Genomic DNA, 1,032,230 nt, shown 5'->3' with positions numbered 1-1,032,230 from the left:
TTGTTAGGAAATATACAATGGGCAAGGCCTTAAGGTTTCCTACAGGAGACCTTCAGCCTTTAAAGGAAATAAAGGAGTCAGTGATACAAATTATGACAGCTTTCAGAAGCTGCCAGACAGACTCTCTACCAGATAGAGCAGGCTATATAGGAACAGAAGGTGTGCTATACTGATTACAGCCAAACATGGCAAGCATGTATTTTACCTACCAAACTGTTCCCTACAGCAGTCTTATGGCAGAACGGACCACTGTTGTGGCTGCATCTGCCTGTATCACCAGTAGAAGTATTAAATCCTTATTTTGAAGCAGTAGCATGCTTAGCGCAGAAAAGCAGAATGCAATCTAGAAAATATTTTGGAAAAGAACGAGCTGTAATCAATGTTCCTTACACTAACCAGCAAATTGATTCTTTTTTTTTTTTTTTTTTTTTTGGTTTTTCAAGACAGGGTTTCTCTGCAGCATTTTAGAGCCTGTCCTGAACCTAGCTCTTCTAGACCAGGCTGGCCTCGAACTCACAGAGATCCGCCTGCCTCTGCCTCCCGAGTGCTGGGATTAAAGGCGTGCGCCACCACCGCCAGGCACTAAGCAGCAAATTGAATGGTTATTTCAAAACAGTGATTCATGGGCAATTACACTTGCTCAGTTTCAAGGTCAGATTAATAATCTTTTCCCAGATGACTGGTTATTGCAGTTTACTCAACAGCATTCATTTTTCCTAAAATAATAGCAAAGAATCTCTTGAAGGATGCTTTGTTGATTTTCACTGATGGCTCATCTAATGGAAAAGCTGTTTATGTAGTCAATGGCAAAGGACACCTGGTACAGACAGAACCAGCTTCAGCTCAAATAGTTGAGCTGCAGGCTGTAGCTCTGATATTTAAGAATTTTGATAATAAGGCTTTTAATCTATATACTGATAGCCTGTATATTTGAGGTATTGCAAATCTTGGAAAATGTGTCATATATAGGAACTAGTAATGAACAAGTTAAAATATTGTTTCAGCATACTCAGGAAGCAAAATAATTGCTATATCTCAGGTTGAACTTGCACAGCAATGACATGCTTTGCATCATCAAAACAGCTTAAGTTTAAGAAAGCAATTTAAGCTGACCAGAGAAGCTTCCCGACAAGTTGTGAAACAATGTGAAAGACGCCCACGATATCTACCTGTGCCTCATTTGGCGGTAAATCCCAGAGGACTGCTTCCTAACCATATATGGCAAACGGATGTAACTCACATTACTGAGTTTGGAAAATTGAGATATGTACATGTGACAATTGATACGTACTCAGGATTCATGATGGCCACAGCACAAACTGGGGAAGCTGCCAAGCATGTAATAACTCATTGCTTAACATGCTTTTCATGCATGGGAACCCCAAAGGTAATAAAGACGGACAATGGATCCGGATGTTAACAAAGCTTTTCAAAGATTTTGTACTCAATGGAATATTGTTAATAAAACTAGTATTCCATATAATCCTCAAGGACAAGGAATTATGGAGTGTGCACATAGCTCCTTGAAAACACAACTCCAAAAAATAATGACAGGAGAGTTGTATCCTCAGACGCCACACAATGCCTTAAATCATGCATTGTTTACACTAGACTTTCTAAATACGGATGTACAGAGTGATTAGCTGCGGACAGATAGTGGCATAATGGTACAAAAACCACATTTGCTAAAGCAAGGTGGAAGGATCCTTGCTCTGGAATTTGAAAAGGACCCGATCCCATCCTAATGTGGGGTCGAGGGCATGTCTGTGTTTTCTCACAGGATGAAAATCAAGCCAGATGGCTTCCAGACTGACTAATTCGATGCACTCAGCAGAAGGACAACGGACAAGAGGACATCTTAGCTGACAACCGCCCAGCAGAATTAAGGGAATGAGAAGAGCTCCAGGAGGAATATGGTAACCCAGCCCACAGAGAGGAGCCTGATCTGGACCTGCAACTTGCTTTGCTGCAGGGAGACTTCTGACAAAGAGATCCTGCTGAGATGAGATGACTGCAGTGTCTGCAGCTGGCTGTGGTGTGAAACCTGTTGCTTCAGAACTAAGATACAAACTGAACATTTGAGTGTTCTCGGTTTATGGGACACAGAACTCATTTTGAATAAAATATTAAACCTAAGAACACCTAAGCTTTCCCCTCAGGTAAATAAAGACTCAAAATAAAGAATGACTAAAACCCCTCTTCACTTAACCATGGGGCAGACTAAGGGTTTAACAGTTGCAGTGAATGAAAATGGGATTTAGTAACAGCAAATGGTATTATACTCTTAACACTAATCACCTGATATTTACAGCTGCATAAGGTGAAGGGAAAAATCTGGTAATGACCAATAGTGCTAAATACATCGGTAATGACCGAAAAGAATTTGAAATTATGGTAACAAGCTACTTTAAAAACTCAGCAATACCACTTTGGTGCCTATATACAAAAGATGCTCAACCACGCCAAAAGCACATGTGCTCAACCATATTCACAGCAAAATTACTTTATCATACACAGAATCTGAAAACAAACTAAATGTATACCTTCTACACACATCATAAATGAGATAGCCACAAATACCACAAATATCTTTCAGTAATTATAATCACACAAATTGAAAAACCTGTATAACAAGAACTTTGAATCTCTGAAGGAAGAAATTTAAGCCAGACAATGGAAAGATCTCCTATTCTCTTGTAAAAACAGCGACAACATAGGAAAATTGACAATCTTACTGAAAGCAAGCCACAGATTTAATGCAAATGCCCATTAAATTCTAACAAAAATCTTCAGACTTCAAAAAAACAACCCTCAACCTTATGAGAAAGGACAAAATCAGGATAGCCTAAACAATCTTTAAGTCCTGTACAATCAAGGAACTATTGAATGTGGGAGCTCAGGATAGAAACTCAAGCTAATAAATGAAGGCAAAACATGGGGAAACATTGCTTCCTAGCTTTCTCTCTTGTTTTGTCATGGTCTCATGATCTCTTCTGCAGGTCCACTCACTTAGAGATATTGTCAACTCAGTGGAAGAGCCTTCCCACATCAGTTGAAACCAATACAATCTCTCTCAGATGCAGCAATTAGATGTTCTCATCTAAGCACACCCTCAACTGATGCTCCTTCAGACAACCATGGGCAATGTCATGTTGACAGCTGAGGCTAATTAGGAAAAAAGAGACTAATACACAAGAAGGTTTTAAAGATACAAAGTCAATGTATTGATCACATCCAATCACTTAAACAGCAAAAACCAAAACATGAAGATGGCAGCAACTGGAAAACACAGATATGCCAGGGAATGGAAAGAGGCAAGCCTCTAAGAACAATAAATAAATAAAAACTAAAACAGACTCTAAACAGAAACTTTTCAAACAAAACACAAGGAACTTTAAACAAGAAATTTTCTGGATAGAAACTGTTCAAGGCTGATTATTTTCCAGGGGAACAATATAATCAGATGCTAATAAAACTAACAATATAGATTGCACCACTCAAAAAAGAGACCTAAAGACATAGCTACCAATATTGATCATAATCTCTTAAACAAAAATGCCAAGATTTTAATCAAAATCAACTACAAGAAATCACTGACCATAACTCATCCAGTACACCCCATTCGTTGGAGAGATACACTTGAAGCCTTCTGAGATTTTAACTTTGTAGAAAATATTGTGACTACTAAAAGGATATCATTCTATTATGATAAAGAATAGGATGTCTGTTAGGGTCACTTAGACAACAATTTGCTTACTATTGTTGGGTCCAGGTGTTGGGCACTTATTGAGGAGGGGGCAGACCACTAAAATCTATTAAACCAGAAGCAAACTTTATTCCAGAAAAAGGAAGGAAAAAACCTAAATGGGGCACACAAAGCTTATCAGTTATATCTGACCACAGCCAGAGATTGGATTTCTCTATCAGTGGCAATAGGAGATTTCCAAACTACCCTTTTTACAGCAAGAAGCAAGCATTATGCATGAACAAAAGAATTTTGATAATCTCGAGGTAAAGCTCAGGTACTAATTGCTTTGTTTGTTGTTACAATTTCCACTAACAGTTTTTCAGTTAAACTAGGGTTTGCATTTAGCCTAATGTTTCTCTCTGCCACTTTCTGATGGTGTTTATTAAAGTTTTCCAATCCCTTGATACTAACAGTTTTGCATATCAGGAAAGGATATGGGACAATGCACAACAAAAAAAGGCATGTACATCCCATCATTTAAAAGTTAACTCAGCTCATGACAGTTGTTGGTCATGAGTGGTCAGGAGGTTATCTAAAAGCTGACCCTCAGTTTGAAAAGGGACCCTCAATTTGCAGAGGGATGTTTCAGGCTTTCAGGCAGAGCTATCAGTTGTAATGCAAACTAACTAATCCACTGTTTAATAATCCTTAATGTTGAAGAAGGCTACTGGTTGGTTCCCAGCTGCTCAGCAGCTCAGACCTGAAATAATCACACAGTAACTATAGTATTTAAATTACTGCTTGGCCTATTAGCTATAGCTTGATATTGGTTAACTCTTACATATTAATTTACCCACCTCTATTAATCTGTGCATCACTATGAGGTCCTGGACTACCAAAGTTTCAGCATGTCTGTCTCCAGCAGAGGCTCAATGGCTTCTCATGACTCTGCCTTTCTTTTGCCCAGCATTCAGTTTAAATTTCCCTGCCTACTTAAGTTCTGCCCTATTAACAGGTCAAGGGAGTTTCTTTATTCAACAATGATATTTGCATCATAGAGAGGGAAATCTCAAATACCTTAAGCTGCAGAGAAAGCTGCTGACAGTCTGTTCTCATTCTCCTAGGCTTACAACTTTATATTTTGTTATTTTTACATTTCTATTTCTGGAACCTAAACTTTTGTATTCTTATTCTTGGACACTTCACTATGATTCGATTGCCAATAAGTCTACTTCAAAGTGAAGAAATAAACACATTTTAAAAATACAAGATAACAGACTTTTAAAGAATTGGTATATACCTAAAGCAACTGTTTATAATTGTTTTATAAGTCACAAGCACTTTTTCTTTTGGTTTTTAGAGACAGGGTTTCTCTGTATCTTTGGAGCCTATCCTGGAACTAGCTCTTGTAGACCAAGCTGGCCTTGATCCGCCTGCCTCCTGAGTGCTAAGATTAAAGGAGTGTGCCACCGCCATCCAGCCACAAGCACTTTCGATAACAAGTTTATTGCTATTTTTTGCAAATCTTTGCACATGAGAATGAGTGTTCTACATATGTATACAGGATCTGGAATAGTAGATATGAGTCTCTGATATGGTATCTGAAATAAGAATATATGAGGAACCACCTGCAAAGACATTGTATCCAATAAACCAAAAGTCTTTCACAGACTTTAACAGCAACAAGAAAAACAAAACCTAAGTAAATAAAAAAGCAAATAATTAACTCTTGGGAACATGATGCTGTGTATAGTAAATTTGCAGCATAAAATGAATAAAATTCAATGACAATTTCCAACAATTTATAACAGAAAGGCTGATTACAAAGTTACATTCATAGTGGGAACACTCAGAATAATCAATGAGATTATGAAAAAATAGTACACAGATTGACATAATATGACTTCTTGCTGGAAAGTGGTGGTGCACATTTTTAAGCCCAGCACTTGGGAGGCAAACACAGGCAGATCTATGAATTCAAAGCCAGAGAAACACAAAACTCAAAAAAAAACTTATGACAAAGCTATAACAATCAAGAATGTGAACAATATTTAGAATAAATATTTAGAAAAATATTAAGAAAAGTAATTTAATATCTGCTTCCTGTCACAAGGATTGTATCACAAGATATAGATTCTGCCCTATCTGTCTACCCAACACCATGCACACCTGAGAAACCTTGGTAGCTCCTTTAGTTGCCTAGAACTAAACATCACTGAATCATATCATTGTGGCTGGTGAGAACAGAAAGTTAGAAGCATTGTAATCATGTATTGCCAAAAGACAATAAACATCACCATAGTTCTACCACCTTTTAAACTATTTGAAACATTTATATTATAAACTTGAAAGTAGAATGCAATATTCAGAAATTCTAGAAACCATATCATCAGTTTTCCAATCTATCTTCCCACTGCACACCTAAAGCATGCCCCTGTGACATTTATGGAGCACTTAAAATTAATTACCTAGTTCCGCATTGCTAATCTCAACTACTGTTGAAGTAGGAAAGTTTTCAACCACTGTCCTATCTCTCCCTTTCTGCACTGTTAATCTACCAGTTTTAAGCTTTGTCTAGGCACTCAATTCTTGCACAGATCCTTCTTCATCTATAATCACAAACTAAAAGTCAGAGAGACTGGAGGTCACTCATGAGCTGGTTTATTTTTCCTTAACACTGACCAGTCAAAGCCCAGTCCTGAAGAAGATGTAGGACTACCTACCCAGCACTGGGCAGCAGAGGCAGGATTACTATTCAAAGCAATTCTCAATCACAAAGCATGAGGCAACAACATTGCAAGCTCATAGTCTCCCATGCCAGGATAGAAAAGCCTCCCCCTCACCAGGGAATCCTCACTCAAAAGAGCTCAGAGGCCAAGGACCACAACCCAGGTCACCACAAAGAACAACAGAACCTGTTTGGCTCATGGTTCATCACTGTCCAAGCAGCTCTGACAGCTCAGCCAACCTGTTCCTCCTAGTCTGGGAACATTCACCATGGCTTGGCTTGTGGTTATCCTTACAGCTCCCTAGAGCAGAACAAGAGAATCCTAGAAAACCTGTAAACTACCTCCTACTGATGCTCCTAATTACTTACAGTCCCTTATTAGCTAGGACCGCTCAGCTGGGCTTCAAGACATTGGCAGTTACCCTACTGGGTGAACAGAGATCAAATGTCTCAGAAAGTAAAAATCATCCAGGTTTGTCCTTTCACACTATGGTCAAACAAGATCCTAATCTGGGAAATTTGTAGTTTTGTAAAATCATCCATTCTCCCAGAGAACTTCCTGTTCCTCCTCCAATGCACAGGGTCCTATGTGTACACATTCCATTACACAATCAATGCCCATGGTAGCCAACCCTTTACTTAATAGCTGGAAAGTCCTGCAAACATAGGTCAAAATCAAAAAGTAATTGTTGTTAAACAAAAAGAAGCCATGAGAATTAGAATACAACAAATGGTCTATGGGAGGGCTTAGAGGCAGGAAAGAGATAGTGGAAATATGTATTTATAGTCCTGAAAAATTCTGTTCAAAAGTTGAAACAGTCTTTATGGTCATGTGCTCCAGAGACTAGGGATTTGTATTAGAGCACACCAAGTAATAGTCACATCATTTCTCTCTGAGTATATCTCTTAAACCTGGAAAATAAATCATGGTAGGCAGGGCCACACCATTTTATCCAGCTCTTCTATTTTACCTAACTACTGTAACTACAGTAATTTGGTTTAAGGATAAGTTCAGTTCTTTATATAGATTCATGAATACATGGTCTGTGGACCAACAAAATGGCCAGACATAAAATTTATGGAACATCTAAAATTGATCGCCTCACTACTCACTGTGAATGCAACTGTTGTCACAGCAGGAAAGCTTTTACCCTCCTTCTTACCCATCTCTTTTTCTGATGTGACTACACTGGCTTTAAAGTTGGTCAGTGAACTCAGTTCTTGCACAGGTTTTACTTCACTTGTAAATTCACAATAAAATCTATAGAAATTGGAGATACTCATTCACTAATCTATTTCTCCTTCAATTCACACAGACCAGGCAAGGTCCAGCATGGTAGGAGTTGCAGAACTGTCTTGCCAGCACTGGGTAGCAGAGGCAGGATTAGGTATTCACAGCAATTCTCAGTTACATAGTATGAGGTAAGCCTGAGCTACAGGAGACAATAATCTAATCCACTTGTTCTCAATCTTCCTAGTGCTATGAACCTATAATACAATTACTCATGATGTAGTAAACTCCCACCTATAAAATTAATTTTACTGCTACTTCATAACTATATTTTTGCTACTGTTATGAATTATATCTGTACTTTCTGATGGTCTTAGACCATTCCTGTGCTAGGTTCATTTGGTCAATCCAAAATGAGCCATGACACACCAGGTTGAGAACCACTGCTATAAACTGATAATTCAAATACTGGGAAACATTGGAAAATAGAAAATTATAGCAGTAATGCCTTTGAAGAAAATGAAATCTAAAAACTGATAAACAATAGTTGACTTCTAAAAACAATAAAAATAATTGAACACTTAGTTATACTTACTTTGAAACAGAGTAGGTACTTCCCTGGTAGGGAGAATGCCATTAATAAGAGAATGCAAGACTTTGTCCCATGTAAAATGTTAGCTGCTGAGTGCTCTAAGCTGACACATGGAGTTACAGCCAATGGCCTGTGTCTCAAACATCTTAGCTGACTTAACTGTGTCAACCAAGATTGAACATATCTGCAGGGGAGAGTTCACTAATTGGAAAATGGATACTTAGTAGTTCAAGTTTTCCTCCCTAAACTGTACACCCACCAGTATCCGTCTTTATTCACATGGAAGGAAATAATGTATGATGGGAAATTACACAGAAAGTCACACACTGTGTCCCATCAGGTCCTTCTTTTTTATGGAAACCTATGCAGCACATGGCCTTAAACTTCAGTCTAAGATCTAGCTTTTGTCCAGTGTGTTTACCCCTGCAATGCACACAGTACACTGTTCCTACTCTTCTGGTCTGAAGGGAGAAGCCTTGCTCCAAACACAAATCCTTTTGTTGTTATTCATAATAGACACCTCACCATATGACTCAAACTGGTAATTTTAGAACTCTGTGGTGCAGCAAGGGTAATGCTGTGTGGGGCTACAGACAGGATTCAAGTCCACCTCAATCAGTATAGGAGACATTGACTGTAAACTGCTTTTCTAAAAACTAAAAAATGCAGCTGTTCTAGAATTATTATACTTTCATGGCACACAGGTTGTGACCCTATAATGGCCCCTTGAGCAGCATGTTAGAGGACTTTAATTGGGAAGTGGGTCTTTGGCTGGTTGTAAATCATGGTTGTCTCTTTGTTATAGGAATGTACCTTAATAGCTGATTAATCATGATGAACAAACATTTGAATCTCATGAAACTAATTTCTAACCAGCATGGTTTGCATACTACTTATCTTTGGGGTATCTGGGATGCGGTCCTCGCTTACTTAAATTCTACTTGTGTGACTTAATGTCTCCTAAGAAATTTTGCTTCATCAGAGAGCTCACTTAGGAAATATTCCTAACATTTGGAGGTTCCCACCGAGCTAGGGAAGGCCCTTTCCACGTGGGAGGCCTCGTGTTGAAAGGCCCCTAGTCTACAATTTGAGCTCTCTATGCTAGGCTTAAAACCGGCTTCTGGGCTACAGTGGCTGCGTCTTGGTGAGTCACTTTTCTTATCTATGCTATATGGTTTGGGGGGACCCATTCGTACTTATTTTTGTCATTTTCAGATTCCCAATTAATGAACTTCCCAACCCCTCCTGTGGAACAACATTCTTTTCCCTCCCTTTCCCCCCCAATTCGGAGGTTCAAGATCAAATTCCACCTTCCCCTTCCCCTCCTACCTCACTGCTCCACTCCTGGACCCCCTCTGCACACTGGGCTAGTCCCTCCCCTGCTCCCTTTTCTCTTCCAAATCTCTCTCAGGTAAAAAAAAAAAGTGGCTAGCTTCCTTTTCTACTAATCATTCTGCTACCTCAGCCAGTACCAGATATTAGAAAAGAGTTTTAAAAAAAAGTTGAGGATGGTCCCCAAACTCCTACACAGGAATTGGTGAAGATAGCCTTTAAAGTTTTTAATGCCTGAAAAAAAATCAGCTGAGTCTTCCTGACAGACAAAGCTACAACAATATACAGGCCCAGGCCTCATCACCTGCCCTAAGGTCACAGGAAAGGGGACAAGGGAAGTCAATCAATCACAGGACTGTATCAAGTGTGGCCTAAATGGTCACATGGCACGATATCGCACTACACCTGCTCCGAGGTTGTGCCCTATCTGCCAGCAACCTGAACACTGGAAATCACAATGGCCCTGTGCGGGCTTGTCCTCTATGCCAAGCCACGGAGGTCTGGCCTCATCACCATTGGCAAGTAAAACTGTGCCAGCCTTCAAACGTCTCAGCCTTGCAGAGGACTCTGCCCATCGCCCTCTCCTAGGCTAGGGTCAGGCTACAGGGGCGGGTGAGTCCTTTACTTTCATTTTCACTCAGGCCTTAAGTTTTCCTCACCAATTTCAGCTATGGGGGTAGAAGGGACACATTCCTCCCCACTTAAAACTATGCCACTGCCCTACCATCTTGCAGGACATTTTTCTGACATTCTTTCTTAGTGATACCTGCTTGCCCAACACCCTTACTGGGTGGAGATATCTTTAGCAGGTTCCCCAAAGCTTTGTTCCACTTCTTGGAGTCCCTTTTAACACCACCCATCTCCAAGATTCTATTTTACAGGTTGACTCCTCCTGCCAGACGTGTGCCCAGGCCAAACGACAAGGAGCTCTCCACATACACCAGCTTCATGGACACCAACCGGGCAAAGATTGGCAGGTTAATTTCACCCATATATCTACTCATAAAAAACTTCATTATCTTTTAACACGTGTGGACGCTTTAACAAGATGGATAGAAGCATTTCCAGTATCCAGGGAAACAGCAGATGTGGTGGCTCAGGGTCATGGAGCTCATGTCAGAAGCTCTTAACATCTCCTGTACAATGGGACTCATCAAACAACTAACCAAGCTCTTCACTGAATTCAGGTTAGCTTGCTTGGCCCCCATCTCAGGGCCACCCCATGTTCCCCTACGGGCCTGAGATCTTTTGAGTTGCTTTATGGCTGGCCCTTTCTCTTTAACCATCACCTCCCAGTACAAACTCCTCCACTGGTGGGGTACCTTCCCTACCTCTCCCTCTTAAGGTCCCTTCTCCGTTCACAGGATGACAATTGTCTCTCTGCCCCCACACCAGTGGACCCTAATGCCCCTAAACCTACCCGCTCTCCCCAGGGGACAGAGTACTCCTTAAATAGTTAACTCCTAGATCTCTTGAGCCTCGATAGACAGGACGTCACACGGTAATCCTCACCACCCCCTCGGCTGCCAAGGTCTTGGGACACCCATGCTGGTACCATCTCTCCAGGCTCAAGCGGGCACCTACTCAAGACACTTGGTCTGTCCAGCACACAGGACCTTCCACCCTCTGGTTTTCCAGGATGCCGCAATGAAGGGCCTACCTCCTCCTCATCCTGGCACACTCATCTTTACCGATAACTTTTTTTCCCCTGGACACCTCCCTTCTCATCTCCACAAGGAACAGAAGCCAGCATTCTCTGGGATGACAGTTCATGGGATGCCTTTCCAGCCACACCTCTCACTAAACATACACACCTGCTCTCCCCTTCCCCATGCTGCCCCGTGCCCTCAGGAAGTATCCGGATTTGAGTCTACGCCCTTTGTTCCCAATGAGAGCCTGTGTTTGTCATAATTACCATTCCAATTTTCTGTCACCCCTATAGCGAAAGAGTCTGGAATGTTAGGTTGGGAGCATAGGTCACAGTCCCTCGCATCTATCCCAGCCCCCAGGCCTGGTCTGGACTTCAAATCCCAGCAGGACAGGTCCTGACCCCAGGACCACTCCCCGGGGTATTTAAATGATCCCCCAAAAGAAAAACATGTGGTATCTCTTTCTCCCTCCAGAGGGTATCATTTCCACGGCATCCGTGTTTACCCCTCGGGGCCACGCGAGAGCACAGTTCTCCCATTAAACATTAATATTTCTTAATTTGGCTTGTTTTGATTTGGCTTGATTGGGAATTTTTGCATCACCAGAGAGCTCACTTAAGAAATATTCCTAACAATTTTACCATTAATTCTATTATCAATTCTACTCTGCTACATCACAATTTAGCAGCGGAGTGCTACTCTACACAGGAGAAACCTTTTACAAGCCCCACAAAATAAACTACAGACAGATCCTAAACCTAAATGTTAAAAGTGCAGAACTTCTGAAGATACTGTAGAGACCAATAGTCTCCGAGTTTGGAATATTTGGTGATCTCTCTCCACATGCGACAATATAAGCACTACAGGAACCAACATTTGTGGCTCCCAAAGCTCTGCTCTGTGCAGACACAGCCCAGGCCTTGAAGTTATTCAGAGGCTGCCTGCAGGGATCACTTAGAACTAATTAGGATGAGGTAGGATGAGGCAACAACACAATAAACTCTGTGTCTGTCCACTAGCTCCCACCCAGGCAGGAGAGGACCCACCACACCAGCCGCGAGACTCAGCAGGCCAATCCATCTATTTTCGGGACAGGGAACCCTTTCCCACTAATCCCAGCCACTACTCTGCACATGGGGACAGCAACACCACCCCCACCCCCGCATACCAAGGCTGGCCACTAGTCCCCTCCTGGAGATATTGGTCCCTTACTCACTTTGGACCACCATTCCTCCTGTCTGTGGAGAGCAATCCCTCACTCAACATGGTGAAGCTGCCGAGCTGATATACTCTCTCCCAACAAGGGGAGCCCAAGGCACAGTGCAGAAGCGAAACTATTATTTCTTCCGGAAGCGCTAAACCTGAAGCGCTAAACCGGAAGCATGGCTGCCAGAAGAACCCTCCCATTTGCCTGGTGGGTCAGCTGGAGGTTCTGATTGGACAGTGAAGTCTGAATGACAGAACCAGGTGAGAAGAAGGGACACGGCTGCCTGGCCAATCACCGTTTATTTAAAACATGATTGATAGAATACAGACAATTCTCCCGCACCACCCCACTAGGACTCAAACTGGTAATTTTAGAACTCTGTGGTGCAGTAAAGGTAATGCCCTGTGGGGCTACAGACAGGATACAAGTCCACCTCAATCAGTTTAGGAGACATTGACTCTAAATTGCTTTTCTAAAAGCAGAAAAATGCAGCTGTTCTAGAATTATTATACTTTCATGGCACAGAGGTTGTGGCCCTGTAATGGCTCCTTGAGCAACATGTTAGAAGTCTTTGATGGGGAAGTGGGTCTTTTGGCTGCTTGTAAATCATGGTTGTCTCTTTGTTAAAGGAAGGGACCTTAATGGCTGCTTAATCCTGGTGAACAAACATTTGAATCTCATGATACAAATCTCTAACCACCATCTAACAGATGGATGGTAAACCTAAATGTTAAAAGTGCAGAACTTCTGAAGATACTGGAGAGACCAGTAGTATCTGAGTTTTGAAAATTTGGTGATATCTCTCCACATACGACAACATAAGCACTACAGGCACCACCATTTGAGGCTCCCAATGTGCTGCCCTGTGCAGACACAGCCCAGGCAGTGAAGTTATTCACAGACTGCCAGTAGGCAGTAGCAAGGATCACATAGGACTACTTAGGACAAGGCAGGAAGACACTATGCCTCCCACACAGCCAGGGGAGGAAGCACCACACCAGCGGCAAGCCTCAGCAGGAAACTCCACTTAGTTTGAGGACAGCTGCCCCTCACTCACCAAGCCCAGTCACTCCTCTGTATGTGGGGAATGCGGGCTCTCACTCGCCAAGCCCAGCCACTCCTCCACACGTGGTGACAGCAGCTTCTTACACACCTTGGCCCACCACACCTCCCAGCTGTGGAGAGCAACCCCACACTCACCATGCTGCAGCTGCTGAGCTAACACGCTATCTCCCCACATGGGAGCCCAAGGCACAGTGCATGAGACTGAGATTTCTTCAGGAAGAGCTAAACCGGGAGCCTGGCTCCCAGAAGAACCCTCCCATTTGACTGCAGGGCTTCTGAAAGTTCTGATTGGTTAGTGAGGTCTGAGTGATAGGATCAGGTAAGCAGAAGGGACACAGCACAGCATTCCCAGCACTGGCAACTAACCTAAAGAGAGACCTATCCCAGATTGGCTGGAGATTTATGCTGAATTCAACAGCAAGTCTCTTGCTAATGAAAATCAATGGGTTCGGTTTTCAAAGGAAGTATACAAAACAAAATTCAAAAATAGGGTAATCAGACAACGTCGACAGAGAAGAACATTGGGTAACTCAAGAACATCATAAACAAAGTCCACAGTGGAGTTGGAACTGATAATCACAGTTTCCACCCTTCTGTGAAAAGTCTTGGGTTCTAAGGATCAGAAACAACCCTTTTGCAAAGGCCCTGTCTCCACATCTTTACCAGCTCTCCCAAGCATATTTCCAAGATTAGAGACAGAACTCTCTTGTTGCTCTATACATCAGGACCTTAGAGAAACCTCCCAAAGTCAGAGAGGCCTAGTTTCAAGTATTTTCTAGAAGTTCTGCACTTTCTCAAAATATTAGAGAATTGGTAAATCCTTGTACCATTAATTCTATTATCAATCATGCTATCCTACATTACAATATAGCACTGGAGTAGTACTCTATACAGGAGAAACCATTTACAAGCTCCACAAAATTAACTACAGACAATCCAAAACCTAAATATTAAAAGTACAGAACTTCTGAAGATACTGGAGAGACCAGTAGTCTCCGAGATTGGAAAATTGGTGATATCTCTCCAATGCGACAACATAAGCACTACCACCATTTGCAGTTCCCAATGCTCTGCTCTGTGCACTCAGCCCAGGAAGTGAATTTATTCAGAGACTGCCAGCAGGGTGTTGCAAGGATCACTTAGGACTACTTAGGACAGGACAGGAACACACTAAACTCTGTGTTTGTCCACTGGCTCCCACGAAGTCAGGGGAGGATGCACAACACCTGCCACGAGCCTCAGCAGGCTGCGCTCCACCTAGTTTGGGGACAGCAGCACCTCACGCGCCAAGCCCAGTCACTCCTCTGCATGTGGGGAGAGCAGCCACGTGCACCAAGGCCGGTCACTCCTCCACACCTAGGGACATTGGCCCCTTACTCACCTTGGCACACCGCTCCTCCCATCTGTGGAGAGCAACCACTCAACGTGGTGCAGCTGCTGAGCTGACAAACTCTCTCCACACAAGGGAGCGCAAGGCACAGTGCAAGCGAGAGAATGTGATTTCTTCAGGAATCACTAAACCGGAAGCCTGGCTCCCGGAAGAACCCTCCCATTTGACTGGTAGGTCTTCTGGAAGCTCTGATTGGTTAGTGAGGTCTGAGTGACAGAACCAGGCGAGCAGAAGAGGCACAGCACAGCATTCCCAGCACTGGCTGCTAATCTACAGAAAGACATGTCCCAGATTGACTGGAGATTTATGTCAAATTCAACAGCAAGTCTCTTGCTAATGTAAATCAATGGGTTTGGGTTTAAAAGGAAGTATACAAATTCAGAAAGAGGCTAATCAGACAATGTTGCACAAGAGGAACATTGGGTAAATCAAGAACATTATAATCATAGTCCACAGTGGTGTTGGAACTGATAACCACAGTTTCTACCCTTCTGGATAGAAAAGCAGGCCTAAGAATTTCAAGCCCTTTGCAGTAAGAAAATTACATTTGAGGTACCATTTTTGTTCCAACTTTCTTCTCTGTTGCTGTAATTAAATTCTCTATCAAAAAGCAACTCAGGTAATGATGTTTATCTGGTTGATATTCCTAGATCACAGTCCATCCTTGTGGGAGCTCAGGATAGAAACTCAAGCTAATAAATGAAGGCAAAACATGGGGAAACATTGCTTCCTAGCTTTCTCTCTTGTTTTGTCATGGTCTCATGATCTCTTCTGCAGGTCCACTCACTTAGAGATATTGTCAACTCAGTGGAAGAGAGTTCCCACATCAATTGAAACCAATACAATCTCTCTCAGATGCAGCAATTAGATGTTCTCATCTAAGCACACCCTCAACTGATGCTCCTTCAGACAACCATGGGCAATGTCATGTTGACAGCTGAGGCTAATTAGGAAAAAAGAGACTAATACACAAGAAGGTTTTAAAGATACAAAGTCAATGTATTGATCACATCCAATCACTTAAACAGCAAAAACCAAAACATGAAGATGGCAGCAACTGGAAAACACAGATATGCCAGGGAATGGAAAGAGGCAAGCCTCTAAGAACAATAAAAAAATAAAAACTAAAACAGACTCCAAACATGAATCTGAAACTGGAAAGCCAGCCCAAGAAATATTTTCCTTCATAAGTGTTGCTGTAGTCATGGTGTCTCTTCACAGCAAAAGAAACCCTAAGACAAAATGTAATAATATGCTTTTCCCACCAAACATCAAACAACCCAATTGGTATTTTAGGAGATTCTGTAGGACATCATTCCCAGGTATGGAACCCCAATTCTGATTAGTTCAGACAATGGACCAGTTTTTACAGCATGGGTAATTTTCCAAAGCATCAAATCCTTAGGCCCATATTTTAAAGTCAAAATACCTTTCTTAGCAGTTCCCAGAATCAAGTGTCTTTCTCCAGTCCAGGACACAAAAGACAACACAATCAACACAATAACATACATCTGTATACATTCTATCTTTTTGATGCCCTCAATTCACCCTCCAGCCTCCCCTTTATTACTTTCCTACTGGCCAATCTTCCAGAGGGCATATCTCAGAGCATCTCTGGGTATGAAAAAACACATACATAATCCAAATTCTCTACACAGATTCCATCTTTTTCATGGCTTACTATTTTTTTACTCCTTTTATTCTGACTGTCTATACTCTCTCTTTTAAACTTACTCTTTCCCTTTCATTCTTTTTGAGGCCTTCAGTTCATACTCCCACCTCCTGTTTATTACTTTCCTGCTGGCCAGCTTTCATCTCATAGCACCTGTGACAGGTGGCACACAACCAACCACATGTAACTCCAGATCTAGAGGATCCAATGACCTCTTCTGCCTTCCACAGGCAGGTACACACAAAGGCACATCTTTTTCAAATAAGTAAATACAGTCATGGCAGCATTTACCTTTAATTTTAACACTCAGGAGGCAGAGGTAGGTAGATCTCTGTGAGACCTCCCTGGTTTCCCTAACAAGTTCCAGACCAGTCAACATTATGTAGCAAGACACTGGCTCAAAAATCAATATTTCCTTTTTTACAGGGTTTCTCTGTGTAGCCCTATGTGATGACCTGGAACTCATTTAGTAGATCAGGATGGCATCAACGTCACAAACTGCCACCTTCCTCTGCCTCCCAAGTGCTGGGATTTAAGGCATAAGCCACCATCTCCTGGCTCATCCAGTTCTCTTAGTCATCCTACTAACATAAGTTGGAATGGCAAGAAACTGGCTGGGGCTACTCTGAGAAGCTTTGAACATCTCTTCCTGACTCAAAACCAAGGGACAGCACCTCCATTCATCAGGTCATGGTGGTCAATGCCCACAACGTACCCTATGGAGATTAAAGATCCTGAGATGAATGCCAGCCTGGGCTGCACAGTGAGACTGTAATCTAAATTGGTTTTAATTTTAAAACAATTGCTAAACCCATACAGACTTCCATGCCAGCTGAGACCCTGTCTCCAAAAACAAAGCGCCTGACAAACAAAACATAATTCCATTACAAGAGATCAGATTAACATTTCCTTCATACCTTAGAACAAGTGTTAATTGCCTACACAAAAATTTTATTTAAAAATTGCATGGCTTGCTGGGTGGTGGTGGTGCACACCTTTAATCCCAGCAATCAGGAGCCAGAGGCAGGGATGGAAATTTTTGTCCTGCCTGGCACTGCAGCATTTCAATCCCAAAGAAACACACAGAATCTTATATTAATCATAAACTGTTTGGCCTATTAGCTCAGGCTTATTATTAATTAGCTCTTTACAATATAAACTAGCCCATAATTCTTATTCATGTTTAGCCATGTGTCTTAGTACCTTTTCTCACTGAGGCACTCTCATCTTGTTTCCTCTACATCTGGCTCATGATTGACTCTCTGCCTTTCCTCTTCCCAGAATTCTAGTCCAGTCATGCCACGTATGCTTCCTGGCTGGCTACTGGCCAGTCAGCATATTGTTAAAGGAATACAAGTGACAAATCTTTACAGTGTATAAGAGCATTATCCTAATGCAGGTGGAACTCTCTCAATTCAAAGAAAATGTGATCTACAGAATAAGTTCCAGGAGAACCAGGGCTACACAGAGACCTGTGAACCTGTACAGTGGACTACAAAAGGCAGCAAGTCTCAGACAGGGAGCCCTGTGGTGGGTGAGAGAGCCCGATGGAGCAGCCAGTCCTACGAGGAGAGACAGAGAGATGGGCATGCCATGAGACCACTCTGCACGTCTCTGAAGATGGGTGGTCCTGGGCAGGGAGCCACGTGGCAGATGAGAGACAGATAGATAGGCACACCATGCATAGTGAGGTTGGATATTTATTTAATGGGTATGGAGGAGAAAGGGGAGAAGGGGAGAAGAACAAAGAGAAAGGCTGAGAGAAAGAGAGAGGGGGAAGGGGAGAACTGGGGAGAAGGGAGAGACAGAAACTGCCTCTTCAAGAGAGAGAATGGACCCAGGCTGGAAGCTGAAGATCAGCTTGCCTCAGAGGATTGCTGGGGGAGTGGACATGGCTTGTCTCTTAAAGGGACAGAGCAGAGCATTACACTTGGAACAGTTTGTCAACCTATGGGCCATGACCCTTTGAGGTCAAAAGACCTTTTTACAGAAGTAGCCTAGGATTACCTGCATGTTGGACATTACATGACAATGCACCACACACACACACACACACACACACACACACACAAAGAAACCTATTGGTTTAGAATGTGTCTCTCCTTACTTAAAGCCCATTCAAGTAAACAAAAACTGGTTTAAAGATATGTGTCTAACTTCCTTGTTTTTGCTAACACTGTTAAGCTGCAACTATTTTAGTAAACTGAGTCATACAAGAAACTTGTATCCTATAATTATACACTATAGAAGGATCAGGAAAATCCCAGTCCCTTTGTAGACTATGTTTATAAATTCAAAGTCTTATCTTGATACTGAAAGAGCTTTAATTCAGAAATTGTTATTTTAATTATAAACTGTTAAGTACTAATATAATCAGGTACAGGAAAAATGTATTTAACCTCTCAAATGTTTTCAAGGTATAGCTTATAACAAATAACTGAGAACAAATGAAGGTGGTTTGACTCAGGTCCTCAAACTGTCAGGGATTTGCTGAATGTGGAATTTGGATATTTACATTTATATAACAAATAGACTTCAGATCCTCGTGGTGATCCACAAGATCTCCAGAAAGACAATGGATATAGAAATGGACAATTCTATCTGGATGGTCATAAACTAACCACTGGGAAAGACTGCCCCAATCTTTGCCTTCCACCAGGGCTTGGCCCAAACCATGGACAAGCAGGGCACTGGAGAGCTGGCCCACTTTGCCTAGACAAGTTGGGGCTGACAGGAAAGCCTCTCATCCTCTGGGGCTGGCAGCCAAGACTGCTGTCCTGGTACTGCTAGGTCCTGGGGTTGCACAAATAATGGGGATAAGACTACTGAAGTCTATTAACCAGAAACAAACTTTATTCAAACACTGTGGGTATAAAACTTATAACTAGTTAGGGCCACAGGCAAAAATCAGGCTTGTGACCCAGGAAAGGGGCCATAAGCATCCTTTTATAGCAAAAGATTTATGTGGGGTGGGTGGGAGTGCATTCCTGGGGCCGGAAGTTACTGCCCCTGATGTTGTGCTCTTACAGTCGGGATCATGTCCCCTGGGGAGTGCATATTTCTGTAAGGATTTACAACCTACAATACACGGTGGTAGTTCAAGATGTTTACAGAGACATGGGTTTGTTTTAATTGTCTTTTACATATCCGGAGAGAGTGTATGGCAAAGGGGGTCAGGTGGCTTATTTAAGGCAGCTAGAAGCCCCAGTACCCTTAGAAATATGCATATGGACCTATTGGCATAGAAATTTTTATATTCCTGGGCTCCTCAGTACCTCTGCCCTCAATGTCATGGAGACCACAGGAGCCTGGTTTAACTGTCTGGGTAAAGGACTATGGACTGGTCTCTGTCATTTTGGTGAGTCCTTCTCCGATCTCTTACATTGACAGCTGAGCTAACTGTAGCTTTGTCAGCTGGGCAGCAACAGCAAATCAGCTCCTTCCCCGAGACTACAGCCACCATACTAGTTCATCAGTCATTTGTTGGTTAGTTAAAGATTCTAGGTCTCTTGTTAAGAAAAGGCAAACAGGTTTGCCTTGCTTCATATTACCCATGTAGCTGGTAAATGATTAAAAAATAGTTCAAAGTCCATGCAAGGTCTAAGGATGTAAAAACTTAAGTTCTAAGGGTCTCAGAAAATAAACTTAAAATATATAAATACAAGCTATAAAGTTATATTGTTATGTTAATATTTCAAAGATACAGAGTTTTAGCATTGGTCAGCAGAGTTCTGATATCCTAGTAGAGCACTGACTACTTGGTTTTCAGTCATAAGTTCAAGGTTTTAAATTTCCTTTGGTTGTCTCTAAATGTAGAATTAAAGGTGTTTTTCATCAGGCTAACCTATCAAGGTTTATACTGCGGTTAAGCCTCATGAAACTTCTCAGGATCCAGCTAAGATTTTTTTAAATTGGGCAATAACCTCGATAATTAAATTTGAAGGTAAATGAAATAAATCAACTCAGTACATTACCTCTGCCTGTTCTTTATTCTTTTCAAAGAAGCAGAAAAAAGAGAAGGGCAATATCCTCCAAGTTTTTATTTTTACTGATGTGGTTAAGATAAATCCCATATGCAAAAACAATGATAGTGATATGTAATTCAGAATCACACACACACACACACACACACACACACACACACACACACACGCACGCACGCACGCACGCACGCACGCATGCATGCATGCACACACGCACACAAAAGGTAGAGCATGCCAAAGGAGTGCTCCTGGAAATGGTGACACTATCCAGGATGAGCCAGTGTCCAAGGGGAAATACTTGGCTTTCCAAACCATTAGATAAAGTTAGTAAAGGTCCCTGTAACCTGGACTCATCCAAGGCCAGATGTGTTTGTTTGTCTGGAAAGGGTGTTTCCCTAACTTTTTGAAATTCCTACTTGGTCTATTAGCAAAGGTAATCGTGGAGAGACTGACTTTATGTAAATTTGACTATGGGAACAAAGAGTGAATGTTATTTCTCTATGGTCTCAGGAAAGGTCATTTTGTTGCCTGTGCAGGAGGAAGTTACACTGCTGAGGTGTTTTGGGAATGAATCCCATCTTGAAGGGAGAAATGCCATGATTTCACAAGATTTTTTTCAGAAGTGACAGTGACTTATCCAAAAGACAAGTGTTCCTGCAGCTCTGCAAACATGTACCTCATAAGTTGTACACTTGTGGGTCTAAGAATCTCTCAGCTGTACATTACTGTATAACAAATGTGGCTCCAATAATAACCCAAAGCCACACTTTTGCTATGTCCCTTGAAAAACTTAAAGGTGTTTTGCATCAGGCTAACTCAAAGCCATATTTTTGTTATGTCCCCAAATCTGTTCCTGCTGTTTACAGGCACCTGTTAACTGCTTTTTCTACAATGTGGATTTCAGTGCAATGAAAAGGCTACTAGAACTTTTTTTTTTCTTCTTTTTTCTTTTTCTGGTTTATTTTTCTTTTTCTTTTTCTTTTTTTTTTTTTTTTTTTTTTTTTTTTTCTGGTTTTTCGAGACAGGGTTTCTCTGCAGCTTTTTTAGAGCCTGTCCTGGAACTAGCTCTTGTAGACCAGGCTGGTCTCGAACTCACAGAGATCCGCCTGCCTCTGCCTCCCGAGTGCTGGGATTAAAGGCATGCGCCACCACCGCCCGGCTAGAACTTTTATCTCCTTTGATAAACTAAAAATTCATGAGAGATTAGGGGAGTCCAGAAGGTCAGAAGGCTTGAATCCATCTATCACAGCTCAAAGAGACTTCAGATAAGTAAAAGTCCTGAAACATATAAGGTTCTCTTGTAAACTCCTAAATTTTTAACTTGTCCTTAGTCTGTTTTTGCCTCAGCAGATTTTACAGACACCACCTGGGGAGCTCCTGCAGACTACTGAGCTCTGGACTTGCTGAAAGCTGACATAAACCAGTCCAGCTGATGTGACTGCTCTCTGTCCCTTCACCTGGAACAGCTAATCAGATGCATCTGATAAATGCCCCATTGCCCAGTCTTTGGCTAGCCTTTCAGCCTTCCTTGACCCTGACAACCATTACCCTGATTTTAGCTGGAAGAGGTTACAGAAAAGAGTACATTGTCCCTGCCCGCTCAATAGCCTGAGAATGCTAGATCATAGACAAGTTCCCTTTGGGGGACACCTGTTGCTTGCATGTCAAACATTCTGGAATAGTCCAGCAGAAGTAGGATAGGGAGAAACAAAGGTGACCTTCACTAAGTTAACCCTAGAGACTGATGTGGACTTGACCACACTCCTTCCCTTTGCCCTCCAGGTCAGCAATGCCCCTTACATGGAGGGTCTATGCCATGCCAGCATGGCAACTGTAGTTCTTCTGAGTGAGGGATGTCGGGATTAACACAAAACACAACTTCAGGTTCTGCAGACAAGCCTTTATTCCACTTTCTCACACAGTATACATAACCCTCAGCAGGGGAGGCCAAGCCAGCAAAAGCAGGAATCTTATCACCATAAGTCACATGGCTTAGGGATAAACATCTTTAGAAACATTGTTGAAAACAACAGATTGTTTCTGTTTTTGTTCCTGTTTTTGAAACAACCAACCACAAGAGTGGAAAACAGTTCAAGTGGGGGTACAAAGGCCTGTCCTCAAGGGACCAGACAATTCCCCCCTTTTTATTTTAAAAGCATGAGAGCCCCTGTCTTAGGACTCCCCCGGATAGAGACTCTTACTTGTCTACAGGAGGCCTTAATCCCTGTCTTAGGAGAGCTCTCTATACCAGGACAGTTGCCCATTGTTGGGATCCCTGATGACTTCTGCAGAATCTGCAGCCAGACTTGGGGCACTTCCTGATTACCGGAAGAGAGCCTGAGCAACACTTGTTGAGTGACAATGTGCTATACGTGGGGTTGCCACATAAAGCGGCAGAGAATCCAAAAACAGAAGACCCCAATAGCTATATCAGAACAAGTGAGAGCATTCCAGACAATCACTGGACCCAGCCTCCAAACTGGGCCATGGCATTCCACCAACTGGATCCAGACACAGCAGGGACCTGTGTGCTTTTAATACTAACAATATGATGAGCTGTCTGCAGGGTAAAATTCAAAAAGGAGGAATTCCAAGGGCCATACAAACATGCATTCAATTGTTCAACCACATCAGAAGCACCAACAACATGAGCAGGTGCAATGCAAGCTGTACTACATGAATGAGAACAAGACACCCTCCGCAAGAGCCAAAGGGAATCCACCCGCTCCTGCAAAAGCAGAGTCCATCGATCCAAATTCAAAAGTCCAAATCCAATATGAGAGTCCAGAGCACTCCCTGTCCGCAGGACCCCACCAACCTCCCCAGACAGCACAGTCTCCACAGTCACAGCTATCTGTGGAATGGCAACTCCAGCAACTGTAGCTTCAGTGGCAGTGAGAGCAATAGCAGCAACAATTGCAGCTGTTATCCCAAAGTCTCACCACTGTCCATAAAGGATGATCTCCTGACATTCTTGAGACACCAGCACTGAAAGAGGAATGCAGGCACTCAAACAATCAAAGCTCCATTAGAACCATCCCAGCAATTACTCAGCTTGCAGACCCTGGAAGAACAATTAAGAATATCATCCTCTAAAGTGCCATTCCACAATAAAAAGAAAAATGGGGCAAGAATGCAAGCAGAGGATCGAATAGTCATATTGCGTCCAGCAGTATAATTTACCTTTAGAGAGGTTTCAAAAAGATTTGTTTGGTTTAAACTGGCAGTGGCATTAAAAACAGGTACTCATACCCGGGAAAGGTGGAATTTTTTATTGTGGGCCTATGGTCATACCACCACATGTCTTTCCTACCTTTTACCAAATCGGGCTTTTGAGTGATACATTCTCCCCATATAACTGTAGAGTGGAGATTAAAATCTCTATCAAATCCTTTTTCAGGATGGGATGTAGTATATCTCTAAATCCTATTACCCTACCATGAGTATGATTTGCAGTCCTGAGGTGTGCTGGGGCACATGGATGTATGGGGAGTGATGCTTGCAGTGATTACTCTCTGCCCCGTTCACAGAATCCCACAGCCTGTGAGCTTGTCACCCCAGAAAAACCTAAGAACCTCAGATAAGGGCTGTAGTGTTAACTACATGAAGCCTCCTTTATAGGTGATGTCAACGTCTATAACAAGCCTGACCCCCAAGTCTACAGACAGCTCATCAGTGAGTGCACCTCCCTGGGGAAGGAAAGCAAGTTCTCCACAGCTTCACAGAGCTCCAGAGTAACTTCCCAAAGGACCATCCACCCAAGCTGAAGAATCTCATCTGCCTGGTCAAGCACTGGTACCAACTGGTATGGCATCTAGTCCAGCCACCGTGGTTCCTGTTTATACATGAGTGGAAACTGGGCCAGAGAAAAGCAGGGATATTCTAGTTTGCTTCATAGTGACATGACATTTTACCACATGACCAAAGGTCTCTTGGGAAGGAAAGGTCTTATTAGGTTGCACATCCCAGTCACAGTCCTTCACTGAGGGAGTCAGGACAGTAACTGAAGCAGAGACCATGGAGGAATTCTGCACACTGGCTTGCTTTCCATGACTCATGCAGCTTGCATTTATGTACACTCCAGGGTCAGCTGCCCAAGCATGGCACCAGTCACAGTGGGCTGTCCCTCTCTTGTTAATCATTGATCAATAAAATGCCCCACAGGGCAGTTTGATGAAGCATTTTCTCATTTGTGAATCCATCTTCTCAAGATGACTCTACCTTATGTCAGGTTCACTAAAAAAAAAAGAAAGAAAGAAACCCAAGGCGTGAGAAAATAGAAAATGAGAGGGGAAAGAGAAGCAGAAGGGGAGGAGTTGAGAGAAGAGAAGGTAACAGAAGACAGAAAGGAAAGGTGATGCTGTAGGAGGGAGAAGGGAGGAGGATGGGAGCTGGAGGAAGGAGGACTTTCCATGCTTGTTACAGTAGGTGTCTTCTAGTCCACTTTCCAGTTAGCCTAGTCTCTCTTCACCCATGTCTGGTTCACTGCTTCCTGTTTGCTACATCATTTGTGTCTAGATTTTTGCTTCTTTCTGAGGCTAAGCCTGTTACATTCTCTGGTTTCTATTTTCCTGCCATTTTAAGCTATTAGCTCTTTAAATGGGCAATCTCTTTTTTTTTCTGGACCTATTTTAAATGTTTGTGTGGTGTTTCTGTCTATATACCTGTTCTAGGGAGTGCATGTGTCTGTGTTTATGTGTATGCACATCCATGTGGAGGCCAGGGAGTGAGTCTCTCTCCATTTTGTAAATCCACTCAGGGCCTCACACTTGAGCCCACAGAGTGCTAGATCAACAGTTCTAAACAGTCGTAGAGCCCTGGGAACCCCATCCCCCTGCCTAAACCTGGGATTATGAGTCACACCTCTCATCAGCCTGTGTGTGCTGGGATCTGAACTCCCTGACTTGACTGGGGGGCACTTTACTGACTGGGCACTCTCCCTATCTCCTCCCCTGTTATTTCAGAACCTGTGATAAAACCATAAATAGTGAGCATCATTACTATCCTGCTCTGACCCTCACTTCCTGGTTGACAAATCACTGTGTCATGATTCCTCCTCTGCCTGTTGGTAAATGCTCAGTGTGGACCACACAGTCTCCATCTCAAACACACAGCCCTTGGCTATAGCATGGGAGTGTCCATAGACTAAATCTACATGCACAGGTCCCTACACAACAGCTGACAACCCTTTTTTCTCATTGCCATTCTCTTCACAGTGTAAAGAGAAGCTGGGTGAGCTGTTGCCCCCACAGTATGCCCTGGAGCTGCTGACAGTCTATGCCTGGGAAAGTGGGAATGGAGTCACTGAGTTCAATACAGCCCAGGGTTTCTGGACAGTTTTGGAACTGATTGCAAAATACAAGCAGCTTCAAATACATTGGACAGTTTATTATGACTTTCAAGACCAGAAGATCTCAACCTACCTGCTGAGTCAGCTCACAAGAGCTGACTTAAGTTCACAAGAGTGACTTAAGTTCAAGTCTCAGGCTCTCTTTACAACCTGGATGTCATCTAGAGTGACCATCATTCAGGGCACCTAACTGAAGGTTTTGCAGGCATCAGGGAAATAGAATATGAAACCATTCAAACAAGTCAGACTTAATGCCTGCAAATTACTTTTCTTTCCTTACAAGAGGAATAAATTTAATCAGGGGTACACCTGACATGTGACATTGTGGGCTCCAGTTGGAGGTTGTTTACCTTACTGGAGATAAACTCATTCTTGTGGCTCTGGTTAAATAGTCAAACACCTTTAAAAGACTTTCACTGTCAGTTTCTCTCCTAATCATTCATTGTACATTTCCCTCATTATGTGGAGATTTTGGCTTGGAAAATTCTTTAAGCAACAAGTCTAAGTTAGTTTCTGATGTTATCCATCTTCTGGGTCATCAAGCCCTAGGTAAAGATGAACTTAGACCAGCCTATCACACCTTACTGTGATTAATGACATGTTCATGGGGCTGAATAGAAGGCTCAGCACTTAAAACACTGGCTGTTCACCCACAGGGCCTGACTTTTGATTCCCAGCACCCAAAAGACAGCTCACAACTGCATTTTCTTCCAGTCACAGGGGATCAGACAGCATCTTCCGGTCAGTACCGGTTCCTGGCATGCCATTGCTATACTCACTGGCAAAACTTGTATACTTAAATTAAATTATATTCTTTTCTAAGATAATAGCCACATGAAGAAAACCCTTTTTAACAATATATAATCTATGCATATCTGTCTTTTCACCATTTCAATATCTGATTGCCTAGGAGGCCAGAAGAATGCACTAGATCTCCAGGACCAGGAAATACAAGTAGTTCTGAAGAATCATATATAAGTGCCCAGATTTAAACTTTGGTATCCAAGAGGAGCAGCACTATTGAGCCAACTCTCCAGGTCATAATAATGCTGAAGATGAAGATGGGTTACTATTCCTTTTCTCTCCAATCACTTGAGGTGAGTAAAGTCCCCTCTTGTTGGTTGTCAAATCATTCATTGGATTTCTATACCTCACCATATTGCTTCTCAGTTTCATTGTTAACACAGTTCTCTTGATAAAAGATAACAAAAGCTTTTGTTGAAACCAGTCAGAGTCCAGCCAGATTATATTACAAAAAGTTCCAAAATTTGAGATAAGATTGTTATTTTTGGAATTTCTGTCACAGGGTATGTTTACAAAGCCATAGCTGCAATGGAATTCACTATGGGCACCAAGATGGCCACAGTCTCAGAGATTGGCCCAACACAATCCTGCAAGTGCTGGGATTTTAGCCATGCACCTCTAGGTTCAGTTGAGGTAGGTGTTTTTAAATGACTTATCATTGAATCAGAGAATAAAAGGATAAAGTATGGCTTAAAAGGGACAATCATTGTTCTGATGAACAGTAATATTTCTTGAAATTCTATAATTGAAATGTGCAACCATTTAATATGCGCTCAATAATTGGGTTATTTTCTTTGCTTTATTAACTTTATACATGTAGAAATGTTTGAACTATGTTTGTGTGTATACACCTGTGCCATGTGTATGAAGCACTGAGAGGAGAATTCACAGGTGTCTGTTATTTTCTTCCCCTGTGTGAGTTTAGTGATGAAACTTAGGATTCATTTGACTACAACTGACCTCAATTGCACTCATTCAGGATCAAAAATCATTTATGTATGTAGGAGTGTGCATATGACACTGCCCAAGTTTAGAAATAAAAGAAAAACCTGTAGGAGCAGTATGGATCACCCAGAGATTGAACACAGGTCATCAGGCTTATCAGCAACCAATTTTAATGAATGAGGCAATTCTTTGGCATTCACCCATGGTTTTTGAGACAGTGTTATAAACAAATGTTTAGTTCCCAGGATAAACAAATTAAAAAGATGTATAATCATATAAAACTTTCCTATGCAAAGAGAATTTATTATTCAAATTATACTGTATTTCTCTATCCTCATATGAAATTAAGTTTACAATCTGAAAAGAAGACAAGAGTTTACTATGACAATATTCCTAATAATCTTATTTGAGGACCAGTGAAATAGCTCCATGAGAAAGGTCTGTGGTGTGCAAGGATGGAACATTAACTTTGATCATCATATTAAGAGGACCAAAAGTAGAAACTGCGAAGTTGTCTTCTGATCGCCACATATCTGCATTGTTCCCACAAACCCATGATCATATTGCACACATGAAACATGAAGACTTGCTTGTTGGGATTTCTGCCCTGCCCAGTTCCCATAGCTGGTAACTCCCAAAGAAAATTACAGAGGTCTATATTAATTATAAACTGAATGACCCATTAGCTCAGGCTTTGTATTGGCTCTTATAAATTATATTACCAATTATTTTGGTATATGTTAACCACATGGCTCAGTACCTCTTTCAGTGGGGCAGGACACATCTTGCTCCTTCCATGGTCTGGGCAGGACTGGCAAAAGAGCTTCCTTCTTCCCAGAACACTCCTGTTTTCATTGCCTGCCACTAATTCCTGTCTGGCTATCTTGCCTAAACTCCCTGAATGCCTACTGGCCAATCAGCATTTATTTAAAACATGATTGACAGAACACAGACAATTCTCCCACACCACACCACACACACACACACACACACACACACACACACACAACTCCATAACTATTTATTACAAAATAAATCTTAGTGCCATTACATTACCTGGAATCTCTGGATAATTTCCTTAGAAAGCAATTCTTCAAGATAAAATGCCAAAAGGTTAACTAATGGGGATGAGGGAAGCATGGACCACAAATATATGTGTATATATATGTAGTGAGGAGCTGCGGGCAGGCCTGCTTTTCATCCTACTCAGATCCCACATGGCTAGCTTTACACCTGAAATAACAACACACAAACTGCATTCATTTAAACACTGCCTGGCCCATTAGTTCCAGCCTCTTACTCACATCTTGACTAACCCGTATCTAATTATCTTTGTAACACCACGAGGTGGTGTCTTACTGGGAAGATTCTAGCGCATGTCCATCTTGAGCCGGAGCTTCATCGCATCTGGCTCAGAGAGGAGAGGCATGGCATCTGTCTACTCCACCCACCTAAGGGCGGGCCTATTAAATGGGCCAAGGCAGTTTCTTTATTAACGAATGAAATCAACACAAACTGAAGACTCTCCCAAATCATCTCCCCTTTTTATGTTTAAACAAAAAAAGAAAGCTTTAACTTTAACGTAGCAAAATTACATATAACAAAACAGTTATCAAGTAAGAATTACAGTTACAGTATTTATATCTACTTTATCTTTTATCATAACTAAGGAAAACTATAACTATCTATCTATTCTTCAACTCCATCAAAGACTCCAGAAGGACATAATATTACCTAAGTAAATGAGAAGTAAGCAACTTACAAACTCTAGAGATCACAGAGACATCTTGCTGCCTGGATAGTCACCCAAAGTTCCTCTGTACCTTTGGGCATCCATCTTCAGCCTACAGGCCCATAGTATACAGAGACATTTCCATGAAGCAGGAAATTTTGAAGTTCAGTCACTACCTGCTGTGTCCTTCAGAATGTCTCACAGACTCTTTCATGAGTCAGGAACCCTGAGAAACCATCTCACCTTTAGACAAGTTCAGCAGTCCTCTCTCTGAGGGTTCTCTGTTTCCAGTTTATGCAACAGTCCAGGCAAGAGCAGTCACTGTCTTTTCTCCTCTATCTCTGCTTGGAATTCCTGCCTTGCTTTATTCTGCCCTGCCATGGGCCCGAATCAGCTTATTTATTAAACAATGGTAACAAAATACATTCACAGCATACAGAAGGGAAACCTTTCATGTCTATTGTAATATACAAAGATTTTAACCGATTGTTGAACACAAAGTTTTACTCCTATATAAAGTACAAAACTTTATCACACTGAATACATATGTAGGGTTTCTCTGCAGTATGATTTTACTCATGATTTAGATTATTCATACATGTAAATGCTTTACCACACTGATTACATTCATAGAGTTTATCTCCACTGTGTGATCTTTTATGAATTTGAAGAGTCCTGTGAAGTGCAAAGGCTTTTCCACACATTATATTTATAGAGTTTATCTGCAGCATATGTTAGTTCATGTCTTTAAAGATGACTATGATAAACAAAGCCTTTAGCACACTAATTACATACATAATGTTTCTCTCCAGTATGGGTTCTATTATGTTTTTAGAGATCCCCATACATGCAAAGGCTTTACCACATTGATTATATTCATAGGGTTTCTCTGCAGTATGTGTTCTTTCATGTGTTTGGAGACTGCTGTGACACACAAAGGCTTTACCACACCTATTATATTCATACGGTATTAACTCCAGCATGGCTTCTTTCATGTCTTTGTAGTTGAATGTGCTGTGCAAAGGCTTCACCACACTGCTTACATTCATAGGATTTCTCTCCAGTATGGGTTCTTTCATGAATTCGAAGGTGACTGTGCTGTGTGAAATCTTTACCACACTGATTACATTTATAGGGTTTCTCTCCAGTATGGGTTCTTTCATGAATTTGAAGGTGGCCTTGCCGAGTGAAGGCTTTACCACATTGATTACATTCATAGGGTTTCTCTCCAGTATGTGTTATTTCATGTTTTCGGAGATAACTGTTGCACACAAAGGCTTTACCACACTGACTACATTCATAGGGTTTCTCTCCAGTATGGGTTCTTTCATGAGTTTGAAGATGGCGTTGCTGAGTGAAGGCTTTACCACACTGATTACATTCATAGGGTTTCTCTCCAGTATGGGTTCTTTCATGAGTTTGAAGATGGCCTTGCAGAGCAAAGGCTTTACCACATTGATTGCATTTATAGGGTTTCTCTCCAGTATGGGTTCTTTCATGAATTTGAAGTTGGCCTTGCCGAGCGAAGGCTTTACCACACTGATTACATTTATGGGGTTTCTCTCCAGTATGGGTTCTTTCATGAGTTAGAAGGTGACCGTGCTGTGTGAAATCTTTACCACACTGATTACATTTATAGGGTCTCTCTCCAGTATGGGTTCTTTTATGATTTTGAAGATAAATGTGCCTTGCGAAGGCTTTACCACATTGATTACATTCATAGGGTTTCTCTCCAGTATGCATTCTTTCATGTTTTCGGAGATAACTGTTGCACACAAAGGCTTTACCACACTGACTACATTCATAGGGTTTCTCTCCAGTATGGGTTCTTTCATGAATTTGAAGTTGGTCTTGCCGAGTGAAGGCTTTATCACACTGATTACATTCATAGGGTTTCTCTCCGGTATGGGTTCTTTTATGAATTTGAAGATAAATGTGCCTTGTGAAGGCTTTACCACACTGATTACATTCATAGGGTTTCCTCCCAGTATGAATTCTTTCATGCATTTGGAGTTTACTCTGACACACAAAGGCTTTACCACACTGATTACATTCATAGGGCTTCTCTCTGGTATGTTTTCTTTTATGCATTTGAAAAGTACTGGGAATTGCAAAGGCTCTATCACACTGATTACATTCATAGGGCTTATCTCCAGTGTGTGTTCTTTTATGCATTTGAAAAGTACTGGGAAGTGCAAAGGCTTTCCTACACTCATTTTCTTCATAGGGTTGCAATCTAGTATGTGTTTTTTCATGTCTGTGAGGAGGCCACGCAAAAGCTTTAACACATTGAGTATATACAGAAGTTTTCTCTTTAGTTTGACTATTTTCATGCCTACAATGATAATGGTACATGTGAAAGCATTACTACATTTAATACATTGTTGAATATTTTTATCTGTATAAATTAATTTTACAATTTAGTCCTATTTTAAAGAAGAATTATATGTTAAGGTTTTATCACCATGTTTACAATCTTGTTTTTCCCCTTCATTAAGGCTTGCTTTTCATCTTTGAGGATAACTGATAACAGCCTTTATTTCATGATTCACATTTACAGAATTTTTTTTCTGGATGAGAATTTTCATGTATTTGAAGAGAACTGAAATAACTCAGAGCTTTACCACTCTTATTGCATTCACAACGTTTCTTATACTGTGAGTGATAATACATTTGTTAAGTGAACTAGGACAAACAGAAGTTTTTACACAGTCCTAGTACGTATATGATGCTTTTCTGAAATGTGAGCTTGTTGATATATACAATGAGACTAGAAAAACAATTACTTGTATACTTGTACATCAAATTCAACGTATATTCAACATGGGGACTGTTACATATCTTCTATTTGCTCTGAGAGAGAGGTATGTTATAGTTCTTCACATCCCTATGCTCATGTAGCTTGTATCCAGAGGAATATATGATATACTTAGTAAAGGAAGAAAAACAAATATAAGGCTTGCCCATTGAGTTCACAGTTTTACTTTCTGTCCTCATAGACTTGTGGTATCTGGATTAAGGCCTTTCCACAACAGCTGCGGCCTGATTTGTGACTCTAACTGGCCCCTCACTAAACTTAACACAGTCACAAGTATATGTGTTAAACTGCCCTTTCTATGGACTATCAGTGTAATACAGACGTTTACAAATATACTTATCACCTTTTCAACATGTATATCTTTTATAATATGAAATAAATGGATTGATAATTTTATAGTATAGCTCTCAGTATATGATCCAAATGGCAATATAGGTTAAGACATTGTTTCCTTGACTTCTTTCTTAAAAGAATGACTTGCAATTGCAGCTCACCTATCTGAAATTAAGGTATATGATTTTGTGAGAATTTAATAAGCATCAATTCACTTTATTATTTACATTGTTGCTTTGGTTTAAAACATAGAAAATACATTACAAATTCTTCAGAGGTACATTTGTATCAGCTTATACATGGTAATTACCTTTCATGTCTTCTAGAACTTTGACAATGTTCTTCAATATTATGGTCTTCCCAATTATATCCTAAAATATAGTGACAGAAAAATGTATGATATATATTAAAAATTGTAAAAAATTTAGTCACCATTTGAAGCAAAACTTAAAATTATACCTGATTTCTTTACCCATTCTTCTTTCTCAATCATATTACAAAAGAGCATCATTAACCAACGAACAGCTGTCCCCTTAATTTGAAACATAAAAGATAACCCAGTCTTACCTATAGTAGTGAGGTTTCTGTAGGTCTCCAGCATCACATCTTTGTAGAGATTCTTCTGGGAAGGATTCAGCAAAGTCCATTCTTCCCAAGTGAAGTCGACATGCACGTCATCACAGGTCAATGCATTCTAAAATATCCCATACATATGTACAACAGAAAGTATGATTTTGACAACACTGTAAATGTGTACTTCTTTGACAGGATAGTCATATAATTCTGGTGCTCCCCATACTTATTCCATGACATAGACATCATAATTTAATCACCAAATCACTTTAGAAGCAAACTGAATATGAAGTTCACCATTGTCATTTCTGAACCCTTTGAATGGGATATCACCTTGCAAGAAAAATGCCAACAATGAAAGATATATAAACAGATCAACAGTACAGAGTACACATAAGACAAATTGTATGAATGATTAATTTCTAACTACCAAAAAGAAACATGAGATGAAAAAGCTGGATGCATTGAATCATTCCTCTAATCCTTGTACTCAGAAGGTAGAGGCATGTCTATCTATCTGCCTCTGAGTTGAATACCAGCCTAGTCCATGCAATCACTTCTACGGCAGCCAGAAATACATGTTAAATACCTCTTTCACATGCTAAAAATCAATGAAACAAACATAAAAGTTAGGAATAACTCACAGGTTTTTGCTGAAGTTTCTAGAAAAATTAGGCATTCCCATCAACTCTTTATTCATCTACCAGAAACCTGAAGTGCCCCAATTGAAACTGCAACATAAGTAAGATTTTACTAAAAGGCACTGTGTGTTTAAAAAGTTACAGATGGACAAATGAAAACAATAGCAATTAATGTGCTGATTACAAATAATCAACACAGAGCAGGAAAGAGGGCTGAACAGTAAAGAGTCCTCCTGGTCTTGCATACAGGTGGGCTCAATGACTTCCATGGGGGATCAAAACTATGCTTTATTTCAAGTTCAATTTTCTAGTACCATCTTTTGATCAATATAAAGACCAGGTACTCACATGGTGCATATCCATGCATACAAGTAAAATACGCTTTTTAAAATAAAAATTCAAAACAAAACAAACAGGCAGGAAGAAGGTTATGCACCTGCAATCCGATGACTCAGCAGGCACAGGCAGTATTAAAGTCATGAATACATGCCATCCTGGGAAACATAAAGATTGACACCCTCTGTCAAATTTTTAATTTTCAAAATTTGGATCTAAGGTTATGATACTTTGGAAAAGTTCTTCTTTTGTTTTTACAGAAAATGAGACCCTGTAGATTGCTTCAATCCCAATATGGTATGATAGACCACAACCTCCTGAAAGGTTGCTGTGAACACCCTCAAAAAATTACTTCACTCAACTGATGGATGACTGAGATGAACCTGGCACACAGGTTATACCATGAAAGATCTGATTAACAGCATCCCCATTCAGCAGGAATCAGTTTGGAGAGAAATAACTACGTCTATATTCCCAAATATTGCTTATAAATGTTCTTTTACATTTAAAGGGGATATGATATAGATATGAATAATTTGCATGGATATGGATTTTGCTTTAGTGATTTAGTGATTTAAATTTAAGGTCAATTTTGTTATATGTATATGTATTTCTGATCTTGATTAAGGTATTGTGATTGTGTAGTTCATTTTAAAAATAGAATGTATAATTAGGAAATATAGGTTGCTAATGAATAATCATCGATAATAGTGAAGCTTGTAGTCGTTTTATTTAGATTTGCTAGATGTATAGAGATATATTTCAGTTAGATAGGCATTCCTAATATCTTTCAAAGACTACAGAATATGGCATTTAAATGTTTTAATAACTTAGGGCTTTTCATGACAATGAGACATGTCTTTTCCTGGCAGCACTAGCTACCTCAAGAGGAAGATGGGCATTGAAGAGTCTCCTTATGGAGTTTGATAGCCATTTGGGCAAGAAACTGCTCTTGCCTGGACTATTGCATGGACTGGACACAGAGAACCCTCAGAGAGAGGACTGCTGAACTTGCCTAAAGGTGAGATGATCTTTCGGGGTTCCTGATTCATGAAAGAGTCTGAGAGACATTCTGCAGGACACAGCAGATAGTGACTGAACTGTCTTTGAAATTTCCTGCTTAATGGAAATGTCTGATGAATACTATGGGCCTGCAGGCCAAAGATGGATGACCAAATGGTACAGAGGAACTTTGGTTGACTGTCCAGGCAGCAAGATGTCTCTGTCATTTCTAGAGTTTGGAAGTTTCTTATTTCTTGGTTACTTAGGTACTATCATATCTTTCTGGAGTCTTTGATGGAGGTGAAGAATAGGTAGATAGTTATGGTTTTCCTTTGTTATGATAAAAGATAAAATAGATATAAATATTGTAGCTGTAATTCTTACTAGATAAATGTTTTGTTTTATGAAATTTTACTATGTTAAAGTGAAAGCCTTTCTTTTTTGTTTAAACAGAAAAAGGGGAAATGATGGAGGACTCTCATTGGTTAATAAAGACACTGCCTTGGTCCATTTGATAGGCCATCCCTTAGGTGGGTGGAGTAGACAGAACAGAAGGATGAAAGAGGGAAGTTAATCAATTGCCATGCCTCTCCTCTCTGGGACAGATGCGATGGAGCCAGCCGCCAGGTCAGACATGCTGAAACTTTCCCAGTAAGACACTACTTGTGGTGTTACACAGATTATTAGATATGGGTTAGTCAAGATGTGAGTAAGAGGCTGAAACTAATGGGTCACTATATGCTCATGGTTATCCATGAAGGAAATTAATTTAGTCACTTTAATGATCCTCACAGTCTGCAATAGGCCCTACACTGTTCAAATGTTCAAAGTCGCTTCTGATGCTCAAGACAATCACTTGACAGTTATTTGTTAGCAGAGGTTTCTGTCCTGCCAGGTCCCATAGTCATTCAGTCCCAAAGAAACACACAGAGGTCTACATTAATTATAAACTGGTTGGCCTATTAGCTCAGGCTTCTTATTAACTAATTCTTACATCTTAGATTAGTACATAATTCTTGTCTGTGTTAGCCTCATGTCTTGGTACCTTTTATCAGTGAGACATTCTCCTCTTGTTTCCTCTGTGTCTGGGTTACAACTGCAGACTGAGTATTTCCTCTTCCCAGAATTCTCCTGTTCTGGTCACCCCATCTATTCTTCCTGCCTGGTTACTGGTCAATCAGCATTTTATTAAACCAATACAAGTGACAAATCTTTACGAGGTACAAGACCATTATCCCACAGCAAGTAACATCTTGTAAAAATCAGAAAACAAGTTACATCTTTCCAACAAACAATGGTACAGAATACCATTCACACTCCAAAGTAGAGAAATGGAGACATAGTGAGGGAAGATTGAACCAAGACAAGACTGAAGCATAGCAGGACAAACATCAAATCCTATAGCTCTGTCTCTAATGCACATAGCTTCAGTTTCAAAGGGCTTAGATGGCCCTATCCCTGAATCTTCTCATACATCTCTGTGGTTACTTCTACTCACCATATTCAGCTAGTTCTCCATAGATGTCTTATAGTTTATGGATCTCAATATCTTGTGGTATCAAAATGCAACCCTGGCTGTTGTGGAATATTATTGTAAGATGTGTCATATTTATTTATGTTGTGAAACAACTGTTTCAATGATGCAAATACGTGCTACATTCTTTTATGTTGCCTATGTTTAATTATGTGAAGCTGTGATACTGGGCTGGTCTAAAATACCTGTTTGGCCTAATGAACAGTCAATAGCTTGGTAGTAAAGAATAAGATGGGCTGGCAGGCAGAGAGAATAAATGGGAGGAGAAATCTTGGAGGGAAAAGGGAAGTATGAACAAGAAAAAGAGAGGAGGTGCACCCAGGCCGGTGGGAGGTCCCCTCCTACATTGGCCTGCCTGGGGCAAGATAGGCCTTTGTCAGAGAGCTGCTTGGCCTGCAAGGGGACCTGACAGTCTGCCAGAGGATCCATCATTCTTTGGGGTGAGTGAGGAGTGAGTGCCGGAGAGGGACCACTGACATTCCACAACTCCCCCCCCCCACCGCACACTTCCTTGCTCTTCCCTCAGGGGTTATTCTCCCCGATACTGCCTCTCTCTTCCTGTCCCTTCCCAGCTTGCACCCAGAATCCTTCCCCCCTCCCCCACCTGATCCTCCCGTCTTTGGGGCCACAAAATCCCACAGCCCAGCCTGTTTGGGCGCTGGGGACCTGGAATTGAGTGCACCCAGGCCGGTGGGAGGTCCCCTCCTACATTGGCCTGCCTGGGGCAAGATTGCCGGACTAAAAATGGGAACATAGGGGTGGGGTGGGATGGGGGAGGGGGGATGGGGCGAGAAAAGTGTGAAGTGGAGGATGGGAAGAGCTTGGGGGAATAGGATGGTTGGGATATAGGAAGGGTGGATATGGGAACAAGGAATTATATATCTTACTTAAGGGAGCCATTCTAGGGTTGGCAGAGGCTTGATTCTAGAGGGGTTCCCAGGTGTCCAGGAAGACGCCCCCAGCTAGGTCCTTGGGCAGCTGAGGAGAGGGTGCCAGAAATGTCCAGATCCTATTGCCATACTCATGAATATCTTGCATATCACCATAGAACCTTCACCTGGCATTGGATGGAGAAAATGACAGAGCCCCACATAGGAGCACCGGACTGAGCTCCCAAGGTCCCGATGAGGAACAAAAGGAGGGAGATCATGAGCAAGGAAGTCAGGACCGTGAGGAATGCGTTTACCCATTGAGATGGTGGGACAGATCTAACGGGAGACCACCAAGTCCAGTTGGAATGGAACTGATGGAACAGGGGACCAAACCGGGCTCTCTGAATGTGGCTGACGGTGGAGGAGGACTGAGAAACCAAGGACAACGGCAATGAATGTGAACTCTACAGCATGGACGGGCTCACTGTGAGCCTTAACCTTCACCTGGCGATGGATGGAGATAGAGACAGAGCCCCACATTGGAGCACCGGATTGAGCTCCCAAAGTTCTGATGAGGAGCGGATGGAGAGAGATCATGAGAAAGAAAGTCAGAACCATGAGGGATGCGTTCACCCACTGAGACGGCAGGACAGAACTAATGGGAGACCACCAAGTCCACTTGGAATGGGACTGAGGGAACATGCGACCAAATTGGACTCTCTGAGGGTGGCTGATGGTGGAGGCTGACCGAGGAGCCAAGGACAATGGCAATGGGCTTGGTCTCTACGACATGGACGGGCTCTGTGTGAGCCTTGTCAGTTTGGTTGCTCACCTTCCTGGACCTGGGGGGAGTTGGGAGGACCTTGGACTCAACATAGTGTAGAGAACCCTGATGGCTGTTTGGCCTCAAGAGGGAGGGAGTGGGGGTGTGGGTGGAGGGGAGGGGAGGGAAGGGGGAGGAGGAGGGGAGGAGATGGCATTTTTAATAAAAAAATAAACTGGAAAAAAAGAAAAGAAAATGTAAAAAAAAAAAAAAGAAAAAAAGAAAAAGAGAGGAAAGCATGGGTCAGCCACTTAGCCACACAGCAAGCCATAGAGTAAGAAGTAAAAAAAATGTATACAGAATAGAGAAAGATAAAAGCCCAGAGACAAAAGGTAGATGGGACAATTAGTTAAAAAAAAAAAAAGCTGGTTAAGAAACCAAGGACAATGGTGATGGGCTTGGACTCTACGGCACGGACGGGCTCTGTGTGAACCTTGTCAGTTTCATTGATCACCTTCTTGGACCTGTGGAGAGTTGGGAGGAACTTGGACTTAACATAGGGTAGGGAACCCTGTTGGCTCTTTGTCCTGGAGAGGGAGGCAGTAGGGGTATGGGTGGAAGAGAGGGGAGGGAAGGGGGAAGATGAGGAGAAGAGATGGAAAATTTTAAAATATTAAATAAAAAATATAAAACAAAGAAAAAAAATAAAAGCTGGTTAGAAACAAGACAACCTCAGACCAGGAATTTATAAGAAATAATAAGCCTCAGTGTATGTCATTTTTTTGAAGGTGGGTGTAGGCCCCCAAAAGAGTAAAAACAGCAACAACAATAGGTTTCATCCTCACAGCTTCATGGAATGAACTCTCACAATCTCTTCACTGGGTTTCTGACTCTGCCAAACATGGTACAGGAAAGAGAATGTGGATATGATATAGTAATAATCTCAAAAAATTGAAAAGTTGAAACAGGATTTATGGCCATGTGCTTCAGAAACAAGGGATTTATATTAGAGCACATCAAAGATTTCTCAAACCTTTTTTATCTCAGGGTGTATATTTAAAACCAGTAAAATAACAGTCCTGTTAGGCAGGGCCACATTTTACTCAGATCTATTTTGGTTGAACTACTGGAACTATAGCAATTTGGTTTCATGATAAATTTGGTTCTTTATACAGATTTTTGATTGCCTGGTCTGTGGACATCAAGAAATGACCACCAGGACATTTGTGGAGCACCTCAAATTGATTACCTGGTTCCACAATGCTAATCTCAACTACTGTTGAAGTAGGAAAGTTCTTAGCCACTGTCCTGTCTCTCCCTTTCTGCATTGTGAATCTACCAGCTTCAAGCTTGACCTATATACTCACCCTCTTCATCGATAATCATACACTGAAAGTCAGAGAGACTGGAGGTCACTCATCACCTGGTTTATTTTTCTTTCCCACTGACCAGTCAAGGCCCAGTCCCGAAGAAGTAGAAGGACTATCTATCTAGCACTGGGCAGCAGAGACAGGAATAGGTTTTAAAACCAATTCTCAACTACATAGTGTGAGGCAACAATATTGCAAGCTCATAGTCTCCCCCACTTCACCAACCTCAGAGGCCAAGGGCCACTACCCAAGTCACCACGAAGAACAATAGAACCTCTCTGGCTCATGGTTCATCTCTGTCCAAGCAGGTCTGACAGCTCAGCCAACCTGCTCTTCCTGGTCTGGGGACAGTTGCTCCTACATTCACCATGGCATGGCTTGTGGTCCTCCTTACAGCTCCATTCAGCAGAACAAGAGAATTCTGGATCGAACCTGTAAACTACTTCTGGTGCTCCTAATTGCCAACCAGAGTCCCTCAAGGACCACCCAGCTGGGCTTCAAGACATTAGCAGTTACCCTACTGGGCAAGCAGAGATCGAATGTCTCAGAAAGCAAACATCCTCTAGGTTTGTCCTTCCACACTACAGTCAGACAAGACCCTAATCTGGGAAATTTGTAGTTTAATAAAATCTTCCATTTTCCTAGAGCACTTCCTGTTCCTCCTCCAAGACACTGGGTCCTGTGTGTGGTCTGTGGACCCATGAAATGGCCAGACAGGACATTTATGGAACATCTAAAATTGATCACCTCACTACACACAGCTAATATCAACTATGGTCACAGCAGGAAAGCTTTTATGCTTCTTCTTCCCATCCTTTGTTGTGACTACACTGGCTTTACAGTTGGTCAGTGAACTCAATTCTTACACAGGTCCCACTTCACTTGTAAATTAACAATAAAATCTACAGAAATTGGAAGATACTCATTCACTGATCTATTTCTCCTTCACAGAGACCAGTCAAGGTCCAGCCTGGAAGGAATTGCAGGACTTTCTTTCCAGCACTAGGTAGCAGAGGCAGGATTAGGTGTTCACAGCAATTCTCAGTTACATAGTAGGATGCAAACCTGAGCTACAGGAGACACTGATCAAAACCAGTTGTTCTCAATCTTCCTAGTGCTGTGACTCTTTAATACAGTTATTATGTAGTGATTTCCCCACCTATAAAATTATTTTAATGCTACTTCATAACTATATTTTTGCTACTGTTATGAATGATAATATAAATATCTTTACTTTCTGGTGTTCTTAGGCCAGTCCTGTGATAGGTTTATTTGATCCCCCAAGAGCAGTCATGGCCCACCAGGTTGAGAATCACTAATCTAAACTGATACAAATAAATAGATGAATAAATAAACAGCTCTTAATAAATGGAATGAAATTCAAAAACTGGAAACATGGGAAAATAGAAACAAAGAGATTATAGCAGTCATGCCATTGAAGAAAGTGAAATCTAAAAATGATAACCAATAATTGACTTCTTACAATTATAAAAAAGGTGATTGAACACTCAGTGATACTAACTTTGAAACAGAGTAAGCACTTCCCTGGTAGGGAGAATGCCATTAGTAAGAGAATGCAAATGGTAGCTGCTTGAGTGCTGTAAGCTGAGACATGGAGTTATGGCCAATGGCCTGTGTCTCAAACTTCTGAACTGACTTCACTGTGTCAACCAGGATTGAACATATCTGCATGGGATAGTTCACTTATTGGAAACTAAATATTTAGGAGTTCAAGCTCTCCTCCCTAAACTGTACACCCACCAGTGTCTGTCTTCATTCACAAAGAAGGAATTAATGTATGATGGGAATTACACATTAAGTCACTCACTGTGCCCCATCAGGTCCTTCTTTGTAATGAACACCCCTGCAGCCCTTGGACTTAAACTTCAGTCTAAGATCTAGCTATTCTCCAGTGTGTTTACCCCCTCCAATGTACACAGTACATTCCTACTCTTCTGGTTTGAAGGGAGAAGCCATGCTCCACACGTAAGTCATTTTATTGTTACTGCAATGGACAGTCCCACTGTATGACCCAAACTGGTCATTTTAGAGCTCGGTGGAGCAGCATACGTGTCATCTAAGAATGTATGATGGTTAGCCAAGGGGATAGCAAGGGCAATGCCCTGTGGGGATGCAGACAGGATTCAAGTCCACCTCAATCAGCACAGGGGACACTGAGTCACAACTGCTTTCCTAAGAGCTGAAAAATACTGCTGTTCTAGAATTATTATACTCTCCTGGCACACAAGGTTGTGACCCCGTAACAGCCCCAGAGCCCCAGGTCAGAGACCTTTGATGGGGAAGTGGGTCTTCTGGCTGGTGGTAAATCATGGTTGTCTCATTTGTTATAGGAATGTACCTTAATGGCTGATTAATCCTGGTGAACAAACATTTTCATCTCATCATACTAATCTCTAACAGGCATGGTTCTCATGATACTCATCTTTGGATATTTGGGATGCAGCCCTCCCTCACTTCAATTCTACTTTGTGTGACTTAGTATCTCCTAAATACCGGTAAATCCTAATACCATTAATTCTATTATCAGCTATACTCATCTACATCACAGTTTAGTAGCGGAGCGCTACTCTACAAAGGAGAAACCGTTTACAAGCCGCACAAAATTAACTACAGATGGATCCCAAACGTAAATGTTAAAAGTGCAGAACTTCTGGAGACCCAGGAGAGACCAGGAGTCTCCACGTTTGGAGAATGTGCTGATATCTCTGCACGTTCGACGATATAAACACGACAGACACCACTCTGTGCGGCTCCCCACGCTCTGCTCTGTGCAGACACAGCCTGGGCAGTGAAGGGATTCAGAGGCTGCCAGCAGAGAGCTGCAATGTTAGAACTACTGAGGCAGGAAGACGCTAAACTCTGTGTCTGTCCGCTCGCTCCCACCCACCACACCAGCAGCGGCCGCTCCACCTAGTTTAGAGACAGCGGCCCCTCGCTCACCAATCCCGGCCACTCCTCCGTCTGTGGAGAGCAACCCCTCACTCACCATGGTGCAACTGCCAAGCTGACAGGCTCTCTGCCCACAAGAGAGCCCGAGCCTCAGAGCATGAGAAAGCGGAAATGGATCGGAAGTCAGGCTCCCGGAAGAGCCCTCCCATCTGACTGGCGGGTCAGATGGAGGTTCTGATTGGCTGGTGAGGTCTGAGTGACGGGACAAGGTGAGCCAAACAAAAGGGACTCAGCACCATGGTCCAGCGCTGGCTTCTAAAGACAGACCTGTCCCAGATTGGCTGAAAATTTACGCCAAATTCAACAGCAAGTCTCTTGCTAATGTAAATCAATGTGTTCAGTTTTAAAAGGTAGCATACAATTTCAGAAAATTAACTAAAACTAAACTAAATAACCTGGCATTTAAAAAAAGAAATTGAAAGATCCCGGTAGGTATCTTCCTTTCGGGAGACCCTAGCCCAAGAACCAAGACCACGACTCTGGATGCAACAGCAAGAGGATTTATTATTCGCACAGACGTCTGTGGAATGCTTCAGCCTTTCAGGGGACTGAGCGCGCCAGGCTAGGTCTGGGACAGCTTATATAGGGTTAGGGGAGGCTGAAGCGGGTGTACAGAAGCAGATGCATGGTTACAGGGTTCTCATTGGTTAACTCAAATAAGACTATGGGGTCAGGGCATTTTAGCCCTGGCCGTTACATGGAAATCAGATATCAGCTATTTTAGCAGTTTGGGGCCTTCCATTTCCTTCATCCTTTCTCCAACTTTAGGTGCTTGGCCACAGACATCCTGTTTTGCACAGACAAGGTGGCGTCATCTGTGAACCTATTATTGAAAGACCCTCAGGACCCCCTCCCCAGAACCTGCAGCTGGCCTGCTCCCATGAGCATATCCTGTTTGTTTGAGAGAGCAGGATGTCTGTAGTCAGCACATGTGCCAGTCTTAGAGTGCCAGCAGTTCACAAAAGGGACAGTCGCCCCCACAGATGTTTCCCTTATCACGTAGCCATTTTCCTGTCGTAACAGAATGAAAATCCTCTTTCCTTTGCATATGTTTTGTAGTTATGTTAATGGGGTCTGAAGTAACTTCTCCCTAGTCCAACATTATGAACTTTAGTACTTAGTTCAAGCCTTGCTGGAAATGTTACTGCAGATACCGCCGCCATGAGGCTGGAATCTCAGAAAGCTAAAGAATGGGCTGGATCTAGCCATCAAAGCCAAGGTTTTAAACCTACCCATATTGTTTAGCAAATTATAGACTCATGTGGTCAGAAAAAGAGAGAAAGATACAGTAAACATAGATTCAAGAATGAAAAAAAAACTCTAAATCGTTTACAGTGTGTTAAAATATATGCAAGCTTGGGAAAGAAATGAAAATGGTTAAAGTCCTTAAAATAAAGAAGAAGGAGAGTAGTTGGATGTGGTGGCACACGCCTTTAATCCCAACACTTTGGGAGACAGAGACAAGCAGACTTCTGTGAATTCAAGGTGTGGTGGCACACACCTTTAATCCCAGAATTTGGAGACAGAGACAGGCAGACCTCTGTGAATTCAAGGTGTAGTGGCATATATCTTTAATCCCTGCACTTGGGAAGCAGAGGCAGGCAGATCTCTGTGAGTTCAAGGACAGCCTGGCCTACAGAGTGAGTTCCAGAACAAAGATACACAGAAAAACCTGTCTCAAAAAACCAAAATTTACAAAATAAAAATAAATGAAATAGAGGTTAATATAAAGCCATGTAAAGATGAAAAATACACAGAGAGTTGGGATACTGTATGTTATTATGTTCTCTTTGAATTGCTTGAATGCTGAGGAAAGAGCAACAGCTGTCAAATTATATTTGTTTATAAATGCTGCTGAATGAATCCAAGATGGGTACTTTGAAAATACCTTGACTTCAAAATTGAAGTCAAAAGGTATGTTACTTTGGAGAAGAGGTTTTGCTTTTGTTTCCCCAGGAAATGAGAGGCTGTCAATTCATTCTGAGTTAAGAAAAATCAGGTTTGATCAAGAAAGACCACCTGAGAAATCTCTGGTAGGAACAGATGGCCCAGATGTCAGAGTTCTACATCCAAAACACTGCTGCCTGAGATGTTCAAGCCTCACAGGATATGCCAGTCATGACTTGATGATAATTATAAATTTTGTTTAAGTATCAATAAGAGTACCAGTGCCCCCAACCAGCAGGAGGTAGCCTGGAAAACTATGTCCACATTCACCAAAAATGGACTATGGATATTTTTGTTTGTCTAGAATGTTGGCTACAAGTTGTTATGGATAATGGTCAGGAGAGAAGCTAAACACAGAATATTAGATTTAGAATACTTGTTCCTTAAAAAGGGGGGTGAAGTGCTGTGGGACAATGGTTTGTAGCCTGTCAATTGTATTTTAAATAAAATGCTGATTGGTCAGTAGCCAGGCAGGTAGTATAGGTAGGATAACCATACAGGTATAGAAGCAGAAAATGAGAACAGGAGAATTCTGGAAAGAGGAAAGATTTGTCTACAGTCCTGACCTGGCCACAGAGCAAGCAAGATGTAACTGCCTCGCTGAAAAAGGTACCAAGCCATGTGGATAACATAGACAAAAATAATGGGCTAATATAAGTTATAAGAGTTAATAAGATGTCTGAGCTAATGGACCAATCCGTTTATAGTTAATGTAGACCTCTGTGTGATTTCCTTGAGACTTAACGACTGCAAGACCTGGGCAGGTCAGAAAACTCAGGAAACACAAGAATATTGCCACACCCACCCCTTTCTCTTCCCATGTCCACTCTCATCCGTCTAGCTCATTCCCTTACTCTTCCCAAATAGCTTCCCATTTCTTCATGGCATATGTATACATATGTGCTCATATAGGTACAATATAAGTCCTCATATTAGAGAAAATGTGGTTTGTTTTTGAGACTGGCTTACTTTTCTCAATATCTAAACGCCCCCCATTCTATTACAATTGATACAACTTTATTCTCAGTTATGGCCAAATAAAACTCCAGCATGAGTCATATTTTATCCATTCTTCTGCCAGAGGGCTGTCTAAGCCAATTACATACCAGCTGCTGGCAAGAGCAATACAATCAAGGTAGATGTGCAGATACCTTTGGGGCTTGTTGGCCTAGGCTCCTTTGGGGTGTGTTCCCAGGACTCGTTTGTTTCTGGTTTTGTTTTAGGAAACTGTCCTGGTTTCCATGACTGTTGCCAGTGGACATTCCCACTAGCAGTCTGCGTGGGGTCCGTCTTCTCCAACATCCTTGCTGGCTTTCCTTGTTCTGTCATTAGTGTCAGTCATTCTGAATACTTAGACAAGAGCTCAGTCAAGTATTGATTTGTATTTCTCTGATGACTAAAGAGTTTGGCCCCTTTAATGTGAGTTCATTAAGCAATTTCACTTCACCTTTTGAGAATTGATAGATTATTTCTTTAACTGTTTGTTGATTGGATTATTTGGCTTTTTGTGATCAGTTGTTGAATTCTCTACACTGTTTAAATACCTATCCCCATCAAGTGTATACTCATCGAAGATTTCCTCCCATTCTTCAGGCTGCCTCTTTGTTCTGCTGCATTCTTTTGCTGTGCTGCAAATTTTACTTTCATGAACTCCACCGCCATTCCCATCAACTCTTGCTGCCATTTTTGACACTTGGAACCTTTCATTCCCAAACAGCACCACCAGATGGGAATCGGGTATTCAATACTTGAAGTGCTGGACTGCTTTCCTCATTCAAACCACAGCACATGGATTAGAGAGGGGATAACGGAGACCTACTTTTTACTGATGAGCTCTTAGCTCCAGATGGATCCTGGGAAAGGACACTCATCTTCATTTGTGTACCCAGCAGCGAGGCCACCAGACTGAAGTGGATAGTTCCAAACCCATAGTCACTCAGATGGCATTGGTTAAAATCAGTGGCCACAAAGCAAAACAAAAGGATGCGCATATGGGGAGAGATTTCAGGTAGGAAAGAGTGATGACCAGGATGGGGGGATAAAAGAGGGTGCAGCTCACAGTGATTAGAGTGTCTTACATATGTTATGAACTTGTCCAGGAACAACTTTAATCAATAAATATAAAACTTAAAATGTTTAATAATAAGAGAAGAAAAGATAAAGATAAAAATATTGACAAGCCCTTGGTAAAATTAACCAAATGAAGACAAAGAATATTCAAATTAATAAAATTTACAGGTGTACAAGAGAACATTAAAGCTATTAAAGAAATTCAGAAAGTCTTTGGGAAATACTCTGTGAAGCTAATCCTAAAACAGACTGATTTCTAGACACATGCAAAGCACTGAAGTTTAACCAAGAAAGTATCAGCAACTAGAACCAGCCCATCACAAGCAAAGAAACAAGACTACACCTCCTGATTCTTCTCAAGTCATGCCATTCCTTGATGACCAAGCATTCAAATATATGAGTCTGTGGCGCCATTCATATTCAAACCACCACACCATATGATCAGGTACACATCTTTTGGGTAAATAACCAGAGAATGCTGTATCCTACTAAAGAGATACTTGTTTACTCTTGCTGCTTGCTGCTCTTCACAACAGAAAATGGAAACATGTAAGTTGTCCATCAACTAATGAATGTATACTGAAAATGTGGTACATATATACAGTGAACATTTATTCAATTGTGAAAAAATGAATTACAATTGCAGTTAATGAATTGAGCCAGAAAATAACACATTGAGGTCACACACACACCATAAATGACAAATGCCACATGTTGTCTATTATATGGATCCTAGCCCTATATCATTAGATTTGTGTGTGAAACTGAGAAATAAAAAAAAAGTGGTCAAAATGACCTATTGCTTTGGCTTAAATTGACCATACCGCTTAGGCTAAAATGAAAAACACTTCAGGGGGAAAAAGGAGAGTATGGACAAAGGTCATCTGGCAGAGACTGATGACAGCTGGAATACTGTTGCCACAGGAGTAGCCAGAAACTGGCCAATCAGAAACATGTTCATATACTTAATTTACATAACTCAAGGACAGACTGGAACAAGCCAATCAAAGCCATGCTTATATCCATACTTCATTTGCATGATGACATCACTCTTTAAATTGTGTGCCTCTTTGTAACTGCTTGCTGTTCTCAATTAGGTCTAAGTATGCAAATTAGGTGAAAACTAGAGGTCCCCTGAGTTTTACCTATAAAAGTCCCTGCAACCCTAGTAGGGGAGCTCCTCCTGCCCTCTCTGCATTGAGAGTGCTGGATGAGTTCCATGCCTGGCTCGTATTGTGCTTTGAAATAAACTTTGGTCTTACATCCAAGTCTCAGATTCTGGTGGTCTCTCTGGGGGTTGAGGGTCTAGGCATAACAAAATTTGTAGTAGCTATGGATACCAGGAAACCATAAATAGACCACTGGGAGAGAGGACGGTGATCTTAAGAGAAGGATAGCAGCACAAAGGTAAAATGAAGGTGGGAAAACAAGAGGTTAAAGTGGGGAGATAATTGGGAGGGTAAAGCAGGGCAACTTTGGGAAGAGTTAAATAACATTTGAAATGTTTGAAAAAGTCACAGGCAAGTCTGCTAATGTATATGTTTTCTGAAAGATATATGCCTAAGAAAAGTTTCATTATAATTACCCTACTTCCTAAATATAACACCAGTAGCACAGACAAGAGAGCAATAAAAAACAAATGGGACTCCTGAAAGTGAGAAGCTTTTGTAAGGCAAAGGACACAGTCAAGAAGACAAAATGGCAACCTACAGAATGGGAAAAGATCTTCACCAATTCCACATCGAACCAAGGACTGATCTCCAAAATATATAAAGAACTCAAGAAACTAGATATCAAAATATCAAATAACCCACTTAAAACTGGGGTACATATCTAAACAGAGAATTCTCAACAGAAGAATCTCAAATAGCCTAAAGACACTTAAGGAATTGCCCAACATTCTTAGCCATCAGGAAAATACAAATCAAAATAACTCTGAGATACCATCTTAAACAAGTCAGAGTGGTTAAGATAAAAAACACTGATGATAGCTTATGCTGGAGAGGATGTAGAGTAAAGGGAACACTCCTTCATTGCTGGTGGAAGTTCAAACTTGTACAGTCACTTTGGAAGTCCATATGGTGGTTTCTCAGAAAATTGAGAATCAATCTACCTCAAGATCCAGAAATACCATTTTTGGGCATACACCCAAGGATTCACACATATACCACAAGGACATTTGCTCAGCTATGTTCATAGCATCATTATTTATAGTATCCAGAACCTGGAAACAATCTAGATACCCCTCAACTGAAGAATGGATAAAGAAAATGTGATACATTTATATAATGGAGTAAGACTCAGTGGTTAAAAAAAATGGCATCTTGAAATTTGCAGGAAAATGGATAGAACTAAAAAAAAAACATATTGAATGAGGTAGCTCAGACCCAGAAAGACAAATATGGTATGTACTCACTCATAAGTGGATATTAGACATAAAGTAAATGATAACCAGTCCACAATTGCAGAGAAGTTAGGTAACAATGAGAACACTAAGAGAGACATATATGAATCCCTTGGAAAGGGGAAATAGATAAGAACTCCTGAGAAAATTGGTAGTTGGGGAAGAGGGAAGGCAGAAGGGGAGGGGGAGAGGAGAAGGGATATGAGAGAACATGAGGGAACAGGATGAAGTACTGCCCAGTCACGCCTGGTTTCTATGGCAAGTTAGTGTGGCTACTGGGATTAAAGGTGTGTGCCATAGCTGCCTGGTCTGTAAGACTAGCCAGTATGGATATTTTACTTTTATGATCTTCAGGAAAGCTTTATTAAAATGCAAATGAAATGCCACTACAATGGTATACTTAAGAAGGGAGAAGGACAGAGAGGGAGAACAAGGAAAGAGATATCTTGATTGAGGGAGCCATTATAGGGTTAGCAAGAAACCTGGCACTAGGGAAATTCCTGGAAATCCACAAGGATGACCCCAGCTAAGACCCTAAGCAATAGTGGAGAGGGTACCTGATCTGGCCTTCCCCGGTAATTAGAGTGATGACCACCTTAATTGTTATCATAGAAACTTCATCTGGCAACTGATAAAGCAGATGCAAAGATCCCCAGCCAGCACTGGACTGAGCTCCCAGCGTCCAGGTGAAGAAAGGGAGGAGCTATAGTAAGAGCAAAGGGGTCAAGACCATGATGAGGATACCCACAGAAACAGTTGACCCAAGTTAGTGGGAGCTCACTGACTCTCAACCAATAGTGGGGGGAACCTGCATAGGTCCAAACTAGGACCTCTGAATGTGGGTGATAGTTGTATGGCTGTGGCAGTCTGTGGGGGCACTGATAGAGGGAACAGAATTTATCCCTAGTGTTTGAAATGGCTTTTTGGAGCCTATTCTCTTTGGAGGGATGCCTTGCTCAGCCTAGATATAGGGGGGAAGGCCTTGGTCCTGCCTCAAAGTGATATGCTAGATTTAGCTGACTTCCCATGGGAAGCCTTACCCTTTCTGAGGAGTGGATGGGGGTGGGGTGGGTGAGAGGAATGGAGGGAGAGGGAAATGGGATTGGCATGTAAAATGAGAAAAGATCGTTTTAAAAAATAAATTAAGCCGGGCGGTGGTGGCGCATGCCTTTAATCCCAGCACTCGGGAGGCAGAGGCAGGCGGATCTCTGTGAGTTCGAGACCAGCCTGGTCTACAAGAGCTAGCTCCAGGACAGGCTCTAAAAGCTGCAGAGAAACCCTGTCTCGAAAAACCAAAAAAAATAAAAATAAAAATAAAAAGAAGAGATCATAGCTTAAAAAATAATTACCCTAAATCTGGGGGTGATGCTCTCTGCAGACTAAACAAGACACTCAGTGCTGGGCATGGTACTGCCTTTCAGGTTGTTATTTGTGGGGGGATTCTAAGAGATGCCCCAAACAATGCAAGATTCCACCATTGCTTTTAGCTGCCTCCTATAGTTTTCCTGAACTATCTTGCATGGCTCTAGTGAATGAATCTCTTGCTGGAAGAGGCCAAAGTGTTATTGGGAGCTCACCAGAGATCACCTCCCAGACACATTGTATAGTCAGTTGAAACTATTTATTTATTTACTCCAACTGGTTGGAACCACACCCAAGGTTCAGAGATCTAAGTGTGGCCCCAAGTGTCCAGAACACAGTTTTTAAGGGCAGAGACTTCGTCCAGGCATCTTGCTCAGCAGCTGCAAGTGGGGAGGGGCTCACCTCACAGAGCAAGCAGTTTGAAGCAAACAGTTTTAACAGAAGCTAAGATAAGTGGGTAGCTGGAGGAGACTCTGCCCACAAAGGCAGTTTTGAAGTCAGCTGGGACAGCCTGACCTTTGGTTCCTAGAACAGAGTCCGGCAATTTTCCCATGGGATGCTCCATCAAAGGAGATCAGATTCTAGTTAAACCTGAAATAGTCTCAGCAAGAATACAAGATGGAAGAACCTCTACACTCTCTTGCCCTGTCACAGGGGAGACACCAGATGTTATACTCTAACCAATGTATTTGCTATAGAGTGACCAGGATTAACTTAGCAGTTTCTTCTTCAGTGACAGAATTCAGAGAGGAAGAACCAGGGATCGGAAAATAAAGAAGATGGGAAAGTTTGGAACTAGGAGGTCTTGGGCAAGCTATGTCTTATGCTGAGCAAGCTCATTAAGAAGTACAGCATCTTAGATATAGTTTGCGGGGAAAAGAGGACAGAGTCAGCAGGAAACTATCACCCAATGGGAGAAAGTCAGCAGTAAGCTAATTAAGCAATGCTGCACAAAGGGAACAGGATATCTCGAGTCCATCACAGGCAGACACAGCAGTCTTGGGCCTGATGACTCCAGTCTCTTTAGGGGAAGGCTAAGGGATCCAAGTTCTCTTCAGGACCCAAACCCTAACTTTTGAGGTCCTGGCCCCAGTCCCAGGCCAGACCTTGCCAAGTTTACCCTGGACAAGGGAACTAATGTTCTCTTTGTCCTTTCATCAGTGCTTCCAAGAAAGCCTTGGATCTGCTCAGCTCCCAGCAACACAGAGGAGCAGCGACACCTTGGCAAACAATGCCCACAGTGATTCTGAGGGAAACCACGTAGTCAGCCACACCCTGACCCATCCCACCAGATAGCACAAGTGACAAAGGAGCCTCAGTCCCTAAGAAAGTCCCGTAACTGGCCTTATCATGATACAGAACTATGGCTATTTTTGGCCACCTGCTTCATCTTAAATGCCCTCAGGAAAGTAGAGCCCCAAAGAAAACAATAAGCAACAGTGTGAAAGGAGAAAGTGGACGAGGCTTTTGGAGGAGCAATGCCTTGTTCAGGCGTGAGCATAGGTTGCTGGCAAGCCAGGCAGGAGACTCACAATCATCAACCACAGCACAAAGAATGCAGAGAGATTTGCCCAGGTCTGACTGTAGGTGTTCTCTTGCTCATATTTTTGTTTCTCTAATTTTTCTCCTGACGTTGCTGGTACTCAGTGGTTACAACCTTGTATTGTTTTGTTTTTCATTTCTCCCACCATTGGATTCCTCCTTACAATTGTTTTTTCTACATCATTAATATAATAATTAATGTATAATCATCACTGTTTTTTAATAATCCTATGACATATCCTTGAAAGCATGATACAACAACGGCTCTAGAGTTATTGGTTGGCGTAATCATGTTACTCTCGCTTAAACCTTGTATTCTAATCTGGTAAGAATTGTGTTTTCTAAGATGTTTACAAATAAACTTCTAATGGGGAAGGCATCTAGCCATCTCTTACTGAGGTCAATCTATCTAAATAGAGTGAGTTTGGGGGAACCTCTCAGGTGGGATTGTACCCCTGACTGGTATGGAAGAAGATTCAGAAGATTAAATATCATATTTCTGCTCCTTAAATCTTTCTGGGACCACAGGTGGAAGTAGAGGGCATGGCATGAGGGTAGAGATGTGGAGAGGAGGAAGAGACATCAGATGGCCATGTGATGTGGGAGGGTCTTCTATCTATTGGTTAATTGATATAGAAAACTGCTTGGCCTGATAGGTCAGAACATAGGTAGACAGGGAAAACAGAACAGAATGCTGGGAAGAAGGGAAGTGGATCAGTCACCATGATTCTCCAACCCGAGACAGTCACCATGAAGCCAGCCACCAGGTCAGACATGCTTAATCTTTCCCTGTAAGCCACCACCTCATGGTGCTACACAGATTATTAGAAATGGGTTAATCAAGATGTGAAAGTTAGCCATTAAGAGGCTAGAGATAATGGGCCAGACAGTGTTTAAAAGTATACAATTTGTGTGTTGTTATTTTGGGTATAAAGTTAGCCGTGTGGGAGCCGGGCGGGAACGCAGCCCACTGTTCCTTCTACAACCATGTAAAAGACGAGACGCTGACTGACAGATTATGTATAACAGGTAGAACTTGTTCTGGGAAAGCCTGCAATTTGTGAACACAAGAAAAGTGAGACTACTGTGTAAATGACAAGCCCACTCCTTTCTGAATAAACTGTTGTTTACTCCAAAGCTACAGAGAAACCCTGTCTTGAAAACCAAAACAAAAAACAAACAAACTGTCATTTGTGTCTTGGGGACAATTATTTTCCCCTGGAATTCAGTGGTGCTCATCCACCCCAACACAGATCCCAGTTATACTGCAAGGTTGCACCCTTATAGGTCATCACCAGGATGGTTTTTTTAATTAAAAATTTCCGCCTCCTCCTCACCTCCCATTTATCTCCCCCTCCCCAATCCACTCCCCTTCCATCTCCTGTCCAAAGAGCAGTAAGGGTTCGCTGCCCTGTGGGAAGTCCAAGTTCCTCCCCCCTTCATCCAGGTCTAGGAAGGTAAGCATCCAAACAGGCTAGGCCCCCCTCAAAGTCAGTATGTGTAGTAGGATCAAAATCCAGTGCCATTGTCCTTGGCTTCTCAGCAGCCCTCATTGTCTGCCATGTTCAGGGAGTCCGGTTTTATTCAGTGCTTTTTCAGTCCCAGTCCAGCTGGTCTTGGTGAGCTCCGATTAGATCAGCCCTACCATCTCGGTGGGTGGGTGCACCCCTCGAGATGCTGACTTACTTGCTCATGTTCTGCCTCCTTCTGCTCCTTATCAGGACCTTGGGAGCTCAGTCCGGTGCTCCAATGTGGGGCTCTGTTTCTATCTCCATCCATCGCCAGATGAAGGTCCTATGGTGATATGCAAGATATTCATCAGTATGGCTATAGGATCTGGCCATTTCCAGCTCCCTCTCCTCAGCTGCCCAAGGAACTAGCTGGGGACATCTCTCTGGACACCTGGGAACCCCTCTAGAGTCAAGTCCCTTGACAACCCTAAAATGGCTCCTTAATTAAGATATATACTTCCCCGCTCCCATATCCACCCTTCCTATATTCCAAACATCCTATTCCCCCAAGCACTCCCCATCCTCCCCTTCACACTTTTCTCTCCCCATCTCCCCTTACCCACATCCCGCCCCACCCTCAAGTTCCTAATTTTTGCCCAGCAATCTTGTCTACTTCCAATATCCAGGAGGATAACTATATGTTTTTCTTTGGGTTCCCCTTCTTATTATCTTCTCTAGGATCACGAATTATAGGCTCAATGTCCTTTATTTATGGCTAGAAACCAATTATGAATGAGTACATCCCATGTTCATCTTTTTGGGTCTGGGTTACCTCACTCAGAATAGTGTTTTCTGTTTCCAACCATTTGCATGCAAATTCAAGATGTCATTGTTTTTTATTGCTGAGTAGTACTCTAATATGTATATATTCCACACTTTCTTCATCCATTCTTCCATTGAAGGGCATCTAGGTTGCTTCCAGGTTCTGGCTATTACAAATAATGCTGCTAAGAACATAGTTGAACAAATGCTTTTGTAATATGATAGGGCATCTCTTGGGTATATTTCCAAGAATGGAATTGCTGGATCCTGGGGTAGGTTGATCCCGAATTTCCTGAGAAACCGCCACACTGCTTTCCAAAGTGGTTGCACAAGTGTGCATTCCTACCAGCAATGGATGAGTGTTCCCCTTACTCCACATCCTCTCCTGCAAAGGCTATCATTGCTGTTTTTGATTTTCGCCATTCTGACAGGTGTAAGATGGTATCTCAAAGTTGTTTTGATTTGCATTTCCCTGATAGCTAAGGAGGTTGAGCATGACCTTAAGTATTTTTTGGCCATTTGAACTTCTTCTGTTGAGAATTCTCTATTCAGTTCAGTGCCCCATTTTTTAAATGGGTTAATTAGCATTTTAAAGTCTAGTCTCTTGAGTTCCTTATATATTTTGGAAATCAGACATTTGTCAGTTGCAGGGTTGGTGAAGATCTTTTCCCAGTCAGTAGGCTGCCTTTGTGTCTTAGTGACAGTGTCCTTTGCTTTACAGAAGCTGCTCAGGTTCAGGAGGTCCCATTTATTCAATGTTGCCCTTAATGTCTGTGCTGCTGGGGTTATACATAGGAAGAGGTCTCCTGTACCCATAAGTTGTATAGTACTTCCCACTTTCTCCTCTATCAGGTTCAGTGTGTTCAGATTGATATTTATGTATTTAATCCATTTGGACTTGAGTTGTGTACAATGGATCTACTTTCATTCTTCTACAGGTTGACATCCAGTTATGACAGCACCATTTGTTGAAGATACCCTCTTTCTTCCATTGTGTACTTTTGGCTCCTTTATAAAATATCAGGTGTTCATAAGTTTGTGGGTTAAGATCCGGGTCTTCTATTAGATTCCATTGGTCAACTTTTCTGTTTTTATGCCAATACCAAGCTGTTTTCAATACTGTAGCTCTGTAATAGAGTTTGAAGTCAGGGATGGTAATGCCTCCAGAAGTTCCTTTATTGTTTAAGATTGTTTTGGCTATCCTGGGTTTCCTGTTTTTCCATATAAAGTTGATTATTGTCCTCTCAAGATCTGTGAAGAATTTTGACAGGACCTTGATGGGGATTGCATTGAATCTATAGATTGCTTTTGATAGAATTGCCATTTTTACTATGTTGATCCTCCCAATCCAAGAGCAAGGGAGATCCTTCCATTTTCTGGTATTCTCTTCAATTTCTTTCTTCAAAGACGTAAAGTTCTTGTCAAATAGAACTTTCACTTCCTTGGTTAGAGTTACCACAAGATATTTTATGCTATTTGTGGCTATCGTGAAAGGTGATGCTTCTCTGATTTCCCTCTCTGCTTCCTTATCCTTTGTGTATAGGAGGGCAACTGATTTTTTGGAGTTGATCTTGTATCCTGCCACATTACTGAAGGAGTTTATCAGCTGTAGGAGTTCTTTGGTGGAGTTTTTGGGGTCGTTTACATACACTATCATATCATCTGCAAATAACGAAAGTTTAACTTCTTCCTTTCCAATTCGAATCCCCTTGATCCCCTTGTGTTGTCTTATTGCTATAGCTAGAACTTCAAGCACTATATTGAAGAAATAAGGAGAGAGTGGACAACCTTGTCGTGTTCCTGAATTTAGTGGGATGGCCTTAAGTTTCTCTCCGTTTAATTTGATGTTAGCTGTCGGCTTGCTGTAAATAGCCTTTATTATATTTAGGAATGACCCTTGTATCCCTAATCTCTCCAAGACCTTTATCATGAAGGGGTGTTGAATTTTGTCAAATGCTTTTTCAGCATCTAATGAGATGATCATATGGTTTTTTCCTTCAGTTTATTTATATGATGGATTACATTAATAGATTTTCGTATGTTGAACCAGCCCTGCATCTCTGGGATGAAGCCTACTTGATCGTAGTGGATAATTTTTCTAATGTGTTCTTGGATTCAGTTTGCCAGTATTTTATTGAGAAATTTTGTGTCGATGTTCATGAGTGAGATTGGCCTGTAATTCTCTGTCTTGGTTGATTCTTTTTGTGGTTTAGGTATCATGGCAACTATAGCTTCATAAAAGGAATTTGGCAATGACTCTTCTGATTCTATATTATGAAATACATTAAGGAGTACAGGTATTAGGTTTTCTTGGAAGTTCTGGTAGAATTCTGCATTGAAACCATCTGGTCCTGGGCTTTTTTTTGGTGGAGAGGTTTTTGATAACAGTTTCTAATTCTTCGCGACTAACAGGACTATTTAGATTGTTCACCTGGTCCTGGTTTAACTTTGGCATATGGTACTTATCTTTAAAAATGTCCATTTCTCTTACATTTTCCAATTTTGTGTCATACAGACTTTTGTAGTAAGATTTAATGATTCTCTGAATTTCCTCTGTGTCTGTGGTTATGCCCCCCTTTTCATTTCTTTTTTTTTTTTTTTTAATATTTATTTATTTATTTATTATGTATACAATATTCTGTCTGTGTGTATGCCCGCAGGCCAGAAGAGGGCACCGGACCCCATTACAGATGGTTGTGAGCCACCATGTGGCTGCTGGGACCTGAACTCAGGACCTTTGGAAGAACAGACAATGCTCTTAACCTCTGAGCCATCTCTCCAGCCCCCTTTTCATTTCTGATCTTATTAATTTGCTTGTTTTCTCTCTGCTGTTTGATCAGTTTGGATAGGGGTTTGCCAATCTTGTTCATTTTCTCCAAGAACCAGCTTTTTGTTTCATTGATTCTTTGGATTGTTTTCTGTGTTTCTATTTTGTTGATTTCTGCCCTCAGTTTGATTATTTCCAGTCTTCTACTCCTCCTAAGTGAGTCTGCTTCTTTTTTTTTTTTCTAGAGCTTTCAGGTGTGCTGTTAATTCTCCAATGGGTGCTTTCTCTGTTTTCTTTAAGTGGGCACTTAGTGCTATGAACTTTCCTCCTAGCACTGCTTTCATTGTGTCCCATAGGTTTGAGTATGTTGTGTCTTTATTTTCATTAAATTCAAGAAAGACTTTAATATCTTTCTTTATTTCTTCCTTGACCCAGGTGTGATTCATAGTTGACTGTTCAGTTTCTATCAGTTTGTAGGCTTTCTGGGGGTAGCCTTGTTGTTGAATTCTAATTTTAATCCATGGTGATCCTATAAGAAACAGGTGGTTACTAATATGTTTTTGTATCTGTGGAAGTTTGCTTTGTTACCGAGTATATGGTCAATTTTCGAAAAGGTTCCATGAGCCGCAGAGAAGAAACTATATTCTTTCCTATTTGGGTGGAATGTTCTATAGATGTCTGTTAAGTCCATTTGGTTCATTACCTCCATTAAGTCTTTCAATTCTCTGTTAGGTTTTTGTCTGATTGACCTGTCCATTGGTGAGAGAGGAGTGTTGAAGTCTCCTACTGTTAGTGTGTGTGGTTTGATGGCTTCCTTGAGTTCTAGAAGTGTTTCTTTTTTTTTCTTTTTTCTTTTTTTTTTTTTTTTGGTTTTTCGAGACAGGGTTTCTCTGCAGCTTTTTTAGAGCCTGTCCTGGAACTAGCTCTTGTAGACCAGGCTGGCCTCGAACTCACAGAGATCCGCCTGCCTCTGCCTCCCGAGTGCTGGGATTAAAGGCGTGCGCCACCACTAGAAGTGTTTCTTTTACATAAGTGGGTGCTTTTCTATTAGGGGCATAGATATTCAGGAATGAGACTTCATTCTGATGGATTGTTCCTGTTATGAGTATAAAATGTCCCTTTCCATCTCTTCGGATTGATTTTAGTTTGAAGTCAACCTTGTTAGAAATTAGTATGGCCACACCCGCTTGTTTCTTAGGTCCATTTGCTTGATAAACCTTTTCCCAACCCTTTACTCTGAGTAGATGTCTGTCTTTGTGGTTGAGGTGTGTTTCTTGTAAGCAGCAGAATGTTGGATCCTGTTTCGTATCCAATCTCTTAGCCTGTGCCTTTTTATAGGTGAGTTGAGTCCATTGGTATTAAGTGATATTAATGACCAGTGGTTGTTAACTCCGGTCGTCATTTTTTATGGTAGTAGAGATTGTGTGTTTCCTTTCTTTGAGATGTGCTGGTGAAGGGAGCTAGATGTCTGAGTTATTGTGGGCATTGTTGGACTCCTTGGTTTATGATTTTCCTTCTATTACTTTCTGTAAGGCTGGATTTGTGACTACATATTGTTTAAATTTGTTTTTATCCTAAAATATTTTGTTTTCTTTATTTATAGTGAGGGAAAGCTTGGCTGGGTATAGTAATCTGGGCTTGCATCCCTGGTCTCTCAGTTTCTGCAGAACATCTATCCAGGACCTTCTGGCTTTCATGGTTTCCATAGAGAAGTCAGGTGTAAGTCTGATAGGTTTACCTTTATAACTTACTTGACCTTTCTCCTTTGCAGCTCTTAATATTCTTTCTTTATTCTGTATGTTTTGTATTTTGATTATAATATGGTGAGGGGATTTTTTTGGATCCAGTCTTTTTGGTGTTCTGTATGCTTCTTGAACCTTCTTAGGAATATCTTTCTGTAGGTTGGGAAAGTTTTCTTCTATAATTTTATTAAATATATTTTCTGGACCATTGAGCTGTAATTCTTCTCCTTCTTCTAACCCTATTATTCTTAGGTTTGGACTTTTTATTGTGTCCCAGATTTCCTGAATGTTTTGTGATGAGAATTTGTTGGATTTGCTGTTTTCTTTGATCAGTGCGTTTATTTTCTCGATGGTATCTTCAGAATCTTAGATTCTTTCTTCTATCTCTTGTATTATGTTGCTTATGCTTGTTTCTGTAGTCTCTATTCATTTACCTAGATTTTCCATATCCAGCCGGCCCTCGGTTTGTGTTTTCTTCCTTGCCTCCATTTCAGTTTTCAAGTCTTGAACTGTTTCCATTATCTGCTGTTTTTTTTTTTCTTGGTTTCTTAGGATATCATTTACAGATTTACTCAATTCTTCAAACTTTTTGTTATTCTTCTCATCCATTTCTTTAGGAGAGTTTTTCACCTCCTGTGTAAGGGATTCTATTACTTTCATAAAGTCAATTTTTTCTACTTCTTGATTTGGGTGTTCAAGTCCTCCTGTTATAAGTTCGCTGGGTGCTGGTGCTTTCATGTTGTTTTTCAAATTGGAGGAATTCTTGCATTGGTGCCTGCCTGTCTGTTCCTCCGACTAATCCCCTATGGATCTTCTTTTACAAGTTTAATTCTCCTTGCTGGCCAGGCAGCTCATCAGGCAAAAGGCCTAACTTGCTGCAGGCAGGCTATTGAAACAAAGGACCTCCCATCCGCCTGGTTGCACTCAATACCTGGTCCCAGCACCCAAACAGGCTGAGCTGTGGGATTTTATGGCCCCAAAGATGGGAGGGTGAAGGGGGGCTTCTGGGTGCAAGCTTGGATGGGACAGGAAGTAAGAGGCAGTATCCAGGGAGAATAGCCCCTGCAGGAAGACCAGGAAGTGTAGGGGGTTGAGGAATGTCTGTGGTCCATCTCCGGGTGGCTGGCGGGGTTCAGGCACTAACTCACCCCAATGAATGATGGATCTTCTGGTAGACAATCAGGTTTCCTTGCTGGCCAGACAGCTCGCTGGCAAAGGGCCTACCTTGCTGCAGGCAGACTATTGAAACAAAGAAACTCCCACCTGCCTGGGTGCACTCAATACCCAGTCCCAGCACCCAAACAGGCTGAGCTGTGGAATTTTATGGCTCCGAAGATGGGAGGATGAAGGGGGGGGTTTAGGTGAAAGTTGGGAAGGGACAGAAAGAGAGAGGCAGTATCTGGGGAGAATAGCCCCTGCAGGAATGGGTTATCGTTCTTTAGGTTGGGAAAGTTTTCTGTTGTTCTTTCTGGCTCGTGTCTACCGTGGAGTTGGAGGAAGAAGGCCGGGGACGTGCGACCACGTGCGTGGGAGGGTTGTTTATTAAGGGAAGGGAGTGCTCCACAGTGCGGAAGGAAAAAAGGGAAGGGGGTGGAGAAACATTGATATATAAAGGGGTTCGCACAGGTGTGGTTGTCTGTTGCGGTGTTTCTGGGAAATGTAGTCTTCCGGTCCAGCGGAGGTGTGGTCCTCATCCCATGAGAATCACATTTTCTTCTATAATTTTGTTGAATATATTTTCTGGGCCTTTGAGCTGGAGTTCTCCTTCTTTACCCCTATTTTTTTTTAGGTTTGGGAAGTTTTCTTCTATAATTTTATTAAATATATTTTCTGAACCATTGAGCTGTATTTCTTCTCCTTCTTCTACGCCTATTATTCTTAGGTTTGGTCTTTTTATTGTGTCCCAGATTTCCTGAATGTTTTGTGATGAGGATTTGTTGGATTTGCTGTTTTCTTTGATCAGTGCGTTTATTTTCTCTATGGTATCTTCAGAGTCTGAGATTCTTTCTTCTATCTCTTGTATTCTGTTGGTTATGCTTGTTTCTGTAGTCTCTGTTCGTTTACATAGATTTTCCAAATCCAGCTGGCCCTCGGGTTGTGTTTTCTTCCTTGCCTCCATTTCAGTTTTCAAGTCTTGCACTGTTTCCATTATCTGTTTGATTGTTTTTTCTTGGTTTCCTAGGATATCGTTTACGGATTTACTCAATTCTTCAAACTTTTTGTTATTCTTCTCGTCCATTTCCTTAAGGGAGTTTTTCACCTCCTGTTTAAGGGACTCTATTACTTTCATAAAGTCAATTTTTTCTACTTCTTCTTGATTAGTGTGTTCAAGTCCTCCTGTTATAAGTTTGCTGGGTTCTGGTGCTTTCATGTTGTTTTTCAAATTGTTGGAGGAATTCCTGCATTGGCGCCTGCCCATTTGTTCCTCTGAATAATCCCCTTTGGGTCTTCTTTTAGAAGTTCAATTCATCCCAATGAATTAAATTCACTCACCCCAATGAATGATGGATCCTCTGGCAGACTGTCAGGTCTCCTTGCAGGCCGAACAGCTCACTGACAAAGGGCCTACCTTGCCGCAGGCAGTCTAATGAAGGAGGGGACCTCCCACCGGCCTGGGTACACTCAATTCCAGGTCCCCGGCACCCAAACAGGCTGAGCTGTGGGATTTTGTGGCCCCAAAGACGGGAGGATGAGGGGGGGATTCTGGGTGCAAGCTGGGAGGGAACAGGAAGAGAGAGGCAGTATCCGGGGAGAATAACCCCTGCAGGAAGAACAGGAAGTGTGCGGGTGGCCGGGGGAGTTGTGGAATGTCGGTGGTCCCTCTCCGGGCAGCTGCCGCGGTTCGGGCACTCACTCCTCACTCACCCCAAAGAATGATGGATCCTCTGGCAGACTGTCAGGTCCCCTTGCAGGCCAAGCAGCTCTCTCAAAGTACTAAAATCTTCCAGGCATGTTCACCACGAAAACTCCGGGGAGCTCCCAGCATCCTCCTCGAGTCCCGGGACCTACGCCAACGGGCCTCACCGGACCCGCCCGGGCGGCCACACCCCTCAGGCTGCAGCCCTGGCCTCACACGCCCTGGCCTCCGCCTCTTTACCCCTATTATTCTTAGGTTTGGTCTTTTCATGGTGTCCCAGATTTCCTGAATGTTTTGTGTTAAGAATTTGTTGGATTTGGTGTTTTCTTTGACCAATGAGTCTATTTTCTCAATATTATCTTCAGCACCTGAGATTCTTTCTTCTTTCTGTTGTATTCTGTTGGTTATACTTGTCTCTATAGTTCCTGTTCACTTACCCAGAATTTCCATATTCAGAATTCCCTTGGTTTGTGTTTTCCTTATTACCTCTATTTCAGTCATCAAGTCTTAAACTGTTTCCTTCATCTGTTTGTTTTTTTTTTTCATGGTTTTCTTGAGTTTCTTTGAGAGATATTAATTTCTTCCACTCTTGATTGTCTTCTCTTCCATTTTTATGGGAGTTTTTCACTTTCTGTTTAAGGGCCTCCATCATCTTCATAAAGTAATGTTTAAAGTCGTTTTCTTCTACTTCTTCTGGGTTAGGATGACCAAGTCTTCTTTTTGTGTGTTTTCTGGTTTCTGGTGTTACCATGTTGCTTTTTAGGATGTTGGAGGAATCCTTGCATTGTTGCCTAACCATGTTTTCCTTTAAATGAGGCCAGCAGTGTCTTGGCATCTTGATTTAATCCTTGCTGTGGCTGCCTCTTAGGTCTCCTCAGTATTGGAGCAAGCTGTGTTCCAGGATTCCACTGAGCTCATAGGTAAACAGGCCAGTATGGGGGCAGGATGGGTTAGGGAATAGCCCAGCCACAGGAATATCCCCTGCTGGCTAGCTAGAAAAGCCGAGGGGTTGGAGAGGGGCCCCTGGGTTTTGTCCTACTGGGGGGGGGGGTCCTAGAGACCTTATTCTTTATTTCTTAATTATACATTACAAACACAGTATCTTAATCAAGAACAAAAATATACATATAACAAAATTGACCTTAAATTTATATCAATAAACCAAGATCCATACTAATGTATTCATTTTTATAGCATATCCCCCTTTAAGTGTAAACAAACATTTATAAACAATATTTGGAAATTTGTGCATCATTCTCTCTAAACTGCCTCCTGCTTTTTGTTGGGTGAGGTATTTTTGGGGGGTTCATGGAGACATCTCAGGGTATCTTGGTCCATAAGAACCACATTAGTCTGAAAGGAATCCACAGGTTCTTATCCTCTGTAAAAGCAGAACCTCTTTTCCAAAGCAACATACCCTTAGACCCAAATTTTGAAGTTAAGATACCTTTAAAATGTATATGTTGGTTTAGTTTAGCAGCCCATACAATGTCTCTCTGTAGTAAACAAATTCAAAGAAAATGCAATATGTATAATCCAGATTCTCTGTGCATATTCCCTCTTTATGTGGCTTCTTTTTCTTACTCTATTATCTTTTCTACAAGTATAATATTTATTTTATTGTCTTTACTCCTTAAGCTATGACTGTCTGTCCTCTTTTATATCACATTTACTGTCTCTTTACTCTTTTTTCTCTCTCTCTCCCAAGCCTACATACATTTATTTAACACTGTGACCCATTCGGAGGTCTTTTCTATTTGAATTTTTCTTTATAGCATGCATATTTGTAATCGTTTTTGACCAGAAGTGCTTTTTTAAAAAAATGATAAGCAGTCATGTCTAGAACTGAGGCTGCTTTGCCTTTTTGCTCCATCCAGTCCAACATGATGGAGGCCTGTTTACCACCTCTGCAAGCCATACACACCACTCCAGTTCCAGGTATGCAGTGGGTCTATGTTGTCCCATTAAGAAGTTTGTAACATGCTGCTCACAAATCCCATTCAAGTATTCAGCCTCCTCAAAGAGCCAGAATTCGTGCTGGGAGCATGAACCAGGAACCTCCATTTCTAGTACTATAAGCAGGCTCATCTGTGGATGGTGGTGGCACACACCTTTAACCCCACACTTGAGAGACAGAGGTGGGTGGATCTTTGTGAATTCAGGGCCAGCCTGGTCTACAGAACAAGTTCCAGAACAACCAAGGCTACCTCCATAGTCTCTACCATAAGTTCCTGCCATTTGAGTTCCTGTCCCTACTTCCTTTGATGAACAATGATATAAGCCAAACAAACCCTTTCCTCCCTAAAGTGCTTTGGTCATGAGAGTCAACACAGCAATAGAAACCCTAAGACAAACCCTTATCACCAATGCTATGTAGGTGGTACTGGGGCCAGTGCTATTTAAAGCCAGAACCTCTCCTCCTGCCTCTTGCAATTGACTCTCCAGCCAAACCTGACTGAATACTAGGACATCCCCAATTCATACTGATGGCTGGTGTACAAGTCGTATCTGCATGGGTGCCAAACTAGAATGGGCAGGTAGCAATACAAATAAAAATAAGCACCATGTGACTGGCAAAAGAACCATATGGATAACAATATGGGAACTATGGTCAGTAACAACTTATACTGACAGTTGGGCAGTACTCAAAGGCCTGACTTTATGATGACCCAGTGGTAAAGAAAAAGCTATCAGGTGATTGGACAACCACTTTAAGGGCAACAGTGTGCAGAAGAAAATTAAGAGCTGGAGTCCCTGGTAGTTTATGTACAACCCTTATCTTCTGAGACCCCCCCCACCCCCCCAGGAAATGAGAAACTGATACCTTTACCAAGGCAAGAGCCACAGGAGCCAGCATGTGATGGGATGGAAAATATCAAATGCTGGCATTCTGGTAAAACCCTCCAACATTCAGCCGTGAGGCTTGCTCCCAGTTTTGGCCCCTGTGCATGGATGCAATGACAGAATGCATGTGTGAGAAGATCTGCCTGGTAAGGGACTGCCAGTCAGTGAGTGTATATGTCCTCACTTGTGTAGACACCACCACAGGCCTTTCCCTGCAAGCAAGCAACATGTGAGGTGGCCCTAAAGAGCCTGACCCACGGAGAACTAAGCACAGAGAGGGACGACTCACAGCTGTAGTCACTAACATGGGGTAGCTGCCTTCCAGGAGACTCCTCTGCCTCCTCCTGGGCAGCTTGCTCACTCTCACACCTTCCGTTCTATGTGATCCACAGAAGCTTGGCCTCAGGAAGTTCTGGGGATCCCACAGAGCTTCCAGGGTCCTCTTGCTGATCCCAACCATCTTACCCTCATAGATCATTTCCACCTGTGGAGTACACCAAGTCCACATTCCAAACAGAGCTTAAATAATGGGGTGATTTAGAGAAATGGTGTGGCCAGCAGAAATGCCCCCAGGCAGGAACCAGACTGACTGGAGGAAAATGTGGCTGAAGCGATGACATATGGAATTTGGGTTCCCAAATCTGCACACGGCAGACAAATCCACCCACCATCATTTTTTTCAAAGCCTTACAAGTCATGCAGAGTAGGGCCTACTGGCCAATCCCTTGCAAATGGGCTCACACAGACTCCAAACAGACAAACTGGGAGTAGAAACAGGGCAGTATACTCATCTGCTTGAATCACTACAGATCCAAGACATCTCTTTGAACAACCTTCAGATGAAACTGACAGAAACTAGACTCTGTGGTAAAGAGCAGGTAGACTTACAGCAGCCGAAAAGATTGGGGCAGATCTGTGTCCCCAGGACACCACTTGGAACTCTGCCTCACTTGAGTCTAAACTAAGCACAGCTGGATATAGCAGGGCTGCCCTATTACAAAATGGGCCCAGTGCTCCTGTGCCACCTCCCCAGGATCCCTGTGGAAGTATCCAAGCCCTCTGTCCTGTCCTATCCTCCTGGCTACAAGAAAGGCAGAGAACTCTGGCAGCCCCTGCCTGCCTAGCAGGGAGGGAACTTGGCCCAAAGATTCCAACTCTGCCCAAGACCCAACTAGCCAGATATACTAACTCAAAAAAACAAAAAAAACAAAAAAAAAAAAAACACATTTATTTGAACGCAGACATGGTCGTAGACCCTTGTACCTCAGCACCAGGGAAGCTGAGCCAGGGGGACCACAAGTTACAGGCCAGTCTGGGTTACAAAGTGAGAGCCTGTCTCAGACACAAAAAGAAAATTCTTAGGAGATGAGGCAGGTCAGGTGAGAGAGAAGAACTGGGTGCAGAGGTGATCCTGTCGGCCCAGCAGGCCTTTAGATGGGATGAACTCCAGGGGCACTGACCCAGGTGCCTTCTTCTTCAGGTCCTGCTCAAAGATCTGCAAAGGACAGACAATGGGTGGCATTGGGCTGGATGCAGTAGTCCCCGTGGCCTGCACCCCAACAGCCCTGTGCACGGTTCTCACCTCATAAGCAGTAAGTTCCAGGAGTGGCGCAATGCTGACCTCAGGGACAGATAACACCTGGTTGATGACCCCGGCAGCTCTGGACACCTCAGGATGGTAGTGCTGCTGAAGAGTCTAGGAGCAAGATAGAGTGATGTCAGAAACCTCATAACATAGCAGCAGGGCCTTAGAGCGTGAAGCCCTGAGCCAGTGTGGGGTCACCAGCAACCAAGTATCTAAGCATACCCTGGCATGTTGCCCTGTGTGACCAAGATCTCTAGGGGCTGCTGGAGATGTGTCAGTGGAGACTCAAATGCCTTCTAGAAGCTGAACAGGCAGGTGACTCACCTGCAGCTCCCACAAGCAGCTCTCCAAGGCATGGCTCCTGGCTGGGTCCTTCTCTATTGGGTCATATGGATCAGCATCTAGCTCTACAAACAGGATCAAGATTCCATTTACCACCTGACCTTTTGGACCACAGGAGCCAGGGTGTGCCATGAAGCCCAGCTACTCACGCTCACCAATGCCCTGTGGACGATGCACCATAACTCGGCAGGCAGGGTGTCTACGCAACAGGTTGCAGATAAAGGGCAGGACCATAAGAAGGGCCTCAGGAGGTGCTGTTAGGGCCAGCCGGGCCAGGCGTTTGGCAAAGGCAGCCACCAAGTAGGCGGGGAGGTGGCTGGGAGGGAAACAGGTATGAGAAAATAGGTTACCAAACATCCTTCCACTGCCTCCCTAACCAGAACTATAGCCCCCACAGACCACGGGGCTGGATATCCCCAACACTCACGAGGAGGAAAGGAAGAGGTCGGCCAAGTGAAAGAACCGGGCTCGGTACTTGACGTGAAAGATAGATGGATCCAGGAGGCCATAGAGCTTTTGATAGAAATCAGGGTATTCCCTGAGGGAGGGACCAGAGAGGATACAGGAGGTGAATTGGTTAAAGCGACAGAATCCCCCTAGGTAACCAAGGCTCCTCCTCTTGCACCTCTTCTGCATTAACCTCCCAGGTGAGCAACAAAGGCCTTTGAGAGAAAACTAGAGAGCAGACCAGTGTGGTCCTATTTGGTACTCACAGGTTATGCTTATAGATTAGGATGAAAAGCCCATTCAAGGCCAGGAGGCTGATGGCACCACCTGCAGAAACACAGGAACACATGAGGCTACACCTTGCTCACCCTGGGCCTGAGTAGGTAAGGGAGGAGTGAGGCATAGATGCAGATGGCCAGCCTATAAAGTGACTGACTACCTACGGTCACATGCAGGAAGGTCATGGGAGTTTAGCTCAGGTTTGTCAGGCAGGAGATGGCAGCTGGGCCCATGCACAGTGAGTGAGTGCCCCTTGCTGAATAACCTAAGTGGAAGTCCCACTCACCCACATCACAAGCACTTGTGAGGAAGTCAATCATGAGGGTAGGCTGAGCCAGGTGGGGCAGGATGGAGTCATGCATAGCCACTAGTACCTTCTTGTAGAGGCTGAGGGGCAGCTGTAGAGATCATGGCAGTCATGGAGCTGCTCCCTTTGCCCCCATTGCCCACAATAAAACCAGGGGCTTCACCCACCACACCCTACCTTATGTTTAAGGAACCCAAGCCACATCTCCTGGAAAGCTTTTCTGTGCTCCTGCAACGGGACCAAGCAATATGTGTATCCAGATAAACCCCAGCCCCACCTTGCCAACACCCACCCACCCAGTCCTTCTGCAGTCAACTGTGGGCCTTTGACCCTGAAAGACCCAGGCCAGTCTGTGATGCCAAGTCTCAGCACAAGGAGAGACAAAGAACAGAGGGGCACAGGACTCAGGTCTGAAGCTGGTTATAGTAACACATAAAAGTGGCATCACTTGAGACAGTGGAGTACATGCTATTGCCTATAACTGCCCAGAGAGGAGGCCATGCCAAGGAAGGTCTTCAGTCTCTGAAAGCATCTCACCTTTAAGTGAATGACCTTCCACTTGTTTGATGTCTCTGAAATCACAGCAAAAAGAGGAAGACAGTGGCTAGCCAGGCTGAGAGTCCTGGCTCTCTCCAGGAGCCCTCCTACCAGGGTTAGGCTCCAGTGGGCCTTAACCTGCCCAGAACTCACGTGTGTGCTTCACATAGAACTTGGTGAGGTCATGCTCTTGGAGGGGCAGGTTCACAGCAGACAGCAACATGAAGGCATTGTTCCAGAAGGTGGGTGACACCTGCAGAAAGCCTAGCCTGAGCAGCTGTCCAGGCTGCTGCCATCTACTTGCCTCCCTGAGACACTAGGACATAGGATGATGATGGAACCCAGCTTTTTACCTCAGATTGCTGGCTGGTGGCTTGGGCCACAGTGCTTGTGGCCGCCTGCATTGTGTGGTACCGGATATCATCATATTCCAAGTATTCACAGAACTGGGAGATAAGCAGGCTGTGGTCATCCTCGGGTGTGAGCAGGCCCCCTACCACTGCCTGGGGATAAAGACAGGGTGAATGACTCTCTTCTACAAAATGGTCCTAGCAAGGTCAAGAAGGATGTCACCATCCTTCAAGCTCCACACCACCAGGCTGTCTGCCATCTCCTCTCCAATTCACAAGACAGAATACAGTGATATTTCATTTGTATTTCAGTAAAGTTTGCCTGGAGATCAGAGCGTAAAACACCCCCACTGGTCAGCCTTACAGACTAGACAGTGGTGACACACACCTTTAATCCTAGAAGCTACACTAGTTTGCCATACAAACTGGGCGGAAGTAGTGCACACCTTTAGTTCCAGCACTAGAGAGGAATACAGGAGGCGAGGAGACAGCTCTCAGTCTCGTTCTGAGGATTCCTGGAGGCAGCATCACCATTTCAGACTAAGGTAGAGGTAAAAGCCAGTGGCTGGCTATTTTGCTTTTATGAACTTCAGGCTGAATGTCAGTATCTGTCTCTGAGTTTTTATTAATTGTGCTACAACAGAGACCTGTGAGCAGTAAGCCTTGCTTAGTCCCAGGTCAAAGCAAGACAGGAACATAATATGCCCCAGCGATCTGTTCAGGAAACTAACTCACGAAACCATCTTAGGCTTGGCCACCACCGTCTTCCAGATCCCACTAAGGCCTTACCCTGAAGAGTGTGCGGGGGAAGAGGTAGTGACTTTCCCACTGGGGCTTCTCCAGGGGTTTTGCTCCTTCCAGCTGCACAAACTTCATGAGCGTCTTGAGGGCCAGCTCCTGGGAAGCAGAGAAAGAGTAACCATGATGTCCCCATCTAGATGGCCTCCCAGAGTTCACCTAGCCTCAGGGTTGCTCCCAACCAGGCTTTGGCCTGGGCCAAGAAGTAGGAGAGAAAGGAGACCACATCTTACCTTGCTCCGTGTTATATGCATGTGATGACGGTGACATGCGCTTGTTGACTTGGGACAGAACTTATAACAGAATTTGGCCTGAGGCATGTACACAAGCTGGGCTTGCAGGGGAAGCCACCTAATTGCTCTCTCATCAAGCAATTTTGGAGATACCACACCAAACATGACAATATGCAAAGCAGATATGGTGCCCAGAACTAGGGTTACAGACACCGTATCTTCAGAGCCTGATAAATCATACCACAAATACCATACCATAAATCTTTGTGGAAGAAAAAGAGCAATGAAGACATGTAACTTCTCTTAAACAGGGGGAGAGATGGTCTCAAAAGCAGCCCCTACCTGTGCTTTAGAGAAGCGGGGCCAAGGACTTCAAGACTCACCTTGACTTGGAAAGAGGGATGGGTCAGGAGTTCCTCCAGGCGATTACAGCAGCTGTGATAACGGTGTCTCATCCAGACTTTGTATTTGTGCGCGGCTCCCCGGGGTCCTGAGAACAGAGGAGAGCCAACTCCCATTGATGTTTGTGTGCCAAGCCACCTTCCCAATGTCTCCCATCTTCAGTTGTGAACCTGTACCCAGACCAGACCTTGGGAAAGCCGATTTCTGAGCTCTGCAAACTAGGACTAGATATTGAAATACAGTTCTTCTCACTTTGCCTCAGGATCTGGATTCTCCCCAAACACTAGGGCAGTGAGTGACAGCACCAAACTTTGGAAGTGGCACAATTAAAAACCTGAGGAAAAAAGTTGCTAGTATACGAGTTCGTGTAGGCCTGGCAAGTACACGGATCTCACTTTCTGAGCCACAGTGGACTGAGTCCTCCTACACCGTAGAGTCTATGACAGGGCCCTGGCGTGGGGTATTCCTCCTGGTGTTATTTAATAAGGCGGGTCCCGTTGGGGCGGGGGCGGCCTGGCGGACAGCACCCCAGCCCCTCCAGGTCACTTACCTGCCAGGACCGCGTCCTCGCGTGGCAGCGAACCCACGAAGAGCTCTTCCCGCTCCAGCAAGGTACCGAAGAGTCGGCTGCACGTGCGCACTCCTTCCTGGATATCCTCAGGGTCCTCGGACTGAGGCGGGAGGGCAGAAAGGATGACGCTGGGCCCAGTCGTGACTCCCGTTTGCCGCCCCAGGGCCGCCCCCGCCGCCCGTGCGGCTCACCTGAAGTACAGCCAGGATGTCAAATACCGCGTTGGCTTGGCCACGGCTCGTTAGCAGCGCCTGTAGTAGACGGCCAAGCTCCCCACGGGGGCCCGCCGAAGCCAGGTGACGATCCATGCTGCCGCTAGGGACTACAGGGAACGGATGTCTACGCCGAGCTTAGTCGCGCCTGTGACGTCTGCTATGGCTCGGTCTGGTCACGTCATCAAGGAGCGTCGAGGAAGAGCGACGGCGTGCGGCGACTATGGCTCTATTCCACGTAGCGCGGTACGCAGACCCGGAGGCTTCCGGACTGGGGGATGCAGAGGTAGAGGCGGGTAGCCGGGCACGAGTGCTGCTCGAGCGGCTGCAGAACCGAGCCCGTGAGCGGCAGCAGCAGGAACCGAAGCCTGAACCCGCCAGGGAGGCCGCGGAAGCGGCAGGCAGGCGGCGTCGACGGCCCCGGCGGCGGCGTGGCTGCTCTGTGGCTCAAAGCCCGGAGGCTCCTAGGGCGAAGCGGCAGAAAGCGGACTACAGTGTGCATGCAGGTGGGCCGTGTGGCCGAGATGTGGACGGGGCTTGGAGTCTTTTTCCTGGGTGCGCTGCGGGGTTGATGTCCCCTCTGTTGTTGTGTCGCGCAGGGAGAGGCGAAGCGTCGCCTGGAGAGCTCAACACCGACTTAGAGGACTCAGGTGAGAAGCCCCCAGAGGAGGCCCCGAGACCCCCGGCTCCAGGGCCTGTGCTGGGGAACTTTGCAAGAAGGAAGACACCGAAGGTGAGTGAGTCTGGCCGTCCGCCCGCTACTCTTCAGCTTTATCGGGGCGGGGTGGGGGTGTTGTTTGTTTGTGGGTTTTGTTTTGTTTTTGCCCTTACGTGGCCCTAACTATAGAATGGCGGGAGGCTTATAGAGTTCCTTAGGGTATGTGTGGACACTCTTGAAACTGAAGTCCACAGACTTGGAAGACCTATTGGACCCTGGTGTGCCTGGCGGCCCCCGCAGAAACAACATTTCTGGCCGTAATGAGGCAATTGCTGGTCTGGGCGTCTTGTCCGAAGACTGCAAGAATGGGTGGTGGTGAAGGGTTGAGGAGAGACTAAGTTAGCACTTGCATCAGGGTTGACTGCTCCATGTGAATGCTGCTTCCTTTCTTAGCTCTCCTTGCTGGCCCTAAAATGAGAGTCAGGGTGGCTTGAGGAAACCTGCCCTGCTAATACGTTCTTCACCCTGCTAATGTTGCCCTCGTTTTCCAGCACTAATTCTCCCTAGGTGCTGCTATTAGGGTCTCTTCTATTATTCCTAGTTTCTGATAACTGGTGTTGCTCCATGACCCTGAAGGGCTCTGCAGAACTCCTGTGGTTTTTTTTTTTTTTTTTTTTTACTCTTTTAGGTTCAGCCTTTCCTGCCAGCATGGCTGGCAAAGCCAAGCTGTGTCAAGAAGAGCGTCACTGAGGATCTTACTCCTATCGAAGACATCCATGAGGTTCACCCTGACTTGCAGAAGCAGCTGAGGGCTAATGGCATCTCCTCCTACTTTCCAGGTCCTTCAGCACTGGGCAGATGATGGGGTGAACTCCCCAAGGCAGCCTTCCCTGGGCTGTCGGGGCTCCAGTGTAAGGGCTGTGGCTTAGGGGTCCCTACTTTACACTGGATCAGTGAGCTTCTGCATCCTTGGGCTTAGGTTCTTGATGACTATCTTAGGTCTTATCCAGTCCAGTTGCCATCTTTGGCCAGGAGATCTCCTGGGTGACATGGTATATCCTAGCATATAATTCACCTGTTCCTTTTCTTCCTTCGTTACAGTCCAGGCAGCTGTGATTCCTGCCCTCTTGGAGAGTGTAGATAGTGGGTTTCTAGTAGGCAGAGGTGGATACCAACCTAGTGACCTCTGTGTGTCTGCCCCAACGGGCAGTGGGAAAACACTGGCCTTCGTTGTCCCTGTGGTACAAGTGAGTATCAGAGTACACATTTCTAGCTGGAGCACGCAGGGAGAGTCCTAGTGGCACAGATCATCTCTGTCCCTACAGGCCCTGCTGCATCGAGTGGTCTGCCACATCCGTGCACTGGTTGTGCTTCCTACTAAGGAGCTGGCCCAACAGGTATGCCAACTCTGTATCCAGAAGTCTGTATCCCCAGCTTTAGTTGCCCTGCTAGATGTACATGGTACTTATCCCTTGACCACCTGTGTTAAACTCAAGAGTCTTTGTCATAGCAGGGGCCACCGTCTATTTTAGACCAGTGACAGACTCCTTTTGCAGGTGAGCAAAGTATTCAACATCTACACAGACACCACACCTCTGCGGGTTGCTTTGGTGACTGGACAGAAGTCACTGGCCAAGGAGCAGGAGAGCCTTGTCCAGAAGACGTAGGTGTGCCAGGTGGTGGGCTCTGCAGGAGGTCGTTCCCCAGCCCAGCTGGTGTCCTTTGATTAGAGTGGTGTTAGTGCTTTACATGTGAGGCTTTGTTGTTAGATGGCCCTTTGAGTCTTTCTGGTTTGTAGGGTAGATGGTTACCAATGCCTGGCTGATATTGTGGTGGCCACACCTGGCCGCCTGGTGGACCACATTGACCAGACCCCAGGATTCAGCCTCCAGCAGCTCCGTTTCCTGGTAGGCCATCTTCTGGACACCTGGGTCCCTGAGCTGGGGTGATGTCACTGGGGAGTCTTCAGTTGACCCTTGGTTCCTGTCTGCTGTAGATCATTGATGAGGCTGACCGGATGATAGACAGCATGCACCAGTCCTGGCTGCCCCGAGTAGTGGCAGCAGCCTTCTACAGTGCAGGCCCCTCAGGCTCCTATGCCCTACTCCAGAGGACACAGCCCCAGGCTGTGACTGCTGCCAGGTATCCTGCTGCTCCCTTTCTCAGCTCCCTTTGCTGGCCCTAAAATAGCAGTCAGAGTGGCTTGAGGAATCCTGTCCTGCAAACATGCCCTTGGTTTTCCAGCACTTGCTCTCCCCAGATGCCTCTACAGAAGTTACTGTTCTCAGCCACACTGACCCAGAACCCTGAGAAGCTGCAGCGGCTTGGCCTCTACCAGCCAAGGCTTTTTTCCACAAAGCTGGGACACAGTGGCCCTAAAGACACAGTTGAGATGGATGGAAACTTTGGGGGGAAGTACACCTTCCCTGTGGGGCTCACGGTAAGCAAGTAGGGCATGTGGGGCAAGTTGGTGCCTAGGCCCAGGGCTTCTGGCTAGCACCTGCTGTCCATTTCCCACAGCACCACTATGTACCCTGTAAACTCAGCTCGAAGCCACTTATTGTCTTACACCTGGTCCTTGGGATGAACTTCTCAAGGGCCCTTTGCTTCACTAACTCTCGAGAGAATTCCCACAGGTAAGCTGAACCAAGGCGGGGTATAGCTAATACAGACTAGACCCTGACACCACCTGGCTTCTATTTCTTCCCTACCCAGGCTCTTCCTGTTAACACAAGCTTTTGGGGGTGTGAGTGTGGCTGAATTCTCCTCCCGCTATGGACCTGGCCAAAGGAAAAAAATCTTGAAGCAGTTTGAACAGGGAAAGATCCAGCTGTGAGTACATGGAAAACAGACAGGACCTAACTGTGTAGTGGTGGGGTGTTACTGGGCCCTTCTAGTCCCTGGGTTAGCTGGCTCCCAAGAGAGCCTTGGAACTAACCCTGGCAGAGTGGGTACACATGTGACTGCTGTTTCTGGCCCTCTGAGCCCCTGTCCCCTGTCTCAGCCTTATCAGTACAGATGCTACTGCTCGAGGCATCGACGTGAAGGGTGTGGAGCTGGTGATCAACTATGATGCCCCCCAGTACCTGCGAACTTATGTGCATAGGTAAAGTCTAGTCAGCAGTGGCTGCTGTGGGGCTTATGAGCTCTTGGCCATTATATGTGGGATCTTGCATCGTGGTTTGTATGCTGTGTGGCCAAGAGAGCAGGTGTCCGATTAGGTCTCTAGGGTTAAGGCCAGAAAACACTTATGCTTGGTTTTCAGGGTTGGGAGAACAGCCCGAGCTGGAAAAACAGGCCAGGCCTTCACACTTCTCCTGAAAGTGCAGGTAAGACCATGTAGTTCCCAGCAGATGTCATGGGTAGATGCATGCTACTGCAAATGGCATTTGTTCCCACCCTGTCCATGAAACCCCTTCCCTTTAGGAAAGGAAGTTCCTCCAGATGGTATCAGAAGCTGGGGTGCCTGAGGTGGCACACCATGAGATCCCCAGGGAGCTCCTGCAGCCCCTGGTCCCTCATTACGAGATGGCCTTGTCTCAGCTAGAGAAGATTGTCAAGGTGAGTGCTTTTGGACCCAGGTGGGGCTTTTGCAAATCCAGCTCAGCTCTGGTAAAGTCATCACACATTCTAGGAAAGGGAGGTAAGCAGGAAGCAGCCTCATGCCATGGGACATGCCTCCTGAGCACAGCGCCTGTTGTGTCCCAGTTGTAGGGCAAGGGCTCTGCAGACAGCAGGTAAGGATAAGCTCCCTTTTCTCCACAGGAAGAGCAAAAGCTGAAGACGGCCTAGATGGGAGCAAAAGCCCAGGGGGAACATCCTGCTGAAATGAATGTTGTTGTTTAAGCAAAAGATACGGTTCCTTGGGGTTCCAATAGAAAACAACCCTTCCCTGCAAGCACCATGGTCATCTTGGGCTAGGCTAGCAGATGGTGGCTTGGTCCTGAAAAGTAATGACCCTTGGTTTGTACTGCTGGGGCCCAACTGTCTTTGTAAATAAGCTCAGGTAAAGCTTAAGGGTGCCTTCAGGAATGTGATGAAAAACTATGGTCAGCCTTATGGTGACAGCAGATTAAAGTGCTTCCTAGCATTTGAATTTCATGTCTACAGAGATTCTATGAGCCTGTCCCAGACAAGTCACTGAAGTCCAGGAATAGGTTGGTTTAAGATGTTTCCATGTCTACTAGCCTTCAAGATGGTCCCCACATAAGCATGAAGTAAATTACAGGAGAGTGCTTGCCTGAACATAGTCAAAGAGACTGTGCTCTTTGCAAAAAATTAAAATAAATAAAAAAAAGAAAAATCTATAGTACTAAGATAAACTGTTTTCATTTATGTTAAAAAAATGGATAACTTGAACCCATGCCAATTCCCTGATAGCTTCGACATACTAATACCCCTCTAATTCAGGACACCTAGGCTAGCTCAAGAAAGCAACACAGGCCACCGGCACCATCCTCAGGCCCTTGCTGACTCTAGGATTCTGCTCATGAGATTAATTTAGAATCTGCTAGCAGCTAGTCTGAGAGTCAGACTTCCATTTTATTGTTGACATTACTAATACTTTGAACATCTTATACAATGAAATGGAAACTCTCCTCCACTCATCTCCGCACCCACCTAAGTCCAAAGTTTTTTGTTGTTCTTTTTAAACCTACTGAATTCATTTTATTGTTTACTCAAAAGTGCCTACAAGGTTTCACAGGACAAAAAAAAAAAAAAAACCCGACTCTTCCAGCAGCAATGAAATGCCTGTAGTTCTTCCTTAGCTACTGGTGGAATTGTGCATGCTGTCACAACTGCTGAGTTCATATGTCCTATTGTTCTGTTGTGTCTGGAAAGCAGCTTTCCTTTAAATGATGCACCACCTTATGTATACAACATTCTGCCTGCATGTATGCCTGTACTCAGAAGAGGTCACCAGATCTCACTATAAATGGCTGTGAGACACAATGAATGTGGTTGCTGAGAATAGAACTCAGAACCTCTGGAAGAGCAGCCAGTGCTCTTAATCTCTGAGCCCACCTCTGGCTCTTAACTTTTCTCTGTACCCTCTTCCTTGAAGATCTCTGAGCCTTGGAGAGAGGTATGGAATGTCCCCTTTAGGGCCCAACACTTCCACACAGTCTCTTACTTTGTACCAGCTGAGCAGCTGCCACCTAGTGCAGTCAGCTTTTATGATGAGAGCTGAGAGGTACACTTAATCTATGGGTATGGGAATATCATCAGAAGTCATTTTAACAGTATGCTCATTATAATATAGTATTTGTTTTTCGAGCCCATAATCTGTCAAACCACAGGTTCTTGGCCCCATTAACAGTACCTAATATGGGTTCTATCACATGGGGCAGGCCTTTGATCCAATCAGAAAGTGGGTAAGAGGCTAGAGAAGATTAGTAATTGAGCATTTTCTGTGTTGCAGAGGTTTGGTTCCTAGTACCTACATGATAGCTGCCTGCGATTCCAGTTAAAGAAGCTCTGATGCCCTCCAGGGGCACCAGGAGGCACACACATGGCAGACAGGGAAAAAAAAAAGTATCATTTTTAAGAAAGTTGTTGGTGCCTGGCCTGGGGACACACACCTTTAATCCCAGCACATGGGAGGCAAGACCAAGGGGATCTTTGAGTTTTAAGGCCAGCCTGGTCTACAGAGCCAAGTTCCAACCAGGGCTACACAGAGAAGCCTGTCTTTTTTTTTTAATTTATTTATTATGTATACAATATTCTGACTGCATGTGTGCCTGCAGGCCAGAAGAGGGCGCGCCAGATCTCATTATAGACGGTTGTGAGTCACCATGTGGTTGCTCGGAATTGAACTCAGGACCTTTGGAAGAGCAGGCAATGCTCTTAACCACCGAGCCATCTCTCCAGCCCAAGCCTGTCCTTTTTTAAAACAGTTGCCACTATCACACTACCAGTGAGCCCATCTTGTCAGACTAGTCATTGTGCTCACAGGATTCCAGTAGGGAAGCAACATCAAGGTTGAGTATCAGCTTTAAGTATGTGGCATCTTGTCTTATGTCAAGTTCTGTTCTACAGGGTAACGGAGAACATTGGCAATAGTCTGCAGTGTTTGGGGGTCCTCAAAAGGGGAAGCCATTCCTGGTTCAGGGGTTATTTGCTAGCATGTGTTATCTAGTTGGGATTTTGAGCTCCCCCCTCCCAACATAGAGTAACTTCATTTAAACTAGTATGTATATATTAGAATATGTCTATAGAAGGTTTCCAATATAGCTTTTTCAAAAGTATTATTGGTGGCAAAGTTAATACATCTTGAAGTTACTTAAGACTGCTATCCTACTGTGTGTCAAACTGTTTAACTGTAATCTTCGGTACTCTTCATGCCCTGACCCAGATAATGCACATGTATCATTCTTTTTTAAAAGCAGCAAATAAAGACTTGGAAGCAACTTTCTAAAATCTACCGTAAAGATTGGTTGGTCAGTTGGGCTTGATTGGACCCAGTGACTTTTCCCTTGTAAAACTCAGCTAAAGATTTCTGTAGAGTATTCCCCATGGGGTGCTTGCTTTGCTGTCAATAAAGACAGAGTGAAGCTCTTTGTGAGCTCCATACAATGCGTGGTGGGTAAAATGACTTCGTAGGCAGGTAGGCAAGCTGAATGGGTTTGGGGTCAGCCTTAGGGTTGTGCAGTGGGTAGGGATAGGCAGGAAAGTGAGTCAGTTTTCCCCATTCCCCCTCTGTGAAAACCCCTGGCTAACTTTATCCCCCTTGCCTCTCTGGTGGGGATTAAGGGTGTGTACCCCTACACCTTGCTTGAGGTCTAGCCATTTTTATGGGCAGTGTCAGAAATGATCACATCTACTGTCTTGATCAGGATCAGCACTCAACTGTCACCTGTTGGATCTGTACAACATTAGGCATCTAGTGAAGGTGGTGGACACACCATGGGACCAGCCAGGGAGGCCACCTAGGATCTGCTTGCGTGAGGCTGGGTATGAGCTGAACCCCCAAGGCCTTTCAGAAAGGAAGCGGTGTGAAGGCTGACTTTTGCATGACAGCTCTAAGTAGAAATCAAAACATTTTTCTGGTGTTTTTCTACTTACTTCCTAGTGCCTGAAGAGGGGCTCAACTTGCAGCCCTCTTGGCACTGTGAAGTCCTGAAGCAGACACAGCACCTATGGTGGAAAGATGCACAGAAACCCAGGTGTCAGAGTAGCTTCAAGGCCAAGGAACTAAAGAGGAAGACCTTGAACATTCAAGCCCTGCATTGCTTTGGAGCAATACATACACAGAAGGCTTTGTTTTCTAACCAATACATCCTTACTCCAAACACTGGTCATGAAAGACAAAACAAGGATGTAGAAAGGTCACTTTTATTAGCCTCTGCTTGTAGGACATCAAAACCCTATTCAAATACAAATGTTTGTGTTTACAAAGTATTTACAATTTCAGTCCTGTTTATTACATTTTTTAAAAAAAGAAACAGCTATCTGGTTGAAAAATGGATGAAAGTAACTGCCAAAAATGAAGACCCTGCCTCTTGCTCCCACCAACCACCTGGCTTGGGCACACTGAAGTATGCTGCCACAACAGTGGGAAGGATGGAGAAAAAGGTGAGTGCAACATTGACCAAGGACCCCCACTGAGCTCAGTTCTGCCTGAAGACTATGGGGAATAGGAATTGCTTCTGGGAGCCAGGTACCCAGGAACCTCCCAAGGGCTATTCTTCCCCCAACACAGCACACACTAAGCCAAAACGATGGGTTTTTGCTTGTAGGACAGGTTTGTGGTTCAGAAAATATTAAACCTCTTCTGGTTTTTCAACACCTAATTGCTACTTTTATCCCAAGTTTCACATGAGCTCAAAAGTGAGTTCTAGGTGGGCTTCAGGATGTATTGTCACATTCCTGCCCACACAGTACACAAAGTGGGATGGACATGACAGGGAAGAATACTCGAACAATACAACTCCTGTCTTCAGGGCTGCAGTGCTGACAGCGTAGGCCTCACAGACTTAACTTCCAGGCTTTAGCACTGATGTGGAACATGGGCCTTTGGCTCTGGCAGGTAAGAAGGCACAGTCAGCCTGTTATGCCCAAGAATGCCACACAAGTCACCTTACAGTGGTAAGAATAGTGAACTTGGATGGAACTTTCATTCCAACCCTTTCTCCTTCAATTGCAGGCCTGTCACTGCAACAGCTGTTTAAAATCCATGAAGAGCTGCTGGGGTGGCACAACAATGCCTTCCAGACTAGACCAGGACAACAATAAGGGAACCTGGGTATCAACTGCACCAGGCTGCCCTATACATGTAACCCACACTAGCTTCTCACAAGAATACTGCAAAAGGATCTCAGTACAGTGTGTATAAACACAAACTTGGCTATACAGAAATGGTGTCAGTCCCAGAGCCTCATTCAAAGGAAAGCCACTGCCCACTGGTGCAAGATGGGCACTCATAATGCAAGCTAGGACCTCACTGGCATATTGACTGGAGGCTCTGGAAAGAGGGGTGGGATGGGGGCATCTGATGGTCTGCTCTTATCTCCTACATCTCCCTGAACAGTCAATGGTACCAAAGACCATGTCTGAGCTGGAGCCTGCTGTAGGCCATGCTGCCCCCACTACACAACTGAGCAGTGTGCACTAAAGGGCTTTTCAGAAGACTGATGTGACATTGCCCACCCAGTGACGCCATCCAAGACTGCAACTGTCGCTGTGTGTTAGTCACACACAGGAGAAAGTCAAATTACTTTGGCCAACCTAGGTAGCAGCAGATCCCAGAGTCCAAAAAACAGTAGACCATTCTGCTAAAGATAAGACAGCCTTGCCATAGTACCAACCAGTTTCCTTCCTATTGGCATGGAGGCTTGGTGGGTGTCTTCAGCCTCACAGCAGGGACTCGCATCTGTAACTTGGGCTGCTGGCTTGGGCTGTCAGAGCTGGCTGGAAGCTGTGCTGGGGCTGGACCACCAGGGGTCTGCAGTGAGGCCGAGGCTGTAGTTACCACCTGCTGCTGAATGAGCTTCTGCTGCACCACTTGGGCTGTGGCAGTCACCGTTGGGATCATCTGTACCTGTTGCCCTGCTGCTGTTGCCTGTGTGAGTGTCACTGTCTGTGGAGAAGCCTAAGCCAAGATGAGATCACAGGTCACTGGAGAACAGCCCTGGCAATGCTGTCCCTCTAACAGAGAACTATCACATACACCTAGTAGCCTCAGCAAAACAGCAAAGGATGTAGACCAATGTAAGGGGGTTAGTTGATTTTTTTTTTTAAGTTCATGGGCAGCTTAAAGTGAAACAAATAATGTCACCACTTTAATCAAATACTACTGCACTGAAAGTAAAAACAAACCAGAGGGTTCTGGTTCAGAAAGGGGTGTTTTCACTTGCCAGCTTGTCTCCCAGAAGCTGAGATCCTGTCTTGTGGAACATTAGAAAGGTACCTGCTGAGAGCAGGTTGGGGCACAGGTCTGGTTCTTCCTTGGAAAGTCCCCCTCTTCCGTAGGTCATTTTCCCCAAAAGCTCGTGTTTTTGTGTGAATTATGAAAACCAAAAGTAACATTTGCCCCCCCACACACCCTCCAGGTCTCTGTGCACTCTACCTGTTGAGAAGCTGATGCAACCTGCTGGATGCTGGCCACAGGTGTTTGTTGCTGTACAACTTGAGGAAGTTTTGCAACCTTTGACAAAACATGGCGAGCATAGGATTCAAAACACATGCACAAATAACTTTCTCTGCTTTTCAGCAAACAAATAATGGCAGGTAACATGGAGAAACAATCATGAAGCCACAACCTCTGGGGTGGATTTCTTTCTGTTTCATGTATGTGTGTATGTCTGTGCAAATTGAGTGCAGGTACTATAGAGGCAAGAAAGAAGGGACTGGGTCTCCTAAACTGGAATTACACAGAGAGCGTTTCTCTGTGTAGCTTTGGAGCCTTTTCTGGTCCAGAGCCTTTCCAACTCTGTAGTGCAGGCTGGCCTCAAACTCCCAGAAATCCAGCTGTCCCTCCCTCCCCAGCGCCGGGATTACAGGCATGCACCGCCCAGTTCCAGGACAGACTTTAGTCAGAAAGAAGACTGGATGCTCTAGTAGCTCGTCTAAAGACATCATTGAGTGAGAAGAAACGCACACACAAATGTCACCAGAGCAACTTATGTCTAGACTGAAAACTAGCCTGGCAGACAACTTGACAGGTATGTCAGAGGAGACTTGAAAGTCAATAAACCAGGAAAAGATGAAATCTCATCAATTACCCAAAACACAAGCTAAAAAAGTAACCAAGTTTCTCCTGTTCCAAACCACCAGACAGGGAGGTCTGGAATCCAGGTGGACCTGCACAAACAAACCCACAGCCAGGCAATGACACTGTATATCTGTGACAACAGTGGCATGGACCATCTGTGCACATGCACACACAGTCAGACAGTCTCTCTCTCTCTCTCTCTCTCACTCACTCACACACACATCATCTGTGCACATGTACACACAGTCAGTCTCTCACACACACACTAACACATGAGCACACGAAAGAAGTTGGTATTAGCAACAGCATAAGTCTGAGACCTCACTCATGAGACTCCCCTATGTTCTGAAACCAGAAAGGGCCCTGCAGAAAAGGTCAAGCACTGGTTAGCCACACTGGCTGGGTGCTGCTACTCTTCCACAGGCCCTACCATCTGCACTGAGTTGCACACAGCAGCATGCTTACCTGGATTTGCGTCTGCACCTGCTGAGTCCCAGCCAGTTTCTGGGCCTGGGAGATGGGTGTGGTCAGAAACTGGGTTTTAAGGGCTGGCTGGGCAGCATAGGTGACTTTCTGCTGTGGGCCCTGAGCAGTGATCTGCTGGGTGGTTAGCTGAAGAAAAGACACCAGAGGATCAGAGCCAGGTGAAACCAGGTTCCCTATTTAAACCCTCAACAGATGCCAAGAGCCTCTTCACAGCACCTTTTAGGTAACAAGGTCAAGACCGTCCCAAGATACTGGCATTGCCCTACTTTTCTTCCGTAGGGGTGGTACCACTAGTAAACACACTAAGCACAGAAGAGGGCAGTGTTCCCTGCCCTGAACTCACACTCCGCGTGAACTCCAGTCTGGTAAATCCATACCTGTCATTCAGCTTGATTCTACCCACCCTACCATCATCCCTTACATCTCAAAAGGAAAAACAAGGGACACTGACCATACTAGCAACTCCACCCTTGTGAGCTTGTAGCCCGTTTACTCTAGATCCTCCTCCCCAGCAAAAACCTGCACTCGAGTAAAACATCACACAAAGAACCCATACCTTCTGCTGGACGGCAGCCTGGCCCTGGGCAACTTGTGGCTGGATGGCCTTCTGCTGCTGGACTGCCTGCTGCTTGAGCTTCAGCAATTGTTGGACATGTACAGGTTGGGCCACGACAGTCTGCCCTATAAGAACACCTAGTCAGTTAGGTCCTGGCAAGGGTTCCCTGTTTATCCAGGTTCTGTTCAGAAAAGAATAAATTCTAGAATTGTACTAAGGCAAATTAAACAGTGTGGTGTTTTGTTATTTTTTTCTTTTGAGGCAGTTTCTCTGTGTAACCCTAGCTGTCTTTGAACTCAGATTTGCCTAACTCTGCCTCCCAAGTGCTGGGATTAAAGGTGTGCACCACCACTGCCAGTTTCTATTTCATAAATGACAAACAAGGGAAATGTCAGAATGTTAATAGTTAAACTGAGAGCCAAAACTTCGCTTTTGGAAACCTAAGAGAATTTACACTAAGCCCTAGAACTAAATGTGTAAAGCAGGTATTAAGACAGAGCAAGGCAGTGACCATCTCCAACAGAAAAGGCTCCCTGTGTACCCGCATGGCCACCTGGGAAAGGCATACAGCAAGAAGAAGCTGCAGGAAGGTACCTGCTGTTTTTTGTGGCTGTCCAATTGCCACGCTGATCCCTGCAACGTTCATAGGCAGGGTCGTGACCCCCGGCGAGGAGACCACAGCTGCTGGGACAGATACCACTGGAGGCTTTGCCAAGGCCACCTGAGCAGGCTGGGGTGTCTGAGTTTGCATCTGCCCTTGTGCCTGCAGCTGAGAAGTAGGGACCCGGGTCTAAACAGTGAAAATAACAGGAGAATCCAGAGAAATTCAGACATTGTGTGTCCTTTTCTTTCCTACTTTTTAAAAAATATTTTCATGACCAGAGGCCAAGAGAATTACACAGATAGAGGAAAGGGGGCAGTGACACTAAAGGACAATCTCCCAGGACTTTTGCTTGTCACTAACAGACACATACAGACAGAATCTGTACAAGACTTTTGTGCTTGTCTGCCCCACTGCCATGTTCTGGTGTTCCTAAGATTTCAAACACTCATTTCTGTTCCTCATCCTGTGCCACTTACTCTCCCCCACATCACTCTTCCACCACACCCTTCTCTCCAAGATCACTGCCATGACCGCCTATCTGAAGACACAAACAAGGCAACCCAATTCTACAATTTTCCACAAGCATTCTTCTCCCTAAATTACATTTTACAAAAGGCAAATGAAAATGAGTCAATTACCAAAAACACATATAAATAAAAAGAAACCTAGAAAGGAAAAGCTACCCACAGTCCTAACGTGCCCACAGACGTGGGATTGAAACTGACATTCAGCCTGCTAAGCATCTGTTCTATCAGTGCAAAAATGCAACAGTAGAATGAGTCACCAGGTTTTGTTGCCTCTTCCCTTTACAACTGGCACTCTCCAAGTTGCCTGATGAAAGGTCAACCTTCATTGTCAACCTGACTGGATTTAGAACTCCCCAGGAGACAACTCTCTGGGAAAGTATGTAAGGAGGCTGTAGAGCAGAGGGGAAGACCCACCTGAATGTGAACGGGGAGCCCAGACTGTACAGGCTAAAGGAGCAGCAAAGTCTAACAAGCACTGGCCCTGGCCTCTGCTTCCTGAGCACAGAGGCAGTGTCACCTGTCTCCTCTTTTTCACACTGCCACAACTTCCCGCCACGATAAATACAAGTCACGAATCCAGTTGCTAGCCCACCTTTTAGGTCCATTTAGTGAACATTTAGTCATTTGATCTCATTACCACTGACAAAAGCTTTGTAAACAGCCCCACTATTTCTGTAGGAGACAAGTACTATTGTATTAACTAGCATGTAAGGTTTGTGGCCTAATTACAATCTACTCTGCAACAGCCCATTAAGCTCCTATCTACTAGCTGTTACCACTCTCCTGACTCAGTTTGTAAACACAGTCACAACAGGCTTGGGTTTTTTTTGTTTTGTTTTGTTTTTTTAAATAAGTTACCCCCAGACTCCCTCTTTGGTGGAGGGGGCCTCTCACTAAGACCTATACACAGAGCAGAGCTCAAGTACCTGGGACCCCAGTCCTAGCACAAGCTACAGTTGCCAAGTAAAATATCTGAGCAGGTAATTAGCCCATGTGCCACAGTTCCTTCACTTGCTAAAGATAGCTCATAATACAAAACACCAGGAAACTGGTACAGAGCTCCTTGGGAAGCACTGGTGGGCAAGCCTCCAACAGGCACTCATCGCTGGCTGTTGTGACACAGAAGATCCACAGCACAGTGACCACATTGTGTGCATATCCTCAGATATCACTATCTTGCTATGTTCCTTCCTTCAAACCCTCAAAGGCTCTCCCTGTTACCAAGTGGTCACTATTTAGCTGGCCATGGAACCTGGGGTGCCGGCAACACCAACTGTTCTGTGTCCTAGCCATACTGACATTGCCCCTACCCTTCCTCTGCAAAGAAGAGGACAGTCAGTAAGCTGTACCTACCCCTCACTATTCACCTTCTGTTATCCCCAACCATTCAGTCCCTAACAGGCCTGGTGACACTTTGCTGGTTCTATAAGTAGTGTTAGCACAACTTGCCAAAAGTCTAATATCTAATCATCCTCTGTAAGGACCAAATCTTCTGCTTCAAATCTAAGTCTGCCACAAGACCTAACATGATCCTGAGCACGCAACAAAAGCCTGGCTGAAATGCAGGTAAAGGTGCTTGTTGTACAAGCCTAGAAATCGGAGTTTAATTTCTGTAACTATGTAACAATGGAAGACCACCAACTCTACAAAGTTGTTCAACCTCACTACACATGCTATGGAATGTGCACTCCCTGCCACAAATTAAAAAACAAACCCAAAAAAACTTTCGGTAAATGCAAAGATGGTATTTTTGGACAATAAATATATAAACTGGAACTTACAAGCCGGGCCACCTGGAGGTTGGCCACAGTGGTGCCTGTGAGCAAAGCTCCAGGCCGTGGGGCTGTGACTGTGGTAAGCTGAGGACTCTGTTGCTGCTGTGGGGGCTGTGGTGTCTGCACTTGCACTTGTGCTGGCTGCTGTGGGGGACCTTGCTGGGCCTGCGGTGGTGGGGGCTGTGGTGGCAGCTGCATCTTCTGTTTCTGCATCTTGATGATATGTTCCTGAAACCCAAATAAGGTTATGTTTTCCGCATGCACCAACCATAAGCCCCCCTCCATCTCTAAGAATTCATGTACAGAATGTAAACCATCCCCACAACCAACTGCATACTGAATGAAAATCAGCACTTCACCGAGCGGTGGTGGTGCACGCCTTTAATCCCAGCACTCAGGAGGCAGAGGCAGGTGGATCTCTGTGAGTTTGAAGCCAGCCTGGTCTACAAGAGCTAGTTCCAGGACAGGCTCCAAAAGCTACAGAGAAACCCTGTCTCAAAAAAAAAAAAAAAAAAAAAAAAAAAAAAAAAAAAAAAAAAAAAAAAAAAAAAAAAAAAAAAAAAAAAAAAGAAAGAAAGAAAAAAAGTAAGAGAAAAAAAAGAAAAGAAAGAAAAAAAAAATCAGCACTTCATGGAAGTTGGGACAGCAACTCTTGACAGATCACAAGTTTTCCAGGTTCTTATCTCTCATGAGTCAGTTTAAATAAAGAATAATGACTTTGTAACTACACTCCATCAATAGTAATAACTTGGCAATAAACCTTGTGAAGATAAGATAATGAGTTGGGCATGATTACTCAAGTTTACAATTAATAGCACAATGGAAGTAAAGGGGGAAGGACCAGGTGTTCAAGGCCAATATCAGTTACGTGATATTACCTGATTCAAAAACAGAAGTTATCAAGACACTAGTTCAAAAAACAAAAACAAAAAAGACACCCCACCCCCTTCCCACAAATGTATGAGCTGTTCATAACTATCAGATATCTCGGGATATATCAGAAATGACAATGGCTTTAAAACTGAATTAGGAGAATGTGGGTTAAAAAAAAAAAAAAAGGAACAAGAAGGTGAGCAGGACTCCTGGCAGCTGGGCTGGGTGAGAAATGCTGACTAGAGCAATCTCAATGTTGGAGTCAGAGCTATCAGTCAATTTTTCCCTGCTGGCCTTAGAGTAGTGAGAACAATTACTCTGGTTTACTGGAAGAAAAGGGGCTGTATAATTCAGCAGCCACATCCTTGGGGGGCTTTGGAGCCCTAAAACATAATCTCTGAATGAGGAAATGAATGTCATAATTTGTGGCATTTCAAATGATTTAAGGCATGTGTAGGAACCACAGAGAGCTAGGTAGTTTTCATCTGAGGTATCATACCACCACTTCTCAAGCAGAACAAAACACACTCTGGAGGTCCCAACAGAATACTGACAGGCACTGTCACAAAAGAAACACGGGACAACTGATTCATCTCTGGGTCCTTCCCAAGCCTCACAGAGGCGGCCTCACCTCAGCTCTAGTGAGTCAAGCCTCTGATCAGCAGCTCACAATGTCAGACCCAGCAATCAGTCTGTTCACATTGCATCTGTTTTTCTGGTTCTTTTGATGCTGCATTTTTTGCAAGGACATAACAATTCCCTTCTAAAGTAAACACACTAGCACCAAAGACAGCAAGACAACAGACTGGCAAAATGAGGAACATCAACTTTCAAACAAGCAGTAAAGAAAAGCATACTTTGACCTAGCTACTCCAGAAGGGAGTAGCACTGAGGGATTATCTTCACACTACCCTCCAAGAAAGGTACATCCAAGCTTTTTAGTTCTCTGGAAAATGAGCTGTGGTAACACAATGCTTGGAGATGTAACTGCTGGCAGGAAACTAAGGTTTCCTAATGCTTCTTAGAAGAATGATTCACACTTACTAGATGGAAAGTTGCGTTAAATACAAAAAAGCAGGCTCTCTACCTAAAGACGATGATAGATTTTTGTAAAACAGGCTCTGAACTGCAGACAAGTCAGATAGATATGCCTGTGATGTTATGGTGAAGGATATGCTCACCGGTGCCAGCTTGCCCACAGCTTTGATCTGTGCAGGAGACTGGGACTGGCCCTGGAGCTGTGGAACTTGAACCTGGGATGTCTGCTGCTGCTGTTGTTGCTGTTGTTGCTGCTGCTGTTGCTGCTGTTGCTGTTGCTGCCTAAGAAGCTGGAAGTGGGCAGCAGGAGTGATGGTTTTTCCAGGTAGCTGAACTCCTGTGGCTATAAAGAGGTTGACTTGTTAGACCATGGCATCCTCAGCTATCCTGGATAATACCTGCAAGCTGAAGCTCTAATAGCAGATACTAGCTCAGGGAAATACCAAGCCTCTCACCTTGGGACACTTGGGTCACTAAAGACCGGGTTGGGGTCTGCACTGGAGTCAGGTTGGTAGTGACCACAGCTGAGGCTGTCACGGAAGTGACTGCCCGAACACCCTGAGTTGTTGTCATGGACACCAGGTCAGTGGTGGCAGTAGCTGGGGAACCAACTGCTCGTTGCTGGGTATGGACCACCTGAGCAGAAGCAGAACCTCCGGATGTCTAGAAAGGTAACACAGGAATGTTATCATAGTACTTGGTGTAGCTGCCAAGCCAAGGAAGTGTGAATTCAGCTAGGCATGGTGGTACATTCCTTTAATCCTGGCACTCCGGAGGCAAGGGAGAGAGGGAAGAAAAGAAAAGAAAAGAAAAGAAAAGAAAAGAAAAGAAAAGAAAAGAGACAGGAGTGAATCATGCAACAAGTTTAACCCTCAACTGTTAAACTGTTCAACTGTTCTGTATGGCGCCTCAACTGTTCTGGCGCCACCTGGTGAGGCCAGTCCATTCCAATCCCTCCTAGCTTCCCTTGGCATGTTCAACAAACCCACTGGTTACAGACAAGTATGTATATCTATGTAGTTCTGTACCCTCTCCAACTCCATCCATTTGTGTGTCTACCTACAGCTTATCAGAGAAACCACATCTTCGTAGAAAAGATATTCTCTAAACCCCAGCATAAGAGCTTTGAAATATCACTTCTTATACAGGAGACAGGCTGCCTCTGGGTATCAGAATATGAATTCTAATACAATGTGTTTTATTCTGACTGTGAGCTATGAAAGGAAAGCAAGGGGCTGACATCAGAAACCTTCTGATCGCCGGGCAGTGTTGGCGCACACCTTTAATCCAGCACCCGGGAGGCAGAGGCAGTCAGATCTCTGTGAGTTCAAGGCCAGCCTGGTCTACAAGAGCCAGTTCCAGGACAGGCTCCAAACCCACAGAGAAGCCTTGTCTCGAAAAACTACACACACACAAGAAAGAAAGAAAGAAAGAAAGAAAGAAAGAGAGAGAGAGAGAGAGAGAGAGAGAGAGAGAGAGAGAGAGAGAGAGAGAAAGAGAGAGAGAGAAAGAAAGAAAGAAAGAAAGAAAGAAAGAAAGAAAGAAAAGGAAAGAAAGAAAGAGAGAGAAAGAAAGAAAGAAATAGAGAGAAAGAAAGAGAGAGAAAGGAAGAGAGAAAGAGAGAGAGAGAGAGAAAGAAAGAAAGAGAGAGAGAGAGAGAGAGAGAGAGAGAGAGAGAGAGAGAAAGAAAGAAAGAAAGAAAGAAAGAAAGAAAGAAAGAAAGAAAGAAAGAAAGAAAGCAAGCTTCTGATCACATTTTCTGTGTTATGCCACAGAGGGCATTTCCTTTCCTCCTAAGGGATCATCTTCCCCAAGCCAACCTCTCTCTACCTTTATGCTTGTGATGGCTCTTTCTCCTGCCCAGCTGCCTTCACTCCGGGCAGCCAGCTTGCTTGCTGCCTTTACATGGCACTGTGCTCCACACTCCAGCACAGCACTCTACCAAGGTAATCACCTCATCTCCGCTTCCCACTAGTACACTGAGGCACAGTTAAGGGGCACCCAGGTCAAAGGGACTGACTGCTGTTTCTTCATATAGCACCTCTCCCTCTCTGAAAACTTGTCCTATAAGGAAAATCGCTCTTCCCTAATAATACAAAAGAGGACAGTTTCTTAACACCTGAGGATTCCCTAAATGATCAGCTACTTTTATAAAATTCAAACTAGACCAGTCATTTTTTTTTCATCTGTGGAACATTCAAAAAGCAAATAATCTTTCCAAAATATAAGTCATAGTAAAAGCTCTCTGAACATGGAACAACTCACAGTCAAAGTTCCAGGAGCCACAGGTGATGCCAAACGCTTGTTAATGGACTGGAAGGTAGCAGCGGGAACACCCGCTATTGTGTTCACAATCACGTTTCCACTCACAGTGCCTAAAGAGGAGGATGTAGGTGAGGCCAGAGGAGAAACACTGAGCTCCATTTCCAAGCCCTCTGCACCCTCCTCACCTGTTGGGATGCTTGTTCCAGTGACTGATGTCTTAATGGTTCCTGCCTATTGAAAATATAAAATTCAGGTTAACTTCAGGTCAGGCCTTATGCTGCACAAACTCTGCAAAAGCAATTACCATCAGTCAATGCAAATTCCTGAGCTTCAGACTCTAGCCTGCTCCTCAGCACCTGGGCTATTAGAAGGTTGCCTTCCCCTTCCCATGCTGCCCCTCACCCCATGCACCACCTCCATGCTGTGCCCACCACCACTACATTAACCACATGCAAGCCTCTGTGCCGGCTGCGTCTATCCTTCTCATGAATGCCTTCCTGTCATTCAGGCTTCAACTTTCAAATGCCACCTCTTCAGCAAGAATCTTCTTGCCGGGCTGGAGAGATGGCTCAGTGGTTAAGAGCAGTGCCTGCTCTTCCAAAGGTCCTGAGTTCAATTCCCAGCAACCACATGATGAGAAATGAGATCTGGTGCCCTCTTCTGGCCTGCAGGCATGCAGGCAGGCAAACCACTGCATACTTAATAAATTAATTAAATAAATACCTTTTAAAAATCCATTAAAAAAAGTCTTCTTGCCAACTAACCACTGTCCAAGCTCTTCCTGTGGTCATTACTCTATTCTACATAGGAACATGAACTTCAGTGGACAGGAGATACTGCTTATCAGTCTTCCTGTCAATGTTCCCACACCATACAGACTTAGTAAATGTATCATCTCAGTGAAGAAAGAATGATCCCCAACCACATTTAAAAAAAAAAAAAAAAAAAAAAAAAACACCACAGTTCAATGTAATGATTCAGAGTCTGAGAAGATCTTGGTAAGGTGCTTGCTTTGCATGTATGAAAATCTAAATTTGACTCCTAGCACCCATATAAAAACCCAGAAGTAGTGTGTATGCCTATAATCATTGTACTGGTAAAGTGTACACAGGACACAAGGATCCCTGTGGTCCAACAGCCGGCCTACTTAGCCAACTCTGCAAGCCCTGGGTGAAGGATCATCTCAAAAACCAAAGTGGATGGCTCCTGAGAAAACCATCCAAACCAGCATTCATGTGCACTTGCACATATCACACAAACACTTTTACACCTGGCTGATAGCCTCAAGTGTTATCCATTAGCACAGAGTCTGTTCTCTTCAATGTGGTTTCAATGTCTGTGTAATAAGCATCACAGAAAATGAACTAAAGTATAGATGTCAATGGGTATGTCCTTCAGGGTCATAACTCTGAATTTCCTTTGGATATTTGTGTACTTATGGCCTGAGAACATGAGTGGGCATAGGTGGAGCATCTTTTTATGCTACACTTGCAATGTACACTTGCAATGAATGAAGGGAGCAAGCTCATCATTCTTATTCTACAGAATCCAGCATCTTATTTTTGAGTCACACTTTTACTGCTCAGGCTAGATTTATACTCAAGATCTTCCTGTTTTGATCCCCCTTAAGCTTGGATTAAAAGTATATGCAACTACACCCAACTTTAGAACCCAGGTTCTCCTTAGTACCAAAGAGTGGCTTTACCCTCCCAACCCAGTGAGGCTCGTTCACAAGCCTTGGAGGATTGGCACAGTCAATAAAGACACAGGCTCCCCCAGGGAGCACCGTGTGTTCTCGCAGGGGGTGGTCTAGAGACTGTGGGCTTAGAGGCTCTCACCAGTACAGCAGCACTTCCCACAGTTGTCATTGTGGGTTGCCCCTTTGACTGTGCCTGCACAGGCTGGGGCTGGGGCTGGGCCTGGACCTGGGGCTGGACAGCAGGCTGTCCCGCTGGTGGCTGGCTGCCTGTTGCTTGTGGCTGTGGCAGTGGTGGTGGTGGCTGCTGTGGAGGTGGTGGGGGCTGCTGCTGCTGCTGCTGTTGCTGCTGCTGCTGTTGCTGCTGCTGCTGCTGCTGTTGCTGCTGCTGCTGTTGCTGTTGCTGCGGAGGGGGTGGCTGTGTCACAGGTGGCTGCTGTGCCTTCTGCTGATCAGCCAAAGCCTAGATGGGTCAGATAGAAAGAGAAGCTACTAAAGGAGCTGGACCCAGCCCGGGGTGACAGCATGTCACAGCAGCAAGTTTCTGAGAGGACCCAAAGTCCAGGGCACCATACCTTTTTCTCTTTTGCAATTCGTTCCGCACGGAGAGATGCAACTTGAATAGGAGGCAGTGGTTTGTCATAGTTGATTCCACTGAAAGGTAAAAAGTTCTTTTATCTACAGCTTCAGTTACATATATCAGCCATGATCAAAAATATTATTTGGAAAATTCTAGAAACAATTCATTAGTATTTTGTCCTTTGTTTTTTAAAAAGATTTATTTTTTTTTAACTATGTGTAGGTATCTGAGCCTATGCACATGAATACAGGTGTCTATGGAGGCCAGAAGATTCCAGGGAGCTGAAGTAACAGGTGGTTGTGAACCATCTGACATGGGTGCTAGAAACCAAACTCTCAGCTGCTGAGTCCTATCTCTAGTCTCACAAGTCACTGGTTTGAAACTACATATTGTCCTGAATAGTTTGATGAAAACAGGCACTGCCCCGTTCATTCCAGCTCAGGACGGAATGAGCTGTGTTTTGGTGCAGGGTGTCTATACTGTATACACTACTTATATACACTACTCATTCTGTCATAGTCTCAGCTACCAGACTGACTGTATTTCAAGTTTGTGTTAAAAACAAACAGCCTGGTGTGGTAGCACACGCCTTTAATCCCAGCACTGGGAAGCAGAGGCGGGAAGTTATCTCTGAGTTTGAGGCCAGCTTGGTCTACAAAAAAGTTCCAGGACAGTTAGGGCTGTTACATAGAGAAACCCTATTCTGAAAAACAAAGCAAAAACAAACAACAAACCAAAAAGCCCAAATGAAACCTGACTTGACTTAATAATGTAAAAAAAGTGTAGTGTTGGAAATGTGTAGATACCAAGAAGAAGTCAAGTAATGCTTAAGTGAAAGGTTTTTACTACAGAAAAAAAAAAAAAAACCAATACACAGAGGTAGTGGCTTCTCATCACTCTGGAGGCTGAGGCCAGAGGATTACCACAAAGTTCAAGACCAGCCTATGTTAAGGCCTAGTCTCAAAAAGAAAACAAATACAAACAAAACCACCAGGATACATGACATTCAGTGCTTTCTGCAATTTCAAGAATTTACTGCAATTTCAAGAATTTACTATCAGGCAGCACTTCATGAACTCTCTGGGTCTGCTCAGAAATATCTCCACAAGTCTTCCACAACTTACCAAAGAACCTAGAGACTGCCCAAAGCTACACCACAACCCTGGACAAACACTACTCCACCTCCTATCCCCACTAAATAGACAATTCTTTTACTAGCACTCCAGAGCAGAAGCTAGGTCATCATCACCCAGATAAATTACATGATAGGCCAGAGTGACCTCATTAATACCCATATCTAGCCCTTCAGTACAGTCTGTTTTTACCTATATAGGTCTGATGGCTCTGATTCTCTTGTCCTCAGCTTCCTCTCCAGGCCCAGCTCACATCCCACCTTCCCAGGGAGGTGACTGAATGCCCCCTATGCTGGCAACTGAAATTACTCTTCCCAAGCCCCAAAGAGCCTTCTTTATGTCCTGTACACAACCATCTGTGAAGAGCCTTTGCTCCCTCTTTCATGCTACATAGACCTCTGGAAGGCATGCCAGCACCCTTCATATGCACTGTGTGCCATGGCAGCCCTTGACCTACTAATACACACTAGCTTGATTAACTAACTCATTACACTCCACCCAATCAATAAGCACTGCTGCAGAGGTACATATAACACATGAGTAATACAGGGCACCTCTGAAGGCAATCCCTACGGCAAAAACACAAAGGACAAAAAACAACAAAGCAGGGCTGGGCTTCAACATGGTGGCCCAGCCCCAGGAGATGGGAAACCATGAGGTCATATGGTGCACTGCTAAAGGAAGCATAGCAGTGCTGCCGGGCTCTCGTGTGCACATGGGCAGTGATGAAAACAGAGAGGTAGCTGTTTCACCTGATCAGATTTCCTTCCTAAGAGTTCATCTCAGAGAACATACAAACAAACAAACCCACTGCCAGTATCCAGGCCAGAGCTCAGTTCCAAAGAGAATGTTCACTTTCTCCCATCTTCCCATTTCACAATCCAACCACTAATTAATTTACTTTTCATTTATTGAATAACCAAGTACACTCACCTCTAAACTAAATAAACCAACAAAAGTTGTACCTGCAGGGCAGAAGAGCCTGAGGAAGAAAGTTCTTTGCAATCACTTTCTTAGCCTTGGAACATATTTGCTATCCCAGAGAACAAAGCCTCTGCCAAAAAGCAAAAGGAGATGATGGCTCCTTACAAATGCAGAACATGACTCTCATGTATCTTGTCTGGCTGGCACACTCAAAGGCAAAAGACCTCAACGTTTCTCAAGTACAGAGCATGTACCACCATCATAGCCAAAGCTTAGATCATACTGCCTTACACTATTGTTCTACTGAACTTAAAGTGACTACACAAACTCATTTCGAAGGTAAAAACTGTGTCCGTTCCATAGAAGTACCTTTCTGCCAGCACAGAGGCATGCTTAGGGTTTTTCTGAAAGGGATTCATTCCAAGCCTGCCACAAAAACAAGAGAATGGTTACCAACAAGAAGACAACATAGTCAAGAACAAGTCTTGAGCACTAGCTTCTCAGCTGCTGCAATCACAGTAACAGGATGAAAGCCCAGGGAACATACAGAGGCTTGATTGGGGGGCTTCTCTTGCCAGCTGTCATTTTCATCAGGTCAAAGTGGCTTGTGTACAGCTGGGTGTGAGTGGCATTCTCATCCTGGGCATAAATCTGGCTTGTGCGGAGTGGACGGTTGTTCTTACTCTGAAACAAAATTGATAGAAGCTCAAGTTTAGACCATCAGCTTGACACACAACTACTCTGGAAACAACATTTTCTGAATTAGAAGCCTGTGGCTAAGATCCAGCAGCTGCACCCAAGTCCCATTCCCTTTCTTTCTTTTTGGGGTAACATAGTGACAACAGTTGCAACACCGAATAGCCATCATTTGCTGGTAGCTGGCAATACTCCCCAATTCTTAGAACTTTGCTCAGTTGAGCCTCCCCTTCACTGAGGAAAGAAAGGTTGCACAAAATATTCAGGGTCACACTCTGGATTTAACACACAGCAGGTAACAGGGTGTTGAGTCTAATACCCTGGACAAATGAGGCAGTGGTAATTCAATAGATACCTTCTACCCATACTGGACAGTGAGGGTAACAGGGATGTCTAAAACTGCATTCCTTGGGGCTGTGACATCATTTGTACCTAGTGATCCTTTCTGCTTAGAAATGCCATAGACAAACACAATTCAACAGTTGTCTACTTATTACCAAGACATCTTAACCCCCTCGGATACAGAAAGTCCAGAGACAGTCATGGAAGGTCAGAGGTCAGGGACAAGAGTTCACAACCCCAACTAGCCCAGGACTCCCTCTGTCCCTCAGTATCTCTAAACCCTGACCAACCCTATTATCACAGTCAGTAATGTATACCCAGTATAGTTATGATATAGTTAGGCAAATACACACATGTACACATCTGTTGCTGGAGGAATGCCTTAAGTTCAGAAGAGAATGCCAAGGAAAGTCAGAACTAAAAAATGAATGTGCACGGTTACATGGAACTGCTTCTTGAACATTGCCCCCTGTAAGCATTCTCCTATATAACAACAACAACAACAACAACAAAACTAAGGAAAGGGAGGCAGGGAGAAGGGAGACTAAGAGCCAGTGAGTCACACCCACCACCAGAGTGAAGGCAAGACAAGGCCAAAGGCAGGAAAGACATGTGTTCAACAACAAAGCCCTGGTTGGTTCTAGCTATGAACAACAGCTCCAGGGCTAAGGACAATGTGCTTCTTGGCATCTAGCCACCAAGTCACAGGCCTCAACAGGGTGTGAACAACAGGGAGGCTCTGATGTCCCTGAGGGGCTCAGTGAGTCATTTGTGTGGTTCCTTCAGATAAAGAAGCAAAGCCTCTATGCATAGGAATAAAAGGCACTTGATAAAACCCTAAGTGCTGTATTTCTGCTACTACAGTCTGGGCTCAATCTGAACCTCACTGTGTTCCTGTTCACAGGCACTTACAGAAAGCTTTCCATCTCATTCAGAACACCTCCTCGTACCTTATAAATATTTTGTGCCTTTTTCTTTGGATTAGCTTCACAAATCAGCTATAAGAGAAGAAAATATTTTAGCTTTATTTTTTCAATATTAAGGTAATGGCTGCTATAATTATTAAATGCTTCCAGAACATAAAGAGTGAATGTGAAACTTTAGGAAGTTTTATGGTGCAGGTACCACAGAATGGTATCATGAGGAAGGCTTGCTTTTTTATGGGGAAAAAAAAAAAAGCAAACAAATGCTTTTTTCTGAAATGAGTGTTTTAGAAATGATAAGAGATGGTTCAAAGAGTGGTCACAGAAGTGAGGTGAGTGTGGTGACCTCATCCTGAGGGCACATGTGGCTCTTCACACCAAAGACATTTTCACAAACTATACCAAAATAAGGACTAGATCTTGCTAACACTGCTGTTGCTCCTATGCTAATGAACATACTGATGTGTTCAGAAAGGCAGTGTTCTCTGCACACCTGCCTCGGCATCAGGGCTGAACATTTGTAAACGCTGGTGTGACATGGCCTGGGGATACTGTACAGAAAAACTAGCTGTCAAGTGACGGGGGGGGGGGGGGGGGGGAGAACGCTGCGTAAAGAGAGCCAAATGGAGAAATAGAACAGACAAATGCAAAGCAGATGAGGAAAAGCCAAGTAGAGGCCTACATGTCCCTGAGCAGCAGTACCGACTCATTTTGGTTGAGGATGCAAACCATAGCTGGCTTCTTAAATCAAAACCACAATGAGTTTGTCTATACTATAAATACTTTCAATGCTCAAAGTTAACCCAGAAACAGACATGAAAAGCAGCACAGAAAGCATGAGCAGACTCTTCTTTAAGTGAGATGGTAACAAGTCAAAGAAGAGTTCTTCCCTTACTCATCTGAAACCTGAATGGCACAGTTTTCTATACTGCAGCAACAGCAGAGGCCGGCACCTGGTTCATATGCTAACACCACATGATCAAGGGTGAGGTGACTGACTCTCTACTAATGTCCATTACGTGCCAGGTACTGTGTAGATGTAGGCCTCACTGATCAAGAAGGCTGACTTCACCACAGTCTACAGGACAACTACATTGCCCAGCAATACACAGCAAGACCTGGCCACTGAAGAGGCCAATTCTTCCCAGGAAGACCAAGGGGTACAAGCTCACCTTCCCTTCCTCTCTGGGAATGATGACATTCTCATAACGATTCCGGCACTGCTTAGACGACCGGTAGATTCGGCTGCAGGAGTTGACAACATCACTGACAAGGTCCCAGTTAGGAGTGTGAGCAGGCGACACAATCGTGAGGTTCAAGGGCAGCTCAAGTAACTGCTTTACAGCCTGGAGGACAAGGTTTCAGAGCAAATAGGTCAACGTACATTCAAATGCCAAAGACACATGACAAAGCACTATGAATCACCAATGTGGGGGAGCAAACAAACCATGGGAATGCTCATCCCAAGGACAACATAGCCATTTACCTGTAGCAGGGCCCAGTCTTCACCAATGAGCCAGTCAGGACTGTCTTGGGCAGGTTCCCCCGAGGACTTGACATAGGTAGGCAGAGGCTTGGCAAAGGGTGCCTGCTGTTTTAGTAGCAGGTTCTTCTTTTGCTCCTTGCCTTCACGTCGGATTTTCAACATGCCTGGTGTCGCCCGGTCAAACAAGGATCGTGGCGGGACAACTGCCTCACCATGCCGCTGTTTCTTCTTCCTGCCTGCAGCTAAATGGGGCAGAGTTCAGCAAAACAGGACACTGAGAGATTTCCTCACCAGTGGAGTGAAGAAAGGGAAGAAGACACACAAGAGGCATGTAGACTGAGGGGCTAATGGAAACAACTGCTAATGTAAAATCACTTTCTCGATTTGTCTGTTTTGGGGCTTCAAAACAGTCTCACTCTTTATTTAGCACAGGCTGGCCATCAATTTTTATGATCCTTCTGCCATCAGCATCCCACATGCTGGGAAGGCAGGTATATGCTATGGCACTTAAGCTTCTAGTGGTTTTGTAGTACTAATAACTGTAACCATCAAGGCTTCTCCCCTGAAATGGGAGGAGCCGGAAACATGGTACAAAAGACAATGGCTGGGTCACTCCTCCCGTTCCAGCATTTAGAGAGGTACATACCTGAAGGATCTGTTTTGTGTCTCTTGCGCTCCTTCCTCACATAAACAGGAGGCAGCTTAGCTTCTGGGATGGGTGTGGTCTCATACATGAGACACATAACCGAGTCAATGTAGATGTCATTGTCATCCTGAGGAGGAGTGGGTGGTGTCCAGAGCTGCATAGAGAAAGCAGGTTCTGTAAGTTACCAAGCTATGGGAAGGTTGGCCTTTGCTCAGGCATTCAGGGAGAGGGGTCATGTACCGGCATGACTTCTGTTTGTCCATCAGGATCTTCATAGACATACTCCTATGGAACATAAACAAGTTTAAAATATAACAAAGCCTTTACCTCATGCTATATGCCACAAATCACATATTTTCATCAATATTCAAGCATGACTGTAAATTTAAAAACTGTGTTTTAAAAGAGTATGAAAAAAACCTGTGTTTTATTTAAATCCTGAAAATACCATCCACTGAGGATTAAGTCACTATCAGTTAAGGCCTCAAAGTGTCAGAACAGCAGTCAGGTGAGAATGGAGCTGAGTGCTAGTTTACCATGCTGTAGGCGTCTTCGCGAGTGTAGGTGAGAAGCTCTGCCTCCTCCTGCTCAAGCTGCAACTGGGCCTCCCTTTCCTGCAGTGCCCTAGCATTGCGGGATTCCCAGTCCCTCACTGATGCCATCACCAAATCCTGCTAAGAAAAAGCACAGGGGAAAAGAACTTTCAAGATCAGAGGAGGCAGGTTGCTTCTTCCTAGTACTCAACTCCCCCAGCCACTGTACACACACAGTAGAATCCTATCTTCCCAAAGGGATGTCTCAGTTCTTACTGATGTAAGTGCTCTACCTCTCAACATGTAACCCTGTATTAACTCCAAGCTACTTCAGAACAAATGCAATGACGTCAAAGTGCAAAGCAAGTGTTCCAGCTGCCTGAACAGGGCTTGGAAGATCTCAGTCTCAGTAAGGCATGCACTGCAAGGATTTGGCTTCATCCCTTAAATTTCATGGAGTGGAGTCATAGTCACCGCAAATCAAATTCAGCACTGAGAATTTTTACTTTTAATATGTTAAACTGACCAAAACTTGATTCTCTTACCTCATTGCTTCTCTCTTTTTCTTGTTCAATGGTCATATGGAACAATTCCAAGTAATTCAATGCATATTTTTCAATTGGTGTAAGCTATTTCAAAGATACATTTTTTAAAACAGAGTTAATAGCAATTTAATAAAGATCAATAATATTCCTCATAAAATCCTCTCACAGACATTTAATTTAAAAAGTAACTGTTCTTAGTCAAAGCAAACAAAACATATTTTACAAAAGGGTTCAAATGCTGAAATTCTTAGCTTAAAAAAAAAAAAATCCCCAAACCTGTTCCATAAAATCAGCCAGCTCCTCCAGCTGGGATGGCTCCTCATCATATCTAGAGCCGTCTGAGTCTGAGGACACAACTACAGTGCTGGATCCAGGCACGGCTTCCTCTGTGGACCTCTGGGTGTCTTCCTCCAGATACTCAATACTCTTGAGAGCCTAAAGGGAGTGTGCACTGAGACTTGGTGGTGGACTTGGCAAACAAAGGAGTTTGTAATGTTAAAGTAGCTACCTGTACTGTAAGCAACCAGTAAGCCTCCAGAGGGACTTCCCTTCTTTTACTATTTTCATATACATGCTCAGACATTCCAGTGATAAGAGATATAGATGGATCTAAAACTTCTAAAATTACTATCAAGATAGGTGGGAAAGCTTCACGGAAAAACAAAACACTGTCATGGGTTACAGATGGTAACATGCCAAAAGAAACATGGAAAATGAGGCCACCAGTAATTACAGACTCTAAGAATGAGAAGGGACCATGTGGTTTTATCTCACACCTAGGATATGGTACTAACCATAGGGACACAGCGAAAACAGGACAGAGACCTATTTAGAGTCCAAACATAAAAGAAAGTCCATAAAAAAATAAAAAAAAAACTGTAGCAAAGGTGCTCAGAACATACAGGACAGCTAACTTTATTAGAATAAGAGGCATGTATATTAAAAAGCTGCCACCAATGCCTCTAATTCCATCATCTGGGAGGCAGAGGCAGGTGGATCTCTGAGTTCAAGGCCAGCTTGGTTTACATAGTGAGTTCCAGGACAACCAGAGCAACGTAGAGAAACTCTTGTCTCGAAAAACATTAAAAAGCTGCCACTGTTCACCTCCTAAGTACTGGAAGCACATCATGGCTGGGAATGTAAAAAGAGGTGCTCACACGTGAGACAATATAACTATGGTTTAAAAAAAATCATAAACCATGCAACCAGTTCTCAGAGTATTTGGCAAAACCTGCAGTTTAAAAGATGATCATACTGCACTAGACCCACAAAAACCATTTCCAGAAGACAATAAAGGAAAGCACCATGGTGACCTGGAGAATCTTTGAAGCTGGTTACAGAAAGCCCTGATGATGACGACAGATGTAGGAACTGCTGTGGGATAATGACCTTGTACACTGTGAAGATTCACATTCATATTGGTTTAATAAATGCTGACTGGCCAGTAGCCAGGCAGGAAGTATAGGCAGAATGATCAGACTAGGAGAATTCTGGGAAGAGGAAAGGCAGAGAGTCAGTCACCAGCCAGGCGCAGAGGAAGCAAGATGAGAATGCCTTACCAATAAAAGGTAAAAAGATATAGATGGATCTAAAACTTCTAAAATTACTATCAAGATAGGTGGGAAAGCTTCACGGAAAAACAAAACACTGTCATGGGTTACAGATGGTAACATGCCAAAAGAAACATGGAAAATGAGGCCACCAGTAATTACAGACTCTAAGAATGAGAAGGGACCATGTGGTTTTATCTCACACCTAGGATATGGTACTAACCATAGGGACACAGGGAAAACAGGACACAGATAAGAATTATGGGTTAGTTTAAGTTGTAAGAGTTAGTGAGTATTAAGCCTGAACAAAAGGCCGAATAGTTTATAATTAATATAGGTCTCTGAGTATTTACTTGGGACTGAACGGCTGTGGGTCTGCGTGGGACAGAAACTTCTGTCTACAAAGAATCTCTGTTTAGCAAGATAGAGAACAATGGTATGGATGCCCTGAGTCGGTAAGATATAAAGTACACAGAAGAAAAGTAGAAAAAAAGAGAAAACCAAAACAACCTTCAACAAAGGAGAGACAGTAAGACGGCTCAACAGGTAAAGGTTTGTGACCTGAGTTCAATCCCCAGAACCCACATGGTGGCAGGAGGAAACTGACTCCTGCAAGCTCCTCTCTGACCGACACCAACGTCCCCATCCCCACTATAAGTAAAAGAATCAACTGGAGCAAGAAACCAACCAATCCCTGAGCACCTTGACTCTGAGCTCAGAGCCAATGAAAGAAATACACCCTGGATCTGAGACCTGAGCCAGGGAAAGACACTCTTAGCCCTGAACCCAGAACCAAAGAAACATGCCCAGACTCTGAAACCAGTGCAAAGAAACATATGTTGTCCCTAGAATCAGAGTTAGTGAAAGAAATATGCCTTGGTCCTAAAATTAGAGACAAAAGGCTAAAAAGGACCAGTGAAAGAAACACAATTTGACCCTGAGAGCAGTCATCTCTGCCCCTGACCAACTAAACTAACCAATATCTGAGAAGGGAAAACTAACCAATCCCTCTTTTCCCTGGGAAAACTCAGTCCCTAAGAAGCCCTATATAAACTGTAATGGATTAAGTAAAATTCTGATCCCCAGAGCTAATCCCTGAGTGGCTGCAGCAGGCAGTGGGCCATGAGACCAAGCTGCACATACCCCCCCCCCTGGGGAGGGGGGGGGAGGCAGCAGGCTGCAGTCCTGAGAGCAGCCAGTCCCAGGCAGGGACAGCGAGGCAAGTCCCACTAGAGAGACAGACAGATGGGGGTGGGGTGTGTGGCTTGTATCTTAAAGGGATAGAGCAGACCATTACATAAACCTCTCTGCCAGTTCAGTTAGAGGCTGCCTTTTAACCATCCCCCCACCCCCCCACCCCCCCCCACCCCCGCAGAGGCAGCCACTCTCCTGAGTTGCTCCTTCTCAAATAAATCTCTTTCTTAAAAAAGTCTTGGGGGTGACAATCTTCATTCCCCAGCACAGAATAGAAGAACCTGTCTGGGACACAGAATAGAAGAGCCTTGCCAAGATGTTCCCTGGGGTGGGGGGTGGGGTGGCGCATGGTGGGGCTGAGCAGAAAAAGAAGCAACATTTCACTGGAGCGGGAGGAGATTGCTACATTTCTGCAGTGGCTTCCCCTTTAGCAGAGTGTTAGCAAAAAAAAGTAAAAGTAACATCTTGCCCAGAGAAGAAGATAGCTCTGCTAGGTCATTCCCTTACCAGAACAGAGAAGAGCTCAGCTGTAGCCACTCTCCAGGAATAGAGTAGAATTGCTATATCCTGTGGGGAGACCATCCCCCACCACACCCCAGCTTCAGGTAGCCTGGCTTCCTGATAAAGCAGGACACCTTTCCTCCAGGGCTGAGCTTTCCTATTGCAGCTCCAGCCTTCAAAGCTGTCCTGTTACAGCTCTAGGTAGACTGGCTTCCTGAGAAGTCAGGACATCTTTCCTCCAGAGCTGAGTAGTCCTATTGCAGCTCTACCCCTCCAGAGCTGTTCTATTGCGGCTCTAAGTATAGCCTGGCTTCCTGATAAGTCAGGATATCTTTGCAGCTCCAGAGTTGTAACACCCACACTCCCCTACACACATACACACACACACACACTAACGTTAGAAAATATGGCTGAAGAGATGGTTAAAGAGCACTTGTTGCTCTTTCAGAGGACCCGAGTTCAGATCCCAGTGCAAGGGAACTGATTCCCTTTTCTGGTCTCTGCAGTCACCTGCATGCTCATGAGCACGTGCACGCATGCACACACACCTCCAGGATCCAAAAAACTTGATCAGGCAATTAAAAGAAAATTATCCAGGGGCTGGGGTGAGGTTCAGTGGTACAGGTTTACATGATGCCTCGGGTTTCATCCCCAGCACTAGGGCAAAGGAAAAGACCTTCATGGGCAGCAAACTCATGAGAAGGTGTTCAGAGTCACTACTCAACAGCAAAATACAAAATAAAGCTACCCCATGAGACCATCAGTTTAAGAGCAAGGCCAGGCAGTGCTCAGTAGCTGCAGCACTCAGACACTACTGAGCTCTATCCACTAGTCATATATTCAGGATATGCTGGCCAGAGACCCCATTCAAGGCCTTACATTCAGTAGGAATGCATATACTTGCTTATATGAGACACTGCAAAAGTATACTTCAAAACAGATCAGATGAACAATGTAGTGAATTCATAAATATCGTTCTCCAGAATAGAGCCAGATACATTAAGGCCACATGAAAAGAGCAGAATTCCATTCATATCCAGCTCAAGATAGGCAAATGCAGTAAGACATCAAAAGAATAGTCTCTTCTGGAAGAGAGTGGCTCAAGGAAGAAAGAGGGGTTTTCTCAGTAGTTCACTTTTAGGACCAGAAAGTAGCTGATCATCACTGTTGGTAAAGACAAGCTATGAGAGCATGACGCACAGGCCAATAGCAGACCAGGGCACTGCCACACACCATCATTCATGGCCTTTGCAGAAAAGCAAGTAACAAGACAGTGGTCACCACCCTAGCCCAACAGCAAAATAGACATGTGACAGCTTCCTTGGGGAGGATAGTCAAAAAGGGCATGGAGAGCAGGGCCTAAAGAGGAAGGAACCCCATCCCTTCACTTGAAGCTGTGGTAAAGAAGAGGTATTTAGCAATCCAGGGGCCTAGTCTTGGAGTAAAGAGAGCCTTGGTCAAGCCAGGAGGGAGGACATTTAAGTATCCCTGACAGGTATCTGCTATGTTCCTATACAGATGGCCACTGCACAGGACCCATGCATGCAACTCCAAATCTTCCAGTGCCTGCATTGCAACAGTAATATCCCTCATATAAATTAAAACACTGCACCCTAAAAAGGCACCAACATGAGAAATGCTAAAGAGACATATTCTAGGGCCTCATCTAAATCTTCACAATCAACTGCTCATTTTAAAGGGACAGTAAATTCAACACAGGTGAGCACGATTTCTAGTGTTTGGTGGCGACATGGGACTGGTAGTTCTTTGAGTCAGGGGAGTAAGAAATAAAACAGCTCAACACAAAAAATCAAATATGGCTCAGAAAGTCCTGATGGAAAGAAAGAAGACAGTGGCTGGCATCTTCTCCTCTACTCCCTTGATATTTCTTTACAGTTGAGACAGAGGAGGAAGGAAAGCAGAAAGGCTGCAGGATCAAGGGTGGGGAGAATCAAGTAAGAGTAAGGACTGAGAACTCAGAAGATAGGTAAGTGAAACCATATGACCATATTGTGAAAGCACACAGTCAAGACTCAAACAGACCATTCATTGTTAAACAAGTCTTATGGATGAACATCTATCTCCTCACCTCTATGAAAGGTCTTGCAATCTTGGGTGCAATGGTTTCACTGACAGACGGTTCCTGAGAAAGCACCACAAATTCTTCAGCTTTCACAGGAAAACCAGCATCATCCATGGGCGAGTAAACTTCAAACAGCTCCTGGATAGTTCGCTGAACACAAGCAATGAGCACAGTCATTTCTAGGACAGACCCACTCCTGAACCTAGGTGACCTGAGCCTTGGGCAGCATAAAACCCACCAGAGAATCATTCCTCATTAGTGAACTGAAATCAAAATAAAACAATTCTGTTCACTGTGGCATTCCTCACTGAGTGAAGTAGGGAGGTGGGACAGGGTTCCCCTACGTAGGCGAGGCTGATTTTCAAAGTCTCAGCCTCCTGCCTCAGCCTCCTAAGTGTTGAACTACAGTGCTGCACTACCATGACCAGTTAGTTATTGAGGGTTCCTAACAAATGAAAGCTACCTGAGTTAAGAATGCCATGGAGTAGTCATTTCCCTGAGCAGCCACTTCACGGATCAAATCTTTAGTTCCATTTTTCAACAATTTCTCTTCAATAGAATTGCCACTGACAAGCCTACAAAGGAAAAGAGGAAAAAAATACGTATGTATACATGTACAGATGAAACAATAGTTAAGTCACCTAGAAACACGTCAATACCAGGTACAGGCATCCAGGTGGTAACCAGAGAAGCAAGAGATATCTCACATGCTAATCAACAACTATTAAGTCAGTGTCCGTCAAACTCTCTCCAATTTCAACTCCAGTGAGCTCTGGAGTCTGTGGTGCATCCCTCTACTTGCCAATGTTTCTCCCACCATATTCAACCTATATATGTCTCACTGAGTCCTGCACTCATCCCCACTGTCTATCCTCTGACACAAGCAGAATGATTCTGACTTGCCCAGTAAGAGATGTCCCATTCTCTCTTGAGTATGAACAGTATCCATCTGTCTCCTACAAATTGCTAGGTCAACAGAGTGCTGTGGGGGTTGTCCCCACTTAACAAACAATAGAATAGTCTCAGGGTAGTACCCCAAGCAGAGCAGGACCCATCATCCAGTCTATTCTCTCTCTCTTCTCTCTCTCTCTCTCTCTCTCTCTCTCTCTCTCTCTCTCTCTCTCTCTCTCTCTCTCTCTCTCTCTCTCTCTCTCTCTCTCTCTCTCTCTCTCGTTCTTCGAGACAGGGCTTCTCTGTAGCTTTGGAGCCTGTCCATGAACTCACTCAGTAAACCAGGCTGGCCTTGAACTCACAGACATCTGCCTGCCACTCCCTCTGGGATTAAAGGCGTACACCACCACTACCACCAGGCTTGCTTGCTAGCCTTCTTTTCTTTCTTTTTGTCTGTCTTTCTTCCTTTTTTCTTTTTTGGTTCAGTCTATTATTTTCTAGTTCACTGCTTTGTTTTAAAACATAGTTTTAAAGCATTTTTTTATATGTGAGCATTTTGCCTGTACATCATTTGCATGCCTGGTGCCCATGAAGGCCAGAGAGTGGCACTGTAGCACTGGATTCACTGAGACTGGAGTTATAGACAGTTGGTGAGCTGCTATGTGGGTGCTGGGGCCTCTGAAAAGCAGCCATCTCTCCAATTCTGCTTGCGTGCTTTTAGGATACTAAATGCTAAAAGTTAAGAAATCTTAAACTACTTTTTTTTTTTTTTTTTTTTGGTTTTTCGAGACAGGGTTTCCCTGTAGTTTCTAGAACCTGTCCTGGAACTAGCTCTTGTAGACCAGGCTGGCCTCGAACTCAGAGATCCGCCTGCCTCTGCCTCCCGAGTGCTGGGATTAAAGGCGTGCGCCACCACCGCCCGGCTTAAACTACTTTAACAAAAATTTCTACAGGGATAAAAAGAACAAATGAGAATTTTCCAAGAGGGAAAAAAAAAAAAAAAAAAAAAAAAACCTCTAAATAGGGGGCATAGGAAAAAGTGAGCAATTGAGGCCTGGAGAGATGGCTCAACAATTAAAAGCACTGACTGCTCTTCCAGAGGATCTGGGTTCAATTTCCAGCATCCATATGGCAACTCACACCTGTCTGTAATTCCAGTTTCAGGGGCTCCGACACCCATGGCAAAACACCAGTGCACATAAAAAAAAAAAATATTTTTTTTTTTAAAAAGTCACCTATCAAGAAGCACTGCTGTTTCATCAAAGCAGGTTCAGTATGCATAGTCTGATTATGTATGAGCATGAGGAAAAGGAAAGCAGCCAGATTCTAATCCATGAGATTACCACCAAAACAATTCTATTTCTGCCTACCTTTGGTTTATAAACACACCAACACTCTTCATGCACAAAACAAGATGGCACCACCGTAACACATGTAAAATAGCACATACACGAGGTTAGTTGGGTTTTGTGATAAGGTATCACTGTGTGGCCCAGGCTAGCTTCAAACTCATGATCTTCCTGTCTAAGCCTCCTGAATGCTGAGATTGTTAGTGTGTGCCACCATGTCTGGTATGAGAAACATTTTTTAAAAAAATGAGAGAGGGGGAGGGGAGAGAGAGAGAGAGAGAGAGAGAGAGAGAGAGAGAGAGAGAGAGAGAGAGAGAGAGAGAGAGAGAGAACACAAGCACACAGGCATGTATGTGCCACAATTCATGTTTGGAAGTCAGAGAACAACTTGTTATCACAACTGTTATCACTATTGTCAGTAATAGTGACAACTCTCCTTCTACCCTGTAGGTCCTGGAGATTGAGTTCAGGTCATCAGGCCTGGTGGCAAATACTTTGGTCAGTTGAGCTATCACATGAGCCTTGTAGGTGACTTTTTAATAGATATATTGTACAATGTGGTCCTCAAAACAAAATAAGCTGCCATCTTCATCATATCAGCTGTGCCTGCTTGCAAGAAAACACTGTGAGTGGACCTATTGATTGCTGATGTTCTCTCAGAAAGATGGACTGGGGGAGGGTCACGGTACTCTTATCTTTGTATGTGATTCTGCACTAACTGCATGTGGAGGGGCTAGAGTATAGGCCCAGGGAAGATGGGATTCTATCTATGCAGCTATATAGAAGTTGCCATTTATTCTAGGGTGCAGCTGCTGCCTTGAGGTTACCCACATTCATTTAAGAAACCACACAAGCTCTGTAAGTAAGTCCAATAAACTAACTGCAATGTTTCTCAAGTTAAGCTTTAGTGGTATCAAACTTTGGCTTGCCTTCAGGACCTTCCCTATAAGGAGGTAGATGGGAAGGAATTTGTGCAATACATGTTTTTATCATTATTTGTCTTTCCAACCCCTTCCTCTAGGCAGCCAATGCAAAGGCTATTTTAACAAAATGCCTTTAGCCTGGGTGTACCTTGACAGGCCTTTGATGTGTGCAGCATTAAGTAAATCCTGTCTGTTGTGACATGCTAACCTACACTTTGCTAAGTGTAACAACCTTTGCTAAGAAGCATGAAGAAGGTTCCTATGAATATGCTTTCCTTTTGACTGCAACGGGTGTATGGCTACACCCTAATGAGTATTCCCCATTCTTGCTGCAATGAACAACCTTACGCTATGGGGCAGTCAGGATAAAGGACACAGCATTTTAATTTCAACAAGTCTTCTCATGCTGCTTTAGAAGAGCTGAGGCCCTCCCTGTGCCCCATGAACATGGCAGCTTTCATTATTAGAATCAGCTTCTCTTTGATATGCTGCCTGTCTGTAGGCCTGGAGAGACATTTCATACTGAACCACAGTATCATGCTGCCCCACAGTGAACTGCATCTTTTTCAGTCTGTGACTCTTGGAATTGAGTATTCATACTCTTAGGCCCTCTCTAGTCCCACTTTTAAATAAAACTGACCTGGCCATTTCCTTCAATCTATCATTTACCTGTTTATTATAGTTTTCTTTCTTTTTTTACTTTAAGATTTATTTATCTATTATGTACATAGTGTTCTGCCTGCATATATTCCTGCAGGCCAGAAGAGGGCGCCAGATCTCATTACAGATTGTTGTGAGCCATCATGTAACTGCTGGGAATTGAACTCACGACCTGTAGAAGGGTGGCCAGTGCTCTTAACCTCTGAGCCATCTCTCCAGTCCTTATTATATTTTTCTCCAATACTCAACCTAGAGCCCATTCCTTTTGCCTGTGTAGACTATGCTGTGTTCCTAAGCAGAAAACAGTGACCCAGCACCATTCTCTCACTCAGACCAACTAAGTAAATGGTCCAGCACACTCACACACTAGAATACCAAATAACAACCAGAAATTTAAAAGTAGGCCATGGGCCCTTCGGTCTTCCCAATTACTTGTAAATGGCCAGTTACAATTTAAATGCTTGACAATGAGACATATCTCAAGTCTTTCAATAGATACTTTGTATTTTATAATTCTTAGAACAACACAAATATAAACTGTGCTCTCCAGTTATTCTAAAAAAGATGCAACATGTGCTCAATGAACACCAGTAAGCCAATAACCAGGCCTAAGCCACACAACTGATTACAAATTCAAGTAAATGTCAAATACAGAGACCAGACAAACCAGCAGCACTAAAACATGTCTAAAAGGAAAGTAAACTTTGCAGTTATGTAGGAATTTGTAAAATTCAACTGCAGCATATTTATTACATCTGGCTCTACTCAATTCCTACACCCAGACCTTCTACAAAGTTCATTATGTGCACTTCTATGAGTTGGTCAGGATTGTCATCACCTGTATATATGGATGTCCTTGCACCTTCCAATTCTATCACACCACTCCTGTGCCTTGGCATCCATAACTGGATTTAGGTCATTGTCATAAAACACCACGGTGTCAGCCTCCACAAGATTTATGCCAGTGGCACGGCTATGGGTAGAGAGCAGGGCACAGAAAATCCGCCTGTCTCTGTTGAAACTCCTCATCAGCTCCTGAGAGGAAACAAAGTACTCAAATGAACATTTCTGGAGAACACTGGGAGACCATTGATACTTTGGATGATCTGTTTTAACAGTCTCATTTGTCCCATGGATAACATCTTACCCTGGATGCATGCAGTTCCTTCTGTCCATAAGCATCTATGTGTGATATTTAGACAATACAGGTGTCATATACATAAGATGTCATGCCCTATCTGGTACTTTCTGTCAGCCCAATCTGTAGGCCCCACAAGAAAGCAGAGTCTTGCTAGGGAGGGAGCTGTGCTTTCTCCTCTATCCTCAGGCAATGCCAGGGCACTCTACAGGCAAGAAGCCCCTGGAGTAAGACTGAGGAAGTACAACAAGATCTCTCTAATCACTTGGGACAATGAATTGTACGTAATGAAAACGTGGGTATTTTTCTTCTTAAAGTATTTCCATGCCAAAACAGAACTAAAAGTTGACCAATCATCTTCATTCAAATAACAACCCAATTTTCTATACTATTACTGATAAAATAGGCTCTTTTCTATTTGCATCTAAGCTGTGTAGGAATCTCATATTTGCTATGGAACAAAAAGAGGATAACTCGAGCCTTGTGCAGCACCCTATCTTTTTTGCACTCAGGACCCCTTGTACTCAGGCTTGTATTGAGAGACTTCTGGTTCTAGTTTGTCACATGGAGCTGTGAAGACAATTTGTGTTTCACTGCCAAGGCACAGACCTTCTTTGTGTACTCTCTTTGGCTAAATGCTGAGCAGTCACTCTGTTACTGATCACAGCCTATCATGTGCAATTCTACAGTGAACAATTTTATGTGCCAATCATGCAGTGAGGCATTCTTGCTGATGTGTGGAAATCTTGGATAGGGACCACTAGATCAAGTGTCTATCCCTCTCTGAGGCTGGCAATCATGCTGCTTTCTAAAGTTATGCTAAAGAGGCTCCTACCAGCACTGTCTATTAAGAAATGTTAAAAATGAGCAAATATGGCAAGTAAAACATGGATATACTTTTCAATTCGTATTTCTTTGGAAGTTAGTCCAAAGAAATATATAGCCACCTCTTAAAAGTATGTCAGTACTAACCCAATGTGACTACAGATTACCCCTATTTATGTGTTCTGAGACACGCTTGTTTGGCGGGAGGGGGAACAAAACATCAGAAAAAGTCAGTTATGCTCTAAATGCTAGAAGGGGTATGGGACACTGATCTCACAGCTGTAGGAAGTAAGACTTGAATCCCATGATTCAGGGTCACACCATGCAATCACTATGACAGGAAGATTATTTACCTGCCGTTGTTCACTGTTGGCATTTTCATCAATCCGTACATAGGTGAGATAATGGAAGTTCAAGAACATCTCTAAAATGTCCAGCATAAGAACCATCTGAGATAAAATTAATACTCGACGTCCTTCAGATTTCAGTTTCTGTAGCAGGATTGCTAAAGCTTCTAACTTTCCTAAAAAAAGGAAGGAAGGAAGGAAGGAAGGAAGGAAGGAAGGAAGGAAGGAAGGAAGGAAGGAAGGAAGGAAGGGAGGGAGTCTTATAATCCAGAACAAATGTATGTCACTTCATAATCCATGACAACAGGGTCTGTCATACCTGAGTCGAATTGTACCAGCCTCAGCTCCGGGAACTGCAATGAGCGCAGTGCTGTCAGCTGCTGCAGCTGCCGATGGTAGGGGCGGGTATGTTCTCTCAGGCACTGCCTCAGAGCTCGCAACCTGCTGCTATACAGTGAGGGTGGCCTCGCCACCCAAAGGGAGGGTGGCGTAGCCACTACTGGAGGAATCACACAGGCCACCCTAAGGAGCAGAAATCATGTGTGGTTATTAAGTGCTAACCTTGCAGCCTCTGGCAGCAGCAGTGAGGCTTCTAGCCAGGGACAGAACCCTCTGACAGTGTGTATTGCCAGACAAAAGAAGTCTAAGCTCCTGATTCTATCACTACAAGGTAGCATAATCTTTCACATTTAAAGGACACCATTCCAAGAAACTTCCATCAGGACAGATCTAAATGATTAGCACAGAGCATTCTCTAGACCATAGCCATTGGCTCAGATATTCTTGCTGGATCTCTTGGGACAAAAGTAAATTGTCTCTGGATGCAAACCTTCTAAATGCTGCAGGTACATGTAACTGAGAGGGACCAGACTCAGAACACGCTGCAGACAGGCAGAACAGCAGTGCCATGGCCAACTTGACACTACCTGCTAAACTCCAGTCAGCTACACCAGAAAACCTTCCCCTGGGCATTAACTGAAACTCAGTTTTAAATTTTATTTATTTACTTACTTTTAATATTTTTTATTTTATTTAGATGAGGTAAATAACTCTGGCTGGCCTAGAGCTCACAATTCATTTGCCTGCCTCTGTTTCTCAAGTGCTGGAATTAAAGGTGTGCACTATCATGCCCAGTTACTTTTATTTTTTAGTTATGTTTACACATGTGTGTCTATGTATGGGTTTTTACATATGCATGCAGTGCCTTTAGAGACCAGAAGACATCAGATCTCCTGGAACTTGAAGCACTTGTGAACTCCTTAACATGGGGGCTAGGAATCAAACTGAGTCCTTTATAGAAGTAATATGGGCTCTTAACTTCTTAAATTGTCTCTCCAGTCCCTGAACCTGGGTCTTGGTGGTTTGCTCCCAAGTACATTTCCACTGAAGTAGTCCTCTGTGATGTATAAAGACAATCAGCATTTCAAAGATAAACAACAGCATGAGAACAAATGGCTGCAAATCTAGCACACAACCTGGGAAGCCCTGACATAGGTGGCTCAGTATAGGAAGGGTTCCCTGCCCTTTTCTTCACTAATTCATTGATCTGAGACCTGAAAGGCAAGCTCTGAACACTGAGCTCAGGCCCTGGGTAATCATGCCCTTCCTTTTTACAGGGATTAACAACATAGTTCAGTCAGACAAAGAAAATGAGCCAGAAGTTGAGCCTGGAGAGGAGGGCCAGTGCATACGGAAACTCGCATAGAGGGTTAAGAGTCTAAACAGAAGCAGAAATATCAAGGCCTAGCAGGAATAGTGTGATGACAGTGGCACCTAGCCCACTAGCACTGGTCTACTAACTTGTTATGAATTCTGTTCTTCAATGTCCCCACGTAGCATATGACTAGTTTTCTGGGTCAGTTTTCTAAAGAGCTAGCTAATAACCCAAAAACCAGGTCCTCTTGTCCCAAGGACAGAGACCCCAAACCATTTCAAACCCCCAAGAAACTCAAAAGGACAACTTGGAGGAAAGCAATTAGAAATAAGAACATTAAAAAAAAAGTTCAAAGAATGAAATACTACAGGATGTGGTGACTCATACCAGCACTTGAGAGGAGGAGGCAGGAGCATCAGCAGTTCAAGGAAAGTCTAGGCAAGTTACACGGAATTGGAAGCCAGCCTGTGCTGAGAACCGAAATTAAAAGAAAGAAGAAAATTGCTTATGTGTAGCAGAGTAAAAGAACAAAAAATAAAGGATAAAAAATATTTACCTGCATACACTAACTCACCTGTCAAGAACATCTTGAAGAGATTCTTGACATTGATCCAATGTCACAACCAGATCGCCTTTACTTTTTGAGGGTGACATGTAACAGTTTGCTACTCTGGCACCCGTACCAAGGTTGCTATCTAAAGACCAGCACAAAGGCCTCTTCCTTCTAGCAGGCAGGGAACAAATCCTCAGCAAGTCTCTGCCATACATTGGAGCTTGGGAACAGCGCCGCTCATTGACAAAATGCATCTGATCCAAGCGTTCCTTCAAAAGTCTGCTTTTTTCCTCCTTGATCACATCAGAAAAAAAATGACAAAAGAAAAGTTATTTGGGAAACAATCAGACAAAATCATCTCACTAAACACTTTGAAAACTATTATGCACATTCATTTCAACATCCATGGCCTACTTCTATGAACTACAAGCAGAAAAAAATAAAGAGGCAGAGAGCTTTTCTCTCTCCTCCTCCCAAGACAGATAACATTTATATAGAGGAAAAGACAAGACAAAAGGGATGAAGACCTTGATGTCTGCAATTAAGAGACTCAGGTCAATTTCTTTCATTGGGAATAAGTGTTAAATCAAGGCTCTAATTCAAAGAGCATGTACATCTTTGAAATTCATAAACTGAAAAGGACCCACGGGAATCTTGGCTGCCACAGAAAAGTTCCTGAAGCTGCCTGCTTCAACACTGTGCATTTCTCACCGTGTGCCCCTGCATCTAAGCCTTACCTGGGTGGGCCCTGCAGCAGGAGAAGCTGGTTTGGAAGCCAGCCCAGGTTCTCCAACAGTCATAGCGCTCACTGCTACTCGACCCGGAACACCAACTACAAATGTAAAAGCAAACAGCTGAAGGGAATGAGGGTGCAGTTTAATGCTAGAACACTTGCTTGGAATGCTTGAGGAGCACCATCCCTAACAACCTTACACTCCCTACCCCCAAAAGAAAAAAAAAAAAAAAGAAAAAGAAAAGGAAAGCCAATATGCTTTCCATTCACAAAGGTGGACTGCCAGGCCAAGGTTAGCTCCTGAAATCCCAAGAATATAAAAGGAGCTGGATATAAGCATCTAGTGCATCAAAGCAACGTCTAGAACAAGAGTGAGGACTGTTCTGAAATAGATCACACACCTGTCCCTGCCCAAGCCAGCCTCATATCCTCCTTTGTCCTACACTGGTGAAAAACTACAGTCATCAGCAAATAGTGAGTAATAACTCCTTGCTTGCCCATGAATCAAACCCACCCACCAGTTCTAATATACTGAGCACTTCCAGGCAAGGGTTGGGACTTAGAGAAGCGGGCAGAAAAAAGGACAGAAGTTGGAACCCAGCATCATTTGGGCAACAGCCAGCTAGAGCAGTGTGCAAAGCCTGTACCAAGCACTCTACTCTCAGGGAGCTCTAGGCAAAGGTACTAAACATTTTGTGCTTCCTAAGTTTCCTTTGTGTGTGTGTGTGTGTGTGTGTACATATATACACATACATATATTATATATAGTATATATAATATAAACATATAATATACAATAAACTTTTATTTTTATTAATATACATTATTATATTTTATAAGATACATTATAATATATAATATTAATATATCATTATGCCTTTATATATATGCCTTTAAAGTATCAGTGTTTTGCCTACATGTATATTGTGTTCCACATGTGTGCCTGGTGCCTGCAGAGGTCAGAAGAGGGTGACAGATCCCCTGAGTCACAGATGTGAGCCACCATGTGGGTGCAAGGAAACAAACCCAAGTCCGCTGCAAATCAACAAACGCTCTTAACTGATGAACCAACTCTCTGACCTCCACAGTTTTTTATTAGAATAGGACAGTGGGGTTTGGTCATATTCAACTAGTACATTTGGGAGCAAAAGAAATAAGCAAAGCTGATGCCATGACGTGTGGAAACCGGACTATCACAAATAAGGTTTTGGCATACAAGAAGGCCCATGGCCTGAGGTGCATGACCCCTCCCAGTCATTGCAAAGAAAAGCCAGGAAGACGTTCTCACCAAGCCCTCCTCCTGTTCAGAACACCCTACCTTGTGGGGTCAAGGGCGCGGGGCTAGGGCCACTGGTTGGGGGCTTGCTTCCCAGGGCGCCATGCACAGCGCCTGCCTGAGACACGGTCTGCATCACCACAGGGCCAGGGGCTCGGAGGTAGGGTTGCCCAGGGGCTGACACGATCTGGAGTACACTACCTGCAATCACACGTCCACCAGGAGCATCAGTAACAGGTGTGTACACAGTAACACGCTAGCCACTTCCAAATGGTACAGTAACAAATGAGTCAGTATACTGCAAACACACATCACATTTACATAAGTAAACATGTCCACAGCTCAGTAACTCTGATGAAGGAGGGAATATTTTGAAAATCCCAGAGAGAGACAGAAAACCAGTTTATTTTATACCACATCCAAAAAAGACCACTAACCCTGCACATATCCAGGCACATACCCAATGAGAACCACAGTTGTCCTAAGGCTGTGAAGGTCACAGAAACACTCCCAGACCCATGTAGCTATTGCCAAAAGGATGAAAAGCTACCAGAAAGAGCCCAGGTGCTCATGATGACTCTGTAACTTTTGTATTATGTATGCCCAAACCTTATTACCAAATGTGTGACAAGAAAACCAAATAAACCACCAACTACATTCATAGGTAGCCCTGAGTCTTGAGGTCCCAAGCCCTGTGGAGACAGGCATTGAAGTGCCATGACAGTCATCCAGCAGAATTCGGGGAGAGTCTTTCGAAGCTGCTGGGCTGGTGTGCAGGGAAACAGGGAAACTAGTGCTGCCACAGATGCCTGTGAAATCTTAACTGAAGGTGAGCAGCCATGATCCCCTGGTGCTGGATGGAGCTAGAGAAGCTGCAACTACTGTTACATATCACTCAAGATTAACTTTAAGGAACTACTCAAATTTCACCACCTCCATTTCTTTGAAAGCAGTAACTACAGATTCTTAGCACAAGGTATGAGAGCTTTGGATCCCAGAGTTAAAATTAAAACTTGAATCTAACACATATCTTGAGGTCTCAGCTATGAGACTAAGGCAGGAGGATGGCTTGATCTCAGAAGTCACAGGTCAGTCTGGGCAACATAGTAAGAATCCAACTGACAGGTAGATGAATAGGTAGAACATTTCCCCTACATAAATTGCCAGTCTTTTGGCACATTCATACTAGAAAGCAACAAACATTTCTACTCTGACTTACAAAAGAGAAAACTTTTCAAAGAGAAGATGGTACTGATAAAAACAAACAAAAAAACCAATAAGAAATGAGTATCACTTATTTAGAGCACTGCCAAAGTGACTCAACAATGCTACCTCATCATTCCTTCATAAGCCCTGATGTGAGCCTTGTTACCATCACTTCTGGATGAAGAACCTAAAATTCAATGGACAAGTTACCCTGCCACCCAGACAGGTTCTCAAGTGCATATCTCTGTCCTTCTCAATGTTAGTATCAGCTGGTTGTCTCTTACCTTGTAACTGTAGAGGTTGGCCTGCTGTTAGCTGCCGCAACTGGCTATGTGACAAGGTAAACTTGTTCCCCTGAAACTGCAGTGTCACAGGTGTCTCTGGCTGGGCAACACGGCTCTGTGGCCCTGCAATGGATGCCAGTTGAGCTATTTTCACTACTTCCCCACCTGTTAAAACACAGAAGAAAAGCTGAACTAACATCACGTGGAGTGAAGTTATTGACCATTATACAGCAATCACTTACTATATATAATGATTGCCTATACTATGCTCAAGTGTTTTCAAAAAACTAGTTAGGTATTGCTTTCTATCATTTTAAAAAAGTTATTTTAAGACAAAAGAAAAAATATTGTTAAATATCAGACTTTAATGGTTAATCTACTTAATCACAACTGGTAAGGACTTTTAGTATCAACTCATCAAACTATTAAGGAATACTTTTACTTTTCTCTACAAATAATAAAAGGAGAAAACCAGTAAATATAAAATATATCAGAGATCTCTTTGTATTAAATTGGAAAATCTTCAGAGGACTTACAAAATTTGAAAAAGTATGTGTCCAGCAAGTAAGATCGTATCATTAACATAAAACAACAAATATTAATTGCACATGCTTCTAAGTCTAGGAAAGCTTAAATAAGTAAGTCAGACATAAAACTCTAAGTTTATACTAATTCAATTGAGCTCAGGGGATTTGATATTTCAGAGCAAATGATCAGAAACTTAAAGGTTTTACCCAACAAGTGCTATCCAAGTTCAAATGCTCTTCTCCCAAGAAAACCCATGTCAGGATTAGTAAAAGTACCATAAGGAAAACAGTTAGTAAAAGACTATCAAACTACCTGAAGATGCCTTGCACACAAAATAACTGTGTACAAGGAAGGGGAAATGAAAATCAGAGATAGATGTACACACAGACACGTAAATCTCCCATCAGCACTCTTAGATAGGTAAAGCCAGTTGAAACACTCACTCCACACACTACAAGTAAGTCCTTCCATACTAATCTAACTCTCATTACCTACAGAAACATGAGGCGCACACAGCTTTCTCCTTTCATGTGACTGCCTAGGACAACCACTCCTCACTGCTGGCCAGAGAGATTCCCAGTCTTTCCTGAGGCTTTTCCCTCCCTTCCCAGTTTTCCAAAAAGGCCTCAATGTGACTCTGCTACATTGTATTAAGAAACATTTTATGATCTATAATACTTTAAGTTGGCATAATTTCCATATAGGCTGGATACTGGTCTACAGAAGATCTGGAAATCTGCCAATCCCATTGCCGGCAGTACAAAATTCTTAGTTAAGAAAAAATTAGTTAACAATTAGCTGTTTTAGTCACTGAATTGTTGAGAAATGTCTCTGTTGAGGAAGAATTTATGCCAAGTTTAAACTTGGAAATATGTGAGAAACCAAAAACTAACAGTATCTAGAAACCTAGTGCTAGTTCATGTAGTCTCACCACTTGCCCCCCAGAGTGGACCCCGGCACTGCTGGAATAGAACTGAGGCTAAGGCTAAATGAAGGTGCTAGCCCTCAACACCAGTGTAGCACAGGAGGAAAGCAGAGCTGGTTGAATTGGGAGGAGAAAGAGTAGAACAGAGCAGGGCCCTGGACAATGACCTCTGGCAAGGCCCCACCATGACAGGCATCACGCTCCAGGCCTGGATTGAGGGACAGACAGAGGCAGTGGACAGCAAAGGCTCTTCAGACATCCCGTGTTCCTGACACACTGCTCCAAGGCAGTGAGAGCAGACTCTGGACAGTAAGGCCACTTACTGGGCAAGCGGGCCTGGGCCTGCGAGGTAAGCACCAGCCGCTGGGGCGGTGCACTCTGCCCGGCCACCAGCGAGGGGGCCTGGGGCGGGGGCAGGGGTGGGCCTGGGGTGGAGGCCTGGACAGCGGTCTGAGCCCGCAGTTTCGAAGGATGGGCTGGGCCTGTTGCTGTGCTGGAGGTCGAGGTGGGTTGGTGTCGAGGCGCACCGACGGAAGCCTGAGAGTTCTGAAACGGGGCTGCTGCTGCTGCAATCAATAAGGTTGTTTTGTGCAAAGCTGTTAGAGGTTCTTCATAACACGCAGTATTTTACAACCGAATGTTAAGGAAATTACATAAACATTATTTCACAGTCTCTCAAATGAGAAGCCCACTCTTAGGAAACAAACATGGAGGAGCGTACAGTCCTTAGGTTAAGAGAAATTTAAGGCTCTGCCTGTTGTCAGTCACTAAAGCTCCCTGTAAGCTGACAGAACACACAGGGCAAACATGTTGAACTAGACAGGGCTGTCAAATGCTCTCGGCTGTTAGGAAGCACTGCAAACACACAGAAGCACCCACTCTCTGCACTACAGAAACCTTTGCACTGCTGTTTTCAGATAAGGCTAAGACCACTTCTAGGACTTTCCCTGTCCCCTTACCAAGTGAAACTAAAACAATAGCACCAAATGCAACAGGAAGGCTCAGAACTTTCCTGAACAACCTTGACATACTTTAAGAAAACACTTTGTAGAGGTTGCCCACCTGCTCAGCTAAGGTGAACTTTCTTCTATAGGGAAAACCCAGAACAGGAAACAAATCTCTACAACCAGGCACAGTGTTGAATGCCTATAAATCCCAGCACTCAGGGGACTGGAAGCAGAGAGATTGTGAATTCTAGACTGTCCTGGGCTACATAGTAAGATCCTGTCTCAGAAGAAAAGAAAAGAAAAGAAAAGAAAAGAAAAGAAAAGAAAAGAAGGAAGGAAGGAAGGGAGGGAGGGAGGGAGAAAGAAAGAGAGAAAGAGAGAGAAAGAAAGAAAGAAAGAAAGAAAGAAAGAAAGAAAGAAAGAAAGAAAGAAAGAAAGAAAGTAAGTTCAATTCATCAAGATCTGTAGGTGGCATTTCACAGGCCATTTGGAGGCTTCCAGGCCCTACAGCAGTGGCTGTAACACTCAGTAGGCCAGGAACAGGGTGGCAGGAACTTCCCCACAGTCTTCTACAAAAGAGAGCTGATTATGTAAGATACCTTTTGCATCTGGGTTGGCAGAAAAAGTAGCAATCGGTGGCCGTCCTCGAACCTGGCCCTGTGGGGCAGCAGTGGCTGCATTGGTGGTTGCCATCCGAGGTGGATGTGTGCTGGGGAATGCCACGGTGCGACCCTCGGGCTTCTGGCCATACTGCACAGGCTGAAATAACCTAGATGCCCATTGGCCCAAGCAGAAGACACAAACATCACCACATCGCAGATAGCATGGGTTCTAGAGGACTGCCCCTCAGAGACCAGCTAGGAAGGCAAGTTAAAGAGGCATAGAGCAGGAACAAGGTAGCTCCAAATAACAGTTGGCAAGAAGCTTGTGTCCAACATGTGGAACCACTGACAAACTCTGTACTCAAAGGTCAACATCTCAATCAGTAATACAAGAATACTGTTTAGTCTCAGCTATTAGGAATATATCAAAGTATGTAAAGAGAAAAACACCTCTGGCATATAACATCTAACTATAATTTAAAGCAACAGCAAAGAAAAACCAAATTCTCTACTAGTACATGTGACAAGACAGCTTATGAAATGGACAGAAATAATAGGAGCTGGAAAGGTACACAAAGTACCCAACTAAGCAGCTGATTCTAGTTTGATCATAGAGGTAAGAGTTCTCTGACCTAGAAAATGGAAGGACAAACAAGAAGCAGTCATAGAAACCTTTTAACAAAGCCCAGATAAGTACAAGTAGAAGGCCTTGTCTGTAATAGCTATAGGCTTCCTATATGGGTCTGTCAGGCTTGACCTGAGCTGCTAAGGATGGCAAGCAGGTCACAGTCCCAAGGAAGTCTGAAAAAGAACTTGAAAATGGGTTTCTGATCTGTACAAATGTCCTCTTTATTTCTAAAAGAATAAATATTTTCTTGTTTTCCTTTTTCACCCAGGCATGGGATTTTGCTTCCTTTTCACCTCTGGGTTTGATCTGTTCAGAAGCATTTACATCCTGATTTCATCACTATCTCTCCTGCCTCATGATCTCTCTCACTGCAAATCATCATTTATATTGTAGTATCACTTGTAAGAGTAGACCCCATGTCTGCCCTTGTTCTGGCCCATAAGCATACTTTGTACTCTTCCCAATCAGTCGCCTGACCTTGCCATGACAGAAACTGACTAGTCAGACAGCAGACTGTTCTCAGCCCTATCATCTCCCCAAATCCTAAAGTTTACTCTATTAAACATAACCAAGAGAAGTGACTCTCAGGACTCACTGCCTCTATTTGAGTATCTTGTTAATGGAGCTGTGCTCACTGAAACCAGGGGCGTATGGGACATTCTCAAGAGCACAGCTTCTCTCACCACCACTGACTAAGGTGAGCTAGAGGAAAGGACACTTGATCTTTCAACAAGCAGAACATCCTCGGAAGAGTGAACATGCCAGATGAACCACATGCTGCTTCTAACCCGTCCATGTACCTGCTGGCCTTGAGCTTCATGGCTGCTGGCCGGGCTGTCGGAGGTGGTGAAGCAAAGACTTCCTCCATGAGTTTCCGAGTCACCTTTTTCTTACACAGTAATTCAGCTTCATAGCGAGAGATTTTATTTTCTAGCCCAATGAGATCAAATATAGAAAGATCGGTTTCCTAAGAAGAAATGATAAAAAAAAAGAAACATTTTGTAATAGGTGGCAGATGAAAATACCTGACCAAGGGTCAAGACCTGCTACAAGGTAAGAGTCAGTTGAGGAAGCTATTTCACATGGTAGGCCAAGCTGTCTCATGCTTGGGCTAGGTAAGATCATATCTCCTCAGAGGGCCAGATTTCCTTTTCAGAATGGGACAACAGCTGTTTTCGCTTTCCCCAGTGTCATGTGAACAGAGATATTGAGAGACAACCTGGAACTGCAGAAGAACATATGCAACAAATCATAACCTGAATAGTGTGGAGACAAACAGCAGTCTTCCCAGGAAAAAGGAGGGGGCAAGTGTGGGCTCCATGTGCTGATCAGTGTGTGGGAACGACTCCTGTAAGGCTTACTGTAAAAACTACTCAGTGCTAGACAGAGTGGAACCAATCAGATTAAAGTGGGAGTCCCCTCTGTATGCTATGATTACCATTAATGAATAAAGAAACTGCTTTGAATCTATAGCAGGGCAGAATTTAGCTAGGCGGAGAAAACTAAACTGAATGCTGGGAGGAAGAAAACAGAGAGAGGGAAAAGCCATGTAGCTCCGCCGGAGACAGACGCCAATTTTTGTAAGCCACAGTCACATGGCCATACACAGATTAATAGAAATGGGTTAAATTAATATGTAAGAGTTAGCCAATAAGAAGCTATAGCTAATGGGCCAAGCAGTGATTTAAATAATATAGTTTCTGTGTGATTACTTTGGGGCTGAGCAGCCGAGAACTAACAAGGAGCCTTCTAATACATCTGACACATCAGATTTATGGCCCTGGCTCTGGCAAGAGCAAGTATCCTGCTTTCCACGGCACCACCAATGTCTATTTCTTGGAACTTGAGATAACAAGAAAGCAGCAATACACTGAAGAGGATGAAAGACAAACAGAAAGAGGGTCGTGGAAGCCCTCACACTGCTAGGGCAAACCAAGTGGTTCAGCTGGCAGTTCTTTAAAGAAGAAGAAGGAAAAGCTATGTAAGCCAGGAGCTCAACCTGAAGTGGACTCACAAGAACAATGAAACCCAAACTGCAGGAATGTTCTCATCAGCAATACTAATAGCAAGAGATGAAAATCACCTGATAAAGAACAAACAAAATGTGGCCTCTCACAACAGAATGCTACCCAGCCCTTAAAAGGAATGGCATTCTGACATACTGCAATGAGGATGAACCTTGAAAATACTCTAAGTGTGAAAGAATTCAGATAAAATTCTGTGAGCTATGCAAAGCCAGATAAGTCCCCAGTCAGAAACTAAACAGAAAGAGATAGGACAGTGATTCTCAACCTGTGTACTTCCTGAAAGATCCTTTCACTGATGTCTCTTAAGACCATTGGAAAACACAGATATTTACATTACGATTCATAACAGTAGCAAAATTACAGTTATGAAGTAGCAACAAAAATAATTTTATGGTTGAGGGGTCACAACTTGAGACATTGTACATTAGTAAGGATTGGAAAGAAGGGTTGGAAAGAAATCCATATAACCATGTGGATTTTATCTAGAAAGTAAGTACTAGAAGTCCTGCACTACTTTTCTAAATCCCCTCTCTTACCTTCCAGAACTCTCTCTCCAGAACTCTGAGAATTAGAGAGGCTGACCGATACTGCAGAGAGCCTGCTGCATAGGAGGAGCCTGGTACCCGTGGTTCTACCAGCCCAGGATGGTTACAGATCCGCTGTAGCCGTGTCAAGACACTCAAGACACTGACAAAGTGTCCACTCTTCAGAGCTTCCTGGGTCCTGCTCATAGAGAAGAGGCAAGAGTTCAGTGTCAAGGGCAAATGTATGTTCATCGTTCAGTCTCATCATCAGTTACTTCCTTAATTTCAGAAACATAGGAACTAACAACATTTCCCAAGACAGTCATATTGCACATTCAAGTCTACATTCCTACACAGGTCTCTATTAATTCACTCCAGAGAGCCAGAGACAAAGGGTTAGTACAAGCCAAATCTCAAGGAAGACTGTTCCTTTGTAAAAGGACCATGTTTCAATAATATCATGATCACTTATCCTGAGGAGTAGAAGCATTCAAGGTATGGATTGACATGTAAAAAGAACCAATTAAGTCAGAAGTTGGGATCAGAATACCCCAGAAAGTACACCCCCTGGTCCTGCAAGGAGAGTGCACAGATGAGATGGTAAGCAGGCTACAAGACAAACCCTGCTGTGGTATCAGACAGAGATCCACAAGGCACACCAGGATCAGGGAACTGCAGTATGGAATAGAGCTCTTGAACGAGAAAGGGGGCTCCCAAGTCAGGTAATGAAAAACGGCATCTGGAGAGCTTGAGAGAGGGGTGTAGAACCACAGTGAGATGACTGCAGGCTCCAAACCCAAGCAACTTATCAAAAAGGTGTCTAGAAAGAACTGGGCTCAGGAGGTAGCCTGAGCTCCTCATGAGAAGTGCCAGTCTTAGTTACTCAAGGAACAACTTAGGTATACAACAGAGAACAGTGGGAATCCTGAGAAACACTGCCAGAAGGGGATTTCACAGTAAACCTAACTTGGACAACAGGAAAGCCAGACACAGCCAGCCCTGAGTCCTGTGATAAAAGTCTCTGCACAGTGCTAGGCACAAAACCAGAATAATAAACAAGACAGACGATCCATCTAGCTTAAAAGAACAGAAGTAGAATGTGATATTTTAAAACAGTTGCGAAGTTTGGCTTTGAGTGGGCTAAGACTGGGATCTACTTCCCTGAGTCTAAGAATGACAGGCGTTTCCAGAGAAAGGGCAGGTGGAGGGAGGGGGGGGGAGTGTGTATGTGCAGACAGGAGCAGAAATGAAGCTGCCTCAGAAAGCCAGAAGCCACGAGAGAACCAGACTGTGTCTGATTCAGCGTTTCTATGCATCTGGACAGTGTAATATAGAAATGAGGGCCTACCTCAGGTTTTTGTCTGGCAGTCTGCGCACCTAATTGTATCCAGAAACCTGGTTCCCCAATGCAAAAATGGGACCAAGATACACAAAGGCTTAACACACTAGCCCTTGAATTGTGGCTCAGAGAGAAGGAAGGAAACATGGAAAAGTCTCACTGTTATTCTCTTCAGAGCAGGTGTCACAGAACCAGAAAAAGATCATTTAGACAGCTGTTCTAGAGCCAATGCTATGACCTCTTACATTTTCACAAAAGATGACATCACTCCCAAACACAAGCACCTCACTATCCAGCTGGAACAGTCACATATCAACCTAAATTCCCTGAACAATGATTTGCTAGAACTCCTAATGGAGGGCAATCTAAGTCATTTAAGGGTAACTGAGCCATATTTCTCCTGCCTGCTGGCACCTGACCTCCATAGAACTCCCCCCTTCCCACAAAATTACCTCTCACTAACTAGAACTAGTGCATCACTAAGGTCAGAAAATGAAAATGTCAGTATCTTGCTGAAACATCAACATGGCCAAGTGTTTTCTGCTCAAGCGGCTTACAGTGTTTGGGGGCCTGATCAGTAAATGCTGTGAGCGAGCATTCACTGCTCCTCTTCAGCATCAGATGATAAGCTGAGTGGCTCATTACTAATTCAGCTTGGCAAGGACTTCCTGGGAAACAGCCTATAAATGAGCAGCCATTCACTTTTATACTCGGTCCCAAAATTTCCAGTAAGCCTTTTAAACATGGTGCAGCAATGCCAAATCATTTCTTGAAGGCATCAAGGGAGCCACAGGCTACTCCAAGAACTTTAGACATTTATTACTTTTTCTTAGAGACTCACATATACCCTGTGCTCAGCAAACAAAAAGTGGCAGGAGGCTGACCAGTTCTACCTGCCCATCATGAATGGGCCTTGTGCCCCACTGCCTTCCTGGTAAAGCCTACACCATCTCTGGCCACAGCTAAGGCCCATCTACAGCTAAGGCAAGTGCATACAAGACAGCTTTGAGTAAGCCTTAACCACAGCACCATGTTCCTACCCAGAGTGGGAAACCTGTGAGCCAGGTGAGTGAGACTACCCGACGGATATGGACTAGGTCCACATATGAGAGACTACTATCATGTGAGGTCATAATAAACACACGTGGCTCTTCTCAGCTGCTTTGAGTCGAGAAAGTACTGTTTAAGTCCTGAGAACTCCAAGTCTAAAATTAAAATCCGTTTGAACTTTATTTCCACAGTTCTTGAATTTGTTTTAGACATAAGACACCAGAGAGCACAAAAGAATCAAAGCAGCCATGGAGGGGATTCAGAAGATAAAAGTTGAGCCCACTAAATGACATATAGGGCTACCAGGCAAGAGTTGGGAGATGACCTATTTAGGTCACAGGATGCTATAACATGACATGGAAACTATGCCCTGGTTACCTTCCAGAAAGACCATACTGACCTGGTAGAGCAGTAGCTACTTTTAAAGAGTAAGCTGGTCAACCAGTTGAGTTCACACTAACCACCAAAGCTAATGTAACGAGCAGCACGCAGCAGAAAAGACATCAAGCTACACAAATGGCAGGTGTGAAGATAAAGCGTATCTAAAGGCAGAATAAGCAGGAATGTTAAGAGGGGATGTTCTGGAGATGGCAGAGCTCCTGGTTGACTCAATTATAGGCATACTCACTGAGGCAACAGGGTGCATCTGCTTTTCATTGCTGAGGGGCACGTGGGCAAAGCAGCACTTACCTAGGCTGTAGAATGACATCCTCGTATAAGGCCTTCTGCCGACTGGAAAGGCGGCACTTCAGAACATGCTCATACTTCCTGGTCAGCTGTTTCTCCACATCTCTCTTTGTTCTCCTCAAAATAAATGGCTGTGTGACCTGAAGAAAATAATAACCATTTTCTCCCCAAATAATGTCATGGTACATTTAGTAGAAGGCAAATATGCTTTAAATGAGTCAGCTGCAGTCACCAAAGCAAACATACCCTGTGTAATCTTATGACCATTTTGTGATAGTAATCCTGGTTTTCGTCATTGGGAGCTTTCAGGGGGAAGCTCAGGTAAGGCCTGGAGATCCCAGGAATGAGAAAGTGTACCATGGTCCAGAGCTCCAGGAAAGTGTTATGCAGAGGCACGTCGATCAGAAGCAGGCGCTGCTGGCTACAAACAAAACAAACAATGTTTGAACTCTGAAACACACAAGGAGGCTACGTAACTCTTCTCCTTGGCAATGTGTGGAGGAAAGTGAAGACAGCAACTATAGATATGCCTTCAGGAAAGGACAGGCACAGTAGGACACACAGCACTTGGAGAAAGGGTTCTAAATACAAAGGCCAGCCTGGCTTACATACAGAGTCCAGGCTAGCCACAACTTTATAGTAAGACCCTGTCTCAAAAGAAAAGGATTGAACAAAGGGACTCTGTGTGTCTTAGGTCCAACATGCTATGACAAAGAAGATGGAAATTTCTTTTCACTAAATTAATATATGTATGCAATGATTCAAGTTTAAGAATCTTTAGGTAAGAACAAAGAACACTTGGAGATTTGAAAAGGACAGATCACTTGAGTGAGGTCAGACCTCTGCAGCTTGAAGATGGCTTCCCAGTGCCGCTCAGTCATGCCCTTCACCCGCTGCATTTCATCAATGACAAGGCATTTCCAGTGCACCCTTGAGAAGGCAGTGTAACCCCTGAAGAACTGCTTATAGGACGTGATGCAGATGTGGAAGCTGTTGGGCTCAGTCCACTCCTGCAATACAGAAAGAAGCCCCCTGTCTTCCCTGAAACCATCTGAAGAGCACTGCTGGGCAATCACTCAGACAAGCTACACACATCACCAGCAATCCGACCTATTCTTCACAACAACTACACAAGAAAAAGTTCAAGACATTCTTCTCTGTTCTAGAACCTTTCATTGACATATTAGGCTGTTTTAAAAGGCACTAGAAATTTTCACTGGAAAAACAGATTATCACAGACAATCCTGGTTTTTGTAGTGCATAATCTAAACAAGGAAGGTAAGAAATGCAGATGTCTACATTGCAACTAAATGCAACAAGATGTTTAAAGCAAGTGTAGAATGGACTATGCTCTAATGCATCCCCTCTAAAACTATGGTGAACTGGATTCCCACTGTGGCAATATTAAGAGTTGGACCTTCTTAGTCCCTAAGTATATAAGTCAACGCTTTATGAAAAGGTAGCAAAGATCCAAGTGAAACCATTCTGCATTTCTGCCTTCCCCCAAGTAAGCACACAACAAGAAAAGTGTCATCTTAGATGATGAAAACAAGCCCTTGCCAGATGTCAAACCTATCTGAAACTTGGCCTGAAGACTTCCAATCTCTAGAACTTCAAGCAATACATTTCTGCTCTTTAAAATTATCTTCTCTGTAGTGTTTTTTGGAGGGGGTTGTTTTGCTTTGTATTTTTAACAGCAGGAGAAAAAGACAAAAACAGATTGTAAAAGAGGAAATGAACCTAAAGACCCACCCTTAATAAATTTTACTTGGTGTAGTGTCTTAATCCTGAGCCAAAATTTCAAAGGATGGAAACTGATCTATACACATTCACTTGGGTCCTGGCACTTATAAAGTACTAGGGGCCAAAGGAAACTTCTATCTGTCACAAATATTCCTGTGAATAATCCACAGAAACTATTAAGAACTCAGGAGACCTCCCACACTCCATTAAGCTTGTGAAAATTAGCACAGTCTTGAGGCAGGAAGCACTGCACTCTCTCTCCAGACAAGAACTCATTTCTGAACTATTCTCCTTACATTACTGGGAACTGAACTCAGTCCACACATGCCAAGAAAGCACTCTACTACCTATGCAGCCCAGAAGGCAAATGGGGCCTAAAGTCTAAGCAGCTTTCACCCAGGGAACTGGGTGTCCACCCTGTGTCCTCTATGTTTCAAAGGACTCAAATTCTAGAACCACATATATATTTGGTAGCTTACAAATAAATGTTATTGGGGTTGGAGAGATGGCTCAGTGGTTAGGAACACTGGCTACTTTTCCAGAGGTCCTGAGTTTAATTCCCAGCAACCACATGGTGGCTCACAACCATCTATAATAAGATCTGGTGCCCTCTTCTGATGTGTAGTGCAGGTGTACAGGCAGTAGAACACTGTATAATAAACAAATAAAAATGAAAAAAAGTCAATGATACAAATAATCACATTAAGCAGCATGTAAAGTAATCACATGGCTGAAGCAGGAAGATCAAATGTTTGAAGGCAGCCTGAGCTACATAAGGAGAGTCTCTGTTAAGAAAAATTAAGATGTCTAGCTTTATTTCAAGCTTAATTATTAGTGTGGGACATGTGTGAGATATGTCTGTATAGGCATGTGTGCACCACAACACACATGTAGGGGTCAGAGGAGAACTTTATGGAGTTGGTTTTCTCTTTTAAATCTTCAGACAACTTTTAACGATCAAAATTAGGTTGTCAGACTTGTACAGCAAGTTCTTTTATCTGTTGTGCCATCTCTTCAGCCACTGTATATTGTATTTAAAAGATGCTTGGCTAAGGGTGTTCACTGGCACACCTCTTGTCTAGAATATGTGAAACTTGGGCGGCCCCCCAGCAATGCAAAATAAACTAAGAGAGAGGGTGGTAGAGGTTGGGTGGCAGTACCTGTCTCTTTGCTTTGAGTTCTCTGTGGCTGCCAACATAAGAAAGAGTTTTGAGGCCAGGACACCAGCGTTTCAACTCAAGTTCCCACTTGAGTATGTTACAACTCCTCATGACAACAAGATGAGGGCCCCAATTACCTATAAAATAAAATTAAAAAAAAAAAAAAAAAAGATATGTGAGATCCAGGTACCGAAAGCTGAGTTTGATTAGCTTATTAAGTATGTGGCCCATGGGGGAAAGCGGATACCAAGGAAACGAAAACTATCCTCCAGCATATATACACTGCCCAGAATAGGGGCAGGTGTATCCCTGCTGCACTATGACATGGGACAGGCTCTCCAGAAACACTCCTGAAAAGAACAGACAAAAAGAAAACCAGGATCCAATGACAACCATATGAACTTTTATCATGAGCCACAGAAAAAACTCTTGTCTGTTCTAGGTGTGGTGGTGCATGCCTTTAATCCTAGCAGAAGCAGGCAGAGTTTTATGAGTTCTAGGTCAGCCAAAACTGGACAGTGAGACCTTACCTTGAAAAACAAACTACTAACAACAAAAAAAGAACTTCTGTCTATGGCAAACAACAACCCAAAACAAGAAAGCTCCTGACTTTTGGGACCTCAGACCCTGATTGAACCTTCCCAGTAGCAAAAGATCTGCAGTGCAGACAAGTACCTCCTTAGGCATTTCTAGGTAGAGAAATATCCAATTGACCCAGTGATCAAACTTAGTCTGAAAACAGCATTTTACAAGTCAGAAGGTGTAACCCAGAAAACAAACTTCAATTTCTGTGTCATAAATGAAATGAATACAATTAAGGGTCAAAGACTGAAATAGCTGATTTAAAGTAACGCTACACTTCACCTATCTGTGGCCACTGTTGAAGCATCCCTGCTGATTCTACACTTCACATATCTGTGGCCACTGTTGAAGCATCCCTGCTGATTCTACACTTCACATATCTGTGGCCACTGCTGAAGCATCCCTGCTGATTCTGAAAAGAAAGTGTTCAAGAGAAATCCACCATTTCAACAGAAGTTTAGGAGAAAAAAAACTTATCAGAAGTCAATAAACATTTTTGTCCTTTTGGAGGTTAGTGCTAAGGATCAAGGCAGGATCTATCTAAACAACGGGTCAAAGAAATGGCTCTTCCAGAGTACCTAAGTTTGATTCCCAGCACATACAATCAGGCGGCTCCAGGAAGATCTAACACCTCTGGCCTTGATAGGTACCCATACACAAACACACATACCTACACACAGACACCAACATACACATAATTTAAAAATTAAAATTCAATCTTTAAACTCTAAATATATAACCTTACAAGTAAGGAAACATGACCAAACCCAAAATGGCTTTCTCTCCAAAAAGTAAAATAGGATTAAAAACCTAGAGTGGGAGAGCACTACTGTTCTTGCACAGGACCTAGGTTTGGTTCCCAGCACCCACAAGGCAGCTCATAGATGATTTTAACTCCAGTTCCAGGAGAGTCAATGCCTCTTCTGGCCTCTATGGGCACCAGGCATCCATGTGCTATATAGACATTCATATATGTAAAACATACAAAAAAATTAGTAATGGGTAGACCTAAGCATGTGAAACACTGGAAAGGCCTTGCCCAGCACACACGAGGCCCTGAATTCAATCCCCAGCATGAATGGAAGGAAGGAAGGAAGGAAGGAAGGAAGGAAGGAAGGAAGGAAGGAAGGAAGGAAGGAGGGAGGGAGGGAGGGAGGGAGGGAGGGAGGGAGGGAAGAATTGGAAAGGTGGCTAAGAGGACACGCTGTTCTTGCAGAGAACCAGAGTTCAGTTCCTAGCTCCTATGTCAGGTGGCTCACAACCACCTGCAACTCCAGTTCCAAGGGATCCAACACTCTTTTCCGGTCTTCAAACACAGACAGAAACACATAACAATAAGTCTTTAAGAAGAAAAAAGGCCCAGGTGATGGTGGCAAACACCTTTAATTCCAGCACTCGGAAGGTAGAAGCAGGAGGATCTCTGTGAGTTCGAGTCTAGTCTGGTCTACAGAGTGAATTCCAGTACAGTCTCCTGTCTTGAAAACTTAAAAAAAAAAGGGGGGGGGGGCGCCGGGCGGTGGAGGCACACACCTTTAATCCTAGCACTCCAAAGGCAAAGGCAAGCAGATCTCTGAGTTTGAGGACAGCCTGGTCTACAAACTGAGTTCCAGAACAGCCAAGGCTACACAGAGAAACCCTGTCTCGAAAAGCAAACAAAGAAAAATGGAAGGAGGGAGGGAGGGAGGGAGGGAGGGAGGGAGGGAGGGAGGGAGGGAGGAAGGAAGGTGAGAGCCAGAGAAATGGCTCAGAGGTTAGGAGCACTGGCTGCTCTTCCAGAGTTCCTGAATTCAATTCCCAATAACCACATGGTGGCTCACTACCATCCATGAGATCTGGTGTCCCCTTTGTACACCAGACTCCATATAGTCTATCCCTTCTGACATCAGCAGCTATTAGCAAAGTGGACAAGCCCTCCCAACCTAGGCCTGTAATGACACTATACTCTGGCTGAAACAGTCACTTGTGCACAGACTTCTACCCTCCTTCCATATGGACATTTACCACCTTTCCAACTGTACCTATCTACTGCACTATCTCTGAGTGTACCACTGCATTCCAGCCCCACACCCATGGCTCTAGTTCCCTGGTTTCCTCACATACAGTGTGATGAACTTCCTTGTCCTGCCTAAAACTCCTGCAGGTTCACCTATTCATTCCCTATCAACTAACAATATGAACACTCCTACTTTAGAAAGACAGACAATCACTTCTACCTATGTAGTATCATAGTAAAACTCAAAATTTTAATAACACAAAGTTAATCATTGCCTTAAATGTTAACTGTGAAATTCGAGAAATAAAGAATTCATAAATTTTAATTTGCACACCATTCTAAGCATATTCTGAGAAATGGGACAATCCCTTTCTCTATTCTATCCACACTGTACATGCCACCTGCTCAATAGCACCTGGCAGAAACACTGGTTATTAGATCCATGGTAATGGTACGGCAGGGCTTGTTCTAGGGACACTTAATAACGGTCCTAATGAGGAAGAATAGTGAAGATGGCACTCTGAGCATGCCAAAAAGACACTTTTATATGCTTACTTTCAGTTAAGTTCTGAACTTCAAATGAAACATAGTATGGTTCAGGATTTCAGCACCCACTGGGGTATTAGAACATGTCTCCTGAAGATAGAATAGACTTGTAAATATAGTAAAACATTTAACACCCTTTCCCTTTAAACAATAAAATAAAAAGGCAGAGTGCTTTTTTTCCCATCTTGAATTAACAACTATATATGTGCATCTACTTTAAAATACTACATTTAAGCCATAGTGATACCAGCTGGGCATGGTGGTACAAGCCTTTCATACCAGCACTTGAGGCAGAGACAAATGGTGAGAGCACTTGCCACTGAGCCTGCAGACCTGAATTCAATCTCTGGGTCCCACATGGTAGAAGCAGAGAATCAACTCTACAAGCTGTCCTCTGATCTTGACAAATGACCGCATATACATATATATGGACATACACATAAAGAAAGAGAGGAGAGGAAGGGAGGATGGATGAATGGATGGACGGATGGACTGTGGGCCTGAGAGGCAGCTTAGCAGTGAACAGCTCTTCCAAGGACCTGAATTTGGTTCTCAGTGCCCACATCACATGACTCACAACTACCTCTGCAATGTTCCTATGGGCAACAAAATCCACAGGGCATACATTCACACAGACAAACACACATAGACAAAAATAAATAAGAATAAAAACTAATTATATAATTAAACTTTTTAATACAAAGGGCAAATAACAATAAAAGTCCAATACAAGGATGATAAGTCAGGTCAATTTTTCCTACAACATGGCAAGGACCTACTCTGAGCAGAAGAGACTGAAGAGGTCTTCTCCCTCAGATCCAACACTCTGCTGGTGGAAAACTGAGAGACTCTTACCTTCATTACAGGCAAGGTGAGCAAAGAAAGCAATGATCTGCACAGTTTTCCCGAGCCCAGCTTCATCAGCTAATATGCCATTGAGATTCTTCCGGTATAGCTTGGCCAACCAGTCAAGTCCTATCTTCTGATAGTCTCGGAGAGCACCATACAGCAAAGATGGAGCACTAAACTTCACCTATAGTGACAGACAGACCAGTTAAAGAATGACTAAGCAATTAGCACACCTTCTCAGAGCCTAAATCCAGAGGCTGTATAACACACCTATACAAATGATTTACAGAACAGAAGAACAGCAATTATCTTTTCTAGCAATTTTCTATGGAGCCTGTTGGGAGGCAGAAAAGATTTCCTCACCGCAGTTGTAACCCGGGCACTGCCCTTAGGGAGGACAGCTTCCGCCACAGCAGTAACTTCTGTGATGTCCTTGGTGTTAGATTTTCCAATGCTCATTCTCTCTGCAGCTTTAAACTGATCCATGATGAAGAGTGAGTCAATGAGAACTGAGTCCCTCCGGCTCTCCCTGTCACCAGGACAGTCTTCCACATCTAGAAAACAATGAAACAGAACTAGGACTACTGTGGCTTTAGAAGCCTAAACACAGAAAGAACGGGGGGGAGGAACCAACGACTAGAAAGAATACAGAATAATTGATACTTTTTTTTCATTGCAATCCATTTTATATATCCACAATAACATGAATAATTCTTAGGAAACATCACAATCAGCTATATCTGGGACTCAAAGCATAATCTGCCCCAACAGCCTGGTGTTCAGGAAATGTCTCTGTTGATTGGGAGCCAATAACATGGACAGACAAGTATCTGGGGTTTAATGATCTCCCTTTTACTACAATCAAAAAAAGAGGAAAAATTAGAAACATCACCCAAGTTTGAAAACAAGGAAGAAGTATTTGTATCTGACCCTAGGTTTTGCTGCAGAAGGGACTGTGAAAGGCCCTGAATTCTATAGGAGACCCTCTAACAACTGACACATGTCCTCACAACCTATATCTACCTAATAAAAGCAAAAGAATTAGAATGACTGTCTGGAATGCCTAACAAGTAAAAACAACCACTAAAAGCCTTCAAGTTAATAAGCAAGCACAGCAGGGTCCAGAAAAACAAGACGATGCTTAGGCTCATAAACCACAACACACATCTAGAAAAAATATTTCTATATCCTCCACAGTTTACCCAGTGCTCTGGTAAAGATAGCAAGTTAATAAGTAAAAACCTCAGAGTTTAAAACTTATTCAATTAGAAAACTGCATATAAAATATACTTCTTTTTTTTTCTTGGCTCAAATTCACTTGTTCTTTGTTTACAGTCACATCACAGGTTTTATCCTCTCCAAAGCCCAAAGTTCCTGCCATAATTAACATGAACTGAAGAACCTGTCCTTGGGTCCAATACCTCCAATTTCTTACATCTTATTTTGCATATTTATTTTGGCTTTCACTTTAAACCTGAATTCTTTAACACTAAAAACATACCCTCTTCCCCGCTTGACTCTTCATGATCAGGTTCAGGCTGCGGCCACTGAAAATTTGGCAAAAAGGCACCTTCATACAATTTCATCAAATCAATTAAGGGCAATTCAGCTGGAAAGGATGACAGAGAGAAACAAGATCATTTTATAACTACTGCCACTTAGCTATAAAGAAAAAAAAAGCATTCAGAAAGGTAGAGCAAAAAGACTAGATAGGTAGCCTGTCATATACACTCCTCTTCCTAAAATAGCTGATACAGGCTAGCATGGCTTATCCAAAAATGCCTAAAACTTGACATATTCTTATCTCTTGATTTTCTGGATTGGAGACTATAACTTGCCAACTGAGCACACATATGAAAATCTACTATCAAAAATACTCTGAAATCTGAAACTTCAGAACACCATTTCTTTACTACTCAAAAAGTTTTGGATTTGGCCAGGCAGTTCTGGCATACACCTCTAATCCCGGGACTCAGGAGGCAGATCTCTATGAGTTCAAGGTCAGCCTGGTCTAAAGAGTTCCAGATAAGACAGGCTCCAAAGCTACACAGAGAAACCCTGTCTTAAAAACCCAGAAAAAAAAAAGTTTTGAATTTTAAAGCATTTTTGAATCCTGGATTTTAGGATTAGGAATTTATAACCTGCAAATTCTAAAAGCACATTTCTTTTCTCTGAAAACTAAGATGGATGCCCATAACTAATACAGAGTCTAAATATTTTTTTCAGTTAAATTTATTGGTATTAACATTTTTAGATTCTTTTTGGTTTTGTTCTGGGTATTTTTGGGGATTTTTTTTGAGACAGGGTTTCTCTTTGTAGCTTTAGAGACTGTCTAAGAACTCACTCTTTAGGCCAGGCTGGCCCCCAACTCAAATCCACCTGCCTCTGCCTGCTAAGGGATGAAAGGCACGTGTCACCATGACTGGCAACAAATTGTTTTTTTATAATTAAAAGTTTTATTTTTTAAATCAGACACTATTGAAAGCCATTCTCATGACCAAAGTGTAATTTACGTCCCCTGGGGTAGAGAGAAGGCTCAGCAGTTAAGAGTACTTGATGCTCTTCTACAGAAGCTCAGTTTCTAGTATCTATCTCAGACAGGTCACAATCCATAATTCCAGCTTCAGAAGATTCAATGCCTCGCTCTCTGGTCACTTGAACTCGTGCACATACTCACAGGCAGACACACATATACACATAATTAAAAATAATAAAAACAAAACAAGAATTTGTATCCAGAATATATAAGGAACTCAGTAAGTCAATTAAGAAGAAAACTTAGCAGTCAAATGAGCCAGACATGAGAAAATGCACTTCACTGTCAAAGAATTACTCCTCTTAGCCACCAGGGGGCTCTATCTTCACCACCAGCTCCAAGGCTGATACGAGTAGTACGGCATGTAGCTTGGCACAGACGTGTATATGCTGCATAATTCTGCAGGCTGACCATGTTCCATATCTGAGCCTTTTTAGAGATATATGTACAAACACCACAGAACAGAACACCAACAACAGTACTGCTGGAACCAAAGTAACCAAAGACATATTTATGTGTGAAACAGTGTGTAGAGTTAATGGGTTGACAGCAACATCCAACAATATATCTGAAACTACTGGGCAAAACCACTGGACAGGAATATCAAGCCACACCGTACAAAACCACTGTGAAGGAACTCTGTTTCTGTCTCAACAGTAGCTAGGGAGACTCACAGAGATGGGAGAGGAGAGTTCAGAAAGTGAGCCACCAAAAGTCTTAGGTCAGCTGTGATCACAAGGACAGAAGTAATTCAACACCAGAGATAGGCTTCCTTGAATTTGGCAGCACTATGCTATTGCAAAATATTTGTTCAACTATGCAATGATGTGTTGCATTTGTTTAACTATGTAAAGATGTGCTGCATTTGTTTATGCTGCATAATATTTATTTAACTATGTAAAGATGTGTTGCTGTTTTACCTTGCCTGTATAAGGTTGGTCTAATAAAAAATTGAACAGCCAATAGTGAGGGAGGAGGTATAGGTGGAACTTCCAGGCAGGGAGAGTAAAAAGGAGGAACTTAGGTTGGGGAAAGAAAGAAAAAAAAGATGGCAGGGAGATGCGAGGCATCAGACAGACATGGAAGAAACAGAAGCAGGACATACAGAATGAAGGAAAGGTAAAAGTTCAATGGCAAAACAGATGAATAGAAACAGGTTCAATTAAGTTAAAAGAGCTAGTGGGACAAGCCTAAACTAAGGTCGAGCACTCATAATTAATAGTAAGTCTCCGTGTCTTTATTTGGAAGCAGGCTGGCGGTCCAAAGAAAATGATAACTGCTGTCATTTGTATCTGACATTATTTTCAAATGCTCCTGTGCCTATTTAATATTTAATTAAAGTATTTTCAGTAAGATAGTGACAGCCTACCTTCTTTGGCCAGATTACAAAGTTCTGTGTGGTGGTCAACTAGCCCTTCATGTGCTTCCTCCTCTTCGATGGTCTCTTCTTCATCTTCCACTAAAATGGTTATCATCAGAGGTCAGGGGCATGGAAAACTTCACTTGAAGTTCTCAGCAAAAATAAATATTATTAGGCTTCAAAACTGTTTTATAGTTATTAAAGAAACTGAATATAAATATTTAAAATTCTCAGGTTGATTCTAGAAAACAACTGTTAAACAAGCAACAAATGGGAAATGTTTTCCTTTCACTTCAGCCTGTTTCTTCAATATGCAACAGACCTCACACTAGCTCAGAATGCTGGTAAAGATCCCACCCAGTACAAAGGCCACCACAGAAAAACTACATGCATACTTCCTGGGATGCATGCTTTCTAGGAACTCATCACTGCCTACTACAAGAAGGGCAACAATCCAGACCAAATGTGTGCCCTCCCTTAGCAATCCTGTGATTCAAAAGCCATTAACTGAGACCAGCTATACTCTTCAACCCTAAACTCTCAGAGATAAGAGGGCTGGCCAGAAAAGCCACACCTCCTCAGCAGCAGTTCTTCAGCTGGCTTCTTCTCATCTGCACTAATAGATGACCCATCTCTTCCAAAATGCATGTGCATATGTGCATACACACACATGTACGTACTCTACTCCATCCCCAAATTCCTCAGTTTTCACTATAAAACTTCTACCATTCACCAAAGTTGACAAGGCAAAAGATACCACATCCACAGGCCCAGGACACAACTAGTCCTAGAAATGAACAGCCTAGTGCAACCTTACAAGACAAGAATTTCATTCTGCCACTTCTCCTGAACTTGCGTAACAAATGAACTGGCTTAGGAGAAAGACTAGTGAAAAGGTGTGGTGGCCATGCTGACGTCACAACTGAGGACAGCCTGGGACTATGTGAGGCCGTACCAAAGAAACACAGAATTTAAGGTGACAACATTGTCAGATATCTATCAAGCAAAGCAGTTCCTAATGAGTCTAATTCCCTAAACTGACCCACTACCTAACAAGGGGATGCCCCCAAATCAGCCAGATAGTCACATTTATAGTCTACAAAGAAAATCATCTAAAATCACTAGACATGGCTAGATGTCACCCCAAAACATCTATTCCTCAATGCTTTCTCAGTCATCACATGTACTGCTAACTGCACTGATGACTATGTCCTAACCTCCCAATATCAGCAGGTAGTCAAGGAGAGAAAGACAAGTACTTAGCCTAAATCCTTCCAAGAGGACCCTTGTTTGGCTGGAGGCACCTGCATTGCTCCTGACCTCTACCTTTCTCCAGCTTCAGTGCCAACAGTCAGAGTTGTGTGGGAGGAGATGAAGAGGGACCATCTCCCAGGAGAATAGCTAAGGGACAGAAGACTAGGACAGAGAAACAAATGGAAGAAACAAGAGCACTTTGAAGAATTCCAAGTTGCTATGTCAAAGCAGGGCAATGGAACCCAAGCTCCTACTTCCTGTGAGTCACTGTCACTCATTTCTTTATCTTTTGGTGTGAAACAATCCTGACAGCTACCACACTAATAACCTGCTCAAACTCTCCCAAACATGAATCAACCCATACTAAAACCTCAAACTGGAAGTTTATACACTGCCAGTCAAGCCAGTAATAGTGCTCCTGAGACCACTGGGACCTCACTCATCTAGCATCTGTTACATACATGTCATGTGTTCTCTCTAATACCTTATTCCTGCTTCCTTCCTCTGCTCTTACAACAAACAGGTCAGAAGCCATGAGCACTCACACCTATTACATCTGTGTTCTACTCTGAACCAAGTGCCAACATTTAAAACATGACAGGTGCTCCTCCCAAAGACCCCAGTCTGGTGACTGTGGTAGGCAGTGAGCATGTCTTCCTTCAAAAGGTACATCTCCACTAATGTACTAAGGTCAGAAAAAGACCTGGCCCTGAATCATCTCTGTGTATCCCTAAGGCTCTCCAAATGCACCTGGGTTTCCAGAGATCACAAAATAAGATACCACCAAATTGCTACAGAAACACCCCATATGTCATCTGGAGATACCAAAAGTTACTCTTTTTACTCAAAGACTCCTGGATAAATAAAAATAAACTTTTAACCAATTTAAAATAGTAAGACCATGGTCAAAGTCAGCATAGCTGAAATATGACAATACATAATGCACATCCTGCTGGTGATCAAGCCCTAAAGCATCAGGGGAATAGGGAACAGACCTTCATCATCAGTCAACGATGTGCTCGCTTTTCTTTTCCTTCCAGATAGTCCTAGATCCTGAAACAGAATAAAAATCAAAAAGGTGAGATTTAACAACACAGGATAAGATGTCAAGGTGGAAGTGTCTATTTAACAGATGCCCACTGGAGAGCATCAAGGAATTTGCTGGGCAATCATGACATAAACACCAAGGAGAAGGAGTGAGGATACAGATCCTTAATTACTGTATACAACTTTATCCTCTCAAATTCGCAAATTCATATCCCAAGTGAAACTACAGCTATTTTAAGTGCCACTATATTTTTGTTGTTGTTGTTGTTGTTGTGTTTTTCAAAACAGGGTTTCTCTGTGTAGCCCTGGCTGTCCTGGAACTCACTCTGTAGGCCAGGTTAGCCTCAAACTCACAGAGATCCACCTATCTTTGCCTCCTGAGTGCTGGGATTAAAGGTGTGCACCACCACCACCCAATACCACTTTATTTTCAAAGTAGACTAATTTCATACCTTACTAACTTCTCTAGGAAATATAACAAGCCCACTCTTTGTGTCAGAGAGCAAAAATAACCCTGTACTTACCAGAGCATGTTCTGGTGATGTATCAAATACCTTTAATCTGGACTCTTTCCCTAAAGACACAAGAAATACAGTATTATCACCAAACCTGTGGCATGATGATGCTTTTTAACTAAGTACTGTCTACTTATCCAAGCTGAGTCCTATGGCTATCAACAATCAAAGACAGGGAGTACAAATTCCACCACCTCCCCTGCACAGTAAACCCATTCCTCTTAGTAACCCAGAACAACTGTTTTCATCTTGTGGTTCGTTCGTTCTTTCTTTCTTTCTTTCTTTCTTTCTTTCTTTCTTTCTTTCTTTTTTTAATGTTTTTTTTGAGTCAAGGTCTAGCTGAGTTCGGGCTGCCTTCAAATTCATACACCCCTGCCTCTACCTGCTAATTAAGCGTTGGGATTCAAATTAGTGCCACTTTGTCTAGCTCTCAGTTTACAATTCTACAACTTTAGTAATGGCCACCTCTCAGCCTGCTCCGTCACCAAAAATATAAGAGGTATGAGGGCTCCTGGAACATTCTAAGGACTAGAGAAGACAGTAAATGCCACTAATGTTGGTGTCTCACATGTACCTAAGTATTCAATTACTGGGAGAAAACGACTACAGAAATATCTCAGTAGTGCAAAGGGCAACCCAATTCCCAAAGCCCTATGCCTGACAGATAAATCAGTTGGTCTCTTTACTGTCCAGAAACAGGACTTCAATTAGGAAAACATTCAGAGTCGACCAACTTCGGGTTACTGACACATAGTAAAAAGAGCAAAGGAGCTGAGATGAAGAACTGAACTGTTGCTGGGCCTGGTGGTGTACACCTTTCATCCCAGCACCTAGGTGCTAGAAAACAATCTTTCCTCCTGAATTCAGGCCAACAAAGGCAACAGAGTGAGATCCTACCTTCTCCCCACAACACTCCTTTGTGTATGTGTGTATGTGTGTGTACACAAAATAAGACAAGCAGAACAAATGTATGCAAACGGTCTCCTGACCAATGAACTTTCTAGCCAAAACCAGGAAGGTGACACAATATAAAAATGTGAAGCCTGTGTGTACATATCCTATAAGTTAAATGCTAGGCCTTACAAATGTTATATCTAGGCCTCACAAATCTCTACATCTGAGATTCATTAAGACTAGCTTTAAAAGCTTGGTAAGATGGCTCAATGGGCAAAAACACCTACCATCAAGCCTGATAATCTAAGTCCAATCCCCAAAACAAATATGATGAAAAACAAACCAAGTCTCACAAATTATACTTAGACCTCCATAGGCATGTATTGGCACACATTCACCCATATATATACAAAATAAATAAATCTTTTAAAAATATTTTAAAATTATAGGAGGACCAGAAAGATGGGTCAGACAAGTAAATCCCCTTACTGCCCAGCCTGATGGTCTGAGTCTGATCCTTAGGACACACATGACAGGAGAGAACCACCTCTAGAAAGTTGTCCTCTGACCATCACACATGCCATGGTGCACATGTGTCTTCCCCCATCCCACACTAAATAAATAAACATAATAAAAAAGTTTCAATATCATACCTCTTCTGGAAACTTTCTGTAAATTTAAGGCTTTTTTCCTTTTCTCTTCTAATTCTACTTGTAGTTTTATTTCTACAACCTAAATATTAAAAAAAAGGATGAGTAAATAAGCAAGTCATTATGGATGTAAACTGTACAATTCTGCACAGAGCACATTAAACTCATACAAATAGCCAACCTCATTCACAATACTTAAGGAAAAAAAAAACTCAGTTTGGTGCTCTCCTCTTTATTTTGTATCCTAGTCTACCCTGCTCAAATTCTATTAGGCAGTAAAAATCTCAGTTCTTAAGAAAGTGTGTAGATGGGAGTAGATATCCTGAGACATTGCCTTTCACAGCCAAAGCACACTAAGAACTACTTGACAGGCCTTCACTACATTTTCATTTCAAAGCTGCCACAGCTACAAAGGTAAACAAAACGAAGTGGTCAGAACGGGATCATCCTAAACCTTGTAAAAGACTAACAAACACAGAGTGGCCAGTGAGCACAAAGCCTCTGGGTCCACACACATGAATGCTGAAGCTCCTGAGACTCTGTCCCCTGGCACACAGCCTCACAGTTTGGACACACGTGATTTTCTTTTTAGATCCTACTAATTCCAGCATTTACCTGTTCAATGTTTGACCAAAAACATTCTATTTCGCGGGCAGTGGTGGCAGCGATGCGTCTCAGTCTGCTCTGCTCTGCCTTCTGCCCTCTTTCCTCACCAAGTTTCTTTTCCTCATGATGACGGGCTACAGTTCTGACAAGCTGGGGAAGAAAAGTTAAACAGTTTGTTGTACCCAGGCTGGCAAGATGGGTCAGCAAGTAGAGACACTTGGTACCAAGCTTAACAAGTTGAGATTGATTCCAAGGAAAGAGTCAACTCCCAAAAGTTGTTCCCTGACCTCCAAATGAATGTGCGTACCTATGTGAGAAAATAAAGAGTGGGGGGATCATTTTTATTGAGCTCTATGCTGTGCGAAGAGAAAAGGGAAATGGGGGGGTGGAATTAAGACTTCTCAGCCTAGCCTAGCCTAGCCTAGCAGTAGTGGAGCATATCTTTAATCCCAGCACTCAGGAGGCAGAGGCAGGAGGCTCACAATTTCAAGACCAGCCTGCTACACAAAGAGTAGCCATACCACAAAAAACAAAGCCGCACATAATTCACTGATAGGCGCCTCCTAGTCTTAGGTCCGCTAGGTGAAACCATGGCTCCAAGCAAATACACACTGCCATTGTTTTACCTGACTTTCTACAGCTGTGTCTTACTATTTACATCTGTTTTTCTCACATATGAAACACTATATGACACTACAACCTTTTTCCCTGTTTCATGTGATTAATATCTTCACATTCAACAAATACAAACAACATGCCTAATGGGCCATTGAGTATTTCATTGCATAAATGCAGCTAAACGTTCCTACATATGGAAATTGTTGAGTTGAGATAACTCACATTTCTCCCTAAACAAATAATGTTTATTTTCTTATTTTTGAGGTAGGGTTTTGCTGACAAGTTCTGTGGGATTTTTTGGTTTTTGTTTTTGTTTTTTTTAACAGCAGAGTAAGTGTGTGCATATGTAGATAGGTGCATGTGAATGTTAATACTCTAAAATATGGGACACTTCATGAATCTGAGTGTCATTCTTGCACAGGGCCATAATAATCTCTGTATTTTATTATATGTGCTACTGAAGCAAGTAATAATTGTTTATTCTATTTTTCCTTTTTGGTTTTTGAGATGGTTTCTCTGTGTAACAGCCCTGTCTGTCCTGGAACCCGCTTTGTAAGCCACAATGTCTCCAAACTCTGCCTTCTGAATACTGGGCTTAAAGGTGTACAATAGCCAATAGGCAAGAATTTTTTAAAATTATTTTTATGTGTATGAGTATTTTACTTGCCTATATATGCAGTGCCTAAGGAGGCAAGAAAACATCAGATCCCTGGAAATAAATTATAAACAGTTATGAACCACCATGAGGGTGGGTGCTGGAAATCAAACTAGGGTCCTCTGAAAGAGCAACCAGTACTTTTAGTATACCTGAGTTATCAGCACCAAAACTGACTTTTTTTTTTGTTTGTTTTTTGTTTTGTTTTGTTTTGTTTTTCAAGACAGGGTTTCTCTGTAGTTTCAGAGCCTGTCCTGGAACTCACTCTTTAGACCAGACTGGCCTGAACTCACATAGCTCCACCTGCCTCTGCCTCCCTTCCTGGTGCTGAGATTAGAGGCTTGTGTCAGCACCGCCTGGCTCCTTTTTGTTGTTAAGATGTTTATGTATATACCTTTTTTGTTGTTTTTGGCAAAGTCTCAGATTGGTCTCAAATGTGCTATGAGCCAAAGATGATCTTGAACTTCTTATTCTCCTACCTCCACCACCCAAGTCTTAGAATTCCAAATTACAAGTGTATACCACCACACCTGTGTTATAAATGCTGGCAATCAAACCCAATAACTTCAGGCATGTTAGACAAACACTCTGCCAAGTGAACTACATCTCAATCTGAAGATTTCAATTTATTTTAGGAGACAAGGTTTAACTATATAGCTCTGGCTGACCTTAAACTCACAAAATAGATCAGGCTGGCTTTGAAGTCACGGAGTTCTACCTGCCTCTGCCTCCCAAGAACAGGGATTAAGGTTGTGACCCACCATATCTGGCTTAAGATTTTACTTTAAAGAATTTTTTTCATGTGCTTGTATGTTTTCCCTGAATGTATATATGTGTACCTTGTGTGTGCCTGTTACCCTCAGAGCCAGAGGAAAGTGTCAGAATCCCTGGAACTTGAGTTATAGATGGTTTGGGAACTGAATCCAAGTCCTCCAAAAGAGCAACAAATGCTCTTAACCACTGAACCATCTCTCCAAACCAAAATTCTATTTTTAGATATCATTCTGTGTTCCCAATGAAAATACTCCATGTACTTTCCAGTATCAGCTCCAAAAGTAACTCATTCAACACAGAGCACATACCAATAATCACTGTTTACCTGAGATAGTAAAAGCACTCAACTACAATGACACCAGGCACAAGTGTCTCACCAATACTCTCATGGCTTCCTTGAAAGCTCTCCTTGAAGCTGATGTTTGTTTCTCCCTGTCCCAGTGAGAAGGAAGGGTAGATGTAGGCTTAATGTGCAGAGCTGACCCCTCACTAATGTCTATGAATTCTGTGCTGTTCTTTAGCCTACCTACCCTACCCCACCAGCCAGTACCTCCTGAGTGCTAGGAATAAGGTCATGTAACACCACCATTTAAGGTATGTGCCTGGCTCACTTACAGCAATTTAAATCTCAACTACCCCAAAAGGCACAAAGCATGTTTCAAACCTACCTTCTTAGCAGCAGCCAACTTCCACCTCCGTTCCTGGGCAAAGTCTGTGGCCATCCACTGCATCTCTTCCAGCAGGTAGTCCCAATGAGATTTAGGGCGTGGAGCTTCTTGAAGCTTTGGCAGCCGCCTTAGGGACCACAAGCCTTCCTTCCTTAAATCTGCTATTCTCTGATGGATCTGGTTTTCCTATAAGGAACATGGATGTGGGGGGTAAGGGTCAGCATGTAATTAAATGTACTTTGCTAAACCCTACTGTGTCAAGCTCAGGAACTGAAAGAGAGAGACTCCGTTCAAGGTAAGTGTTCACACAGGTTAAGAGGCTCTAGAAGAAAACCATAGAGTCAGATTCTCTCAGACACATTCAAGAAAGCCAAGCAGTAGTGATCCTGCTGTCTCTAAAGAGCAAAGTAAAATGGCCCAGATGTAAACTCTGTAGTAAAGCAACAACCTAGCATCCCAAGGCCCTGGGTTCAAGCCCCTAGAGCCACCAGAAAAAGAAGAAAAAAGTTAGAATGAAACCAAAAAGACCAATGTTTACACCAAAAAATCAAAGTGTGTACAAGGGAAACAACAATGCCAAGAATTTGCTTTACAACAACCAGGAAGAAAGGGAAAAAAAAATCAATGAAGACTAGCCACAGAGCTAACATCAAACTAGACAAAGAGAAGCACTTAGTTTATGTCAATCAAATATAATGTGTACTTCTTTAAACTCCTGATAAAACTGAACAAAACAGTCCTCCAACAAGAACTAAGTACTACGTGCTGGGCAATGCCTCTTGAGGATATGGCCCCAGCCACTCCTGCCTGACTCCCACCTTCAGCCATGACTGGACAAAAATCAGTCTACCATGGTCAACTTCACCACAAGTCTACTTTGTGCAGAAAAGACTGCATTATTTAGTCCCAGTCCTGGTTTCTAATGATCATAAACCAAGTACTCAGTTCTAAACTATCACAGCCTTTAAATAATGAAATATATATCACAAACCAGAATACAAGCTGAATTCTGGCTATTTTGTATGATGACATAAGTCTTTATTTTGTTCAGTTACTCTCTTAGTCAAGCTGGGAGCAAGATCTCCCAAACCCAGGCTGGCCTAGAAAACAAGAAGATTCCCCCAAACAAATAGGCTCTGTACTTGCCTAGGCACACTTACCAGTGTTATTTGTTCGGCCAGCTTATCCTGAGAACCATCCTGGGATGAGGCTGCATTCTGAGCAGGACTCTGCGGCTTGGGGGGAGCTGACACTGCTGCCCCTGGAGACCGGGAAGTGATGGGAGACAGAGCCTTGCTGGTAGCAGTAGAGGGTCTGTTCACTGGTGAAGAACGAGCAGAGGAGGGTCCAGGGCCTGAGCCACTCACAGGTACAAGGGATGAGGAAGAGGAGGAAGTGGGCAGAGACCGCTGGCAGGGCTGGGCAGAGTCCAGGGGGGGCCTGGTCGATGCCACTGTCTAGTGGGCAGAAGACAAGTGAATCAGGACAAGGCTTCCACAGGTTCAGAGTGCCCAAACGGCAGAGAACTCCGTCAACTCAAGCCAGCAGGCAGTGCCTTCCTCTCTATGGCAACACATGCACACAAAATTAATCCCATCACAAACCACAACTTGGAACCACAGGCTAGATGATGTCCAAAGATTAAATTGTTGTACTGCAAAGAACCTAACAAAAGCTCCATTATAAATTAATTGTACTTTAGTACCTTGGTATATTATCTCAGAGCTCATGGAAGCTTTCCTCTTCTTCAGGTTTTTTCTCTTACTTTTAAAAGGTAATTTAATTTTTTTCCCTTTTAAAAAAAAACCTTGATTATAAAGCCTAAGCAGGCCTTAAACTGTATCTTCCTGCTTCAGCCTTCTGAGGACTGGGGTTACAGATACGCACCATCATATGCAGGATTAATTCCTTGCATTTTTGGAAGGTGGTGCTGTTTTCTTAATTTCTTGTAATAATTTTGGGTCTGATTGGCAAGTTTTATTTTTTCATTTATGCAGAACTAAAATTTGTATTATGTAAGGAAGGAAAGGCAGCTGCTTTGATCATGAAGGCACAAAAAAGGAAGTTGGATAAAAGCCACAGGACTGAGCATTGATCACTCGCTGCTCACTGGTTGAATATACAATGTGACCCGGTACCTCACACCCCTGTGGCCATGCTTTCCCCGTCATAATAAGATGTACCCTTAAACCATGAGCCAGAAATCCCTTCATCCCTCAATTTAAAGTAAAATAAAAACCACACAAGACTGTTTTAGCTATAGAAAGATGAGTAATACAATGCTAAACTAGATTTTTATTTGTGTTATATTTTCTGTTTTTAAATTGTTTATTTCTTTTTTTTAAAGATTTCTTTTTTATTATATATACAATATTCTGCCTGCATGCAACCCTGTGGGCCAGAAGAGGGCACCAGATCTCATTACAGATGGTTGTGAGCCACCATGTGGTTGCTGGGAATTGAACTCAGGATCCCTGGAAGAGCAGACAGTGCTCTTATCCTCTGAGCCCTCTCGCCAGCGTCTTGTGTTATATTTTCATGTAACAATATAACTCAAATGTCAAAAGAGCTTATTATTTTTATGTATACTATTTAGAGACAAGATCTCAATATTGTAGCTTAAGCTGTACTTGAACTCGCCATTCTCCTGCCTCAACTTCTGGAGTGCCAGGATTATAGGCCAGTGCCACCAAGTCCCAGCTTGGTTTCTTGCATCTTTTTAACAAATCCATGTATGTCTCTTATTGCAGGAATGCTAGAGAGATAGGAAACCTTTCTGTACTGCCCAGAAGCCATTCTCACAAAAGGGGCCTCAACCCCAACAAGTCTGTGTGAAGTTCTCCTAGGAGCCCAAAGAGGAGGTCACTTAGAAAGAGGTGAAGGGCAAGGACAGATTGGCAGGAAGGCCAGTCAGGCCCAACATCTTAAGATGTTAACAATAACTCCCACAGCAGGTGTCTACCTCAAAGGCCCAGAAGTCACAGTAGGTACATACACAAAGAAATAAAGCTTTATTCGAGTATAGTCACCTCATAAATTATCTGGAGCTATGTTTTCAGGAACAAAGCTAAGGGACCGACAGAGCAGAATGGCCTGCAAAGCCAAAAAATTCTCCTATAGCCCTTTACAGAAAACAGGGGCTAATCCCAGCCCAACACATCGGAAACAAGGGTCTTCTCCCACCAAACTGAAGATTGACCCGTGGGCCTCAGACAAGCTAGGCAACAGTCTACTTAACTTTCTTTTCACTTTTGCAACGGGATCTAAGTTGGCCAAGACAGCCTTGAACATGCAATCATCCTACCTCAACCTCCCAAGTAGCTGGGATTACAGACCTGTGTTACAAGGTATAACTAGTAATGAGTTTTTATAGATTTATGGTTTCTTTTTTTTAAGATTTTAAATTATTTGCATGTGTATGTGTTTCTGTGTGGGTATGTATGCACACTTGGGTATAGGGAAGACCCTTGGAAGTCACAAGAGGATGTCAGAAACCCTGGGACTGGTCTTACAAGTGGTCAAAAATTACCCAGTGTGGATGCTGGGAACTGAACTCAGGCCCTCTGCAAGAATAGTAGTATGTGCTCTTAGGCACTGAGTCATCTCTCCAACCCTGGACAGTTTCTTAAAAGCCATTTACCATAGCTGATCCTTTTTTGTTTGTTTGTTTGCTTTTGTTGTTGTTATTTTTTCCAGACAGGGTTTCTCTGTGTAGCATTGGATGTCCTGGAATACCCTCTGTAGACCAGGCTGTCCTAGCTGATCCACTTAACAACAAAGGCAGGAAACAAAGGTAAAAACCACAATGCTGCTCTCTAAGTGAGAACTGTGGCTGCAAAAGAAGGATGATCACTCTCTTGAAAGCAAAGCCATGGGGAGCCTGGTGTAATGGTGTGCGCCTTTAATCCCAGCATTTAGGAGAGGGAGGCAGGTGAGTTCAAGGCCAGCCCAGTCTACTGAGTGAGTTCCAGTACACCAGGCTGGAACCCTGTCTTAGAGGGGGGGAAAAAAGAGAAAGCCATGGGGACAGAGTCTAGTGGTCCTGGGGGCAATCACTTTCCTTCCCTAACCAAGTGTGTGGGAAGTTTCCATACCTGCCTGCCTCAAAGCTCTAGAATAAGCCAAGATACTTGCCACTAAGATGATGACATGTCAAGTTTTTAACCTTATAGCTTGAACTTCTCATGAAATGGGAGTAGCAAATTCACTGCACAAAGTTGCTAGGTAGAGAAATTACCCCCAGTGACATTCCCACCACAGCACATGGTAGTCAGTATGGACTGTTCTTCCTTTTCTGTGTCCATGTTTAAAGCCTTTACTATAAATCCTAACTGGAACGTAAACTCTTCTGAGAAGGAAGCTCGCTCCCTTATTAATGAGAGAAGTGACAGCAAAGGGACCCAGTACTTGCTGACTCCCATCTATGCGCTAAAGCTGGTGTACCTGCCATGCTGCACAGTCTCACTGGACTTCAGGAATGGGAGAACGCACTCACAAACCCACACAGGTGTAAAGTCAGTGAGGAGAAGTGGCATCCTCCAAACTAGAACAGGCACAGTGCCATCACACTGGTGGAATTCATCATAGTAAAAAAAAAAAAAAAAAAAAAAAAAAAGGAAAAGAAGGCTGCAAAGGAGGAAGCCTAGCTGATGGTGAAGATCTCATGGCTTCACCCTTGAACAAAGCTAGAGTCAACTCTAAATTATCACTTCACTGATGTCTCTTTGGGTCAATCCCACAATTTTCAAAACTGGTAAAATTGATCACCACATGAGGTTTCCCAAAAGACCAAATGGGATGACAAATACAACATGCTCCAAGTATCATGAGACTTAACAGGTCGAGGCTCCTCTACTAAAAGCAACAGTAATAATGATTTTCTATTACTTTAATGATTGTTATACAGAGCCAAATAGAATTAATTTGCAACTGCTACAATAACCAACTGTGCTAAGGAAGGCAAGTAAAGCTGCTTCCAGGAATGTGCTGGTTCAGTGCAGACCATACTACCAAATACCTAAACTGCAGGCCATCTTTGCAGACGCTTCCTCTTTTCTTCTGCACCTCACTAGTCAAAACAGCCAATGTCCACAGAGTACCTGGGTCTGGGAAGAAAGCTGAGAGGTCTGCATCTGCGCTTTCCCGGTCATCGGAACATGAAGGGTCGGCTGGGCAGGCTGTGGAGAAGGAGCAGCAAGCTGGCTAGGCAGGGGAGCAGGGATGGGGGCATTCAGCTGTGGAGTCTTCACTGGGATTTGGAGCTGAGTTGGAGTTTCCACCATCTGTGACTGCTGTGAAAACTGTAAGGTGGAAGAGAGAGCTGTGGCTGGGACAGTAGCTGGGGGCAGCCTCGCAGGGAGCTGTGGTGGTGGGGTGTGCAAGCTGGCGGCATTCTGCACAGGAGGCCCTGTGGAAGGGTCGTACTGCTGTTGGCTCTGCTTCTGTCCAGTGAGTTGTGTAGCCTGAGGAGTTGGGGGCATCCCTCCTGCAAAATAAAAAAAATAAATAAAAGCCCAAAGCAATGATCTTAGTGCACAACAAGTGACTCACAAGGACTCAGACTGGACATCCTGCTGCTCACATGAGAACTGTTAACACTCAAAATGGTAGTGTCCTAGAGCAGACCTAAGGTCAGAATGAGCACACAAAGAAGGAAAGAATGCACCCAACTATTGCAAGTTAGTACTAAGCAAAACAAGCATCAAATAACCACAGGGCACCTGACAGCAGTAGCAATAAGGAACACAGAAATAAAATCACTTGGAAGTACAATGTGGAGATGTGTGACTCCCACTAGAAGAGCAAGAACCTATCACTAGGGGCTTTCTCATACTGAATTGACTGAGATGCAGAAACATGTCCCCACATGGGAAATTCTATGTCCAGTACAGTCCCTTAACTGCATGGTCCCAATCTGGGCCGGGCTCTAGGCTTTGGGCATTCCCTCATGACAAACTAAGAGTGCTGCTCTACTGCTGGGTCTTACCTTGGACTGTCGGCATTAACTGCTGCAGAGGGACTCCTGCATTCACCCCTGGATGCTGGAAAACTACCCCTGGATGACCCACTTCAAGACGAAGTCTCTTAGACTGCTCTAGAATAATTTTCAAGAAAGGTGTCGTTTCATGTAAAAATAAAACCACAGAAATAGTAGGAAAAAAACATATGTAAGTGTTTTTATAGTCTTTGAAAAGGGAATCCCTCCTACGCTATAAGGGACAAGACTGACACAGTTCCATTAAAAAATCTGAAAGTACAAAGAAAAGCATCATACAAAGGTCAAAGGACAAGCAACACATGACTGGCAGAGGCTCACTTCATCATTCTCAAAGCACTCACAAGTAACATGAGAAGTTTCAATGTCTAGGACAATTGACAGAGAACATGAATGGCAAGCCAGGCACAGATCCACAAATGGTTAATGAGCAGTAAAAGCTCCTGTGCAACCTTACTCAGGATCCAACATCCACATCAAAACAAGAGGTGTGACTTCACCCTTAGGTCAGACTACCAAAGATTAAAAGATTTATCAAAATAAGGAAAATGGACAGAGAGAGTCAAAAACTCTTGACAGCTATGGAACTGGACACGCAGGCAGTCTGAGAGCAGCACTACATGTCACTCTTCTGGACCTGGCAGCGCCTTCAAATCAGCTACCAGATATATCAAATAAACATTTCAGACTATATGTCAAGTCTCTGCTCATTCTGGCAGAAAATCAAAACAAAACCAAAACCAAAAAAGTGTACTAATAAACATGGAAGACTAGCAAAGACTGATAAAAGTCAGCCGTCTGCCGGGCGGTGGTGGTGCACGTCTTAATAATCCCAGCACTTAGTAAGCAAAGGCAGGCAGATCTCTGAGTTTAAGGCCAGCCTGGTCTACAAAGTGAGTTCCAGGACAGCCAAGGCTACACAGGGAAACCGTGTCTCAAAAAAGCCAAAAAAAAAAAAGTCAATTGTCCAAAGCCATGTGTAGTGTGGCACACACCTGTAAACCCAACATTGGAAAGCCAGAAGCGGGAGTTTTTCTCCAAGTTTAAGGACAGCCTGAGATACATGAAGAGTTCCAGGCCAGTCAGATCTCATGATATAGTATTTTTGAAAAAAAAAAAAAAAATTCATCCACATAGTGAAACATGGTGCAGATAATAGAAGATTCAGATGCACTGACTGGGAAAGTGACCCAGTAAGGTCATTATTTTTTTTTTTAAAGTAACTCTATCTTTGTGTTTATGTCTTAGGTTTTTTTTCAGAATAACTCATATGTATAAAATTTTAGGTATATACAGAAGACTGTCTGTGATAATCACAACATACTGACAGCAACCCCCTGCTGGGACTGCAGAAGAAGCAGGCATCAAGGTAGAGGCAGCTATGTGTCACCTTCTGAACTACCTGTGCCTCTCACATTAAAAAGAGAAAAAAGTGCCAGGCAGTGGTGGCACACACTGTTAATCCCAGCACTAGTGAGGCAGGGGCAGGAGGATTTCTATGAATTTCAGGCCAGCCAATGCTACATTGAGAAACCCTGTCTTTAAGAAAAAAATTTGAGGAGAGGGGGAAAAAGGGGCACGGTAATTTAAAAAATAGCTTCCAAAGGTAGTTATGCAGTTCCAACAGTGAGTCATACCGGCTGTTCAAGGGAAAGTAGATGTAATGTACAGAATTAATGAAGTTTCTAATTTCAATACAGATAAAAACTTATGCAAATATTTTAGCTGATAATAACCAAAAGAAAAATTAACTTAGAAAGTAGAAATTAAGTTCTTTAGAAACATGTGGCAACTAAACCACCACTGCATTGTTGGTCACGCCAGGCATACCTGTGGAGGGCATCACCTGCTGCCTCTTAAAGGGGTCGGCTTCTGTGGCACTGCCAGCCCCCACCACGAGACTCCCAGTCAGAGCTTGGTGCTGAAAAAAAAATGAAAAGCAGTAAGATTCTTATTGTTATAGCCATCAGAAGAACGACACACACTACACCACCATACCTATTCCAAACACTGACCTCTCTCCCTTTAATAAAGAGGCTGCTACTACCTACCCATCATCTTTAAACACACATATATAATGTACATTTATATATCAGAAATACTATAAGATTCTAACTTACCTCTTAGGAGAAAAAAAAGGACTGGTAAAGACCTATTATTCTGGTTTTAAATGGAATTTCAAATCATCACCAATCTACAAGCTTCAAAACTAGTTTTAACTACTGATTGACAACAAAAGAGTTGATGAAGACCTAGGAAACCTTAATTTTAGTTGTGAGGCTACAGCTTGGTTGACCTACATTCATACTAATGGCCCAATTTCACACCAAAAAATTAGTAACAAAGGGAAAAATACAGGTGCCTTCCTACTGGGGATCAAACCTAATAAACAACGATCTATCCGGAATCTTCAAGATGATGTTTTTTGATTACCACCCCATCTCTCTCTCTCTCTCTGCATATATATAAACACATATGTATGTAGCCATATATTTTTCATTTGCATATACTAATACACAGATGTGTGTCTACATACATATCTGTGTATGTGTATACAAATGAAATATATGTTAGTTAAATAAGGCTTAAATAAAGCAGAAGAACTCAATCTGTATGAGTTTTATGGTTTCAACTAGGTGCATTTGACATTCTAGAAAAGGCAGAACTATGAGGACACAAAATAGTCAGTTACAAAGAGTGGGTGGGAGGGATGGGTAGAACACAGCACATTTTATATGATCATGGCAGTCTAAACCTGTAATTAGCACTGAAACAAGAGGAAGCCCTAGTATACTACAAACTCTGGATGACAATAATGTCCACATAGGATCAGTTAAACAAGTGAACCACTGTGGGCAATGTCGACAGAAATCAGGTTACACATGTGGGAAGACAGAGAAAAGGGGAATTTGGATAATCTCTGTACCTTATTTCTGTTCTGCTATAAACCAAAAGCTGAGCTAAAATAGTCAGGCTTGGTGTACACATCTTTAATCCTAGCAATCAGAAGGCAGAGGCAGGTAGATCACTGTGAGTTAATGCCAGCCTACTCTACATAGTGAGTTCTAGGCCAGCCAGGGATACACAGTGATACACAGTGAGGCCTTATTTAAAAACAATTTTTAGAGGACCTTTAAACCTAGGCGGAGTAACTCCTACCTATAACCCCAGCACTCAGGAAGCAGAAGCAAAAGGATCTCTCTAAGTTGGAGGCCAGCTAGGGATACATAACGAGACCCTCTCATTAAAAAAACAAAAAAAAAAAAAAACAAAAAAAAGATAAAAAACTATAGAAGCATAATTTCCTGAAAAGCTATTGACATATCACTTCACAAAAAGAGCAATGAGCTGAATCTTGGTCAGCAAAGACTTCTCCATCTGAGCACTGCCCCTGCCATCTCAGAACGTCCCTAACAGCAGCACTGCCCAGTAGATATAGGTCATGGGATTCATCTCTAAAAGATTTGGCTCTTCCAATTTAAACACCAAAGTTACGGGTGCTAATCAAAAGACTACGTGCATGACTACTGAACTAAGTGCCTCGAGGCCTAGAAAGAGACAGGGTTTGGCCCCTGTAGCCCACACTACAGAGTATAGGTTCACCAATAACAGGTGGCACAGTGAACACAGAGGTGCCCTGTTCATATTTAATGAATGATAGGCAGAAGATAGAGAGCAGGAGACAGAGTGTGCTGGCTAGTCTCATGTCAACTTAACACAAGCTAGAGTTATCTGAAAGGAGGGAACCTCAATTAAGAAATGCATCTATAGAAGAGCAGTAGTGGTACAGGCCTTTAATCACAGAACCTGAAAGGCAGAAGCAGGCTGATCTCTGAGTTCCAGGACAGCCAGAGCTGTTATACAAAGAAACACTGTCTTGAAAAACCAAAAAAAGGAAAAAAAAAAAAGAAGAGGAAGAAAGAAAGGAAGGAAGGAAGGAAGGAAGGAAGGAAGGAAGGAAGGAAGGAAGGAAGGAGGGAAAGAAGGAAGGAAGGCAGGCAGTCAGGCAGGCAGGGAGAGAGGGAGGGAGGCCTTTGTAAATCCAGCAGTAACTAAAATTTAAAAAAAAAAAAACAGATCTAGTAGCTGTAAGGTTTTTTTCTTAATTAGTGATTGACGGGGAGGGCCCAGCCCACTGTGGGTGATGCCATCCCTGGGTTGGTGATACTGGGTTCTGTAAGAAACCAGGCTGAACAGGTCACGAGGAGCAAGCCAGTAAGTAACACCTTCCAAGGTCTCTGCAATCAATCCCAGCATCCAGGCTCCTGTCCTGTTTAAAGTTTCTATCCTGACTTCCTTCAGTAATGGACTACAATGTGGAAGTGTAAGCCAAATAAACCCCTTCCTCCTCAATTTGCTTTTTGGTCATAGTGTTTCATTGAAGCAATAGAAATCCTAACTAAGACAAAGAGGAAAGAAATAAAAGAATGATCTGAAAAATCAAAACATGTTAACAATGGCTTCTCTGTGAATGGGATTATAGATAACTTGTAATTCATGTATGTGCACTTTTCTTAGTTTTCCAAATACTGTGAAATAAATGAGAATCACATTTATTCTTTAGTAAAAAGATAAATGGCTTACATCCAGGAGCGACTAAGTACTCTCTATTAGATGAAACATTTTCCAAATGACCATAGCTCCAGGTGAAACACAAGAACAAAGAAGAGGTAGCAGGTGATAGAGAAGGAAAAGAAGTCTCTCAAGTTTCCCAAAGTTGGGCTGGAGAGACAGCTCAGAGGTTAAGAGCACTGACTGCTCTTCCAGAGATCCTGAGTTCAATTCCCAGCAACCACATGGTGGCTCACAGTCATCTATAATGAGATCTGGTGCCCTCTTCTGGCATATAAACATACATGGAAGGGATGTTGTATACATAATAAATAAATCTTAAAAAAATTTTAAAAAAAAAAAGTTTCCCAAAGTTGGCAGGTGGCATGAAGGCGGTCCCCAAGCTACACTCAGTGGAAGGAGGACAGGGAGAGCAGAGACTGCTGGACATAGGAGCCCTGTTTACACTAGCTAGGTCTGACTGGCAGATACTAGGAGTCTGACTGACCACCAACCACATTTAAAAAGGCAGCATACAAAGGTCAAGATAAAAAACTAAACAATTTAGTGCCACCTGCCTTAAAGGAGAGCAAAATGTGCAGCTGCAACGCAGTAGCCAGGCATGGTAGACCACAGTCCTAATACTCAGGAGAGTGAGGCAGGGGGACTGCAAATACAAGGCCAACCGGAACTGCATGAAGAAACCCTGTCTTGGTTTTTTTGTTTTTCTAGACAAGGTTTCTCTGTGTGGCCTTAGTTATCCTGGAACTTGCTTTGTAGACCTGGCTGAAAACTCTGTTGTTTAAAAAAAAAAAAAAAGTCAGGCACACACCTTTAATCCCAGTACTTGGGAAGCAGAGACAAGTGGATCTCAGTGAATTCAATACCAACCTGATCTACAGAGTGAGTTCCAGGACAGCCAGGGCTGTTACACAGAGAAACCCTGTCTTTTAAAAAAAAAAGTTAGTTATGAAGCAGTAAGATGACTCAGCAGGTGACGATGCTTACCACCTGGGTTGGATCCCTGATACATACATGGGAGAAGGGGAGAAATCAAGTTCCCTAGGTTGTTCTCTGAACTACGTACTTATGCCATGTACTGTACTCCCACACATACATGTGTATGTGCTTGTACACACATACACAATCAATCAGTCAGTCAATAATGTAGCTTACAGAGAACCTAACTCAAAATAATTGCTGCCTATACAAGGAGAGAAAGACTTAACATCAGCAGGAACCTGAAGCTTCTAAGTCAAATTTCTCAGTTTTAAATAAGTAATGAAGTGGCTAAATGGCTAGACCACAGCTTCTAAGACTGATGCTGACACTAAAGGTAGAATGGGGACAAGGAAGAAGAAAGAAACCTTTCTGAGTACGTTTAAAAACATATCTATTAGTGGTAGAGACTCAGTAACCTCTCATCTCTTAATTCAAAGTTTTCTGACACCAGGATTTGGTATGGACAACACAAATACAAAGCCTACCTAAGTCTTCTTTTCAAAAGTATGTACAGTGGGGCTGGAGGGATGTCTCCATGGTTAAAAGCATTTTCTGTTCTTGTAGAGGACCAGCATTTGGGTCCCAGCACCTACAAGGTGGCTAACAAGCTCTAGTCTCAGTGATTCCAATGCTCTCTTCTGTTCTCACAAGCACCAGAATGAATATGATACACATACATAAATACATGCAAGCAAAACACTCATGTGTATAAAATAAAAATCTTTAAAAACAAAAAGAGCTAGACTTGGTGACACAGCCTTTTAAAAATCTCAGCACTTGGGAGGCAGTCTACGAGTCTGTGTAAACCATGTTTACACAGTGAGACCTGACTCAAAAAAAAGGAAAAATAATAATAAAATTCATTTTTAAAAAACTATGTACAGGGGGCTGGAGAGATGGCTCAGCGGTTAAGAGCATTGCCTGCTCTTCCAAAGGTCCTGAGTTCAATTCCCAGCAACCACATGGTGGCTCACAACCATCTATAATGATGGTCTGGTGCCCTCTTCTGGCCAGCAGGCATACACACAGACAGAATATTGTATACATAATAAATAAATAAATATTTTTTAAAAAACTATGTACAATAAAACAGGTTATGATCCCATTTCACAACCACATCCATTCCAGCTCACAACCATCTGTATTGCCCTCTTCTGGCCTGCAGAAATACATACAGGCAAAACACTGTGTACATAATAAATAAATAAATCTTTTTTAAAATCCCATTCATGCTTAGTAAACTTTCAATTATACACATAAAAATATGAACACATTCATAATATAATACAGAAAACAACGGCTGGGGTAGGGTACCTAATACTGCAAAGGTGGTCACATAGAACTACTCCACATCAAGAGAGCAGTAAGACCCTCCTCAGCAGCTCTGGAAATGACTGGGTTACAGAAAGCTTGAGATCTGTATTCTAGTAACACAACATTAGCTGCAAACAACAAAATCTATCCTGAGATTCTTTTTAGAATGCTTAGTGTAGCATAAGGACAACATATATGAGAACAGGAGACTGACATATTCTGGTATATCCATCAATATCCTTGGCTAAACATGATGTAGCATATGTCAGGCCCTATAAGCTAACCCTCTCTGACTCACAAATGCTACACTCCTAAGAGTACTTTCCTAGCGGGAACAGAAAGTCCAAACCTGAACGCCAGCTGAATGAACTACAGCTCTCAAACTGATGGAATATGAGCAACTGCTTATAAGCACTACCATGAAGGAGCAAGCCATGTGGTGGTATACTGTAATGCTAGCAGTTTGGAAGCATTGGATGCTGCAGTTCAAGGTCAGTTGTTCTGACTCCCACATGTTCATGTGACTTTAATTAATCATATCATTTAAATGGGTATCAAATATTGAATAACCCATTCCAATTTTCTGTATATTTTAATTTTTAAAATATACCACTGAAAAGGAAAATTAAGAAAGTCACTGCATAGCATTAACATACCATTAATAGGACTGAGGATGTGGTTCAAAGTGTACAAACCTAAATGGCCTGAGCCTGCTCCCCATAATCCACAGAAAAAGTAGGATACAGTGGTGTCCATCTGTAATCCCAGCATTTCCATGGTGAGATGAGAGGTGACCATAAAGTGGTGCACACCTTTAATCCCAGGACTAGGAGGACAGAAGCAGGGATCCAGGCCCAGCCTAGTTTATATAACAAGTTTCAGACTAGACAGGTTACACAGTAAAACCTTATCTCAAAAAAAGAAAAGAAAAGTTGTCCTCTGACCTACACACACACACACACACACACACACACACACACACACACACACACTGAATAACAGATTTATTAAAGAGCTAGGCTGGCGTGGTGGCTCATGCCTTTAATTTAATCCCAGGACTTGGGAAGTAGACATAGTTTAAAGCGTAGACTAAGCTAGCCTCAAATTTGCAACAATGCCCCTGCCTCCTGATTCCTAAGTGCTAGAATTACAGAAATGAACCAGCACACATAGCACAGTAGATGAATCTTAAACATTCTGTGCCATGAAGGGATAGGGACACATCAAAGTTACACTAGAGCCAGCTTGAACAGACCTCAGGCAGTCAATTACAAATATCCTAAGAATCAAAATAAATGAGAGCTGTGGAAAGGGGTTGGATAGATGTTTGGCAAGAAAAGACTTCAGGGTGAAAAAAGCAGACACAGTGACCATCATGTGGGTTATACCAGAGTGTGAGCCTGTTAACACTCAACAAGCTCTTCACACTGACATAAAGTATTCCACAATTTAGACTCAAGAGAAATCACAAATCACATTAATAAACATAGAAGCATCACCTGACAAAATTCAATATCCACTGATGAAGGGAATTTCCCAAGCCTGAGAAAAGACAACTACAAACTGACGGCTCCCACCTTCATCCTACAGAGGAGGACCTAAGAACAACACTGTCTGGGTTTCCACTACTATAAGACACTACCACACTCAAGTCCTGATCAGTACAGCGTAGCAGTGCAAAGAATAAAGAAAGAATTAAGACTCCAGGCTAGAGAGATGATGCAGTGGCTAAGCGCACTGACTGCTTTTCCAGAGGACTGGGGTTCAATTCCCAACACCTCTATGGCGGCTCATAACCATCTGAACTCCAGTTCCAGGGAGATCTGATGCCCTCTTCTGACCTTTATGGCCACTGCATGCACATGGTACACAGACACACATGCAGGCAAAACACATAAAATAAACCTTAAAAAGAATTAGAAAGAGTAAAATTTTCTATTTGTAGACATGATTCTCTATGCATAAAACCCCATGACATCTATAACAAAGTTCTAAAAACGAATGAGTTTAGCAAGGATGCAGAATATAGGTTAAAATAGCCAGCTGTATTTCTGTGTTTGCAATGAACAGCTGGGAACTGTTTTTATTTCTTTTTTTTTTTTAAGATTTATTTATTATGTGTACAGCATTCCTTCCATGTGTGCCCAGATGCCAGAAGGGGGCGCCAGGTCTCATTACAGATGGCTGTGAGCCACCATGTGGTTGCTGGGAATTGAACTCAGGACCTCTGGAAGAGCAGTCAGTGCTCTTAACCACTGAGCCATCTCTCCAGCCCCTAGGAACTGTTTTTAAATACGCTCTATAACAACCCTGGTATGTTTAAATATAAATCTATCAAGTTAGACGCAATATTAGCATGCTAAAAATTACAAAGCACCAATGAAGGGAACCAAAGACCTACTTCATGGAGAAGTGTCACATTCAAGAACTGAAGGACAGTACAATATGGTTCCTCCCTAACTGGTTTTAACAGAAGCAATGCAATCCTTGTCAGACCCAAGCAAAATATCAAGTCTATTCTGAAACCTATAGGAAAAGGGATAGGAAATACAAGGACCAAAACAAAACAACAAAGAAAATAGAACCAAGGTGAGAATTTATATGGTACCTGGGCCAGTGAGATGGCTCAGTGGGTCACAGTGTCTGTGACCAAGCCTGATGACCAAAACTGACAACCTAAACTCATTTTCGGGATTATGGTGGAAGAAAAGGACAGACTCTTACAAGTAACCTTCTGGTGTGCAAATGCCTGAATACAAACAGAGAAAGAGAGTCCTGACACTAGCACAATCAAACATCCATATGTAACAAACATCTGTCACACCACACAGATCTTTACTGAAATGGATTATAGGCCTAAATGTCAAATTACTGAACTTCTAGGCAGAAACACAGATCTCTATGACTTGAATTCTTAGAAATGATATCAGAAGTACAGTATGTTACTTCTCAGCCTTTTGGCTGAGATCAAGTACAAGCACTAACTATTAAAAAAATGTTATACGTCATCAAAATTTTAAATCATTGCTCTGCAAATGATAGTGAAGAAAAATGCACTGGGCGTTGGTGGTGCATGCTTTTAATCCCAGCACTTGGGAGGCAGAAGCAGACAGATCTCTGAGTTCAAAGCCAGCTTGGTCTACAAGAGCAAGTTCCAGGACAGGCTTCAAAGTTACCGAAAAGCCCTGTCTTGAAAACAAACAAACAAACCAAAACAAAACAAAAAAAAAAGAAAAAAAGAATGCAACTAACACTGTTGTACCAAAAATTTGATATCTGTATCATGCAAAAAGAAAACTTATTCAACAACAAACTAATAACTAAATGAAAAAGAAATGAGTAATATCTAACACTTCACCAAAAAGACCTCCAACAAACACAGAAAAGATACTCAAAATCATCAGGCTGAAAATTGTCTCATACCTGTCACTGCCTGGAGAAGGTCTATCGCTCAAACTGCAGTGCAGTGGGAGTGGGAACACAATTCTCACACTATTACTGAGAACACAAAACCACACAGAAAAAAAAGGTTTTGTCCTCGCCTATAAAACTGAGCATACACTCCACAGAGGACCCAATAATCTGACTGAGACTCACAGGTATTCATGTAGATGAAATGAGTGCCAATGTACACATAAAATGTTATCTGTAATTATAGCAGTTTTGTTTGTGAATCCCTAAAACAGAAATCTTCACTACCCATCAAAGACAAAAGGGTGAAACTGCTCTCTGAGGACACGGCCAGGAGACAACAATCTAACTTGTAAGCATAATGAGGCCAAAGAAACTTCTTAGTGCCTTAAGGGTTTGCAGAGAGCACGGGTACCTGCTCACAACCATCTAACTCCTGCTTCAAAAGATCTGCTGCCCTCTTCTGGTTGCCAGAGGCACAAGTGGCATATAGAAAATCAACCTAATAGAAATTTTTAAACATACCAGATTCTCCATGCTGAGAATGGAGAATGCCTGCCAAGAAGTAAGACAGATAAGAAGACAACCTGGGTATGCTTCCTTCCTCCTAGGAAAGAATGGGCTAAACCATCTCACTACAAACTTTGTGACCTTTGATTCAATAAAGTATGGAGAAAAATTAAGTTCTTTTCTCTAGTTTGGCCAAACTGTAAATAAATCTGCTTCACTTTACCAAGTTCTACTTCCTAATTTCTTTTGGAATACAGGGAACCTGTGAAGACAAGTTATGGACCAAGTATCAGGAAGCAGTATCAGTATTCAGCAACCAGAAGAAACCGCAAGCTGACCAGAAAGATACTCCGAGAGCACTTGTCAGAGGACATCAAAGGTCAGAACGTGTAAAAGTGCATAAAGGATTGTTCAGCAGAAACAAAACTTTTTTTAACAGTGTTGGGAAGTACACAACTCTACAGTTTTCAACATTCACACAACTACAGACCAAAGAAAAGTGAATGTTACTAAATGTTAAGTAAACCAACCAAAGAAGCACTTAAAGTGTCATGTAACTCACTGATTAAAATGAATGTATGTAACAAGAAGTGAATAGCTTGGGCTGGAGAGATGGCTCAGCGGTTAAGAGCATTGCCTGTTCTTCCAAAAGTCCTGAGTTCAATTCCCAGCAACCACATGGTGGCTTACAACCATCTGTAATGAGGTCTGGTGCCCTCTTCTGGCCTTCAGGCATACACACAGAAAGAATATTGTATACATAAATAAATAAATAAATATTTTTTTTAAAAAAAAGAAGTGAATAGCTAATAAATGCAGAAGGAATATGAGAAAGAGAAACCCCACTTAGAAGCTGATGTGGAAGAGGGAAAAGGGCCAGGAGTTCAAGGCTACATGGTGAGTTGAGACCAGCCTAGGTTACTTAAGACCTTATCTTTTTTTTTAAGACTTCTTTATTCTACAGAGAAACCCTGTCTCGAAAAACAAACAAAAAAAATTATTATGTATATAGTGTTCTGTCTGTATATATGTCTGCAGGCCAGAAGAGAGCACCAGATCTCATTACAGATGGCTGTGAGCCACTATGTGGGTGCTGGGAATTGAACTCAGATCCTCTGGAAGAGCATTCAGTGCTCTTAACCTCTGAGCCATCTCTCCAGCCCATTAAGACCTTATCTTTAAAAAACAAACAAACAAACAAACAAAAAACAAAAACAGCAAGTCTTAGTGATTCACAACTATAATCCTACCAACACTTGGGAGAAAGGTAAGGGAACTGCTGTAAATTTGAGGTCAGCCTGAGCTACAGAATAGGTTTCAAATAAGCCTGGGGTAGAGAAAAGCTCGGCCACAAAAAGAAAGATAAGAAGGAAAAGGCAAAAACAAACAAACTATTTAATTAAATCAAAAGGATTAAGGCAGACATGATGAGGCACACCCTTAATCCCAGTACTCAGGAGGCAGAGGCAGGAGAAGGAGAATCTCTGAGTTTGAGGCCAGCCTGGTCTATAAATCGAGTTCCAGGACAGCCAGGGCTGTCACACAAAGAAATCCTGTCTCAGAAAAAAAGAAAAAAAAGAAAGAAAGAAAGGAAGAAAAGGGAGAGACAGGGAGGGAATCCACTGTGGGTCTTTATACTAGTAACCAATTCAGAGTTATTTATCATTAGATAAATGTTTGAAATAGTGGGTTAGAGGACATTTACAAAATTTATATCCTTATCATTTACAGAAGGAAAATTCATGTCTATTGAACAGACCTGGTGAACACCACCTCAGATGCTTCAAGTTAACATCACCAGTCAGGACTAGGCAACACCATGGTCTGATGACATGCTACATTAAGATGGCACACTGTCATTACTGTAGCATTCCTTCAACATCTACCTGACTTAAACATGATCCTAGGGTATGTCGAGCAATCCCATACAACAGAACATTCCACAAAATAACTGGTCTGTGTGCTTCAAAACATCATCATCACAAAAGACCAAGAAACCAGTCTAGATTAAAGAAAGCTAGAGAGGCATAACAAGTAAGGAATATGGATCTCCTGGATGAGGTCCAGGGCTTGGGGAAAAACTATAAAGGATCTCTGGAGGACCAGTGATAGAATCTGAATTTCAACTTCCAGTCAAAGGCATTTCCTGACTTGGAGGACCTGCTCTTTTCTACTAGCTGAGCCATTTAGGGATAAGGGTCATAATTCCATATGGTACTGCAAATCGCAAGAATGAAATGCAAACAGCAGTGAATCACAAAAGCTACCAGGGCTGCCTGTATGACTATATATAATATATATGACTATAGCAACTTTCATGTTTGAAATTATATTAAAATTAAAAACAAAACAAAAATATCACCAAGGGAAAAAACTGCTTTCAGAAGCCAGCACACTCTCTCCAAAGCACCTAGAATTTAGCATATGTGTGAATCCCAGGATCACGAATGTATTCTGTTCTCCTCTACTAAGAAATCTCAGTTCTGATACCCTATAGGTGATTCGCACCAACATTTCTTCCAGCTAAGAAAAATACCTACTATGTCTTTTCCACTTTCTGTTTTGCACTGTTTTTCAAAATACAGGTAAAAGACACGAGAAAGAACAAACATTAAACACAGCACACAAGGAACCCTAAGCATACAGTAACAGGACTTTGAATAGTAGAGGACATGCACACTACAAGCTACCACCACATTGCAGGTTACAGAAAACAATGCAGTAAGGTCCATGTTGTCATTTATTCATGCAACAGAATTTCAGAACTGTATATGCAGAAAGACTTTTACTGTTCAAAATAAGAAACGGGCTCTGGAAAAAAAATGCCAAAGAGCAAATAGTAAATTGAAGGTTAAAATATCTGGATGAAAGAAACGTTTGGGATGAGACTACAATTTAGAACCATCAAAGAGTACCTGAAACAGTTGCTGCTGGGATGAAAAAGCAGCAGAAACATTTGGCGGAAGCTGGGTTGCTATAGCAACGGGAGTCCCAGTCTGCCCATCCTTGCCTGTCACAACCTTTACCTGAGAGAAATATTTTGAGAAAAAAAGGTAACATAATTTTTAAGACTGCTCAAAATTATTAGAATTTCATTGCTGACAGCTCACTAATTTTGGTGCTTAAAAACAGAGTGTTTTTTGCATTGAATTCTATAAAGGGACACTGAGCTAACTGACAGGTTCATAGCATAACAATCTAACAGCTGCCAATCTTCAGAATTCCAGTCTAGATCACAGGCAACATTTTAAATTCTGCAACTTCCAACTGTAAAATGAGAATGGCAGACACTCGGGTATCAGTGTCCCACAGCTGGTTTCTTGAAAGATCTGCACAGCTATAATGTTCTGTAGCCTACACTGATCACACAGCGAAATTGTCTTTAGCAGAAGCTGTGAGAGGTTGTGTTTCTTCAAAAGTACAGATAAGGAGGCACAGCTCACAGACAACATTGGTAACAGACACAAAGAAAACTCAGTTTCACTGTTCCATGGCACTAGTGGTGGTCTCCAAAATCGTTGAGACCGTCTAAATAACAAAAATGGTTCAGCCTACGATCAGTGTTGAAGAAGACACAGATGGCAAAGCCACACAGAAACATCCACAGATGTAGTGAGGACTCTGGAGCAAAGGCAAACTTTTGCTCACCAAAAGCAGGTTTCATTGTCAAAGGGCTGACAGCATTTTAAATTATTTTAGCTCTATCATAAAACAAAATAAGCTCCACCGACATAATAAACACTACACAAGACAAAGGCACAAAAGACAGTGCATCACAGTACAGGCCACTAAGACCCCAGCATACCTCAGAGAACTGCGGAACTGCTGTGCTGTTAGGGGGGATTTACTGTGCAGCATTCTAGAAACCCAAAAAACAAACTGTCTATAAAAGCTTCTGTCTCAAGTATCACTCCATAGATGATTTCAAAGTGTGAGCTTAAAATAAGATCTCACATCTAACACTACATCTAAAACCTAAAAAATAAAATTTCTTATAGTTGTTTGATATTATCTATACTTAAATTGTGAACAACCCACACAAAATACACCTAGTGACTTACTTGTTTAAAAACCTTGTTTTTATGGACAGACCTACATAAACATATAGTGAAACCAGGAAGCCAGGGGAGAAGAACTAAGCCTCACTGAACCAGGAGAACCTTTCCTGTGGGTTGCCAGAGGACTGCCAACAGTGTCATGTTGGCCAAGGACCACATACACAGAAGTGAGAAGCCTAGATAGCACTAGCTGAGCTCTCTGCCCAGGATGGGTTCTGGTTCTCAGTGACAACACCTGACTCTGAGAAGGCATCAGTCACAAACACAGTCCATCTTCCCCACAGACAGCTAACTGAAGAGCTAGCTCTTCCTCTGCATGAAGGAAAAAGAAAAGCACACACTTTATTCCTCTTTGGATCCTATGCCACTCAAACCCTATATTACCCCATTACTCACACATTTTCAGTCTACTGTTGCACACCATCTATTTTGCTTTATATATAGCCTTTCAAGACTACTGAACTGTTGTCTTACCTCATCATTGATAACTTCAGATTTCTCTTCCTCTTCCTCTTCTTCCTCTTCCTCTTCAATATCCAAATCATTCTGCCTAAGATATGCTTGTAAAGGAGCATAATGCTTCTTTTTAAAAGCCAAGAAATCCATCATGTTGCCCTGAAGATGTTGCAAGAAGAACAGTTCAATTAAGTACTCCTTGAAGATCTCCTTAAGTGCCTCCATCTCCTTGTAGTGGTAGTCCAGGCACTGCTTTCTCATTTGTGCCATCTCCTGGGAGGCTGGAGGAATTTCCTCCAACTTCTTGGGAGCCTTCTTCATTCCTGAGCTTCCCATAGACGTGAGAGGCACACTGGAAAGGCCTGGAGGCATGGTGGTTCTGGATGGGCTGGTTGGCGGTGGTGGGGATGTCATCCCGAATGCCGAAGGCCCCCCAACACTGGGGAGCAGCACACCTGGTGTCCTCTCAAACCCCAGAGATCTGTTCAGTGGCTGCCCCTGAAGCACCTGCTGCTGTTGCTGTATCAACTGGCCCTGAATAATGCTGCTGATCTGAGGTGGCAGGCTGGCCGTGGTGATGTGGTTCGGGCTGGACAGAGGTTGCAATCCTGTGCCTCCTGCAGCTGCAGGGCTCTGAGGCCCCAGATGGTGGATGGTACCTCCTGACTGTGCATGAGGTTGGGAGAGTCTCCGTTCTCGGACAGTGATGGGAGCTCCTGAATGCTGGAGTTGAACTTGGGCTCCCTGGGCCATCTGGGTCAAACCTGGTGCCTCCTGAAATACAAAGTGACCACCACTTGAGGGGCTCAAGCTGATCTGCCTCACAAGCACACTGGCATCCACAAAGCCTCCAGTGGGGCTGCTGCTGCAAATGCCCAGTCCAGGGCCTGGGGCACCTGCACGAACATTCTGCAGGGCTTGCCCTGGCCCAGGGCTAGGCTGTGTGGGGCTCTGAGTCTGGACCTGCTGTGACAGGGGAGAAGTAACTTGAATGTATGATGGAGAGCCATGCTCAAAGCGCCTCTGCTGTGCACCAAACTGAAAACCTGGCGAGGTGGGGTTGGGCAGTGGCAGAGGGGCCAGTGTAATCTGCTGGTTTCCTCCTACAACAGAGCCAACATTCTGTAGTGTGATGTTCACATTTTGCCCAGCCACAGGACTTCTGCTCATTAGCTGCTGAATCTGGTACCCAGGGGATTGGGGTGCAGATGGGCTGGCTGATGGAGCGAAAGGCACTGCAGGCGATGGGGATAAGTTAGGATGGGCTGGCTGCTCCTCTTCACTCCCAGTGAAGGACCTAGACCTCTGTAGCTGATGCTGGACATTCTGAGAACCACTGCCATGGTGCATTATCACCTCCCTTTTCTATCCAATGTAATATTCCCCTGGAAAAAATAAAAATTAAAATCAAGACATTGGAGGCAAACACATTTGATTACCACTTAATAAAATTTCCACTCAGCAGCACTGAAATGATACTTGAACATATGTTACCATGGGTCTGATTCAAACTAGAGCTCTTTTCCTTCCTTTATATAAAAGAACAGGAGGCCACTTACAACTTATAACTCCCTTCCCCATCTCCTTTTCTCCACCCAAGATTCCAAAGGAAAGATGGTCAGGGAGGGAGGGTGCCCTAGCTCCTGCCTCATACAGAAGTAAAAAGCCAAGAAGTTGGTAAATCATTTAAGAAAGAACTATGAAATACAAACTATGGTACTACACAGCACATTCAGCACAAAGGGACAGTGGCTACTTTGTAAATGACCCTGTGAGGTCTGCCACAGTGATGTGGGATGCTCTTCTCTATGCTGTGAATATGTTTTATTACCACTAGTAAATAAAGAAGCTAATTTCGCCAATAGCCAGGCAGAATAGAGCCAGGCAGGAAATCCAAGCAGAGATAAAGGGGAAAAGGTGGAATCAGGCTAGAAGCTAGCAGTCACTGAGGAAGCAAGATGTGAGGTAAGAAGCCATGAGCCTTGTAGCAAAATATAAAATAAATGGGTTAATTTGGGTTAATTTTAAGTTATAAAAGCTAGTTAGAGCCGGGCGATGGTGGCGCACACCTTTAATCCCAGCATTCAGGAGGCAGAGGCAGAAGGATCTCTGTGAGTTCAAGGCCAGCCTGATTTATAAGAGCTAGCTCCAAAGCTACAGAGAAACCCTGTCTTGAAAACCCAAAAAAGAGCTAGTTAGTAATAAGCCTAAGCTAACAGGCCAAACAGTTTGTAATTAATATTAAGCCTCAGAATGGTTATTTGAGAACTGGAAGGTAGAAAAGAAACCTCTAGTTATACCACAGTACCAAAAAACCTTCCTCCTCTGTAAGTGGCTCAAAGTGGCTCTTGGGATTCACTAGTTTAGCCAGGGCTTATATGCTAAATAGCTACATCTGCCTCCCAAGAACAGACCAGAGTAGTTACACTGTTGATCCAAAGAAGCAAGCTGAGGGCAAAGAATATGTTCCCATTAAGAAACCACTAGTCGCTTCAAGCTCAAGTCAACACTGTCATCTTCTTGGTGAGGAAAGCACAACAGGTGACGACTATACATGACTTCAATGAGTGGCAGTCTCCCAGTCAACCATGTATGGCAACCAAGTACAGTGTAACCAAAAAAAAAAAAAAGGCTAAGCTGAGAAGGCTACAGTGATGAAAGGGCAGAAGAGACTTGGGGAGGAAAGAAAGCTTTGGAAGAAACGAGAAGACAAAGCAGGAAAGCACAATTTAGGTGTCAGACCATTAAAGCTGCCCCTCAAGTCTGCCTATTCTCCACCATGGTGGACTGCAAAGAACTGGAGGCATCACAATCCCTGACTTCAAACTCTACTACAGAGCTGTAGTACTGAAAACAGCCTGGTACTAACATAAGAACAGACAGGAGAACCAATGGAACCGAATAGAAGACCCGGATATGGGGCTGGAGAGACGGCTCAGCAGTTAAGAGCACTGGCTGCTCTTCCAGAGGTCCTGAGTTCAATTCCCAGCAACCACATGGTGGCTCACACCATCTGTAATGAGATCTGGTGCCCTCCTCTGGCGTGTGGGCGTACACAGAGGCAGAATGTTGTATACATAATAAATAAATAAGGAGGAGGAGGAGGAAGAGGAGGAGGAGGAGACGATGACCCGGATATCAATCCACACATCTTCAAACACCTGTTCTTTGATAAAGAAGCAAAAAATATCAAATGGAAAAAAGAAAGCATATTTAACAAATGGTGATGCATTACTGGATATCAACATGTAGAAGAATGAAAATAGATCTATATCTATCACCATGCACAAAACTCAAGTCCAAATGTATCAAAGACCTCAATATAAGGCTAGCCACACTGAACCTTATAAAAGAGAAAATGGGAAGTATACTTGAACACATTGGCACAAAGAACCACTTCCTAAATATAACCCCAGCAGCACAGACATTGAGAAAAACTATTAATAAATGGGACATCCTGAAACTGAAAAGCTTCTGTAAAGCAAAGGGCTCGGTCTACAAGACAAAGGGCACGGTCTACAAGACAAAACGACAGCCTACAGAATGAGAAAAGATCTTCACTAACCCCACATCAGACAGAGGTCTAATCTCCAAAATATAAAGAACTCAAGAAATTGGACACCAAAAGATTACATAATCCAATATAAAAATGGAGTACAGACCTAAACAGAGAACTCTCAACAGAGGAATCTAAAATGGCTGAAGGACACTTAAGGAAATGCTCAACATCCTTAGTTATCAGAGAAATGCAAATCAAAACAACTCTGAGATTCCATCTTACACCTGTAAGAATGGCCAAGATCAAAAACACTGTTGACAACTTATGCTGGAAAGGTTGTGGGAAAAGGGTAATATTTCTGCATTGCTCGTGGGAGTGCAAGCTGGTACAACCCCTTTGGATATCAGTGTGGTGATTTCTCAGAAAATTAGGAAACAACCTTCCTCAAGACCCAGTAATGCCACTTTTGGGTATATATCCAAAGAATGCTCAATCGTGTCACAAGGATATTTGCTCAACTATGTTCATAGCAACTTTGTCTGTCATAGCCAGAACTTGGAAACAACCAAAATGCCCCTCGATCAAAGAATGGATAAAAAAAAAAAATGTGGTAAATTTACACCATGGAGTACTACACAGCAGAAAAAACTAATGACAGCTTGAATTTTGCAGGAAAATGGATGGAGCTAGAAAACATTATTTTGAGTGAGGTAACCCAGACACAGAAAGACAATTATCACATGTACTCACTCATAGGTGGTTTTTAAATATAAAGCAAAGAAAGCCAGCCTACAAACCACAATCCCAGAGAACTTAGACAACAATGAGGACACTAAGAGAGACTTACATAGATCTAATCTACATGGGAAGTAGAAAGTAGAAAAAGACAAGACCTCCTGAGTAAATTGGGAGCATGGGTACCTTGGGGGAGGATTGGGGGGTAGAGGCAGGGAGGGGAACAGAGAAAAATGTAGAGCTCAATAAATATCAAATGTAAAAAATATAAAAAAAGTATAAAAAAATACTGATTCTGATTGTTCTTTCAGAGGACCCAGGTTCAATTCCCAGCACCCACATGGCAGCTCACAACTGTCTCTAACTCCCCGACATCCTTGGCAAAACATCAATGCACATCAAATAAAAAGAAAGAAAAGAAGGAAAAACAAAACAAAATCCCAGAATGTCAAAATAACAAAACAAAGGAGCAGAAAGAGTTCCTCCACATACAGGAATCCATAATCTGGGTGTGGGGACCATGCCCATGATTCCAGCTATCAGGAGGCCAGAGCAAAGTGGCTGTGAATGCAAGGTAGCTCCAAAGACAGTGCCCCAGCTTCAGAAACAAAGTCAAGTAAAACAAGACACAAAACCAGCGGAGACAGAGATAAAAAGTTATAAAGACACATCGAGAAAACCCAAACTCATCAAAATGCATGTATCAAATAATTAAGCATTTTTGTCAGCTAAAGTTCTACACTAAATGTAGAAAACATAAAATAGAAATCCAGAAAATGTATCCTGAAGGAAATTCAATTTTGTAATCCCCAAAAACAATAAAGTTGTAACTGAGCAATAGCAGGATTTGAGAGGATTTCGGGTTAGGGAGATAGTTTAGTAGGTAAAGTACTTGCTGCACAAACAGGAGGACCTGACTTTCAAGTCCCAAGACCCATGTAAAAGCAGGACACAGCAGAACTTGTCTAATCCCCAGGCTCCTACACTGAAATGGGAAACAGACAGGAAAATGTCCAGGTCACAGGCCACCTAGCCTGGTATACATAGGTTTGAAAACACCCTATTTCAAACAAAGTAGAAGGCAAAACCAACACTAGACCACCTCTGACCATCACATGAGCATCCACACATATATACAAGAGAGCACACTCAGTGAGAGAACTCAGTGAGAGTCAGAACCCAGATGCAGATCAGTGGCATCTAGACTAAAACGGCCTTGTATCACCCAATCACTGAGATCCAGCTACACAAAACGTACTCCACTCTCTCCCAACAAAGTACCCTTACATTTCAAAACTCTCTTTCACACACAAATGTAGGTACCTTCACTGAGAACCCCAATGCTCAAGAACCCTCTCCATTCCCAAATAAGTCATTTGACAGACACCAAAAACTAATTAGCTCTACCTACAGGTGTTATAAACAACATTCAATGTTTAAGCATAAGGGTTAGGGATATCACTTAATGATTAAGTGTTTGCTTAGCATGTGCAGGACCCTCAGATTGATCCTCGGTACCATACACATTCAGAAAGATTGTTTAATCTTTTATATTATTAAAAATGATGCTTTCAGCTAAGTATGGTGGCACATGCCTGCAATAGAAACATTAAGAAGACAGAGGCAGAAGAATCACAAGTTTAAGCCCAGACAGATCTACATATTGTTCAAGGACAGCCATTGCTAATGAACCGAAAACAAAAAAACAAAAAACAAAAAAGACTTTTAACAATCTCAAGAAACTCATGGACAGGAGCTGTACAGATGGCTAAGCTGTTAAGAGCACTGGCAGCTCTTCCAAAGGACCTAGGTTCAATTCCCATCACCACCATGGTGACTTACAATCCTCCGTAACTCCAGTTCCAGGGTAAATGATTCCCTCTTCTAGCCTCTGCGGATACCAGGCAATCAAGAGGTACAGAGATATACATGTAAGCAAAACACCTATACACAGAAAATAAAAAGAGTCAAAGAAAGCCAGGCAGTGGTGGTGCACACCTTTAATCCCAGCACTCCAGGAGGCACAGGCAGGCAGATCTCTGTGAGTGAAAGGCCAGCCTAGTCTACACAGCAAGTTCCAGGACAGGATCTAAAGCTACACAGAGAAACCCTGTCTGGGGAGAGGAGCTGAAGAGACGGCTCAGGGGTCAAGAGTACATGCTGCTCTTCCAGAGGATCAGAGTTTGAATTCCAGCACCTACATTGGGTAGCTCACATGCACCAGAAAATCAGATACCCTCTTGTCTCTGCATACACATGAACACACACAAATAAAAAAAAAATAAAATAAAAAAATAAAAAAAAGTCCATGGACAACCAGATCAAAGACTTCAGAAACAGCGGTGCCTAATCAGTGGGGAGGAGATGCCCAAAAGCCCAAGAAAAGGTGCTACAGAGAAAAAGAAGTAAATGGTGACTGGGAGCACACAAAAATTGTCTCCCACCCTGGAATACACGGTAGCTAAGAACTTAAAGGGTCAACTGGAGGGGAGCACTAAGACAAGGAAAGGTTACTAGGTAGATAAGAATAAGACGGCCAGAAAACAACTGAAGAATGTTACTCCGGGAGTGGGTCACAAATAACAACCAAACACAGAGGTCACAACATCAACAAATGCCTCACTGGGACAACAGTACCAAGCAATATTATGAGGCAGCTATTGTATAATTGAGCGATCATGGTACCTCCACAGTTTAAGACACAAAGCTTACATAATCAATCCCAACCATTTTTTAAAGTTAGAAGAACAGAACAAGGGACAATAAAGACACTTTTGGTATTAAAATGTCTGAGGTATAAACATGGGGGGAGTACACCTTTAACCCATTACAAGGCAGGTAGCAAAGGCAGGTAGATCTCTAAGATAGAGACCCACCTGTTCCAGGCCAGCCAGAACTACTCAATGAGACCATGCCTTTAAAAAAAAAAAAAAAAATGAAGGGGGGGGGGGGGGGGAACCGAACTGGACTGCGGCAGGCACCTACACTCCCAGCTACTCAAGAGACTGAGGTAGGAGCCGGGCGGTCCTGGCACAAGCCTTTAATTCTAGCACTCGAGAAGAGACAAGCGGATCTCTGTAAGTTCGAGGCCAGCATGGTATACAGAGCGAGTTCCAGGACAGTCAATGCTACACAGAGAAATCATGTCTCGAAAAACCAGAGAGGGAAACTGAGGTAGGAAGATAACCTGAGCCCGGGGTCAGAGGCCAGCCTGGGACACAAAAGTAAGGTTCACCTCGAAAAAAAGTAAGTAAAAGAGCCGGGTATGATGGCTCACACCTGTATCGCCAGTACCGTGGCAGTCAGCTGGACTACTAAGAATAACAGGCCAGATAGGGCTATTTAGCGAGTTCCATCCAGACTGACTTGGACTTCCATGAATTATTTTCTCAGAAAATCTAAATAAGTAAACAGAAAATTTAAAGTTTCCAGAACATTCATAGTGTACAAATTCCACAAACAAAAAATGTACATGAACCACGGATCTTTGTGAGCTCAAGGACAGCCTGGTCTAAATAGCAAGTTTAAAGGCCAGCCAGAGCTACATGGTAATACTGTCTCATAATAATAAATAAATAAATAAATAAACAAACAAACAAACAAACAAGAACCGTTTTGTCACGCGTAAAATCCAGAATTCTTAATTCATAGAACGCAAACATCCTGCAAGGGATGAGCGCAACCCCCAAAAGTCGCGGTGCTCCCAGATACTAGATCTGGAGACAGACCTGCGGAGACAGAGGCTCGGAGGCTGATGGTGTACCTCGGGGACTCGGCCCGGGAATCTCTCCGGTCCCTGGAGCTCTTCTCGCTCTACCTTAGGTCCCAGCTCTGCGCCTCGCAAGGAAGCCGAGCACCGCAGACCAACGGTGCCGCGGGCGTTAAGAGCCCCGCCTTCCCGACCGCTCCGAACAGGCCGCGCGCCTGCCGAGAACCCGGCTCGCGGGGGTGCAGACGAGGAAAAGGCCTTCCAGGGGCCGGACGACGCGCCAAGCCCGACCACCGGTACCTCTCCGCGCCGCTCGGCCCCTCGGCCCCGCCCGCCCACGACAAAGCACCGCCGCGGCCTGGGCCTGACGAGACGCACGCAGCAGCACCGCTGAAGGCGACCGCCCGGCACGCCACCTCCGCCAGCTGCCTACCAGCCCGGCCTCTCACCCCGCTGTCGCCGTTCAGGTCACCCTACACCTCGAGCCACGCTCCGCCGCGTCCGGACAGCCCGCAGGCTCGAGCCCGCCGCAGCCGCTCGGCGTATCCGGGTCCACCGGCGCAGGAAGCAGCGGCGCGGGGGCTACGGCAAGCGGAGAGGGACTAGCAGTACCTGTCCTGCAACGCCAGTCACAGCCGTACGAGGTCGCCTGAAATTAAAATGCTCCAGTTGGCGGAGGCAAGGGGCGGGGCTATATTCAGGCTGCGCGTCGGACGGGTCTGGGGCGGAATCCAGAGAGCTGAGGACTACCTCAGAGTCGCCTCTGATAGCCTCAGCTACGCGACTCGGTCCTTACGGTCCTTACGAGGAGTCTGCGCGCAAGCAGGGAGAGCTGGGGGCTCAGCAGGTGCCTGGGGGCCGGGGCGTGGCCTTGTCAGTACGGGGCGGAGCCTGATGTCTTCCTCCTTCCCCGCCCCCCTCCTCCCTCCCCCTCCTCCAGTTTCGCAGCCCGGTTAGGAAAAGCTTGGCGGACGTAATCGCGTCCTCTGGGTCGTTGCCACGTCTTTCTTGAGACCAGGGAACTAGCCCCAAGGCCTAAAACCCGAGTATCGCTGTGGTTCACAGAAAGAAAGCTGAAATGAGGTGAGCAGAAGTGTGGAAATACATCCAGCCACATTAGAAAGCAGAAAAATGGTAACTGCGACCAAGTTGAGGTAGGATTGCTGTGCAAGTTTGGGGCCGACCTGGACCTGCAGAGTGAGACTTTTTTGGGGGGGCGGGGAGAGATCCTTTACACAGGGTTTCTCTGGCTGTTCTGGAACTCACTTTGTAGACCAGGCTGCCTCGGACTCACAGAGATCCGCCTGCCTCTGCCACTCAAGTAGAATAAGATTATTTTTAAAAGGCAGCATTTTTTAAATATTTATTTATTTATTATGTATACAATATTCTGTCTGTGTGTATGCCTGCAGGCCAGAAGAGGGCACCAGACCTCATTACAGATGGTAGTGAGCCACCATGTGGTTGCTGGGAATTGAACTCAGGACCTTTGGAAGAGCAGGCTATGCTCTTAACCGCTGAGCCATCTCTCCAGCCCCAGCGCAGCACTTTTTTAAAGACTGCATTTTTAAAACACTTTTTTAAAAAGAAAAAGAAAATAGCAAAGCATGGTGGCACAAGTCAGTAATCCAGTAGTTTTCAACTTGTGGGTAGCGGCCCTTTGGGGTAGCATATAAGATATTTTGTATATCAGATATTTATATTATGATTCATAAAAGTAGCAAAATTACAGTTATGAGGTAGCGATGAAAATAATGTTATGGTTGGGATCACCACCACATAAAGAACTGTATGAAAAGGGTCTTAGCTTAGAACCACTGAAGTGTAATGCTAGCACTTGAGAGTCTAAAGCAGGAAGATCTGGGATTCAGGGCTAGCTCATCCACACAGCATGTTCGAGGCTGTCCTGGAATACATAAGACCCGTCTCATACATGTGGGAAATGTGTTAGGAAGAAGAGGTCCAGAGGGAGCTATAGGAGGTAAGGGAAAAGGAAGGTGAATGTAATCAAAATATACATGCATGACCCTCGGCCCTCCCACTGAGTGCAGTCCGAATGAGCCCTGGTCATAATGACAACTGGAGCCATTACTACAGTATTAAAGTTAATTAACAAATCCAGAGGTACTCAAGCAAACTAAATCCTTTCCATCTAAAAACCCTTTCTTCTCCCCATCATTGATAGGAGTTATTTTGCAGAAACAAGTCTTAATCAAGTAGGAGTCTGTTTAAGATGTCATAATTATAATTTTTTACACTGAAGGGTCATATTTGCATTGTTTTTTCCTGTCTATTGGTGAAAGTTATTTTAGGAAATGTTTCGTCTCTATGACCATTCAGTCACATTCATTCATTCATTCAGTACTCATTTATCTACTCCTTACTTACACATACATACATAAAACTGTCAAATAATAAATTATCTTTTTTTTTTTTTTTTTTGGTTTTTCGGGAAGTTGGGGCAGCTGAAAAGATGGCTTATCAGGTAAGAACATTTTGGGCTCTTCAAGACCTGAATTCAGTTCCCAGAACCCACATCAGGTGGTCCACAACCATTTGTAACAAGCTCCAAGAGCTCTGACCCCCCTTCTGGCCTCCAGAGGCATTCACATACATATGGCATATACACAAACAAATAAATAATAGAATAATTTAAAAAACTTTAACAAACAAAGGGGACTGAGCACTACTGCTCTTGCAGAAGACCAGAGTTAGGTTCCTAGCACTTACATCAGGGAACATACATACATGCACACACACAAATCTTTTTTTAAAAAAAAGTTTGCTTTTTCCAGACAGGGTTTATCTGTGTAGCCCTGACTGTCCTGGAACTCACTCTATAAACCAGGCTGGCCTCACACTCAGAGATCTGCCTGCCTTTTTAATTAGGTTGTGTATGTGTGTCTTATGTATGGATATGAGTACATGAATGCAGTGCCATCAAAGACCAGAACATGGGGCTGAATTGTCTGGAGCTAAGGCAGAGGCAAACATGGCTGCCCAATCAACAGGGGTGCTGGGAATTGAACATGGGTCCTCTGCAAGGACAGCAGAAGCTTGTAACTGCTGAGTCACCTCACCAACCCCTAAAATAAATTTTCTAAAAACTTTTTTAGATTTATCTATTTTATTCTTTGTGTAGAAATGTTTTGCCTGCCTGCCTGTTGCCTGTTGGATCCTCTGGAACTGGAATTAGAGAGTTGTGAGCCACCATCTGGGTGCTGGGAACCCAGGTCCTCTGCAGGAAAAAATACTCTCAATGTTAAGACCGCTCGTCTCACCAGGCCTGAACTGTAATTGCTTGCTTGCCATTCCAGACAAATGAAAAACTCAGGCTGTGGGATGAAGACATCTGTGCAGGTCTGTGCTGTAGGAAGTGCTACAGCTTGTATAAGGCCACTGGGGCGTGGCCTCTTATACTATTTACAGGGAAGCCCTTCTCCCTCGTTCCCCTTGCTCCATTCCGCCAGCTGCTCTTTTGGATTGCATGATTCAACCAGTCAAGCAGAGGATTCTGATTTGTGAGTTTACCCCTTAATAAATGACTATTTCTCAATTCTGAGTTAGTGTGGGATTTCTTTTTAGCGTCCAACCGCTAAAAAGGTCTAAGGGCTGAATCTGCAAAAAATTTGAGGATGTTCTGGAAGGATTCCACTGGGCTGAAGGGGGCACTCCAAGTCTCATGCTGAGGTAGTGGCAGTCAGTGTGCAGTGAGGAGAGATACGCTCCAAACCCAAGCTCTGAACAGCCAGGTGGAGGTTAGGCTTCCAAATTTGTGTTAAGAGTCTCAGGGACAGAATGGATAAGAGTGTCCTGAGGTCAGAAAATGGAAGACCCCAAGTTCCATTTCACAGCTCCACAGCTCCACTGCTCAGGTGGGAGCCACCACCTGCTGAGGAGACCCAAAAAGAGGTAAGGAAGAGCAGTGCATGGAAGTGGAGGCTGCTGAGGCACAGCCCCCCTGGGGGTCTCTCCATAGCCCAAGAAGAAGTAGTATGGAATCACAGCCAAGAGCTCACATTACCAAGGTAGCCACTTCAAAGAAAACTGGACTGGACTCAAAACAGGCCAGGATAGAAAATGAGGGTATGGGTAGCCATTGGGAGCATACTGCTGGTGGCAGGACATACCACTGCACTCACCTACATCTACTGCCTACCCTGTCAACCACAGCCCCGTGCTGACCCTATGTGCCCTTCAGCTGTCCCTAACACAGCAGTGTCCCAATCATCTTACAACCAATAAAGAATAACTGAAAATAGAAAAAGAATAATTCACTAAGCAAAACATATTTAATAGGAAAAAAATCACTCCTTTTTTTTTTTTTAAAAAAAAAGTGTCCTTTCATTCTAAGGTGTATATATACAATGCATGGGCTAAGAGGCAGAATGAAAATTTAATATCCTGAGGTTATGAAGCCAGACTAAATCCACAAGCTGGCCCCAGAATTCTTGGCTTCCATGTCCTGAGAGACAGGCAAGTGCAGAGACTCCAGCCTCAACCCTCACAGCAGTGGCAGCAGCTGTAGATTCAGTCAGTGTCTCCATCCCCTTCACTGCCCTCCAAGGAACTGGGGACCTGTAGGAAACAGGGGGTCAGATAGGTAAAGGACTGTGAGACCCAACTTGTAGGCATTCCCATGTGTGGGGCATGGGGAGAATCCTGGGCACAGTGCCAAGTGCTTGAGCTGCGAGAAGGCCATTGGAGGCCCAGGAACAGACTGCATGTGAACGGGCAGCCTACACCTTTAAAGGTGACCAGACTGCTCAGCAGCTTCAGCCCAATACCAGCCCAAGCAAGTCTTGCCTAGGACAACTACTGCCTCAGCAAGCAGCGAGAACATGGGGTGGGGCAGGAGCTGGAGGTAAGCCCAGTAACCACATAACCCCCATTCCTCCAGAGGCTGTGTGACTTTAGAGGCTCTCTGGGGCTCAACTTACTATCTACAGCTAGGGCTGAAGACAAGTGTTTACCCACTCCATCCAGCCCTAGTATGTACATGCATGCACACTATAGACCAGTCCTACCTTGGCACCAGTACCAGCTGCTCCAAGTGCAGTGGCACTGAAGTTGTGAATAGGGAGAGTGCTAAGCCACTGGGCCATGGACCGCTCATCCCGCTCAGTGCTGACAATGGTAGGATAGATGTATTGCTCCTTGAAAGCAGCCACCTTTCCTTCTTCCTGTGTCCAGTCCAGGGGCTCATGCAGCCCATCACTGCCAAAGCGCTGATTATACTTCTCAAAGTGCACCCTCTCCAGAACTAAACCAAGCCCTGGTGCCTTGGGCACATCCACCTTCTCCTCACCCCAGCTGCGCTCCAGCACACTCTCAGGGGCATAACCCTTCACAATGGCTACCACCAAGCCAACCATCTTCCGGATCTGGTGCATCATGAAGCTCTGGCCCTTCACCTTGATCACAGCAAACTCCAGGCCCTCTCGTACAAAGGGCTCCTCACAGTACATTTCCAGAATGTAGCGGCGTGCACTGGGCTCTCTTGGCCCTTTCTGTGAAGTGAAGTTGTGGAAGTTGTGGGTGCCCTTGTAGCAGGCCAGAAGCCGGTTGACCTGCTGCAGGGTCTCTGCAGTCAAGCGATAACTCTCATCCTGTACATCCCGGTCTTTGTGAGCAAAGGCAAAGGTGGGCAGCATGTAGCAGTAGGTCCTGGCATCACACTTATTCTTGGAGTTGAACCCGCCCGTGACCCTCTTCAATCCTAGAGGGCAGCATTTAAGAAACCCAGGTGAGCAGAAACAGTTCCAAGATGGCCATCCTGATAGCATGATTCTGGCACCACTTGCCCAGGACAGGTACCCAGTTCTGACTCCAAACTCAGAATCTACACAATGCTGAAACCCAAAATGAAACAAACCCAAATGTCAAACCTAAGGGTCTGCTGAAACTGCAGCTGGCAAACGCGCCACGCTCAGGTTATAAGAATCATGAGCCATCTGAAGGAGGTAGCTAGGACTAGTCTTTATACAGATACAGCAGTAGATTTCAATAGCAAGAAATGCTAACTACTGAGCAAAACTGAAGGTTCTCACCTCTAATTGAAGAGCTATTGGCAACTATTGGATGCTGGGCAAAGAAAAGTCCATTTTCCTCGGGTAATACAGCCCCTGATAGGTTACCTATTCTCCAGTACTACATGAATACACATATAAGCAACACTAAGTGGGAGGGAAAAGTGTCAGGGAAGAGGAGAAAAGAACTGAAAGGGAGGGGCTGGAGAGATGGCTCAGAGGTTAAGAGCATTGCCTGCTCTTCAAAAGGTCCTGAGTTCAATTCCCAGCAACCACATGGTGGCTCACAACCATCTGCAGGAATACACACAGACAGAATATTGTATAGATAATAAATAAATAAATTTAAAAAAGACCCGACATATATATATATATATATTCATATATATATTCATATATATATATATATATATATGAACTGGAAGGGAGAGAATGGGGGAAATTTTGATCAAAACATTTTGTATGCATGTAAGAAATTTTCAAACAATTAAAAAATACTTGTGCTGAGCACAATGGGAAATGCCTTTAAACCACACTCAAGGAGGTCGAGGCAGACCTGTTCTATATAGTGAGTTCCAGGATATCCAAGGCTACATAGTGAGTCTCTGTTTCAAGAAACAAAACAAGAAGCCGGGCGATGGTGGCGCACGCCTTTAATCCCAGCACTCGGGAGGCAGAGGCAGGCGGATCTCTGTGAGTTCGAGGCCAGCCTGGTCTACAGAGCAAGTTCCAAGACAGGCCCCAAAGCTACACAGAGAAACACCGTCTCGAAAAACAAAAACAACAGAAAAGACGATTAAAGGGGGGAGGGGGACACTGGAGAGATGTCTCAGCGGTAGAGGGCACTGGTTGCTCTTCTAGAGGACTGGAGTCTATTCCCCAGCACCCACATGTCAGATCACAGCTGTCTGTATCCTCAGTTCTAGGGGATCTGACACTCTCATACATACATACATGCAAGCAAAATACCAATGTGTGTATATAAAATAAATAATTCAAAAAAAAAAGGAAGTTAACAGGAGCTAGAAATATGGCTTGAGGGCTGGTGAGATGGCTCAGTGGTTAGGAGCGCTGCCTACTCTTCCAGGGGTCCTGAGTTCAATTCCCAGCAACCACAAGGTGGCTCCCAACCATCTGTAGTGAGATCTGGATCTGGTGCCCTCTTCTGGCCTGCAGGCACCAGAACACTGTATACATAATAAATAAATCTGAAAGGGGGGGAAGGAGAGAGGGAGAGAGGGAGACAAGAAAGAAAGAAAGAACGAAAGAAAGAAGGAAGGAAGGAAGGAAGGAAGGAAGGAAGGAAGGAAGAAAGAAAGAAAGGAGGCTTGAAACAAGCATAAAGCTTCAGGTTCTAAAAATCCATTTACCAGTCCTGTTAAAAAGGACCACTGTTGGCCTTGTTTTAACCATCTGTCTACATGTTCACAACCATCATTTTATGAGAAAAGTATTCACAGACTATCAGAGCTGTATGGCCAAAGGCCATGGAACTGTGCACTCAACTAGCTAATCCTGAGGTAGCAACACTGAACATTCCCAGTACCTAACCACCTGCTGAGCATCTACAAGATTCTCCACTTCCTTTCCAAAGGGCTTGGCCAGAGGTAGCAGAGCAAGCACATCCTCTGACCATATGAGGCCACAGGTGCTTACACAGGGAAGCTTACCCAGAATCCGAATGTGGGATGGAAGGTGGCTATTGATCTTGTCCAGAATGTTGTCAATTAACCACACCTTTAGGGATACTACCTGCCCAGCTGCAGACACACCCTGCAAAGAAAACAGAGCAGAGAGGAGAGGTGGGTTAGGAGTCTTGTCCTCCAGCATAACCCTTACACCCTGGTCCAGAGGCAGAAGAAGCAGCCAACAGTCCAGCTCAGCCACTACAGCCAGGAACAACCCATTCTGGTCCTGCAGGTGACAAGTAGTTAAAACAGCATCTTGTTCTCACTGTGCTTGTTTTTGTTATCTGTTTCTTTTTGGGTGCTTTGGGGAATGGGTCTCCCTATGTAACCCTAGCTGGCCTATAACTCACTATGTATACCAAGCTGAGCTTCCCACAAGCCCTCTCCTCTGCTGTGATGACAATTGCACATAAGTAGGCCCAATGTTTTTCTCTTGTTTGTTTTAAGACTGAGTCCTGCTATAAAGCCTTGAACTCTGTAGCCTAGGCTATGTTCAAACTTGAAATCCTGCCTCAGACTCACAACTTCTGGGACACTTACACCTGGCTGTGCTATAGAATAAAAAAGTGCTTTCAAGCCCTACCACCCAATCTACACACAACAGGCTCCTTTGGAGGTCAATGCAATCATAAAGACCCAAGCCCAGCCATGTTTTTATATGTCCCAAGCCTGGGAATGTGATGCAGCCTCTCAAGGTGCCACCATCAGCCAGGAATTGATTCCAGGGTAGACACCCAAGCCAATCAGAGACAGAAAGCAGTACTTGACCTTGTGATATGGAATACAAAAGTTAAGCCATCAGCCACAAGCAGCCACTTCTGCAGGACGAGTCACTGTGGTGATATGCTTATCATGTGGGTACACAGTGTTGTCCAAGACCTCTCACTTGGGCAGGAGAGATGGCTGAGTAGCTGCTAGAACTTGCCCTGCAAGCCTGGTGGACCTGATCCCCGGATCTATGATAGAAATCACTACTCAAAGTTGCCCTCTGACTTCCACGTGTGCACACCCACACTCACCCACAACAGCAACAAAAAGTCCTAGTGCCCACACAGAAGACATAAATGCTTACACTAACTATATATTGCAATGAACACATCTTGGCTATAAGATAAACGATGCAGACTGTTAAGATTAACCTTACCTAGCTCTATCTGAAATCACAATCATGATTGTGGAGGAAGAACCAAAAGTGCAGGCAAAAGCAAAGGCTATGGGGACAGATGTAAGAAATGCCAGAGGCCAGGGACACTGGTATAAGTTGTTGCACTATAGGCAACATAATTTGTTTCTCCTGGAGTTAGAACTTCTATCACCATCCAATCCCAAAGACAACCTGTGAGATCTGTCTTGTTTAGAACCAAAACAGCCTGTATTGGTCTTTGCCCTGGACTGTGGCATCCCGAACTAGTTCTGTTTATTCTGAGCTGTGGCCAGTAAATCATGTCTTTTTAAAAATTTTTAATTATATGTATTCTTTTTTTTAAAGATGTATTTATACTTTAATATATGGCTGAATGACAGAAGAGGGCATCAGATTTCACTATAGATGCTTGGGAGCCACCACGTGGTTGCTGGAAATTGAACTCAAGACTTCTGAAAGAGCAGCCAGTGCTCTTAGCCACTAAGCAATCTCTCCAGGCCCCATGTGTATTCTTTATACACATTTTTAATATGTAATTATATGTAGGTACCCAAAAATGCCAGAGGCATTGGATCCCTTAGAGTTGGAGTCTACAGAAAGTGTGAGCCACCTGATGTAGGTGCTAGGAACCAAATTCCAGTCCTCTGGAAGAACAGTAAGTGCTCTTAAATGCTAAATCCTCCCCAGAGCAATCAATCATCTCTTTTGTTGTCTCTGATTAAAAAAAAATCCAAAATCAAAATTAAGGGGAAAAATTCACCCACCTAAACTAAACAAGTACAATCACCCTAATAATCATATCTGCATTGTGGAGGGGCTATTGTGCATGGCTATACGGCAAAGACATGCCACATGCTGCCTTTGGCCTGGGACAGAGCTGTGCAAAGGAGCAAAGGCCAGTGAAGATAGGGTCCTGTTCAGCGCAGCTGGGACTCAGCAGCAGGTGAGTAGTCGGTGTTCCGGGCCTCCTGACAACAAAACAAAGTGTTCCTTTCCCTCTAACACTGGCATGACAGACAGACAAGTGCCACCAACTCGGCCAACCTATATTTTGTTTTCACTTTCTAACTAAAACAGCACAAACTGTGTCACTGCTGTCAAAATTGCTGTCACTGGGCATGGCCCTGGCTGGGGTCCCTTCTGACAGGTGCACCCTGAGATGACAAGACAATGAAGCTACAGGCAAACGGGGCACATACCTTGTCTGTGCGAGCACATCGCTGGAAGGACATCTTCCTCATGTCTGTCCCATGGTTTTCAGGGATACAACCTGCCTGGACTAGGGCAGATACCAAATCATCTTCAATGGTCCTGAACTGAGAGGACCCCAGATTCCTCTAAAGAAAAAAATGGACATCCTGTTTTCATGAGCTCTTAGGATGTATGTAGGCCAGGAAGCTGAGCATCACTTCTAGAACCAGCTAATGCTACACCTCTCAGCCTACCCTAATCATGGTCCAGTGTGTGTGTGAGTGCACAAGCTCAGACATATCAGATACATCCTACCAATCCCCAAAACAAACTGTATCCATGGCTCTCAGAAGAAACCTTCCCAATGGAACAGGCCTGTGAGGACCTCAACCAAGTTCCCTGCATGAGAAAATCTTTTCAAAGTCTGCTCTCATTACTACGGAAGTCCACCCCTAACTGTACCATGAAGTCAGGGACACTTCCCAAATGACATAAAAGGATTATAACAAAAAGAGACCATATGCCTCACTCAGTCCTATGAGCCAGGCACCTTTGTCATTTCTGTAATGAGGAAACTGAGGCAAACAGGATCTTACTGGAAAGGCATAAAATTCTCCAGACAGCCTACATTAAAAAATTTCTGGGCTGGAGAGCTGGCTCATAGGTCCTAAGTTCAATTCCCAGTAACCACATGGTGGCTCATAGCCATCTGTAATCTCATTATTATCTGGTGCCCTCTTCTGGTGTGCAGACAGACATGCAGGCAGAACATTACATATGTAATAAATCAATCTTAAAAATAAAAAAATAAATAACTTTTCATAATCAGAACTGCCCTCCAAAACGCAGACTAGTCACCCCAGGAGCAGTGAAGATCACGGTCTACATCAGATTAAAAGCGGCATCGTAGCCTGAAACCACCACTACTGCCCCTCTCACAAAATGACTTTCACCATGAAGCCGTGTAGTTTTGTGTGTGTGTGTTTTTGTTTTGGGGGGGTTTTGTGTTTTTTTTATTTTTTTGTTTTTTTACCGGAGAAGGACAAGGTCTCACCCTGTAGCCCAGACTGTCCTTCAAACTGAAATCCTCCTGCACCAACTTCCTGAATGCCAGGATGATGGGCCATGTGCCACCATCCCAGTCAGCCTATAATCTTTTTTAAAGTAGAACAGGTTATGACTTGTGTCACTGCTGTCATTCATTCTCAAAATCACTATTATGCTTGGTCAGACATTTTTAAAGCTATTGTTTTGGTTGGACACATCACAGCAATGAACACCATCCTGTGCATCAGGATTAAGGTATTTTGTTGGTGGTGGTTTTTGTCTTGTTTTTCAAGACAGGTTTCTCTGTGTAACAGCCCTGGCTATATCCTAGAACTAAATTTGTAGACCAGGCTGGCCTTGAACTCCCAGAGATCTGCCTGCCTCTGCCTCCCGACTGCTGGGATTAATGTGTGTGCCACCACCACCTGGCAAATTAAGATTTAAAAAGTGAGGAAAGGGATCACAGAGATGGCTCAGTAGTTAAGAGCACTGACTGCTCTTCTAGAGGACTGAATCTTCTAGAGGATTCTCAGCACCCAGAGAGCAGCTAAGAACTGCTTGTCACTCCAGTCCCAAGGGATCCTATGCCATCTTCTAGCCTCTCAGGGCAGTGCATGCACATGGTACACAGACATGCATGCAAGCAAACACCCAAATATACAAAATAAAAATAAAGATTAAAGTTTGTTTCAAAGCCGGGTATGGTGGTACACACCTTTAATACCAGCACTCTTGAGGCAGAAGCAGGTGTATCTCTTTGAGTTCGAGGCCAGCCTGATCTACAGAGCAAGTTCCAGGGCAGCCAGGATGACACAGAGAAACCCTATCTCAAAAAAACAAAACAAACTGTTTTAAGAAAAATTAGAGGGGCTGGAGAGAGATGGCTCAGCGGTAAAGAGCACTGGCTGCCCTTCCAGAAGACCCAGGTTCAATTCCCAGCACCCACATGGCAGCTCACAACTGTCTGTAACTCCAGTTCCAGGGAACCTGACACCTTCACACTGACATACATGCAGGCAAAACACCAGTGAACATAAAGTAAAAATAAATAAATAAATGTTTTTTAAAAAGAAAAATTAGAAATGGGAACAGTGTTAACAGCAGAGGTGACAAGAAGGACCAAGATTCTTCCCACACTGGCCAGTGCCACTTTCAAATGGTTAGGTTGGTGGTAGGTGCCAGCCTTGCCCCGGGTCCCTAATGCTCTTCAGAAGAGTTCAGCTGCCCCTCAAGATACTGGCCAGGTAGCACCTGCCATCTCTCTGGTCTCCACTCTCAGCACTCCCAAGTACTGTGCAGGTGCCATGCTAATGACAAGACGCACTGCTCCCAAGGTCACATGTGAATTGGCACAGAGCTGGCCTAACCATTAGTGAAACACAACCATCCAAGTCTTATATGGAAGACTCTCAGTTTTGCTATTTCCTGAGCATCAGGGAACAGGGCTCGATTCAGGTAGGTGGTGTCTAGGCGCAGCCCTCCTCACCTGCATGCCGTGGTAGCCCTTGCCGGAGTAGGCCATGAGCAGCACAATTTTGCGCTTTGGCAGCTTTTGTGGAGGCTCTTCATCCTCACAGCCCTTGGCCCTCTTGGGAGGATGCTGCGTGTCTTCCCAGACCCAGCCACCTCGGACCTTCCTGTCTTGTTGGTGTGAAGCCAGCGCTGGTGGCACCTTGTTTTCAGCCATAGGGGGCAGGCTGGAAAAACAGGCATGAGTAATCAAGGCGGTAAAAGGGTACAAGAACAGAATCTGATACTCTCTGCCTGCCTCAACGGTCTCTGAAGACCTTGTCTAATGGCAGACCAGTCTGGCTCATCAATGACAACGACAAAGTGACTGGGGTTGGGAAACAGTGGCAACTCGGGGTGGGGGGGGGGTGGAGGTTGACGCACAGCTGGACACAAGCGGGCAGCAGAGGCAGACAGCTCAGGGGAATACAAGGTAGCGACGGAGTCTCAAAGTAGAGATAAGACACAGGTAAGTTGCTAAGCAGAAGCAGACAGCCAGGACAGCAGTGGGAACTCAGGGCAGAGGCGCCGGTCGCGGAGTCTTTACCCGGGCACGCGCGGGCCAGGGCGCACCGTCCACCGTCCCCAGGCTCTCAGCAGTGTAGCCCACAGGCGGGGGAAGCCCATGCGCGGCGGGGTGGCGGGCACCGACCCTCGATCTCACGGATCCCTGATGAACTCTGCACCCCCAACACCCCTGCCCTATCTTTCTTAGCTCCGGCCCTGGGGCGCTCGTGATCTTAGGCTGACCTGTCACCCCACAGCCCCTGCCCTCCGCCCGCCGCCCTAGAGATAGCGCAGCCAGCGCGCGTACGAAGCGAGGAATGTCCCGCCGGCCCCACTCACGGCGCCGTGGACCCCCGAAGGCCGACCACGTGGACGAAGGCGGAAGCGGCAAGCGTTGGAAGGCGGCCGAAGGCGGACAAAAGTCTTCCTGGGACGCGCCTTGTGGGGTGGACCCAGTGGGTGGGGCTTCCAAGCTAGATTAGACGCAGGGTTCCAAAGAAGCCGGAGGCTGGCAGCTGCTGTGTCTTGAGAATTAAAACCACTTCATTAAAACGTGCAGGTTAGGGAGCCAGTCATCAGATAATAACCGTTAAAGCCCAAATAACGCCAGCACCGTCTCAGTGGTTCTAAGTGGGCCCTTGCCTGGCACTGGGAGGTCACAGCTACTCTTAATGGTTTTGCGGTGCGCAGACCTTCAAGACGTCCCTGTGTTTTTCGTTTCCAGAAGCTGCTCCAAATGCCAGATACTGATGTGTTTAATGGCATGAAACCGTGAGTATCATTCTGTTGTCCTCATGTTACTGATGAAACTGGGCACAGGTTCTGATCCAACTCCATTTTCTTTTTTGTTTTTGTTTTGTTTTTGGAGACAGGATTTCTCTGTGTAACAATCCTGGCTGTCCTGGAACTCGACTTGTAGACCAGGTTCACTGAGATCTACCTGCCTCTGCCTCCCAAGTGCTGGGATTAAAGGCCTGCACCACCACTGCCTAGCCATTTCCTTTTTTTTTTTTTTTTTTTTTTTTTTGAGACAGTCTCATTGAATAGGCCTGACCAGCCTGAAACTCACATAGATAGATGGATAGGTAGATAGATAAGAGAGAGAGAGAGAGAGAGAGAGAGAGAGAGAGAGAGAGAGAGAGAGAGAGAGAGAGAGAGAGAGAGACACACACTTGTACACACATACACATATATAAACCAGGCAGTGGCCCACACACCTTTAATCCCACCACTTGAGGGACAGAGGCAGGTGAATCTCTGTGAGTTCAAGGCAAGTCTGTGAGTTATAGGATAACCAGGGCTGCACTGAGAAACTCTGTCTAGAACAAAAAAAAAAAAAAGATACATGCCTCCCAAATGCAGGGATTAAAGACATGCACCACCATACCCACTCAGCTCCTGTCCCCAAACTTTTGGCAACCCTCCTGTCTCAGCCTTCCAAGTGCTGGGATTACAAGTGTGAATTGCCACGTCTAATTCCAACGTTCTTATTTTTCTAATTGTGTCAAAGACTAACACACAGCAAACATGATGCTGGTCAAGCAGCCACTGGTGCATAGGCCCCAGTTTCTTCTCTTTGATTTTGTCCCCCATTTTCTGGCTGTCACATTCATCCTGAACATTCTCATCCTCAACTTGCATCCTTTGTCACTCTTTCAGAAATGATAAATTTCATCAGTCTCTGGTTCTTTTCTGCACCCACCTGGCTGATCCAGGATACTTCCCTACTCAGACTCTTCATATGTCTGATGAAGCCACACACAAAGACTTGGGGGACTGGGCTGAACACTTCCGAGAATCATGACTCAGGTGATCATAGTTTGAAATGGGACAGGGAACCATGTGTACGCAGGAGTAAAACATATTCCAGGTAACTAGGGACCAGTACAAAGGCCCTGGGGCAGCTGTGTACCACAGTGTGGCACAGCCTCCTCAGTGCCTATGCCTTCCTACCGATAGAGTGGGTAGGGCCAGCAGGATCACTTCCAGAGTCTGCAGTTAGAGAGATCACAGGGATGCCTCATAATAGAAATGGCAGAAACAAAGTCAGAGGCATCAGCGGCCTTATGGGTATGGAAAGGACTTGGTTGTGACCCCTACTAAAGTGGGAGTCCACTGGGCTTTGTGGGACAAGGAGGTCATGGGACCTGGGAGAGAGTGGCTAACAGGAAGAGGCAGCTGCCCGTGCTGAAGACTTCCAGATAGTTCACTCTGTCCTATTCCATGTATTGAGGAAGGGCTCCCAAAGAAAGTCCTTCTCAGAACCTGGCATTCTAGTGTCTCTGCACCTGTCTTTCTACAGAAAACTTTGCTGTCTCTACTGCTTAGGTATGACCTCATCCTTTGATATGAGTGTGCCATGGAAGCAACTATATAGGTCCCAAGGTGTATGAGGCATGAAGGTCTTTGTTGGTGTAGGAGGTCCTTCTGTTTGTGTGTTGCTTTCATTGGTTGAATAAAGAGACTGCCTTGGCCTTTTGATAGGGTGGAACTTATGTGGGCAGAGTAGACAGAACTGTATGCTGGGAAGAAGGGCAGTGTGGCAGACGTCATGGTTCTCCTGTCCTAGACAGATGCTGGTTAGACTCATGCCGGTAAGCCACAGTCAAGTAGCGATACAAATTAATGAAGATGGGTCAAACTAATATGTGAGAGTTAGCCAATAAGAGGTTAGAGATAATGGGACAGGCAATGTTTAAATGAATACAGTTTCTGTGTGATTATTTTGGGTGTAAGCTAGCTGGGTGTGATGGAACAAGGGGCCCTGCTCCTCCTGTAACACTTTGTGCTCACATTTAAGGACTGGAGGAACCGAGAATGTTAAACACACCAGGTTGTCCCTTCATGGGAAGGAATGAAAAACTTGTTTTCAGCCCAGAAGGCTTGGTGACCTTTGTGCTATATATGTGGTAGAGACTTCTCCGGCACTGGACCCTCCTCCAGACTTGTATCATGAATTTGCTTTTCTCTGTCAATTTTAAATCTATTTTTGTCAGTCTATAGAACCTATCTTTATGGACTTGAAAAAGAGGTTCAATGTAGTCATATTCAATTTGTATTTACCTTGCTTGTTTCTCAAGGAGATTTATTTATACTTTGTTATACACATGGGACTGAATTAATTATCTCCAGAATAATTTTCACCTAATTGCACTATGCCTAAATGTGCTTAAAATAAACTACTTAAAGTAGACTTCAGAGGTTTGAACCAACACCAGCTACTGAGTTATGTTGTACCAAACTGTCTTCTTGCCTCCCGCAGATAACCATTCTACTGGCTGTGGAGATCACAGACACCCTCATTCACAGTCATTCAGTCAGAGGCATCCAGGTCCGCTCCAGGACGATGCTAGTCTCCACCCCAGCACAGGCATCTACAAGCCTAGCCATGTGAGCCTGGAGTTCTGGAGAGATGGCTCAGTGGTTAAGAATACAAATAGTTCTTGCAGGGGTCCTGAGTTTGGTTCCCAGCACCTATACCAGGTGGCTCACAAAAACATGTAACTCCAGCTCCAGTGGAATACTGAGGCCACCTATGAAGGCACCTCATGTACACATATCACACCCCAAACACATATGATTTCTTAGCCAGGTAGTGGTGGTACACACCTTTAATCCAAAACAAAACAAAAACAAAATACAGTGGAACTGGTACTTATTTGGATTCCTTCATGATTAGGACGTGGTAGCAAAAGCCATCTCTTCAGAACTCCAGTTCCACTGTGATACTTTTCCTTCCATGGCTAAGCCTGAAAAGGACTCTGCCTTCAAACGGATCCAATACATCATAGTAAGGGCATCTTGATGACCATAGGGTGGTTGGTCATGACTGAGTATAAGGTTCTCCATGCCTTATAAAACGTCCAGATTTGCGATTCAAAGACCCGGACGTAAGTCCACATAGTTATAAACACCTGATTTTTGACCAAGAAGCCAAAATTATACACTGGAAAAAAGAAAGCCTCTTCAACAAATGATGCTGACAAAACTGGATATTCTCATGTAGAAGAATGCAAATAGATCCATATCTATTGTCCTGCACAAAATTCAAGTCCAAGTGGATCAAATACCTCAACATGAAACCAGGGGCTAGAGAGAGGTGGTTCAGAGGTTAAGAGTACTGGCTGGTCTTCCAGAGGTCCTAAGCTCAATTCCCAGCAACCATATGGTGGCTCACAACCATCTGTAATGAGATCTGGTGCCCTCTTCTGGCAAGTATGCATACATGCAGACAGAACACTGTATAAATAAGAAATAAAAAAATAAATCCAATTACATTGAAACTGATAGAAGAGAAAGTGGGAAGTAGCCTTGAATGCATTGGCACAGGAGATAACTTCCTGAATAACACCAATAGCACAGACACCAAGATAGAAAATTAATAAATAGGACCTTCTGAAACTGAAAGGCTTCTGTAAGACAAAGGACACTGTTAATAAGATAAAATGTCAGCCTACAGAATGGAAAAAGATCATCACCAACCCCACATCTGACAGAGGACTGATACCCAAAATTTATAAAGAAGTCAACAAACTAGACATCAAACTACCAAATAATCCAATGGAGTACAGATCTCTCTTTTTTTGAGACAGGGTTTCTTAGTGAAATAGTGCTGGCTGTCCTGGGACTCACTCTGTAGACCAGGGATGTGTTCCCTAGCAGAGATGCCCAATGCTTGTAGGCTGGGCTGAGCCCTTGTCATCAAAACTTAGAAAGTTCATATGGAAAAGGACCTCTGTAAAGGCCAGATGAGGATCTCTCCTAGCCTCTGGTGAGATAGTCCTGGCCAAAAAGCTCCTTAAGAACTCTGTTGGTCTTCTCCACAATGCCTTGTCCTTGTGGATTTCAAGGGATGCCAGTGGTATGGGAAATCTTCCAGGACCCCAGAAAGTTACTGAATTGTTGAGAGGCATAGGCAGGGCTATTGTCAGTCTTAAGTGCCCAAGGTACCCCCTTAACTACCATGGTCACTTAAGGGCCTTGATAGTCTTGACGACTTTCTCTCCAGAAGGAGCGAGGGCATAAACAAAGGTATTTATTATCACATGAATATATTTAAGACTGCAAAAAGAAGCTTAGTGTGTAACATCCATCTGTCAGATGGCATTAGGCAACAAGCCCTAGGGATTAACCCCTGCACATTGAAGTGGTCCTTAGGAGGGACAAGAGGGGCACAAGTAGGACAAATGTTTACATTGGGAAGCTGGTAATTTTGGAAGAAGTCTATGCAAATTCTGTGGAGACAGATAGAACTGCTTTAAAAGAACCCTGGCTTGGAATAATAATATGATGGTGTCTGTGACTTCATTTCCTCAACTCAATATTCCAGGTTAATTTGGAGTGAGATCTAATATGTGACAGGTACCAAAGATCAGTCCTCTGATTTAAGACATCTTGTATGAGCAGCATAGTGCTGGTAATGGGGATCAGTGAGTCTTAGACTCGAGAAAAGGCCAGCACACGAACTGCCTGTATAGCACTGGCTGTCAAAAACAAAACAAAAACCTAAGTGGACTCGGTCTGGTACTCCACTAGAATCTTGAGGAGGGCCAATAGCTCACTCACTTGAATAGAACCAGGGTTGAGGATAATATATGTCATGTCTTTGGAGCCAGAAACTGGATAAGAACACCATACCTATTTTTGTTGGAATCTGAAAAGGCCAGGGTGGCATGAAGGATGGGAGTGGAGGAGGAGACTTCATGGGGTGGTATCTTTATTGAAAGTGTAGGGAGCCCTGCTAAGATCTTACTTTTCGGCAAGTGATTGTCAATAGTTCCTGTGAATCCTGAAACCATTTTCTGGAATGAGATAGAGTCCACCTAGAAAGACTGGGTAATCTTTTTTTTATATTTAAATCACTTATTGCCATTAAGTTACAGATCTGAACCTGCACACTATGGAAAACACTTGTTACCACTGGAAAGTATGTGTAGACATGTGGCCAACTGAGGGATATATTATAATTATTAAGGAAAAAGTCAAGAATGTAAGTGCTTATAGTTATAAAACTTTGTTTTTTAGATTTTTTATTACACAAATCCCAATAGATAATATACACATTACTACAGCTAAAACCATCATTCAAAATTATGAAATTGGTTGCATATTTTGAACTACTCTTGATAAAGACAAATAAATTTTAGCATTGATAAGGAGGCAGAGTTGGCTTAGGGACTTTCAGCTTTTCTATAATGTTGGCATGGTAATTAAAGATAGCATTCCAGGGAAGTAGAAAAACACAAGATCTCCTGAGTAAATTGGGAGCATGGGGACCTTGGGAGAGGGTTGAGAGGGAGGGGAGAGGCAGGAAGGGGAGCAGAGAAAAATTTAGAGCTCAATAAAAATCAAATATATATAAAAGATAGTATTCTGGGCTGGAGAGATGGCTCAGCGGTTAAGAGCATTGCCTGCTCTTTCAAAGGTCCTACCTAGTTCAGTTCCCAGCAACCACATGGTGGCTCACAACCATCTGTAATGAGATCTGGTGCCCTCTTCTGGCCTTCAGGCATACACAGACAGAATATTGTATACACAATAAATAAATAAATATTTAATATAAAAAAGATAGTATTCCATGTTTTCCCCTCAGCAAGACCATTGATGCTGATGTGACCTGTGGCTTGGCAGCACTGGGTATTCTTTAAAGAAAAGAGGGAAATAAGTTTATCTGACTCTCATCCATATGTTCTCCGTGCCAGCATCTGTGCCTTAAGGCCAATTTGGAAGGACTGATCAAACTTAGAGGTGACCTTGCACAGATCAGAATGTGCTAGGTGAATCCATAATAGGGGTCCAGATTGCCATAACACTCCCCAAACCCCTAGGTGTCCAGAAGATCATTGCTGACAAGGACCTCTGAGGGTCGTAGCATTGCAGGCTGAAGGTAGCTAGAATGGCTGCAACCCTAACCTTGATGGATGGCCAGGTGGGGCCCTCCAACAATGGAAAGAGGTGTCTCATCTCTTGATTAGGAATGGGCAGAAAGGGTTTAAGCCACTTAATCATGCCACATAATTGTTGTGATTCTGAGAATGAGTATAATTTCTTCATTTCCAATTTAAAGGAAAGGGAGTGAACCTACTTATCAATGGAAAAACCTAAAAAGGCAAAGGTGGGTACCATTTAAACCTTATCTGGCACCACCATCAGATATAATGATGCAAGATCTTTTAACACTTTTTTTGGCAGTCCTTTGCAGACAGACTACATCCGGATGTGTCAGGAGAAGTTCATCCATGTAATGGATTAAGAAGATGTCCTTGGGAATATTCTCCAAGGCCTGAGAAACATATAACTGGCAGATTGTGGGGTTATTCTTCATTGCCTGGGGTAAAATAGTAAACTGATATCTCTTGGCTGGCTTGTGCATATTAGGCTCCCATACTGTAAAGACAAAGCTGTCTTGATTCTGTGGCACCAGGGGAACTTGTAAAAAGCAATCCTTAATAAATAAAACTAAAATATAATAAAATGGAGGGCCGGGCGGTGGTGGCGCACGCCTTTAGTCCCAGCACTAGAGAGGCAGAGTCAGGTGGATCTCTCTGTAAATGTTGGATGGGATGGACAAAGCTACCTCATGTCAAGGGTTACTGGAACATTAATTAAGAGGTTCATTCATTCATTCTTTTCTTTTCTTTCTTTTTTCTTTCTTTCTTTCTTTTTTTTTTTTTTCTTTTTTGACTTTTCAAGACAGGGTTTTTCTGTAGCTTTGGAGCCTGTCCTGGAACTAACTCTTGTAGACCAGACTGACCTCGAACTCACAGAGATCCGCCGGCCTCTGCCTCCCCAAGTTCTGGGATTAAAGGCATGTGCCACCACCGCCCAGTCGTTTTTGAACTTCAGCCTGATCCTCATAAGATGATTTCCAGCTAAGAAAGGCGGCCAGCTACAGAACAGCTTTGAGCAGACTATACTAATCAAGGTAAGTCTGTAGTTGGATTCTCCACTGAGTTCAAAGTAAGGTGAATCCTGGCCTCACTCATTAGCTTGCCTTCCCAATAAGGGAGAGTTCAGCTATGAGGGTGGGAATCCAGGACTGGTGAATGGAATTTTTTTTCCCAGGTTGACCAGGAAGGCCTCTGCAAGCCTTTGAAGCCTGAGACAGGAGAGGAGGCGTGGCTGTGGTGGCTGGGGATCACACGGCAGCACAGGGAATTTCTGCCTTCAGGGACAGGTGGACAGTGAGGCACTTCAAGAGCAATGCAGCAGAGGTGTAGCCTACCACGGCAGAGGTGGAACTGACAGGGAAGTGCACATGCCATCTTATTGAGGCACTTCACTCCAGGAATACTGTGGCGCGGCCACGATGTAACCTCCTGCAGCAGGAGTGGATTTGGCGGGAAAGCTGCACATGAGGTCTTAACTGTGGCCACGCTCTTCGCAGCATATTTCACAGGCCTTGAACTGTCTGTCTCATCATCATCGGATGCCATAGAGATCAGACATGGAAGAGGCAGAGGTGAAGGAGAGGTTACCCATTTGTAGGGGGAGACAGCAGGTGACCAACAGTCAACAGGGGTGGAAAATTGTGTCAGACCCTTTATGTTTCATGCTTAGTTGAGGACTTCTGTGGTTTTTTAGGCTACAGCTGTATGCCCACATGGTGTCTTTGGATGAGGGATGGAGTTCGGGAGCAGAGTCTTGGTTTCGTCTCTTGGGAGGTTGGGGGATCAGCCCTTATGTAGAGGCACTGGCAAACCAAAACAGGAAAATGTGCCTTACTAACCAGATGGGCAAACACGACAGAAAACACAAACGAAGGAAAGAAAGGGGTTCCCAATGCTGTCCCACCGAAAGGACTGAAAACACACAGCATCGAAGAGCTTTGCCACTTAAATACATCATCTTGGGGGCGCTGTCCAGCACCGCAGGTGAAGTGAGGGGAACAACTAGAACCTGTTTGGGTGCCACATGTTGCTAGGCCCTAAAAGGCTCCCTCGGGGGAGGTGGTGAGAAAGCACAGTGTCAATGGCTAGACACAGGGAGTCAGTTAAAGGCAAACAGCAGACTTGCTTATTCAGCAATGATGAAAGCTGTTAGAACACAAAAACCCCAATCAAGCTGAATCAGAAACAAGCCGAATTAAAAGATATCCAGGTTTAATGGGATTCCTGCGCAGTTTATTTTTTTATTTTTTTAAATATTTAATTTATTATGTATACAACATTCTGCCTTGATGTATGCCCGTACGCCAGATCTCAGTACAGATGGTTGTGAGCCACCATGTGGTTGCTGGGAATTGAACTCAGGACCATTGGAAGAGCAGCCAGTGCTCTTAACCTCTGAGCCATAGCTCCAGCCCCCACCCTCCCATCCCCCAATCCCCCAGGGAGCTGTTTAAATAGACTGGGGGAAATGGTCAAGATTTGGCCGGTTGCCTTGACCCTCCTCCAGGGGAGAGGTCAAGGTTTGGCGGACACAGGGGCAGGGCCTCCAAGCCTTAAATACTCTTATACCAGCACCCAGGCTGCATTCTGATCCTTTGATATTGCTGGTTGCCCCTCATGGGCTAGGCACGATCAGGACCTTTGTCAATACCTGTTGCTAGGCTCTCAGGCAGACTCCAGGTTGGCTCATCTCTCAGACTTATCTTCCTACAGTTCCTTCATTTTTAATTTAAAGGAAAGGAGGAGAACCTGCTGAGCAATGGAAAAGCCTAAAAAGGCAAAGGTGGGTACCATTTGAACCTTATCTGGCACCACCATCAGATATAAGGATGCAAGATCTTTTAACACTTTTTCAGCACCCAAATAATGATAGAGACTTATTATGAAAGCTTGGCCTTTAGCTTAGACTTGTTCCTAATTAGCTCTTAGAACTTAAATAACCTGCTTCTGTTAATATGTTTTACCATATGGTTTTCACCCCACCCCCTTTTTTTTTCTTTTCTTTTTTTTTTTTTTTTTTTTTTTTTTTTTTTTTGAGACAGAGTTTCTCTGTGGCTTTGGAGCCTGTCCTGGAACTAGCTCTTGTAGACCAGGCTGGTCTCGAAACTCACCCTTTTTTTTTTTTTCTTTTTTTAATATTTATTTATTTATTTATTATATATACAATATTGTGTCTGTGTGTATGCCTGAAGGCCAGAAGAGGCCACCAGACCCCATTACAGATGGTTGTGAGCCACCATGTGGTTGCTGGGAATTGAACTCAGGACCTTTGGAAGAGCAGGAAATGCTCTTAACCGCTGAGCCATCTCTCCAGCCCCTTTTTTTTTTTTTTCTTTTTTGAGACGGTATTTTTCTGTGTAACAGCCCTAGCTGTCCTGGAAATAGCTCTGTAGACCAGGATGACTTTGAGCTCACAGTTATCTGCCTGCCTCTGCCTACCAAGTGCTGGGATTAAAGGTAGGTGCCACTACCACTCATCTCTCTTATTATGTATACAGTGTTCTGCCTGCGTGTGTGCCTGCAGGCCGGAAGAGGACACCAGATCTCATTATAGATGGTTGTGAGCCACCATGTGGATGTTGGGAATTGAACTCAGGACCTCTGGAAGAGCAGCCAGTGCTCTTAACCTCTGAGCCATCTCTCCAGCACCCTTTTTTTTTTGGTCACATTTCCTCTGTGTCTTGCTGGTATCTCTTGCCTCCCTTCTTCCTCTTCCCAGAGTTTCTCTCTGCCTATTTTCTCCTACCTATTAACCATTCAACCACTTATTAAACCAATCAGAAGGTGCTTTAGGCAGAGACAGATTTATAGGAAAAGATCTTTAGAAAAAAAAAATTGCTTCTAGGAAGTATCCCATTTCAAATGACCTTGCTTGCTGCAATTAAAACAGCTGACATTTTGATTTCTCTTAAAGCCTTTAGAAATTACTTGTCTATGCAGGGCAGTGGTAGCACACACCTTTAATCTCAACACTTGAGAGGCAGAGACAGGCAGATCTCTGTGAGTTCGAGGCCAGCCGGGTCTACAGATCTATTTCCAAAACAAGCTCTAAAACTATAGGGAAACCCTGTCTCGAAAACCAAAAATAAAAAATTCTGTTTCTTCTCAGAGTAGCATTATGTGAGGTCCAACATCAGTCATATTTCTAATCCATTCATCTATTGGTATTGATCTTGCTTTAAAGGCCTAACTACCCCTTTGCATTCTGAATTAGCATTTTCAAAAGTCAAACATTTAATTAATGTGTCTGACATCTGAATCTAATACTATTTTATTTACAGCTAAAGTCAATCTTTGCAAAAATAAATAAAAAATCAGGAATGCTTCTTTTGGTCCTTGTATAATTTTTTTTTAAGTGACTCAGGTCTCTTTCCTGACTCTTCAACCTTGTCCCAAGCATTTAAAACTGTGAAACAACATGGGGCTGAGATGTGGTCATCAGATTCAAGCTGCCCTTGTAACCTAGCAGCCGGCCTGGGGAAAGACTAATATCTCCAGCTCTGTCTCGTTGTCCTATGACCCAATGTTCATCACTGTAACTGAGGACAGCTCCCAATATTGCTGTTGACAGATCTTTCCAGTCTTGGGGGATAATTCTGTTCTGAGTTGCCCATGAATGTCGTATCTTCTGCTTCACACAGGATGAAATGCATACCATATGTAATGACTGCTTCCTTAATGCTCCTCAAGTCTAATTTTTATAGAATTCCATTTAACTTCATAACCTTGGGGAAACCTATTGTCTGCTGGGTTGCAATCTCAGGGTTCACGGTGTGATCAGATAATCCTGCAACAACACCCAGCACTAAACCCTGGAGGATGAAGGCTGGAGGTTCAGGTCCCAAAGGCACCTGCCAGAAACTTGGGAAGAGGACCTATATTCACTCACCCTGACAGGTCAAGAGGGCCAATGGCAGCTTTGTCACATGATCCAGGTCCCTGCCAGCTCACTGTGCCTGGAACTGGCTATATTTACCCACTTCCTCAAAGACCATCATTCTCTAGTTTGCTCTAGATAGCTACAAGGACCAGGAGGATGAACAAGTAGGGTTGGAGCTGTCTGCAGGTGCTCTATTCTATACTGTAGTGATGGTGCAGGTATCGTGTTAGTACTGGAGAGGCTGCAGCAGGACATTTTCAATACAGCAAAGACAACCTCACTAGATAGCGTCTCAAAAACTAAGGGGCTGAAGAAATGACTCCATGCTTAAGAGTACTGCTTCTTAATCATAAGAACCAGAGTTCAAATCTCAGCATGCACATCAGCTCGCTCAAGAACATCTATAACCAGGATGGAGGTTTCTGGTATCTATGGGTGCCTGCACACAAGTACAAAAACAGACACATGCATATACAAAGTAAATTAAAGGTCTGGTGATATAGCCCAACAGTGGAGCATTTTCCAAGCATGTGAGGTCCTCTCCCTTGCATTCCATCTAAGCACCAAACCCAAATAAAATCAAGAGCCCCCAAAGAAACCATGGGCTCTATAGTAATATCTGCTACCCAATCACAACCTCATGAATGGTGCGAACAAGAGGTACCAGCTACAAGCTGAGGAATAAACCTAAAACTGCTCCAGGCATGCATTCCCAGCACTGAGGCTGGGCAGGAGGATCAATTCAAAGCCAGCCTCAGCTCATAGTCTGTTATTTGGCCATCTGAGAAAACGTCTCAAAAGTGCATAAAGTCTATTAATGCCCACAGTGATGTCCTGGCATTTCGTTATTCCTGTGGGCAGCAGTCCTACCCCTCATTCCTAGGCAGAGCTCTTCCTCTGGAGTCCCTCCTGGTCAAACCATCAAGGTCTCTACATTCCACTTCCCCTGGAACTCTGCCTTAATGAACTTTCATTTCCACTATTGTGGTTAGCCTTTTTAGTAACTTAATAGCTTATTTACATCCTGTAAAGAAAATACAGATTTTAAAGTGCAGGCCTTACAACCAGATGTTTACTTTGCAATAAAAAGGCACCCCAATGCAGAACAGGCAAAAGGAACCCCAGAAGGAACTGAGTGGGAACAAACCTAGTTTTCTAAGAAAAAAAAAAAAAAAGTGGAGGTTTGACATGGGCAAAGGAGAACTAGGCACAATGAAACAAGCCTGTGATTCCAACACCAAAGAGGCAGTCGCAGGTATTTCAGTCATCTTTGGATATATACCATTTCTGAGGCCAGCCTGGGCTATGAGAGACCCTGACTTGAAACAAGAAGGGGGAGGGGCACAAAAGATTAACATTCCTCCAAATAAGGCAAAGTGACCAAAGGATTACATAGGATGGTCAGCTTCACTGTTGGAGAAGTGCACCTCACACCATACTTGCTATTAAGTTTAGAAACCAAATGACTGACTGCAAGGGAAGGCGGGTGTGACGGAGTGCATACTCCCAAGTCTGAGGCAAGAAAGGGTCATTTGAGCCTGGGAATTTAATACCCTGTCTTTCAAAAAGGGGGAAGGTGCATATCCAAGTTTCTTCTGCCAGAAGGAAGGCAGACGCTACCCCTCTATAAGCAGTCAGAGGATTCCGTGCAGAAAACACAAGCCTCACATAATGTGAAACCTCTAAACTGGTACATCTCCAAAGACCAAAAGCTGCAGAATTGACCCTCCTTTTCCAGATCATCTCCTGGCCCAGTGTGAACTGTTTTTTCCTGGGATATACAATGAATTTCCCCCAATTATTTCTGGATCAAGGTGGGGTTTGCTCCCAAAGCTGAGTAAGCCACCATTGGCACCATGAAGCCCTACAGGACAAAGGCAGTCTGCAAAGATAGACCCAAAGGCAGGATCAGGACAGTGGCACGCCAGATAAACAGTGATTCCACATTAACAATTCCATATTTTATTTTCTTAAACTGATACGACACAGTGAAACGCAAAAGGGGTGGATTCACACAAATTCATCTTAAATTGACGGGCTGAGCACTGCTTTGGAGAGCAGGTTTGGCTCACACCACACACAGCCAGCCACACACATACACAACCACCCAGGAGCCATTAGGAACCAGGTGGTAGGTAAGGATCCCTGCACCAGCCTCCCTGGTGGCTCTGGATTCCAATTGGCCACAAAACAATAAATACATGTTACATGCAAGGGAGGTCATGGGGTGACTAGGGAGGAGGCTAGTCTTAGAGATCTGCTTTCTTGTATGTTCAAGCACAGTGGCAATATTTCAAGTATTGCAAAAACAAAACAAAACAAAAAAAAAAAAAAAAAAAAAAAAAAACAAACCAAAAAAAAAAAAAAAAGTTGGTGTGTGTCCTATAACTCTGAATGTTGCTGGGGGACAGCAACCCCACATCTGCCTTGTGGACACTCAGATACTTTCAAGTACACGTGGACAGAGCAGTGACAAAGAGCCAGCACACTAGGAGGCCGGGAAGATATCAGCTCATGTCCACCTTGGAGCCTGGAAGACAAGCTCAGCAAGCACAGGAGCGACACTCACGGAAAAGCTCCATGAGGGACAGTTTTGCATATGTTATTTTTCACCCACACCTGCCTACTGCAGGGGGAGGACGGCATCTGGGCACTGCCCTCTGCCATCTAACAGGGCAAGTTGATAGAGATAGCCAGCCACACACTCACACACCGTATCAGGCAGCCTCTTCGCACCCTCAGCCACACAGCTGGTGCCATCTCCTCCATGGGAAACATCCAGAGCAATGCTCTGCCTTCCCCACCCCCACCCTGCCAATTCTTAAACATCTGAACTTTCCTTTTTTAAAGAAAAACTGGATTTGGGATTGCAGGCAATACATTTTAGGAGTAAAGTGTGGAAGTTCTGAGTTTATAAAGCATGGTGCTTCACAATGACTGTCCCTAATGAACATTTAAACAGGAGGACTGTTTCTCCCCTAAGAGGCAAGCCTGTGTTTCCCTCCAAAGACCAGACACAGGTGGAGGTGCACACTGGGCTATTTATACACGTAGACATGGTCTGCATCTGTACAGCATCTTGGAGAGCAAGAGCCAGGAACAGGAGGCAGGTTCCTAGTTCAGACTTGAACTGCTGGCTGAAGTTCTTCAGTCTCTGTCTACATAAAGTGCTCTGGTGACTTACAAAGCTGGGTGGGTAGTCTCAGAGGGAGAGGTTCCTATTCCTAGAGAGATCAGGAGGCCAAAAGGCCACACCCTTTTTTCCTGGATGAGCAATGGGGTAAGTGAGCTGTGAGAAAAAGCTCGCTTTGGCTTAGAGTCAGCAACAGTCTCAAGGCCTTGCCTGTCCACAGGGCTGCCTTGGGCTCTGCAGGTGGCAGGTGCCTACACTCACCAGCCTACCACCTCTCAGTGCCACACCTGGCTGCCAGGAGAGCCAGCTAGGAAGGATATGTTCAGAAACTCCTGTCCCGGTGGGCAAGGAAGCTGTCACTGGCACTTTGACATCCACCTACTGGCAGAGACTGGCAGCCTAGGAATAGGAAGCAAGAGTTGCACCAGTCTGCACAGGTCCACCATGCAGCATCCCTGCTGGAGTTGGCTGGCAGCAGTCTCAGCACCATCGGATCAGTGTCAAGAAGGACAGTCTGCCAGGTTTCAAACCCTTCCCTGCAGGATGGCAGAGGCGACTAGCTCCAAGGACACAGCAGGCTGGTAGCAGGCAGTCAGGCACAGATGCCGCTCAACAAGGCAGAAAGTCTCCGCTCAATGCACAACTTGCCTGTGGAAGAGAGAACATGATATGGTGAGGCCACACCTACTAACTACCCCACACAGGCTGCCAGGAAAAGGCACTCACACTTGGCAATGTTCTCAATGTCCGTCTGGTCCGTGAGTGTGTGCTGTAGCCCCTCCAGCAGTAGCAGGGCTTTGTGATAGCGTGGTACACAGCCCTCTCGGTGCTGGAACATCTCATCCAAGGCAGCAGATTGCACCTGTAGACAAAGGCAGAGCTGGGAAGGGCCAGGGCAAGGCAGGAGTGGCCTGAATGCTCAGCACACTGCGGTTTGGCCCAAGTTGTTTAGAGTGAGTATAAGAGGATGGTTAATTATTAGCAGGTAGTGGTGGTGCGTGCCTTTAATCCTAGCACTCGGGAAGAAGAGGCAGGCAGATCTGAGTTCAAAGTCAGCCTGGTCTACAAAGCGAGTTCAAGGACAGCCAGGGCTACACAGAGAATCCTTGTTTAAAAAAAGAATGACTAATAATGTCCCGGGGATAGCTAATGTCTTAGATGCTCACAGAGCCAGGTGACCCGACTGCATTGTGGCCACTGTGCTATCTACTTGGGGTGGATACAATCAAACCCTACCCCAGGACAGTCAGGGTGGCACTGTGAGCAGTGTACAGAGCACTCACTCGGTGTCATTCCATGAGGTCATGGTCACCTGAGAAAAGAGTATAGATAAGGAGGCCAACTTATACTTAGTTCCTTCCCCTTTGGCAGGGGTGTTCCTCATACGTGAGGAATATGTGAATAATCTCAAAGCAGAGTCCCTGCCTCAACGGTGTGGTCTTCACACAGAGGTCTTCCATGTTAGCTGAAAAATGGAATCTCAGAGAGAATAGGTAGGGATGCTACCTGAACTGAAAAGCTACACAGTGGACAGGTGAAGTCACTATGGGAAGCCCCTTGCTTGCTGGGTAGAGCATCACCTAACGCTGCAGACCTCTAGCACCTGGCAGCACACTAGGAACAAAATCCCAAGCCCCACCAGACAAAGCACAAAGACCGCCCATACCATCTGTACAGCGTGGCTGAGGATAAGCCGTTCAGCAGTGACACCATGGATCCCATCCAGCAGCCGTTGTTTGTCCAAAAAGAAACGCTGAAGCCGCAGACTGAGGCCCTGACAGGACACCACGCTGGCCTTATATAGCTCGTTTAGTCTGCGTACAACTAGGGTAGAAGTGTCAGTCATTTCAGGCTTTTAGGAGCAGAGGACCCCATAGAGAGCTGGAGAGCATGTGTGTAAAGGAGTATGTTCCGCTTGAACAGGAGCTGCAGCCTCCAGCTTTCCCCAGAGCCCTATGTAGCAAGAGCAACATCAGTTCCAAGTAGCTCTGCCTGGGTAAACCCATGGACTTACTACTCTGTGCTCTGAGCATGAGGCCAGGTCCTGTGTACCCACTCTGACAACTGCCCTTGGCATGGCCTAGTCCTACCCATGTGACCTGAACTCTCCTCTCTCTCAGGCTGGCTTGCTCACTCTTACCCCAGCACCACACCCCTGAACCCACATCCTCACCCTGCTTCACAGTAGATGAAAGGCAGAGCTTGCCAGCTCGAATCTGGCCAATGGCAGTCTGTAGGCCTGAGGACAGAAGCTCAGCCACCTTCAAGTACAGTACCAGCTGTTCTGCAAAGCTAGAGGTCAACAAACAGGTCAGAGGCTAGTCAGGGCCGGCAATGTCCAAGAACTGCCTTCTCGGTCCCCAGGCAACACCTACCCCCACTCGCGGCTCAACTGACTGATCTGGTCGGCCACCACACTTTCCTGCAGCTGGTACTCAGGGCCCCCGGCCACCTCGCTGGCACTACCCTTCAGGGCTGCAATCTCCAGAACTTGCTGTGCAAATGCAAGTGTGAAGCGCAGACTGTGCAGGGTCTCCGTGTGCTCTTGCTGAGGAAGCAATAAAGGTCAGAGCCTGGGGCACACAAGTGTGTGTTAGAGAGCTGAAAGGCTCATCTGCCAAAGAGGCACCTCTCTCCCAAGTATTAATCAGGTAAGTCAGAAGGAAACACCCATGCTTGTCACCTCCCCACAAGCCTCACCTCCATGAGGGTCTCTTCTGGGAGGTCAGGAGCCTCAAAGGTCACAGCTCCCTCCAAGTTGGCAGCAAGTGGGTCAGCAAGGCTACAGCAGTGGCCTGGGGCAGAAAGCTCAGTGGCCTCACCACAGGCCCCAGGTACTAAGTGGCGGGCAGAGGAAGAGCCGGCAGAGCCCAGGGAGCTGGAAGAGCCCACTGTAGGTAGATGTCTGGTAAGGGACAGGCAGCATGCCTGCTTCACACCCTGCCATCTCTGGCCCTCTGAACTCCCTCTCTCAGTTCACATTCTTCCTCATCCTGATGCTTTAATAGGGAATACAAGTCAAAGGTGCCAGCGCCGGGATCTCCGTCTTGGAGTGCTTTAGCTTCCAATACTTAAACACATATTGGTTCAGAGAAAGCAGTGAAGCCATGCGCAGAACTGGGTGGTATAGGTAGGTAAAGGCAACCACTGCCATCATTGTGAAGTGGCAGGATCCTCGTGAATCTATTATTTAGCCAGGGTTTCCAACCAACATAGGTTGGGCTTTCAGGGCAGTTGGATAAGGAGACCAGCATCTTAAATACCACGCCTGCTCCATGCATATGCTGGGAATGCCACAGATCTTACACAAATGGACCTTTAGGATTATGCTACAGAACACTGCATTCAAGAATTCCCATTCCAAGGTTCTGCTCTTACTTCGCATATCCCTCACCTGAGAACATTCTGGTGCGGGTGCCCTGGGGCGGTGTGGTACCACTGGGTGGAGAGCCCACAGTGAACACCACAGGTGCTGGACTGCTGGCCCCTCCAGCACGGGCTCCTGGGTGCAGGGTCCCTCCAAAACCAGCAGAGGGAGCTAAGGAACAAGGCAGGTTCAGAGATCAGGTCTGGGCCAGACTCTCACAACACCCCCACAGATCCCTCACATACCAATCTCCATAGGTTTCTCCTGCAAGCTATCAGTGCTGCCTGAATCAGAGGCCTGTGTCCCAAATGCAGCCTTAAGCAGCAGATCTGTAAGACGGCTGGTGCTGAAGGACCTGAGGTGGTAGGAATGGGGAGGCAGTATGTGTGGAGAGTGCCTCTAGACCCAGCAGCTAGGGTCCTATTTCTGCACACAATCATACCTCAGGCATAAGGAGCTGTGAGTTCTCTAACCCACTTCATCTTTCAAACAAGGAAAACAGGCTGAACTGCAAGGGCCCACCACAAATTCCCAACACCTGCCACATTGGGCAGCCAACACACAAAGATAATTTTGGTCAGAAATGGTAAGGAGGACAGCTCCTGAGCACAGTCCATCCACCCCACTTACCGGCCAAAGGGGCCCCTGGTGTCTTCAGCAGGCCGCAGGCCAGAGCCCAGCTGCTGACCCTGAAAAGGACTCGCCTCTGAGAGGTCAGGCAGTGTGCGGTTCCGAGGAGGCGTCATTACTACACCCTGCCGAGCCAACAGGGTCAGCAAATTCTGAGAGCTGGGAGCTTTGGGGAAGTCAAATGAGGGCCCAGCCTAGGAGGGAAGGACAGCAGCACTGAGAAGTTCCAATGGACTGCCAGACCTCAGAACCCATAGCCCAACATGGGCCCACTGAGGAAATCTGTCCCTTCAGAACAAGCACTGATGATATATGTACAGGCTCTTACAACACAAGATAGCAGCTGCTGTGTGGGGCTAAGACAAAGAGACAGAACTACACAATCTCTCTAAGTGACAAACTAGCCCTGTGACACTTTTTGAAATGGAGTCTTACCAAAACAGTCCATGGTAGCCTCAACATTCAGCTCCTCCCTCCAAAGCTAGGCTTACAGGTATATGCCTCGTCTGAGATTTCTTTCCTATACTCAAATCAGGCCTACTCATCTTAGTAAACACCTTTTGGTGCCACACTACCATAGTCACAGCATAGCAGAGAGACACAGGGCCCAAGGTTTCTTCCCTATCAGGGAAGTCAGCGGTCCCCATTCTGTGACAAGCCATCTCCTCCAAGAATCAGTTCCTCTAATTTCCCTTCCCTAAGCCCCTGCCAGGCACCTCCAGGGAAACAGCCCGAGTGTGAAACCCAACAGGCAGCCAAGACACAGAGACCAGGTCCTTTCCCACCCCGTATCCTCCACCAGAGCTCTGTCCCTCCTAGAAGTCAGTCCAGCCAGCCATTACCTTGGTGGGAGAGCCTAGGATGGGGGGCAGGGGACTCCGCTGTAGGAAGTCAGGCAGCTTAGGTGAGCCACGCAGTGGCCGGCAAGACTGTAGCCCTGGGCATGGCTGGGGTGCGCTGGCTTGGGGTGGGCTGAAGGTGGCTCCCAGAGGGTCTGTTGGGGGCTTGGGGAGCTTGGGGCGCACAACATGGAAGTCAGACAGGTTGGGGGCACTGTGCAGACGGCAACCCAGCCCAGTGGTCCGTGAGGAGTGCTCAGGCACAGAGGAACCTGAGGACAAGAACAGGGACAGGACAGGCTGCATTACTACCCTCAGGTCCCTCAGCTAGACACACTGGAAAATATCCAACAAAGCACTGCCCCACTCTAGGTCTCTGTAACCACCATTCTGGACACCTCACTCCATGAACACAACACCCTTACAAAGTCTCAGAAAGTTTCTATGAGAGCGGAGGCACAGAAGGGCTTAGCAATCTGTCCAAAGCCACACAGCTGTAGAGTACAAGGAACTGAGTGGCAGGAGGCATCCTCTGTGATCCAAAAGTTGATTTCACTGTATTTCCTACTTTCTCCCTAACAGCAAGAGCCTCAACAACAGGAAGAGACCCCAAACAATGTCAGCTAACCTTCATGCCTGCTCTATAGATGCTCAGGCCAGGGGCTGTGCCCACACCTACCTGGTCGTGGTGACCTGCCAGCTCGCATATCAGCTCCTTGTGGGGAGGGCACTCTGCTCCAGCCAGGCCGCTCAGGAATGGTTCCCACTAGTAAGAAAAGGGTAGCTAGATTAGACACAACAAATAGAAGGGGTCATCAAACCCACCCCATCTACTCCCAGAAAAAGGAATGCCCACCAGTTCTCATCCCCCATATAAACTTACCTTGGGGAGAGGGTGTGTAGGGACGGCTACCTCCTAGTGACGGTTTCCTGGCCAGCATGGCTCCATCAGTGTGGGAGGGGGGTGATGGGCTGGCCCGAGCAAAGCCCAAGGGGCTAGTGCTACCTGATCTTCGGATGGCAGAGGACCTGCACAGAGCCAGGGCACATAAGGTCTAATTGACATCACTGAGGGCCCCCTGATGTCACTCAGCTTTTTCTTGGCTAGTCTGGCTTACAGGTACTTACCAAGCTGCCTTCTATAGTTTACATGAAACATTCATTCAACCCCTAACATTTACTTTAGTCCACCAAACACAGCTTGCCAACAAGATGGGTTTGAGAGCTTAGAAGTCCCCAGTAGTTACGAGAATTCTACAAACTCCATGACTGTACACAGGACAACTGTGGCACGACTCTCACTAAAGTTAGGGACACTAACCGGGCTGTCTGGTGCTGAGTAGGTGATTGTAAATTCTGCTCGATGCGCTGGTAGTTGTGCACCTGAGTGGGGACAGGAATGGGGACCGAGGCACCATACCTGTTGCTGGAGAAAGGGCCAGGTCGGCTGTGGAGAGAGGGTAACCACTGTAGACGGCACTGGGAAGAGGCTCAGGCCCAGACACATTTGGGTTGAGAGGTCTCATCCTTGCCCAAGTCTGAAGAGTTGGCTTTCACACTGTACCCCACCCAACACTTGTCTGTGTGACTCCCACATATGTGTTGCCTATAACCTAATCTAGGCAAGGTCCTGTAGGCAGTATTCTCAGTTGGGTTCCCTCACTAATCCAGCCACATATCAACAACAGCCCTTCAGTGGGACATCCACATTGCCATGTCTGGCCAAATCTGATCGAATACAGGACCTTTAGACACAACAGATCTTGCCAAGAAAGATGGCCAGGATGCTGAGGATCACTGATGCCCATCTATGCTTACCCAGAGGGGCTGGGAGAACTGCTGCAGGTCGGGGAGGGAGAAGGGGTGCGACCATGGCTCTCTAGGCCAGCAGAGGCCACCAGCGAGCTCCTGGTGGTAGAAAGGACAGACAGCTTTAGATTGATGCATCAAGATCCTAAACTCTCTCACCAGGCTTCCCTAAGTGGGCCCAGCAGCCTTAGTTCTTCCCAAATGGCCTATTCCATGCCAAGACTGGCTACTGCAAAGGCCCAATTTATCCCTGGGCAGAGGTCAGGAGAGGCTGACTCACCCACTACACAGCAGGCTATCGGGTGGGGGCTTGGTACTAGCTGCCTCAGCTACTAGGTCACCTGTGGAAGAAGAAAGCATCTGACCAAGGTGTCCCCTGTCCTCCTTGACTCGCCTGACCCTCTGGCTCTTGGTGCTCTGCTCAATGTCCCCTTTCTCCTGAGAGAGTGCAGTCTGAGCAGTGCAGTTGCTTGCTTATACAGTGGCTTTGTGGGGTCCCAGTATGAGGGCAGTCTACTCCAAAGCAAAGACACTGGGGTGGCAACCCTTCGAGAGCCACCTTTGTATTGTATATATATCCATGTCCCCCCTTTTTTTAATACTCTGGAACTTGGGGCATAGGGCTCTCCAGACACACCTGTGGTGATAACATCCTCCCTAGCAAGCTCAGGGCTCTAGAAACCCATTCCAACTGCCCATAGGGAGTCAGGCTAAAGCCTATGCCCACATGCATGTGCATGTATCCAGGTGTCTGACACACCTTTATACTCCCCCAACAAATACTGTGAGGTTGCCTGTCTATGTAGTGGGACCTGACCTGGAAACTGGGCTGGGACCATGACAAAGTCATCTGTGTCACAGGAGTCTTTGCTGCTGCCACCAGAGTCCCGGGAGCCCTGCAGAAAGCCAGCAGCATCCGCTGGGGAAGTAAGGGTCTTCTGCAGCTGTGGCATCTCCCCCAGGGACTGCAGGACAGAGCAGGGTTGGTGAACTGAGTCCAAAGGCAATCAACCTCCCCAAGAATGGTGCAGGTCACAGTGGATCTCAGGCCCATAGTGCTAAGCAAAGGGGGCTGGGCTTGGACATTGCAGCACAGCACAGCTCTTTATTTTTTTACGATTTATTTACTACATAAGACAATGTTCTGCTTGCATGTATGCTTGCAGAAGAGAATACCATATCTGTTTATGATGGTAGTGGGCCACCATATGTTTGCTGGGAATTTAATAAAGAACCTCTAGAAAAGCTGCAGCCTGTGCTCTTAACCTCTGAGCATCTCTCTGGCCCTCTCTTTCAAACATTAAAGACAAGCTTTAGGATGAGTGTCATACGGCTTGGGAGCCTGCAGCTCCTACACATTCATGAAGAATCTACCTCTGGGACAGTGTTCACCATCCATCCCTCTTCACCCCACCTCTCCATTTCTGTACAGTAACAAACCAGGGGACCATAGAGGTAGTGTCCCTGTGAGGAAGTTGCTACTGCAAACCAGCACCAAGCAGGCACCATATGGACACGCCTCTAGACTCTCAGAGCAGGTGGCAATGCTTAGCACAGTTGTAGGTATACTTTTCATGGAATGAGTACCCCCAGAAGGTGCCCTACCATCAGACACAGATCACAGAACCTGCTCCCAGTTATGGCAGAGCCTAGAATACTGGCCAAACCCGGAACACTATCTTATTACTGTTTCAATCAAATATGAGTGAACATTGATATGGGGCTCAAGTCCCACACAGGCATGATCAACAGATCACTGCCACTGAGCCTCAGTGAGAGGGGATCTCTTCCCTAGGCATGCAGGACACAAGCTACACAAACAATGCCTAAAGTATGTAAGGACCAGACGCAGCTAGATCAATTTCTGCACACCTATCATTATACATTCCATGGCCCAACAGATAATCCAAGATATCAACTCACCGGTGGGGAGGCCAGGTGTGATGCAGAGCTGCTGCTAGAGCTGCTGCCGGACCCTGAGCTCGGGTACGAGGGCACAGGCACAGGTGGGGCTGCAAGAGGAATGTGGGTCAATATGCACACTTCTGGATCCCACTACAGCTCTGGGGATGTGTGGGGATGTGGCTGCCTTTGAATGGCCCGGTACCTCAGCTCTCACCACAGAGACAAGCAGCCAGCATCAGGCTACACCACTCTGCACTGGTACCTCCAGTGCCCCAAAGCCTATGACACCGGTCATAGGTAGATATATATACATGGCCTTGAAGCAGAGGCAGAACTGGATGCCCCATCAACCCAAAGTTTTCCTCAAAATAGCATGTGACACCTATAGACATTGGGGAACATGTCACAAGCCCAGTCTGTGCCCAAGATTCCCAGAGACTCACACTTCTTGATGGTGGTGCTAGCATCTAAGAAAGGATGGTGGAAAAAATTCATCTGTTGGATAAAAAAAGTTAATTATCTTGAGGTCCCTTACCCAGACAGCCTGACCAGAGAGCCCTGGGTGTCAAAGTCAGGCCCCAGCAACCTAGGCAGAGTCAGGGCCCCAGATGGTGGCTCTTGAGAACATCTGACCTCTATTTCAGCGGGATTCAGTCTGCTGGCCATGCTGAGGTTAGAAGGAGTCTAGTGTACTGTGGCCCGGAGGCTGACAGCAAATGGTAGGCTAGGAGTGCCTGGGCACTAAGACCAGCTAACATAAGTTAAAGGGGCAGGGTGCCAGGTGGCCTGTGCTCACCAAAGTCCATTCGGTCCTTGTGGTTGCGCTGCAACAGAGCCAGGAGCAGCTGCCGCAGGGGAGCTGACGTCTCCCGTGGGATGCTGGGAGAAAGAGAGGATGGGTTTGAGCAAGAGTTGTGGGATGCCAGGGTAGACATGTCCTGGGGAGTATGGAGGGTTTCTTACGCAGGAACCAGTGTCTTGTTTTTCTCATAAAACAGGCGCAGGTCCTGAGGGCTGCTGGCCTGTTGGGATAACAATGAAGAGGTTCAGTCCTGTGAAGTACCTGCCACCTCAGAGCCCTAACACCTACCTCCCAGTGCCTAGCCTCTCAAGTGCCTTTGTCTCCAGATATCCATGGCAAGGACCACTGAGCAGCTCATGTGCCATGTGCACACAAGGACAAGGGGAAGGCAGACGGGGCAGAAAGAAGCACCAGACCCTCCAATGAAAAAAGGCTGGGCATATATTCCATGTTGGGGACACATCTGGGAGGCTCACGGGTTGATACCCCAGTACAGGAAGTGCGGTTAGCTCTTAACCTGAATAGTCAATGTTGGCAAGTAGGAACTATGCAAGCCTATTAGGGCTTGGGGGCATGCCAGGTATCAATATCATATCTTGTCAAGGCAGACACAGCCCTAGGTTTTTAAATTCCCCTTGATGCAGACTTTGCTTCCAGGTTTGGGTTACCTACTTAGGACGAACAGCTGCTTTAGAAGCAAGGGTAGGTGGAAAGTCCATATTGAGACATGACTCTGACCTCTAATGGGGTCACAGCAAGGAGACCCTTACTAAGCAGAGAGGTATGGCTTAATCATAGATAAGAGAACTCTTCTGCTAGGTGGGAAGTACCTGTGTGGCAGAGATCAGGGTGACTGGGCAGGGTCTAATGCTACCTGACTCTTAAGAAAATACAGTTTCAGTGACCCCTTGGAAGGCTATGGAGAAAATTTTCACCTAAAAGATGCAGGAGAGCCACCAAGCTTGGTACCTGTAACCACAAACTGATTCCCCATCTGGCAACCCTGTACTCTTCCATGCTGGGAACACCACCCACACTAACCCTTACCCTCTAAGGTTTTGGGAACTCACTAAGACCTTAGTGTCACAGGCTTACTTACCTGAAAGGGGGCCTTTCCTGTCAGACACTGGTAGACAATGGTGCCAATGCTCCATAGATCAGCCTTCCCGTCATAGTGCTGGGACATGATGACCTCAGGGGCCTACAGGGTAACAACAGATAAGCCCTACTGTACAGCAGTATGTAATAACAGCTATCAGGCACCAGCCAATTGGAGCAGACATCTGCTGGGGACCAAGCAATCAACATACATCACCAGAGCAACAACCAGTTTTGACATGACAAAATGGTACGGCCACTCTGTCTGCAACCCCTTACCAAAATGGTAAGGCCACAGCTTACTTAGGAATTCCGTAAAGGGTCTCAGGCAGGGCTGACACTAGCCCAGCTCTGCCTTGCCCTTGAGTCCTGAAGCATGAGTAAGCACGCACCATGTACATAGGAGAACCGCAAAGTGTGGCCGCCATCATGTTGCTCTGGAGGTACCGGGCAAATCCAAAGTCAGCTGCAGGAGAAGCACCCAGATTGCATGAGCTGAAATTGCTCTGGGCATGGTCCCCTGCTGCAGTCTCTCAGGGAGCTACCACCCCAACAGGTCTCACCAATCTTGACTCGGATGTTACTAGGGTTGGCACGGCGACCCCCAGGATTGGACAGCAGAATGTTCTGGGGCTTCAAATCGCGGTGGATGATGCCCTTGCTGTGTAACAGCTGCATGGCGCCAGCAATCTGCTGTAGGAATAGCCTGACAGTATCTTCACTCAGTGTACGCATGGCTGTAAGAAAAGGCAGGCTCAAGGAACTTGGGACACCACTGTCTTGAGTGTACATGGTTGTGTGGAAAGACAAGCTCAAGGCCTTAGCGCCAATACCACTCCCCAGACACTCCAGCACACAGGGCCAACCCATTCTGCATGCCATTGGGCACCAAGGCCAACTTTCCTTTGCAACCTCCAGAAGAAGCTGGTCCTTTCTTATTTTAACCCCAAAGAGCACCTGCCCCTCTTCTCATACATCCTTGTAGGAAGCCCCCTAACCACTAGCTCTTGGTGCTTATGACAGCAATCTACTCCTCTTGGTCTCCACTCTTCTGCTGACACCTCCTAAAACCTTCTTCATTCCTGTGGCCAGCAATCAATCACTAGGTTTTGTCCCTAGTTCTGGAATAGGTCTTTTATCTACTAGTGCACAGTCGAAGTGGGGACAGGCACTGGAGAGATAGTTCAGCAGTTAAGAGTACTCGTTGTTAAGAACCCTGGTTTGGTTCCTAGCACCTACATGGTTGCTCACAAGCATCTATAACTCAAATCCCAGGGCTTCTGGAATCCTCTGTCAAGTGCCAGGCATGAATGTGGTCTACATTCATAAAGACAAAACACTCACACACATAAAAACAAATTTAAAGTTTTTTGTTTGTTTTCTGTTGTTTTGTTTTTCAAGAGAGGGTTTTGCAGGGCTGGAGAGATGGCACAGTGGTTAAGAGCACTGTGTGACCTCTTCCAGAGGTCCTGAGTTCAATTCCCAGCAACCACATGGTGGCTCACAACCCATCTGTAATGAGATCTGGCGCCCTCCTCTGGCATGTGGGCATACATGGAGGCAGAATGTTGTATACATTATAAATAAATAAATCTTTAAAAAAAGAAATAGGATTTTGCTGTGATCTCTGTGAGTTGGAGACCAATATGGTTCTAGAACATCCAACGCTACATACCCTGTCTCATAAACAAACAAATGAAAACAGTGAGTAGCTCTATACTCAGGCTAGACTGGGCACAGGCTTCACCAATAGCTCAGTGTGGAGATGTCAGATAACCAGTTAACTCCCTCCCAGTAGGAGGCACCTCTCTGGTAACCAGGTCTGCAAGGATCACCTACCTAGAGCCCAGCAGGCAGACACCAAAACATGTACACCTTATACATATGCACTTGGCACATACCAAAAGAATAAACAGTCACTGCAGATCCAGTCTGGATCACACAACCGTTTTGGTGGGACACCAGCTCACCACAGTCCAATCACTTGACAAGTGGCTAGGCTGGAAGCCTACACGAACTCAAACACACTGACACATAGGGGTCTGTAAGCACCTGATAATCTCAAAGTTATATATAGGTCAACCTTGTACTAACCTGCTCACCCCTTTCCTTCTCCACAGACAGGTGACATGTGAGGCTGGCCTAAGACCAACCTAACACACTGTGAAGCTGGAAACTTGCCAAGAACCACCCAATTACTGAAAGTCATGGGTGCAACATGCTGCCCCAAGAGACAAGAGCAAATACTGCACAGATCAGCCACATGAACCTGAGCATGCAGTGAGCTGACAGGCCACTGCATCTAAAGTCAGGAGCCTCAAGATAGCATCCCCACACCTACTCCACAGCTGACTCATCCCATCAGACTTTGCAGGGTCCTCCTAGACCCAGGATCTGCTATGATGGCAACAGGAAGTCAGTGTCCGAGTCTGGGATGGTGTCTAGAGGCTCCAGCAGAAGGAGGACCCAAAGAACAGAAGACTGCTCTAAATGCCTGTGTTCCTCTGGAGAATGCTCAGGAGTTTTGCTAGAAGGTGCTCAGGTCCCTGGAGTCCCCATTCTCAAAAGGCCAAGTGGCTGTCATTTCCTTTACAGTCTGAGACAGAAGGTATATCTAAGAGGGGCTGCTTTGAACCATCAATCCCTGCTTCTGGTTTTGTGTTTGCCAAGGTGGAGCATTCTGAATCACAACCATAGACACCACTGCACCTTCCAGGCCTTGCTCCCCCTCAGAGTGCTCCACGGAAGGGATCAATGCACTCTCACTCTACGGATCACAACCCCACTCGCTCTCCTGCTGCCTGAAGCTTCCTTGCTCTGCTAGTGAGAGCACTTTTTACTAGTCTGTATCCAGACACTCCCATAGATCTATTGGCTAAACTTCACATATACACTAAAGCTGCCCCTGCCCTCCCATGAAAACCATACACCCTCCTCCCCATGTTTTGTGCCTGCCAGTGCTTGCTCTGACCCACCTACGCTGCCTGTGTCCTCAACCCTGCCAAAACAGCAGTACCCGACTATTCTGCTCAAGTCATCCTCCCAACATGTGAGAAACACTTAATAAATAGCTGAGGGTGGTGAGGCCTAAGGGTCTAAAAGAGCTGGACTCCCTTCTATATAGCCCTAAAGCAGGAGAGGATGAGGAAAATCAACGCCACAATCAATCAGGGGCAAATCAAGCTGGCAGCAGCATCTTAGACTAGCAGTAGTGCCCAGCTGGGGTATGTCTACTCACTGTGTAGATAGTCAGCCAGATCTCCACCATTACAGTACTGCAAAAGACCAGGGACATACCATCAAAACATGGCCAAAGACCTTCCAGTCTTAACCTGACTCCTTAGCCCCATACCTGTTCCTTGAACCTGCCCAGTACAGGTGTCCTAAAATCGCAGCTAGGAATGTCAATAGTGCATACTTATAACTGACCCAACCCTAACCCTCTGCCCATTCCTCTGGGCCCTGTGATTGCCCTGGCCCCATGGGAACTCACCTCCATGACCAGGTAGACAGAACTGGCCATCTCCTGAAAGACAAAACAAGCCATTTGAGAAGGGAAAGTACCTTGCATATTCTTTTTTTAAAATGTTTATTTATTTATTATGTATTCAATATTCTGTCTGTGTGTATGCCTGCAAGCCAGAAGAGGGCACTAGACCTCATTACAGATGGTTGTGAGCCACCATGTGGTTGCTGGGAATTGAACTCAGAACCTTTGGAAGAGCAGGCTATGCTCTTAACCTCTGAGCCATCTCTCCAGCCCCTACCTTGCATATTCTTTCACTCATTGGACATTACTTGGAAGAGCCCTTGGTACTTGGTACCACAGGCACTCTCAATATGTCATTTACCAATAGGGCTTGAGGCAGAGTGAACATGGCCAGGCCTAGGTGTCTTCTGTGGCCAAGACTCAATCTAGGAGACAAGACATTTATGGCAAATGGCTTGGGAGAAGGGAACCTGTTGTTTCAAGATCATACTAATACAGGCCCAGTGTCTCAAAGTGTCTGAGGATCTCCATAAGGTTCAGGATAGGAAAAGGTTGATATGTACAGGGACCACTACCTTTGAAGGTTACTCTTGTCCCTAGGGAGCTGACCTTGACTCTTAGTCCAAGAACTTCCCAGCACTGGAATCCACAAGGCTAACAGATTACAAACTGGTACTGGCAGGGTTAATCAGTAGCAAGGAGGCCTCCAGCTGTTCTGATCCAGCCTTGTGGGGCTTTGGAGGCTAACAGGCAATCTCAGCAGGAGGCATCCTGATCTCCTCACTCAAACTCAGACAGACCCTCACCTGGGCGCACCAGTCCGTCCCCTTGTCTAATCAAAGCCTGTGTGAACAGGACCACCCACCTGACAGGGCCAAGTCCCACACTGCGGGACCACCCATAGCAAATCCCCCTCAAAGCTGTAACAATCACCATTCACACCTGTTTCACTGACAAGAAACGTGGGACCTAGTGGTATTAAGCCAGTCAGGCTGGTTCTAAGCAACTTGCAGAATTTTTCTACAGGCAGCCTGATCCCTGCAGTGTAGCCGTCTGCTGGGTGGAGCAGGCTTTAGGAACCACAGGAAAAAGGCCCTCCCCTCCTATAGCCCACAGCAAAAAGGAAAGGCCCCGCCCCAATTCCAAGCACTCAAGGAGGATCCACTCCCTGATCCTCAGGAACTCAGCTACAGAGATGAAGGAGGTTCCTCAAATCTCTTCCAGGCCTGGACAAAGCGGAGACTGCAGAGTCCTGCTGACAGCTTGCAAGAGCTGGATGGGACAGGAACCACAGGCCCCAGATGACCACCACAGCAGTCAATGGCCACCTGCCCCACAAGTCGGTTACCCCAAACATGTACTCAGACTTCAAGGACTCCTACCCAGCCTCCCAGTCCCTATGACTAATGCCTACACATGAACACCCATGAGTGACAGACATGAAACATCTGGACACCTGCGATGTGAATGTGCAAAGAGCCCACCCATGTGCCTCAGAACTGCACCAGAATGATTGGGGAGCTAAAAAGTGTGTTCAGGCAGTCTGGCTGTCCCACCTCAGTGTGTTCCAAAACTGACAAACTGGGTATAGCCCAGGTGGGAGGCTATTCACAAATACAGGCCTAGACTGCTTCACCAAGGCCTGTATGCCAACACCCCAAGTACCTGCCTAGATGAGGAGCCTTGACTTAGCCCCATTTGGCTCCACTCCCACCTCTCTCTGCCTTCCAGGCCAGCTGCAGGAGACACTCTGGGACAGGTGATGCCCTGTAGAGCCCCCAGTCTGAGCAACAAATAAGTTAGGGGCCCAGGATGGAGGGACAGGGACCAGGAAAAAGAGACCAAGTCTAAGTAGGATGGGGACTAAAATGAAGAAATAGCCTGAGGCCCCTTCAGCTCAACTGAAGTGAGAGCTAAAGGAGGGCTTAGGGCACAGCAAAGGTGGCAGAGATAAGGACCCACAAATAGCCACTGCTGCACACTCTGTTCCTTCTGTGCATCAGAGGGCGTGTCTCAGCTGCTTCAGTCTGCAGCTCAAGCCAATGGAGGCTGCTGGGGCCACTTGCTATGTATGGGACACACACATTAGAGCCTGGCAGTTAGAGGCTCAGGCCTGTCCTTACCATAAGTACTGTTCCCTTGGGTAGATCTGTCCCAGAGCCCCAAACTCATCCACCTAGCCTGAACAAGCAGGGACAGTGACAAGGACTGACAAAAGATCTGGAAAGATAAATAAATACAAAATAACAACCTCAGAGATATTAACCCAGGATTCCCAAATGAGGGATGACTGCTACCAGCAGCCCTAAGCCTGTCCTCTCTTATATACAGCATCATGCTTCCTGCCTCCCTAGAGGCAAAGCTACCAGTGAACCATGGGACTTCAGCATGCACACATAGTTCCTGATTAGACCCTAGTAGGGTCCATCTATATGCCTTTCATAAGCCAATTCCTAACCAGTCCCAATCAAGCTGGAACTCTACTGCCTACCTCCAGCCCTTCCCAGTAGGTGGTCCTAAAAGAGACCCAGAAGGGCTCAGGTAGAATGGTGTCAGCTTTAATTCATAACAGCTAGCTTGTTGCCCCATTCTGACCTGCTACTGCCGCAAAAGAACAAGCTTCCATCTGAGACTGAGTGTTCCTACCAGGCCTGAGCTGTGGCCTTAGTCCCCAATGGTAGTGCCCACCATTCTGGCAAGCCCTCTCAAATCTGCTCTTTGTATTCTCTCCTGCCTCTGTGCTTAACTTCCCTGAGCCCCAGAAAATAACAAGCACAGCACGTTCCCCAGCCAGTTTTACAAATGAGCCAAGGCCCAAGAAAGCAAGAGACATGCCCAGCTCTGTAGAGCAGCAGGGCTCGCCCAGGCAGGCTGGCTTCCATGCCATCTCCCATCTATATGCCTTCCATAAGCTAATTCCTAACCAGTCCCAATCAAGCTGGAACTCTACTGCCTACCTCCAGAGCTGGGCCTTGCTGTCTCTAGCCTGGAGGGAGTGAGGTAAACCACAAAGTAAGAAGGGCCTCCCAGGCAAGAGCTTTTAAAGGGAAACAGCCCGCCCAGACCAGCCCCTCTGCATTGATGAGGCTACCCTCTTTAGGAACAGGGGTAGCAGAAGCCAAAGTACAGCCACAGTAGTTACAGCTACCCTGTCTCAACCTACCTTGAGCTCACCCAGAACCACCTCTCCAGCCTCTATTCTGCTCAATTGGTTTCTGCAAACTCTAGGGGGCAGTGACAAACCACAGCTGACAGTAGAGCAAAGAAAGACTTGGAGACAGACATCCCTTTGCTGAGTTTCCCTCCCTGTGCACAGAAACTCACTAGGGCAAAAGAAAAGTTCAAGAGGGACAACAGAATCAGCACTCCTGCAGAAGCTGCATCTGCTACTCTCAGGCATGCACTGCTAGCCCAGCAGTCCAGCATCCTGGGAAGCCGTACGGGCATCTGGGCACGTAGGAGGCCGCCCTGCCCCAGACACTGAGATATTTGCTTAATAGGATCCCAGCTCTCCACCCTCTGCCTGCTCTACTCTGGTCTGGCAATCTCAAGCTGGGTCTGGCAGGCGGGTGACATGCTCTGACCCAATTAACTCCTGAGGAGCCAGGCTTCTTCTGGACTGCAGAAGGTGCCAAGGCTTTAGCCACAGCAAATGCTGGGCTCTTCTGGACAGTTGACAGAGGAAGGCCAACTAATAACACCAGGGTGTAAGGAGAGTCTACTCCACCCCACTGGGCTCGAGCAGCCACCCTTTGTTGCAGGCTACCAACCCAGGCTGGCCTCTCAGAGGAGGAGGCATCCACATGTCCGGGTAGGTCTATAAGCCTACTTCCATGCACCAACTTATGCTGTGAATAGTCAGACCCTTCTCTGAGACGCCACAAATAATTCAGGATAACAGAGTTGTCTCTTGGGAATACAACTCCATATAGTTCCTCTCCAGAACCATACTTCTGTAATCTATCTACAACGATTCTGACCACTACAGATAGTACAGTCAGAAAAGTGACTGACTCCCCTGCAAAAGACTATTTGTAGGAGACCAGCCAGACACAGGGCAAGGAGGAGAGGGCAGGCAGCCTCTAGAACATGGCATCTATCCTGCACAGCCATGGGCTTTATGGTGTATTCTATCAGCCTTACAACTGCCATATTTTTACATTCTCCATAATTTAAAAGGTAAAAAACCTTGGTCCAGCAGGTAAAAGAATCCATGACCAAGGCCAGGTGCTGGTGGCGCAAGCCTTTAAACCCAGCACTTGGGAGGCAGAGACAGGTGGATCTCTGTTGAGTTTGAGGCCAGCCTGGTCTACAAGAACTAGTTCCAGGACAACTACGGCTGTTACACAGAGAAACCCCATCTCGAAAAAAAAAAAAAAACAAACAAACAAAAAGCCGAAAAAGAAGCATCACTACATCACTAAGCCTGACAATCTGAGTTTAATTGCTGGGACCCATCTGATAGCGATACCAACTTCTGACAAATTATCCTGATTCCCACATGAAGAACACATACATATACACAAAAAATAAAATTTCAAAACTCCAGTCTTTTTTTTTGGCGGGGGACGGGGTTTCAAGATAGGGTCTCTCTGTAGCTTTGGAACCTGTCCTGGAAACTAGCTCTGCTAGAGATCCGCCTGCCTTTGCCTCCTGAGTGCTGGGATTAAAGGCATGTGGCACCACTGCCTGGTTTGGTTTAAAACTCCAGTCTTTTAGTGGTTTCTGAATGATGATTAGTTTCTGCACCCCTGTGACATGTGCATCCTTCAATTATTAGTTCAACATCAACCCCCTATTTTGGACTTAAAAAGACAAAGTGGGAGGGCGTTAGGGACCTGGAGAGACGGCTCATCAGTTAAGATTAGTGGTTGCTCTTGTAGAGGACCTGTGTTTGATCAATACACTCATATGATGGATCAAACCACCTATAACTAACTCCAGCTCCAGGGGATCCAACCCTCTTAAAGGCTTCGGTGCATGCACATGATACTTACATATGTGCAGGGAAAACAGACACAAAATAAAAACAAATCTTTAAAAACAATAAAAATAAATCAATAAAGTGGGAACTCAACAAGATGGCCCTGTGGAGTGAAGCTACCTACCACCAAATCTAATGCTCCGAGTTTAGAGTCCCCAGAACCACAGTGGAAGGAGAGATCACCTCCACTCCAGTTGTTCTGACCACCACAGGCACTGGGACATGTGCATGCCCATCCCATATATTACACAAAGGTTAAGAAAAGTTTTAAATAAAGAGATGGGGCTGGAAAGATGGCTCAGCGTTTAAGAACACTGGCTGTTCTTCTGGAAGACCAGGGTTTGATTTCCAGCACCCACATCACAATCATCTATAACTCCAGTTCCAGGCATCCAATACCCTCATCTGGCTTCATAGTCACCAGGCATGTAAGAGGTGCACAGATATATATATTCAGATTCAGGCAAGAAAATAATTTTTCTTTTGGTTTTTCGAGACAGGGTTTCTCTATAGCTTTGGAGCCTGTCCTGGAATGAGCTCTTGTAGACCAGGCTGGCCTCGAACTCACATAGATCTCCTGCCTCTGCCTCCCAAGTGCTACCACTGCCCAGCTAAAATAAAAAAAAAAAAATAATAATAATAAAAAAGCTAGGCATGGCAGTGCACAATTGTAATCCCAGTCAGTACCTGCTAGGATAAGGTAGGAGGATCACAAATTCAATGCCAGCTAAAGCTATAAATCAAAATCCAGTCAGAAAGCTCCACCTGTTGATTGGAATCTGCTTTTAATCTTGAGGGTGGAGGTCATAATTTCAAGGAGTTTAAGGCTAGCCTTGGGCTATAGGAGACCCTCATTCAAAAGAAAAAAAAAACAAAGAGCTGGGTGTGGTGGCTGCTGGGTGTGGTAGTGCATGCCTTTGATCCATCAAGAAGGCAGAATTCAGAGGAAGCCTAGGTTACAGTGAACTCCAGTTCAGACTCAAAAAATAAAGAAAATTTCAAGGCACAATCGATTTGTAGATGTACAAACTGCAGACTTATCTGAATCCTGGCCTATCTCTGATTGTGTCCAGTGACGAGCTCTATCTCCACTGTGGGTGGGAAGGTCATAACCCAACCCACATCACAAGCCTGTGATGAATACAGACACTCCCCTAACCCTAACTCAAAGCTAGTCTGTCTGCAAGGTCCAGGTGAGTCACCTCTCGGCAGCCTGGCAAGTATAGAGCTTCAAAGAACCTGCCAGACAGCGTACTAGCCTCCAGGGAGTCATCAGCAAGTAAGGCTGGCAAGCAGGCAAAGACTGAGCTTATTTCTATGGGCGGATACTATAATTCTGGCAGTGCACACTCTCCCAGAGCAAGAACAAGTTCAGACATTAAAACCTGGATGAGAGTCCATTCCACCCTTGATGAAGGCCATGTGTTCCACCTGCCTCCCCAAATTGCTGGCAAACTCAGGAGCATAGGGAGTTAAGGTTTGACTCTTTTTTTAAAAAAAAATATTTATTATGTATACAATAGTCTGTGTGTATGCCTGCAGGCCAGAAGAGGGCACCAGACCTCATTACAGATGGTTGTGAGTCATCATGTGGTTGCTGGGAATTGAACTCAGGACCTTTGGAAGAGCAGGCAATGCTCTTAACCTCTGAGCCATCTCTCCAGTGCCTTTTTGGTTTTTTTTTTTTTGGTTTTGTTTTTTTTATATATTTTTATTATTTATATATTTATTATGTATACAATGGTCTGCCTGCATGTGTTCCTGCAGACAGATATTGGCACCAGACCTCATTACAGATGGTTGTGAGCCACCATATGGTTGCTGGGAATTGAACTCAGGACCTCTGGAAGAGCAGTCAAATCTCTTAACTACTGAGCCATCTCTCCAGCACCAGGTTTGACTCTTAAGTGTGAGGCAAGCATGCTCAGGATCCTAGGTTCAACTAACAGCACTACAAGATTAAAAAGGGGAGGTGGTGTCACACTTTTTTGTGTGTTTGTTTTGAGACAGGGTCTCACTATGTAGCTGAGTGCCCTGGAACTCACTATGTAGACCAGGCTGGCCTGGAACTCAATGAGATCTGCCTGCCTTTGCCTCACAAGTGCTGAGATTAAAGGAGTGTACCCTGCACCTTTCCACCAGGTGTTATGGTTTCAATGCTGCTACAGCTTCACATGTTTGAACACTTGGTTTCTAGCTGGTGGCATTGTGGAACTAACCCTCATGGCTAAAAACATGGCTAGAAATTATTGCCAGGCTACTTGTTGTCTGAGTTCTCTGCTTCCCTCATCAGCCAACGTGTAAGAATGATCATGTTCCCACCACCATGAACTCCACCTTGCCTTTCTTGCTATGGTGATGTAGAACCTGTAGCCAAAATAAACTTCTCCCTTAACCTGCTTCTGCCAGGTGTTTGAGGCCAGACTGGACAATGAGTACCAGGCTAGCCTTGAGTGAGTCCCAGCCTCAAAAAAAATAAAATAAATAAAAAAGGGGCAGGGAAGAAACCTATGTGTAGTCCATCACAGAACTTTAATAAAAAGCCCATTTACATACAAAAAATTTGCATAAACAGGGTGGTGGTGCATGCCTTTAATTCCAGCACTCAAGAGGCAGAGGAAGCAGGCGGTTGGTGTCACATGTCTTTAATCCCAGCACTTAGAAGGCAGATGCAGGCGGATCCTTGTGAGTTTGAAGCCAGCCTGATCTACAAGATAGTACCAGGATAGGCTTGATAACTACAGTGAAACCCTGTCTTGGGAAAAAAAAAAAAAAAAAAAGCAGAAGAGGCAGGTGAATCTGTTAGGACATCCAAGACTAAAAAAGCAGGAAAAACAACATAGACAGACAGTACCAAGTGGTACAGCTCTAAGGACTTTCACTCAACTTGTCACCACAGACCCTGGTCCTTTACTGCTAGAAACACAGGCATGTAAGGGCAACTTGATGATGGTTCCATCTAGAGGTTCACAGGAAAGCAAACCTAGAGTCAGCTTCAGGACCCTGCTTCCAACATGGGAAACAAAAGTAGATTTGTTTACCACTGTTCAAGATGAGGAGTATGAGATCTTAGCAGCTAAGACATTGTATTTTGCTGGGACTGGAGAGATGGCTCAGCAATTAAAAGCACTGGCTGTCCTTCTAGAGGACCTGGGTTTAATTCCCAGAACCCACATGGCAGCTCACACCTGTCTGTAACTCCAGTTCCAGGGCTTCTGACACTCTCACACAGACACACATGCAGGCCAAACACCAATGAACATAATAAAAATAAATTAAAATTTATTTAAAACAAGGGGAGGCATATTTTGTTCTTGCAGAAGACACATGTTCTAGTAGCCAGCACCCTCCCCAGGCAACTCACAACTGCTCCTAACTCCAGCTACAAGAGATGCAACGTCCTCTTCTGACCTCTAAAGTCACCTAACACACACACACAAACACACACATGCTCGTGACATATACCCAAACACATATACATAAATAAATAAATAATCATTAAAACACACACACAGTAGGGCTGGGCGGTGGTGGCTGAGGCTAGAGGTTGGGTGTGGTGGTACACACCTTTAATCCCAGCACTCAGGAGGAACAGGCAAGTGGCTCTCCGTGAGTTCAAGGACAAAAACAATAACAAACAAAAACACTAGTAAGATTTGACTTATGAAAGCACATGAGGTTTGAGCCAATACAATCTTAGGTGATGGATGACCACTGGCATCATCTCTCTGGAGGGCAATCTGACAACAGTCACTCAAAGTACAGTATGCAGTCTTGCCCAGGGCTCCAACTTCTAGGAATCCATCTACACACCTGTGCTAGCCAGAGTCCAAGGACAGTTGTGACCACATTTTGACTGGCCAGAATCCCAGAATAGCCTGTGTTCCTCAGGAGGGGTTAGGCTAGTAAAATGAACCACAGTCAAGGCCTGGGCACCACATGGCCTGAAATCTATACCACAGCAACAGACACCAGCAAATCCCACCTGTGCTCCCATTGCCTCAAACTGAGACCTGACAGAAGTGATGGCACAGCCTGTGTGGTCCAATCAGGCTGCAGTCCAGCTCTGAGCACAGACCCTACTGCAAGCTGTCATTCCAATAAAGAACCAAGTGTGATTCCTCAGGGCAGATGAGACATCAATGTGAGACAGGAAACCGAGGCTTCCTGCCTTCGCCAACAGACCATGGAGGACATTGGGGGTAGTATGGTAGGAAGGGCACACATCTCCTAGGAAGAAAAAAAACTGTAAGGATGCCTAAGAGGAGAAAGGACAGCAGGCCATCTGCTCAAGGATTGGAGAACGACTTTTTTTTTTTTTTTTTTTTTTTTTGCATTTTGAAGACAGGGTTTCTTTGGAGCTTTGGAGCTGTCCTGGAACTAGCTCTTATAGACCAGGTTGGCCTAGAACTCAGAGATCCGCCTGCCTCTGCCTCTGCCTCCCAAGTGCTGGAGATTAAAGGTGTGTGCCACCATCGCCCAGCAGAGAATGACTTTTGTATATTTTTTTTCAGACCCTTCTGCAGCACTGGAGAGCTTTCTTGACCTAATCATCCTTTTTTCTAACCAAAGAGTGTTTCTTAAACATCAAGGATACAGAACACCACCACCAGGTCATGGGGTGAAGGGCCCTAGAACAGGCATTTCTCAGCACTTCCTTTGGGCAGAGGAAGCCAGAGCCTTGCCAATACTGGAGGAAACGGCAGAGTTCCTCAATCAGGTGGCTTAAGTGGATGAAGCAGAACGAGTGGAAACCAGAGTGGAACAGGCTTCGAGTCTGCAGTGGACCTAACCAATTATCTGTTCAGTTCTAGGAAGACAACCATGGAAAATGCCCAGACATGGAACCATGGGAACCTGGAGGGGCTCACAAAGCGGAATGAGGGCCAGAGTCTATCCCCATGAAGGTCATGTCACCTACTCTGCCCTGGGTCCACAAGAAGCACATCAAGTGTACTGACGAGGCCTTGCCTAGAGCACCGGAAACAGGAGAAGGAAGAGAAGCATGGGGAAGGAAGGACAGGTGGCAAAGGACAACCTCCTGGACCTGGAACAGAATGTCTCCAGCTGTTGCCAGGTACTCCCTGTCACACTGGACCTAGGCCCTGCCCACAGGTCACCTCATGACATGTCACAGCCCCAAAGGTAAAGCTGGACGAGAAGCAGGGCAGGGAGGGAGGGAGGGAGGCCACCAAAACACAGCTGGCCGCTGGGAACTTCCCTCAGCCAGGGCTGGTCCTGTGCCCCAGTAAACAGGTTTCAAGATCATTAGTCAGCACTTTGCTCAGGGGACCAGTGCCTCGGGTTCCTGGTCGCCACACCGGGCATCCAGGGCCTCCAACCCCACCACTACTGGACTGGGGGACCGGAAGGCACCACTGAGGCTGACTGGTCTGTCCGCCTTCTTGATGAGGCTGCCAGTCCTGAGGTGGAGACATCCTGCTGCTGGGTCCAGTGGGCCCAGCCCCAACCGCGCTCAAGAAGGAATCTCCAACAGCCCCTCCCCCTCCCAGCCTCTGACGCAGGAGTAGGCTGGCCAATGCCAGGCCGCTGAAGCAATGTCAACAAACAAACCCGCCAGCCCAGACAAGTGGGCCTACCAGGGGCACCAGATGCAGTAAGGGCCACTGGGTCAGACACTGTAGAGGAAGGGGTCCTTCGCACTAGGGCACACTAAACCAAAACCACACACGATCTGAGCAATAGGACCGCCAGAGATACAACGTTAGTGCTTTCGGCTGCCTTCCTTCCCCATTCAAGCAACAGACAATCTAGGGGGGAGGTCCCCATGATTTAACAAAAGCCAAAACAAACTTGGACCAGAGATGGGGTCTCCAGGACCTTGTGGGGCTTCAGAGTTGGGCAAGTCACAGACACCATATTCAGAACCCCAGCTCCTTTCGTCTACATCATACCAGTCTAGAGCCATCAACTGTCCAATGGCAGGGGCTTCAGTTCTGGCAACCTAGAGCCTGAGGCTGTGACTGGGTCACCGGCAAGAATAACATTACCCCTCCCCCAAGTCCCACAGCAGCAGCCTCCCGGCCTTACCTGGAAGTCATACAACGCCACAATGTTTTCGTGCTTTAGTTCCTAGGACACAAATCCAAGTTTCTCATTAGCAAGACAAGAGCTGGCCCACCTCTCCCCCCTCCCTTGAGGCACTGGCTCACCTTCAGGATTTTGATTTCCTTTCCCAGCAGTGTCTGGGACTTGGCAAGGTTTTTCTTGTTAATGCATTTGACGGCCACCTCCAAGTCGTGCTTCTGAAAAGTCAAACGTAGAACTTCAGGACTGAGAATATCCCTCCCTCTGCCCCCCAAGCTGGGAACACACTGTGGCCTAGGTTGGCTGTTCCTAGGTTCCAAGGGTCGTGGGATTGGAGGTTGCCCGAGGCCGGCAGGTAGGCTGTCAGCGAGGCCTGGAATCTAAGCGGATGGAGCCCTAAGCTAGGTTTCAAAGACTGGTCTAACTCTTCAGTGTCAGAGAATCCTGGTCGGGCGTCTCCTGGATTCTGGAGCTAGAGTAGCAGGTGGGTTTCCGGAGCTGGGGTCCTGAATTGGGTACCTCTCCAAGGTAAGGTGTTGGGGCGCCCGGGAGCCTCACCCACCTCGCGGTGGCGACCCTTGAAGACCACCGCGAAGGCGCCGTGTCCAATCAGGTCCTTGCGAGAGAACTCGAACTTGCCCACGGTCTCCACGCCGCCGCGGCCCGGCTCCATGGCGCGCGCGGGCCGGGATCGCGGGCCCGGGGGCGGTGCTCCGGGTGGCGCGGGCCTCAGGCGGAGGCGCGGGAGGCAAGAGGGCCGCGTACGCGGGGCCGGAGGCGCGGGCTCATTGCCGGGGCCGCGCGCCCCATCGGGCAGGCCTGGGCCGGGTCCCAGTCCCACAGGCCGGCGGACGGAGGGGCGAGATCCTTCGGCGTCCCCCACGGCACCCTCCCGGCGCTGACAATCGGGACCCACTCCGACTCGGCCCTCGGCTCAGATACACTCCAGCTCCGACTCGCCACTAACAGACGCTGCGGCTCAGAACCCCGCGGGGAAACAAAAGATCCGCGGCACCCGGGCCTCGGAGCCTGAGACGCCGGCGCAGCCGCAGTGCGCGGAGGCGGGGAAAGGGGCGGGGACTGCGGAGACGGGACCTCCTAGGTGGTGGAGCTGGCGAGGGGCGGGTCCGAAATGGAAGCCACCTCGTAGGTGGTAGAGCGGGGCGGGGCCTAGTGAAGGCGGGGACTGGCCCGGAGCAGGCCCTAGAGTGGGCGGGACTTGGGAATAGGACGGTATGGGCGGGGCCGGAGCGGACCGAGAGCGAAGATCTGCTTATCTGTATTTGCATCCAGCTGCGAGGCTTCTGGCTTCTCGCTGTACCCTAGGTGGGGTTTCTTGTTTTAGTTTTTTTTTTTTTTTTTTTTTTTTTTTTGCTTAACTTATTTTTTATTCACGTGTATATGTGTGTGCCTACATAAATTTATGGGCACCGTATGTGCAGGAGAGCAGAGGGAATTGGGTCGGATCCTGGAACTGAAGTTAAAAGCAGTTATGAACTGCCAGGTGGAAATTAGGAAGCAAACCAGGAACTCTGAGAAAGAGTAGCAAAAGAACTTAATCGCTAAGCCATCTCTCCAGCTTCCACCCCATTCCCTCCCTACTCTCCTTTTCTGTTTTATTTTCTTCTTATTATTATTTCTTTTTTGTTTTGTTTTTCTGAGACAAGGCTTCTCTGTAGTTTTGGAGCCTGTCCTGGAACACGCTCTGTAGACCAGGCTGGCCTCGAACTCACAGATTCACCTGTCTCTGCCTTCCCTCCCGAGTGCTCGGATTAAAGGTGTGTACATTATTGTCCTGTCTACTCTCCGTTTTTTAAAGTGTCCTTTCACAAGGTAACCCTGGATGACCTCGAAGTTGCTGTGTAGACAGGGCTGGCTTCGAATTCACAGATATTCCCCAGAGTCTTCCTCCTGAGTACTGGAATTAAAGAGAGGCGCCACCGCGTCCATTTTTTATTACATTTATTTATTTTTTATGTGACTTGGGAACATGCTCATATAGAAGTCAGAGGGGCAACTTGAAAGGAGTTGGTTCTGTTCACCTTGTGGCTCACAGTATTGAATTTAGGTTGTCAAGTTTGACAGCAAATGCCCTTTACCCGTGGAACCATCCCATCAAGCTCCCTCGGTTTTCTTTAATTTTTTATTTCACTTATTTTTTGTTGCTAGAGTTTTGAGGCAGGGTCTCATGTAGCCCAGATTATCCTGGAGCTTATCACATAACTAAAGATAATTATAAACTTCTGATTCCCCTGCCTCCCTCCATCTTTCAGGTCCTGGGTTATAGGTGTGAGCACTCTGTTTGCCTCAGGTGTTCTTGCCTGTCTGGCTCTCCAAAGTTTCCCTGAGCCTATAATTGTACCCTATCTTACTCCCAGGACTGTGAAGGTGGAAACTAGGTAATCAGAATTCCAAGGCAAAACTTAAGGTACCCTGTCTTAAACAAACAAACAAGAAAGCAAAAAAAATAAATAAATAAAAATCCAGGCAGGGTGGCATACACACTTTTAATCCTATCAACAAGGGATTTCCATGAGTTAGAGGCAGCCACAGTCCATGAGGTGAATTCCAGGCCAGCCATGGCTATCTACACTGTAAGGCTCTATCTCCCTACCCCCAAAAAACGTTTAAGTTAGTTCCTGGGTTTTGAGGCCCTAGGTTCTGTTCCCAGTACCAAAAGAAAGTTGAAAGATGAGGGTCCACAATGCCAAAATACTTACTCCAAAACCTCAGGAAAACCAGAAATTCTACTGGATATCACTGAGTAAGAATCTCAAGGAAGAATAAAGATACAACTTTAAATGTAAACAAGGTGTGGACTAACCCACTGTTAGCGTCCTTGTTATGGCCAGAGGAAGGATATGTGTACACCTGACACTCACTAATCTCAGCACTGGGGAGGCAGAGGCAGGTGGATCTTTGTGAGTTCAAGGCCAGCCTGGTCTATAGAGCAAGCTGTGGGACAGACTCCAAAGCTACAGAGAAACTCTGTCTCAAAAAATCAAAAAATAGCCGGGCGGTGGTGGCAAATGCCTTTAATTCCTGCACTCGGGAGGGAGTGGAAGGCAGATCTCTGTGAGTTTGAGGCCAGTCTGGTCTACAAGAGCTAGTTCCAGGACAGGCTCCAAAGCTACAGAGAAATCCTGTCTTGAAAAACCCAATAAATAAAGAAATAAAAATATAAAATAAAGGGGGCTGAAGAGATGGCTCAGAGGTTAAGAGCATTGCTTGCTCTTCCAAAGGTCCTGAGTTCAATTCCCAGCAACCACATGGTGGCTCACAACCATTTGTAATGGGATCTGGTGCCCTCTTCTGGCCTGCAGGCATACACACAGACAGAATATTGTATACATAATAAATAAACAAATATTTAAAAAATATATAAAATAAAGACACAGTTAATAGAGTAAAATACCCATGTGTTCAAGTGTAAAGCTCTCTGCACTTTAAATGCAAGCAAGGTGTGGACTAACCCACTGTTAGTATCCTTGATGTTATGGCCAGAGAAAGGGTATGTGTACACCTGACACCCACTGGACTTAGCTGAGCCCATCTCTTATAAGCCAAGCAGTGTACTTTCCATATGTTAACTAATTTATTCATATTTATATACATGATACTATATTTATTCCTATATATTACACTATGCTTATTCCTATATATTATATTATATACATTGTTATTGTAATATACATTAGTATAACAAAACACCTGACAAAAACAGTTTTAAGGAAAGAAGAGTTTCTTCTGGAGACCAGCTGGAGGGAACAATCCGTCCTGGAGGGGGAGAGGAAGGCATGGCAACACAGCACATTGTGTTTACTGTCAGAAAGTACAGAGAGGTGAATGTTGGTACTCAGTTCACTTTCATTTTTGTTTTTGTTTTGCTTTTTGAGACAGGGTTTCTCTGTGCAGCCCTGGCTGTCCTGGAACTCACTCATAGACCAGGCTGGCCTCGAACTCACCGAAATGTGATTGGGATTAAAGGCATGTATCACCACTGCCAGGCTCCCTTTTTCTTTTTTATTCCATCCAGGAGGAATCCAACTCATGGAATGGTGTTTTCTACATGTGGGTTCCTGAGTTAATCTAGTCTAGGAAATCTCTCTCAGACATGACCAGAGAAGTGTCTCCCACATGATTCCAGATCCTGTCAAGTTGACATTATTAACCATTGCACATTGCACTTGGAAACTTTTACAGATGAGAAAATTGAGGCCCAGAGAAGTTAAGTAATAGTCCCAAACATCACACAGTCAGCAGGACAAAGAGCTTAGACTTCCACTCCCACAAGAACTATCAACAGCCAGGCGGTGGTGGCGGAGGCAGGCGGATCTCTGTGAGATTGAGGCCAGTCTGGTCTACAAGAGCTAGCTCCAGGACAGGCTCTAAAGCTGCAGAGAAACCCTGTCTCGAAAAAACCAAAAAAAAATAAAAATAAAAATAAAAAAGAACTATCAACAGTATCTGCTGGAGAAAGAACACAAGGACTGGAGGGGTAGAGAGGTAGGTCTTTTTACCATTAGGAGACTATCAGGACAGCGTTTAGTGACATGCCAATGGGTTCCAGGGCTGGGGCTTCCCTTTTGCTTGAGACAGCCCAGCCCAGGTGGCCTGATGCTTGGAGTAGAGGGAACCCTGTGGATCATTCCCAGAAACCCTTGATTTCATTCAGTCCATTTTCCAGGTCTCAGGACACAGGCTGTCTAGTCTGGACAGAGGTCAGAGGACAGACATCAGAGTGGAAGGGACAAGGTCTGCTTGTGTTTTACTAATGGAAAGTGCCGGGCAGAGGGCCACAGTGGGTCATGCTCACTCACTCCCTGCCTTGTTTCTGTTTTTTATGTTTAGTTATTATTGCGTATGTGTACTGAGAGTGTGTGCATGTGTATGGTCAGAGGACAACTTTCAGAACTATGTCCCCTCCTTTCTTTGTTGTTATGGGGATTGAATTCAGGTAATCAGACTTTTTACCTACTGAGCAGTCCTGCATTCTTTTCCCCTTTTTTTAAATATTTTATTTATTATCTATATAATATTCTGTCTGCATGTATGCCTGCGGGCCAGAGGAGGGCACCAGACCTCATTACAGATGGTTGTGAGCCACCATGTGGTTGCTGGGAATTGAACTCAGGACCTTTGGAAGAGCAGGCAATGCTCTTAACCTCTGAGCCATCTCTCCAGGCCCCTGTTTTTTGTTTTTTTATCCAACCTACTCTAAGCAGGCACTGAGCACTAAAGACTAGGGCTGCCACAAGGGACAACAGAGTTCCAGAATTGCTGGGAAGTAGGAAGAAGGTGTAATGATCTGTTCTGTCTCTTTAAGAGACAAGCCATGCCCACTCCTTCCCCCATCTGCTGAGACAGACTGATCTTTAACTTCCAGCCTGACCTGAGTTCTCTTTTCCATCTCCCTCTTCTCTCTCTCTCTCTCTCTCTCTCTCTCTCTCTCTCTCTCTCTCTCTCTCTCTCCTCTTCTCTCTTCTTCCCCTTCCCTTCCATACTTCCATAACCCACTTAATAAATATCCAACCTCACTCTGCATGGCTTGCCTATCCATGTCTCTGTCTCTTGCTCACCCACCATGTGTCTCCCTGCCGGGGACCAGCCACCACTTGGGGACGACTGGCAGCCGTCCCTACCTGGGACTGGCCTGCTATCACCACTTGGGGACATGCAGTGTTTCAGCTGCCCTCTGCCACCGGGGATCCTGTAATATTTTTATTTTTTTTACATTACAGAAAGGAATAATTGTACAAAGAGGAATGTAGAACAAAGGAATAAGAATTCGGGTAAGGGAGGCTGGAGAGATGGCTCAGAGATTAAGAGCACTGACTGCTCTTCCAGAGGTCCTGGGTTCAGTTCTCAAAAAACCACATCGTGGCTCACAGTCATCATAATGAGATCTGGAGCCCTCTTCTGGTGTGCAGACAGAAAATGTATATGTAATAAATAAATAAATAAACACTTAAAAAAGAATTTAGCTAGGAAGGCCTGGGGATACAGCTCAGTTGGTGGATTGTGTGCCTAGCATGCATAAGGCTCTGAGTTCAAGCCACAATATCACAAAAACAAATGAACAAAGAAGAACCCAGACCGGGAGGAGAAGGAGAACAAGATTGTAGCTCAGTTGATAGAATATTTGTTCAATCTCAGCATGGCATAATCCGTGGGTTTATGCTGCTCTTCTATAATTCCAGCAGTCAGGAGCACAGTCACATGAGGGCATGTTCGCCCTCAAGATGTTTCCTAGCCTGTTCATAGGTTAGGGGAAGAGGGATGGTCTTGTTGGAACAAATGCCATTTCTGAGTCCAGTCAAGTTTATAGGCCTTGTCATTTCCGAGCTTATTCATAAAGACAGGTAAGCTGGCATGCCAACATGCCAGTTACAAGCTTTGTCACATGGAAGAGATACATGACATACTTGTCCACATGCCATTTCCGAACTAGGTCACATGTCAGGGTGTATGTATATGTTACCTTGTATGTCATTCTGGGCTCAGGCACATGGGGGTGATATATGCGCATGTTGGCCACATGCCATTTCCAAATCTGGTCACATGTGACATATATGGGCATGCTGTCTGATATGTCTATTTTGGGAGACAGTATGGATACATTGGAGTACCTGCCATTTACCACCTAACTCCCATGGAGGGGAGTATTTCAACTCCACTTCTGAGCCCATTCACAAGGGCTCAGTGTGTTCTTTCTGAGAATGAGGTGTGGGAGGTGGATTCACATATTGCTTCACATGTCTTTTCCAAGCACAATCTAACAGAGGAAGTGTCAGAGCATGCTTGCCCTCAAGACATTTTTGAGCCCAGTTACATAAGAGGTACATGGGCACGTTTGCCCATGTCATTACCAAGCCCAGTCACAGGGAGGGGGTGTATTGACATGTGTGTTCACATGACATAAATGAGCCTGGTCATATGGTGGGAATGTATGGACATGTTTTTCCACAAGCCATTTTCTGTCTTTTTTTGGTTTTTGTTTTTGTTTGTTTGTTTGGTTTGATTTTTTTAAGACAGGTTTCTCTGTAGCTTTGGTAGACCAAGCTGGCCTTGAACTCACAGAGATCCACCTGCCAAAGGTGTGCACCACCAACGCCCAGCTAAGAGAATTTTGTCTTTGTTTTGTTTTGTTTTGTTTTGTTTTGTTTTGAGACAGGGTTTCTCTGCAGAGTTGGAGTCTGTACTGGAGCTAACTCTTATAGAACCGGCTGGCCTTGAACTCACAAAGATCTGCCTGCCTCTGCCTCCCAAGTGCTAGGATTATTAAAGGCGGCGCCGCCACCACCCAGTTTTTGTTTTTGTTTTTGAGACAGGATTTCTCTGTATAGCCCTGGCTGTACTGGAACACACTCTATAGACCAGGCTGGCCTCGAACTCAGAGATTCACCTGCTTCTGCCTCCCAAGTGCTGAGATTAAAGGTGTGTGCCACCATGCCCAATTACAAGCCATTTTCTAACCTGGTAACATGGAGGAGTGTATGGCCATGCTGCCCCACATGTGTATTTTGAAGCTGGTTGCTTGGAGTGCATGTTAATAATGACTCTGATCATTTGAGGGTTATGTATGTTTACCCACATGCCAATTCCAAGCCCATTCATATGGAGTGGTGTATGACTATGTTGTCAACATGCCATTTCTGATTCTATTAACATGGCAAGCATATTGAACATGGTCATATGGTGGGCAGTATATTGCCCACATGGCATTTAAGAGGCTGGTCAAATGGAGGGTATAAGAACATGTTGGTCCATCTGCCATTTCTGAGAATTGTCAAAAGGGAATGTTGTGTGGGCATGTTTTGAACTTGGACATACAGAAGACTGTACTGGCATGTTTGGACACATACCCCTAGTCATTTAGGGGTATAAGGGAATTTGACCCACATACCAGTTCTGCGCCCCATAATATGGAGGAGTGCATGGACTTGGTAGCCCAGATGCTCTTTCTGGACCTAGTCCCATGGGAGGTCATGTGTGCCTGTTGGCTCACATGCTATTTCCAGATCTTCAGGGACACTCACATACTGTTTTCGAGTCTAACACATAGAGCTTTGGGCATGTTGCCACCACATAGCATCTGAGGCTGGTCACGAGATGAGTGGTGGGCGTGTTCATCCTCAAGCCTATTTATATGGAGGGGGGGCATGTTGGCTCACATGCCTATTTTTTAAAAATATTTATTTATTTAGTATACAATATTCTGTCTGTGTGTTTGACTGCAGGCCAGAAGAGGGCACCAGACCCCATTACAGATGGTTGTGAGCCACCATGTGGTTGCTAGAAATTGAACTCAAGACCTTTGGAAGAGCAGGCAATGCTCTTAACCTCTGAGCCATCTCTCCAGCCCTCACATGCCTATTTTGAGGCTGTTAGCATGGTGAAATGTAGGGAAGTATTGGAGCATGTGATATTTACTACCCCTGCTGCTGTTTAGCGGGTGTATGGGCATGTTTGCCCTTAAATTATTTCTTAGCCTGGTCACTTGGGGGCTATAAGTACACATTGAACCAAATGCAATTTCCAAGTCAGGTCACATATATGTTTATGTGTGCATACATATGTAGGAATGTATGTGTATGTTCACACAGATGTGTTTCCTTGTTTATTCATATGTTGGGTGTATATATCATGTTCAAACACATATATATGAAAGATCTGCTGGGTGGTGATGGTACACGTCTTTAATCCCAGTACTCAGAGGCAGAGGCAGGCCGATCTCTGCGAGGTCAATGCCAGCTTAGTCTACAGAGTGAGTTCCTGGACAGGCTCCAAAGCTACACAGAGAAGCCCTGTCTCAACAAAAAACAAAAACAAAAACAAAGAAAAAAAAAGAAAAGAAAGCCGGGAAATGCTTGTGTGAACATACACACCTAGATATAACAGGCCTAGAAAATACATATGTTTGAATATGCATATATACTCCTTTTGCTGTTGTTTTGAGACTAGGTTTTTCTGTGTATTCTTGGTTATGTTGGAACTTACTCTATAGACAAGGCTGGTCTGGGATTTACAGAGATTTGCCTGCCTCTGATTTTCAAGTGCTGAGATTAAAGGCGTACACAACCACTGCTTGACCTGTACTGTAGCTGGACTTTCTTGTTTGACTTTCTTTGGACCATCAGCCCCCAAATAACAACATGCAGATTTATTATTATGAAAGTTTGGTCTCATCTTAGGCTTTTTTTTTTTTTTTTTAGTTTTTTTCAAAACAGGATTTCTCTGTAGCTTTGGGGATTGTCCTGGAACTAGCTATTGTAAACCAGCCTTGAACTGCCCCAGCTACCACTGCCCGGTAATTAATCCATTTCTATTAATCTATGTTTTATTATATGGCTCGTGACCTTTCCTTCATATTGTACATCCTACTTTCTCTGTGTCTTGGTGGTGAAATCTGCACTCCTAGATTCATCCCAAGTTCCCCTCTTTCCCCAGAAGTCCTGCCTCTTCTCTCCTGCCTAGTTATTAGCTCTTTATTAAACAATCACAGTGACACATCTTCACACAGTGACCAAAAATATTATTCCACAACACTGGCCATATACTTACACATATGAAAGAAAAAGGAAACACATTTGTGGGAACATATACATATACATATGGCAAAACTAGGGAAATATGTGTGTGGACTTGCATTTATACCTACATATCACACAACTAAAAAAAATACATGTATGTAAACATGATCATATTTACTATATATGACAAAACTAGGAAATGCATGTATGTGAACATACATATATACATTCACATATATACATTTCCCAGCTTTTATGTTATGTGTTTATGTGCATATTCACACATTTGTATTTCCTACTCTGTTATATGTAGATGAATATGTTGTTGTTCACAAACATTTTTTTAGGTCAGGTATATGTAGGTATAAATGCACATAGATGTGTATGTTTATGCTGACACGCATATTTTTGAACTTTGTCATGGGTGGGCTTATATTTGCAGGTTCACATACATGCATTTCCTAGATCTGTATTATGTTGGTGTCACATTTTTGTATTTTCCCGCTGGATCATATGTAGGTGTATGATCATAAGCATGTATTTCCTATCTCTGTCATATGTAGTGTTAGGGTTAGAGTTGAAGCTCAGGGTTGGTTAGGGTTAGTGTTAGGATTAGTATTATCAGGTTAGACAAAGGGTTGGGAGTAGGGTTAGGGTTAGAGTTGAGGATTAGTATTATCAGGTTAGTCAATGGGTTAGGAGTAGGGTTAGGGTTATATACTTGTAGATGGTTATAGTTAGAGAATTAGTGTTAGCAGCAGAGGTTTAAAGGTAGGAGTTTAGGTTTTGGAGTTAGTATTAGATCAGAAATAGGTTTAAATCTAGGTTTAGGTTTAAGTTAGGATGAGCTTTGTGATACTTAGGCATATAATTGAGCTAGCTGCACAGCCAGACTTGTTTTAGGATTGACTATGGTGACAGTGAAGGTTAATGCTGAGCCTAGAGTTTGTGTTACAAGCAGAGATGTAGTTAAGGTTATGTGTAGTGTTAGATTCAAGGTTATAGTTATGTATAAATGTGGGGTTAGGGTTATAGCTCAGGTTAGGTTTAAGGCTGTAATTATGTCCTAGGTTTGTTTTAAGGCCAGGCTTAGTGCTGAGGCTGTGGCTTAGGTTACGATATGGTTGTAGTTGGGGTTTCTGTCAAATGTTAGTGTTACAGTTATGGTTATGTTTACAGTTGGATTTATGGATAGGGTTATGTATAGAGTTAGGTTTAAGGCTGGGGTCAGGGTTAATATTAGGGATTGTGTTAGGGTTAAGCCTATTGTTGGGGTTATTATGTGTTATATTTACAGAAGGCTTACGGAAATGGTTCTGGATGGATCTTTGGTTATGTTTATGGTTAGCTCTGGAGCTACAATTAGAGTTAGGGACATCTTTAGTTATTTTTTAGAGGTTTAGAATTAGGCTATGTTGGTGCTTAAGGTTAAGACTATGGGTAGGGTTAGATGAAGGGGAGGGTTTAGTTTAGGCTATGGCTTGTGTTACAGTTAGAGCTTGGGCTGTTGTTTGGGTTACACGTAAGGTTGGGGTTTGTGTTAGTTCTAGGGTCAAATGCTATGGCTGGGGATAGTTTTATGTTTTGGCTTATAGTTAGGCTTAGGAGTTTTTCTAAGGTCAAGGTTAAGCTGGACTATGACAGAGCTAAGGTTTTCTTTGGGCCTTCAGTCAGGGTTTAGGTTAGGACTTGGGCTACAATTAGAGTTAGGGATATGTTTAGAATTTCATTTAGAGTTAGAACTCAAATTAGGTCAGTGCCAAAGCTCAGTGTTATGGTTATGGCTAGGGTTAGAGATTAGCGATGTAGTTTGGGTTAGAGGTAGGGTTAGGGCTAGTGTTATGATTAGGGCTTGATGGAGGAGTGTCTATGTGTTACTTTCATTTTTAATAAAGATACTGCCTTGGCCCTTTAAGAGAACAGAAAATTAGGTAGGCAGAGTAGACAGAACAGAATGCTGGGTAGCAGGAGTGGGGAGCCGCTTCAGGCAGTCGCGATATGCAGTCACCATGATTCTCCTCTCTGAGATGGATGCAGGTTAAGATCTCTCCTGGTAAGCCACACCTCGTGGTGCTACACGGATTACTAAATATGGGATAAAGGAAGATGTGAGAATTAGCCAATAAGAGGCTGAAACTATGGGCCAGGCAGTGTTTTAAAAGAATACAGTTTCCGTGTAATTATTTTGGGTAAAGCTAGCCGGGTGGCGGGACGCAGCCCGCCTTTCCTTCTACAAGGGCTTGTTTTAGGTTTAGGCCTAATTCTAGGGTTATGGTTAGGACCTGTTTTATGGTTAGACCTAGTGCTGGTCTTATAGTTAATATATGGCTTCTGTTAGGGTTAGTGCTATTGTTAGGCTTATGGTTATTTTTGGTTTATGATTACTAAATTTATGGTTAGGGTTGCTTTGTTTGTTTGTTTGTTTTCGTTTTTCTTTTTTAACCTATTTATTATGTATGCAATATTCTTTCTGTGTGTATGCCTGAAAGCCAGAAGAGGGCACCAGAACCCATTACAGATGGTTGTGAGCCACCATGTGGTTGCTGGGACTTGAACTCAGGACCTTTGGAAGAGCAGGCAATGCTCTTAACCACTGAGCCATTTCTCCAGCCCCATGTTTTCGTTTTTCAAGACAGGGTTTCTCTTTAGTTTTTGAACCTGTCCTGGAACTAGCTCTTGTAGACCAGGTTGGCCTTGAATTCACAGAGATATGCCTGCCTCTGCCTCCAAGTCCTGGGATTAAAGGCATGTGCTACCACTGCCCAGCTTGTGGTTGGTTGGTTCTTGAGATATGGTTAGTGTTAGGTGTTGCAGAATATTTGTTTATACTGTGTAAAGATGTGTTTCTGTGATTGGTTTAAAAAAGAGCTGAATGACTGGTAGCTAGGCAGGAGAGAATAGGCAGGACTTTCAGGCAGAGAGGAACTCAGGAGATGAATTTAGGCTCACATGAGACACCTGCAAGACTCAGAACAAGTTGGACATACTAAATGGAACAGAGATAGAACAGCCACATGGCAGAATGCAGAATTTATAAGAGCTAGTTGGGAAAGAGCCTAAGCTGAGACCAAGTTTTCATAATTAATATGGAGTCTCTATGTTGTTATTTGGGGGTTGGTGATTCAAAGATAGTCTGACAAGAAAGCTTACTACAATGTAGTGATGAGCTGCTGGCAGGCCTGCTTTTCGTCCTGCCTGGCTCCCGCACAGCTAGCTTAAAACCCGAAATAACAACACACAAACTGTATTCATTTAAACACTGCTTGGCCCATTAGTTTCAGCGTCTTATTAGCTGATTCTCACATCTTGCTTTAACCCATATTTAGTAATGTGTGTAGCACCACAAGGTGGTATCTTACTGGGAAAGATTGAGCATGTATGACCTGGCAGCTGGCTCCATTGCATCTGTCCCAGAGAGGAGAGGCATGGCGACTGCCCAAGGCATCTGCCTCACTCCCAGCATCCTGTTCTGTTTACTCCACCCACCTATGTTCTAACCTATCAGGCCAAGCAGTTTCTTTATTAATTAACCAATGAAACAGCAGATAGATAGAAACACTCCTACATCACTACAATGATGTCCAGACTTACTTATTGGGACTGAAATGAAGGTTAGTTTTACGACTTAGTCTAGGCTTAGGATCATTGCTAAGGAGAAGGTTAGTGTCAGAGTTTTGGTTATTTTTATTTTAGGATGTTGGCTAGGTTTATTGTTGGGGTAGGTGTAGTGTTAGTGTCAGTTTGATGATTAAGTGTGATGGCAGTGATTCATTTTAGGGTTATGTTTATGGTTAGGTTCTATCCTGGACTTGAGGTTAATTATAGGGCTTGGGTTAATATTAGGGATAGATCTATTGTTATGGTTAGGGTTATAGTTGGGATACTGTTAGGGCTAAGATTGGGTATGGTCATGGCTGAGGCTTTACTTAACATTACGTTAGGGTTATAGTTAGTGTTATTCTAGGATTAGGGTCCACATTATGGCTGGTCTCAGGGTCAGGGCTAAAACAATGGATAGGGTAACCACTTGGGTTATACTCCAGATTATTACTTTCTTTGGACAGGGTTAGTGCTAGGTTCAGGGTTTGGTGTAAGGTTAGGGTTGTGGCTTTATTGTGATTAGAGTTAGGGTTATAGGTAGAGTTAAAGTTAGATTTATTTCTGGGTTCATTGTTAGGCATAGAGCTGGGTTAGGTTAGGGTTCCCTTACCACTAGAGTTGTGGTCAGGACTAGAGTTACCTTTCATCCAAAGGCTATTGTTAGGGTTAGTGGCTTAGGGTTAGGATACACTTTTTGATAGTGTTGGACCCTAGAGTCCAATTACCGAGGAGGAGTCGCCCCAAGAAGACACTCTCGCAGTGCAGTTGATGTAAAAGCATGAGGATTTTAATTTGTCGTGACAGGGTGATCTTGGCTATGATTAGGGTACGATTAGAATTCTGGCAAGGATAGGTTTAGAGTAATGGCTAGGGTTATGACTATGGTATGTTTACCATTAGAGTTAAGGCTGAAGTTTGATTTTGATCTTTGGCAAGGGTTAGAGTTAGTTAATAATTCTGTTAGTGGTGTGGTTAGGCCCACTATTAGGGTTTGTGCAGGGTTAGGCCTGTGCTTATGATCATCACTGATTATTATTAGTGTTCTAGGATTACGTTAGGGCTTTTTTGTTTTTTGTTTTTGTTTGTTTGTTTGTTTTTCAAGACAGAGTTTCTCTGTGTAGCTCTGCTGTCCCAGGACTCACTGTGAAGACCAGACTGGCCTCAGGCTCAGTGATTACCTGCCTCTGACTCTTGAATGCTGGGACTAAAGGGCTGGTGCCATTGCCTTAAAGGTTAGAACAATTGTTAATGTTAGGTTTAAGGCTTAAGGTTAGAGTAGGCTCAGGTTGGAGGGCTGGGACTAGCATTTGTGGAATGTCAAGGGTTAGTTTTAGGTTCAGTTTAATTTTTGGTTTGGGCTAGAGTTATGGCTAGGGCTAGGGTTTAAAGTTAGGACTTGCTTTATGTTTTGATAAGAGCAAGGTTTAGGCTAAGGCTAGGTTAAGTTTTAGAATACGAGTTATATTTTTCTTTTTTTTAAGATTTATTTATTTATTTATGCAATATCCTGCATGTAGGCCAGAAGAGGGCACCAGATCTCATTAGGTGGTTGTGAGCCACCACGTGGTTGCTGGGAATTGAATGCAGGACCTCTAGAAGAGCAGTCATTGCTCTTAACTGCTTAGCCATCTCTCCAGCCCGAGTTATATTTTTCTAATTTTTCTTTTTGTTTAGGGTTGTAGTTTGTTTTAATGTCAGATTTTAGGTTTAGGGGTAGAATTAGGTATATAATTATGTTTAGAGAAGTTTAGGATTATGCTTACGTTTAAAGTTAGAGTTCATTTCAAGTATATGGTTAATGTTAGGGTAGCAAAATGTTTAGGACTTAGGTTAGAGTTAGATTTTAGTTTGGGTGAGTGATATGACTACTATTAAGGTTAGGGCTGGAGCTATTCTCAGGACAAGTGCTATTGTTAGACTTGGGACTCACTTTAAGTTTATGACTGCCTTTTGGATTGGTCTAAATTATCATTAGAGATGTGTTTAATATTTGAATTAGATGTCAGGTCAGGGTTATTACTGGTTTGTGATTTTATAGTATTAGTGTTAGTGTTTGGGCTAGGAGCAGACTCAGCTCTACGTCCTCTTTTATGGCTATGACTAGGACTAATGGTATGGTTAGGTTTATATTTAGGAACTGGGTTAGGTCTAAGATTATGTTTTGTTCTGGGTCAGTTAGGATTAGGATGCAGCGAGTGTTAGGTAGACCTATGGTTAGGCTTAGGCTTATTGTTCCTTTAGCATTAGGGTTTGGGTGATAGTGTAAGGGGGGTGATAAGTTATAATGTTACATCCAGGGTTAGGCTTACGGTTAGTTCTAAGGTTAGAATTAGTTGAGGCTAAGGATAAGTTAGTTAGTTCCAGGGTTGGGCATATGTTTAGGGATTCATGCTTGTTTAGAGAAATGTTATGAATGTTAGCCTTCAGTCATAAATCTGTGCTGGGGTTAGAACTATGGTTAAGTTTAAGGTTAGGTTTGATACGGGTGTGCTCTAGGGATAGATAAATGGTTATGGATATGGCTAAAGTTACTTTAGAGTAAATGCTGGAGTCAGATTGAGGGCTAGGGTTAGAAATGGTGTAGGAATGAAGTGAACCTGTTTTCATATAAGACCTCTTAGGAGGTCAGGAGGGTAGTGTTTCCTTATATGACTTTCTGAGAGGTGAGCAGCAAATTTTTTCTGTATTGCTTCTAAAAGTAATTTATTCTGTGCAGGGTTTCCTTCCCCATTACCATGAACTGTTCATTTCAAGTCTATCTGATGACCTCATTAAGCAATAGTCCCAAAAGCTTTAGACTGAATTTGTTAGCTGTTACTTAAGATAAATAATGTAAGACAGGTATGGTGGCACACACCTTTAATCCAGCACTCAGGAGACAGTGCAGGTGGATCTCTGAATTCAAGGCCAGCCTGGTCTACAGAGCGAGTTCCAGGCCAGCCAGGTTTACACAGAGAAACCCTGCCTTGAAAAAACAAATAAAAAAGAGAAAGCTCTATCAGCATGTCCAAACAGTTTCAGATATATTAGCCTTCTTCACAGATTCTGTAGGAACAGGTCACTGTAAAATAAAAAGGAAGACATTCTTTGCTTTGAAAATGTACACAGGAAGCAGGCAGTAGCTGTTTCTCTGTCTCTGACATTGTGATAGTAGTGTCTCCGCAGTCTCTTGGATGCATCTCTGAGAGTCACTGTGTTAGAAGTACTCATTACTACTCCGTCACCATGTTCTGTTCACTTCAGGACCATCTCAGTAAGTAACGTTAAGTCTTACAAACCCGAGACTGTTATTTCCAATCCTAAAAAGAAAAGAGACAGCAGAAGCCCCAATATCAAGACCTGACAGTTTCTGAGCAATTGGCTTCTTGGCAGGTATCTTAGGAAGAGGTTATTGGGAAAACAGAAGAAAGAGTGTTCTTTCCTTAAAATGGAGACTTAGACAGAGTGTTCATCTTTTCTTACATGATTCCTTATAAGTATTAAGCCTCAGGGGTCTCTTAAAGGCATCCCTCACAAGTGGTTGTGCTGTAGGCAGTGCTATGTCACTGTACGCTCTTTCGAAAGGTAGAAAGACTTGTGTGGCCACTTCATTGACCCTTCACGAACAGGTGTGGTTCCCCTCTGTGTACTGTGAATACCACTGGTTAATAAAGAAGCTGTTTTGGCCTATGGCAGGGCAGAATATAGCCAGGCTGGAAGAGAGAGAGAGAGAGAGAGAGAGAGAGAGAGAGAGAGAGAGAGAGAGAGAGAGAGAGAGAGAGAGGGCAGAATCAGAAAGATGCCAGGTAGCTGCCAAAGGAAAAAGATGCCACAGCCTCGTGTCAATATACAAATTAATAGAAATGGGTTCATTTAAGATGCAAGAGTTAATTAAAAAGCCAAGCAGTGTTGTAACGTTGTAATTAATATAGTTTTGTGTGATAATTCAGGTCTGGATAACTGGGAACAAATGAGCAGTCTCTGTTTACAAAATGGCATCCACATGAGAACTAAAAAAGAGCTTAAGAGAAAAAAAAGAATTCTAAACCCACAAAAATGATCCAAGTGCAGTTTCTTGGTAGCTGCATTTTTTATTCTTCAGCTAGGCTGTGTTTGTGGGGTGCAGCTCCTTTAAGAGTCTTTCTGACTCAGCATTAGCAGCAAAGACAGCAGGGCTCCATTGAAAGACAGCTTCCTGGTTCGTGCTGGCAGCATGAATAATAGCTCTGGCTCTTTCAGGAGGTCAAGCACTTAAATGGCGTTTGTGAGCAGCATGCAGCAAGTTGTTTAATGCCTGCAACATAGACTTGTTGTGTCCCTGGAGTTGGGGCAGTGAGCATGGCTTGCAGAGGCAGTGAGCATACCTCTGCCATGTTGAACAGGGTGGAGGAAACAGGCAGGGCTGTGGAGTTGGTCCTAGTCATGCCCAGTTAGCATTTAAAAGAAAAAAGTACTCCTGGTCAGAAAATGATTACATATATGCAATAAAGACAATTCAGATGAAAAAGACGTCTGAATGGGTCACAGTGTTGGAGAAATGTATGTAGGCTTGGGAGAGAGAAGAAAAAGAGTATAGACAGTTACAAAAAGAAATAGTTAAAAAAATAAAACCAATTCTTTAAAGAGACAGTGAAGGTAATACAGACAGATTAAAGGAGTAAAAGCATTTTTAAAAAGCCATTTAAGATGGGAAATACACAGAAAGTCTGGATTATGTATACTATTGTGTTTTTGAATTTTTTGACTGTGAATGAGCTAAGTACAGAGAGACATTTCATCGTACAGGCTGCTAAGTTAAACCAGTATAAAGGTATCTTGACTTCAAAATTTGGGTCTAAGGATATGTTGCTTTGAAAAAGAGGTTCTACTTTTATTTCCATAGGAGATGAGAACCTGTGGATTCCTTCCAGGCTAATGTGGTTTGATGGAGCAAGACCCCCTCGAAAGGTCTCTGTGAAGCCTAAAAATATTTTGCTCAACAAACAGAAGGAAGCAGTTTGGAAAAAAACAATGCCCAAATTCCCAAAATGATTGTTTATAAATGTTTGTTTTCATTTAAAGGAGAGATATAAGATGAATACTTTGCACTGGTATGGACTTTGGTCTATTGATACAAATTTAAGGTAGATTTGCTACACTGTGTATATGTATTTCTGCTCTTTTTTAAGGTGTTGTGTTTGTGCAGCTCATTTAAAAATGTAATGTATAGTTAATAAATACAGATTAATAGTCTTCTATAATAATCAAACTTTTAGTCATGTTAGGTTTTCTAAATATATAAAGATATATTTCGGTTAGATAGATAATATTCAACACTTCAAAGACCTATGGAATATGGTATTTAAAATGTTTTAAGAAGGCCGGGCGGTGGTGGCGCACGCCTTTAATCCCAGCACTCGGGAGGCAGAGGCAGGCGGATCTCTAAATTCGAGGCCAGCCTGGTCTACAAGAGCTAGCTCCAGGACAGGCTCTAGAAACTACAGGGAAACCCTGTCTCGAAAAACCCAAAAAAAAATTAAATAAATAAATAAATAAAATGTTTTAAGAATTTAGACTTTTTCTTTTTTCTGTTTTTGGTTTTTCAAGACAGGGTTTCTCTGTAGCTTTGGATCCTGTCCTGGAACTAGCTCTTGTAGACCAGACTGGCCTTGAATTCACAGAGATCTGCCTGTCTTTGCCTCCCAAGTGCTGGGATTAAAGGCATGCACCACCACTGCCCGGCTGAATTTGGACTTTTTTAACAATGAGACATGACTGTTTCTGGCAATACTAATTACTTCAGAGAGGTTGATGGACATTGAAGAAACTCATGGAATTTGCCTTCAATGTGACAAGGCTAGCCATTTTGGCAAGAAACTGCTTTTGCCTGAGCTGCTTGGTGGTATGCTGTATAAACTGGATATGCAGGATCCACAGAAAAATGACTGTTGAACTTGCCTAAAGAAGGTGAGACAGTCTTTCAGGGTTCCTGCTTCACAGAAGATATTGCCAGACATTCTGCGGGATACAAAAGAAAATGACTGAACAGTCTTTTAAAATTCCTGCTTCATGGAAAAGTCTGACAGATATTATGGGTCTTTAGGCTGAAGATGGATGCCCCAATGTTACAGAAGAACTTTAGGTAACTGTCTAGGCAGCAAGATGCCTCTGTCAATTCTAGAGTTTTGCAAGTTGCTTACAATGCACTTCCTGTTATCTTAGGTAATATTATATCCTTTTGGGGTCTTTGAAGAGTTGAAGACACACAGTTATAGTTATAGAATTCCTTAGAATTGTAAAGGATAAATTAGATATAAAACTTTAGACTCACAAAGATAGGATAGATGATAGAGTATTTTCCTTAATTTGCCAAATGTAAATGGACTAAATATTGTAACAATAATTCTGGCTTGAGAACTGTTTGTATATGTAATTTTACTATGTTAAAGTTAAAACCTTCCTTTTTATTTTGACAGAAAGGGGGAGATAATGTGGGATTCTCCTCTTTATGCTATGAATTCAATTGGTTAATAAATAAACTGCTTTGGCCTATGGTAAGGCAAAATATAGCCAGGCTGGAAGATATATATATATATATATATATATATATATATATATATGAGAGAGAGAGAGAGAGAGAGAGAGAGAGAGAGAGAGAGAGAGAGAGTCAGAGAGACACCAGGTAGCTGACAAAGGAGATGGACACACCAGAACCTTACAGAACCTTACCAGTAAGCCACAGCATTGTGGTGATACACAGATGAAAATAAATGGGTTAATTTAAGATGCAAGAGTTAGTTAATAAGAAGCCTTAGCTAATAGGTTGTAATTAATATAGTGTTATAATTAATATAGTTTCTAGTAATCTAGGTGGCCGGGAACAAATGAGCAATCTCTGTTTACAGAACACAGAGAGTGACTATGTGGGCAGTCTTGAGAAATGAAGTCATTAAAACTCACAAATAGAGCTATGCGGTGGTAGTGCACACTTTTAATCCCAGGAGGTAGACACAGGTGGATCTCTGTGAGTTTGAGGCCAGTCTGGTCTACAAAGCAAGTTCCAGGACAGGCTCCAAAGCTACAGAGAAACCCTGTCTTGTGAAACAAACAACAACAACAACAACAACAAAAACTCACAAATAATTTCTGGGAAATTAGACTTCTTTCCCCGAGTCAGGGTTTCTTTCTGTAGTTCTGACTGTCTTGGAACTTCCTCTGTAGACCAAGCTAGCCTCAAACCCAGAGATCTGCTTGCCCCCATATCCTGCATGCTGGGATTAAAGGTGTTTACCACTACTGCCCTTCAGGACTTAGACTTTTTTTTTAATGTTTTACTTATTTATTTTTAAAATGTTTTTAAAAACAATCTTTTTATTTTACGTACCAATCCCAGTTCCCCTTTCCTTTCCTCCTCCTGCTCTCCCCACCTTCTCCCCACTCCACATCCATCCATTGCTCAGAGAAGGAATTGCCTCCCATGGGGAGTCAACAAAGTCTATCACATCATGTTGAGGCAGGACCAAAGGCCTTCCCTGACCCCTGAATCTAGGCTGAGCAAGGTATCCATAAAAAAATAGGCTCCAAAAAGCCAGATAAATCCAGATCCCATTACCAGTGGCCCCACCAACTGCTCAGACCACACAGCTATCACCCACATTCTGAGGGCCTAGTTTAGTCTTATGTAGTCAGTCTGGAATCAGTGAACTCCAACTAGCTTGTGTCAGCTGCTTTTGTGGGTTTCCCCATCAAGGTTTTTTTTTTTTTCCTTCCCAGTCAGGGTTTCTCTGTATTGCTTTGGAGCCTGTCCTGGAACTAGCTCTTGTGCTGGGATTAAAGGCATGTGCCACCACTGCCCAGCCCCCATCATGGTCTTGACCCCTTTGCTCATATTATCACTTCTCCCTCTCTTCAACTGGACTCTGGGACCTTGCCCCAGTGCTTAGCTGTGGATCTCTGTATCTGCTTCCATCAGTTACTTGATGAAGGTTCTATGATGACAATTAAGGTAGTCATCAATATGATTATAGGGAAAGGTCAGTTTAAGCATCCTCTTCACTATTGCTTAGAGTCTTAGTTGGAGTCATCCTTGTGGATTCCTGAGAGTTTCCCTAGTGCCAGGCTTCCCCCTAACCCCATAATGGCTCCCTCTATCTCTTTGCTTGTTCTCCCTCTCTGTCCTTCCCCCACTGACCATCCCATTCCCTCATGTTCTCCTTTTCTCTAGCCCTCACCCCACTTGCCCAATTTTCTCAGATCTTGTCAGATGGAAGACTCTCATTGGTTAATAAAAAACTGCCTTGGCTTTTTGATAGGGCAGGATTTAGATGGGTGGAGTAGACAGAACAGAATGCTGGGAAGAAGGGAAGTTAGACAGCTGCCATGCCTCTCCTCTCTGAGACAGTTGCCATGGAGCCAGCCACCAGGTCAGACATGCTGAATCTTTCACAGTAAGCCACCACCTTGTGGTGCTACACAGATTACTAAATATGGGTTAAAGCAAGATATGAGAATTAGTAAAGGCTAGAGCTAAAGGGCCAGGTAGTGTTTGAATGAATACAATTTGTGTGTTGTTATTTCGGGTGTATAGCTAGCTTTGTGTGGGCTCCGGCCTGCTCGCCTCTTGCTACACTTGTCTCCCTTTCCTGGGAGATCCATGTATGTCTCCCTTAGGGTTCTCCTTGTTACCTAGCTTTATTTGGGGTCATGGACTATAGGCTGGTTATCCTTTGCTTTATGTCTAATATCCACAAATGAGCGAGTACATATCGTGTTTGTATTTCTTGGTCTGGGTTACTTCACTCAGGTTTTTTTTTTTTAAATTCCATTTGTTTGCCTGTAAATTTCAAGATGCCATTCTTAGTTTACCACTGAGCAGTACTCCATTGTGTAAATGTACATTTTCTTTACCCATTCTTCAGTTGAAGATTGTTTCCAGGTTCTGCCTATTATACATAGTGCTGCTATGAACATAGTTGAGCAAATATCCTCATGGTGTGAGTGTGCCTTCTTTAGGTATATGCCCAAAAGTGGTATTGCTGGGTCTTGAGGTAGACTGATTTCCAATTTTCTGAGAAATTGCCATACAAATTTCTGAAATGGCTGTACAAGTTTGCACTCCCACCAGCAATGGAGGAGTGTTCCTCTTACTCTATATCCTCTCCAATATAAGCTGTCATTAGTGTTTTTGACCTTAGTCATTCTGATAGGTTTAAGACGGTACTCGGTCTAGACTCTTGCCAACCCTAAAATGGCTCCCTTAGTTAAGATATCTTCTTCCCTGCTCCCATATCCACCCTTCCTCCATCTCAATTATCCCATTCCCCCAAACTCTCCCCTTCTCCCTTCTCTCTCCCCATCTCCCCTTCCCCCTAACCCACCCCCACCCCCTGCTCCAGGTGTCCAAGGGGATTTCCCCAGCTAGGTCCGTGGGCAGCAGAGGAGAGGGTACCTGAACTGGCTTTCTCCCATAGCCACACTGATGAATATCTTGCATATCACCATAGAACCTTCATCTGGCAAGGGATGGAGATTGAGACAGAGACCCACACTGGAGCACTGGACTGAGCTCCCAAGGCCCAGATGAAGAGCAGGATGGAGGGAAAACATGAGCAAGGAAGTCAAGACTGCGAGGGGTGCGTCCACCCACGGAGACGGTGGGACTGATCTAATGGAAGCTCACCAAGGCCAGCTGAACTGGGTCTGAACAAGCATGTAATCAAACCGGACTCTCTGAATGTGGCTGACAATGAGGGCAGACTGTGAATCCAATGATAATGACACCAGATTTTAATTCTACTGCATGTACTGGCTTTTTGGGAGCCTAGTCTGTTTGAACGCACACCTTCCAAGACCTGGATGGAAGAGGGTGGCCTTGGACTTCCCACAGGACAGGACACTCTGGCTTCTCTTAGGACTGGAGAGCGAGGGGGAGGGGGAGTGGGGAGTGGGAGGGAAATGGGAGGATGGGAGGAGGTGGAAATTTTTAATAAATAAATAAATAAATAAAAAGATGGTACTCGGTTGTTTTGATTTGTATTTCCCTGATGGCTAAGGATATTTAGCATTTCCTTAAGTGTCTTTTGGCCATTTGAGCTTCCTCTGTTGAGAATTTTGTTTAGATCTGTGCCCCATTTTTTAATTGGATTATTTGGTAGTTTGATGTCTAGCTTCTTGAGTTCTCTGTACATTTTGGAGATCAGCCTTCTGTCAGATGTGGGATTGGTGAAGATCTTTTTCCATTCTGCAGGCTGCTGTTTTGTTTTGTTTACTGTGTTCTTTGCCTTACAGAAGCTTCTCAGTTTCAGGAGGTCAGGACTTAGACTCAACTGGTGTTGTTGGGAACAGTTTGTAAAATCAGAAAAGGCATGTTCATTCCTTTAATAATGTAGCGGGTCAGGATGCAGGAGATCATAACTCTTTAGATGACTTCTTAAGCAAAGACTATCTAAGGTGCCCCTATTTTCTAAGTAGTCATACTACTCTGTCAATAGAGTCCTTTTTGGTCATCTCACTAGAGACACTCCCAGCTTGAGTGACTGTGTTAGTTCTCATAATCATGAAAAAACAAAGTGAGGAAAGTCCTAACAGCCAGTACAAATAGTCACTTGCCAATGTAACTGATTTCATAGGAGCCAGGTGGTCATGGCAGGGGTACGTGCCTATAATCTCAACCCTAGGGAGGCAGAAGCAGGTGGATCTCCAAATCCGAGGCCAGCCTGGTCTATAAAGTGAGTTGCAGCACAGCCAGAGCTACACAGAGAAACCCTGTCTTGAAAAAAAAAAAAAAGGTTATGGTTTAATTGTGAAGTATTTATGTGCTAATTGTGTTGATTCATTTTTTTTTTTTTTTAATGACACAAGCTGGGAAGAGGACACTTCAATTGAGGAATTGCTCCAGCAGGCAAGTATGTAGTCAGTCTCTTGACTAATTAATGATTGATGTGGGAGGGCCCAGCAAACGGTGGGTAATGACACCCTTAGACAAGCGGGCCTGAGTTGTGTAAGAAAAAAGGTTAAGAAAGCCATGAAAATCAAGCCAGTAATCATTGTTCCTTCAGTCTTTGCTTCAGCTCCTACCTGGGATTCTTGCTCTGATTTTCCTCAGTGACAGACTGTGATGTGGAAGGGAAGCAAACCCTTTCCTTTTCACATTGTGTTTTCTTATGGTGTTTATTACAACAACAGAAAGCAGACTGGGATCTTAGAAGCGCAGTTTCAGAAACAACAGTTTTCTAGTTTGTGCCCCAAATCAGGACCGAGCAGCCATTCCAGCTAATGGGGTGATGAAGTGAGGATTTCTCATGCCCTCCAGAGCTGTCAGTGTTCATCTGATTTCTTTTTGTGGGCAGACTGGTTTGGTTTGGAGTGAGAATCAGCTTCTCAAGTATTTTAACCCCTTTCACCTCTACTGTTACGGAAGCACTCAACCTAGTCAGCACATTTGCTTGCGTGTTAATTATTTGCTTAAAGGGCTCTTGGTGTGTTCAGACAAGTAACTGATCAGCTTGGAAAACTGTGGGGCAGGCTGACACAGTACTGATACGCCCAAAGATCTCCAGGTCACACAGTTGATGTAAATCCTGTTGAGTTGTACTGATATTTTGTTTGTAATCTAATAAATTTGCCTGAAGATCAGAGTGCAAAGCTAAACCACTAGTTAGTCATAGAAGCCAGGCAGTGGTGGTACACACCTTTAATCCCAGCAGTGGGGAGTCAGAGGCAGATGGATCTCTGTGATTTCAAGGCCACCCTGGGCTATATGAAACTGATCTAGTCTAAAAGAGAAACAGAGCCTGGCAGCAGTGCCTCACACCTTTAATCCCAGCACTAGGGAGGTGGAGACAGGAGTGAAATGGCTGGGTGGAGGAGACAGAATTCAGTCTAAAGATTCATAGAGAGACGATTGCCCCTTCAGTCTGAGCATTAGTAGAGGTTAGAACTCTAGTGGCTGGCTGTTCTGCTTCTCTGATCCTTCAGTTCTCACCTGTGATAGCTGACTCTGAGATTTTATTATTAAGACCAATTAGAATTTGTGCTACTTCCATATGTGTGCTGTAGTAAAAAAAAAAAATAGAATTTGTGCTACATTGAGTAAACCTCTATCAGGAGTGTCATAAATTCACATTTTTAGACAGGTCAAGCTGCTGCATTATAGATGGCTTGTTTCTGCAGACCTGGTTCAGCCATGATTTGTATGTGTATGTCTGTAAGGTATATGTGTGTGGTACATGTATGAGTATCCAAGTGGATGACTGTAAATGCACATGGGGAGGCCAGAGTGACTGTCCAAGCCAAACAATCACCATCTTGGGGAGTTCAGTAGTGACCCCTTGCAAACAATCAGTCCAATTGGGCTGACTTATGTTACACACACGCACGCACGCACGCACGCAAATACTCATGCATACACGACTCTTTCATCTGAGTTTCTGCTCCCTTCAACCTGACAGTGCTGCAGGTGGCCTGGTGGGGGGGCTAGAGTGTGTGTGTGTGTATGTATGTATGGTCTATATGCACGCCAGAAGACTAGAGCAGAGGCTCAATCTATGTAGCTACAGGCAGAAGCCCTTAACCCAGTTGGGTAAGGCTTCCCAGTTGTTGGAGGAAGAATGCCCATAACCTTAGGGAATCCCAATAAATGACTTGGTTCTGCAGAGTGAAGTTGTAGCTATCAAGCAGAGGGTAGAAAACCCACTGCTAACCTTTGCCTACTATCGGTTTCACAAATACCCTCTGTTATAGTTTGAGCTCCTCCTTGACCACCTGGCTGCTTGTGCTATGATGGCAGAGCTCAGCAGTTACAACAGAACCCCTAGAGTCCATTAAGCCAAAGTTCACCGTGGGAAACCAATGAGTTTACTGAAGTTCCTTACAGATCATGGGTGACCCTGGAGCAGTGCATAGAAAGGTCAGCACCTAACATGGATGATGACTCCCTCATTGCTCCCTTCCTTTAGTTCTTCCCACTACATGCAACTGGCTGGAGGAATAGCTGGATACTAGGGGATGTCAACAGCTAACAACCTGAGCTGTGGTGATCTTCTACAAGCAGGCACAGTTGAACCTTTGAAGATGGCGTCTCTCTGGGTCAGAGGATAGACTGTAGAGAGCTATCAGGTGGGCCTCCTCTTCACCACTGGCCTAGGTTGGGTGCACGCTGTATCACACACCTGATGAGTAATTGAGCACTCATGCTCTGACAGGTACTATGCACTTTGCCAGCCATTAGTATCTGAGCCACACACTGAATTAAAATGATAAAAAATGCTAAACTCTATCTATTTACTTTGCCTCTTTCCCCTCACTTTCTGTAGTGATGGGGACAGAAGCCAGGACTTTCCATGTGCTAGACAAGTGATCTACCCTGATAATAGGCATCAGACCCCATGCCTATTTCAAATTAGCAGAAGCCAGAAAAGAAATACAGAAAGTTTATTTATTTATTTTTTATTTTATTTTATTTTATTTTTTTTTTTTGGTTTTTCGAGACAGGGTTTCTCTGCAGCTTTTTTAGAGCCTGTCCTGGAACTAGCTCTTGTAGACCAGGCTGGCCTCGAACTCACAGAGATCCGCCTGCCTCTGTCTCCCAAGTGCTGGGATTAAAGGCGTGCGCAGAAAGTTTATTTTTTATAACTTTAAATTAGCAGCTACAAGGGATTCTTGCTCAACTAGAAGGGATCTTTTCTTCGATTTTTGAAAAGTATTTCATCTTTGTTAGAATTTCCTTGGCTTTTTCAAAATCACCTGAAATAACAGAAGAGACAATGATATCAGGCAACAATAAAAACAACTCTGGCATTTCAGGCAGCCAGACAAAAGGGTCCAAAGGTTGATGGCTTCACCTGAGGGTGAGTGCACCCTACAGCAACATTTGCCAAAGTCTAGGGATATTTTTGTCTGCCATAACCAGGGAAATAGAAGTGAGACCTACTCGGTAAAAGCCAGAGACTCTGTGAAAGATCTTAACCTCCCCCAGCAAAAATATTATTTCACTCATAAATGTCAGTAAGGTTGAGAAATCCCAACTTACACAAATGCAACACAGTATAATGTGCCCTAAATGAAGATCTTTTGTAGTCAACCCTGGGAATAGTAAATGTTAAAAACAATAATAAATTAATCATTAAAAAAATAACAGGGCTGCGGAGATGGTGATCCCTTCAGAATGAAGGTATTTGCTGTCCACTGAAGCCAGCAGAAAGCCTTGGAGAACATAATTAATTAAAAAAAAGATAAACTAGTGTATAGAAAATATGAAAGATTGTTGTAGAAAATTATTTTAAGATGTCTTACATTCATTTACACTGTGGAATGTTTGTTTAATGATGCAAAGATGAGTTGCATTCCTTCGTGTTGCATTTGTTTAACTCTGAGAAGCTGTGTTACTTTGCCTGCCTAAAACACCTGATGGAACGGCCAATAGCAAGACAGGAGAAAAAATAGGTGGGACTGGCAGGCAGAAAGAATAAATAGGGGGAATCTGGGAAGAGGAGATCAAGGAAAAAGAAAGAGGAGAAGAAGAGGACTCCAGGGGCCAGCTATCTAGCTACATAGTAAGCGACAGAGTAAGAAGTACAGAAGGGTTTATAGAAAGATAATAACCCAGAGGCAAAAATAAGTGAGATAATTTAGAAAAGCTGGCTGGAAACAAGCTAAGCTAAGGCCAGGCATTCATTCATAAGTAAGAAAAACTTACTGTGTGTGATTATTTGGGATCCCCCAAAGAGTCTAAAGAATTCAAAACAAAATAAAACAAAAACCAGAAAACAAAGGATCTACCAGTAAGTTTGCTTACAATAGTGTTTCTCAGCCTTTGGGTCGTGATCCCTTTGAGAGCCTAATGACCCTTTCACAAGGGTCATCTAAGACTAACAGAAGTATCAGTTATTTACATTATGATTCATTAACAGTAGCAAACTTACAGATATGAAGTAGCAATAAAAATAATTTCATGGTCAGGTGGCAGTGGTGCATACTTATAATCCCAACACTAGAGAGGAAGAGGCAGGTAGATCTCTGAGAGTTTCAGGCCAGTCTGGTCTACAGAGCAAGTTCCAGCACAGCCAAAGTTACACAGGGAAACCCTGTCTAGAAAAAACAGCAACCGGGGCTGGAGAGATGGCTCAGCCCTTAATTGCACAGGCTGCTATTCCAGAGGACCTGAATTCAGTTCCCAGCAACCACATGGTAGCTCATAATCTTCTGTAATGAGATCTGGTGCCCTCTTCTGGTCTGCAAGCATCCATGCACGCAAAACACTATATATAATAAATAAATAAAATAAAAAAAGACAGAAAAACCAGAAACCAAAACAACAACAACAAAAGAATTAAAAAAAAAAAAAAAAGAAAAAGAAAAAGAAAAGAAAAGAAAAAAAAATTACGGACAGAGTGACCACCACATGAGGAACTGTATTAAAGGGCTGTGGCACTAGGAAGGGTGAGAACCACTGGCTTAGAGGATATTAAGTTACATGGAAGCAAACTGTAGATGATCTCTCATACCAGACCATTGTTATAGCCCCATCAAGCCAAAATGTGGGCGTATATGCCTTTAATCCCAGCACTCAGGAAGAAGAGGCAGGCAGTATGAGTTGAGGCCAGCTTGATCTACATAGAGAGTTCCAAGTCAGCCAGGGTTATCGAGATATTGTCTCAAAAAACAAACAAACAAGCAAACAAACAAACAACGGGGCTGGTGAGATGGCTCAGCAATTAAGAGCACTCACTGATCTGGGTTTAATTCCCAGCACCAATGTAGCAGCTAACAACTGTCTTAACTCCAAGATAATGACACCCTCACACAGACATACATGCAGGCAAAACACCAATACACATAAGATAAAAATAAAACAAAGGCAAAAAAATCCTAAACCCCTATGTGCATGCTGGCCCAAAGTTTTGGATTTCCCCTTTCTCTGTAATCTTTTGTTGCTTCCAAATCACTCTCTTCCTCATTGCTACCCAAGTTTTCTATTTTGTAAAAGATATGAATTTATTGGAAACGTGAAGTTACTTAACATGTATAGAAGGAAGGTGATTCTCTAACCCTGAGAGAAAGCCTCAATGTTTATATTTTATAAACATTGTTTTACATTTAATAAAGTGAAAGGGCTGGAGAGATGGATCAGTGGTTAAGAGCACTTTGTTACTCTTGCAGAGGACCTAGGTTCAATTCCCAGTACCCGGGAATCCAAAGCACCAGGCACACACGTGGCACACATAACACATATACAGGCAAAACACTTGCACACATAAATAATATTATTTTAAAAAAAGATTTATTTATTTATTATGTATACAATGCTCTATCTGCATGTTTGCCTGCAGGCCAGAAGAGGGCATCAGATCTCATTACAGATGGTTGTGAGCCACCTTGAAGTTGCTGGGAATTGAACTCAGGACCTTTGGAAGAACAGTTTATGCTCTTAACCTCTGAGTCATTTCTCCAGCCCAATAAGAAAAAAAAAATTAAGTGAAGAAAAAAAAAATAATAAGTCAAGTTTAAAAGGCCCAGTGAGACAGGCCAGTGGGTAAAGGCTCTTGTTGATGAACCCGACAGCTTGAGTCTAATTCCCAGAGACCACATGGTAGAAGAGAAGTGGCTCTTGAAAGGTGTCCTGATCTTTCATGCATGACACTGACACACACACACACACGCACACACACACACTACATAAATGTAGTAGGAAAATTTAAAAAGCAATGAAATACCTTGTTCAAAAGCTCTGTTTACATTGTCAGTAAATTCTTTCTGTTTAGCTGAAAGAGAAAATAATTATTTTAATTTTTCTTTTTTTTTAAGTATTGAGTTATAGGGTAGAGAGATTTTTTAAAAAGATTTATTTATTTATGTATACAACATTCTGCCTCAATGTATGCTCGCACGCCAGAGGAGGGCGCCAGATCTCAGTACAGATGGTTGTGAGCCACCATGTGGTTGCTGGGAATTGAACTCAGGACCTCCGAAGAGCAGCCAGTGCTCTTAACCTCTGAGCCATCTCTCCAGCCCTAATTTTTCTATTTAAATAAACTTACAGTAAAGCCAGGTGGTGGTGGGGAACGCCTGTAATCCCAACACTCAGAAGGCGGTGGCAGGTGGATCTCTGTGAGTTTGAGGCCAGTCTGGTCTACAAAGCAAGTTCCCAGACAGTCAGAGCCACACAGAGAAACCCTGTCTTGAAAAGCCCCACCCCCTAAAAAAAGAAAGGAAAAAAGTAGACTTACAACATGGAGACAACACTTTGCGACCATGCTGCTCTATACACAGGACTGGGGTTCAAGGCTTTACGGTCTTTATGTTCTTGTGGTGCTGAGGATTGTACTAAGGCCTTATATATGCTATGCAAAGTCTCTACTACTGAGCTACATTCTGTATTTGCATTTTTTAAAAAAATGATTTATTATATATACAACATTCTGCCTCCATGTATGCCTGTGGGCCAGAAGAGGGCACCAGATCTCATTACAGAAGGCTGTGAGCCATTATGTGGTTGCTGGGAATTGAACTCAGGACCTCTGGAAGAGCAGTTAGCTCTGCTCTTAAGTTCTGAGCCATCTCTCCAGCCTGTCCTGGCATTCTTTTGACACAGGGCTTCATTGTGTTGGCCAGGCTAGCCTTGAACTCACTATTCTTCTGCTTCTTCCTCTTGACTGATGAGATTATAAGTATTTGCTATCATACCTGCCTTGCAGCTCTTGTTTTTTTTTTTTTTTTTTAAGATTTATTTATTTATTATGTATACAACATTCTGCCTCCATGTATGCCCTCACGCCAGAGAAGGGCGCCAGATCTCAGTACAGATGGTTGTGAGCCACCATGTGGTTGCTGGGAATCGAACTCAGGACCTCCGGAAGAGCAGCCAGTGCTCTTAACCTCTGAGCCATCTCTCCAGCCCGCAGCTCTTGTTAAATGCAGTACTGACAAGCCCTATAAACATTCTATTTTTCACCCAAGGAAGGTCTGGAGGCAAATGCCAAGGCTTATAAAGTGGCTATGGAATCACATAAGAAAAAAAAAGAATGACGGGTGAGATTATCATAGTTTGGATGTCCCTCAAATGATCTGGGTGTTAAAGGCTTGGCTCGTGATTAGTTTTGCTAGTAGAAGGAAGTGAACACTTCAGGAGGCAGGGCCTAGTGGAAGGAGGTTAGGACATTACAGACATGTCCTGGAAAGGGATCCTAGGACCCAGGCTCTGTTATTTCTCACTTTGGCTAGCTGCCATGTTCACTGCCTCCTCCACTCTGCATTCTTGCCACAGTCCCAGGAGCAACTGGGCCAATCCACCATGAACCAAACCTCTGAAGCTGAGTCAGAAGAAAGCTGTTCTTTTCATTTCAGGGATTGTCTCACCGTGATGGAAAAATACGCAACACAGGAATCAGGGATAGGCTTTGACTATCTCTACCTCAGTCTTCCATACTTTAACACACTACCATCATGACATTTATTGCCATTCATTACCACGTATTTTAGGCAATCACCTGCAAATTATATAGCCATCCAGGAAAATGACACTATCTCCATTATCTTAGAAGAGAAGACTACCAAATGCAAAGAGCAGGCACAGCAACCTCATTTCCTATTGTTGCTCATTAGAAAATGAGGGATTTTTACAAGGATGTCTTCCAGATGTAACTATATTTATTTAGAATCTTTAAAAACATTTCAAATACATTGTATCTCCAAGGTAGGCAATGACAGGTATGGAATTCTCCCTTGGGCACATGGCCAGTGAGTGCAAGAGCTGGGGGACTGAATCCCAGGGGAAAAATTTAGGAACTGATCTAAAAAAGGACAGTAAGTCACCCAGACAAAGCTGCTAGAAGTGTTTCACAGGCTTTGCCTGTGCCTTACTAACTTAATTAACCCTTGGGGTACTGACCTAACACTCTCCAGTTATAGATGAAGAACTGAGGCTCAGACACCCAAAGCCACTGCTTAAGATCACACAGAAAGTCAACAGCAGCGCTGGGCCTGATCCTCACTCCGGAGCTTTATGTGATGCCCGACCTCTGGAGGAGGGTGGCGGACTGCTGCTTTGACACTCAGCACAGTGTTAGCTGAGTCCCTGTCATGCTTCGGGTGCTTTTCTTAGAGGGAAGCCAAGAAGAGGAGACACAAGTTACACAGTAACATTCACAGCTGTAAAATGATCACTGTGGCCAGAGGAAGCTTCTTGAGAGCGATGAGTGCTCTCAGGTCGGGGAGATGAAAACATGAGAGTTTCAGGTCACATCATCAATAGCGCTCGCTCATAAAGGCCTGGGGTAGAAGGGTGCTGTGACTGAAGAGGAAGTGGAAACATCCAGAGTGGCTACAGTGAGACGTAAAATGAAAAGCAGAGAGTAGAACATGCAGAACCCTGGTAGCTAGGTTGAAATGTTTGGTTTTAAACCTAAGAGCAGCAACAATCCACTTAAAAGGCTTTAGACAAGTGCTGTAAGTATTTACTTCAATAAACCATAAACCCCTTCCTCTCCAAGTTGCTTTTGGTCATGGTGTTTTATCATAGCAACAGAAATCCTAACTATGACAACTCTCAACATTATGAGAGAGTCTCATTCAACTAAGTAAGGTTATTATGTGCAAAAACGGGGATTCAAAAGGAATTCTACTTGAATACTGTGACACAGAATAGCTGAGTCATTATAAGTTTTATAGTGAATTGAAGGCCAACCTAGGATATATAAGCCTATCCAGAAGATAAACAAATGAAAAACTTAACAAACCCTGTAACATAGAGGGTATGCTTAGTTGTTGAGCACTTAGCAGGTGTTAAGTCCTTGGCTTATATCCTGAGCACCCACAAGAAACATATTCAAGACTATGACATAAAAATCCAACCTGATGCCAGGCGGTGGTGGCGCACGCCTTTAATCCCAGCACTCGGGAGGCAGAGGCAGGCGGATCTCTGTGATTTCGAGGCCAGCCTGGTCTACAGAGTGAGTTTCAGTACAGGCTCCAAAGCTATATAAGAAACAACTAAAAAATCCAACCTGAGTTTTTAGCCTACTGTCCTGCCCTATGGACTGTGTGTGTGTGTGAGTGTGTATGTGCGCACGCGCGCACGCACATATGTATGTATGTAACGTGTGTTTGCAGGCGCATACGCGCATGTTTGAGTGTCTGTGCCTGTACAAGTGTGTCAAGGTTGGAAGTCATTTGGATGTTATTCTTCAGGCGACATCCACCTTTAAAATTTAAAAAAAATGACATTTACTTAGCGCGAGAGAGAGCGAGCAAGAAAGACCGAGTGCCACAGCACCTGTGTGAAGCCAGAGACGACTTATGGGAGTCATCTGGACTGAACTCGAGTCCTTAGGGTTGTGTTGCAAGCACACATGTACAAAAACACCTTCCCGCTCCAGATCTCGCTTGCAGGTTCTGTATCAGCCTCCACACACATCTGGGCCAATTCTGTAAAATAAACAGACCTATACTCTACTGGTGAACCTTGACTGATACACAATGGAATGGAATGAAAAGTAAAGCAGGTGAGACCATATGTCAGGGTCTCAGGGCTTGCCCTGCTGCAGATCTCCGTGTGATTGAAGGCATTTCTGCCAGCCTCGGAGGCTCATTTCCCCACTAGAGATGACCAGGAAACAAAGAACTCCTTGAATGATGATGAGGGCCAACAAATGTTTTCGACTCATTTCTTCTGTCATGTGCTCCCAAGAGCAAAAAGCATGTGTGAGAATCTTGTCTATTACCTTTGACAGTGGATTTTATCTCCTCAATGACAGCCTCACTTTGAGCGTGTGCGAGTTTTTCATTGATTTCCATTATTTCCACAAGGAACTGACTGTCTGTTCCATAGTCTGTCTCTTCAGGGATTTCTACTCCTTGGAGCTTTAGCTATTGGAGAGGAGAATAAGGAAAATGAAACAGGTCAGGGCCATGTAAGTTCTGCTCACCCCTTCAGAATACTCTGATGGTCATAGGGGAAAACGTGAATATTGGTTGGAGAGGGAGCTTAGAGCATAATGCATGCTAAGTAAGCCCTCTACCACTGAGTCACATGTCCAGCCTGGAGAACCTGAGCTTTCCTGAGAGACTGAGCCAAGAGTGCTTGTAAGGACCTCACTTATCCTGTGCCATCGGCAGCTGGGCCCTGGATATTCGTACCTCTACCCAGGTCTTAAAATGTTTATAAACATTCTACTCAATACTAAAATTGCCTAGATGTTCTTGCAAAAAACTCCCCAAGTACTCTTACTATCATCAAATTTATAGAAAATAGTTAAAACAATAAAACCAGGGAAAGTTAAAATACACAAAAGGATCCAGGTCTGGTGGTTCATCTGCGTCTCCAGGAACTCAGGAGGATGAGGCAGGAGATCACAGGTCAAGTCCAGCCTCGGCAGCTAAGTGAGACCCTGTTTTAAAAAGTAAAAAGGTGGCCGGGTAGTGGAGACGCACACCTTTAATTCCAGCACTTGGGAGGCAGAGGCAGGCAAATATCTGTGAGTTTGAGGCCAGTCTGGTCTATAAGAGCTAGTTCCAGGAAGAGGTGCCAAAGCTACAGAGAAACCCTGTCTCGAAAAACCAAAACCAAAACCAAACCAAACCAAAAACAAAACAAAACAAAAAACAAAAAAAAAAAAAAAAAAAAAAAAAAAAGAAAAAGCAAAAAGACAGCTGGGGATATGGTTCAGTGGATGCTAAACCTAGCACCCATCCCCCAAATAAAACTCAAAACCCAAAACCAAACAACCCCCCCCCCCACCAAAAATAACCCCTCAAACCAAAGAAAAACCCAGTGATTATCAGACAGGGGTCGTGGCTCAGTGGCAAAGAACTTATTTACTTAGCACGAGGCACTAGGTTCAATGCCCAGTACTGAAGAAAAATAGGTGCTGGATGTGGGTGACCTGAAGCAAGAGAATTACAAAAGAAACAAAAACAAGCAAAATGGATTTGCAAAGAATATTATGAAAACTACTTGTACAGAATCTTTTTCTTTCTTTTTTCTTCTGTAGTATTTTTTGAGGCTAAACATCATTAGCTTCCTGGACTAGGCCAGGTCTCATACAGAGGGAGTCACATACAGATGGGTTGGGAAATCACCTTACAAGGTATAGCCCCCTGCTCAGGGGAGCCTGGAGAGTCTTATAGGCATCATTCAGTAGGGCCGAATGCTTCTCCGAGAGGTGTTTTTCAGTCTGTTCATAGAGACAAAAGAACTGTATCACCACAGGAGCCTGTTCGCTTTGATTCCCAAACTCTTATAATAAGACAGTGATTTAAGGAGTATGGCTAGAATTAGAACTGGTGTTAGATGACTAGTCTGTGCTTTCTTTTTTTTTTTTAAATTCATTTACTTATTTATGTGTACATGTGTCCTTAAACGTCAGAGGAGGATATTGGATAGATCTCCTGGAACTGGAGCCACAAATGGTTGTGAGCATCATGTGGGTGCTGGGAATCGAACTTGGGTCCTGTGGAACAGCACCCAATGCCCGTAACCACTAAACCATCTCTGCAGACTCCCCTTTCTGACTTTATTATTATTATTACTATTTTATGTACATTGGGGTTTTGCCTGCATGTATGTGTAAGAATGCCAGATCCCCAGAACTGGAGTTACAGACAGTTGTGAACTGCCATGTGGGTGCTGGGAATTGAACGCGGGCCCTTTGGAAGAACAGTCAGTGCTCTAAACTGCTAATCCATCTCTCTAGTCCCCAGTATAGTCTGTATTTTCAAGGATGGGTTTCCAGTTATCAGAGAAGTCAGATAAAAGCTGCGAAGAAATGACATCTCTGGGGGTTGGCTGCCACAGGGTGGCGCTAGTAGTCCAACAGTTTCCCAGATCAACACAGCTACCCACCCAGTTGCACACATATATGGGGACTATTAGGGAGGTCAGTGAATACCTGAGACTTTTGGCTGAAGAAATCTGGATGGATGAGACATTGTAGTTGATGGTACCTGTGCTTAAGTTTCACGATGTCAACCTTGAAGGATCGGTGACTGGAAGGAAACCAGATATTATGCATACAACAGTATCTAGAGTTATTTACTATGGTCTGGTTCTGCTTGTGGGGAAGATGTAATAACATAAAACAAAGGTTATTTTTAAGACGCAGCCATAATGAAGGAAAATAGGAAAGGATCAGAATAGGTAATGTATGTATGACATTTGAGAGATGTGAATGGTACTACTACTGAATGATCAAAGATCAGAAAGGGACATCAGTGCAGAGACCCTCAACTAAAGGGAAGATTAAAAGCTTGGCGAATTAAGGGCTAAATTTAGTGTGGCCCATTGTAAGCACTCGGTGTCTGATGAAAATGTGTCCCAGAGTTTGGAGTACTTGCCCAACCTGTATGTTCCTTGATTCCTTTTTTCTTTTTCTTTTCTTTTTTTTTTTTTTTTTTTGTGTGCTGAAGACTGAATGTCTCCTGCATGCTGGGCAAGGACTTTAGCACCAAGTTACTCTCTTCCCTTCTTTTCCCCACTAGACCTCTTTTTACTTTTTATTTTGAGACAGAGTCTCTCCTCCCCCCGCCTCCCATAGGGTTTCTCTGTGTAACATTCCTGGATGTCCTGAAACTTGCTTTGTAGACCAGGTTGGGTTTGAACTCACTGCAATCCACATGCCTCTGCCTCCTCCCAAGTGCTGGGATTAAAGCCCTGAACCACCACCATCTGGTGAGACAAAGTCTCTTAACTAAGGTAACCAAGTAGATTTTGAAGTCACTCTATGGTCCAGGCAGGCTTTGACTTGCAATAAGCCTACTTTAGTCTCCCTGATCACTGGGATTGCAGATCTGTCACCAGGCCTAGAGCTTTGGCATTAAAAAAGTGTGTGTGAGAGAGAAGAGGTTAGTGTCAAACCTGCTATAATAACCAAGAATGAGACCTACAACTCTGGATCTTCCTACCTTCTCCCCGCAAATGCAAGGAATATTAAGATTTATGACAATAAACCCAGTTTACCAGTTTAACTTAAAAACAGAAAGGTTGAGTTGGGTGTTGCTAAATTGTTCAGTGCTGAAATTTTCTTGATCCTTCTTTAGCTTTCTGAGCAGTTAGAATTATAGGTAGACTATCACACTGAACCATTAATACCTAGAAGCAGGTGGTTTTTTTTTTTAATGATAGTACTGGGATTCGAACCCAGGGTCTTGGTATTACAAAGGAAGTGTTATACATTGAGCCAAAGCACTCACTTCTTTCATTTTTGGGGAGTCAGACTGTGACTCTGTATAGCCCAGACTGTAGGATCCTCTTGCCTTTGGCTAGAGGGCAGGACCACAGGTGTGCACAATCACACCTTGCTCTACATTTTACTTTAATCTTTATTAGTTCAGCTCTGCTCACACTTCTGTACCAATCTACAGAAGACGGGGGGGGGGGGGGCACAAACATTTCTTGGCCCCTCTCTCTCAATCTTGAGCCTGAATTAAAATTTTGAAAATTTTGGTTTTTTGAGACAGGGTTTCAAGTTGCGACCTTTCTTCTTCATCCCTGAATACTGGGATTCCAGACATATGCCACCATACTTCATTGATTTTTGATACAGAATTTCTTCATATAGCTGTGGCTGCACGGGAACTTGCTCTGTAGACCAGACTGCCTTGAACTCAGAGATCTGCCCACCTCTCCCTCCTGACTGCTGGGATTAAAGGTGTGTTCCACCACCCACCACTGACCAGCAGTTTGTTTTATTAATTGCTTTTGATTTTTGAGACTTAGTCTCATGTAGCCCAGACTCTCAAATTTGCTGTATAGCTCAGGTTGCCTCAGATTTGCAATCCTCCTGTATCCCCGAGTGCTGCGCTCAGTCATGCACCAACACACCTGGCTTCTTTTAGTTTTATTTTCTCCTTTAAAATACTTACTTATTTGAGATGTTCCCTAATTTTGTGATTGGATTCCAACTGGGAATCTTCCTACCTCAGTCCAGCATGCATGTAATCCCAGCAGTGGGGGAGTAGGGGCAGGTGGATGTTTGTGAGCTCCAGGCCAGGCAGAACTAAAGGCTAAAGTTTTTTTTTTTTTTTTTTTTTTTTTTTTTCTCCGAGACAGCTTTTCTCTGTAACATCGGAGCCTGTACTGGAACTCCCTCTGTAGACCAGACTGGCCTTGAACTCAGAAAGATCTGCCCCAGAGTGGGATTAAACGCGTGCACCACCACTGGGCAGCCAAGGCTTTTTTTTTTTTTAATAAAAAACTCCAAACTCCCCTTTCTGCTCCCTAGAGTTCAGCCTCTATCTGGACTTCCTTTTTTCCAGGAGTCTTGTTGTAATGGTCTGTCCCGTCCCTTTAAGAGAAAAGCCCCCTCGTGATCTAGGGACAGCCTCTGCAGCATTTCTGCCATTGCACTCCTCGGGAAACCTGCAGCTTTTTACTTAAACCATAACATCTGCCCTTCAAACGTCCCTATAATGTAAACTTGTGCCTGTTCCCCTTTGCTGTTGTTGTTGTTGTTTAAAAACAGTACCTTGGCAGCAGAGGCCAGTCCTGAATTCCTGACCCACAGGCCCCTACTTCCCGAGTGCTGCCAGGGGTCCTGGGGACCCGCAGCAAATCCATTACACTATATACTTATCCATTTTTTCTTAACTTATTTTGAATCAGTCTCGGTAAATTGCCTAAACTGGCTTGGAACTGTGTCCTCTTGCCTCAATCTCCCAGCTGGCTGGAAAAGAAATTACAAATCCGCCGGCGCTGACCCAAATCTTGGTCACTAGGGTAACGCTTGCCTAATTTTACTAACTCGGCCAACCAAACTTCCCAAGGCCGGCTCGCCCTCCCAGCACTCCGCGCCGCTCGTACCAATTCATGAGGCTGAAGTAGTCCCGAGTCGGGTCAGGAGGCTGCAACGCGCGGCAGTGTTCGCAGAAGAACCCATCCCCACTCTCCACACACCCTGCGCGGCCGCAGTTCCAGCACTGCCGCGCCTTGCTCTTCCCCGAGGCAGCATTGGTGCTCAGCAAGCTCCTACCCAGGAACCCAGCCAGTCGCACCTCCCACACGCAAAGCAAAGCCCGGGCGCCGGAGCTCCACATTGGGACAGCAGCCTGTCTGGCCTGGGTCTTCGCACCCCGAGGGAAAGGAAGAAAGAGTGACTCGTTGCTGATTGGTTAGGGCGCCGAGGAGGCGGGATCAGTCTCGAGAAACTAGGCTACCGAGTTCCGTTCTGCATTCTAAACTACAATTCCCACTAAGCCTTGCGGCTACGCGTTGCAACCGATTTGTGTCTTCTTATTGGGCCTGCCGAGGAGGAAGATGTTTTGATTGGCTGAGGGAGGAGTTTGTATGGTAGGTTTAGCGCCACACCACTGGTTGCGGCTCTGGGGTGTTTGTGGCTCCAGGTGTTCTTTTGCGGTGAGTCTTAGCGGGAAATTTTTCTTGAGTGTTTGAAGATTCCAATCGGGTTCTCAGGGTCTTATGCAAGGGAACTCTCCGCAGCTTCCGCTTTATCTGCCTTGTTTTGTGTGCGAGGAGGCGCTGTGCGCAGGCAGTTCTTCCTTTTTTAGCTGCTCTTCGAGGAGAAATTCTTTCCATGTTACTTACAAGCTGAAACAGGTCTGGACACATGGGAAGGCACAGAGTTGTGCTCTTCTGTAGCAGAGCGAAGTAGTTTCGTAGTGAGTATTATAAATGTTAGTGATCATGCCAGGCCCTTGATTCATTCTTTCCAAATAGTTACTGAGAACCCAGTCTTAGCTGCTAGGCTCTGCAGAAACTGGAGAGGGTAAGCAAGTTTGTGGGGGTAGGGTGGTAAGGAGGCAACCAGCCATTCTCAGCTTCTGTACATAAAGGAAAGGCCACTTACACATAAAGCTGTGTGAGTGGCCGATAAACTATTCATAATCCTGGAATTTTGCTGTGATTTGGTTTTATTTTTTCGCTCATCAACGGCCCTGCCTTTCTTAGATAGGTGGTCATAATATGCCTGTTCCTTTAAAAAAAATTATTTTTTAAAGTCATGTTTGTTAAGTCCGTGCAGTGCGCACGGCGGCCAGCAGAGGGCATTGTATTCCAAAAGCCGGAATTACACGTATTTGTGCGTTCCTGGATGTGGGTTCTGGGATGTCTCTCCAACCCCTTCATAGACCCATTCTTCATTTTGTATGTTTGGTGTAACTGGGCGTGGAATCCAGGACTTTGCATCCGTTAGACAAGTGATCTACCATTGAGTTATATCCACATTCACTTATCTTTGGGTAAAGATTTATTTTATTTTAATTATGTTATGTGTGTGGGAGTATGCACTTGTGAGTGCAGGTGATTGCAGAGGCCAAGAGCAGGCTTCAGACCACTGGAGTTGGAGTTCAGGCAATCTTGAGCTGTGCTGGGAACAAGAATAGTATGTGTTTTCCTGCTGAGTCATCTCTCCAGCTTCCATTCTCCAGTCTTGAATTTTAAGCCTGTTCCTCGGATCTAACCGAACTGTTGGACTCTTCTTTTTGAGGTCGGATATGAAGAATCAACAGTTTCCCAGCAGCACTTCCTCAAAGGCCCATGGTGGTGGTGGTGCCTGTTCCCAGTCCCAAGGTGGCACTTTCTCTCCCTTGCACGATCTCTCCTCACAGTCTCCAGGCACATCCAGTTCCTCCACCAGCACAGTGCCATCTTCCAGCCAGTCCTCACATTCCAGCTCTGGGACGCTGAGCTCTTTAGAGACAGTGTCCACTCAGGAACTCTGTTCTATTCCCGAGGACCAAGAACCTGAGGATCCTGGTCCTGTCCCATGGGCTCGGTTATGGTCTCTTCAGGATGGATTCTCCAATCTAGGTAAGGCATTTTGGTATATGGTGGAGTGTATTGTTCAGAGAAACAGAGGTGATGGTTAGGCTGTTGCAGCCGAAATCTCAGGGCCCTGTGACTGGTTAGAGGTGAGAAAAAGTTTAAAAAGTAAAAATTAAAAAAAAAAAAAAAGCTGTGATGGCGTGTGCGGACTGTCATTGCCTGTCGTGGGCTCGTGCTAAGGCTTGTATTATAGGACACCCTTTGGACAGTTTTACATCATGCTTGCCTCCCAGACTGCGCACATGTTCCCTATTCTGAAGCCTCGTTAATGCCTAAAAGACAGTGCTCTGTTTCCATCCAGTCCCTTCGATTCCTCTTCACTTAGCAAATTCTCCTTGAGATTTTAGTAACCCACTCCAAACATTTCTTCCCTATGAAAGCTGTTCAGTTTCTCCTCCTTTGGACTCTAACAAATGCTTTCCATCCCTGATACTGTGTTGCATTTTAATTATCTGTTTCTCATGTTTCTTCTCAACTCAGTGGTAAATTACCCGAAACCAAACTCCATGCATATTTATTCCCACTTCCCAGTCCTTGGAATCTAGTAGATGAACCCAGTTTTCCATTCCTACAGTCTTGGCACAGTTAGCCTCCTATGGCGGCTGAGGAAATTGTGTGTCCTTCATGAACTCAGGGTAGCTGTGGTTACCAACACAAGACCCTATGAGTGCTAGAGAGCCTACACTGAGCTGCATCTGTTGTCCCTATCCCTAGCTACCTTATTTTTATTTTCAAATAGAATCTTGCTAAGTTTCATAGACTGGCCTCCTTTTTCTTTTTTTTTTTTTTTTCAGAGAAAAGTTCTCATGTAGCCTGGGTTGACCTGAACTCACTATGGCGCTGAGCCTGGCTTTGAACCCTTGATCTTCCTGCCTCTACTTTCCTTTTTTTAAAAAAATTAACTAATTTATTATGTAGTGTTCTGCCTGCAGGTAGACATGCAGGCCAGAAGAGGGCACCAGATCTCATTACAGATGGTTGTGAGCCACTATATGGTTGCTGGGTATTGAACTCAGGACCTCTGGAAGAGCAGCCAGTGCTCTTAACCACTGAACCAATTCTCCAGTCCCCTGCCTCTACTTTCCAAGTGTTGACATTATAGGCATACTTCACTAGGCTGTACTCATTTGGTTTGTTTTGTGTGTGTGTGTGTTTTCTTTTCGAGATAGGATTTCTCTGTGTAGCTTTGGAGCCTGTCCTGGAACTAGCTCCTGTAAACCAGGCTGGCCTTGAACTTACAGAGATCCACTGCCTCTGCCTCCCAAGTGCTGGGATAAAGGCGTGTGCCACCATCCCTCAGCTACACATTTTGTTTTTGAGACAAATTCTGCAGCCCAGGTAGGCTCGCAGTATTTAATTACTTGCCATTCTTATTAGAATGGCTTACAGGCTGTGGTCCAGCTAGTCCAACAATGGCTGCCCATGGGAGGTCTAGGAGTCTGTAAGGCTGGATGTCTCAGCTGGTCTCAGTGTCCACAGGATCCTGGTGAAGTAGGCTTTAATGCCAGTGAGGGAATGGACTTGCCAGAAAGACTGAAAGAGAGCAGGAAAGGGAGCAAGCTTCCTTCTTCCATGTCCTTCAGCTGTTAGCAGAAGATGTGGTTTGTGGTAAAAGTACATCTTACCACCTCAAAAGATCTAGATTAGCCAGGCATTGGTGGTGCCGGGAAGCATTGGCAGGCAGAGCTCTGAGTTTGAGGCCAGTTTGGTTTTCTAGATTGAGTACCAAAATAGCCAGGGCTACACAGAAAAATACTGTCTTAGAAAACGAAAACCACACCCCCATCCTGACCAGAAAAAAAAATTACAAAGAGATTTATTAATTTGGCTTATACAATATGGCCTGGATAGTCCATTAATAATTCTCTTCATGCTGAGCGGTGATGGCGCACGCCTTTAATCTTAGCATTTGGGAGGCAGAGGCAGGTGGATCTCTGAATTCGAGGCCAGCCTGGTCTACAAGAGCTAGCTCCAGGACAGGCTCCAAAGCTACCTTTGAAACCCTGTCTTGAAAAAAAAAAAACAAAAACCAAAACAACAACAACAACAACAAAAATAGTTCTCTTCATGATACAGAGACAGAGAGCTTAGTAGCTGCTCAGTCTGCAAGCCTGGATGTCCCAGCAGTTCTAGTTTGGTATTGACAGCTTGGAGGATTCCTAGAGAACTGGAGGTCAAAGAAGTAACAAAGGTTGGGAGCAGAAATAATGGGATAGATGCACTTAGCAAGAAAGCAAGCAACACTGTTTCCCCTTCTTTTTCTTTCTTTTTTTTCTTGTTTTTTTTGAGACAGGGTTTCTTCTCTGTGTAGCTGTGGCTATCAGCCTGGAACTCATAGAGATCTTCCTCCTCTGCCTCCTCAGTGCTGGGATTAAAGGTGTGCACTACCACTGCTTGGCTTCCTTGGACCTGTTCTGTCTTGGCTCACAGAAGGGGCCACTCACTCTGCAGTAAGTCTCTTCCCTTCAGTTATTTCTCCATAGATTCATGCAGAGGTCTGTCTCTTAGTTTTCAGGTTCCTTAAGGTTGACAATCAATGTTGACTATTACAGTATTCCATCTGTAGCCAGGCCGGCTTACCATCTTCCTATCTCAGCCTCCTGAATGCAAGGATTATAGTTGTTTCAGTATACCCAGCAAGAATGAACGTTAATAGCCATGTTATCTTTACTCTATGACTGTGTGGCATCTTCCCAGAGTTTAGTCTGAATTTAGTCTAGCTTCTTTGTACAATGTTTTATACATTTCAATATACAAATCTTATTCTCTTTTTTGTTTTATGAAACCTAGGCTGACCTGGAACTTGCTATGTGTGTTAGGCTGGCCATGAATCTCAATCTCCTGCCTCTACCTCGCAAGTGATAGAATTACCACTATGCCTGACTTTGGCTTTTTGGAGACAGAGCCTTAGTTTATAGTCTATCCTAGCTTGGACCTCACTAAATAGCCTATTGTAGCCTTAGACTCATAGCAGTTCTTCCTTGGGCTCCTGCATGTTGGGATCACAAGTGTGGACTATAGACATAACTATAACTACTACACCTCGCTAATATATTTTGAGCAATTCTGAACCTGCATTTATAAGGGATATTGGTGGTGCGCTGCTACCACTACCGCATGGAGCTGCACTTTGGAATAAGGTATCAGGAGACAGTAGACAAGGAATTAAAATTAAGGGCCCATCTTTGCAGAGTATCAGTGCAGGGTATTGTTGTGATAGTAGATAAGGTAGTGAAATGGAGGTCTGCTTGTGTGGAAATCCTAGGGGAGATGTAGTCCAGGCTCAGTTTTGGACTTTGATGTAAGTACACATGCAAGAGGAGAGAGGGAGCTTTGTGTGATGATGCTGTTCTTGGAGAAGGTGAACGCAAGAGGAGAGAGGGAGCAGGGAGTGTTGTGATCCTGTTCTTGGGGAAAGTGAACAGTTGTTTCCTTACCCCAGATAGGGAACTGAAGATGACAGGATAAAGTATGGATCGCACTGAAGTCCAAGGGGATGAACTAATAAGCTTTATTGGAGTACTTTTAGAAATACGGATGAGAGGTTACTTACAGAAGCAGAAATGTCTCAAAGGCAGCCGCAGCCGCATCACCAAAGGTTCATCCCAGCATGGGTAACAGCTCACAAAGCTGGGAACCTGGAGCACACCGCACACAGCCTGTAGGCAGCTCAGCAGGTTCCAGGGTGTCCTATCCCAATGGCTCAGTTGGCCTCTGCCTCTTCCACACATCTTGTCTGGTGTTTGTTTCTTCTGGGCACCTGCATGGTCTGAGAGTCTTCTTTGAAGCTTGTTTTGTCTCTTAGGGAGAGGGGGATTTAGGGAATCTGGTCAGAAGTTATTTTGATTTGTTTACTTTCTGTCTTAAGGAACTTCCTCGCGGTATGGAGTTGTTTCTTCTTTAAAACAACCTAATGTTAGGAGCAGGAGAGATGATTCACAGGTTAAGCTGCTCTTGCCAGAGGACCTAGGTTTAATTGCCAGTACCCAGGTGGCAGCTCAAAACTGCCTGTTAAGTCCAATTCCAGGGATCTAACATCCTCACAGAGACATACTTTACAGGCAAAGCACCAACGCCTATAAAGTAAAACTTTAAAAAAAAATCATTAAAAGAAAGGAAGAACCCGTTGGTTTTGCCTTTATATATATACAGAGACAGACCTCTGCATGAATCTATGGAGAAATAACTAAATAACTGAAGGGAAGAGACTTACTGCAGAGTGAGTGGCCCCTTCTGTGAGCCAAGACAGAACAGGTCCTAGGAAGCCAAGCAGTGGTAGTGCCCTCCTTTATATATATTCTTTGCTAAAATAGCTTGTTGTTTCACTTCCCTTTTTGCATCCTGTGACTTAAAGTGCTTCTTTCCAAGATGGATGTTTTACCCTTTGAGGAAGCTGCTACACAACAGGAATATTGTGTGTCCGGCTTGCTTGGACAGTGAAGTTGAGACAGTGGGGCTGGGGGTGGTTAGCAAGGGGAGTGGTATCTGTTACTAGGCTGGTGGAGGCAAGTACCTGGACCTGAGTGTCTGGCGGGCCATGAAGACTGTAGATTTTATACTGAATGTAATAGGAAGCCTCAGGAAGGTAATGTGCAGGAAATTGGATACAATTATTTTTCAAAATCATAAAATTATTTTAGATGTTTTAATGACTATTTTCATTTCATGGTTATGTAAAAGCCACCAGCTATTTAACCCTGTTGAAATGTTACAGCCTGTTGTGGTGGCACATGCCTGCAATCTTGGCATGTGGGAAGCTGAACGCAGAAGGATCAGGAGTTCATGGCTAGCCTCAGCTACAAAGCAAGTTCAAGTGCAGCTGAACTATGTGAGACTCTCAAATAAACAAACAGATAGGGTTAGAGATGTGGCTCAGTTGGTGGAGCACTTGCCTAGTATGCACAAAGCCTTGGGTTTCACCCCTAGCGCCACATAAAGGGGAGTGGTTGGCCCTGTTTGCAAATCTAGCACCAGGGAAGTTGAGGGCATATGGATTAGAAATTTAAGGTCATCCTTGGCTACATAGAGAATTAGAAGCCAACCAGGAATGTATGAGACCCTGCCGTAAACACCGACTATCCACACCCCAAAACCTGCAATAAAACGAAGCAATTGTATGATTGCCCCCCCGTTTTTAATTTTTTTTTATTTTTTAGTTGTTGCTGGGGATTGAACCCAGGGCCTTGAATATGCTAAGCACGCACTGTGCACTGATCTACATCTTAGTGTTCCCCAATCTTTAATTTTAAAGGTTTTGGTGATCAAACCTATACTTTTGATTGCCTTCTTACACACTTCTTTTTTGTCTGTCTTTCTGTGTGGGTAAGAGTGGTCTTGAGCTTGTCCTCTTGTGAGCCTCCCAAATGCTGGGGTCATATGTACAGCTCTTCACAGAACTGGTTCCTCCCTACAGTTAGCACTATTGAATGTTTAGTGTGTGAATTTCCAGTCCTCTGCTATGTGCTTTTGTATTAACAGACTGTGTTAGTGACAACTACTGGTTTGGGAGGGATAAAAGCTGTGAGTATTGCTTTGATGGACCACTGCTGAGAAAGACTGAGAAGTATCGGACATACAGCAAGAAGCACTTCCGCATTTTCAGGGTAGGTGAAGGTTACTTCTCCTAGGAGATCTGGTGATCTAGTCATTGCTCTTGGGCGTCTTGCAGTATTAATCCCTGCTGTTCAAACATGGAAATTAAGCAGGGTGGTGGTGCTGGTGGTGCACACCTTTGATCCCAGCACTGGGGACGCAGAGGCAGGTGGATTTCTATGAGTTCAAGGCCAGCCTGGTCTGCAGAGTGAGTTCCAGGACAGCCAAAGCTGTTACACACAGAGAAACAGTATCTTGAAGAACAAAAAAACAAAAACAAAAAAAAAAAAAAAAAGAAAGAAAAGAAAAGACCAGCAACAACAAAAACCCATAGTAATTAAATGTTTTCTATTTCAGGAAATGGGCCCTAAAAATTCTTACATTGTGTATATAGAAGATCACAGCGGGAATGGAACATTTGTAAACACTGAGCTCATAGGGAAAGGGAAACGCCGTCCTTTGAGTAACAACTCTGAAATTGCACTTTCTTTGTGTAGAAATAAAGGTAATGTTATTGTCATACTGTTAATGGGTTTTCTTTAATTTCTCTGTAAAGGGAGATTTTTGTGTCTTCATAGATTATGCTTTAAATCAGTCAGATTAAGTTAGCATTCAGTAGCATTCAGGAGTTAACTCCCTTGCCTGAGTTGTGTTTTTAATTTGTTTTTGAGACAAGGTCTCACTTTATGGCTGTCCTGGAATTTTGAGCTTAGACGAGGCTGGTCTTGAACTCAGAGATCTGCCTGCCTCTACTTCCTGAGTGCTGAGTTTTTTCTGTGAGTGTGTGTGCTTGTGCAGGTGTGGAAGCCAGGGGGTAATATACGATGTCTTAACTCTATGTCATCTCCAACTTATCTATTTACATTTATTTGTATGTGTGTGTGTATGTGTGCATGTAAGAGAGAGAGAGAAGAGAAAGAGATTTTTGTGTGCACATGGCAGACTTAGATGTTATGTATATAGGGTCAGAGAACAACTGTTGGGAGTTGGTTTTCTTCCACTGTGGGTTCTGGGGTTCAAACTCAAGTCATTAGGCATGCATAGCAAGTTATATTACCTACTGAGCTCTCTTGCTGACTCATGGATTAAAAACAATTCATTTTGATCAGGTAGTGGTGGCCCACATCTTTAATCCCAGCACTTGGGAGGCAGAGGCAGGCGGATCTCTGTGAGTTCAAGACCAGCCTGGTCTACAAGAGCTAGCTCCAGGACAGGCTCTAAAGCTGCAGAGAAACCCTGTCTTAAAAAACCAAAAACAAAAAAAAAAAAACCAAAAATAAACAAAAAAATTTATTTTGTATTACATGATAAATATAGTTCTTTATATTCTGTTTAATTAACCATGAATTAACAAGGCCGTTTCTGTCCTTTTCCCCCATAGTTTTTGTATTTTTTGATCTGACTGTAGATGATCAGTCAGTTTATCCTAAGGAATTAAGAGATGAATACATCATGTCAAAAACTCTTGGAAGGTAAACTTTGTTTTCCTTTATATAATAAACTGAACCTCATTTTTTTCTTATGTATTTTTATTGATTAGTTTTTCGTACCTGATTTTACAATATTGTTATTTATAACATAGCTGTTTGTTGAACTTTGTGGTAGATGTATTACTGATTTATTTGACAATGGTCAATTTAAATTAACTTCTTTTCCTTATAAATTTTAGTGCTCAGATTAGCTTGTGCAACTAGGGCCATGTTCATTGATAACTCGTGTGTGTGTGTGTGTGTGTGTGTGTGTTCATATGCATGTGTATGAGGATAGTTGCATAAGTAGTCCCAAGGTCAACATTTTCTTCAATGACTTCCCACTTTATGTTTTGGAGCTCTCTGAACCTGGAGCTCACTGACTAAAACTTATGTGTCTGACTAGCAAACCCCGAGGATGCTCTGTCTTTTCCTCATGAACAATGGGATTAGAGACAAGCTTCTTATGTAGGTCCTGGGGATCTAAACTCTGGTCCTTGTGTTTGTATAGCAAACATTTTATAGACTGAACTGTCTTCCAGCTCTTTATTTTCCTCGAATTGATTAAGTAATTTTTGAGATAGGGTCTCACTTTGTTGCTCTGACTGGCCTAGACCTCACAGAGATTCTCTTCTGTCTCCTAAATGGTTGGACTAAAGGTGGGCACCACCATTCCTGGCCCGTTTACTTTTTTCATGTAGCTTACCCTGGCTTCAAAATTACTATACAGTCAAGGACAGTCTTGAACTTGATACTCTTGCCTCAACCTCCCTAGACAGGATTCCAAGCCTGCCTCACCATGCCTAGCTATTAATGACTTTTGAGAGAAGCTTTTCATGACCTGTGATTCATGGAACATATAATTCACATGTGTGTACATGTGTGTGTGTGCACTCATGCAACAGTGAGTATGTGGAGGCCGGAGGACAACATGCAGGGGTCAGTTCTCTCCTACCATGTGATCATTTTATTTTTAATCTAGAACTTATTTTATTTGGTTAAGGTTTAGGGTCAATGATTTTTTAGCTGGTGTTCTTGGGACACCTTAGGGAATCCAGAATTAATCAAAGGGGTAAATTTTGGAGAACGTTATATCATTTTTATATGTTTCTGAAAAGTTGGTAAATTCATGTTTTTGTGCATATTGGCAAAATCCGTGGCTATCATCTGTGGATATCACCAACATTTCTATGCCAATTTACAGTTGCCAAAATGTCACTGTTGCTAGACCCTACTGTGTTCATAATGGAATACATATTAATATTTCTGTTGTTTAGTTCATTGTTTTAATTAATTAATTAATTAAATTGCATTAATTAATTTTTGCTTGCCAATCCCAGTTCCCCAACCTTCCTCTCTTCCTGCTCCCCGCACCTTCCCCCACCTCACCTCCCGAAATGCTCCTCAGAGAGGGTAAGGCCTCCCCTGGGAAGTCAACTATGTCTGTCTCATCTCCTCGTTGAGGGAGGACCAAGTCCCCCTCTTCACCCCCTCCCCCTGGGCCCATGTGTCTAGGCTGAGTAAGGTATCTCTCCATAGAGAACAGGTTACACACAGTCAGTTCATGCATTAGGTTAGATCCTGGTCTCGCTGCCAGCGGCTCCACAGACTGCCCAAGCCACACCATAGTCACCTGCATTCAGGGTCATAGTTCGGTCATATACAGGTTCCTCAGTTGTCAGTCTGGTGTCAGTGAGCTCCCGCTTGCTCAGATCAAATGATCCTGTGGGTTTTTCCATCATGGTCTTGACTCCTTTGCTCATATTATCACTTCTTCCTCTCTTCGATCATTCTTTAGGAGTTCAGCCCAGTAGTTAGTTGTGGATTTCCACATCTGTTTCCATCTGTTTCTGGAAGAAGGTTCTAGCTTCTCTGGGATTGTAGACAGTAGGCTGTTTATCCTTTGTCTGAAATCCACTTATGAGTGAGTACATAATATATTTGGCTTTTTGGGTCTGGATTATCACACTCAGGGTGGTTTTTTCTAGTTCCATCCATTTGTCTGCAAATTTCAAGATGCCATTGTTGTTTACGACTGAGTAGTGCTCTAGTGTGTAAATGGATCACATTTTCTTTACCCATTCTTTGGTTAAAGGGCATCCACATTGTTTCCAGGTTCTAGCTATTACAAATAATGCTGCTATGAACATAGTTGAGTAAATATCCTTGTGGTGTGAGTGTGCCTCCTTTGGGTATATGCCCAAAAGTGGTATTGCCGGGTCTTGATGTAGATTGATTCCTAATTTTCTGAGAAATAGCCATACTGATCTCTACAGCGGCTGTACAAGTTTACACTCCCACCAGCAATGAAGTTTTCCCCTTACTCCACATCTTCTCCAGCATAAGCTGTCATCAGTGTTTTTGATCTTTGTCTTTCTGACAGGTGTAAGATGGTATCTCAGGGTTGTTTTGATTTGCATTTCCCTGATGGCTGATAATGTTTAGAATTTTCTTAAGTGTTTTTCAGCCATTTGAGATTCTTCTGTTGAGAATTCTATGTAGGTCTGTACCCCATTTTTTAATTGGATTATTTGATAGTTTGAGGTCTAGTTTTTTTGAGTCCTCTGTACATTTTGGAGATCAGTCCTCTGTCAGATGTGGGGTTGGTGAAGATCTTTTCCCATTCTCTGGGCAGCCATTTTGTCTTGTTGACCGTGTCCTTTACTTTACAGAAGCTTCTCAGTTTCAGGAGTCCCATTTATTAATTGTTTCTCTCAGTGTCTGTGCTACTGCTGTTATATTTAGGAAGTGATCTCTTGTGCCCATGCGTTCAAGGGTACTTTCCACATTCTCTTCTATGAGGTTCAGTGTGGCCGGCTTTATATTGAGGTCTTTGATCCATTTGGACTTGAGTGTTGTGCATGGCCATAGATATGGGTCTATTTGCATTCTTTTTGTTTTGTTTTGTTTTTCGAGACATGGTTTCTCTGTAGCTTTGAAGCCAGTCCTGGAACTAGCTCTTGTACCCCAGGCTAGCCTTGAACTCACGAGATCCTCCCGCCTGCCTCTGCCTCTGGAGTGCTGGGATTAAAGGCCTTTGCCACCACTGCCTGGCTCTATTTGCATTCTTCTACTTGTTGACATCCAGTTATACCAGCACCATTTGTTGAAGATGCCTTATCCTTTCCGTTTTATAGTTTTAGCTTCTTTGTCAAAAACCAGTTTTTCATAGGTATGTAGGTTAATATTAGGGTCTTCCATTCAATTTCATTGGTTCACCTGTCTGTTTTTATGTCAATACCAAACTGTATGTAGAGCTACAGTCAGGGATGGTGATGCTTCCAGATGGTACTTTATTGTAAAGGGTTGTTTGGACTATCCTGGGTTTTTTAGTTTTTCATATGAAATTTAGTATTGTTCTTTCGAGGTCTGTGAAAAATTGTGCTGGGATTTTGATGGCTTTTGCATTGATTGGTTTTGGTAACATTGTCATTTTTCCTGTATTAATCCTACCAACCCATGAGCATAGGAAATCTTTCTATTTTTTGATATCCTCTTTAATTTTGTTCTTCAAAGACTTAAAGTTCTTGTCATACAGGTCTTTCACTTGTTAGGTTAGAGTTACCCCAAGATATTTTATGTTGTGTGGCTTTTGTAAAAGGTGATGTTTCTCTGATTTTTTTTTCTCATACTGTTTATCATCTGTATATAGGAGAGTTACTGACTTTTTTTGAGTTAATCTTGTATCTTGCCACATTACTGAAGGTGTTTATTATCAGCTATAGGAGTTCCCTGGTAGAATTTTTAGGGTCACTTACGTATACTATTATATCATCTGCAAATAACAAAATTTGACTTCTATTTTTCTAGTTTGTATCCCTTTGATCTCCTTTTGTTGTCTTATTATTCTAGCTAGGACTTCAAGTATTATATTGAATAGATATAGAGAGAGTGGACAGCCTTGTCTTGTTCTTGATTTTATTGGAATCACTTTGAGTTTCTCTTAATTTTGTTTGATGTTGGCTGTTGGCTTGCTGTACATTGCCTTTATTATGTTTAGGAATGTTCCTTGTATCCCTGATCTCTCCAAGACCTTTATCATGAAGGGGTGTTGTAATGAGATGATCATGTGGTTTTTTTTTCTTTCAGTTTATTTATATGGTGATTACACTGATGGATTTTCATATGTTGAACTATCCCTTTACTTCTGGGATGAAGCCTATTTGATCATGGTGGATGATGTTTCTGATGTGTTCTTGGATTTGGTTTGCCAGTACTTTATTAAGTATTTTTGCAGTAATATTTTTCTCCCCCGTATGTAAAAACAAAGAGCCTTTACTTTATCCTAGTTTGCAAACTCTGTCTCTCCGCATGTCCAACACACTGGAATAAACAGAGAGCCCCAAGCTCAGTTAGAATTGGGTTTTTATAGTAGTAAAGGTGGGGGTGAAGGGTTTCTGAGGTTCAGGACGCTTGATTGGCTGACATTTGTCTAGGGGTGTCCTGGTGAGTGTGTGCTGACAGGGGGTCCTTAGGTATTTCCTTTGATGGTCTGTTCTTGGGTGGTGGTTGGGTAATCTCAGCTTGTGGTTCTTCCTGCAACCAAGTATTGCTTCAGGGTAAACTGCTGAGACTCAGGCCTCTATTAAATTTTTTGATGGCTGAGTCATACACTGGCAGGTGATAATGTTTGGAAGTAAAGAACTTCCTTTGGGTAATCTGTTCATATTTAGCTTATCATGGCTGGTTAATTGACAACTCTGGACATCTTTTTCTGGTATATTAATGGACACTATAGGTAGTTATCTTGTCCCCCATGCCAGAGAGTTCCCCCTGTCTCAGCCTTTTAACCTATTTTGGACATGGGGCATGGGACGACATGTTTCTTTCTGCAACTACTTCAAGCTGACACTGGGACGTTGTTATCCAGGCCTAAGCAGGTTGAAAGGCTAGCCAAAGATGGGGGGATATTTAGGCAATGGGGCACTCATCAGACTCCGTTGAAGGGACAGGGAGTGGTCATATCAGTTGGCCTGGTCCACACCAGCATTCAGGAAGTCCAGGGCTCACCGACATTCAGAGCAGGTTGTAGTCAGCAACTGATACTTAGATGTATCTGCCAGCCAAGTGGAAGCCTATTGAGATAAGTTTAATCTAGGAACAGAAAAAGGGCAGATAACAGATGTCTGTAAACAGGAGGTATAGACTCACACCTTTGAGTCCTAGCTAACAAGTTGGCTATAGCTTTGTGGAAGAATCTGGATACCTTTTGCTATTAAATTGACATTATAACTGTCCTCACCATTAATACTATCAGAGGTCTCAGAAGGATAAATAAAGTATATCTGAGTACAGACCAAATAGTTTCCAAATCTATTAAAAATGACAGGGACCAGAGTCCACATACAGTTAGTCATACCTGGGTCTCCTTAGCATTGGAAGCAAAAATTATAGTAATGTTTATGAGGGAGATTTTCTTAGTTGCATCTTTGTGTGGTTTAGGTATCAGGGTAACTGTAGCCTCATAAAAAGAGTTTGGCAGTGTTCATTCTGCTTCTGTTGTGTGGAACAATTTGAGGGTGTCAGTATTATCTCTTCTTTGAAATTCTGGTAGAAATCTGACCCTGGGCTCTTTTTGGAAGACAGGCTTTGATGACTGTTTCTATTTCCTTATGGGTTATAGATCTGCTTAATTTGTGTATCTTGTCTTGATTTAATTTTGGTATTTGGTACTTATCCAGAAAATTATCCATTTTTTTTAAATTTTCCTATTTTGTGGAGTACAAATTTTTAAAGTAGGACCTGATGATTCTCTGAATTTCCTTATTGTCTGTTGTTATGTCCCCCTTTTCATTTCTGATTTTGTAAATTTGGATTTTCTTTCTGCCTTTTGGTTAGTTTGTATAAAGGTTTGTCAGTCTTGCTGATTTTCTTGAAGAACCAACTCTTTGTCTCTGATTCTTTGTATTGTTTTCTTTGTTTCTATTTTATTAATTTTAGCCCTCAATTTGATTATTTCCCACTGTCTACTCCTCCTGGGTGAATTTGCTTCTTTTTATTCTGAGGTTTCAGTTCTGTTAATTTGCTAGTGTGGGATTTTTCCAGCTTCTTTATGTAGGCCATTAGTGCTATGAACTTTCCTCTTAGCACTATTTTCATTGTGTTCCATTATTTGGGTATATTGTGTGGTCATTTTCATTGAGATTTAGGAAGTCTTTAGTTTCTTTTTTTATTTCTTCCTTGACCCAGTGGTGATTCAATTGAGTGTTGTTCAATTTCCATGTGTTTGTGGGCTTTCTGAAATTAGTGTTGTTGTTGAATTCTAACTTTAAGCCGTGGTGATCTGATAAGATAGATGGAGTTATTCCAATTTTTTTTTTTTTGTATCTGTTGAGGTTTGCTTTGTTACCGAGTATGTGGTCAATTTTTGAGAAAGTTATATGTGCTGAGAAGAAGGTATATTCTTTTGTGTTTGGGGGACATGTTCTATAGATGTCTGTTAGGTCCATTAGAGTCATAACATCTGTTAAGTTTCTGGCTGGTAGACCTGTCCAGTGGTGATAGTGGGGTGTTGAAGTCTCCCACTATTATTAGTGTGTGGGATTTAATGTGGGATTTAAGCTTTAATAATGTTTCTTTTGCATATGTGGGTACTCTTGTATTTTGGGGTATTGATGTTCAGAATTGAGATTTCCTCTTGATGGATTTTTCCTGTGATTGATTTTAGCTTGAAGTATATTTTGTTAGATATTAGGATAGCTACACCAGCTTGTCCATTTGATTGGAAAAATTTCCCAACCCTTTACTCTCAGGTAATGTCTGCCTTTGTGGTTGTGGTGTGTTTCTTTTATGAAGCAGAGGGATGAATTCTGTTTTCATATCCAATCTGTTAGCCTGTCTTTTAGAGGCCAGTTGAGTACATTGATATTAAGAGATATTAATGATCAGTGATTGCTAGTTTCTGTTATTTTGTTGTTGTTTTGGTTGTTAGTGCTGGAATTCTGTGCATGCTTTCCTTTAGGATTTGCTGCTGTGAGATCATCTATTGTCTGTGTTTTTGTGTTGTATATGACTTCCTTGGGTTGGAGTTTTCCTTCTTTTACTTTCTGTAGGGCTGGATTTGTGGATAGGTATTGTTTAAATTTGGTTCTGTCATGGAATATCTTGTTTTCTCCATCTATGGTGATTGAAAGCTTTGTTGGGTGCAGTAGTCTGGGCTGTTATCTCTTAGTATCTGCATAACGCCTGTCTAGGATCTTTTGGCTTTCATTGTTTCCATTGAGAAGTCAGGTATAATTCTGATAGGTCTGCTTTTATATGTTACTTTTTCTTTTTCATTTTAGCATTTTCGTAAGGTTATTTTTAAGTTCATTTTCTTCTGCTTCATCTGCATTGGGATGTTCAGGTCTTGCTGTTGTAGAAGCACTAGTTTCTGGTGGTGCCATGTTGCTCTTTATGATACTGAATATATTCTTGCCTTGTTGTCTACCCATCTCTTCCTCTAATTGGAACAGGTGGAACCTGTGCTTCAGGGGGCTTGTCTTCCACCATTTTTTGCTTTGTTGAATGTTCCTTCAGGCACAGCAGAGCCTCTGGTGATGGCCACTCCTCGAGGTCTGGTGGGGCCAGAGCTCTGGTGTTCTTTCCTCCGGATGGTGGTGGGCCATGGTTCCGGTGGTTGCTGTGCCAGTGTGTTATCTCTTACAGAGAATGGCAGTGGATGCTGGCTGGGACACAAGTACTCTTTCCCAGAGAAACCTCATGTGATAGCTTCTGGAAGCTACTGCTGTCATTGCTCCTGGTTGTCGCTTGGCTCTGACTCTCCTGGCAGTCACTCGGTTGTCTTGGCTTTGATTAATTAACTAATTAAATTAAATTTCTGTCTTTTTTTTTTGAAGACAATATAGCCCTTGTAGACCTCAAACTCATGGGCAGTTCTTCAGTCTTAGCTCCTGGGGGTTACAGGCATGAGCTACCTTTCCAGTGTATTCATTGTCAATTAAAAATTATTTAATTACTTGTGTGTATATGTGTTTATGTAGGTATGAGTGTTATAATGTATGTGTGAATATATGATTTGTGATGAGTATGAGGTATGTGTGTGTGAGTGTGGGTAGGTGTGAGTGTTTATAGTGACAAGTGGTACGTGTGATGTGATGTGTGTGAAGAGTGTATAACTGTGAGGTGCATGTGATGTGTACCATGGTGTGCATGTCTAGCTCAGTTTTCTCCTTCTACCAGAGATTGATTCAGGTCATAAAGCTTGTTTGGGGTCCTAATTTGCTTTCTGTTGCTGTGATAAGCATCATAACCAAAAACAGCTTGGAGAGGAAAGGGTTCATTTGACGCAGTCCATCACTGAGGATACCAAGTCAGAAACTCAAGTAGAGACAGTAACTGAAGCAGAGACCATGGAGGAACGCTGATCACTGGCCTATTCCCAAGGGCTTATTCAGCCTGCTTTCTTTTATAATACAGGACCACATCACCAGGTGTAAAACTGTGAACAGTGGGTTTAGCATCAGTTATCAATCAAGAATATACCCACAGGCTTGTGTATAAGGCAATATGATGGGGATCTTTTTATTTCTATTAAGGTTCCTTTTTCCCAGATGATCCTAGCTTGTATCAAGTTGACCAACAACAAAAACCCAAAACAAAACCCAGTACAATTGATTCCTTGTCAACTTAACATAAAACATATCACCATTGAATCATAACCTTTTTTTTGCCCCCCAAGTTGTCATATTAATATTAATTCATGGCCTGGTGGGTGGTGACTCAAGGCTTTAAATTTAGTACTTGAGAGGTAGAGGCAAGTGTATCTTTGTGAATTTGAGATCAGCCTGTGATGTGGGAAAGTCTTCTGTTTGAGTTGATTTCATTGGTTAATGAGGAAACTGCCTGGCCCATTTGATTGGCCAGCCCTTAGGTGGGCGGAGTAGACAGAACAAAATGCTGGGAAGGGAAGTTAATAAATTGCCATGCCTCTGCTCTCTGAGCCAGATCATGCCTCTCCTCAGGGAGACATACGCAATGAAGCTCCAGCCCAAGATGGATGTACGCTAGAAACTTCCCGGTAAGGCACCACTTCGTAAGGACACATCTGCTTCTGGCAGCACCAATCTACTTCAAGAGGAAGATGGAACCAATGAAATCAACTCAAACAGAAGATATTATTAGATATGGGTTAATCAAGATGTGAGTAAGAGGCTGAAACTAATGGGCCAGGCAGTATTTAAATGAATACAGTTTGTGTGTTGTTATTTCGGGGCATAAGCTAGCAGTTGGCTGGGAGCAGGGCTGCAGGAACGCGGCCCAAAGCTCCCCACTACAAGCCTGGTCTACATAGTGAGTTCCAGGATAGCCAGGACTATGTAGAAACAAACTATGTAAAAAACAAAGCAAAACAAACAAAAATTAATGTCAAGGCGTGAAGCACAGTCTAATTTTTTGAAGTCTGGGTCTTTTAAAAAGTTCAACAAGGGGCAGAAGAGATGGCTCAGCAGTTAAGAGCACTGACTACTCCTTCCAGAGGACCCAGGTTGAATTCCCAGCACCCACATGGCAGCTAACAACTGTAACTCCAAGATCTGACACCCTCATACAGACATACATGCAGGCCAAATAGTGATGCATATAAAGTAAAAATAAATTTTTTAAAAAGTTCAACAATTTGGAACTGGAGTACTAACTTAGTAACTAAGAACGCTGGTTGCTCTTCAAGAGGACCTGTGTGATCTCCAGTGCCTACATAATGTCTCCTAGCTTCCTATAACTAACTCCAGGGGGTCTGACATCTTCGAATCTTTAGTTCACTGCATGCAAGTGTTGCACAGGATTATGTAGGAAAAGCACCCATACACACATAAAAAAAAAACCCTCAGCAATTTGAAATATTCCCAAATTAAAAATATCCAAAGTCTCAGGCTGGGGAGATGGCTCAGAGGTTAAGAGCATTGCCTGCTCTTCCAAAGGTCCTGAGTTCAATTCCCAGCAACCACATGGTGGCTCACAACCATCTGTAATGGGGTCTGGTGCCCTCTTCTGGCCAGAATATTGTATACATAATAAAAATAAATTAAAAAAAAATATCCAAAGTCTCTTAACTGTAAAACAACTACAGTAAAAATAACTGTTACTATTTTAGAAGGAACCAGGGTTACAATCAGATCAAAGCAAAATCAAATTCCAGCAGCTTAAGTAGCTCAGTGTCCAAGGTCTGGGACTTAGAATTTTTTGATCTACAGAAGTCTTGAGCAGCTCCACTTCTCCCGCTGTGCCATATAGCTTGTCTTGTAGTCTCAGGCTGACTCCACACCTGCTGCTTTCCTCAGTGGTCCCACGGTCTGGGCATCTCCATTATGCTGGAGTTTCCAATTGCAACTAAGCCTGTATCTTTGTCGGTAACCTCCTAGACTCTCTTCAGGGATACTTCAAGCCTGCCACACAGTGCCAAGCCTCAGCTGCTTTCTGTAAGCTCTTCATGCCTTCAAAACTAGTATCGTATGTGAGCCTCCCCTTTTTTTGTACTTTTTTGTCTTTTGATTTATGGGAAACTCTTATGAAGTTTGCCTTCCAGCTTCAGATGCAGCTTTGGACCCTCTCTGGACCACAGATTCTGTGTGCTGACCCAGAAGATTTCCCATGATGTTGGTCTCTCATTAATCATAGCTGATTTTTTTTTTAAAGTTTTTTGAGACAGGGTTTCTCTGTGTAGCTTTGGAGAATTTCCTGGAACTAACTTTGTAGACCAGGCTGGCCTCAAATTGACAGAGATATCCACTTGCCTCTGCCTCCTGAGTGCTGGAATTAAAGTTGTGTGCCACCAGCGTCTGGCTAATCACTGCTGATTTTAAGCCGCAGCTAACTAGCAGTGATTATTTAAAGATTTTATTTCACAGATTAACCCCTCCCCCCACCAGACAGAGTTGACTGTCCTGGAACTCCCTTTGAAGACCAGGCTGGCCTTGAACTCACAGATGCACCTGCCTCTGCCTCTTTAGTGCTGGATTAAAGACACATGCCTCTAAGCCCAGTCTTACTTTCACAGAATCTTTATTGAAACTATCACAGAAATGGCTCTGATAGGGAGCTTTAAGGGACTCTAAAATTTCCCTCTGAAACTTCATGGACCAGGCCTGTTATTTACTCCGCTTAGCTTCCAGTGCTCTACAAAACGACCCACTAATCTCTGAGCACTCAACAGTTTTACCAGCCCAGAGCTAATCCTATAAATCTTCCACCAAGCAACGTGGTTACATCCATCACAGCAATACCCCAGTCCTGGTACCAGTTTCTCTCCTCCTTTGCTTTAGTTGCTGTGATAAACACTGTGACCAAGAGCAACTTGGAGAGGGAAGGGGTTGTTTGGCTCACATGTTCTGATCACAGTCCAAACCTGTGGGAAGCCAACACAAATGCGAGCAGGGCAGGTCCTGGAGGCAGGAGCTAAAGTGGAAACCACAGAGGAACACTGCTCACTGACTCAGTTTCCATGGCTTGAGCATTTTGCTTTCTTATTCATCCTAGATCTGCCTGTCCAGAAATAGTACTAGTACTACACACAGTATGCTGGGCCCTTACACATTAGTCAAGAAAATGTCCCACAGACTTACCTACAGGACAATCTAATAGAGCACTTTTTTCAATTGAGATTCCTTCTTAGCAGATGCTCCTCGATTAAGTCAGGTTGACAAAAAATAAACAGACAAAAAACCTAACTGGTTTTTGGGTCAAACACTTCTGCTTGCTTAAAGTAGACCTGCAATTTAATGTAAAGTATTTAGTTCAATCCCTAACAGAAGAAGACAGAGTGGGACATACTTGGAATTCAACAACTTGAAGACATTATAGCAGGAGAATTGGGAGTTCAAAGTTATCCTTGGCATAATAGTCATTTGAGGACATCTGAGCTTCCTAAGACCTTTGTCTCAAAGGGGGATAAAAAGGAAATAAATAGGTAGCTAAGTGCTATGATAGGATCTTCCAGCTTCTAGAAATGTTAAGACAGCCAGGTAGTGGTGGCACATGCCTTTAATCACAGCACTCGGGAGACAGGCAGATCTCTGTGAGTCTGTGAGTTCGAGGCCAGCCTGGTCTACAAGAGCTAGTTCCAGGGCAAGCTCCAAAACTACAGAGAAACCCTGTCTCCAAAAACCAAAAAAAAAAAAAAAAAAAAAAAAGGTTAAGACAAAACTAGCATAGTAGGATTCAGTGTCAGATATTTATGTACTGATTACTGATAGCTGCTATTATGTGGATGGACTTTGAGAACTTTAAGCTAAATGAAAGAAATAGGAATTCATTAATATGAAATGCCAGGTAATTTTTAGAAAGTGGTTGCTAGGAGTAAGGAATAATGGTGTTTACTTAATTGGAACAAGATGGTACCAGTTGGAGGGCATTGTAAATGTACTTAATGTGATTGAATTCTATTCTTGAAAATGATTATAATGGTACATTTTATGTTGTCCATACACAACATAATAAGAAAAAACTTTCCAATACTCTCAAAACCTGGTCGTTGTCATAGCCCACTACAGATAGGTACTATACAGGCCTGTACTATAGTAATCAATGCTAGGATGAATTTCATTTACTGAGATGATAGTTTGCTGCATACTGTTCTGTGTGGCCTTGGTGGTACCCAGTGAGTCTGAAATCTTTGAGGGTGCTGCTGCATGCAGAGTAATCGTGCATCACTTCTGGATGTAGTGTAGGGTGCAATTTATGCTTCAAATTGTACGTGCAAGTTGTTGGTAATTGTTTTGCATTTTCTCTTATTTCTATTTGGGCATGAATGCCCTAGATGGCATGGCTGGCCTTGACAACCTAGAACTCTCTATACCCATGTTGGTCTTAGTTGGCTGCTGTCTTTTTTTCTGTCCTCTTAGCTCTTGAATTCCGGTTGTGTAACCCTCTTGGCATGGGTACTCATTTTTGATCATGAAGACTCTTTTATTGATATTTCTCAGGACTCTAGAGAAAGTAAATTCTCTTTTTTCTTAGTGTTTTTCCATGAATTTCACAATCTAGGGCTATGATTAGATTGAAGTCACTCCAAGATCAGTGTTGTTGGGGGCTTCACATCTACCTGTGCCCTTGCCAGTTTACTCTGGCGAAGTTTCAGTGTGTCCTTTGAACACACGAACAGTGAAAAAATGTTGCTTGGACAATATTTAGTTTCGTGTGTGTGTGTGTGTGTGTGTGTGTGTGTGTGTGTGTGTGTGTATGCGCGTGCATGTGCACAAAAGTCTGGAAGTTCATGTGCGACAGAAGGCACAATGGGTGTTGGTCCTTGACCTTTTACCTTGAGGCTGGGTCTCTGTTTGCTGCTCTGTATGCTAGGCAGGCTGGCCTACAAGCTTTTGAGGGAGTTCTCTTGTTTCTGCCTCCAGTCTTCCTGTGTGAAGCAGCCTGGGTCACAGATGTATGTTATGGTGCCTGGTTTACATGGGTTCTGAATACTTAGATTGTCCACCTGAGCAGCCCTGTCGGTCCCATCTTTAATTTATTATAGTCAAGGTAGATGCCTGGTGGGTTTCATGATGAAAATCATCCTGAAAAATCACTGTCTGTGTTTTTCCCATTAGTGGTGCTTGTGGGGAGGTAAAAATGGCTTTTGAGCGGAGAACTTGCAGGAAAGTAGCCATAAAGATCATCAGCAAACGGAAGTTTGCTCTCGGCTCATCGAGAGAAGCTGTGAGTACCCATGTTATCCATGTTTTTTTTTTTTTAATATTTATTTATTTATTATGTATACAATATTCTGTCTGTGTGTATGCCTGCAGGCCAGAAGAGGGCACCAGACCCCATTACAGATGGTTGTGAGCCACCATGTGGTTGCTGGGAATCGAACTCAGGACCTTTGGAAGAGCAGGCTATGCTCTTAACCTCTGAGCCATCTCTCCAGCCCCCCATGTTATCCATGTTTATAGCTGTCTGGTCTTCACATTTCCTCTTAACTTCCTTGAGGAATCCTGGAACATGACTCAATTTCAGGAAGACTGGATAGCTGAGATGTAGTACTTTTTTTCTCCTTGGTTTTTCAAGACAGGTTTTTTTCTGTGTGGCCCTGGCTGCCCTGGAACTGGCTTTGTAGACCAGGCTTGCCTCAAACTCCCAGAGAGCTACCTACTTCTTTTTCCTGAGTGCTGTGATCAATGGTGTGTGACACCTCCTGGCTGTACTTTACTCTCAGCACTGATTTTGAAAGTATTTGTTAAAATGGCAACTCCTTATTAGCTGTAATGTATCATTTTGCGTCACTCTACAAGTTATGTGGTGATTACTTTTTATTTCAAAAAACTTTTTTTTTTTTTTTTTTTGAGATAGAGCTGTCTCACAGCCTCAGCTGGCCTTGAACTTATGGAGTGAGTCTGGCCTATGCCTCTGGAGTGCTAGGCATATACTTCCATCTTGACAGAGGGAGCTTATTAACGCTCTTATTAATTAACCTTTAAATAATTTTTACTATTTGACGACAGCGAAGGAGAGCGAATGACTGTTTCCCTAGGCCCTGCTAATCCCATTTGCTATGAAAGGCTTCAGGTGTTTCCAAAGAGTCAGCTAGCCTTTGCCTGATGTGGTTCAGTTCTGAGGTGTTAGCTGAACACTATACACATGTTCTGGATATTATCAGACAGGTTTAAACAGATTCTCAAAGACGTCACTGAGGAGCAGTGGTTCTGACTTCCTCATAATTTATGCAGATAAGAATTCGCTGCTTCGGCTGGAGAGATGATTCAGTGGTTAAGACCACTCTTCTGGAGGTTCTGACTTCAATTCCTAGCAACCACATGGTGGCTTAGCCATCTGTAATAAGATCTGATGCCCTCTTCTGGCCTGCAGGCATACATGCACGCAGAACACTGCATACACAATAAATAAATACATCTTTAAAAAAAAGAATTCTCTGCTTGATTGTTGAGGTAATTCCTAATTCTTTGCTCTTTGGCAAATGGCAATGACTGAGTTTGTTGCAGAAACACATTTTTAAAAAAAGTTATTATCAAGACAGGGTTTCTCTTTGTAGTCCTGTCTGTTCTGAGACTTGCTCTGTAGCCCAGACTGGCCTCACACTCAGATCTGCCTATCTCTGCCTCCTGAGTGCTGGGATCAAAGGTGTGTGCCACCACTGCCCAGCTTAGAAATATTTTTTTATCAAACTCAGAGATTTATGAATGCCAGACAAGTACTGTACCACTGAGATAACATTTCCAATTCTCAGCTGCAGATTTTCGAATGTAAATTATTTTTATGTGGCAGCTATTTGTATCACTTTTCTGCCCACATTTACTGAATGAGTGAAGTAGCCAAACATGTTGTTTTTCTACACATAATGCGACCCAGTAATATAAAAGGTAGGACCCAATCACTCTTCCTTCCCAACCAGCTGTTTCTGGCTTTAACATTCTTCAAATTGTTTTTCCCTAGATAATTCTATTCTTACACGGTAATAGGAATTTCCGGTCTGTGTTCACTTTGTTATAGACATGATTTTGGATTTGCCTTCTGTTTAGGGGGAAAAGCATATCTACTAGATTGATAAAAACTCAGAACCAATCTTTATTTCTTAATTGTTTTCTTCCATTCATTGTACTCTGTGGGACCTCTTAGTTAGTAGAACCTCCCACCCCAGCCCTGCAATGTAATAATGAGTGTGGGAGCTGAGAGGAAACTTTTAAATCTGGGGGACTGGAGAGATAGCTCAGTGGTTAAGAGCACTGGCTGTTCGTCCAGAGAACCTGGGTCAATTTTCAACACTCACAGCTCACAGCTAGCTATCTATAGTCCCAGTTCCAGGGGGCTCAGCACCTCACACAAATATTCAAGTTTTCAACTCAAACTTGTCCATATTGGGTTTCATGGTCTATGTTAATAAAGACTGACCAGGTCTCTTCCTCTCACACAGATGTACATGCAGGCAAAACACCAATGTGCATAAAAATAAAAAATAGAGAAAATATGCATTTAAAAATCTTTAATCTGGACTTCTTGGACAAAGTCCATTTTACATAAATATGTAATTTTGTGTCATCTGTATGAACAGAGGCTGGTTTGTAACTCAGGCAGTCTTTACTTAAGATGAACTGTAAATATTATTATTAGAATACTAACCATTGCAATTATTATTATTAATGAACTGTAATGTTATCCTTTTTAAGGACATGGCTCCCAGTGTTGAAACTGAAATAGAAATTTTGAAAAAACTAAATCACGTAAGTATTACTATCACGTAAGTATTATTGTAGAAAATTATTATAGAAACGTCTCAAAATATGGGACATGTACATAGCATGTCTGTAGGAGATTAGTGTTGACCTGGGCATGTGAACGCACACATGACCAAACTCTTTTTTTTAACCTTGCAAGAGTTTTACTTAAAGCTTGTGAAAATATGATCCTCTGTAAAGGCTTCATGACCTCATGATTCAGTGCTCAGTATTTTTGATGAGATCGTGACCAAAATCTATAATTATAGAGATGAGTGATCATATTTGTAAAGAAAGTGAAAGTTTTAGTGAGGTTAATCACACCTGAAAATTTGGCACTTTTAAATACTTTTTATTTGGAGTAATTTATTTAAGTCTATGGTGTCTGGGAGGTGAATGGAGTCCTGTCATTTTGTCTTGTCTCATTCCTTGGTGTGGGAGTCTGGTTGGGGATAAACGGTCCTCCATTTTTCTCAGGATCAGTGTGTCTGTGGAAGACGAGAAGGGCTGTAGTGGGCTGGGCTGGTCCTGTCTTCCCGTTGCTAGTTCTTTCAGTGTCTTCATCGGTTTATGTGTCCCCGTAGGGACTGGAGTCAACTTGACCCAAATCTGGCTTATTCTCACTTTTAACCTCCAAACAGAAGAGTTTCTTTTTTCTTTCTTTCATCTCCTCACATCCCTCCAAGTACTTGAAGCTCTTTGTATTCTAAATTACTGCCTTTGACACAGCCTCTCACTGCCTGTTTACAGCTCAGTGGCCGGCCCTCTTACTTGGCTGTCCTCTGTTGGATTTGCAGCTTCTTTCTTTCCTGCTCTTCTGCCTTTTCTCCTCCTCTCCTGCTCTTTAATTTTATTCTTTTTTTTTTTGTTGTTGTTGTTTGGAGACAGCCCTGCACTGCTGCCCTGGTTGGTCTGGGAATACTGTGCTCACATGACCCTTCCATCTCTGTCTCTTGAGTGAGTTTGTTTCTGTTCCTTGTAACAGGAACTGGCTGAATTGACTTGGCTGGGCTCTGATTCCTGGCTCAAGCAATCTTCCTGCTGCAGCCTGCTTTGCCAGTTTTGTAAAACACATTCAGTGCTGGCAAAAAGGCTCAGAGGTTTAAGGCACTTGCTACTAAGTCAGACAATCTTAGTTGGATCCCTAGGAACCACAGGAGGAAGGAGAAAATCAGCCCTCACCAGTTCTCACCTGATCTCCACATGTGCTCTATGGCATGCATAGATACAGATAGACACATGTAATTAAACAAACAAGCAAGCAAACCAATCCATACATTCCATCTCCCTAAGTATTTTACTGGTTATTTTGATCCTTTTTAAAGCAGAAGTCTTGCCTTGTCTAAAACTCATCAGTGTTTCCAAGGTCTTACATGCTGCGAGGCAGTGGGGCCTCCACTGACTGCTTTAGAACAGTTCACTGCAGGAAGGCCCCCTGGTTATAGAGCAGCAGTTAAGATGAGACTTGCTTTGATGGAAGGATGCTTTGGTGAGTTTCACCACCCTCTTAATCTCAAACCTAGAAGTAGTATAGGCTGTCCGGTTCTCACATGATCACAATCCTTTATTCTGATTGATACTCACCCAGTCTAGTCTGGCTGGTTCTTATCCCTGTCACTGAACTTGGCCGTCATTTGTAAGCGCAATAGGTGTGCTTTCTAAGTGGAAAATCATAAGTGTGCATTCTAGAGTATCTAAACCTGTTCTTCCCTGCCCACTGTGTTCTCTGTTCCCTGTGCTGATACTCGGTCATAAACTGGAGGCCTTGCTTAGAAGGTCTTATACAATGGGGAAGATCTAATCATAAAAGTTTCCTTCCATTGCCTATGCTTCCAGTCCTGGAGCTGTATGGGTCTGGTGTCTGGTAATATAATTAGGCTTCCTCCCTAGCTTTCATCTTTGTTGTTGAGAAAAGGTCTCATATTGCATGCAGGCTGGCCTTGAACTTGTTTTATAGCTGAGGTTGGCCTTGAGTTCTTGACTTTCCTTCCTTGCCCTCCTAAGTGCTGGGATTACAGATTAGCTTCATGGTCTCTGGTTGTGTGTCCGGTTCTCCTTCACTCTTGTGCTAGGATTAGATTTCAGGTCTCACACCTGCTGTGAAAATTCCCCATCACCATTCTGCTGCTGGCTTATGCATGGTCCTTGTCAGGTTGCTTGAGTCCTGTTCTGGACAAATGAAGAAGGCTGGGAGGACCTGCTGTCACTCTTAGGTAGGCTCATATGCACACATGAATTTCCCCTTGTTGATTGATACTGAGTGTTCTCTCTGAAGAGTCAGATACGTTTCTTCTGCCTTCTCCTGTACTTGACATAAAAACATCCTCAGATAAGGGTCCAGTGCCTGGTCTTTGTCCTCCTGAGACCTCAGTTTCTGGGCCTTGAGGTTTCTTTTTTGGAGTGTCTCACTTCTCTCTTCTCTGTTTTAGCCATGCATCATCCAGATTAAAGATGTTTTTGATGCAGAAGATTATTACATTGTTCTGGAATTGTAAGTAGTAACTTTGTTTTTTTTTTTTTTTGGTTTTTGAGACAGGGTTTCTCTGTGTAGCTTTGGAACTTGTCCTTGAACTTGTTCTGTAGACCAGGCTGGCCTCGAACTCATAGAGTGCTGAGATTGGAGTCATGTATCATTGCTGCCCAGCGAGTAGTAGTAACATTTTAAATTTATGTTTCTGTGTAAGTCTTATAAGCCAGCAAAGAATTGAATGCAGACCTGCCTTTTTCATCTGGGGCTCTTAATGGAGATGTGTTAGTGGGGTCCCTCGTGTGTGTGTGTGTGTGTGTGTGTGTGTGTGAGAGAGAGAGAGAGAGAGAGAGAGAGAGAGAGAGAGAGAGAGAGAGAGAGAGAATTCTAAAGCCCTTCTAACAACAGGTATGAAGGGATTGAGACCCTGTATCTGAGGCCTGAGATTGAGCTTTATTTTGTACAGGACAAGCTGATTGCCCTTGGAAGGAGTTCATTTCACCTCCCTGACTCTTATTTTCTGATGTTGAATGTGAATAACAATTGTACTCTAGCTTGTAGACTTCTTAAAAGGATTAAATGATTTGAGGGTTGGGAAGCCCTTCAGGATGCTGACAGATGTGGACATGAGTCCAGTTTATCATTACTCTGAAGATACCTGCCAGTGCGGACTATTCCTGAGAACCACGAGACCTGGCTCCATGGTGGCTCTTGAATGTCTTTTCATATCTTCAAATTGTCATTCCTGGAAGTGGCCTGCTGCATGTCTGTTCTTGTATAAACTTGTGTGTTTCTGAGAGCAGCTGTTGGGTCAGATAGGGAATGCTATGCTCATAGTTCCCATGAGGAGTGGCCATTAAGATTATGATTGGGAGGGCACGACATCTCATTGAATAAAAGCACCTACTGCCAAGTTTGAGGACCTGAGTCTGATCTGTAGGACCCAAATGCTGAAAAGAGAGAACTGATTCTTGTAAGTTGTCCTTTGACCTTTATGTTTAAGACATGTCGCACATGTGCTTTACGCACACACACACACACCCAACAATAGTGTGTGTGTACCCATTATTTATAGAAAGGTCGAAAACATGGCTCAGTGGTTAAGAACACTGATTGCTCTTCCAGAAGCTTTGGGTTCAATTCTCAGCACCTGCACGAGTTCAGGTAACAAATTAATAATAGTAGTAACAATATAATCAACAGTCGCTGCTGCTTGTTAAAGCCTTGCTGTGAGCCCAGTATTGCTGTCAGCATTTCCCTTGAATGGATTCAATATCTATCCTTCATAATGCTTCCAAAGGTTCCAGTGGGTTACTGCTTCACTGTTGACGTTTCCTCATTGAACATCTGCACTGTGCCATGCTTTTTACCCGCACCAGTAGTTCCGCCCTGTGGGTGGACTCAAACCTAGGGTCTTGCATGTGGTACAAGTGCCCTCCCTACATTCTCAGCCCTCACTTAGTACTATTTTTTTATTTTTGAGGTGGAGTCTCATGTAGCCCACTTTGGTATTAAATTCTTTGTGTAGCTCAGGATCTCCTTGAATGTACCAACCTCTTTTTTCTGAGTACTGGGCTTATAGATAATATACTACCAATTATGTCTTTATTTGACATCAGTTATTGTAGGTAGGATTAAAGGTGTGGGCCACCGCCACCCTGCTGGAACCAGACTTTGAAAGTCCCCAAAGAAGTCACGCTATTCCACTTTTTTTCTTTTCTAGCTGGGGCGTCTGACTGTTGATAAGGCTTTTAATAGTTCATTAATTTGTTAGAAGATTTATTTTGTATTATTTTTAAGTGTGTGTGTGTGTGTGTGTGTGTGTGTGTGTGTGTGTACATGACTGCCAGTGCTCGGAGAGGTCAGAGGTGGGCTTTGTTTCCCTGGAGCTGTTGTTACAGGCACTTGTGAGTTAGGCACGGGTGTTGGGAGGTGAGTGAACAAGGGCATGACCTCTCCAAGGTATGGTTGAGGAGAAGGTTTTTATTGTTGATATAAGGGAGAGCACAGCGAAAGGCGTCTGGAAGAGTCCAGAGCTGGGAGAGAAGTAGCATAATAAACAGAGAAATGAAGAGAAGGAGAGAGGAACAGGAAAGAGCAAGGAGGAGGGCCAAAAGAACCAAGAGAGCACATGGCCCAAAAGGCAGGGAAGTTATGGGAAGTCCAGAAGCTGCAGAAGTTTAAGGGAGGGGATAGGTTGAGAAGAGCTGAGGGGAGCCTTGGGGACTCAGTGAGCCTTAACAACTGAGCTGTTTCTCTCAGCCTTCAAGATTATTTGTTTTTTGTTTGTTTTGAGGCAGGGTATCATGTATCTGGCTAGCCTGGGGCTTACTATATAGATCATAACAGGGTGGCCTTGAATTCTACCTGAGTGCTGGGATTAAAGTCATGCCGTACAACACCCAGTCAAGCGCATTAATTTTAAAAGTTATGTGAAGAGTGGATAAAAGTAACCTGTGCTTTAGTGCTAGAGTTCCAGGCCAGGGCCTTTGACTTGTGAGGCGTGCGCTCATTTGCTCTCTCTCTCTCTCTCTCTCTCTCTCTCTCTCTCTCTCTCTCTCTCTCTCTCTCTCTCTCGCACACACACACAAGCACCCCGTTTTGCTGAGCTAGATGAGTTTGCTTCTTTGGTGCTGTGCCTCCACGAGTGAAGGTCCCTCTTTATTTGTCTTTCAGGATGGAAGGTGGAGAGCTCTTCGACCGGGTAGTGAGCAAACGCCTGAAGGAAGCAACCTGCAAACTCTATTTCTACCAGATGCTTTTGGCTGTACAGGTGAGAGAAGCCCTCTTGTGGTAGGCGAGGACATCCTCTAGGAGAAAATGCCTGCCCCCGTGACTCAGATGACCAAATGCTGCTGCGAGTGTGAGAGGCAGTAAGAAAGAGAACTAAAGAAATGACCTTGGGGAGGTTAAGGCAGGAGTCTCGTTCAAATCTAGCTTAGGCAATTTAGAGAGAACTTGTTTCAAAATGAAACACTCGAGAGGTTGAGTGCTTGCCTACCACAGACAAAGTCATCTTAGAAAAACAAAATCCATATAGCCCCATCTATGTTTTTGACTTGGAGGGCCTTCTGGAGGGGCATTGATTTTTGCACTTACCTGATCCCTGTAGCAATGTCTTGGTTTTCAAGGTGTAAAGATGGGATTGAAAGCAAAGCTGACTGACCAGTTGGGATGATTGAGATAGATAATTTGTTCTTCTACAGTCCAATAATATGAACCTTACGAATAGCACCCCATGAAATGCAGTGCATCGGTAATGGGTGGGTGTCGGGGAATGTGTTCACACTTTGTCCCATATTTTGTGGTAGTGATTACTTCCCAAGGTTTGATAAGTTGGTCAGTGTCTCTCCCCCTCCTTCTTTCCCCATCTCTGTCCTCTAACTTTTAACTCTCTCCTCTGCTGACAAGGTCTTTCTCTGTGGCCCTAGTTGTCATAGAATTCATGCTGGCCTGAACTTCGAAGCCAGGCAGTGGTGGAGCACAGCTTTAATCCCAGCACTTCGGAGGCAGAGGCAGGTAGATTTCTGTGAGTTCAAGGCCAGCTTGGTCGACAAAGCAAGTTCTAGGACAGACAAGGCTACATATAGAGAAAACCTGCTGAAGCCCTACTCCAGCTCTGACTTTAAGGAGTGAGCTGACATTTAATACAGCTTGGGTTCACCCCGGCTAGGAGTTAGGTATTGGTCACTGTCTTCACATGTGTTTGGTATAAATCAGTGGTTCTGCCTCTCTTTTTGTACAGTACCTTCACGAAAATGGGATTATACATCGGGACCTAAAGCCAGAGAATGTTCTTTTGTCTTCTCAAGAAGAGGACTGCCTTATCAAGGTGAGAACTTTTCATTCTCTCTGTTGCCACCGCTGTATATTTCTTTTCAAAACTGTCCTTTAATTTCTTACATAAAAAAATAGGAATATCTAAAGGTTGAGAATCTGAACTTCCCATACTTAACAGTTATTGCTGAGATCACACCATATTCTGCCAATCTAATGAGCACTTATTGAGCTCTGTGTATACAAGCCACTTCTGTGTTCAGAGAGAAAGGGTCTGAATGGGCCTTTGAGTCATGGATCCCGCCTTCTCAGCCTAAACTCACTTTAGAATCTCCTGTTACAATTAGTAAACAAAAACTAACAAGAAGACCCCAAAACTCAAGGGTGAGAACAGGTGCATTTCTCCCCATTCCCCAAGCTTTCCAGATGTTCCATTGTGTAATTTAATTTAAGGGTCTTGGGTCTAAAAAATACGCCTAAGTGTTAAGAGTTCTAATGTGATTGTTGCAGGGCGTATGCAGTTTTTGTTAAGGTTATAATGATGGAAAAATCTTGGTTCTCAGGTTCCTGGCCCCAGGGATTTTCTTTTAAGCAAAATTAAATGCTTTGCAAAGACATGAAATTGTACATTTTGGGTTAATGGAGGGTGTATGACTAATAGCTAATCCATGTTTCTTGGGAATGATTGGCTGTGATCGTGTTTGGATTTCGTTTGTTTCCTTTATAATTTTAGATCACTGATTTTGGACAGTCCAAGATTTTGGGGGAGACATCACTGATGAGAACTTTATGTGGTACTCCCACTTATCTGGCTCCTGAGGTCCTTGTCTCCAATGGGACTGCTGGATACAGCCGTGCGGTAGACTGCTGGAGCTTAGGAGTTATTCTTTTCATCTGGTAGGAAGCATTTTCTGTTTCACAGTCTAGTTGGATGAAGGCAGATGGAAGCTGTACCTGTGTCTGGGTAGGGAGCTTCTGTTTGATTTAGGCCATTTTTAAATCATTGATTCAAGGAAAAACTGATTTTTCTCAATGCTGAAAAGACCTGTGTATCCAAATGGCACTAAGAATGCCAGTTGATCTTTTTTTCCTTTCTTTCTCTGCCAATATTAAGCCTTAGTGGGTATCCGCCTTTCTCTGAGCATAAGACTCAAGTGTCACTGAAGGATCAAATCACCAGTGGAAAATACAACTTTATTCCTGAAGTCTGGACAGATGTTTCAGAGAAGGGTATGGACACAAAAGAGTTTTACTGAATGTGGGTTGTTTTTTTTTTTTTTTTTTTTTTGGTGGGAGTTTCTTCTCAAACTCCCATGTTTTTTTTTTTTTTTTCCTCCTGTCTGTTTTGTCCATTGCTTTGCACCATTTGAAGGGAAGAAGACATTATTAAGAGCCTGGGCTTTTGAGACTGAGATGAAATCCTAAGTCTGCTATCTGTTAGTTTTATGACCTTAGGCAAGTTACTTAACTTTTTTGGTTCTCCATTTTCTTTATTTGTAAATAGGTGATCAATATCCCTGACATTAAAGATTTTGTGTGAGGTTTAATATACACAAGGACCTGCTACCCATTCGAGTGTGCAAAATAACTTTTAATAACAAATATTTCTTAGAGTAAGAAGAATGGAAAAGTTTAATGTCATCAGTTAGCTGTATTTTATAATTTAAAAGTGCACCTTTGTAACTCTCTGGAGAAAAAGTAGGTGAAGACTGAGTGTCCAATAGTATAACATAGGTGATAGTGTTAAATATCAGGGATTCCAGAAAGAATATTGCTGCAGCATGCAAGCTAGGCTTTGGCAATTGCTGGCCTGTGGGATTGGGCTTTGTTTTCACCTCCCCAGAGAGAACTACTCTCTGGTCTCACCATCAAGCAATGGGATGCAGAGTTGGTGCATCCCGAGTATCTCATAACTGGATAGAAGTTCAGTTTTAATTAGACTAAACTCGATTACAGCAGCAAGAAAGGAAAGAAGAAGCCAAAACATTGTGATGTCTCAGCAGGGAGTAATGGGATATATTCTTATCCACAAGATTCCAGTTCTCTGTGTTCAGAGAGGGAGGGGCTTGAAGAAGCTCTCTCCACCAAATTGGCTGACTTCTTGCTACTCTCCTCTCTGGCTGGTGGTCTGTAGTTCTGACATAGTTTAAAAACACAGGTGAAATGTACTCATTTTTTTCATTATGATTTTCTCAATTCTCTGCTTTCTTAGCTCTGGACCTTGTCAAGAAACTGTTGGTTGTGGATCCAAAATCTAGGTTTACCACTGAGGAAGCCTTGAATCACCCATGGCTACAGGTGGGTGTGTGAGGCAATGCATGTTTGCCTAAAATTAAGGGGAGCCCTGAACTGCGTAAGTGAGGTGAGGCCGAGGGTCACACACAGTCTCTGTTGTTGGATTCATTTATATAAGTGTTTTCAATTTGATTGTAGGTATAGTGTGTGTGTAAATGGTTTTCAATCAGGATACACGTGTGGAGGAGGGAAAGAAGGAGGAAGAGATGAGAGGGAGGGAGGGAGGGAGGGAAGGAGGAAGGGAGGAAGGGAAGGAGGGAAGGAGGAAGGGAGGGAGGGAAGGAGGGAAGGAGGGAGGATGTGAATGGATTTATGTGTGTGTTTGGGATGTCAGCTCCTTCCTTGCAGCTCATATATAGAGCTCCTGGATGAACAAGCTCACTTCATGATAGGTTCTGGTTCCATTTGACTGCCCTGACATTGCAGCATAATCCTTTGAGAGCTTGGTCTTCCTCAGTGCCCAGCCGTCTCCTTTTTCTGCTCCTCCTCTACCAGGTGGAGTGGGCTGGGCTGTGTTCCAGCCATCTTTCACCTTCAATCAAGAAATCTGGGGCAGGTCCAGGAAGGCAGTCTCCCTGAGGGAACCCAGTCACTTCCTGAGCCAGGTGGTTATGTTTGAAAGGGTCTCACTCTCGTTCCTGGTGAGCCAGCATGCCCTTAGTGCAGGCTGTCACCTGCACCCTTTTAGTTTGCATGATGTCTGTGTTCACACATCCCTGTTGCTGTGAGATTTTTGCGCCAAGCTCATTCAAAGCTGCTGTCAGAGCATCTATGACTTTGGGAGATTAATTGCTGGCTTGGAGTTAATTAACTGGAGTATCCAGAAGTATCTACCAGTATTTTAGTAGATGTAATTCTGCTGCTCAGCTTGGCCACACTTTGCTGTGATCTCCTTATGGCTTCTGTTTGGGCTGGGGTGACATTACCTTCCATGGTTCTCTGTTCCCGGGACACCTTGAAAAAACAAGTGTCCCTGTTAGTCTTCTGGGACTCTGGAAGATTGTCCACTTTCTCACTTGTAATTCTCCACACCTAAGTTTTGATCAGACCAGCTCAAGTTGAGAACAACAAATCCTTAAAAGAAGGACAGTGGCTGGGGCCTGGGGGATGGCTCACCAGGCCCAGTACCAAATCTGGGGACCTGAGTTCGATCCCCAGGACATATGGTGGAAGAAAAGAACTGACTACTGACCTTGTCTGCTGACTCCATACACGTGCACATAAGATAAATGAGCAAAAAATGCAATAAAATATTAAGAAAAAGGAGGAAGATGGGGAGGGGAGGAAGAAGAACAGAGAGATGTGTTTTGGATGTTTCCCTGGGAACATTTTCCTCCTAGAATAAATCTGTCAGATGATTTAGTGTTTGCTAGATCACACAGATCTGAAAACAGCAAGGGCCTTGGAGACCAGGAGTTTGGAAACAAAGGTGTCAAACAAAGGTGTGGGGATTTAACTTTGATAAAAAAGAGAAACCCACTCCTTGGCTCCTTTCACATGCTTTAATAGGGGGGCAGCTTCTGGGATACAAATGGAAACAGACACAGTGTTTTGGCTTTCTGTGTTAATATTCATATAGTTAGGCCTAGCAACGGGGGTTTATATTTGTCTGAGATGCATGAGTCAGCATAGCCCATTTTCTTTGTACTTCTGTTTTAAAAGAAATCTGTTATGCACAAGCAAGAAAACATGAAGCTTGGCTCTGCCCCAATCTTTTTTTTTTTTTTTTTGATATTTATTGAGCTCTACATTTTTCTCTGCTCCCCTCCCTGCCTCTCCCCTCTTCTTTCCCCCCTTCAACCCTCCCCGAAGATCCCCAGGCTTCCAATTTACTCAGGAGATCTTGTTTCTTTCTACTTTCTACTTCCCATGTAGATTAGATCTGTGTAAGTCTCTCTTAGTGTCTGCATTGTTGTCTTAAGTTCTCTGGGATTGTGGTTTGCAGGCTGGCTCTCTTTGCTTTATGTTTAAAAACCACCTATGAGTGAGTACATGTGATAATCGTCTTTCTGTGTCTGGGTTACCTCATTCAATATCATGTTTTCTAGCTCCATCCATTTTCCTGCAAAATTCAAGCTGTCGTTATCTTTTTTCTGCTGTGTAGTACTCCATCGTGTAAATGTACCACGTTTTCCTTATCCACTCTTCGATCGAGGGGCATTTAGGTTGTTTCTAGGTTCTGGCTATGATAAACAAAGCTGCTATGAACAGGGTTGAGCACATGTCCTTGTGGCACGATTGAGCATTCTTTGGATATATACCCAAAAGTGGTATTACTGGGTCTTGAGGAAGGTTGTTTCCTAATTTTCTGAGAAATCACCACACTGACATCCAAAGGGGTTGTACCAGCTTGCATTCCCACCAGCAATGCAGAAGTGTTCCCTTTTACGCACAACCTCTCCAGCATAAGTTGTCATCAGTGTTTTTGATCTTGGCCATTTTTATAGGTGTAAGATGGAATCTCAGAGTTGTTTTGATTTGCATTTCTCTGATGACTAAAGATGTTGAACATTGGGCTGGAGAGATGGCTCAGTGGTTAAGAGCATTGCCTGCTCTTCCAAAGGTCCTGAGTTCAATTCCCAGCAACCACATGGTGGCTCACAACCATCTGTAATGGGGTCTAGTGCCCTCTTCTGGCCTGCAGGCATACACACAGACAGAATATTGTATACATAATAAATAAATAAATAAATATTTTTTTTTAAAAGATGTTGAACATTTTCTTAAGTGTCTTTCTTAAGCTATTTTAGATTCCGCTGTTGAGAGTTCTCTGTTTAGGTCTGTACTCCATTTTTAAAATTGGATTATGTGTTCTTTTGGTGTCCAATTTCTCAAGTTCTTTGTATATTTTTGAGATCAGACTTCTGTCTGATGTGGGGTTAGTGAAGATCTTTTCTCATTCTGTAGGCTGTCATTTTGTCTTGTTGATCGTGTCCTTTGCTTTACAGAAGCTTTTCAGTTTCAGGAGGTCTCATTTATTAATTGTTTCTAACAGTGTCTGTGCTGCTGGGGTTAGATTTAGCATGTGGTCTCCTGTACGAATGTGTTCAAATGTACTTCCTACTTTCTCTTCTGTAAGGTTCAGTGTGGCTGGCTTTATGTTGAGGTCTTTGATCCATTTGGACTTGAGTTTTGTGCATGGTGATAGATATGGGTCTTTTTTCATTCTTCTACATGTTGATATCCAGTAATGCAACCACCATTTGTTAAATATGCTTTCTTTTTTCCATTTGATATTTTTTGCTTCTTTATCAAAGAACAGGTGTTTGAAGATGTGTGGATTGATATCCAGGTGTTCTATTCAGTTCCATTGGTCCTCCTGTCTGTTCTTATGCCAATACCAGGCTGTTTTCAGTAGAGTTTGAAGTCAGGGATTGTGATGCCTCCAGAAGTTCTTTTATTGTACAGGATTGTTTTTCTGCCCCAATCTCATGTGAAGAAACTTCTCAGCATTTTGCTTGGAATAGCGTTGTAGGCACTGGATGAGGAGGGCGAGGATACAAGTGGGCTATCTAAACATCTGCTAATGATGATAAGCTTGAACTTGGGGTGGGGGGAAGTCATGGTTTTTGGGACTCTGAATCCTTTCTCTGCTTTGTCATTAGCTGTATCCAATTGGGGGATATTCTTTATACTTTCTATCTCAGTTTTTTTGTTTTGTTTTGTTTTTCCCGACAGGGTTTTTTTTTTTAGCTTTGGAACTAGTTCTGGAACTTGCTCTGTAGACCATGCAGGTCTTGAACTCACAGAAATCCACCTGCCTCTGCCTCCTGAGTGCTGGGATTAAAGGTGTGTGCCACCACTGCCCAGCTCTATTTAACTTTAATAAAATAGAAGAGTTCTTCCTACTTGCCTTTGAGGGATATTGTGACTTAATGGATGTCGACTTCTCATAGATTTACAGATAAATCTTGCCACTTGTGCTAATGTTGAGATTCTTTTTCAACTTATTGTTGACTGATAGCTTGTAAATATGATGCACATAGCGTCAGGTCATTCTGGCCACACCAAACAATGTCTAGAAGGACATTTATGTTAATTAGCTTTCTGTTACTGTAACACACTATGTGAGAGAAATCAACTTATAAAGAGAAATTTATTTTGACTAAGTTTTGCGGGGGTTAGTCCATGACTGATGTGAGAAAAGAGAGGAAAAAGCTCTGAGGAGATGGCTCAGTGGATGAGGTGCTTGTCCTACACAAACAAGGATCTTAGAGGTTGGGGGTGCAGACTCCTCTGAAGCTCACAGTCCAGTCAACTTGACTGTGCACAGTGGTGGCAACAAGAGACTCTTTAAGTTCTTATAAAAGAAAAAAGATGAGGACTAACATCCAATCCTCTGACCTCCACATTCATGCTATAGCATGTCTGAGGAAGACCTGGTAAGATTTGCTTTAATTATGGATATATGTGTGGGGGTATGTGTTGGTGGAGACTGCTTGTTTGTTTCCTGGCGGCCCAGACCCGAAATAATCACAGAAACTATATTATTTGCAATATTGTTTGACCAATAGCTTAAGCATATTTCTACCTAGCTCTTACATTTTAAATTAACCCATTTCTATTATTTTATATTTTACCATGAGGCTAGTGGTTTACTGGCAAGGTTCTGGTGTGTCTGCCTCTTGCAGTGGCTACATGGTGTCTCATTGACTTTGCTTTCTTTCCTCCTTTATCTGCTTGGAATTCTTGCCTTGCTCTATTCTGCTAAGGCACTGGCCAATACAACTTTATTTATTAAGCAATAGTTCACAGCATACAGAGGGGAATCCCTCATCAGGTATGTGTAAATGGAGACTTCACTTTGCTTTCCGGCTTCCCAGACTCAAATAATCACACATAATCTATACTAATTACAACACTGTTTGGCTGATGTCTCAGGCGTAATTTAGCTAGCTCTTATATCTTAAATTAACCCATTTCTATTAATCTGTGTATCACCACGTGATTGTGGTCTACCGGTAAGGTTCCGGCATCTTTCTCCTTTAATAGCTGCATGGCGTCTACCTGACTCTGCCTTCTTTTTCTCTGCAATCAGTTAACTTTTTCCACCTAGCTCTATTCTGGCCTTCCATGGGCCAAAGCAGCTTCTTTTTTTTTTTATTAACCAGTGGTAATAAAATATATTCCTAGCATACAGAGGGGAATCCCACATCATCTCTTTTCTGTCTAAACAAAAAGGAAGGTTTTAACTTTAACATAGTAAAAGTACATACATAAAACAGTTATCAGTCAAGAATTGTAGTTGCAATATTTCTAATATCTAATTTATATTTTATTATAACTAAGGAAAACTATAACTATCTGTCTTTAACTCCATCAAAGACCCACAAGGATATATTATATATTACCTAAGTAAATAGGAAGTACCTTGTAAGCACCTTCCAAAACTCAATTAACAGAGACATCTCGTTGCCTGGACAGTCACCCAAAGTTCTTCTGTAACATTGGGGCATCCATCTTCAACCTATAAGCCCACCCGTAGCATACATCAAACATTTCCATGAATTTGGGAATTTGAAAAAAATGTCCCATCTATATTGGTTGTTTGTCAGTTACTTTCCTCTGTGTCCTACATAATATCTGGCCGTTTCTTCTGTGAAGCTGGAATTCTGAAGGACTACCCCACCTTTTTCAGTCCGGCAAAGGTCACTGGTCCCTTTCCTGTGGGTCCTGAATGTCCAGTTTACACAGCATACTATCAAGCAAGAGTAGCTTATTGCTCAAATGGCTAATCTTGCCGCAAAGATAGCAAAGTCCATATGGAGTTTCTTCAGTGCCCATCGTCTCTGAAGTAAATTGGTACTGCCAGGAGCAGATGTGTCTCATTGTCATGAAAATCCCTAAATTAACAAAACATTTCAAATGCCACATTTTGTAGGTCTTTGGCGTGTTGAAGATTATCTGTTCAACTGAAATATATATATATATATATATATATACATATTATATATATATAAAACCTAACATAATTAAAAATTTAACTATTATACGTGACTATTAATCTGTATCTCTTAACTATACATTACACTTTAAATGAGCTGTACAAAACAAGAGCAGAAATACATACACACAGTACAACCAAATCAACCTTCAATTTGTTTCAATAGACCAAGATCCGTACTAATGCAAAGTATTAATTTCTATATCATTTCTCCCCACTCCTTTTTTTAGAAAGATGTTGACTGTGACCATTTAACCATTTGTAATCAACCTCCTTTAAATGAAAAGAAACTTAAACGATCATGGTGGGACTTTGGGTGTAATTTTTTCCAAACTGCTTTTTGCTGTTCGTTAGGTGAAATATTTTTAGCGTTTATGGAGACCTTTTAGGGGTCTTGTTTTATCAAGCCACATTAGCCTAGAAGAAATTCACAGGTTCTCATCTTCTGTGGAAACAAAAAACAGAATCTCTTTTTTAAACTAATATATCCTTAGACTCAAATTTTGAAGTCAAGATATCTTTAACATATATATGTTGGTTTAGCTTAGCAACCCATACAATGAAATATCTCTTTGTACTTAGTTCATTCGCTGTCAAAAAATTTAAAGAAAACATAATACTATACATGACCCAGACTCTATGTATTTTCCATCTTTATGTGGCTTTTTTTTACTCTATTACTTTTTAGTATTTATTGTTTTTGCTCCTTTAATCTCTTTCTCTCTTTCCTAAGTCCAAGTACATTTATCCTACATTGACCCATTAGAGGTCTTTTTTTTTTTTTTTTTGTCTGAATTTGTCTTTATTGTGTATATATAATTTTGTTCTGACTAGGAGCTCCTCTTAAAATGCTAAGCTAGGACTAACACTGCTGCTTTGCCTGTTGATTTCACGTAGTCCAACATGAGAGAGGCATGTTCACTGTCAGCTCTGCAAGCCATGCTCCTGGGATGCAGCGAGTCATTGTCATCATTAAGCAATTTATAGCATGCTGCTCACAAACCCCATTTAAGTGCTCTGTAGCAGAAACTCTTGAAAGAGCCAGAGCCATGTAACCAGCATAAATCACACAGTTTTTGCTGCTAATGCTGAGTCAGGAAGCCTTCTCTTAAAGGAGCCTTGCCTCTGCTCATTGCCAGCAAACAGAGCCTATTTGAAAATATGTGCCTACCAAGAAGCTTTAATTGACTCCCATTTCTGTGGTTCTAGAAGACCTTTCTTGAAAGGTTTTTTGGCTTTATGTGGATGTACATTGCCCTACATTGGCCATTATTATGTAAACAGAGACTGTGATTTGTTTCCTGCCTGCCCAGACCCAAATAATTACACAGAAACTATAATTACAACACTGTTTGGCCAATGACCCAGGTGTATTTCTATCTAGCTCTTACATCTTAAATTAACCCATCTCTTAATCTGTGTATCACTACGAGGCTGTGGCCTTCTGGTAAGGTTCTGGCATCTTTCTCCTTCAGCAGTTAATTTGTCTGCCTGACTTCACCTTCTTTTCTCCTGTGTTCAGTTTGGTTTTCTGGCCTAGCTCTATACTGGCCTGTCATAGGCCAAAGCAGCTTTTTTTATTAACCAATGGTAATAAAACATATTAATAGGGGAAATCCCAATCAGGTATGTGTACATGTGAGTACCCAACCTGTACACATACCCACACCCTGAAAGGCTCCATCCATATCCTTCAGTAGTATTTTTTTTTGGGTGCCAATCGTTTAATACATAGGGCTTGGGGCTTATCTATAAATACATAGGGCTTATCTAAATAACAGTGGCATTCCATGTGGTTTTTCTGTTTAGTCATTTGTTCCTTCAGAGCACAGGTAATGAATTCATATTTCAAACACTGTTAGGTGCCTTGCTATACAGAGCAGTGCAGTATATAGTGGTAGGTGCACTTCAGGGGTGATTCTGCATTAAATCCTAAGGCCACGGAGAATGTACTTACAAGGTTGATACTGTCAAGACAGGTACTCAGAGTAACTAGAAAGACAGGAATGGCAGAAAGCACTGTTTCCCGTTAGTTGATAGAGAGGAGCTCATTATTTGTGCTTTGGTACTGCGAATTTCCCATCTCCACAGAACTGCTCATTTTGGAAGCATATCATCCTACATGCCATAGTAGAGATAGAAAAATGTTTTGAGAAAATACACAGGGCTTTGAAATCTGGATCTGTATTCTGTGTGTTCCATTTCTGTCCTACTTTGGTTTCTCTGTTCCTGTGATAAATACCAACTAAACCGACTTAGAGAGGGAAGGGTGTATTTCATTTTACGCTTTCACATCCCAGTCTGTCACTGAGTCAGTCAGGGCAGAAACTCAAGGCAGAATCCTGAAGGTAAGAAGTGAAGCAGAGACTGTAGAAGAGTGGTTTACTGGCTCGCTCTGTGGCTTGCTAGCTTGCTTTCTCATATACCCTAGGACCACCTGCCTAGGGGTAGCACCACCTACAGTAGGCTTTTTTTTTTTTTTTTGGTCCTCCCGTCTCACTCATCATTGAAAAAAATGCCCTACATAAATGTCCACAGGTTAATCTTATGGAGGTCATTCTTCAATTAAGATCCACTCTTCCAAGATGACCCTAGTGTGTGTGGCATTGACAAAGTCTAACTGGAGCTCATCCTGTCAATCAGAATGGCTTCAGACATACAAGCCACCTGCCTCCTGAGAGCTTACATCAAAGGAGTCCCAGCACAGCTGATGAAGGCAGATTCTGTGATTCAAAGCCTGTCTGCTTTACATAGTGAGTCCAGGCCAGCCACGGCTACATAGTGAGGCTGTGGGTTTGTGTGTGTTTGAGTTCAGTGCCTGAGGAATACAGAGAGAGTAGACCCTCTGGTATTGGAATGATGGGTGCTTGATGTGGGTGCTATGATCCAAACTCATGTCTTCCTTTGAGCATCTCTCCAGCCTCCACCTGGAACCCATCTTTCCATTGATAGATTTCGTTTTATGTTTCTGAAAATGGGGGGCAGTACCAGGCTACCTGTCAGGGCTTCTACATGCCAGCCCTCAAACCCTGCGGGATTTTACCTTTAGGGAGTTGGGAGCAAATTATGCACACTGGGAAACGAGTTCTCTTTGCTATGCCACCGCATTCCACATTTCCAGTGTTTGGTCCTGTTTATTACTATAAGATGTGGGCTTGAGGTTTGTAGCTTAAGGTACTGCTGTCAACTTGCTTGACATTTCTGTGTTAATTTACTAGGTAATTGGTGATATTTGTAGCAGGAAGGGTTTCTTTGTTTCTGTGGCACACTGTCAACTCTGCGTTATAGCCTCCTGACTACTCAGAGTTTAGGGTTAGTTCTGAACCATAGCTGGGGGTCTGCCTCTCTGGTTAACTCTGAGCCCATGACCCTTGAGTTTGATTTAGCCAATGCTTACTGAGCACTGATTATTCTGAGAAAGGAGGAGTAAACAGTCATAGTCCCTTCATGAGAAGACTTCAGCAAGTGCATGAGGCTTGCTTTTAGGATGGCAGCCTTGGGCTGTCACACTAGGAGCTTGCTTCCCCTCATATGTAGCCTGTCTTTGCTTTTTTATCTCTTCACAGGATGAGTGCATGAAGAGAAAATTTCAGGATCTACTGGCTCAGGAAAAGAATTTGATGGCCCTCCCCCTGACTCCCGCCCAGGTATTTTGATGACTGTACTGTAGCCTAGAATAAATCTCTGATGAGACTGAAGATTCTGTGCAATGGCAGGTGCTTAATGACAGGCTTGGTAACACACATATGATCGCAGCACTTAGGAGATGGAGGCAGGGCATTGAATCTGGACAGAGGCAGGGGAATTGGGAGTCATGGATCAGTTTGGTCTACATAGTGCTACTCTACCTTACAAGTATAGTATAGTAGATACTTATTTTTTACTTGCTGGCCATACTTGGGATTGAACCTGGGGCATATTCTGTTTAAGCAAACCTTCCAGCCCAAGCCAGTGTCTCTATTCTTTGTTTAATTATGTTCCTGCAACTCTGGAAGATTTAATAATGCAGGTTGTGTTGAATGGATTGGAGCAGCAGATTTTCATGGCAAGGTTAGAAAAATGTAAAACTTGAGCAAGCAGTCTATGATGGTTCTCTCTCTCTCTCTCTCTCTGGTTAGTAAGATAATGAGTTTTATTGTGGTGATTTCTTGATTGCAGTTTTATTTTTTTAAAGTTCTTTGTAAGCATAAACTAGTATGCTTATTTATTTCTGTCCTGTTTTGCTTTGGTCAATGATCTTGCTCCTTTTTCCTCACTATTTTTTCTTGATTTTATAAGTAGGGAAATAAATTATGACAGAAAAGATTGTTGTTCCCATGAAACAGCAAAGCTCGTGACCATGAGAGAGATCAGGTTCCCTCTGCACATTGTGTTGGGGGTTGAGCAGGACTCAGTGCGTGGTAAGCCCCCTTTTAACACAGGTCAGGGGATGATGACTGAGAGAAGCTGTTGGTGCTTCTGCTCTCCATGTTTAGATGTTCTTCAGTTTACAGTGTGTTCACATCCTGGGGGAACTCAGTTTTCATTTGGAGACATTTTTTTTAATATTTATTTATTATGTATACAATATTCTGTCTGTGTGTATGCCTGCAGGCCAGAAGAGGGCACCAGACCTCATTACAGATGGTTGTGAGTCACCATGTGGTTGCTGGGAATTGAACTCAGGACCTTTGAAAGAGCAGGCAATGCTCTTACCCTCTGAGCCATCTCTCCAGCCCCCAGTTGGAGGCATTTTAAATAAAAACTTCCTTTAATAATTCCAATCTCTGTGGCACAATAGTGTGTGAGCTCTCCTGGTACTCCTAACCCCATGCTTGGCTGGGAGTTCTGACTGCTTTAAATCATGCTTGACCTAGAATTTTGCTAGAGAGAGGAGAGATCCAAATTTGAACTTGATTTTTGTATCACTGTAAGGCAAAAAATAAAACAAAACTCAAACAACAACAAATGAAAAATAAAAAACTGAACATATATTAGCAGTTAGAGATCACCAGGCAGAATAGATAAGCATCTTGATTTCAGAGGTGTATTAGGAGGATTCATTTGTCATGACCACTAGTGATTCTTGGTCTTTACCATTTCCCATGAAATGCCTCCAGTTCACTGCTATTAGGAGTTTTGATAGAAGCCGTGCTTGAACACTTCTCCCTTTGCTTTATTTCAAGCCTTCCAGTCGAAAGCGGCCCCTGGAACGGGAAGTGGAAGATGTTGAGAGCACAAAGTACCGCGCCATATGTGATGAACTGGTTTGAACTTAAATGGTGGTGCACGCCTTTAAATCCCAGCACTGGGGAGGCAGGGGCAGGTGGATCACTGTGAGTCGGATGCCAGCCTGGTCTACAGAGCAGGTTCCAGGACAACCAGGGCTGTTGCACAGAGAAATCCTGTCTCGCAAAACCAAAAAGAAAAAGAAAAAAAAAAAAGGAAGAAATGTGCTTTTTTTCATACTGCTGTTGTCTTCCACCAAGATAAGTCTTTTTTTCCCCCCTAAGGCTATGTATTTTAATGGTGAGAATAACTGCTTTTCCATCACTGATACTATTATGCCCAGATCATGGAGTCTCCCCCCCCCCCCCCATAACTAACTAGGAGACTGAGTCCTGTATGTAAAAGCAAGAGCCTTTATTCTTACACAAGTTTGCAAACTTGGGCTCTCCGTGTGTCCATCATATTGGAGTGGTTGGAGAGCTGGCTTAGTTAGGGTTGGGTTTTTGTAGTAGCAAAGGTTGGGGTGAGGGATTTCTAAGGTTCAGGACCCCTGATTGTCTGGCATTTGTCTAGGGGGTGTCCTGGTGAAAAAGCGGTGGGTGTGTGCTCGCAGATGATCCTATCTACAACTGTTGGAATGTTGGGAATTTCTTTTTGATGGTCTGTTTCTGGGTGGTGCCTGGGTAGTCTCAGTTTGTGGTCTTTTCATAACCAGGTATTGTCTCCTCAGGGTAAACTCCTGAGACTCAGGCCTCTATTGAGCTCGTCATGACTGGCCTTGTACAATACACAATTAAAAATTGTGGGGAAAACAAAACAGTAACAACAACAAAAAAAAACTTTGTGGAAATTGGCCTCAGGACTTATACTTCACAAATAGCACTTTCGATGAACACCTTTTTCTTTAAAAAAGGATGTTAGGTGGGCTATGTAGAAAGATAGTTTAGTGTTTGAGAGCATCCCTGTAGAGTACTCAAGTTAGGTTATTGGCACCCATGTAACTACAGTTCCAGGGAATCTGATGCCCTCTTCTGGCTTCTGTGGCTACCCAGACACACATGTTCATACGCACAGGCACACATAAACATTAAAGAAAAATATTCTAAAATAATATTAAAAGTTGTTGTGTTTTTTATATGGATCTTCACCTTGACAGGTGTCACATGTCTGGCTTCTCATGACATCGCTCTGGTCTTAGTTTGTTCAAGCTGAATAGAAAGTCTAAAGGTGCCTTAGTAGAAAGTCTCAGTCCTGCAGGGTGGTGACTACATGTCTCTGAATTCAAGGCCAGCCTGGTCTAGAGAGCAAGTTCCAGGAAAGCTTGAGCTACACGGAGAAACCCGGTCACTACCACTACCCACTACCAAAAGTCTAAGTCCCTTAGAAAGGAAAGGGCATGGTGATGCTGTGTGGTGGTAGTGGCTGCTCAGAAGCCTATGTGGTGGCAGGCATGTTGCTCCTAGTGTTGTGAGCCCTTGTGGTAGCAGGCATGTTGCTTCTAGTGTTGTAAGCCAGTCTGGAATTCATATCAGCCTTCTACAATCTATCCCTGTGAGAAGCAGAAACAGCAAGTTAGTGAGTTCAAGGGCAGCCTGAGATGTATAGTGAGACTCTTGTCTCAAAAACAAATGAAAGAAAGAAGTTATCCTCAGACCTATATAGTTTACATCTCTGAACTCTTGGGCTTCATTGAGATATTAATTTTCCTCAAAATTTTAAGATGATTGAGGGGAAACAAGCTCCACTAGGAGCAGAAGCTAGGAGCAAATCCAGCCCTGGGAGCCAAGCAAGTCCTAGGACATTGGCAGACCACGATTGAGCCAACGACATGACTCAGAGTCAGCCAGTCTGCGATCTCCATCAGAACTGGAGTGGGACGGAACCAGTTAAGACACAGAACAAGCTCCACCAGGAGCAGAAGCAAGGAGCAAACCCAGTCCCTGGACACGGGCTGATCAGGACTAAGCCAGCAACTAGATCCAGAGTCAACGATCTTCACCACAACAGGTCCAACTCCAAGCAGGGGACTTCTGCAGGAGGAGATGCAGACCAAGATTTACAGAAACAGATCAAAGCCAGCAACCTAGGCCAAGGTAGGCCTGAAACAGCAAACTCCAAGGGAGCAGACCAAAATACAGAAGCACTGAACTACCTCCAGGAACAGGAATAACCAATGGGGTAACTAGAACTGTGACACTGACTGTACCACGAAGAACAGCCATCTGAGCTTTGGATTCACTGGCACCTAGAAGATTATTCAACAGAATCTCAGACAACCCCAACCACATCTATAAGAGGAAAAGATGAATGAAAAAGTTAAGATCACATCATACCACAAAGAGCAACACAATTCCAATAAAACATAAAGACCCTACAAAAGCAAGACCTGAACAACCAAATATGGATGAACCAGAAGAAAATGATCTAAAAAATAACCTCAAGAAAATGTTTGAAATTCTTAAAGATGAAATGAGAAGTTATCTTAAAAGAAATGGAGGAAAAAAAAAATTGGAAGATATCAGCAAATCACTTAAAGAAAACAAAGAAAAAACTCAAACATATAAAAGAAACTTGAGATAGAAAATTGAGATAGAGAAAATAAAGAAAACACAAGCTGAATGAATTATAGAAACAGAAATCATGAGAAAAAAGATCAGGAACCACAAATGCAAGCATGAACAGAATACAAGAAATGGAACAGAGAATCTCAAGCACTGAAGATACAATAGATAAAATAGACTCATCAGTTCAAACATTTAAATCTAACAAAAGATTAACCCAAAATATCAAGGAAATATGAGACACCATTAAAAGGCCAACTCTTAGAATAATAGGTATAGAAGAAGTTCAACTCAAAGGCACAGAAAATTTATTTAACAAAATCATAGAAGAAAACTATCCCTACCCAAAGAAAGATATGCCTATGAAGATACAAGAAGCATACAGAACACCAAATAGACTGTATCAAAAGTCCTCTTGCCACATAATAAATAAAAAATATTAAGGTCTGCAAAGGAAAAAGGCCAAGTAACATATCAAGGTAGACCTATCAGAATCACACCTGACTTCTCAGTGGAGATGATGAAAGCCAGAAGGTCATGGTCAAGCATTATGCAGACATTAAGAGACCACAGATGCCAGGCCAGAATATTATCTCCAGCAAAACTGTCAATCACCATAGAAGGACAAAACAAAATATCCCATGAGAAATCTAGATTTCACCAATACCTAGGCACTAACCCAGCCCTACACAAAATACTAGAAGGAAAACCCCAACCCAAGGAAGATGGCTATACCAACAATACCACAGACAATTGATCTCATAACAGCAAATCCCAAAGAAGAAAAAAAATGCACAAATTAACATCACCAACGATGAAAACTAAATTAATAGGAGATAGCAACCACCGGTCGTTAATAAATCTTAATGTAAATGAACTCAACTCACCTATAAAAAGGCACAGGTTAGCAGATTGGATATGAAAGCAGATCCATCCCTCTTCTGCATACAAGAAACACATCTCAACCTCAAAGACAGACATCATCTCAGAGTAAAAGGTTGGGAAAAAATATACCAATGAAATGGACCTAAGAAATAAGCGGGTGTAGCTATCCTAATATCTAGCAAAATAGACTTCAAGCTAAAATCAGTCAAAAGAGACAAAGCAGGACATTTCATATTAGTCACAGGAAAAATCCATCAAGAGGAAATCTCAATACTGAACATCTGTGCCCCAAATACAAGGGCACCCTCATATGTGAAAGAAACACTTCTAAAGCTTAAATCATAATTAAACCCCACACACTAATAGTGGGAGACTTCACACTCCCCCCTCACCTCTGGACATGTCAATCAGACAAAAAATGAAAACTATCAGATGTTATGACTCAAACGGACTTAATAGACAACTATAGAATATTCCATCCAAACAGAAAAGAATATACCTTCTCAGCACCTCATGGAACCTTCTCAAAAATTGACCACATACTCGGTAACAAAACAAGCCTCAACAAATACAAAATAAATAGGAATAACCTTATCACCATGGTATAAAACTAGAAATCAAGAGCATACTAATTCCAGAAAACCCACAAACACATGGAAATTAATCAGTGCTCACCTGAATCATCAATAGGTCAAGGAAGAAATAAAGGGAGAAATTAAAGACTTCCAAAATTCAATGAAAATGACCACACAACATACCCAAATTTATGGGACACAATGAAAGCAGTGTTAAGAGGAAAGTTCATAGCACTAAATGCCTACATAAAAAAGCTGGGAAAATCCCACACTAGTGTATGAACAGAACTTTAGAATAAGAAGAAGCAAACTCATCTAAGAGAACTTGACAGCAGGAAATAATAAAAATTGAGAGCTGAAATCAACAAAATAGAAACGAAAAAAATACAAAGAATCAATAAAACGAAGAGTTGGTTCTTCTAGAAAATCAACAAAATAGACAAACCTTTATCCAAACTAACCAACAGGCAGAGAGAATATCCAAATTAACAAAATCAGAAATGAAAAGGGGGACATAACAGACAAGGAGGAAATACAGATGATCACCAGGTCGTATATTGAAAACCTGTACTCCTCACAATTGGGAAACTTAAAGGAAATGGACAACTTTCTGAATAAATATCATTTACCAAAATTAAATCAAGACCAGATAAGCAAATTAAACAGACCTATAACTGCTGAAGAAATAAAAAGTCATTAAAGTCTCCCAACCAAAAAAAGCCCTGAACCAGATGGTTTTAGTTCAGAATTCTACAAGACTTTCAAAAAAGAATATCAATACTCCTCAAATTATTCCACACTATAGAAACAGATGGAACATTGCCAAACTTTTATGAGGCTTCAATTTCCCTGATACCCAAACCACAGAAAGACAATAATAAGAAAGAGAATTACAGACCAATCTAACTCATGAGCATTGATGCAAAAATAATAAAATACCAGCAAATTGGATCCAAGAACACATCAGAACCATCATCTACCATGACCATGTCGGCTTCATCCCAGATATGCAGTGATGGTTCAACATACGAAAATCTGTCAACAAGCTGAGAAAAAACCACATGATCATCTCATTAGATGCTGATAAAGCATTTGACAAAATACAACATCCCTTCCTGATAAAGGTCTTGGAGAGAGCAGGTATGGTAGGAACATACCTAAACCTAATTAAGGCAATATATAGCAAGCCAACAGCCAACATCAAACTAAATGAAGAGAAACTCCCATCGATTCCAATGAAATCAGGAACAAGACAAGGTTGTCCACTCTCGATATCTATTCAATGTAATTCTTGAGGTCCTAATAAGAACAATAAGACATCAAATGGAGATCAAGGGGATACAAACTGGAAAAGAAGAAGTCAAATTCTCAATGTTTGCTGAGGATATGATAGTTTACATAAGTGATCTCAAAAATTCTACCAAGGACTTTCCATAACTCATAAACACTTTCAGCAATGTAGCAAGATACAAGATTAACTCAAAAAAATCAGTAGCCCTCCTGTACACAGATGATAAAAGGGGCTGGGGAAGAAATCAGAGAATCAACACCCTTCACAATAGCCACTGAAAGACCCTAGGTTTCATGGGTGTTTGGAGATACTCCTAGACTCAATAAACCAGGCCAGTGGATGCAATCAGCAAGAGCCTTCTTTATTTTTCACAAGAGCTTGTGGGTGCCCAGCTCCGACTAGCTGAGGTACCCCGAACAAGCTCTCCATCCCTCATTTATAGGATTTTACAGGTTACATAGTGGAAGAGCATAGCAACAGGAATTTCATTGGTTCCTTAAATGGCGGGCTTAGGTCATCCTGGGAACAGCCCCTTTTGTCTGTTCCCAAGTTCCCCGCAAAGCTAGATAAAGCATACTTCATCAATTTGATAGTTGCGATAAGGTACCTTAGGGGGCTTGGTCTGGTCAGCTAGTCTTCTTGACCAGATGCAAACCATAAAATATCCTGCTGTGGCGCCAGCTGAGCCTTAGGACTTTCCGTCTGCAGCTCAGTTAAGTTTACCCAATTCTAGCAGGGCACATTGGTACGGGGTGGTGTGGGGGGGTCTTTCATTTTCTTTACAGCCTCCATTATTAGAGCTCATCAATTAAACCATCGTATTTGTCCACTGTCTCCTGGTACCTCCAGATGTAAACTGGAGTCTTATGCCTCTCTTCTGGTGGCGCCAGTTGTCCATAACGGAGGCAGTATCCGACCCAAAGGTCACATATTTCTGTCTCCTAAAGGTTAACTCAATTCACATCTGTTGTTTATCAGGGATGGCCTGGACACCATTCTCAATTTGTAGGGGGAAGCTCTGGTCTTGTAAATAAAACAGCCAGTTGTAAAATGACCTAAGCTTCCCAAGCATCTGAGAAAATAGCTCACTGTGAATGAATGATCCTTGATCTGCTGAGAAAGCTGCTGATAGTCTGCTCTCATTCTCCAAGACTTATAACTTTATATTTCTTTATTTCTATATTCTTATTTTTGGAATCTGTATTTTTATTTTCTTATTCTTGGACTCTTCAGCCACAAACAGCATAAAATATCTCGGAGTAACTCTAACCAAACAAGTTGAAGACTCGTAAGACAAGAACATTAAAATCTTTGAAGAAAGAAGTTGAAGAAGACACTAGAAAGTGGAAAGATCTCCCATGCTCTTGGGTAGGCAGAATTAACATTGTAAAATGGCAATCCTTCCAAAAGCAATGTACAAATTCAACGCAATGCCCATCAAAATCCCAGGAAATTTATTCAAAGACCTCAAAAGAATGCTACTCAACTTCATATGGAAAAGCAAAAAGCCAGGATAACCAAAACAGTACTGTAAAATAAAAGAACTTCTGGAGGCATCACAGTTCCTGACTTCAAACTCTACTACAGCGCTACAGAACTGAAAACAGACTGGTATGGGCATAAGAACAGACAGGAGGACCAATGGAACCGAATATAACACCCGTATATCAATCCACACATCTTCGAACACCTGATCTTTGATAAAGAAGCAAAAAATATCAAATGGAAAAGAGAAAGCATAAACATAAAGCCAGCCACACTGAACCTTATAGAAGAGAAAGTGGGAAGTACACTTGAACCCATTGGCACAGGGAACCACTTCCTAAATATAATCCCAGCAGCACAGACACTGAGAGAAACAATTAATAAAATGGGACCTCCTGAAACTGAAAAGCTTCTGTAAAGCAAAGGACATGGTCACCAAGGCAAAACAACAGCCTACAGAATGTGAAAAGATCTTCACTAACCACACATCAGACAGAGGTCTGATCTCCAAAATATACAAAGAACTCAAGAAATTGGACACCAAAAGATCATATAATCCAATAAAAAAAATGGAGTACAGACCTAAACAGAGAACTCTCAACAGAGGAATCTAAAATGGCTGAAAGACATGATATTGAGTGAGGTAATCTAGACACAGAAAGACAATTATCACTTGTACTCACTCATAGGTGGTTTTTAAACATAAAGCAAAGAAAGCCAGCCTACAAACCACAATCCTAGAAAATTTAGACAACGAGGACAGTAAGAGAGACTTACATAGATCTAATCTACATGGGAAGTAGAAAGTAGAGAAAGACAAGATCTCCTGAGTAAATTGGGAGCATGGGGACCTTGGGGGAGGATTTGAGGGGGGGGAGGGGAAATGCAGGGAGGGGAACAGAGAAAAATTTAGAAATCAATAAAAAAAAAGATTTATTTTTGTTTTATATAAATGAGTTTTGTCTGCATGTATGTACATTGTGTGGGTGCCTGATGACCATGAAGGCCATAAGAGATCACTGAAGCCTCTGGAACTGGAGTTACATATGATCATGTTGACTCTGGGATGTGAATCCAGGATCTCAGTAAAAGCGGCAAGTGCTCTGAATTCAAGGATTTTCCTTTTATCTTGAGCCCTGAACTGCCAAAAGAAACATTTCTTTTATTCTGTAAGCCTTTCTGCAGGAACTACCCTTTGACATGGCTGAAGTGGAAAAGTTGGTGGTGGCCAACACTTTACCTCATGAGAAGTGGAATTTGTTTTATATGGCTGGAGTTAGTAGCCACAGGAATACAGGCAGTTCTGATGGCGACCTCTCTGTTTCTGATCCATTGTAAATGTAAATTTGCTGGTTGATGATAGACCATACTAGCTTGCTGGCTGGGTTATCAACTAAGCAGTAGCTTCAGAAACTTTTTAGCTGGAAAAACAGACAGTCAAGCTGGGCACACAGCTGTTCCTGTGAGTGGTGGTTGGTAGTTCTGAGGCTGTTCAAATGTTCTGAGGTTTAGCTGGCCTAGAGCTGGGGGCTATTGGGAATTCGTGTGGCTTGAATATGTAAGGCGGTAAAGCTAAGGAAATCAAAAGAGTGGTCATAGATTCCTGACAGGGCTCTCTAGGTATGATAGCCTGGGGGAGAGAAGCCCCTCTGGTGGAGTTTAGGGTAGAGGGTGTGGTGAGAAGAGCCACAGGCTGTTGTTATAAAGAACCTGACCTCCATGCCATGTACTTTGGTATCCTAATAGGCACCTTTAATAAACTTTCAATTCCAGTGATCTCCCCCCACCCCCCAGCCATTATAGGGCTTCTCTTTGTAAACCTGACTGTCCTGGAACTCACAGAAATATGCTTGCCTCTGCCTCTTGAGTGTTGGGTTTAAAGGCATGTGCCACCACACCCAGCAAACTCAGTTTCTTTTGGTCCTGACACTGGGTGAACCTTTTTCTTCCGTAGGTGGGAGCTAGATGCACTTGGGTCCATATATGGAAAGAACTTCATGAGAAGGAAGCAATCACAGATTGAAGACTCAAAGCATATTTGATTGACAAGTTGATCCAGGTGCAGACAAGATCCCAGTTGCAACTATGCTTGAAGGTGAGATACCATCCCAGGACCTTAGTTATATGATCAGAGAGATTCCTTTTTGTTTACTCCAGAGTGAGTTCATTTGTGTCACTTATATGTGGAAAAGACAAGAGGAACAGCCAGCTACATAAAACTTCCAAGAGTATCCAGGCAGTGGCACATGCCAGAAGGTAGTTTGAGGCCTTCCAGGTCTATGAAGTATGGGAAATAAATTCCAAGATATTTTTTGACGGTAGGGGAAATGTTCTCTCCAATATTTTTCCTGCTAGCTTTTGGTGTGTGTGTGTGTGTGTGTGTGTGTGTGTGTGTGTGTGTGTGTGTTTGTGTGTGTTGAGAGAGGTCTGATGTAGAGAGAGCTGTGGGGAGAATGGTTGGGTGAACCCCTTCCTGCTAATTACACCACAGGGTTTAAAAGCCAATTTCCTTTTATTAATTTTTGGTTTTTTTGGAAGGGACACTTTGGAAAGATGCAGCAGGAATTATACCTGTCAGTCTGGGAGAGCCTAGTGTGTACCAGACATTGTGTGCGCATTATTATTTTTTATGTGCATTGGTGTTTTGGGTGGATGTATGTCTGAGGTTGTTGGGTCCCATGGAACTGGAGTCTCAGTTCATGATGCTTGGTGGCCCGAGGCAGTTCCCAGGAGGGGCTGCAGTGACTGGAGGCCGCAGGAGCATCCTTTGGCGGATGGGGGACAGACACACACCATGCAGAGATAGCTTGGGTGTCTAGTTTATTTAGTGGGTATTGGAAAGGGTTTAAGTGTAAGGGGAGGGAGGGAAAGAGCAGGCCGGAGAAGAGGCAAGAGATGTGCTTGCTTAGCAGGCAGGGTGAGAAGGGCATGGGGAGTGGCGGGTGCGGGTGTGTGTGTGTGTGTGTGTGTGTGTGTGTGTGTGTGTGTGTGTGTGTGTGTAGAGGGGGATGAGGGGGATTGGGAGTGGGCGGGACTTGTCTCTTAAAGGGACAGGGTATCCAGGTGACAGGCCAGGCCAGCAGGTTTACTTTTACAACGGAGAGTTGTGAGCTGCCATGCGGATGCTGGGTCCTCCGGAAGAGCAACCAGAGCTCCACAATATTCTTTTAGGTTTCTTCGAACCAAGATTTCTCTGTGTAGTTTTGGCTGCCCTGGAATTCGCTCTGTAGACCAGGGTGGCCTCGAACTAAGAGATCCGCCTGCCTCTGTCTCTGAAGGGTTCTGGGATTAAAGGCGTGCGCCACCACTACCTATAAATTCATGGTTTTAAAGGAGAGTAGGCGTTGCATCTTTTCTAGGGATCTCTCGGTTCTTAACCGCTCAAAACACTAGATAGATCTCGCCTGCAGAGAGCCACCTAGTGAGGACTAGGGGCCGAGACCTTGGATGCAGGAGGTGGGTTTCTGAAGATTCGATTCTAAGCGGCCAAGGGAGAGCACTGGCGCGCCTTCTCTAGCCGCGGCCCCGCGTGGTGCCCTCCGGGTGGTCCGCAGCGCGGCGGGCGGCTGCTCAGAGCCGGGAACAGCGACCCCTGCTTCGGGAGGGCTCGGCCGGGCACGCACTTGCGCGGTGCGTGCGCGTCGAGGGCGGGGGCGCTCGGCGGCGCGCGGCACGGCGGGAACATGGCGCGCGGGAGGGGTGCGCGCGCCTAGCCGGCGGGACCGTTAGCTCTGGGCGGACGCTGACGGGCCTCGCGGGGATGGAACAGCCGCTGACGTTGGCGCCCGAGCCCGGCTCGGCGCGGAGTCGCAGGCGGCGGGAGCCTGAGTCTCCGCCGGCGCCGGTGAGTGTGTGCGGGGCACGGGCCGGGAGACTTTCTTTGTGAAACTCTGTCGGTGCAAGCCGGGCCGGGCCTCGGCGGCTGACGAGTGACTTGGAGGCAGAGGCCCCCGCTCTTTGGGGTTCGAACCCCGCTGCGAACCGTTAGGCAGACCCGTCCCGTCATCTGCCCGCCTGCCTCAGTTTCCACGGCTGCGTTTGCCTCGCGAGGGGCTTGGAATGCAGCGGGCACCTAGGATCCGCTCCTCCTCTTCCTCGGCCCCGCCCCCTCGGAGCGGGACAGCGGGGGGGGGGGGGGGGCACCCGGCTAGAGACGGTGCCGCTCGGATGGCTCAGGTGTCGCCATCCAGGGAGAAGGCGACGAGGTTGTTGGTGCCTCGTCACCTACAGTTACTGGAAAGCTTTAGGTCCACCTGGGCTTCACAGTGGTTGGGTGTGTGTCAGCGTGAAAGATGCTGAGCGAAATTTACTTCGCCTGGCTGGAGCAGTCTTTTCTCCCTGAACTCTGTGGTGTTTTCTTGCTTTTGGGGTTTTTGTTTGTTTGTTTGTTTTGTTTGCTTGTTTGTTCAAGCCACTAACTAGCCAGGATATAGAAATAATCTGGAGCACTTTATTAAAATATAGGCCACACACTGTGCCAAGAAACACACGTACAAACTGATTTCTCAAGCCCTCGAAGTTGTGACTGGTCTCTTAAGCAGACAACTTGCACCGTTTTTACTTCTGCATGGTGCCTAGCATGTGGTAAATGTTTAGTAAATATTTGCGGTACTAAATGACTCTGGAGTTGCAACCTAGGAATACTTGAGCTACTTCAAGTGCCTTTTGAGAGAAATATCTGTCAACCTTATTTTGTATGTGATTTTTCTCAGCTTCCAGGTTAACTTTTGTGTTGTTTCCAGTGTAATTGAGAAAAAGCAAGGTATGTGTTGATTAGTATAAAGGATCATGTCTGAATATCTTGGCCAGATTAAAATGAATTCTGAGCGTCAGGGATATGTCTCAGTGGGTAAAGGTTCCTGCCACCATGCATCTGAGTTGAATCCCTGGGACCCACACAGTAGGAGAGAAAGGACTCTGGCAAGTTGTCCTTTGACTTCCTCACAGGTGTACCAACACTTACACAAACTCATGTGTATACAGAGAATAAAATAAATTTAAAAATTCTAAGTTAAAAAATGCAATTTTTTTTCTTATTCGAAGATTGTCCTCTAAAATTTTTGTTATTTTGAGACAGGTAAACATTTACATCTCTTTTTTTTTCTCTTTCTTTCTTTCTTTCTTTCTTTCTTTATTTATTTATTTTTATACAGGGTTTCTCTGTGTAGCCTTGGCTGTCCTAGAACTCACTCTGTAGATCACCCTGGCCTCAGACTCACAGAGCTCCATCTGCCTCTTCCTCCAGAGTGCAGGGATTAAAAGTGTGCACCACCACTACCTGGCTACATTTTCCTTAAGAATATTTTTTATGTATTGTTTTGTTTGCACATATGTACATGCAGCAGAGGCCGGAAGAGGGTTTTGGTTATGAGTTGTAAATTGGATGCTGGGAATGGAGCTCTGACCCTTTGGAAGAGCAGCATTGCTCTTAAACATGAAGTCATCTCTTCACCAATATTTGCATCTTCATTCAAGGAAATCTGTGTTATTATTTATTCAGGAAAGTTGGCAGTTTCTTTTCTTTTCTTTTCTTTTTTTTTCTTTTTTTTTTTTTTTTTTTTTTTGGTTTTTTGAGACAGGGTTTCCCTGTAGTTTCTAGAGCCTGTCCTGGGACTAGCTCTTGTAGACCAGACTGGCCTCGAACTCAAGAGATCCGCCTGCCTCTGCCTCCAGAGTGCTGGGATTAAAGGCGTGCGCCACCACTGCCCGGCTGGCAGTTACTTTCTTGAATGTTTTTTTTTCTTGCCTGTACTACAGTTGCTTGAAACAGTGCTTTTCCCCATGTAGTTGTATTTCCTTTAGTTGATTTCTCTTCAGTAGGGTTTTTCAGGAAATAGAGAATTCAAGTATAAGATAGGGTGATTGGATCTGAGATTGCATCTGGAGAAGAAAGACTGAAAAATAAAATGGTGTAATGTATTGTCTTGTCGCTTTTTGTGGATACCTTTAAAAGAAACATCCTTTTTTATTTTTCGAGATAGGGTTTCTCTGTAACATTGGAGCCTGTCCTGGAACTAGCTCTTGTAGACCAGGTTGGCCTCAAACTCACAGAGATCCACCTGCCTCTGCTTCCCGAGTGCTGGGATTAAAGGCGTGCACCACCACCACCTGGCGAAACATACTTTCTTTAGGGATTGGGGAGATGGCTGTGTGGGTAAAGTGCTTTCTATGCAAGCAAAAGGACCCAAGTTCTACCTCCAATTCCCCCCTAAAATTGTGCCAGGTGGTATGGACCAGTAAGCCCAAAATTAAGAGTTAAGTTATGGAGAGAGGTGCATCTCTGGTTCTCAGTAGCCAGCCAGCCTATTTGAAACAGTGGGCTTTAGGTTTGGAGAGAAATCTCTTAAAAAATAAGGTGGAGAAATCCTGGCATGGTGACACATACTCATACCCATTACTCAGGAGGTAGATCTCTATGCATTTGAGGCCAGCCTGGTCTACATAGAGAGTTCCAGGCCAGCCAGAGCTACATAGTATGTGTGTTGGGGGGTGATGGGTGGAAGTAAGGGGGTAGAAAGCAACTGGAGAAGACACCCAAAGTCTACACCTTGTTGCTGCCTCAGAAACATTTACAGATCAGTGTACCTGTGTTCACACATTCAGGCAACACACATACACTAAACTACCTTCTGAAAAAGCTTTATTCCTGCTAAGTGTGGTGGCACACACCTTTAATTCCAGCACTTGGGAGGCTGGGATAGGAGAATCTTTGCAACTTTGAGGACAGCCTATTCTACATAGTAAGTTTCAGGATAGTAGGACTACATAGAGAGACCCTGTCTTTAAAACAACAAAACAAACCAACAAACAAAACCCTCCAGAAACCAAAAAAGAAAAGCTTTATTCCCAGTTTATACATCTATAGCACAACCCCTGCACATTGTGGAAAGTGGGGACAGAAAGATTGTAAGAGCCAGAGGAAAAAGGAGTTTGTTGTGAAATTGTGTCTTGTAGTAATGTCACAATCTACACCCAGTATGATACAAATGGCCATGCTAAAGAGGAAGGGGGATAGCTCAGGAGACCTCTGCTCTAGACAAAGAATTACAGGCAGCTAAGGAATGCTGGGAGCAAGAGAAGTAATGTTCATCAGGGACAAACACGCTGGTTTGTTATCCAATACCCAGTGGTCAGCCGTGGAAACATACATATGAATAATATTATGTGGACTGAGCAGTTGTATTTATGTGTATGAATATATATTTATATCTGTGAATATACTTACCTGTATGTAATAACAAATAATTTAAAAAGACCATGAATATGAAAGGGCAAGGAGGGGGATGTGTGGGATGGTATGATCTAGGAAAGGGAAGGGGGACATGTTGCAATTATAATCTAAAAAAGATTTTAAAAGCTTATTGAAAAAGTAAAACTTTGGCTGGGCAGTGTGGCACATACCTTTAATCCCAGCCCTCAGGAAGCATCAAAGCTAGAGAGAAACCCTGTCTTGAAAAACAAACAAACAAACAAAAGAACTTTGAAATATTTTCTTTAGTGTTGTGTTAGGTCCTTTTATCCTTGTTCTGACCACTGACTAGAAGGTTCAGGGAAGGTTTATGTTTGAGGGTATAGTCTTTGGTGGGGAAGACATAGCAAGAGGAGTGGGACACAGCTGACCACATTTTATCAGGAGGTGGGGAGATGGACACAGGGGCTCAGCTCTTTTTGACAGGCTGAGAACAAATCCACCCACCTTCCTGATGGGTTTCCTCAGTTAAAACTCTTTGGAGATGTTTTCCAAGTCACATCTGGAGGTTTGTCTTTTAGGTGATTTCAATTACAGTTGAGTTGAGTTAAGATTTAGTTTTGTAAGCCAAGCATGATGGCACACGCCTCGGATCCTAGCACTTGGGAGGCAGAAACAGGTGAATGTCTGTGAGTTCCAGGCCAACCTGGTCTACAGAGTGAGTTCCAGGACAGCCAGAGATGCACAGAGAAACAAAAAAATAAAATATTTTATTTCTTATTACTTTTAAGTGTGTGTGTGTGTGTGTGTGTGTGTGTGTGTGTGTGTATCTCACGGGTGTAGATATCCGTGGTTGAATTCCCCTGGAGCTGGAGTTAGCGGATGGAGTGAGCCACCTGATCTGGATTTTGGGACTGCACTCAGGTCCTCTGGAAGAGAAGCAAATACTCTTAAGTGCTGAACCATTTCTTCAACCACATGGATAGCTACTTCTTAAAGAAGATAAATAAATGTCCAAAAACAGTGGAAAGTATACAGCTTGTTGGTTGTTTTGGATACAGCTGCAATATGATGTGATTGTGCTTTCCTGCTGCTGAACTAAAAAAGCCTGGCATAAATGAGAGGGAGGATGTGCAGAGATAGCTCATGCATCACTGGAATGTAAAGGGACCCATGTCCTTTGACAGTTTGGTAGCTCTAGCTCTAACAACAACTTGTATGAATGAACAACTTTGGTATTGATGATAGCTGAGAAGTGACAGCAGCATCACGTATATGAACTAACTATGGTTAGTATTGAACACTCATACTGTGGAATCTTCTGCCCAAGAGAAAAGGGAAGTACTGATTAATTCATAACACAATGTGGATGACCTTTGAAAATATTCTGAGTGAAAGGAACTAAAGGAAATAATCCTTAAAGATCCCACTCACTGTGGTGTGTTAGCTCAACACAGGCAAGATCACCTGGAGCAGAGCTTGAGATGGATTCTTGGTATGCTGCCTAAGCTGGCCTTAGTTCAAGCAGCCCTCTTGCCTCAGCCTCAAGATGCACTGTGACTACATGTATATATCACCACTCCCCATTTGTTTGACTTTCTGTTTTCAGTTTTCATGTGTTTGTATGTGGTATGCATTTTTTTTAATGTGGGCAGGTATGCATGTGAATGCATGCACATGTATGCCTGAGGTTGGTGTCAAGATTCACCCTCTGGTGTGGGAGTTCCTTCTGTCTATGTGTTGCTTTAATTGGTTAATGAATAAAGAACTGCTTTGAACCTATGTCAGAGAAGAACAAAACTAGGCAGGGAAAACTAAATGGAATGCTGGGAGGAAGAAGGCAGAGTTAGAGAGACAACATGGAGCTGCCACCAGAGTTATATGTGCCGAAACTTTGCTGGTAAGCCACTGCCACGTGGCAATACACAGATTAATGGAGATGGGTTAAATTAATATGTAAGAGTTAGCCAATAATAAGCTAGAGCCAATGGGCCAAGCAGTGATTTAAGTAATACAGTTTCTGTGTAATTATTTCGTGGCTGGGCAGCTGTGAACCAATAAGTGGCTCACTCCCTTCGCCAACAATCCTCAGCCATTCTTCCTTTATTCAATGAGGCAGGGTCTCTCAACCCATAGCTTGCTAGCCAGCTTGTGTAGATACCCTGTTTCCACTTTCCAGGGCTGTAATTACAGGTGGGCTGCTGTAACCACTTGGCATTTATGAAGGTTTCTGAGGACACAGAACCCACTCCTCCTTCTCCTCCTTTTCTTCTCCCTCTTCCTCCTCCAACTCCTCCTCTTCCTCCTTCCCCCTTCCTCTTCTTTTAGTTTTTTGAGACAGGGTTTCCTTGAGTAACAGTCCTGGCTCTACTGGAAGTCTTTGTAGACCAAGCTAGCTTCAAAATCACTGAGATCTGCCTGCCTCTACTTACAAAGTGCTGGGATTCAAAGAATGTTCCACCACTGCCTGACCTGACTTCAGTTTTCTTGTTTATGCAGTAAACTGACTCCCCAACAACATTATTTTGTTTTGAAAAGTATACGACTTGGAAAAGATGGCTCAATATTTAAGAACACTTGCTCATCTTCTAGATGACCTGGGCTGCGGTTCTCTCACCCACATGGGGGCCCACTGCGGTCTGTAATTTTAGTTCTAGGGGATCCAGTGTTCTCTTCTGGGTTCTCAGTGTACCAGGCACTCACATGATTTACAAATACAGTCACACAAATACACATAAAATAAATACAATATTTTTTTAAAAAATCTTTAAAACAGGCTGGGCAGTGGTAACGCACGCCTTTAATCTCAGCCCTTGGGAGACAGAGGCAATCGGATCTCTGTGAATTCGAGGTCAGCCTAGTTTACAAAGCAGGTGCCAAGACAGTCAGGACTGTAATACAGAGAAACCCTGTTTCAAAAAAACCACACACACACACACACACACACACACACACACACACACACACAAATACCTTTGGGAAACTGAGGCAGAATTACTGTGAATTTGAGGCCAACCAATGGCTCAATAGTGATTTCCATACCAGGTGGATTACAGAATGAGGTCTCAAGGGAAGAATCTGAAGGGATGACTCTGTGATTTAGAGCTCCTGATCTTCAGAGGATGTGATTTGGTTCCCAGCACCAGCATTGGGTTCACAATTGCTTATAATTCTGTTTTCAGGAGATCTGGTAGGTAGTCTCTTTTGGTCTCCACAGGCACTATATGTATGTTGTACAATACTTTTACACACACACACACACACACATATATATAATGAACAAATAGTTGAGTATTTTCAAAAGAGAAAAAGTATAAAAAAAACAGCCTTTGTTTATTCATACGATGCCCCTTCTCCCTAGAGACAGGGTCTCTTTCTAGACTGCTGTGTATCCAAGGATGTTCTTAAACTTCTGGTTCTTCTGCTTCTACCTCCTGACTGCTGGGGTTACAGGCATGCACCACAAAACCTGGTTTTATATAGAGTTGGGTAACAAACCCTTAGCTTTGTTTATCAACTGAGTTGCATCCTTGGCCCCATATAATTTGAAAATGACCTGAGCCATAGGAATAATTTAATATCAGACTGGAAAGATGGTTCAGCACTTAAGACCACTTGTGACTCTTCCAGAGGACTGAAGTTCGAATTCCAGCACCCACATGACAGCTCACAACCTTCTGTATGTCCAATTCTAGAGTATCCATCGTCCTTTTTTGGACTCCATGGGCACTACATACACTGCATGGTCATATATACAGGCAAAATGCCCATATACATAAAATAAAGAATAACCTGGTGAGTGGAAAGTGACTTCATGTGATTTACAAAATGATGGCCAAGGGGCAAAGGCAACTTGTGTGTGTGTGTATGTGTGTGTGTATGTATGTGTGATATATATATATATGTGTGTGTGTGTGTGTGTGTGTGTGTTTATACATTGCTTGTGCATGTGTTTATACATTGCTTGTGCTTGTGTTTGTAGAGGCCAGAGGTTGGTGTTGGGTGTATTTATTGTTTTTTTTTTAATTTTTATTTGTTTCTAGAGAGGTTTATATTAGTGTTCTATGACCACTGAAATTCTTATAAAAACAAAGCATTTTTCAGGTGGTGGTGGTACACACCCTCAATTCCAGCACTCAGGAAGTAGAGGCAGGTTGATCTCTGAGTTAAAGGCCAGCCTGGTATACAAAGTGAGTTCTAGGACAACCAGGTCTACATAGAGAAACAGAACAACAATAAAACAATCAAAAAATAAAGCATTTAGATGGAACTTGTTTTCAATTTCAGAGGCTTGATCCATTACCATCATGGAGGGAAGCATGGTAGCAGGCAGGCAGATATGATGTTGGACAAGTAGCTGAGAGTTCTATAAAGATTTATCAGAAGGAAGCAGGAAGAGAGAGGCACTGGGCCTGGCTTGGGCTTTGAACCCCCAGTTACACATTTTTTTCCAACAAGGCCATACCTCTCAAGCATTCAAATTTATGAGCCTATGGGAGACATTCTCTAAAACCACCACACAGGGTTTCCCTACAAATCTCTGGCTGTCATGGAACTCATTGTTTAGACCAGACAATTCTCAAATTACCCTGCGTCTACCCAACACACACAACCATGCTAGGCTATTTTATTTTTTGAGTCATGATCTCTTCCTGAACCTGTCTCCACAGGAATGTCCATGCCTAGCTTTATGTGGGTTTTGATGATGCTAACTTGGGTCCTGAGCCATCTTCTCAGCTCCATTAAAGCCTTTTTCAATTTTTTTCTAAGTCAGGGATTCTTTTGTAGCCCTGGTTGTCCTGGAACTTGCTCTGTAGACCAAGCTGTCTTCAAACTCACAGAGATCTGCCTGCCTTACATTACCACTACCTGGCCTTTAAGGCCATTTTTTAAGTTATATTTGACATCTCAGCCAAGTTCTCTTAGAAAGTGAACAGATTATGCAATTTAATGTATGAGTTTCCTGATAATAATCAATAAAATAACAAAGTGTGCAGACCTTTTGCACCAATACTTGAGAGACAGAGGTAGATGGTTCTCTTGTGAGTTTGACAACAACCTAGTCTGTATAACAAGTTCAGGCCAGCCAGGGCTATTGTAGTCTCAAAAACAAAGTAAGTTATGTTTATTTTTATAATGACTTTGAGACTTTTTCATAATTGCAAACACCAGATAACACATGTATATATTGAAATATCAGTAAATGGCCAGGTGGTACACACCTTTAATCCCAGTACACAAGGGACAAAGGCAGACAGGTCTCTGTGAGTTTGAGGCCAGCCTGGTCTATAAGAGTGAGTTCCAGGACAGCCAGGACTGTTACACAGAGAAACTCTGTCTCCAAAAACAAAACAAAACAAAAACAGTAAACGTGTTTTCTTTTTAAAGCATTGAGTTTTTAATTTATTTTATTTCTTTATTCTTCTTCTCTATCCCTGCTGTGGGGATTCTGCCAATTTTAAATGTATCTATGTTTTACATTATAGAACTGGGGGAATAACCACAGGATGAGTTCAGGAACCCACCTAGGCCCATTGTGAGTTGAATTGAACTTCAGCCCAAACAACCTTGTTTATCTGATCTCCATGAACCCTTACCTTAACTGAAGGTTCACAATATTTTTTGGGGTCTCCTGAAACTAATACCTAACAGGCTTTAGTATGGAGACTGCTCTTTCATTTTTCCAGCCACCCAGACCTGAATAATCACACAGAACTATATTAATTCCTGCACTGTTTGGCCAATGTCTTATGTGTATTCCTAGCTAGCTCTTACAAATTAACCCGCTTCTGTTAGTCTACACAGCCTTGTCTCATTTTCTACATGTCTTGTTTCCTTGGCAGCTGACTGGCAGCTGCTTGACTTCGCCTATTCTCTCTGTGTATCTCTGTTTGGATTTCATGCCTGGCTTTACTCTGCTAAGCCACTGGCCAAAACAGCTTTTTCATCAACCAATAAAAGCAAAACATACAGAAGGATATCTCACATCATCTCCCATTTTCTGACTAATTAAAAAGGGTTTTTTGTTTGTTTGTTTGTTTTGTTTTGTTTTACGACAGGTTTCTCAGTAGCTTTGGAGCCAGTCCTGGAACTCACGCTGTAGACCAGTCTGGCCTCAAACTCACAGAGATCTGCCTGCCTCTGTCTCCCAAGTGCAGGGATTAAAGGCATGTGTCACCACTGCCTGGCAAGGAAGGTTTTAACTTTAACATAGTAAAATTACATATGCAAAACAGTTATCAAGCATGAATTATAGTTATAATATTCAGTCCATTTACATTAGGCATATTAAGGAAAATTATCATCTGTCTTTGTGAGTTTAAAGTTTTATATCTAATTTATCTTTTATTATATCTAAGGAAAACTATAATTATAACTATCTAGCCTTCAACTCCATCAAAGACCTCAGAAGGATATAAGGTTATCTAAGTAAACAGGAAGTGCATTGTAAGCAACTAGAAGTTAAAGAAATGACAGAGACATCTCACTGCCTGAACAGTTCTTTTGTAGTGTTGGGGCATCCATCTTCAGCCTACAGGCCCATAATACCTTTTCACTGAAGCAGGAAATTTTATGATCTGTTCTGCCTTCACTGGCAAAGTTTGCCAGTTGATTTCTTCTGTGTCCTGCAGAATGTCTAGCATTTTCTTCTGTGAAGCGGGAATCATGAAGGATCATCCCATCATTTGGAAAGTCCAGCAGTCATTTTTCTGTGGATCCTGTATGTCCAGTTCATACAGCATATCATCAATAATTCTAGCCAAGAATAGTTTCTTGCCTAAATGGCTAGCCTGTCACATTGAAGGCAAATTCCATAATGAGTTTTTTCAATGCCCATCAATCTCTCTGAAGTAATTGGTGCTTTCAGAAGCAGACATATCTCACTGTTGGGAAAAGTTTAAGTTCCTAAAACATTATTAAATGTAATATTTATTTGAAAGGTTTGAAGAATACCTATCCATCTGAAATATATTTCTGTATATCTAGAAAACCTAACGTGACTACAAGTTTGACTGTTACAGATAATTATCTATTAATCCATAATTTTAAATTATACATTGCACTTTAAAATGAGCTGTATAAACATAATACCTTAAACAAGAATAGAAATATACATATAACAAAATTGACCTTAAATTTGTATGAATAAATCAAAGTCCATACCATTATAGTATTCATTTCTATATCATTGCCCCCCCCTTTTTAAAGAAAGACCTTGACTGTGACTATTAAGTATTTATAATCAACCCCCTTTATATGAAAACATTAATAAGCAATATTTGGGAATTTGGGCGTAGTTTTTTAGACTACTTCCTGTTGATTGGGTGTTCTGTTAATCAGGTGTTTCATGGGGGTAACCTGTGTGGTCCATCTTAGCAAGCAGTCCTGAAGCTATCGTGAATGTTAGATCACCTGGGCCATCCCTTCAGGGAGTCTTGTTTGATCAAACTATATTAACCAGTAAGGAATCCACACTTTTCTGTCCTCTGTGGAAACAAATGCAGAACCTCTTCGAAAGTCACATATCCTTAGACTTAAATTTTGAAGTCAAGATACCTTTAAAATATATATGTTTGTTTAGCTTAACAGCCCGTACAGCCCTATAGTTAGCTCATTCACAGTCAAAAAAAATTAAAAGAAAATACAATAATATATATATAATCCAGACTATTTGTGTATTTTCCATCTTTACGTTGTCTGTCCTGGTTCTCACTCTGTAGACTAGTCTGTCCTTGAACTCACAGAGATCCTCCTTCTGCCACCCAAGTGCTGGGATAAAGACATGTGCCACCATGTCTGGCTACTCTATTTCTTTTTTTTAAAGGACCTTCTCTATCTTTTTTCTTTTTTCTCCCAAGCCTATGTATATTTTTAAACACACTGTAAACTGTTTAGAGTTTTTTTTTTTACTTCTGTCTGAATCTGTCTTTTCTGTATATCTGTATCTTTTTCTGAACACATAAATTTTTAATCTGCTAAGCAGCTTGGCTCAGATTAAAGCTGCAGCTTTGGTGGCTGGCTCTACCACATTCCTTAGTTTTCTGAGAGTCTAGCTTCATGGTGGAGGTACTGGTGAAAGTCATGTTTATTGCCACAACTCTGGAGTTTTAAGGTCCAAGACACCACAAGAAGCCTGCTGCCCTGCTGCTCATAAATATCATTTAAGTGTTTGGTGGCAGAGCTCACCTGAGACAATGCTGCTACCAAGAAGCTGTGCTTGACACTTTTCTCTCTAGAATCCTTTTTTAATGGCCTTATGAGGAAAAATTTTCCAAATGTTTGGGTGCCATTTGTAAACAGAGACTGCACTTTCATTTCCTGACTACATAGATCCAAATGATCACACAGAAATTATATTAATTACAGCACTTTGTTTGTTTGGCCAGTGACAGGCATATTTCTAGCTAGCTCTTACATCTAAAATTAACTCCTTTTTATTAGTGTATGTATTACCATGTAGCTGTGGTTTTACCTCATTTTCTACATGTCTTGTTTCCTCTGAGCCTGGCTGACTGGCATCTGCTTGACTCCACCTACTCTCTCTATGTATCTCTCTCTATTCAGATTTCCCACCTAACTTTACTCTGTTAAGTCAATGGCCAAAACAGCTTTATTCATCAACCAATAAAAGCAACACATATACGGAAGGACATGCCACATCAATAGACTTTAGAAAGTCTGATTGTTTCCTTTTCCCCAATGCACACACAGTACCCTGTAAAATGATGTAAGTCCCTCAGGGCAAGTGTAATGGGGGTGCTGGTATGGGAATTACCAAACTAGTTCCCTGGTGTAGACAAGCAACTGAATGTCTAGGAAAGAAGAAAGACCAAGCTGGAGAGAGAGGATGGGAGGGGCCTAAGGCTAGGAAGTATGCTAAAGTAACATTGGTTTGAGTAGTTTATAGGGTTCCTTTTCCCATTGTCTTTGTTTAGATGCCCATCCCCATGCATTCCCACCTTGCTCAGAGTGTTCTCTGAGAGCAAGAAGCTGCTATCTCAGGGAGCCCACTTTCACTTTGCTTTTGTCCTTCTTACTGTTGCAGTACAAGATTTACACTATCCCAGAATGGAGTAATAAAGGTTTATTTATTAGGAAGTAGATTCACAGAAAGAGTAATGACCCCCAATCCTCTCTGCGTGCTCTGGGATTTGAACTGAATCCAGCAGCCAAGGGGGCCCTTGTATGCTTTTATGTCTGCATTTATAGTATATGAGACCATGCACAAAGTGGGCCAGTATCTTAAAGGCTATTGGCTGAAGGAGTTCCTACAGCACCTCCCCCTTTTTGTCTAAATAAGAGAGTTCTAAGCCTAATACAAAGCTATGTACAGTAAAAACTAGTATCAAGTATAAAAATTAGAATTAGAACCAGCATGAAATACAACAAGCAAGAAACATGCTAAATGTTTCAAGACTTATCTATCCTAAGGAGTCTTAAGTTTTATATTAGAAATGGCTTGGCTATGTCATGAGAGGAAAGTAACAACTATCTAGTTTTCAACCCCTTCAAAGATCTGAGAAGGAAAATAATATTACTTCAGTAAACAGGAAGTACAATCAAATTACTTCCAAAAGGTGCAAGAAATGAAAGAGACAACCAGCTACCTGGGCAGTCATCCAAAGTCTCATTTGCAACGTTTGGAAAACCAACTTTGGCTAAGGCCTAGAGTAACTGACAGACCATTTTCAGAGGCAGGAAAAATTTAAAATCCATTTTACCCTGTCTTGTCAGTGTTTGGCAGTCTTTTTGCTTGCCCATTCTGGACAACATACATTTTGTCAGTGGTCGAGACAGAGGTTCTTTGCCCAAAGAAGAAAACAAGCTCCAAGTGGAGTGTCTTTGGTTCTCAACATTGTCTCAGGAATAGATTGGTGCTGCCAGGCACAAACGTGTCTCATGTAAACAGAATCTTCAGTTATTTAAATTTCATATTCTACAGTTCTTTGAAGTAGTTGCAGATTATCTATGTGGAATAAAATCCCTATGCATCTAAAGAATCTGATTAGTGGGTTGGAGAGATGGCTCAGAGGTTAAAAGCACTGGCTTCTCTTCCAGAGGTCCTGAGTTCAATTCCCAGCACCCACATGGTGGCTCACAATCATCTACAACGGGATCTGATGCCTTCTTCTGGCATGCAGATGTACATGCAGAGAGCACTCATACATAAAATTAAATAAAGTTTTTTTTTTAAAGAATCTGATTAGTCTATAATGAAGAAGGACACTTTCAAAGAAATCCACACTAGCTCAGAATTGCGAATAATAGAGGGTTATTTACTTAGGGGTAGACTCACAAGTCACAATCCTCTGCTGGAACAGAGAACAGCAACCAAATCCCACAACTGGAAAAAGAGAGGCCGTATGCATGCTTTACACCAGCAGTAAGAACTAATATCAAGTATAAGAGGCCATGCCCAAGTGGGCGGATAACTTAATGGCTACTGGCGGTAGGAATTCTTACAGCACCTCCCCCTTTTGTTTAAATAAGAGAGTTCTAAGCCTAATACCAAATTATATACAACAAGAACAAATATATCAAGCAAGAAATGTGATAAATGTTTCAATAATTATCCTATCCTAATGAGTTAAGTCTTCTATAATAAATAACTTGGCCAAGTCATGAGAGGAAAGTAACAACAACTATCTAGTCTTTAACCCCATCGAAGATCCAAGAAGGGAAATAATATTACTTTAGTAAATAGGAAGTGCAATCAAGCAACTTTCAAAAATGTACAACAAATGACAGAGACACCTAAAGTCTCATTTGCAATATTGAAGCAACCAACTTTGGCTAAGGCCTAGCATAACCGACAAACCATTTTCAGAGGCAGGAAATTTTTCAAAACCATTTTACCCTGTCTTGGCAAGATTTGACAGTTTTTCCTTGTGTCCTGCTTGCCCTGTCTGGACCATTGTGCATTTTGTCAGTGGTTGAGGCATGGGCAGTTCCTTGCCCAAAGGCCAGTTTTGCCAAGAAGAAAACAAGCTCCAAGTGGAGTGCTTTTGGTGCTCAACATTCTCTCAGGAATATATACAATTCTGTATCATTTGGTATAAGTTCAGTGGATTCAATATGCAAGAAAACTGTCTATTGTAAATCAGTAACTTTTTTTAGGCATAAAGATTTATTAAAGGAGAGGGAGAGGGAGAGGGAGGGAGGGAGGGAGAGAGAGAGAGAGAGAGAGAGAGAGAGAGAGAGAGAGAGAGAGAGAGAGAGAGAAGGGGGAGAGATAGAGGCGTGTGTGCACACACAAAGGGGACAGTGAGAAGAGGGAATCAGTAACTTTTTGAGAGGTTCTTTAAAACCCCTTAGTACCATAAGAATAGCATATAATTCTGCCTTCTTGACAAAATTATAAGGGCTTTTTTCCACCTTACTTAAATCTTCTGATTTGTAACATGACTTCTCTGATTTATTTGCATCAGTATACAATGTACGGGCTCCAGTTATTGGAGAATCATGTACAATTCGGAGAAGAATCCAAGTTCTCTTTATAAGGTTAAGTCTTTTGCTTTTGGGATAATTGCTATTAATTTCTCCCCCAAATTAGCACAAGCTCCTTAACATGGTTCTTCCCGTAACTTTTTAATTTCATAACTAGTGAACTATAGTCTCTGCTCAGTCTATACCTGCTAGTAGACAAAGTCTCAATTTACCTTTTATAATTAATTCAGAGACCTTTTCCCACATGTTTTTAATTTTTTACTTTATTTATGTGCTAAAAAGATTCATTGTAAGATAATATTGTCTCTCTGTATTAAAATTACTATAGAAGAAATTCTGAAAGGCAATATGACTGACTATACAAATATGATTTGGGTTCACCCTATCCACGTATGCCTCCTGTAATTTCTCCTCAACAATTGTCAATTCCTCTGTTAATTCTCTGGGACCATTCAAGTCTTTATCACCATCTAAGGTTTTGTTTAAAGGAATTATTAGATCAAATGTTATCCCCACAGCCATTCGTAGACTGGAAATGTCTCCTAACGAAATCTTTGAAAGTCATTAAGAGTTCACAAATGGTTTCTCCTAATTTGTGCCATTTGTGTTCTAATTTTCCATAAACCTATTTTATAACTTAGGTAATTGATAGAATCTCCTCTCTGTATTTTTTCAGGAACAATTTGTAATCCCCATTTTGGCAAAACTTTCTTTACTTCTTCAAACATTCTTTCTAAATTATGTGTTTGAATCAGATAGCAAAATTCCATCCATGTAATGGTAAATTATAGACTTAGGAAATTTCTTATGTATTATTTCCAAGGGCTGATTTACAAAGTATTGGCACAGAGTGGGGCTTTTGAGCATTCCTTGTGGGAGGACGGTTCATTGATAGCTCCTAGTAGGGTGAGAATTATTATAAGTAGGCACTGTGAAGGCAAATTTTTCTCTATCCTTTTCTTGTAAAGGTATAGTGAGGAAACAATCTTTCAAATCAATAAGTTTAAGAGGCCATCCCTTTGGCAATAGAGAAGGCAGAGGAATTCCAGATGGTAGAGGGCCCATAGATTGAATTACCTTATTGACAGCTCTTAGGTCTGTCACCATTCTCCATTTACCAGATTTCTTTTTAACAACAAATACAGGAAAATTCCAAGGGCTGGTTGATTCTTCAATATGGTGAGCATCTAGTTGCTCTTATATAAGCTGTGCTAAAGCCTGCAGCTTTTCTTCAGGTAGTGGCCATTGCTTAACCTATATTGGTTTCTCAGTTAACCATTTTAAAGGTAGGGCTGTTGGTACTTCTAAAGGTTTGTTGCTTTGTGTTCTTGTACAGCCTGAATGGCTGGTGACCTTTGTGTTTTAGTACCTTATAATATCCTTCCCAGAATTATGAGTTCCTGGGACTGCTGGAATGTTAATCTGGGTATTCCATTGCTTCAACAGGTCACGACCCCATGAATTTATTGCAATATTAGCCACATATAGCCTCAGCTTCCCTCTCTGATCTTCTGGCCCTGTGCAGTCAATCCATCTCGTGCTTTGTTTAACTTTAGATATGATTCCAATACCTAGTAATTGAATATATACCTCTTGTAGAGGCCAATTTTGACGCCAAGTTTCCCTATGCTTGTTTTCCTGGTTCTTGAATCCTGTCCTCAGCATTTAAGGCTGCTTTGTGGCATAGGGACAAGATTTGTTCATCATAAAGAACTTGAACCTGTGGGTCAGTGTAAGTGCCCTCACCAAGAATTTGATCTTGTGAAGTCTCAAGTCCTTTTGCTTTTCCCTGTTGTTCTAAAATTTTAGCTTCTTCCTTGAAATAATATTTAAACATCAACTGGGGCCCATCATTCAGGACTGCTGAAACTAACTGAAGCCATTCATGTGTTGTCACCTTAATACTGGAAGCCTATGACTTTATCATGTCCCTAATAAATGCAGAATGTAAGTCATAAGTTATGACTGCTTGCTTAATTTCTATTAGATCATTTATCCCTGTAGGTTTCCATCTACCTTCTTTGAATCCTTTTAGGCCTTTAGAACTTAGTGCTTTGTCAGAGTAGAATACAGGGTAGGAAGCTAAAACCTTGAGTAAGTTATCTCTGAAAGCTACTGGCAATGTTGAATCCTGTCCTTGTGCCTTCTTTCCCTGTTCATCAGCTCCAATACTTTCCTCAGTCATTTTAAATCTTTTTACTATTGTCTTTTGTAAAGCCTGAATCTCCTGGCCTGTATATATTTCTACTGATTTTGTTGAGGCACCTAGCCCCTGGTCCTCATTCTGCACATGTGATTCCAAGGCCTGAAGTTTCTCATTGAAAGATAACACCTCATCCTTGGACATTATTTGGATAGCATGCAGATTGCCATCCTGGAGAGATACTCTTATCTGCTAACCTGGCATAACTTTTTTTTTTTTTTTTTTTGGTTTTTCGAGACAGGGTTTCCCTGTAGTTTCTAGAGCCTGTCCTGGAACTAGCTCTTGTAGACCAGGCTGGCCTCGAACTCAGAGATCCTCCTGCCTCTGCCTCCCGAGTGCTGGCATAACTTTTTAACAAATTTTGATGGTCAGGAGCTGGAGAGATGGCTCAGTGGTTAAGAGCATTGCCTGCTCTTCCAAAGGTCCTGAGTTCAATTCCCAGTAACCACATGGTGGCTCACAACCATCTGTAATGAGGTCTGGTGCCCTCTTCTGGCCTGCAGGCATACACACAGACAGAATATTGTATACATAATAAATAAATATTAAAAAAACAAATTTTGATGGTCAAATTCAACAATATAAATTCTTTCAGATAATTTTTCAGTACCCTTATCATGGATTTCTGTCAAATTAATGTTACCCTTTCCAATAGTTTTAATTTTTTCAGGGAACTTTTGATTTTTGATGGTATTAATCCTGTCAACTAGCTGATCATTATTAGTCTGTAAAGACTATCATTTCTAAAAGTGCCACATTCTTTCTTAAAGATATAATATGAAGAAAAAACTGAGTCCCAATATCCAATAAATGGATGTATCACCATAACCATATAAACCTTGCAGAATACAATCCATAGTATTAGCAAAAAAGTTACTATATGTTTTAATGTTAATGCAGTCTGCCATATTGATTGATTAATTACCTGTTATGAGATCCAATAAATTGTTTTAGGTGTTATAATCTTTATTGTCCAGCAGGTGTCATGGTTTCAGAGTCACGACTAGCAGCGATGCAACTGGTTGCAATAGGAACCGTCCTGAGCCGCTTCAGTTTCCCGCCTTGTTCCTGGTTAAATATTGAGTAATATGCTTTGCTTGACAAATTAAAAAAAATTAAGTCAATTCCATACATGGAGCAAGAAGCCCAGAACTCACAGCCTGGGATAATAAGCGTCTCTAGTTCTTTCTTGGTAGGTCATCTTTTGACAAATACTTGAGCCAACAAACCAAACAAGCTTTTGTACATTTTTTTAACTACAAGCTCCATATTGAACCTGGAATTTCCACTTCTATACCCGTATTGATAAACTTGGCCTGATCAATTTAATATTCCATCCACCATTATACCCTTAAAATTTAGTCCCAGATTTCTTGAATAAATTAGTAAATATTATTAAGTTCTTTAGTGATGTAGCTTACCTCTTTTTAGATCACACTTTCTAACTTACCTCTAAGAGCCTGCTTAGCCTTAAGTCTGATTATAGGTCTAAGGCAACAGTTAGTGGACATTGAAGGACATCAGTATTGTCTGATATCTCTTTTAGGGAAGGTCATTGTTGACTATACAATACAGGATTAATTCTCTTAGGCAAAGGTAGAGGGGGCAGTGCTCTGGGGCTAGAGGTGGAGGTGCATCCTCTGCTTCAGGTGGAGAGATGACTTCTTTAGGTGAGATAAATTCTTTAGAATCTTGTGAATTCAAAGTCCTCAGTCTGTTAAGGTTTTCTCATACATCATCCCTGATTACAAGATCTTAACATCGGTTTTACATGACTCATTGGTTTTACCTTTACCAAAGAAAGTAGTGAACCAAAACCAGTATGGATCTATGGAGAGATTACAGAAATTAGTGCCATCTTTAAGGACTTGAAATGGATCTTATTGGGGCCGGAGAGATGGCTCAGTGGTTAAGAGCATTGCCTGCTCTTCCAAAGGTCCTGAGTTCAATTCCCGGCAACCACATGGTGGCTCACAACCATCTGTAAAGAGGTCTGGTGCCCTCTTCTGGCCTGCAGACATGCACACAGAATATTGTATACATAATAAATAAATAAATATTTTAAAAAAAGAAATGGATCTTATCATATCCCTTTTAACTCATGTGACCTGTGCAGAAGATAGATGAATTGTGACAGTTGACTATTCAAAATTTAATCAGTAGTGACTTCAGATTGCAGCTGCTATATTGAATGTGGCATTCTTACTTTCTAGCGGTGGTCGGGGGAATTTGGAAATAACCAAAAATAGTCCTTTTAGAATTAATCAGTTTTAATAAAGGGAGAAAATGGGATAAACTTACAGAGCCAAGATTCTAGGGAAGAGCAGCGAACCAAGAGGAAGAAGAAGGGGCCGGCCTACCCCAAACCCAGTTATTTTAAAGGTAACCTTCGCACACACAAGGGAATGGTCAACCGCCCCAACATCTCCCCTTTTGTCTAAATAAGACAGATTTAAAAACCAAATACAGCTATATACAATGGGAACAGGTCATATAAAATTACAAGAAGCAAACAATATTAGGCGAGGAACATATAACAGAAATTTTACTAAACATTCTACTTTAGGAAGTCTAAATAATGTAGAAGGTAGCTACAATTATCTAATCTTTAACCCCATCAAAGATCTGAGAAGGGAAGTAATATTACTAAAGCAACCAGGAAGCACAAATGAGAAACTTCCAAAATGTGTAACAGATGACAGAGACAACTGACTACCTGGGCAACCACACAAAGTCTCGTTAGCAATGTTGAGACAACCAACTTTGGCTAAGGCCTAACGCAACCTGACATACCATTTTTAAACAGCAAGGAACCTTTAGTAGAACTATCCTATCCTGTCTTGGCAAGATAAGACAATTTTGTTTTATCCACTTATGGATATTTTGTATCTTTGACAGTAGTCGAGGTATGGACTTTTCTTTTCCCAAAGGCCAGTTCTGCCAAGAAGAAGACAAACTCCCAGCCAGCGGTGGTGGCGCACGCCTTTAATCCCAGCACTCGGGAGGCAGAGGCAGGCAGATCTCTGTGAGTTCGAGACCAGCCTGGTCTACAAGAGCTAGCTCCAGGACAGGCTCCAAAAAAGCTGCAGAGAAACCCTGTCTCGAAAAACCAAAAAAAAAAAAGAAAAAAGAAAAAAAAAAAAAAAGAAGACAAACTCCCAGTGGAGTGCCTTTGGTGCTCAGCGTTCTCTCGGGAGTAGAGCATTGTTGCCAGGAGTGATTGTGTCTCATAAGTACAAAGCTCTAGGTTAGATTAAAGGCCATGTTCTACAGCTCTTTGAAGAGGCCGAAGATTATCTATACTAAATATAATCTCTATGTGTCTAAAAAACCTGATTATCCTGGATATAAATATGGCAAACATATAATTCTCAACCCTTATTTAACTTTATGACTAGTAGAATAGACAACTGTGCAATAAATGAAGACAATGATTTTCAAATGTAAACAGGGTCATTACATAAATAATATCCGAGGTAGAAATGTACATTATAATATGGTAAACAATGCCATTACATAAATAATATCAGAGGTAGAAATGTACATTGCAATATGGTATATATCTCAATATAACAATTGTTTTAAACAGAGGTAGGATCATACTCTCATACAATGTTCAATATATCAATATACAAGAATCAGCACCAATATAGTTTTCAAAAAAAATAACTCACAAAAATCAATTATTTCTTCAGACCAGTTAATCCCTCCTTTTTTTACACACACACACACACACACACACATACACACACACACACACACACATAGTTTATACCCCTGAGTCCATATAATACCTCCCTCCTCCCCTCAACCCTATACCAACCACCAATTAGTTTCCCTAAACCTGAGTGCAAACTCTGTTGGGAGAGGGGGCGCCGTCATCTAAGATTGCTTCCAGCTGACATAGGGGCGACTTTCTTCTCAGGGGGTCCTGTGTAAGCAAATGATGGTAAAATACCCAGGGTAATATTTGATCTGGGAAGAATGTATCTAGCCTCTGAATGTTTTGAGGAGATCCGGCCAGAATGTTGTCAAAAATGTGTACTATTTAAAAGTGTTCTGTGTAATTGGTACCAAAAAACAGGCCTAACTTTAGCGCTATAAAAAACATGATGTCATAATAACCAGTTGGAGTTGATGTTGTGGGGCCCCTTCTTCATCCTGGAAACCGCAAAGATTACTGAAGAAAAAAATTTGTTGTTTGTTACGGGAAAGGTAAGCATTATCTACAGAGACATATACAGACATATATGTGTATATATTCAATGAAAGGTGCATTGAAGACAGACACAGATATGAGGGAAGACACAGAAGGCAAATATATCAGTATCATTATTATCGTTATTATTATTATTATTCTGTCTCATAACATGACCCCTGACCTGAGATAGAAACTCTGAGAAATCTTTTATAAACAAGCTTGGAATTGAAGAGGGACTGGCCAGAGTCTAACTCCAAAAACCAGCTCTAAATATTTATAAACAAATGTACATTGACACACATATAAAAAGGTGTATTTCATACTCACAGAGCTTATCCAGTGTTATTGCTGATCCTTGCTGGGTTGTAACTTGTTTCCATCCGTATTTAGATATCCAGGGTCCCTCAGATCCTTTGAAGGTGAGTGTTTTCCTGTGGAGATAAGAAAAGAACCCTGCCCCCAAATTATATTTCTCTTACCATCAGTATGATCACCATCCTTGTGTATGAATTGTTATTTTTCTTTTCCAAGGGGCTTCTCCTCTTCGAACCAAACCTTTATTAACTTTGATGGTATCCACAATTTTTTCTTCTCCTGTGGAGACAAGAGCAAAACCCCTTCCCCAGCGCAGCACATTTTACCAAAGAAAGTAGTGAACCGAAACCAGTATGGATCGATGGAGAGATTACAGAAATTAGTGCCATCTTTAAGGACTTGAAATGGATCTTATCATATCCCTTTTAACTCATGTGACCTGTGCAGAAGATAGATGAATTGTGACAGTTGACTATTCAAAATTTAATCAGTAGTGACTCCAGATTGCAGCTGCTATATTGAATGTGGCATTCTTACTTGAGCATATTGATATACCTACTGGTACATGGAATACAGTAACTGATCCAAAAATGCCTTTTGGTCAATACCTGTCCATAAGGACTATAAAAGCAATTTGCTTTCAGTTGGTGAGGCCAGCAGTACACATTTATTTTTTTACATCAAGGAATATTAATTATCCAGTCCTGTGTCATGACTTATTTTTAAGGGATCTTGATCATCTGTATTTTCCATAAAATGTCATGGCATTCTACTGTGATGGCATTATGCTTATTGGATAAAATGAACAGGAAGTAGTAATATAGAAGAAACTCAGTAGAATTGATATTATAAAGGATCTGTAAATAGATTGGCTTAGGAGACATTGAATCACACAAAATAGAATTTAGTTAGGTGGAGTGCTTTCCCCAATACCGCCAAGATAAATAGTATGCTAATCAGGCCTGTTAGAGATGACCAAATTTACAATTCTATAATGTAAAATGCTCGTTCACTAAGATTGACCAGCCATTAGACTCACCCCTAAAGAACATGCCTCTGATATATTCAAGCGGATGCTGCTGGACCTCAACCAATGTTAATTCCTGGCCTGCCACAAAGCCCACAGTTCTCTTCTTGAGAAAAGCATAATTCTGTTAGTTGGTAATATGACCAGGTGTATCTAAGTCAATAAAATTTTATTTTTGAAGCCCAATTATTTGGGCATTAATTCCAATTGTCCTGGTGACTTAGTGAAGAACTTTTCCTTCATATCTGAGTATATGGAGCGATTCCTCACTGGGAAGGCATATTATTTGAATTGAAATAGCAGCCATTTTTTTTACTTTCTGGTAATGCACATCAGAAGTGGTGGTTTGAATAAGAGTGATCCCCATAGGCTTATAGATTTAAATGGTTCTATACCAGACAGTGGCACTATTAGGAGGGGTGGCCTTGTTGGTGGAAGTGGTGGACTTTGTGAGTTCAAAGTACTGCTCAAGCCAGGCCCAGTGTCTCTCCCTGCTGCCCGTCTATCTATGAGTAGAATTCTTGGCTCTTTCTCCATCACTTTGTCTTCCTGCATGCTGCCATGCTTCCTGCCATGATAATAATGGACTAAACCACTGAATCCTTAAGCCAGCCCCTATTAGATATTTTCCTTTATTTTAATTGCCTGGTCTCTTCCCAACAATGAAACACTGACTAGGACAGAAGTCGGCATCAGGGACTAGAGTATTGCTATGGCAGGCCCGATCATATTTCTGGGTGGAATGTGGACTTGGGGATTTTGGATTAGGAAAGAAGCTGAATACTTTTAAGTGTGGCTTAATGGGTCATACTAATAGGAGCAGAGAAGACTCTGGCACTGACAGCAATATAGATTTTGATAATCAGATGAGAGGTTTCAAAGGAGGTTCCAAGGGCCTGAGGAAACAAGCTCCATGGGGGAGCAAAAGCCAGGAGCAAATCCAGTCCCAGGAGCCAACCCAGTCCTGGGACACTCAGGATTGAGCCAGTGACCAGATCCAGAGTCACCAATCTTCACCACAACAGGTCCAACCTTTTCAAGCCAGGGACTTCTGCAAGAGGGGATCCAGACCAGGATTTACAGAAACAGGGCAGAGCTGGCAACCTAGGCCAAAGTAGGCTTGAGCAAGTGCACTGCAAGTGAGCAGAGCAAGGAACAGGAGTGCTGAGTTATCTCCAGGAACACTGAGTAACCAATGGAGTAACTAGAACTGTGACACTGACTGTACCATGAGAAACAATGATCTGAGCTTTGGATTCACTGGCACCTAGAAGATTATTTAACAGAATCTCTGACAGTCCCAACCACACTTATTAGAGGAAAAGATGAATAGAACAGGTACGATCACATGCTACACCACAAAGAGCAACACAATACCAGTAAAATCTAAAGACCCTACAAAAATAAGACCTGAACAACCAAATATGGATGAACCAGAAGAAAATGATCTAAAAAATAACCTCAAGAAAATGTTTGAAATTCTTAAAGATGAAATGAGAAATTATCTTAAAAGAAATGGAGGAAAAAACAAAAAATTGGAAGATATCAGCAAATCACTTAAAGGAAACAAAAAACTCAAACATATAAAAGAAACTATTCAGGACTTGAAAATTGAGATAGAGAAAATAAAGAAAACATAAGCTGAAGGAATTATAGAAACAGAAATCATGAGAAAAAGATCAGGAACCACAAATGCAAGCATGAACAGCAGAATACAAGAGGTGGAAGAGAGAATCTCAAGTGCTGAAGATGCAATAGAGGAAACAGACTCAACAGTTAAAGAAAACATTTAAATCTAACAAAAGATTAACCCAAAATATCAAGGAAATATGAGACACCATTAAAAGGCCAACTCTTAGAATAATAGGTATAGAAGAAGTTCAACTCAAAGGCACAGAAAATTTATTTAACAAAATCATAGAAAAAAACTATCCCTACCTAAAGAAAGATATGCCTATGAAGATACAAGAAGCAACACCAAATAGGCTGTATCAAAAGTCCTCTTGCCACATAATAATCAAAACAATAAACATACAGAGTAAATAAAAAATATTAAGAGCTTCAAAGGAAAAAGGCCAAGTAACATATAAAGGTAGACCTATTAGAATCACACCTGACTTCTCAGTGGAGACGATGAAAGCCAGAAGGTCATGGTCAAGCATTATGCAGACATTAAGAGACCACAGATGCCAGGCCAGACTATTATCCCCAGCAAAACTGTCAATCACCATAGAAGGACAAAACAAAATATTCCATGAGAAATCTAGATTTCACCTAGGCACTAACCCAGCCCTACACAAAATACTAGAAGGAAAACCCCAACCCAAGGAAGATGGCTACACCAACAATACCACAGACAATTGATGATCTCATAACAGCAAATCCCAAAGAAGAAAAAAAATGCACAAATTAACATCACCAACGATGAAAACTAAATTAATGGGAGATAGCAACCACTGGTCATTAATAAATCTTAATGTAAATGGACTCAACTCACCTATAAAAAGGCACAGGTTAGCAGATTGGATATGAAAACAGAATCCATTCCTCTTCTGCATACAAGAAACACATCTTAACCTCAAAGACAGACATCGTCACAGAGTAAAAGGTTGGGAAAAAATATACCAATGAAATGGACCTAAGAAATAAGTGGGTGTAGCTATCCTAATATCTAACAAAATAGACTTCAAGCTAAAATCAGTCAAAAGAGACAAAGCAGGACATTTCATATTAGTCACAGGAAAAATCCATCAAGAGGAAATGTCAATACTGAACATCTGTGCCCCAAATACAAGGGCACCCTCATATGTGAAAGAAACACTTCTAAAGATTAAATCATAATTAAACCGCACACACTAATAGTGGGAGACTTCACACTCCCCTCTCACCTCTGGACATGTCAATCAGACAAAAAATGAAAACTATCAGATGTTATGACTCAAACGGACTTAATAGACAACTATAGAATATTCCATCCAAACAGAAAAGAATATACTTTCTTCTCAGCACCTCATGGAACCTTCTCAAAAATTGACCACATACTCGGTAACAAAACAAGCCTCAACAAATACAAAATAAATAGGAATAACCTTATCACCATGGTATAAAACTAGAAATCAAGAGCAATACTAATTCCAGAAAACCCACAAACACATGGAAATTAATCAGTGCTCACCTGAATCATCAATAGGTCAAGGAAGAAATAAAGGGAGAAATTAAAGACTTCCAAAATTCAATGAAAATGACCACACAACATACCCAAATTTATGGGACACAATGAAAGCAGTGTTAAGAGGAAAGTTCATAGCACTAAATGCCTACATAAAAAAGCTGGGAAAATCCCACACTAGTGAATGAACATCACTTTAGAATAAGAAGAAGCAAACTCATCTAAGAGAACTTGACAGCAGGAAATAATAAAAATTGAGAGCTGAAATCAACAAAATAGAAATGAAAAAATACAAAGAATCAATAAGACAAAGAGTTGGTTCTTCTAGAAAATCAACAAAATAGACAAACCTTTATCCAAACTAACCAACAGGCAGAGAGAATATCCAAATTAACAAAATCAGAAATGAAAAGGGAGACATAACAGACAAGGAGAAAATACAGATGATCACCAGGTCGTATTTTGAAAACCTGTACTCCTCACAATTGGGAAACTTAAAGGAAATGGACAACTTTCTGAATAAATATCATTTACCAAAATTAAATCAAGACCAGATAAGCAAATTAAACAGACCTATAACTGCTGAAGAAATAGAAATAGTCATCAAAAGTCTCCCAACCAAAAAAAGCCCTGAACCAGATGGTTTTAGTTCAGAATTCTACAAGACTTTCAAAGAAGAATTAATATCAATACTCCTCAAATTATTCCACACTATAGAAACAGATGGAACATTGCCAAACTTTTATGAGGCTTCAATTTCCCTGATACCCAAACCACAGAAAGACAATAATAAGAAAGAGAATTACAGACCAATCTCACTCATGAGCATTGATGCAAAAATACTAAATAAAATACCAGTAAATTTGATCCAAGAACGCATCAGAACCATCATCCACTATGATCAAGTCAGCTTCATCCCATGGATGCAGGGATGTTTCAACATATTAAAATCTGTCAATGTAATCCACTATATAAACAAGCTGAAAAATAAAAACCACATGATCATCTCATTAGATGCTGAAAAAGAATTTGAAAAAATACAATATTCTTTCATGATAAAGGTCTTGGAAAGAGCAGGGATACAAGGGACATAGCTAAACATAATTAAGGCAATATACAGCAAGCCAACAGTCAGTATCAAACTAAATGAAGAGAAACTCCCAGCAATACTACTGAAATCAGGGACAAGACAAGGTTGTCCATTCTCTCCATATCTATTCAGTATAGTTCTTGAGGTTTTATCTAGAACAGTAAGACATCAAAGGGAGATGAAGGGGATACAAATTGGAAAAGAAGAAATCAAATTCTCAATGTTTGCTGAGGATATGAAAGTTTACATAAGTGATCCCAAAAATTCTACCAAGGAACTTCTACAACTCATAAACACTTTCAGCAATGTAGCAAGATACAAGATTAACCAAAAAAAAATCAGAAGCTTCCTGTACACAGATGATAAAAGGGCTGGGGAAGAAATCAGAGAATCAACACCCTTGACAATAACCACAAGTAGCATAAAATATCTCAGAGTATCTCTAACCAAACAAGTTGAAGACTCGTAGGAGAAGAACATTAAATCTCTGAAAAAAGAAACTGAAGAAGACACTAGAAAGTGGAAAGATATCCCATGCTCTTGGGTAGACAGAATGAACATAGTAAAAATGGCAATCTTAACAAAAGCAATCTACAGATTCAACGCAGTGCCCATCAGAATCCCAGCAAAATTCTTCACAGACCTCGAAAGCATGGTACTCAACTTCATATGGAAAAGCAAAAAACCCAGTATAGCTAAAACAATACTGTACAATACAAGAATTTCTGGAGTCATCACAATCCCAGACTTCAAACTACTACAGAGCTACAAAGCTGAAAATAACCTGGTATTGTCATAAGAACAGACAGGTGGACCAATGGAACTGAATAGAAGACCCAGATATTAGTTTACAAACCTTTGAACACCTGATTTTTGACAAAGAAGCAAAAAATATTAAATGGAAAAAAAAGAAAGCATATTTAACAAATGGTGCTGGCGTAACTGGATATCAACATGTAGAAGAATGAAAATAGACCCATATGTATCACTGTGCACAAAACTCAAGTCCAAATGGATCAAAGACCTCAACATAAAGCCAGCCACTCTGAACCTTATAAAAGAGAAAGTGGGAAGTACTTTGAACTTATTGGCACAGGAGACCTTACTTCAAACTCTACTACAGAGCTACTGTACTGAAAACAACTTGATATTGGCATAAGGACAGGACAACCAATGGAACTGAATAAAACACCTGTATATCAATCCACACATCTTCAAACACCCGATTTTTGACAAGGAAGCAAAAAAAAAAAAATCAAATGGAAAAAAGAAAGCATATTTAACAAGTGGTGCTGGCATTACTGGATATCAACATGTAGAAGAATCAAATTAGAACCATATCTATCACCATGCACAAAACTCAAGTCCAGATGAATTAAAGACCTCAACAAAAAGCCAGCCACACTGAACCTTATAGAAGAGAATGCATTCGCACAGGGAACCACTTCCTAAATATAACCCCAGCAGCACAGACACTGAGAGAAACAATAAATGGGACATCCTGAAACTGAAAAGCTTCTGTAAAGCAAAGGATGCGGTCAACAAGACAAAACAAAAGCCTACAGAATGGGAAAAGATCTTCACTAACCCCATATCAGACAGAGGTCTGATCTCCAGAATATACAAAGAACTTGAGAAATTGGACACCAAAAGAACACATAATCCAATAAATGGAGTACAGACCTAAATAGAGAACTTTCAACAGAGGAATCTAAAATGGCTGAAAGACACTTAGGAAATGTTCAACATCCTTAGTCATAAGAGAAATGCAAATCAAAACAACTCAGATTCCATCTTACACCTATAAAAATGGCCAAGATCAAAAACAGTGATGACAACTTATGCTGGAGAGGTTGTGGGTAAAAGGGAACACTTCTGCATTGCTGGTGGGAATGCAAGCTGGCACAACCCCTTTGGATGTCAGTGTGGCGATTTCTCAGAAAATTAGGAAACAACCTTCCTCAAGACCCAGTAATATCTCTTTTGGGTATATACCCAAAGGATTCTCAATCATGCCTCAACTATGTTCATAGCAGCTTTGTTTGTCATAATCAGAACTTGGAAACAACCTAAATGCCCCTCGATTGAAGTTAGGATAAGGAAAATGTGGTACATTTACACAGTGGAGTACTACACAGCAGAAAAAAATAACATTTTTAATTTTCCAGGAAAATGGATGAAGCTAGAAAACATTATTTTTAGTGAGGTACCCCAGACCCTGAAAGTCAATTATCACATGTACTCACTCATAGGTGTCTTTCAAACATAAAGCAAAGAAAGCCAGGCTACAAACCACAATCCCAGAGAACTTAGACAACAATAAGAACTCTGAGAGACTTACATAGATGTAATCTACATGGGAAGTAGAAAGTAGAAAAAGATAAGATCTTCTGAGTAAATTGGAACCATGGGGACATTTGGGGGAGGGTTGAAGTGGGGAGAGAGGCAGGGAAGGGAGCAGAGAAAAATGTAGAGCTCAATAAATGTCAATAAAAAAAATTCCAGCACAAAAAAGAGGTTTCCAAGGAGAAGACTTTTGGTAAAGAAAGTGGCTGTTTTCTGCCCTTGTTGAAAAAAGTCTGCCTAGGGCTAAATTGAAGAGTTTTGAGGTTTCAAAATAGACTACTATTTACTCTGTCATGTGGTTATTATTGGCCAATCTTATGCAGATATATAATGAAAAGAAACAAGCTAAGCAGGAAAAATACAAAATGTAGAGTTTGAGAAGAAAAGGTGCAGAAGGAATTGTAATGTAATGTAGAAAAATGCTGTTCTCAAGGAGATACACAGATCAAAGAAAAGCCAGTGGAGTGATGACCTCAGGGTGAGATTCCACCCAGCCATGCTTTCAACTTGTGACAAGTAATTAAAGAAAAGCCTAAGCAGTGAAGGAAACCATTGAAAACAGAAAGCTGATACAGATGTATTTGAACAAGGGGACCATGTTGGACAGCTTCAGTCCATTATCAAATGATAACAGTATTATGTGATAGCAGGCCTAAGCCAGTCCTGAGGGCTTAAGTAAGTTATATGAAGATTTGCAAATGCCTATGGTTTCTGTTCCAGTTGCAATGCCTTCTACATCTAAGCATACAACTATGGCCTCATGGAGTATATTGTATGATTGGTTGATTAAGGAAGAGAAGACTATTAGTGTTTCCTTTACTTCTGGTTCTGTACTGTCTGTCACTTTTTGATTCCTGTGACAAAACACAATAAAACAACATATAAAAAACACATTTAATTTGGGATGCATGGTTCCAGGGGGTAATAGAATTCATGACCACCATGTTGGGATGCATGGCAGCAGGAAGGTGGGCATGGGGCAGTGGATCAGCAGCTGAGAGCTTACACCTGATCTTACATAAGCATGAGGAAGAGAAAGAGCTTACTGGGAATGGTATGAGTTATTGAAACCTCAAGGCCCACCCCCTGTGACCAATGTCATCCAACAGAGGCATACCTTGTAATCATTCCCAAACAGTTCCATCAACTGGGGACCAAGCATTCAAATATATGAGTCTGTGGGAGCCATTCTCCTTCAAACCACCACGAATACACTGCAAGCATCATCTGGAAGTGGACAGGTGCAGCATTATAGCCTCTTTCCAGGACAGTCATGAATCTTTATAGTGGACAGGACTTTAGGCAGTGCACATAGTTGGACATTCTGCTTAGAAGGAAAAATGGCCAGATGTGTGATGATTTACTGGTTCATATGCTGTAGTCAGTGTTTTGGCTCTAGTCATGGACTTGGAAATAGCATAATTAGAGTTTGGTGAGAAAAACTTTTAACCCCCCCCCCCAAAAAAAAACGATGTTGGTACATATCTTTAATCCCAACATTTGGGAAGTGTAGGAGCTAGCCATGATAAGCTAAATATGAACAGATCATTGAAAGGAAGTTCTTTACTTCCAACCATTATCACCTGCCAATGTAGGACTCAGCCATAGGAAAATTTAAAAGAGGCCTGAGTAGTTTACCCTGAAGCAATACCTGTTTGCAGAAAGAACCACAAGCTGAGATTACCCAACCACCACCCAAGAACAGACCGACTGAAGGAAATACCTAACATTATATCCGCAGTAGATAAGACCATCTGTCAGTACACACTCACCAGGACACCCCTAAACAAATGTCAGCCAATCAGGGATCCTGAACCTCAGAAACCCCTCACCCTCATCCCAATTCTAACTGAGCCTGGGGTTCTCTGTTTATTCCAATATGTTGGACATGCAGAGAGACCAAGTTTGCAAACTTGCATAAAATAAGGGTTCTTTGCTTTTACATACGACTCAGTCTCCTTGTTTGCTTAACATTTGGGTGCTCATTCAGGATCCCCAAAGCCCACTGGGACTAACACCTGTAGAGCCTTCTGCCGGCAGGTAAGTTTTCTGTGTTTTGTTTTATGTCTCATGTCTCATATCTTTTTGTAAGTGGGTCCAGGGACTGTAAGAGCCTGTAAAAAATCTAGGCGGATACGCGAAAAGATCACAGGTGGGGTGCTTGGAGGAGACGTCCCCAAGGCCCTTCTGCAGAGTCTGGTTCCTTCTATGAGACACACGAGTAGTAGTCTCAGTTCTGTATAGAGATATGCAGGCAACAGTCTTAGCTCGATAGAGGGGCAAGTCACACCCACAAACAGCTTGAAGCTGTCATCTTTGGTTTGGTTTGGCACCTTTATCTTGTTCATTGTCCTGTGTGTCTGTGTGTTGTGTTTTTGAAGCTGACGATATGGGACAGACTTAAATCATGACTTCTTTGACTTTGATATCATGATCACTTACAGGACTTTAGAGATAGAGCCATAAGCATAGGGGTATATTTTCCTAAAAGGGATAAAACAAATAACCTCTACCTGCCGCCTTAAACATTTCATGAGAAGGAGTCAGCCTTGGCCCCAAGCACAAGGCTGTAGGGCAGTGTGCTTGTGTGGATGGATGGCTGGACTATGCATCCTTTTTGCAATGTAGCAAGGCTACCTACCACAGTTGTAGTGGGCGGATGTACCCCAATAGGATTTCAAACACTGAGCAGAGAATCTGGGGTTAATTGCTATGACTTGAAAGGTTAACAATTTTTTTCTCTGCATGCTGCATACTACCCTGCCCCCTCCCATGCTGGTGGATGAGTTCCCTCTGCCTGCCCTAGGGTCTGCATGCCTCAACTTCTGGTCAAACCTAAGGTTTGGCTCCATGGGTCAAGGGCTCTGCCTATAGGGCAATGGCCATGTTGTGACACTATAGCAGATTTCCCTCCACCAGAGCTGTTTTGGTCATTCAGATCCAATGTGTTATAAGTATCTGTCATCACTTACAGGGTCTGGTTACAAATTATTATTGGTTAATGTATGAAAAAAAAAGCTTCTGTTGGTCTCAAATGTTTCACGCTGATCTCAAATGTTTCACACTGGTACTGGATTTTATGTGATGTAAATTAAAAAAATTTTGTTATAGTATTTGCATGTTTCTACTCTTGTTTAAAATACTGTAGCCATACAATATATCGTACACCACTGAGGGCAACCACAAGAAAGACTTCGGTAAGAGTTTTTATGTTGCCTGAAAAGTGAGAGAGATTTTGGTATGTTGTCTAAAAAGCAAGAGAGATTTTGGTATGTCATCTGGAAAGCGAGGGAGAAAGCAGGAGACTAAAAGAATAAAAAGAGAAAAATGGACTAAAAAGGTCAGAAGTGGATGTAAACTATGTTTGTTGTGGTTTCTCATATATGCAAATACTGAAAAATGCTTGTTTTGTTTAAAAGTTTGTCTACATAAGTTTTCTTACTAGCTGAGACAGAAATGGTCTGGCTATTTTTGCTGTCTCTGCCACCCATCACTTTTCTGGCCACATTTATGGGTCTGACTTCAGAAATTTATCACTGAGTTCTGGTTACTAAATTTGGTTAGCAGAAATTCAGATCACTTTTTGGTATAGATAATGTTAAAACTTCTATATGCTGTTTTTTTATTAAAAAGGTGGCTCTAGAGTTGGATTATGGCTCTTCCTTTATTAAACCCATGTTTTATTCACTTAAAATCTATGCATGGGTAATTTTAAAGAAACCATAAAGCATAATTCCATTTTAAATTTGGGATTACCATTTTGCTAGAGTTAAAAAAAAAACGGATGCCACATGATTTCACTGCCATCTTGATTAAAGGTGACTATGTGGAGTGGGTCTAACAGATCTCCAAGATAGTTTGGATTGGGATAGATTTTTGCATGATGACTCATGTCCCTTTCTTCTTCTTCTTCTTCTTCTTCTTCTTCTTCTTCTTCTTCTTCTTCTTCTTCTTCTTCTTCTTCTTCTTCTTCTTCTTCTTCTTCTTCTTCTTCTTCTTCTTCTTCTTCTTCTTCTTCTTCTTCCTCCTCCTCCTCCTCCTCTTCCTCCTCCTCTTCCTTTTCCTCCTCCTTCTTCTTTATTTAAAGATTTATTTATTATGTATACAACATTCTGCCTCCATGTATGCCCACATGCCAGAGGAGGGCGCCAGATCTCATTACAGATGGTTGTGAGCCACCATGTGGTTGCTGGGAATTGAACTCAGGACCTCTGGAAGAGCAGCCAGTGCTCTTAACCTCTGAGCCATCTCTTCAGCCCCTCTCATGTCCCTTTCTAGAAAGAAAATTTATATATTTATATATATATATATGTATATGTATACATATATATATGTAGATTTAAAGTTTTAAAACTGCACCTCAATGTTTTTATACTCAAATGTACCTAGCTCTGCCAGCTAAACTTTGTTTATTTAAGAGTGATAATGGTTATAAAGACATACATGGGTAATAGGAAATAGCTGGGGTTTACAAATATATGGCAGGACTAGTGTCCCAAAGAATGTGCAGTTGTAACAATGGACCTTAATAGTTTTAGAAATTCCAGTGCCAGGTGATAGTCACCAGAAGTACCAGCTCCAGTGAAATGGAGCAGGCTAAGACCTAAAAGCAGGCTATGTATATGCTGTTGAGGGTGGGACTAAAGAAGTACTTTATTTTTTATATTCTTGATATTGCAGAGAGACATTTAAGAGATTTTAATTTTTTTAGAAAAAAATTTAAATTTGTAAGGCTGTGAGACAACTATAAAATGTGTTGTATTATGTTTTATATTGTTAATATTTAAACTTAAAATAAAAGGCTAAAAAGTAGGGTCAGAGCCATAAGCACCAAAAACTAACCAGAAACAGAAATGTCTATTTCTTGTGATACGGAAGACAATGATCTAAGTAATTTGATAGAGGGCTTGGAACAGCATCCAAGCCTATGAATCTCAATCTTTTGGAGGTTATACAAGGGTAGTCTGGGACCACCTGCATGTCAGATGTTTGAGTTAAGATTCACAACATAGGATAAACTGCACTTGTAAAATAACAGCAGGAAAAATTCTGTAATGGAAGAATCACCATAACATGAAAAACTATATTAGAAGGTAAAAGCATTAAAATATTAACTAATGGTTTTAAAATATATTTCCTTGTTCAAGGTCTATTCAGGCTTAAGAATGTATGCTTAGCCTCCTTATCTTTGCTAACTTTGTTGGGTTTAAGCTATTTGGATAAACTGAGTCATAAATTTTTGTATTGATACTAAGAGGTTTGAACCTCCTTCTGGGGAAAGAATTTTGTTTCTCTGTCAATCATTCTGGGGTAATTAGAGATTCAGTGACCTTGTGAATGACAGAGAACAGAGCACTCACAGGGAAGCTGGATGGAAACTTGTTCAACTGGTCTCCTTGGCTGACCACCTTACTTCCAGCTCTAACAGGCCCCTAATGATCTTGCTTCTTCTTATCAACAGTCTTGATGGCTTTTGTTCCAGAATGGACCAATACTGTTTGACTGATGGTATTGAGGTTCCACTATCACCCTTTTGAGCCCCTGAACAACAGGAATCATAATTGAGTCCTGTTATTAGTACTTGTGAAGGGGGAAAAATATAGTGCCCAGGGCAGCTTGCTACACACCTGTCAAGATGGGTTCTATAGATCAGCAGGAAGGTAGACCTGAGTCTCAGTTTGCACTAGGGCAATGCTAGTTCTTAGACTCCCTCCTGTTTCCATTTCACCCCGGGACCTGTTCCTTGCCTTTGCAGGAGACAGCATTAACAACTAGATATAAACTTGTTCTGTGTTTACCCTTGGAATGACTAATTCAGTTTCTTTACTAGCTTTAATTCAAAATCATTACAGAGTGTGGAGTTCTAGTCTTGTAAAAGCTGCTAATTTATTATAGGCTGTTAGGAAATACAAATTAGTCAGTCGTCTTTAAAGTACTGATATAATTAGTTTCAGGAATAAGCCTTATTTAGTTCCCTATATGTTTTCAAAGTCAAACTTAAAACAAATAATGCGAAATAAAGTTTGTCTAATCAGACATACCTAGGCAGCCCTCATACTTCAGAGATCTGCAGAATATGGCATTTAAAATAGTGATTAAAAAGACAGAAATTCCGAGATCCTAGCAATAACCCAAGGTCTCCAAAGATTATTAGACACCATGATGTCTCCACCTGAATTACGATGATGCTGATTACTGGGCGAGATACCCCAGTGCAACACTTGCTACCAGAACCTGGTCCAGACTGTGGACAAACAACAGGATCTTGGAGAATTGATTGCACCACAAAAGTGATAAGGTCAGTCTTTTCCAAGTCCCTCTTCACAGAAAACATTCACCATATGGGCCTAGCTTAGACAGTAAGAAGACGCTGACTGCTGGGCGAGATATTTTTGCCTCCAATGCTATGGAAACCTGGGTATGACTTACTGTATATAAACTCTGGTCTCTGTCATTTTTAATAGATTCAGAAGCTATTTGGTATATACTCAGATATACTTTATTTATCCTTCTCAGATCTATGATAGTATTAATGGCTAGGGCAGTTATAATGTCAGTTTAACATCAAAAGGTGTCCATATTCTTCCACAAAGCTATAACCAACTTGTTAGCTCATTCTAAAGCTAAAGCTACCATATATGGTTCTCTGGACAGAAATACACACACACACACACACACACACACTCTCTTCTAACCAAAACCTTGTAGTTTTTGCTAGGATTCAAAGGTATTGAAAGACCCCCACTGTGGGGAGACTCTTACTCAAGTCTCGGGATAACACGACCCCCTCCCCAATAACTCACGAGAGACCGTCCTTGCTGCAATCACACGAGGTTTAATGATGAGACGAGATGGGAACCAGAGCACTGGGGCCGAGACTCACAACCCACGCAGGGAAAGAGTTCGACCATGAGTGACCAGGAGAAGGGGCTTTTAAGGGAAGAAACCATTGCCCAGTGATCCGAAAGGGGCAGGGAGGGTGTAGAAAATTCCGAGAATACCAGTGATGATCACCAGGGGGCAACTCCCTGCCTCTCAAGACCATTCCCAAAGTCATAGTCAGCTAGTTCCTTTCTCAAGATTATTCTCAAGATTACAATCTAACTTTATCTTCAGCTAGTTCCTGAAACATAGTCACTGAACCAGCTAATCCTAGATTCCTGATTTTTCTCTCCCTGCTTAGATTTTTGGCTATTTTCTTCCTGCTGGGGGTGGGGGTGGGGATCTGGATTTATCCAGGGCTTTCTTTGGGGATACCTGGTTTTATCCAGGTCTTTCAGTATAAGTCTATTCCTTCTGTTTACAGATACCTGTTATCTGCTCTTTTTCTAAATTTTAACTTCTGTTCCTAGTTTAAACATATCTCGATAGACTTCCACTTGGCTGGCAGACACATCTAAACATCAGTTGCCAACTACAACCTGCTCAGAATGTCGGCAAGCCCTGGACTTCCTGAAAGCTGTTGTGGCCCATTCCAGCTTATATGATTGCTACCTGTCCCTTCAACAAAGTCTGCCCCATTGCCTAAATTTCCTCCCCACCTTTGGCTAGCCTTTCAACCTACTTGGGCCTGGATAACAGTGCCCCAATGTCAGCTTGAAGTAGTTGAGGAAAGGAACTTGTCGTCCTATGCTTCCTGCCTAAAATAGGTTGAAAGGCTAAGACGAGGGGGAACTCCCTGGCATGGGGGACAAGATAACTACCTATAGTGCCTGTTGATTTACCAGAAAAATAGATCCAGAGTTGTCAATTAATGGATTTATTAATTTAAATAGTTCCATACCTTCTTAAAACCTGGGGCAAGCAGGACCCAAGATTGGGTCCTGTCATCAGTGCTTGTGAAAGGGGAAATGTAGGAGCCAGCCATGATAAGCTAAATATGAACAGATCACCCAAAGTAAGTTCTTTACTTCCAACCATTATCACCTGCCAGTGTAGGACTCAGCCATTGATAAGTTTAATGGAGACCTGAGTCTCAGTAGTTTACCCTGAAGCAATACCTGTTTGCAGGAAGAACCACAAGCTGAGATTACCTGATCACCACCCAAGACCAGACCATCTGAAGGAAATGCCTAACATTCCAACTGCTGTAGATAGGATCACCTGCTAGTACACACTCACCAGGATACCCCTAGACAAATGTCAGCCAATCAGGGGTCCTGAACCTCCGAAACCCCTCACCCCTACCTTTACCACTATAAAAACCCAATTCTAACTGAGCTCGGGGCCCTCCGTTTATTCCAATATGTTGGATATGTGGAGAGACCGGTTTTGTAAAATTGCATAAATAAAGGCTCTTTGCTTTACATACAGGACTTGGTCTCCTTGTTGTCTTTTGGGGAAACTTCACATATTTGGGCACAACAGGAGGCAGAGGCCGGCGGATCTCTGAGTTCAAGCCCAGCCTGCTCTACAGAGAGTTCCGGGACAGCTAAGACTACATTGAATGCTGAGAACTTACTGAAAAGTTTTTGAGACCCAATAAATCTCTCTGCCGATGCAATAATCTGAATCAGACCAAATCAAACCAAATTTAAAAAGGCCCAGGTTTAATGGATACTAACACTCAAGTGGCCTTCCAGGCCCTCAGAGAGGAGATGGGAAAGGAAGACCAGGATACCACGTCTTTGTTCTATGGGGGGCGGTTTAAATACCCTGAGGTAGTGATTTGAGCATCTCTGGGGAGGGGGTTACTGGTTGGCAGGCTTTCTCAGAGGTGGAGTCTGGACAGAAGCAACTCCCAGGGGAGGGGGCTTGGGATGGAGCTTTACACTCAAACATTACAGACTATTTGGATATATTGGCTGAGGTGAAGCCTTAACCCAAACATTACAGACTCTTTGGATATAGGGGTGCCAGGGTGTGGGGTGACACATCCAGCTACATCTTTAGTCACAAGCACAGGAAGAGACAACACTCAAAATGGCATGAGACTTTGAGACTTCAAAGCCTGCCATGGTGATGTACTTCTCGAACAAAGCTGGACCTCCTGGAGGTTTCTAGATGGTGTGACCAACAGAGACCAAGTTTTGGAACATTCTCACTCAACATTTCATTCCTTGATCTTCATAGGTTCCTAGCCATGTCATGCTGCAAAATGCATGTCGTTCAAAGTTTCCAAAACCCTTATAGTTTTTCACAGGCCCAACACTGTTTAAAATTCTCTTGTCATAAGTAATGCTGCACAGGTGTGTGGGTTCACATGGGTCCGTGAAATGAAGACTCAGAGACACATGAGAATAAACTTCGGCTCCGTGGCTGCAGCGAGCTCAGTCTCTGTGAACTGAAGCACTTTTCCTTTGCCTCTTGGCATCCTTATTTTTTCCCTATGTTTACACTTTAGCTAGTAGATTTCCTTATCTCAAAACAAACTGAATGAAGTTTCCAAAACCACAATGCCAGGTGCAAATACCTGATTCATGAGGTACCACAGTTTTCTTGGTTTCCTCTAAACCAAGTTTTGCATAGGCTTTGTATCCATGGGAAACTCCCAGACAAGATTTACACAGGGCAACGAAAGGTATCTGTAACACAAATGATGGATTAGGAGCTGAGTGAAAACTCCAAAGCCAGGCCAGGTATAGGCCAGCAGGGTTTCATGTCTAGTGGAGGTTGCTTGCTAACCCTCTGGCTCCAGGCAGGTGTGAATTTCTGCCACAGTCTCTCTTTTCTTTTTTCTTTCTTTTTTTTTCTTTTTCTTTTTTGGTGGGAGGTCACAAAGTTGGGGGTGGACTTGGGAGGACTGGGAAGTGAGTTTGATTGGTATGCATAATATGAAATTCCCAGATAATCAATACAAATATTATGTTGGAAAGAAATTTAAAAAGAAAGTCACTTCTGAGTCTCAATGCAGCCTCTTAATTGTAATCTCCTATAAAATAAGAAAAGTACATATTTCCAAAATATGATAGCCTGCTGGGTATGGTGGCACACATTTTTAATCCTAGTACCCAGGAGGGAGAGGCAGGCAGAGCTCTGTGAATTCAAGGCCAGCAAAGGCCAGCAAAGAGAGATCATATCTTAAAAACCAATTCTGCTTCTGTATTTAGCCATCTTGCTGTGGGGATCCTGTCTCTGCCTCTTGAATATGAAGATTACTGGTGGCTACTACACCTGCCAAGGTTTACATGGGTTTTAGAGATCCAAACTCCAGGCTTCCTGCTTCCATGGCAAATGTGTTATCCACTGAGCTATATTCCCCCTCCTGTATATGTCCATTTAAGCTGTTTCAAGGAAAACTTATTGTTCAGAAGGACAAAAGTCAACTTAGAGAAGCAGAATTGGTTAACTCCAGATTCAGAAAGAGACCTTGCTGTTGTCATTTATAGCATTATAAATGATAACACTTGCCTCAGTGAATAAAGTGGAGAGAGATCAAGGTAGATACCTGCATCAGCTTCAGGCCCCAGGAATCTGTGTGGATGGTTTGAACTTATGACAGTTTCTTTGTTTGTAGATTCCTCTCTTTGGTGCTAAGACTATTGTCCAGAGAAGTCCTGATGAACCAGCACTGAGCAAAGCTGAATTTATTGAGAAAGTCCGTCAGAGTAACCAGGCCTGTCATGATGGAGACTTCCACACAGCTATTGTTTTGTATAATGAAGCCCTGGCAGTTGATCCTCAGAACTGCATTTTATATAGCAATAGATCTGCAGCCTACATGAAAACCCAGCAGTACCACAAGGCATTGGATGATGCAATCAAAGCCCGACTCCTCAATCCCAAATGGCCAAAGGTAGCAGTTTTATTTACTTTCACAGAAGCATCTATTTTCGTATTTTAGGATAACATTTCATTGATTCAATACAGATATTCATTCATAGAATCAATACTACCACAAAATCTACAATGATCAAAAACCAGCAATCACCTTCCTTTTTAGTGGTTTTGTAAGTGTGCCTTCTGTCCATGTTTAATTCTTTCCCTTCTTGTTTTAGATTTGGGTTTATCTTTTTGCTGAATTACAGGATCCATTCAGGTTTTAGATATCTTTTTTTATACAAATGTTTAAACGTGGTAGAGTGATTGCATTTATTTCCTTCAATTTAAAATGAACTAACTTAGCCATGTATTGGTACATACCTTTAGTCCCAACACTTGGGAGGCAGAGATAGGCGCATCTCTGAGTTGTAGGCCAGCCTGGTCTCTCTTACACAGAAACCCTGTCCTAACCATCCCCCCCCCCCCCCAAAAAAGAAGAAGAATTTAATCAGGGAAGTCTCAGCTAAAAAAAAAAAATTAAAATTATATTCTCTTGAGCATTGCGTGGTACAAGTTGGTGATTTTATTTTTTTCATAAAGATGCTTTTTAACTTAATGATAGCATTACATTGTTATAGATGTATAAAATATGATATATATGTATCTTAAGTTGAAAATAATTTAAGTGAAAAATAAATATGGTAGTCTGTACATCACCCAGCATCCAGGAGGCCAAGGAAGGAGGGTCTTGAGTTTAAGGTTATGGTTTTAATAAAAACAAAACATAATACACATTCAAAACACATAACCCACCAAACATTATAGTTTAGTTTAGTCTATCCATACTGTGCTCCGTGTACTTAGTCTGAAAGTTAGACAAAATTGTTTAACACACGCTGGGTATGGTGTTTAAGTTTGTATTCTAGCACTCAAAAAGGAAGATTTCAGGTCTGAGGCTAGCATGGCCTACATAGAAAGTTTTCTAAGACAGCCTGGGCTTTATAGCAAGCCTTGTGTGAAAACAAACAGATGGTGACGTTTATGAGTGGAGATGGCAGTTGTGACTGTGGAGGGTAAAATTGGGGCTTGTAATCCTAGAGGAGCATGAAGTCATGAGTTGACCAGGTACACATTTTTCACAGAGAGTAAAGGGAACAGATATTTTTGGCTGAACTCAGTCCCAGATATTTCTACCAATTTGATTAAAAGTAGACCTATGAAATTCAGAGGGTTGCCTTTTCCTCAGATGGTTTGAAGTCAAAGAGGCACAATTGATATAAAAAGACAAAGCAGCCAGAAAAGGAGATTGTTTGGAGTTTCTGGCTGGTGGTTTCCACCCAGCAAGAAACTCTGGGGATGTTGACATCTCTAAATGCCATATGTCTCCTGCCTGATCCTGACCACAGTACTTAGTGTTGGACACATCAGTATTTAGGAGGTGCTAAGAGGGCACTTACTTTTGAACCTTTCTAAATACCTACATGTTGCGAGCTTCATATCCATTGAGTTTGATCCATTGACAGAGTCTTTCTTTGTATTAGGAAATAAAACTTTTTGTATCTGAGACTTAGAGATAGCAAACGGAGTGAGGCTGTATCTGGCCACCTGCGGAGGAATTTCTACTCTATTTCTCATGCTGTGCTATAAGATGTTGGCCTTTCTATTCATTAAGTGCTCCAGCACACATATATAGAAGCCTGAGGGCCACCAAAGCTGTATTGTTTCTGTGACTTCTCTCTGGATTCTGCCTTTCACAGCTTCTTAAAACTTTTTTTTTTGTTGTTTTTTTTTTTGTTTTGTTTTTTTGTTTTTTGAGACAGGGTTTCTCTGTAGCTTTTTTTTTTAGAGCCTGTCCTTTAAAACTTTTTTTAAGGTTTATTTATGTATACAGAGTTCTGCCTGCATATTTGCCTGCAGGTCAGAAGAAGGCATCAGATCTCATTACAGATGGTTGTCAGCCACCATGTGGTTGTTGGGAATTGAACTCAGGACCTCTGGAAGAGCAGCAGTAAGTGCTCTTATCCTCTGAGCCATCTCTCCAGCCCATGTGATGACTTCTTACAGTGTCATTGTAATTCTGTTACCAATGCTCAGGGTCAGGGCCAGGCATTTCCAGGTCCTTGGCTTTTTGTTCAATAGTAAAATAAAAGCCGACACAGATTTCACAGTAACTTATTACTTTATTTTTAAACAAAACAATAGAATACATCAGAATATACTGCTAGACAGCAGTGGGCCACATAAGTGAAGATCCTCAAGGCTTCAGGTTATTGCCTGTGGCTTATTTTTATGAGATCCAGACCAAGAAGGGGCTGGTTACTAAGGGATATAGTTTTGGTGGTTCTCTGTTTTGATCCATTGGTTAGGTCATATCATAATTTTTTTCCCACACATTTCCCTTCCCCCAGTGTATCAGATTTTAAGGCATATGCATGTCCATTTATATATAAGCATAAGATTATAAATAGGGGATTTTTCGTGAAAGTTCCCTTTGGGGACAGCTTGCTTTACTGTGAATGTATCCAAATAGGCCACATTAGTCTTTCTGGACATCCAGAGAGTAAGAATGAATAGTACAGGACTTTTTTTTTTTTTTTTTTCTGAGACAGGGTTTCTCATTAGCTTTGGAGCCTGTCCTGGAACTCGCTCTTGTAGACCAGGCTGGCATCAAACTCACAGAGGTTGCCTGCTTCTGCCTCCCGAGTACTGGAATTAAAGACATGTGCTACCACTGCCCAGCTAGTACAGGACTTTTAAAACAGTACTTCCAATCTTGCTTGCCAGCAAAGGAGTTACTGGAACAATGCACCAAACATCCAGTTTGACTGCAGTAGTGAAGAGGGCTTGTAACTGGAATGTAGTAAGTCTGACCTCAGAGGACCATCCGTGCATCTTCAGCCTATGCAAGTGAGGCTTAGTGGGAGAAGATCCATTTATGAAACTTTGTCCACTTTCAAAGTCTTTGTTGAACTTCTAGCCATTTTGATATGCAAATGCAGTTTCTGATGTCATTTTGGTAATAAAAGTATATCCTTTCTTTCAGTGGTTAAGTTCATACTTCCTTACTTGGGAAGTAACTGCTGCTTGGTATAATGCCCTTATTTGGGGCAATGGTGGATACGGTTTAAAGTTCCTCTGTTATAGTCAGAATTGCTTTGATCTTGGCAAGTGCCTGTGACCAGTAAGACAGATTTTTTTTTCTTTTTAATTTGTTTATTATTTGTGTGTGTATGCATGCTCTTGTATGTCATTCACATGTGTAGAGGTCAGAGGATTATTGTTGAGTCAGTTCTGTCAACACAAAAGTATAACTCTTACCTCAAAGAAGATAAGTGATAGTTTATTTTGAAGCCAAATATAAGTGATAATAGCTCAGGAACAAAGACCACGTTCTAATAAGGTAGCATTTTCATGAACATTCTATACTAACAGAATAAAGAAAATTATAAATCAAGACTTTTTTCAGTACAACAGTGAGGACACTGGGTAGGCAAGTTCTAGCAAAGCAGGAGAGTTCTGCTGTAGACCTCAGATGCTGTCTGACGGTGCTCTTAGACCTTTTGTCTAAGGGGTCTTGATCATGTTTCTTTGCCAGTTAAAATGTTAAAAGGCAGGAAAAATATTGAGAATGGCAGTGGAGGGAGAAATCTCAAAACCACAAATAGGAGTAGACAGAATCAGCAGAGGAGTCCTGAAGCTGAAAACCCAGCCTCCTCTCCAGGACTGGGGTTTTAAGTCTTTGGAGGTCTTCCTTTCCTACTTTAGGGTTGGTCAGTTTGAAGAGAGACAGGGTGGTTGATTGGTTCACAACTGTTGTGCACATGTGCTTAAACTTGGTGGGCCACTCCATCAGCAGGGTGTCCTACTGATAGGAGAAAATTCACAAGGCTTTTGTTTTAAACTGCCAGCCTTTTGTTCCAGATCAGGAGGAAGAGGAAGAAGCCAGTTATCTTTGAAGTTCACCATCTTTATCACCTACTCTCTGCTCCTCTCCCTGTCTGTCTGCCTACCTCCTACTCCCTCACTTTCATTGGTGGAAACTAGGATTTTGTTAAGCTAAGATACCCCAAGGGGTTTTGTCTGTGATGTTGGCTCTGACATAGAAGTGAGCAAGGAATGGCTATTTAGGGGCCTAAAAAATAGCAATTGGTGACCTATGCTTGCAATAGGGAACTCAGTTGCCCCAGACCTCTGTTCTGAGACAGACCCCCTTGCCCACAGACCAAAGGCCAAAACCAAAATAAAACGAAAACAGTAGCAATCACTGAAAAAAAAGAAGAAGAAAAAAAAGAAAAAAAAGCAATTGTAAAAGGTATTTATTAAAGATAAATTGTAACCAGGCTGTGTAGCTACTACTCCGATCTCTACATAATCACTGAAGTTTTAATTAGCTGGAAAGTTTGTGCTCAGAGAGATTCTTTCTGGGAATTTGTTTCTGTAGTTCTCTCCTTCCACCTTTATATGGATTCCTGGAAATGAATTCAGTTCTTTAGGTTTGTGCTTTAGTAAGACAAAATTTCATGAAATTATGTGGTAGAAGATTTTAACTGCAGGTGAATCAGAGGCCTATGTCAGGTCTGAAACAAACTCAGGACAAGTGACTAACTTGTGCCTATTATTGTACCCAAGCCCCTGCTGGCCTCCAGGCTCACTCAGTACCCATGGCTCCTCTCAGCTCTTCTTACCTCACTCACCCCACCCCTACTCCACCTCGAGATCTCTCTTCCCCCAGCTTCTCATTCCTATATAACTTTGCCATTCTTGCCATATACCCTCTTGGCCCCCTGCTGTGGAACAATGGCCTTGTACCCTGTAAAGATTTTTACTTGTATTTTAATAGAATACTGATTGGCTAGTAGCCAGGCAGGAAGTGTAGGTGGGGTGACCAGGCAGGAAGTATAGGCACCTCAATGAGAACAGGAGAATTCTGGGAAGAGGAAAGAATCAGTCTGCAGTCATCACAGAGGAAGTCAGACACAGAGGAAGCAAGATGAGAATGCCTTGCTGATGAAAGGTACCAAGCCATGTGGCTGACACAGACAAGAATTATAGGCTATATAAGTTATAAGAGTTAATAAGAAGCCTGAGCTAATAGTAAGTCAACTAGTTTATAATTAATGTGGACCTCTGTGTGTTTCTTTGGGACTGACCGGCTGCGGGACCCAGTGGGACAGAAACCTCTGGCAACAGCTCTCTCTCTCTTGGTCCTCTTTTTTGCTTTGGATTCTTCCAGATGCTTCTGGCTGTACTTTCCCTCCTGTCTACAGTTAAAACCTTCCTTTCAACTATACTGTGGAGTGCTCATGTCCTTTCTTTATACAGTATGTATGGAGAATCAGTTATCTCTTCTTCCACTTGGTGGAGGCAGGGTCTTACTGGTTCTGTGGTGTTAGTTTTGGGTATTCTAGGCTAGCCATGGACTTCTGGTGATTGTTGGGATTACAGTCTTACCCAGCAGGGATGAAGGCTTCTCTGTAGCTGGATAGATGGAGCCCGCTCTAGTCTTCTCTGGCACACACAGTAGCAGACAGTGAAAGGGTAAAAAGGTGTAAAAAGGGCACCTATGGAGGGCCCTGCCAAAGTCTTTCCTCTGAGAGAATGTACAGTGTGCAGCAGAATTAGTGCAAGGGGCTTATTGGGGGAGGGGAGAGTGAAAGATTGGAAGGCCTTTTTGGAGTGGGTACATGAGAGAGACGACAGATAGGAAAGCACGAGGAGCAAGAGCAAGAGAGGGAGCTGATGTTTAGGTCCTTTTAAGAGGTGTGCACATCATGTAGTTGAAGGTGGAAAGGGAGTCACCTGGCAGAAGGTGATGAAGTAGCTGCTTTGGTGGCTGAGGCAGGCTGACTGCTGCCGCTTTTTTTTTTGTGGGAACTAACAGATAAAAAAAGTGTTTTCTGTATACTTTTCTTCTGGGTTCCCTACTTTTACATTTTACTGAGTTTGACTGATAGTTCTCTTTCTGACTACATTTTTTTTTTTTTTTTTTTTTTTTTTTTTTTTTTTTTTGGTTTTTCAAGACAGGGTTTTTCTGCAGCTTTAGAGCCTGTCCTGGAGCTAGCTCTTGTAGATCAGGCTGGTCTCGAACTCACAGAGATCCGCCTGCCTCTGCCTCCCGAGTGCTGGGATTAAAGGCGTGTGCCACCACCGCCCGGCTCATTATTTTTAACTATTTTTGGAACAATTTGAGATTAAATTGAAGACAAATTGGATTGCTACTTATAAATCCTTCAGTATATATTGAGAACATTCTGTTGCATAATCACAATGCAAACTTTAAAATCAGAACATTAACATTAATATAATAATACTGTCCAATCTATTGATACCATTCACGTTTCAGAGATTGCTTAAGGAATGTCTTTTATGGACATAATTTATTTTCTGGCCCCAGATCTACTATTTGGAAAGAAATGTATCAGATGCTATGTAGTTAGACTATATTATCAAACATATGGTGCCTACCCACATTTTAAGTAACTTACTTGATGTACTAGATTTTTTATCATTCCTTGGCTCTTAATTATAATTTACTTACTTGGTGCCTTAACCTTTGACCACTATAGTAAAAAAAACAGGAACATGTATTTCTTGCCTTTTGATTTTGACTCTGCTTTTGCCCATTCTACATGTCTCATGCATTGGTACTGGTTTGAAAAGCCTGGGAATCTCTTGACTCCAGGTCCTACCGATTTCCTCTTCTCTACAGGAATTAGCCACAATGTGTCAGAAAAGGAATTGTTCTTAGAATAATCTTATATGTCTGACCAGCATTAGGGCTATAAAATATGCACTGAAAAGAACGATAGACCGTGCTTTGTTCTGAATTTCCAATTAGGTGATGTACTCTTGAGTTAGTTTGGATTATTCTTGTGCCTACAGTCTTTGTAATCATAGTATAAAGTCTCATTAGGAAGTGGCTTGTTACTTTACAAATGAATAACTAATAAAAATCATGGCCAAACTTTTGGGGCCAGTTGCAACTCTGAGGAGCAAGTTCATTATGATTCTGATTATTGATAACCAGATGTAAACAAGTTAAGATTTGGTTGTTTTCTGTCCTAGTCATTTTTCTATTGCTGTGAAGAGATGGCCTGACCAAGGCAACTTAGAAGGCATTTAACTGGAACTAGGGGGCTTGCTTATAGTTTTAGAGGGTGTGACCATCTGTCCATCCCACTGGGTAAGACTAAGACTACTGCCACAGCCGGGCGGTGGTGGCGCACGCCTTTAATCCCAGCACTCGGGAGGCAGAGGCAGGCGGATCTCTGTGAGTTCGAGGCCAGCCTGGTCTACAAGAGCTAGTTCCAGGACAGGCTCCAAAGCCACAGAGAAACCCTGTCTCGAAAAACCAAAAAAAAAAAAAAAAAAAAAAAAAAAAAAGACTACTGCCACAATTTTGGGGTCAAATTTGAAGCAAGCTTTATTAAATACTGGCCAAGAAGATAGACACTGGCCATGTCCATACCCAGGATTCCTAGAGAATGGCTGTGAATTACATTAGTCAGGCAAAAACCGCAAGGCTATGTACATCTTGCCTTTGTCCAATTGGGAGAAAGCATACATCCTAATGTACTTCCTGTCCCATACCTCCTGCTTACATGTGTATAGCCTGTGCAGTTGGGGCAACCAACCTTGATTCTGAAACTTCAAAGTCCATCACTAGGTCACACATACTAATCCTTTTCAGACCGGTTCTAACAACCAGGAACTAAGCATTCAAATGTATGAGCCTTTGGGGGAGGGGTCCATTGTCATTCAGACGACCACAGTTTCTAAAAGGTCTAAGAAGTTAGACGAGAAGGTGTTGTAAACTCTGATTACACTCCAGTCTGTTTACATTCATGTTTCTAAAACAGCCAGTCTCTTGACTGGGGCTGTGTAAAATAAAAAATAAGTTACATATTTCTTACTCCAAGAGGCAAGAAGCAGGACACAGGGGCTGGAGAGATGGTTCAGCCCTTAAGAGCACTGACTTCTCTTCCAGAGGACCAGGGTTCGATTCCCAGCACCCATATGGCAGCTTACAACTGTCTGTGACTCCAGTTCCATGGGATCCAACGCCCTCCCACAGATACATATGAAACAAAACAAAACAAAACACCAATGTGTATAAAATAAAATAAATTAAAAAAAAAGAAGCAGGACACAGATGATAAGTACAGGAAAACCAAAGTTCAGCCTTGTAAAAAAAACTCTGCATCAGAAACTTGGGACTCAGTTATGGTCTTAGCAGGCTTGGGAAGCTCCACTTGTAGAGCTCTTCCTTTCACAGCACACTGAGCTCCTTCTTCTCTCAAGCTCAGACTGGCTCTGCTCACAGCTGCTGCCGCCTTTGGTGGTCCTTCCCATGGCACTGGCATCTCCACAAGGCTGCAGTGTCACTGCAGCTGGACCGCACTTGACCTTCTTCAGGGACTCTGACCCTACCACATGGTGCCAAGCCTTGATTTTTCTCCATGCGCTGTCACCAAGGTTCTAAGCCTCAACTGCTCTCTCAGAGTCCTCGTGACTTCAAAATCTTGAATCACCTGGGAGACACTTACACATGATCAAGTTCAGTGCAGAGTACAACCTTGTCTCTCTCTGGCCCATGGCTTCTGTGTGTTACCCCCAGGATGCACTTCCCAAACTTAGGCCTCCTTGATGCCGATTACTCAGCTCCAGCTGACCAATCTGCTTGAGCAAAGGCTTCACTTTAGTGGTCCTTGTCTCTTGTTACTCACAGATGACTCTTTAGTCCCAGCTGACAGTATCAGACTCTCAAATTTACCTTGAAGCTTCATAAACTAGACTCCGTGTCTACATTGGTCTCGTAATAGCTTTCAAAGCTCTGAATACCAGATGACTTTTCTAGCCAAAAGTTCCAATGTCCTTCTTAAATCCTCCCCAAAATATGGTTAGGTCTGTCACAGCAATATCCCATGAATCTGGTACCATAATTGATTTTACTCAAGAGTTTTCTGGAGGAACAGAACCAAAAGGCTGAAAAAATTTATCTCAGAATTTATTAAGTAATCTTTAAAATAGTAACAACAGCTAAGTCACATACCTGAGAAGCTAAGGATTCAGTAGTTACTTTGTCCTTGAGTCCAGGTCCCTTAACAGTTAAAGTTTAAAAGGTGATTCTTCCACTCTGTCAAGCCAGTTGCTTCAGGATTGTGGGGGAAATGGTCAGACCATTGGATTCCATGAGCATGGGCCCACTGCCACACTTCCTTAGCTGTGAAGTGGGTTCCTTGGTTTATTTCGGTAAGAAAAAAAGCAATGTTCCCTCCTCAGTAGAAGCGGCTCATTGTAATCAACTTGGCAAAAGGTTGCTGGATGGTCACCCTGGGGAATAGTGTCATGTTGGGGGCTTAGTGTTGGCCTCTGCTGCTGGTAGATCTGGCACTCAGCAGCAGCTGTAGCTGGATCAGCTTTGGTGAGTGGCAGTCCATGTTATTGATTCATAATTGTGTAAAGACAATCATGGCTAGGGAAAGAGGCTGGCTCTTCACAGAAGGGGTCATCCTGTCTGCTTGATTATTAAACCCTTCCTCTTCCGAAGTTACTCTTTGATAAGTATTTACATGGAGCACAAGTATCTTCACATCCTTTGCCCATTTGGAGAGATCACTTCTTCCCCAGATGTCTTTCTCATGAGTTTTCCAATCATGCTCCTTCCAGTTGCTGGCCATCCAGCCAAACCACTGGTTACAGCCCATGAATTAGTGAACAATCACACATCTATCTGGTTGTTTCATATTCCTAATGAATCTACAACTATGTGCACTGCCTGAAGTTTTACCTACTTCGAACATTTCCCCCCTCTGCAGTCTTTCATGGTTTTCCTAGAAAAGAGCTTTAATGCTGCAGCTATCCTTTTCTTTTTTTGCTTTTTTGAAATAGGGGTTCTCTGTGTAACAGCACTGACTGTCTTGGAACTTACTTTGTAGACCAGGCTGACCTCAAACTTTATGAGATCTGCTTGCCTCTGCTTCCCAAATGCTGGGATTAAAGGTGTACCCCTACCCAGCTGTAGCTATCCACTCTGTGCTGAGTAGTAGGAAGAACCATCAGTTAACTGTGCCCCAGTCTCTCTTCCTCAGCCATCTAATCTATAGGCCACACCCCATAAACCAGTAGGTAAATGCTGTTTGGAGCCTTTGGCAATCCCATAGGATTTTGGAGCCAGGTCATCTATAGATAACTGTTCTTTTGAGAGACAACTCTTGACCTGTTAGTGGGGCCTTAGTGAAAACTGAACATTTGACCATGAGCTACCAGGTTACCTTGCAGCATGAGCTGCTTTTTCTGAACAGGGTGTTATCTCACCCACCAAGCCCTAAAGTCAGACATGTACAACAACTGTTCAACAAATCAAAGTGGTATACATGTGATTTGGCTGGAGCAGGTCCTAAGGGAACAAGTACATTACATGAAGTTGCTCAAATATTATGGTTCCTATTCCTATCACAATGACTTTTATCTCTGAGCATCCATCTGTCCATGGAAGCACCACCCCCGAGTGTACTTGGCCCTCCCGTACCAATCATTTATCCAGAAATGACCTACAGGCTTGCCTCCAGACAGTCTGATGGAGGCATTTTCTCAATAGAGGTTCCTCTTTCCAGGTAACTCTAGCTTGTGTCAAATCGACAACACAAAACAAAAATGATACTCATAGTCTCATGTATTTGAACTCTTGGTCCCTAGTTGGTGGTGCTGTTTGAAGAGGTTTCTGTGTGGTCTTGTCAGAGGAAGTGTGCCACCAGAGGTGGGCTTTGATTTTTTTTCCAGATTTCTCTCTTTGTTTTGTGCTTGTGGTTCAAGAGCTCTCAGCTTCTGTTCTTGCTGGCTGCTTGCTGCCATGATGGACTTGTTGTATTGTAGTCTTCTGGGAAAGTAAGCCTAAATAAACCCGTCCTTGGTCATGCTGTTATCACTGTTACAGAAAAGTAACTGATACAGCATTCTTATTACCAGTTAAAGTCTCAATATCAAAAATGTTGCTTGTTTGATGTGAATCATTGGGTACCCTTGGTTTTTAGATCCCTCCATGGGCTGGTTACTTTGATTATGTAGATCCTTCAGAATTAGACTGACATGGTACAGGTTTATGAAATATTGTGTCAAACTGATTTTAAAGACTGCAAATGGGATCATCATAAGCACAGAATTCTTTTCAAATAGAGAATAAATTAAAAAGTGACTTCAAAGGATTGGTTAACAAAGGGTCACTACTTGAGAATGTCCTCCCTACCTACTAGATAATAACAAAACCCATTGTTTATATAGGCTTGAAAATGTAAACAAAATCTTTCAATTAGATGGAAATAAAGGGCTTGTTTTTACTTTTAAAAAATAGAATTTTATATGACTTTTTTGTACTATGTTCAAGTTTAATACAATTTACTCTTTAAAAGAGTGAGATATACACTCTTTCGTGTAAATCCTATGTGGTTTTATTTATTTTTGTTGTTTTTGTTTTGTTTTCTGTTGTGTTTTTGAGACAAACTCTAGTATATTGTCCGGGCTGGTTTTGAATGAATGGTTTAAGCAATTCTCTTGGGTTAGCCTCCTGAAAGCACTGCAAATATAGGCATGTGCCATAGTGCTTTGCTTCTGTGTAGTTTTGCAGCTTCATAGTATCATAGAGATATAGTTTTGCTCTGCTATTATTAATTTGTAAGAGTCTCACATGTGTTTGTAATGGCAGTTTTTACTGAAGACCTCTTTGTATTAACAGGTTAAGTAGTGAGTCTGTTGTTATTGTTTGTGATACTTGGGATTGAACCTAATGTCTCACACATGGTAGGCAAACACTCTACTGCTGAGCTACATCTACATCCAAAGTTTGCCTTTTTATGTCCAAGAGGATAGAGGAACTTCTGCTCTCTCTTCATGTTTCATATACTCTATAAATTTTATGACAGTATTTGGTAAATAGTTAGATAAATAGCACTGTATCAGCTATTTATTGGTTATAAGCAATTACACATTTTTATTTGGGTATGCTAGCACCTGCCTATGACTTTGAGCACTTAGAGAGCAAAGACAGAATGAATATGAAGTCAGCTTAGCATTGGCTGAGGCTGCTTGTTTGTTCCTGGCCGCCCAGACCTGAAGTAATCACACAGAAACTATATTATTTGCAATACTGTTTGGCCAATGCCTTAAGAGTATTTCTAGCTAGCTCTTACCTCTTAAATTAACTCATTTTTGTTATTTTATATTTCACCACAAGGCTCATGGTTTATCAGCAAGCTTCTGGTGCATCTGTCTTCTGCTGCAGCTACATGGTTTCTTTTTGACTCTGCCTTCTTTCTCCCAGCATTCAGTTTAGTTTTCCTGCCTAGCTCTATTCTGCCCTGTCATAGGCCCAAGCAGCTTCTTTATTCATTAACCAATAAAAGCAACACATACAGAAGGACTTCCCACATCAGTCTAGGTTACATAGTAAGTACCTGTATTAAACAAATGCAACTGAACCAAAAATGTAGTACATTTGAAATTTCTCTTTAGACATTGTATCTGTTTCTGTAGTACTGTTTACAATGTCCAAATTATGTTTTTATTATTTTATGTTTTCTCTTTGGTTCAACCTTATGAGATCAACATGGTGGATTTTTTTTCCTTGTACAGATAAAGAAAACTGAGATTAGGAGGGAATGTGGTTTAACAAAATAAATTGATATTTGTGGAAGTTCTTTGTAAAATATAAAAGACTAAAAACATAAATACTGTATTCTGTACATTGGGCTGTTGTTAAACTTAGTCTTATTTTAAGCCCAGTATACTTGGTCTATTTTTCTATATAAGTCGATCATATTAGTTGTCATATTATTAGTAAGAACTTTGTAGTTTTGCTGGTATTCACTGTGAATTGGAAATAGTGCAGTGTGTTTTACAGTATATTTCTTGATCAGGTCTCTGTTTCTGCCTAAATATTGAAGGTAAGTCTCAGCCCCTTTCACTGGTCACATCTTAGTTTAGGAAATAGTGATGGAATTATATTTAGATATCAAACTAAAATACAAACTCAAACTTTTGTGTATATAGTTTCTTTTGTAGGAATTTGGGTATTTTTATAACTAACTGGTATAAGTTAAATAAGCAGGGAATGGCATAGAAAGAATGATAGGTGCTAGGGTGTGAGAGAATGAGGAGAAATAACATGTCGTTTAGTAGGTACAGGTTTCATTTCATAAGATGAAAAGTTCTGGGCTTGTACAGCAAATATGAACATAAGATTACAGAACCAAACACTCAAAACTGGCAAAGACGATGAGCCTTTGTTACCATGTTTTTATGACAAAACCAATTTCAAAAGGTATAAAACACATGCTGTTTAACAGATGCTCAGAACCTGCTACCTAGAATGAGAAATGATAATGTCTTCTTTGCTGTGATTATTTGTGAAATATATTATAACTGCATCTTAGTATTATTCTTGATATAAAAGCCTAGATGGTTCTGGAGCACAGATAATCCTCTTTGGTGAACTATGTATGACCCTGACATTAATTTTTGCATTATTTCTATATTTTGTTCAATTAATATGGTGAGCAGTATTCTCATATAGTGCTTTTTCATTTTGATTTCCCTACTAAGAGAAAAGATTTATTACGTTTAATGATTCTTCAATGTTTTCACCCAGGAGCATCCCTTCCAGATGTCTGCCTGGCACTCATTGTAATCTGCATGGAGATATTGCAGCCTCTGCAGAGTTAATAAATGATTCAGTGACTAGTCTAGAATTTAGTGGAGTCACCTGTGACTTCCAGGTTTTATGCAGTAGTGCTTCACTCTCTTCACCTGTCAGTGGATGCTGTTGCTTTATGCTTTAGTCTGAGGATAGAATTAAAAGCAACTTTTCACTATAAAGTAATTTATTAAAAGGAAATCTTCCCAGATAATAGCTTAGTAATTTTTTAAGTATTAATTTTGTGTTAGTGCTACATATTAGGCATTCAAAGGAATTTAAATCAGCAGAGGTGTACTATATAACTTAATTGTTTAGAGTTTTTATTAGCATATATTAATTATCCACAGTATTAGATGTCATTATGACATTTCTATTCATATATATCATGTAGTAGGATTAGTCAGCCCCAATACCTTTTCTTGCCCCCCTCCCTCTCCCACCAATTCTTCCCACTTTCCAACTAGTCCCTGTTTACTTTCATGCCATTGTATGTGAACCAATGAATTAAATTAGGATTACCTGCTGGAGTATGAGTGAAGTAACTTACCAGTGGCTGCATGACAACATATTGAATGGTCTAATCTTGTGCTGCAGGCGTTCAGTGTAATGGCCACACCAGCCTGGAAGACAGCAGTATGAACACTTTGCCTTTTTCCTGGGGCTTTACACTCTTTCTGTGCTATGTTGTACATCGTAGAGCTTTAAATAACGTTTCTTCTCACTTCAAATAAAATTCTTACCATGACCCAAGAAAACCCAAATCATGACCCAAAGATTTGGCATCTTTGATTTGTCTTTGATTGGTCATGTTTGTCCATCACACTCCAATCACAGTCTTCTCTCTCTCTCATCTCTCTTTTTTTCCTGGGCCATGGGTATTTTCATTTCTCTGTCACTTTAATCCGATTGAACTTGCTCCCTGTAATTGTCTTTTCCTCATTATGATTGCAGCAGCTTCTTTATATTTAGACATTATCTTAATGTTGCTGTATGATACAATGTAACTATTTAACCATGTTTAGTTTTTATTTAAATAATTTATTTATTTAAATGGGTTTTCTCTACAGCTCTTTTCTTAAAAAAATAAAGATTGTGAGTGTGTGTGTGTGCGCGCGTGTGCGCGCGCGTGCATATGCGCTTGAAAGGGGCACTCAGAGCTTCCAGATACGGGCACTAAGAACTGAATTTGAGTTCTCTGGTAGAGCAGCAAATGCTCTTAACTACTACTGAGCTATTTCTCCATCCCTCTATGGCTCTTTTTTACTATTTTATTTTGTTTCTTTATTATCTTCTTCTCCTTAGAATATATGTTCCACAGGAGTGGGAAACTTTTTCTCTCTTTCTTACATTGTATATCTTGTGTCTCTCACAATGAATGTACTAGATCTTACTAGTTTATTGAACAAATAACTGTGTCTTGCTAAGTGCTTGCACATTACCCAGTGTTCTGTGGAAGAGCAGAGTTTAGTCAGGGAGATTGACAAAACAATAACTGTAATGTGAATGTGTTAAATCCCATGACAGAGGAATCTATTATCTGCAATGGAACCACACCTGAGAGAGTATCAGTTTTTTCTAGGATAGGTCAAAGAGATGAATTAATTACATTTTACATTAAATTGTTCTCTGGAGGCACTTTACTGACTAGTTCTGGAGTCACTGACTTTACTCACCATTGATGTTTACTTTTCTAAAGAATTCTTTTAAGAGTAATCATTTCAGGAACAGGCCTGGTGGCGCACACCTTTAATCACAGCACTTGGGAGGCAGAGGCAGATGAATCTCTGAGTTCAGGGCCAACCTGGTCTACAGAGTTCCAGGATAGCCAAGGGCTATACAGCAAAACCCTGCCTCGGAAAACCAAAAACCCAAAACCAAACCCAAACAAAACCAAATCATTTGATCTTTCCTAAGTGCTTTGAAAATATAGGATGCTGCATGCAGGAAAAAAGAAAAAGAAAAAAAATGCACAGACATGCAGAAAAAAAATAGAATGCTGTATTTTTTTTGTAAATTTATTTATTTTTTACATACCAACCCCAGTTCTTCCTCCCTCCTCTCCTCCTTCTCCCCTCTTTCCTCCCTCCTCAGAGAGGGTAAGGGCTCCTCTGGGAAGTCAACTAAGTATGTCTGATCACTTCCTTGAGGCAGGACCAAGCCCTCTCTTGAGCACTACGTGCCTGTGCCTAGGCTGAGCAAGGTCTCTCTCCATAGAGAGTAGGCTCCACAAAGTCAGATCATGCATTAGAGTTAGAGCCCCATATACTGCTCAAGTCACCTGTATTCAGGGGGCCTAGTTTGGTCCCATGCAGGTGTCCCAGTTGTCAGTGCGGAGTCACTGAGCTCCCACTAGCTCACATCAACTGTTTCTGTGGGTTTCCCCATCATGGTCTTGTGTAGTGGCGAGCTGCGGGCAGGCCTGCTTTTCATCCCACCCGGCACCTGCACGGCTAGCTTTACACGCGAAATAACAACACACAAACTATATTCATTTAAACACTGCCTGGCCCATTAGTTTCAGCCTCTTACTCACATCTTGACTAACCCATATCTAATAATCTGTGTAGCACCACAAAGTGGTGCCTTACCGGGAAGATTCTAGCGTATGTCCATCTTGGGCAGGAGCTTCATCGTGTCTGGCTCAGAGAGGAGAGACATGGCATTTGTCTCACTTAGGAGAGGCGTGGCATCTGACTGAGCCATCTACCTCACTTCCTTCTTCCAGTTCTGTCTACTCCACCCACCTAAGGGCTGGCCCATTAAATGGGCCAAGGCAGTTTCTTTATTAACAAATGAAATCAACACAAACAGAAGACTCCCACATCAGTCTTGACCCATTTATCATTCCTTCCTCTCTTTGATTGTTCTCCAGGAACTCGGCCCAGTAGTTAGTTGTGGATCTCCACATCTGCTTCCATCTCTTTCTGGAAGAGTTGTGGACTGTATAATGATTATCTTTTGCTTTATGTCTGGTATCCACTAATGAGTGAGTAAATAATATATTTGTCTTTCTGGGTCTGGGTTACCTTACTTAGAATGGTTCTTTCTAGATCCATCTGTTTGCCTGCAAATTTCAAGATGTTATTATTTCTTACCACTGAGTAGTACTCCATTGTGTAAATGTACCACATTTCTTTATTCATTCTTCGGTTGAAGGGCATCGATTGTTTTCAGGTTCTGACTATTACAAATAATGCTGCTATGAACATAATTGAACAAATGTCCTCGTGGTGTGAGTGTGCCTCCTTTGGGTATATGCCCAAGAGTGGTATTGCTGGGTCTTGATGTAAATTGATTCCTAATTTCTAAGAAATAGCCATACTGATCTCTACGGCAGCTGTACAAGTTTGTATTCCCACCAGCAGTGGATGAGTGTTCCCCTTACTCCACATCCTCTCCAGCATAAGATATCATCAGTATTTTTGATCTTTGTCATTCTGACAGGTGTAATATGGTATCTCAGGGTTCTTTTGATTTGCATTTCTCTGATGGCTGATGATGTTTAGCATTTTCTTAAGTGTCTTTCAGTCATTTGAGATTCTTCTGTTGTGAATTCTGTTTAGATTTGTACCCCATTCTTTAATTGGATTATTTGGTAGTTTGATGTCTAGTTTATTGAGTTCTTTGTACATTTTGGAGATCAGTCCTCTGTCAGATGTGGGGTTGGTGAAGATCTTTTACCATTCTGTAGGCAGCTGTTTTGTCCTGTTGACTATGTCTTTTTTTTTTTTTTTTGAAGCTTCTCAGTTTCAGGAGTCCCGTTTACTAGTTGTTTCTCTCAATGTCTGTGCTACTGCTGTTATATTTAGGAAGTGGTTTCTTGTGCCCATGCGTTCAATGGTACTTCCCACATTCTCTTCAGTGAGGTTCAGTATGGTTGGTTTTATGTTGAGGTCTTTGATCCACTTGGATTTGAGTTTTGTACATGGTTATAGATATGGATCTATTTTCATTCTTCTACATGTTGACATCAAGTTATACCAGCACCATTTGTTGAAGATGCTTTCTTTTTTCTACAGTTTTAGCTTCTTTGTCAAAAACCAGTTGTTCATAGGTGTGTGGGTTAATATCAAGGTCTTTGATTCAATTCCATTGTTCTCCACCTGTCTGTTTTCATGTCAATACCAAGCTGTTTTCATTACTGTAACTCTAGAGCTATAGTCAGGGATGGTGATGCCTCCAGATGTTCCTTTATTGTACATGATTGTTTTAGCTATCCTGGTTTTTTTTTTTTTTTTGTCCATATAAAATTTAGTATTGTTCTCTTGAGGTCTGTGAAGAATTGTGCTGGGATTTTGATGGGTATTGCATTGAATCTGTAGATTGGTTTTGGTAAGATTGCCATTTTTCTTGTGTTAATCCTACCAATCCATGAGCATGGGAGAGCTTTCCATTTTTTGAGATCCTCTTCAGTTTCATTCTTCAAAGACTTAAAGTTCTTGTCATACAGGTCTTATACTTGTTTGGTCAGAGTTACCCCAATATAGTTTATGTTTTGTGTGGCTCTTGTAAAGGGTAATGTTTCTCTGATTTCTTTCTCAGCCTGTTTGTTTGTATATAGGAGAACTACTGATTCTTTTTTTTTTTTTTTTTTTTTTTTTTTTTATCCTGCCACTCATTACTGAAGGTGTTTATCAGCTGTAGGAGTTCCCTGGTAGAATTTTTAGGGTCATTTATGTATACTATCATGTCATCAGTAAGTAACAGTAGTTTGACTTATTCCTGTCCAGTTTGTATCCCCTTGATCTCCTTTTATTGTCTTATTGTTCTAGCTAGGACTTTGAGTACTATATTGAATAGATATAGAAAGAGTAGACAGCTTTGTCTTGCTCCTGATTTTAGTGGAATCGCTTTGAGTTTCTCTCCATTTAGTTTGATGTTGGCTGTCAACTTCCTCCATATTGCTTATATTGTGTTTAGGCATGTTCCTTGTATCCCTGATCTCTCCAAGACCTTTATTATGAAGGGGTTGTTGTATTTTGTCGAAGGCTTTTTCAACATCTACTGAGATGATCATGTGGCTTTTTTCTTTCAGTTTATTTATATGGTGATTAAATTGATGGATTTTAGTGTGTTGAACCATCCCTGTATTTCTGGGATTAAGCCTACTTGATCATGGTGGATTATGTTTCTGATGTGTTCTTGTATTTGGTTTGCTAGCATTTTATTAAATATTTTCGCATTAATGTTCGTGAAGGAGATTGTCTTTCTTAGTTGCATTTTTGTGTAGTTTGGGTATCAGGGTAACTGTAGCCTCATAAAAATAGTTTGGTGGTGTTCATTCTGCTTTTATTGTGTGAAACAATTTGAGGAGTATTGGTATTAGCTCTTCTTTGAAATTTTGGTAGAATTCTTTGCTGAAACTATCTGGCCATGGCCTTTTTTTGATTGAGAGACTTTTGATGACTGTTTCTATCTCCTTATGGATTATAGATACATTAAATTTGTTTATATTGTCTTGATTTAATCTTGATATGTGATACTTATCCAGAAAATTGTCCATGTTCTTTAAGTTTTCCAGTTTTGTGGAATATATGTTTTCAAAGTATGACCTGATGATTCTCTGGATTTGCCCTGTGCTTGTTGTTATGCCCCCTTCATTTCTGACTTTGGTAATCTGGATCCCTCTGATAGCCTTAATTGTACAAACAGCTGCTTTTTAGAATGTGTACTTTGTGTTTAGGTTTTGAGACAGGGTTTCTCTATGTCATCTTAGCTGTCCTGGAACTAGCTCTTGTAGACCATGCTGGCCTTGAACTCACAGAGATGGGCCTGCCTCCCGAGTGCTGGAATTAAAGGCATGGCCACCACTGCCCTGCAAGAGAATGCTGTTTAAAAAGGATATTTTGAGGGACTGGAGAGATGGCTTTGTGGTTAAGAGTACTTGCAGAGGACCTGAATTTGGGTAAGCAACTCACAACCACCTTTAATTCCAGCTCCAGGGAGATCTGATGTTCTCTTCTTGCCCCAACCCTCCCCTCTCCCCGCATGAATGTAAAAATCTTTTTAGAGGTTTGGATGGTGGTTCATTAAGTAAAATAATTGTTTTGTAAGACCTGAATTTGATCACTAAAACCCATGTAAGAACAGAATCCAGGTGAGCTGATGCATGCTTGGAGTGCTGGGAGTTACTGACCAGCCAGTTTAGCCTTCTAGGCTGGTTCCAGTCTAGTGAAAGGTGCTGTGTGACAACCATCCTGTATCTTCCCAAAAGAATGATGTCACCTGAAGATTGACATCCAAGATTCTTTCTTAATCTCCATGCATATGCAAATGTGTGCACACACAAGGATTTTTAGGAAAAGCCTGATAGATATTTAAAAGACTCATGTGGACCTGTATTGTGTTGTATTGCCAGTAGAATGCATTTGTATTTTGTACTTCTTGTACAGTTTTCCCAGTAGTAGTCCCTCCAGTCTTCTGGAGACAACAGTAGACATGCTGAGCAGTAGCACCAGCCTGCTAGCAGCTGGATAAGGACTCAGTGTGACTGCTCTTCTTACAAATACAAAATACAAATGCATTCTACTGGCTTGCTCTTCTTTTCTTTCTTTCTTTTTTTTAAGATTTATTTATTTATTAGGAGGAAGGCAGGGATACAGAGACTCCTGTTCCTTTGGACTGTGGATAAATAAGAAGAGAGCATATCAGAACTCATAAAATGGAATACTACTGGAAATTGTGCTTCTTGAATTAGACTATTTAAGTAAAAAGCACAGTGTTTACTTTTTTTAAAGGGTAAAATTAATAACTGGGATTTTAATATTTTGATAACTTAACCCTTAGATTGGATATTAACAAATCTGCTTTTTTATATGGATATAAATGTATTTTAAGAAATTTTATTTTAAATACATATGTGTTTGTATGTGTGTCTGTGTACATAGGTGGGGGTATCCATGGAGGCCAGAGGTATCTGATCATTTGGAGCTAGTGTTACAATTCTGAGTCACCTAACTGGGTTGTTGAATTGATCTGATGTATACAAGAACAGAAGTAAATCCTCTTAGTCACCAAACCATCTCTTCAGTCACTGACATAAAACTTTTTGCCAAGCTAAAAGTAATTTTGCTTTGTTTTGTTTTTGTTTTTTGAGACAGGGTTTTTCTGTGTAACAACAGTAGCTGTCCTGGAACTCACTTTGTAGACCAGGCTGGCCTTAGACTCACAGGGATCCCCCTGCCTCTGCCTCCTGAGTGCTGAGATTAGAGCAATGTGTCTCCATCACCTGGCAATACTGTGTTTTTAAGTTTCTTGACATTAATGTTTGAAGTTCCTGAACTTCTGCAAACCAGGTTTATAGCAAAAAAGAAAAAAAAAAAAGCTGTAAAATGCAGAATACTAGAGATTTCACAAGGAATTGTGGGCAGTTAATCTAACTCTTTAGTTCACAGGTTAGTAAAAGTATTGTTCCCATAGTGCTGCATTTTGTGTTTATCTTCTGTTGTATTACACCACTAATTATAGGCAAGAGAGGTGTTTTACACTCGTCATCTACTTTTTATCCTTCATTTTAAATATCATGCTTTTTTTAGACAGCAGCAATTCTACTGTCCTAGCACAGTTTGATCTACTATAAAAGTAATGTTATATACATTTGTAACTTTAATTACTTATGTGAAAAACTTGTTTATCTTTTATCCTTTTTTTTTTTTTGAGACAGGGTTTCTCTGTGGCTTTGGAGCCTGTCCTGGAACTAGCTCTTGTAGACCAGGCTGGCCTCGAACTCACAGAGATCCGCCTGCCTCTGCCTCCCGAGTGCTGGGATTAAAGGCGTGCGCCACCACCACCCGGCATCTTTTATCCTTTTATGGAAGTAAAAATGCACAAACTTAAAGCAAAAGTGAACCTTTATTTATACTTACATTTTCTTTTTTTATTTTTCAAGAATTTATTACAAGCACAATTGGTTTATTGCACACAAAAAAAGTTGTGTGGCAGGGAGGAATTGTACATATTATAACCATGTTAATTACAGTACATTAAGATGATGGTTTACAAAATAAGTCTGTAAGTTTAAATATACTAGTGTTATAACCCAATGTACAGACTTTCTTTACACTATACATACAATAATCAGGAATACAAAATACACATAAATAATGCCCATTTTACAGGTGACATTTAAAAGACTGAAAACACCAGCGTTGGGCTTTGACTGAAAACTGGGGCATTGATCCATAAAAACCCTTTCTAAAAATAGAAATGTCTGTGGCAGTAATGCTGCGTGAAGCATCTGGGCACACATTGTTGCAAGACCGTTTCAATAGATTTTAGTTATTAACTATATCTTACAAAAACAGTCTACACATAAATTTATCTTCCAAATATGGAAGACACAAACAGTGTCCCACGTTGTAGTGTCCCGCAAGTGTCACATTGATGCTCACAACAAAAAATATGGAATGGTTCACGAATTTGCGTCATCCTTGCGCAGGGGCCATGCTGGTCTTCTCTGATTGATTCAGTTTTAGTATATGTGCTGCCGAAGTGAGCACTTACTTTGTCTTTTTCATGATGTCCCATTAAAAAGGTATTTCGTCAATGAAAAGAATTTAGAAATAGGCAGGAAGAAAGGGAGGAAACAGACTTCCATTATCAGGGTGGATAAAGGACCAAGCATTACAATTACTGTGCAAGAGGCCGTGAGAAATGTAGCATTTCTCACGTGTGTTGTCACTTAGCCTCCGTGGAGCCTAGACTAAGGTTTCTTTTTCATCAAGTCCAGTTGTTGGTTTGGAACACACTTTTCTTGGGGTATTAGGAATATGTTTCCTTTTTTCCTGTAGTGTCTTCAAGGGCCACTTACATACCTCCTGCAGTGTCCCCGTGGACTCAGCCCCTGTAAAAATGGTAGAACAAAGAATGTAACTTGACAACATTAAGTGTTGTTTTTAAATAAATAGAGCTCTTGTTTTCAATTTGATGAACAGGAATTTTCCAACTCTAACCCTCTCTTTACAATCTGTTTTCAATTTGCAAAAATATCTGGTCCAATTTTTAGACATAAAACTGTTTAATTTATTTTTTAATGATTTTCTGACTCTCTAGTTACCATCACTGAACGCAACACATTATTTTATAGGTTTCAGTACTTTTTTCATTGGCACACTATTGTTACTGCTTTGACATTAGCCCTCCTATTCTACCTTTTATCTCTTTGTAACACTGTGTTCTGTTTCCCTTTCTGTGGAAGATCTCCTGTCTTACCCCGGTTCCTTACCTAGTTATCTAACATCTGCGGTTATTCGGATTGAAACACACATGTCTAAAACTTAAAATCTAACTTCTACGCATACGATAAAAATACAGTATTTGCCTTTTGGGGTCTGGGTTACTTCACCCAGAGTGATTGTTTCTAGCTTCATCCATTTACTTGCACGTTTCTTTTTTCTATGTTACAGTAATTGTTCATCAGTTGATAGAAATTATTCTACTTAGGGTTTTTATTGCTGTGACAAAACAGCATGACCAAAATCAAGTTGGGGAGGAAAGGGTTTATTTGGCTTACACTTCTACATTGTGGTCCATCACTGAAGGAAGTCAGAACAGCAATTCAAATAAGTCAGGAACCTGGAGGCAGGAGCTGATGCAGAGGCCATGGAGGGGTGCTACTTACTGGCTTGTTCTACATGGTTTGCTTAGCCTTCTCCTTTCTTCCCTCCCTCCCTCCCTCCCTCCCTCCCTCCCTTCTCTTCTTCCTTTCTTTCTTCCCCCTCTCTCTCTTCTTTGTGTCTTTCACATCATGCCTCCTGATTCCACCCATCTCCTTCCCCACCCCAAAGTAAAACAAAATTTAAGAGGGAAATGAAAAAAGGGAAAAAGAAGAAGGAGAAAATCTCATCATTGAAGCTGCAATATGACACAGTGAGACATACAGTAAACTCCTTTATTTTTACATACTGACATTTATCAGAAAAAAATCATTAATCCGAGGGCTGGAGAGATGATTCAGAGGTTAAGAGCACTGGCTGTTCTTCCAGAGTTCCTGAGTTCAATTCCCAGCAACCACATGGTGGTTCATGACCATCTATAGTCAGATCCGGTGCCCTTTTCTGGCATGCAGGCGTACATGCAGGCAGAACAATGTATATAAAATTTAAAAAAGAAAGAGTCATTGGTCTGGTTTGAAGCCCCTTGTCTTCGTTGCACCATCAATACTGGCCCTCACTGGTACTCTTCTTGGACATCCCATTGCTGCCCTGGGTCCACAGGACTGAATACCGCCCTCGTCCTGGGATTAGTGGGGTGGATGTTGGGGTGGGCCAACACATAACCCTGGTTCTGGACCTGGGTAGTAGCAGGGTTAGTCAGCCTGCCAGTTCTCCCCAGTGTTTACCACCAGAGTGGGCTCTCCAGCACTGTCCTGGCTAGTTCACTCCTTGCATCAATGAATAGGGGGCAGGACCAGTTCTCAGACTTTCATGTTCTCAGGGTCAGTTTTCCTACACCTACACTTTCAGGGCTATCTCTACTGTGTTGCCTAGGTGAGGTGTAGCGGGCACTCTCCTACGTGGTTCAGCCTGCTTTCTTATAGAATCTAGGACCATTAGCTCAGGGATGGCACTATACACAATGGGCTTCACTCTCCTGAAGCATAATTAATAAAAACTCAGAGACAGATGTTGGGGTTCAACCTGAAGACCAGAAAAATCGAAGTAGCCAGCCATTGACTTACCTCACTCCCAGTCTGAAAATGGTGATCCTGCCTCCAGGAAACCTCAGAATGAGACTGAGACTGGGATTGAGAGCTGTCTGCTCCTGTTTTATAATCCTCTCTAGTTCTGAGATAGAGGTTGTACACCACTACAGCCTGCTTTCTGTGGCAAGCTAGTGTGGCTACTGGGATTAAAGGTGTGTCTTTGTGGCTACTGGGATTAAAGGTGTGTCACCACTGCCTGGTCTGTAAGGCTGGCCAGTGTGGCTGTTTTAATTTTCTGATCCTCAGGCAAGATTTATTTATTAAAATACAAATGAAATGCCACTACACTCTCCCCAATAAATCATTAAGAAAATGCCTTCCAGCAGACTCTTAGGGAGGCATTTTCTTGATTGAGAGTCTCTCCTTTCAGATAACTCTACTGTGTCAAGTTGACCTAAAACTAGCTAGCATACACATCTAGGCTAGTTCCAATTTCTGGATCAAGAGGGAATTATTTTATTTGTTTGTTTGTTTACTGTATTTTAAGACAGGGTTTTTCTATGTAGCTCTGACTGTTTTAGAACTTACTTTGTAGACCAGGCTGGCTCAGACTCAGAGATTAATCTGCCTTTGCCTACCGAGTACTGGGATTAAAGGCATGCACCACCATGCCCAGCTTTTAAGTCTTTTCTTTTTTTTCTTTTATTTATTTATTATATATACAACATTCTGCCTCCATGTATGCCCACATGCCAGAAGAGGGCGCCAGATCTCATTACAGATGGTTGTGAGCCATCATGTGGTTGCTGGGAATTGAACTCACGACCTCTGGAAGAGCAGTCAGTGCTCTTAACCACTGAGCCATCTCTCCAGCCTCCAGTCTTTTCTTTTTTTTTTAAAAAAAATTTAGAATTGAATGAAAATACAACATACATAGACCCATAGGACACAATTAAGGCAGTCCTAAGCAGCAAGTTCATAGCACCAAGTTCCTAAATAGAAACCTGGAAAGATCTCATTAACAACTTAAGAGAACACTTGGAATCTCTATAAAAAGAAATGATACACAAACCTAAGAAATAATCAAACTTGGGGCTGAAACCAATGAAATAAAAACAAACAAAAAGCAATAAAAAGAATCAGTGAAATGAAGAGTTCGTCCTTAGAGAAAACAAGATTGACAGATCTTTTAACCAAATCAACCAAAAGACACAGAGAGTGGATCAAAATTAATAAAGTTATAGATGAAAAGGCAGACTCTGAGTTAATTCATGGAATCATAAGGACTTATTTTAAAAATATGTTATCATGAACTTGAAAACCTAAAAGAAATGGATGAAGGTTTTTTAAAATATATGTATGACCTACTGAAGTTAAGTCAAGATGAAATAAACGATTTAAACACATCCATAATCCCTAGGGAAATAGAAGTGGTAATTAAAACTCTCCCAACCAAGAACAGGCAGTATTGGTTCACATCTTTAATCCAGTAATCAGGAGGCTGAGGTAGGCGGATCTTTTTGAGGCCAATTTGGTCTAGAGAGAGATTTCCAGGACAGTAGGGAAACACACACACACACACACACACACACACACACACACACACACTAAAACCCTGTCTCAAAAAACAAAACAAACAAAACAAAAATCTCCTAACCGAAAAATAAAGCCCAAAGCCAGATTGATTCTGTCTCTGCACAAAATCTACCAGACCTTCAAAGAAAACTAACACCAGTGAAGTGCTTGTTAAATTATTCCATGAAATAGAAACTGAAGGAACATTTCTGAATTCTTATTGTGAAGCCACTGTTATCCTGGCACCAAAAACATACAGATGCAATAAAATAAAAGAAGTTATAGACCAATATCTCTGATGAATATAGATAAAAAGTTCTCAATATTGTTGCAAACTGAATTCAAGGACACATCAAAAAGATTATTTATGATGATCAAGTTGGCTTCATCCCAGTGACACAGGGATTGTTCAACATACGCTAATCAGTAAATATAATCTGCCACATAAACTGAAAAACAAAGTCACATGATCATCTCATTAGATGAAGAAAACACTTTTGATAAAATTCAGCATCCCTCATGATAAGACCAGGAGTATGAGGGGCATACCCCAGTGTAATAAAGGTAATTTATAGTAACCTGTAGCCAACATCACCCTAAAATAGATAGAAACTCAAAGCATTTTCATTTCAGCCAAAAAGAAAAGGATGTTCACTCTCTCCATACCTTTTCAATATAATATTTGAAGGATTTTTTTAAATTTTATGTTGATTAATGTTTATCTTTCATGTATGGGTGAAGGTGCCATATTCCCTGGAACTCAGACAAGTATGAGTTGCCATGTGGTTGCTGAGAATTGAACCTGGTCCTCTCAGAGTAGCCAGTGCTCTTAACTGCTGAGCCATCTCTCCAGCATCACTTGAAGTTTTGTAAAAAAAATCTATTTAACTTTATTTTATGTGCATTGGTACGAGGGTGTCAGGCCCCCTGGAACTGGAGTTACAGACAGCTGTGAGCTGCCATGTGGATGCTGGAAATTGAACCTGGGTTCTCTGGAAGAGTAATCAGTGCTCGTAACCACTGAGCCATCTGTCCAGCCCCCTTGAAGTCTTAACTAGAGCAATAAGTATTTCATTTCTTAAAAAAGAAAAGCACTCAATATTATTTTGAAACAGACATATTGTGATTAAAAAACTATTAAGCAGGGCTGGAGAGATGGCTCAGTGGTTAAAGAACACTGGTTGCTCTTCCAGAAGTCCTGAGTTAATTCCAAGCAACCACATGGTGGCTCACGATCATCTATAATGAGATCTGGTGCCTTCTTCTGGCCTGCAAGCCTACATATAGGCAGAATATTGTGTGCATAATAAATAAATAAATAAATAAATCTAAAAAAAGAATCTTATTAAAAATAACTCAAAGTATGTCAACTTTTTGACCTGTTTTAGTCTTTGTATCAGGTACTTGATACATCATATATGCATCATACAAATATAGAAACCATACAAGTGTAATCTGTGTATTGTTTACAAGCGTACATGTTCATGATCTGTTAATAAGATTATGCCAAGTAACAGATATATTTGAAAATCATGTCAGAGTAGGTGTTCATGCAGTGATACCTGTAGAATCAATAAATCACTGATAATTCTCTAAATCAGTGATACCTATAATTTAATAAAATCATTGAATTTTGTTTATTGATGTTATGTTCCTGCTTCTTGATATTTCAGAATTTAGTAATTATTTATTATTATTTGCTTCCTTAAACATGCTTTTTGTTTATTCATTGGTCATTTTATTTGCTATTGTTGTTTTGTTTTTGTTTATTTGAGATGGGGGGTCTCACCATGTAATCTTGGCTGTCCTAGAGCTCTCTTTATACACCAGGCTGGCCTTGAACTCACAGAGGTTCTGCTATCTCTGCTTCCCAAGTGCTGGGATTAGGGTTGAGCATTACTAATCTGGATTGTTAGTCTGTCTTTATATTGCTTAACTTACAAACAAAATCCCATTTTGTGATATTCTGGAGTATATTAGCAATGTACAAAATCATTGAATAGCATCAATTTTGTCTTATTTTATATATAAACATTTTCCTTATTTATTTCTTGAAAAAGAGCTATTGAAAAGTCAGACAGTAATAGAATGGGACTCTCTAATGCTTATTTTCATTTAGTATCTCTCCATATATATATATATTCTCTGTATATATACATACAATCATATATATGTATACAGAAGCATACAGATTTTTAGATTTTTTTTAAAATTTGAGACAGAGTCTCATGTCTTCCAGGCTTGCCCTGAACTCACTGTGTAGCAAAAGATAATCCTGAATGTCTGTTCTTCCTGCTTGTGTCTCTCAAGTGCCTACATCTTGTAGTGCTGGGCACTAAATCTAGGCATGCTAGGACAGCAATATATATATATATATATATATATATATATATGTAATGTATGTATGTGTATGTATGTGTATGTATATGTAATGTATAGTTTTGAACTGGCATTTTAAGTCAACCTTTTCAGTACTTTTAGAATTGGATACAGAAATTAATCCTAAATAGTCAGTCATTTCCTCTGTAAAGGGTCACAACATACCAATTATTTAAAAAAATAATTATAAGATTTGTTAAAAAAAACAGAGATTCCGGTAGAAAGAATATAAAATTAATAAATAAACTAATATTAAGTGGGAGTCATGACCAAATTAATTAAATACAGCAGTAAGGAACTCTGTTGAGAGAACTGAAAGAGGTAGTACAAAATGACATGGTGCCTTAATATGACCTATATAAATAATGTGAGAGTCAAGGGGCTGCTGTTACTGTTTATTTTTTATTTTTAACTTAATTTTTTAAATTTTATGTCCATTAGTCTTTTGACATGGGAAGTTTCAGGGAACCTGAAACTGGAGTTGCAGACAGTTGTGAGCTGCCATGTGGGTGCTGGAAGATGGACACAGGTCCTTTGGAAGAGCAGTCAGTGCTCTAAAACACTAAGCCTTCTCTCTAGTCCCCAACTGATGTTACTGTTAACTATATGTATTACCATTCTTCTTAAGAGGAGGAATAGTAAGTCGGACACTAATTTTAGCTTGAATATAACACCTTTCTCTGTTTTCTTATTCCTCCATGTCTGTCCTCATTCCTGACTTTATGCCATAGTGCATTAATATGATTTGTTTATCTTGATACGTATTTTAAAGAAATAAAATACAGGGAAAGATTTCTCAAAACCATTTCTGTTATAAATTATTTCAATACAATGAAAATCCAAACAGTGTTTATATTAATTACAGTGATGGGACAGATAATTTTGTCAGTCTCACTGCATCATGTGAGGGAATGTGCTGTGCAGTGGCAAATAGGTAGGTAGCAGGAGCTCCAGATACAACATCTGTAGCACTAATAAATAAAAACCCAGAGACAGATATTGGGGTTCAAGCTGATAATCAGGAAAACAAAGCAGCCAACCACTAGAGAGTTCTTACCTCTACCAAGGTTCAGACAAAGGGTTGATTCTGTCAGATTGTATGTAGGTCAAGGGTTTTATGGATGGTTGGTGCCCATGTTTCTCTTTAGGTGGCTTACGGAGTACCTTTCCACACCAAAGAGACTAGGATGTAAGTGAAGACTCTCTGTGGGTACCACCTTTACTTCTCCTTGTTCAATGAGTTGTAGGTGTTGTTTTCAGCAGTGGGACCCGCTGTCAATTCCTGGAGAACAACCCTTTGTTTTAGCAACAACCTGGGTTGTTTGGGGATTTCCATGAGATCTGCCCCCTTTGGCCAAGAACTCAATTGAATGCAACCCAGTTCTACCACTGGACCACTGGAAGCCTCGCCTGGTGACAATAGATAACCTGCTGAGACTCTGTATCCCCTATTACTGGGAATCCTCATTAGGATTACTGTCAAAATTTCAGGAAACTTCCGCTGTACCGTATTTCTGCAAAACTCCTCAAGTGCCCCCCAGTTCCAGCCATCTCTTCCACACTCTTGTCCTCCATCTCATTCCCCTCCAAACCTGACATCCCCAGCTCCCATCCTCACCTGCCCCAGTCTGCCTAGTAAAACCTATTTTCTCCTCACAGGGAGATCCATGCATCACCCTCCCACACAGCCCCTATACTTCTCCTTTTTACCTGACCTCTCTGGGTCTATGGACTAAGCTCGGTTATCATTTACTTAATGGCTAATATCCACTTATAAGAGAATACACATTTATTGTTGTTAGTCTGGGTTATCTCACTCAGGATAGTTTTCTCTAGTCCCATCCCTTTGCCTGCAAATTTCATGAAGTCATTTGAAAATCTGAACATCTTTTCTTTTCCAGAATAACTTGCATTTTATCAAGAAAATGAGTAGTAAAGATACTGTACTTGTTTGACAGTAAAAGTTCTAGCAATATTGACACACAAGCAGAGGAGTTGGTGTCAGTGACCCTATGTAGTCTTTACTTTGTTATATGCAGTGGCTAATACCTGACAAAGGCTATTTATGAAGAAAGGTTTTGTTTCTGCCCAGGGTTTAAGAAGGGATGTCATTCGTCCTGGGTAGTGAAGAATGGCATGGAAGGAGACTGGGGACCAGAAGAGTAAACACCAAGGAGTAAAACACCAAGATGAACATGTAAAAGAAGCTCTTCTGCAGAGGAACATCAGACCCTTCCTCTCCTGCTGCTGTGTGTATGCATACAGAACAGGAGGTACCAGCACGAGTCCTGTAAAGAGATGGATGGCCCAATGCTCATTGAGCTCTTTAGCCACTCACATCTTAGGAATGCTTTTCCTTTCTTAATAAGCTGTCTCTATTTCTTTCTTTCTTTTTTACTTTTTATTTATTTATTTATTTTATTTGATGTGCATAAGATTTCCTGCCTTCGTTTAGTGTGTCTGTGCACTACATGCCTGCTTGGTGTCATTAGAAGTTAGAAGAGAGTGTTGGATTCCCTGGAACTGGTGTCAAAGCATTGTGAGTCTCCATGTGGATGTCAGGAATTGTACCAGGGTCATCTGAAAGAGCAGACAATGATTTTTTTTAAATTATTGAGCCATTCCTCTTTTTAAAAAATTTTAAATATATTTTTAAAGACAGAGGATTTCATTATGTAGCACTGGCTGGACTACAGCTTACTTTGTAGATCAGACTGGCCTTGAATTAACAGAGCTCTACCTGCTTGTACCTTCTTAGTGCTGGGGTTAAAGGTTGCTATACCTGGCTTTATTTCTGTTCTTTGCCAAGTGTCCTGCTACAGTCCTTTACTTTGGATCACAAGAACCTAGAATCAAGTGCCCTTTGGTATAGATCTAAGGCTCCCTATGAAGCATTTTTTTTTCCCTTTTTCTTGGATACTGGCCAAAGGCTTCAACATGCTTTCTGGGGTACTGTGGGATTCTCAGTTCTTCACCTCTGACGTGACTTTCTCCATCTCCCCTTTTCCCGGCAACTGAAGGGATTTTTTTTTTTTTTGAGACAGGGTTTCTTTGTGTAGCTTTGGTGCGTGTCCTGGAATTAGCTCTGGTAGATCAGGCTGGCCTTGAGCTCATAGAGATCTGCCTGCCTCTGCCTCCTGAGTGCTGGAATTAAGGGTGTGTGCCACCACCACCACAAACGAGCTAACTACAGGGTTTTTAAAATTGCCTATCCAGTTGTTTTTCTTTCAAACTTTAATAAGTTGTCCCTAAACTTCCATCTCAATTCATTCTGAAATGTTCTCATTAGTAAGTTCAAAAACTCAAAAAGGAAACATTGGCTTCCCTGGTTACCATGGCAATAGGAGAATTAGGCAGCTGGTCATATATTGTCTGCAGTCAGGAAGCAGTGAGATATGGCTCCTAGTGCCTAGCATGCTTTCTCCCTTTTCGTCAGCCTTTGACCTCACCATTCAGGACTGTCTTTCCTCTAGAGGAACCTCTTTCTGGAAATAGACTTATGGAAAGTCTCAGAGGTTTGTTTCAGTGGTGTGATCGTTCTAGGACTGAACTATGTACACCAAAAATATGTAAGATTGTGTTTTAAATACTGAATGTAGATATGTTTGATTTGCTAACATATGCTTATTAAATATATCCATAAATGCACTAACATTAAATTATTTACTTGTTATAAATATTTATTAAATATCTTTAACATTAAATAATGCATGTGTTAGGGCTGGAGAGATGGCTCAGCAGCCCTTGCTGCTTAGATGACCAAAGTTCAGTTCCTAGCACCCACTCCAGGCAACTCATGACAGCTGGGAACTCCCTGGGCATCTGATGCACTCTTCTAGATTCACAAAGTACTTCTCAGAGAAACACACACATAGAGATTAAAAAAGAAATGTGTGTATGTTATATAGTAAATACATGTGTTGACTTCTGTGAAGACGAAGACTGATGCCCTTGGCTGCACTACCTGTGGTTTGACATCCTTATGCTGTAAAACAGCTCAGAGAATGTGGGTACCTCATAGTGTCTCATGGCACTGTTTTTATGTATACAACATTCTGCCCCCATGTATGCCCGCACGCCAGAGGAGGGCGCCACCAGATCTCAGTACAGATGGTTGTGAGCCACCACGTGATTGCTGGGAATTGAACTCAGGGCCTCTGGAAGAGCAGCCAGTGCTCTTAACCTCTGAGCCATCTCTCCAGCCCCCAACTGTTTTTATAGTTTTTAATAGATCCAAATAATGTTAGAATCATCTTATAAAATTGCTTTGCTGTTGCAAAAATGAGAGATATGCATTCATGGCAGAAGTAGGGTATGGTAGCTTGATTGATTACCTAGTAATATGGTTTACAAAGAGAATGCATTGCAGTTGTCATTGATGCCATTGAGTCTGAGACACTAATTTATGTACTAGATTTACAAGACTCTTGTGTCTGGTAAAAAAAATAGAATGGTCCCATCTAGAAAGAATTACAGCTTGAGTGGGGAAACTACAGCCACAGCCCCACTAACTTTCACACTTTGAAGAGATGAGGGGTGATCTTTTGGCTCTTTGTCCCTAAGACCCCTTTAGGAGAACTTACTATTTCTACAAAATATCAGTACTATCATTTGCCCCTTGCAGGAATAAAGATAATTCTTTGAAAATAAAAATTGCTATCTGATAACATGTTGCATCTCGTTGCTGGGAAAATACCCTTTTCAAAATATTTGTCTGTGGAGATGATTATCATTCATCTGTCAATGGATTGATCATGTCATATATTATACTAAAATTATTAAGAATTAAAGTGTGTATGTTTTATTCTGAATGTGAGAAACTTAAAATCTCAATAAAGAGGCATGAGAAGTATGAGCACAAAATAATTATGGATTTGTAGAAATTAGGAGTATGAAGTACTTGGCAATTTTGTTTTGTAAAAATTGGTGATTTTAGATTTTTAAATTGAAAAATGTTGAAGAGCATGATTCACAATTATTTTTCCAATTAGTAGTTTATGTATATTTTGTTTGTTTTTTTTAAACATCTTAAAAGAAAGAAGCCTTGAACCATGTTATTTATTTATTTTATTTTATTTTATTTTTTATTTTTTGAAAAGGTATTTAAATTCTGGAACACTATTTTTATACATTTTAAATTTAAAAATGTTATGTTCAATTAACTGGAAAGTACTTGAATAGTCTGTAGGTATTAGTGTTACAGTAAGCAATATGATTAGTAAACTAAGGTGAAAATAAGGAGAGAATCAAAGTCCTTTGTGACTAGAACTGCTGGTTTTCATTACTTTTTAAAAATTTTTATTTTATAAGCATTGATGTTTTGCCTGCTTGTATCCCCTTGGGAGGGTGTTGGGTCCACTGAAACTGAGGCTACGGACAGCTGGGAGCTGACATGTGGTTGCTGGGAATCCAACTCAGGACCACTGGAAGAGCAAACAGTGCTCATGAACTGCTGGTTCTCAATTTTGTATTCCTAGTATTTGCCCAGAGCCTGGCATCAGGAGATGTTTACTAGATGCTGTTTGAGTAGATGAGTAGCTGAAAATGATCAGATAGTGGCTCTCAAGAAAGTTAAAGCCCTCAGATATAATGAGTACAACAACAACAAAAAAGCAAAGACTAAATAAGAGTTCTGTGCCTAGTGATTATGATTTAAAAGTATTAGAATCTGGAGGGCATAGTACTATATGTGGAGCGCTGTTATCAGAAATTATAGCTTCTAAGCAAGGTAAAGTCTTTTTTCTTTATTTAAAGATTTATTTATTTATTATGTATACAATGTTCTGTCTGTCTGTATCCTTGCTGGCCAGAAGAGGGCACCAGATCTCATTACAGATGGCTGTGAGCCACCATGTGGTTGCTGGGAATTGAACTCAGGACCTCTGGAAGAACAGACAGTGCTCTTAACCTCTGAGCCATCTCTCCAGCCCAAGGTAAAGTGTTCTGAGGAAAGTTGGACATGAACAACCCCCACAGGATTGGCCGGATTTGGATGGAATATGGGAGTCTTCCTGAGTGAGGAAAACATCATGACTAATAATGGGGTGAGAAAGTGTGTTGATGGAATTGGAAACTGCTAACCTCTGTGGGTGTTAGGTTCCCATTCAATACCAAAGTGGCTTTCCTGAGTGCTACAGCCATGTCTATCTGCCAGGAGACTGCCTGGCACACTGGTTCTCAGCTGTTTGCTCAGATGGTTTGACAGATGGATAGATAGTAGGAAACAATGCTTTTCATGTCAGTAAGGCTTCCCTGGGAAAGCTAGAAAATTAGCATGACTTTGATCATTACAACTCACAATTCATAGTGTTAAATAAAGCAGTGTTGCTTTGAAGGCTGTAAGACAGGCTTGCCTTCCTATAGTACACTGGTTGCCACTTTTTCTGCTCACCCTACCCTCTATTTCTTCAGCACACTGAGCTGCCAGAGTCATTGGTTACTGCCTAGAGGAAAATCTTCTGAGGTCCTGAGAGGTGTGGACACTAGGAGTCTGACGTTAAATGTGCTTCTGGGCATTGAGACCTGTAACTTCAGAATGTGGGTTGCCTGAAGCAGTGCAGGGGATCACAAGAGGAGGAAAGAGGGCATCCCCCAAAATTTGTTTAGTTACTCCCCTGGGAATGGGGACAGAGAGTAGGGAGAGGTCTGCTGAGGAGCTGGGAATGAGACCAGGGGAATTGGACAAGAGGAATGGAGGCAGAGGGTAACCTACAGTTAGTGTACTTACTTTCCTGGTGAAAGTGATCTGAGGATTCACAGGGACTGACTGCTAGATTTGAGGGCGGGGACAAAGCAATAAGTAGTATGAAAGGAAGCTATGTATAATCCCCAGAAACGGAGGGTCAGGGGGTTTGAAAAGGCATTCATTCTCCTGCATAGGTGGGGACTGGACTTGGAAGGAGCAGAGAGATGTGAAGATCTACAGTTGCCCTACCCGCTTCCCTGGCAGGAGTGGCTGCAGGAGCTGGGGCTGGTATACAGCAACTGCTCGGGTGAGAGAGGTTAGAAGGGAATGGTCTATGGGATGCACTGGAGATGAGGTTTTGCGGAGGATGCCGCGGTGTTCTGTGGCACTGGTACAGGTGAGACAAGGGCACTGACTGGGTCTGGAGGAACAGAAGGAGATGTGATCTGCAGCTGGCCTACCTGCTTTCTACAGCAGGGGCCTATGGGTTTCCATGGTGACCATCTGCTGGAGTTGGGGGCTGGGACAAAGCAACTAGTGAGGTAAGGGTGGTTAGGAGGGGACGGTCTGTGGGACTAGATGGTAGGAGCCTAGAGACCAGGAAAGAGGAGGCTGCTGATGGTGTTCTGCTCCAGAGCTGGGAAACCCGCTTTGCTGCAGTGTTTATACGTTGTCTCCACCCAGTGTTTGTCTCAGACCACTTTATTAAAACTTAGCTGCCTTTGTTTCTAGACCCTCTAGTCTGTTGCATCAGGGTACACATTTACTTCCATGCTAGTTACACGCTGTCTGTTATCCTGTGGCTCTGGAGTAGAATTCAGTCCAGGAACTGTGCTGTCACCATGTGCCTCTGCCTGTATGGGGTTGCTTTATCTTTGTGCTTTTGTCTGAAATATTGCATATCTTTTCTCTTAAAAAAGCCATTGAGATTTCAAGTAGGATGTCACTGAAATTTTAGATTGATTTTGATAATAAAGCCATTTTTGCATTATTAATTTTTTCTAATTCATAAACTTTAGAGGTTTTTCCATGTTCTAGTGTTTTTCAGTTTCTCAAAAATTTTTTTTAGGGGGCTGGAGAGATGGCTTGGTGTTTAAGAGCACAGACTGCTCTTTCAGAGGACCTGGGTTCAATTCCCAGCACCCACATGGCAGCTCACAACTGTCTGTATCTCCAGTTCCGGGGGTTCTGACACCTTTACACCAATGTACATAAAATAAATTTAGAAAAAAGAAAAAAAATTAGATTGTTTTATTTTAGATACATGAGTATTTTGCCTGCACACATGTCTGTGTACCATGTGTGTGTCTGTGGTGATCAAAAGAGAGCTTTATGTTCCCTGGAACTGCCTTATGGGTGCTGGGAATTGAAGCTGGCTCCGTTGGAAAATCAGCCAATGCCTGTAACCAGTGAGCTATCTCTGCAGCACCCACTGCTTTATTAAGTGCCTTATAGTTTCATTGTGGAGGCTTTCACTTCTTTAGCTAGGTTTATTCCTAGATATTTAGAAAAACTATTACTAGTGGGATTTGTTTCCCTGGTTTCTTTGTTGGAGAGTTGAATCTCAGTCAATTTTAAGTGCTTATCAGGTCAAAGAATTCTGAAGGGGCTCTAGGTTTAAGTGCAGGTTGGATAAGGATCTGCAGATAAGGATAACATGACTTCATTTTGTTCTTATAAGTGTATTAAGTGTAATCTTTGGGAGATGGGGTTTCACTAGGTGGTAAAGTCTATGGAGGGCTCGGTTGTGCCTCGGTTGGCTGCGGTCAAGGTCCTCTCTCTTACATCTCCTAAGTCCTAGCATCCCAGATGCTGACAACATTCCTGCCTTGTATCAATTATTGTATTAATGATGATAGATCCTCAGTTAATGTCTACAACCAAAGTCAGATCTTTGTCTGCTTTTTGAATAGTTTGGTGATGGGATGTGGGGTAGGAAAATTAAGTGTATGGACTGAGGCATATAGACTGAGGGTTGAATTTCAAGATACTCATTTCCTGGACCTCTGGCTTGTTTCTGTCTTTCTGCATACCCACTCTTCTCTGTAGGGTGGAGAGAGTGTATCAGGATATGACCTGAAGTTTTATTATTTGCATAAGTCTGCTCTACACTAGACCCATGAATATTACTAGAAGTCAGACACCTAAGTTCTGCAGCTAGTTAAACATGGTTTAAAATGAAGAATTTGGTTTCAAGCCTCGGGTAATGCAGATCTCTAATATATCTATTAAGTAATAAATCAAAGATGAAAATGTTATTAAAATTTTCAATTTTATATCAGAATGGCTATCTCTTCATAAATATTTCAAATTTTAGCAGTATTTTATGTAAATAGATAGTAAAAAATTATTCTGTTATCTCTGGGTCTGCATAGCACCTCATTTAGAAACAGCTTCCTGCAGAAGGATATACACTGAATATATGGGTACTAAATTCTTAATCCCCATTGCAGTTCTCATGTACTTTAAAATATTAATGACTTGATTATATAAGTTATATACATAAGTCCATATATTGAATGCACTGCTAGGAACTGAGTTAAATGCAAGTTTATCTTCTTACTGCCTCACTTACTCTGTGGACCAGAATTTGTCTTTGCAGATCCACTTCCCAGAGGCAATTCTCATAACTAGTTTTTTTGTTTGTACTACTACAGATAATCTGTGCATTTAAAGATTTTACCCATAATTATTAAATTATGTGTATATGTATACATGCTTATAAAATAGTAATTTTATATTCTTCTGTCCTGTTCCTTTTTTCCCTTCTATAGTTTAATTTTTTTCATATCTCTTCATTGATAATCACCTATTAATTGACCACTTTATTTTGAATATTTACATACTTAGAAAAATGTTTATATGTATTTATTTTGTGTGTGTGTATGTGTGTGTGTGTGTGTGTGAGAGAGAGAGAGAGAGAGAGAGAGAGAGAGCATGTGCTTTGGATTCTGGGCTTCTTGGTAGTTTCTTTTTCTTGCTGAGCCATCCTACCTGAAATTTAGATATTTTAATTTAGTTCTCCAAGGTTGTGATAATACACTGTTTATATAATAAATATCTATTTGTTTGTCATTTTAATCTTTCTTTCTTTTCTTTCTTCCTTCCTTTCTTCCTTCCTTCCTTTCTTTTTTCTTTTCTTTTCTTTTTTTTTTTTTTTGGTTATTCAGGACAGGATTTCTCTGTAGTTTTGGAGCCTGAACTAGCTCTTGTAGACCAGGCTGACTGAACTCACAGAGATTCACCTGCCTCTGCCTCCTGAGTGCTGGGATTAAAGGTGTGCATCATCATTGTCCGGCATAATTTTTGTATTTTCTTAGATTGCTATTGTCTTTTAACTTTATTGTGTACTTAAACATGTTACATAGAATTTTAAGTATGTATATTTTATCTTATAAATTTTCATCATTCAATTGTTCTTTGAAAGGATTTTCACTAAAGTACTCATTTTTAACTTTAAATTTTTAATCAAATTAGATTTAGTTTCAATATAAGCATATCCATTCTATTTTCTTAGATTTATTTTACATATTTTAATGTTTGCTTGCATATGTGTAATGTGCACCATGTATGTTCCTAGTACCTGAAGAATCCAGAATATGGCATTAAGTCCTGTGAAATTGGAGTTACAGACATTTGTGAATACCGTGTGAGTGCTGGGCACTGACCTCAGAGCCTCTGCAAGAGCAGTTCTCTTAACCACTAGGCCATCTCTTCAGCCCTTCCATTTTCATTTTTATTTCAAGATAGCTACCCATCTTTTCTGCACTGATGCAGAGTTTTATCTTTATTATGTTGTAAATTCTCATGCTATTTATATAAAACTAAATGTAAATTTGAAATTTACCTTTATTTTCACTATGTCATTGCAACCATATTATTTTCTGATTATTATGTCAGAATTATTATCTGATATTCATTTTATTTATAATAAATTAAGCAATATAATTACATGTTTTAGTACGAGTTGGATTAATTTTCTCCATTGCTTCTATTTTATTTTATTTCTATTTTATTTTATTAATGGTTATTAAAGCAGGGTTCTGTACATGCTGCTAAAGTGTTCTACCACTGAACTACCTCCTCAGCCCCTGCCTTCTTCTCTTCCCTTTCCTTCCTCTCTGTCATCTTCTCTTTTCCACTCCTCTCTCCTGCCTCCTCTTTCTTCTTCTGCTTCTGTACCAGGAATAGAATGTCTGCTTGCTGAGTAAGTTCTTGACAACCAAGCTCCAACTCCAGCCTTTTTGTCTCTTTTGGACAGGGTTTCACTCTGTAGCTCCTAAGTCCTTTCTCTTCATCCTCCCAAGTAGTTGAGAGTATAAGTCTGAGACAGCAGCAGGCTTGGCTGGTTTCATTATTTCTAAAAGGAATTTAATGTTTCCTATTTTAGCTTTTAGGATCTCATTCTTTCTCAGTTTCCTAAAAATTGAATGAAAAACAGGATTAGATGATGAATTTAACTTTGTTAATTCCACAATCCACATAATTAAATTTTGTGTCTAATTTTTAGCAATATTTGCCATATATCTGCAAGAAATAATCTTTTAGGGCTATGTGGATGCCCCGCACATCTTCAGATACAATACAGACTAAAAAGTTGTTATAAGCCCTGAAACACATTCAGAATAATACATCTCATACCCTGTTCCCTGTAGACATCTTTTGTAAATCGGAGAGTGCGTTAGTCACTTGAACCCCATTGGTATAAGGTTTTCTCGGCACTTAATTAACAGCCACAAAGAATATTTTGGTTAACTGTGGCATTGTATGCCATGTGTGTAAGTATCTTGTTTCTCTCACATCTAAGGGCCTAACCAGCATTCAGTTTTTTCTTAAGGATCTGTTTTCTGAGACTATTCCATGTAGCAAGTAGTTCTTGGTCCAGTCAGCTTCCAGTTATTTAAACAGAAATTTAGTACACAGAATTATCAAGCTGTTATATAAATATCTCTGTAAACTTAAAACAACTCTGTAGGGTACTCCAGAGCTGGGAGAGAAAGGGGCAGAGGGAGGGAGGGAGAGAGGGGAGGAGGAGAGAGCGATAAAGGAAAGACTTGTGGAAGGGTCTTCTGAAGGCTTTTTGTCCTCTTCAGAAAATATTGAGATGTGATGCATTGGGTGGCAGAAAAATTTCTGGAGTGGCTGTGAATGGTCTGTAGTTGTTTGCAGAGCTGTTTGCAGAGCACACAGAGAGTTTTCTGGATCATTAGTCAACACAGAACACATTGAAATCAGGGGTGGCTGACATACAAGGAGGCCTGGAGTGCATTGGTGTGGCTCTGAGGTTGAGGGGCACAGGAATGAACAAAAATGAGCTAAGCACGTCTGAAAAGGAGGCAGGGCTTCAGTGTCCAGTGTCCATGGAGCTGGCAGAAAGACTTCACTGGGCTCAGCTGCAGTTGAGTTTACTAAGGTTCTATATGCCCTTAGCCCTTGCTTGGGCAAAGTACCACCAAGTGTCCTCAGCTCGGATCCCCACTCCAACCCCCCTTCAACAGCCAGAGAATTGGTTCATATAATAGTCCTCCAGTGCCCTCTGCTGAGAAAGTGCCACATTGTGTTCAGTGTGAACAAAAATTCTATCTAATACTTAAAGTGGATATCTGAAGGCCGAATTTGGAGCTTGAAGACAGTTAATTAATAATGGATCTATCCATCCTCTTACTCTCGGGTATGAAAGACTTGTAGTTTTCTTCTGGAGTCCTGCAGGGAGGGGAGGGTCTTAGTCACACACAGTTCTTTCCTATTTGATCTTGGTGATGGTTTACCTTCAGCTGGTTGTTTGTTAATGCTCTGACCCAGGGTTATAATTTCTTATCTTCGAGAGACTCTATATTTGATTCTCTGCTGTGATTTTAAGAAGAACCCACTCATTTTTGGGAGTGGGAGTGTTTCAAGACAGTGTTTCTCTGTGTAGCCCTGTCTGTCCTGGAACTACCTCTGTAGTAGACCAGGCTGGCCTCGAACTTAGAGATCCAGAACTCCCTTTGCCTCCCAGGTGCTGGGATTAAAATTGTTCATCACCATCTCCTGTCTTAGAGCCTATATTTTTATTATGAAACTTTAGTATAAGGAGTAAAAGTGGACTGAACTTACTGTTCTGGCTTGTTCATTAGAATTCAATCCCTCTAGTGCAGAAATGGTACAACTTCTCATCTTGATGATAAATTTATGAGGTACATGGAACATGGTAGATTTTCAGTGGGGATTTGCAAAGATGAATTTAATCTAAAAGCCATATAAATATTTTTGAGAATTTATTGCATAACTATTATGTAAAAGTACCCTCAGTGTTTTATTTTTATTTACTTTATTATAAAAAACCCTTGGGGGGCTGGAGAGATGGCTCAGAGGTTAAGAGCATTGCTTGCTCTTCCAAAGGTCCTGAGTTCAATTTCCAGCAACCACATGGTGGCTCACAACCATCTGTGATGAGGTCTGGCGCCCTCTTCTGGCCTTTAGGCATACACACAGACAAAATATTGTATACATAATAAATAAATAAATAAATAAATATTAAAAAACAAAAAAACCCTTGGAAATAAGTTAGAACACCACACATTACAATTAACCATACCCAAAGATTATACATCTTTGTGAACCTGTGTGCATTTAGAATTGGCATTTGAGATGGAAGCTTTAACACATCACACAAGTTTGTGCTCTTATCCATCACTAAAACTGGAATTAGAAGACATTTAACTCTATATAGATGAATTCCTGTCTTGTCACCTGCTTTCCCTCCTCCTCACCCCCTTGTATTTGCTTTTCTCCTCTCTTTTTTTTATGTTATACTCTGAGTTTTAATAGGTCAGCTAGTTCTCCTAAGTCAGCCAGCCCTCCCTCACTCCCTCTCTCCCTTTCTCCCACCACACAGGAGACTGAGCTCAGGGCCTGTACATGTTTCCTAAATGTTCTGCCACTGAGCAAATTCCTCAGTGCTTTATTTTTTAATTTCTTATTTAGAGACAGGGTCTCTGTTGACCTTGTTGACCTTGAATTTGTGATCTTCTTGCCTCAGCATGAGGAGTAGCTGGGATTACAGGCTCCTTCCTCTATGCCTGGCTCAGTTCTTAAATTCACATTTTGTTAAAGATTTATTTTCATATTCTTAGAAAGCTTTAATACTAAGCATTCAAGAATCAATTCCTTCCTGAATATACCTACAGACTCCCTTTTGTAGTACTTATGCTGTCTGTGTTGTATAATCAATCAACTGCTTAAGCAACTAATGAAGTTATGTCCTTAAATATTTTCTCAGTCCCAAAGTGATCTTAATTATAATCATTCAGTAGGAAAGATATGAATGTATTTCTTCCTGAAAGATTTGTATTAGACAATAATGACTAAAGCAAAAATTATACTAAAAGAGCTTTAGAAAAATAATACACGCTGTAGCTAGCCATTATTTTAAAGATGGATCACATGTAAACAAAAATCATATAATTTAGCACCATGTGGTGGTTGGTTTTTGTCAACTGGACACAAACCTAGACATATCTGGGAAGAGGAAATCTTAATTGAGAAAATGCCGTTATCAGATTGCTTCGTAGGCAAGTCTGTGAATCACTTTTTGATTAATGCTGTCACAGCAGCATTAATTAAGCCTGTCAATTAACCGTGGACGCTATTATTTAATTGTAAATGTGTCCAATGCGACTCTAGCTAGGGTGACATTTGACATATTGACAAATATTGGGTATTATTATTTTTTTGAGGCATTATTTTCCCAAAAATGACTTTGAAATTTTTGAATAGGGGTCAGGGTAGGTGGTACCCATCTGTGGAGGTAGAGAGGCAGGAGGGGTAGGAACTCAGGCTACATAGAGAGTTCAAGGCCAGCCTGGGTTACATTAGAACCCTTGTCCAAAAAAACAAAGTTTCTCATTTCCCACTTATATCACCCCATGTCCAACTATCCCTTTTTCAGAGTTCCCACCTCCTGTGGTCTTTTTCACTTTCCTGGTTTCTGTCATTAGTCTAAGTTATATACTACATCTAAAGATTCAGAGAATCAATATCCAGAATATACTAAAAACATAGAGTCAAGAAAGCAAACAATTCAATTTTAAAAAATGGGCTATGCTCATTGCCATTGTCCTTGGTTTCTCAGTCCTCCTAAACGCACTCCTCACGGTCCTGACTTCCTAGGTTATGATCTCCCTCCTTTTGCTCCTCATCAGGACCTTGGTAGCTCAATCCGGTGCTTCTATGTGGGGCTCTGTCATTTTCTCTGTCCAATGAGCATGAACTCTACAGCATGGACGGGCTCACTGTGAGCCTTGTCAGTTTGGTTGCTCACTTTCCTGGACTTAGGGGGAGCTGGGAGGACCTTGGACTTAACATAGTGAAGGGAACCCTGATGGCTCTTTGGCTTGGAGAGGGGCGGAGTGGGGGTATGGGGGGAAGGGAGGGGAGGGAAGGGGGAGGAGGAGGGGAGGAGATGGAAATTTTTAATAAAAAAATGAGAAAAAAATGGGCTATGGCTGTAAACAGAGTTCTCAAGAGAAGAAATAAACATGGTTATGAAATAACTTAAAATACGTTCATCATCCTTAGCAGTTAGTGAATTTCAAATTAAAACAGCTTTGAGATTTCGTCTCACCCTAATCAAAATGACAAAGATAACAAAGCCACTGATTACAAATGCTGGAGAGGATGTGAGAAAGGACCTCTCATTCCTTCTTGGTCGGAAAGCAAATTGGTTCAGCTGCTCTGAAATCAGTGTGGAGGACCCACAACAAGGAAAAAGTAGATCTACCACTCCTCGGCATATGCCCAAAGGACATGACATCACACTCCACAGACACTTGCTCAGCCATGGTCATTGCTGCTCTTCTCACAATTGCCAGGAAATGGAAACAACCTCAGTTCTTATAAGTGACAAGTGGATAATAAAAATGTGATAGATAGACACAATAGTAGTCAGCTATAAAGAAAAATTAAATAATTAAACTCACATGTACATGATGTAACTGGAAAATATACTGAATGAGATAACCCAGACCCAGAAAGACACACACTTTATGTTCTTTCTCAGTTGTAGATACTTTTATTATGTCCTTTGTCTTAACTTTATACTTTTCCTTTGTTTATCAGTCTGCCTTTTAAATTCTCTACTTTTCTCTTGAGATGATGTTGATGATAAAACTGTTATCTTTTCTTCCTCCTTTACTTAAAATTATGAACTGGACTTAGGGTTTGTTGTATAAATGCTTCTCAATTCTTTCAACAAAAGTATACCTTTAGACAGAGTTCACTACTTTCTATTGGGAAGTTTGACCGGACTTGACTGCAATGACTGGGAAAATTTTTTCATACACTTAATAGTTCATGTGAATTTTAGAGCTTGTGTATCTATCACATATTGATATTTATCTTAATAACAAATAGTGGTGGTTCATTTTCAAGGAAGCACAGCTGGTACTACGGGAAGACCACCACAAACATGTGGTTTTGTGTTTCTTCTCCATTTCTGCTTGCTGTCTAGAGAGTCACAATAGTTCGAAAAATACTACCTTAAGGTATTGTTTTACCTTTTAAATAGAAACCCATTTAGACCTACAATTTCCTCAATGAAGAATGGATAAAGAAAATGTGTTACATTTATCCAGTGAAGTATTACTCAGCTGTTAAAAAATGGCATCATAAAATTAGTAAATGGATGAAACTAAAAAAAATCGTCTTGAGTGAGGTAACCCAGACCCAGAAAGACAACCATGATGTGTACTCACTTGTAAATATTAGTTGTAAAGTAAACGACAATCATGCTGTAGTTCACAAACCCGGAGAGGCTAAGTAAGAGCCCCGAAGATGCAGGGATCTCTGTGGGAAGGGGAAATGGGATAGATTTCATGGGTGGACTGGGAACAGGAGGAATCAGCTGGGGGTAATGGAGGGAGAGAATTCTAGGAGAGACAACTGGAATGGGGGGGCAATTCGGGGGTAAGGAAGAAACCTAGTGCAAAGGAAACTTCCTGTAATCTATGAGAATGGCCGTAGCAAAGACTCCTAGTAATGGAGGATATGGAGCCTGAACCCACCATCTTCTGTGACCAGGCAAGGCTTCCAGTGGAGGGATTGGGACACCAACCCAGCCACAAAACCTTTGACGTACTATTTATCCTGCCTGCAAGATGTGCTGGGATAAAGGTGGTGTGGAACTTGTGGGAGTGACCAACCAATGATTGGTCCAATTTGAAACCCATTAGGAGAGGGAGACCATGCCTGATACTGCTTGGATGGCCAGGAACCAGACAGAGGCTGGATAGCCCAGAGACCTAGGATAGAACCAAACACGACTGGTGGCATGGTGTCTGATGATATCCTGCTGTACTCATAGATGAGCCCAGCAGGATCATTATCAGGGAGGCTTCATCCAGCAACCAAAGGAGCAGATGCAGAGACCCACAGCCAAACATTAGGCAGTACCTGTTGAAGACCGAGCCATAGGGGTCAAGAACACTGCCCACAGAACCAACCAACCAGGATTCAGGGGCTCACAGAGACTGAGCTGATAATCAGCAAGGCTGGATGGGTATAGCCTAGGTCCTCTTCATTCATGTTACGGTTGGTGCTCCTGTGGGACTCCTAACAGTGGGAGTTGGTATTATTTGTCTCTGATTCTTTTGCCTGATTTGGGAACCCTTTTCTTCCTACTTGGTTGCCTCGTCCAGCTTTGATATGAGGGTATGTACTTAGTTTCATTATAACTTGTTATGCTGTGTTTACCTGTGTTTGGTTGATACCCCTGGGATATTTTCTGAAGGTGAACAGAGGAGGAGTGAATCTGGAGGAGAGGGAAAATTGGGGGAAGAGGAGCAGGGGGAAACTGTGGTCAGGATGTAATATATGAGAGAATAAATTAAAAAGAAACAAAAATCAACTTGGAGGGTTGGCTAGAAGGTTATGGAGGATGTTCTACAAAGTTAGGTGAGGAAAATGGCGTTAGGTAGGGGTAACACACTTTCACAGCCTTGTCTCGGGGCTCTTGCCTCACTTCTGAGAAGAACATGGTCATTTCAGAACAACACCAGCAGTAAACCATATCTTTCCTGCTATTTTGCTATGGGCCCATGGAGGAGAAAAATCCTTGCTCCTTCTTGAAGTCTTTAGTGCTAGTTGCAGTAAATACCCAGATCATGGGGTTCCGACACCTTGGAGTTGAAAGGGAGTAGACACACCAAGATCCAGCTCAGCTGGGAATTAGTGTCTCCCAATTATCTCCTATTTAGATTTGGGGAGGGGGTTGCCAAACCTCATTAGAGTTATGCATTGATTGAAATGAGGTCTGCACTGCCCAGGCTGACCTCTAACTGCTGAGTTCTGTCTGTTGAGGTGCTGCAACAGTTGTAGTGTTGCCATGTCCAGTTTACATTTTAAATTAATGCCATAAACACCTACGAGAAGACACTTTGGTACTTCCATGATTACATATACTAGATTTTTGTTTTATGTGCTGTTTATGACATTCTTTTAGACAAATGGTAATACAGCTGTGAAAACACAATGATAAAGGCTGTGAAAACTCTTGTCAAGTCTGACAACCTGAATTTAGTCCTTGGAACCCACAGTTGAAGGAGAAAACTAACTACTAAAAGTTGTCTTCCACATGTCACCTGTGGCATATATCCACCCCTCTTATGCATTCATATGATGTCATGTGTTGGTACCTCATTCCCTTTTCAATATTTGTCTTGTTTTCCATTATTTTTTTAAGTTATTTGTCCTTTTATATCATCAGTCATCTATTTAAAGTCGTCTTTTGAATTCCAATGTTAGTAGTTATTTTTTAGTTCTGTTATATCTGCTTTAAATATATTTTAGTTCTCTGCTACAATTCCTAATCTTTTTCTCGATGTTTTGTGTTTTCTTTGTCTCCTTTTTCTTATTATTATGAGCATGTGACCTGAATGCCACCCATACATGTAAATGACAACTTGCAGGATTCACTTCCCTCCCTCCACCTTTATATAGAACCCAGGGATCAAACTCAGGTCTCAAGGCTTGCATGGCAAGCACTTTATCTCACTGAGCCAATTTGTTGAACCCCTGTTTCTCAGTTCTCGTTCTTCGCTTTGTAAAATTATCTGTTTTGTGCATGAGTGTGCACATGCCACAGTGTACATGTGGAGGTCAGAGGACAGGGTGCAGCAATTGCTTCACTTGCACATGCCGCAGTGTACATGTGGAGGTCAGAGGACAAGGTGCAGCAATTGCTTCACTTGCACATGCCACAGTGTACATGTGGAGGTCAGAGGACAAGGTGCAGCAATTGCTTCACCTCTTATGTCACGTGGACCCCAGGGTGAGCTCAGATTGTCAGGCTGGCTGCAAGTGCCTTGACTAGATGATTCATCTCTCCAGGCCTCCAGCCCACCCCGCCCCACCACTTCATGTTTGTGTGCTTGGTGTTCATCTTAATATATTTTTCATGGATGTGGGTAGATGTAAAGGCCTTCATTGCTCTTCCTTCATAGTCACTGAGGCAGAGAAACTCAGTCTTTATTGTAGTCTTGCTAATGAGCTTGCTTTGGGATACCCAGTCTCTGTCCTCCAGCTGGAATTAGAGGTATCCCACTGTGGCCAACATGGGTTTTGGAATCTGAAATTTGGTCCTTGTGAGAGGCATGCGTCACCTCTCCAGCCCTGCAGTTTCCTGAAGCTCTGTAACCACTGTGCTTCAGAAGGCCTTCTGTCCTCACCGTGCTTTCTGAGTTACCTCTCCTTTTTGTTTGGTTTATTACTGTTGTTTGATATATGTAGTGAATTTTGGTAAAACAGGAGATTTTATAAAAAGTGTGAATCTCTGCCTGTCCTCTGCTGGTCAGAGTGGGGATGGCTCCTAGTCTAGGAAGGGATAGCATTAAGGATCAGCTCAGGACAAGTTTTGATTGTTCTCAACTTCTTTCCCTGATGGGTTCTGAACTCTATCTACACTCTAGTCTCCTCAGGTGGCTGAGAACATTTTCATGCTTTAAAAAGCCTTACCGCTTACATAGCTTGACAGATAATGTTTTTATTTTATTTGAGTATATTTTAAATTGAATTAAATTCCTTCCTCGAGCTCTTCCGAGGAGCCTCTGTCCAACACCTTCTATGTCCTCACTCTTAGACTGATAGATTTTTTTCTTTATTGTTGTGGTATGTGTGCTTGTGTATGCACAAATGTACAATTGCAACCTGCTGAATATGTTTTTGTTGTTTGTGTGTATATGGTTTCAGGCTTGACCCCTTTGTATTGGATAACCAAGGGGGCTCAACCCTGGAAGAAACTGATTCCCCATCTCCCAGCAGTCATTAGTTGCCTGTAGTTCTTTGTCTAGGATTGGGACCCCATGAAATTTCCCCTTCCATATAATGTGTCTGTTCATGTTGCCATTGTTTTGTTCTTGTTTGTGCAGCTGTCTTAAGGGAAAACTGGGTGAGTATCAGGCTTAGTTCTTTACTCTCCTTTTTGGGCTTTTGACTCCTCAAATTTCTGGTTTTGTCTGATTGCCCCAGGGGACAATTGGAACATTGCTTGTTTTTGTGTTTTCCAGAGCAGCTTTATGTCTCAGTGGGAGCAATGGTCTAGTGAAGACAGGGAGCAGGATATCCCTCCTCTCTTGCTGTTCTCCCCTCTTCTGACTGGTACAGACATAGCTGCTCAGTCAGTCCTTTCTGATGTCTTTCAGTAGAGATAAATTTGTGACTTTACCAGGTTATTTTTATGGGAAAGTTGCTTTGCCACAAATAATTTCATCCAACCTGAATCTAAGACTTTGGTCTACATCCAGTAGTTGTGGTGTATGTCTGTAGTCCAAGCAAGCACCTGGAAGGTAGAAATAAGAGGACCATAAGTTCAAAGTCACCCTTGGCAGTATAGCAAACTTTACAGATTTAATAGATGTGTATTTGAGACTAGTTAGTGAAAAGCTTGCTTTCTCAGAAATTAATTCATTTGGTCCATTGATCTGTGTGAAGGTCAGCATTGCTGTTTTCTTTACTCTTCCAATTAAGACTTGAATTTGGGGGCTGGTGTGGTGGTTTGGTAGGTGAAAGGAAGTATCCTAACTGTTTTCCCACCTCGCATTTGTTACTTTTGCTGATAGACCTCAAAAACCAGGTCGTGTAATATCAGATACAGCATTTTGTTTGTTTTTGTTTGTTTGTTTAATCTGCATCCATTTGGAGCTAGGGAAGCTGTTTCTTGTTGTGAATCAATTTCTCTTATAGCTCAGCAGTACAGCTGAACTCTTAGCACTCTAAAGCGATTGTGACTTGTAGATACTCTCAAGAACCCCCACTGTCTTTTATCTGTTGAGAATAGAATGTAGTGGCATTTCATTTGTATTTTAATAAGTAAAGCTTGCCTGAAGATCAAGAGTGTAAAACAGCTGCCCTGGCCAGCCTTACAGATCAGGCAGCAATAACACACACCTTTAATCCCAGTAGCCACACTAGTTTGCCATGGAAACCAGGCAGTAGTGGTGCACGCCCTTAATCCCAGAACTAGAGAGGATTATAAAATAGGAGGAGTCAGCTCTCAAGCTCAGTCTCATTCTGAGATTCCTGGAGGCAAGATCACCATTTTGAACTGAGTCGAGGTAAGAACCAGTGATTTTTGATCTTTGCTTTTCTGATCTTCATGAAATGCCACTACACTGGATCATTAGGCTCACACATAGTCTTGGTTTTGCGAACACTTGGAAATCATAATGTTTACATCTGTCTTCTCTGCTTTTCTTCATTCTTTAGCAAAATAACCAAAGAACAAGTTGAATTGCCAGAAAGAGAAACAAGAGCATGAATTTCTCTATAGCAGAAGAGTTTCCTCCTATTTCTAATGAACCATTCAGTTGTGAGGTTCCTGAACTTGAGTTGGTAAAGGTTTTGGTCAACTCCTTGTCAGTTTTTACTTTGACCACTGTCAGGGCTTTGATTCTTGTTGTCTTGTCTTCTTCATTCAGCTGTTTTATCTGCCATTGCTTAGAAAACTGGATCTCTAAGGGTGCTTAAATTGTCTTAGAATAAAAACATTCTCTTAGTATTTTAGTGGGTAGTTTGGTAGCTTTTAAAGTTTTATGGCTAATGAAGTGGAGGTGGTTTTGATCAAGGCACACAGTTCATCACTGGATAATGTGGGAACAAGAAGCAGGCCTTCTGTGTCCCAGACTGTGTTCTGCAGTGTTCACAGTTGAGTAAAGCCTGTTAGTCATCAGTGGTTAGATACCTTTCATCGTCTTCCCCAATGGATAGATGAAGTCTGTCTGTCAGACATTTATTTCTGTGTGTTTTCACTTGTTTCATTTTACGTACGAATTCCCCATCTCCAGTCAGGTAGGTCTGTGGTCTTAGGTTTGTGATCTCAGGTCTGTGATCTTGGGTCTGTGATCTTAGGTCTAAGGTCTTAGATCTATGATCCTATGTCTATGATCTTGGATCTAAAATCTTAGGTCTGTAATCTTTGGTCTGTGATCTTAAGTCTGAGATTTTTGGTCTGTAATCTTAGGTCTGAGATCTTAGATCTAAGATTGTAGATCTGTGATCTAGTATGAGCCAGCCAGCAAATTCTTCAGTTCACTGAGAAATCCATAAAAGATTAATAACTTTTTGGAAACTTGAAATACCCATGCTGAAGCTAGAGTGAGCCAGTAGAAAGAGCATTTTAACATCTCTGATTAAAATGCTGAACATAAAGTATCTAATATATATGACATTGTTAATAATTAATAAGTTTTTGGAAAAAACCCTCTGTCTATGAATTTCAGGAAGAGAAAAATGTTTAATAATCACTTTTGAGTTTATATTTAATATGAGATATTAAAGTAATGTTGAAGAATCAAATTGTTGAAATCATCTTTATCATGAGGATAATAAATGTTTAGGATGTGTTCATGAACTTAAATAACTTGATGAAATATTTCAGTAAGTTATGATATATGTCTTTATCTTTCCCTCACTGTTGAGAATGGGTGCTTATGAGGTGTGATGACTAAAATATTCTGTAGTGGAAGAGTCGACAGATTTCATGCAACAGAGACAGCCTTGCCAAATTTGTCCGTACTCTGGACCTCCTTCAATTTTCCTGACTGTATTTTTGTGTTCCCTATAATCTGCCTAGAGAGTTCTTGTCACCATTCTTTTGAGGAGACTTAGAGGCAGACATCACTATTTGACTATTTTTTGTGTAGACTTTACCTTTTTGTGTTTGGATTTCTCATTGTGTTGGGTATTATAAGAAATAAGTTAATGAAGGAAAATGAACAAATGAACTCAGTTCTACTCAGAATGGTGAGTGCTGATTTTTATTGATCTAGGAAGTTGGTGCCTCAAACCCTGAGAATTGAAAGGATGAAGGAGAGTATGCAATTCAAGGACTAAGAATTGTAGTCAAGAGCAAGAAGGGCTGGAGAGATGACTCAGTAGTTAAGAGACTGCTCTTCCAGAGGACCCGGGTTCAATTCCCAGCATCCACATGGCAGCTCACAACTGGCTGTGACTCCAGTTCCAGGAGATCTGATACCTTTATACCAATGCACATAAAATAAAATAATTAATTTAAAAAAAGAGAGCAGTAAGGCAAGGGGCATGACTTCTCCAGATCCAGAACTGTTTTTCTGAATAAGCTGTTTTTTGAAGCTGCAAGGTAAGAGTTGAATCAGATAGCCTGTGTTTCACAGCCTTGGGCTCCAGGTCTCTGGGGCCCCAGAATTATGTTCTTAATGATGCTCTTTTTTGTCAATAGTTGAAAGAAGGCTGCTTAGAAGAAACTCTAAAGACACTTGTTGACACCTGAGTGTTTTCATGTTTAGGGCTTACCAATTTTTTTCCCTTTGAAAAGGTAATTTTCTGTTCTGGTTTTAGATGACTGTTTTCTTCAAATGCTGGACAACATATAGAATAACAAAATGTTAGATAGGTAATGAATTTGGGAGCCCAGTAGATATGAGGATGAGTGGTTTTGTAGATAATCGGAGTTCCATATATTTCAAGGGATCTTTGTGTTCAGTTGTTGGGGATCAGCCTTGACAAAAATACCTCTTGCCAGGGTAGAGGATTTAGAAATATAGTAAAGAATATGAAGATGCAAATGAAAATAATAAAAAGAAGAAACATAGAATAGTATCGGGAGGGGATTCTAGTTTCCAGTTGCTTTAAATACTCCTGGCTCCAAAAGGTAGGAGTAGGAAAAAAAAAACTGCATTAACATGATACAAAGAAATGAACAGACCAATTGAAGGTCATGGTCTGTAACTATAGTTAAACATTCTGTTGCTAGGGAAAAAACAAGTCGTGCTTACACCCTAGACTAAAACATCTTGTAGGCAAACCCCTCCCTGGGTGGAATCCCAAGTTATCTCCGTAAAGGAACTGGACCCTTAGTTGGATCCTTAGACTTTTCTTTGAGGTAGGAACATATCTACTTCTCTATTCCTTAAATACAAGGTCTGGCTATTAGCCACACCTGTTGACAATAACCTTGAGAGAACATAACTCTCTGATTACTCAAGGCCTAGGTGGGACCTTTGTTTGCAGTAAATAACCTTGAAGGAATAGAGGTAAGTTCCAACTCTCTGACCTTTGGTTAAGGTGGGAATAGGCTCACATTTTTCGTTCCTCCACAATCAGTCTTTGATCTTAGTTTATAAATGTATTCTTTTTTGTTTTGTTTTGTTTTTTCAGACAGGATTTCTCTGTGTAGTCTTGGCTGCCTGGTAACTCACTCTGTAGGTCAGGCTGGCCTTGAAATCAGAGATAACCTGTCTCTGCCTTTCAAGTGTTGGGATTAAAGGCATGCACCATTTTGCTCAGCTATAAATGTATTCTTCTGCCTTTAAAAAATTCTGGAATAGTTTGACATTAGTTATAGAAACTGTAGTTTGGCTGCTAGATGTAAGTGGAGACTGCTCATTTGTTTCCTGGCCACTCAGACATGAATAATCCCACAAAACTATATTAATTACAACACTGTCTGGCTGTTAGCTCAGGCATGTTCATCTTAAATTAGCCCATTTCTATTAATCTATGTATCACCATGAGGCTGTGGCCTACCAGTAAGTTTCTGGCATCTTTCTTCTTCAGCAGCTACATGCCATCTCTCTAACTCTGCCTTCTTTTCCCCTCTATCCCTTTTTAAAATTCCCTCCTCGCTATATTTTGCCCTACTATAGGCCAAAACAGCTTCTTTATTAACCAGTGGTAATAAAACATAGTCACAGCGTACAGAGGGGAATCCAGACGTATCAGCCAGACTCCTCTGTTGTTTAATTGTAGCAGTTTTTTCTGTCTGTGGTTTTAGTTTCTGCAGTTCTTGTTATATTCGATTAACTGTGATCTAAAATATTACATGCAAATGTCAGAAACAAAGAATTTATACATCTTAACCTGTATACGCTTTTGAGTAACACGCTTGGTTGTTAGGTCTTCATACTCGGTACTCCGTCAGTTTTGCTGTCACTGCCACTGGGTAGCTAGCTCTACTCTCTGGTCTTCACAGCAGTTCTTTGTTAAGGTCACCCTTCATTTGACTTCATGACAGCCCAAAATGCTGGAGTAGCAGTGCTGATAATTTCATTCCTTGTATTACTATATTTTTTTCTGTTTTATTATTAGTTACTGTTGTTGCATTTTCCCCTTAAGATAGGGTTTCTCTGTGTAGCCCTGGCTGTCACGGAACTTGCTCTGAAGACCAGGCTGGCTTTTATTTAGATATCTGTTTGTCTTTGTCTTCTGAGTTCTGGAATTAAAAGCATGTGCCGTTATGCCTAGCACTGTTGTTGTCTTCATGCACCTAATTTATAAATCATAAGCATATGTGCATAAAACTACTACAGTCTTATATCACTTTGTGATCATGGTGTACTCTGAGGAGTGTGTCATCAGGTGATGCTGTTTTGCAGGAGCATCCTGGAGTGTACTCGCACAAGCCTGTATGTTGTAAGTCCACCACTGTATAGAGGAGAGGTGAACAGGACATGGGTGAGGTGAATGCTCGCATAACATTATATACATTTCACTTTCAGCTTTATTATGTCTAGAAAGTATATGGTAAGATACCAAAATTATAGTAAACATGTAAAGCAGAACAATTGTTTATTATGATTTTCAAGCATATATATTATACACTATGCTTTGTTTTTTACCTTTATATGACTGGTAACCCAGCATGCTTACACCATCATCTCTACAACATTTACATAATACTTTGCACTGCAATGTTAAGATGACTGTGATGTCACTAAGTGGAGTTTTCAGTTCCTTTATTGTTTTGGGGACTACCATTGTGTATGCCACCGGTTATTGTCTCAAACACAGCTCAGACATTAATAGTGTGTGACGATATGGTTAGCATTTGGTACTTTGTTCAGTTTCAGCATCTGGCTAGGATGGGTGCTAGCATTCAAAGTATCCTTTGTGGATTAGGAGGCTACTATAGTCCTTAGAAGATTTTTATTTTGTACTTAACATCTGTTAATTTGATCAGTTTGATCTAGAGCAGCCTGATTGGTTTCGGAGTCAGAAAGACATAGTTTGATGGAGTGATGCAACATCTCAGTCGCTAAAGTATTGCGAAATCATGAGCACTTAAATTGAATCCCAGCACTCATGTACAAAGTGGGTATGGAGGCGCATTCTTGTGATGTTGGTCATGGAATGTAGTAGTAACTGAGCACCAGGTCCCAGTGAGAGACCCTGCCTTAAAAACAGGGTTGATGGTGCCTGAGGAGGAATAACATCCCAGGTTGTCCTCTGACCTCTGCATGAACACTGATGAGTATTTGTACACATACACACAACAGTCTGGAAAGTCTAACTCTGCCACTTACTAACTGCAACCCTAGGTATGACACTTATTTGTGAGCCTAAGTTCCTAAACTATAAAATGAGTTAATACTATTTATTCACCACAGGATTATAGTGTTGTTGTAAGTAAATAGGTTGGATTGTTAGTAATTTTCAATTGATAAATGAAAATTTCTTTGTTTTGGATGAACGGCATAATGTTTTGGTAGAGAGTACATTGTGGAATGTCTAAACACACCTGGTAATATCTGTATTGATTCATGTAGAACAAATTTTGCAATTGAATCACTGTTGTTTTCAGAATAATTTTTGTCTAACCTTTCTAGATGGAATTTGTTTTTGAAATACAGAATTCTTTAAAAAAAAATTTTTTTTTTTGGTTTTTCGAGACAGAGTTTTTCTGTGGCTTTGGAGCCTGTCCTGGAACTAGCTCTTATAGACCAGGCTGGCCTCGAACTCACAGAGATCCGTCTGCCTCTGCCTCCCGAGTGCTGGGATTAAAGGCGTGCGCCACCACTGCCCAGCTCTTTAAAAATTTTTTAAATATTGTGTGTGCATGAGTGTGTGTGATGTGTGTATACATGTGTATATTTGGTGTGTGTGTGTGTGTGTGTGCATGTGAGTGCATTGTGTGGTGTGTGTGCATGTGAGTGTGTGTGGTGTGTGTGCACATGTGAGTGTACATGTGTGTGGCATGTGTGCGCATGTGTGTGCATGTGAGTGTGTGTGATGTGTATTCATGTGAGTGTATGTGGCATGTGTGCATGTGAGTGTGTGTGGTGTGTATTCATGTGAGTGTATGTGGCGTGTGTGCATGTGAGTGTGTGTGTGTGGTGTGTGTGCATGTGAATGTATGTGCTGTGTGTGCATGTGTGTGTGTGTGTGTGTGTGTGTGTGTGTGTATGTAAGTGCTGCTGTGGCACAGCATGAGTATGAAGGTCAGAGGACAGTTTGTATAAATCAGTTCTGTTTCTACCTTGTGAGTTCCTGAGATTGAATATGGATTTTTCAGACTTGGAAGTGAACATTTTTATCTACTGAGCTATCTTGCCAGAAATATTTATTTTATGTATATGTGTATGTCTAGTTTGTAAGTGCTCATGAAAAGTGGAAGAAGGTGTCCAATCTCTTGGAATTGAAGGCACAGGCAATTGTGAGCCTCCTTATGTGGGTGAACTGATCCTACAGTAGGTGTTTTTAACCTGCTGAACTATCTCTTCAGCACCCAAAGTGCTTAATTCTTAGGAAGCATTGCAGTGTACTAGAAAATTTGAGGCCTCAGATATTCATAGTGTTAACATATTAGTTTACTGTTTATGTTTAAAAGGCATGATGAAATCCTTTCCAAATTACATCAGCTCATTGAAATTCATTTGTAAATAGAAATATATTAGTATCTATTTTAGGTTTTGTTTTTTTGAGACAGGGTTTCTCTGGGTAGCCCAGGCTGTCCTGGAATTCACTCTGTAGACTACGCTGGCCTCATACTCACAGAAATCCACCTGCCTCTGCCTCCTGAGTGCTGGGATTAAAGGCTCACAACCGTGCCTGGCATCTATTTGACTTTTCAAGGTGTAAATTGGACATGGTTGCACATACCTATGATCTCAGTCCTTGGAGATAGACAGGATAATCAAAAGTTCAAAGTCAGCCTTGACTATGTAACAAGTCTGAGGCCTTGTCTCAAAAATATTTCAGTAGATGAACTTATAAGAATTTTGTCTATATATGTTTCTCTTAGGGTTACTTAGCTTCTCTGGGGCAGCTTCTCTGGGGTCGTTTAGATCTGTACCCCATTTTTAAATTGGATTATTTGGTATTTTGATGTCTAATTTCTTGAGTTCTTTATATATTTTGGAGATCAGTCCTCTGATGTGGGGTTGGTGAAGATCTTTTACCATTCAGTAGGCTGCCTTTTTGTTTTATTGACTGTGTCCTTTGCTTTCTAGAAGCTTCTCCGTTTCAGGAGGTCCCATTTATTTATTCTTGCTCCCAGTGTCTGTGATACTGGTATTATATTTAGGAAGTGATCTCCTGTGCCCATGCATTGAAGGCTACTTCCCACTTTCTCTTCTATCAGGTTCAGTGTGGTTAAATTTATATTGAGGTCTTTGATCCATTTGTACTTGAGTTTTGTTCATGGCGATAGATATGGATCTGTTTGCATTTGTTTACATGTTGACATCCAGTCCACGACCCCAGAGAAGCTAAGTAACAAGGAGAACACTAAGAGAAACATATATAGATCTATCTGGGAAGGAAAAATAGACAAGATCTCCTGAGAAAATTTCAAGCCTGGGGGTCGGGGGTAGGGGAAGAAGGGAGGGTAGAAGAGGAGGAGGATAGGAGAAGGGGAGGTGGGAGGAGAACTTGATGGAATGGGATGGTCAAGATGGAGGAAGGACAGAGTTGGAGAGCAAGGAAAGAGATATCTTGATTGAGGTAGCCATTATGGGGCTAGCAAGAAACCTGGCACTAGAGAAATTTCCAGGAATCCACAAGGATGACCACAGCTAAGATCATAAGCAATAGTAGAAAGGGTGCCTGAACTGGTCTTGCCTTGTAGCTAGATTGATGACTATCTTAAATATCATCATAGAACCGTCATCCAGCAACTGCAGAAGAAGAGATTCACAGCAGAGCACTGGGCTGAGCTCCCAAAGTCCAGTCGAAGAATGGGAGGAGTGAGAGTATGAGCAAAGAGTTCAAGACCATGATGGGGACACCACTGAAACAACTTACCTGAGCTAATAGGAGCCCACCAACTCTGGCCTAACAGTGAGGGAACCTGCATAGGACCAAACTAGGCCCTCTGAATGTGGGTGACAGTTGTATGGCTGGGGCAGACTGTGGGGTCACTGACAGTGAGACCAGGATTTATCCCTACTGCTTGTACTGACTTTTTGGAACCCATTCTTTTTGGAGGGATACTTTGCTCAGCCTAGATATAGTGGGGAGGACCTTTGTTGACTCCCTGTGGGAAGCCTTAAGGAGTGGGTGGGAGGGTGAGGTGTGGGCAAAAGTGTAGGAACAGGAGGAGGGGAGGGAGTGGGAACTGAGATTGGTATGTAAAATGAGAAAGGTAGTTTTTACTCAGTCAATCAATTAATTAATTAATTTGTCTTAGCCATGTGTAGTGGTGCACACATTTAAATCACAGCACTCAGGAGACCAACTTAGGCAGATTTTTGTGTGTTCGATATCATCCTGGTCTACATAGTGAGTTCCATTGCAGGCACAGCTACATAGTAATACCCTGTTTCAAAAAAGCCTCCTTTCCCCCAAACACCCCACCATTCTGTCATATAATATTTGACTTTTTTTAGGTTGACTAATTGGTGAATGCTGCTGGCTGTGCCGTGTACTGCAGTGCAGAGACAGTGCCCACCTCCTGTGGGGATGGCTGTATGGAGACATGCTGTAGTGCCAAAGAGAGTGCTCTGCTCCCTTGCATTGCTCAAACATTAGGTTTCTTGACATTTACCTTAAAACCCTGAATGGTTTGTGCTGCAGAGTTCTGCTGTTTCCTTAAGTACCTCAGTAAACATGGTGATGTGAAGGATCCCCTACCCACACATCCCAGGCATCTCTCAGTGGTGTCTTCTTACTTAGTTTCCTATAATTATTCACAGGATTAGGGACCAAAATCATTTGATATGAGTGATTTACTTTTCACTCCAGTTTTTTACTGATTTAAAAGTAATTAAGAGCCATGTGGTGGCATGTGTGTAACCCTAATACCAGGAAACTGAGACAGTAGAATTGCCGCAAATTTGGGGTCAATCTGGAGTACATGGGCATACCTTTTCTCAACAAAAAAATTTAGGAGACCATTTAATAACTCTTTGAATATAATCATGAAGGTTTTTTAACTATCTCGAAAGATCACAGACTCATATATATATATATATATATATATATATATAAGTTTTTAAATAGGGTGCTTAGCTTTAAATCAGAAAATCAGGTCATTAGTGAAAGTCTTTCTTTGGTAGAAAAACTGCTTTGATTCTTTTTTTCATAGTCACTAATGAAACTATCAATTATATGAATTTTTATTTTCAATTCAGATAATAATTTCCATCCACTCTGTAATCTCTTCAGCAAAGGCACAGTGAACAGCACCTGCCATAGCACACAGCTTCCACGTGAGTGTTCACACTCACTGTATGAAGCAACAGAGAAGGGTTAATGAAAGTTGGATACATGATAAGATTACAAAGATTTTATTTATGAGAGGATAGGGAGGGTATGGCTGTATGGATGAAACATTAATAACCTCTCCATTATGCAGCAACTACCCTTTTTAGTCCCATAGGTGCTGTGAAACTGTGTTTTGGTGGTCTGTGCAAGAGGTTAAACTTGGCAGATGTTGTGGTGAATGATGTCATTGAATGCAGACCATATGTACTGAAAGTCAGGGATTGCTCTGTTTTTGCCATGCATAGATATACATAAATGCTGGAATGGAAAAATCATTTCTGTGAAAATAAAGACAAGTAAGACAAGAATGTTCTGTTCTGAGTCTGATCCAATCACCAGTAGCTGCCAAGTATGATACTCCTGCAAGATCTCCTCTTCTTGATTTCCAGCTTCCAGGCTTTCATTGACTCTCAGAGGCAGTCTGTTTGGAAAGCCTTATTCACTATGTTCTTTCTGTTGGGATGATTTGAGTACTAAGTGAGTCTTCCATTTTCTCTGTTCATGGTTATAGCAGATGGAATGATTAATTAATTTAGCTTACTCACCAAATTCCTACCGTTTTTAGTAGAGCAGTGTTATATCAGAGATTCATACTGCTGACCTTTGTTCTAGTAATATCTCCAAGCATATAATTGTTGCTTTAATCATTCTTATTACCACTACTTAAAATGTTATGTTTTAATGCTACACTAATGGGTATATCAAGTATATAAAGCAATTTTATTTTTAGAAGAAATGTATGGCTTATGACAGAAGAATACATGGGGATAAAATAGTAAGCACCTATTTATTTTATTCTCTTATTTGATTATCAAATCATGTCTTTAATAAAAATATTGTTTTCCTTAAGTTGGATACCTAAAAGCTTGCGTGAACTATTTTATATTTTGTACAGAAAACCACTTCATCTAATAGTATGATTCTACTAAAAGAATATTTATGAGAATATTCAATAATAATTCAACAATATTTAACAATAGCAATACATATATCCTGCTGAATTAGTATCTACATGATATTTTCCCCATAGTGGTGATTCACTGGTCCAGGAATGAAGCATTGGTAATGGGAATAGTTCCACTCACCATTACCCTTCATGACCTGTAGTGATGAGCTGTGGGCCGGCTTCACGCCGTCCGGCTCCCGGCCACCGGCTAGCTTATGCCCCAAAATAACAACACACAGACTATATTCATTTAAACACTGCCTGGCCCATTAGTTTCGGCCTCTTACTCACATCTTGACTAACCCATATCGAATAATCTGTGTAACACCACAAAGTGGTGTCTTGCCGGGAAAGATTCAGCATGTCTGACCTGGTGGCTGGCTTCATGGCATCTGTCTCACTGAGGAGAGGCATGGCGATTGCCCGAGGCATCTACCTCACTTCCTTCTTCCTGTTCTGTCTACTCCACCCACCTAAATCCTGCCCTATCAAAAAGCCAAGGCAGTTTTCTTTATTAATTAACCAATGAAATCAACAGATTGATAGAAGACCCGCCTCCATCAATGACCCACTGGGAAAATTTTGCTTCCTGTTCCAAGACCTTAAACTCTGCTGGCCTACAAGTTTTGGTTCCTAATTAGGGAAAAACATACCAGAAGATGGAAAGACCTCGCTGTTTGGGTTAAGGCTGCATCCTTGCCCCTGGCATCCATGTATCCAAAGAGTCTGGAAAGCTTGGGTGGAAGTTCCATCCCAAGCCCCCCTCTTCTGGGAGTTGCCTCAATCCAGACTCCATGTCTGAGAAAGCCCACCAAATGGTAACCCCTCCCCAGAGATGCTCAAGACCACTCCCAAAGGGTATTTAAACTGCCCCCCAGAGAATAAGCACGTGATTTTCAGGTCTTCCTTCGACTCCTTTCTGGACAATTAGAAAGCTATCTGGGCGTTGGTATCCATTAAAACTGGGCCTCTACTAATTTGACTTGGTTTGGTCTGATTTGGATTATTGCTTCAGCGGTGGGCCTTATGGGGGTGCAGAAACTTTTCACTCCCATGCTCATGGATGGATAGAATTAATATGTGAAAATGGTCATCCTACAGTTTATAGATTCAGTACAGCTCTCATCAAAAGGTTGACATAATTTACAGAAACTGAACAAACAAACTTTATATGTAAGCATCTTTTCTGATTCTTAATCCCCTCCCCCCCCACAGGTTCCTAGCTGTCCTGGAACTAGCTCTTACAGACCAGGCTGGCCTCAGGTTCACAGAGACCCACCTGGCTCTGCCTCCTGAGTGTTGGGATTAAAGGCATGTGCCCCCACCATCCGGGTAATGATTCTTAATTCTTTGAGGAGGCTCAATACTGATTTCCATGTTATTTGGGCTAATTTACATTCCCATGACCTTATATAAGGAAGGCGGTTGTGTTTTTTATCTTGTTTTGTTTTCCAACTAGGAGTGCTTCCTTTAGAGTTAAGAATGGATGACTTTGGAATCCAATTTTTAGGGTGAGTTAGGCAGCACGAAGATATGAGGGTGGAATTAGACTTTTGCACATGTCCCTTGAGGCCATCATCACGAGCTGCTGTCCTCATGGCAGAGGTTTGGATTTAAGAGCTATTGACTATGCTTTGAGAGAGATTTCCTTCCTAGGCAAGGATACAGGCAAACCCTATATAACTATACAGTGAAGCAAGTGTTGGGTTGTAACATATAGGTATATGTAGGTTTTATATAGAGAGATGACTAAATATGTATACACATGGATGTACACTTGTCTTTAGATTATTATAGGAATACCTTGGAAGACTACAGTATCCAGAGTATAAATTTTCATGTGATTATAATTATGTTTTATATGTTTGTTTTTTAGTTGTATGCATAGAATTTTTTAAGAATCAGAGGTTCTAAAGTTATTAGAGATTCTGGGCTGGAGAGATGGCTCAGAGGTTAAGAGCACTGGCTGCTCTTCCAGGACCAGAGGTCCTGAGTTCAATTCTCAGCAACCACATGGTGGCTCACAACCATCTATAATGAGATCTGGTGCCTTCTTCTGGCATGCAGGCCTATATGCAGACAGAATATTGTACACATACTAAATAAATAAATCTTAAAAATATTAGAAAAAAGTTATTAGAGATGCCTGAAAGATTTAAGTGAATAATTTGGTGTGTATTTGTTTATACTTACAAGAAAATCATTATTCTTCTGCCGTTTCTAGGATTAGGTTACAATAGAACACAGGAAAGGAAATGTGGTGTGTTGTTATAGCTAGGCTTGTATTAAAGACCAAAGACTGTAAATGTAGCAAGTATGTATTTTTACAAATCTATTGACTCAGGTGAAGTTATGAGTGAATTGAAGACCTTTATCTTTCACTATTGATCCACCTGGCATACTTGTTTGTGAACTAGCTCATAGTAAATGCTGCTTTCTGCACCATGAGCTGCAGGAGGCCTGGCAGGCTTTCCCATGAGGTGGACAGTTATGAGGCCAGTAGTGTTTATGTCAGTGTCTGGAGACTGTCATAGCAGTTCCCAACTGGAACTAATGACTACTTATTAGTTTTTGTCAGATAATCCCATTATTTATAACTTTCTCGATAATTTGTAACATTTAAAGGTTGTAGCTAATTATCACTAAGCTTAGATATTAAATATGAATTATCTTCCTCAGAATAATAGATTAATATTTTTATGCATTTTAGAGTTTGAAATTTATTGTTAGTCTCAATGATTCAGGCAGTGTTTTTATTATTTTTATTTTATAGATTTGGAAACTGAGTTCTAAGGATGTTAAGTATCCTTTTTAGTTATTTACTAAATTGCATGATGATTTTCAAATTCATTTATTCGGCAAAGACTTATTTTGAGCCAATTGTAAAAGTCACTGGGGAAAATCACATGGCACTTACATCATAAGGGAGAGCTAGATATTAAAGTAATCAATCATGGAATTAATTATTTAATCATAGTAGTGATAAGTATGCCAAGGAGCACAATGTGGGATGAGGTGTGTATGAAGAAGACACAGAATGTCTGAAGTTCCTAAGGAAGTACTGCATCTGGTTGACAGAAAGTAGACTATGTGGGGAGTTCTGTAGATAGGGGCTAGGGCATGGGCAGTACTGAGGAAAAGTATATTGATAAGTTTAGAAGTTGAAATTAGGCAAGTGTGATTGGGTCACAAGGAGTGAGTACAGATATCTGGTGAATTAGTTGGGACCTAGTCCCAATAGCAAACGTTTTAGAAAGTTCAAAAATTACTAAATGTCTGTTCTCTGTGTGATACAGTATGACAGAGAATATCTGAATTAAAAATACCCCTAAGATCCCCAGCCATCAGAGGGTGGAGTAGGATACCAAATCAGCATGGACTCGTTTAGGCTTTTTGTGCAATCTGTTTCTTTGAAGGAAATACAGAACCCAAACTAAGATGTGCTTGTTTTTGTTTTTAGTTTATAGCAGGGCTTCTTTCCCTCTCACTTTGGTGAACATTGGAGACTGTTACAGGAGTCATGGAGGTGCCAGCCTGTTGTCAGAATTTTGTGGGAAGCGCTTTAGAACTTGGGAACACTGCCTTTCCTGGTTCCTTTGTATTTTGCTCAGAAGGGAGTCTGCTTACCTCCTACAGTGTTGTCAGTGAGTGGCAGCTCTGTGATTCTGAAATAACAGGTAGGCCTTTTGCAGACTGCAAACTCACAGGTGCAGGGAAAATGGGGATGCTGTACTACAGAAGTAGAAACAGCGTTTCCTCCTAACTGATTATTAGATACCCTTTCAAGACTTGTCCTAGAGCAGTGGCTCTCAGCCTCCTAAAGCTGCAGCCCTTTAACACACTGTCACTGGTGACTCCCAACCACAAAATTATTTTTGTTATTTCATAACTGTAATTTTGCTACTGCTATGAATTATAATGTAAATCTCTGTTTTTTGATGGCCTTAGGTGACTTCTGTGAGAGGGTCTCCCCCAAAGGAGTCGTGACCCACAAGTTGAAAACCACTGTTCTAAACCAGCAGCAAAAACAGTAATTATAGTCAGGCAATGGTGGTACACACTGTTAATTCCAGCACTCGGGAGGCAGAGGCAAGTGGATCTCTGTGAGTTCGAGGCCAGCCTGGTCTACAGAGCAAGTTCCAGGACAGGCACCAAAGCTACACAGAGAAACCCTGTCTTGAAAAACCAAAAATTAAAACAAAACCAATACTTATGTTGTATTGTATTTGGAAAATATGTGCTAGAATACTGTATTAACTACATAAGTTTTAAAGATAAAGGTGTGGTTAAAGATGTGCATTTATAGATACCAGAAATTATAGCATCACTCAGCTATTCAATTGAACACCAGAGTACTGGGTGCTGGAGAGATGGTTTAGTCAGTCAAGTGTTTGCCTTGCAAACATGAGGACCAGAGTTTTTTCTAACAACCGTGTGGCATATGCTTGTAATCCTAGCTCTAGTCAGTAGAGATAGGTAGATGCCTGAGGGAGGCTTGCTGTCCAACAAGCATAGTCTAATCTGGGAGCAACAGGTCCCAGTGAGACCCTATTTTAAAACCAAGGTGGCTGGCATCTGAGGGAGAACACACACACACAGAGACAGACAGACAGACAAACACACATCACAAATAGCAGAATCTACTAAAATTCTCAAAACTTTTTTTTTTCAGTATTTTTTAAAAATTCATTTATTAAAAGATAATATGTGTGTGTCATGGTTTTTAAATGTACATTCATAGGATTTATATAGACAAACAGAGACTTTAAAAATTTTTGTTTTGCATTACATTTATTTGTGTGTGTGTACCCACATGCCATGTTTGGTGTATTTGTACAGCAAGGTGTACTTGTACAGCACAGTGTACAGGTGGCAATCAAGATGACAGCGTTTTGGAGTCTATTCTCTCCTTCCATTGTGGGCCTGGGTATTAAAGTCAGGTGGGTAGGCTTGACCACAAGCACATTTACTAGCTGAGCCGTCTCATCTCGTCTCATCTGTTTGTATTAACATGCACATAGGCAATCTTCAAATGTAGGTGGAAAGGAACTATTCTGTAATATGTTAATTTATTTTTTGAAAAATCTAGGACAAGAAATGAAATTTATTCAAAATTATATGAAATTTTCTTTTGGTGGGCTGGGGAGATGTCCAGTACAAATGGAATCCTTCAGAGCTGGCCTTGGCTACTTAGCAAGTTTGTGGTCAATCTGGGTTGAGTGAGATACTGTGTAAATATGTAAACAAACAGAAGTCATCATTTTTGTACCATCTGATTCTTCTGGTTCCTTTAGCTTTGTTGATCCATGCTCTGTGTAGCAGTAGTTGGTCCAGTTTTATTGCTCTGTATCCAACAGTGAACTTTGTTGTGACTGATGGCTCCTTGAATAGTTTCCAAGCTTTGGTTGTGAAGAATAAGGCTGCTGTGATCTTTCTGGTTTTTTTTCAAATTGCTGGTGTACATTTTGAACTTTCATGAGTGATTTATGAGAATTCCAGTTCTTCCGTATTTTTTCAACCTTTGGTATTTTCTATTTAATTTTAACTGATTAACTCCTTATCCCCTGGGGAACTGAACCTAGGATGTCCTGCATGCTGGTTGAACTCTCTCTATGCTTGACTTGATTAATGTCTTTTGTTTCTGCAGGGCTTTTGGTGATTTCTTCCCTTCTTGTCCAGGTCTTCATCTTCTTCCATTTTGCTTTTTCCTGGAAATGACAAATTTCATTATACACATTAGAGAGTCAGCCTCTGCTTTGGAGATCATCTGTACAAGCTTTTTAGTTTTATATTATTAAGTTCTGTTGTCTTTATTTAATTTTCTACTTACTCTTCTTGGCAAAGTAGTTTAAGATTTTAAAATTTTCAGTCTTTTTTCATATGTAAACATTTAAAGCCTTTTCTTCTGAGCCCATCTAAAGTGCTGTCTTCCATAATTTCATATGTAGTATAATTAAAAATATTTTGTATTTTTCCTTTTTGTTTGATTTTTCTTTTTACAACCACTGATCTGTTGTCATCATAGAAAAATTTAAGGTTTTTTATTTTCCATAAATTGAATAATAGAGAATATACATATTCTTATATGGTCTTTTAAAGATTGATATAAGTAGTTTCGTATCAGTGTTTTTGATGAGTTTATTACTAAATACTATTCCATTGTATGAATATATCTCAGCTAATTTGCACCTCAACTTGGATGGGCAGCTGTCTAACTTTTGTTTATGTTGTTGATATTTTTGTGCTGGGATCAAACCCAGGGCCTTACACAGTATAAGGTCATGGTCTATTGAGTTATACACCAAATCCATGTATTTTTTAAGCTATTATGAATGAAGGTGCTATGAATATTGACATTTCTGTAGACACATGTTTTCATTTCTTGTGGGTAAAGGTCTAGGGAGGGAATTATTACAAATATTAGAGTAGATTCTTTAGAAAACTGGTAAATAGCACTTTGTCAACTTACACTTCAGTGGTAGTGAATGTTATATCCATATAACATTCTTTATATAATGAATTCATCCATATAACACTGACAACATGTGTTTCATTCATTCAAGAACTTTTTACTTTTAATTTTGGTAAAAACATGGAACATAAAATTGACCTTTCAAATAATTTTACACAGTTCAGATTTCACTTGTATGCAATGCATGCATGTACTGAAGTTTTTTATCTTGCAAAAGTGAAATGCACTTCTCAAACAACTCGCCCTTCCTTCTTCTACTCATTCCGTGAGATCCTTTTATTGGTTCGTTTCCATGGTTTTGATGATTCTGGTAGTTCTTGTAAGTGAAAACATATACGATTTGTTCTTTCTAAGTTTTACTAAAATTTTACTGAAAATGAAGTTCCAAGTTTTTTAAGGTTGTAGTGTTTGACAAGATTTTATTATTTTTTCATTTTCATGTGTGAGAAAATTATTCCTCTTCTTGTATTTTTCCTTTTTTCCATGCCTAGCTTTTAAAATTACATTATAATTACATAATTTCTCACAGTCACTTTCCTCCCCCCAAACTCCCCCACATATCTGACCCTCAGTGCACATCTTTTTCCTATCATTGTTGCCTGTCATGCATCTGTCTGTCTGTCTGTCTGTCTGTCTGTCTATCTTCCATCCTTCATCTGTCCATCTACCTAACTACTTACCTACCTGTGTGCCTACCTATCCATCCATAAATACAACCTGTTGTCTGTTTAGTGTTGCTTGTATGTGTATTATTTCAGGGTTGTCCTCTTAGTTTTGGATAAGCAATGAGGGGGCTTATTTCTGGGAAAGACTAATTCTTCCTCTCCCTGCTCTCATTAATCCCATGTAGTTTTGTGCGTAGGGATGGTGCCCAGTAAGATTTTTCCTTTCCATATTAGCATTTCTATTTGTGTTGCCCTTATTCAGATCTTATGTAGCCATATTTATTGTTAAAGTATCATGGTTGACATTTCTCTATCATTTCTATGAGTTACAATATCACAGCAGATTTTTTGGTTTCCTGGGTCTTACAGTCTTCCTACTCCATTTTCCTTGCTGTTTGTTGAGCCGTGGATATGGGGGTTGTGTTTTGGATATAGTCATTGGGACTGAATGCCCTATAACCAGTTATTCTCTGCATCTTGACCAGTTGTGTCTTTCTGTAATGGTTTCTATCTAATACAAAGAGACATTTCTTTGATGAGAGGTGGGAACCATACTTACCTGTGTTTATAAGGTTACATTTCTGAATGCACTTAGGAACATTGTTGTTCTAGTGGCGTCGTAGGTTCTCCTCTAACATCCATGACCTCCCTAGCCCTGTAGAGCTGGCTAAGTTTCCAGTACCAGGCATGGTTTGCCTCCTGTGAAGTGGGCTTTAAGTCCAGTTTGACAGCTGTTGGTTACTGCCAAGATGCGAGTGTCACTACTGCACCCTTATGGACATATTACCATGCTGACCATTGTGGCTGATAGACACAACAGCCAGACAGTCCCTCCCTTGGCAGCTTATGGACATATTACCATGCTGACCATTGTGGCTGATAGACACAACAGCCAGACAGTCCCTCCCTTGGCAGCTTGCACAACACCTTCCAGGGCTAGAAAAGCTAGTGCTCAGGGAGATGACTTTTAGGTCAGACCCATCTCGTATCCTCCTCTAGCCCTATGTCTGATGTGCCTGATTTCTTCAGCCATAGGGATTTACCTTTTGCCTTTGGGAGGCCATCAAAGGCGACAGCAATGGCCTATGCAGTTATTTAGAGTCTCCTGGACTCCCTGGAAATAACTAGAAAGGAGGGTTCTTGTGAGTGGGACTAAGGGTTTGTTAGATAGTCTATGGTTCTTGGGGAGAAAGGAGCATTATCACCCAAAGTGCATAATATATACATACAGTCATGTAATTTAAGGTAAACATAAGACAATACGATTCTTGACAACCTTTTCAAGCATCCTCAGTGTTATTTATCCCTCCTCCCTCCATCTCCTTCAGACTCCTTTCCACCTCCCAGTTTAAAGCTCTGTTTTCCACGTTTCCCTTTCCCTCCATGTCGCCTGCATCCTGCTATTTCCTCCCTTCCTTATACTTTCCTGGTTTCTGTGCTTATTCTAGGTTATGTACTGGCATCTAAAGATTTGAAGTTCAGGAAACACAGATTGGAGAGAATGTGTGGCATTTGTCTGTAATACCTGGGTACTGGAGAAAGTGAGGGATTAAATCACTATCATTGGGGTTGATGTCAGTCTGTGCTTGAATTCCTGCAGTATGCTTTTTATGGAATTTGGTATGCTGGAGTTTGGTCCATACCGGTCCAGGATGATGATGTCTCCTTGGTTAGTTGTCATCTAGGTCGAATATTAGAGAATAGGCCTAGTGGACTAGGTTACATCCTGCTTTGACCTTTCATATTGTTCATATCTTTGTGATGAAATCTGGGCATGTGGAGTTCTTTTATTGGTGTATTTCTCATGTGGACATAGCAGGCTGGCCTGACTAGCAGAATGTGTATCCTGGCCCAAGCCTGCAGATTGGGGGTGGTATGGGTGGGGCTCCTCAGAATAGGCTAGGGCATTTAGAACCTAGGTTCCGGCTGAGGACTGGGGTGTGCTCATGTTGAGTAGAATTAATAGGGCATTTTTACCAGACTGGGCCAGAGCTCAGGATGTAAGGGCTGTTCTGGATCTGGAAGGTGGATATGGAGTAGGATTCATTAGCCTAAGCTCTGGCAGATAGTTGGTACTGTTCAGGTATGGGATGTATGTCCTGGCCCAAACTTGGAGATTCAGTTTTCTTCTTTTTAAAGCTGAATAATGTTCCATTTCATGTATCTGCTACATTGTCTTTATGTAGTAATCTGCTGAAGGACATTTGGTTGCTTCCACTCTTGGGTTATTATAAATAATTTTTTAGTTAATATGGGTATGCAAATAACACTTGTTAAGTCACTTTTAGTTCTTATAGACATATACCAAGAAGTGGGATTAGAAGGGGCTTTGTCTTCCAAACTTCATATATTGGAAACTTAAATACAACTGTAGCAGTATTGAGAAGTAGGACCTAATAATGTGATTTATCATGAGGGCTGTGCTTGCATGGAAGGTTAATGTCATAGCCAGATATGGTGGCTGACAGCTGCATGGAAAACCCAGCACTGGGAGCTTAGATAGGATTGCTAAAAGTCACAGGCTAGCCTGGACTGGAATGTGAGCTCTAGGCTAGCCTGATCCAAAGAATGAGACCCATATAAAAAATTTAAAACAACAACAACCCATATCAAACAATAGCAAGTGAATTAATGAATGAGTGAGTGAGTGAACGAGCCCAAGCAAGTTTGGGCTTCTGGCCTGGTGGCACAGGGATGTAATCCCAGGAGAGGGCTGAAGCTTGTTGTTTTCTTCATTTTGAAGCAGGGTCATAGAAAGTTGTTCAAGTTGGCCTAGATCTGACTCTGTATGGCCCAGCATACCCAATTTCATAAAAAATATACTGATGTGGGATTCCCCTCTGTATGCTATAAATATGTCTTATTACCATTGGGTTTTTTTTAAATATTTATTTATTTATTATGTATACAATATTTTGTCTGTGTGTATGCCTGAAGGCCAGAGAGGGAGCCAGACCTCATTACAGATGGTTGTGAGCCACCATGTGGTTGCTGGGAATTGAACTCAGGACCTTTGGAAGAGCAGGCAATGCTCTTAACCACTGAGCCATCTCTCCAGCCCCCTACCATTGGGTTTTTAAAGAAACTGTTTTGGCTAATGGCTTAGTAGAGTAAAGCCAGGCAGAAACAGCTGCTTTAATAACCAGTGGTAATAAAACATATTCATAGCATACATAGGGGAATTCCACATCATCTTTGCGTAATCAAAGATTATAGACATGCCTGGTAGCTTGTGTGCTTGGTTATCTTTAGAGGCGGAGACAGTAGGGCTGTATGAGATTGAGACTAGCCTGGGCTATATATAGTAAACTCCAGGCCAATTTGGGCTACAGTGTGAGTTGCTGTCTCAAAAAACCAAAAAGAGAAAAAAAAATGACTATTTTGTCTTAGATGCCTTGTACTTTTTAACTTTTATGTATGTAGTCAGCTTTAGGTTAATTTTAAAAAGACTAATTATTTTTACGTGTATAGTTAACCTAGGGGGTTTAGAAAAGGGTGTGAAGTCCCCTGGAGCTGGTTGTTATAGGCAGCTGTGAGCCTCCATGGGAGTGTGAGAAGCTGGACTGTGTTCTCTGCAAGAGCAGCCAGTGCTCCCTCACATTTTTGCAGCCCTACTTTTAATGTTCTCACACACATGGTTGTCATGTCACTGGCTAAAGAATTTCTGCTATTAATTTGAAAATTTTATTGAAAATGTGTGAAATGTTGAAGATGACTGTATGTACCTGTACTCTGTTTCACTAACTTACATGTACATGTACTGTTACAGCATCCTCCTACTGTTTGGTTGCTGTGTCTTTAGAGAAAGTCTTTTAAAAGGTAATTTTTTTTAAATTAGGCTGATTTTGGTGACACACGCTTTTAATCCCAGCACTCAGGAGCAGATCTCTGTGAGTTCCAGGTCACCCAGTGAGATTCTGTTTCAAAAACTATTTTATACATTTATGTATGTGTGTGTCTAGGCATGTGGTACTCCAGGGAAACCCAGAGAACAACTTCTGGAATTAGTTCTTTCCCTTCGCTTTGAGGGTACTGGGCAGCAAAACCACAAGTCATGAGGCTTTGTCACACAGCACCTTTACATGTTCAGCCATCTCACTGGCCCGAGAGAAAGTCTTTGTCTCAAGTGTTAGGAGTTTTCTGGTCTGTATGGACTTTGTTTGTTTGTTTGTTTCTTCTCTGTCTCTGTCTTTGTCTCTGCTCTGCCTCCAACCACTGTGTGCAGGCCTATTTGTGCCACAGTGTGCCTGCCTCTGGAAGTCAGTAGACAACTCTAGGGTGTAGATTCTCTCCTGCCATCTTGTAGTCTGGGCATCAAAGTAAGGTCTGTGCACACTGACCGCCAGCTGCTGACCATCTCATGGGCTTTAGTTTTTATTTTTTATACATTGTCTTAGTCTAGATCCTTTGGTTCCATAGAAACCACCTTTTAGAACCACCTTGTCAAAGTCTATGAAAATCTTGCTGGTGTTTTGATTTTTTTAAACATTTCTTTAAAAAGGACTCATTTATTTATTATGTGTACTGTGTTCTGTCTGCATGTATGCCTGCAGGCCAGAAGAGGGTGTCCAATCTCATTACAGATCTGGTTGCTGGGAATTGAACTCAGGACCTCTGGAAGACCAGACAGTGCTCTTAACTACCAAATTATCTCTTCAGCCCTGGTGTTTGATTTTTACAATGACTCTGTAGATAAAATTGAGGAGAATAAGCTTCCTAGTCATAACAAATTTTCCAATTCACAAATATGGCACGAGCTTAACTTATCTAGATTTCCAATTTTCTTCAACATATTTCTTTTTTTTTAAATTAAATCCTTCTCATTTTAATTGTTTGAATAGCAATGGGCTATACATTTCCCCCACTTCAACATGATATTTCACAGTCTAGGCTAGCATTTTAAATCTTGCCATTATTCACCTCTAACTTGTTATTTTGCCTCCACTATGCTAATCTGTTTCCTTTGGACAGCATACCGTGTCAGGTTTTTCTCTCCATCTCTGTCCTTCCCCCATATCCATATCTGCTGTCCTGTTTCTTTAAGTTTTCCTCCCCTCTCCCCTTTTCTCTTCCTCTTCTTCCACCCTCCCTTCTCCCCCACCCCACATATCAGGTTTTTAGACATTCTTATGGTCTTCTATACAGGCAGCACGCACGTGCGCGCACACACACACACACACACACACACACACAGTGTCTTTATATGGTCAGTAATAGGTCCCAGAGTCAGACAGTTTGGGTTGAATGCATAAAGCTTTTAATGTAGTTCCTGAATTGTGGGAGATCTCATAAGCATTGATGGTGTTTTGGTTATGTGCACTGAGTACACTGATGGGGAATTCCTTGGGAACAGTAACCAGTCACTTTTTGTACATTTAGTGCGTAAGTGTTTTCATGTTTGCCATAAAGTTAGGTGCTGTATAAATGTTTATTTTGTATGATTGTTGGGAAAGCTCTGGAAATAGACATTGATTATTATTCACTAAGAATTATTCTTCTGGACACCAAAATTTTATGAAATAAACTTGCATCCCTTTGCTATTTCAAAAGGAAATTAAAGGAAATTAAAGACAAATTTAATGCATGACTGATATGTTTTTCTAGTCATAGGTTGCAGTGTCCCCAGAGGTGGGTCTGATTGTGCTTTTTCTCCATTTGATCCCATTCGTGTCATTGCTGACTGAATCTTTATCTCATTCCCTCTATCCCGTTATAAAGCTCAGTTATCACTGTCTGTGCAGAAATCTGTTCCTGTTAAAAAGTAAGAATTGTTCCTGCTAATGAAAGTTATGGATCACTGTGATAAGGAATTGTCTCTTATAAGTGTCGGGGTCTTTGCATATTGTAGTCTTTAATGTAATTAGATGTGTTCCAGCTATATTACATATTATTTCAAAAGATAAAAACAAATCTGCCTATCAAGTAAAAATTACACGAACGTTATAGTACTTGTGCTATTACTGTTGTGTAATCATTTTTTCTCTGTAATGATAGGTTCTTATATCAGAGAACTGGGTAAAGCCATGTGACCCAATGATGGAAGCAAGTGATCTTAAAGCACCAATGCTAAAATCCTAACAGCAAACGTTAGAATGGAGGCTTCCAGACCCAGACTGCAGCTGTAAGACAAACCATGGTAGTTGTTCAGGTTAACATGATGATTGTCTTCTTGGAGTTGTTTTTCTTAATTGTAGATCCTCTTAAGGATTTAAGCAAAATTGAATAATTTTTTTAGTACTTACTATCTGTATTCTTTGGATAGAGGTTTGAATTAATGCATATATATACATATATATATATATACACACACATATATATATGTATAATAGTATTGGACTCATGCAATTGTTAAAATTTCAAAAAAATAAAATAAAAAGGCAGACAGGCTGGGTGCGGTAATTTGTGCCTATAATCTAAGGATCTGGAAGACCCAGGCGAGGGATTTCTGGGCCTTCAAGGACAGTCTAGATTGCAGAGTGAGATCCTATTTTAGATGAACAATGCAGGATTAGGAATTTGGCTCTGGATTTGAACCTGGTGTGGTGGTTCATGCCTGTGATATCAGCACTTGGGAGATAGAAGTGAGAGGGTCAGGAGTTCAGAATCCTCCTTTGCTACTTAGGTAGTTCAAGGCGCAAGGCCTTACCTAAAACAAACAAAAAATAAGGAAAAAACAAAGAAGCCAAAGGCTTTCTACTGATTTTTTCAGAAGCCAGGTGTGTGCTATAGAGCTGTCACTACTTAGGTACATTTGGACTTTCTAATTTGGGAAAAGGGCTGTTTTTCCTTCGGTGCAACAGAGCTGAGTTCTCCACACTCCTAGGCTTCAATACATCAGGATTGAGCTCTCCATTCTCCTAGGCGTTGCTACTTTAAAAGCCTGGGAGCTGCTATTTATTTACAAGCACAGAAATCCAGGAGAACTGAAAGCTATGCCATTCAACTAGAGTACACAAGCTTATATTCTCAGTACTCGGGAGATGTGGACAGGAGGATCAGGGCTTCAGAATGAGCCTACACAGTGAGATTTAGTCTAGCCTGCAAAATCCAAACAAAACAAAACAAAACAAAACAAAAACAAAAGCCCCCCAGTAGTACTTACTAGATCTAGTGGGATAGTAAAGGAAAACTCTCACTTTCCACCATAAACAAAAGTCTTAGAAAAAGGAGACCCTGTCTCAAAACAAAAAATAAAATAAAATAAAATAACATAACATGGAGTGGCACTGCATTATGTACCTGACATCCCTGTTATTTATTTTTCTTCCAGTGGCAGCAATGATGTGTTATATCCGAAATAAGCAGGCCTCCCAGAGTCTTCTTCCTTGCTCAATTTGTCCAGAGCTAAAAGTATAAAAACAAAAAAGACAAGGAAGGCAGGTGTGTTTACTGTTAAAATATCATTCTTCTGAATGAATAATCAGCTTCCTAAAACGTGGTTGGAAAGGATAATTTGGTACCAATGTTTATTATGAACTTTATAGTTGGTCACATATGATGCGATGCTATTATACAGCAACACAGGCTATACTTGTGGTGGACAGTCTCACGCAGCCCAGGCTGGCCTCTGTTTCTGAGTACTGTTTTGACTTCTGTTTCTGGGTACTAGGATTATAGCTTATACATATTAAAGCTATTTGATAGACATTAATTACATATTTTTATTATAAACTATATATGTATTTATACAAAGAGTTCTAGAATATATGCTTATATATTTTTATATCAAAATCTTAGCCACTTTTATCTCTGGGTATTTCACGTAATTAGATATTTTTCTTCCTTTTTTAAAAATTTGAGACATGGTCTTTGGTCACCTTAAGATGATCTTAAATTTACTACAGCTAAGGATGATCTTGAACTACTGGCCCCCCTCTTACTCTACTTCTTAAGTTTTGGGGTTACAGGTATATAGCACATACTCAGATAAAAAATATTTAAGGTGATATTTTTATAATACTCAAGTTTTAAAAGCAAAGATAATGTATTATTTCTTTAACATTCATTAAAAACCTTTTCATTAAAAAAAATCCAGTGTGCCTATCATGAAACTTAGTCTTTGATTAAGACGTTTATCTCTTTTGGAGGGCTATATTTGAGGATTTAACTCAGTGCCAGGGCATACTGGCTAAATAAATGCTCTATCATTGAGCATGCTATATCCCTAGCCCACATATATCCCTTAATAGGACTAAGTCAAGATGAAAACCTAATGTTCACAGTTAATCTTTTTTTTTGTAAGTCTTAGCTCTGTCCTAGCACATTAAAATTGAGAACTGCACCCACACAGTTTCTCAACTGAATGTTGAGTCACTGACTTCCCAAGTTTCACTGTACATAATTTTTTTAGTTACTTAATAGTAAATCTCAACCATGTAAGTAAGAAATTGCCAGTCATATGGTCTCTATCAGAGGACATTGTGTGTGTTGAGGAAAAGGCAAGTGTGACGTTACTGTGCTCTGCTTCAGTCTCATGGCATTCAGTGGTTCTTCTGGTGCTTTCTGAGCTGTGTGAATATATGAACACCGTGATTTGAGCTCAGTCGGGGAGGCAAAGGTATTGACCTAGGCTTGGGGGGAGTAACAAAATGTAAATCAGCTTTCAGTTGATTTGAAAGGATTTCTTATGTCTGCAGGATAGCATAGTCTCCCTGCCGAGTCGGCGGCCCTTCTTGCTTTTGTCCTTGGATTTGCTTTATGTACAGTTTCCATTTGTCATTAGGGTATTTCAAGAAAGGCATTGTAAAATGCACACGAAAGTGTTGATTACTTATAATTCTCACCAGAGCAGGGGAATCCCCTCCCCCATTGTGGCAGTCTGCAAATGGTTAAACTTGATGAAATACTAATGAAGAATTACAGTTATTTGTTTGACTTTGCCACATGGGACACTTGGCAAATGAGACAATTCATCTCAGTGTGAGCTGGTCTTATTTCTTAAAGAAAATTAATTAATGCAGTTTGTCTTCTTCCCATATCTCTGATTATATCCTTTTACGATACCCTCACTTTCTTGCTTCCCTTTTTCCCTGGAAGTAGCTGTTTTCAGGCTTCCTTGTGTCTTCCAGCCCGATGAGTAAGAAGCAATTTTCCTCAGTGCGAGTGTGCATTTGTAATTTTAGTGCACTTTAGGCTAGACATTTGCACACTATCCCATGGGGAAAACCCTACACTAAAGCACGGCACTGCACTGAAGCCTCTCTTCAGGTGATTTTAATAATTTTCTCTCACAGATGTCTTTGTTCGTCTTTACCTTCTCTTTGTGAACTGGGTTAGCACTGGGTTAGCACTGGGTTAGCCCTGGGATAGCCCTGGGTTAGCACTGGGTGCTCAAGCTTAAACTTGTCCATACTGATTCTGCTCTTAGCACCTCTGCTTTTTATGTAACGAGCCCTGTGATTTTAGGTCCACGTCTTATCTGAAAAACAGAGGGTTCTATAATTACAACAATTAAAACCATAAATGCAATTTCTTTTTAAGAAATGGCTTAAAGCATTTTGTTACCTAATCTCTTTGAATATATATATATATATATTCCTCCCCACTGTGAACTTCTCATTTTAAAGATAGAGTAGCTGTATACTCATTTTCTTTCTCTTTTGATACTCATTTAAAAAATAAGATTTCAGAAAATCTAACTTCTAAATCACTTCTAACATTTTTCAGTCTCACAGACCCAGCAAGGAATAAGTTTAAGAAGAATAAGATTATTATCAATCTTCTTCCATGCCAGCATTGTTTCAAAATTTTTAATTGTGCTGAGGAGAACATGAAGAGTTGGCAAGAATATATTTAAAGCCAACTGAATGAGAAAAGAACTGGGAAATACAGGATGGAAATGAAGTTAATTAGGAATTAAACAAATAATACATGTTAAGATAGCAGTTTGTATATTCATATTTAAATTAAATAAAGGCTGTATAAAATGATTTTTATGGATTATTGTGGTTTCCAGACTATCTTATATTACATGCAAGACTGCTGACTTAGTACAGCTAAGAACGAACTGTTTGGCTTTAGTTGCTGTGTGAGTTCTAGCAATGGAAGGGTTTTTTTTTTTTCTAAGAAAATTCATCTCCTAATTTTCTTATCAGGCTAGGTTTTAGAATTACTGAGATCAATTAATCTACTAACCTTTAAGTGCATCGACTCTATGCAGATTACAAAAATACTCATTATCATTTGCCCTGGTAGTGATATTTGACAGTTGAAGGGATGGTAACCTTTAAAATGAAATAACCTTTTCATTATATCATAGCTGAAAACTGACAAAGATACTAAAAATATACTGGACTTTAAGGGCCATTCTGTGGAGCCGTTTGCAGATGTTTTTATTCCAGAGATTTGCAGATATCGTGATGTTAGGTATGTGTTCTGTCAAACTGAGGAGACAGATCAGACATATTGATCATGTTTGAGGAGTCATAAAATAACAGTCCTTACAGGCATGCATGAGGCAGGCGTGAGGCAGGTGGCCGTTGTTTGCATGCTTTGCTTGGTGTCTCAGGTAAGTCTCTGTGGTATTATCATTCTAGATTGTTTGGGAAAGTTTCCTTTATGGCTGCATTAGGAGCTTAGTGTCTTTATTAGTTACTTTTTCCATTGCTGCCTCAAAAGCAACTTCTGGGCATGGTGGCGTGTCCCCCTTTAAAATAATTTATTTAATGCATATTGATGTGAGGATGCAGGTCCCCTGGAACTGGAGTTACAGACAGCTGTGAGCTGGGAATTGAATCCTGCCACTCTGGAAGGGCAGCCAGTGCTCTTACCTGCTGAACCATATCTCCTGATTCCAAAAACAACTTCTGGAAGAAAAAACATACTAATTACTTTTCTGTTGCTCTAAATTGGTTGTATGGTTCCAGAGAGTTAGAGTCCTTGATGGTGGAGGTGAATCAGTAGCATGGCCAGCAGGAACAGCTGAGAGCTCACATTTTGATCTGAGAGTAGGAGACAGAGAGCTGTAACTGGAAATGTCACAAGTCTTTTGAAAACTCAAAGCCCACCCCTAGTGTCAGACCTCCTCCAACAAGGCCACACCTCCTAATCCTTCCCAAACAATTCCACAAGTTGGGGACCAAGTGTTCAGACATATGAACCTATGAGAACCATTCTCTTTTAAAACATCACACGGGTTTATCTGGGCTCAGAGTTTAAGTATAGAGTCCACCATGGTAGGGGAGGCAGAGAGAGGTGAAGGTGTCCTCAGCTTGTTTTCTCCTTTATGCTCAGTCTGGATCATTTAGGACAGGTCTTCCCGCTTCAGTTAATCCTAGAAACTCCTTCACAGTGTAACCAGAGGCTTATCTCCTGGGTGATGCTACATCTCATCAAGTTGACAATATTAACCTCACAGTGTCCATGGGGGTAGAGCCTTGGTGTAGGACCTGGGGAATATGAAGGAGAATACTTACACAATGGACTTAAAAGTCTCAAGTTGGGGAAATATTTGAGGTTATGTCCCTGAGGCTTGCAGGTATGACTTAGAGAAGTTATAAGAAAGAAAAGAGACCCATCATGGGGTTGTGATGGGGTCTTAAAGCTTTCATATTAGTAGAGCTGTCATAGAGCAAGGAAGAAAAGGATTCTCTCTGTGCAGCATATGCGTGTTTGGGTTGTATGGTATTTATGGTGTGTATGTGTTTGTGTTTGCTTGTATGTATGGGTAATGTGTATGGGTGGTGGTAGTGGTGGTGTGTGTATGTATGGGTGGTGGTGTGTGTATATGGGTGGGTGATGGAGTGTGTGTATGTATGGGTGGGTGGGAGGTGGTGGTGGTGTGTGTGTGTGTGTGGTGTGGTGTGTATGTGTGGTATGCATGCATGTGTGTGTATGGGTGGTGGTATGTGTCAGGTTGACATTCACTGTCTTTCTCTATTGTTTTTCATCTTAATTTTTGAGACTGTAGTTGAACCTTGCCATTTCTGTAGACACCTGGGCAGTTGACCTTGGATCTGTCTTCCTATCCTCCCTTTGAGGGGATTATGGACATGTGACCCTTCAACTATGGTTTTTGTTTGTTTTTGTTTTTTAATCAGGCTTTCTCTATGTAGCCCTGGCTGCCCTGGAACTCACTTTGTAGACCAGGTTGGCCTTGAACTCATATAGATAAGCCTACCTCTGCCTCCCCAGTGCTGGGATTAAAGTTGTGCACTACTACCACCTGGCTGTCTGGTTTTTCAGTAGGTTCCTGGGATCTCCTTATCCTTGAAAGATATTCTTTGCAAGTCTGCAGAAAGCTGAGTTGTGTACCGTTGTACCTCTGTGTTCATAGGAGGTTGATTTCACAGCCTCTGCCATCCCTGAGTCGTCATTTGTTCAAGTCCCTTCCATAAATGGCATAGTGTTTATGTTTACATATAACTTGCACATCTCCTCACATTGAAGGTGTGTGTATCTATGTATGTGTGTGTGGTCACTGATAGTTACTTTATCTTTCTTAGTCTAGGTTTCTCATGTACAGTATGGCACTGTTTATTCATAACCTATTTAGATTTTTTATGTGTTTTATAAGTTTGTATATTTGTGCATATTGTATAGTTGTATGATCATTGGTGTCACTTTATCTTTCTAAGTCTTAGTTTTTTATATTCAAAATGGGAATGTTTACTCATAAGTTTATGTAGTTCCTGTCTGTGTCATATACATATATGTTGGCGAGGGTTTCTGTCCTGCCCAGTTACCACAGTCATTAAGTCCCAAAGAAATCACACAGAGGTCTAGTTATAAACTGATTGGCCCATTAGCTCAGGCTTCTTATTAACTCTTACAACTTATATTAGCCCATTATTCTGGTATATGTTAGCCACATGGTTCAGTACCTTTTTCAGCAGGGCAGGTCACATCTTCCTTCTGGGCAGGACTGCAGAGGAATGGGCTTCCTCCTTCCCAGAATTCTCCTGTTCTCATTGACCCACCTCTACTTCCTATCTGGTTGTCCTGCCTATACTTCCTGCCTGGCTACTGGCCAATCAGCGTTTATTTAAAACATAATTGACAGAATATAGACAATAGTCCCACACCACTTCCCCCTTTTTTTTTTTTCTTAAAAAAAAAAACCAAGAACATCCATAGTCCATTTTTTTTTGGGAATGTGGGTGTAGTTTTCCCAGGCTACTTCCTGGTTGGGGGCACTGATAATCTTACGGGGACCTAAACAAAATTTAGAATTATGATCAAGTCCTGACTGGAGTATCCTGTGAGCCTTGGATCATCTCAGGCAGAAGTCTTGAATCTGTTCTGGATGTAGAACTCAGACATCCGGGCCATCTGTTCCTACTGGAGATTTCTCAGGTGGTCTTCCTTGATCAAACCTGATTTTTCTTAACCCAGAATGAATCCACAGCCTCTCATTTCCTGTGGAAACAAAAGCAAAATCTCTTCTCCAAAGTAACATACCTTTTGACTTCAATTTTGAAGTCAAGGTATTTTTAAAATACCTATCTTGGATTAATTCAGCAGCATTTATAAGCAAATATTTTAGCAACTGTTGCTCCTTCCTTAGCATTCAAACAATTCAAAGAGAACATGCAGTTTCCAGACTCTCTGTTTAGTTTTCATCTTTACGTGGCTTTATTTTAACCTCTATTTCTTTTATTTTTACTTTTTGAGACAAGTTCTCTGTATATCTTTGACTGTCCTGGAACTCCCTCTGTAGACCAGGATGTCTTTGAACTCACAGAGATCCACTTGCCTCTGCCTCCCAAGTGCTGGGGTTAAAGGTGTGTACTACCATGCCTTGAACTCATGGGCATCTGTCTGTCTCTGCCTTCCAGGCATTGGGATTAAAGCTGTGTGCCACCACACCCAACTACTCTCTTTCTTTTTTATTTTAAGGACTTTAACCTTTTTCTTTTCTCTCCCAAGCCTGAATATATTTTTAACACACTGTAAAACATTTAGAGGTTTTCTTCCTCTTTGAGTCTCTCTTTACTGTATCTCTCTCTCTTTTTCTGACCACGTGAGTTTTAATTTGCTAAGCAATATGGAAAGGATTAAAGCCATGGCTTTAACTGCTGGATCCAGCCCATTCCTTAGCTTTCTGAGATTCCAGGCTCATGGTGGAGGTACTGGCTATAGCCACCTTTATTTCTACAACTTTTTGGCCTTTCAAGGTCCCTGTCAGCAAGCAAGCTGCAGCAGTGTGTTCACAGACCACACTCAAATGCTCTGTAGTCTGACCGCCTGCCTGGAAGAGTCAGTTTGCCCTGGAAGGACAGCCCAGAAAGCTAGCATTTTAAAACAGCGAGGCTTTTTCCCTGCTACGGCTGAAAACCAAAAGCATGTGGTCAGCTTTTCATCAACACCATTTAAGTGTTTTGTGGCAGGACCTCTTAAAAGAACTGCAAGGTTTTGCAGCTAAAGCTGAGTCAGGAACCCTCTCTTAAATGAGAGCACTTATCTCTAGCAAGCAGAACCCACCTGAGAAAATGCTGCAATCGATAAGCCATGCTTAACTCTATTCTTTTTTTGTCTAGAATTACTTCCCAAGCTCTGTCAGGCTTTATGTGGATGCAGTCATCCACACGTTGGATACCACATATATGTTGTAGATGTAATTTTAATTATGTCAAGCTGTATCAGACATTCCCTAGGCACTAAGACCACTTTATGGTATTCTGTGCTGAGCTTACCATTGTGTTCTGTGCTCAGTCCAGATAAACTTTTTGCTTCAGGTTGTTTATACTAGCATTCTTCTAAGAAGCCACATCTGCACAGAGCTGACTTAAAGACCTGCAGGGTACTGCCACTGCAGTGCTGCTTGGACTCTAACTGTAATGCATTTCAATCACAAATGCAAGTTTTTGCCACAGAGTCCTGGTGCTCAACACATCCACCAGATGACTCTTACTTTATGTTGAACAGAGTAAAGACTAAGAATCTCTATGTAAAGTTGCCAGTCTGGATCAGCAGAAAAAATTAACAAGGGGAACATTGCTCAAATCTGAAAGATAAAAGTTTTGAAAAACGTCATGTATGAAGTACTATTTCATATAGCCGAATGTAGTGGCACATGGCTTCAACCCTGTGCTAGGAATCAGAGGCAGGTGGATCTCTGAATTCAAGACTAGTGTGGTATATGTAGTGAACTCCAGGACAACCAGGGCTAATGTAGAGACCATGTCTCAAAAAAAGAGAAGTAAGTAGGAAAGTGAGTAAATAAATGAGTAAGTTCCATTACAAAACCTTCCCCTGGTTACTGAGATGCCCTTTTCACACTTCCATGGGTCAGGGAAGCAGAGGCCCTCCCTCACCCTGTGTTAAGCAAAGTATATATTTCATAGCACTTCCTACTGTCTGACAGGACATGGCTTTCCTATATATGGTTAATACATAATTAAAGATTTCCTTATTGTTATTTTTCATAAAAATAAACCTCATGAATGTAGGAACTTTATCTCAACTGTTGTTTGGAGGTTAAGGAGATGGCTTGTAGTGGGCGTGGTCGGTTGGCAATGGGAAATAACCAAACTAGCCTTATATGAAATACTCAGCTTTAATAAAAGGAGAAAATGGGAGAAACTTACAGAGCCAGAGTTCCAGCGAAGAGCAGGGAACCAAGAGGGCAAAGCAAACAAACAAGGATTTTTTTTTTTTTTGGTTTTTCGAGACAGGGTTTCCCTGTAGTTTCTAGAGCCTGTCCTGGAACTAGCTCTAGTAGACCAGGCTGGCCTCGAACTCAGAGATCTGCCTGCCTCTGCCTCCCGAGTGCTGGGATTAAAGGCACGTGCCACCACCGCCCGGCTTAAACAAGGATCTTTTAAAGGTATTTTGTGCCCCGAGGGGTCATGCCTCTCAGACAAGGGATTGGTCAGCTTCCCCATCAATGGCTTAGTTGGTAAAGTATCTGATTTGCAAACAGGATGATCTGAGTTTGCAACACTGGGAATCCACATTAGAAATCTCTGAGTGTGGCATGAATCTAAAACTCCAGTTCTGGGAGGTAGGGGAACATGGAGATAAGCAGATCCCTAGCCAGCATTGGCTAGGTGGAGTGAGGTACAGGAAAATATCCAACTTCTGCTTCTGGCCTCCATGAGAATGTGTACTCATTAACACATACATTCTCACACACATTAGTAGAGTTATGTCTGTCGGTCTGTCTCTCTCTTCCCCTCTCTCTCCTCTCTCTCTCTCTCTCTCTCTCTCTCTCTCTGTCTCTCTCACACACACACACACACACATATTTATTTGATTGTAGAAAGCACTTCAGAGTAATTAAGCAGAAGTAACATCTCACCCACAGTTCACCTATGCATATATACTTAGAAGAAAGGAAACAGGGAACTTGAAACACAAATGCACACACAATAATATCAGTGCCATTCACAGTAGCTGATATGTAAAACAGCTCAGATGTCTATCTGTTTGTGATACATTGTTGTGTATATTCAGTGGGATATTTTATAACTATAAAAAAGAATGGAGTTTTGATTTTATATTTGCTACAGCATAGATGACTCTAAAACATTATGCTGTGTAAAAGAATCTAGCTACAAAGGGCCATATGTTGTATAATTAATAATTTTTGAATTGCCCACAACACATAAAATCTGTGGAGATGGAATGTGAAATTATGGCTTCTAGGAGCTAAGGGGAATGGGGGGATGTATAGAATGGGTGTAGGCTTTTCCTGTGGTATGATGACAGTGACTCAGAACCAGATTGGTCAGACCATATTGAGAATATGCTAACTTCCACTGGATTATTCAGCTTTAAAGATTAATTTTATGTTATGGATTTTGCTGTGGTTCCTTTGAATGTTTGAAGAATAAATGATTGCATTTGATTATTTGTTTGGATAGCCCGCTGTGAGTTGGTTATTGTGCATAAAATTTCCAATTTCTAGGTCTGCTAAGAACAGTGAAAGAGTAGAAATAAGCAGTAATTGCATTAAAGCATCTATAGTCCTATTTGATTTACATGGGAAAAGGGAAGTCTTTGATTGACATGGAACCTACTTATTAATTGCAATAGTTCCTAAAATCTGACTGCTGTGTGTCTGTGATGTGCAGATATGCTAATTCTCAGTTCTCTCCGTCTCGTGGGAATGCCTGCCTGTGTGATGGAACTCATTTTATCTGCTCTTCCTTACTTTGACCTATTGTAGATCCTACATCATTGTTAAAATCCTTCTCGGTTGGGGGTGCAGTGGACACAAAATGTTAGCCCCAAACCAAACTTTAGTTGGCTGGAGCTATCGCTGTTGAGTGATACCGCTTGCTTCGTAGGGAATGGAGGAAAGAGCACCACTGAGAATCAGTGTAGATTCCATTTCAGCATCCAACTCGCTGCAATGCTTTTTCTTCACAGTGCACCCTCAGAATGGAGTGATTTTCCTGTTTTCATTGATTTCATCTTACAGCTTTCTTGAGCTTTCCAGTGATTGTAACATGCTGACTTTCTACAGCTTAATTCATCATAATATGGGTAAATTTGGATCATTTCAAATCATTACTTTCCCTAGCTAGGTGTATCCTTTTATACACACCTTACAACGTCTCTTCTCAGTGTATATTCACACGTGTTTAGTTGTTAGCAGTGGTTTCGCTGTTGCATGGATTCTGAAATGAGGAGGTACTAGCTCACTCAGGTTTGTTCTCTAGTTGGAACTGCAGAGATTAGTAATTAGAAACAGAAGTATCTGTGCTATGTCACCTGTCATATTGGTGACAAGAATGACAGTTAAAAAGGAACTTTTTTTTTTTTTAAAATAGTGCCCATCAACACATTTCTGTTGTAAATTACGCAATGTGTTGCATTGTTTAACACAGGACAGAATAGGAGAGTAGCAGAGAGGTTGAGGAATCGGATTTGGCAGTTTGACCTTGAAAGATAAGTTCTCATTGTTCCTCAGTTCAGCCTTTAGAAAATGAGGATGGTCAACATGTTCTCTAGTCTGATGAACTCTTAAACAGTGAGGTCTACTCTACATAGTGAACTCCAGTAGGACCTGACATGTAGACAGAGGTATGCATTCTTTTAAGTTAATGGTTTGGAAATAGAATAGAATGTTGCCAGAGTGCTTCTTGTTTGCAGCTATAAGCAAGGACTGGGCTGCTTTTCTTTTTCAGTGTGCTCCTCCTGGTTTTCACTGCCGTCTCCTTGCTTAGAAAGCCTTAGTCTGGGTGGGAGCTCCTCCCAGAGCTTCTGGAACTCCAGAGTTTGGCTTAGTTCTTATGTGTGTATGCAGAGGAAGCCCTGGAGTGCTATAGGGATGTAAATAAAACATCAATTTACCAGTCATCAGATTGCAGTGTGCTAGAGCAATGTGCCAGACTGCTTTTGACAAGCACAATGAAAGGTTTTCTTTTCTTCAGCACAATAAATTCTAATTAATTTTCTGAACATTTCAAGCTTCCAACTGGATCTTTCTGTCATTTGTGACCTGAGACTGGTGTCAGAAAGTTGATGGTGAAAGTTTTCAGTTTTATGGTGAGGTAAGATCTATGTATTGCTTAGTTACACAAGAAGCAAGTGTCCGAAAGCATGAGAATTGTCTAGTACACAGTGCTTGTTTCCAGCTCTCATTAAGCCAATGCTTTTAGGATAAGTTCGTGTAGCAACAAGTTCCTCAGGTTGCTGTGGTATTCATCATGACTGACAATTCACATCTGGAGCTGTGGAAATCTGCATTCTGATAGCCCTCATTTGGCTTCACTCCATCTTCTGTAGTACAAACTTGCTGCTTGTCTTTTTCTTTCCCTCAGGAAGGAGATACACAGTCTCATGGGTGACAGTGTTATTTCTTTATTGCTTTACTTTTAATCTCTTATATTATTTAATAAATATTTTAAAATTATGAATGAGTTCTATTTTTTTGTAGCCTTGGGTAGGAAGGGAAGGAAAGGGGGTAAGATGAGTGTGGAGAAGAAAGAATGGAAAGGGGGCTGGGGAAATGGTTCAGAGGTAAAGAGCACTAGCTGCTCTTCCAGAGGTCCTGAGTTCAATTCCCAGCAACCACATGGTGGCTCACAACCATCTGTACTGAGATCTGGCGCCCTCCTCTGGCATGCAGGCATACATCGAGGCAGAATGTTGTATACATAATAAAAAAAATCTTAAAAAATAAGAAAGAATGGAAAGACTATGCTGAGTGTATGTGGTCAAATGCAATGGATACAGAATACAGAAAGTGGGAAGAGCATAAGGACAGTTGTTTCAGGCCACAGTGACAATGAACATCCTCACATCTCTTTCTATTCACCTATGCTTTGAATTTCTGATTACTACAACTGTCTGTTTTCTTTAAAATGTTTAATAATTATGATTCTCTAGCTCTGGTACATAGGTAATCAGAAGGTTCAGAGCAGCCTAGCAGAATGGACATTCCGTCAGATGCAGCCTGGGTAACAATGTGAATCACCCTAAACTCAGATTGTCACCTCACATGGGTGGGGATGTCTGTATAGCCCCGAAGGAGTATTCTCTCGATAGTTCATTGCGAGGGTTCTTGTGCAGATCTCTGGAAGTCATGCTAACTCTGCTGTAGTTATTTATGATGCAGACTTTGCAATGTAGCAGTCCTTGTGAGAAACCAGCCTGTTTGCAGTTAGCAATTTGTGCTAAGGTAGCTCTCATTCAATGTTTGTGAGGGAATTTGTTTGGACAGCCTGACCTGTGTTGAGTGTGTTATAATTGTATGAAGTATAACAGATGGGTTTTAATTTCCATACCTTGTCCATATATGATGCTACTTTAGCTTATGTAGTTGGTTGTGGCTTAATTATTACTGTGTAGTGTAATGAACTGGGACCGTGATACTGTTAAGGCAGAAGTGAGCACGGTAGTCAGGATCTTGCATGGGTGTACTTAAAGTGCCAGGGTTGCAGTGGTATGAGGAGACATGCAGGAAAGAAATAAGGTGCTTTCCCATAAGTTCCAGGCCAGCTTGAACAGTGTAAGACCCTGTCTTAAAAATGGGTGGTGGCTGGAGTCCCAGAAGACAGGAAATCAGATGATGTGATATGCCGTAACCTGAGAAGAACGTTTGCTTTATTTTAGATGGGTTTGTCAGAGGTCTTTGAGAAGGCAAGATTTTAACTTAAGCCTCCTCAGTGAATTGAGGCAGAAGGAGCTGGAACATCTGCTGTATCTCTGAGATTAGATGACCTCTGTTTTTTTTTTAATTATGGAAAATTTCAAGTATATGTACTTATCAGTTTAAACAACCATGAACTCTTTCTCTGTCATTATAGATGAACCTTTCTTTAAATTTTTCTTCTTCTCTTTTTCTCTTTTTGTATGTGTGTGTATGTGCGTGCACAGTTGTGCACATGTGTGTATATGGGTGTCTGAGGAGGCCAGAGGAGATTGTCAACCCCTTGGAGCTGGAGTTACAAGCAGTTGTGAACCACCTGGTGTGGGTCCTCTACAAGAACACTAAGCGCTCTTAGGTGCTGAGCCTTCTCTGCAACCCTATAGATAAAGTTTTCTACCCATCCTGTCATTTAAGCATCTTATTTCCTAAGATGTCATTTTATCTGAATATATTTCAGTATATTTGAAAGATAAGGATTTCTTCAGAAAGTATACCAAGATACAGTTAGTACTATGAGATACTTCAATAGTAGTTTCTATTTGTAATTATTTATTTGTTTATTTTAGGGTTCATGTAGCCCAGTCTTCAGCTCACTATGTGGTTGAGTTTGAACTCCTGTTCATGCTGCCTCCACTTTCCAAGTGCTGAGACCCAGGCATGTACCACCATGTGTAGCAGCAGAGCTTTAAAAAAATGTCAAACATGTGGTCTTTATTCAGACTTACAGTTTCTTCTGTAGCTTGTCATTTCTCTGTTGTCACATCCACACAGTACAACATATGACCCCACAAACCTCACAGAATGTACAGGAGTAAATGTGGAATCTGTGGAACTTCTAGATGGTTTCTTTGTTCCAGGCAGAACATGAGGGCTTCATTCTGTCTCTGACCAGCTATGGCTAGACTGAGAGATGGTCATCTTATCTGGGCTCTCACACATGTCTGGAGCTTCATTGTCTCAGGCAATCTTGAGCATGTTTCCATGGTTAAGGTAGAGAGGTAAGAGCCAAGCCCAATTATGCAAGAGGGCAAGTGGAGGCTGGTGTGTGGCTCATTGGCAGAACACATATCCACCATATGCAAAGCCTTGAATTCAACCCCATGCATATACAACAGGGTGGAGGTGGGGGTAGAGAGGAGACAGAGACAGAGAGAGGAAGAGGGAGGGAGACACACATTAGATAGCCCTGTCTAGGGGGAGGGGAGGAAGGGATTAGTTTTTATAGTTTTGCTAACTTTCCCATTTACCAAAGTAAGACTAGGAGGAGCTTCATGTTTGAGATAAGCAGCTTATAGAATAATGAGTTTTTTGGCTTACACTTTTTGAGGTTTCATATCAAATCATGGAGTTAATATTGGGGGTCTTGAGTACTAGCCTCAGTACCCCCTCAGGGTTCAGAATTGGATGTCTATGGCAGGTGAAGATCTGAGGATAAAAAAATTAACTCAAGTACATTACCTCTGCATCTTCTTTATTTTTTGTGCAAGGGGAAAATGAAGTGAAGGGGGCACAGAAGAGAGGAAGAATAAGGGGAAGAGTAAGGGTAAGAAGAAGGAGAAGAAAGGAGAGTAAGAGTAAGGCCTGATCTCCACGAGGTTTCTAGTTTTTACAGACATAGTTGGAAAACTCCACAGGCAAGGACAATGATAATAGGCATATCAAAATCACAAAGTGGACAGGTAGAACCTGACAAAGCTGTACTCTGGAACAGATGACCCAACCCAGGAAAGAGCCGGCAATCAAGGGGAAGTACCTGACTTTCCAAACCATTAGATAAAGTTCCTAAACACCCATGAATCCTGGATTCACCCATTCTCCTTGTCTAATCTCTTTTGTGATAACCATCTTTGGGGGGGATGCCCAGTATTTGTTTGTTAGCAAAGGTGGGGCATGCTGCCTTCCTGCTCAGTGCCTGTCTTCTATAGAAATTTCTATGTGGTCTGTTAGCAAGTAATTTTGTGGGACTGACTATGTAAATTTGACTGTTAGAACAAAGAGTGAATGCCATTGCTCCAAGACCTCATGGTGTGGGGGGTGAAGCAAGGTCATTCCACTGCCCTGCAGAGGTTACACTGCTGAGGTGTTCTGGGAATGAATCCCATTTTGAAGGGAAGAATCGTGGCTTCACAAGGTTTTTACAGATACAACAGTGACTTTTCCAAAAGACAAGTGTTCCTGCAGCTCTGTAAAATGGGTTATTCCATGTGGACGTGGACACATACACTTCTGGTGGATCTACCTATTGGTCTGTCAGCTTGTGCATGCACCATATAGTCTTGTGGACTCCAACACATTAAGTCTATGGTTCTGAACATTTCTAATGCCATAACTCTTTAATACAGGTCCTCATGTTGAGGCCCCCACTATAAAATTATTTTCATTGCTACTTCATAAATAATTTTGCTACTATTATGAATCACAATGTAAATATCTTTTATGCAGGACATCTGATATGTGACCCCTCTGAAAGGTGCATTTGACCCCAAAGAGGTTGTGTTGTGCAGGATGAGAACCCTTGCGCCAAGTCATGGAGGAGCAGACCGCTCATCCTGTCATGGACACAAGACCCTTCAGCAGATCCCACCTCTTCAAGGTTCTGCCTCCCAGTTGCTTCATGGCTGGGACCGAAACTTACCATATGGACCTTTGGGGGACAAAGATGCTGGGCAAACTAGGATAAATTCAGAGAAGTTGTTTATTTGGTTGTATTAATCCTCTACAAAGTATGTCAGTGTTTTTCTTCTGCGTTTTACATAAGTCATTTTGTGATTAGTTGCTGCTTCTTGATTTGTTCCACGTCTCTCCTTCTATGTCACTTTTTAAGAAGAGTTTGGAGTTTCTAGCAGACCCGGAGAAAGCTAGTGTGAGTGGAGTGCCATGGAAGGTGGAGTGGTAGGTGGCTGGTGACGAATGGCAGGGCCGGCCAGTGTCTTATGCAGCATAGGAAGGAGTGGGCTTGATTCTAAGGCTGTTGGGAGACAGTAGGTTAGAGCTACAGAGTAACATGCTAGCCATTAACCAGTTATTTTTTTTCCAGGCTTCTGCTGAAGGAGGGAATGGTGTGTGTGTGTGTGTGTGTGTGTGTGTGTGTGTGTGTTTTGTTATATGACATGTATGTCATATAACAAAAAGTAAATTTCTACTCTGTGTTTTGATAGCTTAATACTAGCCTTGCCTAGAAACTATAGGGTTATATAGGAAGAGAATGAGTTATAGTTGTACTTCTGAAATTGTTAAGTATGTTGAGTTCTTCTAGCTTGTTAGATCCCCTTCCTCTTACCTTAAAAAGGTAAACACATGTAAGATCACAGCACTGTCTGCACCCTCCATAGGTCATGTTTGCTGAGGAAGGAATATTTAATTGCTCACTTGAGTGTTTCCTCCTGCAGTCATGTCTAACTGTGACAGAACTCCTCCTTGGTGGTCATGGAGCTCAAAGTCCACCCTCAGAAGGTTATGTAGATAGATTACAATACTGTTATCCAACCTATACAGTTGGTAAGAAAGTAAAACTTTTGCAAAACATTAGCTTGCAACAAACACATGAGTAAAGTGGGTTTCTTCAACTTTACAAGTGCCTGCTTGTTCTTCACTGGTCAATATCTCCATAACACTGCCAGAGAAGGATGAGCCATCTTCTGGGAGTGTTAACTAGTTTTTTGCACAGACTTCTGTTTTTTTCTTCTCGTGTGAGTCTTGGCTTCATCCCATCAGTGCACTTGGTATTGCCACTTCTGAGCCTTAAAAGAATTTTGAAATGATATGAATTGCTTATATCTCAACTTTCCCCACTGGCTCCAGTTTTGTTTCTGCCAAGTCAGTTTGTTGGCTCTGCTAAATCAGTTAGTATTTGCTGTTGTACAGGATTATCCTCAGAATTTACCACTACCTTCTGGAGATTAGGTGTACCTGCTTGCAAAAGATCCCAGCTGGGATTTTTGACAGTTGAATTCCCTTATAACAGTATATTGCTGTGTTTGTTCCCTCAGCCATAACATTGAACTTGGGTTATATTGGCATTGAAGAGATTTTGCTTTTTTGCATTACTAATCAAATGAGAGCCCTTTGGTAGTGACATTTGAGTCTTTTTGAAGAATGAAGGAGAACTTGTAGTCCCAAACTGCCTTTATAGGCACCTCCGGGGGTAGACTTCAGCAGTACTCACTTAAGTGGGACTTTGCAGGCTTAGAGATCCAAGGACTGGTAGCACCTATTCCTTGCTGTTGAAGATGGAAGAGAGTTTGACATATTGGGAGATCAACCAGAGCTATGACCCTACTTCAAAGCCAAACAACAACAAACTAGGTTCAGAAGTTTAAAATCATTGTCATTGTGGCTCAGATCCAGGTATCATGGCAAGCTGAATTTCTTCCAGCAGCTCTGGAAAGAATATGTTTCTAATGCTCACAGTGATATAATAACACCATGTAAATACATCTGAGATGGGAAAGTAGTTTATTCCCAGTCAAGCACAAGTGCCCTTGCTGCAGAAACACAAGTTACCTAGAGGAACACAGGTCCCTGGAGGACTTGATCTCTGAGAAGCAATTCTATAGGTTCCATTGCTCCAGAAAGGAAGGTCTGGACATCTGAACCTTCTGCTCTGTTCACATGTGCTGAGCTCAATAGGCAAGAAGGGAACTTTCTATGGGGTCCAGGTTAATTTTCTTTCCTGGCCTTCAGGCTTCTGGAGGCTAGAGTTTTGTGGAGCCTGGTGTACAGTTTACCCAGCAGTGACGGAAGTTTTAGGCCAGACACAGAACTGAAACCATAGCTGTCCAAATGAACTAAAATTAGCCCAGTATAACTTTGACATCTTGATCTACCTATCCTACAGTATTGTGTCTCCACAGGTCCTCAGAGCCATCGGGATGGTCTTGTCTCTTGAGAACTTCAGCTCACTGTTTTCCTTATCTTTGCCATCTTCTAGAGTGACTGTTTCCTGCCATCCTTTACCTATATCCCGTCCATCTTCAAAACAGCAAGGCATCTTGTCTCAGTCACCACATTGCCTCCCACTTCTGCAGGAAAAGCCTTCTGTGCTCCCATTGTAAAAGCATGTTTGTGTATTCAGGGCCCTCCTGTATAATCTCAAATGTTCCCTCTCTGAAGATCTTTCTCTTCTTCTCATTTGAGAAGTTCTATTTCTTTCTGAAGTCATGCAGATCCTAGGGACCAGGGCTTGGGTACTCTATGACTATTACTCAGTTTACCATGATATCCATAGTTGATCTCCCCTCCCCCTTGTTTTTGCCTGAATCCTAGTTCTTTCTGTTTTGATGCATAAGGTGTCAAGTACATTGCAGGTGAGGAAAAATTTCCTTCATTCTTTAGACTCTTAGCCATGTCTGAAATAACATATTTAGAGACCGACCAACAGGAACAAAGACCAAGGAAAGTGTAACCGGTTTACTCTCTACATTTCAGGAGTCACAGAGGTCTCAGAGACTAGAGCTCAGGTCTCTAGGTAGACTGTCTGTTTCTACACTTAGCAATAGTGGAGAACATGAGCCCTTCAGGGATGAGACTGAATGGATTAAAAAGGGAATAATGTAGCAGCAATAGATGAAAAGCATTTGGAGGAGCCACGAAGGCCTTTCTGTGGCTACCTTGCTTCTGTGTATGGGGCAGGGCTTTTCGAAGGAAGTTCATGTGACTAACTTCCAGACAATCAAAGTTGGAGAACTTCTTTATAGTCAGCTCTTGCACAGAAAGATGGAGAAAAGTTAAGAGTAACATTTCTAGGTTTTCCTGAAGATGTTAGGGTCCAGTTTCTATGAGGTCTTCATCTTTATGGAAGAGGAGTTGTCATTTCTATGACCTGCCTTAACAGGAGAAAGAAGAACAGGAGAAAGAAGAGCAGCACAGGTTTATGGTAATCCTGTCTGAGCTCCTTTCCTGCAGTTCACTCTGGATATCATATTCTGAGCCTCAAATATCCAGCTCACAATGCTTTAGGTCTTAGGTTCACAAAAGAATAGTTCAGGACAATATGATAGTTGAGTATTATTTTAAGGTTCCCACAAAAGGAATTGGAACCTATGGTTTGGCCAAATGTCCATTCAATCCTGGACTAATGTTACACTTATCAACTTGTTGCAGAGGTGTGATTTTTATTTTTATTTTTTTAGAGAGAAAGCGAGAGGGGAAAACCATGAAGAGAAGATTTCAACTGAGATTGGTAATTTAGCTGCAACTAAAGATAGAGCATATTCTGTGAAATTATACTTGGAGAGTTTTGCTTATATTGAGCAAGATGAATCTAGAAAGAAATGATAGATACTTAATGATTATCATCATTACTTTGCTCTCTAACCACATGCCAAATGAGGGTCAGTCCTATAGTCTTAGTCTGTAAGATGAGTGGTAAGCTCTTCTATATGTACAAAAAAGGCTTGGAGATGATAGTGGAGGGTAGAGGAAAAGCCAGACACAGAAATTCAGTAGATTGTTGCTCTTGTCTGTGTTTACTGTTGATTTAAAAAGCATTTGCCATCACTTGAATTGGTTTGGGATTGCAGACCTGTGTTTGAACCTGAAGACCCCCTCCAGTAACTGCCCCTAGCATTTGTAGGCCAGCTGGGATTGGTCCTTGGGGAGCCACTCAGTTCTCTCCAAGGGAGAATTATGTCTGTGGCCTCAAATCATGCTCACATTCCTTCTTGACTCTTAGATAAGAGATCACATTTTTTCCTAGCATCCTTATCTTACACCTTATTTTTCTAAAAAAGTAGATTTCTTCTCTGATTTTTGATATTTGCTTTTCTTTTTGATCTAAAAGAGATCCTATGATTGTACATGAAGGCATATTTTTATTTTTCTGTTTTCTTGCTGCACACAACTCCTAATAGGACAGTTTAATGAAGACTAATTTGAGTATCCATTAACTGATGACACTTGTGATAAGAAGAAAATAACCATATTCAACAGTATATTGTTAGTCTAGGAACAATTGCTGCCCCAGCTTCCTCTGTGAATGGGCTTGTGTGATGTGTTTAGTTGAGCTAGATACCAACAGATCAACAAGTACAGGACTGTTATAATACTGAAACCCAGTATTAAAATTTAGCAAAAGCCTCGGGAGGCAGAGGCAGGTGGTTCTCTGAGTTCGAGTCCAGCCTGGTCTACAAGAGCTAGTTCCAGGACAGGCTCCAAAGAAACCCTGTCTCAAAAAACTAAAAAAAAAAAAAAATCAGCAGAAGTGCCAGTTTATACTTTTTATTAAGTTCAAAATTTATTAGTAAGGATTATTCTTCAATAAATAAATTAGGATTTGCACTAGTGAAATACATGACCATATTTGGATATGGGGGAAATGATCTTCCTAGTGTGTTTCATGTTAAGGAGGCACTTTGTGTCTTCCTTGGATATTGTTTAGCAAGGTCACAGCATATGTGGCTTACCTATTTATTTCAGATGTGAGAATACTGGTTCTAGGAAGTAGACACAAAAAGAATATTGTGGTTTATGCTCGGAACTAATGAAGGATGAAGGGTTGGTGCTGCTCAAGCCTGGACCCCATAAAGTGCGGTAGATGTGGGTGCTGACCCACAAAGATGTGCAGAGTGCTCTTCTCTAAACCATCTGGTGCAATGCATTTATATGAGCAAATTACAGATGTAAATGTGGCCATGCAGGGTTCACTGCACTGTGGTGCTGTCAGCCAGTAGAGTGCCAGATCACATTTCACATTCTTAGTACTACGTATGATTTCTTGAGACTTACTGCATCTGTTTGCTATACCCTCTCTTCATACATACTCCGCTAATATAGCACATTAATGCTGTGCTATGGGGAGGGTTGTTTCATGTCAGTGCCTGCACCCCAGAGATCTCACGAGGAAAGGAAACAGCAGCAGTTCTCCATTGCTTTAGTTCCTGCATTGCTCAGATGATACCCAAAGTACTTAGCAAATGCATTGCTGCCTGAATTTTGAGACTCTTGTTGAAACTCTCACATAATCCTGTACTTTCTGACGTTTTCTAAACAACTAGAAGACTGGCTGTGAGAAAATGTGAAGTGACGTGCAGAGCACAAGTCAGGGGCTGGTGCTGAAAACCCACCGAATCTGATGGTTTCTAGAGCAAAATTGCTGACTGTTTTCAGTATTTGAGTATTTGTGGGTAAAAGCCCTTTCCACACGAGCATGACAATCCTCCTTCAGTCCTCAGAGCAAGAGAGAAAGGAGAGAAATGGCTCTTGAGTGTCCTCTGAGTGGTGGTATATTGCCTCCTACACCCAGCCAATCATAATAAAATAAAAGTTATTTAAAATGAATCCTGATAATTGTTCTTATCTGTTTAATTTATTTTATGATTTTGAATTATACTCTAGAATGTTCGAAATCAAACTTTAACAGAATTCTATATAAAATTAAACACAGTACTAACATCACACACTTTACATGCAATAAGTTCAAATATGTTAACTCAGAAATTAAAGGACAATGGCTCTGGGCTCTGATTGTTCTTCATGGACGGGCTCTGTGGGAGCCTTCTCAGCTTGGTCGATCACCTTCCTGGACCTGGGGGGAGTTGGGAGGACCTTGGTCTTAGCATAGAGTGGGGAACCCTGATGGCTCCTTGGCCTTGAGAGGGAGGGAGGGGAGGTATGGGTGGAGGGGAGGGGAGGGAAGGGGGAGAAGGAGGGGAGGGAAGGGGGAGGAGGAGGGGAGGGAGGGGGGAGGAGGAGGGAAGGAGATGGAAAATTTTAAATATAAAAAAAAATAAACCAAAAAAAAAAGAAAAAAGAAATTAGAACACAAGTCCAATACATGAGTAGTAGTGTATCCAGCACTCAACAGCACTCCATTCTATGCAGAGTCTAGAACTCTGCGTCTGTGCTGTGCACACAGGAGGCTGGAGACATGACTCAGTGGCCAAGAGTCCTAACTGCTCTTGCAAAGGACCCAGCTTTGATCCTTAGTACTCATAGGGTGGCTCCCAGCCCCTCTCCAGATGCTCCAGTTTCAAGAGTCTGACACCCTCTTCTGGCCTCTACAAGTACTACACACATTTGGTGCATAACTTGCAGGCAAAATACATATAATTTTTTTTTAAAAAACTGAAAAGGCAAATTTATAACAAGCAACCATTTCTACGAATAATCTAAGTTCCATGTATGGTTTTATATGAGTTTATATATGGAAAGTTCATTTAGAGATATAAAAAGTACTTGATACATGAGCAGATTCTGTACTTACGACTTTTTAGATACAGTAGCATGTTAATAATAATTTCAATTTTGGGGGATGTTACCTCATCCTTTGCAAATTTTCTATAGGACAATAAGTAGATAAGATATAAAATTTAACATGGAAGGAGGGCCGTGGGATGGGGGATGAACACACGTCCACATGCAGATGCTGCGGTAAAACTGTACTCTCTGTGTCCTACTGTGCTTTTCTGTTGCTGATGTAGAATGACTGACCATGAGCAGCTCTGGAAGGAAAGGTTTGTCTCATCTTACAGGGCAGTGTTCTCACCTTAACGCTTTGTATTGACCACAACCATAAAGTTATTTTATTGCTACTTCATAACTGTAATTTTGCAGCTGTTATGAATTATCTGATATGCAATTCCTGTGAGGGTCGTGACCCACAGGTTGAGGACCATTGTTATAAGTTATAGTTCATCACTGAGGGAAGTAAGGGCAGGAACTCAAGGCAGTAACCATGGAGGAAAGCTTCTTACCAGCTCTCTGTCTCTCTGGCTACTCCCTGATGCATGTTCAGCTAACATTTTTGTTTGTTTGTTTTTTGAGACATGGTTTCTCCGTGAAACAGTCCTGTCTGTCCTGGAACTCACTCTGTAGACCAGGCTGACCTTGAACTCACAGAGATCTCCCTGTGGGATTAAGGTCTGTGCCACCACCGCCTGCCTGTTAGCTAACATTTTTATATAGACCCACAGTAATCTGGGCTCTCCCACATTAATCAAGATAATCCTTTTCAGACATGGCCACAGGCCAATTTGATATGAGCATTCCCTTATTTTTTTGAGACTCATCCAGATGTCTCTAGGCCGTGTCAAGTTGACGGCTGAAGCTAACCATGACAGTATGTAGACTTAAAAACCATATAAAAAGGGAAATTAGTTTAGAAAGTAGTAGAAAAATTAAGTATATAGAATATAAGGCAATTTTTTAACAAGCAATAACTAGTATACTATTTGAATAATTATGTTGCCTATAAAGTCATGTAAGAAATCAACTGATACAATGGAAATTTCTGTAAACAGTGTGAGAGTTTGGGGTTTGTAGGGGAGGTGACTCCAACAGCAAAAATAGAGCTGTGCCTCAGAAAACTCAGGTCCGTAGGTGTGTGTGGTTTAGGTTTTGGTTGAAATTGGTTTTCATGGGATAGTCACTATGTTTTAGGATTAGACTTTACATTTTTTATCTTTGAAGTGACAATTTTAAATTATTGAGAATTACATAAAATAACCTGTGAATGTAGCTTTTCTATTGTGCCGGCTGCCCAGTCCCAAGTAAACACACAAAAGCATATATTAATTGCAGAATGTTTGGCCTGTAGCTCAGTCTTCTTATTAACTAGCTCTAACAATTAAATTAACCCATTTCTATTAATCTACATTTTGCCACATGGCTTTACCTGTTTCCTAGCACATTTTGTTCCTCTGGTGGCTGACTCTCTGACCCTTTGGCTTTCCAGCCTAGCCTTATTCTGCCTGGCTATAGGCCAATTCAACTTTATTCTTAACCAATGAGAGGAATGCACAGTGTATAGAAGGATTATCCCACAGCAGTATCCTGCATATTTTCTTAAGGGAGGCTGAGAGAAAGGATTGTGTAGTTTTTGTTTTTGAGCATTTATAGGGTGGTGAACCAGCGAGCGTAGGTGATTGCCACCAAGATAGATTACTGGTGCTCCGGGCAGAAAGAGAAATCGATTCCCACAGTTGCCACCAAGTTGCAGGGATTTGTCTGTCTGTGCTCCTCTGTGTGTTCTGGGAGTCCGAACTCAGGTTCTCAGGCTTATGACAGGTGCTGAGCCCTTTCTCCAAACCAGCCCTCCCTCCTTTTTCTTAAATTTCTTGAGATGGGATCTCAGTTTGCTGAAACTCTTGATTCTCCTGATTGTAGCTGTTGGGATTATGGGTATAGACCACCATGCCCAACACGGTCTGCCTGCACTTCAAAGAAAAGCATTCTGAGGTTTATACTATGATATCCTGCTGGCACATGTCTCTTCCACGCTTATGTTGGTTTGCTGGCTCATTTCTGTTGTCTAGCGTAGAAAACACATAGTATAGTTCATGTTGATGATCTCAAAGTTTTTTTTTTTTTTTTGAGAAATTAGACATGCTAGTTCATGCCTGTAGTCTGAGCTACTTGGGAGGCTGAAATAGAATGGCATGAGCCCAGCAGGTTGGGACCAGCCTGGAGTGCGTTGTGATTCTTTACCTTTTTTTTGTTTGGTTGTTGTTTGAGACAGGGTTTCTCTGTGTAACAGTCCTGGCTGCCCTAGAACTCACTTTGTTGACCAGGGTGGCTTCAAACTCACAGATACCCACCTGCCTCTGCCTCCTGAGTGCTGGAATTAAAGGTGAGCATCACCACTGCCCAGTGAGACCTTACCTTTTAAACAAATACATAATTCATGAAAAAAAAAACATTTCAGTTGAGACAGTTACATGCAAAGTAACTTTGTTGTTGGTCCCTTTTTTTTCATGCCTCAAGATTGTTTTGTAGCTGAAGATGTTTTGTAGCTGGACTGGTTGTGGATTACTGCCCCCATGTTTCTCCTGCTGCAATTGCAGGGTGGGCACCACATGCCTGCCTTAGTTCTGAATGACTTGAGAAAGCCAGTTTTCTTATCACCAGGACAGGATGCCTGACAAAAGCACCTTAAGGGAGGAAGGATTTATTCTGACTCCTGTGGTGGTGTAAATGTGGCTTGATAGCCTCTATCACAAGACAACTGGGGAGCAGTCCAGCTCTGCAGCCCCTGCTTCAACAATACTACCTCTGTCACTTGGGCCCCATGAGCAGAAAATACCATGGGTTCCGCAAGCACCAGCTGAGAAGCTCGTGTTCAGACATAGCAGCCATGAGGGATATTTCATTTTCAAAGTACAACAGCTGACTACATATTTATTTATGTATGTATGTATATATGTATATATGTATGTATGTATGTATGTATGTATTTATGTTTGTTTGTTTGTTTGCTTGCTTGTTTTTTGAGACAGGGTTTCTCTGTAGCTTTGGAGCTTGTCCTGGAACTAGCTCTTGTAGACCAGGCTGACCTCAAACTCACAGGGATCCGCCTGTCTCTGCCTCCTGAGTGCTGGGATTAAAGGCCTGCATCACCACCGCCTGGCTGACTACATTTTTTATAATGGATTTATTAAGGTCTAATTCACATACCATTAAGTCCAGCTTCTAGAAATGTACAATCCCATGACATTTTTTATATCCACTGTCTGGTGTAGCACAAATAATAAAAACCCAGAGACAGATATAGGGGTTAAAGCTGAAGACCAGAGAAGCAGAGCAGTAAGCCTTTTCCCTCTACCAATGCTCAGACCGAAGCTGCGGTCCTCAGACTGCTTAGACTGCACTGTGTCTCCACAAAACCTCAGACTCCACACTCCAGTAAATTCCTGTATCTTTTCTTTTATATTCCTCTCTCCACCCAGCCATATTACTCCTGTCTTCACCTCCCTAGTGCTGGGATTAAAGATGTGTGACTCCCAAACACTGGAATTAAAGGCGTGAGCCACCACCACCTGGATCAGTCTTGTGTGGCTCTTGGTAGCCTTGAACTCCCTCCAGTGTCCTGGGATTAAAGATGTGTGCTAGTACTCCCTAACCTCTAGTGGCTTAGTTTTGTGCTTTGATCTTCAGGTAAGCTTTATTTATTAAAATACAAATGGAATACCACTACAGTCTGGTTTCAGAAACTCCATACCTATTATCAGGCAGGCTTCACCGCCTCAGTCTCTGACATCCTTATCTACTTTCTGCCTGCATGAATTTGCTATCTCTGAGTATTCTGTATACATACAATTGTATAACATGTGTCCTTTCCTTTTAAGCACAGGATATAGGGATTTGAGTTTAGAGATATCCTATTCTTACCTAAGCTCATTTGAGCATTCTACATTTCAGAAACCTGGTAAGATGTGAGAAAATAGATGTAGTGATTTCCTCCACCAGAGGGAGAGAGCATTTCACAGAGGGAGCTACTCTCAAGAATTATTAGCTTTGCAAAGAAGACCTCCTAAGGGCTGGGGTTCAGTGCCACCTACTTGCCAAGCATGCAGGACCCCGAGCAACCAGCATCCACCCCCAGAAAAAAAGAGAAAAATAATTGGAATAACACATTTATTTATTTTGTTATTATTTATTTTATTACTTATCATTTATTTATTATTTTATTATTATATTATTTATTTTATTATTATTAATTTATTTTAGATGCATGCATTTGGTTGTTTGTTGTTTTGAAACAGAGCCCCACTCAAACCTGAGCTTGTTGACAGAGGTTTCTGTCCCACCCAGTCCTGTAGCTATTTAGTCCCAAAGAAACACACAGAGGTTAATCATAAACTGGTTGTCTTATTAGCTCAGGCTTCTTTTAATTAATTCTTACAACTTAAATTAGCTAATAATTCTTGTCTGTGTTAGCCACATGGCTTGGTACCTTTTATCAGCGAGGTATTCTCATCTTGTTTCCTCTGTGACAGGGTCACAACTCCAGACCTAGTCTTTCCTCTTCCCAGAATTCTCCTGTTCTCATTGACCCGCCTCTACTTCCTGCCTGGTCGCCCCACCTATACTTCCTGCCTGGCTAGTGGCCAATCAGCATTTTATTAAAGCAGTACAACTTTTTTTTTTTTTTTTTTTTAGTGGGGGGAAGGAATGTGGGTGTGTAGTTTTCCAGGCTACTTCCTGCTGATTGGGAGCACTAATAATCTTATGGAGACCTAAAAAAAATTTAGAATTATGCTGAAGTTCTGACTGGAATATTCTGTGAGTCTAGATCATCTCTAAAAAAAGTAGATTATGGATGTTCGCCTTTGTTTAGAGTGTTGGTTACAAGTTGTATGGATAATGGTCAGGAAGAAAGCTAAACAAAGGAGATCAGATTTAGAATTCTTGTTTTGAAAAAAAGGGGGAGGGAGTGCTGTGGGACAATAGTCTTGTACCCTGTAAAGATTTATCAGTTGTATTGCTTTAATAAAATGCTGATTGGCCACTAGCCAGGCAGGAAGTATAGGTGGGGCGACCAGGCAGGAAGTAGAGGCGGGTCAATGAGAACAGGAGAATTCTGGGAAGAGGAAAGACTAGGTCTGGAGTTGTGACCCTGCCACAGAGGAAACAAGATGAGAATACCTCGCTGATAAAAGGTACCAAGCCATGTGGCTAACACAGACAAGAATTATTGGCTAATTTAAGTTGTAAGAATTAATTAAAAGAAGCCTGAGCTAATAGGCCAACCAGTTTATAATTAATGTAGACCTCTGTGTGTTTCTTTGGGACTGAATGGCATAAACCTCTGTCAGCATGAGCTAGCCTCAGACTCATGACAACCATACTGGCATGAGCCACCACAAACCTTTAGCTATATTTTGATGACTTGGTGGTTCAAAGTTTACCTTTTAGTGTTACAGCTAACCCTAGCTATTGACACTGAAAGTTGTCACCGGCCTTCTGTGCTATTGCCAAGTAACTGTTAGGTGGGATAGGTGCGAAGAGTATTTTTGTAGGGTGACTCCTCTGAATTACTTTCAGAACATGTCAGTGAGCTCTTGTCCTACATGCATGCTCAGCTGAAGGAAGCGCTCCTTGGTATGAGCTGTTGTCACTTACTGTGGTAATCAAGATGTTCATCATCTGACCTTTTCGTGGATCTTTGGAACAGGAACACAAAGCTCTCTGGATGTTATAGGGTGGCCAGAGAGGTAGCACTTTAAAATTAGCATATGAATGTTTTGACTGCCTCACTTAAGACAGCCTGTCAGTTTGGCAGCTCCAAGCCTGTTATTTCTGTGTCTTCCCGTTTTTCAATTTCATGTTTTGACAAATAAGATTGTACTTTTGACAAGTGATTTCTATTCCATCTAAGAATCTCAACGTGTTTTAAATGTGTTTATTAAACTATCTATAGATCATTTTATCTTCTCGTCTTTGGTAATACAAAATTTTCCCTGATAAGAAAGGGGATAAAAGTGATAGTACTGGCATGCATGCGATAAAATAAAACTTTAGACAATAATTGTTTTTCTTTTCTTTCAAAATAATTATTCTGTACCTTTCAGAAACATTTCTTTCAATTCTTCTGATTTAGTCCTGTTTTTGAATAAGGACTTTTTCTCTCCCTCCCTTCCTCCCTCTCTTTCTCCCTCTCTTCCTTCTTTCCTTTCCTTTCTTCCTTCTTTCTTTCCTTTTTTTCTTCCTTCCTTTCTTCCTTTTTTTTTGTGACATGGTCTTAGTCTGTAGCCTGGCTGGCCTGGAACTCACTATTTAAAACAGAATTTATGGCAGCCTTCCTGGACTGAATTTATAGGTCTTACTTAGGCACCCCACTGAAAGTCTTATTGCTAAAACAAATTCTCTGTATTTAATATTATTATGTAGCTGAAATTGTAATCATTTATTTGTTGAACAGATATTTAATAAGTACTGTGCTGGAGAGTTTTGTGTCACCTTGATACAAGCTAAAGTCTTGTATCAAGGGATCCTTGATATGAAGGGATACTCATTTAAGAAGATGCCTTTGGAGATAGGCCTGTAGGCAAGACTTTAATGCATTTTCCTAATTAGTGATTGATGTAGAAGGCCCAGCCCATTGTGGGTAGTGCCATCCCTGGGCTGGTGGTTTTGAGTTCTATAAGAAAGCAGGCTGGGAAAGCCATGATGAGCAAACCAGTAAGCAGCACACCTCTGTATCCCCTGCATTAGTTTCTATATCCAGACTTTGGCCATGTTTGAGTTCCTGTCCTGACTTCCTTCAGTGGTGGACTAAGAAGTGGAAGTGTAAGCCAAATAAACCCTTTCCTCCCCAACTTGTTTTGGTCATGATGTTTCATCATAGCAAAAATAACCCTAACTAAGACAGGTACTTATTCTAGGACTTACTCCAAAGTCTGGAGTCAAAATGATGGACAGACACCATCCATAGAGCTTACATATGTGAGGTAAATGATGTTATTTCAAATTGTTTGCTTATCTATTTCATTATATGAGATTGACTCTCACTATGGCCCTAAACACCTGAGTTCAAGTAATCCTCCTGCCTCAACCTCCCAAGAGTTGGGACTATAGGCATGTATTGAAAGGCCAAATGGTGTTCTGTTTGGGAAAGCGAAACCAAACAAACTTGAATGTAAAGAAGGAAACACCTATTTTCCAGGAAGAACATCTGTAGACATTTGCAGCTGCTGCGGCTGTGAAAGCTACAGTGGCTGCCATAGAGAGAAGCCCGTGTAATGAGAATGAGGATGAAGAGCAGTCTAGAACATGGGAAAGGCACTGAGTTTCTACTTTTATTCTATATATGTGTTTGTGTGTGTGTGTGTGCGTGCACATGTGTGTTTGTGTGTACATGTCTGTATGTATATATCTGTGTGTGTATGTATGTAGGCCATAATTCATTTGAGTGTCTTGTTCTCTACTTTCTTTAAAAATTGATAATTTCATATATGCAGGTATGTATTTTGATTTTTATCCTCCATTCTCTCCCATACAATCTCCCCCACCATTTTTCCCTCCCGACTTCATGTGATTTGTTTTTCTAAAGTGGGGAGTCCACTTAGTGTTGCCTTTATGTGCCTGAGTGTTGGGTACTCTTTGGAAGAGGGGAGACTCTCAGGGGCTGCATTCCTAAGCAAACTGACCCTCCCTCCCCAGCAGCCATCATTTGCTAGTAGCTCTTCTTCCCTATCCATGTTAATGTTTTGGCTGGCTTGATCATGTACAGGTCTTGTACATGTGAGCAGCCTCTGTGATTTCACAGGTGGATGTGGGGGGTTCTTGAGTTTACTCTGAGACAGGTCTCTGAAGAAACCTGAAGCTTGCCATTTTGATATCAAGCCTCTGGGATCTGCCTATCTCTCCCATCTCCAGTGCTGAGGTTACCGGCATGTATCACTGTACCCAGTTTTTATAGGAGTTCCAGGGATCCAAACACAGAAACTCATGCTTTCACACAAATACTTTATTTAGTGGTCCCTGAATTCTATTTATTTCTCTGTTTGTTTATTGTGGAAAGGGAATATATTCACACAGGTTTTTGCTAGGAGAAATGTGTGGTCTGATTTGTGTTTCAGGGTCATTCTGCTTGACCAAGAGACCAACAGTATGGAAGCCATGACAGTAGAGAGCCCAGATGATGTTGGTGGCATTGCTGACTGAAAAGGAAGGTGCAGAATGACGAGAGGGTTGGGGTTTGGGAGAGATTTTATAAGGATACAGCATGTTGAGGGCTTGCTAAGGCTTTGGATGTCAGCAAAGGGTAGAGAGAGGTCAAAGGTGATTGTGAACGAAGATGTTGCTTACTGGTGAGCCCGAGGCTCACTCAGCCTCCAAGGAAGGAAAGAAGGCTACTCCTTGGAGCGCTCCAGCAGACTCATGGGTGCACTCATGCAAGGAAAATATCCCCCAGCACAGATAAAATCAAATATCCATGAAGACACAAAAAGCAACTGTGATTATTGTAGTTAAAAGACTTTATTGAGTGGTTCATTGAATCATTAAGAATTCAGGCTAGTTGGAGTGGAGAGATGGCTCGGTGGTTAAGAGTACTGGCTGCTTTTCCAGAGGACAAGGTTGGTTCCCAGCACCCACATGGAGCCTTGTAACTTCCTATCCGTCAAGTTCCAGGGGACTTGGCATCTTCTTCTGGCTTCCCTGGCACACAAGTTGTGCACAGACATACATGCAGGAAAAGTAATCTCACACAGATTAAAAAGAAAGATAAGACTGCTAAACTGGGGTTAGAAAGCAGATGGAAATCACGGAGATCAGTTAAGAGCTTTATTCTTATGACGCTGCAGCAGCTGTGTTGTATTAAGGATGTCCGAGCTGGAACTGTTGAGGCTGGAGTAAGATGTCAGTGTCTGGCTACCATCCTTGAGGGCTGAGGAGCTCCGTGAGCCTGCTGTAGTGTTGGCCACTCATCTCTGTGACTCTCCGCATTCACAATTCTACCAGAGAAGTGGACATAGGTGCTGAGCCTTTATTCTAGCTCTCACTGCTAGGGAGCACTCACCTGAAGTTTTGGATGCTGTAATGACATACTCCCTACACGTCAGCGTGAATAACACTGTGTGAATGTCTCCCAAAGCAGACAGTGTAAGTTGAGCAGCCTGTTCTACCTACTTCCCAAAAAGGAAAGAAAATTTTCTTACTTCATATTCAAGTCTTAGCCAGGCGATGGTGTCACACACCTTTAATCTCAGTGCTTGTGAGGCAGAGACAGGTGAATCTCTATGAGTTTGAGCCCAGCCTGGTCTACAGAGTGAGTTCCAGACAGACAAGCCTATTACACAGAGAAACCCTGTCTCAAAAAAACAAAACAAAAAAGCAAGACAAAACCAAAAAACATATTCAAGTTTTAGTTCTATGAATGTTATTTATATACTTTTTATTTCCCTTTATTTTGAGAGAGCATCTTACTTTCTAGCCTAGGATAGCCTTGAACTTCCTTTGTAGCTTAGGCTGCTCCAGGCTCACAATCTCAGGTTCACAGTGCTAGGGTTTCAGTCTTGCATCACCAGACCAACTTCATATTGATAGCATTCTTATAATAGTGACTCACTACTTGCCAGAGAGATAAGAAAAATCTTTCCTGCCCAGCAGCCACATCACTGGGTGAGCAAGTGCTGGTCATTTCTGTTGAGTGCTTGTCCCCCTTCTCTTGTGACACAGAGTTCAGATAGACAGTTATTTGTGGAATGTTTGTTCTTTTTATGGATTGTTTCTAAGGTTTAGAAAAGTCAGGGTAAACTTAGTTCTAGATGCAAATCTACTTGGATGTGACTTTTTTTGTCTTTGCTTTTTGAGACATAATCTCAAGAAGCCTGGCTGGCTTTAAACTTGTAATCCCCCTTACTCCATGTTTCAAATACTGAGATTTCAGATCTGTGCCAACATGCCTAGCAATGTAACATTTAGGGGGTGAGTTTTTTGCCTTTCTCCTTTTTAGTGGACATGGTTATTATGTTACACAAGGCCAAGTTCATACAGGCATATAGGGAACTTGGAACATAGTCCCTCACACCCAGCTACTCTGCCTTTCCTCACATTACAACTCCCATGAGTTCCTTTGTTTCTAGACAGCTCACTTTTACTCTCATGTCGTATGTACTTACATGATTCTATGCATCAATATATAATCTAGGAACCATAAATTAGAGAAAATGTGGCTTTTTGTCTTTCTGATACTGACTTAATTCATTTAATATGATGGTCTCCAGTTGTATCTATTTTCCTGCAAAGGCACAACTTCATTCTTCTTTATGGCTGAAAAAATACATTGTGTGAATAAATCATATTTTTATTTTCTTTTGCTTTTCAATGCAGGGTTTCTCTGTGTAGCCCTTGCTGTCTTCGAACTAGCTCTGTAGACCAGGCTGGCCTCAAACTCACAGAGATCCCGCCTGAGTAAACCACATTTTTTTTTTATCTGTTCCTCTGTGACAGACTTGTGATGTTGGTTCCTTAGTTGTTGTGATTAGAGCTTCTGTAAGGACTGATGATGCACAGGGCATTGGACAAATACCAAGAGGGTGAGGAGCGGACTCTGGAATCTCTACTGAATGTCCTGGGCCTTTCTTCTCTGAGAGGATAAGACTTCAGAGCTTTCTAGTTCTTTGTACCCTCTAGATAATTGTGCTACATGCTGTTTCCCTTCACTTCCTCCACTCGCCTAGTAAGTCTTTGAGCTGGTTTCTGGAGCTATGTGTTTCCGTAACTTCCTCCACTTGTCTGGACTGAACATTCCAGCTGTTTTGTCTACTGAAAATTCTGACTTCTGCCTTCTCAGTTCCATGACGCTGTTGTGTCCTTTTGGGACCCATCTGAGGCAGCAAGGTATCTTGGACTGTACCTCCGAAGAGAAGCCAGGTCATTGCAGGACTCTGTTCACTTCTTCTACTTATTAACATTCATAGGATGGTAGTGCCCATCAACTAAAATGCTTTGAAAGCAGCATTTCCCTTTATTTTGTTTAGCCTGTAGACAAGCAAGTTGTTCTTTCATGGATAACTGCAAAAATCACATTGGAAAATGATAGTACCATTGCAATACATGACTTCATCAGTACACAACCCATGGTATGACAAGAAAGAAAATTTAAAACCCAAACCCTAACAGGTAGCACAGTAAACTACACTGGCAATAACTGTATTTAAAAATTCAGGCTTGTCCTTATGGTGGAGATACTGCATATATGTTCGTGTGTGTATATAATCAAACATATAATTTTTTTCCAATGACCATATTTAAATAGGTGCTATTATATCAGGGAGGGTGTTAAAAATTCAGACACAGAAAAATGAAGTAACACAAGGTCACATAGGTAGAAATTGATGTCTCTTGAATTTGTATCAGGCAGTATTAGTGAAATAACAATTGTTGTCTTAAGGAGACAAGTTAGCCTGCCCATCCTGTCTGACAGTGATGGCATTAAACCAGGAAATCTGGCCAAAACCTGTAGTTCCAACCCTTGGGAGGTAGAAGCAGGCAGATCAGAAATTCAAGGTTATCCTTGGCTATATATGTAGTTCAGAGAAGTCTGGGTAATATAGGAGATCCTGTCTTGCCCATTAAATTAAATATTAAACATTGCTTAAAATTCAAGTTTAAAAAAGGATTTAAAAAAGGTGTAAAAACAAAGAAATATTTCAAAGCAGTTTCATTTAAAGTATATTTGGAAGGTGTATGCAATGGACCTTTGTAATTATTTCTTCATAATTCAATAAAGAATGCAAGGTAGACAAAAAAATTCAAGTTAAAGTCGGGCAGTGGTAGTACACAACTTTAATCCCAGCACTCAGGAAGCAGAGGCAGGCAGATCTCTGTGAGTTTGAAACCAGCCTGGTCTGCCAAAGAATTCTGTAACAACCAGAGCTGTTACACAGAAAAACAAAACAAAACAAAATTTAAGTTTAATCTTCTTTCCTTCCTTCTTTCTCTCATCTTTCTCCCTCCTGCCTCAGCCCCTCCTTTATCTCTCATCTTGGTTTACATTCCATCTTTGGAGAACTTTTATAAACCTAAGGTTTTATGTATTATTAATGTAGTCTTCATGGTTGTGCTTATGAATATATGCATTTATCTAGATGCTGATTTGGCTATAAACTATATCTATGTCTATCATCTATCTATCTATCTATCATCTATCTATATCTATCTATCTATCTATCTATCTATGTATTTATCTATATATCTATCTATATATCTATCATCTATCTCTCTATCTATCTATCATCTATCTATCATCTATCTAATCAATCATCTATTCATCATCTATTGTGTATCTATCTCTGTATCATTTATCTGGCTATCATCTCTATTGTGTCTATCTAATCGGCTATTCATCTATGTATGTATATCTGTCTATCATGTATCATTAGTATGTGTGTTTATCTATCATTTGTATGTATGTATATCTATCATCTATCATTTGTATCTATGTATATCTATCATTTGTATCTGTATATCTATCATCTATCATTTGTATGTATGTATATCTATCTATCATCTATAATTTTTTTGTCATCTCTAGCATCATATCTATCATTTGTCTAGCTGTCTCTCTGTCTGTCTACTTATCATCTACCTATCTACTCATGATATACCTATCATTCATCTGCCCATCTCTAAACCACGCCTCTTCCTTCTTACTCCCTTTGCTGCATTTGTCTCTTCAGTATCTTGGACTCTACAGGTCTCAAGCTGGATTTGGAGTCTACCAGTTCTTTCTGTGAGCTGTACTTTAACTATTGGAGTACTTTTTTTTCTGAAAAATGACATATTCTGAGATAATCCTGAAATCTTCTCTCTTGGCCCCTTTCACAAGCAACTTCTAATAAGGCTCCTCTTTCGCTTGTCCTGCCCTAGTTCAAGGCTGCTTCATCCCTTATTTTTTTATTGCCACAGAAACTTACTTGATCTTCTTGCTTGTATTATTCTCATATTCTGTCTTTCAGAGGATTTACAGGATTATCAATATAAAACTCAAAAAAGAATTGCCACTCCTTTGTGTGAACTCTTGTGCAGGCTCATCATCGTAGTCTAACTCTAGAGTCAGGAGGAAGGCTTTGGCTCTGTCTAGTAACTCGAGCCTCCTTTCCATGGCCCTGTGGAGATGCTGCACTGAGAACTTGGTAACCCTTTATTTTTAGTTTCCTCTTCCTAAAATGGAAATGTTAATAGTCCCTTCTCATGAAGAAGTTTCTTTATGTTATTTTTATTAGTGTATGTGTGCATGTTTGTGTGTCTTTGATGGGGAAACCTTATTAGCTAATTATCTTTAAGAGGTGGATCCAAGTTAAGGCATGGCTTTCTGGGACCAGGAGAGCACACGACCCAGGTGTGCGCTCTCTGTGTGATTCCTGTGGGGGCACAGCTGAGCTTGGACTTCTTGTTCCTGTTTTGTGAGTGTCCCCCTTATAATAAATAAAAATGTAATTGTTTTATCCTTTAGCTAGCCTGATTATTTCCTGAATCAAGCTAATTTCTACATGTCTTGTATATGAGTGAATGTGGTGTGTGTATGTAGTGTATGTATGTGAGTATGTGTATGTTGTATGTGGTGTGTGGTGTATATGAGTGTGTGTGGTGTATATGAATGTGGTATGTATGTGTACAATGTATATAAGTATGTGGGGTGTATGAGAGTTTATGTGGTGTATATGTGTGGATGTGGTGTGTGATATATGTGAGTGTATGTGTGGTGTATATTAGTGTGTGGTATATGTATGTCGTGTGTGGTATATGTAAGTGTGTGTGGTGTATGTTAATGTGTATGTGGTATTTGCGTGTGCATCTGCATGGCATGTGTGAGACATCCTTCTTTATTACGCTACCTCATTTCTTTGAGACAGGGCCTCTTGTTGCTCTTGAAGCTTATATTTTTCAACTAGGCTGACAGCCAGTAAGCCCAAGCAGTCCTCCTGTCTCCACTCTCCTCTTTCACCGCAGTGCTGGTTCAGGACCACATCCCAAAGGTAATGTGGGTACCGAGGTCTGAATTCTGATTCTTATACTTGCACAACAATTACTCTGAACTACTGAGCTATTTCTCTTGCACCAAGATAGTATTATTTGATGGAAATATAATTACCATTTAAAATGTTTCAGTGCTTGAAAATACTCATTGAATGATAACTAGTATTATTAATACTCTTTCATGGCATTCCTAGCTTCCTAAACTTTTTTAGAAACAGTTTTTAAACAAAATATTTATTTATGTTCATGTGTGAGTGTGTGTACATATGTATATGTGCCATTTCTTAGATGCTACTCACCTTGTTTTATGATATGGAGTCCCTCACTGGGACCTGAGGCTTTCTAGTTAGGCTAGGTCGGCTGGCTCTGGTGCTCCAGGGATCCTCCTGCCTCTGCCTCCCCAGTGATATTGTTATAAATGCATTCTAATACAACCAGCTTTTTATGTGGGTTCTGGGGATCAAACTCAGGTCCTGATGCTTGCACATTGTTAATCATTTTACTGAGTGAGCCATCTTCCAGCCCTGCCCCTTTCTAGTGATTTTCTTTTAGACAAGTGTAGTGATAAGGCAGCAGGCTGTGTTCCTGCCGCCCAGCTCCTGGCCACCGGCTAGCTTATGCCCCGAAATAATAACACACAAACTGTATTCATTTAAACACTGCTTGGCCCATTAGTTTTAGCCTCTTATTGACTTATCTCACATTTTGCTTTAGCCCATATTTAGTAATCTGTGTAGCACCACGAGGGGTGGCTTACCAGGAGAGATCTTAACCTGTGTCCATCTTGGAGAGGAGAGGCATGGCGACTGCTTGAGGCATCTGCCTCACTTCCCTTCTTCCCAGCATTCTGTTCTGTCTACTCCACCCACCTATGTTCTAACCTATCAAGCCAAGCAGTTTCTTTATTAATTAACCAATGAAATCATCAGAAAGATAGAAGACACACCTACATCAGACAAGATTTGGCTTTGTATCCCACATTAGCCTCCAAATGGAGGCTACATAGTCTTCCTAATTTAATTCCAGTACAGCTTGTCTTGTATTTTGCATGGGTCTATTGCATGATTGCTAATGACTTGTCTTTCAGGTTTGGGCTCTTCACCGAATCTAGAACACTGTCACTCAGAGCCTCTTTTTGCTTTTTGAGAAAATGCTGTCATCTGTTCCAGTCGTCAGAGTCTGATTTAAGTACCCCTGGCTTCCCCTAGCCCAAATGTCAGAATGTGTCCGTCTGGGAGTGCTTGTTTTGCACTCCCAGGAGCCAGCTGTGTGGTCAGGTAGTGTGGCTGCTGTTGTTGTGCACCTCCCCCTCCAGCACAGCAGTTACCACTGATTTCGGTCTTGGCTCACAGACACAGGTATAGAGTGGGTGCTCAGTTGGTGTTGAGCTAAATAGGACCCTCCCTAGCCTCTCCAGATCTGCTGCCAGTGGAAGGAGGGGAGGACCTTGTGGGGTAGGAGGATCAAGGCAGTTCTTGCAGGCAGGGGGCATGTGGCAAGTTAGTTTCTTAGCAAAACAAGACTTTAACATTATTATGTGTGAAATGTCACTAATGAAGTAAATTTTCTTGGTATCAGACAAAGGTGGAAACCTTTGTCCTTTTACATTCTCTATACCTCTTCAGGTCCATGAAAATAATTCAGAGGTCTCCATAACAGCAGGAAACCGCATTCTGCAAATAGCTTCATATTGTGTTTAATTCTCAATACAATCACTGCGGATGAGCACAACTAGTGTGACACATGCCAGTTCTTAGGAATTCTTTCCACCACTCACTTGTGCTCTTGTTCGAATTTAGACAGACAAGTAATTACTAAAGTAACACTATTTACCAGACTGACTTACAGCATCTGTGATGAGAGAAGTCATTTGCAAAGCTTTGTGTTGAAAAATCAGGTAGGTTGGGGCTAGAGATGGATCAGTTGTTAAGAGCACTGACTGCTCTTCCAGAGGACCAGGGTTCAACTCCCAGAACCCATATGGTGGCTCACAATCATCTGTAACTCCAGTTGCAGGGGATCTGATACCTTCTTCTGACCTCCATGGGTACCAGGTATACACACGGTTCACATGCAGGCAAAAAGTATACACAGAACATAATTTAAAGTATCTTTTAAAAATTATCCTTGCTGTTCAGTTTTGAGACTTGGAAGCAATAATATTAATGTGTGTGTAGGTCATTTTGACCTGTGGTAACTTAATAGTTTCATATAAAAAATTCCTAATGGTGCATATATAGGTATAAGGTAAAAATATGAATATATCAGGTATAAATACCAATTCAATATCTATTAAACCCAGTAAATTATGTACAAAGAAGAAAAATAATGATTCAAAATTATTTATGATTATTAATGATTTAATTAACGTGATTAGTTTAATTTAATTAATATGATTTAAAGGCTTCTAGTTAATGGTCCTCTATGAAATGAAAGCTAAAACATTCACCAGACTCCCAGGGAAGAAATGCCACAGATTACAAACAGGTAAGATCTAAACAATTGGGAGTCTCCTGAAAGCTTTGGTACACTCTGATGTGATTGGATTGATTCTTTTCTGACAGAAACACAAGGCATTTTCTGTGTTCCTTATTGATTATAGCCCATGGTTGAGACACTCTTACCCCCAGTTTACTAACTTTGTGTGATCTGAGCAAGAAGGTTGAGTTCATAGACCAAGACCCTGTAGAGATGGGCTGCAGCTGACTGTGGAAAAGGGTTGCCTAATTTCATATGGAAAAGTAGAGCCTTGAGTGGATAAGTCAACAATCACACTTTAGAACATGTAGATGGAGTTTAGTTCTACGGGCATGCCTTGGTTGGGTTGATAGGTTTCTTCACAGCTCCTCCTTACAGTTTGGAGGCTTGACAAGGCTGCTAACCTCCTCAACTCTGGGGTCACAATCCTCATAACCCCTTTGTTTTAGATTCATTTCATCTGTTCATGCCACTTGCTGTTCCCTTCTGAAAATGTGTGTTATATAGAAAGTCAAAGGCAGTCAAAAGAAATGTCTCCTTACTCCTAAGCAACCACCAACCATTCTCATTTCTCCAGCAGGGGCCCAAGAGTCTGATCTTCCCTTGATATCACTTAAACAGGTCATGTAATTTCTTTGAACTTTGGTTTTGTTATCTGTCAAAGAGTTATACCATGCACATAGTTTAAAAAATTCATAAGAGCTTCATAAAACCAGAGTTAATTTTTGTTTTTTTTTTTATTTAGTAGGTTAAAATTAAATGCTGCTTGGGTTGGACTTGATACATACCTGTAATTCCAACATTTTATGAGGCTCAGTCAGGATGATGTCCTGAGCACAGGCATTAAAGGTCAGCCTGGAACCCCACCAGAGAGAGAAAGAGAGAGAGAGAGGGGGGGGGAGAGGGGGAGAGAGAGAGAGAGAGAGAGAGAGAGAGAGAGAGAGAGAGAGAGAGAGAGAGAGAAATTGAACAGTGCCCCCTTTTCATTAACTTTATTTTATGTGCATTGGTGTAAAGGTGTCAGATCCCTGGAACTGGAGTTACAGACAATTGTGAGCTACCATGTGGGTGCTGGGAATAGAACCCCAGTCCCTTCTAAGAGCAGCCAGTGCTCTTAACTACTGAGCCATCTCTCCAGCTCCCTATGTCCACTTTCTTACTTCTAATCCTTTCAGTGCTTCTTATTCTATACAACAAGCTCCAGTTTTTGTTCCCACAACAGAATATTTGGATTTTGTGTGAAGAAGAATGGTATTTCATCCATTCACCATTATTTTCTGCTCTCTTCATTCATTCCTGTTCTGTTTTGAATTTTGATAGGGGTTCTGTAGTAGGTTAACTGACCTAGAACTCACTGTGTAGCCGAGGATGACCTTGAATTCCTGATCCTCCTGCCTCTGCTTTGCCAGTGCTGTGATCACATGCAGGATGCCCCATGCTTGGCTTCCATTTGTTTATTTAAAAAGTTTCTCTCTCTCTCTCTCTCTCTCTCTCTCTCTCTCTCTCTCTCTCTCTCTCTCTCTCTCTCTCTCTCTCTCTCTCTCTCTCTCTCTCTCTCTCTCTCTCTCTCTCTCTCTCTCTCTCTCTCTGTGTGTGTGTGTGTGTGTATGTGGTGTTCAGGTTAAACCAAGCACATGCCAGACAGGTGCTTTCCCACTGAGGTTCTCTAACATATGAACTTCTTACATATGCTTGTTCCTTTTGCTTATATTATTCTCCCTTTTCTCTTTTTTTTCATTGTTTCAATCAAGAAACATTTATTGGCTACTTGGTGTATGTTGGGGCCTATAGTGGATATTGGTCTACCTGTGTATTATCTAGGACAGCATATCTTGCGATAGAGCCCCAGATGACCTCTACCTTGCCATCCTGCCTTCACCTCCCAAGAGCTAAAAAGGTGTAATTGTACCATGGTCAGTGGTATTGGGCATTGTAACTAAGTCCTTGTCCCTAGGGCTAGAGATAGGTCAGAGTAAGAAATGGTTAAAAGCACTTGCTGCTCTTCTGGAGGACCCAGGCTTGATTCCCTGCATCCATAGGGTGGCTCACAACCACCTCAAATGCCAATTCCAGGGAAATGTTGCTCTCTTCTTGACTCCTCCAGCAACGTAGGCAAAATACCCATATACAGAAAATAAAAATAAATATTGTCTAAAAGTTCCTGTTCTTTTGGAATTTATGTTCTTGTGGAGCAAATAGACTTTTTTTAAAAATCAAAAACCAAGTATGTGATAGATCTATTGACTCAACTATAGCAGTATATAGATAGAAAGGACAGAAAACTGCTGTCATGTTAGATAACTTTCTAGTGTTCGGATGGAGCCAGGGAGGAAGACTGATCCAGGTGCAGGGCACCACAAGTGACTACGTGGCATGTATTTAGGGATCAAAGAGAAGCCACTGTACAGGGACTTAGTAAGGGAGAGTGGGGAGAATGAGCTCAGAAAGGTGGGTGGGGGTCGAATCGTCAGAGGCATTGACCCTGTGGTAGTCACCTTGGCTTTGGGATTGGGGTTAGCTGCATCTTCTCTAGTTTTTTACTTCTGGTTCTTTTGTGATGATATCTTCTCCACCTAACTCTCACAACAGCCTTTGGCCCAGAGCTCCTTAATTACTGTACTTACTAGGCCGACTTTGTCTGGACTAGGTACCTTCCTCTAGCTTAGATTTCATCTAGTCCTTTGTATCCTCTTGATGCTTTGTGCCTTGTTGGTGCAAATGTTTCTTGATGCTCCAACATCTAGGAAAGAAGTGAGAGGACTTGGTGATAGCTTAGATGGGAGAAATGATGTGGGTTTGTGATCCTGGAACGTAGTGATGTCATAAACAGAAACAGGATGGTTCAGAAGTGAGGCTGATTTTAGATAGGTTGATATGGAATTTTCAATTGTAGCAGGATATGTATATGAAGTTGCCAGAAAAATTTGAGAATTATTCACAGTACACTGAGAATGTTGGATTTCTTTGTGGCTGAAGTCATTATTTGGAACAGTCTCTTCTCGTATTTGTAGTGCCCAGGAAAGAGGTTGACAACAACCAGGACTTACATGATGTTGAGGGGTATGTAGAGAACAGAAAAGCCCTGAGAGAACGTGTGCTGTTGACACAGGCACAGCGATGTCAAGGACTCCAGAGCCTCGGATTCAGAGAGTTGACAAAGCCAGGTTCCTGGGAGACATAAGAGCAAGTGTTGATCATATGCACAGAAAATGTCCGTCACAGCTTTCCCCCGAATATGTCTCCAGCTGAGACCACTAAACCTGGCTCCTTGGTCATCTGCATGTAATAACCACAGCTTCTTGTTTATCTGAATACCATAATCCCACCTCTGCTTAACGCTATCAACTCTAATAAGCCTGCTCAGCTTCTGGGGGTGACGAGGGTTTCCAATCAGAGAGCCCAGTCCACCCAATCTGTCTTTTCTTCATTCCCTTATCACCCCAGTCAGGTCCCAGCCTCTGGACCTGTAGCAAGGACATGTCAGGGCTATGTGACAAGTAGCTGTGGTGCTCAGTATATGATGACATAGGGTCTAGAGTAAGTCCCATGGGTCTGCGTGCCAGCCCTCATCTGTATCTCAGTTAAGTCTCAGCGTCTTCCTGTGGAAAATAAAATGAAAGAAATCGGTGTGGTCACTGAAGGTTGACTGTAGTCGTTTTTGTTATCTTTCATGATCTGGGTGACCCAAGGCCTGTCCCATGGTGGAGGGTGACCTGAGGCCACGCAGATTCCTTGGCAGGTGGAAGACAGACACACCATGTCGACAGAGCTTGGGTATAGAGTTTATTCAGTGGTTATTGGGAACTGCATGAGGGCTATGGGGAAGAGGGAGAAGAGAGAGAGAAAGAGAAGTGGGGTGGGGAGAAGGGGTGAAAGTAGAAGGGAGAGAGGAGAGGAGAGGGGGGGGGAGGGGAGCTTGTCTCATAAAGGGACAGGATACCCAGGTGACAGACCAGGCCAGCAGATTATAACATTCCCACCTTTCTCCTGTAATAAAAAGGTGGGAAGTTAGGTGTGGCAGGTAGAGGTGATTGGGACAGCAGGTTCTCAAGACTGCTTCCTGCTTATTTTTGGGTGTCAAAGTCTTTCTTGGGGGACCTAAGAAAGCTGGGTGCTGGTCACATCCTGGGGTAGCTTGTCGCTTTACTCCTGTTCAGGATTTTTGGTCTCTCTTGGACCTGGAAAGGTGTTGGCAGAGCAGAGGACAAAGTTAAGTTTAGGAAGAAAAAAAAATTTCAGAATCAGGCAATTAAGAGGGGTGTATCTGACCTGTTTAAGGTGAACCCTTCAGCTCCCTGGAACTCACAAGAATTCTTTGCCCAAGGCAAGCAGATCTCCCATCTCCTACCTCCTCTCTCTCCTTCTCTCCCTCTCCCCCCCCCTCAGTTTACCTCTTTCCTCCATAATTCCCTTACCTATTAAATAAACTCTATACCCAAGCTCTCCTGGCATGGCATATCCATCTGTCTCCCACAGGGCTTCAGGTCATCCCCTGAGGCCTCAGGTCACCCACCGCAACCTCTCTTGGGATCGGCCTCAGATCACCAGCGTTATGAATAAGAGTTTTTGGTGTTTTAATGACTTTATTTGTAATCTGCCATAGTGATACACCTGTTCCGATTTCCCATATAAGTTAGTTCTGCCTGTGTGTAGGGATTTTGGATACACACTGTGTCAGTTAATATTATCTGAATCTGTTAGTAGGGTAGTAACCTACTGCTGATTATAGTAGAGGCTACCAAAATAACCAAGGTGGAATGAGAGTTGACAGGGTGTTGGATAATAGATGATAGTGGTATTCATAGTATTTTGTATTCATAGATTAATTGCCACCCATAAGACAGAATCAGTACACAAAAGCTGACTAAAACTCAGTCCCTACAGTAATATTTTATAGTGATAAAATTAACGCTGCTCAAGCATGGTGGTCTGTGTCTGTGGCTTAGCTCAACTGCTTAGGAGGGTGAAGTGGAAGAATGGCTTGAACCTACAAGTTCAAGACCAGCCTGGCAACAAAGTGAGACTTTGTTATTTTTAAAAATACAATTAATTTAGAGAAGCAAATAAAATTTAAGTCCATCTAGGGCAAAATTTCTGATTTTTTTAGTTGTTATATATCTCAAGAACTTTTTATTTAAATCAGAATTTTATGGACTTTAAAAGATTCATTTATTATTTATTTTATTTATGTTAAGTGTGTCTGCTTGTATGAGTTTAGAAGCACAGTCATGTGCAGGAACCAATGGAGGTCAGAGTCCCTGGAACTGACTTGTCTGGTGGTTGGGAACTCACTCCTTGCTTCCGGGAAGGGGTCCCCAGCGCAACTGACAGTGAAACCATTTTCCAGCCCCCTTGTAGCCGTTTTATTTGGATTCTTGTCCCTTTATTTCTCTGTGTGGCTCACTCAAATCTAAGAATTCTTGAGAGGTTTCCTAGCCAGCCTTTGGATGCCTATGGAATTGTATCTTTTCTTTTTTGCTGTGTAGTAGATGTCGTGGCACTAAGACCCAGAAACCTTGTGCTCTGTGTGGCTGGAGCTGGGCTGTGCTCACACTGAAGGGAAGGAAGTCATTAGTGCAGACTGAGCTGTGGAGTTAGGTTCTTGCAGGATTTCCTTCCAGCCTTTCCCCACTAAGGTTCTTGGGAATTAAAAAAAAAAAATCTAAACACACAAACCAAGTTTTCCTATTTACTGTGTTCAGGGAAGGTAGGCATTTCGGAAGGGCAGATCCGGTCCCAAGTTGTCTAAGAAGCAGAAAACTGCGCAAAGAAGCTCTGATTACAGATCTTTGGAATTTTCGTTGCTAAATTTTACAAACGAGAAATACACCCAGAATTTTGGGACTTGATTCAGGCTGAGTGTGAGGGTTTCATTGCTTGTCTAATCTTTTTCGAGAAGAGAATTCGCCAAAAGGGGCTTGGATGGCAGGAACCCGACCGGGTTTCTGTGGCAGCTCGTGTCGTGGGTCTCTGCTCTGAGGGGTCTGCGGCCGATCGGAGAGCCCCTGTCGTTGACTGCGGGACCCTTTCGTAAGCGCGGGTTGGGAAACATGCCCCGCTCCGGCCCCCGTGAGCCGCTGGCTGCTGGGACTTCCTAGCCCCGTGGGAGAGTGTCGTGGCCGCGGCACTTCGCATTGAACCGAAGACGAAGACTGTCCTCTCCCGGGCTCTTCCCCCTCGCTACGAACACGGGAAAGAACTAGGGGGTGCAAGGGGGCAGCATGACTTGCAGGCGCAGCCGCCCTGAGATTGCCCCCAGCCCTCAGCCCACATCTTGATGTGCCCCGGGTCGGCTGTACAAATATGATGAAATGGCAGCCCCGGAAGAAGGTGAGTGCTGTGGCGGCGGCGGGGCCGGTGGGGAGGGGAGGGCCCGCGGGACCCCCGAGGCCATCCGGGTCGGTGCGCCCACCGCCCGCCAAGTTCTTGCCTCTGGGCGCGCGCGGCCGGGCAGGGTGACAGCTGAGCTTCAGTCTCGCGTGCTGGGCTGGGGCCGCGCCGCGCCCGCCCCGTTAGGCCCGCAGGTGGGCATCGGAGCGCCCCCTGCCCCGCGGGGATCGGCGTCCGGGCCGCTGGCAGCCGCTTCCCCTGGGCCCCGCTGGGGGGCGGGCAGCCCCGGAGCGAGCGCCGAGCGGCTCCGGGTGACGGCCGGGCCTGGGGCGCCTGGGTTGTGGCGGGCCGACTGCCGGATTTGGCTGCCGCGTGGGCGAGTGCGGGCGAGCCGGCCATTGTGCACCGCGTGTGTGCATCGATCGTGGGCAAGGGGGAGGGGGTACTTTGCTTTTTGCAAGATTATTTCCTAATATGGCTCCTTTGTTGAGAACTGGAGAAAAAAATCCAGTGGTTCTATCAAAATAAATTGCTATTGGTCCCCGAAATAACGTTTCTAAATGTGGGACGCGTCCCTTCCTTGGGACACTGAGGGAGAAAGACAGCTTTCTTCAAGTTCTTGGCAGCGGTATGTTTGGCCAGGGTTCCCCTTTGCAAACTTGCCTGACTGCCACTGTTAGGTTAACCCCGCGGTTTACAGCATAGCGGGACTTTCCCTTCAATACCTCATTTGGCCATGGGTTTTATTGACATTCTTCTGAAGGAAAACACAGCAAACTGAATGTGCTGTGCCCCTCCCCAGCCGTGACCTGTCTCTGCTAGCAGCTGTCTGGTGTTTCACTCAACTAGCTAAACTGATTCTTTCTTTGTGCCATGATGTGTGATGTTGAGTTTGTCATCAGAGCTGAAATTGAAGTCCTGTATGAAATACTAAGAAGACACTGTGCGCTTGTTTGACTGCTGGGAAACCCAGCAAACCCTGCTTCATGATATCCTGGTGAATGGAAAGGTTTTCTTCGGTATCTAATTGATTTTATGTTGTCCTGTGGCAGTTGTTTCTGCCTCAGCCCAAAGCCAGAATCACTCATGTGTTTGTTCTCATCTCATCACCGAGCATTGTTCAGCGATATTGGTTTAAGAGGTGTGTGCTCACCTCCCACCCATTAAAACAGAGGAGAACCCCATATAATCAAGGATCTTAAACATGCTGCATAGTCCTAGAAACGTCTATATTTGTATAATGTTTATGAGTAGCTTAAAGATATCTGTAAACTGTACATTCACAAATGCCTGCTTTTCCTATTTAACCAACATGTAGTAACTCATATGGTTATGTCAGTGAAAACCCCTCAGGGTACTAGTATTGCTTGAACCACAGAAGTATTATTCTTGGCAATCAGGTGGATTTCTGGACTCTGGAAGATTCTATTTCAAGTGTTAGGATTCACTGCAGTATTTACTCACTCTGTAATGCTTAAATTGATAAACCAGAAGATTTTGTTTATTTTCTGTAGTCATAATCACAAGTCATCGTGTCATAAGCATCTAGATACCAATCCCAAGAGTTCATAGAAGCTGAGCTGTCTGATTCTGTGTGGTCATTTGTGAACGCTACCTCGGGAACATGCTATTCAACTCCAGTAGGCACCACCAAGCCTTTAGCAGACTGAGTTTATTTTCATAGTCATGCCAGAATACTCACATGATCACACCATTGCCATGATTTCTGGCTGGTCTGCTAATACATTTGTAGCTGTACATTCATATGCCAAACTGGTTCATAAAGCCTCTTCACACCCCAGATAGAGTGGTACTGTATTGGTGTCATCTGAACAGAAACAGGAAGAACACCCACAGACTGTACCACAAGCAGCTTCACATCTGGGTTTTAGGGCTACGGCTGATTGGTGGCTTGGGGTCTTGGGGTCTGGACAGACACTGCTAGTTCGGGCTTTTTGAATTCTGGGTTTCTGGGTTCTCTGTAAGAGAGTAACTGTAAATTCCAGATTTCTTTGTTTCTAACTGACCATGAAGCTAGGGTATATGTTTAAAGGGGAGTTCTTTGCTCCTCTTTACACTGTTAATTTGGCAGATAAAATACTCAAGACAAGGTATTTTATGAATGTGTCAATATGTAGTATTCTATTTGGTATGATGTCTTTCACAAAGGAACCTTCCAATATGACTTACCAAGTCCACACCACACCCCAAGAGGAGTCTTAGAGGGCCTTCCAAACATAGTGGGCCTCTCACCAAGAGTCAAAACACTTAAAAAAAAAGTTAAACATTTTCCTAAAAGCAATGTTCATAGGTATATACTTAATTCCAGACTCATCATGTTTTATATATGAACAGATTTTTCTTTATCAATCATGTTTCAATTAAGTGCATTAAGTAAAAATGTAAGGTTCTAAATCTTACTGGTTTGGTCCTAGTTTTGTGGGTGGGATGACATTTTCTGTAATTCAGGTAGCAGCTAGCATTTTTTAGGTACCTGTTGTATGCCAAATGCCTCTGGTTGTCTGTGTGCATTTCTTCAGTTCTTAGGCAGAGAGAGAACAGGATTGAGTCAGGCTTTATTTGTTTCAATACCATTGTACTTAGGAATTTTGATGATCAGGGCTCTTTATCTGAGATAGATAAAATCAAGTAGGCTGTTATTTTAGACAGAGCTTTGCTCCTCTACTACCAAGATGCCCCCTCCATGCCTCATCCCCCTTTCCTCTTGAAGGAACACAGTGGTTTAAGGTACCTGAGACTTTTAAGAGCATTTATGGCCTATGACTTTGGAGGATGATTTTATGTTATTGGCTGGAATCTTTTCTTTCTCCCTGTATTTCTGTCTCTTTAGGTGTTTATCTGACCTCTTTGTAGAACTCTAACTCTTTATGTTCAGGGACCATATCTCTTTTGGTTTCAAGAATAATATAGTTGCTCAGTAAATATTTATTTTGTATAAAAGTAAACAACTACTACTTGATCCTATTGCTTGTAGTTTTAGACCTGCTACTAGCGTTGATTATTAGGTTTGACTCCAGTGTGCTCTTGGAGAGCACCAGTGTATTTGTCCTTGGCTTCTAATCTTTACAGACAGCATCAGAAAGGAGGCAGCCACTTGCTACAAAATCTCCCTAGATGTCATGATTAAGACAGAGATGTTTAAGATGTGATACCAGGCTCAGTAGCAAAACTTACCCCAGTATCATAACCGTTTTATTTATGTAACCTAATGGCCTTGTAGAATATATTGTTCCCTGTTTTACATAAGAGGCTATCATGAGGCACATTGTTTTTATCTTGTATTTGCAGAAGTGGTAGTAATTAAAACTTCAGTCTTGAAGGAGCATGTTTGTTTACCACTCTAAAGAGATTCTGCTTTCTAAATCCAAGGATTTGTATTAGATAGCACTGTGTCAATAAGAAAGCCTCCCGGATTGGATTTTTTTTATTGCTTATCTAATGTTATTTTACTGTTCACGCATAATAAAAGATTATTAATAGGAATATGTCACATAAGCTACATTAATTATGTAATTTGAGAATCTTATGATGCATTTATCTTGTTATACTTGTCACGTTAATAAAATATGAATCTGGCTTTACTTACCTGTTTTATTTAAGCTTTAGAGTAATGAGTTCCATTGCGACATTTCCATTCTTTGTGTTAGACTTTGTTTGTTCTTGCTCCTACGCTGCCTTTCCCCAGCACCGAGGTTCTTGAATGGGCTTCTCTGATGGAGCACCTTGGCAAAGCTTGTTTAAAGCTTGCGTGTAAGGACTGCATCCTGTAGTTCTGTGTCTTGAAATGATGCCACTTTTATGAAAGCACATATCCCTATGCTTTCTCCGTGTTGAAGTATTTTATTTCTGGATTATAACATTCATTTCTAATCTTAATACAGCTGTACTTTAGTGTTTTAGTATTTATTCCCTAGTCATTTCTACTGTGTTACTCATCTTGGAACTAAGCTTGTTTGGTGGCATAGGATCATGTTAGCAGTCTTCTGTAGACCAATCTTTATAACATTTCTAGGACCATGCAGCCTGGAGACCCAGGCTCTGAGCCGGAGTTTCCTTGGCTTATGTTCCTGGGAGTCATTTAATCTTTCATGCCTCACTCCTCAGAGTTTAACACCTTCTGAATCTATTGCAAATGGCATCCTAATGATTTCCCATTTTGGTCTCTTTCCCGTTTGGTTTCTACTTCTTATTCTTTTCAAGTAATTGCTGAAAGACATAAATATGCTTATATTACTGACCTTGTTAAAGCCCTGCCCTCTCTCCATGTTCTGGGAGGGTTCATCATACTACAGAGACTGATATGATGTGGCTTGTCTCTTGCTCTCTCCCTTGCCCAGAGGCCAGAGAAGTTCTTAGTGGTGCTCATTCGTTGTTTACCATCAGTGTATAGCATCACATCGCAGTTTATACCTTAAAATTGCAATTTTGCAATTAGATTTATGAAAAGAAGAATCTGGAAGCAGACAGTAGTTTGAAGTCTGTACTGATGACAAAACTCTGAGGCTCCAGCTCTGCCCCAGCGTGACTCTATGGCACCTGGCTCTTACAAGAATGCTCGCCATGTAAAAGTCCTCACTGCATTTTCACAATAGCATAACTGTACCTGGAAGTCTAGGAGGACATGGCTCATTGTTTCTTTCCTGTGCCCTGAATGCCCCTTCTCCTTCTGCTCCTCACTCCTCACCCTCATCCTCTTGATATCTATATCTATATCTATATCTATATCTTCTCCATATGAAGTTGAGTATTGTTCTTTCGAGGTCTGTGAAAAAATTTTGCTGGGATTTTGATGGCCATTGCATTGAATTTGTAGATTGCTTTTGGTAAGATTGCCATTTTTACTATGTTAATTCTACCTACCCAAGAGCATTTTCTGGTGTCTTCTTCAATTTCTTTTTTCAGAGATTTAAAGTTCTTATCATACAGGTCTTCCACTTGTTTGGTTAGATTTACTCCAAGATATTTTATTTTACTTGTGACTATTGTGAAGGGTGATGTTTCTCAGATTTCTTTCCCAGCCCATTTATCATCTGTGTAAAGGAGGACTACTGATTTTTTTTTCTAGTTAATCTTGAATCCTGCTACATTACTGAAGGTGTTTATGAGTTGTAGAAGTTCCTTGGTAGAATTTTTGGGGTCATTTATGTAAACTATCATATCATCAGCAAATACTGAGAGTTTGACTTTTTCTTTTCCGATTTGTGTCCCCTTCATCTCCTTTTGTTGTCTTATTGCTCTAGCTAGAATCTCAAGTACTATATTGAAGAGATTTGGAGAGAGTGGACAACTTTGTCTTGTTCCTGATTTCAGTGGGATCGCTTTGAGTTTCTCTCCATTTAGTTTGATGTTGGCTGTTGGCTTGCTGCATATTTCCTTAATTATGTTTAGGTATGTCCCTTGTATCCCTGCTCTCTCCAAGACCTTTATCATGAAGCAATGTTGTATTTTGTCGAAGGCTTTTTTTCCAGCAACTAATGAGATGATCATGTGTTTTTTCCCCCCAGTTTGTTTATATGGTGGATTACATTGACAGATTTTTGTATGTTGAACCATTCCTGCATCTCTGGGATGAAACCAACTTCATCATGGTGGATGATGGTTCTGTTGTGTTCTTGGATTTGGTTTGCCAGTATTTTATTGAGTATTTTTCCATCAATGTTCATGAGTGAGATTGGTCTGTAATTCTCTTTCTTAGTAATGCCTTTGTGTGGTTTGTGTATCAGGGTAATTGTAGCCATGTAAAAAGAGTTTGGAAATGTTCCTTCTGTTTCTATTGTGTGGAACAATTTGAGGAGTATTGGTATTAGTTCTTCTTTGAAAATCTTGTAGAATTCTGTGCCGAAACCATCTGGTCCTGAGCTTTTTTTGGTTGGGAGACTCTTGATGATTGTTTCTATTTCTTTAGCAGTTATAGGTCTATTTAAGTTGCTTATTTGGTCTTGATTTAATTTTGGTAAGTGATATTTATCCAGAAAATTGTTCATTTCCTTTACGTTTCCCAATTTTGTAGAGTACAGGTTTCAAAATATAACCTAATGATTCTCTGGATTTCCTCTGTGTCTGTTGTTATGCCCCCCTTTTCATTCCTGATTTTGTTAATTTGGATATTCTCTCCCTGCCTTTTGGTTAGTTTGGATAAAGTTTTGTCTATTTTGTTGATTTTCTTGAAGAACCAACTCTTCATATCATTGATTCACTGTATTGTTTTCTTCATTTCTATTTTGTTGATTTCAGCTCTCAATTTGTTTATTTCCTAGAATCTAGTCCTCCTGGGTGAGTTTGCTTCTTTTTCTTCTGGAGTTTTCAGGTGTTCTGTTAACTCACTAGCGTGGGATTTTTCCAACTTCTTTTTGTAGGCGTTTAGTGCTCTGAAGTTTCCTCTTAACACTGCTTTCATTGTGTCCCATAAATTTGGGAATGTTGTGTGGCCATTTTCATTGAATTTTAGGAAGTCTTTAATTTCTTCCTTTATTTCTTCTGGGTGAGCATTGTTTAATTTTCATATGTTTGTGAGCTTTCAGAGATTAGTGTTGCTGTTGAATTCTAATTTTAAGCCATGGTGATTCAATAAGATACATGGAGTTATTCCTATATTTTTGTATCTGTTGAAGTTTGCTTTGTTACCTAGTACATGGTCAGTTTTTGAGAAGGTTCCATGAGGTGCTGAGAAGAAGGTATATCCTTTTATGTTTGAATGGAATGTTCTATAGATGTCTGTTAAGTCTATTTGAGTCAACATCTATTAGCTTTCTTATTTCTCTGTTAAGCTTCAGTGGTGAGAATGGGGTCTTAAAGTCTCTCACTATTAGTGTGTGAGGTTTAATATGTGATTTAAGCTTTAGTAGTGTTTCTTTTATATATGTGTGTGCTCTTGTATTTGGGGCATAGACGTTCAGTATTGAGATCTCTTTTTGATAGATTTTTCCTGTGAGTAATATGAAATGTTCTTCTTTGTCTCCTTTGATTGACTTTTTTGTAGTGAGGAGCAGAGGGCCTGCTTTCCCGCCCGGCTCCCGGCCGCCTGGCTAGCTTATTCCCCGAAATAACAACACACAAATTGTATTCATTTAAGCACTGTTTGGCCCATTAGCTCCAGCCTCTCACTAGCCAACTCTCACATCCTGATTAACCCATATTTAGTAATGTGTGTAGCACCATGAGTGGTGTCTTACAGGGAAAGATTCTAGCCTGCATCCATCTCGGAGAGGAGAGTCATGGCGACTGTCCAAGGCATCTGCCTCACTCCCAGCATCCTGTTCTGTCTACTCCACCCACCTATGTTCTGACCTATCAGGCTAAGCAGTTTCTTTATTAATTGACCAATGAAATCATCAGATAGATAGAAGACCCACCTACATCATAGTTTGAAGTCTGTTTTGTTAGATATTAGAATAGGTACACCAGCTTGTTTCTTAGGTCCATTTGATTGGAAAAATTTTCCTAATCCTTTACTCTGAGGTGATGTCTGTCTTTGAGGTGTATTTCTTGTATGCAGCAGAAGGATGGATTCTGTTTTTGGTATCCAGTCTCTCAGCTTGTGTCTTTTTATGGGTGAGTTAAGTTCATTTATATTACGGGATATTAATTGTTTGTTCCTGTTATTTTAGAGTTTGTTGTTGAGGATGTTATTGTGTGTGTTTTTTCTTTTTTTGGGATTTGCTGCTGTGAGATTATCTATTGTCTGTGTTTTTGTGGATATAGCTAACTTCCTTGGGTTGGAGTTTTTCTTCTAGTACTTTCTGTAGGGCTGGATTTGTGGTTATTGGTTAAATGTGGCTCTGTCATGGAATATCTTGTTTTGTCTGTCTATGGTGATTGAAAGTTTTGCTGGGTCTATAGTCTGGCCTGGCATCTGTGGTCTCTTAATATCTGTATAACGCTTGACCAAGATATTCTGTTTCCATTGAGAAGTCAGGTGTAATTCTGGTAGGTCTGGCTTTATATGCAACTTTGCCTTTATTCTTTGCAGTTCTCAATAGTTTTTTCTTTATTATGTATATTTAGTGTTTTGATTATTATGTAACGAAGGGACTTTTATTTTTGATCATTCTATTTCTGTAAGCTTCTTTTATCTTCAAATGCATATCTTTCTTTAGGTTTTAGGAAAGTTTTTCTCAATGATTTTGTTGAATATATTTTCTCTGCTTTTGAGTTGGACTCCTTCTCCTTCTTCTATTCCTATTATAAATAGGTTTGGTCTTTTCATGGTGTCTCATATTTCCTGGATATTTTGTGTTAAACTTTTGTTAGAGTTAATGTTTTCTTTGACCACTGAGTCTATTTCTACTATTATATCTTCAGTACTTGAGATTCTCCCTTCTATCTCTTATATTATTCTCTTTATGCTTGCATTTGTGGTTCCTGATCATTTCCCCATATTTTCTGTTTCCAGCATTCCTTGGTTTGTGTTTTCTTCATTTTGTTTTTCAAGTCTTGTATCATTTCTTTCATCTATTTGATTAGTTTTTTTTTCTTTTTTTTTTTTGGTTTTTCGAGACAGGGTTTCTCTGCAGCTTTTTTAGAGCCTGGCCTGGAACTAGCTCTTGTAGACCAGGCTGGCCTCGAACTCACAGAGATCCGCCTGCCTCTGCCTCCCGAGTGCTGGGATTAAAGGCGTGTGCCACCACCGCCCGGCTTTGATTAGTTTTCTTGAAGGGATTTGTTTTCTCCCAGTTTTTTGTTTGTCTTCTATTTCTTTGAAGTAATTTTTCCTTTCCTTTTCAAGGGCCTCGAATATTCTTCTAAAGTATTTTTAGGTCATTTTTTTCCTGCTTCATCTATATTGGGATGTTTAAGTCTTGCTGTTGTAGAGCCACCTGCTTTTGTTGGTATCATATTGCTCTTTGTGGTGTTGAGTGTGTTCTTACCTTGTCTACCCATCTTTTCCTCTGATTGGCGTAGTTGGGGCTGTGTCTCTGGTGATCAATTTTTCAGGTGCCACCAGATCCAAGGCTCAGATGGTTGCCCCTCATGGTGCAGTCAGGACCATGAGTCCAATCACCCCGGAGGTCACTGGATGTTTCCAGATGTTGCTTGGCACTCCCAGGTGTCGTTCTGCAATCATGGTGGTTGTTTGGGCTTCTCCTGCTGAGGGTCTAGTTCTGTGAGGTAGCTGGCTCAGGACTGCTTCTGTGTGGAGGTCTCTGGGTTGGGCCTGGTCCTGTGGAGAACCCTGGCTCGGGCCTGGTCCCATGGAGAGTGCTGGTTCAGGCCTGCCTTCTTAACCTTTTGAGAATGTTATATTGCATAGAAGTGAGGGTGACTCATGAAAAGGATTATCTGAATTGTGTACCTATTAAAAATATCATCACACTCATGGGATGGCAGCTTTATAATGTTGTACATCTAGTAAATGTCACGGAGACGTACACTTGCCAATGAGTAGTCTCATCTCATGTAAACTTCACTTCAACTGAAAAAGGAAAAAGCATTGAAGTGACTAGTGATACATTTCACACCGATCACAAGATATCAGTGCCATGATAGTGAACTACTGTATTAAATCTTTATTCTCTTCAATCCTCAGTATGTTATTTATTTGTGTGGCATATGTGTATATATATGTTTGTGTATGTGCAGGTGTGCATGAGTGTGTACACAGGCATGTAGAGAATAGAGCTCTATATTAGGTGTCTTTCTCAATCACTATTTGCGTTATATTTTGATTCTTTAGTATCATATGTTAATTATTCATAATCGGGCGTCACTGTACTTGTCTTCACCCTTTCTCCTTACCTTCCCCTTCTATTTCTGACAATCCCTTTCTTTTCCCAGCCGGCTCCTCCTGTCAGTGAGTTTTACTAGATTGTTTAAATCAACGTGTAGGTGAGAGCAAGGTCTCCACCCTCCACTGTTCATTGTATATAAATCCTTAGGGAGAGGTAGGGGTGGTGAGCTCCACCCCTCTACAGCAAGGTGTTGGCAGACCGTAGTTTGTGAGATGGGGTTTGTCACTGGATCTTTAGGATAGGTGGTCCGCCTGCAGGCTCCCGCTGTTACTGGATGTGCATGGAATCACTTGGCTTTGAGTTTGGTGCTGGGATCCGGATTCTGGTTCTCATTCTTGTTGCCCTAAGCACTATACCCACTGAGTTACATTCCCAACCCCAGCCCTAAGTATCTTTAATTCTGTTTATTTGGTAGCGAGTGGTCAACTATACACTGCAGCACTTGTGGGATAGTTTATAGATTAGATAAGAAGTGAAGGATGTAAGGGATGAGGAAATCTGTGTTGGCATTTTTGCTGTCCAGGATGAGCTAGTGAACATGCCAGTGTGAGAGGCCCAGCTTGAAGAAAGAGCGCCAGCAGCTGCCTTCCTCTTGCTAGTCTGTCGCCATGATGACTCATTATGGCGAATACAGGAGGGCAGGCAAAGCCTGGAGTCCTGGCTGGTTCTGTCAGCTCCAGTTTTCCTAGCGAATGTATGTGTTGTCAGTAACAGTGTCTGTCTCAGGAATAAGACTTTGATTTTGTTGATGTGCTAAAAGCATGTAGTTTTATTGAAAACTCAAAATTATTTCATTAACCCACATTTTCAGGGATCACATGACACTTTTGTTCTGTACTTTCTTCCCCCTTTAAGGTTTTGCAGTCAAGAATTTTCACATTCTTACATGGCTAAGCTCTTTAGCTTTGTTCCCTTTCTGGCATATTTTGTCCTTTAGATTATTCTGTTAGTGTTCTTTGTTATTAGGGTTTTTTTTTTTTTTTTTTTTTTTTTTTTTTTTTTTTTTTTTTTTTAGCATTTTGTCCTTTTTTGCACACAGTTTAAGAAAAAATGTAAAATAATATCCTTTAACTATACCTTTTGTATAATAAACAGCATGTTTAGAAAAAGTGCACAAACTAATCTTGGAAATATTTGTCACCTGCTGATAGATATCTCTCAGTTTTATGTTTTCTTTAGCGTGTGTCTGATTCTGTACAACAATGTCCATTCACAAATGTGTCTGTACATTCGGCATCTCTGGTGATGTTTCTGATTTACATTATATGATCTCATACTGGTAGACGCACATATATTCTTAAGGCAAAACTGAGTTGTGGGACAGCTGACATCTGGAGGAAGAGCCCAGAGGAAGTGGGAGCTAGAGGGCATTGTGAGAACTCACTGTGTCTGGGTATATATTCTCCAAACACTTGATTTACAGGTTTGACTTGACCTAGGAAGGTGGAGGGAGACGAGAGGGTAGAGAACTGCAGAAAAGCTTGTTGGGTGCCCTGGATAACTTTGTTATAATCCCAAATTTTCTTTTTTAAAATTTTATTCATTTTACTTTCCCCCTTTATTAAACAGATTATTTTCTCATAAAATATAATCTGAATATAGTTTCCCCTACCTCTACTTCTCCCAGTTCCTCTCACCTCCTCTTCCATCCAGATCCACTCCCTTTCTGCCTCTTTTAGAAAAGAAAATGCTTCTAAGAGACAACCAGACATGACAAAATAAAACAAAAACTGTTTGTTATAGTTTTCCATTGATAAATGATTGTTTGCTCTTCTTTGTCTAATGCTTTAATGAAACTAAAAACACATTATTTTACTTTTTCTTTGTATTTCTAGTTAGTGTACAAAATCACGAGTTACCTTATGACATTTTCATAGGTGTGTGTCTTTGTCCAATGCTCTTTGTCACCTCCCCACTGATTCTCCTCCTCCCCAAACAGCTTCTTGTCTGCTTTCATGACATACATTTATTTAAATTTAAAGCCTGTACATGAGAGAAAATAGCATTTTGCCTTTTTTTTTGGTCTGGTTTGTTTTTACTTAACATGTTGTGTCCATTTTCCTGCCAAGAAACAAGCTTCTTCATAGCAAGTGCAAGCTTCCGTTGGTGGACCTCTTGGTGGTTCCATGTTAGATTGTTGGCAACAGTGAATAAACATATATGTGCTGGCTTCTCTGTGTCGTGTGCTGACTTAGGGCTTTGGGAATAAACCCAGAAGTGCTATATATGAGTTATTTTTTTAAAATTTTTCCTTCCTTCCTTCCTTCCTTCCTTCCTTCCTTCCTTCCTTCCTTTCTTCCTTCCTTCCCTTCTCCCTTCCTTCCTCCCTCCCTCCTTCCCTCTTTTTTCTTTTTTTTTGTGTGTTTGAGAGAGAGACAGAGAGAAAGAGAGAGAGAGAGAGACAGACAGACAGACAGACAGACAGACAGACACATAAGAGACAGAGACAGAGACCATGTACCTGTAGAGGTCAGAGAACAGTTTGTGGGAGTTGGTTCTCTTCTTCCATCATGTGGAGCCTGGGGACTGAACTCAAGTTGTCCGGCTTGGTAGCAAGTGCTTTTTACCTACCCAACCTTCTTGAGAATTGGACAGTTCTACTTTTATTTATTTTTTATTTTTTAATGTGTTTGGGTGTTTTGCTTGCATCTATGTCTGTGTACTACTTACCTGGTGTCTGCTTTGGAAGCCAAAAGATGGTGTTGGATCCCCTAGATGTGGAATTACAGACAGCTGTGAGCCACCATGTGAGTCCTGAAGTTGAACCCTTGTCCTCTGGAAGAGCAGCCAGTGTTCTTAACCAGTGAGCCATCTCTCCAGGCCCTGTTTTAGTTATTCTGAGGAGTCTGTAGGAGCTGTACCCATTTATATCCCATCACCAGTGTGTAAGGACTCCTCTGCCCGCACCCTCCCCACCACGTTTAGTCACTGTTTTTGTAATAGCAGTCATTCTTCCTGGGATGAGATAGAATCTCAGTGTAGTTTCCATTTGCTTTTCCACAGTGGTTAAGGATACTATACATATTTCCAAGTACTTCTTGGCTAGTTCTTTTGAGAACTGCCTGTTCAGTTAGGATTTGGTTCTTCTGGCATTTAATTTTTTTTATAGTTATTTGTAGGCTTTAGATGCCCAGTGTGTGACTGGCAAAGACTTCTTCCCTTAGTGCTGCTGCTCTCGTAGTGTGGAACCTTATTGTCAATTCCTGGAGTTCTTGCTGAGCATAGTATTCCTTCTCAGAAAGCACTTGCCGCTTCTGCATCCTAGAGATCTCCCTGGACATTTCATGCTTGTCTCTATGGTCTCTGATCTACTTTGAATGCACTTTCATGTGGGATGGGAGATATGGATCTAGTGTGATTTGTCACACGTGGAAATCCAGCCCTCCCAGCATCATTTGTTGAAAATGCTACTGGGTGGGTTTGTTTTCACCTGTCCCAATGGTCTGTATGGCTGCTTTGTGCTGGGGCCCTGCTGTCTTTGTTACTATGCTCTGTGGAGTAATTGGAGGTCAGGTTTCTGTTATCTGCAGCATTTCTTTTTCTCCTTAGTATTGTTTTGGTTAGTCTTGGTTTTTGTACTTCCATATGAATTTTAGGATTTAAAAATATTTGAAATTTTAAAATAGACTAAATTATAGTGTCAGTCATTGACTAAATGAGAACTTTGTCTATGATACAAGAATTATAAGCTCATTGCTTATATATTGTTAGCATGCCTTATTTTCTCCATGTTTCCATACCTGGAATACGTACCACACATCCACACTTTCAAGATTATCTTGGGTTTGGTATCTGGCAAGCTACACTTACACTCATATTCACTGTGTATTGTGGGAGCTGAGTCTGTGGAATAGAAAGTATCCGGCATAAGTAGATGGGCTGCAGCTCAGACAGGAGAGTGTTTGCCCAGGGTGCATGAAGCCCTGGGTGATTTCTAGCACACCAACAATTGGGCGTGGTGACACATACCTTTGATTCTAGCACTTTGAAGGTAAAGGAGGGTGGATTAGGACTTTAAGGTAACCCTGATCTCTTGTGGTTTGCGAGCAGCTTGAGCTACATGAGACCCCCTCTCAAATAAAGTTATGCGTTTGATTGAAGAGTATAAAGAAATGTATTAGCGATGTTAGAGTCATGATCTTTTTAGACAGCCTTATTCCTCCCTCCCTCCCTCCCTCCCTCCCTCCCTCCCTCCCTCCCTCCCTCCCTCCCTCCCTCCCTCCCTTTCCTTTTTAAATATTTTTAAGACAGAGTTTTTCTGTGTAGTCCTGGCTGTTCTGGAACTCACTCTGTAGACCAGGCTGGCCTTGAAATTACAGAGATCCATCTGCCTCTGCCTTCCAAGTGCTGGGATTAAAGGTGTGCACCACCACTGCCCAGTTCGAGATTTTAGATTTTTAAGGAGACTGAACTTTTAGTGTGTTTGAATTTATAAAGACTGTGGGACTTTTAAAGTTACTTATGTTTTATATTGTGATATTAATATTAGTGAACCATTATGAGGCTGAGAAAGGAAAGGTTCTAATTGAAAAGTTATCTTTGTATGAAGTTGATAAGGGGTCAGTTGTACTGGCTTGTTTTATGTCAACTTGACACACAAACTAAAGTCATCAGAGAGGAAGAAGCCTCAATTGAAGAAAAAATGCCTCCCTCCATAATATCCAGCTGTAGGGCATTTTCTTTATCAATGATTGAAGAGGAGGGCCAGCCCATTCTGGGTAGTGCCACTTCTTGTCTAGTGGTCCCGGGTTCTATAAGAAAGCAGGCTGAGCAAGCCATGAGGAACAAGTCAGTAAGCAGCACCCTCCATGGCCTCTGCATCAGCTCCTGTCTCCAGGATCCTGCCCTGCTTGAGCTCCTGTCCTGACTGCCGTTGACTGTCATGTGGAACTGTGAGTCCACCAAGTCGTTTTGTCGCGATGTTTCGTCACAGCAGTAGTGACCCTGACTAAGACAGTTGTCCAGCAACCTGCTAAGAAATGTGCTCCAGCTGGAGCTGGAAGAGAGACTTGTGAACCATCAGTATTAGTCTCTGAAGACTGGCTACGGTAGAGATGGGGCCTCTTTGGTGGGGTCCTTGGGCAGCTGAGGAACTGCATTAAGAGTGTCTGCACCTTTGCAGACAGGACAAGAATGCAGTTAGAAGCATTTTGGGATGTTAATCCCAAACTCCACATACTGAATAACAAGGGAAGATCAACCCTAGGTCAGAGTGGACCAAGTACAAGGGGGAGTAAGTGGCTACTTCCAGCAAAGATAGAATGACTTGTGGAGAGGAGACAGTGCATACAAATCCAGAGCAGGCCTCGCTGGCACGTAGATCGTCATCTGGGTGTTGTCGTCTCTATTTCTGGGGATAGCTGTGGTCCTCAGCACCTTTCATGAGCTGTGCAGATGCTGTGGGGATAGCTGTGGTCCTCAGCACCTTTCATGAGCTGTGCAGATGCTGTGTCGCTTATGGAAGAAACGATCTAAAGTGGCTGGTGACTGGGCAGAACTGATGTCACTGGGCAAACGGTCCTTGCTGATTTGGGTAGAACTCTATGACTTTATTTCCTGAGTAGTCTGTAGTATTTATTTACACTGCTTCACACTGGACTAAGAATGGATAAGTGAGACTGTAAATGTTTTAAGGTTTATTTTTAGTCATGTGTGTGGTGGGTGGTGTGTACAGACAAGCGCAGGTGTCTGTGGAGGTCAGAGCTTCAGATCTCTGGTGCCGCAGTTACCTATGGCTGTGACCCGTTCCCTGTGGGTGCTGGGTACCCAATAGGTGCAAGAGCAGCACATCTTTTTAATTGTTGAGCCCTCTCTCTATCTCTAGGAATGCAAAGTTATTAAAGTTAAAATTTAAAATATTAAAAATCTATAGAATATACTGCTGGCATGTTTATTAGAACAGGGTAAAAACAGAAAACAAGGTTGGAGAGATGGCTTAGTGGTTAAGAGCAATTGCTGCTCTTTCAGAGGTCCCAGGTTCAATACCCAGCACCCACATGGCAGCTCACAACGGTTTCTAACTCCAGTTCCAATGCCCTATTCTGACATTAGTGAGCCCTGCATGCACATGCTACATCGGCGTGTATGCAAGCAAAATACTCATACACATAAAATAACAAAAAAGAAAACAAAACATTACTAAAAAGAAGTAGTAAAAAATATAGAGAAACTAGCATAAAACTTGTAGTCCTAGCATACTAGTCAGGGCTGGGGATGTAGATCAGTCGGTGGACTGCTTGCCCTACATGCATAGTAGCCTTTAGGTTGCTTCATGGCACTTCATTAAGTGGACACAGTGGTGAATTCTTAGAATCCCAGTATGCAATATGCAGGATGTTGGAGGGTGATCAGAAGTTCAAAGTCACTTTTATTTACATAGTCAATTCAAGGGATGCCTGGGTTACATGAGAAAATCAAGAAAAAAAGAAGGAAAGAAAGGAAGGGGAAGAAAGAAAGAGGGAAAGAAAGAACGGGAGAGAAAGAGAAAGAAAGAGAGAAAGAGAGAAAGGTGAGCCTGTAAATTCTAGGTTATTGACTGTGTAAACATGCAAGCACATTTATTTGAACATTTGTGTTGGCCTTGGTTAGGGCTGCATCTCAGAAGTACAGCTCTTGTATACATGCATGAGGTCCTTAGTGCACTTGAGTACTGAAAGAGAAAAATGGTACCAAACAAGGACCAGGAAAGATTAATAGTCACAGAGCTTATTATGTTACCATAGGTGGGTTTTAAATACTAAAATGACATGTGCAGCTATTATAAATAAAATCAGGTATTTATTCTTACTTTGTAGCCTTTTAGAGACCGCTTCAATGACAGGCTATTCAATGGGAACAATTTTAAAAATCAAATTTATTTTGAATGATCACAGTATTAAATATTTAGTATAGTCACAGATGTGGAAACATAGGTTTCTCAGCTTATAACTTAGAAGGGAGAATGAGACGTGCACAAATCCTTCAAATGCCTGGCGGTACACCCCAGGCATCCCCAGGGTAGCAGCAGAAGAGGGGTGAAGTGGAAGCCCCAGCAGGGCTGGCGAGCTGGGAGGAAAAGTGTGGACCAAGTGTTTTTATGATGGAGTAGCATTTCGACCACGCTGGAGGGTCTGTTGGTTTTTCCTAGGCAGAGATGAGCCTGTTTCAGGCCGTGAGAGTGATAGCGGGAGAGGCGAACTCTAGGCATGGCTTCCACTATGGTAAGGAATCCCAATTCACTTGCCAGCTGGAATGTGGATGGTAATTGGCCCCAAAGATGGTGAAATTAGGCTTCTCATTCTTATTCTCCTCTTAATGCCCAGTCAGTAACTAGTTTTTCTCACATTTTCATATTAAAGGAAAATAAAAAAAAAAAACTGAGTAGGCTGCAAATGATGAGATTTTACTTGGCTCTTGGAGGATTTTTACAAAAATGGCAGCAGCTGTTTACATGGTTTCCGTGATTATCCTGTGCGCATCAGAATGATTTCCCCATTGTTTTATGCACAAGTCCACATTTGATTCAGCTGTCTTTGATTGTTTGCCATTCTCACTCTGTTTGTACTTACCTGATGACGGAAATATCATAAATTTGGAATTCCAAGCTCTTCCAGATTCAGAGTGCTGCCTCTTCACTACACGCCGTGTGGCACGATGCTCGGTTTGAGCGCTCTGGCACAATTCACAAAGCAGCAATGCTCCTGGATTTCCAAATCAAGCATTTGAAGGAAATGATATTTGCAGAATGTGCTATAGTGGTGAATTTGGAGAGTACAAGATAATTACTTGTAATTATGGCAATTTCTGTAAGGGAAATCATCTTAATTTGTTCCCACTAAGAAACAGAATTGCTTTTCTCATAGCATCGAGTCTTTTTAGGAGATTAATGCTGTGTGCCTTCATTACTTTGAATGGACATTACAGCTTTTCACTACATCTGAAATTACCCTTTTAATTCACACTTCTGTTTGAATTTCTGTTAGATGCAGTCTTCACTTATTTAAAAAAAATCATATTCCAGAGCTTTTGGACAGAGCTTACACATCTCTCCCAAGAGAATAATGCATTTCGACTAGGCACGGAGACAGCAGAGGAGGGACAGTGTGATGGTGGGAGTCTGCCACTGTCCCTGACATTTTTAAATTAGATGGCCGTTAGGCTTCTGGGTAATTGCTCTGGGTTAAAGGACTGGCATGTGTCTGGGCATTCTGTGGAGACAGATTCTGCTTCTTTTGTTTTTAAGTACTTAATTATGCCATTTGAGAAAGGTAACCTATATATGGATAAAACAGAGAAACTCAAGTGAGAGGAATGAGTTTCTAACAGAGTATAATTAACAGAGTATAAATATTATAAAAAACACGGGAAAAGAAGTGAGGACTGTGTCTTAATAGTTAACAGTGATGCTAACGACGAGACCCAAGTTACTGTTAGCTTGCAGTTGTCTGCAAAAGTATAAATTCCTTGAGCATCTGAGCTTCTGGGAATGTTTGAAATAAAGTCTTGAAGGCTGGGGAGATGGTTTAGTGGGTAAAATGCCAATCGCAAACCTGAGTTTGTATTCCCAGCACTCAGGTAAAAACCGGTCATAGTGATGTGTTCATCAGTAACCTTAGCACTGGAGGAAAGAGAGAGGTGGAGACAGGAGGGTAATGGAGCCAGGCTAGCTAAAACAGTGAGCTCCAGACACAGGTTGTCTGCCTGTCTCTAAAAGTAAAAGAATGATGGTGACCCCTGGCCTTTATAAGCACATGTGGGGTTTGTACACGCGCACACACAGATATCTTTGCATGCTATAGGTTTCTTTTGGCTGCAGTGAGTTGAAGATGGTGTATTTTCTTGTCACTGTTCTGTTGCTGTGAAGAGACACAAAGGCAGCTTAGAGGAAGAAAGCATTACCTGGGGGCTTGCTTGCAGTTTTAGAGGGTCAGTCCATGACAGTCATCGCAGGGAGCGTGGCGGCAGGCAGGCATGGTGCTGAAGCTGAAGCTGAAGCAGTAGTCGAGGGCTCGTATCTGATCCACATGAACTGGAGAGAACTAGGAAGGGGAGAGAGAGAGAGAGAGAGAGAGAGAGAGAGAGAGAGAGAGAAAGTCTGACTGGGCCTGGTGGGGCTTTTGAAACCTCAAAGTCCACATCAGTGAAACAGCTCCTCCAACAAGGCCCCAGTTCCTAAACCTTCCCAGAACGGTTCCACAACCGGGAACCAGACATTCAAATATATGAGCTAGGGGCCATTCTTATTCAGTTGTACTAGAATTTTTCTCTTTCTCTATCCCAAGTGCAGTGTTTCTTAGGGTCTCTGCCTGTGTTTGAGATCCAGGAGAGAGGATGGCATTTTGACTGTTAGTTCTCAGCATCAAACAGAAACCATAGCTTTTTGATAGGATCAGAGCAGGGTCAGGTAGAAAGGCAAACCTAGGAGGGGACAAAACCTTCAGATAACAGAAGCCGCATCTTTAAGTTTCTAAAAGGTCTCAATTGTCACCAAACTTGGATGAATAGATTAATTACTTCAGTATGCATTTATTGGTGGTCTATTAATATGCCAAACAGTTTGGATTTGGGGCTTTTGCAGGTTTTGGAACATTCACATATACATGGTAAGATGTCTTGGAATTGGGACTTATGCCTAACCACAGAGTTCATTTGGTTCATGTACACCTCATATACATAGTCTGAAGGTAATTTTACACATTTACTTGATTTTGATGGTGACTCGTTTTCCATCTATTGCATCATGTTGCCACTCTTAACCTAGAGGCTTTAGGACATTTTTGGATTTCTGTGATGTTAATTGTCCCTGGGACTTCTGTTCTCTTTATAGCACACTATCCTTCTTTGTCCAATAGTTTAGTTATATAGTCATAAAGAGATTTTGAATGTATGGATGATGCTGTCTTAGGGTTTCTGTTGCTATGAAGAGACACTATGACCATGGCAGCTCTTATAAAGGTAAAATACTTAATTGGGGTGGTTTACATTTTCAGGTTCAGTCTATTATCATCATGATGTGACATAGTGGTGTGTAGGCAGAGAGAGTCCTGGAGAGTCCATGGTGCTGGAGCTGAGAGTCCTACATTTGACATGCAGGCAACAGAAAGTGGTTTGAGATATTGGGTGATATCTTGAGCATATGAGACCTCAAAGCCTGCCTCCACAGTGACACACGTTTTCCAACAAGACCACACCTCCTAATAGTGTCACTCCTATTGGGGGTCATTGACAGTCTGGAAAATGTTACATAAAATTTTATAATACTTTAATGAAGCTGCCGCTGTATCTGTCATCTGAAATTTGGAAATTTAGAATGTCCAGAAATCAGCAATGTCAGAATTACACCTAAATCCATGGGAAACAATAAGGCACTATCAGCAATGTCAGGATCACACCTAAATCATAACTGATTTTAAAACTAAAAATTAGGTCTTTGGGTTTGCTTTGTTTTTGGGACAGAGTCTTACTCTGTAGCCCTGGCTAGCCTGGAACACACTATGTAGACAAGTCTACTCTTCAACTCACAGATCTTCATGCCTCCCCATGCGAGGATTAAAGGCATGGTCACAGCACCCAGCCAGATTTTTAGGTTTTCTAAATTAAGGGCAACTTGTTGTTTGAGCTTTTAATGGATTTCGTTATGACATTTAAGAAATATATAATGCTGCTGATCATACCTCTCTTGCCCCCCTGTGTGTGTGTGTGTGTGTGTGTGTGTGTGTGTGTGTGTGTGTGTGTGTGTGTTTGATATCCCAATGAGTTCCTTTAGGGTTGTTTATAGGCATATGGGTTTTGAGGGATATTACTTTAAGGTGTGTTCCTTTTGTTTATACTTCATTTGTTTAATTCTGTGAAGCTGTGATTTTTTTTCTAAAACAGCTGATGGTCCTAATAAAGAGCTGAACAGTCAATACCAAGACAGGAGCAAGGATAGGTGGGGCTGTCAGGCAGAGAGGATAAATAGAATGAGAAACAAGGAGCAAAAGGAATAAGGAGAGGAGGACATCAGGGACCAGTCACCTGGCTACACAGCAAGCCACGGAGAGCAAAGAAAAAATACAGATATAGAAAGATAAAAGCCCAGAGGCAAAAGGTAATCAGAATAATTTAAGAAAAGCTGACAAGAAACAAGCCAAACTAAGGCCAGGTATTCCTAACTAAGAATAAGCCTCTGTGTGTGATTTATTTGGGAGCTGGGTGGTGGGCCCCTCAAAAAGCCAAAAGATTAAAACATCACACAGGTGATTGTTTATAGGAGCATGGCCAGCTTACCAGTGGCCATGCCATGCACAAAAATGTCTGTCCCTCCCACCACCAATCATTAATGACCAGTAGCTTCTCAGGGCAGGATGCAGCTCTGTAGTCCCTCCCCAGTTTGTGATGGATGTTGCTGGGCCCAGTCTTGTCAGGCATTGTGCAGATTGTCATGGTTTCAGGAAGTCTGAGTTCAGTGGTCTTATTGTTGTTGCTACCTGGTTTTACATTTGTTGAATGGCAAACGATGTGGACTGTACAGAGCTGAGAAGTAGGTAGAGTGACAACGTGTGACGGTCAAAGTGTTTGTTGGACTGGCATTTGTATTTAAGGACTGTTGACCATTACCTTCTAAGAAACCATATGGCTTCCCGTTCAGAAGTGAAATTCCTTAGTGCCCATCAATGCCATTTAGCAGTGAGAGTGAGGTCAGAGCCACCTTTCTCTCCATGTTCACGGCAACATTGCTTCTATCATGCTGATTTCACCTCTGCACTCTGCCGGGTTAGCAGAGATGCTTACACTTGCTCTCTGTTCCCCCTGCTCATTACTCAGACACACTGCAAACCATACTCACACCCAGTCTGCTGAAGGCTTAGCTTAGACCGTATAGCACACGGCCATGACTGCTCTCTTTCTTCTTAGGTATTTGTTATAGATCTTGATTTGAAGTACAACTGTAGATTTGTTTATTAATGTCTTAATCATATAGTTCTACCAACTTGTTCATAAATGCAATTCTTTATGTGGAGGTTCAGCCTTAAAATTGGTAATTATTGCTAAGATACATAAGGAAATCTTTTATAAGAATTGCTTATTATGTTTATTAACTCAGTGTTTGCATGTATGTGTGTGCACATATGCCTCTCTCTGTCTCTGTCTCTGTCTTTCTCTCTCTCTCTCTCTCTCTCTCTCTCTCTCTCTCTCTCTCTGTGTGTGTGTGTGTGTGTAACTTAGGGGAGTGGGTTCTCTCCTTTCACCATGTGGGTCCCCAGGATGGAACTCAGATCAGCAGGCTTGGCTGCAGGCACTTTTGCCGTCTAAGCAATTATGCTGACCCTTGCTTCACTCTTTCAAGTGTGATTTTGAGAGGTGCTGCTGTGTGTGAGGAATATTATCAGGGCTTTCACTCTGCTTCTGGGGGCCATTTATGCTTAGTTGATTTTTATTGGGACTGGAGTTAAAAAAAGAGAAAATTTCAAAGATACTGACCTGGACTATGACAGTGTCCTCATGCTCTTTCCGTTTTCTTTTCTTTTAAAATTTTTTTGAGATAGGATTTTGTTTAGCCCAGACTTGAACTTGACACTTGATTCTGCTGCCTTAACCTCCCAGCATGCACAACCATGCTTGACTACTCATGTTTTCCTAACTATGACCCAAATTTTTGGTTAATAGCAAATAAAATTAAATTTTTAGTAAGGAGAATAACAGACGTGATCATTAGCCAAGATGAACATTTCACCATCTAGCTAAAAGTGTTCATCTGTCTCCTTTACAATTTAAACACAATCTACCGGTCTTGTCACTCAGCAGTCGTCTGGTGTGATGACAAGGGCTGTACAAACATGGTAGCAGCTGCCAGAGAGTCAAAATCTAACTTTTCATAAATCAAAGTTGCTGCCTAGGAAATAAATCAGCTTTTTATGATAAAATTGGTAGCTTGGTTGCTTAGCTCCCAATACATTTGTAAATTAACGTCTGCAGTGTGGAGATCTATCATCTATCTTTCTATCCATCCACCTGTTTTATGTCTATTTTCTAATTATATATTCATCTTATGTATCTCTGTCACCTGTCTATCATTTATCTATGTGTGATCTATCACCTGGTCTTCCACCCACCTTCTGTCTGTCCACCCATTTACTGTATCTGTCATTTACTAGCCATCATCATCCACCTACCTACTGCTTTTTTTCTTTAGATGAGTTTCTGCTTTTCTTCTCAATTTGCAGTTGCTGTTGGGACAACAAAACTTAGACAGTGTAGGTATTCAGCTCAGGAGATGAGGCAGACACTAGATGGTCTTAAACATCAGACGTTTCTGAGAATGAGGTAAACAGCTCCTCTTGTTGCCAGTTCATTCATCCAGTGCTCTCGTTTAAACAGAATGCCACCATGCTATGCCTTTCAAGTCATTGTTTTGTTTTTTAATTTAACTTAAAAACTTGGTTTGGTGGTGAACATTGTGTTTTTAGTTGAGAGTTCTAAATCAGTAGTAATTCCTAATATCCTTAGATAGTAAGAAAAAGACAAAAGCTCACTTGAACAGATATGTGTGCACATCTACTTTGAGTGAGTAATTAGGTGCTGAAATAGATAGAGATTATATAGATGAGTTTCCATCTGCTAAAGAGGTTAGCCACTTGTCAAGTGCTAATAGCCTATGCAGTGGAAGGCTGGGGCATCAGAAAGATAATTAGCACAATAGAACGCAGGGCTAGAAATGGCTTCTGTGCAGAGAGGCTTTTCTGAGAACAGTAGTATTTTAACTTTTCATGAAAAATGAGTAGATCATCAACAAGAGGTCATGGGGTAAAGTATTTTTGAAAATATACATTCTGATATGCAGCCCAGATAGGCTCAAATTCACTATACAGCCCAGTCTGCCTTGAACTTGTGGTAATCCTCCTGCCTCAGCCTTCCTAGTGCCAGGGTTATAAGCATGCACCACTTTGTACAACTAGTGTCTTTTCAACCTGGTTAGTACATTTTTTTGTCAACTTCTCACAAACTTGTGTTACTTGGGAACAGGGACCCTCAGTTAAGGATTTGTGTCCTTCACTTGGCCTGTGGCCATGTCTTTGGGGCATTTTCCTGGTTAATGATTGATGTGGGAGGACCCAGCCCACTGTGGATGGTGCCACCCCTGGGCCTGGGCTATACAAGAAAGGTAACCAGGCAGGCCATGGAAAACAGTTCAGTGAGCAGCGTTTCCTCATGGTCTCTACCTTACTTCCTGTCACCAGATTCTTGCCATGAGTTCGTGTCTTGATGTCTGCCGATGGTGGACTGTGGCGTGTGTTGAAATAAATGTCTTCACTCCCCGTTAGTTGCTTTTGGTCAGGGTGTTTTATCACAGTGACATGGAATAAACTAGAATAGAAATGACTTTGTTCTATTTTCTTTTTTTTAATTCATGTGAGTGTGTGGAGGTGCCCTTGGAGGCGTCTCTTGAACTAGAGTTACAGCAGTTATTAGCTGCGCAGTGTAGGTGCTGGAGCTGAGTTCTGGTCCTTTGGAATAGTCACTGGGTCTCCTAACCATTCAACCATCCCCCAGCCACCACTCAAATAGTGACTTCTCAAGAGGAAATGGGATCCGAAAGTGCTGTGGTTTCAGGTAGCTGTGCGGAATTCATAGTCATGGCTTTTAGCTTTTCCTTTCCTAAGAGCAACAAAGCACTCAGTGGAAGGTAATCCCTAACCTGGATGGTCATTTTAATAATCTTAAAATGAGACATCTAGCCGGGCGGTGGTGGCGCACGCCTTTAATCCCAGCACTCGGGAGGCAGAGGCAGGCGGATCTCTGTGAGTTCGAGGCCAGCCTGGCCTACAAGAGCTAGTTCCAGGACAGGCTCTAAAAAAGCTGCAGAGAAACCCTGTCTCGAAAAACCAAAAAAAGAAAAAAGAAAAGAAAAAAAAAAAAGATGAGACATCTGTGTGGATGCTTCTCCCAGAGTCTGTCCCGGGAATTCCTGTGTAGAGTTGTTCTTCTTTTTTTTTTTAGCTCTCCAGGACTGCTCATGCATTTTTATTTTTGTTTGTTAATTTAAGATAAGGCCTCACAATGTAGCCCTGGCTGGGTTGTAACTCACAGAGATCCCCCTGCCTCTGCCTCCTCCGTTCTGGTGTTGAAGGTGTGGCTCCCACACCTGGTGCCAGTCAGTTTTGAAGACAGCTTTCTCCAGAGGCCTTCCTGTCTACGTAGAAGTAGCTCTGGATTTACCAAACAAGATGGGGGACATGTCAGATCATGTTTAATTATAAGTCTAAAGAGTTCAGTGTTCAAGTGGGCTTGGGATTTAGTCTTCTCCATAGGCACACACAGGTGCACAAGTGTTCTCCGTAGGCACACACAGGTGCACAAGTATTCTTCTCCGTAGGCACACACAGGTGCACAAGTGTTCTCTGTAGGCACACACAGGTGCACAAGTATTGCCAGTAGATAGGAATATGCTAATACATCTAAAGGTTCAATTTCAGAGCATCCCACAAGAATTTAAGAGTCTCTTTTCCTCCTTATTTCTCTTCTTCCCTTTTCCTCCTGTGTTTGATTCCAGAATATCTCTTAGTTTTGGGGGAAGCTCTGAAGTGTCCTCTGGCCTCACATGGCACATCACCAATACTCAGAGTTCATGTAACTTTTTAGGGGGCATTGAAACAGTCATGTTGCTTGAAAGTTCTTGTAATGCATACCCCCGACCCTTTGGTAGTGGTTGTTATTTATTTATTTATTCTTATTTTTGACTCTTTCTTTTAGACAGTATCTCATTTTGTAGCCCAGGCTGTTCTGGAACTTAATATGAAGCCAAGATTGGCCTTGAACTTGTGACAATCCTCTTGCCTCAGCCAAGATTATAGCAGGAGCCATCATGCCTGGCTGAATATCTGTAACTGTAAGTACTGTAGCCTGACATTTTGTTCTTGGCTGTTTTTTGGAGGTTCTGGGAAAGGCATGCATGCTGTGAGCACTGTGAAGTTCTAAGCAGCTCCAGTGATGTCACTGAGGGTTGAGCTGAGTCTATTTGATTTGTTAGATTTCCTTATTCTACTCACTCAGCATTTCCCTGGCAGTTAATTACACAGCGGCTTCGGGCACATTCCATAAGACGCTGAAGACAGCTTCGCCGAAGGCTGACACACTTTCCTCCTTGGTTACACAGCTAATGGCCACTCAGGGATAATTAGTGAGAAGAAACTCCAATGGCCCAATTACTGTCTTCTCAAGGTTTTCTCTCTTAATTCTACTTTGCTCAAATCTTGAGAGACTGCCATCATTGTAGTTATGTGTGTGTGCTATTTAAAACTGGGTTTTCTTAGTTCAGTCAGACAAAAGGTAGAAGCCCTATATTTAGCATGTGAGGAGACCATGTGAGGAGAGGCTGTGGTGAGGCCTCTGAGAGGCCCAGAGCAGCAGCACTCAGGGAAGTAGTAGCTGGTATCTTACAGGCCACAGCTAAGCCTGGCTTTTGGTTCCTGGGGTATGACTCATACCAGCTGCCCTATCTGTGTACTGAAAAGACTTGAGGTTTTAATCTCGGAGCTGCATAGCATCCATGGCTTTATATGATATGAGATTAGCAATGATATGTGCCATTGTTCTGTCAGGAATCTTGTCCTGGGGTATTGTAGCTTACCAATGTAATGAAAATGCGTGTGCACATGCTTTGGTAGTGAAACAGTGTGAGCATGCCCACCACAGTGTCTGGTAGGTAGAGAGAATCTCTAAGCCTCGTAAATATCTGAGTCATCTACGAGGCCATATGTTGTCTGCCTTTTTGGAAAGTCTGTTCAACACTGAGCACAGTGATTCCATTCTTTTTCCGAAGGTCCAAGTCGGAATTAGGTGCTTCTCACTGGAACTGGGCAGGCAAATCTCTGTTTCTGATTTTGTCCAAACTGGGAAAAAAATGACTATGTTAAAAGAAATTCCTTTGGGACATCACCTTCTGGAGGTGGGGTGGCTGCTGTAAGGTGTGCCATTTCTGTGAATGTGCTCTCTAGAGAGGCCCCAGGGAACGCTTGGGGGTCTTTGCTCTCCCTGCTGTCTCCCTTTGCAGAGCTCATCACTGTCTCATCAACCCATTTGCTCCAGCGTTTGTGCTATGCTCGCTCTCCCAAGGTCCCTTCCGAGGTTAGTAGAGGCTATCCAAAGTTTCAGATGACGAAGTTGAGCCAGGTCTTGGTGGAGGAGGTCACTTCAATGTGATCCGCTTTACTCACCCAGTGAAATGCTGGCATCAGGAAGAACGTTTCTGAGAGACGAGTTCCTAGTTACAGCTTAGCAAACCTTCCTCGGATTGTCCTCAGAGAAGCAGACGCCCTTCAGGGGTGAAAGGGGCTGTGTCCAGAATACAGTCACCACATGATAGTCAAGTAGTTTGCATGGTTCCAGACTGACACAGAAGCTTCAGAGTTCATCAGGAAACTGTGACTCTGTGAGCTGTTGCTGATGAGGAATATCGTTTAAGTACAAGCCGGCTGCTGAGAAGCCGTGGAACTAGAGGCCAGGACATAATGCTGTCAGACTTCTCCTCACTTTGGTGTGTGTGTGTGTGTGTGTGTGTGTGTGTGTGTGTGTGTGTGTGTGTATTAAAGTTTTCAATGTACTTTCATGAAGAGAAAAACCAAATAGTTTTGTTTTGTTTTGAGACAGGTTTTCTCTGTGTTTCCCTGGCTGTCCGGGAACTCTCTTTGTCGAGCAGGCTAGCCTTGATCTCACGAAATCTTCTAGCCTCTGCCTCCTGAATGCTGGAACACAAGGCGTGTGCCAGCTCCACCCAGATCCAAGTAGATGTTAATATAGCGTTCTTTCCTAGACTTGGAGATGTTGAAGAGATTCATTTTATTGTTGTCTCTTTAAAGGGAGTTTGTAAATTCCCCTTCAAGGACTCTTCCAGGAACTCAGTGCCTTTTGTACACACACACCCTCATGTTTTCTTTTTAGTCAATGAAGGTTGCAAAATGTGGAATGTATGGAATTTGCTATTTTTAAATTTATAAAATTAATCTTGCCTTTTAATAAGTTGCATCATTGTATGGATTTTGCTCAGTTAAGAAGTCGGAGAAGAAAACAGCATCACTGTCTCAGGTGCCCAAGCTTCTCATTCCCTACTGGGGAATTGTGAGGATCTCAAGGGGCAATACACATTCAAGAGCCTGTAAAGAAATGTATTCTTTATATAAAACAGTTTCAAATCATACTTACTGATAGATTTTCTGTACCCCAATAATAGGTTTCTCTGCCTCTGCAGTATGCCAGATGAAGCCAAATTTTAAAGTAAAAAACCAGGTTTATTTTAGCAAAGCACTTCCGGGTGACCCTCCAGCCCCCAGAGAGTGAGAGAGTGTGGAGGTGGGGAGAGAGGGGACAAGAGAAAAATCACATAGCCTGTCTAAAGAGGGGGGGCACTTAAATACTTTGTAGGCATGGAGCAATGATGTGTACTCCATAAGCTGGGTTTGTGTCCAATTATAATTCTTTGGGTTGGGACTTGGGGGAGCTGGCAGCCTCAGGGAAGGAGCCTTTCTTGACTGCCAGGAATGCAGAACTGGACTTCTGGCAGCCATTCTGAGGTGGGGGTTTGGAGAGGGAGGAATGGGGCAGAGCTGGTGATTCCAGCCGAACAAACACTTTCCTTTTGGTGGCTATTTGGTGTATTATAAATAAATCTGTATTTAATTTTTAATTACCAAATATTATTTGAGGATAGAATTATGTTGAAAATATCTTTGGTTTCCATTTAGTAATGTAGTAAATATTTCCCTTTAATTCCATGTTATCAATTTTAATAAAAACTGCAGTTGCTGTTCTAGGTGCCTCCAGGGTGAAATCTTTGCTCCTTTCACTTTGAGCTTCTTGGTTCCATTTGGTTTATGTGTGTGCACGGCGTGCTGCCTCACACCTGTCAGAGGGCAGCTCCTTCCAGCAACCAAGCAGATCCCACGGAGTGAACTCAGAATCTAAGACTTGGAGGCAAAGTGCCTTTCTCTCTAACCCCTCTACTTTCCCCCTAACATTTTCTTCATTTATCTTGGGGCATTTCATTTATCTGGTATTATCTTACTATTATTTTTCTGTCGTCTAAGTATTATGATCCTTAAACTAAGACCATTACTAACCATGGCATGTGCCCCAAGACCTTCTTTGACACACCCCCGTCTTTTCCTGTGTGATCCCAGGTTCATCTGACAGTGTTCATATTAGGCTGGCCAGCATTAATTAAGTTCATGAATTAGATTCTGAGCCCTTATCAAACATATTTTACTAGAATATAGTTTTGAGTCATTAGTTATGTCTTAATAAAATAAATTATGCAATTAAAATATTAAGAGTAAATTGATCAACTTTATCTAAATACATTTTTAAGGTCTTTTAAAGTTATAAACACTGTTTATTACCAACTAATCCATTTATTTTATTTTATTAAGTCAGGTCTCATTATGTAGCTCTGGCTGGCATGGAACTTGCCAGATAGACCAGACTGACCTCTAACTCAGATAGATTCCCTGCCTTAGTCTCCCAATTGCTTGGATTTAAAGGCGTGTGCCACCCACCACACTTGGCTTTTCCATTTATTTTAAAGGAAGGCATTTTCTTCTTTTTCTCCTTTTTATTATTCAAAAATGTCATACATACACATAACATGCTTCGATTAACCCACCATTCCCTCATCTATAGTTCCTCCTCTTTCCTCCTCACTCTTTTTCTTCCCAATACAATTTGGTCTGCTTTTCAAACCCACTAAGCACATGAAGTTTGCCTTTGTATATACATGGCACAGAGCATCTCCTAGAGCATGGGCAGCTATGTGGCCTTTGAACTCTGAAGGAAACCAACTTCTCTGCACTGCAGCAGTCTTTCCTTCCCGGCTGCCCCTCAATGAAGGCTCGGGCTTCTTGGTCCCACCTCCTCCTTCCATTCTGGCGTTTTGTCTGGCTTGCTCTTGTGCGTGTCTTTCACACTGTGAGCTCATATGTGCAGCTGTATGTCTGGAAAGCAGCATTTTGTTGTAGGCATCCACTGCATCTGGCTTTTTCAATCTTTCTGTCTTCTCTTCCTTTGATGATTCCTGAGGCTTGGGAGGAGGGGGGTGTGATACTGATGTCCAGCTGAGAGCTCATCACTCTGCAGTCCTGTGTTCCCTGTATGCTGACGAACTGTGGGACTTGGTAGTAATTGCCATCAACTGCACAAAGAAACTTTTGTAATGATGGTTGAGAGATGCACTGTGTTAATCATAAATGACTAAGAGTCCTTTTAATGCTGTGCCCGTTTAGCAGAATAGTAAAGCCCTCTCTGAGGGTTTATGATCTCTCTAGCCAAGGGTTCTTGACACTAATAAGTGTCAGACAAGGGAAACAAGGATTCTGTCTTGTGGAAAGGGCCTTAAATCTAATCAGAAAGTGGTTGGTTGCTCTGTAACATTCGTGCCACTATTGTACTAGTAAGCAACCTCTCCAGGCCAGTTGCTATTGAAGTTAATAGTACTCATAGTTGATGACACCTTTTTCCCCTGGTGGTACACATAGCCCCTTTCAGCTGAATAAAAGCTAGCTGGTAGGGACAAAGTTTCCAAGGTTGGTACCAGCTTGATTTATCTAAGTTTTATGACTGATATATGTGATGTCTTTGGCAGTAGGGTTTATCACCAGGTTCTGAAGGATAGCTAAGAGCAATGGCAGTATCCTGCAATTTTAAGAGGTCTATGGGACCCCACCCACCAACAACTCCAAGGGAGGTAAACCATTCCTGGTATTGGACTTTTTCTTTGATAGCCTATGGTACCTAGGAGGGTCACTGTTTCCTGCCTATGGGGTATATATTTAGGAAGCTTCTATAGTGATAGGTTTCATGATTTTTAGAAAGGTCTTTAGTGTTAGTCGTTGCTCTCCATACTACCTCCTTTGTCCTGCTCTCCCATCCCCACCCACCCGCTCCTTCTTACTCCATTATGTCCCATTTCCCTTATAGACCACTTACATTCTATCCCCCCCACCCATGGCCTCTGACTATTCTCGCATGTGTATATTGGCTCTTGAAGTTCTGCTATAGGTGTCTAAATTAGAGTACCTGTAGGGGTAAGGAAGATTGTTTTGATGTTTCTATTCCAAATAGGAAAGTGAGCCATTTAGACCAAATTTACTGTTATCAGAATTCTGCAGCATTTTTGGTGTTTAGAGCACTGCATATTCATACCTTTCTTCCCTTGGCAACTGGTTCCTGCTTCCTCTCTGCCCTCACTCATTAGTTTCAATGTTTGGATGAGTATCGTTGGTTCTTGACCTGCATGCTTCTGTTCCTCCTGATGGCCTGTGTTGCTCTTTGTCCCCAAGGCATGCCCCTCTGCAGAGGTTGCCTGTCTCCACCTAGAATGCTTTTCCTGCTGCAGGCCAATCTGTTGTGATTCTCTGTCCTCAGCGCTGACAGAACCATCTCCTGGCTTAGAGAATAATTCATTCATCTTCCCACACTCTCCACCTTATATTATTGTCTTTGAGGGGTGGAGTTAGCTCCCAGATGTTTCCAATATTCCTTCCTGTGGCCATTCCCTGGTTATAGTCTGACAGCTGTGGATTTACTGCTGCTCTCCAGAGAGCAGAGCTGCATCCGAGCAGGGTGTTTGTTTTCAAAAGGTCATTTCCTGCCATGAATTCCAACCAGCGTGAGCAAGTCTGATGATGCTCTTGCTCTCCTGTGTCCTCATTTTACTTGAGAAGAAATTAGGCTTCTTTTAGATATTCTGAAAGCACATAGCATCAGGTGATGATGTGACATATTGATGATTGACTGAAACAGGTGAAAATATGAAGCGTGTTTAAGCTCAGTTGAGTTTTGACATGTGTCTAGGTTTAAGTGAATTAAAGAGGGATGTTTTTGAGTTTGAATTAGTCAGTAGTTCCTCCTGCTCCCCATTGCTTATAACACCCGCCAAGAGCATAAAGATAGCCCAAGTCCCTGCCTCTCAGTGGATTCTCATTTGTCTGCCATTGTTCTGTACAGACATTCTGTCTTCTGCCGTCTTTTAATGGCATGGACCACAGCTTACGGCAGTGGTGGGGGACAGTTAGCTTCTCACTTTTTCTCTGAATTCTCCATTTAAATCTTTTGAAAATACAGATTTGTTATTTTATCATTTTAAGTAATCTTGAGATGGTTTTTTAAATGAAATATATTCTTCTTGCATTATAATTTTAAAGTAAGTTTTCTTTAACAAAATTGATTCTTCTTTTTTAATCCCTGTGGCTACGACCTTCCATGCTGCTTGTGGTATCTGTTAAGTGGGTTCACTGAAGAATTTCAGCTTCATAAAGATGAAATCCAGTTCATATTGTTCCGCCATAATTCTGAGGTGAAACACTCTGGTTTTAAGGCCTGAGCAAATGGGGCAGGTTGTTCCCAAGCCCCACTAGAACTGCTCTTTGCCCGTACAGAACCAAGCCTTTCAGCATGCTGTCACTTTAAAAAGCTCACGGGCAGTGGTTTATGCCAAGTGTTTAAAATGGGGGGTAGTCTGCTCACTGCTAGTTTACAGTCTTGTCAGTTTGCAGCTCACTTGCATCGCCAGCCCCAAATGCAGATAGGAAAATTATAGAGAAACACAGTACATGCCAAAACTGTGAAATGAACAGGATAATAATGGAGGAACAGACTTTGAAAACAGAGCTGGTTCTACGGCTTGAACTTGGAAGAAGGAAAGGGAGCATAGTCTGTGTATCCAGATAGACTGGCAAAAATATCTGGTATACCTGTGGTGGGGAGAGAACACAATGTGTCTCATTGGACGTCATAAGGAGGCAGGGCTGGGAATCTAGGCCCAGCCCTGCTGTTGAAGGGTTGTGCATCAAGCTAAGAAGTTGTGGGTTGTTGGAGCCAGAAAACATTCAACATTTTTCAAACTTCTCGGAAAACCATGACGCCCTCCCCCCACAATGGTAGAGGATGATCTGGGGAAGAGCAGCCTGGGAGGGCAGGAGGCCTACTGCGCCACCAGAGGCCATCATTAACAGTGTTAACTATGGCTGCACTAAGACTTTGGTTCCAGTTTGCACAACTTCTGATTGTCTTCGTCGAGAAAGCCTTGAGACATCCGAAAGTCTGTTGTGATTTGATGTGGAGAACTTGTGTAGTCCCATCTCCCTCTCAGAGTAGAGTGGCGGTGGGTTGGTGACTTGCCGTCCTGCCTGAGAACATTCCTGAATACTCTCTGCTCCCAGCTTCCATGATGTCCATTAGCTTACTTTGACTTTGAATGACAATGCTTTAAAATACCTGATTATTTTGAAATAATGCTTATATAAGGTCTCATTTTAGGGAGCTTAAGCCCAGAGCTTTGGGAGGTCAGGATCCTGAAGAAATCTGCCTGGTAAACAGTGCTGTTAGCTTGGTTTTAAACTGGCAGTAAAAATAATTGGTTTTGATTATTTGTTTGCTTTTTTATGATTCGGGAAGTACATTTGTATAGCTTGTATACTACTAAGTATGTAGTGATTTGAGATTGTGACTTGTGGTGGTGGTGGTGGTGGGTATGTGTTTCTGAGGCAGTGTCTTGCTACATAGCACGAGCTGATCTTGAGCCTGTGATTTCCTCTTGCTTCACCACTTAGCATTACAAGCATGTATTACACACCTGCTAGAATTGGTGGTTTATTTTTTATTCTGCTATTTTTCATGTCTTTGCTGTCATGGCGATCACTAATTGTGCAAGCCATCAGACTTACACTATAGCTGTTGCTGTGATCCAGATCTTTCTTCCAGTTATCATTTAATCCCAATTTAATTTCCTTTTTGGGAAGCCTGTGGTCCTCATGCACTTGTTATAGGAGTATTGCTTTTTAATGCACTTTTTCAGGAGGGAAACATCTTACAAACCTCTTCTTGAGTTTCTTGGGTTCTGAAAGATGTATTTCTCCCAGCTCTTCAATGATAGAAACACTGGTAGAAGGTGATTCTGAGAGTGCCCTTGTCTTTAGTTTGTAACTGCGTAATTTAACAATCGTTATTGTTCTTCTCCTGATTATCAGTTTTTTTTCACAGCAGGCAAAGGTGGAGTAAAATTCCCACCTTTTGCAGATAGACACTGTGTTACATTGCAAGGCAGACAAGAAGCAAGGATAAGATTCAGAAATCGCAGCTGGAAGTTAGAATGGATTTCTTTTTGCTGCAGTAGCTCCAAGGATTCAGCTCAGAGTTTAATAGCATTGGAATCTGAGCTGAAGAATCCTCTGTCCCTGAATCCTTAGTGACTCCTAGAAAGCACATGACTGGCTCCATGTGGGAATGGCTCTTTGTTCAGCATTATCTTTCAGAGTTTGAAATGATACTACGGGATTCGTCCAGCTCAGCAACCCGCCAGGTTATTCACCAACATGTTCACAGCCTGTAACAAGCCCTGGCTTCACATCAAGTCTTTATAAAACAAAAACTTGGGACTTTGCCCTTAAAGAGTCTGCTGATTTTGTGCATTATGAGAAGTGTGGAATTCCAGGCAGAACAGACTTTATCAGTGCCCATTTGGCATGGACAAAACCCTGGATTTGACCCACAGCCACCTCTCAACTTAAAGATACCGTGTCCAGTATCCCTGAGAAACTAGAACAATTCCTTGAGAAGTGGACTGAAATATTGTGTTTTCTGCATGGTGATGTGTTTGTTAGTTAAGTCTCTTCAAAACTATGCACTAAAATGGGAAAATGAAGATGAAGGGAATTTCTAATACTCCTTCCCATAATGTAACCAAAGTGAGAGAGCATTAGGAATCTCTGTCAAGTTATTGAGAAGTCCCAAAGATGTTTCCTGTAATTACTAGTGAGCCAGACTCTGCTGCTCATTGTAACAGCTAGATAATACAGTGTGACTGTGAGTTCTCCACAAAGCTTATGTGTCCTCAAGGATGCTGCCTGGTGGTGCTTAGTTCAGCTCCTTCGTAGTAAACATGGCTTTACCACCTGCAGGGTGGTCTTCTGCTCACTCAGTGCCAATAGAAAAGGTTTGTTTATGTGAAAACTAGGAAAAGTAGTGAAGAATTTGTCACCAGGGTGCTCCAGCCCCACATGCATTATCTGTGAGTCACAGTACATACAGCACTGCCGATGCCTAAAGACACTGCTGCCTGTGCCTTGTTACAGCCGTAATGTGTATTTGCTGTAAAATGACTACAGCTCTAAAAATGTAATCAGACAGTGAAGCCGTTAAATGGGTTATTCAGCTATGTCTGTCTCAGTCTTACACTGAATCAAAAGACTATCTTATCCAAACACCCAAACCTGGTGTAGAGCACTGCTGTTGTGTCTGTCTGTGGATATCATACTCCTTGATAGGGAGCCTGAGGAGTTTGGTATGCTGGGAAAAGACTTGTTTCTAGAGTGCTGTTAGAGAAATGTCAGAGATGAAAGACTTGGAAATTAATATTGCTGCCTATGTGTGCTTTCCTCCTTCTTACTTTCTTTAGAATTGTCTTTGTCTTGGGTCTAGGAAAGTTCTAGGCAAATGTGAAGTGAACTCTGCTTCTTTGCTTCCTAATTAGGCCAGAAAATAGGATAAAATATAATTATATTATATTTATATATTATATTAAATATATATGATAATATATATTTAAAAATAAAATAAATATATTGCCCCTTCTTCACAGGCAGCTGAAAAATTCTTTTCTAAGAAAGGCCAGGAAGGGCATGCCCATCTAGTCGCTAGGAGTCAAGTGCATCACCACCTTGTCCTGTCGTGTCTGACTATTTTTACAAAATCCTCTGAGGTTCAAAGCACAACTTCCTACAAGTTTGTTAATAGTCCTTTCAAATTTTTAAGCAGTTACAAGCCCGTTTTTTAACAGGCAGTGGTGCACAGAAAGGAACTTCATTTAGCCCTGGCTTTTGTGTTAGGAGGGGGTTATTGGACAGTGTAAACTCACCAAACTTGTCTGATATTGTCATAAGATGTTGTAAGACATTGAAATTCAGAGACTCAGGTCTGAGATAAAGTATCTCTTTTCATAATTAGGTGTTACTAGGACCAGGCTTCAGACTTTCAAGGTACCAGATGCTACGAAAGTTTATAATTGTCTTTCTGGGTGTCTTTAAAATTGTTTTGCTAGATCCCAGTGGGAAATGCATCTCCAAGCCCACAAGGCTGCTTCTCTGCTACACAGCAGGGCCAGGCTCTTCCCCATCTGTCTCAAACATAGATTTCAGCCTGAAATTGAGGAGAATGTGTGCCGTGCTAAGTCATTAACAACTGTTTCAAAACAGTCTGATTTCTAACAGTTGGTGCATGTGGAGATACCTAATTAAAATAATTCCAGTCTCGTTAATAAGATAAGTGTGTTTTCTAGTTGCCCTGGGATTATCACTATCAGATACAAAGGGTTTGAGGCTTAGCTGAGCAAATGAAGCTTATATTTTAGTCCCTTTATTAACTTTATTATGATTTAAAGAGTTAAAGCCCCCTTTCTCTTTACATTTTCATTTCAGTGAACAGCAATGGGGGTTGGGAAGATGGTACCCACAGCATTGCTAACAGAAGGCTTAGTTCCTCTCAACCCCTGGAGACTGGGCTCCCGTAGCAGTTGCAGAGATGAAAATGGGTATGCAGTGGATTGTTAGCCTCTGGTCATCACAGTGGCTGTCTTTTCTATAAGGCTTTCATTTGAAGATCTCTGCCTCCTTGGAGCTCAGAGTACATTGTCTATGCCCATGTGGTCCTGTTTCCTCCACACTTTCTGCAGGCGTACAGACGTGTGTGTGTGTGCCGCTGCCCGGTCCACTGACCCCAACATTGCTGGTCCTGTTTCCTCCACACTTTCTGCGGGCGTACAGACGTGTGTGCCGCTGCCCGGTCCACTGACCCCAACATTGCTGGTCCTGTTTTCCATAATCTCTGTGATGTAATCATTTCAGAGTCTCAAGAAAGGACTCGTGGGTCAGCAGCTAACAGTGATTCCCACCAAGGCTGATGACTTGAGGTCCATTCAGGGAAGGAGAGCAGTGTCTCCTGAGAGCTGTCCTCTGACCTCGTGTGCTCACCGTGGCACTAGTGTGCACCTTCCCCCGCGAGTGGAAAATGAAAGGGGGTCCAGAGTTTGCTGCTAGGCTTAGCTTATTCTAAACGCCGAAGAACATGAAGTTAAAATCACGTTGAAAAAGGCCCTCATGCTGAACTGCATATGGGAATTGACAGTTTCATAACACGAACGCCAAGTGAATCAAGCCTTCTTCAGGGGGGTTTAAACAAAGGCAGAATCTGTTATTAGCTTCTCAGAGCTGAGAGCTGTTTACTAAGTCTTGAGAGCACACTGTTAAATGCTAAGCTGCCACACAAACAGAAAACCATACATTTCCATAGATACTGGGAAACAAAATTTTCATCAAGTTCCACTTCCATCAGATGTCGATAACTCCCAGTTCTGGGGGACCAAATTTTCCTGCACTGCCATTGTTCACCTTCTGTATCCTTCATGGTTATTAACCATGCCATTTCCCCAAGGTTAATGTCTCTTAAAGTGCTACTATGCCCTGCCCTCACCCCATGTCGGTAACAACAGAGTTATTGTTTTGGATAAGATGTCACATGGATGAACTGGGGGTGGGGAGGGGAGGAGGAGGAGGGAAATGACTGTAAGGGTGACTGGAGGGAGGGGAGAGGCTGGAGGCAGATGTTGTGAGGCAGATATGAGGGAGCAGGTGCCAGGGAAGGCGATGTGTGTGCAGGAGAGCTGAAGTCCACATTTGCCCCCTCTCCCTTTTTTTGGTGTGTTGCATATGAAAAAGAAATAACCTATGTAGTTCTCTAACTTCTTAAGATCTAAGGAACCTTCTTATTGGTAATTGAGTGTTTGTTGCTCCTGGACCTTGTCATTTGACAAGTAGAGGCACCGCAACCCGGGCTGCGAGCTGCAGTCACATGAGAGCGGGGGCTTGTTACCCACACATCTGGGACATTTTGCAATTTATTGTCCCTGTTGCCTTTTCAGCTTGACTAACCTCCTCTGACCCAGTGAATAGCTCCAGAGCTTGTGTTTAGGAGAAAATTAGAGCTATGACGGCTTTGGACCACACAAAACTGTTTACCTCTGATGACAAGAGGCCCATGAAAGCTGCCTACAATATTCTCTCGTGATCTTCCCCACCTGTGAGCAGACTAAGTTGGGGCTTTTCAGGTAGGGTACCCTGTACTGCCGAGAGACAGCTTTAACCCACCGCCAGCTGTGTTGGGGGCCAAGGAACCTGCTTTAATTCTTCTCTTGAATCGTACAGGTGTGGGGAAGGCACCACTGGCTTCACGGACACATCTGACCCAGGTGGCATCTGTTTTAGGATCTATTTAACTTATTATTATTACTACTAACATATTCTATGTGTATATATGTGGGGTGTATGTGTTTTCTATGTTCATGCAAGAACATGAAGCCATATTCTATGTGTGTATGTATGGGATGTGTGTGTACTATGTTCATACATGAGCCTGAAACATGTATTTTCTGAGTATATGTGTGGGGGTGTATGTATGTGGACTATGTGCATGCATGAGCCTGAAGACATGTATTCTATGTGTGGGGTGTATGTATGTGGACTATGTGCATGCATGAACCTGAAGACATATTCTATGTGTGTATGTGTGGACTGTATATATGCTATGTGCATGCCTGAGCCTGAAGATATGGGACTTTGGATCCTCTGGAACTAGAGTAGCAGGCAGCTGTGGACTGCTTGCAAGTGCTGGAAACTGAATCCTGGTCCCTAGTGATAACATTATGTACTCTTCCCCATTGAGCCATCTCCCCAGCCTTTTTTGGGGGGATCTAAAACAGTAGCAATGTCAGCAAAACTTTGAATCTAGAACTAGAAACAGCTGACACCAAATAAGTTGAACTGTCACAGTGGAGTCCACCTGCCTGTTCCAAAGCTGTGTCCCCTCATGGGCATTGGCATTACTGGTATTTTGGTGGTTCTGACAGCTTGATTCATAGTACAGTTGTCTGTAACTAAAGCTAAAGGTTCCTCTTGTGTGTGGTCTGGGGTTCCAGCACCAGTTGCAACAGCAGAGTGTGGGATAGTGTTGTCCTCTCTGATGAACTTGGCAGGATTCAGCCTGGCTTTGTGTGTCTTGTTTGCTAGACAGATAGATGTGCAGTCAAGAGGCGCAGAGCATGCCACCTGCAGCGTGAGCATGGCTGCCCCAGAGGTTAAGTTGACTTCTTGGAACTGTGAGGTTGTGTAGAGGCCTCTTAAGTATCTTATTTAGTTGCTGGTTTAATAGTTAGATACATGGTATATGGAGCCTTGGGTATCAGAGCAAAATTGGACATAAAATTTCTCTAATTCTTATTCATTTTCATGGATTTTCCCAACAGAGGCATGGGCAAACTGAATTACTGTTCACTCGGGGCCTCCTGAATGCTGGGCACTGTCCTGGAGTCCTATCATCTAACAGTATGACAACACTGAGAGGTTCAGAAGGGTTGTTTTACAGGCAAGGAAACTGATTAAGGAGCGATTAGTTAAGTGTTACTACATAGTGATCTGGGATTTGAACTTGAATCTCTTTGGATCACGTGCTTTCCACAGTTCTATGTGCTTGAGCTCTAAAATAAGGAAGAATTACAGACAGGTCTAAAGGGAAGCTTGGGGAATTTCCAAAACTCATATGGCAGAAAAATCCCAGAAATCTGTGCTTGGGGAGGTAGCTCAGGGTTTCTTTCTGGACTCCTCCAGAGGACTTGAATTTAGTTTCTGATAGCCACACCAGGTGACCCACACTCTAACAGCACCCCAGGTACTGTTCTCACATGAGTGTAGTTGTATGCAGTCATGCCCACTTACACAGAGTGAAAATCATAAAAATAAGTCTTTCTAAAAATCATAGAAAGCAGAAATTCCAACATGTTATCAAAGTTCACCAACTGACAGCATGCAGTCAACAACTGGGTTGAATTTAGAAGCCAGCCACTAAACTGAAACTGCAGGATAACTAGGCAGACTTACTAGAGTATTAATAGGTCTTACTGTTTGCACACGCCATCACAGGGTTCTTAACAGGCTGGGTTTCTAGGCTTTGTTTGTGGTAATGCTTGTGGACCCATGTCTCATGTCACTGCATTAGACACCATTCCAAGTGGACAGCAGGAAGTTGTTTTCTCCTCTGTCACCTCTTCTGGAAACTGGAATTCAGCTGAACCTGCCAATCTCAGGCTTCCTCTGGTTGTGTGAGGGTGGGACTTGGTGTGCGGTTCCACTGATGTTCCCACTGCAGCGACTAGGTGGGTGCACTGTGTGGGAGCCATATTGAAAGGTAATTTCTGTTGGAGTCAGACTTGAAATTTGGACTAGGGGTTGGTGAACTTGAGCAAAAAGCTGATGGTAGTAGATCTTGGCTTTTATCTGAGAAAACCTGTGTAGCAAAGATGAATTAATTATATGGATCTGTCTCAGCAGATCGGTGCTTGGGTATGCAATAATGGGTCAGTACAGTAGTTATTTAGTCTGTGTTCTGCTGTTCTAATGGCTTAGGTGTTTTTTTCTTTGTTTTGCTTGTGAGATAGGGTTTCACATAGCCTGGGCTTTGAACTTACTCTACAGCTGAGGGTGACCTTGAACTCCTAAGCTGCCTCCACTTCCCAAGTGCTAGGTTTACAGATAATTTTCATCATTCCTGGATTCTAATACTGCATTTAAAAATAATTTATTTTACATTTATTTGCATGGTGCATATGTGTGTGTGTGTGTTTATGCTCATGTGCTCATGTGCACACATGATCTTAGGGGACAATTTGAAGGAACTGATTCTCTGCTTCTACCTTGTGAGTCTTGGGGATCATACTCAGGTCATCAGTCCTGGTGGTGTCAAGCACCTTTACCTGCTGAGCCTTCTTACTGGCTGTGCTGGTCAATTTCATGTCAATTTGACATAAGCTCAAGTCATCTGAGAGGAGGGAATCCCAACTGAGAAAATGCCTCCTTAAGATTGGGCTGTAGGCAAGCCAGCAGAGCATTTTCTTTTTTATTGATTGATATAGGAGGTTCTAGCTGATTGTGGGCAATGCCATCCTTGGGATGGTGGTTCTGGGTTCTGTAAGAAAGCAGGGTGAGCACGTCATGGGGAGCAAGACAGTAAGCAGCTCCCCCTCCATGGCCTCTCCATCAGCTCCTGCCTACAGGTTCCTGCCCTGCCTGAGTTTTTGCCCTCACTGCTTCTGATGATGAACCGTTACGTGGAACTGTGAGTGAAATAAACCCTTTCTTCCCCAAGTTGTTTTTAGTCATGGTGTCTCATCTCAGCAACAGTGACCCTGACTGAGACACTGGCCCTAATGATACATGCTTCAGTGAATTTTTGGAGAATGTTGTTTTCCTGGAGTAACAGAATAGGTTCATTTTAGTCTCTTACCCACTGTCAAAACAGGTCAGCTCAGGTTTACTGTGTAGACCAGGCTGGCCTTAAATTCACAGAGATCCACCTGCCTCTGCCTGTGCCTCCCAAGTTTAAGCACATGCACACCACATCTGGCTTCTCTTCATCAACAGATGGCATGGATTTGGTTGACAGGTATCTTGGAATGGGTGCGTTTCTTGGTCTTAGTTCTTTCCACAGCAGGAATTTCAACAGAAACTTGGTGGGTGAGCGAAGAAACACACTTGGCTCCACTGATGTAGTGATGAGCTGCGGGCTGCTTTTCATCCTGCCCGGATCCCACACACGGCTAGCTTTACACACGAAATAATTACACAGAAACTGTATTCTTTTAAACACTGCCTGGCCCATTATTTTCAGCCTCTTACTCACATCTTGACTAACCCATATCTAATAATCTGTATAACACCACGAGCGGTGTCTTACCGGGAAAGATTCAGCATGTCTGACCGGGCTGCTGGCTTCATCGCATCTGGTTGTAGAGGCAGGGCAATTGTCTGAGCCATCTACCTCACTTCCTTCTTCCTGTTCTGTCTACTCCACCCACCTATTTTCTAACCAATTAGGCCAGACAGTTTTCTTTATTAATTAACCAATGAAATCAACAGATTGATAGAAGACCCGCCTCCATCACACTGAATGTCTCTTGGGTGTATCAAAAGCTTTGGTTTTTATTCTTATTTTGTTTATCTGATTTGATTGGTCACTTAAGAAGCCTCAACCCTGTTGCTGCTATCGGATGAGGAACAAGGAGTGAAGAGCCACCTCAAGTGCAATCGCTCACCCTCCGCTTGTCCGGCTGGCTCGCACATGCCTTCATCTTGTCTTTGTTTCCCTTTACAGCTGTATTTTTACAAACTAGTCTGCCTCCTGCTAATGTTCTCTTGTCTCTCGTTTCAAATGTATTTGTGTCCCAATCTCCTCCTCTTGCTACCCCATCCTCTTTCTCAATTCAAATGTAAGCAAGAATGAAATAAGTCAAGCATAGCTGTAAATAAAAGTTGTATCATTTCAATATTTGATGAAGATGTAGTTATATATTTTAAAGATTTATTTTATATTATATGTCTTTTACCTGCATGTATATCTGTGTACCACACATGTGCCTGGTGCCCCTGGAGTCCAGAAGAGGGTGTTGCTCCTCTGGAACTGGAGTTACAAATGGTTGTGAGCTGCTGTGCAGTGCTAGGAGTAACTGAACCCAGGTCCTCTGCCAGAACGCAGTGTTCTTAGTCACTGATCCATTCACCCAGCCTCTGTATTTACATCTTCTGAAAAATGTTTGAGTCTAAGAATTAAAGGTTTTTGATTAACTTCTTCTTGTTGGATCCCCCAGAACTGTCTGTTTAGGACGTGTAAGCCTAAGTAGTAATAGTGGAAATGCATTCATGAGTGGAGAATTGGAATCTATTGTCTTTACCATATGGTCCACCTTAAATATTTTAGCCAATATTTGCATATTAAATCAAAAAGTTCACTTACATCTCATTCATTCTTCTTAGTATGACCTCAAAAATTTAAGGGTGTTTGTGTACATGTTGTGTGTGTTTTGGATTAAGGATGAACTACTTGCTAGTTTGGTTCTGTTTTGCACTGAGCTTTCCATGTGTGGACTGAGGGAGCCTTTCCGTCTTCCCAAATGCAAGGCTGCTGCCATTGCTCTTTGTTTTTAGACTGCCCGTTTACTTGGGGCCGTATGTATAATGGGACTTAGGGTAAGGATCCTGGCAGCTTTGGGGAGGTGACAGGACTGAGCTGGCAGACTGGCAGCAAAGAAAGCAGGTCATTCCTGGCACAGGGAGGAGAGTGTGAAGGAAAACTTGGCTGATGAGGGGCTCAGACTGGTGCTAATTTAGAAAAGGCAGCTGGGACCCATCTGTGATGTTTGCATTTGTAGGAATTAAATGAGATGGAGACTTCTAGAGACGAAGGGTGACGGATCTGGCCTTTCAAAGTGAAGTGCAGAGCCATGTGCAGAGTGTAAGGTGAACATGGGAAGGTGTGTGTGATGTGGGGCCGGGGCAGGGCTGCTGGCCGCGTCAAGTGGTAGGTGGAGGTGTTCGTGGTAGTCATTTGTCACAGAAGTCGGCAGCTAGAGAGCAATAGCTGGTAAATCCTTGATAGGAGGCAAGGATGGCTCTTGAGCTTGTTGTGGGGCCAGGTAAGGCAAGTCAAGTGGTGCAGAGCTCTGCAGTGAGTGAGAAGAAAAGCCTGTCTTTGAGATAAGCTGTGTGATTATGAAAACACTGATGATGGAATTCACGTCTGTTCTCAGCTTATACACAGATTGCTCTGGAAAGAGCTCAGAAATGAGCTGAGAGGCTGGCGCAGTCAGGCTGGGATTTCAGTTTCAAACAAAGGCTGACAGGCGGTGGTTGGCTAGAGAGTGGAGGAGTCTGCTGGAGCAGCAGGGAGGGATAAGTCTCTCCAGCTTACAACTGAACCACGTTCACGTCTGTACCCCAGGTTGTACATTAACAGCCGCCCTACATCCGAACTGGCTGCTCCAGCCTGATATTTCCAGGCTGAAGTGAGGAGACGGCTGTGGAACTGATGTGTCAGAATAATGGCTGCATTTGCCGGTGCGTAGGTGACTGGAATGTTCTGAGGATAATATTCTCAAGTACAGACCTCACTTGGGAGGTCATTCCAAAGTCAGAGCCAAAACTGAAAAGGGGAATAGTCAAAATGGCCTTGAAACAGCCCTTTAGAAATTCCATGTTAGGGATCAGTAAATCTGGCCATTGGGGGAGCCCCAGATGTAGTTGGTTTGTATTTAGGGGCTACAGGGAGGGGATAAGTAATGCTTTTCCCTGGGTCTGCTTTCAGCCTGTCCTTGTGAGAGGCCTGGAGACAAGGCTAAGTGAAGGACAGCAGCTTCTCACCTTCCCTGCCTTCTTTAGGCCCACAACTCTGTGTTTCTGTTGCCATACTTCCCTTCCCATTGCTCCTGTATTCACACTGTCCTCCAGTCTTTCTGCTCTAGCTCTGCCTCCCTCACCATGATGCCCAGGAGCTCACCTGCTCCTCTGGGGATGGTAGTGTGAGGCTGCACTCTACACTGAGAAGATTTGTTCTTAGTCTGGAGGCAGCTCGTATCTTTCTGAAGCAGTGCTTGCACCTGTTGTCATGGGCATCCAGTCTTGTCTGCATGCCTTTAATATGTCCAGACCCAGTCTTAAAACTCTAAGGGTGAGGGCTGGAGTGATGGGCCAGAGGCTAAGAGCATTGACTGTTCTTCCCAAGGTCCTGAGTTCAATTCCCAGCAACCACAGGGTAGCTCACAACCATCTATAATGAGATCTGATGGTCCCTTCTAACATTGTTTACATAATAAACAAACAAACAAATAAATAAATAAAACAAAAACTCTAAGGGTGAGTGGGATTCTGGGATTATTATGAGACTTACCAGTACATGGGATGTTCTTGGGAATCCTGTACTGAAAACCCTGTGTGCAGTGAAAGTGTCTTTTCCAGAGTGGATTTCCAGTGTATGCACTGAGATAATGAATTTGATAGTCACAGTTACCCTGAGGGAGGAAGGAGGGATCAGAACCTGGTTCTATAACTCCATGGTTGGATCTGCGTTAAGCTTATGTTTATGACATATTTTGTAACAGAGTTTTTGCGATACAACTCATGGGGGAAAAAGAATCACAATAGCAATAACAAATGAGCAACCATTCAGTATTCAAAAAGTGTGCCACATCCCCGTGCCTTGAGCACATCCTTGGTCCTTTTGCTGGACCTCTTCCAGCCTGCCTGCTGAGGCAGCTGCTCACCCACATGCACTCTGGCTGTGTAACATGATGCAGATATTTGGGGTTTCATGCAGGTCTGCGTGTCAGCACCAGCTTGGGGGCTGCTCTTGCCACTCATCTGCAGCAGCTCTAGGATTGGAATTCACTCTTCTGTCTGTTAGGCACTGAGCTGTGTCACACGTTGCAGAACCTGATCAGGGGCAGTGAGCTGTGAAGGCACAAAGGGCTGGAGCTGCAAGGGTCGCTAGGCTTCTGCTTGTTCCCTCTGCTTTGCTACACAGTGAGATGGTCTGGACCAGGGGTTGGATTTTTTCTTTTCTTGCATAGTGTGTGTGTGTGTGTGTGTGTGTGTGTGTGTGTGTGTGTGTGTGTGTAGGCTTGAGGCTGGTCTCCAGTGTCTGTCTCAATCACTCTCCACCTTAATTTTTTTTTTCTTTAAGCAAGATCTCACTGTGTAGCTCTGGCTGACCTGGAACTCACTGTGTAGACATGACTGATCTATCTCTGCCTCCCCACTCCTGCAATTACAGACATATGCCACTGTGCCTCACTTTTTATGTGTGTGCGAGGGTTCAAGGTCAGGTCCTCATTCTTGCACAGCAAAGCTCATATTACCAGCTGAGTCATCTCCCTAGCCCTGGGTTTAAAAATAAATTTACTTTGTTTCCGCACCAATATTCCATAAGTATCCATTGAATTAGGATTTTAAAGCATCATGGTTCTTACTGGTGAGCTGGTTTGCCACGCAGTCAGTCTCTGCAGCAGCCTTTCAGCAGCACAGCTGCCATGTGCAGAGGGAAAGGCAAGTGCTTTATTTCTGGTGAACCTGGAACAGCAGGAAGTCAGTCAGGGTTAAGGGTCCTCTTCCAGAATCCATTCTGTGGTACTGGGTTAGCACTGCTGTGTGGGAGGAGTGCAGCCTTTTGCTCATTCTGGCTGGAGAGATTCTGAGGGGTTTTTATTATCACAGGGAATCTCTTGGAAGCTCCTCTACTGCCTTATAGATTTCATTTTCTTTAATTGGGATAGAGATGGGGGAAGAAAATAGCATTTACTTGGCATTCTTGCCTTTTAGAGCTGCGGGTTATTGATTCAGGGGCTGCAGTGGTAATGCTGGGAAGTAAAGTTTCCCTTGGGAGCACCTGTGTTAAAGGGCAAAGGGAAAATGATTAGAATTTAAATCTCTAGACTCCACTGAACTCGTGGCTTCATTAAAACAAGGAGGGGAGGAGGAAATGATCTGGGCTGCTGCGTGGGCTTTGTTTAACACTCATCTCAAAACTGATAACTCAGAAGAAAGTCTCTGCAGGTACAGCTGTAGGGCCGGTGCTAGCAGCCGTCTGCGGGGAGGCTGGACCCGCTGGCTTTCTTTAAGCCAGTTTAATCTCTCCTGCCTGACTGTGGACTATGAAATCACAAAGTTACACACATACATTGTACTTTGATGTGTCATTCTTTAGAAATTGCAGGATCCTAAGTTGGAGGCCAGCCTAGACTGCATAGTGAATGTTATCTCCATTTTTAAAGAATTCCCCAAGTTGGATTTTTCCTTTAGACTATTTATCTGATACCTAGCATTGCTACTTTAAGTACTGTATTCTCTTTTCTATCTATTAGTATGTAGCAGTAACCATGGAATATGGAAAGAACACTGGACCAGAAATAGGTTTTGCCACAAAACATCATGACCCTGAAAAAGTCTGCCATGGGATAATGCTCATTGTACACTTCAAAGATTTGTCACTCGTAGTGGTTTAGTAAAGGCCAGGCAGGAAGTACAGGCAGGGCAACCAGACTAGGAGAATTCTGGGAAGAGGAAAGGCAGAGACGTAGTCACAAGCCAGATGCAGAGGAAGCAAGATGAGAATGCCTCACTGAGAAAAGTACCAAGTCACATGACAAAACATAGGTAAGAATTATGGGTTAATTCAAGCTGTAAGAGGTAGTTAGTAATACGTCTGAACAATAGGCTAAACAGTTTATAATTGTGTAAGCTTTCTGTGTGTTTCTTTGAACCTGAACAGCTGCCGGACCAGGCAGGACAGAAACTTCATCTACAAAGTTGCTTAATTTCTTTATCAAAATTCTTTGTGTTTATAGTGAAGGACTTGGGAATGACACCTGAAGTTTGAGGTTGGAAATTCTATCTTTCCACACTACCTAAAATGCAATCTATTAGCTGGGCATGGTGGCACACGCCTTTAATCTTGTCACCTGAGAGACAGAGGCGGGCAGATCTCTGAGTCTGAGGCCAGTCTGGTCTTCAGAGTGTCAGAACTAGATAGAGAAACCCTGTCTTGGAAAAAAAAAATCTATTAGTCTTCCAATATCTAGCTACAAACAAGCAGAAAACAAGACAACCTTATCTCCTTTAACTTGTAGTTGCTGTGTATGGAAGCCCCGCTGTGAAGTGCTTGAGCAGGTGCCCTGAGGAGCTTGTCTGGTGGGCAGGTGACAAGCAGTGTGAGCACACGGAGTGCATTGCCGCTAATCTGCTTTCTCAGGGAGTCCTCTTCCTGAGTCTCCTTAGAGATTTAATGGAGCATATATAGTTTCTAAGCACATTTCAACACAGAAAAGGCTAAACGTTCTGAAAAGACAGACAGATACCCTCTTGGACTTAAAAATGCAGCAGGAAGAATGCCTAGTGCCTGCCGAGTATAACTGCTAAATCAGCAGGTAGATTTGTGAAGTCCGGGGCCAGTCCCTTCTGTGGGACTTTAATTCACTTCACATTCTGTTTGGATATACTTCTTAAGCTATGTGAAGGAGCTCAAGAGTCAGCCAACTGACATTCCTACCAGGGGCCTTAGCTGTTTCCTTGCTGTGAGTAGATAACCATTCTGCAAGTGAGGTAACTGGTTGGAGCTGGAATCCCAAGAGGTGTTTGGGGTTTTTGTTGTGTTTTGTTTTGTTGGTTTGTTTTCTCTTTGTCTTCACTGGTCGTAGTTGCAAAAAGTTATCAGATTCTTCTGGCTTCTATATGAAATTTATCAGTGCCTTTCCCAGCCTGGTTCACCCTGATGAGCGACAGGCCTCAGATAACACTACTGTGGTGAGCAGGCCTTGACTCGCATGTGTCTTTAAATGGCATTGCTTTTATTTGAGTGTATTTTGTAATGAAATAACTTGGAAGAGCAGTGTATCTCAGGAACAGAATAGCACTACAGACATGTGGGGTTATGTATACAGGGCTGATGGAACATACAGTAGCAGTGAGTACTGGGGTCATTGCTGGTCATAGAGCAAACTGTTTTCTAGTCTCTACCTGCATCCTGGAAAGGAGAAGGGAGGAAGAAAGGAAAGAAAGAAAAGAAAGAAGTTGATTTTTCTGTTGTCTTTAAAGAGTTGTATACAGAAGATCCTTTACTGAGTTCTGTGTGTATACACAGATGTGTGTACATTGCTGGGGAATGGGCATTGTTGGGCCAGGCTGAGCACACAGCACAGTTCATTCTGACTCCAAGTTTTTAAGCTGAAACTCAGCACCCTGCTTGAAGGCTTGAATTAAGGGTAAAAACATGGAGACTTTCAGATAAAACAGTATACTAGTTATTCATCTTACTGCCAATAACTAGATCATTCCGGTTCAAGTAGGAGTCAGAGCTCCAGCTCTCATGTTTCTTTTTTCAACTTTCTCAGGGGGAGAGAAGATAAAATACTATGCAGACAGGGACAGGATAACCTGCTGTACTGACACCCAGGCAGTGTTGGACGTGCTGCACTCCCTGTGCTGTAGGTCTCAAATACAAAAGCAGGAGACGACCTTCGCTCTGGGGCTAGGCAGTAGCCGAAGCAACTGTGAAAGTTGGATTCAGAAATGTCCCTATTTGTCTTACCTTTCAATTGGTTTTGTTCCATAGTTTAACATTACTGGAGGTCACATCGCTTACTGGGGCTTTGAAAGTAAGACTGACATTGTTGCAGATCAGATCATTGTATAGCCAAACAGAGCTGCTGGAGTCTCAGTCGTGTTTCTGGTGTAGCACATGGGACCTGAGCGGAGCAAGGCTCCTTAGGTGTCTTAGATGAGGCTTTTCAGGGATCCCAGATTTGGACATTAATACTGATTTTAAATTTAAGATCTTGAGAATATTGGAGTATTTTCAGTTGTTCCTGAAATTGAATACAGCAACATACAATGTTAGTACAATCAAGTACTAGATTTTTGGCTCTGGATATTAATTGGTCATTTTACTATGACATGTTATACACACACACACACACACACACACACACACCCTGCAAAACTGTTCACTCAAAAGTAACAGAACTTATAGGAAAAAAATAGAGTTGAAAAATCTATGCTATCATGAGCCATAGAAGCATGCACAAGCATGTGTGTGTGTGCAAGTGTGTGCCCTTCCCCATAAAAACAAACAATAGCAAGAGCAGACACTTCTGACATGCAGCGGAGCGTGGTGTGAATGCTAAGGAGGATATTGGAAGTGGACATCCACACAAGTAGTGTGGAAAGTGCTGACTTGCAGGATGTGAGCGAGGGCACTGGAAGCACAGCCCTGAGCCAGCAGGGTCATTTATTCTTCCTAACTTTGTATATGGACGTTCCCTTTAGATTTTCCTTAAATGAGGTGAAAAGCATTTCCACACAGTAGCCCACAGAAGCTGTTTTACTTTTCCTGTAGAATTCTGCTCCATTTTCCCACTCCTTTTGCCTAGGAAAAGAAAAAGAAAAATCACATGCCAACCAGTAACTTCCACATTCTCTTGGTCTCAGCTGAGTGTTGCAGTGAAAGTGTGTACTATGGCAGAAAACTGTTAAATTCTGGGATGTTTAGTGAGTGATAGCAGAAATGAATGCTGAAAAGTTTGGAAGTAGCTCTCATATGTTCTCTCTAGTAAATGAGTTCTACGCCATTCTTCTACAGTCTGCTTCATAATGCCAGGTATTGATCAGCATGTGCCCTTAGGCCCTGTCCACAGGCAAGGACTGGAAAAGAGACATAAATAAAGTTAACACTTGAAAGTATAGCAAAAAGCAAGGTGGACATCAACCAGCATAGCCGGGTGAGTCTTCCTACAGAAAACGGGGTTCCAGCTGGGCTTTGAAAGACTGAGGAGCTTTGCAGACATGCTGGAGGGAATAGTGTTTGTGCCAGAGATGGAGCTTAGACGAGAAATAGAATCTGCAGACTGTGATCAGAAATGGTGGGTGGAACTGTGGCTGGGATCGAGACTGCATGAAAGTGGTTTGGTGGTGTGATCAGTGATCAACAAACTGGGGAAACAAATTGGATCCAAATCGTAGACCTCTTTGAAAATCCAACTAAAGGGCCAGTGAGACTGGACATTCAGTAAAGGTCCTGCTGCCAAGGTGGCAGCCTGAGCTTGATCTTCAAGGATTCCCATAGTGGAAAGGAGAGACCTTTACACAAGTGTTATGAACACACACACACACACACACACACACACCAAATAATGTAATTAAAGATAAAAGAAAAATGTACTACAGAATTTGATTAGATCTCTAGTTACTGTTTTGAACAAGGAATGACCTAATCAAGGTTTGGAAAGGCACAAAAACCTCACTCACAATGGGTGAGTGCACAGTTATTCAAGTTATATGGCTGTTCTATATTTATTCTTCACACTAATCCTGAAAGTAAGTATTATGTGGCTAGCATGTAAGAACTCTCTGTACCTTTTGTTTAATCTTGCTCTGACCCTAAAACTCATTTTAAAACTATATCTACTGAATTACCTTTTGAGGCTTAGGCAGCAAGACAGCAAATGTGAGGCCATCCTGGGCTACATAGTGAAACCCTGTCTCAAAAAACTAAAAACAAACAAACAAACAAAAACAAAAAACCTAACAAACCCAATTATTCGAGTAAAGCCAAAAGAACACACCAAGAGTGGCTGTGGTACCAGCATTGTGAAATGGAGACAAGAGGACCAGGGGTTCAAGACCATGCCTGGGTAGTTAGTGAGTCCGAGGACAGCCTGCACACCGTGAGATCATGTCTGAAAACAGAAATCCAGCCTCCTACTTACTTCTCTCTTCCTTACGTAGGAGTACCTTCCCGCCGTCTTACCACCTCCACAGACAGATTGAGTATCCAAGGGTAGTAGGGCAGCTGAGGAAGGCTGGAAAATCAGGGCCTTGCAATGGGAATGGAGATGTAAAGAGGTGAAATGGGTATAGACAAAAAAATCCAGAGACAGATGGCATGTAAGTAGCATGGCAGAGCCACTTATGGATCCAGTGAACTTGCTCGGATAGGAAGGTGCACTTGTCATCCAGCTGCTACTGCTTAGGCAGTGGCGGTTCAGCACTGAGAAAAGCAAAGTCTCTGCTTCATGTTACTTACACCTACTCTGAGAGAGGTATTTCATTTGTGGAACTCGGTTGCCCGGGTATGCTGTGGCCATTGCTATCTTGAAATCAGTGAAGCTGCAATCATCTAGGTGAGACACTCACATGATTAGACCCACTTGTGGAGGAAGAAGAGGGCTCGTGAGGTTCAGGGTCCTCTCCTGAGGATCCACCACAGATTAACAACTGTGTATATGTTAGGGCTGCTGCATCACCAAGAAGTTGCTTATTCTGTAATAACCCGTCACCTGTATTCCTTTAAGTAACTCCAGTGAACTGCATTGGTGTGCCAAGTTAGCCTAAGGTGGAGCTGTTTCTCTGACATGTCTCTACCTGGTGTAAGTAGAAATAGTCAAACATGGTTGGGAGATGATGGTGCTTAGAAGGAGAAATCATAAAGAGAAGCACCGAGAAGATGGACATTGCTGGCAATCGTGTCTTAGGTAGGATGGAATTGTGCTTCTTAAGAAATGGAGGATCCGTAGACACAAAGAAGGTAAGGGAAAGGCTACAAGTCTTCTGGGGAGAACAGCCTACGCAGAGGGACTAGTGGAGAGAACATGCTTGTTGAATTTAAGGAGGGATGAGGAGAGGGGTGTGGCTGGTGTGGGGAGAAAGATGAAGCTAACCTTGGGTGAGTGCAAGGCCTCTGGTGGTAGAGGATCAAGACAAAAAGGTTTCTGGGAAAAGTCAAACATGTAGGATTTTAAGATTGTGTTAAAGACTTTGTATTTTATGTTAATGGGGGGATTTTAGATTTTAAGCAAAATAGTGACATCAAGCTAATGCTTCTAAGGATCATCCTAGATACTGTGTGGAGAATGCACCAGTGAGCAAGGGTTAGACCCAGGAGGCCATTGCAGTTTAGCTCCTTGTCATCTGGCATAGACCAAGGTGGTTAGAGAGTACTGGGACATGGCTGGGTTTTTTTTTTTTTTAGAAGGATTGGACAAAGTCTTGACAGATGTAGTGATACTCAGATATTTGGCCTAAACATCTGGTGGATTGGAGAGAGAAGCTTGGTGGGAAAGGTAACTGAAATTAATGGTTTATTTTTGATGACTATAAAATATCTCAATGAGAATTTGAGTACATTCATAGAATTCAGTGTAGAGTTAGAGATTGTAGCTATGTCCGGTTACTCTGAAATGACAAGTGGAGATGAGAGGAGGGATGTGGGCAATTTGGGGTAATAGGCAAAGGAGTTCATCATACTCCTTGATACCATTCTCATCAAAGACCGTGCATAAACAAAAGAATAGACGCATCAGAGACAAGGTTTGGCAACCAAATCCTCCATACACCAGCATTAAAGAGTAGATGAAGGACAAGAGGAAACCAAGGTGTAGCCAGTGGGTGAATGAATGAGTCCACACAAGCATGTCTACTCTCCTTCCTGTCTGGAACTTGATAGACTTTATTATGGGGAGAGAGTAAGACCTTGAGATGCAGAGAGAAAGATGTTTCAGAGCTGAGGATAATAAACAAGGAAGGCTGATAATGGAGTTAGCATCACTATGCCATTTGTAATCTTTCTTAGAATAGTTTTTATGAAGGTGGTTCATGGCAATGGAAGGCAGATGCTGAAGAGATGGCTTGGTGGTCAAGAGTGTGCACTACTCTTTTAGAGGACCCAAGTGTGTGTCCAAGCACTCATGGCAAGCAGCCTACAACCACCTGTAACTGACCCAACACCTTCTGACCTCCAGGGACATCTTCCCTTTAAATACTCACCCCAGATGCAATGGACATGCACATTATTGTACGAAGAAAGGCAAGAAAAGGCAGTGACTATAAGAAGACATAGCTCTGTATCTTTTGAGATCCTGTTACTTGGGGCATGATAAGGTATTTTAGATGAATTTTCCCTTTTATAATTATAAAATGGTTATTTTCCTATCATCTGATTCTATTCTTTATTCAAAGTCCATTTCATTGGAGGTTAACAGTTCCATTTGCCGAAGCCCTGTGGATTGTGGATATTCTCTTAGGTCGTGCTTTTGTACTCTCATTTCTTTTGATAGTAAGGCTTGTGATTGGAGGCATTTGCCCAGGCTGCTGGGCATTCTGGCCCTCTGCTTATTTGATTGCTTCCTGGTGTTTCATAGCCAACTAGCTCAGGACTGTTATGCAAAGGTAGAGTCCACAGATGATCCACCAAAGAATCAAATCTTCTCTGTTATCTCTATTTTGCAGATGTCTGTGCCTCATTTGTGAGCAACAGCTTTGAGACTGAGGAATGATGTTGGATAGGGGATGATGATATAAAGAAAGTAGCTCTCACCACGTCTGTTAGAGGGCAATGAGACACTCAGTGTCGCTGCCAGCATTGCCACACCACTACATGTTACTATATTCCTTGTTTACATCTTGAGAAAATTGCATGAAATTTCCTGTGGACCCTGGCTGTCTGGATGGTGGGTTTGATGCGTTTCTGTGATGGCCGGGGTCATGCCAGCAGCATTGTATCCTCATGGCTCGAGTGCTGGCCCACTAACCAAGTTCATGCTGTTCATTGTAATGGAGTAGTTAAGTCCTGCTATTGAGCCTGGCCTGTGTCTGCAGTGCCTGTCTTTCAGCTATAAGTCTGAGTGTGACCGTCTCCTGCTATCTGTTTTGCTCTTTAACCAAATCTCTACGAATGGGCACTTTCTCTTCTGTCCTGGAAGGACATTGCTAATGGCTGAGATAGACTGAAGAATACTTTGATTAGTTTTTAATCTAATCTATCAGGACATCAGAGAAATATATGTTTGGAAATATAAACAAGACAATTTTTATGGAAAAATAGCCTTTAAATCTTGTAGTTTTCTTTGGCAGAACAGTATTAACATCTGGTTAGCAAACTGGTACCCTTAAGAGAATTGGATTTGGTCCAATTTCCAGTAAAATATTGGATTAAGTGACTACTCTTGAGTTTTTATTATTTTCAAGTACATTTTTAAACCTCCCTTCTCCCTGTAATTTGCAGTTCGCATTTCCTCATAAGCTGTGATTTTAGTTGCATGATGAATCATTCCCTCTACCAGCGTTTGTCGGCTGCCACAAAAGTAACCTCAGGATGAACGTGCCAGGTCGCTGACAGGCTGCAGACAGGGAGGCTCCATGTCCTAATAAGCAGCTGTTTTGTGCAGTCCCTTGGTTGAGAGCGAGGGGCCTTGTGTCTCTCGGCACTGGTCTAGTACCAGGAACTTCACATGTGTGATCTACTTTAGGTCTACGGGCAGCTCCAGAAAGGCTCATCGATTCTAAAGCACAGCAGATGTCATACTTTACATTGGCTTGCTCAAGACTAGAGGATTTGTGAGTTGCTGCATTGCCAGGCAGTAGTGAGACTGGGAACACAACTTCAATTATTCATTTAAAAAATACATTATTTTTATTAATTATTTGAGATTTTCATACAATGTATTTTGATCGTGCTCACACCAAACTCCTTCAGATCCACTCCCACCTCTCTAACCTACCAACTTCCTGTCCTCTTTTTCAAGAGATTTATTTCCTTTTATTGTACGTGACTGTTTGTTTACATGTGTGTCTATATACCATATGCGTGCCTGGTGCCTGCAGAGGCCGAAAGAGGGTGTTAGATGGCTGAGAACTAGACTGACAGATGGTTGTGAGATGCAGTGTGATGCTGGGAACTGAACCCATGACCCCTGCAAGAGCAGTAGGGGCTCTTAACCCCTGAGCCATCTGTAGTAAGGAGTTGCGGGCCGCTTCCCACCACCCGGCTCTCGGCCACCTGGCTAGTTTATGCCCTGAAATAATTACATGGAAACTGTATTCTTTTAAACACTGCCTGGCCCATTAGTTTGAGCCTCTTACTCACATCTTGACTAACCCATATCTAATAATCTGTGTAACACCATGAGTGGTGTCTTACTGGGAAAGATTCAGCATGTCTGACCTGGTGGCTGGCTCCATCACATCTGTCCCAGAGAGGAGAGTCATGGCGACTGCTTGAGGCATCTGACTAACTTCCCTCTTTCCCAGCATTCTGTTCTGTCTACTCCACCTATCTAAATCCTGCCCTATCAAAAAGCCAAGGCAGTTTCTTTATTAACCAATGAGAGTCCTTCATCAGCCATCTCTCCAGTCCCGTCCTCTTTTCCTTATAACCTATCAAGTGCAATCTGTGCTGATCAGGAAGTCGGGGCTATCCACTGGAGGCACAATTGCCTCTGCTTCCTCCAGAAGCCATCAACCACCATAGTTTCTCATTAGGGGTCGAGGGCTCATGACCCCCTCTCGCCATCCCATGGCAGAATGTTGTCTGGCTTGGTCATGTGGCAGGTCTCGGGCAGACAACCACAGGTGCCATGAGCTTGTTTGTGAGTGAAGCAGTCATATCGTGTCCAGAAGACACTGTTAACCTCTGCCCCTCCTTCCGGCCGGCTCTTTACAATCTTTTTCTCCCCTCTTCCACAGTGACCTCTAGGCCTTGGATGGGGTGTGGCCTAGATGTCCTATTTGTGGCTGAATGCTCCATGGATACTTATTCTCTGGACGCTGACCAGGTGTGACTCTCTGCACTAACCATCATCCGCAACACTAAGAAACCTTTTGATGTGTTCAGGAAGCTCCACTCACCCACCTGTGCAGAGACACAGTAGAGGGCAGGGCATTCTGTTCAGCAGAATAGCAGCAGTAAGTTCTGCTGGGCCTGTGAGCTCCTAGCCGGAGGTTCACAGTACCAGACATGTGTTTCCTGTTATTCAGCTTTAAATTCAACTGGAAGCAGCTGATTACTCCCATAACATTCACGCCACTGTTGCACTCATGGGCATATCTTACCACAATTTATAGTCTGTTACTTCCACTGGCTTTCCTTATACTGGTTTCAACAACTGTAAATCCAGTACAAGTACATGCCAAGACCAAGATATTCATCTTCATGTGTGGGTTTGCAGTTGGGTAGGTAAGGCAGCCATGAAACAAGTGCAAGAAGCGGTACTTCATAGTTGTGGTTCCAGAACATAAATATTCTCACTGATCAACTGGAAGAGCCAGACTAGAGTGCTCAAAATGGCACTGATAGTTCATTGTTACATTTAGTGGTGAGAACCAGCCGAACTGCAGGGTAGCTGGTGTGTGCTCAATGTTGTGCGTGGTAGTTGTTCCATGAAACTACCATATAGGTCGAAATGTGTAAGGCTTGAATTTAATGCTGTTATCTTATGGGCAGGAATGATGGAGGAAGCCAAGGATGAGCCTGCTTTGCACCAGCATGCAGAATCACACAAGCCACTCTTGTTTGGTTGGATTTGGGGGGATTTATTATTGTCATATATGTCACTGCTTTAGGGAGGAGGGATTTTTTTATTATTCTTTTGCTCTGTGTAGATCATGAACATTAGGTCCTTCCAGCAGGGTGCACTGCACTTATTTCTGTATACTATTGTTTAATTAAAACAAAACAGAATTATTGTTTTCCCCTGAATGGGTTCTAAAGTGTGTTCATCTTAGAGTTTATTTGCCTGTATTGATAGTGGGACCTTTTTACTCAGAAATATCAGACCTACAGAAAAGTTTCAAAAACACAGTATAATCCTTCATCTCCAGATCCAGGCTTGTGTGATTCTGCATGCTGGTGCAAAGCAGGCTCATCCTTGGCTTCCTCCATCATTCCTGCCCATAAGATAACAGCATTAAATTCAAGCCTTACACATTTCAACCTATATGGTAGTTTCATGGAACAACTACCACGCACAACATTGAGCACACACCAGCTACCCTACAGTTCGGCTGGTTCTCACCACTAACATAAGAATGAACTATCAGTGCCACTTTGAGCACTCTAGTCTGGCTCTTCCAGTTGATCAGTGAGAATGTTTATGTTCTGGAACCACACCTGTAAAGTACCTCTTCTTCAGTGCTTGTGTTTGTGAATGGGCAAAGTTGGACACCAGTCTGCAAACTCCTTTCCCCTAACAAATAAAACATCCTTTATATTGTCTATGTTGTTCCCTAGTGAGCGTTTCACTGCACACTGCTCCCCTCAGTGGGTCACACCCTTCTCCCAGCCCAGGACGTGGGCAGCCCTGCTCCATTTTACTTCATGTGTTGGCCAACATTCAATGCATGAATGCTGTGTAAGAAACTCACAATATCTGAAAAAAGAAAAACATAACTTTTATGCAAGTGTTTACTTCAAGTTGAATGTTATTATTATATAACAAATCTGGATTTGTTAAAGACAACCTTGAATGGTAACCTTCTGTGAAGTTCAAAGATGTAACTGTGTTTGTAGATTTTAATTTTCAGAGCAAATATCTTCTTGGTGGCTACTACACATACTATGTCCTTTTCAGTCTAGATATTTTCTAGAATCACATCAAATGGAGCTGCAGTTTGCCAGTTTCATGGAAGTTGTAATAATTCCTTTAGTAGATTCTATTTATAGATCAAATGTCTGACTAAATATAATTACTTACAGCTAAATCCGATCAAAGCAGTAAGCTCAGAATAATTTATATAGAATTTAAACCAAGAAAGGAGGCATAGCTTGCAGGGGATGCGTGCTCTCAGTTCTCTTGAAAAAAATGGCTGTTTTTAAACAAATGATTGTCTATATTTGTTTTTAATAAAACAAAACAAAATATGCAGCTCACCTTTTATCTCATCATAGTGCTCTTGTAGGAGACAGATTTCAGATTTATAGCTGGTTAATTATCATGGTTTATACATGGTAATTGATAAATTATTTTTCTTTAGCTTTCTTAGTGTTGGAGCAGTTGCTTTCTTTTAAGGGTCCTATTTTGTTGACTGAGGTTTCTGTCCCACCAGGTCCCACAGCCATTTAGTCCCAAATAAACACACAGAGGTCTCTATTAGTCATAAACTGGTTAGCATATTAGCTCAGGCTAATTAATTAATTCTTATGTTTTAACCCATAATTCTTGTCTGTGTTAGCCACATGCTTGGTACCTTTCATCAGCAAGGTAGTCTCATCTTGCTTCCTCTGTGGCTGGGAGACAACTACAGACTGTCTCTTTCCTCTTCCCAGAATTCTCCTGTTCTCATTGTCCCACCTCTACTTCCTGCCTGGTTGCCCCACCTATACTTCCTGCCTGGCTACTGGCCAATCAGCATTTTATTAAAAATAATACAGGTGACAGGATTATTGTCCCACAGCACAATTTGACAGAATTTTCCTTTCACTTGCCATGGATCTAGGTGAAGGGACACCAGTGCTCTCTGCAGCTGGTTTTGCTCTGGAGCCTGGGAGAGCTCACAAGAGTTAACTGCTAGTATCATTTATTTCTTCAGCTGCAGTTGTTAGCTTCACCTCCTAGACAAGATTGCCTCCCTCTAGGTGGTCATTCTGCACCCAGTTGTACCTGCTGTCATCAGAATGCCTTGTGTTAGCTGTGTTTGTTGCTTCTCAGGTTTGAAATGGACCAAGCTCCTCTGGCTGTGGTATCTGGCTTAGCCATGTCTGGAGCCAGGCAGAGTGGTTCCTCCTGGTGATCGCTTGCTGCTCTGTCCCTGCACCCTCTACACTCCGCTTCCATCGTCCTCTTTCTGCTTCTCCCTTTACCTCCCCTTTCTTTCACTCCTCTCTTGCCCTCTCTGCCGACCTGTTAGTTGGTCTTTTATCTATAGTGTCTGAGATCCAAAGAAAGAAGTCTCTCTGTTGGAAGTTATAAGAGCTCCAGAATGTCTGTCCCAGGTATGCTAATTGTCTGTGCTGCTCTGAGCATGTGGAAAAGCAGAAGGGCAGGTAGATGCTTCTTGCAGACATTGCACTTTGAAGGCAGAAAATAAAAGCCCAGTGCTATGAGCAGATCTAAGAGAAAGCAATAGTTCATTCACCAGGACCCTACCCTCCTGAAGGCCATGACTTCTCAGTGAGATCACACCAGTGATGGCATTTCAGCTTGAGACTGGTTAGAGACAAACCAACCAGACCAACCCCTCAGTCAGCCCCATACAAACTCTATTCACATATGGTATTATTTGGATGAGTTGTGGCTTATTTGTAACCTGGGACCAAATCATGGTACAGATAGAATGAAGACCAATGACTAGCGCGGTCTCATTGGAGTCTATGCCACTGCACCATTCTGCCTGTTCTCAGAGGAACAACACTGAGGTGTTAGGCAGTTGTCTGCATTCCATTCACCTTTGGGACTGTGGACAACAAAACCTCCTGGAGATGATGGTGGTTCCCTCAAGCACACCACCCCCAGGCTGGCATGACCATTAAATAATAATAATAATAATAATGATAATAATGATAATAATATTGATAATGATAATTCAGAATCCATTAGTCTTAAATTCCCCCTTCTGATTTGAATATGGCCTTTAAAGGAGCCATACTTCTATGTGGCCCAAAGATTTAAGCTTGATAAGGTTCAGATCAGCCAGCTCTGAACTAGAGAATTTAACTAGATGGTTTCCAAGCCCCCCTTTTATCTGTGACTTTTTTTTATTCTTAGATAAGGGATATTTCACATATCACCTTTTTGTTGAAATACTTGTTTTTATAATTTCCCCCATCAAAATATGAATTTTTTCACTTAGTGGAGCTATATATGCTCTGGGTTTAATCTGAGGATCAATCAATGTATAGTAATAACCTCTCAATTATCCAACTAATGGAGATGAGGAATTGTCTAAACAAAGTGTCATTTTATTCATTTTGGAATATATTGCTGAATGGCAGCAAGGTTCCTTCCACTAACTTTGCTTAGGTCAATGTCTGATATGGTTTGCTGTTGACACCTCCACTAACCAGGCAGTGTCTGACCGCAGATGGTCGGGGCCTTGGGTGGCAGAGCAGAGTGAGATCCACTGTAACACTGTGTACTTGTTTACATTTACTGTTTCTGATTGGAAGCACAGTTAGTAACTGTAGGGCAAGCTGTGTGGTGGGGTTTTGACTTTTCTAAAGAAGAAATGAGGATGCCGGGTGGGATGGACCCTCTCATTTATTAGGTGCAGAACTAAGAGTGAGCATTGGACTTAATATTTTAGAATATAATGTTTGCATGCTTTCTTTTATTTAACCATCCATTTTCTGAGATAAGCCTTCTCCTTTTTCAGGCAATCCTTTGTAAGAGTGTGTTTATGCACAGTGATGGTGGGGAAGATGGTTCAGTGGGTAAGGTACCTGTTGTACAAGTATAAGGCACAACAAGCTCTGACCCTAGTGAGAGGGAAAGTGGGTAGAGACTGAGGGATTCCTGGAGCTCATTGTACAGCCGACATAACCTACCAGTAAACTCCACATATGGTGAGAAACTGTGTCTTAGAAAATACGGTGACTGAGCTGTTAAGATCACTTGCTGCTCTTGCAGGAATCCTGATTCAATTCCCAGCATCCACATAGGGGCTCACAATTGTCTGTAACTCCAGTTTTAGGCCATCCAATACCCTCCTCTGGCTTCAGTGAGCACTAGGGACACACATGGCACACAAACATATATGTAGGCAAAAACACTAATACACATTATTTAAAAATATTAAAAATAAGGTGCTCATCAAGAAAGACATCCAGCATCAGTCTCCACATTTGTAGTGAACATTAGCAGGTACACACCCCATACAGAAAAACAAATGCATGGGGCTGGAGAGATGGCTCAGAGGTTAAGAGCATTGCCTGCTCTTCCAAAGGTCCTGAGTTCAATTCCCAGAAGCCACATGGTGGCTCACTACCATCTGAAATGGGGTCTGGTGCCCTTTTCTGGCCTGCCGGCACACACACAGACAGAATATTGTCTCCATAATAAATAAATGAATATTTAAAAAAAGAAAGAAAAACAAATGCAGAGATTTGTGAAAATGGATATATATTCAGTCATTGTGTCACAGTGGAAGTTCAAAGAGATGGGCTGGGTGAGCCTGGACAAGATGCAGAATTAAATGTACATAAAATGTTCATTTATTTCTCAAGATGGGCGCAGCTTGCTTTACAGATATGCATTATGTAGAAAATCGGGTTTCAATGGAAGAGAATATGACAGATCTGTTTTCAGAGGTTTGAGCAGAATCAGGAAAGTGACAGAATGATGGGAACAGCATGACTGTGGGTTTGGTGCCCCCTCTCTTAGCTGGAGGTAGATAGCATGTGGCACGAAGTTCCTTGTTAGGGAGCTCTATTTAGGAGCTGAGGCAGGAGAGAACAGCTGGGGCATTAGCGAGGCAGGGAGGTGCTAGGGAGATGGGAGTGAACATGGCCCCTCTCTCTGCTCTTACCTGAGCAGTCCTTGTGAGCCCAGCTGGGTGGGGGAAAGAGAGTCTGCATATCAGTCCATAGAGGGTGCTGGCATGGCAGAGTGTGCAGATGACACTTAGCATCACCGTCACCACAGAAAGGACATCTGCCCATAACAGTCAAATTCAACTTCCAAATAGAATAAAGTACACTCCAGCATGTATATGAATTATTTTATTCTTGTGCCTGAGAACTGATAATGATTTTCTCTCTGCCTTGTGTATCCCTTCAGGAGAGAATGTTGTATATAATTGCTAAAAGCTGAGCCTAGCTCTAGAGATTTGTTTATTTCTGTAAATCTTCATTTTATTCAAGAAGAGGAGATGAGCTAGTAGTGTTGACATTTCTTTTAAAACTGATGAAAGATATTTTAAATTAAGCATGAATCTTTGAAGGTCTCCGTAGCTCATTTTTAAAACATGACCCATTCTCTGAAGTGCATGAACTGTGAGGAAGGAGTCTTCCTGCATAAATACTCAATGTTTCATTTTGAACAATCCATTACTAATCTAATTATTGTACTTGTTACAACTGATCACACAAAGGATGATTTTTTTCCATGGGCTTCTGCAGTCCGTGGGTCTCACATACAGCTTGGATCCCCACCTGCTGACTGCCTCAGCTTTACTGTGGACCCACCAGAGTCTTCATCTCTGGACGAGACTGTGTGTTAGAAAGACAAAACATGCCGCTCCACAATAACTCTCAATGTGTTTGAGTCCTAAAGATGTAGCCTTTGTGTGCAGGCTGTGAGCACACCCACCTTGCTTTAAGTCCTGTACTGTCTGCTCAGCAATGTCTGCCCTTAGAAGAGGAAGAGAAAACAGGGCCAGATATCTTGCCTGCTGCCTGGATTTGTTTCTAATCCCAGTTACCATGGCCTCTAAAAGACACATATTTACTTATTTAGGGTTAGCTTTATAATTTTGAGCTTTTACAATCCCCTTGCCATTTTGGCTAGTGTGGTATGTCACTTTAAAAAGTCAAGGGCTCCTTTTAGTTCTTTATTCAGATCTGAGCTTTTGCTTGTTACTGGGGTACTAGGGACACCCAACAAATCAGGGTGGCCCTTTAATCTGAACTGCTATCCAAGAAGACCATGTACCCCAGGCTTTAGCCTATCTATCTAGAGGGTTACAGAGCCTATAAGGAAATGATGGAGGGGAGTTTGATTATTGTCAGAATGTCACCGTTGCCTGTGTTGTCACAAGGTTTCTCTTACCTGTTGTTTCTGGATCCTAACAAGCAAAGGGCGACTGGTGCAAATGGAGGCAGGTTGAGTTAACCAAGGGGCACTTACAGGTCCACTGAGCAGCCACTGAGTCCTCTTTACAATTAACACTATAGTTTGAGAAAGTGCTATCAAGGACAAATGTCCTAGCTGGACAAGGTTTCATTATCGACTATGAGTGGTTTTTTGTAGAGCATTTAAAACCTTACTGCTGTGTTGACAGACATTTATTTTGTTAGTGTATTTTGTAGAGTCTTGAATGCTATTCAACTTTCTCAAGTACATCTTCACATACTTTTAAATGTTTTGCACATTTTTTCAGCACCACCCACTGTTCTGTCTATGAGTCTAAACACTTGTTCTTCTAGACAGAGAACTCCCATACCGTAGTGTGTGCACTCAACTCAAATGCAACTTCACAGAAATATAGCATCGTGTTTCCACAGCAGTGTAGAAACACTCTTTGTAGTGTTCCATCTTTATAGTAAAAGAAAAGTAAATGGTGGGTGGGTGAGTGTGAGCGAGACTCCTTCAAAGGAGCTGCGTCTGCAGAGAGGGGTAACTGCTTAGAATTTTAGGACTGTCAAGAGATTAGAACGTTGAAGGTCCAGAGGTTAATTACCTATCTTGGTGTAGTTCTAGACCCCTGGAATAGCTGTTCCTTGCTTTCTTCTGTGTAGAAGCTAATATCTTCTGACTTGGAGATAGAAATTTATTTGGGATCTATTATCTTAGCAGACAGCTAGCTTCCATCATTCCCAAAGCTAAGAATGTCATCAGACAGCATCTTGGTCCTGTAGAAAAGCTTCCTTCACCCCACTGTAACCTCCTCTCTGGTGTGCCCACCAGTGTCTTTTTAACATACCATGGTTTATGATGTTCTTATTCTTTAAGACTATAAACTTCACAAAACTTCCTCCACATTGGAACATGGAATTTGGGGTAACCTAAATCTGTGTTCCTGGGCTGTAGTCCTTCATTATTGTTCCAAAATAAACTATCCCTTATTCCTTTTAGGATGAGAGCTGGGTAGGGAGAGCTCATTAATGGCATTCATGTCTAGTGCTAGAGAACACATACCCCAAAGAAAAGAAAAAAGAAAGGAAGGTTAAAAGGGGGAGACAAGAAAAACCACTCAACTTTTAAGTTGATGGAATACACAGTTTCTTCGTGTCGTGTGACAGACTCCACGTGCCACACAGCAGTCTCCTCCCCGCTTAGTCACCGAGGCAGACGCGACTTCTCATGGACGATGGAAAACTGCCGGAAACTAGACTCCTTGGGTTCTTACCTCTGTTGGGCTCTTACGTCTTTCAGTTCTTTTGCAAAGAAAGAAAGCAGGGAAGTAATTGTTAATCCTTATAAACCCTTAGGAGCACTTGGTGCTTTCAAAGACACTTGGCTTTTGAGCTAGCAGACTTCAGGCACTGGGGTTTCTCACCAGAGGAAGCTTGCATTGAAGTGAGTGTTGGTGGCCAGCATCCGGCTTTCTACTCACTTCCCTGCCTCCTGCCTGAAACAGAGAGCCTAGCTGTAGGCTTATGCGTGCACCCCTTGGGCCCCATGCTGCTGCCTCTATGTCTGCCTCAGAGAGCCTAGCTGTAGGCTTATGCGTGCACCCCTTGGGCCCCCATGCTGCTGCCTCTATGTCTGCCTTCTATTCTTAATAGATTGTTTATTCCCTAACAGTCCATTTCATTGTATAGTTCTTGAGCCCCATCTAAGACTTAACTAAGACATTTCTGTCACCCCCAAAAGTTTCCTTGTGCTACTTGTAGACCCTGGTCCCTCCTTGCATCCTTCTGCTATGATACACACACACACACACACACACACACACACACACACACGTGTGTGTGTATTATATAGATAGTGTACATAGATAGATATAGATATTGAATAATGCAGTATACACTTATTTTGTGTCTGGTTCCTGTCACTTATGTTGTATTTCATTGTCTCTTATTTATTTATTTTTTATTGCCATTTGTGTTTCATGGATACACCATCTTTTACTGGACTTAGACAGCTTTTAGTTTGGGCCTCTCGTAGATAATGTATCTATGTACAAGCACTTTCTGTGCCAGCCTCTTCATGAGAGCCAATATCTAGGAGGAGAATGTGGGCTTTATGGCAAGTGGATGTTAACTTTTCAAGAGACTGCCACTCTGGGCTCTTTAGTGATGGTGTCATTTTGTGTACCCACTTGAAATGCGTAAGAGCTTCAGTTCCTGCATAGCCTCGCCAGCACTAACTCATGGACAGCCATTTTCTGTAGGTGTGGAGGAGGGTGTCATTATGGTTTTAATTTACATTTCTGTAATGATTAATGACTTTGAGTGTTTTGTCATTGTATGTCTTTCAAAAAACTCTTTTCATAAATGATCTAAATCTTTTAATAACCTGTTTTAATTGAGCTGTTTGTTTTCTCATTGATGAATTTTGAAAACTCGATATTTTAAGTATAAGTCCTTTCTAAGACATATACTTTTTAAGTATTATGTTGTGGAAGGAGCAGCTGGCTGCTTCCCGCCACGCAGCTAGCTTTACCTGAAATAATTACATGGAAACTGTATTTTTTTAAAACACTGTTTGGTCCATTAGCTCTAGCCTCTTATTGGCTAACTCTTACATCTTGCTTTAACCCATATTTAGTAATCTCCTGGTAAGACACCACCTTGTGGTGCTACACAGATTACTAAATATGTGTCTGTCTCGGAGAGGAGAGCTGTGGCATCTGCCTGAGGCATCTGCCTGACTCTGCTTTCTTTCTCCCACAATTTTGCTTTGTCTACTCCACCTACCTATTTTTTTGTCCTATTAAAGGGCCAAGGCAGTTTCTTTATTAACCAATGAAAATAACACATAGACAGATGACCCTCCTCCATCAGTATTATTTTTCATTTGTGGCTTATCTTTTATTTTTATGAAGTGTAATTTAGCACTTTGTTATTTTATAGCATATGCTTTTAGTGACACATTGAAAATTTCCCATGAATTTTCGTTGAGAGGTTTCATGGTTTTAGGTTAATATTTAGGCCTATCATTCCATTTTAGTTGATTTTTTCTGTGTTTGAATTTAAGTATGGGTGCATGTACCTTCCTGGATGCCTCCCCTTATCTTTGCATCCTTCTTATTAGGCATATGGTCATCAGATTGTTCTAGCCCCTTTTGCTGAAATGTGTATCTTCTTCCCTTTTGCATTTGGCTTTCTGCTTTTGTTACAAGCCCGTGGGTTTTCTGGTTAAGTCTGTTTGCTTTTCTGTTGCATTACTTAGCACTGAAAAAACAAACAAACAAAAGCAGATATCAGAATTTAAAAACAAGACCCCAAATGATCTGGGTTTAGTTTGATATCTGTATTAACTATCTTTCGTTTTTTTTTTTTTTAAAAAAAAAAAAAAGATTTATTTATTTGTTGTATATGCAGTGTTCTTCCTACAGGCCAGAGTTCTGCAGGCCAGAAGAGGGCACCAGATCTCATTACAGATGGTTGTGAGCCACCATGTGGTTGCTGGGAATTGAACTCAGGACCTTTGGAAGAGCAGGCAATGTTCTTAACTGCTGAGCCATCTCTGGAAGGGCATCCAGTGCTGTTAACCTCCGAGCTATCTCTCCAGCCCCTATATTAACTATCTTTTAATGTTCACTGTGTGGCTTGATTTTAACCTCTTTGCCTTTCTCCTGTTGGGCCTCCTCCCCTGTCAGGTCCACCCAAATTCCCTCTAAGAAACCTACACTGACTGGATGAATCTGTCCTTCTGAAGTCACCAGCACACAGACCTGTTAAGTATGTGGTACTTTGATTGTGGTTTTTGCACATCTGTCTTTCCTAGCTGCTGTTTTCTACAAAGGTTGGATTAATTCATGTTTGTATCCATGAGCTAGAGCTCTCTAAGTAAGGAAACGCTAAGAGAAAGGGCTGTGGAAAGAAGTGGGGACGTACGAGTAGACACTGTAAGAGTGTTGAAGGGAAATGCAGTCGGCTTAGATTTGCTTCAGGCTACTTTATCTGCTTTACAGGATTTTTGGTTGACATAGTTCTTTACATAGTTCAGTGTTGTTAGTCAATGACATTGGACTCAACACACAGTCCCAACAATTTTCACTGTGCTCTTAGGTCTCAGGAAATCCATACATACAGAAATGAGCTTGAGCTGGACTGAAGAAGGATTTCTGTCTGCATTCCTCAGGAACTTGTGAAACAGGAGTTATTTCCCTTGCCTCTGGCAGAAGGGAAATCTGACTCTCCTTTGACAAGTACCTGTGGTGGTTATCAGCATATCAAAGCCCATGCTGGCCTCCTGGCTCTCGCTGCTGGAGGCCACCACCGTGAGTGGCTTGCGGTGTCCCCGTCTTTGCACCCACAACTCTTTCATTTCCAATACCGATAAAAATAGATTTAATTGGACATGTTCAAAGGATCTAATTTTGGTTGTTTCTGTATTGTACTACTCAATAAGTCTTGGCAATATTTTCTAATAAGCTGACAAATTCAGTGTAAAAAGATGCCATTAGAAATACATGAATAACTGCACATACACACGTTTTAATGACCATACATATATTTCATTTTTTCCTTTTTAAAAATATTAAGAGTGGACTTCACCACAGAGAACAAGATTTGTGTTCCTCAAGCATTTGTAGAGACAGTTACTGTGCAGAGATGCCAAGCCCATTAGCACTAATGAAAAGAGTCACCAGAAGAGGTGCCCTAGATGCGTTCTGTTCGCATGTGGCAGTGCCATGCGCCATTTGCTTCTGTGCTTGCTGGTTCATGTTCCCATTTCCTGGCAGCTAAGCTTTTAGCAGTGACACATTTCATACCTGTCTGTCAATTCATGGCTTTGTTGCCTGCCTGCCTGTCTGCCTCTCTCCCTTATTTCTTAGAGTTTTCTTATGTAGTCCGAGCTGGTTTTAAGCCCCCCTTGCAGCCCCCAGTGTGGAGCTCATAGTCGGGAGCCATCGCTGGCTCCATTTCCTCACTTGAGCATCACATGATCCCGTCTGAAACACGAGAGCTGATTCTTTGTACTACAGGTGTTGAAATAAAACTGCAGTAGCTTATTGCTGACTGAATTTTTGAAAAGTTTATTTTGTTTTAATTCATGTATATGTCTGTGTGTATATCTGTTTGGTCGGAAGCGTCACCTCAGCTCTCTGGCACCCCTTTATACAAAGAGTATGGATTGTTTGGTTGGGGGCTTCACCACAGTCTCCTGGCATCCATTTTTGGGATGTTGGGTGGAAAGTTCCATTTCAAGCCCCCTCCCCTGGGAGTTGCCTCAGTCCAAACTCCACCTCCGAGAAAGCCTGCCAAACCGTGACCCCTCCCCAGGGAGGGTAAAGACCACTCCCACAGGCTATTTAAACTGCCCCCCCCAAAGAATGAACATGTAGTCTCCTGGTTTTCCCTTGGTCATTTCTGTTCTTCCTACCCCTCCCTGTGTTTTCCCGGGGGCTACCTGGGAGCGCTGGTAGCCATTAAACCTGGACATCTTTTAACTCGGTCTGATTTGGCCTGATTGGGATTATTGCTTCAGCAGAGAGGTTTGTCAGTCAGAAAATACTTAACAGTATCCACAAATGTGTACGTGTATCCTTGGAGTCCTGAAGATTCTCTAAAGCTGTAGTTCTAAGCAATTGTGAGCTGTCCAGTGTGAGTGCTGGGAACTGAACCCGGGTCCTCTGCAAGAGCAGTCCCATCTCTCCAGCCCTGAGAAGCCCTTACTTCCTAACTCTAGTAAACTGTGTGTCCTGTGAACAGAAACAGACTCTTGGATTCTAGCTAGATGTGTTTTCCTTGACCTGCCATTAAACCAGTTTGCTTGGTTAACTTACAGTCTGATTCAAGAGGCTCTCACAGGCAAAGGCTTCTGTTGAAATGGAACAGGTTCATGGCTACAGTGAAGAGACCACCGATCTTCATGAAGAATTTGATATGGTACCTGAGATGCCTGCAGAAGGAAAAATGAGTCTAATTCCCAAAAGTCTTTGGATGCTAAGTCCTATGTTTTAGTCATAACTGTAACCTGTATTCTAGAATTCAGTTCCTAGATGTAAGCCTATTGATAAAATTATGCCAAACTATGTTTCAGATTAAGTTCTGCTTATTGGAATTACTATTTGTATGTATAGCTTGAAAGGATGGAGGACCCAGGGTAATTCTCAAGATTTTATCCTTGTTTCACTTGGGAAACTGAGACGTGAAGTAGTGAATTAAAAAAGAGTCAAGAGTGGGAACCTGTGGGAAATGGATAAAGCTACATGCCAGGAGCACAGTAGTCATAGTGACCCTCATTCACACCGTAGACCGTGGGAGCTCCACGCTGAATGCAAACAATTACTTCAAAATAGTAAGTTCCTTGGTATGAGGTATTTCATCTTCGGAGGAGAGAATGAACTCTGTGACATATGAGGGTGTTCCTGGCTCGGGACAGTCTTTCTGTTCTAAGTGGAGGCATGTCGTAGGACCACGTTTAACACGCCAGCCATCCCTCTTGTGCTGCAGTGCAAATTGCTGATTAAGTGCTTTTATGTGTGCAGAACCTACACACCACCTCACAGAAACAACAGCAGTGCTCTAAGGCACCAGTCAGAAGTTCACACTGACATTTAGGACTTGTGAGCCCACAGACGGGCGGTGCTGTCAGTTTGGAGACAGGACGGAAGGAGCCACGCTGATGGCCCTGAGCCGTGCTTTCGCAGCTTGCTCTGCTGGTCCGAGAGTTTGTGCATTCAGGTCTGATATGTGAGTCTGCTTCCTTTTTTCCTGAGTGTTCTGTGGTCAGCGGCTGTGAGGGAGATGCTTGCAGCAAACACACTGTTAGGGGATAAATTTGAAAGAATTGATGAGCTGAAATGCATTGAAGTTCATGTTTCAGAATAAAGTCCTCTGTGCTGACATGATGAAATGATGGTTAGAACCATCATTTAAAACAAAACAAAACAAAACAAAACAAACCAGGATGTGTTGAACTGTAAGCCTGGCCCTGGGGAGGGAGAACAGGTGGGTTTGGATCCTGGGCCTGTTGGACAAGCAGCCCAGCCTTCTGGGCAAGCTCCAGGCCAGTAAGAGACCCTGCCATACAAACAAGGTAGATGGCAGCTGAGGAATGACACCCTTGGCTATACTCTGTCATACCCCATCTCCCTCATCCCACCCCGAACACACACACACATGCTGAAGAAAGTAGCCACAGCCCACCCCCTGATTTTGATGTCTCCTAGCCAATGACTTTCCTGGCTCAACTGTCTCTACTATCTTCTTGATAGGCTTCCCACATTGTCAAGAAGTCCTTGTACTGCACCTAAAACAGCATAGTTGCTCCTGTGACTTCAGAGTCCTTGGATTAATGCATCAAGGTGTCTAATGGATAAAATTACAGGTGAAGCTGGGCAGTGGTGGTGCAAGACTTTAATCCCAGCACTCGGGAGGCCGAGGCAGGCAGATCTCTGTGAGTTCGAGGACAGCCTGGTCTACAAGAGCTAGTTCTGGGACAGGCTCCAAAGCTACAGAGAAACCCTGTCTCAGAAAACCAAAAAATAAAATAAAATAGCTGGTGAAAAAAGTAAGTGCCCACCACTTACTAGTTTCAGATTGCATGTTGGTAACTGGCCTTCAAATCTTGAATATACAAAATTTAATTGAATTAGAAATCTTGACTGTAATTGGCAGAAATATGATAGAAATAATTCCCCGAATAGCTAAATGGACACTCATGCAGACGGACAAGCGACCGCTCTGCTCAGTCTCCCGCTCTGCCCTCTGTGCAGGAAGCGCTGGGCCTGGGGCAGCCCGGCCTTGGCTTCCACCCCCCTGCTTCATGCAATGCACCACTTCTCTGCTTGGAAAATGGGGATACCACTCATATGTGTGCATACATCCATACATACGTGTATACGTGTGGGACTAAAATGAGATGAATTATTTTGACTTGTTTCGAGCAGATATTATGATCATATGGAGCATAGTAGAATCACTATCCTGGGTACAGTGGCAGCGTGGCGGCACGGGGTGTCATTCTTAGAAGGGGAACACTTTTTAAACTGAACATAAAATACTTTCATACACTGTATTCTGATCACAGTTTCCCTTCCCTCATCGTCTCCCCACATTCCCACCCATCCAACTCCACACCGTGAGAAGGGGACCTTGTGTTTAGTTTACTCTTCTCTGTATGTTAGCCTGAGCTGCTTCACGAGCCCCTGCGTTTAGAATTTAATGTCGAATGATAGCTTGCCATGTGGTCTGGAACCCTGAATGGGGCAGTGAGGGAATGAAGAAATGGCAGACACAGATGGGCTGTGCACACAGTGTTGGTGTGACACCAGTTACCACAGCATCTCAGAACCTTAGCGGGAGGGAGGGGTCAGCTGGTCTGCGTAGGAGATGTGGAGGTGAGAAGTCTCAGGTTGTAGACCTCTGGGAGGAGAACCTGCTGGTGCCAGCTTGGGCAGACTTTGGTTATTGATTCCTAAAAGCTTGTAGTTGCACAGACTACAGTCAGTTGTCTGTAAATGATCATCCTTGGATCAGAGGAAGACTTTGCCATTCTGAGCCTGACCCGAGAAAGGATTTGCCATTTTCCTAAGGATCTGAGACATTGGCCTTGACATGGCTGTCCCTATGTCAACAATACATATTCACTCAAGACCTCCTCCTACGGCTGCTGTCCTGAAATCCTGAATAACTGTGTTTGGGTGTTTAGTAGGCAGCATCAGATAGGACAGAGAGTGCATACCTAGAACAGACACCCCCGCACCTCTGCCACTCCTGTCTCCTTTACCCAGTGCCCCTTCTACCCTTGGCAGAGTTTGGGTGTAGGTCCGTTGCGGCTATACACTGCTCGTCAACCTTTGACTGGTGTCCTGGGCACCTTGTGCACAACAGCAAACTGCAAATAAAATTCAGAAACAGCAGAGCTTGCTGAGAAAGACAGAACCAAAGAGGAGGGGGAGTTCTCTGCTTTTTAAGACAAGAAGAGAATGCTTTCATTTTGCACCAGACCCATTAATTCTATGCCTCAAAATATAACCAACCAGGCTTTCAGAGTCCTTGGAATCTTTAAGGGTCCTATGAAGGCCTCCATGCCTTAGATAATCGTGACATTGACAGAAACCTTTGTAGAAAAGTAGAGTAGATGTCAACATATAGAATGAGTGAGGGGCAAGGAAGTGTGACAGCAACTTGGAGGAAATTGTTCCATTAAATACACTTACCGAATTATAATTACTCCACAGCTAAGTCTGAATCTTATATATCAGTAATTTTTAAGAAACCACTTGGCTTTGAAAAATGGGGATGAAAGTGGTTAAGTGGACAGGTTGCTCAAAAGAGTCCTCTTTGCTTTTTGTGTGCCAGAGAACACTGAGCAGTTCTTAAATGTTGACGAGATGAAGTCAAGAGGAGGAAGTTGGATAAGATAATCTCTAAAATGTTACTGGAAATGCGTTCTGTGGATTCCGCTGTTCACGCTTCATATAAGGATCAAAGTTTTCCTTCTCAAACCACCAAGAGGAGCTTTCTGTTCTGTTCTTTGAGCCCAAATGGGGAAGGGCTATGTGAGCCCCTTCCCTGTGGCTCGGGTCCTTCATCACTTGGCTGGCTGCTCTGCATGCTGAGCAGAAGGCTCAACAACAAAGTAAGTCTACCCCTGCCCTGAATGGGGTGTTTGGTTGTGAGATCTGTTGGGCTTTTGAGTATGCAGCCATGTGGCATGCTGGGGGCAGCTGTCATATTGGCTCCTCCCAGTATCTTGGGAGCTATTGGCAGTGACTATTATTCTTTGACTCCCTGGAGAACTGAATTAATTGGCTTCCACATGAATAGAATATTTATCAGAATTTGGAAGTTGTGAATACATATTTAGGATGTATCCTTTGAACTATAAAATGAGGATAGCATTCCCTACTTACAAATTAAGAGTAGATTAAATTAGGTAACATGGGAGATGGGTAAAATGATGAAACCTTGTTTAAATATACGTTTTTGTGAAATACAGCAATTTTTTTTGAGACAGGGTTTTTCTGTGTAGCCTTAGCTGTTCTTGGCTGTCCTGGAACTTGCTCTGTAAGTCAGGCTGGCCTCAAACTCACAGAGACCTGACTGCCACTGCCTCCTCAGTGCTGGGATTAAAGGTGTGTGCCAACACTGCCCGGCTAAATAAAGTATTCTTTGTATTAACCATAGCTATGATATATAAGCAGGTATTATTAGAGATAAACCATGAGTTGTGTACCATTTCTGTCCTCTTGCTTGTTTATGTATTTATTTACTTTTTGTTGAAAACATGCCATTATAAAAGTTGTTGTTTTTAAAATGCAGTAGAGCATATTGTAAACTTTCCCAATTGGTATTACGCACATTAGTAGCTGGGCAGACGTCTTTTACTGTTCAGCCCTCTAAAAGAAGCTCCACCCACTGGACTCTGACCTCCCCCCCCCCCATAATGCTCACGCCGCGGTCCATCTCCATGAGCTTCCTTCCCAGAGTCTTGTCTGATTGCGGCTGTCCAGGACTTCTCCTCTCTATCCAGCTTGTTTTACTTAGCATGATATTTTCAGAGTTGAGTCATGTTGCATCATGCATCTGAATTTCATTCCTTTTTATGGCTGATATGTATATCACATTTGCTTATAAATTCATTGATTGATGCTTGGCTGGTTCCCACCTGTTAGCTCTTGTATATGCCAGTGCTCTGAGCCCTAGTATGTGTATATCTGTAGAAGTTCTGTCAGCATTTTCAGACAAGCGCCTAGAAGTGCAATTATGGGATCATATACTATTTCTGTATTTGCCTTTCTGAGGACCCACTAAACTAAAATGACGATATTGCTCTGCATTCCTGTCACCACCACCTGTACAGCTGCCTGCTAATCCTTGCCCGCACCTGTTTTCTCCTTACCTTAAAAAGCAAAACAAATCAATAGCCCTCCTAGTAAGTCAAAGTGCCCTTTTTTTGTGGTTTTGCGTTTTCATATCTCTTCCCGTGCTTATTGGTCTCGTGTGTGTGTGTGTGTGTGTGTGTGTGTGAAAGTCTTTTGTTTGTATATATAAGTATATAAAGTCTTCTGGGTTTTCTGTTTATTTTTCCCATTAGCTCTCTGTCTTTGTTATATGACACTGTTTTGATTAATGTATATGTGTAAAGTTTTATAGTTAGGTGTATAGTTATAGTTATATGACACTTCATAGTTCTATAGTTAGGTCTTACAGTTAGGGCTTTGAATGAAGTTAGCCTTTCCCTGATACCATATGAAGAAATACCTCAAAACTTCTGAGGTTATATCTAAGAAGAAATTGACAAATCCAGTACTGGGAAGATTTCCTTTAATTTTTTTTCTTCTAAGAGTTTCGTAATTTTATGCTTAGGTCTTACAAGTCGGGCTTTGATCCTCTCTGAAGGACCTTCTGCATATGGTATTAGGTAGACATCCAACTTCATTCCTTCACATGTTGGTATCTACTTCCCAAGAACCTTTGCTGCAAACAGAGCCCTTCTCCATTGATGGCCTTGGCTCTTTGTTTAAGGCCGTCTACCACATGGGCAAAGACTGACTTTTGGGTTTTCTGTTTTTCCATTAGCTCATTGCCTGTCTTTATGCTGTATGACATTGTTTTGATTACTACAGCTTTGAAAGTAAATTTTGAAATCAGGAAACTGGAGGCTTTCAACTTTGTTCTTCTCCATGATTGTTTTGCCTATTCAGGGTCACATAGGATCCATAAGAGTTTTAGTTTAGGTTTTGTTCTGTCTATTATTTACTAAAGTAAATATCTATTTAGATTTATTTATTTATTTATTTATTTATTTATTTATTTTGGATTTTTTCAAGACAGGGTTTCCCTGTAGTTTCTAGAGCCTGTCCTGGAACTAGCTCTTGTAGACCAGGCTGGTCTCGAACTCACAGAGATCAGCCTGCCTCTGCCTCCCGAGTGCTGGGATTAAAGGCGTGTGCCACCACCGCCCGGCTATTTAGTTTTTTTTAAAGATTAAAAACATGACTTGCAGAGAATAAGTATCTATGGAGTGCTCAGCCACAAGGCTCAGGAACTACCAAGGAAGATGGGGTGGAAAGACTGTATGAGCCACAAACCAGAGAGGGCTGGAGTAAACGGTATACTGTGGGCATGACAGGACCGCTGCAGTCACGAGCTCACGGCACTTGTGGTCACCTGCACAAGGTCAGGCCGTATTCTCCCGTAGAAGGGTTCATGAGCCCTGACTGAGAAGCTAGGGACAGTTGTTTGTTTCTAGGGGTTGGGCATTCAGTATTTTTCTAATGGTATGGCTCCTGGTAGCTTGGCCACACTCTAGTGGGTGTCCCCAACACCCAGAAGTATGTAGACAGACAAATCAGAGGGAATGGGTTATTAAATGAATTAAAAAACCCAATATAAAGTTGAGTGGTAAGAAGGTGGGGATGGATCCGAAAGGAGCTGGAGATGAATATGAGAATAATACACTGTAAGAAATCTTCAAAGAATTAATAAAAGTATTCTTAATACATTAGTATTAAAAACCCATCTTAACATTATAACATACTACATATAAGCCTATACCAAATCTACTGAGTTCAGCTGTCATGTTTTGAGTGGATTCTCTTTGTTTACAGTGAGACTGTTCCGGAATATAGTTGATCTGCATCGCCGTAGGGAGGGTATCTGTATAGTGACACCGCCTCATCACGACGGGGACAGTGAGGTTCAGGATTACATATGCCTTCGAATCCCTGCTCTGATGTTTACTATTTACTCCATTTATGTGTATGACTTCGGGCAAGCTCCTTCTGTCTCTGTGAAATGGAGACAATGGCAGTGTGGAAATTCAGTATGGTAACTCAGGACCATAGTCTCTGCCGCGGCTGCCAGTCTCAGAGGGCACACACACTGTAAGCAACTAGAGAAATGCTCATCTTTGGCATGTGTCTGAGTGGAAGAGTGAGAGGCTAGCCATTTATATGCTTCCTGCTTTGCCTCTAACAGGCCGTGAGATTAAAGACAGACTTTTCTCATTGTGGAGTGAGATCTTTTACAATTGGATTTCTCATGTCTCGTGTACTTCCTACTTGCTTCTTTGAAATCCTGTTTGATGCATTCGGAACTCTCTTATTCTGGCCTCCTCCCAGCTTCATTTTCCCATGGCTATCTCTGTCTGTCCCGCAACTTAGATTTAATTTGATTTCCATTAATTTGAGTTATCTGCCCTGCCACTGTTAGCAACTGTTCTGTTGTGTTGTTTGCTCAGGCCTCTCCTGGTCAAGTTTCTGCTTTATTCTTTTTCAAGTCTGCTTTAGGGTTTTCTAGACTGCTCCTGTTTAATCTCATTTTGTTTCTTCATCTTCTTAGACTCAGACATTAACATATCCCTAAGAAGTCTTTAGGATCTGTGATTGAACAGTTCCTCTCTGTTCACACGCAGAGCTTGGTAACTAGCTGATAAACAGGGATAAATGAACAAGCTCTAATGCACTAGTGTCTGTTGTGAAGTCATAAGCACCGGTGAATCTTTAAGCATTTTACTGTTGTTTGATAGTGCAGTTCTCTGCTTTGTTTTCTTCTTAAACGAATGACACCCGTGTATTAATTAAAGTAAACCCATTTCGTAGGTGGATCAAAGGAGGGGGGATATCCAGAAAGTGCAACACCTGGTGTATAAAATTGGACTGTCTATCAGCAGGGGAGGTCAATATCAATAAGCTGCTTGCTAGCAGATATTCCTAGATGGAAGCGGCAGATGCCCCCAGGGACGGTTCTGAGGGGAGAGCAGGCCATTGTGCTCACTTACTTAGTCACCTCCTTATCTTCATAAGCAGACTCTGATAAAAGATCACCACGTAAGTAGTTCTTTCTTAGCTTCCAAGGCTGCTTAAATTTCCCTATAAACACCAAGATAATCTCACTTAAATGAAATGCTTTGCTGTGTTGGGTAGAGTCTGTGTTCTGCTGTTTAGCTCGAAGGGTTAATACTGACTCTGGATGAACATCTGCTGGCCCCATATTGACACAGGAATAAATTATTCATCATGTAGTATTTGGGAATTTTAAAAGCTCCATGATGAATTCTACAAAACTGTATTATGTCTCTGGCATCCTGGGTCTCATCATTTTGTCTTCAATTATTCACAAAGGCTTTTCATGTCTCAGAGCATTGATGGAATTCTTGAGGTCATGCAGGCACGTGACTGAAATGATGGAGACTGTGCTAAGACATGATCTTCTTTTTGTTTGGGTGCTGTTTTCCTTTTGGGAAGGATTCCAAAGATCTTCTTCTGTTGGCCAAGGGTGTGAGAGCGTTTGTGTTTCTGGGGCGTGGATCCTGCCTGTGCTCCTTGTGTGCAGCGTGCTCAGTCCTTTCCCAGTTGCTCTGAAGAAACGCTGTCTCAGGGATTTTCAGATGGTTCTTGCTGTAAAAAGATGTGCTGGATTTCCTGTGAGTGCACAGAATGGCATTCGAAGACCCAGAGCCAAGCCAAAGACTTCTCTGTGTACAGCTAGAGTCAGTTCTTGTTTTTCTATTGCTAGTGGGTCAATTCCTGCCCTCTGTCTCTGGCTGCATTGTTGTGGCTGTCCATAACTCGGAGGTGCTTGCGCATGAGTTTGTGTGTGCTTCCGTGAACAGCAATGGTTTCTGTTGCAGTCAAGTGGAGCCTAGGATTCTAAAAGAAGTGACTAAGAGAAGTATAGTTCCATCCGTGTTTAGGGGACAGAATACAGCGCCTTGTGTGTGCTTGACCCGCACCACTCAGTCACATCCCAAACCCCACCTGTGTTCTTTACACTCAAAACCAATATATTTTTCTAGTTTATCCTACTCTTGACCTCAAAAATATGCCATCAAAGCAAATACTTTGCATTTCTGTGATTAACCCCAAAGCAAATTTTTGGAGATTTTGAGAGAAACACATCAATACATTAAAATATTAATAACTGAATTTAGTATTCCTTAAAAATAAAGACTAAGACCAAAGACTGGAGGGCCAGATTATACGTGAGATCTGGTGAACCTGCAAGACAGGATAGCAGGAAAATCAGTCATATGGGTGTGAGAAGAGCGTACTTCTCTTAAGTCCAGCTAATATGTAAATTGATCTAGGACTGTGTTTACAGTATTCTTTAGGTGCTGTTTTATGTGCAGTGTGTGAGGGAAGAGACAAAGGGGCTTTTCTTCCCAGTGCTTCTGTCTCTCTAGGAAAGGCATGCAGGTGTGCCCCTGCTGTCTCTCCTCACCAACAGTGTTGAGTTAATTAATGCCTGGAGAGAGTCACAGCAATGCATTGAGACTTGCTACACACCCACTTTGAGGTTGCTATTTTGTTGAAGTAAATTTGAATGTGTTTTTAGGTTATGGTAAGAAATGACTGATTTTTATGTTTTGTCCCCAACACATGATGACATAGATTCTCATAATTGCTTCCATTTTGATGTAAACATTTACAAATCACTTTAACTTATTTGATCTATCTCTCCAGTGCCGGGAGATGTGGCAGAGATTGATGCTATTTCACAGAATAGGTTGTAAGGCATAGGTGGAATCTCTGCCCTCTGTGGTCTCTCTACAGCTCGTTCTGTGACTCCAGGCTGCGCTGTTCCTCATACTGCTTTGGCAGATGGGAGGGCGTTTGTTCAGTCTTGGTAATGGACGTGGATTATGTCCCCATCTGCCTGCTAGAAAATCAGTGACTACACTGGCAATGTCCATTTAAAATATTAAATTGCATCAAAACTTATGACATTTAAAGTGCTTTTACAATTTAGTTAAGATAACAATTTCATCTGTTTCCATGTAATTACAGAGGTTTTGAGTCATTTTAACTTAACAGGCTGGAAAAATACGACCTCTGGCTATATGGCCTTTTCATTGCATCTCACACATGTGAGCGTGTGTGCGCGTGTGTCTGTGTGTGTGTGTGTTGATTTTGAGGAAGGTTCATTACTTTCTGTTCTGCTTTTCCAAGTGCTCTAATTGCCCCTGCTGTAGCCCCCAGGCCCCTCCTCCCGTGTGCTGACAACTGTCAGGATTTCCATGGGACACAGCAGCAGATTATTGATTGTGTTTTGCGTCAGGGCAGTCTGTGTGTCACTTGAGGTGGCCTTGTGGGCACTTAGTTCATCAGTGATTCTGCACAGGGCCCACTTAGCCTGATCTAGAAAGGAAATGTCAGACAGGAACCATGAGACGCTGCCTCTAGAAGTGGGCATCGGAAGTCACACAGGAGAGACACTGTGCTGCCACTGGTCCTCCAGCATGTCACTTTGTTTTCCTCTTGCTATGTTCAAAGAGCCTGACATTTGGTTTCTCTGTGTTTATTTGAGCAGGGACTGTGGGATCAGGAACCATCGATTGGTTAGCAGTGGTCTGTAACTCTCAAGTAGCACTTAGTTGCGAGCAAAATGTCTGAGTATTGAAAGTCAGCCCTCTATCAATGGGGTCTGTCCTCTTCCGGCTCAGTCTCACCTCCTCTCAGGTGAGAGGTCACTTTGAGGGTTTTAGAAACTGCATTTCTTGGACTCCATTTCTGCACATGGTAGAGCTGGAAAACCCCATGGCCTTTACAGAGTCAACCCGAGTCTTTTTAAGTGGGCTCACACTAACATCCTGAAAATCCCCAACAGCCTGCCGACTCCCCTGCCTCTCAGGGATGAGCAGCACAGGGGAGCCTTGAGGGTCACAGAACCCTCTTAAGACATGTCTGTGAGTTTGGGGGTGTCGCTCCTAATGTGTTCCGGATTAATGGCTATTTGCTTTTACAGATTTTACCCCTGAGGCAGTCACTGGCTAGAGCCCTCAAGCATTAATTAGGTGGACTGTTCCAGGCCAGAGTTCAGATTCTGCATGGCTCTTGGAGTAATGGGAAGGCAGGTGTCTGCTTCTTTCTACCTTGTTACTAATGAATGGAGTGTGATTTTGGTTTTCGTTGATTGATAACAATATGGTGGTCTGGTGGGAGATGCCAAGACCCATGCTTTTCTTCTTGCTACTTTTCAGATTGGGGTTTACTAACCCTGAAAGGGCTGGAGAGGGTTTGGTGAGTATGGGACTCTAGGTGTAATTTGCATTTACACAATGCCCAGTATGCATGGAAATGTTTCTTGCATTTGAGGCACCTGTGGAGTTAAATGAGGTGCCCCCTAAGTGGAGGAAGATGGGTGATGGGCACTTGGACTGGACAGATGGACAGGAAGCAGAAGTCACTTTTACCATCGTTTCCTTCACCTTCTGCCCAGCCACCCGTCACAGTCTTAATTCCTTGTTCCTTGAGTGGCCCCTTTGTCCTTGGCCTTTGCAGTGGTCTTGTGCACATCTCCCCTCACCTCTTGTCCCACTCTTTGCTTCTGGGATCTTTGTTCTCCTCCTATTGCCCCAGTGCCCAGGTGCATGCAGCTTTGTGCATTAACAGATTGGTACAGTGTGAGCTCACACTCAGATGACTGCTCAGAAGTGCTCACAGTACACAAAGGAGGGTGTGCAAGTTCTCCACGCTGTTAGCAAGAGCTGCTGTCAGCTTCCTGCCATAGCAGGTGGCAGCCATGGCCCACTGTCAGCCCATTTGGATCTCCTGTTCTCAAAATCTGGCAAGAGTTTGGAGCTGCTGTTACCCCCTCCCCCTTTAGAAATTTCTGGTAAACAGAAGTAGCTACAGTGTTCAGACAAAGGCTGTAGAGCAGGCAGTGTCTTCCACCACAATCTTTCAAGTTGTATACCAGTTCTAGCTGGGCACACGAGGGTGAAGGCACCTTAGAACACCAGTGCAGAGTGAGGGTCATAGAACACCAGGGACCATAGAACACGGGGGGGGGTGAGGGTCATAGAACACGGGGGGGGGTGAGGGACATAGAACACGGGGGGGGGTGAGGGTCATAGAACACGTGGGGGGGTGAGGGTCATAGAACACGGGGCGGGGGTGAGGGCCATAGAACACGGGGGGGGGTGAGGGTCATAGAACACGGGGGGGGTGAGGGTCATAGAACACGGGGGGGGGTGAGGGTCATAGAACACGGGGGGGGTGAGGGCCATAGAACACGGGGGGGGGGGAGGGTCATAGAACACGGGGGGGTGAGGGTCATAGAACACGGGGGGGTGAGGACCATAGAACACGGGGGGGGTGAGGGTCATAGAACACGGGGGGGGTGAGGGCCATAGAACACGGGGGGGGGTGAGGGTCATAGAACACGGGGGGGGTGAGGGTCATAGAACACCGGGGGTGGTGAGGGCCATAGAACACGGGGCGGGGGTGAGGGTCATAGAACACGGGGGGGGGTGAGGGTCATAGAACACCGGGGGGGGGTGAGGGTCATAGAACACGGGGGGGGTGAGGGTCATAGAACACGGGGCGGGGGTGAGGACCATAGAACACGGGGGGGTGAGGACCATAGAACACGGGGGGGTGAGGGCCATAGAACACGGGGCGGGGGTGAGGGTCATAGAACACGGGGCGGGGGGGAGGGCCATAGAACACGGGGGGGGTGGTGAGGGTCATAGAACACCGGGGGGGGGGGTGAGGGCCATAGAACACGGGGGGGGGGGGGGCCATAGAACACGGGGGGGGGGGGGGGTGAGGGTCATAGAACACCGGGGGGGGGGGTGAGGGCCATAGAACACGGGGGGGTGAGGGCCATAGAACACGGGGGGGGGTGAGGGCCATAGAACACAGGGGGGGGGTGAGGGCCATAGAACACGGGGGGGGTGAGGACCATAGAACACGGGGGGGTGAGGGCCATAGAACACGGGGGGGGGTGAGGGCCATAGAACACGGGGGGTGAGGGACATAGAACACGGGGGGGTGGGGGGAGGGTCATAGAACACGGGAGGGGGGGAGAGGGAGGGTCATAGAACACCAGTGCTCCATTTGGAGAAGTGTGTGATGTGCTCAAACAAAGAGCGCTGAAGTCTAGAACAGTGGGCAGAGACTGGATGCCCACAGCTGTACTTTGTGGCCCAGGGCTGTCTGCTTCCTCTTCTGGAACCTCATGTTCTGTTATGCCAAATGGGCTACTTCTGCCTGCTCCCCAGGAGATCTCAAAGGTTAAATGAGACCATGCACGTGCCACAGCCTATCTGAGGCAGCATCTGCCATTTGCTAGCATTTATTTCCTTTTTTTTCATACAATTTATCTGATCACCAGCTCTCACTCTGAGAATTAAATACGGACTCAGACACTTGTGAGTGTAAGAAATCCTTTGCTTTGAATGGCAGCTTTTTTCTAAGGAAAGATGAATTCCTATTTGTTTTAAATATTTTAATATGATTTTGTTTGAAATGAAGAGGATGGACTACATAACTGCTCAAAAATTTAAAGCCCAGTAGTTTTATGATTCTTTATTGCTTTGGCAAAACCAGTAGGGCCTTCCATTCTAAAGGGTTTTTGGTTCTGGTTTCTATACAGTGAAAAGCTTTGAAGACAGACAACTCTGCACTTTGTAAGGAGCCTTCCTTGTTTTTGTAACCAGAACATTCATGTTTTAGTGATGATGTTTCCTCCTAAAAATAAAAACAACTGAAAATGAGTTTCTTTGCCAAATTCTCAAAGCTGCTTTGCCTTAGGCACAACAGGTCCATAAAAGGTCATACAGGCAACTTGGCCACTAGCTTCCTTTGCTCCCAAGAATAGGGACTTGAGAAAGGGGTGGCTTGGGAAAAAGAAGACCTGGCTAAAACATTGGCTAGTCTCACATGCTGGAAAGGGAGTTTAGGGGCTAGCATTAGCATGTTGGCAACAGTAGTTTTCCTTCCTTCCTGTGAGTTTTATTTTGGGATCTACCTTTGAAAGTTCTGTTAACTAGAACTTTATTGGCTGTGGCATGACATTTTTCCTTTGTGATCCCAAATATTTGTGGCTTTTGTGGGTTTTTCTTTTTAATTTCAGTTCCCGTGATATTAAGACCAGCTGGTTAAAGTTATTTATTTTGATGCAGAAAGGTATTATGACTAAACCACAGTGAATAAAATTCAGTCATGGAGGTGACAGGATGCAGGGGAATAAGGACTTTCACGTCAGAAAAGAGTTCACACACATCCTTGTTTCAGGAGTGGGTAAGGAGCTATATATAGGTAGGTGGCTCAATCTCCTAAGCACCACTCTATTGGAGACCAGCTTCAGCAAAAATACCACTTACCAGGGTAGGGGATGGGATGAGAAAATAAGTAAAGAAGATGAAGACACCAGCGAAAATAATAATAAAAACCATAAGATGGTACCAGGAGGGAGTTCCAGTGAATAAAGAAATTCACGTGCGTTTAGGCTGCTTCGTAAAGGTATCCTCATGTTAGTCGGTCATTTATCATTCCTTTTCCTCCCCTAGTTTATAAAAGAATGGCATGCTCTCTGGTTTCTTAGGAGCATACAGTCTGGGCAGCAGCACTGGGGGTGAGAGGAGAGTGGTCGGGGGGGTCCATCTTCCCCCGGGGAAACTTCCCTGTTCCTGTGGTGGACTCTACCTTGATATATGCTATAGAATTAGGGCAGGACCTGGAGAGATTGCTCAGTGGTTGGAGCACTAGCTGCCCTTCCAGAGGATCCAGGGCAATACCCAGCAGCAGCATGGTGACTCCCACCTGTCTATAACTCCAGTCCCAGGAGATCTGATGCCCTCTTCTAGCCTCTTTAGCACTAGGCATGCACGTGAAAACATGTAGCAAAACACTTGTGTGGAAAAAGTAAATGAAAGAATTTAAAAAAGAACTTCTATGATTATCAAATAGTTGGTATCAGGGAGTGAATGGAGTGGTTAATGACTGTCAGAATAATTTTTACTTCAGTACAAACAATCAGAAGGCCAAGCAGCTATTTTCAGGTATATTTCCAGCATGCCAAAGCCTTCCTACAATCTCCTTGATGCTTCCAGGTTCTTGAATGTCACCGTTCAGTATCAGCTAAAAGTTTTTTTGTGGGATCTTTTTGTTTTTCTATTTCATACTTTTTAAACATATTTAAAAAATCTTGAAATGAGATTCTTTGAATCAGGCATCTGTGCATCCTTACTGCTGGTGTGGCCATGGCTCTTCTTCAAGATTCAGCTTGAATGTGGCCTGATTTCTGCATCATGCTAGGAGATGTCACTCTAGATTGCTAAATCATGATCAAAGGATTGGTACAAGTATAGTGAGCCTGGACTATCAAAGGCATAACCAGATGCCAGTGATGAGTAATGAGGGTGCTTTAAAATGGTAAGTGACATTTGTTGTTATTGGAATCTATGGTATTGCTAAAGGATACAGTAAATGCATACCTAGGTGGTTATCTTTATACGTAAACAGTAGCATGCATTTAATGCTGAAACAAAGATTCCCTTCGTATCCTTTCTCTAAGCTCTCACAGAAATTCAAAATACTAAAATATTACATTAATATTTTATGAATTAAATTATTAGTAAAATAAATAGAAGCAACTTTTACACCTACCTTGGAAAGCTGAGGAGCACCGTCTCTGATGTGTGCGACATGTAACTCAGTGGAAATGTTGGTATAAAAACAACAGGCTCATGTACATGGTTAGAGATGCTTGTGCATGATCCTGTGCCTGTTGGGTCCAGGGGGGTCATGCAAAGATGGGGACAGACCACCAAAGTCTAATAAACCAGAAGCAAACTTTATTTTAGAAACTAGAATTCAGGAAAAAAAAATCTCCATGGGGCACAAAAAGCTTATCAGCTAGCTGAGACCACAGGCAGAGATGGATTTTGTTAGGCTTGTGGCAAAAAGCCAATTTCTGAACCCATCTTTTTATAGTAGGGGCACCAAGCATTAGGTCTAAACAAAGGAATTTTTACAATCTCAAGGTAAAATTCAGATACAGATTGTCTTACCCTACAATCTCCTTTAACAGAGTTTTTAGTTAAACTAGTGTTTGCACTTAATCTGTTGTCTTCCCTGGTCCTTCCAGGTGGTGTTTACTGAGGCCCTGTGCTCTCCCCTTTGATGCTGCCAGTTTCACATTGCAGGGATTATGCATAACCCAGAGGTCATATATCTATCTCCTGAACCTTGACTCAGCTCATATCCGTAGGCTAGCTCTCAGTTCGCAGAGAGTTGTTTTGGTCTTGTATATAGAGCTATGGGTTATAAAGCGAAATAGCCCACTGTTAATAGCTAATCCTCAAGATGCAGAGAAAGCTGCTGACAGTCTGTTCTCATTCTCCTAGACTTTATATTTCTTTATTTCTACATTCTTATTTTTGGAATCTACATTTTTATATTTTTATTCCTGGACCCCTCATTCCCTACTTGGATTTGTAACTTGAATCAAATCTTTGATTTGTTTTTGATTAAAGTCTCTGACTTGGCATTTTTTTCAGCCTAGTTTGGGGACAGGGACGATGTATTCTTTTCTGTACCTGCTTCAAGCTGAAAAGGGGCGTAGATGTTCAGAAGCTGGAAGGCCAGTCAAAGGTAAAGAGGGAATAGTGGGCAGTATTCAGGAGGATCTGACTTGACCCAGTTGGAGAGAAGCTGTGTTCTTGTCAACTGGATCAGTCCATGTCAGCTTTTAGCAATTGCTGGGCTCATGGGTTGTATTCAGCAGCTGATGCCTGGATGTGTCTGTCAGCCAAATGGAACCCTGCTAGGACAGATATAGACCAGAGACAAGCATTAAAATTAAAGAATTTAAAGGAAAAATTACAATTGAAACTTTCAGGGAGGGGCAAAGTCTCAAGACAGGAGAGGGAGAGAAACATCCTTAGGAACAGACAGGTAGGGAACTTTAGGTTGTACTCATCTGGAGTCCTTTTGATCTGTGAGAAGTAGATTTAAGTCTCAGGACTTTTTTGGTTCTCTGAAGCTTACATGAATTTTTAAGGTTATAAAAAGATATACGTTTTAGACATATTAACATTTCCCTGTGTATAATCTGTGCTGATATTTACATTGTAGAAATGGCAGTATACTCATGCCAGAAATGAATCTGATTGTAAACATTAACATTTCTTTATCCAGAAAGCTGTGGCAGATGTTTCTGCACAATGAAAGGCATCTCTGAGGTTATAGTTAGGAAATAACCAAAGGGATTTGAAATTTTGAGCTTGCGGCTCTGATGATAGTGGTAGTTCTCTGCCAGAGTTCAGTTAATAGCTTATCAGAATTTTGCCAATTAATGTTAAGACTATGAAATTTTGGAGTCCTAAATATAACAGCAGCATAATGAGAGAAATCTGAAACATGCTTTATTCTTTTAAACATCCCAAATCATTTTTTCTTTTATCAATATTTAAGCCTTTTTATCCTCAGACCTTAATAACTTGCATTTACACATCTTAAGTTATTTTTTGTACTCTGAAACATTTTTATTTGCATACCTTAAATCACCTTTTTTGCATGTCTTAAAACATTTCTTAGACCCTCAAACTCTTACAGATTCTCACATCTTAAGCTTTGCATCGTAAAACAACTTTTATTGACTTTACCAGTAGGTACAGGTCGCTGACCACTGAGAGCAGTCACTGTAGAGTTCTTTTAAACAAAGGAATGGTAAGAAGTTATACTGAAATCTGTTTTGTGACTCTCTCTCTCTCTCTCTCTCTCTCTCTCTCTCTCTCTCTCTCTCTCTCTCTCTCTCTCTCTCTGTCTGGTAGTAAGGTGAAATGTGTGTAGACTTTGTATTGGCTGAATATTGACCTGAATATTACAGAGAGCTGAGAAGGCAGCTGAAGCCTTGGTTGCTGTTTTTAACTCGTCAAATCAGAGTTCTGAGAGGAATAAATTTTATCTGAGTTATTGATTTAAAAAATGACAGAGACTTACTTACTGGCTGCCTAGACAGCTACCCCAGGATCCTCTATGGTCATTGAGGGCAGGTAATAGGGCAACATCCATCTTCAGGCTGGCAGAGGTCCCAGAAGATCCCATAGGCTTCTGTGGAGTAAGGACTCATGGGAGGACCAGCCTACCTTTTGCCTTAGGCAACTCGAGGCTGTCAATTTTCCAGTGTCCTGTTTTCTCCATCATCTGAAGAGAGTCTTTGCAGTAGTTGAGGTGAAAGGCAGGTTTTCCCAATGGATAGGGCTGCCACTTCTGAGCCAGTTCTGAGCAGATACCTTCTGTGCCCATCTGTCTTCTTTGGAGGAAGTAGAGGCGCTGTCTGGAGCTGGCATGCCTCTCTATTATAAAAAAACTTTTTAGTAAGACATTTAAATGCCATTTTCTGCCGATCTCTGAGCATTGAGGACTGTCCGTCCATTAGATATATCTGAGCAGACAATCCTTGCTATTTGCCCTAAACACACAAAGGACTAGGTAAGGCTTATCTCTGCAATTATTCATATCGGTACTTAGCATAACTATGACCAACAGCTTGTCATTTGTAAGTTGACTCTTAGCTTGTATTTCTTAACAGTCTATAACATGTTAGCAGCTTTTATAAGACTAGGACTTTATATTACATTCCTGTCAGATTTAGTCAAGAATAATGATTTTGAATTGAAGCTTTTTTAGTATCAAAATATAACTTTAATCGTAGATGATGAGTTTAGTAAAGAAATTAAGATAACCATTCTTTGGGTAATAGCAGAACACGTTTGTACCAAACTGAGACTGTTTCCTGAGAAGGCAAAGAAAAGTGATTATATCAGACTCAGTAACCAGAATATTCAGAGGTAAATTTTAAGTTTGGGCAGTCAGTAAGGGCTGCAGCCAGGATTAACTTATACATTTAGTGGCCATATTTATGCATTTAAACCAGACAAAACTTTTCTTCCTTTTTTTTTAAAGCTGAATTTTAGGTGGGGAAGGGGCTGCAGGCCGTTTGTCCTTTCCTGAGGGTCTGCTCCTGCAGCTGCTCTGCTCTGGTGTTTCCTGCTGTGCCACTTTGGAGCATGTGCCATTTTGTGCAAGCGAAACCAATTATCATCAGGGAGAAGCAGCTGACTGTAGCCATCCTTGGTGTCTGGCCTTGTAGTTGCCTCTGTCCTCCTGGCTCCTCCTTGGCATTCGCGCCTGGGACTGCAGTACCTGTTGGGGAGGGGTGGTCCTTTCCCTGGCTACCGGCAGTGCTAGCACAGATCTACTGTTAGATTCCCGAAATCCTGGGAGTGGGAGAATAGGATCCAAAAGGGCCTGAGACTCAGAGGAACCTCTGGGTATAAGGACTGATAACCCTTTAAGTCTCATTGCAGGGCTTCATCAAAGACAGTTGAGAAATTTTTGAATCCTTGTGGCAGGTAGGTCCTGGTGAGCTGACCACTGAAGCCCCAGTCTTGGCTGTGCCATTGGAAGGCAAAAAGTGGCTGACTCTTGGCTTTGAGGGTTAGGCTGAAGAAGGCGTCCTTAAGATCTAGAACTGAATACACATGAAGCTCCAGGGAGAGGGAGCTCAGGAGATTATAGGGGTTGGGAATTATAACATGAATGTCTTTAACCCATTTGTTGGTCTCCCTAAGATTTTGCATGGGTTGATAGTCACTGGTCCCTGGCTTCTTAACCAGAAGAAGCGGGGTGTTCCATGGAGACTGGCAAAGCACCAGGATTCCATGCTTCAGGAACCAATTAATATGTTTAGTAACGCCCAACGTGGTCTCTGGGATCATGGGGTACTGCCTCACCCTCAGTCCCCTGTTGAGCATTGGCTTTTCTGCCCGTCCTCCTGAGATGGAGCGCTGGAGTTCGGCCATTAGAGGACACACCTCTAGAGTGAGAGTCTGTGAGGAGAGCCTGTATTCTTTCAGATCCAGGCATAAGGCATAGAGTTCAGACCTTGGGGAGATCGTCACCCTCTTCCCAGTGAAATGAATTTGGGCTTTCCCAGGAGGGGGTAAGGGCATTCAGGGATAACTATGATGGAATGTGTAACTTTCTTTCTTCCCAACCCCACGGTCTGTTTTGCGGTTCATGGTTGCAGGGCCATCCTTGTTTCCCCTTGAACCCACATATGTTTGTCTGATAGAGTCCCCAATGGAGTTTTTAATACTGAGTGTCCACTAGGAAATCAAAAGGTTGCCCCTCCACTTTTAGGGCTACCCAAGGCTCAAGGAGAGGCTTCAAACCCTGTTTCCTTCAATCATCTGGACCCGCCAATCCAGGACTTCTTACCCCTTCTTCCTTTGTGGGCATTGCCCATTCGTTATTTGGGACAGTCTGTGTTCCCTCTGCCCATCCGGCCCCCAGCTCTTATCTGCCAGTAAGATTTTTGCCAGTCCCCAAACTTGCTTATCCTCAGGTAGTTCTCCGGTAGTTCTCAGATAGTTCTCAGGTAGTGGCTATAGCAATTAATTCAGTCAGAATTTTTACCTTTAAATCCTTTGAGTTGCTGAAGCTTCCTCTTAATATCTGGGGCTGCTCAGTTGATGAAAGTCAGATTGACTGCCATTTGGTTCTCAGGAGCCTTAGACAGATTGGTGGGCTGTCTAGCAGGTGCTCAGAGACCACCTCGTTAATGACTGCCTCATCATTAGTGGAACCTGCTTACGGCATTCTCACTGAATTCTATCTCTTTCTTCAGTGGTGAACATTATCTGGAGCAATTGCTAGCAATCTCCCCCAGGTTGGGGAATGTGTAACCAGGACAGTATCTAGGAGATCTATTAGTGCTTGGGGTTTCTCAGCAAAGGAAGGAGTTTGAAATTTCCAGTTATACTGATCACTGCTTGAAAGGGGGAAATAAACCAGGCGGGGGTTGCCATCTTTATCAGGAAGTCCCAAAGTGTGGAGGGGGAGAGCAAGAGCCACTGTGGCTTCCCTGAATGGCTGAGTGCAAGTGCCGAATGGACTCGGGAAAGAGGCTTGGGAAGGAGAGAATGGGGAGGAAGAGGGAAGAGGTGTTCCATGTGGGAGCAGAAGGTCTTGAGTAGGTAGCTCTGGCTTTACATGTGCTGCAGAGGCTGCAGCAGCCTCCCTGAAATCCTGGAAAAGAGAAAGGAAAAGGTCCAAGGGAGACTTAGGTTTGGAAGAAGCTTTTTCCATAGTTAAAATTAGTTTACACACAATCACAGCAAGAAGACTGACAACAGACAACATGACAACATGACATGAAACAGAATCGACAAGACATCGCTATGCGCTGGGTCACGTGATCCCATACCATTTCCAAAGGTCGCATAACCGCACAACCTAATGGCCAGTGGAGGAACTGGGGTGTTCCCCAGCTCTGAGATTAGAAGTGCATTTGCTAGATCTCCTTGAGCCTGCAGACTGTCCAGACACCAGAAACCAGAACCAGAAACTTACCAATTGGTAAAAACAGAATAATAAAGTTAATAATAAACCACAGACTGGGGTGCCCCTCAGAACCAGGTTTGTGCTCCCCCTACGGGCCACCAAAATGTTGGGTCATGCAAAGATGGGAACAGACCACCAAAGTCTAATAAGCCAGAAGCAAACTTTATTTTAGAAACAAGAATCCAGGAAAAAAAATTAAAAATCTCCATGGGGCACAAAAAGCTTATCAGCTAGCTGAGACCACAGGCAGAGATGGATTTTGTTAGGCTTGTAGCAAAAAGCCGGTTTCTGAACCCATCTTTTTATAGTAGGGGTACCAAGCATTAGGTCTAAACAAAGGAATTTTGAGGTAAAACTCAGATACAGATTGTCTTACCCCACAATCTCCATTAACAGAGTTTTTAGTTAAACTAGTGTTTGCACTTAATCTGTTGTCTTCCCTGGTCCTTCCAGGCGGTGTTTACTGAAGCCCTGTGCTCTCCCCTTTGATGCTGCCAGTTTCACATTGCAGGGATTATGCATAACCCAGAGGTCATATATCTATCTCCTGAACCTTGACTCAGCTCATATCCGTAGGCTGGCTCTCAGTTCGCAGAGAGATGTTTTGGCCTTGTAAATAGAGCTATGGGTTATAAAGCGAAATAGCAGAGAAAGCTGCTGACAGTCTGTTCTCATTCTCCTAGACTTATAACTTTATATTTCTTTATTTCCACATTCTTATTTTTGGAATCTACATTTTTATATTTTTATTCTCGGACCCTTCAGTGCCGTCCTGCATGTTCACCAGAGAGCTCTGTGCCACAGAAGACTGGTAACAGACAACTGTGCTTCTGCTCGGTTATAACTCCAATGTTCTTCCTAATGTCTAGTCTGTTTTGTTTTCTTTTAAAATTAGATGGTGTGTGTGTGTGTGTGTGTGTCTGTGTGTATGTGTGTGTGTATGTGGGTGTGTATGTGGGTGTGTCTGTGTGTATGTGTGTGTATGTGTCTGTGTGTGTCTGTGTATGTGTGTGTGTGTGTATGTGTCTGTGTGTGTATGTGTGTGTCTGTGTGTGTGTGTGTGTGTGTGTGTGTGTGTGTGTCTGTGTGTGTGTGTGTGTGTGTGTGTGTGCGCTATACATCTTGGAGATACTTTCAGTCTTTCAGGGCATGTTATCAGTGTTTTGAACCCCTCATTCTCATGGTGTGCCTTTTTTTGTATCTCTGTGGGAACTAGAAACTGTCAGAGAGAAAACATTTCCCCTCCTCTTGTGGCTCTGGAAGCCCCGCTGCTGGGATGAAAGCTGTTTGTAATCTCCTCTTCTGGCTCTAGTTGTGCCCTCACTTTTAACACTCCTTTCAGTATTCCATGTCTCTAATCTGCTAGTCTTCATGGTATAGCTATGGTAAGTGACGGACAATTCCAGCACGTTCTCTTGGCTTCACCTACCTGGATAATTATGGTAAATGACTTCAACTCCAATTATAAGCTTGACTGGTGCTCAAGAACCACTTACATTTGGGCTTTTTGTACATATGTTTGTATGTTTGCCCAGCTGTGTACCTTTTTGTGCATCATGTACTTGAAATCATAACTAATTTGTAAATATTACTTTGTCATTATTTATCTGAGATATATGTAACTAATTGACTACTCAAATCAACTTAGGCTAAATATAAGTGGCCTCAGGAATTCTAAATTTTCTAAAATTGTGTGTCTATAAAATTATGTCAAGAGGCAAGCAAAACTGCATTCAGTGTTTTCTGGGTGATGGTATTAAGGGGTAAATTTACTTAATTTCCTTTTTGTTTTGTTTTTTTTTATTAAATTTCCAAGAGTGAGCATATATTTTCTAGTTAGATAATACACATCTTTAAAATAAAATATGGAGTTAATTTCTAAAACATTTAAAATTCATTTATTCTGTCCTCTAGGTGAGAAATATGATGCTAGCACAAACACTTCAGATTCAGAATCTCACACCTGAGTATGAACTAATTTTGTGATTGCCTTCGACCATTACAGCTGTGTGTTAATTGTTCGCCAGACCTGGTTTTCCAGGCAGAGCCGTGTGCAGCAGCGCTCACGGCGCCAGCTTTTATAAACCAGAATGCAGAAAGTTTTCATTGAAATTTTAAATTATATTCATAATATAACATACATTAGAGTTTTGAACATTAAATTTTGTTTTTCATAGAGCTGAGTTAGTGTAAAATCCTGTGATAAAATGATCAAGATGTCTGAGATGACAAAATAAGTAAAAAATTGCACATTATTGTGAACTGATGTTCTCGTAGCATTGTCAGCTGATGAGTGAGAACCTTGGGGTTCAGAGCCATATTACCCCCTAATAGCCCACCTAATGTCCTTGCAACTGTCAGCTGTAGCTGCCCTCGCCCAGCAGCCCGAGGCTACAGATGTCACCAGGTAGCCTCTGGGCGGGGCCTTTCCTCTAGGCTCCTCAGTGGGTGGGCCTTCAGCTAGGACCATCACCTGTCCTGTGGCTGTGAAGTCTGGAAACTCTTACCATGGGGGATTGTGCGTTCCTGGGTCAAGGTCTCTTTGAGGTGAGAGCTGTGTTTCGTGTCGACATTGTTATGATTTTACAGCTAACTGAGAAGTTTCTCTTACTCTTTTGCTGCTCAGTTGAACTTGGATCCTTCAGGCCTTGATCACAGATGTGTCCTCAGGTCCTTGGGTTGTTCCAGGTTTCTCAAAGAGGCCAGAAGACTTTAAGATATTTTCTCTTCTAGGACTTATTAATGCAGGAAAAGGGTATTAGAGCAATAAACGTGGTGTTTTCAGAGGGCTCATTAACTCTACAGACTGTTGTTTTTGTCTTTGGTCACACCCTATAGAGGACTGTAACTGCAGGCCTGTTGTCAGATGCACCTGTATGCAAAATCAATTTTGACATTTTCTGTAGTTTAATGATAATATGACTTAATAATTACTGTAGTAACTTCCAATTAAAGAGAATTGTGACTCAGATCAGATGCCTTCCAATTAGTACTTTGTCATTTTACATCACCAGAAAATGGCATGTGCTGAGTTAAAGGAATAGTTCCATTTGGCAATAGGTGGTTCATTAACACATGGGAAGAGTAGCTCACACCCTTTCCTATGCTTTTGTTAAAGGGAGGTGGGGTGGTGAGGGCAGATCTCCTGTTCAATATTTGGGGTGGGGGGAGATGGTGATGGCAGATCTCTTGTTCAGTATTTGTGTGGGGGGGATGGTGATGGCAGATCTCCTGTTCAATATTTAGGGGGTTGGTGATGGCAGATCTCCTGTTCAATATTTTTTTGGGGGGGGGTGATGGCAGATCTCCTGTTCAATATTTAGGGGGTTGGTGATGGCAGATCTCCTGTTCAATATTTGGTGGGGTAGTGACCGCAGAACTCCTGTTCAGTACTTTGTGCTAGGTTTCCTTCTCTAGGAGTCCGATGTTTGAAAAACAGGAAAAAGCTGATGCTGAGGACCGATCAGTTCCTAGTGGTAGTGAATTTAGAGTCATTGGGGAGAGTGTGAGATACTTCAGCAGTTGCTCACTGTGTGAATAATTAAAGGCAAAGAAGATTGTATTTCACACAACGGGACCTCACAATGGTGTAGCTGTACAGACCCTTCAGAGGTCACCTGACTCACCCACTTTAGAGATGATGGAACTGGGGTTCACATAACTGGCTAGTAAGAAAGAAGGTCAGGGCCAGCTCAAGGTTTTCTTACCCCCTGTCCAGTGCCAGCAGGAGGGTTAGGCCTAGTATTCTGCAGGAAATGTGATTATACATAACTGAGGTTAGGAAGTGCAGTGATTCCCTTAGATTTGTCAAAAGCTTATTACAAAATTGTGCCAGAGAATTTTGACTTAACTAGTGTCCCATGGTTAACAAAGCAAACAGTGGATAAGTGCCAGGTTTGGAAGGAGGAATCCAAGTGCGGTGTAATAGACGTCCTTGGGAATGGGGCTAAAACTGCTCAAGAAGATCCGTGGTTATGGACATAGCAGAGCCATGAGCCTAACAGTTCCTCTCCATACAGAAGTCACTCCCTGACATCACAGGACCAAGAGGCGTCATTACCCCATCACTGAGAATGCTTGCTCTGCTGCTGTGATGAGCAACAGCCAGAAAGAGGAGTTGGTCAGTGGATGTTCTCCTGACTCGTGCCTTTCTAGTATGGAGGGTGCTGGTAATATATGGACTAGTTCTGTCTAGCTTGCGATGAGAAGCTCTCCCTCCCCAGAGTGAACAGCAGGACCTGCAAGAATCCCAGACTCCCCTTTTGCTTTTATTACAAAGCATATTTACAGTTATTTGTTTTATGTGGTTTAAAATAAGCAAAAGAAATTGTAAATGATTTTCAAGTAGACTAAATTGTCTCTTGTAAAATCATTTTATTTCTGTTTGCTTTGGCTCTGCTTATTGCACTTAAATATTTCTCAGAGAAGGACCTTTTCTGATCTGTGGTCTCCTTAGCAAATGCAATCAGGGTGAGCATTTGAATTCAAATGTGTGTGTTTTTACATTTAAATTGCTGTTCTCTGCTGTAGGAAGAGCTCATGCAAGCCATCCATAGTTCATAAGGGTGGATTCTTGTGGTGAAATTAGAGGCCATTAGAACTATTGGTCTTATTTCCAACTGGATTAGTTGACTGCCTGTTAAGGTTCAGAGCATATTGACCAATAGGCATTTATTATCCCAGCCATAATGACACAATGGTTTCCATTAACTTCTAGAATTTACGGAAATAAAAAAGGTCTTGCAAAGAAAATGGTTACATTTAATTATGAGGATTAATTAGGCATTTAAATGTGGATGTAAAGTAAGTTTTAAAAACAAGTATTTCTTTTTCATTGCTGTGCGCCAGCGTGCTGTAGAGTATGAAGATTTTTGTTGTCTGGGTCTTCCGCTTCACCAGTGCAGGCACTGAAATTACTGATCCATGCTTCCAGAGGGTATTCATCTGCCAGAGTCACATGGTATATGGTCATTTAACATTTTCCATTAGTCATAATCTGGATTGTGCTGGGAATGATCACTCTGGCTACTATCTGTATTTATTTTAATATATTGGGATATTAAATATACTCTCCTGAGAGCTTCAGAAAGTGATTTGACTATTTTCCCCCCAAGGACTTTAAAGCGAGACATTCTGAACCCACACTGTACCACTTTTGTATTTGTATTTAATTATGGTCACAGCCTTATAATGAAGGATTCCTCCCTTCGTGAGCTGTCAGTTTAACTGGAGGCCTTGTGCATCAGCTTTGAACTTGCCATGCTTAAACATGTCTGTTAAGAACTAAGTTAGAAGACCTTTTTAAAATTAATGTGTCCTGAAAGGATGTGGAGAAGATGACAGACTATGAAGTGGAACCTACTTTTTAAGCATCTGGGATTCTATTACATTAAACATTGATGTGTGAGCCCTGAATATTCATCTCTCGGAGCGTTTGAACTGATGCTGGCGAATCAGCTTCTTGTCTGCAGAAGACTCATTTGCAAGTGTCAACCTGCATCCATCCCAAACAGCTTGAAATGAGTTTCTTCATTTGTTTCAAAAGTATACTTTCTCTTTGTTGTCTAGGTTCTCTGGGTTTGTGAATTGTAGGCTGGTTTTCTTTGCTTTATAAGCCACTTATAAGTGAGTACATATATTTGTCTTTCTGGGTCTGGGTTACCTTGTTCAATATGATGTTTTCTAGATCTATCCATTTGCCCGCAAATTTCAAGATGTCATTATGATGGGCATTGCAGAAACTCCTTATGGAGTTTGCTGTCTTTGTGGCAAAATTAGCAATTTGGGCAAGAACTGACTGCTTGGACTGCTTGACAGTATACTGTATAAACTGGACATACAGGACCTACAGTAAAGGGACCAGTGAACTTTGTCAGACTGAAAAAGCTGGGATGGTCCTTCAGGGTTTTTGCTTCACAGAAGAAACTGCCAGACATTCTGCAGGACACAGAAGAAAGTGACTGATAAACTGCCAATATAGGTGGGAAGCCTTTCAAATTTCCTGCTTCATGGAAAAGTCTGCCAGATATTATGGGCCTGTAGGCTGAAGATAGGTGCTCCAACATTGCAAAGGAACTGTGAGTGACTGTCCAGGTAGTCAGATGTCTAAAGTTTTTAGAAGTCATTTGCAATGCACTTTTGTTTATTTAAATAATATTATATCCTTCTGGTGCTTTTGATGGAGTTGAAGACTAGATATAGTTGCAATTTTTCTTAGGTATGATAGCAAGTAAGTTAGGTATAAAATTTTGGATTTGCTAAGGTAGTATAGAAGATGGAGTATTTTTTTTTAATTTACCAGACACAAATGAATTGGAATTCAGTACACTGTGAATTCTATCTTTACTTGATAATTTGTTCTTATTGTGTAAGTCTTACTATGTTAAAGTTAAAACTTTTTATTTATTTTTGTTTAGAAATAAAAAGGGGAATGTTGGGGAATATTAAAAAGCAAAATGAAAGTTTTAGAAGTTGATGCAGCTAAGTATCATTTGCATTTCCTCAGGAGCAGTCAAAATCTGCCTTGCTGACATTAGTGTGGTCGTTTCTTTCCAAGGGCAGTGAATTGTTTTCAAGCTCAGGGCTTTATGGGCAAAGTGCTGTGGTTAAATTCATATCTGTCCTGGTTAGGGAGCTTGGCCAGCCACAGAAAAGATGTAAATGTGGATTTTCTCCCTCTGGGTTTTGACGTTAAAAGAAAGGGACAGAGAATTGAGAGTGTGAAAGGCAGGGTTTAGGCAATGAACATGGAAGTGTTGCACACACACCCAGGGTGCACAGGTGAGGTGTTGCACACACACCCAGGGTGCACAGGTGAGACCCCACACTGCTTTTCAGCTGAGCACTACCTTGGAGCGTCTCATCTCTGCCACCTAGTTCATCAGTAATTGGATGTACAGGCTGTGCAGGTCTCGGCTCTGCGCTACAGGGTCTTGTGGACATGGAATAGAGTCCTTCTGTGTCCGTTTGGCAAGTGTTTTAAAAGCCTCCCTTGTGAATGTTGTTTAAAGGCTTTGGTTCTCAGGAGCTGCTGCTGTGGCCTCAGAGACAAGTGGCTCTAGGTTCACATTCATTTTGTTTTGCTGACAGTTTGCCACCTATTGCTTTGGGCTAGTCACCTTTGTCAGTCCTAGTTCCTGGATCCCTTTACCGTTAAAGGAAGACAGAACAATCTGTTGTACAGGATTTTTAAAACTTACTGATTGCTTATGTGAAAGTGCTTTGTAGCCTAATAAAAATAGGTTCAGTTCCTTCTCCTTCACAGTGACTCAGGAAGGAGCCACCGTGAACTGGCTACCCAAACAAACTACAACCAGCCACTGGAGACACACAAACCCTCGAAAACAACTGACTTCAGGAGGCATTTTTAGGAGAATTGTTTTTTGCAAGCTGGAGAAAACCCATCTGAATTCACACCTGCACTTGTTCTTAAGTTGCTCCCAGAAAGCTCTGTCATTAACTTGCAGTTTTACACGTCACTGTTGACTACGATATATAAGACTTGTGTTTATGCTGCATTTATTTAACTGTGCAGCTGTGATTCTCTGCCTGTCTACAACACCTGATGGTCTAATAAAGAGATGAATGGCCAATAGCGAGGCAGGATAGAGAAATATATGGGGCTGGCAGACAGAGAGAATAAATAGAAGGAGGACCAAGAGCAAGGAGCATTGAAAGAACAAGGAGAGGAGGACACCAAGGGCAGCCACCCAGCCACCCAGCCAGCTATGGAGCAAGAAGAAAAGTAATATATATATACACACACAGAGAAATATAAAAGCCTAGAGGCAAAAGGTAGTTGGGATAATTTAAGTTAAGAAAAGCTGGCAAAAAAACAAGCCAAACTAAGGCTGGACATTAATAACTAGAATAAGCCTCTGTGTGTGATTCTTTTGGGAGCTGGGTGGTGGGCCCCTCAAAAAAACAAAATAGCAAAATATCCTACCACTGTTCAGTAATTACTTAAATTTATAAGCACAATCTGTGAATAGCAGGATTAACTGTACACAGTTCTATACCTTCTTTTTTTCTTTTAACGTGTATATGTGTGTTATTATGTTTAGGCACATGTATGTGTACGCAGGTACATTTGGAGGCCCAAGGTGGATGCTGGCCATCTTCCTCCAGCCTTACTCTTTGAGGCTGTGTCTCTCAGTCAAACCCAGAGTTCGTTCATGCAGCTAATCTCACTAGCCAGCTTGCTCTGGGGATCCTGTATCTATCATCTGAGGTTTGGATTACAGGAAGACCACCTGCTTCACCTGACATTCGGATGGGCTATTAGGATCTGCACTCTATGTCTCTGGTTTGTATGACAAGTGCTTAACCATTGAGACAGACCTTACTTTTTAATTTATTCTTTTTTAAAAATAGTATATTATTTGTTTATTTGACTTTATTTTATGTGCATTGGCACAAGATCCCCTGGAACTGGAGTTACAGACAGTTGTAAGCTGCCATGGGTGTGCTGGTGAAGCTGAACACATCAGATGGGGGGGGGGAATACACATAAAGGAATCCCATGCTAGCTCATAATATGGTATAATAAGGTTTTTTAAAATTTTTTAATTAATTAATATTTATTTAAAAGAGAACTCACAGATCAGAACGAGGAAACAGGAATGGAATGCAGCGTCCAGGTGTGGCGAGTAGGGAGCGAGAGGCTGAGTGGCTAGTCCCGTGGGTCTTTGGTAACCAAAGCCATACCCAATCTGATCCAGCCTCTCAAAGGCTGTTGGCTGAAGGAGGTTCCACATCACCTCCCCCTTTTGTCTAAATAAGAGAGTTTTAAACTCAATACAAAACTATATACAATAAGAACAAACATTAAGTATAAAAATTAGAATTACAACCAGCTTAATAATATTAAGCAAGAAACATATGTTAAGTGTTTTAATAATAATAAGTATGACAAACATGGATGACTATTGACCTATAATGCCTATAAACTTAAAGACTAAGACTTCACATTAGAATATTAAACCATCTTTAAACACCTGTGCAAGAAATAAGGACAATGACTTCAAAATGTAAACAGTGTATAAGTATCTTCATCAGAGGTAGAAATGTATAATGCAATATGATAAATATGTCCTAAAATTGTATCAATATACAAAATGTCTTAAACAGAGGTAGAAACATGCATGCATACAATCCGACAAAATAACTTTGCATAGGTGTACAAATATTGTAAACAGAAATAGGATATTCAATATAATAAATATAATTTGAATTTGTATCAATATATAAGAATCTATACCAATATAAATTGTCTATAAATAATAGCTCATAAATATTCACTCTATTACTCACTATTATTATTATTATTAATGTGAGTAAGCTCACACTAATCTATCTACCTATTATCTCATTCAATTTCCCTTTTTTAAAAAAAGAGATCCCTGAGCCTACATACTTTCTACTCCAACCTCCAACCCTTTACCAGTTATAATCAAACCCTAACTGATGTCCCTAACCCTGCAGACAGACTTTGTTGGGAGAAGGGACATCATCTTCTAAAGTTACTTCCAGCTGTCATGGGGGCGATATTCTTTTTATGGGATCCTGTAAAACTAAAATGATGCTTAAGTTCCAAGATTACTGTTTGGTATAATTGTAATTACGGGCTACAGTCTGTAGTCAATAGGGTTTTTTTTTTTTTTGTTTTTTTTAAGTTCTGGCCAGAACATTGTAAGAAGGTGTGCTGTTGCCTACTTAGATACTAATAAATATGCTTTAACATATTCAGAGCAGTTATTAAGGACAATTAAAGCAATCCCGTACATGGAGAGAGCTCGTGGTCAGAATAAGAAGGACACCCAAAGCTTCCCTTCAGTTGGGAGTCCCCTCAATGTTGGACTGTGACGGGGAAAGTCAGGGTCCTAGGCAGCGGCAGGTGGGCCATGGGCGGGCGAAAAACCTGTGCCCAGGAGCCCGGGGGTGGGGGTGGGGAGAAGGGGAGGTCCTGGTAAGCATGGACTTGGCCCCACATTAGATGGCAGAAACGCGCCAAATTGGTCGGGGAAGAGGGGAGAAATGTAAATAAAGGAATCCCATGCTAACTCCTAATATGTATAATAAGGTTTTTAAATTTTTTAATTAATTAATTTATTTATTTAAAAGAGAACTCACCGATCAGAATGAGAAAGCAGGAACAGAATGCAACATCCAGGTGTGGTGGGTGGGGCGCGAGATGATGAACTGGCGGTCCTGTGGCCTTTTGGTACCCAAAGCCATGCCCAACTTGATCCAGCCTCTCAAAGGCCATTGGCTAAAGGAGGTTCCCCATCATGCTGGGAATTGAGCCTGGGTCCTCTGGAAGAGTAGTCAGTGCTGTTGAGCCATCTCTCCAGCCCCTTTCATTCACTCTTAATCCTTAATAATCTTATAACTTCTGGTCTTTGAATACTACACATTAATAAGAATATAACATTCATTTAATGTCTCTTTTTATTCTATCATGGCTTCTTAACATCTATTTTATACAAGGCTTATGTCCAGTTTCTGTATTCTTTTCATCATAATGAAACTTGCACTGCTACCTGTTTCCATCCAGAGCGTGAGAGAGAGAGAGAGAAAGAGAGAGAAAGAGAGAGAGAGTGTGTGAGTGCTCGCGCATGCACGCGAGAGAGCGCATATGTGCGCACATGCATGTGTGTGCTCCTTTGAGTTTTAACATGTGTCAGAGCATGCTCCAGCATCTCCAGACTCGCTCACTCCACCCTTGGTAATTACCCTTTCCTACCCCTCATGCCCTAGCAATGACAGATTGTGATTTTAAAGCTTAGAAGAGAACTCCAGATGAGCTTTGCACGTTTTATAAGCTGGCTCAGTGGCAGGAGTGACATCCGCTCATTTAACTCCTGGTTTCCCATTTCATCTTTTTTAAACTGCTTATCAAGCTATATTTTTTTTCTTCACACTCTTTAGTTAATAACACATTTGATATTATTAATGTAAAATTAATTTCAGGAGAAGAAATAGTTGATATGATGGAACAATTAGAAGTGGGAGCAGCTTTCCTTCAGCTGTTGATTCTGGCAAACTGATGTCAAGAGCAAGAGAAAAGCACCCACAAGTATTGATTCAGTCAGAACATTGTGTTTAGGACTTTGGTCTGTTGATGCCAGGTTCCAGAAAGCATGATGGTGTCTTCTAAAGCAATCCCTATTTTCTCGCATGTTCTTTTGACATAGAATAAGACAGATCAGTTTAAAAACAGTGAAAAATGAGTGTGGTGTTCTGGAGAGGTACGAGCGATTACTCTCAGCTAAGCGGGAAAAACCTTCGCCACATGTTCTTTGCTGATTCTCCAGGTTTTTAAAAAAATTTAAATATAAGGTATTCACAAATATAAGCAAGAGAAAACTCACTTTGAAAGTATTAGGAGATAAAAGAAGTGTGGCAAATTCTGTTGTAGACACAAACAGATAGGCCTGGCTTGCTGGTGGCTTCTTTTGTTTCTGTGATTTAAGGCCTTACACTCATGATCTAATTAACATTGAACTGAGTTGCAAATACAGCGGACTGTTTGGTTCAATAATAACACATTTATATGAAAGGTTAATGAAATGAATTTTCTCTCTATCCAATTCATTAAAAATTATTCTACAATCAAGGGTTGTAATGGAATAGAGATTAAGTATTCATGTTCATAAATTGTCTGTGTCATTTCTGATTTTCCTTCATTTTGGCCTCCATGGTTTGAATTTCCAGCTAGAACAATTCCCCTGCAAAATGCTGATTTTAGAGGCTAATTGCGTGCCATTAGTGCTGCCATCAAAAACATTGTGTGGACCAGAGGGAGAGTATGGCAGTCAGGTTGGTTAGCATCGTGCTCAGCGTCTGGGATCAACTTTGTGTGCAATGGTTATCCAAAGAATACCTTGTATGGGACAGAATGGCAGGTTGAAGTCTGGTAAAACAGCAGCACATGAATACAGGACTGGTGAATACATGGGTAGCTTAGGAAGGTTTGGGGAATTTTTTTAAAAGAAATGCATCTATGCCATAAAAGGAAAATTTGTAGTAGCAGGGTTAATATAACAATAATGAACTCTTTTTAAAGTCTATGAGAGTTATCAGTAGGGCTTAGGGCTCAGAATATTCAGACTCAATGCTAATAATGTGTGAACTAGGCTCTCAAGGGAAGGGATGATTCGCGTTCCTATTCCTAGATTTTAGCCTTTCATCCGTGCCACCTCCTTCCTTTCCACCCAGACGTACTGAGGAGTGCAACCGTGTAGTATGAAAGTGGATCCTGTTCAGGAAGGAGGCTTAAACATTTCAAGCCATGCCTATCCTTTTAAAACTGCTGCTCACACACTCTCTGGTTGTGTCCATTTCTGTAATGCAGTTGTCACACGTGTACCAGTGTCCGAGGCTCTCAGGGTTTCTGACTGTGCTGCTCTGTAAGGATCAGCACTTCTGTTTGCCCCAAATTTAAAATGAAACAAGGGGGACTTTCGTAGTCATGTGGCCTACAGGGCACTGAGAGGTGGCCGTGGTATGGAGGCTGCAGCGGCACAGCCAAGCCACACCAGGGGTGAGCACTCGTCAGAGGATAAGAAGCATTCACGTTACATTAGAAAAGGCAGCTAGGGAATCTGGAAGGGAGACATCTGAAGCATGGATTAAGTCTGTGAAAAGGCAAATTATTTGCAAATGCTTGAATTAAGTAAATATGTATCGTACATGTGAATCTCACTCTGTATGCTATGTCACATCACACACGTCTGTCGCTGTTTCTAAGAGAGCTCACAGGGCGAGTAGTCTGCTGTCGTCAGTCTTTAGTTGAATGTTTCCCTTTAACCATCTGGATGGCCACCTAATCAAACAAAATGCTGGTAATCCTAACAGTTTTAACAGCAAATGGTAAATGCTTTTGTCATTAGATAAGGTTTTGTTATTGTTAAAATACAATGACAATCCTTGTGAGTTAGCATTTGCTGCAGCTTGTCACATTTATAGTGTTTATGCCCCTGTCCTCTTTGGACTGTGGCACCCCTGCCACACAAGCGGTGCCCATGTGTGGCATAGGGGGATGTGGCGAGGCCTATGAAGGTGACTGTGCACCAGGCACTTAACATTGCCCCTAGGCTCAGCTTCCCATGACATATGGCACATCGCTGCCTCTGCTCCCTGTAAAGAGACCAAAATGTCCTTCTTTCTCAGATGAAGTGGCTTCCTGTGGAAACTGCAATAGAAGAGGAGCAAACAGGCCCCAGGATGTCATGACAGCTTCTTGCTGCAGTCGTTAACAGCTGGATCTCTGCACACCTTGACCCTGGCTGTGGTTGGGGCTGGCAGCGGCTCCTGCGGTGATTGCTCTTAACCTTCTTGGGCTCAGGAATTTAAATTACTTTTTGGCAGCTATGATAGATTTTATCTGTAAGTCTTATAGCAACAAGTGGTTGCTCAGTTATATGGCTTCAGTTGTTCAGTCTCTTTGGAGCAAGGGAACAAGTTACTGAAGCAGAGATTGGAACTAGATAATATTTTAAAACATATCTTGATATTTATGTGCGTGATTGTTTTGCCTGTATGAGTATATGCATACCATGTATGTATGCAACACATCTTTGCATCATTAAATACTCCACGCATGAACAAATGTAACACATTTTAAACTAATCTCTGTAACACCCAGCAACCATGAATGGGAGGGATCCTTTTGCTCCACAACCTCTCCAGCATTGGTTGTTGGTTGGTTATTGATCTATGCCATTCTGACTAGGGTAAGATAAAACCTCAAAGTTGTTTTTATTTGGTTGTCCTAATTGCTAGGGAAAATAAATAGTTTTTTGTTTTTTTGAGATATTTGTCAGCCATTTTTATTTCTTCTTTTGAGAACTCTCTCTTCAGATTGAGCCAAGGCCCATTTTTGAATGGGTTGGTTTTTGTTGTTGGTTTTGTTTTTTCTTTAAAACTCTTTGCTCTATGAGTGCTTTGTATATTCTGGATATTAATCCTCTGTAACACAATGCCTGCTCTATGTGCTATGTGCTACAGTACGGTTCACGAGCCCAGCACATACACATACACACACATACAGAGACACGGGTAATGCCAAGAATGCCCCAAGAATGCTCCCTCCATGGTGTTCCAGTGCAGCTTATATAGGGTCTTCTTGACTAGCGGCCACACCCTAACTCTCAGCTGCAAGCCCACCAGAAACCACTCTCCTGCCATCAGGAACTCCCGAGGGTCTCATACTCAGAGCAGCTGCAAGCATGGGAAAACATGTTGTTTACTCTGGCAGGCAGGGGGGTCACAGGAAATTCAGGGTCTGGGAGTTCACAGTCCCCAACAATCCTTGGGCAGATGAGTAGCAGGCAAAGATTCTCTCCCACCCTATGGGCTTCCTCTTCACATGACTGACTGTTTCTTTAGCTGTATAGGAGCTTTTTAGTTTTATGAAGTCCTGATTGTCAATTGTTGGTTTTAATTTTGGGGCAAATGGAGTCTTATAAAGGAAGTCTTTCCCTATACCTATTTTATGTAAGGTATGCATAAGGTATACATGCTTTCTTCTTTCAGGTTCTATGTCTAAGTTTCAGGTTTAGGCCTTGATCCCTTTGGAATTAGGTTTTGTGCAGTGTAATGGAGTGGGTTTCATTCTTCTGCATCTGGACATCCAGGTTTTTCCATTTGTTGAAGATGCTTTCTTTCCTCCAGCTTATGTTTTTTGATGTCTTTGTCAAATATTAAATGGCTGAAGTTATTTGAGCTCATGTTTGGGTCTTTGATTTTGTTCCATTGGTATTACATGTTTATTTTTGTGCTGGTCCCATATTGTTTTTGTTAGTATGGGTCTGTAATAAATATGATCTTGGATGCTGATCCCTCCAGTATTGTTCTTTTTGCTCAGGATAATTTTGGATATCCAGAATTCTTTTATCGTTCCATATGAATTTTAGGATAGGATATATGTATATCTGATATATATATATATATATGTATATATATATATATATATGTATATATATATATATGTATATTTGTGTGTGTGTGTGTGTGTGTGAAGAATGAGAAGAGGATTTTGATTGAGAATGCATTGAATCAGTAATGTCTTTTGGTAGAAAGATCATTTATTTTTTGTTTTTTTTGTTTTTTGAGACAGAGTTTCTCTGTGGCTTTGGAGCCTGTCCTGGAACTAGCTCTTGTAGACCAGGCTGGCCTCGAACTCACAGAGATCCATCTGCCTCTGCCTCCCGAGTGCTGGGATTAAAGGCGTGCACCACCACCGCCCGGCTAGAAAGATCATTTTCACAATATTCATTCTACCAATCCATGAGCATGGGAGGTCTCCCATTTTTTTAGTGTCCTTCTCTCCTTATTCAGAGGTTTAATTACATTAAATTACACTCCATTGTAAATGTCTTTCACATCCTTTATTAGGTTTATTCCTAGATATTTTATTTTCTTTGGGGTATTATGAATGGGAGTGGATATGATCGTCTTTCTCTTTATGTTTGTTGGTAGTGTGTAGAAAGACTATTGATTTGTGAAGGTTGATTCTTTATCCTATCACATTGCCAAATTTGTTTATTGTTTCTAGAAGTTTTCTGGTAGAATTTTTAGGATCTCTGTTGTATCATGTTTGCAAAAAGGGACAGTTTGACCTCTACTTTCCCTATTTGTATCTCTTCATTTTATTTTCTTGCCTTATTGCTCCAGCTAATGCTTCAAGCACAATATTGACAAGGAGTGGGGATAGTGAACATTCCTGTATACTTCATGGTTTCAGTAGGATTGCTTCAAATTTTTCTCCATTTAGGATGATATTTGCTGTGGTTTTTTTATGTAGCTGTCATTGTGTTGAGGTGTGGTCCCTCTCCTCCTGTTCTCTTTCTGTGACTTTCATCGTCAGGGCATACTGGATTTTGGCAAAGGCTTTTCTCCATCAATTAAGATGATGGTCATGTAGTTTTGTTTTAATGTCCATGTATATGGCTTGTTACTTTATTGTTTTGTGTATGTTGAACCATCCTTGTGTTTCAGAGCTAAAGCCAAGGTGATCATGGTGGATAATCTTCTTAATGTGTGTCTGTATTGAGTTTGCAAGCATAGAGAACTTTTAAATCTATGTTCATCAGGGATATTGGCCTGTAGCTTTTATTTTGTTTTTGTTTTTTGTCTTTACCTGGTTTTTAGCATTAGAGTAATACTAGCTTCATAGAATGAATTTTAGAATTCTCTCTTCTCTCTCACCCCCTCTCTCTCAATTTAAGAAGAATTGGCTACAGATCTTCTTTGAAAGTCTGGTAGAATTCTTCTGCGAATCCATCTGGGCCTGGATATTTTTAGCTGGAGGGATTTTACTTCTGTTCAAACTCATTATTTGTTATGGGTCTCTTTAGTTTTTTGACTTCTTGGTTTATTTTGGTTGTTTTTGCTGAATCTAGAAATTCATCCATTTCTTTTAGGTTTTCCAGCTTACTGGAGCACAGCTCACTGTATTCCCTTATAATATTCTGAATTTCTTTGCTACCTGTTGTAATGTTTTCCTGTTCATTTTTTATTCTATTCATTTGGAGCCTGTCTTCTTTCTTTTGGGTAGTTGGGTCATGGGTATGTTGATCTTGTTTATCTTCTCAAAGAACCATTTCTTAGATTCATTGAGTCTGCTGTTGCTATATTGTTTTCTCTGGCATCTATCTCTCTGATTTCTGCTCTGGATTTTTATTATTTCTTGTCATCAGTTGTGGTTGGGTTTGGTTCGTTCTTGTTTTTGTACATTTTGAGTTGTATCATCATGTTGCATGAGTTTTAATTGGTCTTAATAATAAAAACCTAGGTCAGATATCAGGGTAAATTAAACGCTGAAAGATCAGAGAGACAAAGGAGCAAGCCACAGCCAACTCTTACCTTACTAACTCCTCAACGGATTTTAAAAGGGCTGAGCTGTCTCCTCCGGCCTTATATTCCTCACTGTCCAGCCATACCACTTCCTGTCTGTCTGTACAGACCTCCAGGCCTCTGTGGTTATCTCACAGCTAGCTCTGCGCTCTGATCTTCAGGCAAGCTTTATTTGTTAGAGCACAAATATCACTACATCATTAAGTCATTCCTTTTTGATTTTTAAGTCTGAGCACTTGGAGCTATAAGTTTCCCTCAAAGGGCTGCTTTCTGTGTCCCAGGTTTTGTTGTGTTGTGTTTTTTCATTGAGTTCCAGTAATTTTTTGGTCTTGATTTTGTTTTTGACCTATCTATCGTTCAATACTGAGTTGTTGACCTCCCTGAGTCTGTGCCTACACCAGAGACATTCAGTACTGAGTTGTTGACCTCCCTGAATCTGTGCCTACACCAGACACGTTCAGTACTGAGTTGTTGACCTCCCTGAGTCTGTGCATTTATTGGAGACTTTTGCTGTCATGTTAAGTTTCACTACATTGTGGTCGGGTGGATACATGGATTATTTCAGTCTTTCTGATTTGTAAAGATCTGCTTTGTGCCTTCAGGATGAGCTCTATTCTAGAAAAACCTCTGCTGCTGTGTAGACTAGACATTGATACTCAGGTGGAATCTTCTGGATGTCCATTTATTCCATTTGATGTATGATGTCATTTAATTATGACCTGTTCAACTAGACCTTGGAGGATGATGTGCAGGGTCTGTCTGGCTGAGTGGAGAGGTTGGAGGCTGTGTGGGGTAGGCACTGGCAGGGCAGATCCCAGTAGAAGCCTAGAGGTTGACCGCAGTGCAGGCAGGCGTAGCTAAATTAGGCCAGGTACTAGATGTGGCTTCCAGGCTACTTTTGCCTATTATGAAGGGTATGTACTGGGATGATCAGGTAGACTCACCCAACTAGGCTATGGAGAAGGATAAATAATATATCTAATGCTTGAGTATATATTGGAGTTCTCTAAATCTAGAATCTGTGTTCTTAAGTCTTTTCTCATTAACTAACAAAGATAGCTGTTCCAGTCTGTGTCAGATGTTATGCTAAATTCTCTAGCCTGTCACCTACAATCTAAGTTTCAGCATTATTAGCTTAAATTTCATTGAGGCATATTCCTCACAGAAATCTAAAGAATTAATTTTCTTTCTGTTGCTGGGAAAAGAGCTGGGAGAGCTCCCATTTAGTGCCCATTTAATGTGGAACCTGCTCTTCAGACGTGACATCTCATTGCATCTGAGCATTGCCGAGCACTAACAGTGTCTGGAAGGCTGGGGAACTGAGGAAGGCCTTTGACCCTTTCTCTTCTTCTGAAGAAAGGAATCTAAAGCTGTGGGAAGCACATGTTAACCCTTCTTATCTCCTTTTGTGTCCAAAGAAAACAAGCAGATAGCACTGCCATGTTACTTGAGACCACAGCTTGCATCTTTAAATGGTGTGTGTGTGTGTGTGTGTGTGTATGTGTGTGTACATGCCTCTGTGTGCGTGCGTATGCCTGTGTGTGTACATGTCTCTGTGTGCACGCATATGCCTGTATGTGTACATGCCTCTGTGTGGGTATCTGTTTGTGTACATGCCTCCCTCTCTCTCTCTCTCTCTCTCTCTCTCTCTCTCTCTCTCTCTCTCTCTCTCTCTCTCTCTCTCTCTCTCTCTCTCTCATGTGTGTGTACATGTCTCTGTGTGCGCGCGTATGCCTGTGTGTGTACATGTCTCTGTGTGCGCGCATATGCCTGTATGTGTACATGCCTCTGTGTGGGTATCTGTTTGTGTACATGCCTCTCTCTCTCTCTCTCTCGTGTGTGTGTGTGTGTGTGTGTGTACACATGCCTCTGTGTGCGCGTGTATGCCTGTGTGTATACATGCCTCTGTGTGTATCTGTTTGTGTACATGCCTCTCTCTCTGTGTGTATGTGTGTGTGTATGTGTACACATGCCATGGTATACACGTGAGATCAGAAGACAACCTTGAGTGTCCATATTTTCCTTCCACTCTGTTTGAAGATCTGTTGTTCACAACTTGCATTTGTTATTGAAATTGGCTTACTTCCCAGGGGTAGGCCAAGTAAAACATTCTTTTAGTAATTTTACTTCATAAACCACGAAATCATTGATCTCTCAGTAAAATAATAGATGATTTGTTTTAAGCATACAAGAACTTTTCAAAAATAAGACTAAAAATTAAAAATTTTTGTTTTCAGTTTGGCTGTGGTGTCTCATGCCTTTGATCCCAGCACTGAGGAGGCAGAGGCAGGTGGATTTCTGAGTTCAAGGCCATCCTGATCTACAAGAGCTAGTCCCAGGATAGGCCAGGATAGGCTCCAAAGCTACACAGAGAAACCCTGTCTCAAAAACCAAACAAAAAAGAAAACAAAAAAGAACTTTTGTTTATTATAATGCATACCTGAAACCAGTAACTCTATCTATTCTTTATCTCTCTCCATAGTTAGTAATTTTTGCTTATAGGTGTCCAACACATTTATATGTGAATGTGTATGTGTGTACACACACTTTTTTTTCTGTTTTGTTTTGTTTTTTTGTTTTTTGAGATGGGGTTTCTCTATAGCTTTGGAACCTCTCCTAGGACTAGCTCTTTTAGATCAGGCTGGCCTCGAGCTCACAGATCCGTCTGCCTTCCGAGTGCTGGGATTAAAGACGTGTGCCACCACTGCCTGACTCTCACATACACTCTTAAGTATTTATTAGTTGTTTATTTAATTTGAGGTAAGGTCTCACTCTGGAGCCAGGATGATTTGAAACCACTATGTAGATCAGGCTGACCTCAAACTCTTGGTAATCCTTCTACACAGCCTCCTAGGGTCATGGGATTTTTCTGGTTGTGCCACCACATATGAGCTACATATGTATACACACACACGTAGGTATGTATGTGTATGTATATGTATACACACACACGTAGGTGTGTATTTGTATGTATATGTGTACACATATGAATATATATTTATATAAACCAGGGCATATCTGTATTTAAGCCTTATGCATTTCTTCTAGAACCAAAGACTTTGATTATTTCTTGGTGTGCTGTATTGCTGGAGCCCCCAGAATGTGATGTGCACAATGTCTGCAAACACGTTAAAATGGAAATAGTGGCCACATCTATTAGGAAGAGGCAAGGAGAGCACTCTCATGGGTTACCGTCTTAACTGTGCCTTCATTTTAGGAGCTGCTGCTGCTTTACACCCAGAGAGACAAACTAGCCCACAGTCATTTCATTGTTCATTCTCTTCATAGCTTAGTTCTTGGTAGAAACCCAGAATCGTCTTTTCCCTTCTTCATATCACCTCAGCACACTGTTACAAAACTGAAATAAATGATTTATGTGGGAGCATGAAAGTTGCCTGCTTTCATGTTCTGTGTGTTTGTGATAGAAAAGCATAGAAGTATATTTTAATTAGTAGTTTTGAGAGTATGAAATTTCATTTAGAGCTCGTGAATATTATTTGTGGAAGTGATCAACTGTGTTTAACTGAACAAAGTTAAATTGTGTTGTACACAGTATGGTAAGAATAGTAGAGTAAGAAGCCAATCATTTTAGAGATAGATGTTATACAAAAAGCACATTAATAATGTAATTTTAAAAATTAGGTTTTAAATTTTATATGGAAGGTGTTTTGTCTTCATGTATGTTTGCACCAGAGCTACACTCTGATCATTCAGTAGATTGTTGTCTGTATGCTTGGAAAGCAAACTGTACTTGACAAAACTAGTTTCAGATTATAATTTAAACTCTAAATTTAGGGTCCAGAGCCTTAGTTCACATGAAAAGAATCCACATAGAAATCTGGGTGTGATGGCCCATGTATGTGGTCTCAGCTGTGACAGAAGCTGGACAACCAATCCAGCCTAATCATTTAGCTTAAAATCCCAGGGAGAGAGACCTTGTCTCAGAAAATACTGTGGGTCTTTCCTGAGGAACAATATCTGAGTCTGACGTCCACCCTTATCCATGCACGCCTCTGGATGCTGGAGCACACACGTAAACAGAGACTGGGTTTCTCTGTGTGTTCCTGACTGTTCTGGAACTCCCTGGGTAGACCAGGCTGGTACTGAACTCAGGATATCCACCTGCCTCTGCTTCCTGAGTGCTGGGAAAAAGGTGTGTGCCACCTCACCCAGCTTACAAACAGAATTTTAAAAGAATTCTATAGTTAAACATTTTCAACTCTGATAATTTCCAGTTAGCTGGAAGGGAAATTGTCTCCTGTGTTCACATTGTTTTTATCAGTTTGAAAAATAACCAATTAAAGCGTGCAATGAACAATAATCTTGGTTGTTTTGAAGGAAAGCACACGTTTTAGGTAACTGTTTAAAATATGTTTGAACCCTCACAAAACATGTATCCATAGCCATGCATGGAGACCATGCATCCATAGCATGCATTCATAGCCATGCATGGAGACCATTCATCCACAGTATGCATGGTGACCACAGGGAGGTGGAAGAATAGCCGTAGGGAGGTGGAAGAATAGCCGTAGGGAGGTGGTAGCCAGACAGGGCTACATAATAAAGTCCTGTTTCAACAACAAAATCAGCCGATCAAAACCCCCCAAACAAATAAAACAACAAATGTGGGTGCCCAGACTGATTTTAAACACTGATGTGCGCATGCTCTTTCTGTGCCTGTGCAAACTTGTGCTCCTACCTCCTCTTGATGAGGGACTGTAATTCATAAGTCAAATAAAGGTTCTCGTCCCCAAGCTGGCTTCCGTGTTTTATCACCCGACAGAGAAGCACAGACAGCACACTGCTGTGACAGGGACATGTGACACAGGTTGTACTCACTCTCTTTTGTTAATGTGCCATGCAGGTTCATAGGGAAGATACCAGCAATCTCCAAATAGTCATTCTTGAGGAGAGTGTCACATGCTTGCTGTGTGCCCAAGGACAGCCTTGGCCTTCTTTCTGTGTCTCTCAAGCACTAAGATGACAGGGCTCCCGCAGCCAGTTAAGAATGAGAATTTCTGTTGGCTACCACAGTGACTTTATGTGGTACTGGGGGTGGCACCCAGGGCTTTGTGCTTGGTAGGCAAGCACTATAACCAACATTTTAGAAACAATATGAGAATAAATATCAAGGAATAGAACACAGTTAGTGTGTCTGAGAAATGAAAGAAAATTTTAAATGTAAGTTTATGAAAGAAATACAATTTGTGATGTTTAGAATAAATGAGTTCTTTGGTCATGAACCCTTCATTCCATTTTGAGTCAAGGCATCTTATCCTGCACCCTGATAAAGAATCCCTGTGGACACTACAGACAGCAGTGTGATAAATAAAATCTGTGTTATCTTCCCTGTGTTTCCAGGCATACTTCCGACAGGGTGTTGCCCTCCAGTACCTTGGACGTCACGCAGATGCCCTGGCAGCCTTTGCATCTGGGCTGGCTCAAGACCCCAAAAGTCTCCAGCTTCTGGTGGGTATGGTAGAAGCTGCCATGAAGTCTCCGATGAGAGGTAGGATGAAGTTCTTCAGGTGTTAATGAAGTCTGGGCTGATGATAAACCCTTGACATGGGCAGATGAGCGCACCTCTTTGTATTTTAGGAGTATTTAAATAGTTCCCACTGTGAAATTAGATTTAGTATTTTAAACCACAATATCTCTAACAATAAGTTGATTTTCTTGTATGAACAAATACAGCTTTTAGGAATAAAAAGATAAGAGAACACATTAAGCCAGTCCTCCTTCCCTCTTTCCCTTCCCTTCCTTCCTGACCTCCCTCCTTCCCTTCCCCTCTTTTCTGTCCTCCCTTCCCCCCCTCCTTCCTGTCCTCCCTCCCTCCTCCTCCTCCTTTCTGTCCTCCCTCCCTCCTCCTCCTCCTTTCTGTCCTCCCCCTCTCCTTTCGTCTTTCCTTTCCTCTCTCCCTCCCTCTCTCCCTCCCCCTCCTTCCTGTCCATCCCTTCCTCCCTTCATACAAAACACCACAGTCAATTCAAAGGGATTAAGAGATAGTTTATTCTAGAACTAAATATGAGTAACCATGGCCTGGGAACACACAGTTTAGATTTCCTCACTTCCATGTCTCCAATGTGGATGTAGTTTGATGGAGTTTTGTAACAAGAGAACAAAGAACATTATAAGTCAAGGTGTTGCCATGGCAGAAATATCAGAGTGGTGGATTACAACAGAGTGGGGGATTCCCAGCTATGGGCCTCAGACTGCTAACATTCTTAGCTCTTCTATTGGTGGAGCGTAGGGTTTTGTTAAATTAGTACATTCCAAACGTTTTTATCTGTTTATCAGGATGTCAGGTCTGACACAGAGATGGGCAAGGGGCGACTCCTTAGAAACTAAACATAGCCCAAGAGAAGTTTTAACCAGGCTTCCAACCCTGCAGTGCCCAAACTCCCCAGGCTTTGTAGACACAGCTTCTTTCAGGAATTCTCAGTCCCACTTCTCTTCTTCCTTCATGACAGAATGTCACTCAGTAGCCCAGGTTGGCTTGAACTCGCCATGTAGTCCAGGGTGGCCTGGAACTTGCAGCAATCCTCCTATCTCAGCTTCTTGACTGGTGGAATTATAGGTGTGAGCTACCATGCCTGACTTGTTCTTGTATTTCTTAAAGCAAGTGTATGTATAGCCATGGGCAGCACCCACATCTTCGGGAGAGAATCAAGATGCTGTGTTTTGTACTCATAAGAGAAGAAGAGTAAGATAGTGTTTATTTCCTTTGATGCTTTATTCCATTTGATCTTCTGAGAAACTGGGAATGCATGGCGATGGGGCCATGCAAGCTGGAGGAATTCTGAGGCCGCGAACAGACTGTCTTTACTTGCAGAGCAGTGGTTTTGTTTTCTTTTACTCTGTGGTCCTTGGAGGTCACACCCAGGATCTGAAGAGTACTGGGCAAATATTCTCCCACTCACTGAGCTCTGAGAACACCGAGTTTTGAAGAACGAGCACTTGTGAAGTTTTGATTAAATGCATGCACCAGCTGTCATCTTAGGGTAGTGACAGAGTCACAACAGAGAGTTTGTAGAATATAGACAAGGCCACTGCTATCAAATGCCCTTAGCTATGTCAAGCAGAACTCTGTCTTTGCCACAGAAATGGCCTTTTAATTGTTTATAGAGAGAATTGATGTGGAAGGATCTTCTGTTTGAGTTGAATCTTTCCCGGTAAGACACCATTCGTGGTGTTACAAAGATTATTAGATATGGGTTAGTCAAGATGTGAGTAAGAGGCTGGAAATAATGGGCCAGGCAGTATTTAAAAGAATACAATTTGTGTGTTGTTATTTCGGGTTTTAAGCTAGCCGGTGACCAAGAGCAGGGTGGCGGGAAGCCGTCTGCAGCTCATCACTACAGAGAATGAACATTTTGTCAAGTTTTGAAACATTTATAGCTTCAGGTGACTTTAATTTGCTGCCTGTTGTACTTGACTCAGAGTAGGTGCTAAATAGAAGTCTGATGAACTCGACAGTGCTCATGTCTCTCCGCAAGTCCTAGCTTACAGAAGAGACGTTTTCCTGAAAGTTGGACTTGCATATCTTCAGGGGAAGTTGGTAGGAAACCTCTCTTCAAGATGTTTCGTAAGTCACACAAAGCCATGTCTTTGCTTCAGGGACCAAAGGTTTTCACCAAGGCAGACCTTGCTGTCAATAAGCGGTGATCCAGAGCTGATACACTTGGGCTCCAGAACTTTTGGGGAAACAGATAATAAAAAAGCCAACCTGTTTTCTTTATCATTTTCTACTTTTTTCCCCCATCCTCTCCATGAAGGATGCACACGGAACTTCTCCAAGAACTAACAACATCTTTTAAAGAATATTCATGGAGACTTTTTATTACCCAGTGAAGATAGCATCTGTTCATTCTGAGGCATTCCTGCTTCTGCTGTAGGATGTTGTACCGAATGTGTTGATACCAGCAGGATGATATCAGTTTGGCTTTGAAGCGATTTGTTGAGAAAAATGTAAAAAACAAAAACCATAAAAAATTTCGGAAAAAAAGAGCAGCTCAGACCCTTAGGGTCCCGCGCCACCTTACAGTGAGTGACCTGAGGCTGACCCTGGAGAAAGCTGCTGCTTACAGGTACTTGGAGCACTTAGTGTTTCCACCCCTCAGACTTAATAAATCTGACCTTCTTTAGCACTGCCTTCCCCACTCTATCTGCCCCAGGTAGGCCTCTTCTGACATGCTTTCTGGGCCTATGGCTGCACAGTGTGGTTCTGTGCACCAGGCTACATCCTAGCTGCCTTGCTTTGGGACCATCAGTATTTGCTTCTCACGTGTTACAGACTGAGGTATCCTCCTGCATTTTTCTAGGTTTCTGATATTGAGGCCCAACTTTGTGGTTTGGACCCTTTGGATGTTGTTTTAATGATTTTGTTTGTTGAGTCAGGGTGTCATGCAGCCAAGCCTGGTCTCTAACTCACAGTATAGCTAAGTCTGACCCTAAACTCCTAGTCCTCCTGCCTCTATCTCCCAAGTGCTGAGATTACAGGAATGTGCCAAGATGTCTGGCTTGTTTTGTAATTCTTAAATGCAACAGAGAAAAATTCCTTAACCAAGGTGCTTTTGTAAGCAAACAAAACTCTCATGACTTCAAAGAATGCCTACAATTTGGTGCTTTTCTTTATTTATGTTTTTAATTTCATGGGTGTGTTTGTATACATGTATAAGTCTGTGTATCCCATGCATGCACTGCCCATGGAGGCCAGAAGGAGGGTATTGGGTCCTCTGGAACTGGAGTTATAGGTGATTATAAACTGCCATGTGGATGATGAGACTCGAACCTGTTTCCTCTGGAAGAGCGTCAGTGCTCATAACCACTGAGCTCTAGCCCTCGTTTGATATTTTTTTAAGGAAAGATTTCATCTGAGAGTTGGCTCAGCACTAGAACATACTTACCTAATGTGTGCTGAGTCCTGAGTTCGATCTCAGTACTACAAAGACAAAGAATTCATTTCTAAGGAAGGTCCAGCCTATATTAATATTTTTCCATATAAATATACTATCCCTATCCATATTAAAATTAATTTGATTATTATTATTATTCTCTGTACTCCTAGCCAAATTGTCTGATTTATTTTATTTTTGAAATTTCACCCATGCTTACAACATGTGAGTAAACTTTCTTGTGGATATGATGGCATTACTATTTAGATAAAGTGGCTGGACATGAGGCACCACTGAGTTCAAGGTGTGGAGTACCTAGCAAACCTGTTCACATGTGGAAAGGTCTGCCTCTCAGAGCTAGCAAATGTCACATGCTCCTTAGCAGAGGCTGATTGTTTTTATCAACCTCTGCTACATTCTCACAAGCTCCTGAAGTGTCAGGAAACATGACTTTGTTCTTGAATTCCTAAATACTTTACATTTCAAAAACTTGCAACAGGGGCTCAGTCAGTGTTGCGAAGGGCCTTTGTGTTCCTATGGTATTGGTTGGACACCAGTTATTTCATGTGTTATGCATACGTTCTAGAAAGAAAAACATCTGAATAGCTACAGGCTGCCAACATTCTGTTCTGTCAGTCTGCTAAAAATCACAGAATTAGTCCCTCCGATGATAGCACGAGTTTGTCTTAGAACAGGAAATGGAGCCAAAGAATTGTAAAGAGCCTTAGAGGTTAATTACAGATTTTTAAAAAGTGTCATATCTTTTTCATCAAAAGCAGATACAGTTGGCTGGATACAGTGGCATGGACCTCTGGTCCTGGCTGCTTGGGAGGTTAAGTTGAGAGGATGGCTGATGGCTAGAAATTTGAGACCAGCTTGGGCAGCATATCAGAAAACCTAACTCAGGCTCCCCAAATGCAATTGCAGACTAGAGATTCTGATTAGTGACCTCTGAGATGTAATCTCAGCTCAAGCAGAGAAGCTTAACATAGAAAAGGAAATTACATATAGTGAAATGGACTCACTGCGTATATAGGCAGAGATGTCCACAAACATAGGTGTCTTTGTACACATATACACATAACCATGCACTTGTACACATATGTATACATGTGTAACCATGACCACAGCCATAGCCTATACACCTAGCAGTGTGGGGAGCCTGAGGTTAGTAATTTTGAAGGACAGACATGTTCTTGCAGCTATCACTCAGTTTTTCCATTAAGCCACATCAGCTTCTGTTGCTTCATGCACTGCCTGATCTGCTCAAACGCGCCTGTTGGAAATCTGTCTTTCTTGCAGAGATTTATCTGTCTCTTGCTGGTTCTTCCCCCCAAAATGTCTCCCACTTAAAATAAAGGCTATGACTATTTAAATGCTGTCCTTTGTTTAACGAGTCAAGTTCCTCTTCTATGAAGCTTTTGGTCATCCTGAAACATTGCTTTCACATCCACTTCATATTTATTTTTGTAGTGGCATTTTGTTTTTAATGTACTTATAGTCTCTTTCTATATGCTTTGTGTGGAAATTTTCTTTTCTTCTTCTTTTTTACTTATAAATTTCTTAATATCATTGTCATCTACCAAAAAACTTGCCCAAGTGAAGATTTCCTTTCCCTTCTTGGGAGTTTCCAGACAACGCCTAACCCCAGCCTTCCAACTGTTACAGTGCTGTCTCTTTCCTCTGCTGCTGTTTCAGGGGCCCCGCAGTTGCTATGGAAAAGACTAAAGAATGGGCCTGCATCAGTCACTTTGGGATGAGCAAAAGAACACTTTCCTTATATGTCAGAAAGTCCCATTTTGCATACTTGCTTCCTGCCTTCCACTATAAAAGCTGAAACATCCAATCCCAATTTTCCCACCCTCCCTTGCATCTGAGACCCAAACTTAGGCTCTGAAACTCCAGGTTCAATGAAGAGAGATCATACAGGATGTGTGGTGGGGGTGGCAGCACTGCTTTCTGAGGCTGAGCTTGGTGGCAGGACCACTCTGCACCGGAGGCTGCATCCCCACCTTCCACAGTGCAACTCGGTGGGCTTCTAGTTAAAAGCAGCCAAGGTCTCTGTAGCTTGCAACTAAATCTTCCTGCTGTGGTGACCCAGGTGCCCGGAATCCTGCAGTAGACTCTTGCATTGCCTCTGACCCTGTCTGGTTAACCTTAGATAAATCAGATAAATGCCCAGATTCTTTGTTCCTAAAAAGGCGGTGTCTGTTATTTCTGGTTTTGCTAATTGGAGAAGGGTGCTACTTCTGATCACCACTGCTGCTAGCAGTCCAGCTCTCTCCTGACTGCCTTCAGCCTTGTCAGCTAACCAGTGTGTACTGGTATTCTGCTGCTTGTGTCTTGACAGGAGTAAAAATGTTCTTTGTTCTCTCTTTAGTGATCTGATTGAAGGGGAAAATGCTTTAGGCACCAGCGCGCTCCTAGGTTTCCCTAGTGATGTTGACTCAGGCAAGAGCTCCTTAGCAGAGAACTGAAGAATCATAAATTGTGGAGATTTCGTGTTAATACAGCACATTGGCCAGGATGCTAGAGATTTAAGGAGACCAGCATTGTCACAGGCTTGATGTGTGGATTATTGGAACCACTGATGGGAAGGAGATTTCAGGAACTCTAGAGGCACAGTTATAACTCTTATTATCTTCAGAGGAAATAGAGAAGGGAGGGACTGGAGCTTGTCATCTGCATCCAACCCCCCAAATGGAACTAATCCCACATGGCTTACTGACCTCTAACCTGACTGTTGCCATTTGAACATAAAATGAGGCTGACATTCGTTTACTACCTGATAACTCACCAAGATGCAGGTGATGGTTTTCTTATGACTTTGCTTGCTGTTTTTGTGTTTGTGTACTAGTGTAAGAAGTAGCCCTTGAGAATGGTTGGCATTTTGTGGTTCCTGTGCATCTCCTGGGAGAAACTATGAGCGGCTTTTTATAGTCAGTCCTCTCATTTGCTTTGGATGATAAACAGGTTAGAGGCACTCACCAGAGGAAGGGATTGTATCATGAACCTGCACTGGGCCACTTGACTATTTAAAACATTGTTGACACAAAACACATCTCTCACCTCATAGAGGATAATAGCCAAATATGAGTGACCATGGCATAGAAACACAGATTTAGATTACCCCCCAATTCCATGTTCCTACAAGATAGCAATTTCATAAACTTTTTATGGTGACAGAGCAAAGAAAAGTCATAAATCTTTGGCACTTTTCAAATACACTGGTGGTTGCATCAGGTAGGCAGGTTATAGCAATGAGGTCGGGAGAACTCTGTCATAGGCCGTAGATGTTGCCTGATACTGTCCTCAGCTCTTTGACTGGTGAAGAGGCTACAGCTTTGTTAATACATTCCAAAAGTTACTTGTTGTTTGTTTGCTTTTTTAAAAATCTTTTTATCAAAATCTTAAGTTCAGCTTTCTCCGTTAGTAACAGCGTATTTGTTCTGACACAAAGAGGGGAAAGCAGGGAATGGAAGTTTAGCAGGGCTAAAGATCGGCCAAGATAAATTGCAGTGAGCTCCGAACCTCTCCACACCACCACAGTTTAAGCAACCAATCAGCAGACGCAGCCTCTTTCCTAGAATTCTCATTCACAGCATTCAACAGTTTAATCTAATATTTGTGCCGGACAAATGTGGAACAACTCTAAAATAACTGTTAGCTAAACTATACGATGCCCACCATGAAATGAAGAGAGTGTAGGAACAGGAGTGGTTGAGCGCTGAAGGGTGGAGCTGGTGCCCAGTGGAGGGTGGCTAGAAGGATGGACTTGTCCTGAGCAATGCAAGCTAAAGAGAGGGTGAACATGGCCATGCTTGTGGGAGAAAGAAGATGCTGGAATGGGCTAGACTAGCCGTAGGATATGCGGGCCACCCTGTGGTGCCAGGTTCCAGATTGAAGGGCTTGTGCTTGAACCAGGCCACAACATGTTTCTAAAGCACAATGAAAAGATTGCTGTGTCTGTCAATCTTTATTCTCTTGTTTTCCTTTTCTTCAGACACCCTGGAGCCCACTTACCAGCAGCTTCAGAAAATGAAACTGGACAAGAGTCCCTTTGTGGTCGTGTCAGTGGTTGGGCAGGAACTCCTGACAGCTGGCCACCACGGGGCCTCTGTGGTTGTCTTAGAGGCTGCTCTGAAGATTGGCACTTGCAGCCTCAAACTGAGAGGCTCTGTCTTTTCCGCCTTGAGCAGTGCACACTGGTCTCTTGGGAACACAGAGAAGAGCACTGGGTACATGCAGCAAGACTTGGACGTGGCCAAGACCTTAGGTATGTGGTTTGCCTGCATGTCAACTGCTTGCCCTGATCTTGGCATGACCAATATATGCAACAAGACATTCAATTTTAAAGCCCTCGGTCTTGAGGATTTTCATACAGCAAGGGTCTGAGGCTCCCAGACGGCCTAGCAATGTGATTAGCATCTTCATAACCTCCCTCAGGGTTTTCATGTTCACAGTTTTAATGCTCCAAGTACTAGTTCTCTGAGTGACTTGTCTTCATTTTAAGTTTGTCCTCCAGGAGAAGGCACCGAGGTTTGTTGAAGGGACACTGAAGGCTAGGTGGGGTATACTGGGAGGCTGAAACAGGTGGATCTCTGTGAGTTCCAGGCCAGCCACAGAGGTTCTTACTTGCATATTACAGTAATGACTCTTCTGCTTACCAGCTGGGGGCACATCCGGACTTCGTTTCTTGTTGTTTTGGAGACAGGGTCTCACTGTATAGCCCAGGCCAGCCTTTATCTTGTGAACCTCCTGCCTCCATGCAAGGAAGAAGAAGGAGGAGAGACATGACTTGGGATTATGGTCATCGCTGTAATGATTTTTCAGGGACTCTCAGGTTGCAGAAAGGAGGGCTGTGGTGTCTGCCATCAGATACTCCTTGAGAAGTGATGTATGGTAGGAGGCCTGGAATCAGATGGCTTAACCAGCAAGCTGATAATTGCTCAGAGCCAAAGGTCATCTGCAGAGTGAGGAAGAGACTCCCAGCAGCAGCTGGTTTGTGTGAGGTTTACAACATCCCCACCCCACCCCCGTGCATGTGTGTGTTACAACAATAACATCCAGAGAGTTGGGTTCTAGGATCTCTTCTTCCCATACAGAGTCTAAAAGAAAAACCCGAGTCCTAGCTAGTAAATCTGGCTTTTAAGAGAACCATGTATGTTATAAATTATGCTGTAACTTGGAGAATTTCTCTCCTCTAAATCAGGTGACCACACAGGAGAGTGCCGAGCTCACGGGAACCTAGGCTCTGCGTTCTTCTCTAAAGGGAATTACCGAGAGGCTCTCACAAACCACAGGCATCAGTTGGTGCTCGCCATGAAGCTCAAGGATCGGGAGGTAGGAAACCCACCTGCAAGCCAAACTCTATTTTCAGAGACACAGAGCCCCTTGATCTGCGCAGGAAGCATCTAGGTGCCTTAGCTTCTACTTTAGAAGCTGATAGTCATTGAGTCTCTCGTGAATGGTTAGGTGTTGAATACCCTGCACAGTGTCTCTGACCTCAGGAGTAGACGTCTCCCCAATCGTGTCAGAGTATATCTGGGACACACTGGCTCAGGTGAGCTCCGGTTGTGATCTCACGCTACAACTGTTGCTCATTCATTTTGTTTCTTCGGTGGTTTTTTTACTTCTGTGAGTTTGAGGGAGATCCTACAGTGTTTTTCTGTGGGGGTTGTTTCATTTAGCGTAATGTCCTTCACACTTGCACATGCTGCTGTGCCCTGATGTTAATTTTCAGTACTTAGGGTGTTCGTGTATCATGGCTGCTGTGAACCATGCTGCAGTGAGCACAGCATCTCTCTTAGCGTCTCCTCCTGTCTTCAGGATGCTGGGGAGTGAGCCTGGTGCCTTGTGCATGCTGGATGACAGTCCAAGGTTGAGTGCCTTCCCAGCCCAGTCTTATCATCATGACTTTTTTCTTAGTACTGTTATTTACCTTATTGTAATAAACTAGAAATCTTTATTTCTATGTTGTTGAAAACTGCCAAGTGATAAACTTGGGATAACTGTGGTCAGAACTTAGAGGAGTGGGCTAAGTGTCTCAAGGGAATCAGTGTATGTTTTGTTTAGGTTCATAGTTCTAACAGTCTTCTGGGATTCTTAGATGTGCAGTTTCCTCCAGGAGCTCCTGGCCCAGACAGGGCTCAGAGAGCCATACACACTGCAGTTTCTCCCTGAGGTGTTTACTGCTACAATGTGAAACCGCTGCTTAGCACTAACAGTGAGCACTGTCCTGACCAACACCAGGGTGCTGTATGTCAAGTTAAGACAGGGACTACTATAGACTCAAAGGGTCTTCAGGAAGTAGCTGAAACGCTGACTTTATCCATCATGTTCTGCTGATATTATTAGATGTTTAAAAAGATACTATTTGCTAGTTTTGTACAATTATGTAAGGTACATGGAAGTAACCAAACTCTCACCTACCCTACTGTTACCATTTTAGACACACTCTGCCATCCACATGCACAGTTGCATTTGTATCGATTCAAATCAAAACTGAAACCTTTTCATAAGATTGTTTTATAACTTTTTCACTTAACTTTTTCTGCTGACTTTAAGGTCTTCATAATTATTTTACCCTCCTGACCCTCCCACTGTTATATATTTAGGTTGTTTCAAATGATTTGGCATTATAGAATGTGAGCCAGTACCACAGTAGCTAAGCCTTTGAAAGCTTTAATATGTTTTATCTGTTCCTTTGGCTATGTTAAGAGACATATGAGCTTGTTAGTCTGGGACCTAGGTTTTGCTTTCTTACCTATGTGAGTCTGGGACCAACACGGGGACCTAGGTTTTGCTTTCTTACCTATATGAGGCATTAACATTAAAATGCAAAGCTCAGCCTGGTTAAAAAGGTGGTGGTCTATAGGCATTTGCTTGTCTGTTCTGTTTGTCAGACAGGGTCTCACTATGCAGCCCTGGCTGACCTGGAGCTTGCTGTGTAGACAAGGCTGGCCTTGAACTCACAGAGTTTTGCCTGCTTCTGCCTTGAGTGCTGGTGATAAGGGCATATGATTGTATTTGTGTTACTTTGATCAATTGGGTGAATTAGTTTTTATTCTTGCATATATAGCTTTCTTTTTACTTCATTGCCTATCTGGAGATAACCAGGTCTCATTCTGTATCTGTAGCCCAGGCTGTCCTGGATCTTGTGACCTTCCTGCCTCACTCTCCCACATGCTGGGATTACAGGTGTATGCCAGCAGATCAGGTTCATACCTTAACCTGTGTTTTCTATTGTGGTTTTGCATATTTTGTGTGGGTTGGATTCCCTATCACCCAGCCACATCTGGAAACTGTGGTTTCTCATGTGATGCGCTGTGCCTGCTGTGTACACCTGCTACGTGGCTCTAGCCACTTTGGAAGATGTCTGCACCACTCTGCCCACCAGTGTACTTGAAGATCATTTGTTACATTCTGGGGAACTGTCCTTTGGGTTTCTGTTTGAGTCCTGTTAAATGTGCATGCTGCTGCGGGAAGAGGTCTCTATTGTAGGGGCTGCCCATGCAGGACTCTGCTCTGTCCCTCCGTTTTTCTTTATGCTTCTCAGTAGCATACATTGAGACAGGTTTTCCTGCATGTTTTTCATGCCTCATGGATGTGGTGTGTGGCCCACTGGTCTCTCCTGTACACCCGTATAAGAAAAGGTTAGCTCTATATTTGTATTTTCCGTTTGAAATTTTCTCCTAGTAATTTTATCAGGTCATGCATGATTTTTTTGATTATTTGAGTTCTCCAGTAGTTCAGAGTGTCCTCCAGGTGATGGTAGTTTGTACATATGGCTCAGGTAACCTTTTCCTCTTAATCGTTGCACTGACTAGAATTTACAGTGCTCTGAGTGACAGCATCCAATTCAACCTGTGGTTTACTTTCTGACATTTTTGGCGAGTGTGCTTACTGTGTGTGACTTGGTTGCATGCAGCTTTCACACAATTTCACTTGTGGTCTGAGACACCTCCTCTCTTCTAACACCTCTCCCAGTTGGTCATCCTTGTTTCTCCTTCCATTGCCATGTGCATCCGTGCTATCAGGTATCTGTATAGAATCTGAGAACCTCATGAGAGGAAACATGATTTCGCCTCTCTGAGACTGAAGCTTAACAGGGACATCTCTGCTCATCTCCATCCATTCCTCTGTTGATGGACACCTATGTTGATTCCATGACTTGACTGTTATAAAGTATACTTTTTAATCTAACATCTCTGTGACCGTTAGTTTCATCTTATATGTTCTGTTGAGTTGTTTTTCTATTGAAATAAAATGTCCTTTGAAACAAAGTTAACCACTGTAAACTCTTGGGATAATGGAGATAAGAAACTGTACTCCCCTTGTACATCTGAACTCTAGTAAGTTCTAGGATTTTACTGAACAGTAAGATAGCAACCTTGAAGCCCATTCATCTGCTCACCTTTAGCAGCAATGGGGTTTCCTTTTATGCAATTACTCTCAGATACTTAACAGGGGAGGTGATGCCTTCGCCACAGGGTTTTTCATTGAGAGTAACCTTCTGTCTCCTTTAATGGCTTCAAAATTAATTTCAGGAGCCCGCAGAGCCCTTCCTGTGAGTGAATATTAATTGTCAGGAGGGTCCATAAATTACATCGTATTAAATGTCCTCTCGTCAGGAAATCTGATATGCAAATGCACCGATGCCTCCGAAGGTCTCATCACCCCCATTTCTCTCCTAAGCCTCATGTTTCTCTACCCATCTGCTCCCCAGGACCCTACTTTGGCTTACTGCACCTGTCTCAGCCTTCAACCCCTGCCTGCTGCTGTACCATTCTTGGCTTTTTGCCTAGGCCACCTCTCCCTGTCATGCTCGAGTCACTTTGGTGACTGAATTCTCTTATTTCCGTAGTAGGAATCTCTTTTCTGTCTCTCTTTTCATCCCCTCTCCTGCTGTACTTCTTTTAGTCTGAACCGTTCCAGCAGCTTACTCTGCACACCTTCATTCTTTTAACAGAAATTCTACAAGTTGAGTTCACTCCTGGGTCAGTGAGCATAGCCCAAGATAGTGAAATGGTTGAATATGATTAGGTATCCCACAATCTTAAATTTGAATTTTGCCTCTGTTGGTAGTTGGTGTGTGGCCTGAAACTGTCTCTTTTAAATAGATGAACCGACACATGAGTTGCTTCATTTGTGGGCTGCATCACAGCTTTCTTCGAGTCTTTTGATGAACATCAATGCTTAGGTATTTGCTGATATGTATGTTTAGAAAGACAGATTTTGCCCCCGCATCCTAAAGTGATCTTGGCTGCCTGGTCATTGGTAGTGCAGGGAGAAGATGCTGAAAGACATGTTCCTGGGTTTGGGGCACCCATCCTGCCCCCTCAAAAACCTGGAGCTTTTCTACACTCTGCAGCAAAAAAAAAGACAGATTTTTGCCAGCTATCTAAAATAGTTGTACTGAGATGTCATCAGCAATATAAGGGGTTATTAAACGCCAATGAAAATAGCTAAAAAGTAAAACGGGGATGCAACCATCTGAGTGAGAAACTCTGAATGCTGTACAAGTAGTTCATATGCTGTCGTGAAATTAAATGTTATTTCACAGACACAGCATTCAGAGCATAGGGCCCGCAGCATTAAGATTTAGAAAGGATATGCTATTGCGGTCACTGGAGATACAGCTGCCCCTGAAGCTACAGCTGTCACTGGAGCCACAGCTGTCAGTCGCTGGAGCTACAGCTGCCACTGGAGCCACAGCTGCCACTGGAGCTACAGCTGCCACTGGAGCCACAGCTGCCACTGGAGCTACTGCTTCTCTCCCCACTGTATCACCGTGTGTGCACTGCAGATGACTATGCTGTCCTCACTGTCACCGTGTGTGCACCGCAGATGACTGTGGAGTCCTCACTGTCACCGTGTGTGCACTGCAGATGGCTATGGAGTCCTCACTGTCACCGTGTGTGCACCGCAGATGACTATGGAGTCGTCCTCACTGTCACCGTGTGTGCACTGCAGATGACTGTGCTGTCCTCACTGTCACCGTGTGTGCACCGCAGATGACTGTGGAGTCCTCACTGTCACCGTGTGTGCACTGCAGATGGCTATGGAGTCCTCACTGTCACCGTGTGTGCACTGCAGATGACTATGGAGTCGTCCTCACTGTCACCGTGTGTGCACTGCAGATGGCTATGGAGTCGTCCTCACTGTCACCGTGTGTGCACTGCAGATGGCTATGGAGTCGTCCTCACTGTCACCGTGTGTGCACCGCAGATGACTATGGATTATTAGTGCTTGTTTTAGCATAAAATGGTTTGTCCCAAAATGGTTTGTCCCAAATACTCAGTTGAACTGGGACTGATGGAAGGGATTTCTTTTGTTAGGTAGCTTTGCATATGTGTCTCCTGTCACACTGGGGCATGCAATTGTTCTTATTTCTGAAGCCCTGCTTTAAGTTTACTCCAGTTCTAGTTTCTTTTCTCCCCAGTCATTTGCCTTTCTGAAATTCAGTTCAGACTGTGAAATTACCTGTTCAGAAAGCTTTGCCAGCTCCAGTTGCCTCTGGGGGAGTCTAAATGCCTGTATAACTGTCCCCGTGACTTCTCGACTATTCTGTGTGTAATCCCGTGAGATTACTTGCCATAAGTTTCATCCTTCTGCTTATTAGCTTATTTTGGTTCCCCTGTGTGGAAACTTGCCATTGGCCCTGTTAAGTTTGACTGAGCAGCCCTTGTTCACCAAAGCTCTTTCTCATCATTTTTATTTGGCATTAGGTCCATGTTGTCAGTTCCTTTGTGCCCTGCTTAGGAAATGTTTGTGCATGACCCAGCTTCATTTTTTCAGCGTCACATTTAGATCTGTGGCCTTGCTTGTTTTGGGTTTCTTCCCATGGATCCAGCTGACCGAGCACTCTGGAAGCTGCAGAGCTTGCTGTGATTTCCACCCCAATCTTTCTGTCTTTTTGCAAACAGCACACTGCCTCACTGATGAGTTTCTGACTCTGACCCTGTCTCTCTAGGAGCTTTTCTGAGCTCAAGAGTGTGCTGGTGTCCCATTCTTTTCTTTCCCACATCTGGATGTGACATATTTCTGAACCAGCTTGTCAGTCTTTTCTCTAGACATCCAACTGCAATTATGATTAGAATTGATTGTGACTTATATATTTATTAAACAGTGGGGTTCTAGCCCATTTTCTGTGCATTCAAATATAAATGCATGGAAAAAAACTAAAATTTGTAGTTATGTAGTTTTTTATTTTTTGCACTTATTTTTTGCAATTCTTATTTGTATGTGTTTATGTGCATTAACAGGGTTTGGTGGGATAGCTTGATTCATGTACACAAAGTGCACGATCAAGTTAGAGTAGTCAGTAATTCTGTGTTCTTGCATATTGTTCTATTTTTAGTTCTTATTTTATTTTTAATTATGTGCATAGGTCTGCTTGGAAGGTTGTGCATGTGAGTATAGTATCTTTGAGGATAAGGATGTCAGATCTGGAGCTAGGATTACACGCTGTTGTGAACTGCTTGGGTCCTCTGCAAGAGCAACATATGTTCTTAACCACTGAACCATAACTATCTCTCCAGCCCCGTGTATTATTGTTTCTATGTACTGAGAACCTTTATCTTCTTTTCCTTTACCTATTTTAAAACTCATAGCACACTGTGTAGAATGTGCTTGCCCTGTGCTGTGGAGCCTTGGTATTGATCCCTCTGATATCTCTTTCCTTTTCTACCTGTTCCGGTACACACACACACACACACACACACATACACACACACACACACACACACACTTGGATATAAACATATAAATGTAAGATAAAATGCATAAATCCTAAAAACATGTGCATATACATATGTAGCAATGGAGGGAGAGGAACTCGTGAGTTCACACACTATCTGAGGAGCTGTTGACAGTTGATGGTTTCTGGGGAGGGAGAGTCAGGTTTTTTTCTCTTTTTTCTTTTATCTTTTTTTTTGCGGGGAGTGCATTTCAAGACAGGGTTCCTTTGTGTAGCCCTGGCTGTCCTGGAACTAGCTGTGTAGACCAGATTGGCTTTGAACTCACAGAGATGCACCACCTGCCTCTGCTTCCAGGCGTGAGCACCCACTGCCCAGCTTGAGAATAAGTTTTTTTTTCTTTTCGTTTATGTGTATATATGTGTGTATAAACAGGTACCCACAGAAGTCAGAAGAGGGCTTAAGATGCCATGGAACCAGAGTTACAGGCAATTATGAGCCACTTGAGTAGTTCTGGCTGTTGTTGGAAATTGAACTAGGTCTTCTGGAAGAACATTAACATAGTTAGCCATCCCTCCATGCCCAAGAGTCAGGCTTTTAAGGATGTGACCACTGTTAGGTTGCCCATGCTCCAGGGCATGGCCCACAGCAGTGACTGTATAGGCAGTACAGGGTGGAGTTGGTGGGGTATTAACAAAACAGGACTAAAGTTTGAAGAGGTGAGGTGGGCCTGTGTCAGGAAGAGGAATACGGATGGCAGGGTCAAAGCGTATTGCTTCACCACACACCACACGTTGACCTTCGCCGTGAGGACAAGGAGGCTACTGTTTTTCTTGTCATTGCCAGCTCAAATACTGTGGAGTCCCCTCCCTTCCAGGCCAGAGTTGGGGATGCTTGTAGCCCGGAGGAGGAGTGCCCAGCTGACGTGGAGCACAAGCTTCCTCGTAGCTGGAGGAACAGAAGCTTTCTTGTCTGGTTCTTGTAACTTCAGAGCTAGCAAGTAAGTTTTGGAAACTAGAAAACACAAGTACATTTTGATTTCCTGTTCCTTTGGCAGTTATCTTTGTTGTGAATCTTTGTTGTGAGTGACTAAATTCTAAAGTTCACATCAGTGAGGATTCCTTTTACAATCTCATGCTGCTCTCAAAAGTGAAGGATTATTCTTTTTGATTATGAAAATGAAAGTGAATTATCACCAGCTCATGACACATGTGGGTTTTCAGGAGAAAACTGAGCTTCTGGGCCTCCTTAGGATGGGGCTGCAGGAAATCAACCAGATGACTCCTGATGACGTCATCTTCACCACAGTACTGTCTCTAATGCAACGCTATTTCCTTGGAGATTTTTGCAGCCACTTTCTACACAGTGTGTATTATATAATCTGTACTAGTGGTAATGTGAAATCCATTAAAAGGTTTGTGTGTGTGTGTGTGTGTGTGTGTGTGTGTGTGTGTGTGTGTGCATAAGAAAAAAGAATGTAGTTAAGGTAATTATTTTGCTCCTAGTAGTACAGGCAGTAGATTAAAATGTAAAAAACATTCCATTTTAGCTGTGAACTATACGCTCACAGGGAGTATTGAGTTCATGGGGAAGACTTGGCAACCTTCTCTCTCTGTCTCACAGGCCTTTGAGAAATGAGCAGGACAGTTGTACTGTAACCCAGGTCACCCCCAGATGGCAGAACTGACAGAGAAAGGCAATCAGACCCAGTTCTGAGGGTGAGATCTTTACATTAGGAGCCAGCTGAGTCGGGCCTTTCAAACCTGAGGCGAGTTATAGAAACTTCTTTTCAAGCTGCTGGTAAAATAGTGAGACCTCAAAAAAAGCAGCCTGCCCAGCGTGTGCGCGAGGCTGGTGTAAGGCGTGCTGCGCAGCCACTCCATCTGCCCCGCTGGGTTTTCTGAAATGCAGCTTCAGTTACCTACCATGTTTTTGGTTGTCTTCTTCTGGCCGTAGCATTCTGTGGTCCTTCTTGTGATGCGTAGAAGAAAGTTTGGGTGAGGGCTTAGGAGACCTCAACTAGAAAATAAGACTCAAGTCCAAGATAAAAGGTGCAGAATAAGACCAGCCCCAGGAAGTCAGGGGATGGAGTTAGCTGGAAAGGGCTGTAGAACAACTGCTCACCTGGCTGTGGTCGTGGCCTGCCTTCCTAGACACTGGAGACGCCCAGGGGCTTAAGGTCAGCCCTGCAAACATGATCTCTTTTTAAAAGATTTTAAGTGTATTCAAAAATAAATAATATATGCTCATAATGTATGAAAAATAGGAAATCTCAACAGCAAAATAGAAACTGCAGGCAAGTAAAGTAGAAGTATTTGGGCTGAAGATCAGAGAACTTGACAAGATGTTCCCATTAGACTGGTTCACTATAACATTCTAGGGATGGAAAGAGTCTTGAAGATGGGTGGGTGGAAAAGCAGCACTTGACCATCTGAGGGGACACGGCCAGTGCTGTGGGGGAGGGGAGGGCGCAAATAATATGTGTTGAAGAAAAGACATAAAATCAGGAAAAAATAATGTCTATAGAAATAGTAGATAACATTTTCTCCTGATTTAATTAGAAGGAAGTGAATGTACAGATTCTAAAAGCTTAGGTGACCACAAGCGAGATAAATGCAAATAAAAACCACACAGAGATCAATTATAGAGGAAGTCCTGAAAGCGTCTGGTGAACAACTTAGGACACATGACACAGAGGAGGGACAGTGCGGATGCTGTCTGGCTTCTTAACAGAAATAATGAAAGCCAGGGCAAATGTTTTAACGTCTTAAGAAAATTCTGTCAAACCAGAATTCAATAACCAAAATTAATATTGAATGAAAGCAAAATAAATATATCTTAAGCAGTGACCAAGAAGGTTATCCAAAGCCCTGCCCTGTGTGAAGTGCTTGGGTAAGACTTCTCGGGGGAAGGGAAATAACAGTAAGTGGGATACATATCCAGAGACACGGAAGGGACCAGAGCTCATGGGCATACTGCTGGGTGTAAAGACTCATGCACGTCTTTTCCTTCTTTTCTTTAAACACCATATGCTTTGAGCTAGAGAGATGGCTCCACAGCTAAGAGCACTGGTTGCTCTTCCAGTGCCCGTGTTTTGTTCCCAGGACCCATGTGGCAGCTCACAGCCACCTGTAACTCCAGATCTGGGGGATCTGACTCCCTCCTCTGGCCTCCAGTGGCATTGTACACACATGCTGCAAAGACACACATGCAGGCAAAACACCTAAACACATTTCAAAAATACTAAAAATTTAAATTAATAACAAATGCTTGCTTAAGACAAAAATTTTAGCTCTGATTGTAATGTTTATAGTTTGCAGGGATGAATTATTTTTGTTTGTTTGTTTGAGACAGGGTCTCAGTATGTAGCTTTTGCTGTCCTGGAACTCACTATGTGGACTAGGCTGTCCTTGAACTCACAGAAATCCATCCACCTGCCTCTGCCTCCCATGTGCAGGATTAAAGGCATGCATTTCTGTGCCTGGCCATCAAATATACTTTATTTTCATGTGTTCTTTTTGAGAACTGGAAATGACACAACCACATTTAAAACATGTGTGACAATTTTATTATATCTCAGCACATAGTGGCCAGCGAGGTAGGTCCTGGGTAGCTGTCCCTTGGAACTGAGAACACATTTTCACACCGTGACTGCGTAATGCTCAGAGCAATTTTACTCATAACAGCAAACTCTGGAAATAGCCAAGTCTTTTCTCAGTAGAAGGATAGATACATTAGCTGTTGAATGCTGATACAGTAAATGCAATAGAAATAAATCTCAGAACCATCAGACCATGGGGGAAGTTCAGGCAGGAAAGCAAACGTGGTTTATGCACGTAGCAGCAAGAAGTCTGAGAAAACAACACTGACCTGTGGTGAGAACCGTCTCTGGGGACAGGGGCTGACTTGGGAGCTACCTAGGTACATGGTCTGTCAGCTCACTCATGGTGCAATTAAAATGTGTGCATCACACCACGTTACAAAACAAATTGGACTCAGTTATACATGCTAGACTATTTTGAAATAGTGTATACTTTAAACTTTATGGAAGGCAGGGGGACTGATAAAAAGTGATCCAATAAAGCACGTTTAGCACAAGACACAGGAAAACATCAGGGATCCAGATTCTGTTTAATAGAATATGTAGGTATTCAGCATGCTGTTCTCTTGACTTTCATGTTTTTGTAATTTTTGTGCCATAAAAAATAAAGGACAGAGAACTTAGTGGTGAGCAGTACTGATGATCTGATTGGTGCCAGGGGACAGCCACTCCACAGCTCTTCCTCTGTCCTGGCTGGACACAGCATATCTTGGGACAATCCAGAAAATGTTCATAGATGGCTGATGACCAACTAAATGCCCCCAAACACTGAGGTGCACAATAACCATGAGCACAGGTTGTGTGTGCAAGGGGATGAAGAACACCTGCTTTAGAGTGAGGCGCTCACTGGACATTTTTTTAACCATGCTCATTTACTCAGCCAGCAACCTTTTTCTGTGGGCGGCGTCCTATGGGGAATCCTATAGAAAACGCTGTTGGCTGAGCAAAGCGAACACCAAGAGTTCAAGGTCATCCTCAGCTACCCAGCAAGTTCCAAGCTAGCCTGGGCCTCAAAAGAAAATGTGATATTTCTAAAGATCCTAAAGGTCCCTTTTTTATTTATTGAGACATGGTCTCACTGTGTGGCTCTGACTGTCCTGAAATTTGCTATGTAGCTCAAATTGGCCTCAAACTCGCAGAAATCCATCTGCCCCTATCTCCCAAGTGCTGGGATTGAAGGACTGCACCACCATGCCCAGAATCAGTCACAGTTTTAGACCTATTATGGTACAGGGTATATAATATTAACTGGATCCTAGTTATTTAAAATGATTGCTACTGATAATGAATTATTTGCATGTGATGATTGGTATTTACCGTTATAAATCAGTAATTCTGGCTGTGCCCAACTGTGTGTGTGTTTCCAGCTCTTAGGTTTATTCAACACAAAACAATCCCCTCCATGTCACTGAGGTAGCTGACCACATCCAGACCAAAGCCCTCTGTGAAGTCAAATTTGGTTGCTGTGCCCCAGCCTCAGCAACCATAGACACATTGATTCTCTGTAAGTGTCTCCATCAGCCTCCCAGCTTGTGAATCTTTCAGTTCACTTGCCCACTGGTTCTGCGCAGGGGCAGACACTGTCTCTGGAGGCAGGTGGAGGTGATGATGGAGATGCTGGATGCCTTCCTTGGTAAGATACCGATAGACATGTTTCTAGGCAAACTGCTCCTTCATGCAGCCTTGAGACTCAAGAGACTGCATGGCCTTCATGCCTTGAAGGTTTTGTGTATTCTTGTATGCTGGCTCCAGGAGTTTGGGCATGTGGGCATCCTTCTTGGCCACCATCACTCCCTCCTTAAAAGAAATTCATAGATGTAGTCCCGTTCTTAAGCATCAGCATCAAGGCTGCCACAGGCCTGGGCAAACACTGGAAAGGACAAAACAAAAATAACAACAGTAAATTCCTAAAGTCCATTTTAATTTCATAAGGATATCAGTAAGATTTGTTCAATTTCTTGTTGTGAGGTTAAAATCTGATTAGAATAGATGGTAAGACTCTATTGCCACTCATGATCTGAGCTCAGGTCCTTTCTTGATTTCAATTTTATTTCTCTAAAAGCAGTCTGTTTTGAAGCAATAATCAAAATCTCTATTTTTCCATAATAAAGCACCGTTGTCTAATTTCCATTAAATAGGGACCCCAAAGTTCTGCTTTACTCAGAGGACACTCCAAGATAGCCCGGCTGAGCTGCTTTTTAATTTTAATTTTTCTTCAAGGATTTGCAGGCCCACTGTCCAGGTGTTCAGGTGCTCACTGGCCAGCTGCCCTCTGTCTAGGTGTCTACTGTCCAGGTGTTTCTTTCTTATCAGGCACCCAATGTCCAGGTGCTCACTGTCAAGGTCCCCACTCTCCAGGCGCCCACTATCCAGGCCCCCAGTATCCAGGTGCCCATTGAGAAGGCACCCATTGTCCAGGAGCCCACTATCCAGGCAACCACTGTCTAGGTGCCCACTGTTCAGATGCCCACTGTCCATGCGCCCACTGTTCAGATGCCCACTGTCCATGCCCCCACTGTCCATGCCCCCACTGTCCATGTGCCCACTGTCCAGATGCTCCCACTGTCCAGATGCCCCCACTGTCCATGCCCCCACTGTTCAGATGCCCACCATCCATGCCCCCACTGTTCAGATGCCCACTGTCCATGCCCCCACTGTCCATGCACCCACTGTCCATGTGCCCACTGTTCAGATGCCCCCACTGTCCATGCCCCCACTGTCCATGCCCCCACTGTCCATGCGCCCACTGTCCATGTGCCCACTGTTCAGATGCCCCCACTGTCCATGCCCCCACTGTCCATGCCCCCACTGTCCATGCGCCCACTGTCCATGCACCCACTGTCCAGATGCCCCCACTGTCCATGCCCCCACTGTCCAGATGCCCCCACTGTCCAGATGCCCCCACTGTCCAGATGCCCACTGTCCATGCGCCCACTGTCCATGCACCCACTGTCCATGCGCCCACTGTCCATGCACCCACTGTTCAGATGCCCACTGTCCATGCGCCCACTGTTCAGATGCCCACTGTCCATGCCCCCACTGTCCAGGTGCCCACTGTCCAGCTGCCCATTGTCCAGATGCCCCCACTGTCCAGATGCCCACTGTTTAGGTGCCCACTGTCCATGCACCAACTGTCCAGATACTCACTGTCCAGGTGCCCACTGTCCATGTACCAACTGTCCAGATACCCACTGTTCAGGTGCCCGTTGTCTAGGCACCCACTGTCCAGGTATTCATTGTCCAGATTTCCACTGTTGAGGTACCCACTGATCAGACACTCACTGTCCATGCCCCCACTGTCCATGCCCCCACTGTCCAGATGCCCACTGTTGAGGTACCCACTGATCAGAACTCACTGTCCAGGTTCCCACTGGTCTCTGGAGGATGGAGCATGTCTTTCTGCCTTTCCTGAAAGGTGGAAGTGGAGCTTGTCCAGTCTTATAAGTTGTTTACCAGTTCAGTAACTGATAACACCACACTCTTTGTTATATTGATTTTACTCAGAATTTCTGATGGTTGCAGAGCATTGCCTCATCCTTGCATGCCTCCAGGGACTTGGACCTGCCTGGGGTGGTAAAGGAATGAAGCAAAGATACATGAACACACAGAAAAGCTGTGATGGGTGAGTGGACTGGGCTCTCTGATGGAGAAGCCACAGCACTCTAGAAACACAGCATGTTTATTATATAAAGTTGAATAGGGAGGCAGGATTATTGCATTCAGATGAACAAGGAAGGGTTATGGCATATATCTGAACAAGGAGATAGGTTAGTTCATCTCAGTAGGAGCAGCCTCTCTAGACAAGCAGTCTTCAGGCCAAAAATGTCTAAGAAGAAAGATGTGATGGACATTTCTGCACACACTGTCAGCATCTACACGTGGACCAGAGGGAAGGCTTTGCCATTTTCCTCTGGGTCTGAGGCTCGGGGGTTCTTCACTTGGCTGTGCCCATGTTAACAGCAAACATTCACTCAGGGCTTCCATTCCCAGAGAGCATACAATTTACTCTGTAACTACCTTTTGGGAAGTTTCACTGGTCAAAACAAGAGTAAGCATGGTTAAAATATGTATGAATGCTTCCCAGACTCTCTGGAAATACTAGAAGGATCACTGTGTCTTCAGAATTCACAAGCAGAGTGTATTAGAGCCACTGCTCTCACACTGAGCTCACTAAGACACAGCTTTCTAAGCTTCAGTCTCCTGACCAATTAAAAAGGTTGTGTGGCCTGGCAGTGGTGGCACATGCCTTTAACTCCTGCACCAAAGATTCTATTAGAATTTCATCCACTAGTATGCTGAGTAGTGGCAAATTCTGATACCCATCTTGGCAGATCTCATTTTAAATTCAGGGCTGTCTTTCTTCTGTAGGCAAAGCAGTTGAGGAACTTATTTTCCTTTTGTGTTCAGTGTTGTTCTCTTGCTATCCCTTGCCTAGACGAACCAAGGGTTGACTATTGGTAGAATGAAGTGGACCCACTGGACTGCAGAGCTGATGGTGCTTATTGTTTCATTCTCTTGAGTGTTCATCAAAACCATCTTCTAAAGCATGGAGATTTCTATAGTTCAGTTCTGGTGTGGGAAGTTCTTCTGTCTATGTGTTGCTTTTATTGGTTAGTGAATAAAGAAGCTTCTTTGGCCTATGAAAGGGCAGGGTAGAGCTAGGTGGGAAAACTAAACTGAATGTTGGGAGAATGAAGGCAGATTCATTGAGAAGTCTTATAGCCACCAATGGAGACAGACACCTCCACTGGAGCCCACTGGAACCTTGCCAGTAAGCCTCAGCCACATAGCAATACATAGATTAATAGAAATGAGTTAATTTAAGATATAAGAGTTAGCCAGAAATATATTTAAGCTATTGATCAAACAGCACTGCAAATAATATAGTTTCTTTGTGATTATTTCGGTTTGGAGTGTCCGGGAACAAATGAACAGCCTCCCTCAAAAGAATGGCATGCCAATCTGATCTGAAATGTTTAGTTCTGATGCCTTCCACCCACTTCAGATGTGGATGCTTTTGTGCCCACTCGAAGTAGGGAGGAAAGTAGCTGAAACCATGCCCATGGCTCAACACTCCTGCCTGGGCAGGTGGCAGAATCAGGTCTGTTAGGACTGCACAGGCAGAAGAGCATGGCAGATTCACGCTGCCATACACAGTGGTATTTTCAGGCTGCATAGTGTACTGCATGGCAGATTTACCTCTTATTCAGGTAAAAAGGGTTTATATGCTGCATGATGCTTCTGAGAGTTGAGGTGGTAATGACAGGTCTCACCCGGCAGTCTCAGAGGCAATGAACATGCTTCTGCCATGTTGATCTGGGCAGAGTCAAAAGGCAAAGCAGCCTTAGTCCTAGCCACACCACTTAGCATTTTAAGAAGCAGTCCTGGTCAGAAAAGGATTACAGATACACAATAAAGACCTCTAAATGGGTCACAGTGTGTTTAAAAAATGTATATAGGCTTGGAAGAGAGAAGAGAGTATAGAGAGTTATAAAAAGAAGTAAATGGTTTTTAAAAAATAAATCAAAGTCTTTAAAGAGACAGAGTAAACTTGTTGAAAAAGTAATAGAGTAAGAAAAATAAGCCATGTAAATATGGAAAATACACAGAAAGTCTGGACTATGTATATTATTGTGTTTTCTTTAATTTTTTGATTGTGAAGGAGTACAGAGAGACAATTATTGGATGGTGCTAAGCTAAACCAATATATATATATATACATGTATATATATATATATTGTAAAGGTATCTTGACTTCAAAATTTGGGTCTAAGGATTTGTTGCTTTGAAAAAGAGGTTATGCTTTTGTTTCCACAGAGGATGAGAACCTGTGGAATACTTCCAGACTAATGTGTTTTGATGGACCAAGAGCCCCTGAAAGGTTGCCATGAACACCCCCCCAAAAGTTACTTTGCCCAACAAAAAGCAGGAAGCAGTTTAGAGAGAACTATGCCAAAATCCCCAAATATTGTTTATAAATGTTTGTTTAGATTGAAAGAGGGATATGCTATAGAGATTTGCATTTGTATGGATCTTGGTTTGCTGATTTAAATTTATTGTCAATTTTGTTATGTGTATATTTCTGCTCTTGATTAAGGTGTTGTGTTTGTGCAGCTCATTTAAAAATGTAATATATAATTAAGAAATACGAGTTAATAGATGGTCATTATAATAGTCAAGCTTCTAGTCATGTTAGTTAGGTTTTCTAGATATATAGAGATATATTTCAGTTAGATAGTCTTCAAACCTTTCAAAGACCTATGTAATATGGCATTTAAAATGTTTTAAAAACTTAGGGCTTTTCATGACAATGAGACACATCTGTTCCTGGCAGCACCAATCTACTTCAAGAGGAAGATGGGCATTGGCGAGGCTCCTTATGGAGTTTGTTAGCCATTTGGGCAAGAAACCGCTCTTGCCTGAACTGCTCAATAGTTATGTTGTATGAATTGCACATAAAGGATTCACAGAAAAATGACTGCTGAACTTGCTTAAAGGTGAGACTGTCTTTCAGGGTCCCGGATTCATGAAACAGTCTGTTAGACATTCTGCAGAATGCAGAAGGAAGTGACTGACAAACCGCTAATATAGGTGGAATTGTCTTTTGAAATTTTATGCTTAATGGAAAAGTCTGGAAGATATTATGGGCCTGTAGGCTGGAGATGGGTGCCTACAACATTACAGAAGAACTTTGGGTGACTATCCAGGTAATGAGATGTCTCTGTCAATTCTAGACTTTTGGAAGTTGCTTACAATGTATTTCCTGTTAACTTAGGTTATATTATATCTTTCTGGAGTCTTTGATGGAGTTGAAGAATAGATAGTTATAGTTTTCTTTAGTTAAGATAAAAGATAAAGTAGATATAAATATTATAACTGTAATTCTTGCTTGACTACTGTTTTGTTATATGTAATTTTACTATGTTAAAGTTAAAACCTTCCTTTTTATTTGGACAGAAAAGGGGAAATGGTGTGGGAAGTCCTTCTGTCTATATGTTGCTTTTATTGATTAATGAATAAAACTGTTTCAGCAAGTGGCTTAGCAGAATTGGGCATGGTGGGGATTCCGAGCAGATGGAGGAGGAGAAAGTACGTGGAGTCAAGGAGAAGTCATGTAGCCACCTGCAAGAGACAGAAGCACCAGAACCTTGCCAGTAAGCCACAACCACGTGGCGATATACAGATTAATAGAAAGGGGTTAATTTAAGATATAAGAGTTAACCAGAAATACGTTTAAGCTATTGGCCAAACAGTATTGCAATCAATACAGATTTCTGTGTGATTATTCCAAGTCAGGGCAGTCGGGAAGCAAACTAGTGGCCTCTGCCAACACAGTTCCTTTGCTTGCTTTAGTCTTTGATGAGGAGCAGGTAGTTAGGGAGGGGCTGTCCATTTTACAGGTCAGCCACATACCCTTTCAAAGCCCTGTCTCCCAACTCTGGCAATGTGGTCTGTGACCTTTTTCCGCTTTCCTTCTCTCTCTGTGGATTCATAAACAACCGTTCCTTCACCTCAGAACACCTTTGCTTCCTCCAGCAAAGCTGTTGCAGTGTCTTGCCTCACACAGGAGGAAGTGTGTTTCTTGTGAGAAGAGCAGAGAGTGCATGTGTGCCTGTTTATCAGGATCTGTTGTAGCTCAGCGGAGTAGGCCACATGGCCACATTGCCGGAGTGAAAAGTAGTCCACACCTGCAAGCCAGACTAGGTTTCTGTTCTTCTCTGCATGTGAGATTCTGTAAGAAAATGGTTAGGAAGAACAAATCAGTAAGATTGCTTCGGTAGTCTACCATGAACTGTATACCAATTTTATTGTTTGAAGCAAATCACAACTAAGCTCCTAGACCAGACTTATGGCTATCCCAAAAGCTGTAGAAATGGGGCGTTTACAGAAATGAGTGTGATGCAGCCTGTGGAATCTATATATATTCAAGTCCTGTGATTATTAAATGTGTACTTTGCCTCAATAGACTTTAAGAACCCTATAAGTAGAATTCAGGATTCTCTCTCTTTTCAATAATAAATTAATTATGGGTGGGAATATAGCTTGGTTCGTAGAGTGATTTTCTGGCACACGGAGTTCTGGGTTTGATCCCTGGTGTTACATAAAACTCAGCCTGGCAGTGCATACAGTGATCCCAGCACCTGGGCACCGGGGGATCCAGTGGTCAGGTATCCTTGACTTTATGATAAGCTGTGGCCACACTGTTTCAAATATCAAACACATGTTTTAATTGGCATAATAATCATAAAAATGTATAGTGTATGACATGCATTTGATCAGACCAGCTATCAGCGTGTTCATCTTTTCTGATATTTTTCAGCCCTCTCTTCTCACAGTTCTGGTGCTAGCAAAACACTTTGCCATTATTTTGTGGTTTTGGTACCAGATTTTCTGAAGTATACTACTAACTGTCACATACCACAGCTACCCTCCTTTGTTCTAAGTATTAGAAGTCAATCCTCTTTAAGAAGCAGCCTGCTATGCCGTCAAGTGACTGGTGTTTTCCACGCACTGCGGCCATTCTTGCTTCTATCTTATTCTTGTGGGTACTCTTAAATAAAAACCCCGCCAGAGATTTTTTTGTTTTATATTTGCTTATCTTTAAAATTGGTTCCCCAGAGAAATATCTTAAATTAGATCTTGATAATTTTCTGTAGATGAGCTAGGAATGTAAGCTACTATTTCTAAGGTGATATCATTTCTAAGTGTCTTTCAGATACAAAGAGGGAATGATTGGTAGACCTATAACCCGTGAGCCCGAGGAGGAAGAACTGCATTAGAGCACCATGAAGCACATTTTTACTTTAAACTTAGGCTTCTGTTAGTACACGTGTGTTTAAATTAACTTTTATTGACACGTACTACACATAAGGAGAGTGTACAAAGAATTCTAAAAATGTATTTTCTGTGAATTTTGCAAGGTAAACACACCCTTCTAAGCTCTGCCCAATTCATTGGGCTCCTGAGCTACTCAGGAGTCTTGTGTCCGCCAGTGTTAGCACACTGCAGAGAGCTGCTATTCTGGCAGATTGTGACTAGACTAAGTTTTCTTGGTTTAAGTTCCTCTTCTGTGTGGCTTTATTCTCAACATCATCTCTATTAGATTCTTTTTGACTCCTGTAGCTTAGCTTTTCTGTTACATGAGCATCTCCACTATTTGTTGATTCTTTTAGATTGTTTCCATTTTTTTCTTTCTAAAGATAATTCTGTCATTGTGTCATTGTTGAAGAGAATTCTTTTTCCTTCTTTTTCCTTTTTCTTTTGCCTTATAAGCACTTCTCAAACACTCGCCTGGGAGTAGTTTGCTTTGTAATTGCTACTGTGAGATTCACTGAGGCTCCTGAATTTGTGGTTGGATGTGTCACAACATCCTCAGACATCATCTCTTAAATCCTTTTCTACCCCGTGATTTTTGTTCTCTCAGTCTGCGGTCTGTCCATTCTTACATCTCTAGAATTCATACTGTTTTCTCTCCTTGTTATTTATGTGTCGTCTCCTTCTGCCCCACCCCAGATCACACACTTTCTCTCTCCTGTTATGTCTGGCTTTTGTCTGAGTATGCAAGTATGTGTGTGTGTGTGTGTGTGTGTGTGTGTGTGTGTATGTATGCATGCATGCGTATGTATGCATGCGTGCGTGTGCATGTGCGTGCGTGTACGTGCATGTGTGTGTGTGTTGCATGCGTGTGCATGTGCATGCGTGTGCAAGCTCGCACCACTGCTAGACATTAAATCCGTTTTCTTGAAGAGCAGACGGTGCTCTTGACCACTTAGTCATCTCTTAGCACCTATTTACTTTTAATTATGTATAAATGTGTGCATATGTGTGTCTATGAATATGTGCATATGGGGTCCAGGTGACTTGGAGCCCAGAGGTGTAGGATCCCTGCAGCTGGAGTCACAAGCATTTGTGAAATGCTTGACATGGGTGCTTTAAACCAAACTCAAGTCCTCTGCAAGAACAGTATGCATTCTTAACTGATAAGCCATCTCTGCAGCCCTGAAACTGATTATTTTAAAGTATATTTTTATTCTCAGAGAAATTTGTCTTATTTTATTTAACTTTTATTTTCTATTTTGAGTGTTTGTTTTCACGTATGTTTGTGTACCATATACATGCCTAATACCTGCAGAGGACAGAAGAGGGCATCAGAGTCCCCTGGAACTGGAGCCCCAGGTGGATGTTATCTACCATGTGGGTGCTGGGAATCTCACCCAGGTCCTCCTGGTTCTTCAACAGCCAATGCTTTTAGCCACTGAGTCTTCTCTCCAGCCCTGTCTTATTAACTTTTAGTTGAACGTTTTAATAACAATTATTTTGCATTCTGTCTCCAATGATTCGTGGGTTTCTTTCCATTTGTTGTTTCTCTTGGTTCTGTTGTGTCTGGTTTCTTTCATACTAACTGTTGGCCATTGTTTCTGAAAATATTCAGTGCACCTCAGTGGAATGGCCTTTCTCTGAGGATCATCTCCTTTGGTATTGGTAGGCACTTAGAGTGAGGTCATCCTATCCTAGAAAACTAACACCTGTGGTGGTTATATCCCCTGTCTTGGTCAGACCTGTCTCTGCTCAGTTCGGAGCTTAGGGTTAGTCCTGAGCCTGCCATGCTGCCATCAGAAACTTGAGACTTTAATCTTTAAATTAAAGTGCAGTCTCAGAAAAATGCCAAGACAATGATTTGTTAGTGTTGTCTGCTGTCTTCTTGCCATCCAGGTGAGTGCTGCTCAGAAAGTCGCCACCCTGGTGAAGTGCATCAGTAGGAAGGGTGTGTCACAGATCAAAGGTGGCGCAGCTTGAGGTTGCATTTGACATATGTTGGCCCTTTAAATCATGGCTTCCTTAGTGACCTTGAGCTAGTTTTACCTGCCAGGTCTATGGGAATGCTGAGCACTCTGGTAACGTCTGTGCTTCATGGCGGTCACCTCATGGTCACCTTTGAGACTTACTCGAATTACCCTTTTAACTGGATAACTGAACACTTGGGTCTTTCCTTCTGTTCAGGATCCCTGCTCCTCCATTCCCTAATTCACACAGAGCACGCTGGTGCCTTTAGGTGGCTGCTTAAGTGTGCAGTTAAAATTCTACTTGTTCCCAGGAAATGGTTTCCGCTCCTAGTCAGAAGTCATTTGTGTGTGTTTTAGTAATGTTTGATTCCTGATGCTGCTTATTTAGATAACATCCTTTGAACCAGATGAAAATCTTAGAGAATACGCAGCCCTCTTTTTAACATAGAGACAACCAAGGATTTGATAGACCTACCAGAGGACACACAGACAGCCAGTGGTTGTTGAGTCAGAGGCTCCAGTTTCTAGTCCATTGGCCTTAACATTGCTTCACTAATAATGTAATATATTTGGTTTCTCCTTGTTTTCCAAGATTATCAACCTTACCAAACCAGCACCCTCTAAAACCTCTAAATGCCCTGTTTTCATTTGAGTGTGTCTCTGGTGGACTTTATCCTATGAGAAGTGGGATTGCAGGAGAGCTAGAAGCTCCATCCCTGCTGAGCAGTGTGTATGCGTGTGAGAAACTCATCTTTAGCCCATTGTGAGCAAGGGTTCTCAGTCTGGAGATGGTAACATGCAGAACATTACACCTTACACCTGTAGTGAGACTGTGACTCATAGTGCACCGCTCTTTACAGCCACCCGGCTAGCTTTACACCCGAAATAACTACGCGGAAACTGTATTCTTTTAAATACTGCCTGGCCCATTAGTTTCAGCCTCTTATTGGCTAATTCTCACATCTTGCTTTAACCCATATTTAGTAATCTGTGTAGCACCCCGAGGTGGTCGCTTACCAGGAGAGATCTTAGCCTGCGTCTGTCTCGGAGAAGAGAGGCATGGCGACTGCTTGAGACGTCTGCCTGACTCTGCTTTCTTTCTCCCACAGTTCTGATCTGTCTACTCCGCCTACCTAATTTTATGTCCTATTAAAGGGCCAAGGCAGTTTCTTTATTAACCAATGAAAGTAACACATAGACAGACGACCCTCCTCCATCAGTCTGCGAGGCTGTGATTTAAGCCACACTACACTTTATGCTGCTGTAAGTGGATTGTCCATCATCTGTGGTCTCAGCGCGCTCAACAGCCAGAACAGGGTGTCACCTCCCACAGCTGCCCGCTATGACGTGATTATGGTCTTGACTTCACTCACAGTTTAATTAGAGAGTGTCTAACCCTATGTCCTTCAGCACAATCAACAGCTTTTAAGCTGTTTATAAATAATGTTAAAAAGTGGAGCTGACGCTGGCTTCAGACCCTTGGAGGAGATGTTAGCAGTGGTGTCTCTGTGATGTCTCTGGACTGAGAGTGTGCCCTGTGGCACTGGAGTGCGTGCAGAAGTCTATTTGCCACTTATAACAGGTGATGGGAGCAGGTGAACAGAAAATGATGTTAATGGAGAATAAATGTTACCTAATGCTTGACCTCTGTACTCCAAAAACTACTTTAAAATTTATGGGTGAAATTTTTTAATGGTAACTATAACCTACACTTACCAACAGTTGGCAGAACCTGCAAGGTTGCTCTGGGTGCCAGCCTCTCCAGACACATCATCCTGAGGCTGCTATGTGGCCGCCTTGCCAGAGCTGCAGTTTCCTGTGCTGAGTCTTCTCACGTCTGAGCGTTTTAGAAAGCAGCTCTCAGGGTCACATTTGAAATACTCACTCTTTTTTAAAAATGCAGTTTTAGAATTCAAATGTTCCTCGGTGTGCACCTTTTTCTGTTTGCTGCCCAACCCCAAGAATTAAAGGGATCTCAAGGGAAGACAGGAAACAAGGAATAGTTCAGTCTTAGTCTTAGGTGATCTATAGTGATAGCCTAGACTATTGCAACTGGAAGAGAATGGTGAAAGCCTGAACCCACATTTCAGATGCAGGAGGGACTTGGGGATATTCACAGAGTTCTTCACCTGCAGGACATCAGGGTGATTGGTTAGAGCTAGGTTTAAGCCACCCTGCTCCTGCTGACTTCCCTCCATCCCTCCATTCCTTGGCTTTCCACCCAAGCACAGGCACTCTACTCCTGAGCGCTGGGTCCCCTGTGCTGAGCCCCAGGCTTCTCCTTTTCTGCTCAGAGGACTTGATGGAAAGACTAATGGGGCCCAGGGGGTTGGCTTGTCACTTTCTCATACAATAGCCCTGCTCCTCCTGCCTGTTAGAAATGAGCCTTGTCTGAGAAGAACGACAGCTTTCCAGATCCCTTTCGTACATGCCTTTCTTCATCCTAGTAAACCGTCTTTGGAATCAACCTGCTTTCCCAAGCCCTTCCTGATTAGCCAGTTTCTCTAAAGACACATCCCACATCCCAGAATTCTATGTGAAAGGACTTCAAGTAAATTTGGCATTTTTAAATGCAAGGTCTGCTAATCTGTTGTGTTATGGGAGGCAGTAATAGGACACTACAGGAAGAGTCAAGGCTCATCCCCAGACAGTGGTTAAAATGTAGCTGAATAGGTCTGGTGAGGACAGCAATACACAGAAAAGACTGCTCTGAACAAGGCTGCTGAGAGTGTTTAGAGACCAAGAGCACTGGGCAGGAGAAATTAAAAGTAGAATAAAGAAAGAAAGGCAACTTGTTCTGCTTGGACTGGGTTTCCTGAGGGACCTTAAATTCAAATTCTCTTTAATATGCATTTGAATCTTAGCTCTCAAAGGCCACTGATGCCACCATATAGCAGGCAATGGCTCTTTCATCTTTTGACCCTTAAGAAGCCTAGAGTTACAGCCTTGAATTTAAAAATAGCAAGGAAATAAGGGAAAATCATAAACTGGCTATAATAAAATTAGTGCTTGCGTGAAAGGCTGTTGCCAGGGAACAGCTTTTAGAGGGCCAGGTGCTGCCAGAAGGCCGCTGGGTGTTGGCAGTCACCAAAACTTTACTGGCCAGCATGCCGAGACCTGAGTGAGGTGTTTTATTAAGGGGTAGCAGCTTTTCGTCATGCTCAGGAGTGCTAAGCGTTGTTTTTAAGTAATAAAAAGTGGATCAGGAAAAGGATTGCCACAAGAAGTAACCATGTGACTTTCCTCACCTAAGTAGAAGTTAGAATTGTGAACCTGCACCTGAGAAGAAACGGAGCCTGTCTCAGACAGGCACGATAAATTAGGGCCTAAGGAGCAACAGCGGCGTAACATCCACCCCTGTTAATCTGTAAAGGGAAAGGGTAGGAATTAGATGTGAGGTCTCCAAGGATCCTTGCACTTCCAATTAAATGTGCTGGTGGAAGATCTGGAATTCTCATTACTACTTGAAAGGAAAGCTGATTCTCATTCAGAATCAAATATTTTCAAACTAGTGTGTCCCAGAGCCGGCTGTGGTTCAGTGGTCTCCCTATGAAGTATGCATCACCATGGTGATTGGCTCTCCTCCCCACATACATCATTAACACAGATGAGCCTCACAGTCAGTCTGTCTTCTCAGTGACCTGACTGAAAACACTCTACCTAACCTCATGAATCACTCTTGAAAGGGATGGATCCATGTGTCTCTGCAGCTGAGACTCATCGTGGGGCCTTCTTGACTGTGCCACCGCAGATAGCAGTTTCTGTTGAATTTCACTACAGTGTTCTTGTTTCTACAAATGTTGGAAAGAATGAGCTAGATGATGTCAGTCCTTCTGTTATTTTGAAAACCATAAAAGAGAGAACATTGGCTAAATCTAAAGCTTTCATTTCTGTGATCTCCACCTCCCAAAAGGCTGGGACCTGACCTCAGAGCAAACCTGTGCACTTATTCCGTGACCTTGGCACACGAGCACTTACTCCTTGACTGTGACATACCTGTGCACTCCTTGACCTCAGTTCTTGTCCATTCCTTGACCTCTGCACACCTGTGCACTTACTCCTTGACCTCGGCACACCTGTGCACTTACTCCTTGACCTCGGCACACCTGTGCACTTACTCCTTGACCTCGGCACACCTGTGTGCTTACTCCTTGACCTCGGCACACCTGTGCATTACTCCTTAACCTGGGCACACCTGTGCACTTACTCCTTGACCTCGGCACACCTGTGCACTTACTCCTTGACCTGGGCACACCTGTGCATTACTCCTTGACCTCGGCACACCTGTGCACTTACTCCTTGACCTGGGCACACCTGTGCATTACTCCTTGACCTGGGCACACCTGTGCACTTACTCCTTGACCTTGGCACACCTGGGCACACCTGTGCACTTACTCCTTGACCTTGGCACACTGTGCACTTACTCTTTGACCTCGGCACCTGTGCCCTCCCTTGCTTTCCCTTTGCAGTATGTTGAGTGTGCATCTCTGATGCCAGTGGAAGGAAAGAGCACTTCTTGATGGCATGCCAGGCTTCAGCATGCCCATTACATAACATAAAACACTTGATATTAAACTGTAAAATGTCAGTGGTAGGATTTCAATATAGCTGACCAGCATGGGCCTGTTAGGACGTGGTCTCTGTTCTTTATAATTACCATGAAATTTTGGAGCTAAGTCATTTCAGAGACATTACAAAAGCAGTGACTGAAACCTTGAACAAAGACACTTGAGTTCATTAAGACTCTAACTGATGTTGGCACCACCATGCACAGGAATGCCCTCTTCTGTGGAGTTGCTGCAGAGTTAGGTTCTGCATTGTGACTGGATGACAGGGTTAGTTCAGGGTTCATGTGTGTGATGGTTCTCTGAAGCCTAGGTTATTAAGCTGCATGCCCAGCCTGTCAGACATCCAGACGCCATGTTATGTTTACCTTTTCTTCTGTTTTATTTCATTCACAAAAAAGAATTAGACTCTGGTATTGGATCATAATTAGGTAATGAGTGGGTCCCCCTCCCAGATCTCATAGTAGATGGCTTGACTTGCCTTCTTCCCATTTACTAGTGTGGTTCACATTGGCACCTCCTTGCTTTAGGGTCCTGGGCGACTGTTTACTAAATGGAATGGATTTCCACAGCTGATAGTTTGTCTTCTGCATTGATATGTCAAGGTTGTTGATATCCCAAGGCTATTGATATGTCTGCTACTGATATGACAAGGTTATTGATATGCCTGCTAGAGAAGCCCTGCAGGAAATAGGAATAGGATTGAACCACTGCTTGCTGGGTACCTATGCTTTTGTCCAGTTAGGTAGCTACAGACAACAGAAACTAAAATTAGGAGCCTGTTGTAGGTCATGTGATTCAGTATTTAGCATAGTCCTTTCCTGTCCCCACATGTACCAAGCTAAATGCTTCAGTTTTCTCAGATATATGTCATACTAAAATTCGATGTTCTGGATACCTTCTAATTTTGAGTTTAAATGTAGTGTCATGGGAAAGGGCAGCTCTGTACTAAAAATTAATTGTTCACAAATACCTGAAGAATGGTGGCTTCTCAAGCCTTCATGCACACAAAACTTATATCCTGGAACTGCCATCATGTGGCCATCCCTGCAGGACCTGGGCTTTCGAAGCTAGTGAGTAAACACTTTTCCAAAGCTTAGTAGTCATGTGTGTCTGTTTCCCGTTGCCACAGCAACTATGAAACCTCATCTGCCTGAAGCAGCACACATCCATTTACAGCTTTGATGCACGCTGGGATCAGTGTGTTTATTAAGTAACTGTAGCCAGCTGACATGAGTCTGTCCGCAGCTAGAGGCTCCCCTGATCCTGCCTAGCCTCCCGATTAGGGCCTGCCCTGGGACATCCTTGCTCATCAGGCCTGTCCAGCAGCAGGTCTCCCTGAGCATGCTGTTTCGAGCAAGGCAGAAGAATGAATACTTACTAACCAGCTTTCATTCCACAGAGTAGCGTTTTGTTTCCATAAGGAAATAAATTTCATCAAGCCTAGCATCGCCACCGCATCCCCATGGGAGGAATGAAGACTGCCATTCCACCCTACTCCAGAGTGTGGTGGCTTCTTCATCTGATCAGTGGGTGTGACGGAAGAGGATGGGCCCGGGGGCAGACACTGTGACGGTGCTGTTCTCAGTTGCATTCCTTTTGGGGAAGTACCAGGGAGTGGTGGCGACTAGAGCTGCGCCTCCTGTTCTCTATGATTGCCAAGCGTCTTGTTCACTATGGGTGACTTTAGCTGTTAGTCTAACGTCACTCTTTCTGATATTTGTCTTGTCCCAAGAGTCTCAAGCCTGGCTGAATAGTAGCTGCTGGTCACTTGGCAGATCTGGCAATGAAAGGCAAAGATTGTCTGTGCCTTGGGCACACAACCATGTCTCCTCTGCCTTATAGACCTGGGGCACAAGGTGCCTCTTAAAAGACACATTTCAGCAGCATCCCCTCATTTTCTCCCCAACAAAGACTGATCAAAGGGACTAGATTAATAAGTAGTGATAATGAAAACTCAACTTCACAGTGCTTCACCTAGACAGCAGGTCACAGGCTATGCACGAATGGTCCATGAGACAACACTGCAGTCAGCATGGAGCAGTGCACGAGTCTTACAGTTCGATTAATTTCATATGTCACAAATTCTACTGATAACAGTTCCCAAAACCCCATGCGCAAAACAAGGAGCACATGATACATTCATGTCTCAGTCACTTTGTTCTTCTCGGCTGTGTGGAGCTATCTTTTGTGGACTCTATTTCAGAAATATATATGTATTGATATATTTTCTTATTCTTAAGGAGGTCTTTGATAAATAGATGATATTGTTTTAAAACAGGCATTTTATAGATAAAAGTAGAATATTGATAATTTCAAATGTTCAATTGAATGTTCAGTGTTGTTACCCATGAAGAAAGTGAAGAATCAGTCACTCATGATATGGTTCACTCTGGATTTTACTCTTGAATTTTAAGCCATATTTCAGACCTTTTTGCATATGACTTCATGTATGTCATGGGTACCTTTAGTTCAGGAAGTCTGAATCCCAGGTCTTTGTCAGCAGGCATGAAGCCTCTCCATTCTCCACAGTGAAATATCTGTTTGAGCTTTCTCTGTTGTTCTCACATGTATTTATATGTCATCATGTATGAACTATCCATCAGTCAGTTAGGCTGTCTGTCTACCTACCTATCTCATTTAAATACCCCTCTTTTTCTTTCCCAGAAGTCATGCGGCTATCCTCATTATTGTCCCCGAACACACTAAACCAGCAGTTCTCAACTGTGGGTTGTCACCCCTTGTGGGCTAGTGTTGAATGACCCTTTCACAGGGGTCACACATAAGATACCCTGCATATCAGATACTGACATCATGATTCATAAAAGTAGCAAAATTACAGTCATGAAGTAGCAATGAAATAATTTTGTGGTTGGGGTCAGCACAGCATGAGGAGCTGACTGTCTAGAAGGGTTGCAGTGCTAGGTAGGGTGAGAACCACTGCACTAAACATTCCCATTTATGCCCTTGTTATTTCCCAAGCATCAGAAGGGACAACGTCTGACTGGTTTTTCTTCCTCTCTACTCTCTATTCCTGATCACTTAGACCTGAGAGCAGAATTTCAAACTGAACATTTCAACGTGGTGTCTCCAACGTAGTGTCCCCTGTGTCAGATCCCCTGGTGACTTACTGAAGCTCATGGCTCAGCCTGAGCTCATTAGCCATAGCCCTTCATGGCCTATACTGAATTATTTGTCCACTATCCCTTACAACAGTGTTTGTGGATCCAGCCCTCTATCTTGTACAGTCTCCTATTCCTTTTGTCTTGAAGTCAATGTTAGGTAAAGTTGCATCTACACAGACAGACAGACACACACATGGCAGGGGCGCCTTTCATAAATGCTGGGTCAACATAATCTCTTGGCAAACAAATCTGTCAATATTACCTGGCTGAGAACACAAAGCACTTTTTTGTTCCATGTTTACATAAGATTTGACACAGAAATCTAGAAAGTGGTGTGAATAAAGGAACCTCAGACCCTGTCTGTGTGCTGAATTTATCTTAGCTCAAATCTGAATCTGAATTTTTGTTATTAAAGGAAAAAGTTACGCACATCATGCTTGAGGCTTACTGACTTGTGTCACCTGATGGCAGACATTTTTCTGGGACGATGGTATATAATACGTGCACCACAAGCAGAATGGTTTTGTTGTTGAAAAATGTTGAGTTAGCTGTTTAACTCTCTAAATGTTTGTTAGATGGGAATAAAAAGCAAAGCATATTTCAAAGGACTGATAGATGTGATAGGTGCCTTCAGTTCAGCACTGATCTACCATGTATGACACACAGTGAAGATTTGACAGATGTTTTGACAGATGCCACCTTCTTGGTTAGTGATCTTTTGGCCCCTGAAACTGGCTTGTTATACTCAGTCAACATACTGTAACCTGACCATGAAAGTTTATCTCAAGGTTTTGGGTTTTTTCCTTCTGGTGCTGGTTGTCTTCTTCTCATCTTCTCCAGGCTAATGATCACTGATCCTCTGTCCATCCCACTGACAATTATGAGAAAGCTATTTTGAATATCTCAACAGCAGTTCTGGATTCTTCAGGTGCTCCCTCTCTCCTTACCTTCTAGCCCATGATCCACACTTGCTTTTCGTTCTTTAACTGGGCTCTGCACCTGGTCTGCCAGCCTGGCCTTCTGCTCTCCCCCAGCTGTCCAATCCTAAGTCATTCTCATGACTCATGAGCTCCCCTGTGTCGGGGAAGCCTTGGCTGTGTACAGCCACTAGGGATTTGTGAGCTGATATATCATAACATCTGTTATGCAAGAGAGAGGCAACTCCTCCTCCTTGGTCTCAGCAGATAGCAGTCATTCCTGGATCTGTCACTCATCAGATGAGGAAGTCCCCTCATCAGCACTGCTTATTTTTACATGTATGTTTTAACCTGTGGGAGAAAGGCTCCTGTTGGATTGTATCAGAGATCAAGCTGTTGAGGTATTGTGGACACACAACTTACTTGAGATACTTTGGTGAGAATAGAGGAAATCAAGAAACAAGTTGTATCATGAATATGTTGCTTTGAAAGCTATAACATTAATTTTGCCTTCTTAATGTGCAGAAAACTCAGTCTAGTTCACTATCCCATGGTGTGGGAGGTTCTTCTGTCTGTGTTGCTTTGTTGGTTAATGAATAAAGAAACTGCCTTGACCTGTTGATAGGATAAAACTTAGGTAGGTGGGGAAGACTGAACAGAATGCTGGGAGGAAGAAGGGCAGAGTCAGGAGATGCCAGGGATCCACGACTGGAGGTAGATTACTGAATCTTTGCTGGTAAGCCACTACCACATGGTAATATACAGATTAATAGAAATGGGTTAAATTAATATAAGAGTTAGCCAATAAGAAGCTAGAGCTAATGGGCCAAGCAGTGATTTAAATAATACAGTTTCTGTGTGATTATTTCGGTTCTAGGTGGCTGGGACGAACACGTGGTTCTCTGCAATTGGTGCACCAATGTGGCCAACTAGATCCATGCAAAACCAGAGAGGGCTTGAAAAGGAATTCTAGACAAAAAAAATATACAGAATTTAACACAGCTTTTTGCTGTTTTCTTGTAGCATGCCACAGCTTCTTTAAGAGAGGTTTTCCTGATTCAACCATACTAAAAGAAAAAAAAAAGCTGTGCACTTTTAAAATGCTGGCTTTTGGGGCTAGGCTGCCAGACCTCTGGCTCTTTTGGGAGGCAGAGCATTTGAATGGGGTTTGTGAGCAGACTGCTATAGCTTGCTTAATGGTGACTTGTACTGGCTGTGTGCCTGAAACTAGGGCCATGTGCATTGCTCAGAGATTCAAGTGGCTCCACCATGCTTGACTGTGCAGAGCAAGCAAGAAGTACTGTATATATCATAGTAATAGTGCAACTTAAGTTTTTGACTGGGTAGGCAAACAGGAAGTACCGTGTTATTCCTAGCAATAGTACAGCTGAAGTTTTTAAGAAGCACTTAGCATTTTAAGAAGTGCTCCTGGACAGTAAAGAATTACAGATTCACAATAGGACAGATTCAGGAATAAAAGACCTCTAAATGGGTCACAGTGTTGGATAAACATACATAGGTGATGGCGTAAATCACAAACAATCCCACACCAGTTTGGAATTATGATTAATAGAATGGTTATTTATTTAAAGGGGAAAAAACTTACAGGTCACCGTCCCAGACAACAGCCCTCTGCGCAATCAGGAAGGGAGCCTAGTCGTCAGAAGCGGAGCCGGAAGCCAGAGAGAGAGCGGAGGGAAGTGGCCGCATTTTTAAAAAGAGAGACCACGCCCCAATGGGCTGGTATCTCAGCGGCTATTGGCTGAAGGAGCAGAAGGAGCTCCCGCAACACATAGGCTTGAAAGAGAAAAGAAAAAGAATACAGAGAGTCATAAAATAAAGTTAATGCCTTTAAAAAAGGGTTAAGCTCTTTTAAGAGACAGTATAGATACTCATAGATTGAAAGAAGTAAAGAAAAATAAGCCATGTAAAAATGGAAAATTCAGAGAGTCTGGATTATGTATATTATTGTGTTTTCTTTGAATTTTTTGACTGTGAAGGAGCTAAGTACAGAGAGGCATTTCATTGTATAGCTGCTAAACTAAACTAGCATGTATATTATAAAGGTATCTTGACTTCAGAATTTGGGTCTAAGGATAAGTTGCATTGGAAAAGAGGTTCTTTGTTTGTTTCCACAGAGGATGAGAACCTGTGGATTGCTTCTAGACCAATATGATTTGATAGACCACGCCCCCTGAAAGGTTACTGTGAACACCCTCAAAAAATTACTTTACCCAGCTGCTGACTGAGATGAACCTATCACACAGAATACATCATGAAAGACCTGATTAACAGCGCCCCCAAACATCAGGAAGTAGTATGGACAGAACTACACCCATATACCCAAATATTGTTTATAATTGCTTACATTTAAATGGGGATATGATATAGATATGAATAATTTGCATTGGTATGGATCTTGGTTTATTGATACAAGTTTAAGGTCAATTTTGTTATATGTATATGTATGTTTCTGCTCTTGATTAAGGCATTGTGATTATGTAGTTCACTTAAGAAATAGAGGTTAATAGATAATCATCTATAATAGTCAAGACTGTAGTCATGTTAGTTAGATTTTCTAGATGTACAGAGATATATTTCAGATAGATAGGCATTCTTCAAACCTTTCAAAGACATTAAAAATATTTAAGAACTCAGGACTTTTCATGACAATGAGACACGTCTGCTCCTGGCAGCACCAACTACTTCAAGAGGAGGATAGACACTGAAGAGGCTTCTTATGGAGTTTGTTAGATGAACTGGACATGAAGTACCTACAGAGAAATGACTGCTGAACTTGCCTAAAGGTGAGATGTTCCTTTGGGGTTCCTGCATCATGAAAGAGTCTGCAAGACAGTCTGCAGGATACAAAAGAAAGTGACTGAACTGTCTTTGAAATTTCCTGCTTCATGGAAAAGTCTGCTGGATACTATGGGCCTGTAGGCCGAAGATGGATGGCCCAAGGGTATAGAAGAACTTTGGGTGTCTTTCCAGGCAGCAAGATGTCTCTGTCATGTCTAGAGTTTTGGAAGTTGCTTACAATGCACTTCCTGTTTACTTAGGTAACATCATATCCTTCTGGAGTCTTTGATGGAGTTGAAGAATTTATAGTTATAGTTTTCCCTAGTTATGCTAAAAGATAAAGTAGATATAAATATTTTAACTGTCATTCTTGCTTGGTAACTGTTTAAACAGAAGAGGGGAAATGGTGTGGGAGGTCCTTCTGTCTGTGTTGCTTTGTTGGTTAATGAATAAAGAAACTGCCTTGGCCTGTTGATAGGGAAGAACTTAGGTAGATGGAGTAGACTGAACAGAATGCTGGGAGGAAGAAGGGCAGAGTCAGGAGATGCCAGGGATCCACGACTGGAGGTAGATGTACTGAATCTTTGCTGGTAAGCCACTGCCACATAGTGATATACAGTTTAATAGAAATGGGTTAAATTAATATAAGAGTTAGCCAATAAGAAGCTAGAGCTAATGGGCCAAGCAGTGATTTAAATAATACAGTTTCTGTGTGATTATTTCGGTTCTGGGTGGCCTGGACAAACAAGTGGTTCCCTGCAACAATCCCAGAACCGTCATTTGCATAAAGCCTAATTTACAAACTCAGCCAAAACACGCATTTGTGTAAGGTACAAGTGGTACAAGTGGCTGTAGTTGTTAAAGCTGCAGGGCTTCTCTGTGGAGTGATGACCCTGGTTTTGACCCTTCCTTGAAGCCCAGCAATTGACTGGAAATTAGCCCAGACCTTGTTTCCAAGACTTCCTGATCTGATTCTCCTTGTTTTCACCTTAAACAGTGGGGTCAGGGTGGTAGTGACGGGACACCTCTAAAGCTCCAAGTTATTCTGTCTGCTTTTCACAACATCTGCATTGCCCATTATCCTGTCAGTTCAGATGGCAGTCACCTGTCAAATGTTTTTTTAAAAAAAAATCTTTAATTACTGTGTGTATATGCATGTATATATCTGTATGTGTGTACATGTATGTGTATGTGTGTGGCAAGTGTGTGTATGTGTGTATGTATGTGTATGTGTATGCATGCATATGTGTATGCATGTGTGTATACCTGTGGAGGCCAGAAGAGGCTTTGGCTCACCTGGAGCTGATGGTAGTTGTAAACCATTCAAAATAGATGCTAGGAGCCAAATCCAGGTCCTCTGCAAGAACAGTAAGAGCTTTTGACCACCATGCTATTTCTCCAGCTCCCTGTAAAATGTTCCTGAATCTGATTACAAAGGACCTTAAGGACCACCTGATCCAAGGGTCTCTTGGCCTATCTTCTGTGAACTGTTAGAATGTGTTCCAATGATGAAACATTTCCAATAAATTCCTCTCTCTTCTCTCCATGCTCCTTTCCTCCCCTCCTCTTGTGTAGGATGTTTGTTAGGGATGGAACCCAGATCCTGGGCATGGAAGGACGGTCTTCTACCACTGACCTTATTCCTGGCCCTTAATGATAGGAGGATTCTGTGTGCCTGGTGTATGTGTGATATCCAAGGTTAACCTCTGAACTCAGTGGGCTTCTTTCTGTAGTTGTTCTTGAAGCTTTAAGTGGATTGAGCACTTTACAGATCATAAAGGTAGAGATGAACTAATAAAGGGTGCTCAAATATTTGAATTATTTTTATGTAGACTATGTATTAACGTTGGCCAGAAAAATTTACTTGCATTAGCAACTCAGAAAGAGTGTGCTGTTCAAAACCACTGAAATAGCTAAACACAATGGCCAGGCCTATAATCCTAGCACACTGGAGGCTAAGGCAGGGGAATCTTAAGTTTGACGATAAGCTTGGGCTACATAGAGAATTCCAGGCCAGCCTGAGCTACATAACAAGACCTTGTCACAAACAGACAAATAAACAACCCATTGAAATATCTTCCCACAGCCAGGTGGTGGCGGCACACCTTTAATCCCAGCATTCAGGAGGCAGAGACAGCTGGATCTCTGTGAGTTTGAGGCCAGCCTAGTCTACAGAGCGATTTCTAAGACAGGCTCCAAAGCTACATAGAGAAACCCTGTCTTGAAAAACTAAAAGAAAGGAAAAGAATCATCTTCCCACTACTTGAAGAATAAAATTCATATTGCAGGTCTGCTGTACAGAGGAGCCGAGCCTTCTCAGTGAGGTCAGGGCAGATGGCTGGCCCATCATTCACTTCACTGTGGCTCCTCACGGCACTTGGCACTTCTGGTGCTCACCACGTTGCTGCCCAGTTACTGTATTCTTAGGCCTATACCATATTCCTAGCATCTAGAACATAGCTTTGCACACAGTAGACACTAAAGAACTATGTCTTGAATGAGTTGGTTGTCATTGTGAAAAATGTGTAGTCTAAATAAGCTTAGGCTAGGAAGACAGGCGTAATCTCACGATTTCCTCAGAGGCCAGGAGGGGATTGGGGGGTTCAGTGGGATGGGAGGCCCCTGTGAAGTTCTGTGTGAGAAGAGAAGATCCATCGTGGTCTTGCACAATAAATGTGGTACACTATCTTTTTAGGGACCCCAAGCAAGGAGAAGGTAAATTAGAAATCGAGGCTCCTAAAATAGGAGCAGGTTATAGTGTTTGCCTAACTATGTTACACCCTCCTGGAGTTACAGCCAGGGAGATAAGAGTTGGCAGGGCAGCCCTCTGGCTTGGCCTGACAGTGACCCCTGGGCTGGAGTCCAAGTCGCAGTGAACAATTTCAGTGTGGGAGCAGGTTCATTTCTGGGCACTGTTTTCCAGTAAGAGACTTGGGGATGTTTTTATTATATTTGTTTGGTCTGTGGATTTTGGGAATTTCCTCGTTTATTTTCTAAGTCCTTCATATTAAAAATGAGTTCCTCCTTTGTCCTTTAGAAATAATAAAAGGTCACGTTGAAGCCATTGTGCTATCATGATAGTTCTATTTCTTTCCACAGAGAAATTGATTTTCCTTTTCCCTCCCAGCTTCCAGGCTTCCTCTCTGTCATAAATTTATCAAGAAGAATGAAAGAGAGATGTTTGCCCAGTTCTTCTCTCAGTGGGAAGGGCATACTCCTGTCCCATTAACAATGAAGCAGGCACAGTAATGCCCAGAGAATTAGTGCAAACTGTGTCCCTTGAGACACAGCTCAGTCTCCAGCACCACAGAGACAGCCTTTTTCCACTTCTATTTTTGCTTCGTTAAAGCCAGTGTGTTTAGCCCAGACAAAGCGCAAACTCCATGAGTGCCTAATGGATTCTTTGTCTCCACATCGGCTCCTTCCTTTTCTCTGAAGTGACCGTGCAAAAGGACAGCCTCCACCAAGGCAGCAGACTAAATTTGGAGACAGTTGATCTGATGTGAATAGTAGAAGCCTCAGGAGTAGAAGGTCAGGGCTCAGCATGGCTTTCTGTCTTTGCTCCCAATGTCTCCTTCTGCACTTTCCCCCCTCTTTGCAATTTTCTCTGAGAGAAGTCATGTGATCATGTCACCACAGTTTCAAATGCCAGGTATCTAAGTGTCTTCAGAATGCAGCACAGCCCTTTTAGAGACAAATAGTGGAGCTCTTTCACCTGGCATTGCCATTACTGCTCTTCTTGGTGGATTCTAGACAGCATGCACAAGTGTGGCTGGTGAGTAATGATGCCAAGCCATTGAACTGTCTTTTTGTATTTGATGCTTTATCCAGTGAACACACAGCACATTGTTTTTTCTAAGAGATGTGATTTGCTTTGAGGATATCTCTAACAGTCTATGTTAGCTTTTTATAGCATTTACATTATATTTTAGAGACATGGCCATTTCTCATAGTATTTTTTTGAGCTAACATTATTATTCTGTTATCTCCAGTATTCCAAGTCCAAGTTAAAAATAGTAAAATGTTAAATCAACGCCATTATTGTAGCTACTGTCAAATTGTTCTTTTATGGAAACGTGAAAGCTGTCGACACCTCTGCATCTTAGAAGTTTAAAGTGCAGCACGCTGGCTGGCTCCGTGTCTGTGACGTGGATGGTCTCCTGGGTGAAATCCTGCTGATGGCAGCTTTTCTGGCGTCCAGTCGCACACTACTTGATACACTGCAAACTTCCTCTCTTACAACTCTCTTTGTTGTGAGTCTTTGAAGTTATTTGTTTTATTTCATTTTATTCTAAATGATAAAAACAGACAGAAAATAAATTTAAAGTACCAATATTTTCACATCTAAAAACACTAGTAGTAAGCCTTATATTCTAAAACAGTTGAGAAAAAGATAGAAAATCAATGACCCTGTCTGTGACCTAAATTGTACATTTTTTATCCCAATGGTTCTTTGACTTCTGCTGGGAAAGAGGAAAAAGGACAAGACTAATCTCTGTCCTCTGAGGGTTCTCTTTCCTTCTAACATGAACGTGTGCACATTCAGCCATGTTCACACTTTCAGGAACAAACTTTTTACCCTAATTCCAGGACAGCCCTATCTGCAGTACCAAGATGCTGATGAGTGGTGTCCCTTACTTAGGACATGCACTGCCTGGCCAAGCATAGTTTGTATATTCAATATTGGTTTCTGACAGGATGTACAGAGAGCCCAGAGGACTGTCTGTTCTTTGGGGGAATCTTTGGAGACTTTCTACTGAATAGTTTTTCACAAAATAATAAGAATTCCATGTGACAGTGTATAAAAGCTGACTCTGGCCCCTGAGATTAGCTTGTGTAGTGAGACAAAGTGGATACACTATATGAAGTATTTCCCTCCCTCCCCCTCCCTCCCTCCTCCCTCCCTCCCCCTCCCTCCCTCCCTCCTTCCCCCTCCCTCCCTCCCCATCCCTCCCTCCTCCCTCCTCCCTCCCTCCCCCTCCCTCCCTCCCCCTCCCTCCCTCCTTCCCCCTCCCTCCCTCCCTCCACCTCCCTTCCTCCCTCCCTCCTCCCTCCCTCCCCCTCTCTCTTTGCTCTCTCTCTCTCTCTCTGTTCTGCCTTTATCCTCTGTGTGAACCTGTTCCTCAGCAAACACGGCTCAGGTCCGCTTCACCAGAAAGCAAGCCACACCTCTGAAAATACGACCTGCACTTAGCAGTCTCACTTCCAGTTAGTGCTCTATTAAAAATCTCTTCAGTCGCAAACACTTCTGAACTGCTCCTCTGTCAGACAGAACAGAGGAGGTTACAGCTGCAGTGATAACTCAGCAAAAGCATGTTTGATCTGTGCTGATTGTTGTTTGTGGGCCTTCGGAGCAGCTCTGTTCATGGACACGCATTCTGAAAATTACCACCATATTGAATGTCACCAGCTGCTATACCAAGGGAAAGGAGGGTTTACCCCACCAGCCCTTCCTGCAGTGGGCCAACAGGTAGAGCTTAGGCACCCGGAAGGTAGCTGGCTGGAAATTCTTAGGGCTGGCAATAATGAAAGGCACAGTTCTGTTGCATTTGGTAGCAGTGGGTGCTTATTCTCCATGCATTGCCTCAGTGTGTGCTAAGTGCTCCTCCTTTCCTGGGAGGGTGGAAGAGGAGCCCCTCCCAAGTGGCCTGACATTTCCTCTGGACAGGAACCTTTTTAAAAAAAAAAAAAAAAACCAGTCAAGATCTTAATGTATATTTCTTGATTTGAGCACCCATATACTTTAGGAGTTAAAAACTCAGACTGATGAGAAGGGGCAAGGGAGGCGAATATGACTAAAAAGCATCATATCCTGTACGGAACTGTCGGACACTAAATCTTAAAAAAAGAAACAAAAATCTTTAGACCACATAGCATTTGTCCCAGGCATTGGATGCAGAGTTTGCACATGTGAGTGAGGTTTCTTGCTTTGTCCACAGATAACTTTTCTCATCCCTTCTCTGGACCTCACTTTCTTACACCCCTGTTCTCACACCCCACTAGAGGCTGCACGCCATGCTTTGGTTTTGAGTGCCTTCCATGCTGGTTCCAGTCCTGGAGTATACTATTGTTCCTGACTGTGTTTGGAGCGAGGGTCCCATGCAGGCTCCTGTCATTCTTCAGCTTCAACAACAGGCCTTTGCTCCTCAAGGGTGGACCCCTTCTTCAATCAGTTTCCCGTTCATCAATCCCCAAGGATGCTTTCAGCTTCTTATCAAACCGTACCCTTTCTGTGCCACTGTATATGCCTGCAGTGTTTTCTCCATGACCTTTCTATACTGTTGTTTTTTGAGATGGGACCTCACTGGGTGGCCAGTGCTGGTCTCTGACTCCTGGGTCCTCCATCTCAGCCTCCTGAGTCACTGATCACAAGTTCACCCTATGCCTGGCTCACTTTCTAGCTACTTCTTCCCTTCTGAGGCTCTCTCAAATATCTGTTTACTAAACGCTTGTGCTCTTCCACATTATTGCCCAAATACATCCTTTCTTTCTTGTTTTCAGGATGAAATCCATTATCCAGATCAGAGTTCTAGCCTCACATTTTCCTTTCCTATTGTATCTAGTGCCTGTTCTTTAGTGAGCTTATGGAGACCTGGAGTGAGATCCAACACCTACTCAGTGCAAGTGAACAGTTCCTCTGTGGTTTTCAGCTGCCTCCTTTCCATGTATGTTTCTGGGGAGATGAAGTGGCACCACTGGCATTTATGGGTTACATCCTAGGTTACAGCTTAACTTTCAGTCTGCCACTTGTAGAAATACCCAGTAATGTAGAATTATCCCTTCTCCTTTCCTAGTTCTGTAACCATTTTGAACCGGCATATTTCAGGGTTAGAGACTTCCCACTGTGGCCCACCAAACGTGGCAACTGGAGAGCTCATCTTCTTGGTGATGGACAGGACTTCTGGCTTTGTTACAGTTCACAGTACCCAGCAGCTGCAGCTCCTCCTAGACACAGACAGAGTGCTGTCGGAAGTCTGTTGGAACGGCTCTATCAGATGAGCTGGAGCACGAGACAGAAATGAATTGGCCGCCTGTTATCCGGGGCGTTCTGGAAAGATGGTTGTTACATTGACATTTTATGTACACAAGCTACAATGCCGCATGATTGTATGGCTGTTTTTGAGTTGTGCGCCCAGTTCATATAATGCAACTTAATTTTCTCATCTAAATAGAGACTGTCTTGTGGCTATTTGATGTTCCAGAACTCTGCAATGAATGTCTGTAGTCTTTTGTGTGCTTTACTCTTAGCCAAATGGAATGTGTGAGACAGGCTGGTTGGTTCTGATTCAAAGCTTGTTTTAATGTTCATCTTACAGCACCTTTGACGTTTCAGATACAGTGGCCTGGCTCTGACTTATTTGACAGAGCACTTGCCTAGCCAACATGTAGCCCTGGTTCGATCCCCATCTCCATATAAAACACCAAATGTCATGACACACACCTTGGCTCAGAAGCTTAAGGTCACCCTAGACCTTATAGAAACTTCAAGACTAGCCTGAGATAACGTGGGTCCTTCTCTGTGGGGTATTGTTTTCTCATGTCTTTATATCATAGTATCAGTATTACATATACTAGATCATGAAATGTGCTTCATAAACTTTAAATTGTGTTTATCAGATCACAAGTTATTTAATGTGAATCAGTATGAATTTAGTTACTTCTGCTTATTTCCACTTTTATTGTCTTGCAGACAGAGACCAGCACTCTCATTCTCAGACTGTGCGTACTCTATAGACCTAGAGGTGGCACACTGTTTGTGTGAAGGGACAGACGGCAAGCACTTAGGGTTTTTAGTACCTGTGATCATAACTCGTCCACTCTGCCTTCGTAGCTGGGAAGCAGTCGTAGATGGTATGTGGTTGGAGTGGCTGTGCTGTAGATGATGGGTGGATGGGGTGGCTGTGCTGTAGGTGATGGGTGGATGGGTGGTGGATGGTGGGTGGCTGTGCTGTAGGTGATGGGTGGATGGGGTGGCTGTGCTCTAGGTGATAGGTGGATGGCTTGGCTGTGCTCTAGGTGATGGGTGGATGATGGGTGGCTGTGATCTAGGTGATGGGTGGATGGGTGTCTTGTTTCATTGCCATCTTATTGACACCAGTATCTAGCGAGCAGGCTTTGACCACCTGTGCTTTCAACACAGCTTTCAAACTTCCTGACACAGGAGCATTTTCTACTTCTACGTGAGATTCCTTCTGTCTTCCTATGCTTTGAAAGTTAGATTTGCATGCCAGGGAGTGGAGGTGCATGCCTTTAAACCTAGCACTTAGCAGAGGCAGGCAGATCTCTGAATCTGAGGCCAGTCTGGTCTACAGAGTGGGTTCCAGGATAGCCAGGGCTATATAGAGAAAGCCTGTTACAAAAAGAAAGAAAGCAAGGGAGTGAGGAAAGGAGGGAAGAAGGAAGTTAGAAAGTTAGATATCCAGACAGACTCAAAATTGTATAATAGGTTCATACTCCATTTTTGATTAATTGGGGGCATAACTAAATAATGAAAATCTGTTATAGCCATGCTGCTTCAATGCTAGGACATTGATTTAAGTCGCCTTGTAACATACCCAGTACAGTTTTTTTCATCAATTGACAATGATGCAGCTGAGAACTGGGAATTGAGAGAGTGGAATAACTCAGACCTGCACCCCCGGCCTTTGGTTGCCTCTCAGTTTCTGTGATCTGTTGCCTGCCAGCTGCACACTCAGTCATCTCTGTTCTCTACCCCTTAGCACTTGCACCCAAGCACTATCTCCGGTCACTGTACAGCCAGAACATTCTAACTCTGTGCTGATGGTTAAGTCAACTTGACCCGAGCTAGAGGGGCCTTCCTTTGATAGAATTCTCCAGTCACTGTACAGCCAGAACATTCTAACTCTGTGCTGATGGTTAAGTCAACTTGACCCGAGCTAGAGGGGCCTTCCTTTGATAGAATGGCCTCCATCACCTTGATTTGTGATTGATGTAGAAGGGCTCAGCCCACTGTTGACCACTCTCAGGTGGGTGATCCTGGGGTGTGCCAGAAAAGAAACTGAACAAGCAGTAGGCAGCATTCCTCATGGCCTCTGCTTCAGTTTCTGCCTCCAGGTTCCTGCCTTCCCTTTCTTCAGTGGACTATGACTCAGATGTGTAAGCCACATGAACTGTCTGCCAAGGTGCTTTGGTCTTGGTCTTTATAACAGCAATAGAAAGTAAGTAAAGACAAATCCCATCTCTGCTCGCACGAAGCATTCTCTGTATGGTTCAGGTGGTAGAGTGGCTCTTGTACTGACAAATGTCTCTTTAGACTTCTGTACTGGAGTCTCAGCGACTCTACCCAGCCCAGGGATTGATATGTTTGTGTTAGGGAGCATGTGCTTTCAATGTTTACGATAGTTTGTATATTTCAGTTAAGAGCCAACTTTTGACTGATTCTTAACATATATGATTGAGTGTTTAAACTTTGTGAATTTGAGTTAAAATCCTTAACTTTTTTAAGTGTTAACATTGACATACACTTACATAAACATGTGCATGCATGCACATGCACACATCACACAAACAGAATGAAAATACAAAGAGAATAAGAAAACTAAATTTAAAAAATTAGATTTTGAAATGGAAAAGCAAAATATTAAGGATAGCAAAATAGTCTTTTTATATTTGTTGTCCAGAGCATTACATGGAGAAAGCTCACACTGAAGTTAGCATGTGGGTTACCAGTGCCAATCCTGTCTGGTTGAATTCTAGGTATGGTAGAGTGGTATGGTTCCTTTAGACCACAGGCTTCACAGTTTCCGCAGAGAGAGCTTTCAAAGCACTGAGAAGAGCACGAGAGCCAGGCTTGCCATTCGCCTTCCCATCAGACCCCTTTCTTTTATGTACACAATGAATTCCTTAGCTGTGTGCTAATTAAAAATTTATCCAAATAACTGAGAGTCCTTGATTTAATCACAAGAGAAGCAAAATCCTCAAAGGTGTCACTCTGAGAAATAGTGCCTCAGTCTCAAAAAGGCAGAGCGATGGTGGGTCTTCAGGCCTGACCCCTGAGGTAATGTCTCAGAACTGAGTTTTCAGTAAAGTTGATAAAGTGTCTTTATTCAGTCTTCCGAGCTGCAAGCACATTTGCCCTCTCCTTCTGCTGGTGGGCTATTTGCTGTCAAGGGCTACCATCTGTACGAGAGGGCATGCAGCCTGCCTCAAGGGGAAAACACTGACATCCTGCCCTGGCCTTGAGAAATTCATCACCTCCTAGAACTACTGGGGACTGTAAGACATTATCTCACTCAGTCCTCTGGCTCCAAGTAGGAATTCACTTAAGTTATCTCTGCAGAGGAGAATGTCTTCATGTTCAACTTTCATGATTAAAAATTAGTTTAATTTTTTTAAATTACCCGTGGGGCATTTAGTGTTACCTGTTCCTAAGATCTTCAGGGCTGGTGGGTAGAAGTAATGGTGATATGGGTAATTAGAGCTTCCAGGAGTGAGTGTTCTCTACCAGACATGGAATGGGGACTTTATACATTCACTTGCTTAACCCTCAGAGCTGCCCAGTAGGGCAGATCCTGTTCTTGTCCTCGTTTTTCCAAATGAGGGAATGCGTGGTCAAATCCTCCAAATAAAAGGGTTGGGATTTGAAACCAGGGCTGTCTCTCTGAATGCAGTGCTCATGGTCTCTGTGTGTTCTGCCTCCTTTCTCGTCTTACCAATGTGCTTCTCTTTGGGGGACCAGTTATTAGGATACATAAAGAGTTATAGACGGATCTGGAGACTTGTGGAATTAAAACAATCCCCCTAGTCTTGCATATCATGAATTAACATGTTCAGTCTTCCTAATTGGAAGAACTACACTGTAAAGATAGCTCAAAAGCGCCGAGTGGCATCGCTGTGCTCTTCCCCATTCCCCTTCGCTAATGCCCCATGCTTCTTTACCCTGAGCCTGTCCTTACCACGTGGAAAAGCAGGAAAGCGTTGGGAAACAGACCTGCCAGCAAACTCTGGCTTGAGTTAAGAGTGTGGTCCTTTACTCTGAGAATAGAGATCCTGCAGCTTTAGGTAGGAGAGTTGTTACTCCCTCCCTGTGTGAGTGTCGGCGGAGAGCTAATGCTGTCCCTTCAGTATTTCATGGAGGACAGAGCTGTAGCCAACACTGGGGTCATGTTCTTCCTTTCTTCACTAACCCCTGAGACAAAATGACCTGCTTATGTCATTAGTCATGACGGCAGTCGGTATGGCTCATCTTTTGACTGTTGGGTCTAGCAGCACTGAGCACTGCAGGCATCCCATTTTGAATTTTAATGTCTCCCTTAATTTAGGAACACCTCTGGAACTAACTCATTTTTTTATGTCGAATAAGAGCCTGAGAAAGTAAATTCAGCCCCCAGCCCGGCCCCTGCTCTCAAGGCTGGCTACAGTGAGAACTGTCAGGGAGATAGATGGGGGCGCTAAGGTTTCCTGGAGTTTCAGCCATGTGTGGGCACCACATGTGCTGTGTTCAGTGAATGCAAATACAGGAACACATGCTGTTTCCATTAGGGACACTTCAGACCCTTCTGTCCCCAGCCTTCCTGTGGAATTGAAGGGGTCATTTATCACAAGCCACTTACTGACACTGACTGGGCTTTAGGCCCTCTTACAAGTAAACAGTGTGTCCTCAGGCTCCAGAAGGCCGTGGTGACAGTGTTCCCAGCACTCCACAAATTCATTTGCAGAGACGCCATTTATGAGTCACTGTACAGGGCACCGCAGACCTGACCATGTGTCCGCTCTGCTGATGCTTTCCAACGCCTCATGGTAGTCTAATGAACTCACTTTAGTCCTACATTCATGTAATTTTTGGCCTTCTTGTGATGTTTGTTTTCTTTGTTGAAAAGGTCCCCTCACCCCCGCCAGCCACTTCTTTGACAGAGTAAAGCGTTTTTGTATAAGATTGAGGCCCACATCACCGCAAGCTTTCAGCAGTCCTTCCCATTTCTCCTCCCACAATTCAGATTTGGTGTCCTCTGGGTGTACTCACTCCCAGGAAGCTCTTGTCACACTGTCCCCTGTCTCTCCGTGTGTCCCGAAGGCTGCACTTTGCTGTCCTCTGTCCTACTCTCTAGTGAGCTCAGGGCCTTGGCATGAACAGCCAGCCTTGGTGCCTCCTGACCTGAGCAGGACAGCCTGGGAAGTAGCCCCGAGAGCAGGCCCCTTGATGCCTCTCATTAGGTTCCTCATGCCAGTGCCTCAGAGACCTTGCCTTAAGAAAATTCACACTGAAGACCTGGCCAATAGACAGACTGTCCCAACTATGCTCCTTCAGGACTTGTCGCCAGATGTGCCCCCTTGCTGAATGTTGACCCAGGAGCCATGCCACATACTCTGCACGTTGTAAGAATACTTGACACTTCCTGCTTAGCAGGCATCCTATGCTCAGCCTGGTGCTTGTGGCATTGCCCACCACTTCCCAGATTACACTGTACCTGTCCAAGAGCTACATCTCCTTCCTGGCCAGGCACTTGGCTGTGCAGTCTTCTTCCTTTTAAAGAATCATTTCCACTGAGGTCTGGCACAGGACAGCCCACCATACTGTCTGATTTTTCTCATCCATGATACTTGGTCTTTCTGCTTCTTGTCATTTTGTCATGAGGCCAGTAACACAGGAGCTCTGAAGTCAATAGAGAGAAAACTGAGCCCCACCAATTATGAGTTTGCCATTTTGCCTCTTGTTTAACTCTGCTGATCCTTATTTTTCTTATTTAAACACAGGGATACTTCCTGTGCCTCAGGTACTTAGGACTCAGTGGATAATTTATTGCTGGAAGGTGCCAAGCACATCAGTTGTTCCCACTTCAGAGTACTGGAACACACAAAACAGGCAGCTTGAGGCATTCTAGAAAAGGTGGCATGATGAGCCCTTGCAAGAATCCATGCTGGGCTCCCCAGCACAGAACTAGAGTTTACTTGCTTGCTGAATGCTACATTCCATGCCAGACCTTTGGTTAAAATACCTGCACCTTCTAACCCACTCAGTCTTCAAAACTACATTTAGAGCTGGCCAGTAGTGGCACACCCCTTTAATCCCAGCACTCAAGAGGCCGAGACAGGCGGATCTCTGTGAGTTCAAGCCCAGCCTAGTCTACAGAGCAAATTCCAGGACAGCCAAGGATATACAGAGAAACTCTGTCTCAAAAGACAAAACAAACAAACAAAAAGCTGCATTTAGGTAGAAAATTGTATTTCCTATTTTCTCTGAAGGTCAAACAGCTTACTCACTAAGTGGCAAATGAGACTGAAACCCACTTGTATTCAGGCACTGTCATTTTTCTATTGCATTATACTGCTCTGTTTAGCAGAGGCAGGGACAGGGAGTGTATCTAAGGCGCAGTGTAGGCTCTTGACAATGATGATTTCCTGCCATTCAAGCTTACAGAATGTAGTAGGAACAGTGTTTACTTTCAGCTTCATGGAAGAGGTGGGTTTAAACTGCTCCTCCAAGCATGAGGAGCCGGAGCTGGAGGATGGCCTGTAGTTAGGAGTGCAAACTGCTCTTGCCGAAGACCAGAGCTCGCTCCCCAACACCCATATCAGATATCTTGCAATAGCCTGTAACTCCAGCCCCAGTAGATCCAATGGTCTCTTCTGATCTCCCAGGGCACTGCACTCGTGCACAAGAGTGTATGAACATACACGCGTGTGCACAAGCACACACACTTAGAAATAGAAGCTTAGTGCTGAAGTGTGGTGACAGTTTGATAGAAGAATATAGTAAGCATTTCAGATGGGGTGATAGCGTGCTGAGAAGTAGGCATGTTGGTCGAATGCTTGCTGAGCACGAATGCTTGGATTCCACCCCAGCCCCATACAATCATGTGGTGGTACAGGCCTGTAATCCCAGCGATGCAGAAGGTAGATGAGAAGGTTGAAGGCCAGTCTGGTACCCATGAGACCCTATGCGGACATGAATGAGAATATATAGAAAAAGGGCATTTGTGTGTATTTGTTGCCAGACTGATGTGAAGAGAAAGCTACTAATGTCGGGTCTGAGGTCGAAAAGGAGCCTGGCTGTGGAAGCTCTTGCTGCCAGGTTAAAGGCCGTGAATTCCATCCCACCATGGTGGAAAGCCAAGGCAGCCCCTCCAGCATATCCCCGCACTCAAGGCAGATGTGCCAGGTGCCTACCTTGCATTTTCCAGATGCTTTTCCTTTTTAAAATGTATCACAGGAAAGCACCCAGCAATACAGAGGATCATGGCTTAGAAAACTATTATTTTGGCTAATAAAATAAGTTTGTAGTGTAGTGAGATGTTTGTTTCCGTGGTGATGTCTGAAGTCTCCTCTTTAAAGCAGCTTTAAGCTCTGGCTCTACCATTTAATAGCCTCGGATTCAGTCTTTCCATCCATAAAACTGGAAAAATAGTAGCACTGTTCATAATAGCCAAAATAATGGTTCAACTTAAGTAATCATCAACAGGTGAATGATTAAAGAAAATGTGTTGTATATATACATGGAGTATTATCAGGCATTAAAAATGAGTGAGATTCTGTCATTTATGGTAACATGAATGGAACTGGATGGAGGACATTCCTAGCATGGGCAGGAGGGACATGGGGGAAGTGTGTCATTGGTTCAGAGGTGCAGCTGGCTAGGAGAAATCACTCTGATTCTCCGCGGCACATTCAGGTAACTGCGAATGGCAACAGACAATGAGAAGTTTTAGATACTCCCAAACAAAGTCATGATCAGTGGGTAAGAGACATGCCAGTCACACTGATCTGATCTTGCACATTGTATCCATGTGTTGAAATATCACGCTGTACTATATAAATATGCACAATTATTTGTTAATAAAATAAACTGTTTCTTTTATTTTCTTTATTGAAAATAATTTATTTTTTTTATTTTATGTACATTGGTGTGTATGTCTGTGTGAGGGTGTTGGGTCTCCTGAAAGTGGACTTATAGACATTTGAGAGCTGCCATGTAGGTGCTGGGAATTGAACCAGGGTCCTCTGGTAGAACAATCAGTGCTCTTAAATATTTATTTATTTATTATGTATACAATATTCTGCCTGTGTGTATGTCTGCAAGCCAGAAGAGGGCACCAGACCTCATTACAGATGGTTGTGAGCCACCATGTGGTTGCCGGGAATTGAACTCAGGACCTTTGGAAGAGCAGGCAATGCTCTTAACCACTGAGCCATCTCTCCAGCCCACACAATCAGTGCTCTTAACTGCTGAACCATCTCTCCAGCCCCTCTTTTTTTTTTTTTTTTTTTTTGTTTTTAAGACAGGATCTCTATGTAGCTCTGGCTGTCCTGGAACTCACTATGAAAATCAGGCTGACCTCAAACTCACAGAGATCCACCAGACTCTGCCTCTTGAGTGCTGGGATTAAGAGTTTGCACCACTATGTCTGTCTTACCCATTTTTTAATAACTGAGAAATTATTAATATGTCCCTTCTTTATAGAATTGGCCTAAGGATAAAATGAAATTATTCATGCATACTAATAAGTAGTAATGTAAGGGGTAAAGGAGATAGCATAATCAGTAGACAAGGACCTGAGTTCTATCTCCAGAACTCACATAAAAACCAGGACTGGGACTGGAAAAACTGCTCAGTAGTAAAGAGGACCTGAGTTCAGTCACCCATATTAGGCAACTCACTCTAGTTCTAGGGGATTTAACAATGTCTTCTGACCTCTGTGGGCACCTGCACTTATAGCCTCAAAACAACACACACACACACACACACACAAAAAAAAAAAAAAAAAAACAAATCAAGCCTCCTTTTAAAAGCTTGGCATGCTGCCAGGTACTTGTAACCCCGGTGGTGGGGAGATAGAAATGGGTAGATCTGCGGCTCCCTGGACTGAACAGCCTGCTAAGCCTACTTGGAGAGCTTTGACAGCTGAGATGTTCCTAGGACCTCCATGTACATTCACACACGTGTGTATAAGCACGCACACATACACATGTGAATCTGCACACAGAAATAGTAAGAATAGATATTGCTATTATTATTAACAAGAGCACTATATAATCTTTGAACTGGTTTTAGTTTTGTGTTAAACATAGTTGCCAGTCTGAATTTTTTCTGTCTTTTGGGTTTGGTTTGCTTTGGGTTATGGGATGGGGGTTGAATTTCTGGTGGGTTCTGTTTCTTTGTTTCATGCATTTCATGCTGGTTTCAAACTGACTACGTAGCCAAGGATCACCTTGAACTCCTCCTTCTCCTTCAGTCCCCACTTCCCAAATCCTGGGATAGTAGGTAGGTGCCACCATGCCCTAAAAGCTTGTGAATAGTAATTCAGTTTTATGCATCTTCAAAAGAAAAAAAATTTCTAAATGTTACTCAGACATGAAAGGAAAGCTCCTATGAATACAAGCATGTTATTTGAGGAGCAACTTTGCACACTGTGAAAATGAAGCCTGGTCCAGCTTTTTTTTTTTTTTTTGCATTTTGTTTAGCAAGCGCTAAGGGCGTTTGAATGATAACCACTCTCTCTCCTAATACATAATGTTACCACTTGAGCCTATTCTGCTCGTAGGCACAGCATAGGTCCCATCACAACTAGGCCCCTGCAGTAGCCCTCCTTCTAGGTGCGTGTGGATGGCCTGCGAGATCCCTTTCACTTCACTGAGCTGTGAAATTGACACCAAATTGTGCTGTTAGCCTGTTTCTGAGGAGTTTGTTACACTGGATGGTCTCTTCTTGCTTGCACGGTACATGAAAAAAGATGACAAGATAAAAATGTCCATAAATGAACATGAGCAAGAAAATTTAGATGTAATTTATAATGAATTAAAAATATTGAATAATGTATAAGAACCCTGCAAGCAGAGGTGTAACCATTCTGAGCAGGCAGCCAGTGCTTGAGGAAGCAGAATGCAGCTTTCTAGTTCTCTGCCAACACCTTTCCCAATTTCAGTTGCCTTCCCTGTGGCTTGCTAGCAAGGGGACAGTCAGATGAAGTCCTCCAGGAGCAAAGATATGAGTCCATGCTGTGCTGTTTATGTGGGCCTCTTCTCGCCACAGTTAAATCACACATCACCTTCTTTCTGACTAGAAAGGCAATAAGCCCCCTACCCCGCTCATCTGAGAGGAGGTGATGGAGATAGATGTGGTTGGGTAGACTGTGAACCTCCTGATCAAGAGTCCAGGGGTGCAACTGTGTGGACCGGGCCCCCTCTCCACCCCCCTGTCGTTCGGAACAGGCACCCCATTCCCACCTGTTCTTCTTCCCTGCTAAAACCTTCTAGCTTCTTGCTGTGATTCTTGGCCTACTTTTATTTCTTATTTTACTGTCTGACAATAATTGACATCTAAGCTACCGTATCTAAGAACAATTATTAACTGGTTTTTTCTCTCACGTCTAAAACATGAGTTCAAATGGCTAGCCTTCTTCCCCCATCTGTGTCTCTGGTGACTGCCATACAATAGATGTTCAGTAAACATTTGTAAATGAGCAGCTGCAGGGAAGCATGCGTGTGTCTCTGCCTGCCACTCGTTTGCACCCAGCTCCTCCTCACGTCCTTGCATCCTGCTGTCCTGTGTCCTGAACCCATCCGCTTGTGCAGCCCTGAGTTAACAGTTTTCCACATTCCCTCAAACTCCAGCCTGAAACCCCCTGTGCTTCCACAGAGCAGGGCCTTTTCCTTTTCTGCCTCTCTGGCGTGGAGCACCTGATAGACGGGTGCAATATGAGAGAATGGCTTGCTGTGCTCGCCACAGTTTAGGATCCATCTTAATTTCCAATCTGTTGTAAATTGTTATTATATAAAACATGAGAAAAATTGAAGAGTTCAGTACATGAGCCCTCTTTATTATATTAGATATAAAATTGCTATCAGTTGCATTTTTTGATGTTGCTACTCTTTAGTTTTGGTATAGTTATATACCTGATCTATGGAATATTTGTCTCACGTAACAGATGAACAGTCTGTGTGGTTTGGGAAGTGGTGTACTAGGTCCCATGGGTAGAATATGATGTCAGTTCTGGCCTGTCATTACTATTCCTAGACTGTTACTATGTTTTGGTCACAGAGGTTAACTAAAATTGAAATTCGTCCCATTTGATTGGCACCAGTAACTGGTTGGCTAAAGGGAAAATCATCTGGAGTAGGAATCATAGCAAAGACACGCACATGTTCCGATGTCTTATATTAGCTAGAACAAGCATGAACAGCTGGTACTGTGACCTTCTGGTGCCGGGTCACTGCCTTCAGCTGACCCCAGCCCATAGGATTTTCATGCTCCTCTTCATGTTAACTAAACCTGCTTACATTCCATTTTCTTCCATAGGTGCAAGGATTGAGTTCATGTTTACAAAGAAATCTAAGGGCTGGATTTGTGAAGATTTTCATGAGTTTTTTTTTCAGTATTTTATAGTCATCACACATATATTAAATTCATTTTGCTCTTGCTATCTTTCTAAAGCCTTTAGACCCAGGTCTTCTGTATGTGCTTGTGTTTATCCGCTTTTGTTGCATTATGTAATTACCGTAAAAGCCAACTGGGACCTGAGCATGTTTGGGCTCAATATAGGCAGACTCTTGGCAAGTACACCCCTCAGTGCACTGAGAGGAATGTGGGGCCAGGATTGGGGGAGGGGACACTACAGTTCCAGATAGTAGTATGTGGTCTGTAAAACCAGCGTCATGTTTCCTGGGGCTGGAGAGCAGACACTAACCTGAGTTTCTGGTAAGATCCCTGAAGATGGTTTCTCTGGTGCCTTTTGATCAGTCAGTGACTCTCGTCTTCTAAGGGCAAGTTTGTAGCTTCCAGGAGACTCTAGGTCACATTTGAGGGCCCCTTTCTTTCCCATTCTGTGGTGGATTGAAGTGCACCCTTCATACTTCACCTAGCCTTTTTAATCATCAAAATGACCTTGAACTCCCCATCCCTGCCTTACCTCCCTGTGCTAGGATTCCAGGTGTGTATCTCCACGTCCGTTTACACAGCACTAGAGATGGAACCCTAGATCCTCCTGTATGTTAGGCGAGCAGTCTGCTAGCCAAGCTACATTCTCAAGGCCCAAGAGCCTCGCCTTCTTTGTGTATAACCACATAACACTTCCCAATTCTTTTGATAACGTTAGTTCCATGTCTCTGTCTGCCTTTAGTTTCTTTATCACTTACTTAACATTACCAAACTCATAGGTGCCTCCCCCAAACACACCCAACTATCATATATAGATTTGCTTCCCATATATTTTTGACTTTGCTTTTGAGAGTAAAAACTTTACCCCTAAAAACTTCAGTTTGTATGTAACCATAATGCAATTATCAAATTCAGGGTTTTTAAAATGCATTACTTGGGAACTAATTCAGGGACTAATGGTTCATTCAGAGACTCATAACTCTTCAAAGTGCAGAGAGTAAGTGCTGTGCGTGCTACTCTGGTGGCTTCTCCTTTCCAAAGCTCAGGGAGCATCATGGAATAAGGAGTCGAAAAGAATATTAGGGCCAGAGGATAACAAGGAGTGCTGGAAAACTCTGACTCCTGGATATTATGTGACTGGTGCACATATGAATCCATAGCAGCTGTGGTTATTCGCTCAAGATCAAGCCAGTTAAAAATTCCAGCATAGATTGGGGAGGAGCTCTCAAGGCTTGGCTGAGGAGGAGCTTTTGCCAGTTGGTGGCTGCTGGGAGGTGAGAGTCACTTTTCTTTGGGGACATAGTCACTAGCAGGTTGCTCATGTCCCAGTGAATGGTCCCACACCTATGGGCAGCACCAATCAGCAGTTTATGAATTTTTTTTAAAGGAACATGAAGTTGGGAGGGAGCTGTGTTAGGGGGAATTGAAAGGGCAGAGTAGGATGTATATAAATCAAAGTATATTGTATACATATGTGAAATTTTCAAATAGCAAATGTTCTTTAAAGCAAGAAGCTAAAATACAGAAAAATATCACTTCTCTCAGATGTTATATATCTAACACTGGTGATATTTGTGGTCACCAAAAAAAGTGGGGATTTTTTTGTTGGTTTGTTATTGTTGTTTGCATTTAGAAAAAATTCAGTACTCTACTTCTGAGCTACACTCCAATCAAATCTAGGGAACTTACTATCAATTGCCCCAGTAACATTTTCTTGCAGTACAAGTTCCAATCCAAGGTCGTATATTTTGCGTTTGATTTTCATGTCTCGGCTGCTGCCATTGAATAAACAGTTCTTTAGCCTTCCTTGACCTTGCACATTTTCATAGACTGTGCTTCCATTGTATGACTTTCTCCATGCATTTCAGGAATCACAGTGGAAGTATTGTGGAGTTTTGGTGGATGATCACATCAGAAACGGAGGCTGTCGTCAGTGAGGTGAACCAGTACATGGTTCAGAGTGGCAGACTAGGCCTGCTGGCTTGGCAGAACTGATGCTAATGTAACATTTGGGAAAGGCTGTGCTGGAGGCTGAATGTGAAGTGTCCTCACAGGCTCGTGGGTTTGAATACTTGGTCTCAAGCTGGTGGCACGGTTGGGAGAGGATATGGAAGCTTTGGGGTGTGAAACAGCTGGCTGAAGAAGGCAGCTAGGGCTGGGCCTCAGTTCTGGGCCCAGTTCTCTGTTTCCAGGCTTTGGCACATGAGGAAACTTTGTGGGTTATAAGTAACTTGTAGGGAGATCCTTTGAGATGTGACTGTTTCCTCATCAATCAATGTACATTTGTTAGTTGATATTTATGAAAAACAGACCTCCCCTCCTGCCATTTAGTCACGTATATAACTGCATGGGTCCTCATTCTCGGATGTTACTAACTTGATTATTTTGGGTTTGGAATTAAGCCTTCACATGGCTCTTGTGTCCCTGTGAACAAGTCTCTATTGTTCTTTGGCTATTTCTTTACTCCCTGGTGCAAAAAGATGCTCCAGGTTCATGGGCTGGTCCCTATCTAGGCCTCCAAATGAGCTATTTCCTTATAGGAGAAACAGAGTTTAGAAATTAGGTGTGCTTATTGCTAAGGAGGTGTCAGCATTTTGAGAATCCTCTCTGAAAGCTAAACCAGAGTCAACTCTATGGGTGTGTATGCATGTCTGGTATATACATGCACAGATACATGCAAAGAGATGCCTGTTACTATGTATACACTCCCAGATACACACACTTAATATGTAGATCTATAGCTTGGGCCTCCCTCCACTTTTTGAGACAGGGTCTCACTATATAGCCCCTGCTGACCTATAGCCTTTTCTGTATTAATTACATTTAAAACTGGGCAAGAAAAATTTAGTCCCTGCAGATGCCTCTGTTGCCAAATTCCCTTCCAGCTCCCTCCTCTGCTCCAACAGTGAGAAACCTGCCTTTCTGTCATCTTGATGTCCTTTCTCAGTCCTGTAATATACACAAAGTAGCTTGAGAAATACTAATTTAGAAGACTATAAAAACAAACTTCCCAGCTGGAGTTCAGTATTGTTTAGGGTTGTTTTTGTGTTTGTCTGAGAACAAGTCATCAAAACACTAGGTTCCAGAGCTTTGTGGCTCAGCTCCCATTCTCTGGTATGATTGTGCTACTCATTCAAAATGCAGACAGACTCCTTTCTCTGTCTTCTAGGGACCAGAGGCCAGGGATGCTGCCAGGCAGCCCACGGTCCTGCAGCTGGCACTGTGACAAGCAGATGGGGGCCCTTGAAGTCAGTAGTGCCTGGGGAAAGCAGACCTAGAGAAGGGAAGCCTCTTTCTCAAGGCCTCTCCAGGCTCCCAGGCTTTGGGCTCAAGTTAATCAGTATGGTTGGTGTTATTCCATCTTGGTGACCCATAACTTGGCTTCAGTCCCCTGCTCCTCAAGCACTCCTGTGACACCCTACTGGATTTTCTGGAGGAGAAACCTGTCTGCACTCTCCTGGCTCCCTGGCCTCCTGCTAGTCCATATCAAGGCATTATCAGCGGTTAGTGTTGTTGTCTTAGTCACTCTCTACTGTGAAGAAACACTGGGGCAGAAGTAACTTACAAAAGGAGGCATTTAATTGGAGCTTGCTCACGGCAGGCAGACATGGTGCCAGGGTAGTAGCTGAGAGCTTACATCTGATCCACAAGCAAAAAACAGGGATGGGAGCAGGCACAGGAACTGGAACTAACTGGAGTGGTGTGGGCTTTTGGAACCTCAAAGCCCACCCCTAGTGACCACACCTCCTCCCACAAAGCTCCAAAACAGCTAGCCTGTGGAACTGAGCCTTCTGGGGCCATTCACATTCAGAACACCACAGCTGTTTGGGTCGTATCTTTATCCTGGCCTTTACAGTGCTCAGCAGTGTCTGTAACAGGAATTGGGTCCTTTTCCTCTGTCTGTGTAGTGAGGAGCTGTGGGCCGGATTCCCGCCACCCTGCTCCTGCATGTTTAGCTTTACACGCGAAATAACATCACACAAATTGTATTCTTTTAAACACTGCCTGGCCCATTATTTTCAGCCTCTTATTCACATCTTGACTAACCCATATCTAATAATGTAACACCATGAGCGGTGTCTTACTTGATAGAAGACCCGCCTCCATCATGTCTGGTTCGTTACTTTTCTCATAGTTGTGACAGAAGCAACACTATGGAGGACAGGTCTATCCTGGCCAAGGTTTAGCGGAGTGTCAGTGCATCATGGCAAAGAAAGAAGGGTAGCAGGAGCAAGCAAGAGCTTGCTTGATACATGGCTTCTCACAAGGCACCAAGCAGAAGCAGAGAGCTGGGGCTGGAAGTGGAACCAGGCCATCACCCTCACGGTCCAACCCTAGTCACCTGTGTCAGCTGCTGTTCCACTTCCTCCCCGACAGCACCCCCAGCTGGGAACCAAGTGTTCAAACATATGAACCCATGGGGGATGCTTCCCATCCAGGCCCTAACCCTGCCTTTCCTTCCCGGAGATGTGTGGTTGCTGAGGGATGACCTCCAATCTGTATTTTATCTAGCTTTTATCTGATATAATGGAATGATCTCAGCTTTCAAATCACTATTAACATCTTAAGTTCCTGATAGCCACATGTGGTTTCTGGCTTCTGTACTGGATAGAGGTCAAAGCATAACTGTCGTTGTCCTGTTCTACTGTTCCCTGCGACAGGCAGGCAGCAGACAGGGGAGGGCAAAGGGGAAGACATGTGAAATCCTATTTCAGTTACGATGGAACAAGCACACACTGGTTTCCTCCATTGGGAACAACTGCTGTACTGGCCAACCTCTACAAAGAAATGCATTTTAAATGATGGGCAAGTAGGGCAGGACTCCAAGTCCTGAGATGGGGGCACCGGCTCCATTTGGAGCCACTTTACCTCTCAGTGTTGGTAGAATGTCACTGGACTAAGGAAACATGGGTCATAGCTGGGGGGATTTGGAGTATTTAGAATTTCTAGGTCAGAGACAGGAAAGAACAACAAAGAAAATGACCACTATTGATGTATGTGTGGTCCCCTTTAGGCTTTGAGGAGCGTTAGCTGGAGTTGGGTTACACTGGTTTGTAGAAGGAATGGCGGGGCTGCGTCCCACCACCCGGCTAGCTTTACATCCGAAATAATTACACAGAAACTATATTCTTTTAAACATTGTCTGGCCCATTAGTTTTATCCTCTTATTAGTTAATTTTTATATTTTGCTTTAACCCATATTTAGTAATGTGTGTAGCACCACGAGGTGGTTGCTTACCAGGAGAGATCTTAACCTGCGTCCATCTTGGAGAGGAGAGGCATGGCGACTGACTGAGCCATCTACCTCACTTCCTTTTTTCTGTTCTGTCTACTCCACCCACCTAAGGGCTGGCCTATGAAATGGGCCAAGGCAGTTTCTTTATTAACGAATTAAATCAACACAGACAGAAGACTCTCCCACATCACTAGTTTTCATGAATCTAGGCAGTGAACCATTACATGGCAAAGGATGACCACCTGGCAGATGAGCAAGCACCAACCAGAACTGCTAGGGGCCAGCCCGAAAGGTCCAAGGTGTCTAGGGGAGATCCTAGTCATCTTCTCTGGGAAGGACTGATCCTAACAAACTCGTAAAACAAGGCTTGAAATCAACACCCTGGTCTACACAAAATTCAGACAGTAGACTTCATATACAAACCCTTTGGAAAAGCTGTTATAAATATGGCCATAAATTTAAAACAAAACTTAATACAAAGAAGAAAGAAAGTAGAAGCCATAATTAACTTCTAGGTTAGAAAAAAATACAGTTTGAAAAATGTAGAATTTTCCAAATGTAACAGATTAGGCCCAGAGAGATCAAGGGCCCTAAAGATGCATTCGAGGAAGCCATCTAAACTGAAGCCAGAGTGAAGAGAAATCTGGGAGTCTACTGGACATGCTCAGGTGCTCTAACAAAGACATAGACATTTCAAGCAGTAGCAATTAAGGAATTGCCTAGTTATGAGGAAAACACAATCCCAAGAATGTCAGTGAACTCTGTTACTGGGCAAAAGTTTCTCCTTGGTTCTTGCCTCTTGTAGCAAAGAATTCAGCCAAGAGCTACAGACTAAACAGGCACTTATTCAGGAAAGTAAAGCCTGGCTCAGAGAGTGACCAAAGTGGGTTGGCCTGAGAGGGGAGTAATAGCCTGCAGGGTTTTGTGTTTTGGATTTTGAAAACATTTGTGTGGTATCTCCAGCTCATGAAGTCACTGTTGTATTCTTCCAATGCCACACTATTGTGCCCTCTCCATGGCCAATATGCCCCTGTTGTTGTCAGTGGGCATCATGGCTGAAGTCTGAAGGCCCATCATGACAGAGGCAGGGTTGGAGGGGGTGTTTAAAAGCCAGTAGAAGAGATACAAGGAAGCACTTTAAAAGTGCAGAGTGTTACGGGGAAGCCCTTTCTAAGGTTCTTTCTCATGGGGGTCATGGTCCTCAGCTTTGTCAGAACTCCATAGGTGCCCATCAGCTTGTTGGAGTTCCTTCTTCCCTTGCTGATGATCATCCTACTTACTTTTCAGAGCCCTTGAACTTGTTGTCATCTTTCAAAATGATTCTAGAAGCTTTCTTGTTCCCTACCCTGACCTGGGGCCAACACTTTAAAGAGCTAAGCATGCCTTCTTTCAGGTTTACTATATTGTACTTAGAATGAGCCACCAAAGCCCCCATCCCTAGAACTTCCACTGATATGTACTCTAGATCTGTGGCAGCTTCTTGGTCACCCAAAACTCTGCCTTTTATTGGCCCTTGACTTTGGAAGACTGGAGATAACCCTAATGTCTCATCCTTCCTACATCCCATTCACCAGCAAACAAGGTGTATTTAATATCCTGGCATCATTGCAGATTCCTTTCTTTGGTACTCTGCTCCTGTAGCCCCATTCTAAGACTAGTGGTCCAGCCCAACATGCAGTCAGATGGACCATTAATGGCAGAGGAGTGGTCACGCCTGACATAGAGGCAGGAGGATCAAGAGTGGCAGGGGAGTGGTCACACCCGATGTAGAGACAAGAGGATCAAGAGTGGCAGGGAAGTGGTCATGCCTGACATAGAAGCAGGAGGATCAAGAGTGGCAGAGGAGTGATGCCTGATGTGGAGGCAGGTTCACCATGAATATCAGAGGTGAGGGATCTAACAAAGGAATCAGACCTTGTGCAAATGTGGGAGTGGCCAAGGGTCCCAGCTAGCCCTCCAAAGGTTCCCAACCCAAGCTTGCTGAAGAGCCTGCATGCAGACCTAGGACCCAGAGTTTGTGGGGAGGATCTGTGGAGAGGATGCTGCCTCCCTCTAGCTGCTGGTCAGCAGGATGTGGGGGAGAGAGGCATCGATTGTGACTTCATTCTTATTTTACATTGGGAATTCATTCCTATGGACAGTTCCAGGGATGGATCTAATTGCATCTCTCCTGAAAGGTTGGCCAGGTTTTCTCCATTCACGTTCATGGCATCTCTGCCTCTGCTTGAGATGCTGCCAGCGTGTGTGCATTTCTTCTGGGCTCATGCTCTGTCCCATTGTTCAGGCATAGCAATGAAGTCTGTTTTCTTTACAGCTTCAAAGCCTCCTTCACCCTTTTTTTCTTGACAGTGTCTCACTCTGTGCCAAGCCTGGCCTCAGTCTGGCACTCCTCCTGCCTTACTCCCCTGAGTGCTGGGTTGCGAGCACACCACTAACCTGGTGAGAAATGGCCATGTTTGAACTCCACTCTTGCCTCGTGATAGCCAAAGGCCTCGCTTATAGCAGTGCTTCACCTTGATCATAAAAAATTAGTCTAGAGACGACAGTCAAGATTTAGAGCCTTTGTTACTGTTGAGCTGCCGAGGAGGACAGAGGGTCTTCCGGAGACCAGGCACCGATGCCAAGATGAATGTCACTCCTTCATTCCTTCCTTGACCTCTTGATCTTTTAGAGGTGAAAGAGAGGGCAATAGAGTTAGAGGAAAAAGAGAATAGTATAAGAATAACTGGAAATTCAGTCCCAGCCAGACTAAGAACAACGATACAGGACTTGTGCTAGCTCTACGCTCCTCTCTGTAGGCTGCTCATGTCTCCTGTGGGCCTTTTCTAACTGAGTGTGATTAACCCTCCTAATTCTGCCTATCACAAAAGCTTGTGCCTGGGAGCTCTCAAAGCAGCGTGCTCCTTTGAGACAATGTGCAGGATCACAGCTCAGGTTGTAAGTTCACGGTCCACTGGAGGAAGTCAGTGTTGTAATTCCAGGTTAGCATTTGAATTCTATTTTTTCAAATGCTTCCTTAGTGTACCTCCTAGTCTGGAGATTTTGTTCACGGCCTGTGGATGGCACCTTAGCGCCTCTGTGACTGTGATGCTTCAGTCCCAAGATGAAGCCAGCTCTGTGCAGAGGGAACCAGACCTCGATGGCTCTTTCTGCCTGGCTGGCTTAGTGGATTCTCCGTTGTCATTTGGCCAGTGATGATCGAGCTGTGGAGTGTACGTTAGTTATGGTCCTTTGTTTTCTTGTAGCAAATACATCTCATGACTAATGTCATGACTAGTCAATTTATAATACCTGAATGGTGTTTGGCAGATATATATTTGTCTGGAAAACCAACCCCAGTGGTCTTTTTTTTAACTACCATTCAGTGTTATTTTTCAGCATTTCACCAGCTGTGTAATGGACAGATGTCAACAACTTCATTAAACAATACGGCCGTATTCTCAAAGAGTGTATAAACAGCTCAGCAATAAAAATGTGTGTATTTTGTTAGATGTAGAAATGTGTCCCTATAGTGGATAACAATGAAAATAATTAAAATATAACCAAAACTAAGTGATAGATAATACAGGGCTCTACCAAAAACAGTGAAGTGGGGTCTGGAGATATGGCCAAGTGTATAAACAGTTCACTGTGCTAACATGAGGAATGGAGTTTAAATCTTAGTGCCCATGGGAAAAAGAAAAAAAAAAAAAACAGGTTACGTTGGTTGCTTGGGGGCAATGACAAGCATATCTGGGGGGCTTGCTGGCAAGTTAGTCTAGCCAAAATGATGACCCTACGTTCAGTGGGAGAAGCCTGTCTCAATAAATAAGGTTGACAGTGACAGTAGACACCGAGTCTCTCTCTTTCTCTGGCTTCCGCATGCTCACACAGTGTACACACTGAGAGCATTGATGCTTAAGTTAAATGTGGCATTAATAATTATAAATAAAAATGGTAATACAATTCAAAATTAAATTTTAAGAGTAAAAGGCATATCCAGTTGAACTTGATCAAGAAATTCTAACTAAAGAATACAACTACAATCCTGTGTTGAGTCCTAGCCTTCTCACGGTAACTCAGGTCTCTCCAGTCCTGGCTCTGCTTGGGCTCTTTTGATTTCCAGAAACAGAATTCTGTGAGGTGCATGTCAAGAGTGGAGGGCTTTGTGCAGGAGGCTAATGCACTTTGGGCAGATGTTCCAGTATCCCCAGGCCTCACGCTGGGTCTGTTAAGCAACCCCATCCCAGTGGTTGCCCTGCCCTCTATTCAAATACATTATCTTAGGGCTAGCTCTTCCTCACTATGCCCCTCCTGCTTTTCATTCTTTTTACCAGCTTGCATTCCTTAAAACAGATTAATCTTCTTGGTTGAAACCTTTTCGTCATTCTAGAAGTGGGAAACTAGTTACTCAGTAGGCAAGCTACCCTGCAGGTGAGTGTCCATCCTGGGCCCCACAGCTCTGACTAACGGGGACACTGTGGTAGGTAGGTTCTCTGCAAGGGCGACATGAGGAGCAGTAGCTAGGCCTTCTCCACCATTGCTCTTTCTGATACAGGAAGACCAATACCTGTGTGATGAAGACCAATACCTGTGTGATGAAGACCAATACCTGTTTGATGAAGGCCAATTCCTGTTTTTTTTAAAAAAAAAAATGACTTCTATTTCTAGTTCTCTCGTAGATCCTTTTTCAGAAATGCTAGCCTACTGTTGCACCCGTATGTACTAACTCAAGAGTAAATATTGAAGCTTGGTGTCAGGTCAGTAACAAATGTTACATCAGCCATATGTTGGTTCTTTGTTTCACACAAATTAACCATTTCTCATTCGTGCTTCGCTCTTATCAAACTTGTAGTAATCGTATGGTTAGATGTGTAAATAACCTGATGTAACTTTGATTCTTTACAAATAAATGTCTTCCTTCTAGATATTGGTTTCCATGGGTTTTCTTAACGGCCGTGCTTGGCCTTTTAGAGCTGAGCTCTTGGCGGCTCCCCCGTCAGCCATTGTAAGCAACTCACATTCCACAGTGTCCCCTAGGACTTGTAAGCCGAACTGAGCAGAGCTGTTCCCAGCTGTGATCGCAGACATCAGTCACTCCTGCAGAGGGTTGACTTGTGACTCCAGTGGGACTGCGAGATGCAAGCTGTGCATTTGACTTCTGCAGAGACTTAGGCTTAAAGCCGAGGACTCTGGATGTATTTCCTGCCTTCATTTCAAAACTAACAACAGTAATAACAAAAACCACAGGCTCAGATATTCTGGCTACCTTGAGTTTCCCTGCCCTTGTATTGAAGCATTTAACATTTTACTTTGTCATTTTCTTACCTCTTTCTCTGTACTGGTACTATCCTGACTCCCTGCTCACTCACGCCCTCCTTCCTCTCTCTGCCAGTCAGTAGTTATGGCATGAAAAGAATGTTGAAAGACCATCTAGAGTTGTCAGCATTAGAGCAGTCTAACTATGTGCAAGCAATGCTCGTTGGAGGTGTGATTTGTGTTTATTACAGTGTGCATCACAAAATGCTTGGCGTGTTTTCCCTGTGTAAGTGTCCCACATAGGCATATACAATGCTCCTCCTTAGACCTTTTCTTTTTGGAAAAAAAAAAAAACTCATGCACTGAATTGAATAATTCCATGAGGTCATTTCTCTTGGCTGAGGAAGGTTAAAATCCTGGGGCTGGAATGATTAGAATGCGCTGGTTTATAGTGTGGGACGCTCTCCCTGCCTTGCTGCAGCTAGCACTTGACTAATGTTCAGGTCCTTCCTATCTGGCAACACAGGGGATACTGCCAAGGCAAAATGTCCCACTTCTGCTAAACCCCACCCAGGCTTTTTCTGTGTCCCCAAACATCAGTGTAGTGTGGGAACAGTCCCTTGTGGGTCTTGGCATGTGAAGGTGAGGCTTGAACTCTCCTGTAATCATCCGGTGTCACTCAGGAACAGAAGGTCCGCTTTCAGGCTGGCGAGACTTGTTCCTCAGTTACTGTTGTTGTTGAATAGCCAAGTACCTGCCTAGGAATGTGCCTGTGTTTGATCCTCAGTGTGAGGATGGATGGGGGGGCAGTTAAAGTGGGCATTTCATGTTGAGCAATAAGAAGACAAAGCACCCCACCCAGCTTGTGCCATGGTACAGTCTGCACTCCGGTCACCTGTGGAGGGGTCCTCGTACTATCTGAATCTCTCAAATTAATGGTGAACACTGACAGGGTCACATCTTCCCTGCCCTTGAGTGAGCACAGTCTCTCTGTAGCTGGGCGATGTGCTCACTTCACTGTCTGTCTAGGATTGCACTTTGCTGGTCACTCTGATGTGACCATAGCTGGAAGAAAGAAGAGAAGCTAAGCGATCAGCAGCTGCTGTTGTGGAATGCTGGTGATGGTGTTCCATCCCTTCCTTCAGGTTTCTAAGGTGACCCTAAATCTAGTTAAATTGGCAATGAAGATCACATTACAGATTATGATGGAAGGCTTGTCTCTTTCTGTTGTAAGGTGGAGAGCCAATCTGTTCCTGGGCTGCCTTCTGTCCTATGGGAAACTTAGGAAAACCGAGTGAAAGCTTCAGTACCTTGCTGTTTCATGAGATGTGGCATTGGCAGCTCCGGTGTGTCAGCCTCGTGTGCTTAGGGCACGTGGACTTTAAAGGCAGCGTTTGTGTTTGCTATGTATTGGTTTTATTAGTGTTGGGCAGGCTGCTTAACCTCAGAGCCGAAGTTGCATACCTCAGGGTTAGAGACAATTTTTTTTGAGACAGAGTTTCTGAACTGGCTCTGTAGATCAGGGTGGCCTTAACCTCAGAGATCTACCTGCCTCTGCCTCCCGAATGCTGAGGTTAAAGGTGTGCACCACCACCACCCAGCTAGAAGATGATATTTTTTAGCACATTTTGGTCAAGAATCAGGGCTTCTTTTATGGGGGAAGGTACTTGCTGGGAACGGGACACAATGACCCCCATCCTCCTAGCGACACCCAAGCTCATAAAACAGTAGTTTTAGGTGAAGAAAACTCCTTAGATTATTTTTGAGCAACCAAGAGGATATGATCATAGGGTATAGAGGTACCAGTGTGTTCTTAGAACAGGGCTTTGAGCTGACTGCCCAGGATGGACTCAACTGAGAAGGGGACATGCACCCATTCTGGTCCTAGCCCTTAGCCAGCCACTTGGTAGCCAGGACTTACTTTACTTTTAAATGTGCATTTTAAAATACTTTTAGCTTTTTGGTATAAGAGAAATTCTAAAATGCCAGCACCTTCAAAACATATTCTCAAAGAGAGAAGATGTCTGACTGGCTCAGGGCTTCTGAGTCCCCTGAGGGTACCAAGCTGTGACTGGAAGGATGGAGTTATGTGTGGTGCTTTGAAAGAAAGTGGCTCCCAAAGAGAGTGACACTGTCAGGAGGTGTGGCCTTGTTAGAGAAGTGTGTCACTGTGGAGGCGGGCTTTGAGATCTCATATATGCTCAATTCATACCCAGGGGACAGACCACTTACTTCCTCTTGCCTGTAATATCAAGATATAGCTCCCTCTCCACTCTCAGCTCCTTCTTCAACATCATGCCTGCCTTCATGTTCCCTTGTCCTGCCACGATGATAATGGGCTGAACTTCTGAAGCTGTAAGCTACCCAATTAAATATTTCCCTTTATAAGAGTTGCCATGACCATGGTGTCTCTTCACAGCAAAAAAAAACAAAAAACAAACAAAACAAAACCCTAAGACATCATGTAACCCACTCTCTCTAGGTTAGAGAGCAGGCGCTCCGGCTCATAGAATCCTGCATGGAGTTCCTGTGTTCCATGGACCAGTGGGTTCAGCTTCCTCTTGGAGCTGGTGAGAGTGTGCAGTCTCAGGCTTCATGTGTGTGCATACACACTATAGCCAAGAGGCAACACAGAGGGGCTACCCGCTCTACTGACAGGGATCTATGGGCTGTGGTCTGTGGCATGGCAGGTATTCAGCAGCACCATGGCCTATGCCCACTGTTCGTGGGCAGTCCTCCCAAGTGTGACAAAAACATGGCTGGCTGCAGACATTACCCCAGTCTAAAAGAAATAGCACTTCAACTGTTCTATGCACTATTCATGTAGAAATGGTTGTCATTCCAATGGAATTTACCATGTGTATAAAGTCAGGTTTACTATCAGGCTTTGGGTAAGGTTTTTTTTTGGGGGGGGGGTGTTTAAAAACAGGGTTTCTCTGTAGCTTTGGAACCTGTCCTGGAACTTGCTCTGTAGACCAGGCTGGCCTCGAACCACCTGCCTCTGCCTCCTGAGTGCTGGGATTAAAGGCCGCCCGGCTGGGTAAGCTTTTATTTCTTCATCACATCAGGTTTTATAAGATTCTTACAAACTTAACTGTATTCATTTAGAAAGTCATTTCTTTCCAGTTTCCATTTGGGAATTTGGAGTGAGGCACTTAGATAGGTGTCAAATCTACACTAAATCTTGACTTGGCCACTGTGCAATTGCACTTTTTTCTCTAAAATTTCTCTTGTCACTGAGCACTAAGACCTTTCAAAAGAACTCTCTTGAGGATGTTTAGGCTCTGATCACTCAGGAAGTTCCACTGCTGTGGCCAACTGTGGGGTTACAACGGCAAATCAAAGCTCCAGCTCGGGATGCGGTTCTAACGCACATGTTTGAAGCTCACCGCTGTAAATGTTAGTCTCTATACATGTCTAAGAACAAGAGTGAGAGGAAATACCTTTTCAGTTTCTTTTTCCTTTTGAGAAGCTAGCTTTACCCACTGCAGCGATGCATTCCTCACTTAGAACTCTGTAGGAAATCTTTTCTCAGAAGAAGAGGCCTACTGTGGGAATAGCATTGAGTAGGCTCACAATATATGAAAAGAAGGAAGGACAGAAGAGTGAGCACCTGTGCCAGCTCTGGACGCTCCCTGTGGGATGTACCTTCTATGTTCCGCCTCATGTTGAGAACATCTGACAGAAAGATTCTCCAATCTTGTATGTACTTTCTCCTCAAGTCAGACTCTAAGAATGTATTAGGCAAATGTATTTATTTATTTAATTTTGTCAGGAAAGCTAATGCCTGCCCTTCATTATGAATGGAATTCTTTCGTTGTCTTAGGCCAAAGGTCCATTTTAAAGCATGTATCTATGAATATTTTAAAATCTAATGCAAAATGCATGCATAATTTGTTCTCATTTCCTAGGTTTAATATTCATAATAAGAGACCGAACAGGGTTTGGGATGATTAGCTGAAGTCTTGTTTCTACCAGACCCTGTTGGGGTCAACCTTGAACACTGACAGCCAGTTTGGGAGACTTCTTTCATTCTAGACAAGAATCAACAGATGCCATACTGTGCATGCCTGAGGATCATGGGCCTGATAGAAAGTAGATGGGTCTGGACCAATCCTTATTGCCAAGCAACAGCGACAGCTCAGGAGTGGTAACTGCTGGGTTTAATGCCCTAGAAAGTCTCACACACGGGCACACTGTGAAGACTGTCTTTTCAGTCACGGGGGTTAACAGTTTTTGTTTAGTTTGTTTGGTTGTTCGTTTTTGTCAGCGTCTGTTGCCCACTGCAGCATCCCAGGGCTCCACTTGGGATTCTCTGCTAAAGCACACGGTGATGTGCTCTTTCACCTCTGACTCCTGCTCATCAGAGCTTTCATCCATCAGGGCACATCTGGTTGTCATGCAGACTTTCGGCCTTCACCAAAGGCTTACTGCTGTTTCAGCTCTCTGTGTCAAGCTTTGGCTGTACTGGTATGCATCTAAGAGTGACCATGTGAGCAGCACACATAAACTACCGTTGGTGGCTGTGCCATTGGGAAACATGGGTGGTGGTGATGGTGGATTTGAGAACAGGAGTGGTCCAGCAGAACGTACCTAATGTTGTGGGTTTTCAGCTTCAGCCATCATTCCGTAACCACGGGGTGCCAGCTGCTCTTCCAGGTGTGAAGGAGTCAGAATGAGATGCAGTCCTTTCTCTCTTGTATCCATTGCTCACTGGGCGTAGACACAGAGTCTAGCCAGCCAGAGCGGAGCAGTGCTACACTAGGCATTGGAAACTGCGTGCTTTTCACAGAGTAGGCAGCATTTGAATCGGGCCTTCAAAGTCATCAGAACTTCCAGGAAACACAGGAGACTGGGCACATAGTCCACATCCTTCTCAGGCCTGCCTCGCATCTGAATTCTAGCAGCTGACCATGATCTTGCTGCAATCAACAGTTTCCTGGTGATTGGCACCTGCTTGGTGTATGCCTGATAGCTCTCACAGGGTGTTCAGTCCACCAGATCAACCTTCTTGCATGTCAGCACTATCCTAGCTCCACCTGGATGTGCTGTGTCTCTGGATTTAGGATCAGATTAACAGGTTGCCTCAGAGCTAGCTTCCTGAAACCTTGACTTTTCGGTTTCACAGACTCACCACTTGCCATGCAGCCTGCTTCAGCATAGCTTGCCAACCATGCTCTTAAGGATATGGCATAGTTCCTGTGCTCTGCTGTCTGCACCTGTGTTAGTCAGCCCACTGTGGTGGAAACAGATGCCGGAGAAAGTTTCATTAATGGAGAAGGGCTTATTTTGGTTTATGGGTTTACTCCATCATGGCAGGGACATTGTGGCCGCTCTGAACAGCTCCAGCCATGACAGTCAGGATGCAGAGACGGTGTTCTGCTGGCATGGTTTCTCCTTTTCCTCCTGTTATTCCACCTACACACCCAGCCTATGGAGTGGCGCTGCCGGTACTGAGGGCTGGTCTTCTCTCTGAACTTAATCCTCACTGGAAACGGTCTCTCGCACACCACAAAGTGTGTCTTGGTGTTTGTCACTCAGACCACATTGTCAGTCAAGATTAACCATCACAGTTCTTTAGTGTGATCCCCTCTCCTGGAGTGTGCAGGATCTCTGACTTTCTCTAACCAAAAGAATATGCCAGAAATTGTTCTGTAGAGATGACTTGATGGGTAGGAATGATTGCCGAGTTCAGATCTAAGTAAACAGCAGGATGCACCTGTAATCCCAGTGCTGGGAGCAGGCACAGGAGAACGGCTGGGGCTGACTGTCTACCACCTTAGTTCCAGATTCCCTGAGAGACCCTGTCTCAAGAGACCAGAGCGGATGTCAATGGAGCAGGACACCTGACATCCTCTTCTGGTTTCTATACATGCGCAACCAGGCATGCACACACACTGACACATGCATACACACACACCTGATATGCTTATACAGAGTACATTTCACATATACACACACAGGTACACATACACACACACACATGCTCATCAGAAATGCCAGAATATGCATGATTTTTTTAAATGTGCATTATCCATGTGAGGTTTGTAGCCCCTATTCTTCTAGAATCTCCTCTCCCCACCAGATACAAAGGAACAGTAGCCATGTCTAGGATTCCAGATAGCAGAGAACTGCAAGTTGTTTATTGTGAGGGAGTCTCTGTTGATGGCCATCAAAAGACTGTGGCACTCAGGTTTATAATCACTGGGAACTGAATGCTTCACGGGTAGGGAGCAGGTTTCCTATAGGCCCAATCTCTAAAGGAGAGCCCAAGCCTGCAGAAAGCCTTCTGACATCCCAGAGGACCCAGCGTGACTGTGCCCAGACTCCTGACTCATTAAATAGAAGTAATGAATATGTGTTGTTTCCGGTGACTGAATGTGGATTGTGTTGTTATGCAGCAAGAGGTGGCGAATACAGTGTCTCGGTGGAATAGAATAAGAGACCACAGTTCAAGCACCTGTTCTGCTTAAATGCCTGGCATCTGGCAGTTAGATGTGGAATTGTGCTTTATTAAACATAGGTCTCTCTTCTAAGATTCCTAAGGAAACGAGAAAGTTTTATTTTCTGAAAAGAACTGATTGTCTAACTTCTGAAGCAGGTGTCCCAGACAGAGGACACCAGATGTGATGCAGCAGCTGGAGCAGGGAGAGTTTGAAGTCACAAAGATTATGTGGAGTGCAACTCTGTTCAGGAGAGAACAAAGGAAAAATGAGAGGTGGGTTTTCCAGGGGTGGTGTGGGGGGAGGAGTGTCTATAGCATGGTAATGAGGATACACCTCCACCATCATGTAGACACTGAGACGGTTGGCATGGTTACTGGCAGAATATATCCAGAGTGTTTTCGAGTCCCCTCTTTCCACAGTGGTGTGACTTGATCTGTTATCTGTATCTTAGCCTAACAGATGGGGGCGGTCTCTGCTTCTTCTCAGTCTGTTGAGCTACTTATCTTCCCTGACCTCCAGATAGTGGAGTGGAGCAGGCTACGTTTTACATCGAGGAAGAAGACTAGGAATAGTTCAGTAAATGCCTACTGTGTCACTAGTTGCCTGTCTCCTCTCGTCTTCTCCACAGCAGGTCCTTGTGTCTAGCGCTTCTCAGGCACCAGGCTAAGTGGGCAGTAATGCTCAAAAGCATCCCAACTGTGTGCCCAAGAGCACACAAGTGATTATGGGGACAGAGCTCAAATCTACTGGCTCCACAACTATGCTCAGTTAATAATGAAAAGAGAATTAAAAAGAATAAACATACTATTTGCATGTTGAAAGGTACAAAGTAAAACTATGTTGACATTGGCACAGAAGCCAGGATGGGACACTGTGAAGGTCCTAGTGTGCACCCAGGTGGCCACACAGGCTTATACTAAAGCTCTCACTGCCATGATCTTGTATTAGGAGTGGGATTTTCTCCCAAGAACATCCTCCCCTTACTGTCTAGGAGTCTGGGTCAGGTCCATTTTCCTGCCAGTTCAAGAATTAAAAGACAATTTTAAAAAATTAAAAAATTTAAAAGTTTCACACAAGTGGCAGTAGGGAGGAAAATCTCAGATACAGCAAACAGAATCAGGTTGTGAAGAAGGGCTTTTGTTAGGGGTGAGGAAACACACATAGAGCATACACGCACGGCTCACACATGGGGCGCGCACACAGCACTCAGAAACACCCTTCACAAAGCAGAGGGTGAGGCTTATGAAACTGAAGTTCAGTTGCTCCTTGAGGTTGGAGGTTTTGGGGTTCTTTGAGAGTCTTCCTCTTCTGATTTAGAATGGGTCAGTTTAAACAAAGACCAAGAAACTGACAGACCCCCTACTTTGGTCAAACATGTTCTGACGTTGAAATTTTCAGACTTGCTCACAAATTGGGAGACTGTTGATCAGAGAAAAAACCCATGAGCCCTGCAGGCCTTTATCTCTCTGGTCAAGAGTATGGACATTTGCAATATTTGTTGAAAATTTTGTTATCTGGCTGTGGCCACTCTTTCTACCTGTCTGCCTCTCAGAGATCTGACTCCAAGGCCCTCACTCTGTAAAGCAACAAAAATGTGGATGTTGCTGGTCTCAGCACTTGAGTGATGAGCACACCTTTTACATATTCTCTGTGACCAGCTGGTTGTGCGGCCAACCTTGCTCTGATGCACCCCAACCAAAGCCCAAGGCCTTCTCAAATAAAAGCCTCCCTGTACCTGTTTGAGCTGGGAGGTGAGCAGCAAGTCATGGGACATGTTTTTCTGGGAAGGAATGGCAGGAAAATAGTTTTCTTGACTTGGATATTTGGAAAATTTTTATCAAAAAATAAATAGTGAGCCTATCACTTTAAATAAAATGGCATTTGTCATCAATTCAAAGTTCTAAGGAACTGTTGGGATACAGGGAAGATTTGTGTCTGCTAGTCTGGCTGAGCTCAACAACTTTCCGGTACTTTAAGATTTTTGTGGCTGAGCTGGTGGTTGGCGGGGCCTGTGGGGTGGCTGCGTGATGAGGAGAGTCTGCACTGGAAGGGCTGTCGGCAGTGCGTGGTGTCGGAAGTTCCAGAGATGTTAAGCTGCCCTGTCTCAACTATCTTGCCTGATCTTGTCACTTTATTTTGTCTCTTCTTTTGTTGTTGAGTATTGGTTTAGAGATAGGCTGCCGTGGAGGCCATGGTGAACTCTGACTCACTGTGTAGTCAGCGATGTCCTTAAGCTCCATCTTTGAACTTCTGTCTCTCAAGGCCTGGGCTCACATATCTAATAATGTTGATCTGTTTCTCTCCATTACTATGATCCCTTCTCACGAAACAGAGCCCATGTGTTAGACGTAACATTGCAGAGCTGACTTCATCTACACATGGTGCAGTGCCAGCTTCCTGTCTGAATTTATCACTTGGTCAGTTGTAGTTTTCTCTCTCTCCCAATATGTTAACCCTCAATTTTAATGGTACAAGATTTATTTTAATGATCAGATTATGCAATGGAATTTGTCTCCGGAATTGTTCCTTCATTTTGCAGGCAGCATTGATTTTCTGGATTACTCAGTGGGGCTTTCTCATACACCAGAGTGGTTTTGGGCCACAATATTCAGTGTGTTCTCTGGTGTAACATTTGGTAAATACACTGAAACTGACCACGAAAAAACCTGTTTCCTATTCCTATATTTGAGAATGTTTTATATGTTTTCTCCATGTTTAAGCTAAACTTTTACATTAGCTGAAGTTTATGAAAATATTACTGCCATCCACATCATTTGTGGACCTCAGGACTGTTAATAACTGTGATACTCCTGGGCTTTTGTGGAAGCTACCAATGTTCCTTCCTCACTGACTGACTGCTGCATGCTTTGATTTTCAGATTTTACCAGTTAACCTCGTAGATTCTTGAAGTACCTGAGCCAGTGAAATTACAGTCCGAGGTTCAGATACAAGATAGGTACCCCTATGACTTGATCCTTTTGCAAGGGAAGCACACTATGGTGGCAGCATCTTTGGAACCCCAGATGACCTCCCATGAGGCTCTGCCCCCTTTGAAGCCTCCATTAGCTCCTCACAGTGCCACTCTGACGACCAAACCTTTACCTCTGGATCTTTGGGTAATACTCACCTAAAAAGTTCAATGGTTCACCTAAACCTAATTTCAGTTCAATGGGATTACATATACAAAGGTGCAGCAAGCACAAATCGCTCCGTAGTTCATGCCTATGCTACAAGGTAGCTCACTCCAAATCCCTCACAGAAATGGAGGTTGGACTTGAATTCATGTAGCAGATGCTCAGTGTGAACTCTTTCCTTGGAAGGTGTTTCCTCACTCACTGAACCCAGTCAAGGTGTGATCTGCTTCCTCATCCCCAGGGCCTCTGTCACGTCAGCTGTGGTTGTCAGGGTGCTTGTTATGTGTCCGATCTCCAAACCTCCCTCCCCTTTCAGGGTCTGTGTCCCATGTCTCCATTCTGCACATGCTGAGGGCCTCTCTGTCGTCCTGCTGTTCTGTGTGCAGCAGAGTGCTGCCCTAGGAGCTCAGGCAGGTGTCCCTGGTGCCTCTCTCTGGATCTGCCATAATGTAAGGTCTTAACCAGCGTTACTGAACGGTTGGCTGCCTCTCCTCAGGAATGTCTTTGTCTGACTTCCTCGTGGCCAGGACTCAGTGACTTCAAATCCCTTGTGAGATGAGCCATCCGTTCTGCCTGTGAAACGCCAGAGCTACTTAGTGCACCTCTAGATCTTAAATGATTTAACAGAGAGAGCACTGGGCACATTAAGCAGATTTGTGTGGGGGGCTACATTTCCCTTTATGGCCTAGGTCTGAGCAGCATGATGAACTGGGCTCTTACATTGACTCTGGACACTCAGCTTCTGCTGGCCTAGCACAAATTCTGTAATTATTATCAAAGTTTATTAAAGTTGAAAGGTGATTAGAAAGTGGATTGGATATATATATATATATATTCACTTCTCCCCAGAATTAAACAGTGGAAGGTCTGGAGGTACATGAGGCTATAACCTACACAGACTGTACTGAACAAGTAAAGGGATTTAAAGTTTCTTTTTATAAAGTAAATCCAAGAATCTCAGACCTTTGTTAACCAAACTCTGGTGCTGCGTTTGATATTACCCTCCAGTCTGTGATCTGTGTTGTCTTTTACTTAGCAGTTATTACAGAGACTCTCAGCTGAACTAGTACACAGTTAGGCCATCGGGAGATTAGGCCCTCCAGGCCAGCTTCCAGGACTTTGGGGGAGACCCCTGAAGCAATGCTTTGCCTGTTGAGATTCCAGAATATGACACACGCAGCCCTCTCCACTGATGCTAAGGGGTTTGGGTAGCCGGATCTGTACCAGGCCTCATCTGCTTTTCGGATATTTAAACCGTCCCATGAATCAGTGGGAAGGAAATCGACATCATAGCATGGAAATCAATGCGCCACTTCTGGGGGATTATTTTCATGTAAGCTCACTCTGAAGTGGAACAAATGAGTCTGTGGTTTGTAAAAGGAGTGCATGCATGGGGCGTGGACCATGTGGGCTCCTTCTCAATTTAGGAAACCATACCTTCATTTCAGGTTTAAAATTGCCTTCCAGAGGCTAATTTGTGTGTATTTATCCTGTACATTCAGTGTTCATTAACACCACCGTTGATAATTCTGGTTTAATCTATACCATTCAGCCAGTCACTCACCGGCCTGGCATTTTCCTGTGTTAATCTCTTCCTCCCAGTCCTTTGGACTCCACTCAATGGACATGCCGCTTTATTAAAATGTACGAGCTTGACCCTGGAGTGTAGGCCACTAGGCCAGATTGTCAGGTACACTCACTCGGGATTGTAGGCACATGACATTTGTTGTTGCTGTTTTGTCACATGTATTAATTACTGTGCTGTCCCACCTTCACTTCAGATTCTGAGCAAGGTGGGACTCAGGAATTTCAGGACATTCACAAGAGAAAAAATATCTGAATGGAGAAGTAAAGGAAAACGAAACCAATCCTTCTTCCTCCATGTTGTGATAAAGAGCATCTCTCTCTTTGCCATCTTCACCTGAAAGGGTGAAGCCTCTGGTCTATTTCAGCATGAGAAAGACAGAGGAATGTGAAGTGCTGTGGGCAGTATTTCACAGGCTCTCGGTGGGGATGAGACTGTTGTGAGCTACCGTGCCCCTCTGCTGAGATCATATTTTACTTGGAACACATATTAGTTTTTGGCATTTGGTGTGATATTCAAAAGACTAAATAAATAATAAACAGCTATAGGAGAGGAACAGGGAAAATGCAAGTCACAGCGTAGCACTTCCTGCTCCCAGGAGCTGTCTTCATTAGACACTTAATCTTCTCCGAATGAGCACAGATGTGTGGCTATGTTTTCAAGTGGTCCCTGTAGCACCTAGCATTTATGAGTCCTTAATAAATTTTTATCATAATTAATATCCCAAATGGATTGGGGTTTTCTCTGGGGGACGGTAGAACTGGAGCTCAGGAATCTGGAATGATAAAGCATTGTTTTACGAGTTTCTATTTCCCTGCGCCCGAGGGCATCTTGATTTACTGGCTTGTACTGTACCATGAGCCTGTTCTGCTTGGGAGGGTTCATTGTCACAGTGTTGAGCCAAACCACCATTTATTGTTTAGACACATGAAGTAGGAAGAGCATGGTCCTCAACTGGATGGGGCTGGATGATGATCAAGATTCCTTGGTCTTCTGGAAAATGGGGCGGTTTGACTTTTCCTTCAGGATCATTATCAGCCCAGAGGTGTTGCATGTAAAGGGTCAGGGACAGCTGAGGCTGCTAGTAAAGATAGCTCCTCATTCCACAGACAGACTGGATCCCCTAGAATTAGCTCAGTGACTGGTACCCCCAACAATGTACATATCTCTTTCAGCACTGTGCACAGAGAGAGGGCTTGCACAGTGCTGTCCAGGAGGGGCAGGGGCAATAGTGGGAGGGAAAGGTCAGAGTGGATTTTATCAAAGGATTGGGCATTGAGAGGAATCATGAAGAAGGGTTGAAATTTTGATGAGCAAGGCTGATCTGGAGGAGTTTTCCAGGCATTAAAAATATGGCAATGAGTATATGTAGTTCTTTCTGCCTTAAACACAGAAACATGTCGGGGTGCTCTGAGGCATAGAGTCTGTCCTCATGAGCAGCACGGGGCTGTGGTCCTGAGCAGGGCACTGACTCATCTCTTATTCATGTTGTGTCTTTGGCTTTTCTTTTTATTATTTTGTTTCATTTTTATTCTGAGGCAGGGTCTTGCCCCAGGAACCAGGCTGGCCTGGAACTCACCATCTTCCTGGCTCAGCATTCTGAGTGCTGGGATTATGGGTGAGTGCCATGCCTTATTATGCTTGTGGATGGAGAACTGTAGTGGGATTGTGACAGACTGCAGAGGTTAGACACAGGTCAGACACTGGGAACCCTAAGACCCTTCTAAGATCTAGGTTTCCTAAACAAGTATGATGAGTTACGGGCTGACATGGAGCAGCTGCCATCCGCAGCTCACGTGCTGGTCAGTGCTGCTCATGTGCTGCTCACGCACTGTCATCCGCTGCTCACGTGCAGCTCATGTGCTGCTCGTGTGCTGCCTGACTGTGACAGGTAACAGCAATCAGCAGATGTTTGTGTCAGGCCAGGAGATAGGATTGTCTTACACTGCCACAGGCAGGTATTTATCTTCTTTTTTATTCTTTTTTTGGCTTTTTCAAGAGAGGGTTTCTCAGTGTAACAGCTCTACCTGTCCTGGAACTCGCTTTGTCAACCAGGCTGGCTTCGAACTCAGAGTTCCTTCTGCCTCCCGAGTGCTGGGATTAAAGGTGTCCATGTCTTTTTTTTTTTTTTAAGAGTTCTGGAAGGTTCAGTAACTTTCTATGAGGCACAAGAGAGAGGCATAAGCCCAGCACATTGAACTCACTCTTGCCCTGCTCCTCTTGCTGCCTTCAGCACACAGATGCAAACACGCGCATAAGCAGAAAGTTAACCTGGCAGAATGGTGTGTGCCATTTATCACCATCCACAGAAATCGAAAACATACAGAAACATGGTGGATTTTACAGATCCATAATATACAGTGATGATACCAACTGTTCAGGGGAGTAGGAGACATCAAATTCTCACAGTAATGACGCTGCAAAGTGTTAGGAATTTTTCCTAATGTGAGCTCTCTGCCGATGTAAAATCCCAATCAAGACAAATCAAAACAAGCCAAATTAAAAAATATCCAGGTTTAATGGGATTCCAGCGCTCTTGGGTGGCCCCGAGGAGGAACCAGGAGGCTGCAAACGGGACCATCAGGAGGAAGGAAAAGAGACATGTGTTCCCCTTTTGGGAGTTCACTTAAATACCCTGTGGGAGTGGTCCTGACCCCTCCCTGTCATGCTGGGATTTGGAGTCCAGACCAATACAACTCTCAGGTCTAGGGGCTAGGATAGATGCGAGGGGCTGGGGTCTACGCTCCTAACTTAGCACAAAAGAAAAGGAAGAATTGTATCTGTGACTTTTACTGCCAGAGGTTGGGGTGGTGGGTAGGGGTATTTCAAGACAAATATGGGAAAATGTTAAAGTATGTTAAAATATGTCACAGGTAATTGTTATTTTAATTTTCTGCATTTGAAGTGCTTAAAAAAATGGAGAGCAGAAAGAAAACCAGACCTAAATTACTGACTCGAGCTTGGGCAGCGCTTGCACTGGGGAAAGAACTAAAACCCTTGCTTTGTAAAGCTTCCCACACCGCCTCCGCAGCTGCCCCAGCGCTGGCCAGCAGTGCTTCTGCAAGCTTTAGAAATCTAGAATGCCAGGAGAATCCTTCTGTCCCGTTTTCCTGTTTTTAAGCGACACCCTGCAGGTAGGACATCAGTGACTAATCACTCAGCCATACCTTCAGGCTCTGAAACCAGCCCAGGTGATGCGCCCTCCCCAACCCCGCTGAGGACAGAACACTCAGCCTCCCTGAGCTCAGCTGTGAAATGAAGTCATCTTTTTACATGGTTACTGTGGTGTCATGTGACACAGGCGGTGCTGCACGCGTAGCGTGTGTCATTGGCTTCTGACTCTATACGATATCAGTGCTCTGCAGGTCTGTGTCCTGAGCAATTCTCATTATGTGTCCATTTTCTGTACTCCAGACCCCAGAATGTTTCTGGTCAGGCCACACTCCTCTTGCCTGCTGGAGGTGAGCATCTGGCCACGCCTTTCCCCCTTGCTCCCACCCCCCCCCCCATGGCACTGCAGAGGAGTTTGTATTCTTGCCTCCCTTGCATTGATTTTTCTCAGCACCTGGAGAATTCCCAGTCTTTCTGACTTGTGCTCCTCCCCTCTGCCCCTGGTTCCTAGGCAGGAGTAAGTATTCTTCCTCTGTCCTTCCTACCTTGCCTCCTGTCTTCCTTGGCTCTAGCCTTGTGCTTGATAAAATCAAAGCAGCCACTGCTTGTCAGTGCCTACCGGCAGATAATAAACACTCAGTAAGTATCAGTTTGGTCATTGTAGTGTTGAGTCTGGGTACTAACAAAACTGCCTTGCGTGCCAGTCACTGCTTCTGAATAATGTCAGTCTCTGCATTGAGACAGCTTGTCTGACCCAGTGTGTCTGGCTTTCTAGGGAGCCAGTGAATGTGCATTCTCTTCCAGAGCAGATGCTCAGTAGGGAGGTAAGCCAGAGCAACAGAGACTTTTAAAGGACACCTGCTTTCAAAGCACAGAGTGCAGACTTTGTGTCTCTGGATTGTAATGTGTGACAGCTGAGTTTATAGGCTGGGCCTCTCTCTGAGAAGTACTCCTAGTGGCTTGAACTGGAGTCTCCCTCCGTGGTCTAGCCTTTGTCTAGCCAGTGAAGGCCCAGAGTTGGTCCCCAGCACTCAAGATTTGTTACCCTGAGTCCTCCAAAGAGCTACCTGCACAGCCCTCCAACTATGACTCCCATTCTGTAACTAATTTATTCTTCTTTTTACTAACTTACTCTTTTAAAACTGTTCTTTTTTTTAATTCAAAAGCAATAATAGAAGGTTTTTTAAAAAAAAATCCTTTGACCATTTCTTTAAAAATAAAGAATTTTAATATTTGTATTTATAAACATTACATCAGCCAGTTTTCACCACTCAAAATAAATACCGTGACTACTATTTAATTTTTTAATTGATTTTATTGAGTTCTACATTTTTCTCTGCTTCCCTCCCTTCTGATCCCCTCCCCTGCAACTCTCTCCCATGGTCCCCATGTTCCCAATTTACTCAGAAGTTCCTGTCTTTTTCAACTTTCCGTGTAAATTAGATCCATGTATGTCTCTCTTAAGGTCCTCATTGTTGTCTAGGTTCTCTGGGATTGTGAATTGTAGGCTGGTTTTCTTTGCTTTATGTCTAAAAGCCAATTATGAGTGAGTACATATGATAATTGTCTTTCTGGGTCTGGGTTACTTCATTCAATATGATGTTTTATCGATTGATCCATTTGCCTGCAAATTTCAAGATGTCATTTTTTTTCTGCTGTGTAGTACTCCATTGTGTAAATATACCTTATTTTTCTTATCCTTTCTTCAGTTGAGGGGCATTTAGGTTGTTTTCAGAGTCTGGCTATGACAAACAATGCTTCTATGAACATAGTTGGGCACATATCCTTGTGTTACAATTGAGCATCTTTTGGGTATATACCCAAAAGTGGTATTGCTGGGTCTTGAGGAAGGTTGTTTACTAATTTTCTGAGGAATGGCCATTCTGATATCCAAAGGGGCTGTACCAGCTTACACTCCCACCAGTGATGCAGGAGTGTTCCCTTTACCCCACAACCTCTCCAGCATAAGTTGTCATCAGTGTTTTTGATCTTGGCCATTCTTGCAGGTATAAGATTGGAATCTCAGAGTTGTTTTGATTTGCATTTCTCTGATGGCTAAGGATGTTGAGCATTTCCCTAAGTGTCTTTCAGCCATTTTAGATTCTTCTGTTGAGAGTTCTCTGTTTAGGTCTGAACGCCACTTTTTAATTGGATTATTTGTTCTTTTGATGACCAATTTCTTGAGTTCTTTGTATATTTTGGAGATCAGGCCTCTATCCATGCGGGGTTGGTGAAGATCTTTTCCCATTCTGTAGCCTGTTGTTTTGTCTTGTTGACTGTGTTCTTTGCTCTACAGGAGCTTCTCAGTTTCAGGAGGTCCCATTTATTAATTGTTTCTCTCAGTGTCTGTGCTACTGGTGTTATATTTAGGAAGTGGTCTCCTGTGCCAATGCGTTCAAGTGTACTCCCTGCTTTCTCTTCTATGAGGTTCAATGTGGCTGGCTTTATTTTGAGGTCTTTGATCCATTTGGACTTGAGTTTTGTGCATGGTGATAGATATGGGTCTATTTTCATTCTTCTACATGTTGATATCCAGTTATGCCAGCACCATTTGTTGAATATGTTTTCTTTTTTCCATTTTATATTTTTTATTGCTTCTTTGTCAAAAATCAGGTGTTCGTAGGTATGTGGGTTAATATCTGGGTCATTGATCCTCCTGTCTGTTTTTATACCAATACCAGGCTGTTTTCAGTACTGTAGCTCTGTAGTAGAGTTTGAAGTCAGGGATTGTGCTGCCTCCAGAAGTTTCTTTATTGTACAGGATTGTTTTGGCTATCCTTGGTTTTTTGCTTGTCCATATGAAGTTAAGTATTGTTCTTTAGAGGTCTGTGAAGACTTTTGCTGGGACTTTGATGGGCATTGCCCTGAATATTTAGGTTGAAGATTGCTTTGGATAAGATTGCCATTTTTACTATGTTAATTCTGCCTACCCTAGAGCATTGAGATCTTTCCAATTTCTGGTGTCTCCTTCAATTTCTTTCTTCAAAGATTTAGAGTTCTTGTCATACAGGTCTTCCACTAGTTTGATCAGAGTTATGCCAAGATATTTTATGTTATTTGTGGCTATTGTGAAGGGTGGTGTTTCTCTGATTTCTTTCCCAGCCCATTTATCATCTGTGTAAAGGAGGACTACTGATTTTGTTTTTAGTTACTCTTGTATAATTACTAGTCTGCTCATTACTGAAGGTGTTTATGAGTTGTAGAAGTTCCTTGGTAGAATTTTTGGGGTCACTTATGTAAACTATCATATTATCAGCAAATAATGAGAGTTTAACTTCTTCTTTTCCAATTTGTATTTCCTTGATGTCCTTTTGTTGTCTTATTGCTCTAGATAGAACCTCAAGAATTATAGTGAATAGATGTGGAGAGAGTGGACAACTTTGTCTTGTTCCTGATTTCAGTAGGATCACTTTGTGTTTTTCTTCATTTAGTTTGATGTTGACTGTTAGCTTGCTGTATATTGCCTTTATTGTGTTTAGGTATGTTCCTTGTATCCCTGTTCTCTCCAAGACCTTTATCATGAAGGGATGTTGTGTTTTGTTGAAAGCTTTTTCAGCATCTAATGAGATGACCATGTGGTTTTGATTTTTCATTTTGTTTATATGGTGGATTACGTTGACAGATTTTCGTATGTTGAACCATCCCTGGGATAAAAGCCGACTTGATCATGGTGGATGATTTTTCTGATGTGTTCTTGGATTCAGTTTGCCAGCATTTTATTGAGTAATTTTGCATCAATGTTCATGAGTGAGATTGGTCTGTAATTCTCTTTCTTAGTAGTGTCTTTATGTGATTTGGGAATCAGGGTAATTATAGCCTCATAAAAAGAGTTTGGCAATGTTCCTTCTATTTCTATTGTGTAGAACAATCTGAGGAGTATTGGTATTAGTTCCTTGAAAATCTTGTATAATTCTGATCTGAAAGCATCTGGTCCTGGGCTTTTTGTTTTATGGAGACTTTTGATGATTGTTTTTAATTTTTTAGACGCTATAGGTGTATTTAAGTTGCTTATCTGGGTAAGTGATACTTATCCAGAAAGTTGTGCATTTCCTTTAGGTTTCCCAGTTTTGTGGAGTACAGGTTTTCAAAATATGACCCAATGATTTTCTGGATTTTCTTGGTATCTGTTATTATGTCCCTCTTTTCATTTCTGATTTTGTTAATTTGGATATTCTCTCTCTGCCCTTTGGTTGGTTTGGATAAAGGTTTGTCTATTTTGTTGATTTTCTCGAAGAACCAACTCTTTGACTCGTTGATTCTTTGTACTGTTTTCTTTGTTTCTATTTTGTTGATTTCAACTCTCAATTTGATTATTTCCTTGAATCTAGTGCTCCTGGGTGAGTTTGCTTCTTTTTCTTCTAGAGTTTTCAAATGTTCTGTTAACTCACTAGTGTGGGATTTTTCCCGCTTCTTTATGTAGACATTTAGTGCTATGAACTTTCCTCTTAACATTGCTTTCATTGTGTCCCATAAATTTGGATATGTTATGTGGTCATTTTCATTGAGTTTTAGAACTCTTTAATTTCTTCCTTTATTTCTTCCTTGACCCATTGATGATTCAGGTGAGCATTTTTTAATTTCCATGTGTTTGTGGGCTTTCTGGAATTAGTGTTGCTGTTGAAATCTAATTTTAAGCCATGGTGAAATAATAAGATACATGGGGTTGTTCCAATTTTTTGTATCTGTTGAGGTTTACTTTGTTACCTAGTATGTGGTCAATTTTATAGAAGGTTCCATGAAGTGCTGAGAAGAAGGTATATATTCTTTTATGTTTGGATGGAATGTTCTATAGATGTCTGTTAAGTCCATCTGAGTCATAACATCTGTTAATTCCCCTATTTCTCTGTTAATTTTTTGTGACAGACCTGTCCAGTGGTGAGAGTGGAGTGTTGAAGTCTCCCACTATTAGTGTATGGGGTATAATGTATGATTTAAGCTTTAGAAGTGTTTCTTTTACATATGAGGGTGCCCTTGAATTTGGGGCATAGACATTCGGTATTGAGATTTTCTCTTGGTGGATTTTTCCTGTGACTAATATGAAATGTCCTTCTTTGTCTCTTTTGATTGATTTTAGTTTGATGTCTATTTTGTTATATATTATGTTACCTACACCAACTTGTTTCTTAGGTCCATTTGATTGAAATTTTTTCCCCAATTCTTTACTCTGAGGTGATGTCTGTCTTTGTGGTTGAGGTGTGTTTCTTGTATGCAGCAAAAGGATAAATTCTGTTTTTGTATCCAATCTGTTAGCCTGTGTCTTTTTATAGGTGATTTGAGTCCATTTATATTAAGGGATATTAATGACCAGTGATTGTTATCTCCTGTTAATTTAGTTTTTGTTGTTGGTGATGTTATTTTATCTGTTTTTCCATTCTTTAGGATTTGTTGCCGTAAGACCATCAATGCTGTGTTTTGTTGATTTAGCCAATTTCCGTGGGTTGGGGTTTTCCTTCTAGTTCTTTGTGTTGGGCTGGTTTTGTGGCTATGTATTTCTGGCTTTGTCATGGAATATCAGGGCCATGGTTCCAATCACTCTGTAGGTCACTTGGTGTTCCTGGAGGTCACTCAGGACTCCCAGGGTTCCTGAGGTTTGCTCTGCAATACGGGGTGTTGTTTGGGCCTGCTCATGTGGAGGTTGCTTGCTTGAGGCTGTTCCCACTGAGGTTTCTGCCTTGGTCCTGCTCTGGTGGAGGTCGCTGGCTTGGGTCCGCTACCTCAGAGGTTGCTGATTCCTGCCTGGTCCCACAGAGGTCTGACTGGGGCCTTCTCTCTCAGCAGTGGATCCCTTGTACCTGCTCCTGTGGAGGTCATTTCCCTGCATCTGCTCCTATGGAGGTCACTGGTCAAGGCTGCTCCTGAGGGGTCACTGCTTTGGGTCTGCTCTGGCTGAGGTAGCTGTTTTGGGCCTGTTCTGGCAGAGGTCACTGGCTTGGGCCCCCATCCCACAGAGGTTTCTGGCTCTGGCCCGCTCCCTAAGCAGTAGCTCCCTTATACCTGCTCCTGTGGAGGTTGCTGCCTCTGCCTCAGGCTGAAAGACCCCCAGTGTGGGGAGACTCCCACTCAAGTCTCGGGATAACAGGACCCCCCCCCCCCGTAACTCATGAGAGTTACGTCCTTGCTACAATCACAAGAGGTTTAATGATGAGATGAGACGGGAACCAGTGCACTGAGGCCGAGACTCATAACCCACGCAGGGAAAGAGTTCGACCATGAGTGACCAGGAGAAGGGGCTTTTAAGGGAAGAAACCACAGCCCAGTGATCTGAAAGGGGCAGGGAGGGTGTAGAAAATTCCGAGAATACCAGTGATGACCACCAGGGGGCAACTCCCTGCCTCTCAAGACCACTCCCAAAGTCATAATCAGCTAGTTCCTTTCTCAAGATTATTCTCAAGATTACAATCTAACTTTATCTTCAGCTAGTTCCTGAAACACAGTCACTGAACTGGCTAATCCTAGATTCCTGATTTTTCTCTTCCTGCTTAGATTTTTGGCTATTTTCTTCCTGCTTGGGTGGGGTGGGTGGGTGGGTGGGTGGGGTGGGTAGGTGGGTGGGGGAAACCTGGATTTATCCAGGGCTTTCTTTGGGGAGACCTGGTTTTATCCAGGTCTTTCAAGACCTGCTCTGGTGGAGGTCGCTGTGTCAGGCCTGCTTGCTCAGGAAGAGGTTGCTGGCTCAGCTCTTTCTGATTCTTATAGCCAGTGCTTTTAAAGCAGTCTTTGGTATTATCTGAAACAAATAAACACGTATTTAAGCATGATTCTAGCCAAGGGATGATGGTGTGGCTCAGCAGGTAAAGGTGTTTATAACACAAACCTGTTGACCTGAGTTTGATTCTTGTAACCCACATAACAGGAGAGAACAAAGCCCAGAACGTGTCACACAGGTACACACACATGTACTGCACACACTAAGGAAATAAATGTCATCTTTTAAAAGTATAACCAAAGGGGGAGCCATGCCTGAGAGGAGGAATGAAGTGTGTGTTAAGAGAACAGACTTGCAGCATCTGGCTTGTAAGGAGATGGGAGCCCAACTGGGCAGTGGAGCTATGTTGCGGAAGTCTTTCCTTGCCAGCTATGTTTCGATCCACATCTCCCACCCTGCACAAAAATCAATTCAGAATGGTCCAACAGTCTTAATTTAAAGACCGAAACTGCAGAGGAAAACATAGGGAATGTATTTCAAGATACAGAGGCAGGCCTCCTAGACAGGACACAGGAAGCAGTCCCAAGAATCTATAAATGGGTAGAACTTAAAAATGTCTGCACTGCAAAGGAACCTATCAGCAGAGACAGCCGTAGAGTAGGAGAAAAATCTTTGCCAGCTGTACATTAAATAGAAGCTTGATACCCAGAATGTAATAATAATAATAATAATAAAACCTGCAAAAAACATTAAAAAAAAAAACCAAAACAGGATACAACCTCAAACTGCCAGTCAGTAAATGGGCCAGGGAGCTGAACACTTCTCAAAAGAAGCACAAATGGCCAGTGAATATTTTTTTAAAATGTTCCGTATCCTTGTCATCAGGGAGAGCAAATAAAAACAACTTTGAGATTCCACCTCACCCCAGGCAGAATGCTGACAAGGATGTGGGAGAGAAGAACCATGAACTCAAATGTGGGAGGAGTGTAAACAGTCGTCATGGAAATGGGGGAGGTGCCTCAAAACTAAAACTAGCACTGCCATGTAAGGCAGTCTGACCACCATGCCTGGGGGTATCTTGGTATTCTAGAATGCCAGCCTAGATTCTGCCACGGCAGCATGCTGATGTGGAACGTCCCCACCAATGTCACCAGCCTAGACTGCCACAGCAGCGCATCTGATCTCTGAATGCAGCCAGCATTCACAGAGTGGGCTAATTTTAGAACGCAGTAGACATCGTTATGCAGAGAATTAAGAATCCAATGATGACCACATCTCCCAGAATCTTATTCCCAAGTCTCTGAAGTATGTCCTTGACATACCCAGCTGACTTAATCGATGCATTTCTTTCAAGCACCCAATGTATGTTAAATGTGCATTCACTTTGGTTTTGTCTCTTATGGCACTTGTGAGAAGTCTGAGGACCACTGCTCATCTCGTGAGATGAGCAGCATTAGACAAAGCACACTAGGGGAGATGTAGCCCACTTGAATAGTCTGTGAGGGAGACTCTGGGCCTGGAGAGATGGTTCAATGATAAAGGGCACAGAGTGCTCGGCAGGGGACCACTCTCAGTGGTAGGTGACTCACAACTGCCTGTAACTCCACTTCTAAAAGATTCAGTCCCTCTTCTGGATTCCATGGGCACTGTATTCACATATGAACATACCCCTCACACACACACACACTCATTCACAAAATAAAAAATATTTTTTAAAGAAATAAACAAGCATCCAGGTTGGGCGTGTCAATGCCTGTGGGCAGGCCAACTGAGCAGAAGACTTCCAGTTGTAATTTTTATATCTAGGGAGAAGGATTAAGAATTTTAAGTTGCTCAGAAAGCAGCTTGTTTTATGGGTTGTTTGCTCTCAGGTCCTGACTTACATCCTTGCCTTGCTTTTTCTTAGTTATTTCACTTTGGATCACATAATTAATGCTTTTTTCTTATGAAAATTGGGGGTAAACATTTCTACCTTGTGATAGGCCCTGTGGAGATGTGAGGTAATGAAAAGGGAACACCTAGAATTCCATCACTCACTGGCTCTGGGGTACACACTTTCATGTTTCCTGTCTGTATCAAGATGGGCCTCATTCCGTGAGGAGGCCACTGTGCTTGTTCAGCTGTACCCTCTTCTCCCCTTCATGCTACACATTGAAACGTTCTTGTAACTGATGGCATCCCTGGTTTGTGAGGTGTAGTCTGCATAGCCCGTGGTTGGTGGTTCACACCAGACCCAGAAATCCATGCTCATACTCTCAGGCTCTGCTACTTGGGTGCTAGCACAAGAAAAGGAATAGTGCCTGTGACTGCATTAGCATCAGCAATGCTGCTGTTGTCACTCTGATGATGTCATGCTCGTGTGCACAAACAAAGGCCGAAGAGAGTAGATTTCAAAGATTTAACAGGCGTACAACCACGTGGTGAGGAGCAGCAGGTAGAAGAGCAAGAAGGGTAATGAGGAACCATGAGTACCATGCAAACAGGGCAGCTGCTTCTAGCCATGGGGAGTGCAAATTTGCTTGAGAATTGAGTTGGAGGTCGCTGGTGCAATGGAACTGACCATGACTTCCTTACCACGGAGGGTGGAGTGGTTCTTTGTACGCCCTCATGCAGATTCAGACTCCATGGCTTAGATGCCTTGTCCCATTCTGTCTCGTGGGAGGCTCCTCTGCCATATCCCTTTTTTTTTTTTTACTATGTTAAACTAAAAATACTAGTCATTTTTAGGTCAGCCATGTCTACAGAGTGAGACCTTGTCTTAGAAAAAAAAAGTAGACATTTTTTAATGGTAGAAAATTTATCAAACAGATATAACCTGTTTAATGCCATTGTACTATTTTATAAGCTAAAATAAAATGAGTTTAAAATCTAAATTAAAATTTTAATTTTTAGCTGGGCGGTGGTGGCGCACGCCTTTAATCCCAGCACTCGGGAGGCAGAGGCAGGCGGATCTCTGTGAGTTCGAGGCCAGCCTGGTCTACAAGAGCTAGCTCCAGGACAGGCTCTAAAGCTGCAGAGAAACCCTGTCTCGAAAAACCAAAAAAAAAATTTAATTTTTATTAAACATATATATGTTCAATTTTCAGACCTTTGTGCAGTATCTTATTTCTTCAGAGATTTCAAAAATTGAATATATGCACTGTATACCAAATAATTTGTGTGCCAAAGCGATGCTGACAAATGTCACACCAAGGATCTGATGTTTTCAAATTTCTCAGTTGACGTAATGAAAGAGGAAAGGATGGCACAGATTAGTACATTTTCATGTTAAATAAATGTTTAAAGTAGATTAAATTAATATATATGTATATATGAGACAATAGAATTTGTTAATTTTCTCAGTTTCTTAGTGTTTAGTGCATATAAAAACAGTTCACAGTAATTGAATATACCCTGCATTTCAAAATCTTTAAACGTATGGTCATCCTTGTCTGATGAACTAGCTGTCATTTCCCACTGATTGCTCTCCATCCTAGGTGACTGAACTGATAAAATTAGCGGTTGTTTAAAAAGTTTGATTAAAATTGTCCAAGTTTATCTTTGTGTTTGATACTGAATAGCACTGAGGATTTCAGAGAATGAAACAATACATTTGAAATATTAATATTTCAAACCTAATTTGTTAATATTGCCACATTATTTTTAAAATATTTAAATTTATCATTAAGAATAAAATAGACAGAAATTAACTCTAGATAGACTTAGTATATAAATAATTGGCATTGAAATAAAAATGACTAAATAAAAGCTAATGTAGTACTAATCTCAGGCTAGTCTGAGCTCCGGAGCACATGGAGACTGCTAACTAAACATAGGGTGCCCTGTATGCGGAGCCAGTGATGAGAAACTAGTTGTGATGAGCTTGGGACTGGTTACTGGAGGAAAATATTCAGATCTGGTTCTTGTGCAGTTATAGCAGAGTCAGGGAAGCCATGGGGACATGGGGTGAGTGGCTTGGAGGAGGCATTTGCTGAGACTGGAGAACTGGCACTGATCCTGGTCCTTCCCTGGTTAATAAAACTGACCCTCACCCAAGATGGTGAATCTCTGCCCACATCTAAGGACACTGAAAGATTCTCTTGACAAGTATTTGTAGTCAGAGACACTCATTTGTTCCTGGCCACCCAGTCCCAAAATAATCACACAGAAACTATATTAATTACAACACTGCTTGGCCTATTAGCATAGGTTTCTAATTAACTAACTCTTACATCTTAAATTAACCCATTTCTACTATTTTGTATTTTACCATGAGGCTCATGGTTTACTGGTAAGGTTCTCTCGCATCTGTCTCCTTTGGCAGCTACATGGCACCTCTCTAGACTCCACCTTATTTCTCCTAGCATTCAGTTTAGAGCCTAGCTCTATTCTGCCCTCTCACAGGCCAAAGCAGCTTTAGTCATTAACCAATAAAAACAGCACATGTACAGAAGGACTTCCGACACCATTTTCCCTTTTCTATCCAAATAAAAAGGAATGTTTTAACTTTACCATAGTATATAACAAAACAGTTACCAAGCAAAACTTATAGTTACAATATTTAGTCCATTTTATATTTGGCAAATTAAGGAAAATATCCTTTATCCTATATTTGTTAGTCTAAAGTTTTATATCTAATCTATCTTTTATTATAACCAGGGAAAAGTATAACTGTCTGTTCTTCAACTCCATCAAAGACTCCAGAAGGATAGAATATTACCTAAGTAAACAGGAAGTGCATTGTAAGCAACTTCCAAAACTCTAGAATTGACAGAGACATCTTGTTGCCTAGACAGTCACCCAAAGTTCTTCTGCAACGGTGGGGCATTCATCTTCAGCCTACAGATCCATAGTCTCTAGCAGACTTTTCCATGAAGCAGGAAATTTGAAAGACTATTTCACCTCTATTGACACTTTATCAGTCACTTTCTTCTGTGTCCTGCAGAATGCCTGGCAGACTCTTTCATGAAGCAGGAACCCTGAAGAACTGTCTCACCTTTAGGCAAGTTCAGCAGTCACTTTTCTGAGGGTCCTGCATGTCTAGTTCATACAACATACCATCAAACAGTCCAGACAAGAGCAGTTTCTTGCCTAGATGGCTAACAAACTCCATAAGGAGCCTCTTCAATGCCCGTCATCCTCTTGAAGTAGATTGGTGCTGCCAGGAGCAGATGTGTCTCATTGTCATGAAAAGTCCTAAGTTCTTAAAACATTTTTAATGCCATATTCTGTTTGTCTTTGAAAGGTTTGAAGAATACCTATCCATCTGAAATATATCTCTGTACATCTAGCAAACCTACCTAACATGACTATAATTAACTATTATAGTGACTATCTATTAGCCTGTATTTCTTAATTATACTTTACATTTTTAAATGAGCTGCACAAACACAATACCTTAATCAAGAGCAGAAATATACATATAACAAAATTGATTTTAAATTTTTACCAATAAATCAAGATCCATACCAATGCAAAGTATTTAACTTTATGGCATATTCCCCTTTAAATGTAAACAAACATTTATAAACAGTCATTTAGGGAATTTGGACATTGTTCTCTAGACTACTTCCTGCTGATTGGGGTGCTGTTAATCAGGCTTTTCATGGGATATCCTGTGTGGTAGGTCCATCTCAGTCAGAAATCCTGAAGCTGTTATGGGGTGTTGGATCATCGGGGCCATTGCTTCGGGGGGGGGGGTGTCTTGTTTGGTCAAATTATATTAGCTGGTAAGGAATCCATCCATAGCTTTCTATCCTCTTTGGAAACAAAAGCATAACCTCTTTTCCAAAGCAACATATTCTTAGACCCAAATTTTGAAATCAAAATACCCTTAAAATATATGTTGGTTTAGCTTAGCAGCCATACAATAAAATGTCTCGCTGTACTCATCTCATTCACAGTCAAAAAAATTCAAAGAAAACACAATAATATACATAATTCAGACTCTTTGTGTATTTTTCATCTTCACATGGATTATTTTTCTTTAATCTATGAATGTCTGTATTCTGTCTCTTTAAAGACTTTGTCTTTTTAACTGTCTATACTCTTTTTATTCTCTTTCCCAAGTCTATGTACATTTATCCAACAGTGTGACCCATTTAGAGGTCTTTTTTATCTGAATTTGTCTTTATTGCGTATCTGTACTCATTTTTTGATGAGGAGCGCTTTTGTTTTAAATGTTAAGCAGGTGTGGCTAGAACCAACCTCATGGCACTGCCTGTTTGTTCTGCCCAGTTCAACATGGTGGAGGCAGGTTTACTGCCTCTGCAAGCCTTGCACACCGCCCAGCTCCAGGGACTCAGCAGGTCTATATTGCGCCATTAAATAGTTTGTAACACATTGCTCACAGACCCCATTTAAGTGCAGGACCTCCCGAAAAAGCCAGAGTTTATTCTGAAAGCACAAACCAGGAAGCCCGATCTTAAAGAAGCCATGCAATTTTTCTGCGGAATGCTGACCCAGAAAGCCTCTTACAGGAGCCATGCCTCAGCAAACAGAGTCTATCTGAAAAAAGATGCAGCTACCAAGAAGCTGTGCTTAACTCTGTTCTTTTGTGTCTAGAATTCTTTCCCAAGCTCTCTCAGTTTTTATGTGGATGTAGTTGGCCCATGTTGGTGCACCATTTTGTTTTCAGAGATTGCTCCTTTGTTCCCAGCCACCCAGACCCAAAATAATCACACAGAAACTATATTATTTACAACACTGCTTGGCCTACTAGCTTAGGCTTCTTTTTAACTAACTCTCGCATCTTAAATTAACCCATTTCTATTATTTTGTATTTTCCCACAAGGGGCTTGTGGTTTACCAGTAAGGTTCTCTGGCATCTGTCTCCTTTGGCGGCTACATGGCATCTCTGACTCTGCCTTCCTTCTCCCAGCATTCAGTTTAGTTTTTCCATCTAGCTCTATTCTGCCCTGCCACAGGCCAAGGCAGGTGTTTTTCAGAGGACTCTAAAGAGTCCCATGAATGCCTCAGGTACCCACTGGGGCTACTATAGGAAAATTTCACCAGAACAGTGGTACTTCACTGTGGTTTATTTTAGGATGGGAATCTTAATACACTTCCCGAGTTGTTCTTGAACTCCTGAATTCAAGCAACCCTACATTAGTCTCCCAAATAGCTGGGACCACAGAGGTATATACTTCAATGGCTGTACCTTCAGTCATTGAAATCCCTTGCTCAGCCTCATAGGGTTAGGTGGTTTGGTGACACTTGAATCAAAAGCCTGGGTGGTGTATAAATATAAAGCCTCCTTCAGCTTTCCTTCCCTCTTGTCTCTTGCGCTGAAATCTTGGTTTGGAATCATTGTTCCCCATAAGGAAAGGGGTAAATCTGCTGGAGTGAATGAGCACACAGAGAGCTGAGATTGCATGTCTTTGCTCCTGAACATCAGAAGCTGTGTGTTTCAGAGGGCCTCAGCAACCATTACATCCTGGCCCTTGTAGTTGGAATGGAAACATTCCTTCACCAGTGGAAGCAGAAGTTCTCAGTTGTTTATTTCCAAAACATCTTTCCGGATCCCTGAAGGTCTTTTTCCTACGCAACTTAAAGGCCTCTCGCTATCGTCTCTCATCTGCACACAAGCTGTCCCTTTCTGGGACACTATTGTACTCGTGTTTTTCCATCTGGTTTCCTCCACATTCCTCCTTATATCCCATCCTGCTAAACCCAGGTTTTATGATTTAGTGTAAATGCTGCCTTCTGAGGTGATCTGTTGCATTCCAACCCCTTCAGAGCAGGGTTTTATAGTCACTGAATGCAGGGTGTCTGGCAGTGATGGGATGGAACTAAAACAGCCTCATGGTAGGGTGAGCTCTGTCATGGGAAGCGCCTCTGAGACAAGGCTATCTTCTGGTGCTTTACCTTGTAGCTCTTCTCCATCCATCGCTGCAGCTCCAGGTGCCTACTTTGGCGATCACTGTGACTGAAGAGCTACAGAGAGTAGTGGTTGTGAGGTCCTACTAGGCTGTAGCCTGACTACTAGGGTGCAAAAGAAGCAGGAGAAACCCTAGGCACTACTGAGGAGACAGTAGAGGTTTCTCTCTGCCATTTAGAAGTGTTGACTCTCGTGGCTGCATTGTGGCTGGCACTGATGGCATACACCATCAATGATGTTGTATTATATCAAGTTTACACAGCGCATCAAGTTTTCTAAAAATGAAACCATTATAAATTCTGGCAGTTTTCTGGTGTAATTAAAATGTCCAACAGGAAACCCCTGGGAAACCAGATGCAGTTTTACTATTTCTAGAGCCGACAGTGGCAGTGTTTCTTGCCAGCTTTCGTATCTTATGACCTATAAATTGCTCTTAATAGCTAATCTGTCATCCTGGCTTCTCACACCAGAAAGCTTGTTTCCTTATTAATCTGTTCATTTGCATCTGCAAAGGACATTTACAAATCCTTCGTTTGAAAACACTGCCGTATAGTGCCGGCCATTATAAATAATTCATCACCTGCGATAGAAGCTCTTATGCCTAGGTAATAGATCTTTATGACATTATATTATTCTTCCAACCCTAATATAATTTGGATAAAAATAATTTTTATGAAAGTCCTCTGGCTGCTGGGTTACCATGGAGAACCTGTAACTGTTACTAATGACTCTGTAAGCCAGAATATAGACTCAAACCAACTATTGTATCACACTCGAAAGGCATGCTGTTTATATAGTAATTGTGTGATATTCCTTCAGGCTGAGGTTTAGAGTTCGGGCATTCTGGTTGGACTGACGGTGAATACACCTGACAGCAGTCCCGGAGCACGGGCACCATGGACGTGACGTTTGATCCTCACATGCCTCCTCTTTATGTGGTACAGTTAAGTTTCCTCTCCCTGTGGCAGTTTGTTCACAGTTCTTCGAAACCCCATCTAGGAAGTGTTTCCCTCCTTAGATTTTAACTTCTTTTGTTTGTGTCTCATTGATTTGTCTACTTTCATCCAAGAAGCATGTGCAGAAGCAGGAAGAGGGTGTGAAAGGAGCCATCAGGCTTAATGAGGGGATTAGAGTCGACTCAGAGGCTGAAGCCAGGGCAGTGTGTACTCGCTCTTATATTGCATCTGGCTACAAACAGGGAAGAGTGTGGTCTGACCGTCAGCTTCCCGGTGGCACAAACAGAGATGTAAGTGTGGTGTTGCCAGGTTGATACTTTCTTTAGAATGAAACCACAGCAGCTGTTTGGAGAATCAATGAATTCTGAACGGTGTTTTTGCCATGGAGTTGTAGTTGGGTGTTGTCATGGGCATTGACGGAGTGAGAAGATGCCTGTAGTTTTTGTCCAAGTGTCTTATGTGAGCACTGAGTGAACATTCCAGGAGGCCTTGGCCATGTACTCTTTATGAGGATTATTTTGTTATCTCAAGTACAGCTCAGGCTGTAATATACTTATTAAATAAGATGTGCATGTCATTTAAGACACACCCCAGAAGAATGAGATTCACTCTGCAGTTTCTCTGGGCTCATATCTGGATAGCTATTAGTTCTCCCTAAGGATTAATGCTCTGTGACATGGAGAAGCCAGGCTGATCTTTGCACCTGAAAATCTCAGGGCTATCAAGATTAACTAACACTGATTTAGGGTCCAGTTCTTCTCAACTATGGTTTTCTTATGGAATGGACTAAAGCTTCATTGTAGAAGCTTGTGTGACTGGCACATGACCAGGCCACTAGATAGTTTGCTTTCATAATTGACTCTCAGGAGAATGTCTACTGGAGAGTTAGGTTACTAATTTTTGTTCAGTGGAATATCAGTCAGGATTGGTGGATTATGTGGTAATAATAACCAATTCCAGAATCTCAGTGGCTTAAACAGAGCTTTATTCCTTGTGCCCACTCTGTGTTCATTCCAGATTAGCCAGGGCTCTTGTACACACTCAGTGACACATGGGGATCAGTTTAGATGGAACCATCATAGCAACAGAGGGAAGGATGTGGTGACATGTGCTCTGCTCTTACAAATGCCTCCTGTTTCCCAGGAAACAATCACCTTGATCAGCTGAGGCTGGGTGCACAGCCACTTCCTGTTAGCTTCACACAGGTAGGGAAGGAGAGAAGACTGCTCTCTGTCAGTACTTACACTGTACCAACCACAGTCAGGTGCTATTCCAGTTAGCATTATTGTCTTTATCTTTCTGGCTCCCCCTCCTGTGTATGGCAGTATGAATGCCCCTGCAGTCTCTGCTGGCCATCCATGGAGAGCTTGAATGTACCCAGTGCCAGCACTGGAGTTGCTGTGTGTGGCCCTTTCCTGCAACATTATTAGTTAGTACCTTTAGGGATGTCACTACATCACATGCCAGGTTTGATATGATGATAAGAGGAAGTCGTATTTGGGAAAAGCCTGGGATTGTCCACACTGGGTACAGACTCATCCCACCTGCTTTCCTAGGCTCAGCACGCACATCTGCATCCTGCCTTGTGTGGGCTGTTTGCTTCCTGAATTACCCACCCACCTCTCCCCCCAAGAGGAGCTCTAATTTATGTATAAATAATTTTTCAACTAAAGGCCTTATTTCGGAGTAAAAAATTAAGGAAATAGATCTCTCATGGTTGCCTCCCATCTGCTTGTCCTTCACTGACTCCTTCTGTATGGTATATATCACAAACGATGAGCCAAGGTTGATATATTGTTTATTGAAGTTGACATTTACAGTGGATTCATTCTGTGCTATAAACATAAATGTCACATATCTGCTATTGTATCATGCAGAATTCCTCCAAGTGAAGTAGGTCCCTGGGGGTGGACCTTAAAGTATGACAGTCTGACTCCACTTCCTGTTTATTCTCGGCTTCCGGACTCGAGATCCAATGTGCCCTCACTGTGATGTTTTTTCTGAGGCTCTATCTCCTTGAACCTTAAGCCAAACCAAATCCTTCCTCCCTTAAGTGCATGTGTCAGGTTCTTCAGTCACAGCAAAGGGACAAGTGACCAAGTCCACCCCTAAATAAAGGGCACTGTAGTACCTTCTGCTGTGCAGGTAATGGTGCTGCCTGCCATCAGGAGTCCAGATGCTTCTGCTGTCTTTTTAGTTATGGTGACAGAATTTTGTGTGTTGTTTCCTGATCGTCTTCACCACGTTTCTGAAGTGACGAAACTTAAGTCTGCTGCAGTAGACTTAAGAAACGAAGATATACAAGTGTAAGAACCTTCTAGTGCAGGCCCTTACCGGGGCTGTCCAAGCTCTCGCAGGGGAGGATCCCAGGCCCATCAGTCCTCTTCAGTGCACATTGCCTAACAGTCTGACATGCACATCTCTCTCTTCGTCTGGATCCAGAGCCTGTCCATGTTTCTGTGTTCCTTGGCTGGGCTGAGGGTATTTAAGGAAGGACCCAGATTTTAGGAGCACTGAGCGGGCAGGGAATACATCATACACGTGGATTTGGGTAGTAAGAGGGAAAATCAATATTTCTGCTACTAGCCGCAAATACAATCCCCATTTGCCCAAGTACATACAATTAATCAATTGACAATCATACAGAATATTCCTTAGGTAACAGTATAAAATGTAACTACTATGAAAAGTATTCACACAATAAGGGAAACACGTGCCTGATGGGAGGAAAAGGTGCACATACTCGAACCTTGTTTAATGGTCATGTCGTCTTCAGTCTGGTTCTTGTTTGGATAGTTTAAGTCTTATTTCATTTCTCAAACTCAAAGCCCTTGAAAATGGGTTGATGTGTGAAGTAATTTCTGGCTCTAGCTCAGGTCTCACAAAGCTTGGCGGGGTGGTGGGGTGACCGGCTCCAGTGCCTCAGCTTGCAGTTGGGAGCTGTGCTTTGACAAGAAAAGGTCTCATTTCTATCTTTGTAGAAAGAGAGAACCATTGTATTCTTCTGCCCTGATAGTTTGCTAGTGATGCGTTCTGTGTGCATTTTAGCGTTCAATACAGATGTTCCCAGATGTGTCCCCTGTGGAAAGCAGCTGCTGCTTTTCTGGCACAGAAACCTCAGCAAGATCAATATACAAAGGCAGCATGAACCTCAGTGCAAACATAGGATCTGTGTGCAGCAGGCCTGGGGTTCCCAGTTGACAGGGGACCTTCGCATCTTCTTCAGGAGTCTGAACAAAGACAAGTGGATAATTTCAAACACACTTAGCTGATAAATGCCATCACATGTTATTTCCCCAGGGATGGTAAGCACTAGGTTTTATTTCCTGTGAAACTGATAGGAATTCAGATGTTCAGCCATGGTCACTGGTGTTTTCAGCGACTGCTTCTAGTGGCTGCCTGGAAAGAGCCCGCCTCACGTGGCTTGAGGTCGTCAGCACGCACACACCTTTGCTGAGTTTACAGAGCACTGCACCATTACTATGGTGCTATCAGGCATTGTCCTATTGGATGCCGAGTGTGTACAGTGTTGTTATTAGTACCATTTTATACATACACAAGAAGCGAAATGATCCAATGCTCGACCCTGTTCCATCTGGTCCTGTGCTGAGCCTGTCCCAGCTTCAGAAGCCATGATGCATACTGTCATTACACAGCTCTTCCCCGAGATATGAGGGAGTAGGGTGCTGCCTTCAAGAGTCTGCCTCTGCAGAGCTAAGGGGAGGATGGCAGGAAAGGGCTGACGCCCTGGTCTTCTCCACACCCTGGGAGGGAGGTGCATGGTCTCACACTCACAGAGCTTCAGCGAGGCAGCTCCTGTCTCTTCCTGCTGTTTGGAGAAGTGAAGACTCGGAAGCACAAGCTCTCTGAACTGTCATTTGGAGTTGTCATAAACCAGAAGTTCCCAAGCACAGTGACACCTAGGGTGCTGTGCCTGCCCGAGTCTTATAAATCTGTCCGCCACACTGTTTGAAGGCTCATTGCCTCCAACCAGATCTGCTAGTGAAGCTAGCTAGTAAATTATTTATGGCTTACACATTTGACAGGGGCTCGGGGCTACATTTGAAACACTCAGCTCCTTGCTTGTTGCTGTGGAAGGTAGAAATGTCTGTCTGGAAACCAAGGCTCCACCTTGTTCAGTTGTTGCACGTCCCAGAGGTAGGGCACCCAAATAGCTGAGCTCCCAAAGGTAAGATCTGGTCCTTAGCTGCCTGGCTTCCCAGAAAAGGGCCTGTGTATCCTACCAAAAGGATATCAGGTTGTAGTCCGGACTGTGGCCTCCCTTGTGAGGTTTAGATGGGAAAGAAGCTGTGCAGAGAGCAGGAGGGGAAAGCACCACATGGAGAGGAAAGACACCGAGGTCACGACCTACAGCAAATAAAGAAAAGATTGTGAGAGTGAGTGCTGGTGGGGTTTGGGCAATGGAAAGCCACGGTATGTAGTGGCATTTCATTTGTATTTTAATAAATAAAGCTTGCCTGAAGATCAAAGAGTGAAACAGCCCCACTGGCCAGCCTTACAGACCAGGCAGCAATGACTTACACCTTTAATCCCAGTAGCCACAGTAGTTTGCCATAGAAACCAGGAGATAGTGGTGCATGCCTTTAATCCCAAAGAGGATTATAAAATGGGAGGAGATATCTCTCAGACACAGTCTCATTCTGAGAATTACTGGAGGCACGATCACTATTTCAGACTGACGTAGAGGTAAGAGCCAATGGATGGCTGTTTTACTTTTCTGACCTTCAAGTTGAACCCCAATTTCTCTTTCTGAGTTTTTATTAATCATGCTTCAGTGTACAATAGGCCAACATGGCACCCCACCTTCTGTCCCCACGAGGCTCAGAGTGGTGCCTGAGACCAACACTGTCTTAGTGGCATGTTGTCTTATGACATCATTGCTGACTCGGCCAGGGTGACTGATACAGCATCATAATATCCCTAGAGTTGTATCTATCTCACTATTCAGACAAGAACCAAAAAAAAAACACATTTATATGTGTTTATTTCCTCTCTGATTTCTCAATCATTTTGTAGGAACATGTGTGTTGATAAAAGCAACTTCATGTAGTTTGCCTTGCAAGCATACCACTCAGAAACACTGTGCAAATGGGCTCAGCCACTATTAGCAAAACCTGCTACTTCACAAAGCAAAGCAAACAGGGAAAGCACATCACTCATATCTATGAGATATTAATGAAAGCCTCTGGAAGGGCCCAGAAGAATACATCTGAGAAAGGAAGGCACAGCACTGCCTCATTGGTGCTCCCGAGCTGGAGGCCCCTGGGAGCAAGAGCTCCCTTTGTTCTCCCAGGGTCACATGTTCATGTCATGGAGGTGGAAGCAGCATGAAGAAAGAGGCCACATGCCAAATGGCCGCCGACGTGTAATGAAAGAGAGGAAGGGAGGCAAGTTTTCAAGTTTCATAATAAAGGGAAGGGACAGCCTAGCATAACTTCCCTTTATATTCTTACACAAAAGTCTTTAAAAACGCACACTGGAGTCTGAGACTGTATGCACTTGGTAGGGGGCTGGAAAGCGTGTGGCTGCTTCTTTGATGCTGTGGTTTTCTGTTTGTTTTGTACCTCTGTGTAGTCCTGTACTGGCATAGAGTCATTTTCACTAAGACCTCTCAATTTTAATCTTTATTATTTTTTCCATGCTTGTGTGTGCTATTGGCAAGTGTCTACTGCCACACTATACCACCAGTCCCATCAAGACCTTGAAGACAGACAGATTTGATAGAGATGACTAGTGTGCAGTGTGTTGGGTCCTGGCAGGTAGCCCTTCTCTGTGCTGAGAGGCTGCAGCTCAGAGACTCCAGAGGTAAAGGAAAACTGGAGCTCCCTATGAGCCGGAGACGCATGGCCAGTCCAGTGGGGACTGTCCAGTTTAGAGGTGTTTGCTGGGCCCCACCCAGAGTTCTTCTTTGGTTCTGATCCTGGTATACCACAAGTCACTTGAGGGAGCAGGATAAGAGAACAGAGGATCCTGCCTCCAAGTATTATAAGTCATGGTGGAAAGTATCCCCCTCATTGGCTTCAAGAGAGAGATGCACAGGGGCACAGAACTGCTCGAGGCACAGAGCCACGTGTGGGTCTCCTAGCATCTTATGCTCAGGGAACAGAGCCTGCTGCTGTCCACCAGTGCCCTGTGCTTGTCATGAGATTTGGGCATTCTTCGATATTCTCTTCCATCACAGAAGCTAGTGAGTACTAACAGGGACTGTTGGAATTTCAGTAAGTCTTCCAGATGAAATCTATATGGAACACCGCCTGTTTCTGTGAGATCAGCTTCAGCACACCCCTACTTACATGGCCATTCTCTTCTGTTAGTGACTTCTGTAGGATGTGCTTTTTGTCAGTACTAATGGGTGGGCCTGTGGTCTCCTGATAGAAACACTGCTGGAAGATAATTCCAGACAACTTTCACTTTATCTGCTGAGACAAACCAAAACCATTATCTGTTGTTTTCTCATTTCCTTGCCTTGTCCTTCCTCTCCAGGCAGCTTCGTCAGCCCTGAGCAGTCTAGGCCATGTGTACACCGCCATTGGAGACTATCCCAATGCTCTGGCCAGTCACAAACAGTGCGTTCTTCTTGCCAAACAGTCCAAAGATGAACTTTCTGAAGCCCGAGAACTCGGCAACATGGGAGCTGTGTACATTGCCATGGGTGACTTTGAAAATGCTGTGCAGTGCCATGAACAGCACCTGCGGATAGCCAAGGACCTGGGGAGCAAGCGGGAAGAGGCCCGTGCCTACAGCAACCTGGGCAGTGCCTACCACTACCGGAGGAACTTTGACAAGGCCATGTCCTACCACAACTGTGTGCTGGAGCTGGCACAGGAGCTGATGGAGAAGTCCATTGAGATGCGGGCCTATGCCGGCTTGGGCCACGCTGCCAGATGCATGCAGGACTTGGAGAGGGCCAAACAGTACCATGAGCAGCAGCTGGGTATTGCTGAGGACCTCAAGGACCGAGCTGCGGAGGGCCGTGCATCCTCCAATCTGGGTAAGAGCCTCCCTTTGTTTTGTGACCCTGGGCTAGGCTGGAGGTGACTGGAGTAGCTGCTGTCTTTTTCAGGCTGTTGTGTGTTTTGTTAAAAAAAAAGAAATCTTTCCTTCCGCCATACCCCCTGAGCCTACCTACTGTAAATCATGTCATCTCTTTTGTGCTCTAAGAATCAAAACCAGTGGTGCTGGGAAACAAAACACCCCACCCTTTAGCCTATTCCGAGAGAAGTGTTAGTACCTCTTTTTAGCAGAGAGGAGCATGAGGTGGTAGGGAGCTATGTGTGGTTTAAGGGCCTGAGGAAAATATATCAGGGATGACTTTACTTGGTTAATTTACCCACAGTATATCTTTTGCCACAAAATTATGTGTATTAAAAATAATACTGAGTTTTGGTATAAATGCAAAATCATTTTGTGGAAGACCATAAGGAAGATGTATTTGCAGTTGGTTTGCTATTTGGTTACAGTCAAGACAATATAATGGGACTGGTAGAAACCCGTGGACAACTGGAAAGCAGGTCCTTTGGTGAAGCCGCTGGCCTCTGAGAGAAGGCACGGGTGTGTTTGGAAGTGTAAGTTGACTTCATTGCTGAGCCAGAGCTTCTGGCCATTTGTGAGCTCTGGAGGACTGGATGTGGAGAAAATAAGAAGGCGACCTCACTGGTATCTGCCTGGGCTTCAGATCCTGCTGGCTGTGATTCAGCAAGTCCTTTCCTTAAGTGAACTGCCACTCGGATGTCTCCAGCCCACTGACGCCCTGCTAGCACTTTTTTGCCTCCCTCAGCCTCTGCTGCTCTTCACTGTATTTGCGCTGTAAAGGCCGCAGGTTCTTAGGTGGCTCTGAAGATGGCCTTGAGGCCAGAACGGGAGTCTAGGTTTGCAGAACTCTTCAGCCATTTGACACGAGGACATGAGGTTGCATCTACTAAATTCACACTTGAGAGCTGTACCGAGTCACATACACACCCAGTCCCGTATTTTAGTTGGGGCTGCATTCACAGCTTTCCTTGTCCTGTGAGTCCCAAAAACCCCAATCAAGCCAAATCACAACAAGCCAAATTAAAAAACATCCAGATTTAATGGGATTCTTGTGCTCTCGGGTGGCCCCGAGGGGAACCAGGAAGCCGCCAATATGATGTGTGTATGTGTGCCTATAATCCCAGCACCCAGGAGGCCAAGGCTTACCCAGGACATCAGAGAAAATCCTTGTCTCAAAGTAAGTCAAACAAACAGACAAACAAAGACGAAGTCCTGGGTTCATCCTGTCTGGAAGAAGCAAAGTGCTAAGTTCTCAGCTGTCGTGTTCATTCTAACAAATACTGGTGTTTACTGACTGCTTACTGTGTGATTAATCCTGTGTCATTTATTTAAGGGATATCAACACCACAAAAGCCTTGTTCCTTTGAAGAGCTAATAGTACAATAAATTGGGGAAAAATTGCACACAGGGAAGAACAAGGGTTTATCTACTTGCTGTTTCGGCTCTACGCTCCTCGTGTTTTTCAGTCGGTTCTCTAGAGATTATGTCATGCATTCTCCTTGTTGCTGAGTGGGGAGCACATTCTATACCCCTTCCTCTTATGTAGCTGTTTTTCTAGAGCATTTTGGTTGAAAATTTATCAATTTTCTTAACTTTTTTTTTATTTAGAGAGGATCCGGTTTTTGCCTCTGGTAGTGCTGTGGGTGGGTGTGCTGGCTATTCTATTTGTTTCTGCTTGTGCCTTGTGTGATTTTATCCCCTCTCCTGAATCCTTATTTTAGCTACCAAATGTCATACCTTAGACCACTGACTTTCAGTGCAGCCGTGTAAAGGTCCTACATTTCCTACCCACCACGTAATTTCTGTGTTATGTTTTCACTTTCATTGAATTTAAATAACTTTATAAGATAATTTATGATTTTTATTTGGTCTGTTTGCTTAATGTTAAGCTACTTGGGGTCTGGGGTAGGGCTTAGTGGTAGAACATTTGCTTAATATATATGAGACTATGGTTCAATTCTTAGCACTACGCAGGAAAAAAATCAATAATCAAAACATTGGGCTGGAGAGATGGCTCAGTGGGTGAGTGTTTACTGGTTTTTGTCGTGGTTATGCAAGCCTGTAACCCTAGAGCTAGGGGGAGGGACAGGCGAAGAGAGGCAGGTCCTAGGGGCTTGATGTACTCAGAGTCAATGACAGAACTGAGGAGCAGGGTGTGTCTGACAGACACCCGGATTGGTCTCTGAATCACCAGTGTGCAATTAGAGATGACAGGAGACTTTGTACATTCTTGTGTGTACATGATGTGCATGCGTGTGTGCGTATGTGTGGATGTGGATGCACACGTATATAGAGACCAGAAGCTGACACTGGCAGAGTCTCTCACTGAACTCAGAACTCCCTGATCTGATTGGCTCCTCTAGCTATCCAGCTTGCTCCAGGGCTGCCCTGTCTCCATCTCCCAAGCACTGGGATTATATGCCACAAGTGCCCAGAGTTTGTTTACATGGGTGTTGGGGATCCAAATGCAAGTTCTCACACTTGTGCCATAAACACTCTGTCCACAACCTTAACTTATACATTTTCATATATATATATATATATATATATATATATATATATATATATATACACGTGTGTGTGTGTGTGTGTGTGTGTGTGTGTGTGTGTGTGACTGAATTCTTCAAACCTATGAAGAGAGAAAGAAAATCAAATACAGGAAGAGAACCGTGGTTTAAGTTTCCTAAGTACAAAGCAGAGGAATGGGTCAAGAAAAATATTTGAAAAAATAATAGGTAAAAATTGCTTAATGTTAGGAATATTCCTAATGCAAGCTCTCTGCCGACGCAAAAACCCCAATCAAGCCAAATCACAACAAGCCAAATTAAAAAACATCCAGATTTAATGGGATTCTTGTGCTCTCGGGTGGCCCCGAGGGGAACCAGGAAGCCGCCAATATGATGTGTGTATGTGTGCCTATAATCCCAGCACCCAGGAGGCCAAGGCTTACCCAGGACATCAGAGAAAATCCTTGTCTCAAAGTAAGTCAAACAAACAGACAAACAAAGACAAAGTGAGAGAAACAAACAAATTACAGGAATGAAGGCAAACACAGTATATTTTAGGTGAACCACAATCATCACTGGCAGAGAACCCTAAGAAATGATGAATGAAGTCCCTTGCACAGACAGAAAATGATACCATATGGAAGCTCAGGTATTTAGGAGAGAAAGAAAGCACCAGAAATGGTAAATACATGGATAAACAAAACATTGCTTTCCCCTTAAGTAATTAAAATGACTGTTTAAAACAAAAATATAATGCTTTATTTAAAAATAATGCAGGTGTAGTAATCCATGTGGTAGCTGCAGCATCCCACAACAGGTGGGAGCCGATGCACGTGCAAGGAAACATTCTGGGATTAGCTCAATATAGACTCTAAACTGTGAAAAACACTTGAAATCTTCAGAGCAGCTTCCAAGTGAAACAGAAAAGTCCAGCTACCAAGAAGGCAGAGAGGAAAGTAAGGGATGGGTGCATAAGGGAGACTGAGACACCGTAGGATGGCGACCCATCCATTACATTACATTAATTGTTAAAAGGAAAGGCCACAGAAAGGGGTTGGACTGTAAATGGAAGTTTCTGTCCCACGTGGTCCCGTAGCTGTTCAGTCCCAAAGAAACACATAGAGGATTATATTAATTATAAACCGTTTGGCCTATTGCTCAGGCTTATTATTAACTACCTCTTACAACTTAAATTAACCCATTATTGCTGTCAATGTTTAGCTACATGGCTTGGTACTTTTTCTCAGTGAGGCATTCTTGTTTCCTCTGCATCTGGCTGGTGGCTGCGTCTCTGTCTTTCCTCTTCCCAGAATTTTCCTAATCTGGTTGCCCCACCTGTACATCCTGCCTGACTACTGGACAATCAGTGTTTTATTAAACTATTATGAGTGACAAATCTTTATAGTGTACAAAAGCATTATCCCACAGCACTGGAGAGATGGCTCCATGGTTAAGAGACTATCTGCTCCTGCAGAGGACCTGGGTTCAATTCCCAGCACTCACATGGTGGCTCACAACTGTCTGAAACTCCAGTTCTGGGGATCTGACACCCTTTTCTGGCTTTCATGGGTAACAGGCACATGCACAGTGCACAGACATGCATACGGACGAAACACTCCTATGTATGAAATAAAACCTTTAAAAAAAAGAAGAAAATAAGACAGAAGCTCACAGAAAAAATACTGCTTCCTTACCAAACATAGGTAGATGAACCACAGAAATACTGCAGGAAGGTGGGGGTGGGCATGTTAGTGTCTGATAACATAGACTTTAAGAGAATGGTATATGACCAATGATAAAAAGAGCCAAAGGAAAAATTAGTGTCTCAAGACCCCAGCAGTTTGTGTCTCATCAGCTTACAGGGACGTCCCGCACACCACAGATCATAGTGGCATAAGCATTTCTGTGTTGTTCACGTAACTACAGCCAGTTTGTGCTTATTGTATCAAAATACATAAAGGTGACTCAAGAAAAGAGAAAAGGTATTTCATGGTCAGGAAACTGTAGATGATTTCCTGAGGCAGCGGAGGGGATGACAGTGTGTAGGAGAGAAGGAACAAACGAATCCTAAGTGAGCATTAGCCTGTGGGAGAGCCTCGGCATACAGTGTGCCATGGAATTAAAGAAGCAAACACATCCACAGCAACAGGCAAAGATTTCTTCTAAATGGGCATTTCTCTCTCCCTTTCTTTTTTTGTCCCCCCAAGACAGGGTTTCTCTGTGTAGCCCTGGCTGTCCTAGAACTAGCTGTATGTACCAGGTTGGCCTCGGTCTCAGAGATCTGCCTGTCTCTGCCTCCCAAATGTAAGTGGACATTCTTAATAGTTAATAAATATATATTTTAAAATTTCAGTGACACTTGGCCTGCTGCTTGGCCTGGTGACAGTCTGAGTGTCATTCCTTTGGAAGCCCTGTAGTCTCTGACCACAGAAAAGTGAACCCTAAATTTAATGACAATACAGTGTCTAGGAAACTCCTCAAGTTTTCTGTTTTTATGTGTCTGGTACAAACGCCTGTGTGTGGGGTGCCCGCCTGTATGTACTCATGTGAAACCAGGGAACACTGGTGTCCTGCTCTGTCACTCTCTGCCATGTTCCCTTCAGACAGAGCCTCTCACTGAGTCTAGAACCTGCCATCCCACGTCTGGCTGGTGATGACTATATTTATGTTTATGGTGAGGGGTGTCAATTGGCTCTGCCCACAGGGCAGAGGCCAGCTGAGTACCCAGCATGGAACTGTCAGGGTTTTTATCACTGGGTCTGTGGACAGCATCAATTCTCCTGAGCAGTGGCAAATGGCACCAGTCAGAAAGGTTTATCAGCCATGGTATCCACCTGTTACTGACTGAACCTTGCTCACGTAGATGCAGCTGGTCACATCATGGAGGACCTCAGTTTCTACCAAAGTCCCCAAGATTGAGTACACTGGTAGCAGAGCCACCAGATGTCTCCCCAGCTGACAGGCGAGCATTATGCTCCCATGGGCAAGCATTCCAGCTGTGCCCAGAAACCTAGACCCTCTCGCAGGCAAGCGTAGTTGTTTCCCACAGAAGTGAACATTAAGATACATATTTCATTTTTTAGCTTTAGAATTTTTATTTGGTTCATTAACATTTCAGCTTTTAGCACTAAGATTTTCTGTGTGTGTTTGTGGGGTTTTGTTTCCCTTTATGTAGCCTAGTCTAGATGTATCACATGTGCTTTTAAAGCCTTGGCAGCTAAGTCCATGGAGTCATCTTGGGGTTAGACCCTTGAGTGGTTTTCAGTTTGGCGGATATATATCATCAGACCGTGAGATTTAAAGTGTGTAAGTCACTGGTTTTAGTGTAGTCCGGGTTGTTTGTTGGTTGCCTGTCGATTTTAGCCTCACCACACTCTGTGTGCAGTAACATGGACATTGTGAGAGAGATTTGCGGAGAAACTGCTTTCTGGTACATCTGTCTCGATCACATCAATGTGTCTCTCTCGCTTTCCCAGACAGTCGATTTGGATGAATTCAACCTCCTCCTATGGGTAGGGGGCAGGGGAAACCTTTCTTTGCAACCTTTAACTTAGAGGCTTTCTTAGTTAGGGTTTCTGTTGCTGTGATAAACACCATGACCAAAGCAACTTGGGGAGGAAGGGCATTACCTCATCTTACAGCCTGTGGTCCATCAGCCAGGGAAACCGGGGCAGGAACCTGTAGGAACCCGTAGGGAGAAACCGAAGCAGAGGCCATGAAGGAGTGGTGCTTGCTGGCTTGCTCCTGCTCACCAGCAGTTTCTGGTATGCCCCTCCCCACTCCTGCGGTTATTTATCTACAGAAGTTTGGGCTCAGAGAAAAGCTCCTGTCCCACTGCTGGAAGCCCCCACTTATTTTTAACCTCAACAATTTAACTTTTGCCCTTCCCCCTCCCCAGGGATCAACAGGGATCTTCTCAGGTAGAGCCGAGAGGCCTTTTGAGGTTGCGGATTTGGTCCACATTGAAGCTGCTGAAGTCCCCATACCTGTTCTGTGCCGGACACTGCCCTTTCTTCCTGGTTGTTGTTTGTGCAGATTAATGATTCAAGTTACAACAGTGGTGGATGCTTTTGTGGGAAAAAAGTTATCATAAAAGGAAATAAATTGGGAAAGGACACCTGTCTTATTATGTTACTTCTCTGCCCCACACCTAGAGTTAGCTATAGTTTAGTGGTTTGGTAGAACCTTCCAGACCCCTTACCATATGCACAGACTCATACATCTGTGGGTGCGGGCTCGGCAACTGCAGCCTGTTCCACATGTGGAATGGAGTCACTATACACCTCCCCAGAACCTGCTTCTTCTCCCAGCCTCTCAATCTCTAAATGTCTTGGAGGCATCCTTCCCTCCGGGTAGGGGTCTTATGTTTCATTGTTTCTGACCTTTGTCTGTCTTTGACTCCGGCTTTCTGCACACTGCTTCCAACTCTGTTCTGTCTTTCCTCGCTGCCGTTTCCTGTGTTCGGGTGCCTAGTGAGTGAATCTCGTCTCACACTGATGCTCAATATTACTGAATCCAAACATGAAATCTGGCTTTCCAACACTGGCCATTTGGGCTTTGCTGAACTGTTGTGCACAGCTTGCCTTGTCGCCCTGTGTATCTCAGTACCTGGGGCTGCTGTCTCTAAATGCTGACTTGGTACTTCCACGATGCAGATGTATTTTTTCACAGCCCGGTTGTTGATAAAAGCCTGAAATTGGTTTCACTGGGTTAAAGGCAAGTCCATCTGCAGTGGCCTGGGGATCTGTTTCTTTGCCTTTCCCTCCTTCTGTGGGCCACCTTCCTGTCTACCTACAGCACACCAGCCATTACAGTGTTTGCTTCTGATACATGTTGTCCTGCCCCAGGCCACTAGCTTCTTCTAGCAGGGACAGCCGGGCCTCTGTCAGGCCTGTCTAGTAGATCAGAGTAACCCCTTCCCCCACATGTAAGGTTTCCAGGGAAGAAGTGTGGAGTACACTGTCCAGGCTAGCACCCCATCCTGACTTTAACACACTAATGTCTTTCCCGTGTCCTTTGCTCCAGCCGACTGTCCATCTAAGCTGCCCCGTAACTGTTCACTTTCTAGTTCTGTGCCCCCCCCCCCCGCTGCTGCTACCCAGTGTTGTGAGAACCCACCAGCCAAGCTCTCCTGCCGTCCACGTCCTCCATGTCCCTCTGCCCTCTGCGGCACTGTTAGTAGGCTCATCTTCTTTTCGGAACTTGAGTCATAGACAGCTGTGAATTGCCACGTGGGTGCTGAGATTTGAACCAGGGGCCTCTGGAAGAGCACCCAGTGTTCTTACCCACCAAGCCTCCTCTCCAGCCCATGGCTTATCCTCTTAAAATTCCACTTGTTGACTGCAGTGTCCTGTGTCCACACAATAGCCAGTCATTACCTTGCAAACAAAGCTGTCCCGATGATGGACACATCCAGTCTTTTGTCTTTATTCCTCCCACTTCTCCCTCTTCAAGATTCGTTGGTGAATAGAACTTCATCTTAGAGGCCAGGAAGGAAGGGGAGCCAGGGAGACTGGGTCAGGAGCACAGGAATGGGGGCAGGTAAAGCCCAGAGAGAAAGCTTCAGGATGAGGTGGGTATAGTGTTTCTATCAAAGAAGCCAAGGAGCTTGTGGAGCCTGGAGAAAAGGTGGAGGTACGGAGGCATTGATATCTACTGCCTGCATTTCACCCGAAGGAACTGGATGGTCACTCTTGGGATTCCTGTAAACAGCAGAGCAGTCCTCCCGTGAACTGGTGCTGATGGGAATGGCCTTGGGAGTGGGCGCGTCTTCAGGCCTTCAGCTCCAAATAGCTCTACTTGTCACATTGTTCTAATTTAGGCACTTTGAAATCAAACCACTGATGTTCTATGGAATAGGTTCCAGTTAATCTTCCCTCACTCCAGTTATCACAGAACTTCCCATTGACTGGGAGACCAGACACAATTGCTTCCATCTTGCCTTGGGATAAAGTGTAATTAGGAAAGTAAGAAGGGAAACAATGACTCTATCTCTCCTCATCCCCTGACCCACTCCCACCCCACTCCCATTCTACCCCCACAGCCCCGCCCCCATCTCCACTCCCATTCTACTCCCACAGTCCTGCCCCCATCTCCACTCCTATTCTACTCCCACAGTCCTGCCCCTATCCCCACTTCTATTCCACCCCACAGTCCCGCCCTAACCTCAATCCTATTCTACCCCCATCAGCCCTATCCCCATTCCCACCCCCAATCTACCCTACCCCACTTTCAGCCCCAGCTCCACTCTAGTATCCTTCCCGTCTCCATCTCTGTCATGGAAGATGACAACTTAATTTGCCATACACTGTAGACGGAAGTTTCTCTCCCATCTGGTTCTGCAGCCATTCAATCCCAAAGAAACACAGAGGTTTATATTAATTATAAACCGTTTGACCTATTGCTCAGGCTTATTACTAACTAGCTCTTATGTCTTAAATTTACCCATAATTCTTGTCTATGTTTAGCTACATGGGCTGGTACCTTTTCTCAGTAAGGCATTCTAATCTTGCTTCCTCTGCATCTAGCTGGTAACTGCATCTCTGCCTTTCCTCTTCCCAGAATTCTCCTAGTCTGGTTGTCCTGCACATTCTTCCTGTCTGGCTGCTGGCCAATCAGCATTTTATTAAACCAATATGAGTGACATATCTTTACAGTGTACAAGAGCTTTTTCCCACAGCAACACACCCCTGACATAAATGCGAAGTTGGACCATTTTGGAAGTCACTGTCCACACATGTCAATCTCAACCTAGTTGTCACCAGTGTTGGATCTAAAGTGAGAGATGGAAGGTGTGTTCCAACAAGGCCAGACAGAGGGCTGTCAATCATCCACTAATCTATCTGGCAAATAACTGTCCTTATTTAAGACATCTCTTTGTCTAGGAAGTAGCTTATCTGGGGACTGAAAGGAAGCTAAGACTAGTGTTCACTAATTGATTTGCTCCCTTAGTAATTCATACTTTGCTCCACAAGTTTTATTGAGCATCAGTTATGGGGTAAGAACTGTGGTTCTGCCCCGGGAACTTCTGGCTTTCCTTCAGGTATGTACAAAGCCACTCTGGGCCATGTGCTCATGTCCATTTTCATAGTCAGTCCTTCCTACAAACAGGGCTTTGAGAACACAACCAGCATAAAATGTGATGCTTGTAATTGCTTGACTCAGAGACTTGTAGCACACAGGGCTTATAAGGTCTCAAAAGACAATCTCCCTACTCTGTGGTTGATAATCTTTTCTGGGGGTCATGTTAATGGGGGTAAGGGGTGGCAGGGGTGTACATTGTTTCTCATCAACTGCAAATGATGGTGACCAAAGGCTGTGACTGTCTGCCATGCTAGTTCTGGAGTCTAAGCAAAGTTTAGACTCTAAATGACGCTTCTAAAGATCACATTTGAAAAATAAATCCTGGCTGTCTGAACCAGAAAGTTATGAATTCCTAAGGTCACTTGGAATCCTGTTAGGTATTATCTGCATCATACACATATACTGTACACTTTAGTTATATACTACTCATGCATACTCTTGGCTGTCTGCAGTTTCTGAAGATTCATGAGTAAATAATTGCTGTGAACTTGTGCAACTTGGTATTCTAAAGAGTCTTATAAATTATTTTGTAAGAAAAAAATACTCCATTGGGCAGTGGTAGTTCATGCCTTTAATTCCAGCACTTGGGAGGCAGAGGCAGGCAGATCTCTGAGTTCAAGGCCAGCCTGGTCTACAAAATGATTTCCAGGACAGTCGGCTATACAGAAAAGGGCTGTCTAAAAAAATAAAAGGAAAAAATGTTACTAATACTCATTCTCTTTCATTCGTTTTACATTTCAATTTGTATGTTGAGTTCTCTTCAAGAGGAAAGAAGTCTGGCTTTATCAATGTGGTTATAAATAGTAATGAATCCAGACCAGTCAAGTGTTTTTTCTCTGGAAATCCTCAGAATGACACATGTGGCCTTATTCAAAGCAACTTCTCTCCTGCAACATCCTGTGAGACCTCACTGGAAGTTCTTGGCATGGTAGCACGGACCATGCTTATATTTCTAGTACCTTTTATCACACCAGTATCTTGTGAGAAAACTTACAAGCATCTCAGGATTAAGGGCAAAGGTCAGAATTGCTTAAGACTCTAGGTCTCACATCCATTAGACTTTCCACCCCAACAGGAGCCCCATGGGTTGCAGGCTGCAGCCGTAGACCTGCTACACCTACCAGCCTAAAGGTTAGTGAGTTAGGTTATACACCAGCCTGGAGCAATGGCCTTACTCTGTCCAGTCCAAGGCAGCAAGCATTTCCACAGAACCAAAGCCATTGTAAACGTCCCCTGCCCTAGAGAAGGGGCTCATGATACCTTGTGCTGGGCCAGACCTTTCAGAGGATCCATCAGTCCTCACCAGAGAGCCATACCAGTAGAGAGAAGGTGTCAGTCAGCCATCCAGAATCAGGCCCCAGAGGCAGGACCTGCAGGCGGCTCTGTACTGTGATGGAGCCACAACCACCCTGTGTGGAGCCGGCTGTGTGAGAAGAGAGACAAGCCCAATGATGGTCCTGATGTGGGAAGCCACCACCTCTGGTTCTCACCTGAAGATGGAAAGAAAAAATGTAAATGTAAAAGAATTAATACCCCCACAGGCTCTAAGACAGATTTTTTTTCTAGACATCTAAGAGAAGAAAGAAGACTGCCCCATCCCAGTTAGAAGGAGAAATGAGAAACAGAGGTCTCCGAAGCAGAGTTTTTGAGAGGCGTGCCAGAGGACTTGTGCAGGATGAATCTATTCCAAAGCTTGCCCCATGCTCTGTGCCCACACCTTCAGTGTCTGATAGATGATAATATCCACCTGGACCTTCGGGTCAAGATTTGTCCCCTGCTTGTCTGGACGGAGTCTGCAACACCAGCACGGGTGGGTGGGGCAGTGTGTGTCCCGGTAGAGTGAACTCTGGGCCTGCAGGACAATGCACAGCTGCTGCTGTAATCATGAAGAGTGCCTGCTGCCGGGTCCCAGAGTTGTGTCTCCAGCAGGCAGAGCCTAGCAGTGAATTAGCTTATGTTTAGCCTGGCAGTTGGCACTTGGTTCATTTGTAGAAGTAATTGTAAGCTGATGTTATCAGCGGCAGGTAATTGAAATGGGTTTGATGAATTACTTAATTCCTTTTAATAGCTGAGTCTTCAAGAACTGAATAAAGAAGATAAGGTGATGGGGAGGAAGACACAACAGCTCTCTCTCTAATTAGTACTTGGAGGCTTTCCTCTTCTTTACACAAATGATGGTGAACACATGAGGCTGTCTACGTCTTTGAGTCAGAAGCCCCCATGGGGCATTTCCCATTAGGCAGCCCTGCCCTGAGCACTGAGAACTCTTCACCCAGGACTTCAGAGGGTATTGGCTTCTGAACACAAGTTTGTTTCTCAGACTCGGGCGAGCAGGTCTGTCCCTTCACTCACCTTTCCTTCAGCTCCTACGTTGCCCTTTTCTGAGCACCTGCTGCCTGGCAGAGCACTGAGCTAGAGTTCCTCGGCACTTGCACCTCCCACACCTGACGGTCTCTGAGTGTCCGCAGCAACACCCATGTAGCTAGCCCTAGCTTTGCCAACAGTGGCAAAGGCAGATGTGGCCGTGGGACCTGCCATCTGTTCTGGGCTACACCTGCTGGACCCATGCCATGTGCCTGCCGGAACTCAGAACACAAGGGTGGGGGGCTTTCTTCCAGAATCTTGTGGCCCTGTTTTTGGATCTCAGGTTCAGTTTTCAAGACCCAGTGGTTTGGGGTGACTTTGAAAGGATTTGCTTTTGGCTGGTTTCTTTCTTTTTTCTTTTTGGAGAAATTGAAGTAACAGCAAGAGACCATAAAGCATTAAGATTATATCTTTTCCATAAGCTAAGGTGATGTTTGGAGACAATGTAGTGACTGCCTGGACTGCGTCTAAGGGTCCTCTATGTAACACTGTGAAGCCGGCTAAGGTTAAAGTGAAGATTCACTGGTCCTCAGCCGCTGATGTGGAAATAAAATATATACTGAGAGCCTTTTAAAACTTATATTCATATATGTATTTGTTTGTTGTATGTATGTGAGTGGGCCATGGCCCACATGTGGAGGTCAGAGGAAGCTGTGGGAATCTGTTTTTTCCTTCCACTGTGTGAGTTGCAGTGATTGAGTGAGCTCAGTCATCAGGCTTGGAACCTGGCGCCTTGCCAGCTCGTCTCAGCTGAGCTTTCCTGATGTCAAATTTTTTGAGCTGTATGTGTAGGATTTTATACCTTTCTGACTGTATCTAATACTTTTCTTTTTGTTTTCTTTATTTAACTGTTTATAAGTATCATATATATATGTATGGGTACAATATAATATTTGAGCTGTGTATGTATTATAGAAAGATTAATAACATCTACTGACTTTTTTGGTGAAAACAGTCAAAATCTAATATCTTGAAGTTTTGACATATATAACACATAATTATTAACTCTGGTTACCATGCTGTGTACTATAATGTCAGAACTTACTCTTACCTACCAAAGCGTGTTCCCCTTTGACCAACATCTCCTTTTTCCCAGCCTCCAGCCCCTGACTCACCATTCTGCTCTGTGAGTCCAGCTTTACCAGCTCCTAGGTACAAGTGAAGTAGGTAGCATTTGTCTTATGTGCCTGGGTGCTTGTACTGACTACAGTGTCTTCCAGGTTCATCTGTGTTGTCTCCGACGATGGGAGTCATCCTTCCTGTGAGGCCATGTCATATCTCAATGTGTCGCTATTCCAGTTCTCTTTATTCATCCATTTATGCACATGGGTACTTGCATATATTGGCTATCACACATAATGCTGAAGTACATGAGAGAAATCTGTGGCTCTCTGATCCTACTTGTGTTTGTGGATTTTGTTAGCCATCAACCCCTTTCTCTTACACACCTCCATCTAGCCTATCCAATCACAGAAGTTGTCTTGGGCTCCCCACCCACTTCCCTCATATCCCAAATGACTCCCCGCCGCCCCCCCCCAAGAGCCAGTTTGAATGTGTTGTTACAGCTATGGCTCAGGGCCACCCCCCCATGTCACTTGCAACAGCTCCTCACTAGTTCCTCAGCTTCTCCTTCAATTCATGGTCCACATGGTTTCCATGGCAACTCCATAGAAACTCCCAGCTGCTCAATCTCATCATATGGTATCTATGCCCAGAACCCTGTTCTGGTTTTTCACCTGCTGTTTTCACTTCTTCAGCAGTCCCCATCATCTCAGAGTACCTCTCAAATGTCTTCCGTGTGTGGGGCAAACAGGCATCCAAATTCAGCCCATTAATGTACAGAGGGCTGAACACTGGCCTCTCCTCTGAGGTGGTGTCCTCAGTGGCCGCACTGACTTCATTTTCTGCCACTCATCCACACCCAGTTCGCTGTTCCCCAAGCTTCCGACATTGCTCACCCAGCTTCTTCCTGCCCAGATGCCGTCTTCCTTGGGTGGAGCTTCAGCACTTCCTTATTCTGTGTATACTGCTCAGAAGCCAGAAAAGACTGGTTTAGAAGTCTCGGTGTTCATCTCCAGTTCCCGGACATTTTGCACATGGTATTCTTGAGTACTGCACTTTCTTACCAGCTGGATTATGCATCCTGAGGCGGGCACTGTGTCTTCAGCTCCTTGGTGTCCTTTTCACCTGGTGGCCAACGCGTGTCCCAAGTGAGTGTGGATGATAGTCTGCGTTCCTATCACAGACTAGCACAGATGATGTAAACTATAAACCGTAGAAATTTATTTGGCTCATCCTTGTGGAGGCTGGGAAGTCTAAAATCAAGGGGCTAAATCTGATGAGGACCTCCTTGGCTATGTCCTAAGGTGCCAAGTCAGAGCATGGCAGTACTAATCAAAAGAACAGCTGCCGCTGCCCGAATCCTCAGCCCACCCCATGCCCTAATCTGTTCCAAGGTTTCATACCCAAGGCCTTCACAGTGACAAATAAACCTCAGTGTGTGTTTAAAGGGCAGCAAAGCCTCGACAGTGTCTATTTGTCCTGATGGGGAGAGGTAATGGGAGCCAAGCATGCTGGGAAATGCCAGGCATTAGCCAATCCCAAGCACAACCCTTCCTTTCCTTGTTCGTGCTCAGTGTGCTCACACCTGTGCCTCATTCTCCAGTTCAGCCTCTTGTCCTTCCTGCTGTGGATCCCAGAGCCTAAGAGGCTCATTCTGAGTGACAGAAGCAGTTCTCAGACACTTGGTTGTGCACCTTGACATTGTCATTGCTGTAAACATCCCCTACGTCCCTCCAACTATAAAAAGTTCAAATTCCATGATTTCCCCCCCATGGATAGAAAATATGTATGAAGCTGAACTTGATTCCTAAGTTTTTGTTAAATTTTAAATTTGCATGAATGTGTGTGTGCACACACGCGTGTGTGGGTATATGCATGTGGGTTCAGGTGAATACAGGTATTTCCTGAGTTCAGAGGTGTCGGGTCCCCAGAGTTGGAGTTACAGATGTTTGTGGGTGCTAGAAACCAAACTTGGGTCTTCTTAACATTGGAACCATCTCTCCAGCCCAACTTTTTATTTCAAACTTTTATGTGTATGCTTGTTGTGTTGAGTATATGTGGTGCATGTGTTATATCATGAATATGTAATATATTATGTATTGTGTGTATGTGGTATACGCTGTATGGTGTGTAGACAGTACATGGGGATATACATGTTCAGGTGCTTATGTCCAGATACACAGAGGCCAGAGGGGGGTGTCGGATGCCCTGCTCTGCAGCTGTTCATCTTATTTCCTTGAGATGGGGTCTCACTGAGCTCAGAGTGAGGTTGGTGGCCTGTGAGGTCTTGTGATCGGTCACAGGTATATGCAGCCATGCTGAATGTTTTTTTCAAGACAGGATTTCTCTGTGTCACCCTGGATGTTCTGTAACTTACTTACTCTGTAGACAAGACTGGCCTTGATATCACAGAGATTTGCCTGCCTCGGCCTCTTGAGTGCTGGGATTATAGGAATGAGCCGCCACTGCCAGGATGAATTTCTTTTTAATATGGGTACTGGAGATTTGAACTCAGGTCCTCATGCTTGCACAAAAAGTGTTCTTACCTTCTGAGCTATCTACCCAACCTAAAGTTTTGAAATGAACCGAGAATATGATGAGCTTGAGAAATAGTTAAGCCATCAGGTAGCAATTGGATTTTATTGTACCATTTTAATTTTATTTTTCTCAGTTAGTAGTACTAAATTAAGCAGATTTTTCTTCTCCCTTTACACAATCCTTTGCCCTACAGCTGTGTAAGACAGTCTGATTAGCAGGCTAACTAAATAATATATTAACCTTTTGGATCTTGATCCAAGAAGTTCTCAAAGCCTGCTACAATGGGGCCTTTGTGCAAGTTTGAAGAGTGCTAATATTTATGACTTCTGGACAAGAAAATCACTAGGCTAGCACACTGCTTCAAGTACGTGAACTTAATGGTCTGTTCTCTCCTGTGCTTAAAATCCAGCCTTAGGAAGCCAGTGCTGGCTTTGCTTTTTGAGGTATTCAAATAACAGGTTCCAAAAAGGAAAAATGGGAAGGTCTCTGAGGAAACTCCACATACCTTTGAAGTGGCTTAGAATAAAGAAATGGCATGTACTGAGTGCCCTGGTATGCGTGGGGCACCTTCTTCCGCAGTGCTCATCATGCCATTTAAAACACAGGCGTGTTACCTTAGGAAGGAGAGCCTCGAAGGATAGGAAGGAAGGTGACGTCAGAGCCCATAGCAAGCGTAGGGAAGAGCTAGGGCTGGCGCCATGGCTATCTAATGCCAGAGTTGGTGTTCTTTGTACTGTCCTGTGCCTCCCTGAAGAAATGGCTATGTTCTTAGGAAAGCTCAAGGCTCTGGCACATCTAAGGAATGAGGACAATGTGACATACAGCTAGAAAACCCAGAAAGTGAGCCCATTTCTCTGGCACAGCTTCTTGGGGTACTCGCTGTCATCCCCACCTCACTCAGGTGTGATTCTGGGGGACTTCACATTGTGGCCATTGCCCCTCCTCTAGAGTGAAATTCACAGAGACTCCCCATTTAAGACTCTCTACAACATAATTAGTAATTTCATGGCGACTACAAAGAGTCGCTTTCCAGAGGCGCCCTCCAGGGCAGAACACACATCCCTGGATCTGGAGGAAAGCCAGGAGGCAACTTTCAGTTACTTGCTGCTGACTCAGCCTATCCCCACTTGACTTCCAGGCAGCGTGGTCTGCTGAGTGGGAGTGCTCAGAGTGCAGCACCTCTGTCCTCTCCATCCTACTGGAGAGCTGGTCGCTCTGGAAAGGGAAATTTCATCGGTGCCATTCAGAATGTCCCCAAGAGCAGCTAAAACTTGGAATGAATGCTCTGCCTTGTGCCCATTGCCTGTGAAGCAAGCCCTCCTCAGAACAGTCCCTGGGGCAGAGTTTAACGGGCAGAGTTTAAGCCAGATTGGCAGAGTTGGCCACTTACTGGAAGCAGCAGCAGTCAGTAATTGCATTTCTCTGGTTCAGATGGTATGTTCTAGCAAATTCATTATGGAATTCTGAATAAGACAAAGACAGCTTATAGCGTGGCCCAGCTGCTGGGGGTGCTCTGGGAGGACCTATAATCTGCTCTGTGACTCGGTAAAACTGCTGGAGCTTCACAATAAGGCGACCTGGAGTTCAACCAGGAATTCCAGACTGTCGCCTTAACAAAACAGATGGTGGCCCCCAGGTCGTGGCTCCATCAGGCAAGCTGGCATGTCTGCCTTCTCAGCCCTAGTACTTCTCAGATGCCTGATGGAGAAAGACATCCACATTGTCCATGGAGAACTCACAAGACTCTTACTGTGATAAAGGGCCTGCAATGTGACGATGAACTCCGTACTCACTCCTTCTCTGGCTCCTGACCCCCCGGGCTTTAGAGTTCTGTGTATGCTTCTGTGGAGCTGGCTGCTTTTTTCCTTCTTATGGAAAGAGGAACTGCTTGAATCTTGTGTCGATTTCTCTTGTTTTGATTGCTACACACTGACAAAGGACTCACTTTCAAAGCGATGTATGGGGCTTGTGTAATATCTTGTGGTTGGGGGTGGCAAGTACTTGTGGATCTTGATGGCAAGCTTGTGTTGTGACCTTGCTGTTTTCACTTGTGAAGTGGGGATAATTACAGCACTTATCCCTGAGGATAGCCAGGCCTAAATGTGTTCATGTGTACAAACTTCTGCCCTACTGAAGAGTTCAGCTCCTCTGGGAAGGAAGATGCCCCCCAAAACAGTTATGAGGTGAAGTGAGTGATCCACTCCATGGCTCCAGCAGGCCTATGAAGCAAGTTCTCTCAGAATGGATGCCAGGCACATAAGGACCCACAAAAAATTACCACCACTAGATTGTGTCATGTGTGAGGAGAAAACATCATTTGTTAACACAAAAGTAAACTGCTAAAAACATGGTGAAATGCTACTCCATACAAAACACCCGCCCATTCTAACACCGTGATGTGCAGAGGTAAAGGTGCCCCGAGCAGTGTTGTGGGACAGGCTGCTGTTTGAGCTATTCTTTTGCTCACACCCCAGTGTCAATGGCTAGTATCCTCCTGGTTAGAAACATTTCAAATGAAAAAGATCTGAAAAATAATTTAAACCAAAGCATGGATGGGGACTTAGTTCTAATGCTGGCTCTACATTCATTAAGGGACCTTTGGAGGGAGACTCTCCATCCTGGGTACCATGCAGGGCAGCACAAGCAGATGCAGTACCCAGTGTCCCATAACACAGAGATAGCCGAGGGAGTTAGGTGTCTGGGGCCTGAGCTGAGTGTCTGGCCTCTCCTCTGGGGGACCTCAGTTAAGTCCCTTTAACTACAGGGTCTGTTTTTAAACCCTGGGGGCAATGATTAGAATCTAACTTATGGGTTGCGAATCCTTTGGGAGTCGATCAACCCTTTCACAGGGGTTGTATATCAGATATATTATTATAGATCAGATATTTGCATTACAATTCATAACATTAGCAAAATTATGGCTCTGAAGTAGCAATGAAAACAATTTTATGGTTGGGGGTCACTACAACATGAGGAACTGTATTAAATGTTCACAGCGTTAGGAAGGTTGAGAACTGCTGGATTGAATATTTGCTTTTTTTCACAAGATTGGCATGGTCCACACAATGTATGAATGTTTGGTGACTAAAGGTCAGTGTGGCTAAAGTGAACACCCACACCTTAGTGTAGTTTCCTTGTTGCGGTACTCTCCTAAGAGTCCACAGCAAGGAGCAGATTGCATGGGCTTTGCAAGTAGGCAAAATTAGGTTACCAGTTTCATTAAGCAAGGCATTAGATTCCTTCTGAATTTTGTTGTTGCTAGAGACACCATGGTCTCTGTGAGGCTCCTCATATCCATATCAGCTCTCTCCTGTGCCCATGGCAGTCTGTGCCTGCCCACTGGGGACAGACTGTGAACCCCTTCAGATGCCTGTGTCTTCCCAGCACTAGCTGTTAATCTCTGATGCTCTGTGAACTGAAGAGGAGTGCTTAACGGGATTGCAGGCACTCAGTGAATGGTCCCGCTGTTATTACACGCCCATGGATTTGTCTCTTTTAAAATAAGCTTGCAGATGTCTCCACTCATCTCAATTAGCAGACTTGAGGAAGGAGCAACCATTGTACGGCATCATTTTCTGCTTTCTAGAAGATTCTCACCAGAGAAAAATGACAAACAGCTAGTTGTTTGCACTACAGACCCAGCTGTCTGAAATTGTGACCAATGATTTCAGAGCATCATCTCGAAGGAATCTGAAGAGCCTTCTACTATGAGGCCTGGGCAGGAGTAGGGGTAGGAATGGAGGCAGCCAGAGACAGGAAAACCTGGGTCTTGCTTCCAGACCTGCCCTGATTTGTATTGTAGCACTGAGCTGTGAGGTCTGGAGAGAGTTATGTCAAATGTGAAGCAAGGTTAAGGATCTCTGAGAGGGCGTGAGGGCGGGCCCACGATGCAGGCCCAGTGAAGGCAGCAGGGAATGAGACTTCCCATCCTGGGAGTGAGCTTTGCCACTAGTGATGCCGCGGTCTGGGGAACTTGAAGTAGTTCTTGGTAAAAAGCAAAACAAAACAAAACTGCGAAGAGTCTGACCTAGACAGATGAGAGAAGCCAGCTCCTTTTGTTCCATGAACTTGCTAGAAGTTTCTTTCCAGGCTGGTGAAAAAATAACTTCCTTTCCTTATACGGCTTAAACTGTGAGTCCTTTTTCCCTGTCTTAACATTCTGGGCCTTCTGTGTGATCTTGTTTTGTTTGCTTCTAAACATGTCTGTAATCATCGCAGACACAGCAGCACGCTCACACAGTGTCTGCTGGCATTCCCTGCTTCGAGTTCTAGGAGACCCCCCACAGCTCAGCCACTATTACTTGCACTGCACCTTAAAGAGGGAAGCTGTTCTAAATGGTTGCCAGGTGATAGATTTCCTGTGGGGATAGGAACTGCTTCCCAGCAGTCTTGTAACTGACAAGGAGGCCCACACTATCAGGGTTGCTTTAGGAACGGTTGTTAGCCTGGCTCATTATTTAAAGTATTTCAGTGAAATGGCCTTTGTATGGGGTGGGCGTCTATTAGTGGTCTGCTTTTGTCCATTTGTCTACTCTCTACCCGTTCCACCTCCTGTCAGTCCTTCAGATCATCTTTGGACACCTGCCGTCCTTAGGCATGATGCTGGGAGTGAGTCAGGGGACCTAGCTCTGCCATTGCCTGTTTTCACAGAGAGCTAACGTGATTCCGCAGGCCACCTGTGCTGAAGAGCCCTTTTCTGAGAACTGTGACACCTCCCAACAAAAACAAACCGGAGAGTCACTGGACATGTTCGGATGGATCATTGTGTGCACGGTGAGGCATTCAAGCATTCTTCAAAAAGCTCACTGTGTTCTGGGGCCTCTAGAGTGTTTGGAGGCCAGTGTGCCTGTCAGATGGCTGATGTGGGAGGACGACAGGACATGTCAGGGAAGTCCTGCAATGGTTTTCTTCTTTGCCTTTTCTTTGTTCTCTTTTTATGAGTCCAGGATGGGCGTTTATTACAGCAGTTTGTGCTCTCAGCTCTTTTGCTGAGGCTCTGCATAATTTATGATCAAGATTCCAAAATGTTAGTGAATTGCTCCACCAGAAATAATGGAATGTGACAGCAATGGATTCCACATTCTTGGCCCAAATATTTGTGTCTGTGGTTAGCCAGTCATTTCATAGCATGATTGCTGCATTGCTCAAGCTGTGCCCAGGATGGATTCTGACAAAGGAAGAGAATTTGGGCAACTATAAAAGCACAGAATGGTTCCGACAACAGCACTGCACTTATGTGCACCAGGAGAGAGAAGGTCTCCTGCTTTCTCCTCCCACAGATGCACTCGGCCCCGCCAGGCAGCAGAGCTGTATTGGATTTGTGGTTTCAAGCCCAGCCTGATCTGGGTCCTGAATGAAGCAGGCGTCTGCCCTCTCAGTGAGCCCCAGGAGGCACTGCAGGGGAAGCATCCAGTGGGCAGGGAATGTGAGCCTCAGGGAGCACCAGAGGCAGAATGCAGCATAGTGAGTGTCTAATTGCTGTCCCTTGACCCATCTTTATTAGCACCTTATCCAGCGATGTCAGAAATATCTGGAAGCAGAATCTACTTTAAATGCAGAAGTCACTTAAATGACAAAAGAAGAAAAAGCCACAGTACTGATGAAACTGTTTTAATAAGTGAATCCTCACCCTGTGCTGATGTGGTTCTGTTCGGTTAGTCACAGAGGTTTGGTGACAGTGGAACTGTCTGAAGCCACCGGGAGGTTTGCCGTGGTCTTGAATTGTCCTACCTATGGAAAAAATGGGGCAAAATCATCTGACCAAATTCCTGGACTCCCCCTGAGGCTGGAGCTGACAGGAAGCAATCGCCGTGGGCGTGCAGAGTGGGCAAGGTTCTAGTCTAGTAGACAGCTGCTTTTTCCCTTACCAAAACCACTGACACATCACCCCGTGACCAGTTGGAATCTTCGCTCCTGGCCACACCACCACAGGGATCATGGAAAGGATCACAACGTGCATGCGCATGCTGTTGCCTTTGTTTCCGCTCCCCTGCCAGAAGCCCTTCAGGAGACACAAGCATTCCTGCATTCTAGGGCCCTTCCTTTACTGTTTATTTTGTATCAACTGTGTCTAAGATGTAAAGAGAAAGCAGGGTGAATATAGCAAAATCCTTGCTCACGTTTTTAAACAAAGGCAGGATCTGAAGGGAGACCCAGCTGAGCAAGGCAGCCGAGCTGCACAGGCGCGGTGACCACGGGAAGGAGTGATGGCGGGGGGCATGGAAGAGAAGGCCCTTTGCAAGGAGGCTGAGTGAGGTTCAGAATCAGCTGGCCTTGGGTTCTAATTCCAGCTTTGCTCTTTACTCCTTGCCCATCTGCAGAACAGCAGTCTGTGGAGACCAGGTAGCAGGAAGGTTTCAGGTTACTTAGTGACAGGATGCCTCCTCCTTCACTTCTGCATTTAAAAATTTAATTTCAGCCTTAGAGTTTTTGGCCATAACTAAAAATATTTACAGTAACTGTTTTCTCTGATTTAAAAAGTCAAGTCTCAGGAATTTAACCTGAAAAAATACATATTTCTGATTTATAGGTTTATTTATATGAATAAGTAAGAGGGTGATTAAAAACCACACATATTTAGTTATGCATTTAATTAACCTGCTTTATTGAGAAGATTACAGCTATTTCTAGAGCTTCTGGCCATGGAGAGCATGGCTTACTGTGTCTCTTTAGGCTGTGAATCTTTTCAGGGAACTGTCCCTTTACTTGGGGCATGGCTGGCATGTGGTGGGTGGGTCTTTCTACACAGATCATCTGGGTGGATGTAGTCAGCTGTGTTGTCCTAGCCTCTGTGAGTGAAACCAGAGATCAGAGGAAGATGGGTGAACTCAGGGCCAGAGAGCTACAGAGGCAGGGGATGTGCCTCAGAGGAGAAAGGACCTTCCTGAGAACATGGGAGGATCATACATGTTAGAACCGGCAGGACTGCAGGGACCCTAGACCTTAGACCTCAGCTCAGAAATAGGGATTTGAACCACAGAGCTGGCTCACAGCTGGTGGGGCGGGGCTCCAGGCATGTGGGCTTCCTCCCTCCCTCAAAGGGAGCCATCTAATTCATTTTGTACTTTGAAAGCATTTGTTTAGCGTTCTTGATTCTGACAGCCAGCCCCACCTACACTGCTCACTCAAGAAGAGACTGTGGTGGGGGCATCCAGTCTCTGTCCCACAGGCCTGGCTGCTTCCCTGCTCTCCCTGGGCTTTGGGATTGAGCCTCAGAAATGGGCACAAGGAGTAGTGGCTTGACACTCACAAGGAGGCTTTGTTTCTATTACTTTGTGCTGCACACTGTAGTGCTCATACTTCCTCCGACATTCCCACCTTCCACACATCCTTCAGTCGAGCCTATGAGTTGCTTAGAGGCTCATTCCCCAAACAAGCTCATCCCATACCCAGCCTTTGGGACCTGTGCGCCCCTTAGGACAAGGTGTAGTTCACAGAAGGCTACTATGAACCAGATTGTTTTGGTAGCATCTTGATATGCAATGCCCTTCTAATCCCTTCAAATCTATTCCATTTTCCCCAAACTCAGGAAAAGGCAGCATCCTGTTCCTGGAGGGCAACAGAGGAGAAGAATGTGAAGTCCATGATTCATGTTTCTGTATCACCATGAGTTCTGTATTTTGGGAGCTGATGGCCAATCTTCCATTTATTTGAACTGCCCTTTATTCTTTGTTCATACCTTTGAGTTCAGCTCAGCAGTACTGATTTCCTTCTAATGATCCATCAGAACTTAAATGCATACTGAGTTGTGTGCTGTTAGGAGACGCAATCCGCCCAGTGACAAACGGCCCAGTAACACAGGGCCTTCACCATCAGGCTGGGGGTTACCTGCAGTCCAATTGTTTGGCCTCAGTAAGAAACAGGATTTCCCCCAAAGTGTCACTGACCAAGTCTAAACAGCAGCTCCTCAGTTTGCCTTCAGCTCTTATCCCCGCAGAAGGAGGCACAGACTTTGGCAGAGCAGGCATCTTGATGGTGACTCAATACAGGGGACACGGTTGGGACAATGTGGTCCCGTGCTCTTGCTTATTGGTTACTCATCTCCCTTTGTACAAGGCCTTGCAAACATTTGCTTGGTGTTGTTGTTTAATTTATGGCAGCGAGAAATCTGTTGGAGCATTTGAAGGACTTTGGAGCTCTCTCCCTGGAGTCCAGTAGCACACCTCTTTGCATTATTAAACATTCATAGAAAGCAAGTTCTTAACAACTTTGATGGTATCTTGAGATCATAATGATTTTTATGTGAGACATTTGTTTACTTCTGACTAGCTAGATGATGCTACCGTCTGCTCCGTGGAATGAATTAAGCTCATCAGAAAGCGTTGGAGCAGAGCTGCAGTTTTAAGATCTGCGCACAGAGCTGGAGCCATGGCTCGGCAGTTAAGAGTGTATACTGCTCTTAGAAAGTCCCGCGTTAGTGTGTGTGCTCTTGTATGTGGTCAGAGAGCAGCTTGCAAGGATTGTCTCTCTCCCTGCTATGTGGGTCCTGGGGACCTCAGGCTTGACAGCAAGCACATTGCCCACTGAGCAACCTAGCCAGCCTCAGAAACTTTCTATCATTATCTTGTAAATGGGTGCTAGAAATTTTCCACACAAAGTAGGAGATGGTTCACACCCACACCTTGAAGCTGCTGGTTTCTTTTCCAGGAAAGACATAGTCTTAGTAAAACCTTGCTCCAGTCAGAGAATGGACAGTCTGCCAAGACAAGGAGTCATTCCGACATTGCTCCATTCTAGGCGACTCTGTCCCTGCAGACCTACACAATGGTACATGGTAGTCAAGCTTGGGAACTGGAGCTAGACCTCAGGAAGAAACAGAAAAAGAGGAGCAGAGAATAACAGCACAGTTCTCGAAGGGACTGGGAGGAGAATGTTTACAAAGTGCTGAAAGAAGTGGACTAAGTAGCCTGGAATCCTGTATCCAACTGGAATGAGAATCAAGACATTCTCAGTTGGAAAAAAAATCATCAGAATTTGTCACCAGCAGCTCCATCCCAAAACAACAGCAAGATGGTGCATTATATTGAAAGGAAGTGATGGAGAAAATTCTGAAATGTCAAGAATATGGTAAGAGCAGAAATACAGGCAAAGTGAATAGACTTTCCTTCCTGCACCTTGACCAACAGGGGCGCATGGCACTTCCAGAGTATTCCCTCAGAACACAGGCAAATGCAGACATTTATCAAGGTAGCCACTACCCCAGGCCATATGACAAATTCAAGACAATTTGATTTGAAAGAATTGGGATCATATAGAGTATGATGTCCAAACTCAAGGGGGACAAACCAGAAAGTTGGAAAGATATCCAAAACACTGAGAAACTAAAGAGCATTCTTATATCACCCATTGGTCAGAAGATGGAGGGAAGGGAAGAATACATTGAACTGAGTGAAAGCAGCAGGGTATCAGAGTCTGTGGGACTCAGGTGGTGTTAGCGGAGTGATTCATAGCACTATTACAGAAAAAGACTCAAATCTGTCCTCTGCTCCCTCACTCCCAAACCAGCAAGGCAAACAACCCATCCAGGAGAAAGGACATTATAAAGTAAAAGCAGAAATCAGTGAACCAGAGCCCACGAGCAATAGGGAAATAGAAAACAGTGGTTAATAAAAATAAAAGCTGGTTCTTTGAAAAGATAATACAGTTCACAAATCTGCAGTGAACACAAGTTATGAAAACTGAGAATGAAACGGAGGGTATCATTGTTGACCTGCAGACATTTAGAAGGAAGTAAGGGGCGGTGCTGCACACAGATGTTTGATGATTGAAATAATGCCGATCAATTCTTTGAAAAGCAGTAACCTGAGTAGTGACAAATACAGTAAGAAAACTAAGTTTATAGTTAAACCTCCCCCCAAAGAAATCTCAGTTAGTGCTTGGTGGATTCACAGGATAAATGTACTGAACACATAGAGTCCACACAAGTGGTTCAGTCTCTCTTAAAAAACTAAAGGAGAAATTCCCAACTTCTTTAAAGCCCATGTCGTCTTTCCTGGTCCCCTTAACAGGCAAAGGCTTGACACACAACAAATGTATTTATTATATAGTATTTTATATATACATATGTAAAACCTATGAGTATAAATTCTTTTTAAATTTATTATAGTGTGTAGGCATGATGGCTTGGGGGTGTGTGCCACAGCCAAATCTGTGCAGCTCACAGAGGAGAGAAGACAACTCTGTGGGGTTGGTCGCTCTTCCATTTATGTGATTCCAGAGATCTGACTCCAGGCTTGTGTGGCAGACTTCTTTACCCACTGAGCCAGCCATCTTGCTGGCTAGATGTAAAATTATTAACAGCCTACTAATGAATAGGCATCAACTGTATACTGAAAGAATTATATACCATGAGCGAGGGCAGCTGCAACATCAGGGAAGAAAACAGTCAACATTTAAAAAGCAAACAGTGTAAGATACTTTATTAATAAGCACATGATGTGTCTGAGGGTCCAGGACACCAAAACCAAACTCAGACAAAGCTGGCAACACCAAGTGCCAACAATGATGTGGCAGTGCCCTCATAGGTGTCTATCCTAGGAAAACTAAAAGTCCCCATTCTGTCTATGCAACTCCTTATGAAGCCAATTATTTCAAAGTAGAAAGAAAGGAAAAGGCCATGGTTGGCAAAGGTCTTTCAGCTTTTATCCAAAGCTTAGTTACTGTATTGACACATCAAGAAACTTCATTTTCCTTTTGCAGCCTCAAAAATGCCTAACCTAGATGCCAGGGCTGGTGGGGTCCTCCTCCTTCTTCACCCAGCTGGATCCTGAGCAGATCCTGTATGTCTCTGCAGTTGTTTACTGAAGGGCTGCATGTGCCTCCTGCCTTGAATCTAATTAGCCCGTGACTGACATCCCAACAGTGTTGGAGTTATGCAGAAAAGATCAAAGATCCTGACGTCACCGTGCTGAGGACTGTGCTGTTCGAGGACAGGCTAGGAGTGTCTCTTCACAGGCAAAGCTGTCGGCTGATTAGAATGTGCGGTGTTGTGAAACCACAGGCCTGACACTGTATGTTGTCTCCAGGGATGTGCATCTCTGGCCACTACACACTGGCCTCTCAGGTCACAGTGTTGACGTTCCTGTGTATATATCTCATCACCTCTCCCTTTCTCTCTGTGGATGGCTAGAGCTGAGCATTTTGCCTTTTCCCTGGAATGTAAACTCTTGGAAGTGATGGTCACCTAGAGGTTACAACACCAACTCTCTACCCCTTGCCTTTTGGGCATAAAAAACAAAAAAATCATATTTTCTGAGTCTTTTGAGTTAAGGATGTTACTTCTTCAGGCACCATCTTAGGGATTAGCCCAGAGACAGAAGAAAACAGAAAACTATTGAATTTCCATCTCCAAGCACTGTGCTAAAACCTTCCTTCACAGGATGACCCTTGGCAGTAGGTTTCTGAATGATGAAGGCTTCAAAAGGGACCACTACACCCACATCAGTCCATGGTGGCTCTCCATGCTTCACAAAATTCACCAGCAAACTAAATATTAGCTAAATATTTTCCTGGAAAAAGTTTTTAAGTTTTGAAACACCCCCAGCTTGTAAACAAATTACCAAATAAACCTTTCTCAAAAGGTGTAGGGTAGGAGCTCTGAATTACACACAGCTAGACTTCAGTGGATCTGAGTTCACAGACTCAGCCGCCTTTGAAATGAAGACAAGTGGGAAATGTGTTTGCAGTAACGTGCATGCCCCCTCTGTCTTTATTCCCTAAACAACACAGCACTGACTCCACATGGGCGGCACGAGTCATCTGGGGAAGCCACAGTTTCGGCACAGAGCCTGTGCTGTCACGGGGGGCGATCCTACGCGGATACCTAGGTCAACTCTTCCCCAGCAGGCACTGTCAGCGTCACCAAAGTCACAGGTTTGGAAGGTTTGTTAAGGGTGACAGTTGGGTGGCTGCCTTCTCAAGGATAGGCAGAAACAACCCTGCTCCTCTGACAGAATCATGCCTGTTTTAGGATTATATATTTTAATTTGGATGAAAATCTTTAAACCCCTTTTTATATTATCTGCTGTCCTCTGTGGAATGATTGTGTTCCCCAAGTAAATAAAGCAATGAAGAATGTAAAAAAATCAGTCTATGGAGCTGGCCTAAACTTCTGTGGGGAGATTGAAATTCCCTCAGGGAGAAAAAAAGTCAAAAATCCAGATTTTCCAAAGACAAGGCTGTTTTCAACATTATCATTCATCATAAACGCTAAATAGGCCGTGATATTTCTGCATCTGCCATTCTCTCCCCATGTATTCCCTGAAACTCCTCATGCCTGGCTGAGAGGTGCATTGATAAGAAAAGCTAGATGCTTGTGCTCAGGCAAAACTAAAGCACCCTTCTGATGGCACTTGCAGGATGGAGATGCCCTTGGTTGTTGCTGAGAAATGCTGTCAGCGTTATCAAGATAAAACTAAGACATTTCTGAAGTATCAAGGAGGTGGTGTGCTTTTGTTTTTCCAATGCCGTAGACATAGCCTGAAGCCCCTTGGGCAGCAGGATCGTGTGTTTTCAGCTCTTCCTGGGGTGCAAACAGAGGCAAACACATCTAAATTCAGAGAAAGGGATAAGCTCAGATATCATTAGGCTGGACCAAGTGTTGAATTAGCCTAAGCATTTGGTTCTCAGCCAGGAGCTCTGGTCAGACCTGGTCCTTTGCACATCCAAAACTTTTCGAATACTCGGAGAGCTGTTCCTCCGTGCAGAACATTCCCATTTAGTCCAGGCCTCCACACCATGTCCTAGGTCTCATCCCCCAAGAGCTTGTTAGAGACTTGGCCTCTCAGGCCCAGCTGGTCAGCCTTGATGTGTTAACAAGGTCTCTGGAGATCCTCACAGACATGAGGCTGAAAGGCACCTCAGTCTGCATCCTTCACCATCACAGAGACCAGCAAAGCTGGGCGACTGGAGGAAGTGCTAACATCCCATGTGCAGGAATCATAGTCTCCATTGAAGTGAGGAGGAGGAGGATGACAGCAACCACTACTGTGCCAGGTGCCCCCTGGAACCATGGGAACCACACTCACCTCATCTTAATAGCTACAGTTCACAACTGGGAAGATAAGCTTGCACTTCAGCAGCTTGCTTGAAGTCATCCAGCCAAGAATGAGAGCCCGAGAACTGCCCCGAGGCGCTGTGCTTCCCAAGCATCAGAGGACATACTGGAATGAGAAAAGGTTTGCAGAGATGGCTCTTGGCCTCAGCTGGGTTTTGGAATTTCCTGGTGCATGCTTGGATCATCAATACCAACCCACAGATTCTGATTTTGTGAGTCTGTGGACTGGACCTGGCTTTAAAACCCCTCTCAGGGGCTGGTGAGTTGCTCAGTGGATAAAGGAAGTTGTTCTGGAGGCTCACAGCCTGAGCCCTGGAGCCCAAGGTGGAAGGAGAGAACTGGCTCCCACAAGATGTTCTCTGACCCCTCGTCCAGGCACACCCCCCCCACACACACAATAAATAAACATAAGAAAAATTTAACTGCTCCCCGGTGATGCTACTCTGTACCCCAGGTTAACAGTGTCTGGCTTCAGCTACTTCACCATTGGATCCAGTTGCATCCCTATGAATGCTGATGTGTTGGCCTACAGCATCTGTTGCGCTGGCACATACAACGGTTATGATCTAGGGAGAGATGTGGGTCTTAGCCCTGCAGATCTGGCTGTCAATGCAGATGGACCTTGCTTTGTAATCTTTGTAGCTACCATTCCTCCACCTTCTTCACACACAGCTCGGCCCTTGTCAGCAGGAAAGTTTACCCTGATTCTGTCATAAGTCTGTGCATAGCTCTCATCCTCTTCTTCATGACTGAGAACAGGTGACACAGTCCAGGCCTGTTCCATCACTTGGTGACACAAGTTGACTCTGCATCTGCACATATGTAATCAAGCCTTCTCTTAGCCACCGGGCTGAGCAAATTGAGGTTTGCTGGGATCAAGCAGTTTGCTAGAATGATAGGTCAACTGGAAATGATCAGCCCTAGAGAGCCAAACCCTGGGAATCTGAGTTAGTGCTGCCGCAGGCTCTGATGTGGGCCAGTCTCGGGGCTGGAGGAGAGGGCGTGGTCTCGGGGGCTGGAGGAGAGGGTGTGGTCTCGGGGCTGGAGGAGAGGGTGTGGTCTCGGGGCTGGAGGAGAGGGCGTGGTCTCGGGGCTGGAGGAGAGGGTGTGGTCTCGGGGCTGGAGGAGAGGGTGTGGTCTCGGGGCTGGAGGAGAGGGCGTGGTCTCGGGGCTGGAGGAGAGGGTGTGGTCTCGGGGCTGGAGGAGAGGGTGTGGCCATTTCCCCAGTTCTCAATACCCAGGGAGACAGGGAGCAGCTGAGCCTTTAGGTCAATGACAGTTTGAATTTGAAGTGGTTGAAAATTTAAAGGCAAAAATGAGTGAAACTGATGATATTTTATTAACTAGATATAAAACAGTGTTCTAACATGTAATCAGTATGACAAGTAATGACACTGTACAATCTTAGTCTCGTAGTGAGCCTTTGAAATCCAATCTCTATTTCTGCTGTACCCTTAGTGAACCATTAAGAATGGGGGATGTCAGAGCTCAGGTACCATGGGACAACGATCTGCAGCCTCAGTGGACCCTGCCCGTTCTATGTAGCCCCCTGAAAAGTTACACTTGTGACACTGGTCCATCAGAATGGCAGGTCCTGCTCCTTGGAGGACACACTGCTCTCCACTAGCGCCCCATGGCGCACACAGCTGGCACTGTCATCAGAGTTGGAGGCTGTTTCTAGGAACTTGGAGATTCTAGCTAATTGGAAGCCACTACACTGTTTCTCCCCTGCACCAGCACAGTCTGTTTCCTGTTCTGTGCCTTGTGGGTGTTTGTCAGCAGCAGTGCACGCAGCCACTCACCGTTTACTAATTCTCCCTCGCAGATCCTCTTGGGATCTTACACGGGGCTGTGCAGCACAAAGCCCGCAGTGGAGCAGTTTTTTTCAACTTAATTTATGCAAATGCCTTGTACGAGAAAACTCGCCCTTTGTCTCTTCCCCAGCCTCTTGTAATGAGCTCTGCAACAAAATTTCTTTGTCATTTAATGGATGAAGCATTTCTGAATTAGTGACTAACATATTTTTATACTGAATAAATTTCATTAATGATTTTTTAAATCACTGTTAGGACAGCTGATGTGTCTTATTAATGACTGGTGATAATCCTTTCTCAAAGCAGCCCTGTAAAATCAGCTGCAGATGCGAGGCCCATCATCAAAGAAATGCAGATCTCCCGATGCAAGCCTGTTACCAAAGCCCAAGATGCAAAAGCACTCTTTATTCTTTCTTTCTTTGACTCAGAAAAGCCTTGGGCAGCTTTGGAGTTATGAGTGTTCACCCACAGCGGGGACAAGGGAAACCATTCCTACAGCTGCCACCAGGGTTGTCACTGTGCCCCCTCCAGGCTCCTGTGTGCAATGTGGTAATACAGTGAGTGTTCGCTGGTAAACACTAAAGGTTGCTTAGCAGCTTATGTCAGAGCTAACTGAACCTAACACATCCAGGTGTTCCCTATGTTCCCCCCTCTAGAGGCCTGGCAGACCCTGATCCAAGGCAGTGAGATAAGAACCAGGTCCATAGTAACAATAACCAGCTGTCGGACTTCAGCTGAGTCACCCCCGTCTTTGTGCTCCACTTTCTCCATCTGGAAGATGAATGATTAATGACTGTATGACCCTGCAAGTGGTGATGTAGAGATAAAGAAAGTGAGGTCTGAGGCTGGTGGGGTCCTTGGAGGAAAGATCTGGGTAACAGCCCATCACCATAACTGCCACTGCACTTCCTCCAGGGGGGCTCCTTCCCTGGTGATGCAGAGGACAGCTGATCATGTTGGGGGCTCTCTTGGAGAGGTTTGGTGGGTGGGGCGAGCCAGCTTATAATTCATTCTCTCAGTATGGGGAACTTCAGTGCTTTTCCCCCCAAGAGTCTGTCTCATTTATTCCTGCCCGAAGGGCAGAGTGACAGCTTAGCACCTGAAGCCTGGCTCAGGGAATGCCACAGGGATGGTTCTTACCTTTCAATAGCTAGGTCCTGGCACAGAGTATGGCCTCAGTCCTTGGAGCTTTTCAAATGGATGTCACTACACTCTGGGACCTGAGCTGTGGCTGCCTTACTCTGTCATATGAGCCAGAGCTGTGAGACAGGGATGTGGCTCTTGCCTGAGCACCTGGAGGATCAAGGAAAACCCTATTGGGCCCACAAGCAGTGCCCTGTGTTTACGGGGAGCTGCTGGGTCCAGGTACAACTCCATTTCATTGAAGATCAAATGGGGAAAAACAAAAATAAGTCAAAAATCTGTATAATAAGGAAGATGCAATAGATTCTCATTTATTGTAAGTACTAAAAAGTTTACCATAGTTAAACATCATTTAAAGTTTAAAAAAAGATATAAAGTAGATGGCACTTGGAAGCAAGCCAACTATTCAGCCCTGGTGATGTCACAGATCTCAGAGAAGATTCTGAAGCTGACACTCTACTAACCCAACATCATTCTTAACTACATTCTAAATATTTGTTCTTATACCCACAGATAAGTGTGGTTCTCACTCCTTATCAAGGAAACTTTTCTTTGCAATAGAAGGATACCATTACAGAAAACCTCAATCAATCAAAATGCAGCGTGATGGAGCCCAGTCCCAGTGAATACTACAAAACAACTCCTACACTTAAGGCTCAGGAAGCATGGAGGAAGAGGGCGTGGGAAAATTGTAGGAGCCAGAGGATCAGGGAGTTTGCGTTTCCCAGTAACATCAGAAGTTACACTCGTACAGCCTCACCAACAGGGCTGCCCAAACATGCGCTAAATCAGGACAACAATAGACATCTCAAAGTTGAAGGGGGAAAGGCCATGAGGCTGCAACCCTACACAAAGAACTGTAGTCAACTAAGGAAGAGAGAGAGAGAGAGAGAGAGAGAGAGAGAGAGAGAGAGAGAGAGAGAGAGAGAGAGAGAGAGAGAGAGAAATAGTCTTCCCCAGGGAAGAGTACACCAATTTGTTATCCAATACCAAGTGATCATTCCTGAAAACATACTTAAAAGTAACATACAGACTGAGTGGATGATATTTAAGAATATGTATGTATTCACATTCATATATGCAAGTGATAACAATCAATGAAAAAAGAGGCCATGAATTTGGAAGAGGGCAAAGGGGCATTTGTGGGAGGACTTGTAAGGAAGAAAGGGAAGGGGGAAATTATATCATTATATTATAATCTCAAAGATAAAAATATTTTTAAAAGACATGGACTAGAGGTAGAACTTTTGAGGGGAGGAGAGAAAGTGTTCATTTCGTCTTATACTTCCAGGTCACAGTGCATCACAGAGGGAAGCTGGCAGGAACTCAAGCAGGGCCAGAACCTAGAAACAAGAACTGAAGCAGAGACCGTGGAGTGCTCTGCTTACTGGCTTGCTCGAGGTGGACATTTTATAAGGAAAAGGGAAATTTTGTGTGGGAAGGGTTGGGTGTCTAGAAAGGAGAGAATGGGGAGATACACAGAAGAGAGAAGGCTGCAGGGAAGGCAGAATGGGCAGAGCTGCTGCAGGAGCTGAGGGATGCAGACAAAGGACAGACAGAAAGGGTGGGGCTCAGACTTGATCTCTTCTCTCACCGTGCCCTCATGCTGGGGGCTGCTGCGTCACCTGCCCTGAAACAAGGTGGCTGTCCATCCTCACCCTTCACCCATTTCAAGTGGACCTTCTTGTCTTGCTTGTTATGAGCATGTGGTTCCATCCCAGCCCCTCTGGGAATGGCTCAGTTATAATTACGTAGTGAGCGATGAAATACTAGCAGAACTACTGAGCTAAAATAATTTTTACTCCAAAATCCAGACCCGCACACAGCTGTTTGCTACCACTTTGATTACTCAGAAATACAAAGAACAGTTTTTGCATTTCTTACACCCACACAAACAGTCTTGGCCTCACAAGGCACGGAGAGATATCATCAGATTGCCTTTTTGGTCCTCAAAGAACCTGGCCTCATTTTAAATTCAGTACATAGAATATGATTTTAAACCCCAGCTAAAACAGTCCACATCAAAGTGAAACAAACAGCAACAACAAAAAAGCCAAACAGACCTGGGCTATCAGGAGCTACACTCAACACCAGCAGTGGTCATCTCAGCCTCCAGTGTGGACTGTATCACACTAGGGAGGTGGCTCCGTCAGTTAAGTGCCTGCCATGAAAGCATGAGGACAGCGTTTGGATCCCATCACCCATGTAAAAATCAGGTGTGGTGGCATGTGTCTGTAATTCCAGTACTTGAGGGGTGGGGTGGTCAGACAGGAGGGTCCTGTAACTCCTTGAACCTCTGGCCTCCATGCACATGTGTACACACTTGTCCTCCCTTGCACACACACAAACATATACCACACACATATGTAGCCTCTCTTTCAGATGGATGGATGGATGGATGGGTGGATGGGTGGGTGGTAGAGGGATAGATAGGTAGATAGATGATAGGCAGACAGACTGACTGACTTGAATTTCTGATTCCCCTGCCTCTGCCTCCCAAGCATTGGGTTTATAGTCATACATGTAGCCATTGTGTACAACAGATTAAGTAAAGATGTGCTTCCTTTTTTCAACATTCATTTTGAGTAGCATCCTCTTAGCCTGTTCTTCCATTCCTCCTCTTTCCTGTCTATTTCTCTGATCTGGGAAGGCCCTGCCATCCTCATCTGGTCTCTGCTAAAGGAGCAACATTGTTGCTCACCCAGATAGCATGACTGGATTCTGCAGTTGCTACTGCCATAGACTCTGAGGGGGCAGAGTGACCCAGGGTGAAGTGTGGGGCAGTGACTCAAGCCTCACATCTATCATTTAATAATTGTCACTTCTGTGAGTGGTTTGAATGCTAGGCCAGCCATACTCCCTTTACCCTACAATGAAATAAGATGTTGTGGGGCCAAGGGCTTTGGAAATGGACAATACTTTGAAGCTTAGAGGCAACCGATGTCTACAGTCCAGCAGGCTTTTGTAGAAGCTGGGTTGCAGAGGTTTTGAAGTGTATCTGGGAAGATGCGTTATGCAGAGTTTGGGGCCTAATGCTGAGAAGAATAATTCGAAGTGAAACTGTCCTGGCATCCTGGCATCCTGGCATCACTGAGACCATGAAAGAGGATCACTTCTATTACTGTGTTATTGCCCCCACCATTGTTTCTAAGTTAGCACCTGCGCAGTCCAGATGCTAGCGAAGCCTGATGACTTGAGCTTGAGCCCAGGACCCACTTGGTGGGATGAGAGAACCAACGCCTCTGAGTTATCCCCTGGCCTCTCTAAGTGTGCTACAACACATGCACAATAAATAAATACAATATGATTTTACGTATTTTTAAAAGTGTTTCTTTATTATTAATAATGAAACTGAAAGACAGGCTATAGGTTCATATCTTTTCTCTTTTGTGGGGAGTACTGGAGGTAGAATCTAGAGCCCTGAGCCCGCTAGGTGAGTGCTCTGTCTCTAAATCACATCCCAGTCCTTAATTTATCTTCATGACGAATTGCATCTCACAATGGGGATGGTCACTGACAAAGCCGGGGTTGAAAAGGAAGGTTTCCGGTTTCTTGGACCTTTGCTCTAATTACTGGATAGCAGCCCAGAGGCTTCCAGTTAACCAGTTGTAGTAACTGAAGAGTTTCAGCTGGGCAGCAGCATCAACTCTAGAGAAGGTGTTTTTCATACTGTTCATTAGAGCTTCCAGAGGGAGCACCCCAGAGCAGCAGCGCCCTGGCTCCGCTCTGCTCCGTCACTGCGCAGGTTAGAGTTTCCATTTTCTTCAGCCTATAGCACACTGGCACAGACGGGCTGCATTGCAAGAGGAAAAGTCCCCAGGTGCACAATGAGGCTTTTGTTGGCAAAGTTGTGGGAGCATAGCTGTGTTTCTATCTAGTGTTTCTTTCCTTTGGCAGTGATTAAAATTCAATCATGGGGGCACTCTGATGCCTTGATTGGTCTCATCAGCTTCAGACTTCACACAGGAACACTCAGATCTCAGCACTGACAACCGTGGGGGACCTTCGAATCATACCCAACCTGTAGCAGTGGCTGATTAGAATCACTGGCCCCACAACCTGCCACTGTTCTCACTACCAAAAACACCCGGCAGGAGAACTCTTTCTTCTCCATCCACTGCACACACTGTCCAATAGGAAACAACCTGTTCTCACATCACACACAGTTAGGCTGTGGCGCTCTCGGAGACAGACTTTGTATCCTTATGTATGTTGATGTCAAGTTCCATTGGTGGAAACATGGTTGCGTCTAAGAGTGATACTGAATTACGTTTTATAAACAATCCCAGAGGGAGGCAGATCTTTGAGGACTGTTGGTTGACAATGTCTGAAATAACAGCCCTTCCTAGAAGGAGGCACACCATACTGGTGTTTTCCATTTAATTTCATTGTGATGGTCTTCGAGAAGGGGAGACCTGAGGCCAGGAGGGAAGTAGCTGGCCTAAGTACATGTGCAATGAAGCAGCAGAGCCGTAGAAGGGATCTTGCAGTGCCAGGACCCACGACTTTCCTTCAGAACGCTGCCATTCCTTCATAACTGGCCTCTTACCTTATTCCAGTGGTAGGATGTAGTGTGTAGAATTGATAGGTCAAGGGTAGGCTGAGCCTGACAAACATGCAGTGGGTTTCCCTGCCTGATTGTAGATTGTCTTATCAATGCAGAAAAGATGAACAGGACAGATTGGAAGGGCATGTGAGGCTGCCTGCAGGCTAGCACAGTCCTGGAGCACCAGCAGGGACATCTGGCCTGGAGGTGGTAAAAGTCACTTTAAGTGACTCATTCTTTGCAAGCCTAAAAGAGTGCAGAGAGGTGTGACTGGTTCATCCATTGAGGCTCAGCCCAGGGCAACAGAACAGGTATCTCAGTGTCACAGTAGTTCCACACTGAACCTTGAGATGGACTCCCTGCGTGGCTGCTCGGAGGCATCCTCCTTAGGAGTTGCCCAACACCCAAGCATGCTTTGTTTTCTCCAGCAGTGACTAACAGTGGGCTTGCTTCCCATCAGATGCTCTCACAGCATCCGTCCAGCCCAGACTGTTAGGGATGACAGCGCCTGACTCCTCCTACCTCATCATCATTGTGGAACATCTTTTCCCAGCCACCCCCTTGTCATAGGTTTAATTACTATTTCTCCTACTTCAGAATACAATTAATCTTTCCCTCGGGCTGAGATTTACAACCACAGAGGCCCTGGGGATTTTTGAGCAATTCACCTGCAGCCTGTGTCTCTGATTACCCAAAGGGAAGTAGGAAGTGGAACTATGTACAAAGCCCATGGAATATATATATGGGCTTTAGGGTGGCTTCTTGTCACTGTTTACACGGCTCTTGACTTAGGGACAGTGTCAGGAGGGGACCACAGAGCATGTGATCTATTTTCTTAAGTTTATGTCAAAAGACATGTGCTTCCAACAAAGTGTGCTTGAGGGAAGTCAGTGGGGGTGTGCAAGGTTTCCCTCACCTGACCACTGACAGTCCACTGGGGGCTTGTGGGAGGGACAGAATACCATAGCAGCAGGAGTGCATGCTGGGACACGTCTGCTCACCTCTCGGTGGCCTCCTAGCACAGACAGGAAGGATCCAGGACAAGGCATCTGCTTCACAGGCCTGTCCCCAGTGTTTCCCTTCAGGTATGAACTTGGTGGTGTATTAATCCACTGATGAGACTAACACACTAGATCCAACCTCGCTCAACAGCACCACCAGCTGGGACCCAAGCCCTCCACACATTGGCTTCAGGTTGTTTTGAGGCATTTCTGAATCAGGCAGAGGCAGCCCCTGGAAAAGCCTGCCTTTGTAAGACACTTGCAACTGATAAAGCCATATGGTGGGTGATTTCTGGAGTTATCCCCCATTTGAAAATATATTTTACTGTTCAACTTTGGCGAAAATAATGGAGATTTATCTACTCTGTTCTCATGCCTTTGGTTTTAGCCATCTGTTTACTAGGCCTGTCCCCACCTTCCCACCCCAAACTTTGAGATATTTTCAAAACCACGGAGAACAAATATAAGTGAAAACTTGAAAGGAAGATCCAGGAATCTCAAACTGATAGGAAAGGGTCTCTGGGCCACAGCTGGTGCATGGAGGGGTCAGAAAGAGCAAGTGTAGCACCCCATGTCCCCTCCCAGCCTAGACTGATCAAGTATAACACAGGACACAGTACTATTATCCCAGTCTGCACACAATGTCCTTGCACCTCAGGTAGGGATGAGACCTGGTAACTAGAGAGTCCAGTGACTGGTTGATCACAAGATGGAAAAATGTGCTTGGACCTGTATCAGGCCTTAGTTGCACTGAAGAGTCTCCTGATCCAAAGGGGTCTCCACAGAGCACACAGTGCCAACTTGTCTGCCTAGCTTTATTATGTAACTGTTAGGGAACTAGTGTAATGACCCTGTATGCTGATGGCCTGGTTTTCCTCATCTTGTCTCCTCTATTTGCATAGAGACCCCATGTCCCCCCAACACCTAGGATGAGTGAAAGCACAGCTGGAACACTGAGCTGCTTCATCTGTCAATACTTCCACATGCGCCCCACTGAGAACCTTACCCAGCCTGTCTGCTACACCAAGGCGGCATACTTTCTTTGGAAGCACGCTGCCTGGTACAGCTAAGGGGACAGGGAATGAATTCTGCTGGTAACTCCCCTCTTCTCCCTGAGACTTCCTCACAACCTTCACAAAGTAAGCCTGGAGTGGGGAGGTGTCTTTCCTGTTTCCCAGACCCCGTGTTTCCTATGAGGACAGCTGGATTCTTGGCTTAAAAGCAGAGGAAAGAGCCAAGTGGGCTCCAACAGCCCAACTTGGGCTGGGCACTAATGGCAATCCATATGAAGTAGGGCCCACTGTGTGTAAGAAACCAGGCTCTGCTTCCAGAAGCTCAAACGAGAACCTGCCAGAATTTACTGCTCAGCTGTAATCGGTATCATTTTAGTGGAAATATTTTCTGTCTGGTCTGCCCTACTTGCCCACCTAGGCCTCCACAGAGTGTGCTGAGCAGGCCACCATGGTCTCTACCACAAGCTTTGAGGTAGACATTATTATTCTACAGGTAACCCACATGTGGCGACCCAGCGTGACCATGTGGCCACATGTACATTCATAACCACGTGTCTTCTCACCACATACCTGGTGAGGGCTCAGCTTTGTGAGGCTGGCTCTTCTGCCCCACTAATCTTCGTTTAATTCCCTCCCTGCAGCCCATTGTCACCTAGAGCACCCTGCTGACAGGGCCTCTGCAAGTCTTCATTCCAGTGACACCCGGAAGGGCAGGAGAGCCGCAGATCACCCTCGGTGTGTACTGTCATTTGCTGACAGCTCTTGGCTGCCCTTATGTTGCTTCAACAAAGAGAACAGCTGCCAAGAGAGCACATTGTCCCTACAGAATGCCCTGGGCTGGCAGCAGCCGGAACCTGCCATGGGGGACACAGCAGAGGGAGAGGCCAGCTCAGCGTGGCCAGCCTCTCTGCCCTTGTCTGTGTGTGGAAGCTATAATTTTGTAAGCCCTCCTCTGGTTTTTTGTGGACTTGTGGAAGATAAGGAAGCAGCAGCAGCTGGCTGGAGACCAGATCGGTTTGCCATGACCAGCAGGCAGCTTCCTTCCCAAATTGTTGCAACCCTAGGCAGCCATTGTCATCCTGACTGTTCCCTGATCACTACGCAGACCTTTGGGCCAGAGTAAGAGAAACAGACTCCCCTTCTGTGGCCTTGTTCACTGGCCAAACTACCTTAGGTGTTATTCACAAGGCATGATATATATGTTTTGCTTATTTTTTTGTATGTTTTTGAGACAGTATGTTTTTGAGACAGTATGTTGTCCAGGCTGACCTTGAACTCACAACCCTTAACTATGCCTCTTGGGTGCTGGGATTACAAGCATGTGCCACTATGACAAGCTCTCATTCTATGTCTCTAAAATGATTATAATCTGACTTTATTGATTTTAGAAGTGGGGGGAGACTTTTGACTTCAAAACAAAAACAGGTGAAGGCTCAGATACATTATATGTCTGTCTCCAAGTCCATTGACAGAATGGGGTGGAGGTGTGCTCTTAAACAGGACTTTTGGTTTTGTCTAAAGCTGCGTGCGTTTTCTATAATAGATGCTTTCCTGATCTTGGCCAGGTTCCTGGGGAACAGTGCAGCTGGCTGTATAGGAGGGCAGAAGTCACAGCAAGGCCTTGTTGTCGGTGGATGGCAAAAGGCACATGAAGGCACGCCGCCCTAGGCAGCCTTCTTTGAAGGCCTTTCTCTCTTTCTTCTTCCTCTTGTTTCCCACCAGCAAGCGATCATAAAGACTTCTGCACAATCGCTGCAGGAGAATCCAAATGCCATGCACGGGTTGCTGAGTACAATGGTGGCCCTGGGAAGAAGGGGTAGAGCAGGGCCAGGCAGGGCTTGCTCTCAAGCACAGTGATTCTTGGCTGGGCGGATTGTTTGTAGAAAGAAGAAGGGTAGTGAATGATTCATTTTATCCCAGGATGCTTGAAACCGTGAAGCCTGAAGGAAGCTCAAGAGGGCAGGCTAAAAGAACGTCTCCAGGTTTCCACCGTTAACACACTGAATGGTCATTTCTTCCTGGGAAGCTTGGTGTCTCTAACCTTGCCAGGGTCTGAAAGCTGTGCCCCTTCCAGAGAGCAAGCTGGTGGCATCTCCAGCTCCATGACTGACCACAGAAGTTGTCACTTGTCTCATGGGATCGGAGCATTGGCTCCTCTCGTGCACACGCAGCCACTTGGTCTGTGCAGCACAGGGCTGCAGAGCAGAACCCTGTCCACTTGCATGTCACGTGCTTTTGCAGTCGGTGCTCTCATTTATGCCCAACAGTTGGTATGGTCACCAGTTTCAGGGCAACATCATCTGTAATAGGGGTGCTTAAAGTTTTTATTTGCCAATTTAATGGAGGTAAAATGGTCCTACTGGATTGGTTCATTTTTGCATTTCTTTGATTATTAAAGGGAACTAGTGCCCCTATTCCTCTCTGTGTTTCTTTGCTTGTCTGTTGACATTTATCATTCTTTGCCTATTCTAATAAATTGAGATCTTGATTTTTCTTTTTCAGCTAAACTGAATTTTACAATTTTTCACAGCAGCTGTTACAGTTTTTGTATATGTCTCACATATTCTCTAGCGTGTTGTGTTTGCCCTTTAATTTTGCATGTTTATTTGTAAAATATTCTTATTTTTTGTCATCAAATCTGTTAGGTTTTCCTGGTGGCTTGAAACATGGGAATCCATGCCCCCCACCACTGCATTATTGACGAGTATTTGGCCCACCGTTGGTTGGTCTATGGGAAGCCCCCCACCCCCAGCCTCCCTGCATTATTGACGAGTGATTGACCCCACCTTCCGTTGGTCTGTAGGAAGCCACCCCCCTCTCCCTGCATTATTGATGAGTGTTTAGCCCCACCTTTGGTCGGTCTAAAGCCTTTGGCTCAGGATCCACTCACCTTAGATTGAGTTGTAAATCACACTTTGTCTAACATCTGTTTGCTTCCCCTTTGTTCCAGGGATCATCCACCAGATGAAAGGCGATTATGACACTGCCCTGAAGCTCCACAAAAGCCACCTGTGCATTGCCCAAGAGCTGAGCGACTATGCAGCCCAGGGCCGCGCCTACGGGAACATGGGCAATGCCTACAATGCCCTGGGCATGTACGACCAGGCTGTCAAGTACCACCGTCAGGAGCTGCAGATTTCCATGGAGGTGAACGACCGTGCCTCTCAGGCTTCAACTCATGGAAATTTGGCTGTTGCCTACCAGGCCCTGGGAGCCCACGACCGGGCCCTGCAGCATTACCAGAACCACTTGAACATTGCCCGGGAGCTCCGAGACATCCAGAGTGAGGCCCGGGCACTAAGCAACCTGGGGAATTTCCATTGCTCAAGAGGAGAGTATGTCCAGGCTGCACCCTACTATGAGCAGTACCTCCGCCTCGCTCCTGACCTCCAAGACATGGAGGGAGAAGGAAAGGTCTGCCACAACCTCGGCTATGCCCACTACTGCCTTGGAAACTACCAGGAGGCTGTAAAGTACTATGAGCAGGACCTGGCCCTGGCCAAAGACCTTCATGACAAACTGAGCCAAGCAAAAGCCTATTGTAACTTGGGCCTGGCCTTCAAGGCACTGCTGAATTTTGCTAAAGCCGAGGAGTGTCAGAAATACCTTCTGTCCCTAGCTCAGTCCCTGGATAATTCCCAGGCTAAGTTTCGAGCCCTAGGAAACCTGGGCGATATATTTGTCTGTAAAAAGGATGTAAACGGTGCAATAAAGTTCTACGAGCAGCAGTTGGGCTTAGCTCACCATGTGAAAGACAGAAGGCTGGAGGCCAGTGCCTATGCAGCCCTGGGTACCGCATACCGAATGATCCAGAAGTACGACAAGGCCCTGGGTTATCACACACAGGAGCTGGAGGTCTATCAGGAACTGAGTGACTTGCCAGGGGAGTGCCGGGCTCATGGGCACCTGGCGGCTGTCTACATGGCCCTGGGAAAATATACAATGGCATTCAAGTGTTACCAGGAACAACTGGAGCTGGGGCGGAAGCTGAAAGAGCCGAGTCTGGAAGCCCAGGTGTATGGCAACATGGGCATCACAAAGATGAATATGAACGTGATGGAGGACGCCATCGGCTACTTCGAGCAGCAGCTGGCCATGCTGCAGCAGCTCAGCGGCAATGAGTCTGTGCTGGACAGGGGCCGGGCTTACGGCAACCTGGGGGACTGCTACGAGGCCCTGGGGGACTACGAGGAAGCCATCAAGTACTATGAGCAGTACCTGTCTGTCGCTCAGAGTCTGAACCGCATGCAAGACCAAGCCAAGGCCTACCGGGGTCTAGGCAATGGGCACAGGTAACACGGACAGGGAATAGGGTTAAACACAATTGCAAGGAGAGGAGCCATGCAAGAAGGGCAGCTGCCAGCTACAGAGTAGCTTGTTTCCACACCTCTCATTTGACTTTTCAGCATTTCATTGAGCTAAGTGGGTGATATTGCTGTCACGTATGAAGAAACACCAAAGCCCAGGGAGGGTGGGCTAGTACCTGAGGTTACACAGCCTCAGAGGATCTGCTGAGAGTCAAACCCAGGGCTCAGACTTCACATTTAGTACACAGTGATCATGATACAAGAGTTCATATGGAAGGAAGATGGACAGATCTGCTTAGCTGACCTCTGTGAATGCTTCCACACTTTATAATGTGTTTATTAGCACAGCATTCCATAGCCACCAGTGACTCAACCCCATCTGGTAACAGAGGGACAGGAAAATGGTCCTGTGTATCCAGCCTCACCCATGCTGGGCACTTGTACAGCTGTCCTCACAGTATCCCAATGCTGTACTAAATGTACATCCATCTGGTGTGGAACAGGGGACACTGAGGCTCAGTCAGATGAAATCCATCTGCCACCAAAAGCCATGCTCTTCCTGCTCATGATCTTATTGTCTCTGAGCAGCACAAAGAAAGGCTCTGTTGGACAAGGGATGCTCCCCTCCAAGGGGGAAACCCAAGAAGGTGCCTATGGATAGTCAAGGCCTCCCTGGGGAGCGGGGATCAGGGCTCCTGGAGTGTAGGAAGAGGTCAGACTAAATCGTCCCCAAGACTGCTCCCAGAAACTCAGGCTGAACCGTTTACAGCTCCTGGAAAATGATTTCAAAAGCTCCCATCTAAGCAGCAGTGGGTATGGGAGGCCCGAGTCCCAGACCTTGCAATCATTGTGCCTATTAATATATTTTATGTTTCCTCGGGGGGAACTGCAAGCTCTTGGGAAGGTCACTAAGGGATGACTTTTGAATCGCTTTCCAGATTATGAAATTCCTCTGCATCTCACTCTAAGGGCACATGATAGATTTTAGCTAGAGAAGGAGTTAAGAGTGTCTATAGTAAGTGACAGTGACAAATGCTTTTCATTTTCTCAAGGGCTTTAGCATGTCTGCACCTGCATGGAATGATCTCATTGCTTCTCTGTCTGCATCCCCACAGGGCTACAGGGAGCTTGCAGCAGGCCCTTGTGTGCTTTGAGAAGAGGCTTGTGGTGGCCCATGAGCTTGGGGAGGCCTCCAATAAGGCTCAGGCCTATGGAGAGCTGGGAAGTCTCCACAGCCAGTTAGGGAATTATGAACAAGCCATTTCCTGCCTTGAACGCCAGCTGAACATTGCCAGGGACATGAAGGACCGAGCCCTGGAGAGTGACGCGGCCTGCGGACTGGGGGGTGTCTACCAGCAGATGGGAGAGTACGACACAGCCCTGCAGTATCACCAGCTCGATCTGCAAATTGCAGAGGAGACCGACAACCCCACGTGCCAGGGCCGAGCCTATGGGAACCTGGGTCTGACCTATGAGTCCCTGGGCACCTTCGAGAGGGCCGTGGTCTATCAAGAGCAGCACCTGAGCATTGCAGCACAGATGAATGACCTGGTGGCCAAGACAGTGTCCTATAGCAGCCTGGGAAGGACGCACCACGCCTTGCAGAACTATTCCCAGGCAGTCATGTACTTACAGGAAGGTAGGCAAAAGGCTCTACGGGGGAGACTCAGTCACCTCTACTGAGTGAGGGGCTTCCAGGCCATGTCATCCCCACCAGGTTCCCCTTAATAGTTTTAAGGTGTTTCCTTGCCTTACCCCAGCTTTCTCGACTCCAGCTGCCCCCCCCCCCCCGTTCTGGTTCTGCCCCTAGCCTGCTGCCTAAACAGCTGGTACCCTTTGCTTGTTAGAGCACATGTCACATCCTTGTCAATTGGATTCTTAAGACCTGGGGTATAAAATCATGAGGGTCTACTTTAGAAAGATGTCCACATGCCCCAAACCCTGGTGACCTTCTAGGAGCATCATGGCTTACAGTTAGCTCAGGTACAGTGGCTACTAGCCCAGCATGTCTGCTTGGGATCAGCCAGGCTTCGTCTGAGTGTTTTCTCTGACAGTTCACAGACTGATGTCAAGGAGCAGGACTGGAAATTGGGCACCTCGCTCCTCCACTGCAACCACAGTCTGTCAATTACCCAAGATCAGTGGGACTTCACTCATGTCCTTCCTACGTGAACCAAAGTCTCACAGCAAAGGCATTGCCTTTCTCCTCCTATGGGTATAGCCCTACTCTTGAAGCTCTCAGAGGGGCAAAGGGTCTCTAAGTGTGGGGGAGTGCGGGAAGGTTGCCACTCACGAGTGAAGGACTCCAGATTTCTAGCAGAAACATCTTTGTAAGGACTTCTGCCTGCAGTCCCTTCGGCCAGACTTTAGTTCTCAGAGCAATTCTCAGATGTATCCTTTTCAAAAAATCTTTCCTTGACAGTGCTGAGAACCGAGCGCATGTTAGCTCAGCTCGCATGCAAGGCAGATCTGTGGCCATTAGCTATAACGCACAGCCCAAGAACCGTTTGTTTATGTCCATTTTTGTAGCTACCTCACCAAGGCTCCGAGAAGTTGGTGATTTTACCCTGATTGGTTCACTGCAGAGCAGACTCAACCCCTGTCTGGAGCTGTTTCTGACCTCACAGAAACAGGGTTCAGGAAGCTAGACCCTGTTGTTTCCCAGCCCTGGGGGAAGTCCTTAGAGTGGGAAGCAGGAGGCTGAGTGGAGAAGGCCTAGAGGCTGGCATTGGGATCTGTGCAGACCTGCAGTGGAGTCCTGAAGCTGGAACCACTGTCCTACCCCTGTGTGGCTCCTGCTGTCTATGTGGGGCTCTGTGTGTATAGAAATGAGCCCCTAGCTTTGCTTAAATTCTAGTGCTGTAACAGTCTAGTCACCTAGGTGTGGTTTGCAGTTGAATGTGTGAGACCCAGCATCCAGCATCTGCAATAACTATTTTATTGTTTGTCCCTCCTGAAATACTGCTTCCATGCAGCAGCTGCTTTACCGGGCCATTGTCCCATAATCCCATGTTTATGGAAAATGCTGCAGTTCGTTTCTGTTGTCTCTTGTGATAAGCCTTCCACAGATCTAACAACTCCCCACAGTGTTTGCTTGCTGGAGAAGGCCTGTAGCCGAGAGTTCCACATGGTCCTGACCAGGTGTCTCTAACGTGCTCTGAGCAGGCGCAAGGTTCAGGCACCTGAGGCACTCTTCAAGTGCCGGGCAGAAGGTACCTCAGCCTCTTTCCCCAGAGGGCAGTTCAGCTGGAAGTCACCCCAGCTCTGACTGGAGCTGTGGACCAGCATCCCCTGCCTGTCCTGTGCAATGGAATCCTGTGTGAGTCTGAGTCCAGACGATCTCAGCTGGTATGGCTTGAGACTGGCTAACACCACCACTTTTGTTCAGCTCTTTCTCCATCTGGAAACTAGAAAAGGAAGTAGGTTCCATGCAGGGACTGCCTGGGGCTTTGTCACAGTGCAGCGGAGCTAGCCCTCAAGAGTAGAGTGGTCAGGCTCCCAGGAGGCAGCTCCAGTGCATCTGCCCAGTGCCTTGTAGACACCCTCCTTACTGGGAACACAGCAGGAGCCTGGCAAAATCCCCAATGGAGTTGCCAAAAGGACCATATTTCTCAGACCCAGGGACTTGCCAGACATCGGCACTGTAGGGTCAGTGTGGCAAGCCTTTGAAGGTTAGAACAACCAGAGCTGTCTTGGTTCTCCCAAGAACCATTGTCTTTCATGTGAATTATTTACAAATTCTTCCGTTGCCCACTGACATGATTTAAATTCAGAATGCTGTTTCTGAGCTCTTTGAGTCATGGGTTTTGAAATATACCATGGGTTAGGAGGCTGACCCTGAGCATCACCATTCACGGCAGCCACTCAGCTGACTCAGGACCACACAGGCCCGCAGTGCTCGGTGCTGGCTTCCTGCCCTGACTTAGATGAGAGGGGAGCCCTGGCTTGTGTGTACAGTGGAGTGTGGAGCCGTACAGTGTTTTCTGCAGAGGCCCCTGCTCTGTGCAGAGATCACTGGAATGCAGGCAAAGTGACACTAAGAGGGCATAGTGACCAAAGCAATAAATAGTTACCGGCAAATTTGCCCCACAAAGCCCTGGAGGTAGCTGGTGTCCTGAAATCCACAAGCTTGCTGTAAATGACCCACACTGTAGGTGCCTATGGGAAGACCATTAAAACAAGGACAGTCATTTAAGCCTTTGGCTCATAACGGTGCTTGCTTTGCAACCCCACTGAGGCACACCACAGTCTCAGGCTTAAGGGAGGAATGGACAGGACACAGAGCATGTCAACAGCTTCAGTAGCAGGAGCAGGGTCCAACGCACACCACTCCGCTTTTAAGAGACCCTCATGAGTCTCTTCATCCATGCTGGCTGGGTGCTGCAGGTGAGATAGGAAGCCGTGTGTTCTTAGCCTCTGTACCCATCAGAAGCTTTTCCCAGGCCGGCGAGAATCCAGAGACATAAATGTATCAACCAGGAGTTTTGCATCTGTGAGGGCCTCCGGGTCAGGGCTCATTGGGTTCCCTGTCTCTACCTGCTCTACAGCCATCACCTGGGCTCCTGCTGCAGCATCTCCTCGCTTGCTGTCACATTGGGAGAGTCCTCTCCCTGGGCTGGTTTGGCCCTAGTCCTGCATTTCCAACAGCCATTCTGTTAACATTACCTGCTCCAGAAGAGCATCCAGTCAGCCCCTCTCCTTATGTTTCCTTGTCTGTTTTCAGGTTTAAGGTTAGCTGAACAACTGGGCCGAAGAGAAGATGAGGCAAAAATTCGCCATGGTCTTGGTCTCTCCCTTTGGGCAAGTGGAAACCTGGAGGAAGCTCAGCACCAGGTAAGCAGAGCTCCAGCCCAGGATCCAAAGTACCCACGATGGTTGCCTCAGCAAGTACTTTGCAGCCTTAATAGCCATGGTATTCTCAAGGGTTCTGGTCTCTTCTGCTGATGTAGGAGATTCCCAGCCTGCGAGCTGAGTCCTTGCAGCTGCCAAGACCCCCAGCCACCCATGGAGCAGACTAAAATGATTTCTTGGATTCTTGTGTTGGGCACTGGTTAGTGGTTAGTGTTTAATATCAAACCGCATTCTTCCACAGAGGGGTAAGATCAGGACACATTGCTATTGGGTTTAGTGACCTTGCAGGTCTCCAGTTAGGGCAGAGGGTAGTAAGTTCCTGTGGCCACATGTGTGGAGGTGACTGAACATACTCTGTTGTCATGCTGGCCGTCTGAGTGGATACTGTGAGCCATGTGCCAGGCAAAGGGGATCCCTCTGTGAGCAGAGTGAGGCTCTCTCCAGAGATGCAGCCTGGGCCATGCTGGAACGCTAGGTGCTGACTGAGCTCTGTGCTTAGAAGGGTAAGAGGTTGGGGCTGGATAAACGGCTCTGCAGGTAAGAGCATTTGCTGCTCTTGCAGACGATTTGAGTTCAGTTCCCAGCACCCACATCAGGCAGCTCACAACTGCCTGTAACTCCAGCTCCAGAGACCCCAACACCCTCTTCTGACCTCCACAAACACCTGCAGACATGTGTGCAAGTGGGTGCCTACACACACTGACAAAAATGAGAAATACTTTTTAAAAAAGGATTAAAGACAATATAAAGGATTAATTCTGTCATTTCCTACATGTAAGAATAAAAGTTTCTGTTAATGCAGCAATTTCCAGTTTTGAAAGTGCTTCTTCTACTTCCTGACTTAGTCCTCAGGATCCTCTAGGAAGGTGGACGGCAGCTTTATCAACAAAAGAAACTAAGGCTTTGTGTCCTGGCCCGAGTGACAGCCGTTGGGTAGCAGGGTTGTGAGCATGCGTCTCTCTCTCTCTCTCTCTCTCTCTCTCTCTCTCTCTCTCTCTCTCTCTCTCTCTCTCTCTCTCTCTCTCTCTCTCTCTCTCTCTCTCTCTCTCCCCCCATGTAAGTGAGTCTGGCTCTATGGAGGCAAGGGAAGCCTGGTCTTGGAGACTCACATCTAGGCTCTGTGAGACCTGCAGTCTCACTGCCCAGCCTGGTCTGTCTCCAGTGTACCCAAGGCCTAAGGGGGAGGATTATACTTGTCTGGTGACAGAAGTAGAGGCTTTTCATTGTTTTAATGAAAATAAGTTCTTGTTTGTGTTGATAATTGAATTTTAAAATTTCAGAACACAGTCTTAATCTTTCATATCCCCTCATATGTCCAAGATTGGTCATGTAAACTATAGTCAGCTGGGGTGAGGGGATAGTTCTTCATGTCCACAAGGTCCAGTCTAGCAGTCATCCTTTCAGCTCCTTTAAAGGGCGTTTTTAGGTTGTGACCTCAGGTATGAGCAAGAGCCGTCTTGCATCTATGAATGGCTGGGTGTCAGTTACAAAGAGTGAATGACAATCTCTATCCCTGCAGCTTTACAGGGCATCGGCATTGTTTGAAACGATCCGGCATGAGGCACAGCTGAGCACAGACTACAAGCTCTCCCTCTTTGACCTGCAGACATCATCCTACCAGGCCTTGCAGCGGGTGCTGGTCAGCTTAGGTGAGAGCAGCCACTGTGTGCATGTGTGCATGTGTGTGTGTGTGTGTGCGCGCGCGCGCGGCAAAGCAGTGGATGCAAGTGCCGGTGAACTCCTGGTGACTTCGGTGAACGCACATTTAGCTTGTCTCATGGGTTGTCATGGACATAGATTGATGAGCCCAGTGTGCTACAACTGGCTTGATGACAGGAGAGCAGTTCAGATAGTGAGAAAGCAGAACAAGTGTCCCTCTACCAGAGACTTCAATCCCCCTCTGGTCATGTGCTGAGATGACACTAGCCTCTTCTGTTTTCTCAGCCACGCATTTTTGCTACCTGTTGCTTGTACTCATAGGCTTGCCTATGCCCTGAACTATATTACTCAGGGTTCTTCCTCACCTTACTCCCAGCCTGTGTATTGCAGGGTACCAGGACAGCCCACGGCCACCCTTCCCTGGGCTTTAGTGGCCACAGTGTCCCTTTCTTGCCTCTTCCATGACCTGCCACTTCCCAGAAGACATTTGTATGAGTTACTTTTACTATAACAAAACACCTGACCAAGCAAATTGCAGAAGGTTTGTCTGGGATACAGCCCAACATGGGGTGGAAAGGATGGCCTGGAGGGTCGGAGGCCGCTGGGATACAGTCTAACGTGGGGTGGGGAGGATGGCCTGCAGAGTTGGAGGCTGCTGGTCATCACAGTCATAAGTGCCGGTGCTCAGCCAGCTCTCGCTCCCTCTGTGGCCTTTGTATTCCATCTGGGACCCTAGCTGGGCTTTGCTGCTCAAGAGTGGGTGTCCTTTTGCTAAATGACACTTCAAGAGACACCTCTGGGTGTCTCCTAGGTGATCCCTAAACCAGTCAGGGTAGCAGTGAAAATAGACATCATAGTATTTGTCAAAATTACGAAAGTGCTTTGGGCATTTGAAGCCTTTCTACCACCTGTCCTTCCCACACATCTAATGCTTGGGTTTCCTCTTGAAAAATAGAATGTGCTCTTGCCTGGGATTGTAATTTTTCGCCCATTATGATCACAGCGTTAAATCTTCCAGGACTTTGGGGCTAATTTTCCAGTGTGCACAGAAATTGTCCCGCTGTTCTGGCTAATAAGTTAGTAGAGTGAAAGAGGTCTCTGCATACTCACGTAAACCACTCTTTCTAAGGCTGCCTGGCAGCAGGGGGAGCCCCCTTGAAGAGTCACTGCAGCTGTGGCTTGAGCTTTCTACCTCCGCAGCCCTTGCTCTGGATACAATTCCATGGTGCTGTTATCCTGAAGTCCATCCTCTGCAGTGTGTCCCTCACTGGGAGCCTGTGGCTTCACGTTGCCATGCTTTCGCACTGATGTGACAAGTGTGCACACTGTCTTAGAGGAGACAGGGCTGGACTGTATACTGAAGGCTGAAGGAAAGCTTGGGAAAGAAGTGGCTTAAAATCTAGAGGTCTCAGAGGCTTCGGATAGGAGCGCAGAGTGGGGCAGCAAGGCACTGGACACCCATGCCGGCAGTGATAAAGAACATCTCCCCAGAATCTGCATACCCAGTTTCCTTTCCCAGTTCAGATGGGCACTCAGCTGTACCCCAAGTGATCATACCGGTCCCTCTGTCTCCTAGGCCACCATGATGAAGCCCTGGCAGTAGCAGAAAGAGGTCGGACGCGGGCATTTGCTGACCTGCTGGTAGAAAGACAGACGGGACAACAGGACTCGGACCCCTACTCACCCATCACCATCGATCAGATCCTAGAGACGGTCAATGCACAGCGGGGCCTGGTGCTCTACTATTCCCTGGCCGCTGGCTACCTCTACAGCTGGCTGCTTGCTCCTGGAGCAGGTGAGGTGTCCGTCTGTGAAACACAGGAAGGGAGGCCAGGGAAGGGCGGAGCAAGAAGGCGCCGTCTTCTAGGTCAGATGAACAAAAGCCTTAGCGCAGTGGCTATTCCAACAGCTCAGGGAGTTGCAGCTCCTTGCTGTCGGCTGAGGAAACACTGACAAGGGAGACAACAGAAGGGTAAATGCAGTAGCTGATTTGTAAGCGGCTGCTCCCCAGCTGCTGAGTAAAGACCATGCACCTGACGAGTGCTTTCGCCATGTGGAAGTTAGGTACAGAAGCAACAATGACGCTCCGTTGTTTATAATGAAAATCGTAAGCTTAAATATCTGAATTTAACAGAATCAACTTGTTTTTTACTAGTTCTGTTGAAAATCTGCTTTAGAAGTAAAAATCCTCTTTGGTTAAGTCAGCACTAAACATGCAGGATGTAACAGTTTCATTCATACAAAACCACTAATTGGCTGTGGGGCCATATTTTTTGCATAATAAAATGTCCTCACCATGTTGGAGACACCAGATCCGATTGGAGTTTACTGACTGGAGAAGTGAGTCTTATAATTGGGAATCCTGAAGTTGGGCTTCTTGCACATCTGAAAAAGTTCAGCTGCCAGGGAGAGGTGACAAGCTTCTCTCTCCATCTGTAGTAAAGGCAATGGTGTTGGGGCAATGATGGTGCCAGGGTAACAATGTCAGGGCTATGGCTTCTAAGCACTTGGGCCTGCTCTGCGTCGGCATGACCATCTCTCCCTCACAGCCACATCCTCCTGGGCTTTCCACAAACAGCATCCCTACTCTTATCCCTAGCCTTTATTTAAGATTGATTTCTTTATTATGTATAGAGTATTCTGCCTGCCTGTATCCCTGCAGTCCAGAAGAGGGCACAGATCTCATTACAGGTGATTGTCAGTCACCATGTGATTGCTGGGAATTAAACTCAGGACCTCTAGAAGAGCAGTCAATGCTCTTAACCTCTGAGCCACCTCTCCAGCCCCACCCCAACCTTGTAATGCTATGTTTTAAGTTGTGTTTTTTTTTTCTGGTAACCTAATGAATGACATCTGCACCCCTGCCTCCAAGTGGGTCTCACACTCGTGTGCACAGAGTGTGATGGTTGGCAGATATTAAGAGCCTTCTCTGCAAAGACTGTTTGACAGGTGGCATGCCAGATCCATGTGACAATGAGCCATGTGTAATGAGGTACCTATTGTGTCCCTTTTTGTTCTCTGTGCTGTTAATGAGACTGGAACTTTTGCCAGGGCTCTAATCCAATCGGAGCACCAGCGTACCTCATTACCATATGAGGACACAGTTTATGCTTATTTCCAGGAAGTCATGGTGGACTGCCTCTATTTTACAGACCCATCTTATCCTCCCTTAAGCCATTAGTGGCCATTGACCAGTTGGTTTTATTTTTAAATGGCTATCTGCTCATTATGGTTTGCTTTTGTGAAACAAAACATCTTCTGTGCCACTTCCTCTTGACTAGTGTGGATTTGTTCAGGATTTCAGTCTCTGCTGCAGCTTGATCTGGACACTTGCACACTGATCACGAAGCAGGAGTCCCCAGAGTGCTATTCTGAAAGTGCATAGGAAGGAATCCGACCTCAGGGCTTTTGCATGCATCATCAGAAGCAGGCCTGTGTCTTCATAGCATGGACTGTGAGTGAGCGCTGCTCCCGTTTAGAAAACCCGAAACCTCGGGATCTCAGCATGCATGGCAAAGAAGTCACACAGCACCTAAGTTCCCCTCTCCTACCTTCGCTGGATCTCCTGCTACCCAACCATCTATGACATTGCCATGCTTACATTGTTGCAGGAATCCTGAAGTTTCACGAGCATTACCTGGGTGATAACTCAGTAGAAGGTTCCAGTGACTTCCAAGCCAGCAGCGGTGCAACTCTGCCCATAGCGACCAGTTCTGCCCTGGAGCAGCACATTGCCAGCGTCCGGGAAGCCCTGGGGGTAGAGTCTTACTACTCCAGGTAGGAGGGTGTGCCTAGTTCATCTTTGTTCCATTTCGGGGGGGTTTCTAGGAATTTGGGGTCAGGAACCAGTAGAAGACACCTTGTGGGAAACACATGCTCTGTTGGTCTCCGCGCAGCCACTGCAGCAACTGTCCAGCACACGTGCCCTGCAGGGGGCTCTTGCATTAAAACCCTGAGCTGGGAAAGGGTCTCTTCAGAGCTGTGGGTTCCTTGAGCAGGCTGCAGCAACTGACTGTAACCATGGCTGTGAAGGTAAATGACAGCTAAATTAAACAAAGACTGTATCAGTCTATAAACAGGATACTGAGTTTGTGCTGTAGCTGATTGACAGAATCTGTGAGCTCTAAATGTTGGAGGGCTGAAGTGGAGAGAGTTGGCCTCCAAGATATCAGGGCTGGGGACAGAGGTGGCTTTCTACAAATGGTGTGAAGGGACTGTGCTTCTGATAGTGTTTCACTACGACGCTGGATCATCTTCTGTATGGAAAATGGTTTCCTCCAAACACTTCCTTCAAAAAGAAACTGCCAGAGTATATTTGTAAGTACCCAAGTCCTTGGGCAATGGCAGCCAAATGTTTCATTTCTTGTGAAAACATCTACTCAGTTCAGTTAGGACACCAGCAACAGATGTCTTCCCCACAAGTCCAAACTGGTAATTGAGAGAGTTTAGGGGGCTGCCTTACAGAGCATGGGCAAGGGGTGCGTGACTGGTCCTCGAACACCTGTATACCAAGACATCCCACTTTAGCTCCCTTCTGCCTCCTATACAGATGGGCATGGAAAGCCTATGGTCATGTGCCTCATCTATCCCAGGAGAACGATGATAGACACACTGTCAAGGTGCTAGCGCCTCCCAAGATCATGTGCAGCAGCAATGGCTGGAGTTTTAGGAGAGGGGCCGCTGGCCTTCTTTCCATGAGGGAGCACCAGCAGGCCTCATCTTTTGACAGTCTAGTGGGTCATCACAGTACTGATCATATTATACCCAGAGGACAGGACTCCACAGCACCAGCCGTCCGGAGTGCCAGTGGCTAGGACTCGTCCATAGCAGGCAGAATTGGGTCTGGGCAGAACCTCTGCTTTTGTCCTATATAGCCTGGAACCGCAGAGCCCAGGGTGTCTCTGTGCTCCCGTAGGCACTTTGCCTGTCTCCAAGTGTGGGTCCTTCTTGGGGTGCTATATACTTATAAAAGGGCTCTTACATGAGGAACAGAATAACCACTGGGCGGTGTAGCATCAAGGTTATAAGGGGATGGAATGGCCGCCGGGTTCAGATTCCTATCCAATTGAAATCCATGACATAAGTGGAATGGGACTTGCTCACGCTGGCGTCAGAACCAGGGTCAAGGCAGTCTAGCCCTCACCCGGATAGACTTCCAGGCCAGGCCTATTCTATTCTTCATTATCAAAATTAATATCATAATTTGATGAAAGAGCCAAATCATATAAAATGTCATTTTCTAGCTTCTGTTTTTATGAAGGATGAACAGGCATTGCCCATATGCACACTGTGGTTGCTATGCATCCCAGGCTGGCCTGGCCTTGGCCTTGGGCCACGCTGTGGTGGTCACAGAGGGTGATACTATAGTGAACCACAAAGATATAGAAGTATGGATGCCCTCTGAGATTTAAATCATAAATGCCTGGAAGCCCAGTCAGGCCAAAGGGAGGCAAAGCTGCATCTGCAGACAGCAAGCATTTGTGTGTCAGGGCTCCCTGGCCCAGGGATTTTATTTCCACAGAGGAAATACAGGAGGGAGAGTGGGCATGGCGAACCAGGCAGTGCCTGCCTCTGGCAGTGTCTAAGGACTCAGAGACGGGAATTCATCACAAGGCTCTTCCCACAGTGGACGTGAGGCCAGTGTGCTCTCATCGTCCCTCCCACCTCAGGACTGGGGCAGCTGCTCTGTGCAAGTCTTCTGCTGTATCCCAGCTACTGGGGTAGTGATGACCAGGGCAGGCAGCCTACTGACTGGCACACACTGTGGTCAGTAACAGGCGATAAAAACTAAAATCCCAGTGTGTACAAATGAAAACACAGGTGCATCAAGGATGTGTGAGGAGGGAGTAGCGTGCGCGGGGAGCTCCAGAGGACCCCAGTAAGAACTAGACTTCTGAAGTCATTGTGTCCTGAACACATAATGACTTTGGAGACCCCTCAGGCCACCCTCCTCTTCCTCGGGTCCTGGACTTGTCAGTCTTTGTGATGATTAACTGGTGTCTGTCTAGAGTGGCAGTGCTCTGTCTTGGACAGCCTCTAGAGCTGAGGAAGTTCCCTCAAGAGGGAAAACCTTTTTGGGGCAAATTCGGAATGTCAGTCTAGGTTTCAAACTAAGGCCACAGTCTGGAACTTAAAGTAAATGCACAGAGGTACCTGGATGAGCACCTGCTGCTTGAATCCTCCACACAAGCATGGGAAGGAACAATTCAGTGTGCCCTTTTCTTTACAGTGACTAGGTGGCCACACTCAGGTCATCTCAAGTCAGAACAGACATCAGTGAAGCTCAGCCCATGTGAAAAATCACTCATGTCACTTCATCTAGGGAGTAGGGCCTGGATAGACCACACCCACAAAGGGTGTCTCCCCACTGAGCCCCACCTTGCCTGAGGGCATTGTGTAAGGCTAAAGGCTGAACCACGCTGCTTTCTTTATATTTTCAACTAAAGAATGTCTTTGGAGTTTAAACGCAGCCTCCTTTAGAGGCAGGGACTAGGGAGGGGTTGGCAGTTCCTTTGTTCTTGTGTCGGTATCTCCCACAGGCTGGGGCTCCTTGCTTAGTGGCCTCTTTGCCAGGCTGCCCTCAGTAGCTTAGATCCCACCTCAGGCTTCCCCAGGCCTGGAGCGATCCTGTCAACAGTGTGTGTGGTGCGGCAGAGTCCTGCAGGGAGTCCTGGGGAGGATTTTCCCTGCAGTTTCATGAAGACAGTAAGAAGGTTTGAAGCATGCAGTTTTTCCCCTGCAAAATCTGTCCTAATTTATAAAGCTGTAGAGCTGGAGGATAGAATGCTAGACAGGAAGTCGAGTGCAGAATTATATAATTATATAACATAATGAATGAAATGTGCTTATACAATACACACAAGATGGGCTGTGTTGTACCCTGGTGGTGGGATTAGGGATGTTTGCTGTGTTCGTTACTCTTTTCATCATTTCAGGTTGCTGTGCATTTTTATGTGTTTTTTTACAGTGGCCATATGTTTATTTTTTTAAGTTAGAAATAAATAACCACAGAAAACCTCCACCATCCAAAAGAAAATAGAGAGACCTTCCTGTAATCTTACTGCGCAAAGAATAAGATGCAAGTTTGGGAGCCCATCACCATATCTGATCCTAGTAGATGGTGTGCTTTTAGTTTCCGTTCTTGCCCCTATCCAACAAGATGCATGCCTTCCTCTCTATCCCACCCTGCTCCCTGCCCCCACCTCTACCACTTCCCCTCAGCTCCTTCCTCTCTCACCCGAACTATGAACACCTCTGTCTGGGCATGCTGAGCTGACTTCCTGTGCCATGCTGACCTATCTCTTCATGCTGACAGCATACAACAGAACATGCAAGTATATCTGGGAACCAGTGAGTCTGTCGGTGACTCTCTGACAGCTACGTCACCCAGGATCCATCCCAACATGGGTGACAGCTCATGAAAGCTGCATTCCTGGTGTCCTCGCTCAAGCCAACCTTCCACTTCCTGTATACACTAGCATCCCAGACCATATGCATTGGGGGCCAGAGGGGTGGTGGAGGAATCACCCCCTTCCCTCAGGAGGGAGGGTTCTTGTGAAGGCTGTCTGCAGACAGCCACAACTGCTCTGATTTCAACACAGTGGGGGCCATGCCCTGTCTAGAATGGCAGAGACAGAACAGGCTGCCTTCTCTGGATCCAGAGTCCGAGCCTGCAGTGCCTCAGCCTATCTCCGGCTCTATCTCAGTTCTTCTACTGTCACAAAGCAGATGGCTGAAGACAAAAATAATCACCACCTCTTATTATTCCCTTCCTGCTTTCTAATCCATAAATACATGTGTTCTCTCTATAAAACTCAATTTTGCACAGGCTGCCATGGAATTGTAAAAATAAAACATCTGGGCAGATCTGTAAGTAGTTACAAGACTGAACTGGTGCCTAGCTCTTCCAGCAGGGGCAAGTCCAAGGCCAGATGATGTCATTGTAGACCACCACCCCCTCATACAGAGGAGCAAAGAGCCACCCTCCTCAAACGCACCCATGCAACTGCAAAGGAAGAGTCAGTTCAAATACATTTTATGGTAGACTTATCCTGACACTTATCCAGAACTGCACGATGCCATGAGGAAACCAGTGTCCTTACTGTGGCTACACATGTAGGTAGTGTTTTCCTGTCCTGACCACCTGCTCCCAAATAACCACTCAGAGGCTGGATATGAATTATAAATGCTCCGCCAATAGCTCAGGCTTATTACTACCTAGCTCTTAAAACTTAATCCATTTCTATTAATCTATGTGCTGCCCCGGGCTCGTGGTTTTCACTTCTATCCTATTTTGTGTGTCTCACTTGTTCTCCATCTAGGTAGCAACTCTTCTGACTCCACCCTTCCTCCTCCCATCATTCTCAGTTTGGCTTTCCTGCCTAACTAACTTTGTCCTGTTCAGCTATTTTCTAGCAGCTTGTTTATTAAACCAACCATAGTGACATCTTTTCACACTGTATACAGAAGGATTATTCCACAGCACACAAATGCCTCAGAAAACACCAGAACCGATCAACATCCATGGAAAGGATGCCTTGTTCTAGCCAAATGGGACTGATCTATAGAAGGCCAGAAGGGTTCAGAACCTGAAAATTTATATAGTGCATGTTGTTCTTTTAAAAAATGCTATAAAGTCCCAGGTGGCAGCTGTAGGCAGGCAGAAGACTCTGGGAGCAGCCAGTCCCAAGGCAGAGACTCGTGGGTCCCGAGCGGGTTGCCCAAGATCCCCGGGTGGTTCCCCACGCGGGAAATGCTGGTGAGTCCCCCATGCCGCTTGCGGCGGGGGCAGGCAGAAGACAGAGACATGGACAGACACAACATGTTGAATATTTATGGAGGGGGGAAAGGGAGAAGGGAGGAGAGAGAGAGAGAGAGAGAGAGAGAGAGAGAGAGAGAGAGAGAGAGAGACTGTACGATGGTAGTTTTGAACAGAGATGGGTAAGTGTGGAGGTCTGTAAGGAAGGCATTAAAGTGTGAGGCTGCAGGGCGTCCAAGAGGCGTCCCAGCCGGGAGGCCGGAGTGATAGATCTGGGCGGGAAAACACCCGCAAAAAACCGTGGCACCTCAAGCCTACAGCGAGAACGGCTCCCCATTAGGGGAGATGCAGATGGCACGAACACCCAAGACACATTAAAAGATGCCCTGCATTGCTAGAGTGACGTAAATCAGATGTCTGTGAGAGGCCGTCTTCACAGTGGGAACAAAAAGTACCAAATGACAAGGACTGGGGAGGGAAGCTAGAGACCATGAGTGCTGTTTATTGGAGAGTGAGGCAGTGTAGCCACTAGGTGAACAGTACAGGGGTTCCCCAGAAGACTAAAACATATCACCAACATGTGGAAACAACAACCCCCCTGTTAGGTAGTAAATCCTAAGAATTGAAAACACAAACTGAAAGGAATAGGTGCACACCATGTTCACTGTGGCACGGTTCACAATACCCAAAAGGTAGAAGGCACCAAAGTGTCCTTCTAGAGGAGAATATGTAAGAAAATGTGGTATGTACATTCAGTGGAATGTTAGCCACCCTTAAAATTAAATCAGCCGGGCGGTGGTGGTGCACACCATTAGTCCCAGCACTCGGGAGGCAGAGGCAGGCCGACCTCTGTGAGTCTGAGATCAGTCTGGTCTACAAGGGCTAGTTCCAGGACAGTTTAGGACTGTTACACAGGGAAAACATGTTTTGAAAAAAAACTATAATAATAATAATAATAATAATAATAATAGAGAGAGAGAGAGAGAGAGAGAGAGAGAGAGAGAGAGAAATACTATCATGTACCACATTCTGCCAATGAAATAGTCAGGCACAGGGACAAATGCCATCTGACCTATGTAGGTGACACAGCTAAAGAGCCAGACCATTAAGTTGAAACTTGATCCCCAAGTGGAATAGGGCATCAGGCTAGATGGGGGCAGGGCAGAAGAGGAGATGGGCGCATTTGCAGCTTAAGTTACGGCAGAGTCACCCCACAGTGCTGCTGCAGTGCTAGCTAGGGTATGAGCCTGTGTGGTATATCTGCGTAACCTTCAGTGAAAGCTCGCTCCAGTGTAGGTCACACCATTGCCACCTGTATCCCAGCCAGCCTGGCCACCTCCTGACTTCCTGTCATGTCCCTTCCTGTATGCTTTTGCCACCCTCCTGCCAGGGTAGCCTTTCAGGGCTGTATTTGTCGCAGTTTCCAGGCTCTCCCACACAGCTAATTGCTGCCAGAGTTCTGATGGGTTCTGGGTTCCCATCTGCCTTCCCACTACTGTATAGTGGGGTCCAGCCTGCCACTTGGGCAGCTTCTCTGCCCTGGCATGGCATCCTTCTCCACCTTGATGCCCCAGTCATGCTGGGTACCCAATCTCCACCTTCTCCAGTGAGGCTTTCTGAAGCTCTGCCCAGGTGTTCTGCCCTCAGGACGACACAGTGAGGCAGATGCCGTCCTGTCTACTCAGCCTTCCTTCTACCCTGTGATGGTCTAGGAACCTCCAGAATAAACATTCCCATGGCTTTCACCAGACTGAGCAGGTCTGTGGAGTCCACAGCAGCACTCAGCCCCCCGTGGTGCCCAATAGTAATACAAGCAATGGTTGCTTTATAAATGGCATGTGTGCGTCTCCCCAGAGGATGGTGATGCTCAGGAGCTTGGACTCTTTCCTTCTCTTCACTGAGTGGAGCCTGACCCACAGAGAGGTCAGCAGGAAATACTGTGTGCCCGCCTGTCCATGCTGGTATAGTTTCATGTTTTTATTTTCTCTCTCTCATGGTGGCCCTTGGAAACTGCATCTATATGTCTTGGTGTAGTTCTGCCTGGGCAGCCCTGGCGCCACCTCTGTCCTCCTTAATGACACCTTGCTGCTGGACAGAAGATTCCTAACATGGGTTTTAAAGTAAAAGAGCAGCTTGCTAAGAACTTCTACCACAGATCAGAAGAGAGAGGCGAGGTGGGAACCGCAGGCCGAGCTTCCCTGGACGGAGACACCCAGACTTCCAGACACCTCACTATAACTCTGAAATCTAGCCAGGCTTGCTTGCGTACAAGTTGCTCCCTGAGCACCTGGAACAGAGCTGTGGCAATCTGGGGACTCTGCCGAGAGCACGGCTGGCTAGGTGTGATAGTAGCTGGCTGGAGGCTACTATCCTAGCTCCCATAGGCTGTGACTAAATTGCAAGTGTAGACTGCCCTGCTAAGGGACATGCATTCTTCCACTGTAAAGAAATAGTAGGCCTTGGGAGGCAGCTGTTGCTCAGGTTCCCCATTTCATGGTTTGCTTTTTCTTCTTCCTCTTCTTCCTTTTCTTCTTCTTTCTTTCTTTCTTTTTTCATATTTTTCTCCCTTTTTAATTCAAAATTTTTAATACAATCTTTTCTCAGTTTACATAGCTAACCCTGTTCCCGCTCCCTCCCCTCCTCCAGCCCTACCCTTCTCTCCACCCTATCCCCTATCCCCTCTTGAGAAAGGGTAAGGCTTCCCATGGTGAGTCAACAACCTCCGACACTTCATTTTGAGGCAAGACCAAGGCCCTCCCCCTTATATCTAGGCTGAGCAATGTATCCCTCCAAAGAGATGCCAGTTTAAGCACTAGGGATAAATCCTGGTCCCACTGCCAGTGGCCCTGCAGACTGCCCAAGCCTCACATCTGTCCCCCACATTCAGTGATCTTAGTTTGGTCCTATGCACGTTCCCCTGCTTTTAGTCCAGAGTCAGGGAGTTCTCACTAATTCAGGTCAGCTGCTTCTGTGGGTATCACCATCATGGTCTTGACCCCTCTGCTCATATTATTGCTCCTCCCTCTCTTGGACTAGCATCAGGCAACTCAGCCCAGTGCTTCACTGCAGATCTCTGTGTCTGCTTCCATCATTTGCTGGATGAAGTTTCTATGATAACACTTAGCGCAGTCATCAGATTACAGGGGAAGGCCAGTGTACGCGCTCCCGCAGTGTAAGTTCTTTTGTCATCAAGTGCATTTTATCTCGAGCACCAACTGAGCTATACTGGTTCACACATGCCACCTGACTCAGCATTGCTAGAATGAAGATGGGCGTCAACAGAGCTGATGATAGCAAGGATGGGAGGTGATGTGGGTTCATTGTTAAATCCTTGGGTTATAGGAGGAGAGATACTGATTAGAAGGCATGTCCTAGGTGTGATCACATGAGCAAAGGCTACAGAACAGATCTATAAACAATATCCCAAGTGCTGGAAATGCTGTTGATGAGGAACCCAAAGCAGAACAACAGACATCTTCCAAAAGAGATGAAAATGAAGTGTCCCCAAGTCACCTGCATCCTTTCGCAATGCAGACAGATACCATGACCCTGTATAGAAAGTACAGCCAAGGAGTGAGGATTCTGAAGTTAGCCCAGGGCCTTACTTTAAGGCTGGACAGGCAGGAGATGGGCTCAGCCAGAGGGACTAATGGTGCATACAGTTTCCAAGAGCCTAGTAGTTGTATGTCAAGGGATTCTTATTATAGTATTTAAAATTTACTAAATAAAGCAAGGAATGAGGGAAATTGCCATGATTAGCATCATCACCCATATTCAGATTAACGGTGAGACTTGCTGATGAGCTGACAGGCCAAGTCACGTGGCTGCTAGCTAGTGCCTCTTCAACAGGGACCAAGGCTAGGCTACTGTGTGCTTGCTAGGTCATAAGCCCCATCGAAGTTATTATGGGTCTTTAGGGGTTTCAGCCTATCTCTATAGAGATCTGTCCCTGGCGTTTTGTTACTGTCCTTGTGGTTTGACTGTGCACTGCCCCCGACAGGCTCGTGTAATGACTGCTTGGCCCCAGCTAGTGGTACTGTTTCATGAAACTGTGGAAGGTGGGAGTCACTTTTGGAAACCTTGAAGGTTGTAGGCGATCACTAGGTCCCCCTTACCGTTCACTTTTTCTTCTCAAGAGTCCAAGAAACTTTCTCTGACTCTGTGTCCCAGGTGTATGGGAAAGCAGTCACAGACTGAACCTTTGGAAGCTATGAGCCAGGATCAGTTTCCTCTTAAGATTTTCTCACATATATTTTGAGCACAACTGCCCAAGGGTAACCGTAGCCCCCCAATCAGCCTGCCCTGGTAAAGGTTACTTTATGAGAACAGTGTTTCGTTGCCAGGACACCACTGGGAAGACATAGGTCTGTACCTTTTGGCATTTATATTGCGTAGTGAAACAGAATCTGCATTTTTACTCTATGAATCATGCTGCTTTGGAAATGTTCTATGAGTGTGTGACTTGTGCCAGGGCTGAGACCGGCGAGCCCCAGTTCCTGTCTTGCATCAGCTCAGTACTCAGTGTGTGGCATGAGATGGACACAGGAGTTGCCATCTCCTGGGGTTGCTATGTGAGGCTGAACAAGTTGCCATGTTCCCTTTGTCTAATCAGGGTGAACGTAACAGAGGAACTTAAGCAGAACTGTGAACTAGGCTCCAAAGGCCAAGGGGAGAAGGGGCAGTGTAGGCAGGTCTTCCCTGGTGCCTGCAGGGAGGAAGAGGCTGTTGTGGGGATCACAGCCTCAGTCTACCTTATGAGACCCCTTTCTTATAAGCTCTAAGGCCAGGTGTGGTGGAACATGCTTACAATGAAAACACTTGGAGACTAAAGCAGAAACATCAGGAATTCAAGGCCAGTCTAGGCTATGTAAAGCCCTGTGTCAGACAACATAAACAAAAATCAAAGAGGAGCTCCCAGGAATGTGGGGTGGGGGTATTGCTTGCACAATGTCTTCGGGAACTGGCTTGTGGCCACATCTAGGAGCTGACCTGCCTTGGATCAGCCCTATCAGAAGATCTTGTCAAAGGAGATACCATATACTAGGAACCAGAGCCCCAAAGAAATCCAGCTGCAGGAATGAGTGGAACATACCGGAAACTTCTCTTAGGTTCCTGGTTCTCAAATCTGAGAAGAAAGTGAATGCTTGAGAGGCCTTGTGAGCCACTGACTGCAGCAGGCAGAGGGTAAGGTATTCCAGGGAGCTTGAGTTTGCTGTTTGATTTCTTCTACTGCTAGCATGGGATTCCCCTACATCCCATCATACATGGCATGGTCTTTTCTAGAAGTCTTTTGCATGTGATGAAGGCAGGAATGCTCACACATGTGGGTTAAGCTTGCTGAAGCAGAGGATGCCTACAGGGGTCTAGCCCATACCTGTACCTCCCCTCCATCCCAGCCAGGTTCAGAAGTTGCATAGCACATGGAGCTAGAAGTCAAAAATACAGGTGGCAGGAAGGCCCTGAAGAAATACTGAGCAAACAGACAAATGAAGGAGAAAGAACCACCCACTGAAAGCTGGGACTGAGACCCACAGCTGCTTCTGAATGCACAGGTTAGGTTAGCATGGTGTTAGTGCTTAGAGCATGCTATAGAGTGGCAGCACATCCTTCGCAGCTACTTCATGTGTTTCCCCAGCCTCTTCCTACATGCTTGTGCCCTTCTCCTGGACACTAGCCACGGTGGGCAGAGCCGGGGCAGTGAGCAGTGATAGAACTTGAGTGAACAGCCTCTCTGAGTGCCACGTGGGCATGGGACGCCCTCCGATGCCCACCGCACGTTAGGACGGTGAGATGCCCTTTCTGCTTCTGACAGATGAGCACAGACACAGTGGCAGTTCGCAGTGATTAACAGTGCCAGGCAGAACTGAGTGAGGGGCTGTCACCTCCTGAAAATCTGCTCATCTTTTTCTTAATTTTTTTGTACTCCTGCTAACTTAGGGGCGCTGTGAGGTCGGACTTCCTTTCCCAGCAGCCCTAAGGAGAGGGGTCTGCTTTGAGAAAAGAGCCCAGCCCTCCCTCTTCCGCTGGGCTCCAGTGTCCCGCACCAGCACTGTCAGGCCTGGCATCAGGGGCTCTGGCTTGTGCTGGCCTCTGCACCCTCACCTCTTGCCTCACAGGTAGACCAAGCAACAGCGATGCCTCTGCCCAACCAGATGCAGGCTGATATAGCCTGTCCCTGGTGCCTAGCAGATGGCAGCACTGCATGCTGAAATAAACTCTGGTCTAGGCTGAGGAGGCTGAACCTGCTGCCCTCGCTGCTGATTCCCCTCTCAAGGTTCAACCTTCCTCCACGGGGCTGAGGTGGAAAAACCAGGTGACCCTGATCCACTAGAAGCCATCTTTTCTTAAAAGTTGATGCTCAGGCCAGAAAGGTTCTGAGCCTTGCTTAAATGGGCCTGGCTAGAGATAAGTAAAATCACCATTTCCAAAGGGGCTACAGGTGGCGCGAGCTGAAAAAGAGCAAGGGGTGATGTGTTTGCTCAGAGTTCTAAGATCAAACCAGCATGGCTACTATGCATTGTTTTTCATATTTTTGTATTTTTCTTCCTGCCTGCTTCCTCTTGTTTTGGTTCACTGTTGAGTTTTAAGCCCTAAAGATAAAATGTTTTACACTGAATGGGGGCTTTGGACTACAGTGGTCTTGGATATAGAGTGGCTGCCTTTAAAAGACATAGAATTCTCGTCTGAAGACTATTGCACAGAGGGAGAGCTGCGTGGGCCAGTCCCCTCGCTTGGCCTGCGTGGGCCAGTCCCCTCGCTTGGCCTGTGGTAGTGACACTCAACACTGATCTCACTATGCAGTGAGTGGCCACAGTAACCCGCCATTCAGAAGTTGCTGGCTGGGTGATGCCTGCTGTGGCCAGTTAATGCTCCTGTTGGGCTTCTTCTTCCCCACTGAGACCTACCTGTTATTCTTTCTGACTAAAGAAGAGATAAAGGGCCCCTGCGAAGCCTTCTTTTCTCTGGACTCAGGTTCCGAACCTGCTGAGTGTGGCACCACCCAAGGTGGTGCGCTCTTGCTCCCAGAGCATCCAGCCGAGGCTCAGCATGGTTTAGTAAGTTGCCTAGGGCCTCCCAGCTACCTGAACTATGGACCTGGAAATCAAATGTGGCTTAAGAGAAAGGCCCTCAAAGTCAGGTGCTGGCTGGTTATCTAGGGGGAGGGAGCCACATGCTCACATGCTATTGAAGTTAAAAGAAAACCAAGTATAAAACCTCCATCGCCATCCTCCCAAATGCTGCATCTTCTGGAAACTGGCGACTTTGTTTTTCTTTTCTGAAACTTCTGTTTGACCTAGTAGATATATATTCTTCTGTCTCACTGACCTTAGGAGTACCATGGAAGAAAGAAAAAATTGTGCAATAAGGGAAAATAGAGAAATATCCTGTTACTAAGCAGTCAGACACATCAGTCAGTTAAACTATCTCAGGACAGTGACTCTGAGAAGGGGAGAAGGACTTCTCATCGAGAAACAAAAGTTCTTTAGTTTGAAGAATTACTTTCAAAATGCAAATGATACTTCTTGAAATAAAAATATTTGCTGTGAAGCCCCAGCACTCCTTCAGCACCAGCTGCTCCCTTTCAGACATAGACGGGACCTGTGGGTCTGACACAGAGCTCCCTGGGCTGCCCTGCACAATTATCTTGACGATTTTGCTTAACCTTGCAACTGGCTTGGCTATGTGGATGTTTGGAAGACTGTAGCCGTTTTCTGGCACTTCAGACTTTAAGTCATTGACCTTGTGGGCGGAAGGAGAAAGGGAGAACAAAGTGTGTGGGGCACTGAGCAAGACAGCGTCCCTATCACTGAGGTCAGGGATAGACCCCCAGCCCAAATCTTAGGGGCCCTCAATCTTTTGATGGGGCACTGGCTGTGGGTGTGGGCCTGTAGGATGGTCTACCACGCTCTTTGGATCCCTGATAGTTTTCCTGTGTTTGAGAGCTTTCAAGTGTTGCCTGGGGCTGGCAGCAGTATTGACAGAGATGGAATCAGAGCTGCCATGACCCCCTGGAACACTAAGTGAGAGTAGGCCTGAAGCTAGACGTGGCTTGAACAGGAGATCTATGCTCCACAGGCTCATGTGTTTGAACACCGGTCCCCAAACTGGTGTCACTGTTTCAGAAGGGGCTGGAAACTTCTAGGAGATGGAGTCTCATTGGAGGAAGTACATAACTGGAAAGCAAGCCTTGAGGTTTGGTAGTCTGGCCCCACTTCATGTCCACTCTGTTTCCTGACAGCAGATGCCACATGACTGGTAGCCTCATGCACCTGTTACCATGGGTCCCACCATGATGGACCTATGCCAGAAGAAATTCTCCCTCTTTTAATTAAGTTTCTTTTATCAGACATTTGGTCCTGGAAACAAGAAGACTGGCATCCAAGCAGGCAACAGAGAGGAGATAAATGCCAGCGAGGGGCAGCTAGTGGGGTGACCAGCCATCCCTGTTGGTCAAGTGCTGTGCTGGGCCACAAGGAACCAAAGGGAAACAGAGAATCGCCGTCTTTGTGCTCACATGTTAGCGGTTATGAGTGCAAGGAAGTCACAGAACTCGACTGTTACATGATGGGCACCAAGTTGGCCCACCTTGCCTTCTCGAAACAGTCCATCTTCAGATTCCACATCACAGAGGATATGTGGCCAGTTCACTGGGATTGCTGCCTGTTCCCACACTCACTGGCTCCTTTTCATCTCTGCATACTGGCACTGCAGAGAGGGGAGCCAGTGTGCACACTGATGTATGGGCCTTGGTTTCCTCAGAGGAGAGAGAGAAGTGGATAGCCAGGCCCAGGCCTGACTCTTGCCACACACTAACTGCATGGCTGTCACCGGGAAGGAAGGTCTCACAGGCTGTAGCAGTGATGTACACAGAAAGGAAATACACAAAGATAGACGGAGAAATCCGGACAAACAGAGGGATAGAGCTGAGCTTGGAAGAAGGCCTCAGGCATTTGCTAAGGGGACCAGGACAGGGCATTCCTGGAAACACTCACACCTGCACCTGACTGCAGAAGGAGGTGCGTAGCTGTGCACTCAGGAAAGACCCTGTGCTTCCAGCCAGAGAACTCAGGCTCACCTTGCCCTCTTCCTACTGGGCCTATTGGCTGCAGTGTTCCACAGGGCATGCTATTCAAAGGGAAAAGAGCTGTTTTAAAGTCATACTGCATGAGCTTGCTCACAAGTGAGACCTAAAGAAGCTAAACTCATGGAAGTAGAGCATGGGATGGTGGCTACAGAGCTGGGCAGGGAGGGCCTGGTCATAGTGCATAAGTTAGATATGAAGATCCAAGGTGTGGCGTGGGACTGCCCTGGGGGGCACTGTGGTTTATACTGGGCATTTGCTGAGACAATGAGGCCCAAGTGTCCCTGTGTTCCCACATTTTCCACACAGGTGGTAAGAATAAAGCTACCATGTACAGGTTACCAAATCATACATGTTATCAATGTGTCATTGTATAGTGTCCATGTATATCAAAGTGTCCCCACACATCTTGGATAACAGTTTTTACCTTTCCTTCAGCACTAGGCTCTGGGTACTACTTGTATGGCTGTGAGCTACCATGCTGAGTCCAAAGACAAGGGTCGAATCTTAGCTAAGGTTTATACACTGAGATATGAGCTGCTTTCCCAGAGAACACCTCACAGTGAAGCCCAGCAGAGCACTCCCACTGGAGCCCATTCGGGGCAGTGCTTGCTTTGGGAAGAAAGGGGTACTTTTTAGAGCAATATTATAGAATTCATATGATAATACACCATATGCCTGCAATTATAAAAGTCTGCAATACAAAAGATCTGGGAAAATATAACTCATTTTTTTTAAAACAAAGGCAGCCAACTGTTACCATCCCCGAGATGACTCAGAAGCTGGAAATCACAGGCCAGGGTTTCCCAGAAGTTATCATGACATACAAGGAACTCCATTCACTAACAAACAAAAAAAATGCCAACGGTTTCATCATAGAACCAGAAACTTTCAAAAATAACAATGAAGCTCTGTGTCTAGGAATACAGGCTCTGAGGTGAGGAGTCCAGCGAATGGGTGTTAATGTGTGTAGAAATAACACAGGAACAAGCAGGTTGAGAGGCAGGTGAATGGAGCACAAACCTTCAGAGCTGAGTGTAGTAGAAGGAGCAGGGCCCCTTGTTTGTCCTGGCCGCCCCGCTAGCTTACACTCAAAATAATCACACAGAAACTGTATTCATTTAAACACTGCCTAGCCCATTATATCTAGCCTCTTCTTGGCCAACTCTCACATCTTGATCTAACCCATTTCTATTAATCTGTGTAGTACCACAAGGTCGTGGCTTACCAGGAAAGATTCTAACCTATATCCGTCTTAGGCAGGAGCTTCATGGTATCTGCCACACTGCCTTCTTCCTCCCAGAATTCAGCTCTCTTTTCCACGCCTACCTAAGCTCTTCCCTAGCAAAAGGCCAAGGCAGTTTCTTTATTCAACCAATGAAAACAACACAAATACAGAAGGACCTCCTGTACCAGCTGAGAAAAGAATCCAAGATGCCAGAAAATCCCAAGAACCAATAAGAGAAAAAGGAGCAGCAAGCACAGTGCTTGGGCATCACAGCCACACGACTATATGATCCTGTGTCCATCAGAGGAGACAGGTCTGGACTGTAGTGGCATTTCATTTGTATTTTAATAAATAAAGCTTGCCTGAAGATCAGAGAGTAAAACAGCCTCAGTGGTCAGTCTTACAGACCAGGCAGTGGTAACACACACCTTTAATCCCATTAGCCACACTAGTTGCCATAGAAACTATGCAGTGCATGCCTTTAAGCTCAACACTTGGGAGGCAGAGGCAGGAGGATCTCTGAGTTTGTGAGCCAAGCAGTGGAGACTGACTCTCTGCCTTTCCTCTTCCCAGAATTCTCCTAGTTTGGTTTCCCACCTATACTTCCTGCCTGGCTACTGGCCAATCAGCTTTTTATTAAATCAATATGAGTAACAAATCTTTACAGTGTACAAGAGCATTATCCCACAGCATTTCCCCTTTTTGAATTTTTAAAATAAGACCCTGAATCTAGTCTCCTTTATTACACCAGACAGTACTGCTGTCATGGGTGGGGGTTGAGGTGGAGGGCACCTCCAGCAGAGGAAAAGACAAGTGTTAGCTCCAGTCAAACCTCCAGGAACAAAAGCAAGGGGGCTGGAGAGATGTCTCAGTGGTTAAGAGCACCAGCTGCTCTTCTAGAGGACCTGAGTTCAATTCCCAGCACCCACGTGGCAGCTCCACGTGGTAACTGTTTGTAACTCCAATTCCAGGGAGTCTGGCACTCTCACACAGACATGAGTGCATATAAAATAAATAAATCTTAAAAAAAAAACAAAACCTAAATAAAGCTGCTCTTAGCCCAAGGGAAGCTGAGGTCCGCAGCACCCACTCTTCTGGCTGAAGGTAAATGCCAACCAGGAGATCGAGTCTTCAGAAAAAGAATATAAAAGGAGAAGGCTAAAGGCTAGGTCTTTCTTTTCTTTTTTTTCTGTGAAAATATGTTTTACATAAAATATATTTTTATCATGTTTTCCCTCCCCATCTCCTCCCAGAGCCTTCCCACCTTCTAACTCTATACCTTCTTTCTTTCTCTTTAGAAAACAAAGCAGGCAATGAAAAAGAAAAAAACGTACATATAAAAAACCCATAACCTATAAAAACCCAAAATCAGAAACCATGATATACACACAAAAGACCAGAGCCCAGGCAAAGCAACATGAGCCAAAAAGGCTACAAATATACCATTAAGTTGGTTCTGTGTTTCCATCTACTGCTCGACAGTGAGCTGGTTTTGAGGAGAAACTGAATGTTCCTCTGTGAGGGATGGGAGCTCTCATCCACGTCCTCTCAGCTCTAGGACCCCAACTGGCTTAAACCTGTGCATGCTGCCTGAGTCTTTGTGTGCTCAGATGTGCGTTGATCATCCTGATCGAGGGCTTCTTTCCTTGGTGTCCTTCATTCCTTCTGGCTCTTACAAGCTTTCGCTCTCCTCTTCCACATAGCTCCCTGAACCCTAAAGAGACATCCCATTTAGCACTGAGTACTCCAAAGTCTCTCATTCTCTACACACTGTGCAGCTGTGGGTCTCTGTGTTCGTTAGGAGGAAGCTTTTCTGATGATGACTGAGGAAAGCGCTGATCTGTGGGTGGAGCAGAATGTTGCTAAGAGCAATTTTCTTATTTTTTTAAGTATATGAAATTATATATTATAGTATATATATATGTATGTATGTATGTATGTATGTCAGATTTCCCTGTGGTATTCACAATGAAAGCTTCTTAAGACTAGGAAAAGGAGAGAGAGAATGTTTAAAGACCATAGGGCTAGGAGAAACATCACATTGTCAATCTTGTGGCCTTATGAGGGTAAGAAACGTTATGAACTTTGAATGCTTAAAATTTCGTTCTACCAAAACCAATACTACATCAAACAGAATGTGAGTGGCCCTGGGTCAGATACAGAAATTAAAGTCCCTATCACAAGCTGTAACCCCAACAGTAAGTTCAATTAAGACCTAGGTGATTTTCTTAATGAATTCTGTAGAGTATTTCAGAAAAAAGCCCGCAGGGCTGGGATCATAGCTCACCACCACTAGAGTGCTTAGCTGCTATATAAAAAGCCCTGGGTTCAGTCTCCAGCACAGGAAAAAAAAGTTAAACAACAATTTTTTCAAAGTCTTCCAGAAAACAGCAGAGCAGGGGCCCTTTCCACTGGTAGCATAAGATTTCCTTCTGCCTCCTGCATAGCAGCATGAATGGCTGTGACAGATGCCCTATGACCTACAATCCTGCACTACTGTCTGTCCTTTAAAATAAGAAAACTGGGACTAGAGAGATGGCTCCGTGATTAAGAGCACTGGCTTCCCTTCCAGAGGACCAGGGTTCAGTTCTCAGCATCCACACATCACAGCAGTCTGTAACTTCAGTCCAGGGGACCTGATGCCATCTTCTGAACTCTACATACAACAGGAATGTGTATGAGACAGATATACATGTGGGCAAAACACCCATACACAAAAATGATAACAATAATAACAACAACAGCAACAACAATAGTACTGACCCTTAACCCAGAATATCTAACGTAGTCTTGATAAAGAAAAACCCCATTGGCAAGCACATAAGACCGGATTCCAGGTCTTATTAAAGCCATGATAATCATGGCTAATTGCTTGGAATCCAACACTTGAGAAAATTAGGACAGGAGAACCAAGAGTTTCAGGCCTACCTGAGCTACACAGTGAGCTCCGGCCTCTGAGGAACAAATGGCTAACAGTGTGGTACATGCATCTCAAGTGACTAACACTGGAGCAGAATGGGAGCCAAGAAACAGCTCCCACTTATACTGTTATTTGACTCTGACAGAGAGATCCCACAATATAATGGGAAGAGATGGTCTCTCCAAAAATGGTGTGGATTTTCTGAGCTGCAGTTGGGAAAACACAGGAAACAACAGCCATTGCTGTACAGCAATGAGAGGAGCCACCGGGTGTCTTCCTGAGTTAGGGCAACAGGTAACAGGAAACAACATCCACAAAATGAGCAAAACCATATTAGGTTTCTCATGCACACTGCCACTCATCAGAATACATGAAGGAAATGAGCAGGGGAGGCACACCTCATGTAGCTGACAAAGGACTCAAAATAGTGAAAGAACCTTATGACTCAAAAAATACAAATAGCTGAATTTAAAAATGTGATGAAATGTAAACAGAGTTTTTAAAAAATAATTCAGTAATAGATACATCAAAAATATTTCATATCATTAGTCATTTAGGAAGTATGGCTTAAACCATAAGGAACTACTAGGAAGAATAAAATGGGAAAAACTGAATTCATTGATGCTGGGGAAAGTAGAGGGAGAAGATGGTTTGTATACTGTTGGTGACTGTAGCCCTGTAACCACCCTGGAAAGCCTCTGGCAGGGCAATGAAGCCATTACTCTCGTTGTGGGCATAGGAGTGCACTGTGACCCTTACCATGGGCATGGGATTCCACTGTGGGCATAGGATTCCACTGTGGCCCTCACCATGGGCATGGGATTCCACTGTGACCCTCACCATGGGCATGAGATTCCACCATGGTCCTCACCAAGGGCATGGGTTTCTACCAAGGCCATCAACATGGGCATGGGATTTCACCATGGCCCTCACTGTGGGCATGGGATTCCACCATGGCCCTCACCGTGGGCATGGGATTTCACCATGACCCTCACCGTGGGCATGGGATTTCACCATGACCCTCACCGTGGGCATGGGATTCCCCATGACCCTCACCGTGGACATCGGATTCCCCATGACCCTCACCGTGGGCATGGGATTTCACCATGACCCTCACCATGGGCATGGGATTCCCCACGACCCTCACCGTGGACATTGGATTCCCCACGGCCCTCACCGTGGACATTGGATTCCCCACGGCCCTCACCGTGGACATTGGATTCCTCACGGCCCTCACCATGGGCATTGGATTCCCCATGGCCCTCACCGTGGGCATGGGATTCCCCATGGCCCTCACCGTGGACATCGGATTCCCCATGGCCCTCACCGTGGACATCGGATTCCCCATGGCCCTCACCGTGGGCATGGGATTTCACCATGACCCTCACCGTGGGCATGGGATTCCCCATGGCCCTCACCGTGGACATCGGATTCCCCATGGCCCTCACCGTGGACATCAGATTCCCCATGACCCTCACCGTGGGCATGGGATTTCACCATGACCCTCACCGTGGGCATGGGATTCCCCATGACCCTCACCGTGAACATCGGATTCCCCATGACCCTCACTGTGAACATCGGATTCCCCATGGCCCTCACCGTGAGCATGGGATTCCCCATGACCCTCACTGTGGACATCGGATTCCCCATGACCCTTACCGTGGGCACATCATTTCACTGTGAGCCATGTGCCTGGGAGAAAGGAAAGCATCTGATGACGGGGACTTCTACAAGAACCACAGTTTCATGCCCAGTGCTGCTGTGAGCCAGTAGCCTGGGGCTGCTCTGCATGCTGTGGCCCTCTGCAGTAAAGCATATGAACTAAATACCAATATCACACAGGAAGCCCAGAAAGCCTGTGGTGAGGGAAAGCAAGTCACAGGAAGGGCAGACACTATGCAACTCTGGTCATGTACCTTCTGTGTAGACGGAGACTGCTTGTTGGTTCCCAGCTGCCCAGACCCAAAATAATCACACAGAAACTATATTAATTAAAACACTGTTTGGCCTATTAGATAAGGCTTCTCAACTCTTATGTCTTAAATTAACCTATTCCGATTATTTTGTATTTTACCACAAGGCTAGTGGTTTTAACCATAAGGTTCCACGGTGTCTGTCTCCTTTGGCAACTACATGGCATCTCCTCGACTCCCACCTAGTCTCTCTCTAAATTTCTGTTCAGATTTTCTGCCTGGCTTTATTCTGCCATACCATTGGCCAAAAACAGAGTTTTTATTAACCAATGGCAATAAAACATATTCACAGCATAGAGAGGGACAGCCCATCACTTCTTGAGCAGCTTCAGCCATCTCGAAGGAAAAGGTAGGGCAAAGGCTGCCTCCAATGTGGAGGCTGAAAACAATTGGGGGAGGGGTCATTGTGATGGGTTTGCTGCTAGTCCTGGCAGCTTGCTATGGGATCCAAAAGCAGCCAGTCCCAAGCAGGGACAGTGCACGAGACCATACGGCAGATCTCCAGGTCTCCATGTGACGTGGTGGGTGAGAGAGACGGATAGGCACACCATGCAGAGTGAAGTTGGATATTTATTCAGGGGGGTTATGGACATGGCACCAATGAAGTGGATTTGCTGCGAGTCCCGGTAGCTTGCTGCGGAGTTGAGACCATGTGGCAGGTCCCTGGCGAGCAGTGTGGGCAGGCAGTGGGTGAGAGAGACGGATAGGCACACCATGCAGAGTGAGGTTGGATATTTATTCAGAGGGTTATGGAGGGGGAAGGGAGAAGGAGAGAAGAGCAGAGAGGGTGGGGAGAGAAGAGAGAGACAGAAGCAGGGGAAGGGGAGAAGTGGGGAGAGAGGCAGAAGCTGCCTCTCCAAGAGGAAGACAGATAAAAGAGAGAGCTTATATTAAAAGTATATCGATATTTTATATTAAAAGTATTATTTTCCAGGTAATAATATACCTTGTGAAGTATTTGAAAGCACTTTACTGTAATTTACTGTATGTCATTAAACTGCACACTGGGAATAACTACCAGGAGGCAAAAGTAATGTCCAATAGAACCTGGTGAGACAGACACATGCCAAATAAATAGTTTGACAGATGGCCCTCCTCCTACAGACTCCTGCGGGACTCCTGGTCCCCAGACTGATGACAGGGAGAGGGAAGTGGGCTATGGAAAAGTACGAAACCTAAAGTCACGTCTTAGAACCACTAGTTTCTACCTGTGTTGCGTGGAACAAGTTGCAAGTTGCCCTTCAATCCCCTGTTCTCCTTCACCAGTGAGGACAATCATCCTCCCCTCATAGTGTGGTCAGGAATCATAAGGCCAGTCCTTACCTATAGTGTGTGCTCATCAGAGGTTGGCTTTCCTCCCCCATCTACTCCCCTGATCCTTGGGATCCTGCAGGTCCTGTCTTCTCCTCAGCATGTGCCTCTTCTGTTGTCCTTCCAGGGATCTCCAGCACGGGACCCTGTCTATGCCTGTGTCTTTCCTTACAGCTGTTCTTGTTTCAGATATGTCCACCTTGCCTCTTGTAAGCACTGTACTGAGAAGCCTTCCCTGCTGCCCCCCACTGTCTCTCTAGGTGTTGTCCCCAGGAGCAGAGCTGTGGGACTGTTTTGTGTCTGCCAGTGGGTAGGCATCACCAGCTCTTCCTGTCTGTTCATTCAGTGAGCCTGTGAAGCACTTGGCTGAATCCTTGTTCCACCTCCTGCTTTGGTTCTGCTCAGCAGTGTGCTCATCTCCACAAACGTGCAGCAGCAGGAGCCTGGCCGGGTTCTGCCACAAGATGAGACCACAGAAGCACACTGGATTCAAAGACAGGGAAACTCTTTGTATTGTGGGCTCTCTTTCTTTACACTGTGGATTCCATTTGAGAGCTGGAAGGGATCTGAGATTGTGTGTGATTAAACCCTGAAATGTTGGCCATTCAGTAGGAGGACTGAATTTTCAAAACTGCTTGGGATTAGCAAGGGAACCTCTCTCTATGGAGGAGGTACCCAAAGAACTGTTATTGGTGGGAAGACATGTGGGTTATCTAAAGAGAGGGCAGAACAATCCAGTGGTATAGAATGTCATAACTAGTGACTCGGGTGGCCGTGCTGGCGGGGAGTCCACCAAGATGCTGGCTGCACATCAGGGTTGTCACATGGTGGAAAGAGGCAAATGGCAGGATGAAAGCCATTCCCATTCCATCCTTTGTCAAACCCCGCCTTCCCCTTGATCTGATCATCACCACTCTGTTCTTTCATATGGGCTGTGACTCAAATGCTAAAATCAAATCCAAATGCCACACTTGGTACTCTCTGCTGCAGCCCAGAAACGCTGGCTTTGCATCTTGTGTGTGGCATACATAGCAGCCAGCTGAGATGGCCTCAGACCCGGGGAACCTTTGGCACAACCTCAGCCTGATATTTGCATGTCTTCAAGTCAGTGCAGGCTCTCTGGAAGGCCTCATCTCAGTGAGCAATCTATCCCAGTTCAGCTCCTTAGTTCACCCGTATCAGAGATGTGCTCCAGCCAGCCTCTGACCACTGCACATCAGCGTGCATTCACACTTAAGAGAGGGATCACTATTGAGCGCCTCAAACCTGAAAGCAAGTGCATCCTGCAGCAGGCTAGACCCTGTGCTCTGAGGAACCCCAGTGTGCAGCTGCTCAGAGCAAACACATCTTTCCAGAGCAAATGCTCCTTCCTTTCCCAGGCATTGTTGACCCTATCCTTTCTTCTGTCTACTCATTAAAAGGGAGATGATGCGGCAGGGCTTCAAGAGGCAGACGCAGCAGGATCAGGAGTTTGATGCTAGCCTGAGTTAGAAAGAGCCCATCTTGGGGGTGGGGGAAAACAAAAGAAAGGGGCAAAGAGAGGTAAAATTTCAATTGCCCTATGACTAGCCATTGCCCAGCACCCATGGGCCCAGAAATACTGGTGGTGGGGACAGCAATTCATGGCCAGGGGTGAGCAGGAGCTGCAGTTGTTCATCTAGCATTGCTTTGCAATTCGTACTAAATAACTGCAGAAATCCAAGCTGTTCATGCCCTTGCTCTTTGGGTTAATTTTCCAACATTCTGCCCCCAGTGGAGGTTTGTCTTTCTCAGCGCAATAGTAAGGTTGCAAAGTCCCCAACCCTGAACCATCCCAAATGGAAACTACTTTTTTTATTTGGTTTTGTAACATCCACTACTCAATTATGCTTCTTTAAGTATGAAAACAACAACAACCAAAAAAAATTGCAGAGCCCTGGTAGAATAATTTGGGTCCACAAGAATTCATGGAGCCAGAGCCAACAAGAGAGTCTAGGCCACCGTGTTTCTAGCAGAGACAGCACGCATGGCCTCTGGCCCTGGGACTCACCAGAGACCACTTTTCAAGCCCCACAAAGCAGAAGCTGGCTTTGCAGTATGGCTGTCGTTCTGATGCATCTGTGAGCACTGCAGACAGCCTCTCAAGCAGGTCCCTTGCCTCTTCTGCTGTAAACCCAGAAACAAATATTTAGCTGGCTACAGAGAGCCATCCACATGAGTGCTGTCCCCCTGGGGGTCTTCTGAACGCAGCGCCTGGCTGGGCCTTTCACGTGACACAGGACATATAATATATTTATGTCTTGTGTAACCATAGAAACCTGTTGTATTGGGGAAGATGTTGCAATTCTGCTTCTCTCCAGAAAGATGAATAAAGCCACAGGGCAGCTGTTGCAGGCTGCAGGCAGCGTTTACTAGTGTCGGCATTTGTGGACATTAACAAGGTATCCAATAGACATAAGAAGGTAAAAACTACTCTGCTATTTTAGACACTCAAAGCCAAGTCATCGTTTTCTTGTATTACCCATCCAATTTGTACTTCACTAATTATCCTGAGGACAGCGGTCTTGTTTATGGGAGAGCACTTCCTTTAGGGAATCCCTGGCATAAGGTAAATAAATATACATTTGCTGTACAACTGGACAATTGTTGGCTGTACAATAGGGACGGTGGGCAGCAAACAGTGTGGCCATTGAGAAGGGTGGGAAACGATGCCAGTTTAGCCAGGGCTCTTCCACTCCCTGGGATATAATGGAAAGATCTGCCTCCCTGGTCCGCATTTCCCTCTTCCAGTCGGATGCAGGGGCCCTGTGAGTGTCTTAATGCCGCTGGAGCTTGCTTTGTTTAGCACATCTATGGTATCTCAACTCATCAAAGGCTTCACAAATATTTATTAATTATAAAACCCCCAAGGGAGCTAAGGAATCCAAACTCCATCTCTTTCCCAATTAATTCTGCACCTTTGCATTCGGCAAATATGTATGTTTTGTGGCTCTTAATAGAGCAAGGAGCCCCTTGGCTCTTTTGTCTGTAAATGGATTATTGTTGGGTGTGTGTGTGTGTGTGTGTGTGTGTGTGTGTGTGTGTGTGTGTATTGTTTAAAGGAAGTATCCATGAAAGCTCCCAGCACACCTGATAGATGATTGGGCGACATCTGCTGGCTGGCAACAGAATCAGGCATGTCCACCAAACCAAAAGCCATGCTCCAGGCCCTAAGTAAATCCTAAATCCACAGGGCCCTGTGGACTGTGGGTGGTAGGTATAATCATAGCTGTGTAGGCAAGGCATTTATACTTATTGTTATTATTTTCTTTATTATTGTTATTTAAATGGAAGTATTAGAATGCAGAGGATGTTTCCTGCCAGCTAATAACCATTTAAGCTACATTTGGGGGCTTTCATGACTTGACAACAGCTTCTCAAAATCTTGGGCTATTAAACCCCCTACTGGGCTAATGTGGCAGAAAAAGACAAGAAGGGCACCAGCCAAAAGCTTTTATGCAGCACTGCCTCTCCAGCATCTGGAGGAGGGAAGGGGAAGCAGGTCCTTTCAGAAACCAATTAGAGGGAGAGAGGAGAGCACCCCTCCCCACCAGCCCCAAGCAAACTCTGCACTGCCTGTAGGCTTCAGCCTTCAGGAAGTAGACAGTGCAGACAGGAAACTTCCCCTACCCAAAGCTACCCAAAGCTCAGCAGAGACAGAAGGGTGTGGCAACTTTTCCAGATCCCTCCCAAGGAGGAGTACTGACCACATTGTCCCCAGACTCCTCTTTCCCAGTGTGGATATCCTATTGACAATTCCAAGGAAGATCTAGGAATGGCCAATGACTCTGAAGGTCACACGGCTTCCTTAGAGACTGTATCTTCTATACCTAACAGTCTCATTTTCAGACCAAGTAGACATGATCTGGTCACATGATCTTGTACAGAAATGTAAAAGTGAGCTGTTTGCCGAAACTTAGAGAATTCTAAACAAAGCTGCCACATGCCGCTCAGTTCGGTTGCAGCTGTCTTGTATGTCACAGTAGCATTTGACCAGGACATACAGGGTGCTGTCTAGAGCAGCTCCAAGTGCTCTGCCCCGTGTGCTGCTCTACTGAGCTGTGGAGCTCCCTTTATAAGTTCACAGTATGCACTTGGCTGTGCCTCCCTGCACACCCAAGCATCTTTCTCACTCGTCAGGAGCCATTCAGCTTTTTTACTATGACTTTCTTCGGGGCAGTTATAGGCCAGAAGGCCTGGAGCAGACTCCAGCACCCCACCCAGGTGTAAAGCCCCTAAGTAGCACATAGAAGCATCCTGTGTATCTGCTCCTTCAGAGGCCTGCTTGATGCTTCATGAATGAAGGTGCTGGGCCTTGTGGGAACTCAGAAGACTATTGTGTATCTGCTCCTTCCAGTGCCTGCTTGACACTTAGTGAATGAGGGTGCTGGACCTCGTGGGTACTCAGAAGACCATTATAGTTACAGTGACTCTTCTGTACTTTGCAGAAGGACAAAATCAAATGAAGATGAATCCATACACAGGGAATAGTGAGGGACCTGATCCTGCTGAGAGCTGAGGGGATGGGGCAGGCATCTGGTGAGCTTGGAGCTTCTAGCCTGAGTGATCCCAGGTCAGCATCTGTGCCTCTGAGGGTGGAGGGTGTCTTAGGAAGGCTGGGGTCTAGAAGCTTACCTTTCTTTGGCTGCTTTGCCATGAACAGGCTACCCATGGTAAGGAAGGTAAGGCGTTCCCTTGGCTTTTGCCACAGGCTTAACGACAACAGTCAAGGGGGCCTTGACGACCAGCAGCAGAGCTCAGCTAACTACTCACAATTCCTTTGAACTGGGAATTGGAGCTTATGGTCTATGAGGCCCAGAGCTGCTAACCTGAAGGGGTACCTGATGGTCCCGATGCACACATATGCACACCCACCTTTCCTTCCACTGTGATGTGATGTGGGACCATCCCAAACCCTTACAATTTCCAAGCAGAGAAAGGAGAAGCCAGTGCCGTGGACTTGAGGCATGCACAGCATTCCAGAAACCTGACCCCAAGCCAACCCTGTAAAAAGAAGTGAAGGTCATTTTCCAGGGAGCAGCCTCACAGCAAGCATCTTCCAGGTTCTACTGAGGTGCTGGAAGAAAGGGATCCTGGAACTGCTGTGAAGCCAGTAGACTAAAGTGGTTCTCCTGGGGCATGAAGGCTCCCTGTGTGGTTGAGTTTTCATAGTTGTGTTGATCCCACAATGCTGGGCAGTGTCTGTGTCCCAGGCACAGGTAGTGACATTTAGGAGAGACCCTTAGAAGTCCATGTAGCTACCTGGCCTCCAGAGGTGAGTGACGCAGAGCCCCTGTCGCCACACCTAGCCATTCAGCCAAGGCAGGTGAGAACTCACTGGCTCACTCATGAGCTCTGTGAGCAGGACCAGAGCTGACCAGCCGTGCTGTAGAGCAAATCTGTAGAGTTGATGGCTTAGGCAGAACAGGCTTCTCCAGGCAACAGTGGAAGTGATATCTAGAAACTAGGTTGGCACTATAGGAAGGAGGGGGTCATGTGACTGAAATGCTGGTTTCTCAGTGAGCAGCAACAGAAATTAATTCAAAATCAAAAACCTTGCGAGTCTGAACTCTGCCAGAGCTCACTCGCCTGTACTGCATCACGTGACTCACCCAGGATATCAGTGCTTGTTTACTCTGTGGAAGTCGGGGGAGGCTCTGTGGTGCCTTTCCTCCACAGGAACCAGAAGATAGTAAGTGCAGGAGATTAGATGAGTTTACTGTTTATCTGACTATCAGCATTTTCACCAAGGGATGCATGTACAACTGGAAGAGATAAAAACTCCAGGAGGGACTCACAGTGACAACACAGGGACAGCTATTATGTTCGTAGTATGCCTTCGGTTGCAGATGCTCACGTATGTGCCTGCATGACACAACAGTCTCTGAGTGGAGCAGCAGATGTGCACAGACGTGCACATGCACCTGATTCCTTTACGGTCCTCACTGGGACAACAGAGTGGGAAAGAAAAATGTCCCTTTAGGGTACCTCCCACCTGCCAGATGCTGTGCCCACACGAATGTTGTGCCCACACTGACTATCCCCTGTGATTAACCTGGTTTACCTGCTGGCCTTATTTATGTCCCAGGGAAGCATCTAGAAGGGTAGAATTCCATCCTCCCAGACTTCAGGTCTTTCCGTTCCAGCCGCATTCACAGGGACTGCATCGGGCTCTATCCACATCAAACATTAATTCAGAGGACACAAAAGTTGTGTGTTAGGGAGAATGCTATTGCCAACACACTCCCAGCAAAGACTTAAAAAGATAAGACACCAAGAAATGAGGCTTCAGCCCAATTACAGCTTTTTGTGTTCCTGCCAGCTGGTCATGACCACTGTTTTCCCAAAAGCCAAGAAGCTGGGCAACACCGTGGGCTTCTCCTCAGTACAAGCTAGGCCATTCCCGGTAAGAGAGGCTTGCAGAGCTCCAGGGTCCAAGGGACTTTCTTTTTTCTTTTTTTTTTTTTTAACAAAAGAGGATTTATTGGAAGACAAGATCAACAAATAGACATAATTCTATATTGTTAGGTCTATAACCTAGAGGTAAGAGAAAAACAAGGGCCAGATAGGTGTAAGATCGGTGGTTTCCAGGGTACAGCTGTCTTGATCTGTTCAGTTTGGGTGCATTATTTTTGCAAAACAACACCAAATGGCCTTGTACTATGTTTATTTCAGTTCAGTGAAAAGCTTAAAAGTGAACAAATGATACATTTGAACAAGATGACATAACTCCTATTTCATTGTTATCACAACCTGACCATTCTGCCTTCCCCAAGCCAGAAGCTTGACCAAGACAGGAACACAAGGAACAAGATGGAAAGTGGAACCAAGTTGGGGATGGAACGTGCTGGGGGCAAGGGAGACCAAGGTCACCAGCTCTGATAACAGTATTCCATGGTATTCTGAAACCTCTTACAAAGTCGGTTCACATTGGGCCAGATGATAGTCTACCTCTTATCCTAACTTCTCATTCTCTCTCTTCCACACACATTTTCTTTTTCTTTTTTTTTCATGGTTTATTTATTTATATTTAAAAATTTCCATCTCCTCCCCTCCCCTCCTCCTCCCCCTTTCCTCCCCTCCTCCTCCCCCTTCCCTCCCCTCCCCTCCACCCATACCTCCCCTCCCTCCCTCTCCAGGCCAAGGAGCCATCAGGGTTCCCTACTCTATGTTAAGACCAAGGTCCTCCCAACTCCCCTCAGGTCCGGGAAGGTGATCGACCAAGCTGAGAAGGCTCCCACAGAGCCCGTCCATGCAGAAGAATCAGAGCCCAGCGCCATTGTCCTTTGCTTCTCAGTCAGCCCCCACTGTTGGCCACATTCAGAGAGACGGGTTTGGTCACATGATCCATCAGTCCCATTCCAACTGGAGTTGGTGATCTCCCATTAGTTCTGTCCCACTGTCTCCATGAGTGGATGCACCCCTCACGTTCCTGACTTTCTTTCTCATGTTCTCTCTCCTTCTGCTCCTCATCAGGACCTTGGGAGCTCAGTCCAGTGCTCCAGTGTGGGGCCTACCAAGGGACTTTCTTTAACAGAGAAAATATATAGCTCAATAAACACAGTTTTTTAAAAGTCATGTAACTAGTAAAAAGCTTTAAAAAAGCATTTTGAAAGATAATTTTTATTCTCTTATCAGTTTAAACACAAGTCCGAATGTATTGATCATGTGTGTGTGTGCGCGCGCGTGTGCATGTACGCATATATGTGCATGTGCATGAGAGGGTGTGGGGAGAGGTGTGTGGAGGGAAGGAGAGAGGTGCAGTCATTCCCTTCACACAACCAGATTCTAGAGGTGACACAAAGGGTTTTGGCCTTGAGAGGGTTCAGAGAGCAGCCACTTCAGGAGTACGTGAAACAGAAGCCTTTTCCAGGAGATCTGGGTAGAGGGTGTGCTCTAGCAACTGGATTTCTGAGGGCTAGACTGTGAATAAAGAGGGTTTGGACCAGCAGGTTCGACATCAGAGTCATGTACGACTGTAAGGTCTGAATGTGATATTTGCTGAGGAGAGCAACCTATATCTGGGGAGTCCCTACATCTTCTGTGTATGTGCGTGTACTTCCTCTCTTGAGTTTTCTGGTCTCAACAGTATCATAACTAGTGGTTATGGTATTGCCAGCTTTGTGCACCAAAGCCACACAAGTTCTGGGGACACTTCCTTACCCCACACCAGTTTTCTCCAAGGCTTAAATAGAAAAGGAATTTTCTAGCAATGTTAAGGGGCAGGACTCAGTGGACTGCAGCTCAGCTCTGCTGTGTAAGAGGAAAGCGGGGGTTACATGGGCAGGGTCATCCATCACTGCTCAGCTGCTTCCTTTGGCAGTTATAGTTCACAGCTCCAGAGCAGGAAGATGGCCACCTTCTGTGGCTCTGTACTTACACACAGTCTAGAGTCGGCCTCAGGAAGCCACATTCAGATTTCCCTGAACACAGATGTAAAAGGAACCTGTGCCACTGCTTATTTCCTCCAGCATGACGTTCGCTAAGACAGCCCACTCTCAGAAGGAAGGCCAGACTCTCCCCATATTAACTGTCTGCTAAGATTAACTGTAAAGAGCAGAGGGGCTGGCCTGTTGCCCAGGAGAGCTCTCCAGATGCTCAACTTCTTCCGTTTCTTGCACTCTTCTGAGTGGCTTCTGGGGACATGGTTTCTCAGCTGTTGGCAGGACTGTGAGAATCCCAGGAAAAGTGCAAGGTACTTGGCCCTGAGGGCAGGCAGTGGTGGCAGAGGCACTGAACATGTGCAGTGGCCATTCAGTGAGAAGAGCTTTTTCTTGGAAGAACTATACTGTGATCATGGGGCTCAACATGTCAGAGGCTGCCTCTCCACCTGCATACAGGGGCTGAAGGCCGGCTTCTTGCTGTCCTTTCCAGCTTAGGACTGAAAGTTGGTTTGCAGCAAGTGACTGCTCACTGGCACAAGAGAAGCTTTGAGGCAGGAATTATAATGAGCTAGGGAGGGATGCTCTGACATAAACAATGGCATGCCCATGCAGAACCCCTACCCAATTGATGGGCATGTGCTTCCAGGGACCAGGAGGCCATGTTTGCAAGTGGAAATCCTTTCTGGAGCTTTCTGCCAAGCCGTCTGTTCCTAGAGCAGGATAAGCCCTAGCAGCTCCACAGCACTGATCTGTGGCTGTCTCTTTGGGGGTTGCCACAATGAGCACGTTGGAGCCTAGCTCTGGCCAGGATGGTTTATCTTTGCCAGAGTATGAGTCTAGGCCTGGCACAGCTGGAGCAGGTACAGACTGGCTATGTGGGCGCCTTGGAGAGGCTGCTATTGACTCTGGATTGCTCTCTCCCACCCTTCTAGTTCTTACCAGGGTACCAGTTTATGCTATGACCTTTGCCCTCTGTCCTTCATAGCTAGGTAAGCTAAACCTCTGCTAGCCCCAGGATAGGCAGCAAGAACAGGGCCCTCAGCATCCCTTGGGAGCCCAGGAGTAGAGAATGCCAGGGCAAGAAATTCAAGCTAGAATCCTTAGGCAATGAGACTCACAAAGGAAAAAAAAAAGTGTGGTGCTCAAGGAAATTAACGAGTAGGGTCAGAGCTTGTTAGACAGACCAGAGAGTAATCACTACAGGGTACAGGGGAGAGAGGCTGGCCACGGTGCCCAGGACATAGTTGACCAGGGTGTCTCCTTTCCACTGCTCTTGCCAGCTCCTGGTTTCACTCATCCTGAGGCCTTGATATCTTCCCTAATAAGCTGTAACTAGTTGTAACACCAGCTCTTCTTGATGGTCCTGCTGCTCCCGTTATGGCCATCAGAAGACTGACCAAAACCAGGCCTAGTCAGTGCCAAAGGCCTTCTGCAAAGCGCCTGTGCAGACTACTGCTTGCTCGCTGGCACACTCCCTTCTCACTCCCACCCTAGCTGTTCCTACGGTGTTTACTGTTGTAATTTACAATCCATGTACAGAGGATCATGACCAGCCAGCCCCTTCTCTGAGCTTCTCCAGGGCAGTGGTTGTATTTAGTCAGAGTAACCCCAGTTAAGGATCTGATATACAACAGTTGCAGAACAGGAAAAAGAATTCTGTTAATATAGGATCTTTTTTGTTTATTTGTTTTTTGGGTTTTTTTTTTTTTTTTTTTTTTTTTTGGTTTTTCGAGACAGGGTTTCCCTGTAGTTTCTAGAGCCTGTCCTGGAACTAGCTCTTGTAGACCAGGCTGGCCTCTAACTCAGAGATCCGCCTGCCTCTGCCTCCTGAGTGCTGGGATTAAAGGCGTGCGCCACCACTGCCCGGCTGTTTGTTTGTTTTTTGAGACATAGTTTCTCTATTATAGCCTTGTCTATCCTGGAACCTGCTCTGTAAAACAGGCTGGCCTCAAACTCAAAGATCCAGATTAGGGTCTTAGCAGGTCGAAGTAGGCCTAGAACTTATGATTTTCCTGCTTTGACATCTCAAGCACTGAAATTATAGGCATGCCCCAGCACATCTGGTTCACGACTGGCCCAGTTGCCTAATGGCCAATAAATGAGTATACTAAATATTACTTACTGTTCTTAACCTCAGTCAGTCCTGGATAATAGCAGGATTTATTCTGCTTTTTCAGTTTGCTGGGGTATGGAATAGAAGACTACTCTGTCACTTGAACATGGATAGTTTGAGCTTTAAAAGGTGTGTAAAGTCATACAGAGATCACAGCATAGGGATTGGCTAGGAAGAAGTGAGTGGTCACTCTGGAGACTGAACCCTCACCACATGAGCCCCGAGGTCTCACTCTGGATACTTCCAGATGTGAATGTGACTTGGGCCTGTTGTAGAGATGAATCTTTGTCCAAGAGATCACAGGTGGAGGAGGAGAGGTATGGTGATGTGTGGGCACCTTTGTGGCCATCTTTATCTCTCTGTAGAGTGTGCAGCGTGCACACTAAACACGCCTCTAGTCATTGTATTCATAAACCGGAGTTCTGATGGACATTTCTGTTTATTTAGAATGTGTCATGAGGTGTCTATTAAAATCTGCCATTGGGGAGACATATGAATTCAAAACTTGTCACCTCCTCATTCCCCACCTTAGGGAGGGGAGGGGCTCAAGGAGTCTGTACCATCCATCAAAACTACTCATGAGTCTGTCTCCTTATCTGGAAATGAGGAAGCTGTGTTCTGGGCCTAGCATCATGCCTGGTGTAGTGTAGGTGATTAGCAAATGTTTCTAGAATGGACTAGAATACAGCCTGTGCTGGGGGTTGTCCCACTGCCACAGCAAGAGTGCCTGCTCCTCCAGTGTATGCTAAATGCCCAGGCACACGCTGTTCACACATCGCTCCATCTGTACAGCTCACAGCTGTGTGAGGCAACAGGCACAAGCAAGTCACAATGTGGAAGTCAGTAGGGGCCCTTGGTGCCGGAGGCCAACTTCACAGCGTGTGTCCTTTTCCTGATGGCTCTCTGATGTTTTTCCACAGGGCCTGTGCCAGCAGTGAGACAGAAAGTGAAGCTGGAGACATCATGGAGCAGCAGTTGGAGGAGATGAACAAGCAGCTTAACTCGGTGACTGACCCCACGGGCTTCCTGAGGATGGTACGACACAATAACAACCTGCACAGGTATGGCCATTGCCATGAAACATGGGGTGCTACTAGCAACATGTCGCAGGGCCTGGAGCTCTGGTGATGTCAGATAGCTGTAGAGGCAAGCCTGGTTCTTTGTCTTGGCACTAATAGTTCAAACAGAGGTGGGGCAGGCTTTCTGCCATCCTTTTTTGATATGGTGGAGCCCAGGGATGTTCTGTTGCCATGCCAGCTCTGAGCTAACTCTCCAGCCTCAGGAAGAAGCTGAGTGGCTCTCACCTCTCTGCCAGCTTCTCACAGGCCTGCAACTCAGGAAGCTGAAAAGAGCCAAGAAGCCAGTGGAGCAGAAGTGAGCAATGACCCAGAATGAGCTTGTCCACATCAAGCCTTCCTGGCCCCAGTTCCCCGTCACTTCACAAATGGGTGGGTCATGGTGAAACTGCCACACCTGTGTGCTTAGGTTAGCCATATTTTATAGTGGTGTTTGTGGTGGCAGTACTGGTGGTGGTGGTTGCTGTAATGGTTGTGATGGTGGTAGTGCTTGTGTTGGTGTTGATAGTTTTGGTGGTAGTTTGTGGTAGTGTTTTTAGTGCTTGTGGTGGTAGCAGTGGTTGTGGTAGTGGTTCTGATGGTGGTAATGGTATTAGTGATGGTGGTGCTAGTGATAGTAGCAGTAGTGTTGATCTGGTGGTGGGGCGCTAGTGATCATGGTGGTGGTGATGATAGTGGTAATTGTACTGGCGGTGAATATACTGATCGTGGTGTTGGTGGTAGTAGTAGAAGTGGTTGAGGTGGTATCATAATTTATAGTTCCTGTCTTCAAGGACTTCAGGCTGCCTCAGGACTACAGGGGCACTGGACTGGGTGGGTGGCCCTGCTTGACAGCCCTACTGTGTGGCCACTGTTACCTTGTTTGCTGCAGCCTGGTTTCCTGTCATTGTGTTATCATGGAGACAAAAGTGTGTTTGCCTTCCCAGGGCCCAGAAACCTTGGGAAAAAAGCCAAAGTCTGGAGGGTGAAGCTGGTGCTACCTCTTCCTGTCCTTGCATGCAAGGCCCTCCTAGCCCTCTGTCATGCACGGAGGAGTGGGATTGCTCTAGACTTGTGATCTAGTACAGAGAGCCCACAACTTGACTTATGCCTCACTGGGGTGAAGTGGTGCTACACTGAGAAGTCAGCCTCCCCAGTCCTAACAGGGATAGACTCTAGCTCCCTTCCCCAGTCCTAACAGGGATAGACTCTAGCTCCCTTCCCCAGTCCTAACAGGGATAGACTCTAGCTCCCTTCCCCAGTCCTAACAGGGATAGACTCTAGCTCCCTTCCCCAGTCCTAACAGGGATAGACTCTAACTCCCTTCCCCAGTCCTAACAGGGATAGACTCTAGCTCCCTTCAGTGTAGCAATTAAAGACCTAGTTCGCAAATATGTCAATACATCAGTAGCTGGCTTTCAGACTCATGGACAGCATTGCAGAGATAGTGGCTTTCTTGCCACTAAAGTATGAGGCTGAGAGGCTTCTAAAAAATGTGGAGATGACTTTGAAAGGATTGGAAATGACTTGTATTTGGTGCAGTGCACCTGTGTCAGGTGCTAACCATAGTCACGTGCAGCCCTGTTCCTTTTCCTCCCATCACCATGCATCCTCATGTGAGAGCCACCAAAGGAAAGCATCACCCCCCAGCACTCCTATATTCAGGAGCTGCTGCCTAGGGGCTGGGATATGCCCACAGCCATTAATTTTGGAAAGAGGGTTTATGTCCGGAGTGGCTCAGAGACAGATCCTCGATATTACATGGTACTTGCTGATTCATTCAGAAAGCATGGTGCTCCCCAAAGGCAGGTATGTCCCTGGTGACCCAGTGGGAGGCAGTAGGCACTGGCACCTTGGTTTTCTGTCTCTCTGCACTAGGTCCCTTGACAAGGTCCAATCAGGATCAGACATCCCACTTCAAGGGGTGCCCAAAAGTTTGCCAACCTTCCATTCCCTTTTCTGACTGAGACCAATCCATGCCCCTTCCCTGTGGCTGTTCTCGGCAGCTGCTGGATCCAGGAACCTGGCTCGTAGGTAGGCATAGTAGTAACCACTCAGTACCCCCATCAGTCCTGACAGTGCTGGGATAGCACCCACCCATCCCGGACTCCACATGTGCCTGGGCAAGGCAGGAGAGATTGACTTTCTCTAGGTTCCTGGCTTCCCTCCAGGCAGTGTAGGAGTGATTAGATAGAGGTGGGAAATTAAGAAACAGCTATCAGAAGCTACTTGCAAAAAGACCCGCCAGGCAGTGACATGCTTATTCAGAAAAACAGGAGAGCACAGGCCTCCTAAATTCCAGCCGTGCTGCTTGTATTAAATGTGAAATCGCAGGCAGTGTTTTCTTCACTACTTTTTAATTCATGTTCTTGTCCAAAACATGCTAATCCCCAGATTAGGAGATGAGAGCAGGCAGAGGAGTAGGCTCAGCCCAGCAAGCCCTCACACTTCCTGTTTGATGCCCTGGCCTCATTTCGACCTCCCAGGCCTGAACCTGACAATAACCAGACTGCAGTGGAGGAAACTGAGAGCCAGAGAGCTTCCCAAGTCTCGCTCTTATGCCGCTTGTACACTCTGCATGCCACGCTTAGTAATCCCAGTCCCAGACAGGTAGGCTGCAGCAGTGCTTCCTGAGCTCTGTGGAGGGCAAGTGACAGGCACTTACATCACACTTTGGGACAGTAGCAAAATTAGTTAAAAAGCAGCAATGAAATAATTTTATGTTTGGGGTCACCACAACATGAGAAACTATGTTAAAGGGTCTCCGCATTAGGAAGGTTGAGAGCCCGCTACAGGCTGTGACCCACACCCCACTGGTCCCCGCTCTGAATGCCTCACCGCATGCTTCAGCACTCACGGTTCGTAGGAAACAGTGCTATGATGTAATCCTGGAAAGGGGCCTTGCTAGACAGCTGGGTCTCCCAACAGATTAGTGGCAAGATGGGGTTCGTCTCTCACCCCACCCTGAGGCAAGTGGGTGGCCTAACCTTAACTCAAGCTCTTTACTCTCTTGCAGGATGCTAGGAGAGTCAGAAGGTCAGTGTGGCACCTGCCATCTTTCCTACTCTCTCCCCTTCTCTCCATAGTCTGTCCCCTCTGCATGACCCACAAGATTCCTGGGCCTGTCTTAACTGCCTTCCCTAGAAGCCTTTTCCTGGCACTGGGACATGGCCAAATGAAGGTCATCACACACACACACACACACACACACACACACACACACAGCCTCTGCCCCTAGGCTGCCCTACCTGAGTACTCTCTTCCTCTCAAATCCCGGGATGCTTTCTGTAGTGGTCACTGTCTGCCCCTTGGTCTCTCATCCCCCAGGCTACGTACTCACTAAAGCCGGGTGTGGTCTAGGATTTCTTTTCTATCCCAAGGTACTGGTTACCTTGCTACTGTTGAACAGGTCTGACTCACTGATGGGAAGAGATGAGCAAGCAAGGAAGAAGGTATAGAAGGGTTCATTGGTCAGGATTAAAGCAAACATTCAGTCACCCACCACCACCCCAGCAAAGAGAAGACATCCATGAGCACCATGGAGTGCTTCCCTGATCTCTGCTGGCTCTTCTCATGGCTGTGAAGGGCACTGTTAACGTGGGAGGCCAGTCCTACCCTCTCCAACTGACCCTGGGGGAATGCTCTTCTGGCTTATTCTCAAACTAGCAGGCTTGCAAGAAAGACAACCTAGAGCCTCACAGCTAGACCCTGAGGAGCCAGCACAAAATCTGGCCTGTCAGATACAAAGTCTCCCAGACCCTACTCACCTTCCTCAGGGCATCGCCCTGGGCATGCATTCGCCTGCTTTTGCTTAGGCTCCTCCAGGGACTAAACAGGAGCCTTCTGGGCCCATGGAGTACCTCTGCCCAACAGGTCTCTGAGAGGTCCTTGGGCTTGCGTGGGGATGCAGGGGCCCTGGCAAGGGCTGACCATGTTGCTGTCATGATGGGTAGGTGCCATGGCTGCCGCACAGGCCTCTCTATACCCAAGCACCAGCAAGCTTGATGGCCCCTGTCCTGTCCCTTGAATGGCATCAGCAGGAAGAATCAACCAAGTTTCAGGCATAGTACAGAGAACAGATGGAGGAGCAGAGGCCAGGTCCATTGCCATTTTGAGTTTCTGCGGAAGGTGGTAGGTTCTGTTGGGTAGTGGTGTATGCCAGGTGGGAGCGGGCTACTGCAGAGGTACCCTAGAAAGTCTGGAGAGGGGAGGGGTGGAGGCAGAGCCGCTTATAAGGAAAGCCATCCAGCTGTCTGAAAGAGCTCCAACCAAGGTGGGAAAGCCTGAGGAAGGAGCTGGTGCTGAGGGGACCCCCTTCTGTGAGCCCAGCCTGGAGGAAGGCCTAGAGCTAACAGCCCAGTTCCAGCCCAGGCAATCATTGACCACTCCCTCCCCACAGGGAGAGTCACACCCAGCAGTCTGTGCCCCCCCTTCCCCATTGTTCTACAGCAGTGCTTTGAACAATACAGCCTGGGTTGAGTCTGCTCTGTCTCCTCCCTGCGCAAGGCAGACTGCTGTGCTGTGCAATCCTCTAGCAGTAGATTAATAGACATCATCTGAGAAGCTAGCTAATAAAGACTACAGCCTGAGAAAACCCTCTGCCTAGAGCCCAGCTGTCATTTACCCCCTGGACAGAATGGATGACAAGACAGTGATTCAGCGCCACCTTCTGGACCCCCGTGACAGTGCGAGTCTGGTGCCACAGCATACAAAGCTTTACCCCGGCCACTGAAATTCTGTGCCTCGCCTGCAAAGGAAGAGCAAACAGCCTCGTCACAGGCCCAGGGCAGCTGCCCATGCTATAGAACCTGCCAAGATGAGAGAAGGGGACAGGACCCTGGGGACATGTATGAAGTGGCTTTCTTGTAGAGCCAGAAGGCAGCCATGCAAGCACTCTGCTAGAGCATCTCTTCAGAGGACAGTGTGCACACCTCACCTCCAGGAGAGATCTGCTCTTCTCTTCCACGTATCCCTGGATATGGAGTGTCACTCCGGGGTCATCTGCACAACACTGACAGCAAAGCCGCAGCACACCCTGTCACTTGTAATTGCATTTCTTGAGTGACAGGCCTCTGTACTTCCAGGAGCAGTGCTGCCGTGTCCCTGGAAATAGGTGAAGTGGGACAGTAAAGACCTGAGGGAGGGAGGGCACAGGGGAGCCACAGCCAAGGAGGCATACATGGGTCCTTCTGGCTTGCTCTCAGGCAGCAACTAAGTAGCTGTCACAACTAGCAGGCAGAATACTTGCTGCTGCCTGATGCTATGTCTAGCGTCTGCCACAGTCCCTGCCAGTGCAAGTCCTGCAGCATACACTACAGCATACCATACACTGCAGAGCTCAGCAGTTCCACGGAAAGTGCTAGCCACCAGTTAGCCATGTTGAGGCCACATGAGCCAGGTTGACTGGCAGATTTTTGTGACCTCCTCTCCATTTACCTGCATGTTTAGTGTTCTTTAGGTCCCCAGAGACTGTGACTGTGCCTGGCAGGCAGCCAGTACTTAAACACGTTTTCTGAATGAATCAGTTAGCAACTGTCCTTGCCATCCTTTGAGAGTATGACTCCTGGGGCTCTGGGGGTTGAAGGTGCCTCTGTGTTAGTGAACCTCAAGTAGCTGCACAAGATGCCCCTCTACAAGCACTTTTCCAATTGGCAGGCTCTCAGGGCACCCCTGTGACGCAGAGGCAGGGTCTGGTTGGGTTGGATCCTTGCCGTGGGTTGCAAGTTCACTGATGCAAATGTTATTTTCCTTGCTGGCTGCACTGACCCTCCTGGTCCTTGTGCTTGACAGCACAATTGTTCCATACAGGACCAGCACTCTGGGATTATGTAGCTGACAGCACAGAGATGGATGCTGTTGGGTACAGAACTCAGGGTTGTATGACAATAACCTGCAAGGGACGAGTGTGAGGTGGAGTTGGCAGGCATGCTGTGAGGCCCAGCAGGCAACCAGAGTGATGGAGGGTGAGCCTGATTCCTACCTTCATCCTCTCTCCCCAGGAGCTGCCAGAGCATGACAAGCTTGTTCAGTGGTACCGTGTCGCCCAGCAAGGATGGGACTTCCTCTCTCCCTAGGAGGCAGAACTCATTGGCCAAGCCACCACTCCGTGCCCTGTATGATCTGCTCATCGCACCCATGGAAGGGGTAAGTGCCTCCTGGGGCATGAAGCTCCTTGATATCAGAATATATTATTTACTGGTCAATGCCGATGCATGTCCCCCTAGAGTACTCAATGGACATGGACACACATTCTTGACTGGCTGCTCATAGCCAAGGTCCTGAGCATCAAGTTGGCAGGTCTGAGTTTGCACTTAGCTCTGCTCTATGCAAGCTGAATGCATTCAGCCTCAGTGCCCTCATGTGTTCCTTATCTGGTCTAGAGGCCATGAGACTCAGAGCAGTGTGAATGTCTCCTACCCTGACTTAATCCTAGATATTCATCCTGATGACCTAAACCAGTCCCTTGCTCTTCCCTGTCTCAAACAGAACCAGTGCCCAGTTTTAAAGACACCACACAGACCACCTTGCTCTCTGGCTGGCATGTACAAGCCACCCTGAGCTTGGCATACCCTTCTTAATTCAGACAATGCTCTTTGATGGAACAGGGACCTTGGTGGATTTGAAAGTTTAGGGGCCCTATTGCAGGCAGGGCCACCACAGCCAGTGGGTCTGTCTAGAGGCAAGAACACCCCTCAGCAGCTCTCTTTGCACCAGTATCTGCAGAGGCACTGTGTATCCCAAGGCCACAGCTTGTGTATGATTCTTCCATCCCCAGGGCCCCTCCCTGGCTGTCCAGCAATGTTTCAACTAGTCTACCAGTTGTGGGGTGGCTGTCCTGCTTGCGGGTGCCCTGTGGTCTCTGCCCTTTCCTAATAAGTGACCCTGGCCACAACACTTGATATCTTTTCTCTGTAAGAAGTGAGGACCATCTGCAGTGCATGTCTGGTTAGCACAGGGATAAAAGGGAACGTACTCAAAAGCATTGGGGCTGCAGCCAGGGAAACAGCTATGTCCAGACTCCTCCCTCAAGATCCCATCAGCCTTTCCCAACTGCAGCTTTCTGGATTCGATTATTTCTGGTAAGGCTTTGGCTTTGCTGATTTGGGAAGCTTTGTGTTTCTCTCCTGCCTTCTACTGCCACCAGAAGTCCTTTATAATCCTGCTTCCCCACTCCCCATTCTTCACTTGCTTGAGCCTCCGCAATCCTTTGCTCCTGCTGTTTGTCTTGTATTTCTGCTCCAGCATGCTGAGTTGTTGGTTGGGGAGCAGGGGGAAGATGACTGTGATGTGATCTCTACCTGGCAGGCTCCATCCCAAAGACCTGTTCTGTCCTCAGCACAGCAACATGGCCATCCCAGGACTTGGCTCTTGCCTGCTTCTCCCTTGTGACTCAATTCCCATTCCCCAGTCAAGGCCAGGCCCATCCCTCAGCAGCTGGTGTGAGGCCTAGTGCATCTGGGCACTAGGGAGAGTTCACAGAGCTGTTTGTAGTCAGAGGCACATTTGCATTTGGTGTGATACAGCACAGCACAGAAAGCAGAAGACCAAGGGAGAAGCCAGGTAGTGGCTTTTATGTGGCAAAATGGGGACTTTTCAAGAGCTAGAAGCAGACAGTCTCTCAGCACCATAGCCACACAAGCCAGGTTTCCTGGCACATGCCTGCCAGGACCTACAGTTGGACCATTGCTGAGGCAGCTCCCGGTGGAGGTACTGCTCATCCTAAGAAACCACCACTTGCTGATGAGTCCAAGCAGAGCTGGGTACTATGGAATCAGCAAAGAAAATTGGGGGCAGGAGGCGCCCAGCTCCCACCTGCGGGGACATTCCAGCACCATGGCTACCAGAGGGGACTCTCCAAGTACCTGGAGCCCAGGAAGTGCTTCAGACAGTCCCTCTCCCACAGATCTTCCTCTGTGGGCTCTTGAGTGAGAGTGTGCTAAGTCTGCACACCTTCATGTCCCTGCAGAGGTGCAAGAAGGGTAGCCTCAGCTCTAAACAGGCAGAACAGCCAGCATCTAGCACCTTCCCAGTGCTGACCACCTGATACCTGCCCAGACTGGTCCACTGCAGATGAGAGACAAATGTCTATGCCCACATGTCATGATTCAGAGCATCGCTGACTCTAAAAAGATTCCTTTGTAGGTCAGGGGTCTAACACAATGGTTGAGCTCTGCTGCTTCAAATAAGGCATCCGGTGAAAGCCCTGAAATAAACTGTGAGGTGGGTAACCCTTGCTAAGCAGACCGGCCCCGGCGAGGGCCTGTCCTGCAGTTCCAGCACTCAGGACACCGCGGCAGGACGGTGTGAGCCCGGAGTTCTCAGTCACTATGAGCAGCGTGGCAAAACTCTGATCAATGTGCATTTTAAAAACAAAAGAGTCCACTGTGTTTTATGAAAAGCACTTCTGATCTGGGCGGTGGTGGTGCATGCCTTTAATCCCAGCACTCAGGACGCAGAAGTAGGTGAATCTCTGTGAGTTCGAGGCCTGTCTGGTCTACAAGAGCTAGTTCCAGGACAGGCTCTAAAGCTACAGAGAAACACTGTCTCGAAAAACCGAGAGAGATAGAAAAAGAGAGGGAGGAAGAGAGGGAGGGAGGGAGGGAGGGAGGGAGGGAGGGAGGGAGGAAGGGAGGGAAGGAGAGAGGGAGGGAGGGAAGAAAGCACTCTGAGTATCTGGGACCCACATTTGTGCCATTACAGCTATGCATTTAGCACATATTTAGACACACCAGGTACTTGCTGCTCTGAGTCGAGACAACCTAGTAGCCAGGCCAAAAGTGGCATGTCAGCTGGGGGGACCCATCAATTCAAGGAGCTCCCTCCTTCATAGCTGCCCTATAGCAGATGGCCCACAAGAACCCCATGTCCTCCCGTAAACATGCCACACCTCTCTGGAGACCACCAGAGAGCAATATGACACTGCCAGCTTCCAGAAACAGCCCATCCCCCACATTTGAACAGAAACCGCAGATCAGGCCTGCAGCCTGGTGACTAGGAATCACGGACACATGGAGCCTGACGACTGGCCTCTTCATGTGGAGCATGTAATTATTTGAACACCTGCCTTCCTTCAGCGTGGCCCTGTTGCTAGGGCACTAGGCCCAACAATATGGAAAGTGGGACAGAATAGTCTACTGTGGGGCACATCAGCGTTTGATTGAGCACATTTCCTGGCAAGTGCACTGTCCTATCAGGATGGACAACTGTGTCACTGTCTTCTGGGAGGCATCAGCGAATGCTAAGTCAGATCCTGTCTAATGTCACCAGGGAGCAGTAGGAAGTGTCTGGAGTGAAAGGCTGGCAGGAGTGGGAGTGGGGTGCCCACCGCATATTTAATCAGTGGAGTTAAGGGCACCTATCTGGTCTGACTGTTTGGCTGTGAGAAGACAAGGGAACCAGGTGTAGCCAGTGACTTGCAGTCTGGTCCTGCACCTACATTGCAGCAAGCATCACCTAGTGCCAGGTACTGTGGTCACTAGCAAGCTGGCAGCAGGGCATTCTCCAGGTTGGCAGAGTCACTCTGTGGAGGCCCAGACTTAAGAACCTTTTGGACCCTCAGACTTTGGGCTTGCTTTAGTTATAACTTGTCACCCTCATCTTTTTATTCCTTTGCTTTAACTCTGCTTGGGGTAAAATTTGAAGCTGGATGTAAAAACAGAGGCCATTTACATAACTTAGCTGCACAGCTGTCTGCAAAGGTCAGAGGGAAATGCATACTGGAAAAATGACTTGTGGTCAGAACCACAGGCTGTTCCAGCACATCTGAATCACTGTGGATAGCTGCATGCTATACTCACACTTGAGCTCACGTGCTGTGGCCTGCACTACTGCAGTTCCCTTTGCTTCCTGGGTGCGGGCAGGTGGAGCACCGCCATGCAGAGCCACCCACCCTGTCTTGCTGTTCCCCTTTAGTCTTGGTCTGTGTTCGGGAAATGCTCTTCCTTCCTGATCATGGGCTCCATCATGTAGTCAGGTCAGGAGGTAAAGGCCGACCCCAGGCGAACGGGAGGTAGTGGGAAGGGGCTAGCTAGGAGCGAGATTAACCATTAGGATGAGGGAGCCCTCCTGTCTAATGGGACAATGTCCTAGGAGACTCCAACAGCAGTATTAGGATATGAGGCTCGAGAATATCTCCAATCCCATGGCTCACCTGAGGTCACTGGTTTCTCCTTTCCTCTGAATGTATTGTTGTGTCTGTCTCCAGGTGGGCTTGACTCATGACAGGCTATTCCCAAGTCGTTCTCAGTCATACGATGCACACTAGGCCTTCACTGCCAAGTCCGTGCCCTCTGCTCACAAACAGTCTTGTGCTCTCACTTCAGTGGCTTCATTTGCCAGGCCTTTCTGGCTCTTTCTAGCTTCCAGTACAGGGCCTGGCCTGTCACCCATGCTGGCACTGCTATGCTATGCTTCAGAGTCTTACTTGGCAATGGCTTCTTATACACAACTTTCTTTTCTGCATGCGCACACACTGTAAGTGCAGGCCTGTGTCCTCCATTACCTGGCCGTTCATGGTATACAGTGGGCACGGGATGTGCTAAGGCTTCTAGGGAGGGAACTCCCAACAGCATCACTGTCCAGGAAACATGGCTGCTGTCTTTGTGCTTGTGGCCCAGGTCCTATGGCATGGGTGGAGTTAGCAGAGCCACTGAGCTCTGGCTTGGGATTTGAGTGCATGAGGCCTAGATGCCAGCAGCCCTACTGTCTCTGCGAGCACACACTCATTCCCTGGGCCACGCAGCAGCTCATTTAGCTCCTCTTAGGAAATGGTTCAGGAAGCAGACAAGAAGTAACTCAGTGGTTTCAATTTCCTGCCTTCTCTCGATTTAGCCAGATTATGAAAGGAAACAAGCCCTTGTTGATTTAGAGGCTACTTGTTCATTTCTGATTTGTAGCCGGAGGCTGTTCGTTCATTCCCAGTAGCTCAAAACCGAAATAATCACACAGAAATCTGTATTAATTGCAATTCTGTTTGGCCAATAGCTTAAGCATATTTCTGGTTAACTCATATATCTTAAATCAGCCCATTAATCTGCATATTGCCGCGTGGCTATGGCTTACCAGCAAAGTTCCTGTAGGCTCCAGTGGCGGCATCTGTCTCCTGTAGGCAGCTACGTGGCTTCTCTATCTCTTTTAGCCTGGCTCTACTCTGTTAAACCATTGGCCGAAAGCAGCTTCTTTATTAACCAGTGTTATTCACAGCATAGAGAGGGGAATCCCACATCAAGGCCTCGGTTTTGTAGAGCCTGAACTTCCCACTAGGCACATGCCACTTTGGGTTAGCGAGCACTTCTGTCCCCTGGCAGCAGGCAGCTGGGTCAGAAGAGCACATTCACTCCTGAGGGTACAGCCTGTCAACCTCACCAAGTCAGACTGAGGCAGGCAGAGTGCTGGACCAAGGAGACAGGCATCGGCAGAAGACCTGCCCCGCTGCAGCAGCTTCCACTCCATTTTGGCTTGTTCCCAGGCTCCTCCTCCTCACTTCCCCCCCATGCTTCTCAACTGCAGAGTCTTGCTCTGTAGTGCAGGCTAACCTTGAACTCACGACAGTCCTCCTGTCTTACCCTTCCAGAGTATCAGGGTTATGGGTGTGCATCACCACGCCTAGGAGCTTGGTCATCTTCACAGCTGCCTTTTCTCTTTGAGTCACAGCCTCACTTTTTCATTGGGGTCCTTTTGGAAAGGCCACCTCTGTGGAAAATGGGCAGGTGTCTTCATGCTGTGGCTTGCACACAGACCTCCCCAGGTCCTCGCCCTAAGTTCTGTCAGGAGGGATGCTGCCTCTCTGACCCCTTCTCATCCCTGGAGGCCATAAATAGAAACAGCACCTTAAGAGCCCCGCCCTGGGGAGCTGCATTGACACCTAAATATCACTAAATTTCCTGGGCTACTGGTACCCTGACCCCAAGTCTTCCATCCTGGCTCTAAGTGTCTAGCCTTGTACTCATCAAAATGGGGGACTCACCAGACTCGTGGAGTCCTTGCTGCTAAGGAGGGTCATTGCGTGTACTCCTCAGTCCTGGCACCACCACAGCCTCCCCACTCTATTCTTGGGGATGCCTCTAGGACAGCTCCCTCTGCGTTCAGTCTATGCTTCCAAGGCAAACGCCTGGATCTATGACAGTTGCTGTTTCTCTGGGTGTCATTCCCCTTTAGGCTGGTGACTCTCATCTCTCACCTCAGGTCACCGGCAGACCTTGACAGACTGTCCCCTAACTGCCCTCTGAGACAGGCACACTTATTAACACGTCTACAGGGTAGCATCTGTAATACCCACAGCCTACAAACCTGCCCTGACAGTTGACCAAAGTGACCTTGGGTCATGAACTGCCCACCCTGAGTCAGCCCTTGTGCTTACTCCGCAGGGCCTGATGCACTCAAGTGGCCCCGTGGGCCGGCACCGGCAGCTGGTCCTGGTTCTGGAGGGGGAGCTCTACCTTGTCCCCTTTGCTCTCCTGAAGGGCAGTGCCTCCAACGAGTACCTATACGAGCGCTTCACCCTCATTGCCGTGCCTGCTCTTCGCTCGCTTGGTACACACTCCAAGGTAATAAGCTGCCCAACTCTGGGGCCATCTGCCTGTCCGTCTACCCACTCCCACCCCCGCCTTTGTATCCTGAAAAAAGGGTGAGATTAGCAACCAGGCCCAGGACACAATTCATATGGGATAGTTTCTGCCTCAGTGGTTTTAAAGATCTTAATTTTTAGTTTGTTGTTAAATTCTAACTTTCTTAAGTCAGAATCAGTTCAGGGAGAAGGAAAGAGATTCTGAAGTCTCATTGGCTGACTCCAGGTCCCAGATGGGATATGAGCTGGTATCCTCAATATTGCCTGGCTCACACAGCACAGTAGGCAATTGGGTGATGCCAGCTTCCAGAAGCCTTCACTCTGCTGGCAACAGGGAACTGTCCTGGTGTCCGATGGAGCAGGTGGCACTGGGTCACGAAGATGCTGAAAACTTAGGGTGAATGATGTTATCAAGGACACCAGATGCCCTGTTGACAGTGCTGTTTCCTTCCCTTGTAGTGTCACCTGAGGAAGACCCCACCCACATATTCCAGCTCCACTGCGATGGCAGCAGTCATAGGCAACCCCAAGCTCCCATCAGCAGTAATGGACAGATGGCTGTGGGGTCCAATGCCTTCTGCAGAGGAGGAAGCATACATGGTATCAGAGCTTCTGGGCTGTCAGCCCCTTGTGGGCAGTATGGCCACCAAGGAGAGGGTCATGAGCGCACTGACCCAGGCTGAGTGTGTCCACTTTGCTACCCATGTCTCTTGGAAACTGTCGGCCTTAGTCCTCACACCCAACGTGGAGGGCAACCCTCCCGGCAGCAAGAGCTCCTTCGGTCACCCCTACACGATCCCCGAGTCACTGCGGGTGCAGGATGACGCAAGCGATGGAGAAAGCATCTCAGACTGCCCACCGCTGCGGGAGCTGCTCCTCACTGCTGCTGACCTCCTGGACCTGCGGCTATCTGTGAAGCTGGTGGTGCTCAGCTCTTCCCAGGAGGCCAATAGCCGAGTCACAGCAGATGGCTTGGTGGCACTGACACGGGCCTTCCTCGCTGCTGGTGCACAGTGTGTCCTGGTGGCTCTGTGGCCAGTACCAGTAGCAGCTTCTAAGATGTTTATTCATGCCTTCTACTCATCCCTGCTGAATGGCCTAAAGGCCAGTGCCTCCCTAGGTGAGGCCATGAAGGCAGTGCAAAGCAGCAAGGCCTTCTCACACCCCTCCAACTGGGCAGGTAGGCAGCTGAAACCTGTCGGTGGGCCCTGGGTGGTCCTCCCGGTCTCATTCTGCAGTTGGGAGAGGGCAGGACGCGGGCTCTGAGTGCCAAAGCCCTCCTACTCAGCACCTGGAGGCACCATCACCACCCTCAGAGTGAATGCACAGCTCTCGGGGTTAATGGACAGTGGGAATCTGTCATAGTGACACCTGATTTTAAAACCCTGTGACCCTTGATGTGGTCTCTGGAAGATGTAGACAGGGCTGCGTACTATGTAGAGCTCAGCAGCCCTTCTGCAGTTCCGTGTCCCTGGCAGGTATTGTGGCTCCCTCAGGGTAGCCCTTACCATCCACCAAGGTAACACAAGGCTACAGCATGGCTGTGTCACTGAACTTTTGGTGCTCTGGTAGGGCAGGTGTCCTGGTGACCCATGGCCCCTTGAGATCACACCTGTCCTGTCCATACCCCACAGCATCCTCTGCCTGGCCCTTCGTTCCTACAGGGGCTCCCTGCCCTGTGCTGGTTTCCTGGGTGGAGGTACTTGTTTAAAAGTGGCATTCATTTGTTTTTCTTTATGGACAACCCAGGCAGGCAAAGGAACTAAGGGTTCAGGAAGGAGGTGGACTGGCTCCTGTTGCTTAGCTGGTTTTGGTCTTTCATGCTAGCTCAGGCTGCTCCTTCTGAACTGGAGGAACAGCATCTCTACCCCTCTGCTTGCTGGTTCTGCCCCGGGGTTCTCTCTCCCACAGGGCCTCTTGACAAAGAAGTTTCAGAGTTCCCAGGCCAGTGGCTGCTCTTGGAGGCACCTTCCTGGTACTCATTGAGACAGCCAGGTGGTGTGGGTGCCCAAGAGGCCAGGGACTGAAAGTACACCCAGCATCACCCAGCTGAGCACTTGGGATGATCAGGGCAGCAGTACTGTCCCCTAAGGTCCCTCTGTGCCGTCCTCAGGTTTCACACTTGTCGGGAGTGATGTAAAGCTGAACAGCCCCTCCTCACTCATCGGCCAGGCCCTCACGGAGATCCTGCAGCACCCAGAGCGGGCACGGGATGCCCTACGAGTGCTGCTGCACCTGGTAAGGGCTGATGGGACCCTGTGGGGAACCCGGGCAAGGTGCCAGTGAGAACCAGCTGGGGCAGCACGAGATGGGGAACCCAGCACAAGATGGTAACCAGATCCAACTGCCCTGTTTCCTACCTGAAGGAAAGCAAAATGCTGATACTTCAAGGTCTCTGGGAGGGTATCGGGAATGAGTCCCAGGAGTGCAGTAAGACTCGACAGCTTACAGACCAACTCAGGAAAGGATTGATTGTGCCCTTGGCCAGCCCAGTTTTCATGAGATCATAAGGCGTCTGCACAGAAGGCGTTGTAAGTTAAGACAGCTACACAGAAGGGACAGCTAGAAGGATCAGGGGTTAAAGTCTGATCCCGGACTCTAAAAGACCATCTCACCCCAAAATAAAAGTCACACAAAATTTGTCCCATCTTTCCCCTTGGCTGAAAGCATGGAAAACAGTTCCGGGGGGATAGTCTGCAATCCTCTGTGGAGACATGTGCCTCAGGGCCTGTGGCAACTCAGGACAAAGCCAACCAGGTGTCCACTGGAAGTGACTTGACAGGCCAACCAGGGAGCAATGCTGTTGACATATACATTTTCTGGGTAAATCCCAGAGTTCTGCAGAAAATGAGAGTTAGCAGGGCTGGGCACTGTTTTCTGCGATTTGCTGTTGTGTCTGTAGAGTGGAGAAGGGCAGACTTCTCCTTTGCCCTAGCCATGCAGCTCTGATGAACAGATCCTGACCATCATACCCGCCTATGCCTAAGGCCCAGTGAGTTCTGTGTCCTAAGTCCTTAGGTAAAATGGGCTTTCTGGGTGGCAGCAGTCAGTACTACACTGACTTCCCCTGAAGCACTAGGAAGAGGAGCAGAGCTGACCTGGCTCTCTAACTGTCCTGTTCCCCACTAGGTGGAGAAGTCCCTGCAGCGCATCCAGAATGGGCAGCGCAATGCCATGTACACATCTCAACAGAGTGTGGAGAACAAAGTGGGTGGCATCCCCGGATGGCAGGCCCTCCTCACTGCTGTGGGCTTCCGCCTGGACCCTGCTGCCAGCGGCCTGCCAGCAGCTGTCTTCTTTCCAACCTCAGACCCAGGCGAGAGGTTACAGCAATGCAGTGGCACTCTCCAGGCCCTGCTGGGTAAGCTGCTGTGGGCAAAGGTGGGGGCTAGCACAGAGGGGGCATGAGTCACAAGAATGCTAGACCTGGCTGGGCAGTGGTGGCCCACACCTTTAATCCCAGCATTCGGGAGGCAGAGGTAGATGGATCTCTGTGAGTTTGAGGCCAGCCTGGTCTGCAGATCAAGTTCCGGGACAGCCAGGGCTGATATAGAGAAACCCTGTCGTGTAAAAAAAAAAAAAAAAATGCAGCTAGAATTATCTCAATAAGCAGCAGAATCCCAAACAGCCACTGATGCTTGGCTGATGCCTGCCTCACCTGTCTTCCTGCCTTCCTGTCTTCAGTGGTCACCTGGGCTTTGTTCCTCCCTGGTGGTGTTCAGTGGTCCTGGGCATAAATAGCTACAGATCAGCAGCAGCCATGCTTCTGGCAAAACTATAGACCAACTAGGGTGACACAGAGGCAGACCACTGGGGATTAGGGCATCCTGGAAACATCACTATGGGAAAGTGAAGTTCAGAGTCAGGGTCCCTCTTCTCTGGAAGTCCTAAGCCACACAGGGACATGTCTCTGGCTGGGCCACCCTGTGGCAAACTAGCCTCAGCACTGAACATCTGGAACTCTTTCCCCTGGAGTGCCAAGGCTGTCTGAGTAACATCTGCTCCTCTGTCCTGATTCAGGTCTGCCCAGCCCGGCCCTCCAAGCACTGTGCAAGCTCATCACGGCCTCAGAGACTGGAGAGCAGCTTATTAGCCGGGTAAGTAAAGCCAGGCTGGACAGACCCAAACAGGAGTACAGAGTGTGGCTTCCCTGCCTTAGATAACGGCATCTCCAAATAGGCAGTCTACAGACAGGTTCTTGACAGGTTCTTGGTGCTTATAGCCCTTCTGTGGGCCATGTATCTCTAGAACCATCCATTCATCCTGCCACCTCACCCGGCTTTCTCAGCTAACTGACCAGCAGGCATTGAGCCAGGCCCTGAGCACAGCACTGAGGGCAAAGCAAGGCAGCTGTTGAAGAAGAGGTTACTCTGAAGAAATGTGGGTGGAATTCAGGGATTATGAGAATTTTGATCAGGATCCTGTGGCTTCTATGTCCCCCTGACTTTCCTTCTGGCCACTGAGAGTCAGAGCTCACCTCAGGTACAGCATGTGTGGGAGGACCTCAGGATGGCATGCAAGGGTGCATAGTGGTTTCCTGGCCATTGGAGGCTGTAACTTGATACAGTAGTGCATGTTGCCCTGAGGTATATAAGCCAGTCTTGGCCAAGTGTCAGACACTCTCAATGGCTCCTGGAGACTACTCTGCCCTGGGGCTGTTAGCAGTCAGGGACCTGACTTCCTTGAGTTCCTGCTGGTTTATAATTAGCATGCCTCATCTGCTTGCTGTATAGCATCAGGGGACACTCTCAGAATATTGCATGTTAAAATATCCAGAATGCAGCTCTGTGTTCTCCAGACAAGAATGCAGAACTTGAGGCCGGGAGCCTTAAAGTGTGCCAGCTCTTTAAGACTCTTGCTTTCATGGAACAAAGTGACTCTGGGTCTGCTCACTGTGGGCCCCAGAACAACTGGACACTGGCTGAGGCACAGCTGTTTCTCCTTGTGTCCCCTGCTGCCTCTCGCTCCTCTCCCTGGTCAGAGCCAGATTGGTGCCGTGCAGTGCTTCCTACAGCAGCGATCAGCTTGTGTGCATAACTGCTATGCTTGAATCTAAACTCTCTTCTCTCTCTCTCTCTCTCTCTCTCTCTCTCTCTCTCTCTCTCTCTCTCTCTCTCATACTCTGCTGGCTGAAGGCTGTTAAAAATATGGTGGGAATGGTGAGTACAACTTTAAATAGCAACTGCTGTCAGGTGAGCACCTTGCCCGCGCATCCCAGTACCCTGCAGCTCTGAGATCACTGGCTGTGCACATGCACGCTGGCACAGAGCTCTGGGCTGGGGTTGTCCCCTCCTCTGCTCTGGCTACCCCTTTCCTGTTCAGCTCTGTCCTTGATTTGACGTCTGAGGTTCCACCATAGTGGCAGGGACAGAAGCAATGACAGACGTAGGAAGAACAGTCGCACTCCAGAAGCAGACTTCACAGTGACACCTGAGTGGATCACCCGAGCTCTTCCATGAACTTGAGGTTACAAGATGTAGTGTTCAAATCTTCCTAAAGATGGTCTAACGAAGTACATAATCTAAAACAGAGGGAGCCAACCCCAGTTCCCCTCCCCCAACCCCACAGCCTCTCCTCTGCTTCGTGGAAGGCAGAGACTGAAGCAGAGCTGGGGCCCCAGGAGGCTCCCCCATCTTTGCCCCTCACACGTCCTTGCCCCACTTTCCATGACCAGCACAGAGGGCAGGAGGTATGACCACACTGTACAGGGACCTCCAGAGGCAGCAGGTGTCATGAGAGGTCAGCAATACATGACAGGTGACATGAGGCTTAGGCAGGGTGGGCCAAAGTCTGGCAGGCCTATGCTCACATCTGTCTGTCCCCCCCTCAGCTCCATCAGGTGCTGGTCCAGCTGCAGGCCTGCGAGAAGGAACAGGACTTTGCCTCAGCTCCCATTCCGGTCTCCCTCAGTGTCCAGCTGTGGCGTCTCCCAGGGTGTCATGAGTTTCTGGCAGCTCTCGGTAGGACCAAGTACCCTGACTTAATGAGCTAATTCATCTCAGTTTTCTTTGCTGTTTTCCCTCTGTTTTCTGTTGGGTAAAGCCTAGTTATATAGAAACAGATCAACCAAAGATGCTGATGCTTCAGCCTGCTTCCCTCTAGTACAATGTCCTCTAGTCTGTCCTTATGTCCCCAGGACATCTGCAGGGGACTGCTGACTGGAGGAAGGACAGGCCTCAGAGACTAGCAGTAAAGAAAGGAGGACCAAGGGCACCATCAGGTTAGGTTGATGAGAGCAGGACCAGGGCCTCTAGGCCAGATGAGGAGGTCTCTGAGTGATGTCAAAGACAGTCTGTAGAAGATGCCGATATGATGCCGCTGCCACAGAGACCATCAGACATCACAGTACTGTGCATCCTTATGCTCTGTCCTGGGCATCTACTCGTGGCTGGGGGCTAGCTGCCTGTGTTTTCAGTCACATATTTCTAAGGCAGAAGGCAAACCCACACTTGGTGCTCTCTGTGTTCTGGGCTATTTGGTTTTTGTCCTGAGTTAAGGCAAATCTGGGGAATTGGTATATACAAATGCCACCAGAAGCAGAAGAGGCAACTGGGAAAAGTTGGCTCCATGCCATACAGTTGTCTTCGCTTCTGTCTTAGCTATCAGCTGCCTTTGTGGCAGTGACACTGGAAGGTGCGGCTCCATCTTTTTCTGTCATCAAGGCTAAAACCAAGTAGTGTGGTGTGGAGAGTCAGCGCTCCCATCTGTGAACGCCGTGTTTCCAACCCCTCTACCAGTTGGGTCATGGGGACCAGTCCAGAAGGGAAATAATCCCAGTCCTGGCTCCTCCTGAAGCTGCTTCCACTTGGTGTCCTGTGTGCCTCTAAGCCGGTGCTCAGGAGGCCACACACACACACACACCACACATCTGGTCCCTCCTAGAGGCAGCATGGGGAGGAGAGCAGCAGTGGCAGGTCTGGTCGTAAGAGTCTTTCCATCCACATCTGAGTTTCCTCTACCAACCTAGCACAGGGCTGTCAGTGGTGGGAGCAGCTGACTCCGGACTCTGGCAAAAGCAGAGAATTCTATCAAAAGCATTTCATTTACACAAATACTTATCCCTTTAAACAGTGACTTCTATGAGGTATACCTGTTTATCCAGAATGCCCTCTGGTTTCTAGGAAACCTCATTCTGAATGGAAGATGTGTCAGAATCCAAACCATGAGTAGAAGGGGAGCAAGACCCCCTTTTGGTGAATGGCCAGTGGTTCAGTATGAAGCGGTGTGCACTCTGGCCCCGTCCTCTAACATCAGGAACCTCATATAAGCTCCCTTTCCTTCCCAACCCCACAGTCTCCAGCAGGCTCAGTGATATCTCAAGTAGGAGGTCTGCTGGTCTCTTCTGGGGACAGTCTTTGGCCACAGTGTCTGGGAGAGGATTTGCTGGCTGCCTCTGCAAAGCTCCTGGGCACATCTGCCTGGAAAAAAAGTGAGCAGCTTGTTCTGTGGCTGTGGCTAAGTGTCTAGTCTCACAGAGCCTGACTTCAGGAAAATGGCAGAAGAGCCAGGCAAAATTCTATAGAAGCAGGTAATGCTGCGCCCAGCAGCTGTTCTGGGAGAGAAAGCCTGACACCCTGATCACAGCCAACTGGGAAATCCCAACAGCTATATCTTCACTGGCACCCTGCCATGCTGCCTGTGGTGAGAACCACACACAGCATATGGCATCTTCCATGTTCCTCTAGGTTTTGACCTGTGTGAAGTGGGCCAGGAGGAAGTGATCCTGAAGACCGGGAAGCAGGCTAGCCGGCGCACTACCCACTTTGCACTTCAGTCCTTGCTGTCACTCTTCGGTAAGCAGCTCCCTGTCCCTCTAAAGGACATGAGGGAGGCATGTTTAGTCTGTGTCAGCCTCCTCTGGGGCGGGGCCCGCAGAGCTCCTTGCTCTGGAGAGCTTCATTCTTGGATACTGGCAGCAAGCTCATTAACTTGCCTAAGGCCAACCTAAGAAACACCAAAGTGGGGACAAGGTTGGGGGACAGTGGAGCTGATGGGACATGGCATGGTATCAGGACATGCCTGTCCTACTCCAGGGTCATGCAGGTGAGCATAAGGTCCTTGGGACCTGAGGGCATGCCAGGCCTGATTGCTGCTGTTCCAGAGATAGCTGGATGACAGCCATGGTCTGAGGGCAGCCAAACCAACAAGTCCTGCCGAAGACTGTGTACTGTGACGGGAAGGCTTGAGGGGATGCCAGGCTTTCGGAGCAGGTGCCAGAGTGAGACAGCATTGTATGCACATCAGGAAAGCAGCAGTGGGAGGGGTTGGGGTGCTGTCCTGGGTACATCATGTTCTAGAGCATCTCTGAGGTGCTTGCTGAGGTGGGGGCTGGGAGACTAGGAGGAGTTCTGTGCCCTGTGGTTACTGCAGGGCAAAGGTGCACTAGTAGAGGGTATGGGTCCACTGCACACTAGCCATAAGATAATCACAGGCCTGGTGTATGAGCTCACTAGTGATATTCACAAGAACAGCAAAGACTATAAGGCTAGGGTGGAAGGTGACAGGAGCCGAAAGTGCTGCCCAGGTTTAGAGGCCTGTGGCTCATGGGTGGGCATGCCCTAGGGGGTTAGTTCAAGTTGTACTTATGCAGTGTGTAAGTCTTTACTAGCTCCTAATATCAAAGATGTCTCGTGAAGGAAACGTCAATCTGTAAAGTTCTAACTGCCCTTTGGCCCGGATTTTCTGTGCCTAGATTCCACAGAGCTCCCCAAACGCCTCAGCCTGGACAGTTCATCTTCCCTGGAGTCACTGGCATCGGCACAGTCTGTATCCAATGCACTGCCCCTGGGCTACCAGCACCCTCCTTTCTCTCCCACTGGGGCAGAGAGCATTGCCTCTGATGCCATCTCTGTGTACAGTCTCAGCTCCATTGCCTCCTCCATGAGTTTTGTCTCCAAGCCCGAGGGGGGTTTGGAAGGTGGGGGCCCCCGAGGTCGACAGGACTATGATAAGTCCAAGAGCACCCACCCACAGCGAGCCACCCTGCCACGGCGCCAGCTGTCCCCTCAGGCCAGATGTGGGGGCAACAAGGAAGAAGAAGAATATGAGGGGTTCTCTATCATCAGCATGGAACCTCTGGCAACCTACCAAGGTGATGAGAAGGCACGCTTCTCCCCAGAGCCCAAGCAGCCCTGCGTCAGGGCACCAGGTGGAGCAAGGCTTTCAGTCAGCTCCAAAGGAAGTGTTAGCACTCCCAGTTCCCCCGTGAAGATGACCCTGATCCCCAGCCCGAACTCCCCCTTCCAGAAAGTGGGAAAACTGGCAAGCTCAGACACAGGTGAGTCTGACCAATCCAGCACAGAAACGGACAGCACAGTGAAGTCCCAGGAGGAGGGCGCCCCAAAGCTCGACCCCCAGGAGCTGGCCCAGAGGATCCTAGAGGAGACTAAAAGCCACCTCCTTGCAGTAGAGCGTCTTCAGAGGAGTGGTGGCCCAGCAGGCAGCACTGAGAGGCATGACCGAGAGGATGGCATGGGAGCAGCACCCAACAGTACCACAGTCTTCAGAGCTTCAGAAACCAGCGCCTTCAGCAAACCTGTACTGTCCCATCAGAGGAGTCAGCTGTCGCCACTCACCGTGAGACCGCAGCCCCCAGCCAGGAGCTCATCGCTCCCCAAGGTGAGCAGTCCCGCCACATCAGAGGTGCTGGGCAAGGATGGCCAGAGCTCGCCTAGCAGCAGCCACCCATCACCTGGCCGTGACATCCCAGCCTCCCCTGCAGACCCACCGCTCTTAAGACTCAAGTACCCCAGCTCTCCTTACAGTGCCCACATTTCTAAGTCCCCCCGGAACACATCCCCTGGCTCAGGCCACCAATCCCCTGCGTGCAGTGCACCATCTCCTGCACTCTCCTACTCCTCAGCTGGCTCTGCTCGCTCTAGTCCAGCTGATGCTCCCGATGAGAAGGTGCAGGCAGTGCACAGCCTCAAGATGCTCTGGCAGAGTGCACCCCAACCCCCCAGGGGTCCCCGGAAAATATGCCGAGGTGCACCAGGAGCCTTGACATCCAAAAGAGATGTCCTTAGCCTGCTGAACTTGTCCCCTCGACACAGCAAAGAAGAGGGCGGGGCAGACAGACTGGAACTGAAGGAGCTGCCTATGCAGCGGCGTGATGAGGTGCCACCCAAAGTCCCCACCAACGGTCACTGGTGCAAGGAGACACCAGCGCTGACAGCATCTGGTGGCCTCAGCACCACAGCTACCACCCACCCTCTGAGACTGCCCTTGGCCAATGGTTACAAGTTTCTGTCCCCAGGAAGACTCTTCCCTTCCTCCAAATGTTAAAAATATCTTGGCCCTGACTCAGTGACAGTACAGCCAGAGTCTTGGGGTCCTTATCTAGTGCAGTCACCCACACAGCCACTGATACCATCTCTCCTCAGACAGGTGGGGTCCCTGGGCAAGGTCACTGCCGTGCCAAAAACCACTGTACTCATGAGTAGCTCCCCTGGGTCAGATTCATCAAAAGCAGGTCTTGCACGGGGTGGGAACGGCCATGCCTTCTTTGCCTCCTTGCTTCTGCTTCTGCCACAGGACCTGCGGGAGGAAGGCAGCACCAGTTCTGCCACCAAATCTCTATGCACACCTTTCCTACAAGAGTGCACACAGCTCTTGTGCTCCCAGGTGCTGGTGGAATAGAGAACATTCTAAGTTAAGTTCTGCACTGATGCATTACGTTAGCCAAAAGGAGAACTATGGTTTTTAAAATGCCAATTCTTTGTGATTAAATTGTAGCCATTTTGGTGAATACCAGAAGTCACAGCCACAATGCAATAACTCATGTTGAAAGCACTTCCATCCCCAGCTGCTCCCCATGAGCTAAGCACGGGGCCTTTTGACCCCACTGTTGGCCAAACTTGAATTTTCTTAAAAAAAAAAAAAATCTGTACTCTTATCCAGGCATTTTAGAACTATGCAATTGTGGTTTAAAACACAATGTTGTGCTTTTAAAACATAACTGACCTTTTTTGTACATGGATAAACACTTGGTTTTATTATCAATAGTACTTTGCATTTATAGCTATTATTTTTAAAAGCTCAAGAAATTTTAAATGTCAAATTTTGAATATTCATCCATAAGTAGTAATCAAGTTTTCTTGGGGGTATGGTTGAAATTATTCAATTTACTTATTTAAAAAAAAAAAAAAAGATAGAAAGGAAAAAAAAATGTCCCCTGGCTAGCTAGACCAGAACCCCACCAACTTGAGCTGCCTTGCTGAGTTTTTTCTCTTCTCCCAACTCAAGCCCCTCAAACCCCTCTCTCTATCGCCAGGCCCCACAGCCTGGCTCCTACCACCTCTGACATTATATATGCACTGCGACAGTGGGAGTCGCAACACCACCAGGCCAGGGGCCACTCCGTGTTAGCACTGAGAGTCAGGTACTCCTCAATGAGAGCAGTCGTCTGGACCAAGGCCCACCTTCCCAGGAGTGGGAGGAGTGACATCAGGACCCACAAGGGCACTTCTCACCTTGAGTAGGATCTGACTTTGATTTTGTTTCTGGTTGTAGCTTTTTAAAGCAGGGTCTCTAGCCCAAACTAGCCTTTCAGATTTGCGGCAATTCTCCTGCCTCAGCCTTGAGGCCTGCACCACCACACTATGCTATGAACTTATTCTGTAGCCACTGACTGCTACCTCTGCCTCAGTGAGCTCTTTTAAAAACTGATACTGTCGGCTGGCTTCATGTTATTTAGTGAGTTTGGCCACAGAGTTCTGCATTTGCCCCAACAACCTTGTTGACCAACACAATAATAAGGCTATCACGTTTAACCTGGCCCCATCCCTGGGAGAGAAATACTTCATGAAAGCAGCAGCATGCACTACCCTATGTTAGCAGGGAGCTAACTCGCCATGTAGCAAATGAAAACCAAACCCAGCACTGTGCATTCCACTTGCAAAATCAGGTCCTCGGCAACCGAGAATCAACCTCAGCACAAATGCAGGTGGCTGAGTCCTGTCCTCCTCAGCCATCACCTCAGCCTCTTCCCCCAAGTGCCCAGGAGCCTGGCTCTTTGTGCTTTGTCCAGGGTGCAGCCCGACATCAGCAAACACCTCCACCCTCAGCCCATGTGTGGTTGTCAACCCATGGAGGACTCCAAGGCTGCCCTGGTGTACTCCTAGGTACACTGTTGTTTTCTGATTCACACTGAAGAGCCAAACAGTACCTGGGATGCTTTTTATTTATCTTAGATATAAGTTTCAATGAAGGAAAACAAAGTTGATGAAATAATGGGACCAGTGTGCAGATCTGATCATCGCTGTGTCAGTCTTGGTGATTCCATGCACGTGAAACAGTCAAATGAAGGTTTTGGCTACACCGTTAAGAGGGTACTTCAAATTACAAGAGACTGCATGACTCAGAGTTCCGTATGGGTCAGAGGTTGGCAACCATGATCCACAGACTAAAGCTGGTGAATGAGTTTGAAGTTTTGTTATTTGTTTTGGCCATAAGCCGGTGATAGATTTGGCCTTTTTAAACGGTCAATAAGTACAACACAAGTCTTGATTCTGCCTCTTGGTTCGCACAGCCTGAAGTCACCTATTATCCAGCCTTTTAAAAGAAAGGAGGTGACTGATGGGAGCACACAGCATAAAATGTTGCTGAGATTTTGTGCTACCGCCAGGAAGTATTCCAGGAGCCTGGAAGGCTTGCACTCGGTGTTGGTGGCTTCTACCTGGCCTTGGCTCTGCATCCTGTATGGGAGGAGCCAACAGATGTGGGTCAAAGGTACAAAAGCGTTCTCTGTCTCCTCTTTTCTGGTTGTAGAGATGTTCCCTTAAGCTCAGGAAATGAAAAATTTTAATAAATTTTTTCTTAAATGTTCTACCCTGCTCTACCAGACAAAGACATGCCCAAGACAAGCAACAGCCTCCCGCTGGGAACTTGGTAGGAGCACAGAGCAAGGCCATAGGCTGCCCCAGCTATCACCAGTAATGACGACAAACTAACCCAAAAAATCACCTACAAAACTTCCATCTTGACCCACACTGTCTCTGTAGCAACATGCAGGTCTCACCTTCCTCCCTTTTAGAGAAAAAATGAAATCAGTACACACTGACAGGTGGTGAGGTACGCCCACAGGGCCCAGCGCACAGCACCTGCAGTGACCCTCACTGTGCCCTTCAGACGGAGACAAACAGCAACGGCGCAGCTCTTCCTCGCGTTTTGTTTTATCTGAATTGACTGTACAGTGGCTTGTGAACTGGGCCCTGTTTGTAGTGGGCCCTTCAGAGACATCCGTGCCAGCACCCACCCACCCTCATCCTGGGCACCTCCCCACTTGGCATTCACGCTCCTTATATGCATTGTTAGCCACCTTTGGCCTACATGGACTTTTTTGGTAAATTACACAGTTTCCAGACAGCATTAAACTTTTTATATTATGAAATTTGCCATGTAAAAAGAACTTCCTATTTTTATTGAGGCTGCGGGCGCTTGGCCCTTCCTTTGTGATTTAGTGTCTATTAAAGCATGAGCTTGTCAGTTTTAATCATTGTCTCCGAGTCCCTTTCTATGCCTTTCTCACAGTTCCAGAGTGGCTGTTATAAATGAGTATACATCTGAATGACCTCAGTTATAACCCTGCCAGGGCACATCAGGAGGACAACAAGGGATCCGTGCGCCAGGCACTCTAGAGACATAGCATCTTAGACGGCCAACACCTTGGCTCTTTTAGAATCCCAGTGGAGTGCCAGAGATATCTGCCTGAGCAGTTACTTGGATAAGAAGGAAAAACAGAACAGGTTTTAGCTATCTGATCTATCTCAGGAAACTTTCAAGGAAGCTTTTCAGGAAGAGGAAAGCAGTCCGCTGTGTGGAGAGACATGAGGCTGGTGAGTGGGGCCAGTGAGGGGGAGGGCGCAAGCACTTTGAGGAGTGATGTCCCATTGGGTAACTGCAAAAAATATTAAGCAATAACATGTAAAAACATTAATGTTAACCTGCTATGTCAGAACAGAAGGAAGTAGACTGGTTTTCAAATGCATTAAACATGCATAAGCACAAACTAGGAGAAAATGATTAGTGGGGGACAAATGCCGTAATGAAAGCATGGGAAAAGGAGAACAAAGTTTTGGTGAAATGAGCATCAGGAATGCCAGGTGAGCTGAGCGGGCAGCAGTCTGTGCTGTTTGCAGAGCTCACCACAGCACATAGACTCAGGTGGCTCATAACGAAGAATGGGGGAAACTCCATCCTAAAGTAAATGATACAACAAGAAATCAGAGGCCTGGGCTGGAGAGATGGCTCAGCAGTTAAGAGCACTGGCTGTTCTTCCAGAGGTCCTGAGTTCAATTCCCGGCAATCACATGGTGTTTCACAAGCATCTATAATGAGATCTGGCACTCTCTTCTGCTGCAGGCAAATATACAGACAGAACACTATATACATATAAATAATAAATAAATCTTAAAAAAAGAAATCAGAGGCCTTCTATCTCACAGTGAACTTAGGAGACAATGAACTTAACAGAAAGGCAAAAGTCTAAACTTGGTGCCACTGACTACAGAGTCTCAAAACTCATTGAGGGAACTGTGGTAGATGGTCCAGTTCTGAAAAATATCCTGTCAAAGAGGGAGACTTCAAGCCATAACCCTAGCTAGCTGAAAGACCAGAGTATGCGGTAGGTTAGACAATCCAGCAAACAGAAAACCTACCTTGGACAGTGATGCTGTGTTCTTCACATGCACATGGAAGGTGTTCCATGAAAGCAGCATGTAGCATGTAGTCCACATAATTATTCCCAAACAGCTGAGAAGAGCACCGGTCCCCACCACACAGCCGCGTGCTGCACATAGGAGCTACAGTCCCTCGGCAGATATGTAAAGCACACTACCTGATACAGAAATCAGCAATGTTAACATACGGCCTGGAGCAGAGTCACAGGAGAGCACTTGCCTAGAATGTGTGAGGCCCCTGTTCCCCAACCCCCGGCACCATGGGGTGACCACAGTTTCAGCAGACACCTCCGGCCACCCTGGGGATCCCTAGGGCTTGCTTCTTTGTCCACAGTAGCAATGTTTCTTATGTATATGTCTCATTTCCAGGCTTCTGGAACCTGACACACCTCAATAAAACACATTTTAATTTACACTTGTGTGCTTCTTTGGGAAAAGTCAGAGTCAGTAGCCATCATAATGTCCTTGGACTTAGTTTTGTGGGCTCCATGCCTAAGTCAGGCACATCTTTCTGTAAACCTTACTCCGAGGGTGATTGCTTATGACCCATTGGCCTAAGGATTGTTATGGCTGTTGTTGAACTATGTATTTAGGGAGTAATAAAACATGGAACGCATCTGGACACACTTTCTCAAATACTTTTGATGGTTGGTTGAACCTAGGGTAGGGTACAGAAAGCCAGCTTTGTGTAAAACCATAAGAATAAAACCTGCCTGGCCATGGTGGTGCACACCTTTCACCCTAGCACTTGAAAGACAGAAGCAGGTGGCTCTCTCTGAGTTTGAGGCCAGCCTGGTCTACATATGGAGCTCCAAGATATAATAGGAAAAAGTCTGTCTTAAAAACAACAACAGGGTGCTGGAGAGATGGCTCGGAGGTTGAGAGCACTGCCTGCTCTTGCAGAGTTCCTGAGTTCAATTCCTGGCTCACAGCCATCTGTAATGAGATCTGGTGCCCTCTTCTGGCCTGCAGGGATACACTGTATACATAACAAGTAAATAAATCTTTAAAAAGTTATTTAAAACAAAAAGCAAAAAAAAAAAAAAAAAAAAAAAACTTGCATTTCCACAAAAGAAGTGGCGTGTAGAAGCTTGAACAAGTTCTACGTGTAACTGCAAGATCCTGGGGCAGGGCTGCAGCTCGAAGTCACAAGCGCCAGGGGTCAGCTGTCTGGGCACAAGGGAAATCAGAGGAGATGCTAAGGCAGAGAAGAGGAGTCTGCAGCTCAGGCTGTCGGGGGTACGGGCGGGAGGAAATGCTATCAGCAGAGATGCTGGCAGAAAAAGGAGCACACATGCTGAGCAGTGCATGTGAAAATGCAGCTCCAGAGGCCTCGGCTGTAATAGGCACAGTAGTTGGAGTGCAGAGGACACTGGCAGATGTGTGGCATTTTGCTAGCTCGCTTTCTGATACTGTAAAAAACACCTGAGACTTCAGTTTACAAAGATGAAGGGTGGTTTTATCGGGTGAGTTTCAGTCTTTGACCTCTGCTCTAAGCCTGTGGGTGGAGACACACAGGGGCAAAAGCACAAGGACACAAACCCTGATCACTTTCTGATGAGAGGTGAGGAATGAGAGATGGGACCCCTTTCAAAGGCAAGCCACCACTGGCCACACACCAGCCCCTAACGTTCAGTGGTTCCTGCAGCTCCCCACAACACCAGGCAGCCTTGGGGGATGTTGGGAACAGAGCCACAGCAGCGTCACGAAGCACCTTACGATCCTGCTTTCTCTCGCGTCTCACTTATTTCCAGGTGAAAAGAATGGCTAGCCAGAAACTAACCTTCAAATAGAAAAAAATGGGAAAGTTCCAAACAGTACTGGGGGAGAGGCCAGCGACAGTCACCTGGCCCCAGCCCAACCGACAGCTTCCAAAAGAAAAGGCCACATGCCTTCCAGGGGCCAACTATTCTGTCTTTACAAATGATTTTGAAAATATGAAAGTAAGGTACCATGTCCAAACCAATCCAATATGAGTATGGAGTATAAAAAGATAGGCCCATGTTATTATGAACAGAAATGTTGGTCTTTAAATCCCTGCATTTTTAAAAATATTTTTAAAAACTGTATTTATGTGTGTGGTGGGGGGGTAGTGGCAGTGTCAGTACACAAAGTGGAAGTGCCTGTGGAAGACAGAAGAGGGTATCAGGTCCCCTGGAGCTAGAGTGACAGGTGGCTGTGGCACTTGGCTCCTCTGTAAGAGCAGCAAGTACTTTTAACCACTGAGCCATCTCTCCACTGCCCCCGCTGCTGTAGAATATTAGTTTAATATTTGTGTATGCTATGGAATATTTGTTTAATGATACAAATATGGGTTGCATTCTATTTTGTTGCATTTGTTTAACTCTGTAAAGCTGTGTTACTTTGCCTGCCTACAACACCTAATTGGTCTAATAAAAAGCTGAATGGCCAGTAGCTAGGCAGGAGAGGGATAGGCCGGACTGCCAGACAGAGGGAATAAATAGGAAGATAATTCTATAGAACAGAGAGGAGAGAGAAGAGGAGGAGAAGAGGATGCCAGGGGCGAGCCACACAGCCAGCCATGGAGTAAGAAGAAAAGAAAGATATATAGAATAAAGAAAAGTAAGAAGCCCAGGGACAAATGTAGTTAAAGAGAAATGGGATAATTCAAGCTAGAAAAGCTGGGTAGAAACAAGCCAAGCTAAGGTTGGGCATTCATAAATAAGAATAAGTCTCTGTGTATTTATTCAGGAGCTGGGTGGCGGGCCCCAAAGAGTGGAAAGAAAAGAGAAGTCAACCACTCCCTACCCTATTCCTATATTTTAAATATGAAGAAAATAGCTTAGTATGGAGGTACTACCTGTAATCCCAGCACTAAGGAGGTAGGGACAGGAGGACCTAAGTTCAAGGCCTTGTTATGAAACTCTGTCTCAAAACAAATTCTAAAAAAAAAAAAAAAAAGGAAAAAAGAGGGCTTTGAAATGGATGTGTGTGTTACTGGCATTCATACTGGCTGTTGGCATTCCAAAGGGGCCAGAGCACTGGCCCTAAATGGGCATTGCTAGGCATCCTCAGGTATAGAGACCCAATAGTGTTAAGTAGAGGGCATTCCTGGGGCTGAGGACAGAGTGTGTGCTGTGCAGTTCACACTGTGGCCATGCTGAAGACAAAGCCTGTGCAGCAACAGCAATGCGGGATGTGTGGGTGAGGAGAAGCTAGCTACTTTCCCTTCCCTCCCTCATGTTTTTGTTTTGAGGCAGGGTCTCATGTAGCCCAGGCTAGCCTTGAACTGATCCTGCTGCCTCCACTTCCCAAGTCTTGGGATGGTGAACAGGTCTATAATATTTTAAGATGCTGCAGCTGTAACTGGCTGTCCCAGTTGCAGAATTGAGTGCCCTAACTTACAGACCAAAGCCTCGGGCGGGCAGGCAGGCTGCATGAGCTCACAGCCTGCACAGCTAGTGGTGGGACACCTGTTGAGCTGGAAGTTTCCTGCGTGCTAGGGCTTCTCTTTAAAACCAGATGCTTAGTGGTACCTCTCCCTCTAGTACCCTCCGCCAGGCTTTCCCATGTATGATGCCCCCAGCACAATTAAATACCCGCAAACAGCAGGGGAGCGACAGCCTTGGGTCTGCTCCAGAAAACCAGGTCAGACATCTCAACTAAAGAGACATGGGAGCATCTAGATAGCACCTTACGTATCAGATGACCATCGCCCAGGCCAGCACATTTATTTAATTGGTAGCAACTGTACATTTGAGTTTCCAGGGGTAATAATACTCCTCGTTGTATAAATACTCTCAATATAGTTAAATTAAATAAAAACTTCTAAATCAACTCCCAGAAGCAGAGCTCATGGCCTGCCCTGTAAGTCACCAGAGAGGGAATAAATTTGAGTTCTTCTCTGCCTGGCAGCATCATGCCAAAGTCAGAATTCTTGTATACACGGGGATTTTTTTCTTTTATTTTTTGTGTATGGATATTCTGTCTGCATGTGTGTGCAGTACCCTCAGAGGTCAAAAGAGGACAACAGATCCCCTGGGACTGGAGTTACAAACAACTGAGCCGCCATGTGTCACCTACACATTTGGCAAGAATTTCCACATAAATCCTGAGAAAGTTGTTTGTTTGTTTTTTAAAAAAAGAATTAAAAACAGATTCAGACAGGGAGGGGAGCAAACAAACAAACAAAATCTAAATGGTTTACAGTGTATTTTAAAATATATGTAGGCTTGGGAGAGAAAAGAAAAAATAAAGAAAGTCCTTTTAAAAAAAAGAAAAGAAATAGAGTAGTCAGGTGTGGTGGCACATGTCTTCAATCGCAGCACTTGGGAAGCAGAGGCAGATGGATCTTTGTGAGTTCAAGATGAGCCTGGTCTACAGAGTGAGTTCCAGGCCAGCCAAGAATACACAGAGAAACCCTGTCTCAAAATTCCAAAAATTAAAAAATAAAAAGAAAAGAAATAGAGTACAAATAAAAAAGCCACGTAAAGATGGAAAATACACAAAGTCTGGATACTGTATGTTATTTTGTTGTCTATGAATTGTTTGACTGCTGAGGAAGGAGTAACAGCTGCTAAAAGACATTAGATTATAGATGCTGTTGGATTAATCCAACCTATATATTTTGAAAATGCCTTGACTTCAAAATTTAAGTCAAAATATATGTTACTTTGGAGAAGAGGTTTTGCTTTTGTTTCCACGGGAAATGAGAAGCTGTGGATTCATTCTGGGTTAAGAAAAATCAGGTGTGATCAAGGAAAACCCCCTAGAAAATCTCTGATAGGAGTGGATGGACCAAATGGTCCAACATTTGAGCACCTCTGTTGCAGTTTCTTCTGAGTTCTGCATCCAGAACAATTTCAAGGCTGCTGGCTGAGATGATCAAGCCTCAAAGAATACTCCAGGCAGAACTTGACCATAATCCTAAATTTTCTTTGGGCCCCCATAAGATTACCAGTGCCCCCCAATCATCAGGAAGTAGCCTAAAAAAGTATGCCCACATTCCCTACCCCACCCCCCCAAAATGGATTATATATGTTTGTCTTTGTTTAGAGTGCTGGTTACAAGCTGTTATCAATAATGGTTAGGGAAAAAAGCTAAACAAGGGAGAGAGTTTGGGTATAGAGTTTATTTAGTGGGTTATGGAGGGGAAAAGGGAAGGAAGGAAGGGGGAAAGGGAGGAAGAGAGAGAGGGAGAGAGAGAGAGAGAGAGAGAGAGAGAGAGACAGACAGACAGACAGGGGAGAGGGGGAGGAGAGTGGCAGTACTTACTTTTTCAGAAGAGGGACAGGAAGAGAGGGAGCAAACTAGAGGCAGATCTGCTTGCCTTGGCAGAAGAGGGGATTGGGGGTGGGTGAGGCTTGTCTCTTAAAGGGACAGGGTACCCAGGTAACAGGCCAGGCCAGCAGATCATTACATTCCCATCTCTTATAATAAAAAGGCGGGAGGTTAGGCACAGCAGGTTAAAGGAATTGGGACAGCAATTCTCAAGACTGCTTCCTGCTTATTTGTGGGGTGGGGGTGAGATTCAGAAAGTGGGTGCTGGTCACATCCTGGGGTAGCTGGTCACTTTACTGCCATCCAGGGTCTGTGGTATGGAACCATCCAGTGTCTCCTGGACCTGGCGTGGTGCTGGCAGAGCAAAGGACAAAGTTAAGTTTAGGATGAAAAAGTTTTCAGGATTAGGGAATTGAGAAGGGTGTATTTGACCTATTTAAGGTGGATCCTTCAGTTTGGCTCCCTGGAATCACAGGAATTTTGAGTTTGTAAAAACAAGTTTTAAACAGCAGCATATTTATACCAGAATGACTGTGACAGATATTTTTGCGCAATAAAAAGTATCTTTAAGACTATGGAAGACAGAGTGAGAGAGAAATTTGATAACTTGTATTTGTCCTCACATCTTTATAACTTGCAGGTATACACCTTAATAACTTGTATTTGTATTTTACTGAAATTTGTTTGGTGAGGTTGTCCTTTTAAACTGACAAAACCTCTCAGCTGTCAAACTGCATCAGAGATCTTTGAAAGGGATAAAATTTTACTTGAGTTATTGATTAAAAAATGACAGAGAACTTACTCGGTTGTCATTGATGGTCATATTTGCCTTTTGCTGTTTAGCGAAGGGCCTGCCATATTTTAGAAGGTCTTGCAGGTTAGAAATCTGTAGGAAGACAAGCCTACCTTGGCCTGAGCAGATAGGCTGTCAATTCCGGTGATTTTGTCCACTGTCTGGAGAGCTTCAGTTTAAATGAAAGGCAGTTTTACCCAGTGGTCAGCTCTTGGCAGTTGATGAAGCGAATTGCGGATGGACATTGTTCTGTGCCCATCTGTCTTCTGTCTTCTTTGGAGGAAGTAGACTGCTGCTAGAAGCCAACCTGTCTTTGTTACGAAAAGTCTTTTAATAATTAAACATTTAAATGCCATATTCCCCAGATCTCTGAGCAGTTCAGGGCTATTTATTTGGCATAGATAAATTATAACTACAGTATAGGACCTGCTTGGAGAGGTGGGTATAAGCTTGACTATACTGGCTCTCAACAGGTAAGATATACACTCATAAAAAGACATAGAGAAGAAAAAACTGCTTGCAATAGAAGGTTAATAGCAGAACTGACAGTAGTAGAGAACAGCTCAATATATTTTATAGCAAGGTTGGATTACATATATAGTAGTTTTGTAAGAGACTTAAAAGTACATACCAATTTAAAATATGAGACATATTGCTTTCTTAGTCTGGAATGAGATATAATAGACAGACAATTATAACATTTAACAGTAAACATACGTGCATTCATACCCAGTTGAATTTGAGTTTATACACATATATACACACAGAGTTAAAGCTAACTTATATTTATACATAATTAACTCAAGTCACATGCATGCACACACATACATACACATTAAACAGGAGTTGGATGAATTGGATGCTTTTAGTGGGCCCTACCAAAAGCATGCCATATGTAACAGAGTCAGTAAGAGGAATTTAGAGACCAAAAAACATAAGTAAACCATGGGACTAGGCAGGGAATACCTCAGTAAAGATGGCAGGACTTGGTCACCTGAACTACCCTTAGTTAAGATGGTGGTGAGGCCACCTGACCGTAGTCAAAATGGCAGTGGTCACGTATTATATGGAGAAACCATGTGTTTAGGGAAGCAGCAGGAATTTTAAACAGATATAAATAACAAGAGCAACACAAAGGCCTTGTAGAACATACATCTAAAACAGAGTTACATCCATGTGGCCACACCATTCACACATTGTTTCATACGTGAAGTAGACAGGAAAATTACTCAGCACCGTGAGCCACTGTGTCACCAAGCTGCCACACCACCAGCCTCAGCGGGGAGCGAGGGCTGGAACTGGAAACTGCTGCCTTTTAAACTAATCTTGCCAGTTTCTGTGGGACCGGGGTAGCAGTGGCAGAGATAGAAGGAATGGGAGCAAGAGAAAAAGAGCATTTGCAGGCATGTGGGGATGGGGCTGCCCAGCAAAAGGAAAAGCGGTTTGAGATGCCAGCAGGCAGGGCTACAGTATCCAGACTCTCTTGTGTATTTTCCATTTTTACTTGGCTTTTTTTCTTACTCTGTTTCTTTTATTTTTATTTTAACTTTTAATTTTTTGAGACAGGGTTTCTCTGTGTATCCTGTCCTGGAACTCACTCTGTAGACTAGGATAACCTCAAACTCACAGAGATCCATCTGCCTCTGCCTCCCAAGTGCTGGGATTAAATCATGGTCCACCACACCTGGCAACTCTATTTTTTTAAGGACTTTCTCCATTCTTTTTCTTTTCTCTCCCAAGCCTATGTATATTTTTAAACACACTATAAGCTGTTTAGAGGTTTTTTTTTTTAGCTGAATCTGTCTTTACTGTATATTTCTATCTTTTTCTGACCACACGAGTCTTTAATCTGCTAAACGATGTGGCTAGGATTAAAGCTGTGGCTTTGGTAGCTGGCTCCACCCCATCCCTTAGCCTTTTGAGTCTAGTTTTATGGTGGACATACTGGCAGGAGCCAGATTTATTGCCACAACTCTGTAGCGTTTCTATGTCCATGCCACCACCAAGAAGCCTGATGCTGGCTACTCATAAACATTATTTAATTGTTTGGTAGCAGAGCCTCTTTAAAGAGCTGTGGGGTTTTTGCTGCTAATGCTGAGTCAGGAAGCCTCTTAAAGGAGCCATGTTTCTGTTCACTGCCAGCAGACAGAACCTACCAGAGAAAAGACAGTTACCAAGAAGCTGCACTTGACTCTGTCTAGAATCCAAACCAAAAAAAAAAAAAAAGCTTAGGCTTTACTTTATATGGAAACTCTTGCTAAATGTTTGGGTACCAGTTGTAAATGGAGTTTCTGTCCTGCCCAGTCCCACAGCCATTCAGTCCCAGAGACTGAATTATTTATAACATTTATAACAGAGGTTATAAATGGTTTGCCTATTAGTTCAGGCTTATTATTAACTAGCTCTTACAATTTAAATTAACCCACAATTCTTATCTATGTGGCTTGGTACCTTTTCTCAGCAAGGCATTCTCATCTTGCTTCCTCTGCATCTAGCTTGTGACTGTGTCTCTGCCTTTCTTCTTCCCAGAATTCTCCTAGTCTGGCTGCCCTGCCTGTACTTTCTGCCTGCTACTGGTCAGTCAGTGTTTTATTAAACCAATATGAGTGACAAATCTTCACAGTATACAAGAGCATTATCCCACAGCATCTCATAGCCATGCACAGTCCAGAAACAAACCACTTGTCTATGGTTACCTAATTTTTGACAAAGAAGACACAGTACCAGGTTAGGGAAGGAAAGTGGTACCAGGTCAACTGGATGTATATATGGGAAAAAGTTCAACTGGAGGCTGGGGAGAGTGCTCAGTGGGTAAAGAACCTGCCGAACAAGTACAAGACCACATTTCCATCTCTAAAACCCACATATGCACCTCCACACATTCAAACATGCACACCCATGTGCATATGTACAACACACACATAACTCCACACATTCAAACATGCATACCACATGCACATATGCCATACACACACAAACATACATTAATAACCTTGACCTCTACTTCAGTTCATACCATACACAGAAGCCCATTCTCCATTGGCCACTCACCTAAATGTCTTTAGCCAAGGCTAAAGACAGAAACCCTAGAAACAGTGTTTCAAGGACAGAAGTGATTGTCTCTCTTTACACTTTCCAAACAGGACACAGAAGGTGTAATCCGTGGGGTGGGTGATACGTGTCAGTTGTGGAGAGACTGATGACAGCATACTCAAGGCAAATGTCCCTAACAAGACATAGGGAGCCTGACAGCAAAGGCTGTATGCCACGCGTCCACTCATCTCACATTCCAAGGCAGCAAATCGAGCAGTCTGATGTCACTCTTATGGTGAGCCCGAGGGCCTGATAAGAATCCATGCAATGTAGATATAATTTATGTGCTTTTAATATTCTATGTCATTATGTATAAAGCTTACTTTATAAAAAAAAAAAAAGGAAAAAGTGGCTGGAGACACAGCCAGTGATGAGTGCTCACCTGGGGACACAGTTGTGCTGAGTGCTCATCTGACATTTCTGACCTTTTCAAGGCCCTGGGTCCCACCCCTAACACTGCAAAGAACACTTAAAATACCACAAAACCCACACCCGATTTTCATGTCCAGCACTGTCCCCTTTAAAATTTTACACAGTTCAAGAGACAGTAGGGTCAGCTCATTAGACTAAAACCCAGCAAAGTTGCATCCCACTTCCTTACTCCCAGAGGCCTGTGGGTTCCCCCACCTCCTCCCCAGTCTGAGCCTATGTCCTTCCTCTCAGTCATTTCTCCACACAGCAGCCTTAGTGGGTTTTGCAACAGATCAGCCTACCTCTTCCATTTACTCAGTGGGTTATATACCCCAGCCCCTAGGATCTGGATCCCAGAGCCTCCCCAGAGCCTTCTCCCATTCCTCAGCTGTACCCAACAGACACATGTGGCCCTTCACTCTCAGAGCCTCAGGGCTTTCCGAGGCAGGCCCTGCAGGCCTTTACAGGCTCCCTCCCTCCAACACCCTGCAACTGTGAGCCCTCCCTCCAACTTTACTTTCCACCAAAGAGACTGCACTGCAAAACAATAATCAACCACATCCCAGGGCAGGCCTTGTGCTCAGAGACCGTTAGCTAACACAAATCAGACCCCAGATTTGTTTGTTTCTTTCTCTTTCAGAGAGAGAAAGAAAATGAAGTTAGGTGGGTAGGAAAATGAGGGAGGACCTGGGAGGAGTTGGAGAGAGGAAGAAATGTGATAAAAGTATTTAAATTACCAAGAATAAAACATTTTAAAAATTAAATACAATTAGAAAATTTGCCCATTAAGATGGTGTCTCAGGTTCCTATGGCCATGATAAAACACCATGCCTAAGAACAAATTGCTGAGGAAATGTCTGATTCTAGCTTACAGTTTCACATTTCATCATTGAAGAAAGTCAGAGCAGGAACCAAGGCAGAGGCTAATGCTAATGCTGAGAACATGGAGGGGAGCTGCTACCACTTGCTCCTCATGGCTTTCTCAGCCTGTTTTCTTGTGCAACCAAGGATCCACAGTGGGCGGGGCCTCCCACATCAATCACTAATCAAGAAAATGCCCCACAGGTTTGCTTATAAGCCAATCATATGGAGGCATATATTTTAAGCTGAGGTTCCCTCTTCCAAAAGACTACCTTGTGTCAAGATGACAAACACCAACCAGCACAATACACATTGCTGTTCTGTTTCCATTCCTTCCCCCCACCACACACAGCAGGGTGGGACTGATAAATATGAAGATGACTCAAACACTTCACACATTTCTAGTGGAAAGTGTGAAAAAGAAGATACATTACATCCACCAGTAGATAGTTTGACTATCAAAAAGATTGGCCTAATTAAAAGTCATGAATTTACTAACTTTTACAGGGTGTTATGGATCAGTTTCCTCTGAGATTGAAACACTCTATCCTGAAGGAACAGTGTAATGATCTGTCCTGTCCCTTTAAGAGACAAGCCGCACCACTCCCTCCCCCATCCACCCAGGCAAGCTGATCTTCAGTTTCCAGCCTGAGTCTCTTCATTTTCCATCTCCCTCTTGAAGAGGCAGCTTCCCTCTCTCCTCTCTCCCCTCTCTCTCTCTCTCTCTCTCTCTCTCTCTCTCTCTCTCTCTCTCTCTCCCTCCCTCTCTCCCCTTCTCTCTTCTGCTCTTCTCCCCTTTCCCTCCATAACTCACTAAATAAATATCCAACCTCACTCTGTAGGGTGTGCCTATCTGTCTGTCTCTCACCCTCCATGTGGCTCCCTGCCCGGGACCAGCCACCTTCGGAGACCTGCAGCATGGTCTCATGGTGTGCCCGTCTGTCTGTCTCTCCTCATGGTCTTGTGCACCATTCCTGCCTGGGACTGGCTGCTCTCGGGACTCCCTGCCCACTGACTGCCCCTGCTTGGGGACCTGCGGAGTGATCTCATGGCCCGTTCCCGCTGCATCCCTCAGGGATCCTGCAGGATTTTATTAATTCATTTCTTCATTGGTGCCCTCCCGCCTCTTTCCCAGTGTCAGTATCTAGAACCGGGTATTTTTTCCACAACAACCACGTGCTCCATCTGCCTGAGTGCTGACCTCTATGCACACCAGCAGCTTCAGTGGTGAGTTTTCCCCTTACAGCCCCCAACCACAGCCTTCACGGCTATGGTTGACCCTCACTGCTTTCCATAGCAAAAAAAATGTGACTGGACGACCCAGGGTCAGCCCTCCTGCACTAGGACTGCACACGCTGTTTGGTGCATTTGACTGGGGGTCCATGGTCCCTTGGATTTTTCTTTCTCCTTTTTTCTTTTCTTTTGAACCACTTGTCAGTGGTCCCCGCCATGAGAGACTGCTCGGAGAGGCCTCTAGCCTCTCTGGCTTCCAAGTCGCCCAGACCAGAGCCAGTCAGGCTTTAACATCTTGCCTGTAGTTAGAGGACGCTCTTCTACAAGCTCTGTGGTGACCACTGTCACTCCACACCCTGCCTAGAGAGGGGAGGTGTCCCCCTATAAGCCTTGTGGTGTCACCGTTTTCAGCTGCGGTATAAACCTTCACTTTGCTGGTGTCCCACCAGTTCCATTGGCTCCACTTTTCCTCACACTGTCTCTGCCACTACTACTGCTGCCAACAAGACTGGCCAGATCCACGAGGCAGCTGTTTTCAATTCCAGCCTTTTGCTCCCCACCACAGCTTGTGGCATGGTGGCTTGGCAACAGGACGGATCACGCCTCTAGGTCTCTCTTCCATACAACATGTGACCGCTGCCATTTTGACTGAAGTCAGGTGACCTTACCACCATCTTAACTGAGGTCAGGGGACATCACCACCATCTCAACTGAGAGCCAGGTCAGATGATCGAGTTCCACCATCTTTACTGAAGTATACCTTGCCTGGTCACCCGATTTCTTTATGTTTTTATCTCTAAATTCCTCTTGCTGACTTTGTAGCATGTGTGTTTTGTGCAGCGGCATGCCTTTGGTAGGGCCCACCAAGAGCATCCACTTCATCCGATTTCCGTTCACTCTGTAAATTCATCTATGTTTACTGTTAAATGGTATAATTGTCTGTTCATTGTATTTCATTTCAGACTACAAAAACAATGTCTCATGTTTTAAACTGGTATGTACTTTTAAGTCTCTTAAAAAACTTTTATATTTAATCCAACCCTGATTTAAAATATATTAAGCTGTTCTCTACTATTGTCAGTTCTGCCATTAACCTTCTACTGCAAGCAGTTTTTTCTTCTGTCTTTTTACAAGTGTAAATCTTACCTGTTAAGAGCCAGTACAGTCAAGCTCAGACCCGGCTCTCCAGGCAGATTCTATACTGTAGTTATACATAATAAACAGTCCTCAACTGCTCAGAGATCTGGGGAATATGACATTTAAATATTCAATTATTAAAAACTTTTCATAATAAGAGACAGGTTGGCTCCTAGCAGGAGCACTCTACATCCTCCAAAGAAGACAGAAGCCAAATGGGCACAAAACAAGGTCCATTTGCAGTTTGCCTCAACTGCCAAGTGCTGACCACTGGACAAACTGCCTTTTATCTAAACTGAAGATCTCCAGACCTGGCCTGGACAGAATCGCTGGAATCGACAGCCTAGCTGCTCAGGTCAAGGTAGGCTTGTCTTCCTACAGATTTCTTAGCCCACAGGATCTTCTGGAGCCTGGCAGGCCCTGTGCTAAACAGCAAAAGGCAAATACAACCTTCAGTGACCATGGAGGACCCTGAGGAGTAGTTCTTAGTGCCAATCAAGTAAGTTCTCTGTTGTTTTTTAATCAGTAACTCAAGTAAAATTTATCCTTCCCAAAAATTTCTGATGCAGTTTGACAGCTGAGAGGTTTACTCAGTTTAAAAGGACAACCTCACCAAACAAATTTTAACAAAATACAAATACAAGACCTACAAGTTATAAAGGTGTGAGGACAAATACAAGTTATCAAATTTCTCTCTCACGCTGCCTTAAAAATACTTTTCATTGGGCAAAAATATCTGTTACAGTCATTCTGACATAGATATGCTACTGTTTATACAATGCATGTGTCTAAAACTTCTGTTCTCACAAACCCAAAGAATTCTTGTGAGTTCCAGGGAGCCAAATTAAAGGATCCACCTTAAACAGGTCAGATATACCCCCCTCAATTCCCTGGTCCTAAAAACTTTTTCCCCTAAACTCAACTTTGTCCTCTGTTCTGCCAATACCATAAACAGGTGTAAGAGACACCAGACATTTCTATACCACAAACACTGGACAGGAGCAAAGAAACCAGCTATGCCAGAATGTGACCAGCACCAGCCTTTTCAGGTTCCCCCCAAAGACAATGCTCACAAATAAACAGGAAGCAGTCTTGGGAATCTGCCTCCCCAATTCCTTTAACCTGTTGTGCCTAAACTCCTGCCTTTTTATTATAAAAAAGAGATGGGAATGTAATGATCTGTCCTGTCCCTTTAAGAGACAAGCCACACCACTCCCTCCCACATCCACCCAGGCAAGCTGATCTTCAGCTTCCAGCCTGAGTCCCTTCATTTTCCATCTCCCTCTTGAAGAGGCAGCTTCTGTCTTTCCCTTCTCTCTCTCTCTCTCTCTCTCTCTCTCTCTCTCTCTCTCTCTCTCTCTCTCTCTCTCTGCCTCTCTGCTTGTCTCCCCTTCTCCCTTTCCCCTCCATAACCCACCACTAAATAAATATCCAACCTCACTCTGCATGGTATGCCTATCTGTCTGTCTCTTCCCCGCCATGTGGCTCCCTGCCTGGGACCAGCCACCTTCAGAGACCTGCAGCATGGTCTCATGGCATGCCTGTCTGTCTGCCTCTCCTCGTGGTCTTGTGCACCATCCCTGCCTGGGACTGGCTGCTCTCAGGACTCCCTGCCTGCTGTCTACCCGGCTTGGGACATGCGGCATGATCTCATGGCCTGCTGCCCGCTGTGCCCCTCGGGGAACCTGAAGCATTTTATTAATCCATTTCAAACAGTCCTTAAGCAGGCAGGTAAACAATGAAAATTTAGCTTTAGAAATTGTTGTAAAAGGAAGCAGGCCTTTGTTAGCCGGGCGGTGGTGGCGCACGCCTTTAATCCCAGCACTCGGGAGGCAGAGGCAGGCGGATCTCTGTGAGTTCGAGACCAGCCTGGTCTACAAGAGCTAGTTCCAGGACAGGCTCTAAAAAAGCTGCAGAGAAACCCTGTCTCGAAAAAACCAAAAAAAAAAAAAAAAAAAAAAAAAAAAAAAAAAAAAAAAAAAAAAAAAAAAAAGGAAGCAGGCTGTGTTCCTGGCACCCGGCTAGCTTTTACCACCAAATAACCACACGGAAATTGTATTAATTTAAACACTGCCTGGCCCATTATTTCTAGTCTCTTATTGGCTAACTCTTACATATTCATTTAACCCATCTCCATTAATGTGTATTGCCACATGACTGTGGCTTACCAGCATGAGTCTAACCAGTGTCCATCTCGGAGAGGAGAGCCATGGCATCTGCCACACTGCCTTCTTCCTCCCAGAATTCTGTTCTGTCTACTCCACCCACATAAGGGCTGGCCTATCAAAAGGCCAAGGCAGCTTCTTTATTTAACCAATGAAAGTAACACATAGCCAGAAGACCCTCCTACACCAAGAAATCTCTGAAACTAACCAGATTCACTAGGTCCTTCCTTGCAAGAATAAACATGCAAACTGCTGAGAGTCACTATCAGGCAAGCCAAGCTTCAGAGAAGACTCCAAAATCAAGCCAGCTCCAGGAAAGAAGTTGAGACCAACAGAGCTGTCTAGAAGAGGTTTAGACTAAAGCAGCTAGGAAGAGCACACTCTAACCTGCTGAGATGCCTGTGCATTGTGCCACAGATATCCAAAATTCTGAGTTTAACCCATGCTAGGGTGGACATGGGTGATGCTCTGAATCATTTCTGGTCCTGTAAATAACCCCTTATCCATATTCCTGTTAGTAACTGTCATGGACCAGCCTCAACAAAAACACCACTTGCCAGGGTAGGGGCGTTGGAATTTAGAAACATTAGTAAAGAATATTAAAACGTGAAAATAATAAGACAGAAAAACACAGAGGAGTTTTGGGAAGGAGTTCCAGTGAATACTGAAATCGCCCACATTTAATTTCCAATTGCTTAAAATACCTCTGACTGCATTAACATGATGCAAGGCAATGAACATACCAATTGAAGGTCATGGGCTACATCCACAGCTAAACATTCTGTTGCTAGAACAAAATAAGTCATGCTCACACTCTAGACCAAAATATCATGTAGGCAAATCACTCCCTGGGTGGAATCCTTAAAGGAACTGGAACCTTAATTGGATCCTTAGACTTTTGTTTGAGGTAGAGACATATCTACTTCTCTATACCTGAAATACAAGGGTGGGCTATGAGCCACACCTGTTGACAATAACCTTGAGAAAGCAGGACTTTCTCTGATCTAAATCTAGGTGGGACCTTTGTTGGGGATAGAAACACAATAACCTTGAAGGAATAGAGGTGAGTTCCAACTCTCTGACCTTTGGTCAATGTGGAAATAGGCTCACATTTTTGGGCATCCTCAGTTAACCCCAATAAAACTCATGGTTCACCAGGTTGGACTTTGGTGGTATCTGTACTGTGGCTTTCTATCTGGGGTGAGTAGACATGTGTGTTGCATCTCCCCAGAAAAGTCTTATCACACAGCACAAAGTCACTGTCATGTGCTGATGGCAATGCAACATCATCACAGCTGTTCAGAGATGTGAACAAGTCATACGTGGAGGGCGGGGAGGTGTTGCTGGCATGTGCCAAGTCTCATGTCTCATGAACTCACATTTCTGTGGTCTGATCCCCACCCTCAACTGTTCCCGTCCATCTCTCATTGCTGAATTTCAGGTTCTACAGTTACTACCATGAGATTCACATTGGGCCCATTTGTCATATCCCACGTCCAGGCAACAACTGCCAGATCTGCCCAGTTTATCTGTATGTGCTTGGAGAGTGTGAGGAATAAGAGACAGACAAGAGACAACTGATAAGAGTCGGGAGGGCATCCAGTAAATACTGAGATTCACCCTGTGTTTATTTCTCATAGGCTTCATCTACCCCAATCCAAAGAGGAGGGAGAAGGCAACCTGCTTCTCTACAAAAATACAAAGAACAATGTAATTACCTTCTCAGTACCCAAAAACATCAAACTCTACACCCTAAGCCAAAAACTTCCTGTTAGCAGCCACTCCTTAAGTCAAACCTCCTATCAATAACCTTGAAGAAACAAGAATAGGTCTGAACTCTCTGACCTTTAGTCAAAGTGGAACGGATTCACTTCTGTGAGCTTCCACAAGCTACTCAGGCTCCTCATAGCAGGTCTTGGGCTACACTCTTTACTTGGGTGTGTGAGGGGATCTGAGGGTGGAGGAAAATTTAAATTAACTTTTCTTAAAGTTTAAATACTGACCAAGACATAATTTGGTCAGGACCACTCCCTGAACTTTTCCAGATGAGTGGCTCAGCTAGATTCTTGAATGTCTCTCACCTAAAAATTGATGGAAAAAGAAAACATTATTGTCAAGGATTCTAGAGATAGCCAATTATTTTCAGAGAAGTTCTGTGGTTCTTGCACAGTGGCAAGCCTGGGGGAGGGTATGCAGCTTCTTTTCTGCCTCTGGTTCTGCAGGGATTACAAGCTCCTGCCCTTTCACATGTAATCCATCCGTCTGAAATATACAAGTAGCCTGTTCCATTAACTGGATCTGATTTAGAAGTACCCATGAAGTATTCTAAGCAAGGTAAGTATCTAAACTAAGGACATCATGCATAGGAAGGGTAATGACAGTGGCCTTGTGCAGACTAGGGAAACATCCACCCATGGTGGTGGCAATGACATGTTACAAAGCAAGATTGATCCAACACATAGATATGCTAAGGATCATGGGAATTAGCCTTCTTGCCCAGGGAGGAGGAGTTAAACAAGAAAAGTTGGAAGCAGCCTTGAGTGGGAAGGAATCAGAGGTATTGATGTAAATTCACTTAATCACTAAATGGATCAGTACAGGGATGGCTGAGAGAGCCTGGCAGCAGTAACAGCACAGAAGCAATAGGAGCATGCACAGCCCCAGGGCCTGGCACCAAGGACCACTTAGCATTCACAGGAAAGTGGCTAAGAGGAGCCAGGATGTGTGACCCTATCAGAATGCAACAAAGTGATCATAGGTTCACTGAGGTTTTCAAAGGACTCCACCAACTGTTAAGAAGCTCCCATGGGATAAAAAAGCCAGAATTCAAGTATTAAAAATTATAATAGTGGACTGGTAGGATGGCTCAGCAGGTAAAGGTGCCTACTGCCAAGTCTGATGACCTGAGTCCAATTCCTCGGGCCCACATAAGAGATAACTGACCACTGACACACATGTATGATGTGTCATGAGCATGCTCATATTGTCACACTCACAGACACAATGAAATGTGATTTTTCAAGAAACATGCTAGTTACAAGCTATAACCCATTGAATAAACATGCTACAGTCTATAACCCACTGAATATACACGCTAGTTTCAAGTTATAAGCCACTGAATAAACATGTTAGTTATAAGTTATGACCCACTAAATAAACACGCTAGTTACAAGTTGTAACCCACTGAATAAACACGCTAGTTACAAGTTATAAGCCACTGAATAAAATCAGAAGCAAGTGGATAAATTCCAGGTGTGATAGACAGCAGGACAATATCCATATGGAAAAGTGGCTCCAGGACTTTTCAAAAGGTCTCCCATGTCACTTTTCTCATGCACATGGAATTTTCTGGAGCATGGGAGTCTACAGATTTTTAATTGTCCATGTCTTGTTAAACATTTCTCTATCACTCGGGCCAGCTCCTCTCCCCTGGCTTCGACTCTACTGCCCACACTCCTATCAATTACCATCCACAGCTGAAGTGAAACCTTACTGAGTTTTCTGTCACTTTTTACATCCCTTAAACCTGTTTTGTTCTGATATATGGTTAGGCTACCATTTGGGCCTCTCCAGGCTGGTTTTCAAGCTGCTTTGTGGGACAAAAGCAGCCTTCAGTGCAGAGGTGGCCTCTCTGGGACTCGCCCTTGGCTCTGTGATTCCCTTCTGAATGCTCACAGCAGCTTGTTTTCTCCCTTGGCAACCTATCCTGCACAGCTTCCAGCCACAACACAACTACAGTTTCCCCAGGCCTTTGACCTCACTGCAGAGGTCAGCTCCGGGAAGACCCCTATGCTCAGGCCAGAGGTGTTGACTAAGGTTTTCTGTCCTGCCCTGTCCTGCAGCCATTAAGTCCCAAGGAATCACACATTGGTCTACATTAGTTAGAAACTGATTGGCCCATGAGCTTAGGCTTCTTATTTACTAATTCTTATGACTTCCATAATCCCATAATTATTGTCTGAGTTAGCCATGTGGTTCGGTACCTTTTTTGGCAAGGCAGTCACATCTTGCTTCCTCTGCAGCTGGGTCATGACTTGCAGACTACAGAATCCTCTTCCCAGAATTCTCCTGCTCTCATTGTCCCGCCTCTACTTCCTGCCTGGTCGCCCTGCCTATACTTCCTGTTTGGCTACTGGCCAATCAGCATTTTATTAAACAAGTACGAGAAACAAATGTTTACAGGGTAAAACCATTGTCCCACAGCACAGAAGTCAGCTCCGGGAAGACCCCTATGCTCAGGCCAGAGGTCAGCTCTGGGAAGACCCCTATGCTCAGGCCTGGACACACTGTGTAAACTGCTCCTTTCCCGAGCACCATGTGCAGACCAGAGACCTCTGCTTGACCTACTTCCATCAGTTTCTGTTGTGCTTTACTTAAGATGGTACTGAGTCTGGGACACCTTCCATCCGGACTGGAGGTGAGCATGGGGAACAGACATTTACAATGTGGCCTTGCCACGCTGTCAAAGTATTTATTAATATAAAGAGAAAAGAGAACAACAGAAAAGCCTGGAGAGCAGCACTTCAGAGAAGGGACTGAAATAAACAGCACCAGAAATCAGAGGACCTAACTGAAGGAGCTAATCTCGTTAATATACTAGGAGCTCTCAAACAGACAAGGTGGCTCGGTTGCTTGTTGTCAAACAATCCTTACAATCCTAGGACCCACACTGTGGAGGCAGTGGCAACTCCGCCCCCACGTACACATGCACACAGGGAGGGTGGAGGTAGGGACCTAATTAAATGACTAAGAAGACATGTGAATGCTCTGTTTATAGGAAAAGAAAGCCAAGTGACATATGAACACAGAAAAGATGCACTTATAAAAACCCATTTACAAGCATGGGTCAAATGAAAACCACACAACCAAGTGACACAATGAACTGTTACTCAAGCAGTAAGAAGTCACAAATGCCTGTCGTATGACACCTGGAGGAGAAAATAGTCTCAGCAGCCACTACTTGGTGGGAACTTGGGGACCGCAGCAGGAGGGCAGACTGGTACTTAAAAATGCAGCCAGTCTCTCAGGCGTGTGGCAGTTCTCTAGGACACGCATCGAGAGCTGAGTGGACACATGTCAGCACGGAAATAAATCTCCGTGGCAGTTGTTGTCTAATTACTTTCCAGATTTTTTTTCAAGATTCATTTTATTGTTTGTGTGTGTGTGTGTCATGTGTATATGAGTATGAAGTATGCATGTACATGCACATAACCACTGAGTCATCTTTCTAGCTCCCGGAAGTGTTTTATTGTTGGCAGAACTGTGATGTCCTCTGAGCTGTGTCTGTTGTTTCTTTGTGGTTAGATGAAGGCTGTAGGCCTTTGGCGAGAATATCACAGCCATGTGGCAGTTCCCTTTTTTTTTTTTTTTTGGTTTTTCGAGACAGGGTTTCTCTGTGGCTTTGGAGCCTGTCCTGGAACTAGCTCTTGTAGACCAGGCTGGTCTCGAACTCACAGAGATCCGCCTGCCTCTGCCTCCCGAGTGCTGGGATTAAAGGCATGCGCCACCACCGCCCGGCGGCAGTTCCCTTTTAATGTGTCTGACGAGAGCTCTTACTTCTGTGAAGTAGCATGGTTGCAGGTCCTCTGATGTCTGGTGCTGTGTATTTCAGTCCCTTCTCTGAAATGCTGCTCTCCAGGCTTTTCTGTTGTTCTCTTTTCTCTTTATATTAATAAATATTTTGACAGCGTGGCAAGGCCACATTGTAAATGTCTGTTCCCCATGCTCACCTCCAGTCCGGATGGAAGGTGTCCCAGACTCAGTACCATCTTAAGTAAAGCACAACAGAAACTGATGGAAGTAGGTCAAGCAGAGGTCTCTGGTCTGCACATGGTGCTCGGGAATGGAGCAGCTGTTAGTAAGTTACTAGGACATAGCTTTCCTAGTTACCGATTTGAAGTATTTTGGTGATTTAATTGTTCTTTATTTTTTACATAGTCATATTTATCAACAGTTTCTTCTTTTCTCCCTTCCGTCTATCTTTCTTTCAGTTTTTGAGACAGGGCCTCACTATGAAGTCCAGGCTGGCTGAGAACTCTGTATAACTCAGTGTTGCCCCAAATTTGCTATCCTCCATGGTGGTTTGGACGAGAGTGGTACCCATAGGCTCATATCATTTGCATCCTTACTCCTTAGCTGATAAAGTGTTTGGGAAGGATTGGAAGGTTTGGCCTTGTCGGAGAAAAAGTATGACACTAGGGGAAGGCTTTGAGGTTTCAAAATCCCACACCAGGCGCTCTCTCTCTCTCTCTCTCTCTCTCTCTCTCTCTCTCTCTCTCTCTCTGCCTTTCTTTTGTTACTGGATATTTGATCACACTGCGAATCCCAAGATTGCATTATTTACTGGAAAAACCTGTTTCTAGTTGTGGTGTGGCTGAGTCCTAGCGCACACCTTTAATACAAGAGCGTTCTGTTTATTATAAACAGAATTAGATAAAGGCAACCATAGGTCAAGAGGTGGAGCGAGCAACCAGATGGCAGGAAAAACCCATGGAGAGCAAGACGGAGTCAGGAGGATGGAGAGAAGCCAAACAGGAAATAGGAGGGAGGGACATCAGCTTGAGGAGTTTTGTTTGAGACGGTGTAGGAGAAAGCTTTCTTTCTGGGCCGTCCACTGAGGAGGAAGGTCGACTTGGTGCTTTCTCTGCGTCTCTGAGCTAGCTGGTTTTCACCGCAGCATCTGGCTCTCAAGACTTCATTGATAAAATTGAACAACTGAGATTTAGATTTAAACAGAAGCCTGGGGATCAGGATGTAAAGCACCTGCCTGTCGATAATGGACTAGCTCTCTAAAGTGTAAGCAAGCTCCTACCAAATGCTTTCTTCTAGAAGAGTGCCTTGGTCATGGTGTTTCTTCACAGCACTAAGACACCCCCTGACTAAGCTTCCCAGTTTCTGGGAATATAGGCGTGTACCACCACACTCAGCTCTCAATATGTCAAACCAAATGCATTTAGAAAAGCTTTTGATTTTGACCTGGTGTTTTTTTTTTTTTTTTCCATATGACTCAAAACACATGATAGAGCCGGGCGGTGGTGGCGCACGCCTTTAATCCCAGCACTCGGGAGGCAGAGGCAGGCGGATCTCTGTGAGTTCGAGACCAGCCTGGTCTACAAGAGCTAGTTCCAGGACAGGCTCCAAAGCCACAGAGAAACCCTGTCTCGAAAAACCAAAAATAAATAAATAAATAAAACACATGATAGAAAAAAGACAAATGAGGTAGCATTAAACTACCAGCTTCTACACAGAGAAACAGGCAGTAGAGAGAAAAGACATCTCATCTCTCTACCCAATGGGAATGGGAGACGATGCTTACATAACACACATCTGATAAGAGGCTAATACAGAAAACATAAGCAGACCAAACAACTCAGTCAGAAGTCATCAAAGGGCCTGAATATACATGTCTCTGAAAAGAGGCAGACGGGGCTAGCAGCAACATGGAAGAACAGTCGGCAGCATCTGACGCCAGGGAAAGGCAGCTACCCTCTGATGCTCTGCACACTTGCTCATTAGGCCAGTGGGACCAGACGGAAGAAACGGGACTATCATGCTGCACAGAATATAACTCAAGGTAACCACCACAGGACACAACGAAGACAGGACTACTCTATGACTCTATGACCTATCCCATTTCTAAGTACAACCAAAGAAAAAGGAATTGTTACGCTGGCACGCACACTTCCACATTCAGGGCAGCATTATGTACAATGGACAAGACACCAGTGAATGGGTGAGGACAATATACTTCATGATATATAACAAAACCTTATGCAGCCTCTAAAAAGAAAAGATTTTTGTCATCTGCAGTGACACATGTAAGTAAGCCTGTAGTTATGTTGAGCAAAACAAGTTTGGCAGAGAGTCAAATATAGACCCCTCCCTTATCCTGGGGGAGGGATAGCAAATCAAGGACTAGAATATCAAGGCAGTTTGGCTGGTGATGAATACACAGGATAAAGGGATGATTGAGGCACTTGGTGCAGAAACTCATTCATTACATTATACAGAATAGCATTCAATCTAAAACTTGGGAATTATTTACTTGTAGACTTTTCCTTTTAATATTTTGGTCTTCGAGCCAGGTAGTGGTGGCACATGGCTTTAATACCAGTGCTTGGGAGGCAGAGGCAGGCAGATCTCTGTAAGTTTGATGCCAGCTTGCTCCGCAGAGTGAGTTTCAGGACAGCCAGAACTACATAGTGAGATGTGTCTCAAAAAAACAAACAAACAAACAAACAAACAAACAAAAACTAAAGGATGGCTTTGGCTGACCTCAGGCAAATGAAATTATAGAAGATGATGGAAACTCAAGATGAGTGGTGGCCACCCTGCAGGACCTCATACACACGAGATCTAAAACAGCAAGGCCGTCCTCACCAACTATAGTCTGCTAACAATCCCAGGGATGATGACTATTCTGGGTTGGTTGTTTGACTACATCTAGAATTAACTAAAAATTCAAATCACTAAAGGAATTTTTCTTTACTTCTTTACTTGTCTCATCTGATGTAGGAAAACCCATCTTAACTGCAGATCACTTCAGGTGGGAGGAGCCATCCTAAATCTAAGCCACATATTCTGGTAGTAACATAAAGGAGGTGGAAGAAGGAAGCACTTGCTCTTTGTTGGTTGCCCTCTCTCTCACTGGTAAGTTCATTCCCTCAGTGGCATTAGAGTCTACTTCTTCAGGATTCTGACACAGACTGATGACCAGCTGAGACATCCAGCCTTAGAGACTTAACTACCGGATTCTGGGACTTTCCATTGTTAGACAGCCATTGTTGGGTTAAATGGATCACAACCTGTGAGCTACTCTAATACCCTAGACAGACAGATGATGATGAAAGATAGACAGATGATAGATAGATAGATAGATAGATAGATAGATAGACAGACAGACAGACAGACAGATTCATTCAATCAGATGTGTCCCAGGAAAAACCAAAAGGGCAAACTAAGCAGAAAATTAGTGCAAAATAGAGAATACTTTCATTAAAAAAATGTTTTGTGTGAATGCGCCACAGTGTGTGTGTATGTGTGTGTGTGCGCGTGTGTATGTGCATGTAGGTCAAAGGACAACATCTAGGAGTCAGTCAGCTCTCTCCTTCTAACATAGGGCTCAAAATCAGGCTTTGATGGCAAACACCTTTACCTGCTGAGCCATCTCATCCACACAATAACATTTATTAGCATCTGGAGAAAGAACTCCAAGTGACCAACCAGATATTGGCACTTCTTTTGTGAGTGCCTGTGCATGGGGGAGGGGGGGGACTGTGTAAATGGAGGCCAGAGGACAGTAACAGGTGTTGCACCTCTGTAACTGTTCACCTTGGTTTTTGTGAGTCAGGTCTGGCTGGCCTGAAACTATATAAACCTATATAAACCAGGATGGCCTCCTACTTAAAAGATCTAACTTTTGCCTCCTGAGCGCTGGGATTACCTTGCTCATCGGTCTGGGGTTCATTTACTCAGCAAGAATGGGTAGCCATCCCTAGGCTGCCCCAGGGGTCCTCCAGTTGCTGCCTCCTCCACACTGGGGTTATAGTTCACACCACCATACCTGGCCTTACATCAGTAGTGGGGACTGAATCACTGGGATTACAGCTCACACCGTCACGCCTGGCCTTACATCAGTACTAGGGACTCAATCTGGATCCACACGCTTGCTTGTGTAGCAAGCACGTTACAAACTGAGCTGACTCCCCAGCCCAGCATTCCTTTTGATTTTGAATTTATTTATTTGTGTGTGGATGAACATGTAAGTGTATGTGCACATGCCACTGCATGTGTGTGGAAATCAGAGGACAATCTGTGGGAACTGGCTTTCTCTCCACCATGTCAGTCCCAGGGAACAAGAAATTTTACCCACTGAACCATCTCATTGGAACATCAGATTTTTTTTTTGTTTGTTTGTTTGGTTGGTTGGTTGGTTGGTTGGTTTTGGTTTTTCGAGACAGGGTATCTATGTAACTTTGGAGCCTGTCCTAGAACTAGCTATTGTAAACCAGGTTGGCCTCAAATCACAGAGATCCACCTGCCTCTGCCTCCCCAGTGCTGGGATTAAAAGCAAGTACCACCACTGCCTGGCTCCTTATCAGTTTTTAAAATTATGATGTAGACATGACTGAGTTAAGACTGGTCTTCAGATAGGCAGATACAGGAAGCTTAAAGGTTGTAAGAATATTTACTCTAAAACAACCCACTGCTTTGAGTCATTACACATCAGTCACAGAAGCAAGCACTTGCAGTGTGAAAGGGGAAATTCTGACCCTGACTTAAAGACATGTCAGAAGTTTGCTATTCACCCCTACAACAATAACACTGGATTATGGCAGATTTTATAAAGCAGTGCATATTTTCATTGGCCATGACCATGCATTACCAAAAATAAGAGACAGGGTGGCTCTCTCCTGTGTCTCCTTCCCTCCTCACCTGCTCCCAAATTTCCTACCTTCACAGATTTCTTGGGGTGACCTGGTGCCCAGCAAAGCTGCAGTTGATCTGCCCATCGCTTCTTAGCAACTCTGGGTAACTTCTACATGGGGCCACTGAAAAGCATTTACTCTGAAACCTCTCTTCTGTCACTCTGTAACCTTATAAGCGAACTATTTTTAAAAAAAAATCTGGCAGGGACTGGAGAGATGGCTCGGTGGTCAAGAGCACTGGCTGCTCTTGGAGCACTGGCTGCTCTTCCAGAGGACCCGAGTTCAATTCCCAGTACCCACATGGCAGCTCACAACTGTCTATAACTCCAGTTTCAGGGTATCTGACACCTTTACACCAATGAACATAAAATAAAGTTAAGCAAATTATTTTAAAAAATCTGACAGAGAACTCAGGAAACTTTTAAATTATGAATGGTCAGGAAGGGGAGGATTCAAAAGTCGTTCTACTACTCCAGTCTGACAAACCTTCCCTCCAGCACCCAGACTGTGGGGAGTGTACGAGCAGAGTCTCTGCAAGTGAAAACAGAAAATGCAATTACATTTTATTGCAAGAAATTTGGAAAACATATTTTTAACAAAGTTAGCTATTGAAAAGTGTTGCCTGAGGCTGCCTGTGAACAGCTCTTTCCACCAGTGTGAGGTTTAATGGGAGTGGCGCATTAACAAGCAGCACCAAAATGGCGTCTTAATTACTAGCCGCATTTTCTGAGGCTACAAGAGAGTAAATGGAAACAGAAATTAGTTTTACAAATGGCTTCATATATCTTTATGTTATACCCCCTCTATCAAGTCACAGATGGTTGTCTTGAACTTCTTAATATTATAGGCAATTTTCTTTTCCTTGTGCACACCCAAATCCATCACCTCTCTCAATTATGTCTTCTTTTGGAATCACTGATAATAGCTAAAGCTGTTTCTCATAATGATTTAAAACTTACTGACCACATGACATAGTCTTTTCCTTGTTAGGTTCTATATATAAAGAAAACTTAGGATTGGTTTAAAGTCCTGGGTCTGCAAGAATGCAATATACTTGTTGCATGACTGTGCAGGTCTTGGCCTGACCTAACTATAGTGCCTAGTCCATTACTGTGATCAAATGTAAGAGCCAGAGCTAGGGGAGAAAGGCCGTTACTGTTTGTCAAGTGATGTTGTTCACATCTTCCTTAAAAGAGAGACGAGGAGTTTGTAAAACTATGTAATTTTTAAAAAGCCAACAGAATTTTACTTTCACATGGCCAAAAACACCCTATTAGAAAAACGATCCCACCGGATGTTCTGCCTTCTTCTGCAGGCTCCAGTCCACATCATGTATTGAAGCTAACATCAGCTAAAAAGTCCACAAACTTATCTTTTTACAGTGTTTCACTGTATCTTTGGAGCCTGTCCTGGAACTCGTTCTGTAGACCAGGCTGGCCTTGAACTCACAGAGATCCTTCTGTCTCTGCCTCCCGAGTGAGTGCTGGGATTAAAGATGTGTGCATCACTGCCTGGGAGAGACTCTCTTATCTCACAGAACAGACTTCAGGGCAAAAAGCAGTATGCAGCAAGGAGAGAAATGCTACAGAAGGGAGCACACAGCGGAGCCTGTTCCAGGTGCTCCTGCCCTACACAGCTGCATGAACCTATCTGAACTCTGTGCTGCCCTCTTGTGGAAGGGTAAGAAGTTTCAGCTCTGCCAACTTCACTATTAAAACATAAGATACTTTTTTATGAGTTCTTTTAGAATTCTGTGCCTGCTTTGACCATTGTAACCCTGCTCCCTCAACTCTTCCAAAATCTATCTAACACTGTGTCAGGAAAGAACAAAAACCCTTCAAGATCAATCTCTGTTGCCCAAATAGTCTTGGATAGCCTTCCTCTGGAGTATGGTCAATGTCATTAGATTCCAACACAGACTAAAGGCCAGCTGAGACATTCAGTCTCATAGTCTGAACAACTACTGGGAACTTTCCAGTAGGAGACAGCCATCGTTGGACTAACTAGACCACAGCTGGTAAGCCACTCTAATCAAACCAATATATATGTATACATATACACACACATCCACACATATATTCTACCATTCTGTTCCTCTAGAAAATCCCAACTAACACAGTAACCAACAGTTGTCTAATTGGATAAAAGGCCTGATTAACAGGAGGGAAATTATGCCTGGTACAGGAAACATAGCCAACTACATGTGGCTAGTGAAGCCATGGATATCAGAGGAGAATCTACAAATGCCATTTTACTAAACTAGCATAATCCTTAACTGCATTATAAATTCTTATCCTTATACCCACAGATAAGTGTATACCTCACCCCTTTTCAAAACCCTCTTGCAGCAGCAGGAGACCATTGCAGAGAACACTGGCCATGGGTGCCCAGCCACAGCTGATATGCTAACAACACAGTTCTTGCACTTAAATGCTCAGCCATGAGATGGTGCTTTCTCCTAAACCTCAACATGGCTTCTTAAACAAGACCTGAACAATTCCAATGACATCTGACATCCCACACTTATGCGGAAAATCTCACCCCCACCCCGAGATGAAGATCTATGAGCAATTAACAACTGCACTCCAGACAGAAGCAAGGGGAGAATTAGTCTTCCCTAGGGATGAGCCCTAAATGACCATCCAAATACTGAGTGGTCAGCCCTAGCAACTTAAGCATGCAGGCAACATTGAATTAACTAACAAGTTGCATTTATTTATACATCCATTCATTTACATGTATGTGTGATGATAATAAGAATGAAAAGCCAGGGAGCTGGAGAGGTGGCTCAGCAAGTAATAGCACTGACTGCTCTTCCAGAGGACTTGGGTTCAATTCTCAGCACCCACATGGCAGCTAACAACTGACTCTACACCAAGATCTGACACCCTCACACAGACATACATGGAAGCAAAATACTAACGCAAATGAATTATTTTTAAAAAGAGAATGGAAAGCCCTGGTTTTTAGAAGCAAAGGTGTGGTCAGACATGGGAGAGATAAACGAGGGTGGGGAGAAATAATGTTATTATATTTTAAGAGTTGCACGAAATTCCCAAAGAATAAACAAAAACATTAATAATAAAAACGTATGTGTATGCTTGTATGTGAAACTGTGTGCACAAGTCCGAGATTTCAGATGCCCAGAGCTGGAGTTACAGGTGGTTGTGAGCCACCTAATGTGGGTGCTGGTCTTCTGGATGAGCAGAAAGCCACTTAACATCTTTCTAGCCCCTTCCTGGCTTTATATTTTAATTTACTGTTGCCAATTCCTGAAAGATTTTATATGGTTCACATTTAAAAAAAAAAAAAACATCAGTTGCCATGTGGTATGTTACATAGGTGCTTCATCTAATTTTGTTTTTGCTGTAGTGTTGAACTTACCACTTCTGGCACGTTAGGCAAGTACTCTATAGACAGAGCTACCTCCTTAGTCATTCCATATCTTAGTCTCATTCCCTAAAGCAAATCTGCTGCAGATGGTAATCATCTATTTTGGGTTGTGTAAATTGAGTCTCTGCAAGGTTCTTTACCTAAGGGCTCTTTAAGTCAAAGAGCCAGGATTCAGTTCCAGGTCTTCTATTCCAAAGTCCAATCCAGTTTCTCAAATTGGTACGACCGACCCCACTGCTTGGGGCTATTTCCAGTTTTCATAAAAAATATTCTCAAGATCATCCAGGAAGGAAAAAAAAGTATGGTTTGACAGAGTACAGAGTAAGCAGGGTGACTAACATGTGCCTTGACATGAAATTATGCCTATAATGTCTAAAGTTCACCAGTTCCCTGGGAGTCCCACCAAAAGGCCCCTGGATCCCAAGTTATGAATCTCAGCGAGTGGAGATAGGCAGAAGTTTGACAGGTTATGTCCAAGCGACTGTTCAAAGCTGATCAGAGTTCTGTGTTACTAGTGCACAAAGCCCGTGCTGGACACACTGTGCTCAGGAATTTTCGGATTAGTCTCAGTAAAATCTACCTTTCATTCTTACTGTAATTAACTCTCCTCCTGGAAAGCACATATTGGTGAAACCAATACCTGAGGGGGGGCTGGTAGAATTCTCCTAATCCAACTGGGTCTCTGTTGTGTAAAAGTTGCATTTGTTGAGGATTAAATGTTTGGATAGGGGTTAAGCTATTAAAAATAATGGCTGCTCTAGCAGACGGCCCGGGTTTGGTTCGCAGCACCCGCATGATATTTGATAACTGTCTGCCAACTCTTGTTCTACGTGATCCAGCGCCCTCTTATGGCCTCAATAGGCATCAGACACGCACATGAAGCAGACATAAAAGCAGGCAAAGCAGCCACATACTTTTTAAAGTTAGCACAAGGGACCAACACATCTGGGTTAAAACACTGGTCTGGGTTTCTAGAACACCGTCCTGCTAAATCTGAGGCTCAAAACCTGGCGTCATCGGCTTCCACGCCTGTGTGAAGTCTCTAATGTGCACGATGGAAGCCAGATGTCTGTCAGAAGAGATCTTCCTCTGGAAGCAGCAAGGAGATGCAAAGCCAATGAAAGCACAACGCCGTCTGGGACCCCGACTGGAGAACTCACTCGAAAACGCCCGTGCAGCGGCCTGGGGGACGTCGGACAGCATTGCAGCCCCAGCGCTCACCAAGTCTACGCAAGCGCGGCCCACACCTCACGGGCGCGCCAAAGGGCCGCGCAGCCGCAGTGGAGGCCTCGTGCGCCGAGGGTGGGGCGTGGACTAGGCGGAGTTAGCCCCCAGGCGCTCTGACGCAATGGCCTGCGGCGGAAGGGGGTGGGCGCGCATGCGCGACCGGAGCTCGGCCCATTGGGCGGCCGGGCTGCGCATGCGTGCTGAGAGGCCCGGTGGCGGCGGCGGCGGTGGCGGAGGCAACTGTGAGAGGGTTCCCGGAAGATGGTGCTGATTAAGGAATTGTGAGTGGGTCGGTGGGCTAGAATGAGGCTCCGGGACGCGAGCTGAGGAGGGTCGGTTGGCTCAGTGTGGGGGGCACTCCCGGGATGCTGCGAACCCCTTACTGGAGCTCCCGAGGCCCTGTGCGGAGACGCCGCCCTCCGTAGTCCGCGCCTGGCTCAGCGGCGCGGCCGGAGCTCCCGTGGGAGCCGGGAGTGCCCGGAAAGGGGTTGCCCGGAAGTTTATGCCGGAACGCCGGCAGACTCAGTGGACCTGACCCCTAGCACATCTCCCTGCCATCGATCTCTGGCCCCGCACCTCTAAGATGAGGCGACACTGGCCCCACCTGCTTCACCGGGCTAAATGCGGTGTTAAACACATGGTGTGGCAAACGAAGATATCCCAAGGTGCATCGGACTGGTCCCATGATTTTGTAGAAAAGTTGTGGCTTCCCTCTTCTTAGAGCCGTGAACATTACAGGAAACTGTGGTGGCGGGGAATGTTCAGCTGTCACCTGAATCAGTGTTCCTTGTAAAATTAGGGATTGCAATATGACCAGTTTTGTTGTTGCTCCTCTCCCCACCCCACCACTTTCATTTCAAATTCTTTTTTTTAAAAGGTCCTAATTTAGCTGGGTAGGCAGCTTATCTGTATTAATGTCAACTTTGTTTAAACAAACAAACAAAAATCACTAGCACAGTGCCTCTACTTAACACTGCCCAGATTCTATTTTCTGCTCATCTACATTTTCTCTTGCCCATCCCAGCATCACAAGATCCCCTTATTATTCTTGTGTTGCTCTGCATAAAGGCTTAACTCAGGGCCAGTCTGTTTTCTGCTTTTTCCTCAAATTAGTAGCTCACCACCTCGGGCAGTTTATGTTGTTTTCGTGTTCTCTCTGCGGTGCACACTATACTCACTCTGATACCCAGCTCTTAGAAAGTCTTTAAGATGGTTAGCAAACATTTGGGGGTTTTTTTATATTTATCTTTATGTGCGTGAATGTTTGCCTGCATGTGTGCATGTGCGCCACATCGTGCAGTGCTCTTGAAGAAGAGGGCATTGAGGAGGGTAATGAGCCACCATGTGGGTGCTGGAAACCGAACTCAGATCCTCTGAAAGAGCAGCAAGGCCTCTTAGCCACTGAGCCATTTCTCCAGCCCCTCCGCAAACATTTGTTCATGAATTGATGACAGATTACATTTGTGCGAGCTTATGTTTGTACAGGCAGGAGCCACAGCATGCTTTCGAAGGTCAGAGGACGACCTGAAGGAGTCAGTTCTCTGCCCCCATTAGGGTCCTGTGGCTGGAACTCAGGTAGAATGGAGGAGTTAAGTGCATTTGCCTGCTGACCCATATCTGGTCTGAACAGTCACTGCTTTTTGTTAGTGACAGGGAACCTGAAAAAGGCTTACTTTTACGTTCTGCATGGAACAAAGATTTGCATTTAAACCATATTCATAGTACTGAACTTTGAGCTTGTATGAAAAATTTTTTCCAAGTGATTTTAACAATGTATCTTGCAAACATCACCTCATTTATTATTCTAGTGGCAGATAGTAAGACAGGAGACTATGAGACAGACAGGACAGTGTGTGTCAGTTGTAGCTGCACAGCTGAGTATGGATGCCCGTGGAGGCCGGATACATTGGATCCAGTTGGAACTGGACCTAGAGGTGGTTGTGAGTTGTCTAATGTAGATGCTGGGAAATGAACTCAGATCCTCTGCAAGAGCAGTACCTCTGAGTCATTTCTCCAGCCCTGTCTTTTGTAGACCTTTACTTTGTGAACATTTAAATGCACTGAGTTAATAAATGCTGATATTTATCCAATATCTGATTATTTTTCTGAAAGCATCATATGTTAAAGTTTTTGATGCTTAGTCTTCATGGCGGTCTCCCCTAGTTTTTTTTTTTCCCCTCCATCTAGGCTTTTAAGATAAAGACTGTTTCCTGTTAATGTGTTCTGTGTTCAGCACAGTGTAAGTATACTCAGTGCCATTAAATGAAGTGAATTTTCTGTAGTCAACTCCATTCAGTTTGTTTTTGAACACAGACAATGAGTAGGTGTTCCTATGTGAAGATGTTGGTAAAGTAAAATACTATCATAGATGTTTATCATCTTAAGACATCTATTTTTTTTTAAAATAAGAATCAAAGAATTAAAAATAGCTTCCAGGGCCAGGTTTGGTAATGCATGCCTTTAATACCAGCACCGAGAGAGATGATCTTTGTGAGTTCCAGGGCAGCCAGGGCTGCATAGTAAGACTCTGTTCTCAAACAAGACAAGACAGGAGACAACTCTCAGGGTAGATTGGTCCCTGCAGTTATCGAGCAATAGACGAAGTTGCCATTAGTGTAAAGTCTTGGTTTTAAACTCTTTGTTGCTGGTTCTGTTTGGAAAAACACTTTGATGAGGATCTTTAGAGAAGTTTGTGAATTAGATTTATCATTCTAAATGTCATAGCCACTTTTGTTTCATGAAAGAGATTTCTCTGAGAGTGTTGTTAAACATAAATGGGCATCTTCTGCTCGTAAGTGTTAAAATTACCCAACTGTGGTTCTTTGGTTTTGTAAAACTTTGGTGAAGACTTCCTTTCTTCCATCTCTCCCTTTCTACAGTCCTACATCTTTGTTCAGTTCTTCAATATTAATAATAATAATTCTTGAAAAGCTCCTCAGAAGACTTCTTTGCCTTATTCTTCATGTTCCCAGCCACCTGCAGATGGTCTTCTGAGATCAGCCGTAACTATGTCATTCTTGGGGGAATCCTCCAGCATTTCCATTGCTCCATTAATGAACTTAATAAATTCTTTATCCTGTGTTACAGGCCCTAAAAAAGGTATCTGAACCCCTCTTTCTCGCTTGCCTTTCTCTAGTTTACGTCCTGTGGAATGAGGCAGCAAGTTACTATGCACTGTAGGGGCAGAGGATTTATGGAGGGACTTAACAGCCTGTTTGTTTCCCATGAGAAATAGAAGTTTGGGGCTTTTCTGAGTGTTGGGTGTCCATGGTTTTTAGATCACTGTTACACAGGGTGACAGTGACCTGTACTAGGGGGAGAAAATAACAGTAAACCTGTTTTGTAGAAATAAGGGATTTCCTTGTCAAAAATCTGGAAGTAAAAACTGAGGTTCTGATAAAACACAACGTAGTTGTAGACTTGAGTCATTGTCTTGTACTGTGTTATAGTAAATTGAACTCTAAAGATAACCTTTGTGATGTCCACTAGCCCGAATAGGACAGTATCAAACACAGATCCACCTTCTACTGGCCCTGCCTTGGGAGGGTATGGGATTTATAAGGTGTGAGGCTGTCTCCTTTACAGGCGTTTCTGCTTGTTCTAAAGCCCTTCACTTTTGTCTCAGTAAACTTGAGTAATTAGGTTATGGAGGGACTTTTCTGGAAACAGTCATTTGTGGACTTCAAGGCATGTTTGTATTCTGAGAGAAATGTCAAAAATAAAATATGCATAGGGTTAGAGAGAGCTCTGACTGCTGTCACAGAAGACCCATGTTGAGTGGCTTGTGACCTCCTGTACCTGCAGTGCCATCTGCTGGTTTTTGTGGGTGTTCTCTCATACACATAAAAATAAACCTTTAAAAAGGTACATGTGTACCAGAGATAGCACGTGTGTGGTGAGTGAGTGACCTGACCAGAGTCTGCACATGACGGGCCTTGCTCATGCTTGCTCACCCTGCACAAAATCAAACCCCTGCATCTCAGATCCTGTGGCAGTGAAGCCGGTAGCCCTCCAAGTTCAACAATGGCAGTCTTAGACTTGTGCTTGAGACCCTTAGGGCCCTAGGCTTGCAAACACCCTCTCCCATAAATGGCATTCTTGTCCACTGTGTCACTAAATCTAAAATGCCAAGCCAGGCAGTGGTGGCAAACACCTTTAATCCTACCACTGAGGAGGCAGAGGCAGGTGGATCTCTGTCTGCATTTGAGGCCAGCCTGGGTTTCAGAGTAAGTTCTACAACAGCAGGGATACATAGAGAAAGCCCATCTCAAAAAAGAAAAAAGAAAGAAAGAAAAAGAAAAAAAATACTGAGGTTACATTGAGTCTAGAGATGTGTGTTTTAAAGCCGTATCAATATGTAATGTATATTCTTTTCTTTTTCTTTTTAGTCGTGTGGTTTTGCCGTGTTCTGTTCAAGAGGTAAGTTGTTTTGGCTCTGCACATCCCGTTGGTGTGGTTTACTGCTCTACTAGTCTATACTGCTCTTGTAATATGCATTTGCTTTTGCCTTTTCTTTTTGTGCAGTCCTGGCTTTTGGACCCAGGGCCTCTGACATGCTAGGCGAGCAGTTTACCAATGAGTTATATTCTCTGCCTTCATTTTCTTTCTCTTTCCAGTTTTTGTGATAAAATGAGTCATATTACAGATAATTGTAAATAAATTTCTGTTATATTGTCTCATTTGGAAGAATCAGTAGAAAATAGTTTAACCAATGTAGAAATTCTTTCAACGCTATCCCAGAAAAATGAGGTTCCTGTCTCAATTTAAGTATTTCCTATGTGAGAAAGCTTGCTGCTGGGAGAAGAAGTGGCCTCCTTTACTACTGGACATTTGTCTTTACGTACAACTTGCTTTTCTGTAACACGTGTGAGTTGAGCCTTCTCCTGTGGTAACACTTGAGCTTTTCTGGTGGTACCTCTGCCTGCCAACCTCGCCACCCACAAGACCTCTGTTCTACTTTAACAAGTTAAACATTCCCAGTGTATCCCATTTATGCTAATTTGTGACCTTATGACTTTACACAGCTGACTTCACTGCTACATGCACCATAGTTGTTGCTCTGCACTAAAAAGGTACTCTAGATGTGATCTTGCCATCAGCTGACATCGGGATTATGGTCTTGGGCATTAGCGGAAAACCCACATCCTGCAGTACAGGTGTCTGAGGAATTGGCAGGTGTAGCCTAGCTCAACCCCCAGGGCCCTTCTGAACGTGTACATATTAGTTCCTCAGCTGACAGTAGACCTGAAGCAGAGAGTTGGATGTCGGACAGAGCAGACTGGTAAGCTAAGAAGTGACAGGTAACAGAAGGACAGGCAAAAGCAGAACTGAGAAAAGAAGTGGTTTTTGTGAGGTCTTGAGTACAGCTGTGTGGTGACTGAATAGGGCTGGAGTTTCATCACATCACAAACCTGCTCTTTGTTTGTACAATTGATTAATTGAACTCAGAGGTGGAACTTGACATTTATTTTGTAGGGTTTATTGCGGCTGGGGGGGGGGGTAGCTGATTGAAACAACTTATTGAAATCTGGAGTCTTGATATTGTCACCTCAGATTTTTTTTCAGCTTTTTGTTATACTCAGATTTAACAAGCATGCCCCCCTTCCCTGAGTCTGAGTTATTCTTTTTTGGATTTTTGAGACAGGGTTTCACTGTGTAACCCTGCATGTCCTAGAGCTCCCTATGTCTCCTCAGTTTTGGGATTAAAGGTGTGGGCCACCATACCTGACCCTGCGTTATTTTTCAAACAACACCAATGAGAAAACCTAGTAGCATGCTTTAAGTTACCAATTCATTAGTCTTTTGGGGATTCCAATCATTTTGTTTCTTATGGATTTTTGTTAGACCAAATTTGTCCTCTGTTTTAAAGACATTTTAATCCTGTTTTGAAATCTGACGTATTGAAAGTAGTTTGTGAAGGACTTAAGAATTATGACAGTGGCATTAGACTAACCCAGGCAACATGTCAGGAAACAGAGGGAACAGCTTCCCCTGCAGTCCAGATTCTTTTGTTGGTTAGTTTTGGTTTTTTGAGACAAGGTTTCTCTGTGTAGCAGCCCTGGCTGTCCTGGAACTCTGTGAGCCAGGCTGGCCCCAAACTCACGGAGCTCTACCTGCCTCTGCTTCCTGAGTGATGGGACTAAAGGTGTGGCCCACCATGCCCATCTCAGTCCATACAGAGTCTCAAGTAGATACTTGGGAGCACTGAGAAATTTCTTTAGTTCCAGCCTTTCAGACCCTTCCAAATCAAATCGAGTAATACTGCTTGGGAGTAGGGCTATTAAGCTAGCCAGCACAAAATTGCATCCCTTGTGAGCACTGGATGGGAGTACTTCCTGAACTTTAATGATCCTTTTATTCTCTCAAGTATAATTTTAGCTTTGAATTATGAGTTCTAGAGGTAAAATTTTGTGCCTTTACTTTTAAAATAGCTTATAAAGGAGAAAAATACTGCTTTAAGCTGTCTTAATCAAATTTGAAGAGATTGGCAGTAGTCCCATGGTTTAGTCCCTGGAACAAGTGAGCGCATAAGAGCCTTGGTTTTGCCCCTTATGGTGACTGTTAGTGCACAGTTCAATACTGCTGACTCATGGGAACTGCCCTACCACTGAGATCCCTGGTTCACTATGAAATAGGAATGACTGAGCACTAACCAGCCTTTCATGCTAATGCTTACATGCTTATATTTCTAGAACATTTGTGCTTATTGGAGAATTTTGTTGAAAAGTTCTGACCTGGGATACCGAATACTGTATCATTTCAGCGGAGCAAGGGCCAAATTGGCACGTGTGTCTTTGATCATAGAAGAGACCCAGAGCTGTGCTAAAAGGTCTTGAGGCTTTTACTACCGCACAACATACTCTTCATTACTGAGAATGGAGAGCTAGCGGGTTGCTCAGCCTTAAGGTTACACGTCTAAGATGTAAGAAACATAAAAATGTTTCACAGGGTACAAATTCATGGTTCAAAAGTTGAACTAAGTGCTAACATTCTCTTGATACATAATGTTATATAAGTAAGTTTTGGTTGTGAACCATGGAAATATGTGATCATCCGACATTGTCATTTGAGTTCTGTTTCCATGTAGAACACATGCTGAATGGTTTGGATTTTTCTTTATCATCTTTATTAAAGTTTTAACTTAGGAAAGTTCTGCAGCTTTTATTGACTCAGTAAAACTCTGCTCTTTGGAATTTCAGTATCAGGTTGGACAGCTTTACTCTGTTGCAGAAGCGAGTAAGAATGAAACTGGCGGTGGAGAAGGAATCGAAGTCTTGAAGAATGAACCTTATGAGAAGGATGGAGAGAAGGGGCAGTACACACACAAAATTTACCACCTGAAGAGGCAAGTGGGGTTTCCACCTGTGACCTGCAGTACCTTACCTGGCAACCTCCTTATGAGTAGGCCTTCTGAGCTATAATATGTGGTGACGGTGTGTTGTGCTTCAATTTATTGTGGACCCCCTTATGTTTATACTAAATTATCAAAGAGCATTGTCTATAACAAAAGTTCAAACAGTAGGGCGGAATATAAAATTAAATCTTCATTCTCAACCTGGAGAGAGAAGATCACTGGTCAAGAGCACTGGCTGCTCTTATAGAGGACCTGGGTTTGGTTCCCAGATCTCACATGATGATTCACAGCCGTCCACCGCTCTATCTCCAAGAGATCCAGCACCATGGGTACCAGGCACACATGTAGTACACATACAGGCAAACCACTCATATACATAGAGTAAAAATACGTAATTCATCCTCACTCCTTGCCATCAGTATTCTTAAAAAGAGAAACACTTGAAATACTTAAGGGTTTATCCTTCCGGATCCTAGTTCATCCTTTTTTATTTATTTATTTTGTTTGTTTGTTTTTCTTTTTTAATGTGTGTGAGTATGTAGGTTCTTGAGTAAGTGTGAGTGCCAGTGTTTGTGGGGAGGCCAGAATACAGCTCAGTATTGTGCTCAGGAAGATGGTCCCCTCTGAGGTAGGGCGTGTATTGACCTGGACTGGAACTGGGATTGTAGATATAGGTCACTCTCTGCTCCTTGGCATGTTGACATGGTTTTGGGGATTGACGTCAGGTTCTCATGGGCCCAGCATAGTTTATTTACCTGTTTCCTACAGGGTAGGGAATGAAAATTAAAATTTTAGATAATTTATAGTTTAGTACATTTTTGTGTTATAGCATACTTTCTGGTTGTCTTAGATGCCTGTGCCTTAGGACATGGCCTGGAAAGCCATGGCGGTTTCAGTCGTCCTTCAAAGTTCCATATACTAGTCTTCCAAATTTTTCTGTTTTGAATTTTTGCCAGTTTCCATTTTTGATTTTTTTTTTTTATGAGTATGATTGGATCCCTTGTGCATTCCTCTGAAGCTGGAGTCTTGAATCTTACCCATACCTTTTCCTTCAGATATTTTTTTTTATGATAGAAAAATGCATAACTGAGAGTAGAGATGGCTCTCAGGCATTTGCAGACCCCCTCCCTGTCTCTTAAGGTTGGGCAGGCTTCTTTGCTTATCTTGGTTTTCTTTGCTGTACATTCAAGTAAATCTTACTTGTATTCCTAAAGCACCTTGAAGTTGTAGATGAACTTGGGTGATTAAGCTTAAATTTTATCATTATTTTCTTTTATAAAGTTATATTTGTGTGTGTGTGTGTGTGTGTCACAAGAGAGGAGTTGTCTGTGGAGGCCAGAGGAGGGTCGCAGGGTATAGTGATACACCAGGTGTGTGTGCTGGAAACTAAACTCTTACCAAGTTCTCTCAACCACTGACCCATTTCTGCATCCTCTCTTTCACTATAATTTTTGATCCATCCATTAATTCAGTTCTACAAACAACTAAAAGTTCCTTATTAAAAGCACTGAACTCTTTCTGGGAGTGCTAAAATAAGCTGGAGGGTTTAATGTGTCATATTTGTATTGGTCTGTGATAACCCTTTGTAGATTACAGTTCCAAATGTGAAAACATTAGCTTGTTGCATTGCTGTGGCAAAACACCTTGACCAAAAATAGCTAGGTGAGAAAAGAGTTCATTTGGCTTACAAAGGGGCACATCAAGACAGGAACTGAAGCAGACCCTGGCAGAGTACCACTTTAGCAGCCTGCTCCCCCTGGCTTGCTCATTCTGCTTTCCTGTAGCACCCAGGACTACCTACTCGGGGTGGTGTCTATCCCCAGTGGCTGGAGGCCCTTCCTCATCAATCATTAATCAAGAAAATGCACTTAGATTACAGACTTGCCGGCAGGCAATCTGGTGGAGGCCTTTTCTTAGAAGTTCTTATTCCCAGATGAGTAGCTTGTGTCAAGTTGATAGAAAACCAACCAGAACACCTCTTGAAATAAATGTGAAATATCTTTTGTTTGAAACATAAAGGTTCAGATATTAGAAAAATGGCACCTTGTTATGTAGAAAAGGTCTATTACTGGACCATTAGGTATTCATACAGTGTTCCATGTTTTTAAAACCTAATCAGATAAAAACCCTAGAAAGTCATTAAAATGTGAGGAATGTTTATCACTTGCTGCTAAGATATGGGTGATTGCATTTTTATGGGAAAGAAGACTATTAAATACCACTTTCGAAACATTTGATTTAGGTAACTCTCCAGCCATAAATAGTAACTCTTAGTTGAAGAGAGCTATAAATATGGTCACTGCAGTTGGTATTATTGCTCAAAAGCTTATTTGGACAGGATAGAACTTTGAGGCTTGGTAGTACCAGGTCTCTGGAGGCAGCCTTCCTGTGTTCTTGGTCTCCTGGAGCAGTGAAGGAGCCAGAGTCACTCTACATTTTCCATGTACAAGTTCTGAGACATGGACAGTTGATGAGTTTTGCCAAGAAGTCATAGGAATGCACACTTGCCGTGGTCAGTAAGTGAGAGGCTTGCATACTTTGACTTTTAATTTCTCTTTTGCTCTGAGTATGAAGTCCCAGGCCTGAGGAACCCATTTGAGAATCCAGTGAGCACAGGTCCCCTGAGAAGGAGCAGAAGGGGCCTAACGGTGGTGAGGGCTGCTTGAATTTGTGTCCACTCTTACCAGACCCTTCAGCCCCTGTCCAAAATGGTAGCTGTAGATAGAAATACAGGGAAGCATAAAAGAAGAACAGGAGAGAGGGCAACAGTGATGGAACTTCATGGGAGAGATAGCCAGAACGTTGCCATCAATAGAGACCATGCAGACCATTGCTACTGTCAGGGAGCAAGAAAGACTATGGGATGTGGGCAGGCCTCTCAGATTCATTGCTGTCACACTGATAAGCCACCGGATAACCACATCACAAAAGGGCACAGATGACTTAGCGTCAAAGAAAGCCTTGATCCTAGGAAAGGCTGATGTCAGTACAGGCCCTTTAAGGGACTTGTGTTACATTTTAGGTGGTGCCTACTAGCCTTGTTTATGGGCTTAGCATTTAATTTTTTAGTTAAGTTGTGTGCCCTGTCCCCACTTAATATCAGTAGAATCGAAGATTTTGTTTAGACCACCAACACCTTATTTTAGCAAATTGTGAAATTCTGTATTTCACTTGACCCACAGTAACCAAAGTCTAGACTCCTTGGCTTCTTGAATATAGCCGCTTGTGTATGAAGAAAAAATGTTGTTCAATTATTATTTTGGGTTTTTTGGTGTTTTGTTTTTTAACTTGTCTCCTCGTGTAGGTCAGGTTCCTACTTGTGATCCTCCTGCTCAGCCTCTTTGAGTGTTAGAGCTGTAGACTGCACTGCCGCACCCAGCCTAGCTGCTCTTGACTGTGCAGGACACCTGAGTGTTAGGCCTGTCAGAGAAGTGGTTTGCAGAGCTCCCCTATTCCCTGGGCTGATTTTATTTTCTAAGGAGTACCTTTTGAAGCCGCAACAGTTTATTATTATTATGCTACTGTTATTATTTTAAATGAAGTTCCAATTTACTGGTTTTGTTTGTGCTTATCCCAGGTCACCGGCACATGCCACTCTTCACTACTAGGTCTTTGTCCATTTGGAATCAATTTTGCCCCACCATTCATTCTGCCCCCCTCTTCCACTTGGTTTAATTTTCCACACAGAGCCAGAGTAATCTTAAAATTTGACCCAGGATGTGTTGTTCTCGTTCTCAAAGCTTTCCACAGCTCTCATGTAAGACAAAAAATGAGCTTCATGCTGCAGCTTGTTGGCACCCCTGTCTGGTCATCGTCTTCCTTTGGTCACTTACAGTAGCCATGCTAGGAACTGCCGTAGCTCAGGCCTTGCTGTCATGCTGTTTCCTCTCCTGCAACATGCTCTGCCCTGTGGTGTGGTTCTTGGTTTTTGTCTTCCATTGTTTCTGTTTTCTTTCCTGAAAGGACAGCAGTTTTGGGATTGCTCCTGTTGGTTCATTGTTTCCAAGCCCCCCAGCGTGGCAATTAGAGTCATTTAAGCCATGTAAGTCTCTCTTGTTTTTCCTGTCATTCTGTGACAGTTTTCTGCCCTGAGCTGGAGAGACTGCTCAGTTGTATTGTTGTTGCAGAGGACTGGAGTTCAGGTCCCAACACCCATGTCCAGCAGCTCACATGTAACTTCAGCTCCAGCTCTGGTGAATCTGATGCCTTTGGCTCCTGGTGGCACCTGCATTTACCTGTAGCTGCCCTGTCTGGGAACAAATGGGTTTATGACCATTGTTCCATTATGATCAGATCTTAATACAGCCTCCTTTCAACACAGTAGGATAAAATACCGCATTTGACTTTGATCCCCAGGTTGAATATTCTTAAAGTGTGTGACAGAGGCGTGCCTTCTGAGAGAACCTTCGTGCTATGGGCTTCTCTTTGCCAGCCCACATCTAGACAGGGTACTTTGAGGTGAGATCTGCTAAGAACATCAGAACTGTCTCGTGAATGCTTAGGGGAGGAGAGAGGAGAGAACTTTGAAGGCCTAGTTCCATTTCATAAGTTTATTTACTGTCGTTTCCTTTTCTCAGGCTCTCTAAGCTTTTAAAGTGATTCTCATTAATCAACGTGATAGAGGAAGATAGATAATTTAAGATAGATAAGAGATAGAGGAAAAATGATACCTAACTTCTAGTTGCCTTGTTAAGAATGTGAAAAATGGGGGGCTGGAGAGATGGCTCAGAGGTTAAGAGCATTACCTGCTCTTCCAAAGGTCCTGAGTTCAATTCCCAGCAACCACATGGTGGCTCACAACCATCTGTAATGGGGTCTGGTGCCCTCTTCTGGCCTGCAGGCATACACAGTGACAGAATATTGTATACATAATAAATAAATATTTTTTAAAAGAATGTGAAAAATGTTCACTAATGAAGATTTCTTAAAATCTGAATTTAAATTACATTTTGTTTATTCCAGGTACACATTTCCCCAGGTCTAGTCATTACTAGTCATGAAGAGAAGCTTACCCGTGAATGTTCTTATGCTAAGGGCAAACCTGTAGTGAGTTTGGAGCCCCTAGCTCAGAAGTGGAAATTTCATAACTGAGATTTTAAAAAGGAACTTGAATGGTAGAAGCAGTCTTCTGGAGCTATGATAGGAGGCAGTCGAGGTTAGGAACTTGAATGGTAGAAGCAGTCTTCTGGAGCTATGATAGGAGGCAGTCGAGGTTAGGAACTTGAATGGTAGAAGCAGTCTTCTGGAGCTATGATAGGAGGCAGTCGAGGTTAGGAACTTGAATGGTAGAACAGTCTTCTGGAGCTATGATAGGAGGCAGTCGAGGTTAGGAACTTGAATGGTAGAAGCAGTCTTCTGGAGCTATGATAGGAGGCAGTCGAGGTTAGGAACTTGAATGGTAGAAGCAGTCTTCTGGAGCTATGATAGGAGGCAGTCGAGGTTAGGAACTTGAATGGTAGAACAGTCTTCTGGAGCTATGATAGGAGGCAGTCGAGGTTAGGTGGAAAATACTAGAAGTGGGCATGTTGGGCCATAGTGCTTGTTGAGCAAAAATAAGATCAGAGTTCAAATCCCTAGCACTCAGGAAAACTGGATGTGACTGTACACCTGGAACCCCAGCTCTGTGGTGGACAGAGATGGGAGGATTACAGGAGCTTGCTGGCATTCAGGATAGCTCCAGGTTTGGTGGGAGACTTTTTCAAAGGAATAAAGTGGAAAGTCATAGGACAGGGCACTTAGCATCCTCTGGCCTTCTTGAGTATGCACACTGGGAGGTAAGCAGGTTTTATACTGGTTTATAGGTATTAAACTTTTTCCACTGTTGGGCCTTGCAGAATAAACTGTTTCTGATGTAATCTCTAGGGAATTTGGCCAACCTTTTTTTCTAAGTTGACTGGCTAAACAATTGACAGGTTATTTGCCGTATTCTGAGATGAAGTGCATTCTAATTACGCGTAGGTATTACATTATGCTCTGTTGGACCTCACATTGCATAAGGACTGTCGGTTCTACTTCTTAGCTGTGTGAGGTTTACACTTGATGTGCGGTAAATGTGTAGGTGAACTTGTATATGCATGCTCACATGCTTATGAGTATGCATTATGTGTAGAGGCCTCAAGTCAGCAATGAGATGTGTGTGTATGTGTGCCATGGCACACATGGGGAGGTTAGAGGACAACTGGGAATCAGCTTTCTCCCTAAGGATTGAACTCAAGTCATCAGGCTTGGTGACAAGTACCCTTACCCACTGAGATGTCTTACCAGCCCCTACCTTGTCTTCTGAGGCATGCACCAGGAGCTTGCCCACTAGGTTATGCTGTCTGACCAGCAAGCCCCAGGAATCCTCCATTCTCTAGCTTCTCAGAGCTGAGATTACAAGCTTGTGCTTGACTTTTTTTTTACATAGGTTCTAGGGATGGAGCTTGGGTCTCATACTTCTCCCCAACTTGCCTTTGCCTTTAAGACAACATCCTTTTTAGTTACCCTGATTTGATATTTCTGAAGTTGGTATTAGTTAGCCTACAATTTGAAAAGAATAAATGCTCAGAGAATTGACCTTCATTCATTGTTATCTTTGAAGGGTATGAAAGCACATGGAAAATTCTTTATGTCTGCCCTAGGATTGTTGCTTGCCCTACCATTCAAACTATATATATTTTTTTCCTGTGATGTAATTTGTCTGAATAGTGAAACTCCCCAGCGAGGTACTCCACCCGTGTCGTGTCCTTTGGGCCTGGCATTTTTGTTTCTCTCTTTGTGCCGCACAGCTTTCTGGGTGGTGTGAGGCTTCCCAAGGGTGCTTTGTTTAGCCTCCAGCATTGAGTTTAGGAATGGCTCCTGTTAACTTGCTCACCCTTAATCCAGTCAGAAGTCCTTCCTGGCTCCCAAGTTTGCTTACTTTGTTCTCTGTCTTATTAAATAAATAAGTTTGAATTTTACTATGATATGTAAAGAATATATAAAATGTTTAAAGTTGGGGGTATGATGTAGTTTGGCTTCTATGATTTAACTGAGATAATGGAACAGTACTTGCCTTATGGTGTTCCTGGGACATTTAAATGAGGAAAGCACCTCCCTTTAACCTCGGCAGCCAGTTTTCAAGGCTTGGGGGGTTTTCAAAATTCTAGATACATCATAGACATTGTGGTTCAATTTTTGTGACTTTAAGGTAGATAATACAAACTCCCAGCAAGTGGCATGCTTCTGTTGTGGGGAAGCCTGGCCACGTGAATGCCAGTGTTGTGGCCGTGTGTGGGCTGGGTAGCGTCAGTCACCTGTGGGATTTCAGGGAAGTTGATTCACACTCGGTAGATGGTGAGGACCACACACATTTAGAAGGGTGGAGATGAAGCTTAGTGGTACAGTGCTCCCCTACCGTGTGTAAAGTCCTGGGTTCCATACCCAGAACCACCAAAATATAAAATACACACACACAAACTTCTTTTATATAGCTAAACTTTCTTCATCATTTTTTAACAATTTGGTACTTGATTATTTTGGGATTGAAATAAACTGTTAGTGCTGTATAGTTCATCAGATTTAGAATGTTGTAACATTTTTGATAGAAACAAAAATGATGGTATAGTTGAAAATGTATCCAACATCTCTCTCCTTACAGCAAAGTTCCTGCGTTTGTAAGGATGATTGCTCCCGAGGGCTCCTTGGTGTTTCATGAGAAAGCCTGGAATGCTTACCCCTACTGTAGAACAAGTAAGCTGGTTCCAGCAGTATTGCACCCTGCTGCTCTTATGAGGAGAGGGACACTAAATGCCCTGGTCTTGAGGATTAAACCAAGTAAAGCCTCCTGTAGGGTCTTAGGTCGTCAACTATTGCGTGGGTGATGGCCACGGGAACCACTGGTTTCCTCCTCAGACCTGTGCGTATCCCATTCCCAGATGGCAGCTATATGGAAGTCCTGCTAACTGTTGGCTTTGGAAAGATCAAGTAAACACAGAAATTATAAAGGTCTTGTACACCCAGAGGTGTCTTTTGTTGTGCTCCAACAGCACTCTTAGAGGATGTTAAAGATTTATTTCCCAAACTGTCTTAATATATGATGTTATGCTTTTGCGATATTCTTATTAGCATTATTTTAAATTAAGGTAGATTGTTTTCCATATTGCTTTGTGCTCCATAATCTAAATTAAGGATTTCTTGGTGTCACTTGTATTGGGACCATTTTGAAGATATAAGCTACTAAGTGTTATATGTTTGGGATATGTTATGTTAGTCCCGTATATAAATATGGGGACAGGCTGTTTTGACTCCATCTAATTGAAGTTTTTCTTGTTTTGCTGCCCGCCTCTTCTCTCTGCCTCAGTTGTAACGGTGAGTAGCACATAGTATTCCTTAAACTTTGTTTTTGCATCCTAATCCTAGCTGCTGCTCACTTTTTGCTTAAGCCCCCATTGCTTCATGGCCTGTCCTGTGTCCTCCCTGTGCCGTTCCTACCTCATATGTCCTAAGCTTGCCTCACCTCACGCTTCTTATTGGTTCTGCTCTGCTTTTGGTACTCCTTTGAATGTCAGAATTGCTCAGAAAATTGCCTTTTCTCTGCCCTTGTGCTGCCTGACAAGTGGGAGTGCTTGAATTATGCAAGTGTCGTTTGCTGTACCCAACAAGCCCCAGAAATCAGGTGCTGGGGCTGGAGATTCATCTTGACCATTAAGAGCACTTGAATTAAGAAGGTTGCTCTTCTAGAGGACTCAGGTTCGGTTCCTAGCACCCACATGGTGGTTCACAACCATCCATAAATCAAGTTCCAGGGACTCCGATTCCCTCTTCTGACTTTGGCAGGTACCAGACAACATGTGTGGCCCATGTTCATAGATGTAGGCAAAACACTCATACACAAAATAAAAATAAATCTAAATAAAATGGGGAGTTTATTTGGATTTGGAAAGAGGGCCACACTGGGGTACTGTGCTTGGAAAGACTCCCGAAGAACTGTGAAGGATGCATCACTTTCTTGTGTTCTCTGCAGAATGAATATATGAAAGATGACTTCTTCATCAAAATTGAAACATGGCACAAACCTGACTTAGGAACATTAGAAAATGTAAGTTTCCACTATGCACTTAAAGGGCCGGCATGTAGCTGCTTCATGGTGGCTTGGTCTACATGTACAAGGCCCTGGGTTTGATTACCAGCCCCATCAGAATGGTGCCAGCTCACGGTACCAACTCTTCACTTGAGTGAAGAAGGCTGTGGGAAAGCGGATTACTGAAAACAGTCTACTCTCCTTAGTGCGATGATGACCCGGGATTAGACAAGCTCCTGGCAGCACTTCTATGCCATTAGGGTGAGGCAGGGAAGCCAGACACAAATCAGCTTCCTCTATCAGTCCTTGCCTTAATGCGTGAGTGGACTCTTCTGAGATCACTGTTTTATCAGCAGCTCTCTTCCTGGAGCAAGGAGGACATGGGTGACTCACAGGTGGTGCGGCATCTAATCCTTACCTGGGGTATTAGACGGTTTCCCTCTGTTCACCAGAGCGGTTGTTTACTCTCATGTTTATTTCCACTTCACTGTTCATAACAGTAGCAAAATTACAGTTATGGAGCAGCACAAAAATAATTTTATGATCGGGGTCACCGCTGCATGTGGAATTGTGTTAAAGGGTCACAGCATTGAAAACCACTCTTCTAACCCCTAGTGCAGCTTGTTGAAGTCTGGTTGTCATGTTACCTTTGCTAGCATAGAATTTAAGGGTTCCAAACACTGTGCTTATATCATTTGCATTAAACAGGCAAAATACATTTTGTTACACAAATCACCTTTTAGCTCTACTATAAAATTGCCCTGACAGATTTCTCATGTATACATCCACCCCTCATTAGGGAAGCAATACAAAGAGTAAAAACTGTCTAGATCTCAAGATTACCAGCTGCTATTTTCTGAAATAGTAATTTATCCCATACTGTATTCTGAGGTTCTCAGGCTGAGATAACATATGGAAATGTAGTGCTTTCCTGAAAAAGAACACACTAAAGTATTCTGTTTCTCACAGGTTCATGGTTTAGATCCAAACACATGGAAAACTGTTGAAATTGTCCACATAGACATTGCAGATCGAAGTCAAGTTGAACCGGCAGTGAGTACTATTTGATGGCATCTTGATATGTCCTCTTCACATCTCAAAGTTACCTTCTGTCTTTTGTATAGTCTGCATTTCTGCACTGAAATGATCCTGGCACTCAGGTCTGTTCTGGACAACACAGGCCCTGGAGGAAGAGAAGGTGATCGTCTCCTTTGCTGTGGGCAAGGAAAAAGTGCCTTGCTTATGTTAGAGAGCGTTTGCTCAAGAAGTGTTTCCAAAACACTTTCGTTTACTGCTTAAAAGTCACACAGGTATTTTATACTTTTTATGTATGAGTAAGAAAGTAAAAATCTTCCTTACTTTCATTAGCTCAGTTAAGGCTAGTCCTGTTAGAATCATTTATGATCGTTTAACCAGCTAGCATGCTATTTGGATTATTTTGCTTGTTAAGCTTTTTAAATTTTATATGTGTGGGTTTAATGCACAGCACACGTAGAGGTCAGAGGAACAACTTTCATGAGTTGATTCTCTCCTTCCACCTTCACATGGGTTATGGGGTCAAAACTCAGGTCATGAGGCTGACCTTTACGCACTGAGCCATCTTCCTAGCTAGCTCTGTTTTGATTCTTACTAATTGTAAGTATCTGTACTTGCCTCTCCTCACTTAATCTCCCTTCCCCATGCCAGGTGAAGACCCTTACTTGTTTTGGTTTTCTGGAGTTGGCAAATACTAACTCAGGCCTATAGCATGCAGGTACTATATTGATTTCATAGCTGTGATAGCCAAAGATTGTCTTCTGCTCTGCTGGTACTTCCCTGGTTTGGTTGTTCAGTGTCCCCTACCATTTCTGTTTTTAGTGTGTGGTCTCTGAATTTAAGCAGTGTTGTCAACTCAGCAGAAATAACTCAAATACAAAATATAAAGGTAAATCTAAAACAAAAGTCTCTGACTTTTGTCAGAAACACCTGGGGTTGAAGTTGATCGTGACTAGGCTGGACACCGCTCTTTTAGGGCCCCTCCCTCCCTACTTAGAATTTCAGTGTTGAGCTAGGGCGATGGTTTAGTGAATATAGTCCCAGTGCTAGACGGCGTTGCCTGAGGCTGACCCCTGGGCTCTGCAAACACATGCACCATCACACATCGATAAATATAAAGATAAATATGTGGGCACTGAATAGTGGGGGTGATCCTAATTTGGGTTTGTTTGTTTTTAATTGTACTGTGATATGAAGTTACCTCAATTTCAAGGATATTTTCACCTTTGAAATTATGTAAAGGAGGCTATTTTAATCTGTTCAAATGAGGATCATTCAAAGGGTGTCTTTTTGTTGGGGATATCTTTTAGCCATTATTTACTGTATGTAAAAGAGTAGTGAAAGGAGAAGTATCTAGGATGTGAGAGGCAGTTAGTCAGCAGGTTAGCTGGTCACAGATATGGTGGAAGTACAGTGACAGGTTTTACATTCAATGGCTTTGCCATCTCTTGGCTCTTTGATCTTTGCCAAGGTTTTGTGACCTCCCTGTGCATAGCTGTTTGATCTTGTGCAAATGAGGCTGACTACCACACAGCACTAAATATGGGCACCTTGTAGTAACTAGATTACTATGTGCAGGCCTGGCTGTCATTGCCAGCTGCACTGTGCAGGTGGCTGCCCCAGTGACACTATCTACTGTGTGTGTGTTCACCTGCATTTTTTCTCTTTTAAATTGTATGTGTACAAAGATTTGTGTGTGTGTGTGTGTGTGTGTGTGTGTGTGTGCGCGCGCGCGCGTACATGTAGATGCCTTGGAAGGCCAGAAGAGGGTATCAGGTTCTTTGAATCTGGAGTTACAGGGTGTGAGCTGCTTGGTGTGGGAAACTCTGATCTTCTTCAAGAGAAACAAGCACTTTTTAACTGCCGAGCCATCTCCCCAGGCCCAATTTTCTGTGGTTTTGCTCTCCAGGGTTCATAATTCCTATTTGCAAATTTACATTTCAGATATGAGTAAATGCAAATTTAAGATATATTGAATTTGTAGTAGCATTTTTTATTGTGATAAAATGCACACAACATAAAAGTTAACTTTTGAATCCTTTAAAAATGTACATTGCAGTGGCATAGTGAGTATTCACGGTCATACAGCCATTACTGTCTAGTTCCGATGGACTCACTGCTGATTACCAGACCCTTATTCCCCATTCCTTCTTAACCCCAGCTTTTTGTGACCGCTGGGATTTATCTGTTGGGCATTTCTTGCACCACATGGCCTGTTGTGTCTGGATGCTGCTTAGACTGCATGATTTCAAGTTTTATTTGTATTGTAGCATATTTTGGTATTCATCTTTTTAGGCTTGCCCATATCACACTGGATGAAATACTACATTTTCCTCAGACTTTCACCACTGTTGGGCATGTGACTGCTCTGACATCTTAGTGTCACAGGGTCTTTTGGTCTGTGTGCTTTCTTAGTCCCGACAATGAAAGCGCAACTGATGTAGGATGTCAGGTGTAACATTGAAAGAACCTAGCTTGAGGGACTGGAGCTGCTGCTCTTACAGGGGACCTGGATTCAGTTCCCAGCAACCACATTAGGTGGCTCACAACTGTCTGACTCCATTTCCATGGGGATCTGATGCACTTTGGTCTCCGTGAGTACCTGGTGCACATAAGCTGCACAAGTACTCACACATAAATAAATAAAAGATACTTTTAAAGGAATGCATTTGCAATTTTAAAAGGGCAGTGTTGTCATAGCAGGCAATATGTCAATACACACTTTCCATACTCAAGATCAGTAGCAGTGCCTTGCAGTCTGGATAAGATCAGCCTAGTACCATGATCTAGCTAAGTTGTAGAGGTTCACAGTGCTGCAGGGAACAAAAGGTCACCAAGGACTCAGGCCCAGAAAGGCAAAAACAAGTAGGGTTGCAGTGGTTGAAGGGACTGTCTGTTACACCTTTTTCATGCATGCGTCACACTCTCGGGTCACAGTCTTGGTTCATGTGTCTGTCTTTCCTACTTAGAACTGGACCTCGGGAAAGAGTCTTGCTGTTAGCTTGTTCCTTAGGCTTCTGCACTATGACTGTGGAAGAGCAGCAAGGAAAGGTAAAGGTGCCCTTTAAGATGAACCTGTGCAAGCTCATGGTGATAAAAGAAACACCTGGTTTTGGGTTTGCATGTGTGTTCCTTCTGTCTTCCCCCTGCCATGCTCCCGGCCATCCAGGACCATAGCGCCCCCCTCCCCTTTTTGGTTTTTTGAGACAGGATTTCTCTGTAGCTTTGGAGCCTGTCCAGGAACTAGCTCTTGTAGAGCAGGCTGGCCTCGAACTCACAGAGATCCGCCTGCCTCTGCTTCCCAAGTGCTGGGATTAAAGGCGTGCGTCACCACCTGGCGGGACTGCTGTCTATTAAACACAGGCATTTAATTTGGTTTAATCTGGTCTGATTGGAATTTTTTGCGCCGGTGGAGAGGTTCTGCTAGAAAATATTCCTAACACTCAATACTGGGGCTGCAGGTACATGAGAAGCATACATGGCTGCATGGGTGTTCGGTCTGAACACTTCCGCTTCTGCTGCAAGCATTTTAACTCGACATCATCTTTCAGCCCAGTGCAAGCTCATAACAACAAACTTAAAATGGTTGAGTTTATTTTCTTTTTGCTGTTCACTTTATAAGAAATGAAACATTAGTAATTTTGAGAAAATAGGTAGTCAAGATCTGTCAGACTCAAGGCATATGTAAAATCGTTGAGAGTAGAAAAAACAAAAATTTGAAAGGACTCTTGAACCTTTTCACTCCATCTGGTGGGAGGTCAGTTCAGAACTGCTCAGGCTTGCTTTGCTGGCCCCTCTGCTGGGCTGTTAGGTGGCTCCTGTCTCACTCTTGCTGTCTTTCTGGGTTTGCTCACTTTTAGAAGCTGTGTTTGCCGTGTATGAAGGGACTGGTTTTGACCCATGGTGTATCTACATATTTGGCTAAGCGTCCTGATGTGTTTGTATAATTGAAGTGGCGTTGTCAGTATAACTCTAGAAGCAAAGATTTGTTGTGAAAATCTGTCAGTGTGACTTAGTTTCATAGCATAGTTGCTTTAGGAATCATGTGCATGTAAGTATGGGAGTTATTAGGGGTGTTTTGTTGATTCCTTTTGGAAAAATTTTATAAGACTTGGTTTAGGTGCATTTTTTTAAATTTATTTATTATGTATACAATATTCTGTATTGCATGTATGCCTGACCACCAGAAGAGGGCACCAGATCTCATAGATGGTTGTGAGCCACCATGTGGTTGCTGGGAATTGAACTCAGGACCTCTGAAAGAGCAGCCAGTGCGCTTAACCTCTGAGCCATCTCTCGAGCCCCAAGTGCATTATTTCTTAAAGAAAGCAGTGGGCTGTCTGATGATATTTCTGTGTAAATATCTCACTCAGTGTCTTTTGTTCTTTAGATTGTCTCTATCTTGCAAAACTGACTTCCTCTTTGAGAGAAAGAGGCATTAAAGTATAGTGCCAGTAAGATTTGTACCCTTCAAGAAGTAAGGGTCCTCCTCTGGAGTTTAGCAGTCACAGAGCACACTGTGCCAGCGGAACACCTCTGTCCCTTCACACTCCTCTGTCCCAAACCCCTGTGTTCCTGCTCACATTCCCTGCCTTCAGTTTTCTCAGTACCTTGGGCACCACTTGGGCTAGGACAGCACTGTACTCAGAGGCACACTTTTGATGGGGAGTGAACTTTGCAGTGGAGCTTTGTTGGATTTTTTTTTTTTTCCTGTAGTCGTTAGCTGGTTTTGTTGTTGCTGCTGGTATTTTAAATGAGGAAGTCAGGAGGCTGAGGGACGAGGGTAGTTTGAGACCAGCATGGACAACATAGGGAGATCCCCATCTCAGAAAAACAAAATAAAAAGAAGAAAGTAGGAAAAGATAGAGAGGGTGGATTTTATTGTGCAGACAGTAATGGACACAGTGCTGCTGCAACCGCTTCATGATCCTACAGGATGGGAAATACATGATGCTGCCTGCACTGCAAAGATTCTGAGCCGCTATTTGTGGTCTGTTTTTGTTCAGGTTAAAAAGTGTCTTAATAGATTGTGTGTACAGCATAAAACACCCAAATGTAAGTTTAAAGATTTCCCCCTTCTAAGGTTGTTGTTGATACATAACCACAGCAAAATGTTTGGGTTTCTTTAACTGCCCTGATGAGATGCTCACGCATAGCCTCAGCTCATTTCCAGAATGTACACAAATACAGCCCTTGACATCTGCTTCTGCTTTGTTTCCTAAGGTATAAAATCTGAATGTGGCCCTTTTAATCATGCCCAGCACTCTGTCTAAGTAGCTTTCCATGATTTGTATACAAAAGTGACTTCCCAGGAGAGGCAGGCTTATGAGCTTGAACTATGCACACCACTAACAGCAGAGTCCTTCAGTTTGGAAGTAATTTGAAAGAAATGAGCACAGTTTTAAAAAAGAAATTGGAACCATATTTAAAGGTATTTATGTGAAATAAGAAAGGGTTTGTCAGCCTTTCTCCTGGCTTAATACATGCTGTGTGACTTTATAACTATATAGTTATATATATATAGTTATATATATATATAGTTATATATATAAAGAGATGGGTCTCTCTTTTCTTTAGTAGAAATGATGAAATGATAATTCAAAATTTTGAAATCTAAAGTAATGCATTTTAGTATGCTTTAAAGTAGTTAGTAATAACACTATATTAGTGATTCAGAAATATTAGATTACTAGAAAGATACGGTTTACAAATACTGTTGTAGTGCAATGAGATGGCCCTCAGATAACGGAGCATGCTGACAAACCTGAGTTCAGTCCCCAGAATGCACATGGTATAAGGAGAGCCAATGCCTGCTAGTTGTCCTCTGGCTCCCCACACATGTGCTATGGTATACAAGTACTCACACTTTTACAGACATAACACACACACACACACACACACCATTTTTTAAAATATAAAAATATAACTTAATATGGTGTTGCACAATATTTTTCTCCCATCTTAAAATGCAGCAGGTTCAAAGAATAACATTGTCCCCTTATGTTTCAACATGAGTGTGATATTTTTATTTGTGGTCAAAGTATTTTTTTGAAATGAGGCATTTCAAGATCAAAAATGACACAGTTTTAGGAACATGGTGATAGATCACTAAGGGCAGGAAGAGGCACCTATTCCTGGATCACAGGAAACCGTGCACAGAGCGCCCACCCACAGTGCTCCCCTGCAGAGCCTGGGGCAGCTGTTGCTGCGGCTCTTCAGCAAGCTGTACTGCTTGAAGTTTTCTGGGCTTTTCTCAGTGCTGTTTGCCCCTTTGAGCCCTTCCCCACCATGCTGATGCTCAGTGCTTTCCTTCTCACCTTCCTTTCCCTGTCTGTCTTTCCCCCGCAGGCTCACAGTGTGCTCTTGGGGTGCTACTTTGCCTTGTGTCCTAGTACTTACTCCACTGCCTGGACTAGGATCGTAGGATTGTCAATTGTGGACTCTCGACCGCTGTACACATACATCTTTTTCCAGTAGAAAAGCTTGTAGGCAGCTTTTTCCACCCAGGGTCTGTCAACAAGCCTAGGGGTGTCCTCTTAGTGGACACAGGCCCCTCACGGGGAAGAGAGTTGTTGATGACATTCCCCTTCCCTTGAGTATAGGCTCATCACTCCTCACCTGTGGAGAATCTCATGCCCCTGCTCCTGTACGCTTGTGGGAAGCTGCGTGCTAGCACACAGGAGAGATTAGAGAGAGTAGGAATCTGGAAGCAAGAATAGTCTCGGTTGGAGATCAAGGCCCAACCTTTACTTAACCTTTACTTGCACTATTAAGGAATTTTCAGCCTGAGGAAGGGCTGTCATTTCTAGCAGTCACTGGTAGCAGACCCCAAGGCGGGCTGGCAGCTTCACTTTCTAGAGCTGATTGAGAGAGCTCTATTAGTTTACTTCGGGCAAAGGAACAGTTGCTGGTTCATCAGTCCATCTTCCCTGGTTCTCAGAAACAGACTTTTTGGAAAGGCATTGCCTTTTGATTTTGAGTTCTGTTAGGCCACGCCTACACTTTATGTATTTGATCTGTAATCTTGGTAGCATATGCTTTACTGCTCTGTTTCTAGAGAAAAGAATAATTATATAATTTTTAAGAGAGAAGACTGTCTTTCCTAAACAGTCTGTACTAGGGGTTTTTCCCCTCTTTTTATTTATTCTTATTTTTTATTTTTGGTTTTCCCCTTTTGAAAATTAGAATAGAATCTGTCTAGAAAAGCTTAATAAATATTAATTTAAGCCATTTGTCAGCTTTTGAGCTGACATTTTTCTTCTGGGTTATCTCACTCAAAGTTCCAGGTTAACCAGTGGTGGGTGGACCCTGATGGTTTGGATAAGCCATCAGTCTGTCCATATAGCTGTGATTTGGCTGTGTGTGTGCATGCGTGTGTGAGTGTGCACGCATGCGCAGCGTGTAAGAGAAAACAGCTTGCAGGGAGTTGGTTCTATCTTAGGAGTTTGTAGCTGATCACTAATGTGTAAGAGACTTTCAGAAACTTTGCTCGTGGTGCGTGTGTGAAGGTGGGAGGACCGTGACCCAGCTGCCAGTGTGACACGTGCAGGGGATAGCCCTTGAATGGAGGAGAAAGCAGCTCCAAGTCTGAGGCGGCTGGTCTTGCGTGTGCTTGTGAGGCACACTTTACATGTACTCATCTCACCAGCCTTTGCTGCACAGGGAAGCAAGCCCTGGGCAGGGTGTTGTAAAGGCCCCCTTCCTGCCCCACCATCTTCAAAGAGAGTATAAATAAAATGTAAGCATGCTTGCCATTACAAATAAATGTGAAAATATTTTCCTACTTTAGTCTACTGCCTTACATGGTCAAGTACTTCCAGCGTGGATTCCTGGTGTGTTTGGAGACATGATTGGCAGCAGTGCCCTCTTGTGGAAAAATAACATACTGCTTTTTTCATGTGTACATTTCTGTTAAAAATCAGTGTGTAAAAACATCTTCACAAAAAGTACTTTCTGACTGGACCCCACCACAAACCAGCTTTAGAAGAAAAACAGTGGGGGGGGGGCCGGGGAGGGGAGAATTCTGAGAGCCAGAAAATGGTTTTGAGCAATTCCTTGTTAAAATTTTTTTCAGAAGTCTAAATTATTTTATTCTATGTATTTATTTGAGGAGACTTACTCTGGACCCCTTGCTGACCCAGAACTTGCTGTATAGACCAGGCTGGTTCCCTGCCTCCCAGTCCTGGATTGAAGGTGTGGTCACTCTGGCAGCACTGTGATATACTTAGAGGCTGCTCCCTAAGCTGAGCAGGGACAGAGGTCCTACAGTCTGTTTTTAGAATGTAGTATTGAGGACAGCATCCTAATTCCTGCTCTGGGTTTGTGGGTAATGTGTTTGAGCAGGGAACACCCTTTCCCTTCCCTGGGGGCATGATTTAGCATTGCTGGAGTGCTATGCTGCCTGGCTCAGTCCAGAAGTGCTCAGAAAACACAACAAATGGTGGTGCTGGAGTCTGCTTTTACAGAAAGGAAATGGCTTTATAGTTTTTATAATTTTATGCCAACAGACCACACAGGATCCTGGATTGAGGAGCTGCAGGGCAGGTAGGGCACACCCGGCCCGCAAAGGGCATTCCCTAGTTAACTGATACCATTTGCTATGGTATCTTCTGTGATGTGCCATCAGTTAAAAGGGAACAGAAGTGTTAGAACACTGCCAAACATCTCAGGTGCAATTTGGTTTTAAAATGAATGAGGAGGACCTTTGCTGACAATGGCATGTTTATTGTGTTAAAACTTATTTCATTGGTATCGAGACTCTTAAATGCCTACATTGAAATAATTAATTGTATGTGTATGTATGTTTATATATGGAGATAGACATATGGAGATGTTAGGGTGGGGGTACATGGTGCACATGAGAAAGTCAGGACAGCATCATTCATTCATTCATTTTGTTTTTTCAGGACAGGGTTTCACTGTGTAGTCCTGGCTGTCCTGGAACTCACTCTGTAGACCAGGCTGACCTTGAACTCACAAAGATCTGCCTACTACCTCTCAAGTGTTAGGATTAAATGCATGCACCACCACCACTTGGCTATTTGTTGATTTCTTGAGATGGTATCTCATTGTGAAGACCAGGCTAGCCTCCAAATCAGAGATCCATGTGCATCTACCTCCTGAGTACTAAGGTTTTTAAAGGTGTGTGCCATGACAACCAGGGTCACAGTCTCTTCATTTTTAAGGGGTATAATATAGTAATGACAGTGTTGAAATAATAAGAAACAGGGTAATTCTGTACGTAAAACATAGCCAAAACAGTAAACTCAACCCCCTTGGGGGGAAGGGATGGAGCGGGAACCACAGGCAGTTATTTTAGGCACTGTCAATGCAAGCATCTGCACTGTGTACCTCAGCGACATCTCCTTTGGGAGCACCATTTATTTTCCTTGCTCTGTTGTCGTTTGTACAGTGTGTCATATCACACATTTTGTAGTAAACTTTTTTTCCAGAGCTGAAATTCTGACATTGCTATTTCTTTGGTGATCTGCTCTCATAAACAGGGCATTGACTTCTGGAGAGGAAAAGATAGCATTTAAAAGCAGGAAGAAGCCACTAGCTCGGTTGTTCTCTAACCTAGCTCTGCCTACCATGACCTACCCCAATGGCTGTAGGTGGCTAGGCTGTGGTGGATACCCACAGTCCATCTGGGATCATCTTGCCACTCCAGGACTGTTTGAAGGGTCTCTGTAGAATTAGAAAGAACGAAACACTCTGTTCGCACTTCTCGACCACACTGATTGTGTCTGTGGTCTCCATACAGGTGTCTGTAAATGCAGTTTTAGGGTTCGTGGAAAGCAGGATTCATGGAGGGCTGCATTATAGAATATTTTTAATGCTGTTTTGTTCCTCTGAGGTGCATTCAGTAACAGAAACTAGGCCAACAAGTTATTGACAATTAGTGGTCCTTTGGGACTGCTTTAATGAATAGATAAGAATGATTTGTAATTAGCATAATAATTATATGCAAATGAAGGCTTCTGAATTGCTCTAAAACACTTCTGAACTGTTTAAACAGCCCTCCTGAGATCTTGTTACTCTATTAATTTGTGTAGCAAATCTTTTTTTCATAGATCATGCAAAGATAAACTTCAGCCCAGCCCCTGTGCTAGTGATTAGGAATTCCAAGGTGGTAGAACCTGAATTAATGAGATTTACTTATACTGTATTAATGGTACTCTGTGGGAACCTGCAAGGGTGAGGAGTCACTGGGGAGATGTAATTAAAAACAGAAAAGAAAGCTGCTGATTGGAAAATAACTGTTGAAATTGGTTTATTAAACAAGTTAGTAAATGTTATTTCTTTCTCTGTTATTTGTTATAGTAACATTCAGTGCAAACACTTTTTTTAAATGTGCTGGCCTGGAGTATGGCTTACATTTTGTCAACTACAGGCATACTGTCAGCCTTGAGATTAGAGACATTTTCTTTTCTTTCTTTCTAGGGGCCCTGATATTTATTTAAAAGGGAGTAGAGTGGTGCTAATAGAGTGAATGCTTGTTATTTGTCTTCACATTTCTTTAGCCTCTCCTAAGCTTTGCTGAATTGAGCAGTAGTACCCTTGCATTTTAAACTTAGTATCTCTGAGCTGTTTGAGTAGACACCTAATTAATCATCATGCTAAAGTAGAACATTTGATAGCAGGCTGCGGGATCCTAACATTTACTTTGTGAAACTCCCTGTGGGCAGCGGGTTATATAGACTGGGTCTGTTCTTTATGAGCAGGTATCAGGGAGTTGCTAAGGCTGGTGCTTTTGAGTAGCTGTTCCTGTTTCTGCTTACCCTCACCTCTGCTAACCCAGGCGCACTCTTAAGCGGTTTCTGGTGTCTGGGGCTCATCTTGATTTTCCACGAGCTGTCAAGAAACTCACCTCCTACTCCCTTCCCCATTCATAATCATGAGTTAAATCTGGGTGCAAGGATATACTTAGGTTGGCTCAGCAAAGGTTGTATGCTTGTATTTTGGGGGACAGCCACTAGGCTAAAAGATTCATAAAATTAATATTCTTTGTCTTCAAATTTAATCTGGTTTCTGTTGAGAGTGGTGGTCAATAACAGATATGTACCCGAGAGGTAGTGTAGCTTTCCTGTAGTTCTTAGATGAGTTTAATGACTGCACTCTTGTGGTTCCATTGTGGAGACACTAATCCATTTATTTACCGTATCGTACTTCAGTTTGTTCTGGGGGGGGGGGGGGGGTCTTGGCTTCCATTTGACTTCATTTTTACTTAAATAAGAGTTTGGGTGATACAGCATTGGTTAGCACGAATTTAAGTGTGTCTTACACTGATGCCATTGTGCTTTTGTGTCATTTGAGCACTATTGATGGAGGAGCAAGTACTGTCTTGAAAGGTGTACCCAGCTAAATAATGATGGTTTCACAGGTCCTTATCCTGACCAGGCCTCTGGGCATTGTCTAGGTAATTAAAATCAGATCACAAAAAAATGCTAAGCACAATTCACTTAGTATAATAAGATTTTGCTCCCTTTAAACCTGATTTTAAAACCTTTTTTTTTTTTTAAGTGTATTTCCTTGGACTAGTAAATTTGTTCTTTTTTCCCAAGGATTACAGAAAGTGCATAGCAGATTCAGCCTTCAGAATACCCAGGAGCTGAAGACTCAGGCAGACTGCAGCTGTCTTCACCCACAGTGTTCTAAAAGAACTAATGAGATGAGAAGCCTGCAGCTGGTGGCGAGCACAATAAACCATGAGCCAGGGGCCTCTCTTCATCAGAGCCTCCCTTTCCCCCCGGGATCCCAGAGGAGACAGAATACTAACAAAGCCAGCAGGCTGTCTCATTCCACACTATTGCTCATTTGCAGCTGTAATTGGTAGCTGAGGTTGCATTCTGTATGCTGAAACTGTCATACATGAAGGAATATATTTGTTCATTGTGATATGGATATAAATCGACCAGTTTTCAAATCCAGAGACCAAATCAGATACCCAACATAAAATTCAGCAAGAAGATACTATTCAAAAAAGAAAATAGTGTTTATTGTAGAAATACAAAATTGAGGTTGTGAAAACCGCATCCACTTTCTGCCTTTTCATATGCTACTTAATTCAACTGATTAAACATTTACAGATTCAAACTAACTCACGCAAAATGTCTACATTTTGACAAGGTGCATTATTCTCACCTGTCAGGGTTAAGGTGCTATTGTTAATAATTGGGTTATATTATATTTTTAGTATAATACCTTTAGTGTTTTGCTGCTTTGCAGTCTTAGAGAAAAAAACAAAGAGAACGTTTCATTTTGTGTATACACCTCAGGAAGACCCACTTGGATACTCCTGGTGCTGGGACTGGCTTCTTGGTTTTTTAAATGTCTGCTTCCTGGGATTACTTACACCTATGGCTGACCTGTGTGGTCTAGTCATATGAGCCAAGGAACAGATCAAAGAGTTCAGTAGGCTGGAGAGATGGCTCAGTGGCTTAGAGAACTGGCTGCTCTTCCAGAAGACCAGGGTTCACTTCCCATTACCCATACAGTGTTATTCACAACCTTCTGTAATTCCAGTTTCAGTGGATCAAGTGCCATCTTCTAGCTTCTTCTGAGGGCAGTGTTTGCATGTGGGGTACACAGATACACATCCAGGCAAAACACCCATACACATAAAACTCTGGTTGAAGTCCAGGTATAGGGAACTTTTATCATTTCCTTACTGGATGGTGAGCTTCATGATGCGTTTTAGAAAAGCAGCCATGGCTACTTCGCATTGATGATGAAGGCTTGCAGGTGTGCCTTCTGAAATAGTGTCAGAACTGGAGTGACATTTTCACAAGGTTTTCGGTTTCTTTAGTTTCTCCATCTACTGCAGAGGGTTTCTGTAGATGTGTGACGTATCTACCTGCCATGGAACTGGGGTCAAAAAAAACAGTGAGGTCTCTCTCTATTTTGACCCTCTAGTTGACACCTTTGCTAGTCTCTTAGGGCCGACTTGGAAATGATTGATGCCGGTCAAAATTTAAACTGAGTTCTCCCTTCTTTATAAGTTGCTTGGCCCTAGTGTAGGGACTGCCTTTATTTAATGCCATTGGTTTTATTCCTTTGACCCTAGAGGCAATTGTGTACAGTTTATTTTGTGTTTACTTACTCTTCCCATGTGTATGGGGCAGGTTTAAATATCACAGCACTCCACAGTTTTCCATACTCAATTCTAAAATCCTGTTTCCCTCTTCCCTGTCACAGTTGAATACATCCAAAACCAAGGCTTGTCTTGCTGCTGTGGCATGTATTAGTCTTCTGCATTTTTATTATTAATGTCACATAAAACAGTAGTACAACCTATAACTGTCAGCTACTCGCGCACAGAAATGTGTTTACTATTCAGTTCACTTACAGTTCAGGTTTGATAAAAAATAAAAGAAAAACAGGACTGGTATGGCCATGGCCACATCACACCCCAGTCAATAAGAGAAAAGGGGCACAGGTTCGCTCTCATAGGCTGGTAAATCATGGCCAGCCTTCCGGGCATTAGACTGACGGTTAGAATTTAGGTGCTGAAATATTCTCAACATGGTGTGCCTTTCTTTCTACTTTTGTTTATGTTTTGTGAGACAGGGTTTGTCTGTAGCTTTGGAACCTGTCCTGGAACTCACTCTATAGACCAGGCTGGCTTAGAACTCACAGAGATCCTCCTGCCTCTGCCTCCTGAGTGCTGGGATTAAAGGAGTGTGCTGCACCATCACCCCGTGTCTTTTTACTTTTGAATATGAAGGCAGCTTGTCTCTTGGGAGGGGTGTGTTCTTAACTGGTTTTGTTTGGTTTTGATTCTGACTGAATGTTCTCTCTTCTCCTTTGGTAGGTAATGCATACTTCTTGGGGTTTGGGTACCTGTTTTGTCTTGTCTTGTCTTGTCTGTCACTTTCAACTAGACTGATGTTAGGAGCCAACCCTGTGTTCTGGCCCTTACTGTCCTGTGGTAGATATTCCATAGGGTCTTTGATGGAAGGAAATGGTACTAGAGATGATTGATGTAATGATGCTTTTTAATTTGGGGGAAAGGTGGGCTTTAATTTTGAGTCTTTGCTCTAGAAGAGAATGGTTTAGAGGCTTATAGGTATGCTTTTGTTCAGGTAGCTTACTTCTTCTTCTGAATGCAAGTTTTAGGATTCCCCTATTCAGTTGCTTCTTTCCTGAGTCGAGAAAGCACACCAGTTTTAATGATGCAGGTGTGGGTCTATGAACTCATCCCAGCGGGCAGAGTGAAATCAGTGCTGCTGTACACAGACAGGTGAAGTGACTCCGGTTCCGCTTGTCTGCTCCTCCCTGTGTATCCTTTCTGCATAATGTTGACTGGCCTTATGTCCTGGCCATACTACATTAACTATTTCAAATTATTGAGACCCAGTGAAGCCAGCCAGGTTCATGTGTTTAATAATTTCAGCCCTTTCTCTAGCTTCTGAGACAGTGTTGAGATGACCTCCAGTACAGGGTCACATGTTTACCCAAGCAAGCTTCTGAAAAGCTTAGTTTTCTTCCCTGATCCTCACTTTTTCTTTTCACATGGTTTATTTATAGCCCTCCCTAGGAATTAATAGCATGCCATATGCATTTACTAACTGGCCTTTTCTAAGTGACCACTTGCCAGTATATTTTCTTTGCTTTGGAGCATGCTCCATGCATGCTTTGCTTGAATGACTCTTACCAAAGAACTGCAGTTTGCAGCCAGGGTTTCCTCTCAGCCTGGTTTGGGCACTTTCTGCACAGTGTTTGTGCCCTTTGCAAGTGCTGTGGCGCACCCTGGGTCTGTGTTGTGACAATTCGTGAAATTCCCGCCGTTTCTGCACACTCCTAAAATAACTTGGCTCCTGTGGAGAGAGCGGGGGAAAGGGACAGGAACTTCAGTTGAGTGAAATAATTTAACTCATTTTGTACAGTCTGCCAGGCAGGATGCACTGAATGACGCAGAGCTTACATGCATGAGTCATAGATTTTCTGGTCATCGCTGGTTTGTTGTCACTGAAGAGTTTCAGTCACCCGTTCCTACCTTTTATGACAGTGAAGGACACAGATTTAGCCGGGAAGGGAGGAGGGACATGCAGGAACAGGGCATGTGTGTGTGCAGTAGTGGCTCACAGTGGCAGAAGCAGCCCAGTGCCACCATGTGCAGGTGTTGTTGAAAGTCAGGTGTTAGTTCTTTAGCATGTCTGCTGACTGTCAGCCCTCAAACCCTAATGTTTCACAGACCAGCAACTAATCTTGGTGGGCTGCTATCACTCAACACTCCTAATTCCATAGTTGAGACAAAAGTTTAGGAAGTAATGGGATACAAACTGCAGGTGCTGTGTGTGGACCATTTCCCCATGTGTAAAGGCACAGGGAGCTCTAGCTGCAGAAAGCCACCTGGCAAGATTAAAAAATGGTTTCTGGTTTTCTTCTTCATCTTCGACTCTGTTTTGCTTTACAGGACTACAAAGCTGATGAAGACCCTGCATTATTCCATTCAGTCAAGACCAATAGAGGCCCCCTGGGACCTAACTGGAAGGTATATTGGCTGCTGACCTTGCTGACAAGTGGAGTCTTGACAACATAATAATTGACAGGTCCCAATTCTTAAAAGAGGTGGTAGTGTTTAAATGAAAAATAAAAACTGCACAGAGGGTTTTCTTTGCTTAGATAAGGACTTAGGACCATTTGCAGTTGGCCTGTAAGTGTGTGCTACATTAACAGAGTCATGCTGTGCTCAGGAACCTGAAGGGGGCAGATGGTTTGGGGACTGTGACATCTTCTGACTCCAGACAGTACAGAAATCCATGTTAAATGAAGGTTTGTAGTGGGGTCTAGATGGCATCTACTCTAAATGAGTTCCTTTCACACAGGTGTTTCCTTGACCTTTTTGGTAGGTAGGTTTCTGGAGAGCTGAACACCAAAGCAGTTTTCGTGGCAAGTATTTGCATTCAGGTAGAGCACACCTTCACTTCATTCATGAAGTAGGAAAAGCAATTCCACCAAATGGAATCCCTTAAACAAGGCTTACAGTGTTGGTGGCAGGTTATTCTAATTAGTTTGACTGACCAGGAGGCACATAAACACCCAAACCTGACCTGAGCTGATTTTTTTACCCATAGCATTTTCTTGGCAGCCAGGCTCTAACAGGCTGGTTACATCAGGAGACATTACAGTGCTGGCTGCTCCTGTAGAGGATCCCTGAATGGCCCTATTATTATAACTCTTGTTATAACTATATTGTAAACTGTTGCACATCAACTAAAAGGAAGGAGGGATCTGACGTTGTTTAATGTGAAATGAGCCATTGCAGGGTGTGGTCATTCACAGCTTTAATCCCAGGACTCAGACAGAGGCAGTAGATTTCTTATAAGTTCAAGGCCAGCCTGGTGTATGTAGAGTTCCAGGACAGCCAGGGCTACACAGTGAGACCCTATCTTAGAAAGGAAAGACAGAATTATAATTTGTCTTATTTTCACATTTGTTTCCAGGGTAGAGTTCAAAACTCTTCTAACCTAATAACCATTACTAGAAACTTAATACTCAGGAAGTGGACACAAGCATCATCTGAGTCCACTCTAAGGGTTTGCTCAGTGTCCCCACCCTTTTCTAGGTTTGTAGCTACATCCTCTAGACACCCCTAGGCCAGGCTGGTGTCTCTCCAGGGTGTATCCCTCTATCCCTGCTGAGGTGGTGCTGTTGTCTCTGGTGCCGACTCTGGCTAGCAGTGCTTTCACAGGGGATGAAAAAGCAGAAGGCTTATGACAAAATACTGAGTTCTTTCACCCAATTACCAGTGTCTGGAGTATAGGTTTTACACACTGTCACATGGTATGTAAAAATGCTGAGTTCCTTCACCTGATTACTAGTGTCTGGAGTATGGATTTAACACACCTGTCACATGGTGGGCCTGCTCTGCCTGGGTGCAGGGCTTTCCCATGGGTACTTGTAGGAGGTTTTCCAACCAACTATGGAATTACTTAATGTTTTTTACTTTTGCTTGGCTTTTCTGCGTCTTAGGAAATTAGAATGTGTGTAACTAACTTTGCTTGTTCTTGCTTTGTTGTTTTTTTTTACTGATGTGCAAGGACATAAAGGTTACATTCGTGACAATAGCTGAGCACACATGGGAATAAGCGAGCACCTATGTGTTTGGTCAGTGGGCATGTGTCCTTACTCTGCCTGGTGGTGTTGGTGGCAGGGTGAGAACAGAAGAAATGTGTGTGGGCAATGACAAAACTGTGGCACTGCCAGTGAGTGCTGAGGGTGTGGCACCTGCTCTGTGCTGTGCTGTGCAGGCTGAGAGGTAGCCCCTCTGTGAGCTCTCCTTGCATCAGCAGCAGTCCACATTCCAAAATGTGCTCGAGGCTAAGTGAAAACCTCAGGATCTGTTTGTTTGCCTACATGTATGTTTTTAGTTGCTTGGGATCAGACCCAGGACTTGACACGTTAGGCAAGTGCTCTGTTCCTGAGTTATACCCTAGTGATTGCTGTGACACTTCCTCATTTGATATGGGGATACTTCGTATTGTACTTACTGGCTATATTCAATTGATGCGAGAAGGTTCTTTGTCGTCCCAGGTACTATAAAAGGTCACAATTAACCTTCCAAACTTTACAGTGGGCTAGGTCAGGTACGGGTGCTCTGTTTGTAAGTGAGAAATGTAGCCAGAGAAACCCAGATCTGCGGGTCCGCAGACCGGAGCCCAGTGCTGCTCACAGGTATAAGGAGTGATGGGGCAGATCCTTGTCTGCCACGTTTACCGTGTTGCATGGGAACCGTTGAACTCTGTGCTTAGACAGTTCTGCACACCTCCAGTGATAGGAGCACAAAAGGAGACCCATTCCAATTCTGTGAAGACATATACATTAGGATTTAGATCATGTAAGCTTTGATCCTCAGTTTCCATACCTCTAAAATGCAGTTGTTAGCACCAACTTCAGCAATCATTGAGAGCATTAAATGATATCAGTAAGTGCTGGGCACAGGAAGTGGTATCAGAAGGTCAAGCTCTCGATCCGTGTGTGTGTGTGTGTGTGTGTGTGTGTGTGTGTGTGTGTGTTGCACTGTTTTATACCACAGAGATCTTCTCTAGTACCAAACAGCCCTGCACATTATAGCTAGGATTGATTTGTCTTCGGTCACCAGTCTGAGCCCCTTGTCCTTACGGTGTTTAATGATTAGTGCTTGCTGTGGGTCAGCCATCAGAGGCCACAGAGTTTTGAGGCCTTCCTTCCACAGCGAGGTGGTGTTGCTGCTCAAGAGACATTCTCATTTCCCAGGCTTGTCATAGTCACAGGCTTTCATTTTTTTCCCTTATGGTATGATACATATTTTTACTTAAAAACAAACAAAACCAGGAATACACTGTAGCCCTAGAGACATAAGCCTGAGTTGTGTGCTCATTTTCCTTCTGAAGAAGGAAATTAAAAGATCTTTGTTGCTTAGAGTTCAACATGAAATGACTTTGTGCATGCTAATAGAGCAATTTATAACCTGATTAGGAAGTTTGCTTCAAGGCAGAACTGCTGATGAACATCTTATTTCTCTGTGGTATGGTGTGCATGCACACACATGCATATGTATGTGTAGGTTTTGGTTTCTATCTGGAGGGTGTGTGTGTCTTGTGGCACTGGCACAGCCACCTCTCTTAGGGGTTCCAATAGTGTTTTACGTGTGTGTTCCCCCAAGCTTTCCAGTTTCCCACTTCTGATCCTGGGAGTGTCGGCTTCACAAATTGAAGATTATGGTGTCATTCTAATCCAACGAAAGGCCTGATAATCTTTCTTCATTTAAGTCAGACACTGTTGAAGAGTTAAGCTTTTTTTCTACAGATGGATGATTGCTAATAGCTAGGAGGTTCTACCAAAGCATCTGCCTCTGCAGTGCCAGACATTGGAGCATATGGTAATTGGGTCAGGTAAAGGAGTTGGCCCAGAAATTACGCTGGTTTGATGTGTGCTGGCATTTGGAGGTTGGCCTTTCAGACTCCTGTTCTGTGCACTGCTCAGTCACATTCTGGAATAGCCCTCATGGCCATTCTGAGTTCTCCAGGCTAGAGAAGGGCGCTGCAAGTTGTAGAGACGCCAGTTTATTTCCTCCCTGTCCCCGTGACTGCTTTCTCTTTGTGCCCATGTGTGCAAAGATGACAAACAACATTTGTTTGTCAAATGAAACGTGGAATGTCAGGACCCAGAGCTTCCTCCTGTGGTCTCGTGTTTAAAACCCTGTAACTGTAGCGTGCAGAACTCAAACTGGTTTCTGGTTAAGCCACATTTTGGATTCTGGGCAATAAAGAGGTCTACAGACATGAAAGGTTTTCAGAGGAGATTACACAGTTTGGTGACTTTACTTTTAGCTTGAAGCTTTTAAAAATGCATTTAACGCTTACTTTGTATTATACGTGTAAAACTGCTGCCTGCTAGCCTTCACCTTGGTTTGGCTGTGGAATGCCTCTGCTTCTAGGCAGATCTGCAGGATTCGGGACTCTGGAATGTATGCTGCCTTGTTTGGGAAGTGACTTGGCAGAGCAGGCCTCTGGTCAGGCTCTTCATGAGTCTAGTGAAGTGGGACCCTGCAGCTGTACTTGTACAAGATTGCTTCCCGATGAGGAAGGTATTGTAAGGGATCATGGACTCTGCTGATCTGTTCACAAGCAGGGGTCTTCCTGTTTGAATTTATTTTCCCTATAATTATGAAATTACCTATGATTAGTTTACCCTTTGGATCTTTTTGAAGTTAAGAGTCTCCACCATGAACCCCCATCCACCAGAGGTATGTGGGCACCCGTGTGGTGCAGTTGGTGCCTCAGGTCAAAGTGGCCTCCTTGTTCCACCTTCTGTCTTGTGCTAAACCACTGTGGTGTCTGGCAGTGCCTGGTGTAGATATACCCTCAGTGGGTGCTTAGTACAGAGTTAGTTAACTGTCATAAACCAATGAAAATCAGTAAGATGTAGAAAAACACAATGTCCCACCCAGGCCTGTCTGGAAGACTCACAAAGTAAAAGCGGTCTAGAGAAGAGAAGATGGTATACATTGGAGAATGGGGTTTTTCTGAGATTGTGGTGCACATGCTTGGCATGCGTTTCATGATCCTGTGTTGACATTTGCTGGTGCACACCCTGGCAGCCCTCACGGCACATTTATTTTTAGCTTTCTTAGTGAGATTTCAGTTGGAAACTTAACACTATGAATTCGACCGCCAAAACTGAGCATTCTGATTGCCTACCACTGAAAAGCTAAAATGCTGGGGGAGTGTGAACCACACTGAAGACTGCTCTGCTGCTGCGGCGGCGGCGGCGGCCGCTGTGGCACGTTGACTCTACTCCAGTGCACCCCATCCCACCCTCGTCCCACGAGATGAGCGTGTGAAGCTAGTGAGGCCGAGAGGACCAGGTCAGGAGAATGCCCTCAGATGCTTTTCTTTTTATTCTCTTACGTTTGTATACATTTGTTTGTCACAGACTCAAGAAATTTGTTCTTGAGGCTAATGTTGGCTGATTGCTTACCACATAGCTCCACATGCTGCTGCAAGTCATTCAGTCCTGATGTGTGGTTGCTGTGTCCGTTGCTTCCCTGAAGGCCTCGGCCGCATGCCTCAAAGTAACTTAATATGTGCTCTTAAATTGAAAACATGATTTGACTTGGGGAGTTTCATTTATAGTTAGTAACATGAAATGTGAGGAATTCTGTGACTATACAAACTATTTAATTCAATTTTGAAAACATTTTGCAGCTAACTAGTACATGCTACATTATGGATGAAATTTAAATTATGTGGGGAAAAAACAATGTGGGGTTCTTTTGTTAGCTCAGGACTCTCCTCTTACAGAACTTCTGGTTGTTCTTTTGTTAGCCAACCACTGTTCCCCTTCTTTTAAAAAGATTTACATTTTAATTTTTAATCTTTATAAAACTCACTTACTGGCAGAATAAAGGTATTTTGAACTAGCAGAATTAGTCTTAGCTGCCTTGCTGCAGGTAATGAAATCTTCTGCTTTAGCTGGATTGGAACATTGTGTAAAAGACCTTCATTCTGTTCCCGCCCTCTGTTGTTGTTGTTGTTGTTTTGAGAGACAGTTGTTTTTAAAGCAATAAAGAGGAACCATCGAGACACATTTGTATTGTTTATAAAGAATCAGGAAGCTGTGGCCCTCAGCAGTTGAGATCCCAGGTACCCTATACAGGCTACTACTTGTTTCTGTCACAATTTTGAAAATTAAATGTTTCTCTTTTTTTTTTTTAAATTAGGGACTGGAGAGATGGCTTATTGGTTAAGAGCACTAGTTTTTGCAGAGGACCTGGTTTGGTTCCCAGCACCCACTTGTTGGCTCATGGCCAGTTCCCCAGTCCCAGGGCATCTGATGTCCTCTTCTGATCTCTGCAAACATTAGGCATACATGTGGTACATACATACATGCAGGACACAAAAATTTGTATTATATTTACTTGCACGAAGATGTGTACATGAGCGAACACTTGCATACACTTGTGTTTGCCTGCCACAGCATGCATCGGGGCAGAGGAAAACTTGCAGGAGTTGATTCTCTCCTATCGTGTGGCATGGAGAGGTTGAAATTGAACTCTGATAAGTCCGGCTTGGCAGCAGGCACCGTAATTTACCTGCTGAGCCATCCTGAGTTACACATCTCTATACAGGAATGCTCTGGTAGCCCCAAGAATGCCTGTGATTTACTTTGCATTGTTTAATCTTAGGAAAAATTTAAACATGGGCTGGACCAACCTTAACTGTTAAAGGCCCTAAACTGAAGGCCTGGAGAGACGGCTCAGCAGTTATGAGCATTAGCGACTTCCAGAAGACCCGGGTTTAATCCCCAGCACCCACATGGGGACTTACAACCATGTGTGACTCCAGTCCCGGGGATCCAATGCTGTCTGTCTGGTAGCCTCTGTGGGCATTGTAAACACTCATACTTACATAAGCAACTAAAATCTCAAATATTTTATGCCCCTAATTGAGCTTTCACCTCAGTCTATTTAGCTTTGATGTATTAAACATCAAAAAGGGGTGGGAGGAGCCAAAGCACACTTACATTGTCATAGGCAAAGAAAAGAGGACAATTTGAAAGAGTACCCATAAAAGTTAAGGCAAAGGAAGCCTTTGTCCTAAAATGTGTGACTGAGAGCCAAAATATTTTAAGAGTCAGGTGTTTTGTTTCTGTTTTTTTTTTTTTTTTAATAACAAGGTAACCTCTCCCACCTGTGATAAAATCATGTGAGTTTTGAAAATACAGTGTTGAACCTAAAAGAAAAAACTTGGTTGTTACCAGTTTCACATGGCCTGGTTCTTTTAGAGGTGTCTGGCTATTTAGATGCATCTTGCTGCTGGTTTGTCCTTTCTCCCATAGCAGTTGATCTTAGAAAGGTGGCTCTTCCCATAGATATAGTGCAAGAAGCAGAACTACTGTTGAGTTCAGGGCCAGCCTGGCTTTAATGGTCAAATGGTCCTTCGTGGCTGTGCATGCAGTAGCTGTTATTTAGAAGACTTGGAAAGTGTTGTGGGTGTGGAGAGTATTGGTTACTGAGTAAGTTAGTACAATGATAAGAGTTAATAGCTTTTCATCCTACTGTGTCAGATTGTGGAGCTGTTTAAAGCCCTGTTTGTTTGTTTGAGACAGGGTCTCTCTGTAGCTGGCTGTCCTGGAACTTGCTCTGTATACCAGTGTGGCCTCTGCTTCCTAAGTGCTGGGACTGAAGGCAAGCACCACCACCGCCCATAAAGCCCTATTCTTAATCACTAGTTTAAAGCCTAAATTAGGGAATGGCTCCCTGTCAGTTGATTTCAAACAGGATTTACACTTAAAATACCATGAGCATATTAATTATTGAAGGAAAACATGTAGCTTATGTATTATTGTCTTTCTTTTATATTACTTTTGTCATTGTTTTCTGGTGACTTCAGTGAGGTGCTGGTATCTACCAAGAAGACTACGCCAGGAAGTTGAGGCAGCAGGCCTTTGTCTCGTTGAACAGATTTGAGTGGATTTTTATTTTGTTTTTAATAACTGCTTGTAAATTGGATGGAAAACAAGAAGACTGAAAATAATTGTACATCTGAGGTATGGGGAGATAGCTTCAAGCACTAGGATTTTTTTTTTGTCCCATTTATTTTTTAAAATAAATTTTTTATTTTTTTAATTTTAAAACAATCTCATTTTACATACCAATCCCAGTTCCCACTTCCTCCCCTTAAAATAATTTTTATAACCCAGTGCAAGCTCTATAAATTGCTGTGTTAATTGGCCTAAGTAGCTTGCCAGCATCACTAGGAAGCATATGGGAAACAGCCTGGTTCATTGTGGAGTCACTGTGTGCTTGGAGTCCCGTCCCACCTGTGGGGGGCGCCTGTGTTGCATTTAGTCCCCTTGCTTTTATAAATTGTGGGAGAATTCTGAAGAGCTGTCATTCTGACGGGGTGAGGCTTTGTGGAGAATGAGGTATGCAGCTCTTAGGGTTTTAAGGAAGCTGTTTATAGCTCAGAGTTACCAGGACTTGTCCAAGACGAAAAATGCTTAGAACTGTTAGTGTTACAGGGAGTGTGCAGGGCTTGTGTGGATATAGGGGCTTCACACGCCATTAAATGTAAAGGGCATGTTTGGTTTACCATCTGCAGCCTTGGAGCTAAGGTTGCTCAGCCCTGGTTCACCTCAGTGGATAGTCTAGAAGATTGGAGCCAGCAAAGGTAGGGGTTCCACACGGTAGGAACCAGGGTGGATCCCATGCTTTTGACCTTGTACCAGCTAGACCTGCCTGACACTTGAGCCACATTCTGCTCTGGTTCAACATCACTCATTGGATCAAAGGCTATAGCATGTCTTCACCTCATTGTTTATTGAAGAGATGGTCTATGGAAGGCTCACCTTACGGTCCTTTCTGTAGAGCTTCAAGGCGGGGTGTCCAATAGAAGCTGGCCTACCTCTACCATACCAGATGTCCAGCTTAGACCCAAGCTTGCAGTCAAGGAGAGGGAGGCTGGTGTCAGTTTAACTGGCATGGTAGAAATGAAGATATCTAGAGAGACACTTGTATGTGTCTCAATCTGACTTCAGACTATTGAAACAGTAGACTGAGTAGTGGGGATTTCCCCAGGAATCTTGTGCTAAAAGAAGGAAGAGCACCTGTCAGAGGGGGAACTTGTCGCCTAGAAAGAGATTCCACAGAGTTCTAACATGTTATCACCACCTTACAGGATAAGACTTCAGTAAGGTGGGTCTGCATCTTGTCAGGGCTTATGTACATAGCCTTAGCCCTCTATTTAAACTTCAGTTTCACTTTAGGACCCCAAAGGTGGACTTGAGGGGTTTGCTGCATGTCTCTCTCTTCCCCATGTGATCACATTGAGTAGTCCTCCTTTTTCTGCTTGCCACTATTAAATTGGCTCTTTTTATTGACTTATTAATGACAGGTGTCCAGACCTGACTCAACATAACTTGCTACCCCCATATCTGATAACATCTGTGTGTACTACAGAGTCTTTGATGAACGGTTGCCACCAAGGACAACACTGTTGTTTTGTCATTGAAAATACACATATGTTGGCTGGAGAGATGGCTCAGAGGTTAAGAGCACTGACTGTTCTTCCAGAGGTCCTGAGTTCAATTCCCAGCAACCACATGGTGGCTCACAACCTTCTATAATGGGATCTGATGCCCTCTTCTGGCATTCAGATGTACATGTAGATAGAATATATATCTTTTTTTAAAATTAAAAAAAAGAAAATACACACATTTTCTGAATCAGTTTTGTGTGCCTGATAGCACCTAACATGTGGTGATGTGTAAATGGTCCCCACTTAATAACTGCTGAAGCCAGCTTTCAAAGTGAGGTGTATTTACACACAGACTAACCCCTCCCCAAGGCCGTGTGTGTGGTTAAAGCAGAGTTGCTTACACTAGGTGCTAGAGACCCAGGTGAACGTCTCATCACCCGTATTAACTCTCCATGAGATGGGTGGGGTGCTGCAGTCAAGAAACCCAGCTGGGGTAATTTTTTTTCAAGGGGTACAGCTTAACTCCCTAATGTGGCAGTTACATGGCTCAGAGGACAGCTGCTTACAGCATCCCCATTTATCCAAGAAAGACTTGAATTTCCACCTACATCATTTGTGTGGATCTCTGGAAGATGGAGCTGCATGTACAGGCCATTCATGGTGTGTGTTTGCATTGCTGTCGGTGGCCCTCTGCTCTCACCAGCTGTGCTGCTCCTTGGAAATGTTTAAAAATACAGAAAATGGTGAAACTCCACAGTGGGAGCTAGGAGAGCTTTACCTTGTTTAAGGCTCACTACTGATAAGACCTTCACCAAGCATAAGAATTGCAGTGACGCCAGCGGTGGTGGCAGCCCCTTTAATCTCAGCACATACCCATCGTGAAGCAGAGCCAGACAGATCTCTGAGTTCGTGGCCAGCCGGGTCTACAGAGGGAGTTCCAGGACAGCCAGGGCTACACAGAAAAATCAAAACCAAAGAACGACAGTGACAGCAGCTAACAAACTCATCTATGAGATCTCACAACTGAGAAGTAACTTGGTGTGTGGCAGGAGAGGAATACTGGTCTTTTGTTTAGATGATTTCAAATTTCTGAATTAAGCACAAGACCAGTTTTCCTTGTGTGTCTGTGATGTTTTATATTAGTCGGTCTTGATTAGAACCTGTACCTAAGTCACAGTTTTTTCATTTTCTCATCTAGAAGGAACTGGCAAACACCCCTGACTGTCCTAAGATGTGTGCCTATAAGCTGGTGACCATCAAGTTCAAGTGGTGGGGACTGCAGAGCAAAGTAGAAAACTTCATTCAAAAGGTAAATCTGCTCGCAGTGGGGCTTCCTTGTGGGAGATTTGAGAGAAGGTGACTGCTGGAAAATGATGTCTATGACAAGCATTTTATTCTTTATGACATTAAAGTTACTGTCACCGTGTCTGTCTGAACCCCCCGAAAACATCAAATCCAAATAACAAGATTTTAAGAGAATTCTTCCTTCCTTCCTTCCTTCCTTCCTTCCTTCCTTCCTTCCTTCCTTCCTTCCTTCCTTTCTTTCTTTCTTTTTCTCCCCCCCCACCAAGGTCTTTTGTGTGTGGATACTTTGCCTGCACGTATATCTGTGCATCGTGTGCATGTGGTGCCTTTGGAAGCCTTGAAGAGGGCATCAGATCCCCTGGAACTGGAGTTAGAAACAATTGAGAGCCGTCATGTGGGTGCTGGAAACCAAACCTGGGTCGTCTGGAAGAGCTGTGTGTGGCCTTAACCTCACTGAGTCATCTCCTGCCCTTACAGGACTGCTTAGGAGAGATGCAGTGTTTATTCAGTGTGCTTTCCAGTACAGAGTCCCTCCCGTGACTAGCCTGTCCGTGAAGAGACCTAGTATCCTGGCCACTTTTCTGGCATTCATGCTGTCTTGTCTGGAGTATCTTCTGTAGAGGTCTTGCCAAGAGTAGATAGACCCTGAATTGGTAACATGATCTGAGGATCCCTATCCTAATTTCTTGTTTAAAAAATGAAGCCTGAGCCAGGCGGTGGTGGCGCACGCCTTTAATCCCAGCACTCGGGAGGCAGAGGCAGGCGGATCTCTGAGTTCGAGGCCAACCTGGTCTACAAGAGCTAGTTCCAGGACAGGCTCTAAAAAAGCTGCAGAGAAACCCTGTCTCGAAAAACCAAAAAAAAAAAAAAAAAAAAAAGAAGCCTGGTCTACAAGAGCTAAGCTAAGCTACAGAGAAACCCTGTCTCGGAAAAAAAAAAAAAAAAAAAATGAAGATAACATAAGAAGTTAGATATAGAAGTGGGATCACGGTGATATAAACACATTTATTTATAGTGTTGCCCAACATCACACAGAACAACAATAGGTTATAAACACACAGGAAGATGCGGGAATACCCTATAATTACTGTTCATATAGTATTTACCCCAAATACGCAGGAAGATGCGGGAATGCCCTACGATTACTGTTCCTATAGTATTTACCCCAAATAAACACACAGGAAGATGCGGGAATGCCCTATGATTACTGTTCCTATAGTATTTACCCCAAATAAACACACAGGAAGATGCGGGAATGCCCTATGATTGCTGTTCCTATAGTATTATTTACCCCAAACACACAGGAAGATGCGGGAATGCCCTATGATTACTGTTCCTATAGTAGTATTTACCCCAAACACACAGGAAGATGCGGGAATGCCCTATGATTACTGTTCCTATAGTATTTACTCCCATCATCATTGTAGAGATGACTTTGGGGACTGGAAAGACAGCTCAGCGGTTAAGAGCTGCTTTTCCAGAGCACCTGGGTTTGATTCCCAGCGCCCACATGGTGGTTTGCAACGGTTGGTAATAATAGTTACCAGGCATAGGGCATTCATACCACTTTCTGGCCTCCATGAGCACTGCGTTGCACATGAGGTGCACAGACATGCATGCATACACATAAAAAGAAACCCTAGGAAATAAAAAGATGTCCCTGTTACCCCCCAGATTGTCACAGTGCTTCTGCCTATTCACAACCATCCCTTGAGCACACTGTGTACGTGCTGGCCTTCTTTCTCACCTAGACATTGTAATAAATAAATTGACAGTCCAGTTTAAAAGTCGCATGTGTAGATAGGCAATTTTCTGTTCATGGGGGAAAGTTGAAAATTGTTCCCAAAGTGTCGGTTACTGTATGTATTTTGCTCTCTTTTTGGGGAAAGTTGAAAACAACTTAAATAGTTGGGTATTTAAATTTGGTATTTCTATAAATGGTTTTTCATATATATGTTTTGTGTGTGCATACACATGGGCACTAATGTTGTGCACAAAAGAATTGGTGCAGAGTACATAATGCTTTTATCGGTGTGTCTCTAAGCACTGGGGGATTTCCTTCAGTGCAGCATGCCCTTTGCTACAGAGAGAAGACTGGGTCTGGTTTTATTGTAAAAAAATCTAGTTGACCTTTGCTCCTTGGCATTGAGAACAGGTGTCAGTATATGAAGCCCAGCAGGAGCATATGGAATTCAATTATGCATGCTGTGCGCTCTTGGCTTTTATCAGACCATTAATCCTTTTGCCAATGGAGATTCTTTCCCATTTCTCAGGGAACTTTGAAAATAAGTTTTGAATTATGTTTGTTTGTTATATGTTATTGTGTATACCAGCTGCGTGGGTGTGGAGGTCAGAGGACAGTTTGTGGGTGTTGGTTCTCTCCTTACACCATATGAATCCATGTATTGAACTGAAGTCATCATACTTGGAAGCAAGCATTCTTACCTGCTGAGCTGCATTGCTGCCCCTTCACAGGGAATTGATTTTCCTGTATAAAATTATGATAGGCTAGAATTAATGTTGATGTAAATAATTTTTATTTTATTTCTTTTTGTTTTTTTTGTAACAAAGTCTCTCTACATAGCCCTGGCTTTTCTGGAACTCATTATGTAGACCAGGCTGGCCTTGAACTCATGGGATCTGCCTTTGCCTCTTGAGTGCTGAGTTAAAGGTATGTGCCACCACACTTGGCCTAGTTTCTGCTGTTGTATAAAGTGGTCTTTTAACTAAGTGCAAGTTCATTTTATGGGCTGTTTGGGGCATGTAAAGTTAATGTGTCACTAATTGGATGTTTTTGCCACTTTGTTTTAAAAGCAAGAAAAACGGATATTTACAAACTTACATCGCCAGCTCTTTTGTTGGATTGACAAGTGGATCGATCTGACAATGGAAGACATTAGGAGAATGGAAGATGAGACTCAGAAAGAACTCGAAACAGTAAGACTGGTTGTGGTGGTACTGTTTCCCTTTATAAACCTGTATGTTCTTAGCAAGTGTAGACTTGGAGTTGGACAGTGTTACTGCAAGCTGTTTCTCACCACGTGTATTTTCATCCAAATGGAACCTTTTGGACACTCCTGAAGGTGGACTAAAGCTTTCTTAACCTAAAACGTGTTCCTTGTAAAAACATCCCAGTGCTTTGTACTGGGTCCTGGGCATCAGTTTTTCTGCAACAGGGCCTATCTCCGTCCTTTTCATTTTACATCGAGATGCCTTGGGCTCAGCCTGTTCAGGGAGTCCTTTGAGTTCACCAGTCCCACCTCCCACTTAGCAGTAAGCTTTTCTTCCTTGAAAAACTCCAGGCAGATTGCAGTAGACCTTGACAAGAGGTCAGGGGCTAGTTTCATGACTAAACTTGCCCTAGCTACTGCCATGGCCAGTGGGTATCTGCACTCTTCCAAGGCCATTTTCCTTAGCTTCCTCCCACAAGGATTTGGTTTTGATTTTTCGCTGAGCCATGCTTTTCTGCAGTTGGTAGTTCATTCCCAAAGTGGGAAGTAAATCCAGGGCATGCCCAGGGCCTTCAGGACTTCCACACAGTCACCCTGAGGCCTACTAAAGTTCCTGGCTCTGCAAGCCCTGCAGGTATGGTATCTGATTATATGAGGCTAGAGCCCTCATGTCATGGAGAGTGGTGGGAAGTTGGGCTCTTTGATAGGGAAGGAATGCTGTCTCTGCTATAGCACAATGAAGAATTGTCTGCAGTTTGTTACTTAGGGTGATCAGGGCAGGCCTGCTTCTAATTAGCCTTATACCACTTTTTTTTTTTTTTTTTTTTTTTTTTTTTGGTTTTTCGAGACAGGGTTTCTCTGCAGCTTTAGAGCCTGTCCAGGAGCTCAAACTCACAGAGATCCGCCTGCCTCTGCCTCCCAAGTGCTGGGATTAAAGGCGTGCGCCACCACCACCCGGCAATATACCACTCTTTAGAAAGGAGTAGGCTATATGTTCTTAATAGAGCAATAGAATGTTTTTACCTATCTTATATTTTTATAAATGGATTTTGCTCCAGATTATTTTAGGTTGATTGAGTTTGGAATGTACTTTCCCATAGAGACAATGTTATAAAGGGGTTGGTTTTCTCTTGCTGCAACAAAGTTCTGGGTCTTTGGAGTAGGGTGGTGGAGTGATCAAGCCTGGGTCGTGCTGCTCTGGCCTTCACACCTCTCTCCCCCTGTGCTCCCTTCTTCTCAATAGTTAGGTGCTTCTCTGTAACTGGAAGTTTCTCTCCGCCCACCAGTTCACGATTATCCACTCTGAGGCTGTTAATTACAAACTGTTTGGCTAATGTCTCAGGCTTATTACGAACTAACTTTTACATTTTAAATTAACCCATTTCTATTAATCTATGTATTGCCACATGGCCATGATGTTAACTCACATCTTGCTTCTCCTGCAGTGACTGGTGTCTCTCTGACTGACTCTGCCTTCCTTCCCCTCCCACCCCTGTCTATCTGCTTGGATTTCCTACCTAGCTATATTCTGCCTGACTATTGGCCAAATCAGCTTCTTTATTAGCCAATGGTAATAAAACATATTCACAGCATACAGAGGGCATCCCACATCACTCCTTTAAGGAGCAGTCCTGGTGCCACCCCTCCCAGCAGGAACTCTTCCTCTGTGTACCCGCCCTTCTAGTGCTCCAGATTCCAGAATATTCACTCCTTCTACCATCTACTCTGGAGCAACTGCTTAAGCTGTAGCATGGCTGCTACCAGCCAGTGTTTCCCAAAACCTTGGGGTGGCAGAAAACCAACCTCAGGGAAGAACCCTTGCCCTAGTTGGGCGTTTTGTGCTAAACTGTCAGTTGAGGAAGACTGATCACCTGATGACCAGGCCCTTGCACCCCAACTCCTTGGACAGAATATGTCTGAGGTCTGCTGCTCCCAACTCTTGATTCTTTCAAAGTTCTCAGCCTGCAAATATCTGAACACACCATGCGATCCCCTAGCCTAGAGGTGACAATTTCTGCTCCCACATGTAGCAGGAATTTCTTCTCATGCCTAGTCAAAGACTCTCATACAATGTAATAGTCTTAATTCACAGATACTTTAAGAATTGACTTTCTTTTTATCAAAACACTTTTAGACTTGAAAATGCCCGGCCCCTTAAGTTGGGCATAGAAAGGACATGTACATGTATGCATGTGTAGGTAGCCTGAAGTTTGCAGAGCTGTAAGAATTAGCCAGGTGGTGGAAGAGAACTGGCCATACCCTGGGGTGGATTGGAGGAAGGAATTGTTGTAGAAATACAATATTGTTTGTTTTCTTTCTTTTTTCTGGTTTTCTTCTGTGAGTTTTTGTTTGTTTGGTCTGTAAATGTTAGAAATGCCTTCTCTTTTGCTGATTTGTGGGTTTGTTTTGTTTTGTTTTTCCCATGTGCTGTTTCTCTGTGTCTCTTCCTTTGATCCTTACTCTTTTCAGTAATCCTGAAAGCACTAAGAAACTGCTCTACAAACAGCCAAGGTAGCAGCACCTTCACGTCTTCCTGTCTGATCCAGAGACAGCAGTGAAAGGTGGACCAGACCATGCCCGCTTCCCCTGAAGCATTTTCTCAAAGCATATTGACAACTTCCCTTGGAAATGTATCCCTAATAATTTGCTACCAGACTGGAGGCCTTTGTTTAGATGCAGATACAGTTAACTTTTAAGACAGTTTAAGGAAAACCTCACACAAGTTGGTTGAAGCCAGGACCTCAGAACTCCATCCCTTCTAGGTCTACATGAGAAACAGACAGTCTATGTAGTCATTGCTAGACCTTTTCTCCACTTTCTAACCCCTACGTAGAATCATTTTAGCAGCTCATGATTTTATTTTACATTTAGATGCGTAAGAAGGGTTCCGTCCGAGGCACGTCGGCCGCTGATGCCTAGATGAGTCCCCTGTAGGTCAGAGACATTTTCAAACTGTGTAAGTGAAGACCCGGGTAAAAGAACGTCTAAAAGCCTGCGCCTTTTTAGTGATGGGGAGTTAACTGCTGAGTGTGCCACAGGCTCTTGTCTACATTGATGGCATTCCACTTTTAGAATTGAAGAGGTGCCTATTGTAGAAACTGTGAGCATGTGTGTTTTGTGGGTCATTCTGTGGGCCAGGTTGAATGTCGTAGATTCATCCCACTGCCAGTGTCGTGGCTTGTTTAGGGGCACTGTCCTGGAAACTGGTTCACCTTTTGATAGACAACCGATTGGTGGAACCGTTTCTCAGTAGACCACTGTGCGGTTCCCATGGTAGTCCAGGCTCTCGCCTGCCATACTGTCAGGCTAGCTTCAGAAGCTCACTGTAGGTAAAGTGTTTTCTGTGTGCCACAGTCTCCCTGTTGACTCTATAGTTCACTTCGCTTTGTAAGCCTGACACTTTTCTGTGGTATTCCTACCAAAGTCTGTATGCCCACATGACATTTTCATAGGTGTAGCAGAAAGCATCAGATCCACTCCACAGGCATAAGCACAGAATAAGAGCAGCAGAACCTACTGTTCTGTGTAGGTGTCCATGTGCTCAGACCTGCACTGGGCTTCCTTGCTGCTCCCGTAACAGAGCTGCCTTCCCCACATCAACTAAGTGAGAGGTGCTTGGTCATGCAAAGGAGCTGCTATGCCAAACAAGAATTGAGTAACACTTCTGAGATTTCCTGAAAGCTCTTTATCACTCATGTTCGTTAAAAACAAAACAAAAACCGTTTGGGGGGAGGTTTTTTCATTTATTGTCATTTTGATTAAGTACTAACTTTCAGTGATTTTTTTTTTTCCTTCTTTGAATTTACTTTTCTCTGTGATGAAATAAAATGTTTTGCCTTTAATATGGCTGGTCTTTTTGAACAGAAATGAAGTTTTGGGGTGCCATAGTTTGGGGAACATTTTCTACCAAATATTTTCCATATTGAGTGTCTCAGGAAAGCCTATGGCCTAACTTGCTGTTTGCTTCTTTACTTTCTTACAGCTACGGAGTCAAGGCCAAGTGAGGGGAACAAGTGCAGCCTGTGACGAGTGAAGATGCTCCCAGTGTCTCTGTGTTCATGTTTCCAGCGTGTGCCTGTGATGACTTAAGGGCACGTGTACACACACACACATACACACATGTGCGCATGTGTGTATATGTATGTGTGTATGTCTATAGCTGTATGTAAAACACATATGGCTAGAGGCCTAGATACACACACAAGTGTATATATGTATGTGAAAACATTGAAGGGATCAGTACAATTTCTCCAAAGTACTGTACTTCTCTTCAGCAAAAATACTAAAGAAAATATTTTCAATATATAAACCTGGAACGGATTTTAATAATCATCAAAGTGATGCCCTTGATGGATAAATGGACTGCCATGTGGTGCTGACTGGCGTGCTTCATGAATGCCAGGTGTGGACCAGTGTGTATAGTTTTTGGTTGTTTCTGTTTTTTCAAATCACCACACATACACTTTTATTTTTATCCCATCAGCAGCAGCCTCCTACAGAAAGATATCTTCAGCTTATTAGATACTCCAGTGAATCCAGAGAGTAAACTCTGGATCTTCTGGATGTATTTGTAACTATTTATTTCTGGGTGGCCACTATCTTCCAGCCAAATCCAACAATGTCTGTCAAGTAAGGAGTGAAATTAAAGCTCTTTACTAGTTTGCCCAAGGGGTGGGGAAATCTTTTTTTTTAATTGCCACTTTTTATTAGATTTTTGTATTTTGAATTTCAAGTATTTTTCTACATCAAATCTAGCAAAAAAAAAAAAAGTGATGACGGTTTGTGATTCCTAATAAACACTAGACAATATTCAGACTCTGGTTGAGCAAACAAGGTGATAAAGGAAATAACTTTGATGGTGTTGCTGGTCTCACAGAGCCTTTCTGTTGAGCTCTGTTTCTGGGATCTGGTGTGGAGACGATGCAGACCGTCCATGTTGCTCTGGGCACAGTGACAGCTCTTTGCCTGCTGCAGTCCAAGCCGGGGGAATCTGATGGTGAGCTAGGGACGGTGAAGTGTGGCACAGGACTGTCCCCGTCCTGAGGCCAGCTCGATCCTGAGCCTTGTTGCCACACTGCTTCCTTTTCTTCCCTTTTCTTCTTTCTCCTCTTTTTCTCTCTTTTTTAAAGGAAGGAACAGTAGCTGGGTAAGATTTTTTTTTTTTTTTTTAAATTAACTTTTCTGTATGATGCTGTTTTCCCTTGTCAGTCCCAGAAGCCTGACCAGAATCATACTGTTGAAGCCCTCAGGTTACACACTGTCTTTTTAACCTACGTCACCCCCACAGTCCTCCATCCCCCATAGAACACATCACCCCCACAGTGAGCCCATTAGTAACTGGTTCCTTTGCTGACAGGCTTGCCCTACGTGCCCCTCCTCCCATGTCCTGTGTTCCCACGGGAGCAATGACAGCACTTCCCACTGCATTGCAATAATACCCTGTCATCCTCGGCAACAGACCCTGGCTTCTATGTGTCCTCTCAAGATAAAGGCTGGTGTTTTTCTCTGGATACTGGTGGGAGATGGGTTTGGTCACATCAGTGGGAAAGGCACCAGAAGGGTCATTGCCAACCCCAGGCAGTGGAGAACCCAGTCTTTTCCCCAATGAAACTAATTCATGGACAGCTATAGTCACATTGGGAGCTTGGACACACAAGGAAATGAGAGCCTGGTGTGGACTCTACTGTCTTTCTAACAGCTGTGGAGATTGAGGGACGAGGTGAATGTCAAATACCTGTTGACTTGGCAGTCTCTTGTGTAAACTACAGTAAAACAAAGTAAGTGAAATTGAAACAAAAATAAATTTGACCACAAAATGCCACTTGTGTGCTTGAATGGCTGTTTCCTTGGTGCCACTGGCTTGGAGCAGTGTGGACCACTTCAGTGCTGGCTTTTCAAGAGTTCTCTGGGTTTCAGCAATCCCACTCTGAGAAGGAGTGTTTTGCTGGTCCTGTGAGGTGGCTCGTTCTTGACATGGGCCATGCCGGTCAGGCTCTCGCACGGTTTCAGAGGTGTTTTCCTGTCCTCACAGGAAACTGAGTACTGTTAGCCTCGGAGTTTGTAAAAATTAAAGGAAAAACAAATTCAGAAAGCCTTTGTGTTGTAAGTGCTCTGTCGGGCTCTGCTGTCATGTCTTACTGTCTCAAGATCATGTCACCGGGATATTTCGTCCTTTAGAACTTGGCTGTGTTTCCTGTGCTCTCTGTTGGAGGCAAGGCCTACTGCCTGAGTAGACCTAATGTGCAGGCTGTTTGAGGTTCCTTTCTTAGTGTTCTGTTTCAGATACAGCATCAGCATGTCTGGTGATCTAGTAGTCTCTTGCATTTATCAACCTGAGTGTTTGTACACAGTCACCTGGCGCCCAGCAGAGGTTCTGAGGCAAATAAGGGCAGGTGTGCAGCCCAGTGTGGGAGACAGACATAGATAGAACTGGTACAACACAGGTTGGCGTGATAACTCTTGAAGAGTACTGTTGGAGCTTCACATACTGGGCAAACAAGAAATTGACGAAAGTACTTGCAGGCCCAGCAGCCCTGAGACCTCCCAGAGCCTTTTCCTCTGCTGTGGAGGGCACAGGCCTAGGCAGGTGAGACTTTGGAACTTTTTAGATGGCAGCTCTCTTCCCTGGCCTTCTGTTTTACTGTTCCGCTAACTTTCCATGCTGCCTCCCTGTGTGTCCAAGGCTGCTCAGACCTGTCCCTCAACCTGATGGTGTTTTCAAGTGGCCCAGCCCTATAGACATGTCTCCGGAGGTAAGAGCTGCTCAGCTCCCCAGCTGTCCTCATGGAGGACATTCTGACCTTGCTCTTGGTCAGCAGAGCCACTAGAAGTCAGGAGGTGGCGTTGCAGGATTCTAGAGCTTGGCTTGCTGTGAGTGGGAAGGAAGAAGAGCGGTGGAAACCCAAGTCCTAACCATCTTGTCTGTGGAATGCCCTGGACAGACCTGCCCGTACGCTCCAGTCTTGTGATCTGATGTGGGCACTGCAACTGCAGCCAGTGCCACATCCCTTAGCAGGCTACAGAGTGGGAAAGGAAGGTAGATGCCTGAACTCTCCTGTGGTGGCCATCCTTTCATCAGTCTGATGTTGCCGTAATACAGGGCTTCTTCACTGGAGGGATGCTCAGAGCCAGCCTCGTTCTGACAGAGCAAGCTTCCTGCACCCTGACAAGCTTATCCTCTCAGAGGCTGGAGTTCCACACAAGGAACCTTTATGACTACCTCATGGAGTCATGTTCTGCCGAGTTAAGTCCTAGATTCAGATAGGACTGGATTAAGAATGTCTCCATTTGCCAGGTGGTGGTGGCACACACCTTAATCCCAGCACTCGGGAGGCAGAGGCAGGTGGATCTCTGTTAAATTCGAGGCTAGCCTGGATTACAAGAGCTACTTCCAGGACAGGCTCCATCCAAACTACAGAAAAACCCTGTCTTCAAAAAAAAAAAAAAAAAAAATGTTTCCTTTCCAGCCGAGGTCCTCTGGCCCTGTGCAACTCCCGTGTCCTGAGAGTTTCGTCATGCTAGAGGCTGATGGCAACAGCTGCATCCTAGAAGACGAATGAAAACCTTTACAGATGCCACTTTGTCGCTGTCATCTTTCTGTGGGTTTGTGTTGGTGCACCCTCTCTTCAAAAGCAGGAAAACCCCTGCCTCTCCCAGAAGTACCTGTCCCTAGGTCAGATGCTGCTCCTTCCAGAAGCTGCTTATTTGGAGTGTGACCATCACTATTGACTAATGAGTGGAACCCTTAAATCTCACTTCCCACCCTGTGTTGGTGCCGGCACTCCTCAGAGTCATCTCTTGTAATGGAAGCATGTCTGCCAGTCTAGTAACAGGATGCTGGACAGGATGAACGAGACTCTTCCCTTAACCCACAACACAAGGGGCAGCAACTCTTGAGTCTACCGTTTCTCCTTTCTCCCCAGTCACCAAAGCCAGAGGCCTCAGAATCTACCTCCAGAATGTCAACGTATCACTAATGGTCACACTAGACAGGAAGGCTAACTGGTCCCTAGGCTCAAAGAGTTCCTGGGTAAAAGTGAGTCGCTTGTTCTAACCATCCTCATCAGAATTTCACATGAGAGATAAACTCACTGGATATGCTGGTGCACACTTTTAAACGTAGCACCCAGGGGAGGCAGGCAAGATCTCTTGTCAGTTCAAGACCAGCTTGGGCTACAGAGGATGTTCTATATCAATCAGCTACACACTAAAATACTGCCTTTTGTTTTTTAAGGGATGTGAGGCTTTGCGCCATGTTTTGACAGCTGTATGTTTCTGTGCTTGCAGAAATATCCAGTGACCTTCATATAGTATGGCCCCAAAAGCCTTCATGGTAGGGCAGGTTTGACCAGTTCTCAGAAGTGTATGGGTAGTCTTGGACTCTGCAACAAGAATTGCTCTCTAGAACCTGTGTGATGGTGCTGTGTTCCTGACTCCATGAGGTCCAGAATGCCAGTCACCACTAGGTGCCTCATTCTGATGCTAGCCACCAGAACCAACAACAGTCTGCTTCTCTGGCTGAGATATTCAAAGAAATAATGGAAGCATTTCATTTCCAGTCAGCGCAGACCCAAAGCTGCAAGGTGGTACTACAATGAATTCACAGAAGGCATTGAAGATGATATGATGATGCTGATTAAACTCTTGACGTGTGCTGCTCCTCTGCTGTGGTGCCCCCAACTTGTTGACCTGGACTTTGTGCCCTGGCTTCTGGTGGAGTCTGCCTTAGTTTCTGAGAAGCTATGAGGTGCCGGACATGCTGCTTGTGTGTTGATCTTTTACTGTATGTTGATAGTAAGATAGCCTTCAGACCATGGGAGGCATGGAGACAACAGAGGAGTAGCTTACAGGATAAAAACAGAAGCTTCGCCTCTGGGTGGCCCATGGCAAGATGTCTTCCTACATCCTTGAATGCAACAGCATCATTTTAGTACTCCTCTCTCCGGTAGTATGCCCACTTTCCCTCCAAGGTGTGCTAGCATCTATTCCCATGTGTCCTTCCAAGAGAGAACCTGTGACCTCTCAGCTATAGTCCACAGCAGCTGTTTAGAACTGGGGCTGACAAGCTTTCTGTAAAGGGCTAGGTGTTGAGATTTTGAGCCTATAGTCTTGTGCAGCTGCCCTATGCTGCCCCTGTAGCAGGGAGATAGCCTTGAGCATCACAGGGTGAGGGGTGTGGCCCCAATTGGGCCACGTGACACCTTGCTGCTAATACTCTAAGCTATCATCTGATTTCCAAAACTGTTAAAATGTCCACCAGTGCTGCCATCCAAGTAGTCCTCACACCAACTTTGCAGCTTGATAGTTGCCTGGAAGGCAGGTGACACTGCACAGCTACTAAAAATGGAGGCAGGTCGCCTTCTAAGCAAGGGTCCCTCAGATCACTTGCATGTCCAGACCATAGTTGCCAGTTACAGAACCTCAAACCTGTGGCTACAGCTTTAATGCTCAGAATGTTTTGTTTTATGTCATCTGGTTCGTTGGTTTGATTTTTTGAGACAGAATCTCTGTATATCCTTGGCTGTCCTGGAACTCACTCTGTAGACCAGACTGGCCTCGAACACACAGAGACCTGCCTGTCTCTGCCTCTTGAGTGCTGGGATTAAAGGTGTGCGCCACCAGCATCGTAAGAGTATTTGCTCATAAAGTTCTCTGAGGCAGAGCTGAGCTTCTTTATAGTGGCATAGAAACCCTCAGGCATAGTCTGTAATATTCTGGAAGGGGCAAGAATGGGGATGTGCTAGATGCCCAAGTCCCTCGCCGAGCATGGCCTCTGGCAGAGTGTGAACAGCCAGGTCTATTCTGAGATTCCACACTTGGAGGCCTCACAGGAAAGGTTGGAGGGGGGGCAACATTCTGCCCCTTTTGAGGTCCCTTACCTTGCCTCCTCCCATCCCCGCTGGCTTTGTGTTTGTGTTATGGACCATGAGGAGTCTCTAGGACCCTGTTGTGTGTCCCTTCTAAGTGTGCTTGGCAGCATTTGGTGGGGTGGCTGGCCTGTGAATACCTGGAAGGAGTAATGGGAAGCTATGGGCAGGGCTGTACCACTTTACCAAGGTATATAGCTGAAGCTGTAACACACAAGGCCTTGAGGCTACCCCACACACACACACACACACATGCCTGGCTAGCATTGCCTTCTCTGGCTGGAGACAATATCGGTTGAACATCTGGTGGGCCATGAACTCAGTGCCCTGCTGTGTGGGGTCCAGAAATCTTAACAGGACTTTAGTCTTGCTTTTAGCCCATCTTGAGGGACTGGCTCAGCTTTTGCATCTGAGATTGAGGCCAGCCTGTGCATGTTAGTGCTGCCCATGACTGGATGTCACGCCCCACACTAGGTCTCTCTTCCCCCATGACTGTCATGCACGTGGCAGCCACCATCCCGGGGTGCTGGGATGAGACAGCGACCGGTGTTTCTCAGTGGGATTACTGCTACTGCTGTTGTCCTGTTAGCCCTGTAAGTGTGGTTGATACCTTTAAGTCATAGAACGGACCTGGCTGCTCACACTGCAAGAGACCATGCTGGGTCCGAGGCTTTGGCATTTAGCGCATGCATCCTATGCCTGCCCCTCTACTTAACTTGAACAATAGGTCCAGAATGAAGCCTTGGCCCATCTGAGCCTTGGTGTCCTGCCAGTGGAAGTCTCAGAGTAGTCAGCACCAACATGGAACATGGCTCTGTGACAGGGAACATATGAAAACAACCCTTTTTGTGTACCCTGATTAGACTCTTAACTAGAGTCACTAGTCATCCCCCTTTACCCAGGACAAAGGATTCCTGGGAGGCCAGGCTTTGGTGCTAAAATGAGAACAGTCCTGGACAAATGGGCCATTGGTCACCCTGTTATAAAACTCAAACACCAGCATTCTTAATTCCAGCAGCTTTTATTAAAAGGCAGATGTAAACACTGAGCCAAATACAGGAGACATGCAATGCTATAACCTAACTGCCCCCAGCTCCACCAGGGCACAGATTGCATAGCCACAAGTAGGAGCAAGGGACTGCGAAGCCAGTCTCACAGGAGGTCTCTGAAGACGCTTAGCTAGGCTAGGAGAGCCCTCACAGTGCACTGCTCTTCCCAGGTTGCCCTGGACAGTTAGGGCAAGCATATCCAAGCTCACTGAGCTTCCAGCAGCCAAGGACCCCTTCCTGAAGGAGAGCAGGGCCCCCTGGTCAGACTTGCCTGTTGTGCTCCCACCCCTTTCATTCTCCCTAGGCTCAACCCACAATGGTCTCATTCCAGATTCTGAGACCAGGGAGCCCATAGGTCTGTTTTGAATGAATGGAACAGAGAAGCTCAGAATTTAACCCATTCCTTGCTAGCTTGCCTCCTGCCATTAACCATTTCCTGCCCCTGCCTGTGGCATGACCCAGCAACAGCGCTCAGCTATCTTCCGTTTTGTGAGGAAACATTTCTGCTTCATGATTGCGTGTGCTCTCTTTTCTCTCCCGTTATCTTAATGAATTAACTGGGTGCCCGTTGCTCCCCGGCCCCCCGCAGTTTATGAGCTATACAGCAATCACTGCGATCTTCGTCAGCCCAACACAGTTGTTGTACCGGTTCCTATTACAGTAATTGGCATGAACTTTATTCTTTTGCAGAGAGATTCTTTGGCCCGCTGAGACTGCATAACCATCTGCCATAAATTGAGACTAGTACGGCTTATTTTGGTGAATGCAAAATTGGATCCCATTCTTTACTCTGTGGCTTGATTCAACTTCCAGATGGTTAATCCACATGAAGTAATAGGAATGCACCACGGCTCTGCTTAGCTGAAGATGGAGACGTAATATTTATTTGCTGATGTGGAGGCCTCCAAATGCTGCCCTGTCGGGATGTCAATATATAACACAGCAGCACAGAAATGTCAGCTTGTTCCACAGGAACGACAGCCTCCCTTGAGTTGCCATTGGGGACCCCTTGGTGCCTCCCCCTGCTTCTGTCCTTGACCTAATCTCAAGAGGTTTTGTTCTCTCCCGGGCTGCTTCTTATCAGCAAGGTCTGCCCGTGTAGCTGGCTTCACATCTGCTTTGACTTTAGTGCCTGTGACATTTTCATTAATACTTCTCCAAGGTTGAGCCTTCATTCCAAATACCCTGCAGCTCACAGAAGCCGAACCTCAGCTGTACCCAGCTGGGTGCTGCTGGGAAACTTGGCCCCAAAATACCAGCAAGTCTGCTGGCCCCACCCGGACCAGCTGATGGACACTTTTTAATTGTTACTGATCATGCTCACCTGCTATGCTGGAGGATGCAGAAGTAGATCTTGGGGGTTGGGGTGGGAGATTTTTTTCACTCTGGGGAATGTTGACTGCCTCTGGGCTTGGCAATGTGTGCTGCCCTGCCCCCTAAACTCCTCCTGGACCTCAGCATGTGGTACAGGAACGTCTGAAGCCTGCATCTCACCACCTGGGAGTGCTAAAGCTGCAGGCCCCTGTACCTCCAACCAGATGGGTCCTCCAACCCAGTTTACCCAGGGCTAATCTGGTTTAGCCCCACCTCCTGTGCTTCACTCAGAGCTGGGCAAAGGGAAATAGTTGCCCACCCTTGGGGCTTGTCTGTCCTAGATCTGCAGAGAGGACCTCCGGGGCCCATTCTGGAGGTCCTGTGTTTGAGTATGTTTTCTGGGTGATTCTGATGGGCTCTTGAATTTGGGAACCACGTCAGCGAATCTCAAGTGCCCCCACGGTCTACCATCTTACTATGTGCCTTTGTATTTTGCATGGATTTAACCCACAAAGCATCACTGAAGTCTATTTCTCCCTCCTTCGGTTCTCATCTCTGCCTGCCTACCTTTTGCCACTCAGAAGACTGATGGAAGAACTGAGCACAAGCAAGTATTTACTCGTGGTTAGGAATGTGGCCTACACCTACACGCCGCCTTCATTTTCAAAGTTCTTGGGTAGACTTGATGGCAGTAAAATCAAGGAGATTCTAGTTGCCTGGGAATTAGATGTAGACTTACAAGGGGATGGTGAAAGCCAAGTGTGCTGGCGCGCACCTTTAACCCCAGCACACAGGAGGCAGAGGCAGGCTGATCTCTGAGTTCCAGGCCAGCCAGATCAAATAGGCCCAAAATAAGTGAGGGACATGTTGGGGAGGGAGAGAAAAAAAAGAAAGAAATGAGGGATATATGAGGAAAAAAAGCAAAACTTGAAAGTTTCCAGATGGGACAAGTAAAGCAGATCTGAGTCTGCCAGCCCCTCCGCCCATCACACATGAAGTTGTATGCGATATAGACTCGCGTGTGCAGTTTCCGGTCACTCCAGACTGCCACGTGCCTTTTACAGTAGCCTTTGTCATGTCTGTGCAGGCTGCCTGCACCATGCATATGGAAAGATTTCAAAGTGGGCCCTCGAAATGCATTATTGGCGAGAGAATGGCAACCAACGAGGAGCTGCCAAAAGTAGCCCAGGGTCCATCCAGCAGGATCAGAGCCTCTGGCTGGAGCCACTGGCTGTAGTAGCTCAGGTGAGCTAACTAAAGCTCCAGGGGCAGACTGCCGCAGAGGCGGTAAAGGTGGAGCTAATTCACACCACGACTCAGTGCAACTCCCTGGCTGTGGCAGACACAACTTTTGCAGGAGCATTGGCCTTCAGGAAACTCTGGAGACGCTGCCCCTTCTCCCTCAGAGAAGCTTCCTGACTCTTTGTAGACAGGCACAAAAAACGGGCACGTGCAGAATCCTTGGTGACTCTCCAGGCCCCTCTGCTCTCATCCTAACCCCTTTCTATTCCAGCTACACTGCCTCCTGCTGACTACTTTGTGACCCACCACACAGGTCCCTTCAGCAATGACTGATCCTGTTCCTGGACTGATCACATCCCCTCAAAGGCTCCTCCTCCATTGACTCATTGGGTCCAATGGCCTCTCTTCATGCCTTCCTGAACCACCATTTGGTTCCTCTTAGAGCTAGTCATAGCTTTTTTTAAGCCCTTAACTACAGGAGGGGGAAAGAAAGGGAGAGGGGGGCATTTCCCACTGGACCAGAAGTTTCAGAAGATCTCTGCCCTCGTGGCTGTTATGTATGAGATGAGCAGCCACTATCTTCAGACTCAGGGTGGGCTGGCAGCTCTTAAGGAGACCCACAATAGCACAGAGATTACATATGACTGAACAGGGCTGTTCAAATGTAATAATGGCCATCCGTGTTGTTCTGCCCAGAGCAGCCCTTCTATAGCATTCTGTGTAATTGGAGCACAATTAAGCCTCTGGCAGTGTTTCCCTGGGCCAAGATCTGATTCCAAGCTTACTCAACATGAGTTCTGGTTTCTTTTTGCTAGAACAACAAATCTGGATCCCCCTAAGGCAGACCCTGGGGTCTGGACTGCAGGGGAATCCTGGGGAATGTGACTTTCACTAGAGGAATTTAGTCTTCAGCGGACTGTATACTTAGGGACAATTTCTTGGACTTTGCATGATATAAATGAGGATTCACACTATGAGATGAGAGGCACATCATACTCAGCTGGGGCAGGAAGCTGCCCAGCCTGGGCTGCTAGAGAGGACCAAGGCAGTGTAATACCAGATGGAATCATCCAAAGTGCACCTCACTACCCTTTCCTCCCATTCAGCACTCACTGACTTCACTTGTCCTTCTAGATATGCCAGGCCCTGTGTAGAGTTTCTTCCATGGCCATGATCTCCGTCTTCCCCCTCTTCCCAGAAAAGGCTGGTGAACTGTCAGCTACCTGAGAGAATGAAGCTCAAAAATGAGAGAAGGTAGCAATGGACTACAGGGGATGCCATCCGTGTTCTCGAGAGCTATCTCTGCTCACACTGGACGACATGTGCATAGGGCATGGCAGATGACTTGAAAGGGTGACTGTGGTGTGTGGCAGGGGAGGGAACAGGCTGTCAAGTAGTGACCCTGAGGAAATTGGTTCAGTTGGGTCCCTGGTGATAAAAAAAGTGGGGGTTCTATGAGCCATAACCTGCCTCCCCAGTGGGTCCTCAAAACAATATGGCTGGGGGCAGCTGCAGAGATGGCTCAGGGGTTAATAGTGTTGCTATTATAACCGGAGGACCCAAATTCCACAGGACCTGAGTTCAGTTCCCACACCAAGCAGCTCATAACTGCCAGAAACTCCCGCTGGCCTCCAAGGGCACCACATATACTTGCCCAGACGGACATATAAATAAAAATAAAATCCTAAAAATGATAAACAAACAAAAACTCGGATTCTCAGGGCTTCTGTACTTATTAAACTGGCATACACAGTGGAAATGACATCGGGGACCGGAAGTGCTTCTGGTTTCAGAGTTCTCAATGTTGCATTCACACAGCCAGCATCTTTAATCTGGAAGTCCGAAGTCCAAAATGTCAGGAGCCTAGAACTCTTTCTACCCAAAGCAAAGTTGTTTGTTTCTCCTAGATACCTAAGTGTTTGCTGAGTGTGGATCAACATAAGCATATTCAGAGAGTGGGTTTTCAAATTAAAGGTACTTGGCCAAGAAAAGATGAAAATCTGCATTCTAGCATAGTTTCCTGTCTCCCGAGATTCTAGAACATCCTCTGGTTTGTGTGGAGCTCCCTGTACTGGGTTTTTCAGTTCTCCCGTTCTGGCACCCCTCCCTGAGGCTTTTTCCATCCAGAAGCAGCCCCTTTCCCATCTTTCCCGGTCTTTCCTGATTCCTCTGCCAGCCTGCTGCATGAGAAGGAGATACTGAGTAAGGTAGTTCCCTTAAGAGGCTTAAGAGTCATTGCTGTCCCTACCAAAGTAGGTCATCTAGTAGGCGACAAGGCCAGTGTGGCCGCCCAAAGCAAGAAGTGCTTTGCAACAAGAACTTCACAAACATCTTGGACCCACAGGTTTGTGTGCAAAGGGGGCTTGCAGAAGGAAGGATAGAAGCAGGCTTAGAAGAGCCTAGAAAAGCCTGGCAGGCAGCATTCCATTGCAGAGGGGCTTCCTGCCTGCCTGTAACTCTCTGCAGGATCCATTCAAGAAGGCTGGGGGAGGAGGGCTCCAGCTGGGAGTCCACAGGCTGAGACAATTAAGGGATAATTGGGGCTGAATCATATTGGTAGAGGCCCAGGAGGGTGTAGGGTGGGTGTGGGCCTGTAGTGGTTGCTCTGGACCAGTACTGGCTGAGTTCATTCTGTGGCTCATTCTCCTGTAACCTGGCATTCACAGTATAAGCAACTGGCCTTGACACCAAGGTGACCCGCTAAAGACAACACAGACCTCAGGAATGCCTTGATCTAGTACTGGGGCTCAGGGGTAAGCACTGGCTTGGCATGTGTGAGCCACTGGTTCCATCCCCAGTTTGTGGACATAACAAAAATAGCGTCTTAACCTGGGGCAGTGCCATAGCCTATCAAGGAACAGTACCATGGCCTATTTATTCAAAGAAGTGCTCTTTTGGTATTTCTAAAGTCGAGACGTTATTTGCAGTTGATAATGTCTTGGCTGTGGTGTGCTCTCATGGTAACAGAAAAGTAGTAGACAGATAACTATTTTTGTAAGGCTCAACACATATCAGCTACCTTGCCACTGAATCTTTCCACCACCACCACCCCCTCCCTCCCGTGCTCCCTGCGTAGGGATGGAAAACAGTTCCAAGAATGAGCCCTGTGCCCAGCAGGTGGGGACTCCTGGTCATGTATTCTGACATAGGCACAGAGACTTTGAAAAGACAGGATGACACTTTCCATTTGGCACCCGGAGCATAGAGAGTGCTCCTTGGATGTGGGAAGATAGGTGGGTAGAAGGGATCCATGAATGGGCATACAAACACACAGTCTCCATTGCTCCGCCCACATCCCTGCCGGGCTGGCACTTACCTGTACACAACTCTTATTCTCTCTGACTGGCTGCCTAGCATGCACCCTGTCCCACTCCAGGAACTGCCATTTAGGCTCTCTGGGGTGTAACCCACACAGTCGCCTCCCTACATAGCTTTTCCGTCACTTCTTTGCTTCTGACTCTACTTCTTGGGATAGATATCCTTGTTGGGGGAGATGGCTTGTTTTTCCTGGCCCCCGGCTAGTTTAGACCTGAAATAATCACACAGAAACCATATTAATTAAATCACTGCTTGGCCCATTAGCTCTATCTTCTTATTGGCTAACTCTTACATATTAATTTAACCCATCTGTATTAATCTCTGTACATTACCACAAGATCGTGGCCTACCAGCACATCTGTCTCTGGTGGCTCCATGGCTCCTCTCTGACTCTGCCCTTCTTTCTCCCAGGATTCGCCTAGCTTTCCCTGCCTACCTAGGTTCTGCCTTGCTATAGGTCCAAAGCAGTTTCCTTATTTATTAACCAATAAGAGCAACACATAGACAGAAGGAGCTCCCACACCATTTCTCCTTTTCTGTTTAAACAAAAAGAAATGCTTTAACTTTAACATAGTAAAATTACATTTAACAGGGCTGGAGAGATGGCTCAGAGGTTAAGAGCATTGCCTGCTCTTCCAAAGGTCCTGAGTTCAATTCCCAGCAACCACATGGTGGCTCACAGCCATCTGTAATGGGGTCTGGTGCCCTCTTCTGGCCTGTAGGCATACACACAGAATATTGTGTATACATAATGAATAAATAAATATTTTTAAAAAATGCTAAGCATATCTTAAAACTTAAGCTGTGCCATTACTATGGTATATATGGTACTTCCTGCTTGCTCCACACAGTCCAGCATGGCAGAGCTGCTCATTCCCCCTCCCCCCCAGAGCCATGCACACTGCCCCATCTCTAGGCACACAACTGGTTCATGTTGCCACCAAGCAACCCTTAGCACATTGCTCACAAAACACATCCAAATGCTTCGTAGCCAGACCTCCTGCCTGAAAGAGTCAGAGTTCATGCTGGCATGACCCATGGCTGGAAACCTGCCATTTTGAAACCGCAAGGCTGCTACCACTGAATCAATAAGACCTCTCTTAAAGGAGCTGCAGCAAGCCACCAGCAAAAAGCAAGAAGCTGTGTTAAACTCTGTATTTTTGTGTCTAGAATTAAGCTCTCTCAGGTTTTTAAGTGGATTTTAGTTTGCCACATTGGCGCCAATTTGTTGGGGGAGGTTGCTTGTTCTTCCCGGCCACTTGTCTAGCTTAGGCCTGAAATAATCACACAGAAACCATATTGATTAAATATGCTTGGCCTATTAGTTCTATCTTCTCCTCCTGATGTGACAGTCCTGCCCCAAATCTCTGACAGAGGGTCTAATTTGACACAGTGGCGAAGTTGGCCTCTACATTGAAGGAATGGGTGGTGACAGAGGCTGGCCAGAGGATGAGAGTGGTCCTACTCCAAAGGACCCACAATGATGCCAGTCCATGCTGGTTGAGAACCTGGAGGTCAGGGGCTGGTGAACATTGAGCCAGAGTAGAGCAGGGTGATGGTGGAGCCTAAGAAACCTCACACATTGTGTGGCAGTCATGAGCCAGGGGGTGGGCTCAGAGAAGCTACAGGATGCAACAAGACTTTGTGTCAGGTCTATAGGAACCCTTTCCAAGTCCAAGTCTCCTAGATTGTGGATTACATTGCTTTTCTGAGTTTTTTCTTTCTCCTTGGAAATGAACCCTGTGCCACAGGTCACAGAAGGGATGCACCCAGGAAATAACACACAGCAAGTTTGTTATGTGAAGCTGGGCTCAGAATAGTCCCCTTCAGGGTCCCTGCAGGATCAGACTTGTTAGAGTTTCACATTCCGTTCCCCTTTTATTGTAAATGGGGGTGATACCCTACTACAAAAGCCCACATGCACAAGATCAAATGTGTAGGAACTCAGCCTCAATGTGCAAGTGGCCTCCTGGCAAACCTTAAGAGCCCCCCCAAAGAGACAGGTTTTGACTCAGAGTCTGGGCTCTGGCCTTCTCCCATCTCAGCCTGTAGGGTGGCTAAGATTAAATGCACACTGCACACTGCTGTTCCTGATTCTGTAGAAAATCATTTTATTCCTGAGTCACTTTGAGAACTATCCTGCTGCAGTGCTTCTGGACAGACTGCCTGGACACGCCACTGTGGACCCCAAAGGCAGAGGCTACCCCTGTTTTGGTCGGGACCTTCTCCCTGGCCATGCACGGTTTGGCATTCAGTCAGAGCTCTATCACTAATCCATGTTTGTTGAACACATTTTTAGATGGGGCTTCTGATACACAGATTGAGACTGTGCAGACTTGTTTGGTGTAGGTGGAGGCTGCTTGTTCATTCCCAGCTGCCCAAACTTGAATAATCACACTGAAACTATATTAATTACAACACTGTTTGGCCAATAGCTTATGCATATTTCTAACTAACTCTTACATCTTAAATTAACTCATTTCTATTCATCTGTGTATCACCATGTGACTGTGATCTACTGGTGAGGTTCCATCCATTGTCTGTCTACTTAGATACACTTACTCTCTCTATATATATCTGTTCAGATTTCCTGCCTGGCTATATTCTGCCCTGCCATAGGCCCAAAGAAGATTCTTTGTTAGCCAATGGTAATAAAACATATTCACAGCATACAGAGGGAAATCCTACATCACCCTGGGGGTCAGGACATGTGGTGATAGCCTATATGCCTAGTCCAGGCCTTCCTCAGGTGTGCACATCCCAGAGCTATCCAGCCTGTGCAGAACAGTGAGGACAGCGCCCCAAGGTGGTCAGAAAGGGTCATGACAGCCTTACCCATTAGAGGCTGCCACATCTGCTTTCCTCAAAAGGGGTTCAACCCAATATGGGGTGATGAGGGTTCCCTGGAGCCCAGAGCCTAGAGATGTGCTGTTGTTACAAGACCCTTGCCTTTTGTAAAGTTTTGACTGAATTTTACGTGTATGAGTGTTTTGTCAGTATGTATGCAGGTGTACCTCTTGCTTGCCAACATGTATGTATGTGTACATACAGCTTGCCTGCTGCCTGAGGATATCAGAAGAGGGTATCTGAGCCCATGGAGCTGGAGTTACAGATAGTTGGGAACGGCCATGTGGGTGCTGGGAACTGAACCCAGGTCCTCTGTAGGGGAAGCCAATGCTCTTAGCCACTGGGCATCTCTGAAGAAGCCTCAGTTTCTTTTTCCTATAAGCTGGTGGAAGTGTGTGTCTCTTCCTCCTTCTTAGCTGTGCTGTTGCCTCCAGCTGTCCTTCTTCCAACATGGCTGCTGAGCTAACAGCTAGACTCACCTTTCCAATTGCAAACTTGACCTTGTGAGTGCTGTGTAAGTTCTCCCCCACCTCCCCAGTTCCTTCAGGATGAAGTTCCAAACCCTTTAGGCTCTTCCCTGACCACAAGGGTGTTTTATTTCACTACCATACTCCTGCTGTACCTTGGTGTCCTTCCTGCTTATCCTGTTTTCAAACGTTTGTTCCCATTGAAACAGAGCATCCCCAACAATTTGAGTCAGTGTAGTGACCCTGAAGCCATTTGCTGAGGGAACCCTCAGGACTGTGTCCTAAAGTGAGGCACTTCAAAGGATGGGGCTGAGGAAGCTCAGGCTTTAATAGGGTACACAAATGTGACGCCAGCACTTAGGAGGCTGAAGCAGGAGGGTTGTGAACTTAAAGCTAGTCTGGGCTATGTGGAAAGACCTGTCTAAAACACAGGAAAAAAATTGAAGGACAACACACCTTCCTTCCCTCCTGTCTCCACACATCTTCAAACCTCAGTTGCCCACTGTGTAAAAATGGGCTTATGAGACCTAGCTGGAGAGGCAGCCAGGGCCCCTGTGACCATCAGTGAATCAGGGACACTGTTCCCTAGAAGCCATATCAGAACATTGTTCTCTTCTTGAAGATGAGGCTCAAAACTGGGACTGTTAGACCCAGCAGGATAAGTTAGTAGCATCATCTCCTGCATTGTTTGTTCTGGAACAAGTGTCTTGCCAGACCAGAACTTGGAAAATGCCAAAGTGTCCAAAGTCTGACCCAGGGGTGCAGGTTCTGCACAGAAGCGCAAGTTGGCTTTCAGCACATGAGGAATTGTCTGTTCCCTTTCAAGAGAATGAAGTGCTGTCAATCTTCACCCTTCAAGAGTCACACTGTGCCACCCTCCCTCCTGTCAACCCCTTCCCTGCACACATGTGATGGCCAGGCTCTGGCTTGGACCTTCTAGACTACACATCTAAACATTCCCTCCATCAGAGCTGCTGGTGGTGTTTTCCCTCCTGCACTGAGTGCCTAGATTTATTTTGAGCCAAGCAGCTCCTCACCCAAACTCCTCTGCCTCCTTTCAAAGTCCAAGGCTGTGTTCAACCTCCAAGTCCAAACCACACTTATATAACCCGTGGTGATGCTGAGTGAGTGAGTGAGGCTGGCTAAGAGGTGGGACCCTGTGCTCTCAGCACAGGGGACATTCTGTCCTGTAGAGTTGGTTCTGGTGTCTGTGTGTCTGTGTGTGTCTGTGTGTATCTTGCTGTGTGTCTCTGTGTCTCTCTGTGTGTGCCTCTATGTCTGTGTATGTTTCTGTGTGTCTCTCTATGTGTGTTTCTGTGTGTGTCTCTCTCTATGTCTATGTGTGTTTTTGTGTGTGTCTGTGTGTCTGTGTGTGTCTCTCTCTGTGTCTGTGTGTGTTTTTGTGTGTGCGTCTGTGTCTGTGTGTCTCTCTGTGTGTGTCTCTCTGTGTGTCTGTGTGTCTCTGTGTGTGTGTCTCTCTGTGTCTGTATGTGTTTGTGGGTGTGTGTCTGTGTGTGTCTCTCTCTGTGTCTGTATGTGTCTCTCTGTGTGTGTCTGTGTGTGTCTGTGTGTCTCTGTGTATGTGTTTCTTTGTGTGTGTCTGTGAGTCTCTGTGTGTGTCTCTCTCTGTATCTGTATGTGTCTCTCTGTGTGTGTCTGTGTGTCTCTCTGTGTCTGTGCATCTCTGTGTGTGTTTCCCCTCCTGAAACAAACAAACAAACAAACAGTTCCTTCTGCTCAAGATGTCAAGAAGAAGACTAAAGGAAGGGAAAAGTCCTGGAATAATTTCAGCATTGGGCCCAGATCAAGAATGGCAAACACTGGGAATATTTTCCGAAGTCAGGCTGTGAGTAGAGTCATCCTTACAGGAAACTGGAGCCTGACCTTGTGTAGCTTCAGGGGTGTGCTGGCCACATCCTCCACCATAGGGACAACAGACCCTGATCTTTCTCACTCACTGTGCCCTTGCTCTTACTCCATGCCCAAGCCACCTTGGTATCATCTCACAAGTGTGTTGCTATATTAAATCTATTTTCGTAAGAGGCAAGTCAAGTTTCAAGAAACAATGATGTCTGAGAGGCCTTGCTGGTTCTGAGAGAAGAGGGCTTGAAAGAGGTCACATGTCCATCACCACATGGTGCCACATACAAGCACCTAATCTAGGCAGGCTCGCCAAACACCCAGCCATGACCCACCTTTCAATTTCTCAGCAGCCATCTAAAAACAGGAACAACATTAAAAGTCTTTTAAAGACCTTTAGTAACGCAGTGTCTGGATGTTGAGGCCTGTGACAACTGTTCCTAGAGCCAAGTTCCTTACTGGGGATCCTTAAGACTTTGATCAACTAACTCCCAAGGGTAGCAAAATTCAGAACTGGCCTCCACTGAACAGCCCCAAACCCCAATGGACTGTCAACACCTATTACTTAGAACAAATTCCAAAGTGCTTCCAAGGCAGAACTAGGTGGAGTCCAGGCTCATCCATTCCCTTTGCTCAGCCAGAGCTCTGTTCCAGACCAACAACTTCATATCAGAGCAGTACACAGTCCAGAGAGCCATCAAGAGGACTTCTTGGCAACCCTACCAACCATAAAGGTCCAGAATGGCAGAGGTTGGATGTGATCTGGTCACTATAGAGTCCCCAGCATGGTGTTTGGGAGCTGGTAGAGCCCAAAACATATCTCTTGAGTTACCAAAGGAGTGGAGCTAGTCAAGTTTAGGAAGGACAAGATAAAGGTCCCAAAGTGGTACTTCTTTTTTTTTTTTAAAGATTTATTTATTTATTATGTATACAACATTCTGCCTCCATGTATGCCTACATGCCAGAAGAGGGTGCCAGATCTCATTACAGATGGTTGTGAGCCACCATATGGTTGCTGGGAATTGAACTCAGGACCTCTGGAAGAGCAGCCAGTGCTCTTAAGCACTGAGCCATCTCTCCAGCCCCCAAAGTGGTACTCCTTTATCTACAGAGCCTGTGAATGTTTCTTCCTGTGGCAAGAGCCATTTTGCAAATGGAGGAAGAGAGAGCTAAAGGAGCCAAGATGGTGAGGTTGTCCTGTATTATCCTGGAGCTCCAGTCTGATGAGATGGCAACATGAACAGGAAGTCTCTGGAGAGCAGGGTTGGTGAGATGCATCTGTAATCCTAGCCTTGAGGAGGCTGAGGCAGTGGAACAACACACTCCAGGACAGCCTGGACGACAGAGCAAGACCTCATCTCAGATTAGTCAAGAGAACATTGCTATGTGAAGGAAGTCCGGGATGCTTCTGCAAGATGCAAGTTTTAGTGAAAGACTGGAAGCCACCCCAGCAAAGGAACATGGCAGCCACTGGAAGCTGGACTAGGCAGGAGGCAGTTCTTTAGGACTCCAGGAAGGGATGCAACCCTGCTACCACCCTGAAGTTAGCCCAGTGAGACCAATGTTCTAATGTCAGACTTCTGACCTCTAGTACTGGGGGGTGGGAGGGGGACAGCCAGTCTGTATGGTTCCAGGTCTGTGGTGTTGTGTTATGACAGCAGTGAGTACCAAATATTGTAAAAGGGAGCTCCAGGCTGGGTGTGGTGGCGACGCCTTTAATCCCAGCACTCCGAGGCAGAAGCAGGCAGATCTAAGTGAGTTCGAGGCCAGCCTGGTCTACAAAGTGAGCTCCAGGACAGCCGGGGCTACACAGAGAAACCCTGTCTCAAGAAAAGGTGGTAGTGGTGGTGGTGGTGGGGTCCAGGTGGTGAAACAGCACCTGCCAAGGCCTGGGACAGGAAAGGACCTGGCTCTGCCTCAGGGAGCTATTGTCACTGCTCCTATCCTTCTAGCCCAGATCTGGGGCAAAACATCTTGAAGAGCTTTGGAGAGCTCCTTGCTTTGCAAGGGTGACCTGGCTCATCCGACGTGAAAAGTGCCTTTTTCCAGAGGATTTATAGAAACCACCAGAGGAGGGAGAAAGATTAGCCATCAGAACATACTGCCTGCTGTCTTCAGGCTGCATACTGAGCTCAAGGGCACTCTTTCCCCTTCTAGTACTGTAGCCTCACTGGCCCTGCACTCCTGTGACCCCTTATGCCTTGGAACTGTGTGAACTGCCAGGCCAGTAGGGGCAATGACTACAATACCCAGGAGAGTGCAGAGAAGGGTCCCTTGTCCCTGAGGTGGGACATGGCTAGGGACTGCATGTGTCTTAAGATGGCCTTTCCAGACACCCCCACTGTGTTATTTTCTCAATTATGATAAACAGAAAGTAAAGAAAGTAAAGACGTGCTAACCATTGTCAGCGGCACAGCTTTGTGTCACCGGGCTTACAAGTGTTCAGTCACCATCTGCAGCCACCAAACATCGCTTTCCGTCTCTCTGCCCTGCTTGCCCCCCTGAGCTGGTACGCACCCCAAGCCTTTCTGTGTCTGTTCTGTGCGTCCTCTCTGAATAGAACCACACAGGAAATGAGCCGTGCGTCTCTCACGTACCTCAGCTCTGAGCTGGCACACTGTATCAGAGCTCCATGCCTTTCCACGGCTGAATACTATTCCGTTGCACGGACAGAGCTCATCCTGTTTAATCATCACTGTTGGTGGAAGTGTGGGCTGCTGTGGAAAGTTCTAGAAACAGTTGAGCCTGGGTTTTATTGGGACACCTGTTTTCCTTTTTTGGGGGAGGGTCAGCAAAAGTGGAAAGCTTCACTTGCTGAGGAGTCTGAATTAGTTTTTCAAAACCAAGGTCAAGTAGGCTTTTGCAACCTTGGTCCTGAGGGTTAGGGAAGCACCCTATGTCACTTCCGCAATTCAGTGCTCAGTGGCAGAGAAGACAGCAGGTGGGAGAGACAAGGGACAGACACTGGCGGTGTGGTGTCGAATAGGTGCCTATGGTCATCAGGTCAGGAGGAGGAGCATCAGAGGCAGCGTGAGGGTCAGACAGGCCTATGCAGGGTGGTGGGGAGACATTTTCCTCTGAAGCCAGTGCTGGGCTGTGGGCGGAGCTTCCCGAAGCACCTGGACCCCCGCTGTGGCTAGGAGAAGACTCCCTGCTGAGTGCATGCAGGCCTCACCTCCTCTCGTTAAGGATAAAGACCTTTACTTAGTTGTTCATTCCAATTATTGAGCCAAAGGTTGAGATAAAGGGAATTTTCTAGAAAATAATAGAAGTGAGGTTCATAGACTGTAAAGACAGTCTTGATTAAACTCAGTAGGTTACAAAACAGCATGAACATGGGAAAGGGACCTGTAGGGACAAGGGGTGGGGTGGGGCTGATGGGGGAGGGAATGAGAATAACCAGAATGCATTATACACAAATATGAAGTTGTCATAAAGGAACATCTAATAAAAACCAAATATTAAATTAAAAATGAAGAGTGTTGTCCCCCAGCATCCCCCACCAGCTTCCAGCTTTTACAATTTCCTGTTATTTCCTTAGAGGGGGCGTGGCCTGAATACCCAGTTTAGGGCTGAGTGCTCGCTGTTACTTGTTCTCAGCACTTTTTTAAAAATTAATTATGCTTTTTTTAGATTTATTTATTTATTTATTATGTGTACAACATTCCCTCCATGTATGCCTGCATGCCAGATCTCCTTACAGATGGCTGTTATCCACCATGTGGTTGCTGGGAATTGAACTCAGGCCCTCTGGAAGAGCAGCCAGTGCTCTTAACCTCTGAGCCATCTCTCCAGCCCCTCAGCACTGTTTTATTCTTTTTTTTTTTTTTTTTTCGAGACAGGGTTTCTCTATGTAGTCCTGGCTGTCCTGGAACTCGCTCTGTTGACCAGACTGGCCTCGAACTCAGCAAAAATCCGACTTTCCTTGCCTCCCGAGTGCTGGGATTAAAGGTGTGAGCCACCACCACTTGGCTAGTTTCATTCCTTTTTATTATTTAAATATTTTAATAAAAACAATTATTATTATGTATATGTATGTTGCGGAGAATGGCATGCATGCATGTATGACGGTTTTCATGCGGAGCTCAGAGGGCAAAAGGCAAAAGTTGGTTCTTTACTTCCACTGTGTGGGTCCTGGGCTTGAACTCAGGTCGTTCAGCTTGGCAGCGAGCATGCTTGCCCACTGAGCCATCTTGCTGGTTGCAGTTTTAGTTCTCTTTAAGCTGCACCATTACCTCATCTTCTGTGACTAGAACTCCAACCTGAATAAACACTCAGCACCGGCCCACAGTAAGCTCCAGAATCATCTTTGCATCTGTATTCAGTTACTATAAGATGTTATTAGGAATAAATTATATTATAATTTTAAAGTTATAACATAAACTTACGGGCTGGAGAGATGGCTCAGTGGTTAAGAGCACTGGCTGCTCTTCCAGAGGACCTGAGTTCAATTTCCAGCAACCACATGGTGGCTCACAACCATCTGTAATGAGATCTGGCGCCCTCCTCTGGCATGCGGGCAATACATGGAGGGCAGAATGTTGTATAACATAATAAATAAATAAAATCTTAAAAAACATACACTTATAATAAGGTAATCTTTAATTATTTTCTAAAATAATTGTTGCTTAAAAATATTTCCTGAGCTGGGCAGCTGTGGCCTTTAATCCCAGCCCTCAGGAGGTAGAGGCAGGTGGATTCCTATGAGTTCAAGGCCAGCCTGGTGTTCCAGGACAACCAGGGCTACACAGAGAAACAGTGTCTTGAAAAAAAAAAGTCTACTGTTACAAGAAGAGCTCATGGGTCAAGTTTGAACTAAGTCAAGCATACATGGTGTTGAGACCTACGTTAGCAATCAGCCAGCTACTTTTGACTGACTGGGGGTGGATGCATTAAAAACCATGCAAGCCGAAGGGCATACCCACAGTAACAAGAATAGAGTGTTTTGTGATGATATTAGAGATACATTTGAAAACAGAATGAATAGCACAACTGAATCTGAGCAAAATGGCCTGACATTTTTGCCAAGATTTTATGTACTGTTTCTTGGAGAAGCTGGCTACCCCAGGGAAACATTCCAGGGCATTTAAAGAATCAGTGTGTGCTGAACTGAATGGTGTCCCCAATACTCATGTCCACGGGAGAACCTGAGTGTGGGTATACTTGGAATCACATTAAACTTGGCCATAGGCGGAAGGTGTGGCTCAGTGGGTGGAGTACTTTCCCCGATGAGCATGGAGCCCTGGCTTCCAGGCCAATACTGCATAACAGGCATGATGGTGCACACCTGTTGATCCTAGCACTGAGTAGGTAGAGGCAGGAGTGGTCAGAAGTTCAAGGCTATCCTCAGCTACTGAGTTTATGGCCAACTTGGGCTAATATGAGACCCTGTCTCAAAAACAAAAGCCTTGTATTAGATGTGTACATGGGGTGGGGGCGGGCTTAAATCTAGGGTGCTCTTATGAGGAAAACTCAAACAGAGGCACCAGGAGACAGCCACAAGGTAAGGGCAGATGGATTGGAGCAGTGTGCCCGTCAACAGGGCTCACCAGGGCTCTACTGTAGGTCCATGTAGGCTCAGTTAAAATCTGTGAAAACAGCTTGCTTTTTGTGGCAGGCCTTTTGCCTTGCCTCTTTCCTCCGTCTCAGTTTTCCCACCTCAGAATCTTATTGGGACCCAATTTGCATAGGTTCTTCCCAGAGGTTTCTGGTTATATTGGGCTGCTCAGAGGAGGGCGGTTCAAAGCTGAGGTCAACTGTAGGAATGTCTGAGGACATGGCACCTATGGACAGGTGGCTGGCTGCCTCTTAGCCAGGTTTTAAAAAAAAAGCCCTTCAGTGTTCGGCGTGAGCTGCAAAAGGACAGAGTTGCAGAGTTGAGACTGAAGGGACTGGAAGGCATGGGAGGTCTCCAGGGCCTCACAGACAGCACTAAAGAACCTGATTGTCTTCCTCCTGGATGTCACTGGGATGAGCAAGTGCTTGTGTGTGACCTGACTTGAACACATTTAGATCTTGCTGCTGTCTAGGTATGGATTGGAAAGTGGGGTTCAGGACATGGGATGGGTGTGTTTGCACACATATGTATGTGTACCCCTGTGCACATGAGACACGTGTGTATGTGAATTCATACCCTGCAAATGGAAGAGTGAAGCCAGGCAGTGGTGGTGCATACCTTTAATCCCTGCCCTCCTGCACTCAGGGAGGCAGAGGCCAGCCTGGTCTACAGAGCTAGTTTAAGACTGCCAGAGACACACAGTCTCAAAAAAAAAAAAAAAAAAGAAAGAAAGAAAGAAAGAAGAAAAAATAAAAAGAAGAAAGAAAAGAAGAGAAAGAAAAAAGAAAAATGTCAGAGTGGAGAATTGTCCCAGGTTTTCCCAGGTTTCTTTCTCTCCATCTGAGACTCCCCTAGGGTTGGGTGGTGCTGTAGCCCTGGTGGGAGGAAACCCAGGGCCTGAAGCCCCCTCCTCCACAGTCCTCCCTTTGAGCGTCTCTGTGTCCCTGCACCCTGCCCCCACTTTCTCCTGGCTCCCTGTGATTTAAGAGGCATTTTCCTTTAGGGGTGATATAGATTCTGAGACGCAGCATCCATCTCCGGCTTGGTGAAGCTGCCTGAGTTATAGCAGATTGCTTTCTGTGCGGGGGAAGGGGCGGAGGCCGCTGGTTGCTTTCTGCTCTCTGAGCCTGGAACATTTGAGCAAACATTCCTGGCTGCTTTAGAAGTTACCAGACCCAGATGAGCTCATCCCAGCCAGAGGTGGGGGCAGCTGGCGCCTGGAGCCTGCCCAGAGCTCCCAGGTGGCCCGGTGGCAAATGGTGGAGGCGGCTGGGCCTCAGCTGGGAAGAAGGCAGCCAAGACAGGGTGGGCCCCAGCACAGCTGGGTCTGCCTGAATAAGATGAGTTTTTTGCTTAGGGTCCTTCCTCAGAAGGAGGCACTGGCTAGGGACCTCAGCATTCACTGGCTAGGGATCTCTGCATCTGGGGAAGCCATGGTGAGCAGCCTGGCCCCAGCCCTTCCTGGGGCTACCCCAGGGAGCTACCCACTATGCAGGGCCTCAGGGCCTCCCTCCAATGCAGTAGCTGCCGATTATTGAGTGTTAACTATGTGCAAAGTGCCTGGGCCTCATTCACCCTCCTGATGTTCTTAAGAACTCTAAGTCTTCCCACTTGACAGATAGGGAAACTGAGGCCAGGAAAGGTGTGGTGAATTGTGACTGGCCAATATGCAAGCCATATTGTCTTTGTTGTTGTGGTTGTTTGTTTGTTTGTTTGAAATAGGCTTTCTCTGTGTAGCCCTGACTGTCCTGTAACTCACTCTGTAGACCAAGCTGGCCTCGAACTCACAGAGATCTGCCTGCCTCTGCCTCCCAAGTGCTAGGATTAAAGGCATGTGCCACCACCACCCCACCATACTGTCTTCTTGCTGTACACAAAACAGCATTCAGAGAATGGGTGGTCGTATTGCCAGGTACTTGGAAGACCCAAGGAGTGAGCCTGGTCCTGACTTTTTGGGCTGTTTCTCAAAGCCAGCAGGCTCCTTCCCATCCTGTCCCATCCTGGCAGTCTGATAGGGCAAGGGGTGTTCCCAAGCCTCCCTGCAGTTTCTTTTCCTCCCTAGGCCCTTGGTTTTGTTCTGGGTCTTGCATGTACTAGGCTAGCACCCTGCCATTGAGCTGTGCCCAGCTCCTGTGGTCAGGCAGAGGGAGGTATTCCCCACTGTGGAATACTATCCCCTAAATTCCCTTCTGTGAAATAGGCACATGTATATCCCCTGTGAGGATTGGCGTGGGACTTAGAACTGACCTCAGAGGGCCCTCATGGAGAGGAACACCACTTCCCACTGTGACTTTGCTCCCAAGAGGGTGCCCAAAGCCACCACCACTTTCACCCCCTCAGGAATCCTTAGGTTCTCCACACTCCTAGGGTGTCACAGGACCTCATACCCTATCATCTCATTCCATGCTCTGAACACCTCTCCTCGTAGGCACCATTGAGGCCAGGTTTACAAAGGAAACTGAGGCAGGGGTGTGTAGTCTAAGCTCCACAGCACCTCTTCCCTGGTAGAGGAGGCAAATATTACTGCAGAACACGGGCCCAGCACCCAGCGCTGCCACCACACGCTGCTGCCTGTCTGTCAGTGGCCTGAGGAACCTGTGGGGAACCTCAGCACAGCCTTGATGCCTGCATTTGAGGAGGTGTAGGAAGGGAGGAAGGAAGGCCAGTGACAAGGATGGTGTGGTTTAAAAGGCTGTGTAGAGGCTATTTGGAAGCCCGCTTGCTTCTGGGCCCCAGTGGTAGGAAGCCCTATTGCCACCTGGTAAGAATAGAGGGAGAGGGGCCATGACCGCGGGTCACGTGACACTCTGTGCACAAGGTCTGCTTTATTTTCTATTGCTGATCCAGAGTTCTAAAGGAGGCTAGACCGGGCCTGGAGCTGTTGGGCTTCATTTCCAGCCTGTGGGGCTGGCGTGAGTTATTTTGGGACGGGAGCCAGGTTCATCACACTCGGCTTACAGAATGGAAAATGGAAGCTCCTGGCTGGTAACTGTCTGAGGAAGAGGCATCGGTACAGGCAAGGCTTCAGGATCCCAGGGCCTGGATTATCTGTGAGGCCTGGAGCAGCTACCCCTCCCAGAGCTAGGGTGCTGAAGATGAGGGGTGCTTTCAAGATTCAGCGCAGTCCTGAAGAGTCTGTATGCTCAGAAAGGGGACCTGTCCAGGTGGTGGAGAAGGCTTGGGATTCGGATACAGCGGGAGGCAGAGGCAAGAGGTTCATCAGAGCTCCTTGCCAGGCTTTTCTATCTAGTGAGTTCCAAGTCAGGGCTATGTTGCAAGACTCTTTTCAGAAAACCAAACAGCAACAACAACAACACAAAATAAAAATAAAACAAACAAAGCCAAAACCCTAAAGAAAGGACTGGCTCTGGTTGCTATTGGGATCCCATCTCTCAAGAGTGGTTCTCCTCAGATTTCTTCTGCGAACCTGGCGTCCAGGACCTCTGCTTGCCCACAGCAGCTCTACCTCGGTGCAAACAGCATAAGCTTCAGTGCCAATCATCAGTCAGCTGGGCAGATGAGATGTGGGCAGTGCTGAGCTGTCCTGTGCTACAGCGGGAGCTCTGGCACCATCAGGCCTGAAGCAGCTAGCGGCTGGGTACAATGCAGTTGAAGGGTTTCTGTGGCACAGGGTGCTCCTGGGTGCCATCTGAGGGGACAGTGCTGAGACACTGAGGTCAGGCTGCCCAGAAGGAAAAGGTAGAGGGTCCCTCTCTACGCCAAGGGTCTCCAGGATGCCAGGCTGTGGTTCCCTGCAGACCACAGCTGGGGTTTCAGAGGAGAGGAACAGAGTTGAGCAGAGTCTTGCCCCTGTACCAGCTGCTTAGCTTCTAATCTGGCTGGTTTGTTTTGTGAGCCTGGGCACATCGCTACACCTCTCCGCGCTTCAGCTTCCTCCTCTGTACCATGGAGGAGAGTAGTGAAGCCTATTGAATACTAACAGTCTACCTGCCTGCTACCCACTCCTGTCAGTCATCTGCCTACGTATTCTAACTACCTATGGATCACCCAATTGTCATACATGTGTCTATCATCTATCTATCTATCTATCTATCTATCTATCTATCTATCTATCTATCCATCCATCTATCTATATCTATCTATCCATCCATCCATCCATCTATCTATCCATCATCTCTATCTTCCACCCATCCATTGTCCATCCATCTATACCTTTTTATCCATCATATCCAGCACACCTATTATCTATCCATCATTTATCATCCGTTGATTCATCTACAATCTCTCTATTTCTCTATTATCTATCTCCATTAATTCATCTACAATCTCTCTATTTCTCTATTATCTATCTCCATTGATTCATCTACAATCTCTCTATTTCTCTATTATCTATCTCCATTGATTCATCTACAATCTCTCTATTTCTCTATTATCTATCTCCATTGATTCATCTACAATCTCTCTATTTCTATATTATCTATCTCCATTGATTCATCTACAATCTCTCTATTTCTCTATTATCTATCTGTCTGTCTGTCTGGACTGTCTATCATCCACCCACCCATCCATCACCCATCCATCCACCCATCCATCCATCCATCACCCATCTGATACCCATCCATCCATCCATCACCCATCTGATACCCATCCATCCATCCATCCCCCAATCTACCCATTATCCCTTCACCTACTATCTATCTGTCATCCACTCACCCGTCTACAATCTCTCCAACATCATCCACCCATTATCCACTATCTATCCACCATCTTCCTTTCTTCACCCACTCACGTATCACCCATCCAATCCATCTTTCTCTCTTTCTCAACTGTCTGTCTATTCATCCTATCTTCCCTGTGAACCAGGTTCTTTCTTGTACTGTCCTCCTCCCTGATACGTTTGTGGATAGATGCTGTGCCTAGTCAGGGGCAGTGGCTCTGAACCTGAAACTTAAAACTCTCATACCCAAGCTGCTCTTAAGAGGGGTAGGGTGGGCAGATCCTGTGCCACAGAGGGAATTCTAGTCTAAGCACACAGTATGGCATACTCTAGGCTACCTGCGTAGGGACAAACACAGGACTTCTTCTCTCCCAGGCCTGGTTTCCAAGAAAGCCAATGATGACTTCTGGGACCACCTTGAAAGGCAAAGAAAAGAATGGTAGGGGCTGGAGAGATGGCTCAGAGGTTAAGAGCATTGCCTGCTCTTCCAAAGGTCCCGAGTTCAATTCCCAGCAACCACATGGTGGCTCACAACCATCTGTAATGGGGTCTGGTGCCCTCTTCTGGCCTGCAGGCATACACACAGACAGAACATTGTATACATAATAAATAAATAAATATTAAAAAAGAAAGGAATGCTACACGAGTCCCCAGGAATTTGCTTCTGGTCTTTTGTGGTGTTCACAAGGCCCACACATGTCTACCTCCTGATCCAGGTTCTGACCCTTTTCATTCTCCTCATTGCTGCCTGAAACTTCCCACATACTTCTAGCCTGGTGTCTATATCTTGAATGGTCCTTTGGCCTAGTCTGTTTTTCATACTCCTATTCTACCTTCAAAACCCACCTTTGTGAACCCCTTTCCTATTTCTTTCCTCTCCATTCACAGCTATTTTAAGCCCTTATTGATAGAATCCTTCTCATGCCAAATAATAGGACTCCTTTGATCTGATTTGACAGTAGAGGCTGTTTTCAACTTTTCTTTTTCTGAGATATCAGATGGCATACAGTAGCCATTCAGTGGACAGCTGGAAGAAGAGACACACTCACAAGTTATCAAGCATGTGTCGAGAGGTGGGAATTGCTGTCGCTTAGCAACCAGCAGCCTGTGGCTGCAGGAAGGTCTCATCCCTTCCGCCCCACTAGTCAGCTGTCTTCTCTCTTGGCCGCACTATGTCTCCCTGGAGGTTCTATCTAGGGTACCATCTAGACTGCTCCATGGGCACTAGCATGGAGGAGGGCTACTGAGCAAGGCTGAGTGTCTTCCCGCCTTCTTGCATTCCTATGCAGGAGACATGGTCATGACTGGTGATGGGGAGGAGCAAATGCTGAATCACAGGCTACATGTGAGGTCTGTTGATTCTGCAAACATACTCAATCATCCTTACGTTCTACACAAACTGGCTTTGATGTCCCTTTCCAACAAAGAAAACAGAAGGTCAGAGAAGGTAGTATTTTGCCCAAGGTAACATGAAGGTGTTGGAGGAGTGGGCTCCTCTAGGCTTTTCAGAGGACTCTGCTAAGTATTCAGGCTCCAGAGTGTATGGGAGATTTGGGGGAATGTTGCCCAGTTTCTAATTTGTCTTAATAATAAAAACCTAGAGTCAGATATTAGGGGGTGAACGTTGAAAGATCAGAGAAGCAGAGCAGCCAGTCATGAGTTCTTACCTCTAAGAAATCCTCAGACCGAATGGGGTTTCCTGTCTCTACAAGTCCTCAGACTGAATGCCTTGAACTCGTCTCCTCCCGGTTTATACTCCTCTCTCTGCCCAGCCATATCCCTTCCTGTCTCTACCTCCCTAGTGTTGGAATTAAAGGCGTGTGACTCCCAAGTACAGGGATTAAAGATGTGTGCCACCACTGCCTGGCCTTTATGGCTAACTCGTGGCTAGCTCCACACTCTGATCTTCAGGCAAACATCATTTGTTAGAGCACAAACAAAATATCACCACAGGGAAAGGGAAAGAGCATTTGTTGGGGAAGAGCACTGCTACTTCAGCCATAGGCAGCTATGCCCATGGTAGTACAGGTCTGGCATAGCCCAGGCTGTCTGGGGACTAGAATTTAGGACCTGCTCTTATTTGTTCTCTGCAAATTCCTTGACCAAGGGAGGCGTCTGTCAAATGGGTCAGGTCTGGACCTTGAAGGGTTGCCATGAAAACAAACAGGACCCTTGTACTCAGGCAGCAGAGAGGATACCGTACTGCCCCACCAGGGTTCTGACATGTCTGTCCACTGTGGGTGTGTGCTGACGGGTCCCCTTTGTATGTTTGTGTGGGCCTGATGGGAAAATGTGAGCGCTGTGTCTCCTGCTCACAAGGTTATGGGTTTTGAGTGTGTTCATTTTGTTGCATGTGGATGTCACTCTTCAGCCCCAGCTGGAGGCTGTTCTGAGCAGCTGCGGGGCATTCCAGGCAGCTCCTCACACGTCCCCAGCTCAGAGCACCCTCAGCAGCCCCAGGGCCCCAGCCTATCTGTGTCCCTTCCTTCCTTTGCTGGTGCCAACATGTTTAGTAGTAGTGGTGGTGGTGGGGTGCAGGAAGGAGGAGAGGAAAGGGAGGCCTGGATGGATGCCCGAGGCTCTGCAGCTTCTGGCTTGGTGCCAGGAGGGACTCTGAGTTTGTTTGAGCACTAGGGGGCAATGTGCCTGTTTGAAAGAAACTTAGGAGCCAGCTCCAGAGGTGTGAGCACACACAGGCCCATACAGGGGTGCCCACACCATGCAGGTACAAACACTGGTGCACAGAGGGCCCAGGCAGACGTGCATGTCCTCACAGAGCAGGACAAAAGATACATAGGGCAGGGGTGAGGGCGCTCAAGGGGTAAATGCAACTGCACAGAGATAAATAGCTGCACACCCAGAGAGACAGGCAGTGGTGGTTGAGAGCAGACAATACCCGTGAGAGAGAGAGAGTGTGTGTGTGTGTGCGTGCACACACACACACACACACACACACACTGCACAGTGACTTCCAAAGGTGCATGCACCTGTTGTATACAAAAGCACACAGATGGCAGCTATCTAGCCTCCCAGGGCAAGCACAAATGCAAATATAGTCCATTTACAGTGTTAAGAAAGGAGTCCTCCCCCTCCAAACTCAATTCTCTCTTCACACACCCAAACACCCCAAAGTGTTGACTCTGGGAAAGAGCCCAGAAAAAAATGCCTATACTTCCTCCCTTCAGTGCAAACTGAAAATTCAGTCAGATGCGGGGACCCCCCACTCAACACCTCAGACCAGTGCCCCTTGGAGAGCAGGCCTGTGTGAACTTCTCCCCAGCTCCTGCCATCCCTTCCTAGTACTCCACAAAGTCCCCAGAACATCCTGTCCCCTCCTGACAGGACGAGGTATTCTATCCCTGCCTTCTGAGAAAGCTACTATCCCCAAGATGGGCACAAGGTCATGTGTCACAGCTTTGCTACCTGGGGCATCCTCCTGAGATCTACCCTGGACTCTCCCCCTTCCTGCCCATGAGGTCCAGCCGCCCCTGGCTGTGGGCTGAAGCTCCCTTGGAGGTGTCTAACTGGGTCCTTTTTCCTTTGTGCCTGCATAGCCAAGCCCTGTCTCCCCGCTCTCCTTCCCTGTCACTTTGCTAAGTAATAATTTCCATGTCCAGTTCCATTTCTTTTCTAGTTCTGAAACCTCTAAGCTATCAGCAAGAGGATAGTTCGCATGAAAACTAATTACACAAAATCAATATTTAATCACAGACCAACAACCTGATCCTGCAGAAAAATCCTTTTAAAACTCCACCACCCTGCACAAATACTTCTTTCCAATGCTTATTTATGGGCTCCGTTTTTGGTGGGGGTAATTTTCATTTTTAATTTCAGAAGGAAAAAAAAAATCTGTAGACTGCAGGAAAGGCCTGAGCTTGTTGCAGCTTCCCAAGCATTATTTCGAGTGTGTGTGGGGGTGGGGGAGTGTATGTGGGGTGAAGGAGTAGGGGCGGGGTGAGTGTGTGTTTGGTGGGGTGAAGGAGCGGGGCGGTGTGTTGTGTGGTGTGTGTGTGTGTGTGTGTGTGTGTGTGTGTGTGTGTGTGTGTGTGTGTGTGGTGTGTGTAGGGGGTGATTGCTTCAGAAGTCCCTTGGGGCTTCCTGCCGCCCCCCCCCCCCACCAAATCGAGCCATTTTCCAACTAGAAGCTCCGGGGAGTGATGAATTCGCCGCGAATGACACGGTAACTTTTAACTCATGCCCGCGACAGTGGAGTGCTTAATCTGAGGTTTTTAAATAAAAAGGGTTGGTTTTATTATAACGTTTATTTCATTTCAGATTTCATGCGTAATTTAGCAAACGCTAGACAGACTTGGGCGATAAACACTTTCTTTTGTGGGGGGAAAAGGCATTTTTATACACCATGCTTAATTTTATTTAGATTTAATAGCGATATCAGGGCACTTCAACGAAAGTTTTTTTTCCCCTTCTCTTTTAAGAATCCTGGCCTGCCAGCAAAATTGTCTCGCTTTATTTCATGGCATGGAAAATTAAAAGCCTTTCTGCCCCTCCTCCCCTACTTACACTTTGAGAGGAAAACACGCACACGCGAGCTGGCACGCGGGGGTGTGTGTGGTGCGCGCGCGTCCACATAATCAACACCTCTAGCTCCCATCACCTCCAACTTTTAATTGCAAGACAGATTTCAGCCTCCGTGAGGATCGGGAAGATTTAAACATTTTAACTAAGATTATTGGGATAAATATTTCATAGGAAACAGGGCAGATATTAAATTACTCCTATTGATTTTAGTATCACAATCCAATTCCGTTCCTTGACCTCTTCAGTTTAATTGATCTTTTAAGGAGTCCAACTTCGCGCCTTCCCGGGTCTGGGCCTGCGCGCCTGTGGCCGCCGCAAGGTGTCGGAGCCCCACTGTGTGCGCTTTGCGCGTCGCTCCTCTCGGGGTTCCGCATTTTTTCGCCTCGCTACTCCCGCGCCGGGCTCACCCAAAGTATCCCCAGAAAGCGGCCGAGTGTGCGTGGCTTTTTCTCTGTGGAGCCAGAAGTAGAAAACCGGAAGCCGCGGACGGTGGGCGACTCGGAAAGCAGCAAGCCAGTCCTGGCTCCGGGAGATAACCTCACTTTGTGTTTGCCCTCGGCGATCACACCGTAAACTTCCCAGGGTCGGCTCCCTGGGGCACCGCACCGGGCTGCAGCACAGGCGACACTTAGCGACTTTCCCTGGCGAGTCCCGGAGCTCTGCCAGGCGACCCCATTGTCTGTGCGCCCCGCAAAGTTCACCGCCCACCTCCCCGCCCCCTGCCCACCCGGCAGGTCGCGCTGGCTCCAGTTGGGGGTGGGGAGCTGGAAACAGTGTGAATGGGAAGGGGCGGACAAAGCCCGGCTCCCGCCGTAGTCCTCTGCTCGCGCCCTCCCCAGCCGGGGGCACCCAGGGCGCACCCCCATCGCCATAGCCTGGACTCGGAGTAGCGCTGGTCGGTGGCCAGGCCTGCGCAGCCCGGACCCGGGACCACCTTAAGAGCGAGCCCCGCCCCGGGCCCGCTCGGGCGGCGCTGATTGGTGCAGCGGTAATGGCTGGAATGGATTGCTGAAACGCAAAACTTGTTGCTGCTTCTCCGGGCGCCGGCTAGAGGCAGACGCTGAGAGGTTGCCCGGACCTCGCAACGCCCCTCCCGCCCCGCGCGCCCAGCTCGCTCGCGCGCGGCCCCTTCCTGGGTCCGAAGGGACCCGCGGAGCGCGGAGGCGGGAACCGCAGCCTCGGAACCACCGGCCCCAAGCCTTCCCGCCCGTGCGCGGCCACAGACGCCCGCGAACTCGCGCGGCGACTGGCGGACGAGCCCGATCCGCGGAGCCGCGCGTTTCCCGCAGCCTGCGATCCCGCTCCGGCGCCCGTATCTCCTGCTGCGGTGCCAGCACCGGCGATGAGGAGCGGAGCCGCCTGTCTTCCGAGCTGCTGAAGCAGTCGTCGCCGATCGCCAGGAGGTGCGGGAACCCGTGCGATCCGGGCTCGGGGACTCGGGGCAGGGGAGGGACCAAGGGGCTCCCCTACGGCCCCAGCCGCCTCGCAGCAGACTCCAAAAGGTGATCACTTCGCTCTCCCGCCCCCTTCTCTCCCCCCCCCCCCCTTAACTTTTTGTCTTAGCTGGTCGGCCGCCAGGTCTCCTCTCCGCATACCCACTCGTGCCATCCGCCCGGGGCATGGGTCCCCCGACAAGGCTCCAGGAGGCACTCCGGCCTCGCAAGACGTGAGAGGCCCGCTTGGGTAGATTCCGAGGTTCCGGAGAGCAGCGGAGAGCTCCCAGCCAGCGCCCGCGCCCGCACGCCCGGCGGGGTGGCGGTGAGCGCTGCGCCTCGCCCCGGTGAGAACGTCCGGGAGCGCCGGAGCCGGGCTGAAGCGAGTAGCTGGCCCGAGGCGCGCCGCGGAGCAGGCTGTCATGCCCTATTGATCCCCCCCCCCCCCCCGCCGCCAGCCAAGTATGTTTGGGCTGGACCAGTTCGAGCCCCAGATCAACAGCCGGCACGCTGGCCAGGGTGAGGGGAACTTTAACGAAGCCGGACTGAGCATGAACGCCCACTTTAAGGCTCCTTCTTTCCACACCGGGCCCCCTCCTGGCCCTGTGGACCCTGCCATAAGCGCTCTGGGTGAACCCCCTATCTTGGGGTTGAACATGGAACCCTACGGCTTTCACGCGCGCGGCCACTCCGAGCTGCACGCAGGGGGGCTGCAGGCGCAGCCTGTGCACGGCTTCTTCGGTGGTCAGCAGCCTCACCACAGCCACCCCGGAGGCCACCAACCCCACCAGCATCACCCCCACTTCGGGGGCAACTTCGGTGGTCCGGACCCAGGTGCCTCGTGTCTGCACGGGGGCCGACTTCTTGGCTACGGAGGTGCAGCGAGCGGCCTGGGCAGCCAGCCGCCCTTCGCAGAGAGTTATGAGCACATGGCGGAGAGCCAGGGGCCGGAGGGCTTCGGCCCGCAGCGGCCAGGAAACCTCCCGGACTTCCACAGTTCGGGCACTTCGGGCCACGCCGTGCCCGCTCCGTGCCTGCCGCTGGACCAGAGTCCTAACCGGGCTGCTTCTTTCCACGGCCTGCCGGCCTCCAGCGGCTCGGATTCTCACAGTCTGGAGCCCCGGAGGGTGACGAACCAAGGAGCTGTAGATTCGCTGGAATACAATTACCCGGGCGAGCCGCCCTCAGGACATTTTGACATGTTTTCGCCCTCCGACTCCGAAGGACAGCTGCCACATTATGCGGCGAGTCGCCAGGTTCCCGGGGGCGCTTTCCCGGGTGCTTCGGCCATGCCCAGAGCCGCAGGCATGGTAGGTTTGTCCAAAATGCATGGCCAGCCACCGCAGCCGCCACAACAACAGCAGCAACCTCAGCACGGAGTGTTCTTCGAGAGGTTTGGCGGGGCCCGAAAGATGCCTGTGAGTCTGGAGCCTGCAGTGGGCTCCCGGCACCCATTAATGCAGCCTCCCCAGCAGGCCCCACCATCCTCGCAGCAGCAGCCCCCTCAGCAGCAGCCGCCACCACCAGGGCTTCTGGTCCGACAGAATTCTTGCCCTCCTGCTCTCCCGCGGCCCCAGCAGGGTGAGGCTGGCACACCCAGCGGCAGCCTGCAGGACGGGGGCCCCATTCTGCCCAGCCAGCACGCGCAGTTCGAGTACCCCATCCACCGGCTAGAGAACCGGAGCATGCACCCATATTCTGAGACTGTTTTCAGCATGCAGCATCCCCCCCCTCAGCAGGCGCCCAACCAGAGGCTGCAGCATTTCGATGCGCCCCCCTACATGAACGTGGCCAAGAGGCCTCGCTTTGACTTCCCGGGCAGCGCAGGCGTGGACCGTTGCACTTCGTGGAATGGTAGCATACATAACGGCGCCCTGGACAACCAACTTTCTCCCTCTGCCTACCCAGGCCTCCCAGGCGAGTTCACACCGCCTGTGCCGGACAGCTTCCCCTCGGGACCGCCCTTGCAACACCCGGGTCCGGAACACCAGTCTCTGCAGCAGCAGCAGCAGCAGCATCAGCAGCAGCAACAACAGCAGCAGCAGCAACAACAGCAGCAGCAGCAGCAACAACAACAACAACAACAACAACGCCAGAATGCGGCCCTCATAATTAAACAGATGGCGTCTCGGAACCAGCAGCAACGGTTGCGACAGCCCAACCTGGCTCAGTTGGGTCATCCTGGGGACGTGGGCCCAGGCGGCCTGGTCCATGGAGGTTCGATGAGCGGCTTGGCTCAGACGAACTTTGAACGAGAAGGCAGCAGCGCAGGTGCGGGGCGCCTGGGCGGCTTCGAGCAGCAGGCGTCCCACCTGGCACAAGAGAGTGCATGGTTCCCCGGTCCACACCCGCCGGGAGACCTGCTGCCCCGGAGGATGGGCGGTGCGGGGTTGCCGGCAGACTGCGGCCCGCACGACCCTGGCCTAGCGCCTCCCCCTGCTCCCGGTGGCTCAGGGGTGCTATTTCGAGGCTCTCTGCAGGAGCCTCTGAGGATGCCGGGGGAAGGCCACGTGCCCGCTTTGGCTTCGCCTGGGCTGCAGTTTGGGGGCAGCTTGGCTAGTTTAGGCCAGTTGCAGTCGCCTGGGGCTGGTGTGGGACTGCCCAATGCTCCGTCTGAGCGGCGGCCCCCGCCTCCAGATTTTCCTGCGCCAGCTCTCGGGGGCCAGCCCGGCTTTCCTTTTGGCTCAGGGAGCCGGCAGGCCACCCCGCACAGCGCTCCAGGCGTGAACTCGCCCCCGAGTGCGGGCGCGGGTAGCGGCAGCTCGGGCTCTGGCGGGGGAGCTTACCCGCCGCAGCCGGATTTCCAGCCCAGCCAGCGCAACTCGGCCAGTAAACTGGGCGCGCTGTCGTTGGGGTCCTTCAACAAACCCAGCTCCAAGGACAACCTGTTCGGCCAGAGCTGCCTGGCTGCACTCTCCACCGCTTGCCAGAACATGATCGCCAGCCTGGGTGCTCCCAATCTCAACGTGACTTTCAACAAGAAGAACCCACCCGAAGGGAAAAGGAAACTGAGCCAGAACGAGCCCGACAGCGCGGCCGCAGCCGGCAACCCGGGCTCGGATTACTTCCCTGGAGGGACTACTGGGGCCCCTGGACCCGGAGGCCCTTCCGGGGCTGGTAGTGGCGGCTCCAAATCCTCAGGACCGCCCAACCCACCCATCCAGGGTGATGGCACCAATCTCTCCCCCAACTATACCCTGGAATCAACATCGGGGAACGATGGCAAGCCTGGACCCGGGGGCGGTGGCCGGGGAAGGGGACGCAGAAAAAGGGACAGTGGTCACGTGAGCCCTGGGACCTTCTTTGACAAGTACTCTGCAGCTCCTGATAGTGGAGGAGCACCAGGGGTGAGCCCCGGGCAACAGCAGGCTCCTAGCTCAGCTGCTGCGGGAAGCTCTGTGAACGAGGCCCGCGGGCCCACGCCCCACGAGAAGGCCCTCACGTCACCGTCGTGGGGAAAGGGAGCCGAGTTGCTCCTTGGGGACCAGCCGGACCTCATGGTGTCCCTGGACAGCACAGCCAAATCGGATGGTAGTTCCCCGCACGTGGGTGAGTTCGCCTCTGATGAGGTGAGCACAAGTTATGCGAACGAGGACGAAGTGTCCTCCAGTTCTGACAACACTACAGTCCTGGCCAAAGCCAGCAGAAGCCCCCTGGTGACCAGCTCACCCAAACTTCCTCCTCGAGGGGTGGGTGCTGGGGAACATGCACCGAAGGCTCCCGCGCTGGGCCTGAGTATCCTGTCTACCTCTACCTCGACCCCTGACAGCTATGGTGGGGGCGTGGGCACCGGCCATCCTGGCACTCCAGGTCTGGAGCAGGTCAGGACCCCAACTAGCAGCAGCAGCAGCAGCGGTGCACCGCCGCCGGATGAGATCCATCCCCTGGAGATTCTCCAGGCCCAGATCCAGCTGCAGAGACAGCAGTTCAGCATCTCGGAGGACCAGCCCCTGGGGCTCAAGGGTGGCAAGAAGGCTGAGTGTGCTGTAGGGGCCTCAGGAGCACAGAATGGCGATAGCGAACTGGGCAGCTGCTGTTCCGAGGCCGTCAAGAGTGCCATGAGCACCATCGACCTGGACTCTCTGATGGCAGAGCACAGCACCACCTGGTACATGCCGCCTGACAAGGCCTTGGTGGATGGTGGAGATGAAGACAAGACGCTGGCACCCTGGGAGAAGGCCAAGCCCCAGAACCCCAACAACAAAGAAGGTATATGTACCCGCCTTGCTTGTTTTCTGGTCCCAGCCCTAGTGTGGGCTGGCCTTCATCTCCACAGACCCAGGCAACCTGTGGCTGCACCTTGCTGGGCTCTCAGGTAGAGTTTGGTTTTCCATTCCCCTTTTGAGGATGATCATCTGTAGTTACGTCTTCCACCTCCCAGTCTTAGTTCTCAGGGTTCAGGTCTTGGACAAGCTGACCTGGTCATTCCACACTAAGACTCTTGCTGCCTTCAGTACTCAGTCCTGCTGTTTAGGTGTTCTTCTCCCCCCCCCACCCCCACCCAGGACATCTGGAAAGCTACATTGCCCCCACCCTTTCCTCCTTAGCATTCAGCAGGAGTTGGTAGGACTTTTGCAAAGTCCCCACCCTGGTGTGGGCAGCGTCACTCAGAGGCCAGGCCTCATTGGTCATTTGTTTTTAGAGACTAGCTCTCAGCCAGGGTTCTAGGCGGCCACCAATCCCAGGTGTATCCACTTGACATTGGGCAGCCGAGGACTGGGGCTGGGTTCCGCTGGCAGCGACCGCGCGGCTCCTTCTGGACATCGTGTGTGTTTGGGGTATGACGATTCCAACACACAAAGGACCTTCGCTTGTCTACATCTCACTTGGCGTTGGTGACAGATGTCCAGTCCCAGGTCTCATTTGCACACTGAACGCCCCTTCCCCACCAGGCCCGGAGGCCTTTAAGGTGGGAGGGACAGGGCCAGTAAAAAGTCTCAGGACTCTTAAATCTAAAGATGAGTAGGCTGCAATAAGTTTGCATTTTATATGAATGGGGCTTTGTTTTTCTTTGCAGACACATAGCTAGCAGCATCGTTTTGCCTGCTTCCCCACTCTGCTTCTAAATCTGAGTTGCCCTCAGTAGGCTTTGCTGCACAGAATATTACCATGGCGCATAGCTGACAATTTAAGCCCGTCTTTTAAAAAATGTACCCTTGATCGCTACTCTGCAGCTTTCTGGTCTCTGCTGAACCCTCCCACAGCCCACTGTGTTTTAAGTATGGATCTGGGGAGGGTAAGTTTTAAGAAAATATAACAGGCCCCTTTAGGGAGTAGGATGGCAGGAGTTGGGGTGTTTGAACTCTGTCTGGGTAGTCTCCCTTAGCTTTCTGGTTCACGAATGTGTCTGACTGCTTTTCTCTTTGTTCCTGTTACTGCCCAGCCTGGGATGCCCAGGCGCACGCTCTCATTTGAAGCCGGGTGTTTAGCATGCACGGCAGACACCAAGCCCGGCATCAGCATTCTACAGACTACTCCCTTGCAAGGCCAGAAATTGGTTAGTTTGGGACCCTCAGCTCTCCTGACTCGGGTTTTTAAAATGGAGTTGGACACAGTTTCCTGCCGCCCCTTATTTTCTTGTATGTAACATCTCGATCTAGCCCAGTCAATGGTCAGTTAGCACAGAACTCGATGCTGTCACTTCTGGTCCGGTCTGTGCCCCCACCCCCACACAAGTAATTAAAAACATAATGGCCAAAATGAGGTAAGAAAAGTTTTTAAAAATTAGAGAATTAATAAAGAAAACTGGTTAATATTTCTCCTTCCAGTCGTTTGAAGGACCCACTAGGTGGGGAAGTATTGGGGCTTTAAGGAGGGTTTTTTTTTTTTTTTTTTTTTTTTTTTTTTTATGTATCTTTCCACCTCATTCTTAGTGGGAGAGGTGCAGGCTTCAAGTGCTGACATGTCTTTACAGAATATTTTCTTCCTTCCTCCCTCCCTCCCTCCCTCCCTCCCTCCCTCCCTCCCTTCCTTCCTTCCTTCCATTTCTTTCGTTTTTAGCTTGTTTCAGTGCCCCGGTACCATACACATATGGAAACATGTACTAGTCGCTCGCTTCTGGGTTGATTGCCTCTGTCAACTGGAGGACACTCCTGTCTGTGAGAAGGCACACTTCTAAAGCACTGTCTGTCTCCTAAGCCTGGTGGGGGTACCCACTTGACCCCCTTTGTTCTCTACTCTGATATAGAAGGATAGTCCCCTACGTAGCTTGAGGAATTGAGGTTTTTGAATGTGCTGCATGGGCCGCGAGCTGGGGTTTAATAGGGACTCCCTGACTCTGGCTTTCTTAATGGTAGTAAATAAGGATGATTAAACTTTTCATTATGATAATACCCCACAGTTCCAATTGTCTAGGCTGTGCAAATAAATGCACATGACTCTCTGTCAGCTTCTGAGAGCCCTGGCTGAAAAGAGCCACTTTGAAATAAGTGAGAAAAAAGAAAAAAGTAAAGAAAAATGGTCTGTTTCTTAAAAGTTGTTCAGCCCTGTTTGCTGGTGTGGGGATATCCAGGGAGGATGATGGGCCTTGAACTTTCAGCCCAGAAAGTGTTTTCCCTCACCATTCTCTCAGGCCATTTTTGTGATGATATTTTGTCTCTCCGGAAAAAATGCCAGTATTAATGTGATTAAATATTAACTCCATTTCTGAAATTCTCTGCTCAGATGACAGAATACTAGTCAGTGTTTTACAAAGGTATGCGCTGGAAGAGATATAAGACAGAGCTACAGGGGAGCCTCTCGCTTGTTCTTCAGGCTGTAGATTGTCCCTTGGAGAGGAAGAAAGTTGACTGGCCCATTGCAGTTCCTAAAAGGTCTAGGCCAGAAGGTCATGTGGCAATAAGAAGAGTGAGCTTCTCTAGATGACACGGCCCTGACTTCTCAACCAGCTGGACAAGTACCTTCTCATAAGAAAACTCCACTTCTACCCATGAGGCTTCCTGTCCTAAGTTGGAGTGAAGGGGAGGGCAGGTGAGCCAAGCTGAGTTTGAGGTGGTTCAGACATTTTATGTCAGCAAAGATAAGATGGCTTTAAGATAGTTGGCTGGACCTCTACCTATGTGTAATAATAGGCTTAGAGTAGATTTGGGGAATTTTAAGACACAAAGGAAGGGAAAATGATGGTAGAAGATACACAGTGGGCACTGACTTAAGGAAATGTGTTTTCTTGCTTCCTTTGCGCTACATGGTTTTCAGGACAGGAATTTTCCATGATGTGTACTGACTCTGCTCCTCACCAAACTTCTGTCTTTCTGCTGGTAGCCCTGTATATTAAACCCAGTGGCCAGAGGGCCTTTCGTACACAGTGAGGCTGGAGCTGCCTCTGTCCGCACTTCGCACCTAATCCTTGCCTCCCGCCCCACAACTTTCAAGTCCTGTGTTTTCGCAGAGACTTGGGAGACATTTTTGGAACTCCATGCTCCTCTGTGTTCTTATAGGAACGCAGGCAAGGCTGACAAAGTATAGATAGGGCAGGGATGGAACGCCAGATCTTGTTGGATATAGGGTGGGCTTGAGGAAGCAAGTTTGCCTTGACTGATGGAGCCATGTGTCCATCATTTCTGCACTAGAGAGGAAAAGTCTCATCTGGACTCTCCCTGGGAAAGGGAGCCGGCGCTGCGTTGCCTTTCTCTTGCAGCGTCACCCAGCACAGTTTGACTTCTGCGCCCTCAGGTGCTAATCAAGGGTACCGTAAACGGATAGGGGCCCCTTTTGTGCAGCCAGTGCTCTGGCTAGTGGAGGGCATCTAACTACTGTTCTTCCACGCTTGTTTAATATTTCATGGCTGTAATAAACCTGTCTTCCTTGCCCGCCTCCCGACATAAACCCCAAGCAGCACACATCTGCAATTACACATTTCTACTAAATATTAATAAAGGACAACAGATTTTTAAGGGGCTGAAGCTCAGTAGAGTTGAACTTGCTGTCGTCTCTGCTCCTGCATTTTTTCCTGTTGTGTTTTTTAAATTTATTTTATATTTTTAAGTACCGGTGCATTCCAATATGCGCCATTTACTTGTAGTTACATACAGCTTGTGCCGATGGAAAAAGCCGTTCCTCATGACAGCCTTCTCTCATATAAATTCATTTAGATTTCTTGCGAGGCCCCTGCAGACCGGAAGTGAGAGGCTGTTAAGATGCACTCCTGTTTTATCGAGGGCTCTAGGAAAGGAGCGTGGGTGGCTTAATCTCATTTCTCTTTCTAGCAATGAAATTCTATGACTCCTGATATGATTTTGTTTGGCTGACAGAGGTATTTAAATTTCTACAAAGAGTCTTAATCGGTCCTGAGAATACAGCTCCCCTCACCAACAAGCTACTCGATCCACTCTCCTGATATAAAATATGCATCTTTAATATGCCATGCTAGAGGCCAGGTGAAACTAGAGGAGTGAAAGTCTCCTCTGGGTGGAAGGGCTGTTTGAAGGGGACCAGGGGCTCCTCAACATTGTGGAACCCAGGGAGGCAATAGTGGCCCTTTCCTCTCCACTTGAATGACAATAATGTTGGATTGTGTTCCTTGCCCAGGGAGCAATCCTCTTTGCCAAAACCATTTAGGAGATAAATACTGTCAGTTAGGAATACTGTATTTACCTCTGTTTGGCTAATTTTAGAGATGAAAAGCCTGCAGCTTTGTATAATGGGATCAAATGTCTGGGGAGTGTGTGGGGACCGCAGGAGAACTGGCCAACTCCTCCCTTGCCCAAGGGTCCCCAGCTAGCGTGTTTTCCTGTAACCAGCATGTCGGCCTGCTTTCCAACCTATTTGGCTAATTCTCTGTTTGTCCTTTGGCCAGGAGGAGCCAGAATATCCCAGCTTCCTCACCTTCACTTAAGCAGCATCTGTCTGGTGAGGGTAGGTTTGTAAGGACGTATCTATTTTTAGGTGTGCCTTGGGTAGATAGATTTGAGTGTGGGATTTGATTGCTCATGGCAGCCTCGTTGATAGATCCCTTAGCGGGTGATGGAGAGGAGTTTCCTGGCCTTTCATACACACAGACCAGATGAAGTCGGCTTGCTGGAGAGTGTGTAGCCCAAGTGAGGTTCAGTGTTCTGCCTAGTTTTGGGGTGACAAGCAAAGGAAGACAGGCCTCTGTGCAGCTTCTGCCCATACCCTGACAGGCACATGTCTATGTGTGCTTCCCTCACTCAGATCTGTAGCTTCTGGTCTGCTGTCCCCAGTCTATTTTCCGTAAGTGAGCTACTCTGCATCTTAGTGGCCACAGTTGACAGGTTCTGATTCTGTAAGGAGACCGGAATTGGCTCAAATCTTAAAACCATTGATTTTGAAGATCCTGATTACAAAACCTCTGCCAATGGTTTGTGGGTGGGTTTAGACTGGCGTAGCTCAGCAACAAAACACATGCACCCTTTGCTGAGTTCTGTGTGTGAGCATTTGGTGTGGAAGTGTCTTCCTGGCTGAATTCAGCCACGTCTGGGTTCTTGTGAGGGGAGGAATCTTTGAATCCATGATTCTCCCCCATCTCCGTCCCCAGTTTTGGGCATCAGAAACTGCTGGTTGTTTATGGAAATTTTTTGGTACCAATGATGTGGCAGAGACGATGCTGGGCTCTCAAATTAGTCATGGTTCAGCCTGCAGGGACCCTCTGTGTCCAAAGGCACAACAATCCCTTCACACCCCCACACAGGGGACTGTGGAGCCTAGAATGGGGCTCTAAGCACAAGCAGCTGCTGGGATCCTGGCACATCTGTCTGGATGGGTTGTCAGCCCAAGGTGGCCGGCATTTCCTACCATCTTCCAAGGGCCTGCATGCAACACTCAGTCTCTTCTGGGGACAACTGCCTGCCAGTCTCATTTGGGGACAATCAGTTGTTCTGTTGGGTCTGAGTCGTTCTGTTGAGGCCTTGTGGGTATGGCCTTCCCAGGGCCCAAACTCTACAGGGATGTGCTCAGAAGTGGAAAGTGGACTTGAGTTCAATTTTCTTGGGTGGGAACAGGTTTAAGAGCCATCATTTTCTTATTTTTTAAAAGACATATATTTTTAAAAATAATTTATTTTTATTTTATGTTTTGCCTGCATGTATGTCTGTGTGGAGATGTAGGATCTTGGAGCTACAGGCAATTGTGAACTGCCATGTGGGTGCTGGGGATTGAACCTGGGTCTTCTGGAACAGCAGTCAGTGCTTTTAACCTTTGATTCATCTCTCTGGCCCCCCGAACAATCATTTTCTTGGGGTATAGTGACCAGAGGGAGCTGAGGCCTGCTGTATTTTCTCATCTGCATTTAAATCATCAGGCTTGAGGTTTGGAACGCCAGCTGAGTGTTCACTGTAGACAGTGGTGCCCTGCCTAGGCACAAGGTCCAGGAGGTACCACAGGTTCTCTGAGTGTTGTAACTGTTTCAAATTCCCAGTAATTTCAGCTTGAACCTAGCAGCCACATTGTAGACACCCTTGAACCTACTGAGTGGGGCCCCATCCCAGCTACAGCATCCAGTGATGAGAAAGCTGGGTGGTCTTTAGTGTTGTCTGTATTACTGCTATTCCTTGCAACGAGAGAGAGAGAGAGAGAGAGAGAGAGAGAGAGAGAGAGAGAGAGAGAGAGAGAGAGAGACAGAGACAGAGAGACAGAGACAGAGACAGACAGAGAGAACAAATCCTTCCACGATTTATACGTCATCGGAGGACCCAAATGCCCTTTAAACTGAAAGCGATTGAATTGAGCAGTTTGAAGATCTTAAAACAGCCCTACTTGCTTTCTGGTTCTTTCTGAATGTCCCAGAAGAGACATCTTATGTGAAATGAACTGCTCTGAAAAAGGAGGGGAAAAATACCCGGTCAGTTTAGGCCAGTGTAGCCCACATCCTTGACGACAGAGGCAGACTCTTACAGTCTTGCCTCTAAAGCATGGAGGGTCACATGCCTGCCATGTCACGTTCCCTCTCGCTTGCGGATCAATTGTGTGACTAGAAGTCTCCATCTTTCTTCCCGTTTTTGGACTCTCTGTGGAGAGTTCTGGGCTTTTCACAGAAACACTATCCTAGGATTCAGATGGCTCCGAGAGCCACTGGTTTAGGGTTTATAGTCTCTTCTACCTGGGCTGATGTTTGCTCTAGGTAAGCTAGCTGGTGAGTTGGAAAAGCGTGCTGGGGACATGTTGGTGTTGAGGGTCTTGGAAAGCTTGAGGCTTTAAAGACACTCAGAGGAGCACTGTGTTTCCAAGCCTCTCCCAAGACTCCCAGGTAGCAAAGGCTTTGGAGGAATTGTGAGCTGACTTTGAGGCACTCCCGCTTCCCACAGCTGGTCTGCAACAACCCAGAGGCCCGTCCCGGTGCTTGAGCTCAGAGATTTACAATTCCTTTTTCCTCCGCGGTGCTGATGCATATGTAAAGAGTCTTTGGGCAGAAAGGGCTCCTTTGACCCTAAGGCATGGGGAAGGCATTTTTCTGCAGCTGACAAGATGCTCTGGCTTTTCTGATACCTTGGGCTTCACATGGAATGACTGGGGCCACGAGTCTGTCTTGAAATGGGGGATCCCAGCACGCTTTGTTTAGCTTTCCTGGTTGTATTTGGGAGTTCTTGGAACGTGAGGTGACAGTTAATGAATTATTACATGCATGTGCTCATGTGACCCTACCTAACACACACACACACACACACACACACACACACAAACACGCACACACACACACACGTCATTCGGGGCACAGGGCATAGGACTCTTTCCAGTTACCGTGACATCCTTGGATCTTGGAATACAGCATTGTTAAATGATTGACAGTGACCACCAGGGATGAGATACTTCTGACGATCTCTTAGATCAGAGGAGGTGGGTGAGGCTGCAGAGACCTCCGAGCAGCCTAGGCTGAGAATCTGCTGAGAAGTTGATGGGTCCTTTCCTGTCTGAAAACTCTTAACTGTTTTAAGACTCACCTCATGTGGTTTCTCCCCTTTCTCGGGAGCCAGAAGGCAGAAAGAGAGAGAGAGAGAGAGAGAGAGAGAGAGAGAGAGAGAGAGAGAGAGAGAGAGCCTTTCCTATTTGGAGAACTGGGGTACAGCCTATTTTCTGCAGTGAGAGGAGTGGCTGTGACAGAGGTGACGGACAGGACAGGCTGAAGTACACCCTAAGAGTCCAGTGTTATTTACTGCAGCTCAAGATTTGGGTGTGGAAAATAATTTCTAACAGTGGGAATCATTTCTACCTCCCGGACAAGGCAAGAGTGTAGGCATCGCTTGGAGACTGACATATGTATCACAAAGGACAAACTTTCCCCACATAGGTATAGGGGCATAGATATGGAGGGTCTTTCTCGGAAGGTCTATTAGCAGCGAGCTACCAAACCAGTGCAGGGTGATAATAACTGCAGACAGGCCATGGGAGGGTTGAGCCACAAAAATGTCCGTCTAGCCAAGTGCTATAGAGGCAGTGAAATTTGAAGATGTGTTGGGGTCATTCCATAAGCCAGGGTGGGGGCGTCCTTTCCCCTGGAGACTGAGTGAGCTGTTCTTACCTTCCCTGATCCCCATGGCAGGTCCTTCACAGTTTGAGGAGCCAGCGTGCCCTCACTGGCCTCCAACTCACGAGCTGTTCCCATCCTTTCTCTAAGTGAGGCAAGAGGGAGCTCAAGTTAGTGACAGATTAAGCAGAAGGGACATTTCCTGATTTGGGGTAAGCCAGGTATAGGAAGGAGCATGGCAAAGAGACTTATGCCCAGCCTTTAAGGGACCAGGAACCCTCATACCCTGGTCAAAGTCCTAACTGGTTGAAACAAGTGTCTTTTCATCTCTGCAGCTGACTGATGCATACCTGGCTAGTGCTGAGGCCAGAGAGGCTGGCATTTGGCTTTTTGGAAGGGGAGCAATTGCATGGTTCTTATGCTGCAGCTGTTTCTAGATGATACAGGCTCTGTGCATCTCCTGTGGGTTGTGTTTGGAGCATGTGTATGTGGTGTGTGTGTCCTTCCGAGCTGAACTCTTACTAGGAAATGAAAAGATAATTTTTGTCCCACAAAGCTCAGACAAAGTTTTGGCTCTATTCGGTGTGAAGTAGAGGCCCACAGATCTTGTTATGACCAGGTTTTGCTGAATTGGCTTTCCTGCTGGGCCTCAGGGAAAGGGCTGGTGGATTTCCTTGTGTATTTCATTATTTTGGCTCAGTTTAGTTAATAAGCATTTATCTTGTGTTTGATTCGTGAGAAGCATTTGTGTGAGGTTCGAAGTATTTGCATGTGTGTACATACATTTGTGTGTGTGTGTGTGTACATGTACTCACATACATTAATGGAGGATCCCAGTCACTGATTGCAGAATAGCCCCCATTCCTTCACAAGCCGGGGAGAGGGGAACAAGTGGCCTTCAGCCGTACGCTGTTGGAGAGAAGGCAGTTTTCAGCTGTCTCCACCACCCAGGGCCTTGGATGCAGCCATAGAACTTGGCCTCTTCGGATGCCTCCATCCTGGGACCCTGGGAAGTTTCTGAGCATTAATTCCTAAAAGACTGGGAAATGGATGACATGACCCTGAGCTGAGGCATCTCGGTGCTTTGGGGCTCCCTGTATCGTCCCTCTGCTGTGGCAATCGGTGGGAATGGTGGTGTGTGGGCCTCTCTGCTTGTGTGTAACTTCAGAAATGTGTGGGTTAAGTTCCAAAGAAGGAAGGGGAACCATGCCGGGGCCTCATAATCCGGGAAAAGAAAGAAGATGGCAGACTGACCCAGAACCTTTCTGAACACTGTGACTCCACAGGACGTGGGCATTTCCTTGCCTGTCTCTAAGATGGTGTTAGGAAATGTCACACTTTAAAGCTGCAACCACCATAAAGCCAGTTAGGCAGTGGCAAGCGTCTTCCTGAGGGCCCCTAGATCCCCGTTGGCTTTGATTCTCATATGTTGTTTCCCTCCCAAAGATCCCATCTTTGTACAGCCAGGCCCAGCCTGGGTGTTTTGGCGCTGTGCCAACTGTCAGTGACCTCAAGGCTCTGAGGAAGCAGGCGTTTGGAATGATGAGGACACAATTTCTTTTTTATGTGGGTCTGTTAAAGTCTAATGGACACTGGTGTCTGGCTTTAAATTCGGAGAGGGTCTTTATCTAACCCTTAAACCCTGTAATTGCAGTGCCCGGCTCCTTGTCTGCGTGCTGCGGCGGGGGGCACACCTGTTACCTTTCTCAAGTGTGATTATGACATTTTGAGCTCTTGGTTGGTAGTAAGAATTTATGGGCCAGGTCTTGCCAGAAGACAGCAGCCAGAGGCACAGCCATGAAGGAGCCCCACGCCCAGCTCCTGCCACAGCCTCGCGTCTCTTTAATGAATTAATCTAGCTCCCCACACTTGGTATTCAGTAGTTATTTTGGGAATCCAAAGGAGAAAGAGCTGGAAGATTTTTAAAAAAGAAGAAGATGAAAAGACACGGGGGGGGGGGCAAAATAGTGGGGGGGAGGAGAATTGCTGCTTTTGAAGTTTGAGGCATCTTGACAAGAGATGCTGTAGAGATTGTGTGGACAGACCTGTGGCCCCACCAATCCCGCTTCTCTCGGTGGAGTGTTTTCCGTTGTTCGGAGTAGCAGAGTTCAGACTAGCCCGGCACCTCCTTGCGGCATTAGGTAGTGCTGTTTGCACACCCGCGCCTTCCAAATCTAGAGAAATGTGGTTTAGTGGAAAATAGCAGTCTTACAATCTTGCTGTTTGCTCAGTGTTTAAAAATAGTTTGTTTTGATGTTCTGAATTTCATCCTATCCTTATTTGCTTGTTTGATGGAGACGTGTATACCGTGGCGCGTCGCGCATGAACAGGGAGTGGTTGCGTGGCTAGAACCACACAACCAAAAAGCCATGGTGATTTGGAATGTCCCCTGGTGAGAGGGAGCCAGGACATTTGCTTTTGGCTGAAACTATGTGCTCTCTTCCTCAACACCCTCCCCCCTGCTCGACAATATCTTGTTTTTTCCTTTAGAAGGATTTGGGACCCGCTTGCCGAGTCCCCCTCTGAATAGCATTTCAGGGGTTATAGTAAATGTGTTTGAGGGTGATCTCAGCTCTCAGCCTGGGTGTCCCGGCACTAATGGTTAGCAGGGCCTATTACAGAGACGCGAAGTACATTGTAAATGGCTTATGCAGAAAAACCATTTAGATAAAAATGCAATTTTCCCTTCTGCATGGAGTACTAAGAATTAATAGCACATTCCTTCTAAATGGGTATTTTCATATTATATTTTCCCCCTAATGAAATTCTTTTCCCAAACAGGAGCAAGTTTCATTTTGAACTTGGGGGTAGAACGGACGTGTTCCGTAGCAGGCTGATACAGTACCCCAACCCTTCCCTGCTGGGGATCCTGACCCATGTATGTGTAGCCTAAGACAGGCAGTGGAGGGCTGCATCTGCCTGTCTGTGCTTCCTTCCTTTTTCCTACCGTAGGCTTGGGGTGTTTGGCAGTTTTGATGCATAAAGCAATTAGCTCTAAACCCCGAATTCTGGAGGCTGAGACCTGGCCTGGCCCTTGAGACTGCCCCCCAACCCCCCGCAGTCCCCCAGCTTGGGGAGTTCCCATGATTCTCTTTGATTGTGTTTGCCTGCCCAGCTCCTTTCTAGGTGACAGCTGGGAAGGGGACTGTTTTGTCCTGAGTGCCCAGCAAGTGGCTGCTCTGGGGGCCAGGTCTAGTAGCGCCCGCCCGCCTGAATGCCAATCTGGGCAGGGGATCAGGTACAGGCTAGGCAGCTTACAAAGTGCTGTGAGCTTGCCACTGGATTCCCTGGGACTGGTTGGTGGGCTTGCTTTGTTCAGGTGTTCATGTTGGGAGGTATTGCTGTGGCTGAAGAATACACCTCCTGTCTCCATGTGCGAAACCACGTTAAAGCAAAAGTTATCAGGTGGGAGAAATTTATTCTTGTCTTTAATTTTCCTGTCCTGAAACATTTTCCAGCTGAGAGAACTGCCCAGAGAGGCTAGGCAACTCAGCCAAGGTCACACGACATAGCTCCCAGTGAGAGATGGACTTTCTTAAATATTTATTAATTATGTATACAATATTCTGTCTGTGTATGCCTGCAAGCCAGAAGAGGCCACCAGACCCCATTACAGATGGTTGTGAGCCACCATGTGGTTGCTGGGAATTGAACTCAGGACCTTTGGAAGAACAGGCAATGCTCTTAACCTCTGAGCCATCTCTCCAGCCCCGAGAGATGGACTTTCAATGGAGCCTTGCTTGAGGCTTTTTCTTTTTCACTGGGGAGGTAGGCTCTCATCCAGCTAAGTTTTGTACTGACCAAAGTCAGGTTTCACAAACTAGAAATTTCCAAACCTTTCTGGACTGCCCTAGGACATGCATCCCCCAGGGACATTCAGCATTTTCTGCCCTTGCAGGTGGGTCTGGTTCCTGGGGACACTGTGGGGTACCTCATCCCTCCACATGAGAGACTCCCCAGGCCTGGCTCTCTGGCTTTTCTGATCGTGTTGTCTCAGATATTCAGTTCATCACTGCCTGTCTGGCATCCTTGACACAAAGAAAAAGGAGAAAAGGAAGATCTCCCCCACAGAAGCCCAAGAAAATCATACAGTGTGGTGGTGGCAGCTGTGGGAATAGGGTCGCAAAGGCTCCAAAGCCAGACCTCCTGGGCTCAAAACCCAGCAGCTATCCTTCCTATCATTGGGCAGGTTACGCAGCCTCTCTGTGCTTCTGTTTTCTCGTTGATGAAGAGACTAATAATAGTTCTTCCTCAAAGAGCCGCCGTCGGGGGGGGGGCCCTCCTCACAGAGCCAGTCTTTAGCCTGCTCGGCTGGTTGTTTGGCGGTTAAGACTTCCAGAGATAGAAGACACAGAGCTTCACTTTTGCTGTTTGTCCGATCTGAGGTTTGGGGAAACTGAGGCAATAATAATTCAGCCTCACCGTCAGGCTGGAGGGTGGGAGATAAGCCGCCTACAGATCCTCTTGTCTGAGAGAACTGCTCAGAGAGGCCACGCAACTCAGCCAAGGTCACACAGCGTAGCTCCCAGTGAGGGATGTACTTCAACCGAGTTTTGCCTGTACCTTTTTCTTTTTTCACTGGGAGCTGGGTTGTCTGAGGCTGTTGGACAGACCTCATGCCGGCATTGGTGGGGTGGGGTGGGGTGGCGGTGCTGTCAAGCACTGTTGGTCGCCGGCAGCTGGGAGCATGAAGGTGTTTTTCTTCCTCCTGACAGCAATACCCGGCTGGGAAGCCGTCCCTGGTCTGCATAACGGTCACCCTTCCTGTTGGAGGAATTCATGAGCTACCCCGACCCTAGCCTCCCAGTTCTGGGCAAGGAGCCAGAGCCAGCCATAAACAGTCTGGGAGCTGACAGGATACCCACAAACCCTGGTGTCTAGCACCTCAGGTGGGGCCTCAGCAACCTGCAGAACTGGGACTGAACAGAGAGTGACCTGGGGGCAGAGTGTTGACAGATAGTGAGGCCTCTCTCTGCTCCTGTTGGGCTCAGGGAGTAGATCCTCCTGTGCTGTGTGGCTTTGGGTGGGAATGCTGCTTCTCTGAGCATTGGTTCCTTCCCCTGTAATCCTGTGAGCCTCTCAAAGGTGGGTATGGGCTAAGCAGCAGAGAGGCAGCAGAGAGCTTTGGGATGCTGGGTGTAGAGGGAAGGGATGGTTCTCTGACCCTCAACCCAGCTCTGCTTTTTTTCTGAGCCTCAGTGTTCACAGCTGCAAACTGGGCTGTCAGTGTGGCCTGACCCAGGGTGATATCCCCAGGGAGATGTTGGCAGCATCTAGATACAGCTCTGGTTGTCACACTGAGTCAGGCTCCTCCTAGAGTCTAATGGATCCAAGGCTGGCAGGCTGTTAAACATGAGGTATGGCCCCTTCCAACCCGACAGTAAAACCATCTAGCTCCACCCATCGGTAGTGCTCAGGAAGCTGAGAAATGCCTGGATAGCAGTAAGTGGCCTGGGGTCATTCAACAGGCACACACCAAGCCCTCACCATATGGTGGGACTGAGGGGAGCCATGGGATCAAAGTCCCACTGTGGTGCAGTCTGCCTTCTAGGCTAGGAGACAGACCACAGACAGCATCACTGGATGGGCTAGCCTGAAAACAAGGAAGGGCATGCACACGTCTCTAGCCTGGGCCAAGGGCGGTCTGTGTGAGCTGTGGCCACAATGCTGAGTTTTGGACCGTGAGAAAGAATGAGCTGTGGCATTCTGGGGCAAACGCAAAGCTACCGATGGCCGTGGTATAAATGCTCTTGAATTCCTGGATCTATAACGTGGACTCGTGTGTCTTGAAGCTGCAGGTTCAAGGGTACAATGACAGAGTCCAGAGGGTTTGTGCACACAGTTGGGACATTGTGGCTTCACAGTGGCTGTGGTGAGAGCTGAGGATGTTTGGGGATCTGGAAGGTGGGAGCCCATGTCACCGTCACCTTAGATTTCCAGTTAACTGGGGTTTATTTGAATTTAAGGTGACCCAGAATGTTTTTCTCATTCCAAGCCAGGCCACCAGTTAGGGCAGGGGGTATCCCTGTCACTCCCAGGAGAAGGAACTGAGGCACCAAGGTAGGGCCCAGCTTACCTCACCTGGGGAGTTTGTGGTCCTTTGCTCTGGGCAAGCTGGTATTGATCTGCTGGTCCAGGGGTTCCTCAGCCCTTGTTCTTGAGGTCCATAGCGGTCTCCAGCAGGGAGGCACAGGCTCCACCCAGGCAACTGCCCTGGCCACCTTCTGGAAGCTTTTCTTTCACTTTCTCCCAGTTTTCTGTGTGGCAAAGGAATGTGAGCACCCTCAGCTGAAAACCCAGGCTCAGTGATTGGGTGTGACCTGCCCAAGTCCATACCTTCTGGAGGAATGGTATGCAGACTCACACTGGCTTTTCTGAGCAATGCTTAGGCAAGGGCACAGAAGGAGGCTGCACTTCCTTAGCATGTACTGGAGGTAACACTGCTCTCCCACACTCCCTGCCCTGGGCTAGTCCAGTTTTGTTGAGTATTCTCCACAGGCAACAGAGCTAGGCTCAGAGCTCTGGCATCAGTGTCATTATGGGGTGTGACTGGGGCAAAGACAGCCTTATCTTTGCCTCTGGGATCTAAGACATGGATCCTGGCCTCTCCTAAGGAGCAGGGAGCTTTTTGTGCGTAAAGGGCACAGGGCCATCCTGGCAGGGCTGCTTCCTGTTGATTTCAGGTGGGTCCAGAAAATACTGAGCACAGCAGCTCCAGCACTCTGCTGTCTTAGCACCCCGAAGCTTAGAAAGCTGTGTCCCAGACTTAGGGGAGGAAGACAGTGAAAGAATCAAAGGCTGTGGTGTCCTGCCGGATAGACCCTTCAGCTCAAGCCTCAGTTTCCTCAGTTTGGGTTACGTGGGGTATGGCATGGCTCAGCTGTTCCAGACCTTCGTGGGAACATGATTTTCGTCACTTATGTGTAGAATCTGGAACCTGTGGGCAGCGAGGGATGCTGCGGAGAGAAGGGAGTCAGCGCTCCTGCACAGGGGTCTTGGGCAGGACCAAGGGAGAGCCCAGTGCGTTGTTTCAGGTGGGGGTGATCCCAGCGCTGGGCAGGGCAGAGCGGTGCTGGGCTGTGGGACTTTCCAGGTTTGCTGTGTGTTTTCAAATGCAAGCCAGTAAGAAAATGCGTCTGTGGAGGAATGGAAATTGGTGTTTTGTTTTTGTTGTTGTTAATTTATTATTTGTGTGTATGTGCGTACAGAGAAGTCAAACGACAACTCTTGGTTCTGTCATTCTACTGTTTGTTCTGGGCATTGAAGTCAGGTCGCCAGGCTTGGCAGCAAGTGGCTTTGCCCCCTGGGCTGTCTCGCTGGCCCCACCCATTCGTTTTAAACGCCTTGCTCTGTGGAGCCGCTTCTTCAGTCTGCGCTTGTGTATGGCTTTGGAAAATCTGCCCCTTGCTAATTCGAGGAAACTGTTGTAGAAAGTCCCTGGGAGACTGCCAAGAGCATCTCACAGAATGAGAATGTCACCTGCGAGTGGGCACGGGCAGTGATGAGACAGGCCACCCCTGCTGCTTTGTCACTGCCTTGTTACCAGGGCAGCTTGGGAAGAAGCACCCTGCAGGTCTTTCCTCTTGAGATATAGCCCAGGCTAGCCTCAAGTTCACACTCTCAGGGCAGGAGCTGAGCTGACTAGGTATCTTTGATGCCGTCCCCCGAGACCTCCACCCTTTCTCTTCTCCTTCCTGCAGCAGCCATCCCAGCATGCACCAGTATGTACCCAAGATGGCCAGGCAGAGATCAGGGCTGTTGGGGAACCTGGAGCCATGCAATGTCAAGAAAGAGGAGTCTGAGCCCAGAGATTGGGGCAGTCCCCATGCCTTCTTCTAGGCCAGTGGTTCTCAAGCTGTGGGCCATGACCCCCTGGGAGCTGAATGACCCTTTCACAGGGTCACCTAAGATCATTGGAAAACACAGATATTTACATTATGATTCATAACAGTAGCAAAAGTGTACTTATGAAGTAGCAACAACATAATTTTATGGTTGGGGTCACCACAACATGAGGAGCTGTATTGTAAGGGTCACATCATGAGGAAGGTTGAGAACCACTGCTCTAAGCACTGTTCCCTGCCTGCCCTGAAGCTAGCCAGCCTCCCACTGAGTGTTAGCCTTCCCTGTGCGTTTTATTGGTTATTATTATCTTTAACAGGGTCAGGTTGAAATCCATGTGACCGGGCCTTCCTGTCTGCATTTGAAGACAATTAAACCAAGACCCATGGCTTAATCAGGGGTGTCCCTGCAGAAATCACATTTGATGAATTTGTTGTCATCTTTGGCTCTAACTAGAGATGACCTCAAGTGGGACAGCTAGGTTTCTCCCTCAGAGAGGCCATCTTGGCTTTTAAATGGGTGGTCCCTGCCCAGAGAGACCCAAAGAAAAAGACCCTGCCAGGGTTAAATCTTCAAGAGCACACCAGCATCGGCTGATGTCAGAGGAGGCCTGGTACTAGATTTTTCTTAAGTTTGCTTGGGGCAGGTAATTGAGTTCTGCTGAAGGAAATCTATAGCCTCTTCTTTTGCCCCCTGCTCCTGCTTCCCTTCTTCCCAATATGCTTGTGTCAATGACTCAGAAACACAGGTTCCAATTCCCTACTATCTATCCTTGGACGTGAACTGAGTCTAAAATGGCCAGCAGTTTCGCAGTGGGAGCAGGCATAGTAGCTCACCTTAGCAGAAGGTTCCCACATGTGTTGGCCACTATTCAGACTTGGTTGTGGTCGTGCTGGGCAGGTATGGCCACATCCACTGCTTCAAGCCACCAGGCCATATGCAAGGCTCAGGTAAAGTCCGCCCCTCACTGGAAGCTATGCTGTGTCTTGACTTAAAGATAGGGAAACTGAGGTCCTGGCAGGGTGGTGCTGGGCTCAGTCTCCCAGCTTGTAACAGGTGACAGTAGATGAAGCTTCTCCAGGTCTCAGTCCTCAGACCCTCTCTTGCCCACCCCACCCCACAGAATTCTGTAAGAGGGGGCTTGACTCGCAGATGGACTTCTCAGCTACTCTGTGATCACTCAGTGGGCAGTCAGCCAGTGTGGCTGAGGACACATGGCATTACCCTCAGTGTCCCCAGACCCTAGTGAGGGGACCTTAACCAGCCTATAGCAGCACTAAGCTCTGGCCTGGAGATGCCACCAAAAGGAATTTGGAGGTGGGAGATCTGAGAAATGTGGCTCAGGGGAGAGAGAGTTTCTGGGGCTGACACTGGGACCTGTCTGCCAGTGGCTGGTGGAGCCACTCTCTACACCAGCCTATATATAATGAATGCTGTCTCCAGATCTCAGTTTCTCTATCTGAGCAGTGGGAACACAGCAGTGTCAGGTCTCAAAGTAAGGAGGCCCTGCTGGGATTAGCCCCTCTATGGATAGCTAGAAGCATGAGGGGCCCCATGGAAGCCAGTGAGAGCTGGAGGTAGGGAACTCTGACCTAGTCCAGCCTTTCGGCTGGTCTCTAAACTAGGGCTGTGTAGCAGTGTGTAAGTCACTTCGTTGCTCTGTTTTTCATTATAGGGAGGAAATGCTGGCTTCCATGGTGAGCTGGTAGTGCATTTGTGGTAGAGAAGGGAGGGTCTGCTACAAGTCTCTACCCTTGACTATGGGCAGTAGCTACCTTATAGGCTGTACCTCAGTTTCCCCATCTGCAATGGAGAAGCTGTAGTAAAATACTTAGACATGCTTGCTAACCTCGGGTAGGCTAGATGGACGGAAGGACTTAAACATCAGACAACAGGGTGCAGGAGTGACTGAGTAAGCAGGAGGCGCCATATTTAGCAGTTCAAGGCCTACAGAGAGGTGTCAATGGAAGGACCAAGATGATATCTGTGAACCTGCATTTGAATCCTCTCATTCTCCTAGGAAGCCCCTAGGAAATCACTTGTTCCCTTCTGACTCGGATTCCCCTCCTATGGAATTGGCCCATGGGTTTCCTACCCAGGAAGCTAGGAGCCCTGACTGAAGCATTGACTTGTTGAGAGGCCAGCCTACGCCCTCCCTTGACAGTCTCTGGCCTGGTTCAGCCTGGGAGGCTCTGGAGCGGCAGAGACAGAATCGAGTTCTCCTCTGACTGGTCCATGCTTTCTCTTCCTCTCTCCCTCCCTCCTCACTTGCTCTGAAATCAAGCTCAGCACGTTTCCCTGGGAACTGCTTAATATTCTACTGAGGTAAAATGAACTCATTGGAGCCACCCGCACGCAGCTGAATGAGCCTCAGCAGCCTTTCAGAGTGGCTCGAGACCCCCCCTTGGGCCTCAGGGTAGGCTGGCAACAGCAGTAGCTTTGGGACAAGGGTCCCCTTTTTCTTCCTGGTTCCCCAGGGGGCCTATTTCCCCAATAGAGCTCCTGGAGGGCCAGAAGGGGTCTGCAGCTTGGGATGGGCGGCCTGTTTGGGGCCTTGTTTGGGCTACATGGCTCTATGTGTGAGGCCTCCTGGGGCCAGCTGAGAAAACTAGGCCTTCCTCATGACTTTCCATAATTCAGCCTTAAATTGGGCCCAGGTTAGGCAGGAAACCCCAGCCTACAAACTATACTGCTTGGTAATGGTAATGATGGTGGTGGTGATGATGGTGATGATGATGATGTGGTGGTGGTGGTGGTGGTGGCAGCAGCAATTTAGGTGGTAATAGTAGTGATTCTTCTGGTTTGTTTTTGTCTATGTGACACAAACCTAGACATATCTTGGAAGAGGGAATCTTAATTGAGAAAATGGCTTCATAAGATTGGCCTATAGGCAAATATGAGAACATTTTCTCACTTAATGTTTGATGTAGGAAGGCCCAGCCCACTAAAAATGGTTCTACCCTTGGCAAACTGGTCCTGGGTGCTAGAAGAAAGCTGCTTGAGCAAACCAGGAAGCAGTTCCTCCATGGTCTGTGCTTCAGCTCCTGCCTCCAGGTTCCTGCCTTGAGTTCCTGCCCCGTTCCTTTGATGGTGGACGTGTAAAATGAAATAAACCGTTTCCCGTATGGTTCTGGTCACAGCGTTTGTCACAGCAATAGAAACCCTAACTAGGACAGCGACGACGATATTAATGATGGCGGTGGTGGTGGGGATGGCAACAGTGACCGTGATACTGGTGCCATAGTGATTATCATTGTGATGACAACCCACTGTAGCATTGGTGACTCCTGCAGAATCCCTGGGGACATCTGCTATCCTGATTCTTATTTGACACAGGAGAAAACAGAGGCCCCTAAAAGTCAGCTTGTTCAAGGTTGTATGGCTAGGGAATGATAGAGAAGAGTAGCAGTCGGAGCCCAGCTCTGGCCAGCAGGGCTCCATGCTTGCTACCACCACAGGGTCGTGCTAAGGTCAAGTAGGAGGACACCTCATAGGCATATAAAGTGCTGGTCATTGTCATTAGCTGATGACGTCTCCCTTCCTACACCCAGTAGCTCCTGCATGCCATGATTTCCTCTCAGCTCCCCAAAAAGGCATGCATTAGAGGCCGTCCTGAGCATAGAGGAGGCTCCATGAAACTGAGTTGCACCTGGCGTGTGATAGCATGACATCTGCTATTATTACTTCTGACACTGTCATTGCAAACATCACTGTCTCATCATCATCACCACCACCACCCTTCAGCCTCTGCATCTCCAAGGCTCTTTGCTAAGTGGATTAAAGTCACCCAAGGCTTTCACGGCTCAGACCTGATGGGGCTAGTAGAAGGCAAATGTGAGGTTGTGTGCTTTGAGAGAGGGTCCTGTCGAGCCTAGACTGGTTTAAACTCAGCATGGGGCCCAGGGTGGTCGCTCTTGGACCTTCTGTCTCAGCTTCCTGAGTGCTAGGATTACAGGCATGCTCTGCCAGTGACACCTGCCTCATGAAGTGTGTCTCTATCAGCTGACCTTGGCTTGGTCATTTTACTGCTCTGGAACTCGATTTCTCCTTTGTTGTGCTGGGCAAAAACCGGGGCTGGATCTGGGGTCCATCAGAGCCAGTGCTGTGGTTTATTTTTTTTTTTTTAATTTATTTATTTATTTATTATGTATACAATACTCTGTTTGTGTCTGCAGACCAGAAGAGGGCAGCAGACCTCATTACAGATGGTTGTGAGCCACCATGTGGTTGCTGGGAATTGAACTCATGACCTTTGGAAGAGCAGGCAATGCTCTTAACCCCTGAGCCATCTCTGTGGTTTATAAGGATATCTGATAACCCTAGGAAACTCCCGTGGGGCCTCTTGGCCCCAGGTGTGGCTCAGTGGAAGGATCTTCCTGCTAGGAAATGGTAGTGCTTCTTTGTAGGAAAAACAGTTGTCATGCTAGCCCTTGACACAGATTGGGATGGACTTGGCAGGTTATTCTGGATTAGTGGAAATGTCTTCACTACCATGATCCATGTAGTCTCCACGGGCCTCCTGCAGTCGTGGACAGGCTGGCGTGGCCCACGATCCATGTAGTCTCCACGGACCTCCTGCAGTCGTGGGCTGGCTGGTGTGGCTAGGTTGATTGTCATTTCTAAATTTCATTTAACTTAGAAATGTCAGAACAGTTAGTGTGTGCACATGTAGGGATGGAAGGGCAACTTTGGGATACCCCAGTTCTGGCCTCTAGGGGTTTTTGATTCCAAGGTCTTTTTCTAGTGTTAATCCAAGAACTCAGGTGAGTCCTAAGTCTGTTGCTTGGCAACAGAGATAGATAGTCCTGGCTTTGGCTCTGCCCCCAACAGCCAACTCCTCTGCATGTGTTCCTGGGTGGATGGCTGCCTGCTTGGGGCCTGCTCTTCTCTCTGGGGCTGAGAACTGCTTTCCACAGTGCTGAGCTGCATTGGGCAGCGGCCTGGGTCTGACGCTCAGTGTCAGAGACTGTATGTAGGCTCTCATTGCCTGAGGCCCCAGGAAACAGCCTGGTAGTTCCAGGTGTACAATGGGTAGCTGTGAGGGAAGGCAGGCTGCCTGGAGTTAGGACAGCGGGACCTCTTCCAGCTCCCCTTTCCCTCACCTACCTCTGGTGGGGGATGGTGCTAGAACAGGTAGGTACTGGCCAGGACTTGGCCAGGCCTCATGTCAGTGTGTGGTGGAGATGTTTGGTGTTGAGCAAGTTGTCCTGTCTTTCTGAATGGGAGTGTGTGTACATGATGCTTAGGAATGGGGAAGGTGGCGCCCGTTCTCGGAAACGTCAGCTAAAGGGAAGCCCCCTACTCAGCTGAGCTCTGTCTGTCTCTCTCCAGCTCTTGTTTTCTTTCCTTCCACTCTCCGTCATTCAGAATCAGCGCCTCAACACTCCCCAACCCCAGTTCTACTCCCCTTGTCCAGAGATGGCTGCAGAGTTGTTGGGAACTGAAGTCAACTTAAATATCACTCAGAGAACATCATCCTAGGACCCATGCCACAGCCAGGCATGGTGGACACAGGGGGTTTCCAGGGCACCTGTCAGCCCATGCTGAGGTCTAGCCTACTTTCTTCTTCCTCTCTGTATCGGAAGCTCACAGGGATACTCTAGGGCCCAGGCTCTGAAGCACGGTGTACCCTGTCTGTAAGCCTGGGGAGCACAGTGGTGGCCCTTCAGGAAGTCCTGTGTCTTCAGCCACCAGCAGCAACTTCCTCTGCAAGTTTCTATTCATGTTGACCTGGAGGCCCTGAGTGATGGCAAGCCTTCCTCAGGGACTGGCATACTACAAGACCTCCTGTATGCAACACCAATGCCAGCCCTGGGAGCAGAAGACAAGGCCCTCGGTGTATAGAAATTACACTGTTGGGTTGTACAGGCGAGAATGAGAATTTGGGGTTACAGTACAGGTGACACCAGGTGCAACATGGGGCATGGACAGCCTTGCTAAGGCAAGGGCATGCAGGAGAATAAGTTAGGTGGAGATAGGGGACAGCAGTACCCCAGCAAGGTGAATGAAGGCTTGTGTGGTGCCACTCCTCGGTGACAATGGGCTGTGATGGCCGTGATTGCACCTGCATCGTGTCTTTGATGGATCTAGTTGCTCTTCTGCCATGACTTAAACGGCCTGGCCCTTGCTTCCGTGCTACAACACCTATCAAACCTGCCTTCTGGAGTCTCTTTCTATCTTCTTTAGAAGGTCACAGGCACAAGGAACTTTTGACCTCTGCCCTTGGAGGAGAAGCTCTGGGCTTTAATCCAGCATGTGTGTCCTAGCGATATAAGCCAAACAGAGAAAATCCCTCCCGAGGTGGAGTGTGGGTGTTACAAAATGTGTCTTGTCCAGGGGGAAATCTGACAGAAGGTGAGGACAGGCTGACTCAGTTGCTGGCTCCCACCCCTGAACCTGCCGCTTCCCTTGGAGGCCTCTGCTCCTCTAGGAGTCCACACCCGACCCTCCTGGGTGATGCCAGAAACTGCACTTGGGTGTTACAGACCCAGTGGGAACTCAGAGCTAAGCCAGTCACCAGGGCTCAATCCTTCAAGCCTTCTCCCACCCCCAAGGCAGAGATTAAGGAACATTTCCCAGCAGTCCACAGGATGGTTGGAGGTGGGAACACCCACTGGGGGCTTCTGCAGGTCATGGAGTCACAGTTCTGTCAGCTGACTCTCACCTTCCTCTTAGAAAAGGGATAGCAGCTAAGAGACAGCAAGCAGTGTTCCTGAGGTCACACTGCCAGCCTCTGGCAGAGCTGGCACCTGGTTTTCTATAGTGGGAGGGGAGACCCTGATGAGAGGAAATCAGACCAGACACTCAGTTCTAGAGTGTCAGTAGAGGCTGGTTATCACAGCCTTGGGAGGGGCAGCTGGGGACGAGTGCTCTCAACACCAACGTCCAAAGGGCTCTGGACCTACACAGACCTGTGTTCACTTCTAGCCTGTCCACTTCAGTCATGTGGCTTTGGTTCTCACAGGCCGTCAGGAGGGTCGGCTGGGGCTGCGGATGTGGCTCAGCTGGCAGAATGCCAGCCTAGCATGCACAAAACCATGGACTACATAAACAGGCCTGGTCATACACAGTTATAATCCCAGCCCTGGGGAGGTGGACTTTAGGGGGTCAAGTTAAAAAAGTTCCAGGCTAGCCTGGGCTGTGTGAGACCCTGTCTCAAAAGGAGTTCCAGGCTAGCCTGGGCTGTGTGAGACCCTGTCTCAAAAGGAGTTCCAGGCTAGCCTGGGCTGTGTGAGACTCTGTCGTCTCAAAAGGAGTTCCAGGCTAGCCTGGGCTGTGGAGACCCTGTCTCAGTTCCCAGGTGGTCATCACTGGCTGTGTCAGTTTGGGGCTGGGCTTCCAGGATGCTTCTCTGGCTGAATGTGGCAGCCTTGCTCCATCTCAGAGAGCCCATTTCTCTTCTTTTAGGGAAACTGTGGAAATAATGACTTTCCTTCCTTTCTTCCTTTCTTCCTTTCTTCCTTCCTTCCTCCCTCCCTCCCTCCCTTTCCACCCCCCCTTTTTTAAAAAAAAAAAGATATTCAAAACATTTTTAGAGCAACTCTGGTTCATTGAGGAGAGAAAGTGTCCACAGTCAAAAGAAAGGTGGGGCCACAGCGACCAATAAGGGTATTTCAGAACCCCCTAATTGTCATGGTGTAACATCCTCACATGTCTAGAGTGTGTATTAAGCACCCGGTAGACATGGTAACTTCCTCCTTGTATAAACTTGAGCCACAGGTTTGAAGGTTGGCATCTCTGTAGAGATGTCAGTTAAGATCTGGCGTCTGTGGGTTATACAGTGCAGCAGTTCATTTTGCCTAGGTCACAGGGTACCCAGGTTTTTGGTTAACTATTGCTTCTCTGGAAAGCCCAGACTCATGGCACAACGACAGAAAAATGGCCACAAAAAAAGGCCATGTGCTAGTAAAACTTTGCTTGCAGGTATGAGCCAAGATCAGTTAGCCTGGGTGAAGCAAGCATCTCTGTGACTGGGTCAGGGGACAAGGAGACAAGACAGGGCCCCCAGTGGGTGCTGAGGAATAGACTGGGGTGCTGTTAGCCACAGTTGTTGCCTGTCATTGTTAATATTTGCATAAGTGAGTCTCCTAACTGCCCTGTCCATCTCTCTGATCTCCCTGCACACACAGGGAAAATGACCGGAAAATGAGATTCACCCTGTTCATACACCGCTTTCTCGGTGCTGCTTTTCCTGGCCTCGGTTTCCCTCCCTGTAACTTCAGTGAGGACATGCTGGTGTGAGGGAGAAGCCATGATGCTTGCATCTGTTATGGAGAGAGGAGGCAGAGGCTCAGGGAGGTGTGGTGTGGCTGCGGGGGATCAGAGCTGCAGGTGTGAACCGCCTAGGGTTCCTGGTTGTCCTAACCAGGCAAGAGTTTTTCCAGAGTGCCATTCAGGTGGTGACAGTGACTCCAATCTCCAGCTTGCTCAGGGTTGAAGGACACCAGGGATTGTGGGTTTTTCCAAGTCAAGAGTCCTGTGTCAAGATTGGGGTACGGAAGATGTGAACTCTTACCTACTTATCCCCAATACTCTGCCCTTATTCTGAATCCTCTCTGGCTCCCAGTTGCTTCCAGAAGGACCAGACTCCTTCCAGATACCTCATGACTGATCCCGTTGAGCTTTTGCTCTCCTCATCCCCACCCCTCAGAGTATAATTCACTCCCGATTCTGGATGCCCAAGGCTGTGTGAAGATTTTTTTTTATTTTTTCAGAAAGAGTCCCCAACGGTCTTCTAATGTCCCTCTTCTTCCTCTCCTGAAAAATTCTGTACTTGTCCTTAAATCTGCCCCCACACCTCCCACAACCCTGAGTCCTGCATGAGCCCTGACTCTTGTACATAGCATAGCCCACAGAGCAGCCAAAACCTAATGTCCCCTCATTGCCAGTCAGGAATAACCAATCCTGGGTTTCAGGGTGGGATGCAGAGATTCAGGGAGCTGATTTGTGTCGGCCTTAGCCTCACAGTCTGGCACTTATGCGTAGGTTACCCAGAGCCTGGTCTGCGTAGCATGTGAATGACTATCCATGTAGATCTCCTTTGGGGAAACATTTAAGCTATGGGTGGCAGGCAGTTTCCATTCCCACTGTCCCCATGAAGCAGTGCCCCTCACAGAGGAGCAGGCATCTCCAAGGATCTTAACCTGGAACATCCGCCCTTTCTGAAATCCATACTTGCAATTGAAGCCATAAGGCTGGATTGCTAAAGAAATGGTCATGTTTATTTGTCCTGATAGGTGGAATATTGTTAGGCCAGGGAGACACTCAGGCAGCACAGCAACTTGATGTGCAAACATGAGGGCCTGAGTTCAGGTCTCTACACCAGGTGGGGAACTAGGCATGTGTATACAAAGACTGCAACTCGAGCACCATGCCAAGCAGAGACAGGAGGAGGGATGGGCCTTGCTGCCGGCTAGCTTAGCTCCAGCTCCAGCAAGAGACCCTGTCTCAGGGAATAAGGCCGAGTGATGGAGCAGGACCCCATAAGTGTGCTCTCAGGAGTGCACACATGCACGTCCTCACCCAACACCCCGACACTCCCCTATCCCCACCACACATACCTCCACCTGGTGGTGTTGCTACAGAGCTGGGTGGCATCATCCATCTCTGGCAAGTAGCTGGCTCTGTGGTTGGGAACTTGTACACCTGAGCCCTGTCTCCAGGTGTTTGATCCTCTTTAGCCTGTGGGGAGGGGCTGTTCACACAAATGCCTCCCTTTGTGCCTACTAGCAGGGATGGAGGTCATGGACCTTGGGTTAGGGACCCCCCCATGGGTTTGACAACTGGGCAGGAAGGTGGGAGCCAGCAGGGGTACAGGAGGGTGCTACAGACAGAGTGGGTGTGGTGGGGAAGGACTTTGTGTAGAGACTGCACACAGTAGGAGAGAAACAGATGGTGCCAGAGGCCAAGTGGCAAGTGTGACCGGGAGGTTGTGTAAAGTCACGGCTCAGTCCTGGGTCTGGGAAGCTATGGAGGGGTAAGCAGGAGGGAGGTCTGTCTAGGCCTGTGGATGCCGAGAGCAGATTGGCTGCAGGCTGCTCAAGAACAGGAAGTGATCTGGCCCAGCGAAGGGCAGAAGTCACAGAAGTCAAAGCACCTCTCCCTTTACCCCTCTAGGGTCCAAATAAAGGAAATTCAAAATATACTTCCCTTCTGGGACTCGGCGAGGTGAATGTGGGGGGCGGCATTAGCTGTTGTCAGGCCCACACTCCCTCTTACATAAGCCAGGAGTTAAAAATACCCGTTCTGCCTCATGCTGGCCGTAGGGAGCCCCCACAGAGATGAAAGCATCGTTGTTCTAGGTCTGGTGCCCTCAGATCCTGGGCTGTTGAGTAGCAAGTGCAAGTCCTGGGCCTTTTGGAGGCTTGGGTATCATGTGGGCCTGCCCAGAGGTGGGTTCACCCACCACCCCTCTGTGCTGACCCTCAATCTGGGCACCAGCTGGATCCCACTCATGTCCCTTACTTTGGTCATCCCTCTGGTAGGCAGAGAACAGAAGGCCAGGCCAGGCTCCCCATCCCAGGACTCAAGGTAGAATGGGTCTAGAGAGCCACTGAGGCAGGAGCATGGCTGCTGATGTCTGAGCATGGTCCTCACGTTGAATCCTGGTTGGGGCTTCAGTACAGAGCAGGGTGCAGCTAGGATTGCTGTGTTGACCCAGAAGAATGGAAGGATAGAGGAGGAAGCCCAGGAAGCAGAGGGGAGGAAGGAGGGAGGAAATGGAGAGGGAAGAAAACAGGCAGCCAGCCACCAGCTTGCTCTAGTAGCTGCTCAAGGCAAGTCAGGCCCCTCACATTCCTGACCTCCTTGGTCCCTTTGCACGACTGCTCCCCATTTCTTAGACTCCAGGGTCTGGAAGTCCAGGGGTGAGACACACAGAGATACCCTAGTGCATAGGAGCTGCCTGCCATTGCTGTTGGACCCGCAGGAGAAGTAAGTTGACATCGGCATCATCTTCTGGCCTCACTGCAGGACTTCCGCCTTCGCTCTGTGGCTGATGTCTTGCTGTCTCACTGAGGCCTGTGCCTGAGACAGAAGCCTGTTTGAGTCTTTGTGGCTACAGTGAGCGAGTCGAACTGGCTCTGACCTCTACCATGAGGCAAAGCCATCATCAGTGATGCTGTCAGGGATTGGTCCTGTGAGGAAGGGCCTTGAGAGGTCTTGCAGGGGCCACCTAGAGCCAGCCTTGACCCTGGCTATGTGCATGAGGAATCTATCTTGTCTCAGAAGTGCAGTCCAAACTCTCCTGGTCTCTCTTGACCAGCCAGCTACGGGCCCTCACTCCTGAAATGCCACTATCAATGAGGTTCATGCAGGGTGTATGGAGACAATGGTACCCCTCCACCCTCACCTGTTGGCATGAGGCCTGCGCTTCTGCTCCGTGGTCCCTTAGCTTCTGTGAGCCCGGCTCACCCAGGATAGCACTTCCAATAACAAATGGGGGAACGGTACTGCAGACAGGCCAGCAGCCTAGGTGTGGGGGTTCCCTTACCTATCAAGAACTCCAGGCTTGAAAGAGAGCCAATCTATGACATCTGCCAGCACTGGGTACCCAGGAATCCCAGGTGTCCCTCAGCCCCAGGGGCTTGGTGAGGGGAGACAGTGTTATCTTTGGATTGCTGACATGGAGGCCTGGGTGTGCTCATCACCTGAGGCTTGGGAACTTAGCGTCTTCTTGGCTGGGACAGGCTGGGACTTGAACAACTTCTGTGGGATAGATTTGTCATCCATGAGTCGACAGTCTGAGGGCCACCATCCTAGGCTTCCCCCCACTGTAATGGCACTTATGGTGGATGAGTACAATCGAGCCTGCATCGTCAGGAGCTGAAGAAAAGCATTCTCTCCTCAAAGGACTGTGTGGACACTGGGCTGGGGTTGACGGCCTCATGAGGTCCTGCTGACACTGGGGAATTCTGTGCCTATGATGTGTGGCATCAGGCCAGCCCCTCATCCTCTCTGAGCCACAGGTGCTTCTGCCAAAATGGAGGAAGGGCAGCACATTCTTGGTTTGTTGGGGATAGAATTAGATAATACTGTACTCCACCCCAGGTACAGCAACTGCCTGGCTCTGAGATCCAGATATAGTTTAAGAAGCATCAGCCTAGGTATGGGAGCAGAGAGTGACCAGAAGCAGAGGGTGGCCCGGGAATGGATTTATGCTTAAGAAATACCTCTGTCGTATCACCTTCTGGGGCCTGCAGTCAGACCTGGGCCTGGCTCTCTCCTGCCCTGAGCCCCTCCTGACTCATCTCTGCTTTGATGAGACTCTGCTCCTCAGAGCTTCTGGTTTTCTGTGTAAGGGATGCAGGCAGGCATGGCTGCATGAATCTCTTAAGAGGATGACCCGCCCCTCATGGGACATTGCACACGGGACAGGAAGCAGGGCTGCTGCTGGGATGAAGCGTGAGTGGCTCAGACAGAGCCAGGACTGCACTGCTTCAGTAAGCTGGGGCCTACATGTGCTCAGGGACCTGGGTCCTCTGTCTCTGCCATCCTGAGGCACACTGAGGATGGGCCCACTGGCAAAATCCAAACTGTCCTGAGCTCGAAACCTCAGTTTCTTTTACAAGATGAGTGAAGACTCCATGTCGTGGGTAGGAGGCAGACCACCTGACCAAGATTTAGGAAGTGAGGCCTCACAGGTTTCTGGGTGGCTCCCTTGTGACCTTCCCAGGGACCATTCCAAGGCCCTGAGAGAAAAAGCAGTAGCACCATGGCACTCAGCAGTGGGACCGCCCCTCCCGCGCCACCCTGATTGATCAGAGTGCTGTTTGCTGCCTGCTGTCACTCGGGAGGATCCATGGGCCACCATACTACGATATAACAGGTCCCAGATAAGTGCTTGTCCATTGAGTTGAGTGCGTGAGGGCAGAAGCCAAGGCAGGTTTCTCTCCACCTTGCAGGTTCTGAAGCCCTGGAGCAGAGCCCTAAGCCCTAGAGGCTTGCCTGCCCCAGGGGGTGGGGCTTAGCACCCTGTTAGGGCCAGGCTCTGGTGGAAGACACCTCGTAATCCTAGGTGCTGGGCGGGGTGGGTGGGCAGCTTCTGCTGTAATGATGGGGATGAGTGGGTCCCGGAGGTCAGTATCTGGGTGTGCCTCCTCAGTCTTAGTTGGGCCCCCATCCCAATTCCTTCTTCTGCTTGTCTACTGATACGGTCTGGGAGCTCTACTACTGTGAGCAGTTACTTCACGGCACTTTACAGTTTACACAAATGCTTGGATGCGGTTCTAGCCTTGATAACCGAGGCATCTGAGACCAGCGTCCCTGGATCATCCCGTTTTCAGAGGATGGGACTGAAGTTCCTGTGTAGGGCTAGAACTGTATTCTCCAGACAGGTTTCTGTGCCCATCTGGGCAGCAGATGCCTGTCTTTAAAGTGAGGGCTGGGAGGGTGAAGGATGTAGCAGGGTGGCCATAGGCTCCCCCCTTGCCGGCCTACCCCCAAGCCACCTCTTCTGAGCCCGTTCTCTGTTCCCTAAGAGGGCAGACGCCTCTGGCTGGGTGACTCACTCCACTGGCACTGACTCCTCCTCCATCCCGCCAGTAGCATTTCCTCCATGTCCCCTGAGACCTTGGCTTTTCTTAGCTGTAAAATGGACTGGCTGCCCTTAGCTCTAGGGTGTACTATGCGGTCTGTCTATCTCAGGAAGTTCTGAGTATAGAGGAGGCCCACAGCACGTGTCTGTCCAGAGGACGAGGCAGTGTTCTCCATTCCTTTAGAATATCTGTGAAGCCCTGTGCACCCTACGATGTGTTTTCAGTGGGCTTTTAACTCTCCTGGTGTCTGGTAGTCTTTGTCCACCAGAGACGGGCAAACTCCAATGTCATTTTATCCTATTTTCTGCTTCTTGGGAGCAGCAGACCTAGCAGCGGTGGTGTGGGTGTGGTGTGGTGGGCTTTTCTTAGGTCGTTTTCACAGCCAAGCCTCTGCGACCATCTCCAGCCATGAAGGAGGGCTAGAGGCTACTTCTCATCACCCCTCTGCCTTCACCCCTACCGGGTCCCCACTGGTCACTAACTTGTGTCTTTTTTCTCCACAGCCCATGACCTCCCCACCAACAAGGCCTCAGCCACCCAGCCTGGCAGCCACCTGCAGTGCCTGACTGTCCACTGCACAGATGGTGACCCCAAGGCCCGCACCTCTGTACCCACCTGGCGGTCTCTGCACTCCGACATCTCCAACCGATTCGGGACATTTGTGGCTGCCCTGACCTGAGCCGCTGGTAGCCCCTGCCCTACCCCCTCATGAGGGCCTCTGTGGCTGAGCAGACTTATGTTTTTGTCTAGGTTGGTACCTGCTTAGTGGCACTCGGAATGGAAAGGGTTCACTGAAAGGGGCTGGGGAAGGTGATAAAGAGAACCTCAAAAGTTTATTTTAAGGAAACTGTGTGCCACATTGTGACACCAGTACCAGTTCTAGGCCAACAGCAAACACTGGCTCAAGCCGTTTTTCTGCTAGAGAACCCCCTGTTTTCTGTACTTGGAGTGTGTTCTAGAAGGCCCTTGCCTTTGTTAAGCCCAGGCGGGGTGCACCTTTTACCCTCTTTTCTTTTTTATTCTCTGTTATTCTCCCCCTTTCCCTTTTCTTTCCCCTTTGCTTTGTTTATCACTAAGACGGAGATTTTGGAGAGTAGTGTTCTGGAATATTCCCAGGTGGAGGCTGCAGGGCCGCCACAGCATTAGCTACTCTGTCACCAGTTAGGAGACAAGACACACGAGCAGCTCGAGGAACTTCCGGGAATGGGCTTTCTCCACTGCCTCACTGGCCCTTAGCCTTCAGCTGGCTTCTGTTTCTCCCACTGGGAACTGTTCTTTCGGTCCCTCCTGGGTTGGGTACTGGATGCTGGGATGCTGTGTCCAGTTGCTTGGAGGAAGGAGCCTGCCAGGGTCATGAACTCCCTTCTCTTTTACTGACTTCACCATTGCACACTCTGCCTTCTCTGTGCTGAGCAGGGTGGCCTTGTGACCCTCAGAGGGGACAGGGAAGAGGCAATCAGTTGTCCTAGTGATCGACTTTCTGGCCCTGCTCTCCCAGGTGGCAGCCAGGGTGCCTCAGCTCTTCCACCTCCTCCTGGGACTCAGGCTGAGTCACTCTCTTTGGTCCTGCAGTTCCCACAGGGACGAAGGGAAGAAGAATGAAATGAGTGGCTTCATGATGTCCATTCCTGGTCCTCATGTTCCCTTCCTGCCCTTGTGATTCCATTTTATTCTGATTCAAAAGCAGAGCCCTGCCCAGTGTGTCCCTTCGAGAGGCAGTTCCTGCCCCCAAGCAGAGAGGAGCAGAGATCTCAGTGCTGATGTGGACACCTCAGGGGATGATCTACACCTGACCGACCTCTGTGCCCATTGCTGTGGGGCTGTCCGTCCCTGGGAGGGTCTGACCAGAGCCAGCTCTAGTATCAGCGTGTCTTCCCAGTTGCTCCTTTCTGAGCCCCCACCCCAACTTGACAGACCCCTTTCCTTTTCTTAGCAAGAGGCCTGAAGGCTCGGGGCTCTCCAGATACCCACATTGTTTGTGTCAAGGGACTTTCAACTGTGGGAGCCACTTGCCAAGAGCTGGCTCTCTCCCTCGTGTTCTCCTCCTCCTTTTGGCTGAGGTCTGAGCCCCAGGGTCTGCACTTGTTGCCTGGGCAGTGTGGGGGGCTCAGAGGGCAGACAGAAACAGGTGACATGGGCTGATGAGCAGGAAGGGCCCTCTGTTCTGTGCCCAAAGCAGTGAGGGGATGGCTTCCCCTTCCACAGGCCACAGGAGCATCCTCCAGGTTTGGGGCCAGACTCTACATTAACTCTAGAGTTTGCCACGTCTAGAGGTCTGAGAGAGCCAGTCTTTCACTCCCAAACAAGAATGACTTCTCCTTCACTGCTTAAGGCTGGGGAACGAATGTCCTAACGTCCATCAACCAACTTCCCAGTATCAGTCCACGTGCAGCCGCAGTGTGTGGCTCGGGCCATCTCCAACCCCCGGGAGTGTCCAATGTTATCATGGTCTCGCTCCCCGCGACCCCAGGGTGAAACAGCCTTAAGCAAAAGGATGTCATGTCATGAAATTTGGTTTAGTAGAACGAATACAAGTGGAAGAAAACCACGCCCGAAGCGTGAAAGCCTGGGAACCCTGTAATCAGTGCGCAGCCAACTCCAGCAGAGAGAAGGAAATCGCTATTGCACATGTAAAATATGAACCCTTAACCCTGCGGTGCCGTGCGCGAGCCTGTAAGCTTTTTTGAGTCTTAAAGAAACCATTTCTGAAATGCTTGGTTGGAAGACAGTGACAATAGCTCATGAAACTGAGTGGTATTTTTCTTTCTTTTTTAAAAAAAAATATGTAAAGTTGAGTCTTCCGTATTCACGCATACTGTATATACGTGTATATGTTTTGCTGAGCGGCTTAAATAACAATAAATACAATGTTAATGGTGTCTGGGTCATGTTTGTGGGTGGGATTTGCTTCTTTTCATAGGCTCCTTACTTTCTGCATATGTATTGTGTTTGGTGTGCCTGTGTGTTCACATGCGTGTGCACATGCACTTGGGGAAGCCTGGCGTTGACATCAGGTGTCCTTCAATCATTGAATTATGTATAGAGCCCAGCTCTCACCAGTTTGGCTAGTTGGGCTAGCCAGGTTGCTCTGAGAATCCCCATCTCTGGCGGCTGTCCCACTCGCCCTCATGCAGCAAGTACGTCATTCTCTGAGCCATCTCTCCAGCCCCCTGGCTTTTAATGCTCTCTGGAACACTCGAATGGAGGTTCAGGTGCTATCGCGAGTGAATATGTGCATGTGTGCACTGTGCACATGCATGTATACGTGTGTGTGTGTTCTGAGTCACGTTACCCCAGGGCCTCACAGCCGTGATGCTTATCCCCTCTAGGCCTGACTACTTTTACAGGGCAGGGTAGGTGCTCACACCTCACAGACCCCAAGCTCCAACCCACCGGGTCTCATCAGGACTCCCTTTCCCCATAGTGACAACCAGAATGCCTCCAGTTTTGCCTAATGTGGAAGGACTGCCCCACAGTCACAGTCAAGAACCCCTGTGATGGGGTAGGGGCGTGGGAAACCCTGGAGGGTTGTGGGATGGTGACCCTTCTGGAGTCTTGTGTTCAGCTGTGCGGCTGCTGCAAGAATGTGGCTCACCGGGCGGCGGTGGCGCACGCCTTTAATCCCAGCACTCGGGAGGCAGAGGCAGGCGGATCTCTGTGAGTTCGAGACCAGCCTGGTCTACAAGAGCTAGTTCCAGGACAGGCTCCAAAGCCACAGAGAAACCCTGTCTTGAAAAACCAAAAAAAAAAAAAGAATGTGGCTCAGCCTTGGGCATCTCCTTGTCCTCATTTGTAAGTGGGTGCAGTGTGAGGATGCCATGCGGAAGACAGATCGGGATGCACTGCAGTGGCAGGCATTGCTTTGGGGAGAACTGCTTGTCTCTGTGGTAAGCCTATCCCCACTTTAGGACCTAGTGTGGTCCTAAAGCCTCCATCCATACAGAGTGAGGGAGTGCTCTACGCATCCTCTCTTCTCATAGGCAGTGATGATGGGGAGCTTTCCTAACATGCAGAGTGAAGGTGGGGGGGACATGCAGGGTGGTGGGAAGCAGGAAAGGGGCCTGGGCACCTGAGCATGTGGTTGCCCAAGTGTGCCCCAGGGCAGAACCTCTTTCCCCAGAGGGATGGGTACGTACTCAGAAGATATGGCACTTTTATTTTTTAAAAAGATTAGAAAGGGACCTGTCAGGTTGTCAACCTTGCACCTTTTCCCAAGCCAGCCTGTTTGTTGGTTTGTTAAACACAGTGGTGCCCTATGTCATATTTTAAATCTGGGCTATGGCTGGGGATGTAGGTCAGTGGTAGAGCATACATTTGTGTTCAGTTCCAGCGCTGAAAAGGAAAGCCAGAGTTAAAAGTTGGGGTATAATTTATATAAAGCAAAACACCCAGATCCTAAGTGTGTATGTATGTAATATGCTGTGTTCACAAACACACCTGTGTAGCCTAGACTTCCATCAGAATGAATGCCTTAGTCAGGGTTTCTATCGCTGTGAAGAGACACCATGACCACTGCAGCTCTTATCAAGGAAAACATTCAATTGAGGTGGCAGCTTACAGTTTCTGGGGCTTAGTTCATTGTCCTCATGGTGGGGAGCATGGGGACATGCAGGCAGATGTGGTACTGGAGAGGGAGCCGCTATGTGTGGATATGCAGGCAACAGGGACTCACTAGGTGTGGCTTGAGCATATATGAGACCCCCAAAGCCCGCCTCCACAGTGACATACTTCCTCCAGCAAGGCCACACCTCCCATTAGTGTCACTTCCTTTGGGGGCCATTTTCTTTCAAACCACCACAGTGAGTTCTAAAAAGTTCTTTCCTGACTGCCTCTAGCACCAACACTGTGGCTCCCGTCACCAAGGAGCAGCTGAGTCTGTTCTGGTTCCTTTAATGGCACGGAAATGGACAGGGACAGCCTGGGCTCATCCAAGTCCGCCTTCTCCTCTGTACAATGCTTTGAGGTCATTGCACCCACAATAAGTTTTTTTTTAATATTTATTGCTGAGTAGTATTTCACAGTATTTTTTAACAATAATATCCCATCTTAGTCACTGTTCTGTGAAGAGACCCCATGACCTAGGCAGCTTATAGAAGAATGCATTTAACTGGGGACTTGTTTATAGTTTCAGAGGGTGAATCCATGACGATTATGGTGGCAGGGTACTGGAGCAGTAGCTGAGAGCTTACATTCAGATCCACAGGCAGAGTGAGCGAGCCTGACATGGACTTTGGAACGCTCAGAGCCCACCGCCTCCGGCAAAGCCACACCTCCTAATCCTTCTCAGATAGTTTTACTTATTGGGGACCAAACATTCGAATATATGAATGTGAGGTAGCCATTCTCCTTCAAACCAACACATTTCTCTGCCTAGCCCTATAGGTTTGCAGCCACAGAGTAATGCAAAATGCATTTAGCCCAACTTCAAAAGTCTCCACAGTCTTTCACAGTCTCAAGACTGTTTAGAAGTTTAAAGTCTCTTCTGAGATTCAAGGTAACCTCTGAACTGTAACCTCATGTGCAGACACACCAGGCTGGACTCCCACTAAGGAAGGAATGGAAGGAGTCTGTACAGGGAAGCATCTGCAGTCCTCAGGACTTCCTGCACATGACTGCTTAGAAAGCCTGCTTCTGTCTTTCCAAGAGCTTTGCGCAGGGCCCGTGTGCTCCTGATCCAAGGTTTATAGAGTCGCTGTGCAGGGCCGCTCCTGTCCCTATTTCTGGGCTGAGGGAGGCACAGTCCTCCTGGCTGTACAGGCTGCCGTCTCCTGGCTAACAGTCTGTGCGTACAAGCAGCCATTGTCTAGTCCAGGAAATTGGTCCTCCCAACCGACAGGAAGGGGTGGGGGCAGATCTGCATGGGAATGTCTGCTTGAGAAGGAGAAATGATGTCACTTCAACCATAAAAAAGCAAATGCCTTGAAAGTACAGGCTTCTCTGCTCAGAAGGGACAGAAGAGTCTCTTCCAAGGAGCCTGTTTGTCACATGGCCCTGGGCAGTGGGTCCTGAAGGGTAAGGTGTCTCCACTCTGGGATGGACAAGAGGAATTTTGTGTTTAGCCTTGTATTTTTTTTTTTTTTTTTTTTTTTTTTGGTGCTAGGGATGGAACCCAGGGCCTGTGTATGCGAGAAAATTGCCCTTCCATAGGGCCACACCCCAGCCACTGTGATAATTTTTAATTCCCTGACTGGTATCCTGTGCCTGCGCTAAGGTCTTTAACCACATTTCTTTACTTGCTTGTCTCTCTTATGTTAACACATCCAAGCCTCTATGGGCAACTACACTGTCATGCAGCTGTGGGAGAAGTCAGCTTGGGCTCCCTTCTGCAGGAGGCCAGCACCTCTGGGAGCTGGAAGAACATGCTGGCACAACACCCTGGAGATCATCCCGAGGGTGGGTGTGTCTGAAGAAGGAAGTCCTTGCGTAGGGTAAGAAGGCAGAGGAGGCCAGAGGGAAGTCTCAGCACCACGTGAAGATATTTACAGTCCACTGTATGGGTGCCAGGAAGGGTGAGCAGGAGCAATGGTCTGGAAGAGAGGGAATAGAAGCCGATGCAAGATGGAGTCCACCAGTGTCCTTGGTAAGCAATGGTGACTTTGAGGTGAGGCTACCAGTGCCAGCTTGCCATAGTTGGCTTTGTGCATGGCAATGGCGATACTGGTGATGGTAATGATACTGGTATTGATGGTGATGTTGATGAGGATGATGCTTGTGATGGTGGTGGTAATGGTGATAGTGATGATGGTGGTGGTGGTGATGATGATGATGGTTGTGCTGGTTCATCTCAGTCATCAACCTGATTGGTCTAAAAAGCTTTGAAGATTACCAAAGCATTTACTGAGGGGAAAGATCTTCCCTGAATGGGGGTGACAACTTCCCACAGGTTGAGATGGATGAACTCAAAGGGAAATGGGAAGGAATCCCAGCACAGGTTGCCTGCATTCCTGACTTTACTCTCCTTTTTGGTCGCTATGACGTAAGGTCTCCTCCACCATACCCTCTGCCACCACGGACTGTATCCTCTGAAACTGTGAGCTAAATGGCCCCTTCCTTTCTGCAGTTCTTTTGCTCTCAGGTATTTTGTCATAGTGTTGGGAAAATATCCAGCACAGAGTCGGTGGTGGTGACATTGTAAACACCAGCATCAGGAACTTCACGTGGACACTCCACACCCTCACCTGTGTCCATTACTAGGCCCCTTTCCTATAGACCAGTGCCGTCAGCAACCCACGTTTTCAGATGTGGAAACTAAAGAAGAGTGGAGCTTAGGCTGGGATTGATATGACAGAGGGTTCCTCATGCCCAGGGCACAAAGATGTCAGTGTGCAGCTTTGCTCAGCCTTTGTCCTGCCTTAACCACCTGGGCCAGGCTTTGGAGGTGATGAATACACTGTGTTTAGGTCTTGCCGTCTACTGGTGCCTGTGACTACACCCTGGTCCAAGGAGGAATGAGCTTTCCACAACCCACAGTGTTCACGCTGAGTCCTGGCAGCCAAGTATGGGATAATTAGGTGCATATAGATCCAGTTTCTACCAGAACACACAGCCAATGGAGCTGGATGGATGCTGGAGGCCTTGCAGGACTGAAAACTAAGGACTACCGCCTCCTGGACGGTCAGTGCCTCCCAGAACCAGCCGAAAGAGTGGTGGTGCTGGCGTGTAGCTGCTGGCCAGCGGCAGGATACCGGCGCCGTGGCTTTTCCTTGAGTTTGTCCAGAGTATATGAGCTGAGGGAAGACACTGGGGGACTCGACTTGGCTGGGTGTAAAGACCTTCAGGAGATCAGGTTTATATCACATGAAAAGCAAAGCTGTTTTCAAAGTCTGTGCCGTGGACTCAGCTCAGCTGGTGGGCACTTGCCTAGCGAGTACCAAGCCTGGGGTGGATGCCCCAGCACTGAGTAAACTGTGGTAGGACCTATAATTCCAGCCCTAGGGAGATGGAGGCAGGAGGAAGTTAGAGGCCATCCTGGGACACAGGAGATTCTGCCTGAAAACAAAACAAACAGCTCAAACAAACAACAAGGCAACCTCCCTGCCAAGCCTAAAGACTAACTAAAGGAGGCCAGCAATGTGGGAGGTGCTGAGCAGGCCCAACCTCAGGCGCTATCTACCCAGAACGCCCCAGACCACCTTCCTTTCCTCCCAGGCTTCTTACGGAGCCGAGAAGCATCCTTATCCACTTTCCAGACAGCACCATGATTGGTTCTAAGGCAGGTACATAATTCACAATGAGCTAATCAGAGCCCTTCTCTGGGAGTCTTGTATAGCCAGCTTTCTTCCACAGAGGTGAGCCTTGAGTGACGGGGAGCTGAAGAGGGAAGGGTGGGGCAGAGACACAGCAGAGGACAAAGGCCAAGTCTGGAAGAGATGATGTCCTCGGAAGTGGCCCCACTTCTCCTCATATGGAGTTTTTGGTGATAATAGCTCAAATATATCTTTTTTTTTTTTTAATCCGTTGAATCCCTTGTGCGACCCAGTTAGGGCTCACCACCCTCTGACTTGGCCTCTGAGATCTGGGGTTACAATTGGCCCACTCCCAGCCATTTCTCCTCAGCAGGCTGACCCCATGTCTGTTTCCTGGGATTCCACCCTGCTGCTGCAAAGGGTGTTTCTTGTTCCCACAGCACCTTGGTGGCTCTTGGCTCTCCTTGATTCTCAAAGCCTGGGACAGCATTCCTATCAGCTCTTGCTACTCATCAGAACTAGCTGTCTGCCCGAGCTCCATGCAATGCAGCAATAGCCAAGCCTCCAGGGCAGTGGTTCTCAGTTCCTCATGTTGTGGTGACCCGTACCCATAAAATTATTTTTGTTGCTACTTCATAGCTGAAATTTTGATACTGTTATGAATTGTAATGTAAATATCTAACAGGAGACCCCTGCGAAAATGTCATTCAATCTGCAGAAGGGTGGAGACCCACAGGTTGAGAATTGTTCTGAGGGCTGTTGCCCCTACAGTAGCTCTGGAGAGAGCATTAGCTCCCTCTGGCTTACAAACATACATACAGAGGTGTAATGCTGCCGGGCGTTCACTCTAGGTCTCCTGGCAGCCTTTTATACTGAAGCCATCCCCTGCCATGACTTCTCCTCCAGGGGTCCCTGATGGTGCACAATATTTACCACTCACCTCATGGAAGAGCAGCCACCTCAGCTTCTCATGGCTTGTAGAGTGCAGAGCTGGTGGGTTCATGTGTCAAACTCCCTTTAATCCCCATTTGGTTTGAGAGGTGACTTACCAAAGGCCAAATGGCTTGAAGACCACAGAGCCTCCCTCCTGTGTTATCTCAAAGCCGGTATGTGTTCTGCATCGTGGGTGGTGGCTCCTCTACTTTCTGTTCCTCAAATCTAGGCACACCCAGGCTACAGTCATGACACAGACAAGGCAGTGTAAACAACACAAACACATTTCCTTTGGTTTGTGGGCACTGCACCCCCAAGATCAAGGTGAAGCCCTGCTCTTGCTGAGGTTAATGGTAACTGGGGAGAGACATCTTCTTTAGTGGTACAGTGAGCTGTCCATGTTCCTGTTAGCAACCCCAGTGCAACTCATTGGTGCATAGAGAACAAAACAAACAATCCCAGACCACAGGAAACCCAGACAGCACTAGAAATGCCACACATTGCTGTGGAAACACCACACTGTGCCTGTGGAAATGCCACATGGTACCCACGGAAATGCCACATGGTCCCCGTGGAAACGCCACACAGGGCCTGTGGAAATGCCATGTGGTGCATGTGGAAACGCCACTCAGGGCCTATGGAAATGCCACAAAGGGCCCGTGGAAGTGCACATGGTGCCTGTGGAAACACCACACAGGGCCCATGGAAATGCTACACAGGGCCCGTGGAAACGCCACACAGGGCCTGTGGCTAAAATTCCTTCCTTGAGGGAAAGATATAACATCTGTCCCTCCTTCCAAGGCAACAGCCATATTTAATTAGGGCTCAACCCTTATGACCTCATCAATCTTTACCTTCTAACCCTGTATCCCCAGATAACCCCCTGAAACTTAACCCTTTAACACACAACTTTTGTCGAAGGGGTGGAGAAAGGGCATAGTGCTGGGTTGGTTGTGTGTTAGCCAGTCCCATGTGGCGGAAGTGCGCTTGTTCCAGTTCTAAGCAGGACCTTGAGGGTTTTGTAGTCTCAGCTGATCTCACTGCTGGAGGCCAACCTCCACCAGCCCAACTGCAGCCCAGAAGAATTGTGAGCTAAATAAACACATTTTGCTTTCAGTCAGGAGGTTTGGGGATAGTTTGTTGTCCAGCAAAATTGCACAGATTTGCACATGTTCTTGGGAGAGGTCCAACTGGGGTCAGGCCAAGGAGAGGTGGTAGGTAGGGACTTGGGGTGCAAAGCTGAGTATGCACAGCCACAGTGACATGCAGTTCTGGCCTACAGATCAGATAAATGATAGTGACTGCTGGCACATGATGGAAATCCTAGCACTTGGGAAGCAGAGGCATGAGGACAGCCATCTAGAGGTCAGCCTGAACTATGTAGTAATTGTGATGTTACTATAGATGCTCAACTTGGCAAGATCAGGGTTCCTCAAAGCCACAAGCTTTGGGTGTGTCTGTGAGGGTGTCTCTAGATTGTTAATTGAGATGGGAAGAGCCACCCAGAATGTAGGCAGCAGCATCCAATGGGCTGGGGTCCAGGCTGAATACAAAGGAGAAAGCAAGCTGAGAACCAGCGTTCACCCATCTCCTTCCAGACTGCAGATGGTGAACTGCATCTTCCCACTGTGAGCCAAACACAGGTGTTCCTCTCAGCCGCGAGGGAAATAACTGACTGTGGCCCAGTGGTGCCACGACTGTCCTTTCTCACAGAGTGCAGTCCATGCTACTACACAACTGCCTCTCTGCACCTGATTGAGCGCTCCAGGTAAAGAGCCATGAAGACAGTGGGGAGGAGAGGTGTCCACTCAGCTCTGAGCACTGAGCCAGGCTGTTTGATTGAGTGTGTGGATGTGGGACCCTGCAGGGGACAGAGCAGGATACCTGTGTTTCCATTCATCTGCGTATCAGGGAAGCCCCAGACACTCTGGGGAGATCCCAGCATCCACTACTTGGGCTTAGATCCAGCTGCCCTCGTGGCCTCAGTTCCATCAAGGCAAGAGGAACAACGCCACCACTCTGTTCTGGATTCAGGGAGCTCCTCTTTGCCTTGGAGCCCTTGCAGAGCTAGCTGTAGTCCAGGTTTGCATGACTTCCCTGGAACCACACTGGTCTCTCACATTCTAGCAGAGGCGTGGTCTCCTCCATGGATGGCGCATAGCAGCACGCACCTAGGCACTCCAGAAAGGGGGCCCAGAGAACAAGGTCCTAGTGGGCTGTTGGCTTCCTCCTGCCTGGAGCCCTTGGATAGAAATCTCAGTGCTGTCTACAGTCATACCACCCTCAATGAGCCCAATCTCGTCTGATCTTGGAAGTTAAGCAGGGTTGGGCCTGGTTAGTACTTGGATGGGAGAAATCTCAGTGCTACTGGGTGGGTGAGTGGATAAGAAACTTTTTGTTTCCCCCTTTTGCTTGTCCTGAGCCTTGGGCTGTCAATAACTTCTTTCTGGGAGGCTCGGGACACTCATTCTTCCTCCCCAGGGTCACATTTGGGACCAGCAGTTGTTGGGGGTGGGAGTCAGGACATAACTATAATAATGGCCCTTCTGCTAGCTCAGGCTTGGAGAAAATGGCCCTCGACATACCAGGGCTTGGTTGCAAATGTTCCACCTAGTGCTCTGAGACGCCATGACGGGGACAGTCAGGTTGTGTCTTGACTTTGGCCTTGACCTAGGAGGTGGCTGCAACTCTGTCAACCTGTGACCCTTCGGGGACATGCCAGCCATTATAGAGCTGCTGAACTGGGGTGCTCTGTGGCTTAGGTGCCGTCCACAAATTTCCATTTGTTACTTTTGCTCCTAAAAAATTGTTTCTTTAGTTGAATTTAACTTATGTTTGGGCACATGTAGGCCAGAGGTCAACTCAGCTGTGCATGGTGTTCCTCAGGCACTGTCTATCTTCTGCTTGAGACAGGGTCTCTTTCTGGCCTGGAGCCTGATGATTTGACCGGACTGGCTGGCCAGTGAGCCCCAGGGATCTGTCCATCTCTGCTTCAGCATCGGGATTACAAGTGCGCGCGGCCATGCCTGACTTTTTCACCTGGATTCCGGGGACGAACTTAGGACCTCATGTTGCAAGGCAAGTCTTTACAAGCTGCGTCATCTTCCCAGCCCCTGCATTATATTTATTTTTACCTGATACATAAACACGTGGAGACTGAATATGTGTGGAGATTAGCACACTGAATGTGGTTAGCAAACAGCAGCGTTTCTCCACCCTCCCTCCCCACTTTCCCTTTCGTCTTTGGGGCCACAGTTCTTCTCTCAACTCCTGGGAGATCAACTTTGACACAGCACACATCACATGAATGAGGTCACATGACATGTCTCTTCTGGTACCTGGCTTTCTCCATTTCACCCGAGGACCGCCGCTTCTATCCACTCTTTCACGATGGCAAGATTTCATTCTTTTCTATGGCTGAGCAGTCTGCCACATTGCACCAGCATGGCACTGGCTTCTCGTGGTTGTCCGCTGGTGGACATTGAGGGGGGTCTCAGCTCATGAAGAGCATGTGAAGAACTTAGCGTGCAGTTCTAGTCTCTGGGGAAACCCTGAAGTGAGATGGTCCAGGTTTTCCACAATGGCTGTGCTCCTTCCAAACTTTTCAACTTGAGATGATTTTATTGGGGAGAAGCCCTGTTTTAAGTAGACTCACATTTATTCTCCTGGGCATAACATTCTGGGTATTCACGGCTCGGTCGTGACATCCTGGGTGCTCATGAGCGGTAAGTTGAGTCTGCGGAGTCCTATCTCTACTCGGACTTTACCATCTCTGAAGAAGGACTTGCTGGGAGTGGAGGCAGATGGGAGAGGATCACCCGGCATCAACATAGCCAAGGGCATGGGATGGAACCCAGCTCAGTGCTTCCTGGCCAATGCTCAGTTAAGCTGCCAGCTGTATCTGGTACCGGGCACCTGGGGATGTGGCGTTGCTTTTCATTCAGATGACAAGGACAAAGGGCAGGGAGAGCATGTGCGGTCTCAGTCACCTGACATGTGGTGGTGTTTGCAGGAGTCACCGTGGAGGGCCAGAGAGGCCATCTTAGTCCCTACACCCAGTTCTGGCAGGCGAGTGTGTAACCCCAATGCTCTGGGTTGCTCTTCTGTACCACTGAGGGGGGCTGTCCCAGTGTCCACCCCTACTGCCCCTCACCATACCGTGTACAGGAACTGAGTCGTGTTTTATTTCACTAAGTGGATCACCAATCAGTCATCCTGAAGGCAACTGGCTGTTCCCCACCGGCTTCCACTCTCTGCTAAGTATCTCAGTGGGAGGTAGTAGGTACTCACCTACCTGTGTGGCAGCCACAGGGATTCCAAAACCATCCTGCCAGGTGATGTTCCCTACCAACATCACCTTCAACATTCTGTGTTCTGAACCCCACTTTTTTATTAATATGGAAATGGAGGCCCAGAGAAGCCAACTAACTTATTCAAAATCACACAGCAAGAGAGAAAGAGAGAGAGAATTTGAGCATACATATGCAAGTGTCCAGAACCAGGCTGTGAACAATGTCCCATGGACCCTCATGGGTTTACCACTCTGACCCTCAGGCCAGCATCATGCTTTCCTTAGCCTGGAGGAGCCTCGTGGGGAGGGAGATGGCAGCTGCCTCATGGGCATGAGTGACGAAGAGGTAGAAGGGCTTCTGAGCAGGTGTCAGCAACTTCACGAAGCTGAGGTCCTTGTGGCTGGGAGGAGGGAGCAGCAATGACATTGACAGGCACAGTCCTGGAAGCCTGGGTGACTCCACGTCACTCTGTGCGTGGAGCGGGGGAGTCTCTCTTCCCTGAGCCTCACGTCAAGCTAGCTATTTTTAACCCTGCTTTTTATAGTTGAAACATGCTCATGTCATAGTCACCAAAGCAGACTCTGAGGAATGACGCTCAGGCGAGTGATGTCGGGCTCCCGAGTCACACCCACCTTCACTGCGCTCCTCAGAGTTCCTTCCGGGGGAGTTTTTTCAGGACAGGGTCCCTGGCTCCAGCAAGAACTGACTGCTCCCTTGCTCTCCCAGTCAGAGTTCTGGGGACATTGTCCTCTATTGAACACCCAGAGTCTGTGCACAGACTGCCCCCTTGCCTTAGTGACTGAACCTTATAATCTCACTTGACCCCAGACCCACTATCACCAAGGCTGGGGCACTCCTGTTCAAAAGGTCAGATCGGCTGGGGAGACAACCTTGGAAGCCAGAGGGCCTGAGTTTGATCCCTGAAACATACGTTTAAGAAGCTGGTGTGGCGTGAGCTATAGCCTCAGCACTGAGAGGACCACCCTTGGGCTTGCTGGCCTAGCCTGTGATAGAACCTTTCTAAAAAAAGGAAAGAAGGAGAAGAAAAAGAAAGGGTGGGCAGTATTTGAGGAATTATGCCAAGGCTGTTTTCTGGTCTCCATACTTGTTCCCATGTGCACACAAATGAATACACACACACACATGCACATGCATGCACACATAAACACCTGCACGCACCTATGCACTTACACATTCATGCATACATACACACATGCTCACATACATACATGTACACATGCATGTACACAGACACACAGATCATATCTGATCACGGTGTTCTCAAAGTTGATACCCTCCTTCCTCCTCAGAATGAGCCCCCTTCCCTCACCCCAACTTTGTTGTTGCTGGCTCCTGTCACCCTATTCAGACCTCCATTGTTCCTGCTTGTGGTCCTGTGTGAGAGTTACTTGGTTTAGATCCACTTTTCAGCCACTTTACTGTGTGACTTTGGGTAAATGACTTAGCTTCTCTGAGCATCCCTGATCAAATGGGAGTGATAATCAACTCCCCTCACTCCTGATTTGAATGAAGAATATGGTAGATTGTGTCTTTGAATATGCCCATAGCAATATATCCCATCTTCACTGCCTTATAGAACAATGAAGCTCCCTCATTTGGAGCCCAAGTCCCTTCACCTTGACCCTGGGGTTCAGGGTCCTGCATGAATGCAGACTGCCATCAGTGTGCCTTAGGCTGCACCAAAGCAGGGAACAGACAGTGTCCCCACTGTCAGGGAGACATTGAAGCACAGAGACAGCAGTGTGTAGTTCCAAGCTCACACAGCATCGAACACGTAGCACACGTCCTGCTACTTCTGGTGGGTGGCGAGGCAGGATCACTGGGTTCCGAGGCCACCACAGGCTGGCTCTGTCGTCCTCCTCACAATACTTGCTCCACACCCATTGCTCAGAGCACTGCTACGGGCCAGACCTGGTGCCTCCAGCCAGCTCTGCCGCTGCCAGTTAAGCCTTCCTGGCCTCTGGCAGTCGATGGGGTGGAGCCAAGAAGAACAGCTATGCATTGGCAGAGGGCTGGTCCCTGAGATGGGGAGGGGCATCATCTGGCACCAACCATGCTTCCTGGAGGCCTGTGGCTGGACTCATCCTCTGAGCTGGGATTGCCCCATGGAGGATCAATGACTTCCCTCTTGGCATTAATAATACTGTTAATTAAGCAACCAAGGGGGGAGCTTGGCTGGCGCCAGTAAGGGGACAATGGCCTGAAAAGGAAACGGGGAGCCACATCTATGGCTTCCCATACAAGGCTTTCAAAAGAGCAGTCATGGGGAGCGGGTAGGCAGAGCTCAGTCAACAAGGGCAGGGAACATGGGGTGCTCTGTGCCAGCTGCCCAGCTGTGCCCCATGGCTCCCCATCCCACCCCTTGCAGCAAGGCCCTTCTGGAGCTGTCAGACATGTCAGGCCTCGTGGGCTCCCCAAGACAGAGCATCCTTAGCTTCCCCTTCTATGGAACAGACCAAAGTAACTTCCATTTTTTCTATGGGTAGATAGTGCCAGGGGAGAGTGATTGTCTGGAATGTTGGTCTGAGAATTTGGGCCTGAAATCAGTGCTCTTTGGAAAAGCATGCAGGGGTTGATTAGCAATGTCTGAGACAAGTGCAGGATTGGGCATGCAGGCAAGAGTACTATCTGTGGATTGGTGTGTCATGTTATCTAGGATTGGATTAGGACCCCTGTAGACAACCAAATCTTCAGGTCTTCAGTTTCCTTATGGAATACCCTGTATGTGGGCTTGTGGTCCCTACATACCCTCCCCATCTAGGTGACTTTCCATACCTAGCACTGAGCAAATGCTATGTTTACTCAGGGAGTAGAAATCCCATCTATACCTCAAGGTATAGGCCATTCAAGATTAACCCTTTTAGTACAAGTCAGAACTGTGAAGAACTAGCTGTTTTCCTTCTCTCGGTTCTGTGATTCTTTGAGACAAAATAAAAAAATCTGCAGTCAAGTGAGGACATACCAGGGATGGTAATGAGGCCTTGGCACTTGTCAGTTGCCCCAAGTCACAATCCAGGGGCTGATAAACAAAGTTCCGTGAATGCAGTTATTAAATACTGGCCATGTGACACATGTCAGTTATCTTAGACCCCAGTGCTCAGGAGGCTGAACTGGAGGCCAGCCTGGGCCACACAGTGAGATCATGTCTCAAAACTGATCAAACAAGCCGGGCGGTGGTGGCGCACGCCTTTAATCCCAGCACTCGGGAGGCAGAGGCAGGCGGATCTCTGTGAGTTCGAGGCCAGCCTGGTCTACAAGAGCTAGTTCCAGGACAGGCTCTAAAAAAAAAAGCCGCAGAGAAACCCTGTCTTGAAAAACAAACAAACAAACAAAAAACTGATCAAACAAACACAAAACCAAGAAAAGTATCACTTTCGGCAAGTCTGCCCAGGGTGCCCACCCTGGCAGAGCTTAGAGCCCTGAGCAGGAGAGAACATAGAGCCCTCAGGCCCAGTGCATGGACATCTTCCCTTCAAAAAGGTTTTGTTGATCCTGCTTTATCCTTTTCCACGTATTTTCCTATCATCGCCTACTTGGTTTTCTTGGTGACCCTCTGAGTGCGGCAGTGTGGCACTGACAAGCCCCCTTTCGGAGGAGGAAGAGGACGGCTGACCACTGGTGATGGGGCCTGGAGCCCAAGCATCATTTCTTTCCCTTGATCTCTTCCATTCAGCATATATCGGTCCCACAATCTGCTGGCTCTGTCTCTCACACAAGCCCCAGCCCCCAGCATTGCTGGCCTGAGCAATTCTGTCATCTCCCAGGGTTTCTCCTGCAGGGCCCTTTGGCGGTTTAGGAAGACTTCGGGTGACTGGAGAGAAGTCTGGGCATGTGTAATGTGTATAGTTTGAGGTGCCACAGCTGACCATCTGGGTGGAGATTATGTGGTATAGGAGGGAGGTGGTGTGGGCAGGGAGGAGCAGTCAAGAAATGTGAGGAGGAGCACACCCGTGGTGTCCAGTGTGTGTACGTGTGTGTGTGCATGTGTGTGTGTGTGTGTGTGTGTGTGTGCGTGTGTATGTTGTCAAGCACAACCGCTGTCCAGGGCGCTAGAATCATCAGGATTGGGGCAAGGGTCCTCCTGGAGCTCCTAATCCTTCCCCCAGACCTCCCTTACCTCCTCTCACGTCCTCATTCACACTCTTATGCACACTTGCTCTCACACTTACCTTCAGCCTTCCCTCATCCACAGGAACTCACAGTCCCACACCAGTCAGCACAGGATGGGTCGCGCTACAGTAACAAAAGTACCCACACAGCCCTGCACAGCAGAGGAGTTTCATTCAGGCCCTGTCTACTCTGTCTTATTCACTCTTCCTCCCACTCCCTCTTGTCCTCACTCACTGGGACTCATGATCTCTCAGTCAGTGCAGGATGTGCCGTGCCTCAGTAACAAGCAGCCCCAGACCTCAGCACAGCTCAGCCATTGGGGCTTGTTCCTGCCCACACACTGGACCCACTCCCTCCCTCTCATCTTCCTCTTGTCTCTTACTTCCTGTGTGACCCACACATGGGATCTGTAAGCTCTGCATAGAGATTCTACATGCATAGTGGTCCTGCTGAGGGACCTCATGGCTGCACAGCTCTATGCTGAGCCACACCCCTACCCTTACAGGCACTCTGGCATCTGCCACACCTCTGCACACAGCACATCTGCAGCCACTCCACTTGGGTCACACCCTCTTCTCCATACTGTAGACGATTGCAGCTGAACATGGGCCCAGAAGCCAAGAGTCAGGTCCAGGGTCGGGATGGTGGGCCTCCAGGGGGAACCAGTGTCCCAGAGTACCTTTGACCCCTCTGACTTGCAAGGACACAGCAGGCCAACAACTGCGAGGAAGTGGCTGCACCTGGAACTTCCAGAACTTCAATCTGAGGGACTGTGACTGACACTTGTCTGTGGCTCTTCGGCCTCCATTCGTGGTGGCTCATTCTGAGACATGGCCACAGTCAGGCTGTCCAGCTCTCAGCTGGGGCCATCTGTCCTAGCTAGTTTGATGTCACCTTGACGCAAGGTAGAGTCATTTGGTTAGAGGGAACCTCAATTGAGGGAAAACCTGTGCTGCTTTTCTTACTTAATGATGGATGTAGTTGGGCCCAGCCCACTGTGGGTGGTGCCAGCCCTGAGCTGGAGGTCCTGGGTTCTCTTAGAAAGCAGGTTGGTCAAGCCATGAGAGGCAATCCCAGAAGCAGCACCCCTCCACAGCCCTGCATCAGTTTCCGCCTCCAAACCCCAGTGCCTGCAAATCTCCTGGCACCAGCCCTGCTTTGGTTGGTACACATTCCCTGAATGAACTTGCAAGGGGAAACTTTCTCAAGTGACAAAACTCACCAACAGTGAGACAAGAAACATCAGGACAGAGACTATGTATGTATGTATGTGTGTGTGTGTGAGCATGTGTGTACGTGACTGCATGCAAGTGTGTGCACACATGTGAGTGTGTGTGGGCCTGAGTGTGTATGTGTGCAGGAATATATGTATATGTGCATGGGAGTGTGTGCATATGTGAGTGTGTGCAATTGAGTGTATGTGTGTGCATGTGTGAATTATATATGCATATACATGCATGTGTGTGCATGCACGACACCATGTGGGTGCCACCTGGGAAGCACATTTCCAGGAGTCAGCAAATGGGAGTCCATGTATATGTGGTGAGGGCAGAGTGGGGTGAGGGGTGACAGGGGCTGGGTTTTGTCAGGCTGTGGGCAGGTCTGGAGACAGGTCAGTGCCCTTCCAGAGGTGCTGGAGGAAGGGCTCTTCTGCCTTCCATCATGCAGGCCCAGTGGGTGCACTCTCTGTGAACAAGGAGAGGGGTTCCCAGCCAGTATCTGTGTACCTTAAACTTGGACTCTGGGCCACCAGTGTGTGTCACGATCTTCCCTTGTTTTTCAAATCCCAGGTTGAGTCTTCTTCATATCAATCTGAGTGTCCCTAATCTGCCTGTGGCTATGCGCCTCCAGGTGGGAGGTCTGGGTTGGACATAGATTTTTGAGTTCCTGTCTACCTGAGTGGGGCTGCTGGCACCAGGATGGCCCTGGACCTGCCCCAGCTCCCTGGAGAGTGGCCCTCGTGTTGACTGAAGCCCTGGGCTTGCTCTCTGCTATTCTAGATACAGGCTCTGAAAGGGCAGCTTCAGCACTGAGGGGCGTCTGGGGTGGGTTTAATGTGCCCAGCAATTCTCACTGCCCCAGTGCCAGCCGGCATAATTCACTCTTAAATTATGGCCATAAATTCCTTCAAAGAGATGGATCCCCAGGCCTGTGGGGGGTTGATGCCAGTGTTGCTGAAGGTAGTTCACACTTCTGCTGGAATTAAAGGGGACAGCAAGCCAGCTTGGGGCCTGGAGGCATCTCTGTCTCTTCAGGAGAGTGTGAGTGTGGGCAGCAGGGAGTGGGCTGGGGTGTTCCTGTGTGCAGGGAGATGAGCTGGACTTCCACTGGAATCTGCCTATAGCATTGCTGCTGGGTGCATGGCAGCCCTATCGAAGAAAGTGATTATTTGGAAGTTCCCAGAAGCAATGCAGTCAGGGAATCTGAGTGTTGCAATGACTGAATTAGAACGGGATCTGAGGGGAGAGCTTAAAGGACAAAGGAAAGAGAACAAAGAGGCTAAGACTGGAGTCAGGCAGTCACAACACAAGACAGGAGGACCAGAAGACACAAGAGGCAAGACTCCCCATTTGCACAGCATACAGTGACCGGGAGGCTGCAGGATGGGTGCCCTGGTGCTGAATGGATTTGTCAAGTGGACAGATTTAGTGCCTGCAGAACAGAAGCCCTGAGGTGATTCAGGGGTTCTAGCCAAGGGTCTTGCCTCTAATCAGGCCTCTCAGACTCTCTAATCTTTTATCCTCAGACATCGTCCATGAAATGGTGTGATGTACTATTGACTGCCCTGATTCCCACTGACTCACACATTCAGTTGGTACTGGCTGAGTCCTCTGTATAGGGCCATAAGCTGGGATGCAGACTAAGTAATAAGATCCCCAGCAGGCATGCCCAACCTGCAGCCCTGAGACCCCTAGCAGACATGCCCAACCTCCAGGCATGGGACACATATGGACATAGATAGCCAGAAATGCCATCCAATGCAAAATCATAAACTGACTTAAACATTATGAAGGTGTTGTTTGTGGTAGACTTTGGTTTCAGATGTTTGGAGCACCTATTCTGAAACAGTGCCCCAGACAGTTCTATAAGGAAGGTGATGGGAGAGAGGGACAGAAGCCAGGAGTCCCAGGCAAGTCACTGGGATGGGACAGAGGCACAGAGAACTATAGATTGGGTCTGAATCCTGGTCAGGCTTCCAAGCTGAGGGAGAGTGGAAAGGAGAAGTGGCTCTCTCTGGATATGGGGTGGAGATGATGTTGGGGGCTCACATCACACTTGCCTACAGCCTGCTTTTCCTCAATACTACCCTTCTTCCACTGGCTGATGAGCTAGAGTCCTTTGATATCTATGGACAGTGGGAGGGGCTTGGGTCCATCTGGTCTGAAGTACACAGTGAGCTGCTAACACACCCTGTGCTCCTCCTCCAACCAGACCCACATCCCAGGACCACCTGCCACTCACAGGAAATCCACCTACAGACTTGATTCCAGACCCTGTTCTACAAAGTCAGCGGGGTGCTAATGTTTTTAAAGGCTTTTAGCTAAATTTCTCTTTAAGGAAGACTGAGAGGGGAGGGAGCTGCTTAAGGCTCAGCTCACCAGGGAAGTGTGGAGCTGGTCTGTGCAGGATTTTGTTTCTTGCTTTTATTTTCATTTTTATCTTCCTCCCTCCCTCCCTCCCTCCCTCCCTCCCTCCCTCCCTCCCTCCCTCCCTCCCTCCCTCCCTCCCTCCCTTCTTATTGTACTTCTTCCTTCCTTCCTTTCTTTTTTGACAGGGTTTCATATAGCCCAGCTGGCTTCTAACTCACTGTGTAGTCCAGGACGATCTTGAACTTCTGATCCTCCTGCCTCCACCTCCTGAGTCCTGGGGTTACAGGTGTGTGTCACCATGCCAGGCTCATGCAGAACTAAGGATTGAAGCACTCAGGGCTGCAGGCATACAGGAAGAATTCCACTCACTGAGCCCCACCCCCGGCCCCTCACGTTTATTCTCTTTACGGGGCATGTTGGATGGCCTCTCTGTTTCTCTGTAATGAAATTAAGCTTTATTGTAAAAAACAAGCAAACAAGCAAACAAAAAACACCTCTAAAAGGGAATAGGTCTGAAGAAGTCATAATGCCCAGAAATGGATCCTTCAGGACCCTGCGGCTAAAGCCTGGGACTTTAGCTGCTGGGAGGTAGACCAGCATTTAGAAGCCTCTGATCTGGTGAGTATTGAGAGCCATTGAAGGTCTGTGAACAGGGAGGTGCTGACCTTGGCTGCCTCCCTGGAGGTGCTGGGGACCCTCCTTCAGGCCTATCTTGGGTCCAGTAGGCCCCAGGCCCCCAACTTCTATACTGATGGAGAAATACTGAGACAATCAAGCAGTGAACCGTGGCAGAGGGTTTATGAGGTGGCCATGCTTGAATGGTCAAAAGTTAGGGAAAATGTATTTATTACGCTTTTCATGGGCAAGTTATCATTTTGTCAAACTTTATTAGAGGGACTAATTAATGGGTTGTAAAGAGTACTAGTGCGTGGCCGGAGAAAGAGCTGTGGTCCCGGGGACATTGGCAGCCCCAGGATTTATGAGCCCTCCGTTCCCCATTTATTAATGTGGGGAAGGTGTGCAGCAGGGGTTATATATGGGCTGGTAGGGAGCGAGGCTCTCTACCCTCCCTCTCCTGAGGTGTCCATAGGCCTGGGAGGGGAGGAGAAGGACTCCTGGGGAGGCAGGGGACCTGGGCTGACTCTGTGACCTTGGATAACCTTTTCCTCTCTAAGCTTCTCTGAGTCTCCACATCTTTGTCCTGGAGACAGATGTAAGGAGGCAGAAAACACTCAGCAGCACACAAATGCTAAACCAGGCATGAGCTGGAGAATGTGGGAAGAGAAGACCCTGCCCCCAGATAATCCATCACCCTAGTCCAGACATGTCCAACCATGTCAGGAGTAACCCGGTAGCCAGGTGTGCACATGCTCACCGACCCAACACTCTCCAGACAGAGGCAGGAAGATCGGAAGTTTGAGGCTAGCTTGGACCACATAGTGTGACCCTGGCTTAAAGCCAAAGAAGGACATGGAGAGAGTCAGCTGCTTTCCCTGAGCTCTCCCACACTTTTCCATACCCTTGCTGCCTTCTCATCTCCTGCTCTCAGCTCAGGGTCACTTTTAGCAGGAGGCCCTTCTGGCTGCTTTATGGATACACCGGCTATGGCCAGGGGATCCACCGAGACTCAGTGACTGTGCCCCTGGCCTGGACACCACAGCAGAGTCTGTCTGGCCTGTGTCCTGCACCTGACTCACCAGCAGCTGCATAGATGGCAGCTGAGTGCGGGAGCCGCAGGCCTGGCCACAGGGCAATGAGAGGAGGTGGTAAAAGCCTTTCCCATGGTTGGAACCTTATGGCCCCTAGGTGGGCAGCTGCCTTGGCCAGGAGACAGGTTTTAGCAGGGACAGCTCCCTCCATGGGGTGGCGGCCAGGAGGGGAAGGGGACTTTGAGCTGTAGGGAGTGAATGATTTTCGGTCTCCCTTCTGCTTCTTCCCATGTTGCTCTGGGAGGGGGCTGACACTGTGCTGTCCCCAGGCCTGCTGCAAGAGAGAGCTAAGCACTGTGGGCCTCTTCATAGTTCTTCAAATGCCTCCCCACAGGCCTGGGGATCCCATTATCCATCAGGGTGAGACTCCGTAAGACTGCGTGGTACTGACGGCTGGCACATTGGCTAGTATAAGACAACCAATCCCCACCCACAGGAGCCGTCCAGTCCAGTGGGGGAAGCGGCGCTCAGAATGACAGGACAGAGTCAGATACACATGGGGCTGGAGAGAAGAGAGGGCAAGCTCAGTAGACACAAGGCAAAGAGAAACCCCATAACCAGCCAAGGGATTTGGGTGGGAAAAGTCTGGTGTAGACACCATGTGCTAGAGAGTCAGATCATCAGTTCATTGCTGAGAAGGACATTATGGAAAAACCTTGCTAACCTGGACCAGGACACAGGACAATGCTGTAGCCCCTTCCTACAGAATAAGTGGGTGGCCTCTTCCAGTCTTCCAGTCCAGTTCACCCACCCCATGTGTCCCCCCCCCCCACCTTTCAATGCACATAGTACAGCAAAGGTGTTTGGAAAGAGCAGCTGATAACTCTCTATGAGAAATGTCCCTGGCCGTCAGAAGTCAGGGTCAAGTCCTGTCTATGAAGTACCCTACAGCTTGTGACCAGGGCTGAGTGGGGGCAGTGTCGGGGCCACTGAGGCTACAGAAGGCCAGTGTTGGGGGCCACTGAGGCTACAGAAGCCCAGCTTTCTTCCTTTTTCCCCTTCTTGCTCCCTCTCCTCCTTCTGTTTTATTTTTTTTTTCTTTTCAGATATTGTTCATTTTACCACTGAAGAAGGAAGTGTGGACTTGCTTAAACTACCATAGTTAGCAGTGTAAAAATATTTGAGAGGGGCTGGAGAGATGACTCCCTGGTAAAGAGCACTGGCTACTCTTGCAGAAGACCTGGGTTCTATTCCCAGAACCACGTGGTAGCTCACAACCATCTATGACTCTAGTTCCAGAGGATCTGACATCTTCTGGCCTCCATGGGCACTGTATCCATGTGGTGCCTAGACAAATGTACAGGCCAAACACCCATACACATAAAATAAAAATAAATGAATCTTTTAAAAATGTGAATAACTACAGTTTTTCCCTACTCCAGACCTCCTCCTCTGCAGAGGTGGTCACTCTGATGGTCTGTCCTGAGCCTTTACAGGACTTTTTATGGCAGCCTGGTTTCCCACACGTCTTCTGCTGTCCACACGCAAGCTGGATAGGTGGTGTGGCTCTATCTCTGGGGGTACTGGAGCTGTGGTCAGCATGTGTCTGCCTTAGCAGGAGAGTGGGCATTTGTGTGCAGCTCTGGACTTATGTTTATCTTCATTTAGTACCTCATTTCTATTAAAACAGTACAGATTAAAACATCAAACTTAAGTGAAAATGGGTCCATGTTTACTCAGGTTTTTTTTTCTCATTTTTTTATTTGTTTGGTTTTTTTTTTTTTAGTTTTCAATTGTTTTTATTGAGCTATATATTTTTCTCCACTCCCCTTCCTTCCTCTCCCCTCCCCTTCTACCCTCTCCCATGGTCCCATGCTCCCAATTTACTCAGGAGATCTTGTCTTTTGTTACTTTCCATGTAGATTATATCCATGTATGTTTTTCTTAGGGTCCTCATTGTTGTCTAGGTTCTCTGGGATTGTGAATTGTAGGCTGGGTTTTCTATGCTTTATATCTAATAACAACCACTTATGAGTGAGTGCATATGACAATTGTCTTTCTGGGTCTGGGTTACCTCACTCAGTATAATCCATCCATTTGTCTGCCAATTTCAAGATGTCATCTTCTGGTCTATGTAGTACTCCATTGCATAAATGTACCATGTTTTGCTTATCTGTTCTTCAATAGATGGGGATTTAGGTTGTTTCCAGGTTCTGGATATAACAAACAATGCTGCTCTGAACATAGTTGAGCATCCTTTGGGTATATACCCAAAAGTGGTATTGCTGGGTCTTGAGGAAGGTTGTTTCCTAATTTTCTAAGAAATCACCACACTGACATCCAAAGGGGCTGTACCAGCTTGCAATTTCACCAGCAATGGAGGAATGTTCCCTTTTCCTCACATCCTCTCCAGCATAAGTTGTCATCAGTGTTTTTGATCTTGGCCATTCTTACAGGTGTAAGATGGAAGCTCAGAGTTGTTTTGATTTGCATTTCTCTGACGGCTAAGGATGTTGAACATTTCCTTAAGTGTCTTTCAGCCATTTTAGATTTCTTTGTTGAGAGTTCTCTGTTTAGATCGGTACCCAATTTTTTTTATTGGATTGTTTGTTCTTTTGATGACAAATTTCTTGAGTTCTTTATATATTTTGGAGATCAGACCTCTGTCTGATGTGGGGTTAGTGAAGATCTTTTCCCATTTTATAGGTTGTCGTTTTGTCTTGTTGACTGTGTCCTTTGCTTTACAGAAGCTTCTCAGTTTCAGGAGGTGCCATTTATTAATTGTTTTACTCAAGTGTCTGTGCTACTGAGGTTATTTTTAGGAAGTGGTCTTTTGTGCCAGTGCATTCAAGTGTACTTCCCACTTTCTCTTGTGTGGTTGGTTTTATGTTGAGGTCTTTGGTCTATTTGGACCTGAGTTTTGTACATGGCGATAGATATGGATCTATTTTCATTCTTCTACATGTTGATATCTAGTTATGCCAGAACCATTTGTTGAATATGTTTTTGTTTTTTCCATTTTATATTTTTTGCTTCTTTGTCAAAAATCAGGTGTTCATAGGTGTATGGATTGATATCTGGGTCTTCAATTTGGTTCCATTGGTCCTTCTGTCTGTTTTTTATGCCAGTACCAGACTGTTTTTCGTCCTGTAGCTCTGTAGTAGAGTTTGAAGTCAGGGATTATGATGCCTCTAGAAGTTCTTTTATTGTACAGAATTGTTTTGGCTATGCTGGTTTTTTTTTTTTTTTTTTTGCTTTTCCATATGAAGTTGAGTATTGTTCTTTCGAGGTCTGTGAAGAATTTTGCTGGGCATTACATTGAATCTGTAGACTGTTTTTGATAAGATTGCCATTTTTACTATGTTAATTCTACCTACCCAAGAGCATGGGAGATCTTTCCATTTTCTGGTGTCTTCTTCAATTTCTTTATTCAAAGATTTAAACTTTTTGTCATACAAGTCTTCCACTTGTTTGGTTAGAGTTACTTTAAGTTATTTTATGTTATTTCTATTGTGAAGGGGGATGTTTCTCTGATTTCTTTCCCAGCCCATTTATCATCTGTGTAAAGGAGGACTACTGATTTTTTTTTGAGTTAATCTTGTATCCTGCTACATTACTGAAGGTAATTATAAGTTGTAGAAGTTCCTTGGTAGAATCTTGGGGGTCACTTATATAAGCTATCATATCATCAGCAAATAGCAAGAGTCTAACTTCTTCTTTTCCTATTTCTATCCCCTTGGTCTCCTTTTGTTGTCTTATTGCTATAGCTAGAACCTCAAGTACTATATTGAATAAATATGGAAAGAGTGAACAACCTTGTCTTGTTCCTGATTTCAGTGGGATCACTGTAAGTTTCTCCCCATTTAGTTTGATGTTGTTTGTTGGCTTGCTGTATATTGTCTTTATTATGTTTAGGCATGTTCCTTGTATCCCTGCTTCGTCCAAAACCTTTATCATGAAGGGATTTGTTTTTTTGTCGAAGGCTTTTTCATAATCTAATGAGATGATCATGTGGTTTTTTTTTCCAGTTTGTTTATATGGTGGATTACATTGACATATTTTTGTATGTTGAGCCATTCCTGCATCTCTGGGATGAAGCCAACTTGATCATGATGGATGATGGTTCTGATGTGTTCTTGGATTCGATTTGCTAGTATTTTATTGAGTATTTTTGCATCAATAATCACTAGTGAGATTGATCTGTAATTCTCTTTCTTAGTAATATCTTTCTGTGGTTCGGGTATCAGGGTAATTGTAACCTCATAAAAAGAGTGTGGTAATGTTCCTTCTGTTTCTATAGTATGGAACAATTTGAGGGGTATTGGTATTAGTTCTTTTTTGAAAATCTTGTGGAATTTTACAATTCTTGTAGAATGTGCTGAAACCATCTGGCCCTGGGCTTCTTTTTGGTTTAAAGACTTTTGATGGTTGTTTCTATTCTTTAGCAGTTATAGGTTTATTTAATTTGCTTATCTGGTCTTGATTTAATGTTGGTAAGTGATATTTATTGAGAAAATCATCTATTTCCTTTAAGTTTTCCAATTTCATGGAGTTTTTGAAATATGACCTAATGATTCTCTGGATTTCCTCCATGTCTGTTGTTATATCCCCCTTCTCATTTCTGATTTTGTTAATTTGGATATTCTCTCTCTGCATTTTGGTTAGTTTGGATAAAGGCTTGTCTATTTTGTTGATTTTCTTGAAGAACCAACTCTTTGTCTCATTGATTCTTTATATTGTTTTCTTTGTTTCCATTTTGTTGATTTCAGCTCTCAATTTGATTATTTCCTGGAATCTAGTCCTCCTGGGTGAGTTTGCTTCTTTTCTTCTAGACTTTTCAGGTGTTCTGTTAACTCACTAGTGTGGGATCTTTCCAGCTTCTTTATGTAGGCGTTTAGTGCTATGAACTTTTCTCTTAGCACTGTTTCCATTGTGTCCCATAAATTTGGGCATGTTAAAAAAACAAAACCAAACAAAAAAAAAAAAGCCGGGCGGTGGTGGCGCACGCCTTTAATCCCAGCACTCGGGAGGCAGAGGCAGGCGGATCTCTGTGAGTTCGAGACCAGCCTGGTCTACAAGAGCTAGTTCCAGGACAGGCTCCAAAGCCACAGAGAAACCCTGTCTCGAAAAACAAAAAAAAAACAAAACAAAACAAAAAAAAAATTTGGGCATGTTGTGTGGCCATTTGCATTGAATTTTAGGAAGTCTTTAATTTCTTCCTTTATTTCTTCCTTGACCCATTGATGATTCAGGTGAGCATTGTTTAATTCCCATGTGTTTGTGGGCTTTCTGAAATTAGTGTTGCCCTTGAATTCTAATTTTAAGCCATGGTGAGATAATAAGATACATGGGGTTATTCTATTTTTTTTTGTATCTGTTGAGGTTTGTTTTGTTAACCTAGATTGTGGTCTGTTTTTGAGAGGGTTTAATGAGGTGCTGAGAAGAAGGTATATTCTTTTATGGATGCATGGAATGTTCTATAGATGTCTGTTAAGTTCATTTGAGTCATAATATCTGTTAGTTCCCTTATTTCTCTGTTATGTTTCTGTCTGGCATACCTGTCCAGTGGTGAGAGTTGGGTGTTGAAGTCTCCACTATTAGTGTGTGGGGTTAATGTATGATTTAAGCTTTAGAATTGTTTCGTTTACATATGAGGGTGCCCTTGTATTTGCCGCATAGACATTCAGTATTGAGATTTTTCTCTTGATGGATTTTTCCTGTGACTAATATGAAATGTCCTGCTTTGTCTCATTTGATTGATTTTAGTTTGAAGTCTGTACTGTTAGATGTTAGGATATCTACACCAGCTTGTTTCTTAGCCCATTTGATTGGAAAATTTTTTCTCACCCCTTTACTCTGAGGTGATGTCTGTCTTTGAGGTTGAGGTATTCTTGTATGCAGCAGAAGAATGGATTCTTTTTTCGTATCCAACCTGTTAGGCTGTGTCTTTTTATAGGTGTGTTAAGTACATTTATTTTCAGGAATACTAATGACCAGTGATTGCTATCTCCTGTTATTTTAGTTTTCGTTGTTGGTGATGTTATTTTATGTGTTTTACCCTTCTTTGGGATTTGCTGCTGTGAGATTATCAATTGTCTGTGTTTTTGTTGATGTAGCTAACTTCCTTGGGTTGAAGTTTTCCTTCTAGTATTTTGTGTAAGGCTGGGTTTGTGGCTAGGTATAGGTTAAATCTGGTTCTGTCATGGAATATCTTATTTTGTCCATCTATGGTGATTGAAAGTTTTTCTGGGTATAGTAGTTTGGGCTGACATCCATGGCCTCTTAATGTCTGCATAACACTTGACTAGAATCTTCTGTCTTTCATTCTCTCCATTGAGAAGTCAAGTATTATTCTGATAGGTTTGCTTTTATATGTTACTTGGCTTTTTTTCCTTGCAGCTCTTAATATTTTTTCTTTATTCTGTGTGCTTAGTGTTTTGATTATTATATGGCAAGGGCACTTTTTTTTGATCAAGTTTCTCTGGTGTTCTGTAAGCTACTTGTATCCTCATAGGCATATCTTTCTTTAGGTTGGGAAAATTTTCTTGTATGATTTTGTTGAATATTTTCTGTACCTTTGAGCTGGAGTTCTTCTCCTTCTTTTATTCCTATTATTCTTAGGTTTGGTCTTTTCATGGTGTCCCATATTTCCTGGATATTTTGTGTTAAACTTTTGTTAGATTTAATGTTTTCTTTGATCAAAGAGTCTATTTCCTCTATTGTATCTTCAGTGCATGAGATTTTCTCTTCCATCTCCTGTATTCTGCTATTTATGCTTGCATTTGTGGTTCCTGATCATTTTCCTGTAATTTCCATTTCCAGAATTCCCATAGTTTATGTTTTCTTTATTGTCTCTATTTCAGTTTTCAAGTCTTGAATCATTTCTTTCATCTGTTTGATTGCTTTTTCTTGGTTTTCTTTAATGGATTTGTTGATTTCTTTCAATTTTTTGTCTGTCTTTTCCTCCATTTCTTTGAGGAAATTTTTAATTTCCTCTTTAAGGGCCTCAAACATTCTCCTAAAGTTATTTTTTAGGTCATTTTTCTTCTGCTTCATCTAAATTTGGGTGTTCAAATTTTGCCTTTGTAGAGCCACCTGCTTTTGTAGGTGTTGTGTTGCTCTTTGTGGTGTTAAGTGTGTTCTTACCTTGTCTACCCATTTTTTCCTCTGATTGGTGTAGTTGGGGCTGTGTCTTTGGTGATCAATCTTGCAGGTGCCAGTAGATCCAAGGCTCAGATGGTTGCTCCTCATGGTGCAGTCAAGGTCATGATTCCAGTCACTCTGGAGGTCACTCTGTGTTCTCAGAGGTTGCTTGGAGCTCCTGGGGATGTCTCTGCCATCCCAGAGGTTGTTAGAGCGTGTTCCCACAGAGGTTGCTGGCTCAGGCATGTTCCCTCGGACATCCTTGACTCACACCCTGTCTGTACTTTGCTCCTTCAGAGGTTGCTCCCTTGCACCTACCTGCTCCTGTGGAGGTCACTGCCTTGGGCCTGCTCCAGTGAAGGTCACAGGTTCAGGCCTGTTCCAGGAGAGGTTGCTACCTTGGGCCTGCTCTGGCAGAGGTCTACTTTCAGTTTTAAGGGCAAGTTTTTCTCACCCTATATCAAGACACACACAATTCTTGACTACTGCCTTTTGCCTTCTTTCTGTCTTTAAAAACAGCCCTTGACACAGGGCCTCATGCAACCCAGGTTTACTCGCAGACCTGCTGTGTGGTTAAGGATGACCTTGAACTCCTGTTTTTTTTTTTTTTGTTTGTTTTTGCTTTTTTTTTTTTTTGTTTTTTTTTTTCCTTCTCTTCTCCCCTGCTGGGGTCCCAGGTATGGGTCACCACACACACCTACATTGCCCTGTCTTTTTCTGTCCTTGAGAATGTCAGCCTTGAGAGTGTGGTCTTAAGCAGAGGCTCTCACCCAACCCCACTCTTGTGAGTTTGCTGTTCCTGGAAGTCTGCTAGGTCCTAACCTCTTGACTCCTAGACAGCTTTTTGACTTCCCATGCTACACTCTCACTTGTTTGCAAGGCCTTGAGAGCTACCCATCATGATGCCAGGATTAGGTGGGCATCTGTGACTTCCAGACTCCCTGAGTGGGCTGTCTAACCCTGGTTGTCAGCTCAACCACATCTGGGATTAACTCAAACCCCAGCACCTAGGCATTCCTGGGAGGGATTTTCTTGATTGGATCATCTGAGGTGAGAAACTCACTATAAATTTGGGTCATAACATCTGGTGGCAACCTGTATAAAGGACATGGAAAAAAAGAAGCTTTTGCTTTTTGCCTGCTTGTCCATTCACTGGGAAGTTTATCTGTCCTGTTGTTGAGGCATTTCCTTCACTGGCATTGGAGCCCACTTCTTCAGGATCCCAATGTAGACTGAAGGCAGCTGAGACGCCTCACCTTGGGGGCTGAACAACTGGATCCTTGTCAGGAGGCACTATTGGACTAACTGAACCACAACTTGTAATCCAATTTAATAACCCCATATATATCACATGAAATTTGTTCCATCGGTTCTGTTCCTCTAGAGGACCCTGACTAATACCCTGGGTGTGACAGTTGATCTTGGTTGTCAGTTTGTTTGGATCTGAGATCAACTGAGAGAAACACACACTCTGGGCATCAGGGTTATGATTTTGATATTTACTGTAGGATAACCCTTCTGTACACTGTGAATATATGTTACTCTCATTGGTTCATAATAAAAGTTTCTTTGGCCTATAGCAAGGCAGATTATAGCTAGGTGGGAAAGCCAAACTGAATACAGGGAGAAAGAAGGTGAAGCCGAGAGAGATGTAAGCCAGCTGCCCAAGAAACAACATGCCAGTGTACCAGTAAAAGCCATGACTATGTGGCGATATATAGATTTATAGAAATGGGTTAATTTAAATGTAAGAACCAGTTAGCAATAATCCCGAACTAATAGGCCAAGCAGTTCATAATTAATATTAAGCCCCTGAGTGATTATTTAGAAGTGGTTGAGGGATGGGGCAGGACAGAGAAACCTGTTTACAGATATCAGCCCAAGTCATCTCATGCCTTCCTTCCCTCCCTCCCTCCCTCCCTCCCTCCCTCCCTCCCTCCCTCCCTCTCTTTTCTTTCTTCCTTCCTTTCTTCCTTCCTTCCTTCCTTTCTTTCTCCTTCCTTCCTTCCTTCCTTCCTTCCTTCCTTCCTTCCTTCTTTCCTTCCTTCCTTTTTTGGCTAGGGTTTCACTATGCAACATTGGCTGAGCTGGAATTCATAGAAATCACCTGCTTCTGCCTCCTCAGTCATGTTGTAGGACTTCTCAGAGCCATCAGACACTGTGGTATATGCTGCTAATCCCACCACTCAGGAAACTGAAGCAGGAGGATTGTGAGTTTGAGGCCAGACAAGACTATATAGTAAGACCAAGTTTCAAAACTGCAGAGACAAAGAGAAGAATTTGAGTGGGTTCTGATCTTGCCACTTCCCCTCACTGTCTGCTGCTCCGGAACTGTAGGCTTTCCCACCACTTTGAATGCTTGAGTGCCCCCGATCCACCCCACACTTCTGAACCATGGCCTTCAGCATCATCCAACAACTTAGCAGATGGAACTGTGGCTGTGTAAATCGAGTAGGAACAAGATTCAGCTAAGGGCTTGGCACATGTGAGTGTCCGTAGGGAGCAGTTTGTATGACTGGCCTTAGGAGCTGCTGAATGTTATCTCGATGCTGAATGGGATAATGCCTGCACAGCTGGAAAACCTTCAGGTTTATGATGGGGTTGCCCCTGGTAAAATGCTCAGAGTATTCTAAGTTGAGGTGATGTAAAACGTTTATGGCTTAAACCCCTCCCCCACGGTTGTAGGATGCTCACTTTAGCCCACAGAAGGCTTCCAACAAAGCCAATTTTCTACTGAAGTGTTGGAAAGCTCACACAATTCTTGGAACAGCTTTATCCAAGATACTGGTCACCCAGCACATGCACAGTGCAGGTTACAGCGCACTGCTGCGGTCCACTGTTGGCAGAGAAGACCCTATATCCCATTGGCCCAGGGAAGGATGCGAGTTCTATGTGTACGAAAGGGTCTCCTGTTGGCACCATTGTAAAGTGGGAAAATCACAGCGGAACTTGTCCCAGTCTACACTGGATATTGCATATAATGCACTTTCCATTAATACAACAGCCTCTGGCTGGCCTGCAGCCTCCAGGCACCCAGGGTGTGTTCATCTTCGAGCTCTGCAGTCCCTGGTGCATGCCTTAGGGTGTCCTCACCTGGCTGGAGGAAGGAGAAAGAGATGGAGGAGTTACACCTGCTTATCAACCACAACAGGAAGTTATGCACATTGTTCCCTCTCAGTCTATTGGCCAGAGATAATCACATGACACCACCTAGCTACAAGGGCCCTTGGAAAATGTGGTTCTGGTGCAAAGAGTCTCCATTCTGCGAACCGCAGAAATCCTTGGTGGTCTCCTCTGCTCAGCACATTGCTCTCTCATGTCTAAGTAATGGCCTGGAAATGTCAAGATTGGGGCAGCCATGCCAGGGCGCATCCAGGGTTCGTCCAGGGTGAGCTGCAGCTGTGCAGACTGTATTTCCTGTAACCAGGAATGATGGTGCTGGAATCCATGAGATCCTTAAATAGGTAGTGACAAAGGCAGTTTCCCCAGCGAGTCCCTGGGACCCAGCACATGCCACACTGTGGCTACAGTGAACCCCCCAAAGCAATAACAGAATGCCCCTTTCTTGGGAATTGAACCCAGTGCTTTGTGTATCTTGAGGGGTGCTCAGCCACTGAATTACGGCACTCTTTTATATTTGACTCAACTAACTTGTTCAAGTTGATCTTGAACTCACTCAGGCCATCCCCCAAATGGCAATCCTTCTGCCTCAGCCTGTGGAGTAGCTGGGGTGGCACTCCTGGACCATTGCGTCCAGTTTCTTCTATTGCTTTCACACACATCACAGTTCAGGCAGTGGCTTAGTATGGTTCTGTGCCTTGCTCAAGTTTCACAGCCAGACAGGGCCAGACTCAGGGTTCATCTTAGAGGAGAGAGTCCCGCAACGGGGAGTGGGGGCACATGCAGGTAGGAAGGGGACCCTCTACCTCCCCCCCCCCCCCGCAAAGCCACAGACAAGATGGCGCATTGGACCAGGCATGTGGCCAACAAGCCACTGGCCAGGAGCTAAGAGTGGCAGTTTTGTGGAGCCTCTAGCTGCTCTCTGCACATTATAAAGACTCCTGCGACCCTGCTGGCGTGCTGAGTGTTCTGAGCTCAGGTGTATGTTGGCATCTCTGTGTCCAGTTGAACAGAGTTAGACATACAACATGGCAGGGCTCTGCTGAGCAAGTGAAAAGGAAAACCAAGGGACAGTGTGTAATGTACATGCGCGTGTGTGTGGTATGTGTCTGTCTGTCTTTGTGTGTGTCTGTGTGTATGTGTCTGTGTGTATGTGTGTGTGTCTGTCTGTGTGTATGTCTGTCTGTGTGTATGTGTGTGTCTGTCTATCTGTGTCTGTGTGTATGTGTCTCTGTGTCTGTGTGTCTGTTTGTGTGTCTGTCTGTCTGTTTGTCTGGGGATGTGCAAGTACCAAACTCTAATATGGGAGTTTCACAGGCCTGGGAAGAAGGTACTACCAACATCTCCACTTAGACAGAAAAATCAAAGTGTTGCATGGCTCCTCAGTGTTCACCCAGCCTGACTCTTGGTCCCCTCACCAGGCCTGCTCTGTGTTATTGTCCATGACTTGTCTGGGTTCTGCAGAGCTGCAAGCCCACAGCAGGCTTTCAACAAAGGTAATGTGACCATTGAAGACCCTTCCTTCACTGGGCAGCTCAGCTTCCTTGGCCCCTATCCTGAGTCACAAGGGGCTCAGAACAGTCTCCAGGCATCTATAATTAGGCCTCGCCTGTCGTTAGGGCCAACGGATTCTCTAGCTTGGCTGAGATAACCGAGCCTGGTACTCTGGTACTTGGTGAAGCCCTTTGTTGACTCTCTGATCCCTGCAATATCCAACGGAAAGATGTCCTTCACTGCTCTGTTTTTCTGCTGGGGAAACCGAGGCCCACGAGGGTCAGCCTTTGTTGAGGTTGCTCAGGTAGGAGAAAGCTGAGGCTGGATTTAAACCCGGACTCCTAGAATTTAGTAACTATGTGCCATCAGCCACCCACGGTGGCCTCGCATCTCCAGGTCAAAGCCGGGTTTTACCAGATGGGGCAGGAAAAGTCACATGCTGAGAGCTGCTGGCCACCTTCCTCCCTTCTGTCCTTCCTCCTCCTCCTTGCTTCTGCGTGCATGCATGCCTATCCTCCAAGGATGCTTTTCATCTAGAGATGCCTATCTTGCTCTTTTGTGGCTGTCAGGCTACTCCACAGTTATTGGTTCCTCTGGGAATCCTCCCCTGACTGCATGTCTCAACCTGCCCAGGTCTTCCCTTTGGGTTGAGTTCTGAAGAAGCCACCAGTGCCTCATCTCCAGGGAATGTGATATGTGTGAGTGCACAGATCTCTTACCCTCTGTAGGCCCCACCTTGAGGACATGGTGAGGCACAGAGTAGGCATGCTATAAATAGCTCTTGAAAGAGTGACTGAGAACCATGGCTTCTGGTCAAGGTGGAAGGAGGTGGGGGACAACGTCTGAGGGTTACCTGTGTGCCCCAGAGTCAGTTATCTCCCAGATAGGGGGACTGTAGAGGGTGGGATTCAGCTTCATCAGGAGATAAGCCAAACTCTGAAGGAGTCAGGCCACGCTGAGGACAGTGTGGCCTCTCTGTGAACCAGAATGAAGGACCCTGGGTTGGCTGCCGGATGGGAGCTTGTTCCTGGCTTCTGGCCTGGGTGTTATGACAAGCTATTGGCTTTGGTCCAGGTTCTGGGACTTCCCTGATGGGCAACCAGGCCCTGGTGATGGAGCAGATGTATGGTGACAACCCACTGGGATCTAAGCTGGGAAAGAGGGCACTTGCTGTGGTACAGCCCAGCTGCTGCCTTTCCGAAGCCCGGCATGCACCTCAGCTCTTTCAGAAGGGATGAAAGGGAGGCCCCGGCAGACCTCAGGCCCTTCATCTTTAGCAAAATGCTAGGCAAGCTTCAAAGATGTTTGAGGGCTGAGGAGAGGCTTAGTGGTAAAGTGCATTCTACCTAAGTGTGAGGACCAGAGTTCAGCCCTGCAGAGCCCCCTTTAATCTAGTGAGCCCGATAGCCTACCTGTAATTCCAGCCACGGAAGATGGAGACAGAACCCTCAGAAGGAACTGCCCAACAAGACTAGTTATGACAGCAAGTTCTGAGTTTGACTGAGAGACTCCATTTCAAAGAATAAGGTGGAAGAGTGTCAGGATGATTCCCAACAGCAATCTCAGGTTGTGTTCGTGCATACTACACAGGCAAGCATGTTTGCACACAAGCACACATACCACACGTGTGAAAATGGAAACAGGTTGGGGGAACAAAGTGTTTTGAAGTGGTGATGCCTCCTTTTATTCTTGTAACAACCCATGAGTTGGGTCCCATCATCGCCCCCATTCTACAGAACTCATAACCAAGGAACATGGAAGCAAAGCCATTTCCCTAGGGTCACACAGCCAGAGTTGAGCCCCAGCCCTGCCTGGCTCTCCAGTTCTCCTTTTTGTTACTCTAAGATGAAGAGAGAGAGGAGGCAGAGGCTACAACCCATGACAAGGAAGAGGGAAACAACTCCACTTCTCCCACATTCCCAGGAGTGTGCGTACCTAGTGGGCCCAGTTGGGCTCAGGCAGGACTCTATTGGTGAGCTCGGGATACTGGATTCAGCTGCTAGGCTTCTGTTTGCCAACACCTGCTCCGGAAGCTCCATCAAGGGGTCTCAGCAGGTTAGAGACCCCATGGCGTTCAGAGACCTCCCTGCCTGGTCCTGTTGCCCCTCACCCCAGCAGTCCTCCCTGCCTGGTGCTCTGCTCTCCCTCTCATCTCTTGTCTAGTTTTCTCAAAGATTCTCAGGGTGTGTGTGTGTGTGTGTGTGTGTGTGTGTAGTCTGTGTGTGACTGTGTGTGTGTGTGTGTGTGTGTGTGCGTGTGTGTGTGCACGTGCACCAATGTGGAGGCCAAGGCCAACCTTGGTTACTTTCCTTAGGAGTAGTCCAGCACATCTTATTTTTTGAGACAGTCTCTCTCAAGGCTTCTCCTGTCACTGTCTTCCTGGTGGGGGGGGGGGGGACCAACACATTCAACCTCTCCTCTCTGTTGCTGCTGTTACACTTTCAACCCCAGGAATTCCAAATAAGGCAAGACTGGGAGAGGCAAATTGAGTGGGAGAGTCCCAGGGCAGCCCTCCTTGTCCCCTTCCCCCAGGCCAGGCTCCAAACCCAGGCTGTGTTCTGTGTTCGCACAGGATAAAGATATTCAGATGTACCACATGGGATCCTGGCCTTCTGAAGCCTCTTCCTGCTCTGGTTTCAGATTCTCAAGAGTCTTCTTTTGGGGGATAGACCATTTAAATATTGTAAAACACACAATGTTAACAAAAGACACCCTACCTCATCCGGGCGGTGGTGACACACGCCTTTAATCTCAACACTAAGCAGGTAGAACCAGGTTGATCTCTGTGTTTGAGGCCAGCCTGGTCTATAAGAACTCCAGGATAGCCTGAACTAAATAGTGAGGCCCTGTCTCAAAACAAAACAAAACAAAACAAAACAAGAGCTTCCAGCCCAGAAAACTCCTTCAAGACAGCAACCTGCTGAGGTCCTTGATTGGAAGTGTTACCCCAGTCCCTGGCAACCATCTTAAGCCCCCTCCCCTGGGATATTTGGTTCAAAGCATCACCCCAGCCTTTTCCCTGGGAGTTGCCTTGGTCCGGACTCTACCTCTGGAAGCCCGCCAAGTGCTGACCCCTTCCCAGGGAGGGTCAGGACCACTCCCACAGGCTATTTAAGCTCATGCAGGAAAAAGGAACATGTGGTCTCAGGTTTTGCATGTCCCCCCTCCTTCTGTCTCTCCCTTCTCCTCACCATGCTCTCCTGGCCACCCGGGAGCGCTGCATTCATTAAACGTGGGCATCTTTGATTAGGTCTAATCTGATCCGAGTGGAATTATTTGCATCGGCCGAGAGGCTTTTCTTAAGATTATATCTAACAGTCCTTTTGGGGGATTTCCAAAGCTGGGGAACCAAATCTGACCCATTGTCTGCTTTTGTCAATAAGCTTTATTAAAACAGGACTAGGTCCATTTGTATATAATGTACATGATTGCTTTGTTCTATGATGGCAAGAGATGGGTAGTTTGACAGAGAATGGTCTCCAAAGCCCAAATCATCACTTTGTGCATGGGTGGGGGTTCAGTGTCTTTAGTGAATACCTCTGTTGACCCCCCATTCTACGGAACTCTGTTCACGAGAACATTCTGTGACTGAAGGATGCTTCCAATCTTTGATGACTCACTACAAGCCATGCACAGCCATTGAGTACCAAAGTGTGGCTTTTGTGATTGAAGAATAGAATTTTTCATTTTGTCTCAAGTTAGTTAATTCACATTTAGATGACTTCACGAGCTCTCACCCTAAGGTGTTTTAGCATATAGAGCCTGAAGATTCCAGCATCGGCCATATTGAGAGCCTGTCATTTGGGGGGAGGGCCCGAGATGAATCTCTGGGGTGGGTTCTCTAGGAAAGCGTACCCCCTTTCCGTCTATCTCTACTATCTCTAGCCAGCAGCTTCAGGGTTAACAAAGACACAGCCTAGGATGGTGACATTTCCTTCAAAGATGTTGTTTGTATTGATATATTTTGGGATAATGTGTTAGCAGAGAGAGAGAGAGAGAGAGAGAGAGAGAGAGAGAGAGAGAGAAATCAATGAGCAGCTGATTGTAGCAGGAAGGGCGGTCGTTTGGGGCAAAAGCTGCAGCAGTGTATTGGGAAATAGATTTTTCTGCCCTCCAGACATTAGCTGGAAATTCTTTGAAATGAAAGCCCACAATCCATGTCAGAAATGAAAGATTAAGGAGGTTAATATGCTGGGCCTCCCCCCTCCCTTTTAATTTCCACGTCCTGGGTGCCCTTGGCCTCCTGAGGAGGATGTGCAGGGTCCCTCTGCCATACTCCATCTGATCTCCCACCCCCACCTATCCTGATCTGGGAGTAACAGCCACTGTTACCTGCTCCTGCAGTGGGTAAGGGCGAGAGAGGTCATCTACTGCCTTAGTTCTGAGGTGACTCTTGGCCCAGGGGACTTATGCCACAGGGCCGTGCCCTCACCTCAGGAGACTTTCCAGGGGCTGGTGTCCTGACACTGTTTCCCGGGACTCATTGCTGGCCTCTGGGGACCCCAAGCTTTGGGAAACTCCAGAGCTCTGAGGCTGTGGTTGCTGAGGACTCCAAGTCCTGCCCCTACCTCATGCATGACAGATCTGTGATTGTGTTCCAAACTCAATGGCTTAAAACTGAGCATGAGGCTCACGTTCTGGAGAGACGGGGTAGGGTGAGGTGAGTGCACTCTCTGTCTCTGGAGAGTGATATGAGGCGAGCAAATCCCTGAGCATATTGCGGTTATGCCTAGTTAATAGTTTTCTAGAATGTTGTGTGTTCCTTTTCCTTCACTGAGAACAGCTAACTGGCTGGCTTTTGGCTGGAATGCCACTGAGTGCTGGTTGAGGTGGAGGGTCTGAGGTGGGTCTGCCTTTCCTTTTCTGCCTCGAAACACCAGAGTCCCAAGACCCAGCCATGTCCCAGCATCCACATCTTCTACTGCCTTCCTTCACAAAGGGAAGGGCAGCCTGGTCTTCAGCTGTCTTCACAGAAAACGCTGACAGGAAGACTTGCAGCTCTTGGGGCCATATATGGGGGGCCCACTGGGTACCACCTCCTCTGTATCCTTATGGGACTACACCAGCTTGGGACTCAGATTCCCGAAGTGTAAGTGTGCCCACTCTGAAGCTGCTGTAGTTCCCTAGGGGTGCTTTCCCAGCCCAGAGGCTGTAGCTGTGGGTGGAGACGACCAAGGGTGCTTGTAGACGCCACTCCACCCTGAATTCTGGCTGTTTCTATGCATCCATGCGGGCTAGGGGTAGAACCAACCATGGGGAGGTGGCAACCCTGGGTACAAAACCTCAGAATCCAGAGGCATGGGTTGTCCTTCTAAGCCTTCCCTGCTCTGATCACCCTGCAAGCTCCAGCATCCTTCCCAGACAATGCTCTTCTTTTGCTGCTGAGGCTAGGGAATGTCTTTGTTCCCTTAGAATGGACACTTATCCAGGGCCACAATGATGTAAGCTACTCTATCCTCTGCTACCCGAGGCCCTTCGCCTGTAGCTGTATTCTCAGAACCTGGTGTATGATTTGATGAGCAAAACAACACACGGAGTCACCATGAGGATGAGGCTGTATACTAACAACCACTCAGCACCGCCGTGGGCCCACGGATGCCCCTGAAGCCTGCTGGGACCCAGGCAGAGCTAGGTTAAGGTTATTCCTTGCCAAGAGATTCCATGCTCTCGTTGGGAGGAGCGTTGCGCACAGGAAACTCAGATACCTTTGTCTCTACGCTCCCAGCAGTAGGGATGGAACAGGACAGGCAACAGCTGATACGATAGTTCTTGCGACAGCAGACTTGGAGTTTTGTGAGATCATAAACTAAAAGTCACTTGAAAGCACTGCATCCATCCTTCTACCCCCCCTCCACAGACCTCCCACCATCACCCACTGTCTACCCATCTGCCACCCACCTACCCACCTATCCACCCACCCCTTCATCCATCACCTACTACCCACCCACTGACCAAGCAACCACCCACTCATCTCTATACGCATCCCTACATCTATCCACCAATATATCCACCCACCCATAGGCACTCTTCCATTAACCCACTCACACACTCACCTATTCCCTATTTACCTACCATCCATCAATCTACCCATTCACCTATCCACTTACCCACCCGTCCATCCAGTCACCTACTCATCCACCCATTCCGCATAGGCCCATCCATTTCTCCATCCCCCATTGTCCAGGCAGAGGCTGGCTGCTACTCAACTCATTTCTTTCCCCTCTTGCACCACATCCCCCAGCCTCCTTTGTCCTTGGCTGTGCTCATATGGCTTTATCATATTGGGTTTGGCCATAAACCAGCACCATGTCTCTTGTTCTCTCCATCTGCTATCAGAAAGCAGGTGACTCTGAGACCCTGGAGAGGAGAAAAGCCACTCATAGGAGGCATTGAGACCTGCTGGCTGAAAGCAAGCTTTCTAAGAGCGAGGGGAGATTATGCTGCTGATACCACTGCGAACTCCTAAGTGAGGAGATACACTGGACAGGTGTTTATTGAGCACTGGCTATTTGTTGAGCCAAGCCAGGACAGGACACCGCGTGAAGCTTGTCCTTGGGATGCTAGGTAGAGAGACACAGTAAATAGCATTTTTGTACATAGTCCTAAGTATAGAAACAGCAAAGAAAGTAAGATCATGGGTTAAAGATGTAGAGGACTTTCTAAAGACAGGTTAGGGGAAGCTGGCCCAGGAAGAGACCATGACATATCTCCTGAAATTGAGAGCAGGAAGGAAACTGGACATGCCAGGAGTAGTTTAAAGTCCACTTGCAGCCCAAACAAAGGCACTGAGGTGCATTCAGAGGGGACCAGGGAGCTGGAGCTGGGATCTAGAAGACTGCAGAGAGCAAAGAAAGAAACTGGGATGCTGGCGGCTGTCAGCTCGGTGCATGGGACTCTCGCATGTGGGAGCCTCAGTTTCACAACACAAGAATGTGGGGACCAGAGCCCAGTGGGAGGCATTTGGGTCATGGGAGTGGAACTCAGAACTGAGTTGATGCTTTCCTTTCGAGGGGTTGCTATCATGTGAATTCAGCTCTTTCCTCACTTTTGAACATGTCCAACTTTGCTGAGCCTCCAACTTTGGGTTGAAGCCACACCAGGTTCTTGCCAAAAGCTGAGAATCTACTGGCATCTGGCTCTGGGATTTCCCAGAGTTGGAATAAACCTACCAGTCTCAGGTATTTGGTAATAGCAACAGAAAATGGACTAAAATATCTGCCAGGATTAATGTTGAGTTGTTAGGGTGTGCTGCGGGACAATGGTCTTGTATCCAGTAAAGATTTGTCACTTTTATTGGTTTAATCAAATGCTGATTGGTCAGTAGCCAGGCAGGAAGTATAGGCGAGGTGACCAGAACAGAAGAATTCTGGGAAGAGGAAAGGCTCAGTCTGCAGTCATCACCCAGATGCAGAGAACGAAAGATGAGAATGTCTCATTGACAAAAGGTACCAAGCCATGTGACTAACACAGACAAGAATTATAAATTACTGTAAGATGTAAGAGTTAGTTAATAAGAAAGCCTGAGCTAATAGGCCAACCAGTTTATAATTATTGCAGACCTCTGTGTGTTTCTTTGGGACTGAATGGCTGCAGGACTGGGCAGGACAGAAATTTTCTGTCAACAATGCTGCACACATTGAAGGAAAACCATCCGTGACTAGGTACTGTGGTGTCCCAAAGCCCATATTCTAGTAAGGGAGTGCTTGCTGGACACTTGGATCTGCTCATGTCCCTGCCAGGCTGCTTGATTGCCTCTAGGGACAGGGAACTCACTAGCTAATTAGGCAGCACAGCACATCTCTGCTAGATGATACTTTTGCTTGTAAGTCTAGGGCATGCTGAATGTACTGTGTCTCTTTTCCTGGATTGGCTAACAACAGAACATCAGCTACAGGAGTCGCCTGCCTCCCCAAGTACCAAGGCAATTGAGGGGAGAACTGACTTGAAAGATACAGGTAGCTTCTGAAGAGACCCTGGATCCAGCAATGACAGAAGTTGTACCTTCAATAAATTTCCCCATGTGTGAAACTCATCAGTTTCTTAAGCCGCTGAGAGTTGGGTTCCCATCAAACACCATTCAGGGATGGGGGAGTGGACATAAGCCATGCTATGGATCGAATGGCTTTTCTGATTCAATTTCTCTGAAGCATAGGTGAGTTAAAGGACACTCTCCTTTGACACATAGGATGGCTGGCACTCATTTGGAAATACATTCTGGTTCCTATGCTTAGTGGGGTGTGGCCAGAATGTGACTATGTCTCTGCTCTATAATAATTCAGATTTACCTCAAGACTCTGGAAAAGGCAAGAAATGAGGGTCTGTGCTCTTTTCCAGGCCCTGTTGCTCCCATGGTCACCAAAAAGATGGGGTGAAGGATTGTGTCCAGAGCTTCAAAAGAATGGAGTCTTCTAGCCAGCCGCTGCAGGCATCTGGAAGGGGAGCACGGCAGATGGCATGCCTGACGCTGCCACGTTGCTGAGTTTATGGTGATGGTAGGTTCTCTCCCCTGCTGCGTTTGCAGGGATGTCTTCACAATTTGCTTTTTGATATACGACAGAGGCTCCTTGGCTGGTGCTCCTCTGTCAGTTGGGCTCTGAGACTAAATCACTGGAAACCAGCCGGCACTGCACACTGCTGTGGGATAAATCTTTTCCAGGGCACATGCACCATGTGACCCTGGGGACAAGACAGTAGAAGAGGTCAAGTACAGGGGTAACAGGAAACTTGCCCTCTGCCCCCATCTGGCAGGAGAGAGGGCTGCTGTGAGAGGGACTATAGGACCACAGCAGCCTGAGATGAAAGTGTCCTTGGTGATGTGGCCCCTGTGCTTTGTCTTCTCGAGTGCTGGGCTCACAAGCATGTGTTACCTCCTTTATCAGAAATGATGCCTCCTACTCCTGCCTCATCTGAATGTGGCTACCCCTGCAAAGATCAGCTTCCACAGTCACAGTCTGATTGTCTGAGTGAACATCAGTTTGGGGGAAGCATAGACAGTAGTAGAGAGGTAGATTGTAGCAGTGGCAGGAACTGAGAATGTGCACATGGCCCTTAGGTAGCTCCTGAAAAGAGCTAACCTTACAATGGTATTGGCTCATTGCAACAAGCAGCCTTCATGGGAGTGGCATGAATGAAGACAGCATGGTTTGGCTTATGCTCAAAGGTTCAACAGGGATTAAATCTTTGACCATCAGTGTTGAGGTGGCATGCTCTTTAAAGAGGAGGGGCCTGGTGAGAGTGCCCTAAACTAGTAGCTGCTCATGCATGGGCTTTCTTTGGTGTAGAACCCCACATATTGCTTGTTATTGCCCCAATTCATCCACTCATCCATTCACCCACCCACCCACCCACCCACCCATCTATCCATCTATCCACTCACACATCTATCTATCCATCTACCCATCTCTCCACTTATCCATCCATCTATCCATCCATCCTTTATACATCTATCCATCCATCCATCCATCCACTCATCCATCCACTCTTCTTTTCCCACTGAATGCATTCATGCTGTTCCAATTTCATATTCCGTGAGGCCTTCATTGGAGCTGAGTGGATGCCAGTATTGTGTCCTTGAACCTCTGGAACTGACAGGCTCTTGTTTCTCTATAATGTTTTCTAGCCTCAGGTATTTAATTGCAGTAACCGGGACTAGAACAAAGGCATTACTTCTAACTCAGAAAGTACACTTTTAGTAACAAATGTGTCTTAAGGTCATTGAAAGATGGGTGGTGAGATGCTTATAGAATAATTAGTTGTCTTAGCTGAAAACTGGAAACCACTCAGTGCAAAAATGGCTGCAGTCCTGCATACTGGCCCATTAAGAAGCTGAGTCTATGTCTTCTCTCTGCAATCTGTGCTGGTCATGTGCCTCTCTGTGGCCAATGGAAAGTGGTAGAGGTAACAAAGCCTCAAGAGACCTTGAACACTTCTCTCTACTTTCTAAGAAATCTGCTCCCCATGTGGGACAGAACAGCCAATGAGGATAACGGAAGGAAGGGAAGGGTTATTCTGGGGAGGAGGCAAGGCAGGAGTGTGAGGTGGATGTCACACCGCAGCCAGTTAGGAAGCATGGGGATGTGCTAGTCTCAGTTGCGTTCTCTTTTTTACTCAGACTGGGACCCAGTCCACGGGATGTGACACCCACATTCAGGTTGGGTTTTCCCACCTCTAAATCTCACAGACGCAGAGATCCATTTCTGTACGGTTCTAAAGCCTGTCATGTTGATGACAAAGATGAACCCTCACAAGTTCTTACCCCTCGTCATCTTGATACCCAAACATTCCTTTTGAACCATAGAATTCCATCCCTGGTCTTCAAAGACTAGTGGGAATCTTTTAGTGAAAACCATGCTAGGTTCACTCTGAGAGTCCCCCAAGTCTTAACAATTCTAATATGTCAAAAAGCCCTCAGTCCAAAATTTGTTCTGAGAGACTCTAAGAAATGTGAGTCATTGTGTTTGGAGAATTCCTTTCCTGGGGAGACATAACAGGGTCCCAATGACAAGCCAAAGTACAAGTCTATCAACATTCATCCTGAGCAACTGAGTTATTGGGCTTCCTTACAGAGCAGGAGTGAGGGCTTGCTTAAAGATGAGTGGGGGACTCCAAAGTAGGCTCACAGTGGCTTCCTCACAGCCCCAGAGATGGAGCCACTCTCTAGTTTTCCAACAAGCAGTGGCAAGGCGTGCCCACTTCTGCTCCAAAAAGGAGGAATGGAATGGAAGGAGAGGTCAGCTCCATATCCAGCATCTGGAGCTTGGGGTACCATCACCTGGACTTCAGTGGACTTGGGTAACCCCACTCCTCCAGCACTGCCACCTGCAGCACATACATCCTCTCTTGGGCTGGTACCTGAGGTTCTGGAATTCTCTTTCTTAGCATCTCACCTCCTAGCAGGGTGACAGTTGCTTCTTGTTTGCATCTGGCTTTCATGCGGTTCTGGGATCCAAACTTAGTCCATTGGACTTGCAAGACAAGCATTTAACCCACTGAGCCAACTCCCCAGCCCAGAAAAAGTCTTAAACATACCTGGTTTCTTTTCTTTTTGTATTGCTGGACAGTCCTGGGTTGGATCCTCACGCAGAGGACAGATGTTTAAGGAAAAGTTCTGTATGTTGTGAAAGAATCACGCAGCCGGTTAGAGGTTGCACGATGCAACAGTTAGATTTGGTTGTCAAGCTTACACAGTGTTAAGTTGCCTGGGAGGGGTATCTCAGTAAGGGTTAGACTGATCTGTGCACAAGCTTTGAAGGGATTTCTTTCACGGGGTTAATGGACATGAGAAGACCCAACTGGATGTGGGAGGCATCATTCCCTAGGCAGAGGACCCTGAGCTGTATGAGTGAAGAGAGGAAGTCAAGTATACACACATTAATGAATGACTGTGCTTCCTCATCATAAATGTAGTGTGAGCAGCTGCTGCCTCAAACGCCCACTGCCCCTACTTCTCCACAGTGATGGGCTGTAACCTGGTAGTGCAAATTAAAATCAACCCGTTCTCCCCTAAGTTGCTTTTGTCAGGGTGTTTTACCAGCAAGAGAAATGAGTGTCATGTGGTACAACACCCCCAAGGGCCAGTGGAATTCTGAAGAGACAGCATGAGGACTGCAGGCTCTCGAGGGGTCGGGGCTCTGCTAGAAAAACCCTCCCCCTTGGAGAAAGTGACTAATCTGTTTGGTAGGTTAGGTTGACACTGACCAGTTGAACTCAATGAACGCAGGTTCAAGAACAGTGGGATGCCGGTGTGTTGAGGGCTGAACCTGTGATCGTTGCTGGTTGTTTGCTGTGAGCCCCGCCGCCTTCCAGCCATCTTCAAACCACCCATTTCTTTCCCCGAGTCTCAGTGTCTTCTTTTTCTTTAAAAACTTTATTACATTTTGATTTATTTTGTGTGTGCATATGGGTTTTCATGTGTGTAAACTCGGTACACATGTGGAAGCCAGAGGAGAACCTGTTAGAGTTGGTTATCCCCTGCCACTGTGTGACAGAACGCCAGTCATCAGTGTTGGGGGCAGGATCTTGCTGGCCCAGTGCCTTTATTACTAAACTGGGAGAGTGACTTGGTCAAAATGGACATTCTGTGTTACTTTATGAGATCAAAACACCGTATAGAGAGGGTATCAAAAGCTGCCTACCACAGGCTTTCCAAGTGACCTTTGTCTTGTCCTCTGGCTGGTCATCCCATCTGTGCCATGGTGTGGAGTGGTGGTGGGGGACAGAATTCTGGCTCTTTTTTGGCAGGCACTGGACACAGATAGTACCAGGGAGTCAGCTCAACAGCCCAGGCCAGCACACCTCTATCCCAGCAGCACCAGGCTGAGGCAGGAGCATCACAGCATGTTTGCAGCCAGCTTGGGCTATAAAGCAAATTTCTGCTGTAGCAAACAATCAACTAAATAAACCATGAAAACAAGAAGGCGAGAAAGAGGCCGAATCCTAGACAGGAGGGTAGCCCGGGATGACAGTGACTCTTAGCACAAGAAGCCTGAGGAGCAGGCAGCAGGTTTGCTACTTCTGAGTGGGGGCAGACAGGGGGCAACTTTCCCAGCAACTCGGCTTCCCGAGAAGAGAGGTGAGCAAGTGGAGAAGCTGGCATTGGAATAGGCTTGGAGAGCAGATGGAGTGTGAGCCGCAGGCAGGCCTGGGTGACAGGGACAGCACAAAGATGTTTCCTCAAATTTACAGAGTGCTCACTACGCCCTAGGTAGCATGGATCTGCAGGTACATGGCATGGAGGAGGAGCACACTGGGCCTTACTTAGTTGAGCAGAATGTTCCAGAAACATGAGTGCCTAGCTAGAAGTATCTCACCTTAATCTGTTAAATTCTTGCCTTTCTGTCACAGGACTGCCAAGTCAACCTGCTCCCTATAATTATCTAGAAGACTGAATCCAGCTTTGGAGAACATGGCCACAGATGTCACCCCTCAGGTTTAGGCCTGTAAATCTGTTTCAGTATCAAAGCCTTCAGGGTCCAGCGGGTCTGGGAGCCCAAGCAGTAGACACGTGTCCCCAGGCACCTCCCAGCCACACGCACCCTTCTGCAAACACACAGGACTTGTGATTGATTCTCTGCGTTCTTCACAGTCAGGCGGGGCTGGCTGAATGGGCCTCATGCAGCCCAAAGGCCCGCCTGGAACCTCCTTCCTGCCCTCTGCCCCGGAAGTCGTTTGTTTGTTTTGAGAGGCAGCCTTTTCTGTCCGGCTTGGAAGGTTACTATTGGCTTCCCTGGAGCTACCCATCCCAGCTAAAGCAGCAAAGACGCGCTGAGATGGGGCTGGCCAAGGGCCTGCCTGGGTGCTCAGGTGTAGACATAGATCAGCATGAACTCAGGAAGGAGTGCTGGGCTTTCCTGCTGAGGTAGTCCTGGCTTGGTCTGTGGATAAGATTTCCGCACAGGGAGGATGCTGCCCCGCCCCCACCTGTCTCTTCTTTCTAAATTACAAGCCAGCTGTTGCCACTCCCAGTGCCCTGGCTCTAGCTAGCTCCGCCGCAGGCTCCGGAGTTGAACAGACCTGGCTCAACTCCAGTCTTGGCCAACCTTACTCTAGCTTCCTTATCTGTTCAGGAGTGTGGAGTGAATTAAGCCAACTTTTGAGGGTAGCCAGGCTCTTCCCCACCCCCAGGACGAAGAGGCATTTGTCCTTCGTTCCCCTTCTCATCTTAGTCATTGTCACAGGCTTCTGCCCCCTTCGAATCCCTAAGAGAGCTCTGGTCCAGGAGTCTGGAACTCTGGATCCCAGCTCTTTCTTGTCTGGGCCCTGCTTTGTGACTCTGGGCAGCTGTCTGAAATCAACTGCACACTGGTTTTTCAAGATGTGTTCAAGTTATGAACTCCTGTGGGAACTGAACTTGGTCTCTTTTTTCTGTATGCTTTCCACACACCTCATAGACTGTATCCAAGGTGAAGATTTAAATGAGATGATGGGTTTTTTTGGGGGGTGGGGGTGAAACTTCTGAGTGCCAGACTACAGATTTTGTTGAGAATCTGATGGAAATAGTGGTTTTTTTTTTCTGAGAGATCTGGACCAGGGAGTCTTAAGACTTACTCCTCCCCCTTCTTCTAACCTTATGTGTGTGGGTATTTCACCTACATGTATGTCTGTGCACCATCTGTGTGCCTCTTGCCCTCAGAGGTCAGAAAATCTTGTTGGATACTCTGGAACTAGAGCAAGAGAGTTGTGAGCTGCCACGGAGTGTTGGGCGCAGAGCCCAGGTCTGTGCTCGTAACTGTTGAGTTATCTTCCCAAACCCAAACTTTCTTTATACCATCGTGGAAACTCTGAAGGCCTATGCTGTCCCCATAGTCCAGTCTCTGGGGGAGCACAGATGCGAATGGTTGGGGTTAGTGGTACAGCCATGACTTTGTGGAGAAAGTGACAACCCATGGCCTGGGAAGATGCCTCCCTCACTTCCTAGAACCTCCTTCTTCCCTCTCGCCCTTCCTTTTCTCTGCCTAGCACATCTGGAAACAGTCCTACACATTCATCTATCCACTCACCCATTTATCCATCAACTGAGCATACCTCTGTCGTCATTCATCCATCTGTCTATATATCCATCTGTTCATATACCTATCCAGTTCATTCACCTCCATCAGTCCATTATCCATCTACCCCCTTATCAATTTATCTAACCATTCATCCATTCACCTACCTTCCCTCAACCAACCTATCTCTCCATTTACTCATCTGTTTATCTATCCACTCACCTACCATCAAGCCATCAACTCCATAATCCATCTATCCACTTATCCATCCATTTATTCACTTATCCTCTTACTCGTCCATCCATCCAATCGTCTATCCATCCTTTACCCATATATCTGGCCACCCACTCATCCATCCATCCATCCATCCATCCATCCATCCATCCATCCATTAATCCATCATCCATAAATTCATCCACTTATAAATCCATCTGTCTACACATCCACTCATCCATTAATCCATCGTTTAATTATCCACCCATCCATCCATCTACCTATCTAGTCATCTAGCCTTCCACCCACCCACCCACCCATCTCAAAATCATAGTCTGAGTTTGTCTAGGAATCATCCCAGGTCTGAGGAGAAGGAACACCTGGATTTGCTCTTAAGGGGCTCTGATAGTGGGTGGCTGTGTTAGCAGATACGGGCAGTTAAGGGACTGTGAACAGTGAGAAGGTACATAAGGCAGAAGTGTCTACATGCAGCCAACAAAGTCACCCAGCACGGCAGCTACAGATACCTGCCGGAGAGAGATAGGGAGAGGTTAAAGAGAGGAAGGGCCCTGGTTATGAAACAATGCGAACTCTGGGAACTGGAGAAGCACAGGCAGGGCTGAAAATGAAATTTAACAGTACTAGCTGCCCTGCCTGCTCCCCTCTCAGCGTGCTTGGCATGGAGACCTTTCAAACACCCATCAAATGCAGACAGAAAGACTGAGGCTTTTGGACCTGGGAGGTAAACAGATAGCCTGATCATGCTTTGGTTGTGGGAGACTGTGCTCAGCCCTGGGAGACCCTCCGGAGCCCTGGGGGGAGGGAAACTGGAAGGCTCCAGGGAGGCCTGTGAGGCGGGTGGGGCGTGGGAAGGCTGCAGACTGCTGTGGGACAGCAGGGCTTTCCTGTCATTCCTGGTCCCCTCCTTTGTCCCCTTGTGTCACCAAAGAACGCAGCCACAATCTTGATAAAGGACTCTTTGTCTGGCAGTCTTGGGAGGAGGGAGGGAGAGAGTGGAAGGGGAGGCTCTGGGCAGGAAAGAGTTACCCCTCCCCTCGGGCTGGCCCTGCCCCCACCTCTGGCTCTGGGCAGGAAGCACCTATGCCCCATGGACACCCACATCCTCTCCTGAGCCCTGAACGTGCTTCCTGACTCGGGGGTGCACAGCTTCCCGTTCTTTGAGCCTCAGTTTCCTCATCTGGAGGGAGTTATCTGTCAGCTCTATGGATGGGTGTGGGGTTCAGCCAGAATAGCGTGTGGTCCCCCGTGTGAGCCATAAGGATGAGCGAGGGCAAGGCAGTCCTCAGAGGCAAGGTGACTGTTTGGTCAGAGTCACACAGCTTGGCCGTGGGAGGGACGATCCAGCTGTGAGGCCTCATGTGTGCCTGAGGGTGGGGGCGGGTGGCAGGCACTGGTTTATCTTTTACAGGTGGTTGGAGCCCTGGGCAGGCCTTTGGTTTAGGGGAGCTTGTGGCCATCTGAGAGTGCACCCAGAGAGAGCCTTGGATGCCCTGGGTGCTAGACTGTGTTAGAGAGTAGCAGAGAAGCTTTGGGCCAGGCGACTGCTACAGAGGTCTGTGTGATCATTAGCTGGTTCCGGTCTGCTCTGTGCCTCAGTTTCCCAGGTAGTGTGGATTTGACATGAGCACCACCTCACTGTTTGGGTGGGCAGCTTCCAACATGGGCCACCAGGGTCACTGGGACACTGGGACAATGGTGTCTGCTTCTGGCAACACAAAGACTTTGTTCAATTCAAGGTCACAGCTGGGGTGAGCTGGGACCAGCCCAGTCCCTCCTGGCAGTTCCTGCCTAGGAAGGAAGGGTGTGGGCAGAGGGCTGTGGTCCTGGGGTGAGGAGGTCTTGGAGCGCAGGAGGCATGTGAACCGCCCTGTCCTGTTGGGCACTGCCCTTTGTGAGCAATCTGTCACCCTGGTCTGAGCTTGGGTTCCTGGACCCTTGTTTCCAACCTCTCTCTTGTCACAGAAGAGAGTCCCACAACCCAGCCTTTGGCTCTACATAATCCCTAACCACCACTGGCAGATGGCTCCCCGGTGCTGTGCGGCGTCACAGGCATGTCCATGCTCAGCCATGCTCTTCAGTGAGCACTGCATTCCATTCCATTCTCACCAGGACCCTAGGATATAGGCACTGGGAAAATCTGCATCTTATATGAAGGAGACAAGCCCAGAGCAGTTTATTCACTTGCTCAAGGTCACACAGCACGGGACAGATGAATTTAGCCATGGACCCTGGGTGACTCCTGGTCTTTCTCCCTCTAAGTGGTGGGTCTGCTCCCCTGTGTGTGTGTGTGTGTGTGTGTGTGTGTGACTTATCCAGAGCCAGCCGCTAGCAGGAGACTCCATTACTTCCCCAGGCTGTGACTTGGCAGGTGGGAATTGGGTGTCAGTGTAGATAAGTCCTTCTGAGGAGATTCCCCAGGGGAAGGCTTGGTTATGGTCTAAGCCTACTACTGTGGCCAGTCTGTTGGGGTCTTATCTTGGTTCTGTCCCGTGGCCTCTACCCACCGGCAGCTTGCTGAGCTTGCTCAGCACAGAGCCTCCATGCTTCCCTGATAGGGCTCACCATTCACATCACCCTCAGTGTTTGAGCCTTGGAGCAGGCATGAAAAAGCATCAAACTACTGTCCCCCAAGTACTGAAGATTCCCAGCTCTTATTTACTTACTTTTTGGCCACTAAGGAGAGTAATAAATGACCGGCCACTTGACGTGATCATTAAAGGCTCCAGTGAGCTATGGGCAGTGTTACCTCCCCCTCTGGCCAGCTTGAGGCGCCAGCTTCAGAAGATGGCAGAGATTAATAGAGTCCTTGTGGGGCCTACCTCTGGGGAGAGGGGTTCTGAGAGGTATGCTCACTTCTGCAACCTCTGGGGCTGTCCATAATAGGCAGGGGAGCTGGCACATGGGTGTCAGCAATGTCCTGCAGCTTCCTGCCCACAGGGCTTCCAATGGCACTGTGGACAGGGTGAAGGTGAACAGGAGGCCTGGGTGCAGCGAGGCTCCTAGAGAGGAACCAAGAGGCATACTGAAGGAAAGGATGGTGACGTAAGATTATATCCGAACATACCTTTGAAGATTACCACACGGGTAGAGAGAGATTCAGCAGCTTGAGGCAGGAGAGATGGTTCAGGGGGTAGGGTGCTTGCCACCAAGACTGACAACCTGAGTTCAATTCCTGGGACCCACATAGTAGAAGGAGAGACCTGACTCTCAAAAGTTCTCCTCTGAACACACACACACACACACACACACACACACACACACACACCTTTAAGAAAAGAAATTGTTTTATACTGCCTCTCACATTTTTTTTTCAGGAACATTTGGAAGAATGAATCTAAAATCCTCTGGTGTGTCTCTGACGCTGAGCTCTGGGGGTTGTGTGTCTCAGTTTGGTGTTTTGAACACAGGCTGGGCATCTGGTTAATGTGGACAACTGGATTCCAAACGTTCCCAGATCAAGGATGTTTTGAGAATCACATGATACCTCAACTAGAAAACATCACATCTGACCTCACACCATGAATCATGCCAGAAATTGTGGTAGAAAATTACTGTCAAGATAAATATTCCAAAATCTTAGAAGCAACAACAACAAAAATCCATCAGAAATACTTCCGTCCGAAGCTCAACCTGCAGCATGTGAATTGTTGAGTGTCCTCTTGCCCAAGGGCACATTAAATGCGACTGTACAGGGCCTTTCTAGGATATATGACACACCTATAAGGTGGTGCCAGGGCTGGCCCATTTCACAGACACAGTGTTGAGCTTCTAGAGGAGACACACTCAGCCTGATGGCTGTTACGTTCATTAAGTGTGGGCCAGTTTGATGAACCTAGGGGAAAACCCTGTAAGATCAATGAGAAGATAGATATGAAGAATTCTAAAGAGTCAGCAGACCTTGGCTGGGAAGCGAGGGACAGGTATGCTTTGGTGACTTCTAGTCATGTGTGTTCATGGAAGACAGTGAAGACGGATGGGGCTGAGGAAAGAGTCGTCTATTTTCTGTTGCTAAGAGAAAAGCCTGAACTTGGGGTAACTGGTAAAGAAAGAAGGGAGCAAGAATATAAACCCAAAAGTCTTGCGGGTGAAGGTCTACCATGGATGTGAACAGCACACCCATGGCAGACCTGTGAGATAGACAGGGATTGCAGGGCAAACAAGCTGGGGCAGAAACCAAGGCCAGGCAGGCGAGCTCTTTTACAATACACTCTCCTGTCCCAGAGCAGAACACCCCAACCCAGTGACCTCCAGCTGAACCTACCCCTGAGGTTCCTCCCCTTCTCTCATCTCCTTATCTTTCCCATTCTCTCTACATCCCGTCCTTCTCCTCTCTCCATACCCCCTCCCATTCTTTTCTTTGTGGGGACAATCTCTATCTGCCTATATAGCCCAGATTGTTCCAGATTCACTCTGTGGTCCAGGCTAGCTTCAAATGTATGATCCTCCTGCTTCAGCCTTCCAAGTGCTGGGGTAAGAGATGAGTTCCATTAAACTAGCATTGGCAATTCCTTAGTACTATGGCATGGGACCGAGTAGTTCTAGAAGGACCCAGGCCATCCTCTCTGGGAGGACCTGAGCTACCCACTGTGCACTCAGATGCTTAACATCTACACAGCACTGGTTCCTATGAGCAGCTAGCCCCAGTCCTAAGCCCTGAGGGTTGGGGATGCTTGCCCTTGCCACAGAGGATAGGACCAGCTCTGTTTGGCCTTGCATGCCTGTCCTGTGTCAGGTCACGTGGTAGGGAGATAATAGGAGCCAGGCTGGCCCTGTCCAGCCCAACCTACCTCCAGTGACTTCACTGTCATCAAAGGAGAGGAGCCAGATGACTATAGCTCACTCGGCAACTGGAGTCAGGCCAGAGCCAATCAAGTTTCTTCTGTTTCCTCACATCACACTGGCCCCACATTTGGGGCTCTATGGGTGCTCAGAGTCATGAAGCTACTTGCCCAGGGTGACATAGCTTGCCAGGAGTGGCACTGACAATTGCTTAGATCTCAGATTCCTGATGGTTTCACCACAGACTCAGCTCCTTAATCTCCAAGAGGAGGCCACCGCTGAACAGGGAAGGGTGTTCCAGCCAGTGGGGACAGCATCCACTTAGTGCTATGCTGGATAGCCGTGGCTTGTCTCTAACGACTTCACTGAGGGAACTTACTCTCCACACACTCCATCCATTTGAAGCACAGATCCAGAGGGGTTAGCAGATTCAAGAACTCTGAAAACATCAACACAATAATTTTTATAACATTTTTTACACTTCAGAAAGGAAACCCCAAACCCTCCCCCACTGGCCTGACTTTGTTCTTCCCACCCCCACCCTTCGTCCTGGCAACCAGTAATCTGGTTGTCTCTAGAGATCTGTGTATTTTTGGAATTTAATCTAAAAGCATAGTGTAATACTCAGAGGTAACTGGCTCCTCTCACTGTCTGTAAGGTCTGTCGGCGTCACAGTGTGTCCACCATTTGATTCTGTGCCCTCACGCTATCCCACCTCACAGGTGGAGCCACTCCCCTCCCTTGACAGATGTTCTTCCTACTCCTGGCTACTGTGGTTTATGTTTCCATGGACACAAGTTTTCCTTTCTCACAGTATTCCTGGGAGCAAGCTGCTTGGTCATATGGCTGCCCTCTGACTGTTGAAGAGAAACCAGACTGTTTTGTTCTCTGGAGATTGAATTTACACACACAGTGGGCAAGTGTTCTTCCATGGAGATAGAGCCATACCTTTTGAAACTTTCATTTAGAGATAAAGTAGCCCAGGCTGGTTTCAAACTCACAATCCTCCTACCTCAGCCTCTGGAGTGCTGTGGTAACCCGTGTGTGCCTCAATGCCTGATTGGAATTAATCTTTTATTTTGTTTCTGTGATTTTGAGTCGGGGCTCATGTATCACAGGAGGCTTCAGTAGCTGAGGGTAACCCTAAAGTCCCCATCCTGGACTGACATCAACATAGCAGTGTGCTGCCGTACCAGTTGTGTGGTGCTGGGGATATGAGCCAAGGCTCCGTGCATGCTAGGTGAGCACCCTACCAAATGAGCCACATGACTAGCCCTTGATGTTCATCAAGAGAGCGAGGATGACATTGGTCACCAGCCTCAGCATCCAAGCATCTAAGGTGACACTTACTGCCATCACAGTGGAAACTGAATCAGAAGGAGTTTGGGAAGTGTATCCACATCCCAGCTCACAAGGACACCAGTGCTTGCAAAGCTGTGGGAGGCTTCTCATCCGAGAGATAGAAAGATGTTGCCCCGGGCAGTGCTAGAGGCCAGCTGGGTCCATAGCAGGCCTCACATTTGAGCCTATATGTCTTTCTTCCATCCTCCCAGCCAGGGCTGCCAAACCTCACATGCAAATCATATGCAAATCTCTCCCTCCCATCGGCTCTTAGCACCCAGAGGAATAGGAAATATTCTGGGTTGGGTCCTTCCCTTCATTAATTTCTGAGCCTTAGTACATTACTGATGGGTAATTAAAAGTGAGCTATTAATACTACATTTAATATTTAAGTGCAGCGAAAGGGAGAGAAATGTAAGTCAAGAATTCTAGCCGACAAGATACTATGAACTTTGTCTCTGCTTTCCCAGTGCTACAGACCATTTTCATAGAATACATAGGCCTGAGAACTTCCTTTAGTGATGGAATTCCAGGGAGACCCCAAACCCTAGGCAAGACACTGGGGAGGCATTAATTATACTGGAATTGGAGTAGGTCCTGAGCCCCATGGGGCTATTGCCCTTCACTGAAGAGGTTGCTCTGAGGCAGACACAAGGGAGATAGAGATGAGAACATCTCTCCACATCAGAAGCCAGTAGTGATGAGAATGTATCTGTCCATACCAGGGTTTGCAGCAGTGTGGGCCTCTGGATCCTGATCCTCCTTGATTTCATCCTCACCTTCAAAATCAGGCATCCTATATCTCAGCCTCTTGATCTCCCAGGAGTCCCCCTAGAAAGCAATGCCTTGGGGCTTTGTGTTTCAATGCTGTAAAATAGCCTGGAATAATCTCTGTGGGCCAGCCCCTCCTGCTTTTGCTCTTGTGCATGTGATGCCTACAGGTCACTTAAATGCCAGCACCTGGTGACTCCAGAGGCCACGTGCAGTAGGTGAGTAGCCAACATGGGCTACGTCCCAGGGCTGCTGATGCTGTGAGGTAATATTGGCCAATACACCAGTCAAGTAAGGCTAAATTGCCCCAAGGCCACTGGTTATTAATGTAGGATGGAATTAAGTACATTTGGAGGGTTTTATGTGTCTTCAGGGGCCTGAATCTTGGCTTTGCCCCCGGTCAGTGGGATCTTCAGTTGCTAGTAGTTTCTACTCAAGAAGCTACATTTTCTATGAATGGGTCAAGTGGAGGTCAATGGAGGAAGGTTCTCAAGTGGAGATCAATGGAGGGAAGTTTTCAACTGGAACTCAATGGAGGGAGGTTCTCAACTGGAACTCAATGGAGGGAGGTTCTCAACTGGAACTCAATGGGGGGGAGGTTCTCAATTGGAACTCAGTGGGGGGAGGTTCTCAATTGGAACTCAGTGGGGAGTTATCAAGTGAAGATCAATGGAGGGACACACTCAAGTAGAGGTCAATGGAGGAGGGGTTTCAGGTGGAGGTCAATGGAGGGGTTTCTCAAGTGCAGGTCCATGGAGGGATATTCAGGTGAAGGTCAATGGAGGGAACTTCTCAGGTAGAAGTAGATAGATAGGGGTTTCTATTTTGCCCTTAATGGAACAGGGTTCTCAAGTGGAGGTCAATGGAATGGGGCTCTCAGGTAGAGGTCAATGGAATGGGGTTCTCATGTACAGGTCAATGGAGGGAGATTCTCAATTGGAGCTCAATGGAATGAGGAATGGAGGGTGGTTTTCAAGTGGAGGTCAATTGAGGGGGTTCTCTAGTGGAGGTCAATTGAGGGGGTTCTCTAGTGGAGGTCAATGGAGGGGGTTCTCTAGTGGAGGTCAATTGAGGGGGTTCTCTAGTGGAGGTCAGTGGAGGGGGTTCTCTAGTGGAGGTCAATGGAGGGGGTTCTCTAGTGGAGGTCAATGGAGGGGGTTCTCTAGTGGAGGTCAATGGAGGGGGTTCTCTAGTGGAGGTCAATTGAGGGGGTTCTCTAGTGGAGGTCAATTGAGGGGGTTCTCTAGTGGAGGTCAATGGAGGGGGTTCTCTAGTAGAGGTCAGTTGAGGGGGTTCTCTAGTGGAGGTCAGTGGAGGGGATTGACCTATGGGCAGTGATGAGAGCTTAAGGGAGGCCTACTCTCTGCCAGGCTTTTAATGGGCACTTCTATACAGTATTAATAACCTGTCATACTCAGCCTGAATGACACCCAGCACAGTTTGGGCCTGGTGTCCATCACTTACCCCATGTTGTGTTTTGTTGGGATCCAGCAGACCAGGTGGGTGGTCTTGGGAGGTAGAAGGTCTAAGTTGGAGTCCATGCTTTCCTGTGTGTAACTTTGTGAATGTCCCACTATGTAGGCCGCTCCTTTTGGGAGTGGGAATCAGGGAAGCAGAGGCAACCCTCTCAACTGAGTTCATAGCAGTTGGTCAACACAACTTATCATTGGTAGCTATCTAAGACCTACCTACTTTACAGATGCAAAAACTGGGGTTCACAGAAGAAAAGTGAATCTCGGGTCCTTTTAATTTCTCCCCTCCTTGGACAACACTGGGAATTGTGGGTCTTTTGTTTGACTGGACCCCAGAAGATGGCTGTGGAAACTTCATGATCTCTCTGGAAGAGGTAGGTAATTGGGGTGGGGGCGGGGTGTTTCCTTGGGGCCGTGTAATCCTTGGCTTCTTCTCTTTCTGCTTCCTGGCTGACATGTTCCCCTCTCTCTAACATACACACCATGATCGACTGAATTCTCAAGTTAAAAAACAATTTCCCCTCCAAGAGAGTGTCTATATAAGTAATATAGACACAGCAAAGGGCAGCAGCCAAGATCCTAGGCACATCAAATGACTCTGGATCTCCTATCTGCTGGCGCTGTTCATTATCCATAGAATTTGTAGTTGGGGACCCTGCAGGATCTTTCCAGCAGGGAAAAGCCTGGGACGACTGGGTCCAAGTCCCACACAGGTTTGGTACGATAGGTAGCCTGAAAGGTCTCTAAGGTAGAAGTAATGAGTAGGGTTATCAATGTCATGAACACACAGAGAGGCAAAAATATGCCAGGGCTCTTAGGAGAGTTCAGACCCCTAATACTGTGAACAGACAGAAAGAAATCAGGATACACATGGCAGAAGTGAGGTCTGTTTACGTATTTCTCTGAGGATGGGGAGGTTTCATGGCAGAAGCCACTAGCTAGGCTCTCTGATTCCCAAACAGGAGGCAGGGAAGAGTTGGGGAGCAGGGTGTGTGGTCCCAATGTCCCTCTGATGTAAATTCACTTCCTCAGGTAAGAGATCCTGGTACCTGGGATTCCGTTAGCTTGGACTTCACAGATGTTGTCTCAGCAGGTGCCTGTAAGTATGTGCGTAAGAAAAGGGGCTGTTGCAGATGAGGCCGTAGTTATGGTTAGTTACTCTTGCTGTTAGGAACTCCATGACCAGAAGAAACTTGGAAAGGAAAGGGTTTATTTGGCTTATGTTTCCACATCATTATTCATCACTGAAGGAAGTCAGGACAGAAACTCAAAACACGGCAGAAACCTGGAGGCAGGAGCTGATACAGAGGCCAATGCAAATTATCCATATCTATATCATATCCCCCTTTAAATGTAAAAGAAAATTTATAAACAATATTTGGGAATATGGGCACAGTTATTTCTCTCCAAACTGCTTCGTGTTGTATGGGGGTGCTGTTAATTAGGTCTTTCATGGTATATCCTGTTTGCTAGGTTCATCTCAGTCATCATTTGGGTGAAGTAATTTTCTGAAGGTGCTCATGGTGATCTTTTGGGAGGGCGTGGTCTATCATACCATATTGAGATAGAAGCAATCCACAGGGTCTCATCCTCTGTGAAAACAAAAGAAGAATCTCTTTCCCAAAGCATCATATCCTTAGACCCAAATTCTGAAGTCATAATACCTTATGATATCCATTCTGGTTTAGCTTGGCACCCATATAATGAAATGTCTCTGTACTTAGCTCCTTTACAGTAAAAAAATTCAACGAAAACACAATAATATGAAGAATCCAGACTCTCTGTGAATTTTCCACTTTTACGCAGCTTATTTTTACTCTATCACTTAAAGCATTAACTTTACTTTATGACTTTTTTAATACTCCTTTTCTTCTCTCTCCCAAGCCTATGTATGTCTAACACTATGACCTATTTAGAGGTCTTCTATGTCTGAATCTATCCTATTGTGAATCTGTAATTCTTTACTATCCAGGAGCACTTCTTAAAATGCTAAGCACTTCTTAAAAACTTAAGTTGCACCATGTAGAGGTAATACGGTACCATCTGTTTCCTGCCCAGTCTAAACCTTAACTGTGCTGTTATTATGATAATTATGATAGTTCCTGCCTGAGATCAGCACAGTTCAGGATGGCAGCAGGAGCTGCTCCTGCCTTAGAGCCATTTGGTGCCCTCTGAGCCGCAAGCACTTCCAGGCACACAACAGCAAGTCCACATTGCCATCAAGGAAGCTCACAAAACCCCATTCAAAAGCTATGTCTCCCACAGGAGCCAGACAGAGATCATGATGGCAGCACAGCCCAGAAACTGGTATTTCAAAATCGCCACTTTCTAGTAGACCTGATCTGGCTGCCTACCCAGACAGGAAGAGCTGAGCCACGGGCATGGTCTCAGCTACTTTGTTCCCAACCCTGAGAGGGCACAGAAACATCCAGGCCCATAAATGCTCCATAGCCAAAGATTGCATCTGCAGCAGGGCCCAGGAAGCCGCGTTTTAAAATGGTGCGGCTTTTGTTTTGTAAGGCTGCTGAGTCAGGAATTCTCTCTGTGGCAAGCCACCCATAAACAGCAAAAAGCTATGTTAAACTCTCTCTCTCTCTCTCTCTCTCTCTCTCTCTCTCTCTCTCTCTCTCTCTCTCTCCTTTTTAAGTCCTCTCAGGTTTTATGTGGAGTTAGTAGACCACTTTGGAGCGCCACTCTGTTGTAGATGGAGCAGAGGACTGTGTCCCACTGCCCAACTGGCTTACACCCAGGCTGGCGGGCTGCTTGTCGTCCCAGCCATCTGGCTAGCTTATGCCCAAAATAATCACATATTAATAATAATAATAATATAATAATAATCTGTATTAAATATGTATAATAATAATAATAATCTGTATTAAATTAAATTAATTAAATTAAATTAATCTGTATTAAATTAAATTGCTGCCTGGCCCATTAGCTCTAGCCTCTTACTGGCTAACTCTCACATCTTGATTCAACCCATTTCTAATAATCTGTATGTCACCACAAGGCCATGGTTTACCGGGAAAGATTCAGCATGTCTGACCTGGCAGCTTCATGGCGGGCGGCTCTCTGCCTGCCCTCCTAGCATCCAGCTCTCTCTTCCCCGCCTATCTAAGTTCTGCCCTATCAAAATGCCAAGGCAGTTTTCTTTATTCAACCAATGAAAGCAACACATAGAAGACCTTCCTACACCAGTTGGGCCCTAATGTTATATTCTTGTGCAGCCTATGGGGACACAGCGTGGTAGTAACTCCATCTCATGTCTGGGCTACATACCTGCTGTGATGATTAGTGTTGGTTACCAATTCAGCAGACTATAGAATCACCCTGGAGATGAGCCTCTGACATATCTGTAGGAATTATCTCAATTACATTAACAGAGCTGGGAAATCCTGCCCACTGTGGATGGTGACATTCCCTGACCGGGGTCATGAACTGTAGAAGTGAAGAGAGGGAGCTAAGCAGGAATATCCCCTCTCTCTGTTCCTGAGTGTGGATGTCATGTGACTAGCCAGCCTCCTGTTTCAGCCACCATGTCTTCTTGGCTATTTCTCTGAAACTCTGAGTTGAAATAAGCCCCTTTTCCTTTAAGCTGTTTTTGTCGGGCATTTTATTATAGCAATGAGAAAGTATCCATGAGATCTGTGTTCCTATAAGCCTTGGGCAGGTTGAGTCATGACCTTAGCTCAACCATAGAAAAACCCAGCTCACGTACTTACACTCTTTATGTTGGGTGTGGAGGAAGCTGGTGTACTTCTTTTGGCTCTGCTGAATTCCTAGCAGACAGGTTCTTAGAATTGGTATTGTCAGTCTCATTTTCAAGCTTGGGGACTGGGCCTAAGTCAGAGAGTGTGTGGCCTTGTAGATAGTATCATCCTGGGATGGTGATCCTGGGTTCTATCAGAAAGTAGGATGTGCCAGCCATGAGGAACAAACCAGTAAGAAGCACTCCTCCATGGCTTCTACATCAGCTAAAGTTACCAAAGAAGATGGAAACTCAATTGAGAAAATGTCTTCATGAGATTTAGCTGTAAGGCACTTTCTTAATTAGTGATTGATGGGGGCAGGGGAACCCAGCCACTGTGGGTGGGGCCATCCCTGGGCTGGTGGTCCTGGGTTCTATAAGAAAGCAGGCTGAGCAAGCCATGATGAGCAAGCCAGTAAGCAGCTCCCTTTCATGGCCTCTGCATCAACGACTGCCAGCAGGTTCTTCCCTCACTGCTTTTGATGTTGAACAGTGATGTGGAGCATAAGTCAAATAAACCCTTTTCTCCCCAAGGTGCTTTGGTCACGGTATTTCATCACAGCAATAGTAACCCTTACCATCCATCCACCCACCCATCCACCCATCCATCCATCCATCCACCCACCCACCCACCCATCCATCCATCCATCTACCACCCACCCATCCATCCATCCATCCACCCACCCATCCACCCATCCATCCATCCATCCATCCATCCATCCATCCTTCCTTCAACCTTTTTCCTTATTTCTTTTTCTCTCTCATACCCTTTCCCATTATCCTCCCACCTAGAACCTGCTGGGAGGGTCCTTGTGGCCTGATCGCTCACCAGTACTCTGCACACACATTATCCAGAGCACAGCGAAGCTGTCTGGGATTCTCGGCTTGTGCAGGGGAGACTCCTCTGCACATTTCCTGTCTATAGTACCTGCTCGGGGTGTCTCTCACAGTTCACTGTCTCACTGAGCACCATTTCAAACTTCTCTCTGCGTTTCATAAAATATCCAACCAGCAGCATGTTGGCACGATGAGGCAATAAACAGAAAATTCAATTTATTTACCCAGATAGGAAGGATGAAGCCCTACAGCTGCCCAGATCCTTCACACTGTAAAGGGCCAGCATTCAGAAAGGCTGTCCCTAGGGAGGTTATCTGCTGGGGAGGTTATCAGTAGAGGCCAAGTACCAAGAAGAGTCCCTACAGAGGGGCTGGCAGAATCTGACAGCCTCCCACTGCCTCCCTCCACTGCTTCCTGCAGCCCCATGCAAATCACCAGGAGCCTCATTTACATACGCACCAGCTCATTTCCATATCCCCCAGCTCTGGGTGGCAGGGCCCTGGGACTAGCTGACAGCGGCTTCTTTTGTTTGCTCTTGCCATCCAGGGAATTGTTCCTTAGTCCTTCCAATTGGGGCAGGGGGAAGAAAAGAAAGCAAGCCGGGGAAAGCGAAGCAAAAGGAGAGCACTCTCAGGACAAAGGAGGCAGCCGCCATCTGGGCCGCAAGAAGGGAAGAAACACTACTGTCTGGAGTTGGACACTGGGGAAGCTGGTGACAGAGGGACAGGGCTTGGCTGGCTGCAGTGGGATCTCAGAAGTGTCAGCCCTGGCTGCAGGCCCAGCCTTGTCATGCACTTGGCTCTGGAGTCTCTGCAGGTGATGGAGACGTGTGCCTCTGTTTCCCCCTCTGAGATGTGACTATTCCTCAGCAGCATCCCAAGCTTGTGGGGAAGTCCAAGGGTGTTGGCATTGCAGTCCCATGGGTGGCCCTGGCCTCCCTTCTTGTGTCTGTTGGGGCCATGGTGTCACATGTGTCCATGGAACTCAGCTGTCAAATATAGCAGGAGGCTTGCTTGCCACAGCCTCATCTGTGGCATCAGCTTGTGTCCACTTAGCCTCTATCTCTGTGCCTTAGTTTCCCCAAGGTGGTAGACTCTAGCCCAGGAGCTAGCTTTGTCTTGCTCTTGTCTGCTTTCACTAGAGTGAGTCCAGCTCACAGCCCAGCCCCACTCTTACAGCTGTGCCCACTTTCCAGATGAGGACATGGACGTTCAAGCTTAGCCCCTTGGTCATGCTTTGCTGTCCTCTCTTCATGAGCCACGCCTCTGCTCACCCAGGAGCCCCTGGACCCCCAGCACTGTTCCATCAGGCAACACTTTGCTCAGCAGAACCCTGGTTTAATCTGGGGGGACTGGAGTTCTGTTGAGGTGACTTGGTGTGGGAAGATCATGCATGTTGGAACCTGTGCTCTGTTTCTGACCCTGTGACTTCCTTCAGTCTCCAGTTTTGATCCACTCAGAATTCTGTCATGACTCTTCAGTATACACCAAAACTCTTCCTTTAGGTGGTGCAAGAAGTGTGTATGTGTGTGCATGCACATGTGTATATGCATGATCATGTGTGTGTGTGTATATATATGTATGTGTATTATATATATCTGTGTGTGAATGTGCATGTGAGTATATGTTTTTGTGTGTTTATGTATGTGTATGTGAGTATATGTGTTTGAGTGTGTGTATGTATGTTTGTGTGTATGAGAGAGAATATATGCATCCGTGGTGGATGGGTGTGTATGGATGCGCACACACATGTGTATGTGTGCAAGCATGTGTATGTATTTGCATGAGTATGTGTGTATGTGCAATGCATATATGTGTATGTATATGTGTGTATGTGAGTATATGTTTTTATGTTTATATGGGTATATGAGTATATGTGTGTGTGTGTGTGTGTGTGTGCTCACGCACAATGCATGCTTCAAGTGAGGTCCCTAGTCCTATGTGAACATCCCTGTGCTGTTCTCTTGCACACATGCCTATTTCCACACATCCATGTGCATAGATGTTAGCTGGGATGGGCTGGCCTGTTTTGTTTTGTTTTGTTTTATACCATGTGTTCTGCATGTGAGATGTTGCTGTCCAATGACTCAGGAGACTCCTACAAGGTGTGGGCTTGTGTTTGCTCTGTGTTCTGTCCATGTTCGTGGGATTGATTCTACCTTAACTGTGAGTGAGTGGTTCACAGGACGTACCCTCTGCTCCTTTGTGGGAAGTATTAGTCTTGGCCCTCTGCAGGGCAAGGGTGTCTCTCTTCTCCTCCTGGTCAGTGAGGAACAATGGCTCCAGGTAGGAGCTAGAGAACTTCAGGTGACAGGTAGTCTAGTCAATCCTGTGGCCAGTGCTAAACTCCTCCCTGGGTGCATGAGAACTATGTCCCCTGAGTGACTCAGAGGGCCTGGGCAGGTTCCTGAAGCTCCAGCTTCACCCACAGTCCCCCCTCCTCCAAGTGTTTTTCCCCTGTCCTGAGGTCTGGGTTGCAGTTTTAAATTTAGCCTCTTGTAAAGCCTTGTGTGACCTGGCCCCTGGGGGCCATGTGAGGACCTCTCAGAACCTTTCTGGGAGGGATAGAATCTGAGTGACCTGGAATGGGGGAAGGGTGAAGGAGTCCTATATTTTCATCCTCCTTCCCTCTGTCTCAAGCCACCTCACACCCTTACATAGCACTGGGAAGCAATTGGAGATAAGACAGGACGCTTGCCTAGAAGCTAGGACTTATAAGTTTAACCTTAGCTTAGCCCACTTTCTATGTGGCCTGCAGCAAGGCCCCGGCTTTAGGGCTCAGTTTCCCCATTTTCATAGTGGGTCTTTCAGTTCATTTCCTAATGTCCTTGAGGTTTCTGAAGATTAGCTGGATTGAGGGTGTCTGCAATCCGTGCTTAATTTAGGCCTATCTTGGACATCCCAGAAACCCTTGCTCTCAGACTTTCTCTGAAAGTCTGTCACTCAGGAGACCCTTGGAGGCAGCATGCACTTAGAGGAATTCAAGCATGAACCCTTCCTGGGCCATCATTTTTGGAAAGCAGCCCTTCCAAGGTCAAGCAGGCAGGGAAGGCCAGCTGCTGGCTGCACTCTCTGCAGTAAGGTCGTGGGCCTGGGTTGCCATTGGACAAGCCCTGTGTGGCTTGTCCAGACACAGGGAAGAGAGATTAGCACCACCCTAACACATGAGCACTGGAGGAGGCTGCCTGCTCCCTGGGGCATCAGGCTTGCTTGCCATTGGGTCACCTAGTTCTGGGGAGGGACAGGAGAACCTGACACCTTCAGACACTTGGTCTTGTCACTCTTGGGGGGATTTGGTGAGCTGTGGGTAGCTTGGTTGGGTACATGCTGTGCTGGTGCCTGGGAAGCTGAGGACTTGGTACATTGTCTCTAGATTTGGCATGATGGGGAGACAGAGGGCACAGTGGCATTCTTTGAATATCTTCGTGTGAATAAACAAAGGGGCCCTTAGCTTTCCCATTAAAAATGGCAGCCAGTCTCACACAAATCAACATTGGTTCTGTCCTGTCTGTGATATTAAAACTGAATTGGGAACCCCGTTGACTCATCCATTCTTACAACATTCCCACTGCCAAGACTCAAGTCCAGCTCCAAAATGCGTCCTTATTTCACTGCTTCCCCCATTTGAACGCTGCCTTCACCAAGGTGAGCTTGGCAGAGCTCAGGGGACATTCTGGTTCTCAGTAATTTAACCCTTCCTGTAGTGTCCCACTCTGGCTTGCCCATGATGTTCCTTCTCCTTGGACAGCCCTTGGGCAACCATCTCTGCTCTGGGCCTGGACCTAATCTGTTTGTGCTCCAAACTGCTTTACCAGCCTCAGCTTGGTTCTAGTCCCTGGGAAGTATTCTAGCCCTTACCGTGGGTCTAGACCCTGACCCAGATGCTGAAGGATAGCTGGAAGGATCTGAGACAAGAGGCCCTTCACTAGCAGGACTGAGTAGTCCATTAAACTGCCCCTCTCTTCTTCCACTTCAGTATCTCTCTATCCATCTCCCCATCCATCCATATATCCACCAATCATCTATCCATCAATGCTCCCTGACACATGTCCATCATCCACCCACCCACCCATCCATCCATCCATCTACCCATCCATCCATCCATCCATCCATCCATCCATCCATCCATCCATCCATCCATCCTTTATCCAATTTTCATACATGTATTTATATACTCACCTATCCACAATTTGTCATTCCATCTGTCCATCCATTTGCTGTCTTTCTACCCATTCACCCACCATCCATCAGTTCAATCAATACATACATTCTTTCCAGGTATCTGTATATTTACCCACCCACCTGACGATCCACCCACCTATCAGTCTACTCATTCGTCTGCCTATCATCCATCCATCTGTTCATCCAGCCACTCACTTGTTCATATACTCATTAATAATCCATTCATCAATCCTTTCATTCATCTATTCATCCACCCAGTCACCAATTTATCCACGCAATTTTCTTTCTACTCATCCTTCTACCTATCCATCTACTTACCCACCCAGCTACCCATCCATTTATCCTTCCACTCACCGATCCAGTCATCCATTTGCTCAATGATAGATACATGCACCTGTCCACCTATCCACCCGAGGGGGCATGGGGCAGGATAGAGAAGGCACTCTTGAGGACCAGCCTGTGTGTGGACGGGATACCCCTCCTTCTCTCCGTACCTCCCCTCTCCCTCCCCTTCCCTTCCTCTCACCTTCCTGGTTTTCTACTGTCTCTACTTCATTCCTTTTCTTCCTTTCTTTCTTTCCCCTGAAGTTCTGCCACTCCATGCCTCATCTGAGTCTTTTTTACCCTCCCTCCTTTGTCCTCTCTGTTTTCTGATGTGCTCCTCCTCTTCTCCTTCCTCTTCTTCATTATCATGTTCTTTTCCTCCTCTTTCCCACCCTCCTTTTCCATTTCTTCCAGCCCTTCCCTCTTCCTCTCTGGGGCTCACTGGGCTCACTCAACATCAGGCCGAAGACTTTCCCCCACAGTCTTGTTCCTGGCTACTCCCAAGGCCTGTATGATAACAGTAACAGTCTTCAAGTCTCAGCAGGGTACAGATGGTCCCTGAGCTACAGCACCTGTGATGTCGTCAGGGTCCCTGAGACAGAAGTACCTCATGTGGAGTCTGAGTTCCTGGCCCAGACTGGGAGCACTTGAGGCTCCCTGCATGGACTTTATCTTGCTGCCTCCTTCACCCAACAAGTTCTTTGTTGAACTTGGAACTGTTCTCACTGACCCTCTACCCCACCAGAAGATCTGTAAACTGTACCAGTACCTTGTAGGAGAATTTTTCTGTCCCACCAACCAGCTCCCAAATAATCACATAGAGACTTATTATTAACTATATGTGCTTGGCTGATAGCTTAGGCTTGTTACTAACTGGCTCTTACAACTTAATTTAACCCATATTCTTATCTATACTCTACCATATGGTGGTACCTTTTTTCAACATGGTACATTCACCTCTTGCTTCCTCTGCATCTGGCTGACAAATCAACCCTTCTTCCCATACTCTCTTTTTTCTTCACAAGTCCTGCCTCACCTCCACCTGCCTAGCTATTGGCCATTTAACCTTTTATTAAACCAATGAGGGCAACACATATTCAGTGTTCAAAAAGATTGTTCCACAGCAGCGCCTTGTCCCCTCTGCTGTGGCAGGTCCCAGGCTAGTGACAGGAGCCTCATAGTTTCAAGTACTCCCACTTTATGCAAATACATGTGAAAAAAGAAACTTTCTGTTGGGGGAGTCAGTGGGAGGAGACACTGATGGGGAGGACCATGCCTTTTGGGGAATCTGAGGTCTGTACCCCAACCTACCTCCCTTTGAAAGGAGACAAGGAAGTGTCAGAGCTGCTAAAGATGTGGCTGAAGTAGGAGGAAAAAAAAAGATCTCATTTGGTGCCTACAGGTGGGAGGGGCATGGAGCAGGTAATTCAAAAGGAGGAGCTAGCTGCGTACAAGCACCCTGACCCAAACCAGGTGGCAGGCCACAGGGGCAGGGAGGGCGTTTTGGGCAGCCACTGAGTTAGCCCGATATGTTCCCCCTGCCCTGAATGATGGGTAGTGGTAGCATGGGTCTGCTCCATGTTGGGCACCAGGTGAAGTGAGAACCCACAAAAGTCTAGTAACCAATTTGTTAAGGAATGGTGAAAAGACAAACTCACAGATACAGAACAAATCACATGTCGCCTCTGATCCAGCTGCCTCTGTCCAACAACTCGGGTGAAGAGTACCAATCGTGCAGTCTCTTGGTCGCTTGTTCTCTGACCACACCAAGGGAAAGCACGAGAACGAGAGAGCGAGAGAGCGAGAGAGCCCTCCTATCAGCTTTTATGTGGTTACATACAAGACCACGCCCTAGGACTCATAACCCCCAGAAACCATTGGCTAAAGGATTGAAATCCCACAACAGCCTCCTTTGTGACACCTGTCTGCTGGCCTGGCCTCAACTACCTCTCTGAGCCTTTTGTTAGCGCTCCCTTTTGGGTAGTCAGTTGCCCGGTAGTCAATTTTCTCCTTTGACAACAGGGACAATAAAAGTGTGTGCTGGGCCTTTGGATGCAGATACCTAAAGTGAGTCAACAGAGCTGTCCCTGCCACCCTGACATCCTGGTCCTTTGCCACTCTCTAGACCGTGAAGGCAAGGGTCCCTAGCTCAGTCCCTCCCTGGCCACGTCTCAGATCTCTCTTTTTTTGTTTGTTTGTTTTTTGTTTTTCTCTCATACACTTAGTTGTCTGCTGGTGGGAACCCAAACTGAACCCCTGGGGGCATTTGGGGTGCTACATCCCTTCAGCTAGTCTGGCTCTTGCCTATTCCCTGCAAAGGGGTTTGATGTCCATAGGGGCTTGGTCAGTCATTCTTTGACTGTCTTGCAGAGAAGTCAGCCTGGAGCTCCTTCTACCTCTTCCAGCCCACTATAGGGAGGCTGTAGGCACTCAGGGCAGTACACTCTACAGACAGACAGACATCTTTAGTCCCCATTAAAGGGACCAGATCCCTAAAGGATGCTTGGATTGACCTGGAAGAGCCACATGTGGTCTATCCACTCATTCATCCATTAATTTATTAGCTCATATACCCACTCACCCAACCACTCGCTCCACCATTCATCCAAGCACACTCATTCATTCATTCACTAATTTGTACATTTAGTAATTCACAAATTCATTAATTCAGTCATTCACTCACCATCCGTCTGTTCATTTATTCACCCACTAGCTGGTTTATTTATCCATGCATTCATTCACCTATTCATCCATTCATTCATTTGCTCGGCTACCTAGTCGCCAGTTTGTTCACACGCTCACCTATTCATTTATTCACGTGCACCCTTGGTTGTTCATTCACAGGTACTAAGCCTGTATCTTCCCTGGGTCCAGTGATGAACCTTTCTGAGCAAAATGGGATTTGTTCTCTTGGAGCTCAGGTCTTCTGGGGGGCCTATGGCAGGGGTTAGAAGATTGTTGGAGGAATGCGTAAAAAGGGAATATCCAGGACTGATGATTGAGTTGGAGGAGGAAGAGGAGGAGGTGATGGGGGGGTGGGGGGCAGGGGGCAGCATGTTCAAAATCCATGGTGGAGGCACCGGAGGGCACAGATGGAGCAGTGGCAGTGGGGCTTGTGGTCAGTGGGGGACAGTATTCTGAGGGCAGTGGTGGGCAGAGATGACTCAGGCAGGAGGATATGGCCCCTAAGAGGAGGGCGCAGAGCGATACGGGAGGTGACAGTAGCAAATAGCTGGGATACTGTGAGTGGCATTGCTGGGCAGCATGCTGGCACTGGTGAGACCTATCTTCACCTTGAACTCCAAGAGGAGGCCATGGTGGGCAGGAGGTACCAATGTGCCAGGCCCAACCTCTCTTCATCCCTGTCTCTCTGACTCAGATGGGGAAACTGGCTTTGACAGCAGCCAGGTGTCTCCTGTGCCAGGGTGGCCACGCTCAGACAGACGTTCCATCTTCCCTAGTGACACAAGGTCACTTCCTGCTCCACGGAGTGGGCCTGGGAGTTGATATGAAGGCCAAGAGTAGGAGCCAGTGACCTTCTACCTCGGTCCCAGTCTTTGCTCTCACCGAGGCCTGTGGACTTGCCACACTGCATACTTCCCTCTTGGGGAATCTTTCTACCTTGTTCCTCCCTCCAGCGCTATCAGCACAGTTTTGAGAGAATCTACTCTATCCCAGGCCCCAAGGAGGTGACACAGAGCTACAGACAAAACCCCACACTTAACTTGAGGACTGGTCTCCCAGAAAAGGCAGATGAGCCGTGAGCGGCAAGCGTGGGCAGCAAGTGGTCATGTGAGGATCACGGTAGGAATGAAAAGAAGGTGAACATGTGTGCTGGCAGCCAGTAGGCAGCCCAACCGTTTTGTCTTGGTTCCACCCTTCCCACACCACTGTTTCCTCTGTGCATGTTCAGGAAATGGGGTGAGGCTGGACCTGTTTGAGAGTGTTCTGTAGGCACGCTCCTCTCACATGCATGTCCTATGGGCACAATTTTGGCTCAAACTCCCGTTTTGAGACTGATCCTTGTTGATACGTGATGCTCCAGTTGACACGCGGTCATGGCGATGGGCTATTCCGCAGCACGGATGTGTCACTACGCATTGGGTCATCTTCCCAGTGATGGGCGTGTAGCTGGGCTTTCCCCCTTTACCACCCAGACTGTAGGAACTCCTGGACCAGTTGACACCCTTGGCTTCCGTGCTTCTAAAAGAAAAGCACCTGCTGACAGGAAGCCAATAACAGCTGCCAAACGGCTCCCCATGGCCCACGGTGACGATGGTGACAAATAGTGCCCAGGTCTGGGCCTTCCTTCACCCAGGAGTGCTCTAGGTTCCCAGATCAGACCTTCTCGCCCTCTCAGAGACATATCTTGGTGTTGCTCTCATGTCTCAGTCTCTGACCTAGAGACCAGAAAGGTCAAGCAGTTTCCCTAAGGGCACTCAGTGAGGAAGAAGCTCCGTCCCATGGCTACTGTCCCTGTCCCTCACTGTTCTGCTATAGGCAGTGTGGCCTCCACTACGTGCCTGAGATGCTCTCAGTGTGGCCCTGTCTCTGAGCTTCACTCCGGCTGTCCCCTCTACCCAGAATGCTTTGCTCACATCTGAGCCCTCACAAAGAAAGGCTGGTGAGCACGCAGTGCAGTTTAGAGACACTCTGTAACTTGTCTGGGGACCACCGCAAGAGTGAGCAGAGACAGGCTTGAAACCAGCACTTCCCTGAGCCCATCTTCACCACTTTCCCGAGGTGCACCAGCATCACTTGATGCATCAAGGCTTGGAAATGACAATTCCATCTCAAAGTGTATGTCTGTGTTGGTCCAGATAGGAACCATAGCATGCCCAGGGTTACTCCCAAGTGATCAGCAGGCCAAGCCGAGTTGCTTCTTTCTCCTGGACTCCTAGCACCCAGTTCTCTAGCAGGATGAAGGTGGCATGTGTGTCTGACTCATTTCTCTCAGTGTTTGGGACGCAGCCGGGAAGGAACAGAAGCCTGGACCAGAGGACCGGCTTGTCACTGCTCAAGGAGGATCTGCTATTCAGGTCACTGGCTGGGGCCACCAGGCAGGGAAGGAGGAGGGTCAGCTGGCTGGACCGTAGGGGGGCTGCAAGGCCCCAGGAGCTGTCACCGCTGACTGATGGAGAGGGACAGCTTCCAGTCACTGGCAGTCCCGCCACGAGCCCCGTGGCCATCTCTGCGGCCGCCCACTCTGGCCTCCAGCCCAGAGCTTTGCTTTGAATGTCCACAAGGCCTTTGTTCCTGATATGGAGCTGGGCCGGAGGGGCTGAGGGGCCCCTTTCAGGGGAAGGAGCTGCCAGTGGTGGCTTCCCCTGCCTGCGACCCCCACTGTGTCCATCTAATTACCTGCAGGCAGGAGGGGCCAGCTGAGACAAGGGATCTGAGGAGGGGGGATGGGGGCAGCTAGCCATCAGATTCCACTAAGCAGAGACTAGGGAATTTGCTTTTTCAGATCATGGTAATCAAGGCCCAGAGAGGACGACCATCTTGACAGAGGCCACACAGCAAGTTAGAGGCTGGCTCCAGGGAAGTGGGGATGGCCAGGGTGAGGGTAAGCAAGGGAGCTGGCGCTGTGCTGAGCTGTGCTGAGCTCCCGTTGGGCACCGTGCTGCTACGTTTCTGCAGACAAACCCATTTCTAGTTACTTTGTATCCTCAGACAGGCTAGTTTTCCGAGTCTCAGTTTCTCTATTAATGAAGGATGTTTACTTATAGAGGACTTCTTGTGCTCAGGACCCTGTGGAGACATTAGACACAGTGTCAAGCCCCCAGGCACCCACAGGGACAGATGAGTCAGGAGACAGCATATATGGGATGGGCTTTGTGGGTGGACAGAGGCAGCAATGGGACCTCAGAGGAAACATAGAATACATTGGTACCTAAGAATTCTCTTAAGAGAGCAATGTGAGTCTAGGCAGGGGTCATAGAATTTGGAGATGGCCTTGCTGGCTGTGACAAGCATGTCACCAAATATGTTCAAAACTACAAGCTGTGGATGTTGAGACAGGAGGATGGGGGGGGGATTCAAATGGAAAATTTTATATAATTTGCCAAAGTTTAAAAAAATGATAGAATGTATCAGAAGGACCATCCAGCTTGGGCTGGTGAACCTATGGGGCCTGAGTTGTATTGAATACAACTGGTCTGCCATGGGCGGTCTGAAGATCTGTCTCGGGGGCGGGGGGCACGAAGGTCCAGCGTGACCCATTCGGCAAATGCTGACCTGTTGACTTGGTCCCTTCCTAGGGAACAAGCTACTCAGAGCCTTCTCTGCCCTGTCCCATTAATTCCTGATCAATAGCTTTGCTGATTAGCTGTGTGTC

The 1,032,230-nt window shown here is 44.4% G+C and overlaps 10 protein-coding genes, 2 long non-coding RNA genes, 3 other non-coding genes and 1 pseudogene across 50 annotated transcripts; 6 read left to right on the top strand and 10 right to left on the bottom strand.

Annotated features, from left to right (window-relative positions):
• Positions 1–31,578: 31,578 nt before the first annotated feature.
• On the bottom strand, positions 31,579–33,176 carry LOC119825716. The gene is made up of 3 exons (XR_005287253.1): positions 33,087–33,176; positions 32,830–32,890; positions 31,579–31,703 (listed from the first exon to the last, which is right to left on the bottom strand). It is a non-coding gene; the product is annotated as an uncharacterized LOC119825716 (long non-coding RNA).
• A 32,420-nt stretch (positions 33,177–65,596) lies between these two features.
• Positions 65,597–70,609, bottom strand: Noc4l (nucleolar complex associated 4 homolog). Of its 2 annotated transcripts, none has more exons than XM_038345796.1 (15): positions 70,431–70,609; positions 70,219–70,339; positions 69,650–69,756; positions 69,025–69,132; positions 68,239–68,388; positions 68,039–68,138; positions 67,886–67,920; positions 67,526–67,576; positions 67,328–67,439; positions 67,029–67,089; positions 66,743–66,853; positions 66,465–66,631; positions 66,298–66,380; positions 65,971–66,084; positions 65,597–65,883 (listed from the first exon to the last, which is right to left on the bottom strand). In XM_038345796.1, exons 1-15 carry the CDS (start codon positions 70,545–70,547, stop codon positions 65,764–65,766), a joined length of 1,557 nt encoding a protein of 518 aa, XP_038201724.1. In that variant the 5' UTR covers positions 70,548–70,609; the 3' UTR covers positions 65,597–65,763. The 2 variants fall into 2 exon arrangements, with proteins under 2 accessions (XP_038201724.1, XP_038201726.1); XM_038345798.1 differs by having other exon boundaries at positions 66,471–66,631; positions 70,431–70,608.
• A 41-nt stretch (positions 70,610–70,650) lies between these two features.
• Positions 70,651–82,571, top strand: Ddx51 (DEAD-box helicase 51). 5 transcript variants are annotated; one of them, XR_005287170.1, is made up of 15 exons: positions 70,651–71,184; positions 71,798–71,948; positions 72,211–72,356; positions 72,435–72,506; positions 72,666–72,772; positions 72,908–73,016; positions 73,106–73,251; positions 73,354–73,549; positions 73,630–73,745; positions 73,825–73,941; positions 74,114–74,215; positions 74,375–74,438; positions 74,536–74,670; positions 78,552–78,684; positions 80,661–82,571. XR_005287170.1 is itself a non-coding variant. In XM_038345795.1 (15 exons), exons 1-15 carry the CDS (start codon positions 70,675–70,677, stop codon positions 74,899–74,901), a joined length of 1,905 nt encoding a protein of 634 aa, XP_038201723.1. In that variant the 5' UTR covers positions 70,651–70,674; the 3' UTR covers positions 74,902–75,421. The 5 variants fall into 5 exon arrangements, 3 of the variants coding, with proteins under 3 accessions (XP_038201723.1, XP_038201722.1, XP_038201721.1); XR_005287169.1 differs by lacking the exon at positions 80,661–82,571 and adding an exon at positions 79,256–79,781; XM_038345795.1 differs by lacking the exons at positions 78,552–78,684; positions 80,661–82,571 and adding an exon at positions 74,875–75,421 and having other exon boundaries at positions 70,651–70,957; positions 71,051–71,184.
• On the bottom strand, positions 79,799–173,897 carry Ep400 (E1A binding protein p400). Of its 12 annotated transcripts, none has more exons than XM_038345781.1 (54): positions 173,815–173,897; positions 165,140–166,506; positions 163,523–163,633; positions 151,650–151,740; positions 149,811–149,918; positions 148,924–149,309; positions 144,985–145,281; positions 143,825–144,010; positions 141,119–141,259; positions 140,507–140,585; positions 138,969–139,018; positions 138,393–138,450; positions 136,153–136,242; positions 133,749–133,856; positions 132,611–132,801; positions 132,254–132,431; positions 128,278–128,414; positions 126,215–126,384; positions 125,621–125,795; positions 125,378–125,514; positions 122,311–122,497; positions 120,548–120,714; positions 119,117–119,286; positions 117,894–118,136; positions 116,118–116,282; positions 114,670–114,828; positions 113,356–113,450; positions 112,640–112,911; positions 110,731–110,933; positions 110,418–110,587; positions 108,940–109,136; positions 104,742–104,853; positions 104,285–104,428; positions 99,227–99,385; positions 98,951–99,034; positions 98,409–98,546; positions 98,113–98,157; positions 97,873–98,026; positions 97,227–97,468; positions 96,913–97,086; positions 94,327–94,463; positions 94,149–94,205; positions 91,718–91,796; positions 91,285–91,605; positions 89,632–89,677; positions 89,447–89,556; positions 87,637–87,844; positions 87,325–87,524; positions 85,277–85,498; positions 82,959–83,154; positions 82,365–82,489; positions 81,788–81,934; positions 80,678–80,755; positions 79,799–80,200 (listed from the first exon to the last, which is right to left on the bottom strand). In XM_038345781.1, exons 2-54 carry the CDS (start codon positions 166,469–166,471, stop codon positions 79,928–79,930), a joined length of 9,504 nt encoding a protein of 3,167 aa, XP_038201709.1. In that variant the 5' UTR covers positions 166,472–166,506; positions 173,815–173,897; the 3' UTR covers positions 79,799–79,927. The 12 variants fall into 12 exon arrangements, with proteins under 12 accessions (XP_038201709.1, XP_038201708.1, XP_038201711.1 ...); XM_038345780.1 differs by lacking the exon at positions 173,815–173,897 and adding an exon at positions 173,514–173,647; XM_038345783.1 differs by lacking the exon at positions 173,815–173,897 and adding an exon at positions 173,514–173,647 and having other exon boundaries at positions 82,959–83,133.
• Positions 109,349–109,481, bottom strand: LOC119825831. The gene has a single exon (XR_005287297.1). It is a non-coding gene; the product is annotated as a small nucleolar RNA SNORA49 (small nucleolar RNA).
• Positions 142,104–142,193, bottom strand: LOC119825811 (annotated as a pseudogene).
• A 3,440-nt stretch (positions 173,898–177,337) lies between the features above and the next one.
• Positions 177,338–186,605, bottom strand: Pus1 (pseudouridine synthase 1). Of its 3 annotated transcripts, none has more exons than XM_038345428.2 (6): positions 186,519–186,605; positions 185,650–185,860; positions 183,125–183,262; positions 180,764–180,866; positions 178,092–178,783; positions 177,338–177,642 (listed from the first exon to the last, which is right to left on the bottom strand). In XM_038345428.2, exons 2-6 carry the CDS (start codon positions 185,848–185,850, stop codon positions 177,595–177,597), a joined length of 1,182 nt encoding a protein of 393 aa, XP_038201356.1. In that variant the 5' UTR covers positions 185,851–185,860; positions 186,519–186,605; the 3' UTR covers positions 177,338–177,594. The 3 variants fall into 3 exon arrangements, with proteins under 3 accessions (XP_038201356.1, XP_038201355.1, XP_038201357.1); XM_038345427.2 differs by lacking the exon at positions 186,519–186,605 and adding an exon at positions 186,220–186,512; XM_038345429.2 differs by lacking the exons at positions 183,125–183,262; positions 186,519–186,605 and adding an exon at positions 186,220–186,512.
• Positions 186,606–199,894: 13,289 nt separating this feature from the next.
• On the bottom strand, positions 199,895–227,079 carry Ulk1 (unc-51 like autophagy activating kinase 1). Its single transcript, XM_038345198.2, has 28 exons — positions 226,616–227,079; positions 226,179–226,271; positions 226,057–226,098; positions 215,025–215,057; positions 214,770–214,806; positions 212,095–212,268; positions 211,924–211,997; positions 211,533–211,634; positions 210,595–210,653; positions 210,423–210,510; positions 210,075–210,120; positions 209,650–209,738; positions 208,544–208,691; positions 208,007–208,067; positions 207,736–207,825; positions 207,239–207,364; positions 206,801–206,946; positions 206,597–206,683; positions 205,921–206,189; positions 205,079–205,272; positions 204,694–204,803; positions 204,476–204,619; positions 203,782–203,972; positions 203,457–203,629; positions 203,255–203,373; positions 202,748–202,905; positions 201,808–201,943; positions 199,895–201,729 (listed from the first exon to the last, which is right to left on the bottom strand). Exons 1-28 carry the CDS (start codon positions 226,724–226,726, stop codon positions 201,674–201,676), a joined length of 3,156 nt encoding a protein of 1,051 aa, XP_038201126.1. The 5' UTR covers positions 226,727–227,079; the 3' UTR covers positions 199,895–201,673.
• Positions 227,080–252,681: 25,602 nt separating this feature from the next.
• Hscb (HscB mitochondrial iron-sulfur cluster cochaperone) lies at positions 252,682–265,203 on the bottom strand. Of its 3 annotated transcripts, XM_038346851.1 has the most exons (6): positions 264,937–265,203; positions 262,028–262,124; positions 261,224–261,313; positions 259,862–260,006; positions 255,857–255,904; positions 252,682–252,887 (listed from the first exon to the last, which is right to left on the bottom strand). In XM_038346851.1, exons 1-6 carry the CDS (start codon positions 265,167–265,169, stop codon positions 252,808–252,810), a joined length of 693 nt encoding a protein of 230 aa, XP_038202779.1. In that variant the 5' UTR covers positions 265,170–265,203; the 3' UTR covers positions 252,682–252,807. The 3 variants fall into 3 exon arrangements, with proteins under 3 accessions (XP_038202779.1, XP_038202780.1, XP_038202781.1); XM_038346852.1 differs by lacking the exons at positions 252,682–252,887; positions 255,857–255,904 and adding an exon at positions 259,230–259,565; XM_038346853.1 differs by lacking the exons at positions 252,682–252,887; positions 255,857–255,904 and having other exon boundaries at positions 259,870–260,006; positions 261,219–261,313.
• Positions 265,204–265,432: 229 nt separating this feature from the next.
• Positions 265,433–318,803, top strand: Chek2 (checkpoint kinase 2). 7 transcript variants are annotated; one of them, XM_038345629.1, is made up of 15 exons: positions 265,433–265,488; positions 266,579–266,901; positions 272,395–272,519; positions 272,866–273,013; positions 273,890–273,980; positions 287,513–287,621; positions 290,087–290,140; positions 292,564–292,625; positions 295,278–295,374; positions 296,347–296,433; positions 297,112–297,275; positions 297,493–297,608; positions 298,591–298,676; positions 308,184–308,264; positions 309,783–310,936. In XM_038345629.1, exons 2-15 carry the CDS (start codon positions 266,586–266,588, stop codon positions 309,867–309,869), a joined length of 1,623 nt encoding a protein of 540 aa, XP_038201557.1. In that variant the 5' UTR covers positions 265,433–265,488; positions 266,579–266,585; the 3' UTR covers positions 309,870–310,936. The 7 variants fall into 7 exon arrangements, with proteins under 7 accessions (XP_038201557.1, XP_038201558.1, XP_038201556.1 ...); XM_038345630.1 differs by lacking the exon at positions 265,433–265,488 and adding an exon at positions 265,509–265,751; XM_038345628.1 differs by lacking the exon at positions 265,433–265,488 and adding an exon at positions 265,509–266,330.
• A 1,513-nt stretch (positions 318,804–320,316) lies between these two features.
• Ttc28 (tetratricopeptide repeat domain 28) lies at positions 320,317–809,901 on the top strand. 2 transcript variants are annotated; one of them, XM_038345627.1, is made up of 23 exons: positions 320,317–320,466; positions 360,067–360,345; positions 591,441–591,588; positions 598,977–599,249; positions 600,186–600,316; positions 697,512–698,019; positions 739,136–740,477; positions 741,608–742,131; positions 745,216–745,325; positions 746,863–746,992; positions 748,579–748,797; positions 750,614–750,779; positions 783,710–783,850; positions 789,844–789,988; positions 796,210–796,389; positions 796,869–797,589; positions 798,523–798,647; positions 799,539–799,770; positions 800,430–800,506; positions 801,545–801,568; positions 802,240–802,369; positions 804,095–804,202; positions 805,102–809,901. In XM_038345627.1, the coding sequence occupies exons 1-23, from the start codon at positions 320,383–320,385 to the stop codon at positions 806,691–806,693; spliced, it is 7,389 nt and encodes a 2,462-aa protein (XP_038201555.1). In that variant the 5' UTR covers positions 320,317–320,382; the 3' UTR covers positions 806,694–809,901. The 2 variants fall into 2 exon arrangements, with proteins under 2 accessions (XP_038201555.1, XP_041911833.1); XM_042055899.1 differs by lacking the exon at positions 801,545–801,568.
• Positions 382,396–382,499, bottom strand: LOC119825877. Its single transcript, XR_005287333.1, has one exon. It is a non-coding gene; the product is annotated as a U6 spliceosomal RNA (small nuclear RNA).
• LOC119825812 lies at positions 604,215–604,338 on the top strand. The gene has a single exon (XR_005287280.1). It is a non-coding gene; the product is annotated as a small nucleolar RNA SNORA71 (small nucleolar RNA).
• Positions 808,573–841,125, bottom strand: LOC119825028. Of its 7 annotated transcripts, none has more exons than XR_005287163.1 (5): positions 841,002–841,121; positions 817,753–817,786; positions 817,235–817,432; positions 811,067–811,245; positions 808,573–809,104 (listed from the first exon to the last, which is right to left on the bottom strand). It is a non-coding gene; the product is annotated as an uncharacterized LOC119825028 (long non-coding RNA). The 7 variants fall into 7 exon arrangements; XR_005287161.1 differs by lacking the exon at positions 817,753–817,786 and adding an exon at positions 839,982–840,112 and having other exon boundaries at positions 840,756–841,118; XR_005287160.1 differs by having other exon boundaries at positions 840,756–841,118.
• Positions 841,126–841,227: 102 nt separating this feature from the next.
• Pitpnb (phosphatidylinositol transfer protein beta) lies at positions 841,228–893,041 on the top strand. Of its 3 annotated transcripts, XM_038346545.1 has the most exons (12): positions 841,228–841,349; positions 845,457–845,487; positions 848,268–848,413; positions 856,041–856,132; positions 856,743–856,750; positions 857,406–857,480; positions 858,432–858,515; positions 873,916–873,993; positions 884,163–884,273; positions 887,084–887,206; positions 890,092–890,176; positions 891,203–893,041. In XM_038346545.1, the coding sequence occupies exons 1-11, from the start codon at positions 841,330–841,332 to the stop codon at positions 890,137–890,139; spliced, it is 816 nt and encodes a 271-aa protein (XP_038202473.1). In that variant the 5' UTR covers positions 841,228–841,329; the 3' UTR covers positions 890,140–890,176; positions 891,203–893,041. The 3 variants fall into 3 exon arrangements, with proteins under 3 accessions (XP_038202473.1, XP_038202472.1, XP_038202474.1); XM_038346544.1 differs by lacking the exon at positions 890,092–890,176; XM_038346546.1 differs by lacking the exon at positions 890,092–890,176 and having other exon boundaries at positions 841,246–841,349; positions 848,299–848,413.
• Positions 893,042–925,854: 32,813 nt separating this feature from the next.
• Positions 925,855–959,861, top strand: Mn1 (MN1 proto-oncogene, transcriptional regulator). The gene is made up of 2 exons (XM_038344631.1): positions 925,855–929,599; positions 959,686–959,861. The coding sequence occupies exons 1-2, from the start codon at positions 925,855–925,857 to the stop codon at positions 959,859–959,861; spliced, it is 3,921 nt and encodes a 1,306-aa protein (XP_038200559.1).
• Positions 959,862–1,032,230: the final 72,369 nt, after the last annotated feature.

Source organism: Arvicola amphibius, chromosome 10 (assembly GCF_903992535.2).
Source record: "Arvicola amphibius chromosome 10, mArvAmp1.2, whole genome shotgun sequence".
Classification (NCBI taxonomy): domain Eukaryota; kingdom Metazoa; phylum Chordata; class Mammalia; order Rodentia; family Cricetidae; genus Arvicola; species Arvicola amphibius.
The sequence above is the reverse complement of the archived record's forward strand: the minus strand, read 5'-3'. Positions and strand labels throughout refer to the sequence as shown.

What these genes read in the sequence shown, in the direction of transcription:
- Ulk1 (XM_038345198.2), bottom strand. Translation starts at nt 226,726, where the DNA reads ATGGAGCCGGGCCGCGGCGGCGTGGAGACCGTGGGCAAGTTCGAGTTC. An exon ending in TAACATCCGAGTCAAGATTG is followed by an intron (nt 211,998 to 212,094) that starts GTGAGACCTGTT and finishes CTTCTCCTGCAG; the next exon opens with CTGACTTTGGATTTGCCCGG. An exon ending in GGTCCCAGCCCAGTTTCCAG is followed by an intron (nt 208,068 to 208,543) that starts GTCAGGTCCCAC and finishes CTTCTTCCACAG; the next exon opens with GTGACCTAGTAGCTGAGGCA.
- Ep400 (XM_038345781.1), bottom strand. Translation starts at nt 166,471, where the DNA reads ATGCACCATGGCAGTGGTTCTCAGAATGTCCAGCATCAGCTACAGAGG. An exon ending in GCAGGTGATGCCCTCCACAG is followed by an intron (nt 149,919 to 151,649) that starts GTATGCCTGGCG and finishes AAATTATTCTAG; the next exon opens with AGCAGTCTAAGAGACTTCGT. An exon ending in CCATGGCATTCTTAACTCAG is followed by an intron (nt 104,429 to 104,741) that starts GTAGCTTTCATT and finishes GCTTGTGTTCAG; the next exon opens with CGAACTATCCAGGAGCTGTT.
- Ddx51 (XM_038345793.1), top strand. Translation starts at nt 70,675, where the DNA reads ATGGCTCTATTCCACGTAGCGCGGTACGCAGACCCGGAGGCTTCCGGA. An exon ending in CCTTCCCTGTGGGGCTCACG is followed by an intron (nt 73,550 to 73,629) that starts GTAAGCAAGTAG and finishes CATTTCCCACAG; the next exon opens with CACCACTATGTACCCTGTAA. An exon ending in CACTTCTCCTGAAAGTGCAG is followed by an intron (nt 74,439 to 74,535) that starts GTAAGACCATGT and finishes CCTTCCCTTTAG; the next exon opens with GAAAGGAAGTTCCTCCAGAT.
- Chek2 (XM_038345629.1), top strand. Translation starts at nt 266,586, where the DNA reads ATGAAGAATCAACAGTTTCCCAGCAGCACTTCCTCAAAGGCCCATGGT. An exon ending in GACAGATGTTTCAGAGAAGG is followed by an intron (nt 297,609 to 298,590) that starts GTATGGACACAA and finishes CTGCTTTCTTAG; the next exon opens with CTCTGGACCTTGTCAAGAAA. An exon ending in TCCCCCTGACTCCCGCCCAG is followed by an intron (nt 308,265 to 309,782) that starts GTATTTTGATGA and finishes CTTTATTTCAAG; the next exon opens with CCTTCCAGTCGAAAGCGGCC.
- Hscb (XM_038346851.1), bottom strand. Translation starts at nt 265,169, where the DNA reads ATGTGGAGCTCCGGCGCCCGGGCTTTGCTTTGCGTGTGGGAGGTGCGA. An exon ending in TCTTCAGCCAAAAGTCTCAG is followed by an intron (nt 261,314 to 262,027) that starts GTATTCACTGAC and finishes CTCTATGAACAG; the next exon opens with ACTGAAAAACACCTCTCGGA. An exon ending in GATAAAATCCACTGTCAAAG is followed by an intron (nt 255,905 to 259,861) that starts GTAATAGACAAG and finishes TTTCTCTTTCAG; the next exon opens with CTAAACAGAAAGAATTTACT.
- Noc4l (XM_038345796.1), bottom strand. Translation starts at nt 70,547, where the DNA reads ATGGATCGTCACCTGGCTTCGGCGGGCCCCCGTGGGGAGCTTGGCCGT. An exon ending in CCACCAGCCAGCAATCTGAG is followed by an intron (nt 68,139 to 68,238) that starts GTAAAAAGCTGG and finishes GGCTTTCTGCAG; the next exon opens with GTGTCACCCACCTTCTGGAA. An exon ending in CACAAGTGCTTGTGATGTGG is followed by an intron (nt 67,090 to 67,327) that starts GTGAGTGGGACT and finishes GTGTTTCTGCAG; the next exon opens with GTGGTGCCATCAGCCTCCTG.
- Ttc28 (XM_038345627.1), top strand. Translation starts at nt 320,383, where the DNA reads ATGGAACAGCCGCTGACGTTGGCGCCCGAGCCCGGCTCGGCGCGGAGT. An exon ending in GCGGGTGCTGGTCAGCTTAG is followed by an intron (nt 746,993 to 748,578) that starts GTGAGAGCAGCC and finishes TCTGTCTCCTAG; the next exon opens with GCCACCATGATGAAGCCCTG. An exon ending in CGCTTGGTACACACTCCAAG is followed by an intron (nt 796,390 to 796,868) that starts GTAATAAGCTGC and finishes CTTCCCTTGTAG; the next exon opens with TGTCACCTGAGGAAGACCCC.
- Mn1 (XM_038344631.1), top strand. Translation starts at nt 925,855, where the DNA reads ATGTTTGGGCTGGACCAGTTCGAGCCCCAGATCAACAGCCGGCACGCT. An exon ending in GAACCCCAACAACAAAGAAG is followed by an intron (nt 929,600 to 959,685) that starts GTATATGTACCC and finishes TTTTCTCCACAG; the next exon opens with CCCATGACCTCCCCACCAAC.
- Pus1 (XM_038345427.2), bottom strand. Translation starts at nt 186,299, where the DNA reads ATGGGCTTCCCCCGCCTGTGGGCTACACTGCTGAGAGCCTGGGGACGG. An exon ending in CCTGGCCCGCGCGTGCCCGG is followed by an intron (nt 185,861 to 186,219) that starts GTAAAGACTCCG and finishes CTGTTTTTCCAG; the next exon opens with CCTGCCCCCTATGGCTGAAA. An exon ending in AGGGCTACCACGGCATGCAG is followed by an intron (nt 183,263 to 185,649) that starts GTGAGGAGGGCT and finishes TTTTTTCTTTAG; the next exon opens with AGGAATCTGGGGTCCTCTCA.
- Pitpnb (XM_038346544.1), top strand. Translation starts at nt 841,330, where the DNA reads ATGGTGCTGATTAAGGAATT. An exon ending in TGCCGTGTTCTGTTCAAGAG is followed by an intron (nt 845,488 to 848,267) that starts GTAAGTTGTTTT and finishes TTGGAATTTCAG; the next exon opens with TATCAGGTTGGACAGCTTTA. An exon ending in CTCAGAAAGAACTCGAAACA is followed by an intron (nt 887,207 to 891,202) that starts GTAAGACTGGTT and finishes ACTTTCTTACAG; the next exon opens with CTACGGAGTCAAGGCCAAGT.